The 1,041,182-nt window shown below is 49.1% G+C and overlaps 27 protein-coding genes and 1 long non-coding RNA gene across 63 annotated transcripts in view; 16 read left to right on the forward strand and 12 right to left on the reverse strand.

The window, feature by feature from the left end:
* Positions 1-83,342: 83,342 nt before the first annotated feature.
* On the forward strand, positions 83,343-84,697 carry OLIG2 (oligodendrocyte transcription factor 2). The gene is made up of 2 exons (XM_058840978.1): positions 83,343-83,371; positions 83,691-84,697. The coding sequence occupies exon 2, from the start codon at positions 83,728-83,730 to the stop codon at positions 84,604-84,606; it is 879 nt and encodes a 292-aa protein (XP_058696961.1). The 5' UTR covers positions 83,343-83,371; positions 83,691-83,727; the 3' UTR covers positions 84,607-84,697.
* Positions 84,698-166,006: 81,309 nt separating this feature from the next.
* Positions 166,007-178,326, forward strand: IFNAR2 (interferon alpha and beta receptor subunit 2). 3 transcript variants are annotated; one of them, XM_058840924.1, is made up of 10 exons: positions 166,007-166,105; positions 168,056-168,347; positions 169,494-169,590; positions 171,999-172,040; positions 172,374-172,485; positions 172,825-172,994; positions 174,249-174,421; positions 174,681-174,843; positions 175,533-175,651; positions 176,950-178,325. In XM_058840924.1, exons 3-10 carry the CDS (start codon positions 169,548-169,550, stop codon positions 177,613-177,615), a joined length of 1,488 nt encoding a protein of 495 aa, XP_058696907.1. In that variant the 5' UTR covers positions 166,007-166,105; positions 168,056-168,347; positions 169,494-169,547; the 3' UTR covers positions 177,616-178,325. The 3 variants fall into 3 exon arrangements, with proteins under 3 accessions (XP_058696907.1, XP_058696897.1, XP_058696917.1); XM_058840914.1 differs by lacking the exon at positions 166,007-166,105 and having other exon boundaries at positions 168,031-168,347; XM_058840934.1 differs by lacking the exons at positions 166,007-166,105; positions 171,999-172,040 and having other exon boundaries at positions 168,031-168,347; positions 176,950-178,326.
* A 103-nt stretch (positions 178,327-178,429) lies between these two features.
* Positions 178,430-191,829, forward strand: IL10RB (interleukin 10 receptor subunit beta). 3 transcript variants are annotated; one of them, XM_058840956.1, is made up of 7 exons: positions 178,436-178,639; positions 181,037-181,160; positions 184,847-185,016; positions 185,885-186,072; positions 188,010-188,160; positions 188,397-188,554; positions 191,273-191,829. In XM_058840956.1, exons 1-7 carry the CDS (start codon positions 178,591-178,593, stop codon positions 191,573-191,575), a joined length of 1,143 nt encoding a protein of 380 aa, XP_058696939.1. In that variant the 5' UTR covers positions 178,436-178,590; the 3' UTR covers positions 191,576-191,829. The 3 variants fall into 3 exon arrangements, with proteins under 3 accessions (XP_058696948.1, XP_058696939.1, XP_058696930.1); XM_058840947.1 differs by having other exon boundaries at positions 178,438-178,639; positions 191,182-191,526; XM_058840965.1 differs by lacking the exon at positions 184,847-185,016 and having other exon boundaries at positions 178,430-178,639.
* Positions 191,830-198,954: 7,125 nt separating this feature from the next.
* On the forward strand, positions 198,955-217,108 carry IFNAR1 (interferon alpha and beta receptor subunit 1). The gene is made up of 11 exons (XM_058829005.1): positions 198,955-199,156; positions 202,886-203,006; positions 206,439-206,623; positions 207,798-207,955; positions 209,300-209,447; positions 211,373-211,487; positions 212,644-212,840; positions 213,116-213,264; positions 214,064-214,217; positions 215,611-215,765; positions 216,820-217,108. The coding sequence occupies exons 1-11, from the start codon at positions 198,979-198,981 to the stop codon at positions 217,045-217,047; spliced, it is 1,788 nt and encodes a 595-aa protein (XP_058684988.1). The 5' UTR covers positions 198,955-198,978; the 3' UTR covers positions 217,048-217,108.
* Positions 217,109-217,500: 392 nt separating this feature from the next.
* LOC131574532 (uncharacterized) lies at positions 217,501-218,558 on the forward strand. The gene is made up of 2 exons (XM_058829013.1): positions 217,501-217,572; positions 217,633-218,558. Exons 1-2 carry the CDS (start codon positions 217,551-217,553, stop codon positions 218,556-218,558), a joined length of 948 nt encoding a protein of 315 aa, XP_058684996.1. The 5' UTR covers positions 217,501-217,550.
* Positions 218,559-227,709: 9,151 nt separating this feature from the next.
* LOC131581241 (interferon gamma receptor 2-like) lies at positions 227,710-248,609 on the forward strand. Its single transcript, XM_058843308.1, has 8 exons — positions 227,710-227,964; positions 232,735-232,861; positions 237,055-237,227; positions 239,430-239,578; positions 240,521-240,674; positions 241,356-241,510; positions 246,026-246,860; positions 247,488-248,609. The coding sequence occupies exons 1-7, from the start codon at positions 227,817-227,819 to the stop codon at positions 246,182-246,184; spliced, it is 1,065 nt and encodes a 354-aa protein (XP_058699291.1). The 5' UTR covers positions 227,710-227,816; the 3' UTR covers positions 246,185-246,860; positions 247,488-248,609.
* Positions 248,610-249,553: 944 nt separating this feature from the next.
* LOC131581350 (transmembrane protein 50B-like) lies at positions 249,554-254,265 on the reverse strand. Its single transcript, XM_058843497.1, has 6 exons — positions 254,116-254,265; positions 253,505-253,572; positions 252,739-252,831; positions 251,902-251,959; positions 250,395-250,484; positions 249,554-250,311 (listed from the first exon to the last, which is right to left on the reverse strand). The coding sequence occupies exons 1-5, from the start codon at positions 254,205-254,207 to the stop codon at positions 250,439-250,441; spliced, it is 357 nt and encodes a 118-aa protein (XP_058699480.1). The 5' UTR covers positions 254,208-254,265; the 3' UTR covers positions 249,554-250,311; positions 250,395-250,438.
* Positions 254,266-257,129: 2,864 nt separating this feature from the next.
* Positions 257,130-263,546, forward strand: LOC131589365 (folate receptor gamma-like). The gene is made up of 5 exons (XM_058858753.1): positions 257,130-257,135; positions 261,451-261,620; positions 262,184-262,372; positions 262,819-262,954; positions 263,182-263,546. The coding sequence occupies exons 2-5, from the start codon at positions 261,564-261,566 to the stop codon at positions 263,544-263,546; spliced, it is 747 nt and encodes a 248-aa protein (XP_058714736.1). The 5' UTR covers positions 257,130-257,135; positions 261,451-261,563.
* Positions 263,547-283,173: 19,627 nt separating this feature from the next.
* On the forward strand, positions 283,174-297,423 carry LOC131581250 (interferon gamma receptor 2-like). The gene is made up of 6 exons (XM_058843321.1): positions 283,174-283,358; positions 288,267-288,439; positions 290,644-290,792; positions 291,751-291,904; positions 292,587-292,741; positions 295,964-297,423. Exons 1-6 carry the CDS (start codon positions 283,189-283,191, stop codon positions 296,120-296,122), a joined length of 960 nt encoding a protein of 319 aa, XP_058699304.1. The 5' UTR covers positions 283,174-283,188; the 3' UTR covers positions 296,123-297,423.
* A 1,415-nt stretch (positions 297,424-298,838) lies between these two features.
* Positions 298,839-309,801, reverse strand: LOC131581273 (transmembrane protein 50B). Of its 4 annotated transcripts, none has more exons than XM_058843381.1 (8): positions 309,721-309,801; positions 305,285-305,581; positions 304,442-304,554; positions 303,831-303,898; positions 303,065-303,157; positions 301,173-301,230; positions 299,666-299,755; positions 298,839-299,567 (listed from the first exon to the last, which is right to left on the reverse strand). In XM_058843381.1, the coding sequence occupies exons 2-7, from the start codon at positions 305,381-305,383 to the stop codon at positions 299,710-299,712; spliced, it is 477 nt and encodes a 158-aa protein (XP_058699364.1). In that variant the 5' UTR covers positions 305,384-305,581; positions 309,721-309,801; the 3' UTR covers positions 298,839-299,567; positions 299,666-299,709. The 4 variants fall into 4 exon arrangements, 3 of the variants coding, with proteins under 3 accessions (XP_058699364.1, XP_058699355.1, XP_058699346.1); XM_058843372.1 differs by having other exon boundaries at positions 298,839-299,582; XR_009278047.1 differs by having other exon boundaries at positions 298,846-299,239; positions 299,329-299,755.
* Positions 309,802-312,745: 2,944 nt separating this feature from the next.
* Positions 312,746-316,098, reverse strand: DNAJC28 (DnaJ heat shock protein family (Hsp40) member C28). Of its 7 annotated transcripts, none has more exons than XM_058843219.1 (4): positions 315,852-316,098; positions 315,089-315,201; positions 314,762-314,934; positions 312,746-314,089 (listed from the first exon to the last, which is right to left on the reverse strand). In XM_058843219.1, exon 4 carries the CDS (start codon positions 314,037-314,039, stop codon positions 312,942-312,944), a length of 1,098 nt encoding a protein of 365 aa, XP_058699202.1. In that variant the 5' UTR covers positions 314,040-314,089; positions 314,762-314,934; positions 315,089-315,201; positions 315,852-316,098; the 3' UTR covers positions 312,746-312,941. The 7 variants fall into 7 exon arrangements, with proteins under 7 accessions (XP_058699202.1, XP_058699197.1, XP_058699235.1 ...); XM_058843214.1 differs by having other exon boundaries at positions 315,028-315,201; XM_058843252.1 differs by lacking the exon at positions 315,089-315,201 and having other exon boundaries at positions 314,804-314,934.
* A 6,946-nt stretch (positions 316,099-323,044) lies between these two features.
* Positions 323,045-419,290, reverse strand: ITSN1 (intersectin 1). Of its 4 annotated transcripts, none has more exons than XM_058843063.1 (39): positions 419,133-419,290; positions 394,429-394,488; positions 393,204-393,296; positions 392,477-392,540; positions 385,944-386,104; positions 383,770-383,946; positions 383,128-383,221; positions 380,953-381,053; positions 380,222-380,285; positions 377,976-378,113; positions 377,048-377,163; positions 375,444-375,706; positions 374,275-374,424; positions 373,947-374,087; positions 369,589-369,676; positions 369,277-369,416; positions 365,013-365,137; positions 363,790-364,010; positions 362,725-362,846; positions 358,248-358,492; positions 356,713-356,872; positions 355,274-355,479; positions 354,522-354,604; positions 352,575-352,741; positions 348,874-348,919; positions 346,865-346,986; positions 345,414-345,528; positions 343,059-343,250; positions 334,515-334,636; positions 333,682-333,788; positions 332,655-332,838; positions 331,828-331,926; positions 330,874-331,041; positions 328,644-328,856; positions 328,070-328,191; positions 326,922-327,004; positions 326,741-326,824; positions 326,126-326,299; positions 323,045-325,108 (listed from the first exon to the last, which is right to left on the reverse strand). In XM_058843063.1, the coding sequence occupies exons 2-39, from the start codon at positions 394,454-394,456 to the stop codon at positions 324,960-324,962; spliced, it is 5,127 nt and encodes a 1,708-aa protein (XP_058699046.1). In that variant the 5' UTR covers positions 394,457-394,488; positions 419,133-419,290; the 3' UTR covers positions 323,045-324,959. The 4 variants fall into 4 exon arrangements, with proteins under 4 accessions (XP_058699046.1, XP_058699036.1, XP_058699054.1 ...); XM_058843053.1 differs by having other exon boundaries at positions 328,644-328,916; XM_058843071.1 differs by lacking the exon at positions 383,770-383,946 and having other exon boundaries at positions 328,644-328,916.
* Positions 419,291-419,505: 215 nt separating this feature from the next.
* CRYZL1 (crystallin zeta like 1) lies at positions 419,506-434,467 on the forward strand. Of its 5 annotated transcripts, none has more exons than XM_058843290.1 (15): positions 419,506-419,616; positions 420,353-420,434; positions 421,119-421,190; positions 422,000-422,077; positions 422,562-422,634; positions 423,039-423,083; positions 424,331-424,399; positions 425,478-425,611; positions 426,972-427,083; positions 429,973-429,996; positions 430,933-431,031; positions 431,962-432,083; positions 432,307-432,412; positions 433,815-433,860; positions 434,258-434,467. In XM_058843290.1, exons 3-15 carry the CDS (start codon positions 421,125-421,127, stop codon positions 434,355-434,357), a joined length of 1,074 nt encoding a protein of 357 aa, XP_058699273.1. In that variant the 5' UTR covers positions 419,506-419,616; positions 420,353-420,434; positions 421,119-421,124; the 3' UTR covers positions 434,358-434,467. The 5 variants fall into 5 exon arrangements, 4 of the variants coding, with proteins under 4 accessions (XP_058699273.1, XP_058699265.1, XP_058699247.1 ...); XR_009278035.1 differs by lacking the exon at positions 419,506-419,616 and adding an exon at positions 419,842-420,065 and having other exon boundaries at positions 433,815-433,977; XM_058843282.1 differs by lacking the exon at positions 419,506-419,616 and adding an exon at positions 419,842-420,125.
* Positions 434,468-443,078: 8,611 nt separating this feature from the next.
* Positions 443,079-448,490, forward strand: DONSON (DNA replication fork stabilization factor DONSON). Its single transcript, XM_058843193.1, has 10 exons — positions 443,079-443,692; positions 444,003-444,083; positions 444,923-445,126; positions 445,211-445,389; positions 445,809-445,987; positions 446,068-446,188; positions 446,305-446,409; positions 446,787-446,985; positions 447,767-447,967; positions 448,190-448,490. Exons 1-10 carry the CDS (start codon positions 443,162-443,164, stop codon positions 448,325-448,327), a joined length of 1,938 nt encoding a protein of 645 aa, XP_058699176.1. The 5' UTR covers positions 443,079-443,161; the 3' UTR covers positions 448,328-448,490.
* A 1,595-nt stretch (positions 448,491-450,085) lies between these two features.
* On the reverse strand, positions 450,086-487,617 carry SON (SON DNA and RNA binding protein). Of its 4 annotated transcripts, none has more exons than XM_058843031.1 (12): positions 486,682-486,840; positions 485,885-486,048; positions 471,502-480,825; positions 470,114-470,274; positions 468,514-468,654; positions 467,108-467,299; positions 462,865-462,975; positions 462,212-462,328; positions 455,257-455,404; positions 452,530-452,598; positions 452,340-452,455; positions 450,086-451,665 (listed from the first exon to the last, which is right to left on the reverse strand). In XM_058843031.1, the coding sequence occupies exons 1-12, from the start codon at positions 486,768-486,770 to the stop codon at positions 451,507-451,509; spliced, it is 10,791 nt and encodes a 3,596-aa protein (XP_058699014.1). In that variant the 5' UTR covers positions 486,771-486,840; the 3' UTR covers positions 450,086-451,506. The 4 variants fall into 4 exon arrangements, with proteins under 4 accessions (XP_058699014.1, XP_058699005.1, XP_058698997.1 ...); XM_058843022.1 differs by lacking the exon at positions 486,682-486,840 and adding an exon at positions 487,375-487,617 and having other exon boundaries at positions 451,523-452,271; XM_058843014.1 differs by having other exon boundaries at positions 451,523-452,271.
* A 6,747-nt stretch (positions 487,618-494,364) lies between these two features.
* GART (phosphoribosylglycinamide formyltransferase, phosphoribosylglycinamide synthetase, phosphoribosylaminoimidazole synthetase) lies at positions 494,365-524,156 on the forward strand. The gene is made up of 22 exons (XM_058843090.1): positions 494,365-494,491; positions 497,001-497,149; positions 501,830-501,925; positions 502,494-502,668; positions 503,301-503,412; positions 504,598-504,666; positions 505,420-505,545; positions 506,114-506,201; positions 506,593-506,678; positions 507,208-507,376; positions 507,907-508,138; positions 511,244-511,338; positions 512,251-512,360; positions 513,063-513,261; positions 514,300-514,548; positions 514,871-515,023; positions 516,285-516,488; positions 516,733-516,864; positions 517,430-517,560; positions 519,284-519,425; positions 521,840-521,955; positions 522,992-524,156. Exons 2-22 carry the CDS (start codon positions 497,005-497,007, stop codon positions 523,172-523,174), a joined length of 3,012 nt encoding a protein of 1,003 aa, XP_058699073.1. The 5' UTR covers positions 494,365-494,491; positions 497,001-497,004; the 3' UTR covers positions 523,175-524,156.
* A 106-nt stretch (positions 524,157-524,262) lies between these two features.
* Positions 524,263-835,223, reverse strand: LOC131581151 (trifunctional purine biosynthetic protein adenosine-3-like). Its single transcript, XM_058843105.1, has 22 exons — positions 835,069-835,223; positions 546,526-546,674; positions 545,680-545,775; positions 545,154-545,328; positions 543,650-543,761; positions 543,138-543,197; positions 542,197-542,322; positions 541,609-541,696; positions 540,733-540,818; positions 540,124-540,292; positions 536,619-536,850; positions 536,417-536,511; positions 535,498-535,607; positions 533,593-533,791; positions 532,542-532,790; positions 531,806-531,955; positions 530,607-530,813; positions 529,682-529,816; positions 529,276-529,406; positions 527,610-527,751; positions 526,822-526,937; positions 524,263-525,549 (listed from the first exon to the last, which is right to left on the reverse strand). Exons 2-22 carry the CDS (start codon positions 546,668-546,670, stop codon positions 525,268-525,270), a joined length of 3,105 nt encoding a protein of 1,034 aa, XP_058699088.1. The 5' UTR covers positions 546,671-546,674; positions 835,069-835,223; the 3' UTR covers positions 524,263-525,267.
* CLIC6 (chloride intracellular channel 6) lies at positions 569,090-592,574 on the reverse strand. Of its 6 annotated transcripts, XM_058843146.1 has the most exons (8): positions 590,945-592,574; positions 590,681-590,770; positions 590,204-590,635; positions 574,007-574,116; positions 573,662-573,787; positions 572,233-572,339; positions 571,396-571,577; positions 569,091-569,786 (listed from the first exon to the last, which is right to left on the reverse strand). In XM_058843146.1, exons 1-8 carry the CDS (start codon positions 592,481-592,483, stop codon positions 569,625-569,627), a joined length of 2,748 nt encoding a protein of 915 aa, XP_058699129.1. In that variant the 5' UTR covers positions 592,484-592,574; the 3' UTR covers positions 569,091-569,624. The 6 variants fall into 6 exon arrangements, with proteins under 6 accessions (XP_058699102.1, XP_058699129.1, XP_058699149.1 ...); XM_058843119.1 differs by having other exon boundaries at positions 569,090-569,786; positions 590,204-590,770; XM_058843166.1 differs by lacking the exon at positions 590,681-590,770.
* RCAN1 (regulator of calcineurin 1) lies at positions 605,459-641,212 on the forward strand. 2 transcript variants are annotated; one of them, XM_058843338.1, is made up of 4 exons: positions 605,459-605,754; positions 632,731-632,904; positions 636,038-636,197; positions 638,450-641,212. In XM_058843338.1, exons 1-4 carry the CDS (start codon positions 605,494-605,496, stop codon positions 638,605-638,607), a joined length of 753 nt encoding a protein of 250 aa, XP_058699321.1. In that variant the 5' UTR covers positions 605,459-605,493; the 3' UTR covers positions 638,608-641,212. The 2 variants fall into 2 exon arrangements, with proteins under 2 accessions (XP_058699321.1, XP_058699313.1); XM_058843330.1 differs by lacking the exon at positions 605,459-605,754 and adding an exon at positions 630,483-630,584.
* On the forward strand, positions 656,066-663,392 carry KCNE1 (potassium voltage-gated channel subfamily E regulatory subunit 1). Of its 2 annotated transcripts, none has more exons than XM_058843453.1 (2): positions 656,066-656,210; positions 660,586-663,392. In XM_058843453.1, exon 2 carries the CDS (start codon positions 660,624-660,626, stop codon positions 661,002-661,004), a length of 381 nt encoding a protein of 126 aa, XP_058699436.1. In that variant the 5' UTR covers positions 656,066-656,210; positions 660,586-660,623; the 3' UTR covers positions 661,005-663,392. The 2 variants fall into 2 exon arrangements, with proteins under 2 accessions (XP_058699436.1, XP_058699427.1); XM_058843444.1 differs by having other exon boundaries at positions 656,066-656,206.
* Positions 698,336-706,726, reverse strand: SMIM11 (small integral membrane protein 11). Of its 6 annotated transcripts, none has more exons than XM_058843413.1 (5): positions 706,554-706,726; positions 705,323-705,384; positions 702,959-703,075; positions 701,918-701,978; positions 699,729-700,227 (listed from the first exon to the last, which is right to left on the reverse strand). In XM_058843413.1, exons 3-5 carry the CDS (start codon positions 702,997-702,999, stop codon positions 700,060-700,062), a joined length of 270 nt encoding a protein of 89 aa, XP_058699396.1. In that variant the 5' UTR covers positions 703,000-703,075; positions 705,323-705,384; positions 706,554-706,726; the 3' UTR covers positions 699,729-700,059. The 6 variants fall into 6 exon arrangements, with proteins under 6 accessions (XP_058699395.1, XP_058699396.1, XP_058699407.1 ...); XM_058843424.1 differs by having other exon boundaries at positions 701,918-702,006; positions 706,554-706,683; XM_058843412.1 differs by lacking the exons at positions 702,959-703,075; positions 705,323-705,384; positions 706,554-706,726 and adding exons at positions 698,336-698,509; positions 702,137-702,278 and having other exon boundaries at positions 700,048-700,227; positions 701,918-702,006.
* KCNE2 (potassium voltage-gated channel subfamily E regulatory subunit 2) lies at positions 708,286-708,734 on the reverse strand. The gene has a single exon (XM_058843468.1). It carries the CDS (start codon positions 708,661-708,663, stop codon positions 708,286-708,288), a length of 378 nt encoding a protein of 125 aa, XP_058699451.1. The 5' UTR covers positions 708,664-708,734.
* Positions 739,526-742,441, forward strand: LOC131581357 (uncharacterized). Its single transcript, XR_009278082.1, has 3 exons — positions 739,526-739,962; positions 740,540-740,759; positions 741,182-742,441. It is a non-coding gene; the product is annotated as an uncharacterized LOC131581357 (long non-coding RNA).
* On the reverse strand, positions 817,479-862,439 carry MRPS6 (mitochondrial ribosomal protein S6). Its single transcript, XM_058843482.1, has 3 exons — positions 862,306-862,439; positions 830,755-830,894; positions 817,479-818,250 (listed from the first exon to the last, which is right to left on the reverse strand). Exons 1-3 carry the CDS (start codon positions 862,348-862,350, stop codon positions 818,067-818,069), a joined length of 369 nt encoding a protein of 122 aa, XP_058699465.1. The 5' UTR covers positions 862,351-862,439; the 3' UTR covers positions 817,479-818,066.
* On the reverse strand, positions 838,892-862,420 carry SLC5A3 (solute carrier family 5 member 3). The gene is made up of 2 exons (XM_058843179.1): positions 862,306-862,420; positions 838,892-847,200 (listed from the first exon to the last, which is right to left on the reverse strand). The coding sequence occupies exon 2, from the start codon at positions 846,903-846,905 to the stop codon at positions 844,758-844,760; it is 2,148 nt and encodes a 715-aa protein (XP_058699162.1). The 5' UTR covers positions 846,906-847,200; positions 862,306-862,420; the 3' UTR covers positions 838,892-844,757.
* A 74,942-nt stretch (positions 862,440-937,381) lies between the features above and the next one.
* Positions 937,382-940,238, forward strand: ATP5PO (ATP synthase peripheral stalk subunit OSCP). The gene is made up of 7 exons (XM_058829169.1): positions 937,382-937,488; positions 937,634-937,684; positions 938,190-938,300; positions 938,825-938,954; positions 939,075-939,187; positions 939,655-939,741; positions 940,048-940,238. Exons 1-7 carry the CDS (start codon positions 937,459-937,461, stop codon positions 940,159-940,161), a joined length of 636 nt encoding a protein of 211 aa, XP_058685152.1. The 5' UTR covers positions 937,382-937,458; the 3' UTR covers positions 940,162-940,238.
* A 2,604-nt stretch (positions 940,239-942,842) lies between these two features.
* Positions 942,843-950,698, forward strand: LOC131590721 (uncharacterized). Its single transcript, XM_058860995.1, has 2 exons — positions 942,843-943,262; positions 950,474-950,698. The coding sequence occupies exons 1-2, from the start codon at positions 942,843-942,845 to the stop codon at positions 950,696-950,698; spliced, it is 645 nt and encodes a 214-aa protein (XP_058716978.1).
* A 33,767-nt stretch (positions 950,699-984,465) lies between these two features.
* RUNX1 (RUNX family transcription factor 1) overlaps positions 984,466-1,041,182 on the reverse strand; it is a 163,383-nt gene continuing 106,666 nt past the window's right edge. The window contains exons 5-7 of the mRNA XM_058861456.1: positions 1,025,591-1,025,782; positions 993,693-993,854; positions 984,466-989,937 (exon numbers count right to left, since the gene is read on the reverse strand). Coding sequence (XP_058717439.1) covers positions 989,444-989,937; positions 993,693-993,854; positions 1,025,591-1,025,782 — 848 coding nt within the window. The 3' untranslated portion in view covers positions 984,466-989,443. The remainder of the gene's footprint in view (positions 989,938-993,692; positions 993,855-1,025,590; positions 1,025,783-1,041,182) is intronic.

Consider the following 1,041,182-nt stretch of genomic DNA (forward strand, 5'->3'; position numbering starts at 1 on the left):
GGGCTGGGACAGGGACAGCGGGGCTGGGACAGGGACAGCGGGGCCGGGACAGGGACTGTGCGGCCGGGACAGGGACAGGGACAGTGGGGGGAGCGGCCTCAGCCGGGCCCAGTTCTGTCCCAGCTCATGGTCCTGGTGCTGGTGCTGGTTCTGTCCCGGTTCTGTCCCTGTCCCGGTTCTGTCCCGTTTCTGTCCCGGTTCTGTCCCGGTCCCGGTGCCGGTTCTATCCCAGTTCTGTCCCGGTCCCTGTCCCAGTCCTGTCCCGGTTCTGTCCCGGTCCCGGTTCTGTCCCAGTCCCGGTTCTGTCCCGGTTCTATCCCGGTTCTGTCCCGGTCCCGGCTCTGTCCCGGTTCTGTCCCGGTCCCGGTTCTGTCCCAGTCCCGGTTCTGTCCCGGTTCTGTCCCGGTCCCGGCTCTGTCCCGGCTCTGTCCCGGCTCTGTCCCGGTTCTGTCCCGGTTCTGTCCCGGTCCCGGTTCCGTCCCGGTTCTGTCCCGGTCCCGGTTCTCCTGCAGTTCCGCTCGGCACCGCCGGGGGGCGCTGATGGCGCGGCCGCAGCGGGGCCGGGGCCGTTGGGACCGCGCCCCCCCCCCCCGTGTCCTGGACTGTGTCCCCAACGTCCCCAAATGTCCCCAAGTGTCCCCGAACCTCCCCAAACGTCCCCAAATGTCCCCCGATGTTCCCGAAGCTCCCCAGATGTCCCCCGATGTCCCCAAATGTCCCCAAGTGTCCCCAAATGTCCCCAAACGTCCCCAAACGTCCCCACATGTCCCCGAAGCTCCCCACATGTCCCCAAAGCTCCCCCGATGTCCCCGAAGCTCCCCAAGTGTCCCCAGGTGTCCCCCAATGTCCCCGGAGCTCCCGGTCCCGGCCCAGCTGTGTGTCCCGGTTTCCCCTGGCGGGCTCTGCCGCTCGGGCCGGAGCGGGCTCGAGTTTCCCTGCAGGGAAATCCAGCTGGGACACACCGGGGACCTGGGGTGGGACACACAGGAGACAGGACAGGGGGACAGGGGGAGTGGGACACAGCACTGGGGACAGGACAGGGACACTGGGGACAGGATGGGCTCTGTGTCCCCGCCGCTCCTTTGTGCCAGGCTCTGGGGTCGCTGGGGCTGTCCCAGCTCGGGCAGGGGCTCCTGGCTCGGATCCGCTGTTCCTGCCTTGGGTAAATGCTGAGATCTCAGAGCCAGGAGCTCCCGGGGACCCTGCCCAGGATTTCCCGGGGTCCCCTCTGCGGTGGCCGCTCCAGCAGCCCCGTGGCTCTGGGATGTGGCTCGGGGATGTGGCTCTGGGATGTGGCTCCAGGCTGTGGCTCCGGGATGTGGCTCGGGGCTGTGGCTCCGGGATGTGGCTCGGGGCTGTGGCTCGGGGATGTGGCTCGGGGCTGTGGCTCGGGGATGTGGCTCGGGGCTGTGGCTCGGGGATGTGGCTCGGGGATGTGGCTCGGGGATGTGGCTGCGGGATGTGGCTCGGGGATGTGGCTCTGGGATGTGGCTCGGGGATGTGGCTCCGGGATGTGACTCTGGGATGTGGCTCGGGGCTGTGGCTCGGGGATGTGGCTCGGGGATGTGGCTCGGGGATGTGGCTGCGGGATGTGGCTCGGGGATGTGGCTCGGGGCTGTGGCTCGGGGATGTGGCTCGGGGCTGTGGCTCGGGGATGTGGCTCGGGGATGTGGCTCGGGGATGTGGCTGCGGGATGTGGCTCGGGGATGCGGCTCGGGGATGTGGCTCGTGGTGGCCGACAGGCTGCACTGCTGCTCGCCAATCTTCCCTCTGCTCCAGGTACCGCCCTGGGGAGCCGGGGAAGGGCTCGAGTCCGGGAAAAGGGAATTGCGAGGGGGCAGGAAGGAATGGGATCCTGTTACCTGTGTCCCTGGCCGAGCCTTTGGAGTTACCGGCTTGGGGGAGATGCTGGCTTGGGTTTGTAAGCTGGGAAGTAACAGGGAATGAAAATAAAATAAAAATAAAAGCAGGATTTAATGGAGACATTTCTTCAATGTCTTCAGGAGGGCCCTGGAGGGGCTGGAGCGTGTCCAGGGCAGGGAACGGAGCTGGGAAGGGTCTGGAGCCCCAGGAGGGGCTGAGGGAGCTGGGAAAGGGGCTCAGCCTGGAGCAAAGGAGGCTCAGGGGGCCCTTGTGGCTCTGCACAAGTCCCTGGCAGGAGGGGACAGCCGGGGGGGTCGGGCTCTGCTGCCAGGGAACAGGGACAGGAGGAGAGCTCAGGCCTCAGGCTGGGCCAGGGGAGGCTCAGGGTGGACAGCAGCAGGAATTTGCCCATGGAAAGGGAGCTCAGGCCTTGGCAGGGGCTGCCCAGGGAGCTTTGCAGTGCCCATCCCTGGAGGTGCCCAAGGAAGGGCTGGACGTGGCACTCAGGGCTCTGCCCTGGGGACAAGGTGGGCATCGGGCACAGCTGGGACTCCATGGGCTGGGAGGGCTTTTCCAGCACCAGGATCCTGGGATTGTGTGTCTGCTCCTATGGCTTACCCAGCAGCAAACACTGCAGGGAAAGGCTTGCAGGAACTAGTCTAAGTGCCATTTTTCTCTGGATGTGACCATTTTTAGGCACTTAGAGGAACAGACTCAGGTTTATTGCAGTTTATTGGATCCCAATTGTGCAATTCCCAACAAATCCACCTGGCACAAAGTGAGGAGCTGAAATACAGACCGAGAATGGGAAAATCTCCGTGTTTCAGGGAGCAGGTGGATCTTCAGAGAGCAGGAATGTTCCCAGCTGGAACAGCCTCACCCCTGTGTGTCATTCCTGGAAGTCAGAGAGAACAGTTCTGGAGAAAATTCCTTCTGCAGAATGAATAAAGCACAGTTAATGAATAAACACATTGTACAAACATGGGGGGTTATCCACAGAGTCTGTCAGGAGTAAAATCACTCAAAAGCCCTGGGAAAAACCCTCAGGACTGAACGTGATGCTGGCTTTGCCACAACTGCTGCAGCAGCGTGGGGCACACGGGGGCTGCTGCGATGCCTCATCAGCCTCAGCTCAGCTCACCTGGACACAGCTTCTCCACCTCATCCCAGCAGATTCACCTGATGCTTTCATGAAGACTTTTCCTTTCTAAAATGCAACCTCACCTGTTCCCTATTTGCTTGTCAGGGGCAGACCCCAATGCAGGGATTGTCTCAAAACCAGCGAATTGTGGGGATTTGGGAATCAATGTGGGAGATTTGAGTCAGGATGGTTTTCACATTTGTAATTCTTTCAAGTTATTCCCTGGGGTTTGTACCCAGCCCATGGAGTCCCAGCTGTGCCCGATGCCCACCTTGTCCCCAGGGCAGAGCCCTGAGTGCCACGTCCAGCCCTTCCTTGGGCACCTCCAGGGATGGGCACTGCAAAGCTCCCTGGGCAGCCCCTGCCAAGGCCTGAGCTCCCTTTCCATGGGCAAATTCCTGCTGCTGTCCACCCTGAGCCTCCCCTGGCCCAGCCTGAGGCCTGAGCTCTCCTCCTGTCCCTGTTCCCTGGCAGCAGAGCCCGACCCCCCCGGCTGTCCCCTCCTGCCAGGGACTTGTGCAGAGCCACAAGGGCCCCCTGAGCCTCCTTTGCTCCAGGCTGAGCCCCTTTCCCAGCTCCCTCAGCCCCTCCTGGGGCTCCAGACCCTTCCCAGCTCCGTTCCCTGCCCTGGACACTCTCAGCACACAAGAACTGTCCCGGTGCTCCCAGCCACTCCCATAATTGACAGTTACCACGAATCCCCACAATTATCCCAAATGCTGCCCTGAAAAATGAACATTTGGAGAGGTGCCAGGCTCTGAACTCCCATGTTTATGATCACACGACGCAGGCGATGCTTCCTTTCACCGAGGGGGGACAATGAGAAGCAAATGACAAAAGCATTTGATTTTATGTGTGTGGTCTTCATCAAATTAGAAAAAAAAAAAAAAAAAAAAAAAGCTGGGCGGGCAGGGGGAGTTTGCAGGAGCATTAAAGAAATGGATTTTTAAAGGACCTTGAAAGAGGCTCCGTCAGTGGGGGGGAGACGCCGGGTGGGGTTTGCAGCCGGAGCAGGGAGTGAGGAGGAGCAGCTGCTCCCAGCTCCGGTACCCAGCCCCAAACCTCTGGGAATCCCTGGGAAGGCTCCTGGCTGTGCAAACAGGACCTGCAGGAGAGTCCCAGAAGGGGAAGTGTCCCCACACGCTGCTGTTTACATGTGGAAATCCCTGACAGCATCCGGCCGCTGCCCTCAGAGGCGTTTCGGGGTTTTTTTTTCCTTTCTTTTACATGAAAAGTAGCTGGGCTTGGCACGTGCGACAATTCCAGCGTCTCCTCTTCCCCCGAGGCAGAGAGATCTGGCACTGAGGCTGCTCACTGCTGCTGCTCTCGGCGCTCTGTCAAGTTTTTGCACGAGTGAAGCAGGTGAATACTGGTGGAAAATTTAAAGTAAAGATGCTACAGGTGCTGTAGCACATAACGAGGTCCTGCACAGCGTTTTACTCTTCATCAACTCCACACACGCTCTTTGTCAAAATTCAACCCAATTAATTCCCTTATTCCACATGCAGAAAATGTCTAATGAACGTGGGAGTGGCCCAGGTGCTGTAAATACAAATGAAAGGTCAGGGTGGAACAGCTTCTGGTTGTGAAATCCTGGTTTAAAAGGAGCGATGCTCCCACTGATCTTTTCCTTGTCCTGGAGATGAAATTCCCAAAGCAGCAGCAGCCACTCAGAGCTCCCGGTGGTGCAGGTGAAGTGTCAGCCCCACCACTCACCAAATAAAAATGAAATGAAACCAAATCATTTCTTCCTCCGGCTCCAGCCAAAAGCTCTTGAGCAGCTCTCCAGAAAAAAAGATGGCAGAGGAGAGGAGGATTTTTCCAGTTTCAAAGTCCGTGGAATATTTCCCTGTTATCCCTTTTGTCACCTCATTAGGAGAACCAAAGGCTTCCCCCTTTTCCAGTCTGCCATTTGCATTTATAATAACGCGTTGCCATGGCAAAATCTGATAATCCTGGACTTCTTGGGTGGAATCACATCCTCACAGGGGTCCGGGGAGGGAAGGGAGCACCAACCCAGCCCGGGTTTTGCAGGGGTTGTTCCCTGGCTCCGGGCAGGCTCAGCCAGGACGGGGGTGCAGCTCCATCCCCCCGGGACATCCCTGGATGTGTCCCCGGAGCGGAGCCCCAGAACGGGGGAGCTGCCTCTGCTCCCCCCTCCTGCTGGGAAATGTGGGGTTCAGGGGGGAGCAGCACCCCCAGCTCCTTGGGCACACTCAGGAGCAGCTCCTTCCCAAATTTTGTCACAAGGGGGCTTCTCCTGAGGGCCCCACGGACAGCACCGGCCACACAAAATTAGAAAATTAATTTTAATTAATACTTATTTATTAATTATTATAACAACATTAATTTATAATTAATAATACTTATTATTTATTAATTAATACTTAATACTTCCCAGGTAATGGGAAGGATCCAGTAGTGGCATTTCCCCAAATGCCACGGTGGGAGGAGCTCCCCAGCCCGGCTGGCGCTGGGGAATTGGCAGCAGCAGCAGCAGCAGCAGCAGCTGGGTCCCTTCCCCCTGCTGGGAGGGGTGGGTGGGATCCCTCCCCAGGCAGGGGACCCCCAGAGGCTCCCCCAAAGCTCTCTGCTCCTCCCCAGGGTGTCAGAGCGGCCACTCGGGGACTGTCCCCTCCCCACCCAGCACAGACTGGCCCTGCACCCCTGGCAGTCCCATGGGGACAGTGGGAGGGGTCCCTGCCCTGGCAGGGGGGCTCTGGGTGGGCTCCGAGGTCCCTCCAGCCCAACCCTTTCCCTGTTTCTGTGGTTCCACTGAAGATAACAAACTGTCCCCCGGAGAAGGCAGCGCTAGTGTCGATAATTTGAAAGCCCCTCTGGCCCAGCAGGTTGGTGACAAACTGGGGAGGAGCCTCAGCTCGTGTTTGTCACCCGCCCTTGGCGGAGCTGGGGGTTCAGAGCTGGGCTCTGCTGCCCCCAAAGCTCTGACATTCCTGTGGGCCCGCACTGGGGAAGCTCTGGGCTCTCCTGGGCCAAACAATTCTCTCTCTGGACACTCAGGGTGGACAGCAGCAGGAATTTGCCCATGGAAAGGGAGCTCAGGCCTTGGCAGGGGCTGCCCAGGGAGCTTTGCAGTGCCCATCCCTGGAGGTGCCCAAGGAAGGGCTGGACGTGGCACTCAGGGCTCTGCCCTGGGGACAAGGTGGGCATCGGGCACAGCTGGGACTCCATGGGCTGGGAGGGCTTTTCCAGCCCCTGGGATCCTGTGGAACTGCAGGACACTGTGACTGTCCCAGCACAGCAATCCCAACCCCTCCAAGACACTTTTCCCGTAGCCACGAGGCCGTTGCAGGTGGCCACCCCACACATCCCCTCCCACCACCTCTCCAAAATCCTCCCACCAAAGCCAAAATCCCACTTTTTCCTTGGATTGTGCAAAGCCTCGCTCCTGCTCGAACGGGGAAATTTGGAGTAAAGGGAAGGGAAAGCCAAGGCCTTGTTAAAAATCATCTCCCCTGGGCTTTTTTTGCAGCGGTTGGGAGGAGGAGAAGGGTCTTTGGAAGCTCTTTTTCACCGGAGAGTGAGTCGGCAATTAAAGCTGACTCTGCTTATTCATTAGATCACATTAAAAACCGCAGCAAAAGTGGAGGGGGAACTCTCTAAACAAATTTGGGCCACTCTCCCCTCATTCATCGCCAGTTAGGAGCCCTCAATGTGCTCCATTTGTGCTCTAACTGCTTCTGAAGCACAACCATATGGTTGCGTTAAAACATCTTTTTCCTGCTTAATTTGAGGCACTGATGGCCCCTAATCAGCCGTGTGGGGATGAGCCCCCTAATTGATGACTAATGAGTCACGTGCTCACGCTCTGATTGCGGCATCCCCCAATTAATCTCGTTAATGGCTGTTAATGGCCGAGTCCGGGGCTGCTCCTGTCCCTTGTCCGGGACCCTGGGCCCGGCCTCTGCCCGTGCTGGTGGCACAGGATCGGTGTCCCCTGGTGCCAGCTCCTCCCTGTCCCTGCTCATCGTCAGGGTTTGGGATGGAGAGACCCCAAATCCCAAATCCCACCCATTCCCAGCCCTGCCATGGCAGGGACACCTCCCACTGTCCCAGCTGCTCCCAATGTCCAGCCTGGCCTTGGGCACTGCCAGGGATCCAGGGGCAGCCCCAGCTGCTCTGGCAATTCCATCCCAGCCCCTGCCCACCCTGCCAGGGAACAATTCCTGCCCAAGATCCCAAGATCCAGCCCTGCCCTCTGCCACTGGCAGCCATTCCCTGGCTCCTGGCAATTCCTGCAGCCCTTGGCCCCAGTCCCTCTCCAGCTCTCCTGGAGCCCCTTCAGGCCCTGCAAGGGGCTCTGAGCTCTCCCTGGAGCTTCTCCTCTCCAGCTGAGCACCCCCAGCTGAAATGCTGGCACGAGGCTTTCCCTGATTCCACAGGAAGAGCAGAGCAGGGAAGAGACGTCTCTGGCACCACTCAGCACCTCAGGGCTCCACGTTTCTCTCCCTGGAGCTGTGGGTGCTGATCCCTGCTCGGGATTTGTTCTCCCTCCCATCCCAGTGCCAGGGGTTAAAGGAATTTTTGGATGCAGCCGGGTCTGGCCCTTCCCCTCCTCAGCAATCCAGGATGGGAATTTTCCTGCCTGGCATTTTCCTGCCTGTTCCCTGAGCAGACACTGCAACTGCCACGAGGAGACTTTGCTGCATTCCCAAATTAATGTCCTCGCTTACATCAGGACAGAAACTGAACTTTAAGGCAAAATTCTAAAGTTCCATTTAATCAAAGCAGATACTTGTGCTCTGGCACTTAAAATAAGTAAAAACCAGTCAATAATGACTTGTCTGGTGTTCATTAGGGCACAGAAACGTTGGCACTGAGTTATTTTTCCACTGCTACCTCTGAGCCTTTCATATGGAGGCTGGATTGATTATCCCTATCTGTCAGAAGCATCCAGCTCTGGCATTATTGACCTTATACCGTTAATTGCACAATTATCTTTCAACTCTGCAATGAAGTGCTGCTCATTCTTATGTTTTGAATTTTAAAAATCTTACTGTTGAACTCCTGTGCACAGACCTTTAGCTGCAGTGAATAAAAATCCCTATTTCCCTTCTTCCTCACACTAATAAACATCCCTGGGCTGTGTTGTCATTCTGTTTTTAATGGGAGCAGGGTTCCAAACTGGTTCAGCTGCACAGAAACATTCCAGGTACAGCTGCTGCTGCCTGGGGGTCCTGGAGAGCCACAAACAAGGAGGTGAATTTACACCAAGAGGGTTTGAATGTTTTAAATTAAAAGGTGAAAAGCTCAACAGCACCGGTGTGGAAAATTGTTCCAAAATGTTGTGGTGAGCAGGGCAGGGATTGTCCCCCTGTGCTGAGACCCCTCGAGGGTCGTGTCCAGCCCTGGGTCCTGCAGGAGAGCCCTGGAGGGGCTGGAGCCACATCCTTGGGCACCTCCAGGGATGGGCACTGCAAAGCTCCCTGGGCAGCCCCTGCCAAGGCCTGAGCTCCCTTTCCATGGGCAAATTCCTGCTGCTGTCCACCCTGAGCCTCCCCTGGCCCAGCCTGAGGCCTGAGCTCTCCTCCTGTCCCTGTTCCCTGGCAGCAGAGCCCGACCCCCCCCGGCTGTCCCCTCCTGCCAGGGACTTGTGCAGAGCCACAAGGGCCCCCTGAGCCTCCTTTGCTCCAGGCTGAGCCCCTTTCCCAGCTCCCTCAGCCCCTCCTGGGGCTCCACACCCTTCCCAGCTCCCTCAGGAATTCTCCAGCCCTTTCCCAGATCCCTGGGTCTGATGGGGAGCAGCCAAGGCGCTGCTCTCTCCACACATGGAGCTGTCCCAGCTGGGAGGGAATGAGGAGCTGGGGTGGGAATTTGGATGGAATGAGGAGCTGGAGTGGGAATTTGGATGGAATGAGGAGCTGGAGTGGGAATTTGGATGGAATGAGGAGCTGGAGTGGGAATTTGGATGGAGTGAGGGGCTGGGGTGGGAATTTGGGTGGAATGAGGGGCTGGGGTGGGAATTTGGATGGAATGAGGAGCTGGAGTGGGAATTTGGATGGAATGAGGAGCTGGAGTGGGAATTTGGATGGAATGAGGGGCTGGGGTGGGAATTTGGATGGAATGAGGAGCTGGGGTGGAGAAGCTGAGCACAAGCTCCAGGCTTGGCTGTGCCCTTGTGTGGGGAAGGAGTTTTGCACCCCCTGTCCTCGGGAGCCCAGCCCGACCCAGGTGGGGCCGGGGCTCACAAGTTATTTCAAACACGTCCCGGGATTATCCTTGTTTGTCACTTCCAAACCATATTCAGCTGCTATTTTGGGGCTTTGTGGAATGATGGTCATTATGTGATATTGCAGCCAGCTATTATTCCTGCTCCGGCTTTAATAAATGCCCGGCAGATTTAATAAAAATGATCCAGATTTAAAGTGTCCCTCCGGTGATAAATCACCTGGTAAAAATTTCCCAGCCCACTCTTGCTCTGGGATTTCTGCTCAGATCAATTCATGAAGTGAAATAAGTCACTCTGCCTGATGAAAATCAAGCTGTTTCCACCGAGTTTGTGCTTAGCTGCTGAACAAAGGAGCTCCCCAATCGAAATAATTACGGCTAATGATTAATGCAATTAAAAATGTCCAAAAATATTGCAAACAGTTTTAAGCAGCAGGTGTTAAAAAGCATTGAAATGAATGCTGCAAATCCCCAGGATTTGGGAATTAGCTCGGTCGGGTGTTTTAGGGCTTTGGGGAGAGGGGAGAAGCAGCTCAGGGCTCGGGACCGGCCTTTGCCGACGGAGGCGCTTCCTGCTCGGGGAGGAAACAACCCCTAAAACAAACTCATTTTTGGAGCTTCTCCCCCCTGGGCAAACATCTCGAGTTGTCCTTCCCAAGGGGGACACGGAGGGAGCCCCCCCTGCACACGGCGTTAACCCTTTGTGTGCCAGCCTGTCCCCCCGGCCGGCCCTTTGTCCGGCGCTGCCCGCTGTATAATGACCAGACTGTTTCATTAGGAGCACAATTCCCTCGCCAGAGCCAGCCCAAACAAGTCCTCGGAGCGTTTGTGAGCAGAATGGCACCGGGGGGGAGGCAGGGCTGAGTGGCACACAATGGGCACCGGCCGGCCGCGCATGCAGAGCGAGGATTAGGGGGTCCCACTCCGGGTCAAGTGTCTCGAGGGGAGCTGATAAACACCCCAAACCTGACAACAGCTTTTCCTTTCTTCCTGCCCCACTTGTTAAGTGCCAGAGCAAATCTCCTGAATGGCGCTGGAGTTTACTTAGGGGCCTTTTCTCGCAGAAGACGCTCTCTCCATTTTCTGAAGGCCGTTTCAGGCGCTCTCCGGAATAAATTTGCTCAAAAACCGCCCCCCCTGCCCTCCCCCTCCGCCTCTTTCCTGCAGCTTTTGTCTCAAGGTGTGTGAACAAGGGGGAAAAATCTGGGCTGAGAAAAGCAAGATCGAGTTCCCCGCGGATTAAGTCGAGCACTTTGAAGGTTGGCTGAATGACTGACTTTTCATCTTTCAAAAAAAGGTGCTTTTGGAAAAAAAAAAAAGTAGAAGAAGAATTTGTTGGGTTTTTTTCCCTTGGTTCTACTTTCAAATAAATATAATAAATATCTTATTTTCTGGTATTTTCACCTGCAGTGCCGACTGCTGGGCTGGGAACCTGGTGGAGGAGTCTGAGGAAGGGATTCACTGACAGAAAGAACCTAAAGCACCTCCGTGCTCTGCTGATGATCCCAGCTCTCACTGGGGACAAATGGAAGGGCACAAAATGGATCCAAAATCCCCAAAATCCAATCCAATGTGTTATAGGAATGTCTCTGCAGCCCAGGGCTTTGGGGGTGCTGGGGAAATCTGCAGCTTTCCTGCCCTGCTGGGCACTGGAGAGTCGGGAATGTCGCTGGAATGAGATGATCCTTCCAAGGCAGGACATCCTGGGGTTCCATGGTTACTTACCTGGGGGTGAGAGGGCTGGGGACAGCAGGGGACAGCAGCAGGGGACAGCAGCAGGTGACAGCAGCCTCCACCCTGCCCTCGCAGAGCCCCAGGCTGGGATGGTCCCAGGCTCTGGGAACCAGCCATGGGTTATTCCCAGGTTTAGGTGCCGGTCCCACTGTGGGGCAGGGGGAGAAGGCAAAAAGAAATTGTGGGGAAACTCCCGATGGGAGCACAGGTCCCAGAGCACCCACACAGATCCCACCTCCCTGCTCCGCTGCCAGGGGCTCTGGCCTGGAGTCCTGAGCTGCTTTTTATCTTCATCCCCTCGTTCCCATGGATGGCAGCTTTTCCATGTCATTGTCCTGCTGCTGCTGCCTGCAGAGACCCCGGGGCTGGGAATGGAGCTGGGATCCTTTGGAAGCTCCAGGGAAGCCCAAACCTCCCCATGCTGCTCACTCACACACCCTCGAGAGGGACCTGCCTTTGGCTTTTCTGTTTGCAGATGAAAAAAGAGACACAGACACCTCCCAAACCGGGGCAGAGACCGGCAGAACAAACTGTCCCTGGGTGAGGGGACGTGGCACTCAGGGCTCTGGGCTGGGGACAAGGTGGCCATCGGGCACAGCTGGGACTCCATGGGCTGGGAGGGCTTTTCCAGCCCCTGGGATTGTGTGGATGTGCTCTGGTGCTGTTGCTCCACATCCACTGGGGATCCTGCAGTGCCAGAGCTGTGGCTGCTGGATCTGCTCCCCTGGAACTGCCCCAGCGCTTCCCCCCGTGCCTCCTGCAGCTCCTGCAGAGCTCCTTTGCCCCAGGATCTCAGTCCTTGGAATGTTCCCAGATCCAACTCCCTGTGTGTGCTTCTCCTGCTCAGCAGCTTCCTTTCAAGATTATGTGATTCCAGAAGGGTTTGGGTTGGGAGAGACCCCCAAATCCCACCCAGTGCCAGCCCAGCCATGGCAGGGACACCTCCCACTGTCCCAGCTGCTCCCAATGTCCAGCCTGGCCTTGGGCACTGCCAGGGATCCAGGGGCAGCCCCAGCTGCTCTGGCAATTCCATCCCAGCCCCTGGATCCCCGGCAGTGTCCCAGGCCAGGCTGGACACTGGGAGCAGCTGGAACAGGGGGTGCCATGACTCCCCTCTGTCCTGTGGATTTCACCCATTGCCCCTCCCTGAGGTGTGGGGTGGCTCTGGGGCTGCAGGATCAGCAGTGACAGATGGGACCAGGGTGCCAGGGCAGGTCTAACACTGCTGCTCTGAGGATCCATTCACAACCAAAACTAAGGACAAGGCTGGGACTTGCTCTTTTCAGTGTACCCAGGGACAAAGGGAAGTGGGACCCCCAGTGTGCAGTGGTTGCACAGGGCCTGCTGCATAACCCACAGCTTTATCACAAGTTTCCAGAGTGAGGTGCAGCTTCCTCTCCTCGTTATTGAATTAATTGTTTTCCCAAGGAGGGGATTATGAGCAGGTTGGTCTCACTCTGATTCCTCAAACAGTAAATCCTGTGAGGAGCAGCTGAGGGAGCTGGGAAGGGTGTGGAGCCCCAGGAGGGGCTGAGGGAGCTGGGAAAGGGGCTCAGCCTGGAGCAAAGGAGGCTCAGGGGGCCCTTGTGGCTCTGCACAAGTCCCTGGCAGGAGGGGACAGCCGGGGGGGTCGGGCTCTGCTGCCAGGGAACAGGGACAGGAGGAGAGCTCAGGCCTCAGGCTGGGCCAGGGGAGGCTCAGGGTGGACAGCAGCAGGAATTTGCCCATGGAAAGGGAGCTCAGGCCTTGGCAGGGGCTGCCCAGGGAGCTTTGCAGTGCCCATCCCTGGAGGTGCCCAAGGAAGGGCTGGACGTGGCACTCAGGGCTCTGCCCTGGGGACAAGGTGGGCATCGGGCACAGCTGGGACTCCATGGGCTGGGAGGGCTTTTCCAGCCCCTGGGATCCAGGAGTTCCTGTTTTGGTGCAAGATGCACCTCGGATCCAGCCCCCCTGAGCAGGAGCAGCCCTTCCTGCACCCCAGCCCTGGGAGCAGCTCTGGGGCTCTGAGCAGCCTCACCTTTCCCACTGCACCAAAGCAGAACCATCAGAGGAGCTCAGCCTTTGATGGGGAGTGTGAGCTGCACACAGGTCAGGGCTCATAATGAGATAAACTTTCACTTGAAACTAATTCGTGAGCTTATTATGCCGTAATAGCTTTGGGAAAATCACTTTCCACGGACATATTGCAGTCTCTGAGCTACAGCTAAGCCAAAGAGGTGATTTTCCTCTTTATTTCCAAAAGCAGCAGCTTTAAAGGACGCTTTCATGGATTAGGAAAACATGTTTTGGGTAAATCGTGCTACCCACGTCGAGGCTGCAGGCAATTAAATCCTGCCATTGAAATTACCAATTATTAGATTATATATGGATTTTTTAAAGCAGCGAGCTCGGTTCTTCTCGTGTGACAAGGGGCTGCACGAAGAAAACAGCGGAATGTGCAAAGAATTGTTAAATAACTGATAAATAGGCTTAAGTTCTTTAAACCGGCAGCAGGAGTAGCTTAAGCAGTATGGTTTGGATCATCTAAATTTCCAAATACCTGGAGTATATTTGTAAACATGGCAATCTAACATTTTGCTGAGCAGCACATTCGCGTTCCAATTAGCATAAATGAGGATTTAACAGCTGATTGCACAGTGTGAATGATAGGGACTAATTGTCAGAGCGGGCGAGTTGGGAGATGATGGTCCCGGTGGCCGGGCAGGGCTGGGGAATCCCGCCCGGCTCGGGGGGATGCGGGAGGGTCCCGGTGCTTCTGCACTGCTCCTGCTCCTTCTCCTGGGGCTGCTCCTGTTCCTGGGGCTGCTCCTGCTCCTGCTCCCGGGGCTGCTCCTGCTCCTGCTCCTGGGGCTGCTCCTGCTCCTGCTCCTGGGGCTGCTCCTGCTCCTGCTCCTGGGGCTGCTCCTGCTCCTGTTCCTGCTCCTGGGGCTGCTCCTGCTCCCGGGGCTGCTCCTGCTCCTGGGGCTGCTCCTGCTCCTTCTCCTGGGGCTGCTCCTGCTCCTGGAGCTGCTCCTGCTCCTGGGGCTGCTCCTGCTCCCGGGGCTGCTCCTGTTCCCGGGGCTGCTCCTGCTCCTGTTCCCGGGGCTGCTCCTGCTCCTGTTCCCGGGGCTGCTCCTGCTCCTTTTCCCGGGGCTGCTCCTGCTCCTGTTCCCGGGGCTGCTCCTGTTCCCGGGGCTGCTCCTGTTCCCGGGGCTGCTCCTGTTCCCGGGGCTGCTCCTGTTCCCGGGGCTGCTCCTGTTCCCGGGGCTGCTCCTGTTCCCGGGGCTGCTCCTGTTCCCGGGGCTGCTCCTGTTCCCGGGGCTGCTCCTGCTCCTGGAGCTGCTCCTGCTCCTGCTCCCGGGGCTGCTCCTGCTCCTGGAGCTGCTCCTGCTCCTGCTCCTGGGGCTGCTCCTTCCTGCAGGAGCCGATGGCTCAGGTGAGCCCAGGGCTGTTCCTGTTCCTGCAGGAGCCGATGGCTCAGGGGAGCCCAGGGCTGTTCCTGTTCCTGCAGGAGCCGATGGCTCAGGTGAGCCCAGGGCTGTTCTGTTCCTGCAGGAGCCGATGGCTCAGGTGAGCCCGGGGCTGTTCCTGTTCCTGCAGGAGCCGATGGCTCAGGGGAGCCCAGGGCTGTTCCTGTTCCTGCAGGAGCCGATGGCTCAGGTGAGCCCGGGGCTGTTCCTGCAGGAGCCGATGGCTCAGGTGAGCCCAGGGCTGTTCCTGCAGGAGCCGATGGCTCAGGTGAGCCCAGGGCTGTTCCTGTTCCTGCAGGAGCCGATGGCTCAGGTGAGCCCAGGGCTGTTCCTGCAGGAGCCGATGGCTCAGGGGAGCCCAGGGCTGTTCCTGTTCCTGCAGGAGCCGATGGCTCAGGGGAGCCCAGCCCTGCTCTGGCTGAGCGGGGTCTGTCTCCCTGCTCTCTGTGAGCACCCGGGATGGGGCAGAGCCGGGTGCCCAGGGAGCCCAGGTTTCCTCCAGGCTGCCTCTGGAGCCCCAGGAGAGCCTCACCTGCGGGTTTTGTCCTCACCTGGTGGCATTGCCACCTGTCAGGCACCTCCTGTTCCCTGTGCTCCACAGCCCCGGTGGGAGCATGGAAAGGGAGATCAGGGCTAGGTCGTGTGTGACCACGCTGGTCTCCTTTCCTGAGCAGGTGACACCTGTGCATGCTGGAAAGGCTGTCCATGTGTCTGTCTGGATTTCAGCAAGGCCTTTGGCACTCTCCCACAGCATTCCCTGGGAAAGCTGCAGCCCAGGCTTGGACAGGAGCACTCTTTGCTGGGTTCAGAACTGGCTGGAGGCCAGTGACCAGTGGTGTCCCTCAGGGGTCTGTGCTGGGGCCAGTCCTGTTCAATATTTTATTGATGACATGGATGAGGGGACTGAGTCCTTTGCTAGTAAATCTGACACTAAGCTGGGAGTGTGTGTCCATCTGTTGGAAGGGAGGAGGGCTCTGCAGAGAGACCTGGAACGGTTGGATGGGTGGGCAGAGTCCAACAAGATGAAATTTAACAAGTCCAAGTACAGAGTTCTGTATTTTGGCCACAACAACTCCTGCAGTTCTGCAAGCTGGGGACAGTGTGGCTGGACAGTGCCAGGCAGAAAGGGACCTGGGGGTGCTGGTGACAGCAGCTGAACATGAGCCAGCAGTGCCCTGGTGGCCAAGAAGGCCAATGGCCCCTGGCCTGGATCAGGAATGGTGTGGCCAGCAGGAGCAGGGAGCTCATCCTTCCCCTGTGCTCGGCACTGCTGAGGCCACACCTCGAGTGCTGTGTCCAGTCCTGGCCCCTCAGGTCGGGAAGGACGCTGAGACACCTGAGCACGTCCAGAGGAGGCAACGAGGCTGGTGAGGGGCTGGGAACACAAACCCTACGAGGAACCAGTGAGGGAGCTGGGGTTGTTTAGCCTGGAGAAAAGGAGACTCAGAGGTGACCTCATCACTCTCTACAACTCCCTGAGAGGTGGCTGGAGCCAGGTGGGGTCGGTCTCTTTCTCCAGGCAACAACCGACAGAACCAGAGGACACAGCCTTAAGCTGCACCGAGGGAAATACAGGTTGGATATTAGGAAAAGATTTTTTACAGAAAGGGTGATAAATTATTGGAGTGGTTTGCCCAGGGAGGTGGTGGAGTCACCATCCCTGGATGTATTTAGAAAAAGCCTGGATGTGGCACTCGGTGCCATGGTCGAGTTGAGGTGTTAGGGCTGGGTTGGACTCAATGATATTAAAGGTCTCTTCCAAGCTGGTGATTGTGTGACTGTGTGATTCTGTGAATGTTCCTTTCATTCTTTTCCACACCAAAGGAGACTCCTGCAATGGGCAAAGGAATTGTTCTTGGTGGAGCTGCCCTGCGAGGCTCCAGCCCACAGGAGAGGCCTGGGGGACATCAGGTGTGGTCCCAGCTGCAGGTTGGCACTTGAAAGCAGTGCCAGGAGTGGGAAAGTTGGAGAGAAAACAGATTATCCAGAACCACACTTGATCTGTCTCCTCTCCCTCAGCGCACTGGGAGGAGGTTCTGGATAAATGATGCACGGCAAGGCGATGAAATCAGGAGTAACTCTGATTTTACTCCTGGCGTGCTGCCGTGCAGCCTCGGGAACCAGAGGTGCTCTTGTGCTCGTCTGAAGCGTGCGAGTCCTGCGGGAGTTCCACAGCGATCCTGAAGCCTTGGACCCAGCTGTTGATTTTTAATTGATGCTGCTCAGTTTTAGTTCAAGGCTTCCAGAATAAAATGGACAACACGAAACAAATTTAAAAGTTCAAAGTGACAATTCCTCGTGGCCTGGACAGCCGCTGCCCACGGCTCCCCGGCACGTCGCTGCAAAGGCCAATTGCTCGTGGCCGGCCCAGCGCAGGCTGCAAAGGCCGGGCTCTGCAGTGCGGGGCTGGGGCTGGCACACGTGTGCCAGCGTGGCCAAAGCCTCTCAGGGCTCTGGGCACAGCAGGGGCCACAAGGCCACCAGGGGGTCCGGGGGCTGCTCCGGGCCGCTTCCTGCCCGCTGCGCTGGTCTTGGGCTGCCGGGGGTGGCCCTTGGTGACACGGGCGCGTGGGGTCAGGGCCCTCTGTGACGCGGGACACGGTGGTGGCCAGAGAGCCTTGTGACATCAGGGAGCCCCAGCCTGGCTGAGGGGATCCAAGGGGCGCAGAGCCCTGGGGTGCCCAGTCCCAGGAGAGCCGCTGCCTGAGGAGGAAGCAGCTCCCTGCGTTCGTCTGTGCTAAGCACCAGTAGCATCAGACAACAGAGATAAGGACAAAGCCAACTCCAAGTCCTGGTCCCCCAGACCTTTGCCCAGCTGGCTGGAAGCCCCCAGTGGGCAGTGGTCGGGGGCAGTGGGCAGGTCAGCCCTGCCACTGACAGAGACTGAGGAGAGGCCCTTCATCAAAATGGACCGAGAGCTTCCCCAGAGGGAAGATTTCAGTGATGAGGAGCTTTCCCAGTTGGAAGGTGTGACAGTCCAAGAGACTTCCCAGTGGGGAGCCAGGAGAAGCCAAGAGCACAACCAAGGCCCTGTACATGTGAGAGTTGGGGACGTTCCCCAGGCTCCCAGTGAGCAGCAGGAGTGGGCAGAGTCCATGTCCGATTCAGAGCTGTCAGGTTCAGTGGTGGCACAGCAAGACAGCCAGGAATCCTTGGACTGGATGAGTGATCTGGGGTCCTGGAGTGACCCAGAGCTGGCCCAAGGGGAAGGTTTGGGAGAACAAGAGCTGTCCCAGTGGGAGGACAACATGAGCTCCAGTACTGGGGAGAAGCCTGTGCGCCCAGTGAAGGAGGAGGACACCCAGCCTTGTCCCCCAGAGGGGCCCAGCTCTGCCAGCTCCAAGGGCACAGTGGTGGCAGCAGAGGCAGCACCTGCTCCTGCCCCGGGCAGTGCCATGGAGGCTGAGCCGGCAGCTGCTGCCCCGGCCGGAGCTGCTGAGGAGGCAGCAGCGGGGTCAGTGCTGACACTGCGGGACAGGATGGACGACTCTGATGAGGAAATGAAACTCTGGCAATTCCTGGATGACCTGGAGCCTTTCCTGGAGCGAGACCCAGAGCTGTCCCAGGAACTGTCTGACACGGAAGAGCGCATGGAGGGAGATGTGTTCCACTGGAAAGTGATGAATTACCCTGAACTCTCCAAGTGGGAAGAATACTCGGAGCAAGAACTGCCCCAGGGAGAAGACAGCAGCTCCCAAGTCCCCTCAGACTGGGAAGAATACATCGAGCAAGGGCTGTTCCATGGAGATGTCATCAGCTGTGCTGAAGTTTCCGACTGGGAAGAAGCTGGCATTGGCCAAGCTGTGTTAGGAGGGAACGGCAGCAGAGCCTCAGGACGCTCCAGTTGGGAAGATGACAGTGACAAGGAGCTTGTCCAGGGGAACTGTGATAACGAGACCGAGCACGGCATCAAGACCAAGCCCTTGTGTCCCGAGGATGATGAGTGGGACGAGGTGAGTGTCCTGGAGCTGCCCCCGGAAGAGGATAAGGACCAGAAATGGAGAGTTTTTGCGGCAGACGGGCTCCCGGTCCCTGTTCCTCGCGAGGCCTGGGTTGAGTGCCCGGCACAGGAGCCGTGCAGCCCAGGGCCGGTGCCTTCCCCGCACGGCCCCGCCAGCCCCTGGCCCCGGCTGGGAGCCCAGGCCCTCCACGGGCAGCCGGCTGCCCCCAGGAGACGTCCCTCCCGCTTCAGGCGGGCGCTGCGGGCGCTGCGGGCTCTGTTCCGCTGCTCCTGCCTGAGGCCACAGCCAGAGGAGTAAAGCAGAGGAGGAAGATGATGAAGACAAATATAATGAAGAAGATGAAGTAAATGAAGAAGATGAAGAAGACAACTGTCACATTTTTGAGACACATTTAATAGAGGACACTCCATAATGAAGTGTCTCTCCTAAAGGGATCCCCCACCCTCCTGGAACAGTCTCTCAGCAGAAACCACGACAACAGCACAGGAGACAACAACAAAGACAAGCAAACAAAGATGAAGACGACAGAGCAGATGAAGAAGGCAAAGACTGTGAAGAAGAGGAAGATGAAGACAAAGACAAAGAAAACAAAGGCGACAAAGATGACGTAGCAGATGAAGAAGATGAAGACAAAGAGGATGATGACAGACTAAGATAAAGAGGACAAAGACTAATTAGACACAGAGGATGGAGAAGACTTATTTAAGAATACATAGAAGAAGAATAGTATTTAGAATTAAAAAATACTTAGAAGAAGAAGAGTAATAGGAATAAGAATTTAAACATATATATAAGAAGAAGAAGAAGAATAGGAATTAGAATTTAAATATATAAGAAGAAGAAGAGTAATAAGAATAAGAATTTAAGAATACGTAAGAGAATAAGAAAAGTAATAGGAATAGGAATAAGAATTTAAAAATACGTAGAAGAAACAAAGAAGAAAAGTAGTAAGAAAAATAGGAGTAGTAAGAAGAATAAGAATAGGAATTTAAGAGTACAAAACTAAAGGGAAAATTTAATCAATAAATATAAGTAGCAAATAATTTATTTTTGTTATGTATTGTATATTTACATCACAGCCCATGCTATAAAAACACAAATATAGAACATTTTGTATTTCTGATACATCGTGTCCCACTCTGCCGCTGCCCATGGCCGGGGAGCCGGGCTGGGTTAGGAAGGCAGCGCGAGTTTGGCGTGGCTGAACTGAACCTCCACCAGAAGGACCTTGCAGCTGCCCCTGGGGTTAAAGCCGTGCACCCTCTACTCCCCTGTCCCTGCCCAGGGCCTGCTCAGCAGAAAGTGGAGTCACTTCTGGAGTCCCTACAGCTCCTACACTGACAGAGCTCCTGGGCTCTTGTAGTTGCAGCTGATTTTGTCCTGCTCGGTGTCTCCTCCTCTCTGACGGGTGTTTCCTCTTTCTCTCTCTCTCCCTACCTGTTGCTTCTTGTGCAATCAAATCCGTGTTGTTTCATAAAATCCCTCTGTTGGTGTCCTGCGGTCTCACTTGCCCCTCAGTTGGGGCAGAGGCATCTCTCCCTCATGGCACGGTGACACGAGGGCAGGGACACCTCCCACTGTCCCGGGTGGCTCCAGCCCCATCCGCATTTTCCCTTGTTGTAGGTGCCTTTCCCAGAAGGCCAGGATTGCACTCCAGGGATGGGGACTCCTCCTCAGCTCCTGCAGCAGCTCTGTGTGTGACAGGAGGGCCGGGTCCTGCTCTGCCCTTTGGCTCCGGGGCCGTGTCCCGGCACCGCTGCAGGGCCCTGAGCTCTGGGCACACGCAGTGGTGGCCGCTGGTGGCCCCGCTGGTGGCTGTGTCCCTGCTCCTGTAGAGCCACCTGTCTCGTTAAGGACTTTTGGATTAGGTTCTTTTTCCCTTTGAACTGAAGATTGATGAGAGGGAGGCGGTTTTCTCTTGTTTGGTCTCAGTTGTTTATTTTTTCCTTATCAGCATTACAAGGTACAAGGAGCTGTGTGCACTATGATAGAAAAGGGTAAAATGGCTCACAAAGATCTTCTTCAATGTCTTTTGTATGTCCATTTACCCAATTAACAGATGCCAACTCAATTATTTTTCTTAATGACCCAATGACCCAACACCTGTGTGCTGCACTGTGACATTTTCTATCCAATCACCTACTACTACCCAAAAACCCCCAGGAGAAGAACATGAAGAAGAAAGAAGAAGGACAAGAGACAACACCCTAAATCCTCCATCCTGTCTCCTGTTCTCTAAACTACTTTTTCACCCAGTGATTTAAGAAACTTTCTAATCTACACACTTTTCCTATCTAACATTTGTTTTCATGTATCACCATGAAAACATGCTCATGAATTTCATGTTATATGAAATTCAGTGTTTCTTTGAATCCTAGAACTAAGTATTAGAAACAAGGGCACACACTCAGTATCTCAGACTCCAACAGCCACCGAGGGTGCTGCCAGCAGCTTGGGGACACCTGGCCTTGGTGGCCCTCCTGTGCCACCCTGAGGGGGACAATGCCACCCTCGCAGATTCATCCCAGGACAGAACACCGGTCTCGGGAGCAGAAGTCTCGTGTTGGCATAAAATGTTTGTTGGGTTTCTCAGAACTTTTAGTTATTAGTTGTGATTTTTATTGTTCAGGGAAGCAGCAGGGCCAGCTAATCCGCTCTTCATTTCGGAATGCTCATCAGGAATAAATATTGCTGTGTCTCTCCCTTCTTTTCTTAACAGATACAAGCCAGCCTCTGTGCTTGAGACTGTAGAATGGGTTATGGGATATGTTCTAGACCAAAGTTTGATTTTAACATTCTTGTGACAATTATTTCTATTTAATACCAGTTTTCTTGTTGCTCTGAGGGGCCACCAGTCTGCATGTAGGGTGATAACCCTTTGAAAGAGCAGCCTGAGAATAAATCATAAACCCAAACCTCTTCCAGCCCCACTGAGAGAGAGGGAAATATCAGGGAGGTGAGTGGCCCCAAACCAGGTTTGGGGGAATTCTCCACCAGCTGGGTTGTTCAGCCTGGAGGAGGCTCAGGGGGGGCCACACCTCGAGTGCTGTGTCCAGTCCTGGCCCCTCAGGTCGGGAAGGACGCTGAGACACCTGAGCGCGTCCAGAGGAGGCAACGAGGCTGGTGAGGGGCTGGGAACACAAACCCTACAAGGAAGCACTGAGGGAGCTGGGGTTGTTTAGCCTGGAGAAAAGGAGACTCAGAGGTGACCTCATCACTCTCTACAACTCCCTGAGAGGTGGCTGGAGCCAGGTGGGGTCGGTCTCTTTCTCCAGGCAACAACTGACAGAACCAGAGGACACAGCCTTAAGCTGCACCGAGGGAAATACAGGTTGGATATTAGGAAAAGGTTTTTTACAGAAAGGGTGATAAATTATTGGAATGGTTTGCCCAGGGAGGTGGTGGAGTCACCATCCCTGGATGTGTTTAGAAAAAGCCTGGATGTGGCACTCGGTGCCATGGTCAAGTTGAGGTGTTAGGGCTGGGTTGGACTCAATGATATTAAAGGTCTCTTCCAAGCTGGTGATTGTGTGACTGTGTGATTCTGTGAATGTTCCTTTCATTCTTTTCCACACCAAAGGAGACTCCTGCAATGGGCAAAGGAATTGTTCTTGGTGGAGCTGCCCTGCGAGGCTCCAGCCCACAGGAGAGGCCTGGGGGACATCAGGTGTGGTCCCAGCTGCAGGTTGGCACTTGAAAGCAGTGCCAGGAGTGGGAAAGTTGGAGAGAAAACAGATTATCCAGAGCCACACTTGATCTGTCTCCTCTCCCTCAGCGCACTTGGAGGAGGTTCTGGATAAATGATGCACGGCAAGGCGATGAAATCAGGAGTAACTCTGATTTTACTCCTGGCGTGCTGCCGTGCAGCCTCGGGAACCAGAGGTGCTCTTGTGCTCGTCTAAAGCGTGCGAGTCCTGCGGGAGTTCCACAGCGATCCTGAAGCCTTGGACCCAGCTGTTGATTTTTAATTGATGCTGCTCAGCTTTGCTTCAAGGTTTCCAAAATAAAGTGGACGACAAGAAACAAATTCAAAAGTTCAAAATGAGAAGAACAACACGTTACAAAACTGTGTGTTTTATTGCAGTTTTATTAAGTCTTTTGTCAATAGAGATGTTGCTCCTAACTACCTCTTTATGACTTTTGAGCCACATGGATTTCTCAATATAACTTTCTAGTATCGTTAAGCCTTTTAAGACCAGTGTAGAAGAGATTAGTGCAATCAGTAGTGTTTTTCTATCCCAAGTAAACGAAAAAACTCGTTTATCCCAAGCAGACTAAAGCCTGTGGGTTTCGTGTCCCATGTCACCCAACGGGGCCGTGTGGCGATGCTGGCGCAGCCGAGCGCAGCCCCTGGGGCCGCTGTCCGAATGCATTTGGAAGGGCACGGACACACTTGGAGCTCCGTGTGTCTTTGTGCTCCGTGCTTTTGTTGCCCGTGCGGGCGGAGCGGGGCCGGCGGGAGCCGCGCTCCCCTCAGAGCCCCTGAGGGCGGCAGCAATGGCGGCGCCGCTCCCTCAGCGGCCGGCCCCGGCCCCGGCGGGCGGGGAGCCCTCGGCAGCGCCCTGCTGGCAGCAGGGAGCGAGCCCCGGGCCCGGGCTCTGGCCCCGTGGCGCCGCACGGCCGAGGGGAGAGCTGCGAGAGTCGGGGCCGCGGCCATTGCCCCGAGCCGGGTGGCCCCGGCCTCGCGTGGTGCCCCTGGGCCGCTGAGCTCCCCGGGCCCGGCCAAGGCGCCGCGGCTGCGCTCGGTGCCCCTGCGTGTCACTGCTGAAGGAAGGCAGCGACGAGCCCCGCTGGCCGGGCACAGCCCTGAGGGCCAGCCCTGCTCCCCGGCCTCCCGCGGCACCTGCAGCCGCTGCCCACGGCTCCCCGGCACGTCGCTGCAAAGGCCAATTGCTCGTGGCCGGCCCAGCGCAGGCTGCAAAGGCCGGGCTCTGCAGTGCGGGGCTGGGGCTGGCACACGTGTGCCAGCGTGGCCAAAGCCTCTCAGGGCTCTGGGCACAGCAGGGGCCACAAGGCCACCAGGGGGTCCGGGGGCTGCTCCGGGCCGCTTCCTGCCCGCTGCGCTGGTCTTGGGCTGCCGGGGGTGGCCCTTGGTGACACGGGCGCGTGGGGTCAGGGCCCTCTGTGACGCGGGACACGGTGGTGGCCAGAGAGCCTTGTGACATCAGGGAGCCCCAGCCTGGCTGAGGGGATCCAAGGGGCGCAGAGCCCTGGGGTGCCCAGTCCCAGGAGAGCCGCTGCCTGAGGAGGAAGCAGCTCCCTGCGTTCGTCTGCACGTGAAGACGGTGGACATTACATAGAATTACATTGAGGATGGAGAATAAGAAGGTGAACCCCAGCTCCCAGCCCGCCCAAGGCCAGCTGCTGAGCCTGCGGAGGAGGCTGAGAGAGAGGGATGAGGCAGGAAGGAGAGGCCAGTGGATGGAGAAGGCCAGGATCTTCACTGTCCCAAGGGAGCCGTCTCCATCCCACGTGTCCTCATCCTCCTCACCGGTGCCCCTCAAGCTGCCACCGCTGGAGCTGAGGCAGCCAAAGGTGGGACCCAAAAACCTGAACAAACCATCGGTCTCACCCATGGAGCTCAGGCAGCCACAGGCAGCACCGCAGGGCAGCCGGAGCCAGGCCCTGTCCCTCTGTGGGGACAGGCTGCCACCACTGCCACCGCTGCCACCACTGCCACGGCTGCCACCTCTGCCACAGCTGCCACGGCTGCCACCTCTGCCACGGCTGCCACCACTGCCACAGCAGCCACCACTGCCACGGCTGCCACGGCTGCCACCACTGCCCTGCCTGGTGAGTCCCAAGGACACTCGCAGCCAGGGCACAGAGCTGGGGAGCACAGGAGAGAAGGGGCCCCAGCCCTGCAGCCCCTGTCCTGGGCAGCCACACACCCCCGTGCCCAGGGTGCTCTTGCCCCCGCTCAGGGTGGCCCAGGAGGGCACAGCCCGTGTGTCCCCGAGCTGGCAGCTGCAGCCTCTGCCACCCATCCCCTCAGGAGCTCGAACTGTGGAGTGCAGCCTGACAGGCACAGCTCCAGAAGAACAGGATAACAACAAGCTGTCCCGAGGGGAAAGTGACAGTGACCAGGTGCTGTTCCCAGTGGAGGATGACAGTGAGCTCCTTCCAGTGGACAGCTCAAGTGATGAGGAGCTGTCCCCAGTAGAAGAGATCACTGAGCTCTCTCCAGGGGACAGCAAGAGTGAGCCAGGGGTGTCCTCAATGGAAGAGGCCATCGAGGTGATTCCAGGGGACAGCACGAGTGACCAGGAGCTGTCCCCAGTTGGAAAGGACATTGAGGACATTTCAGGGGACAGCAGGAGTGACCTGGAGCTGTCCAAAGTGTCAGAGGACATTGATGTCTTTCGAGGGGACAGCATGAGTGGTCAGGAGCTGTTCCCAGTGCAAGGAAGCACTGAGGTCATTTCAGGGGACAGCCCAAGTGATGAGGAGCTGTCCCCAGTGCCAGAGGACATTGAGGGCAGTGCAGGGGACAGCGAGAGTGACAAGGAGCTTTCACAAACAGAGAGTGACAAAGAGCTGTCCCAAGGGCAGAGCAACGAGGGTGAGAAGCTTTCCCCAGAAGAGGTCAAGGATTATTCCCAGCAGTGCTCTGGGGAAGACTGTGGTGTCCAGGGCATGTCCCAGTGGGAAGAAGCTGAGGATGAAGAGCTCTCCCATTGGGAAGAAGATGAGGATGAAGAGATGCCAAGGATGTCCCTGCTTGGTGGAATGGAGAGAGGTCTGGGCTCATCACGTGATCTGCCAGGAATAGGGGAAATGTCGTGGCATCAGAAGGTGCTGGAATGGCTGGATGCAAATTTCCCCAATGATTATGGAATCGACGAGGAGGAGGAGGAGGAATGCCATCAACCCACAGAGGAAGAGTGGGAGTATGACGGATACGAAGGACTGTCCTCCAAACTGAGGAATTGGTGGAAGGAGAATGTGGAGGCCCAGGTGGAAGAGGTGTTGTACTCCACGTCATTCCTCGGTGTCACAGTCGGTGACCTTGTGCTTTCTAAAAGGAAGCGCTGCAGAGACCGAAAGATGTCCCGAGGGGAAGATGGCAGCCAGGCCAAGGTGTGGAATAAGCGCGTGGGCCTGGTGGATGATGAGGACCCCCTGGAGGGACCCAGCTCCAGGCGTGTGGGTGCAGGGCTGGCAGCAGAGGCAGCCCGTGCCCTGCCCGAGCTGGCAGCTGCTCAGGAGAAGCCCCGGCAGCCTCTCGGTGCAGAGGAGCCAGAGGCACAGAGCCAGGTCTCCAAGAAACGTCCCTCCCGCTTCAGGCGGGCACTGCGGGCTCTGTTCCGCTGCTCCTGCCTGAGGCCACAGCCGGAGGAGTAAAACAGGGCACCGAGAGCAGGGATTGCTCCCACAGCCTCCCTCCCGGCAGGACTGCGGCTCACACGGGGCGGCAACACCAACGGGAGCTGGGACACCAACGGGAACAGGAAGAGGAGCACAAAGAAGGCGGTGACCATGGAGAAGAGGAAGAAGATGATGAAGAAGGGGAAGGAAATGAAGATGAAGAAGGCGACCAAGATGAAGAAGACCAAGAAGATGAAGACGAAGACAAAGAAGATGAGGATGCTAAAGATGAAGAAGACAAAGAAGATGAAGAAGACTGAGATGATGCTGAAGACGAATAAGGCAAAGAAGAGAAAGAGGACGAAGACAAGAAGATGAAGAAGAAGATAAAGAAGCAGAAGAAGAGGAAGAGGACGAGGAGGAGGAATACTTTAAAGATAGATAGGAGAAAAAGAAGAATAGTCATAAGAATTTTAAAAATACCTAGAAGTAGAGGAAGAAGAGAAATAAGAATAAGGATAGGAATAGGAGTAAGAATAAGAATAAGAATTTTATAACGTAGAAGTAGAGGATTAATAGGAATAGGAATTTGAATTTTAAAATACATAGATGAAGAAGATTAAGAAAAGTAAGAATTTGAAGTTTAAAATACATAGAAGAAAAGGAAGAGTAGTAAGAAGAAGGAGTATAGAAGAAGAAGAAGAAGAAGAAGTAGGAGAAGAAGAAGAAGAAGTAGTTTAGAATCCATAAATGAAGAAGAGCTCAAATGAATAAATGAAATTACCAAATAATTTATATTTATTACAGACTGTATTTTTACATTATGATACTATGATATAAAACATGAATATGCAATATGTTGTAATTATGATACATTCTGATTTCCCTGAAAATCACCTAAGAAGGAGAGAACACTGTTGCAGTAAGAGAAGAATTTGTCTATTTTTGCTAAGCAGGTTTGTAAGGCCCCAGAAAAGCGTCTCCAGATTTGCTGTGCTGTCTGTGCGAGGTCCCCGTGTGTTTTGACGCTGGGTGCCAGTGAGTCCCCTGTGAGCAGGGAGTGCTGAGCCCCAGCGGCAGCGGGAGAGTTCCCGGCTGGGCCGGCAGGGCAGGGCTGGCCCTGCTCTCTGCAGGCAAACGAAAGGCGCCCGTTGAGGCCGGCTGAGAGAGAAGTGTGCTGGGAAGCCTTTGCAGCAGGGCTGAGAGAGAAGTGTGCTGGGAAGCCTTTGCAGCAGGGCTGGGCAGCCACGCCAGCCGAGCCAGCCCGGCCCCGCTCTGCCACTGCCCATGGCCAGGGGCACAACCACCAATGGCATTTTTGGGTCACTTCCCCAGTAATGGATCTGGACAGTCCCGTGGAGAGATCAGACAACACCCATGAACACTTCCTGTCTCCATGTGGCTGCAGGGGGGCAGAGGAAAAGGAGAAGGAAGAAAATGTCCCGGGATAAATCCTTACACAGAATTGTTCATGGCATCGGGGAATCCCAGACTGGATTGGGTTGGAGAGACCCCAAATCCCACCCAGAGCCCCCCATCCATGGCAGGGACACCTCCCACTGTCCCAGCTGCTCCCAATGTCCAGCCTGGCCTTGGGCACTGCCAGGGATCCAGGGGCAGCCCCAGCTGCTCTGGCAATTCCATCCCAGCCCCTGCCCACCCTGCCAGGGAACAATTCCTGCCCAAGATCCCAAGATCCAGCCCTGCCCTCTGCCACTGGCAGCCATTCCCTGGCTCCTGGCAATTCCTGCAGCCCTTGGCCCCAGTCTCTCTCCAGCTTTCCTGGGGCTCCTTCAGGCCCTGCAAGGAGTGTTGACCAAAGGGTGGCTGCAGCAGTGGACAGGAAGGTCCCAAACCTGAGCTGTGGGGACAGTAAATCCCCAGTGCCAGCTGTGGCACTGAACAGCCACAGAGGAACTCAGATTCACTTCCTCTCCCCTGGGTTCATGGTGGGATTTCACCTCTCTGTGCTCCCTCCCCCTGGAACAGCTCTGAATCCCTTGGGGTCTCTGCAGGGCATCTCTTGGAGGCAGCTGCTCACCTTTGCAGAGTCACCTGCACGGCTGGAAATGCAGAGCTGGATGTGCCTGAGCTCCCCTCAGCACCCCTGCATTTGGGGTTTTATCCTCTGCTGGAGCAATTCCAGCACCAGAGCCACTTCCCAGGCTGGCTCAGCAAGGGAGGGAATTCTGAACACACTGCAGGTTTCTCTTTTTAACCAAGACCTCCAGGGCAATCAGCATTATCCAGGGTGACTTTTATTGGGAATGATCACTTCAGGAGGTCTAGAGACCAAAACAAAATAACTACCAGGACCAAAAATCTTAAGGAGATCTCCAGTTTCTAATAAAGTCATTTTACTGCATCAAATATTTAACCAAATGGGTAAAATCCTTCCCACAAAATGAAATGTTTTATTCAAAGAAACAGCAAAATTAGGTCCAAAATGACAAGAGAAGGAATTTTGAAGCAGGCCTGACTTCTTGTGTCACCAAACACCAGCGGTGCCAGCCTGGTGTTTTCATCTGAAATCAAAGCACATTTGGCTTCTTTGGGCCCCAAATCATTAAATTCCAAATCTGTGCTTGGAGTGTGGCCACGGGCACATCCAGGGTGAGCAGCAAAGTGCAGGTCTGGTGGAGAGGGACTCTAAAACCACAACTTAGCTCTGCCACCAGATTTAGGCTTTGCTTGGCAGTGCCCCAGCACAGCACGACAGGATTTAATTGTTCTTGCAAAGAGCAGTGACTGAAGCAGTGCTTTTAGAACAAAATTCCCTTCCAAGTGGTGGATCTTCAGGAATATCCAACGTGTCCCACACAGGCAGCTGTGGGGGGAGAGTTCTGATCCCAGACCTGTCAGAGGAGCTCAGGAATTCAGCAGAATTCAGCGGGATGACGAGGTTGGGATCATCCTGTGAGCTCCAGCCGGGGCAGGAGGGGAGCAGCCGGGGGCTGGGGGCTCCTGGGGCACCTCCAGCCAACCTGGCCTCAAACCCACCATGGCTGGGGCTTGCAGCAGCTCCAGGGAGCGGCATCACTGCCCACAGCAGGAATTCCTTAACCATTCCAGGGTTTTACAGTGCACACCAACCCCATGGAACCCTCCAGGCTGGGGCTGAGGGGCTGAAACTGCCCTGGGGGTGCTGGTGGCAGAGGCTGGAGGTGAACCCAGGTGTGCCCAGGTGGGCAAGAGCCTGATGGTCCCATGGATGTCCCAGGGCAGGGATTGTCCCCTGTGCTGGGCACCGTAGACACCTCCAGGGCTGGGTCCAGTTGTGGCTCGTGCAGGAGAGCCCTGGAGGGGCTGGAGCGTGTCCAGGGCAGGGAACGGAGCTGGGAAGGGTCTGGAGCCCCAGGAGGGGCTGAGGGAGCTGGGAAAGGGGCTCAGCCTGGAGCAAAGGAGGCTCAGGGGGCCCTTGTGGCTCTGCACAAGTCCCTGGCAGGAGGGGACAGCCGGGGGGGTCGGGCTCTGCTGCCAGGGAACAGGGACAGGAGGAGAGCTCAGGCCTCAGGCTGGGCCAGGGGAGGCTCAGGGTGGACAGCAGCAGGAATTTGCCCATGGAAAGGGAGCTCAGGCCTTGGCAGGGGCTGCCCAGGGAGCTTTGCAGTGCCCATCCCTGGAGGTGCCCAAGGAAGGGCTGGACGTGGCACTCAGGGCTCTGCCCTGGGGACAAGGTGGGCATCGGGACTTCAGAGATTGCTGACACTTCCTTTATTCCAAATTAGATCCAAACATAGTGGAGCCTGTCAGTTCCTTCTCCCTGGGTACAGGAATTGGAAAAACAATATCTGGCTGATAATTTCCTGAGAGGATTTGAGGCAGAGCCCTCGTAGCTCGTGATGTGGAGCTGGGAGCAGGACAGGGCTCGAGGCCATCTGCCCTGGCTGCTCCTGACATCTGCTGTCCTCTCTGGCCACGCTGGGATCAGGACAAGGACTGTTCATTGCTGGATTTGATTGTTTTGAAATCATTGAAAATGATTGTTCGTTTTCAGCTGTGCCAGCCTGGCCGGGGTCAGTGCGGGGCCCTTTCCCAGCGAAACACAAACGCCTGACCCAGGCAAAGTTCAGAGCAGAGACCAGAGAGCAGGCCTGACCTCGGCCCGGCCTGGCCTGCAGGACCAGGATGGAATTACCTCTTGGAATAAAGTTTCCATCTTCCCCAGGGGCCGTCCTGCAGCAGCTGGTGCCGGAGGATTCCCACGCAGAGAGCTGGGAATGCAATGAGGGCTCTCCTCAGCTCAGGGCCCACGCCCAGCGCGGCACAGAGGGGTTTTGGGACAAGGTGTGATGGGGACAGGACTCACGGCGTGTCCAGCTTCAGGGGACATGGTGAGGGACACACAGGGACCCTGCCCAGCCCCAGAACAAACAGGAGCTGCCCAGATGGGAACCACACTGGGGCTGGTCAAAAACCAACAGGGAGGACAGGCCTGCGAGTGTCCCTTGGGAATGGCTGCACCTCAGGACACGTTCTGGCCTCCTCCCCAGGGCTGTCTGAGGGGATGGTGGCAGAAAAGATCCCTCCCAGCTCAGGAGATTCTGATTCCCTGAGGGCACAAGGAAAGGAAAAGGTGGGAAGCATCCAAGAGCCTCCCGAGGCCTTGTTGGAAGGAGAGAGTGAAGTTCCCTGTGGGAATGGCCGGGGACACCATCGGATCAAGGGCAGAAGGAACAATGAATGGAAGGACAAGAGCAGAGACTGGCTGTGTGTCCAACCCTGGGGACAAAAGGGACAGCAGAGCCCCCGAACACATCGTCCCCGTAAGGAAGGTAAGGGATTATCCTAAAATCAAGCAGGAAAACCCTGCCATGGATGGAAAGTTGCTGCTTGGTCTGGGAGAAGGGTTTTCCCCTCAGCTCTGGATTGCAGCAGGAGTCAAACCCTGTCTGAAAGCACAATTTCCTATACCCCCCCAAATCCCATATCCCATATCCCATATCCCCCAAATCCCATATCCTATATCTCCCAAATCCCATATCCCATATCCTATATCCCCCAGATCCCATATCCCCCAGGTCCCATATCCCCCAAGTCCCATATCCCTCAAATCCCATATCCCATATCCCCCAAATCCCATATCCCATATCCCAAATCACATATCCCCCAAATTCCATATCCCTCAAATCCCATATCCCAAATCCCATATCCCTCAAATCCCATATCCCATATCCCAAATCCCAAATCACATATCCCCCAAGTCCCATATCCTCCAAATCCCATATCCCACATATCCCATATCCCTCAAATTCTATATCCCTCAAATCCCAAATCCCATATCCCCCATATCCCATATCCCCCAATTTCCATATCCCTCAAATCCCATATCCCCCAAATCCCATATCCCCCATATTCCCCATATCCCAAATCCCATATCCCTCAAATCCTATACCCCATATCCCCCATATCCCAAATCCCATATCCCCCATATCCCATATCCCCCAATTTCCATATCCCTCAAATCCCATATCCTCCAAATCCCATATTCCCCAGATCCCAGATCCCATATCCCCCCATCCCAGAGGAACAGCTGCTCCCCTGGGGACTGGAGGCACCAATTCCAGCCAACATTTCCCCGGGATTTCCTCTCCCATTACCAGCCCCTTGCCGGGCGTGGGCTGTGTTTTCCCAGAGTTTCATTATTTTGGGACACCCGAGCAGTGTTCCCACAGCTCTGGCTTCTGTCCCAGTTCTGGTGCTGCAGGAGCTGTGGGATGGGACTGGATGTTCCCAGAGCTCTCCAGGATTCACCTGCTGGACCATGCATCCAACAAATGGCAAATCCATCCCAGCCTGCCTCCAGGGATCTCTCAAGTGGATTTTGCTGCGGTTTTGCTTCAGGAAGGAAAATTCCAGCAGTGTTGGGTATTTTTGTCTTTTTGAAACGGAACATTGTTGGGTTTTATTGGGCTCTCAGCAAGGTTCTGTGTGAAATACCTTGGATTTTGTATTATAGTGAAGATTGTGATACAAATGTGGGTAAAAAGAGATGAAACAGGATGGAGCAGCTTGATCAGAATTTTCATTTTTATTTTATTTCATTTCCTCTATTAATTATTTTGTTATTTGTTTCTTTTAAGCGGCTTCCTTGGATCCTTCCTTTTAATGGAATTGCCACTGTCAGAATGGAATGGAAACTGTTTCTCTGTTTCTCCTGCCCCCAGTGCTGTGATTTATTAAATTTTATTAAATTCACCATCCACCAGCCCACCTTTCCCTCTCCACAGGTGGGAAAGAGGTGCCACATTCCCATTTCCTGCAAGTTCTCCAGGACTGGATTTTTAAAAGCAACAAAAATCCTTCTTTTGCTGACAGCGAGTCTGATGAATTGAACTCCAGTTTAGTTCCTGCCTGTGCAGAGCTGACCCCTCCCAGCCCAGGCCCGGGGTGTTTGCAGCATCCCCATCGCTCGTTTTTGGGCACCAGTGCCAGGGAGGAGAAGGCAGGTCCTGGTGGAAAGCAGCGTGTGGGATAAGGCAGCTTTGAGCTCAGCTTCCCAAGCTGCTGAAGGAGGTCTCCTGCTGCTCCTGGCAGGAAGGAACAGTTTGGCTCAGGAGGGATGTTCTGAAGAGGTTCTCATCCCTCTGTCTCCTCCCCAGCTGCTGGAATCTGGCAGGTTGGGTGTGTAGCTGCTTTTTTTGGGATAAACTAGGTCTGGAACTCATTTTTTTCCCCTCTAAATTCATTCATTCCCTTCATTCCTCTTCCACTGTCCTTGATCACCTTTCCATCCCTGCTCTCAGGGAGTGCAGAGCATCACACCTGCACCCAGGGGTGTCCTTGGGCTGGGCTTGGGCTGTAACTTTTCTCTAAGAAGTCCTTTTTCTGTTTCTCTGTTTTTGCTGCATCTCTTCTGTATTTTTCTTTTTATTCTTGGATTTCTCAGCTTTCTTTGGACTGAATTTTTTGGGATCTTCCCTCATGGGGAGCCCTGCTTATCTCAGTTCTTATGATGAGAAGAAAACTCCCGATCTCGTTAGAATCTTGTTTCTCATGTTTATTAACAGGTGATCACAAAAATTAACAGCTCTCTCCAGACTGGCTATACAAGGTTAATCTTTGCAATCTGGTACATTTCTTTCTTCTGATGGTACAAACAAGGCCTTGTGGCTCACTTTGTGTCTGATGCACAAAATGGCCCCAAAACACACAGTTCTTTTATCTTTATACCTATTTTTTACCCAATTAACAATAAACATGTATATTATTTTTCTTAATGACCCAATAACTCTTCACCTCTGTGCTGCACTGTGACATTTTCTAACCAATCAATTACTATTAACTAAAAACCTCCAGGAGAAGAACATGAAGAAGAAAGAAGGGACAAGAGACAACACCCTAAATCCTCCATTTTGTCTCCTGTTCTCTAAACTAACTTTTTTACCCAGTGATTTAAAAAAACTTTCTAATTTACACACTCACACTTTTAGCTTTTTCCATCTAACTTTAACAGTTGTTTTCATGTATCACCATGAAAACACGCTCATGAATTTCATATTATATGAAATTCAGTGTTTTTCTGGATCTTAGATAGCTAAGTATCAGAAACAAGGGCACACACTCTGTATCCCAGACTCCAACATGGGCTCTCCATCTCTCCAAATAAAGCACCCAGTACAAAGTGAGCTCCAGGAGGGCTTCACTTCACTGGGGGGGACTCCTCAGATTCCCTCAGTTTGGCATCCAAAGGAAACAGGTGTTTCTTTTCCATGAGGAATTCTGGGAATTGTGAAATCATTCCAGTGTTTCATCCTAAAAAAATCCCACCACCCTGGTACCAGTAGGCCCTGGGTGCCTCTTTCCTGAGGCTCAGTGGTGCTGCCAGTGCCTGTGGACTCCCTGCTCCAGGACATGGCACAGGGAATCCTCAGGGTCCTTTGGGCTCCCTGTTCCTGGCACAGGGAATGCTCAGGGTCCTTTGGGCTCCTTGTTCCTGGCACAGGGAATCCTCAGGGTCCCCCAGGTTTGGGTTCCTTGTTCCTGGCACAGGGAATCCTCAGGGTCCTTTGGGTTTGGGCTCCTTGTTCCTGGCACAGGGAATCTTCAGGGTCCTTCGGGTTTGGGCTCCTTGTTCCTGGCACAGGGAATGCTCAGGGTCCTTTGGGCTCCCTGTTCCTGGCACAGGGAGTCCTCAGGGTCCTTTGGGCTCCCTGTTCCTGGCACGGGGAATCCTCAGGGTCCTTTGGGCTCCCTGTTCCTGGCACAGGGAATCCTCAGGGTTCCTCAGGTTTGGGCTCCTTGTTCCTGGCACAGGGAATGCTCAGGGTCCTTCGGGTTTGGGCTCCTTGTTCCTGGCACAGGGAATGCTCAGGATGCCCCAGGTTTGGGCTCCTTGTTCCTGGCACAGGGAATCCTCAGGGTTCCCCAGGTTTGGGCTCCTTGTTCCTGGCACAGGGAATGCTCAGGATGCCCCAGGTTTGGGCTCCTTGTTCCTGGCACAGGGAATGCTCAGGATGCCCCAGGTTGTCCTTAGAGGACAATTCCACCCCAGCAGCTCCCAGTCCTTGGCTGTGCTGGGGCACCCCGAGGGCTGCAGGAGGTTCCCCAGGAGGGAATTTCCAAGCTCTGAGGATCCAAACTCCCCCTGTATTTCAGCTGGAGCTCCCCTGGCTCAGCTGGCTGTGCCTGGGTGCCAGGAGAGCTCCAGGGTTCCTTCCAGCCTGGTTTCCTGCAGTGGTTTTGCAGGAGCTCGACGCAGACCCAGATCCAGCTGAGGCAAAGAAATCTTCCACCCTCCAGGAGAAACGAGCACCAGACACAGGTGGGAAACCCCTGCTCTGCTCTCTGCTGGGGCTTGGGGCATCCTGGGGCTCTGACCAAACTCCACAAAGTGAACTTTGGCCAAAGTGAGCAAACCTCTCTCCCCACACGGCAGGAGCTGCAGTTCCCAGGGCTGGCAGGGCAGGGGGACGAGGCTGAGCCCCCACAGGTCTCTGTGTCCCCTCAGCTGGTGACAAAACCCCAGGGCACCAGGAGCCAGGTGCTGGGCCCTGTGGAGACACCTGGGTGGTTGTTCCTCAGTCAGAGACACCAAAATTCCCCCACCACTCCCGGGGATATTTCCTGACCCTTCTCCCACCTCTGCTGCAGGCGGGGCTGTTTCATGCTGTTACTGATTCCATGGAATCACGGAATGGTTTGGGTAGGGAAGGACCTCAAATCCCACCCAGTGCCAGCCCTGCCATGGCAGGGACACCTCCCACTGTCCCAGCTGCTCCCAATGTCCAGCCTGGCCTTGGGCACTGCCAGGGATCCAGGGGCAGCCCCAGCTGCTCTGGCAATTCCATCCCAGCCCCTGCCCACCCTGCCAGGGAACAATTCCTGCCCCAGATCCCAACAAATCCTACTCTGAAGCCATTCCCTGGCTCCTGGCAATTCCTGCAGCCCTTGGCCCCAGTCCCTCTCCAGCTCTCCTGGAGCCCCTTCAGGCCCTGCAAGGGGCTCTGAGCTCTCCCTGGAGCTTCTCCTCTCCAGCTGAGCACCCCCAGCTCTCCCAGCCTGGCTCCAGAGGGCTCCAGGAGCAGCTCCATGGCTCCTCTGGGCTCTCTCCAGCAGCTCCAGCTGCTCCCTGTGCTGGACCCCAGAGCTGGCTGCAGGAGGGCTCTCAGGAGGGCAGAGCAGAGGGGCAGGATCCCCCACCCCATTTGATCAGCTCTTTGTGGTTACACTCAGCTGCTGGGGCTGAGGCACTTCCCAAGCCCTTCTCCAGCAGCAGTGGGACCTCTCTCTCCCCCTGGGATCCTGCTCTCCCTGCCCCACATCCCAGCTCCTCATGGGAGCCCATCAGGCTGGTGCTGGGCCAGGCTCCTGGTGCTTCCTCAGCTTCTGGTGCCTCCTCATCTCCTGGTGCCTCCTCATCCCCTGGTGTCTCCTCATCCCCTGGTGCCTCCTCATCTCCTGGTGCCTCCTCATCCCCTGGTGCCTCCTCATCCCCTGGTGCCTCCTCATCTCCTGGTGCCTGCTCAGCCCCTGGTGCCTCCTCATCCCCTGGTGCCTCCTCATCTCCTGGTGCCTCCTCATCTCCTGGTGCCTCCTCATCTCCTGGTGCCTCCTCATCTCCTGGTGCCTCCTCATCCCCTGGTGCCTCCTCAGCCCCTGGTGCCTCCTCAGCCCCTGGTGCCTCCTCATCTGCTGGTGCCTCCTCATCTCCTGGTGCCTCCTCATCCCCTGGTGCCTCCTCATCTCCTGGTGCCTCCTCATCTCCTGGTGCTTCCTCATCCCCTGGTGCTCCCCCAGACTCCTTCCCCAGGGCTCCCCCCACACGGCCCCTCTGCTCCCCCTGGCTCTGGTAGCCCCAGCTGAGCCCCAGGCAGCCCAGCCCAGCCCTTCCTCCACCCCGAGCAGGGCCCGGGCTGTCCTGGAGGTTCATTTATCCCTGGCTGGACTCGGGGCCGCCCCATCTGGATTGGGATCTGCCGCAAAGCCGAGCTCTGCAGCGACAGAAGGTCGGCTCCTCCTGGGCCGGGGACAAACCCACCCAACAACAACAGCCAGAAACGAGCAAAGCAAAACAAGTGTTTTTATTAGGCTTGCATGCACTTAAGGCACTCCTTTGAACCTTTAGAGCCCGGCCCAGTGTTCACTGGCGCTGAATGTCCTCATCTGGCTTTAAAAGGTGGGGACAATGTCGTGCACTTAAATCCCTTCACTGGAAATTTCGTGCCTTTCATTTGTTTAGCCACAGTGGAGAAAAGCCCAGTCACAAAACTTTCCTGTGGGCTTAAGGAGATTTCTCCTTTGAAGCAGCCCCAACAATAATACTGTAATAGAAGTAAAGCCCGCTCCTCTTACCCCAAGCAGATTTTCCCCTCACCAAACGTGCTGCAATCGATGACAAAGTGGCTCTGGCTAAGCAGGGTCCCCCCCCTGGCTACTTTGTGTTGAACTTTTCCGAGCCAGCCATAAATACAGAGATACCAAAGAGTTAATTTGCGTTTTTAAACCTCCTTCCCAATATCCTCTCTCATTCCTGCATAAAATCCCCATGTCCAGACATCAAATCAGTAAACCCTGTTGCCTGTCAGCGAGGACAATGTCAGGCCATTAGTATGTTAATAAGTCCGGAGGGTGACAGGTGGCCTAGTAGACAGCTCAATTAAGCTGCTCATTAAACACACGCTAACGAACAGCCAAGGCAGGGCCTGAACAGCACCATTCTGTAATGACATGATGTCAGAGCGAACAAATGAGGAAAAATAACAAAAACATTACAGCAGTGACAGACGCCACTAATAGGGACCCCTTGCACTACATCAGCCCTCAAATCAATGAGCAACAGGGATCAAAAAACTCGACCCAACATTCTCAGGGGACTGAATGCAGCGAGATTTTTTTGGTCAGGTTTTCTCCTCTCTCTCTCTTTTTTTTTTCCCCCCCCCTTCTCCCCCTCCACTAAAATGATCACAAAATATCAGGAATTAATAACGGGCGGGAGGGAGGGCGATGAAGGGGCAGAGTTTGTTTCCTGTAGTTTTAACCAGGAAAATGTGAGCGCCGTGGAAGGTGAGGCCTGAATGAAAATCATTCTTTAATGGGCTCATCATTTCAATTTGATTGCCATTTTTTTGCCTTTATCCTGCCTTTCCCCCCCCTTTTCCTGGAGGTTCCATGAGGTACCTGCTCGGCCTCCTCGTTCACCACAGCTCACCCCACCAGTTAAGAACTTTGAAAGTGCAGATTTGTCGCTATTATTTTGAAAAAGGGGGACTTCCAGCAGCTGGTGGAGAAGAAATCCTATCGTTTTCAAGTCGGGAGCTTCCTGGGTAATAAATTCAAGCATCCGACGGGTGCTGAAATGACATTTGAGCCCGGCTTTGCTAAACTAATAGGCTGGTTGGCCATTATAAGGTCACGACCTGAGCTCTCAGCCCCGCTGCAGAGCTGTGTTAAGTTAACAACTGACACCTCGCTGCCTTCCCATAAAGGTCCAGCTCCACATTCCCGCTAATAACTGGGATAATCCAGTGGCAGCGCATCTGGGGCAGGAGGAAAGAGCAACAGAAGGGAAAGAAACAAAACGGAAAGAAACAAAATGGAAAGAAACAAAATGAAGAGAAACAAAATTAAAAGAAACAAAATGGAAAGAAAAAAATGGAAAGAAACAAAATGAAGAGAAACAAAACTAAAAGAAAATGGAGGGAAACAAAATGAAAAGAAAAAAATGGAAAGAAACAAAGTGGAAAGAATCAAAATGAAAAGAAACAAAATGAAAAGAAACAAAATGGAAAGAAACAAACCAAAAAGAAATAAAACCAAAAGGTGCTTTGGAGGCTGCTCCTGGCCAAGTGTGGCAGCGGCTGTGAGCAGGTTGTACAAGCAAAGCTGCCGCGGTATTTTGGGAGCCACTGAAGTACTGCCCCAGTTTAACTCACTGGTTTAACTGGTCCAGCTCAGCCCCCCCTGTGCCGAGGGGCAGCAGCACCAGTCCCAGTTTAACTCACTGGTTTAACTGGTCCAGCTCAGCCCCCCGTGTGCCGAGGGGCAGCAGCACCAGTCCCAGTTTAACTCACTGGTTTAACTGGTCCAGCTCAGCCCCCCATGTGCCGAGGGGCAGCAGCACCAGCCCCACGCTGCTCCCTCCTCTACCTGCCCGTCCAAAGTGGGTGCCAAGGGCTGTAGCAGCAATAATTGATTTTTTCCAGCCCTTTTGGCCTCCCACACACAAGGCCCCGGGCGCTGGAAAATGAGAATGAAAGGGTGCAAGCGGGGTGGGTGTTGCTGGGCTGGGTCCAGCTGTGCCCCAGACAATGACACGAGGCAGACATCAGATGTCAGATTAGCGTGGAGTGACAAAACAGCCCGGCTTGCCCCAATATGGTGACACAGAGTGAGCCCAGCTGAGGGTGAGCTCCGAGGACCCAGCAGCAGATTCCCCCAGCCCTGGACTGCTCCAGCCCCGGCCCGTGGGGTTGGGATTGGGGTGAGAGCTCGGGCACGGGGCAGGGGCTGAGTGGGACGTGCACGGCTGCAGAGCGGGGCCAGGGGAGTGGGAAATGGGGGATGAGCACCCCCTTCTAACACCTTTACCAGGGCAGGGGGGCTGCACTGCGGAGCAGAGCATCCCTTCAGCACTCGGGACATTTTCCAGGGACACTGAGGCACCAGGGTCACCCATCTCCCGCTGTCCCCACCTGGCAGAGCCTCAGTTCAGCTGTGGGGTGCAGAGGAGCCTTTGTGTGTCCCCCCACTCCTGCCACTGACTCTGCTCGGGTCTCCCAGCTCTGTGCTCGGTTTGGATTCGGGGCTGGAAAAAACCAAACCTGTTTTGCCCTGGAGAAAGCAGCTGAAGTTTCTGTGGGTGCTTCAGTGCTGGGGACAGTTCTGGGGGTCTCAATAAAAGATCAGAAGCTGTTGGAAAGTGTCCAAAGGAGGGAGCCGGGGATGGGGAAGGGTCTGGAGGGGCCCCACGAGGTCACTGGGTCAGTTGAGCCTGGAGGAGCCTGAGGTCAGAGCTCCCCGGGGCTGCAGCTCCTCCCGAGGGGCAGCGCAGGGACAGCTCCGGGCTCTGCTCCTGCCACAGGGACAGCAGCAGGGAGCGGCTGCAGCTGGCCCAGCAGGGATTTAGGTTGGCTTTTAGGGCAAGGCTCTTCTTTCCCCAGAGGCTGCTGGCACTGCCCAGGCTCCCCAGGGAATGGGCACGGCCCCGAGGCTGCCAGAGCTCCAGGAGCATCCAGGGATGCCCAGGCTGGGCTTGTTGGGGGGTCTGGGCAGGGCAGGGGGGCACTGGGGGATCCTGGGGGTCCCTCCAGCTCAGGATATTCTGGGATTCTGTGATTCTCTGGAATGTCTTCCTGGTGTAATGCAAGGAGCAGCCCTGAGTAATCTGGGAGTGCAAAGCCAGGAGGGTAAAATCGTGTGCTGGGAGCCAGACCGAGCACGAGAATTCCTGGTGCCTAAAAGGCTTTCAAGAGTTTTAAATTGGGAAATCACAGAATTCACAGTCACCAGGGCTGGGAGAGACCTTCAGGTTCATTTAGTCCAACTGGAGTCCAACACAGCAGCAGCAGCACCCCTGAGCCGTGTCCCCGGGTGCCACATCTGGACACCTGTGCAGCATTCCCAGACAGTGCTACATGAACCTGATGGTGCCTCACATCTCCAGACTGTGAGACCTGGGCAAATCCAAAGCTGTTTGTGGTGGCAGCAATGTCCAGCATCAGAGCAGAGCTACAGCTGCTGCCTCAGAAACAAACACAGCCCTGCACAAGAAACCACTTCAAACTGGTGAGAGGCAGCCCTGAGCCAAAGAAACTCCCCAGTGCCAGCCCTGCTCTTCTCCCCAGTCCCTGCCACCCTCAGGGGACAGGGGCTGTCCTGAACAGGGGACAGCAAGCAGCAGCATCCCCACTCTGGCCTGAGATTTGGAGCCTTGGCCTCGCAGAGAAAAAAAGCAGCACAAAGGTTCTAGGGTGGTGTGACAGAGCAGGGAGATCCCTGGGGATGTGCTCACCCTGCTCCCTCCCAGCTGCCCTCACCAAGGGGCTCTGCAGCCCAGTTCCAGCCAGAAAAGGAAAAATTCCATGTGCAGACTTTGCAGGCTGCTGGTGCAGGGCACGGCAGTGCCAATACCGCCTGGAAACGAAGCTGAGGCTGAGCACCAAGCACTCACAAGGGAAAAGCCAAAGGCTCAGAAGAGGAAGGGCACTCCAAGACAGAAAACCCCTCTGAGCACTCTCTGGAGTTGTAGAAGGTCCCCTCCATGGTCCTTAGCTTCACTCAGGGGCACCTTCCTGGGAGCTGCCTGCTGGCACTGAAGTGATTCCTCACCAAATCCCTTCCTCACCAGCTGCAGGGACAGAGGAGACATTGCTGGAGTGAGCTGAGGCATCGGGCCACAGGCAAAAGTAGGAAATGTCCAGGAGTTTTGTGGTTTTGGAGTAGTTTGGCATTATCTGTGCCCAGATCACCCCCACTGATGCCAGAGCCAGCTGAGATGTTCTGCAGCTCTGGCATCACCACATTGCCAGGATTTGTCCTGGCCTGTCCTTCCCCTTCCCCAGTGGCAGAGGGCAGGGCTGGATCTTGGGATCTTGGGCAGGAATTGTTCCCTGGCAGGGTGGGCAGGGGCTGGGATGGAATTGCCAGAGCAGCTGGGGCTGCCCCTGGATCCCTGGCAGTGCCCAAGGCAGGCTGGACATTGGGGAGCAGCTGGGACAGTGGGAGGTGGCCCTGCCATGGCTGGGGTGGCACTGGGTGGGATCTGAGGTTTCTCCAACCCAAACCAGTCAGTGAGAAACCTCCACAAGGTTCAAAGCAAGCCTGGATCTGCTCCAGCCTGGCTCTGAGCTGAGCTGTGCCCACCCCAGTCTGTGCCATAATCAGGGGTGGAGCAGCCCCTGGCTGGGATGTTCTGTGTGGGCTCAGAAGATGACACAGATCAAGTTTCACAGCTCTGCTGGGAATTGTCTGCCTGCTGAAATTAAATAAGCAGCCGAGGTTTTCAAACTTGCTGCTCCATAATGGATAAAATATTCCATGTGATTAGTGGCTGGAAAATCAATATGACCTTTGCAGAATTATTAAAATGTGGTGGTGAAGTCAGTGCTGGGTGAGCTCTGGGACAGCAGGGACAGGAGGAGAGCTCAGGCCTCAGGCTGGGCCAGGGGAGGCTCAGGGTGGACAGCAGCAGGAATTTGCCCATGGAAAGGGAGCTCAGGCCTTGGCAGGGGCTGCCCAGGGAGCTTTGCAGTGCCCATCCCTGGAGGTGCCCAAGGAAGGGCTGGACGTGGCACTCAGGGCTCTGGGCTGGGGACAAGGTGGGCATCGGGCACAGCTGGGACTCCATGGGCTGGGAGGGCTTTTCCAGCACCAGGATCCTGGGATTCTGGGATTTCTCTGATCCTGGAGAACTCTGCTGTTTCCTGGAAAAGCAGATGAGGGGTTTGTTTGTCAGGTTTTCCTGGTACACAGGAAACCCCTCAGCTGTGCCAGCCACATCCCAAATTCAGGAATCCCTTCCTAAGGTCCAGGAACTGAGATTTGGGGAGGTTTAGCCCCATTCACTTTTCCAGAGACTCCTGCCCTGGGTCTGTGCAGCTCTGGGGATCCGGCAGCTCGGTGACACCTCGGGCTGGGAGCAGAAAGGGAGATGGGGAGGCTCCAAAAACTCCTCTCCCCCAGGCCTGGGAAAGCAGCAGCAGGCTGCAGAGAGGGACCTTCCCCTCCTCATCCTCAGACTGAATCCACACACTGGGGAATGTGGACAATTCAATACAAACCCACTAATTCAGCTGAGTACAGCTGACAGCTGATCTGTTTCTTCCCATGGAACTGATCATAAAAATAAAAAATCAGTGGACACAACAATTTATTCTTTTCCTGAGGAAAAATAAGTTTACACCTACAAAAACAAGACATTGATCCCATAAGAATCAGTGAAGAGGATATGTAAACCATCCAAGAATAAAGGGATTTAATAAACATGTGAAATGCTGTTTACCAACCAATAAATTGAGTAACAGGAAAACTTCTAGCCAGTTAAACACAAAGTCTGTAAAAACAATATAAATGAGTTATATAATAAAGAATAGATTTTTTTCTGTATAAATTAAACTAAGTCCCATCTACTTATTAGTGCAACACATGAGGAGCAGGATGAGGACAAGGCCAGGGTGCTGTGGGTGGCACCTGCAGCCTCCAATTTGTCCTTGGCTTTTAATGAAGAATTGTGACTTAATGAGTTTCCCTCAATCCATGGTCCTGCAGGGGGGGAAAAATAAAATTCCCTAAAAAATTCCAGGTGCACAAGTAGGGGAAACACAAATAAAACTGTGAAAGTTGGAAAATTAACTGTGGGACCAAAACACCACCAATGTTTGAAGTGCCTGGATTGGGAGGTCTGGAGAGCAGCTGGAATCCAGGCAGGAACCTGGAAATGCTGGAAATGCTGGAAATGCTGGAAATGCTGGAAATGCTGGAAATGCTGGAAATGCTGAGAGCAGCTGGAATCCAGGGAGGAACCTGGAAATGCTGGAAATGCTGGAAATGCTGGAAATGCTGGATATGCTGGAAATGCTGGATATGCTGGAGAGCAGCTGGAATCCAGGGAGGAACCTGGAAATCCTGGGGAGCAGCTGGATAGCAGCTGGAATCCGGGGAGGACCTGGAAGTGCTGGAAATGCCGGGATCCAGGAGGAATCTAGAAATGCTGGAAATGCTGGAAATGCTGGAAATGCTGGAGAGCAGCTGGAATCCAGGGAGGAACCTGAAATGCTGGAAATGCTGGAAATGCTGGAAATGCTGGAGAGCAGCTGGAGAGCAGCTGGAATCCAGGAGGAACCTGGAAATGCTGGAAGTGCTGGAAATGCTGGAAATGCTGAAATGCTGGGAAATGCTGGAGAGCAGCTGGAGAGCAGCTGGAATCCAGGGAGGAACCTGGAAATGCTGGAAGTGCTGGAAATGCTGGAAATGCTGGAAATGCTGGAAATGCTGGAGAGCAGCTGGAGAGCAGCTGGAATCCAGGCAGGAATCTGGAATTGCTGGAAGTGCTGGAAATGCTGGAAATGCTGGAATCCAGGCAGGAGCTGGGCACTCTCTGTGCCCCCTGTGCCTCCCAGTCCCCGAGGAAGAGGAGCAGAAGTCATTTGGGATAAAAGGCCGGGGCCCAGAGCCCTGCCCTCCTCGGGAGGAGCTCTTGCAGCTCCGAGAGTTTGGGTTTTCCATGCTCCAGGCTGGGTCTGGCTCCCAGGGAATCCAGCTGGGCTGCTCGGAGGCTGAGCTGGAATTTCTGCTCCAGCTCCGAATTTCAAACCCGAATCCATGGGAAAGAGGCAGAAATGAGCCTGATTTAATGGGGTTTAAAGCACAATGTGAGCCTGCCTTTGGGCTGAGGCCAAGCTGGAATTTCTGCTCTGGTTCTAAGTTTTAAACCCAAACCCACGGAAGAAGAGACAGAAAGGGAGGCAGAGGTTGTGGAGCTTAAACCAGTCCCAGCCCAGGATGTGACTCCTCATAGGAGGGTGAGAAAAGGGGGTGAAATAAGAAATAATAAACTGGTAAAATGAACTGCTGAAATAAACTGGTTTGTCTTATCTGGGCCTCTGATTTTGGTTGGTTCTGGAGGTTTTGTCAGAATGGTGAAATTGAGGTGCAAACATTGAATGCTTAAGTGTTTCAAGCCCCACCCAAAGAGGACCCCCCTGGCTCTGGTGGTGACATTTCTCAATTGACACATTTTGACCTTGAGGAATTGCAATTAAAAATTATTTTTTTATTTTCATTTCTTCACAGGATCATATATTTAATTACATTATTTAAGGTATATTTAATATATTAAATTTCCTAGTCAGTAACTAGAAAGGTTTTATTCCACTTCTTAAAAGGATTAATCCTTAAAATCCTTTTGTGGGAAGGCAGGGAGATATTTTTAAAATACTACCGGGATTTTTAAACCATTTTATTTTCTTTTCAATCAAAATGTATTGAACAGACACAGAAGGAGAATTTTTTCCTTATTTTTTAGGCTGCCAGGGACAGCTGAGAGCCCTCCACATGCACAGGATGTGTCAGAATATCTCTGGTGCCAGGCTGCAGGAATTGTTATTGATCCAGAGGTTTCCCTGCTCAGATGAATTTATTTTTATTTTTCAAAGGGAGAAAATTTATTCTGTGAAATCTTATTGGATTCAAACCCCTAAAGGGAGCGAAAATTCAAACGGTGCCTTTCAAATGTGTGGGGTTTGCTTTGGATTTCCCAGGAGCCAGAAGTCACTGAAGGAAACTCTTCTGGCCCTGAGCAGATCCAGAATTCCCTGCTGCTGCTTGGGATGGCAAATTCCACTCAGGATGGCAAATTCCATTTGGGATGGCAAATTCCACTCAGGATGGCAAATTCCATTTGGGATGGCAAATTCCATTTGGGATGGCAAATCCCTCTTGGGATGGCAAATTCCATTTGGGATGGCAAATCCTTCTTGGGATGGCAAATCCCACTGGGAATGGCAAACCGTGCTCGGGATCAAACTTCACTTGGGATGAAAATCCTTCTTGGGATGGCAAATCCCTCTTGGGATGGCAAAGCCAGCTGGGGATGGAAATCCACTGGGGATGGCAAATTCCACTGGGAATGGCAAACCCTGCTCGGGATCAAACCCCACTTGAGATCAACCCCCACTTGGGATTGCGAAGCCTGCTGGGGATGCCAAACCCCTCTTGGGATGGCAAATCCCATTTGGGATGGCAAATCCCTCTGGGATCGGGATCAAACCCCACTTGAGATCAAACCCCACTGGGGATGGCAAAGCCCGCTCAGAATCAAACTCCTCTCAGGATCAAACCCTGCTCAGGATCAAACCTTGCTGGGAATCAAACCCCACTCAGGATCAAACCCCCCTCAGGATCAAGCCCCACTCGGGATCAAACCCACTCAGGATCAAACCCCTCTCAGGATCAAACCCCACTCGGGATCAGACCCCACTCGGGATCAAACCTCGCTGGGAGTCAAACCCCACTCGGGATTGCAAATTCCACTGGGGATGGCAAATCCCTCTCAGGATCAAACCCCACTCAGGACCAAACCCCACTCAGGATCAAACCCCACTCAGGATCAAACCCCCCTCAGGATCAAACCCCACTCAGGATCAAACCCCACTCATGATGCCAAACCCCACTCGGGATGCCAAGCCCCACTCAGGATCAAACCCCACACAGGATCAAACCCCACTCAGGATGCCAAGCCCCACTCAGGATGCCAAACCCCACTCGGGATCCCAAACCCCACTCAGGATGCCAAACCCCACTCGGGATGCCAAACCCCACTCAGGACGCCAAGCCCCACTCAGGATGCCAAACCCCACTCGGGATCCCAAACCCCACTCAGGATGCCAAACCCCACTCGGGATGCCAAACCCCACTCAGGATGCCAAACCCCACTCGGGATGCCAAGCCCCTCTTTCCCGGCACCAGGAGAGGATGTGCTGCCCACCGAGGAGCCAGAGGAGCCAGCTGACCCGCGAGGCTCTGAAGTTGCAGCCCTTTGTGTTTATACTTTTGAAATATCTCCATTGTGATGCAAATGTCGATTTTCAATCGGAAAAAAGAAAATAAATAAATACAATAAAATCTCTTTCTCCCTGTGCAAGCTGTTGTAGGAAGCGAGCTTAACTCCAAATGTTCCCATTGAGGCTCGGGGTTTCTCTCCTTCCTTGTTTTCTGCCAAGCACTGGAAACGGCCGCTATCGAGCGAGCTGCTTTTCTATTTATCTCCACACTTCCAGCCTCCATCCTCTGGGCACAAACGCCTGAATTTAAAAAGTATCTTTAGCTCATCGTCGGGCACGATTGAGGGGAGCATTTGTGGGCAGAGGGGGCGAGGAAACTTCAGCACTCGGTCCTTTTATTCTCCTTTTTAAAACTGAAATCCCCTCTCCGAGTTGCATCAAAGGCTTCCTCATTAGTGGATATTCATGGAAATGATATCTGGAGAGGAGGAATAAGTGAATGAAATGCATAAATTCAGGGCCGATGTCCCAGGCTTTCATGAAGGTTGGGGGGGGAGGTTTATGTTTATTGTCCGAATTCTGCGGGGTTTCACCGGGAGCGCCCCAAACGTGAGCGGGGTTCGGGGCGGCGCGGGCGTTGTGCTGCCTGACAATTCTGGTGCCTTTCATGTGGAGCGGGTTAAAAGTGTTTTTACTGTATCCCTCTGGATGTGGTTCTGAAGAAACATTTCTCCTGCCAAAATACACACACAGGCTGGGATTAAAAGGGCTGAAACCTACCACCAAGTTCTTACCGCCCTCCCACCATCATTAGACTAAATCCGCCGTCATTCCAGATTCATTTTTCCCTTATTCATCTGTCCAACTAATTCCTGCTGCATTCACCGGGCTTACATCTTAATCTTTTCTGTTACATAGAGAATACATAATGAAAAGCTGCATTTTCTGGGTACATGCACACATTTGGAGCGGATGAACCATATGTGAAGTGACATACAATGCTGAATGGGGGCTGAATGGTGTCCAGTGCTAAAAACAGTGCAAGTCCAGGAACAAAAAGCAGGAGAACAAGAGCCCTGTGCTGGGCTTGCCTCGCTCGAACACCAGGGGATTCGCCGCTAAAACATGGGTATAATTTCACTGTTTTCACTCACACAAGCTGTGGGAAAGGAGTCACCATCTGATGTTTGATTGTGCTGGATATGTTTTTGGCAGTAGCCTCGTAGCCCGCATTGAAGGGAGAAAAAGGGGGGAAAAGAATGGAGCTGCATTTGCCGGCTGGGATTTGGCGTCTGGCGGGAGGCAGGGCCGGAGCAGCCACCTGAGCGGCCCCTGGCCCTGTCCCGGGGCTCATCCCCAGGGATTGTCACCCTCCCTGGGGGGACACGAGCCCCGGCCCCCGGCCCTTGTCACCAACATCCCGGGGAGCAGAGAGGGGACGTTCCTGGGGGGCCCCGGGCGGGAGCCGCTCCTCACCCCAATGGCACCGAGCCCCGGATCCCTGCAGGACATCCCCGGGGATGGAGAGCCAGGATGGGAATGGGAGAGGGGAAGGGGAAAAGGGAAAGGGGGAAAAGGGGGAAAAAAAGGGGGGAGAAAAGGGGGAAAGGGGGGAAAAAAAGGGGGGAGAAAAGGGGGAAAAGGGGGGAAAAGGGGGAGGGAAGGGAAGGGAAGGGAAGGGAAGGGAAGGGAAGGGAAGGGAAGGGAAGGGAAGGGAAGGGAAGGGAAGGGAAGGGAAGGGAAGGGAAGGGAAGGGAAGGGAAGGGAAGGGAAGGGAAGGGAAGGGAAGGGAAGGGAAGGGAAGGGAAGGGAGAGGGAAGGGAAGGGAAGGGAAGGGAAGGGAAGGGAAGGGGGAAGGGAAGGGAAGGGAAGGGAAGGGAAGGGAAGGGAAGGGAAGGGAAGGGAAGGGAAGGGAAGGGAAGGGAAGGGAAGGGAAGGGAAGGGAAGGGAAGGGAAGGGAGCGGCTCCTGCAGCTGCCCCGCCCCGCAGCCCTTCAGGGGGCTCAGACCCGGCCTTAGGGAGAGAGGGGCAGATGCTCAAATCCTCTCAGCTTCAGCCGGGCTTAGCCGAGCGCTCCCGAGCTGGGGATGCGCTGAAAGGCTCTGCCTGAGGGGAAGAGAATCCCGCAGCTCTCTGGCTGCTGGGCTGAGCTGGGATGCGGGGCGGCTTCTCCCTTCCCGAGTTAACAGCCCCCCGTTCCCACCTTTCTCTCCTCTCTGTGGGGTCAGGGAGAAGAAAGCCACGCCGGTGTTCCCGGGGCAGGATTCCCAGAGCAGGATTCCCGGGACAGGATTCCCAGGGCAGGATTCCCAGAGCAGGATTCCCGGAGCAGGATTCCCGGACAGGATTCCCAGGGCAGGATTCCCAGGGCAGGATTCCCAGGGCAGGATTCCCGGACAGGATTCCCAGGGCAGGATTCCCGGGACAGGATTCCCAGAGCAGGATTCCCGGACAGGATTCCTGGGGCAGGATTCCCAGGGCAGGATTCCCGGGCAGGATTCCCGGGCAGGATTCCCAGGCAGGATTCCCAGAGCAGGATTCCCAGGGCAGGATTCCCATAGCAGGATTCCCGGGCAGGATTCCCGGGCAGGATTCCCAGGGCAGAATTCCTGGGACAGGATTCCCAGAGCAGGATTCCAGGACAGGATTCCCGGGCAGGATTCCCGGACAGGATTCCAGGACAGGATTCCAGGACAGGATTCCCGGGCAGGATTCCCGGAGCAGGATTCCAGGACAGGATTCCCAGACAGGATTCCCGGGCAGGATTCCCGGGACAGGATTCCAGGACAGAATTCCTGGGACAGGATTCCCGGGACAGGATTCCCGGACAGGATTCCCGGAGCATCCCGGCAGTGTTGGACGGGCTCAGCTCCAGCTTTTCTTTGGGACAGGGCCATTCCCGTCACCCCTCAGGGGAAGCACCAGCCCTCATGAGGGGCTTTGCACAGAGGTTCTGGCTCCCAGCTTTCTGTCCAGTTAAAAATGTCATTGTTTGAGAATCCCAGAATTCCAGAATTCCAGAATGATTTGGGCTGGAAGGGACCTTAAAGCTCATCCAGCCCCAATCCCCTCTCTCTATCCCAGGTTTATCAGAGCAAAACCAAACTTGGGAAGGTTCCCAAGAACCTCCTGCAGGAACAGGAACGTCACCAGATTCTCCAGTGGGACCTGGGGAGGGCTGGGACCTCTCCTGCCCGGAGCAGCGCGTCCCAAAGAGCCGAGAGCCACCGATCGGGGAACGGGGAGAGCTGCAGGGGGGATGGGGGGACAGGGGGGATAGGGGGGACAGGGGGGACAGGGGGGACAGGGGGGACAGGGGGGGGTAAAGAGGACAGGGGGACAGGGGGAATGGGGGGGATAAAGGGGACAGGAGGGATAAAGGGGATAAAGGGGGGGACAGGGGGGTAAAGGGGACAGGAGGGATAAAGGGGACAGGTGGGACAGGTGGGATGGGGGGGGACAGGGGGGATAGAGGGGACAGGGGGAATGGGTGGAATAAAGGGGACGGGGGAATAAAGGGGACGGGGGGATGGGGGGGACAGGGGTAATGGGTGGAATAAAGAGGACAGGGGGATAAAGAGGACAGGAGGGATAAGAGGGACAGGAGGGGTAAAGGGGACAGGAGGGGTAAAGGGGACAGGGGGGATAGAGGGGACAGGGGGGATAAAGGGGGGGACAGGTGGGACGCGCCTCTTCCGGCCCGGCTGGGGCAGCTCTGCCAAGAAGCAGCAGCAGGAGGAGGAGGAGAAGGAGGAGGAAGAGAAGGAGGAAGAGGAGGAGGAAGAGGAGGAGGAGGAGAAGCGGATCTGGCCGCGGAGGAGTCGGGGTTTTCCCGGAGCTCCTTTGTGCGTGCTGGGATTTCTCCAGCAGGTGGAGATCTCAAAGCAGGGTTGTGCGCCCGAGGAAGCGCTTCCCAAAACAAAGCCCAGACGGACAAATCCTGGCAATAAGAAGTTTAAAGAAAGTGGCCGGGAGGAAAACTCCCGGGGAAGGTGTCGCTTTTCCAGCTGCTGCCGGAGCCTCCCTTCCCGGCGAGCGATCCATACCTTTACTGGTATGAGAACAGAGATACATCGTGTGCAGGAATTAATCTTCATTTTCCCGGTTTTTTTCCCTCCTTCCATAGGGTGTAGTGGGCTAATGGAAGCGTATAATTACCGTGTTAGTATTAGGGAGCAATATAGGCGCAATAAATTAAGGCTGCTTTGCAATTAGAACGATGAACACAGCTGTGGAGACAAATGGCATATGTGCTAATTAAATAATTTGTCACTTGACTGTTTAAGCGAACAATACCGGCTCTTTCCATCCCCGGCTCCGTCCCCGGCTGCGGGATGGGCCAATAACGGCCCGGGGGGAACAGATTGAGCTGCCTGCCCGAAACCTCGGGAATGATCCCGGCTTTTCCTCCTGGAGAAAGCAGAGAGAGCCCCTCAATGGGCACAGCCGGGGCTGGGAGGGACCGGGGAGGTCACCCAGGGGTGCCCAGGCAGGGTCACCTGGAGCAGGGACACTGGAACGTGCCCAGGGGGGTTTGGGGTGGCTCCAGAGAGGGAGACTCCAGCCCCTCCCCGGGCAGCTGCTCCAGGGCTCTGCCTCTCCATGGAAGGAAGCTCTTCCTCAGGCTGGGCTGGAATTGTTGTGTTTTAGTTCCTGCCACTGCCACCACTGAGCAGAGCCTGGCACCATCCTCTGATGGCCCTGGGAGAGACGAGCAGGGATCAAGGGGATAGGGATCCATGGGATACCTGTATGGATCCATGGGATACCTGTATGGATCCATGGGATACCTGTATGGATCCATGGGATATCCATAGGGATCCATGGGATATCCATAGGGATCCATGGGATACCTGTATGGATCCATGGGATACCTGTATGGATCCATGGCATATCCATAGGGATCCATGGCATATCCATAGGGATCCATGGCATATCCATAGGGATCCATGGGATACCTGTATGGATCCATGGCATATCCACAGGGATCCATGGGATATCCATAGGGATCCATGGGATATCCATAGGGATCCATGGGATACCTGTATGGATCCATGGGATACCTGTATGGATCCATGGGATACCTGTATGGATCCATGGGATACCTGTATGGATCCATGGGATATCCATAGGGATCCATGGCACTCCTGTATGGATCCATGGGATACCTGTATGGATCCATGGGATATCCATAGGGATCCATGGCATATCCACAGGGATCCATGGGATATCCATAGGGATCCATGGCATATTCATAGGGATCCATGGGATACCTATATGGATCCATGGAATACCTGTATGGATCCATGGCATATCCATAGGGATCCATGGGATATCCATAGGGATCCATGGGATATCCATAGGGATCCATGGCACACCTGTATGGATCCCGAGGATTCCCACACAGATCCAGGGGATTCCCCCATGGATTGATGGATCCCCTCTCAGCCTTCCCTTCTCCAGACTGGCCAGGCCCAGCTCCCAGTCTCTCCTCACCAGAGGTGCTCCAGACCCCAAATCATCCATGTGGCCTTCCCTGGACCCTCTCCAGTAGCTCCTGGTGTTCCTTGAACTGTGGAGGCCAGAACTGAACAGGACACTCTGGATGAGCCTCCCTGGAGCTGAGCAGAGGGGCAGGATCCCCTCCCCTCCCCTCCCTGCTGGGAATGCCCTTCCCAACGCTCCCCCAGATCCCAGGGGCTCTCCTGGCCCCAGGACACTCTGCTGCTCCCTGCTCAGTTCATCCAGCAGGAATCCCAGCTCCTGGAAATGATCCTGCTCATTCACACCCGTGGGACACAACAATGGAACAAATAATTTAAATATTGACATTAAAATAGGATTTTTTAAAAAAATGAATCAATAAATACTTGGTGACTAAAGGTGACAAAAAAGCCCCAACCCAAAGGGCCCCGGGAGTTCGGTGTCAGCAGCTTCCTCCTTCCAAGCAGAAATTCTCCTGCTCTGCTCATTCTGAGCTCTGCAATTTGCTCTTGGTTTAAGGATTTGCTGTGAAAGCACCAGGCTGGGTCCAGGTCCATTGGGAAAAGAGACCCAAAATCAAGATTGAGGGAAAAAACGAGGAGGACACCAAGGAGCCGGGAGAGCCAAATACCCAAAGACAGAAAACCAGAAAAACAAAATATTTAAAGACATTTACAGGAGAAAAATTATATTGAATTATTAGAGAATTCCAATAATTACCTGGAGAAATGTTCCACAATAAACCTTTGGCACTGGAAAGAATTTTGAGCTGGGAGAGCCCTTTATATTATTATTATTATTATTATTATTATTATTATTATTATTATTATTATTATTATTATTATTATTATTATTAAAATTAAAATTAAAATTAAAATTAAAATTAAAATTAAAATTAAAATTATTAATTAAGTTAATGTAATTTATATTTATAGAAATATATAACATAAATTTATATATATATCAATTTATATAAGTATCAATTTTAATAACCTGTATTATAATATACTATATAATAGTATTATAATATTAATTATTATAGTATTATACTAAATAATAATAATAATAATAATAATAATAATAATAATAATAATAATAATAATTTACGTTAATATAATTTATATTTATAGAAATATATAACATAAATTTATATGTATATAAATTTATATAAATATCAATTTTAATAACCAGTATTATACTATAATAATAATAATAAAATTTATATTTATAGAACTAGATAACATAAATTTATATTTGTATCGGTTTATATAAATATAAATTTTAATAACCAGTATAATAATGATAATGATAATGATGATGATAATAATAATAGTAATAATAATAATAATAAAATTTATATTATAGAACTATATTACATAAATTTATATTTATATCAGTTTATATAAATATAAATTTTAATAACCAGTGTAATAATGATGATGATGATGATGATAATAATAATATAATATAATGATAATGATGATGATGATGATGATGATGATGATAATAATAATAATAATAATAATAATAATAATAATAATAATAATAATAATAATAATAATAATAATTTAAAGGAATGTTGGGGCTGTTGGGTGTGTGTGCAGGGCTGGGTGATCCCTGGGCTGCTTCCAGCAGAGCACATTCCCTGGCTCTGTGATCCCAGGATTCCTGGTTTGGGGAATGCTGTGAGCTCTGCTCCTGCCGAGCCCGCGGGGGAAGGAAATGGGGGAAAAGCGGAGCAGAAGAGGAACCTGAAGCTGCAGCAGAGTTAAATCCTCATCCCGGGGCACAGGGAAAAACAGGGAAAAGATGGGAATGGCTGGAATTTCCCACATCCACTGGAGTGGAGAACGGGCCCCTCTGCTGTGCCGGATCCCTGTGGGAATGAGCAGGGTTTGATCCCAATGGGATCCAGGGAATGAGCAGGGTTTGATCCCCAGAATTCCCTGGATCCCTGTGGGAATGAGCAGGGCTTGATCCCAATGGATCCCTGTGGGAATGAGCAGGGTTTGATCCCAGTGGATCCCTGAGGGAATGAGCAGGGTTTGATCCCAATGGGATCCAGGGAGTGAGCAGGGTTTGATCCCAATGGATCCCTGTGGGAATGAGCAGGGTTTGATCCCAATGGATCCCTGTGGGAATGAGCAGGGTTTGATCCCAATGGATCCCCGAGGGAATGAGCAGGGTTTGATCCCAGTGGATCCCTGAGGGAATGAGCAGGGTTTGATCCCAGTGGATCCCTGAGGGAATGAGCAGGGTTTGATCCCAATGGGATCCAGGGAGTGAGCAGGGTTTGATCCCAATGGATCCCTGTGGGAATGAGCAGGGTTTGATCCCAATGGATCCCTGTGGGAATGAGCAGGGTTTGATCCCAATGGATCCCCGAGGGAATGAGCAGGGTTTGATCCCAGTGGATCCCTGAGGGAATGAGCAGGGTTTGATCCCAGTGGGATCCAGGGAATGAGCAGGGTTTGATCCCAATGGGATCCAGGGAATGAGCAGGGTTTGATCCCAATGGGATCCAGGGAATGAGCAGGGTTTGATCCCAATGGATCCCTGTGGGAATGAGCAGGGTTTGATCCCAGTGGGATCCAGGGAATGAGCAGGGTTTGATCCCAATGGATCCCGGCGGTTCCAGGTTTAGTGCTGGGCAGCCCCGGGCTCTGGGCAGGGCAGAGATTTCCCCGGGTCGCTGTTGACAGTTTCTGCATCGCTGCCCACAGCTGGACCCCGTCAGTGGCGTTAATTATCGGTTAATTATTGTCTGTAATCAGCAAACCGTGTCCGAGCAATCCCAGCTCCTGTGCCTCCTGCAGCCACCTCTGGCAAGTGGAGAAATCACCTGGAACTGCTCTGAAAATGCCTGGATGGGGCTCTGGGCTGGGAACAAGGTGGGCACCGGGCACAGCTGGGGCTCCGTGGGCTGGGAGGGCTTTTCCAGCCCCTGGATCCTGGGATTCTGTGTGTGGGACTGTGGGAAGTCCTGGTTACATCCCACCGGGATGCTCATGGGCTGAAGTCCCTCAGGGGGGACACCGGAGTAAAAGTGACAAAATTCCACAGAATCCCAGAATTCCCGAGGCTGGAAAAGCCCTCCCAGCCCATGGAGTCCCAGCTGTGCCCGATGCCCACCTTGTCCCCAGGGCAGAGCCCTGAGTGCCACGTCCAGCCCTTCCTTGGGCACCTCCAGGGATGGGCACTGCAAAGCTCCCTGGGCAGCCCCTGCCAAGGCCTGAGCTCCCTTTCCATGGGCAAATTCCTGCTGCTGTCCACCCTGAGCCTCCCCTGGCCCAGCCTGAGGCCTGAGCTCTCCTCCTGTCCCTGTTCCCTGGCAGCAGAGCCCGACCCCCCCGGCTGTCCCCTCCTGCCAGGGACTTGTGCAGAGCCACAAGGGCCCCCTGAGCCTCCTTTGCTCCAGGCTGAGCCCCTTTCCCAGCTCCCTCAGCCCCTCCTGGGCTCCAGACCCTTTCCAGCTCCCTCAGCCCCTCCTTGGCTCACGAGGGGCTGTTTCCAGCAGAAATGGAGCACTTCAGGATGGATTTGGAGAAAACACCGCCCGTTCATGGCCTGCACCAGCTCCAGCGCGGCTCCCCCGGGCACGGAGGGAAATCCTGGCTGTGGGGGCATCTGGGGCAAAAATTCCTGCTGCCCTGCACAAAACCATTTCCCTGCTGTTCCCACTGGGAATGGCTCGGGCTATTCAGAGCGTGGCTGGGGAAAAGAGGAGCCCCGGGACCATCTGGGGCCAGGAGCCGGCGCTGCCCCCCGAGCGGGCAGAAGGAGCGAGGGGCCGGGCGCGCAGGGGGAACGCAGCCCTTAGAAAGACATCTTCTGATGATTATTTTGGGAAACCTTCTGGTAATCCCCAGTCAATCTGGATGCTAATAGAGGTCATTTACCAAAGCGGAGTACCGGGGGAAGCTTTGCATAATAACGACATGAGTTTGATTTGATACTAAAACTTTTCAACTGTTCCATCAAAGGCAGAGCTGAATTTCTGGGGGGAAAAAAAATGGCATTGAATGCAGGAGTGAGTCTGGACACAGTTAAAGGGAGCTCTTTTTGATCAATTAGACCTCTCTGTGATGTCATCTTTATTACTTATTCTAATGAGATGGGTGTTGTAAAAAGGATTGGGGAGTGAAATCCATTGATAATCTCCTTAGCACCGGGGATAATATCCGAGGGTTCTCCCCCACATCGAGAGCTCTAAGCTGCTCTAATATACTTTAAGACTTCTCAGTATCTCCCTATTCTTAAGGAAGACGATTTTTCTCTCTCTGATGGGTGTAGGTTTGCTCCCTCTCTGAGCCATTCTCCGGGAGCTTTCCAGCTGCACTCGTTTTTATTCAGGGCTGGTTTTTGTGCACAAAGGGCTCGGTTTAACCCCGGCTCGGCGCTGGCTGCTGCAGGCCCTGCCCAGGCTGCGGCACCAGGAGCTGGGGCAGCTGCAAACTTCCTGCTCAAAGCTCAGAGCTCCACCAAAGTCATTTTAGAACCCCGGTAAATGCGGGTTTGGGGCGAGAGCCGGAGCTGTGCTGGTGAATTTGCTCCGCAGCCGGCTCCAAACGGGGCTCTGGGGGTGCTGGACCCCCCTGACGCCTCCAGCCAGCCCAAAAGATGCAAAGTGAAGTGATAAAATCACTTCAAAGGATAAAATATCATTTGAAAGGAGAAAATCCGCGGTACTCCAGCGCTCTGTGCTGCTGTTGGACCTTCCTGAGCGCCACCAGCACAGAGAATCCCGGCGGGTTCCCAAAGGATACCGGCACGGAATAAAGGGAAATGCAAAGTGCCGGGTACAGCTCCAGCCACGGCTTGGGTCAGCTCCAGAGACAGGAAAAGGGATCGGAAAAGAGAAAATGGGAAGGAGGGAAAGAGAAAACAAGGAAGAAAAACTGAGAGAATGGAGACTCAAAAAAGGAGATGGAGAAGGAAAAAGTGAAAGAGGGAAAGGAGAGAAGGAAGGAGACAAACAAAAAGAAATAGAGAAAAAAGGGAAAAATAAAGTGAGAAAGGAAGAGAAAAAATAAAAGCAAGAAATGCAGAAAGAGGAGAAGGAAGGAAGGAAGGAAGGAAGGAAGGAAGGAAGGAAGGAAGGAAGGAAGGAAGGAAGGAAGGAAGGAAGGAAGGAAGGAAGGAAGGAAGGAAGGAAGGAAGGAAGGAAGGAAGGAAGGAAGGAAGGAAGGAAGGAAGGAAGGAAGGAAGGAAGGAAGGAAGGAAGGAAGGAAGGAAGGAAGGAAGGAAGGAAGGAAGGAAGGAAGGAAGGAAGGAAGGAAGGAAGGAAGGAAGGAAGGAAGGAAGGAAGGAAGGAAGGAAGGAAGGAAGGAAGGAAGGAAGGAAGGAAGGAAGGAAGGAAGGAAGGAAGGAAGGAAGGAAGGAAGGAAGGAAGGAAGGAAGGAAGGAAGGAAGGAAGGAAGGAAGGAAGGAAGGAAGGAAGGAAGGAAGGAAGGAAGGAAGGAAGGAAGGAAGGAAGGAAGGAAGGAAGGAAGGAAGGAAGGAAGGAAGGAAGGAAGGAAGGAAGGAAGGAAGGAAGGAAGGAAGGAAGGAAGGAAGGAAGGAAGGAAGGAAGGAAGATTCCTGAGGCTCTGTCCCTCAGGCAGCCCCGGGTGCTGTCCCTGGCCGCTGGTGCTGTCCCAGCTCTGTCGGAGGAGCTCTGCTGTCCCAGCGTGTCCCATCCCACCCATGGCCCGGGGGGGTCTCTGGGGTCCCGGAGGGGAGGCTGAGGATGGCTCGGTGACCTGAGCCTGTCCCACACACACATGGAGCTGTCCCCGTGTGTCCCCTGCTGTCCCCTGCTGTGCCGTGCCGTGTCCTCCACCTGCAGGGACAGCCCCGGGTGGGGCCCTGGGGACACCAGCCCTGGGTCACAGCAGGGCCAGCGTGGGGCTGCACTCCTGTGGGGTCACAGCCCCACTCCCCATGGGATCCCCAGTGTGGGGTCACAGCCCCACTCCCCATGGGATCCCCAGTGTGGGGTCACAGCCCCACTCCCCATGGGATCCCCAGTGTGGGGTCACAGCCCCAGTTCCCCATGGGATCCTGTCCAAAGGTTCTGAGGTCCTTGCAGGGGGGTGAGCAGGAGCCATCCCAATGTTTTGTTCCTCAGAGCTCAGGAGCAGCTCGAGGGCTCGACATCCATGGCTCTGCTCCCTCTTGAGAGCCCGGGATGTGCCGGTGCCAGCGCTGGCCCTGGGGCAGTGCCAGGGCAGGACTCTGCAGTCCCAGCAGGGCAGGAGTCCCTGTCCCTGTGCCATCCCTGTCCCTCTGCTTGTCCCTGCCCTATCCCTGTCCCTGTGCCACCCCTGTCCCATCCCTGTCCCTGTGCCATCCCTGTCCCATCCCTGTCCCTGTCCCATCCCTGTCCCATCCCTGCCCCATCCCTGTCCCATCCCTGTCCCTGTCCCATCCCTGTCCCCATCCCTGTCCCATCCCTGTCCCGTTCCTGTCCCATCCCTGTCCCATCCCTGTCCCATCCCTGTCCCTGCCCCATCCCTGTCCCTCTGCTTGTTCCTGCCCTATCCCTGTCCCTGTGCCACCCCTGTCCCATCCCTGTCCCTGTCCCATCCCTGTCCCATCCCTGTCCCCATCCCTGACCCATCCCTGTCCCGTCCCTGTCCCCATCCCTGTCCCTGCCCCATCCCTATCCCTGTCCCCATCCCTGTCCCTGTCCCATCCCTGTCCCATCCCTGTCCCCATCTCTGTCCCATCCCTGTCCCATCCCTGTCCCCATCTCTGTCCCATCCCTGTCCCATCCCTGTCCCGTCCCTGTCCCCATCCCTGTCCCATCCCTGTCCCATCCCTGCATGCCCAGCTCTGCCCCATCTGCCCGGTGCAGACAATGCTGCCCCAGTCCCTCCCCCAGCTCGTGCAAGGATGACAGAGCTGCCAATTAATGAAGAGTCATCAGATGCTGCCAGGGCTCACGGGCCCAGGCGTGACCCAACTGTCACCGTGGTGGGCAGGAGGACAAGGCAAGAGCTCTCAATCAGTTTAGGGGCTTAAAAGCAGTGACTCACCAACAGACAACCATTGATTTTATGGCTGAGCAATAATTATTGCATTGTTCAGGGGTGTCAATGCCACTCTGTTCCTCCACAGTGGCCTTGTCCCCTCACAAATGATTTCTATCAAATGAAGAAGATAAACCCGAGAGGGAGCGTCTCTGGTGATGGGTTTGCAGTTCTGGAGGGAAAACCTGAGTTACAGAGGGAGAGCCAAACCCTGGCACCTTCCCCTCAGGGAGGGCCCCAGAGTTTAACTCCAGGCTGCTCAAGGGGCTGCAGTGGAGAGCAGGAAAACCCCGATGTTCTCTGTGCTCCCTGAGCCGACACAGCCAGGATGGAATTTAGCTGTGGGAATGGGCTCCCAACGCTGTGAAACGGGACAAGGAGCCATCCCCACCCACCAAGGAACCCCAACCCCATTTCCATGGGAGCTCCTAAAGCAGCTAGAAAGGTTTTACCTTTATGGGAACGTGGGGCTGAGCTCCTGCTGCTGCTCCAGGGCTGGTTTGGAGGAGCAGGGTCGGTGCTGCTCTTTGGGAAGCTGCCAGGAGTCCCACTGCAGCCAGGATAAAGAATTTAGGGCAGAAATCCTGGGAAGTCGGGTCTATTCCTGAGATTCCATCCCGAGCAGGTGCTGGGGGTGTGAAGCAGTTCAGTTCTGCAGTGGATTAGAGGTGATGTCAGTCCAGGGGGGCACAGAGGTGATGCCTGAGAGGCTCCTGGAGCAGAGGTAAAGGAATAAAGTCAGGATTTATTAAGAGCCCTTCCAAGGATGCACCTTGGGCAGTGCAAGAGCCCGGCCGTGGCTACAGCCAAGATGGGCCCCGGGTCAGGAGTTTCACACTTTGATAAGTTCTGGTCCATTTCCACCTTGGGTTCATTGTGCAATTCCAGCCTCAGGTGATGCAGTCCCATCCTCCCAGATTCTCTCCTCAATTCCCTGCTGGCTGCACTTCTTGGGCCCGGAGCTGCAGCGGTGCCCTTGGTTGTGGGGCTGGGAAAGGATTGTTGTGTGTGCCTGGGCTGTGAGGAGAACTGGCTGACACTTTGTGTGGAGTTCAGAGTCACACCAGGATCTGGAAATATGAAAGCTGCGACTGGAGGCATCGCTGGGGTCGCTGCTCGCTGGGATGTCTCCAGCAGGGAAGGACGGCTGGGGCACATCCCAAGCCCCTGAAACACGGCAGGGAGGATCAGCCCTTCCTCCTGGAGAGGCCGGGACAGCAGCAGAGGCTCCGTGTGTCCCTGGGCACTGCCGGCCGTGTCCCGCAGCTCCCGCATCTGCCAGAGCCATTCCCCCACCTCTGCCCCGCTCCCCTCCCCTGCTGGGGACCCTGGTGGCTTTTTTCAATGCTTGTTTTCTTTCTGCTTAAGACAGCCCCGCTTCTCTGCGGGGAGAAAGGCCCCGTTTGTGGGGCGCAGCTGCATCTCAAAGGTACATTGTTGGCCAGTTATGAATTTGCATGCCTTTACTAATGTGTGGAAACAGGAGAATTCTTTTGCTTTTTTAATCGAAATTGATGTTATTCCTCTGCCAGTGGTACCCGAGGAACTGTTTTGTTCCATTTCCTCTCCTTTCATGCAGCCCTATTTATGTTTCGATCTGGTTTGCTGCCACCAAGAATCATTGTCATTGCCACCAGTGGCTCAGGGCCGGCCAAGTCCAGCAGCTGTGTGTTTAATGCCTCCTCTCACTAAGGTTTATTTCCTTGACAACATGAGCTTGTTTGAAGCAACTTTCCTCCCTTTAAGAAGAAAGAAAGAAAGAAAGAAAAAGTCCCTTTCCAGTGTTGCTTTTTATTTTTTTCCTATTTTTTTTTCCCTTTTATTTATTTTTTTTCCCCCTTTCCTTTTTAGCTCGCAGACAGGAGCGGGACTTTGGGCTGAGAATCTCGGGGCTACCCCCGGTTCTTCCTGGATGGTCCCAGGAGCCGCTCCTCGCTCCCCTCCACATCCCCCCTGGAATACCTAGGTGGCCAAACGGGACCCGCTGACCTCTATATCCTGTTCCTTTCTCCGCGCTTTGCTGCCAGTTTCCTGGATAAAAGGCGAGAGTGAGAGATAATTAACAAAAAACATGGCCCTCGGACAATGAAACAACTGGCCTTGGCCAGCCAGAAATTTATCCTGGTTTTCTAGGTGAACTTTCTCCCATCAATCTTTCCTTTAACCTCCGTGTTAGTGGAAGCAATAGGAACACCCCCTCCCCTCCCCCGAGCAAATGCTTTCTTTTGAGGGGGAACAAAACGCGGGCCCGGCGAGGGCCGAGGTAAAATCTGGGTGGTATGGTGCTGCTCACAAAGCCGCCAGTGTTCCCCGGGCCGGGGCTGCTGTTTTACAACAGGGGAGGGGAGAGCCTCAATGGGCCCGAGATGTGAAACAATCCCCGCGATTCAGCCCCACAAACCCATCCTCTGTTCCGCCAGCCCGCCCGAGACAGCGGCACAGCGAGCAGGGAGGGAATCAAACCCCAACAGCACGGGCTGGGCAAAATCCTGCAGCAGCTTCGGGGGATGCATGGGCAAAATCCTGCAACAGCTTCGGGGGATGCATGGGCAAAATCCTGCAACAGCTTCTGGGGAATGCCCGGGCAAAATCCTGCAACAGCTTCGGGGGATGCATGGGCAAAATCCTGCAGCAGCTTCTGGGGATGCCTGGGCAAAATCCTGCAACAGCTTTTGGGGAATCCCTGGGCAAAATCCTGCAACAGCTTCTGGGGAATCCCTGGGCAAAATCCTGCAACAGCTTTTGGGGAATCCCTGGGCAAAATCCTGCAGCAGCTTCTGGGGAAGCCTGGCCTGTCCTGGCCTGTCCTGGCATGGTATCCCCAGCTTTTGGGGGGTTCCAGGGTGCCTGTCCTATATCCTATATCCTATATCCTATATCCTATATCCTATATCCTATATCCTATATCCTATATTCTATATTCTATATCCTATATCCTATATCCTATATCCTATATTCTATATCCTATATCCTATATCCTATATCCTATATCCTGTCCTGTCCTATCCTGGGATGTTATCCCCAGCTTTTGGGGGGTTCCAGGGTGCCTGTCCTGTCCTGTCCTGTCCTGGCATGTAATCCCTCAGCTTTCAGGGCTCCAGGTGGCTCTGGGGTGCCTGTCCTAGATCCTAAATCCTATATCTTATATCCTATATCCTATATCCTATATCTTATATCCTATCCTATCCTATCTTATCCTATCCTATCCTGGCATGTTATTCCTCAGCTTTTGGGTGGCTCCAGGGTGCCTGTCCTGTCCTGTCCTGTCCTGTCCTGTCCTGGAATATAATTCCCAGCTTTTGGGGGTCTGTGTGACTCTGGGGTGCCAATCCTATATCCTATATCCTATATCCTATATCCTATATCCTATATCCTATATCCTATAGCCCATATCCTATATCCTATATCCTATATCCTATATCCTATATCCTATATCCTATATCCTCTATCCTATATCCTATATCCCATATCCTATATCCTATATCCTCTCCTGGGATATCATTCCCGGTTTTTGGGGCTCCGTGCAGCTCGGGGTGCCTATCCTATATCCTATATCCTATATCCTATATCCTATATCCTATATCCTATATCCTATATCCCATATCCCATATCCTATATCCTATATCCCATATCCTATATCCTATATCACATATCCTGTATCCCATATCCTATATCCCATATCCTATATCCTATATCCTATATCCTATATCCTATATCCTATATCCTATATCCTATATCCTCTCCTGGGATATCATTCCCGGTTTTTGGGGCTCGGTGCAGCTCGGGGTGCCTATCCTATATCCTATATCCTATATCCTATATCCTATATCCTATATCCTATATCCTATATCCTATATCCTATATCCTATATCCCATATCCCATATCCTATATCCTATATCCTCTCCTGGGATATCATTCTCAGTTTTCTGGTGGATATCATTCCCGGTTTTTGGGGCTCCATGCAGCTCGGGGTGCCTATCCTATAGCCCATATCCCATATCCCATATCCTGTATCCTATATCCTCTCCTGGGATATCATTCCCGGTTTTCTGGTGGATATCATTCCCGGTTTTCTGGTGGATATCATTCCCGGTTTTCGGGTCTCTGTGCAGCTGGGGGTCACAGGGAAGGCCCGGACGCGTTGTCCCGGGGCAGACGCTCCCTGTTCCCCGAGCGCCGGCATCTCCGGCTCCCAAACCCAGCGGAGACAAAAGGAGAAACGCTGGGTGTGGGTCTGGGAGCAGGAGGGACAATGGGGCCCCACTTCAGGTCCCCTCGAGAGGCTTTTGTGGGCAGGGAAAATATTTGTGCTCTGAAGATGACACTCTCCATTTGTTAATGGCTCTCAGGCGGTGCCGACAATCGCGGCCGCGCTCTCCTGGCGCTGGTCTGGCCGGGAGCAGCATCCCTTCCTCCATCCCAGACAATCCCATTGTGTGCCCCACTCCAGCAGAGGGAAAGGGGAACACCAGGGCAGGGAGCATTGTGAGCTCCCACTGAAACACCAGCTGAACGATCACCCCTCCAAGAAATGAAAGAGCTTTTCCTCCCGTTGGGGAAGGCACGGTCAGGCTCCAGGGGGAGAATTTGGGGAGGAAATTTCGCTTTTTTTTTTTTTTGGCCGGGGATATTATGGCTTGCAAAAAAAAATAAATTAAAATGATAATTTCCTTTAAAAAGCTGGGTCAGTTCTGTGCACTGGCACGAGAGTCCAGCCAGAAACGTCAGCGGGCTGAGACAACAGCAAATAACAACAACTGCGTGGTGTATTAAATACTAGAAATTAAATACTAAATGTTATTAAGTATTAAATACTAAAAAATTAAATACTAAAAAATTAAATACTAAATATTATTAAGTATTAAATACTAAAAATTAAATACTAAAAAAATAAATACTAAAACATTAAATACTAAATACTATTAAGTATTAAATACTAAAAACTTAAATACTAAAAAATTAAATACTAAATATTATTAAGTATTAAATACTAAAAAATTAAATACTAACCCCCCCAAATATTATTAAGTATTAAATACTAAAAAATTAAATACTAAAAAAACCCCCTAAATATTATTAAGTATTAAATACTAAAAATTAAATACTAAAAAATTAAATACTAAAAAAAAATACTAAAAAAATATTAAATACTAAAAGATACGAAAAAATTAAATACTAAAAATTAAACACTAAATATTATTAAGTATTAAATACTAAAAAACTAAATACTAAAAAAATTAAATACTAAAAATTAAATACTAATTAAGTATTAAATACTAAAAAAAAAATACTAAAAAATTAAATACTAAAAAAATAAATACTAAAAAATTAAATACTATAAAATTAAATACTAAAAGCTTCCAGGAGTGGCTTTATTAAATAAAACCCCTCGTGTTTTGCTATGCAGGGAGAGGTAAAAAGATGAGTAAGAAATTCAGCATTTCCTGAGAAGGCACAGCCAGGCCACTTTCCTTCTTCAAGGACTAAAAACAAAACAAAACAAAACAAATAATTCTCTTTGCAGAGGCACAGCAGTGCCTGGATTATTTAAAGCTGAGCATCCTTGGTACGAATCTCTCTTGGTGAATGCACAATATTCCCAATATTCCCAATATTCCAAATATTCCCAATATTCCCAGTATTCCAAATATTCCCAATATTCCCAATATTCCAAATATTCTCAATATTCCCAATATTCCCAATATTCCCAATATTCCAAATATTCCCAATATTCCAAATATTCCCAATATTCCCAGTATTCCAAATATTCCCAATATTCCCAATATTCCCAATATTCCCAACATTGCAAATATTCCAAATATTCCCAATATTCCCAATATTCCAAATATTCCCAATATTCCAAATATTCCAAATATTCCCAATATTCCCAGTATTCCAAATATTCCCAATATTCCCAATATTCCAAATATTCCCAATATTCCCAATATTCCACATATTCCCAACATTCCCAATATAAATACAAGGCCAAGACAGGGACATCCCCTCCCTCCATCCAACCACTTTATTTTCCCTTATTGCTCAGATCCACTTTCCATTTGCTTTTTATTTTCCATTGGTTGGACAGGCTCCTTTAACACTTCACCCAAACTTCTGGCAGGTTTTGCTTGGGCCACCCGAGGCAGGAGAACTTTTTGGGAGGAGCATCCCTCCTTTGGCTCTGCAGCCCTGGAATTGCCCCCGTTTTGCCCCCGAATTGTCCCCTCCCCTCCCCTCCCCTCCCCTCCCCTCCCCTCCCCTCCCCTCCCCTCCCCTCCCCTCCCCTCCCCTCCCCTCCCCTCCCCTCCCCTCCCCTCCCCTCCCCTCCCCTCCCCTCCCCTCCCCTCCCCTCCCGCTGGGTTCCAGCGGTGAATTCCATCTCTGCAGAGGAGGACTCGCGGTCCCGGTGCCTCCAGGGGCATTCCCGGCTCCCGGCTGGGTGGGAATGCTGAGGACAGGGAGCCCCTCCTGTCACATCTGTCCCCAGGTGTCTGCACCGAACCCCGGGGGCTGCAGGGGAGCAGAGCGAGGTCTCCAGGCCCAGGAGAGAGGGGTGGGACAGCCCTGGGGATGTGGGGGACAGGAGTGTGAAACCCCTGCCTCACACCTGTACACACAACCCACAGTTATCCCCTGTCCTGTCCTGCCAGGACCTGTCCTGTCCTGTCCTGCCAGGACCTGTCCTGTCCTGTCCTGTCCTGCCAGGACCTGTCCTGTCCTGTCCTGTACTGCCCTGCCAGGACCTGTCCTGTCCTGTCCTGCCAAGACCTGCCCTACCCTGTCCTGTCCTGCCAGGACCTGCCCTACCCTGTCCTGTCCTGCCAGGACCTGCCCTGCCCTGTCCTGTCCTGCCAGGACCTGCCCTGCCCTGTCCTGTCCTGCCAGGACCTGTCTTGCCCTGTCCTGTCCTGTTCTGTCCTGTCCCATCCCATCCCATCCCATCCCATCCCATCCCATCCCATCCCATCCCATCCCATCCCATCCCATCCCATCCCATCCCATCCCATCCCATCCCATCCCATCCCATCCCATCCTGTCCTGCCAGGACCTGTTCTGTCCCATCCCATCCCATCCCGTGCTGTCCTGCCAGGACCTGGAGCTGCAGGTGAGCCCCACCTGACGCTCCCAGTTCTCTCCTCGAGCTGCTGTGAGCCAATATTTCCATTTCCCTGAATTCTCCCGTTCCAGTGCGCAGCCTGGAAGAATCACACGCGTTTTAGGAGCAGCAGGGGAGCTCCAGAGGTGACAAACTCGGGTGACAAAGCTGCCCCATGTCCCCAGAGTCACAAAATCCACCCGGGACACGAGCCAGGATGAGGAGCTGTCGCTCCTTGCACCTGAGCTGCAGAAAACCAAAGCAGGAGGTTGTGCAGAAATCACAGGGTCACACCTTGGGAGGGACCGGGGAGGTCACCCAGGGGTGCCCAGGCAGGGTCACCTGGAGCAGGGACACTGGAACGTGCCCAGGGGGGTTTGGGGTGGCTCCAGAGAGGGAGACTCCAGCCCCTCCCCGGGCAGCTGCTCCAGGGCTCTGCCCCTCCATGGAAGGAAGCTCTTCCTCAGGCTGGGCTGGAATTGTTGTGTTTTAGTTCCTGGCACTGCCACCACTGAGCAGAGCCTGGCACCATCCTCTGATGGCCCTGGGAGAGACGAGCAGGGATCAAGGGGATAGGGATCCATGGGATACCTGTATGGATCCATGGGATACCTGTATGGATCCATGGGATACCTGTATGGATCCATGGGATACCTGTATGGATCCATGGGATACCTGTATGGATCCATGGCATATCCATAGGGATCCATGGGATACCTGTAGGGATCCATGGGATATCCATAGGGATCCATGAGATATCCATAGGGATCCATGGCACTCCTGTATGGATCCATGGCATATCCATAGGGATCCATGGGATATCCATAGGGATCCATGGCACTCCTGTATGGATCCATGGCACAGGTTTTAGTTCCTGCCACTGCCACCACTGAGCAGAGTCCTCTCCTTTGGAGCCAGTGCTGATGAAAAAGTCTGAATTTCACCGGGTCTTTTCCTATTTCCCGCTGTATTTTCCTGTGGTTCCTCCCTTCAGCCGTGTCCCCAGGGAAGGATTTGACTCCCAAGCAGAGCACTGGATGAATTCAGATGCTGGAATTCCCTCAGCCTGGTTTCCCCACCCAAGGGACGCTCTGCACTTGCCGTGGGACGGTTCTGGAGCTCAGGATTCTCTGTCATTTCCCATTCCCTCGGAAGCCGCTCCTGCCCAGCCCTGCACACGTGTGAACACATCGAGCCCAACATTCTCCTCTCCCTTCTCCCCCTCTGCAGCATCTCCTGCCCAGATGGGACAGAAAATCCCTTCCCAGAGCCCCTCATCTGCTTCCAACAGCATTTCCTTGACATCCCAAATCACAACCAAATGGGGGAGAGCAGGAACGAGCCTGAAACCAATCCCAGATCACTCCAAAGCAGAGGATTTATAGCAAACAATAAATGAAGCCAGGCTCTGAGGGTGGCTCCAGGAATTGTGCAGATATTCAGGAGCTGCTGCTGGAGGCTGGGACACAGAGTGTGTGCCCTTGGTTCTGATACCTAAAGATCCAGAAAAACACTGGATTTCATAGAACATGAAATTCATGAGCGTGTTTTCATGGTGATACATGAGGAAAACTGTCAAAGTCAGATGGAAAAAGCTAAAAGTGTGAGTGTGTAAATTAGAAAGTTTGCTTAAATCACTGGGTGAAAAAGTTTAGAGAGCAGGAGACACCTGAGGCATTTTAGTGTTCAAATTTCAGCCCTGCACAGGCAGGGAGAGCCCAGCTCCACTGCAGATAAATCACATTGTGTTATAGATTCTATACTGGATGTTATGTTATAGATTTTATATTGGATGTCATTATGTTATATATTCTATAATGGGTGTCATGTTATAGATTTTATATTGGATATTATTATGTTATAGATTCTATATTGGATGTCATTATGTTTTAGATTCTATACTGGATGTCATTGTGTTATATATTTTATATTGAATGTCATTGTGTTATAGATTCTATATTGAATGTCATTGTGTTATATATTTTATATTGAATGTCATTATGTTATAGATTCTATATTGGAAGTCGGGGGCAGAGGTGTAGGGAGGAAAAGGTAACAACAAACATGAAAATCTGCTGAAAGTTTTTTTCTCTCTTTTGACTTCTGTACTTCTCCAAATTGGGTTTCTCTGTCTCCTCTGTTCCAGCTCCTTTGGGATGTTCCCTCACTGGGAATTCTGTTTATCCCAGTTCCTTTGGGATGTTCCCTCACTGGGAATTCTGTTTATCCCAGTTCCTTTGGGATATTCCCTCACTGGGAATTCTGTTTATCCCAGTTCCTTGGGGATATTCCATCACTGGAATTCTGTTTATCCCAGTTCCTTTGGGATGTTCCCTCAGGGGGAATTCTGTTTATCCCAGTTCCTTTGGGATATTCCCTCACTGGGAATTCTGTTTATCCCAGTTCCTTGGGGATATTCCATCACTGGAATTCTGTTTATCTCAGTTCCTTTGGGATGTTCCCTCAGGGGGAATTCTGTTTATCCCAGTTCCTTTGGGATATTCCCTCACTGGAATTCTGTTTATCCCAGTTCCTTTGGGATATTCCCTCACTGGAATTCTGTTTATCTCAGTTCCTTTGGGATATTCCCTCACTGGAATTCTGTTTATCCCAGTTCCTTTGGGATATTCCCTCACTGGGAATTCTGTTTATCCCAGTTCCTTTGGGATGTTCCCTCACTGGAATTCTGTTTATCCCAGTTCCTTTGGGATGTTCCCTCACTGGAATTCTGTTTATCCCAGTTCCTTTGGGATATTCCCTCACTGAAATTCTGTTTATCCCAGTTCCTTTGGGATATTCCCTCACTGGAATTCTGTTTATCTCAGTTCTCCAGGTCAGGACAGAAACTCCAAAGCTCGTTGGGATTTTGTTTCTCCTGTTTATTGGGATGTTATCACAAAACCTGGCAGCTCTCTCCAGACTTCCTGCACAAGTTTAATTCACCATCACCTGCCTCACTTTGTGCTCTGAAAGCACAGAATGGCCCTGAACACGCAGTTCTTTTATCTTTATACTCATTCTTACCCAATTAACAAGAGACACGTAAATTATTTTAATTAATGACCCAATGACCCAACACCTGAGTGCTGCACTGTGACATTTTCTATCCAATCACTCACTAGTACCCAAAAACCTCTGGAAGAAGATGAAGAAGAAAGAAGAAGGAAAAGAAACAACATTCTAAACCCTCCATCTTGTCTTCTGCTCTCTAAACCAGTTCAAACTCCAAACTTTGACTTTTTCACTCAGTGACTTCAGAAAACTCTCTGATCTCCACACTCCCACTTTCAGCTTTTCTAACTTTAACAGCTGTTTTCATGGATCACCATGGAAACACCCCCATAAATTGAATATAATATGAGATTCAGTGTTCTCCTGGATCTCAGACAGAATAGATGGAATGGAGCTTCCACAGGATTTTTTATTATAATAATAATAATACTAATAATACTAATAATACTAATAATACTAATAATAATAATAATAATAATAATAATAATAATAATAATAATAAATTAGGTAAGTGTGATATCGTGAGGACTGGAGTCACCTGCAGCCTGTGGACAGCTCTGATCAGCACATGATTTCCAGTGGGTTTGCTGTAATCTTGTGTGACTTTATTTAAAAAATTAATTTAAATTAATTTTTTATTTATTTTTTTTAAATTTAAATGAAAAATTGAGCAGTGTAATTTAATGGTGTCATTTTAACGGTGTGGGGCACCAGCAAATCCCTGCTCAGCTGGGCTCCAACTGCTAAAAATGGGAACATGGATTGTGGATTTTTTATATATTGGAATAAAATATAATTAATTAAAAATGTAATTAATTAATAATATAATTATACTATTGTCTAAAATATGCTATAATAATAAATATAATATTTATATATGATAAAACATGTATTAAATATATATAAAAATATATAAAATATATTTAAACATATATTAAACATATATTAAAAATAAAAATAGAAGTATATTACTGTATTTTTACATTATATAATATACAAAATACACTTATATTATATTAAATATAATATAATATAATACTATATAATACTATATAATACTATATAATACTATATAATATAATATGCTATATAATATTGTATTATGCAATATAATATTATATTATATTATATTATATTATATTATATTATATTATATTATATTATATTATATTATATTATATTATATTATATTATATTATATTATATTTATTATATTTATTATATTATATTAATTACATTTATTATAGTATATGTATTACATTATATTACATTATATTACATTATATTACATTATATTATTATATCACAATATAACATAATATAATTTCAATGATTTTAAACACATTTTCTATATTTCCAGGAACATTTAAGCTTTTCTCCTCATTAAAACTGATGTTCAGCTGTTTCATGCAAATGATACCTAAGGAATAATAATAATAGTAAAATTAATAAAATTAATAATAATAATAATAATAATAATAATAATAATAATAATAATAATAATAATAATAATAATAATAATAATAATAATAATCTGCATTAGCACTGACAGCAAAGGTACCTCATTTCCCAGGGAACAATTAACAAATGACAGCTCTGAGTATCCGGGCCCATGGCTGGGTTTGTGCCTCTCCAAGAGCTTTGGTTTGTCTTTGAAATCCTCAGGAATTCTTTGGGAAGGAGGTGCCTTTCAGCAGGGGAAGGGAGATAAAACCCTGCTAAACCCGGGTTTATTATATTTATTTATTTTATTATATTATATTTATTATATTTTATTGATTTTTCGTGTCTTTATTTGTCTCTCTGTTCCAGGAGCCCTCTGAAGGCACCGCAGGGCTCAGCTGGGAGCTCTCCTGACCCTGCAGGAATTCCTGGGATCCCACCCGAGCCAGGAGCCCTGGGCTGGGCCGGGGGATGGAGCAGCGCTGGGTTCAGAAGGAAAAGATTCCCAGAGCCCCAGTGGGACCCTGGGCCTGGCTGGGCAGGGCTCAGCTCCTTCTCCTCCGGGGGATCCGACCCGGGGCCAGGGCACACAGCAAAGGTGGGAGATGGAAACACAGAATTCCAGAATGGGCTGGGCTGGGAGAGACCTCAAAGCTCCTTCCATGGGCCCAGGGACACCTCCCACTGTCCCAGCTGCTCCCAATGTCCAGCCTGGCCTTGGGCACTGCCAGGGATCCAGGGGCAGCCCCAGCTGCTCTGGCAATTCCATCCCAGCCCCTGCCCACCCTGCCAGGGAACAATTCCTGCCCAAGATCCCAAGATCCAGCCCTGCCCTCTGCCACTGGCAGCCATTCCCTGGCTCCTGGCCCTCCCAGGATGCAGAGCCAGGTTCCCCCTCACTGTTCCTTGTAAAACAGGTTTTGCTTTTGCAAGACCCAGAATCCCGGGATTCCAGGGGCTGGAAAAGCCCTCCCAGCCCATGGAGTCCCAGCTGTGCCCGATGCCCACCTTGTCCCCAGGGCAGAGCCCTGAGTGCCACGTCCAGCCCTTCCTTGGGCACCTCCAGGGATGGGCATCCCACAATCCCTGCATCCCAAATCCCACATCAAACATCCCACATCCCCGCATGCCCCGTGTGGACACGAGCCGGGGTCACGGTTGTTGATGAGATCAGAGGAGGAGCTCTCATCCCTCCTGCCAAAAACTGCACCCCAATTCCCGCTGCTCCCGGCTCCCTGCAGCTCCCTGCCCCACATCTCCCTGCCCCACATCTCCCTGCCCCACATCTCCCTGCCCCACATCTTCCCATCTCTTCCTTCCCGACCTCTCCCTCCCCTCCTCTCCCTTCCCCACCTCTCCTTCCCCACTTCTCCCTTACCCACCTCTCCCCTCCCCTCCTCTCCCTTCCCCTCCCCTGCCCTCCCCTCCCGGGTGCTCCGGGCTCGGTTCCCAGCTCGGAGCAGGATTTACACACCGCGAGTAGCTCCATCCAGCATTTACACACCGCGAGTAGCTCCGTTCAGCATTTACACACCGTGAGTAGCTCCCTGCAGCTCCTCGGAGCAGCATTTACACACCGTGAGTAGCTCCCTGCAGCTCCTCGAAGCAGGATTTACACACCGTGAGTAGCTCCATTCAGGATTTACACACAGTGAGTAGCTCCTTTGAGCTTCTCGGAGCAGGATTTACACACCTCAGCTCCTCAGAGCAGCATTTACACACCGCGAGTAGCTCCATCCAGGATTTACACACCGCGAGTAGCTCCATTCAGCATTTACACACCGCAAGTAGCTCCATTCAGGATTTACACACCGTGAGTAGCTCCATTCAGCATTTACACACCGCAAGTAGCTCCATTCAGCATTTACACACCGCGAGTAGCTCCATGCAGCTCCTCGGAGCAGCATTTACACACCGCAAGTAGCTCCATCCAGCATTTACACACCGCGAGTAGCTCCATTCAGGATTTACACACCGTGAGTAGCTCCATCCAGCATTTACACACCGCGAGTAGCTCCATCCGGCTCCTCAGAGCAGCATTTACACACCGCGAGTAGCTCCGTTCAGCTCCTCGGAGCAGTTTACGCGGACTCGCAAGGCTGCGGGGCCCATTGTGGCGCCGCTAATTGTGTGTCACAACTAATTAGCGGCTAATAGCCGTGCTGGGGACAAAGTCCCCGCCTGACAAGAGAAGTGTCTTTGGGCTCGCATTCAGCGCTAATCTGAGGCTGAATAGCGGAGATTACATGAGGTAATACCGCAGTTATTTCTACCTGCTGTAGTTCATAAGCTCCATCTCCAGCTGAGGCGCAGCCCCCTCCCCCTTCACAAAGATTATTTGTCATTAAAATGCTCAGGAGTTTTCTTTTTTCCCTCTTCCCCCCCCCCCCCCCCCCCGCTTTTTTATTTTTCTTTTTTTTTTCTTCCCCCTTTTTTTTTTTTTTTTTTTTTTTTAAATCTGGATGTTGCCTCCACTTTGAGAAAGGTTTTTGAAGGAAGATTAGCAGGATTAGGAAAGGTTCACATATGTTCAGCTTCACTATTGGTATTCAAGACATCACAACTTCAGCACCACCCAGGAAGGCCAAGAAAAGCGGGAGAGAGGCAGGGAAAAAAGGGGGAAAGGCGAGAAAACAACCAGGGAACAGGGAAAACAGCTCAGGAACAGGGAAAACAGCTCTGGGAACAGGGAAAGGAGCTCAGGGAACAGGGAAAACAGCCCTGGGAACAGGGAAACAGCTCAGGAACAGGAAAACAGCTCTGAGAACAGGGAAACAGCTCAGGGAACAGGAAAACAGCTCTGGGAACAGGGAAACAGCTCAGGGAACAGGGAAACAGCTCAGGGAACAGGGAAACAGCTCAGGGAACAGGGAAACAGCTCTGAGAACAGGGAAACAGCTCTGGGAACAGGGAAACAGCTCAGGGAACAGGAAAACAGCTCTGGGAACAGGGAAACAGCCCAGGGAACAGGGAAAACAGCTCAGGGAACAGGGAAACAGCCCTGGGAACGGGGAAACAGCTCAGGGAACAGGGAAACAGCTCAGGAACAGGGAAAACAGCTCAAGGAACAGGGAAACAGCTCAGGGAACAGGGAAAACAGCTCAGGAACAGGGAAACAGCTCAAGGAGCCGCGGGAATCCTTCCCGTCATTCCGGTAAAACCCGGGAGCTGCCCCAGCCCAGGAGAGGCGAATCCAGCCTGGGAATTCCCGGGATTCAGCCCCGATCCTCACCGGGCTCAGCTCCTGCGGCCACCGGGGACACGGGGCAGGAACGGGAACGGGGCTGAACGGGGCCAAACAGACACAAACGGGAAAAACTGAGCCAAACTGAGCCCAAACTGAGCCAAACTGAGCCCAAACTGAGCCCAAACTGAGCCAAACTGGGCCAAACCGAACTCAGCTGAGACAATCCAGGCCTAACTGAGCCCAGCTGAGCCAAACTGAGCCAAACTGAGCCAAAGTGAGCCAAGCTGAGCCAAACTGGGACAAACTGAGCCAAACTGGGACAAACTGAGCCAAAGTGAGCCAAACCGAGCCAAAGTGAGCCAAAGTGAGCCAAACCGAGCCAAAGTGAGCCAAACTGGGACAAAGTGAGCCAAACTGGGACAAACTGAGCCAAACTGAGCCCAAGTGAGCCAAAGTGAGCCATAGTGAGCCAAACCGAGCCAAACTGGGACAAACTGAGCCCAGCTGAGCCAAACCAGGATGAACTGAGCCCAACTGAGCCCAGCTGAGCCAAACTGAGCCAAACTGAGCCAAAGTGAGCCAAGCTGAGCCAAACTGAGCCAAACCAAGCCCATGTGAGCCCAACCAAGCCAAATTGAGCCAAGCTGAACCCAAGGGATCCAAACTGAGCCAAACCGAGCCCAGCTGAGCCAAACTGAGCCAAACCGAACCCAAGGGATCCAAACTGAGCCAAACCGAACCCAAGGGATCCAAACTGAGCCAAACCGAGCCAAACTGAACCAAACTGAACCAAACCAAACCAAACCAAGCCAAACTGAGCCAAGGTGAGCCAATCCAGGCCAAACTGGGCCAAACTGAGCCCAGCTGAGCCAAGCTGAGCCAAACTGAGCCCAGCTGAGCCAAACTGAGCCAAACTGAACCAAACTGAGCCAAACTGAGCCAAACTGAGCCCAACTGAGTCAAACTGAGCCCAACTGAGTCAAACTGAGCTCAACTGAGCTCAACTGAGCCAAACTGAGCTCAACTGAGCTCAACTGAGCCAAGCTGAGCCCATGTGAGCCAAACCAAGCCAAAATGAACAAAACTGAGCCAAACTGAGCCAAACTGAGCCCAACTGAGCCAAACTGAGCTCAACTGAGCTCAACTGAGCCCAGCTGAGCCAAGCTGAGCCCATGTGAGCCAAACCAAGCCAAACTGAGCCAAACCGAGCCCAACTTAACCAAACTGAACGAAACTGAACCAAACCAAGCCAAACTGAGCCCAACTGAGCCCAAACTGAGCCAAGGTGAGCCAAACTGAGCCAAGCTGGGCCAGCTGCCCCCTGGGACACAGGTGCCACCACCAGGACGTGTCCCATGGCCGGCACAGCCTCAGGCAGGGGTTGGATTTCCCAGGTTGTGTGGGAGGGAGGAGAGCTGGGAATTCCTGGCACAAGGAGCACGTTCCATGCCCTGGCTGCTGGAGCTCCGGGTGCCATGGCTGTGCTTTGTGTCCTCTGGGGAAATGAGGATTTGCTGGAGGCCCCAAAGGGACATTGCCAGGCCTTGGGTTTGTGTTTTCTGAGGAAATCAGATTTTTCTGGGTTCAGATCTGCTGGTCCAGGGCAGCTACAGCTCAAAAACCACAGAGCTCTCGCTTCAGGTTAATTTTTGTTTGTGTTGCAAAGAGCTGAAATCCATGCTCTGGACAGAAGGATTTATCCAAGGCCTGGAGAGCAGCTTATGTGGGCTTTGGGGATTTTCTCCATTTTTAGGCAACAGATTTTTCCTTCTTTGGGATTTCCCAAAAACCCCCAAGAAATTCTTAACAGTTTTTCTCCTCTCTGGCCCTTCATTCTCCTGACAGCCCCGTCCCTCCTTGGCCTGTGCTGCATCCACTGCTCCTTCCCCTTCCCTCTCCCAGGAATTTGCATTTCTTGGCCCTGGCACAGGAATTGCCAGAGCAGCTGGGGCTGCCCCTGGATCCCTGGCAGTGCCCAAGGCCAGGCTGGACATTGGGAGCAGCTGGGACAGTGGGAGGTGTCCCTGCCATGGCAGGGCTGGCACTGAGTGGGCTCTGAGGTCCCTCCCAGCCCAAACCAGTCTGGGATTCTCTGATGATTCCAATTCCTTCCCAAAATTTCCCCTCAGCCTGAGCCTCTCCTGTGACTCCTTCCCAAGCCCTCCCTGCATCCAAGGATTCCCAGCTCCGTGCCAGGCCCCTGGCACAGAGGGCAGAGTTTCTGCTGAGGTTCTGCCCTGGAACCATCCCAGCTCCTCGGGAGGAGCCCCGAGGTGGCTCTGGAGGACGTTGAGCCCCGGGGCAGCACCAGGAGCTCACTCACAGCCAGCGCCAGGAGGAGCCTCCGGGTGGGACTTGAAGGAAGCCTCGTAATTCCAAGCATTTCTATTCCCATCCTCTTCCAGCGCTCCCAAAGCCAGATGTGCTTTAAATCCCGGCCCACCGAGGCCAGGGACACGTGGAAAGGGGTCAGGGATGCTCCGGCCCGGGGAGCGGCTCCCAGCCGAGCCTCGGAGGGGAAACAGCACAAAGAACACAAAGTAATAAATCCAACGTGTCCTAAAAACATCAAAACCGAAAGGGAGGAATCTCCCCCCGCTTTTTTCCTTCCAGCAAACACATAAAACCCTCTGGCAAGAGAAGAACATCCCTCTGGGGCTGCACAGCTCGGGGAGGATCCTGTGGGGAGCTGAGCCTCAAACCCAGAGCCCTGGAAAAAATCCCAAAGAACTCCCAAACCTGCAGGAATGAATCCCTGGGATGAAGGGGGAGGTTGGGAACCAAGAGGTGAGAGAGCAGCTCCTGGGGACATAAAGGCACACCAAGGGCAGGTCTGGGGATTCCATTTGATAAAGCACAGGCTGCTGCCTCATCCTCCAACACGGGGCTTTTCCCTGGAAATGGAAATCCAAGTTCCCTTCCAGGATGGGTTTGATTAAACCCCTGGGGGTTCTTGCTCCCTTGGGACAGCAAGACTTGCTTTGGGATGGTTTTAGCTCTTCCTGCACAAGTTACCCCCAGTGTGAGGCTGAAGGCAGAAGAAGAGGAAGTTTCACCTGTCTCACTCCTGGGAGGGCCCTGAGGCCGCCCCCCCCCAGGCCAAGCTGAGCGTGGCTGGGTTTTATATTCAATTTTCCTTCTTCTAAACAGGGGCAAAGACACCAGGAGAAGGAGAGGGGACCCAAACCTCTGTGGAATCTCTGCTCCAGCTCTTCCCGTGGCTGCTGGGCTGGGGGCCGGCCCTGAGCCCCCTCCCCACGCCCTGGGGAGGGCTCAGGGAATGTTCCTGAGCATTCAGAAATTATCCAAAATATTCATGAGCGGGCTGGGCCGGCTTTGCTGAGCCTGAAGGAATGAGCGGCTCCGGTGCCCGGAGAGCTGAGCCCGGCTCAACCCGGCCCAGCCCATCCCATCCCATCCCATGGATCCCATCCCATCCCATCCCATCCCATCCCATCCCATCCCATCCCATCCCATCCCATCCCATCCCATCCCATCCCATCCCATCCCATCCCATCCCATCCCATCCCATCCCATCCCACATTCCTGCAGCGTTCCAGGGATGCACTTTGGGGTTTCACCTCCAGCGCTGGGGGATCCCCTCTCCTGCCCAGGGCTTGGGAGGACGTTCAGGGACAGCTGTGGCTCAGCTGGACAAGCCGGGACCCCCAGAACCCCCGGGACCCCCAGAACCCCCAGGATCCCCAGGACCCCCAGGATCCCCAGGACCCCCAGGATCCCCAGGACTCCCAGGACCCCCAGGAACCCCAGGACCACAGGATCCCCAGAGCCCCCAGGACCCTCAGGACCCCCAGGGCCCCCCAGGGCCTCCAGGATCCCCAGAGCCCCCAGGAACCCCAGGACCACCAGTGCCCCCAGAAACCCCGGGACCCCCAGGACCCCAGGATCCCCAGGACCCCCAAGATCCCCAGGGCCACCAGGGCCCCACCCTGTAAAGATCCGGGGATCCACGGCAAAGCCAGAGCGGCAAATTCGTGGAATCACAGAGTCCCGGCAGGGTTTGGCTTGGAGGGACCCCAAAGCCCGGCCAGGGACACCTCCCCTGTCCCGGGGCACTGCCAGGGCCGGGCACAGCCCCCCGGGCACCCTCCCCTGTCACACCCAGCCCGGCACCAGAACCGGCTCCGGAGCGAGCCCACACATCCCAAACCACAGCCCAGAAACTGCCCGGGCAAGTCGGGAGGAGCCGGGGAGAGACATCTGGTTCCACCACCCCCTAAAAATGTAATTGCTGTCTTCAGGTGGCCGCACAGCCTCTCCTCCTAATGAGAGAGATATTGAAAGACCTGAACTGTTTATGTGACATTTCAATAAATAATGCCGAGATTTGACAACATTTCCATATTCCTCCTTTAATGTCTGGATGTCTCTGACTTAATCCCAGTTCCTTGGCATTTATTACTGTTTGTTACACTAACAAGTGAGATTATGAGAATTCTAATGAAGGCTTCCAGTGAAAACCTCTGTGATTAAAATGCCATAATAACAGTTGCATGCATTTATGTGCCTGATTATCATAATCTATTTAGCACAAGTAAACACACAAACAGAAGGAGAAAAGCGAGCCCACCGCCACTCCAGCGAAAGGAGAATTGGAAATGAGGGAGAAACAATGTAAATATGTAAATGTCTTTGTGTATTCTTTTTATCTTTTTTTTTTTTTTTCCTCCTCCTCGCTGCCCCCCGCCCCCCCGGCCCGTGTGCTAATGAGACATCCACGGTTCGTCACATGTGGTCCCTCTTTGCTGGCCGGGGTGCGGCTTTTGGGCCATCTGCTGGGGCCACTGTGCCGAACAAAGGCACCCGAGGGCGGGGGGACAGCGCAGCAACCTTTGACATCCCGGCCCGGAGCACCCGGCTCCCCCCGGGGATTGTTCAGTGCCTCCCTCGGCTGCTCCCCCGGGAACTCTGCAGCCCCCCGAAACTCTCCTCTGCACACCGAGGAGAAATCCCACCCGATTTCTAATAGAGACTTTGCCCTGCAGCTTTCTGGGGAGGATTTTCTTTCAGGTTAATAAACATTTCTGGTGACAACTCATGGGAGGGACTGTCCCGCTCTGGGCTGGGGCAGCCTCACCTCCAGTGCTGGGGACAGCTCTGGGGGGCTCCAGAAAAGATCAGAAGCTGTTGGAAAGTGTCCAAAGGAGGGAGCCGGGGATGGGGAAGGGTCTGGAGGGGCCCCACGAGGTCACTGGGTCAGTTGAGCCTGGAGGAGCCTGAGGTCAGAGCTCCCCGGGGCTGCAGCTCCTCCCGAGGGGCAGCGCAGGGACAGCTCCGGGCTCTGCTCCTGCCACAGGGACAGCAGCAGGGAGCGGCTGCAGCTGGCCCAGCAGGGATTTAGGTTGGCTTTTAGGGCAAGGCTCTTCTTTCCCCAGAGGCTGCTGGCACTGCCCAGGCTCCCCAGGGAATGGGCACGGCCCCGAGGCTGCCAGAGCTCCAGGAGCATCCAGGGATGCCCAGGCTGGGCTTGTTGGGGGGTCTGGGCAGGGCAGGGGGGCACTGGGGGATCCCTGGGGGTTCATTCCCACTCAGGATATTCCGCAATTCCAACTTCTCCATTCCCAGGACCTCCCATAACACCGGCAGTGAAAAGCCCTCGGGCAGGGAGCGTTTCCACAGGAGCCCAGCCCAGCCGCCTCCATCAAACCCACTCTGAGGGCACCAACACCTCTGGCTCAGGGATCATTTCCACAGCAAATAAATCCTTGGGGCTCGGTCAGACAGATGCACTCACCTGTAGCATCGGGGATTTTAAGGAATTTTCGCATGGGCGCAGGGTAGGGACGGGACAAAGGGATAACCTGAGGGAAAATGATTTCCAGGGAGTGTTTGCATGAGAAGCAAAACACATCCAGGATTTTGAGCTCTCTCAGCACTAAAACTTTTCCAGGGTTGGCTCATTTTTAAGGAGCTCCCAGCCAAACTCAAGCCATGGGAAATGGAAAAGAGGAGGAGGGTACCGGAGTGACACAGACAAGAGGCAAAGTGTGACAAAGAGTTCTGAAAATGTTGGTCAGGAAACTCAAACGAGAGCTGAAAACTCACGATGCACTAAATGGGAAGAAAACCAGGGAATGGGTCCAGAGGATGCTGTGGATACCCCAAGGGCTGGAGCCCTCTGGAGCCGGGCTGGGAGAGCTGGGGGGGCTCAGCTGGACAGGAGAAGCTCCAGGGAGAGCTCAGAGCCCCTTGCAGGGCCTGAAGGGGCTCCAGGAGAGCTGGAGAGGGACTGGGGCCAAGGGCTGCAGGGATTGCCAGGAGCCAGGGAATGGCTGCCAGTGGCAGGGGACACCTGTGCCAGCCCCTGCCCACCCTGCCAGGGAAACAATTCCTGCCCAAGGTCCCAAGATCCAGCCCTGCCCTCTGCCACTGGCAGCCATTCCCTGGCTCCTGGCAATTCCTGCAGCCCTTGGCAATTGTCTCTCTCCAGCTTTCCTGGGGCTCCTTCAGGCCCTGCAAGGCCACCCTGAGCTCAGCCCAAAGCTTCTCCTGGCCAGGCTGAGCCATCCCAAGCCATTCCCATCAATTCCAGGGGTGTGGAAGCGTTTCCAGGGATCGGCCGTGCCCGGGAGGGGAGACTGAGCCTGACAGGCACAAGAGCCGGAATCCGGCCCGGGTTCCAAACAGGGATTTAATTCCTGTGCTCTCGCTGACAGCAGCCTCTCGAGAGGCAAAGGTTTGTAAATAAAGAGGAGTTTTTTTCCTGCTGGATGAGAACAGGAGATGGCCGATTTGCCGCATGCTTTCCATCCTGCAGATATCACAAACATCAGCTCTGGTATTTGTGAGCCTTCCCTCTGGGTGACTCCTGTGAAGATGAGAAGCCTTTGCAGTCTCTGATTGAATGGGAAGACACGCTGAGATTTTGGCAGAGAGTCTCCAGCACTTGCACGGAACGAGCGTTAACAGAAACAAACCCAGAGCTGGAGAGGAGGAGAAACCCGAGGGAAAAACAGCTCGGCGAACTCGGGTTTCCTTCTCGGAGAACGCAGGGATAAAATGTGTTAATCGGGCAGGTGGAGCCGCACCAAAAGCCACGGGCTGGAAGTCCAGACAACAAAATACATCCTGACCTGAGCGAGATCCGGAAAGAAATTAATGCAGAAAACCTCTGTACCCGAGTGAGACACAACCAGGAGGAAATGAACGCAAAGGAAAAAGGAAGAAAAGGAGGAGAAAGGGCCCAAGCTGAGCGCTGAAGGTTTTCTCTCACACCTGTGGTCAGTGGGCAGAGCTGCCCTCACTCCTGTCCCCGCTGGCTTTGGGCTGAGCTTTGTGCTCGGAGGGGCTCGGGCTGGGGCGCTGCTGCTCCCGGGGGACCCCCGAAGATGCCGGTGGGAACTGGGAGGTTTCAGAGGCTCTGGAGCCCGCAGATGGGAGCCAGAGAGCTCCGAGGCAGCGCTGGAACCTTCTCAGGGAGCTGCGGCCACAGCCCGGGCCTCGGTCCCTCGGTCCCCCGGGTGCCTCCGGGCCGGAGCGGGGCTGAGGCTGCTCCTCGGGAGGGACAAGGGCAGCGAACCCCTCCAACAAGAACCCGGTGACATTCCGAGTGATTTCCAGCACGAAAGAGACAGTCTGCTTTTTATTAAGTTATCACTTCATCATGTTCCCTGATTGCCTTCATTCATGCCTTAGTTGTCTACAGACGCTATTAAAAAAAAATAATCCATATTCATGGCCCGGCAAATGGGCTCCGCTCCACATTTTAGTGTCAAAATCAAGTTCGGGTGAAGGGCTCCTCTGGGAACCCTCCGGGGCCGCTTCCCGGGATGCGCCAGCGAGCGGCGGCTGCGATGCGGAGTCCAGGGAGGGGGAGGTGCGACATTTCACTTTCATGTCATCTCACGGCAGAGATCGGCCCCGTGCCTCCCCGCACCCCCGACAGGGCCGGGCCGTCCCGATCCTGATCCTGATCCCGATCCCCATCCCGATCCTGATCCTGATCCCGATCCTGATCCTGATCCTGATCCTGATCCCGATCCCGATTCTGATCCCGATCCTGATCCTGATCCTGATCCCCATCCCGATCCCGATCCTGATCCTGATCCTGATCCTGATCCTGATCCTGATCCCCATCCCGATCCTGATCCTGATCCTGATCCTGATCCTGATCCCGATCCTGATCCCCATCCCGATCCCGGTCCCGATCCTGATCCTGATCCTGATCCTGATCCTGATCCTGATCCCAATCCCGATCTCCATCCCGATCCTGATCCCGATCCCCATCCCCATCCCGATCCCGATCCCGATCCCGATCCCGATCCCGGTCCCGATCCCCATCCCCATCCCCATCCCCATCCCCATCCCCATCCCCATCCCCATCCCCATCCCCATCCCGCTCACACCCCGGGCAGAGTTCACGGTCACACCGAGGGACAGAGGTCACCCAGGACACCGCTCCCTTCGGACCTCAGATCCCGAGATTTCTGCTGCGGGATCGGAGAAGGATTTCCTCTCTGGAGGGGAGAGAGGGGAAAAAAAGAAACGAGGAAAATGGGAAAGAGAAGTAAAACCAAAAAAATAAAAAGGGAGAAAAAGGGAAAAGGAGGAAAGAGGAAGGAAAAGGAGAAATGGAGGGGGAAGGAAAAGAGGAAAAGGAAAAGGAAAAGGAAAAGGAAAAGGAAAAGGAAAAGGAAAAGGAAAAGGAAAAGGAAAAGGAAAAGGAAAAGGAAAAGGAAAAGGAAAAGGAAAAGGAAAAGGAAAAGGAACCAGTCCACTGCCCATCTCTCCTTCCTCAGAGTGATGTCAAAACGGCCTCAGGATGCAGTGGCCCCAAGCTCCGGCTGCCCCCAGGCACCTCTGCCCTCTGTCCATCCCTCTGTCCATCCCTCTGTCCATCCCCTCTGTCCATCCCTCTGTCCATCCCCTCTGTCCATCCCTTCTGTCCATCCCTCTGTCCATCCCCTCTGTCCATCTCTGCCCTCTGTCCATCCCTCTGTCCATCTCCTGTGTCCATCCCGAGGCCGGATCCTGTTCCCTTTCCCCGCTGTCCCAGCTCTGTTCCAGCCCCCCCGGGAGGTTCCTGCCCCCCGCCCCGAGGGGGTCCGGCCGGCCCTGCCGGGGCTCAGCCGCTCCCCAGGACCGCCCCCGTTTGAGGGGTACGAGCTTTGAGGAAGGAATGGTTTAAGAAGGAAAATCACCGAGCCCTGGGACACAGGAGACGAGAGATGAAGAGTTTTCCTCGTTCTCACTCCAGCACCGCTGCCCTGGGGGGGATCCCCCCATCCCGGCCTGCCCGGAGCCCGTTCCCCATCCTGGGCCCGGGCCCTGCCGGGAGCCGGGAAGGGCGCAGGGCTGGAATTCGTTGTGCTCGTTGTTCTCCTGCTTTTCTGGCCCCGGCTCTCCGGCCACAGGCAGCGCCCGGCTCTGCTGCCGCTTCCCCAGCGCGGAATAAATCAAACTTCTCCCAGACTTTCCCCTTCCCGCAGCTCCGGGGCTCCCCCGTGGCCGGGGTGTCCCCCCCGGCGGGGCCGGGAGGCTGCGGGACACACGCCGGGCGGCGGCCCCGGCTGCCGCGGGGACAGATTTTCCTAATTGACCTGTTACGGATCATCCCCGCAACCGTTGGGAACCACATTTCCACGCTTCACTTCTTAACGTTTTAAATACATATTTAACGGATGGTTGAGGCTTGCCGGGCCAGCTGGGAAACACACGGGTGTAAAAATAATACAACAAAGGCAAAGGGGCCGGGGGGGCCGGCGGGGAGGGGGCGGCCGGGGGATTTACCCCAGTGCGAGGAAGCTCCGACCCTGTTGCGCGGAGCTGCCGGGGCGAGGGGACTCGGCGGGAGCCGGGAGAGCCGCGCAGGAAGGCGGGAGGCATTTCCGAAGGTCGTTTTTTGTTCTCCTCTTAACGTCTCGCACTCTTTCCTTCTTTCTGTCTCTCCCCTCTCCTGCTCTCTGCTCGCTGGAGGCTTTTTTGGGGGGCAGATTTGGGTTGGATGCTCCGAGAGCTGCTCCAGGTCGCTGCGGGGCCGGAGCCGGGGGATGCTCGGGGCAGTTCGCTCTTGGGGAACGGAGAGGCCGGAACGCCGCCTCTCTCCGCCTCTGTCTGCACCGCTCACCGGGGGAATAAAGCCCGGGCTCGGGGCAGGAGCGGGCACCGGGCGGGGGAAGCGGGGCCGAGCGCTGCCGGCGGGGCGGACGGGCCGGGCACCGGGGAACACCGACGTGCCGGGGGCTGTTCGCTCCCGTCCCCGTCCCGTCCCGCCCCCCCGACAGCTGTTCCCGGCGCTGTCATTGTTGCATTTTATTATGGATTTGACAAAAGTCCCTCCCCCCCGCCGCGCCCCCCCCGCCGGGCTCCCCGCGCCGCTCCGGCCGGCGCCCCCCCCCCGCCCGCCCGCCCCATCGAGCCGGAGCGGCCCCGGTGACATCAGCCGTGCCCCCGGCGCCGCCGCCGATTGGCGCAGCCCCCCTCCCGCCCGGTGACATCGTTCCTCCCCGGCGCGGCTATAAAGCGGCCGCCGCTCCGCCGCAAGGTGCGCGCTGCTGCCGAGCTCGCCCGTCCCGGCGCGCCGCTCGCCACGGTGAGTGCCCCCCGCGCCCGCGCGGAGCCACGGCCCGGCCGGCGAGCGAGGGACCGGACGGGACGGGACGGGACGGGACGGGACGGGACGGGACGGGACGGGACGGGACGGGACGGGATGGAATGGAATGGGGTGGGATGGAATGGGATGGGATGGGATGGGACGGGAGCCGCCCCCCGGCGAGCGGAGGGCGGGCAGCGGGACCGGTCCAGCCGGGGCTGGAGGAGCGGGCTCGCCGTCGGGGCGGGCGCGGTGCCCCCGGAGAGCTGCGGCGGGCGCTGACCCGGGGCTGCCCGCGGGCTCTCTCCGTTCCCCGCAGGCTGCCCGGTGCGCGCCGCCGCCCCGCCCGCCGGGCCATGGACTCGGACGCCAGCCTGGTTTCCAGCCGCCCGTCCTCCCCGGAGCCCGATGACCTCTTCCTCACGGCCAGGAATAAAGGCAGCGGCGGGGGCTTCACGGGCGGCACCGTGTCCAGCTCCACGCAGAGCGACTCCCCGCCGGAGCTGAGCGCCGAGCTGCGCAGCGCCATGAGCGCTGCGGGGGTGGTGGTGGTGGACAAGCTGGGCTTCAAGTCCTCTTCGTCGTCCTCCTCCTCGTCCTCCTCTTCCTCCTCCAAGAAGGACAAGAAGCAGATGACGGAGCCGGAGCTGCAGCAGCTGCGGCTGAAGATCAACAGCCGGGAGCGCAAGAGGATGCACGACCTGAACATCGCCATGGACGGGCTGCGGGAGGTGATGCCCTACGCGCACGGCCCGTCGGTGCGCAAGCTCTCCAAGATCGCCACGCTGCTCCTGGCGCGCAACTACATCCTCATGCTCACCAACTCCCTGGAGGAGATGAAGCGCCTGGTCAGCGAGATCTACGGCGGCCACCACGCCGGTTTCCACCCCGCCGCCTGTCCCGGCGGCATGGGCGCGCACTCGGCTCCTCTGCCCGGCCACCCGGCCCACCCTGCCTCGCACCCCGTGCACCACCCGATCCTGCCCCCCGCCGCCGTCTCCAGCGCCTCCCTGCCCGGCTCCGGCCTCTCCGCCGTCAGCTCCATCCGGCCCCCGCACGGGCTCCTCAAATCGCCCTCGGCCGCCGCCGCCGCCGCCCCGCTGGGCAGCGGCTTCCAGCACTGGGGGGGGATGCCGTGCCCCTGCAGCATGTGCCAGGTGTCGGCCCCGCCGCACCACCACGTCTCGGGCATGGGCACGGCCAGCCTGCCCAGATTAGCCACCGACACCAAATGAGCCCCTCGGAGGGGCGGCCCCGCCGCGCCCCCGGCGCCTCCAGGACCTACAAACGCTCCCCCCCGGCGGCAGCGGGACCCCCCCCCGGGGCTGCGGGAGGGGATGGAGCCCGGCTCGGGGTCTGCCCTGCTCCCCCAAAACGCCGGGAGAGCCCCCCCGGCACGAGAAAAGCCCCGCGCATCTCCTGCATTTCTAATTTTGCGACACTGCCGAGAGCTCCGGAGGGGAGGGCGGCGGTGCCCGGGCTGGCCGCGAACGGAGGAACCAAACCCACCCAGGGGCTTCGGCTCCTTCATCCCCTCCTTCCTTCGCTCCCTCCCCTCTCCCGCTCTCGTTTCCACACGCAGAGCCTCCGGAGCCCTTCCCGGGTCGCATCCCCCCGGCAAGGCCATCCCGGGGCTCCCGGGGCCGGCAGCAGCTCCGGGGGAAGCGCAGCCGGGAATTCCGGGGCCGGGAATTCCGGGGCCGATCCCCGCTCTCCCCGCCGGGGCTTTGGGCTCTTTCCGCTCCGGGATTTGTAAATAGACCGAGAAGGACGCGAGTCCGCTCCGCCTGAGCTTTCCGTCCGTGCACTTGTTCTGTGTCAGCCTCATGAGTGAAAAAGGGGTCGCTTTGCCTTCGTTTCGTTGGTTTGGGTTTTTGGGGTTTGTTGGGTTGTTTTAAGCGTATAACACGTTTGTTTCGGTTATTTTTATTATTTTTTTTTTTTTACGTTCCTGCCACCTTTAACCAAGTTTGAACTCTTTAATGCTCTTTCTGTGTAGGAACTTTCACCCTGTCCGTGTTGCAATACTGAGAACTTGGGCTTGTTTCTGAAATAACAACTTTTCTTATCGCTGCCCCTCGCAGAGATTTTATCATCTGTTTATTTTTGTAAAAAAAAACACACAAAAAAAACCAAAAACAAAAAAGAAAAAGAAAAAAAAAAAAGTTGCTAAATAATATTTATTACTTGTTTGGTTGCAAAAAAAAAAAAAAAAAGTGATCCACTGTTGAGATTTTAAATAAAATTTAAAAAAAAAAGCATTTTAAATAAATGTCCTTTTCCTCTTCCTCGCTGTCTCGGGAAGGCGGAGACAGATGGGGAAGTGATGGGAATATTTTAGGCGCATCCTTGACTTTCGCGGAGTTTTTTATCAGTTTGTTTCGCCGGCGAATCGAAACGGTTTCAGGTTTGGGTTTGGGTTTTTTGTTGGGTTTTTTTTCTCCTTCTTCGTTTGTTCCATTTAGAATCAGAGCTGCGAGGAAAAACCGCGTCGGTAAAGCGAAAATTCCTCTGTCGAATCCAGCGCTTGGCAAAAGCGAAATATTAATTAAATATGAATTAAATATGAATTCGGGGAGAGGAACCGCTCAGGCTGGCGCTGAGTTCGCTCACTGCGATGCTTTCTGCGCATTTGACCTTCAAGAAAAAACACACCAAACGAAAATCCAAGGAAAATAAAATTATTTGGGGGACAACCCCCTCATTTTCTCCCCTCCCGGAGCCGCTCGTGTCCGTGGCCCGGGGTGATTTTGGCAGATCTGGGCTCAAGTCCTGGGGCAGGAAATATTTCACCCAGCCCGAGGAAAGGGCTCCGGTGTTTGAGGAAAAGGATCCGGGACGGGCTGAGGTTCCCTCGGCGCTGTCTGGGCAAAACCTTCCCCATCTCTCTCCAGCCCCACAAACATTTATTTAAAATAACCGCGGGGCTCCCAGAAATGCACAATTATCCATAAATTCGGAGGGCTCGGGGGAGGGGGAGTTTGGAGGGCACGGGCGGGGGGTGAGAGCGGGGCCGGAGCCGGGGGTTTCTGGTTTGGTTCGGGTTTTTTCCTGTGTCCCGGTCCCGGTGGCCGGGCCGGGGTCCCCGCGGGTCCCTCGGAGCTCCGGGAGGGCGGGGCCGGCTCCTGCCAGCCCCTCCCGGGGAGCGAAGGGTTCGGGGAGCAGCGTCCCCCCCTCCCGGCACCTTCCCCCGATCATGGAAACGCCACCAGCCCCGCGACAGCCCCGCGACAGCCGGGGGACACCACAGGGGGACACGGCAGGGGGACACAGGGGGACACAGGGGACACAGGGGACACAGGGGACACAGGGGACACCACAGAGGGACACAGGGGACACCACAGAGGGACACCACAGGGGACACAGGGGGACACGGCAGGGGGACACAGCGGGACACACAGGGGACACCACAGGGGACACCACAGGGGACACCACAGGGGGACACAGGGGACACAGGGGGACAGACAGGGGACACACAGGGGGACACACAGGGGGACACACAGGGGGACACACAGGGGACACAGAGGGGGACACACAGGGGACACACAGGGGACACACAGGGGACACAGGGGACACCACAGGGGGACACCACAGGGGGACACCACAGGGGGACACAGGGGGACACAGGGGACACAGGGGGACACAGAGGGACACGGGGGGACACGGGGGGACACGGGGGGACACGGGGGGACACAGGGGATACCACAGGGGACACCACAGGGGGACACCACAGGGGGACACAGGGGACACAGAAGGACACAGGGGGACACAGAGGGACACAGGGGGACACCACAGGGGGACACCACAGGGGGACACAGGGGACACAGGGGACACAGGGGACACAGGGGATGGCCCTGAGCTGGTGGCTCCGGGGGTGTCCCCGGCTTTAGCGACCCCTCGGGGTCGGCACAAACCCCCGGGCTGAGCCCTCCTGCCGCGGGACAGAGCCCCAGGCACGGAGCGGGCAGGAGCCGGAGCTGGGGACCCTCTGCCAGAGCTGGGGACCCTCTCCCGGAGCTGGGGACCCTCTGCCAGAGCTGGGGACCCTCTGCCAGAGCTGGGGACCCTCTGTCACAGCTGGGGACCCTTCCCCAGAGCTGGGGACCCTCTGCCGGAGCTGGGGACCCTCTGTCACAGCTGGGGACCCTCTGTCACAGCTGGGGACCCTCTGCCGGAGCTGGGGACCCTCTGCCGGAGCTGGGGACCCTCTGTCACAGCTGGGGACCCTCTCCCGGAGCTGGGGACCCTCTCCCGGAGCTGGGGACCCTCTGTCACAGCTGGGGACCCTCTGCCGGAGCTGGGGACCCTCTGCCAGAGCTGGGGACCCTCTGTCACAGCTGGGGACCCTCTGCCAGAGCTGGGGACCCTCTGTCACAGCTGGGGACCCTCTGCCAGAGCTGGGGACCCTCTGCCAGAGCTGGGGACCGTTCCCGTGCCAGGATCCCTCTCCCAGGCTCTGCCAGGGCCAGCAGGGCCCAAAGCACCGCGGTCCCTTCTTGGAGCCCCCCGCAGCTGCTGAGCCCAGCGCTCCCGGGCAGGGCGGGATCTGCAGGGCTGCAGGGCTCTGGGGCTCCGGGGCTGCAGGGCTGCAGGGCTCCGGGGCTGCAGGGCTGCAGGGCTCCGGGGCTGCAGGGCTCCAGGGCTGCAGGGCTCCAGGGCTGCAGGGCTGCAGGGTGCAGGGCTGCAGGGCTGCAGGGCTCCGGGGCTGCAGGGCTGCAGAGCTGCTGGAGCCCCGACAGCGGTGCCAGCTCCCCCCGCACCCCCATCTGCGGGGAGCCCGAGAGGAGCAGAGCAGCTTTCCCAATTAGTGCAGCGGCATCGAGGGAGCGCTGCCGCCGAGGAAGGGCAGGAGCAGGTGAGAATTAGAGGGAGCATCATTAGGAGCTGTTCTTTGTCTCTATTAAAGGCAATAATTAGCACCCTGACAGATGCAAAAGTCGGCAGTGGCCAGAAGCCGGTAAATCCTGCTCGTCTGCCTGCCCGGCTCGCCCCCGAGGGCCCGGCCCGGTCTCTAACAGGTGCTCCCGGGGAGCCCCCAAGGGCGGGGGGGTCTCGGCTCCTTTGGGGGCCCTTTCGGCCTCACCCCGGCCAGAAGCAGCGAGGGCAGCATCGCCCCCACCCCAAATGCCCCCTGCCCGTCCGCTCGGGGCCGCGCATCCTCCCCGGGGCTGGGAGCGAGCCGTGCCCCCCGGCCCCTCCTCACGGGCTACCTGCGAACGGAGCCGGCCTCCCTGCGGCCCCCCAGAGCTCCCCATATGTTCCCCCGCCCCAGGGGGAGCCCCGGGTAAGCCCAGCCGGGTCAGGTTACGGGCTGGGGGGTGCCCATCTGCTCCCAGGGACCCGCACGGACCCCTCCGCCCTCCCCCTGCGGTTTTTAGGCTCTCTCGGGGCCATCGCGACCGGTCCCGACACGAGGAGGAAGCTCCTGCCCGCACATCCCGGAGTCTGAGCCGGCTCCCTCCTCATCCCCGCACTCCTTTCCTTCCTCCTTCCCCAACCTCCCCCACAATTTCCCCTTCCCTTTCCCCTCTTGCCCTTTCTCTTTCATTTTCCTCCTTCTCTTCCCCACCGAGCCCCAGGCCCAGAAAGGGAGAGAGGGGCAGGCAGAGCTCGCCAGGGGCTGCAGGGATGGGAACAACGGGGTCAGACCGAGACAGGGGAAATTCAGCTTCGATACGGGCAGGAATTGTTCCCTGGCAGGGTGGGCAGGGGCTGGGATGGAATTGCCAGAGCAGCTGGGGCTGCCCCTGGATCCCTGGCAGTGCCCAAGGCCAGGCTGGACATTGGGAGCAGCTGGGACAGTGGGAGGGGTCCCTGCCATGGCTGGGCTGGGAATGGGTGGGATTTGAGCTCCCTCCCAACCCAAACCATTCCGTGATTCAATCAGGAAATCTCAGGAAATTTCAGGCAGAAGCCAAAGGGCATTCAGGAGACGCAAGAGGAAGGGAAAGGTTGTCCCTATCTCACTTCAACGGGGGATTTCTTCAGCCTCTGCCTGGAGATTTTGAGCCGAGGTGACCAAAATCTGCTGCAAACCCCAGGCTGAGGCTCTTCCCTTCTGCAGGGCACCAGCTCTGCTTCCTGCCAGTCCAGTCCTGTGGGATGGGGCTGCAGGATCCCTTCCCTTCCTTTGGAATGAGTGTCCAGAGTGAGCACCCACAGCCCCCTCCAGGCCTCCCTGAACCCAGCCCTTCCCAGACAAACGCGGCTGGTTTGGCTCCAGAGCTCTCCCCAGGCTCAGGAAGCAGGGTCCTGGCAGGGTGAGGCTCACAGGCCACCCCTGGAAGCAGGGTCCTGGCAGGGTGAGGCTCACAGGTCACCCCTGGAAGCAGGGTCCTGGCAGGGTGAGGCTCACGGGTCACCCCTGGAAGCAGGGTCCTGGCAGGGTGAGGCTCACAGGTCACCCCTGGAAGCAGGGTCCTGGCAGGGTGAGGCTCACAGGTCACCCCTGGAAGCAGGGTCCTGGCAGGGTGAGGCTCACAGGTCACTCCTGGACAGCCTCAGCACGCTGCTGTTCTGGGGCCAGAGTGTCCCTTCAGTGTCCCCAGGGCAGGGGTGCTGGCTGGGACAGGGGTGTCACTCCTGAGCCCTTGGCACAGCCCCGGGAGGGACAATCCCGGGAGGGACAATCCCGGGAGAGACAATCCCGGGAGGGACAATCCCGGGCTGCTGCTCCTCCGTTCCTGCTGTCCCCGAGGGGCCGGGCCGGTGTGTGACAGGGACACGGCGGTGACAGCAGCCCCGGGTGATGCTGCAGCTCCTGCTGGGGCCGGGCAGTGCCTGGAGCAGAGCTGTGACCGCCCTGCCGGGGCTTTTCCATCCCCGGGATCTGCGGGCCCTGACTCGGCGCTTCCCGGATTATTCCCAATGCTCAGGTGCGGCTGAGGGCGGAACTTTCCAGAGTTACCGGGGAATCCCAGAAGTTTGGGACCGGGGAGGTCACCCAGGGGTGCCCAGGCAGGGTCCCCTGGAGCAGGGACACTGGAACGTGCCCAGGGGGGTTTGGGGTGGCTCCAGAGAGGGAGACTCCAGCCCCTCCCCGGGCAGCTGTTCCAGGGCTCTGCCCCTCCATGGAAGGAAGCTCTTCCTCAGGCTGGGCTGGAATTGTTGTGTTTTAGTTCCTGGCACTGCCACCAACACCCCCAGGAGCTCCCAGCTCCCTTCCCCAGCCTGCAAAGCCGCTTTTCCGGGAGGGGTTTGGGTGGGAAGGGAGGTTTTCCCAAAGCCTCGCTCCGGCTCTGGGAGCCCTTTCCATCCTCCCAGGGGCAGGAGCAGGTCAGGAGCGACCCCTGGGCTCTGCCAACTCTCTGGGCATCACCCAAACTGAATTCCCCACTGCAGGCATTTGATATTTGAACTCTTTAATATTCCTGCCCAAAACTGTTCAGGGGAGCCAGTGACTGGTGGTGGCACAGGCTCCGTCTCTGCCAAAGGGCACCGGGAGCTCGAATCCTTCTGGGTCGGGATCAGAATCCCCAAAGTTCATTCACGGGGGAGAATCCAGCTTTAAACACTGCCTGAACACCGAACATTACACGGATCAGAGGTCCAAACACTCCGGAATCAAACCTGGGGTGATTTTCCCACTTTTTAAACTTGTAGAGGTGTGGAGTTTATATCACCGAGCAAAACAAAGCACAAATACCCCGGCACACACCAGCATAAAAAGAGAAATTCTCTTCAGTGTTTGGAATTGAGGAGAATCCTCCATGGAATTTCACGAAGTGTCCATCAAATGAAGTTCTTCATTATCACAAGTTTTGATAAAGAAAAAAAGGCAGCTCTTTAAGGGGATCTAAATAAAAATATCTTGGCACTTTTGTGTGGAAAAGCATTCTCCTGGAAAATGTATTGGAATCTGGAGACTCTTCAGCAGATCCTTCACTCAAGGGCTGTTTCCTGACAAGAAAATGAGCACAGGAGACATCAATTGATTACAAATATGGATCATTAATTGACACCAGGAATATTTTATTCATTCTGGAAACTGGGAACTCAGCTGGGCTTTAACGAGCATAAGGAAAATTCTCTCTTTTTTTAACAAAACCTCTCCAGAATTCCAGACTTGGTGGGATTTGGTGGGGGCTGTGAGTCGGACCCTGGTGATCCCTGTGGGTTGGGATATTCTGTAATTCCGTGATTCTCCTGGCCTGGTTCAGCCTCTGAAAATCCAAGCAGGCTCCCACCCCTCCTCCCAGAGGGCCCGTGCTGCTTCCAGGGACACCTGGCTGCATCCAGAGGCTTTTTACAGCTGCCAGCCCTTCCTGTCGGGAACCGGGAGCTGGGAAAAGGCAGCACCGGAGCAGCTCCAGCCCCCGGGAGCTCCGAGCAGGCCGGGATCCTCGGGAAGCTCGGCCCCATCCCGAGCCTTTTCCCCTCCTGATGTCCTGATGGGACTCTCGTGGTTGGGTTCTTTTCCCCCTTGCACTGAGGCTGATGAGGGAGGGGCGGTTTTCTCTCCTTCACACTTGGCTGTTTATTCTCATTTTATTTACATTATATGCATACAAGGTCCAAGGAGCTACGTGCACTGAGATAGGAAAGGTGCAAAATGGCCAACGAAGATCCTCTTCAAGGTCTTTTAGTGTCTCTTTAACCAATTAACAGATGCCAAGTAAATTATTTTAATTAATGACCCAATGACCCATCACCTGAGTGCTGCACTGTGACATTTTCTATCCAATCACCTCCTGCTACCCAAAAACCTCTGGAAGAAGAAGATGAAGAAGAAAGAAGGAAAAGTAACAACTAATCTAAGTCTAAATCATCCATCTTGGAGTTTAAACTCCAAACTTTAACTTTCTCACCCAGTGACTGAAGAAATCTCTCTGATTTACACACTCCCACTCCCAGTTTTACTAATTAACTGTTGTTTATATGAAGATTAGCGGTGTTAAATGAAGTTCAGTGTTTTCTCGGGTGTCAGAGGCAGGTACCAGAGATAAGGGCACACTCTCTGTGCCTCTGACTCCAGCCCTAAAAGATGGATGTAAATGCAAAAGAGTGTTTCCCTTCGCCATTCAGGCCCATTCTTGGCATGGGCTTTAGAAGTTTTGTTCTGCCATTTATCTTCACTTGTTGGAGATGTCTTGACAAACTCCTGAGAATCAATTTCCCATCAGCTTCGGGCCGGCTCTCCCTGAAGTGCCAGGTCAGCTCTGAGCGATGGCATGAGCAGGGGTTATCGGGACGGGCCACCCCGCTGCATTGTCCCCGCGCTGTCCCGCGGTGTCCCCGCGCTGTCACATCCATCATCTGCCAAAGCCAACACAATCGGGCCGGGCCCAGTACCGGGGCTGTTCCTGCCAGCCACGAGCGCTCCTTTTGCTTTAATATATTCCCAATGTTGATCCTATTAGCGGGGAGAATCAATCAATCACTGTCAGCAAACATCAGCGGACGTCGGGGTGCTGCGAGGATCCTGCAGATGCGGCGGGCGTTTGTTAAATGCTATTTGCAGAAAGACATATACATATATGTATAAGACGCATTTCTACACCTCTTTGTCTGCCTGGAAAAGGGAAAAAAAAAATCGGGAAAACACACAGGGTTCTCGGGATTTTGGGGCTGGTTTTTTGTCGTGTGGATCTTGGTTGTTTTTTTTTTTCCACCAAAGCAGCCACAGCGTTAATCACTCTTAGAGGAAAAATCCTTTTGAGTGAAAACTGAGCGGAGTTTTGGGAGGGGGGATCTTGTTTTGTTCCTGCTGAGGGAGTGGAGCAAGGTTTGGCTTGTTGTGCCTAAGGAGAGGAGGCTCGAGGTGTCCCACAGGGACAGGGAGACTCCAAACTCCGTCCAAAGAGCGGAGCTGGGGCATTTTCTTAGAGGGAGAAACCCCTCCAAGGTGGGAATTCAGCATCCCTCATTTGGGGCTGGACAGCCCCAGGAGTTTCCCTCCCTCCTTTCCCCAGCAGAAATAATTCCATGTTAATTTAATGTAACTCCAGAGGAAGGTTTCCCCTGATGGGAGCTGGGCTTTATCCCAAACCCGCTCCAGAGCCCCGGAAGGGATGGAGAGGATCCTTTCCCGATCCTCTTCAGGCACAGAGAGCAGAAGATGTGGAAGGTGGAGGGGGAAAGGAGATGAGCTCAGGAAGATGTGGGATGGCTCTTGAGGTGTCTCTGGGTCCCAGGCTGGACATTGGGAGCAGCTGGGACAGTGGGAGGGGTCCCTGCCATGGATGGGGTGGGAATGGGATGAGCTTTAAGGTCCCTCCAACCCAAACCATTCCCTGAGGGATTTTATTTGAGGTGTCAGAGATGCCATGGAACCGCCGGCCCTTGCCCTGTGCTCACGGGATCTGCTTTGGGGACAGTTTTTCCCCAGGGTTTGTGGCTCTGCCAGGCACCAGCAGAGGAGCTGTTAGGAGGAATTTACCCTTCCAGGACCCTCCCTGCCTCTCTCGCTCCCCAGGATGGGCAGTTCAAGCCCCCGAGGCTGAGCTTGCAGGAGCTTTGTGCCAGCATCCCCTGGAATCCAGCCCCTGATTCCCAGTTGGAGCGCCTGAAGGGGCTCAGGAATCACCTGGGCCCTGTAAAATATCCCGGGAATTCCACAGGATCCATGGAAAGCTGCTCCGGGAAGGGGAGCTTGGTGTGGGCACCCCCCAAAGCCCACGGCTCTCCCCAGCTGCAGCCGGTCCTGCAGCCACCGGAAAAATCCCAGAAAATCAGAAATGAAACTGGAGAAATGTGGGACAAGGGAAAAACTGGGAATGGAGCTGGGGGGGGAAAGGGGAAGGGGAAGGGGAAGGGGAAGGGAAAGGGAAAGGGGAAGGGGAAGGGGAAGGGGAAGGGGAAGGGGAAGGGGAAGGGAAAGGGAAAGGGAAAGGGAAAGGGAAAGGGAAAGGGAAAGGGAAAGGGAAAGGGAAAGGGAAAGGGAAAGGGAAAGGGAAAGGGAAAGGGAAAGGGAAAGGGAAAGGGAAAGGGAAAGGGAAAGGGAAAGGGAAAGGGAAAGGGAAAGGGAAAGGGAAAGGGAAAGGGGAAGGAGCTGCAGCATCCCAGGAGCTTTCAGAGGGTTTGAAATGTTTGGCAGTGAGGGGGAAGGGAGGGAAGCTCCTGCTGAAGCCGATCAGGACTCAGCCCTGGGCACAACCTGGCATTTGACACCCGGCATTCCCGGGAGCCTCCAGCCCCAGGTTCCGTCTCTTGCCCACAAAACCCCCAAAAGCTGCTGGAGGAGAGGGGAGGTGGGGGAAAGGGAGCCACAAATCCGTGGCTGACGGGTCCCGAGGAAGGGAGGAGTCGCTCCCGAGGTGGGGATCTGAAGAGTGGGATTTGCCTGGGACAACACAATAAACGCACAATTCAGATTTTGTTTCTTTTTCATGTCTATGGAGGAAAATCCTCTGCGGCTTCATTAACAAACCTGTCCCTAATCCTACCCAAACCTCCTGAAAAAAGATGATATTAACTGAAATCCAGCCGGCCTTCCAGAGCCTGGGAGTAAATGAACTTTTAATGCATGGAGAACATATTCATTATAATGTATAAAGAGGCAATTTTCATTTTGTTTGTGTTCTTAAGAGTGTGACAGCGTCTTGTTTGCCACTGCCCCTGGGTATAAGCCAGCATTGTGTGCCTTAATTAGATATTCCCGTGCTAGTGTGAGGGACATATGTCTATTCACGGGAACAAACATCAAGAGTCTGCCACGGCCTTTCATGTCCTGCTACGTTGGAATAAAGGCAGAGCAAGTGCAAGCTCTCCCAAGGACCTGTGGCCCCAAACAGCTTGAACACAAGGCTGGGGCATTCAGAGATTGGTTACAGTTTATTAACAGCCCATGAACTCCTCATCTGCTCCTGCGCTCTCCTTCCAGCCGTCACCTGCGGCTGCCGGCGGCACAAGAGCTCCGGGAATGGGGCTCGGAGCTTCCCCGCTCCCTCCTGCCCTGTTCTCCCCTTCCTCGGGCTCGGGAGGTGGCCCAAAGGGACAAATCCTGCGGGAGCTGCCTAATTCCCAAATCGCATCCCCTGAGCTGGCATCACCCGGGACAGGAGCGAGCCCCTCTCGTGTCCCGGCAGGAAATCTCATGATTGATCTGGGCAAAACTGAGGGCTTTGGGAAGATCTGACAGAGAGAGAGGAGCCAGGTCAGGGCTGTGAGCAGAGGAGGTTCAGAGGTTTGAGGAGAGCAGGGTGAAAACAGCCCAGAGCAGCTGGGGCTGTCCCTGGACCCCTGGCAGTGCCCAAGGCCAGGCTGGACATTGGGACAGTGGGGGTGTCCCTGCCATGGCTGGGGTGACACTGGGTGGGGTTTGGGGCCCTTCCCAACCCAAACCATTCCAGGACTGTGTGACAATGACATTTCCTCACAGATGTCCAGGCACCTGGACACCGGCCAGAGCCATTCAATCCATCAGGGAAAATGGTCTTTGCCATCGCTGTGAGGTGACTGTGAGCAGCACAGCCAGAACAGCCAGAACAGCCAGAACAGCCAGAACAGCCTGACAGCCAGAACAGCCAGAACAGCCAGAACAGCCAGAACAGCCTGACACCCAAAACACCCCGACACCTAAAACACCTTCACAGCCAGAACAGCCAGAACAGCCAGAACAGCCTCACAGCCAGAACAGCCAGAACAGCCTGACAGCCAAAAATCCCTCACAGCCAGAACAGCCAGAACAGCCAGAACAGCCAGAACAGCCAGAACAGCCTCACAGCCAGAACAGTCAAAACAGCCAGAACAGCCAAAAATCCCTCACAGCCAGAACAGCCTCACAGCCAGAACAGCCAAAACAGCCAGAACAGCCAGAACAGCCAGAACAGCCAGAACAGCCAGAACAGCCAAAACAGCCAAAACAGCCTCACAGCCAGAACAGCCTGACAGCCAAAACAACCTCACAGCCAGAACAGCCAAAACAGCCAGAACAGCCAGAACAGCCTGACACCCAAAACAGCCTCACAGCCAGAACAGCCAGAACAGCCAAAACAGCCAGAACAGCCAAAACAGCCAGAACAGCCTGACACCCAAAACACCTTCACAGCCAGAACACCCAAAACAGACAACAGCCTCACACCCAAAACACCCTCACAGCCAGAACAGCCTCACAGCCAAAACAGTCTGACACCCAAAACAGCCAGAATACCCAAAACAGCCTCACACCCAAAACATCCTCACACCCAAAACACCCTCACAGCCAGAACACCCTCCCAGCCAGAACACCCTCCCAGCCAGAACAGCCTCCCAGCCCAGGTTTGGGGTGCAAATCCCCTCCCAGCCCAGGTTTGGGGTGCAAATCCCCTCCCAGCCCAGGTTTGGGGTGTAAATCCCCTCCCAGCCCAGGTTTGGGGTGTAAATCCCCTCCCAGCTCCCCCCCTCCTCCAGAGGCAGCTCCTGCCCAGCTCCCCTGTGATGCCTCCACACAGCCCAGCTCACCTGGAGCTGCCCAGGGATGGGGATCAGCCCTGCGGCCACCAGGAGCCCGCCTGGGATAATTGGCTGCGCTAATGAGCGGCATTAATGAGCTGCTCTCCTGCAGCACAGCCTCAGGGTCCGGCTGCAGCAGCTCAGAGCAGGCAGGAACAGACCCGGGCCCAGAATCTCCCTGGCAGGGGCTCAGGGCTGCCCTGGGCTCACATGGAGGCAGAGAGTCCCCAACAGCAGCTGGGCACCTCTGTCCATCCCATGGACACCTCTGTCCATCCCATGGACACCTCTGTCCACCCCAGGGACACCTCTGTCCATCCCATGGACACCTCTGTTCATCCCATGGACACCTCTGTCCATCCCAGGGACACCTCTGTCCATCCCATGGACACCTCTGTCCATCCCAGGGACACCTCTGTCCATGCCATGGGCACCTCTGTCCACCCCAGGACACCTCTGTCCATCCTATGGACACCTCTGTCCATGCCAGGACACCTCTGTCCATGCCAGGACACCTCTGTCCATCCCAGGGACACCTCTGTCCACCCCAGGGACACCTCTGTCCATCCTATGGACACCTCTGTCCATGCCAGGACACCTCTGTCCATGCCAGGACACCTCTGTCCATCCCAGGGACACCTCTGTCCATCCCATGGGCACCTCTGTCCATCCTATGGACACCTCTGTCCACCCCAGGACACCTCTGTCCACCCCAGGACACCTCTGTCCATCCCAGGACACCTCTGTCCACCCCATGGACACCTCTGTCCACCCCAGGACACCTCTGTCCACCCCAGGGACACCTCTGTCCACCCCAGGACACCTCTGTCCATCCCAGGACACCTCTGTCCACCCCAGGGACACCTCTGTCCATCCCAGGACACCTCTGTCCATCCCAGGGACACCTCTGTCCACCCCAGGGACACCTCTGTCCACCCCAGGACACCTCTGTCCACCCCAGGGACACCTCTGTCCACCCCAGGACACCTCTGTCCACCCCAGGGACACCTCTGTCCACCCCAGGGACACCTCTGTCCACCCCAGGACACCTCTGTCCACCCCAGGACACCTCTGTCCATCCCAGGACACCTCTGTCCATCCCAGGGACACCTCTGTCCATGCCATGGGCACCTCTGTCCACTCCAGGGACACCTCTGTCCATGCCATGGGCACCTCTGTCCACTCCAGGGACACCTCTGTCCATTCCAGGACACCTCTGTCCACCCCAGGACATCTCTGCTGCCCCAGGCCACCAAAGGGACACTTCCCAGCCTGGCTGTTGGCAGCAGTTTGGATTTGGGCACAGAGAGATGGAGAAAACCCTGCTGGAGTGACAATCCTGGAATTCTGGAATTAAATTTAATTTTAAAAATCAAATTTTATTCTGGAATAAAAGCTTTCCAAGGTGGATGTTCAGCTGGATTTGTGGCAGGACTTTTAGTTTTGCTGTTAAAATAATCCCTCTGCATTATCTGAAGAGGAATAAAACGTTCAGTGCTTTGAAAGGGGCAGCACAGATTCACACCCACACCGGAGTGCAGCCATCCCAAAGCCACAGGATGGATCCCAGTCCCACAGGAACCATGGACAATCCCACACTGGGATGAGAGTGCTGGGGTCTGAGACACAGAGTGTGAGCCCTTGGTCCTGATGCTGAGCTCTGAGATCCAGGAGAACACTGAATCTCATATTATATTCAATTTATGGGGGTGTTTCCATGGTGATCCATGAAAACAACTGTTAAAGTTAGAAAAGCTGAAAGTGGGAGTGTGGAGATCAGAGAGTTTTCTGAAGTCACTGAGTGAAAAAGTCAAAGTTTGGAGTTTGAACTGGTTTAGAGAGCAGAAGACAAGATGGAGGGTTTAGAATGTTGTTTCTTTTCCTTCTTCATCTTCTTCTTCATCTTCTTCTTCCAGAGGTTTTTGGGTAATAGTGAGTGATTGGATAGAAAATGTCACAGTGCAGCACTCAGGTGTTGGGTCATTGGGTCATTAATTAAAATAATTTACGTGTCTATTGTTAATTGGGTAAGAATGAGTATAAAGATAAAAGAACTGAGTGGTTCAGGGCCATTCTGTGCTTTCAGAGCACAAAGTGAGGCAGGTGATGGTGAATTAAACTTGTGCAGGAAGTCTGGAGAGAGCTGCCAGGTTTTGTGATAACATCCCAATAAACACGAGAAACAAAATCCCAACGAGCTTTGGAGTTTGTGTCCTGACCTGGAGAACTGAGATAAACAGAATTCCAGTGAGGGAATATCCCAAAGGAACTGGGATAAACAGAATTCCAGTGAGGGAATATCCCAAAGGAACTGAGATAAACAGAATTCCAGTGAGGAAATATCCCAAAGGAACTGAGATAAACAGAATTCCAGTGAGGGAATATCCCAAAGGAACTGAGATAAACAGAATTCCAGTGAGGGAATATCCCATAGGAACTGAGATAAACAGAATTCCAGTGAGGGAAGTATCCAGAGGAACTGGGATAAACAGAATTCCAGTGAGGGAACATCCCAAAGGAACTGGGATAAACAGAATTCCCAGTGATGGAATATCCCCAAGGAACTGGGATAAACAGAATTCCAGTGATGGAATATCCCAAAGGAACTGGGATAAACAGAATTCCAGTGAGGGAACATCCCAAAGGAACTGGGATAAACAGAATTCCAGTGAGGGAACATCCCAAAGGAACTGGGATAAACAGAATTCCAGTGAGGGAATATCCCAGAGGAACTGGGATAAACAGAATTCCAGTGAGGGAACATCCCCAAGGAGCTCAGCTCAGAGAAGCTGAGAAATCCAAGAGTGAAAAAAAGAAGCACAGAAGAAGCACAGCAGCAGAATCAAGAAAGAAAAAAGAAACAAAAAATAATTTTTTTAAAAGTTAAAAATAAAATAAAAATTAAAAAATTATTCAAATATCATTGTATTATTTAAATATTAAAAATAAAAAAATAAAAATAAAAAGAGAGGACAGGTGGGTTTTGTCACCAGAACTTCCCTTCTGGTGTCCCTCCTCTGGCCTGTGCTCAGTGGCTCAGGGAGCTCAGAGTTTGCTCCCCCAGCACCCAGGAGTGCCCAGGATTCCTCCCTGGGTGTTTTCCAGGGCAAGGCTGCGCTGCCTCAGTTCTCCCCGGGATCCTCACAGGGGCTGCACTCCCTCAGCCCAGCACACCGTGTAAGGGATGGCTGATGGGGGAAATTCCACTCAGCAGCAAAACCCAAACAACTGAGGGAGATAAATCCCATTTAACAAAATTCCTGGAATGCTGAAGGCTCCTCCTTGGTGCCTCGTCCGTCCTGGGAAGCTCCCACAAAACCCATCAGAGCTTCCAGGGGCAGCCCTGCAGTGATGGCAGCGATCTGCCGGGTGAATTCATACCCAGCACCACTTCCCATGGCAGAAATCCTTTAGATCCCACACACAATCCCTGGATCCTGAGCTGGAAAAGCCCTCCCAGCCCATGGAGTCCCAGCTGTGCCCGATGCCCACCTTGTCCCCAGGGCAGAGCCCTGAGTGCCACGTCCAGCCCTTCCTTGGGCACCTCCAGGGATGGGCACTGCAAAGCTCCCTGGGCAGCCCCTGCCAAGGCCTGAGCTCCCTTTCCATGGGCAAATTCCTGCTGCTGTCCACCCTGAGCCTCCCCTGGCCCAGCCTGAGGCCTGAGCTCTCCTCCTGTCCCTGTTCCCTGGCAGCAGAGCCCGACCCCCCCGGCTGTCCCCTCCTGCCAGGGACTTGTGCAGAGCCACAAGGGCCCCCTGAGCCTCCTTTGCTCCAGGCTGAGCCCCTTTCCCAGCTCCCTCAGCCCCTCCTGGGGCTCCAGACCCTTCCCAGCTCCGTTCCCTGCCCTGGACACGCTCCAGCCCCTCCAGGGCTCTCCTGCAGGAGCCAGAACCGGACACAAAACTCCTTTCCTTGCTCTCCACCTGAGCCACAGCCACCTCTGAGCCCTGAGGAAGCACCACCTGAGCAGGGAGTTTTCCAGACTTGCTGCCAAAACCAAGCAGGCACCAGGTCTTTTCCAACCCAGCCGGGGATGAAGATGTTTCCATCCCAGTTTGGGAGTAACCAGGCACCTCTCGCTGGGTGCTCACAGCTCCAGCTCCAGCCCAGCAGCCTCTCTGTGCTCTGCTGGATCGTGGCATGGGCTGGGATTTTCCAGGGATTTTCCAGGGATTTTCCAGGGATTTTCTGGGGAGCCCGGCCGTGTTTAAGTGCAGCGGGATGTGATTCTGCTCCTCTGGCAAGCCCAGCTCCTGCAGCCCGCCTGGGATTTGGCTCCTCTCAGGGCCGGATCCCAGCCCCCCCCTCACCTTTTGGCGTCTGGGATGGCTCCGAGGGCTCTCTGTGCACACACAGAGGGGTTTTTTCCTGCGGCCAGGCTCGGGGGAGGCCGTGCCAGCCGCTCACAGCCCAGGTGAAGGCGAACAGAGCCGCTCTGTGCTCCGCTCTGCCTCCTCATCCTCGCAGGTGCTCGAGGAACTTGGCGCTCAGCCCCCCCCGGCCCCCTCCTCATCCATTACCTTTTGGATGCCTCTAATTAATCATTCATCCCTTTCTGGGCAGGGAGAATGGCAGCTTCGGCCCGGCTGCCTCCCCCCGGTTTGTTCCCTTTCAGCCGAGCTCTTCCTGCCGCTTTCTGCCCCCTCAATGGCGAGGAGCGAAACCGGATGGCAGCAGGGATGGAGCGCTGGGAAATGACTTCAGAGGCACCTTTGTTCAGCACCCGGCTTCTCTGGCCGCTCTTGGCCGTGTGTCGCTATGAAAGGAGCCGTGTGAAGGCGCTGGGCTCCGGCCTGGAGCTCTCCCATCTTTATTTTTTTTGGGGGGGAGGCAGCTCCGGGCAGCAGCACCGAGCATTGTGCTCCAAATTAGGCACAGCCTTCCAAGCAAATTGTCCCTTTGGATGGGACCGGTGTAAGCCCCACAGAGAGGTTGGCTTCGGCTGCTGACTCCAGAAAGCCTCCGAGGATATTCCTGGCTCTGCTGAGGAAAGCCAAGGCTTTCAAAGGGGTTTTTATGCGCCGGGCTTTGGGATTTCACAGCTCGCTGGCACGGCTTTGCCGCTGAAAGGCTGGAAATGATTTTGCGCTGATTTTAAGGCTGTTAAAGAGAGCGTTTGGCTGCTCGTTTCAAGGTGTTTGACCGAGAAAAACTCCCTAACTTCTGTGTCCTCGCTAATTTTCAGGGAGTTAAACCATGGATAAACCCACGTTTTGCATTGGGGTGTTTTGGGGTAACGGGGTCCAGCCGGCTGCTCCGAGGGGAGATATTTTCACTCCAGTTATTCTGGTGTATTTTTTACTGAAGCAAAGTACAAATATTCACTCCACAGAATTACTTGCAAGCGCCGTTTCCATTTGCCTTTTGAGAGGCTGCAGCGAGCAGAAACAATAACTGAGTTTGAATTAGGGGTGACTCCATCCAGCCTTTGCACAGCTCCTCTGCCTGCACGTGGAAAATGGATTATGGATATGAAAACCAGGGAAAATCCACAAATACAGCACACATCACCCTCTGAAAAGCCTACAGAGCCTCGGGGCTGTGCTGGGGCTCGCAGCACGGAGGGTTTGGGCTCAGCTCTTGGCTTGGAGAGGTTGGGTGGCTCTGGGTGTGCTGGGGGGACCCTCGGGGCTGTTCTTGCTGCCTGGGATGGGCTCAGAGCTTTAGGAGCCCCCAGAACCCCCAGGCAGGAGCTGAGTCCTGAGCAGGACGTGGCTGCTGATGCTGCCCCCTTGTCCTTCTCCCCTCTCCCCACTGTTGTAATGCAGTTAGGAGAAATGGCATGACCTGAAAAATGTACCCTCAAAAATGCAGAATTGTGAGTTTAGGAGAAATGGCATGACCCGAAAAATGTACCCTCAAAAATGCAGAATTGTGAGTTTAGGAAAAATGGGATGACCTAAAAAATGTACCCCCAAAAATGCAGAATTGTGAGTTTAGGAAAAATGGGATGACCTAAAAAATGTACCCCCAGAAATGCAGAATTTTAAGTTCTTTCCCTTATCTTGTTCTCCCCAGTTCCCCTCACTGGTTGTATAAATTCCCCCCACCCTTTTCCCCTGTCCTGGAAAAGGAGTGCTCATCCATAACTCTTCCTCTTTCCCTCCTGCCACCTCACCCCGAAGGATCCCAAGGAATAAAACTGTAATTGCCATCCCAGAAAGGGAAAGAGCTCGTTTTCAGGGTGTCCTTTGGCAGGTTAATCCATCTCCTCTGTCTCCCTGGCTGCTGGGGGTGGACAGTGGCAGCAGAGAGGCAGGGGACATTAGAAATGATGGCATCCCACCCCAATTCCTGCTCCTGCCCCGTTTTCTCCCCTCCTGCCGCTGCTGTCAGCCACCACAGATCCTCTCCTCGCTGCCATCGAGAAGGTGGCCGGGCCACAAAGACCCTGCTGTGCCAAATCTGCTCCGTGCCAGGGGCTCTGCCCGTCAGGAGGAGACCCCTGCTCCTTTCCAAGGCTTTTTCTGCCTTCCTTTCATTCATTGTGTCTTTTCCTCTCCGAGAGCTGGGAAATAAAAAGAAAGGGAAGGGATGGTGGCCACCAGGATTGAACTCTTGCAACAATAACTAAAACCTTTTGGGATTTAATGGTTTTTGGGTTTTTGGGTTTTGGTTTTTTTCCTCCAGGGATTAAAAACACCCTCCCAGAAGGGAAAAAAAACAACAAAACAATCAATCCCCTGCAGTGCAGCAGGAGTTGGACTTCAATGATCTCGTGGGTCTCTTCCAGCTCAGGATTTTCTGGGATTCTATGGAGCCTAAGCAGTCATTTACAGCTTTGAGCCTGGTGCCTTTTATTGAGCAGGAAAATCACAGAATCCCCAAAGCTGGAAGAGATCTTTAAGATCATCAAGACCAACTGTCAGCCCACTGTAAAACACCCTGTGTTTTACTCCTGTAATTCCCTTGGAGAAGGAAAAATGGTGTGAGAGTGCCCAGAGCTCCCTCCCACAGCAGGAGAGCCCAGCCCTGCCTGGGACCCTGGGTGTGTGACAAGAGGTTGTGAGCAGGGTGTGAAACAGAGAAACAGAAAAAGTGCATCAGGAAAACACTCAGATCTTCATCCTCTTCCTGCCTTCACTTTGGACAAGAAGGAAAAAGGTCTCATCTCACCACGGGTCCTGGTGTCGCCTCCTCCTGAGCAGGAGATCCCAAAGGGGAGCCTTGGTTCCCTCCAAAGTCCTCCCTCATCCCAATCCCTCCTTGTCCTGTCCAAGGCAGGTCTGGCTGTGTGATGGGCACTGTTTCAATGGACACTTTGCTCCTGGGACAGTGGAAGGTGCCTGCCCATGGCAGGGGTGAGACTGGATGGGCTTTAAGGTCCCTCCCAACCCAAACCATTCCCAAATCCAATGGAAAAGATCAATAAAAAATCCCATCCTTGGGAACTTCAGTCCCTGCAGCTTCTCGAGGAGAGTCCCCCCAAGTTTTGCACTCGGTTTTTCCTCTGTGCTGAATTTCTGCAGAGGTTTTGGTGAGGAGCCCCAGGAGAATGAGGAGTCTGTTCCAGTTTGCAGAACCAGCTCTGGACTCTGGAATCACAAATCCCTGAGTGTGAGGTTTGCTCTGCCTCTGCCTCCTCGCAGTGGGAGGAAGTTGCTCTTTTTTCTTCATGGATCTGGGCATTTTGACCAGCAGGAAAAGGGCAGAAAGTGCTTCTGATTCAGCGTTTGTCAAAGCACGAGGGAATTTGGAAGAGGGGAAGGGCTGCTGAAGGGTCCCTGACATTCCCTCACCCCTGGGTGCTGCAGGATTCATGCACAGCTCTGCCCTCAGCTCCACGAGAAGCACATTTGTCCTCAGCAGGATTTTGTGTGTTATGAGCCCAAAACATCGCTGGCCACGGAATGATGTCCCCGTGCTTTGAACAGCCAGCAGAGTCCTGCAATTCCCCCTCCTGCATTTCCCTCCGGAAAACCCCACATGGGAATGGTTGGGCTCCGTGCCCTGAGTGCAATCCCTGACTCCCAAGAGCAGGAGAGTCCCTGGAGCCAGGAGGGACATCCCTGTGTGGGGACACCGGGGCCACCAGCACCGGCCAGAGGGGAGGGACTGTCCCGCTCTGGGCTGGGGCAGCCTCACCTCCAGTGCTGGGGACAGCTCTGGGGGGCTCCAGAAAAGATCAGAAGCTGTTGGAAAGTGTCCAAAGGAGGGAGCCGGGGATGGGGAAGGGTCTGGAGGGGCCCCACGAGGTCACTGGGTCAGTTGAGCCTGGAGGAGCCTGAGGTCAGAGCTCCCCGGGGCTGCAGCTCCTCCCGAGGGGCAGCGCAGGGACAGCTCCGGGCTCTGCTCCTGCCACAGGGACAGCAGCAGGGAGCGGCTGCAGCTGGCCCAGCAGGGATTTAGGTTGGCTTTTAGGGCAAGGCTCTTCTTTCCCCAGAGGCTGCTGGCACTGCCCAGGCTCCCCAGGGAATGGGCACGGCCCCGAGGCTGCCAGAGCTCCAGGAGCATCCAGGGATGCCCAGGCTGGGCTTGTTGGGGGGTCTGGGCAGGGCAGGGGGGCACTGGGGGATCCCTGGGGGTTCCTCCAGCTCAGGATATTCTGGGATTCAATGACTCAGAGGTCACCCATGCACTGATGTCTCTCACCCCTGGCTCCCACTTTTTGCCGGTATTTTGGTGGAGCCTTTTTCCAGGGAAAGTCCCGTGAAAGTCCCGCTTCCCGTGGGAGCCTTCAATGGGAACCAGAGAGTGACGGCAGGAAAAATCATCCCACCTGTATTAACTCATCCCAGCCTCCTCTTTCCGGGATCATGGAATATCCTGAGTGGGAATGAACCCCCAGGGATCCCCCAGTGCCCCCCTGCCCTGCCCAGACCCCCCAACAAGCCCAGCCTGGGCATCCCTGGATGCTCCTGGAGCTCTGGCAGCCTCGGGGCCGTGCCCATTCCCTGGGGAGCCTGGGCAGTGCCAGCAGCCTCTGGGGAAAGAAGAGCCTTGCCCTAAAAGCCAACCTAAATCCCTGCTGGGCCAGCTGCAGCCGCTCCCTGCTGCTGTCCCTGTGGCAGGAGCAGAGCCCGGAGCTGTCCCTGCGCTGCCCCTCGGGAGGAGCTGCAGCCCCGGGGAGCTCTGACCTCAGGCTCCTCTGCTCCAGCTGGACATTCCAGGTGTCCTCACCCATCCCTTCTCCTCCTCCTCCTTTTGTCAGTGCCTTGGCACTGTTAAAAGTCTAATATTTACTAATTATAAATAATTCACTATATCCAATGAATATCTTCTATAATTATCTATAACATACAATAATATAATAACAGCATAATGAATATTCCCTGTAGCTGCTGAAGGTGCAGTGCCAGCTGGGAGGGGATATCCCGTCAGCAGCTTTGGCACTTGGCAGGGAGAGCGCTGGGAGAACCCAGCCAAAACCCGCCAGGGGACAGCAGCAGGACGAGCGGGGTGCTGCTCTGCATTTGAATCCGTGAGGACAAATGGAGATAGTCCCGGAGCCCTGGAGAGAAAGGACCATCCTCCAGGAACAGCCTGGAGAGCAAAGAATTCCACCCGCCGGCCCCGCTGCTGGCGAGGCAGAGCCGATGGAAAAGAAGCAGTGACTTTGTCCCGGGAGCTGAATGGAGCTCCCAGGCCGCTCCAGATGGTTATTGTGCGACTTGGGTGGTGGCAGGATGCGAGATGCAGGTTGGGCAGCTTGAGCAGCTCCCGGGAAAGCTTTGCCAAGCATTCAGCGCCGGGCTGGCACCATGGCTATGGGCAGGACATCGGGAGGCTCCGGGGCCGCGCACACATTGCGCCACTCGCGGGAATAAAGGGCTCGGAGCTGGAGCCGTGGGCTGGATCGGAATTCCAAATGAAATCCAGCTCCTGGGAGCCTCTCCCTGCTCCTGCACAGGTCATCTCCCAAATCCCTGCTCGAGCAGCAGAATTCACGGGGGTTTAACAGGAAAACACCGCAAATTTTAGTTGATAACAACGGCAACGAGACGAAATTGTTGAGGTTTTTGTCTGCAGGGATTTCCTTTTAGAGCTGGCACGGTTTTGTTTCTGCTTTCACCAAAGGGTTTCAAGGAAACACCCAGAATTTCTGGGCTCCTGCTTTGGGAATGTCACCAGCCCCCCGTTACAGCCAAGAACAAATCCAAGGCAAATCCTGGGCAGCCTGGGAGAAGCTCAGAACTTAAACTGGCCTTTAAATCCAGGGAGGGATAAATATGATTCATTTTTAATGTATTTGTGGCTCTGCTACCTCCAGTTTTGTGCTGGGGTCACCGGTCAGCAGCTTCAGAGCCGCTTTTTGTGGTTGTTTCCAAAGCAAATCTCTGCTTTCTGTGTTTCCCCAGTCAGCAGCACCCACCCTGCTGACATCTGAGCTCCAATGAAAGATGAAAAACCAGCTCCAAACCTCAGCCAGGCTTCCCAAGGCTCGCTCCAATGCTTCTCTCTGACCCAAAGCCATGGAAATAAGTTTAAAGCTGTGGCACAGCCCAGAGAAAATCCCAATAAAGTCAGATCATTATCTGGATGGGTGGATAACTTAATCAGATTATTGATTTATTAAACACCATTCAACTTCTGGGGGGTTTGGGGAGCTCTGAAGGTTTTGTTGCAACACAAATCGCTGCTCAGACAAACCCAGCAGATTTCTTTCCTGCTCCTTTAATTAAAGCATTAATCTCATTCCCTACCAGTTTTCCTTAGGGTGGCCCTTGGAAACCACCAGGACAAAATCCTTTCGCTCTCACAAAGCCTCCAGCCCCAAGATCAGAGAGAGCAGCAGGACAGGGGCAACTTCCAAAATAAAGTGACTTTTGTCCAGGCCAGTGTGAGGCCAGGTAGCAGCGTTAATTATTTAATTAAAACGGCTCACAGGAGCCACAGAACTCCTCACAAAAAGGCTGAAACTGGTTAAAAATGCAAAGCACCCGTGCAGAGTTTTAGGGATGCTGGTTTGGAGGTGAAAGTTGGGAATCACAGCTTTGGGAGCACGTTTAGAAAAAACAAAAATGAGCCTCTTTCATCTGTTCTTGGTGCTGGCAGGAATTGATGGGTCACGGTGGCTTTCTCCGTTCCAGGAGTGGCTGGTAAATCCCAAAGGTTCTGCTCTGATCAATCCACACCTCCTGAACAGACAACAAAATGGGAGGGAAAAAGAACTGAACTGAAGGGCTGTGAGGGAGGAGAAAGGGAGGAAAGAAATCAAGGGATGAGGCTCAGGTCATCTTCTACTCCTCAGGATTTTTGGACTTAAGCCCCTCTTATATCGAGCTGGTATTTATTGGAATTTTTAAATGGCACTTCCAGAAAAGACTGGTTATAAAAGGATTTCAAATCAGGTTTTTCAGAATGCTCAAAGATTGATGGGATTGTGCAATAGCAGCTGAGTTCTGGTTCCCTGGGCTCAGAGGGTGTTTTTCAAGTGACTCAGGTGTTAAAATCCTTCTTCTTTCTTTCAGCACTTAAAAAAATTCCAAAATATTGTCCCTGCTCAGCTGCTTGGGGCAATGTCCACAGAAAACTCCTCTGGGTGGGAGTTTCCTCACAGGAACCTGCACCTTGTGCTGGCCCAGGGAAACCATCCCTGAATGCTTCCAGGATTCTGGGCTGAGCACAGGAAATTCAGAGAAGCTGTTTCATGGAATTAGAGAATCCCAGAATGTTTGGGTTGGGAGGGAGCTCAAATCCCACCCATTCCCAGCCCTGCCATGGCAGGGACACCTCCCACTGTCCCAGCTGCTCCCAATGTCCAGCCTGGCCTTGGGCACTGCCAGGGATCCAGGGGCAGCCCCAGCTGCTCTGGCAATTCCATCCTGTGCCAGGGCCCCACATTCCTTGGCAGAATTTTCCCTCAATCCATTCCAGGCCAGGTTGGATGGGGCTTGGAACAGCCTGGGATGGTGGAAGGTGCCCCTGCCCATGGAACAAAACGATCTTTAAGGTCCCTCCCCACCCAACACATTCTGGGATTCAATGATTTTAAGTTCATTTTGGATAGGAGTTAATGTCTGTGGGGATACATTTATGGATTTTAGGCTTCAAATACCTGTGGAATTGAAAAAAAAAACAAACCAAAAGAACAGCAGGGGCTGCCCAGGGAGCTTTGCAGTGCCCATCCCTGGAGGTGCCCAAGGAAGGGCTGGACGTGGCACTCAGGGCTCTGCCCTGGGGACAAGGTGGGCATCGGGCACAGCTGGGACTCCATGGGCTGGGAGGGCTTTTCCAGCCCCTGGGATTTTGGGATTCCATGAAGCTGTCACCTGTGCAATCCCATGGAATTGCAGTCCCTGCCCTGGAGCTGTGGAAGTTGCTGCGACACGGGTGACAAACCCCTGCTTATTTCTTCCTCAGTTTCTTCTTTCTGCGGTTCAAAACCTCTGGGTCCGTTTAAATGCAGGATTTTGGTGAAGGAAAGGGACCCAAAGAGTTGGTGCTTGTCCCTGCAGAGTCTGAGCTTCCCTTGCAATCCTTTCCCTGCAGGAATCTGCCCTGAGTTGGGTTTTTTATCATATCTGGGAAAATAAAAAAACAACAGCCTGAGGCGCCTTGGGAATAATTCAGTAAGTGGGAATTAGGGAATTAGGCCCCTCTTCTGGGAAGGAAAAAGAAATAAAAAAAGGAACCCCCAAAACCCAGCTCTTTCAACTGATTACACTTGGTAAAAAATAATCTGCATGGGCTCCCAGACTGAAGGAAACTAAAGACATCTCCCAGATCCTTGGTCTTTTTCCAAAGAAATTCCCTGCCTGACATATGTAGGAGCAATGAAACAACACGATGGCAATAATTATGAGGGCAGTAATGAAACTGGAAATAGAGAGACAGCAGGCAGAAGACCTGAAAACAAAATATTCAGCCTTATTTAGCCTGGTTTGGGTTTGAGGTTGGGTTTTTTTTTTGGTTTTTTTTTTATGTCAGGGTTGGGTTTTTTTTGAGTGGCAAAGTAGCCCCACTTGTCAATCAGCTACCTCACAGCTCTAATGGATTCTGGTGTTTAGGGGGTCAGCCCCGAATTTAATTTAACATCTTACAATACGCCCACATGGCCAGAAAATGTGGCCAGCTTGATAGGGTTCACTGAGCCAAAGGAGTGGGACCAAAACAGGGCATTAATGTATAGGGGAAGAATGGCTGCAATCAGTTCCCTTGTGAATTGGACAGAGAACTTGGAGCTGAGGCAATTATCAGCCATCGGGGATTAATAGGGAAGTGTGAATGCCAAGCTGTATATGTTAGGGGCAGAATATGTTGCCTATAGAAAACAACAAAGAGCGTTTCTTACTATTAAGTGAGATTAAACGTAATGGCCTGATTTAATCACAAAGGCAGAATTAAATTCAGATGGCAACTTCAAAGTGGACACATGCACAGAGCCCACTGCATACATTTACATATAGCTGGCATAGCTTGGCTCGCAGCACAATGGGAGAAACTTTCTTTGGCCACTTAAACAATTTTCTATTCTTGGCTTTTTTGTGAACACTCACTGTATTTAGCCTGAAATTGCTGTTGGTTAATAAGATGGAGCTAAGAGTTATATTTATTCATGGAAGCAGTACTTTTTAATTCTTTCAAGGAAAAAAAAAAGAAAAAAGAAAAAAAAAAAGAAAATAAATTCCACACAAAAAAACAACCAAACAAAAAAAAAAAAAAAATCCACCCCAACACACCAAGCCCATGGCAAAGGCTTGGGGAGAAGAGCCAGGCTGGGATCCCAGAGCTGCTGGGCTGGGCTGCCCTGCCCAGGGAGGTGTCCCATGTCCCTGAGCTCCCCTGGCCTCTCTCCCAGGGTCTCTCTGGCCAGGTGGGACCAGCAGCCCCCAATTCCCTCCTTCCCCAGGAAAGGAGCCCTGGAACAGGAGCAGGGCCAGTGCCTGCCCAGCTCTGCTCCTTTTGGCCCAGTTTTGCTGGGCCTGGCCCACCTGTGGCAGCTTTCCCAGAGCAGCAAGAACTGCTGGTGACAGTCCTGGGGGGACAATCCCAGCCTGGCTGGGCTGGGGAGCACAAGGCAGCACATTCCTGATCCCAAATATCCCACAGAGGAGGCTCCAGGATGAGCAGAGGGATGGAGCAGCTCTGCTGGCAGGAAAGGCTGGCACAGCTGGGAATGTCCAGCCTGGAGAGGAGAAGCTCCAGGGAGAGCTCAGAGCCCCTTGCAGGGTCTGAAGGGGCTCCAGGAGAGCTGGAGAGGGACTGGGGACAAGGGCTGCAGGAATTGCCAGGAGCCAGGGAATGGCTGCCAGTGGCAGAGGGCAGGGCTGGATCTTGGGATCTTGGGCAGGAATTGTTCCCTGGCAGGGTGGGCAGGGGCTGGGATGGAATTGCCAGAGCAGCTGGGGCTGCCCCTGGATCCCTGGCAGTGCCCAAGGCCAGGCTGGACATTGGGAGCAGCTGGGACAGTGGGAGGTGTCCCTGCCATGGCTGGGGTGGCACTGGGTGATCTTCACAGTCCCTCTTAACACAACCATTCCATGATTCTGTGTGGAAAGGCCACTCAGCCATGGAACCTGGGTAGGAACAGGAACCTTCCTGCACACACAGAACTCCCCTGCAGGCCCAGCACATGGAGAACATGGGAAGGAGACACTGGAATGGGAACGGCTCTCCCGAGCTGGGTGGCTCTGGCAGAGTCTCGACAGCACCTTCAGCAAAAAGAATTTGGAGGAAAAGGATCAGGAGCCACAGAGCCAACTGAGACCAACCACACATCTCCCAGTCCTAAAATTCCAACACTCCAAGTCCACCCAACGCCGCTGACAGGGAGAGGAGCAGCAGCTCGGCCCTGCCCTCCTGCAGGCTCCAGCCCACCTCAGCTGGGGGAAATCTTTAGGAATGCACTTTGAAATGTAAAAGGTGCCCTCAGGAAAGTTGTTCCTTCTGCTAGAGGAATCCAAGGAGCACAGAGCCTGGAGTTCAGCTCCATCCCAAAAACACTGAGGTGGATCCCTGTGCTCTGCTCACTGCCCTGGCCCTTGGGCTGCCCTTCCTGAGGATGGAAATTGGACGGATTTCTTCTCAGGGAGGATTTGCCCATGGAAAGGGAGCTCAGGCCTTGGCAGGGGCTGCCCAGGGAGCTTTGCAGTGCCCATCCCTGGAGGTGCCCAAGGAAGGGCTGGACGTGGCACTCAGGGCTCTGCCCTGGGGACAAGGTGGGCATCGGGCACAGCTGGGACTCCATGGGCTGGGAGGGCTTTTCCAGCACCAGGATCCTGGGATTGTGTGACCAGAGAAAGCAGAGAAGTCTCTTCCATCAGCTCACAGCAGAGGCAGTGGCTTTGATGGGCAAGGCCCCAACAGCACAGCCACGATCAGAGCCCAGGGTGGCTCCTCTGGAGTCTCCTCCTGCCCAGCCCCATGGAATTCTGATCCCTTGAGGCTCTGCCCGAGCCCTGCTCCTTGTCCTTGGCTGCTTCCCTTGCCTCAGACCACCCAGATCCCCTCTGAGTGCTCCCACCCACTCCATAAAATCCATGAGCTCCTGGGCCTGAGCTGACCAAACGTCCCCTCTGATTCCTCAGGCAGCCCCAGTTCAGGAGGATTTCACGGGGTCTGTTTGATTTTCCTCCTGGGAACAGCAGGAATGGCAGCAGAGCCTTAAACAAACCCTCGAGGACGGGGTTTGAAATCCCTGCTCCTGCTGCCATCAAGCTGAGTGAGGGAGGAGCAGAGGCTGCAGCTCTGGCTGACTCCTTCCCCTTTCCTTCATCAGCCACTGGAGCAGGGAGGTGCTGACACTGGGCTGGAGGTTTGGAAAATTCCCCTGAATTTCAGGGAGCAGCCATGGGCGGCAGGGATGGGAACCTCTCCCTCAAGGGAGGTGAAACATCCCAACTCCTGTTTGAGTCTGAGGCACAGAGTGTGCCCTTATCGCTGATACCAAGCTCTGACATCCAAGAAAACACCATGAAAACAACAAACTTATAGAGAAAAGCTAAAAGTGGGAGTGTGGAGATCAGAGAGTTTTCTGAAGTCACTGGGTGAAAAAGTTAAAGTTTGGAGTTTAAACTGGTTTAGAGAACAGAAGACAAGATGGAGGGTTTAGAATGTTGTTTATTTTCCTTTTTCTTTCTTCTTCATCTTCTTCTTCCAGAGGTTTTTGGGTAGCAGGGGACAATTGGATAGAAAATGTCACAGTGCAGCACTCAGGTGATGGGTCATTGGGTCATTAATTAAAATAATTTACGTGTCTGTTGTTAATTGGGGGAAAATGAGTATAAAGATAAAGAGACTGCACAGTTTGGGGCCATTTTGTGCTATTCAAGCCAACTTGAGCCAAAGCTGTGGTGGGTGAACTTGAGCAGAAAGTCTGGGGAAGACCTGCCAAGGCTTTTGATTCTGTGTTAATAAACAGGAGAAACAAGAAGCTAACGAGGCTTTTGGAGTTTCCTTTGTGAAACAGAACTGAGCTAAGGGAATCTCCCCTTTGAGGGGGTGTCCCAGAGGGGCTCAGCCCTGAGGAGACCCAGATCCCACAGCAACAGGACACAATCCTGAGCAGCCGCTTTCCCTCCTGGCTCCCTCAGCCTCGGCAGGCCCTGAGCAGCCCAAACCCCTCTCAGCTCCTGGAGAGGAAGGAAAATGTGCCGGGAAAAAAGGCTGGGGAGTGGCGCTGAGAGGTCACCCCACAGCTCTGGGGAGTGCTGAGGAGGGACAGAGCACGGGCCACGCTCTTAACCCCACCACAGAAAACATCTCCCAGAGCATCTCTGGGCAGCTGAGGGGGAATGTCCCCACCATGGCAACACAGCCGGGCTGGGCGAGCGGCACCGCGGCCTCGGTGGCCCAGGAGGAAAGGTCAGGCTGGGCTGGATGGGATGGGATGGGATCCATGGGATGGGATGGGATGGGATGGGATGGGATCCATGGGATGGGATGGGATGGGATGGGATGGGATGGGATCCATGGGATGGGATGGGATGGGATGGCATGGGATGGGATGGGATGGGATGGGATCCATGGGATGGGATGGGATGGGATGGGATGGGATGGGATGGGATGGGGTGGGATGGGATGGGATGGGATGGGATGGGATGGGGTGGGATGGGATGGGATGGGATGGGATGGGATGGGATGGGATGGGATGGGATGGGATGGGATGGGATGGGATGGGATCCATGGGATGGGATGGGATGGGATGGGATGGGATGGGATGGGATGGGATGGGATGGGATGGGATCCATGGGATGGGATCCATGGGATGGGATGGGATGGGATGGGATGGGATGGGATGGGATGGGATGGGATTCATGGGATGGGATTGATGGGATGGGATCCATGGGATGGGATGGGATGGGATGGGATGGGATGGGATCCATGGGATGGGATGGGATCCATGGGATGGGATGGGATGGGATGGGATGGGATGGGATGGGATTGATGGGATGGGATTGATGGGATGGGATGGGATGGGATGGGATGGGATGGGATGGGATGGGATGGGATGGGATGGGATGGGATGGGATGGGATGGGATGGGATGGGATGGGATGGGATGGGATGGGATGGGATCCATGGGATGGGATGGGATCCATGGGATGGGATGGGATGGGATGGGCCATTGGGAACAGGGAGCTGCTGCCTGGACCCTTCTGTGCTGCTCATTCTGCTGCTTGAGGGGGGAAATCTCCACCTGTGATTGCAGTTCCAGCCACCACGGACAGGATGAATTTCTCATCCCATCCCATCAATCCCATCAATCCCATCCCATCCCCTCGATCCTGCCCCGTGCAGGCTCTGCTGAGCCCACCTGGCCCTGACAGGCTCCTGCAGCAGAGGCTGCCCACAGGGAAAGGAATAAAGTCAGGATTTATTAAAAGGCCTTCCAAGGATGCACCTTGGGCAGTGCAAGAGCCTGGCCATGGCTACAGCCAAGATGGGCCCTGGGTCAGGAGTTTCACACTTTGATAAGTTCTGGTCCATTTCCACATTGGGTTCATTGTGCAATTCCAGCCTCAGGTGATGCAGTCCCATCCTCCCAGATTCTCTCCTCAATTCCCTGCTGGCTGCACTTTTTGGGCCCGGAGCTGCAGCGGTGCCCTTGGTTGTGGGGCTGGGAAAGGATTGTTGTGTGTGCCTGGGCTGTGAGGAGAACTGGCTGACACTTTGTGTGGAGTTCAGAGTCACACCAGGATCTGGAAATATGAAAGCTGAAATTTAAGGTATCAATCTCCCCATGGCTGCCCCGGCCCCTCTGCGCTGCCCGGGGCTCCCTGGGCACCTGCAGTGTCTCCTTCCTGCTTGGAACCTTCCCCACACCTGGGGGTTCTGTCCCTGTCACACCTGGGGGTCCTGTCCTTGTCACACCTGAGGGTTCTGTCCCCATACCTGGGGGTTCTGTCCCTGTCACACCTGAGGGCTCTGTCCCCACACCTGGGGGTCCTGTCCCTGTCACACCTGGGGGTTCTGTCCCTGTCACACCTGAGGGTCCTGTCCCTATCACACCTGAGGGTCCTGTTCCTGTCACACCTGAGGGCTCTGTCCCCACACCTGGGGGTCCTGGTCCTGTCACACCTGAGGGTTCTGTCCCTGTCACACCTGGGGGTTCTGTCCCTGTCACACCTGAGGGCTCTGTCCCCACACCTGAGGGTCCTGTCCTCACACCTGAGGGGTTCTGTCCCTGTCACACCTGGGGGTCCTGTCCCTGTCACACCTGAGGGTTCTGTCCCTGTCACACCTGAGGGGTCCTGTCCCTGTCACACCTGGGGGTCCTGTCCCTGTCACACCTGAGGGGTCCTGTCCCTGTCACACCTGGGGGTTCTGTCCCTGTCACACCTGAGGGTTCTGTGCCCCCCACACCTGATTTAACCAGCCCCAAAGGTGAAGCCCTGGGTCAAACCAGCTGTGCTGACAGGTTTGGCACCTCCAGTTCCCTGCACCTGTCCTAGAGACACCGAGGGGATGCAGGAGCCCTGAAGGAGGGAGATAAATCTGTGTTCCTCTCCTTGCCCAAGGTGTGGCTTCACCCCAGCTCCTGACTCAGAAAACTCCATTTCCCTTCAGCCCATCCAGGCTGGGATGGGAGGATGGGCAGGGTCCTGTTGCCACTGAAGATGAATAGATCACACAGACACAGGTGGAGGTGTGGTGAAAAGAAGAGCAGAGTTTATTTTTCCCCCCAGGATTTAGAGGCTCCTGACCACGGCCAGGGATTGGATGGTCAGGATAACACTTTCTCACTGCACTGGCCATGAGAGATGTTCATCACAAGACGTGGAACAGAAGGAATGTACACATATCTATGTTTATAGTTACTGTCCTGGGAAAGTCTGTAGAAAGCCATGGCAGCAAGTTCAGAAGCTGAGTTTTCAGGGTGACAGGGTCCAACAAAAAGCACCCCAGAATCGAGTCACTGACGTGATTCCAGCCCCCTTCTGCTGGTGCTGCTGGTTCTGGGGTAGCTGTGGGAGAAGAGGCCCCTAAACCATCCCCATCCCAAATTGGGGCTCTGTCCTGCCCAGATGAACCCTGTGGCACCCAGGCAGGGCTCGGTGCCACACAGCTCCTTCCTGTGCCTCCCCAGGTTCACATGCACCAACCTGACCCATGACACAGGGAGAGCCAGAGCTGGAAAAGCCCTGGTGCCTTTCCCAGCTGTCCTGGGCTCTTCCTGGTGCTGCTTTCCTTCTCCTCTGCTGGCCCTGGATTGCAGCTCCAGTACTGAGAGCTCCTGGGAGTGCTCACACCTGGGACAGGGAGGGTAAATACACCCAAATGTCCATTCTTGAGGAGCAGCAACACCTCTGGGATCTCTGGGGGCTCTTGCAGCTGCAGTGTCCCGAGCTGGAATGGCTTCACACCGCTGAAAAGGCACCCAGAAATATTATATTTATATCCCACAAGCAAATAAACTTCCCTCCTTTCCCAGGCGAGGCAGAGCCCGGATCCTGCATCCCTCCTCCCCTGGAGCTGCACCGAGGGCACACCTGGGACAAATCCCAGCGTTTGTCAGCAAGGTGGAGCAAGGGCTGGCCCTGTCCCAGGCTCTGGAACTGCCAGAAAGAACTTGCATGGAGTTTTCTTCCTTTTCAACCAGGAATAAATGTTCTGCCAGCTCCTTAAGTATTGCCAGGGGTCCAAGCAGCTCTGGATCGGGTTCATAATCATGCAGAGAGGAACGGTGCTGGAATGGGGATGGCCCATTTTCCCCAGAGGGTCTGCACTATGATGGATGAGTTTTATTTATCACTGTCAAACATGCCTTGAAATTATCCCAGGGACATGAATATGCAGCAGAGAGAAGGGCACGGGAATATGGGATGTATAGAGGTGATCAAGAAAAACAACATCACTTAGAAGTTTAAAAGGGATATTTTAGCCTTCATTAAGAAATCGCTTTCAAATAATTTGAAAGCCACTATGAATACTCATGAGACTCAAAAGATTTAGAGCACAGTGTTCAAAGGACCCCGTACAAGCTATTTGTGTAAATGATTCCTTTAGCAGCTCTCATCTTGTCTGTTTGGAAACTTGGGATTAGGGATTCGACTGTTTTCAGGGAGGAATTAAGAGTAGTAATACACTAAATATAAACTCCCTGTTGTTCTGGTCCCTGAAGGACAGGGTCAGCCTCAGGCACGCCCAGCTCTCAGCTGCAATTTTCACGTCCTGAGCCTGGATTTCACACACTGAGGGAGCAGGAGGGAGAAATCAGTGCCCTCCTTTGGGAGGGGGAAGGAGGCAGAGCTGGGGCTCTTCAGGCCAGGGGGTTTCTCAGCAGTGCTTCCTCCTCCTCTTCCTCCTCCTCTCCCATTCCGTTCCTGAACAAGAACTCCTTGGGCTCAAACTTCCCCCTTTCCTGGAGCCACTGGTTTATTGTCGTGTTTTTATTCACCCCAGGCCTCCCACTCCGAGGTGGAAAATCAGAGACCGGAATCCACAGGGGTGGGAGAGACCTCCAAGGTCACCGAGTCCAACCTTTGCCCGGTGTCCTTCTGGAAGCAGATGGTCCAAAGGCTCCTGTCTGTCCCCCCTGCTGCAGGGCCTGCTGGCTGCTGGCAGCAATCCAGAGCCTGGCCCCAGGCTCCCTCAGGAACCTCAGCAGAGCTCCTGCCCTCCCCACCCCGAGCACCCAACCCAAAACCAGGGAATGCCCAGGGACCAGAGTGGCCAAGACTTGATTTTATTCCTCTTGAAGGTGTCACTCTGGCTCTTCCAGCTGTGGGTTATTGTGGTCAGCACACGGTGCTGGAGTGCCCATCCCTGGAGGTGCCCAAGGAAGGGCTGGACGTGGCACTCAGGGCTCTGCCCTGGGGACAAGGTGGGCATCGGGCACAGCTGGGACTCCATGGGCTGGGAGGGCTTTTCCAGCCCCTGGGATCCTGGGATTTACCCTGAGAAATTCATCCTGTCCGTGGTGGCTGGAACTGCAATCACAGGTGGAGATTTCCCCCCTCAAGCAGCAGAATGAGCAGCACAGAAGGGTCCAGGCAGCAGCTCCGTGTTCCCAATGGCCCATCCCATCCCACCCCACCCCACCCCATCCCATCCCATCCCATCCCATCCCATCCCATCCCATCCCATCCCATCCCACCCCACCCCATCCCATCCCATCCCATCCCATCCCACCCCATCCCACCCCATCCCATCCCATCAATCCCATCAATCCCATCCCACCCCATCCCATCCCCGGGCTGCCCGTGGATCCCTCCCGGCTTTGTTTCGGTCAGTACAGAGGGAGGGAGGCGGGAGGGGAGGGGGCTGGAGCTCTTGATGATTTCATATCGGCAGAGGTTATTGCTGGGGCCGTGCCAGAGCCGTCAAGCCGAACCATCTGGGCTGGGGAAGGTTCCGCGCTGCCCGGGGCCGGCTCCATCTGGGCTCCGCGGCGGGCGGCCCTGCCCTCTCCCGGCCCGCCGTGAATCGTGCTGATTGTTATTCAGGTGGGATGGCCCGGTCATGAACTGCACTAATCAAAAAACAAACTGCACCAAAACACTGCGGCTCACACGCTGGCGCGGGCCTCCCCCTGACCTCTGTTCACCAGCCGCTTCCAATGGATGTAATGCAGGTTGTTCTTCTGGATTTTTGCACCTTCCACAGTTACCAGACATCTGTGTAAATCCCCACCCCCTCGTGTTGGGCAGCAGGGTCAGTAATGTTCAACAATTCAACGTGGGAAGTCTCACTGAGGAAGTACCAGGCCATAAATTTCCTCCAACAAGAGCCACCTATCAAGCTAAGCCTTGTTAAGAAGCTTCCCAGATATTAATCACAAGAAAGGGCCGCTCCTGCACCCCTGTGCCGGGAGAGAGGAGCAGGAGGAGGCTGCACACGGAGGTTTCTCCCTCCTTTGCCCTTTCATGTCGGAGCTGTGTCATCTCACGGCGATGCTGGAGAGCAGAGGAGCTCAGAATGCCCTGAAATCCCTCCTGGCTCTCCCTGGGGGCTGCTCTGCCTCCCACGGGACACGGCTCCGCTGGGAAAAGTCCCCTCCTGGCTGTGGAATGGGGCAAATCTCCGAGGGATTGCACCCCCGAGTGTCACTGCTGTGACACCGGCACCGGCCTCTCCCCGGCTGCTTGGGGTGTTTGTGTCCCAGAATTCCAAAATTCCTGGTGCTGGAAAAGCCCTCCCAGCCCATGGAGTCCCAGCTGTGCCCGATGCCCACCTTGTCCCCAGCCCAGAGCCCTGAGTGCCACGTCCAGCCCTTCCTTGGGCACCTCCAGGGATGGGCACTGCAAAGCTCCCTGGGCAGCCCCTGCCAAGGCCTGAGCTCCCTTTCCATGGGCAAATTCCTGCTCCCCACGTGCTCTCGGTGTTTGTGTGTGTGATCACACACACATGGAGCGGTTTGGGAAGTCTGAGGATGCCAAGGGTGGTGTTTGAGGGTGGTCTCCACACCGGAGAGAGGCTTTGCCCCTCCAGTCTCCCCTGTGCTGTGCTTGTTCCCACCTTGGAATTCCAAAGGGAATATCACACCTTCATCCCAAGAGATCTCAGTCTTTGGGGATGTAACTTCTGCTGCCTGGCTCCCTTTCCTCTTCAATAAAAGGGTTTATCAGGACTTGAAGAGGCCAAGAAAATACAGCCAAGCATTTCAGGGCCCTTTTGGCTCTGTTAAATTTCACTGTTTAAAACATGGGGATCTGCTTTGGGGATTCCAGGATTTCTGACCTGCAGAGGCTCCTGCCTGCCAGGGATAACCAAAGGACAGAGGAGCCTGGGATGGGAGAGAACAAGGACAAACCACTATCTTTAATCTTTTTAATCTGAAAAGAGCCCCCCAGGCCCTGGTGCCTCCCGGGCCATCGATCGGGGCTGTGCGAGCCACAGCAGCCCCTGACCCCCGCAGAACCGGAGCCCAAAACGAATTTATGCTCCTTTAATGGAGATAAAGGCAGAAGGGGAGCCCATAACTCAGCCAGACAGTTCTGCTCCAGCCTCCCCTGCCTGCTAAAGAGCAACTTTTCCCCCTCGTTAAATAAAAAAGCCCTGAGAGCCCAGGCCCTTGAAGCACTCGTGGTGAGAGGCTCATCCCTTTCCTTGGACAGGGAGCAGCTGGAGCCGCACGGAGCTGCCCGGGAAGGGACTCTGAGGTGCTCCCAGAGCAGATCCAGGCTCCAAAGGCAAGGACTTGAACCTTGAACTCCCTCGGGAGTTCACAGGGAGCCTTTGGAATCGTCACCTCGAGGATCGCCAGCAGCTCCCGGTGTGGATCCAGGGAAATCTGGGAGCCTCCGGAGCTGCCCTGGCTGGGAGGATGAGCTGTTTGATCCCCTAGGAGGGGAAAAAAGAGCTGCTCCTCTTTTCACAGAGTCTGGAAAAGTGCTTGGACCCGCCAGGCTCGGGAATGGGCACAGAGGTGCCACCAACCCCCTCCTGGCACCTGGGGCCAGGCTCGGCCCCTCGGTGCCACCAGCACAGACAAAACCTCTCCTTTGGCTGGGGACAGGGTCCCTTGCGAGCCCTCCGAGGAATGCGGGGCTGCTGCCGCGTCCCCTCCTTACCCCCACAGCTCTGTTTTTGTGAGCCCGGCAGAAAGTGACACTTTTTCTTTTGCTTAATTAAGTTGTTCAGAAGAGGGCTGGGCAAACAGTTGCGTCTACGTGGGGAGTCCTGAAGGGCAGAGAAAGCGCTGGGCGTTGCCAACATAAAAAGGGGGATTCTGTTATTGTTTGGGTGTAGACGGGTCATTTTTTCAAAGTTACTGCTGCCTCAGTGACCACAACCCTGCCGCAGCGGCAAAGAAAGGACATAAAGCTTCTAAATGCAGCTACCTTGGGCTCCAAAGTGGGAAGGGAAAAAAAAAAAAACCAAACAAAAAAAGCCCGGACGGAGCAGCGCTGATTTTCTCTCTCCGGAGACAGCGGGGGCTGATTTCCATACGGAGCAGGGGGAATTGGAGCAGCTCCCTCTGGGTGTGCTGATCCGGGCCCTGGGTGACAAAACTGCTGCCAGGGGAGCTCTGGGGACACCCAGTGCCTGCCCATCCCTGCCCAACAGCCCGGTTCTTACCCATCCCCAGGCAGAGAAAAAGCCCCAGGAGCAACTTCCAAGCCCTCTGCATCCACCTGGCTTCCAGCAGCAGCCGCCTGCATTCCCTGCACCGCTGCTGTCCCGAGCCTGAGGTGTGGTTCCCATATTTTGTCAGGCCTCTGACCCTCGAAGCTCAGCCTTCACCTGGCTGTGGTGTCCATGTGCTGCCTCACGCTCTGAAATCTTTCTGGGTGTTTCTCCACCTGGTTTTCAGGCTGGGTTTCAACTCCAGCATGACCTGGCTTTTCCTGCTGGGAGAGATGGAGCAGGGTGAGGATCCTGCTTCCACTGGCACAGCTGGATTTTAGGGCAAGGCTCTTCTTTCCCCAGAGGCTGCTGGCACTGCCCAGGCTCCCCAGGGAATGGGCACGGCCCCGAGGCTGCCAGAGCTCCAGGAGCATCCAGGGATGCCCAGGCTGGGCTTGTTGGGGGGTCTGGGCAGGGCCAGGAGCTGGATCCATGATCCTGGGGGTCCCTCCAGCTCGGGATATTCCATGATCCTGTGATTGTCTGGCTCCAGCTGAGGCCGTGGCTCAGGGGAAGGCGCCTCTGCCCTGCCAGCACTGCCCGGTGTCTCAGCCTGGGCTCTGTGGGAGCCTCGTGTGACCCCCGGAGCTGTCCCTGGCTCGCCCCTGGCTGGGATGTTCAGCTGTGTGAAACTGGAGCTGCCCCGGGGGATCTGGGAGGATTCAGCCCGGGTTTGGCCGGGAGTTGGTGCGGGATGTGTCTGACCCACTCTCAAAACCCTCTCTTGCCGTGCCAGCTCTGAACTCGGGTACCAAAGGTGCCCGAGCTCGCAGCCCTTCTCTATTCAAGGAGCTCTCCAAACGCCTCCCTCGCTCTCCTCGTCCCCGGGAGGAGGAATCCTCCTCTCCCTGTGCCCGGGGCTGCTCCAGGGGGCTGCGGGGACCCCCGGCTGCTCCCCACGGCCGCGGTTTGTCTTTGGCAGCCTCGGCTCTCTCAAGGTGCCTCTCCCCGCTGCCTCCCCCGGCGCTGGAGCTGCCGCAGGTTCCCGCTCCAGCTGCTGCCTTTTTGTCTGGCTCTGCGGCGAACAGAAGGCGTTCCTTGACACGGGAAGCCCAAAAGGCTCGGGATGCTGCGGGGAAGCTCCGGGCAGGCGGAAAGGAGGATTCACAAGGGCTGGATGGGAGCCACGGCCCCGGCGCAGGGGCTGCGCCTCAAGCAGGACAAAGAGCGAGGCTCCGGCCGGCCCCGAGTTGTGCTGACGGCCGCAGAATCCTCTGGCACGGGGAGATGGAGCAGCATTCCCAAAGCTCACGTGTGCAGGAGCTAGAGGGGATGGACACTTTCCGCAGGTGCTCGGCCAGTGTCCCCTCATTTCCATACATTTGCATGCTGTCAAACAGCGCCTGACAGACTCTCTGAGAAGGTCTGGACTCAGCCCAAACCTGTCAGGGACTTTCTCCTTGCCAGTCAAGGTTGGCTTGGCTTGCAATTAGAGGGAGGAAAGGAACACTTCTGACATTGCCGTGGAGGAAACTCTGGGTGGGGGGAGTTTAAAAGGAAAACGGGAATTTTCTTTAGGGGGAAAATATCCTTTCTGAGCCCTGGGGGGAAAGAATGGCCGGGGAGGGGGGAAGGAATTTGGTTTTTTGGTGCGGAGGAAAATCTCTTTTCCCCCACTCGCTCAGCATCGCTCCGTGAGCTGCCGGCCCACGGGAGAGCCCCGGCCGAGGGGGAGCTCTCGGGGCTGTAAAACAATAAATCCTGAGACAGGGGCTTGGCAAAGCTCTACCTGTGCAGGCCCTGCAGCAGGAAATCCTGCCGTGAGCTGGGGGGAGGCGCAGAGCACGGGGGGGACCCGTGAAACAACCCCAGACCACGGCAGGGCATGGAAATACCTCATCTCCACCGAGGGGCAAAACAGAAGGGACGATGAGGAAATGTTTTGGAAGCCCACACCCCTTTTGCTTGTTGTTTTACATATTCTTCCCTCAGCCGTGAAAATTTCATACTTCATCTTCGCCCGGCCGCGGCCACAAGAGTTTCACGAGCGAGGGACAATAGGTTCTGTTTATTCAGCCACAATAAAGAGCCTGTTTCACTCTGGACTGCAAGTGGCTGAGCCATCTGGCCCATATCTCCACAGTAAAACATTGTCCGTGGCACAAAAAATGATTGCATCCCCAGGACAAACTGATGTGACCTCGGAATAAAGGCTTCCTCTGAAGCTATGATATCATACTGCAGAGGGGACACCGGCACAATGGAATCTGCTCCCCCAGAGCACAAGTGAGATAGGACTATTTAAATCCAATTTTACAGGAGACTTTTTGTCCTCGGTGGCAAAGCACCCAGATCCGACGACAGCATTGAAACATCTTTTTCTATGCACTCTTAAGGCAACAGAGCGGTTCTGTCTGGCCTTGGCAGCCTCTGCAGCTCGCTCCGGGCCCAGGAAGCGTCGTCCAGCACCTGCAAGCTTCTCTTCCAACAACATTTTACTGACGGGGCGGCACCTGCAGCGGGGCCCGGCACAAACAAGCGCCTCTTTCTGCTCCGTGCCAGGCGGAAAAGCCGAGCTGGGCCGGGCTGGGCACGCGGCCCCGGCACGGCTCTACCTGCCCCGGAATTCCTGCAGCCCCAGGGAGGAGATCCATGGGGGGAAACGCTCCTGGAAGGGCCGGGGGATGCTGGGGAAGGGGCTGATCCTTGCCGGGATGATGCTGTGGGAATGCTCTGCCTGGAATTCTGCGGCCTTGGAAGGATCCTGGAGCTCCCACATCCCCTCGGTCCGGGGCAGGAGGTGACCAGAGAGGATGGACATGGAGAGGATGGACATGGAGAGGATGGACAAGGATGGACATGGAGAGGATGGACATGGAGAGGATGGACATGGAGAGGATGGACATGGAGAGGATGGACATGGAGAGGATGGACATGGAGAGGATGGACAAGGAGAGGATGGACATGGAGAGGATGGACAAGGATGAACATGGAGAGGATGAACATGGATGAACATGGAGAGGACGAACATGGAGAGGATGAACACAGAGAATGATTTTGGTTTGCCACATGAACACAGAGAATGATTTTAGTTTGCCACATGAACACAGAGAATGATTTTGGTTCGCCACATGAACACAGAGAATGATTTTGGTTTGCCACATGAACACAGAGAATGATTTTGGTTTGCCAGTGAATTATTTCATTGCAGTAACTGGGGTAAATCCGGGATTCCCAGGGTGGAAAGCAAACCTTGTGCTGGGCACAAAAAGGCTCCTTTTTTCCACCTCCCTGGAGCAGCACCTGCTCCTCTCTCATACCAGAGCATCAGAACCGTCCTGACGGTGAAATGAAAACAAAATAAGGAGCAAACCATCCTGCCCAGCTTTATCTTGGCTCTTTGGAGCTCAACTCAGACCAATTCAAAACTCTCTTTTCCCTTTAGCAGAAATTCTCTTTGCCCATTTCTCTCCCCTCAGACACAAAGTGCCTGAACTCCATCTTCCCGTGTGAAAATACATTTTGCAAGCCCAAAAGATAAAAAAAAGGCAAATAATCAGTCCCCACCATGGAGTTTTCAATGGCAGAATCTCCCAATCCGCTGTGGAATTGCAAACCTGGCACCCAAAGGATTAAACTTCCCCTACTCAGATCATGGAATGGGGCTGCGTTTTTGGCCTGGCCCTGCTGTTCCCCTCACAGATCTGCAGTGCCAGGCCTCAGCCACACACACCTGGCATTAAAATCCCCACAGACTCCCCTGAATCCCTGGAAAACACTGCAGGAATTGTCCTGGGTGTGCTGACAGCGACAGCAGGGTCTGAAAGCAGGGTCAGAAGCATCAGGAGCTCTCCCTGATGCTTCTTTGGGGTTGGGCCATTGGTCTCTACAGGCAAGGACACAGATCCCACTAAAAAACAACCCCAAGCTCAAATCCTTTGTCGATATAAATATGAACTCCATCATGCTGGAAGGAGACTTTCCAAGGCCAAGTGTTGGTTTCTCAGCAGAAGAATCCATTTAAATGTAAAACCCCATTTGCTGGAGAAATAATTATCAATAAAACAGAGCAAGTTTTGCTATTTTTTTCCCCCAAAGTAAGAGGTAGATTGTGTTTTGACAGGAAAAAAGGCATCTTTTCCTTTTGCTCTTTACTTTCTTCTTCCTTTTCCTGTCTTGAAACAGGGAATTAAATACCTTGTGCCAGCATCTCAAAGATTATCTCCTTGGAAAACTCCCTGGAGGAAGCACAGAGCTCCCCAAAGAAAACCTTTTTTTTTTATTTGTTTGGTTGGTTGGGGTTTTTTTATTTTTCTTCAAACTTCTTTCATTTCAGCTCTTTCCCTTCTGTTTCTGCCTCATTTTAATCCCCCTGAGCTGCAGCAGGAGCTGAGTGGAGCCCTGGGTGGAGGAGAATTCCCCTCACCCTCAGCAGAACTTGAGCACACAGAGCTGGGAAATGAGGATGGAGCTGATTCTCTCCTGGACTGCAGCTCCAGCAATTCCATGTCCCAGGATTCAGCACCTTTGGCTGCAGGGTCCCAGCACATCCCAGGCAGAGAAACAGGGAATGGTTTGGGTGGGAAGGGACCTTAAATTCATCCCAGCCCATCCCAGCCATGGCAGGGACACCTCCCACTGTCCCAGCTGCTCCCAATGTCCAGCCTGGCCCACCCCAGGCTAGGGAGCAGAAATAATGGAAAGCTGCTGGGGGCTCTCCTGCCTTTTCCATCCACCCAAACACCAGCTGGATCAGCCAGGGAAGGCACAGGGGAGACAGACTGAGGAAAAGGAGAGGGGGAGAAGTCTCCAGGTGTTCCTCACTCACCTTTGGCACCCCTTCAAGCGGCTTTAATTCCACAGAATCCTGGAATTCCCAGTGCTGGAAAAGCCCTCCCAGCCCATGGAGTTCCAGCTGTGCCCGATGCCCACCTTGTCCCCAGGGCAGAGCCCTGAGTGCCACGTCCAGCCCTTCCTTGGGCACCTCCAGGGATGGGCACTGCAAAGCTCCCTGGGCAGCCCCTGCCAAGGCCTGAGCTCCCTTTCCATGGGCAAATTCCTGCTGGAAAATGTTCTTGGAGTATCTGCCAGGAGGGGCAGTGAGAGGGGGTCGGGCTCTGCTCTCCTGTCCCAAGGGAAAGGAGAACAGGAAAAGGACTCAAATTGCACCAGGGGAGGGTCAGGTTGGAGACTGGAGACAATTTTTCTCTGCCAGAGCAGTCAGGCCTTGGGATGAGCTGCCCAGGGAGGTTTGGAGTCCCTGGAATTGTCCCAGAGGAGTCTGGATGTGGCCCCTGGGGACAGGGTTTGGGGTGATGCTGCTGCTGTTGGGTGGGATTTTGAGGAATATTCCCCTTTACACCTCCCCATCTATGTTCAATTTAGCCAAATCCTCCTTGTACTTTATCCCAAACCAGAGCTGACAAAAATCTCCATTTTCCTTGCCTTTATTTACAGCCATTTCTCTTCCCTTTAACATCTCACCCTAACTCTATAAAACCCTTTCCCAGCTGATCTCCCCTCCAAAATTCCTGGTGCTTTCAGCTCCTTCCACCCAAAAAAATCTGATTTCCCCTCAGTAATTCCTGGTGGTTTCAGCTTCTTCTACCCAAAAAATCCTCTGGCTTCCACTGATCTGAATCTAAAACAGCATCCCTTGCCTCTGGATATGTCCATTTAATATATCCCATGCAAGCAGCCAACTGCTGTTCTCAAAGCCTATCTGACAGATCCTATTCACTTTCAAAGCAGCTCTCCATGGTTTGAATAATTATCTTTCATTTCCCCCTTTCTGACACTTTTCAATGATTTGTTGACATCTGAAGAGATATGTGCAATCTCACAAGAGGCAGCTGGACTTTCTCCCCAAAAGATACAAATACAAAAAGGATTCCCATACAGAATTGGAAATAACGATGTTCTTTGCAAATGGAAGCCTAAATCTGCATTTTAATGGGACATGTTTTTAAAAAGCGGAATTCATGAATAACCCTATGAGTTTTAACTTTTTCACTGCCAGGGACAAAGCAGAACCACCCCTGGGAAGGAATCCTACCTTCCCTTTGTCCAGTTTGCTTTCCCAGCATCTGCTGCTGCTGGGGCTGGAGCTCTCCTGCAGCACCTTCCTGACACGAGGCTGAGGATGCAGCTCCCATCCTGGAATTCGGGTCCCTCAGCAGTGACCCTGGGCAGGAAAACAAGGAGCCAAATTCACAGGAAGCCCACAGCTAAATTCCACATCCATGGAGTTCTCCAATCCCCATCCCGGGGGGCTGTGGGCGCTGTCCAAACCCAACAGGATTGATTTATCCTCACAGTGCCTGTGGGAATCCTTGGGAACGTCCTGCAGATGGAAAACAGGAGGTCAAAACCAGCAGGACCCAATCCTCACCCAGGACCCAGCACAGCCAGGATTTGGTGTCTGTTTGGGAACATCCATCTGGACTGGACACCTCACTCATTCCTGGCCAAGCTTTTCCTGCAGATCTGTTCTCTCTCTCCCACTCAGCTGTTAAATGTCCCTGGGAGCCTTCCCAGGTCTTCATCCCCTTTCTGTCCCTCCTGAGCAGTGCCTGGAAAAGAGAGCAACAATTCAGCAACAAGTTCTGCCTTTTGTTCTCAAGTTAGAAATTGTTCTGTTCGCTCTCTTTGACTCATAAAATCACGGAATCACAAAAGGTTTGGGATGGAAGGGACCTCAGAGCCCATCCAGTGCCCCCCCAGCCATGGCAGGGACACCTCCCACTGTCCCAGCTGCTCCCAATGTCCAGCCTGGCCTTGGGCACTGCCAGGGATCCAGGGGCAGCCCCAGCTGCTCTGGCAATTCCATCCCAGCCCCTGCCCACCCTGCCAGGGAACAATTCCTGCCCAAGATCCCAAGATCCAGCCCTGCCCTCTGCCACTGGCAGCCATTCCCTGGCTCCTGGCAATTCCTGCAGCCCTTGGTCCCAGTCCCTCTCCAGCTCTCCTGGAGCCCCTTCAGGCCCTGCAAGGGGCTCTGAGCTCTCCCTGGAGCTTCTCCTCTCCAGCTGAGCACCCCCAGCTCTCCCAGCCCGGGCTGTGCTGTGTCCCGGGATGCTGGGAGGGGATGTTCTGAGTCCCGAGGTGCCGGAGGTGTTTCTGTGTGTCCCTCAGGGAGGTTTCTGGGTGTTCCGGGGGTGTTTCTGGGTGTCCCTCAGGGAGGTTTCTGGGTGTTCCGGGGGTGTTTCGGTGTCCGTCCCTCTGTCCCTTGTCCCGGGGTCCCTCAGGGAGCGGAGGCGCGGCCGCCCCTCAGCGCCCCCTGCGGGCCCCGCAGCGCCACTGCCGCTCCCGCCCTTTCCCTTCCCTTCCCTCGGCTCCTTCCCCTTCCCTCGGCTCCTTTCCCCCAGGCCGAGCCCCTTTCCCAGCTCCCTCAGCCCCTCCTGGGCTCCAGGGCACAGGGAAGAAGCTTTTTTGCTCCAGCAGAGATTTTCCTTCTCCCTCTGTGCTGTTGTGGCCTGGGGTCCGTCAGGGGTGGATCCAGGACAGGCCCCAGGCACGCCCGGCCTTGGTTTGGAGTTTACCCCGAACTCCTGAGGCGCGGGGATGGCACCGCCGGGATTTTTGGGTCCACGGGAGCTCCGGAACCATCGACTCACCCCGGTTTTAACGCGGATCTCCGCAGCCCCAGGGCTGTGCCAGCTTTGGGAGAACGAGAGCAGGCGGTGCCAGCCGGGGATCGGTGCTGAGTGAGGGGCCAGGGCCGGGCCAGGAGCGCCCAGAGCCCCCCAAAGCCCGAGGGGAGAAGGGGCAGGGAAGGGGCCCTGGGGATGGAAATGTCCAGAGGGGGCTGGATGTGCCCCACGGGGACACGGGCTGGGCTTGGGGTGTGGTTGGGGTGTGGTTGGGGTGTGTTTGGGGTTGGGTTTGGGTTTGGTTTAGGTTTGGATTTGGGTTTAGGTTTGGATTTGGGTTTAGCTTTGGGGTTGGTTTAGGTTTGGATTTGGGTTTAGGTTTGGGTTTGGATTTGGGGTTGGTTTAGGTTTGGATTTGGGTTTAGGTTTGGGTTTGGATTTGGGGTTGAGTTTAGGTTTAGGTTTGGGTTTGGTTTAGGTTTGGATTTGGGTTTATGTTTGGGTTTAGGTTTGGGTTTGGGTTTGGGTTTAGGTTTGGGTTTGGTTTAGGTTTGGATTTGGGGTTGGGTTTGGGGTTCGGATTGGGTTTGGGGTTGGGTTTGGGGTTGGGTTTGGATTTGGGTTTGGGTTTAGGTTTGGGTTTAGGTTTGGGTTTAGGTTTAGGTTTGGGTTTAGGTTTAGGTTTGGGTTTGTGTTTAAGTTTGGGTTTGGGTTTGGATTTGGGTTTAGGTTTGGGTTTGGATTTAGGTTTATGTTTAGGTTTGGGTTTGTGTTTAGGGATGCTGCTGGTGTTGCTGGGGTGGCACTGGATGATCCTGAAGGCTCTTCCAGCCCCAATGACTCCACATTTCTCTAATTAGCAAGGACCGCACTCATTTTCCTTCCTGGTAATTAGAAAGAAACAAATCACTTTAAACCTCCTTCGACAAGCCCAGGTTTAGGTTCACGTGCTGCTCTTCCAAATCCTCTGACAAATTTTGCACAAACCCTTCCAGACCCTGCTCTTGACAAGGCGATGTTTGGTCAAAGGCTGCACTCGATGATCTCCGAGGTTTTTCCCATCCCAGCGATCCCGGGATTCCTCAGGGCTCGCTGCCATCCTGCTCCTGTCGAGCGAGGCCAAATTCTCACCGTGACACAACAGGAGCCTAAGCAGGGTAAATTCTTTTTATTTAGGCTTTTATTTCCCCTCCTTTTCCCTCATTACCGCGCCCAGAAAAACAAACGGATCCGTGGTGTCTGCACCGGGAGAATCCCACGGGGAGCCCCGAATCTCCCGTGGGGAGCGAGGGGGGTTCTTGTTAGGCTCTGGAAAGAGGCTGGAATGGAAATGTGTGTTCTTGCTGCAACACGCCTAATTGCCCATAAATGTCATTAAGTCGAGAAATGTTTTCCACCAAATTAACTTTGGCTGGCGGTGTCTAATTAGCCGGAGATGCTGAAAGATAACAACTTATCAGTCACTGGTTAACAAACCATCCTTAATGGGGCCTTTTTTCGGGAGCCAGGTACAGCAGCTGTCACAGCTCGGCCTTCCCGGGGCAATTAAGGACAAAACCCCGGTGCAGCTTCCCACCAGGATAATTTGACAGCTCGTTCACAGGCCAGGAGTGCGGCTGAGCCCAAACTTTCCGGCCTTTGCTTTTGCACTGGGCAGGAGCAACGATGAATTTTGCTTTTCTCTTTTTATGTTCCTTCCTCTGTGTGTGCAAACCTGCAAAAATCCTCCTCCTCTCCCTCTCCCTCTCCCCTCTCCTCTCCCCTCTCCTCTCCCCTCTCTCCTCTCTCCTCTCCCTCTCCTCCACAGTTTTCCATCTCCAAAGGAGAGGAATCAGCAGTGAAGGGATGGTTAAATCCTTGTGTTTTCCTGTTTAGATCCGGGGATATTCATCTCTCCTCAGGAGAGGAAGCTGAGGAAAGGGTGATTAAATCCCTTTAAAACCCTCGTGTTTGGCTGTTTCCGTCTGTAGCCAAGGAAATGTTTTTCCCCTTTCCCAGAAGGAAGTTTTCCCTTGAGGAAGTGGGAGGGGATGGCCCCGAGGGAGCTCCTGGTTGTTTTTCACCAGGTTCTGCTGCAAAATTGAACCTCACCAGGAGAAATTCTCACCAAGCTCCCAGAACTGCTCTGTCTTGGATGAAATCTCCCATCAGAGCTCTTGGACTCCTCTCTGCTGAGTTTATTTCACTCTGTCCTTGCACACAGATGTTTATTCCAACTCTTCACATGATGCAAACCCCCTCCCATTCCTGCTTTTTCTGCCAAATAACGTCCAAACTTCCTGGCTCCTTGCTCAGCCCTGCTGTAAATCAGCACAGCCAATAAATTGGTAATTGCTTGTGCACAACAAGATTCCCAAAATGTAGCCACATTCTTCAGCATCTCCCAGATTCTCATCCCTATAATTTCCCAAATTTTTACCCATTAGGAGATTTAACGCTCTTTTCCCACTTTTTAGCCCCTTGTGCTGGTGGTACACATTCCTCTCCTTTCCCAGAGTGCTGGAATCCACCCAGGTGAAAACAGCTCTGCAGTAAAAACTGTCCAATCTTCCCTCCAAAAAGGGATTTTAACCAAACACCCACTTTTTTCCTTAAATTGGAAGAGCTCAGTTTAATAAGGGATCCACCAGGACCTGATGGAATAAGAACAGGAATGAAATCCGTGCAGGCAGAGAGGGGAGTGCATTAATAACCCCCACACCTGGGGGATTTAAATTAGGATTGAAATTTAAACTTGGGTTTTAAATTAGGATTATATTCCTTGTGGCCTGGGAGGTTGTTTTAATCTGGACACTGAAAATTCCTCGTGGCCAATGGGGAAGGGGGAATGGGGAATGGGAATGGGGATGGGGAATGGGGAATGGGAATGGGGAATGGGGAATGGGAATGGGGATGGGGAATGGGGAATGGGAATGGGGATGGGGAATGGGGAATGGGAATGGGGAATGGGGAATGGGAATGGGGAATGGGGAATGGGAATGGGGAATGGGGAATGGGGATGGGAATGGGGAATGGGAATGGGAATGGGGATGGGAATGGGGAATGGGGAATGGGGATGGGGATGGGGAATGGGGAATGGGGATGGGAATGGGGAATGGGGAATGGGGATGGGAATGGGGAATGGGGAATGGGGATGGGAATGGGGAATGGGAATGGGAATGGGGATGGGAATGGGGAATGGGGAATGGGGATGGGAATGGGGAATGGGAATGGGAATGGGGATGGGAATGGGGAATGGGGAATGGGGATGGGAATGGGGAATGGGAATGGGAATGGGAATGGGGATGGGGAATGGGGATGGGGAATGGGGAATGGGAATGGGGAATGGGAATGGGGAATGGGAATGGGGAATGGGGAATGGGAATGGGGAATGGGGAATGGGGATGGGAATGGGGAATGGGAATGGGAATGGGGATGGGAATGGGGAATGGGAATGGGAATGGGGATGGGGATGGGGAATGGGGATGGGGAAGGGGGAATGGGGATGGGGAATGGGGAAGGGGGAATGGGGAATGGGGAATAGGGAATGGGGATGGGAATGGGGAATGGGGATGGGGATGGGGAAGGGGGAATGGGGGATGGGGGAAGGGGGATGGGGGACTGGGGAAGGGGGAATGGGGAATGGGGAAGGGGCTCTGGCTGTCACAGGGGATTTCTGGCCATTTCCCCTTCTCCTCCTGCCCTTTGCCAGGCCCTGCTGCAGTTCTGGTGTTCAGGTTTATTCCTCTCCTCATCCATGACTTGTGCTGGCACAGGAGGTGATCCAGTGCCTCATCCCCCTCCAGCCTTTCTTCCCGGGAGGATTTGAGCTGGATTCATTGGCACTGCCTGCCCTGAGCGCTCTGCACTGCTGGATGTTCCCCCAGGCAGGAGAGGGATTTGTTCCCCCAGGCACAGGAGGGATGTTCCTGGAGGCAGGACAGAGATGTTCCTGCAGGGAGGGGAGAGATGTTCCTGCAGGCAGGAGAGGGATGTTCCCCCAGGCAGGATCAGGATTTGTTCCTGGCAGGATCAGGATTTGTTCCTGGCAGGATCAGGATTTGTTCCTGGCAGGATCAGGATGTTTTTCCTGGCAGGATCAGGATATTTCTCCAGGCAGGATCAGGATTTGTTCATGGCAGGATCAGGATTTGCTCCTATCAGGATATTTCTCCAGGCCGGATCAGGATTTGTTCCTGGCAGGATCAGGATATTTCTCCAGGCAGGATCAGGATTTTTTTCCAGGCAGGATCAGGATTTTTTTCCAGGCAGGATCAGGATTTGTTCATGGCAGGATCAGGATATTTCTCCAGGCAGGATCAGGATTTGTTCATGGCAGGATCAGGATTTGTTCATGGCAGGATCAGGATATTTCTCCAGGCAGGATCAGGATATTTCTCCAGGCAGGATCAGGATTTGTTCATGGCAGGATCAGGATATTTCTCCAGGCAGGATCAGGATTTGTTCCAGGCAGGATCAGGATATTTCTCCAGGCAGGATCAGGATTTGTTCCTGGCAGGATCAGGATTTGTTCATGGCAGGATCAGGATATTTCTCCAGGCAGGATCAGGATTTGTTCCTGGCAGGATCAGGATATTTCTCCAGGCAGGATCAGGATTTGTTCATGGCAGGATCAGGATATTTCTCCAGGCAGGATCAGGATTTGTTCCTGGCAGGATCAGGATTTTTTTCCAGGCAGGATCAGGATTTGTTCATGGCAGGATCAGGATATTTCTCCAGGCAGGATCAGGATGTTTCTCCAGGCAGGATCAGGATATTTCTCCAGGCAGGATCAGGATGTTTTTCCAGGCAGGATCAGGATATTTCTCCAGACAGGAGAAGGGAGCAGAGCAGCCATGGCCCCGTGCTCTGCCTCAGCCCAGCGCCACTTCCCGATGGTATCTTGGAGGTTTTTCCCTTTTTTTCTCCTCGCTGGATCCCTGCTCATCCCACTCATCCCAAAACCTCCTCAATTCAATGATCTGAGCCTTTTTTCCCTCCCGTGCCCGTTCCCTCCCAGCCTCAGGCTCCCCCCGCTGGCCGGGCTCTCCCGGGCCCTTCCAGGAGCTTGGGATAAAGATTCCAGGGGGGAATTTTCCTTCCAGAGCCTTTCCCCACACTCCTCCACGGCAGAGCTCAGCAGTGACCATTTCCCAGCGTTTTCCCAGAGCTGCTCCGTTATTTTAATCCCCCTGTGACCCCAAATTCTCCTCCTGCTCCTGGCTGGGAGGTAGCACAGGACCCTCCCAGAGCTGGGCCAGGGTTTTCACTTTATCCTGGGATTATCCAAACCCAGGGAGTCTTGAACCGGGGCTTTCATTTCACCTCTATCCCGGAGAATTCCATTTTCCAGGAAAAAGGCAAAGTCTCTGCTGGTCTTTTTGCAACAGGTGGGTTGGGAAAATCTCCCTGACACCATTTCTCAGGACAATCCTCTAAAACCTTCACACAAACAAAAGAGCTCAAATAAAAAAAGCTCAAAAGAGCTCAACCAAAAATATTCCAGAGTGGAGAATCCCCTCAAGTGCTGAGGGAATATTTGGGTTTACACTGAGATCATTTAAAGGCATTCCAGGTAAAGAGTAACAGCCATTAACAAAGGGACATTCAAGTTTTAACTCTTCTTTCCCAGGAAAAAAAAAAATGTCCGTGGTATTCAAAAAACATAAAATACCTTTAATTAAAAATAAATTTTATTTTTAAATTAAATTAAATATTTATTTTATTAAATTTTAATTAAAAATTATTTATTATTAAATATTTAATTTATTAAAAGATATAAAATAAATAAATAAAAATTCTGGGGAAAATTAAAGTTTGGCAGGAAATTCCCTATTGCAGAATTTTAAATACCCAAGGCATACAAAAATACCCCCAGCTGTAGATCAGCTGCAAAGCATTTTAAAATGAACGGTGGAATGAAAAATTAAATAAATTTTTAAAAATTAAATAAAAATTCAATTAAAGTAAATTAAAAAAGGGAAGTTTAAAAAATATTAAAAGAGGTAGCATTTTGGAATTTGGATTAGGAGTGACAGTTTCCACTGTAAGGTTTGTCCAAAGGAAAATATTAAAACTAAAAAATCCTGGGGTTATCTCGGTCTCTACCTGAAAACTGCTGAATGGCATAGAAAGACAAAGAATAATAAATTCTAAAAATGAGAAATAAAAAATTCTAAAATGATCAGGGGTTTATGTAACACGTTTTTTGCATTCATTTAAAATTATCTCATTTGAAAAATCAGAACGATGTGAATTATTTGTTGGAGCTGGCAGTGAATGGTTGGGTATGGGGATTTTGGGGAGGGGATATTTTGATTTCTCTCGGGCTGTGATTGTCACTGCAGCTCTCCCGGCTCGGCAGGGAGGACACAGGGAAGGGAAAAGGTGTCGGGCAGTTTAGAGGAGAAGGAAATGAAATTCTTCACGGAATAATGGAATCATTTATGTTGGGAAGACCTTTAAGATCACCGAGTCCAGCTGCAGTGCTGGATGTGAGGAGATTGAGAAGCCTCCACATGAAAACTCCTGGAGTTTTTCACGGAATTGCTCATGGAATGATGGAGTGGTTGGGGTTGGGAGGGACCTTACAGATCCCCCAATTCCAGCCCCAATTCCACCTCCCACTGTCCCAATGTCCAATGTCCAGCCTGGCCTCGGGCTGTGCCAGGGCTGGGGGTAGAACATCCCCCGCCTTTCCCACCCGAGCATCCCCTCCTCATCCTCCCTCACCCGGGGGGGATTTACTCGTCCCTAAGGAAAACCAACAAACCTCCAACTTCTGCCGTGTCCTTCCCTTCCCTGCCCCAGCCCTGATCCCGGCTTTGTGGGGCCGGACCTGGCAGCACCGGGGCCGGCTCGGGTCCGGTCCGGTCCCTCCCGTGTCGCTGTCACCTCCGCTCGCCCCCCGCGAGGCCGGGCTGGCCCAGTCTCATTAACACGAGCTGCTTAATTGATCCCCGGCTCCGCCAGCTGCCCCTCGCCAGCCTCATCTGCGATCTGCGAGCTCCTGACCGTGCCCGGCCGGGCTGGGCAGCGCCGGGATCCGGGCACGGATCGGGAATTCCGAGCTCCGGTCCCTTTGGATCGGGAATTTCCAGCTCCGGTCCCTTTGGATCGGGAATTCCCAGCCCCGCTCCCTTTGGATCGGGAATTTCCAGCCCCGGTCCCTTTGGATCGGGAATTTCCAGCCCCGGTCCCTTTGGATCGGGAATTCCCAGCCCCGTTCCCTTTGAATCGGGAATTCCCAGCCCCGCTCCCTTTGGATCGGGAATTCCCAGCCCCGCTCCCTTTGGATCGGGAATTCCCAGCCCCGCTCCCTTTGGATCGGGAATTTCCAGCTCCGGTCCCTTTGGATCGGGAATTTCCAGCTCCGGTCCCTTTGGATCGGGAATTTCCAGCTCCGGTCCCTTTGGATCGGGAGGTTCCAGTCCCGGTCCCTTTGGGTCGGGATGTTCCAGCTCTGCTCCCCAGGGATCGGGAATTTCCAGCCCCGCTCCCCGGGATCGGGAATTCCCAGCCCCGCTCCCTTTGGATCGGGAATTCCCAGCCCCGCTCCCCGGGATCGGGAGGCTCCAGCGGGCAGAGTTCCCGGCAGGTGCCGGGGAATGTTGCCGGGACAATGATTTCAGCATCTGGGGAGTTCCGCCGCTCATGAAATCCGCGGATTTAATCCCGGAGCGGGATCCCGGCAGGACAGAGCCGGAGGAGCGGGGATGTCCCCGGGGGATGCTCGGACCGAGCCCGGCTTTGGCACGGCTGGGGTTCGGCCATCAGCTCTGCTGCTCTCGGGGTTTGTTCCCAGCAAACACCAAACGGATCCGCTCCTTAATCTCAGAGCCGGAGGGAAAATTCCCAGATTTCCAGGTCCCTTCTTCACACACTGCAAAGCAGCTCCCTATCCTGAGGAGGGCAGGACTTGAAACGAGATTAAATTAAATTAAATTAAATTAAATTAAATTAAATTAAAGTGCTCCTCAAAAAACCCAGAAAAATACACTGATAAAAAATGTCAGAGAAAAGCAGATCAGATAAAATAAAATAAAATAAAATAAAATAAAATAAAATAAAATAAAATAAAATAAAATAAAATAAAATAAAATAAAATAAAATAAAATAAAATAAAATAAAATAAAATAAAATAAAATATGCCATTAAAAAAACCGACAAAATTGGGGGGTTTTTCTGTGCACAGCACAGCCATGTCATGATTGTGAAGGAGCTTTCCTGGATCCTTTGCTAAGAAATTCCCTGATGTTCTGTGAATGCGTTCCAGGGTTTATTTTTTTAAAGAATACACAAATATTGGAAAAAATGGGCTATTTCTGAGCTAACTCTCCCTCATGACCATCCCACGACATCTCTCCACCCATCGGGATCAGTTTCGTTCCACCAGCTCCCCCCATCGTGCCTGAGCTCAGGCTTTTCCTGCTCCAGGATTCTCCACTGTGGAAAACAAGGGAATTCTCCCCCGAACTGAGAGAATTGTTCCCTCAGGAATTCACTTCCCGTGGCTGCAATGCAATTTTATCCCTCCTGCTCCTTTTCCCAGAGCTGCTCCAGGTGCTGCCCCCAGACCCCGGGATATTCCACACCCCATCACTCCTCCTGTCCTGCCCCTCATCATCCTCCCCTGGCTTAAACCCTTCCCAGGGAGCTTCTGCTGGATCCATCCTGGCTTTTCCAGCCCTTCCTGAGCAAATCCTGCTCTGATCCCAGGGCTGGGGTTGGACCAGAAACCTCCTGGGACAGTTCCAACCTAAATCCCACCCTCAGGCAAAACCCAGCCAGGACATTCAGATCCCGGGTGGGAATTTAGTGCAGGATTCAGGGAAGAGGATCCTGTGAGCTCTGATCCCCAGGGCCTCCTGCAGCCCTGCAGGTGGGGACATCATCCCACCTTTCTGGAGCCTCCAGAGGGTTCAGCAGCTCCACCGACCGAGGTGATCCCAAAAAATGGGTGGAAGAACAGGAGCATGAGCCACTCACACAGCTCAGGGCTCAGGGAGGAAAATCCCTCTCTGGCAGAGTGGATTTTCCCCAAGATTTCCCCAGGCCATCCACACACCCAGCTCAGGGGGGAAGCAAAGCTGGAAGGGGTTTGGGGATGGTGCCTGGGGGCTCCCACTGGTTTTATTTATCTTTTCCTTTGCAGTGGAAAAGTCATGGAACCACAGAACCATGGGATGGATTGGGATGGACCCAAATCCCACCCAGAGCCCCCCAGCCATGGCAGGGACACCTCCCACTGTCCCAGCTGCTCCCAATGTCCAGCCTGGCCTTGGGCACTGCCAGGGATCCAGGGGCAGCCCCAGCTGCTCTGGCAATTCCATCCCAGCCCCTGCCCACCCTGCCAGGGAACAATTCCTGCCCAAGATCCCAAGATCCAGCCCTGCCCTCTGCCACTGGCAGCCATTCCCTGGCTCCTGGCAATTCCTGCAGCCCTTGGCCCCAGTCCCTCTCCAGCTCTCCTGGAGCCCCTTCAGGCCCTGCAAGGGGCTCTGAGCTCTCCCTGGAGCTTCTCCTCTCCAGGTAGGACATTCCCAGCTGTGCCAGCCTTTCCTGCCAGCAGAGCTGCTCCATCCCTCTGCTCATCCTGGAGCCTCCTCTGGGCTCTCTCCAGCAGCTCCAGCTGCTCCCTGGGCTGGGCCCAGGGCTGGATGCAGAGAAATTCTAAAAACCAATTCTGGATCATTTTCCCAACACCCCCCTGGCATTCCTGGGATGATTTTCAGGGAGGAAAACCCCAGCAATGATGAGCAGAGGAGGGAGGTGCTCCTCAGCCCCAGGGGATGAGCTGGTTTAAAGCCCCCCAGGTCAATGAGAGGGAGCTGTGCTGCTGATCTCAGCCACGGAATTCCAGGGCTGCTGAGGAGAAATGCGGCTTTTAAAAGCTGCAGCACCCAGCTTTTATTCAGGAATCAAAACATCAGGAATTCCAGGGCTTCACTTGGTGCCCCCAGGGTTAGGAAGCGATCCCAGCAGGAATTCCCCAGCCCAGGTTTTGGGGAGAGGCGGAACAGGAACAGCTGGAGCTGGGAATTCTTTGAGCATCATTCCATACCGGCCCTTCCCCCTTTCCCCACCTGTTCCTATAGACACCCCCAGCAGCACTGGAGCAATTCTGCTTCAGCCTCCCATCCCTGCTGATTCCCAGATTCCCTCTGATCCCTCAGTCAATAAAATCAGAGTTTTATTGAATGCCAAAGATTGAAAGAAGTTGCCTTTTAATGCAGACCTAAAGCTGCCCCATCACAAAGATTTTTCTTGTTGCCTCTCCCAGGATTTATTTTTATTTCTCTTTTGTGGATTTATTTACTCGGTTAAAAATAATCCTGACAAAGGAAAAGAAGGATATTTTATTTTTAAAGCCTTTTAATATTTTAGGAAAAGAAAGTTATTTTATTTTTAAAACATTTTAATATTTTAGAAGCGTGTTGTGCCCGAGGATGTGCTCACCACCCTCTGGGCAGTGTCAAAAAGATTTCACTGGGGTGCTTTAAAGCCTCCTGATGAACTTCTACAGGGGGAAAAAAAAAATGGTCAAATGGTGAAGTCAAAACCTGGGTTTATAATTAGGCTTTCCTAATTAAATATTTCACTCTGGTGCTTTGGTGCAGCAACGAGCAGTTAAAAGATCAGTGTGGGTAATCTCTATATAATTAAATAATAAATATTACAGAAATATTATGGCGTAAACTCCTGATTTTTGCCACGTTACAGTGAGAGCCACGAAGAGTTTTAGCTCCGTTTGGTGATGAGAGAAAGGAATTTAACAGCAGGAGTGTCTCAGGGCTGAGCATCAGCTGATCCCTGCCTGAGATCCTGGCAGCTTTCCCACCGCACTAAAAGCTCTCTCCAAAAGGTTTTGGTCTCTGGACAGAACAGAAATTTTTGAGAGCAATTAATAAATCGATGAGCTGTGAAGGAGCCGCTCCCTGCAGATGCTCCCCGCACCAAACCTGTGGAGGAATCATAAAAAGAGCTTTGAGCTATCAGGAAAATGAACCCACAAACACCAGAGGTTTATGTCCAAAGAGGAGACAGAGGAGTCCTTGTCCTTTATTCCAATAAAGGGAATGGGCCATTCCCCTGCGGTCTCGTAAATTTTTGGAAGGCGCAGCCTCCTTTTATCCTAATTCTGGCCCTTCTCTTCTAATTCTAATTCGAATTCATTAATTCTCTTCTAATTCTAATTCTCTCTTCTCTTCTAATTCTTCTAATTCTGGCCTTTCTCCCTTTCCCCACTGGCTGAGGTATTGAGAGGTGCAGAGTTCCCTGAACTCCTGGTACCTGGGATCCCCCCAGTGCAAAATTCCCTTCTTAATTCTTAACTCTTGTGCGATTTTATGGTGTTTCCCCAGCGTCTCTTTCATCTTTCCACGGAATCCACCCCAGGGTTTGTGTTATCTCTGAGTTCCATCTCATCCGCAGCTCGTTCGCGAAGACAAAGCCATCCTCCCTCTCAGAGCGAACCTCAAACTCCAAAAAGTGTCCGGAGCTGCGGAGCTCCGTGACTGCGGCATCCGGGATGAGCGTGATGCCCTGTCCCCTGTCCCCTGTCCCCTGTCCCCTGTCCCCTGTCCCCTGTCCCCTGGCCCCTGTCCCCTGTCCCCTGTCCCCTGTCCCCTGGCCGGGCCGGGCAGGGATGGTGGCAGTGAGGGGGACAGGAGTGGCAGCGGTGACACGGTGCTGGCAGGCGGGGATGGGATGGGATGGTGGCAGTGGCAGTGAGGGGGACAGGAGTGGCAGCGGTGACACGGTGCTGGCAGGCAGGGATGGGATGGTGGCAGTGGCAGTGAGGGGGACAGGAGTGGCAGCAGTGACACGGTGCTGGCAGGCGGGCCGGGCAGGGATGGTGGCAGTGAGAGGGACAGGAGTGGCAGCGGTGACACGGTGCTGGCAGGCAGGGATGGGATGGTGGCAGTGGCAGTGAGGGGGACAGGAGTGGCAGCGGTGACACGGTGCTGGCAGGCAGGGATGAGATGGTGGCAGTGGCAGTGAGGGGGACAGGAGTGGCAGCGGTGACACGGTGCTGGCAGGCAGGGATGGGATGGTGGCAGTGGCAGTGAGAGGGACAGGAGTGGCAGCGGTGACACGGTGCTGGCAGGCGGGGATGGGATGGGATGGTGGCAGTGAGAGGGACAGGAGTGGCAGCGGTGACACGGTGCTGGCAGGCGGGGATGGGATGGGATGGTGGCAGTGAGAGGGACAGGAGTGGCAGCGGTGACACGGTGCTGGCAGGCGGGGATGGGATGGGATGGTGGCAGTGAGGGGGACAGGAGTGGCAGCGGTGACACGGTGCTGGCAGGCAGGGATGGGATGGTGGCAGTGGCAGTGAGGGGGACAGGAGTGGCAGCGGTGACACGGTGCTGGCAGGCAGGGATGGGATGGGATGGTGGCAGTGGCAGTGAGAGGGACAGGAGTGGCAGCGGTGACACGGTGCTGGCAGGCGGGCCGGGCTGCAGGGATGGTGGCAGTGAGGGGGACAGGAGTGGCAGCGGTGACACGGTGCTGGCAGGCAGGGCCGGGCTGCGGGGCTGACCCGGGCCCGGGGCCGCTGCTCTGCAGCCGGGAGCAGCTGAGGCTGCAGCTGCCGCTGGGCTGGCCCGGAGCCGCATGCTGAGCCGCCAGCTGCCGCGGGAGCCTCTCCGAGCCCTCCGAGGGGGGAAACCGGCCTGAGAGCCCTCCTGAACCACCTGAAATCCGCTTTTTTAATTCAAAATAAATCAGCCGGAGCGGCGCGGGGTGAGCAGATCCGCGGCGTGCAGCGCATCCCACACGCAGCATCATCGTGGCTCTGAAGGACCCGCACATCGCTGGGTGATATCAGGCTAAAAGCTCTCCTAAATCACCTGAAAACCGCTTTTTTATTCAAAAGAAATCATCCAGAGCGGCGCGGGGTGAGCGGATCCGCGGCGTTCTGAGCTTTGAAGGCGCAGCATCAACGCGGCTCTGCGGGGAGAGGCTCCGCGGGTCCCGCACGCCGCCCTCAGCGCAGGGTGAGACCGGGCTAAAAGTCCTCCTAATCCACCTGAAAACCGCTTTTTTTAGTCAAAATAAATCATCAGAATAAACCATCTGTGGCAGTGTGAGCAGATCCGTGGCTCATCCCAAGCACAGAGCAGAGCGCGGCTCCGCAGGTCCCGCACACAGCCGGGTGAGACCAGGCTAAAGGACCTCTTAAATCACCTGAAAAACGCTTTTTTATTCAAAATAAATCATCAAAATAAATAATTTGTGGCAGTGTGAACAGACCCGCGGTGTTCAGTGCACTCCATGCACAGCACGGAGCGCAGAGTCGCTGATCCCGCACACTGCAAGGTGAGACCGGGCTAAAAGCTCTCCTAAATCACCTGAAAAACACTTTTTTTATTCAAAATAAATCATCAGAATAAATAATCAGTGTGAGCAGATCCGCGGCGTTCAGCGCACCCCGCGCTGCGATGGCCGGAGCGCCCAGGGGACATTCCTGGACATGGAAAGGGACACGGGGATCCCTGGAGAGGGGGACAAACACCCCCTGCCCTCCCCTCCGGGGAGAAAGGGAAAGAGCCCCAGGCTGCACAGGCAGGGGAATGTGCGGGATCAGGCCGTGGGCACTCCCCCATCCCTGCCATTCCCTGCTCATCCCTCAAGGGTGGGAATCCTTGGAGAGAAAACACCCTGCAGCTGCCCCTCTCATCCCTGCTCATCCCTGAAGGATTGGAATCCTTGGAGAGAAAAGATCCTGCAGCTGCCCCTCTCATCCCTGCTCATCCCTGCTCATCCCTGAAGGATCGGAATCCTTGGACAGAAAAGGTTCCTGGGGCAGGGAGAGGCTCAAGGATGGGAATCCTTGGACAGAAGAGGTTCCTGGGGCAGGGAGAGGCTCAAGGATGGGAATCCTTGGACAGAAGAGGTTCCTGGGGCAGGGAGAGGCTCAAGGATGGGAATCCTTGGACAGAAAAGGTTCCTGGGGCAGGGAGAGGCTCAAGGATGGGAATCCTTGGACAGAAAAGGTTCCTGGGGCAGGGAGAGGTTCAAGGATGGGAATCCTTGGACAGAAGAGGTTCCTGGGGCAGGGAGAGGCTCAGAGCAGCTGAAATGGGAGCTGCAGGAAGGGCTGGGAGAGCCACAGGAACAGGAGGAGATCCCCAAGGACACATCCCAAAAGCTGCCGGCCCCAGGAGACTCTGAGTGAGCCACACCAGACTGGTTGGGACTGGGAGGAATCCAGGGATGCTCCCGAGCCTTGCAGGAAAGTGGAATTAGTCTTGGTTGGTGCTTTAAGATAAATGGAAGCAAAAAAACCCCACAAAACACATCTGAGCTGCCCTGGCCACGGGTAATCCCCTGAGTAAAAGAATGGGAAGAATTTAAAGACTGACAATGATTTGAAAATACTTTTCCAAAATATAAACATTTTATATATATATATGTATGTGTATATATATATATATATATATGCGTGTGTGTGTGTATATATCTATACCGATATCTATATATATGTGTATATATATGTATATATGTATATATATATATAAAACTAAATAAAAATATTAAAAATATATAAATATAATATATAAAATATATATTTATATTTTATATGATTATATATTATTATAGTAGCATATTATGTTTTATATTGTTATATATATTTGATAATATTTATATTTGCATTTAATTTATATATTTAATAGATATAATATATCTATAAAACATATATTTAAGTATATATTTATATATATATATAAATATATAAATATATATAAATAGGTAAATAAATTAATAAATATATATAAAATGACTGACCCATAAAATGACCGCAGCCAAATTCTCAGTTTCTCCTTCCTCCCATTTCTCAGTCTCAGGATTATTCTGTTGCTGAGGAATCACTTAAAGCTTAAATTGCTGTTCTCCCTATCCAGGCAAAGTGTAGAAAGAAAAGGCATCATGGAATTCCTGAGCTGGAAAAGCCCTCCCAGCCCATGGAGTCCCAGCTGTGCCCGATGCCCACCTTGTCCCCAGGGCAGAGCCCTGAGTGCCACGTCCAGCCCTTCCTTGGGCACCTCCAGGGATGGGCACTGCAAAGCTCCCTGGGCAGCCCCTGCCAAGGCCTGAGCTCCCTTTCCATGGGCAAATTTTACCTGAGTAAAAAAATTCATCCTGAATTCACCAGCACAAGGTTTAAGGTGGATGCTCCCACCCCACTCCTTTTGCAAGGGAAAGGGATGAGGACACATCTCCCATGGCCATGGAGCACCAACCCAAAGCACTGCTGTGTTCTGCCCATGGTCCAAATCCTGCTCCCTGAGACAGGAGGAGAGCTCAGGCCTCAGGCTGGGCCAGGGGAGGCTCAGGGTGGACAGCAGCAGGAATTTGCCCATGGAAAGGGAGCTCAGGCCTTGGCAGGGGCTGCCCAGGGAGCTTTGCAGTGCCCATCCCTGGAGGTGCCCAAGGAAGGGCTGGACGTGGCACTCAGGGCTCTGCCCTGGGGACAAGGTGGGCATCGGGCACAGCTGGGACTCCATGGGGCTGGGAGGGCTTTTCCAGCACCAGGAATTCTGGAATTCTGTGTTTACATTTCTTTTACCAAACCCCAGCTGAACTCTTAGCACTGATTTGTTCTCCAAAGGCAGCGCCCTCTTTACAATCAGATTAAAATCCCTTTTTGGTTCCCCTTCCCAGAGCTCTGACATGAGGAAAGCTTTCCCTTCCTTCTCCCAGCCATTTGTGGATACAGAAGGAAGAATTATTTCAAACTTTCTTCCCAAAGGTTTCTAAAATAGCCCCAGGTCTAAGAGGACTTTTAAATGCTACAGCTCTGGGTAGTTTCATATTTTATTTTCTTACCTGACACCTTGTACAGAAAAAAATTTAAAATCCCCCATAATATTGGACATCCTGCACCACAGAGACTTTCAGACCAGGATCCTTCCACACCTTTTTAAATCATCAATCCTTCAAACATGTCTGCTCCTGCCAGTTATTTCTTGTGATAAGGGAGGAAATATCAATACTGCCAGAAAAACCTTCTGTATTGATCCAGTCCCTCCACAAAATCCCGAATCCAGCAGCAGAATTACCTGTGCTCCACCAACCAGCCACACCCCAGCAAAGGAAAAACTCCACAGGGTTTTTTCTGCTCAGATTCTGAGGGATTCTATTTTAATTAAACAGAGATTTTAGGAATGACCTCTAAACTTCCTGAAAAATCAAACCAGGCTGTCCTCCAGGCCAGCAATGACTTTCATCTGATGCTTCTCATCTCGTGTAATAAATTCACAGATGGACCATCCTTGTCCTTCCAACGCCTAAGAATAACTCCTAAGTACTGTTCCCAGGGGATTTGATCTGGTTTACACACATCTGCTGAGATACGTGTCTTTGAGCCCAGATTAAGTCTTTGTTTGACGATATTTGAGCATTTGTGAAACTACTTGGCAAGAATATCGTGATTTTATTCATTCAAAACATGTGCTGATCGTTGCCAGTGGGATCCCAACACCTCCCACAGAATCCCTTCGTTCCCAACCTGTTCACAGGGAAAGGGGATGGCAGAGAATGTATTACCCTAAAAAAAATCAACTCTTCTGTTTTTAGGCAAATAAATTTTGTACTCAAACCATTTCCTACCGAGACTGTTCCTGTTTTGCTGCATCAGCCCCGAGCTGTGGTGCAAGACCCGCTTTGCTCCTGGCTGACACACCCAGCAGAGGTTTGCATTTCCCTTCTGTGGCAGAGACAGGAAGGGCAAAGGCACAAGAAAAACTTGTGATTTTATACCAAGATTGGAGCAAAGGAGGCTCAGGGGGCCCTTGTGGCTCTGCACAAGTCCCTGGCAGGAGGGGACAGCCGGGGGGGTCGGGCTCTGCTGCCGGGGAACAGGGACAGGAGGAGAGCTCAGGCCTCAGGCTGGGCCAGGGGAGGCTCAGGGTGGACAGCAGCAGGAATTTGCCCATGGAAAGGGAGCTCAGGCCTTGGCAGGGGCTGCCCAGGGAGCTTTGCAGTGCCCATCCCTGGAGGTGCCCAAGGAAGGGCTGGACGTGGCACTCAGGGCTCTGCCCTGGGGACAAGGTGGGCATCGGGCACAGCTGGGACTCCATGGGCTGGGAGGGCTTTTCCAGCACCAGGAATCCCAGGATTCTGTGTCTTGCAAAAGCAAAAGTTGTTTTACAAAGAGCAGTGACCCCTCCAGCAGCACAAAGACTTTCAGGTGACGTTTTTCATCCTTTCCTGTGAGCACAGGGCTGGGAGCTCCGTGTGACACCAGTGCAGCAACTTCCCCTCGTGTTCTCAGGGAGCCTCAGCCATCCCCACCGAGCACAGCTCCAGCTCCTGCTGTTTATCCCAGCACCAGCCCAGGAACCTGCACCTTTCAGGGCTTGGGAGGCACGTGAGGAGGTTGTGCCTCCTTTGGGTGATGTGTCCTTGCTCATCCAGGCCAGGCTGGACATTGGGAGCTCCTGGGACAGTGGGAGGTGTCCCTGCCATGGCAGGGGGGCACTGGGTGGGAATTTGGGTCCCTCCAGCCCAGTGTGGGGTTCCACACCTCTCCTGGTGGTTATTTCCAGGGGAGGATCCACGTGTGGACACACAGAGCCAGGGGTTCCCCCTCCTTCAGGTGCAGGTGGATGCAAAAGGGTGTTTTTGGGAAAGACAGAACCAGGCTCCTCCTTCCTGCTGTGCCCCAGCAGCTCCTGGAGAGCACAGAGAGAGCCAAGAGCAGGGTCCAGGCAAAGCCTTCAGGCAGCTCTGACACCTGGGGCTGGTTGATGGTGACACCCCAAGGCGAAGGACACTCCTGGGGCCGGGACAGCAACACCACAACCCAACCCCTGCTCCCCTGGGCCGAGGGGCTGCCTTTGGGCAGGATCATCCACACCCAAGGGCACCTGGATGACCTTGAGGGCCCTTTCCAGCCTTTCTCCCCATCTCAGAGCTTCATCAGAAGCCAACAGCACCTCCGAGGGCAGAGCAGCACCAGGGGCTGCACAAGGCAAACAAGGGCCCCTTCCTAGAAACATCAGCAGGGGGTGCAGAACACTCCCCAGGTGCTGCTGGACACCTGCAGCTCTCCTAGGAAGCTGCTGGGGGCTGGAGAAATAGGGTTGATGTAGAAATAGGGGTTGATGTAGAAATAGGTTTGATGTAGAAATAGGGTTTACATAGAATTAGGGTTGATATGGAAATAGGGTTTATGTAGAAATAGGGTTTATGTAGAAATAGGGTTTATGTAGAATCAGGGTTGACATAGAAATAGGGTTTACATAGAATTAGGGTTGATGTAGAATTAGGGTTGATGTAGAATTAGGGTTGATGTAGAATTAGGGTTGATGTAGAAATAGGGTTGATGTAGAATTAGGGGTGATGTAGAATTAGGGTTGATGTAGAAATAGGGTTGATGTAGTATTAGGGTTTACATAGAAATAGGGTTGATATAGAAATAGGGTTGATATATAAATAGGGTTGATATAGAATTAGGGTTGATGTAGAATTAGGGTTGCTAGAGAAATAGGGTTGATATAGAAATAGGGTTGATATAGAAATAGGGTTTATGTAGAAATAGGGTTGATGTAGAAGCAGGGTTGATGTAGAATTAGGGTTGATGTAGAAGCAGGGTTTGATGTAGAAATAGGGTTGATATAGAACTAGGGTTGATGTAGAATTAGGGTTGATGTAGTATTAGGTTGATATAGAAATAGGGTTGATATAGAAATAGGGTTGATATAGAATTAGGGTTGCTGTAGAAGCAGGGGTGTTAGAAGGTCGGTGGTTTATGGTTGATGTTTCCTCAGCCGTGCTGACGCCACAGGAAGCCCAGACAAACAAAGCCAGGCTCCTTGAGGCCTGTGGGGCTCCTCACATTTGCCCACAAGAGCGAGCCCAGGCTGGCTGGAGGTTCTTTCCCCCAGCTCCCCACAGAAGGGAAATGCAGCTCTGTGCTGGTTCTGTGGCAGAGCTGTGCCCAAGGACAGCGTTCCTGTGACCCCCAGTGCTGCTGGCACTGCCCAGTGCAGCTCTGCAGGACCTGCCCTGCCCACAGCAGCCCCAGGAGCTCCTGGAGACATCACCCACACGGGGCTGCTCCCTCCTCAGCCCTGCTTCACCTTTCAGAATGGAGCTGTTTGCTTTGTTTGCCTCAGGGAAGTGCAAAACTCCGTGGTTTAACTTCCATGCAACGTTTGTGTTGCCATTTTCTTACGTTTGCAGCAGTCCCTGCTTGAGAGTGGGCAGTGAAGTCAGGAGCTGGACTCGGATCATCCTCGTGGGTCCCTTCCTGCTCAGGAGATCTCAAACTTCTTCCACGTGTTCCTTTGAGGTATTTGGTTTCAATCCTGAAAAATGAGTGATCACAGAATCATGGAATATCCTGAGTGGGAATGAACCCCCAGGGATCCCCCAGTGCCCCCCTGCCCTGCCCAGACCCCCCAACAAGCCCAGCCTGGGCATCCCTGGATGCTCCTGGAGCTCTGGCAGCCTCGGGGCCGTGCCCATTCCCTGGGGAGCTGGCAGTGCCAGCAGCCTCTGGGGAAAGAAGAGCCTTGCCCTAAAAGCCAACCTAAATCCCTGCTGGGCCAGCTGCAGCCGCTCCCTGCTGCTGTCCCTGTGGCAGGAGCAGAGCCCGGAGCTGTCCCTGCGCTGCCCCTCGGGAGGAGCTGCAGCCCCGGGGAGCTCTGACCTCAGGCTCCTCCAGGCTCAACTGACCCAGTGACCTCGTGGGGCCCCTCCAGACCCTTCCCCACCTCTCTGCTCAACAAGACCAAAGATCTGGCTGTGGATCACAGAGTCACATTTCAAATACGGACTTGTTGCATTTTTCAGTATCCAGAAGAGTCCCCAGGCTGTTCTTCCATCCCCTCTCGCTCTCTGAGTGCTGATCCCAGCAGGGAGAGGAGGAAAGGCTCCAAGGGGGAGCACGGGCACGCTGTGGATGCACAAGGATCTCCTGAAGTGCAGCTCACAGGGGCCTGCTTGTCCACACTGGCTGTGATCTTCTCCCACATCCTCAACAAACCTTGGTGATGTGGGTTTGGCCCCGGGGACAGGGCTGAGGGTGGGGATGGGGTGACAGAAGGGACTGGAGGATCCTGGAGGGCTCTTCCAACCTCAGGGATTCTGGGATTCTGTGAGCAGAGCAACAGCAAATGTGGCTTGGAATTCAGGGATCCTGCAGGCTTTGGGAATGCAGAGCCTGACAGGAGAGGGGGTCGGGCTCTGCTGCCAGGGAACAGGGACAGGAGGAGAGCTCAGGCCTCAGGCTGGGCCAGGGGAGGCTCAGGGTGGACAGCAGCAGGAATTTGCCCATGGAAAGGGAGCTCAGGCCTTGGCAGGGGCTGCCCAGGGAGCTTTGCAGTGCCCATCCCTGGAGGTGCCCAAGGAAGGGCTGGACGTGGCACTCAGGGCTCTGGCTGGGGACAAGGTGGGCATCGGGCACAGCTGGGACTCCATGGGCTGGGAGGGCTTTTCCAGCACCAGGATCCCGGGATTTCTGGAGCTGCAGCAGAGGAAGCACCGGAGAGAGCGCAGGACAGGGAGGTGCTGGAAGCAGGGCAGGAGCAGCGGGTGCTCTGCATTCCCAGGGTTTATCCCGGCTTTATTCCAAGAGCTGCCAGCGCTGGGGCGGCTCCGGGAGAGGAGGGAAGGAGGGAAGGAGGGAAGGAGGAAGGAGGGAAGGAGGGAAGGAGGGAAGGAGGGAAGGAGGGAAGGAGGGAAGGAGGAAGGGAGGAAGGAGGGAAGGAGGGAAGGAGGGAAGGAGGGAAGGGAGGGAAGGAGGGGAGGAGGAAGGAGGGAAGGAGGGAAGGAGAGGAAGGAAGGAAGGAAGGAAGGAAGGAAGGAAGGAAGGAAGGAAGGAAGGAAGGAAGGAAGGAAGGAAGGAAGGAAGGAAGGAAGGAAGGAAGGAAGGAAGGAAGGAAGGAAGGAAGGAAGGAAGGAAGGAAGGAAGGAAGGAAGGAAGGAAGGAAGGAAGGAAGGAAGGAAGGAAGGAAGGAAGGAAGGAAGGAGGAAGGAAGGAAGGAAGGAAGGAAGGAAGGAAGGAAGGAAGGAAGGAAGGAAGGAAGGAAGGAAGGAAGGAAGGAAGGAAGGAAGGAAGGAAGGAAGGAAGGAGGAATGCAGAGCCCGGCACACGGGACCGCCCGTCCATCCTCCGGGAGCTCCTTGTCCGCCTGCCAGGGGGAGAGAGCAGCCGCACAATTAACGGGAACAGATGGGCATTAATTAAGCACCCGGGCACGGCCCCGGCCCCGCGGCTGGCACAGCGGCCCCTCCAGCCAGGAACAGCTCCGGGAGTGCCGGGATGTCACCTGTGCTCTGTCCCTGCTCCCCAGAGCTGGGGACACCCCGGGAGTGCCGGGATGTCACCTGTGCTCTGTCCCTGCTCCCCAGAGTTGGGGACACCCCGGGACCCCACAGGCCAAGGTCGTTCCCTTCCAGGACAGGGGAAGCAGCAGGAGAGGCTCTGGAGCTGAAATCCTGCCAGGAAAACGCTGCTTGGGAGAGGTCACCTGCGGTGGCTCCGCTGTCCATCGTCCCTGCTTCATCCCGAGCCAGGAGCTGCAGAGTTAATTCAGGGCAGATGGGGAGGGATGAAGCTGAGGAGCAGCAGGGATTCACTGTGGGCTGGAGGGAGGCTCCTCACGTCAGCAGAGGACAATCTTCTCCTCATTTTTCCAGCCCACAGATGCCAGAACCATTAGTGAGTCCCCATGTGCCTCTTTCAGAGAATCCCAAAATCCCAGGGGGCTGAAAAGCCCTCCCAGCCAGGGAGTCCCAGCTGTGCCCGATGCCCACCTTGTCCCCAGGGCAGAGCCCTGAGTGCCACGTCCAGCCCTTCCTTGGGCACCTCCAGGGATGGGCACTCCAGCACCGTTGGAAATTCATTCCAAAATTGCAGGAATTGTTGTTTGTCAGCCCTGGCTGCGGCAGTGCCCCCATTTCACACGATTGCGAGCATCTGCCACCTTTCAGACTCACAGTCACCGGCTCACTTTTGTCCTTCACCTTGTTCTCAGCTTAAATAAAATCGTTTTTAGGAGAGTCTCAAAATCCCTCACACATCTGAATTCCTAAACAAGGAAAAACCCACCTCACACTGGGCAGCCTGGAGATGTTAAATTCACAAAATAGAAATGACAAAGGGATGACTCTGGGGTCAGGGGAGGCTCAGGGTGTTCTCAGCAGGAATTTCCCCATGGAAAGGGTGCCAGGCTTTGGAAGGGGCTGCCCAGGGAGCTTTGGGGGTCCCCATCTCTGGAGGTGTTGGGACAGTGGGAGGTGTCCCTGCCATGGCAGGGCTGGCTCTGGGTGGGCTCTGAGCTCCCTCCCAACCCAAACCCTCTGTGACCCTCTGATTCTCCTTCCTGTGATTTTTCTCTGCTCTCCACAGTTTAGGAATGTGGTTGCTCTCCCCTAGGGATGGGCCCAGAGTCGTTGCACACTCAAAATGGGCTCAAGAGTTTGTTTCCCTACAAAATCTGGCATTTGGGGCTAGAGCCCATCTTTGCTTTTAAGGAATTGCCAACTCGCTTTGAATGCCTGGGATTTGGTGTTCAGGGAAATCAGGAAATCTCTGTTACACTGAGTAAAAATAATTAGCTGCTGATGTTTTATAGCATTTAAAAATGAGGAATATTCCCTTTCCCCGTGTCAAACACAGGCGAGCAGAGGCCCAGATCATGGGATGAGCAGAGAGCAGAGCAAGGTGGAGATCATTTCACTGCAAGAAATCATCCCTGGAGGTCACAGCCAGGAAAAACCAGGGAAAAAACATCGGGAAAGGAGAATAGAGGAGAAGGGCTGAGAAAGGAGGAGGAGGAAAGAGAGAAAGGAAAAAGGAAATGAAAAAGGAAAGGAAATGAAAAAGGAAAGGAAAGGAAAGGAAAGGAGGAAAGGAAAGAAGGAAAGGAAAGGAAAGGAAAGGAAAGGAAAGGAAAGGAAAGGAAAGGAAAGGAAAGAAAGGAAAGGAAAGGAAAGGAAAGGAAAGGAAAGGAAAGGAAAGGAAAGGAAAGGAAAGGAAAGGAAAGGAAAGGAAAGGAAAGGAAAGGAAAGGAAAGGAAAGGAAAGGAAAGGAAAGGAAAGAAGGAAAGGAAAGGAAAGGAAAGGAAGAAGGAAAGGAAAGGAAAGGAAAGGAAAGGAAAGGAAAGGAAAGGAAAGGAAAGGAAGGAAAGGAAAGGAAGGAAAGGAAAGGAAGGAAAGGAAAGTTCCTTTCCCCAGCTCTCTGTCACTGCCTTGCCTTTCAAGTCCAAACCTTGTGGCACAAGGCCCATGGTCGAGCCTTGGGAAGGATCTCTGGATGTGGGAATGTAGGAGGGAGCCACATCCCCAGGGAAAGGAACCATCCCCAGGGAAAGGAACCATCCCCAGGGAAAGGAACCATCCCCAGGGAAAGGAAACCATCCCCAGGGAAAGGAACCATCCCCAGGGAAAGGAACCATCCCTCGGCATCCCCAGAGCCAGCCTGGTGTCCCCAGCCCGTGCAGGAGCTCCAGCCCTCCCTTCACCTCCCTCGGGCATCTCCTCGGAGCTCGAGGGTCATTAATGATTCATTATCGGTGCCCCTCTCTGTCCCTTTTGTCCCGACTGTCACAGTGTCGTTCTTTGTGTGTTTGCTGTGGATTATTGGCCAATAACACTTTGTAGGGCCTTTGAAAGGAGCTGTTTGCTCGGAGTCAATAACACATTCAGGCAGGAGGAGTTAATGCTCTCACATCCAGCCAGGGGACAGCTCCCGAGCCCGCACAAATCCCAGCGCATTGTTCCTGCGGATTTGTGCCCCAACTTCTGCTCACCCCCCTGCCAAATCTGCATTTAACGCCGTGATGGATGGAAATGAGGGGCCAGGGGATGGAGTTTCCGCGCTGGGAACCCCTGGAATATCCTTTTAATGCCGCTGTCAGCTGGGAGCTGCTGGGTTTGGAGCACAGGACAGCGCTGAAGGTTCAGCAGCAGCTGGAGAACCCCGGGACAGGAGAGGCCCTGCAGGAGATACAGCCCAGCCATGGAGCCAGGACAATGCTCTGCCAACCATGGACAGCTCCAGCAGCAGCTCCGGGGCTGGGGGCAAAGGAAGCTCCAGGATGAAGGAAAGAGCAGGACAGGAGCCAGGGAATGGCTGCCAGAGCCAGAGGGCAGGGCTGGATCTTGGGATCTTGGGCAGGAATTGTTCCCTGGCAGGGTGGGCAGGGGCTGGGATGGAATTGCCAGAGCAGCTGGGGCTGCCCCTGGATCCCTGGCAGTGCCCAAGGCCAGGCTGGACATTGGGAGCAGCTGGGACAGTGGGAGGTGTCCCTGCCACGGCAGGGCTGGCACTGGATGGGCTCTGAGGTCCCTTCCATCCCAAACCTTTTGTGATTCCGTGATTTTATGAGTGAAAGAGAGCGAACAGAACAATTTCTAACTTGAGAACAAAAGGCAGAACTTGTTGCTGAATTGTTGCTCTCTTTTCCAGGCACTGCTCAGGAGGGACAGAAAGGGGATGAAGGCCTGGGAAGGCTCCCAGGGACATTTAACAGCTGAGTGGGAGAACAGATCTGCAGGAAAAGCACGGCCAGGAACGGGAGAGGTGTCCAGGAATGGATGTTGGAATCCAAAATAAAATCCTCTGTGAGCTCCTCAGAGAGAGAAGAATTAAAATATATTTAGCCATAGATATAGAGTAAAAGTGTGCATTTTAAGTAAGTAAAAATAGAGCTTAAATGCCCTAAGAGTCTGTGTTATCTAGTGAAAACCTTATCACCCAGTTTAAAGTTCAGTGATAATATCCTTCACAGTTTCAATTTAGCGCTAGACATCATGAAAACAGAGTTTACATTTTCAGATGGAACAGACAGAATTACATTTACAGATAACACCCTACACATGAGATTTAGGTGAAGAGAACATTGCTTTCACATGTTAGAATGAAGTTTGGATTGGTGTAGAAAGCATTGTTTCAGAAGAGTGTTTTTAGCTGATTGGATGATTTATGAATTTAATTCTCTGTAGTGGGGATGGAAAATAAGCATCCAGAGAAGAACAACACCATCATCATCATCATCATCATCAACTGCTTTTGCAGCCCAGGACAGCAGAAATCCACATTGAGAAGGTGCTACCCCAAACATTAATATATAATATATAATATATAATATATAATATATAATATATAATATATAATATATAATATATAATATATAATATATAATATATAATATATAATATATCATATATCATATATCATATATCATATATCATATATCATATATCATATATCATATATCATATCTCATATCTCATATCTCATATATCATATATCATATATCATATGTAATATATAACATGTAATATATAATATATAATGCATAATATGTAATGCATAATGTATAATACATATGTAAAATATAATATGTAATATGTAGTACACAGTATATGATATATGATATATGATATATGATATATGATATATAATATATAATATATAATATATAATATATAATATATAATATATAATATATAATATATAATATATAATATATAATATATAATATATAATATATTATATATAATATATAATATATAATATATAATATATAATATATAATATATAATTCTGTAGATTTTATTAATTTGTATAAGATAATTTGTATATTATATTATATATATGTATGTTTTATGTTATATATTTTTATTGTATATTGTATATTGTATAATGTATATTGTATATTGTATATTCTATATTCTATATTCTATATTATATATTATATATTACATGTAATGTATAACATATAACATATACTATAAAACATAGAATATAAAATATAAAATAAAAATATATAACATATATTATATATTATACAAATATATCTCTTATACCAGAGAGCTGCTGCTCAGAGCTCAGGACTTCATGCCAAAAGCTTTTTAACCTGAATTCTCTGAACTCTTTCCCTTTGAAACTGATGCTGTTATACAATAAAAACCTTTCTAGCAAACATCAGGTGCTCGAAATATCATCAGATATCATCGTGTATCAAATATCATCAGATTGATGCTGGAAACATCATCAGCATCCCCTTGAATCTGGGCAGGGGTGATGTGTCCAAGGTGTCCAGCCCAGGTGGATTTTCCCAAATCCTGCCTCACCTTTGGGTCCTGCTCTGTTTCCACCAAACCATTTGTGGCTCAGAGAAGGGCAATGATGAATTATTTCAAAATCATTTTCCTTTCCTTTCCATTTCCAAACTAAACACACACCCAGTGCCTCAGGAAGATGTTATTCCATTTGGGATAAAATCAACTTTGCACCTTTATTTCCACCTTCTCCCTTCATCTGAGGAACATTGGGATGTTCTGGAGCCTGGGCTGCACCACGAGCAAAGGCAGAGTTACCAAAGGCTCTGCAGGAATGGCTCTGAGAACTCTCCAGGCTTTTAGCCAAGGTTTGCACCAGCAGCTGGGGTATATCCACTGGGAAAAGGAAAATCAAGGAGAAACACTGCCAGAAGAGATAAGTTTGAGTATTAAATATATTTTTATTTATATTTTTCTATTTTATATTTATTTTTTAATTTATATTTTATATTTTATTTATATTTTTATTTTCATTTATATTTTATATTTTTATTTGTATTTTTATTTTTATTTTATATTTTTATTGATTTATTTTATATTTATATTTATATTTATATTTATATTTATATTTATATTTATATTTATTTTTATTTTTATTTTTATTTTTATTTTTATTTTATATTTTAATTTTAATTTTTATTTTCTATTTTATTTATTTATATTTTCTATTTTATTTGTATTTATATTTATATTTTATATTTTTATTAGTCTATATTTTATATTTATATTTATATTTATATTTTCTATTTTTATTTATTTATATTTTATATTTATATTTTATTTATATTTATATTTTATAATTTATTTATATTTTAATTTTATTTCTATTTTATATTTTATTTTTTATTTATATTTCTAGTTATATTTTATATTTATATTTTTATTTCTATTTTATATTTTTATTGATTTATATTTTGTATTTATATTTTTATTTTTATTTTTATTTTAAATTTTTATTTTATTTATATTTTATATTTATATTTTTATTTCTATTTTCATTTTTATTTTTAGTTTTTATTTTATTTCTATCTTTATTTTATTTTTATTTATATTTTTATTTAATTTATTTATTACCAAGGTTAATTGATTTAAGGCACATGAACCCTGTCCCTGTCAAAGCAAACTCACCCAGCCAAAAGCTTGGAATGAAATCTCTGGGACAGCAGAAGTGCTGGAGGCCCCTCCGGAAAATCCCAAATTTAACATTAAATGTGGGATTTAACAGGAAATGTTGGAGATCAAATCCCTCTGATAAATCCAAGCTGAATCAGAACTATCAGACTGACCCATGGAAAAACAGAATAAAGGAACCAATAAAGGTTATTTTTGAAGAGTAAATGGATTTTAACAGACTCCAGGTTAAAGCCAGGTAACCTTTGGAAGAAAACACAGATTCTGAGCATGATTTGTTCCAGTAGTTCCAGCACAACAAGAAATAATCCAATAAAAATATTTCTTCTTTATCTTTTAATTAAACTACATTATACCCCCAGGAACAAAATCCATTCTCAGAAAAACAGAAAAAAGCCCCAAAATGAAACACAACTAATAAAATTAATATTTTCACCCTCCATAAAGAGATTTTTTTTCTTGATTCCTATGAAATATTCCAAGTATAAAATCATTTTCCCAAAAACCTGCTGTGGATTGGTTTTTAATCCACATTTTCACAATGTGTTGTGACAATCTCAGAGATCAAAAAATTAATAATAATCTGAGATAAATTTTCTTTGGTTTGGGCAACACAAGAGGCCAAAGTTATTTGAGCCATTATAGACGTGGAGAGGATTAGAAATAAATAGATTATAAATGTAATGCCTTGATTACACATTCAGGATAAATCTCCCACAAACTCTGAGAAATACTTTTATCCCATTTATTTCTTTTATTTCTTTAAATTTTTACATTTTTAGGCAGACCTCAACTGATGGAACAGCTGAAAAAACGATTTACAAAGCAGAACTGGGGTCAAACAGAGCTAAAGAGAGAAAAATCCTCTTTGAAAGGCAGAATTGTTATTGTCATACCCCAGAGAAGAATTTGGGACACAGGGAAGGAGAGAAATTAGGGAGAAATTAAGGAGAAATTAAGGAGAAATTAGGGAGAAATAGAGAGAATTTAGAGAGAATTTAGAGAGAATTTAGAGTGAATTTAGAGTGAAATTAGAGTGAATTTAGAGAGAATTTAAGGAGAAATTCAGAGAGAATTTAGGGAGAAATTAGGGAGAATTTAGAGAGAAATTCAGAGAGAATTTAGAGTGAAATTAAAGTGAAATTAGAGAGAATTTAAGGAGGAATTTAGGGAGAAATTAGGGAGAAATTAGGGAGAAATTAGAGAGAATTTAGAGAGAATTTAGAGAGAATTTAGGGAGAATTTGGGGAGAAATTAGGGAGAATTTAGAGAGAAATTCAGGGAGAATTTAGAGAGAAATTAAGGAGAAATTAGGGAGAATTTAGAGTGAAATTCAGAGAGAATTTAGAGAGAAATTAAGGAGAAATTAGGGAGAATGTAGAGTGAAATTACGGAGAATTTAGGGAGAATTTGGGGAGAATTTGGGGAGAATTTGGGGAGCATTTGGGGAGAATTTGGGGAGAATTTGGGGAGAAATTAGGGAAAAATTAGAGAGAATTTAGAGAGAATTTAGAGAGAATTTAGAGTGAATTTAAGGAGAAATTCAGAGAGAATTTAGAGTGAATTTAGGGAGAATTTAGGGAGAAATTAGAGGGAATTTAGAGGGAATTTAGAGTGAAATTAGAAAGAATTTAAGGAGGAATTTAGGGAGAAATTAGGGAGAAATTAGGGAGAAATTAGAGAGAATTTAGAGAGAATTTAGAGTGAATTTAGAATGAATTTAGAGAGAATTTAAGGAGAAATTCAGAGAGAATTTAGGGAAAAATTAGGGAGAAAATAGGGAGAAATTAGGGAGAATTTAGAGGGAATTTAGAGGGAATTTAGGGAGATTTTAGGGAGAAAAAAGGGAGAATTTAGAGAGAAATTTGAGAGAAAGGACAGGCCCAAAATTTCCCAGGTCCAAGGACACAACACCAAATCTAAACAGAAATTAAGTGAAAATTTTATTTTCAAAGCAAAGAGATGCTCTTGAGTTTCTCTAAAATCCAGTGAAGAAATTTGGGTTATTTGATGCTTTTCTGAAGAACAGGAATTGCAAAGCTTTAGCCTTTGGAAATGATCTGTCCCTTCATTTATTTTAATTTATTTTATTTTATTTTTATTTTTATTTTATTTTATTTAAAAAAAAATCAGTTCTGAAAACACATCTCTGCAATTTCTGGCTTAATTTCTTTTAATTTCAATTAAATAAACTGCATTTAACGCAATGAGAGTGTTTGATAATTATAACTGGCCCAAAAGCTCTTGGGTTTGAGTTTGCATTGAGTATTTTGAGTTTGCATTGAGTATTTTGAGTTTGTATTCAGTATTTTGAGTTTGTGTTGAGTATTTTGAGTTTGTATTGAGTATTTTGATTATGCATTGATTATTTTGAGTTTGAATTTAGTATTATGAGTATGCATTGAGTATTTTGGGTTTGTATTGAGTATTTTGGGTTTGTATTGAGTATTTTGAGTTTGTATTGAGTATTTTGGGTTTGTATTGAGTATTTTGAGTTTGTATTGAGTATTTTGAGTTTGCATTGAGTATTTTGAGTTTGTATTGAGTATTTTGAGTTTGCATTGAGTATTTTGAGTTTGTATTGAGTATTTTGGGTTTGTATTGAGTATTTTGAGTTAGTATTGAGTATTTTGAGTATGCATTGAGTATTTTGAGTTGGTTTTGTTGATGTAAAAAATCAACATTAATTCCACAGATCCCACAGGTTGTGACATGGGAAGCTGGGAATGATTTAACAGCTGCTCCCCAGGGCTGAGTGGATTGTGGAAGGAGAGGTCAGAGTTAAGGGCTGCTTTGATAAAGACAAATCCCAGAATTCCTGGGGTTGGAGGAGCTCTCCAGGATGAGCCAGTCCCACCCAGCATCAAAGGGATGTCCCCACCAAAGGGATCCTGACAGGCTGCACCCAAAATATTCATGTCTGGTAAAAACCTGCCTCTAAATATTCCAATAACTCCATGGCTGAAGGTCACACACCACACTGGGATGCCCTGTCCTTAATTCCTGGTGGAGAGGGACACCTGGGATGGTTCTTTGTGGCTGAAGAAAAATCCCAGAGTCCCAGAATCACCAGGAGACTTTTGTGTTCATCCAGCATCAGCCCAAAGCCTGTCCCCAAGGGCCACATCCAGACTCCTCTGGGACAATTCCAGGGACTCCAAACCTCCCTGGGCAGCTCATCCCAAGGCCTGGCTGTTCTTCCATACAATTTTTTCTTTCTAATCTCCAGTCTGCCCCTCTCCTGGTACCATTTGAGTCATTTTCCTCTCCTTGGGACACCAAGACCCCCCTCACTGCCCTTCTGTGGCCCCCCTGAGCCTCATTTTTCCAGAGCAAACACCCCCAGGACCCCCCAAAACACCACCAGTGTCCTCCATCCCCTCTTTCAGAAAGAAAAACAGAATGGGAGAATTTCTCCTGCTGCAGAATCGTGATAATTTCACTTCTTGCACGTGTAAATCAGGAGAAGGATCAGCAGCAAAGGGCTCCCACCCACCTGTGCCACCAGCCAGAGGCAGAAGCAGCTCTGGGACTGCAAAACAACTCCTCAAAGTCCCAATAATTACCTACAAAGAGAGTTCCTGCTCCTTTCATCTAATTAGATAATCTGCCCACGTGTTTAACACCAAGGCATCCACTCCTTAATTGGGAAAAGTCAAGGGCAGAAACTAATTAGCAGCATTAGTCAAAAGCAGAGGTCTAATGATAATTAACAACACATCCCCACTACAATAAATCCTTTTATTAGGAGGTGTTTCAAATTGTAAAATTAAAGGAAGGGTTTTACAATGAGTGTTTCCAATTGCCATCTTCTGGCAAAACTCTGCAGTATTTCCTCAAAATAAAGAGTGGGAGTCAGGTTAAACAATTATTTTCCACACAAGGCCTGTGAGTATTTGTCCTGTTTGGCTAAAAAAAGGAGAAAGCTGAAGTTCCCAGCTCACCCTCCAGATTATTGCAGCCTCTGGGTGCCGTGGTCAGAGCAGTCTGGGTCCTGCTTTGGGCAAAAAGCTCCTTCCCATCCTCACTGCAGCAAAAAAATCCACCCAAGGGGAAGGGAAAACCACCAAATTCTGCTGCAGTGGGAGTTCTGCTGCTCTCCACAAACCTGGGAGGCTACAAGGCTTCAAAGGGTGGCAGAGACCTGAGATTTGGGGAGAATAAAGGGTTAATGAGCTGCAGAAAAAGCAAAAAAAATTCCAAAGGCAAACCTCAGAGTGACTGGGAAAGAGGGAAAAGAGGGCTGGAGGAGAAATCCTCCCATCCCAGCTCTCCCCTTCAGGAAAGTTTTCCAGGGGTGTGAAGGTGGTGGGACACAGCCAGAGGTGAAATGCCACTGCTCTGGGCTGAGGAACATGAACCACACTCCTCCCATCCACGGGATGCTCCAGGGGGACTCTTTCCACTCTCCCTTCACATTTCCAGCTGTTTTTTTCCTGGGATTCCCATTGCAGAGCCAACAGAAATGAATCTTCATGGCAGCCCAGAAATCCCCACCCCACCAAGAGACGAGGTCAGCACATGTTTGCTGCCAGCTGAGCTGCAAATGACATTGTTAATGACATTATTATAACATTAACAACGATTTCCTGAGGAAAACAAGGCTCTGATGTGTCATTATTGGTTATTTACACCCAGGAAAGCATCGAGGGAGGGCAAAGCTCCAAGAGGGAAGCTCAAGGCTTCAGCCTGTTCCACTCTCAGGCAGGAGAAAGTGAAATCTGTGCCCACATCTGTGATGCTCCTCCCAGGTCCACCCTGCACTTCTTCCCTTCTGCACTGCCCCAGGGGACAGCACAAGAGGAAAAGGCCTCAAATGGCACCAGGAGAGGCTCAGGTTGGAGATTGGGAAAGAAAATTTCCCTGGAAGAGCGATCAGGCCTTGGGATGAGCTGCCCAGGGAGGTTTGGAGTCGCTGGAATTGTCCCAGAGGAGTGTGGATGTGGCCCTTGGGGACAGGCTTTGGGCTGATGCTGGATGAACACAAAAGTCTCCTGGTGATTCTGGGACTCTGGGATTTTTCTTCAGCCACAAAGAACCATCCCAGGTGTCCCTCTCCACTAGGAATTAAGGACAGGGCATCCCAGTGTGGTGTGTGACCCTCAGCCATGGAGTTATTGGAACATTTAGAGGCAGGTTTTTACCAGACATGAATATTTTGGGGGCAGCCTGTCAGGATCCCTTTGGTCAGCAGCCAACATTGCAGCAGAGCAGCTGTTCCTGTGCACCCAGATCCCAAATGCTCAGGAGGAGTCTGGATGTGGCCCTTGGGGACAGCCTTGGGGCTGATGCTGGCTGGGACTGCCTCATCCTGGAGGGCTCTTCCCACCTGGATTCTGGGATTCTGGGATCCTGCCAGGGGATCCAGCCCTTCCCCAGCTTGGCAACTTCTGGCCCTGCTCCTTTTCCACCTGCTCAAACTCTCCTGTGAGGAACAAAGCTTGACCCAACCCCGAACTCAACAGGAGCAGTCAAAGAGCAGGGAGAGCAGCAGAAATCTTGGTACCAGAGCTTGTCCAGAGCCCAGAGCTTTTGGAGGCTGAAAGTCCCACTGGAAATTAAAGTTCTCCACCCTTTCTGCACCTTTGTCTACCATTCCAAGCCCCTTTACTCACACTCATTTAATAATCTCATTTATTTCACTGAGGTTATTCCTGTAAAACCAAGGATGTGAATGCTTGCAGGGCTACAGGAACAGTGGAAATCTGAAATTCCACCACCTTTATTCAGCCTCCATGGGCTGGTTCACATGCATTCCATCTTACTCAGTCAAATCCTGAGGAAATTCTTCCCAGGACTGGAAATCCAGAAGTTTACAAAAGGGAAAACATAAATAAAACCCCCTGAGGTGCAGCCTTCACGTGTTCCCCAAACCAAGGTGATTGGGATTTTCCAGCATCCTCCTCCTCCAGGACTCTTATGGAACAAAATAAATCCAACTGCTCCGACACTCATTTTGCTATTTCAGTGTTCCACCTTAGTGAGGAGACAGAGCAAAGCAGGAGAAATATAAATTATTATTTCATCTGGTGTGTGCCAGAGAACAACTGCCATCCATATTGATTAACCCGTGGGGATTTAAAGCCCACAGGCTGTGAGATCCCAGCTGATGCAGGATCTGCTTTGGGCAACACTGATTTCATGTTGCTGTGTTTATATTTGTGTGAGAACACTGGGAAACCACTGCTGCCACCCAGGGAATAATGTGTTGGCATATCCAGGATTGTGCAGTTCCTGCAGCTCTTACAAGGTGCTAAGCAATGATTACTCTAAAACTGAGCAAGCTGAGAAAAAAAAACCCAAATCCAGAGCATTTATGAGTTTTTAGCAGCCCCAGAAAGCATTTGATGGCTTTTTAGCTCAGTGCTGGTTTTTAATGAAAATAAATCACCAGGGATTCTGCCCCTGACTGCAAACCCTGAGGGGTTTGTTGGCCTCACTGAGGTGCCACAAATTCACACGGAATTTGGCTGAAAGAGTCGTGGAATCATAGAAATGCAGGATGGTTTGGGCTGGAGGGAACTCAAGGATTGTTTAATCCCAGTTCTGCCATAGCAGGGATACCTCTCACTGTCCCAGGAGCTCCCAATGTCCAACCTGACCTCGGGCTCTGGGAATTCCATCCCAAACCCTCCCCATCCTGCCAGGGAGGAACCTGAGCATGGAAAGGGATTTGAAACAGGGAAGGGAAAAGGTGTCGGGCAGTTTAGAGGAGAAGGAAATGAAATTCTCCATGGAATCATGGAATCATTTATGTTGGGAAGACCTTTAAGATCACCGAGTCCAGCTGCAATGCTGGATGTGAGGAGATTGAGAAGCCTCCACATGAAAACTCCTGGAGTTTTTCATGGAATTCCTCATGGAATGATGGAGTGGTTGGGGTTGGGAGGGACCTTACAGATCCCCCAATTCCAGCCCCAATTCCACCTCCCACTGTCCCAATGTCCAATGTCCAGCCTGGCCTCGGGCTCTGGGAATTCCATCCCAAACCCTCCCCACCCTGCCAGGGAGGAACCTGAGCATGGAAAGGGATTTGAAACAGGGAAGGGAAAAGGTGACAGGAATTTTGGAGGAGAAGGAAATTAAAGGGATTTGAAACAACCTTGCCCAAAACTAAAGGGTTCTCAGTAAAAAGAAGGGTCTCACCAAGTTTTGAAGGCAGCAAAGAGAGCAGAAGTTTTCCTGGCTGTCAGAAATTGAGACAAACTGTCGCCCTGAAAACTCAGCTTCTGAGCTTGCTAACATAGATTTCTAAAGACTTTCCCAGGACAGTAACTGTAAACATAGATATGTGTACATTCTTTCTGTTACACATCTTGTGATGGGCATCTCTCATGGCCAGTGCTGTGAGAAAGTGTTATCCTGACCATCCAATCCCTGGCCGTGGTCAGAAGCCTCTAAATCCTGGGGGGAAAAATAAACTCTGCTCTTCTTTTCACCACACCTCCACCTGTGTCTGTGTGATCTATTCATCTTCAGCGGCAACAATAAACCCCAGAGGTGACAAAAAGGGACAGGAATGAGTCATTTACTGAGGAAACACCAAAAGCTGCCCTGGCTTGGGCTTTGCACAGACACATCTCTCAAAACCAACAAGTAAAACCAGTTTTGTGGGGTCAGAAACCACAGACAAACCCCACAGCACGGCACAGAGCAGGGCCAGCACCACAACACACGGGAAGGATGAACGTTCAAAATAATAATAATTGAAAAAAAATGAATTACTGGCTTTTGTTTTGAGTGTGCTGATCCGTGGCATACTGGAAAGTTTAACAAACTGAGTTCTGCTCAGACAGAACTCAAGCTTCTGAAGGGATGGAAATGAAAACTTGGCAACACAAAGAGCACAAATCGGTGTATATTGAATTTCAACAAAAGTATTTTCCACCAAACTTCCCAATGGCTTTTCCAGTATTTTTTTCCTAGAGAAACAGCATCACCTTCAGGCCAAAAAAAGACACATCCCAGTTTGTTTTAATTGGGAAAACTTCAAGAAATCCTTCTCAAAATCTTGCATTTTTTATTTCTTTCTGACCTGAGATTGCAAAACCTGAACATGAAAAAAAATTTTTAAAAAATTAGGACTGTACACGAACTTAAAAAAATTAGAGGGAAGTAGCAGTCCCTCCTAGTTTTGGATACACTGAGGTTTAAGAAGAGCCCACACAGAACAAATCAAGACACCAAGAATAAAAAATACATCTTTTTTTATTCTCCACTTCTTTGCAAAGGGCCAGTTTTATCAACTTCTGTGGCAATTATTCTGCCAGCTGAAATCCCCAGTGACAATAGCACAGTCAAAAGGCCCGTGTGGTACAAGAACAGTGGAAAACAGGATGTTTCAAGACATTCTCAGCAGAAATCAGATTTCTGCTCCAAATTCAGAGATAAAATACTGAACCCCAGAAGGAAACACTTCTGCCATTGCCCTGCAGAAAGAGCAAACAGAGCAAAGTGAGCAGCCAGGGCTGCAGGGAGGCTCCCTGCCCGTGCCAGGGGGTGCAATGAGATGAGCTTTAAAGTCCCTCCCAACCAAAGCAATTCAACGATTCTTTGGTTTTAAATCAGATTTGATTCGCTGTCCCAGGGAAATCGCAGTGAACTCTCCAGGTAATTCTCTGTAATGCTGTTTTGCAATGAGAGTAACAGAGAAACAGAGGGCAGAGGCTGCGGGGAGCAGGAAATTCAGAATTTCAGCTGCTTCCTCCTGCCCTGCAGGGCACGGCTCTGCTGCTGCTCACACCCAGCCTGGGCAGAACATCCCTGAGAGGGACCAGCCCAGGGCTCTGCTGTGGAAACACTCAGGGAATGGTGGGAATGATTCCTAACAGAGCTCCAGGAGAGCTGGAGAGGGACTGGGGACAAGAGCTGGAGGAACAGGAGCCAGGGAATGGCTGCCAGTGGCAGAGGGCAGGGCTGGATCTTGGGATCTTGGGCAGGAATTGTTCCCTGGCAGGGTGGGCAGGGGCTGGCAGAGGATGCCCAGAGAATCAGAGAATCACAGAGTATCCTGAGTGGGAATGAACCCCCAGGGACCCCCCAGTGCCCCTCTGCCCTGCCCAGACCCCCCAACAAGCCCAGCCTGGGCATCCCTGGATGCTCCTGGAGCTCTGGCAGCCTCGGGGCCGTGCCCATTCCCTGGGGAGCCTGGGCAGTGCCAGCAGCCTCTGGGGAAAGAAGAGCCTTGCCCTAAAAGCCAACCTAAATCCCTGCTGGGCCAGCTGCAGCCGCTCCCTGCTGCTGTCCCTGTGGCAGGAGCAGAGCCCGGAGCTGTCCCTGCGCTGCCCCTCGGGAGGAGCTGCAGCCCCGGGGAGCTCTGACCTCAGGCTCCTCCAGGCTCAACTGACCCAGTGACCTCGTGGGGCCCCTCCAGACCCTTCCCCATCCCCGTGTTCCTCCTTTGGACACTTTCCAACAGCTTCTGATCTTTTCTGGAGCCCCCCAGAGCTGTCCCCAGCACTGGAGGTGAGGCTGCCCCAGCCCAGAGCGGGACAGTCCCTCCCCTCTGGCCGCTGCTGGTGGCCCCGGTGTCCCCACACAGGGATGTCCCTCCTGGCTCCAGGGCACGGCTGCCTCAGCTCCCCTGGCCATGAGCCAGGACCCCCAGGACCTTCCCTTCAGCTGGGGCTGCCCCTGGATCCCTGGCAGTGCCCAAGGCCAGGCTGGACATTGGGAGCTCCTGGGACAGTGGGAGGTGTCCCTGCCATGGCAGGGCTGGCACTGGGTGGGCTCTGAGGTCCCTCCAGCCCAACCCTTCTGCGACTCCGATTGTGCGAACAAGGCAGGGGATCAGCCGGTGTTTCCGCAGCTGTGCCTCACGGCGGAGCGGGCCCGGAGCAGGCACAGAAAAGGAAATAAAGGCAGGGGGAGAACAGGGCGGCCATGGCGGCACCGAGCGGGGTCTGAGGCGAGGGGCGGGGTTTGCTGGCTGGGGGCGGGGCTTGTGGTCATTGTGGGCGTGGCCAGCGGCTGTGGGGCGTGGTCTCATCACGTGTGGGTGTGGTCAGTGTGAAAGGGGCGTGGCCATCCCGGCCCGGCTCCGCCGCCATTTTCCGCCCGGCGGCGGCGCGGGCGGCAGCGCCGGGGATCGCTGGGGATCGCTGGGGTGGATGGCGCCGCTAAGGAACGCTGAGCAGCGATGGGGAACCGGAGCGGAGCCCGTGGAGATTCCCCGCCGCGAGGTACGGCTGGAAGGTGGCGGTGTGTGCGGTGTCGTGTCCCCCCTGCTGCCCCTGGGCCCTGCGGTGACAATGGAGCGGGTCCCTGAGGCGGAGCCCGGGTCAGGGCCGCCGCTCCAGCTGCGCTCCCTCCCGGGGGTTGCCTGAAGGCTCCGCGGCTGCCGGGAGCGCTTTGCTGCCGCCGTGTGGGGCCCAGGCCCGTGTGGCGCCCCCTGAACTGCGCATGGAGCCCCAAAAAGCCGCCGGGTTTGCTTTTGGCAGCGTCCCGCTCGCTGAATTGACCCCCGCGTTAGCCGGGGAGCTGCCTGGGGGTGGCTTTGGTGCGGGGATCGCATCGAGGCCTGGTGTTTGTGAGGCTCTCGTGGCTCAGGCGCGGTTCGCTGCGGCCCCCGCCCAGGCTGGAGCATCCCCGAGGCTCCCGTGTGCCCCACTCGGATCCCTCCATGGGCAGATCCCAAAATCCCAGGGGCTGGAAAAGCCCTCCCAGCCCATGGAGTCCCAGCTGTGCCCGATGCCCACCTTGTCCCCAGGGCAGAGCCCTGAGTGCCACGTCCAGCCCTTCCTTGGGCACCTCCAGGGATGGGCACTGCAAAGCTCCCTGGGCAGCCCCTGCCAAGGCCTGAGCTCCCTTTCCATGGGCAAATTCCTGCTGCTGTCCACCCTGAGCCTCCCCTGGCCCAGCCTGAGGCCGTGTCCTCCCCAGCACTGTGGCAGCCCATGGAATAAAGGGCTGCTGATAATGGCCTTGGGTTATTGTGGTTAAATGATTTCCATATCCTTAGAAGCGGCTTATCCAGAGTTTCCCAGCAGTCGAGGGTGGGAATAACGCTACAGCCACAATGTGGTTCCCTGGCTCGGGTGGGTTCAGGGGAAGGGGATTGTACAGAGCTCCGGGGCCATCAGAGGATGGTGCCAGGCTCTGCTCAGTGGTGGCAGTGCCAGGAACTAAAACACAACAATTCCAGCCCAGCCTGAGGAAGAGCTTCCTTCCATGGAGGGGCAGAGCCCTGGAGCAGCTGCCCGGGGAGGGGCTGGAGTCTCCCTCTCTGGAGCCACCCCAAACCCCCCTGGGCACGTTCCAGTGTCCCTGCTCCAGGTGACCCTGCCTGGCCTGGGTGACATCCAGAGGTCCCTGTGCAGGCTTAGAACGCTCCTCTGCAGACTTCCCTGCTGTCAGTCTCTCTGCCTCTCTCAGTTAATCCCATAAGCTGATTTCTGTAAATAAATAGGCCCTCAGCTTGTTTCAGAGAATTGGGGGTGTTTTCCGATGAACTGAGGTAAAGCTTTTCTGAAATATGATCCACTGACTTTCAAAACCTCAAAGGTGCTTTTGTTTTGTTTTGTTTTTTCCTGATTGGAAGGAAATGTAACCCCATCCAGCCTGAACCTGAGAGCCACTGGGATCATCATCCCAGGGCTGGAGCCCTCTGGAGCCAGGCTGGGAGAGCTGGGGATGCTCAGCTGGAGAGGAGAAGCTCCAGGGAGAGCTCAGAGCCCCTTGCAGGGCCTGAAGGGGCTCCAGGAGAGCTGGAGAGGGACTGGGGCCAAGGGCTGCAGGAATTGCCAGGAGCCAGGGAATGGCTTGAGAGTAGGATTTGATGGGATCTTGGGCAGGAATTGTTCCCTGGCAGGGTGGGCAGGGGCTGGGATGGAATTGCCAGAGCAGCTGGGGCTGCCCCTGGATCCCTGGCAGTGCCCAAGGCCAGGCTGGACATTGGGAGCTCCTGGGACAGTGGGAGGTGTCCCTGCCATGGCAGGGCTGGGAATGGGTGGGATTTGAGGTCTTTCCAGCCCAAGGCAGTGCTGTAGATTCCATGAAGTGCAGCTGGGGATGCTGTGCAAGTGTCACCCTGAGTTCAGGAGCTCCAGGAAGCTGCCAGGGGATCTCCTGTGGGTACAGCCAGGGCTTGGGGGGCTGCACTCACTGGTGTTTCCATGGCTTCTCTGCTGCAGCTCTGAAGAGGATGAGGAAGGACAGCTCTGCAGAGTTCTGACAGAAATGGTTTTTCCCTGGAATCTCCCTGGCACTGAAAGATCTGCAGGATAAATCCAGCTTGAGGCAGCTGTGGAAGCCTGGAGATGAACACATTTTATCACTTTTTCTCAAACATTCTGAGGTGCTGAACAAATAAGCTGGCTTTGAATATGCACCGTGTAGGAGACTCCGTTGTGATCACATGGAGCCACGTGTGATTCCCACTGGGATTGTTGTTATCCCTGACAGCGTGGGCAGCAAGGATCCGAGGTGCACAATCCCTCTGGGCGTGGAGTGCTTTGAACAGGGCCTGGGATTAACTGCAAGGCTTGACAGGGAAAAGAAGTCATTTGCCAAGTGAATGCAGCATTCCCAAGGCTTTCTCCTGAAGGGAACATTTTGAGCAAGCTGGAAAATCCCAGCCTGAAGGTGCAAGTGCTCTTTGAACTGACTTCTGCTTGAATAAATTAATAGAATGAGGGGAACGTTGCTTTAGGCTGTGGAATTATCAATTGGCCAGGTCCAAGTTCCCAAGATTTCTCCAGTGACCTTTACAGTTCTGCCAGAACTCTGGGCACAGGGAGATTGACTTCTCAGACACGGGGTTTTAATTCACCTGGTTTTAACAGGTGTCTTCTATCCCAGGTTAATATATGAATATACAGGATTAAGCTTGAGCAGAGTGTGCTCTGGCCTGATTTTAAACTGGTTGTTTTGTAGAGAAAATAATTCCAGTTGTATTTGAAAATAATGTTAAATTAAAAAGCAGTTAATTTTTATTAAACCTGAAGGGGAGGTTCTTTAAAAATAGATATACCTTTGCCCAGCTAACTCAACACCAGGTCCTGTGGGTATTAATATTGTGGGGATATTAAATGGAGTAAAAAATAGTGAAGAGAAGGATTCTTTTAATAGATCTTATGCATTAAAAAATTCTAACATAAACTTCATAACTCCTTTATAATTATTTTTTTCTAAGCTGCCTATTGATCTGTTCCCTTTCTGGAAACCTTTCTTACAACAGTGAGATGAGTTTATTTCAAACAGAGCCAAGCAAAGTTTGTTTTCATTGTGTTAATGAAGTTGGAGTGAATGGCATTGAATTTTCAGATACTATCTTAATGCAAAGCTAATATAAAAAATCGTACCATGGTTTCTGTTTTATTTGAAATGGTAAAAGCCCTTTCCATGTGGAGAAAGGAAAGTGCTCTTGCCATAAAATGGACAAAATTGCAATAAAATAAGGATCAGTGCCCCCTCCCTCCCCCAGTAACTCTTTCAGTACCACTGTCCTCCCTCAGGCAATGGAGAGGGTAAAATAACTGTACAGAAAGCTTGGTTTAGTTAAAAGGGATTTACTAAGGTAATTTATTGTGATAATTTAGTAAAATGTGCATGTTTTTCATGTATTTGTAGGAACAGAAGCAAAATGTTTCTTTCAGTAGCAGAGGGGTTTCTCTGCTGATCTCCATGGGAGCCCTGATGGATGTGCCAGTGCCTTTCTGTCAGCTTGGTAAGTTCCAGAGCCTTGGGTTAGAGAGGAGCAGGGCTGGGGGCTCATTAATGCCTTCATAATCCTGCTGAGTTAATGAAGTGAGGGAGCATTACTGTGGAGCTCTCCTGGGGTAATTCCCAGAGTAAGGATCTCTTGGCTTACCCCTGCACCCTCTGTTCTGTGCATAAACCTTGAGCAGGGGCTGGACCAGGCTGGGAGAGCTGGGGGTGCTCCCCTGGACAGGAGAAGCTCCAGGGAGAGCTCAGAGCCCCTTGCAGGGCCTGAAGGGGCTCCAGGAGATCTGGAGAGGGACTGGGGCCAAGGGCTGCAGGAATTGCCAGGAGCCAGGGAATGGCTTCAGAGTAGGATTTGATGGGATCTTGGGCAGGAATTGTTCCCTGGCAGGGTGGGCAGGGGCTGGGATGGAATTGCCAGAGCAGCTGGGGCTGTCCCTGGATCCCTGGCAGTGCCCAAGGCCAGGCTGGACATTGGGAGCAGCTGGGACAGTGGGAGGTGTCCCTGCCATGGCAGGGCTGGGAATGGGTGGGCTCTGAGGTCCCTTCCAATCCAGGCCATTCCATGATTTTGCCTCCCTGTGTGTCCCAGAACTCTCAGTTCCATGTGAGGGTTTTTCTTTTTTATTCTGATTTTTTCCAGCACTCCTCAGTTTCTGGATTAGCAGGTGAAACAAGCAGAGTTTGGCTGAGCTGTACTTGTTGTGAGGAGGGGATTTGTTAGGATCCTTTAATTCTGTAAAAATGGCAAGATCATCATCCCAGAACCTCAGACTGGATTGGGTTGGGAGGGACCTTTGTCCCCACCCAGAGCCACCCCTGCCTGGCAGGGACACCTCCCACTGTCCCAGGTGCTCCCAATGTCCAGCCTGGCCTGGGACACTGCCAGGGGTGGTAGAAACTGCAGTGAGGCTGAAGAAGATTCCCATGCAGTTTCCAGACCATCTGTATTTCCTCAGGCTGAGTTTTCCCAGTTACTTGTTCTCTTGGCTGTGTCTCCTCTGTAAGAGTGTAACACAAACAGTTCAGCTTCCTTTGCTAAACTTGTTTGTTGAAACAAAGTTCAGAGGTGGTTTGAACTCAAGCTAAAAGGAATTTGGCTAGAGAAGAGGCATTGAAAAATCAAATAATGCTCACTGGAATGCACCAACAACTCAGCAGACACAAATTATTACAAATCTGAGTTTGTGTTCAGATAATAATAACTGTTAAAACATTGCTTTATATATCCCCAATGCATGTTTTATTTTCTGAATGGGTGATCTCCTGCCTTGTAAGAAATCCACTGTTCTACATTTAACTGCAGTTAAAGCCATTTATTTGTGGATCTCCGTAAAGATTGTTTAAATTTTCTGATTCAAGGTCCAGATTTCTCTTTTCACAGTCGTGCTGACTGTGGCACATCTTGTTAGCACAACAGGTCAAGGCAAAAGAGAGTTCTAGGGAAGATAAGGGAGGAACTTTCCAAATGGATTTAATGTAAAAAAACCTGAGAAGAAATGTGTTTGGAATTAAAGTAGTGACTGTTTTTGCCAACTGAGTGTGGGAGTCAGCATCTCCTGAGTCAGAGGCATGACCACAAAATGCCTTTCAACAAGAACAGGAAGTTTCCCCTTGCTACACTCAAAGCAGAAGGGAGGCTAAAAAGTCTTGAGAAAAAAAATAAATTAGAGGAGTTAGAACAAAAACTTCAAGTATTTTGGAGCACTGTGTTGAAAAGATGGGAATAATGAGAAGCTGGGTTGGTCAATTAAAAGACTCCTGGATGCAGTGGGGTCCAGGGTGGATCACAGTGTCCTAGGGAGGTTTTTTTCCCTGGGATGTAGGAACCTCTGGAATTACAGGATTGCCCAGGGAAGCTGTGGCTGCCCCTGGGTCCCTGGAGGTGTCCAAGGCCAGGTTGGAGCAGCCTGGGACAGTGGAAGGTGTCCCTGCCATGGCAGGGGTGGAATTGGATGTTCTTTGGGGTCCTTTCCAACCCAAACCATTCTGGGATCTATGAGGATGAGTCAAGCAACAATGGAATATTTTCCCAGATCAGTTCTAAAAGTCTTGGCATGGCTTGAAAAATACCTTTGAAAAGGTGTTTGAATACCTTATTCAGTAAGGTACAGTCAGAGTCCTCCAAGACATGATTTGATGAGACCATCTTGGGTGCTTTTGCTGACACTGAGTCTTGAACCTCACGTGGAGGGAGCAGAGATCTAAGAACCAGCTCCTCAGAGCTCCAGGCCCATGGACACTTCTCCCAGGCTCTGGAGAAGGAGGGAAAGTCCTAAGAAGATGTGAAAGAAAGTAACAGTTCCACCAGGGAATGCTTAGTGTGAACCCAATTGTTGCACATGAGTATTTGCAATAAGAATCAGATCCTGTGGATACACCAGTGCATTAATACAGAGTTTCAATTTCCAGTGTACCTCACCTTTCTGTCTACAGCTGTTTGCAGCCAGGATGGTAAGAGTTTTATTATCTTTAAAATGCTTTACCTAACACATTTCATAACTTGCACATACTCATCAGTCATCATTTTGGAACTTCATGCTTGTTGGAGAAAGAACTTGTAGAAATGTAATCCATGTGCACAGTGCTTTGCATTGCTCTGTCTGTTGTGCTGAGTTCTCACCTGTGGCTGCTTTTTGGGGGCAAATCCTGAGCTGATCTAAAATGGATTTATTTATTAGACTTGTTGCAAGTCTGACTTGTTTGTTGGGTTTTTTTGTGGGGTTTTTTTTTGTGCTTGTTTATTTTGGTTTGGTTTGTTTGTTATTTTTATTCTTTCCTTTCTAGAAAAAATAAAACTCCAGATGGACTCCCACAATTTCCAGCACATTTTGTCCTGGCAGGAAAAAGATGACCCAGCTGTGCCAGCATCCTACAACGTGCTGTACAAAGACCGCAGGCAAGTCACACAAAATGAGGCACAAATTTTACTTTTAACGTTTATTGACCCAAAGAGGAGGGAGCTTTGCAGTGCCCATCCCTGGAGGTGCCCAAGGAAGGGCTGGACGTGGCACTCAGGGCTCTGCCCTGGGGACAAGGTGGGCATTGGGCACAGCTGGGACTCCATGGGCTGGGAGAGCTTTTCCAGCCCCTGGGATTTTGGGATCCTCTGAAAATACTAAGGCTGAGGGTTTTTATTTTTCTTAGTTTTTCTGGGTTTCTTTCCCTCAGAAATGCTCTCCTCACACTCCCATGCCTTCTCATATCAGAGAATTGAGGCTCTTGCTCTTTTCTGCAGGTGGCAGACCTGGTTGAGTGCTCGGCAGTGTTCAGGTATTGCCCAGCTCTCCTGTGAGCTGACAGAGGATTTCAATGACACATCTGCGGTGTATTTTTACTATGTTCAGAGCGTTGGAGGAGCTCAGGTGCCCAGTTCTTATGTGCATAAGTTTGAGCCATTCACTCAGAGTAAGTTCCCTCTCTGCATTTCTTCTTTTTGTAGTTTTTATTAGCAGCTCATGCCTCTGTTATGTTCTGCTCCCTTTGCTGTAAGCCTCCACTGGGTTGGTGGCTATTTGTATCTGGTATTTCATAGATCTATTACAAAGCTTCAAGCATATAGATAAGTTTCTGAAATGAGTAGTTCTGATAAAGGAGTAAGGCTCTGGTTTTGAAATAAATACATATATATATATGTAATAAATACAAAGGAAATACAGTTGTGCATTGACAAATGCCAAGTAAAAATCTCTTGGCTGTGTAAGATAGATAATTTAAAAAACAACATTGTTTTTGTGTGTTCAAGTAGTGAATGCTGAGTTAAAAAATGCCAGGTCTGCACCAGGTGTGGGGAAAAGATTGATTGTTTGTCCATCAGTCTGCCCTCTTCCCTGCTGAAGATATTTGTCTTTAATGCCAGAGGTGGCTTCACCCTTGGCTTTGCTTAAAATTGAGTTTTGAGCTAACAGAGGCAGAAATTGAGGAACAGCTGGAGAGCTGTGGAGGATAAACTGATCATGTCTCCTTTGAAGTCAGCAGAGGCAGCTGCTGTGTCCACTTCCAGAGTGAGAAATGAGGGAACATTGGAGGGAATGGGGAAAATGGGCAGAAGGAGAACTGAAGGGCTGGAGAACATCCCTGAGGAGGAGCCCTGCAGTCCCACAGCAGCTGGTTTAATAGAAAGCACAGGACTAGGGGGAGAGGCTTTAAGCTGAAGGAGGGCAGGGCTGGATGGGATCTGGGGCAGGAATTGTTCCCTGGCAGGGTGGGCAGGGGCTGGGATGGAATTGCCAGAGCAGCTGGGGCTGCCCCTGGATCCCTGGCAGTGCCCAAGGCCAGGCTGGACATTGGGAGCAGCTGGGACAGTGGGAGGTGTCCCTGCCATGGCTGGGCTTTAAGGTCCCTCCCTACCCAAACCATTACAGGATTCTATTCTTGCACTTCAACATCAGCTTTAATCTCAGGTAGATACAAATCTCTTTGAAGCTAAAGCAAAGCCTCTGTCCCCTTTCTGCTTCTTCCACCCCTTTCCCTTTAAAATGTGTCTCTGGGGGAAGTGATGATTTGGCTGTGGATGTTGAATGTTGCAATGCCTCGTGGATTTACAGCGGTGACCCCTCTGGAATGTGCTGAGCCAGCTCAGTATGCATCAGAAATTGAATTGGTACTGGATGAAGTGTGTCTTTTTTCCATCAGTTTTTCCTCTTTCTTGTTTTCCAACAGCAATTCTGGGACCTCCAGAAGTGAGTATCACTTCCTGTCCAGGCTGCATCAATGTCACCATAAAGCTGCCAACCTCTCACTACAGGGACAAGGGAAAGCTGCTGTCTTTAATTGATATCTATAAAGAGCTGTATTATGATATCACCCTGAAATCACTGGAAGGAGAGCATAAGGTAGGGAAATTTGGGGCTCAGTTGTGCTTTAAGGGAGGAACACAGAGGGCATAAAATGGCTCTGATGGTTAACAGCTTCCCAAAAACAAATATGTGAATAGAAGCAAAAGAAAACATAGAAATTGATTTCTTAGAAGAAAAGAAGGACCATGGCCAACAGAATCTGAGCTTCCTTCCACTGCAGGGGGACAGTCTGGGAGAGTGAGCAGGGGCTCTTTTGAGCCAGTGAGTGACTTCAAAATGTTGTTTTTCACTGCAGAGGCCACGGCAGAACACCACTGAAGAAGTGTTTAGTACTGTCATTGAAGAATTGTATCCTGGCAGGAATTACTGTGTGTCCGTGGTGGTCACTGCCTCCCTGAACAAACATTCCATCCCCTCCCCCTGGAAATGTGCCACTGCAGACTCACAGCCTCAACAAGGTAACGGAGCTGTGGGCAGGGGGTTGGTCTGAGAGTGCCATGTTTGCTTTTGGTGTAGGGACATTTACAGCTCAGTCCTAAAAAATGAGTGATCACAGAAATCATGGATTATCCTGAGTGGGAATGAACCCCCAGGGATCCCCCAGTGCCCCCCTGCCCTGCCCAGACCCCCCAATAAGCCCAGCCTGGGCATCCCTGGATGCTCCTGGAGCTCTGGCAGCCTCGGGGCCGTGCCCATTCCCTGGGGAGCCTGGGCAGTGCCAGCAGCCTCTGGGGAAAGAAGAGCCTTGCCCTAAAAGCCAACCTAAATCCCTGCTGGGCCAGCTGCAGCCGCTCCCTGCTGCTGTCCCTGTGGCAGGAGCAGAGCCCAGAGCTTCAGTGGCAGAGAGAAACATTCCAAGAGAACCCATCGTGGGTATTTAGGAGTGGAATATAAAACCCCATCGACTTTGGGGCAGCAAATCTCTTGGCAATCCCCTGAGCCATCTCCACCAACTGTGCATAAAGATGGAGTCACTTCTGTTTTAGAAGCTAATTTGAGATTTGGTCTTGTTTTGACTTTGACTTTCACAGGTCCCTTCTAACCAAAATTAATGGTGATTCCTAATAGCTGTTGTGACTGTGAGCTCTGCAGTGTGGTCATGGGACACTTCCTCCATGTGTGTTTATTTGATTTTTTTTCACTCCAGGGTATCATGAAATTGCAGTGGCAGGTGCTGTCTGTTTTTCACTGGTAATTGCTGCAGTCCTGAAGTGTGTGCATGCAGCAGGTTTCATTGACCCGAAGATATCCCTTCCTCAGAGCTTGGTATGTAACAGCTCACATCTGCCCTCTCTGGCTGGCAGGAGGGAGTTTAACAGCTGCAGTCTCCAGTCCTGTGCTTTAGGTACAAGTTATGTCAGAGCACAGAATATTTGCATTTGTGGTTTTCCTCAGTCAAAGGATCTCTAGCCTGCTAAGTTTTATCTTATCTTCAGAAAAAATCTTCAAAATCCACTTCTTCCTGCTTCTGTGACAAGTTACTAACAGAGAGGATCATCTCACCCTGCTCAGGGGAATATCCAGGAATATTCCACCCAGTTCTGGTCCCCACAGGGCACAAAAGGTGTGGGCTGGAGCAGGGCCAGGGGGTGAGCAGGGGGCTGGAGAACCTGCCCTGTGAGGAGAGAGTGCAGGAGAAGTTGTTCCACTGTTTTATAATAATAAAATAATCTCTCTCAGACTTTTCTCTGTGATCAAGTGTTTTAGCACCTGAGGAAGCCAATGCAGAGGCAGCTAATTTTTTATTTTCATAGACTGAACTGCCCCTAAATTTCAAGCAAAAATAACAAGATTTCTTGTTTCTATCAATTGCTTGCTTGGTTTATATTTTACAGTCTCTGACTTTTTACATTTAATTCTGTAGGATTTTTCTGCATAAATATTTTCCATTTTCTACAAACTTACCCAGAGCAGATGGCTGTCACTTTTTGCTAAGACTTTTGCCTCATGTTTCTGTCCTTTGCTGTGTCATCACTTTCACATCCCAACAATTGCTGAACGCTTTAAAAAGGAGTGTCTAAGGTTTATTTATTTTTTTATCGTCACCATGATTCTTTAAATATTGAATAATCCTCTGAATTGCAGAGGGAAGGTGGGGCTTGGGATGTTAAAATGGTGAAAATTGCTTCAAATGATAATTTCTAAAGGAAGTGAAAATTGCTCAGCTGTGCTAGGTGACTGCAAGGGTTGAGAGAGTGACAAGACTCACCTCACCCTGGCCCAGGTGCCCAGAGCAGCTGGGGCTGCCCCTGGATCCCTGGCAGTGCCCAAGGCCAGGCTGGACATTGGGAGCTCCTGGGACAGTGGGAGGTGTCCCTGCCATGGATGGGGATTGGAATGTGATGATCTCTTAAGATCCCATTCAAACCATTCTGGGGTTCTGTGATGTTCAGGAATGGAAAAGAAGGTGAAATCCTAGATACCCTGAACTCTGCAGAAAAAGCTGACATGGTGGCACAGAAGGAATAATTTGTTTAACAGCCTTATGGCTGGAGGTTATTTGGGGTTTTTTTCATGGTTTTGTAAGTGTGGATGCACTGATTTAATTCCTTTTACTCTTCCAGGAATGCATCAGGCAGTTGGCCTACTCAGCTTGGGTGTATGAGCCAGAGGACACGGCCTCTGTGGAGATCATCCCCAAAGAGGTGAAGAGCAAGGCCAGGGCGTGCAGAGGCAGTGCCAGCGATGACAGTGACAGCAGTGACAGTGACAGCAGTGCCCCGTGTGACCACAACTACACGAGGCGTGAGGGGCTGGGCAGGGGCAGCGTGCCCCGAGGCTGGCTCACCCCCAGCACCCTGGGGCAGTACTCGGTGAGCAGCAGTGAGCACAGCAGCAGCCAGGCTGGGGACAGCGCGGCTGCTGAGCCACACGAGTCCCAGGAGCAGCAGGGACACCCTGGAGGAGAAGGAGACATGAGGAGTGAGTTCCTGAGTCCTTTCTCTGAGTCCCAGGGGAACAGCGAGTGCTTCACCATCAGCTTACAAACGGTGCAGCTGGGAAGCCTGGAGCAGGACGGGCACAGCTCTGCAGCTCCTCCAGCCCAGGAGGATGAGGGTGACTGGCACTGTGCTCATGATCTGCAGGCAAAGCTGCTGGAGGACACGGGAAGTGTGGAGGATGCTCCTTGTTCTAATGACTTCCATGAGTGGCAAGATTCTTCCTCTTCTGAGGAAAGCAACCCTTCGGACTCAGACACAGAGCATGGGACAGGGTACATGAGGAGATGAAGGAAGAGCTACTTTTACTTTATTACAGGAACTGAATTCTGCACTGCACACACAGATCTTGTCCTTTCATTAACATCCTGCAGAAAGAGCTGGGGGTGTTTGTCTGGAGAAGGATCTGGAGAGACCTTAGAGCTCCTTCCTCTGCCTGAAGAGGCTCTAAAACAGGGGCTTTGGAGAAGGGATGGAGGGACAGAACAAGAGGGAATGGCCTCAAACTGACAGAGACCAGTTTTGGATTAGAAATTGTTCCCAATGGGGGTGGGGAAAGACAAAGGGCTGCAGGGCCAGGAGCCAGGGAATGGCTGCCAGTGGCAGAGGGCAGGGCTGGATCTTGGGATCTTGGGCAGGAATTGTTCCCTGGCAGGGTGGGCAGGGGCTGGGATGGAATTGCCAGAGCAGCTGGGGCTGCCCCTGGATCCCTGGCAGTGCCCAAGGCCAGGCTGGACATTGGGAGCAGCTGGGACAGTGGAAGGCTGGCCTCTCAACCAGACCACTTTTTCAATTTTTTTTTTGTTCTTTATTTCTGTCATTGGATTTTTGGGAAGCCTGTTCTGCTGGCTGCATGCTCTATTTGTGCAGAGACAGCTGATCAAGTAGAATAATGGGGGCAGAGACAGGAATACTCAGCTGACAAAAGAGTAGACCGAGGCATTAGTACACTTTTTGAATTTATTTTTATATCATTTTCTACAATTAACAACTCATAATAAAATATTTTCACGACGTTTAAAATCCCCGCGGCGAGAAGCCTCGGGGCGTGAGGGGAACCCGCCATGCCCGGCCCGCCCCGCGGGGAAGCGGAAGGGTGCCGGGGTGCCGGGGCTGCCCCGTGCCCGGCCCGCCCCGTGGGGAGGCGGGAGGCTGTCGGGGTGCGGGGAAGCGGAAGGGTGTCGGGGTTCGGGATTTCGAGCTGTCGGGCCGGCCCCGCTCCCGCAGCCATGGCGTGGCCGCCGCGCCGCTGCTGAGGGAGCCGCCATGGCCGCGGCGCTGCGGGCCGCGCTCTGCAGCGGGCTCCTGCTCTGCGGTGAGTCCGCCGGGGAGGGACGGGGGGAGGGATGGAGCGACATCCCGGTCCCGCCGGGCGGCGGTGCCCTCAGGGGGAGCGACAGCGAGAGGCGCCCGGGGCGGCGGTGCACGAGGGGGCGGCGGTCCCGAGGGGCGATCCCTGAGGAGGCGGCGGTGCCTGAGGGGACGATCCCTGAGGAGCGATCCCTGAGGGGCGATCCCTGAAGGGCGATCCCTGAGGGGACGATCCCTGAGGGGCGATCCCTGAGGGGCGATCCCTGAGGAGCGATCCCTGAGGGGGCGGCGATGACTGAGGGGCGATCCCTGAGAAGGCGGCGGTGACTGAGGGGCGATCCCTGAGGGGGCGGTGGTGGCTGAGGGGGCGATCCCTGAGGGGGCGGCGATCCCTGAGGAGCGATCCCTGAGGGGGCGGCGGTGACTGAGGGGCGATCCCTGAGGAGGCGGCGGTGCCTGATGGACGATCCCTGAGGAGAGGGCGGTCCTGCGGCTCCGCACTGCCCCGAGCCCGGCGCGGCCTCTCGGGGGCTGTGAGGAACGGAGCGGGCGGGCGGGAGCGCCCTGTCCAGCCCGCCCGGCCTCTGCTGGTGCCGGGGTTCCGCCGGCGTTATCGCCCCGGGGCTCACTCTGTGCCGGGAAACGGGGACGCTCCTGCCGGGATTGGGACATTGTGCAAGTCCCGGCGAGGAAAGGCGGGCGTGGGGGTGAAGCTGCGTCCCGAGAGCTCCGTGTCTCTGTCTGCAGAGGGTCGGGCTCTGCTGCCAGGGAACAGGGACAGGAGGAGAGCTCAGGCCTCAGGCTGGGCCAGGGGAGGCTCAGGGTGGACAGCAGCAGGAATTTGCCCATGGAAAGGGAGCTCAGGCCTTGGCAGGGGCTGCCCAGGGAGCTTTGCAGTGCCCATCCCTGGAGGTGCCCAAGGAAGGGCTGGACGTGGCACTCAGGGCTCTGCCCTGGGGACAAGGTGGGCATCGGGCACAGCTGGGACTCCATGGGCTGGGAGGGCTGTTCACAAAGCTGAAACCCCAGAATTTCCTCATCTCTTTGGCTCCACAGTGCCCAATATACCTGGACACTCCTCAGGTAGGAAGCACTACCTGAAGGAAGAGAGCCTTGCAAGGAAATGTTCATTTTCCTGGGAATTTGCATGCCTACCTCAGATCTCACCCTCAAAGGAGGGGCAGCGCTCCAAAAGAACTGAGGGGGACAGAGGCCAAGGGCTGCAGGGCCAGGAGCCAGGGAATGGCTGCCAGTGGCAGAGGGCAGGGCTGGATCTTGGGATCTTGGGCAGGAATTGTTCCCTGGCAGGGTGGGCAGGGGCTGGGATGGAATTGCCAGAGCAGCTGGGGCTGCCCCTGGATCCCTGGCAGTGCCCAAGGCCAGGCTGGACATTGGGAGCAGCTGGGGCAGTGGGAGGTGTCCCTGCCATGGCTGGGCTGGCTCTGGGTGGGATTTGAGGTCCCTCCAGCCCAAACCAGTAACACTGTAGGAACCAGAGTCTGAAATAGGTTTTGTTTAAGCCAGGTTCAGATTTCAAACTCATCCCTGCCAGAGGGAGTGACTGCCACAGGAATTTCATTCATTTCTGTGTCAGCTGGGGACACAGCTCAGGGCTGGTTGTGGGGGTGACACAGGGTGACACAGGGTGACCTTGAAGGGCTCATCCAGCCCTGATGATTCTGTGAACTACAGACATGGAAAATGTGTTATTTATCTTAGATCAGCTGTCATCAGGTGTGACTCCTGTGGCATTTAAGCACTGCTCTGCTCTGGCAGGGTTTGTTTGCATTGCTCATTTGTGGTGCAGTAATGGGCTGGAATCCTTGCTATTCTTGTCTCAATACCTACAGTTGTGTAAGAATAATTAAATCATAACAGTAATGAGTCCATCACTGATACTTTACACGACTTTAGGGTTTCTTTTATTCAGTTCCAGGAAAGGAGAACAACTGGGGTTTTGTCACTTGTGAATAATGCTGATTAATGATACTTAATTATATTTAATTATATGTAATATCTCTATTACCTTCAGAGGTGCTTCTGGTTTATCTCTGTTTATCAATCCCCACGCCCTTGTTATTCCCACAGTGCTGCTGGAGCACTGCTTAGAGAAATTTGGGGTTGCCAGTCTCAGGGAGAGTTCATGCCCTGAGTCCTGGGCAGCACCAGCTCAGTCATGCCCAAGAAATGTTGGTGTCACAAGAACTTACTGGAAGTCACTGGTGCCAGTAATTTGTTTTGTTGCATAAGGAGGCAGGGGAGGCATCAGGATTTAAATTAATTTAATTTGGCTTTGTTCAACATAAGCACCTCAGGCAAGGCAGAGGCTGTATTTAAATTTCGGGTGAGTGAGAAGTGCTGCAGCAAACACTGCAATGTTTGGTTCTGATTCCTCCCACAGTTTCTGGAATGATCCCAAAGCCCCGAAACGCAAGGATCACTTCAGTCAATCTTCACAGCACCTTGCAGTGGGATGCACCAAGGTTCCCTGAAGGGAACATCACCTACACTGTCCGATCCAAGAGGTAAGTCTGGGAAAGGGCTGGCTGTAATTCACATCTTACAGCTCTGTGTGCTTGGGTTTTGTGTCCTTCCAGAGCACAGTCAGGAGCTGGCCCTTTATTTCAGCTTGTGAGAGGCTTCTCTGTAGAGCTGAAGGACAGGGCAGAGGCATTTTCTGGGCATTCACACCCAGGGCAGCATTATCCTGTTTATTCTGGAACCACAAGCACGTTCTAACACTGGCTGTGTGTGTGGGTTTTCTGTCTCGTGGAGAATCACTCTCAATCACTCCTACCTGTGATGGAAGAGACCTGGTTGTGCTGAGTGTTTGCCCTTCCCTGAGCTCTCAGATGCAGCCATGCCATGCCATGCCATGCCATCCCAGCCCAGCCCAGCCCTGCCATGGCAGGGACACCTCCCACTGTCCCAGCTGCTCCCAATGTCCAGCCTGGCCTTGGGCACTGCCAGGGATCCAGGGGCAGCCCCAGCTGCTCTGGCAATTCCATCCCAGCCCCTGCCCACCCTGCCAGGGAACAATTCCTGCCCAAGATCCCAAGATCCAGCCCTGCCCTCTGCCACTGGCAGCCGTTCCCTGGCTCCTGGCACTCTCTGCCCATGGGAAAGTTCTCTCTCTCCTTGATAAGCCCCTCCAGGCACTGGAAGGAGCTCTAAGCCTTACCCAGAGCCTTCTCTTCAAGCTTAGCTGAGAGATTTTCCTGGGTTCTGTAGCCATGGTCCCTTGATCATTACATTTCTGGGCTGGCTTTCGATGCAAAGCAGAAAGACTAAAATATATTAAATATCATCTATTAAATCATGTATTGATCAAGGCCAGGCTGGATGGGGCTGAGAGCACCTGGGACAGTGGGAGGTGTCCCTGCCATGGCAGGGGTGGCTCTGGGTGGCCTCTGAGGTCCCTCCAGCCCACACTTGCTGTGGTTCTATTCCATAAGCAGCTCCTGGTAGTTTCCCAGCCCTGTTTTCTCTGGTTTGTCCTTGTGTGCAAACCCTGGGGACAGCTCTGAGCAGAGTCCCAGGGGGACAGATGTGCCCTGCACTGGGTGTTTGCTGGCTTCTCTGAGCTCCTGCCTGCTGAGTGGGCTGTTGTCACCCCAAAATTCTAATTAAAATTAGAATTTTAATCCCTAAGTTTATCATGGATTTATAGACAGGTATAAAATCCTTAGTGTGAGTCTTACACTGGATACATTTTTATGTCCTTGAGTGCTAATGTTGCATATAGATAAAACCTTATAAAGGAAAGGCCTTATAAAATCAGGCCTTGCTCAGCTAAATTAACAGCTAGCATGTTAAGTTTCCATAAAAAAAATCACAAGAATGTAAATCAATTTACATAACAATCTACTCTTATAAGAAAAACTAGTTGCACCTACAAAAAATAAAAAGTCTACCCCATGAGAATCCATTTAAAAAATATGTAAACGCTTATTGATGAGAGTCTTAACACATGCACACACAATCACCTTCTAACTAATTAATCAAGTGGCAAAAAAAATTACTAACCAATTAAAATTAACCACAAAGCCTTTAAAAACTATATAAAAATAGGCTGTAACATGAAAGTGAGGCTTTAGCCACTAAAAGTGGCTGTTTGAAGTGTTGTACCCCTTCCTCACCCGTTACACCCAACTGCTCACCTTGCTGCCTTAAAGCCATTCAGCCAGCTCCCTTGTGAAAAACGAGGTTTGTATTTTTTTATATAGAATTTAAAAGTTTAATAGAAAGACAATTAGATAAAAATAGAGTAAAATATATAGATACAGCTGAGTGTCTCTGCATTCACCTTACTAACAAAGGATAGTCCCTTAAAAACAGAACCCTACTACACATCCATAAATTCTTACACATATTCAGACATTATTCTTAAGTTTTAGATGTTTCTTTGTTCAGTTTTCACCTTGCCCCCTTCCCAATAAATCAATTTTCTTGGCACCACTGGGTTTTATATCCTCTGATAAGGGTGCAATAAATCCTTCTCTTGGAGGTATTGGAGGACAAGATAAACTTAAGAATTCAGGGGGGGTCTCTGACCATCTTTTCAGTCCCTGGGTTATATAAACAAAAAGTAGTTTGTGCTTTAATATCACGTTATAGCCTAACATATATATGTATTATACCACTATTTCTAAGTTTCATCAATTACAGAAATAGAAGGAACTGTATTAACACAACAAAGTTTTCTAACCTTATACATGTAACATTCACTTTAATATTTGTGAAAAGCCAATAATATAATATGTATCTATAACATCCCCCACTATTATGGCACCAAACCCACGGTGAGAGACTTCTCCTGGGTCAGGCTGTTCAGGTATAATCAGTTTATTATTGAGGCAGAGGGAGGAAGGGATCACTGCCCACTGCCAGCCACAGTGTGGACATGGTCAGGGACAGAGAGGAGAGGGGAGTCAGGGAGCATGGGGGGAAGAAGGCAGGAGAGAGTAAGAGAGGAGTGGGGATTGAGGGATGTGAAAAATGAGGTTCACATCATTTTTATAGAATTTAAAAGTTTAATAAAAAAGACAATTAGGAGAAAAAATAAAGTAAAGTATACAGATACAGCCAGGTGTCTCTGCATTCAGCCAAGAGAGCACACCTTACTGACAAAGGATTGTCCCTTAAAAACAGAACCCTACTACATATCCATAAATTCTCACACATATTCAGACATTCTTCATAGGATCTTTGGTGTTCTTCTGTTCAGTTTTCTCTTGCCCCCTTCCCAATAGATCAATCCTCTTGGCACCATTGAGATTTACATACTCTGATACCAGAAATACAATAAATTCCTCCCCCCAGAGTTCTGGTCACTGCTGTCTTCATCTGGATAAGATAGTTCACGAATGCAGGAGTTCTCCAGCTATTTTTTTTCCTCAGTCTTTGGGTTACACAAACAAAAGCAATTTTTATTTTAATACTATGCCATAGCCTAACATATATGTATTATACTACTATTTCTAAATTTCATCAATAACAGAAATAAAGAAAACTGTATTAATACAGTTAACAAAATTTCTCATTCTTATACACATAACATTCATTTTAATATTTGCAAAAAGCCAACAATATAAAATGTATCTATAACAAAGGAGCAGGCTAAGAGGGGGGACAGAGCTTAAGAGAGAGGGCAGGAGAAGTTAAGAGTAAGAGGGGAGGGGGGGATAAGAGTTAAGAGTCAGAGAAGGGAATAAGAATTAAGAGAGAGCTTAAGAGGGGAAGTTAAGAGGGGAGAAGGGAATAGGAGTTAAGAGGAAGTTAAGAGCTAAGAGAGTGATACATTATATCCTTTTCTATACTGAATATTCTAATTCCCAGTAACCAACCAATACATGACACACATTCTATAGAATTCACATATAGCCTATAAGAACTACTACATTACCATACAGTGTTACATTTTAAACTCTAAAAGCTACTCTTCAAATTCTTCTCTTGCTGCTTGACCTTTGGATTCAGCGTCAGCAGAAGGGTATTGTTCTATAAAAGAGGATTCTCCTTCAGCTGGCTAGGCTATTGTTCTTTGGTTATGTAGAAATTAACAGTCAGTATCCTAAGGCTCAAAGCTGCTTTTCATTTCTATTTCGATTCTAAGTCTCATCTTTTCAGAATCTTTTCCTAAACAATCATATCGATAAGGTTTCCCAGTTTCATCCTCCCCAACACTCCACACTCTTTGTGTCCCCTGCAGCATCAACATCCCCGGGGACAGCTACGACACGCTGGGGACGCGGCTGAGGCTGCCCGAGTGCGACGTGTCCTCTCTGTCCGTGTACGGTCACTACATCCTGCAGCTGCGAGCCGAGGCGGGACGGCTGCGCTCCCCCTGGCTCACCCTCCGCTTCAAACCCATGGATGACAGTGAGCTTCTTCTCCCTGCTCTTCCCCAAAAAACTGCCTGCCACAGCTCCACCCGCCTCTCTCAGGCTCAGGGGGATTTTATCCTTTAGCCTTTTGTCGTTTAGTGTTTTATGGGTTGAACTGTGAAGTCTTGGTCAGGACGCTGGCAGAAAGCAAAATCGTTTCATTATCACAGTGTTGATGACTCCTTTGGAGGAGATTTTCAAGGAAAGCATCGTTTTCTCTTAAAATAAGGCACGTGTCTATTCTCCAGCCAGGGAGAAGTTGTCTTCAAGGAGCCAGACTTCCTGTGCACCTAAATAAATTCAGTTACTTCCTTATTCATTGCTTTGCCAGACAAAAAGCTTAATTTTTATTTTTTCTTACTTCAAAAAAAAAAACCCACTCTCACAGAGAAAGGTTGATTTTCAAGCCAAGAAATCTTGATTGCACAAGGCAGAAATAATTCAGACCTTTCCATTTTTCAAGCTGATCATAATCAAAACCCACAAAACCCCACAAGAAAACACTTTTCTAGGGGGTCTGCTCAGGACAGACAGATGTTGTGACAGTTTGGCCCAGAAGGAGAAGTGAGCAGAAGCCATGGAAGTGGTTCTTCCTCTCCTGGAGTCAGCACAGCTGGAAAAAGGGAACTGAGTTTGTTTAGAGGGTGTGGGAATAGAGCCTGCATTGGTACCTGGTGTTTAACTGCAAAAATAAAATCCCTTTTCTTTCTGTCAGGAAAGGATTTATTTGTGCCTGAACCAGGGAAAGAAATTACTTTCTTTTAACACTTTCTTTAAAGGGGGACTTTTGGGCTGTGTAAAAACATCCAGCTGAGCCAGCTGAAGCTGAATTCCCTCCTCTGCTCTCCTCTCCCTGTGTGCAGCCATCGTTGGTCCCCCTGAGGTGAGGCTGAAGTCGGAGTCCGGGGATCTCCACGTGGATTTCTCGGGGCCCTTTGCAGGGCACGGGCAGGACAGGTGGCCCCTGAGGCACTACTATGGCTCCTGGAATTACAGGATCTTCTACTGGAAGAAAGGCAGCACAGACACAGACCCGGCCTCTGCTTCCAGGGTATGGCAACTCCCTGACCTTCAGCTGCGCTTCTCCTGGAAAACACCGTCCTGGGAAAGTCCTGGGAGCTCCTGGAGGGGCTGGCGGAGGTTGCATAGCTCTGGAGCCAGGCTGGGAGAGCTGGGGGTGCTCAGCTGGAGAGGAGAAGCTCCAGGGAGAGCTCAGAGCCCCTTGCAGGGCCTGAAGGGGCTCCAGGAGAGCTGGAGAGGGACTGGGGCCAAGGGCTGCAGGAATTGCCAGGAGCCAGGGAATGGCTGCCAGTGGCAGAGGGCAGGGCTGGATCTTGGGATCTTGGGCAGGAATTGTTCCCTGGCAGGGTGGGCAGGGGCTGGGATGGAATTGCCAGAGCAGCTGGGGCTGCCCCTGGATCCCTGGCAGTGCCCAAGGCCAGGCTGGACATTGGGAGCTCCTGGGACAGTGGGAGGTGGCCCTGCCATGGCAGGGCTGGGAATGGGTGGGCTCTGAGGTCCCTCCAGCCCAACCCAGTCTGTGATTCTGTGATTCTGAGAGTAAAACTTGATCTCTACTAATGCCAATTAATCAAGTCTGGTCACTACAGCTGGGACTCAGAGCAAACACAGGAGCTGTGTAATTAAACAGCAGCATGGACAGAATTTTCTCTTTCCATAATTATCAATAACTCTGTGGTTTTTCCCTCTTTATGGGACTTTGGGCTTTTTACCCCCAAAAATATCTAAAAATGGGTAAGGCTTTTATTCACTGTGGTCACCTGCAGCTCTGCAGTTTGTATCCTCTGCAGTTCCCTTTCTCCCTCTCAGGGACAGCCTCTCCCACAGGTGCTCCTCCATATACAGTGCATGGAGAAAGCTCATTAGTAATGTATTAATTAGAGCATGATGGCCTCTATTTGAGGCCGACAGGAAGCCCCTGAGCAGCAGGTTGTGGTCACAGTTAATGAGTGCTTTGTGCATCAGTGCAATTTTATAAAATGGGACTCCACTGTGTGTAATTTGATTTGTACCTGTTACCTGCACGGTGCTTTGCCACTCAGCTCCAGAAAAGGAGGGCTCATGGTTTCCCACACTGCTTTTCCATTCCCAAACTCCTGAGGAATGCAGCTGTTCCTGCAGCTGGGATGCACCAGCTGGGTTCAGCAGAGGAGCAGAGCTGCATTTTGAGGCTGTGCAACACTTCCAAGTACAAGGCTGGGAGATTCCCTAGGGCTCGAGGAGGCAGCAGGCAGAGGCTGGGTGGCTTCACAGGTTATTTGTGAGGTGGGTTCCTGCTCCAGGATTGAAACCTGGCTGGAGTCTGCTGTTGAGGGATACCCTGCAGTCACAGGGACATAACTGATCCTGAACAGCAAATTCATCTGCTCAGCCACCTCGCAGCTCCCAGAGAGATTTTCTTCTTTGTTTTTGGTTTTGTCTAGATGGCAGACCACGGAATCACAGAGTTGGGAAGGTTGGGAAAGCCCTCTGTGGCCATCAGTTCCAGCCATTAACCAGCACCCTGTGTTCACCACTAACCCATGTCCCCATGTGCCACATCTACACATTTTTGACACTTCCAGGGGTGGGGACTGCAGCATTTCTCTGGGCAGCTCATTCCAGGGCTCAACAGCTTTGTCAGTGGAGAAATTTTTCCTAATATCCAACCTAAAACTCCCCAGGCATGACCTGAGGCCTTTTCCTCTTGTGCTCTTCTCCCACTTGCTCCCTCTCCAGTGAGATGGTGTTTGTGTGGAACTGTGCTCCTAGCTGATCTCATTTGGTTGGGTGAGTTTCTGGCTGCCACCAGATATCACTTTTCAACCCTCATTAGCCTAAAACTTTGTCAGTGCTGCTGGAAAGGGCCCAAAGCTCAGTGGTGTGGATGGTCTCACAGTGCAGTTGTAGCTGTAATTCCTTGGTGATTCCAGAGCTAAGTCACTGATCTCACATGCTTCAGTTTTTTCTGTTTTTCTCTGTTTTCAGGTTGCTCAGGTGGACACCAAACACAACTCTGAGATCCTCTCCCAGCTGGAGCCATGGACAGTTTATTGTGTCCAAGTGCAGGCGGTGATTCCTGAGTGGAACAAGACAGGGGAGCTGAGCAGGGAGCTCTGTGAGCAGACAACCCACAATGGTAACATGGGGAACTGGGAAATCCTGGAATCATACACTGGGATGGCTGGGGAGGGACCTCAGAGCCCACCCAGTGCCAGCCCTGCCATGGCAGGGACACCTCCCACTGTCCCAGCTGCTCCCAATGTCCAGCCTGGCCTTGGGCACTGCCATAGAGAAAGTGAGAATATGAAAATAATTACTTAGAAATTAATATTGACAGTTTTAATTGTTTTTTTTTGTCCTTGTCTCTTGCAGGTGTAACCCCTGTGTGGGTAACTGTGACTGTCCTGGTGGGATCAATGCTTGTTGTGGCCACAGCTGTCACTGCTTGTTTCTTCTCCAGTTTTTATCTGTACAGACTCATCAAACACGTTTTCTGCCCTTCCTATGTTTTCCCAGAACACTTGAAAGAGGTTTGTTTCCTGCCTAACACGTGAAAATCAGCTTTTCCAGCAGAGCCACTTGTTTTTTCAAGGCTCTCAGTGCCAAAGCATTTAGAGCTCCTTTTGTTTTGCCTCCTTTCACTGGCACCTGATGCTCAGTGATCTGGAATTTGTAATCACCAGCTTTTTATGGCTCAGAACCAGGATGGGTTTGTTGATTTTGAAGTGAGAAAGTACCAGGTGTCAACTTCAGTTCCTCATTTAGCCAGTGAGCAACAGAAATCTGTCTCTCCTGCCTCCTTTCAGACTTAAAGCAGCTCCATTTTCTCCTGCAGCAAAGTCCTGTCATGAGTGCAATCAGGAGCTGAACTTCAGGAAAGTGTCTGAGGAAGGTGTAAGAGATGCTTCAGGGTGTGGATGGTCTGAGACACGGCAGAGACCTCTATAGTCGAGTTAGGTGTTAGGAGTTTATTTCAGGGTGTGGGAGACAGAGAGAGCTCTGCTATGAGCCAGCAGACAGAGCTCAAAGCAGGCTCAGAGAGCACAATACAAAGAGGGTAAAATATGAATACATGAATTCAAGACTTAAGATTGCTAAGAAAGAGAGGAACAGAACAGAAATGAGAGAGATGGGGAAAATGAGGATAAAGGAGAGCAGGAAAGAGCAGGAAAAAGAGAGCAGCAAGAGTGTAGAAAGCATGAGGCAAGAAGGCTAAGAGGGCTAAGAGAGACCAAGAGAGAGAACTCTCTTTTACAATTTCTTATATAACCTATACATTGAATATTCTATTCCTTCACTAACCAATGTTTCTGAGTATACTAATACAGTAACATTTGTGTGCAACCTATAGAAATCGCTGTTTTTGCATATTTTTAGTTATTTCAGGGTCCTTCAGACCTTTCCTTACAAGGCTGGGGAGAGGGGTCTCAGCTCAGTTTTATTGGGGGACAGAATGTGTTCTGGCTACCAGATCGGTTTCTTTGAATTATTCAAACCGTGCTTTCATTTGTATTTCTTCCTTAGCCTTTCTGGCTAAAGAGTCATATTTATAATCCCTTTCTAATTCTACCTTCTCAACAGAAGGAAGCTGGGCTGGATCAGCTCTACCAGAGCAGCCTGGGCTATGGGAGGTGTCCCTGGCCACAGCAGGGGCAGGATGGGATGAGCTTTGGAGTCCCATCCAACCCAAACCATTCTGGGAATCTGTGATCCTATGGAGTCTGAACATTCCAGCTGAAAGGGGAGCAGTGACAGCAGCCTTTGCTGATGGGCACCCACTGCCCCTGTCACACACCCAGAGGACAAAGAGGCTGCAGCAGAATCCCTTCCCAGAAACAGGGATGTACCAAATGCTCCTGCACCAACCTGTGCTCTCCTGAGCTCCTGCAGTTCCTCTGGGCCTTTCATTTTGACTCACTCAGAGCTCAGCACCCCCAGGTTTGCAGCTGACTTTGGCTCCTGCTTTAGGTGAGACACCAGGAGTGTCATGGAATATCAGAATCCCAGACTGGCTTGGGCTGGGAGGGACCTCAAATCCCACCCATTCCCAGCCCTGCCATGGCAGGGACACCTCCCACTGTCCCAGGTGCTCCCAATGTCCAGCCTGGCCTTGGGCACTGCCAGGGATCCAGGGGCAGCCCCAGCTGCTCTGGCAATTCCATCCCAGCCCCTGCCCACCCTGCCAGGGAACAATTCCTGCCCAAGATCCCAAGATCCAGCCCTGCCCTCTGCCACTGGCAGCCATTCCCTGGCTCCTGGCAATTCCTGCAGCCCTTGGTTTGCAGGAGCTGGAGCTCAGCACCCAGGCAGGCAGCACCAGCTCCACACAGGATGTGCTCGAGGCTAAAGACAGGGAGAACTTTGTCCTGGTGCTATCCCAGGAATCCAAGATCAGCTGTGCCTCCCTAAAATGTGCTTTGGCCAAGGCAGTGCTTTCACTATGGGAATGTTTCAGTTGCAGGTCTGTGCCACAACATTCCCAATCCCAGTTTGGTAGAAAAGGGGCTGATAATGAAGTTATTTGTGCTGATTTTTGTTACCTACAGTGCACAGCACTCCTGACAGAGCAGCTGGTTTCTTATTCCAAATTCAGAATTGTTGCATCTGAGGGCATGAGGATGAGCAGAGGGAGGGAGCAGATCTGTGAGGAAAGGCTGGGAGAGCTGGGGTTGCTCAGCCTGGGGAAGGAAAGGCTCTGGGGTGACCTCATTGTGGCCTTCCAGTGCCTGAAGGGTTCCAGGAGAGCTGGAGAGGGACTGGGGACAAGGCACGGAGGGACAGGAGCCAGGGAATGGCTCCCAGTGCCAGAGAGGATTGTCCTTGACAAATCTGTCTGTGAACTCCTTCACCTACAGCCCAGTTACCATTTAGTGTTTGTTCCAAATCAAAGCTCCTTGATTTTTTTCAAGTTTCTCTTCCAAAAACGACTCTGAGCCCTGGGGTTATTCTTGAAAGGCGTTTCCATCTTGTCCCCAAGCCTGGAGCAGAATGTTAGGGAGGAAATGACAGTGCTGGCCCTGTGGGATTTGGAAGGCCTGGGAAAACCATTTGATGTGTGCAGAACAATCCCAGTGTTGTTTAATAATCCCAGTATTTCTGAGCAAGCAGGATAGGATGGTGGGAGAGATCTAATCCTCAATTCCTCTTTGTTTCCCAGTTTTTGAGCAAACCTCCCAGTGCTCTGCAACCTTTGCCTCCACTTCCAAATGAAGAACTCCTGGTTTGTGACAAGCTGATTGTGATTTCAGAGCAACCCCAAAGCCTCGGTGAAGGGAGTGGGGATGAGGCCAGCAGGACACCAGAGCACCCTGAGGACTCTGCACAAGGAGCCTCCGACTCAGGAGTGGGAGCAGCCTCAGCAAAAGCCTAAATATCCTCAGGGAAAACCTAAATATCCTCAGGAAAAACCTAAATATCCTCAGGAAAAGCCTAAATATCCTCCTCATTCTTCCTTTGAGAAGAAGAAGCAAATGGACTTTTGGGTTTATCTCATTGCTGAATTCTCCAGCAGAAAAAAACCCACAGACAAACACGTGACCACAGACTTCTGACAGAATAATTTCATTTTTTTAAGTACAAGAAACTTGGCTCAAAATGAGGAATTAAATGATCCACAACTTTTTCCACTGTTGGTTGTGGCTCCCTGAGGAGCTGTAGCAACTCTGGCACTGATTATGACATTAAAAAGCGAATGTCATATTTATATATAACACTAATTACTTTGACAAATTATTTATTGCAAAAACGAATCAAAATGTTTATAAAATAAAATAGTATTTTCTAAGGAAAGACCTGAACTGGTTTATTTTTTTTTTTTCTAATGAAGAATGATGTGTTTTCAAGGATGTTCCCACTGGCATCATCTTTCTATGGAATTTTATGGAATTTATTCTTCCTTGATGGAAAGTTGTGAAGTTTTTAGGGTGGGATGAGCTGATGTTGGAGGGAAACTCGGCAGCTGAAGTGGGAGTTAAATTAGGTTAGTTTTAATTATCTACAGATGTGTATTCTTAATTTTAAAAATCCCAGGAGCTGTGACTCCCTGTTCCAAATCCAGCCTCACCTGCACAGGTGGGTAAAGGCTGGAGCAGCAGTGGGAGCTTTGCCCAGGGTTTTGTGTCACTGCATCCAAGTGAGAGTGAGAAATGAAATTCTCTCACCAAAAGGAAACGTCCAGGAGTGAAGCCTGGGAACTGCACGGTTCGGGGGCTTGATGTGGAAATATCTCCTGTTTGGGAGTGGCTGCAGGGTGGAAACAGGAATTGATTCCATCAATTTTCATCTCAGAGGATGCTCAGGGTGGATCTTCCCAGTGTCCCCAAGTCCCTGGCAGGAGGGGACAGCCGGGGGGGTCGGGCTCTGCTGCCAGGGAACAGGGACAGGAGGAGAGCTCAGGCCTCAGGCTGGGCCAGGGGAGGCTCAGGGTGGACAGCAGCAGGAATTTGCCCATGGAAAGGGAGCTCAGGCCTTGGCAGGGGCTGCCCAGGGAGCTTTGCAGTGCCCATCCCTGGAGGTGCCCAAGGAAGGGCTGGACGTGGCACTCAGGGCTCTGCCCTGGGGACAAGGTGGGCATCGGGCACAGCTGGGACTCCATGGGCTGGGAGGGCTTTTCCAGCACCAGGATCCTGGGATTCTGTGGAATCTGTACCTGTTCTTTCTGTACTTTTTAATTTTGTTGATATTCTGCTTTCATGGGGAACACGGAATTTATTGAATTGATCTTTTTCAAGGTGTTTTGTTTCATTGGTGCTTTTCTCCACTTCTCCCCAAGGCTGCTCTGGGAATGCTGATCCTGTGTTTGGATCACCACTCCTAGGACCAAATCCAGCTCCCTGTGTGTTCCCTGTCCCTCCTCCCACCGCATCAGCTTCTTTCCATATTTTCTTTTTTCCCCTTTTATTTTGGCTTTCAGAGTGGCAAAACCCTCGGGTGTAATGCCTGGTGCAGATGGAGCTGAGGAGGGGCTGGAGATTCCCTGCCTTTCACTGCTCCTGGAGCCGCTTTCCTCTCTCCAGCAGCTGCTGCACATTGGAACACGCTGGAATCCACCAGCTGAGGGCAGCTCGGGCAGAGATGAGGCTGTGCCACCTCAGCACGGGCTCATTGCTCAGGGAAACCCAGCAGAACAGAAACGACAGCTTTGGCTGCTCAGGGATACATTGGGAGTTTGGATGGAAGCAGGAAAAGTGTCTGCAAGGACATCCTGGCACAGGGTGCCCAGAGCTGGATCCCTGGCAGTGCCCAAGGCCAGGCTGGACACTGGGGCTGGGAGCAGTGGGAGGTGTCCCTGCCCCATGGCCTTGGACAATTCCAGGATTTAGGAGCTGCTAAAATCACCCCAGATATGGTTTTTTTTCAGGCTGACCTGCACTTTGGTTTGCTTCAGAAACCTTCCTGCCCCACACCCAGGAAAGCTTTTGTAGGTGAGAGGTCTCTCCCTCAGCCACAGCTTCCATCAGAGCCACATCGTGAGCCAGGCCTGGGGACAGGGGACACACAGACCCCAGGAGCCCAGGGAAGAAATCATTCAGAGGAGGAGCAATAATTCAGAGGGCAGCAGCAATTCAGAGGAGAGTTCACCTTGAGCTGAGCTTGTGGACAGCACAGTGACAATAAATCAATAAATCAGGTGAACTTTAACCATGTGCTGATGTAAAATGAAAGTACAGAGGGATGCTGGAGGCGTGTTCTGGCAGAGCCAGCAGAAAACAGATGTCTTGGAAGGCCTGGGAGTGCTTGGAAAAATATTTCAGACCTGAAATGCAAAGGAAAGTGGAATGATTAAGGAATAGGGAAGTGGGGAAAACTGAAGGAGACGAGTCTGAGCTTGTGGTCAGCAAAGCAGGTTCCAGAAGAGAGCAATGAGGAAAGAAAGGAACAGTTCAGACACTTCCAGTCCAGGGAGTGGAGGGAGAATTTCATCAGGAGAGAGAAACCAGAGCCCAGGACCAGCCAAGGGGTCAGGGACACCATCACCCCCCAGATCCACATTTTTCTCTCTCCCTATTGGGAATTTTGGGGTCTTCCCTGCCCAGCAGGTCCTGGAGGTTCTGAGTCCCAATCCCACTGAACAGCAGAGCCAGAGAGGCTTTCAGAAATATCCATCCCAAGCTCTAGAAAAGCTTTTAAATTGATTCTTAACCACAAACACTTGTGCTTGTAACTTCATGCTTTTCTTTTTTTTCCTGAGGCAGATGAGGAAAGAGCCTGCAAAATGTCATTTTCTAGAATTCATCATCCTAGAAAATTATTATTGAATAAGTGGGGTGCAGAGCAAGGCTCCTTCCCTTGAGCCTGTGCTGCTGTGAGAAACAGGGCTGCACAGAGCAGCTTTACAGGAAGAGCTGTGAATAATCCACAGGCTTTGGACCACCTGTGTGCCATGTACTGGAAATGTTTCTCCCTTGGGGACTGGAGTTCCTGAAGTTCACTGTGCATTCTCTCCAGCCATTGCTGCAGACACTGAGGCCTTGGAATGATGATGGCATCACAAAGATGGATGAGGAGCCCCAGGGGAAGCCTGAGAGAGGAAATCCTCACTCCAGCATCACTGATGAGCATCACTAACCCCAGGATTCCCCACTGGAGAAAGCACCAAAGAATCTGATGAACAACCTCCAGTTCTTCCATTTTCCTGTCAACCCTGCCACCACATCACTCAAATCTCCTCTCTGATTCCCACTCCCTCCTCTCTGCTCCTCTGCTTCTGGGACAGTTTTTGAAGCCACGTTACAGCTCCTCAGAGAGGGGCTTTGCTCTCCCATCTGGGTGAGTGTCGTGACAAAGGCCATGGAAACACCACCAGGATTTGCAGTGGGTTGGATTTTCAGCCGTGCTGACTCAAGGGTGAAACCAGGCTCTGGAACTCCCCTGAACAGAGCAGAACTCACTGATCACTGAAATTCCAGCCTGGACAGGGGAAGCTCCAGGGAGAGCTCAGAGCCCCTTGCAGGGCCTGAAGGGGCTCCAGGAGAGCTGGAGAGGGACTGGGGCCAAGGGCTGCAGGAATTGCCAGGAGCCAGGGAATGGCTGCCAGTGGCAGAGGGCTGGGCTGGATCTTGGGATCTTGGGCAGGAATTGTTCCCTGGCAGGGTGGGCAGGGGCTGGGATGGAATTGCCAGAGCAGCTGGGGCTGCCCCTGGATCCCTGGCAGTGCCCAAGGCCAGGCTGGACATTGGGAGCACCTGGGACAGTGGGAGGTGTCCCTGCCATGGCAGGGCTGGGAATGGGTGGGATTTGAGATCCTTCCCAACCCAAACCAGTCTGGGATTCTAAATATTCTCCATGAAGATGGAACTTGTAGATGTGTTCAAAATTACACCTTTTGAAGGCACCACAGGCTGTAAACAGAGGTTTATGCCAGGCTTTCCTCATTCTGTCAGCCTGGTCGATGCCACCTAGGACACTTCTGTCCTTCCAAACCTAATCCCAGGATCGCCAGGGCTGGGAGAGCCCTTCAGGACCACCCAGTCCCACCCAGCATCACCCCAAACCCTGTCCCCAAGGGCCACATCCACACTCCTCTGGGACAATTCCAGCGACTCCAAACCTCCCTGGGCAGCTCATCCCAAGGCCTGACCCAAAAGTTCCTCCTCGCTGCTCTTCAGCTCTCCTGAGCCTGGGAAGGCTGAGCCTGGTGTAGGAAGCAGGGCTGGCAGGGTTGGGAGGGGCACCAGGAGCAGGCTCCACAGGGAGATGATGTAACTTGGCCTGGGAAAAGAAGCCTGATGGCAGAGTAATGACAGCACTAAAAAATGGGAAAGGCTTCTGAGGGCAGGGAGTGAATGATGAAATAAAAACCAATACAGGGGATACTCCTGAGAAGGGGGATATTAAAAACAATCTGTTTTGGGGTAGATAGATCTGATCCCTCCTTGGGCTCCCTGAGGTCCTTCCTTCCTGGACCACTGCTCCTACACTTTTCCCACAAGATGAAATGCTGTATTTGCCCCTTTCATCCTGTTCCAGAGCTGACATGAGAAGAAACCACCAAATTCTGCCTCCTTTGTCTGTCAGCCAACAGAAATAAATCCAGCAGAGCCCAAAGGGCCTCGTTTCCTTCGTCACAGGAGTGTTTTGGGACAGATATCAACGGGCACAGGGACACACCTTGTCCTCCCCTGGCTGCCTGTGCTCTGCAGACAGCTTCTCTCCTCACAGCCTGGGCAACACCAGCTTCTGTTTCTTTCTTCTGTAGCATCAGTGAGGAAGTCGTATTCAAACTCAGCAGAAGACAAACTGTAAATATCTAGTGGGTTATAAAATGTTTCTAGAAGTGGTTCAGCACTTGTGCTTCATGGTCTACGTGGCAAAATGCTTACCCTGAGGTGTGGTTACATCAAGAACTTGTCATAAACTTGTTTCCTTATCAACTGCTGGGGCAGGAGGCAACCAGTCCTCGCAGGATGAGTGTGGCTCAGGCTCAGCAATGCCCTGTGACACTCAGCAATGCCCCTCACAGGCTGTCAGAGCCATGGGCTGATCTCCTGCAGGCTCAAAAATCCAGAGCCTGCAGCATCTCTGTGCTCAGGAGAGCCTGAGGGAGCTGGGGCTGCTCAGCCTGGAGAGGAGCCCCAGCTGAGAGGGGCCTCAGCCCTGGGGTGTCCCTGAGGTGTCCCTGGCTGTCCCTGGAGTGTCCCTGTCCATCCCTGGCTGTCCCTGTCCATCCCTGTCCATCCCTGTCCGTCCCTGTCCGTCCCTGTCCATCCCTGTCCATCCCTGTCCATCTCTGTCCGTCCCTGTCCATCCCTGTCCATCCCTGTCCATCCCTGTCCGTCCCTGGGTGCAGGAGGGGCAGAGCAGGCCCAGGCTCTGCTCCAGGCCCAGCAATGGCACCAGAGCCACGGGCAGGGCCTGAGCCCAGCAATTCCCCCTGCACAGGAGCACAACTTGTGCCCTGGGCAGTGCCCAGAGAGGGGCTGGAGTCTCCTCCTGGGGATATTCCAGAGCCACCTGGACACAGCCCTGTGCCCTGAGCTCTGGGATGGCCCTGCTGGGGCAGGGAGCTGGCACCAGGGGACCACTGTGGTCCTTCCCAACCCCACCCACCCTGGGACCCTGAGATAGCAGGCGTGCTCAGAGTACGTGCAGCACCCCACGGCACAAGAGGCAGCAGCAGCCAGGAACATTTTTATCCAGGAACATTTTTATCCTAAAGTCTGTGTTCTCCCTAAGAAGCAAAGCCTGTCCTGTTTATAACAAGCAGGATGTTGAGGGCACAGACCTTCACCCACCAGAGTTTCAAATCCTCCTCTCTGAAAATATTGCTCTGCCCACTGAGGACTTTGTGTTGGAGGGGGTGGGAAGTGAAAGGTGAGCATCTGACTTTACCTCTCCAAGCCAGCAGCCGGGCCAGCCCATGGAAAACATGAAACAAAAAAAGAGAAGCTTGTTAATCTTGTGATCAGAACTTGTGGCTGGCAAAAATGGGAGCTGAGCCCAATTCAGGGGCTGTAACACTCACACCACATTTAATGTTCACTGCAACATTCAACTGAACATTGGAGAAATGGACAAGCTGCAGCTAAAGAGAGATTTCTCCCTTCCCAGATAATCACAGAATCATGGAATGATTTGGCTTGGTAAGGACCTTAATAAAGATCATCTGCCATGGCAGGGACACCTCCCACTGTCCCAGCTGCTCCCAATGTCCAGCCTGGCCTTGGGCACTGCCAGGGATCCAGGGGCAGCCCCAGCTGCTCTGGCAATTCCATCCCAGCCCCTGCCCACCCTGCCAGGGAACAATTCCTGCCCAAGATCCCATCAAATCCTACTCTCAAGCCATTCCCTGGCTCCTGGCAATTCCTGCAGCCCTTGGCCCCAGTCCCTCTCCAGCTCTCCTGGAGCCCCTTCAGGCCCTGCAAGGGGCTCTGAGCTCTCCCTGGAGCTTCTCCTCTCCAGCTGAGCACCCCCAGCTCTCCCAGCCCGGCTCCAGGAGCAGCTCTGTGACCCTGGGTTTGTGCCCCAGCACAGCCCCATGTCACGATCCTCAAGGTGGGATTCATGATGTGGTTCTTTTATTCGATCTTAGAGTACAAAATATTATCATCAAACCAAGGACTTAAACAGCAAAACACACTTTATTGAGTGCTCATCAGCATAATATGTGATAGAGGGAAAAGAGGAGAAAGCAAAGCATGAGGAAAAGAGAGTAAGGGGATTATAGCTACCAACATCAAAGTCCACTCAGCCATCCAATGGCACAGAGTCTTCTGTCTGTTGGGGAGATCTCAAAGGGAAGTAAGTTTTGGGGTGTATTTTATAGTCTTTTACAAAGTGAGGGGCACAAAGCCAAAACCAGAGGAGACTGATGACCATGGTGAAGAGGCTCATTGCTCAGGGGGGCAGGTGTGGGGTACAAGTCTCTGCTCACCAGCAGAATTGAGGGCAGTGTACCGTAGTAGTACAGCGAGCACAACTGCAAACGATCACTTGGCAAACATCCACCTCAACCAGGTCAGAGCCCCTGTACCGAGTCCCTTGTGATGTTCAGGGTCTTTTCCTTGTGGCGGTCGAGCGACAGATAGGAGAATCTTCGGACCGTTTCTTACACCCCAGTACTGCCCTCGCACAGCCCCGGTACTGCCCTCACACAGCCCCGGCACTGCCCCGGCTCTACCCTCACACAGCCCCGGCTCTGCCCCGGTACTGCCCTCACACAGCCCCGGCACTGCCCCGGTACTGCCCTCACACAGCCCCGGCTCTGCCCCCACACTGCCCCGGTACTGCCCTCACACAGCCCCGGTACAGCCCCGGCTCTTTCCTCACACAGCCCCGGCTCTGCCCTCACACAGCCCCGGTACAGCCCCAGCTCTGCCCTCACACACTGCCCCGGCTCTGCCCTCACACACAGCCCCGGCACAGCCCCGGCTCTGCCCTGCCCGCCCCTCACAGCTCCCAGGCCGCTCCAGCGCAGGCGCCGCCGCCGCCGGAGCTTCCGGCAACGCTGCCCTGGATGGCGGCGGCTGGGGCTGGACGGGCGGCGGAGCCCGGGAATGGACGGGCGGACGAGCAGCAGAGCAGAAGGATGGCGGAGCGGCGGCTGTGGCTGTGGCTGTGGGTGCCGAGCGGGCTGTGGGTGCTGGCGGCCGTGCTGCTGCTGCTCCTGCTCCTGGCCCCGCTGCCCTGCGCAGGTGGGTCCCGGGAGCCCTCAGGGAGCGGGGCCGGAGCGGGGCCCCCTCCCGGAGCCGAGGGGGAGCGGGGCAGGGATGCTGCGGTGCCGCGGGGATGCGGGGAGGAATAGCGGTGTCGGTGAGGATCTGTCCTGTTCCCAGGGTTTCCACGGAATCACAGCAGGGTTTGGGTTGGGAAGGGACCTCAGAGCCCACCCATTCCCAGCCCTGCCATGGCAGGGACACCTCCCACTGTCCCAGCTGCTCCCAATGTCCAGCCTGGCCTTGGGCACTGCCAGGGATCCAGGGGCAGCCCCAGCTGCTCTGGCAATTCCATCCCAGCCCCTGCCCACCCTGCCAGGGAACAATTCCTGCCCAAGATCCCAAGATCCAGCCCTGCCCTCTGCCACTGGCAGCCATTCCCTGGTCCTGTCCCAGGCTCCTGTGGACAGTCCCTCTCCTGTTCCCGGTGAATTGCAGCTTTGAATTCCCGTTGTTTGGCTTGGAAAGCACAGTCTGGCAGAGCCTAAAGGATGAATGAGGAAATAAAAGAATGGCAGGATGAGGGTTTTGGCTGGCAGGGCGGGAGCTTGTGCCTTGTCTTTTGTTCTTACACAGCAAAAAAACAGCTATTGCCCAAAACCTGGTGCTCGAAGAGGAAGTATTGTGAAGCATTACAAAGGAGGGCAGAGAGACTATTTGTACAGGCAGAGAGTGGCAGGACCAGGGATAGTGATTTTAGACTGCCTGGGGGCAGGGCTGGATGGGACATTGGGAAGGAATTGATCCCTGTGAGGGTGGGCAGGCCCTGGATCCCTGGCAGTGCCCAAGGCCAGGCTGGACATTGGGGCTGGGACTGGATGAGCTCCCAGATCCAAACCAGTGGGTGATTCTGACTCTGGAATTCTCAGTAACAGCTCTGCTTCAGTGACCTCTCCCCTTCCCCTGTGCCAAGCCCAGCTGGTCCCTGTGCTGCTGCTCCAGGGTAAATCTCTGAGTTCTCCCGGGTTCTCCAGAGCCTTTCCCGGTGTCACATGTGAGGGGCCTCCCCTTCCTTCTGCTGAAATGTTGACTGAGATTTTCCGCTGGTTCCTGCAGCCAGGGCTGTCGTAAGCATCGAGCATCATGTGCTCCTCCTGGGATTTCCCCTGACCGTGGGGTTTGTTCTGTTGCCATTTCTTGCTTTCTCCCGTTGTTGAATCGATTTTGTTATGTAGTCGTTATTATTTTCAGCCATCGTTTACTGACATTATTGCTGAACATCCGATCAACAAAGCAGTGCTTTTTCTGTATTAGAACAGTTTGGATTGTTTCAGTTTCTTGGGATTTGACAGGGGAAGGAGATAGGCAGATGTGCTAAAAGCATCTCTGGTTTTTAATTTCTTCTTTCCACAGAAGTCTAATCCCTTATAATGGTTTCTCAGAACCAAGTGCCGTCATGATCGTGTGAACAAACAGGAGTTAGTTTTAAATGCCTGGCTTTTCATCATTAATAAAATAATCCAAGAATAAGTCTTGATTCTTAGGTTTTTCCTTGCATATCAAATTACTACCTAAATCACGTAATTTCTCTGCTGATTAAACATCTCTGAGTTATTAATTATGGAATTAATTTAGGGAAGCAAGCACAAAACTCATTGGAAATAGGGAAATACGTGAAAGGGTGGATGGCTAAATCACATATTCCTGTCTGTAGGGTGGAGGATCCAGAAGCAGCCAGAGAAACTGGATCAATATTCCAGGAAACAAGTGCAGTGGTATTGAACAGGAAAATGTTCAGGGCAAAGAGAGGAGGGTTAAAATATCAGACCTGCAAAAAAATCTACACATAAATTACAAGGCATTGTTTTGCTGAGTGTTTTTAGAAAACCCCAAAAATATCAGGGCACAGCAGTGCTAATTAGAAAGAAAAGATTAGGTCATGTCTCATATAAATGAGATTTCCACTAATTAATCTCAGCCAGTTTATTGTGATTTTTTTTTTTTAACATCAAGCAAGTTGAACCATTTGGAAGGAATACAAAAAAGAGCAATAAAATTCCTTCAGGAAGCTGGAAATTTGGCTTGAAAGGAAAACTTAAAGAATTGCTGCTGCCATTCAGCATTCTCTTGGTTGTGAGTTGTGTTGAAGATGATTTTCCTGGGAAATTTCCCAGCCCAGGTGTCTCCTACCACCCTGTGCTTGGAATTGGGGAGAAAATCTCTGCTGAGAACATGGATCTGGACAAGATTTTCCTACAGGAGCAGCTGAGGTTTAACAAGGAGTATTGGAAAGCCTCATGCTCTGTATAAATTAAGGATTTGAAAAGATGGGAAAGATACACTAAATATTCGAATTTCTAGCCAAAGCAAACAAAAATACTATAATAATTGAAATGTAGAAGTGTTTTTATCAGTTGGAGTCCGTGGGGCCCGTGTCACAAGGTTTTTGGCTGAGTTGTAGCCATCTGTTGGATAAATAGCTGGGAAAAAAACCCTGTTTTTTCCTTTGTTTTCTCATTTTCTGAGCAAATGGCCTTTGGCATTCTCTGGGTTTGTTTTAGTCTATTAGAAGAGCAACAAATTCCTGCCTTGTAGGAATAAATTCTGTAATGGGAGCCACAAGGTTTTATTGAATTATTTGGCTTTCATGTTTTTGTGCTTTCAGGAGTTATTTCCCAAAATCTGCAGCCTGTGGATCCCACTTAATTCTCCAAAAGGATTTTGCAGGATTCTGTCAGTCTGCTTTTCCACACATTCCCTTTGTAGAAAGAGAACTTGTGTAGAAAAATAAACAATATTTGCAATGAAGAGCCTCATTCAGGATAAGCCATTATTGCCCAGAGACTGCCCAGCTAAAATCGGATTTATTGGTTATGAGTTCGTCTTCATACAGACAAGTGTCAGACTGATCTCAAACAACAATATCAGGGCTTTCAGATATGGCTTAGAAATTAATTTAATTGGGAATTAACTAATAAGTTACTTTAAAAAATTACTTCAGATAAAATAAAAAGTCAAGGCCTAGAGGTGTATTTTATTTTACTTTATTTTGCTTCACTTTATTTTACTATATTTTACTTCACTTTATTTTACTTTATTTTACTTTATCTTATTTTATTTTACTTTATTTTATTTTAATTTTAATTTATTTTTATTTAATTCTATTTAAATTTACTATTTTATTTTCATTTTTATATTGAAATTTAAAAAATATTTTATTGTATTTTTATTGTATTTTACTTATGTATTTTTATTAATTTTTATTTTCTATTTTAATTTTATATCTAACTTTACATTTGAATTTTTATTAATTTTATTTTTATTCTACTTTAATTTTTATCTTATTTATTTTATTTCTATTCTAATTTAATATTTATGTTAATTATTGTTATGTTTTATTTAGTTTAAATTTTATTTTACTGTAATATTTTACTTTAATTTTATCCTAATATTTTGCTTTTTATTGTAATACTTTATTTTAGTATTTTATTTTAATTTTAACTTAATATTTTCTTTTTATTGTAATGTTTTATTTTATTTGTATTCTAATTTAATATTTATGTTAATTATTGTTCTTTTATTTGGTTTAAATTTTATTTTACCGTACTATTTTACTTTAATTTTATCCTAATATTTTATTTTCTTTTTATTGTAATTCTTTATTTTATTTTATTTTAATATTTATTTTAATTTTAGCTTAATTTTTTCTTTTTATTGTAATGTTTTATTTTATTTTATTTTATTTATCAACTTGGATGTTTCTCCTAGGCCAGAGCAGTCTGCCAAGCCCAGAGAATGTGCAGGTCCATGTGGTGAACACCAATTTCACGCTGAGCTGGGATTACAACGGGAGCGATCCCAACGTGACGTTTTCAGCAGAATTCCAGTGGTGAGTGACTTCCCTGGTGTAACTTTTCTCTAAAAAATCCTTTTTCTGTTTCTCTGATTTTGCTGCATTTCTTCTGTATTTTTCTTTTTCTTCCTGGATCTCTTTTGGATTGAATTCTTTTGGGATTCTCCCTCATGGGGAGCTCTGCTTATCTCAGTTCTTATGATTTAAAGAAAACTCCCGAGCTCGTTAGAATCTTGTTTCTTGTGTTTATTGGAAGGTCATCACAAAACTTGGCAGGTTTCTCCAGAATGACTGCACAAGTCTAAATCACTGCAGTCTGGTACATTTCTTTTTTCTGATGGTACAGCAAGGCTTTGTGACTCACTTTGTGTCTGATGCACAAAATGGTCCCCAAATACACAATTCTTTTATCTTTATACCTATTTTTTACCCAATTAACAATAGACATGTATATTATTTTTCTTAATGACCCAATAACTCTTCACCTATGTGCTGTACTGCAGCATTTTCTAACCAATCAATTACTATTAACTAAAAACCTCCAGGAGAAGAACATGAAGAGGAAAGAAGGGACAAGAGACAACACCCTGAATCCTCCATTTTGTCTCCTGTTCTCTAAACTAACTTTTTCACTCAGTGACTTAAGAAAACTTTCTAATTTACACACTCACACTTTTAGCTTTTTCCATCTAACTTTAACAGTTGTTTTCATGTATCACCATGAAAACACACTCATGAATTTCATATTATATGAAATTCAGTGTTTTTCTGGATCTTAGAACTGAGTATCAAAAACAAGGGCACACACTCTGTATCCCAGACTCCAACACCTGGGGGCCAGGAATGGCTGAGTCTGCTCTGGCTCCTTCCAGGCATTGCTGGGCTGTTCATCCTGCCCCTGAAGCTTCCAGGGAAAGGCAGGAAAAGCAGGGTGGGAAGATGAATCCTTGGGATGGGGGTGAGTTGTCTCATTCCTGTGAGAAATCAGATTATTTATCACACAAGGAACACAGAGCTTGCTGCTAATGCTGAATCAGCAGAAGGGTTCTTGCAGAAGATTTATTGGCACACTTAGAAACAGAGTTTAGATTTATTTAGTCTGTGGTTTGTTTGGTTTCTGTAGTTGTGGCCACACACAGAGGATTTGAGGGAATTTTCAGCATAACTTTTAACTAATTTCTCAGTGTTCATTAACCCACATTTCTTGGCTAGAAGTTTAATCCTCAGATGAAACAATTCAAGGTTTGTTCTTAAATATTTGCTTGGTTTCCTTCAGTAGTTCCACATCCCAGTCCTTTTGCACACACATTTTATGTATGACAGGTAAATATTGAAAAACATTTCTGAGATAAAATTACTGAAATTCTGAGCAACCTGGGATCGTGGAAGATTCCCTGCCCATGGCAGGGGGGAATGAGATGGGCTTTAAGGTCCTTCCAAACCCAAACCATCCTGGGATTTTGGATTCTAAAAAAATAGCTCTTCTTTTCCAATATATAGATAAGAATAGCTGCTTTGAAGATAGATTTACTTTAAAAAATGTCAGACTGCTCTGAAAGAGGATAAACAATTGAGGATAAACAATTACTGCTTCAAGTCTGTGCCTCAGGTTTTTGGCCAGGACATTTTAAATGTCTCTGTAAATCTCTTTCTTTACTGAGATGTGGATATGTGTTAATTAAAAAAGAGCAGCTGAAAACCTAATTATTGCTCCACTTTTCACCTCTGTGTTTTTATTTGCCCTTAATTTGCATTCCTGGCTCATGTTATAATTAGTGGAGTTCTGCTGGTTTTATGCTCCTTTAACCACTTTTGTCAAGACTTTAAAATTTCTTCCCATGAATTATAAAATCTCTGCCAGGCTAGGAAATACAATAATCCTGAGGGTGTCATTCTTTATTCTGGCAGTTGTAGGATGATTTATAAGGACATAACACTGACTGCACCGGTGAGAAAACAGCACGAAAAGGGGTGATATTCATTAAAGTTAAGGAGAATAATAATTTCAGGCTTTAACTGTGGGTTGGATTTATCCTTGCGCTGTTTATCTGGGAGGGGCTGTTGATCCTGGGGTGTTGTTTATTTTGGGGTGTTGGTTATCTTGGGGTGTTGGTTATCCCGGGGTGTTAGCTATCCCAGTGTTGGTTATCCTGGTGGTGTTGGTTATCCCTGTGTTGTTTATCCCTGTGTTGTTTATCCCTGTGGTGGTTATCCCGGTGTTGTTCATCCTGGTGGTGTTGGTTATTACTGTGTTGCTTATCCCTGTGTTGTTGATCCCGGTGTTGTTGATCCCGGTGTTGTTGATCCCGGTGTTGTTTATCCCTGTGTTGTTGATCCCGGTGTTGTTGATCCCGGTGTGGTTGATCCCGGTGTTGTTGATCCCGGTGTTGTTGATCCCGGTGTGGTTGATCCCGGTGTTGTTTATCCCTGTGTTGTTGATCCCAGGCTGTTGTTGATCCCGGTGTTGTTGATCCCGGTGTTGTTTATCCCTGTGTTGTTGATCCCAGGCTGTTGTTGATCCCGGTGTTGTTGATCCCGGTGTTGTTGATCCCGGTGTTGTTGATCCAGGTGTTGTTGATCCTGGTGTTGTTGATCCCGGTGTTGTTGATCCTGGTGTTGTTGATCCCAGTGTTGTTTATCCCAGGCTGTTGTTGATCCCGGTGTGGTTGATCCCGGTGTTGGTTATCCTGGTGGTGTTGTTGATCCTGGTGTTGTTGATCCTGGTGTTGTTATCCCTGTGTTGTTTATCCCAGGCTGTTGTCGATCCCGGTGTTGTCGATCCCGGTGTTGTTGATCCCAGTGTTGTTGATCCCAGTGTTGTTGATCCCAGTGTTGTTGATCCCAGTGTGGTTGATCCCGGTGTTGTTGATCCCAGTGTTGTTTATCCCAGGCTGTTGTTTATCCCAGGCTGTTGTTGATCCCGGTGTTGTTGATCCCAGGCTGTTGTTATCCCGGTGTTGTTTATCCCAGTGTTGTTGATCCCGGTGTTGTTGATCCCGGTGTTGTTGATCCCGGTGTTGTTGATCCCAGTGTTGTTTATACCTGTGTTGTTTATCCCAGGCTGTTGTTGATCCCGGTGTTGTTGATCCCGGTGGTGTTGGTTATCCTGGTGGTGTTGTTTATCCTGGTGGTGTTGTTATCCCTGTGTTGTTTATCCCAGGCTGTTGTTGATCCCGGTGTTGTTGATCCCTGTGTTGTTGATCCCTGTGTTGTTTATCTCGGTGTGGTTGATCCTGGTGTTGTTTATCCTGGTGTGGTTGATCCCGGTGTTGTTGATCCCGGTGTTGTTGATCCTGGTGTTGTTTATCCCTGTGTTGGTTATCCTGGTGGTGTTGGTTATCCTGGTGGTGTTGTTTATCCTGGTGGTGTTGTTGATCCCAGTGTTGTTTATCCCAGGCTGTTGTTGATCCCTGTGTTGTTTATCCCAGGCTGTTGTTGATCCCGGTGTTGCTGCTCTCTGTCCCGCAGGCCGGAGCTGGAGGACACGGGCTGGCAGGAGCTGCGGGGGTGCCAGGCCGTGCTGGGCACCGCCTGTGATTTCTCAGCAGCCATCTCCGAGTACTACGACCTCCACTGGCTGCGCGTGAGGGCTCAGGAGGGGCCGCGGGCGTCGCCGTGGTCCGAGATCCTGGAGATGGTGCCGGAATACGTCGGTACGAGCTCTGGGGACACCGTGCTTTCTTCTGCACCTCAGGGCATGGTTCTGCTCCCTGCCCTGCTCACCTGAGACCCCACCTGCAGAGCCTCCAGCCCTGGGACCCAGCAGCAGAACCTGGAGCTGCTGGAGAGAGCCCAGAGGAGCCACAGAGCTGCTCCAGGAGAGCTGGAGAGGGACTGGGGCCAAGGGCTGCAGGAATTGCCAGGAGCCAGGGAATGGCTGCCAGTGGCAGAGGGCAGGGCTGGATCTTGGGATCTTGGGCAGGAATTGTTCCCTGGCAGGGTGGGCAGGGGCTGGGATGGAATTGCCAGAGCAGCTGGGGCTGCCCCTGGATCCCTGGCAGTGCCCAAGGCCAGGCTGGACATTGGGAGCAGCTGGGACAGTGGGAGGTGTCCCTGCCATGGCTGGGCTGGCCCTGGGTGGGCTCTGAGGTCCCTCCCAACCTGAAGCAGTCTGGGATTAGGGATTGTGGAAAGACCACGTGTGGTTTGCACTGCACGACAGGATGGGTTTCCCAACAGGAACATAACACCAGGCACCTGCAGGTCATGAAATGCTGCAATTCTGTCTTTTCTGGAAAGGGAAAAGTGTTCCAAGTGGTGCTGGTTTCCTGATTGAATTTCCTGTCACTCTGTATTTTCCCAGATTATTTCTTGGAAAAATCCTTTTTTACAGTAGATTTTTGTAGAATCCCAAACCAGTCTGGATTGGAAGAGGCCTTAAAGCCCATCCCATTCCACCCCCTGCCATGGGCAGGGACACCTTCCATAGACCAGGTTGCTCCAAGAACCCTTTTTTGGGGAAGTTTGTGGCTTTTCAGCAATTCCAGTGTGGTGCTTAAGCCCTCCTTTGATGTTGGATTTATTGGACTGAGCTAAGTCTCTTACCTTGCAGGTTTTAGAATAATTTATACTGGTTTATTTGGAGAACATTTGTCATTTTAACTGCTTTTAGAACCAGGTGATGGTAGTGGGTTGTTAGGTTAAATTTCTTTTAGAAAAGAAATTTCATGCCTGGGTCATGAAAACATTCTGTAAGTGATCATTCAAAAGGAATTAAAAATAAGTTACCAGAGGCAGGTATTTTAGGTGTGTTATTGTAAACTGCTTTTGGGGGGTGTTTTCTCAAAGCAGACATGTTTAACTTCTTTTTATTTTCTGTATTTGCAGCTCAGATTGGCCCACCAGGACTAGAATTGCAGTCCACAAATGGAGTTGTAAAAGTTAAGGTTTCTCCTCCAGAAGAAAATCAGAGGAAAAAGATGTGGATCAATGATCTGAGTTTTAAATATAACCTGGTCTTCTGGGAAAACTCATCACATGCTCAGGTATGAGCACTTCTTTTTTTGTTGTTTAACCTCACCAGAACTGCTCTGAAATGGAATTGTTTGGTTCTGTCACTGTGTGACTGCTCCTGTGTGGTTTGAAACGTGGTTATTTCTTGGTGGGATGATTTTGTTCTTACTGTAGGATTGTTTTATTGGGATTGCCCTGATCCAGAGGTTTTTTTGGGGTGTTGCATTGTGAACTGGTTTCCAAGGCATCGTGTGAGCACCCAGAGCTCTCCTGTGAGGAGCAGGGCAGAAACTCTTCCTTTTTTTATCTTTTTTAGGGAAGTGAGTGTCATCTAAAGTAGGGCAGGGATTGAAGGGCAGTCTGTGCTCTTTTGGGAGATCAGATCAAAACCATCACTTCAGAAAGGACCTGGAGGGGCTGGAGCTTGTCCAGGGCAGGGAACGGAGCTGGGAAGGGGCTGGAGAATTCCTGAGGGAGCTGGGAAGGGGCTGGAGAATTCCTGAGGGAGCTGGGAAAGGGGCTCAGCCTGGAGCAAAGGAGGCTCAGGGGGCCCTTGTGGCTCTGCACAAGTCCCTGGCAGGAGGGGACAGGGAAAAAATGGGACTAAACAGCCTCAAATTGTACCAGGGGACGCTCAGGTTGGAGATTTGGAAAGAAAATTTCCCTGGAAGAGTGGTCAGGCCTTGGGATGAGCTGCCCAGGGAGGTTTGGAGTCGCTGGAATTGTCCCAGAGGAGTTTGGATGTGGCCCTTGGGAACAGGGTTTGGGCTGATGCTGCTGCTGGGTGGGACTGGGTGGTCCTGAAGGGCTTTTCCCACCTCTGGGATTTTGGGATTCCACATCAAAGGAGCAAAAGGCCCCTAAGTACAAGATTTGCATGAAGTCACCACCAAAAGCAGAGGAGAGAGCAGTGTTTGGGTGATGGAGGGATGGGAATGTCCTGGTTCTTTCTGGAATATCTGTGGGGTGAATTCCTGGGCATGCCAAATCCCTCCCCTCTTCCATGGCAAAGGAGCCCCAAATGTTCCTGCCTGTCAGTCACTGGCTGAACTGGGAACTTCCCTTTAGGATTTCTCCTGCTCAAACACTGTCCTGCTTTCTCTATTTTTACCTTTTTACGTAAAAATGGATACAGAATATATAATAATATCATTAACAACATAAATAATTTTATTATTATTTATAATAATATAAGTAACTATATTATTATTTATAATAATATAAGTATGTTATTATTTAGAAGTAATATAATATAATACAATATGTATTTTATATATATAATACAAATGGGCTGAAACCCTGCAAAATGACCATTTACAAATGTTCCTGGGGAGGCACAGTTGCCCTCACAGGCTCTTTGTGTTTGTTTCTTCCAGCTGCAGAGCAAAACCATTTTCCCTGTTGACACCATCAATGATCTTGCCCCAGACAGCATCTACTGCTTCAAGGTTCAAGCAAATCTCCCCAGTGAGGCGAAGCAAGGCTTGTTCAGCCCCATCAGCTGTGTGAAAAACACACAGAAAGGTACCCAGGGAATCTGCAAAGGGTGGCTGAAATTAAACTGGCACACACTCAGTTGTTCTGAAGCAACAGAAATAGGCAGAAGGGCCAAGTTCCTCCTCACTTCGGTATAAAAAATATATATATTATGTACATTTACCCTTCTCAATCAACATAAAATATGTCAAGGGTAGAGTTTTAATAGTACAAAAAGGTTTTTGCCATGAGTCGAATTTTGACATTAATTTGGAACAAAAACTTCTTTGTGTGCTTTGGGAAACTCTTTTTTTGGAATCAGTGACTGAATCAGGAGGAAAAAAAAAAACCAAAAGCCTCTGGGATATTTGGCAATCAATGAATGAACAGAAAGTTGAGCTGAGTTTAAAAAAAATGCTGGTTTTATATAATCCTCGGTGAATTGATTGTTAGATCATATCCTTGATGGGGAATCCCAAGTGAGAAACAGATAAATTTTAAAAATAGATAAATTAAATAGATCATAAGTAGCTAAATAAATAAAAAAATAATAGATAAATAGATGATAAATAAATAATAGAAAATAGATAATAAATAAATAAATAATTGATAAATATCTCATAAATATCTCATAAATAGATAAATAATAGCGAAATAGCTTATAAATAGATAAATAATAGAAAACAAATAGACAAGTAATAGATAAATAGTTAATAAATAGATAAATAACTAATTGTGGAAAGTCAAATATTAGACTGGAGTAGTACATCATAATTAGTTGATGGTACATCAAAATGTAAATAATTGATGGTGAATGAAAATTACTTTATACACAAAATACATTAATTAATACACATCTGTGGCTTTAAAAATATTAAAAGAATACCTGTGCATTTTTAAAATATTAAAATAATTAATATATGTGTATCTTAATAAAACATTACAATAACTGATACAAGCAAGTTTTAATTATTTTTATATGATATTAAAATAATTGTCACATTCATATTTTAATAAAACATTAAAACCAAAAATATCAAAATGTACAATAATATAGATGTGTATTTTATAAATTTTTCTCCTCATGGTATTCCCAATCCAGTTTATTTCTGCTCCTCTCAATATTTGTGCACTTAAATATTTTTCTGAACTGATTTTCAGCTGATTTTTAAATTAAAGGCTTGATAGGGTGTTTTACATATCCCAGCCTGTGACTTGCTATCTATATATATATAAATATATATATTTGTAATAAATATATAAAAATAATAATAAATCTAAAATAATATATGTATATAGAAATATATATACATATACATATCTATATATATCTATAAATATATACCAAATATATATTTTATATCTATATGTTTATATATCTATAAATTTATTATTATTTTATATCTATTATTATTTATATATAAATAAATATTTATAATAAACAGATAAAAATAAGAATAAATAGAAAAGAATAAATAAATATAAATATATTTATATGATATATAAATGCATATATATGCATATATAAATATGCATTTATATATATCTTTATATATTTATATATTAATTAATATTTATATATTTATATATATTATATATATTATATATTTATTAATGTAATGTAATATAATGTAATGTAATAGAATATAATGTAATATAATATAATATAATGTAATATAATGTAATATAATGTAATATAATGTAATATAATGTAATATAATGTAATGTAATGTAATATAATGTAATATAATGTAATATAATATAATATAATATAATACTAGAAATAGTAATTCTAAATATAAAATAAATATATACAAATAAGGTATAATATATATATGTATATGTGTATATATATATATATGAAAATATCTTTTCTAATGAATAATCTTTATGTTTTCATTATTCACATGAAATTCCCTGTCCACAAAATGAAGTTTTTTGGTAACTTTGGGTTTCCTTTTCCCCCTGAGCAGTGAATGACCCCCTGTGTGCAACCAACCTGAGCATCCTGGCTTTGAACATGAATTTCCACCTGCTTTGGAGTACCCAGGAGAACCAGGAGGTGAACTACAACGTGCAGTACCTCCAGTGAGTCCAACCTTTCCCATCCCTGCCATTTGAAATCCCATTTCTTGTGTTCTGCCAGCATTTCCTACAAGTTCAAATGAAATATTTGGTGGCTTCGTCTATTGGCTCATTGCTGGGAAAAAGAATTCCATGGAATACCCGAGCCTGGAATTTTTGGGGGTGTTAAACTCCTGATGGAAGGGACTCCTGAATGCTGGGGGACATTTTTCAAACTGGGAAGCTTGAATTGCTTAGTGGCATTTTGAATGGGAAGAAATTAAATGAATAGAGGTGAGCAAAAATCCAGGTGTTGGGAGGCTTCAGTTGTGGGCAGCTTGGATTTCCTCTGGGCAGACCCAAATAGGGCAGAAAACCCAAGGCAGCATATCAAAAACACATTGTGTCACTTAAAAAAAGGTTGTATCTCATTAAAAAAAGGTTGTATCACATTAAAAAAAAGGCTGTTGCATCATGTTAAAAAAATGTTGCATCACATTAAAAAAATGTTGCATCGCATTAAAGAAAGGTTGTATCACATTAAAAAAATGTTGTATCACATAAAAAGTCCATCAAGTCATATAAAAACCCCCTCATGTCTCATGAAATATCACATCAAACCCCATCAGATCACAGACAAAACCACTGTATCATGTAAAGAAAATCAGATAAAAACCGTATGGCATCAAAAAACAAGGAATGCCATAAACCCTCCATCATATCCCATAAAACCCCATCGAATCACATCCAAAAAAATCCCATTTAGAAGCAGTTCTGTAAAGCTGTATCTCAATCTCCAGCTGTTGAATAAATATTGTGGCCAACTGAAGAGGAGGAATCCCCCTGGCATTCCTTGGGAATTCTTTTGGCATGACAGGAAAGCAATGGACAACGGAGCTACGTGAGAACTTTTCATTTGGATTTTCAGAGCCTGAGCACCCCACATTCCATTTTCTCTGCTGAGGTTTGCTTAAAGCCCTGATTTGTATTTCCTGGCCCTTCTGTCTTCATTGTTCCACTCAGAAATGTCTCATATTAAAATCTTGATTTATTTAATTTTTATTTTTAAATCAATCGAGGCCTTTTTGCCCCAAACTGAGCCAAGTGCAGCACGAACAAATGTGATTTTCTCCAGGAGCTGAGGGAGCTCACATCAAAACTCCTGGGTTCTCTCTTGCAGTGGGTTCCTGAAGAGCCTCAATGAAGATTACTCAGACAAGTGGCTCAGTGTCCCCAGGTGTGAGAACATCACCAGAACCTGGTGCAACTTCTCCTCCATCTTCACCAACCTGGGATTTTATTATCTGCGAGTGCAGGCCAGGAGGGACAACAAATCCTGTTTGTCCAGGGAAGTCAAAGTGGATCCTCTGAAAATAAGTAAGGAAATTGTTTCCTGAAATGTTCATTGCTCAGCAAACTCGTGCCAAATGTCTTTATGAGCTGACAGGAGAATGGAGAGGGGAGTCCACAAAAATATAGTGAGAATAATTGAAATATTTCTCAGGACTTGATATTCTGAATAAAATGATGGAATTATACTTTTAACTGTGTATTTATTAAAAATTATCATGGATTTCACTGTATTTGAAGCAATGTTTCTGGTTGTATTTCTTTTTCAGTTGGATTTTAATTCTTTATTTCATTGTTTTCAGATGGAATTGGCCCTCCTGGTTTAAGGCTGGACCTCAGTGACGCCTCACTCCACATCCTTATTTCTCCTCCAGGAGGAGCTGAGCATGATGCCATGAGGGACCATTATGACTTGTCCTACAGGATCCTGTACTGGAAAAAATCCTCAGAGGTGTGAACTAATTAAATACAATATAAAATCGATTCTGACTTAAATCCTGAGTTTCAGTCCTCCCGGAGGAGCTCCTTTCCAAAAGAGGCACATTCGTGGTGTATCAGTCTTTAAAAAGTCAATTTATTGGGTTTTTTAATGAAAGAGTGTGTCATAAACCCCATCACTGTGACTTTTATCACCAGCAGTTGATATTTTCATGTAACTCTCTTAGAAATCTGGTCACTGTGATTTTTTTCTCCCAATGATGGGTTAAAATCTCAATTCCCATGGATGTGGCTGGGTGCAATGTGATGGAAAAACTCCATCCAGCACTGAAGTCCTGCATTTTTTTAGCCTACATTTTAATGGATCTTTCCATGTTCTTTAAATACTCCTTGGGGTTAAATATTTCACAGTAATATTGGTGAAATATTGGTGGGGGGCAGAAGAGAAGGAAGCAAGCTGCAGCAGGAAGGAATTTCCATGAAACTTGGAATTGTGACATTTCAGAATGGGGAAAGCGCCTGGCTCTTGTCCAGGAAGTGTTTGCTGAGTTTTGCTTGGGAGCTAAGGGGTGGTTTGTTTATTTTATTGAACCTGCTGCCCAGGGAGGTGGTGGAAGTGTTCCAGAGGCATCTTGGGGTGCTGCTGGTGGGACTGGGTGAGCTGGAAAGTCTCTGCAGCCCTGCTGCTCCTGGGCTTGCAGCAAGGTCTGACACTTCACAGAATCCCTTCTCCAGCAGAGGCTGCAGTTCTCACCCATCCATGTCCATCTAATCCCTCCTTTTCTCCCTTTTTTTTGTTTTTCTTTTGCCAGGGGGAGGTGAAGCAGAAGGAGGTGAGGCAAACCATAGCCACAGTCCCTGATGTGTCCCCCTCCACCCTGTACTGTGTCAAAGTCCAGGCTTTCTCTAAGCCCTACAACAAGAGCAGTGCCTACAGCCAGCAGGAATGCATCCACACCCCTGCAGGTGGGCAGAGAGCTTCACTCCACCCAGTCCTACAGCTTGGGAGGGAGCAAGGAATGCCTAAATTCCATGTTTTATCCTTGAAACTGCCTTAGTCCTTCGGGGAATCAATCACCTGTGCTGAAGAGTGAGGAGAGAAATCAGATTTGTTAGGGCTGAAAGCTCATCTTGGTGAAAAGGGACTCACTCAGAACAGAAAACACTCACTCAGAACAGAAAACACTCACTCAGAACAGAAAACACTCACTTAGAACTCACTCAGAACAGAAAACAAATCATGGTGAAGATAATTGGCCACATAAAATTTTATTAGCACTATCAAAATTTCTGACTCTTCAAACTGCCTTAAAGCTAAGAACATGTGATAACAGCCATGCCTGGCTCACATTCAGGATTCATTTCTGTCATGGTCCTCACTGCTGTGTCTTATCAAGCCTAAAAAGAACAAAATGCCACTTTTTACCTGAATAAGATAAATACTTTCATCTATTTACCTAGCTATTACTCTTCCCCTTATCCTTCTATTTCAATGGATCTCTTTAAATCCAAGCAGTGCCTTCAAGGCAGACCATGCCCTGTCTTTCCAATGTTTTTATACCCCAGAGTGAAAACCTTCCATCCTTTGATCATGAAGTAAGACCAGATTATATCCTTTGGATTATTTGGAAAGTGGCTGCTGGTGCATGTTAATTTTAGTTTCACCAGACTCCTTTCAGCTTGTTGAGACAGTCATGGAACCATGGAATGGTTTGGGTGGGAAGGACTTTGAAGATCATTTCATTCCCACCCCATCCATGACAGGGACAGCTCCCACTGTCCCAGCTGCTCCCAATGTCCAGCCTGGCCTTGGGCACTGCCAGGGATCCAGGGGCAGCCCCAGCTGCTCTGGCAATTCCATCCCAGCCCCTGCCCACCCTGCCAGGGAACAATTCCTGCCCAAGATCCCAAGATCCAGCCCTGCCCTCTGCCACTGGCAGCCATTCCCTGGCTCCTGGCAATTCCTGCAGCCCTTGGCCCCAGTCCCTCTCCAGCTCTCCTGGAGCCCCTTCAGGCCCTGCAAGGGGCTCTGAGCTCTCCCTGGAGCTTCTCCTCTCCAGCTGAGCACCCCCAGCAGGTGATGGTGGGACTGGGTCATCCTGGAGGTCTCTTCCCAGAATCCCAGAGAATCTTTGGTGATTCTGTGTTCTTGTGTTGGAGAATATTTTGTGGCTTCTTTGAGCAAAATTATCTCACATGCTGGCACAGCATCGGTTTTCCCTGGTGCCCGTGGCTGGGTGATGTGGAAATGTTGAATTATTTAAATTATTTGATAAATTCTGCAGCACAGTTGGAGCTGTTTTTTAATTTCTGCTGGTTCTGACTACCTTGACTGAATGGTTTTTATTCTCAAATTTAGGTTCACGTTTACCTCTGATCATTTTTGGGATTTTCATGGGTGCCCTGCTGGTTGTCCTGCTGGTGGCCACTCCTCTTGTTTTTATGCTCTTCAAAGCCTACAACAAAATCAAATACGTGTTCTTCCCCTCCTGCCAGCCCCCCCTGAACATCGAGGTGAGCTCTGACTTCTCAGCCATTAAACAGCTTCTTTGTAGGAAAATGAACTTTAAATATCATGGGAAAAAAAAGATGTTTATCTTTTATGGGTCAGCCAGGTTTCCTTTTAGAGTTTTTATCAGTGGTCTCCAGACCTTTGTCCCATCTCCAGCTTGGCACAGCTGGTGCTTGGCAGGGATCCTGTTTTGGAATGAAAAGGGCAACGTTCATGTCCTGAAATATCTATACCCAGATTTTCTTTTAATTCTTGTGTGGCCTCCTCAGGCTCTAATAGATGAAATGTTGCAATTTTTTGGTGATTGACAACTGAGAGCAGGAAAAGGGCTGAGACAAAATGTTTTTAGTGTTGGATTCTGTGAATGGAGGTGGGAGCTGGGATCTGCCCCAGGGAACAGGGACAGGAGGAGAGCTCAGGCCTCAGGCTGGGCCAGGGGAGGCTCAGGGTGGACAGCAGCAGGAATTTGCCCATGGAAAGGGAGCTCAGGCCTTGGCAGGGGCTGCCCAGGGAGCTTTGCAGTGCCCATCCCTGGAGGTGCCCAAGGAAGGGCTGGACGTGGCACTCAGGGCTCTGCCCTGGGGACAAGGTGGGCATCGGGCACAGCTGGGACTCCATGGGCTGGGAGGGCTTTTCCAGCCTCGGGATCCTGGGATTCTGTGTGAACTGAACTGAATTGTGAGTTGGTGACCTTAGGGGGAAACAAGAGGTGTGTCAGGGGTAGAAAACCACACGATGCTGCTCAGCATGAACATGGAACCTGGAGTGGTTTGGGTTGGGAGGGACCTCAGAGCCCACCCAGAGCCAGCCCCAGCCATGGCAGGGACACCTCTCACTGTCCCAGCTGCTCCCAATGTCCAGCCTGGCCTTGGGCACTGCCAGGGATCCAGGGGCAGCCCCAGCTGCTCTGGCAATTCCTGTGCCAGGCCCTCAGCACCTTCACAGTGAAAAATGTGATCAATCACATTTGTGTGGTGTTAAGCAGAATCAGTATTTAATTATTTAAGTCAGTGTATAATTATTATTGCTGAATGTTCATCTCTCCCCCTCCTGCAGGGATTTGGAGCACATCCCTTCAGCAGCCCTTACCTGTCAGCTGCAGAGGAACCTGTGGAAAATTGCTGTGTGATCGAATCCATGATCACAGAAGAGGGAAATCAGATTGATTTTACAGACTACAAACATTCCAAACAGAGCAGCCGAGACTCAGGGAATTATTCCAACGACAACAACTCTTCGGGGAGCAAAGGATCCAAAGAAACACTGGAAAATGAAATCATTTAACTTTGGGAAAGCAAAATTCACTTTATGGGATTGCCAACTTCACAGACACTTCAGACCTCTTTGTGATGGAAGTCCCAGCCTGAGGGGAACTCCGTGACCTTTGGGATCCTGAGGGGGATTCTGTGATCTTTGGGATCCTGAGGGGGATTCTGAGCTTTGGGATCATGAGGGGAACACTGTGATCTTTGGGATCCTGGGGAGAACGCTGTGATCTTTGGGATCCTGAGGGGGATTCTGTGATCTTTGGGATCCTGAGGGGGATTCTGTGATCTTCAGAATCCTGAGGGGAATTCTGAGCTTTGGGATCCTGAGGGGAACTCTGTGATCTTTGGGATCGTGAGGGGAATTCTGAGCTTTGGAATCCTGAGGAGGATTCTGTGATCTTTGGGATCCTGGGGGGAACTCTGTGATCTTTGGGATCCTGAGGAGGATTCTGAGCTTTGGGATCATGAGGGGGAACTCTGTGAGTTTTGGGATCCCTCTGGGACTGTGTGAGTTTTGGGATGGCTGGGGGGGATTCTGTGAGTTTTGGGATGGCTGGGGGGGATTCTGTGAGTTTTGGGATGGCTGGGGGGGCTCTGTGAGTTTTGGGATGGCTGGGGAGGCTCTGTGAGTTTTGGGATGGCTGGGGGGGCTCTGTGAGTTTTGGGATGGCTGGGTTTGGGTTCCCAGGGCTGTCCTTGCTGAGGGATCTCCTCACCCCGCTGTCCCCACCCCAGCCAGGGCTGCAGCAGGAGCAGCTCTGGGCACTTGAAGCTGCTGAGCTGAGCAGATCCTGCCCTCTCCAGCACAGAATTCCCTGTGAGCCCACAGTGTTTACACAGCCAAAGGCAATCCATGGACACAATCCTCTGGAACTTCCAGCCCCTGGGCAGGGCTGGGATCAGCAGAGCCAGGGCAGCCACAGGAGCAGCAGTGAGGAGGCTGGGAATCCTCAGGAGATCCTCAGGGATTCCTCAGGGGATCCTCAGGGATTCCTCACAGGATTCCTCAGGGATCCCTCAGGAGATCCTCAGGAGATTCTCAAGGATTCCTCAGGAGATTCTCAGGGATCCCTCAGGAGATCCTCAGGGGTTCCTCAGGGATTCCTCAGGGGATCCTCAAGGGTTCCTCAGGGATTCCTCGTGGCCGTGGCAGGGATGGATTGGGATGAGCTTTGGGCTCTCTCCAGACTGGTTCTGGAATCAGCTGGGATTTGGGAATTGCCTTCAGCAGAGGCTGGGCTCGGCACTCACAGCTTTCCCAGCTCAGTTGTGCTTTGCCAGGAGGTTTTTCTGTGGATAAATGATCAGGATGTGCTGCAGCACACTGCCCTTGCCATATTCCATGGTTTCCATGCTGGCTCCACCGGCTTCCAGAGGCATTTTCCTTTAAGTACCTTATTTTTTTATGAAGAAACTGTTTTGGGCTCAGCTGGGTTTGAGCATCCCAAGGGCTGCTGCTGTTTGTTCGAACCAGGAACTCTTGGTGTTTATAAATCCTTTTTTTTAATTTTTGAAGATATTACCTAATTTTGTAAATTCCCTATCCCTGTTTTCATTGAAGAACATAATAAATTTTACACATTTGCTTCTTATCCCTTTCTTGCTTCTGTGTGGTTTTGGTGTAGGGACATGGAAGTTCCCATGAGGAGCTGTCCTTCCTGAAAAACCCAAAGGGAGGGATATAATGGAATAGAATTAATCTAAAATATTATTAATATTAAATAGATAATTAGTAAATATAATATAAAAAATATTTTAATAGTATATAAAACAATATATAAATATACTAATAGCATAATACAGTATATTACATATATTAATATAATAAATAAATACAACATATATTTAATGCATATTAAATTAATATGTACTTTACAATTATTATATTATATTATATTGTATTGTATAGTATTGTATTATATTGTATTATATTATATTGTATTATATTATATTTATTATATTACATTTATTATATTTTATAATTAATATATAGTGTATAATTAAGATGTAATTTAATATATTAAATATAACTAATATAATATAATATAATATAATATAATATAATATAATATAATATAATATAATATAATATAATATTTATATAGAAGTTGAATTAATAGACAAAATAATTGTCCATTAATTACCTATTAATTAAATAATTATTAATAATTAATTTATTATTATTAATTAATTTACCATGAAATGTTAATTCATGGGAAGGATTTCACTGCCAGTTTTTCAGGAACAGTCAGTGACTGTTCCTGAAAGAGGCAGGATAATAATAATAATAATAATAATAATAATAATAATAATAATAATAATAATAATAATAATAATAATAATAATAATAATAATGATTTTTATTGTTTTTATATGCATTTTATTATATTATTAAGAGTAATTGTATAATTGCTATTATTAATAGGTGGTTTCCTTTTCCTTGGTCCAGATATTCCCAAGGAGATGAGTTTGCTGCTCTTCCCCAGCCTCAGGGATCCATCTCTGGGTGCTGTTGATGGAATCCTCTCAGTGCCCTGGGAGCAGTGGATTTATTATCATTTTATTATTATACATTTGTAATAAATTTCAATTTATTACTATAAATTGATATTTATAATAGTTATAATAAAGGATAAAATTGACTTTGGCCATGCTGGGTGTTTGGCAGCTGGGATTTCACAAGAACACAGTGAAAACAATTTAATATTTCTCAGGATCTGATATCCTGAATAACTCGTGCCAGTTCTTGGGAACCAATTCCCATCCCTGCTTTCCCATTCCATCCCCTGCGTGTCCATGAGGATTCTCCAGATTCCAACATTCCCAGGAGTTCCACTTGTCTCCTTCACATCCACACCATCCTGCAGCTGCAATTGAAATGGCTTTTATTTTTATTTTAGTTTTTAATTATTTTCATTATTATTTTTTATTTTTATTTCTTTATATTTTTTATTTTTTATTTTTATTTCTTTATATTTTTTATTTTTTATTTTTATTTCTTTATATTTTTGGGTTTTATTTTTGTTTTTTTAATTTTATTTTAGTTCTGAATTATTTTTTGTTTTATTTTTATCTTTTTCTTTTTCTTTTTCTTTTTCTTTTTCTTTTTCTTTTTCTTTTTCTTTTTCTTTTGTATTTTTGTTTATTTTTATTTTAGTTTTTAATTGTTTTTATTTTTATTTTTATTTTGAATTATTTTTTATTTTTATTTTTGTTTATTTTTATTTCTTTTTTGGTTTTTATTTTTGTTTATTTTTATTTTTATTTTAGTTCTTAATTGGTTTTTATTTTTTATTTTTATATTTATTTTGATTTTTTATTATTATTATTTTTATTATTATTTTTGGTTTTTATTTTTGTTTATTTTGATTTTTATTTCTTTTTTGGTTTTTATTTTTGTTTATTTTTATTTTTATAATGGGAAATTTTTATAGTGGGAAATTCCTCCTCGTGTTCTTTCCTTCAGTGTTTATTTTCCTGCTGCTTTCCAGTGTCATCGTTCAGATAAAACATTCCACAAGTTCATTAAATCCAAAATATAAAAATGATCTGAGGGTTACAATAATTAATTACAACTTAGTTACAGTATTATAAATTCTATAAAATATATATAAATAGATATAATTTTAATATATATTATGTTCTTATAATATATAGTATGTTATTGTAATATAAATATATATAAAATATACAATTATAATATATAATATTAGGTTATGATAATATATAATATAAATATAAAATATATATAAATATAAATTATAAATGCAAATTTAGTTACAATATTACAAATTATAAATTATATAATATATAAATATTATTATAATATATAATAATATATTATTTTATAAAATACATATATAATATAAATATAAAATATATATAATTATAAATTCTAAATTGCAATTGTTACAATATTACAAATTATAAATTATATAATATATAAATATATAGAATTATATATTATTTTATAATATACCTAATATAATATAAATATAAAATATATAAATATAAATTCTAAATTACAATTTTGTTACAATATTATAAATGATATAATATATAAACATATATAATTATAATATGTAATATATTATTTTAAAATATAGAATATATTATGTAAATATAAAATATATATAAATATAAATTCTGAATTACAATTTAGTTGCAACATTACAAATTATAAATTGTACAATATATCGATATATATAATTATAATATATAATATTATTAAATAATATAATAACATAAATATAAAATATATAAATATAAATTCTAAATTACAATTTAGTTACAATATTATAAATTATGTAATATAGAAATATATATCATTATAATATCTATTATTTTACAATATATATAATATGATATAAATATAAAATATATATAAATATAAATTCTAAATTACAATTTAGTTACAGTATTATAAATTATATAATATAGAAATATATATAATTATATAATATTTTATATTATAGATAGTATAATATAAAAATATTAAATAATAATATAAAATTAATATAAAATAATTATAATTATAGCTATAAATAATATTATTTATAGTATTATTTATATTATATCCTTATTTATATTTATTATTTATAATATAATATAATTTATAATTATAAATATAGAATAATAATTATAAATTACTATAAAAATATTTTAAAATATGAATTCTAAATATATACAGATATAAAGGAATATTTCCCGTGCCTCTAACTCCATCAAGGTGATAAGTTCTCTCTTGTTTTCCCATTAAAAAAAACCTCACTCAGCCCTTAAAGCTGTCACTGGACCATAATTAACATTAAATTTAATGAACATTTTTTAATTAAAACATTAAAACCCCTCAGGACATCGTGGGCAGCCAGGACAAATCAGTAAATTTGGCTCCTTGGAAAAAACAATTCTGGAAAATTTGTGTTTTGATTTTGGAACAGGATTCAAAAGGTCTGGAAATGGCTGGAGAGCAGCTGTTGGATTCTTTTATTTTTTCCTTTTTATTTTTTCCTTTTCTCTTCTTTCCTTTGTCCAGAAATCAACTGGAATATCAGGAAATTCTCATTTCACAGAGGGGCAGAGCCTGGGGCTGTTCATTCCCATCCCAAAGTGCAAAATTCCTGTAATTTCCTATTAAACCTCCATAAAATCATCACATGATGTGATAAATGTGGCAGAGAACCAAAAATTCTTGGGCTGGATCATGAATTTTTCACTGAGACATTTGGAAAATGTCTTTTAAAAATCAGTATTGTATTTTAAAAATTAGTATTGTATTTTAAAAATTAGTATTGAATTTTAAAAATTAGTATTGAATTTTAAAAATTAGTATTGAATTTTAAAAATTAGTATTGAATTTTAAAAATTAGTATTGTATTTTAACAATTATTTTATTGTTCTTGTTTTTCTCTTCCCTGGAGTTTTGGGGTGAAATCCCAGAAATTCCATTGTTAGCAGCAATTCCAGCCCTTGGAGATTCCTTTTCCCTGGAGCATTTTCTCAGCTCAGAGGAGCCAGTCCAGCTCTGCTGGGCTTTTTTAGGAGTTTTATTTCCCTTTTCCTCACTGATGGATTCATTTCCACCCAGGGATTTTCTGGGAACGGTTCCTGGTTCCTCTGTTGGTACCTGAGGCTTTGAGCTCCATCTGCTGACCTGGTGAGAGGCAATCCCCATTTTCCTTTGGAAAAACTCTTATTTCTTCTGGAAAAATCTTTTATTTTCCCTGGAAAAATCTTTTATTTCCTCTGGAAAAATCTTTTCTTTTCCCTGGAAAAATCTCTTCCCTAAAAAATCTCTTCTTTTCCCTGGAAAATCTTTTCCTTCCCCTAGAAAATCTCTTATTTCTCCTGGAAAATCTCTTATTTCTCCTGGAAAATCTATTTTCCCTAGAAAATCTCTTTCTTCTCCTGGAAAATCCTTTCCTTCCCCTGGAAAATCTCTTCTTTTTCCTGGAAAATCTTTTTCTTCCCCTAGAAAATATCTTATTTTTCCTGGAAAATCTCTTTCTTCTCCTGGAAAATCTCTTATTTTTATTCCTGGAAAATCTCTTTCTTCTTCTGGAAAATCTCCTCTTTCCTTGGAAAATCTCTTCCTTCCCCTGAAAAATCTCTTATTTTCCCCAGAAAATCTCTTATTTCTCCTGGAAAATCTCCTCTTCCCCTCGAAAGTCTCTTATTTTTCCTGGAAAATCTCTTTCTTCCCCTAGAAAATCTCTTCTTTCTCCTGGAAAATCTCCTCTTCCCCTGGAAAATCTCTTATTTTTATTCCTGGAAAATCCTTTCCTTCCCCTAGAAAATCTTTTCTTTCCTCTGGAAAATCTCTTTCTTCTCCTGGAAAATCTCTTATTTTCCCTAGAAAAATCTCCTCTTCCCCTGGAAAAGTTCTTATTTTTCGTGGAAAATCTTTTCCTTCCCTAGAAAATCTCTTCTTTCCTCTGGAAAATCTCTTCTTTTTCCTGGAAAATCTTTTCCTTCCCCTAGAAAATCTCTTCTTTTTCCTGGAAAAATCTCTTCCTGCCCCTATAAAATCTCCTCTTCCCCTGGAAAATCTCTTTCTTCTCCTGGAAAATCTCTTCTTTTTCCTAGAAAATCTCCTCTCCCCCTATAAAATCTTTTCCTTCCCCTAGAAAATCTCTTCTTTCCTCTGGAAAATCTCTTTTTTTCCCTGCCTGCCTCCCTCCCTCCATCTGGACTCGTTTCCCAGAGCAGGAGCGTTCACCTCCTCTCCCTTCTGCCGAGCTCCTTCCCTGACTCACAGCGAATTCTTTCCTCTCTTTCCACCAAAATTCCCCTTTTTGGCTCTTGGGGTTTTTCCCGAAGCCCTTGGGGAGCTCCTGGAAGCTTCCCCAGCTCCTGCTGTGCCCTTTCCCTGGGAGCTGGAATCACTCCCCGCCTTCTGCAGGGTCCCCAGGAGGGTCCCCGAGGGCTCTGGGGTGGCCTTTGGGGTCAGCTCTGGGGTCACCTGGGGTGAGTTTTGTCCCCAGAGCCGCTGTCCCAGCACCGGAGCTGCTTTAGGGTGTGTCCCTCACATTCATCTTCTCATTTCCTGCACATCCTGGAAAACCCCAACCAAAAACTGATCCAGGGGGGATCCTCATCCAGAGGAACCGCGGAGCTGCTCCAGGGCTGGAGCCCTCTGGAGCCAGGCTGGGAGAGCTGGGGGTGCTCAGCTGGAGAGGAGAAGCTCCAGGGAGAGCTCAGAGCCCCTTGCAGGGCCTGAAGGGGCTCCAGGAGAGCTGGAGAGGGACTGGGGCCAAGGGCTGCAGGAATTGCCAGGAGCCAGGGAATGGCTGCCAGTGGCAGAGGGCAGGGCTGGATCTTGGGATCTTGGGCAGGAATTGTTCCCTGGCAGGGTGGGCAGGGGCTGGGATGGAATTGCCAGAGCAGCTGGGGCTGCCCCTGGATCCCTGGCAGTGCCCAAGGCCAGGCTGGACATTGGGAGCAGCTGGGACAGTGGGAGGTGTCCCTGCCATGGCAGGGCTGGGACAATCCCAAACCTCTCTGGGATTCCAGGATTCTCCCCAAATGTCTCTATTTGACTTTCCTTGCCCCTGTGACCTTTTTGTCCCTCCAGCTGTTTACCCCTCCCAGCCTCCCAGAATTCAGGATGAATTTATTCACCAAGAGAAGCTTTTTCTCAGAAGAGCTGCTCAGACAAGTTCATTCCTGGCAGATTTCGGGGTGTTTGTCTCTCCACAAATGCAGATCTGTGTTTGCTCTGCTCAGGCCCTGCCTGACTGCACTTCCTCTCTCTCCAGCAGACTGGATTTCATCACAGATTTACTGTAAGTGAATCACTGAGCCCTTTTTTTGTTTTGTTTTTTGGCTCTGAGCCTCAGAGCCGTGAAATGCACACACACAATGGCCCGAGGGCTCCAGGAGAGCCCAAATCCTGCTCCAGCTCAGCCACCTCCAACACCACCCAGCCAGGGAAAATCTGCTTTTTTCCTTCCTGAACTCTTTGTGACCTCTCCTTTTCACAGGCACAAAATGTGGCACCCCAGCCTCACAAAATCCCAGAATCCCAGACTGGAAGGGACCTTAAAAATCCTCCATAAAAACTCCAACCTCTTCCCAGGCTGGCACAATTCCCTTCACCCTCTGTGCCTGCAGCTTCAGGTGCTGCACATCCCAAGGAATTCCAGGACCCAGGGAATGGCTCCCAGTGCCAGAGGGCAGGGCAGGACTGGAAATTGGGAGCAGAATGTCTGAATTGGAGACACCTCTTCACACATTTAAATAATTTTCCATCTACTCCAATTTTCTCCAGCTGGCACATGAGGCTCCAGAGCATCCCAAAACATCAGCAGAGCCAGCACAGCAGAGTTTGCACTGGGAGCTTTTGTGGCTGACCACACCAATCTGGGGTTTCTGCAAGAGTTTTTTTATTTTTCATGTCATGCCTCTATCAAAGAACTCATTTCTGCTTCTGTTCCTGGAAGAATTAAAAATCCAAGCAGCAAAAACCAGGAGTGGCAAGGGATGAGGTCAGAGTTTGAAGGGATTTTGGTATAATAGGTCTGGGATTTGTTTTAGGATTTCAAAGTGTAATTTGAATCCTTCTTATTTCCCTTCCTTGTTTCAGTTTTCTGAGTTACCTGTGGCTCTTTACACCAACAGAGGGACCATTGAGGAGCACAAGGCAGGGGCTGATTTCTCTCCCACTGTTATCCCAGAATTGTTCACATCCTGATTTCTGCCTGATGTGCAGCTGCCCCTGGCTCTGGCAATGGATTCATTTCCCCTCTCTCTGTGTGTTTCTTTTTGAGCACCTTCCTTATCTTTTTGTAGATTCAAATTTATTTTTTTTTTCAAGATTCTGTGCCAGAAATTCAGCTGCAGGAAAATCACAGGATCGTTTATCCCTCACTGATTTGGCATTGAGCTTGTTTCCCTCTCCCTGGGCTCAAATAAAGCCAATACACTGAATTATCCCTGACAATTCAGGTTCTGCAGATCTCCTGGGTTATTGATATTATTTTGTTTTAATTGGATGTCACATTAAATCCAGCTCTCTCTTCCCTCCACCTTCATTAATCACTTTATTCTCCATTCTCCTCAACATTTAATGAATCATTCCTCACCACCAATGGTGGGAATCCCATTTTCCATTCCCCTTTTCCCACTCTCACCTCTCTCCTGGCAGGGAGGACTCCAGGACAGGGATTTTTCAGGCTTTGGCTCACCAGGAATCTCCAGATAAATCAGAAACCAAAACCCTGCCTGAGTTTCCCCTGAAACCAAAACCCTGCCTGAGTTTTGGCAAAGGGCAAACGAACACGACCCATTCTGGGATTTCTGTTCCAAAGCAGAGGGGAGGAGGAAACTCCCTCTGCCAAAGGCACAAAAATTCTTTAATTTTGAGCTCCTTCATCAATCAAATCTCACTAATTAAGGTGCCCCTCCAGTCTCTGAGTGCTCTGAGCGCTGTTTTGCTGTTTCATGGAGATGTTTCTGTGAAAAATGAGGTTTGTATTTTTTAAATATAGAATTTAAAAGTGTAATAGAAACAATTAGGAGATAAAAATAAAGTAAAATATACAGATACAGCCAAGTGTCTCTGCATTCACTTTACTAACAAAGGATTGTCCCTTAAAAACAGAACCCTACTACACATCCATAAATTCTTACACATATTCAAACATTCTTCTTAAGTTTTAGATGTTTCTTTGTTCAGTTTTCACCTTGCCCCCTTCCCAATAAATCAATTTTCTTGGCACCACTGGGTTTTATATCCTCTGATAAGGGTGCAATAAATCCTTCTCTTGGAGGTCTTGGAGGACAAGATAATCTTAAGAATTCAGGGGGGGTCTCTGACCATCTTTTCAGTCTCTGGGTTATGTAAACAAAAAGTAGTTTGTGCTTTAATATCATGTTATAGCCTAACATATATATGTATTATACCACTATTTCTAAGTTTCATCAATAACAGAAATAGAAGGAACTGTATTAACACAACAAAGTTTTCTAACCTTATGCATGTAACATTCACTTTAATATTTGTGAAAAGCCAATAATATAATATGCACTTATAACAATATTAATGCTATTATTATTGTTGTTATTAATAATACCATATTGTTGCCTTATTATTATTATTATTATTATTATTATTATTATTATTATTATTATTATTATTATTATTATTATTATTATTATTATTACTGCCACACTACTGTTATTATTAGTAACAGTGTCACCAGGTGTGCCCAGTGCCACTGGGGCTGGTGCCGTGGCCAGTGCAGCCGGGGAAACCCGGGGTGAGATGTCCTCACATGAACCACAGGGACAGCGACAGGGACAGGGGACAGGGACAGGGATGGGGACAATGTCAGGGACAGGGATAGGGACAGTGATAGGGTATAAGGACAGGGACAGGGGCAGGGACAGGGATAGGGTTAGGGACAGGGATAGGGACAGTGATAGGGACAGGGTCAGGGACAGGGATGGGACAGGGATAGGGACAGGGATAGGCATAGGGACAGGGATTGGGACAGTGACAGGGTCAGGGACAGGGATAGGGACAGGGTCAGGGACAGGGATCACAGCACACCCTCCCCGGCACCGCTCCGGGCCCATCCCGGAACCTCCAGGACTCCCCGGCAGCTCCGGGCGGGGCCGTGCCGGGCTCGGCCCCCGGGGGCGGTGACAGGGGAGGGGACAGGGGTGGGGACAGAGGCAGGGACAGGGGCGGGGACAGGGCCGGTGGCAGTGCCGGGGTCGGTGCGTGCGGCAGCCCCGGCCCGGCCCGGCCCAGCCCGGGGGGAGCCGCGGCCGAACGGGGCCATGCGGGGCCGGGCAGGGCTCCGGGCACCGCTCCGGGCACCGCTCCGGGCACCGCTCCGCTCCCCACCGCTGCTGTCCCTGCTGCCCTTCCTGCCCCTCCTGACCCTCCTGACCCTCCTGCCGGCACCCGCGCTGGCCGCGGCCACAGGTGGGTGCGGCTTGGGGGGGATGCGGGTTTGGGGGGGATGCGGGTTTGGGGGGGATGAGGGTTTGGGGGGGTGCGGGGTTTGGGGGGGATGCGGGGTTTGGGGGGGATGCGGGGTTTGGTGGGGATGAGGGTTTAGGGGGTATGAGGATTTGGGGGGGATGCGGGGTTTAGGGGGTGCGGGGTTTGGGGGGGATGAGGGTTTGGGAGGGATGCGGGGTTTGGTGCCTGCGGGCTATGGGTGGTCCCTGTCTCGGTCCCGGTCTCGGTCCCGGTCCCGGTCCCGGTCTCGGTCCCGGTCTCGGTCTCGGTCTCGGTCTCGGTCCCGGTCCCTGTCCCTGTCTCGGTCCCGGTCCCGGTCCCTGTCCCTGTCTCGGTCTCTGTCTCGGTCCCGGTCTCGGTCCCGGTCTCTGTCGCCGCTCGGTGGCTCCTGTACCGTCCCCCGCGGGTTGCGGGGCTCAGCCCCGGGCCGGGCTGCGGGGGATCCGCCCGGTGCTCGGGGGTGCTTGAGGGCTGGGAGGTGGCACCGGTTCTTTCATCAAAGGGCATTAAATGTGTGCATGGACGCGAGGCTGGGGTGAGGGTGAGGGTTAGGAAATGCTTTGTCCCGCTGGGGAAGTTTGTTCTGCAGCCAGGGCGGGGCTGGAGCTCAGTAATCCCAGCTCCAGGTGTGTCCCAGGGCTGGAACCCCCTGGAGCCAGGCTGGGAGAGCTGGGGGTGCTCAGCTGGAGAGGAGAAGCTCCAGGGAGAGCTCAGAGCCCCTTGCAGGGCCTGAAGGGGCTCCAGGAGAGCTGGAGAGGGACTGGGGCCAAGGGCTGCAGGAATTGCCAGGAGCCAGGGAATGGCTGCCAGTGGCAGAGGGCAGGGCTGGATCTTGGGATCTTGGGCAGGAATTGTTCCCTGGCAGGGTGGGCAGGGGCTGGGATGGAATTGCCAGAGCAGCTGGGGCTGCCCCTGGATCCCTGGCAGTGCCCAAGGCCAGGCTGGACATTGGGAGCTCCTGGGACAGTGGGAGGTGTCCCTGCCATGGCAGGGCTGGGATGAGATGAGATTTAAGACCCCTCCCAACCCAAACCATTCCAGGGTTGAATGAGGGGTGCACAGAACGTGCACTCGGGTTCTCCATGAGCTCTGCATGCCCTGTGTCCCATATCCCATACCCCATATCCCATACCCCATATCCCATACCCCATACCCCATATCCCAGTGGTGGCCAAGGCCTGGTCCCAGCCTGGCACTGCTGATCCCTGTGGGGCTCTCTGGTCTCTCCAGGCCAGCGTGGCTGGACTGAGGCAAGCAGGGCAGGGTGTCCTGCACCAGCACTGCCCAGTTCCATCCATCAGCAGCCGTGGGACTTCCCAGGGAGCTCCTGGGACCTCCCAGGATCCCAGAATGGATTGGTTTGGGAAGGCCCTTGGAGCTGCTCCCATTCCATCCCCTGCTCTGGGTAGCACTCCCAGGTTACAAGATGAGAAGCCACTTTGGTGCACTGGAACAGCAAAAGTCCACAGAAAATCCCCCAAAGCACAGCTTCCTGTTTTGCCAGTGTAGCAGGAGGGTTTGGGGCTGCTGCAGGGGGAGGGATTGGGAATCCCTGAGGAGCAGCAGGAGCTGGGACACGGGTGGGTCACCCAAGCCCAGCTGCTTTCACTGCCCGCCCTTGTGGCTTCTCACTCTGCTGTGTGAAAGCTCTGACTTGTGGTGTGAAGCATCAGGAAGTCTCTGCACGGCAGGAAAAAACAATCTGAGCCTTCTGAGGCTGCTGCTGTGACAGACCCAGCCCAGTGAAAACCCCCTCCACCTGCAAAGGAAAGATGGCACCTCCCTGGCTGAGGGGGTTTGGGGTTTTGAGGGTACTGGGACCTGTGGGTGCTGTGTTTGAAGTGTTTGTTTTGTCATTTTACAAACTGGGGATTAGTAGGAAGCTGAGTGTGTGATTTCAGCAGCTGCAGTTGCTGCCCTGAGAGGGGGGGGTCTGGCAGAAATTCAGATTTCCCTCGATGAGCAGCTCCTCGGCCTCGTGGCTGCCTCATGGCAGCAGAGCTGATGGGCCCTGCAGCGCCTTTGAAAAGCTCTGCAGTGTTTTTGAGGGGAAGTGACTCATTTCTGCATGTAAAATAAACTGTGTGCACTCATGGGATCCCAGAATGGGCTGGGGGGAACTCAGAGCCCACCCAGAGCCACCCCAGCCATGGCAGGGACCCCTCCCACTGTCCCAGGAGCTCCCAATGTCCAGCCTGGCCTTGGGCACTGCCAGGGATCCAGGGGCAGCCCCAGCTGCTCTGGCAATTCCATCCCAGCCCCTGCCCACCCTGCCAGGGAACAATTCCTGCCCAAATCCCATCTAATCCTGCCCTTGGTTGCTCTTTTCTTGATTTAAGGTGTGCTGGGAAGCTGTGGAGTTTGGTTCTCAGAGCTCCTGGGTGCTGCAGCAGTGTGTGACAGAGGTCTGAGGGCACAGATGGTGTGAGATATCTCACCACGTGCCAGACCTGCACTGACAGGCCAGGAAAGGATCCGTGGGACTGCAGAGTGAAAATTTCTCACGAATTAAGAGGAGGTTCCTTAGGGGCCCTCAAAACCCCTGAGGGATGAATGGTTTAGGGAGCTGTAAGGAATTTCCCACAGGTTTGCAAAGCCCCTTGTGGCCTGAGGCAGTGTGTGTGCTCTGAGACCACTGCTCGAGAGCTGAGAAATTAATAACAATAATAAATAGATTAATAATTAATAAATTAATAACAATTAATAAAAATAAGGCCTGATTAAAGCTCTGAGAGAAACACAGTGCCTTGGGCTGGGAGGGATGTTTAAGGTCACACTGTTCCATGGGCAGGGACACCTTCAACTATCCCAGATTGCTCCAACCTTATGGAATTATCCACCTTGGACTCTTCCAGGAGTGGAGCAGCCACAGCTTCTCTTGGAAAAACTAAAGCTCAACTCATTATTTGGCATTTTGGACTTAGGGTTTAATGCAACTTGGTGTGGAAATGAAAAAAAAAGCAAAACTTTTTAACATGACCCCAAATTCCCAAGGAAGCCTGGGCCGGAATTTGACCGGAGTGCTTGATCTCCCGATCTCCCTGATGTAAAAATTAACAGATTGTGTCTGAGGAGGCTCTGTTCTTCAGAGTGAAAACTTCCCTGTTGTGGTGTGGGGATTTTGTCAGGGTTCTTTGTCAGGCCAGGCTGGATGCTGTCCCCTGGGTGATGTGTGAAGGCCCTTCCATTCCCTGCTTCTGTGGTTGCCATGGGGTGAGGGAATCACTCCAGAAGAGCCCACTGAGTGTTCCTGGGGCAGGAAAACCTTTCTCCCAGCCGGGACAGTGAAGCTGCTGCTCCCTGGAGCTTGCAGGATGTGTCTGGGGTGATCCCTGAGCTGCTGGAGCCTCAGCCCTGTCCTCCAGAGGTTCTTCTCCTGATGTTCCTCACAGTCTCCAGCTCCTGTCTCCTCCAGCTGCTGCCTCCCTTCTCCTCAGCCCTTTCTCCTCTCCACCACCCCCATTTCCCTCCTGGCTCTTTGCCCATGGCTTGGCTGCCCTCCCTCCCTGCCCTGCCTGGCTCTGTCCATTTTTGGCCCCAGCAGCTTCCTGCTCCTCCTCCTCCTCCTTTTTCTGTCCTTCACACCCAGCTCTTCCCTCAGGCTTTGGCCAGATGCTGCTCCCCGTTCTCCTCCCTCTGTCCTGCCCTGGAAACCAGGCCCAGAGCTGGCAGGATGAAGAACCAGAGCAGAGCTGGTTCTTCAGGGGCACCTGCTGTTCCTGAGGGGTTTTTCTTCTCCAGGTGGCTCCTGGGGGGGTCTCAGGGTTAGCAGGAGGCAGATGGGTGGGACAAGGACTCAGGGCCGTAAATGTGAGCTGCAGAGTGAAACAGGTCAGCTGCTGTGATCACCGGCAAAAAAAAACCCTTGGAAGGTCTGGAAAACCTTCCAGAAAAAGGAATGTCCTGTGAGGAGGGGCTGAGGGAGCTGGGAAGGGGCTGGAGAATTCCTGAGGGAGCTGGGAAAGGGGCTGGAGAATTCCTGAGGGAGCTGGGAAGGGGCTGGAGAATTCCTGAGGGAGCTGGGAAGGGTCTGGAGAATTCCTGAGGGAGCTGGGAAGGGGCTGGAGAATTCCTGAGGGAGCTGGGAAAGGGGCTCAGCCTGGAGCAAAGGAGGCTCAGGGGGCCCTTGTGGCTCTGCACAAGTCCCTGGCAGGAGGGGACAGGGAAAGGAGGAGAGGAAATGGCCTCAAATTGCATCAGGGGAGGCTCAGGTTGCAGATTGGAAACATTTCTTCCCTCACAGAGTGGTCAGGCCTTGGGATGAGCTGCCCAGGGAGGTCTGGAGTTGCTGGGAGTGTCCCAGAGGAGTGTGGATGTGGCCCTTGGGGACAGGGTTTGGGGTGATGCTGGGTGGGACTGGGTGATCCTGAAGGGCTCCTCCAGCCCTGGTGATCCTGGGATTCTGGGACCTTCATTTTTCTGCCTTCATGGGGGACTGGATGGGGTTTAGGGTTTTGTGCTGGGCTCGGTACTTTCAGCTTTATGTTCTTTATGGAATGAGTAAAAACCACGGAATTCATGGACACAGAGAATTCCACACTGGCTGGGGTTGGGAAGAACCTCAAATCCCACCCAGTGCCAGCCCTGGGAGCAGAAGGAGAAGGAGGGGAAATGGTTTTACCTGCAAAGCAGTGAAAATTTAATATATGAGGGTGGGATTTGGAGACTGAAATTTGGTTACTGTGCACATGAATGTTTCAGCAGTTATTTTTATTCCTCTTCTTCCTTTAGAAACTTCTCCCCAGTTACCAGCACCAGAAAATGTGGAGATTTATTCCTACAACTTCCAGAGTGTGCTGAGGTGGTCTCCTGTTGTAGTGGAGAACGGCTCGGTGTTATACACAGCCCATTACAAAACGTGAGTGAGCAGCTCTCAAAACAACTCCTTTTCTTCTAATCCAGAATAACAACCGGCTCTAAAAACCCCAGAAACCCTGAAAATGAATGGTTTTTATCACAGATGTTTTTATGTATCCCCAAGAGCAGCTCCTGAGGATACCCAGAGATGTTGCACAGGAATTTTAGCTTTTCCTGGTTCTCTCTGGCCAATTTAAATCCTTCCAGTCTGAAGGTGTGAGGTTTAGGAAGAGTGACACGTCATAGCTCCAAGGTAGTCATGAGTTTCTTTGTTACACAGCAAGATATATAAACAGTAATATAATATAATATAATATAATATAATATAATATAATATAATATAATATAATATAATATAATATAATATAATATAATATAATATAATATAATATAATATAATATAATATAATATAATATAATATAATATAATATAATATAATACAATATAATATAATACAATATAATACAATATAATATAATACAATATAATATAATAATATTATAATAATATGATAATATAATATTATAATATTATAATATAAATGTAATATAAAAATAAATATATTTATATTATTATTACATCAGTTACATGTTATATTTATTTTTTTTAGTTCTTATTTTAATCAATATTTAAATTTTTTATAATTTAGTATTAGTAATATTTCATTATTTATGGTTTATTATTTATTGTATTTATCATATATCCTTATAATATAATATTTATATAAAATATATGATAAATATAATAAATATATAAATAGTAAGGTAATAGATCTATTAATATAATAAACCTATCATATAAAAATAAACATATTTATAATATTACTACATTCCTATTATATTATATTTATTATTTTAACCATTATTTATAATATTTTATTGGTAATAATATTTCATTATTTGTTATTTATTAGATTAATTATATTTTATGATAATATTACATTTATATATAATATAAATATATAATACATAAATATAATAAATACATAAACAGTAAGGTAATATATATTAATATAATAAATATATCATATAAAAAGAAACATAATATTTATAATATTATTACATTCATTACATATTATATTTATTATTTTAACCATTATTTAAAATATTTTATTAATAATATTTTATTATTTATTAGATTAATTATATTTTATGATATTACATTTATATATAACATAAATATATAATACATAAATATAATAAATATATAAACAGTAAGGTAAGGTAATATATAATAATATAATAAATATATCATATAAAAAGAAACATAATACTTATAATATTATTACTTTCATTACATATTATATTTATTACTTTAACCATTATATAAAATATTTTATTAGTAATATTTTATTATTTATTAGATTAATTATATTTTATTATATTAAACTTATATATAATATAAATATATACCTAAATATAATAAATATATAAACAATAAGGTAATATATATTAATATAATAACTATATCATATAAAAATAAACATATAATATTTATAATATTATTATATTCATTACATATTATTTTATTGTTTTAACCATTATTTATAATATTTTATTAGTAATAATATTTTATTGTTTATTATTTATTAAATTGAATATATTTATTTTAATATTATAGTTATATATAATAATATATATTATTATATATTAAATATATAATAAATAAATATAATAAATATATAAACAGCAAGATATAACATTTTGGTCCAATAGACCAAAAGAAATAACTTTAAAATTAAAAAACATTAAATTAAATTACATTAAAATTTAAAAAAATATTCAGAATAAACATGGGTTTATTTTGAATCTCTGAACTTTGCTAAGCTCTGCCTTGCTGTGTCTGCTTTTTACCCCACAGTCTGTTACACACATATTACATATACACACTCTATTATAACATCTGGGCTCTTTCTCCATAAGATCCCATCACCTTTAGACTCTTCACCATCTTACCCAATACAGTTTCTCACTTACAACTATAGGAATAAATATAATATATATATATATATAAAATATATAGGATAAATGAGTTTATCATTGCTTACTGCCTGTGCACCTTTATGATGACACCAACCCAACAGAAAACACGAAATATAGAGTGAGGCTCCCCAAAAATCACCCACACCACTTTTGTGAGGCAAGAAAAACCCTTTATTGCAGGGTCTTGTCAACCTTTAATGAGCTTCTCCCACCAGCTCACCCTGACTGGTAGAGGAAACACCCTCAGAACATCTGTGCCTTGCTTTGGGAAATTAATTCCACAAATTAATTCCACAAACAATCCTCCAGTGAGAATGGGTTCCTGAGGGTTTCCCTTGGGAACAGCCAGCGTTTGAGAGCTTGAAAATTCCCTCAGGTTCAGAAAATCATGTCCACAGTGTAACTTTTGGTTTTTTTGTTTTGCTTCTTGTACTTCTGCACTTCTCACACCTGGATTGTTCAGTCTTTTTTGAGCTGAGCTCTTTTGGAATACTCCCAAATTCTGATTATCTCAGTTCTCTGGGACAGGAAGAAAGTTCCAAAGCTCATTAGGATTTTGTTTCTCTTGTTTATTAGGATGTTATCACAAAACTTGGCAGGTTTTTCTAGACCTTCTGCACAAGTTTAATTTATCTTCCCTTTTGGTTCACTTTGGCTCTGATGGCACAAAATGGCTCTGAACCACGTGGCAGTTTCATCTTTATATCTATTTTTATCTGATTAACAATAGACATGCAAATTATTTTTTTTAATGACTTAATGACCTGTGTGCTGCACTGCATTTTTTATCTAATCATTACTACTACTCAAAACTCCTAGAAGAAGAAAATGAGGAAGAAATAAGGAGGAAAAGAGACAACACCTTAAATACTCTATTTTCTAAACTAGTTTAAACTTTACCTTTTTCACTCAGTGACTTAAGAAAACTCTCTAGTCTACACACACATTTTTAGCTTTTCTATCTGACTTTAACAGTTGTTTTCATGAAAACACACCCATAAATTTAATGTTATATGAAATTCAGTGTTCTGGATTTCAGAGTGTCCTAGTTTGGGGCAAATTTGGGAGAAAATCTCCCAAAAACAAAATTCAAATGACCCCTCCCCACAACTGGTTTGGAAAGAAAAAAAAAAATTCCTTGGAGAGAAGTGGAAAAAGCTGTTTATTTAACAGAAATTGAATAATATTAAACAATAAAACCTCTCACTGTTTGATGGGATGGTGAATCCAGGAAGAAAAGTCCTTTTCACGTGGTGTAGCTCAGCTTGCTCAGGTTCTTATCAATCCCTCCAGGGTTGGAAAGTGCCGAGGCCCAGGTGGGTCACAGGTGTGAGTTCCTGGGGTTTGTCAGGGTGTTTTTCAGTCCAAAACAGGTTTGAACAGATCCAGGAAAAAGGGAAAAAACAAAGGTCCAGGGAACTCCTCTGCCTCAGCTAGCTAAAACTAACTAAAAACCAGAGAGAAGCTCTGTCCCGCTGTCTGTCCATGCTGCAGACACCACAGTCCAGGAGCGGGATGTGGGGGAGTGATGTTTTCTTTCACACAAACTGCAGCTTCTTCTTCCTCCCCTTTGCTCTCAGAGCCAATCTTAAAGGTGCAGAATTTAATATATAACATAAACCAGGAAATTTGGGGATACAAACACCATAAAGTGACCCCAGGACACAGAGGCACAGGGAATTTGGGGATACAAACACCATAAAGTGACCCCAGGACACAGAGGCACAGGGAATTTGGGGATACCAACACCATAAAGTGACCCCAGGACACAGAGGCACAGGAAATTTGGGGATACCAGTATCATAAAGTGACCCCAGGACACAGAGGCACAGGAAATTTGGGGATACCAACACCATAAAGTGACCCCAGGACACAGAGGCACAGGAAATTTGGGGATACCAACACCATAAAGTGACCCCAGGACACAGAGGCACAGGAAATTTGAGGATACAAACACCATAAAGTGACCCCAGGACACAGAGGCACAGGGAATTTGGGGATACCAGTATCATAAAGTGACCCCAGGACACAGAGGCACAGGAAATTTGGGGATGCAAACACCATAAAGTGACCCCAGGACACAGAGGCACAGGAAATTTGAGGATACCAGTATCACAGTGACCCCAGGCCAGGTGTCAGAGCCAAGAGCACACTCTGTGTGTGTCAGGCTCAGCCCCAGCTGTGTGTGACTGTGTTTGCTGTGCCCTGCAGAGGTTTTTTCCAGGAGTGGAGCGGGATGGGCTGTGCTGGGAGCCCCCAGCCCCAGTGCAGGTTCCCCCCGGAGCTGCGGCGGCGCTGGACGGTCGTGCTGCGCGTCAGGGCCGAGCTGGGCGCCCTGGCCTCGCCCTGGGTGCTCACACCTCCCTTCGTGGCAGAGATGAACAGTGAGTGTTCCTGGGGGTTCTCTGGGGATATCTGTGGCTCTGCAGCTCCACAAAGGCTCCCCAGGGTTTGGTTCTGCTCTGCTCTCCCGGGTGGCACCAGAGGAAAGGCTGAGCCTTCCGGGGTGGTTGAGCCTTCCAAGGATGCTTCCACAGTGTTCTTGTGCTGGAGGGTTTTCCACCTTCTCATTTCCCCACACACAAACTCTCAGGTTTGTGGCAAAACCACCTCTTTCTGCTGGACAGATCCCTTTGCTGATAAACATCAACTGGCCTGATAAATTGTAGTGATGAACTGTCCTCATGGGAATAAATGGTTTAGATAAATATAAATTGTTCAGATAAGTATAAATTGTTTTTGCTGCAGTGTAGAAGTGGCAAGGCCATACTTTAAATCACACAAGGTTTGGGTTGGGAGGGACCTCAGAGCCCACCCAGAGCCACCTCTGCCATGGCAGGGACACCTCCCACTGTCCCAGCTGCTCCCAATGTCCAGCCTGGCCTTGGGCACTGCCAGGGATCCAGGGGCAGCCCCAGCTGCTCTGGTGTGAATAAGTGTGCTGCTGCTGTCCTGGCATCTGCTCCTTGCCTTGCTTTTAGGATTAGGAAAAAGTCAATGTTCAGGATAAAAAAAAAAGTAGCTTTGAAGTGGGAACTTAGCAGAGCTCAGGGGCGATCATGGTCCAGGCTCCAGAGTCTGAGATTTCCCCTGGTTCTAAATCTGGATTTTGTCTGGCAGCAGAGTGAGGAGGTGCCTGAGTCCTGCACCGATGGGGAACCTGGGGGAAGCAAGGAGGAATCACCTAACCCATCCCAACAGACAGTGCAGGAATGCTTTTCCTGTTTTGTATTTCACCCAGGACTGACTGGGGGAGTTTGAGCTGCAAGGATGGGTCTCCTGATAATAAGGCACAAGTTTTTAGTCGCTTTTCTAGGAAGATTGCCTTTCAAGACCAAAAAATTAATATTGTACAATTCTCTTAGTGTTGATAATATGATAAAACTCCCTTTCCTCCTCTCCCTAAGAATATGGACAGCAAATCTCACCTGCAGAAGGAATTTGAAGAGCTGGTAACACAGCAATTCACAGAAAGCTGTTTTGACTGATTGGGTTTCCTGGTGTCCAAGTGTTGAGTGTCTGTGTTGTCCCACAGGACTGGGAGTGGGATCCTCAGGAGTGTGGGACAAGGCAGAGGCTTGGGGTGGGAGAGGAGGAATGGGGTCATTCTTGTGTCAGCTCCCAAAAAACAACTCCATGGCTCCTCCTTCGGTGCTTGGATCAGAGTGGCTGGATTTGAGGCACAGTGAGGAACTGGTGCATGCAAGGAGTGATTTTTGCTGTAAATGAACACTCCTGAGAGCACTCTCGGGGTTTTCCATGATCTACACCCTGGGGCACTTCACAGAATGTCACCATTATCCTAATGGACACATGGGGACATCAAATCAAGAAGGGAAAAACTCCTTTTTCCTCTTCCCATCTAGGGAGCAGACAGTGGGTTTTGGGGAGCATGGAAGATTCAAAGATAATGATTTTATGGCCAGTAACTGCAGATCAACTGAGATGCTTCCATGCATTTACTTTTGGTTAATATTTACCGAATTGCCCGGAAAAATTAAGCAAATACTGTAAATGCATGAAGTAGATGAGGAAATGCTTTCCCTTTCTTGAACAAAAGCTGTTGATACTTGAGCTGTTTGCTGAGAGTGTCCAGGGCAGGGAACGGAGCTGGGAAGGGTCTGGAGCCCCAGGAGGGGCTGAGGGAGCTGGGAAAGGGGCTCAGCCTGGAGCAAAGGAGGCTCAGGGGGCCCTTGTGGCTCTGCACAAGTCCCTGGCAGGAGGGGACAGCCGGGGGGGTCGGGCTCTGCTGCCAGGGAACAGGGACAGGAGGAGAGCTCAGGCCTCAGGCTGGGCCAGGGGAGGCTCAGGGTGGACAGCAGCAGGAATTTGCCCATGGAAAGGGAGCTCAGGCCTTGGCAGGGGCTGCCCAGGGAGCTTTGCAGTGCCCATCCCTGGAGGTGCCCAAGGAAGGGCTGGACGTGGCACTCAGGGCTCTGCCCTGGGGACAAGGTGGGCATCGGGCACAGCTGGGACTCCATGGGCTGGGAGGGCTTTGCCAGCACCAGGGATCCTGGGATTGTGTGGAGCTGGAGGCAGCTGTGCAGCCCAGGGATTGATTCTCTGCTCTCTCTGTTTGCTTTCAGCCACTCTGGGTCCCCCCAGGGTGAACGGTGTGAGCAGCAGCCCCGACTCTCTGCTCCTCAGCATCAGCTCCCCCTTCACCCCCGAGCCTGGGGACCTCGTCCAGTACCACGTGTCCTACTGGGAGAACACAACCAGTGCTATAAAACAAGTAAGGATTCTCCCCAGTTTGTCCTTCCTGCCTGGGGACTGAGGGATGGGGGTCAGTGTCCCTTGGCAGGACAGCAGATGGGGGCAGAAAATCCCTGGATTTTGTGTCCAGCCAGGGTCACCAGGTGGGCTCCTGGGAAAAGGCTTCTGGCACAAGGATTCCAAACCTGGAAACCTTTCCTTTGGGTGGAAAGGGATTAAACCCCTCTGCAGATCCAGGGAGAGAACTGGTGCCAAAGGTGACTTTTGATTCCACAGTTTGCTCAGGCAATTTGGAAAACTCTGGAATCTCCCTCCTCCTTTTGCTGTGCTGGGGCCTGATGTGCCTGATCCCAGGGCAGGCAGAGGAGGTTTTTGCCAGGAACATGCTGGGATGAGCTGGTCCTGTTCATCCTGAGGCTCTGAGTTTTTGGGATCATCATGTGTTGCCTGTGCCCCAGAGGTGCAGGGGAGATATTGAGTCTGGCTTAAAAAAAAAAAAAAAGAAATTAAAAAAAAAAAAAGAGGAAGAATCTTCTAAATGACGTCAGTCTGAAGTCAAACACTTAAAAAAAAACAGAAGTGAAAAAAATAATTTCTTTAAAACCTCCTTTTGCTTCAAAGTCTTGGGTAAATTGGTAAATTGTTTCCACTTCCTTCCTGCCTTGCAGCAATGTGTGTTTTTGTCACACACAGAACACCTTCTGCTCAGAACCAGGAAAGGAGTCAGAGTGGTTTCATTTTCCCCTTCCCTGGGTTTTGCTCCCTGCAAAAGCTGCATCAAAACTCCCAAAAAAACCCTGAATTATTCGACTGCTTCTGTTATTTGGGAAAGCTGAGTGAGGAAAAATAAAATCTGGGTTTCTTGAATGAGAAACTTAAATGGGGAGAGGGATTTTTTTGTTGAAAACCAGTCTGGATTTTACAGTAACACCTTTTTTTGTTGTGTGTGTCTTTTCAACAGAAGCTAAGTGGAAGCAAGACACTATTCCAGATTGGAAATCTAAAGGAATCAACACTTTATTGCTTCAGTGTTCAAGTGCAGCTGAAGGTCTACTCAGGTCACTTCTTACAGGGACAGCAGAGTGTCCCAGAGTGTCACAGAACTGCCCTCAGTGGTATGGAATGGGAATGGGATTTTTGTCTGGAGTGGGATGGGGTGGAACACAAGTCCTGGGTCACCTGGACTGGTCCTTTCCAGGGGAATTCCTGTCAGGAATGCTGAGAGCACCACGGGCAGCTCACCCTTGGCATTAGTGCCAAAAGAATCAGGGATTTTTAGCCAGGGATGGAAGGTCTGGGTGGTACCCAGCCCTTTCTCCTTTTCCTTCATAATCCTGCTGTAAAATGGGATAATGGATTGATCCCAGGGCTGGAGCCAGGCTGGGAGAGCTGGGGGTGCTCAGCTGGAGAGGAGAAGCTCCAGGGAGAGCTCAGAGCCCCTTGCAGGGCCTGAAGGGGCTCCAGGAGAGCTGGAGAGGGACTGGGGCCAAGGGCTGCAGGAATTGCCAGGAGCCAGGGAATGGCTTCAGAGTAGGATTTGATGGGATCTTGGGCAGGAATTGTTCCCTGGCAGGGTGGGCAGGGGCTGGGATGGAATTGCCAGAGCAGCTGGGGCTGCCCCTGGATCCCTGGCAGTGCCCAAGGCCAGGCTGGACATTGGGAGCACCTGGGACAGTGGGAGGTGTCCCTGCCATGGCTGGGGGGGAGCTTTAAGGTCCCTCCCAACCCAACCCATTCCTTAATTCCATAAATATGAACCTTTCATATGTATTTGGATGTTTTTCCTTCTTTTCCAGAGGCAACCCAAGCTGTGCACATCATCCTCCTGTTTGTCCTGGCCTTACTCTTCGTGCCCCCAGTGACATATGCTTTGCTGCTTCTGTGGAAGTACCACCAAAAAATCAAATATTGGGCTCAGCCACCCCTGCAAATCCCATCACACTTCAGGGAGGTACGTGGGGACCTTCAGGGCTTCTCCTGTAGAAGAGAAACTCATGGGGAACATCCCCAAAAGCAGTTGCTGCTGAACAGAGATGAGATGAACATAGAGATGAAGACGTGATGTGTCAAAATGTGCCTTTTCTGATTGTCATCTCCCACTTCTTTCCTCTTTTCTGAGCTCAAGGGTCTTTCCTGTGCCCTGGGACACAACCCTGGCTGTGCTTTCCTGGAAAAGCCTGGCTGATCCTGCTTCCTCTTCCTCTTCCCTTGCTCCTCTCAGCCTCAAACTGGGGCTCACTGGGGCCACAGAGCTTTTGTGGCACAAGGACTGGAGGCAGGAATAGGATCTGGAAAAGCAAAATCAGATTATTTTTAATTTACAAACCTCGATTGCTTGTTTTGACGCCTCAGGATGATCTCAAGGGGACGTTCCTGGGCAGTTCCTCTTTTGTTTTTTATCAGGACTGAGATGAAAATCTCACCCTGGGACATTTTCCTGCTGGTAGCTCAGACATTTCTGGGCTAAAGCAGTGGTTTCAGTCCTGCTCGTCTTCCTCTTTTATCCTGGCACAAGAAGCAGCCCCTAAGCCAAGTTTTGATATAAAACTTCCTATTCAGCATAAAATTCTTTAAAGCTTTTATTTGTGTGCAGCTCGTGGAGGTGAATATTTTGTGTCTGTCACAGTCCTGTGGTTCTGGAAGGGAATTCCCAGGGTTTTGTAGCCAGAGTAAATAATTTTCTGTCTTTGTGTTTCCTCAGCTGGCATTTCATAGGGGTCACTTGTCAAGTGAAGTGCATCTCATTTAGGGAAAAAAAATCCATGTGTGTTGGGTTAAAATGGCAAAAAAGAATCTTTGTGCAAGGTATTAAAATAAAGAAAAAATATCCCTGTGCAGGGTATTAAAATAAAGAAAAAACTCCTTGTGCAGGGTATTTAAATAAAGAAAAAAATCCTTGTGCAATGATTAAAATAGTAAAAAACTCCTTGTGCAAGGTATTAAAATAAAGAGAAAAAATCCTTGTGCAAGATATTAAAATAAAGAAAAAAAACCCCTTGTGCAGGGTATTTAAATAAAGAAAAAAAATCCTTATACAATGATTAAAATACTAAAAATAAAATCCCTATAATTATATTGAAAAAGTAAAATATCTCTGTACAGGGTATTAAAATAGTAAAGAAATCCTTGTGCATGGTATTAAAATAAAGAAAAAAATTCCTTGTGTAGGGTATTCAAATAAAGAAAAAAAATCCTTATACAATGATTAAAATAGTAAAAAAATAAATCCCTGTAATTATATTAAAATACTAAAAAAAATCCTTGTGCAAGGTATTAAAATAAAGAAAAAAAATCCTTTTGCAATGATTAAAATAGTGTTAAAAAAATCCCTGTAATTATATTAAAATAATAAAATATCTTTGTACAGGGTATTAAAATAGTAAAAAACTCCTTGTGCAAGGTATTAAAATAAAGAAAAAAATCCTTTTGCAATTATTAAAATAGTGTAAAAAAAATCCCTGTAATTATATTAAAATAGTAAAATATCTTTGTACAGGGTAAAATACTAAAAAACTCCTTGTGCAAGGTATTAAAATAAAGAAAAAAAAATCCTTGTGCAAGATATTAAAATAAAGGAAAAAAAAATCCTTGTGCAAGATATTAAAATAAAGAAAAAAATCCTTTTGCAATGATTAAAATAGTAAAAAAATAAATCCCTGTAATTATATTAAAATAGTAAAATATCTTTGTACAGGGTATTAAAATAGTAAAGAAATCCTTGTGCAAGGTATTAAAATAATAATAATTAAAAAATCCATGTAATTATATTAAAATATAAAATATCCTTGTTCAGGGTATTAAAATAGTAAAAAAAATCCTTGTGCAGGGTATTGAAATAGTAAAAAAATTGTTTACAGTATTAAAATATTTTAAAACTCCTTGTAGAAGATATTAAAATAATTAACAAACAATTGTGCAGGGTATTAAGAGTAAAAAATCCCTGTAAGTATATTAAAATAGTAAAATATATTCATGCAGGGTATTAAATAGTAAAAAAAGTCTTTGTACAGGGTATTAATATAGTAAAAAAACCTTGTGTGGGGTATTAAAACAGTAAAATAATTGTGTAGGGTGTTAAAAGATCTAAAAAATTAATTGTATACAAAGTATTAAAATAATTAAAAAATAATTGTGCAGGGTATTAAAAGAGTAAAAAAATGCTTGTGAGTATGATAAAATAGTAAAATATCCTTGTACAGTGTATTGAAATAATAATAACTTTAAAATCCTTGTACAGGGTATGAAAACAGTAAAAAAAATCTTAGTACAGAGTATTAATGTAGTAAAAAAATATGTTTGTGCAGGTTGTTAATAGTAATAAAATAATCCTTGTATAGGGTATTAAAATAGTAAAAAATTCCTTGCTCTGAGAATAATAATAATAGTAATAATAGTAATAATAGTAATAGTAATAGTAATAATAATAATATCATCCTTGTAGATGGTAATAAAATATTAAGAAAGTCTGAGAATAATAATAGTAATAATAGTAATAGTAAAAATAGTAAAAATAATAAAATATAATAATAATAATAATAATAATAATAATAATAATAATAATAATAATAATAATAATAGTATCATCCTTGTAGATGGTAATAAAATATTAAGAAAGTCCTTGTATGGGAGTATTAAAATAGTTAAAAAATAATTGGTCTGGGTTTTAAAATACTTCCAAAAATAACTGTACAGGGTCTTAATAATAAAAAACTTGTTCTGGGTATTAAAATAATAATAAAAAAAGGAATTATGCAGGATATTCCAACAGTGCAAAGGACCTGCAAGGCCTGAGGCTCAGCCTGTGCTCTGGGGAATTTTCCAGATTAATGAGCAGCAAAAGTGGATCCCTCTGCACAGCAGGGCCTGGGATGGGGCAGGACACTGCCAGGAAAAGGGCAGAGTGTTTAAAATGGGGATTTTTAAAAGGGATCAGCCTGGAACAGGAAAAGAAGGAAAAGAAGGGAATTGGCAGAGTATTTAAAATGTGGATTTTTAAAAGGGATCAGCCTGGGATAGGAGAAGAAGGAAAAAGGAACTGGCAGGATGTTTATCATGTGAATTTCTAAACAGGATCAGCCTGGGATAGGAAAAGAAATTATCTGGCAGGATGATTATAATGTGAATTTCTAGCAGGATCAGCCTGGGATAGGAAAAGAAGGGAATTGGCAGAGTGTTTAAAATGTGGATTTCTAAAAGGAATCAGCCTGGAACAGGAGAAGAAGGAAAAGGGAACTGGCAGGATGTTTATAATGTGAATTTCTAAACAGGATCAGCCTAGGATAGGAGAAGAAATGATCTGGCAGGATGTTTATAAAGTGAATTCCTAAAAAGGATCAGCCTGGGATAGAAGAAGGAAAAGAAATGATCTGGCAGAATGATTATAAATTGAATTTCTAAACAGGATCAGCCTGGGATAGAGAAGAAGGAAAAGGGAACTGGCAGGATGTTTATAATGTGAATTTCTAGCAGGATCAGCCTGGGATAGGAGAAGAAGGGAATTGGCAGAGTGTTTAAAATGTGGATTTTTAAAAGGGACCAGCCTGGGATAGGAGAAGAAGGAAAAGAAGGGATCTGGGAGGATGATTATAATGTGAATTCCTAAAAAGGCTCAGCCTGGGATAGGAGAAGAAGGAAAAGAAATTATCTGGCAGGATGTTTATAAAGTGAATTCCTGAAAGAGATCAGCCTGGGATAGGAGAAAAAGGAAAAGAAGGGATCTGGGAGGATGATTATAAAGTGAATTCCTAAAAAGGATCCTGGGGCCTCTCCTGGCAGCCCCAGGGGGGGATGCTGAGGCTCTGAAGGCATTTCTGTGGGAACTCCAGTGGTTTCTCCCATTCCCAGCAGGATCTGAGTTCCAGGGAGCAGGAAAGCCAGGCTGAGGTTTGCTCCTGTCTGGAGCTGGATCCATTTGGGTTTTTGGAAAAGGAACCCTCATTAACCTCATTAGCCTTGTTGTGACTGCAGAGAAAGTGGAGCTTTAATTGAAACCTCAGATTTCATCTTTCTAAAATCACTTTTTTTTAAAGCTGCTTGCATTAATTACCACCCTTTGTTGGATTTATTGCCCTTGGAGAGCTGCTGAGTGAGTTTTGGAGGGAAGGGGAAATCAAGGGTGGCTGCATGGGCAGAATGTCAGGATTGCTGGTGACAGCAGAAGCTGCAGCTCCCACTGGCATGGAAAGATTGCCCAAAATTTATTTAAAAACAACAACCAAACACGCAACCAGGAGCTGCAGCTGCTTTACCTCACTTGAAGGGGTATTGGAGGGGTAATTTATTTATTTTCCCCCACAGGGAAAATAAATAAGGGGTTTTTGAAACATTCTCTTTGTTTAGTGTAGTCTCAAGGAAGCCCAGGATGGAATATCCAGGTAGCAGCTCCTGCTGTGGGTTCTGGGCTGGAACAATTTGTTCTGGGGTTTCTAACAGGGAGCTAAACCTGGTGGTTTGTGTTTTTTTCCAGTTCCTGAGGGACCCTGGCTTGTCTGGCTTGGAGCTGTACAGTCCTGCTGAGGAGGAGCCCCAGGCCCTGGTGGTTGGAGAAGGAAATGGCCTGGAGGATGAGGATCCTTCACCCAACACCTCCAGGGACAGGGGGGACACTGAGGGGACACCCCAGTGAGTGGCACCTGCCCCAGGACTGGCCAGACGCTGCTCCCATGGCTGCTGGCAGGACAGCCCTGAACAGGGAGCCTGGGATCACAGGATAATCCTGAACAGGGAGCCTGGGATCACAGGATAATCCTGAACACAGATCCTGGGATCACAGGATAATCCTGAACACAGATCCTGGGATCACAGGATAATCCTGAACACAAATCCTGGGATCACAGGATAATCCTGAACACAGATCCTGGGATCACAGGATAATCCTGAACACAGATCCTGGGATCACAGGACAATGCTGAACACAGATCCTGGGATCACAGGATAATCCTGAACACAGATCCTGGGATCACAGGATAATCCTGAACACAGGTCCTGGGATCACAGGATAATCCTGAACAGGGAGCCTGGGATCACAGGATAATCCTGAACACAAATCCTGGGATCACAGGATAATCCTGAACAGGGAGCCTGGGATCACAGGATAATCCTGAACACAAATCCTGGGATCATAGAATAATCCTGAACACAGATCCTGGGATCACAGGACAATCCTGAACACAGATCCTGGGATCACAGGATAATCCTGAACACAGATCCTGGGATCACAGGATAATCCTGAACACAGATCCTGGGATCACAGGATAATCCTGAACACAGATCCTGGGATCACAGGATAATCCTGAACACAGGTCCTGGGATCACAGGATAATCCTGAACAGGGAGCCTGGGATCACAGGATAATCCTGAACAGGGAGCCTGGGATCACAGGATAATCCTGAACAGGGAGCCTGGGATCACAGGATAATCCTGAACACAGATCCTGGGATCACAGGATAATCCTGAACACAGATCCTGGGATCACAGGATAATCCTGAACACAAATCCTGGGATCATAGAATAATCCTGAACACAGATCCTGGGATCACAGGACAATCCTGAACACAGATCCTGGGATCACAGGATAATCCTGAACACAGATCCTGGGATCACAGGATGATCCTGGGATCACAGGATAATCCTGAACACAGATCCTGGGATCACAGGATAATCCTGAACACAGATCCTGGGATCACAGGACAATCCTGAACACAGATCCTGGGATCACAGGACAATGCTGAACACAGATCCTGGGATCACAGGATAATCCTGAACAGGGAGCCTGGGATCACAGGATAATCCTGAACACAGATCCTGGGATCACAGGACAATCCTGATCACAGATCCTGGGATCACAGGACAATCCTGATCACAGATCCTGGGATCACAGGACAGCCCTGAACAGAGATCCTGGGATCACAGGACAATCCTGAACACAGATCCTGATGCTCCAGGGGCCTCTGCCCAGCTCCTCCCGCTCCTCGCTCTGCCAAAAGCACTGGGAAGAGGGAGTGTGGAAGGGAAAGGAAAGGAACACTAAACTGCCTGCAGACAGGTGGATAAAAGGGGTAAATTCCCACTCCAGCTTGGAGGAATAATAGCACTTTATTGATGTGGGATAACCTGGGACTTTCCAGGGAGTGAAGAGTTGCAGTGTAAATTCCATTTCTGCTGGTTTTGCAATAATACTCCCATTCTAGCCACTCCAGTCTGCTTTCCTGAATCATTTCAAGTGCAGCACAAACTATAAAGAAATTTGTAGGTACTTTCCTTGGGATGAGGCTGTGCCAAGAACCCCTCCCAGAGAGGTCAGCTCATATCTGCCTCCTGCCAGCCTCCTGGAAGCATTAATCTGCTCCTGCAGCCAGCCCAGGGCCCTGCACACCACAAAGGACCTGAGAAGAATTTTGCTCCGAGTTTTTTACAGCCTGTATCAGTCACTGTCACACACTAAAAGCTCCTGTTGACACCAGAGTTTTCTGGTTTTAGTGCCTTAAAGCAGAAGAGCCCAAGTTAAATCCCACATCACCCCCAGTGGGGTCTGGAGTGTCCAATAAAGCACAAAGAACAAATGAACCTCTTCTGTAGTAAAAAGATGGAGTTGTTTGGTTTGTTTTTTGGGTTTTTTTTCTGGGGTTTGATACCAGAAAATTGATATGAATTGTTTAAAAAAAAGCAGTAAGAAATGTGGGGTTTTTGTTTGGAAGTGGCTGGTTGGAAGGCCCTGGCAAAGCTGGTGCCACTGTCTCAGCCTTTCCAGCAGCTGCCAAAAGCTTCATCAGGTTCCTTAAAACAGATCTCATCCCTTGGGATCAGCCAGGCTGCTGACAAGGGATTTCAGGGAAGGCTGACTCATGTGGGAATGGTCACATCAGCACCAGGCCTGCTTTAATCACCCACACTCTGAGGCTGGGCTGGGAACAAAGGGCACAGCTCATAAAAAGGAACAACCAAACTCACCCAGAAATAAGGTTAAAAGCTCCTGGGAGTATCTGTGTGTATTCCTGAATAAACCCTGGACTGCTGTCCTGTGTGTATTCCTGAATAAACACTGTCCTGGATTGGCTTGTTAAATATTTTTACACAAACAATTAAAAAGCGTTTTCTGGGAGTAACTCCAGGGTTGTTGTCACTGAGCCCTCCCTGTCCCCTTGGTTTGTGCCAAGTGTAAAGTGTCCCCTGGCACTGGCAGCCATTCCCTGGCTCCTGGCAATTCCTGCAGCCCTTGTCCCCAGTCCCTCTCCAGCTCTCCTGGAGCCCCTTCAGGCCCTGCAAGGGGCTCTGAGCTCTCCCTGGAGCTTCTCCTGTCCTGGTGAACATTCCTGGCTCTCCCAGCCTGGCTTGCATGTTCAGGTTCCAAGTCCAGGCAGAAGATCCTGGCACTGGGAGTTGTTACAGGATTAGTTCCAGGCCACGCTCCTTCCTGACTTCCTAAAGAATCCAACAAACAGTCCCAAGCTCCTGGGCAGGAAAGCTGCCAGGCCTGAAGACAAAGCCTGGTTTTACTGGGTGGTGCAAGCCTTGTGCCAAGGTGAGTTCCTGTACAATTTCCCTGGGAATTCACGGTTTTGGGCACTGAGTTCACTTTTATTGCAGCTTTCTGGAATTCCAGCCAGGGGGATGGGGTTACTGCAGCCAGGACAGCTCCAGAGCTCCTGCCCCTGCAGCAATTCCCACCTGGAGAAGGTGACAAAGAGTTTCCAGTCACCAGCACTGCATTTCCACTCAGCTCTGACACCACTGAGGCAGCAGCCTTGATTTGGGGAGCTGTAAAAGCCTTGGGACTCAGGGGAGAGGCAAATGCTACAAAAACCACAGAGAACTCGTGAGAAGGACTCACCCCCAGCAAATGGATCTACAGGAACACTCCAGGGATAAGAAACATCCTCAGCCTCACTTTCTGTTTCACTCCACTGAGATGAAACTGGATTTCAATAATTCATTAATGGAAACAGCCATAAAATGTAAGAGATAAATACATTTTAACTGGGGCAACAGCAGCCCTAAAACTGGGTGTGAGTCACTGCTAGAATTTATTGAAAATTGAAATTATTACAAGGTTGAGCAATAAATCCATCTATACCCCACTACCTTTTAAGCAGAGAGGGAACAGGTCAGGAGAAATCAATTTATCAGCAAACAGCTTCCCCTGGAGACACTGACACTTGCACCAGCAGCAAGACATTGCTCTGACTCATTTATTCTTTATATCAAGTACAACTGGCAACAGTTTGTTGGAGGTTTTTGGTTTTTTTATTATTATTATTATTCTAATATCAGGAAATACATTAAATACCAACTGGTATCTCTTACACTGAGCAGCATGAAATTAATCCCAAGGACTGTGGTGCCAGCAAATGTCCTTTGTGCCAGAGCCATCACAAGTCAGGAATACTTTGCTTTGCCATGCACAACCTGCTGAGTGTAGGGACTCGCTTAAAAACCCATAACCTTTTACCAAAAGAAGGAAAAAAAAAAAAAAAAAAAAAAGCAGCTACTTTATATTTACCTGAACAATAATATAAAATTCTTAAAATCAGCTCTTATCCCAGCCCCTGCTCCAGGGATGGGCTCTGTCCTGTTTGCTCACTACTTGTTGGCTGAAGCCTCGGCCACGGGGAGGTTTGGAAGATGGAAAGCCGTGGATTTGAAGGAGAAAGCCTGGAGATGTCAGCAGGAAAGCCTGGCAGCCTGCCATTCCCTTTGAAATGATAGATCCAGTCCTATGTACATATTCACAAGAGTGTCCTGGGAAAAGAGGAGCTTCGGACAGAGCCTGGAATTGTCTCAGTTCCACCAGTTTGGGAAGCAAACCAAGGACAAAGGACTGTGAATTATCTACGTACAAGAACCACGTGGCAACTATGCTAAGCACAGGCCAGCAGTGAGCTCAGCCCCACAGCTCTTCTGTTCTCCCAAACTTGTAGATCAGAGTGCTGGGGGGAGAAAATACAAGAGATAAAATAAAAATCAGACCACACACAAGGTAATTTTAACAGTATCCTTAAATCTTATCCCGTGCAAGTCACCAGCCCAGCCCTGAACTTTTGGTCACATCAGGATTTGGGTTTGGTGTTTGTGTTTGGTTTCTCGTGCATGGCTGGAACTGTGGGAGCAAACTGAAGCTCAGACAAAAATCCCATCCAGTTTCACAGCCCTTCTGAAGGAAAAGCCTGGGATTTATGAAATTCAAGGAGTCCAGAGCAGCAAGTCTCACTCTGGCACCTGGGAATCAGCTCAACATGACAGGATGTGCTGGGATGAAACCTAAACAATTCCATTTTTGTGAACAATCAGGAAGAATATTAAGCCTGTGGTAGAGAATCAGATCCATATTACAATTTGATTTCCAAAATTCCATGTTTTGGCTGCCCCATCCCTGGAAGTCTCCCAGGCCAGGCTGGCCAGGGTTTGGAGCCACCTGGGATAGTGGAAGTTGTCCCTGCCCAGGTGGCACTGGATGGGATTTAAGGTCCCTTCCAACCCAAACCTGGGATTCTGAACAAGGCTAAAAATTTCAGGCACAAAATCTGCCTTCAGCAGTTTCCCTTTTCAATCCCAGAGGGGATTTAGGAGCTGCTGTTCCCTGCAGGAATATCCCTCATTTCCCAGATCCCATCAATCCAGGTCACTGCAAAGCATCTGGTGTGGGGCTGGAAGGAAAAGGATCAGCCAGGAACTGAAAGAAGGAGCTGAGATGAAACTTTTCAGTGACTGATCTCAGAACTGACACTGTTTAACACTTTCAGTGCCTTTTATTAAAAAAATCCATGGATTGCAAAATGCATTCCACAGCTAAAAAGAGTTATTAGAGACTCCATATCGATTTTCAACTGTTACACAATAGATGTAATAATATTATTTGAAATAAATCCAGTGTGCTGTTACAAAACACAGCAGCATGCTCCTACAAAAAGGAAGTGCCACTCTTTCTAACAGTGAGCTCAGGCAGTGAAAGGAAATCCAGGGAATATCAAGTACCAGAGAACTGAGGCATTGGTGTGAAATAGTCTGGAACAGGGGAATTGAATCCCCCAGCTGGCTCTGCTGGGAGGGAAGCCAAGGGATTGGAGGACAGAGGTGAATGATTGCCATTTTCCAAAGACACTGGCAATCCCTTATCCAGAAAACTCTGTGCATCCCTGGCCATCCACATTCCAGAGCTGTTCATCCAAGGGGAGCAGAGACAGGACCAACAGGAGTGTGGGGGAGCCAAGAGCCTGAGCAAATCAAACCTTGTTTCTAAGCTCTGCAGCTAAGGGAGAAGAAAACAGAGCTGCCCTTCCTGGAGTATCAATGTGTGGAGGCAGGAAAGTCCCTTTGGAAGGAGGGGAATTTGCCCAGGTAACTTACCTGAAAAATATTAATGCATTCTGGAAAAACACTGCTAATCCAGGGTACACATTAGTGTCTGCAGAGGAGGAACACAGGAAACAGTTCTTTAGTTCTGACAGGTGGGTTTAACAGAATATTCCAGTTACTGGGAGCTGGGTTTAACAGGATATTCCAGTTACTGGGTTTAACAGGATATTCCAGTTACTGGGAGTTGGGTTTAACAGAATATTCCAGTTACTGGGAGCTGAGTTTAACAGGATATTCCTGTTACTGGGTTTAACAGAATATTCCAGTTACTGGGAGCTGAGTTTAACAGGATATTCCAGTTACTGGGAGCTGAGTTTAATAGGATATTCCAGTTACTGGAAGCTGGGTTTAACAGGATATTCCTCTTACTGGGAGCTGAGTTTAACAGGATATTCCTGTTATTGGGAGCTGGGTTTAACAGAGTATTCCTGTTATTGGGAGCTGGGTTTAACAGAGTATTCCTGTTATTGGGAGCTGAGTTTAACAGGATATTCCTGTTACTGGGAGCTGGGTTTAACAGGATATTCCTGTTATTGGGAGCTGGGTTTAACAGGGTATTCCTGTTACTGGGAGCTGGGTTTAACGGGATATTCCTGTTACTGGGAGCTGGGTTTAACAGAGTATTCCTGTTATTGGGAGCTGGGTTTAACAGGATATTCCTGTTACTGGGAGCTGGGTTTAACAGAGTATTCCAGTATCAATCTCAGACTAAAACCTGGATGCTGTGGCTTGGATTTTCCATAGACCACAGGCTTCCATCCCTGTGGATTTCCTGCCACAAGCTGACAGGAAAAGCACTTTTCTGGAGGAGAAGATACCCAAACTTACTCTGTGTGACATATGCTCCAAAGAGAATCCACATGGAAGCAATGAGGGATCCAAACATCAACATGAAGCCGATGAAGAGCCAGATCCGAGCCCCTGCAGGGGAGAGTGAAATGTGGATTTTAGGCAATCCAGCTGCTCCTCTGGGAGGATGGAATACATGATCTCACTAAGGGCATGAATTGAAAGGGTTAAACCCAAGGATCCAGGACAAAATCCACTTCTCAGTCATTGGGAAGTAAAAATTCCTGTGCAAACATTCTCAGGAGCTGGATCATGAATGACACACTAAAAAAGCACCACAGGCCACTTCAAATAGCAGTAACTCCCTCCAAATTAACAAATCCCATGGAAAAGGCTGCTGGGATCCATGGGGGAAATAGGGAATTATGAATGGAAGCAGAGAGGACAGCAGGTGCAGGGACACCCAGAGCAGTGACACAAAGGAAATGGAAATGTTTCTGACTCATCCCTAGGGAATTCCTGCTCCAGAGCTACCCCCAGGCAGGAACTGATTTCTCCCAGCAGCTATCCAGCTTTTGCAGGGAAGGTTTAGGAAGCCAAGACATTCAGAAGCTGAATTTCACCAAGTTCCCTTTTTAACAAAGCCAGCACTTATCTCCAAGGCTTAATTCTGTAAAGAAATTAATTCACAGAAATTCTCTCCTACTCCTTATCTTCTGATTATTTCTTTCACCTCCACTTGGAAAAATCCCCAGAGATAAATGATCAGTCCTTCACCTGAGCAGGATTTGTAGAGTTCATTTACCTGTTCTTCCTAAGCATCCATCACTGTAGCTGTCTCCTCTCACCTGTGCATTTGATACAGCATTTATCCTGGGGACAAAAAAAGGAGATTCACTTCAGGCTACAGAAAATCAATAGAGAGTTCTAAGTAAAACCCCAGCTTTTTATTTTTTTTCTAACATGTGACAAATTCTGGGGAAATTCCCTGGCAATCTGGGTAGTGACAAATCCCAAATCATCCTTTTTCCTTGCCAATACTGAATGATTCAATAAAAGCTGTTGTTTTATTTACATCTCTACAAAGAAAGCCAGCCTATTGTTACCCCTCCTGTTTGAGAAAGTTCTGGGCAAGGAACAGCTGTAAAAATTGTAAAAACAGAGGGAAATGCAGTTAAATTGTTTCATATTGAGGTAAGTACTGGATTCTCCATCCCTGGCAGTGCCCAAGGCCAGGCTGGACAGGGCTTGGAGCAGCCTGGGACAGTGGGAGGTGACACTGGATGGGCTTTGAGGTCCCTCCCAAGCCAAACCATTCCCTGATTCTCTGATTTATCCATGCTGGACACACTGTCAGCAGAGGCTGGTTTGGTTTGTGGTGTTTATTGGTGAGGGCTCCCTGTCTCCAACACTCACATGAAGAAGGCCAGCGTGGAGAAGACCCCGCAGGTGTGGAAGGCGTGGTTCAGCTGCTCCGGCTTGGGATAAACCACGGCAGCATCGATCATGATCCACCAGCCTGTGAAAAACTGGGCACAGACACAGGGGGTGAGCCTGGGGGCACAGGACAGGCAGGGAAACCAGGCCAGGGCTCTGGGCAGCACTGGTTTAACTGGATTCTAACAAGCACCAGTTCTTCTGGAAAGTGGTTTAAATGTGTTGGACGGGCAGTGCCTGCACAAATCTCAACGTTCCTGTTTCCAGAGGAGTGTTTGGGAGTCAGCCACAATTTCTGCTCAAATTAAGGAGTGGGGTATGGATAAATTTATACCCAGAGCAGCTGGGGCTGCCCCTGGATCCCTGGCAGTGCCCAAGGCCAGGCTGGACATTGGGAGCAGCTGGGACAGTGGGAGGTGTCCCTGCCATGGCTGGGGGGCCAGGAGATGATCCTTAGGGTCACTTCCCACCCAAAGCACTTCGTGATTCCATGACTCTCTGCTGTCTCTGCATTTGTGCCTGGGAACCCCAGGTAGACCCATGGCAAAGCCATCTCGTGGTGGGTCTCACAGCTCAGCCATTCTGTCTGGGATGATCCATCAGGCAGGAATCCCTCCTCAAGGTGGGACCTCCCTCCCTTGTCAGCTCCTCTGCAGACCCACAGACCTGGCCCTTAAAGCTGCCAATCTCTGGGGGCTGCATTTGCTTTGCTGGTTAATCTTTAACTCTCCTTTGTGCCCACAAGAATAGCTGTTCTCCCTGATAACCCCTGCCTGATCCCTGCGGGCTCTGCTCCCTAATTAACTGATGGAAATTGCTGATATCCCTGGCACAATAGAGGAGGATATCCAGCACTCTGCTACAGAATTCTAGACTTTATTGAGGTATTTATTCATTCTTTTTTTAGCAAAGAAAGCAGGCACAGCCTCATTCTCCATTAGGCCTTTCTGTGGGAGGGAAATCAATAGAGGAAATTATGTTTGGTTCAAATATTTATGTGGTGACATCACTCAGGGTATGGGCATTTCTCCAAATGAACCACATTAGGTGTGTGATGCACAAAGCCACATCTGACCATAAAAATGGCATACACTGAGTCATGGAATCATGGAATGGTTTGGATTGGAAGGGACCTTGAAGACCACAGAATCAGAGACTCGTAGAATAGAATCCCTGGTGCTGGAAAAGCCCTCCCAGCCCATGGAGTCCCAGCTGTGCCCGATGCCCACCTTGTCCCCAGGGCAGAGCCCTGAGTGCCACGTCCAGCCCTTCCTTGGGCACCTCCAGGGATGGGCACTGCAAAGCTCCCTGGGCAGCCCCTGCCAAGGCCTGAGCTCCCTTTCCATGGGCAAATTCCTGCTGCTGTCCACCCTGAGCCTCCCCTGGCCCAGCCTGAGGCTCTGATCATTGTGAGAGTTCACAACTCTCCGGTGGAATTTTATTGCCCAAGTCTGTGCAGTTATTCCAGCTGGCATCAGGTGAAGAATTTGCCCTTCCGTTTTTAACATAATTTCTGCTTAATTATGCTTAATTGCATAATTTCAGAGCTGTGTGACCCCACCACCCACTCATGCCATCACGACAGACCCCCAGCTCCAGCCCAGCTTGTGCCATGAGGGGGTCACATTTGGCTTCCTGCAGCTTTCTGGGGGTCCAGGACTGACCTGATCTTTGCTCTGTACACAACTGGATTCATCATGATGGGAACAGCAGCGGGAGAAGAATTTTTCACAGATTTGTGAATCTTGGAGGGGCTGATCACTGCAATCAGCACAGCACAAGTGTGGGAGGTGCAGGTGCTCAAGGCCCTGCTCCTCAGTGGTGCAGAAAGTGTGGATGGAATACACAGGGTTAAAGCAGGGGGATCCAGCCCATCCAGCATCTGCAGCCCCTCAGTGTCTGCTGGACTGGGAGAGCCAGCCCCAGTGCCTGGACACGGGCTCAGCAGTGTGGAACTGCTGGAAAAGCAGTCCTGCACAGCCTGGGAGCTCCATCTCCCCCAGACACCAGCACCCCACCTTCCTGCAAGGCCTCCTGGTGACCTTGGGGTCACCACTGCCCACCCAGGCCCTTCTCCAGCTCTCCTTTCTGGTCAGTCCTCATCTGGAATAAAAGCACCAATTCTAATGAAATTTAACCCAAAATCTGTGGGACAGGTCTGCTCAGGCCCAAAGCAAGAGCACAGTCTGTCCTCAGGCACTGGTTTATTCCTGCTAATTATGGTTAATGATAACAACGAGCTGCTGTGACTCAGCTGAGTGTTTGAATTCTGTGGGATTGACTTTCTAAGCACCCTCACATCTCAGTTCAGGAGCTGTTTCCATTGCAGGAAGATGATCAGTGCCCAGCTGTCTGAGTCTGCAGTCCCACCCTCTCAGCCCCCTCAAACAGCCCTGGAGCCACTTCCAGCTCCTGCAGGGAACTGCGATCAGCAGAATCCTCAGGAAACGCCTCCCCATGGCAGGTGGGATTCCCTCTGACACACACTGAAGTGATGTTTTGTTTCTTTCTTTTCTGGGATTCCATTCTCTTCCAATGTGAGGTGTCCCCCATGGCAGGGGTGGGACTGGATGGGCTTTAAGGTCCCTCCCAGCCCAAACCCTTGCACCTTTCCATCATTCTGTCCCCAGCCAGGCTGAGAGCTGTGACACAGGTCCTGCCCACTGAGCCCACGGCCACTGCTGGCCATGGGCTTTGCACTGAGTCTGCAAGGCCTCAGGGAACTGAGCTGTGCCAGCTTGGCTGGTTGTGAACTCGCCCTGCAGGTTTTACCAGCTTTGGCAGAGAAGGGAACTTCCCTTCAGACAATGGCCACGGCTCTCCATCTCCTTGTCACACGTGCCTTCGACTGGATGCAGAGAACAGCAAAATTCTGTGCTGAGGGAGAGAGATTCAAGACTTCACCACACTGAGGGAGTGCAGAGAAATCCTTAGCAGCATGTCAGGGCCTCCAGGAGAGGGGACCAGGTGTGGTACAGAGGGGCACAAGGCAGTGAGAGGTGGGCACAGGCTGGCACTGGAGACCTCATGGCTACAAACAACTCTGGAATGCTCAGTTAAGGAAATAGAAGCTCAGAGAGGGACAAAAAGGGTTTGGAGGTGACAAAGAGAGCAAAGAATGAGCGTCTGGTGTGGTAAAACACAGCATATTTAGGTAAGGGGGGTGTACAGGGATACAGGCAGGACAACAGGGAGAGATTCCCTGTGCTCTGCACCATCCCACACACGAGTTCCCCCTGCAAGGACAAGGTCTGGACATTCAGCTGGAAAGGTTTTTGGAGAGATGGGGGGATCTGCACACCCTGAACACTCTGTCTGTGCAGCAAGAGGTCACAGGAAATGTAATACAGGGCTGGAGCACAGGTAAGTGGATCAGGCCTTGCAGACTCAGTGCAAAGCCCATGGCCAGCAGTGGCCATTCTCTGCGCTGTGGGCTCAGTGGAAATGTTCCAGGCCAGGCTGGACAGGGCTGGGAGCAACCTGGGATAGCGTCCATGCCCATGATGGGGGTTGGAATTGGATGAGCTTCAATGTCCCTCCCAACCAAACACTCCTTTGATTCTATGATTTCTGCTCTTCAGCAGATTTTGTCTGGGTAAGCATCAAGTCAGCCAAGTCTCTGATGATGCTGAACCGCTCCAGGACCAGCTGTAAAAATCTGCAGAGGAGCCTGGTGCAGGAGCCTGGGCAGGAAGGAGGAAAGGCATGGCTGTGCCTCAGATTCCTGATACCCACTGGAGCAAGAAAGTTAAACAAGGATCAGAGCAGGATGTGTCTGGGAAGAGGCAGTGCCCTTCTGGGCAGCACCGTTTTGGGGCCAACTTCCCTGTTGTGGTCTGTGGTGACCGAACAACACGGAGGACAGCCCCAGGGCAGGAGTGGGGTCAAGCAGTGGGCATGAACTGCTGACTGAGGGTACATCCAGTAGAGAGGGGTCTACCAAAAGACCCCAAAGCCCCTTGAGCCATTTCCAGAAAGGCCCAGAAGAGCAGAGTGCACGTGCTCATGTGTACATGAAGAGCAGGAAACCCGAGGCCAGGGTGAGTGTTGATATATTTTATATATTACTAAGGGCCTGTCTGCACAAACCAGTCTTTGAAATAAGTCATGATATTAAAGGCTAAAGTCCTTGAAACCTTCCTGCAGAAGAGAGAGTAAAGTAAAACAATATCCGTGTGTATAAGAGAAAAAATGTAAACTGTGTGTGTTAGCCAATAGTAGCTTGCTCTGCCCACGGACCCTGTAGAACCCTATAAAAGGTGTGCTAAAGATAGAAATAAACAGCGTTCACGTTTACTTCTGTGAAGGCTGGTGAATAGCTGGCGGTCTCTCAAAAGGTGAGGAAACACAAAGTGTCCCCCAAGCCCAGGCAGTGCCCCAGGACCACCCTGTTTGGGTCAGTGCTGGAGCATTGACCCCAATGCAGGACTGGTGTTCTCCTTTCCCAGCCAATCTCTCCTTCACACTCTTCTGCCTCCCTCTTTCATTTCACTCTTTGATTTCTCCCACCGTTACTATGTAGGGGAAAACCTGCATCCATTTCCATGCCAGGTGTGCAGCTGGCCAATAAAACTTGGTGAGCTCTGGTTTTTGGACCCTTCTGGCTTTTGCCATTCTTTTGTCACCATGGGCACCTCTGACTTTTGGGTGCTCCCTTCTGCACAAGAGTGGGACGTGACACGTGGTACGACTGAGTCACTGAACAATAAAACAACAGATTTCAAAGAAAAAGCAGCTGAGATGAACACACAGTGATGCGCTGGGGAGAACACGTCAGATGGAAGATGACAGGCTGGTGGCTGACAATTATCTCTCAGGAACAAGCTGTCACTGCTCTGACAATGTTACAACACAGTTCAGTGATCAGCAGTTCCAAAAACAAACCAGATATTAGAAATTCCCTGGCAAGGAGCAGGAAACGTGGCCAGGACAGTGCAGGGCATCCAAAACCGCCACAGCCCTGTGCCTCGAGGGGCAAAACTCTTCTTGTGGAGGCAGCAGAGGTGGCAAAGTGTCAGGAGTGGGTGGGGGAAGATCTGCTCAGTGACATCTCCAGTGTGAGGGGTTAGAAGCACAAGGTTGTTTTTCTCCCTGGCAGGAGGGGACAGCCGGGGGGGTCGGGCTCTGCTGCCAGGGAACAGGGACAGGAGGAGAGCTCAGGCCTCAGGCTGGGCCAGGGGAGGCTCAGGGTGGACAGCAGCAGGAATTTGCCCATGGAAAGGGAGCTCAGGCCTTGGCAGGGGCTGCCCAGGGAGCTTTGCAGTGCCCATCCCTGGAGGTGCCCAAGGAAGGGCTGGACGTGGCACTCAGGGCTCTGCCCTGGGGACAAGGTGGGGAGGTCTCAGGGACTCTGTGATCACCAGAGCCTGAAGTGCACACACATGAAATTTAGAAAGATTTGCTCCTCAGGCAAGTGATTCATCACTGAAGCAGCAGTGCTGTGGGTGAAGAAAAGAGCAAATTCCCCAAAGCTGCTCCAGGAGGAAGACTCTGGCCCATGCTGAGGGCAAGGGCTTTCCACAGCCTCTGGTGCAGCTTTCAGCATCAATGGATGTGCTCAGGTGTTACGAGGGGTGCACCTGCAGTTCTGCTTTGTGCTGGGAGCTGTTACTCTTCCTCCTGAGGCAGCAGCCTGTGTGTCATTTGCTGCCTTTTGCATTTATTCCATCATTCATTCCATACCCAGAGCCCTGGCTCGGTCTCTTTTGGGCTCTTCTGCCTCACGCAATGGTCCAGCTCCCCTCTGCCTGGTGCAGGGTCAGGGGAGGACACAAGTGAAGGGCCAGGGCTGACAAGAACCTGCCTGGGCAGAGAAAGCCTGGATTGTTTCCCAGGCAGGAGGTGCTGCTTGTGAAAGAGGCTGGATGAGGCAGGTGTCACCAAACCCTGTGCTGACCAACACTGGCACGAGTCAAAGCTCCTGAAAGAGAGGGGGAAGTTCCTCCCCAGGGCCAGAAGCTTCCCTGTGAAAGCTGCCCCAGGAAGCTGCAGGGCTGAGTGTTTGTGAGGTGGTGGAGAGAGTTCAGAGCCTTTTCAAACTGCAAAGGTTGACCGTGATTTGGGGGTGTAAAAATGTAGCTTTTAATGCAAGTTAGCTACTTCCTGCTTCTCAGGTTTCTGTGCCTGTCTCCTCAGGCCTGTAGCTGCTTTTTCTGGGGTGTTTTGTGCTATTTTAATGCTGTAAATGCTTTGTCTTGCTTCTGTGTTCTGCAAAATTCTTCTTAAAATGTGTCTGGTTGAGACCCTTACGCTGTGTTAACAAGGAATGGGAAGGGATTTTCTTGGTTAAGTCTTGTTGTTGGCTGGTTGGTTTGGGGTTGTTTTTTTGGGTTTTTTAAGAGAATGACTATAAAATTGGTCCCAACCTCTAGGCAGGCAGAGGGGGCCAAGGCACGATGGTGTGAAATGTCTTTTGTTGCTCAAATCAGAGCAGGCTGGAGGGCTGGAGTGCCCTGGGAGAGGGGGAGGTGACCCTGCCCGTGGCAGGGGCAGAATGAGATGGGCTTTAACTTTCCTTTCCAACCCAAACCCTTGTGTGATTCTTTGATGATTCAGGTCTCTGCTGGAGACCTCAGGAGAGGGTTTCCAAGTCTCAGACACAGATACAGAAAATGTTTTCCTGTCTTGGCACACTCCTGAAGTCAACACGGGCCTCCTGCCCCACACAAGGGGCTGGTGTTGGTGCCTTCCCTGCCCCTCTGGACCCTCGTGAGAGATCCCTGTACCCCCCATGCCTTGGCACAGAGGGCTCGGGGCTGGGAGCTTCTGTCTGGAGCAGTGGGCTGGCAAAAGGACCCCACCTGAGTGGGTCTCACAGAGCATCCCCCCTTCCTGGGGGCTGCTGAATGGCTGGGCAGCCCGAGCTCTCCCAGGGCTGTTTGTGCCCCTGTCCTGATGATAACGTGTGGCTGACCTTGCAGCCGGGCTCGGGGGGGCTGCACGGGTGTCCTTGGTGCCATGAGCTGCTGCCAGGTCCTCAGGAGTGCCCGGCCTCCACAGCACCTCCCTCGCTGCTGCCTGTGCCAAACCCTCCCCTGTGCTGTCCCCTCTATATCTGTGTCACCCGTCCTGTGCTGTCCCCTCTGCACAGCTCTGTCACCTCCCCTGTGCTGTCCCCTCTCTGCACACCTGTGTCCCCTCCCCTGTGCTGTCCCCTCTATATCTGTGTCACCCCTCCTGTGCTGTCCCCTCTGCACAGCTCTGTCACCTCCCCTGTGCTGTCCCCTCTATATCTGTGTCACCCGTCCTGTGCTGTCCCCTGTCTGCACAGCCCCATTCCTGGGATGGCAGTGGGGCAGGCAGTGGGGCAGGCAGTGGGGCAGGCAGTGAGGCTGGCACTGCTGGCACTGCTGGCACTGCTGGCACTGCTGGCACTGCCGGCTGCTGATGCCGTGGCAGCAGTGAAGGACCCGCTGCTGAACGTCTGCATGGATGCCAAACACCACAAAAGCGAGCCGGGCCCCGAGGGGAAGCTGTTTGAGCAGGTAGGAGCTGCTGGTGGCCCTGGGTGTCGCAGGGTGGGACAGCCTGGCCCTGTGCCCCCTCCCCGCACACTCGGGGCTGCTCTGGGCTTGGCCACCACTTGCCGGAGGGATAAAGCCGCCCTGGCTGCAAGATCTGTTTGTTTGCTGCCTTCCTTCAGCGAGTGGCCAGTGAGTGACAGTGGGGATTTGTCAGCTCAGTGTCACCCCTCTCTAACCCCCTCCTGGAGCTCGGGACCCCCAGAGCACAGCAAGGGAGAGGATGTGGGGAGAGACCCTCACCTGCTCCCTCTCAGGGTGGGAGAGCCTTCTCGCTCTGCCCCAGCCCCTCGGTGGAGGAAGTGGGGCTTTGTTTCTGTTCCTTGGGCTGGCACTAACTCCTGCTGAGGATCTGCTCTGCTCCTCCTCCAGCCCTGCCTTGCTGCAGGGCCCAGCTCCTAAGCCCAGAGTGACCCAGAGTTTGGTGGGGAAGGTAAAACGCTCTGGGTGCCGCAGGCTCCTTGCCGTGGGCTCTGTCCTCCTGGAGCTGCTCCTGGCCAGCTGCAGCAGCCTGTCCCCTGTTGCAGTGCTCCCCCTGGAAGGACAACGCCTGCTGCACGGCCAACACCAGCTCAGAGGCCCACAAGGACCAGTCCTACCTCTACAACTTCAACTGGAACCACTGCGGGGTGATGCCACCCAAATGCAAGCGCCACTTCATCCAGGACACGTGCCTGTACGAGTGCTCACCCAACCTGGGGCCCTGGATTGAGAAGGTAGCACCACGTCCAGGAGTCATGGAACTGTTTGGCTTGGAAGGGAAATCAAAACTCGTCCTGATCCAACCCCTGCCATGGCAGGGACACCTCCCACTGCCCCAGCTGCTCCCAATGTCCAGCCTGGCCTTGGGCACTGCCAGGGATCCAGGGGCAGCCCCAGCTGTGCCAGGGCCTGCCCACCCTGCCAGGGAATGATTTCCCATCAATATCGAGGGTGTCTCAACTTTTCCCACAGGGTAGAGAGATTCCAAGGATTTTTCTGGCCTCTGACTAATGGAGGAACTCCTTGTGTCAAGACACATCTCTGCTGAGGCTGGATCTCCCCTGGGATCAGCTGTGCACCCCCATGGGAGGGGCTGGGGGGATCTGGGATGTGCCAAATCTTTCCCTTGACTCACGAGACTCCCCAGCATGACGTGTGCCACTGTTCCTGTGTCCGGCAGGCTGACAGCAGCTGGCGTCGGGAGAGGATTCTGCACGTGCCCCTCTGCAGGGAGGACTGCGAGCAGTGGTGGGAGGACTGCAGGGACGCCGTCACCTGCAAAGAGAACTGGCACAAGGGCTGGAACTGGGCAACAGGTCAGTGTGCTCTGGGTGCCTCTCCTCTCCCCACAGGCAGGTTTCTGGCAGTGTCACCTCTGCCAGCACCCCAGGGGTCTGTCACTCCTCTGGGTGGCCAAGCCCCCAGCGCCCAGCTCAGGTGTGGCCATGGGCTGTGGGCAGGTGACCTGTTCCCCCCAGGGGAAGGACAGGAGGGAAGGGCTGTCCCAGTGCCCTGAGTGAGCTCCCCCGTGCTCTGTGCCCAGGAACGAACCGCTGCCCCTGGGGCTCCGTGTGCAGACCCTTCAGCGAGGTCTTCCCCCGACCCAAAGACCTGTGTGAGAAGATCTGGTCCAACTCCTTCAAATACAGCGGCGAGCGCCGGGGCAGCGGGCGCTGCATCCAGATGTGGTTCGACCCTGCCCAGGGGAACCCCAACGTGGCCGTGGCCAAACACTTTGCTTGGAGAAAGAGATGCTCCCCTGCTCGGGGGGACCGCGTGGCTCCGGAGAGCGATGGCGCCGTGCGTGCCCTGCCGGGGTCTGTGCTGCTCCTGCTGCCCCTGGCCCTGCTGCTGCTCCCCGAGGGGCTGGGGGGTGCCCAGATGGGGGTCCCTGTGACCCCTCTGTGAAGGGACATGGCCTGGACTGCTCCAGCTGCCCTGCAAGAGGAGCCAGCACAAGTTACTCTGTCTGTGCGTCCCAGCGCTCAGCGTAAGTTGTGTTGCTGGACCTTGGCACCACCTCTGGGTCGCTGAGCAGAGCAGGGATTTTCTTGCCTCTGAGGGAAGAGCAGAGCAGTCTTTGCTCTGATGTGGGGGTGCCTGCACATCTGTGCCCACCCCACGGCCGTGTGCTGGCCTGGCAGAGCTCTGGTGTCTGCTCCTTTGGGCAGCTGTGAGACACTTTAGAGCTTTACAGGCTTTAGAATTTAATTGATTAAGGATATAGTTAACCTGAAAATGTTTATAGCTTTTTAGAATATGTTAAGCACAACAGAAATCACACACTGTCTGTAACCTTTTATCATCCCTTGCTGTGGTCACAAGAACGTGCAGGAATGTAAGCTCCTCGTCCTCTCTGGATAAGGAGAGGAACCAACAGAAACACACAGGGCTGGGAAAGCAGAATGCCGAGACAAGGGGAGCCCTCAGACCCCCGAGCTGCACAAAGCTGCTCCTGCACTTTGAGCCGGGACCAGAGTGCCACAACACTGAGGCAGAAAGGTGAAGGGTTCAATGTGATGAGGAGTTTCCAGCCCTCAGCTCTGAAATCCACCCAGTGAGCACCAGAGCGAGCTGTGCGTGCCCAGAGGGAGCCGATGACTTACCCAGAGGGGATGGCAGGGGACAAGAAATAAAAATGCATGAAACTAATTGTGCAATCCTACACAAATATAATATTCTAAGGAATAAATAGGGAATGTAAACCTGGTGATTTTCACACAGGTTTTAGGAGAAGCAATCACCTGTCTGCTGGCACCTGCCAGTAAAGCATACCTAAAACCTTTGCACTTGTGGAGTCTTTCCATGAGTCAGTTGGGACTCCCTGAAGGGTGGCTTGGATAATAAACTCTTGCTCTGGATCAGCCTTGTTGGACTGATGTGAAATACTCCTGAGGAGGGGGAAGTGTCCTGGGGGTGGTGGTGGCTATGGGATCTCTAAATGTGGGAATTGGCCTGGGGGGAGCAAAGATCATAAAATTACAAATGGTTTGGATTGGAGGAGATGTCAAACCTCATCTCTTTCCACTCCCCCATCCATGGCAGGGACACCTCCCACCGTCCCAGGAGCTCCCAATGTCCAGCCTGGCCTTGGGCACTGCCAGGGATCCAGGGGCAGCCCCAGCTGCTCTGGCAATTCCATCCCAGCCCCTGCCCACCCTGCCAGGGAACAATTCCTGCCCAAGATCCCAAGATCCAGCCCTGCCCTCTGGCTCTGGCAGCCATTCCCTGGCTCCTGGCAATTCCTGCAGCCCTTGGCCCCAGTCCCTCTCCAGCTCTCCTGGAGCCCCTGGAAGGGGCAGAGGAGCAGAACTGTCCTTGACTGGCCAGGGGCTGCAGGCAGGACCCTCCCTGCCCTTGGCTGGGCTGGGTCAGCCCTGCCCACACCTGCTTTGGGCTCAAGAGCCCTTCAAAGCAGGGTAAAGGTTCCCAGACCTGCAGAACCTGTGCAAAGACTTGCTGCTGTGCTTCTTTGGGATTTTGCTTCCTTTGAGGCAGAAACTTCAGCAGAACTCCACCAGCTTCTTGAAGGGAAACGCAGGGGGTGGGGAGAGCTGGATGCCCTGGCTGGAGCTGGGGAGAGAGAGGGAGTCCTGCTGCTTTTGTGGCTGGATAAAGCAGAAAGCAGCCTGACTGCTCAGTCTCAAAGCTCAGCATCCTGAGTGAGCTGAAGGTGTGGCAGAGCAGGTGAAGTACCTGAGAAAGGAACCCCCAGCTGCTGCCACTTCCCTAAACTGAGCTGGCACAGCCCAGACACACCGCACTCCCAGCCCAGGAGCTTTATCCTACAAAAGCCCAGTCTCAGCTTTTTAATCTGGGCATCTTCTAACGCCCCTTTGCCTCAGTACCTTCCAGGGATGCCCCTCAAGGTCACCTCTCAAGGCTGGGCCACAGCCCATGGCCCTTGGTCTGGGTGAATGGCATCAATCTCTGCTCAGTAATGAGGTTTGCTGGCTTTAATGGAATTGCTTCATCTTTATTTCAAGCAGTGCATTATCCTGGCAGTTGTAGCTGCCTGTGCTGTGCAGTAAATAATGCTGATTAAGATCTCTTAGTCTAATCATTATCATAATGAGTCATTTATTTATAAAAATATATTTGGGTTCCCATCCTTAATCCTGGAGGACTCAGTCACGTGAAGGCTCAGTCAGAGCTGTGCAATGCTCTCGACACCAAACATTGACCGGGGCTGGGGCTGGGGCTGCCTCACCCAGACCCCTCTCTGGGAAGGAGCTCAGGAGCCCATGGAGCCCAGCTGGGGTGGGGTGCTGGTTTCAGGGGTCTGGGGGAGTGTTTGGGGGTCCTTTCTGCTCCTCATGACTCCATGGGAGGATCTCATGATGAACTTTGTCTCTTCCTCTGCCCATGGGCCAAGCCAACCCCAGGCTGCAGAGCTTTGTAGTACTTCAAATATTTTCTGGAGTTTTTAGACCAGAGCAGCTTTTTCCAGAAGCTTTTCTGGCTCGTTTTCATTTTAAAATGTTCCTAATGATGTAGTATTTGTCACAGCTGATCACTAATTCCTTGTCCTTACACGAAACAGAGAAGCACTTTCCCTCTCTAACTCAAATATGATGTGTTTAATCCAATTGCTCTAAATATAGTATCTTGTCTCCAAAATTTGAAGGTAGAGCCCACAACTGACCAGGGCTTAGAAATGTTTTCTAGCCCACCCAGGCAGGAGCACTGGGAGCTGATTCCTGCGACAGAGATCTCCATGCAGGACAAAACCCAAACAACTCGGGAGGCAAAGCTGCTCGAGGGGAGGGAGAATCTGCTTTGGGCAACTCCTGCTGCCGTGGGCTTGGGCTCTGCTCAGCTCTGCCAGTGCCTCAAGGAGGTCCAGGCTGTTTTCTCTCAGACAAGAGACCTGCTGGGACCCTGCAGAGGAGGGCTGTGGTGTCCTCCTGTCCCAAATCCACGTGGGCTGGGAGGAGATCCGGCCCCATGGCTCCCAAGCACGCCCAGCTTTATCCTCTGGAGATGCTCTGGGGTAGCTCCAAGGGGAGCTGCAGCCCTCTGGGGCACTCCCAGCTGCACACACTCCCTGCACATTCCCAAGGCTCCAGTGATCTCAGCGATTGCTCCCAGCCCAGAGACGCTGGGTTTGTGCCGGGTAAATGAGCCCAGGCCCAGGAAGGTGGAGACCAGAGGTGGCGTCCAGGACAGACAGGAGCTGGTGGCTGCTCCAGGAGAGGTGACATGGGCAGGGGACACTGGCAGCACAGAGGGCAGGGGACACTGGCAGCACAGAGGGGACACTGGCAGCACGGAGGGGACACTGGCAGCACGGAGGGGACACTGGCAGCACAGAGGGGACACTGGCAGCACGGAGGGGAGGGGACACTGGCAGCACAGAGGGGAGGGGACACTGGCAGCACTGAGGGGACACTGGCAGCACGGAGGGGACACTGGCAGCACAGAGGGGACACTGGCAGCACAGAGGGGACACTGGCAGCACAGAGGGGACACTGGCAGGACAGAAGGGACACTGGCAGCACAGAGGGGACACTGGCAGCACAGAGGGGACACTGGCAGCACAGAGGGCAGGGGACACTGGCAGCACAGAGGGGACACTGGCAGCACAGAGGGCAGGGGACACCGGCAGCACAGAGGGGACACTGGCAGCACAGAGGGGAGGGGACACTGGCAGCACAGAGGGGACACTGGCAGGACAGAGGGGAGAGGACACTGGCAGCATAGAGGGGACACTGGCAGCACAGAGGGGAGGGGACACTGGCAGCACAGAGGGGAGAGGACACTGGCAGCACAGAGGGGACACTGGCAGCACAGAGGGGACACTGGCAGCACAGAGGGGAGGGGACACTGGCAGGACAGAGGGGACACTGGCAGCACAGAGGGGAGGGGACACTGGCAGGACAGAGGGGACACTGGCAGCACTGAGGGGAGGGGACACTGGCAGGACAGAGGGGACACTGGCAGGACAGAGGGGAGGGGACACTGGCAGGACAGAGGGGAGGGGACACTGGCAGGACAGAGGGGACACTGGCAGCACAGAGGGGACACTGGCAGCACAGAGGGGACCCTGGCAGCACAGAGGGGACACTGGCAGGACAGAGGGGAGGGGACACTGGCAGCACAGAGGGGACACTGGCAGCACGGAGGGCAGGGGACACTGGGCAGGGTGAGCAGAGCAGAGCCGGGGCAGAGGCTGGGCTGCAGCACGGGGGGATGGAGAGCTGGGGATGCACTGCAGGCAGAGAGGCAGAACTCAAGAGGAAGATGAGAGAAACTGGTCTCAGCCCTGTCCCAAAATACTTTCCACACCCTGGGATATCTGAGTTTTGTCCTTCTCATGGATTTCCCCAAACAGCCCTAGGGGCACATGCAGGAATATTACATCCTCCTGGGGTCCATGGTGATGGTTTCAAGGAGAGAAGAAATGCCACTGAGCAGGACCTTCACTGCTGAAGATCTTCATTCCGTGGGGTGTTTTATTTGCTTTTGTTTGTCTGGGTTTTGTATCTGAAAGCACTGGACCTGAGCAAGGTGGGCTTGGGAATACTGAGGTAGAGTTATTTCCTTATCCCCTGGATCCCTGGCAGTGCCCAAGGCCAGGCTGGACATTGGGAGCAGCTGGGACAGTGGGAGGTGTCCCTGCCATGGCAGGGCTGGCACTGGGTGGGCTCTGAGGTCTCTCAAACCCAAACCCTTCCAGAATTCTCACATTGCACAAGGACAATGCCCAGGAGGTCACATTTCAGGAGCCTTTGAGGTTCATTAGGGATGGAACCAAAACAGCGATTTTTTTCCCCGAAACCTCACCAATGACTGGGGCAAGAAGGGCACTCGAAGGCACCAGGCACAAATTCCCACCTTTGTGGTGATCCCAAACTCCAGAAGTGATGATTTACAGAAGGAAATGGCACAGACATGAAAGCAAAAGAGAAGGATGGGAAGGGGAGAAGTGATTTGCATTCAGCCAGGGGCAGATTGAAGTGCGAGCTGCTCTGTTATTCCAGAATATGGAATATTTGTGGGGAAGCATGGGGAGTGATGGATGGTGTGACTAGGCATGCTAGTTACTCGGTTGGTTGTTATAAATTACTTTTCCTGAAGCAGTCTAACATCAGCAGCAAAATAAGAAATCAGGGAGAATAGGGAAAAAGAGTTGAAAGCTAATAAAGCAGATGGTTTTAAATTAGCAGAGCAGTGTAAGGGCAGGGTGACAATTCCCTGGGAGCACTTACAGAGGGGCAGAGATCTTAGAGGATGAGCAGGAGAGAAATGGGAATGAAAAGCAGCAAGTGGAGCGAGGCCACCCCAGAGCTGTGGAAAAGGGCAAAGAACCGCTGGGATTAACATTCAGTTCCTGCAGAATTGTGAATCAGAGAAGCCCAGCCCCTCTGGAGCACACATGGCAGCAGGCACTGTGGAGTTCTTAGGAACAAATTGTGCCCAAGTGCTGTAATTTCTCCTGCAGCCGGGGCAGCACGTCCGGCTCGGGGGCACAGCAGGGAATGAGGGGGGCCCTGGCTGCAGTCACGCCTGGGACAGGGCTCACACAGCACCACAGAACCACAGCAGAGCAGAGATCCACCAAATGGAACTGCCATTCCAAAAGGGAGCACAAAACTCCCGGGAAAAATGAAGGTTTCAGTTATTCACTGCTGAAGATGAAGGAACTGATTCCTGCAGGTGTTCACTGCTCTCATGAACGAGCTCGTCAGGAAAAGCCATTTCTGGGGTGTGGATGTGGCTGTTGTCAGGTTGTGATGGGAGCACAGATCCCATCTGCCCTTTAATCCGTGTATTCCCTGTGTACTCCTGTGAATGCAGGCTCGGTGTTTATTGTCCTGCCTGACTGCTGTGGGGTAACTCCAGCCTCCCTCTGCTGCTTCCACAGCACCAAACACAACTGGAGGCACCTGCCGTGAGGGAACACAAACACCCAGCAGCAACAAAATAATTAAAATTCCACAGGATGTGAAGCCCAAGGGCTGCTTTCAGGCAAGAGGCTTTTCTGGAGGTGCCATCCAGGAATATTCGAGCAGATTTACTGAGCACCCCTCTGGGCTGGCTTGGGTGAGCTGTTGTCTTTCGGGGGGACAGATGGATTCCACAATCTCTCAAGGTTCCTTGTACCTCTACCTTTCATATTTCCATCAGAAATTTCACGTTGGCTGTTTATTTTCCACCAGTGCCTTGCACATCTCATTGGCTGGTTGTGCATTTTGAGGTTCCTTATGTACACCCAGGACAGTTCCTCCTCCTGCTGAGGGGTTGATCTTCACTGCCAGTGAGAGGGGGGCTTGAATCACAGAATCCAGCAGCTCTGGCTTGGAAGAGACCTTAAAGATCACCTTGTTCCACCCCCTGCCATGGGCAGGGACTCCTTCTGCCAGAAGGTTCCACCAATTTCTGTGTGTAATTTCAGAGATAATAAATAGTTGGGTCTCGGTGAGGAGCCACCAACCCTTCCTGTATTTTCATCAGCAGATCGCGTGGGCCCGTCGGATTTCTCAGCTTTAAAAAAATAAATACCTAAAGCTGAGGAGGAGGTGTGTTTGTTTTTCTGGAGCATCCTGGATTTAAGCCAGACTTTGCACTCTGTGATTCTCATCCAGACTTACGCTGAGAACCAGACTTTGAGCAAAGATGTCATTGTAGAAATGCTGATGTTATTAGAGAGAGTCCATGAGGAGGGACTGGAAGAGAGCTGGGAAGGGTGTGGAGCCCCAGGAGGGGCTGAGGGAGCTGGGAAAGGGGCTCAGCCTGGAGCAAAGGAGGCTCAGGGGGCCCTTGTGGCTCTGCACAAGTCCCTGGCAGGAGGGGACAGCCGGGGGGGTCGGGCTCTGCTGCCAGGGAACAGGGACAGGAGGAGAGCTCAGGCCTCAGGCTGGGCCAGGGGAGGCTCAGGGTGGACAGCAGCAGGAATTTGCCCATGGAAAGGGAGCTCAGGCCTTGGCAGGGGCTGCCCAGGGAGCTTTGCAGTGCCCATCCCTGGAGGTGCCCAAGGAAGGGCTGGACGTGGCACTCAGGGCTCTGCCCTGGGGACAAGGTGGGCATCGGGCACAGCTGGGACTCCCTGGGCTGGGAGGGCTTTTCCAGCCCCTGGGATCCTGGGATTCTGGGATTCCTGGCTGCACATGAATTTTCCCTTCAGAACTCTCCATGCAGACAAGGTTTCCCCTCCTGACTGCCCTGTGGGGCCACAAGGATCCCTAAAAGCAAAACTGATCAAAAGGAGAGCAAAGTGTGACCAGAGGCTGCTTTTTCATCAGTACATTTTAAAGTAAGAAGGTTTTTCTGCAAGAGTTATCTCCCAGCTCCAGGCTTTGGGCTAATGAAAGAAATTATCTCTCTTGAAAAATAAAAATACAAAAGGCAGGGTCAAGCATCTGATAAAATACCAGTTTTCAGAAAAATGCATCATTAATTGTGGTTGTTTGCTGAAGGGAAAAGTGGCCCAGCATTAAAATGATTTGCTTTTCCAAAATTTACCCAGAACCATTTTCTGACCCTGAATCCATCACTCCCCACAGCAAAACCACATCCCTCTGATGAGTGAGGATGAAATAACTCCTCCTGGGGCAGCTCTGCTTCCCAGGGTGAGTCACCTTGATCCGAAGGCTCTCGGTGTCCGGGCCACTGCGGAGGTCAGCGATAAATGTCACCCCACAGGGCTTTCATTCCCAGAATTTGTGGTATTGTGAGATAAGCTGGGTATTAAAAACCCCCGTTTGACCATTGGGCACAGATCATCCTTCACCTGGCTGTTGTTGCAGCTGAAAGGAGGAGCAGAAGGAAGCAGTTCAGCAGTGAAAGTGCCCAAGAGAAGGATTTTTATACCCAGGAAGTGCTTCAAAGAACCCACCCTGCTCTTGGCTGAGATCTCCCATCCAAACACTCTCTGTTTTCTCCTTGGATCTCTTTGGCCCAGCTCATATCCCTGGCTCTGCTGACCGGCCCCAGCTCCCCAGCCCTTACCCCCAGCTCTGGGACCTGGCTGTTCCCTGGGTGGAACAACGGGCACCCATCCCTCCAGGAGGAGAAACACCCTGGGACTTCCAGCCCAGCCTCAGAACAATCTAGAAGGGTGAGAATTTCCAGGAAGAGTAAAGGTCTTGGTTTCCAAGATGGGAATGTGGTTAAAGAGAAAAGCCTGGGAACAATTGCAGTGGGTCCTGCTAAGAGATTTGTTCATCCCCTCGTGCCAGGCGCCATCTGGGATTTTCCTGAAGGAAGCCAGGGGGAGTGGAAGGTGTTCCCCCTGTCCGTGGCAGATGGATGGAACTGGATCACAGAATCACAGAACAGCCCGAGCTGGAAGGATCCTCCAGGACCACCCCAGGATCCCCCAGTGCCCCCCTGCCCTGCCCAGACCCCCCGTGCCCATTCCCTGGGGAGCCTGGGCAGTGCCAGCAGCCTCTGGGGAAAGAGGAGCCTTTACCTTCCAATACAAGATCCTGAAGGTCCCTCCCAGCCCAAAGCATTCCCTGGTTCTGTGGCTCGGGGGCTCCACAGGCAGATCTGTGTCCCCTGCAGGTGACAGGGACCCCGGGGAGGCTCAGCACAGCCTCCAGTCCCCGCTGTCCTGCAGGTGACACCCGGGACAGGCGGAGCGAGCCCGAGGGGCTGTGCCAGGGATGGGACATGAACAGACACGAGACCCCTGCTCCACAGGGAGGTGACATCCTGCCCTGGGTGTCACAGCAGCACCGCGGGGACACGGGACAGGGCCCTGCGGGGAGGGAGCTCTGCAGGTGTGCATAGGTGGGGCTGTCACAGGTGGGGCTGTCACAGGTGGGGCTGCCACAGGTGGGGCTGCCACAGGTGGGACTGTTACAGGTGACACTGAGCAGGTGACACTGTCACAGGTGGGGCTGCCACAGGTGAGGCTGTCACAGGTGAGGCTGTTACAGGTGACACTGAGCAGGTGGCACTGGCACAGGTGACACTGGCACAGGTGGGACTGCCACAGGTGGGGCTGTCACAGGTGAGGCTGTCACAGGTGAGGCTGTTACAGGTGACACTGTCACAGGTGGGGCTGCCACAGGTGGGGCTGTCACAGGTGACACTGAGCAGGTGGCACTGGCACAGGTGGGACTGTCACAGGTGGGGCTGTTACAGGTGGAGCTGTCACAGGTGGGGCTGTCACAGGTGACACTGAGAGGTGGCACTGGCACAGGTGACACTGTCACAGGTGGGACTGTCACTGGTGACGCTGTCACAGGTGACACTCTCACAGGTGACACTGAGCAGGTGGCACTGGCACAGGTGACACTGAGCAGGTGACGCTGGCACAGGTGACACTGTCACAGGTGGCACTGTCACAGGTGGCACTGTCACAGGTGGCACTCTCACAGGTGACACTGTCACAGGTGACGCTGTCACAGGTGACACTCTCACAGGTGGCACTCTCACAGGTGACACTGTCACAGGTGACGCTGTCACAGGTGACACTCTCACAGGTGACGCTGTCACAGGTGACACTGTCACAGGTGGCACTGTCACAGGTGACACTGTCACAGGTGGCACTGTCACAGGTGACACTGTCACAGGTGACACTGAGCAGCCTCCAGCCAGGGGTCAGGGCTGTGCCAGCGGCGTTGGGGACATCAGGGAGGGTCTCAGGGGTGGGCAGTGCCCCGGCGCTGCTGCAGCCTGGTGCTGGCACAGCCGGAGCCGCCAGCCCCCCCTGCCTGTCCCAGGCACAGACACACCTGAGCCGAGGCTGGAGGGGCTCAGGGGACAGAAATCTGACTTTTCCATCCCGGTTCAGTCCCAAGGTTCAGTCCCAAGGTTCCCCCACACAAGGGATGAGATGTTTGTTCATGCTGAACCCCAACGCTCCCCTCGTTCCCAGCGCTGCAAATCCCAAAGCCCAGCAGCCACTTTAATTCCTCTCCGTGTTTGGATCCAGCAGCTCCCTGGCTCCTCTGCAGAGCTCAAAGCCAGCCACAGGAGGATTTCCCTGGGCTTGTTTTGTTTTCCATCCTGCCTCCAGCACCACCAGACTCCCAGGTGAGGGTACAAGGCCCTTTTCCCACAGGTGTGTGCTCTGCACAGGTGAGGTTTAACCACAGCCAGGAGTTAGTGGAGACATCAGGAATGTGCTGGATTCTCCAGGGTTTTCAGCATTCAGCTGACTCATGTTTTGGCAAAAGCTTTGGAGAAAAACAAACTCCAGTGGAAGTTCAGTTTGGTGGATGTCAATGGGCAGAGAGAGCACACGGGGTAATGTCCAGTCTAGAAAGGCTCCTGACAAATCCCAAAAGAGGTTTCTGCCTGTTTCCCTGCACCACAGTGAGTGAAGACCACTGCAAAACAGCATCAGAAGTGTCTTTGTATGGAGACCCAGGGCTTAGTGCAGGAAGGGAGCGCTCAAAGAAATATCTTAGGAATAAAAATATTTTAATTTTAATTTTAATCATTTAATCATTTAATCATTCAATCATTTAATCATTTAATTTTAATCATTTTAACCATTCTCAGTGGAGTGGTTTCTCCTGGATCTGAATGGTTTCCACACCAGAAAGGGTGGGTTTGTGCAGGTTGTCCAGGAAAACACGTCCAGGAGCACAGTGCCCAAAGTGAGGGCTCAGAGGAGCCAGCGGCTGCTGCGCAGGAGGCGGCTGGGATGTGGGGTCAGTGATGGTTTGGGGTCAGTGATGGTTTGGGGTCAGCCATGGCTTGGGGTCAGTGATGATTTGGGGTCAGTGATGGTTTGGGGTCAGTGATGATTTGGGGTCAGTGATGGTTTGGGGTCAGTGATGGTTTGGGGTCAGTGGTGATTTGGGGTCAGTGATGATTTGGGGACAGTGGTGATTTGGGGACAGTGGTGATTTGGGGATAGTGATGATTTGGGAACAGTGGTGATTTGGGGTCAGTGATGGTTTGGGGTCAGTGATGATTTGGGGTCAGTGATGGTTTGGGGACAGTGATCATTTGGGGTCAGTGATCATTTGGGGTCAGCCATGGCTTGGGGTCAGCCATGGCTTGGGGTCAGTGATGATTTGGGGTCAGTGATCATTTGGGGACAGTGGTGATTTGGGGACAGTGATGATTTGGGGACAGTGATGATTTGGGGTCAGTGATGGTTTGGGGACAGTGATGGTTTGGGGTCAGTGATGGTTTGGGGTCAGTGATGATTTGGGGTCAGTGATCATTTGGGGTCAGTGGTGATTTGGGGACAGTGGTGATTTGGGGACAGTGGTGATTTGGGGATAGTGATGATTTGGGGTCAGTGATGATTTGGGGTCAGCTGTGGTGTGGGGAGGCTGCTGGAGCTGGGGGACAGTGGCAGCACAGAGGGGAGGTGCACATGGAAGGGCACAGCCTTGGACTTGCTGGGGGACACTGCTCTGACCATGGCTCTCTTCCCATGGCCTCTGCAGCCTTCAGCCCACAGACCCCAATGCCCAGCAGCCAGGGGGTCACTGCTGTCACCGAGCTGTCACTGAGCTGTCACCGAGCTGTCACCGGGCTGTCACCGGGCTGTCACCACTGCTGTTGGACTGCTGCTGCCTCCTGCTGTTGTCTCCAGCTCCAGCCGCTGCCTCCAGCTGTTGCTGGGCTGCTGACACAGCGGTCAGGATGGATCCCAGGGTCTGCTCCAGTGTTTGACCCCCCCGTGGCTGCATTCAGCCCTTTGGGTGCCTCACCCCTGGATCTGCCCCACCTCTGTCCTCCCAGCACCCCTCTCCCAGCGCTGAGCCTTCTCCTGAGGCTTCCTCTGGCGGCTTTGCAGCGTCCAGCAGGACTCAGATATCCCGAATCCTCACCTCCATCGTGTCCTGCTTTGTCCCAGCCCTAAAGGCCGGGCTGCCCCTCTCCAAAGCTGAGCTGGAGTTTCCTGATGGCCCAGCAGGGAGTGCCTGAAGAGCTTCAGGCTCTGCTGTTGTGCCCATCAACCACCGGAGCTGTGCTGCATCTCTCACAGATCCTTTCTCTTTCCTTTAAGCCACAAAAGTCTTGATCTGAAAACTCGATGAGGCAGATGCTCTCACCTTCCATTTCTCCTCTTGGGGAGTAGAAGGGTTTTGGGAGCAGACAACAAGCACAACCAAGAAGTGTAAAATAATTTCCATGAAGGAAGCTGTGGGTGAAGCCAGAGTCTCCAGCCTGGAAGGGGAATGACTGGAGAAAGGCTCTGTGGTATCCTGGGTGGCTGGAAGAGATCACTCAGGTCTAATTGCTTGCTCTCCCTTAATGCAAGAGCTAAGCTGCATTAAATAAAATAGCAGGTGGCAAATTTAAAACCAGTTACAGGAGGCATTTCTCCCTCAGCTGGATTAATCTTTGGAACATTTTGTCAGAGCAAACTGCAAACACCGAAAGTCAGCAGAGGCTTCACTCAGTGGTGAGAGAAATCCCCAGGAAAAACAAATGCATTAAAGGATATTCCCCACAAAGCAGATCTCCTGGCTCAGGAAGCAGCAGAGGCTCAGATGGATGGAGGCTGGCAGAGAAGGGACCCCCCTGTGCTCTCCAGGTGCTTTTTCCTACCTGAGCACAGCGCAGGGCACAGCAGCAGCCGGCAAAGGGAGCCCAGGGCTCCTCGGGGGCTCTCCAGGGGTGGCAGCACCCCCACCCCAGAGCCAGGACACACAGAGATCTGCCTGGAGGGGGCTGGAGCAGCACTGAGTGTGAGGTGACAGCACATTGGGGTCCCCTGGGGCCAGGAAGGGGGGAGTCCTTCACCATCATCTTCACCCAGCCAGGGTGAAACAGCTCCTGAGCTGCTGCATCCTCCACAGGAGCAGGTTCTGCCCCAGGGGCTGCTGCTTCTGGTGCCAGGAGCTGCCCAGGCCCTGGGAAGCCTCATCTGAAATGCTGTTTATTGCCCCTAACAGCCTAAAAAATGGGAGGGCAGCGTGGATGACCTGAAGCCTTTCCAGACTCTGGGAACCCTGAGGGTGTGAAAAACGAGGTTCACATAATTTTTATAGAATTTAAAAGTTTAATAAAAAAGACAATTAGGAGGAAAAATAAAGTATACAGATACAGCCGAGTGTCTCTGCATTCAGCTAAGAGAGCACACCTTAGTGACAAAGGATTGTCCCTTAATAACAGAACCCTACTACATATCCATAAATTCTCACACATATTCAGACATTCTTCTTAGGATCTTTGGTGTTCTTCTGTTCAGTTTTCTCTTGCCCCCTTCCCAATAGATCAATCCTCTTGGTGCCATTGAGATTTACATTCCCTGATACCAGAAATGCAATAAATTCCTCCCCCCCAGAGTTCTGGTCACTGCTGTCTTCATCTGGATCAGATAGTTTACAAAAGAAAAAAAGATCTCCAGCTATCTTTTTCAGTCTTTGGGTTACACAAACAAAAGTGGTTTTTGTTTTAATGCTATGTCATAGCTTAACATATATGTATTATACCACTGTTTCTAAGTTTCATTAATAACAGAGATAAAGAAGACTATATTATTACAGCTAAATTTTCTAATCTTATACATATAATATTCATTATAATACTTGCAAAAAGCCAATAATATGATATCCATTTATAGCAAGGGGTTAGGGATGGGAATCGGAATCATGGAAAAGATCTCCACAGTGACCGAGTCCAGCCATCAACCCAGCTCTGCCAGCATGGGCCAGGTGCCACAGCCACGTGGTTTTGTGTTTTTGTGAACATTTACAGGGACAGGACACCACCACCTGAGCCAGAAGAGTGAGCAGTGACAGCAGTGACATCTCTGACAGCACTGAGAGCATCTCCCTGCTGCAGCCACCCCCAGCCAAAGCCAGGCCTCAGGAGACACTGACCGTGGATTTACCGGCTGATTGTGTCTCAGCCAGCCTTGGACTTCCTCTCCACAGCCCAAACTGAGCCTGGGGCACGCAGATTTGGGGACATTTCCAGAAGAGGGGGGCAGAAAGCAGGGAGGTGCCATTTGGGACGTTCCCAAAGCACCGCGGCAGCGCTGCGAGGTTTTGGCAGCGAGGGCAGAGCTGACGTCGCTGCTCAGAGGTTTCACTGATGGGACTCAAGGGCAAAGTATGGAAAGAGCATTTGGTCCCTTCTCTCTGTTCTAATTAATGTGTTAATTCATGTGGGGTTTGTTCCTAGTTACAGGACAGTTACAAAATCCTGGATCTGGAGCGGATGGCTGTGATCTGTTCTGACATCCTGCGTCGCGTTCCCAGGGGAATTTCATGACCCATTTTCCCACCAAACCCCTGCAGTGGGCTTCGGGCTTCCTGTCCAAAGAGCTTCTGCTCTCAGCTTCAGACAAAGAATTTGTCATTTGTCTTTATTTTCAGCCTTGCAAGGCAGCGGTGCCTCATTTCATCCCATTTCTGTGGAACTGCAGCCACTGAGAGGCTGCAGAGCCCTCGTCGCCACCACACAGGACTGGGGACAAGGCTTGGATCAATTCAGCTTTTCTTTCAACTCTCACAGTGTCTGAACTCACTGAGCCAGGTTCTCCCTGGACTTTCTCTCTGCTGGGATCTTAGGTGAAATTTCTATCCATTATTTTCATGTTATTTTTTTCATTTTTATTTTATTTTCGTTTTTTTGCATTTTTTCTCAAGACATTATTCAATCCCTGTCTATCAGATGAACAGTTGTAAGTTCTGTGGATCAGAACTTTCACAATTACTGTGAAAAAAAACCTCAAAACATCCTCAGAGAAGTCATTCTGAGTCATTCACCTGCCCAAGACAAAACCTGGATCAGAGGAACTGTGAAAGCCAAACTCACTGCTGGATGGACACATGGGCTTTAATCATGACTCTAAAATAGCAGTATTTTACAAAATGACCAACATTGCTGTGGGAACTTCGAAATTATGGAGGCAGCTGATAAATGGACAAATTCCCTGAAGTTTTTGCCTAAATTTGTCTCTCCTTCATGGATACTTTATCCCAGAGACACCAGGGAAAATGGTAAAATAGTCAGTGGAGTGTTCATTATCCACTGCTGTGGACCTGGGCAATTTATAAAATTAAATATGATGGCAACAATAAAATATTTTATATTTATATTTAATTATTTATAATTTCATATAATTATATATAATTATTTCTATTTAATTGATATTTCTATTTTATATTATTTTTAATATATTATTTCTATATTTCTATATTGTTTTATTAAGCCCCTCTGCTTCAGAGGCAGCACACAGATTTTCTGAGGGTTGAGAAGGTTGTACTGGGAAGTTCTCAGTCAGGATTATCAGGGACAGAAATTCAAAATGGAAAACAAGTTTTTATAGTTGAAACTTGTCATGTCCTTGCAAGTAAACAGCTTCCAGCCTGAGGAAGGAGCTCTGGGTATATCCAAGTTTTGTATTTCCAAGGGCTGAGGTCCCACCCACACGAGGAAGAATTTTTTCTTTATATTTCTTTATTTTCCATCAGAATTTTGCCCCAGCTGTGCTCCCCAGGGTGGGAGGTGTGGGGCTGGCCGGGCTCTGGCAGCTCCTCTGGAAGGACAGAACTGCTCCAGGTGTCTCTCAGAGATGTCTCAGTCACAGTGACTCACTCTCCATACAGAGATGAGCAACTCTTAATTCTGGAAGAAACACTTCATTAGCATAAGATGATTTTTTATTGCTGTCATGAAAAGGGGGCTCATAAAAAGCAGAAGAGTGTCCGAGTGTCCTTCTTACATAGGCTGGAGTGCCAGGACAAGGGCAAGAGTTTCAAACTGAGAGCAGAGGTTTAGGTGGGATCTTGGGCAGGAATTGTTCCCTGGCAGGGTGGGCAGGGGCTGGGATGGAATTGCCAGAGCAGCTGGGGCTGCCCCTGGATCCCTGGCAGTGCCCAAGGCCAGGCTGGACATTGGGAGCAGTTGGGACAGTGGGAGGTGTCCCTGCCATGGCTGGGCTGGGATGAGATGAGATTTAAGACCCCTCCCAACCCAAACCATTCCAGGATTGAATGAGGGGTGCACAGAACATGCAGTCGGGTTCTCCATGAGCTCTGCATGCCCTGTGTCCCATATCCCATACCCCATATCCCATACCCCATACCCCATACCCCATATCCCATACCCCATACCCCATATCCCATATCCCAGTGGTGGCCAAGGCCTGGTCCCAGCCTGGCACTGCTGATCCCTGTGGGTCTCTCTGGTCTCTCCAGGCCAGCGTGGCTGGACTGAGGCAAGCAGGGCAGGGTGTCCTGCACCAGCACTGCCCAGTTCCATCCATCAGCAGCTGTGGGACTTCCCAGGGAGCTCCTGGGACCTCCCAGGATCCCAGAATGGATTGGTTTGGGAAGGCCCTTGGAGCTGCTCCCATTCCATCCCCTGCTCTGGGTAGGAGTCCCAGGTTACAAGATGAGAAGCCACTTTGGTGCACTGGAACAGCAAAAGTCCACAGAAAATCCCCCAAAGCACAGCTTCCTGTTTTGCCAGTGTAGCAGGAGGGTTTGGGGCTGCTGCAGGGGGAGGGATTGGGAATCCCTGAGGAGCAGCAGGAGCTGGGACACGGGTGGGTCACCCAAGCCCAGCTGCTTTCACTGCCCGCCCTTGTGGCTTCTCACTCTGCTGTGTGAAAGCTCTGACTTGTGGTGTGAAGCATCAGGAAGTCTCTGCACGGCAGGAAAAAACAATCTGAGCCTTCTGAGGCTGCTGCTGTGACAGACCCAGCCCAGTGAAAACCCCCTCCACCTGCAAAGGGAGGATGGCACCTCCCTGGCTGAGGGGGTTTGGGGTTTTGAGGGTACTGGGACCTGTGGGTGCTGTGTTTGAAGGGTTTGTTTTGTCATTTTACAAACTGGGGATCAGTAGGAAGCTGAGTGTGTGATTTCAGCAGCTGCAGTTGCTGCCCTGAGAGGGGGAGGTCTGGCAGAAATTCAGATTTCCCTCGATGAGCAGCTCCTCGGCCTCGTGGCTGCCTCATGGCAGCAGAGCTGATGGGCCCTGCAGCGCCTTTGAAAAGCTCTGCAGTGTTTTTGAGGGGAAGTGACTCATTTCTGCATGTAAAATAAACTGTGTGCACTCATGGGATCCCAGACCGGGCTGGGGGGAACTCAGAGCCCACCCAGAGCCCCCCAGCCATGGCAGGGACACCTCCCACTGTCCCAGCTGCTCCCAATGTCCAGCCTGGCCTTGGGCACTGCCAGGGATCCAGGGGCAGCCCCAGCTGCTCTGGCAATTCCATCCCAGCCCCTGCCCACCCTGCCAGGGAACAATTCCTGCCCAAATCCCATCTAATCCTGCCCTTGGTTGCTCTTTTCTTGATTTGAGGTGTCCTGGGAAGCTGTGGAGTTTGGTTCTCAGAGCTCCCGGGTGCTGCAGCAGTGTGTGACAGAGGTCTGAGGGCACAGATGGTGTGAGATATCTCACCACGTGCCAGACCTGCACTGACAGGCCAGGAAAGGATCCGTGGGACTGCAGGGTGAAAATTTCTCACGAATTAAGAGGAGGTTCCTTAGGGGCCCTCAAAACCCCTGAGGGATGAATGGTTTAGGGAGCTGTAAGGAATTTCCCACAGGTTTGCAAAGCCCCTTGTGGCCTGAGGCAGTGTGTGTGCTCTGAGACCACTGCTCGAGAGCTGAGAAATTAATAACAATAATAAATAGATTAATAATTAATAAATTAATAACAATTAATAAAAATAAGGCCTGATTAAAGCTCTGAGAGAAACACAGTGCCTTGGGCTGGGAGGGATGTTTAAGGTCACACTGTTCCATGGGCAGGGACACCTTCAACTATCCCAGATTGCTCCAACCTTATGGAATTATCCACCTTGGACTCTTCCAGGAGTGGAGCAGCCACAGCTTCTCTTATAAAAACTAAAGCTCAACTCATTATTTGGCATTTTGGACTTAGGGTTTAATGCAACTTGGTGTGGAAATGAAAAAAAAAGCAAAACTTTTTAACATGACCCCAAATTCCCAAGGAAGCCTGGGCCGGAATTTGACCGGAGTGTTTGATCTCCCGATCTCCCTGATGTAAAAATTAACAGATTGTGTCTGAGGAGGCTCTGTTCTTCAGAGTGAAAACTTCCCTGTTGTGGTGTGGGGAGTTTGTCAGGGTTCTTTGTCAGGCCAGGCTGGACGCTGTCCCCTGGGTGATGTGTGAAGGCCCTTCCATTCCCTGCTTCTGTGGTTGCCATGGGGTGAGGGAATCACTCCAGAAGAGCCCACTGAGTGTTCCTGGGGCAGGAAAACCTTTCTCCCATCCGGGACAGTGAAGCTGCTGCTCCCTGGAGCTTGCAGGATGTGTCTGGGGCTATTCCTGAGCTGCTGGAGCCTCAGCCCTGTCCTCCAGAGGTTCTTCTCCTGATGTTCCTCACAGTCTCCAGCTCCCCTCTCCTCCAGCTGCTGCCTCCCTTCTCCTCAGCCCTTTTTCCTCTCCACCGCCCCCATTTCCCTCCTGGCTCTTTGCCCATGGCTTGGCTGCCCTCCCTCCCTGCCCTGCCTGGCTCTGTCCATTTTTGGCCCCAGCAGCTTCCTCCTCCTCCTCCTCCTCCTCCTCCTCCTCCTCCTCCTCCTCCTCCTCCTCCTCCTCCTCTTCCTCCTTCTCCTTAAGGCCAGATGCTGCTCCCTCCTCCCTCTGTCCTGCCCTGGAAACCAGGCCCAGAGCTGGCAGGATGAAGAACCAGAGCAGAGCTGGTTCTTCAGGGGCACCTGCTGTTCCTCAGGGGTTTTTCTTCTCCAGGTGGCTCCTGGGGGGGTCCCAGGGTTAGCAGGAGGCAGATGGGTGGGACAAAGGCTCGGGGCCATAAATGTGAGCTGCAGAGTGAAACAGGTCAGCTGCTGTGATCACCGGCAAAAAAAACCCTTGGAAGGCCTGGAAAACCTTCCAGAAAAAGGAATGTCCTGTGAGGAGGGGCTGAGGGAGCTGGGAAGGGGCTGGAGAATTCCTGAGGGAGCTGGGAAGGGGCTGGAGAATTCCTGAGGGAGCTGGGAAGGGGCTGGAGAATTCCTGAGGGAGCTGGGAAAGGGCTGGAGAATTCCTGAGGGAGCTGGGAAAGGGCTGGAGAATTCCTGAGGGAGCTGGGAAAGGGGCTCAGCCTGGGGCAAAGGAGGCTCAGGGGGCCCTTGTGGCTCTGGACAAGTCCCTGGCAGGAGGGGACAGGGAAAGGAGGAGAGGAAATGGCCTCAAATTGCACCAGGGGAGGCTCAGATTGGAGATTTGTTAAAAAAATTTCCCTCACAGAGTGGTCAGGCCTTGGGATGAGCTGCCCAGGGCGGTTTGGAGTCGCTGTCCCTGGAATTGTCCCAGAGGAGTGTGGATGTGGCCCTTGGGGACAGGGTTTGGGGTGATGCTGGGTGGGACTGGGTGATCCTGAAGGGCTCCTCCAGCCCTGGTGATCCTGGGATTCTGGGACCTTCATTTTTCTGCCTTCATGGGGGACTGGATGGGGTTTAGGGTTTTGTGCTGGGCTCGGTACTTTCAGCTTTATGTTCTTTATGGAATGAGTAAAAACCACGGAATTCATGGACACAGAGAATTCCACACTGGCTGGGGTTGGGAAGAACCTCAAATCCCACCCAGTGCCAGCCCTGGGAGCAGAAGGAGAAGGAGGGGAAATGGTTTTACCTGCAAAGCAGTGAAAATTTAATATATGAGGGTGGGATTTGGAGACTGAAATTTGGTTACTGTGCACATGAATGTTTCAGCAGTTATTTTTATTCCTCTTCTTCCTTTAGAAACTTCTCCCCAGTTACCAGCACCAGAAAATGTGGAGATTTATTCCTACAACTTCCAGAGTGTGCTGAGGTGGTCTCCTGTTGTAGTGGAGAACGGCTCGGTGTTATACACAGCCCATTACAAAACGTGAGTGAGCAGCTCTCAAAACAACTCCTTTTCTTCTAATCCAGAGTAACAACCGGCTCTAAAAATCCCAGAAACCCTGAAAATGAATGGTTTTTATCACAGATGTTTTTATGTATCCCCAAGAGCAGCTCCTGAGGATACCCAGAGATGTTGCACAGGAATTTTAGCTTTTCCTGGTTCTCTCTGGCCAATTTAAATCCTTCCAGTCTGAAGGTGTGAGGTTTAGGAAGAGTGACACGTCATAGCTCCAAGGTAGTCATGAGTTTCTTTGTTACACAGCAAGATATATAAACAGTAATATAATATAATATAATATAATATAATATAATATAATATAATATAATATAATATAATATAATATAATATAATATAATATAATAATATTATAATATTATAATATTATAATATTATAATATTATAATATTAATGTAATATAAAAATAAATATATTTATAATATTATTACATCAATTACATATTACATTTATTTTTTAGTTCTTATTTTAATCAATATTTAAATTATTTATAATTTATTATTAGTAATATTTCATTATTTATGGTTTATTATTTATTATATTTATCATATATCCTTATAATATTATATTTATATAAAATATATGATAAATATAATAAATATATAAATAGTAAGGTAATAGATCTATTAATATAATAAACCTATCATATAAAAATAAACATATTTATAATATTACTATATTCCTATTATATTATATTTATTATTTTAACCATTATTTATAATATTTTATTGGTAATAATATTTCATTATTTGTTATTTATTAGATTAATTATATTTTATGATAATATTACATTTATATATAATATAAATATATAATACATAAATATAATAAATACATAAACAGTAAGGTAATATATATTAATATAATAAATATATCATATAAAAAGAAACATAATATTTATAATATTATTACATTCATTACATATTATATTTATTATTTTAACCATTATTTAAAATATTTTATTAGTAATATTTTATTATTTATTAGATTAATTATATTTTATGATAATATTACATTTATATATAACATAAATATATAATACATAAATATAATAAATATATAAACAGTAAGGTAAGGTAATATATAATAATATAATAAATATATAATATAAAAAGAAACATAATACTTATAATATTATTACATTCATTACATATTATATTTATTATTTTAACCATTATTTAAAATATTTTATTAGTAATATTTTATTATTTATTAGATTAATTATATTTTATTATATTAAACTTATATATAATATAAATATATACCTAAATATAATAAAGATATAAACAATAAGGTAATATATATTAATATAATAAATATATCATATAAAAATAAACATATAATATTTATATTATTATATTCATTACATATTATTTTATTGTTTTAACCATTATTTATAATATTTTATTAGTAATCATATTTTATTGTTTATTATTTATTAAATTGAATATATTTTATTATAATATTATAGTTACATATAATAACATATATAAAATTGTATATTAAATATATAATAAATAAATATAATAAATATATAAACAGCAAGATATAACATTTTGGTCCAATAGACCAAAAGAAATAACTTTAAAATGAAAAAAAATTAAATTAAATTACATTAAAATTTAAAAAAAAATTCAGAATAAACATGGGTTTATTTTGAATCTCTGAACTTTGCTAAGCTCTGCCTAAGCTTTGCTAAGCTCTTTCGTGTCTGCTTTTTACCCCACAGTCTGTTACACACATATTACATATACACACTCTATTACAACATCTGGGCTCTTTCTCCATAAAATCCCATCACCTTTAGTCTCTTCACCATCTTACCCAATACAGTTTCTCACTTACAACTATAGGAATAAATATAATATATATATATATAAAATATATAGGATAAATGAGTTTATCATTGCTTACTGCCTGTGCACCTTTATGATGACACCAACCCAACAGAAAACACGAAATATTGAGTGAGGCTCCCCAAAAATCACCCACATCACTTTTGTGAGGCAAGAAAAACCCTTTATTGCAGGGTCTTGTCAACCTTTAATGAGCTTCTCCCACCAGCTCACCCTGACTGGTAGAGGAAACACCCTCAGAACATCTGTGCCTTGCTTTGGGAAATTAATTCCACAAATTAATTCCACAAACAATCCTCCGGTGAGAATGGGTTCCTGAGGGTTTCCCTTGGGAACAGCCAGCGTTTGAGAGCTTGAAAATTCCCTCAGGTTCAGAAAATCATGTCCACAGTGTAACTTTTGGTTTTTTTGTTTTGCTTCTTGTACTTCTGCACTTCTCACACCTGGATTGTTCAGTCTTTTTTGAGCTGAGCTCTTTTGGAATACTCCCAAATTCTGATTATCTCAGTTCTCTGGGACAGGAAGAAAGTTCCAAAGCTCATTAGGATTTTGTTTCTCTTGTTTATTAGGATGTTATCACAAAACTTGGCAGGTTTTTCTAGACCTTCTGCACAAGTTTAATTTATCTTCCCTTTTGGTTCACTTTGGCTCTGATGGCACAAAATGGCTCTGAACCACGTGGCAGTTTCATCTTTATATCTATTTTTATCTGATTAACAATAGACATGCAAATTATTTTTTTTAATGACTTAATGACCTGTGTGCTGCACTGCATTTTTTATCTAATCATTACTACTACTCAAAACTCCTAGAAGAAGAAAATGAGGAAGAAATAAGGAGGAAAAGAGACAACACCTTAAATACTCTATTTTCTAAACTAGTTTATACTTTACCTTTTTCACCCAGTGACTTAAGAAAACTCTCTAATCTACACACACATTTTTAGCTTTTCTATCTGACTTTAACAGTTGTTTTCATGAAAACACGCCCATAAATTTAATGTTATATGAAATTCAGTGTTCTGGATTTCAGAGTGTCCTAGTTTGGGGCAAATTTGGGAGAAAATCTCCCAAAAACAAAATTCAAATGACCCCTCCCCACAACTGGTTTGGAAAGAAAAAAAAAAATTCCTTGGAGAGAAGTAGAAAAAGCTGTTTATTTAACAGAAATTGAATAATATTAAACAATAAAACCTCTCACTGTTTGATAGGATGGTGAATCCAGGAAGAAAAGTCCTTTTCACATGGTGTAGGTCAGCCTGCTCAGGTTCTTATCAATCTCTCCAGGGTTGGAAAGTGCTGAGGCCCAGGTGGGTCACAGGTGTGAGTTCCTGGGGTTTGTCAGGGTGTTTTTCAGTCCAAAACAGGTTTGAACAGATCCAGGAAAAAGGGAAAACAAAGGTCCAGGGAACTCCTCTGCCTCAGCGAGCTAAAACTAACTAAAAACCAGAGAGAAGCTCTGTCCCGCTGTCTGTCCATGCTGCAGACACCACAGTCCAGGAGCGAGATGTGGGGGTGTGATGTTTTTCTTTAACACAAACTGCAGCTTCTTCTTCCTCCCCTTTGCTCTCAGAGCCAGTCTTAAAGGTGCAGAATTTAATATATAACATAAACCAGGAAATTTGGGGATGCAAACACCATAAAGTGACCCCAGGACACAGAGGCACAGGAAATTTGGGGATACAAACACCATAAAGTGACCCTAGGACACAGAGGCACAGGAAATTTGGGGATACCAGTATCATAAAGTGACCCCAGGTCACAGAGGCACAGGGAATTTGGGGATACAAACACCATGAAGTGACCCCAGGACACAGAGGCACAGGAAATTTGGGGATACCAGTATCATAAAGTGACCCCAGGACACAGAGGCACAGGAAATTTGGGGATACCACACCATAAAGTGACCCCAGGACACAGAGGCACAGGAAATTTGGGGATACCACACCATAAAGTGACCCCAGGACACAGAGGCACAGGAAATTTGGGGATACCAGTATCACAGTGACCCCAGGACACAGAGGCACAGGAAATTTGGGGATACCAACACCATAAAGTGACCCCAGGACACAGAGGCACAGGAAATTTGGGGATACCAGTATCATAAAGTGACCCCAGGACACAGAGGCACAGGAAATTTGGGGATACCAACACCATAAAGTGACCCCAGGACACAGAGGCACAGGAAATTTGGGGATACCGGTATCATAAAGTGACCCCAGGACACAGAGGCACAGGGAATTTGGGGATACAAACACCATAAAGTGACCCCAGGACACAGAGGCACAGGAAATTTGGGGATACAAACACCATAAAGTGACCCCAGGACACAGAGGCACAGGGAATTTGGGGATACCAGTATCACAGTGACCCCAGGACACAGAGGCACAGGAAATTTGGGGATACAAACACCATAAAGTGACCCCAGGACACAGAGGCACAGGAAATTTGGGGATACCAGTATCACAGTGACCCCAGGACACAGAGGCACAGGAAATTTGGGGATACCAGTATCACAGTGACCCCAGGACACAGAGGCACAGGAAATTTGGGGATACCAGTATCACAGTGACCCCAGGACACAGAGGCACAGGAAATTTGGGGATGCAAACACCATAAAGTGACCCCAGGACACAGAGGCACAGGAAATTTGGGGATACCACACCATAAAGTGACCCCAGGACACAGAGGCACAGGAAATTTGGGGATACCACACCATAAAGTGACCCCAGGACACAGAGGCACAGGGAATTTGGGGATACCAGTATCACAGTGACCCCAGGACACAGAGGCACAGGAAATTTGGGGATACAAACACCATAAAGTGACCCCAGGACACAGAGGCACAGGGAATTTGGGGATACCAGTATCATAAAGTGACCCCAGGACACAGAGGCACAGGAAATTTGGGGATACCAGTATCACAGTGACCCCAGGCCAGGTGTCAGAGGCAAGAGCACACTCTGTGTGTGTCAGGCTCAGCCCCAGCTGTGTGTGACTGTGTTTGCTGTGCCCTGCAGAGGTTTTTTCCAGGAGTGGAGCGGGATGGGCTGTGCTGGGAGCCCCCAGCCCCAGTGCAGGTTCCCCCCGGAGCTGCGGCGGCGCTGGACGGTCGTGCTGCGCGTCAGGGCCGAGCTGGGCGCCCTGGCCTCGCCCTGGGTGCTCACACCTCCCTTCGTGGCAGAGATGAACAGTGAGTGTTCCTGGGGGTTCTCTGGGGATATCTGTGGCTCTGCAGCTCCACAAAGGCTCCCCAGGGTTTGGTTCTGCTCTGCTCTCCCGGGTGGCACCAGAGGAAAGGCTGAGCCTCCCGGGGTGGTTGAGCCTTCCAAGGATGCTTCCACAGTGTTCTTGTGCTGGAGGGTTTTCCACCTTCTCATTTCCCCACACACAAACTCTCAGGTTTGTGGCAAAACCACCTCTTTCTGCTGGACAGATCCCTTTGCTGATAAACATCAACTGGCCTGATAAATTGTAGTGATGAATTGTCCTCATGGGAATAAATGGTTTAGATAAATATAAATTGTTCAGATAAGTATAAATTGTTTTTGCTACAGTGTAGAAGTGGCAAGGCCATACTTTAAATCACACAAGGTTTGGGTTGGGAGGGACCTCAGAGCCCACCCAGAGCCACCCCTGCCATGGCAGGGACACCTCCCACTGTCCCAGCTGCTCCCAATGTCCAGCCTGGCCTTGGGCACTGCCAGGGATCCAGGGGCAGCCCCAGCTGCTCTCTGGTGTGAACAAGTGTGCTGCTGCTGTCCTGGCATCTGCTCCTTGCCTTGGTTTTAGGATTAGGAAAAAGGCAATGTTCAGGATAAAAAAAAAGTAGCTTTGAAGTGGGAACTTAGCAGAGCTCAGGGGCAATCATGGTCCAGGCTCCAGAGTCTGAGATTTCCCCTGGTTCTAAATCTGGATTTTGTCTGGCAGCAGAGTGAGGAGGTGCCTGAGTCCTGCACTGATGGGGAACCTGGGGGAAGCAAGGAGGAATCACCTAACCCATCCCAACAGACAGTACAGAAATGCTTTTCCTGTTTTGTATTTCACCCAGGACTGACTGGGGGAGTTTGGGCTGCAAGGATGAGTCTCCTCATAATAAGGCACAAGTTTTTAGTCACTTTTCTAGGAAGATTGCCTTTCAAGACCAAAAAATGAATATTGTACAACTGTCTTAGTGTAAGCCATTGATAAAACTCCCTTTCCTCCTCTCCCTAAGAATATGGACAGCAAATCTCAGCTGCAGAAGGAATTTGAAGAGCTGGTAACACAGCAATTCACAAAAAGCTGTTTTGACTGATTGGGTTTCCTGGTGTCCAAGTGTTGAGTGTCTGTGTTGTCCCACAGGACTGGGAGTGGGATCCTTGGGAGTGTGGGACAAGGCAGAGGCTTGGGGTGGGAGAGGAGGAATGGGGTCATTCTTGTGTCAGCTCCCAAAAAACAACTCCATGGCTCCTCCTTCGGTGCTTGGATCAGAGTGGCCGGATTGGAGGCACAGTGAGGAACTGGTGCATGCAAGGAATGATTTTTGCTGTAAATGAACACTCCTGAGAGCACTCTTGGGGTTTTCCATGATCTACACCCTGGGGCACTTCACAGAATGTCACCATTATCCTAATGGACGCATAGAGACATCAAATCAAGGAGGGGAAAAACTCCTTTTTCCTCTTCCCATCTAGGGAGCAGACAGTGGGGTTTTGGGGAGCATGGAAGATTCAAAGATAATGATTTTATGGCCAGTAACTGCAGATCAACTGAGATGCTTCCATGCATTTACTTTTGGTTAATATTTACCGAATTGCCCGGAAAAATTAAGCAAATACTGTAAATGCATGAAGTAGATGAGGAAATGCTTTCCCTTTCTTGAACAAAAGCTGTTGATACTTGAGCTGTTTGCTGAGAGTGTCCAGGGCAGGGAACGGAGCTGGGAAGGGTCTGGAGCCCCAGGAGGGGCTGAGGGAGCTGGGAAAGGGGCTCAGCCTGGAGCAAAGGAGGCTCAGGGGGCCCTTGTGGCTCTGCACAAGTCCCTGGCAGGAGGGGACAGCCGGGGGGGTCGGGCTCTGCTGCCAGGGAACAGGGACAGGAGGAGAGCTCAGGCCTCAGGCTGGGCCAGGGGAGGCTCAGGGTGGACAGCAGCAGGAATTTGCCCATGGAAAGGGAGCTCAGGCCTTGGCAGGGGCTGCCCAGGGAGCTTTGCAGTGCCCATCCCTGGAGGTGCCCAAGGAAGGGCTGGACGTGGCACTCAGGGCTCTGCCCTGGGGACAAGGTGGGCATCGGGCACAGCTGGGACTCCATGGGCTGGGAGGGCTTTTCCAGCACCAGGAATTCAGGGATTGTGTGGAGCTGGAGGCAGCTGTGCAGCCCAGGGATTGATTCCCTGCTCTCTCTGTTTGCTTTCAGCCACTCTGGGCCCCCCCAGGGTGAACAGTGTGAGCAGCAGCCCCGACTCTCTGCTCCTCAGCATCAGCCCCCCCTTCACCCCTGAGCCTGGGGACCTCGTCCAGTACCACGTGTCCTACTGGGAGAACACAACCAGTGCTATAAAACAAGTAAGGATTCTCCCCAGTTTGTCCTTCCTGCCTGGGGACTGAGGGATGGGGGTCAGTGTCCCTTGGCAGGACAGCAGATGGGGGCAGAAAATCCCTGGATTTTGTGTCCAGCCAGGGTCACCAGGTGGGCTCCTGGGAAAAGGCTTCTGGCACAAGGATTCCAAAGCTGGAAACCTTTCCTTTGGGTGGAAAGGGATTAAACCCCTCTGCAGATCCAGGGAGAGAACTGGTGCCAAAGGTGACTTTTGATTCCACAGTTTGCTCAGGCAATTTGGAAAACTCTGGAATCTCTCTCCTCCTTTTGCTGTGCTGGGGCCTGATGTGCCTGATCCCAGGGCAGGCAGAGGAGGTTTTTGCCAGGAACATGCTGGGATGAGCTGGGATGAGCTGGGATGAGCTGGTCCTGTTCATCCTGAGGCTCTTGGGTTTTTGGGATCATCATGTGTTGCCTGTGCCCCAGAGGTGCAGGGGAGATATTGAGTCTGGCTTAAAAAAAAAAAAAAGAAATTAAAAAAAAGAGGAAGAATGTTCTAAATTACGTCAGTCTGAAGTCAAACACTTAAAAAAAAACAGAAGTGAAAAAAATAATTTCTTTAAAACCTCCTTTTGCTTCAAAGTCTTGGGTAAATTGGTAAATTGTTTCCACTTCCTTCCTGCCTTGCAGCAATGTGTGTTTTTGTCACACACAGAACACCTTCTGCTCAGAACCAGGAAAGGAGTCAGAGTGGTTTCATTTTCCCCTTCCCTGGGTTTTGCTCCCTGCAAAAGCTGCATCAAAACTCCCCAAAAAAAACCTGAATTATTCCACTGCTTCTGTTATTTGGGAAAGCTGAGTGAGGAAAAATAAAATCTGGGTTTCTTGAATGAGAAACTTAAATGGGGAGAGGGATATTTTTGTTGAAAACCAGTCTGGATTTTACAGTAACACCTTTTTTTGTTGTGTGTGTCTTTTCAACAGAAGCTAAGTGGAAGCAAGACACTATTCCAGATTGGAAATCTAAAGGAATCAACACTTTATTGCTTCAGTGTTCAAGTGCAGCTGAAGATCTACTCAGGTCACCTCTTACAGGGACAGCAGAGTGTCCCAGAGTGTCACAGAACTGCCCTCAGTGGTATGGAATGGGAATGGGATTTTTGTCTGGAGTGGGATGGGGTGGAACACAAGTCCTGGGTCACCTGGACTGGTCCTTTCCAGGGGAATTCCTGTCAGGAATGCTGAGAGCACCACGGGGAGCTCACCCTTGGCATTAGTGCCAAAAGAATCAGGGATTTTCAGCCAGGGATGGAAGGTCTGGGTGGTACCCGGCCCTTTCTCCTTTTCCTTCATAATCCTGCTGTAAAATGGGATAAATGGATTGATCCCAGGGCTGGAGCCAGGCTGGGAGAGGTGGGGGTGCTCAGCTGGACAGGAGAAGCTCCAGGGAGAGCTCAGAGCCCCTTGCAGGGCCTGAAGGGGCTCCAGGAGAGCTGGAGAGGGACTGGGGCCAAGGGCTGCAGGAATTGCCAGGAGCCAGGGAATGGCTTCAGAGTAGGATTTGATGGGATCTTGGGCAGGAATTGTTCCCTGGCAGGGTGGGCAGGGGCTGGGATGGAATTGCCAGAGCAGCTGGGGCTGCCCCTGGATCCCTGGCAGTGCCCAAGGCCAGGCTGGACATTGGGAGCAGCTGGGACAGTGGGAGGTGTCCCTGCCATGGCTGGGGGGGAGCTTTAAGGTCCCTCCCAACCCAACCCATTCCATAATTCCATAAATATGAACCTTTCATATGTATTTGGATGTTTTTCCTTCTTTTCCAGAGGCAACCCAAGCTGTGCACATCATCCTCCTGTTTGTCCTGGCCTTACTCTTCATGCCCCCAGTGACATATGCTTTGCTGCTTCTGTGGAAGTACCACCAAAAAATCAAATATTGGGCTCAGCCACCCCTGCAAATCCCATCACACTTCAGGGAGGTACGTGGGGACCTTCAGGGCTTCTCCTGTAGAAGAGAAACTCATGGGGAACATCCCCAAAAGCAGTTGCTGCTGAACAGAAATAGAGATGAACACGTGATGTGTCAAAATGTGCCTTTTCTGATTGTCATCTCCCACTTCTTTCCTCTTTTCTGAGCTCAAGGGTCTTTCCTGTGCCCTGGGACACAACCCTGGCTGTGCTTTCCTGGAAAAGCCTGGCTGATCCTGCTTCCTCTTCCTCTTCCCTTGCTCCTCTCAGCCTCAAACTGGGGCTCACTGGGGCCACAGAGCTTTTGTGGCACAAGGACTGGAGGCAGGAATAGGATCTGGAAAAGCAAAATCAGATTATTTTTATTTTACAAACCTCGATTGCTTGTTTTGACGCCTCAGGATGATCTCAAGGGGACGTTCCTGGGCAGTTCCTCTTTTGTTTTTTATCAGGACTGAGATGAAAATCTCACCCTGGGACATTTTCCTGCTGGTAGCTCAGACATTTCTGGGCTAAAGCAGTGGTTTCAGTCCTGCTCGTCTTCCTCTTTTATCCTGGCACAAGAAGCAGCCCCTAAGCCAAGTTTTGATATAAAACTTCCTATTCAGCATAAAATTCTTTAAAGCTTTTATTTGTGTGGAGGTGAATATTTTGTGTCTGTCACAGTCCTGTGGTTCTGGAAGGGAATTCCCAGGGTTTTGTAGCCAGAGTAAATAATTTTCTGTCTTTGTGTTTCCTCAGCTGGCATTTCATAGGGGTCACTTGTCAAGTGAAGTGCATCTCATTTAGGGAAAAAAAATCCATGTGTGTTGGGTTAAAATGGCAAAAAAGAATCTTTGTGCAAGGTATTAAAATAAAGAAAAAATATCCCTGTGCAGGGTATTAAAATAAAGAAAAAACTCCTTGTGCAGGGTATTTAAATAAAGAAAAAAATCCTTGTGCAATGATTAAAACAGTAAAAAAGTCCTTGTGCAAGGTATTAAAATAAAGAGAAAAAATCCTTGTGCAAGATATTAAAATAAAGAAAAAAAAAATCCTTATACAATGATTAAAATACTAAAAAAAAATCCCTATAATTATATTGAAATAGTAAAATATCTCTGTACAGGGTATTAAAATAGGAAAGAAATCCTTGTGCAAGGTATTAAAATAAAAAAAAAAAAATCCTTGTGCAGGGTATTCAAATAAAGAAAAAAAATCCTTATACAATGATTAAAATAGTAAAAAAATTCCCTGTAATTATATTAAAATAGTAAAATATCTTTGTACAGGGTAAAATAGTAAAAAACTCCTTGTGCAAGGTATTAAAATAAAGAAAAAAAATCCTTGTGCAAGATATTAAAATCAAGAAAAAAAATCCTTGTGCAATGATTAAAATAATAATAATAAAAAAATCCATGTAATTATATTAAAATATAAAATATCCTTGTACAGGGTATTAAAATAGTAAAAAAAATCCTTGTGCAGGGTATTAAAATAGTAAAAAAAATGTTTACAGTATTAAAATATTTTAAAACTCCTTGTAGAAGATATTAAAATAATTAACAAACAATTGTGCAGGGTATTAAGAGTAAAAAATCCCTGTAAGTATATTAAAATAGTAAAATATATTCATGCAGGGTATTAAATAGTAAAAAAAGTCTTTGTACAGGGTATTAATATAGTAAAAAAACCTTGTGTGGGGTATTAAAACAGTAAAATAATTGTGTAGAGTGTGAAAAGAACTAAAAAATTAATTGTATACAAAGTATTAAAATAATTAAAAAATAATTGTGCAGGGTATTAAAAGAGTAAAAAAATGCTTGTGAGTATGATAAAATAGTAAAATATCCTTGTACAGTGTATTGAAATAATAATAACTTTAAAATCCTTGTACAGGGTATGAAAACAGTAAAAAAAATCTTAGTACAGAGTATTAATGTAGTAAAAAAATATGTTTGTGCAGGTTGTTAATAGTAATAAAATAATCCTTGTATAGGGTATTAAAATAGTAAAAAATTCCTTGCTCTAAGAATAATAATAATAGTAATAATAGTAATAGTAATAATAATAATAATATCATCCTTGTAGATGGTAATAAAGTATTAAGAAAGTCTGATAATAATAATAATAATAATAATAATATCCTTGTAGATGGTAATAAAATATTAAGAAAGTCCTTGTATGGGGGTATTAAAATAGTTAAAAAATAATTGGTCTGGGTTTTAAAATACTTCCAAAAATAACTGTACAGGGTCTTAATAATAAAAAAACTTGTTCTGGGTATTAAAATAATAATAAAAAAAGGAATTATGCAGGATATTCCAACAGTGCAAAGGACCTGCAAGGCCTGAGGCTCAGCCTGTGCTCTGGGGAATTTTCCAGATTAATGAGCAGCAAAAGTGGATCCCTCTGCACAGCAGGGCCTGGGATGGGGCAGGACACTGCCAGGAAAAGGGCAGAGTGTTTAAAAGGGGGATTTTTAAAAGGGATCAGCCTGGAACAGGAAAAGAAGGAAAATAAGGGAATTGGCAGAGTATTTAAAATGGGGATTTTTAAAAGGGACCAGCCTGGGATAGGAGAAGAAGGAAAAGGGAACTGGCAGTTCTGTGGGAACTCCTGTGGTTTCTCCCATTCCCAGCAGGATCTGAGTTCCAGGGAGCAGGAAAGCCAGGCTGAGGTTTGCTCCTGTCTGGAGCTGGATCCATTTGGGTTTTTGGAAAAGGAACCCTCATTAACCTCATTAGCCTTGTTGTGACTGCAGAGAAAGTGGAGCTTTAATTGAAACTTCTGATTTCATCTTTCTAAAATCACTTTTTTTAAAGCTGCTTGCATTAATTACCACCCTTTGTTGGATTTATTGCCCTTGGAGAGCTGCTGAGTTTTGGAGGGAAGGGGAAATCAAGGGTGGCTGCAGAATGGGCAGAATGTCAGGATTGCTGGTGACAGCAGAAGCTGCAGCTCCCACTGGCATGGAAAGATTGCCCAAAATTTATTTAAAAACAACAACCAAACACCCAACCAGGAGCTGCAGCTGTTTTACCTCACTTGAAGGGGTATTGGAGGGGTAATTTATTTATTTTCCCCCACAGAAATAAGGGGTTTTTGAAACATTCTCTTTGTTTAGTGTAGTCTCAAGGAAGCCCAGGATGGAATATCCAGGTAGCAGCTCCTGCTGTGGGTTCTGGGCTGGAACAATTTGTTCTGGGGTTTCTAACAGGGAGCTAAACCTGGTGTTTTGTGGTTTTTTCCAGTTCCTGAGGGACCCTGGCTTGTCTGGCTTGGAGCTGTACAGTCCTGCTGAGGAGGAGCCCCAGGCCCTGGTGGTTGGAGAAGGAAATGGCCTGGAGGATGAGGATCCTTCACCCAACACCTCCAGGGACAGGGGGGACACTGAGGGGACACCCCAGTGAGTGGCACCTGCCCCAGGACTGGCCAGAGGCTGCTCCCATGGCTGCTGGCAGGACAGCCCTGAACAGGGAGCCTGGGATCACAGGATAATCCTGAACACAGATCCTGGGATCACAGGATAATCCTGAACACAGATCCTGGGATCACAGGATAATCCTGAACACAGATCCTGGGATCACAGGACAATGCTGAACACAGATCCTGGGATCACAGGATAATCCTGAACACAGATCCTGGGATCACAGGATAATCCTGAACACAGGTCCTGGGATCACAGGATAATCCTGAACAGGGAGCCTGGGATCACAGGATAATCCTGAACACAAATCCTGGGATCATAGAATAATCCTGAACACAGATCCTGGGATCACAGGACAATCCTGAACACAGATCCTGGGATCACAGGATAATCCTGAACACAGATCCTGGGATCACAGGATAATCCTGAACACAGATCCTGGGATCACAGGATAATCCTGAACACAGATCCTGGGATCACAGGACAATCCTGAACACAGATCCTGGGATCACAGGATAATCCTGAACACAGATCCTGGGATCACAGGACAATCCTGATCACAGATCCTGGGATCACAGGACAATCCTGATCACAGATCCTGGGATCACAGGACAATCCTGAACACAGATCCTGATGCTCCAGGGGCCTCTGCCCAGCTCCTCCCGCTCCTCGCTCTGCCAAAAGCACTGGGAAGAGGGAGTGTGGAAGGGAAAGGAAAGGAACACTAAACTGCCTGCAGACAGGTGGATAAAAGGGGTAAATTCCCACTCCAGCTTGGAGGAATAATAGCACTTTATTGATGTGGGATAACCTGGGACTTTCCAGGGAGTGAAGAGTTGCAGTGTAAATTCCATTTCTGCTGGTTTTGCAATAATACTCCCATTCTACCCACTCCAGTCTGCTTTCCTGAATCATTTCAAGTGCAGCACAAACTATAAAGAAATTTGTAGGTACTTTCCTTGGGATGAGGCTGTGCCAAGAACCCCTCCCAGAGAGGTCAGCTCATATCTGCCTCCTGCCAGCCTCCTGGAAGCATTAATCTGCTCCTGCAGCCAGCCCAGGGCCCTGCACACCACAAAGGACCTGAGGAGAATTTTACTCCGAGTTTTTTACAGCCTGTATCAGTCACTGTCACACACTAAAAGCTCCTGTTGACACCAGAGTTTTCTGGTTTTAGTGCCTTAAAGCAGAAGAGCCCAAGTTAAATCCCACATCACCCCCAGTGGGGTCTGGAGTGTCCAATAAAGCACAAAGAACAAATGAACCTCTTCTGTAGTAAAAAGATGGAGTTGTTTGGTTTGTTTTTTGGTTTTTTTTTCTGGGGTTTGATACCAGAAAATTGATATGAATTGTTTAAAAAAAAGCAGTAAGAAATGTGGGGTTTTTGTTTGGAAGTGGCTGGTTGGAAGGCCCTGGCAAAGCTGGTGCCACTGTCTCAGCCTTTCCAGCAGCTGCCAAAAGCTTCATCAGGTTCCTTAAAACAGATCTCATCCCTTGGGATCAGCCAGGCTGCTGACAAGGGATTTCAGGGAAGGCTGACTCATGTGGGAATGGTCACATCAGCACCAGGCCTGCTTTAATCACCCACACTCTGAGGCTGGGCTGGGAACAAAGGGCACAGCTCACAAAAAGGAACAACCAAACTCACCCTGAAATAAGGTTAAAAGCTCCTGGGAGTATCTGTGTGTATTCCTGAATAAACCCTGGACTGCTGTCCTGTGTGTATTCCTGAATAAACACTGTCCTGGATTGGCTTGTTAAATATTTTTACACAAACAATTAAAAAGCATTTTCTGGGAGTAACTCCAGGGTTGTTGTCACTGAGCCCTCCCTGTCCCCTTGGTTTGTGCCAAGTGTAAAGTGTCCCCTGGCACTGGCAGCCATTCCCTGGCTCCTGGCAATTCCTGCAGCCCTTGGCCCCAGTCCCTCTCCAGCTCTCCTGGAGCCCCTTCAGGCCCTGCAAGGGGCTCTGAGCTCTCCCTGGAGCTTCTCCTGTCCTGGTGAACATTCCTGGCTCTCCCAGCCTGGCCTGCATGTTCAGGTTCCAAGTCCAGGCACAAGATCCTGGCACTGGGAGTTGTTACAGGATTAGTTCCAGGCCACGCTCCTTCCTGACTTCCTGAAGAATCCAACAAACAGTCCCAAGCTCCTGGGCAGGAAAGCTGCCAGGCCTGAAGACAAAGCCTGGTTTTACTGGGTGGTGCAAGCCTTGTGCCAAGGTGAGTTCCTGTACAATTTCCCTGGGAATTCACGGTTTTGGGCACTGAGTTCACTTTTATTGCAGCTTTCTGGAATTCCAGCCAGGGGGATGGGGTTACTGCAGCCAGGACAGCTCCAGAGCTCCTGCCCCTGCAGCAATTCCCACCTGGAGAAGGTGACAAAGAGTTTCCAGTCACCAGCACTGCATTTCCACTCAGCTCTCACACCACTGAGGCAGCAGCCTTGATTTGGGGAGCTGTAAAAGCCTTGGGACTCAGGGGAGAGGCAAATGCTACAAAAACCACAGAGAACTCGTGAGAAGGACTCACCCCCAGCAAATGGATCTACAGGAACACTCCAGGGATAAGAAACATCCTCAGCCTCACTTTCTGTTTCACTCCACTGAGATGAAACTGGATTTCAATAATTCATTAATGGAAACAGCCATAAAATGTAAGAGATAAATACATTTTAACTGGGGCAACAGCAGCCCTAAAACTGGGTGTGAGTCACTGCTAGAATTTATTGAAAATTGAAATTATTACAAGGTTGAGCAATAAATCCATCTATACCCCACTACCTTTTAAGCAGAGAGGGAACAGGTCAGGAGAAATCAATTTATCAGCAAACAGCTTCCCCTGGAGACACTGACACTTGCACCAGCAGCAAGACATTGCTCTGACTCATTTATTCTTTATATCAAGTACAACTGGCAACAGTTTGTTGGAGGTTTTTGTTTTTTTTATTATTATTATTCTAATATCAGGAAATACATTAAATACCAACTGGTATCTCTTACACTGAGCAGCATGAAATTAATCCCAAGGACTGTGGTGCCAGCAAATGTCCTTTGTGCCAGAGCCATCACAAGTCAGGAATACTTTGCTTTGCCATGCACAACCTGCTGAGTGTAGGGACTCGCTTAAAAACCCATAACCTTTTACCAAAAGAAGGAGAAAAAAAAAAAAAAAGAAGCTACTTTATATTTACCTGAACAATAATATAAAATTCTTAAAATCAGCTCTTATCCCAGCCCCTGCTCCAGGGATGGGCTCTGTCCTGTTTGCTCACTACTTGTTGGCTGAAGCCTTGGCCACGGGGAGGTTTGGAAGATGGAAAGCCGTGGATTTGAAGGAGAAAGCCTGGAGATGTCAGCAGGAAAGCCTGGCAGCCTGCCATTCCCTTTGAAATGATAGATCCAGTCCTATGTACATATTCACAAGAGTGTCCTGGGAAAAGAGGAGCTTCGGACAGAGCCTGGAATTGTCTCAGTTCCACCAGTTTGGGAAGCAAACCAAGGACAAAGGACTGTGAATTATCTACGTACAAGAACCACGTGGCAACTATGCTAAGCACAGGCCAGCAGTGAGCTCAGCCCCACAGCTCTTCTGTTCTCCCAAACTTGTAGATCAGAGTGCTGGGGGGAGAAAATACAAGAGATAAAATAAAAATCAGACCACACACAAGGTAATTTTAACAATATCCTTAAATCTTATCCCGTGCAAGTCACCAGCCCAGCCCTGAACTTTTGGTCACATCAGGATTTGGGTTTGGTGTTTGTGTTTGGTTTCTCGTGCATGGCTGGAACTGTGGGAGCAAACTGAAGCTCAGACAAAAATCCCATCCAGTTTCACAGCCCTTCTGAAGGAAAAGCCTGGGATTTATGAAATTCAAGGAGTCCAGAGCAGCAAGTCTCACTCTGGCACCTGGGAATCAGCTCAACATGACAGGATGTGCTGGGATGAAACCTAAACAATTCCATTTTTGTGAACAATCAGAAAGAATATTAAGCCTGTGGTAGAGAATCAGATCCATATTACAATTTGATTTCCAAAATTCCAAGTTTTGGCTGCCCCATCCCTGGAAGTCTCCCAGGCCAGGCTGGCCAGGGTTTGGAGCCACCTGGAATAGTGGAAGTTGTCCCTGCCCAGGTGGCACTGGATGGGATTTAAGGTCCCTTCCAACCCAAACCTGGGATTCTGAATAAGGCTAAAAATTTCAGGCACAGAATCTGCCTTCAGCAGTTTCCCTTTTCAATCCCAGAGGGGATTTAGGAGCTGCTGTTCCCTGCAGGAATATCCCTCATTTCCCAGATCCCATCGATCCAGGTCACTGCAAAGCATCTGGTGTGGGGCTGGAAGGAAAAGGATCAGCCAGGAACTGAAAGAAGGAGCTGAGATGAAACTTTTCAGTGACTGATCTCAGAACTGACACTGTTTAACACTTTCAGTGCCTTTTATTAAAAAAATCCATGGATTGCAAAATGCATTCCACAGCTAAAAAGAGTTATTAGAGACTCCATATCGATTTTCAACTGTTACACAATAGATGTAATAATATTATTTGAAATAAATCCAGTGTGCTGTTACAAAACACAGCAGCATGCTCCTACAAAAAGGAAGTGCCACTCTTTCTAACAGTGAGCTCAGGCAGTGAAAGGAAATCCAGGGAATATCAAGTACCAGAGAACTGAGGCATTGGTGTGAAATAGTCTGGAACAGGGGAATTGAATCCCCCAGCTGGCTCTGCTGGGAGGGAAGCCAAGGGATTGGAGGACAGAGGTAAATTATTGCCATTTTCCAAAGACACTGGCAATCCCTCATCCAGAAAACTCAGTGCATCCCTGGCCATCCACATTCCAGAGCTGTTCATCCAAGGGGAGCAGAGACAGGACCAACAGGAGTGTGGGGGAGCCAAGAGCCTGAGCAAATCAAACCTTGTTTCTAAGCTCTGCAGCTAAGGGAGGAGAAAACAGAGCTGCCCTTCCTGGAGTATCAATGTGTGGAGGCAGGAAAGTCCCTTTGGAAGGAGGGGAATTTGCCCAGGTAACTTACCTGAAAAATATTAATGCATTCTGGAAAAACACTGCTAATCCAGGGTACACATTAGTGTCTGCAGAGGAGGAACACAGGAAACAGTTCTTTAGTTCTGACAGGTGGGTTTAACAGAATATTCCAGTTACTGGGAGCTGGGTTTAACAGGACATTCCAGTTACTGGGTTTAACAGAATATTCCAGTTACTGGGAGCTGGGTTTAACAGAATATTCCAGTTACTGGGTTTAACAGGATATTCCAGTTACTGGGAGCTGGGTTTAACAGGATATTCCAGTTACTGGGAGCTGAGTTTAACAGGATATTCCTGTTACTGGGTTTAACAGAATATTCCAGTTACTGGGAGCTGAGTTTAACAGGATATTCCTGTTACTGGGTTTAACAGAATATTCCAGTTACTGGGAGCTGAGTTTAACAGGATATTCCTGTTACTGGGTTTAACAGGATATTCCAGTTACTGGGAGCTGGGTTTAACAGGATATTCCAGTTACTGGGTTTAACAGAATATTCCAGTTACTGGGAGCTGGGTTTAACAGAATATTCCAGTTACTGGGAGCTGAGTTTAACAGGATATTCCTGTTACTGGGTTTAACAGAATATTCCAGTTACTGGGAGCTGAGTTTAACAGGATATTCCTGTTACTGGGTTTAACAGAATATTCCAGTTACTGGGAGCTGAGTTTAACAGGATATTCCTGTTACTGGGTTTAACAGGATATTCCAGTTACTGGGAGCTGGGTTTAACAGGATATTCCAGTTACTGGGTTTAACAGAATATTCCAGTTACTGGGAGCTGGGTTTAACAGAATATTCCAGTTACTGGGTTTAACAGGATATTCCAGTTACTGGGAGCTGAGTTTAACAGAATATTCCAGTTACTGGGTTTAACAGGATATTCCAGTTACTGGGAGCTGGGTTTAACAGGATATTCCAGTTACTGGGTTTAACAGGATATTCCAGTTACTGGGAGCTGGGTTTAACAGGACATTCCAGTTACTGGGTTTAACAGAATATTCCAGTTACTGGGAGCTGGGTTTAACAGAATATTCCAGTTACTGGGTTTAACAGGATATTCCAGTTACTGGGAGCTGGGTTTAACAGGATATTCCAGTTACTGGGAGCTGCATTTAACAGGATATTCCTGTTACTGGGTTTAACAGAATATTCCAGTTACTGGGAGCTGAGTTTAACAGAATATTCCAGTTACTGGGAGCTGAGTTTAACAGGATATTCCAGTTACTGGGAGCTGAGTTTAACAGGATATTCCAGTTACTGGGAGCTGAGTTTAATAGGATATTCGTTACTGGAAGCTGGGTTTAACAGAGTATTCCTGTTATTGGAAGCTGGGTTTAACAGGATATTCCTCTTACTGGGAGCTGAGTTTAACAGGATATTCCTGTTATTGGGAGCTGGGTTTAACAGAGTATTCCTGTTACTGGGAGCTGGGTTTAACAGGATATTCCAGTTACTGGGAGCTGGGTTTAACAGGATATTCCTGTTACTGGGAGCTGGGTTTAACAGGATATTCCAGTTACTGGGAGCTGGGTTTAACAGGATATTCCTGTTACTGGGAGCTGGGTTTAACAGAGTATTCCTGTTATTGGGAGCTGGGTTTAACAGAGTATTCCTGTTATTGGGAGCTGGGTTTAACAGGATATTCCTGTTACTGGGAGCTGGGTTTCACAGGATATTCCAGTTACTGGAAGCTGAGTTTAACAGAGTACTCCTGTTATTGGGAGCTGGGTTTAACAGAGTATTCCAGTATCAATCTCAGACTAAAACCTGGATGCTGTGGCTTGGATTTTCCATAGACCACAGGCTTCCATCCCTGTGGATTTCCTGCCACAAGCTGACAGGAAAAGCACTTTCCTGGAGGAGAAGATACCCAGACTTACTCTGTGTGACATATGCTCCAAAGAGAATCCACATGGAAGCAATGAGGGATCCAAACATCAACATGAAGCCGATGAAGAGCCAGATCCGAGCCCCTGCAGGGGAGAGTGAAATGTGGATTTTAGGCAATCCAGCTGCTCCTCTGGGAGGATGGAATACATTATCTCACTAAGGGCATGAATTGAAAGGGTTAAACCCAAGGATCCAGGACAAAATCCACTTCTCAGTCATTGGGAAGTAAAAATTCCTGTGCAAACGTTCTCAGGAGCTGGATCATGAATGACACACTAAAAAAGCACCACAGGCCACTTCCAATAGCAGTAACTCCCTCCAAATGTACAAATCCCATGGAAAAGGCTGCTGGGATCCATGGGGGAAACAGGGAATTATGAATGGAAGCAGAGAGGACAGCAGGTGCAGGGACACCCAGAGCAGTGACACAGAGGAAATGGAAATGTTTCTGACACATCCCTAGGGAATTCCTGCTCCAGAGCTACCCCCAGGCAGGAACTGATTTCTCCCAGCAGCTATCCAGCTTTTGCAGGGAAGGTTTAGGAAGCCAAGACATCCAGAAGCTGAATTTCACCAAGTTCCCTTTTTAACAAAGCCAGCACTTATCTCCAAGGGTTAATTCTGTAAAGAAATTAATTCACAGAAATTCTCTCCTACTCCTTATCTTCTGATTATTTCTTTCACCTCCACTTGGAAAAATCCCCAGAGATAAATTATCAGTCCTTCACCTGAGCAGGATTTGTAGAGTTCATTTACCTGTTCTTCCTAAGCATCCATCACTGTAGCTGTCTCCTCTCACCTGTGCATTTGATACAGCATTTATCCTGGGGACAAAAAAAGGAGATTCACTTCAGGCTACAGAAAATCAATAGAGAGTTCTAAGTAAAACCCCAGCTTTTTATTTTTTTTCTAACATGTGACAAATTCTGGGGAAATTCCCTGGCAATCTGTGTAGTGACAAATCCCAAATCATCCTTTTTCCTTGCCAATACTGAATGATTCAATAAAAGCTGTTGTTTTATTTACATCTCTACAAAGAAAGCCAGCCTATTGTTACCCCTCCTGTTTGAGGAAGTTTTGGGCAAGGAACAGCTGTAAAAATTGTAGAAACAGAGGGAAATGCAGTTAAATTGTTTCATATTGAGGTAAGTACTGGATTCTCCATCCCTGGCAGTGCCCAAGGCCAGGCTGGACAGGGCTTGGAGCAGCCTGGGACAGTGGGAGGTGACACTGGATGGGCTTTGAGGTCCCTCCCAAGCCAAACCATTCCCTGATTCTCTGATTTATCCATGCTGGACACACTGCCAGCAGAGGCTGGTTTGGTTTGTGGTGTTTATTGGTGAGGGCTCCCTGTCTCCAACACTCACATGAAGAAGGCCAGCGTGGAGAAGACCCCGCAGGTGTGGAAGGCGTGGTTCAGCTGCTCCGGCTTGGGATAAACCACGGCAGCATCGATCATGATCCACCAGCCTGTGAAAAACTGGGCACAGACACAGGGGGTGAGCCTGGGGGCACAGGACAGGCAGGGAAACCAGGCCAGGGCTCTGGGCAGCACTGGTTTAACTGGATTCTAACAAGCACCAGTTCTTCTGGAAAGTGGTTTAAATGTGTTGGACGGGCAGTGCCTGCACAAATCTCAACGTTCCTGTTTCCAGAGGAGTGTTTGGGAGTCAGACACAATTTCTGCTCAAATTAAGGAGTGGGGTATGGATAAATTTATACCCAGAGCAGCTGGGGCTGCCCCTGGATCCCTGGCAGTGCCCAAGGCCAGGCTGGACATTGGGAGCACCTGGGACACTGGGAGGTGTCCCTGCCATGGCAGGGCTGGCACTGGGTGGGCTCTGAGGTCCTTCCCAACACAAACCCTTCCAGGATTCTGTGAAATTCCCAGTTCCTTGTTCCCCATTAAGAACAAGAATCCAGACTAAACACACATGAGATGGAGATGATGCAGAACAGAGCAGTTCTAACAGATTCAGCTCTGCAGGACATCCACAAGGAATTCTTTTTCAAGAAGAGAGAGCAGAAATGGTTCGTGATCAGCAGCATCACGGGACTTGTGAAAACACTGCTGACAACCCCACAGTGCCCCCTGGAAGCAGAGGCTGGATTTTGGGCTGGATTTGGGGAAGTTAAGAGGGAGAACTGACAGAACTTGAGGCACAAGTGTGACTGTGTGTGTGTCCCCAGCCCGCTGTGCCCTGGCTCACCAGCACCCCGGCCACGATGGAGGCGATGGCGTTGCGGCGCTCGCTCCAGTCGATGCACTCGCACTCGGGCCAGCGGAAATTGTCCAGGAACCCTGCCATGGCCACGGCTCTGGCTGCCCAGGCAGTGCTCTCACTGCTCTGGCCACAGCTCTGGCTGCCCAGGCAGTGCTCTCACTGCCCAGGCCACAGCTCAGGCTGCCCTGGCCACGGCTGTCGCTGCCCCGGCCACGGCTGTCGCAGCCCCGTTGCCTCGGCACTCGCTCCTGGGCTCTTCCATCAACAGCCGCTCCTGAGTGCCTGGAACACAGCCAAGGGTGAGGTCAGCATCAGCCAGGAACATCTCGAGGTGTTGGACAACCCTCCTGAGTTACAGTCCAGGGGTTTTCACAGAATCCAGGTTTTCATACAGAACCTTCCGATGGAATCTGCCCCACCCGCAGGATTTGTTTTAGATTGTTTTAAAGCCCTCCCAAAGCATTCCATGATAATAAACTCTACTGATGCTGCATTGAGCTATGTTCACTAAACAACCTCCCTTGCACAGAACTATAAAACAAAATCACCACACAACCCAAAATCTTATGGCAGAACTTAGTCTTTAAGCCATGTCAAGGAGCCTCAATTAAATACTAATATTTACTAATATACTAATAGTCTCCAATCTGACAGATAATCAGATTTAGTGCCTTTTTTAACACAGAGAAAAAGAGCCCAACTCAGCAAATCAACTGGTTCTGAGGGTAAAGAAGGTCTTGCTGCACAGACAGAAGGTCACAGGGAATTTCAAATATGGGAAGAGCAAAGCAAAGTTAATTAACTGACACACAACTGCTCTTAGCACCATTCTAATTTGGTTTAGTCTTGTCAATTCTGCATTTCCCAACCTGCCATAATTCATTTCCAGCCACTTGGTAAAGACTAACAAAAAGGTCCTTGATGACTGTGTGACAGCACAGACTGATGGAGAACATTTTCTGGTTGATAACAGCACTGAGACGAAGTGGAATAAAAATCAATAAATAAACAGTTTGTCTATGCTACAAACACATGACACCTCCTGTGGAAAAGATGCAGAAGTTTGTCCTCCAGAACTGAGTTTCAGAAACCCACACTTGTGATGCCACTTCAGATATTAAAATCAATCAATCAATTTCCAAATTACTTTAATCTGTAACTTCAATGTGGGCTCAGCCACCTGGTTATTCTCCTTGGTGACACCTTTCCCTGGCAATGGTCACATCCCTGCTTGTCCCACAGCTTTCTCAAGGAATCACAGGGCACAACTCCAGGATCAGGGTGGGAAAAGCCCTTTGAGATCATCCAGTCCCACCCAGCACCAGCCCCAAACCCTGTCCCCAAGGGCCACCTCCAGACACCTCTGGGACACCACCAGGGACAGGGACTCCACCACCGCTCTGGGCGACACTTTCCAAGTTCTGACCGCTCTGGCAGGGAAATTTTCTTTTTAATCTCTAACCTGAGCCTCCCCTGGCCCAGCCTGAGGCCTGAGCTCTCCTCCTGTCCCTGTTCCCTGGCAGCAGAGCCCGACCCCCCCGGCTGTCCCCTCCTGCCAGGGACTTGTGCAGAGCCACAAGGGCCCCCTGAGCCTCCTTTGCTCCAGGCTGAGCCCCTTTCCCAGCTCCCTCAGCCCCTCCTGGGGCTCCACACCCTTCCCAGCTCCCTGGGCTGAATTACAACTGCTCCTAAAGCCCTTCCTCATTTTCCACTCTTAAACGGCTCCACTTTCTCTGTTCCTCTTCAGAGCAGAGCTGTGTCTGTTCCTGTCCTGCAGCAATTCCTGCTTTCCCCTCCCAGTTCCTCACCCACCCACACTGCTCCTGTCGCTGTCCCCACTGTGGAGCTGAGGGGCCCTGCCTGGGAGTGGCTGCAGGCAAACAGGGAATCCTGGAATGCTTTGGACTCAAATCCCACCCATTCCCAGCCCTGCCATGGCAGGGACACCTCCCACTGTCCCAGCTGCTCCCAATGTCCAGCCTGGCCTTGGGCACTGCCAGGGATCCAGGGGCAGCCCCAGCTGCTCTGGGCACCCTGAACACAGCACAGGGACAGCCCAAGGGACCTCGGCAGAAAATCCCTGAGGGAAAAAAGTGCCCCAAGGTGACAATGGACACGGGCAGCCAGAGAGCCAGGGGTGTCCTGGGCTGGGGAACAAGAAGCAGGAAAGGGATTGGGATTGTGCCCTGAGCCCCCTGAGGTGAGACCCCACCTGCAGAGCTGCCCCAGCCCTGGGGCCCAGCCCAGGGAGCAGCTGGAGCTGCTGGAGAGAGCCCAGAGGAGGCTCCAGGATGAGCAGAGGGATGGAGCAGCTCTGCTGGCAGGAAAGGCTGGCACAGCTGCCATTGTTCAGCCTGGCCAGGAGAAGCTTTGGGCTGAGCTCAGGGTGGCCTTGCAGGGCCTGAAGGAGCCCCAGGAAAGCTGGAGAGAGACAATTGCCAAGGGCTGCAGGAATTGCCAGGAGCCAGGGAATGGCTGCCAGTGGCAGAGGGCAGGGCTGGATCTTGGGATCTTGGGCAGGAATTGTTCCCTGGCAGGGTGGGCAGGGGCTGGGATGGAATTGCCAGAGCAGCTGGGGCTGCCCCTGGATCCCTGGCAGTGCCCAAGGCCAGGCTGGACATTGGGAGCTGCTGGGACAGTGGGAGGTGTCCCTGCCATGGCAGGGCTGGCACTGGATGGGCTCTGAGGTCCTTCCCAACCCAAACATCCCATGATCCGAAATGCTCAACACCCTTAGAAAAACAGGAAGAAAGCAATAAACTGCATTTAAATAAACCAGCCCCAGTGCAAAGCTGAGGCTCCACAGACAGCACAAGCCAGGCTTGTCCCCAGGAGGATTAACAGGGACAGCCCAGGTACCTCTGGTGGAGGCAGACGCTTCCAGCTGGCATTTCCCACCTGGATAAAGGTGCAGAACTCACTCTCTGCTTTAAACTCTTCCACCCACACACCTCCCGGGGAGGAAACAGGTAAAGCCCTTGGCGTTCCCAGTCCTTCAACGCCCTTCCCACCATCAGCCTCCTCCCCTTTCCCAAGGGCAGCCAAGAACATTCCTCACTCGTGTCCAGCGAACAAAAACACATCTGCAGGAACAAACTGGAGACTCTGAACAAAGTGAGCACAACTGGAGCTGTAAAATCCACCCCTGGCTGATGCCAGCATTGACACTAACCCCACTGGTCTGTCATGCAGACAAGAAAACACAACAGCAGCTCAACACTTTCACCTGAAAATCAGATTTTCTCTCCCAAATGAACTGACTTCACTTGAACAAAATACTGAAAGCAATCAAGGAAATACAAAAAGTCTGCAGGAAGAAAAATGCCTTAATGTGGAATATCATTGGATTAGTAAAGAACAGAACCATCTGTTTCAAAGAGGAGAGGAAAAGACAGAAGGAAAAAGGGAAGCTGGTAATGAAGAATATTCAAATTTTCACTGAAGAAGGTGCACCTTCCACAAGCAACTCATCAGAATATCCTTTAGGTCACACATGTCCCCACATGCACAGAGGATGAAAAGTAAATCAGGAGCTTATGTGAACATTTCTGCTACCCCCACTATCATTTTCCCACTTATTTCAGCGATTTCCTGCAGTTTCAGTTCTCCCTAATCCACAACACTGGGCTCTGCTGCCTAATTAAGTACTAGAGAAAGACAAGAACAAAGAAACGAAGTTTTAAATGAATTTATACAAAAACAAAGGCCGTGTGAAAAACTTATTAAAAAGCGATATTGGAGAAATTTGCATTCCTTACAAAACTCCATCCCTGGCAGTGCCCAAGGCCAGGCTGGACATTGGGAGCAGCTGGGACAGTGGGAGGTGTCCCTGCCATGGATGGGGTGGGAATGGGTGGGATTTGGGGTCCCCCCAACCCATGATTTATCCCTGTACAGGAATGCGCTGCTCAGCCCCAAAACTGCCCGCAGCAGGGGTTCTTGAAGGGGGCTATTAAAGTCTGAAGGCTTGAGGAAGTAGAGGAAAAAGAATAAGAAATAAAAGTCTGGATTTGGCGATTCTCCAGAGGCGGGCTGTGCCTCAGGCCTGCACCGGGAGGAACCGGGGCATGACGGGGCACGACAGCCGCGACCCCACGCTGCTGCCACAGCGGCTCCCGACCGCAGGAACTGTTATTCAGACTGAACAAGACTTTTTTATTTTCCCTTTAACTTCACCTACGGACCCCAACTCTCCGCGGAGCACCGGCGGGGCGTCCTCAGGGCCGGACAAGCCGTGACACACCGGGACGTGCCGGTGTCCCAGGGGAGCGGCCTGGGGGTCCCTCCCGGTCCGGGTCCCGCTCTCCACCCCGCTCTCTCTCCCCATCCCGTTCCCTCTCCCCATCCCGTTCTCTCTCCCGCTCCCGCCCTGGTGCCGGTGCCGTTCCCGGTGCCGCCCGGCCCGGCGCGGCCGCACGTACCCGCTCCTGGGCGCGCCGCTTCCGCCTGCGGGCACCGAGCCCCCTGACTGACGCACGCTCTGGCCAATCAGAACCGAGCGCTGCGCATCAGCCGGGGGGCCGGGAGAGGGCGCAGCGCTGTGATTGGCCAATACGACGCCACACTCCACGAGCCCCGCCCCTTCCCGCTCGGGCGGGAAGGGAAGGGGCGGGGCCAGCGCCTTTCCGCCTTTTCCTCCGGGCCACGCCCCCTTCCCCTCACGGCACCCTCACGGCCCCGCCATGGCCGCCCCCTCACGGCCCCCTCACGGCCCCGCCCTGGCGGCCTCCTCACGGCCCCGCCATGGCCGCCCCCTCACGGCCCCGCCATGGCCGCCCCCTCACGGCCCCCTCACGGCCCCGCCATGGCCGCCCCCTCACGGCCCCCTCATGGCCCCGCCATGGCTGCCCCCTCACGGCACCCTCACGGCCCCGCCATGGCTGCCCCCTCACGGCCCCACCATGGGGGCCTCCTCACGGCCCCCTCACGGCCCCCTCACGGCACCCTCATAGCCCCGCCATGGCCGCCCCCTCACGGCCCCCTCAGGCCCCAGAGCCGCCTCCCACACGGCCATAAATGACCTCCCGGCCTCTTCCGCTGCCCCACGGGAACAGCATCATATTGTCAAACGCGTCCGGTGTTGAAATAGATTAATTTCACCCCTACATGCTTTTTAAACCTCAGTGCGGTGTCTGGTTTAATGAATCTAAACGGAATTAATAAACACTGGTAAATTCTAATTCATAGGATCAGTCACGGAATGGTCTGGGTTGGAAGGGAACCTACTGGAGAAGCAATATGGGGGTAAGAAACACATCAATAAACTCATCATGAAACATAACCCATCTAAAACAGCAAAACAGGTGACAAAAGACGGTGAATAAAAGCTCTGGGCAAAGAACTGGATCAAAGCATTTTGAGGATTAGATGGCACATCTCACAGACATGGAATTAAAAGAATCAGATTGTCCTTCAGATGGTTCACTCAGAGGGAAACCTTCTCCCACTAAGAATAAAGATTTATCACTTACGTATTTCTTTTATAAGATGCCCTGCTCTTGCTTCTCCTTTCTTCCATCTCCTCAGAGCCTTCTCTGTATCTCCACGTTCATTCTGAAACACAGAAATCCTCAGCAGGATTCCACATTCACAGTGCCTAGAGAAGGGAAGAATTTCTTCTCAACACTGAGTTTAAATCTCTCTTTCAAGCCATTCCCACTTGTCCCATTAGGCAAGAAACAGATTCCTCACCCTGAGAAAAACTGATACCTCAAATATTGTATCTTCATAATATATAAAATTATAGATGCATATAATCTTTTGTCTTCATATTAAGATGTCACTTCAAGCCTTTCAAGCCACAAGGTCATTACACCAACAGGAATAAACAAGTTGGTTTTGGATTTGGGATCAGCAAAGATTGCACCCTTTTTCACAGTCATAAAATAACATTTATCAAATTCAAATTAACATTCCAGTGACAACCAGAAAAATTCCTTCTGAAGCCATTCTCTCCTGGGTTTTCTGTGTGTAGTAGTTGATATTCCTTAGTATTGACTAAACACTGCTCTTAAGGTTTTGTGAGCTCAAAACAACAAGATTATAGACAAAACTGAACTCCTCTACATACCTGGGGAAAATAAAAGTGGTTTTTTTTTTCCCATTGTCACTGTAAATGTTGCAGAAGTGGATTTCTGTGCCTGGCAGCTTTTGATGACATCAGTGCAAGGCTGATTTAAAGTACCTCGGTTAGGTCGTAAGTGCCCCATTTAAAACCAAGAGGTTTTAAAAAAGAACATAAAAATCCCTCAGTCTGCTGCTTCACCCTTTATGGCACCTCTGATATGCAAAGTGCTGATGCTTCTTTGGGAGCCAAAGTGGGTCCCATTTCCTGCAACCTGGTTTCTCCTTACCCTTGTGCCATGAATTCGATTTGCTCCTGAAATCCCCCACTGGATTTGTCTGAACAGCAATTCTGATCCAATTCCTGCAGATCATGAGAATCAAAATTGTGGGGTTTTCGAGAGTATTATGTCAAAGGACCTTCAGAAAAGTATCATTCATTAACAGTTTTCATTGTAAACAAGAATAAACGATGGAAGTAAACATTCAAACACAGCTGCTGGGGCCAGGCTGGGAGAGCTGGGGGTGCTCAGCTGGAGAGGAGAAGCTCCAGGGAGAGCTCAGAGCCCCTTGCAGGGCCTGAAGGGGCTCCAGGAGAGCTGGAGAGGGACTGGGGCCAAGGGCTGCAGGAATTGCCAGGAGCCAGGGAATGGCTTCAGAGTAGGATTTGATGGGATCTTGGGCAGGAATTGTTCCCTGGCAGGGTGGGCAGGGGCTGGGATGGAATTGCCAGAGCAGCTGGGGCTGCCCCTGGATCCCTGGCAGTGCCCAAGGCCAGGCTGGACATTGGGAGCAGCTGGGACAGTGGGAGGTGTCCCTGCCATGGCAGGGGGTGCTCACCAATAAATAAATTCCCAAGACCTCTTTCTGTGTTAGAGATGCAAAAATGGACTTGTGCACAGGTACAGTCCAAGCCAACATCCAGAACCCTCCCTTCACAGCCACTGAATTTAACCTTAAAGAGGTGAATGTACTGTTAAAAAATATGCAGGGAGCCTGCCAAAAATTCATGAGCTGTAAGTATTGAAATAAGAGTACAAAGGTCAAACAGGGCACAGCAAGATGCTTGCCTCCACTCTGATGTGTTTTTCTTATGCCTCGTTTCCCCTTTGAAGTGATAAGAGACTGTAAAAGTGATTACAGTCTGTGCTGAAGTGAGGCATTAATTTGGATTTCAGCAGAAGGAAAATGACCTGCAAGAGAAGAACTGATCTGTTGCTGCTGTGGTTTAACCCCCCAGGGGTGGGGAGGTGTGAAAGGCACAAAAGCTGCTGTGCAAAACCTGCCCAGCAATAAAAACACCCTGGAATGGTTGGCATTGCCTCCAGCCCAAATCAAACACCCAGACTAATGATGACAAAAAAATAACTCTACCACAACCCAAACTGGCACATTTCATTTAATAATATTTAAAAATAATTGAGTTATTTGTAATGCAAATGCTCATCACACAACCAAATTTCCTTCAAGCAGGGTGACAGTGTGGATTTCACATTTTTACTGAACCTGAAATTTCTCTAGTGCTACATTTTATTAATAAAGTGCATTCAAAACCTTGATAAGAGGAATTAGCGTGAAATTATTTCGGTGTAAGTTTTAACCACTTCAAAAGAGAAGACTTCCACCCAAACCTTTTGCTCTCTTCCCCCTCGTTTTCCTTCGTGTCTGAATCAGAAACCTTTTCCACGACAGCCTCGTAAGTCTTTCGTGCTCGGAGGATTTCCTTGTCCATGCTGAAATGCACCATTTGCCTGCTGAGAATGGGCACCACCAGGTTGAAGTTGTCAACTCTCTTGTTTAATTTCCTGATGTCTTCCTCGAACTGCTCGCAAATCCGACCCCACTGCTTCTGCTCCGACAGCGTCATGGGCTCCCCGAGCTTCCTCCTGGAGGCCACGATGCTGCTCCTCAGCCGCTCGATGGTCTCCCGGATCTCCTTCTGCAGCAGGATCCACTCGGGCTGGTACCCGTTGTCGATCAGGATCCTGTTCAGGTTGTGGGTCATGGGGTCGATGTGGGGACTGTCCGAGAACTTCTGCAAAGGCTTCCCCTTGCCGCTGAGGTTGTCGAAGTCTCCTTTGGCCATGGATTCCTGGATGAGGTCCTCCACCAGCCGTTCCACCGCCTGAGTTATCTTCACCTTCTTGCTCTGCCGCACGTCCTTGGCTCTGCTGAGGTCGCTGCCGGCGTAGCGGCTCTCCAGCCTCTGCTGCCGGTACTCCAGCACCTGCTCGGTGGCGCGGTCCACGCGGAACTGCATGTACTGCTTCTCCCGCTGGCTCGGCGTGCCGATGCCCACGCCCTCGAAGCTCAGGTAGTGTCTGTGCTGCAGGGACTTGGATTTGAACTGGTCCTCCTCCTCCTCGCCGGGGTCTGATTTCTGTTTGGCTGCCAGGTCGCTGAGCACAACCCTGTAGGCCTCCTCCACCCTTATGAAGGCCTTGGAATCGGCCATGCCGGAGCTGCTGTCCGGGTGGTATTTTTTGGCAAGAGTGCGGTAGGAGTTTCTGACGTCATCCATGGAACATCCTTCCTCGAGCTCCAGAATTTTGTAGGAGTCCTCGACATTGTTTTTGGGTTTGTAACCCGACAACATCCTGCAGAGAAACGGCTTCAGCTTCCTTGGGATCATGGCTCCCCGTCCCATGAAACAATGTCCCATGTTGTTAGGCAGCATGACACAAAGCCACTGGGGATTTCTTCAGAGGCAGCTACATTATAAAGAACCTACAGACACATTTGTACAAAAAACATGTTAAATATCGTTTTTTCTAAAGAACTTCCAGGGCACAAGTCATATCTTTAGCCTGATATATTAAAGAAATCTCTACTAAAATTCAGCAGTATTTTTTTCTTTTTCAGACTAATATTGAAATCACAGAATCCCAGAATGGTTTGGGTTAGAAGGGACATGAAAGGCCATCCCATCCCAGCCCTGCCATGGCAGGGACACCTCCCACTGTCCCAGCTGCTCCCAATGTCCAGCCTGGCCTTGGGCACTGCCAGGGATCCAGGGGCAGCCCCAGCTGCTCTGGCAATTCCATCCCAGCCCCTGCCCACCCTGCCAGGGAACAATTCCTGCCCAAGATCCCATCCAGCCCTGCCCTCCTTAAGCTTAAAGTCATTAATTTACATTTCTAATTAATTACTATTGAAGTAGTAGTATTACAATGTAAATGAAAATTAATTCACTATTTACATTTTTCTGGTATGACAACAGGAACACAGGTTTGTTTTGCACTGCAGAATTCCCTGGAAGCATTTTTATCGCCTTTATTTTTCTATTTATTTTATTGCAAAATAAACTTTCACCAAACTCATGCCAGCGTAAACTGGAAATAAGCTTGATGCTGAGCAACAACTGCTGAAACAAATCCCTCCCTTTTCCTCTGTACCTACATTCAACAATTTCCTACTCCCTTGGATCAAAGCCTCTACGACCTGGTACGTTCTCAAAGGAGGTCACCACAGCACGATTTCGGTATTTCACAGCAACATCTGGATCAGCACTCAGGTTATAGATTCATTTAGTTCAGCCTTTGTATCCCAGCAGTGGCCAAACTGGCACAAACCTGGAACTCAGAACAGATCGATAGCAGTCAGTATTCCCTCTGTCAGCAATTCCAGTGATTCTGGGTTATCCGGGGACACAGCCAGGGCAATACCTCTGCAGGTAACAAAGTCAGTCCTTATGTAAAACCCAAGTGGAAGATTGTAACACTTAACTGGACACACCGGTTACACATCAGCCAACTCCTCTCTATTCATGGAAATCCTTAAGAAAATGCTGGATCAGTGGAGCTAAAGGCAAAGAGAGAGCAACATCTCCTTTGCTCGCTCTGTTTTCAAACAAAAAACTAGGTCAAATCAACTCCTCCAGGTTAATAAAAGAAAAACCAGCATTTATGTCTCCTGTACAAACCAAATTGCCCTTCTGCCCTAACCCAGAGAAGGAAAACGACAAGAACTTGGGACTGGATCAATCCTCAACGTTTTCAGCTGGCTTTGATCCATGTAAGGTAATAGGTCAGCAGCTTGTGATAATGGAGCTCGTTAACACGTTGTATTTATGATCCAGTGATATCATTCCATCTGGGTGGAGGACAAAGACAACACCTGATTTTTATACGGCCATAAAACCCCGTGTAACCACTTAACATACTTAAACAGAATGATCAATAAATACAATAAAAACACTTTCTAGATTTCTAAATTCAATTATTGCTCCGAAAGTGACCTTCTCATAACTCGTTAGCCCCGATTTCAATAAACTTCTTCTTAAAGAACCATATGTAGAACCCTCACCTCCCGAGGGGGCCGGCTGGGAAAGGGGGGGGGGGGGTTACTCCCTGGAAGAGTGAACTGAGAGATCCCCGCTGGGATTTGGGAAGGGGGGATGGATAAGGCCTCCCCCAGGAGCCAGCCCCGCTCCCGCCCTCCCTGCTCCGCAGGGCCCCGCACCTGCGAGCCCGGCCGGCCCCCGCCTCACCTGCTGCCGCCGCCCGGCCCGCGGGAACGGGCCGGTAACGGCGCCGCAGGAAGGGGAGGAGCGGCAGGAACCGGAGGGGCCGGGCCGCGGCTGTGACCCCGCGATCAAGGACGGAGGGAGGGAGAGAGGGGAAGGACGGAGCGGGGACGGAGGGGAAGAAAGGGGGCAAAACGAGAGGGTCGGGGGAAGTGAGAGAAACGGGGAAGTAGGGAAGAAGGGAGAGGGAAAAGGTGGGGAAGGAAGGGAGATCGGTGGGAGAGGGTCGCGCTTGTCCCCGCTCTCCGCCGGGGGGCGCCCGAGCGCCGCCGCAGCCGTGAGGGGCGGGAAGGAGCCGTGAGGGGAGATGGTGCCATGGTGAGGCTGTGAGGGGAGATGGTGCCATGGTGGGGCTGTGAGGGGAGATGGTGCCATGGTGGGGCTGTGAGGGGAGATGGTGCCATGGTGGAGCTGTGAGGGGAGATGGTGCCATGGTGAGGCTGTGAGGGGAGATGGTGCCATGGTGGGGCTGTGAGGGGAGATGGTGCCATGGTGGAGCTGTGAGGGGAGATGGTGCCATGGTGGAGCTGTGAGGGGAGATGGTGCCATGGTGGAGCCGTGAGGGGATGTGCCATGGTGGAGCTGTCACCACGGCTCAGGTGGGCTGGGAAGCTCTGGATCAGGGCAGCAGCAGAGAGTGGGAGAAAAGACAAACCTCTCATGGTTAATGCTGCGCTCTGCGCAGTTCCAGCAGTTCCTGGTCCAAAATGAAGACTCTTCATCCCACTGCAGCTAACAGGTCATGGTTTTCCTGCCTGGGTGTGAACCCATGGGCTGAAAACAGGCTGATCTGCACACGGAGCTGCCCCCCTTCTTCATTCAAACAGGAAAATATTTCATGAAATTAGAATCGCGCAAAGTTTCAAAGTTTACAAAATAAAGAAGATCAGAGGAAACAAATTTAAAAGTTTAAAACTACAAGAACAACACGTGACAAAACTGTGTAAGTAGTTTATAGCATAGTTTTATTAAGTCTTTTGTCAGTACAGATGTTGCTCCTAACTACCTCTTTATGACTTTTGAGCCACATGTATCTCTAATTATACCTTTCTAGTATCGTTATGCTTTTTAAGACCAATGTAGAAGAGAACAGTGCAATCAGTAGTGGTTTTCTATCCCAAGTAAACGAAGAAACTCGTTTATCCCAAGCAGAGTAAAGCCTGTGGGTTTCGTGTCCGATGTCACCCAACGGGGCCGTGTGGCGATGCTGGCGCAGCCGAGCGCAGCCCTTGGGGCCGCTGTCCGAATGCATTTGGAAGGGCACGGACACACTTGGAGCTCCGTGTGTCTTTGTGCTCCGTGCTTTTGTTGCCCGTGCGGGCGGAGCGGGGCCGGCGGGAGCCGCGCTCCCCTCAGAGCCCCTGAGGGCGGCAGCAATGGCGGCGCCGCTCCCTCAGCGGCCGGCCCCGGCCCCGGCGGGCGGGGAGCCCTCGGCAGCGCCCTGCTGGCAGCAGGGAGCGAGCCCCGGGCCCGGGCTCTGGCCCCGTGGCGCCGCACGGCCGAGGGGAGAGCTGCGAGAGTCGGGGCCGCGGCCATTGCCCCGAGCCGGGTGGCCCCGGCCTCGCGTGGTGCCCCTGGGCCGCTGAGCTCCCCGGGCCCGGCCAAGGCGCCGCGGCTGCGCTCGGTGCCCCTGCGTGTCACTGCTGAAGGAAGGCAGCGACGAGCCCCGCTGGCCGGGCACAGCCCTGAGGGCCAGCCCTGCTCCCCGGCCTCCCGCGGCACCTGCAGCCGCTGCCCACGGCTCCCCGGCACGTCGCTGCAAAGGCCAATTGCTCGTGGCCGGCCCAGCGCAGGCTGCAAAGGCCGGGCTCTGCAGTGCGGGGCTGGGGCTGGCACACGTGTGCCAGCGTGGCCAAAGCCTCTCAGGGCTCTGGGCACAGCAGGGGCCACAAGGCCACCAGGGGGTCCGGGGGCTGCTCCGGGCCGCTTCCTGCCCGCTGCGCTGGTCTTGGGCTGCCGGGGGTGGCCCTTGGTGACACGGGCGCGTGGGGTCAGGGCCCTCTGTGACGCGGGACACGGTGGTGGCCAGAGAGCCTTGTGACATCAGGGAGCCCCAGCCTGGCTGAGGGGATCCAAGGGGCGCAGAGCCCTGGGGTGCCCAGTCCCAGGAGAGCCGCTGCCTGAGGAGGAAGCAGCTCCCTGCATCCGTCTGCACGTGAAGACGGTGGACATTACATAGAATTACATTGAGGATGGAGAATAAGAAGGTGAACCCCAGCTCCCAGCCAGCCCAAGGCCACTTGCTGAGCCTGCGGAGGAGGCTGAGAGAGAGGGATGAGGCAGGAAGGAGAGGCCAGCGGACAGAGAAGGCCAGGATCTTTTCTGTCCCAAGGGAGCCGTCTCCGTCCCACGGGTCCTCATCCTCCTCACCGGTGCCCCTCAAGCTGCCACCGCTGGAGCTGAGGCAGCCAAAGGTGGGACCCAAAAACCTGAACAAACCATCGGTCTCACCCATGGAGCTCAGGCAGCCACAGGCAGCACCTCAGGGCAGCCAGAGCCAGGCCCTGTCCCTCTGTGGGGACAGGCTGCCACCACTGCCACCACTGTCACCGCTGCCACCACTGCCACAGCTGCCACAGCTGCCACGGCTGCCAACACTGCCACCACTGCCACCACTGCCACCACTGTCACCGCTGCCACCACTGCCACAGCTGCCACAGCTGCCACAACAGCCACGGCTACCACCTCTGCCACAGCTGCCACCACTGCCACCACTGCCAACACTGCCACAGCAGCCACAGCTGCCACGGCTGCCACCTCTGCCACGGCTGCCACCACTGCCACAGCTGCCACGGCTGCCACCACTGCCCTGCCTGGTGAGTCCCAAGGACACTCGCAGCCAGGGCACAGAGCTGGGGAGCGCAGGAGAGAAGGGGCCCCAGCCCTGCAGCCCCTGTCCTGGGCAGCCACACTCCCCCGTGCCCAGGGTGCTCTTGCCCCCGCTCAGGGTGGCCCAGGAGGACACAGCCCCTGTGTCCCCGAGCTGGCAGCTGCAGCCTGTGTCACCCATCCCCTTGGGAGCTCGAACTGTGGAGCACAGCATCGTGGGCACAGCTCCAGAACAGGATAGCAACAAGCTGTCCCGAGGGGAAAGTGACAGTGACCAGGTGCTGTTCCCAGTGACAGAGAACATTGAACTCTCTCCAGGGGACAGCACAAGTGACCTGGAGCTGTCCCCAGTGGAGGATGACAGTGAGCTCTTTCCAGTGGACAGCACAAGTGATGAGGAGCTGTCCCCAGTAGAAGCGATCACTGAGCTCTCTCCGGGGAACAGCAACAGTGAGCCAGGGGTGTCCTCAGTGGAAGAGGCCATTGAGGGCATTGCAGGGGACAGCACAAGTGACCAGGAACTGTCCTCAGTGGAAGAAGCCATCGTGGTGGTTTCAGGGGACAGCCCAACAGATGAGGAGCTGTCCTCAGTGGAAGAAGCCATCGAGGGCATTGCAGAGGACAATACAAGTGACGAGAAGCTGTCCCCAGTGGAAGAGGCCTCTGAGGTCATTTCAAGGGACAGTCTGATTGATGAGGAGCTGTCCTCAGTGGAAGAGGCCATTGAGGGCATTGCAGGGGACAGCACAAGTGACCTGGAACTGTCCCCAGCAGAAGAGGCCATCGTGGTCGTTTCAGGGTACAGCCCGACTGATGAGGAGCTGTCCTCAGTAGAAGAGGCCATCGAGGTCGCTCCTGAGGACAGCACAAATGACGTGGAGCTGTACCCAATGGTAAATGACAAGGAGCACTCCCGAGGGGACAGCAAGAGTGACAAGGAGCTGTCCCCAGGTGAAAAGGAGGGTGAAAAAGAGCTGTCCCAATGGCCAGAACATGAAGCTGGAGAGCTCTCCCAATGGGAAGAACAAGAGGAGGAAGAGCTCTGCCATTGGGAAGATGTGGATGAAGCACTCTCCCATAGGGAAGAACATGAGGATGGAGAGCTGACAAGGATGGCCCTGCTTGGTGGTATGGACAGAGATTCAAGCTCGTCACCTGAACTGCCAGAAATGGAAGAGATATCAAGACATCAGAAGGTGCTGGAATGGCTGGAAGCCAATTTCCCCAATGATTATGGTGCTGAGGAGGAGGAAGAGAACGAAGGTGACAGATACCAAGGACTGTCCAAACTGAAATGGTGCAAGGAGGAGACCCCATGGCAAGACCTGTTGGACTCCCTGTCATCTATTGCTTTCAACGTCGGTGACAATGTGCTTTCAAAGTGGAAGCACTGCAAAGTCCAAGAGATGGAAGATGACATCGAGAACAACAGCTGGAATAACTCCATGGGCCTGGGGGATGATGAGGACCCCCTGGAGGGACCCAGCTCCAGGCATGTGGGTGCAGGGCTGGCAGCAGAGACAGCCCGTGCCCTGCCCGAGCTGGCAGCTTCTAAGGAGATGCCCTGTGACTCTCTTGGTCCAAAGGTGACAGAAGTGACAGAGGCACAGAGCCAGGTCTCCGAGAAACGTCCCTCCCGCTTCAGGCGGGCGCTGCGGGCGCTGCGGGGGCTGTTCCGGTGCCGCTCTGTGGCGCGGGGGCCGTTCCGGTGTCCCCGCCTGGTGTCGGGGCTGTTCCGGTGTCCCTGCCTGGGCGCACAGCCGGAGGAGTAGCGCCCACGGCAGCGCCAGGCTGGGCCTGGAGACAGAGGCAGAGCAGCACTTGGGTGGGATAAACGTCCCGGTTGTGGTTCCTGGAGATCAGCGCAACCTGACCCAGCAAGTGCAGGACTCAGGCCAAGAAGTGGCCATGGACCGTTGTGAGGATCAAGAGCACCAAAGAGCCCCAAAGCTGCTGACCCTTTTCCAGAAGGGTCTGAAAGGACAGACTGTGCAAGAGACCCAATTTGCATGGAGGTGAGAAACCCGTTTCAGGGTGGGGAACCCATTTCAGGGTGGGGAACCCAGTCCATAAAAGGGTACCTCCACCTGACCCTGGACATCCCAACAGCTGGATCAACGTGGGAACCAGGAGTGTCATCCCCTCTCCTTGGAACCGCGCTGGAGCCAGGAGTGATGTCCTATCAGCTGGAACCGCGCTGGAGCCAGGAGTGATGTCCTATCAGCTGGAACCGCGCTGGAGCCAGGAGTGATGTCCTATCAACTGGAACCGCGCTGGAGCCAGGAGTGATGTCCTATCAGCTGGAACCGCGCTGGAGCCAGGAGTGATGTCCTATCAGCTGGAACCATGCTGGAACCAGGAGTGATGTCCTATCAGCTGGAACCGCGCTGGGGCCAGGACTGATGTCCTATCAGCCTGAACCGCGCTGGAGCCAGGACTGATGATCTCTTTTCTTCTCTTTCCTGGTCTTTCAGTGGCCAGGACTGAAAGTCTTGCCCCTTTTAACTCATCTTTTCCTTTCTCTCTGCCCTTTCACCCTTTCCCTTTATCCCAAACTCATTGCCCTGTGTTTTTATTATAGGTAGTGTAGCAGTTGTGTAGTAGTAAGTCATTAACTTACTACTACTTTAAGTTTGTACTACTTTAACTTACTACTACTATTAACTTACTAGTCATTTGTTAACATAATTAACAAAACATTAATATATGAATAAAAATATTTGTAAGTATTTAACAGAAGTTTTTGATTATTTTGCGGATGCTCCGGCTTTTGTGGTTGCTTTTGTCCCTGAGCATTTACGGTTCTTGGGTGCTTCCTTCCCTTTATGGGTGGGTGATCACAACATGTTAATAACAAATGCTGCTTTTTCTTGTTGTGCTTGTCTGTGCCTGGTCCACCTCAAGAGCAAGGTGGGTGCTGGCAGCATAAACAGTCATGGACTCATGGAATATCCTGAGCTGGAGGGACCCCCAGGATCCCCCAGTGCCCCCCTGCCCTGCCCAGACCCCCCAACAAGCCCAGCCTGGGCATCCCTGGATGCTCCTGGAGCTCTGGCAGCCTCGGGGCCGTGCCCATTCCCTGGGGAGCCTGGGCAGTGCCAGCAGCCTCTGGGGAAAGAAGAGCCTTGCCCTAAAAGCCAACCTAAATCCCTGCTGGGCCAGCTGCAGCCGCTCCCTGCTGCTGTCCCTGTGGCAGGAGCAGAGCCCAGAGCCTGAGGGAAGAGCTGACAATTTCCTGACTCCATCTCCCTCTTCTCCAGCACTTCTCAGGAATGTGACAGCACACAGGTCAACTTTAAAAACCCTGCATTTATTCTTGCATCATTCATTTGCACAAGCCCAGTCTCAGCCGTGTCCCACATTGCACAGCCCCACACCAGCTGTGCCACCACAGCTGGGAGCTGCACCAGCCCCACACAGGGGGCACAGTTTAAGGACTCTTGTTGTTTGTAAATAGAATTGTTAAACCATGGGGGGACTGAGGAAACAAGACATTCACAGCAACTGAATTAAGTTAAAATGGCATTAGGAGAAACAGTGGTGCCTGATGCATACCTATTGCAAATGCCTTAATAACCAACAGGAGCCGTCTTCACAGTACAGATATTTTACTGAGGAGTAGTTAAATGTGCTGTAAATGAACAATAACAATTAATTGCATTTTTTTGAAAGAAAGAGTAACTTTTTCTCCTATTGCCAGATAATGCCTTCATAATTTTTAGGATCATACAAATTCTACAGACGGTTGAATTTTTCTCTGGTTTTCTTACAAGAGAAAAAGAAAAGGAAACTAATCCATACCATTTGTTTAGCAAAAACCAAAATGTGCACTAAAAAGCCAGGGTGAGATGGGGAAGGGGGAGCAGCCCCTCTCAGAGGATGGGCAGGGGCTGGGATGGAATTGCCAGAGCAGCTGGGGCTGCCCCTGGATCCCTGGCAGTGCCCAAGGCCAGGCTGGACATTGGGAGCAGCTGGGACAGTGGGAGGTGTCCCTGCCATGGCAGGGCTGGCACTGGATGGGCTCTGAGGTCCCTCCAACCCAAACCCCTCTGGGATTCTCTGATGCCCATGACATGGCTCAACCTGAGGGAAAGGTCCCCCACCTGCAGCACCAAATGAGCCTCAGCTCCCTGGGGCTCCCTCCAAAACCCTGCCCAAGGTTCCTGCATTCCAGCCACGAGATTTTTTTGTCCTTTTGGCCAGTTCAGCTGTCACTGTAACTGATGCTGGTGAAATGACACTATTAAAAAAGTGATGCTACTTGTGAAACCCTGAAATGAATGTTCACCCTGCTGGCAGCTCTGAGTAAAATTAGGACAGCAATAAAAGGTTAGACAATGACATTTAATGGTACTCCAGTAATAGATTTTTATCACTTTTTTTTATCCTACCACAACAATGTGTATTTTCATATACATTATATTTAATAAAATGTATTGATATGGAATTAGGAAAGCATGGGTTTAGTACTATTTACATATTTTAATTGAAACAATTTTCTTAACAACATTGAAAAATAGAAACTTAAAGTTCTCTTAACTGTGTTTTCAGCCAGTTAGTGGTAAACAAATGCATGCCTAGGAAGTCACACTCCCTCTAAAATGTGGTCAGTTGAAAGTTTCTAACTAAAGTGTGTATCTCTGTTTTGTTTCAAAAAATACATAAGTATGTCTGTCATTTCTGATACAAAATTCTACACTATCTTCAATAAATAAATAATAAAGCGATTCTGAAAAGTATGAAATGTAAACTTTGTTGTCCCTCCAACATACATTTTTTTTCCTTCCCATTGCTTGAAACATTACAGTGGTCTTTTAGGAAATTATAATACACAGACACTTCCCAGCACAGTTTACACTTATTACCATACTGATCTACCTACCTGTTATGGATATATCCTAATTTCCTAATGGAAACCAATAAGACTTGGAGTGCTAGAGAACACCGCCGACACAGGAGAGGTGGGAACCAGTACTGAAAGGACATGCAAGGAACACCGAAACCTAACAACAGCTCCACGAGAACGTTCACATGCGAATGACATGGGCCAGCACCTCCCATCCGGAATGAAGTCCTTACAAAAATACCAGTGGATGCGTGGCAGGGCATGAACAAAAGGAATCCAAGCAGAACAAAGAGGAATTTGACTCTCAGGGATCTTTTTTTCCCCCGAGTCCGGACTCAGCAGAGCACTCACACAGACGTCGGTGCCCGCCTGGAGCCGGGAGCTTTGCCAAACAGGGATGTGGGCCTGGACCTTGTTATCCATGGGGTGAAAAGAGTGGAGAGCCCTGGCATTCCCCCGATGGCTTTGGGTTCCCTGGGGAGCTGCAGGACGGGGCTGCACAAGGTGAGCAGGGCTCAGCTCCCTGCCTGGGCACCGCAGACTGCCCCACACACCCGGCTCTGCAGGCTGGAACTTCGCTTCCTGAGCTGGAGCCACGACCACGGAGCTGGTTTCTTCTCCCCCAGGGCAGATGACACTGGCCCCTGGAGCAGCAGCAGCCAGGAGTCACACACGGCACCCAGCAGCGCTCTGGGCCTCACCCTCGGCTCCCTGCCCCAGCACCGACACTCCTGGGGACAGCAGCGGCTCCCAAAGGGACCGGGGCTTGCAGCGCCATTCACCTCTGTGCAGAAGGCCTGGACATCTTCTCTTTTCAGGGGCAACACGAGTCATGAAGTGGTATGTTAATAGAATCTTCTCTGTTTATAGATATAGACTATTTATTTTCTAAGTCTTTTCAGTACCGTCGTGAAGATCTTTGCAGATCTTGCTGCGGACCGCTCCTTCCATTCACTCACATTTACACACCACTCTGCTGAGCAATAGGCACAGAACTCCTGAAGGGGGAAATCCCTCAGAAAGCCTCCAAAACACACCCACACTGCCTCCTCCATGGGAATTAAAGAGCAGGGCAACTGGAGCAGGCAGAGCCACCCATGTGGTTTGCCAGCCCTCCCGACTGCGGCGCGGGGAACAACAGGATTGTTTCACCAGCCCAGGAAAGCAACGCCAAGTTCCACACAGAGAGATTGACAGAGATCTCCTCACCAAATTGGGATTCATGTGTTCAGTGAGAATTATCAAGGCACAAAGATGCTCCTGTTTGCTTTGATAACCCTCTGACGTGTGAAGGGCGAGCAGTAGTTTCATGCCACACCAGCAAGGACTCGGTGACAGCTTCTGCAGACACCTCCTGCAGTGACCTCTGGCTGAATTCCAACACCGGCCCCTCTCTCCTAAGGCTCATCGAACAGCTGCAGGTCCAGGCGCACCACGATCTCTCCCGTGGGGACTTCGTGCAGGAGGAGACACTTTGTAACTGGTCCCTTGGAACCCTGATCCTTCTTGATATCTGCCACACGGATCTCTGTCCTGCCCAAAAAGTCTGGAATGCAAAAACACCACGTGCTCAGGAAAGGGAACCCAGAGTCTGCAGGAGGACCTGAACTTCCACCCACACACAGCAAAAGAGAAAACAAACCTTCAGTCCGGCTCTGCTTGTGCACTTGAAGGGGGCCAAAGGCTGCAGAGAAGGGGATTTAGCCAGACCATGCTAAACAGCAGCAGCATTAAAACTAAACGGGCCCATGAGTGGAAAAACCCACCATGGAACTCACAGCTGCCTCGCTTCAGGGACTTCTGGATTTTATGGTATGTTAGAAGGAGGCCAATGTTACTGAACAGTTACACCTGAGAGTGAACCTGCTGGAGATGACAGAGCCAAGCAGGGCATCAGCCCAGCAAAGGGGTCAGTGAGCCAGCAGCAGTCCTATCCAAACACTGCTGGAGAGGCTGTGACTCCAAAATACACCCTGTGATGCTCCTGTGTTTATCCCAGCTTATGAACTGAGAGAGGCTGTGGAATCCCCACCCCTGGAAGTGCTCAAGGCCACTCTGGATGGGGCTTGGAGCAACCTGAGGTAGTGGGAGGTTCCTGCCCATGGAAGGGGTTGGAACTGGATGGTCTTTAAGGTCCTTTCCAAGCCAAACTGTTCCACGATTCTATCAGTTTTGGAATCCTGGGCTCATTTTTGCTACTGTTACTGCATATAACAGGAACTCAAAGTCATTTCTCTTCCTCCTGCCTCAACCCATCCATGTGCAAGCAGCATCCTGAGCTTTCTGGAGCCTTAGCAGAATTACAAACCACACTTAACTTGTTGTCAACTGCACAAGAAAAGGAACTCTCAAAACCCAGAGGGAGCTGCATCCTTTTTGTGCTGATACTGGGGTGGAACAAGGGCAAGTTGACTCCTAAATATGCAAAGAGGGTCAAACCTGGGCTATCTTTAATGATCATCTCCCAACCCAGCCCACTGCCTCTGATTTCCCTCAAGCAGGAATGCTCCTCCTCAAAACAGAGCTTTGCAAATGCCCTTGGCAGGGGCAGCCCCGTACGCACCATCCGGGGAGAACTGGTCCCGCTCGAACACCGTGATGCACAGCACGTCCTGCTCCAGGTCCTTGATGAAGAACTGGCAGTTGGAATTCCACTTGGGATTGAGGGTGTCCTGGATGGTCTTGGTGATGTGGCACTGAGAGCCCATGGTCACCTCACAGTAGGGGTTGCTCTTTCCTGGGAAGATGGGAACAAACAGAAACCAGCGGGGCTTTTTTAGCAGCGTGATCCTGCTCGGGAGCTTCCCTCTGCTCCAACAGAGCTGAGCTGGGAAAGACCTTGGCCACACCAGGCCTCTGGCCCCATCCCAGGCTCCAGCCCCATCCAGGCTCTGCTTCACCACCTCTGTAATGGGCTACATCAACATCAAAGTGAATGAGCACCATCCACTCTTCCCTGTGGGACTTTGTGGCTTGTGTGGTGGAAACAAAGCCAGTCTGAAACAGAAGCCTCACGCAGGACAGCTGCAGGAGCACGGCTCAGCTGCACAAATTCACCTCTGCCCATTTATTCCCTAAACCCACATTTAACAAAGTGGTGTCTGGGACAGACCCTGCGCAGTCAGGCTGCCAGAAGGGAACATCTTCTGGATGGAGCAGAGGAAGCCAAGGCACTCACCATGGGACCTGCAGGGCTTCAGTTCAATGCCTTCAACAACGTTCACCATCAGCCTCCCGATGCCTGTTGCTCTCTGAGAGCGAACTGTGGTGGAACAGAAGAGCACAGAGAAATGTCACCAGTGGATTTTCCTGCCCAGGGACTTTGCCACAGAAGATGAGTCCCACATCCTATGCTGTACCTAAGTAGGCCTTTTCCCTCTTCTTCTTCTCAGTCTCTATGTAAAGTTCTGAAGCAGCTTTGATCTTCTGAACCCAGGCAGTCCTTCAGAAGGAAAGGAGAAAAAAAATGTTGCAAAATGCTGGAGCACAGCAGACAAAACAAAAGCTGTCCCTCCTTCCCAGGCAAGGCTCTGGCCCCATCCCAGGCCCTGTCATCCCACAGCTTCCTGATCCTGGAAGGGATCTTACTGGAACTCACAGCACCTGCAGAATGTGACCATCCCAGGGAAGCAAACCCCACCACACAAAGAAAGATCAAGAGAACCACGAGCAGGAGATGCTTGGTGAGAAAACCAAAGTTCTAAAGATCAGGTTTGCTTTCATCCAGCCCTTTGTTTTCCTGAAATAAATTGAGTTCTTGGAGCCAGGAGGTACCAGACACCGGTGCTGCTGAGGTGGTCACTGTCCTTGATCCCTGAGATTTCCTACCCAGTTCTTGTGACCCTCAGCACTTCAAAAGCGTAACCTGGGGGGTCCACGGGTGGTGAATGGGCCCTTTGGGAAATCATTTCATGCTTAAGAATCACAGAACATCCTGAGCTGGAAGGGACCCACAAGCATCTGAGTCTGCTCCTGACCCCAACAATCCCAGCTGAAGGAGGCTGACAGAGAAAAAGGGTGGCAGAAGGGCTACTAAGGGACCTCAAGGGCTTAGAAAAACTGCTGTGACATACAAGGGAGCCTGAGTCAAGGAAACATGGGAGAATCTGAAAGCTGTGGATCAACTTTGGAGCCCCAAATGAAGAGCTGCTGCTTCATAGGACATTCATGGGTTGTGCTGGGAGGCATCCTCAAGCTCATCCAGTCCCCCTCAGGGACACCTTCTACTATCCTAGGTAACAGCAGAAGATAGAATTGCATCTTTTGGCCTCTTCACATTACCACATGAAATGCAGCCTAAACATCCACTCTCAGCCATTTCCTCACTGGTCTAGCTGGAATTCAGGAAACATCATTATTTCTCCTTCCTTTTCAGGCCACCATATTCCAAGAAGGAGTTTTCCAGTCTTGTAAAGCAACCAGCTTGGAGAGTGCTCTGCAAGTTTCCATCACAACCACTCCCATCCTACATTCACCAGACTTTTTAAAGGCCCACAAAGGCACCTACCTTTCATTAATGCTTTCAGCCCGGAGCGTGTAGACTCTGTCAATGTGGGAGATGTGGAAGATGGGCTCATCTCCAGAAGGGTCTGTGGGTAATTTTACCAGTACCTCGTTTAGGAAAATGGGCTGTAAAACAGCAGCAGAGCTGGAGTTGTACTGCAGGGTCTGCACGGGGGCATTCAGCACACATCAGCTCACAGCAGGTTTATTCCGTGCCCCAAGTATCTCCCCACTTCTGCCTCCCATCTTTCTGCAGAAAATTTTAAAAGCTGACAAAGACAGAGGTGCCAGCATAGCCTGGAAACCCTCCTGGAGAGAGCCAAGCACAGCAGAGTTTCCTCCTGCAGAGAGCAGCCAGCACCGCTCTCCCTCCGCTCCCTCAAGCACATGAGCCCTCATGGAAGGGTTTTATTCAAGCAAAACCTCAAAAGCATCTGTTCTTATCTCACTGGAGCACACCCTTCCTGCCATCAGCCCTGAACCTCAAAGCTTTCAAACCTCTTCTCTGGGAAGAAGATCCCAGAACATCCCCAGAATGGAGCTACCGAGCCCCATCCCCGTGCCAGAGCAGCACTTACAGTTTTGTACATTTTGTATTGCAGGTTGGACTTGGGGCTGAAGACCTTGTCTGTGCCAGAAGAGCCAAGAGGTTTTATGATCTGAGTGAGGAGGAGGAAGTCGTTGAAGAGAAAACCATACAGCTCCTTGTTACTCTTGGCTTTATAGAGCTTCCCACTGTGCAGGAACTTGCGTGGTCCCAAGCAGTTTGTAACTGAATTAAAAACGAGTTGCTGCGAAAAGTAGAAGAAGAACAACAACGCACTGTATAAAGTGAAACAATCGGGGCTGCCCTGCAAGAGAGCAAATACAGTTTTGAGTCGTGGTTCCAGTCTGTGTCACAGGGGTGACGATGCCCCGAGCGCGGCGAGCGGCGCGAGCCACGGGAGGAGTCCCTGCAGGGCACCCATCGCTCACAGGGCACGGGCTGGGCAGGCAGGGGGGAGCCAAAAGCATCTGTGGCCCCTGGCCACACACATGCACCCCCAGGAGTGGGGCTGAGCCTGTCCTGGAGGAGCAGCCAGAGGCCTCTCCCCAGGCTGAGCTTCCTCAAGGGCTGCGTTCTGAACTGGTGTTGAATTTCACCCCTTAAAACACCCCAAAGGATTCCAGATGGCCACGATACCCCGAGTTAGAGCTGCTGGCCACTGGGCCTGGCACAATCCCAGACTCAGCCAGGGCCTCTTAGGGACCAGCAGACTCTTGGCCTTGCCTGAAGTGCCATTTTCAGGTTGACTTTCAGCACAGCTCTCACCACCCAGGGCAGCTGGCTCCGGAGGGGCTCCTTTGGCAGGCTGGAAACCCCTGGCACAGAAAACAGGGAGAGGCTGGGCTGCCCCTGCCATGGCTGGAGCGAGCACCACAGGCTGTGTCAGGGTGGGGATCTGCTGCTCTGGGGCCAGGCACCATCCACAGGAGATAAAAGCAGGCAGGGGCTGGCAGATGAATGTGCTGACATTGTCACACACGTCCTTCTCCCAGAACAGTCAGGCTTCCTCAGGTAAAATGCCATTTTTCTACTTTATGAACTCATTAGTTTTTTACCTTCTAGAATGGGAAACTTGGCGTACAGTTTGAAAATCAAGTTGTGATCTGTCTGCCTCTGTTACCTCCAGCAGCAACAGGAAGGCCATCAGAATATCTTCCCTCCTTTTGCAGGACATACAAACACAATATTTCTAGAAACTTAGCACGTAACCGTAAAAAATGACACGGCATGGGAGGCAGGGATTCTCTTTGTAAAGTCTCTGGAGACTTGATCAGTATTCTTGAGTTTTCAAATGCATACAAAGCTCTGTCACAGAAAATATTTCTAAATATTTGTTTTTTAAAGCACTCCAAAGTGCTCAGGCACAGCTTTTCAATGGGACACAGCAGTCCCAGCACCCAGAGCTGGGGATGGGGCAGAATGCAGATTGCAGCACCGAGCCTGGCTGTGGATTCAGGCAGGATTCACCACGAGGAGCAGAGCAGCGAGCAGGCAGGAGGGCAGGGACGGGCAGGGATGGGGATGGGGATGGGGATGGGGATGGGTTTGGGATGGGGTTTGGGATGGGGTTGGGGATGGGGTTTGGGATGGGGATGGGGTTTGGGATGGGGCTTGGGATGGGGTTTGGGATGGGGATGGGGTTTGGGATGGGGTTGGGATGGGGTTTGGGATGGGGTTGGGGATGGGGATGGGGATGGGGTTTGGGATGGGGTTTGGGATGGGGTTGGGGATGGGGTTGGGGATGGGGTTTGGGATGGGGTTGGGGATGGGGTTGGGGATGGGGATGGGGTTTGGGTGGGGTTTGGGATGGGGATGGGGTTTGGGATGGGGTTTGGGATGGGGATGGGGTTGGGGATGGGGTTTGGGATGGGGATGGGGATGGGGATGGGGTTGGGGATGGGGATGGGGATGGGGTTTGGGATGGGGTCTGGGATGGGGTTTGGGATGGGGTCTGGGATGGGGTTTGGGATGGGGTCTGGGATGGGGTTTGGGATGGGGTTTGGGATGGGGTTGGGGATGAGGATGGGGTTTGGGATGGGGTTTGGGATGGGGATGGGGATGGGGTTTGGGATGGGGATGGGGATGGGGTTGGGGATGGGGATGGGGATGGGGTTTGGGATGGGGATGGGGTTGGGGTTTGGGATGGGGTTTGGGATGGGGTTTGGGATGGGGTTTGGGATGGGGTTGGGGATGGGGATGGGGTTTGGGATGGGGTTTGGGATGGGGTTTGGGATGGCTGCCGAGCTGGTTAACCCGGTTACCTCGGAGAGCCCCTCGCACTGCACATGGGCCTGGATCCACTCCAGCCTGTCCGAGTTCTCCTTCTCCCGCACGCCCTCGTTCACCTGCGAGCACAGCTCCTCCGCCTTCTCCAGGGCGTGCTTCAGGTGGCTGTGGTCAGGGTGGTTCTCGGGGGTGTTCTCTATTATCTGCACACAAACAGGGCCCTGTCAGCTCAGCCCTGCAGCCCCACGCTTCCCTTCCAGGCTCCACCGCCAGCAGAGCCAGCCAAGGCAGCCTGCATTTATCATTTATCATATTTATCATCCTCCTTGGCAGCCATGAGGAGTGGGAGAGCAGCACTAGCCGGGAAGAGCTGGATCCCAGGCCTGCCTGGACGTTTGCAGCAGGACTGGCTCCTGTGGCAGAAACATTGCAGCCAAACACAGAAACGCAGCCACGACTGCTGCAGGAATCCCTGCCGTGCCAACATCCAATCCCTAACTCCCTGTGAAAGCCTTGGGCCTTGTTCCGAGGTGTTATTTGGGATGGGAAGTGTTAAGCACCAAATGGAAGTTAGGAAAGGGCTGTAAATCCTCCAGCAGCATCAGCTGCAGGGGGGACCTGCAGCGATCCCGGCTCAGCGTCAGCTCCCGGCCCATGGGGAGGGAATGGCACTGAGGGGAAAGGCAAATATGAGCACAAGGTTGTCTTGTTGCTCCTGTTATCTGAATTTTTAATTTTCACTCAGCACTCGCTGCCTTCTGGTTCTTTGGGTGCAAGCTTCACCTCTGTTTCAAATGGAAATACCAAATAATTTCACCAAAGCCCAAGGAACGATCCCATTTTCTATACTGGAATTGAGTATTAAAGGACATCCCACATTCCCCAGCACATCAGAAATATCACAAAGCCTGACACAAATAAAGAAACAAGCCTGTGATTAAGGTGTAAGCAAAGCAGCACCAAACCCATCATGTTGCAAAGGAACGTACATTTTTAATTATTAGTGGGTATCTGGTTACCCGTTGCATAGGCTTTAGTAGAAAACTTGATAGTGGCATTCCTTTACAGCGAGGATCCATTGCTAACCTCTGAAACATTAGAGAGGTAAAATCTGGTTAGTCAGGTGCTTTAAACCCTGAAAAATGAGCTCCTCCAAGAAAGGAAAAGGGAAGGCAATAAATGAGCACCGATCCTCAGCTAAATCTGCTCTGAGATCACATCAGGAGAACTCCCTGTGGGTTTTGCAACATTTCTTCACCTGCCTTGTCTGGACGAGAATCCCAGGATCACCAGGGCTGGAGGAGCCCTTCAGGATCACCCAGTCCCACCCAGCATCACCCCAAACCCTGTCCCCAAGGGCCACATCCATACTCCTCTGGGACAGTCCCAGGGACAGCAACTCCAAACCTCCCTGGGCAGCTCATCCCAAGGCCTGACCACTCTGTGAGGGAAGAAATGTTTCCAATCTGCAACCTGAGCCTCCCCTGGTGCAATTTGAGGCCATTTCCTCTCCTTCTGTCACTTGGGACACGGCAGCAGAGCCCGACCCCCCCGGCTGTCCCCTCCTGCCAGGGACTTGTGCAGAGCCACAAGGGCCCCCTGAGCCTCCTTTGCTCCAGGCTGAGCCCCTTTCCCAGCTCCCTCAGCCCCTCCTGGGGCTCCACACCCTTCCCAGCTCCGTTCCCTGCCCTGGACACACTCCAGCCCCTCCAGGTCCTTTTTCAAGTGAGTGGCCCAGGAGTGGACACTCATTTGTTCAGCAGATCAGCCACGTGAGGAGATGCACAGAACTCCCAGGGGTTGCTGCTTCTCTTACCTTGACAAACTCCTTGAAGTCGGGCACTTCATCCGTTTTCTGCTGGATGAGGGCGGCCCCGTTGAGCTGGCAGCTGCAGAACCTGATGTAGGGCTGCATGTGGGGCAGCTGCGCTGTCAGGATGTCCCCGATCATCTTCACCGGCATCTTCTCCCCAGACATCTTCTTCCTCACCCGCAGGGCCCTGAGCAGGAGCAGGGGTTGGACAAAGAGCCACTCCTCAGTTATGGAATAAAGGGGTGGCTTCTCATTCATTATGGAAACGCAGAGAACGAGAGATGCACCGGCCACGAGATTTACTGCAAGGACACAATAACCCAGGCTAACACCTTTCCCTGTCCTGCTCATCCAGGACCTGAATGCAGTGCCAGATCAGAGGTGAGAGAAAGAGGAGGGGAATTTCTTTTCCTATTGGTTTACTGATGTGTGAGGGAAGGAGGAAAAAACCCATCACTCTGAGTTTTTAGCCTGGTTTCCTAAGGGAAGCTTCGTTGTCATTTGTCCTGTCACCACCACAACCGCTCAACCTGTGGGCCATTTTCAAACACATTTTAAAAAAAACCAGGAGATATTACAAAGCTGTAAAATCTCTGTAGGTTCAGTGAAAATTAGCAGCTCAGTAGGGAAACAAAATAATTTTATGAATGCTTTTGCTTATCCAGATGAAGGTTTAACTGTGCCCTCCCTCCGTGTGGGTGGGTCTCAGTGGTTTGGGGAGGGGTGCTCTGGGCACAAACTCTTTTGGATCCAGGCAAATCCTGCCCCGTGGGAAGCCTTGGCAAGCTCTGCTCTTCAGGGGAGAGGAGGATTTGCCTTCTGAGCTCAGGAACAGAGGGAGTGCAATGGCAGAGAGCTGCTGGGTTCTTCTCAGCAAACACTGCCCCCGATTGCTTCTTCCCCACAAGGAGAAATTCTGGTTGGGATTTGTCTAAGTGGCAAATATTTTCATGTTGAAGAAAGGAGAAGCAGGGGGAGAGGCTCAGGGCTCTGCTTTTGTGAAGTATGGGGGGGGAAAAATCCAACTTACTTCAGTAGTTTAATATTGCACATTATCAGCTCCTTCCAATTAACAAAAATCATGGCAACTTCTTTTTCTGTGACCAGCTCAGACTCCATCAGTGGCTTCTGGAAGATCTGGGGATCAGAAGGGAGGCCAGTGAGGGTAGGTACAGACAGAATTCCAGCATGCTCCATGCCCCAGACATCCATCATGTTCCCTAAGGAGATCTCAGGTACGAGGGGCTTTAATGAGGAATACTCTGAATTTGTAGGGGTGGTGGTGTTAATTCTGATCTGGATAATCTGAAACCTGTGAATTTTAGCAGAGGTCTCCTGCAAAAGATCCCGGATTCCTTTGATAATAACTGAAATTTGGACTCTTTTATGGAAGATCTGATTTCTGTGAGGGTCCCAGGTTTGTGTATCTTGAACTCTGCTTCAAAAAAGGGCTTTGCTTTTCTGTCAGGAGAGTTGTTCATAGTTCTCTGTGCCAATTCCTTTTTTCCTACCTCTAAAGCCAATTTCAGGAAGTGATAACTGAGCCCCACTGCGAGCATAGTGCTCCACTTCATTGCATTTGTTTAAATTTCAGAACTTGTGCATGAAAAATAAACACTGAGAGTCAGGAGCTAAGGGGGTTTGCTAAAATGACACCTCAAAACATCAGCATTTTGGTGATGGCAGCACAGGGGATGGCCGTGTTTGCACCCTCCCACAGCTGAATCTGAATAAATACAGATAAATGAGGATTGGATGGAGACCCCCAGGGCAGGCAGAGCCTTTTCCAGCAGTGAAATGCAGGAACTTTGCAGAGTGCAAGGATTGATTTGGCCGAGGGAGGAGTGCCCAGGGCTGCCCCACCTCTGTCACCAGCTGCAGGTCATTGACGTAGTTCTCCTCGGTGACGATGAGCTCGTGGATGTAGCCCTGCCTCTTCCTCTCGGTGGGGGTCAGCATGTCCAGCAGGTGCAGGTCTGCACACCCTGCAAAACACAACACAGCCCAGAATTCAGATTCATTTTCCCACATGGACTCCACAGGAGCTGCCTGCTCTGGCCACTTCATCTCCCCTAAACATGCTCCTCAACACCTTTCAGTGTTTATCAGAACAAAGCCATCCCTGTGGGTCAGCTCTTCCCTGGGGGCCAGGCTCCCTCAGCTCTGCCCATTCCCAGCCTCACCCTGGAGGCCCCCAAAGCCTTGGGGATTGGGATTCCAGTCCCACACGGATGGCTGGGGATGGAAAAGGGGGAGAAAGACTTTGTGTGGTGTGAGGAAGATGCAGAGATATCCCAGAGGGAATTAGGGAAGAGCTGCAGTGACCTGAGGGGTGTGTTGGAATGGTTCCCTCAGCTGATGGATGCTCCATGGCCAAGGTTCACCTTTCCCCTCCTGGCCAAAGACATCCTGCTCAGGAAGGGCCTGCAGGGCCTCTGCCCTTCTTCACACAATTAAAAACTGCTCCTAAATGTTTGAAGGGCTTGAGCCAGGACATGCAAAGGTCACTGGGGGTCCCCAGATTCCACTGATTTCTGGGCCAAGCCAAGGGGAGGATTCTGTTCTCATTTATGTTTAAAAGCAGGAAAAGGTTGGCACTGAGAGCTCCTCTTCCATCACTTTTGTCCTTTCACTGTTGCAAACCTCCCCTGCACTGATCCCCTGTAGATGGGAGGATTTTTACATCAATTCCACAATCTCAAATTATGTTTTCTACTCTGAATTAGACAGAACATTTAATTCCATTCCTTCTTCTGTGGGCCGTTATTTTCCAGCTGAGTTTAATTAAGTTTTTCTGAGACTGGAACACAGAATGTTTTCTCCCAGTTTTTGCTATTTTTCTGCATAAAATACCATGCATTTCAAAAAGCAAAGTTGATTTCAAACAGGTGGAAAATGTTTGGTTCTAAAAATGATCTATTTCAACTATTTTCACACAACCAAAATTCCCCAGTTGAATTCTTTCCCTCACCCCTCAACAAATTCAGTGTATTCCCCATGGCAACAAACTTTCCTTATGGAAACATCAGGCCCCAGGTTACTCCTTCAGTTCTTTGCATATAAAGTTAATATTTAAGGAGTATTTCCTGCATTTTCCTGCATTTCCAGATTCCTGAATGGAACTCAGACAATGCCAATGGGAAGGTCCAGGGTTGTCACCATTATTTCCATGGAATATCAGCAAAATCTGCTTTAACTGATCTGTGCTCCTGATAATGGAATGGTGGATTTGACTTAAAAAAATCAAATAAAATCAAACCAAATGAAAACTCAAACCCAAACAAAACCAAATGAAATAAATGCAGAAAAGGAGACGCAGACAGTCAAGTTTCCTGTGTGACTCTGAAGCTGGGATCAGGCTGGGAGCAGAGGAACACCAATAAGGCTCCCCTGAGACAGGGGGATGTCACAGCCCTTCACAAAGTGCAATTGAAACTTTGCTTGCAATAAACATTTGGAGAAATATCAGTTTTATGCCAAAACAATGAATTTTGGCCCCTTTCAAAAGCCAGCAGTTTGATCTCTGCTGAATGAATGCCTGATTTCAGAGCAGTTTCTTTGGTACCAAGTGAAGAAGAAACAGCCCCAGCTCTCCCAGTGCCTCATTAGAAGAGAACCAAGTGTTTCATTACTTTTCCTTGGGGAAGTTCTTGTTCAAAGATGCAATGACCTTGGCCTGAAGGTGATTTCCACCCACCAGGCCTGTGGAGGGAGCACTGACATTTTGAATAATGAACCATTTTAGTGGCTCCCTTGGCAGCATGGGCTGCTCTGAACCACGACAAACACCCTGCTTTTGGATGTGAAATATTTGGGAAAAAAAAATGCCCAGATCTGAGCAGAACATCCCAAAGAGACTTTCCTGGTAGGGGATTTTCTTCTTGAGGTGCACAAGTACAGGGATTTTTCTTGGTTTTGTATTAACACCACCAAAGAAGAAGAACTGGGTTCCTTTCCAAGTGGGAATGTCTGGCTCGTTTTTCATGGATGCCAAAGGACTTTGGTGAACTGAATTCCATTGATCACAGAATCATGGAATGGTTTGGGTTGGGAGGGGTCTTAAATCTCATTTCATTCCCACCCCTCTGCCATGGCAGGGACACCTCCCACTGTCCCAGCTGCTCCCAATGTCCAGCCTGGCCTTGGGCACTGCCAGGGATCCAGGGGCAGCCCCAGCTGCTCTGGGCAATTCTTTACTTCAATGCAGTAAAAGCAGGGGAAATGACAATAATGAACTTGCTTTGTTCTCAGGACAGGGAATCCATGGATTCTGCCACCCTGGCTGGACATGGAGAACAAACAGACAAAAGTAACTGCAGATCTGTGCCCTGACCTCCCAGCACCACAGCCCCTGCACATTAATGGGCTCCAGAAATGCAAAAATCATTTCAAAACTCTTTGTACAGAGTAAAGATGTTGTTGTTCTTCCCTACAAAGTCAGCCCTGGAGATCTGGGTCTCCCAAGATAAACACTGAGCCTAAAACAAGATGCTGCTTTTGGGAAGGGAGGTTCTGCTGTGGAAATCCCTGATCCACATCCCTGGCCACAGCTGCTGATTCCTTTTCATTTGGGGAGGTTTTCTAAATGGTGCCACTGCCAGATTTCCTGTCCTGTTAGAGGGAACCAGGAGCAGGCAAAAATGGTATCACAGTTTACCTCCAAATCCTTGAAGAGAAGGGAACAGCACACCAGGAGAGCAGCCCTTCACTCAGGTAAATTATTCACAGAATCCCAGGATCCTGGTGCTGGAAAAGCCCTCCCAGCCCATGGAGTCCCAGCTGTGCCCGATGCCCACCTTGTCCCCAGCCCAGAGCCCTGAGTGCCACGTCCAGCCCTTCCTTGGGCACCTCCAGGGATGGGCACTGCAAAGCTCCCTGGGCAGCCCCTGCCAAGGCCTGAGCTCCCTTTCCATGGGCAAATTCCTGCTGCTGTCCACCCTGAGCCTCCCCTGGCCCAGCCTGAGGCCTGAGCTCTCCTCCTGTCCCTGTTCCCTGGCAGCAGAGCCCGACCCCCCCGGCTGTCCCCTCCTGCCAGGGACTTGTGCAGAGCCACAAGGGCCCCCTGAGCCTCCTTTGCTCCAGGCTGAGCCCCTTTCCCAGCTCCCTCAGCCCCTCCTGGGGCTCCAGACCCTTCCCAGCTCCGTTCCCTGCCCTGGACACGCTCCAGCCCCTCCAGGGCTCTCCTGCATGAGCCACAACTGGAGCCAGCCCTGGAGGGACCTCAGCAGTGCTGAATTACTTAAATCACAGCAGTGCAACATTCAGCTTTCCTAGCACCCTCCACTGAGAGGCCACCCCAGGATTTTGGTGAGGACATTGTCTGGGATCAAACAGATCTCTCCATCTCAAACATCTGCAATGCCCAGCCCCATTTTCTCAGTTATTTTCAATAATTTCAGCACGTTTGGAATGTCTCAAGCAGAGCAGTGTGTTCCTGTCAGAGCAGAGCTCTTCCCTCTGAGGTGCACGGAAGGAGCTGGAACGAGCCTGGGCAGTCCCACTGGCAAAACCTGAGGCATTATTTAGTGTGGAATCGCCCTCCCTGGAAGTGTTCAAAGGTGTGGAGGTGGCACTTGAGGATGGTGGTTCCCACTCAACCACTCCATGAGTCACTGATTTTACCAATCCCTTTCCAGAGGCTGCTTGGGGACAATAAAATCCTACATGTGAGGGCAAGAATGCATCCAAAAATGCAAACCACAGTCCTGGAATGGTTCAGAACGCACCAGGAAATGAAATCTCACCCCTGAATTGTGACCCAGGGCCTGCCTGAGCCCCTGGGCACTCAGGGCACAGAAGCAGCAGAGTCACAAACAGCAGCCAAGGAGGAACTGCACAGCCCCATTTCACAGGGAATTCCACAAATAATGAAAGGTGCTGTGCAGCCACTTCACTTGGAACCAGCAGTGTGGGAACCAAATGCAGTATTTTAAATGTTCCAACCTTTTATCAAACAACATTTTATTATTTTTTCACTTTCATTTGGCAGAGGGACAGCTCCGGGCTCTGCTCCTGCCACAGGGACAGCAGCAGGGAGCGGCTGCAGCTGGCCCAGCAGGGATTTAGGTTGGCTTTTAGGGCAAGGCTCTTCTTTCCCCAGAGGCTGCTGGCACTGCCCAGGCTCCCCAGGGAATGGGCACGGCCCCGAGGCTGCCAGAGCTCCAGGAGCATCCAGGGATGCCCAGGCTGGGCTTGTTGGGGGGTCTGGGCAGGGCAGGGGGGCACTGGGGGATCCTGGGGTCCCTCCAGCTCAGTTCCAGTGCTTTGCTCATTAAAGGCCCCAGGTGGGCAGTGAAGTCTTGCTGAAAACCATTTTAGTTTGTAACTGCACCAGCACAAAGTCCTGAAGCCCAAAGGTCACCTCAGCACCGTGTGCAGCTAAGGAGGAGTTTGTTTCCCTGTTGTGTCAATTCAACTGATGCAGAAATATTTGAGGTATTGCTCCTGAATCTACTGAACTTGTCTAAAATTAATTTAAAAACAAGTAATTTGTCATCTGAATTTACTGCACAGAAGGTGCTGTATAACAAGTTAAATAGCTGGAGTCAATAAACACAAAGAACTAAAAACTGCTTTAAAACCAGAGAACAAAACCAGGATTTCAGTCATTTTGGTTATGAGAATAAAATGTGCTCTGTGAGCTCATGGGGACAGAAAGTGAAGCCACTTAAGCTCCAAAAGAATTGAGGTTTAAATAAAACTGATCCTGAATATGAAGCAAAATGATCTTGATAAACCCATGTTTCAGAGCTAAGAGTTGTCTTGGACAGATTTCAAGTATTGAAAAGAACAAATTCTCTGAAAGAACCTTCATGGGAATTCTTTGTCAGCAATAAACAATAAAAAACAGTGAAGAATAAAATCAGCAGCACTTGGAGCATCTGGAACTGCAGCCTCCTCTCCATCCCTCAAGAGACAATTCCTGTGCAAGGGGAGAAGGTGCCTGGCACAGGGAAATGAATATAAAGAACCAATTCACAAAATCCCAGGATGATTTGGGTGGGATTTTAAGGATCAGCCAGAGCCAGCCCAGCCATGGCAGGGACACCTCCCACTGTCCCAGCTGCTCCCAATGTCCAGCCTGGCCTTGGGCACTGCCAGGGATCCAGGGGCAGCCCCAGCTGATCAGATTCCCCTTCTCATATATACATATATTTATATATATTTATATCCATAAGGACAACTGCAGACAGGTAAAGCAGTCACTGCCCTGGTCCCTGCAGCTCAGGGAGAATCCCTGAGGAGGAGGAGGAGGAGGATGAAACATTCCCTGCCAAGCTCCCAGAGCCCCCTTAGGGACTCATAGAGGAAATAAATGTTACAGGGACTCCCACATCTGTCACTTAATCCACAAGGGAGTCTCTCTGGGACTCTGTACATGAGATTTCTTTTACTCTTTTACTCACAAGCAGTGCCTTGTGTGTTCAGGGTGGACAGCAGCAGGAATTTGCCCATGGAAAGGGAGCTCAGGCCTTGGCAGGGGCTGCCCAGGGAGCTTTGCAGTGCCCATCCCTGGAGGTGCCCAAGGAAGGGCTGGACGTGGCACTCAGGGCTCTGCCCTGGGGACAAGGTGGGCATCGGGCACAGCTGGGACTCCATGGGCTGGGAGGGCTTTTCCAGCCCCTGGAATCCCGGGATTCCCTGTGAATCCCAGCGGGACAACTCCAGATGCCCCTCCCAGGTCACTTTTAGGACTTGGTGTCTTTGAAAGGCTCCTGGAGGACACAGCAGAGCAGCTCCACCCTGCAGGGCACTGCAGGAGCCTCGTTTTTCCTCCCACTTGATGTAAAGAGAAAGAAAAGAGCAGCACCTGAACCCCCTACAGCTGAATTACTGCAAACATTTCCCTACAGATCCAGTTTGTAGCTGTGGCCTGAAGTCACAGGAGCCACAATGTCCCTAATGGCCAAAGCTTTTAGTCGAGTCAGATTTTCATCCCAGCAGCTCAGGATGGGAAAAGAGAGATCCTCTTGTTCAAATATCAGTTAATGCACAAAATATTGACAGAGTGGAGTTAAATCTGGCTCCATCCCCACAGAAAGCTCTGAAAATCACAAGTGGGATGGGCTGTTCCATTTCTGCAGTTGTCAGCAAGTGGCCATGATGGAGAATTATTTTTTTAGGGTAGAAATGAAGGATGTATTACTGTTTAAATACTGTCCTAAAAAGAAGGAAAATCTGTGCAGTTGTTCATATTTTCAGATTTGAGCTTCTGGCAAAAAACACATCCCAAATCCAGGTAAACCCATGGCAAACCAAGCAAGAATATTTAATTTATCTATTAAAAAAAAAAATTAAAATCCACTGATTGGAACCACGTAGAAAGCCTGGGTAGGGAATCAGAGGCTCCTGAGCTGGAAGGGTCCCAGGAGTCCAAGGACACCCCAGCAATCCCCCCCCAGCCAGAGGGGCAAAAGGCTGCAGGTAAGGATGATGAATCTGAGTAATTAGAGTGAAACAACGTTCCAAGAACCCAGGCAAGTTGTCCCTGTGAGGGGCAAAGGGCTCCAGGCTGTGCTGCTGGCAAATCCCTCGGTGCTCTCACGGCCCGTGGCGAGCTCGGTGTGACCCAGCAACGAGACAACAAACACGTGTCGGCCTCTTTTGTAGGAAGGATTTAATTCTCTATACATGGAACTAATTGGAAAGGCTGTATTACAGTTGTTAAAGCTGCAGGTTTTTATATATTTATATAATTTACATTCATAGTGATGAAATACTGAAGTGCAACTGAGTAAGGAGCTTCACTTGTCCTTTGCACGGCAGGACGGGTCGGGAGCGGGGAGCTGGGCTGGGAGGGCTCCAGGGGACAGTGGGACACGGAAAGCAGCACGGAACTCAGTGGTAAATCGTTAGTAGCAGGGCTCTGTGGTGCTCCAGGCTTTGGGAGGAGGGCACTGCCAGCAGCAGGGATTTCAGCAAGAGCCGGCCACTAACGCTAGACACGGCCACGGCTCGGCTACAGCGCGGCCACAACTCCACTGCCAGCTCCGGCTCCTGGCAATCCGCATCAACTCCACAGTCTAGTTTCAAAAAATGTAAACATTGGAAATGAATGGCAGGGAGATGGTTCTATACATTCGTTCTTGTCAGGAAAATGACTGGTTCGGGTGGTGTTGCACAGAAAGGGAGGGAGGGAGGGAGGGAGGGAGCCCCGGGGGCTCTGCCAGCCCTGGAGGAACATTCCAGCGGTTCCTGGCCCGGGAATGCTGCACAGCACCTGGAGCAGGCTGGCTGCTCACTGCCTGCAGCCACAAATGTGCAAAATCCAATCAACAGAGCTGGGAAACATCGCTCCAGGTTCGCCTCTGGCACGGGAGGAGGGCATTTCCCCTCTGCACCATGGGTTACACACTCAACAACAACACCTGCTACAAACAGTACAGTAACTACAACAAAATACCTGGAACTGGGCACATTTCAACTTCCTTAAACTGATTTTAACTCCTTCTGTTCTTTTGTAATTAAAAAGAAAAATTAAAAAAAAAAAAAAAAGAAAAAAAAAAGAAGAAAATTAAAATAATAATAAAAAAAAAAGAGACATATCGACAACACTGGACAAGTGAACAATAAAAAAGAAAGATACATAAAGTCTCCAATTCATGGACATTTGGAACAATTTTAATAGCACATGCAGCATTCCTTGATAGTGGGTCTTTTTGCACAAACAAAATTGCAATGAAAAAATTTAATTTATACTTTTCCTTTAAAAGGCTAAAATATATCTTTAAAAAATAATTTTTTTAAACTACCAAAAGCACCTGTGCAAAGGTGGAAAAATTAGTTTGGTAACTCTGAAAGCCACAAAAGGACCCACTATCCTCTGATTATTTTTATTATTATTATTATTTTTTGTGTGTGTGTGTGTGTGTTTTGTGGTTTGTTTTTGTTTTGTTTTGTTTTGAATCAGTTTAATTTTGTCGGTGATTAGCTCGACCATTGCGATTCCATGCAACTAAATGTCAAATGAGGTAAAACTGCTGTGCAGTGTGTTCTTGACTCAGAAGGCAGTAGATGATCATGCTGGAAGGCACATGATCAAGGCTGCATCTCCCATCATCCCTCTGGGCACTGCTATGGGATAGTGGGTCTCTTTGAGGACTTTCAAGCCTGAGTGGGGGATGGACAACATATGATTCCTAGAAAAAGGAGGAAAACAACACATAAGCAAAACAAAACAATGAGCAAATTCAAGCTAGGGAAATGAGGCAGGCGTGGCAAGGCATGGAGCAAAAATGATCCGGGTGGGGATGGGGGGAGAGCAGGGAGGGGGAAACGGGGGACGTGCTCCGGGGATGGGAAGGAAACCAAACACAACGGGGGGGACAGAAAGGTCTTCAAAGAGCCCGGGGGCTGCGCGGGGCCCGGCAATGCTGCGTGTTCCACCTGCCCCGGCCGCACACTCACACTGCTGGCTCGGGTCCGTGTCCGTGGTCAGCTTCACGTAGTTGGATGGGAAGAGCCCCATGTGGCCGTTGACCTCCCCCTTCCACCAGTCGGGGTCCTCCCTATTGAGCACGGTGATGATCTGGCCCTTGTTGAAGGCCAGCTCGTCGTCGTTCTGCGCGCTGTAGTCGTACATGCCGATCACCTGGCACACTGCGGGGACAGCGGGCACCCCCTGGTCAGTGCCACCCCCTGCAGGGTCACCGCTGCCACCCTGCCCTGCCCACACCCCAACAAGCCCAGGCTGGGCACCCCTGGGGGTCCCCAAAGGCTCCTGGAGCTCTGGCAGCCCCAGCCCCAGCCTGCCCCCCTGCAGAGGTCACCTCTGGCCCCTGCCCGTGGCTCGGGACAGCTCCAGGAGCCTGCAGTGACCAGAGCCCATCCTGGGGCTCAGCTCAGCCCCCCCAAACTGGCTCAGGGGTTCAGAAATCCCAAAGAGTTTCATGGAATCCCAGCAGGGCTTGGCTTAGAAGGGACATTAAAGCCCATCCAGTGCCACCCCTGGCACGCACAGGGACATCTCCCACTGTCCCAGGGTGTTCCAACCTGGCCTGGAACCCCCCACCAGGACAGGAAAATGTGGGACACATTTCAACTTCCACTACTGGAAGCTCCATAATCCAAAAGAAAGCCAATGCTGACGTCCTTGTTGTCCCAGTGAGGTTTTCAGAACAAAAAATGTTGGAAAATACAAGAGAAAATTAACAGAACTGGAGAAAAAGCATCCCAGGCCATCCAGGCTGCTCTGCTGGCACCCCAGGACTGGTTCCAGCAGGGATTTTCTGTTTCCTGGCAGTGGAACTCATCCAGTCTCAGGATGCAGCTGGTTCTGCTCACTTCTGACAAAGCAGTTCCCTGAATTCTCTGAAGCAGCAGGACTGTTTAGTTAAATAAATAATCCCCTCTATTTCTCTGCTGGTTTCTCTTTGCCAGGCCGCAGGGCTTCTGGTTTTTCCCACCAGACATCAGACTTCTATTAATGAGCCTTGCTGGCAGCCTCCCTCCAGTGGATTAATCCTAAAATTTGCTTTTCCTTTCATCCTTGTTCCAAGCCAGCAACTTGCCAAATTTGCCAAACAGCTTCTCTCTTTTTTTTTTTTTTTAATTACGGTTTAATTAAGATTCTGATGTTCTGCAGACAATGCAAAAAGTGCTGAAATTTTATTCTGTAAAATTAAATGCCTGGGGGAAGTCCCAGATTGTCAAACCTGAAATCATTTCAAAAATATAGAAAAAAAAATCTCATCGTATTTCCTTGTAAAAGAAGGTTGTGTCTCAGTGCTGAGTTACCATTCTAAACCTGAATTCCATTTACAGAAGGCATTTTCTGGATCTTTACAACAACCACCAGAGGGGCCAGTCAGCACCAGTTCCACAAAGATCAAGGAATGGGATCTGGAAAGGCCCTTCCAGCCCAAGCAGGCTGTGATTCCAGGGAAATGTTCATGTTCTGTGGCTCCTGGCTCCTTTCCCAAACCCTGAAGTGCAGGAGGAGCTCCCTGCCCATGGGGTTTGTCCCTCATCACCTCAGGACAAACGGGGGCTTCTGCAGGAGAGGAGCCCCAGGTGCCCAGCCTGGATCCCCCTGAGCCTCCCCAGCTCCTGCCCTGGGATGGGGATGGGATGGGATGGGGATGGGATCAATGGGATGGGATGGGATCAATGGGATGGGATCAATGGGATGGGATGGGATCAATGGGATGGGATCAATGGGATGGGATCAATGGGATGGGATTGATGGGATGGGATCAATGGGATGGGATTGATGGGGATTGGGAAGGGGATGGGGATTGGGAAGGGGATGGGGGATGCAGGAATATCCCAGTGCTCCTGTCCCACAGTCACTGCAGGAATGGGATGGGATAGGGATGGGGATGGGGATGGGATGGGATCAATGGGATGGGATCAATGGGATGGGGATGGGATGGGGGATGCAGGAATATCCCAGTGCTCCTGTCCCAAAGTCACTGCAGGAATGGGATGGGATAGGGATGGGGATGGGGATGGGATGGGATCAATGGGATGGGATCAATGGGATGGGATCAATGGGATGGGATGGGGGATGCAGGAATATCCCAGAGCTCCTGTCCCACAGTGCAGGGCAGGAATGGGATGGGATGGGGATATGATGGGGATGGGGATGGGGATTGGGAAGGGGATGGGGATTGGGAAGGGGATGGGGATTGGGATGGGGATATGATGGGGATGGGGATGGGGATGGGGATGGGATAGGATTGGAGATGCAGGAACGCCCCCAAGGCTCTGGAGCCCCCCACCCCTCCCAGCTGCAGGCCCAGGCCGCGGGGCAGGGCTCACCTGAGGCTGCTGCAGGCCTGGGCAGCTCGGTGGGGGTGCTCTTGCTGGTGCCAGGGCTCAGCAGTTTGACGTAGTTGGCGGGGAACCAGCCGATCTGGCGCTTCTTGCCCCGCGCCTGCGGAGACAGCGCCCGCTCAGCCGGAGCCTCGGGCAGGCACCGGGAGCCGAGCTCACAGCCCAGCTCAGCACGGGAAAATGGCTTTGCTGAGGAAAAGCTCAGCTCTTTCTGTGCCACTGCCTGAATATTGTAACATTAACACATTCACATTTCTAGTTACAGGCTTGCATGATGGAAAGAATTACGTTTAAAGAGATCCCCAGGTTGTGACAGTTTAAACAGAGATTAAGAATCCAAATTTTCTCTTTTCTTTTACAGAGACACATCCAAGCTTTTCAATGCCTTGTGTCACCAAAGCAGGAAACCTCCTCCTGTTATTTCCCATCCCCATTTTCTACCAAATCCATAAAAATTCCTCACAGTAAGAAAGGTTCTTCCAGAATTTTGAATCCCAGCCCCTAACTCTATATCAAGAATTATTTTAGCTGTTTATTTTCTGTGTCAGAATTAAGGTTGGCGTTTTGGGCAAGGAGAATTTTGCCTCATAAAAACATTGTTAATTTTGGTGGGAAAAAAAAAGTCATCTAAAGGATTTACTGTTCTTGAACTACTTTCTTTCCTGTCCAAATCTTTACTAAAAAAAGAAAACACTTGATCTAAAGTCTATTTAGATCATTTAAGATATTTTTGAACACTGCATTAAACCAGCAATATAATTCTTAAAACATTTGCCTTATTTTCCCTTCACTCTGACCCCCAAGTGTGGAACTGGAGAATTACAAGAACACTTGGGGATTGCTAACAAAATAAAAGCCAATTGTAAAACCACATGTAAGGCATTAAAGTGTCTAAACTTCCACAGGAGCATTTACACAATCAAAATTTAATTGTTTCAGAGCCTCACAGCAGCTGCTCAGGGATAACTCTGACAGCTCTTGCTCAAAGAAGTTTCTTTTCTGTCTTAAAATACATTTAATGGAAACTGCTTAAAGCTAAAAGTTACCAGCAGCATCGGGGTTAGTGAGAGAAAACCCCAAAGGAATCCTGGAAGAGGATTTCCCAAGAGAGATTTTATCTCAAGGAAAAAAAAAAATATCACCAGGAAAGGCAAAAAGGGCAGGTACAAAGTGTTCAAAATAACTGAATTAGTCTGAGATCTGCACTGCACAAATAAACCAACAGCATATATACATATATTTATATATATATATATTATATATATATATTATTATATATTATTATATGTTTTTATAAACCCTGGGGAGGGGTTTATTGGGAGCTGCTGCACTGCACAACATTGTCAAATCTATTTCTCCAGAAAATTTGAACTACTAAAAAACAACTTTTTTATTAAAAAAAAATTGAATTTTACTAGTTAAAAAAAGGAACTAACTTGGAGCTCTCCTTCCCACCAACCACCTGGATTCTTCTTTCTGATGAGGATCAACTGGCCAGGAGCAAGAGTCAGCTGTTCTGGGCCTGTTGCTGTGTAAGAGGCAATAACTTGGGCAATTTCTGTTGAAGCAGAGGAGGAAAGAAAAGGTTAATTTGAAAAAAATCTGAATACATTTTATCCAATGTTAATTCTGCTATAACTCTGTGTTATTTCTTTCCATAAAATTATTATGGATTTATGTATTTCCATGAATATATGTGGTAATTGTAAAATAAATGAGAGGTTCAGAGCACTACAGGAATAATTACAAGTTTAATTCCTATTAATTAATTAATAGGAATAATTACAATAAAAAGTAATAAACCAGAGGTGCAGGAGCTCTATGGTAATAATAATAGCAAGAATAATAAGAATAGGAACTGTAAAACTCTTAAAAATCAGTGTTTTCCAGTAAATACATCTTTGCACTGAGCTCCCCAAGGAGAGGAGACAAATCAATGACAAAATAATGAAGATTTGCACCAAGAGGTGCAAATTAAGGCTGGCAGAAAATTTCTCCCCACCTGACCCAAAAATGAATGTTCTCCAAATGCAGCAAACAGGATTTGTCTGGAAATCTCTGGATCTCACAGAACAGGTGCCTTGCCTGGGCCCCTCTCAGCAGAGGAACCGAGAGCTCACAATTCCAGGGAATTACACAAAGCAGGTGCTGGAGCTTCCTCTGCTCCACAGTGCTTGTGGAAAGGCAGGGAACAATTCTGGTCCCCACAGGGTTAAAAGGCAGGTTTGGATCCAGCTGGAGCTGAGAGGAGCTGCAGCAATTCTGGTGCCCTCCCCATGTGCAGGGTAAGGGGAACACGTCAAACACACTCAGAGGGGGCTGCTGCTGCTGCTGCTGCTGCTGCTGCTGAACCTTCCCTGTGGGATCCAGGACAGTCACTCATCCCTCAGGGATTCATTCCAAGGGCAGCTGGGGCCAGAGGAGTCCATCAGCCCTGGAAGGCTGGGAACTGAGGGAAGGTTTGGTGCAGGGAAGATACAGAGAGAGCTGAAGCCCAACATGGAAACAATCAAATGATTGATGTGAAATTTAGAAGGAAAGGACAATTAGGAACACAAAAAATTATCAGAGAAGCATTTGAGATATAAATGAGGAGCATGAGGAGCAATCCAAGGGCACTGAAATGGACACAGGAATCAACTATAGCAGGACCTACTCCAGGATCTGTCAGCAGGGAGAGGCAGGGGGAGCCAGGCAGGTGATGGAGAGGCCTGGAGCTGAGTTCTAAAGGTGTTTTAAACCTGGATCTGGGATTAGCACACAAATTCATGGAGTCATGGGATGTCCTGGCCTGGAAGGACCTCAAATCCCACCCAGAGCCCCCCCTGCCATGGCAGGGACACCTCCCACTGTCCCAGCTGCTCCCAATGTCCAGCCTGGCCTTGGGCACTGCCAGGGATCCAGGGGCAGCCCCAGCTGCTCTGGCAATTCCATCCCAGCCCCTGCCCACCCTGCCAGGGAACAATTCCTGCCCCAGATCCCATTTATCTGTGCCCTTTCCAGCAGCAGAGCCATGTTCCCAGCCCAACAACCCCCTGGCTTTGCCCTCACCCAGCACTGACTCTGCTCTTGGATTTTCTCTGTTTAAACCTTCCACTCTCCTGCCTGCACCTGCTGCATTTAATAAAAATTTCCTCCTCCTGTTCTGCTGAGCAATCCATCAGAAAGTTTACATTCACTTTTGAGCAAGCAGATTATTATTCTCTAGCTGCATGTTCTTTAGTGATTAACACACTAGAATGATTAGAGGGTGAATTCTTTTATTACAGTTACATTATTTATTAACTGCATTTTTTCCAGTTATTTTATAATGGTTTTCATCAATAGCAAACTACTCCAAGATGACCAAGAGCAAGCATACTCTATTTTTATAAAAAGGCTTTGTTGCCACTGAATTGAACACTTTTAGAATAGACAGAAGGTGCTGTCACAATATTTCACTCACCAGGTTTCTTCCCTAAGCTTCCCGTTTTCCCAGCTGCTCCTGGAGCCTTGAAATGGAGAACAAGATGCAGGTTTAGCACTCAGATTTCTTTCTCCAGTACATGAAAATTATTTACAAAGCTTCACTCAACACTCAACAAGCATGGGAGCCAAAAACTCACAGGAAATTCTGTTCTTACAGAAATCCTTAATATTTTAGATGGCAATAAACATCAGGGAATAAATACCAAGCACAAAGTGGATGATTTGTTAATGCAGAAGGGCAAACTTTTATTCCCTTTCATGGGCTGCAAATACCAAAGTATCCCATTTATAATTCCAAAATAGATCCCATTTGTAATTCCAAAATAGATCACATTTGTAATTGCAAATCCATGTATCTGCAGAATGGGAATTCTGTGGAGCTGAAGCTGAAACAACAATAGAAGTTTTCATCCCTGCAAACAGCTGGATTACAAATATTCCTGAGAAACTCCCTGCACTCAGGGTGAGGTGGGGGATGAACATCAGGGTCCCAGGACTGGGAAGCAAAGCCTTTGAACAACCACAAGAAATCCAGCAAAACCTGACATCAGTCCAGTTCCTGCCACCTAAATAATTCCTGCAGTTTCCTCCCAGGCCAGTGACAGTTTCATATCCTGCAGTAAAGAGGTCTGAGGTGGGTAAGAGCAACTTCAATCTAAACTGTACTGTGGCCAGAAATGTTGGGGAGCCATAAATGTCCTCTTGCCTCCAACACTTCCACCTCCCTCAACTTCACCTTCTTCACTTTCAGGATCCTCCTTACAAAACTGGAGCCAACATCAAACCACCTGAAGGCTTCCACAAAATCCTAAATCCTCTGTGGAAAAACACAGTTTCCTCCTCCATATTCTCCCTGTCAACTGATGCTTTGGAAACTTGGGGATTCTGGCAGAAATGAATCTGAGGAGTAACTAAAGAACAGTTCTGTGGCTGAGAGAAAAGGGCCATTCAAACCCCTGTGCTGGTTCTGAGTCCCCTATAAAATGGATTATTAATACACCTTGCCTTGCCTTGATGTCTCAGTGCTCCTTTCCTGTCACTGACAGGTTATTACAGTTACACCCCACAGGAGCAGCAAATCTTCCTCTCCTCCCTGCATTCCTCTGAATGTCCCCAGATCTCAGCCCTCCCTGCAGCCCTGGGCTGGCTCCCAGAGCAGGGAGCCAGGAGAGCCCCCAGGGCTCAGGGACAGCTCCCAGTGCAGCTCTGGGACAGGGGGAGAGGGTCTCCAGTGCCCCATGGAGAAGGATGAACCACAGGACTGACAGGGTGATCCCAGGAAGTGTTTCTGGCAGAGGAACAGCCTCTGCCCTCCTCAGGAAAGAACAAGTGCCTGGAGCTTCAGAGAACCCCTCCTCCCAAACATCCCCTGGTCAGCATCCACACTGCTGGATTAGAAGCACAGGGACAGAGCAAACAGGGTGGGATATTGTCTTTACTGTGAAACAGAAAGATGATTTTAAAATACAAACTTCAAAACCACCTTGACCAGACTGAGTCTGAATTGTCTCAGAGGATTCTCTGAATCCTCAGTGCAAAAGCAGAAGGAACACATGGAAAAATCCCACAGCACTTCAATACCTAAATTCATAAATAAAGCATTTAGGATGGTCCCCATTTCTGGCCCACTCAGGAGATGGAGAAACATTTCCTATTCCTTGTGCTGAGAGAAAACACAGCAGCGAGGACAGGCCCTGTTCTATCCCCCCTGCACACCTGGGACACTCACTGAGCACCTGAGGGAATTCTGTGACAAGTGATGAAGTCTCCTGAGCCAGCAGAGCAGAACTGGCTTTGGAAATTTAATAAACCCCAGCAAAGCCTTGCCAATTGTGTTGTACGGGACCCTTCAAATCCCAACTGGATCCATTCAGGGATTATTTTCTGAACCCCTATGTGAAGTTTTATAATCAGATGTCTTGAAATTGTTGTGTTTCCAAGCCCTCCCTGAGCTCCATCCCCACAGAGGGAATTCTCACCAGTGTCCAGAATAAAACCCTGTATCCACTCAGCTCCCCCTAAGGAAAACCCTCAGGATGGGCCATTGTGCCATTGTTCCTCTGAAGAACAAAGTTTTTTAATAAACTGAAGCTTGAAGGAACAGGGAATGGTTTATTTTAGCATCCTGAGGTGAATAGTCACAGCCTGGCAAAGAAGAACAAATTAAAAAAATTCTTGTGCTGTAGATACCATTGAAATTTTGAGTCATTTCTAGAAACTCTGCCCTTGCTGCTGAAAGATCACCCCTGCTTTTCTTTGGGCCTGTCAGTAGTGCAGAACACATGGAATTATTTCTCTTTTCAGAGCATTTTCCAGGCCTGGGCAGCTGTCCAAGCTCAGCAGCACATCTGAGTGCCCAGAGAGCCAGGACTGTGAAATCCTCTGCAAAAACTGGCTCTGGGACCAGGCTGGAGAGCAAAACCCAATTCCCCACTTGGAGCCAGATCCTGCAGGCACAGCAACCCTGGGATGAAAACAACATCCCAGCAGCTCTGTGCCTCATCCTCCCTCTCTCATCAAGAGAGGAGCTGAAGGTGGGATTTTCACCAGCAAAAAGGGCACTTGGAGCACTTTTGGGTGAAGTGCAGGGAGCTGGTGCAGCCCCAGCCAAGCTGAGGAGACAAACACCAAACTGAGCTCTTGGACAAAAGGGGACTCAGAACTGAACTGTGAGATCTCCACAAGGATTTGCCAACAGTGCCCCAATCCCATCTCTCCAAGGGCTGCAATATTAAACATCTCTAACCACAAAGTTTTTAGTCCTGGCCCAGAGGATGTTGTTGGAATTTCTTGGCACTGCAGAGATTTCTTCTTGAAAGGTTTCCTGCAGCTGCAGATTTCACTGCAGGTTTTCCCCTCTGGCTTTTCCAGCAGCAGGAATGGTTTAAGGAGTGACTCTGCTCAGGCTCTGTGTTGCAGTTTTTCATTGTGTATTTGTGCATTACCATCCAGATTGCCCAAAATCCACTGGTTTTTACTGATTTGCCTTTAAGCCCCCATTATTCCAGAGATATAAACCAGAATCCTTCTCATCAAGAGATCAGCCATGTACCCAACTCTGAATCTAAACTAATTCCTGCTGGGAGATAAATTATCCTCTCAAGCCATGTAAATGAGAGAATATTTTGCTTTAGAATGCCTAAAAAGAAATCAATAAAAACAAATAAACAAGGATATGTTCTATGGAGTTATTTCAAGATAAAAAGAGACGAAACAGAACCTCTATTATTCAGTCAAAAACTGTCAAATAAATACAGTAGTTAGCAAAGTTTTGGTGCAAACTTTGTTGTTGACTGCAAGAAATGATAGGGGAAAAATGTAATAGACTGAAATATTACTGTGTAGATTTTTAGGGATTTTGAAAATAATGGCAGTAGGATACAGCTCAGGCATTAAAAACTTACCAGGGCAATAAAACAATCATGGCTGTTCTGATCAGTGTCTAAAAAACTGCCAAGTGCACTACTGATGCTGGCATGATTTTAATGGATGATCCCCCCAGTCAATGAGGATTGATTTATTTATTTATGATATATTAAGTTGTGAAATGCAACTCTTGTTTTTATTGTCATTGTTTTTCCTTTCCAGCCTCAGTAAATCTGCAATGTGTTTTTATTTCCCCTACGATGCCCTTGCCTTGCAGCTACCACTACAACCCCAAAGAAAACATTTCTCTACCTCAGAATCTTTGAGTCTCACATAATTAGATGGGAAAACTCCTGATTTATCACCCAGCGTTCCCGTCCACCAGTCACCATCTTTCTTTGTCACCAGGATCAGGTCACCTTGTTGGAAAGTGAGGTCTCCCTGCTCCGAGCTCTCGTAGGTGTACATGGCAATGTACTCTGGAAAAGGGAAATACAGCACATGGAAAACTCCTGAGAGATCCCCAGTGATCCTCTGCAAAACCTCATTCATATCAGGGCTGGGCAAAAAGCAAATTAATTATTTACTACTCATTGAAACATCAATATTTAATGAATAAAATTAGATCTAGCAGAACTGAATAGGATCTATCAAAAGGCTGCCTCAGGGGGGTTTGTATATAATTTGCTAGTATAATTAAAATGTACATAAATCATTCATTTAGATATTAAACATGTTTCCCAGTGGTTTGTGCTGATGAGTGGAATTTTCAGAGTTTGGGATGCAAAGTCCACACACCTCAAAAATCACCTTCTGCACGTGAACCCTCTCAACAGAAGATGTTAAATCCTTGCTTTGTTGTCCCTCAAAATCACAGCTTTTTTGAAGTGTTTAAACCAAAGTTGTGTTCCTTTTTAATACAAACACAACACCTGAGATATCCCACCTGGGACAAGACTCTGCATGTCCACAATTCCTTCTCCTCAAATAGGAGGAAAACCAGAACAAGGTGATCCTGAAGGTTCCTTCCAACCCAAACCAGCTGGGATTCTACAGAATATTTACTGTACTTTGAAATCATTGATTATCTCCCTTTTCTCTGCTGTTCCCTCCTTTGAGTTGCTCATGCCAGACACAAATGAAATGTAAATGTCCCTAAAACTGTACCTGGAATTGCAGCTAGAAACTCGAGGTGTGCTGTATCAGATACACAAACATTCAACTGTAACCTAAATTTAGATTAATTGATCTCCTCTGCCTGTGATTTAATTAACCTACAGCTGACTCTGCACTGGAGGGGATTAAGAGTTAAGGCAGCTCAGGTGGGGACATTCTCCTGCAGCTGAAGGAATTCTCTTTTTAAAACCCTTCAGAAAAATATCAGTGGATTCTGTGTCTGTGCCCCAGGCTCCACCTTTAACATGGAGCTGACCATAAGGATCCCAGTGCTCTCCAAGTGACTGGCACTGCCTTCATTAAGAGCTTAATGAAACATTGGGAATCAGCTTTGGGGAAAATTAAAATATTTACCAATTCCTGACACCATGTGCTTATTGGACCCTCTGTGAAAAACCCTTCTAGATCAGAAAATGTTACCAGAATAATGGCAAAAATATTAGAAATTTTCATATCTTTTGTGATATGTGAAATTATTCCTTCTCTAAACACAACATACATAAACTGTAATAATAGTAATAACAGTAATAATAGTAATAATGATGCTAATGATAATAGTAATAATGATGCTAATGATAATGATGCTAATGATAATGATAATAATGATAATAATGATGATGATAATGATGCTAATGATGATAATAATGATGATAATAATGATGCTGATAATGATAATAATGATGCTAATGATGATAATGATGATAATAATGATGATAATAATGATGATAACAATGATGATAATGATGATGATAATGATGATGATAATGATAATGATGATAATGATAATAATGATAATGATGATAATAATAACATAATAATAATAATAATAATGATGATGATCATGATGATAATGATGATAATGATAATGATGATAACAACAACAACAACAACAATAATAATAATAATAATAATAATAATAATAATAATAATAATAATAATAATAATAATAATAATAATAATTTATTCTAGATTTGCATCTGGATTTTAACACCACTTGAACAGCACAATCCTGATTTTGGCAGAAAGCAGAGTTCTTGTGTTCAATGCCAGAGTAAGAGGCTGCCAGGGCCACCCAGGACTCACCTTCCCCTGACATCGCTGCCTTGGCTGCTGGGGATGCTACTCTTTTCAGACTAGCAGGACTTTCTGAGGAACCAGAATCCATGCTTTAGAAGAAAATAATGGTTATTTAAGAAATTCAATCTCTTCAGAATAATTATTATTATATTTCAAACTTGAAAATGCACATTGCACCCCCAAGCAACTCCCTGGGTTTTAAAAGAAGAGACAGTAAATGTGCAAAATAAAGCTTTGAATCCAGTGGCCTGTCATGGTCACATTTAAGTAACTGTCTTAAATACAGAATTTTCTGCATCTCCTCTTTTTCCTCAGGAAAAAAAAAATATATAAAATCATTCTCATTTATATTCCTAATGCTAATGTTGCCTTCACATTACGAAAAATGAGATTTTAAATGTTTAATCCTGCAAGAATAATGAGAAATAATTTAGATTTGAAGAATACCTTTTAATTTTGGGCAGAGAGGAGCTCTGACTTACAGAGCTGTACTTCAGAAAGTCCAATACACTCATTTTTCAGTTGCAAGTCACATAAAATTAAGAAGGTTAATTAATTTGTTGGTGAGGCAAGACCCAAGGAGAAGTGAGATTGGTGGTTTTAATGCTGACACAAATTTTCAGGATTGGAAGTCAAAACCCTCCAGATAAAAACAAGGCCCCTTTTACAGGGTACAACTTCAAAATTCAAATGTGCAGCTCTTCCTATTTCCTTCTACCCCAGCACAGAATAAAGGACAGGAAAAACAAACAAAATACCTGGTGGATTTCCTAATGGGGCCTGAAATGAGCTTGACGTAGGATTTGGGAAACCAGCCCTTCTGTCCCTGCACCTCCCCAAACCACCACATGTCCTGCTGCTCCAGCACTGTGATCACATCGTTCTTGTTGAAGTTCAGGTGGTTGTCCTTCTTTGCTCTCCAAGGATACAGAGCCTGTGCTTGAAGCCCCTCCACTTTTTCACCCTTCAGAAAGAAACACAGAGGAGTCACTGGTGCTGCACCTCCAGCAAGAAAGCTGCTTAAGGAATTACATCCCTTAGGCTGCTGGGACAGCAACAAATACACTCTCAACTAAAGCAGCAGCTAAACTTCCAAAGTAATTCCAGAATTGTTTACAGTCCTCCTGCATTTCTGTCAGTTAACACACAATCAATGCAATGCAAGATTAAATTAATTAATTTTACATAAGATGCATATGTAATAAACCCTCTGCTTTGGCAGGATTTACAGTCCATTTTATGGAAATGATGCTTTGCTGCACATTATTCATGGCACATTTCAATTTCTTTTTGCTCTGAGGTAGATATTTAGCACTTCCCAGAACACATGAGCTCCCAAGAACACTTTGTTGCTCCAGAGAGTGAAAGGAAATGCCTGAACAGAGGGACAGAACTCAGCTGGGAAGCTTTGCCTTTGCTATTCCACTTAACCCACCTGGGAGTGAAAGCTGTCATGGGAGTCAAGAAAGCCTCAAGGAATTGACCCAAATCTGGACCAGCAAAATCTAAAAAACTCGTCCCAGACCAGCAAACCAGAAACTGATTTGTGGTAAATCCTGCCCCAGATGCTGCCAAGGGATCAAAGATCCACAGAATGGCCTGGATTGGGAGGTGCCTCAGAGCTCATCCCATTCCCAGCCCTGCCATGGCAGGGACACCTCCCACTGTCCCAGGAGCTCCCAATGTCCAGCCTGGCCTTGGGCACTGCCAGGGATCCAGGGGCAGCCCCAGCTGCTCTGGCAATTCCATCCCAGCCCCTGCCCACCCTGCCAGGGAACAATTCCTGCCCAAGATCCCAAGATCCAGCCCTGCCCTCTGCCACTGGCAGCCATTCCCTGGCTCCTGGCAATTCCTGCAGCCCTTGGCAATTGTCTCTCTCCAGCTTTCCTGGGGCTCCTTCAGGCCCTGCAAGGCCACCCTGAGCTCAGCCCAAAGCTTCTCCTGGCCAGGCTGAACAATGGCAGCTGTGCCAGCCTTTCCTGCCAGCAGAGCTGCTCCATCCCTCTGCTCATCCTGGAGCCTCCTCTGGGCTCTCTCCAGCAGCTCCAGCTGCTCCCTGTGCTGGTCCCAGGGCTGGGGCAGCTCTGCAGGTGCTCCCCTATGCCAGGTGAGTGTTTCAGTGCACAGACAAGGTTCACACTTGGCTCTCCAAGCCTTTGTGCTGGCTCAGAACATTTGGGGGAGCCCAGGAGCTCACCTGGCCCAGGACAGGGGAGGGGGACGAGCCTGTGACGGTGGCAGGAGTGAAGGCCGAGCGCTGCCGGAGCTGCCCCGCGCTGGGCACGGTCAGGGAAGGCTGAGCTGCCCAGGCATCCCAGTTATCACTCTCTGGCTTCTCACTGGTGTTTGTTGGCCAGCTGGAAAGAAAAAGAAAAGAACAATGTAATTCCTACTGTTTTGAACAGGAGGAACAAAAAAACCTTACACAGAACATTCAGTTCAACATTCTACACTGATTTCTTCTCCATAAACACCTTAACTCCAGGAGCAGCAGTGCAACTGAACACTGATCCACCACAGCTTTACCTTCAGAGGCAACCCCCAAACTGAGCTCCTTGTCCTTGCCACTGAAGGACAGGTTTTTATTTCAATTCTTAGCTGTGTCCCAACAAACAGAGGTTCAAGCAGTGCAGTGGAAAGAGAAATAAAAATAATTCATCATTCTTCCCAAAACTGGTTCGAAAACTTTCCCCCTGCACATCACTGACCTCTCCCATCCCTTTCCTTTAGATACAGAATCATGGAATGCTTTGGGTTTGGACCTTAAAATCCACCCAGTGTCCCCCCTGCCATGGCAGGGACACCTCCCACTGTCCCAGCTGCTCCCAATGTCCAGCCTGGCCTTGGGCACTGCCAGGGATCCAGGGGCAGCCCCAGCTGCTCTGGGCACCCTGTGCCAGGGCCTGCTATTGAGATAATAGTTTATAAATATGAATTTGACAGCCAAAGGAATTGCAGTTGATAAAAGTGCCCAGTGTATTGAGTTAAGACATCCAGGGAAAGGCAGGCATTGAAATTCCCTCAGTTTTACTAATGCTGTGATCAGGAATTAAATCAGCTTTTCATGCCATCTCTCCCATCAGCATTATACAGAACAGTAAGTTGGAAGCCTTCAGTAAGGATTGGTGGCAACTAATGTAGGAGAAAGGGATTTAGGAGATTCCAGTACCTGGAGGGCTCCAGGAGAGCTGGAGAGGGATTGTTCATTAGGAATAGGAGTGGCAGGGCAAGAGGGAATGGGTTCCCACTGAGGGATAGGAAATTGAAGTGGGAGATGAGGATGTTCCCTGGCAGGGTGGGCAGGGGCTGGGATGGAATTGCCAGAGCAGCTGGGGCTGCCCCTGGATCTCTGGCAGTGCCCAAGGCCAGGCTGGACATTGGGAGCAGCTGGGACAGTGGGAGGTGTCCCTGCCATGGCAGGGGTGGCACTGGGTGGGCTCTGAGGTCCCTCCCAACCCAAACCAGTTTGGGATTCTGTGATTCCAAGGGAAGTGAACACCTTGGCAGTGCCCCCGTGCCCACATCCACACTTGGGGATGCCTCCTGTTCCTGCTGTGCCCAGCTGTGATGGGAGCAGCCCCACATCCTGCAGGGCTGCAGTTCCAACTGATCCCTACAGAAAGCATCTTTCACTTCCCAGAAGGGATTTTCAGTTTGCACTCTGGCTCCTGTGTTCAGAGCCAGTTCCAGAGGGCTCCACACACCGAGGGGACCAGCAGCACCCAAACCTACGTGGAGCTGAAGTCTGCCCAGTTGTTGGCTGCTGCAGGAGCCTCTGGAGGGGCAGGAGCTGCCAGGGCAGTGGAGCTTTCCTGCACAGACACTTTGGGAGCTGCAGAGGGCTCGGCTGTGGGCTTGGCAGAGGTTGGAACTTCACTGTCCGGAATTTTCTCTGCGTAGTTGGCAGGGAACCATCCAGTTTTCCCCTTCAGCTCTCCACCAAGCCACCCTGGCTCTCCAGTCTGGCTTTCATCCACCTGCAGACACAGGAAGTCAGAGAGTTAATAAACACACCCTGCAAATGGAAATTTTACAGAAAACATCCCATGTCCTCCACACTTTTTGCAATGCAAGAGGCCTTGACAATTGTTTTTTCTTTTTTCTTTTTTTTTTTCCATACTGAAATCACAGAACCATGGAATGGTTTGGGTCAGAAGGGACCCTAAAACCTGTCCTGATCCAGCCCAGCCATGGCAGGGACACCTCCCACTGTCCCAGGAGCTCCCAATGTCCAGCCTGGCCTTGGGCACTGCCAGGGATCCAGGGGCAGCCCCAGCTGCTCTGGCAATTCCATCCCAGCCCCTGCCCACCCTGCCAGGGAACAATTCCTGCCCAAGATCCCAAGATCCAGCCCTGCCCTCTGCCACTGGCAGCCATTCCCTGGCTCCTGGCAATTCCTGCAGCCCTTGGCAATTGTCTCTCTCCAGCTTTCCTGGGGCTCCTTCAGGCCCTGCAAGGCCACCCTGAGCTCAGCCCAAAGCTTCTCCTGGCCAGGCTGAACAATGGCAGCTGTGCCAGCCTTTCCTGCCAGCAGAGCTGCTCCATCCCTCTGCTCATCCTGGAGCCTCCTCTGGGCTCTCTCCAGCAGCTCCAGCTGCTCCCTGGGCTGGGCCCCAGGGCTGGGGCAGCTCTGCAGGTGGGGTCTCACCTCAGGGGGCTCAGGGCACAATCCCAATCCCTTTCCTGATCCCCTGGGTGCAGCCCAGGGCAGGGATGGATCTCAATCCCAGGACTCCTCAGAGGAGGTGCTGACAAATTCCTTTGCCTCAGGCCATTTGTTGCTACCCTCTGGAATTTGCATCCACCCTCCCCTTTGGTGCAAACCAATCCCTTGTTCCTGCTTTTTTTGGGTCCCCCTCCTGTCTCTCAGCCCTTGGCAATCCCACAAATGAAGGCACTTTGTGCTTGACCGCTTCCATGAGCTTTTCCTGCAGTGCAGAGCAAAATTTCCACTGCAGCAGAGATGGGGAAGCAGCAGGATGGGAGAGGGAAGGGCACAGCTGAGGGTGGATGAGGGAAAAAGGGATTAAAGCAGCAAGGCTGAATCATCCACACAGGGATCAGTCACCTCAGCCAGGCTCAGGAACTGCAATCAGCACACACAGAAGGAACAAACAGCACTGCAAAGGCAAATCTGGGCTCTGGAGATGCTCCAAAAAGGGCATCTGGGAGGTGATCCATGGGCTTACAGAAACCACTGGGATTCTTCAGGCATAAGGGAAAAAAAAACAACCAAAAGGTTTTAGACCCATCCAATTAATGCCTCTTCAAGAGAGGATTTGAAGCTGTAATAATTCTAAAACTGCCTATGAGGATACTCAGATCTCTGCTTATTCAACACAATTGAGTTCTCTATGCACACTCATGAAAAGATACTTTGAAGGATAATTTAAACTTCATGAACCATATCAGCTCTGGTTTCTTTTTCATCTAAAATACAACTCACATCTGGTTTTGCAGCACTGCACTGAAATTTTAAATACATTCCTTTAATCTTTTTTAAATGATATTGTTTCAATTTCCTTAAATTTTTACACCCACCATCCCCAAATCCCAAAAACAATCCCAGATTATTTTTTTCCAAAATACAACCAGACTTTAAATGTACACCTAAATAGTGAATTACAGTGTGTGGGAGGTTGTTTTCATTTATTCAGCTGTACTTCAGACCCACAGCTGACAACTCCTTAATTCTGTGGATCACAAAGAAGATTGATTCCAACTCCAACAATCAATAACTAAGAAAACTGATGAGAAACTACCATTAGAATTCATTGCAGATTTTTCAGGGAAGAATATCTGTTCCCACCCAAAAGCTTGGTTGAGCTATAGCCAGGATTAAAATCAATCTAAACTTACAGTGGAAGAAATTGAAAGTACATTGAAAGGAGAAGATAATTCAAAAGTGGCAGAATTAAAAAGCCAGAGCAATTGTGTAATCCATGGCACCAGACCCAGTGGTGCCACAGGCTCTTCCCAGCAGTCAGGCAGAGCAGAGCCCTCCCCAAATGGCAAATCCTTTTCCTTCCTGGATAAATCCTCCTCCTCCTCCTCCTCCTCCCTGGTTCCCTCAGCCTGGGCTCAGGGTTCTGCCCAGGATCAAGTGTTGACACTCTTGGAAAGATCATTCCCAAGCTCTGGTAAAGGCCCAGCTCCTGTGACAGAATGAGCTCTGCACTCCCATCCCAGTCCAGATCCCAGCTCAGGATCCCAGCCCAGGATCCCAGCTCAGGATCCCAGCCCAGGATTCTAGTCAGGATCCCAGCCCAGGATCCCAGCTCAGGATCCCAGCCCAGGATCCCAGCTCAGGATCCCAGCCCAGATCCCAGCCCAGGATCCCAGCCCAGGATCCCAGCCCAGGATCCCAGCTCAGGATCCCAGCCCAGATCCCAGCTCAGGATCCCAGCTCAGGATCCCAGCCCAGGATCCCAGCCCAGATCCCAGCTCAGGATCCCAGCTCAGGATCCCAGCTCAGGACTGGGATCCAGCCTTGGGCTCTGTGGCACCTCCTGCCCACTGGTCCAAAATGGGTCACTGGGGTTCCAGTGTGGGAAAGCTCCATTGGTGAGAGGACAGGTATCCAGGGAACAGGGATTTGGTGGGACAGGAAGCTCCCAGCTGGAGTTCAGCTCCACTGATGTCTCCAGGCAGCCTCACCTTGATCTGAGCTTGCAAATTGCTGTTTTCCAAGGAAAGGCACTGCTGGGACCTTTGGAACCACAGGACAAACACGGGAGGGCTGAGGCAGGAGCCAAAGGCAGCATCAAAAGCAAACCCTTGGTCCAGGGGGTGTGAATTACTTTTGTTAACGAGCTGGGGTTTGTTAATTTGACCCCTGGTGGGTTCAAACCACCCTGGCAGCACTTACCCACTCCCTTCTCACCTCCAGGGGAAGCAGGGATGCAAAGCAAGGCACGGTTACAGCTCAGCCCTGAGCACAGCAGCCCTTTAAACCCTTCCTGCAGGGCAGCAGAGCCCCCAGGAACCTCCTTTAATTATGGTCAAAATAACTTCAATAAAGGCAACAGAGAGGAGTGACCCTGCTGGGGCTGAGGGGGTTAAAATCGAGTCCATGAGCAACAGGTAACAACAGCTGGATGGTCTCAAAGTCTTTATTTAAGATATGTGTAGTGCTCCTTGGAATTGCATATTCTGGGGGAAAATCTTATTTCCCTGCAAATCTCTCTTTAAAAATTATTTCAGTGCTCTTTAGAATTGTGTGTTTTGGGAAAAATGTTATTTCCCTGCAAATATCTATTTTAAAATTATTTCAGTGCTCCTCAGAATCACATATTTGAAGAAAAATGTTATTTTCCCTGCAATGACAGGGATAAATATGTGCAGAACTGCCTAGAACCATGTATTTTGAGAGAAAAAAAAAATGTTATTTTCACTGCAAATCTCTATTTATAAATGTGTAAAATGCTTCTTAAAATCACAACTTTTGGGAAAATTGTTATTTTCCCAGCAAGTCTCCCTAACAGTGATCACTCCTGCCCACAGAATGACCTGTGAACCCAGGCCAGCCCCCATTTCCCAGGAAAACAAAGCATCCCAGCATTTCCCAGCAGCCTCCAGAGTCTCCTCTCCAACACCATTTCCTGCTGCAGCTTTACAACCTCTTGTATCCTCACTCCCGAGCCAGGATTCACTTTGGATTTTCCAGAAGCCCATTCCAAGGTCACAAACACCCAATAAGTAAAAAACTCAACCCCAAAAGGTTCAATTCCCCAGAACAGGTTTTTTAAAAACAATAATCATGACAATTTAGGGGAGTCTACAACGTGGATTTTTCCAAAACTCACTGTTACTGAACTGAGCTAAAATGTAAAAGCTCTTAAAATCAGTTTTGTTGGGTAGAACCCTGCTGGGAATACACTTCCCCCAGTGAACAATATTTAAGAATTCCCCCAGGGATCTTCATTCTGCATGATAAGAACCTAGCAATGATTAATTGGTATTAATATCCACTTAGTCCCTGCAGCCATTAATCAGGGAATTATAATTTAGAGAGACAAAAGCAAACCTTGCTTTGGAGTTGGACACAACACACTGACCACATCCCTGAAAAATTGGAAATTATTCTCTATCAACACACCTGCAAACAGATTTTTGGGATTTGAAGTTTCCTTCTTGGCAATATAAAATTGAAATCACTCATGGCAGAAGCTGAAGGGTTTTCCCAAGGAATATCCCAATCCCTGCTTACCATGACGATGTCTCCAGGCTGGATGGTGATCTCATCGTGGCTTCTGGATTCAAAAGGATACAGAGCTCTATAATACACTATTTTTACATCCTCCTGAGCAGAAATGGTTAGAGGAGCTTTCTCTGAGCAAAGGAAACAAACACACAGATACAGAGAGAAGAAATCAAACCACCTGAATTTTGAACACTTGGAAAATGGGAGACAAGAATCACCAAACCTGGCAGGGTCTGCTGAAGCACCTTATTCTCTTTTTGCACAAGGGAAATATAAAAATTGATTCTTTAAATACAATTTTCTTATTATTTTTCTCCTCTAAAACAACAGGGAAATCACAGAAACACAGAATGGCCTGGGTTGGGAGGGGTCTCAGAGCCCCTCCAGTGCCAGCCCTGTCATGGCAGGGACACCTTCCCCTGTCCCAGGGTGTCCAACCTGGCCTTGGGCACTGCCAGGAACTGGGAGTCCACAGCCCCTCTGGGCAGGATTTAGTCATAAAAGTGATGCAATCCTTTGGACAAATATTTAAACCAGATTTATATTCCCAAACAGTTCTTGTGTGTATCCAAGGCACTTAAGAAGGAAGCAGGATTCCTAAAACACACAAAAATCAGGATACAATGCACAGAAAAAGCTCTCAGCTAAAAGTGACTGTGTGGAGAGCAGAAAAGGGGGGATTAAATCTTAGATTTCAGGTTCAGTGGGCAAAGGAAGGCAGGAAAGGAAAAGGGTGACCAAATGATGTATTATTTCTCTTACTCTGAAAAATCCCAAGGCATGTATTCCCCACCAAAATAAAAGCTACAGGAACAGTTTTTGACATCTTGCATCCAGCCCCTTCCAGCTGAGATTCCCCCCATGCCCTTGCCCTGCAGTCTCAGAGCTGTGCTTCCCCCTCTGCTCAACACCTTTGGGGTGAACCATTGCTGGAGTCTGGAGCTCCATCCATGCCTTCTTTACTTTAACAAGACTCACAATGCAGCCCTGAACACCACCTTGTTCTGTGTTAAATGGGAAAAGAAAAGAGAAGTGAGCTGTCCCAGAGCATTCCTTGCTGTTGGACCTTACCTGCGTTGGACCACGGAGCCTGGCCGGGCTTGTTCGGCTCCTGGTGGGGTTGGAAGAGTTTACTCAGCTTCTCCTGCATTTCCTGTTTCCCCTTATCCTCACTTTCCTTCTTCCTGGGGAGTTCTTCCCTTTTTTGTTTGTCATCTTCTGGGATTTTTTTTTGCCACTGTGCTTCTTCCTCCGGCTGTCCCCGCTCCGGCCGCGGTTTGTCCTGGATGCGCCTGGGGGACGATGGGGGTTAGAGCCACTCAAACAAAAACCTCCAAAGCTTTTGGGTCATCTCCAGCACCAAGTGTCCTCTTTGGGGTTTTTCTGTATTTTGGTGAGTTATCAACCACTCCTCAGCATCTCCTTACACTGGGAATAATTCCCAAAAATCCTAAACTCATGGAATGGTTTGGGTTGGGAGATCCTACCCAAGGTAAGACTCCAAACATCCAATTCAGAAAGAGAAAAGCAGGAATCAGAACACGTGGCCATCCTTATCCTCATGCTGAGGGGCAAGGAGGAGAAGGATTTCCAAGTTTTACACAGCACTCCAAAGAGTTATTTGGAATATTTCCCATTCCCAACCACCAGAGTTAACAAGTCCTTCCCCTCCACCAGAGGACAAGACATCAAGAAATGAAGAAATATTCTCTGCTGGAAACAATTTGCCCCAGTAAAGATAACTCTGAAGATCTGAAGGATGCCCAGTGTACTCCAGTCTGTTCCATGGCCTATTCCACCCCTGGAATTTCTCCAGAATTTGAGACAAAGGCCTGAGAAGCAGCTGCTCCTCACACACTTGGTGTGATACAAAGAACAGACTTTGTCCAAGGACACTGTGAATTTCTGATCAAAAACAGTGCCAGGAAAAAAAAAACCAATTAATTCATGGAATCCCAGAATTCCCCAGGCTGGAAAAGGCCTCCCAGCCCATGGAGTCCCAGCTGTGCCCGATGCCCACCTTGTCCCCAGGGCAGAGCCCTGAGTGCCACGTCCAGCCCTTCCTTGGGCACCTCCAGGGATGGGCACTGCAAAGCTCCCTGGGCAGCCCCTGCCAAGGCCTGAGCTCCCTTTCCATGGGCAAATTCCCTCTGGTGTCCAACCAATCCACTTCCCAAGCACTGGAGGGCACAAACCCCATCTGCATCCCTGCAAGTTTTGGGCAGACAGGAATATTTTCCAGGAGATGCCAGGGGAGGTGTTACATTTAGGGCTCCATTAAAGCAGTTTGTTACCTCTGAGCTTCTTTTTGCTTTTCCAGCTCCACTGTCTTCCTTTCCTGTTCCTTCTGCTTCAACCTCTCAGCTTCCAAGCTCTTCTGCTTCTGGAGCTGTTGTTTGTTATGGATTTCTCTCAGCTCCTGGATTACAAAAAGGCAAAGAGGTGTAAACATCCACCCTGTGAATCAGAACTGATGGCCCCAGAGAGTTCCCTGTGAGGGGACAACACCTGGCAGTGCTTGGGGATCCCCCAAACTCACACTCCTGCCAAATGCAGATATTTCAGCCTCATTCCCAGGGTCTAGGTCACCTCCTGTTTTCCTATTTTTATCCATTAAAGGGTTAGGAGACCAGAAAACCTTTAAATGGGACTCTGAAAAATGGACAAAGCTTAATCTCAACAGTCACTTCTGGTTTGTTTGCTGGTTTATGGAATTCGTTTATTAAATTCCATACACAAATCTACCCTCTCAGCTCTCACTTTTAATCAGTTTCATTTGCCAATTAATGCTGATTTACTAAAGAACCTTCAGGGCTGGTTTATACGCAGGAGACTGAAATCCTTAAGGAATATCTTTGGGATGAATTGTGGTACAGAGTATTCATTCACATATAAGTCAGTTTTTCTTCACTTGCTTGAAAAAATTAGAATATAAATAATAATAATAATACCATAATATTTTCCTCAAAATTTGTTCTCTGCATTAACCTATTAACACAAATCCAACTTTTATCTGGAATTTCTCTGCAGAACCTGGAATTCTGCATCTGAACTCCTCGGTATTACAGGAGAAAAAAGGAAAATTTGCCTATGAGCACTGAGGATTTTCACTGAAAACAGTTCACTTCAAAAACTTTTATCTTTTCATGAAAACATAGTCCAGGTAAAATTGAAACATTTCATCTTGGAAGTACTTGGATGGTTTTTCAGAAATTCACAGTCTACAAACCATAGGAAGTTTTCACGTAAAACTCCTCATGCACTGACCCAAATGAGAAAGTTGTGTAAGAGACAAAAAACTAAATGGAAGTGATTCAATCCCACTGGATACAGGGATGAAACTTTCAAAAGGGAAGCTGATCCTTGTGGCCCAGGTCTCAGTTTTACTTCATTAATGCTCCTCAGTTTTAAATCCAATGAAAACTGAGCACAGCATCATGAAAAAGAGAGTCAGTTCTCAGGGAAGTTGGATTTAAAGAGACATTTTAATAATAATTTAAGTTTTCCCCAGACATTTTAACACACTATTCCCTCCTGGCCAAGCTGATGTGCTGGGTCAGTGTTCTGTGAAAGGATTTTTCTGTGCCTTTTTGACAGAAAGACAACAGGACTTGGGATATTCGGGGATTACAATCCAAGGTTTCCATCAGATTTTCTCCCCTTGAGACAATCAGAGAATTGGATCCCAGAGGAAAGGAGGCTGCAGTTCTGTGCTCCCTGAAGCTTTTCCTTTCCTGCCCCATTCCCCAGCTCCCAAAGCCTCTGCTCTGGCCTTGGCAGCCAATTCCTCCCATCACCCCAACCTGGGGGGGACTGGGCAAAGGAAAGAAGCTGCCACCTCTCTCTCTCTCCTGCCTGGAATCACAGATTACAGCCATGTGTAGGGATTCTTCCCATCCAAGTGTTTCCTTTTTAAAAATTCTGAAAATCATGACCAAAACAGGCAATTTACTTAAACTCTTGAAGTTCCAGATAAGCAAGAGACAAAAATAACTCATTAGAACCATGCCCAAGTTGCAATTCAAGGCACACTCCTGATGCAGGCACAAGGATTAGATAAAAATCCAATGCTAAACTCTCCTCTCTGTTTTGTTTTGGTGCTGGCACAAACACTGACCCAGTGAAACACTGCACACCCATCTGCTCATGGAAAGTGGGGCACACAGCTGGAGGAGGCTCCTCCCTCAGTGGGTCCTGCCTGAGCAGGGCATGCAGAGCTCTGGGAAAGCTTCAGCCCTCGCTGCCTCTGCCAGGAACTGGGAAAAAATTCTCAGCAAAACTGTTTCAGAGACATGAACTCATTCCTTGTGTGCTCTTGGGCAGGAGCAGCAGCAAGAAACTCTGGATTCTTCCATGTTATAAGAAATGGGAATTTGGTCCTTGAAGACTGGAGTCACATCAAGCCTTAAGCTGGGAGGGTCAGTTTAAATCCAGGGATCTTGGGCAGGAATTGTCCCCTGGCAGGGTGGGCAGGGGCTGGGATGGAATTGCCAGAGCAGCTGGGGCTGCCCCTGGATCCCTGGCAGTGCCCAAGGCCAGGCTGGACATTGGGAGCTCCTGGGACAGTGGGAGGTGTCCCTGCCATGGCAGGGCTGGGAATGAAATGGGCTCTGAGGTCCCTCCAACCCAGGCCATTCCATGATCCTAAAATAAACAAGTGACCAGTTCTGTTTTACTGATACCTGTATTGATATTAATTACTAGATCTCTAGGCTGAGATTTTTCAAAGAGTATAGGTTTCATTTCTTCAACTCTGCTGCCAGGGAACAGGGACAGGAGGAGAGCTCAGGCCTCAGGCTGTGCCAGGGGAGGCTCAGGGTGGACAGCAGCAGGAATTTGCCCATGGAAAGGGAGCTCAGGCCTTGGCAGGGGCTGCCCAGGGAGCTTTGCAGTGCCCATCCCTGGAGGTGTCCTGGATGTGGCCCTTGGGGACAGGGTTTGGGGTGGCACTGGGTGATCCTGAAGGTCCAAGAAAGCCAAGGAAGCTGAGCAAGGCAGAAATCCCCCAAATTACCCCATCTGCTCCTCCTGGCAGAGGAGTCCCACAATCTTCTCAAAAGATCCCTTCTACTCCTCACAAAGAATGTCTCCACAACTCCTTATCCATTGATTGAAACTAATTTTCCTGTTAAACTGCAAAATCATTTACCTTTAGTCAAGGCATTCCTGGATTCCTGGCACATGCTGATAAATCTGTGCCTAATGTGCAACTTCAATTTTTAATTATCACCAGCTTGTGAAGTGCAATCCTTCAATATTTAAAAGATTGAATTTTGGGTGATTGGTTTGTTGGTTTTGGGGGGGGTTTTCTGCTGTTGTCACAATACCAAGACTGTTCACCCCTTTCCCATTTATGTTTAGGTAATTTATGATCAAACCAAATACAGGCACTAATTTTAGAATTACTATCCTTTGCTCCAATTTATCACTTTTAAAGGACTCCATTGAAAAAACTAATATTCAAGAAGCACAACATGTTAAGATGTATCCAAAAACCACATATGAAGAAAAAATTAAGCGAGGTTTAAACCTCAAGGATTAACTGAGCAAGGATTAAACCATTCTATTTTCTTTGAAATATAAACTGTGCCCATTTTGTTTGTCCTGTGTCTGACTCTGCAAAGATTCTCCCCTTCCATCCTCCCATCTCAGACTGGGAGAGTCATCTTCAACTGAACCTTAAAACAGGGTCTCACTTTTAATTTTTCCTATAATTATTAATAACTCATATTTAAACAATCTATTTCTTGCTTAAATTCAACCCCACCTTCCATCCTAAATTGATTGATTTAATCCCAGTTGATCAGCTTTCGTAACAACTCCATCAATGTCTCTGTCACAGTGACTTTCCTGCTGAATACTTGTAGCACAATTTGTGACACCTTGCAGGAAATTGAGCATTTTTGGTCAGCTTTCAGGAGAACCCACCAGTGAAATTAGCAGATAAAGTACTTAAACATTGGAATATTTTATGAAAAAATGAATGCTATTGGAAGTTTGCAACTACAGACTGATTTCCAGCTTCTCTCTGCAGAACCCTGACATTGCTGGTGCAGAAATACACCAAAAAATCTCAGTTTTAACAAAGACTGAGCAGTAAAGCATGAAACCACAAAACACAGGCAGCTGCACTCAGGGACAAGCAGGAGCACAAGGACAGATAATCATTCTGGGTGGCAGTAGAAAATCAAGTCTCTTTTGTTCAAGATTTCAATTTCAACCCCTGATTCCAGCAGATTTGCTGACCCTGTCCTGCACTTCTTGCATGCAAAAGAACAGAAATTGGTAATTTCATTTTTGCAATCATAGATTTGGAATCAGGGTTCAAAATTCCTCCTGAAGAGACTGCAGATTAAACTGATTCAAACCCTGAGCTTGAAAGCTGAGCAGCATTTTCTTAAAAATAAAATAAAAATTAAATAAAATCTTCAACAAATGGATTTCAGAACGCTCCCCAAAGTGACATTCTTAATCATTCCAGTTCATTTCTTTCCCCCACAATCAGGTTAGAAAATAATTAACTGAACATTCAGAAAGGCTTAATGAGTCCTGAGTTACCTTCAGCTGATTATTGAAAATATCAATTTCCTGCAGTTTAGATCTGGTTTCTTTCTCCACCTCATCCAGCTGGTCCCGGAGCTGCTGCCGTGCCAGTTCCTTGGCTTCCAAGGCTCTTTTGATGGTGAGAAGGGAATCCCCTGGTTTGGAACACATTGTCAAGTCAGGATTTTCTTCCATGGAACAGTTTAGGTCATAGAAAGCAACATTTTCCCATTTGCACCTTGCAAGACACAAAGAGCAATTCCAGGGGATGCCACAGGGAGGGAAGGTGTCCTGCCCCAGCTCAGGCATGCCCCAAAATCTACTCACTGTGCAAACTGTTCTGCTGGACTTGCTTGAGCTGATCATTCAGCAGCTGCTTCTCTGGAATCAGCCTGCCCAGCATCTGCTGGGACTCCTGGACCAGGCAGGGAAAACAAGAACAGAAACAGGCACAAAGCTGAGTGAGGGACAACTTCAGCCATGAGACCTCTCATTTTCATTTCTGCTTTAATTTTTCCCTCACTGAATGATGGATTATTGCTTATTTCCCTGCTGCTGTATTATGGCTCTTATCCAAGCAGTGTCTGTGTGATATCCCAGACATTCTCTGCCAGTCCAGAAGAGTGGATGTAGCAAATTGATCTGATTCTCATTGAATATTGAGCCTGGCTTGGAATTACCCAAAACTGAGGGCAGAGAGACAAGGCTAAATTTGAGGAAATGTTCAAACAAGCACTTATTAAATGTTTAATTCTGATTTTAATAAATGTAACACAGAATCCCAGGATCCCTGAGGCTGGAAAAGCCCTCCCAGCCCATGGAGTCCCAGCTGTGCCCGATGCCCACCTTGTCCCCAGGGCAGAGCCCTGAGTGCCACGTCCAGCCCTTCCTTGGGCACCTCCAGGGATGGGCACTGCAAAGCTCCCTGGGCAGCCCCTGCCAAGGCCTGAGCTCCCTTTCCATGGGCAAATTCCTGCTGCTGTCCACCCTGAGCCTCCCCTGGCCCAGCCTGAGGCCTGAGCTCTCCTCCTGTCCCTGTTCCCTGGCAGCAGAGCCCAACCCCCCCGGCTGCACCCTCCACTAACAGTTAATTAATAATATTAATAACAGTCTTAATGATTAGTAACTTAGGTCAGGAATAGAAAGACAAGTATTTACAGGAAGAGAAAACAAAGACTCTTTTTAAAGGAATATATTCTGGCCAAAAGCCATGAAACACAAGCCCTGTGGGATGAGAATCCCCGAGTCCTCGATCTCTCCACTCGGAGCTCTTGGAAGAGGATTCTGATCTCTCTCACACTCAGCACATGGCTGGAAGGTTGTGAACTGCTGTGTTAGAGGGGTCCCAGCAGGAGATCCTCTTCCTTTGGAGGATCCTATAAATGTATTTCCTGTAGAACCCTTGCCCTTTCCAGAGCATAAAGTGCCACCTGACACATTTTTTAAAGCCTTGACCTCCAAGCTCAAGCAGTGAAAACACCTTCAGCAGCATGAGGTGAAACAAAACCTGAATATCAACATCCTATCTTTCCCACAAACCCTAGAACTTCTCTGAGCATTGCAATTCTCTGGAATTGCAGGGTTCTGAGGAATCAAGCAGCTGGCAGCTTCAATTTGTCATGGAGGATTGCAAATGACATCACTCAATGCTAAGAAGAAATGTCCCCTGATCCCTGAACACCAGAGTGAGCCCCAGGGGTGTCCTGGACTCCCCATCCCTGGCAGTGCCCAAGGCCACGCTGGACACTGGAGCTGGGAGCACCTGGGACAATGGGAGGTGTCCCTGCCATGGCAGGGATGGGATGGGCTTCAAAGTCCATCCCAATGCAAGTCATTCTGTGATCCCACAATTCCAAGAAAAGTTCTGATTTTGGTACCAAAAAGCCAGGATTGACAGCACTGCCATGGCTTTGGGCTGTCCCACTTTCCACCTGCCAGACCCTGATGGGGCTCTGCAGTGCCCAGCTCAGCTCTGAGCATTATGCAACATCTGCAGCCTCCTGTGAGCTCCTTATGTTCCAGAAAATACCCTGAGACAGCACACAGCACAATCAGGGACTTTAGGAATTCACAAGTAGCAAAGCAGCAAAATTCAGATAAACTACAGATTGGATTATGAGGAGCTGCACGTGTCCCTCACTGTTCAGCTGACACAGCAGCAGAGCTGTCCCAGCTCCTCAGGGAGATCCCAAAAGCTGGATACTCTAATCCTACCCTGCACTGGGGCAGCCTCACCTCCAGTGCTGGGGACAGCTCTGGGGGTCTCAATAACAGATCAGAAGCTGCTGGAAAGTGTCCAAAGGAGGGAGCCGGGTATGGGGAAGGGTCTGGAGGGGCCCCACGAGGTCACTGGGTCAGTTGAGCCTGGAGGAGCCTGAGGTCAGAGCTCCCCGGGGCTGCAGCTCCTCCCGAGGGGCAGCGCAGGGACAGCTCCGGGCTCTGCTCCTGCCACAGGGACAGCAGCAGGGAGCGGCTGCAGCTGGCCCAGCAGGGATTTAGGTTGGCTTTTAGGGCAAGGCTCTTCTTTCCCCAGAGGCTGCTGGCACTGCCCAGGCTCCCCAGGGAATGGGCACGGCCCCGAGGCTGCCAGAGCTCCAGGAGCATCCAGGGATGCCCAGGCTGGGCTTGTTGGGGGGTCTGGGCAGGGCAGGGGGCACTGGGGGATCCCTGGGGGTCCCTCCAGCTCAGGATATTCCATGATTCCATTCTGGGACTACTGGAAAACAGCAATATACACAATATATAAGCTTGCTCTGGTGGGAGGTTCCCTGCCCATGGCAGAGGGTGGATGAGCTCTAAGGTCCCTTCCAAACCCAACCCCTCTGTGTTTCTGTGATTCTGACAATGCTGCAGATCAACCAAGCAGCAGAATGGGCATCAACATCAAGCAGAAGTTCTCCTTCTCCAAGTACAAAAAGCACCACAGGACAACATTTGAGGGTGGAATGTGATCACAACATCAGCTGCGTTGTTTGTAAAGGCCAGAACACTTCCAAACATCCCAGATTACTCAATGCACGAATAGTTTGGGGAGTGTGTAAGGACAGAGAATGCCAAGGGATCAGGAAGGTCAAGTCCTGTTTCCTGAAAGCACAGACAACCATGGAATAAGCATCTAGCCAAGAACACCCACCACATGGATCCCACATCCCTTCCTTGTACTGAAGGAACACATGAAAGACATTAACGGCATCAGAAACTCTGGAAATTCGTGCAACAAGAAATGGCCAAGAGTTGAGTAATGTCCCACATGGCAGGAGAAATCAAAACCCAGCTCCTGCCCCTTGGACAAGTGAAAATTCTCTTTTCAAAGTTCAGCAAGGAGCTCAGTGATCCCTGCAGGAACTGAGCAAGCCCCACACAGCACAAACATGTTTCAAACACTGCCCAGGTGCTGGGAGAGCAGGATCCTTCTGAGCACCCCTGCCACTGGCACAGCTCCTCATCACCAGGATTAACTGGGACACCACTCCTTCCACAGGTTAAATGAAACTGCAGCTTGGAAGTAATTAATAGGCTGAAGAATAATTACTCCTTTGAATTAACTCATCTTCCCACAGGAAGTGTCAGATGTATTAAACTAAACTCCTTCCAATGAAGATATATCACCCTACAAAGAAAATTACAATATTGACTTTTTAACCTATTTGATGGTTTAGAGGATGAAAAATCTCCTTTTTTAAAACTCATTTACATCTTTAGTCTGTCCTCTACGGATGAGACAAAAAAATTTACAGGATATTTGGAAAAAAAAAATTGTTTTTCAGGAAAAAGCTCCAAGGTTCTCCCTAGACAAAATGTGTCCTTTCCTCCTAAGTAGTGACATTTCCTAGGATCACAACTGGGATAAAAACACCTCAAGTGACACTAAGAAATATCAGTGGTGGAGATCAATGAGAGCAGACATCACCACACAGCTATTGCTGCCAAACCACCTCAAAGCCCAGAACCCAAGAGAACAACTGCCTGGGAAAGCAGGAGTGAAGCTGGGATGAAGAGCAGGATTAGGTTTTACACCTCAGCTCCGTAAGTGTGAGATTCTTTGTAGTGGTACAAACACACTGAGAGCCCCCATGACCAGCCAAGAATTAACTTCAAGCCCTATAAAGTATTGAATAAAGAGAAAAATTCCTAAATTAACTACTACAGCCCATTGAAAAACCCTTACAAACGATAAGGAATATTCTTTCACTAAAGGCAGACACCTGCTCAGCTCCAGCTCTGATGAGACAGAATTTTACATCAATAAGGAAGGCAAATGCCAGGCTCAACAACTCCCTGCTTTCACTGGGAACTTCCATTCTGAAAGTTCATTAGTTTTTATAATTAAAAAAACAAAAAACATAAACAAGCCACTTCACTGCAATCAGTTCTTTCCCCCAGCACACAAACAGCAAAATTTACACTGGACAATTTCCTTCTCCTGATTCCCAGCAACACCTGCAGCCAAAGCATTTCCTGCTCCCCACAGCAGGAGGATGAAGGGATAATCCCAGACAAACCTTTAAGTGTAGGAAGCAGTTCCTAGACACCTCTGAAGGACATTAATTTACAGGAATGACTAATTGTCTACAGTGATCCTCTAAGTGTGAGGAACAGCTCATTCCAGGTTTGCTCAAGATATTGATGTTTTTGAGGAGGTCAAGATTCAAGGCTAAGAATAAAATGAGAGAATGTTTTCTCACCTGTAGCTGCTGCTGCAAATGGGTGATTTCTGCAATTCTGAGCTCTCTGGATTTATTTGTACTTTCAATTTCTTGTCTTTGGGTCGACAGCCGACACCTGATATCCTGAAGCTTCCCCTCCAACTGATTTCTCTTATCATTCTTTTAAAAAAAAAAAAGAAAAATATCTGTTATGTAATGTGAGTTTTTTTAAATGTTTGAACAAGCCTGGATCTAAAAACTGCTTTTATTCCATATTTAAAACAGAAATTCTAAAAAACAAACACAGCCAGGGCACAGTCACCACCACGCTGTGCTCGTGTGTTTGAGCTGTGCCATCACCACTCACAAGAGCTTCCAGTTCAAATTCCAGGGTTTTCTTCTTTGCCTTCAGCACCACGATGTCCTCCTGCTCCTTGTTCCTCTGGTTCAGCAGCTCCTGCCGCCGGTTGCGCTCCCACTCCAGCTGCCTCTGCCTCTCCAGCTCCCGTTTGGCAGCCTGCAGATTCAGAAAGAAACACCTGCCATTTCAAATATTCATGTTCTGATATTCACTTAGAACTTTGGTACAAGCTGAGGGCTGCTCTGTGCTCTGCACACACAGATTGCTCGGTGGTTGCAATGCTTCCCTGCACAGCAGAGGTGACTGAACAGAAAATCTCTCTCTTTTCCTGTTTCCCAAGATCCAGTTTGCTGATTTAACAGGTTGTTTAATATTAGGACTGGGAGAACTCTCCAGGACACAAATCTCTTGCCAACCTCCAACTTTAGACCTTCTGTAGCTTTGCAAAGGACAGCCAAGTGTTTCTGTGCTGAACCTATTGTGGCTTGGCAATGGGAGAAAAAAGGAGATTTTTGGGTTAACCAGGGTGTGTCTCTTTTAACAAATTGAAGGCCAGGTTGGATGGTGCTATCCCTGCCCATGGCAGAGGGTTGGAAATGGAGGATCTTTAAGGTCCCTTCCAACTCAAACTATTCTGGGACTTTGTGAAATGAACTCATCCCTGGAAAATCACAAATGCCAAAAAGTTTTTCTTCATTCATTCGCGCACCTCTTAACATCAAATATAATAACAATAACAACAACAACAACAACAATAATAATAATGTTAATAATGTTAACAATGTTAATAATAATAATAATAATAATAATAATAATAATAATGTCAATAATAATGTCAATAATAATGTCAATAATAACAATAACAATGATGATGATGGTAGTAATAATAATAATAATGATGATGGTGATGATGATGATGATAATAATAATAATAATTGTTATTAAAGGAGTGAGAGGTCAGGAGCATGTTGTCCTAGCTGTCAATGTCTCATCCATTCATTTCACAGGACAAATGAAGCAAAACCCACCCCTTCCTTGCCTTTAAGGCCCCAGAAATTTGAATTCCTGCTCTAAGAGTTTGCTCCCCACCCTGGCAGCAGCACACCGAGTGCCTGGCACACAGCTGGATCCCCCCAAGCCGGGGCACAACCCCTCCCTGTGCTCCCCTGGCTTACCTCTCTCCTCTCAATTTCCTTCCTCCTCTCCTCCTCGCGCTGCCGCTCCAGCTCCCGCTGTTTCTCCAGCTGCTTCTCCAGCTCCAGCTGCCGCTTGCGCTCCTGCTCCTGCCGCTCGCGCTCCTTCCTCTCCTGCTCGGCCCTCTCCAGCTGGGCCAGCCGCTCCTGCTCCTTGCGCTGCTGCTCCAGCAGTGCCTGCCTGCGCTTCTCCAGCTCCAGGTTACCCCGCTCGAAGTTCTCCCGTTTCTTGTCCTCAAACGTCACTTTGTGCAGGGAAACACGAGGCCAAAGGACAGTGAGGCTCTGCCACGGGCCTCGAAACAAACCAGCCACAGAAACCCAAAGGAATGCCCAGCAATGTGAATCAACCTTCCAGCAGGAGAGGATGCACCTCCCCACCAGGGATAACAGCTCCACAGGCCAGCCTGGGGTTTAGCATTAGCACTGACATTGCTGAGCCCCTCAAAGCCACATCCCCAGCAAACCAAGGAGGGAATTTCCATTCCTATTCCTCAGGCCTCCAGCCTTCTCCACAAAGCTCAGCAAGTGGGGATAATTTAGACAAACCAGCTGATCCTCCATGAGGACATGGATCTGGAATTCCTCTGTACATTGGATAATAGCAGCAGCCCAAGAGCCAAAACTCCCATTAGTGCAGAAAAAAGAATTCAGCTGCTGACATCATCAAAAGGCCATTATGCAAATGACCAGAACTAATTTAAAGTTACTGTTCTCATTAGATTACTCATTACTGTCAGGAAGAGAAATGGTTTAGGTTCTTGAGCAGCTGAGCCCAGGAAGTCTGGATTTCTGCAGATCCACATCCTCACCACCTACTGTCCTAAAAGAACAGCCTCACTTCCAGCACACCCTCTGCAGTCCCAGGCACTGCCCCTCCTTCCCCTCCCTCCAAATGATTCTTTCACTTCCCCTTCTGATCCTTTTCATACCCTCTGTGTCCCATTCCCACAGCCCAAAGTCCAGATTTCTCTCCTTTGTGTGGCCAGCATGGGCATTTTTGGGATGCAAGGCCAGGGAGAGCCCACATTGCCTTCCAAGTGTGCACGGCTGGACACGTGCCCAACATCTGCTGAACCAGCTGAATTCCTCTTTTCCAGTTTGTGCCCCTTTCCAGCTGCCAATTCCCTCTTCCTTTAGCTCTTTTCCTGGAACTGCTGAAATCTGTATTAAGTCCCACACTGTTACACAGACTCCAAGGAAACTGGAAGGTCTCTGTGGGAATACTGGGATCTTTCACAGATTTGTGATCAGCCAAGCTTTGCTCCACCTAAGCCAGAGGATGAAGGCAGCAGGAATTTTTCCTTGCAATTCCCTGTGCCAGGGCTGCAAAGGGCTGCCTGTGTGGGGAGTGCAGGAGATGAGGAGCCTGAAGGCTCTTCCCACCTTCAGTGCCTCCAAGGACCAGGCACAGGAATGAACTGGACCCAGCATTGTGCCTCTGACCTGTCCCAAACTGCTCTGGAAAAACAACATTTCTCAGTCAGCCCATGTAACCTCCCAGGCTGTGACCTGATAGGAAAACCCCTCTGAGAACAGCACACTAAATATTTAAATATTTAATTATCCTCCTTTCCCTTGCTCACCTGGTAATTTCTTTTCCAGTTGCTGCTGTTCTTCTTCCAATGCTGGTTCTTCTGGTAACCTTTGGTCTACAGACACTGAACTGGCAGCAGAAACTCCACTGCCAGAGCGGACTCTTCTGCCAAGGAAACAGGAATTACAGGTGCTTAACAGAACCCAGGCCTACCCAAATTATTTCTGATTTAATGATGAGATCAAATTAAATGCAATGATGTAATGTTTAATGGTACTTGGTGTTCATTCAGTGCTGCCCAGAGGGTCTCGCTCAGGCATTGCCTCAGGAGAACAGGATTTTCCAGGATCCCAGGAGCTGAGAACCCCAGTCCCAAATTCTGCTCCCAGATGGGTTCAACCCTGTCCCCAAGATCTCTCACTTGGGGGGAGATTTTTCCCCAGGAAGTCTGGGTTTGGGGAAATGCTGACTTAAACTACAACAAAAATAGCAGAGACAGAGGCAGAGCTCACTACAGTCAAGCTAAAAGCAAGATCCCAGGTGGAATACACAAAAATTGGGAATCTTTAGGAGGATACCTGAAAAACATGGTATAAAACCACTTATTTCCCTTGCTGTTGCTGCCTTCCCTTCTATTTCTCCACAAAGAAGTGAAATGGAGCAAGAGAAGTGATGAGTGACCCCACTATCCCCAGACCCAGCTGTACCAAAAGAGGTCTGGATTTGGTGCAGTGCAAATCCATATTGGAATTCCAAGACATTCCAACTGCTCCACAGGAGGATAAGCCTGAACTTAAATCTAGATTTCTATGGCCAGACTGAGCAAGTCTGGAGAGCGTGCCAGCATAAACACCCACCCAAACCCTGTTCTTACAGGCAGAAGGTGAGGGCTCAGTGTTCTGCTCTTGGCTCTCACAGAACCATCCCAAAGGAAATACAAAACCCAGGAGTGAGATTCCCAAGGGATGAGCAGTTACCTGAAGGAAGGTGGGATATACTCAGGGGGCAGGGCAGGTGGCAGTGGCTGACCAGACATCGCTACATCAATGAGGTGCATAGCCAGGATAAATTCCTCAGCTGTCAGCTTCCCATCTTGATCAATGTCAGAGAGATTCCTTGTTAAAGAGAAGGGACAAAGCAAGGAAATTATGAAATATTAAAAACTATTGTTCAAAGGCATTGTTTCAACATATACAGTTCTAAATTCATTCCATTTTTTCACTATTTTTTCCACACTACTCTGCTTTTGCAAAACAAATGAAAAGCAAACCCCTATTTCCCCCATTTTTCATGGCTGTCTGCCTGAAATCCAGCCTTGAAGCCACTTCTCCTTCACCTGCTCTGAGTGCTGCCTGGAGCATGTGCCAGAGAAGGAGCTTTAACCACTGGAGTTCTCCTGAACATCCAAAAAACCAGCTCAGGTGTTTGGCAGAACTTTTAGGTTTGACTTCTTCATGACTTTTGATGACTTCTTCATCCCTGGAGGCTCCTATCTCACATTCCAGGGCACCCACTGGCAGTGAAATCAAAGCCACTGATGTTGCAGTCCTGACAAGCACCAACCCACCCTGGCACTATGCACATATTAAAAATGATGGAGCAATGTCTCTGGATGGCCCAAAGCAAAGCTCCAACAGAGGCACAAAATGCTTTCACTGCTGCTAAGGTGGTGTTGGACTAAATTAACAGCCAGGGACAGCAGCAGGATCCTGGCTGGATCTGGCCCAGCAGGGATTTAGGTTGGCTTTTAGGGCAAGGCTCTTCTTTCCCCAGAGGCTGCTGGCACTGCCCAGGCTCCCCAGGGAATGGGCACGGCCCCGAGGCTGCCAGAGCTCCAGGAGCATCCAGGGATGCCCAGGCTGGGCTTGTTGGGGGTTCTGGGCAGGGCAGGGGGGCACTGGGGGATCTCTGGGGGTCCCTCCCAGCTCAGGATTTGTTTCTCCAGCATGCTGCACTCTAATCATGCAGGAAAATCTCCCATGATACTGTGAAAATCAAAGTGAAATAAATGATAAATGCTTTTGAAGTCCCAAGGCACAGGAATTTGCTGATGGGATTCAAATTCGGGAGACCATCACTCGACCCACACCTGTGACACTGAATTAACTCCTCAGGCTGGAGCACAGGAAGAAGCCAGGAGCTTGGGAATGTGCCATGCACAGAAACTGCTGATCAGCTGGCAGATACCTGGGTTAGAACTCCCAGGACAGCCCAGAGGCTGAGCATCAACTCCTCCCTTTGAGTGCCTGAGTCAGGGATTTCAGCCCCAGCACAGGCTGACAAACCTCAGCCCCCCAGCAGGGCTCAGGAAAGGACCAGCAAGAGCTGAAATATCCCCTCCTTATCTCAGTGCATTGGCAGTTGTCAATGTCCCCAGCTCAGCAAGTCCTGTCTGCAGCTCCTGGAGCGAGCTGGTGGCAGCTGCCTGCCCACACAAGCACTCCAAGGCTGGCAAAAGCAGAGCATTTCTTGGTTAATCATCTGCTGGGAGACTGGGTTGGTTTGTTTTTATCCCTTTGTTAGGAAACAGAGAAGGAAAGAGTGGTTTTTAATTTATAACACAACTCCCAGTGCTTTGCAAAGAGAACAAGTGCAGCTGAATGGCCTTGTCAGAGTGACTGCACCACTGCCATCCTCACACTGAGCCCCTGGGCCAGCTCCAATGCTTCTCAAGCAAACACTCCTAGAGGACAAAAGTTAATTAGGAACAACTTTCCATGGGGCAATAAAAACATAATAAAGTTCAGCAAACAACAAGTTGGAAGGAAAAAGGGAAGCTGAGACAAATCCTTTTAAAATCCATTATTGTAAAGGTCTCTAAGTCCAGCCCTTGGGAAATCAGCCCTCCCAAACCCATGGAAAACGCAGAGAAACCTCACAGAAAGTGTGGTTTGGGTGAAGATTCCTGTTCTGCCACCTGTGCAAAGGTAAATGTTTCCCTGGTGTTCTGTCAGGGGATGTGGAAGGCACAGGAACATCTGCTCTGCCTAAAAACCCAGCACTGACCCCCAACTTCCAACACATCACACAAAAGATGCTCCTGGTGCTCTTGTGGAATAATATTAATAAAGGCATAGAAGTGGAGGTTTTGTTTATAAAGTTACACATGACAAAAAGCAACATGTGATTTATCAGTGGGACTGAAAATGGAGAAAACCCCAGGGACTCCAGTGCAGAGGTTTCAGAATTTGTGTTTTGTTGGAAATGGAAACATTTATTTTACCATATTGTAGCCAGCTGAGCCTGGGGTAAACTTGACTGCATAAGAATCGTTCTTGCTTGGGGACCTGAAAGGGAAACAAATATTAACAAAATTAGCAAGAAATGTGACCAGCAGGAACTTAGCTCCCCCAAATAACCAAGAAAAAATACTTCACTTCTGCACAACCACAGAATCTCACACTGGTTTGGGCTCAGAGGGACCTCAGAGCTCATTTCATTCCCAGCCCAGCCATGGCAGGGACACCTCCCACTATCCCAGGTGCTCCCAGCCCCAATGTCCAGCCTGGCCTTGGGCACTGCCAGGGATCCAGGGGCAGCCCCAGCTGCTCTGGGCAGCCAAATCACTCAGATTAAAACCCAAGAAAGCTCTAAACCAGAGCCATGCACAGAACTGGTGAAATCAAGCCAGACTAATCTCTCCCTGGAGCTGGACACTGCTCCCAGCAGTGGCTGAACCAAGCACTGGAAATGGCTGCATGAGTTTTCACAGAGCTCACTGGACCCTTTACCAGAAACATTTCCCAGAATTAACTTTGCAGAAAATTAAGGAAAGGTGGTGATAAAATGATCCCAGCTGAAATGAATATTTGCTTCTAAACAAGACCATTAAGCACCTGGGAGATTCAAAGAGGAAAACACTGATGAGTCTCTTCTATGTGAACAACACCCTCAGTGGCATGAAATTGGCTCTTACAGCTGGAAACAAGGAGACAACAGAAGCTGTGCCAGTACCTGTCAAGTGTCCACTCATGGTTTTGTCGTGGCTGTTGAAGAGCTGCCGGTACTTGAGCCGTGAGGACTGAGGCACAGCCCACTCTGCCACTGCAGGAGAGCTGCAAGGACAGCAGGGAGAACAGGGAGAAGTGGAAATTCCATCTCAGGAAGGCAATGAGAACAATCACAGAGTCATAAATCACAGCAGGGTTTGGGCTGGAGGGATCAGAGCCCCTCCAGTGCCAGCCCTGCCATGGCAGGGACACCTCCCACTGTCCCAGGAGCTCCCAATGTCCAGCCTGGCCTTGGGCACTGCCAGGGATCCAGGGGCAGCCCCAGCTGCTCTGGGCACCCTGTGCCAGAGCCTCAGCCCCCTCACAAGAGGCTGAAGTGCTGCACTGAGATCAAGTTTTATGCCTGAAAATGTTCTTTTCCCCAGTTTTGCCATGAGGGTGGGGAGGTACTGAGGTGTCCCAGAGCAGCTGGAGCTGCCCCTGGATCCCTGGCAGTGCCCAAGGCCAGGCTGGACATTGGGAGCTCCTGGGACAGTGGGAGGTGTCCCTGCCATGGCTGGGCTGGGAATGGGTGGGCTTTAAAGTCCCTCCTACCCCAAACCATTCCAAGATTCCATGATCTAATATTCCCAGCTATTCCTGAAACCACCACAGGTTTGACCTCTTGTTTGCAAACATTTATCAAAATTCAGTCTCTTGGAAGATAATTTTTTTCCTAAGAGTTTTGCTTTTTTCTTTACTGGCAGAGAATGAAGGAACCTAAATTGTTCAGAGGAGCTTCAAGCTCCTACCTAAACATGTAACAGGAAATGCAGAATAACATTTTACTCTGTCTTTAACTGTTTCTCTTAGCCAAATAGAGCTGATGAAGGAAAAGAAATATAAAATATACTGGAAATGTGAAAAAAAAAAAAAAGGTGTGAAAAAGCCACATTTGAATGTAAAGTTTCTCATAAGGGAATGAGTTTTCATAGAGCTCACTGGACCCTTTTATATTTCCAGTTTCAGTTTGTTCCCATTGCAGGCTGAGCTGATTTGCAGCTCTAATTTCCCAGGCTTGATGGCTGAGAAGTCTTAATTCTGAAAAACAATGAGCAGAGTTTTTCTGCCTTTAGGCACATTCAAACTTTGTCCTTTTTTTGACCTTATAAACCACTCTCACATGACAAGACACAAACCAGTATCTCTATTTCTATTTTTGATTTCCAAACTCTTGAGCTTTAATAGTACCCTTCATGGGAGCAAAGCAAAAACAAGCTGGATAATATCTTATAATAATCTTATTTTCGATAATGAAAATAAGAAAAAAGGTTAAATATTTAATTTTTACTCATAGGAATTCCTCCTCAGTTTTGCTGGATTTGGGGGTTCCATACATTTTAACTTCTGTGTTACACATAAATTATATCAGAGCATCCCTATTCTGTTCCTGGCTGGTTTAGATTTCAGAGAGAAAATGAATTGCTTTGAAAGACTTTTAATTATTTGCCAATACTGAATAGTGTCACTTATCTAATAGCAGGGCAATAAACAAGCCTGCAGAAGGAAATGAAAATAAAACCAGATCATTTAATTGTGTCCCAAGCCATTTTCCTCTTGCAAAAAACCTGTGCCATAAAAAACCTGCCATAGATCTGTGAGACAGATGATTTACAAGGACTTTGGGAAATCCCTCTCTTATCTCCTCTAAGGAAGTTCTATTTTGTTACAACCATTTTTTAAAACCCTTTCTGCCCAACCACACATTTTTCTAGGCCTTGGAATAATCTAAAAGCCTTTTAAGTGACTTTTCACACAGAATTTTAAGAATATAAAAGAAACAGTGATGTAGAGTACATTTAAAATATGAGACCTATTAAATATTTTGCTTTTGGCAATTACCCTGGAGTTGCTAATTTTAAATAATGTATTACTTGTCTTGTTTTCACAGTACCAGGAGAGTCTGTGCACGATGCAGGTTTTGTTTATAGAAGCAAATGCTGTTAAAAATCAAGTGAAGATGTCAGAGCTGTTAGTAGTTAATTATTTTATTTCCATGATTCCCTGCTCCTGGAATTGATTCTGCAGGAACTGATTTCTGCCAGAACTATTATTTCAGACAACCACCTTGGGAAAGGGAAGTTTTCCCAAGCCTGGGGACCCAACCCCCCCTGGCTGCCCCTCCCTGCCCCAGCCCCACCTGGCCACGTCGAAGGATTGTGCCTTTTGCAGCTTTGCATTGAGCTGAGCTCCCGGCCCGGAGCGGCTGAAGGAAGAACTCTTTGGCAAAGTGGCTGGGAAGAGAGAAAACAGGGATTTATTGCTATTCCCATGACATTCATTCAGCTCCTACATCAAGTACAAGCACTGTGGGTCTGATGGGAACTTTTTTAACAATATAAAGATCAGAGGGTCCAGCAGGACAGGAAACACAAGGGCACTTCCCTCGTATCTTTTTACTTCCACAGCTTTGTGGAAACCCTGTTGATACCAAATTACATTTTGGTACGTGTTAGAAACCATATGTAGCTCAGTATTAAAGTCACCCTAACAAACAGCAGTACTTCAGTAGCTATAAAGAGACAGGAGAGGCCCAATTTCCAGGCAAGTTTCCTGGCAAGTTCATTTCTCCAAGTGCTGTTTTATCTTCTCACCACGAGGGACTCCTGCGGGAGGCCACGTCCACATTCCTTCCTTTAGCTCTTCTCCAAGTGTGCCAAGTGGGCTAAAGCAAAGCACAGTCCTTCCCCAAAGGCATCACTCAGAGTGGCTAATTCCATGTGTCCCAAGGAAATGCAGGGGAGCTGTTAGGAGCAGGAGACAGAGAGTGAGAGCAGCGTACCGGGGTGAGCGAAAGCAGGCAGGGGCTGGATGACAGCAGGAGCTCCGTTAGCCAGGGGAGGGACGGCGGCGGGGACAGAGGACACCAGTGGGGGGGACATCCCCACGACTGGGATGGATGCCATGGGCACTGGGGCCACAGTGGAGAGGGATGGCATGTTGGCAATGCCCCCGAGACCTATGGGCGAGAAAAGCACAGGTTGGTTCTGATGCCCGCAGGGGCACCGACAGCTCCAGCGGCAGCTCCCGAGCCCTGGGACAGCCCTCCCGGCACAGCAGGGACAGGAACGGGACACAGGGCACAGGGACAGCCCCACAGCACTGCCACAAACTGTCCTGCAGCACCTGCAAACAAAGGAACTGTGGGCCTTGGAGGGAGTGAGGAGCAGCACTGGCAGGCCCAGGGAGGAGTGAAGTCCCAGGATGACCCAGGAGCTGCAGGATTTGATCCCCCAGGAACTGCAGGATTTGATCCCCCAGGAGCTGCAGGATTTGATCCCCCAGGAGCAGCAGGATTTGATCCCCAGGCTGACCCAGGAGCTGCAGGATTTGATCCCCCAGGAGCTGCAGGATTTGAACCCCCAGGAGCTGCAGGATTTGATCCCCCAGGAGCTGCAGGATTTGATCCCCCAGGAGCAGCAGGATTTGATCCCCAGGCTGACCCAGGAGCTGCAGGATTTGATCCCCCAGGAGCTGCAGGATTTGAACCCCCAGGAGCTGCAGGATTTGATCCCCCAGGAGCTGCAGGATTTGAACCCCCAGGAGCTGCAGGATTTGATCCCCCAGGAGCTGCAGGATTTGATCCCCCAGGAGCTGCAGGATTTGATCCCCCAGGAGCTGCAGGATTTGAACCCCAGGAGCTGCAGGATTTGAACCCCAGGAGCTGCAGGATTTGATCCCCCAGGAGCTGCAGGATTTGAACCCCCAGGAGCTGCAGGATTTGATCCCCCAGGAGCTGCAGGATTTGATCCCCCAGGAGCTGCAGGATTTGATCCCCAGGAACTGCAGGATTTGATCCCCAGGCTGACCCAGGAGCTGCAGGATCAGTGCTCCAGCCTTTAGTTGGGATGAGACAGGGCAAAGCTAATGGGGAGAGCAGAGGAATGAGGGGAAGCAGAGCTCAGGGAACCAGGGAGGTTAAGGAGGGCCAGTGGTGCCAGGGGAAGAACAAGGGGTGTGCAAACAGCTCACATCAATCTACAGGGAATGAGAATCACCCATTTGGCTGGGGTTTGTGGGAGTTCATTTCATTTTGCCTTTTTTCACTTAACCCTGTATTTGCTGTGCCCAGTTTCACTGTTTTCTTCCAAAGAATTTTATTTCTGACTGTGAAACATGTGGGGGTTGCAGTGGATCAAACCACACTGCTGCAAGCAGTTTATCAAAGGCACTGTTCCCTTTTCTCTGGACATTTAGATGGACCTTGGGCAGGAATTGTTCCCTGGCAGGGTGGGCAGGGACTGGGATGGAATTGCCAGAGCAGCTGGGGCTGCCCCTGGATCCCTGGCAGTGCCCAAGGCCAGGCTGGACACTGGGGCAGGGACAGTGGGAGGTGTCCCTGCCATGGCAGGGATGGATCAGGACAGGTTTTAGGGTCCCTTCTGACCCAAACCATTCCATGATTCTGAGGCACAACAACCCTGAGTACAGCAAAGACTAAAGCAGAAAGGGAAAGAACCTCTCATGACAGAACCAAGGGGTCAGAGGTTCAGCCTTATTTAGTTATTTTCCTTTCCCCATCCCATCTTCCCTACTCTTTTCCTAGAAATGATGGTGACTTTGGCAATACCTCACCCCAGCAGCTGTTCACCTCCTCCCAGAGCAGAAGGTGCAGGGATTGTAAAAACTCAAGAACAACAGAGTAGATCCTGCCAAAGCTGGAGATCCAGTAATGCCAGCAGTTTAAATCACAACTCCAGCCCTTTGGAATGCACTAGCCCTACTACCTGAGCCATGTTTTGTTTGGAGCAGTGCAAACCTGAAGCAAACAGGAGCTCAGCTCAGGTAAAAGCCCAGTGCAATTTGTCTCAGTGCACTGGCAATATCTGAGTTTGAGTCCATGTGCTCTTAGAAGCACTTTTCCCTAAAGTTTTCTTGGAGAAACTGCAAAAGGACAATGGAATTGCTTCAGTCCCAGGGAACAATGAGGAAGATGGAGGAAAACAGGGATCTTACCAAATCCTGGGGCACCGGGCAGGGCGAGGGGTGGCTGCTTCATGACGGGCGGCAGCGTGGCTGGGAGCTGGTACCCCTGGAGCTTCAGCTTGATGAGTTTCATAGCTATGGAAAACTCCAAGGGATCCATCCTCCCATCATTGTTCATGTCAGCTAGAGCCCTGCAAAACACAGTGTTTTCACAGTTACATTCTGCAACCAGCAACTTCAGGCCCTGCCCCAGGAGCAGGCTCATGTGAGTATGGATAATAAAGGCTGATGAAGGGTCTGGAGCCCCAGGAGGAGCTGAGGGAGCTGGGAAAGGGGCTCAGCCTGGAGCAAAGGAGGCTCAGGGGGCCCTTGTGGCTCTGCACAAGTCCCTGGCAGGAGGGGACAGCCGGGGGGGTCGGGCTCTGCTGCCAGGGAACAGGGACAGGAGGAGAGCTCAGGCCTCAGGCTGGGCCAGGGGAGGCTCAGGGTGGACAGCAGCAGGAATTTGCCCATGGAAAGGGAGCTCAGGCCTTGGCAGGGGCTGCCCAGGGAGCTTTGCAGTGCCCATCCCTGGAGGTGCCCAAGGAAGGGCTGGACGTGGCACTCAGGGCTCTGCCCTGGGGACAAGGTGGGCATCGGGCACAGCTGGGACTCCATGGGCTGGGAGGGCTTTTCCAGCACCAGGGATCCTGGAATTCTCAGTAATTTCCACCCAAAACTATGCTAGGCTAAAAATAAGACCCCATTTAAACTCAAGAGCTCCTTGATTTCTTTCCTGGGATGATTAATAAATAATTTTCAAGTTGTTTTTCAACTCTTGGAGGAATTACAACGAAGCATCCAGAACAAATGTAGCTGTACAAGAACTTTGCAAAATCACACCAATGAAAGCACAGAGTCCTCAAACAGCAGCACAGAGAAGCAAACCACTGAGTCTGCAAATCTGTACTTTAGCTCCACTTAAAATAAAACATTCTTTAAATCTGTGACTCCCCTCAGCACAGCTCCATCTGCGAGTGTGCAAATGTGTTTTCAATTAAACAATAGCACTCAAGATGAAACATTGAGCCTAGGCCTTGAATAGGCTTTCAGGGAAAGGAGTCTGACTTAAACAGTCTGCTTTTTGTTCCTCCCCTTGCTAGTTAAGAAAACCCAGCTCAGCAGGGAATAGGGGTGGGAGCCTGGGGGGAGAGAAGCAGGAAGAAGAGTGTCAGTTCCTGCCACTGCACACCAAAAACCCCTAAGTAAATGCACATCAATAACAGAACTAGCTGTAAACTTACTTTGAAAGACCATGCTTATTTCTTTGCACTTGATTGAAGAATTAAATACAGATTTCAGTGCTGGAATAATACAGATTCTGAAGTTCATGCATTTATTTCTATGTCATGGGTGTGGCCCTGGGCAGTGTGGTTGAAGCAGAGCTTCATTTCTGATCAAATTCCTCTCAAAGACAGTTTTTGTGCAACTAGGTGGAAAGTTATCCCAAAAGAACCCCAGTGAATGGACAGCTATTTGTAACTGATACACGAGGAGACAGCCAGAGAAAGGCAGTGGCTAAACAGAAATCCTCCCACTCCAAAAAAGAACAACCCAAAACTTGAAAACCCCCATGGAGAGGCAGATCCCAGCAGGGACCTGCACAGGTTTAGATCCCCAGCAGCATCACAGACACTCCAAACCTCTCCAGTACTCCTAAGAAAGGATTCCCAGTAGTGCAGCTGCCTTAATCCACCAGTTCTGATGTTATAGAGATCAATAAAATAAATTAAAATCTGGGAGCAGTATTTAAAGAAAGTCTGAAGAGGACACTGAGACTTAGACACTGATATCCCTAAAAATCCTGTGCTGCACCTGTGCCTGAAAGAGGCTGAATCCCAAAATCCCAGACTGGGCTGGGATGGGAGGGACCTCAGAGCCCATTTCATTCCCAGCCCATCCATGGCAGGGACACCTCCCACTGTCCCAGCTGCTCCCAATGTCCAGCCTGGCCTTGGGCACTGCCAGGGATCCAGGGGCAGCCCCAGCTGCTCTGGCAATTCCATCCCAGCCCCTGCCCACCCTGCCAGGGAACAATTCCTGCCCAAGATCCCATCAAATCCTACTCTGAAGCCATTCCCTGGCTCCTGGCAATTCCTGCAGCCCTTGGCCCCAGTCCCTCTCCAGCTCTCCTGGAGCCCCTTCAGGCCCTGCAAGGGGCTCTGAGCTCTCCCTGGAGCTTCTCCTCTCCAGCTGAGCACCCCCAGCTCTCCCAGGCTATCCCATAATTGTCTTACCAGTGGCTTCTACACCTGCAAACACTTTGATTTATAAGACACAAAACTTTCTTTTAATAAGCACAGACAGACCATCAGTGGGTTCTATCCCTGGCCAGGAAAATGCAGGAAGAGTAAAAATCACCCTGTAGGAACCTCGACTCTCCAGGCACCATTTCCTGCTGGGACACAGCAAATCTCTGCATCCTTCATGGGAAAAAATACATTGCCCAGCAGTCAGAAACTCTGATGTGCACCAGTGTCATTGCTCTCATTGAACTCCAATTCACATCAGCAGCTGTAGCTTTTCATTCAACATCTGACCTTCTGTGAACTCCTTTACTCCACACCAACAGCTTCATTATTGAAATTACCAGCACAAATATCAGTGTAGAGTTCTCTGCAGCCCCCAGAATTTCTCCAGTTTTACAGAGTGCAAAGTAAAAGCAGCTTTTGTCTGACAAACTCTTCCTGCAGAAACAGGGCACATTTCCATTTCTAGTTGCAGAAGTTGGTGTCAGGCTGCTGGATTTTACTGTGCTGCTCTGGAATAAACAGCACCTGAACTGCAGGGAGGGCCTGCCAGCAAACACCACCTAATTCCACTAATTTCTGCTCCTAATGAAATTGGGATAATGTGGTGCCCTTGCATTTGTTTCATTTGTGGTCTGGCCGGAACCAGTGCAGAGTAAATGGATTAAACACTGACTAAATATTATATTCTGTAGGCCAGGCCTGTGTTTGTATCTAATGACAAGAGCTGCAGTGGGCTCAGCACCACCCCAGGGCTCAGGTGCTGACAAATCCTTCCCCATGGAGCTTTTCCTCCTCCTGTCTCTCATCTTTTGTGCAGAATGAAGAGCCAGCTTGATGACTTTTGCATTTATGAGGTGCAGAAACAGAACACAGGCAGCTTTCCCATCAAATCTGCTGCAATTAGCACACAAACCACCTCTCTGTGAAAGCAGCCCTGTGTTAAAGCAAGGATCACCGTGCAGGTGCCAGGTCTGGACTGATTCAGCTGCTGGATGCACAGCCCCAGATGGAACAGGCTCAGGCAGGAGCAGGGAGCAGCACTCAGGTCTCACACACGGATATGGATGCTAACTGTGAAGCAGTGCTTGTGGAAGAGCAGGCCACAGAACTCTCTCAGTCTTGCCTGAGAAAGTGGCCTGGGAAATGATAAGGCCAGATGTTGCTCTATTGGGAATGGTGAGAAGAACGACACAGACTCTCTTGTGGAGTCAAACTGAAGAATTTCTCCCAGTTTATTGCTTCAGATTTTTTTTATAGACCGATACGTGAAAGTACAGAGAAGTAAAACTCTTATTGGTTAGTAAAGTGACACATCACCATCATTGCTCAGTGGGGTTCACCACCCCTCAACCTTCTCTTGCAAGAAAACAAGGAACAGACAAACAGCACCTGCAAGGCTGTTTTCTATCTCTGAGGATTGTATTAATTCCTCCTTATGATTTCCCAAGCCACTTTCTCAGGCAAGACTGAGAAAGTTCTGTGGCCTGCTATTCCACAGGCACTGTGCTCCCTGCTTCACAGTTAGCATCCATACACAGATGCCTGAGCAGGAAGCCACAGAATTACCCCCACTTTGCCCACAGAGTTGGGAAGGCTGGGAGGGAAGCAGATGTCAGGAACAGGGAAGTCACCCAGTGACTCTGTCCTGCTAAAATAAGGAACTCCAAATGCCTGGAGAACACCTGGCATTGATTAGCTCAGTTCTCCTTTCATTCCAAGGGGCCAGGCACACAGGAGATGCTTTTTGAGGCCCCGTTCCTCAGGGCTCTAAAGAAAAGCAGATTATTCTGCTTAAGCACAGTTATCTCCCAAGCCACTGCAGGCCCAGCTCAAAGCCCAATTAGAGGCTTCTTAATTGATCAGCAGCCTGGAGGAGTCTGGGGCTGGTGAAGGGTAGAACAGCACAGAAGCTGTCCTGGCAGACCATAATACTCCACTCCTCTGCTCACTGAGGTCCCAGAGATTCTTTCCTTGAACGAGGAGTACAAGGGACACAGGAATTCTCAATGCTAATAAAAACCAGGGAGCTGCTGCTTGGAAAGACTCTGAATTCTGGGGAAGTTTTCTGGGCCCAGAAATGAGGGATTGATCAGATTTATTCCTTGTGTCCCTCCAGCTGGGAGGGATCCTTTAGGAAACACAGGCCAGGCTTTTCTCACATGATTGCAATCAACTGTAGCTAAAATCAGTAGAATGATTAAGAATAGGAAAACACTTCCAAAAAACACCACACACAAACATCCAGACACTTCCTTATGGACTCTCCAACCCTGGCAGTGCCCAAGGCCAGGCTGGACATTGGGGCTGGGACAGTGGGAGGTGTCCCTGCCATGGCAGGGCTGCCACTGGAGGGGCTCTGAGATCCCTCCAACCCAAATTATCCTGGGATTTCTCATATCAGAGAATCAATTCCAGAGTTTTACAAATTGCCCCACCTCAGAATTACAACCTTCCTTCCCTGAAGACTCCTGTACCTCCTCTTCTCTCCCAGTTACAATCAAATGCCACCTACAAAACCCCAACCCAGCTATTCCAGGAGCAAACACTGATGGAAGAGCCCTTTTCTGCAGCTCCCATCTCTCACACATTTTGGGCTCATTACTCCAGAACTCCCCCTCAAAAGTACTCAAGGATCTATATCTATATTAAATATTTACTCCTCTTAATTCAGAGATGATTGAAAAAAGAAGACAGACACAGAGAAAGTCCATGAGCTGCTTTATGATTTCTAAAGGCAGCTTGAATAAGTTTTAGTTCAGCTTCATTAACAAAAATGTGCAGGTCTTGTCTCTATGACAACTCCAGAGGGAGTGGAATGATTCCCTTCCTCTCAAGAGCCTGGAAAACTGAATAATTCAGAGGGGAAGAAATCCTTAGTCACACTATTTACAACTGTTTGGTTCTGTTAACACCTATTTAAAGCCAATGCCTATGGAACATTTTTGGAAAAAGAATGTCTTGTTTAAGACAAAACTTCTTTCCTTGTTTAATTTAGAGGCAAGAGAAGTTCCAAAGGGACATCTGAACACTCACTGAGGCTTCAGCAAATAAGACAACCAGACCAGCTTTGATATTTGTAAGATGAAGATAATTAGAAAAGAAAATAAGCTCTTTATTTAAAAGCCATGTAGATCTGGGCACGCAGGTTTCCAAAGCAATGAAATAATTCTTCTCTTTCTCCTGTCAGAGCAAAATTCTGCCCTTAACAGTCCTTACTGCACCAGAAAGTTTTTGTAATGGCAATAAACTCCCTTCTCAAATGGTTCACAGAGGAAAAGGGAGCAGATTTCTCCGAAGTTCTCCATCCCTCTGCTGTTTTACCATTTTAGAATGAAAACCAGTTTTAATTCTGTCTAGCATCAAAATCTGTGTTGGTAGCAATATTATTACTGCAAACCATGAATAATCAGAGAATCATGGAATGGTTTGGGTTGGGAGGGACCTCAGAGCCCACCCATCCCACCCCTGCCATGGCAGGGACACCTCCCACTGTCCCAGCTGCTCCCAATGTCCAGCCTGGCCTTGGGCACTGCCAGGGATCCAGGGGCAGCCCCAGCTGCTCTGGCAATTCCATCCCAGCCCCTGCCCACCCTGCCAGGGAACAATTCCTGCCCAAGATCCCAAGATCCAGCCCTGCCCTCTGCCACTGGCAGCCATTCCCTGGCTCCTGGCCCTCCACACACAGGTCCAGGTCTGGCAGGGTCAAAGAATTAGGAGGAGAAACACCTTCATTCCTCAGGAAAATCTGGCAGTGTAGGAATGTCTGTGCTGTGTAAAAGGCACCAGATTTGGATCTGGTTGAACTCACTATGGAGCTACAAAAATTTCCAGTTTCAAGCTTTGACTCCAACTCCATTGGAAATAGTCTATGTCAATCTTCATTTTTGTAACAAATATTCCAGGTCTTGCCTAGGCTCTCCCATTAGCAGATTTATAACTAATTACTGTGCTTAGCAATTGTATTAGTGCAGTTTTAACAGAGCTGAAAGCATTTAGCAATTTGAGATGAGGCTTTGAAACTGCCATTTGCTGGGACACCTGAGGCATTTCCCAGCCCCTCTGCCCCAAGGCTGGGCTGTTCCATGGCGTTGTGGTGACCCCAGGGCAGGACCCAGCACTTGTCCCTCACCCCAGTGAGGCCAGGCCAGGGCTCCAGGCTGCCCAGCTGCCCCTGCAGTGCCCTGGGGCACAGGCTCAGCCAGCCCAGCAGTGTGTGTGCATCTCCCACACACCCCCCGAGCTGGGCTGGCCCCAGCCCCACCCCACACTCACCATATCTGTGCTAGCACTGGCTGAGGTAACCCAGATTGGAAAAAAAAGTTCCTGGCTTGATCACCTGTAAAATAAACAGGACAGGCTTCAGCTCCAGCCCCAAACAGCTGGCAGAGGGAACGGGGAATCAGGAGGTAAAAATACCTGCAACAGAAGCCAAACCCATTCCATGAGGGATGATCATTTACAAAGCACTAAGAAAATTCAGTGTAAGAGAACAGAGTAACAGGAATCTTATTGCCTTTGAGACCAAATTTTGATGAAAATTTATTAGGATCAGTGCAATTCCTTGATTTGGAGCTTTGCTTCCCACTGCTTCAATCAGTTCTGCATTTAGATCTTTCCAAGAGGTCAACCATGCTGATGTCAGTGCTGTACAAACTGAATTTCTAAACCTGATTTCAGTTAAATTGACACACCTTTATTAAATCAGACCTTTTATTCATTACAATGTTAGTGTGGCCTTTACAAAATTAGGCTGGCCCCAGGCACAAAGAACCCATCACTCCCTTCCACAGCAGGATAGGGAAGAGAAAACATCAGAAAATAACAGAAAAGTTGGGGCTGATGTGGCAAAACATTTGAAAAATGGGATATAAAATCAGAAACACCTGTTTGAATTTTCTAATTATTATGACCATATGTCTGGCAGGCAGCTCTGCACACATTTAGGCTCACTAGTTAAGATTTAACTAAACAAAATTAGAAGTGGGAACTGTTTGTTTACCAGTGATAAATCCAGCAGTTGGTTTCAGACTATGGAACTGTTGATCATGCTTCGCTCTCTCCTCCACAGTAATAGCCCAGATATCCAGGTTGCCTGGTTCAAAAGAAAGGGAGAAATTACATTAACACTACCTAAAAAACACCCTCTTTTCTTTCTGAGTGTAATAATCTCACAGCATTCTGGGCCTCTGCAAACAACCCAAGGGTGGAAGGTCATTTGCCCCCCAGAGCACACCCAGCTGGAATTCCAGCTCCTTTTTACCTGCAAATCTTCCTGCCCAATATTCCATCTGACCCTGCCCACAGAAATGCCCTGATGCAACCTTTAAGTACAACCAGAGCAGTTTCTCTGCCTCAGCACTGAGATTTCTCTTTGTAATCCTTCTGCAGATCAGCTGCAAAACTCAACTCCCAGATGGATCCCCAGGATCTGCAGCCTTACAAGGAAGAGGGACTGTTCATCAGGAACTGAGTGACAGAACAAGCAGGGCTGGGTTCAGACTCAAAGAGGGGAAATCTGGGGGAGTTATTCAGAAGGAATTGTTCCCTGGCATGGTGGGCAGGCTCTGGGTTGCCCAGAGCAGCTGGGGCTGCTCCTGGATCCCTGGAAGTGTCCAAGGACATTGGGGCTTGGGGCAGCCTGGGCAGTGGAAGGATGGCAGGGGTGGGATGGGATGAGCACCCCAACCCAAACCAGTCTGGGATTCTGTGGGATTCTGTGATTTCATGTGAACAGCAAAAATCCTGTCCCTACTGCACTGCCAGGGCCCATCCTGGATTTTTCACTGCATCTCCAGATGCTGCAACTTCTGCTGTAAATGAAGAGCTAAAAAATGTGTTCCCTTTGCTCAAACCTAAATGTGGGTGACAGGACAACAAGGGAAAAACTGGAAGTGATACCACCCAAAGGCATCTGCTGGACCTTTGAGCAACTAATAAGTCCAGGAACCATGAAAGGAAAAAGCATCAGCATTTCTCCAGTCCAAGTGGAGCAGGATGAGGTGGTGCCCCACTGCCTGAGTGGCCTGGATGTGCCTGGATGTGCCCTGCAGGGACAGAGTGGGGCTGGAAGGGATCAGTGCAGCACACAGGGCTCTGTGCTGTTGACTGGGAGGTGTCTGCAAAGCCATCACAAACACTTCCCTAGGGAAAACTCTCAGAAAGGAATGTGTTTATGCCAAGATTTTGCACAAGGAGCAGCTCAGAACACACCAGAAACCACTTACCCCCAAAAGGTGTTGGAAACTGAGCCATGGTTCTGTCACTTTTAGCTTGTTAATAGATGCCTGGAAAAAAAAAATAGATATTCAACATAGTATGTTTCATTTTCCACATATTTTCTGTATGATTAACTACTACAGAAAAAAAAAGAAAAGGCAGTGAAGAAGCAGGATTGTATCAATACTTCCCACACCAACTGGGACTTACAAAACTCAGTGTCTCATTTTTGTACCTCCCTGTGCATCTATGAGGGCATCTTCCTACCAGCAAACTGCTACATTTCAATTCTCCTTTAAGAACAGCCTCAAAGCCAGCCTTTATTTATAAAAAAGTATTTCTTTATAAATAGCCAGAGATGGAGTGAGGGCAGAGCTCAGATCCCAGGGATGCTGCTCCATGACTTTCCTGAGTGTCACAACCCCTACTCCTGCTTAGGAGGGAAATTTGCCCCATTTCTAACTGTTGAAACCCAACATCAGTGATCTGGTTTTTACTCCTGACACAAAATACCCTTGCTCAGGGTGCCTTTGCTTTAAACCACACACAAGATAAAGATGGAGCTCCATGTCCAGGCTGCTTTGGCCGCAGGTTTGAGGAGCACCAAGGTGCTGTGGGAGTGGGGGGAGCCCCCAGGAGAGCACCTCTGGCTCTGCAAACAAAGCAACCACACAGGCTCCAAATTTCATCTGGACACAGAAAAGGAAAAACATTTTTCTTGCTGCACACAAAGGCTGACATGAGCTGCCTGAGCCAAGGGACAATGAGCAGCACCGGAGCCGCACAACAATGAGCAAGGGCCTCTTGTCCTGCCAGATTCCACTCGTGTCTTCCAGGCAACAGCAGAAAGGCAAAGGGGAACAGAATCGGGAGAATAATTTAGGCTGCTTGAACAGCAGCAGAAATTTATCAATATCCCTAAGAAAAGGCATTCACTTGCACCAACAATTTCCTTTTGTCTGAATTCCTGTTTGCTCCCCTCCCCATCCCCCTTTCACACTTCCCACATTCTCTTCTGGCTTCCAACTTGGGAACCTCCTCTGTATCCCCTCCCCAGATGTCTCTGCACAAACCCCTGGCGTTTTTGCCAGCCAGGCTCCCCAGCAGTTGGAATTTAGGGAATGATGGACACAATCCTGACTCTTTTTCCTCGTGATTTGGCCAAGGACACGACTCCAAAGCCTTGTGCCCAAGGCCAGGGAAGGCAGCTGATGCTGCTCCATGCACACACAATCCTGGAACATTACATTATCCCAAAAAGTTTCAAATTCCAGGTGCAGAAATCCAAGTGTTCAGACTAAGCTCCCTGTGCTCCCAAAAGCATTCCTGAAGTGCTGAAAGATCAGCACTTTTATCTTTGCCTGTGTTTTCTTATTGTACTCTGCTGTGGGAAGAGCTCAGCAATGCTGCTGGGTTTTATGACTGCAAGGAAACCCTGAGGAAAAAATAAAAGGAAAAAAAAAAGAGGAGGGGAGGAAAAAGGAGGAAAAAGTAAAAACAAACCAAAAATCCAACCAAACAAATAGAAAACTAAAACAAAAGCAAACTTTAAAAAAAAAAAAGAAGAAAACCCCAAAGGAGAAGTCCCCCTCTCACAGCCCAGACAGTTTCCATATTATCTGTTCTTTTTAGCACAAGGGGAAGCAGCAGAGCATTTCCAGAGCTGAGACCTCCAGGGAAGAGCCTCCTCCACAGACTGCCAGGATTCCAAAGGAACTGACTCCCCTTTGCCTTGAACATAGGAGGAAGAGGAGAGGGAGTGGGAACTCTGAACACCAGCCCCATGCTGGATGCCAAGGAAAGCAGAAACTATTCCAAAGAACTTCCAGAGGGAAAAAAAAAAGAAGAGAGAAAAGCCCAAAGCCAGATGAAAAAACGATGGGGGAATAGAGAGAAGGAGCAAAGAACTGTGCTTAAATGTGAGAGGCTGAAACCCAAACCAGAGGCAAACTGTGGACAGGGAAGACAGGGAAGTAAACGGAGGGAAAGACAAATCTCTCCCTTGCTGGAATATGCTGGAGTTTGCAGTTTATTGCTGATGGATCCCCAAGTTCCATAACCAAGATTTCATTGTGCATGACTGAGGTGACACCAGGGGCCCCAATTCTCTCTCCCAAAGCCTGGACCAATGGACTTTCGGTGTCCATCCTGACCCAAGCTGCTCTGTGATTTTGTTTTTGGGGTTGAAGAGCTCAGGGATGGAGAACAGGTATTATTTATCCCCAAAAACATCTGGCACAGTTATATTATAAAATATCATATATATGTGAAGTACTGTAAAGCAAAGAAACCAGGCCAGGATCCCATGGGCTGGAAAAGCCCTCCCAGCCCAGGGAGTCCCAGCTGTGCCCGATGCCCACCTTGTCCCCAGGGCAGACCCCTGAGTGCCACGTCCAGCCCTTCCTTGGGCACCTCCAGGGATGGGCACTGCAAAGCTCCCTGGGCAGCCCCTGCCAAGGCCTGAGCTCCCTTTCCATGGGCAAATTCCTGCTGCTGTCCACCCTGAGCCTCCCCTGGCCCAGCCTGAGGCCTGAGCTCTCCTCCTCTCAGGTCTGTGGGACACTGGAGCATCCTGGTGCTCCCAGGCCAGGGAGAGCAGTGCCAGATCAATGACATTCCAGGAGATCAATAATTTGAAATGCCCACAGGACCATTCTACAGCTGCTCTCTGTGATTCCCCCAGCTCGGGGCTGTTGGCCTGTGCTGATCTGGGCAGGCAGAAAGGCCCCTGGCTCTGAGAGCTGCTCCAGTTGCACTGAACATCTCCTGGATTTCAGGGCTTGACCTCTGGGTCACCTGGCAGGGGGAAAGCCCAAAAAGTCTGGGAAATCACAGAATGGTGGAATGGTTTGGGTTGGGAAGGACCTTAAAGCCCATCCAGTTCCACCCCTGCCATGGCAGGGACACCTCCCACTAGAGCAAACCCCACAAGCTCCCCTTCCATGGATTCCCACAGAGCTCAGAGCACTTTCCCCACGCCTGACCTGGGGATGATGAGATTCCCCCTGGCACAGGGATGGAAAATATACAACAAACACCAGGAACAGGGCATTCCAACAGCACCAGTTTTACATTAGGTACAACTGGAACTTCTATCACATACACAATTATCTTTATAGGCATTAATTAGAAACATTTGCTTACCCCCAGCTCTGAGAGAAGGAGACAGGCCCTGCCCAGCCAGCTCAGCTCTCAGGGCTCTCTTCCACCTTACACTGCTGTAGCTAAGCTCAGAAATCCTTAAATTCTTGATCCTCACTCCAAATTACTTCTAATAAACCAATACTCTATACACAAGCAGTGTTTATATACATATAAAATATATATGACCTAACTGTAACCCTAAAAGTTGTTCATATAAAAGCAAAACTGACCCACATAGAAACCAACTCTGTATATATAAAATCTCAGCTCATATCTAAATTTAAATACTGATGTTTAAAGATTTTACCTCGAAAAAATGAGCAGGTTGAAAATAACTCCAGTAAAAACACTTATTCGCAGGAGTCAGACATGTATGAAAATTCCTTTCAGGGTGTATGATGCATGGACTTAAAAACATGGCTCAAAACTTTATCAGAGTTTCTATTTAAAGTTAGCTGTGCTCTGCTGAGGCCATGTTTACAGAGGAAACTGCAATAAAGCCACAGGAGGTATAAATTAAGAATTATTGAGCTATTTCAGCCCTGAATGCCTTTACACAAACATGTTTCACACAAAAAATATCCTACTTTTGTCTTCCCTAAAATGCAACACAGCATTTCTATTCCTAAACAATTCCTTATGAGATAATTCTTGATCTGAATGCCAAAATTAATTCCTGAGGCCACTTATCAGTCACCTTCCTCCTCCTACAGGAAAAAAAAAGGGACAAAGGGACAAACCCAACCAGATAAAGTCCTCATATCCTCCAAGAATTCCAAATGACAACAAAATCCCCCCAAGCAGGACATCACATGAGTGTCCCAGGCTGACAGCAGGGCTTGGAGTTTGCAGATGTTCCATGGGAAAGCCTCTAAACCAGGATCAGTCAAGGGACTCAAAGTTTTAGCAAAGCCTGGTAATTTTGGAACAATGTTTCAAAACACAAGTATTTTGAAACATTCAGGGAATTCTGATCCTTGCTCTTTGGAGATCAGATTTTAACTCAGTCACCACTTCGCAAAATTTTCCAGGGTTTCTGTTGCTTATAGGAATAACTGGGAAAATAAAAACCTTCACAAATGTCAAGTCCTGCCATTTCTTCTATTTTGTACCAAGCACCCAGAAGAGATTAGCAAAGCACCTCCCCACTGCAGACATTTTTCAACACCTGTGGCAATGATCAAACTGCTGAGAAGTCACTTCTGTATTCCAGAATCATGGAATGGGCTGGGAGGGACATTAAAGATCATCTGCCTGACAGGAGGGGACAGCCAAGGGGGAACAGGGACAGGAGGAGAGCTCAGGCCTCAGGCTGGGCCAGGGGAGGCTCAGGGTGGACAGCAGCAGGAATTTGCCCATGGAAAGGGAGCTCAGGCCTTGGCAGGGGCTGCCCAGGGAGCTTTGCAGTGCCCATCCCTGGAGGTGCCCAAGGAAGGGCTGGACGTGGCACTCAGGGCTCTGGGCTGGGGACAAGGTGGGCATCGGGCACAGCTGGGACTCCATGGGCTGGGAGGGCTTTTCCAGCACCAGGATCCTGGGATTCTCACACATAACTCACCCCAGTAACTCCAGTTCCAACTGAACTGTGACTGGATTACAGCACCCTTTTCAAGAGGTGATTGACTCTCATTTTAACACAATGAAAAGTCAGTGCATAGCTCAACTGTTTCTAAACCTCTTAATAAGAAATAAGTATCTTGTTTTGTTTTCAGTTTAATAGTTGGTGGCTTCATTCAGAACCACCAGACCCTGTAAAGCAGAAATTCCAGGAGTTTCTACAATTTGTTGATTTTTTTCAGTTGCCTTTACTCACACAGGTGCAGCAGCAACCTGTTTGTTCATTTTGTTTGTTTTGGGGGAGTGTGCTAAAAATCCTCATTAACACAATGGCAGTGGGTAATCTCTGACTTCTCCTCCTTCAAAACAAGCCAAAAATCTGAAAGACAAGAATTAGGTAGTTTGGAATACTTGCACACCCACAATAACCCTTAACAGCAGCCTGACACTAATCTCAAGAATGATCTGGAAAGCAGGACAAGGAAATGCAGGATACCCCCGTGGGATGTGAGTGTTGTGTGACCTCACCACAACCAACCTTGTTCCTTCTGTCACTGCCTCTGCAAGAACCAGCCCAAATGGGTTAGAGAATAAATTACCATGTGGCTTTTTGCAGATTATCCCTTTCCTTATTCCTGCATCAACTCACACACCTATTCCACCCACCTGGGGCCATCTCCTGTAGTGAGGGAGACACTGCTCAGCACATCCAAGTCAAGAAGATCATGGAAATATTCCAGGAAGTGGCTGATAAACTTCTTCCCTCCCTTTCCTACAGATGCCCATGACACAGCTCTACAGGAACTCCCATCTTTTGATCCAGCTCGATGTTTTTAAAGGAATTAGGGCAGCTAAAGGAATAGGTCAGAGCTGTAAAGTCTGGCTGGGACAGCAGTGGTGCCTTCCAGCCCAAAATTTAATTCTTGCAGGCCTGATCTAATCCCACATAGCTATGCTGTGAAAATCCACGTGCTTGTTTCAACTTTAGAGCTGATCCTTTGAAATGGGGACAATGAAAAAGAAGAAGAAAATCTGCTACACTTGAGTTTCACTTCACCTTCTCCATCTCTGCCACTAAGTAGCAGCTCTGCTGGGGGAAGGGCAGGAAGGAAGAAAAAGCCCTGAATCAGCACAAGTGTTGAGTCAGGGAGTTCAGGATGTGCACGTCCATTCCCTTTCCCCTCCTTCGAGGCAAATGCAGCAGATAAAAGGTCTGGCAGGGCAGGGAGAGGCTCCAGCTGGTGATGAAAGCAAAGGCTCTGTCCTCTGAAGGAGTCATGGAGGTCACTCTGTCCCCTGCTAGCAGCTGCTCTCCTGAACTCTCCCAGTTACATAAGTGCAGGGCTCTGCTGGTGCTGATTTGGGAAGCAGATTTTCAAACCAGTCATTTAATAGGAGAATTATTCAGCATCTACCAAGCCTTATCAGCATCTCAGTAGCTGTGTCAGCCCACAGCACCACTGCCTGAGGCTGCTCCTATCTCCCACCCAAGGACATTTTGCTCTGAATTTCTTCCAAGCTCTGTCTTCTCAACTTCTGCAGGACATGAGGAGCTCTTCAGATGCACAAGCAGACTTTAATTGTGGCATTTAGGCCAGGCTTTCTGTCATTCACCTTCCTTCTGGTCACGCTTAGCCCTGCTGCTCCAACACCCCTTGAGCACAGGTGGCTGGGAAGAGAAAGTGTCCAGCAGAAAAAAACAGCAGATTTATAGGGAAGAAATGCAAATGCTGGAGGAACAGACAGTGAAACTTCCAGGGCTGTTTCTCACAGGACAGGCCCTTGGGCATGTGTAAAATCAAGGGATTTCCTTACACTGCAAAGGGGGCTGAGCAGACACCACAGGGAGGGTCAGGGACTCTCTCCCTTTGTCAAGCATGCAGAGGCTGCATAAAGCCTAAACAAGGAATTAAACATCAAGTTCCACTGCTAGAGCTCCTGCCTCCTATTTAAAATATCCTTAAAATATCCATTTTCTAAGGAAATCAAGCAAAAAAGGCTTCACTGCATGAGACAGGGAATATCCCAAAGCAAGAGTTTCCTGGTTGTTTTCCTGAAATGAGAACTATTCCCTTCAAAATGCCTAGAACCAGTTTTCACACAAGAGCAAAACCATTCCAGGTGTGACCAAAAAACCAGGCAAGTGATACATGCAATGGGATAAGAGAAAGAACAAACAGTTTGCAAGATAAAATGCAAACTGTAGATACATATAGAACATATGTAAATATATACATACATTTTAAAAGGCACAATCCAACTTAAAAATCCTATTTCTGTATTAAATAAATGATTAACTGACTGCAACTACATTCAAATGACAAAAAAAAAATTGGGTAAGGCCACGTGCCAAGCTTTCTTCCCAGATGACAATTGTGTTTTCCCATCAACTTCACATAAACAGATTCCTGCATCTCAAGTGGAAAAAATTCAACCCTTGGCTGGGGTAAAGGAATCAATGAATGTTTTGGGGTGGAAGGGATCCTAAAGCTCATCCCATTGTACCTGGGCAGGGACACCTCCCACTGTCCCAGCTGCTCCCAATGTCCAGCCTGGCCTTGGGCACTGCCAGGGATCCAGGGGCAGCCCCAGCTGCTCTGGGCACCTGTGCCAGCCCCTGCCCACCCTCACACAGAAGGATTTCTCCCCAGAATCTCATCCAACCCTGCTCTCTTCTAATGTTGAGATACAAGGTCAGGGATAATCCTGCTGGATTCATTACCAGTGGTAATGACAAGTTCAGACACAGCAAATAAATGAGCAGAAAAGACACAAAACAAGGGAAGACTTTCCATGTATTTACTTCACTAGACTTGAGGGGTGAGGATTTATGGAACGAGATTTCCCCAGAGCAAACAGAGTGAGGTTCAGGTTTGTCTCTACACAAAGCTACAGGTCAAGGCAAGAGTTTGAAGAGCCAGATTTCAGCTCCAGCTCTGCCCCACAGCAGCATCACTGAACCACTGAGGGAGCAACAGGATCACTCCAAGTGACCCCAAGTTCCAGCTACTCCACATTTCTGCCAAGGGCTGGGAATCATTTCAGGCCACGCAGGAGAGAACAAGGATATGCACACAAAGCCAAGAACTCCAAGGAAGAATCTAGATATGGAAGACAGGGTTTTGAGGTTTTTTTAAGATTCATATATCAAACAGTTAGGGAAGAGATGCTCAACCTCACTGCAGAATTACATGGAGCTGCTCTGAAGGATGCAGGTTGTGGGGGAGGCACCACATGCACAGGCATTTTCCATGCTGCCTCTAGAAAACTTTGTTATGGTCCTTCTCTAAATGACCCAGGAAGTCTGGACAGTTAATAACATTGCAAAGAGTAATTTTCCTGTCCTGAAATGCTTTAATATGTCTTTCCAGGATAAAAATTCCTTTCCTGCAAGAGGATAAGAACATTAAGGCTGTTGTTAGTGCTAATGGTTTATTTACTGTAAGTCACAAATTTGTGGCATGGGAAGGTTTGTTTACTGTAGCTCACAAATTTCTCCCCTGTGGTACTTCAAAAGTCGACTGGTTTGCAATTCCCTGTAATCAGGAAAATTTGCTACAAGGCTGTGGGGCAGCCTTGGACTGGGAAAAAAATCCAGTTGCAAAATTATAACATGATGCTGATTTCCCAACATAATAGATGTAAAAAATTTTTCAAGTTTGATTCAAGAAGAAAGCCAAGGCAGCTGTGAAAACAAACCTCCTCCTTAAAACCCTCACATTTGCAAGTTTTTAACATGCTGACTGATAATCAGTGCCCAAGTACACCCACAAATTGCTCTCCTGGGAAGTCACAGCCTGATCCTCGCCCAGTGTGGCTGTGCGCTGGTTCCTACAGAGCCACCCTGAACTCTGCATCCTCAAGAGAGAATCCCAGGATCCTGGTGCTGGAAAAGCCCTCCCAGCCCATGGAGTCCCAGCTGTGCCCGATGCCCACCTTGTCCCCAGGGCAGAGCCCTGAGTGCCACGTCCAGCCCTTCCTTGGGCACCTCCAGGGATGGGCACTGCAAAGCTCCCTGGGCAGCCCCTGCCAAGGCCTGAGCTCCCTTTCCATGGGCAAATTCCTGCTGCTGTCCACCCTGAGCCTCCCCTGGCCCAGCCTGAGGCCTGAGCTCTCCTCCTGTCCCTGTTCCCTGGCAGCAGAGCCCGACCCCCCCGGCTGTCCCCTCCTGCCAGGGACTTGTGCAGAGCCACAAGGGCCCCCTGAGCCTCCTTTGCTCCAGGCTGAGCCCCTTTCCCAGCTCCCTCAGCCCCTCCTGGGGCTCCAGACCCTTCCCAGCTCCGTTCCCTGCCCTGGACACGCTCCAGCCCCTCCAGGGCTCTCCTGCACCAGCCACAACTGGAGCCAGCCCTGGAGGGGCCTCTCAGAGCCAGCACAGAGGGACAATCCCTGCCCTGCTCCTGCTGGACACGCTGGGGCTGATCCAAGCCAGGATGTTTCCTCAGCAAAGGCAAGGAGAGAAAAAAGGTAAGTGAAGAAACATGGTAAGGAGAAGTCAGGGAGAAGAGGGCCAAGGAATGATGAAGAGCAGGAAGGGCAGGAGAGAGCAACTCTGTGGTATAAACACAACTCATCCCTTTCCCCCTTCCAACTCCCACAGCTCTTACAGCCCTCCAGCCAAACCTCCCAAAGACTGAGCTTTCCAAGGTTCACACCTCTGGGCAGAGATGAAACCTGCTCAGGAGACAGTGCTACACCCACCACAGAGCAATGATCTGAAGACACAAGTTTCCTTTAGGGTCTGACTTGCCTTAACAGCAGCTTTGAGAGAACCTTTTCCTGATCTCGAGCCCAGACCTCCCTGAGACAGCTCGAGCTGCTCCCTCAGGTCCTGTCCCTGCTCACAGGGAGCAGAGATCAGTGCTTGACAATGACAGATATGAAATTTTGTACAATTTATAGCACAGGAGGAACAAGTTGCACAACTCACAGCTCATACTTGTGGATTAAATCCAACAATCTCAATTCATCCAGGTGATTTCAGAAGCTACTGTCACTTTGAAGGAGCCGTCACCCCTGACTGTGGATCAGAATTCCTTTATTTCTCCATCTGGCTTGTTAAAAATAGGGATAATTTGCCTTGGCAGCAGTCTTGTGACTCCAACAGGAGATGGCTCGAGGGCCACTTGCTGCAGCAGCAAGCCCAGTCCCCAGCAGGGCGTGGGGCCAGCTGGGGACGCAGCGTGAGGAGCAGAGGCTCTCCCAACTGGCACTGCAGTCAGCTCAGCTCCACTCCAGCACAGCATTCTCTGCGAGCTGGCAACTGCCAACATCTCCAAAATCAACTCTGCTTGCTAAAAATACATTTCTGGTTATTTACCTTCAGAGCTGAGACCTCAAAATGAAAACTGGCATTCTAATGATGAATCCACAGCTTCATCAATCATTACCTTCCGAAACAACAAGCAAGAATTTATGGCAGTCACTTGGCTGCAGAAGTGTAACCTAAAGATATTTTACAGGAAAAATAAAGTTGTCAATATTTCAACTATTTAAAACCACCCTATACCAAAGCACTTACAATCAAACCCACATTGGTCAAAAAAGCCTTTCTCAAAATCAGCAGTGAAGTTGTCAATTCTCCTGAAAAATACCACAGGCATTTACTGGTGCTTGAAGTAAAGAGAAAACCCAAAATGAACTTGCTGAGGTGAAGAGTTGGCTACTTGCAGAGGAAGGAATCTGAACTTTTGCCACAAAATTAACTTGTCCACCTTTGGGGAAAGAAAAGGGTAGTAACACTCAACCACCACTGACACCAGGAAAATGAATACATAGAACCAGAGAACGGTTTGGAAAGGACCTAAAGCTCCCAGCCCCAATGTCCAGCCTGGCCGTGGGCACTGCCAGGGATCCAGGGGCAGCCCCAGCTGCTCTGGCAATTCCATCCCAGCCCCTGCCCACCCTGCCAGGGAACAATTCCTGCCCAAGATCCCAAGATCCAGCCCTGCCCTCTGCCACTGGCAGCCATTCCCTGGCTCCTGGCAATTCCTGCAGCCCTTGGCAATTGTCTCTCTCCAGCTTTCCTGGGGCTCCTTCAGGCCCTGCAAGGCCACCCTGAGCTCAGCCCAAAGCTTCTCCTGGCCAGGCTGAACAATGGCAGCTGTGCCAGCCTTTCCTGCCAGCAGAGCTGCTCCATCCCTCTGCTCATCCTGGAGCCTCCTCTGGGCTCTCTCCAGCAGCTCCAGCTGCTCCCTGGGCTGGGCCCCAGGGCTGGGGCAGCTCTGCAGGTGGGGTCTCACCTCAGGGGGCTCAGGGCACAATCCCAATCCCTTTCCTGCTGCCCATGCTGGGGCAGGCCCAGCTCTCCCAGGGCTGCTCCATCCATCTGCTCATCCCAGCCTGGATTGATCCCAGGGGTTGCCCCAACCCGAGTGCAGCACTCTGTACTTTCCTAATGCAGAACCAACAGAGGCACTGAACGTGCCAAGGATGATCTGCAGCATTTTTCTGGTGATATGTTCAGTTCCCAAGCTGTGACCAGCCAGATCAGGCCCTATGGAGCACTTATTACATCAAATCCACTTTGCTTTCTCACAGAAATGAATAATTAAGTACCTGTAGAGATAAAACTACATGAACATGCCTCAGTTCTCATCTGATTAAATGCTGCTGCTGACAGTTTGAGAAGCCAAGCACTCAGCACTCCAAATGTTCAGCTGGACTGGTGCAGCTTTCAAGAAGGAAACCCCAAATTACACAAGAAAAAAAAAAATCCAGTAAAAAAATAAAAGCCACTTCCTACGTTTAAAGGAGAAAACAGCAGCAGCAAATAATCCTCAATTAAGTCCCCCAGCAAGAGATGCCCTTACACTCTACATTGAAGAGGCCATTTACTCATACACTTCCCTTTTTATTTGTAGTTCTCCAGCAAACATTATCCATGACAACTTTCAAGCTACAGGAGCTCTATAAGGCAACAGCTCATGGCTTCCAACCCTGCTGAAGAATCTTACTAATTATTTCACCTCTCAGTATTGAAATGAGGACAAATGAAGGAATAACACAACTATCAGGGCATATGTTTGTCCATGGCTCTTTTAATCATTGCTTGGACAGCTGAGAATTGGAATGCTTGAAGAGTAGGAATAAAGGGAAAAAAAAACCCCAAGCAGCACCTCCTGTTCCTTCAAGACATGAACAAAAGAATTTTGAATTGGGCCCAGCAGAAAAATCAACATCTTCCAATCCTGAGATCATTCCCTCAGCCTCCTGAAAGCTTCCTGTTTAAAAGTCCCAAATGAGGGCTTGCAGGGGCCTCCCAAAGCCTGGTTGCCAGCAGCCAGGACGGTGTCAGAGCACTGTTAAAATCCTCCAGGAACTGGAGGTACCAAGTGGCAGAATCAGGTGGGAATGAGGCAAAGAAACTGGGGAGGAAATGCAACACCTTGGGACAACGTGCACTAGAACCTGTCAGGGAACACTGGGGACATACCTAACAACCACCATGGGAATGGGAAGCAAAACTTCCTGAAACACAGATTGGCATGGCAGAGCTGAAGCCAGAAATCCCAGAATCCCTGATGGTTTGGGTTGGGAAGGACCTTAAAGCTCATCCCATCCCACCCCTGCCATGGCAGGGACACCTCCCACTGTCCCAGGAGCTCCCAATGTCCAGCCTGGCCTTGGGCACTGCCAGGGATCCAGGGGCAGCCCCAGCTGCTCTGGGCACCCTGGGCCAGTAGCCCAAACCAAGCTACACAGAGTTTTGTGTTTTGCTCACTTACTGCAAAATTTGGCGAATCTTCTGTGAGTCTTTCTTTGAAATTCATTTCATTGCTGACAGTTCAGGAAGCTGTCAGACCACTTCTAAATAAAACATGCAGAATATTGAGACACATCCAAACACACCTGCCTGAACAGGCAAACACCACATGTGGCTTCCCCCAAACCCTGGAGAGAACATTCCTAATAAATCCTGCAGGGATACAGGATGAAGGGCATGAAGCATCCTGCCCACGCTGTTTCAGGCTGGTTTCCCCAAATACTAAAAAAGTTTTCATCAGATAGGTAAAAGCTTTAGGTTTGATATTCCAGGGGGCTGCACATGGGAATTCAATGGAGCCCTGGAAAACATTCTGTGTGCAGAAGAATCGATCTGCTTTGGAGAAGAGCAGCTACAGAGTATCAAGCCCCAGTAACACACAGAAATCATGTGTGAATTAAGCATTAGGGGAAAAACAAAAAAAAAAAAAAACAAAACACAAAGAAAAAATCAACAAAAAGCCTGAGGGGGAATCATAGATGTTTCAAACAGGATCTCACAGTTGCAAGTGAGATTTAATTTGGTTTCAATGCTAAGTTCAGTGTTTGAGACCCATAACAAACTCAGACAAACTTCATTTTTTAAATGCTTCTCCCTAGACTGGACAGACTGAACAGATACACAGATCTAAGGGGAAAAAAAAAAATGAGCCATAACATTAAAATGTAACAGCCTGGCCAAAAATATGAGTAACCAGATCCACAGTGCCAGAGGTCAGAGATCCACCAGCACTGCTCCTGCCAGCCATTGAAAACCAGGAATAAAGGAGTCCTGCAAGGAGGCACTAAGCCAGCACCATCCCCAGGGACAAAGAACTTCACACATTTTTTCAGCTACCTTGCCAATAACTTCTCCACTGTATCCAACACTAACCACTGAATCAGGAAGGAATATAATGATTCTATAGCAACCAGCTGTGGAGATATTTTTCAAACGGAACAAACTGGATACAAATGCCAAATACACTCCCAACAAATTTAGTCTATTCCTAGTGGGAGGAGAAAACTCTGTTCACTGCTGTGATCCAAAACACAGTGTAAATCTCAGTTCTGCACAGAACTCAGGCAGTTTAAAATAAATCTGATAACCAGGAGCAGATAAACAGACACCCAGGTGTGCACCTTTTGTTACTCTGCCAGAACATCACTCCAGCAGCCTCTCTCCTCTGGAGCAGCATTTCCATGAGACTTTTCCACACTGGTTGCACTTCCCCCACCAAAAGGCCAACTTTCCTAATATTTCCATGTCCCTTGGAAGAGTTTATCAGGGAATCTTCTGGGGAGGTGAAGCAGTTACACAACACATCAGTCCTACAGTGGCACCTGCACATGAATCACAGCAAGAGAGCCCTGGAGGGGCTGGAGCGTGTCCAGGGCAGGGAACGGAGCTGGGAAGGGTCTGGAGCCCCAGGAGGGGCTGAGGGAGCTGGGAAAGGGGCTGGAGAATTCCTGAGGGAGCTGGGAAGGGTCTGGAGCCCCAGGAGGGGCTGAGGGAGCTGGGAAAGGGGCTCAGCCTGGAGCAAAGGAGGCTCAGGGGGCCCTTGTGGCTCTGCACAAGTCCCTGGCAGGAGGGGACAGCCGGGGGGGTCGGGCTCTGCTGCCAGGGAACAGGGACAGGAGGAGAGCTCAGGCCTCAGGCTGGGCCAGGGGAGGCTCAGGGTGGACAGCAGCAGGAATTTGCCCATGGAAAGGGAGCTCAGGCCTTGGCAGGGGCTGCCCAGGGAGCTTTGCAGTGCCCATCCCTGGAGGTGCCCAAGGAAGGGCTGGACGTGGCACTCAGGGCTCTGCCCTGGGGACAAGGTGGGCATCGGGCACAGCTGGGACTCCATGGGCTGGGAGGGCTTTTCCAGCCCCTGGGATCCTGGGATTCTTTAATCTGGGTTCTGTAAACTCTCAGAACAATGCAGTGATCTGGCTGACCCCATGTTTAGATGAAGCCACTCCTGCTCTAGGTTTCCTGGTGTGCAGAACCATAAGAAGATCCAACCTCCTTGCTGTAGCCCAACAAGCACCTCAGCTGAAGCTCTTTTCTCAGCAGAACAAGAATGAGACACCCTGAGAATTCATGTGTGTGCTCTCCCCTAGCTCAAATACAAAAGAGAAAACCTCAAGGTAACTTGTAAAAATAAGGAAAATCAATCCTAATATTAGGTTCATGTACATCAGCCCAAGTGCACATCCTCAGAATGCTTATTTTAGAAGTCTATAAATCAAAAGAAAGGTGGAAACCACCTAACTAGGTAACAGCTCTGCTTCCTTCTATCACAACAAGGCTTTGTTTCTATTTAAATCTTCATAGAATAAAGTTTTTAATCTTTAATGAGAGACAAAGCCAATCTAATGCAAGATAGAATTATTGGTAGAATGTATTCACCTGGTTTCATAATACCGTACAGGGATAACAACAGAACTCAACAGGTAAATAAATGTTTGAAATCACAGGATGGTTTGGGTTGAAAGGGACCTTAAAGCTCATTCACTTTGCCAGGCTGCTCCCAGCCCCAATGTCCGGCCTGGCCTTGGGCACTGCCAGGGATCCAGGGGCAGCCCCAGCTGCTCTGGCAATTCCATCCCAGCCCCTGCCCACCCTGCCAGGGAACAATTCCTGCCCAAGATCCCATTCCCCTTTGTCCTGTCACTCCATGCCCCTGCAGGGACTGCAAAATGCCTCAGCTGAGATGGATTCCATTTCTCTCCTTTGGTCAGTCCTGCTCACCTGGTGTTTTCCCATCTCTCCTCCCCAGCTGCAGGGCCTGGCTCCTCGTGGGGATCTCAGCTCCTTCACAAAACTCCTGGAGAACTGGCACAGGGTGCCCAGAGCAGCTGGGGCTGCCCCTGGATCTCTGGCAGTGCCCAAGGCCAGGCTGGACATTGGGAGCAGCTGGGACAGTGGGAGATGTCCCTGCCATGGCAGCCGTGGCTCTGGGTGGGCTTTAAAGTCCCTCCCAACCCATTCAGGGATTGCCAGAAAAGCCCCTGGTAAAGCCCCTGGTACAGAACCAGACACTGCTGGTTTCACATTAAACTCATTTGTCAGAGCAAATCCAGCCAGAGAAGCTGCATCCTGCTGTATCCAGGCCACCTGCAACCTTCCACCCTTTTCTAGCCCTTGCATTTACTGCCTTTCCAAACCTCTCCAGCTAAAAGGTACCTCAGATGGAGAGAAATTGCTCACAAGGGTCTCTGAGAAGGACTCAGGGAACTTTTGTTTAATAAGAAATTATTTCCTTTTTTTTTGTTTCTCCCTTCTGAAGCTGGGAAAGGATGGTAAAGCACAATAAACCTGCCCACAAAAGGAAATGAAGTGTCACCAGAATTTCAGTGCTCGAGTTTCCTGAGTCTCATTTCAGTGCACAAAGCTGGACTGAGTCAGCATTTTTCATTCATAACACTGGCAGGATTTTCAAGAGGGTGTTTTAAACACGAGGACTCAATTTCTGTTGCTGGTTAGAACCTCCCAAGCAGAATGTCTCATTTTAACATAACAATTGGAGAGATTCAGCACGATTATATTCCCTGCATGCATGTAGTTGCTGCCCTGCCCCAGCTAGATTGTGCTTTGCTATCCCTAACAAACCCCAGGTGGTTTAATCCAGGATTGTATTAAAGTAATCCAGGGAAAGCCGGAACTTGGCATTACCATAACAGATTCTAGAAACTCTAGGAAAGCAACTCCAGCAGGATAGCCTGATTTCCTTGGAGCTACAGAATAACATTTTCCTGGTTGAAGCACATAGAGAGCAAGAAAAAATGCAACATTATTTCTCCTGCTTAGTGTGATCCCTGATTGCAGCAACTTTATCATCCATCAAAAGATCCTCCCTGCCTCTTACTTCCACCGAAGTCCTTAAAACCCCTCAAAACACAATGGGCACAAGGATTATTATTCAGCCATCAGCAGAGCCCACCCAGCACCCAGTGCAGCTGAACAGAGAGCAGCCTGTGAGGCTGAGGTTCCAGCTAACATGTCATCCCTGGAACACGCTCAGCTCCGCGAGCCAAGCACCAGCACGAGCCAAGGAGCTGAAAGGTCAGAGCTCCAGTTCTTACCCTGCCTCCAAGCAAGTGGGGAGCACAGCAAGGAAAAAGCAATCCCACATATCCCTTACTCTTTTCAGTCCTGCAGTTCTCCTCCTCTCTCAGCAAAGTCTGTCACAAGAGACAGGCTGGAGCAGAGTGAAACCAGCTCAGATGCCAACATTTTGCCTGCAAAATTCTGAATTCTCCAGTTGAAACCTCAAGAGTTTGGCTGCAGCTTGACCAACAAGAACAGCACAAATCAGCACTAGAAAGAGCTGCCCTGGGAGCTTTGCAGTGCCCATCCCTGGAGGTGCCCAAGGAAGGGCTGGACGTGGCACTCAGGGCTCTGCCCTGGGGACAAGGTGGGCATCGGGCACAGCTGGGACTCCATGGGCTGGGAGGGCTTTTCCAGCCTCAGGGATCCTGGGATTCTGTGAAATGGTCATGCCTAAAGGCTCAGAGATCCCATCACATTTTGCAGTACAAAGACAGTATTCAAAAGTGTGATTAACAGCAAACTTCGCCAGATTTCCTAAAATCACAGAATCCCAGAATGTCCTGAGCTGGAGGGACCCCCAGGGATCCCCCAGTGCCCCCCTGCCCTGCCCAGACCCCCCAACAAGCCCAGCCTGGGCATCCCTGGATGCTCCTGGAGCTCTGGCAGCCTCGGGGCCGTGCCCATTCCCTGGGGAGCCTGGGCAGTGCCAGCAGCCTCTGGGGAAAGAAGAGCCTTGCCCTAAAAGCCAACCTAAATCCCTGCTGGGCCAGCTGCAGCCGCTCCCTGCTGCTGTCCCAGATCACCAGAGAGAAGAACAGGAATGGGCACCACATGTTCATGGAGTGCTGCAGGGACAAGAGAGGCACTCAGGGGGTTGCTTTTAAGTTCTAAAACTCTTTGGGTTAAATATCCCCAGTAGTTAATACAGATTAAGCTATTTTTTGAGCCATACAATAGCATTTGTCAGCAGTTCAGAGCAACGTTGAGAGCACTTGACTGTAAAGGATGCAGCTTTTTCCCTCCTCACAAAGCAAAATTGTTCTGCTTGCATCATCTGCAGACAGCACGAGTTCGAAGCAATGCCCTCAGATTTAGATGCTGAGTTGAAAGAGCAGCACCAAACAATCCATGCCAGACAATCCTGCCAGACTGCAGCTGGAGAACTTCCTATTCCTGTGTCACAAGAGCTTTCCAGTCACCGCGCAGAGCTCTGGGATTTACGGGTCATCCTTAACTTCTGACTCTGCAAAAATGATGACTAAACAACCTAAAAAAAGCACAGAACTGGTAAAGTGAAAATGCTGCACAAGTTTCAGCTCCATTCAGATTACTCTGATAACAGCTGTGATAAGGAAGCACATTCTGAGCATGGGTAACACCTTTCAGCAGGTTGGGGTCAGAGACCAGGAAGCACCAAATGTGAGGATCCACCTGGTTCAGTCCCACATTAATTAAGGAACTCCTCTCCACAAGCCCAACGTCCCCTTTTGTCCCACCAAAGGCATCTGAAGGGCTCTGGGCCCATGGGATTTCCAACCCAATGGAACCAGGGATCCCTGAGCACAGCCAGCTGGAGCTGGTCAGTAATGCCTCCACAGCATCGAGCGCTACACCACCCAAAAAACAAACTGCATTTGCCTTCTGGCCATGTCATCATCATTTGACAACATTTCCTTGAAGCCACCTCATTTCTCAGCAAACTAGATTTCAGTCACATTTCTTAAAATCCATGCATTACGTTAAAGAGCAGGCTGCTGTTTGCTCTTTAATGAGCAGGTTATATTAGTGTGGTTTGAAGTAAAATGAGAATAGAACAGCAGAATATGCACAAGTTTCCAAGTTGGATAATGGCTGTTTCCAAACTTTGTCCTTAAACACTTCAAAAACCCACAACATCCTGCTGTGAGTCTCAGTATAGATGACCTTATGTGAAAACATATTTTAACACTTTTGCTTCAAGCTTTGTTCATGCTTTGAACTCTTCCTCTGAATAGAAATTTTACAAACCAGAATTTTAAAAAATACATCTATAAAAAAGACAACTATAAGGAGCAGTTGGAAAAGAATAGGGGAAAACCTTGTTACACATCTGCTTTTAAATTTACTTCCCTGAACACCTACAGTAACTTCATGCCACACTACTTTATTCCAACAAAAAAATCTGCCCTCTTCTCTTTGATGTTTATTCTGTTGTTTGCAATTCAAGCCCACAATGAAGAACAGAGGTGTTAGCAAGGAAGAAAATTTTTGAAGTATTTCAGATCTTTCTACAACCCAGTTCCAGTTCCAAAGTTTTCCTTGTTGGGATTGGCCCTTACAATCACCAACAGAACAAAACCCATGAACACAAAATACAAAGGGTAAGAGGGAGAGAACACCTGCCAGCCTTCAGATAATGCTGAAACTCAAGAGACCATTAAAATGAAGAAACACACATGCAGGACAAAAGAAAGAAAAAAAGAACAGGTAAGAATGGGGATGGTTGCAGTCAGGGAGCTGGGAAAGCAACCACAGGCACAGGCAGCAGCTGCAGCAAAGGTGCAGGGCAGAGAGCTGCCTCTAAAAAATCAAATTACACCAAATGTCCGTGCAAAACAGCCACCAGCCCCAGCCCTGAGTATCACAGCAGCCTGTCTGTCTGAGAGCCCCAGAGAACTGAGCTCATCCAGCTGGGGCTCACATGTGACTCAAAGGAAAATGTCAGGATTTTTGCTCAAGAAATTCAACCATTACATCATCCCATTTGGTACATGACCAGATTACTGGCATTTTATTACAAAACACAGCTCTCTAGTTGTCAGCTTTTATGATTCTCTGTAAGAATTAACTGTACTTCCCCAAAATACCCTGAAGATTTATGAAGTTATTAGAACTTGCACTGGGTAACTGAGCTCCTGGCTGCACCTCCTCACCAAAAGCACAGGAATCCTCACAGAATCTGTCCACACCTGAAGGCCACATGCAAAACTTACTTAAAAACCATTAAATATTGCATCCTGCAGTTCACAGGCCAGCCCATAACCTGGTGCCTGGGAATCTGAAATTGCAATGTAAATTAAAAAAATGTATTTTTACAGTTAGAATAAAAGGCTTTATCACCATGAAGGCATGATGATTAATATAGTTCTGCATTTAATTTGTGATTAACACAGAATTGGCTTGACTGTATCTTCAGTTTTCAGATCGGTCTTGTGAACACTTAAAAGCAGCAAGTTTCCAACACACAAGCAGAGGTGTTAAATTGTACCACAAGACAGAGATTGCCATCGAGAGAGCCCTCCCAAACTCCCCCTGACCTTCAGAAGCTGAATGTGCAGCTGCCTTTCTCCAGCCTCAGCTAGCTGGGCAGCTGAGGCTGTTCAGGCTGTACAGACACAGCTGAATTCCCTGCCCAGCAGCCAAGGTTGGATCTCCACAGTTCAGCTGGGAGGGCAAGGAACAAAAAGTCCGTGTGTGCTTGGCAGGAGGAGCATCAGGCCGAAAACAAGAGAGGCCTCTTCTCCTTCCCCCCAAGATGGGTGGGAGCTCTTCTGCAAACACACAACCAGACATCACTTAAACCTTTCTCTCATACACTGGTTCTAAGGACTCAGAGAGACCTAAAAGTGCTGTCAGAAAAGACAAAAAGTTCTTGTTTCCCCAAAGCAGCTCTGCCATGGGCACCCTCTGGGTGTCAGCAGCCCTGCAGGATTCCAGAGGGAGATTGGAAAACCTGGACTACCACTCCCAAAAGTACAGGATGGGTTGGGCTGGGAGGGACCTCAGAGCCCACCCAGAGCCAGCCCTGCCATGGCAGGGACACCTCCCACTGTCCCAGCTGCTCCCAATGTCCAGCCTGGCCTTGGGCACTGCCAGGGATCCAGGGGCAGCCCCAGCTGCTCTGGCAATTCCATCCCAGCCCCTGCCCACCCTGCCAGGGAACAATTCCTGCCCAAGATCCCAAGATCCAGCCCTGCCCTCTGCTAGTCTGGATTTTTTCACAGGAATATTTAACTGCAGTAAATATTTACAGTTCTGTATGGAAGTAGAGAAACCCATGTGCTCCAGAGAAGGTTCATTCTGAGTCCTGCAGAGAGGTGCCAACCATCCCAGCTGGCTGCAAGGGAAGCCTCCTTCAGGAATTACAGGTGTAAATCCAGGTGTTCTGTGTATTTTGAAAGTGTGTTAATAACTATTTCCTACAAACTGCATTTCTATGGAGCACATGAACCTTGAGATGATACAAAGCCAAACCCCTGTCCAGTCATTTACAGCCAATTAGTCATGCCCAGGGCTGGATCCTTCAAAGACATAGAGGGAGAGAATCCCCTTGGAAATCTGAAGGATCAAAACACGAAGGAAAACCTAAGCTTTTGAGAGAAAGGGTCTTCAGTGGAATTATTTTAATAGTGTCATTAGGGTTTGCTAAATCTACATTATTAGTAGCAGTATATTTCCCTGGAACATAGAATATACCATCAGGCCTGTGATTTTCCAGGATTGCCATCCCACAAAACCTTACTCTTACAAACCCATGGGATGGAGATGGGATGGAGAGGTCAGCTCTCACAACTGTGGGCACACACAGCCATGAGGGACAGTGCAGAGAAAGGGGATTGGAAAGTGCTGTGGAAGAGAAGCACAGCAGAGACTGAGGTTTCAGACACTCGTGATTATTTCACAATTCCAGACACGCATTTTACCACACAACTTATTGAAAAGCAGAGTTCACAGGGAAAAAATGTCCACTTGGACACTAATTCAATTACCTTAAAAACAACACATGAAAAAGTAAAATATAATATCCAACACATGTAACTGGTAAGAGAAAACCAAACCATGGATGTGCTATGTCAGTTAAGTTTTCTGTGTTTTGACTGATTGCAATGAAGGGAATGCTGTAAAAATGCACCTTTTGCATCAAAAATAGAATAATGTTTCTTCCTGGGAATGCCCAAGAATACCTCTCTTCACTCTTTCCCACTCAAAATTATTTAATTTCTATTAAATAGAAATTTTCTATTCTGGTCAAGAAGCTGATCCTCTGGAGGGGACAGACAATGCCCTGTTTGCATAGGAGAGATTAGTTTCTAATTACTACCAGTAATTAGTGCTTTCCTGCAGCTAAAGCTGGAATTTCTGTCAGGAACCTGACCACCTCCAGAGCTGCAGGGAGAGATTCATTCCAGACAGGTGGATCCACCAGACACCTCCATCAGTGCCCTCCCAAACCTCCCAGCTTATGGTTGTTGTATGAGGGCCTGGCAAATACTGTTATAAATCCTTCCATCTGCAATTAAAATCCCAACACGTGCCTGTAGTGTCAATGCCAGCCAAAAGTAACCAGTGCAATTGAGTGTATTGTTTTTAAATTATACAAAGTGCACTTTTAAAAGAGGGTAACTCCTTGTGCCACAGATCCCACAGAGGTTTTGGCACCTCACAGTGAGGTTTCCTGTGCACAAGTCATTCATCACCAGATCTCAGCCTGGACCCCATTTCTGATTGTCCACCACCCCCCCCCCAATTTCATGCTTGGCAAGTAAAAACAAAACCAAGTTGCTGTGGAGGGGGCATCCCAAGTTCAGCAGCTGTGTCCAACACAAGAGCAACGAGCACTCAAAGCTCCCAGCACACAACAGCAGTTGAGGCAGCCCTTGGGTTATTTTATGGTAAAAAGAAAGCAAAACCCCTCCCATCTCTTGGGCTCCAAGCAGGTCAACTCTGAGCAGCCCCCAGCTGAAACCAATCTGTGCCCCTCAAACCAATCTGCTGATGGTTCATTCTGCTCTGGTACTGCACACAGCACAGGGAAGTGTTCGTGGCTGCAACTCCTGATCCCAGAATCCCAGACTGGGACATTAAAGCTCATCCCATCCCAGCCCTGCCATGGCAGGGACACCTCCCACTGTCCCAGCTGCTCCCAATGTCCAGCCTGGCCTTGGGCACTGCCAGGGATCCAGGGGCAGCCCCAGCTGCTCTGGCAATTCCATCCCAGCCCCTGCCCACCCTGCCAGGGAATGGTTTCTTAGAGAAAACTTCCTCCCCACTGATCTCCCCATTCCTCAACCCATTGCTTGTATTTTCCCATAATTTTTTTCTTTATTCTTCTAGTCCTCTTTTTCCTGGTGTTATCCTACTAAAAGCTAAAATTACAATCCCTGATTACAGTACAAAAGACACACCATAAAAGGCTATAGAACGTCACGATTTAGAAATATTTCATTGCTAGATTCACATTCTTTCCTCAATCCAAATCCATCCTAATTGCACGATTAGAGGCATTAAGGAAAGGCCAAACAGCAGCGAGAGACAGAGTAAGCACTGCAGGTCATGGCTCTGAGACCCCAATTCTTACTTTATCCAAGAACCAGGACTTAAAGGAAAACTACCAAGCAAACACAGCTACTCTGCAAAGGATCTTTATGTGGAAAGAAAGACAGTGGGATATCAGAGAGGGAACACAGGAGCTGAAAGAATGGAGTGTGGTTTGTGAAGCAGCAAGCGCAGGGTGCAGCCCACTCAGCTCCGGGCAGCCTCAGACACTGGAGAAACTGTTCGGAAACCGCTCGTCTGCACGAAACATGACCCCTGTCAGGCTGCCAAAATCAGGGACAGCACTCCAGGGCTGAACACACAGGCTGGACTGCCTCAGCCTGCTGCGATTTACAGCGATGGCTGCACAGCCTGAGCTCTCAGCAAACAGAAAATGCAGCTGTTTTCTCTGCCTGTGCTTGGGATGCAGTCAGGATACCTGCTCAGCATCCACGGGCAGGTATCCCCCTCCCGCAGCTGGGAGTGGGCATGCACAGAGAGGCAAGACTCCTCCTCCCACACCTCAGACAGGGCTCTGCGGGTGCAGTGGGAAAATTTCAACAGAAAGAAGAATATTTGGTATCAATTCACTGGTATAAACTATCACAGAAATCATGCAATGTCCTGAGCTGGAAGGGATCCATCCAGTGCCCCCCTGCCCTGCCCAGACCCCCCAACAAGCCCAGCCTGGGCATCCCTGGATGCTCCTGGAGCTCTGGCAGCCTCGGGGCCGTGCCCATTCCCTGGGGAGCCTGGGCAGTGCCAGCAGCCTCTGGGGAAAGAAGAGCCTTGCCCTAAAAGCCAACCTAAATCCCTGCTGGGCCAGCTCCATCCTGGTCCTAAGGAACTCTCCTGTGTGAGAACATCACCAGGTCCTATACAGTAAGGGAAGCTACAGGTGACTACAACAAGAGGTAAAAGAAAGAAGGAAAGACCATGTGGAGTAACACTCACCAGAGCCATCACCTCCCAAAATACAGTTTACCTCTTTGATTTAAGAAAATGCATCCATCTGGGGCTTGACTCCAATATGCAATCAGTTAACATCCACAGCTAATGCCTTAAGTTTCTATTGCCATATAAGCACTAAACAAAAAGCACTTTGAAACTGGGCAGTGGGAAGAGGTAGAGGAGGTCAGGGTGTTTTTTGTTTTAACGAGGGCCACGCTATCCCACCTGGAATGCCAGCTGGTTTACAAATAGGAATTATTTACTAAACAATACTCTCTGATGAGCCATGGAAGTGTTTCCCCTTCGTGCAGCAGAGAAAGATAGAATTCACAGAAAATATTGCTTTCTACAGGCAAAGCCCATATTTCACCCCAAATAAAGCAGCAGCTGAACCAGAACAAAAGATATCCACAGGGAATATCATCCACAACCTTGTCTGCTCATCCGAGGCAGAGGCACACACAGGGACACAACCCCATCCATGGAGCGGCTTCCTTTTCCTGACACCCCGACAATATTCCCTCGTTCCCCTGGTGCCCTTTGCCAAGCCGTAAGGGACGGCACTCCCAAGGGATGGCGTTCCTGAGGAATGGCAATCCCAAGGGAGGGCACTCCTCAGGGATGGCATTCCTAGTGAATGGCTCTCCTCATTTCCCTCGCTCAGGGCGCAGCGGGTGCGGGGAGCAGCGGCCGGAGGCAGCGGGACCAAGGTGATTTAAGCTGCAGAATCCCCGCGGCGGTACCGCCACACGCTCTGCTAACAGGAGCAGGACAAGGCAGCCGGCCCCCAGCAAGGGGCGCAGCATCACTCACCGCCCGCCCTGGCTACCGAGGGAGGCGAGGAGGAAGACCCCGGGCCCTGGCACCGCGACACACCCGGGCACCGTGAGGGGCTGAGGCGGCGCTGCCCCCCCGCCGGCCTGGGCTGAACCGCCGCCGCTCGCAGCCCGCGCCCCCCGCTGCCCCCGTCTCTCCGGGCCGTACCTCATGTCTGTGCGGGCCCTACTCACAGCCCCGGCCGCGGCCAGGGGACCGAGGGGCCGGAGGGGCCGGAGCGGCGCCCGCAGCCGCCTCCGCCGGACGCGCCATCGCCGCCCTCGCCCCGTCTGAGGGGAGGGGGGAGGAGCCCCTCGCGGCCGCCGTACTGACGCGCGGCCGCTGCCCCCGTGTGACGGGCAGGGAACGCCACCAATCAGAACCCACAAAAGAGCCAGAGCCCCGCCCCTTCCAGCCAATCAGAGAGCTGACAGCCCCGCACTGACGTGCGAGCTCCACCCGCTCTCCGCGTGAGGGGCAGGGCGCTCCACCAATCAGAAACAGGGATGGCGGCAAGGCCCCGCCTACCCCACCAATTACAGCTCTGCCAGGCTGAGGGGCCAGCGCTCGGGAAGCGGTGAGGGGCGGCCGCGCTCCCTCCTCTCCGCCCGTGGGAGGGGCCTGTATTGTGCATACGGTGTTAATTCATGAGGTAATTGCAGGTGGCATCTGCTCCCTCTCCCCGGCGATGTCCCAGAGGTCGCGCCGGGCGCCGTATCCTCCCTCCTCGCCTCATGAATGAGTGACATCCGCGCGAACCAATCGTGCCTCGGCTTCCACGATGAATGGCGGCCACTGCGACCAATAGCGAGCGCTCACGTGCTGCCGGGTGCAGTGATTGGCTGCAGGGTGGGGGGGCGGTGCCTGAGGGCGAGGCGGAAGTGAGGGAGTGTCATGGCAACCGTGCGCGCGTCGCGGCGCTCGGGAGTCCCGCGGAGCCGGAGCCCCTGAGGGCCGGCCCGGGGCTGTCGGAACCTCTCGGTGCGGGCCGGGTTCGCTCGGAGCCCCTGAGGGCCGGCCCGGGGCTGTCGGAACCTCTCGGTGCGGGCCGGGTTCGCTCGGAGCCCCTGAGGGCCGGCCCGGGGCTGTCGGAACCTCTCGGTGCGGGCCGGGTTCGCTCGGAGCCCCTGAGGGCCGGCCCGGGGCTGTCGGAGCCTCTCGGTGCGGGCCGGGTTCGCTCGGAGCCCTTGAAGGGCTCCCCGGGGGTCGCGGGGCGGGCAGGGGCCACATGCGGGGGGTCTCGGGATGGTCCCTCAGGGCTTAGAGCTGCAATAATGGTCTCATGATTTCCTGCCTCTCTACTCCCTGCTTTCTTTTTTCCTCGTTAACTCAATTTTACTGTTTGGTTGTTTTGTTTTGGTTTTTTTTTGTTTTTTTCCTTTCTAAAGGTTCCTGTTCGTTGAGGACGACGCGGACCGAGGCGGGAGAGGAGACCAGAAACCCGGGCGGTGATTTTTGGTGAAGTCACGAGTAAGGCTCGCTGTATTCCTGCACGGGAATTCTCTGTGTCCCCTTTGCAGTGCCGCTGTCTGAATTGTGTGGTTGGGTGGCACAGAGCCCCTCTGCTGAACGGGACAGCCGTCAGTAAATGCTGTGTCCTTCAGTGCCTTTGCTGTACCTACATCAGTACCTGAAGGGGCTCCAGGAAAGCTGGAGAGAGACAATTGCCAAGGGCTGCAGGAATTGCCAGGAGCCAGGGATTGGCTGCCAGTGGCAGAGGGCAGGGCTGGATCTTGGGATCTTGGGCAGGAATTGTTCCCTGGCAGGGTGGGCAGGGGCTGGGATGGAATTGCCAGAGCAGCTGGGGCTGCCCCTGGATCCCTGGCAGTGCCCAAGGCCAGGCTGGACATTGGGAGCAGCTGGGACAGTGGGAGGTGTCCCTGCCATGGCAGGGCTGGGAATGGGTGGGCTCTGAGGTCCCTCCCAGCCCAAACCATTCCACGATTCTGTAACTCTCAGTCCTGTGGATTTTCTCTATTATGGGCAACTAAACTGTTGATCTGGTTTAGAATTTCTGTATCACAAAGACTCAAATTGCCTGCAAACAATGGCTGTGTTTCTCACAGAGTGCTTTAATTTAATTTACCAGGGCTTTAATGCCTTGTTTGCCCACAGACACTGCAGATGTCACAGTTTGGTTGCTGGGTTTTTCAGGTCGCTATGAAGGCCCTGTACGGTCAGCAGAATTCTCCTGGAGAGGAAATGACATTTGTGTTCCAAGAAAGAGTGAGTTCCCATCAGAAGAGCTCTGTCCATCAGGCAGTGGGAGAGGAGAGTTTGGCTGAGTGCCACAGAGGAACTGAGGCACAGAAATCTTGTGCAGGCTTGGGAAAGGACTGGTAGGGGAGGTGCATTTGCAGCAGGTTCTATCATCAGCACTTGCCAAGACCACTGCTGGATTTCTCTGCAGTTTTGGTGTCCAGACTTTACAAGTCAGCTTTGCAGGCTTGAAAAATGAACCTTGGACACACATTTCCTGACTGCATTTTCTAGTCCCTGGAAAAGTGGGAACAGAGCTTGAGGAATCTATCAGGTTTGGGGTAACAACACTGGTTCTTACTGAGGTTGTTTCTTTGACATCATTTGGACTTCATTTTGGACTTGAATGTTGAGCTCAGTGGGTTTGTCAGGATTTGTGCCTCAGATAAAGGGGGAAAAAACCTCAACAGAAAAATAATGTCAGTGTCTGATGAGGTTTAGTAAGGTCTAGTGGTCAGTTTGCAATAATAATATCAGAATATAGTAACATAATAATAATGATGATGATAATGATGAGTAAGGTCTAATGACCAGTTTGCAATAATAATGTAATGCTAATGTTAATAGTAATAAAAATAATAATTTTATTATATTATAATGGTAATAATAATAATAGCAATAATGTACATGAACTAAAAATGGTGTTGTAAACCCCTTTTCATTGAAAAATCCTGTGTGCTCTCCCTACTAAAGAAGTGGAGAAATGCTTTCAGGAGCTGGAGAAGCTCCTGTGGGCACATCCATTGTCTAACACAGCAACTGTAAATCTGTCCTAGGAGAACCTGCCTCCCACCAGAGACCACGATGTGAAGGTGCAGGTCAGAGCCTGTGCTCTGAGCTGGGTGGACACAAAGGTATTTGCTTGGTGTTGTGTAAAGCTGGGGGTGTCTGTGGTTTCCATGGCCCTTGGCTGGTAACTAGCACAAGCTGAGGCTGTGGCTTTGCTGCTGGCAGTGGGCACAGGACTGGTCTGGGATTCTTGCACAGCTCTGAATAAAAAGCATCTGGAATTTGGTTTCTAATTTATGGAGACAGATCAGTTGTCAGCTGTGAGATCTCTTGCAATAAATCCCTTTTTTCTTCATTTGCACTCTTAAGTCACAAATTGGCTTGGCTGGTAATAACTCCCTGCTTTTATTTTTTAATATGTTTCTAAATTGAAATACAGAATTCAGTGCCATGATTTAATGTTGACTGAGGAATGTGTGCACCTTTTTCCCCCTGGATATAATTTTGGTAATAGCCCAGCCTTACTTATGATACAATTCTGTAAGATGATAATAAATATGTAAATACAGAGCCTTTCTCAAGAGTGTTGTAAGCATTGTTTTCATTTAGCTCCTGTCAGAAATTAAACTGAAGAAGGAACTTGTGCCTGTTGGGCGAGAAATTTCGGGAGTTGTGCTGGAAGGTGAGTGAGTGTCACTGCCCAGGGAGGGGAGGGAGCAGGGATTCCAGTCAGAACAAAGAACTCCTTTTTGGGTAGGACACCTTTAGAAGCAGGAATTCTTTGCTTCCTTGATTGCTCTCCCAGTGCTGTTATCCCTCCCCTGAGGTGGAGTGTGCAGCCTGGCTCTCAGACACCACCTGTGTGTTCCTGCATGGAACTTCTTGTGGCTGAGGTGCCAGAGTTAATGAATCCAACATTTGGGCTTGCCATGTGTGCAATCCATAGAATTATGTTTTTTCACTAGAAATATATATTTTTAGTTTTGTGATCTAGTAGTAACCAGTGCTCCCAAATGCACGTCCCATTCCAGCTATAAATATTTCTCTTCTTCCCTTCTTTCCTCCTTTTCGCCTCTCCATGGTGAGTTGGAAGCAAGGTGACCTTTTTCCAGCCAGATGATGAAGTGGTGGGTAAGTTAATGCCTGTTTGCCTCAACTGACAGCATCAGTCATCTTTTTATAATGAGTGACTGAGGTTAGAATCATTGGTAAAGCTAAATTGACCATGTATTTTCAAAATTAAACTGCTGTCACATGCATAAACTTATAAATGGGAATTCTGGTCTAAGAACATTGCTTTAGGATTTGAAATATGATTTTGTATTAACCACCAGATTGTGACTGGTGTCTTAGGAGAGAGGAGTCATTTCTGTCCTATGTTTATTTTGTATGCTGAATCAAAGGATTAGAGGATGACTGAAGTTCTGAAAGTAGGACAGAGTGATGTGGGGAGAATGTCTGTTTGGACATCGTGGTCCTTCTTGCATTATTCCCTCACTGCACAAGAACTGCTCTGGGCAGCTCCTAGACACTGATTATTCCCTGGATAAACCTGGAGACAGCTCCAGGTGTGCACAAGCACGTTTTTAATGGGAACTGTGAAAGACTGGACACAGCAGCCAGATTTGCAAGGCAAAGCCCTTTGGTCTAAATGGCATGTGAGACTTGTGGGAGAGAGGGGAAAAAAAGCATGGTTTCCCCTGGGATGGAGAGGACATTAATTCAGGAGATGGAGCAGGTGCCAGAAGCTCCTGTTCAGGAGAATTCTGTGGCCAGTGAAGGTAAAAAGCTCAGTTATAACCAGGATGGAGGGATCTTTTCTGCTACTCTGCTTTTGCTTTCTCTGCCTTCCCTGGGTAGTTTGTTTTTCCTGCACTTCCCCTTTTCCTATTCCTGCTTTTTAGCACTTCCACATTCCTGTGTGTTCTTCCTCTGCTTCTTCCTGTGCCTTTGTTGCTGCCTTTGCAAACCCCACGTTCAGGAATTGGGATGGGAATTGAGAGGGGCTGTGGGGTGGCTGCTCCATGCCCCTGATCCCTCCTCTGTGATCCACAGCCAGGAGTGGAATGGGACACTCAGGGTGTGGAGTGAGTCCAGACATCACCAGACTAAAATGACACCTGCCAGTACCAAACAGCACTCACTGGTGTCCCCAGCCTTTCTCCCTCAATCCCAAAATGCTGTGGAAGCACCTCTGGAACTGCCTGGTGCCCATGGACACCCCAGGCTGGCACCTGGCCAAGGTCCCCTACCTGTCCTAAACCTGCCAAGAGGGACTGAACCCAGAGCAAGCCGGGCCAGGGAATTCTTTGGGAAGGTGCTCTGGTTGGAATGATTGCTTGTGTGAAATTCAAGGTCTGTGTTCTGGCTTTTTTCAGGAATTTTGCCCCTGGATTCTGAGGAGTCTGGTGTTTGTGAAGTTATCCTGGTTCACGAGCATTATTTGGGTTTGTAGATTATACATTTTGCTAATAATTATTTTGACTGTATCAGTAGACTTTGAGCTTTTCTTAAAGGGAGCACATTACTTTGGAGCTCTGGGCACACTCCTTCCATTCCAACATTCCAAAATTTCATCAGCTCCACCAAGTCACAGAAGTTTGAACACTCAGTGCTTTCAAGGGTTTTTTTTTGCTGACACCATTTCACAGTTTGTGATGGCCTAAACCACACAAGCTTACCCTGGTCTTTTCCCTTTCCTTTTTTTCCCCTTCTAACTTCTGTTCTGTTGCTTCATTATTGTTATACTTTTTCCTAATCTGTCAGAAAATTTAATGAGGAGAAATTTGCTTTTTTCTACCCTTTGACTCTTTACTTGGGACCAGACTAACAGACAGGGTGAAACTGGCAGACTGGAACTGGAGAAAGGAAAATTCAGTGATGAGGGTCAGGGAAAGCCTGGTATTGAAACACTGTTTTCAATTATTGTGAGTGTCCAGTTTTCTCTTTCTGGGCTTTAATAGATTGCTTTAATGAGTAAAATACTAAATGTGGGAGTCCCTGTCCTTCTTCCAACAGTTTGTTATCTTGAGCACACTATTCTTTTGCTCAAAATTTGCTCTACCCAAAGAAACTGTGGCTGCCCCATCCCTGGAAGTGCCCAAGGCCAGGTTGGATGAGGATTGGAGCAGTCTGGGACAGTGGGGGGTGTCCCTGCCCGTGGCAGGAGTGGCACTGGATGGGCTTTGAGGTCCTTCCAACCCAAACCATCCTGGGATTCTAAATATCAAAATTTGGGTTGTGTTGTTTCTGTGACTGCCTGTGAATTCCAGCTGTGTAGTTATGAGGTGGCTCCCTTAAACTTACACCAAAATGGAATCCCTAATTTACTTGTGTAAAATATGGCAAAATATCCTCTTAATACAAGAGGGAAACGGGAATCAGTGATGGGGACCTGTTTGCAGGTGGAGCCTTCCTGACTTGCTGTGACAAGTTTTGCTAAACAAGCCCCAGGGATTTTCCTGGGGTTTTTACCATCTCTTTGGTGTGTTTGTTTGTGTGTGTGTTTGTGTTTGTCCCCCCCAGTTCACAAGCCACAGAAGGTGTGTTGGGTGGAGGCCGCCGGGACGGTGCGGGACGGGCTCCGCGCGTACACGGCCCTGCACTACCTGTCCCAGGTGTCCCCTGGCAGCAGTGTCCTCGTCCTGGATGGAGCAAGTGTGGGTACCAGCTGGGAAATGCTCACAGATTTCCTCTGCACAAACCTCCCATGGTAGAGTCTGAAGCACAGAGTGCGTGCCCTAGCTCTGACATCCAAGAAAACACTGAATTTCATATAACACCATAAAAACAACTGTCAGAGTTAAACAGAAAAGCTAAAAGTGTGTGTAAATTAAAGAGTTTTCTTAAGTCACTGAGTAAAACAGTTAAAGTTTAGAGTTTAGTTTAAAAAACAGAAGACAACATAAAGAATTTAAAGTAATGTCTCATCCTTCTTTCTTCATCTTCTTCTAGAAGTTTTTGAGTAGCAGTAATTAAATAAAAAATGCCGCAGTGCAGCACACAAATGTTAAGTCATGAAGTCACTAAAAAAAATACATGTGTCTAATTAAGTGAAAATAAGTATAAAAATAAAAAAGCTGCGTAGTTCAGAGCCATTTTGCACCATTCAAGCCAATTTGAAACAAGCAATAATAAGTTAAACAAAAAGTCTGAAGACCTGCTAAATCTTATAATAATATATTAATAAACACAAAAAACAAGAGCCTAACAAACCTTTAGAATATCCTTCCTGACACAAAACTAAGATAAGTGAAACTCCCTGTGAAAGAGTATCCTGAAAAAACTCAGCCCTAAAAAAACCAAAATGCAACAACCCTCCCTGCATTTCTCACAGCTGTTCTCTCCAGGGAGTGCTGGCAGTGCCCTGCATTTCATGGCTTTGCAGGAAGGGCTTTCCCACGTGAGATCCTGAGCAGGAATATTGTCCTGCCTGGAGTCTGGGGGTGCAGAGAGGGAGGGTGTTCTGGAGTCCTGCAGTGACACTGTTTTGCCCTGAGTCCTCAGGGATAATTGCAGGAAAATGCCTTATTTTTCTGTCTTCTCCCACCTCTATTTTTTATCTTGGATATGAATAATTTGATTTGCATCCCTGTAGTTCTTAGTGCTAATGAAGATGTGAGGCTCCCTCAGCCAAGGTTCTGTAATGTAAACATGGCTGGGGCTTTTTCCTTGAAGCTTTTTTCCCTTCAAGCTCAGAGCTCCAACTGCAGTGAAGGTGGCTGTGGTAATTAAAGTAGAATCTGAGCTGTTTTGTTGAAGACAAGAACCAGCTACTGACCAAAAGTTCATTCAGAGCTTCCCAGTCACTGCAGAGTTGTTTTGGCCTCACTTAGGACAGAAGCAGGTCTGTGAATATTCAATTCTTGGTTCAGCTGTGTTTTGTTGCAGGAGTAAGTTCATTTCTGGGTACTCTCCTGAGTGGCCTTTGCAATATAATTACTCTTAAACAACATCAAATCATTGGTGTAAATAAATGAATGAATCAATTAATCAATGGCCCTGCTTTTCCCTTCTCAGCCATTCGGTACCATCGCAATTCAGCTGGCCCAGCACAGAGGGGCCAGAGTCATCTCCACTGCCCACAGCCTGGAGGACAAGCAGTACCTGGAGAGGCTCAGACCTGCTGGGGGTGAGTTTTATCCTTCAGTCTTAAAGTTTGTCCTAAAGAATGTCTCAAAATATTTTTTTTTCTGTCAGGTCTAGAGACTTACTTCTGTAAAAATTAAATACAAATTGATAAATAGTCTAATTAAATAGTTTTCAGGTTTGTTCTGTGCTCCACAGGTATTTCATTTCTGGTTTAGGTGCTCTTAATGGCACTTTTATTCTCCATTTCAGTTGTAATGACTGGCAGTACTTTCCACTAGTGCTGAGTGCTGGCTTTTGGCCTAAGTGCTCAGGAAATCTTTCCATTTGATGAAGTGGTTGCTGTGGAAGGAAGGAAGGAAGGATTGCTGACTCACCACTACCCCAGTGTGTGCCAGAGCTCACACACCTGACACCCAACACTCAGCAGCCTCAGATTACTCCTTGTAGTGTTTTATCAAGTCTCAGGTACTGCCACAGCTGGAGCTGGATGCATTCTCCTGCTTCCTAAAGGAGCTTGGCCTCACACACAACACTTGCATTCTTCCCTGACTTCTTCTCTTTGATACTTCAAGTTTGGGTTTTTTTTTTCCCTCTGAAAATAACATGAGAAAATACTCTGTGTAGGAGCTACTGGCATTTTTTTCTGATCAAAATTTCAATGGTGTTTTGTGGAGGAAAGTGGAATATTCCTTTATTCAGACAGTTCTAAAATAAAGGATGAATTGTCAAGTCTGGCTGGATTGCAGCAAAAGGTTAAAACTGGTAGCTGCTACTTCCCCCTGCAAATAGCAAGTGCTGCAGTGTAATCCCCAGGTTTATTTGTCAGAGTGTGATTTGTGTTGGCATTCACTGAAGTTCCAGAGCTGTAAAATGCCTTTGTGGGGAGCCTTGTGCAGCCCCATCTGTGTGGTTACAGCTGCACCCCAGGGCTGGGCTCATCAGCTGCAGGAGGGGATGGATGCTGCAGCACCTGCCACACTGATTTCTCTAGAGCATGACAGTAACACTTTTTTTTTTGCAATTTGACCCAAAAAACACTCATTTTTTCTAATTTCAGCAGCCTTTTTTACTGTCTCTGTGTTTATATATTTTACTGCATTAGCAGTTGTGAGAGACATCAGTAATGGAAGATTTTTGGGAATGCTGTTGCTATGCAGAGCCCTGTTGTGCCAGCTGTTACAGGGCCAAAGAGGAAATAATGAAGACTTAAAACTTCCTTTTGTAACATTTTATGGAATGTTCATATATTTTTTAATTATATGAAAAATTTTGCTAATTATATGAAAAATTCATGAGCTAGGAAAGGATTTGGCAATTTTATTCTCACAGTCCCAAGTTACTTTTTACAGCATTTTTAAGTTCTTTGAATGTTAATATCAAATAGATCCACCCAAGCTCTAAGTGGCTTCTTGTGTCTGTGGGTGGGGAATTTTCAGTTCTGTGCTTGTTCAGTGGATTTTTGGTTAGTTTTTGGCAGTCCTTAGTGAGCAGCAATTTGTGTTATCATTGTTGAGCATACCAAGCTGCTTCCTGGAATGGCTGAGGGGGGAAAAATGATAACTGCAACTTTATTTAAAATAAAGAAATAGAACCTGGATACAGCATTAAAGATAGAAAGAGTTTGAGTGCAAAAGGAAAAAGCTTTTAAAAGTGTTCAGACTTTCTGATTTGTTTGTTAATTTATGTGATTCCAATGCCTGAAGTAGGAGTTCTTGGTAATGTTTCAGGATTTGTATTTGAACCAACAGGAGGGGGCTTTTTTTGTCTTCAGTGATCTCTGGAGTAAAAATTGTAATAGAATAAGGAGGGGATTTTAACAAATTTTGACATTTTAATGGGTGTGTTTCAGGCTGGGGACAGAATATTCCATAAACAGTGGGATGAGTTTCTGTTAGAGATCCCAAGGAAAAGTATCTATACATACACAGATATTTCCTCTGCTCCCAAAGGCACCTCCTGTTTTTCTTTTAGTTTGGTTTAGGAGATTTTATTCTGTGCCACCAACACTCCTGGGGGTGCCTCTGCTTAGAACCCCCAGTGAACACAATCCCAAAACCCCCAGCACATCCTGGGGTGACAGGGTTTAAACTGCAGCTGAACTTCCTGGGGGAAAGCAAACTCTGGGAACTCTGTGGAATCCTGGTGTTTCTGTGCCTGCCAGCAATGGAAGAGAGAAGCTGAAGTTTTGCCAGTCAGGAAAATGTTACTTTGGAAGTTGTGCAAGTCACAGCAGAAGAAACTGAACTAATTTACCAGTATTTTGTGAGAAATACATAAATGACAAAGGATTATGGAAAATTATATTACACTTTGTTGCTTGTCCTTTTCCACAGTGGTGAGAATTTTTTCCAGCATTTTTAGGAAGGAAGTTGACCAGGATTTTGAATTATTGTACTGAGTTAAGGAACAAAACTTGACATTTTTGCTATACAGAAATCAGAAAATAGTCAAACTGCTGAAACTCTGGCTTTTTTTTTTTTTTTTTGGTTGCCAGGCTTTAGGTCTATGAAACCAGAATAATTTTCAAAAAATGAAATTATTTGTAGAAATAATACCATGTCAAATTGGCCCTGTTAAGGAAAACCTTTTAACTTCTTGACTGAAGGAAGCTTAGAATAAAATGATATTATGGGGATTTATTTGCTTTTGGGGAATGTGGCTATCATTAATAATTAATTATTATCCCATCTTTAGTGAATTTTGACCTTGTGTTCTCTCCAGTGAAATCATTTGACTTCAGTGAAAAAAAAAAGAGGGAATGACTTAGGAATTGGATGCATCCTATGATTTGATTGGGGATTTGAAGGGACAAAAAGAACCAAACCCCAGGCATTTATTGATGATTTGTTAATATCCTTAATAACCAACTCCTTGCATTTTTTCTTGCTCCCTCTTTCCTTCCCTCCCTGCTTCTGGGATCACATTCCAGAAGGAGTCCGGCAGCCTTTGGTGGGTAAGTGCAGATCAGAGCTCAGGATATAATCAGGATATAATCAGGCCAGGAGCCTCTGGAATGGGCCTCCAAATTTGGTTGATGCTCTTTCAAGTTCTCATTTTGCTGTGAAGTCTTTGGCCTGTTTAGTTTCTAAATGTTTGTTCCATCTCATAATGATGAAACAAAACCTGTAGCTGCTCCTTCTCTGTCCCTGTGTTATTGTAATAATGTTAAAAATGGCTTTTAGCTGAAAGAGAGCAGGGCTGGTTGGGATCTTGGGCAGGAATTGTTCCCTGGCAGGGTGGGCAGGGGCTGGGATGGAATTGCCAGAGCAGCTGGGGCTGCCCCTGGATCCCTGGCAGTGCCCAAGGCCAGGCTGGACATTGGGAGCTCCTGGGACAGTGGGAGGTGTCCCTGCCATGGCAGGGGTGGGATGAGATGATCCTTAAGGTCCCTTCCAACCCAAACCATTCCAGGATTCTCATTCCTGATTCTGTGGTTCATCTTTATAACCAACCATAAATTTGGCATCAGAGATTCAAGACAGGACAAGGTGTTGGTGGCTTTCAGTTCAGCAATATTTCAAGAGCAGATGTAAATCCCTTCATCTAAACACTTAATGAATGACCCAGAGAGCCAGGACTTGGACAAGAACAGCAAAGAATTAACTTAGAGAAGGATTTCTAATCTTAGAGTGCCACATTTTATCCTTTTGGGCCAACAAACTCATGAGCTGAACTTCTGCATTCATACTTTTTGGTGTTGATTTTGCACTGTGTTGAAAATGAAAGGAAGAAAAGATGTGCCATGGTTTTTTGGGTGTAGCTGCAAACCCATTTGTGATACCTGCAGAGAGCAGAAGCTGCTGCACAGGATCTGAGCTCTCAATTTTGAGCATCTAAACTCTGTTTCCATGGACCTGAAGCTGTTTTTGTTGGTGTCCTGCTCTGGCAGCCCGAGTGATCGATGTGTCCCATGGGAAGATTGACGTGGCCGAGAGCTGCCTGGAGGAGACGGGCGAGCTGGGCGTGGACATCGTGCTGGATGCTGGAGGTATTCCTGCAGTTCTGCTGCCTTGGGAATTCCATCATCTAAATATAGAAAAATATAGATAGAAATAATATATGATTTAGCATTTTTATATATAAAATGTATATATTAAATTATAATTATATATGGTATATATATATATAAAATGTATATATAAATTATAATAATATATGGTTTATATATTCTTCTATAATTAAATTATATATTATTTTACTATATATATTTTATATTATATACTATGTGTATATACTATATATAATATAGTATATATTGCTATATATAGTATATATAATTATAAATATATTATTATATATAATTATAGTTAGCATATATAAAATCTATTATCTTATATATGTGTAATATCTATTATATTTTATATTAATTATACATATTATACTAATATATACACTATAATATTATAGTTTATAGTTGTTATATATGGGTGTTATATTGTTATATATGGTATTGTATACATTATACTTCATGTTATATATACTATATATTATATGTATTTTATACATATTATATATTATATACATTTTACATATTATGTAATATATATTATATAAATTTTACATGTGATATAATTTATATTATGTATAATATGTACTATTATGTAATATACTATATAATATAGGCTATATTATATTTATTATTATATATATATTATATATATTTATTATTATAGCCTTTATTATATATTACTGTTTATTATATAGTATTAGAAATATAAACAAAATATTACTCTATTATTCTGAATAACACATATAAAATACTCAGGGCATAAATAAAATTAGAAATTCAGAGTTTTCAACGATTTTTAGCTGAAACAACCGAAGAACTTAGAGTTCTACTGAAATGTGTGGAAATAAATACATATTGAATTTTCCACATTTTCTTCTGAGCTCAGAGGAATTTCTTCTCCCTCCCCAGTGAGGTTGTACAGTGCTGAAGATGAGCCAGCTTCCAAATCCCAGCTGCTGCCTCACAAGCACGACATCATCACTCTCCTTGGGGCTGGGGGACGCTGGATAACGACAGAGAAGAACCTGCAGGTAAAGATGCCTGTGGCAGGGAGTAATTTGTCCCACAGAAAATAGAGGTACAGACACATAAAACTATTTTTTCAACCTGTCAGTGTTACAAGTTTCCTCTTTTAAGAGTGAGCAAGGGGTGTTTGTTTGTTTGGTTTAACCATCTCTATAAAATAACCATTTAGCCTTTATTTTTGTACGGGAAAATGTAACTAAATTACATTTTTCTTCAATTTTTCTTCAGCTGGATCCTCCAGACAGCCATTCCTTGTTCCTTAAGGGAGCCACAGTGTCCTTCCTGAACGATGAGATCTGGAACTTGTCCAATGTGCAGCAGGGGAAATATCTCGATATCCTTTGGTGGTCCTCTGGAATTCTCACTGCTCAAAGGAGTGAAAATGCAACTGAGAAATCCCACTGAGAGTTCTCCTCTGCTCAGTGCTGCAACCCAGCTGAAAGGTGGAGCTAAAATATAAGAGACACTGAGGTTTTAAGGTATTTTCTGCATTCTTTTTAAAGACATTGTGGAATCCCAGACTGCTTTGGTGGGAAGTTAAAGCCCATCCAGTGCCACCCCTGTTGTGGCAGGGACACCTTTCACTGTCCCAGGCTGCTCCAAGCCCCAATGTCCAGCCTGGCCTTGAAAATGTCTCTACAAGCTTCATTAAAACTAGTGCTGCAAAACACCCATTCTGGGGGGAAAAAATGCAGTAGTTTGGTTCATTATTGAACCAAATAATTAAATTAAATTAAGATCTATAATTAAATTAAGCTCTATATGCTTTTATTTTATGCAAGTGACATTTTGGATTTATTTTGGTTTTTGTACTTGTGCTTTTGGACATTAGATGCATCACCTGTAAACTTAATGCCCTCATGTTCACTGCAAAAGTGGAAGTGTTTTGGCTTCCTAACTTTTCCTTTATTTGCAATGTACAGATATATTAGGTACATAAAATGTACTGATTTGTTTTGTACTTAAAATTTATGGAGGAACAATGTGGATTGGGAAAAAGGAAAGGAATGTCCCCTACATTTGGGTTGATGCAGCTGGATTGAGCTCCGTGGGCAGGACATTTTCAGCCCTGGAAGGTTTGGGTGCTTTTGGCTTTAGGGACTTGTGTATCTTGTGAAATTCTGGAGCATCTGAATCATAAATTGATCCCTTTTTAAAAGAACTTGAGCTTCAAATATCAGCCTGATTGCCCTTAAAATGAAGGATGAGCCTTATTGTTTGAGTGTCATACAAAGACTGAATACAGCCCCATGTGTTGGCTGGTGGTCATTAACTCACAGACCCCTCACATGGCAGGGTGCTCCAAGAATTTCCAGCCTCTGCTGTGTTCCCACCTTCATTTTGGCTTTTTATCAGGTGCCTGTATGAACAGTCACAACAGCTACCTGGTCCCAAAATCTGTTCTCTTCATTCTGCACAAAAAATGCCAATGATTGATGATTGATTGATGTTGTACTAATGCAGGCTACACTTGTATTTCATATTGAAATATTGAGTATTTTCATATTGAAAAAATTGAAATATTCCATATTTCATTTCTGCATCCTATGTCAGAAAAAGAGGTTTTTGATATAGAAACAAGTACAAAAATCTGATCTAAAGGCAGAAATTGGGGTTCATTTTCATTTTGGCTTGATCTTGCTGAGTTTGTATCAGTACAGGGCTGTGACCAGCAAATGTGATTGTGAAGAGATTTCTGTCCAGCTCCATTGTTCCTTAACAGTCCTCTTGGATACCCATCCTGGAAGATATCATGGAGAAATTATCAAATAATATTTTCAGGTGAGAGACGTGAAGTTTTTTGTGGCTTTTTAAATTCAGCATTAGAAGTAGAAAACTTTTGCCAGCACTAACACTCCTGAGCAGAGCTTCAGGAAATAAGAAGACTCCCATAATGAGGTGGGTATGGAAGATCCCTTCCCTTAAAGCAGGATAACAACTGCTGATGAGCAGAACCCTCCCCATCACCCCCCTTTTTCCCTTGCAGGAAGGATCTCTTTTCATTCACTTGCAGCTCCTGTTTGCTTTGGGGCTTTTCCCTTCTGCTGTGCACTGGAGAAAAGCCATAAAACTTATTTTGTGGGAGGAGGGAGGTTGACACAGTGAAAGTAAAGTCTGTCCTGTGATATTTCTGTTGGTCTGGGTGTGCTCACCAGCACTTTTTACTGTTTCATTTTAGGCCTCAGCTGGATGAACCAATCCCATTGTACGAAGCCAAAGTTTCTATGGAAATAGTTCAGAAGAATCAAGCAAGAAAGAGACAAGTCATCCAGTTCTGACACACAACTTCTGATTTCTCAGCCTGGGGAAGATAAAGAACTGTATTTGTGGAGTAAATCAGCATACACTTGCAGGAAGCAAACAGAATTTAAACATTCTTTGTACCTCAGTACAAATGGTCTCTGAAGCTTCCATGACTTCAGGGGTTTTTAATTCCCTTGAGCAGAATGTTCCCATCAGCAGCTTCTAAAGAAACAGCCTTGACATAAAAATCTTGTCTGCCCTGCCGCATTTACAAATGTCAGAAACATCTACAGGCAAATGCAGTCGCTGTTGGTTTTCATTCCTAAGAAATTAAAGAGGGAAACAAAGATGTTTTTATTCGTCTTTTTGTCTCCAACCCCTACCAGCAGTTACCTTAATAGTTACCTTTTGCTTTTGACTGCACTGAGACCGAATGCTGCACTTAAAGATCTTAATTCACATTTAAAATTATTACTCAATTGAAGGACAGGGAAAACTATCAAGGTTGGTGAGGGTGCCAGATGGGAAGGATGGGTACTGACAGCAGGAGTTACCCCCAGGTTTGTTCCCTTCATTTCAGCACTAAGGGAATAAACCTGGTAAATCCAGAGTCCCCAAGCTGGTGGAACTGCATCAGTCAGATCTTTGAGGCACTTAGTGTAGCCTGTTACCTTTGATATCTCCCGGTGCTGTGCAATATCACTTCCCCTCTTTTAACCTCAGCACAGCCCAGATTTGTCTCTCCAGCATTATCCATGATTGTGGCCTGTAGGAAAGTCAGCAGAGGGGAAGGAACTGCGTTTTGCTTTCCTCAAAGCATACTCTGACTGCAGAGCAAAAATACCTTTTCTCCTTCAGCCATGTTGCTCATTTTCACTGTGAATCACTTAAATCATGGACATGGGCACTTCAAAGCTGTGTCAGTGGGAAAGTTGGAGAGAAAACAGATTATCCAGAACCACCCTTGATCTGTCTCCTCTCCCTCAGCGCACTGGGAGGAGGTTCTGGATAAATGATGCACGGCAAGGCGATGAAATCAGGAGTAACTCTGATTTTACTCCTGGCGTGCTGCCGTGCAGCCTCGGGAACCAGAGGTGCTCTTGTGCTCGTCTGAAGCGTGCGAGTCCTGCGGGAGTTCCACAGCGATCCTGAAGCCTTGGACCCAGCTGTTGATTTTTAATTGATGCTGCTCAGTTTTGCTTCAAGGTTTGCAAAATAAAGTGGACGACAAGAAACAAATTCAAAAGTTCAAAATGAGAAGAACAACACGTGACAAAACTGTGTGTTTTATAGCAGTTTTATTAAGTCTTTTGTCAGTAGAGATGTTGCTCCTAACTACCTCTTTATGACTTTTGAGCCACATGTATCTCTAATTATATCTTTCTAGTATTCTTATGCCTTTTAAGACCAGTGTAGAAGAGATTAGTGCAATCAGTAGTGGTTTTCTGTCCCAAGTAAACGAAAAAACTCGTTTATCCCAAGCAGAGTAAAGCCTGTGGGTTTCGTGTCCCATGTCACCCAACGGGGCCGTGTGGCGATGCTGGCGCAGCCGAGCGCAGCCCTTGGGGCCGCTGTCCGAATGCATTTGGAAGGGCACGGACACACTTGGAGCTCCGTGTGTCTTTGTGCTCCGTGCTTTTGTTGCCCGTGCGGGCGGAGCGGGGCCGGCGGGAGCCGCGCTCCCCTCAGAGCCCCTGAGGGCGGCAGCAATGGCGGCGCCGCTCCCTCAGCGGCCGGCCCCGGCCCCGGCCCCGGCGGGCGGGGAGCCCTCGGCAGCGCCCTGCTGGCAGCAGGGAGCGAGCCCCGGGCCCGGGCTCTGGCCCCGTGGCGCCGCACGGCCGAGGGGAGAGCTGCGAGAGTCGGGGCCGCGGCCATTGCCCCGAGCCGGGTGGCCCCGGCCTCGCGTGGTGCCCCTGGGCCGCTGAGCTCCCCGGGCCCGGCCAAGGCGCCGCGGCTGCGCTCGGTGCCCCTGCGTGTCACTGCTGAAGGAAGGCAGCGACGAGCCCCGCTGGCCGGGCACAGCCCTGAGGGCCAGCCCTGCTCCCCGGCCTCCCGCGGCACCTGCAGCCGCTGCCCACGGCTCCCCGGCACGTCGCTGCAAAGGCCAATTGCTCGTGGCCGGCCCAGCGCAGGCTGCAAAGGCCGGGCTCTGCAGTGCGGGGCTGGGGCTGGCACACGTGTGCCAGCGTGGCCAAAGCCTCTCAGGGCTCTGGGCACAGCAGGGGCCACAAGGCCACCAGGGGGTCCGGGGGCTGCTCCGGGCCGCTTCCTGCCCGCTGCGCTGGTCTTGGGCTGCCGGGGGTGGCCCTTGGTGACACGGGCGCGTGGGGTCAGGGCCCTCTGTGACGCGGGACACGGTGGTGGCCAGAGAGCCTTGTGACATCAGGGAGCCCCAGCCTGGCTGAGGGGATCCAAGGGGCGCAGAGCCCTGGGGTGCCCAGTCCCAGGAGAGCCGCTGCCTGAGGAGGAAGCAGCTCCCTGCATCCGTCTGCACGTGAAGACGGTGGACATTACATAGAATTACATTGAGGATGGAGAATAAGAAGGTGAACCCCAACTCCCAGCCAGCCCAAGGCCACTTGCTGAGCCTGCGGAGGAGGCTGAGAGAGAGGGATGAGGCAGGCAGGAGAGGCCAGTGGACGGAGAAGACCAGGATCTTCACTGTCCCAAGGGAGCCGTCTCCAACCCACGTGTCCTCATCCTCCTCACAGGTGCCCCTCAAGCTGCCACCGCTGGAGCTGAGGCAGCCAAAGGTGGGACCCAAAAACCTGAACAAACCATCGGTCTCACCCATGGAGCTCAGGCAGCCACAGGCAGCACCACAGGGCAGCCGGAGCCAGGCCCTGTCCCTCTGTGGGGACAGGCTGCCACCACTGACACCACTGTCACCGCTGCCACCTCTGCCACAACTGCCACAGCTGCCACGGCTGCCACCACTGCCACAGCTGCCACGGCTGCCACCACTGCCACAGCTGCCACCACTGCCACCTCTGCCACAGCTGCCACCACTGCCACAGCTGCCACGGCTGCCACAACAGCCACGGCTGCCACCACTGCCCTGCCTGGTGAGTCCCAGGGACACTCAGAGCCAGGGCACAGAGCTGGGGAGCGCAGGAGAGAAGGGGCCCCAGCCCTGCAGCCCCTGTCCTGGGCAGCCACACACCCCCGTGCCCAGGGTGCTCTTGCCCCCGCTCAGGGTGGCCCAGGAGGGCACAGCCCGTGTGTCCCCGAGCTGGCAGCTGCAGCCTCTGCCACCCATCCCCTCAGGGACTCAAGCCTTGGAGCGCAGCCTCACGGGCACAGCTCCAGAAGAACAGGATAACAACGAGCTGTCCCGAGGGCTAAATGTCACTGACCTGGTGCTGTCCCCAGTTAATGAGGACACTGAGCTCTTTCCAGTGGACAGCTCAAGTGATGAGGAGCTGTCCCCAGTAGAAGAGATCACTGAGCACTCTCCAGGGGACAGCAAGAGTGAGCCAGGGGTGTCCTCAGTGGAAGAGGCCATCGAGGTGATTCCAGGGGACAGCACGAGTGACCAGGAACTGTCCCCAGTGGAAGAGGCCTCTGAGGTCATTTCAGGGTACAGCCCAACTGATGAGGAGCTGTCCTCAGTGGAAGAGGCCATTGAGGTCGCTCCTGAGGACAGCACAAGTGACGTGGAGCTGTACCCAATGGAAAATGACAAGGAGCACTCCCGAGGGGACAGCAAGAGTGACAAGAAGCTGTCCCCAGGTGAAAAGGAGTGTGAAAAAGAGCTGTCCCAATGGCCAGAACATGAAGCTGGAGAGCTCTCCCAATGGGAAGAACAAGAGGAGGAAGAGCTCTGCCATTGGGAAGATGAGGATGAAGCACTCTCCCATAGGGAAGAATGTGAGATTGAAGAGCTGAGAAGGATGACTCTGCTTGGTGGTATGGAAGAGGATTCAAGCTCATCACCTGAACTGCCTGATGTGGAGGAGATATCAAGACATCAGAAGGTTGTGGAATGGCTGGAAGCCAATTTCCCAAATGATTATGGTGATGAGAAGGAAGAGAAGGAAGAGAATGAAAGTAAACTGAATCAAAGAATACAATGGTGCAAGCAGAAGGTGGAGGCCCAATGGCGAGAGCTGTTGGACTCCTTGTCACTTCTCAGTTTCAATCTCAGTGATGACGTGCGTTCCAAAAGGGAGAAGTGCAAAGACCAAGAGATGTCCCAAGGGGAAGTTGCCATCCAGGAGAACATCTGCAATAAGCCCTTGGTGGATGATGAGGAACCCCTGGAGGGACCCAGCTGCTCCAGGCATGTGGGTGCAGAGCTGGCAGCAGAGGCAGCCCGTGCCCTGCCCAGAGCCCCTCCTGCCCTATGGAGTCCCACGGACACAGAGCTGGCAGCTGCTACCCCGGCCAGAGGTACTGAGGAGGAGGAGCCCCCTGAGCTTCTTGCTCCAGAGGACAAAAAGGCAGCAGATTCTCTTCTCCTCAGTGAGGCGAGGACAGCCCCGGACACATGGAGCCTGCTCAGTGTCCTGTTCTATACTCCGGCCAGCAGCCCGGCTCAGCTGAGCATGAGCCAGAGCAGCAGCAGTGAGACCCTGCACACGGCTCTGCTGGAGATGCTGGCTCTGAGGCAGCAGCAGCAGGAAGAGGATGCCCTGGGAGAACGGATTGCTGCAGAAAGAGAAGCAGCAATTAGAGCAAAAAGGGAAGGGAGCCCAGTGCCTGCCCCGCACGGCCCCCCCAGGCCCTGGCCTGCCCAGCTGGGAGCCCAGGCCCTCCACGGGCAGCCGGTTGCCCCCAGGAGACGTCCCTCCCGCTTCAGGCGAGCACTGCGGGCGCTGCGGGCTCTGTTCCGGTGGCCCTGCCTGAGGCCACAGCCGGAGGAGTAAAACAGGGCACCGAGAGCAGGGATTGCTCCCACAGCCTCCCTCCCGGCAGGACTGCGGCTCACACGGGGCGGCCAACACCAACGGGAGCTGGGACACCAACGGGAACAGGAAGAGGAGCACAAAGAAGGCGGTGACCATGGAGAAGAGGAAGAAGATGATGAAGAAGGGGAAGGAAATGAAGATGAAGAAGGCGACCAAGATGAAGAAGACCAAGAAGATGAAGACGAAGACAAAGAAGATGAGGATGCTGAAGATGAAGAAGACCAAGAAGATGAAGAAGGCCAAGAAGATGAAGATGAAGACGAAGAAGATGAGGATGCTAAAGATGAAGAAGACCAAGAAGATGAAGAAGACTGAGATGATGCTGAAGACGAATACGGCGAAGAAGAAGATGAAGAAGATGAAGAAGCAGAAGAAGGAGAAGAGGAAGAGGAGGAGGAAAAGGAAGAATACTTTAAAGATAGATAGGAGAAAAAGAAGAATAGTCATAAGAATTTTAAAAATACCTAGAAGTAGAGGAAGAAGAGAAATAAGAATAAGGATAGGAATAGGAGTAAGAATAAGAATAAGAATTTTATAATGTAGAAGTAGAAGATTAATAGGAATAGGAATTTGATTTTTAAAGTGCATAAATGAAGAAGATTAAGAAAAGTAAGAATTTGAAGTTTAAAATACATAGAAGAAAAGGAAGAGTAGTAAGAAGAAGGAGTATGGAAGAAGAAGAAGAAGAAGTAGTAGGAGAAGAAGAAGAAGTAGTTTAGAATCCATAAATGAAGAAGAGCTCAAATGAATAAATGAAATTACCAAATAATTTGTATTTATTACAGACTGTATTTTTACATTATGATACTATGATATAAAACATGAATAGGCCATATGTTGTAATTATGATACATTCTGATTTCCCTGAAAATCACCTAAGAAGGAGAGAACCCTGTTGGAGTAAGAGAAGAATTTGTCTATTTTTGCTAAGCAGGTTTGTAAGGCCCCAGAAAAGCGTCTCCAGATTTGCTGTGCTGTCTGTGCGAGGTCCCCGTGTGTTCTGACGCTGGGTGCCAGTGAGTCCCCTGTGAGCAGGGAGTGCTGAGCCCCAGCGGCAGCGGGAGAGTTCCCGGCTGGGCCGGCAGGGCAGGGCTGGCCCTGCTCTCTGCAGGCAAACGAAAGGCGCCCGTTGAGGCCGGCTGAGAGAGAAGTGTGCTGGGAAGCCTTTGCAGCAGGGCTGAGAGAGAAGTGTGCTGGGAGCCTTTGCAGCAGGGCTGAGAGAGAAGTGTGCTGGGAAGCCTTTGCAGCAGGGCTGAGAGAGAGAAGTGTGCTGGGAAGCCTTTGCAGCAGGGCTGAGAGAGAAGTGTGCTGGGAAGCCTTTGCAGCAGGGCTGGGCAGCCCAATGCCCACCTTGTCCCCAGCCCAGAGCCCTGAGTGCCACGTCCAGCCCTTCCTTGGGCACCTCCAGGGATGGGCACTGCAAAGCTCCCTGGGCAGCCCCTGCCAAGGCCTGAGCTCCCTTTCCATGGGCAAATTCCTGCTGCTGTCCACCCTGAGCCTCCCCTGGCCCAGCCTGAGCCCGTTTCCCCTTGTCCTGTTGCTGTTCTCTGGGAGCAGGACCCCACCCGCACCTGCCAGCCCCTCCTGCCAGGGGGTACAGAAGGATTGTTCCTTTCTTAGGCCCTCTCCTCCTCCTCCTCCTCCTCCTCCTCTCTGCTTTCCAAAAGCAAATAAGAATCACTGCAGGGTGACAAATGCCACATGAGAGTATTTGGACTGGATGTTCACCCATTTCTTGTGTCCCCAGGCACAACCCAGTGTCTCCTCCCTCCCTTGCCCAATATCCAAGAGCAGAGAGTCCCTAGGCCAGCATTCCTCTCTGTGGGAGCAGCAGGTGAAGGTTTGGGCACTTCTGCAGCCCTGAGAGAGGGGAAGGCAGGAAGGCTGATCACAGCCAACTGAACATGGGCCAGCAGAGTGCCCTGGTGGCCAAGAAGGCCAATGGCCCCTGGCCTGGATCAGGAATGGTGTGGCCAGCAGGAGCAGGGAGCTCATCCTTCCCCTGTGCTCGGCACTGCTGAGGCCACACCTCGAGTGCTGTGTCCAGTCCTGGCCCCTCAGGTCGGGAAGGACGCTGAGACACCTGAGCGCGTCCAGAGGAGGCAACGAGGCTGGTGAGGGGCTGGGAACACAAACCCTACGAGGAACCAGTGAGGGAGCTGGGGTTGTTTAGCCTGGAGAAAAGGAGACTCAGAGGTGACCTCATCACTCTCTACAACTCCCTGAAAAAAGTGGTTGTTGTTCTGAAGAAAAACCATTTTCAAGCAAGGTCTGTGTTACGATGTAACGTTGGTGTTGCAGTGTAATGTTGGTTACAAGGTGTACCACAAAGTGAAGAACGTTGTTGCTGTTTCTACCCCATGTGAATTGTATTGAGTTCATCTCTTCCCTGAGTGTTCCAATCCCTGCCGGTCGGGTCACGGGCGCTGCTCCCCAGCATGGGGAACCCCCAGCCTCAGTGTGCAAATGAGGGGAAAAGGGTGAGGAGTGCTGAGAGAGCCCCTGGATCAAGCGGAGCAGATGAAAGACAGACAAAAGAGCCTCATAACCCAACTGACAGAGACACCAGGATGTTCCCAGCCTCGACTCGGAGTCGGCGCCATCCCCAGGGAAGAGCTTGACTGGGATGACAGCCCTACACAAACCAGCCACCAGAGATCTTCCACGGATTCCCGTGAGGACGGAAGCCCCAGGCCTGCCGAGGGCACAGGACTGAAACACCTCCTTCCTGGTGACCTCGTGGGAGCAGTGGCAGCGTGTGCAGCCCCCGAGCCCCCACTCCGCAGCCGAGATCTTAATAAAGGCACAAAAAGGACTCGGGTGTCCTGGCCGTTCATTTCAGCTGGAGCCAGGTGGGGTCGGTCTCTTTCTCCAGGCAACAACCGACAGAACCAGAGGACACAGCCTTAAGCTGCACCGAGGGAAATACAGGTTGGATATTAGGAAAAGGTTTTTTACAGAAAGGGTGATAAATTATTGGAGTGGTTTGCCCAGGGAGGTGGTGGAGTCACCATCCCTGGATGTGTTTAGAAAAAGCCTGGATGTGGCACTCGGTGCCGTGGTCGAGTTGAGGTGTTAGGGCTGGGTTGGACTCAATGATATTAAAGGTCTCTTCCAAGCTGGTGATTGTGTGACTGCATGATTCTGTGAATGTTCCTTTCATTCTTTTCCACAGCAAAGGAGACTCCTGCAATGGGAAAAGGAATTGTTCTTGGTGGAGCTGCCCTGTGAAGCTCCAGCCCACAGGAGAGGCCTGGGGGACATCAGGTGTGGTCCCAGCTGCAGGTTGGCACTTGAAAGCAGTGCCAGGAGTGGGAAAGTTGGAGAGAAAACAGATTATCCAGAACCACACTTGATCTGTCTCCTCTCCCTCAGCGCACTGGGAGGAGGTTCTGGATAAATGATGCACGGCAAGGCGATGAAATCAGGAGTAACTCTGATTTTACTCCTGGCGTGCTGCCGTGCAGCCTCGGGAACCAGAGGTGCTCTTGTGCTCGTCTGAAGCGTGCGAGTCCTGCGGGAGTTCCACAGCGATCCTGAAGCCTTGGACCCAGCTGTTGATTTTTAATTGATGCTGCTCAGTTTTGCTTCAAGGTTTCCAAAATAAGGCGGACGACAAGGAACAAATTGAAAAGTTCAAAATGAGAGGAACAACACGTGACAAAACTGTGTAAGTGTTTTATAGCAGTTTTATTAAGTCTTTTGTCAATAGAGATGTTGCTCCTAACTACCTCTTTATGACTTTCGAGCCACATGGATTTCTCAATATAACTTTCTAGTATTGTTAAGCCTTTTAAGACCAATGTAGAAGAGAACAGTGTAATCAGTAGTGGTTTTCTATCCCAAGTAAACGAAGAAACTCGTTTATCCCAAGCAGAGTAAAGCCTGTGGGTTTCGTGTCCCATGTCACCCAACGGGGCCGTGTGGCGATGCTGGCGCAGCCGAGCGCAACCCTTGGGGCCGCTGTCCGAATGCATTTGGAAGGGCACGGACACACTTGGAGCGCCGTGTGTCTTTGTGCTCCGTGCTTTTGTTGCCCGTGCGGGCGGAGCGGGGCCGGCGGGAGCCGCGCTCCCCTCAGAGCCCCTGAGGGCGGCAGCAATGGCGGCTCCTCCCTCAGCACCGCCCTGGGGCGGAGCGGGCGTCCTTTGGCGCCAAGACGGGACCGCGGCTCCTCCGGGCCCCGTTCAGCCATGTCCGCCCCCGCCGAGCCCGGGCACTCGCCCGGCTTCAAGAAGCCGCCGGCGCTGCTGCGGCTGAAGCGCAAACGCCCTGGGCGGAGGGTCGATCCCGCCGCCGCGGAAGCCGCCGCTGCTCCGGCCCCGCGGGGCCCCTGTGGAGCCGCCCGCCGCCGGAACCCCTTCTCCAGCCTGGACAACGCTCCGCAGCGGGCGGCCGCCCCTCAGCGTCCGGCAGCGGCCCCGGCGGGCGGGGATCCATCGGCAGCGCCCTTCTGGCAGGTGAGATCGAGCCCCGGCAGCGGCGTCCTCAGCTCTCAGCCCTCAGCCTTTGCCCTGAGCCCTGAGCCCTCGGTTATCGCCCGAAGCCCCTTTCCGATGCAGCCCGGGGCTCGCCCCCGCTCCTGGCAGGCCCTGCTGGGCTGGGGCTGTTCTCAACGCTGGGTGCGGGTCCTGGGCTCGCCCCGAGCCGGGTTTGTTTGCAGCCCGGGGTGCCGAGGATCACTCGGGAAATGTCACTGCACCGGCAGCTTCTAAAATGGCCAGCCCGATGCATCCTTTATGCTGTGCCTTATGCTGCTCTTTCATTCAGTTTTTAGAGCCGACCTGTGAAGAGAAGCCCCACAGGAGAGTGGAGTCTGCTGAAAGTTCTGACATCCTCACCCTAAGCCAGGTATGAAACAGGACACACTGCTGAAAAGATTTCAGCTTTTCTCAGGGCACACACAAAGCTGAAACTGTTTCACTTGATATTCGGTGGCCCATCTCTACATAAAGGAATGTACTAAAATGTCAGTATTCAAGGAAATTTCTTACATTGATGTTTCCTGTTCTGGTGACAGTCTTTTAAACCCAGCCTTCTGCCTGAGCTCACTGCTGTTGTAGTTCCATGGACAGAGGTTGTTGTCTTTCAGTTTTATTAACATGTTGACTATAATTTTACTGTTTCTTAGTTTTATATGTAGTTGAGATGAGGATGTTCTTCTCCAGAACAGCTTTCTGTAGTTTTCAGGTACAGAAATGGAGCACTTCATCTGGCATGTAAGAAAGCAAGAATTCCTGAAAACCATCCTTTCAAATTGAAAGAATTTTAATAGACAATTTTTTATGTTGTTCTAGGTACAAAAACTGAAGTTCAAACTAAATTAGAAGGATAGAAAAAGAACAACAAACTGTCTTGGAGGTGCCCAGGGCTTTTTTTGGCATGTGACCTTTACAGTCACCAGGAGAGGAAATGAAATAACCATTTTGGCATGGAAATTCTTATCTTCATAAACATCAGGCTCAGGCCTTTTTTGTTTCAAGCATTTATCCTTTTATTTGTTCCTAGTTCATACTATTGGAAGGGCTCATGCGTGCAAGGACTCACGTGGTTTTGTAGGCAATAGAATGGAGTATTTCTATTAGAATCTGGTACTGAGTAAAATAATCAAAATAATAAACTGTGCCTTTGGTTTAGCCTGTGAACAGGTTTCATTTTCTGTGAGTTAACCAATGTTTCTGTTTGGTCAGGACCTTCATTCACCTCTTGCTGTACCCAAAGCTCCCTCCTCGCCAAGACAGGAATTCCCTGCAGACTGGAGTATTAAAACCCGGGTTCTCTTCGTGTCCTCCCAACCCTTCACCTGGGCAGAACACCTGAAAGCACAGGAGGAAGCGCAGGGATTTGCTCAGCACTGCAGAGCTACAGAAACCACCTTGCCCCAGAGTGTGCAGGTGAGAGCTGGGTGAGGGTGGCTGGAGCTGCAGTTCTGTTTCTGGCAGCTTCGCTGTCCCCCTCAAACCCTGTTGGGTCCGCAGGAGCCGCGGCTGTGCACGGAGCTGCGCTGTGCCTTCCAGCAGAGCCTCGTGTACTGGCTGCACCCCTCGCTGCCCTGGCTGCCGCTCTTCCCCCGCCTCGGGGCAGACAGGAGGATGGCTGGAAAAGCCTGTCCTTGGGCACAGGATGAGGCCTTGCAGCAAGTGCTCATGAGTGACTGGTAAGTGCAGCTGGATTGCTGATGGGTTGGGTAACAGTGAGACAAGGAGATTTTAATTCATTACAGAATCATGGGATGGTTTGGGTTGGAAGGGACCTTAAGGATCATCGCTTTCCAACCCCAGCCATGGCAGGGACACCTCCCGCTGTCCCAGCTGCTCCCAATGTCCAGCCTGGCCTTGGGCACTGCCAGGGATCCAGGGACAGCCCCAGCTGCTCTGGCAATTCCATCCCAGCCCCTGCCCACCCTGCCAGGGAACAATTCCTGCCCAAGATCCCAAGATCCAGCCCTGCCCTCTGCCACTGGCAGCCATTCCCTGGCTCCTGGCAATTCCTGCAGCCCTTGTCCCAGTTCCCTCTCCAGCACATCAGCAGGGGAGAACTGCCTGCCCTGACAGCGCTGTTTATTCCCCCTGCCAGGTCCGTGAGCTTCACCTCTCTGTACAACCTGCTGCGGGCCCGGCTCTGTCCCTATTTCTACGTGTGTGCAGCGCAGTTCTCGGTGCTGTTCCGCGCCGCGGGGCTGGCGGGCAGCGCCGTCCCCACCGCCGCCATCGCCCCCACCACGCGCGGCCTCCGCGAGGCCATGAGGAGCGAGGGTAAGGACAGCTGGGGCTGCAGCACCGACACGGCTACGGCTGCCACAGAGCCCTTCACTGCTCCCTTTCCTCCCCACCAGGCATAGAGTTCTCCTTACCTTTGCTCGAGGAGAGTAGAACCAGGAAACAGAAAAACCCGGAGAGTTTGGAAACAGAAACGGCCTCGGGCCTCGGAGAGGGCAGCGCTGTGGAGGATGCGGGGTAAGTTCCGATGTTGTGCGGTGCTGGAATTCAAGGGTGCTCCAGGCTTCTGCACAATCCATTTGGAAAACCTTCCTCAGAGGCACTGCCCTCCTAACACTGATCTGTGTCTCCAGGGAACCTGCTCCCAGCGATGATGATGATGATGGAAGTTTCTCTTGGCTTGAGGAGATGGGAGTCCAAGACAAGGTGAAGAAACCAGATACTATTTCTATCCAACTGTATCCTTCCTTTGATCTTCCAGATGTGTGACACCAGGAAACCCTGCAGCTGTTACAATGCTGTGGTACACATTTATGTTCTGGAGAAGTTTTTGAGAACTGTTTTCCAAATATGAATCTTTTCATTCCTGCATGTTCTGAGACACTGCATTTTTCTATTTTTTTTTCATTTACTTTGCAAGTATTTCTAGGATTTGAAGCCAGGATTTAGATGCTGCTTAATATTTGAAGAACAGATCTGGACGAGTGCAAAGCTTGGTGGGGATTGGTTTTGGGGATTTTGGTCAGATGGGCTGTGGGGGGGTTCACTGCTCCAGCTTTTTGGCACATGGATGCTTCCCAGTGCGCCGTGGTTTTCCCTTGACTCGGCTCCCCAGGCGCAAGGAGAAGCAGGAGGTGCAGGTGGATCACAGACCCGAGTCGCTGGTGCTGGTGAGAGGCAGCAACACCTTCACGCTGCTGAACTTCCTGATCAGCTGCCGCAGCCTGGTGGCTGTGGCGGGGCCGCAGGCGGGGCTGCCCCCGACGCTGCTGGCCCCGGTGGCTTTCCGGGGCGGGACCATGCAGACGCTCAAGGTGAGGGACACACAGCTGCCTCTAGAAGGGGAAGGAAGCTGTTTCCTTCCCCAGGGATCAGACCCTGATTTGCTGGCGTTTCCCTCAGGCACCGCAGCGGGATTTTTGTGGCTAAAGCCTGAGTCAGCATTTTGTCTGCAGGTAGAGTCTGTTCCTAAATCCTTACAGCACATCCCTGCACTGAACTGACATCCCAGAGTTCCCTTTCCTCACTTCCCGAGAGACAAGAGGCTGAGCAGAACTGCCCAGAGGGAAAATGGTTGTTAAGATTCTCCCCAGATCGTGTAGGGTCTCAGAGCCCCTGAGCCACAGCTCAGCAGCTGTTCCTGCCAGGAATGGTTCAGACTGGGAGGGACCTGCAGGATCACCCCAGTCCCACCCCCTGCCATGGGCAGGGACACCTTTCACTGTCCCGGCTTGTTCCAAGCCTCATCCAAGCTGGCCTTGGATACATCCAGGGGCAGCCACAGCTGTGCCAGGGCTTCCCCACCCTACAGCCAAGAATTCTTACCCTATATCTAACCCAGATTTCTTCCCAGTAAGAACAGGATGAGCTCCTTGTTCCACCAGAGAAGTTTATCCTGTTCTTCTGCACTTCCCAATCCCTACAGCATTCCTGCAGTCCAGGGGGTACATTTTAGGAGTTGTTACAGGGACAGTACAACCTCACAGGGAGCAGACAACACTGAGAAGTGTTTCTGTTTTCCGTGGGCTCTGGCAGTGTCAGAGCTGCTGAGAACTCGTCCTGGCTGCGGTGCTGACCGCGGTGTTTTGCCCTCAGGCTCGGACTGTCAGCGGCCGTGCCCGGGTGCAGGGGGGCTTTGAGGACGTGTTCAGCCTGGAGCTTCTGGGGCCCGTCCTGCCTCACACCCTGCACGCCCTGACGCTGCTGCTGGGCCCGGCACAGCGCGGCTCCTTCCGTGCCCTGCTCAGCCCCCACGAGCCCAGCGCCGCCTTCAACACCTGCCCGGCCCCGCCCCAGGTGAGAACACTCCCCGCAACCCGGCCCTGCCCTTCTCGGTGCCGTGGTCTCGTTCAGCTGTCAGGGCTGGGTTGGACTCGATGATCTTGAAGGTCTCTTCCAACCTCGTCATTCTCAGGGCTTGGCACCCGAATAGCCGGGAGCAGCAGCTGCGGCCCCGGGGCAGAGGGGAAACGGGAGCTTCCCACAGAAACACTCATTCCCTGTGTGTGCCCTTCACAGGAAGGCGTGCCCCAGGACCTCCCTCCCTGCGGGCTGCATCCCAAGACTTTGGAGCAGCTGAGTCAGTGTCCAAGCCTGGGAAAATCGTCCCTCCGCTTGCTGGAAATGAAGGATTACTGCTACACCTGGAAGGCCTAAGGAACGCCGGACCCTGGAGCACGATGCTCCTTCCCAGGGCTGCAGGTGCTGAGCTTGGGGCAGGGTGGGAGGGACACGAGTGTGTTGCACATCCCTCACAACTGCTGCACATCAACACTTCCCAGGGCTGTGAAAGAAAGGAGGGGAAAGGCTATTGGACATCTTTTTTTATTGTAGAAGGTGTTTTTTAAATAAAACGTGGTTTTATCGGTCTGCTGTGCCCCTGGCAGGTCGGTGCTCCCCACAAACACACTCCTGCTCCAAGCATGGAATTTCTGCTCCTGCTTGGGGCAGGAACTCATAACCAGGTTGGAATGAGAATCCCACAAGGAAGAGGGGAGGAACCAGATGAGCTTTAAAGTCCCTTCCAGCCCAAACCTTCAGGGATCCTATGGATGGGTGGAATGCTTGGCAAAACCCATTCCCAGACTTCACAGCCCCCTGCCCCCCTCGGTAGCTGCACCTTGGTGGGTGGCACCTCTTGAACTGGGGTCATCTTTGAACTCCACAGGGAGGAAAGGAGGTCAGAGGGCCCCAGAGCAGGATTGACTCCCCAGAGCTGCTCAGCAGAGCTCCCACACCCAGCCTGGCCTTACAGGGAGCCCTTTGCACAAACCACAGCCTCAAGGGGAGCAATGAAATGGCTGCAGCACCTGAGCAACAGGAAAGAGCTCAGGCCATGGCAGGGGCTGCCCAGGGAGCTTTGCAGTGCCCATCCCTGGAGGTGCCCAAGGAAGGGCTGGACGTGGCACTCAGGGCTCTGCCCTGGGGACAAGGTGGGCATTGGGCACAGCTGGGACTCCATGGGCTGGGAGGGCTTTTCCAGCCTCAGGAATTCCAGGGATCACATGGACACAGCACGGAGCTGCTGTGTGCTCCCAGCAGGAGCAGGGCCTGAGCAGGTGCTCTGAGTTTCCCTGCAGGTAGAGAGGTCACAGGCCTGGTGGGGAAATGTCACTTTTCCACAGCTGTTGGGTGAGCACATTCCTGCAGCAGGAAGGCCAAAGCTGAGTGGGAAGTAGAAGCAATTCGTGCTTGTGTTCTGGTGTTTCTTATGGGAAATGATGCTCAGCTTTCCCTGCTGGTGCCCCTCAGGGTCTGGGATCACTGAGCAAACCCCTGCAAACTGAACACGGGCACGGAGCAGCCCCTGAGCCTGGGCCAGCAAAAGCTTCCTCTGCCTCCAGATCCTTTTTGTGCACAGAGGGGCAGTGCCCTGCCCCAGGGATCCAGCAGGGATGCAGTTCTGCTGGAATCCTTGCTGTGACCTGTCAGCCCCAGGAGCAAACCCCAGCTGCTCCCAGCTCCGGGATGCAGGGCTGTTCCTGAAGGATATGTGGCTCCAAGGAACACACAGGACCCCCACCTTTAAGCCATGAAATCCAGACCTTTCCCTAATAGTTATTTTTTACATGGAGTCTTTAGTGGGACTCTGCTGCTGGGGAGATCTCAGCTCTTTACCTTAAACGTGGGAAATGGGGATACAGAAAAAAGAAAACAAGGACAGGGGGTTGTACATTCCCAGATTTGTGTCCAGCTGTGAATTCTGAGCTGCCATGGAGAGCACGGATTGAAGGGAATCCTCAGTAGCTTTGAGCTCAGCCAAACCTGGTCAGGAGCTGCTCCAGGCCCTGGGCTGGGGCTGAACACCCCCCAGCACTCCCAGGGTGCTTCCTCCCACGTCTCCTGGGGATTTCACACCTCCCAGGCAGTTTGCAGGACAAGCTCCACACATTTAGTCAGAGACCGAAGGCGAGATGCCAAAGGGAAAAAAGTTTAATTCAAGACAACAACGTCCATGAAATGAAGATCAACTGAAGCATTTCCAGAGCGCTTGGACAGACTCAGAGGGGCTTTTCTGTCTCGAAACCAAACCCAATTCTCTGCTGCACAGGAAACACCAACCCTTGTCCCTGCAGAGCAAGGAGACTCCGTGTTCCGTGACACTGACGGGATCCACGTGGCTCCAGGTACCGGGAATTCCTCAGCTCAGTGGCCCCACGGCCAAAGGGTCCCTCCCGTGAGGCCAGAGCAGCCTGGCTGGGTTTGTTCTTTCCCCAGACCCAGCTCAGGTTCTCTCACCTCACAAAGACTTGTCTGGGACAAGCACCTGAACGACCCAAGTGCAGAATCCTGGCAGCCTGCTCCTAACCCCGACCCGTCAGGGAGGGTGCCCTGCCCCTGGCAATCCCACGTGCACACAGATCGAAGAATAATGCTTCTTAAATAAAAAATAAAAAGCAGGAAAAGCTTTCTACATCTTCTCTGCTGTCCAACTGCCCAAACTCTGGATCAGGCTCCTTGAGGGCCGAGGATCCTTAAGAAACATTTCATCCCAAGGATTTATTCTGTAAGAGTTCAAAGCAACCAAAAATAACCAGACTGCTCCTGCCATCCCAATGGCTGTTGAGAATCCTCACAAAGCCACTTCTGTATCGTGTGTGTTTCTTGCAGAAGGCATTTTGGAGTATTTAAATTCCCGTTTCCTGGCTTGGCATCCACTGGAATTACTGTTTACTGACCAGGGGTGAAGATTATGAACTTGTGCTGCTTTATTGACCAAGTTGGGTACAACAATTGAAGCGTCATTCTACCCCCTTCCCTCCCCCCAAATCCAGTTGTAGATTTTGTTAAAGAGTTTAAAATTCACATGAACCACAAATCCGAACGATCAGCATCAGGCAGTGGATTCACTGGTCGGGAAGAGCAGCCCCAGGCTCCTCCCTGCTGGGGCCCTGCAGGAGCCACGGCGTGTCCGAGTCCTCGCGTCCCCGGGCACGGGGGGCACCGAGGGGCAGAGCCCGGGCACGGCCCCCGAGCACCTCCCCGAGCCCAGGGAACTCTGCAGCCACTACAAAACTGTATCAAAGGGTCAAGGTTCCGGCAGGAGAGGAACTGCAGGAGCTTCAGCCAAGGGTCTGGATTTCTGATGCCTCCAGAGTCTGTCGTCTGATTTTAGTCGTTTAAGAAATAATTACATCACTAATGTAAACAATATAAACATACCAAAAACTAAGTATGATTTAAATACATTTGGATGGTACAAAAGAAAAACCTGTGGGTGTCTGTACAGTTTTTACAAGGTGGGAATCGCCGATGTATTTACAACATGAGAGGGGCAAATACCATTTCTTGTGCAGAGTAAAACGCTCAGAACCAGTGTCCCAGCAAAGCCAAGCTTAGCGGTGTGAGGCACTCCTGAACATGGTGGTATTGACCATGCTTTCCTTTGGTACGAGTCCCATGGCCTGCAGCGCCGCCGTGGCCGCCGTGGCTTTCGCGTGCTTCTTGTTAAGGCTGGCAAAGGTGGGCCTGTACTCGTTGCCATTGACTCTCACCTGGCACGGGGGAAGGAGGGGTCAGCCAGGCACACTCTGGGGAACTCCAGGGACACTCTGAGCCCATGGCAGCACGGCCATTTAATGCTTTGGGTTGGGAGGGACCTTAAAGCGCATCCCAGCCCAGCCCAGCCGGGGCAGGGACACCGCCCGCTGTCCCAGCTGCTCCCAGCCCCAACGTCCAGCCTGGCCTTGGGCACTGCCAGGGATCCAGGGGCAGCCCCAGTTGCTCTGGCAATTCCATCCCAGCCCCTGCCCACCCTGCCAGGGAACAATTCCTGCCCCAGATCCCAAGATCCAGCCCTGCCCTCTGCCACTGGCAGCCATTCCCTGGCTCCTGGCCCTGCAGGCCTTGTTCACAGTCCCTCTCCAGCTTTGTTGGAGCCCCATCAGGCTCTGCAAGGAGCTCTGAGCTCTCCCTGGAGCTTCTCCTCTCCAGGGGAGCACCCCCAGCTGTCCCAGCCCGGCTCCAGCCCTGGGATCAAGTCTCCCTGGTTTCCAGATTAAAGTGCTCCAGGGACCCGATTTGGCCTCTCCAGGAACAGGACTTGCACATTCCAGCACCGAGACGGCTCCACCATCCTCAGCCAGCCCCGTGAGGTGTTTCTATCAAACAGAAACATGGATTTCATCCCTGGCATAGGAGAAGCAGCACAGGGGAAGCCGAAACCCACCTTGAAGATGAAATGTTTGCGGTGATCAGGCCCACTGTCATCCACCAGCACGAACTCGGGGGGCGTCCACCTCCTCTTGTTGCAGATCTCCATCAGCGCAGACACCGGGTGCTTCCCTGGCACACAGACATTCCAGGGTTAGCACCCAGGCAGCCACTGGGAATTGCATTATTCCAGAAAAGAGTCTCACCTGAAAGATCCTTCATCACCACGTAATGGCCAGACCTCTTCTGGGCCTTCTCTCCCACAGCAACGAGCCCTGCAAACAACACAGGCACGATGACCTTCCCCGTTCCCACTGATCCCTGTGTCAGGAACAGGGATCAGAGGGGACACCTGCAAACTCCACCCAGCTCTCAACCCTCCACTGTTCCCTCCATTCCACTCATCACACTCTTCCCAAAGGCTCCAGGAAGACTCTGAACCAGCCAGGAGGGAAAAACTCTTGAGTAGTCTTACACAAGCCAGAGACCACCTGGTTTTCCATGGAAATCTGGTTTTCCATGTCCTCTTTGGAGAAACAAAGGAACAGGGGAGAAAGTGAAGAACATCCTGCTACTGTTTTGTGCAGCCCAGAGTCCCCCCCTGCCTTCAGTTTGCCTCAACCACGGGGAGCACAGGAACCATTCCCATTATCCAGGAATGCCCCTGTGTGCCCTCTGCCAGCACTGGCACCACGGACCCGGCTCCCCCTGCGCTCTCTGGTTTTACCTGTGCTCCACCAGCCCAAGCTGTGGCCTCCATCCCACCTGGAAACAAAGCAGCAGAGCGTGGAACAGCCCCAGAGGGATGCAGGGAGCACAGGCTCTCCTGGAGTCACTGCAAACACCAAAGCTCAACACTGCTCTTCTGAAAATCTTACAAGACTAAGAAACAAACTGAAGAATTGCCAGAAATGTCTGGAATTCCAGTGACAATCCATGAGAGAAATTCAAGTTTCTCCCCATGGATTTTGCCACTCTCAGACTCCAGCCTTTCAATATTCCTTTGTTTCTTACCTCAAGTTTTCCTGTTGTGGCTCTGGTGAATGAAGACAGGGAGATACTGCAATTGCTGCCAGTGTCTTCCTGTTCCTTCAGCTTTTTTGGGTGGCATTTGGGTTTCTTTTGCTTTGCAGGAAAAATCTTTCCCTCCTTATCAGGTATTGATTCATCCCAATATTCCTGCAACCCCTAAGCAGGGACTTTCCAAGGGGCATGAAGGCATCAGAGACAATCCCTGAAGGAAAGGCTGAGGGTTTTTCCTCCCTTACAGAATTTTAAACCCAAACCTAACAAGGGATTCTCATCCTCACCTGCTGTCTCTGGGATCTCAACTGGGAATTTCAAACAAGCTGCAGCCTCCTGAGTCCCTTCCTGGGACCAGGAATTGTATTTTACCGGGGTGGGGGACGTTGAAAAAATGTCTAATAAATTCCTTACAAAACAAACCTGGGTGATGGGTTAATAATAGCCTTCCTGCCAAACAGTGTGGACTTAAAAACTCTACAAAGAAGTTTAAAAAAATGTATGTTTTACCCATTTAATCACCCAAGAACATGGATGTCTGAAGAACTACTTGACCTCAATATACAACCCCTAAATATATAATCCCTTACCCTATAAAAATGTTACATATATATATATATACACATATACATACATATATCTATATATATATATATATACATATACATACATATATATATGAGAGGGAATTTTGCTTCCAGGCACAACTTTTGTGGGAATGATCAGGTAAGGTTGCACATGAGCATAAATATTTCACAGGCAGGAAATGCAAAGCAAAGCCCAGCTGTGTGAAGGCTATCCCTGGTTTCAGGTGACTCCCACAGGCCAGGAGGAGTCCTTGGCAATCACTGTCACCAGCCACCTTCTGGGTTGCATTTCCTTCTTTCCACAGGAAGGATGTAAAGAAAAACATGTCAGGAGTTTGGCCATTCCAAGCTCAATTCTGAGCAGTGACAAAAGCCAACACAAACCCTGAAATGCCAGAAAGGTTTGGGTGGGAAGAGACCCCAGAGCCCACCCATCCCCACCCCTGCCACGGGCAGGGACACTTCCCACTGTCCCAGGCTGCTCCAAACCCCATCCAATGGCCTTGAAATGAAAATTCTGAGTATTTCCATCCTTTGGCTTGAGATGGGATTGAAGGTTCCTGGTGCAGAAGAAATGTTTAGAACAGTAGGAATCTGTCCCACAGTCAGTGTGGAGCTGTTGTTTTGTTCCATGCAGAGCAGAACAAAATTGAATCAGAAATTCTGACTGCTGAGTTTTGCAGCTTGGATTTGAAGCAGTCAGAACCTGGAGAGGTGTTTCAGATGGAAAATCTCCAGCAGCACTCAGCACACAAAGCACAGTGGCCAGGCTGAAGGAGCAGCACCGCTGCCTGGGGCTCACTGGGTGGTTCTGCTGCACCAAGTGAGTTCTCCCCTCTGGCCATGGACAGGAATCCATGGAAAACAGGGGAGGCTTCCATGTGAAGTGGAGGCTAAAGCTGCCTCTGCACCCAGCCCTGAGGATGAGCAGAGATGCCTTCAGCAGGATCAGACTGGAGATGAACAGCAAGGAAACGAGGGACAAAGAAAAGGACCAGAATCCACAGGGAAGCCCCAAAGCCCTGAGTGTGAATCACTCACAGAGCTCAGCTTTGGGGCTCCCAGCTCTGTCCTCACCCCACCATTCCATCTTCTGTGCTTCCTGCTCCAGCCACTTTCTCCACAACAGCCACTGCAGCTTTTCCACAAGGACAAAGCTTTGGACTGACCCCAGGCCTTGGCAAACCTGAGGCAAAGTCCCAGAACCTGTTCATGTGCCAGGGAAGGCACCCAGAGAGCACCTCCTGCTCCCAAGGGCCTTTGCCATCTCCAGGCAGCCATGAGAGGTGAGAAGCCACGAGACATTTCTGAGGCAGGACTCACCTTTTCGATCTGTCTTAAAATCCACCATGATGGGCTCAACGCTGCCTTCCTTGTTCTTCCCAAGCCCTTCTCCTTCTCTCCAGCCCATTTTCCTCATCAGCTGAGCTCCCATTCCTCCAGTTACAGGGGCTGCTCTTAAGAACTGATCCTATCCAGAAAAAGAGAAGTAAAACAAGGCCTAAAGTTAGTGCTGGGATTTTAAAGAAGAAGTGGGAGCTTCCAAAAAATGTTTCTAACAACTTTTCACAGACTCAATTAAAAAAAAAAAAAAAAAAAAAAGAAAAAAAAGAAAAAAAGAAAAAAAAAAATCCACCTGAGCTCTGTGGATTTTTAGCCCAAACCAGTGCGTGGAACCCGGAATTCACGCGGACACACGAGACACAAATCAATGTTTGGCAAAAAAGAACAACTTAGGAAAAGTCTAAGGTGATCCCAAAGTGGCAGTGACCCTTTGCAGACAGATGTGTTTAATCAAGCGACAACCATCCGGTTCTAAACACTCTGCTCTGATCCCAGAGATCTCCTCAGCTCGGGAAGTGGGAACTGATCCCGGCACGGCTGTGCCAGGGGCACCTCCTCGTCCAACAGAACACAAGCACATTTAGTCATGACATTCACAGGCTGTTTAGGCGTATTTAAATCTTAAAAAAAAACCTCTCCCCACCTGATTCATTACACAGCAGTTGCACATTCAAGTTCTACTCTGAAATTCCACATGGAACAAACAGGTTTTGCTTTCCCCTCTCTTTATTTTAACGGAAAAAGGCGCTTGGCCCCCCAGTTTAGCAGCAGCAGTCGTCACATTCTTTCAAATGAGCATTAACAAAAGTTGTTAAACGGTGAAAGCTTATCAACAGAAAGTTTAAACATCTGCTTTGATGTAAAGAACTGTAAAAACTCCTTAAATGTTACGTACCTAGGCCTCGCTGGCCGCAGTGTTGTGAATAGTAGGGCTGGCACTGACCGTGGCAAGAAGGCGGCTACAAGGATTTGACCCTGAAACAAGTTTCCATATAGAGGGGTGAAAGTTCACAGGTTATTCTGTGAACTATCATCTCTCGTGCCCCCCCGCTGACCCCATAAGCAAGTCAAGCATTTCCATCACAGCAGAACCTCGCTCGCCTTCCCGCACAAAGGCTGGAGCCCGGCACGGAGCGGCCGTCGGACGCTGCGCGAGCAGAGGCAGCCCCGGAGCCGGGCAGGGCTCGCTCCCTGCCCAGCCACATCCACACAACACTCGGGGTTCTGCTTCCTTTGGAGCTGTGCTTGCAAGAGCAGGAGTTTCCCAGAGTTGACAGAATCATGGAATGTCCTGAGCTGGAAGGGACCCGTCGGCACCGCGGGCTCCGACTGCCGGACGGCCCAAGGATCCCGGCCTGGGCACCCCTGGGAGCTCCTGGAGCTCAGCACAGGCTGGGGCCGTCCCCACCACGGGGCTGACGGGTCCCTGGATTCCCAGGGCTGCCAGGTGCCTGCCTTCCATTGGCAGTAACACCACCGTGTGGTTTTCAGGGATTTCCAACGCACCACCGTGTCCAGTCCCCAGGCTGGAGGCTGGCACAAGTGTGACAGCAAAGCCTTGCTGGAGGCTGTGCCAGGAACGCTCCCAACCTCTGCCTATGCCCAGGAAATCCCTGTCTGGATCCACATGGATCCACGTGGCTGGAGGAGCAGAGCTGGGGCTGGTGCAGACCCAGCCCCTGGGACACAACATCCACAGCCCTTCCCTCGCTGCCCGCTCCCTCCTCCCCTCTCTTCCAGGATCATCCCATAGCAGAAGCACCCCCAGGACAGCGGGGCAGGCCCTGGAGCTGGGAGGGCAGGATTTGGGCTCCCTGGCTGTTCCAGCACCACGGGGTGTGTTCAGTTCACAAAGGACACAGCGCAAGCTCCTGCTGAGGTCACTGCGGGCTCACTCGGCTTTCCCAAACCCCTGGACGTGCCCTGGCTCAGGGCTGGAGCAAGGACAGAACAGAACCAAGGTATTCTGTTCCTGGTCAAAAACCCGAGCCCTGAGCTCCTACAGAGGAATTACCAGAGCCTGAACAAACTCCAGAAACTGGAAACAGGAAGTTCTAAGTTCCAAAGGGCAGTTTGTTACAGCACCCTCCCATGGGTGAATTCGGGATCCTGGCAGGGAAGTGCAGCAGGAATTTTGTGCTGACTCTTCGATGTGACCAACAGAACCAGGACAACAATACTTACAAATTTATTATTATGAATAATAATAATTATTAATTTAATTCCAGAATACACAAATACTTGTGCATCCCACTAAAAGTCTAGAGGAAGGAATTCTGGTACCAGTGGGAAAGGAGCCAGGAGAAGCCCACTTGATGAGGAAGCAAAGGTCTGCAGCAAGAAAAAGGTTCTTGCATTTTGATTCTGGTTTGGCTTTTTTCTTTCAATAATGAAGTGAATGTGAAACTCTAATGCCACCTGTACATTGTATTTCTCTGTAGTTTAGTAAAAGACAACTTCTCTCAGCCCATGGTTTAATGAGGGGGTAAAACTGGTGCTGGGTTTGGAACTCATTGGAAACCAGAGAAGTAACAGAAGTGTTCACAAAAGCAGGGAAGGAAGAGCCACAGTTCTTCTCATTTTAAAAACCATCCAAGGGTGAGCCTCCCAAAACCTGAGCAGCTCTGGACCTTTGCAGATACAAATTAAAGGGGATGGAATATAAGAACTCCTGGGTTTCTGAGTATCTGGTTATTGCTGTCAGAACAAACCCGTTATTCAGAAAAGCATTTCTCTTTCACTCACTGACCTCAATTTGAGGGAGCCTGCAGGCCAGTTTGAGACCTTTTTTGTTGTATTTTGAGCTCTAAATTCCATGAAATCCCTCTTCCCCTCCACCAACACACGGAGACACTAAAGAGCCACATTCTTGTGTCAGCACTTGCTTTAAAGAGAAGATCCCTTCAGAAGGCTGAGAGCAGTTTTAATTAACTTTCTTGCTGATTCTTCAGGCTGACTCCTTGAAGCAACAATTTAGGAAGCAAAGACAACAAAGCCTCGAAGGCAGGGGGTGGCAGTTCAGGTACAGCACAGGGCTGGACTAAGGCTGAACTCCAAGGAAGTTCAAGTTCCAGGAACAAGCATTGCTTTGGAGAAACTTGTGTCAGGCAGCAGAATTGCCCATTAAATCCCAGCATCTCCTGAGTGGGAAGGGACCCACAAGGACCATCCAAGTCCAGCCCCTGGCCCTGCACAGCCCAACCATCCCAGCCTGGGCATCCCTGGGAGCGCTGTCCAAAGGCTCCTGGAGCTCTGACCAAGATCTGCTCCCTGTGGCACCTTGCAGGGATCCTGAGGAAGGGAATTTGGGCTGGGTGCTGAACTGGAAGATGCTCTGGCCCTTTCAGCAGCAGCCTCAATCCTTGCCACAGACAGGAGCAGGAATCCCTTGCTGAAGAACCCCAGCAGATGCCTCACAAGCCCTGTGCTCCCAAGCACCTGCAGGTGCTGCTCACAGCTTTTGTGTAACAGCAGGGAACAGGAATGGCTGGGAAAAACAGCAGCCAGAGGACTGGGGGAGCCAGTCCCACAGAACTCACCTACCATGGAATCATGGAATCCCAGACTGGTTTGGGCAGGAGGGACCTTAAGAGATCATCTCATCCCACCCCTGCCATGGCAGGGCCACCTCCCACTGTCCCAGCTGCTCCCAATGTCCAGCCTGGCCTTGGGCACTGCCAGGGATCCAGGGGCAGCCCCAGCTGCTCTGGCAATTCCATCCCAGCCCCTGCCCACCCTGCCAGGGAACAATTCCTGCCCAAGATCCAGTATCCAGTGAGCACAGAGCTGCTCTGCTTTGCCAGGTGACCCTGGATCCCAAGGAAAGCTCCTTGATCCCAGCTCTGGCTGAGGGAAGTTCAGCAGTGCTGCAAGGCTGGACTTTACTCCTGAGAGTTCTGCTCTGCAAGAATGGAAGGGAGGTTTGCACTTTCCAGAACTTTCTGCACCCCAGGGAGCAGCACAAGTGAGTGACCCAGCAGCTCCCCAGGGCCACCCCTGAGCACAACCCTGGGTTTGGGGAGCAAGTTCAGGCTCCAGAATTGAGCTGATAAATCCAGAACCAAGTGGTGAGTCTGGGAAAGGGGGAGTAAATAGACCTCAACAGAATTTGCTTGGAAAAACAAAACATATTTGACCACTTGCTCTGACATGTCTTCAGCAGCACAGTGTGTTTGGAAGGAAAAAGGGAATAAAAATAGAAGCAACCTTCAGAAAAGATGAGTCACATTTGTGAACTGATTACACTGATGGTGACAAACTGAAACAGAAGCCACTTTTCCAAAGGGAAAGGTGAGATTGTTCATAAATTTTTGTACCTAACATTACATCACTCTTTTATGGACCCTGCTCAGGCCCCTGCACATAAACACCATGAATTAGTGCAGGAATTAAAAACATAAACCTTATTCCTACTTAGTGTCCCCACCCCAGAGCTCCACATGAACCTCTGCAGTACCTAATTCCCAAGCTGAGATTATTCCAGGCAGAGTCTGGTTTGAGTGCATATTACCTCTCCAGTCACTGGGAAAGGACAAGAAAAGGTGAAATCCACGAAATGCAAAGTGAAGACAGAGCTCGGCAAACAAATTCCTCAAGTCCCTTCCTGCCCTCCTGAGCCACTCTCCTGCTCCAGCTCCTGGTGCTGTGCTGACCTCTGTCACACCCAGTGTCTGTGCTTGCTCTAATTCCTTCTTTCCTGAGAGCCAGATGAAGTGCTGGATGGTCACAGCTCCTCCCATGGCAAATTCCCAAGGGAAATGCCTTCAGCACACAGCCTCAGCCAGAAATGTGCATTAATTCACAGACACAGTGTCCCCTGAGAAACTCCACAGCCCTGCTTGCAGATAAAAATCACAGAAACACACAACAGCCTGAGTTGGAAGTGACCCATATGGATCAAGGTCCAACTCCTGGCCTGAGTGAAAAATACCATTTTTTTTTTAATAGTAAGATGCAATTTTTAGGCCAAAAAGGGAGCACAAGCCAGACTCCTCGGTGCTACACTCAGTAACTGATAATTGTCACACAATTTCAAGTGTCAAATACAAAATACAACCAGTACTTTGCATTTCATGGGTGGTTTGCATTCCTGTCCCTGAGAAAGATAACATGGATTCAGAACCACATCCCTACTTCTTCCTGTGAAAGCCCCCTGCAGCCACAGGAGGACTCCACATGAAGCTGTGTGAGGCTTTCCCAGGCCCCACCATTCCTGGAGCCCCAGGGCACTTCCAGGCAGCTCTGGGCTGTCTCAGAGGGGGAACCTGGCAGGGCAGGAGAGCAGCTGAGGAGTGCCAGGGCAGGGACTGGACTTTGTGCTCACCTCCCTCACCCAGCAACTCCTCCTGTTCCCAGCAGGAGCCTCCTCTGTGCCCAGCCCCAGAGCCTGCAGTGCAGCCACAGCACATTCCCAGCTCTGGGCAGGGCAGGAGAGCTGCTGCTGCTGCTGCCTCACTCATGCCCAGATCCAACAAAATGCTCCAACATCCCTCTGCTCCTCGCAGCAGCCGTGTCCACAAGCACAGACCACACTCTTCTCCCATTCTCTCCCCATGAAGCATTTTGTTGGGTTTGTGTTTGGTATTTTGGCTGCTGTTTTGGTTTGTTTTGTTGGGTTGCTTTTAAGCAGATCCCAGAGTGAAGCTGGAGGACAGGAAAACACACCTGTCCCTTTCCACTTCACCCTTGTGAGCAGCCCCTCCTGTCACTGCCATCACAGGAGACCCCAGGGAGGAGGTTTGGGAAAGAGCTGCTCCCTTTCCAGGCTCTTGGGAACCCACTCCAGGTGCTGCAGACAGGGAGAACCCTCCCCTCACAGCCCTGCTGATCTCCTTCCCAAGCCTCCCAGTGGAAAAGCTCCTTCCTCACCAACACATCCCTGTGCTTTACAGTTCCCTCTGCCAGGAACAAGGGTTGTCTTCATCAAAGGCAGCATTTTCCTACAATCTCCGTTGCTCATAATTGTTAAAATCAGATTTCATCATGCACATTAACACTGACAAGATCCCACAAGATTCCCATCTGGCCAGTGATTCAAATCTGTGTTCCCTGGCTCTCTGCACTGCTTGGCTATACGAAATGGAAAAACAAGTTAGTGAATCCTGGCAAAAAATGTTTCTGTTTTCAGGATATTGTAATTCCAGACTTTTGTGTTCAGCTGACACCAACTTTTACGGAAAATCCCACCTAAGCCTCAAATCTGTCCTCCCAGCTTGGAGGGTGTCCTAACCCAAGCTGATACAGAATCACCTGCAGCACCTGCCACAATGACCAGCTTAGCTCCTTATTCCTTGTGCCTGGAAGGTGGATGTTGTTTGAATTCCTCAGTTCTCCTTCCTGACAGAGCACCAGTTCAGTGTTCACTGGCAAAGATGCAGCTTGAGTAACTAAATGTATGAAACACATGGATGGAGGACGCACCACACCCCAAAAGCAGCCAGTGATAACCCACAGCAAGAGGGAACTACTGCACTTTATCTAAACAGCATCAGAGTGAGAGTAACTTATTAACTGCAAATCCTGCTTCAATCCTCCACATCTCTGGCTCCCAGAAAACCCTGGTGATCCAGAGAGAGGCAAAGGAGCAACCAGAGAGAACCAAGGCAAACACAAAGGCAGTTTGGGACTTGGTTCGCTGAAGCCGATGCCAAAACCCACTGATTTCAACAGCAGCAGGATCAAACCCTGCCTGATGTGTGCCAGTGGCAGCGAGGCAGTGAGGGATCTGCCACTGCCAGCACAGCAGCAGCAGTGTCCTGTCAGTGGCAGGCTGTGTCCCGCCGGTCACACCTCGCCGGGCACCGTCACAGCCCCGGTGACACCGAGGGACAGGGACCCAGCCCAACTGCCTGCACAAGGCACTTGTCCTGCATTTTGCAATCCTTGACTGCTGCAAAGTGTGGTGGTGAGACAGCAGTGTCTGTGTCACTTCTACCTTTCGAATCCACGCCTGGGGCCCGCTGTTGGTGAGCTCGTCCGAGGACAGGATCTGTGCTCCGGTGCTGCCCGTGAACTGCCCGGGGATGGAGTTGGACTGAGCCCAGGCATCGATCTGCAATGGCAAAACCCACAGTGAGACCAGCAGCAGCAGCTCCACCTTTTCCTTTGCAACTCTCTGCTGTCTCTCAGTAATTTTCACATCATGCTGTTGATGTTTGGTGTGTTTGCTGACACGCGGGAGAAAGCAGGTGCTCCCAAAATCTGAGCATCTGAATGGTCACCCTAAAACCTCAGCTCCAACTCCAGTGAATTCGGGGTCTTCTTATCCCCAAAACTGCTGAACTCACTGTTTTGGAAAGAATGACCTACATCTGTGCTGCTTTACTACAATTTCATACAATTTAATACAATTTAAAGAAAAATAAATGTAAAACTATGTTTTAGAGTGACTTGGGTGAAAGCACAGAATACACAAAAGAACTCATCAAATCTCACAGTTTGAAAGAACAAAACCAAGGCAGAACTTTGACACACTGGCCCACAACTGGGTTTCCAAACTTAAAAAGGAGAGAAAAACCAGCTGCCATGAAAGGGAAACTTTGATTTTCCTCAGGCTCCCCAAAATGCTGCCGAAAGGCCCCAGCTTACCTGCTCCTGTGCCCGGTTCAACATGCACATGGCCTCCAGGTCAAAGGAGTTCTCATTGAGCCTTTTCTGGGCCACTGCTCTGTCGTTCATGGCTGTGGTTATGTCCACACACTAGGAGGAAAAAGAGCATTTCTAAAAATACAGCAGAGCACAACAATGTCCACTTGAGCTGGAAAAAGCTGCTGGAGAATCAATGCTACCAAGTGGGGTTACACAGTGAACAGCTGGTTTGACAAATAGGAAACGTGATGGAAATCCTGGGACACCTTAAATCCACACAAGATGGGCTTTCCTGAACAAAGACAAATCTGAATTTAAACTATAACACCCTGGTAATATAAAATCACCTGTACACACAAAATATCCAGTGACTTATTTTCTAAGAGATATTTGTCACAAAAAATTCTGGTGTGCAATAAACAGAGAAGCGTTTTACTGTACAAGATCTTCTTAACCAACAGAATTAAATGCAATTTAACTAAAAAATCATGCAGAGTTGTTCACATGAGCACTCTGCTATTAAGTTACGCTAAAGCTTATCTGTATAAAATAATTCCAGCAGGAATCAGATGCATTCCACAGTCTTGACTTTAGTGTTTTACATTTTCATCTTCAGCCTAAACCAGAAGGGAATGAAGATGGGGAAGGGTCTGGAGCCCCAGGAGGGGCTGAGGGAGCTGGGAAAGGGGCTCAGCCTGGAGCAAAGGAGGCTCAGGGGGCCCTTGTGGCTCTGCACAAGTCCCTGGCAGGAGGGGACAGCCGGGGGGGTCGGGCTCTGCTGCCAGGGAACAGGGACAGGAGGAGAGCTCAGGCCTCAGGCTGGGCCAGGGGAGGCTCAGGGTGGACAGCAGCAGGAATTTGCCCATGGAAAGGGAGCTCAGGCCTTGGCAGGGGCTGCCCAGGGAGCTTTGCAGTGCCCATCCCTGGAGGTGCCCAAGGAAGGGCTGGACGTGGCACTCAGGGCTCTGCCCTGGGGACAAGGTGGGCATCGGGCACAGCTGGGACTCCATGGGCTGGGAGGGCTTTTCCAGCCCCTGGGATCCTGTAAAACCAGGCTGTGAGCTCACAGAATCCACTGCTTTGAAAAGAATGGTTTTTATCTGTGGGGCTGAACAACAGTAAAATATAAAGAAAAATAAATTTGAAATGTTGTGCAGTGACTGCAAACCTTCACTCTGGGCAAAGCCATGGGGAGAGAAATCCACAACATTTGGAAAACATTTGGAAAAATGTAACAAATTCTGGCAGCTGTTTTATAAAAGCCTTGTGCCCTGCTCCTCAAAGGATGTGCATTTTATGGATCATTCTGTGAAGAGTGTGCAAAGACAAATGGAATTTCTTGAGAAGCGACAGAAGCTGGAAGGGTTGGGGCTGTTTGAGGCACAGAAGAAACCAAATAATCAGAGCATCAGCTGGCACACACACTCATCAAGGTGATGGGTTAACTTCAACTTCATTTGCTTTGTGAAAGCCTTGCCTCTTTCTGTTGTCACTATCTCAGCCTCGACCTCTCACATGTTTTGCACTAAAGGGCCAGCAGGAGAAACTGAAACTCCTTTAAAATTGACTCAGCTGAACAAAACAAACACAGTTAAACCACAAACCCTGTTCCAGGAACCTGGTCAAGAATTTAGTAAATACTGAAAGGAAGAGACAGATATGAACATCTACAGTGGCATCAAATGCAGGAATTGCTTTTGTGCTCTATTAAATCTGATTTTAAGATGGGGTTTGCTTGCTGGTGTTTGGGACAAAGGTGCTTCTGTTGGAAAAATCACTGCTGGAATATCTGGCACTGACCGAAACAGAGCTAAAATCCCACAAGTCCCAGGTGGCCATGGCCTGAGTTCAGTGCTTATTTCTTGTCACACAGAACATAAAAAAGACACAAGAAGAATTAAAATATTATCTAACAATCTCCTCACAACAGCATGGATGTAAAAACGCCTGCTTCAAATGCACACTGGCTAAGTTTTCAAGTTTCTCTCACATACTTAAAATAATTCTTTAATTTTCTGCTTGTGAAACTCGTCCAGGAGATAAATAAAAATTCTTCTACTCACCAAAAGTTTCAATCCAGCAATACACAAAGGCATGGAAGCAGTCCATGAAAGCACAGGGGACCACTGCCATGCTAAACAGGTGTATTAGTGCTTTACCAGACTGGGGCCTAGCAACATTCCCTGCTGGGTTAATTCCCAAACATTTCTCCATTTTGGAGACCATCAGGGCTCTGTGTTATGTCAAGACACTCGATGGCAGCTTTGGATCTTGGAAAAAAGAAAAACCATCTCTGCTTGAGGTATAAGAAGTTGTTGTTACTCCTGAGTCAAGGAAAACAGGTGGAAGTGAGGTGCTGTTCTCTCCCAGAGCTCTCCTGGCTGATCCCCTTCCTCAGACTTGTCCCAAAAAATCACAAACACTGAAGCAAAGGAAAAGCAGGTGCTTTACACACTCTGCAGCTCCATGGATGCTTTTACTGCATCCTCAGATGCCAACAGCATCTCTGCACAAGTCACTTGGGACAACCCAACCCTGCCACTCTACACTTCCAAACACTCCTTCCTCAGAGGTCTCTGCCTGCTACAGACATGATGAGCCCTCAGACCACTCCAGACCTTCCCCTCCATCTCCTACTACTGCACACAACTATTTTAAGGCATCAGGTTTTATTCAAACAAGCTGTAATGTATTAGCAGGGTCATTTCAGACTAAGCCCATGACTAATATGTGAATTAAAACACAGCAACAAAAACAACTGTGTGGGGTTGAATGTCAAGACTTGCATCAGAACCTGTCACAAGTATTGCAAAATCAGCAACAATGAATGGGGGTCAAGTCTAAGTGAAACTTCCTAAAGTTCCAGCATCCCCAGCTCTCTATTCCCCCAGCAAGGGAGCTGATCTGCCTCATGTTGCTCCAAGGGAACCATTTCCAGCACAGAGTCCTCCTGAACACTGAAGAATTAAGCAGAGAAGCACTGTGTTACCTGTCAGACTCCCTGGAGAAACACACAGCAATTCTGTACCTGTACTTCCCAAACCCCAGGGGATGGTACAGCCTGCTGGGAGCTAACACCCCTGAAATCACCCTTAACACAAACCAAGTTAAGGTAAAGGCAAATAAAAATATTTATTTACAAAATATAAAAACAGACAACATAGTTACAGGCATTTATATAGATACACACAACAGGAAGGAAATGAAGTTATGTTAAATATATTTACTGCAATGAAACTGGGAATGACATTCTGCACAAACATCTCAGGGTTTTACTGGGGCAGAAGAGCCCAAAGGGCAGCTCCCACCTGTGCTGAGGGAACAACAAACTGGGTGCCCAACCATCAAATTCTGAGGAATTCCATGAAAATGCTGGCTAAGTTATATCCTCTGTGCTTTTGGTGCTGTAAAAGAGCCAGAAGGAAATTCCTTCTGCGTCTCAGGGAGTGAACTGAACAATATCAGAAAGGTCTTGAGAAACAAAAGGCACCAAGTGCCGAGATGGCTTTGTCAGAAATTGATGGGGAGGCTTTGGGGTTTGGTTTTGGAAGGTGTGGGAACAAGGCTTCAGGTGCACTGAGGCAACATCAACTTAAAAATATTAACATCTCTCTTAAATATTTAATTTACTTAATTACAGTGGCCCCCAAAAATGTTCTTTAGAAGAAATTTCAAGGGGAAAACCACCTGCTTTGGTTTTTTTAGTTTATTATCCATACAATTAGATTCTCCTTTGGAAGGCCACGTGCAAGACAGCCATGGGAGAAAACGTGACTGGAAAGCTTAAAAATCAGTACATCCAGAGAAAATGACTCACAATTTTTAATGGATTACATTCCAGTGTGATGTTCTTGTTATAAGACTGGGACAATTTTAATGAGTACTACATACATTATTGTGCAAATCTCAAGGTATCATTAATTAAATGATATTTAATTATCATTTAGGAATGATACATAATAAATAATCAGGAAACTGAACGAGGAAGTTTTTCCATCTTCCAGCTACAGTTTGAATTCTGTTGAGACCAAGAAGTCACCAGAAACAGGATGGGTACAGGCTGCTTCCACCACTGCCCATGTGAGCATCCCCATTTGCAGAGCTCAGCTCCTCAGCTTAGTGCAGTGTTAGGCACTACCTTTTTAAGTGCCTTTTTTTTTTGCCCAGACTGCAATTTGGTACCAGACTGCCCAGGTGATGGTTTTGGTTTTCTTATATGATATGCTCTCCTTGCCTTCCTTACCTCAATGGCTGGCTTGGGGAAAACATCGTCCTTGCCGTCGTCTTTGCCGTTTTTGTCCACGGGAACCCACTCTCCATACACACTGTCTGCCTCCTTCTTCCTATGCTGAGACCCAGAGGAAACAGGGAATTCCTTGGACAGGCTGACCTGGTTTTTTGGTTGGGGTGGTGGTGCTGGCTTTATGCTGGGAGTCTGAAAGAAATAAAATGAGAAGAAGTTAAGACTTGAAAACACCCCAGGGTCATGAGGCGGTTTGGCTGCAGACACCTGGGATTTGGTTCTTACAGAACACTCACTCTAGATTAACAAACCTTTCCAACTAATCATTTTGGCACAGCCCTAAAACCACAAGTGACCCACCGATTTTGCTATCAGAGAAGATGAAAACCCCTTAAAACAACTTTAAGCAACCCAAAATCCCCAACCCTCTTCTCCCAGCTGACCCCATGCACGTCGAGAACAATCTCCACCTGGTGGAAAGCTCCAAGCTAAAAATCCTGAGCAGCAAAACATTGCCTGTGATCAAAAGCTCCCCATGAGTGGAGAGAAAGCAGCTCTCAACATTTGGGTTTCTAATTCTGGCCTATTTTTAGACTAAGCAGCCTGAATCTCTGAGCAGATGATGTCTGTGGCCTTGTTTTGCTTGGTGTTGTTAATATATTAAAAACCTGCAGAAATCCCTGCCAGGTTCCCTTCCAAGAGGCAAACACAGCTGGCAGCACTGGATAATGCTGGATGAACTCCTAGAAATATGGATGGGAATGGTTTTAGGAGAGAGAAAGAACAAAACTAAAAGGGTCAAAAGCAAGACCAAGAGGCAGAGCAGTCCATAACCACTACAGAACATTCCTCCTCAGAGCCTGGAAGAATTCCAAGGTTTCTTGAGTTTCCTTGCAGCCTTTTTTAACAATATAATAGAAAATCTAAATCCATTTCTACCTTACACCTTATGTAAATGTGCACTACTGCCTATTTTATGTACACCACAAGCTATACATACTTATACACAAAACCAGCAATGTTATTTCTGTTGTTGCTGAGCATATTAAAGCTTTTTTAGTGCTTTATATCCTGCAAAATCAGAACAGGCTTTCATGGGCACAACCTCCCACCCCAAAAAAACTGAAAAAAATCCACCCACCACCCCAAAACCCAACAAAATTTAAACAAATTCTAATCCATGCTTCAAAGCATTTGATTTCCAGATATATCTAAAGAAACTTTAACAATTTTACCAACATTATCAATTCAATCTTGATGGAATTGGGAGTGTTTCTTTAAACTGATTAAAAAATATTCCCAGTTTCACCACCAGATGATCAACCCTTGATAAATTTCTGTAGAATTACTTGCATTATTTAAAAATAATCAGGATTTAAAGCATTGAAAATAAAAGTAGCACTCACACTTAAATTGAAGAAAATAGGTTTGGGTTCACTCAGCTTGAAAGGATGGTTATAGAAAGGACGTTCTTCCTCCTCTTCATCAGAAACGTGAGGCTTGTTCACGATCACATCATCAGTGCTCTGAGCAATCTTCTTGCATTTCTGAAAATAAAACAGAGGGAAATGTCAGCTCTGAGTAAACCTGAACTTTCAACTTAAACTCACAAAGAATATTTCTATTTAAAAAAAAAGGTTTTATTTACTAAACCAGGTGGAAAATCTTTTAGCAACAGCATCAACAGATGTACTTTGGCTGCTTTACACAAATGATCCACCAAGGCTTTGCCAGGCACTCCTTGGTTACTGACTCAGTTCTCTGGCAGTGCAGGGACCTTGGCAGAAGTGGTGGCTCCAGAAAAGCTCAGATTCTTCTGGAATACCGTGTTGGAATACTCTGTTCTGGAATGCTGGTGCTGGCCAGCTATGCAAGACACCCCTGATGTGCAGCAGAGTCAAAACACAGAGGTGTTATGGGGTCAAACACAGTCAAACTGGGAGGAGCCTCCATGGGGGAAAAGAAAAGAGGAAGAAAAGGACCAAAGACAGAAAGACTTTTCTTGAGATGCCAGAATTTTATGGTTAAAATGTCTTTATTGATTTCCTACCACCTGCACTGCTTCTGTGGACAGTTCTGAGTCAAAAGAACAGAAACATCATTCAACAGATCTCCCAAGTTGGAAAGGGAAGGGAGGAGCAGATTTGAGGCCTGCAGATCAGCACAAGCTATGCTGGATCTTGGCCAGGGCACATGAAAAGCCACCCAGGATGTCAGCACAGGGCACCTGCACCAGCTCAGCTCCTGTTCAGTGCTTCTGCTCCCCCAGCCCAGACACAACTGCAGATTATCTCTCAGCACCTGGATATTGCTTCATCTCAGGTTATTTCTATAAACACAATTTCAGAACTGTCACACTTAGGATGCAATTAAAAATAATAATAATAAAAAAGGGGCACTTTTCTATTCCAGATTTTCTCCATTCTGAGGGAGGTTCAAGGCCAGGCTGGACAGGGCTTGGAGCAACCTGGGACAGAGGAAGATGCTCCTGCTCATGGCAGAGGGTGGGATGGGCTGAGCTTTGAAGTTCCTTCCAATTCAAACCATAATTAACACCACCAGAACAAAAAATCAGGAGTGAAAGCTTTGGATTTCATGGACAGGACTGCAGGGACAACTGCCCATTGGTACAAAAATAGAACAGAATCAAAACTAAAAATAAGAAAAAGTAATTTGATTTCATGGATTTCCATGGAATTAAAACCACCAGTTTTGATGACTTAAAAAACCCTGGGCAGGGGCTGCCCAGGGAGCTTTGCAGTGCCCATCCCTGGAGGTGCCCAAGGAAGGGCTGGACGTGGCACTCAGGGCTCTGCCCTGGGGACAAGGTGGGCATCGGGCACAGCTGGGACTCCATGGGCTGGGAGGGCTTTTCCAGCACCAGGGATTTTGGGATTCTGAACACAAACCATCTCCCAGGTGACAGCAGCATGCAGTGACAACCTCCCACAGGCCACCAACCCCAGGGTGGTCATTTCCAGGCTTGATGCTGCTCTTCTCCCTCACCTCAGTGAGCTCCTTCAGGGTGTCCCTCGAGGACTTCTGGTTGGCTTTGTCATCCTTCTTCTGGGACAGCAGAGGCATCAGGCTCGGGGGCAAGGGCACGCCAGACTTCGCACACATGGCGGCTGCGTTGGCTTTGGCGATTTCAAGTAGCTGGGCCTTGTCTAGAAAGATTTGTTTTTTTCAAGAGAAGTCAGCATTTTCACAGATTCTTGTTTTAATAATAAAGAAGCATTTCTGGCAAACTGAACAAGATTCTACCTGCACTGTGCTTTTTTTATGGTCTGTGAAAATAACTGGAATTGTACTGAGCTGCTCGAGCCTTTAAGCCTGGGCTGTGCAGAAGGCAAGTGAAAATGGAAATGTAACCCAAAGCACAGCATCCCCCAACCCCCCAAGTTCATTGATTCATTCCTGTTTTGGCAATACTAATTCCTTCCTACACAGCATAAAGCCCAGAGTTTCCTCATTACCTATCTCTGAAAAGCTCTCAAACCTCTGGAGGAAGTCTCATCTCCCCAGATGTAACCCAAAAGCTACTTAAAACCACCAAACAGAAAAACAAGCTCTAAGTAAAACTTTCTCTTGCTTAAAATACAATTAGGTGCAAAACTGTTAACAGAACAGTTTTTTGCTTTAATAAGGAGAAAAAGGAAATTTCTAACATAGAAATAGGAAATTATATTAAATTAAGCCTTCTGCCAGTTTCCAACTAACTCCCTAACTGGAAGGCTTCCATGGTAACTCTAAGGCAGGACTGAAGGTTCAGAACCTCAGGTTCACCATATGTTTCCTCACATGCTGTACAAAAGCTCATCTCCCAGTTCAAACCTTCTTTCCCCTTATTAACTCACTTTCTAGGGAAACAACACAGCCTCTCTCTTCCTACAAGCACAGAGAAAAGATGCAGCTCCTAAGATTTTATTTTATTTTCTGATCTGCTGGATCTAGGACTATTTTCAGAAACAAGTCTCTCTTCCCTTTAAGTTTTTACCATGGGAAAGAGGCAAGACAGAGTCATGGGAGCAGCTGACAACAGAGCCTGGGACTCTCCAACTGGCACCTGAATCATCACTGTTCTCAGGAGTATAAATTCTAAATTTTCTTACATACAAGTACTTGGTCTTTACTATTGCCATGTACAATGTTCCTTGAGACTGCAACATGCCACTTTTGTACAAGAACTCTAGAATCAAGGCAAAACTGGCTCTAATTCATTCAAATGCTCAGCATTGATTCTGTTCCAACGCAGAAGTTCCTGCTGGAAGTCACTGCCTAAAACTAACACACAGAGCGACTTCCAAGAAATCCCTTATGAATGCTCCAGAGCTAAAATCAGACTATGCAAATCCACCCACCACAGAACTTCTGAAAATAAAGCAGTCACTTACCCAGGTCTGTAAGACGTTTGGGTGATCTGCTGGAGAACTCTGAGGACCTGGACCTGCGCCGGTCGGGGGATCTGCTGTAGCGCCTTCTCCCCGAGGACCGCGAGCGCCGCAGTCGGATCGGGGACCTGCTGGAGCTCCGTCTCCTTCCCCTGGACCGCGACCGCCTCTGGCGAAGAGGGGTCCGACTCCTGCTCCGCAATCGGAGCGATATCCTACGGTCTCTGGAGTCGGATCTTCTCCTTCTCCTGTCGGTAGACCTCGATCTGTTTCTCTGAGACCTCTTGCGCCTGTCTCTGGACAAGGAACGCCGCCTTCGTGACGCAGACCTTGATCTGCTTCTCCTCCTGTGCCTGGAACGTGACAGTGAGCTGGACCGAGATCTGGACGCTCTTCTCCGCGTTGCTGACCTGGAGCGATTCCGTCTGGAGCGCGAGTCTGTGTCGTATCTCTTGGATCTGCGCTGGGAGGACCTGGAGCGGCGGCTCCTGGACCTGCGCGATGACTCTTTGTCTGCTGCTTTCTCCACAGACTTGGACTGGCTCCTCTGGCGAGCAGCGGACCTGGAGCGTCTCCGCCTGGACCTGCGTGAGGACTCCTTGTCTGCTGTTTTCTCTACAGATGTTGACTGGCTCCTCTGGTGAGCCGTGGATCTGGAGCGTCTCCGTCTGTACCTCCGCACGGACTCTTTGTCTGCTGTTTTTTCTACAGATGTCGATCGACTCTTCTGGCGAGCAGGAGACTTTGAGTGTCTGCTTACAGATCTCTGTGGAGACTCTTTGTCAGATGCTTTATCAACGGATTTGGATCTGGATTTTTCACGTTCGGAGGACTCAGAACGTCTGCTTTCAGGGACAAAGGAAGAGTCCTGTTCCTCTGACTGCTCAAGAGGCACGGAATCCTGCTTTTCCTCATCTGCCAAAGAGGGCTCCGCATCCTCTCCCTCCTCTTCACCACTGGAAGACTCTGACTCATGCTCATCTGACGATGTGGACTCTCTTTGTTCAGCTGTCAAGGAGGGCTCTGCATCCTCTCCTTCATCCTCAGCAGTGGTAGACCTTGATTCAGCCCCATCAGGGGAGGTGGAACGTCTGTGTTCAGCTGTCAGAGGTTCCACATCCTCAGCTTCCTCACCAGCAGTAGACCTTGACTCCTGCTCGTCTGATGAGGTGGAATCTCTTTGTTCAGCTGCCGAGGAGGGCTCCACATCCTCCGCATCTTCACCAGCAGTAGACCTGGACTCCTGTTCATCTGAAGATGTGGAGTGTCTACGCTCAGCTGTCAAAGAGAGCTCCTGGTCCTCTGCTTCCTCACCAATGGTTGACCTCGACTCACGTCCATCAGGAGACACAGAGCGATGTTCAGCTGTCAAATCCTCTGCTTCTTCATCAGCTGTAGACCTCGACTCACGGTCATCAGAAGATGTGGAGTGTCTACGTTCAGCTGTCAAGGAGGGCTCCCCATCTTCTACATCTTCCCCAGCAGCAGACCTTGATTCACGGTCATCAGAGGATATGGAGTCTCTTCTTTCAGCTGGCAAGGAGGCCTCTGCATCCTCTGCCTCTTCTCCAGTGGTTGACCTTGACTCGTGCTCATCAGAGGACTCAGAGCACCTACGTTCTGTTCTCAAAGGCTGCTCCAGATCCTCTGCTTCGTCACCAATGCTAGATCTTGACTCGTGCTCATCAGGGGAAGTGGAACGCCTCTCCAGATCATCAGTTTCTTCATCAGCAATAGATTTCTGGTCGTGGCCCTCAGGGGACAGGGATCGTCTATGCTCAGAAGTCACAGAGGACTCCAGACCCTCCTCCTCCATGGGAGACTTCGGCTCGTGGCCCTCCTGATAGGAGGATGTGGAGTATCTACGCTCAGATCTCAAAGAGGGCTCCAGATCTCCTGCTTCTTCACCAGGCCCTGATCTCACACTGTAGCTATCAGGAGACACCGAGCGCCCTTCGGGCATTAAAGAAGGCATTGCATGATCCATTTTTTCAACAGGGATAGATTTCAAGTCACTGTCATCAGGGGACATGGAGGCTCTATCGTTCAAAGGTTCAAGGCCGTCTACTTTTTCAATAGTGCTGAATCTCAACTCCTGCCCATCAGGAGATGCTCCATGCTCATTTTCAGGTGTTGGAGAATGGTCTGCTTTCTGAAGAGAGGTGAAACTCACCTCCTGGCTCTCAAAAAAGAGATGGTCACGTTCAGCTGTCAAAGCAGAATCCACACCCTCTGTTTTCTCAGCACATGCCAATCCTGACTCGGACTCTTCAGGTGACAGAGCATGTTCAGATGTCAGAGAAGGCTCCTTGGCTATTACTCTTTCAGCAGGGCTGGACTGCAGCTCCTGACCTTCAGGGGTCATGGGACATTCACCTTCAGACAAGGACAACTCCTGCACCTCTGTTTTTCCAGGAACAGCAGAATGCAACTCCTGGCTCTCAGTGGATATTGAACTTTCACTTTCAGATGCTTCAGAATGTTCCCCCGATTCTTCTTTTTCAACAGGACTGGATCTCAAATGATGTCTTTCGGGAGACGCATTGTACTCATTTTCAGACAGCAAAGAACACTCCTGCACCTCTGGTTTTTCAGTGTAAGCACTGAGCAGCTCCTGTCCCTTGGGAGATGTAGCGTATTGGTTGTCTGGGACCAGCACTGGCTCCTGCACTGCTGTGCTTTCAGTGAGGCCAGACCGCGGTACTTGGCATTGATGGAAGATGGAATATTCACTGCCAGGTGTCCGAGAAGGCTCCTGCACCTCCTCCTCAGCAGGGCTGGCTGTCACCTCCTGGCCCTCAGGAGACTCACCATACTCATTTTCAGGCAGCAGAGAACACTCCTGCACTTGTGGTTTTCCAGCCAAGAAAGGGGGCAGTCCTTGATCTTCAGAAGACACTTGACTGTCAGGAACCACAGCCTCCTCCTGCATCTCTGCCCTCCCAGGAGAGCTGGACCTCAACTCCTGGCTCACCCAGGAAATGGCATGTTCATTTTCAGACACCAGAGCAGGCTGTTGCACATGTGTCTTTTCAGGAGAGGGTGATCGCAGGTCCCGGCTGTCGATGGACTCCAGACATCTTTCTTCAGGCATCTGATAAAGCTTCCGCAGCTCCGCTTTTTCAGCAGGGGTTGATGTCAACTCCGGGCCATCAAGCCCTATTGTGTACTCATTTTCAGACACTTGAGAAGGCTCCTCAGCTCTTTCCAAAGGGGTGGATGCCAACTCATGACCATCAGAGGCAACAGAACATCTGCTTTCCAGTATCAGAACAGGTTCATGCACCTGTACTTCTTCACTGTAGGCAGATCTCAGCTTGTAGCCATCGGGGGACGCCAGGTGTTTCAGCTCAGACGAATTCAGCACCTCTGCTTTTTCCGCAGGGACGGGTCTCAGCTCGTGACTGTCAGGCAACAGCAGAATTCCACCTTCAGATGTCACAGCAGTCACTGGGGGCTGTAGTTTTTCAGGTGTGCCTGCTGATTCACAACCATCAGCAGACGCAGAGAAGCCACTTTCCAGTGAGAGAGAAGGCTTCTGGATCTCCACTTTTTCAACTGCAGCAGATGTCAATTTATAGCCTTCAGGAAAGATGGAACAACGGAGCTCAGATGCCACTGACAGTTCTGCACTCTCTGTTTGCTCAAAGGAATTGTACTTTGCTTTGTGGCCATCATGGCATATGGGAATCCCACTTTTAGACATCACCAAAGATCCTGCACCGTCTATTTTTCCAGTTAGGTATCTCGATTCGTGCATTTCTGAAGATCTGGAGCAGTCAACCTCAAGCACTTGTGGAAGTGTTGGACCATCTAAACCTTTGTCAACAGATGATCTGGAGTCATGAACTTCAAAAGAAGACACTGAAATGAGGTCAGCAGACACCTCAACAGAACCACACACAGAGGTCAGGGAAACATCTGGAGCCTTGACTTTTTCAACAGATAAAAATCTTTGTTCATTTCCATGTGGTGACTTAAAGGACTCGTCCACAGGCAATGGATGCTCCTCTATTGGTGCAGCAAAGCTGGATCCTGATCCATGTCCATCAGGAGATGTGAAGTGTCCACTGTCAGACGCCAGAGAAGGCTCCTGCATCTGGCCTGACTCACAGCCATCAGGGACCACAGGGCGGATCATTTCAGGAGGCAGAAAAGGCCTCTGAACTTCCACTGCTCCAGGGCTGTCAGCCAGCCGGGAAGACTCGTGTTCAGGTACTTGCAGAACCTGTGAAAGCTCTGTGTGCTCACCAGGGATATGCCGTGATTCATGACCATCAGACAAGTTGGAGAGCCCACCTTCGGACAGGAGAGAAGATGACTGAACTTGCATGTCTCTTTTAAGTGCTGGAGGAAGCTCTGGACCTTCTACTTCTTTGAGAGGTGCAGTTCTGGGCTCATCTTCACGGGATGCAGAGAGATGGAGTTCTGCTACTGAAGAAGTTTCCAGATCTCCCCTTTTTTCAACAGATGAGGACCTTGACTTGGATGTGGAGTATGGAAGCTCAGGTAGCAGTGAAGACTCCAGAGCTGCTGGTTTTTCAGTTGATCCATTTTCAGGTGTCATAGAAAGCTCTGTATCCTGTGTTTTTTCCACAGATGTGGATCTCAATTCCTGGTCATCTGGGGTTTTGGAGGTATCAAATTCAGATGTGGCAGAATGTTGCAGATCTGTTTTTTCAACTGATGAGCTTTCCTCAAGGCTCTCAGAAGTTTTGGAAAATCCACTTCCAAATGATGGTGGCAGCACTGGACCATTTACTCCCTCATCAGACAAAGCTGCTGATGTGGGACCATTAGAGGATTTACCTTCACTTCCAAAAGAAGATTGAGGAACATCTTTATCAAGACCTTTGGCTGACTCCTGAAGCTCAGAAGACTCCAAATGTTTGCTACTGGACTTTGCTGAGGATAACTTGTCTTTTTTTTCTACAGATTTGGACCTTGACTTAACACTGTCAGAGGACTTGGAACGTTTCCGTTTGGATTTTTTTGAAGACTCCTTGCGCTTTTTTTCAACAGACCTAGACCTCGACTTGTAACGCTCAGAAGATTTTGAGCGTCGACGCTTGGATTTTCGTGAGGATTCCTTCTTTTTTTCCACTGATTTGGATCTGGACTTGTAACGGTCAGAGGACTTGGAGCGCTGACGTTTAGACTTCCGTGATGATTGCTTCCGATCTCTTTTTTCTACTGATCTGGATCGAGATTTGTAGCGATCCGAGGACTTTGAGCGCTGACGTTTGGACCTCCGTACAGATGCCTTCCGACCTCTTTTCTCAACAGATCTTGACCTGGATTTTGAACGATCAGAGGAACCAGACCGATGTCTGAACCTCCAGGAGTATTCTTTGCCTCCTCCCTTTTCTGAGGACCTGGATCTAGATTTTGAACGGTCAGAGGACCTGGAATGTCTGCGGCGGGACCGCCAGGAGGACAACCTCTTTTCCACTGACCGTGACTTAGACCTGTAGCGGTCAGAGGACCTGGAACGTCTCCGCCCAGACCTTCGGGAGGACAGCCGCTTCTCCACCGACCTAGACTTGGATCTGTAGCGGTCAGAAGACCTGGAACGTCTGCGCCCAGATCTTCGGGAGGACAGCCGTTTCTCCACTGACCTGGACTTGGATCTGTAGCGGTCAGAAGATCTGGAACGTCTCCGCCCGGACCTTCGGGATGACAGTCGCTTCTCCACTGACCGTGACTTAGACCTGTAGCGGTCGGAAGACCTGGAACGTCTGCGCCCAGATCTTCGGGAGGACAATCGCTTCTCCACTGACCTGGACTTGGATCTGTAGCGGTCAGATGACCTGGAACGTCTGCGTCTGGACCTCCGAGAGGACAGTCGCTTCTCCACAGATCTGGATTTAGACCTGTAGTGGTCAGACGACCTGGAACGCCTCCGTCTGGACAATCTCTTTTCTGCTGATCTGGATTTAGACCTGTAACGATCAGATGACCTAGAACGTCTGCGCCTGGACCGCCGGGAAGACACTCTTCTCTCTCTCTTCTCCACAGACCGGGACCTAGATTTGGAATGCTTTTTTCTGGAAACTGAATAGTTTCTGCTCCTAGAACGTGCTCTTTTAGAGGTCAGACGCCTGGAAGTAGAACGTGACCTTGATTTTTTCTTCCGCTTCCTAGACCTGGACTGAGACTTGGAACGGCTCCTTTTCTGTTTCTTTGAATCATGTTTTTTCTCACTGGTTCTATGACTACTTTTTTCAATAACATTCTCAAGCCTCATGAGAGTCTCCTTCATTCGTGCTGCCACATCAGGTTGCACATCGGATGTTTCTGAGTCTCTTTTTTCTGAGTCTTCTTCTGGAGTTGCTTCTTTGACATCCTCAGCCTCTGGAGTGTCTTCCAGCTGGCCTTCTTCTATAGGTTCTGGACCTGCTTCTGCATCAGTCTCAGGTACTGGAGCTGATTCCAAATCTTTTGTCTCTGACTCCAACCCTACAGCTGCTTCTGCTTCTTTCTGCACTACATCAGTTGGAGGAGCTGTTTCCAAATCTTGTGTTTCTGCTACAGGAGTCCCTGCTGCAACTTCTTCCTCTGCTGCATGTGAAGAACTAAAAACTGTTTCTGCTACTAAAGGCTCAGATGTTTGAGCTTGTTCCACATCTTCCTTCTCAATCACCATATCCTCCACCTGTTGACTCTGTACTCCTTCTACATATTGTACCTCAGCTGTCACTTCATGTTCCAGTGTGGTTTCCTGGCCTTTCATATCCCCTGGTTTTGGAACAGTTTCAAAAGATTTTACTTCAGAAGCACCCATGCTTTCTGGAGCCTCTTCTGAACTCTTCCATTCTGCAGCAGGTTTTGCTTCTACAACTACTTGAAGCTCTTGTTGCTTTTCAGCATGCAAGTATTCTGGAACAGCTGCTGAACCCATGGGCACCTCAAGCTCTTCACTTGTTCCAGAACCTTTCACCTCTATTGCTGCAGACTCTTTCATGCTCTCCAACCACCTCACTCCTCCAGCTTCTGATGCTGGCTCCAGATATTTTGCTTTCTCCATTTCTGAGGGCTCATTTCCTTGTGTGCTGGTCCTCCTTGCTGCAATGACATGTTCTACAGCAGATCCCTGAGTTTGCACATCTGTCAATTCTGTCAGTACTCCTGATGCCATACTGTCTTCTACTCTGGGCAAAGGCTCCAATCCTGCTGCTGAATGACCTACTATTTGTTCCTGAATAGATTTTGAACCGGTTTCTGAAGCTTGTACAGGTTCTAGGATTGTTTCTCTGCTCCTTGTCTCTGCTTCTGGAGCATGTTCCGAATCCTTTCTCTTCCTCAGCACCTCAGCTTGTGAGGTTCTTGTGTGTGTCATGACCTGTGACTGTGCAATGATGGAACTCTCTGTTTGGCTTGCATGGAGAGGTTCTCTCTCTGCTGTGGCTGGCCATGGCATCACCCCTGCCGATGCCTCAGCCTCTCTAACTGGTTCCACACTTTCACATGCAACCAAAGGTTCAGGGACCCTTCCTAAACCAGGATGTCCTGGACTTGTTACAGTCCCACAATGCAGAGCTTCTTCTGAAGCTTTCACACCTTCCGCTTGTAAGGACATTGAAGCTGTTGTAAAAGGTTTTGCTTCCACCACAGTCACTGATCTCAGGACTCCTGCTGGATCTTGTATGTTTTCTTTCTGCAAAGACAGGGCAGGTGCCAAACCTCTCACCTGTGATTCACCCTCAGGTCTCGCTTCTCTCAGCAATGAAGTACCTTCTGAATCTTTTGCTTGTGGACTTCTAAAACCCTCTGCCATCTGGACTTCTGGAGCTGTTTGGGGAACGAAGGTCTGTACAACTGCTGCGGGTTCTGAAGTTGCTCTTAATTCTTTTGCCTCTGCAACCACATTTACACCTGTCAATCCTGCTGGAAGTGCAGATCCCTGGGTTCTGTCCATACTCCTTGTTTCTGTCAAGACTCCATGTTGTAGGAACATTCCTGATGCACCCAGTGCTGTTGCAGAACCTGTGGTACCTTCCAGATTTTTGCTTTGGAGACTTTCATGAGCTGCTCTGACATCTTTTGCTGCAACACCCACAGGTTCCATGGTTGCTTCCAAAGCTTTCACATTTCCCATAGCTGGTTCCATATCCTTAAGTTTTGCAACAGCTCCTGGTCCTGGAGGTGTTTTGGCACTTTTTATTTCCATGTGGGTCACAGGGGTGCCTGTCAAAGGATGCTGCAAAGGTACATCTGCTTTCAGAACACTGGAAGCCTCTACGGGGCTGCCCTGTGTCATGCTCAGACTCTCAGATATAACTGAGGGCTGCAGGGATGGCTCCAAAGCTCTGTTCACATCCCCCAGTTCCAAAGATCTCTCCATACTTCTCACATTTCCCATGTGCAGAGATTTTTCAGTTGTTTCTGGAATTTTCACTTCTTGCCCAGCCACCGCCACATGAGCTACAGTCACAGCACCTGGATGTGCCCAATTAGAAGGTGTAGGAGTTGTTGTCACACTACTTGCCAAGGACACGGATTCTGAAGCTGTTTCCAACCCCTGTGGTGCCCTCTGAGACACAGACTGATGAGACATCTCTGAGTAAGTCAACACCTCCATGGTCTCAGGCTCAAGAGCTGCGTCTGAAGCTTTTACTTCCCCAATGCCTTGAGATTGCAGAGTGACTTCTGTACCTCTTAGTGCTCCTACTGAATCTTTCTGAATCTCTGATTTACTGACAATTCCAGGTGGGATGCTGGACCAAGTATAATTTCCAGTATCAACAACACTGGCATTAATAGCTACAGGATAAATATTTTCATGGGACTGTTGAATTTGTTCTTCGCTAGTGCAAATTCTAGTTTCAGCTATACTAGTATTTTCTGGGATATTAGACTGGATGCTTTCTAAATTAAACGGAGGATTTGTTGCACACAAAGTCCCCTCCCCACTTCCAAGATGTTCTGCAGGTTGCTGAGAATCAGTCACTGAATGAGAAACAAGTCCTAAAGCTTGATTATCAAGCCCCTCAGTTGGTTTTGAGCACAGTTCTGGCTGCACGTGGCCAGCCAGGTTTGCATCTGCAAACACTCCATGCTGTACATTCAGTTGGGAGCTGGGCTGCTCTGGCATCAAGTGAGGAGCCGGCTGCACGCCTGCAGGTTCTCCGGGACGTGCACTCAACTTGGATTCCTTTGGCTGCTTTTTATGCTTTTTCTCTTTCTTCCTTTTCTTCTTCTTTTTCTTCTTCTTCTTGCTTTTGTGCTTCTTATTTTTCTTTGCTTTTTTCCTAGGAATTTCATCTTCACCAGTAGAGCTCCTTTTTGTAGACTGAGTACTATTTTTCACAGTATTTTTGTCTACATCTAGAAAAAAATGACATTTACCTTGTAAAAATTTATAACACTGCATTTAAAAAATTCTTTCAGAGCACTTGAGAAGTACCTGGACAGAGGTACAAAGCAATTAAACTTGCAAACCTTACCTGACTCACTAAACTACCACCTGCAAACAGGATACACTCCCTTTCCAGCTCTTTCCTTCCTCTCAGAGTTACTTTAAGTAACTAAAGGACACTTCTTTAAAAAATATACCCAGATCTTGTTAGTCAGGACAGAGGTCCGGTGGGAACACAGCTCTTTCCAAACAGTATCACAGTCATGGGATGGTTTAGTTTGGGAGGGACTTGAAAGCTCATCTTGTTCCATCCCCTGCCATGGCAGGGACACCTCCCACGGTCCCAGGAGCTCCCAATGTCCAGCCTGGCCTTGGGCACTGCCAGGGATCCAGGGGCAGCCCCAGCTGCTCTGGGCACTCTGTGCCAGAGCCTCACCACTCTCTTAGGGAAGAATCTCCTCGTATTACATGATCTAACCTTGCCCTCTGGCAGTGAAAAAACATTCTATTGAAGAAGGGAAGACAGGATGATTCTGGGAATTACCATCCTCTCAGCCTCACCTCTATGCTGGGAAGATCATGGAACAGAGTCTCCTAGAAGCTCTGGTAAGGCTTGGAGGACAAGGATGTGATTTGAGACAACAAGCAGAGCTTCACAAAGATAAAATCCTTTCCGACCTTCTGTGGTGGACTGACTACATCAGTGGATAAGGGAAGAGCTACAGATGGCATTTATCTGGACTTCCGTAAAGGATTTGACACAGTGCCCCCACAACATTCTTCTCTCCAAACTGGAGGGAAGAATTTGACTGTCAGGTGCATCAGCAGTTGTTTGGATGGTCACATCCAGAGGGTAGTGGTCAAAAGCTCACAGTCCTGATGGACATCAGTGACCAGTGGTGTCCCTCAGGAGTCCCTATTTGGAACAGTGTTACTTAATAGCTTCATTAATGAATCAGTGTTACTTAATATCTTCATTGATGATAGAAGGATCAAGTGCACCCTCAGCAGATTTGCACGTGATGCCAAACTGCAGGTGCAGGTGACACCTCTAAAGGACAGGGACATCCAGAGGGATCTGGACAAGCTCCACAAGTGTCCCGTGGGATCTCAAGAGGTTTAACAAGGCCAAGTGCAGCACTTGAGTCAGGGCAACCCCTGGGATCAATCCAGGCTGGGATGAGCAGATGGAGCAGCCCTGGGAGAGCTGGGTCTGCCCCATCCCAGAGTCTCCCATGCCCTGGGCTGAGCCCCAGCGTGGGCAGCAGGAAAGGGATTGGGATTGTGCCCTGAGCCCCCTGAGGTGAGACCCCACCTGCAGAGCTGCCCCAGCCCTGGGGCCCAGCCCAGGGAGCAGCTGGAGCTGCTGGAGAGAGCCCAGAGGAGGCTCCAGGATGAGCAGAGGGATGGAGCAGCTCTGCTGGCAGGAAAGGCTGGCACAGCTGCCATTGTTCAGCCTGGATAGACATCAGGTGACCTAGCTATGACCTTCCAGTACCTGGACGTATAGTAAAGGCAATGGAACACTACTGCCAGCCTAGACTGACAGGACAAGGGACAGTGGGTTCAAAATGAAAGAGAGTAGGGTTATCTTAGAGCTTAAGAAAAAATTCTCCCCTGTGAGGGAGGTGAGGCCCTGGCACAGGTTGCCCAGGGAAGCTGTCCCATCCCTGGAAGTGTTCAAGGCCAGGCTTGACAGGCTTGGAACAACCTGGGATAGTGGAAGGTGTCCCTGCTCATGTCAGGGGGTTTGGAATGAGATATCTACAAGGTCCTCTTCCTACCAAAATATTCTATAACTCCTGTCACCCCATTCCCTGGAAACTGTCTCTCTCCAGCTTTCCTGGGGCTCCTTCAGGCCCTGCAAGGCCACCCTGAGCTCAGCCCAAAGCTTCTCCTGGCCAGGCTGAACAATGGCAGCTGTGCCAGCCTTTCCTGCCAGCAGAGCTGCTCCATCCCTCTGCTCATCCTGGAGCCTCCTCTGGGCTCTCTCCAGCAGCTCCAGCTGCTCCCTGTGCTGGGCCCCAGGGCTGGGGCAGCTCTGCAGGTGGGGTCTCACCTGAGCAGGGCAGATGGGTTGGATGTTCCTCCACCCACAGTGGGGCAGCACATTCTAACAGGAGGCTGGAGATGTGCTTTCAAACCTTCAATGCTGCATGTGGAAGGTAAACAAAAATTTCCATTTTCCAAACAAATTACTGAAGTGGGAATTTATACCACAGCCACTCTCCCCTGATGTGCTTTAACCCCCAAGTGAGTCCAGCCTTGCTGCTGCGTTAGAAATTCTCTGTGTATTTAGTGACCAAGTTACTCACTAGGGTCTAACAAATTCGGGAAAAAAGCATCTATGTCCCCAATCCCAAACCCACTTTAAGGCACTGCAGGCTGGAACAGCTGCTGGGACAGGCCAGACTGCAGCTGCCATGAGCCACTGCTAAGCTGCATGTTCCTCTTAGAGCATTTGATTCCAACAGGAAAATTCAGATGACTGTGGGGACAAACAAATCACTCAAGAGGAAGGGAAAGAGGGAGACTGGGGTTTCCATCACCAGCTTTTAATTCTGTACCTCACTTCCCTCTGGATTTAACATTTGTTAGGTTCTTGCCCTTCTGGAGACCTAGTGCCATGTTTTCAGGAGAAAGGCACTTTGTTTAAGGCAGTTTGCTGGGATTTCTGTGAAATACGAGCTGTATATTGGAGTTCCTTTCAATGATTCTATTTATACAGACCAGGGCAGCAACGCAGACCCTCCAAGTGGAATCTGTGATCCCAAAGCTCACTATCTTCCAGTGAATAGTCCCAAAATCTTGCAAAAGCTTTTGGTAATTGCAATATTGTTAAATGAATGTGACTTAGGATTCCATAGCAAGTACCTCAGGTACATTTTGATAGAATAAGCAACTTAAAAATAGCTTTTATACCAACATTGCTGTGAATGCACTGAGAGAGAACAGTGAAGTAGAGTCAAATTATGGACAAAATGTCCAGGCCACAGCTGGAGAGCTGCATAACTCAGTGGGTGAGCAACTGGCCCAGGGAACAGGGACTGGGGTGACATCAGGCTGACACCAGTCACCAGTGGGGTTCTGCAGGGATCCATTCCCAGCACTGTTACCTTCAATATCTTCACTAACAACCTGGACACAGGACTCAAAGGCACAATTAGTCTGCTGAGGACACTACACTGGGAGGAGCTGCTCACTCCCTTGAGGGCAGAGAAGCCCTGTGAAAAACCTCAACAAATCAGGGAGATTTGCAATCCCCAACCCAAGTGGAATTTAACAAGGGAAATGCTGGATTCTGCACCTGGGATGGGCAGCCCTGGCTGTGTGGATGGAGAGCAACTGTGAGAAGGGTCTGGGGGGTCCTGGACCAGCTGAGCTGAGTCAGCAATGCCCTGGCAGCCAGGAGGGACATTAAAATGGGGAAGGGTCTGGAGGGGCCCCACGAGGTCACTGGGTCAGTTGAGCCTGGAGGAGCCTGAGGTCAGAGCTCCCCGGGGCTGCAGCTCCTCCCGAGGGGCAGCGCAGGGACAGCTCCGGGCTCTGCTCCTGCCACAGGGACAGCAGCAGGGAGCGGCTGCAGCTGGCCCAGCAGGGATTTAGGTTGGCTTTTAGGGCAAGGCTCTTCTTTCCCCAGAGGCTGCTGGCACTGCCCAGGCTCCCCAGGGAATGGGCACGGCCCCGAGGCTGCCAGAGCTCCAGGAGCATCCAGGGATGCCCAGGCTGGGCTTGTTGGGGGGTCTGGGCAGGGCAGGGGGGCACTGGGGGATCCCTGGGGGTCCCTCCAGCTCAGGATATTCCATGATTCTATAAAATGAACTTTTCTGTAAAGATAAGTCATTAGATTGAGATAATCAGATAATGCCTTTTGTCCAAGTCCTTTTTAGACATGGACAGTGGGAACCTTTGCCACAGGGTAAGATTATTAACTTCCAAGTTAACACTTCTCATTTTTTTATTACCATGTGACCTTGCCTTAGTCCTCCACAAAAGAGCAAAACAAAAAATAAACAAACAAGAAAAATCACATCATCAAACAAAACCAACAAAAACCACCAACCAAGAACCTACCAAACCCCGCCCCACATCAGCCTGAAGTGCTGCTTGCACACCACAAATGAAAAACTTGAAAATGCTCAAGGTACCACTGAGCAAAAAAAACCCAAAGCAATCCCAAACTCCTGCAAGCAGAACCTCTGAAATTAACATTTTTCTGTGCTGCCTCTGGAACTGTGCTCACCCAGCACACTGCAGTCACCTGTGTTTCAACTCCCAAAAGTGAGAAATGCTGTAATTACAGCCTTCATCACCTCACCAGCCCTCCATAGTCAGAAATTTTTCAGCAAGGACCCGTCCCACAAGAGGGGACACTCAGATGTGACTTTTTAGCATTAAAAAAAATCTAGTAATTTATTCAAGATCTGAGATTGACACATCAAAATCTCTTAACCTTTGCAAGGCTGCACTGTAAGTATCTACACTTTAAAACAGCAAATCATCTTTGGACTGAACAGTTCATCACAAATCTGTTTTGTAATAAAAGTTCTTTCAAAATAATCCTGAAAACCAACCCAAAGCACAAACTGCATCTATCAGCTTTGGCACTAGGAACAGCTCAGTGGAATAGATAGCTATAAAATAATACAAAATTTATAGACAATATAGGACCATATTCTATAGATACAGAATATAATTCCATATTGTCTATACAGAATTATATAAACATATATGTGTACATATATGTAAAATATTTATCTGTTTCAGAAGTGGAAGGAAAAAACTCCACCTTTTCCCCATACCAATGCTTACATACAACAACCAGCCCAATTTTTAAATTATATATTTCTCTGGCCACCTCTGGATGTAAAATCACAGCAGAGAAAATATTTAACCAACTCACAGCAAACACACAACTTGTCAGAGGAGCAGCTCCAAGAAGCACATTTTTACCTCTATGAAAACTGATTTTAGACACAGTCACAACTTTCTTACCAAGCACAGATGTGCCAAAGGGAGTTTTATTACCTGGGTTGCACTGCAGCTCGGTCCCGAGGGCTCCGGAGAGCACTTCCTCTATTTTCTGCACTATCTGATCACTCTGACAACTCCCAGCAGCTCCAGAGGCTTCGGAAGGCCCAGCTTGCTCAGCTGGGATCGTGTCACCATTGGGCTGGCCTTCCACCTTTGCACTAACCAAAACCAAAACAAAACAAAACAAAACGAACAAAAAAACCCGAACTTAATACAAGTGTTTTTCAACAATTTTTTGATAATTTTTGTCATTCACATACATTTATTATATCGAGCCCTTGAGACCAGAATTCCAGCCTCCTGAAAAAGCCGTGTTCTTAGGGAAAAGTCTGCCTTTAATTTTCACTTATTCAGCCCGGACAGTCTGTGACTGTTGAGACGCAAGGGAAAAAAAACCACATTCTGGAATGTGCCACATCCCCGTGCTCGTACGACCTTTTAGGGGTTTCCTCCACAAAATAAATACACACAATGAGAACTCTTTCAGCTTTTCCACGCTCTTTCTAAGGTCTTCCTTCTTTTACGAAATAAACTCGGCGAATTTAGCCGTAAATAAGACAAACCATACAGGTGCCTGCCCCGACTTAAGGACAGCACCGAAACCGGGGGGAGAGCGGGTGGCCACTTCCCCCCGCCGTCTTCTCTCGGCCCCAGAGCCGTGTCTCCCTCAGGGCGCCCTCACGGCCGCGACCCCCCCGGCCCCGCCATGTTGCCGCCGACTCGACCCTCAGGCCGCGGCCCGTCTCTCTCCGCCCCGCGCCCTTCCCCGCCGCTCCCCACCGCCCCGTTACCCGCCGTGCTGCTGCTGCTGCTCCTCCTGGATCTCCCGGAATTTGCTGACCACAAAGGACCGAAGGATCTGCTCGATATTCGTCGCCATGACACCCCCCCTTCCTTCCTGCCCCGACGCGAGGCCTCCAACATCCCACAGTGCACCGCGGCCCGGGGCGCGCGCTGACGTCCCCGCAGCAAACCCCCTCGCGATTGGCCGCGTTCGCTGTAAGCCCTCTCGCCATTGGCCGAAGCGGCGTGTGGCTGAGAGCGGCCGCTCTAGCGCGGCGCACGGGCCATAGAGCAGCGGCGGGTTCCGGCGGGGGGGAGGAAGGTCTCGTGTCCCCTCAGCCGCCGCCGCCATGTTGTGGCGCTCCCGCCACCCCCCCCGCACTTCGCGCCTGCCGCCGCGGCCGCCGGCAGAGCAGCCCCGAGCGTATCCCCGTGGCCCCGTGAAAGCATTAAACCAGTCCCCGGCGCCCCGTGCCCACACCGCCGCCTTGCACAGACCCCTTCCCCAGGCAGACACACCGCCCCGCCGCCGCCACCGCTCGCGGCCCCTCTCGCGCCCCGTACGCCGCGTCCGAGCCCCCGCGGCCTCGCGGAGGGCAGGAGAAGGCACCACGGCGGCCGTGCCCTCCGGTGCGGTCCCCCCGCGTTCTCGCCCTCCCTTCCCCGGCGCCGCTGGAGTCCCCGCGGCGGCCGCTGCTTACCCGGCTGAGGCCATGGCGGGCTGAGGCGCGGCGCCGGCGGGTGCGATCGGGAGCGATTCCATCGGTGCCCATGGAGCGGGGCCGAGCCCCGCGTGTGCTCCGGGCGGGCGGCGACTCTCAGGGGGCCCTGCCCGCACACGGGCGGTGCTGCTGCTGCTGCTGCATCACCACGGGGCCCTCAGCCCCGGCTCCATGCGAGAGGCGCCCGCCCGCGCTCCCTCCCTCCCCCTCCGCCCGGCGGTGACACGCACATGTGCTCCGGGGGCTGGCGGCGGGGCCGCGAAAATTAAAGGAACAAAGAGGGAAAACCAAAGGGAGGTGGATAAATAAAGTGCGCCTTTTGCCCGTCTAGAAAGCCGGAGCTTTTCTGGCGGTGATGGAACGCGCCGAAATGAGTTTGTCCAGAGTACAGCCACCCTAGGGACCCCCTCAGTGCTGCCCCTGATGCCTTAATCAAATCAAATTTTAATTATATGGGTGTTCAAACAGGCTGTAAAATCGAATACTCCTACGGCTGGAAGACTCCCCGTACACAGTTTCTGTAGTGGTAACTTAGGGGAGTTAGTTGACATGAAATAAATTTAAAATACCTCCAAACCTGATCTGGTGAGTGGCATCCTTGCTCATGGTAATCACTACATGGTCTTTAAGCCATCCTGGGATTCTACGAAAGCCCAAGTAAAACTGTTTAATTACTGCTGGGGCCTAAAAATTTTTAACAATATTATTTAATAACCATTTGCAAGACCCCTTAAAAGCAGCATCATTCTTCACTATGTCCTGCTGATCTGCCTTAATATTGACTTTGAAGGAAAAAATTAATCAGACTTGGATCAACTTGCTTACTTTTATGTCACACTTGATTTATTCCATTTAAAGTATAAAGTAGTTACTGTTAAGAAGTCCTTATACCTGGTTCATGCCATGCTCAGATTAATATATCTTAGATTTACTGGTAGAGCACTATGTCACATTTGATATCAAAGTAAAGACTTAAAATGTTTCACTTGAACAATTTCAGACATATTTGGATTCAGCTGATGCACATGGCCTTGTCTCGACCAGGCATATCAAAAACATGAAGAAAGGTGCCCCAAAAAAGCCAGAGAAGTACTTTAATGTGTGCTGCATGTTTCCCTCTGACTCCTTATAAACAAAACTAATGTGATAATTACAAAAAGTCCCTTTTCTTGAGGATCCACAGCCCTACAGGAAAAATAACTGTTCTTGCTCTCTCTGTCTCTGCTTGCTGAATAAACTTCCTTTTATTTAATTTCTTTTATTTGGTTTCAGTGTCAGGTAGTTTTCAGGCTAATTAAATTTTTAACTTTCATCTTGTGAAGACCAGTGATTGTTGCTGGTAATGTCCAATTAGTAACATTATAAGACTTCAGTAATAATAGTTCTGCTACAATCATCAATGCTTAGAGCGTTTCTTCATGCAGCTCTTTCAAAGGAGTCTGGGGTGTGCTTAAATACGCAAAGAAATAACATTAAGCCTTATTTCCTAAGGTATTTTACAAACAGTGATGTTTTCACATTACAGCAATTGAAGGGAGGAAAACTGTGGTTCAAATCTTGTTTTATTAATAGTATTGTAGCACAATTGTAATGCTAAATTAGACTAAACGTTGCCCAATACTCTTTGGTTTCATAGAGCAGAAAGTTCCAATGTGAGACAAACTAAGGAGTTGCTCCTATGTGGTATTTCAAGGGATGTAGAGACAAAATCCACCTTTGCACAGCCCTCACAGACCACCACCCTCAGCCCCTGAGGCAACTGTCTGACGCATAAAATAAAAACAACCTACTCATCCCTAAAGTCTTTCGGCCGCCTCTCCCCCTTTCCCCACCCGCCTCATATTCCCAGACTTGAGGAATTTCTGTGCCAAAGGGAACTCCGGGTGGCCCTGTCGCGACATCGCTGACACGCTCTCGTCCCTCCTCCCGCGCCGGTGCCGCGATGCTCGCTGGGTGCTGTAGTTCCGTGCCTGGCGGAGGATCCTTCCCGCTCTCGAATCCCCCCCTGGAGCACAGTAAGTCACCGAACCGCGTTGGAACCGCGCAGGACCGCGGCTCCCTCGGGGTGTGCGGCTGCCGGTGCCCCCCGCGCTGCCCGGGCCGGGCTGGGGGCGCGGGGGGCGGCCCGGGGCCATGTGCTCCCGTGCCCGCGCCGTAACATGGCGGGGCAGCCCTCACGGCATCCCCGCTCTTCAGGGCAAATTCCCTCACGGCATGGCCCTCGCGGCACCCCCCTCATGGCATCCCTGTCATGGCTTGGCTCTCGTGGCAATCCCCTCATTGGCAATGCCCTCATGGCTTGGCCCTCACAGCATAGCCCTCATACAGTACCCTCAGGGCTTGACCCTCACGGCGCCCCCCTCACGGCAGTCTCCTCATGGCAGTCCCCTCATGGCATGGCCTCACAGCATAGCCCTCCTGGCAGTCCCCTCATGGCTTGGCCTCACAGCATAACCCCCACAGCAGTACCCTCAGGGCATGGCCCTCACAGCATCCCCTTCATGGCAGATCCTCTCCCGGCATGGCCCTCACGGCATCCCCATCACAGCTTGGCCCTCATAGCAATCCCCTCACGGCTTGGCCTTCACAGGCCAAAGTGGTGAAATATTTGCTTGAAGTAAATATTCAACTTCCAACCTCCCTGGTTTTGGACTTTGATTCACTTGGATTCTTTCCCTGCTGTTTGCAAAGTTGGGGGCTTACCAGCTTTTTAAGCATTCTTTAAATTTATCCAGTAGATATTGGAATTAATGAGCAGAGTTAATACTTATGCCTCTATTTTGTGTATATAGCTGAAAGGGTAACACAGAAAGTGCATTTCAAGGGTATTTCTCCCCCTTGTCATGGTACAAAACACCGAGCACTTCCAGCATCCTACATTGCTTGAGGTGTCAAATTTAGTACTATGGGGGTGGTTGTAAAAGTTTATGATCTTATTTATTTTTAGCAGCAAATCTTGAGGGAATGTTTTCCCTAGAAAAATGCCAAATCCAGCTGTTTGGAGGATCATACCTAGACACAAGAGGCCTGTCTTGCAGAGCTTCAGCTTGGAACATGAAAGATACATATAATAATGACTTTTCTTCTGTTTTGTTTTCTACACCACACTGAATGACAGGAGGTGAAAGAAGATGATCTTTAAGCTCCCTTCCAACCCAAACCTTTCATATTATATATAGCCAGGTGAGAGGTAGGAATTTTTCCTAAATAGAACACATGAGCAAAAAAAGCTTATTTAACCCAAAGCTCTAACTGAAAATCATAATTGCCACCAGATTTTGGAAGCCTCTAAGCTACTTAAGCAGCTCTTCATGTATTGAAGCCTGAGGAAGTGAAAAGTTTTTTAAGGCTGTGTTTTTTTCCTTCAGGATGAGCCTAATCCTGCCCCAACCTAAACTTGCAATTCCCTCGTAAGATTCTGGCCATTTTGCAGATTTGGTTGCCATGGCTGTTTTTTGTTGTGCTTCAGAGCTGCCTGCACACTTGGCACAGTGAATTCCCTCTGGAAACAGAGCCACACAGGAGAAAAATGCAGGGAGAGGTGGATGTCTTCCCTTCCCCAGCCCCTGGTTTCCTGGTGTGTCTCTCCCTGGGACAAGGAGCAGGCTGGGCAGGAGGTGGGAATGGGAATGCAAACTTGCAGCCACTGAGTGTGTCCTGGTCACTCCATCCATTGGGATGATCCAAGGGCACAGCTGGGCTTGCTCTCTTCACCCTCCCTGGCTGCCTTGTGCTGCTGCTTCCCTTGTCCTCGCTGTGGTGATCCTTCATCCCTCAGGGAGTTCGCTCAGCTCGCTAAGCTGGGAGCATTTCCTTTATATATCCATACAGACATATTTACTGCGCTGCACTGGTTACCATCATGGTGTCAGCTTTCCAGCATTGTTTTCCTGATCCGAGTGACCACACTCCCTTGGCACAGGCAGGAGGGAGAGGAAAGGAGAGCCTGGAGGGGGAGAGGTTGGTGGGACCAATGGGGAGCTGCCCCAGGCATGGGCAGCTCAGCCCCGTGTGCACCCGCAGTCGCTGAACCTGCAGCTTGCGCATCCCGAGCCTGAACGGGGGCCAGCAGCTGGCAGAGATTCCCTGGGAAGGCCGGCTCGGAGCTCCCCTGCTGTGTGCCGAGCTCTGGGAGCGCTCAGAATGTGCACTGGGCTCCTAAGGAGAGACTCAAACCATGGGTTAGTTCAGAGAGCACAAGAGCTGGTCCAGCTCACAGGGGTTTGGGGCCACCCGGCCTGGCTGTGGGTGAGTTTGGGAGCAGAGTGAAGGATGACAATTTGGATCCCATAGGAGGGAATTGAAGTTGAGAGGAGGGAGTTTCAAGTTTGAAATTGGGAGGAGGAAGTTGCAAGTTTTGTCTTCTCCAATCCCTTCTATTGACTTTTTTATCCCATAACAAGTCTATGAAAAAAACCCTGAAACTCATAAACAGCTCAGACTGCTGGGGTCAGAAAGACACAGCCCTCAGGAGGGTGGGAACTGCACAGTCTTCCCAATTTGGGCATTCGGGCTTTTTCCTGTCTCCTGTGAGAATTCATTTTTTTCTTCTCCTGCCTACTGCAAGAGGAAGAATGAACCTTGTCCTTTAGTCCAAAGCCAAGTGATGAGAGCTCCTCTCCAGGGCTGGAGGTTGTGGATTTGAACCTTCACAGTGACACTGAGCTTGGGTCTGCAGTGTTTGGGAAAGTGCTGTCACTGCTGGGCACTTTTTCAGACTCAGCTCTAAGAAGGGTAGGAGTTCATTGCATCCCAGGCTGGTTTGGGTTGGAAGGGACCTCAGAGCTCATCCAGTTCCAGCTCCTTGCTCTGCTGAGGGACACCCTCCACCAGACCAGGTTGCTCCAAGCCCCATCCAAGCTGGCCCTGAATTAAGACACTCTGGGCAAGGACCACGTCTTTGATCTAAAGAAACTCAAATGCCTGCATCAGTTTTCCTGAATCCCGGTGTTGGGAATCAAATATACAGAGGGACACAGAGGAAAACAACAGCACTGGAGCTTAATTTAAAAAAAAAATACACTGACTGAAGTGAGCTTCAGTCAGAGCCTTTGCTGTTTGTGCTGGAGTGCAGAGATCTGATTGTAGTTGCACCTTTCCTGCTGTAGTTTGAGGTGAGGTGATAAGGCACTGCCTTATTAAAATACTCCACCCAGATTGAATATTTAGATATCTTGCATCACACTGGAGAATAAATTGCTTAAGCAGTTTATGTTTTCTTACAGAGTTTTGTTCATAAATGCAGCCAAGGAGCTGAGTGTAACCCCCAGGTGTGTGCACAGGGTAAGTTTGGGAAGGTCAGTGGCTCCTGTCCCTAGGAAGGGACAGGGGAAGGACAGCACCTGAGTGGTTTCCTGTCACTGCTCCCTGGGTTTGGAGCCTCCCTGTGCAGGAATCGGGATGGGAAAAGCTCTCAGGACTGTGGGGTTTGCCTCCCTCACTTGATTTTCTCTGCTCCACAGGCCCTGGTCACGAGGAAGAGTTCCCTGGTTTGTTGGTGAGCCCCAGCTACCTTCCTGCAGCGAGGATAAAGGTCTCCAGGCTGATGCTCCTCCTTGCTGACTTTGTCCTGGCATCCTCGGGGATAAGCTCTGGGAATCTCCTTGTCTTCACTCTGTCCTTGCCTCCTCTCCCCCTGATACACGGAGTGATTAACTCATTTCTTCTTTCCTCTTCTCACTTCATATAAGGATCTAACAACAGACCCTCTCCTGAAATGTCCCTTATCTTCATTTTAAAACATCTTTTAAACAAACATCTCCTCCTTCTTTACCAAAGCAGACAATGGTTGCAGAAGGTAATGACACCCCGTGGTTTGGAATCTTTAAGGATTTCACGTGTTGCTTCCAAAATGCCTGGGGGTGTGATAATCCTCACAGAGTAAATATCTACCTTGTGATTGGCTTTAGGTCTTTTGAGAACAAATTTTTGACTACTGGATCAGTGACAAAAATAAAAAGGAATGTTGCCTCTTGGGATCTTTATTTTTGAAGTGAGGTGCTGCTGGGAAGCAGAGGGGCCTCCATGACATTTTGAGTGTCAGTGTAAAACAGAGGCTGCCATGGCTACATCTGAGCCTTCCTAAACTGGCACTGCCACCACAAGTTCTTCTCAAGCCACATTCCTAAATAAAAGTTGCTAGGATACCATAGTGGGATGCACAAATAACACTGAGCTTCAAAACAAATGTGTGAAACTTAATTTTCACTCACATTTTGATATCAAGTGATTAACAATCACCAGGCATGGCTTGTTGTATTTACTGCTCCCATAGAAAGCTTTGGGCTGTACGTGATGAATTCTTTCAGCTGACAATAGTACCAGAGCATGCTGCCTCAGGGAGGAAAAGGAGGTGACTCTGAGTGAGTTGCCATCGTGGTGAGTCCCTGGAGGTGGCCACAGTGTCACTGGGTCTTCAGGCTGTGCTGATCAGCAGTGAAGGCTTGGTGGAGTGTGAATTTCTTAAGGGCCTTAAGCTGGAGGAGAGCAGGGCTGGATGGGACCTTGGGCAGGAATTGTTCCCTGGCAGGGTGGGCAGGGGCTGGGATGGAATTGCCAGAGCAGCTGGGGCTGCCCCTGGATCCCTGGCAGTGCCCAAGGCCAGGCTGGACATTGGATGGGCTTTGAGGTCTCTCCCAACCCAAACCATTCCATGATAATTTTCATCATACCCCTTATTTATCACGCTGTTGATTACATAGACTAATTTTTATTTATTGCAAAACTGTAGATCCTGTTTTTTATATATAAAGAGAATGTTCACAAGCTGATTAATAAACAGTTTTTAACTGAGAAAAAAAAAAAAATACCTGGGATGGGGCAGAATTTATTTTGCTGTTTAGAAACAACAGGATGAGCTTCTCCTGTCCTGCACAGTTTTTGCCTCTCACTCCTGCAGCAATTGTAGGGGAGCTTCTGTCCCCTGTTCCCAGCTGGAATGGCTGGAGTTCCCTGACCATTGGCTGGCTCTGGGGTCATCAGTGGGGCGGGAATGTCAGGGCAGGGACATTTTAACCAGGGGCTGCCAATCTCTGCTCTCTTTGTGCCTCTGAGCTCCTGAGTCCTGCTCTCCTCAGCCTGGTACACATAGCACAGAGTGAGTAGGGGCTCCCTTGGGTTTAAATCATCCTGGGTTAAAGTTTTAACTTAATTACATTTTTAAATATTTTTTTAACATTTTAAAAGTTAAAAGTTTTAAATCTTTTTTTTTTCAGAAAACAATGATGTGTATAGTTCAACTTATTATTGATAAAATTTGCCTTAAAAAATACTGTTTAGTGCCCACTGGCTCTGGACACTGCTGGCAGTGCTCTTTTAACTTCAAGGAGACAGCTGCCTGCTGTGTGATAAATGTTCTTCCACCTTACTGTGATATTGCTGTCTTTATCTAATTCACCCCTTTGTTGTATCCCTCATTCTTTTCTTCTTGCTTGAGTTGTAATATAAAAGAGTTGAGCATAATGTGGTTTCCCAAACAGCTACACCATAACTTACAATTTTTAGCCTGACCTGAGCTTTTTTATTGCAAGTAATCATAGAGTTTTATACTTAAAATATGTCTGTAACATTGCAATATTTGGCTCTAGGCTGGATTAGAAACCAATTGGTCTTCCCCAGCATGAAACTACCATTTAATGTTAACTCTGGTGTGTTTAGTTGGTAGAAAACAACTCAGAGTTAATTTTCTGTATTTTGTCCTTCTATCCACATTTATTTTGGACTTTATTCTGTCAGGATGTTTAGCCTAATCCAGATATTTTGCTTCATCAGGGCAGCTTTAGTCAAGTCAAGCTGTAGCAGCTGATGTGAGGGAAAGGCACATCCCTGCCTTATCTGAAAGTCTGCTTTGGATCATTTTTGCTTTCCCTTAGAAATCTTCTGGGTTTTGTTTTGGGTTTTTTCCCTTTCCAAGATATATTTTGTGTTGTCATCCTCTCTTGTCCTGCAAAGGGGGGGCTCTGGGCTCACCTGGGGCACTGGACACGTGCAGGTCAGTGACCGGCTGTGTGACGAGGGTGACCCTGGTTGTGTGTTGCGTGTGCTGGGATTACATCAGGGACACTCCTGGCTTTCTGTCCTAAACCCTTCTCTGGGCTCTGTTCCTCCCCCCAGCACAGGGAGAGTGGGAGGTGATTCCCTACAGCCTCTGCTCTGGAGCCAGCCTGGGAGAGCTGGGGGTGCTCAGCTGGACAGGAGAAGCTCCAGGGAGAGCTCAGAGCCCCTTGCAGGGCCTGAAGGGGCTCCAGGAGAGCTGGAGAGGGACTGGGGCCAAGGGCTGCAGGAATTGCCAGGAGCCAGGGAATGGCTGCCAGTGGCAGAGGGCAGGGCTGGATCTTGGGATCTTGGGCAGGAATTGTTCCCTGGCAGGGTGGGCAGGGGCTGGGATGGAATTGGCAGAGCAGCTGGGGCTGCCCCTGGATCCCTGGCAGTGCCCAAGGCCAGGCTGGACATTGGGAGCAGCTGGAACAGTGGGAGGTGTCCCTGCCATGGCAGGGGGGTTGGAATGGGATGAGCTTTAAGGTCCCTCCAACCCAACCCAACCCAACCCAACCCAACCCAACCCAACCCAACCCAACCCAACCCAAACTATCATTTTAGCTCCAAATAAGGACATACATAACCAGTTTATAAATTACATCCTTCTTTCCTTTCTTTACTGTTTTCTGAATTCTAATGGATTTTGTCATTGCAAGTGAACTCTTCCATCAGTAAATATGTGGAGAGTGCACAGAGCAGTAAATCTCAGAGAGCAGCTCAGGGAACACGTTGTACTTTTGCCGTGAGCCCCACGTGTGTAATCCATGTGTGCACACCCAGGCAATGACGTGGTTATCCCTGCACCCACTGGCCAGCAGAATGTCCATGTGCTTTTCCAAACCTCACTGGAATGGGACAGTGGAGTGGATACCCCATATTACCTCATCTGAGTGAACTCCTTTATTAATTCCACCTGTTGCTGGCCTTGTGGTTGTTCTCTCCAAGGAAAGCCAGAGCTGGAACTTACTTCCTTTTCTCATTGCCTGAAGCCTTTCCTTTCCGTGAGGTGTTCAGAGCTTTTCAGTCATTGCCTCTAAAATCTCTTGACTGGTCCCATCCAGCTCCAAACACTCTGTGTTCATACAGTGGCTGCATTAGAAGGGCTTTGACCTTTGCAGGTTTGGATTCTCCAAGGAACTGTTGCTCAGAGAAGCTGTGGACTCCCTATCCCTGTCCCACCCAAGTTGGACACTGGGGCTTGGAGCAGCCTGGGACAGTGGAAGGTGTCCCTGCCATGGCAGGGGTGGCACTGGATGGGTTTTAAGACCCCTTCCAACCCAAACCCTTCAGGGAGTCTGTGATTCTCTAGGTTGCAAATCCCAGCCTGGTTACTCATCAGGGTTTTTCCTCTATCCCAGTTTTCTGTATAAGTGGGAGCAATTTCCAATCAAACCCAGGGTAGTTTTCCTGTCAGGTTCCTGTGGTGCTCTGGGGCAGTTCAGCCTTGGAGGTTTAGTGTGTATCACATCTGATGAAGTTCTCCAGCACTTCATGGTCCATGAAGCTCTTTCTTTCCCCACTTTCCCCAGCTAATTCCAGCTGTTTTCCTTTGTCCTGCTTTCCTGCAGGGCCATGGCTGAGCGGGTGCTGGTGATCGGCAGCGGAGGCAGGGAACACGCCCTGGCCTGGAAGTTGGCCCAGTCCCCGCAGGTCAAACACGTGTTTGTGGCTCCAGGAAATGCAGGGACAGCTGACAATGGAAAAATCTCCAATTCAGGTAAAACCAAAAAAAATACCATTTTTAAATTTGATAATTCAACCGAGATGTTGCTGAGTGAGCTGAAATCACGGCTGGTAGTGTGAAAGGATGATGATGATAATGAAATAATAATGATGATGATGGATTACTATTTTTCAAGGTTTTGAGCATATGAAATAGATTTTAGATGCAGTTAAGAGGAAAAAAAAACCAACCAAAACCTGAGCAAAGCCTTGTGTAAGTTGTGTAATTAATTTTATAAGATCTCAGCTGTGAAATCTCATTCTTTAGGTTTGGGTTTGGAGGATTCAGCCATAGCTGTTCCTCTGGAAATTCAGCTCAGGATAATTGCTGTGGCTGCCACCTAAATTCCCTCTTGTGCTCTCAGAAGTGTTTTGAAACCCTATGATCCCCACAACCTGTGACAAGGACACTTTGTCACTGTGAACATAAATTCATTCCTTTGTCTTAGTGACCTTAAGAAATCAAGGTTACCTTCAAATGTTTCTCTGTGTACTGACTGCTGGGTTGGAGCTCTTTAACATATTAAGCTCTGAGTTGCTGCAATTGAAACTTTTCATAGTTATTAATTTGGAGAAATCAAGCTTCAGATGTTGCAAATTGAGCATCCAGAATTTTGAGCTGCATTTCAAAAAAGCCTGGTCTGAGGTGCTGGCACGCAGGGAATGAGTCCAGACCACAGAGATTCCTGTGTCCTTTACAGAACAGATCCTGATTTAGGGGCTTTAACTCTCCTGAGACTTCAGTTTTCCCTTTGGAACATGTGATAAGGTGTGGAATTCAAGTTAACACAGGGTGCATGTGAATGTGGATCAGACACATCCATTTTCTGCACTTGTGCTGGTGTGGGAGTAGCTTTGCGTGTTGCTGTCTCATGGGGACACGTGAGTGCTGCCAGGTTCTTGTACAGCAGGTAATTATTGAATAGAATTCCATTGGAATGCTTAATTACAGGCTTTTGAAACAACTTGGTCCATCATTTCTTTGACCAGTCACAGCATCATGAGTGAGCTTCTCCTCACTCCAATTTTTTGCTCTGTTTGGCCTTTGAAGAGCTTGACAAGACCAGAAAGTCAAAAAACCCCCTTTACCCTTGTGCTGAATGGGTTCAGTGCCAGGCTGCAGGGCCTGTGGAATGGGAATTCCAGCATTTTTTTTCAAGCTGTGCCTTTTTGAACTCCCCTCTGTTTTTTTCTCTCTTTCATCCTATTAAAAACACTGCACCAGTAGGTGGAAAATGCTTGATCTCAAGCCAGGTCCATGAATTTATTCCCATGTGGAATAAATTATTTTGTTCTGTAGATGGACTCACCTGTGCTTTGGGAGAGAAATCTTCACCACCCCAGGAAGAACCTAGAATTTATGAAGAGTTTGACTTGTGTGGGTTTTTAAGGAAAGAATTTGTCTCACCTGTTCAGGAATTCCAGTGCTGTCACTGGGGCCTTGATTTAATTCAGGGTGGAAAATGTGGAACAGCTTTACAGCAGCACATGAGCCCTGTTATGTTGTGTGGGAAACAATACTTGGGATATCTGGGAATCTCCTTCCCTAGTTTCTGGGTTGTTTTTTTTTTTTGCTATAATCAAGATTTGGCTCTGTAAGTTTGTCCTCCCTTCGTGGTCATGGAATTGCCTTTAATTAGGATTGAAGCTCTGGGTCTTGGGTGATTACTGAAATATGAAAAAGTGAGCTGAAAATTATAAATAACCTTAAATCTTTCAAACTTAGTCTGTACTCAAGTAAGAAAAATATTTTTTGTGGTTGATGTGAGCTGGTAATTGTTCCCAGCAATAAAGTGGGATTTAGGTTGGGTGCCTAAATACAGGTTTATATTTAATTTAGGTGGATTATCAGGGCAGTTTTGGTGCAGAAGTACAGACAATGGCTTGCTGAATGCGTAAGTGTGCCTGTGAATGAACTTCACCATCCTGACACCTCCTTCTGTCACATTTTACCTCTCAGTGTAACTTGTGCTCTTAAATTTAAGCTCCACCTTTGAAATCCTTGGTTCAGGGTCTTCCTGTCTGGTTCCAAAGGAATGTTCAGCTGTTGTTTCAAGCAGTCAAACACAGCTACAGAAATGTCCCCTTTCAGTCAACAACCTGAGAACGATGGCACTTGGGGGGAAAGTTAAAATCACTGGATGAACAACACCATTTGTTCCTCCTTTTTTGTTCCTAGGACATTTCTCCATCCTGTAAATTTTGTGCCACACTCACTGTTCATATCATGAGATCAAACCTGCAGCAAAGAAGTTTGGGGTGAATTCCAGGCTCTCCTGCTCGGAGAGGGACAGGAGTATCTGGAGTGCCGAGGCAAGGGGGAATGGCTTCCCACTGCCAGAGGGCAGGGTTGGATGGGATGTTGGGAAGGAATCCTTCCCTGGGAAGAGGGGAGGCTCTGGCACAGGTGTGTTGTGCTTGTGGGTGAGCTAGAAGTCAACTGGCATCAACTGCACACAGATGGCAAATGCCTTTGTTGGTGGAACAAAATAACTGGGCTGTTAAAGAGGTGCCAAGGTGATTTTTATTTGTGTTCTGTCTGGGTGTTCCCCCCACCCCACTTGAATAGGGTAAACCTATAACCAAAATGTAGATTCTGTTGTGGAATCAGGAAATTTTTGGGGCAGGAATTGTTCCCTGGGAACGATGAAAATTCCCAGAGCAGCTGGGGCTGCCCCTGGATCCCTGGCAGTGCCCAAGGCCAGGCTGGACATTGGGAGCAGCTGGGACAGTGGGAGGTGTCCCTGCCATGGCAGGGCTGGGAATGGGTGGGCTCTGAGGTCCCTCCCAGCCCAAACAAGTCTGGGGTTCAATGGTTCTATGAATTTATTCATCCAGGGTAAGGGAGCACAGTGGGCACTGATCAAAGTCCTGTCACCTCCTTCCTCCCATCACTCCCCAGAATTTGGCTGGAGGAGACCATCAGCTCCCGGTGTAATGCCAGTCTTCTGCCATGGCCTAAGGACAAGAGAAAATGGCCCTAAATTACACCAGGGAAGGGTCAGATTGGAGATTGGAAAATATTTTTCTCTGCAAGAGTGGTCAGGCCTTGGGATGAGCTGCCCAGGGAGGTTTGGAGTCGCTGTCCCTGGGAGTGTCCCAGAGGAGTGTGGATGTGGCCCTTGGGGACAGGGTTTGGGGTGATGCTGGGTGGGACTGGATGGTCCTGAAGGGCTCCTCCAGCCCTGGTGATGCTGGGATTCTGTTCTCCCTTTGCCAGCACCGTGCCCTGGTGTGTGCAATCTCCTCCCTGCACAAGCAGCCAATCCACACTGGCCTCATCTCTTTTCTGGCTCTCTGGATCCATTTCCATCCTCTGCAGACCTTGGCTTTATTTATTCATGATAAAAGCCGTGGAATTGCAGGGTCTTTGCGTAACTTTTGTATCATGAGATTGACATTATTGTTTTTGGTGCAGGACGTTTCTTTCGTTTGCACAGTTTGGGGCCTTCCAAGTGTCATCACACTGAATGTTTGTTTTTGGAAAGATAATGGTTGTAACAGCCCGAGCCCACATATCCTCAGCCATAATGACAGCACAGTGTCCTTTTTAATTATGTTCACCATAATGTAAAAAAAAAAAAGTTCTGCTTCCCCTTGCTTTCAAAGGGCTCAGTTTAGTGCAATTTTTAGGTGGCACTACAGAAAGAAAGAAAAAAGAAAAAGGATGAGTTGCAATTCTACCACCAGCCATTCATCCCCAAGACCCTCCTGGCACCAACATCTTAAAATCACAGAACTGTGGAATGGTTTGGGTTGGAAGGGACCTTAAAGCGCGCCCAGTGCCACCCCTTGCCATGGGCAGGGACACCTCCCACTGTCCCAGGCTACTCCAAGCCCCATCCAGCCTGGTCTTACCTCTGTAAAGCTCCATGGTGACCCTCCTCAGGGAGGAGACTTGCTGGAAAGAAAGTTGTATTTTTTCCTTTAGAATTTTTTATTTTCTTGGATTCTTTGCGGTGCTGCTTGGGCAAACAGGGTGTTCCTAGGGATCAGACCTGTCTGGCTGGCAGCCCAGGGGATCCCAGAGCTTTTTTTTGTCACCTTCAAGAGCAAGGTGGGTTGACAGGGCTATGAAGGTGGGGAAGGGTCTGGAGGGGCCCCACGAGGTCACTGGGTCAGTTGAGCCTGGAGGAGCCTGAGGTCAGAGCTCCCCGGGGCTGCAGCTCCTCCCGAGGGGCAGCGCAGGGACAGCTCCGGGCTCTGCTCCTGCCACAGGGACAGCAGCAGGGAGCGGCTGCAGCTGGCCCAGCAGGGATTTAGGTTGGCTTTTAGGGCAAGGCTCTTCTTTCCCCAGAGGCTGCTGGCACTGCCCAGGCTCCCCAGGGAATGGGCACGGCCCCGAGGCTGCCAGAGCTCCAGGAGCATCCAGGGATGCCCAGGCTGGGCTTGTTGGGGGGTCTGGGCAGGGCAGGGGGGCACTGGGGGATCCCTGGGGGTCCCTCCAGCTCAGGATATTCCATGATTTATGACTCTGACAGTGGATGTCCAGCCAGACCCTTTGCCTGGGGTTTGGGGCTGTGTTTTGGGTGAGTGTCTGTCAGTGTGGGCCTCACTCCTCCAGGTTCCCAGCGCTCTGCCAGCCCAGAAGATGAGGCTGGTGAGTGCTCTGGGATAACTCAGTGCTGAGGAGCACTCATGGATGGGATCTTTCCCTGTTTTGTGTCTCCAACAGCTGTTCCAGTCAGTGACCACGCTGCTGTTGCCCAGTTCTGCAAGGACCAGGACATCAGGCTGGTGGTGGTCGGTCCCGAGGTTCCTCTTGCTGCTGGTAAGAGACACAGGCTGGAAATCACAGCCTTCAGCATTTAGGAAGAAAAGTAAATTTTAGTCCTTATCTGTGCATCATTCAGTACTGTCTCCAGTCTGAATGGAAACAGATCCTCTGGAGCAGTTTCCCTGAAATCCAGAGTTGTTCTGAGGTGAAAAGGAATTTGTGAAGGGGCAAGAAAGCCAGTTTTGGTTTTCCCATGGAGTTTTCATCGTTTGAAATAATTATAATTTGAGTCTTGGCAAAAAAAACAAATTATAAAAATGCTGGTAATTTTTTCTGCTTAAACCTTTTGGCATCTTCCCCAAAGACTTATGTTGACCTTTTAACTCAAAAGGTGTCTTAAACCAGGGGGGGATTGTCATCTCTTCCCAAACCCAGCACAGCCCGAGGGCCTGCAGTGGTGCAGGGTTACCTGCTCCTGCTTCCACTGAGGAAAACAGGCACTGCAGACACAGATGACTTCTTGTTCCTGGCATTCTTGCTCCAAGGAATCAGTGCAGCCCTGGACTTGGCTGGCCTGACTCCCAGAAATCATCTGGAGGTTTGTAACATGTTCTGTGTTTAGGAATTGTGGATGACTTGACAGCAGCTGGGATCAAGTGCTTTGGCCCCACAGCAAAGGCAGCTCAGCTGGAGTCCAGTAAGAGCTTTACCAAAGCCTTTCTGGATCGTCATGACATCCCCACTGCCAGATGGAAATCCTTCACTGATCCCAAAGCAGCATGTGCCTTTATCAACAGGTACAATTCTTGTCATTTTAGACATTTTCTTACTGACAGTGTGCTGGATATCCAGTGATTGCTCATCTACCAATACCTTTGGGATAGAACATCTGTGAAGGTTTCAAAGGGTCACCTACTGTGATTCTCTCAAACTGCAGCATGTCTGAGAAAAAAATGGTTCCTCCTGCTCTAAAATGAAATGAAAGTTTAGTGTTCAGTTCACAGGATAATGCAGGACAAGCTTTTGTGGCTTTTTTGTCAGTCTGCCTGCTGGGGAAAGGCAGGGAGCAGCCCAGAACCATCTGTGCTGGCTTCTTTTTCTTTTTCTCCACTAAAAAAATATCTGGAGAATTGCTCCAACTGAACTGATGATCTGCTCATCACAGAACAACCCAGGTGACCCCAAGTGATACAAGAGGAAATTCCCAAATGGAAAGCAGTAATGAACAGTCAGGAAATTCCCTGGTGGGGAAAAGAAGGAGGATCCTTTTTCAGGCAGAGCATAATGGGAAGAACCTGGTGTGATTTGTGTGTTACTCAATAAGGTTGCCATGAAAACTGAGAAGTACTTTGATCTTTCAACTCTTGAAATGTTCAGAATGTCCTTGCAAGGCCTGTTTATGTTGAATGTCTGTCCTGTGCCTTGGCAGTGCCACCTTCCCTGCTTTGGTTGTCAAAGCCAGTGGCCTGGCAGCTGGCAAAGGAGTCATTGTGGCATCGACCAAGGAAGAGGCCTGCAAAGCTGTCACTGAAATCATGCAGGTGAGAAGGGATGTCTCACACAAAACCAGCTCCTCACCACCTCAGAGCATCACAGATTTTCCTTATTTCATGCAATAGGAACTTGGCTGTAAGACATCAAACATTTTATACCCTTTTGTTTGGCCAGCTGTGAAACTCTGTTGTATTTATTGCTTGTTCCTGTAGGCTAAAATAAAACCATTCTTCATGAAAACCCACCCTTATTTCACTTATGTATGCAATTCCTTTTTCTTTTTCACTCTTTGAGACTCCTGCAGTCCAACAGGTCCCACAGTGCAGGAACATGAACTCAGTGATTGAGGTGGATCTTTACAAGCACCATTAGGACTAAGCACAGCACTTCAGTGTGCAGTCAAATTCTGCTGGGATTATTTCAAGTGGAGCTCACACTGAGGAAGAATATTCCACAAATATATTTGGAGCTTCAAGTTTTGAAGTGAGGCCAAATGAAGTAATTTTATCTGCCCAGTGAGGAACACAGAGCTGAGGCTCCCAGGTCAGGCCCTCAGCTGGTGCCAGCAGCACAAGCATCCTAAAATTCCATGGGTCTCTGCTGATCCAAGGGAGAGACATTATCTGACACACTTGTGCTTCAAGAGTCAGAGCATGGGGGCTGCAGTCACATTTTGGGTGGTCTATGGTCACTGGACAATTCATGTCTGAGCAGAGCTCAATGTCTTGTACAAAAAACCTGCGAGTTAGACATTTCTAGAGACCCCAAAATCACCTTGGCAGTGTGGGCTGGTTGGTCTTAATTTCTTAATTACCCAGAATATGCAGTCAGTGTTCAAACATTGCACTGGGGATATGAGAATCTGGCTCCCTTCCCAGTGTTGTATAAAACTGCACCTTTTTATCCAGTGAAAGTGCAGACTGGAGACTTGGCTGTCACTGCTCTTGGGGGGAATTTCAGAATGCAGAGCATGAGGAATTGCTCAGTAATCACAAATACCCTCTGCCATTTGTAAATATTCAGTGATAAATAATAATAAATAATCCTGCACTTATTTAAGAGTAAACAGAAAAGAGGAGTAGGGATTTCACATCTGCTGACATCCCTGGCAGGAGAATAGATTCGTCATCTCAAACCTGTGCTGCATTTTTATCTGTATTAAAAATGTTTCTTGTTGCATTTTCAGTAGTTTAAAACTGAAACAGAACTAAATGGATTTTGTTTCACTGTAGGATAAGAGTTTTGGCACAGCTGGGGAAACTGTTGTTGTTGAAGAACTTCTTGAAGGAGAAGAAATTTCTGTAAGTGCATCTCACTGTAACAATTTGGTTCTACCTGTTCTAAATTGTTTGGGATTCACTAAGTGCCTTCACCTACAAAGTGGAGGATTTTATCAGTTAAATTAAAACCATGCCCTGCTTATAAATAAAACTGTATTGGTTAGAGACAGCTGTGTGGCTTATTTTGGATCCTTCCTGGTTTATAATTAGCACTGTAAAATGGTTTTGAGTACTGCTCCCATTAGTCCAGACAGGGAACAACGTTACCCAGTTTGAGTGCACAACATCACCCAGTTCCAGACGATGCCAGCAGGCTTGTTATTCTGAAGATATTGAGGATAAAAACAACTGCTGTGTAAATAATTTATAAATATTTCACAAGTAAATAGCTTCATCAGCAAGGAAAAGGAAGGCTTGAAAGGAATGTAAGGCCTTCCTTCCAGGGAGGGGAAAAGAAGAAGTCATTTCCATCAGGCAGTATTTTAATTATTTTTTATTTAAAACCTTTTGAGTGTTTCTTTTTAGTACAAATGCTGATGGTATAATTTTTCTAGGTTTTATTAATTTTTGAAGGAAGGTCACACAGAATGATCCCTTCTTCCTGAGGAAAAGGCAAATGCTTTGAACCCCATCAGTTATTTTATCTGATCAGGGAGGCAGAGTTTATCCTCTTAAATAAATACCCTTTGGTCACACTGAAAATCAACCCTATGTGAACGAATTGCATTTAATTGTAAGCACACCCAGGAATTTGAACTGCTGTCCTTGTTTTAGTGCCTGTGTTTCAGTGATGGAGTCACCATTGCTCCCATGCCCCCAGCCCAGGACCACAAGAGGCTGATGGATGGGGATGAAGGCCCCAACACAGGAGGGATGGGAGCTTATTCCCCAGCTCCTCAGGTGAGAAAGGATTGATAAGGAGGGGGAAAATGCAATAATGAGGAAGGGAAAAGGGACTGATACGGGGATGTTTCACTCCAGCTGTCACTGAAAGCCTGTGGGAATGTTTAATTCCAGCATGAGGAGCAGGAGGGAATAGGCTCTGCTGGATGCCTAAAGCAGACCTGGCCAGTAAAATCCCCAGCTCCACAAATCTCTCTAAAGAGGAGGATATCTCCACTGAATTACTTGGAATTATAAAGGGGGAAGTGTTATTTTTACAACCTCATATTTGATTGGGATTTTAGTATTATGAATGGGATTTAATTATGAAATGCTGCTCATTAGAACCAAGGGCTTAAACCCACAGTTTCATCTTGTGCCAAACAAAGCTAATGGTGAATTTTGGCTGTGGTTTGAGGTAGTTTGGGGTTTGTTTGATAGAGAACTTCTATTGGCAGAAATAGAGAGAAAAATATTAGCTTTCCATTGGAGTGAGCAAGAAACCATCCAGGAATTCTGCCTGGCTCTTAAAAACACAAAACCAAGTCCTCCCTTTTTACACTGTTTTCTAATAATTTTTTATTAGATTTCTAAAGATCTGCTGCAGAAGATAAGAGAGACTGTTCTTCAGAAGACTGTTGATGGCATGAGGAAAGAAGGTGTCCCCTATTTGGGTATGTATAAAACTTTGGGATTTTCAATCATAAAGAGAACAACCTTTTATTTTGCTTTTTCCTCTTTGTAGCCTAACTCACACTGGAGGTTGAGGGAAACAGCTTTGATTTATTAGGAACTGGATTTGTTACCAGTGCCTTGATTCAGAGTCCATGGAAATCAACAGAGGTCATTTTGTGAACAGGGGATAATTTCTCAAGTGAGGAGGAACAGAAAGGAAAATATTCAAAAATAAGCTGTAAAATTGTGACAACTATTTCTGCCTGATTTATTTTTACCATTTCTCAAATTCACTGTGCACAGGTGGCAGCCTTTTAAACCCTGTTATCAACAGATTTAAAACAAGTGAATTCCTGAGAGATTTTTTTCTATAATTTTTTTTTGTTCTAGGTGTGCTTTATGCTGGATTAATGCTCACCAAAGATGGGCCTAAAGTTCTGGAATTTAACTGCAGATTTGGTGACCCAGAGTGTCAGGTGAGTTGTTTATGAGAGGAGTAAAATCTGTGACCATCTACCACTGTTGTTAACCAGATTTGGGGTGAATAATCAGCTCATTGCACCAAGATTTAAAATATTTGGGTTGTTTGTTCAAGGCAGAAGGTCTGAAAGGAAATTGTTCTTTTCCAGAGAGGATTTCATTAGGCTGGACTCAAATCTGGGCTGTGCAAGGGTCAGCTTGAGAAGAGCTCAGCACTTCCCTGTCTTTTCTGGAATGGATTCTGGGTTTTTCCTTGTTCTCTGCTAACAAGTGGAACAAAACTCTTAATTTCTATTCTTCAGAACAAATTAGGTTCTTTGTCCTCACCCTTTCCTCCCCATATGTAATAATTCTCTTCAAGGACAGAAATTCTCTTCAAGGCTCTCACAACATACACTGTATGTCTGATGTCTGAAAGTACAATATAAGGGCAGATTTAATGCTGTTTTTTCAGCTGCATTAGTGTCTTTACAAGGCCAGGAAATGCAAGATTACCTCATCTGATTTGTTGCTGTGTTTCTGCAGGTGATTCTGCCCCTGCTGAGGAGCGACCTGTACGAGGTTATGCAGGCAGTGATCAACAGGAGGTTGGCCAGCTCCATGCCAGCCTGGAAAGAGGACAGTGCAGCTGTGACTGTGGTCATGGCTAGCCAAGGCTATCCAGGGGCATATCCCAAGGGCTTGGAAATAACAGGTAAATAGAGCAGGAGAAACTGCAGGAGGCTCATTCCCCCCCTGGCCTCTCCCTGTTCTCTCCTGCTGCATGAAGGTGAATCGCTGGAACTGAGATTCATAGAAACTCTGGTTCTGGGTCAGCAAGAGCAGGTGAATTTTCACACATCTCAGTTTATTTTGGTGTATTTTCAGTTCTCCACGCTGTTCTTTGATATTGGCACAGCACTGATATTTAATACCTGCTGCAGTCAGGAGGGTCTGATCAGGGTTCTTGGGTCGCGTTGATGCTGAAGTTTTGTGCTCTGGGTGTCACTGAGGCATAAAAACCCAGCTGGAATCAGTTGTTGTGTGCCAGCTTAATGCCTCTTCCCACATCCCTGAGCACACAGGCAGACTTGTCTCTCCTCCAGAGGTATTTTTTACAGATTTATTCCCATTTCCCAGCAGGATCACCCTGACTTCATCTGCGCTTTTCAGACACAAAGTGCTCCGTATCTCTTCACTGAGAACGTTCTAACCAACAGCTGATCTTTTCCACAATACCCACAGGGCTTGCTAAGGCCAAGCAGCTGGGGCTGGAGGTGTTCCACGCAGGCACAGCCCTGAAGGACGGCAGGGTGGTGACCAGCGGGGGCAGAGTGCTCACGGTCACGGCCATCAAGGAGGACCTGCCCGCGGCGCTTCGGGAGGCCAACCTGGGCGTGGCTGCCATCCACTTCCAGGGGGCCATCTACAGGAGGGACATTGGCTACCGGGCCATAGCCTTCCTCAGGCAATCCAGGTAGATATTCCAAATCCCTGAAATGGGAATAGCTGGTGTGAAAAGGTTCTAAGCACATCCCTGGTTGATATTAATAACCGCTGTTGATATTCTGTGTAACTCTTGACAAGTTTTAACGCCATCCTTGTACTCAGCCTCAGCAAGACCAGCCAAGGGAGGAATATTTTGAATGCCTGATCTCTGTTTTTACACTCCTAAAGCTCAGTTAAACTACAGTGACAAGCACACAAGAATGATCTGTGTTGCTGCAGTTAGGCCTGGTTTAGGGAAGGTCAACTTCTGCTTCTTGGACTCTGGATCACAGCTTTTGCTCTGGGTTTGTCTTGTCCAGAAGTCTGGTGTTTAATATCATGAAATTTGGTCACAATCCCAACCTGCCAGAGCTCCAGGAGTGCTTGGACAGCGCTGCCAGGGATGCCCAGGCTGGCCTTGTTGGGGGGTCTGGGCAGGGCAGGGGGGCACTGGCTGATCCTGGGGGTCCCTCCAGCTCAGGATATTCTGGGATTTTATATATGAACCAAGCCCAAGCTGGCTTATTGGTTCTTTTTAGCTTTCAGAAATGGTTAAAATTCCCTTGAACCCCCTACCTTGTTGGGTTTTACATTTTACTGGGATAGCTGCCTAACAACAGGGTAGGATTCATCACTTCTTTCCATTCTCATTCCTTTAATTGGCACAGTATTTGCTGTAAGGCTCTGGAGATCATGTGGGTGTTGGTTTTTGTTTTGTTTTTTTTTAATAGCAGGGAATCCTGTTGTCTCTTTAACATTCCTGAAAGCTTCTTGCAGTTTTTAAACTCATTTTTACCTAATAAGAAACTGCTCTGCTCCAATGAGCTCCTAACATACCTTTTCCCAAGGGGTTATTTTGTAGTCTGGGAATCCCATCAGTGACAGTTCTGTTGCTGCTGGCAGTGTATCCTGATTAGTATTGTGTAAAATTATGATCAATAAACTTCCTAAAAGAACAAGGGTGTGTTGGTATTTAGTCTTCTTTCTCTCTCAAGCACTCTGCATCGTTTTGACGAATTAATTGAGTGAAAAGGTGGAATTGGGATTTGTAGCAGAAAAAAGGTAGGTCAGTGAGGCAAGAGGAGACACTTTGAGCAGTTCCCTCCCCCAGCGAGCTCCTGGGCCACAGCCAGCAGCGTTCCTGCCTGGAATTCCTGCCCAGGAGGATCCCTGGCTGCACAAGGAGGCTCCTGGGAGCTGTTTGCAGTCCCTGGAGGCTGCTCCAGGTTCTGCTCCTGACAGGGCAGAACAGTCAGGATCCTTCAGTCCCAGAATCCCAGACTGGGATGGGTTGGAAAGGACCTTAAAGCTCAGAGTCACCTTCCACTCTCCCAGGGTGCTCCAAGCCCCTTTGGACTCAGTGAAGGAAGTTAGGACTCGCCTCCTCCTGGCAGCCTGGCAGGATTCAGCCCTGAGGCATTTCACCTCAGGAAAATAGCCAGAATGCTTAATAAAAAGTATTCCAGAAAATTTAAAGAATTAAAGATTCATTTAAAGGATCAAAGCAGATAGCAAAAAAAAATGTAACAAATTTGAAATACTCCTAAAAACATGGTGAAAATCTGGTGGATATTCATCATATTCAGACTGAAAGGGACTGACTTTGATCTCTGGTTGTTGCAGGCCAATATTTCCTTGAGTCTTATTCACAGCCTGAACAGCTGCCTGTGGTAATTCTTGTCTTCTTGCCAGTTTTTGGGCAGGGATGTGCTGTGAGTGCAGACACCTTTGGATGTTCCTGGTAGCGCTGCTCCTGGGCCAGTTCTTCTGGCATTTCAAGTCTTATCAATTCCAGATATTTCAGCAATGATCTTCACAACAGAAATACCTTTGATCCTAAAAAAAACCTCCCATATCCTTAAATAAGATTTATTAGGCAGAGTACAAATTATTCACTCCATTTAGTGCAGTTGTAGGCATTTGTCTGTCTCTGACTTTTCAGTGTTTGTTGAATTCTTGACCTGGTTCCTGAGATGGGTTTTGTGGATTAACTGAACTTATTTTTTTTTTCAGCTGACTCAATTTAAAATGGGTTTCAGTTGGTTTGTTGTATTTATCCTTGTTAATCAACACCCTTAGAATTTAAACTTCAGGCTGAATCCCATCAATAGGAGAGAGAAAACAGGGATGGATCTAAAATAGGGATGCACCTGGTTCATGCCATTGACAGCCTGGGAATAACAACTGCTTAACTGGCACGAGCTGTGTTTGCTGGAGTGAAAAGTCATTAAAGTCCCTGTCCCCAAAATGGAAAGGTCCTTCTGTAAATATGAGCTGGTGCTTCGTGTCCCCAGGGAGCTGTGGGGACACACAGGTGACACCAGTTTGTACCAGTGTGTTGATCTTACATAAACCCCACCCAGAGCTTACAGACACCTCCTTCCAGATTCCTGAGCCCCACCTTAGGAACCTGGGTCTTTCTAAGGAAATATAAAATATATTCTTTAATAGAAAGCCCACTGAAGTAGTAAAGAGGTGTGGCAGCTTCTGTGGTGGGATCATTCCAGTGAGAAGGAGAGGCAGCCTTTAAGCTACAGCTGTAAAACTCTGGGGGTATCCTGGAGTTATTAATTCACCTGAGACTTGTGGGTGGAAAAGTGACTTGAGCTTAGCCCTGCTCTGATCCAGCTGCATTTTGGTGCTTGGTTTGGTTTGGGTTTGGTTTGGAGCTTTCTCACTGATACCTCAAGGCCTGGACATGGCACTCAGGGCTCTGGGCTGGGGACAAGGTGGGGATCAGTCACAGCTGGGACTCCATGGGCTGGGAGGGCTTTTCCAACCTCAGGGATTCTGTGTCTGGAGCAGGGATTCAAACCTTGAAAAATCAGGTCTATGATTTTGCCTTTTTTAACTTTAGGGTTTTTACTCAGGGGTTTGGTTGTTTGTTTTATTTTGGGATTTGACTGTATGATCCCAATGCTCTGATATCATCTTCAGAACTCTGGAATTCTCCATGTACTGCTCCTGGCAGCCCCTCCTCAGTCAGCAGGATGTGATTCTGCACAGTTAATTTCCTCAGGGATGTAAAGAAGTAAATATTATTTGAAAATGCAATCAGTAATCAGCTGCCATCCCATTTTTCCCACTCTTCCAGAGGCCTGACTTACAAGAACAGTGGGGTGGACATTGAAGCAGGGAACACTTTGGTGCAGAAGATCAAGCCCTTTGCTGCAGCCACGTCAAGGTCAGGTAAGACAAGAACCTTCTGCTCCTGCTTTGGTCACTTCTTGGCAAGGAGGTTTATCAGTTGATCTTGATAAAAAGCTCATATATATGTGTGCTGCCTGTTTCTAGATGACACAAGAAAATCTGTGGTAAGCAAATGCCTGTGATTGTATTCCAAATGCACAGCTTTTAATCCCCAAATGGCTCTAAACTCCATTTCCTGAATGCCAGGGGTGTCAGAGAGCACAGTTCAGCACTCTACAGGGAGAAATGCAAGCAAAAATCCCACCATTCAGCACTGGGTTTGATTCCATGAATTATTATTTCTTGCCCAATGAACTCTGACATATGGGGGGATGAATGTTTAGAAAAGGTTATGAGATGCAGAATTCCTGAGAGAAATGTGGAACACGCATCTTTTTCTTGGTTAAATCAGCATTAATTCATCCTTGGTTTTGGGGTTCAGGCACATCTTGGTCTTGCAAATCCTTGTAATTCTTCAGATAGATTTAAAATATTCATTTATGAAATAGGCATTTCATCTCAAATGAGCTGAGAACCTTCTAATGAAGTCAGCCATACATAGAGGGAAAAATACAGATATTCTCACACCAGTACAACAGTCTTACCACAATTCCTCCTGTTTTTCAGAGAAACACTCAGTGCAGGGGGGAAATCTGTCAGTCACAGGAATTATTGACTGCTCAGTCACCAAGCTGGGGATTTTTAGGCTTAGGCTAATGATGAATTAAAAAGACAAAGCCAACCTAAGCAGATTAGGAGCTCCTCAGTGAAGAGGTTCTAAATGGCAGAGAAAAGTTTCCTGGTGACAAAGCAAAGTCGTGTTGACAAACCTTGGAGAGAATTTGTGGTGGAGATGCTGGAGAAGCCCCTGGAAGTAAAGCTGGGCTGTTTCTCCTGTTTCCTGGCTGGCAGGCTGCAATGCAGAGCTCGGGGGGTTTGCTGGGCTCTTTGACCTGAGAGCAGCTGGTTACAGAGATCCCATCCTGGTGTCTGGCACCGACGGCGTCGGCACAAAGCTCAAGGTAAGGTGGAAATCCACGCCAAAGATGGAAAAACAGCACAGAAGGGAAAATGTTCTATCAGAAAATAGCAGCTGTCTTGTAAAAATACCTACTGGTCTTTCTAAAAAGGGGATGGAAACTGAAATTGCCCTTCTTCAGGCAAAAGAATGAAATACCTGTAAATAGCCAGAAGTTGATATGATGCCTAAAATAATTGGGTTTTAAATATTAAGAATATAATCAGGAATTTTGTTTCACAAAGAAAGCATCTCCACCTTCAAAAAAGATAATACTCAGATTAAATTAATCCACAGAACCCATCTCATGATTCTGTGTTTCATTTATTAAAATCAGAATGAAACATTTAGTAAGTGCTTGTTTGAACATTGCCTTAAATTTAGCCTTGTGTCTCTGCCCGAAGTTTCAGGTAATTCCAAGCTAGGTTCAATATTGATGGGGAAAAACATTTAATCCCAGGTTTGCAAGGAAACCCTTTTACAGCACAGTTTCCTTCTCAGTGCCTTTTGGATTTGCCAGTGGGGACAGAATAATTCCTGAAGAGAGTTAGGAGATTAAAATAAACAAACCTCATCTTCAAAGAGCACCTGGAGGGGTTTTGCTCCATTGCTCGCAGCCTCCGCTCGTGATTTCAGTCCCTTCCACACCCTGGCTCGTGTTGCAGGGGCCCAGAGCTGATCCCAGGCTTCTCCCTGTGTCTTGCAGATTGCACAGGAGTGCCAGAAACACGACACCATCGGGCAGGACCTGGTGGCCATGTGTGTCAATGACATCCTGGCCCAGGGAGCCGAGCCCCTCTTCTTCCTGGACTATTTTGCCTGCGGCAAACTCGACGTGGAAGTGGCTCAGGGCGTCATTGCAGGAATTGCTGATGCTTGCAGGAAAGCTGGCTGTGCTCTTTTGGGTAGGAACACTTCTTGGGGGAATCTGAAAAATCTTCTGCAAGGTCTTCTGGTTGGTTTTTAATGTAGGTGGTTTCCTACTCTGTTGAAGAATCTGGGAGGAGTAAAAAAGCAGAGTGTTTCGTGTCTTTGCTTTCAGGGAACTTAAATCTGAATCACAGTGGAAGGAGACAGTACTTTAAAAATTTAGCTTAAGTTTAGATTAGATTTAGGTCCAGATTTAGGTTGGATGTTGGGAAAAGGTTCTGTCCTTTTTTCCAATTTTTTAGGGAAGTTAGGAGCAGAAGCCCTTCCTCAGTGGGTGTAGTTTTGGGGCTGTTTATAAGCTCTGAACAAGAGGCTCTTTATGCCCTGGTTTACTTTTTTTCCTGCATGAACTGTTGATCAGCTTTCTGTTTGTTTTAAGGTGTTCTCTGTATTTATCAAATATAATCACCCCATTCATGCTGCAGCAGGGTCTGTGTTAGGTGGGACCTTGTGATGAAACCACCAAAATGTCAAGATTTTATTTCCAGTTCAAGACTTGCCAACTCCACAGGCCTTTCTGCAAGAGCTGAACCTTCAGCTCAACAAATTTAACTCCTCACCCCACTGACAGTGAGGGGGTGAGGGCTCATCTCCTGCCTGGTTTTGCACAATTAACTGTGGATTGAAGTGTTGGATGGCCAAGCACTTCTCCCCACTTTGTCTCTTGGCTTCTTCATCCTCCATTTGATCCAGCCCTTACGAAATACAGCTGAAACCTCAGGACTGAAAAAAGAGCAGGTGAAGCTTGAGCACAGGGCAGGGAATGAGAAGTGGGAAGAGGAGAGAAAAAGGCAGGATTTTGCCCAGAGCAGCTGGGGCTGCCCCTGGATCCCTGGCAGTGCCCAAGGCCAGGCTGGACATTGGGGCTGGGAGCAGCAGGGACAGTGGGAGGTGTCTCTACCAGGGTGAAATGAGATGAGCTTTAAAATCCCTTCCAACCCAAACCATTCTGGGATTCTGTGATTAAAAACAAGGCTTTTTCAACACCTCTTTGCTGTGTTTTTGGTCCCCAGGAGGAGAGACGGCCGAGATGCCGGGGATGTATCCCCCTGGCGAGTACGACCTGGCCGGCTTCGCCGTGGGGGCCGTGGAGAGGGGGCAGATGCTGCCCCAGCTGGACAGGATCACTGAGGGGGACGTGGTCATTGGGGTGGCATCTTCTGGGGTCCACAGCAACGGCTACAGCCTCGTGAGGAAGATCGTGGAGAAGTCTTCCCTGGATTTCTCCTCCCGCGTCGGCATCTCCGGGGATCAGACTCTGGGTACGGCTTCCTCCTGAGCTCCCCCACAGCTGCCACAGTTGTTTTGTCTGGGCCTTTGACACTTTTATCAGGCACCAAAAAAAAAAAAATAACCCAATCATTCCATCTTTAGCATGTTTTCATCTTCTTTTCCTGGGAGTCACATGTGCAGGGAAGAAACAAAAGGAGGGGGATAAATAATTCATTGTGGGCTAAAAAAATAAAAGGCAGAACTTTGTGTTTCTCTCTAGTACAATGCTCATTGCCATCCAGATTGCTATTTTGAGATTTCCCTGATTTTCTATTGATTCCCATTTCTCTGCATGCCTTTTTCCTCTCCCAGGAGAGCTCCTGTTAACCCCAACCAAACTCTACAGCAAGACTCTGCTGCCCGTGCTGCGCTCCGGCCACGTCAAAGCCTACGCCCACATCACTGGAGGGGGCCTGCTGGAAAACATCCCCAGAGTTCTCCCAGAGTCCTGTGGTGTCGTTTTAGGTGAGAGAGAAGGAAAGCTGTGGAAAAATCCTCATGTTAATGAGGATTGCTGTGGAAGCCTGTGGACATGGGGCCACACCAGCTGATTTGTGCTGTAGGATTTGGACTTGTCTAGAAATGTTTGATTTTTTCGCTTGTACCTGAACCAGAGCCAGTCAAAACTCTTTGTGGTGGAAAGACTGCTCCCCATTGAATTCCCTCCCCTGGTGGTGTTGGGGATTGGATTTCTTAGGAGACTTGCAAAAAGAAAACAACCTTACCAGCAATCCCACGTCAGCTGTCACCATTTGTAATTCCCTACGAAATTACTGCTAATTAAATGATACTCATGAAGTCTTCAATTAGCATTCAGAGGTGGTTGTGAGCTCAGGGACAACTCCTGCTGTTTGACTACATTAATCCTCAGTACCCTCCCCTCAGGTGTGCTGGAAAGGGGTTTCACTGCTGGGGAAGATGAGGCATGGAAAGGGAAATGGATGGCACAGGTTGTGAGAGCTCACAGGGTTGTACCATAAAATAAGGCATGAATAGTGAGTTCTGAACTCAAGAACTGCACATAAATCATTTTCCACTTGTCCACTGATAAATATTTATGTGTATATGCACCTCTGCTCTGCAGCCAGGCTGGGACAGCTGGGAATGTCCTGCCTGGAGAGGAGAAGCTCCAGGGAGAGCTCAGAGCCCCTTGCAGGGCCTGAAGGGGCTCCAGGAGAGCTGGAGAGGGACTGGGGCCAAGGGCTGCAGGAATTGCCAGGAGCCAGGGAATGGCTGCCAGTGGCAGAGGGCAGGGCTGGATCTTGGGATCTTGGGCAGGAATTGCTCCCTGGCAGGGTGGGCAGGGGCTGGGATGGAATTGCCAGAGCAGCTGGGGCTGCCCCTGGATCCCTGGCAGTGCCCAAGGCCAGGCTGGACATTGGGAGCTCCTGGGACAGTGGGAGGTGTCCCTGACATGGCAGGGGTGGCACTGGGTGGCTCTGAGGTCTCTTCCCAACCCAAATCATTCTGGGATTCCGTGAATCTCTAGAAATTGGGATAGAACCATTTTAAAAGAGAACATGACAAAAAAGAAATTTCCTGTCCTTGGAATTCCTTTCCAGTGCCTTGTCCAGGAGAATTTTTGTGCTGCTGTAAATCATCCTCACTTGGTTGGAACTGGGGCAGTGGGGGATTTTTGTGACAGATTTTGTCTCTTCATACCCCAATAATTGCAGTCCATTAGTAGCAATTTCCACTCTTGATCTGTGTTTTCAATTCTCTTCAGATGCTCTCACCTGGAAGATCCCTGAAATCATTTGCTGGCTCCACAAGGAAGGGAACCTCTCTGAGGAGGAGATGGCTCGGACCTTCAACTGTGGGCTTGGGGCAGTGCTGGTGGTCCAGAAGGAGATGGCCCAGCAGGTCCTCAGGGACATCCAGGGACACGAGACTGCCTGGGTCGTTGGCAATGTGGTCTCCCTTCAAAAAGGTTATTGCAGCTAGATTTTCCTGGGGGGGAAATAATCAGAAAGGAAAAGCAGAGGGAAATCTCCTTGTTTGTGAGTCTTCATGAGGTGAAAATCTCTTCCCTGGCACCTCCCTGACTTTTTTGTGTGGGTATTTAACTGACACTTCATTCATCTCTTCCATGGGTGCTTTTCTCCCCTCTCTGTTTCTCCCTTTACTGACACTTTGTTTTGCTGTTGTTTTGGTTTTTCCTTCTACCTGCTCAGGCTCTGACAACGTTAAAGTCCTGAATCTCCATCGGGCCCTGCAAGCAAACAGGTCCCTGTGTGTGCACAGCCACATCCAGGGCAACATCCAGGCGGGCAAAGTGAAGGTCGCTGTCCTCATCTCTGGAACAGGTGAGAGTTCTGCTCTTTGCTGCAGTGGAAGCCAGACTGTGGAGAAGGGAACTTCAGCTTGGATTTAAAATCCCTGCAGTTCTCCATGGGCACTCTGATAGGCTTCTAGCAGGCAGGAGAGGTTTTGTGCTTGGGTTGATGGCAGCCACAAACCTCTTTTAACCTCTGCTGCAAGCTGTGAATTGCATCTGTGTTGAGTTTATCTCCAAACCTCTGCACGTGTCCAGATTCAGGCTCCCACTCTGGTGCCCTGTAAGGGCAGCAGCATCATTTCACACACAGATCAGAATTTCTTCTTGTCATGTAGGCACTCCAACTATTTCCAGTATTCCCAGTTACTAAGACCATCAATCCAGTGCTATAAATTACAGTGTCCAAGTGCAGCTGCCAGGAAAGGCCCTCAGCTGTCTGAATCAGCTCCCAGCAAGATCAATTAAAAAAGGATTAATGTTCCATCAGAGCTGTTTGGTTTGGTCTCCCCCACAGTGCTGCTTATTTAAAGCCTCTTCCAGCTGTTCCCTCTATTTATTCTCAGTATCCATGAGTTATTTTTCCTCTCCCCCAGGCACAAACCTGGAAGCTCTCATCAACAGCACGAAGAAAGACACCAGCTATGCACAGATAGTTCTGGTTATCTCCAACAAAGCTGGTGTGGAGGGGCTGAGGAAAGCTGAGAGAGCTGGGATTCCTACAAGGGTGAGCATTTCCTTTTTGTAATTAGTCACCATTAGCTGGGACTCCAGCAGGAAGGTGATAATGAGTTTTATGGGGTAACACATGGGCTGATAGGGAGCCTTGGCTTTTCTTTCTTGGTCTGTTGTGAATTTGTGCCCAGGGGCAAAGTACCTGACAGCAAAATCCTTCCTTTTCTCCTTCTCTGCTAGCAATCCTGATGCTTTGGGGACAGTTGTTATATTAAACCAGCACAAAACTTTCAGTTACAGTTTAAGCTTTGTCAGTTGTTTGACTGTAGGGCATTGACACTGAAGTACCAACCTATTTTATCTGAATTTAATTTTAAAATGACCTGGAGGTTCATTTGAATTGACAGAGAGGTCACACTCAGTGGGACCTTCCACTGACTCCCTGAATATTGCCTCAGGCTATCCAGGAATCATTCCAAATGGATTTTGTGTGCCTTGCCTTTGTACTGCAGGTCTGAAATGATCCTGTTGTCACCTGGAAACTTTTTACAGTCACTTTTCAGCGCTGAATACAGACACAGGGAAATTGGGGCCCAAAGCTTTGCTCCTTTAATAGTGCTGGGATCTGTCCTGGTGCTCCAGCTCCTCCTTAGGAGGACACAGAGGGCACGAGGGAAGAACAGAGAATCACAGGCACAGATTGGTTTGGCTGGGAAAGGACCTTAAAGCCCATCCAGTTCCAATCCCAAGGTTTTTATCAAGGAAAAAAACAGTGTGGGAGAGCTGCTGGTGCTGGGATTCAGCTGTGGAGGGAGAGGTGGAACAGGCACAGGGGCAGAGGCTGGTTCAGCCCAGGGCTGGGCTGAGCCCTGTTCCCAGTTCCTGCTGTCACTTGATCAGCCCTGGCTTTTCCCAAACCACCCCCTGACTCTGGTGGCCATTAACAGATGCTTCAATTTAACACTGGATGCTCTTAGTGAGGTAGTGCTGCCTTCTTCCTGCTTAAATTACAGGATCTATCCTGGATGGAAAACACATAACTCAGGCTGGGAGAGCTGGGGATGCTCACCTGGTGAAGGGAGAGCTCAGAGCCCCTTGCAGGGCCTGAAGGAGCCCCAGGAAAGCTGGAGAGAGACAATTGCCAAGGGCTGCAGGAATTGCCAGGAGCCAGGGAATGGCTGCCAGTGGCAGAGGGCAGGGCTGGATCTTGGGATCTTGGGCAGGAATTGTTCCCTGGCAGGGTGGGCAGGGGCTGGGATGGAATTGCCAGAGCAGCTGGGGCTGCCCCTGGATCCCTGGCAGTGCCCAAGGCCAGGCTGGACATTGGGAGCAGCTGGGACAGTGGGAGGTGTCCCTGCCATGGCTGGGGGGCTCTGGGTGGGATTTGAGGTCCCTCCCAACCCAAACCATTCTGGGATTCCATGATTATGGAGTAGGGGCTGGTTTAGGAGTTAGTGATCAGCCTTTTTTCCAAGCTTTTCTGGTGTAGTTTTTGCCAAGATTCAACTGCTTATGACTGCCAGAGGCCTCGAAATGGGTGAAATCTTTGGAAGACTTCAGGATGGCTTAAAGCCCTGCATTTGTAGGGTGTTCCATGGTGTCCAAGTGCTGGGACTCAGAGCTGTGGCCTTATCAAGCCAAACTTGTTTGTTCCAATGATCCCTCTGTGAGGAGGAGCAGAGACTCTACTCTGCCTGTCAGCTGGGCATTAAGGAGCTGCTGTCCCTGCTGGAATTCCCACCACATCCATATGCTTGTGTTTTGGGCTGCCCCAGGTGATTGAGCACACGAGGTACCAGAGCCGCACGGAGTTCGACAGCGCCGTGGACAAAGTCCTTGAGGAGTTCTCGGTGGAGCTGATCTGCCTGGCTGGGTTCATGCGCATCCTCTCGGGTCCTTTTGTCAAGAAATGGGAAGGTGAGCACAGCTGGGGGGGCTGTGCATGTGCACAGAGGCATTTCAGAGCTTGGCACCAGGAAAAAGAGAGAGGGCACCAGATTAAACACGATGCTCTTCAAGGTCCCCCCCTGATCCAGCCCACCCTAGGGTTCTGTGAAATGAGACTCTTCTCATCTTGTAAGGAAAAGCTTGAGTGGGAAAGGCAGTGCAGAGGCTGAAGGAAGCCCAGGGCAAACACAGGGCTGGTAGTCTTTGATTGCTTAGAAAATAGTTTCAAAAAGGCTGTGAAGACTTTGGGCGTCTGCACACGGGAGGTGCAGGGCAGGTGTTGGCTGGGCAGAGGTCTTACCCAGCCCCTGATGATTCCTTCCCCTGACAGAGGAACTGCTCTGGATCCTTGTAAAACCATCAAACTGGGCAGCATTTTGTAGTTTTGGGTAACAAGCCCTGGCCAGTCCCAGGAGCTGCCTGAGTCCATGGGTGGGGTGTTCCACAGGCAGATCCAGGCTGTGCTTGCCCAGAACACTCACAGTTTCTCCACTTTGTTCATCTTTTAGTTTTCCAACTCTTTGAGGGCCTGCTCCCCCTGCCCCGGTTGTTACTTTTGTCTCCAGGGAGCCCTGAGCAGGCAGAGCAGCTGCTGTTTGCTCTGCTTTGGGGCCAGGGTTACCCAGACCTGCCCAGAGCAGGCACAGCCTGTGCCCTGCAGCTTTCACTGCTCTCCTGGTGACTTTTGTGTTCCTCTGGGTGTGCCTGGGACACTTTGCACCTGAACTACTTTTCAAACCTCTCTTTAAAATCAGTAGAGCAAAGCAGGCACTCCTGACCTTGCTGTGGAGTTGAAGCTGTCAGGGAAAGCCAGTTTGGTGAAGTGGTTTGGTTTGACTCCATTCAGGGTCCAGAGATGGAAATGCCTGTGCTGCGGGCAGCTGTCAGGAAGAGACAGAATCTCTCACCACAAGGGATGTGTTTGGAGCAGAGAAGTCTCTGTAGAGGACAGAAAAGAACTTCCTCTAGTGCAGAATCTTGTACAAATTCTGATTTAGGGACAGGGCACTGACTGTCATCCACAGTCGTTGCTTTTTCTGCATGACTGATGTGAGAGAAAGGGAAAGACTTTTTCCAGACAGGAGGGTTAAACTCAGTTTTTAAATGTCCAGAACTGGACTGAGCTTGAAAACCTGAACTGGGACCATGAGATGTGAGCTCAGACATTGAGCTCAGCTCAGGGAGCTGGGCCAGCTACAGGACCCTGCCCTGGGGCCCTGCCTGGCCACTGACCTCCCCAGAATTATCCAGGAATTACCAATTCTGGCTGCTGCTTTGGCCAAAGCTGCTCCTTTTTCTTTCTCTCACAGTCACAAGGACACTGAGTGGGAGTTATGAAACTCTTCTGGCTTAACAGCCCTGAAGTGTGAATTATGACTGTTAACAAATGACAGGTTCAAGTGTTAATTATGAATGTTTACAAAGGACGGGTGAAAACAGAACCAAACAAACCCAAGCAGACAGGAACCCACGTCCCATTGTGAAGGGAAATGGAGGAGAAGAGCAGAGTGGTGTTTCCAGCACCCTGTCCCTGAAACCTTTTGGGCTCAAGCAGCAGAGGAGGAGATGCTGATGCTTCAAAAGGGTTTTGCTGAGATGCAAATTGTATCTGAGACATTGCTGGAGATCAAGTGGGACATTTGCCTCCTGTAACTTGCCCAGCTCTCCACGTGCAGGGGAGGACAGGGGGTCCTCGAGGTGCTGCCAGGAACAGAGAATAGAATGGAAATAACAGAAAGAATTAAATAAAATGATAGTTATAGAAACGCTGAAGAAGAGAAGGCTCAGGGAGGCCCTTGTGGCTCTGCACAAGTCCCTGGCAGGAGGGGACAGCCGGGGGGGTCGGGCTCTGCTGCCAGGGAACAGGGACAGGAGGAGAGCTCAGGCCTCAGGCTGGGCCAGGGGAGGCTCAGGGTGGACAGCAGCAGGAATTTGCCCATGGAAAGGGAGCTCAGGCCTTGGCAGGGGCTGCCCAGGGAGCTTTGCAGTGCCCATCCCTGGAGGTGCCCAAGGAAGGGCTGGACGTGGCACTCAGGGCTCTGCCCTGGGGACAAGGTGGGCATCGGGCACAGCTGGGACTCCATGGGCTGGGAGGGTTTTTCCAACCCCTGGGATTTAGTGATCAAAGAAGGACGAGGTGCTGAGGGAAGGGACAGCTTCATCAGCCAATTAGTCATTATTAATCCCTGCAGAAATGTGTTTAGCCATTCATTGTAACTGCACTCTGGGATTCCTGACACAGACACCGCAGCGCTCGGGGCTGGCTGGCTGCCAGCATCTTCAAAACTTGTGAAAAACCGTGCTCACAAATGATTTTGTTCTTCTGTTGGTTGTGGCCCTTTGAACAGTGCTAACAGGCAATAACCTCAGCTCTGCTTTCCCAGGGAAAATCCTGAACATCCACCCGTCCCTGCTGCCGTCCTTCAAGGGAGCGCACGCGCACAGGCTGGTGCTGCAGGCCGGGGTCAGGGTCACGGGCTGCACCGTGCACTTCGTGGCTGTGAGTACCCCCTGCCCCCCTGCAATCCTCCCCTTCCAACGTTTGCACCTCCCTGGCTCGCTGTAATCCTTCAGCTGGAGCATTTTCACCTGCTGGGAGCTCCCTAAACCCTTGTGTTTGATCACTTGCCCTCTGTGTGCAGAACTTTGTATGGAGATTTTATTGGGACCATACAGTGTTTGCTGACTCTGGAGAAGGAATGAAAATGAATAATCTGTCCAGGAGTTTGTTTTCCCTAAGGAAACTTTTTCCCTAAGCATCCCACTGCTGCCTTGCACCCACTGGAGTGGAGGAATAGTTAATGTAAGGGCTTGGCTAAGCCAAAGGCTCTGTTAAACATGGCCCAAACTTCCTGGATTTTATCCTACAACCTGCCTTGTTTCTTGCTTTCAAGAAAAAGAAAAAATACAAACAAACGAGGAAAAAAAAGACCCCACTGGAAATGGCACAGGATTTGTTAAGGAGTGATCTGGTGTTTGTGGGAACAGAATCAACCCTTGACAATTTATACTGGTCATACCCTAAGTAAAGAAAGGGCAGAGATCTCTCAGCTTCAGAGCCACGTTTTTTCAGGCCAGAGATCATTGGTTCTCTTTTGGCCACTTCTCAGGGTTCAAAGGTCTCTCCTCTGGCTCCCTTCTCCCTCTGCTGCTGAAACCTGTCTCAGGAATTTTGCTTTCTATTGGAAAAAGAGTGGAATCATTTCTCAGTATAGAAGGGAGAATTACATTCTTCTCTCTGTTCCATGACTTGGGGTTCCTCTGTGTGGCAGCTCCTGAGAAACAAGCAGGGATGTGCCCCAGCACTGTTCCAGGGAAGATCTGGATCCCTGTCCCAGCTCCATGCAGGCTCATTCCCCCTCTGGACTCAATGTCCTGCCCAGCTCCTCCTGTCCCTGGCTGATGGAGTTTTCTGGAACAGCCTCGTTGCTCCCTGGTGTTCTGCCTCCCTCCTTTTCCCTCTGAGCCCTTCCCAGGCCCCAGCCCAAATCCCAAATCCCAAATGCCAGCCCCAACCTGCAGCGTTGCTGTTGCAGGAGGAGGTGGATGCCGGAGCCATCATCTTCCAGGAGGCGGTGCCGGTGAAGCCGGGGGACACGGAGGTGACGCTGGCCGAGCGGGTGAAGGAGGCTGAGCACAGGGCCTTCCCTGCCGCCCTGCAGCTCGTGGCCAGCGGCGCCGTGCGCGTGGGCGAGGCGGGCAAGATCTGCTGGAAATAGATCCAGGGTGGCCTTGGCTGCGCCCTTCACCTTCCTCACAGGGTCAGGGATTCAAATCCCAGGAATGCCGCCAGTGGGAATCTCGGGGCCGTTCCCAGAGGGTGCATTAATGGCTCCTGTAGGGGCTTCCTAGTTTTAATCACTTCCTTGGTTCAACATTTTTGGTTCTCAATCGCTTTCCCAACAACCCAAACGCAGCCAGGTGGATCTGAGTGGCCCTGGGGTGGGCTCAGGGCCGTCAGGGCTGTTCCTTAACGGGGAACCCTCCTTGTGCTGGGAGGTGTTGCTGAGGGAAACTACAGTGGGAGAGACAGATGAAAGCAGAAACCTCCACTCTAAAAACCTCATCAAACCAGGAAAAACTGGCCTCCCAAAACACCAGCTATTAGATTTTTCTTCATTTGCTTCCTGGTTTGATGGTGGTGGATCTTGTCCAGCCCAGGCCCTTGACACACCCTGTCATTTCCAAACCTGAACCTGCTGTCTGTCAGATGTCAGCAGGATTCATTGTCTGCTGCCCCTTTTATCCTCAGCATTCCCATGTGAATTCCCCCAAATTCCCCTCAGCTTTGGGTTTTTATTTTTTTGTATGAGCAGAAGGACCTGACACAAAACATGACCTTGGCTTGTGAAACATTCCTTAGGAATTGTGAAGTGCCTTTATTCTTGGACCAGTGTTTTCACCTGGAATAACACTGAGGGACACCCAGGAATTATGAACGTTTGGAAAACAATTGGGGTTTTTGTGCAGCTCAACACTTGGGGTTTTCTTTTAATATTTTAATATAGTTATGAAACCATTTTAATGTTCTTTCAGAAGGAATCAGGTTTCCCACACACAAAGCATATGAGGTGTTTTAGAACTCCCCTTTAACACAGAGAAAGCTGATTTTATTCTGGGCTCTGATATCCTGATGGTACTCCCATGTTGGCATAACCTCCTTTGGGATTTGAAATAAAGCCTAATAAAGTTAAAAAAAAATATTCAATCTACAAATATTTCCTTGGAATTGAACTCCCAGGGCTGGAGGGGAAAGGAGGGAAGGGCCTGGTGTGGGGGCCGTGGGTCAGTGGGGAGGCCACACAGCTCCAGCCAGGGAAAGCAGAGGAAATAAAGACTTGGAGGGGTGAAATCACTGCCTGTGCAGGGAATCAATATCAAATTATTGATGAGAGCAGTTGGATTACTGCCAGAGAGGCCAGCATCTGTTCCAAATCCAATACCCATCTCCATCACAGGCACCTTGATCCAGACTCTGATATTTTGCCATGCGAGGCTGATGTGAAAGGGGATTTCACAGGGTCACACAAGGTTTGGGTTGGGAGGGACCTCAAATCCCACCCAGTGCCAGCCCTGCCATGGCAGGGACACCTCCCACTGTCCCAGCTGCTCCCAATGTCCAGCCTGGCCTTGGGCACTGCCAGGGATCCAGGGGCAGCCCCAGCTGCTCTGGCAATTCCATCCCAGCCCCTGCCCACCCTGCCAGGGAACAATTCCTGCCCAAGATCCCATCAAATCCTACTCTGAAGCCATTCCCTGGCTCCTGGCAATTCCTGCAGCCCTTGTCCCCAGTCCCTCTCCAGCTCTCCTGGAGCCCCTTCAGGCCCTGCAAGGGGCTCTGAGCTCTCCCTGGAGCTTCTCCTCTCCAGCTGAGCACTCCCAGCTCTCCCAGCCTGGCTCCAGAGGGCTCCAGCCCTGGAGCAGCTCCGTGGCTCCTCTGGACAGGCTCCAGCAGCTCCATGACTTTGTTGTCCCACTCTTGCAGCAGCAGGTTATGTTTGGGGTTTCTTTGGGAAGCTCCCACTGCTCTGCCACAGAAATGGATCCCTTGGAAGGATGAATTCCCCTTGGAAGCACCAGATCAGTTTTACAGCCCCATCCATGTAGCACATTTTCTCCTTTACAGGTTTAAAAACAGAACAAAGCAATTCCAAAGCTGAAAAACCAACCTGGCTCCCACCATGGATTTTCCAAGGGGGTGCAATGAAAGCTGTGAGCTCAGGGAAGAGGCAGGGAATGGAAACTTGGGATACCGAGACATCCAAGAGAAGCAGACAGAGAAGGGAAGGGGAGGGAAAACGAGCAGAGCCCCTCAAGGATCTGCCCACAGCCCCTGGTGTTCTTGAGGCTCCGCAGCGGCGGGAGAGGACGCTCCGTGTCCCTGCTGCTCCTCCTCCTCAGGGCTCAGCCTGTGGCTCCCCCGCCTCCAGCAGGTTCTTCCATGGGCTCCCAGCCAGGCGGCGCCGCTGGCCACGAGCTGCAGGGCCGGGGGGAAGGCCCGGAGCTCGGCCTCCCGCAGCCGCTCTCGCAGCGCGGCCCCCGCCTCCCCCGGCAGCGGCTCCCGGCGGATCGCGGCCCCGGCACTCGGCTCCTCCTGCGGGGCAGAGCGCTCGGGAGGCTGGGGAAGGGCTGAGGTGAAGCGCAGGGCTCGGGCTGTGCGGGAGGGGCGCTCCGAGAGGGGACGCGCCGTGAGGGGCAGCCCTGTCACCGTGAGGGGCAGCCCTGTCACCGTGAGGGGCAGCCCCGGTGCCGTGAGGGGCAGCCCTGTCATCGTGAGGGAAAGCTCCGGTGCCGTGAGGGGCAGCCCTGTCACCGTGAGGGGCAGCCCCGGCGCCGTGAGGGGCAGCCCCGGTGCCGTGAGGGAAAGCTCCGGTGCCGTGAGGGAAAGCTCCGGTGCCGTGAGGGGCAGCCCCGGTGCCGTGAGGGGCAGCCCCGGTGCCGTGAGGGGCAGCCCTGTCACCGTGAGGGAAAGCTCCGGTGCCGTGAGGGGCAGCCCCGGCGCCGTGAGGGGCAGCCCTGTCACCGTGAGGGAAAGCTCCGGTGCCGTGAGGGGCAGCCCTGTCACCGTGAGGGGCAGCCCTGTCATCGTGAGGGGCAGCCCTGTCACCGTGAGGGGCAGCCCTGTCACCGTGAGGGAAAGCTCCGGTGCCGTGAGGGGCAGCCCTGTCACCGTGAGGGGCAGCCCCGGCGCCGTGAGGGGCAGCCCCGGCGCCGCAGGGCTGCAGCGGGAGAGACTCGGTTTTCATATTTCCAGGTTCAGCATTGCCTTAGAGTGTGGCTGAACTCCACACAAAGTGTCAGCCAGTTCTCCTCACAGCCCAGGCACACACAACAATCCTTTCCCAGCCCCACAACCAAGGGCACCGCTGCAGCTCCGGGCCCAAAAAGTGCAGCCAGCAGGGAATTGAGGAGAGAATCTGGGAGGATGGGACTGCATCACCTGAGGCTGGAATTGCACAATGAACCCAAGGTGGAAATGGACCAGAACTTATCAAAGTGTGAAACTCCTGACCCGGGGCCCATCTTGGCTGTAGCCACGGCCGGGCTCTTGCACTGCCCAAGGTGCTTCCTTGGAAGGCCTTTTAATAAATCCTGACTTTATTCCTTTAACTCTGCTCCAGGAGCCTCTCAGGCATCACTGGCACACTCTGGGAGGAGGAGAAATGGAAAAGCCCCACCCCAAATTGCAAGGGAAGAAGACAGGGCTTCAAGCAACCCCAAGTCTTTCTGGTTTTTACTGGTAACAATCCCAAGGTTCCCACACATTCCTGTTACCTCTGCCTGTTTCTGCCCCCAGAAAGAAAAGAAAAAAAGCAAATTCCTAACTTCCAAATTTTCCTAACTTCCCAGTTCTGAGGCCACTCACCAGGACAAAATGCACAGTGCAGCCTGCAACTTTTAATCCACTTTCCAGGGGCTCTTGATGGGCATTTCCATCTTTGACGAGTGGAAAAAGTGATGGAGAAGCATTCAATATTTTCCCTGTGTGTGAGAGAAGGAAAAAAAAAAAAAAGATAATTTGCACTGAATTTCCTTAAAAATAAAACGAGGTGTGGTCAGCAGTCCAAAGCCTGAGCAGCACTGCTCTGATCTGAGGGAATTCTGCTCTTCCAGGAGCACGGGTGCAGCAACATTCCCAAAGGAGCCTGTCCAGGTTACCAGTAAGTAACTCCTGAGCTCAGGAGCTGGCACTAACTCACTGCTCCCCCTTTATTAACCCACTGCTCAGCCCTCCCTCACCTGGGGCACACACAGAGCTGTGTCAGGAATGCAGGGCACCACGGGGGGAGAAATCCCTCCTGGGAATGGAGAAATCCATCTTTCTCCCCTTTTTCTCTGCAAGGGCTGAAGTTCAGCAGGACTCCCAGCACAATTCTCTGGCAAAGGATGGGATCAAACTCCTTCCTTGGGAAAGCACAGACCCACCCCACACCCCCATTGCTGAGGCAGCACGAGGGGTTCCTCTGGCAATCCTCAGCCAGCATCCCAACACAGCCCCAGTGCCAGAGGGAAGCACAGGGCAGCACCTGCTGGAATTCCAGCAGTGCCAGCAGGGCTCAGGGATTTAAACAAAGGACGAGGAACTCTGACAGTGGAATCCTGGTGAGACCAACCAGCCCTGCTTTAGTTTCTCTTTTACATTTAATTTCTTACCTTTCCATTTCCGGAGAAAAGGGCTGGACAGAACTCTCATGAATCCTGACAGACAGATCAGCTCCACAGAGAATTCCTCCAGGACTCGGTCAATGGTGCTGTCGAATTCAGAGCGACTCCCGTACAATTTGTGATCGATCACCTGGGGCAGTGAAACACAACAAAAGCCTCATCAAGGAAACAGCTCGGAGGGATTGAGAGCAGCTGCTTGGGCAACAAAGAGGAACAAACTGGATTACAAGCAGGGTACTCCATGATTTGAAAGGAGGGTGCAGTGAGGTGGGGTCAGTCTTTTCTGCCATGTCCCAAATTAAAGGGTGAGAGGAAACGGCCCTAAATTGCACCAGGAGAGGTTCAGATTGGATATTAGAAACATTTTTTCCCTTTTAAGAGTGGTCAGGCACTGGAATGAGTTGCCCAGGGAGGTGGTGGAGTCAATTGGCCAGACCCTCTGGGAAAGGGGAGGAGGAGATCCTTCATTTCTACCCCACTTCCCATTTTCAGCCCTCCAGGTGAGTGCTGATCCCTGACTCTCCTGACCTTCAAACAAGAGGCTCACAAAAAAAACCTTTGTGCTCTTGCCTGTGAAAATGTAAGTGAATTTCGATAGCATTTTTTCTTTAGAGATCAGTCAGAAAAATGTCACATGAATCCAACTCAGGAGCTGAAGGAACTGCTGAACCCTTTCCATGTAGGGACAGCCTCTAGCAGAGTTTATTTCCATCTGTGCACAGCTGTAAAAACAACTGCTCAAACCCACTTGATGTCAGAAGGGGGAGTTCCTGCGTTTGACATCCCAAGTCATGGGATGTTCTCAGACAATGCTGATGGTCCTTGCCAGGGGTTTTTGTAGAACAAACCAGAACAAATTCCTGTCCCAAAGAGCTGCTTTGTGGCCCACAGGCAGGAGAAAATTTGTATGGTGCCACTGAAAGGGACTGGGCACAATGTGAGACACAGGTTTTCATCCTGGAGAGGAGAAGCTCCAGGGAGAGCTCAGAGCCCCTTGCAGGGCCTGAAGGGGCTCCAGGAGAGCTGGAGAGGGACTGGGGCCAAGGGCTGCAGGAATTGCCAGGAGCCAGGGAATGGCTGCCAGTGGCAGAGGGCAGGGCTGGATCTTGGGATCTTGGGCAGGAATTGTTCCCTGGCAGGGTGGGCAGGGGCTGGGATGGAATTGCCAGAGCAGCTGGGGCTGCCCCTGGATCCCTGGCAGTGCCCAAGGCCAGGCTGGACATTGGGAGCAGCTGGGACAGTGGGAGGTGTCCCTGCCATGGCAGGACTGGGAATGGGTGGACTGTGAGGTCTCTTCCCAACCCAAATCATTCTGGGATTCTGTGATTTTAAGGAGGGATCAGCCCAGGAGACAACACATTTCCATGCTCTGCAGAACCTGAAGTTTGACTGATTTCAGCCAAAGCTTGTGGCTCATGGGCTGCAATCCCAGACACAAATCATCCATTTAAATCCCTTCCCTGGGATGGAGCACTCACTGCCAGCTGGGCAAAGCTCGCAGAGCCCAGTGAGGACTCCCAGCTCTGTGCTCCAGCCACGGATCCATGGGGAAAGCTTCACACCAGAGTGAAACCTCGATGGCTCAGCAAACATTTCCTGCCCACCCACAGGCTCAGCAGCTGGGAATAAAGGGGAGCAGGGAAGGAATCCTTACCCGGGTGGGAATGCCAGCGCGGGCCGCGCTCCGCAGCTCCTCCACGCCGGGTCTGTTGGAGATGACCAGCACCAGCTGGGCACAGCTGCCCGGCTCGCGGGCAGAGCCGATGAGCGCAGACAGCGCCGTGCCTCCAGCGGGGAGAGAGCAGAGGGTGGGGGGACATGTCAGCACCCAGGGCCCTGACAGGGGCTGCTCAGACAAAGATCTGCCTGTCCACAAACAGCACTGAGGATAAAACTCAGGTTTTAAGCAGGGCAACACAACTCCTTGACTTGTAGTCAAAGTGAAACCCTGGAGTTTGAAGGGTCTGGAGTTTCCACTGAAAGAAAGGCCAGGTGGGCACGGCTGAACCAGCCTCTCCTGTGTGAGGACATTCTCTGTGCCAGGACAAGTGACAGCTCACCTGCTCCAGAGACAAGAACAGCCACCTTCACCTTTCTCTTTCTGGGCTGGATCTCAGCAGTGCTGTCCTTCAGCAGCTGCTGGGGGCTGCTCAGCTGCAGGGCCTCTGCAAGATTCTCCACTGCAATGCGAGAACCTGCCCCAAACACACGAGGAAAGTGTTAGAGTTTACCTTTCCTTCTAAACTGACTTTTATTTGTATTTAGGTGTAGTTTATTTGCAGTTAAGTGTAGTTTATTTGTAATGTTTCAACAACAAGAAATTGTATCAGCAATGAGTTTATGCTGGCAGAGACAGAGCTCCAAAGGGATTCAGAGCTTGAACAACCCAGATCCCAGGAGCTGTGCTGGTCTCTGGTGTCACCTGCTCACAGAGTTGCTCACAAAGGCCCAGGCATGGCCTTCTCAAGGATTAGTCCCATCTTTTAAACCTCTCATGTTGCAGAAGGACACCAAACACGGTGCTGATGGAGCTGAGGTGGCATTTTGGCTGCCCAAACTGTTGGGTTGCCAGGGGGATTTTGGTTCATGTCCTGCTGGATGTCAGTCAGTGACATACCAGGATTCAGACTGACCATCACCACACACGGCTGTACAACACTGTGGCTTGGCCTCAACCTTTACAGGGATCTGTGTGAGCTGGGGAGGGGTGGACAGGAGGGGAGTTGATTGCCATGAGTGTGGTGAAATATCCACTGAATTTTGGAACAATCAGCACAGGGATTTCCTGAAGCCTCAGGGAGGGGAAGAGGTTATCCAGGTGCTGCCACTCTGAAACAAGAACTCATTTTTCATTTATTTAATACTGAAATGTAGATATTGGGGTGTCCAGAAGCCTCCAGCCTAGTGAAACAACAGGAAATTGGTATGAACTACACAAACTTTGTAACAGGGAGTCTCTTCAATCTCACAAGGACACTTGCTCACCTGTGTGACAAGGGGCAACCACCTCCCCAATCAGCCAAGCCTCCTGCTGCCTCTGGATGTCCTGGAGAACGTGCTGGGCCAGCTCCTTCTGCACGACCAGCACGGCCCCGATGCCACAGGGAAAGCTCTGAGCCATCTCCTCTGCAGAGAGGTTCCCCTCCTTGTAGAGCCAGCAAAAGATTTCAGGGATCTTCCAGCTGAGAGCATCTGGAAAAGATTGAAATTGGTGTGTGGGCAGCACAAATGTTTGTTAATATTTATTATTTACTGTTTACGATCTGCAATGACAGTGATGTGTCACAAGAGACCAATTCTTACTGCCACAGAATCCCTGGATCCCTGGGGCTGGAAAAGCCCTCCCAGCCCATGGAGTCCCAGCTGTGCCCGATGCCCACCTTGTCCCCAGGGCAGAGCCCTGAGTGCCACGTCCAGCCCTTCCTTGGGCACCTCCAGGGATGGGCACTGCAAAGCTCCCTGGGCAGCCCCTGCCAAGGCCTGAGCTCCCTTTCCATGGGCAAATTCCTGCTGCTGTCCACCCTGAGGGGACCTTAAAGCCCATTTCAATCCATCCTCTGCCATGGCAGGGACACCTTCCACTATCCCAGGGTGCTCCAAGCCCCAGTGTCCAACCTGGCCTTGGAAATTTCTTTCCTTTCCAATTTCATTCCAGAGAAATACAACCCAACACACAGACACCTTTCTTTCCCTCTCCCCATTCCCACTGTATTTTTACACTCCCATGAACATGGTTTCTTTACTATTTCAAACTTCTGAATTCTTTGTCCAATTTTGGCTTCATCAGAAAAAGTTCTGCCCTACTCACAGATGTCACGTGTTGTGGGGAAGCAACCAAAAAAATGCATTAAATGTGTGTGTGTGTGTAGCAGATCATGCAAATTTATTCTCCCACCAAACTCAGTATTTGGTCAAAATGTTTTGTTTGGAGAGGTGTCCTGAGGAACACACAATCTTCTCCAACACCTTTTCTGTCCTACAGCTGTGCTGCCCTTAATCTCCTCTGGGATTTCCTTTCTCCAACAACGACTGGGGCTCATGACTTAGAAGAGGAGAGGTTTTGGCAGCCCCTTGGGAAACACCTGCCAGGGGCTGTTCCCCTCTGCAGGGCCATTTCTGAGGATTCCACAGCCGAAGCTGGGAGCTCAAGGCCGTGCTGTGCCTGAGTTTTGTCCCACACTTACCCAGGACAGCGCTGAGGTGCTCGGGCAGGAGCCTGGAGATGCCCCCCAGGAGCCCCTCAGCCGTGGGGGCACAGCCCTTCACGTGCCCTGAGCGAAGGACAGGCAGCAGAGCTGGGCTGAACATTTTCCCTGGGGTCAGCAAAACATCTCCTGCAAACAATGGCATCACTCAGGCCTTATGTTTAAAACCTCAGGAGGGGCTTAGAATCAAAACATGACAAAAGGCTTGGGCTGGAGGGACCCCAAATCCCACCCATTCCAACACAAACCATGGCAGGGACACCTCCCACTGTCCCAGCTGCTCCCAATGTCCAGCCTGGCCTTGGGCACTGCCAGGGATCCAGGGGCAGCCCCAGCTGCTCTGGCAATTCCATCCCAGCCCCTGCCCACCCTGCCAGGGAACAATTCCTGCCCAAGATCCCAAGATCCAGCCCTGCCCTCTGCCACTGGCAGCCATTCCCTGGCTCCTGGCAATTCCTGCAGCCCTTGGCCCCAGTCCCTCTCCAGCTCTCCTGGAGCCCCTTCAGGCCCTGCAAGGGGCTCTGAGGTGTCCCAGAGCCTTCCATTCTCCATTCTGAATTCAATGAATTTGTTTCAAAGGGCGTGGAGTGTTTTTGGGAATGCTTCCCAAGGTTCTCTCCCAGTCCTCGTAGAAGGCCTCGGGCAGGAGGCAGAGCAGTGGCAGCAGCCCGACCCCAAAGCCTGCTGAGCCCAGATGGGAAGAGGGATGGCACACCCAGAGTGCCGTGCCCGCAGCTGCCCGGGGCTGGCGAGGAGCAGCGCAGGGAGGATGTCAGCAGGATCCTCCTCACGACGCCGAAGCCGCGGCCGTGGATGCCGGGAGAGCCCAGCCCCAGGAGCACGTCCCCCTCCTCAGCTCGCTGCAGCCCCGGCAGCCTCTGGCCCCGCTCCGCTGCTCCCACCGCGAACCCGGCCAGGGCCCAGGGCCCAGAGGGACACGGAGCCTCCTCTGTCACCTCCTCACCTGCCAGGGAACAGAGGGGTCAGCACCTCCTGCTTGTGCTCCTTTCAGACTCTCAGAATCCCAGACTGGTTTGGCTGGGGAAGGACCTCAAATCCCACCCATTCCCAGCCCTGCCATGGCAGGGACACCTCCCACTGTCCCAGCTGCTCCCAATGTCCAGCCTGGCCTTGGGCACTGCCAGGGATCCAGGGGCAGCCCCAGCTGCTCTGGCAATTCCATCCCAGCCCCTGCCCACCCTGCCAGGGAACAATTCCTGCCCAAGATCCCACCTAACCCTCCCCTCAGCTCAAAGCCATTATTGTAACACCATTTAAAACTGATGGCATTTCCTAAAGTCAGCAGCACATCCAGTGACACACAGCCTAAGAACTTTCAGATACATATTTTAAATCCTTCTTGGTTTGTTACTTCACCTCAAGTCTCCAAGAAAACAAAGCTGCATGAAAGGAGTTTTTTTAGTCATTATTATTTCTGGTACTCACGTGGCACCTCCCTCAGTATGGGAGAGGGCATGGAAACATTAACATTGAAGAATGTGAGGCCTCCAGTCCTGTTCTCCTTTGTTCAGGGATAAAGAAGGAAGAAAAAAGGATCCAAGTGCACAAATACTAAACCCCATCTGTCTGTGCTGTCCCAGGTTACAGACAAGGAAGAATAGAAGCACAAATTCCCAACTGTTTTTCCACCAAAAAGAAACCAACAATTCCAGGGCCACATTCTGCCTGCACCTCCCAGGTCTATTTCTCTGGTGATAAATTCAACCTCAGACCCTTCAAATCTCAGAGGACAGGAGGGTCCATACCCAGGAAAGCACATCCTGCACTCCTGCAAGCCTCAGCTATTCCTTCTTTGATTGTTTCCATCACTTCAGCATCGAGTTTGCCACAGGCCAAGTGACTGAGGAAGAAGAGGGGCTCAGCCCCCTGAGCCAGGAGCTCATTGACACACAGGGCCACCAGGTCCTGCCCGATGGTGTCGTGTCTTTTACAGACCTGGGCAACCTGCAAAACATGGTGGGAACAAGAAACAGGCAAAACTCAATTATTAATCAGTGAAATCAGCAGAAACCTTCTTTTCTCTGAAAGGAATCACTACAGGACATGCATGGAGGACAGAACCTGGTGCATTACCTAGTTGAGAGAAGAGAGAAAACAGCTCATTTTCTTGCAGACAAAAAAAAAAAAGAAAAATCTACTTTGCTTTTTTTTAATATTAGTTTGAATTCCAGCCATAGCTACCTAGAAATTGTCATTTTGAGATTTCTTTTTTGTTTGCTTTTTGGAATATTATCAGGGAATCATGGAATGGTTTGGGTTGGGAAGGACCTTAAAGCCCATCCAAGTTCCATCCCCTTCCATGGGCAGGGACACTTCCCACTGTCCCAGGCTGCTCCAAGCCCCAGTGTCCAACCTGGGCTGGCCTCCTATGAAATGCTGAATTTCCAGCTCTCAGGGGTACCCTGGAGCATCCTGCTCAGCTCACAGGGCTGCCACGGGACAAAGGTTAGACAGAATCATAAAATGAGAATTATTTAGGGTGCAAAAGACCTTTCAGATCATCAGTGGATGAATTTTCAAAGGAGGTACCTTTTACTGACACAGTTCAACCTGTGCAGAAATGACCAGGACAGAGGGATGGGCGAGGGGAAAATTGGATAAACACCACTGGATTCCAAATGGTGAGGGAGCAGCACCCAAACAAAGTCTGGGCTTGGATTCCTGATTGATTTCCCTGGCTGCTGGATTTAGGAGTGCTATGGAAACAGGCATCCCACAGCCTTTGCTGCACGGCACCTCCCTCCCACTGCTCCAGCAGCAATCTGGGCAGGCCAACCTTTCCTTGGCCAAGGAAGAACCTTGGGAACAGTCTGGAAACACAGCTGGGAATGTCTCTGTGCCCAGCAGTTGCAAGAAAGACTCACAAGAGCCAGCACTGATCACTTTTTCATGCTCTCAGAGCTGTCTGAGGATGTGAGACTGCAAAAGACCTTTGGGATGACTCTGCTCAGTCTCCTGCTGTTTGTTACCCTGGCATTAGAGGCAGAAACCATTTGAAACAAGGGACATTGCTGTGCTTGACAGTGAAAGGAGTTTCAGATCTCCATTCTCCAGATGGCTGAAAACCTTCTGATTTAATATATAAATGAATGCCCGGGTCAACTTATCCTGATTCAATACATAAATATATCCCAGGCTCAATTCATCTTAATTCACTACATAAATGTATTCCTAACTCAGCTTATCCTGTATGTTCTTGGCTTATTAAAATTCTTTAATTCTTGGCTTCTTTAATGTTTATTTCCTCCAACCTTCCTTTCCCCAGTGCCCTGACAGAAGCGCCTGTTCTTCCTCTCTACACACAATTTATTACTTTGAATCTGCCAGTTCTCATTTCAGAAACTCCCTGTGCTCCTCCTCCCCACAGATCCTCCTCAGAGCCAAAGGACCCTCCAGTTTACAGCAGAATTTCTGGGTTTTATTGCCTCAAGTTTTCAGTTAAATTTTGGGTTATTATCATTTCACCACATCCTCAATTAAGCGTGCCCAGGCCTTGCACAAATGTCCAAAGTTGAGGTGCCCACTTGGTGCCCTGGTGGACTCAGGAGTGTTTGAAGAGCTCAGGAGGGTGCAGAGGGTGGGACTGGCTGTGGCACTGGAACAGCCCTGGCAGGTGACACCAGCTTTGCTGCAGAGGAGCTGCCAATTACCTGCAGTTTGGGTCCAAGGCCCTTGGTCTGGGACACCAGGATGGGATCATGGTAACCAGATGCCTTCAGGTCAAAGAAAGCAGCAAAGCCTCCTCCTTCTGAGCGGCCTCCTGCCGAGTACAAACACAGCATGGATTTAGGAGAAATAAAACCACCCAAAACTCTCACCAAGAACTGCAAATTATCAAAGAATCCCTGGTGCTGGAAAAGCCCTCCCAGCCCATGGAGTCCCAGCTGTGCCTGATGCCCACCTTGTCCCCAGGGCAGAGCCCTGAGTGCCACGTCCAGCCCTTCCTTGGGCACCTCCAGGGATGGGCACTGCAAAGCTCCCTGGGCAGCCCCTGCCAAGGCCTGAGCTCCCTTTCCATGGGCAAATTCCTGCTGCTGTCCACCCTGAGCCTCCCCTGGCCCAGCCTGAGGCCTGAGCTCTCCTCCTGTCCCTGTTCCCTGGCAGCAGAGCCCGACCCCCCCCGGCTGTCCCCTCCTGCCAGGGACTTGTGCAGAGCCACAAGGGCCCCCTGAGCCTCCTTTGCTCCAGGGTTTCTATAACTATTATTTTATTTTATTTTATTTTATTTTATTTTATTTTATTTTATTTTATTTTATTTTATTTTATTTTATTTTATTTTATTTTATTTTATTTTATTTTATTTTATTTTATTTTATTTTATTTTATTTTATTTTATTTTATTTTAATTCCTCTCCATTCTGCACCCCTAAGAAGCACAATCACCTCCATGGCAAGGCAGGCATTTGTTAATTAATCGTAAGAGCAGTGGCAAGAAATTAATTTTCCTTCTTTGTGCTGATCCCAGCCCAGTTTCCCAAGCTCATTTTCAATGCCATGACCACGTTGCCCACCCCCAGGGAGAAAAGAACCAACATGCTGAGGGAATTCCCAGATTCTTCCCATTCCTACCTGCCCTGGTGCCTCTCACAGCCGATGTTTGTGGCAGACAGCTCCAAACGTCCCTGGTTTCAGTCCCCACGTGTCTGTCCTTGTACACCAGGGCCCTGTGGGGAGGGAAGGACGTGCTGGCAGCAGCAGAGCTGGCCCAGATGTGAGGGGCAGGAAGGAACATCTGGGCTGGGCTCCCCATCCCAGGGCTGTGCTCACGTACAGGGGCTGCCGGAGCAGCCGCAGGCCCCGGTGCCCGATGTCCCTCCTGAAGGTGGCCCCCTGGAAGTGGATGGTGGCCAAGCCCCTGTTGGCTTCTCCCAGGGCTTCCATCAGGTCCTGCCTGACAGCAGTGATGGACAGGACTCTGCCACCGCTGGTCACCACCCTGCCGTCCTTCAGCGCCGTGCCCCCGTGGAACACCTGCAGCCCCAGCTCCTTGGCTTGCAAAAGCCCTGCAAAAACAAAGGGAATTCTCTGAGGATTTTGAATTGCACTCTCTGTTGACCATCTCAGAGTCAAGGCTGGAAAAGCCCTTCAGGACCATCCAGTCACCCCCAGCACCAGAATCACCCCAAACCCTGTCCCCAAGGGCCACATCCAGACTCCTCTGGGACAATTCCAGTGACTCCAAACCTCCCTGGGCAGCTCATCCCAAGGCCTGACCACTCTGTGAGGGAAATTTTCTTTTCCAATGTCCAATCTGCCCCTCTCCTGGTGCAATTTGAGGCCATTTCCTCTCCTCCTTTCCCTTGGGACACGGCAGCAGAGCCCGACCCCCCCGGCTGTCCCCTCCTGCCAGGGACTTGTGCAGAGCCACAAGGGCCCCCTGAGCCTCCTTTGCTCCAGGCTGAGCCCCTTTCCCAGTTCAGCTGCTCCTTCCAGGATGTGTTTTCCAGACCTTTCCCAGATCCATTACTTCCTGTGGACAAAACACTGAAAGTTGAAATCCTTTATTCAGTCAAGGGAGAACAAGAGAAGTTTTCACCTTTGCTTTTTTTTGAGAAACAGCATCATCAGTGAAAGGTGTCCCAGTGCACTGGCCCCAGGGATCCCCTTCTGAGCCATCCAATAAAGCATCATGGAATTCCAGACTGGTTTGGGCTGGAGGGACCTCAGAGCCCACCCATTCCCAGCCCTGCCATGGCAGGGACACCTCCCACTGTCCCAGCTGCTCCCAATGTCCAGCCTGGCCTTGGGCACTGCCAGGGATCCAGGGGCAGCCCCAGCTGCTCTGGCAATTCCATCCCAGCCCCTGCCCACCCTGCCAGGGAACAATTCCTGCCCAAGATCCCAAGATCCAGCCCTGCCCTCTGCCACTGGCAGCCATTCCCTGGCTCCTGGCAATCCCTGCAGCCCTTGGCAATTGTCTCTCTCCAGCTTTCCTGGGGCTCCTTCAGGCCCTGCAAGGCCACCCTGAGCTCAGCCCAAAGCTTCTCCTGGCCAGGCTGAACAATGGCAGCTGTGCCAGCCTTTCCTGCCAGCAGAGCTGCTCCATCCCTCTGCTCATCCTGGAGCCTCCTCTGGGCTCTCCTACATGCCCACATCTGGGACACCCCAAATGTAAAGGAAGAAATCCCACAGGAACAGAAATATGGGATCCAGGAGCCACCCCAGGACATATCCCTGCCCTGCCCCAGGAAAGTTGTGCTCTCTCTGGGAACTGTGGGGATTTTGTGCAGGGCTTTCCTGCAGGAAATCACAATCCACAGCCAATTCCTGCCTGGATTCTCCATCTCCCTGACATTAAAGCATCAGTGCTGATGTTACCTCAGCACCCCCCACTATTCCATCCTGCCCACTCCACACAATTCCCTACAGCACTGGAACTGCTGCTCCACAAACACAGGCTGCTCTGACACAGGGAAGCAAAACTGTTCAAGGTTTGGAGGTTTTTTAGATTCCTGTTTTGAGGGAAGGATAAGGGAAGAGGAGGAACTGCTGCCATCACCTGGGAAAACGAGAACCAAGCACAGTTTTCTCCTTGCTACAGGCTCAAGGAATTGTTCCCTCTGACCCTGCAGCAGTGGAAATCCAACCCCTCTGCATCCTGTTTTAAGGAATACTGCAGAATAAAAAGTTTGTCAAGCCATTAAAACCAGAGAATCACAGAGTATGCTGAGCTGGGAGGACACACAAAGATCATCCAGTCCAAGCCCTGGCCCTGCACTGGACACCCAGACAATCCCACCCTGGGCATCCCTGGGAGCATCATCTGAAAATGTGGGACTCAATGAGAAAAGAGAATAAAAACAAATAAACCCCATGAAACTCTGAAGTGGAAGATAATAACAAAAGAATGGATTGAATTCCATGAGTTTGACTTGTTTGTGATTAACAAGCAGGGGGTGAGAAACCCTGCCAGGGACAGGCACCAGAGCATGACCTTGTCCCTGGACCATGGAGGATCCCCAGGGAGCTGCCAAAATTCGGGAGCCCTGGGCAGGGGCTGAGGAGCTGGGATGGGCTGAAGGGGAGAGGGTGGGACTGGCAGGGCACGAGAGCAGGAAGGAAACGGTTCTGCAATGGTTCCCTCTGCTTTTAAACATCTTAAACATCTTCATGAGAGCCTGAACCAGGAGCACTGGAACAGGGGAAATGAATATTGAATGCCTCTATGAATCCTCAATGTCTATATCCAATATTCAAATGGTATTGTCAGCTAAATGAATATTGAATGCCTCTATGAATCCTGAATATTGATATCCAGTATCCAAATGGTATTGACATCTAAATGAATATTGAATGCCTCTATGAATATTAAATATCTATAACCAATATCCAAATTGTATTGGAATCTAAGTGAATATTGAATGCCTCTGTGAATATCCAATATCTATATCCAATATCCAAATGGTATTGACAGCTACATGAATATTGAATACCTGTATAAATGTTGAATATCTATATTGAACATTTATATGGATATTGAAGATATATTTCTAAGATCTATATGAAGATTGAACATAGATATCCAATATTCAAATGGTACTGACAGCTAAATGAATATGAATATTGAATACCTATAACCAATATCCAAATGGTATTGACATCTAAATGAATATTGAATGCCTGTATGAATATTAAATATATATATCCAATATCCAAATGGTATTGACATCTAAATGAATATTGAATGCCTGTATGAATATTAAATATATATCCAATATCCAAATGGTATTGACATCTAAATGAATATTGAATGCCTCTATGAATCCTGAATATTTATATCCAATATCCAAATGGTATTGGAATTTAAGTGAATATTGAATGCCTCTATAAATATTAAATATCTATAACCAATATCCAAATGGTATTGACAGTTAAGTGAATATTGAATGCCTGTATAAATGTTGAATATCTATATTGAACATCTGTATGGATATTGAAGATATATTTCTAATATCTGTATGAAGATTGAATATAGATATCAAATATTCATATGAATATTGAATATCTTTATCTAACATATATATAGCTATTGGATACCTATGCAAATATGGAACATCTGTAACTAATATCTGTATGGATATTGAATATCTATATCTACTATCCAAACAAATATTGAACATCTGTATCAAATATATATAATATCTATATGAATATTGAATACCTATCTCTAGTATCTAAGTTCATACTGAATACCTGAATGCAGAATATCCCAATTCTCACTTTGTCCAGAGCCCTGTGAGGAAGCAATTAAATAATGAGCAAGCTCCCAGGGTTACCTGTGACCTCCATGCCTTTGTCAGAGTCTCCTGGGTATCCTGGGCTGGCCATGACCACACACACAGCACTTCTGTCCTCCCACCAGGCTGGCATGCAGCTGCAGAGTTTGCCATCAATTGTTGCTTGAATCACTTCATAAAAATCATTTTTAAGCAGAGGAAGGATTACCTGTAGAAAGTTTTCAGAGTGATGGAAGTTATTTTTTTATTTTGTTGCCTTGCTGAAATTCACCTTAGGGAAAATTCAGCTGATGGAATAAAATCTGTGTGTGCCAAGCCAGTAGATTTGGAAACTCTGAGTGAGCATGTAATTTGCAGCATCTTTTGTACCAGTCATAAATTTCGAAACACAAGGTGTGAGCTTATGTAGAAGGAATATGAATTTAGGTCCCTCCTGCTCTGCTTCTATCCAGAAAAATAAAATCTGAGGAACTGTGTTTTAACTTAAATCCTTTACCTAATAATTCACAGGAGCTGACCAGCCAAAATTTTCAGTTACCTCAGACATTGTCTAAGATGTTCACATCCAGATCTTCCCCTAGAAATAAACTACAACAGTAAGAGGGGAAAGAATGGAGAATCTTTAATTTTCCAGTGTGTTTCACTCACCTGACACTGGGGGTCCCCAAACTGGCATTTAAAGTTTAAAATCTTCACCCCCTCTTTGGTCAGCATCAAACCTGTTTGCAGCACACCTGGACACAAAGAGCACAGCCAAGCAAATGAACTTAAACTTTTCTTTCTTTCTTTCAAGAGCTCCTTTAAATGAAACAGGGCATTTTGGGGTGTGGGACTCATTTCTGCAAATCAGAAGGTGTTAGGAGTGAGAGTTCTGCAAGCACTTAGATGCAAATCCTAATAATTCCCAAACATCCATAAAAGTGACAAGCAGCCACCTGAGGAACAGGGCACCACATTTTAAACCCCACAAAGCAAAGGTTCTCCAGCTCCATTCTTACTCAACTCCCACTCCACTCTTACTCAGCATTGTAAAAAAGGCCCCAAAAAGCAGAAACTGAAGATGTGGGTGGGAGCCCAACTCTTCAGAGGTTTGAGATCTCTTAGTGCCAACAGCAGCCCTTGGCACTGACACCTCTGGACACCCCCTGCCTTTTCCAAAACAGCCTCTGGATAAGGATCTGGAGAAAATGGACATTGTTGTGTCTAAGAGGGAGCAGTAGAGCAGGACTGAAATATATGCTCTGCCCTGAACTGCAAATCAATCTGTTTTATTTAAAAATATTTCATAAAATCATGGTGTTTTAAGGAGAAAAGGCCAAAGTTCTCTCCCAAACAAAAAGCTGTGAACCGAGTGAATGAGGCTTAACACTGCATGAAAAATGAGCTGCTGCTGGGGTTTTTTTAAACAAACACCATAATTTTTAAACAAAAAAAAATTGTTTTTTTAAACAAATTCAGGAGCAGCCTCTGACAATGGAAGTGACCTGGATAGGGGCTTACCTCGGTTTTCAGGTGCTCACTCACCTACATAGGCTGCTCCTTCTTGTCTCAAGCTGTCCACGACGTGCTGGAGGACTGCACCCCTGATTTGATCTAGAAGAGCTTCTGGAACCTGACAACCAAACAAAGCCACTGAGGCAGTGATGGCACCTGCTGGAAGGATGGGGATGAGGAGATTCCTGAGCTGTTTGCTGCTGTCCCACCCCAGCCCCTGCTCCATCCCTTGGGCTGCTGCTGTTTGAGGGGTGGAAATTTCACTCCTCTGCCTCCCGAGGTGCTTTGGGTGGTTCTGAAGGAGGTTTGGGACTGGCAGCCTGGGCTGAGCACAGTCAGAGTTTCTGTGCTTGGAGAAACCCACATTGATTATGGGTTGGAGCAGTGCTTTAGGAACCAGCAAGGGCCCCCCAGGTTACGTGCAGGGCACAGAGGTCCTGGGCACCCAGGGAATTGTGCAGGGATTTCAGACGTGGGAAACACAAAGTTTAGGAACAACAGAAGAGGTAAAAGAGAGGCTCCTGCAGAGAATGAAACCCCAAGGAAGGGCTGTTGAGGTTGGATGCTCTCCAGAAGGCAGCGGGCTGTGCTGGGCAGGGGCTGGGGCAGGAGCTGTACCTGGGGCACGGGGCAATAGGCTCCCATCCCCGCCGTGCTGGGACCCTGCTCCCCCTCCAGCAGCCGCTTGTGGGGCTGAGCCGGGGGTACGGAGGCCACGGTGACACCGTCGGTGAAACAGGAGCACTGCGGGACAGACACGGGCACAGCGCTGACAGCGGCCACGGTGGCCACGACAGCCAGGGGACAGCACTGCTGGGCACAGGCTGAGCCACGGTTCTGCTGGAAAATGGAGAAATTGCAGAAGCCCTGACTGCAAAGGGTATTAAAGCCCACCCAGTGTCACCCAGTGTCACCCAGTGCCACCCCTCCCACTGTCCCAGGGGCTCCCAATGTCCAGCCTGGCCTTGGGCACTGCCAGGGATCCAGGGACAGCCCCAGTTGCCCTGGCAATTCCATCCCAGCCCCTGCCCACCCTCTGGGTAAAGAATTTCTCCAAATCCCATAGGATCCATTTATTCTGCTGCAAGCCCATTGACCTGAAGGGTTCGTTGTTTCTTACTCATGTTTAAATTACCAAGAGAAATGGTGGCTCTCATTACAATTCCCTTTTGATAAATCAGATTTTGAGTCACATGGACACATGCCTGGCCTCTGTCATGTGAACAGCCTAAAAGAGGCACTTTATATTAGCATAAAGTTAGGGATGTAACAAAAATTACCAAGGCAAAGTACATAAAAACATGTTTTGGGTCATTTTTCCCCTAAAATAACCACTATAAATGCAATGTCATTGTTAATGTAAAAGAAAAATCTACTGACAACATGCATTAGCATGACACAGGGCTTAGATTGCATGTTATATATATGCAATATATACCCATCTCAAAGTGCAAATAAAAAACAAAAAAAAAATTGAAATTTGAAATGATAAACTTGGGTGTTTATGCAGAAGCACAGCAATAATGCCAAAGAGTAAAAGCACAACATCAATCACCTACAGAAAGTTCTTCCCCTTGAAGCAGTTCTTCAATAACAACCATTTCTCCAAACATTCTGTCCTGTAAAAGATAAAAAACAAAAGGAATCCCCTGTGAGCAGACATGAATCCACTGCCTAAATCCTCTCTTCATGTTCTTTTAACAAAAAAAACCCCAATGTACACGAGAAGTGCCAGCTTGCTTGAATGCCAGTGGAGAAAGCCAATGGAATTCCATTTGGATATAAGGAGGCAACACTGGATACTCCTTATCAAGCCTGGGAGACAAGGAAAAAATTACAATTTGGAGGGGCAGAGAAGTGGGACTGGAGGCTGGAGCAGAAGTTCAGTCACAAAAGCTCCCAGCCCTGCCTGAGGCACACAGGAGGAATCTGAAGAGACCCAGGAAAACTCTGGAATCAATCAAACAAATTTCTCCCAAAAATACTTGCCTCCTGTATCTGGAATTACAAACTCCCAGAGTACAGAACACCAAGACTTGGACTGGCAGGGGTTAATTAAGGATTTATCCACCTGCATAATCTCCTGGACAGCTCTGCAGGCCTCCTCCTTGCTGGCTGCAATGGTCACTTCTTTCCTGGCCGCTGGACCCCGTGCCCGCACCACCCGTGCAGGGAAGTCTGTGCTGTAAGGGAAACAGAGCAGGGGTCAAACATCCCTGCTGCATCCAGGGACTCCAGGGAAATCACCACAGTGCCACTGTAGCTCCAGAATTTCTCCACTTACTCTGAAACACAAACTAAATCCAGAAGTTAAAAAGGAAAAAAAAAGCATCACCCTGTTAATTGATGTGTTTTAACCTTACCCTGTCACTCTCTGGCTTGTGAACAGCCAAATAAAAGGGTTTTGGAGGGCTGATTCTGCACACAAATTTCCTGTTTCCCAAAAGAACACCTTTCCACACTGAGATTTCTATCAGGTTAAACCTCAGCCCCTCAGTTTGTACCACCAGGCTCCCACCAGGCTGCCTTTCTCCCCATCTCACCCTGCACACCTGGGACAGTTTTCCCTTTGGAGCCTTGCCCTTGCTGACAGAGAAGGTGTTGGCCTTGTCTCCATGTGGCATCAACATCAACTGGGTGTTCTTACAGAGCAAAACCAGTGAAAAGGTTGGTTTTGTTAAAAAAAAAAAAATAACCCACAGGTTCCATGAGTTTATCCTACATGGAGCACTTGCCAGCAAGGACAAGGAGCCTGGGAACAAAACCCACAGGCAAAGAAATGAGACTGTTGTTCTTTAGGTGTGGATATTTGACCAGAACATTTCAAATCATCCTCAGAGAGCATTTTGCTGGTATCTGTCTGGCAAGAAATGATTCTTAGCCCTTAACTAACAGAAAGATTTGTTGAAATACTTTTCTCCATTACAATTTTTTGTCTTATACATGGCTTATTGAGTGTACTGAAGGAATAGATGGAAAAGAAGAAAAGCTGGGACCTGAGAAGAGAAAGATCAACCTGCTGCAGTTCCCAGAATTGTGGAATCATAAAAAGGTTGGGTTGGAAGGACCTCAAATCCCACCCAGTGCCAGCCCTACCATGGCAGGGACACCTCCCACTGTCCCAGCTGCTCCCAATGTCCAGCCTGGCCTTGGGCACTGCCAGGGATCCAGGGGCAGCCCCAGCTGCTCTGGCAATTCCATCCCAGCCCCTGCCCACCCTGCCAGGGAACAATTCCTGCCCAAGATCCCATCAAATCCTACTCTGAAGCCATTCCCTGGCTCCTGGCAATTCCTGCAGCCCTTGTCCCCAGTCCCTCTCCAGCTCTCCTGGAGCCCCTTCAGGCCCTGCAAGGGGCTCTGAGCTCTCCCTGGAGCTTCTCCTCTCCAGCTGAGCACCCCCAGCTCTCCCAGGCTGGCTCCAGAGCAGAGAGGCTCCAGCAGCTCCACTCCTGCCCCTCCATCACCCGTCTCTAATTGCAGAGCTCATGAATTCAGCTCCTGCTGGGGAAGAAGGAGAGCTGAGGAGTTCCCAAGGCCCAGGTGAGTGCAGAGGAGCCCCATGGCAGCACATTTACCTGGTGATGAACCTGCAGGCCTCCTGGGGGTTGCTGAAGGCTTTCCAGCGCGCCGTGGGGATCCCGTGTCGCTCCAGGAAGGCTTTGCTGGAGCTGCTGCTGGAGGCCAGCTGGGCTGCCCTGGCACACGGCCCAAAGCACCGAACTCCTGCTGCCCTCAGGTCATCCACAATCCCTGAGCCACAGAAACAGCACCCAGGGGGCTCTCTGGGGACATGGAGCCCGTGTGGCAGAAGGAAATTCCCAGCAGTTACACTTTCCTTTATCTCAGATCATTTATTCACCCTCCAAAGGAGGTTCTGAACATCCCCTGGCCCTCCTCAGCCTGTCCTTCCGAGCCTCTTCAGCTCTCGGGGTTACTGAGCACTCCCACAGTTACCCCCCCACTTTAAAGCAGAATTCAAGGTACTGGTTTTTTTTCTCTCAACCTAATGATATGATTTGATATTATTCTATTATAAAATTATCATATCATTGATATATTTTTCTGTCAATTTAGGTTTATTTAATTATTTTATGAACTTACCAGCTGCCAAAAGAGCTTCTGGGCCAGCTAACACAAGCCCAATGTTATGATCTTTGCAGAACTGGGTAACAATAGTGTGATTGCTCACTAATACAGCTGAAAAGGAAAAAGAATTAACTGGTGACTGTGAAGCCTGAGTAAGAGACAGGAGAAGAGAATGTCTTTTTTCCATCCCCCTAAAAGGGTGATTAAAATCATGAAACAGCCCATGAAGGGCAAAGTGAAATATCAATGTAATAACAGCAGAGTCCAAAAGGAACTGGGAACAACTCCAGTTTGCACTACTGGTTTTAATACACATTTGCTAACTGATTGAATCTAATTTATTTGCCATGTGCAATCAAGATACATTTTAAAAGTTGCTTATAACAACCATAGCAACTTTGAAAAATAAAACTTAAGGATCAGGAAGAAACTCAATTTCAACAGCTGAGTAAAGATTTACTGAAAGCATTGGTTGATGCAGCTAAACTTCTCTGAGCAGCCTGGGCAGACACAGAGGTGTTTCTATTCAGAATGAAGAACTTTGAGCCCTCTGTTCCTGGGTTAAGTTTCACTGGAATTGGTCACTGAATTCAAGCACAAAAGTGGAAGAGATGGGGTGTAGAAATACAGTCTCATATAAGCCTCACTAGCTTAAGCAGCGAGGCTAAAACTAAACAGAGCAGGGTGTTTTAGGAGGCAGCTCTGAAATTCAGGAACAAAACACAAAATAAAGAAGAAATCTGTGCCTGCAGTCATTTGTGGCACCAGTAAAAGACGAGCCACCGGTACCTCCCCAGCTGGTTTGTCTCAGTTGCTGCAGTGCTGATGGCAAGGAGTGGGAGTTTATTCCCCCCTTTTTACCTGAATTGGAGATTTTTCCATTTTCAGCTGTCCCTGCATTTCCTGGAGCCACAAACACGTGTTTGACCTGCGGGGACTGGGCCAACTTCCAGGCCAGGGCGTGTTCCCTGCCTCCGCTGCCGATCACCAGCACCCGCTCAGCCATGGCCCTGCAGCACCACTGACCTGGCAAAATCAGCAAGGACAGAGCAATTGCACCCCACTGCTGCAGGATTGGGCTCATGGTAACCCAGTTTGTGTCAGAAAGGTCCTCCTTGGCTGTGGGACACGGTGCTGTGCCAGCAGTGCCACTGGATGGACACGTGGGTCACACCTGGCTTAAATACGGACAAAGAATCCACTGGGAATTGTCCCCACTTGTTCCAGCAGAGTCAAGATTTCATCTCCTAAGCACCCACAGATATGAAATAATCCTGCCTTGAGTAGGTCTCATCAGGTCCTTTCCACAACTACACAGGACAGGATTAAAAGTGTCATACAAATGCTTTAAAATATATATTTTTATATATTTTCTATGTTATATAATGCATTTATTTCTAAACAAATATAAAGAAATATATATATAATAAACAAATTAAAAATATACAAGACAGAACTAAGCAATGAATAACTATATAATGAATAAATACATAACAAATAAATATACAGAAATAAAAATGTAATTGTTCACTCCTTTTCATATTTAATAAATATATTTCAGTCTGAAATAGATTTATTAAATATATTTAATAATATATTCTTAAATATATTTAATACATTTAAATATTAGATATATTTAATATTTAATTAATTAAAAATTAAATAATATATTCATATAAATATATAAATATATTTATATTTAGTGGTCAGTCTAGAAGCTTTTAAGAGTGCAAACATTCTCAGCAGTAAATGGCAAAGGCAGATTTCAGGACAGACTTTATCCCCTGACAATTGCTAGGAGGACACTTCAGCAGAGCAGCACATTCAATAAAAGAGAACTGTTCATCTCACTGACATTTCGAGCCATTCCTCAGCAATATTTTGTGGCAGATTAGTTTTGATTTGTTTCAGAAATGTTATCATAGGTCACATCTGCAAAACCTAATTTCTCCCTGTGTGCTGCATGTGGACAAATGTCAGAGAGAAAAATGCAGCCCAGAACATGACCTTTAAGGGAGGTGCTGATGGAGGAGCCAGTCCTTACCCAGGAGAGAGATCAGAAATTAAAGGTACCACGGACAGCAGCAAGTGCCGCTGCCTTCTCCCCAGGAATCACAACCCCTGGGTTTAATTCACTGCACAAAGGCAAACAGGAGCTGAACAGTGACACTGAGGGAGAATAATGCAGGCAAGATGTTCACAGAACTGTGATACCCCAGGGATGGTGCCTGGAGCTCCTGAGACAGGATCACACTGCCTTAACTCGCTACAAAATCCAATTTAACTCTATTTCATCGCTCCTGAGTTGCCCAAGGACAGTGTCAGGAATTCTCACAGCCTGGCTCTGGGAATTGCAGAGTTTTGAGGGTTATTTGATTTTCAGTTTTAGCTGTTAACACAGAGCAGGTGCTCAATGCTCTACCAAGGATGGACTGATTTCCTTGCAAAAGCCTTTTCTCAGCCTTTATGTTGGGTAGCAGTCCAGTGTCAGGCTTTGTCCTTCCTTTTGTCACTGCCTGAGTAATAATGGCTGGAAGTGGCTGTGAGTGTGCAGAGGAGTTACAGCTGCTCTGTCTCTAACAAAGGCACCAACGTTCTCTGTGAGGCTCCAGAGTGGTACAACACTTACCAATGAAAAGGAAAGTGGTTTTTAAAGCAATTCCACACTCCACACACCCCGCTCTCCCACCAATAATCTCACAATTCCTTGAAGTTTTCTAAAACAGAATGAATTAAAGTTCCAAACTGGGGAGAGAGTGAAAGCGAGCAGTGCCTCCAGCCCTTTGGAAAAATTCACTTTTCCATTCCACCTCCCAGTGAGGGCACTAAGGATGTTTTTTGCAAAGCCAAGCTAAAGCATGCTGGAAGAGAGGAGATTTAGTGAGTTGGTCCAGGAGGGAAGGCTGGAGAGAGGGACAGAGCGTGCTGGAGCAAAAGAGAGCTGCAAGGGCACTTGCTGCTGGAAGAAAGGCTGTGGAGAACAACGTCCCACTGGAATTCATTTCCCTTACCGTGACAGACCCTGCTGCTGGCTCGCACAAAAGGCTAAGGAGTCCTCCAGAAGGTTCTTCCTCCAGTTCCTGCTTCAGATCCAAATGATTTCTGATCTCCTAAAGCCAAGGATAAGAGTGGAAGAGGCAGCCAGACCTGCAGCTGCCCTGTCCCCCCTGATCCTCCACCCTCACTGGAGTGTCCCCAGCAGCATCCCCTCAGTGCCACCCACCCTTCAAGTCCTCCCCACAGCCTCAGCACGGTGGAGCCTCCTCCCTTCTGCCCATCTTCCTTCGTTAAGGACACAAACAGCTCCTCCCCACAGCCCTGCTGACCATGGAAAGAGGATTCAGCCAAAGAGAAAAAAGCCCAGCGACAATGTGTCACACAGCTGAGCTCCTCACTCAGATCCCAGGCAACAGCAGCTTTATATCCCCTGCCAGGGGAGGAATCCCAGAGACTGAGACAAAAACTAGGCTGGAAAAAACTTACAGTTTTGTTACTTGTTGTTCTTCTCATTTTGAACTTTTCAATTTGTTTCTATTTGTCTGCTTTATTTTGGAAACCTTGAAGCAAAACTGAGCAGCATCAATTAAAAATCAACAGCTGGGTCCAAGGCTTCAGGATCGCTGTGGAACTCCCGCAGGACTCGCACGCTTCAGACGAGCACAAGAGCACCTCTGGTTCCCGAGGCTGCACGGCAGCACGCCAGGAGTAAAATCAGAGTTACTCCTGATTTCATCGCCTTGCCGTGCATCATTTATCCAGAACCTCCTCCCAGTGCGCTGAGGGAGAGGAGACAGATCAAGTGTGGTTCTGGATAATCTGTTTTCTCTCCAACTTTCCCACTCCTGGCACTGCTTTCAAGTGCCAACCTGCAGCTGGGACCACACCTGATGTCCCCCAGGCCTCTCCTGTGGGCTGGAGCCTCGCAGGGCAGCTCCACCAAGAACAATTCCTTTGCCCATTGCAGGAGTCTCCTTTGCTGTGGAAAAGAATGAAAGAAAGAAAGGAGAATTGCTGCCTTCCCCTCTCTCAGGGCTGCAGAAGTGCTCAAACCTTCACCTGCTGCTCCCACAGAGAGGAACGCTGGCCTAGGGACTCTCTGCTCTTGGATATTGGGCAAGGGAGGGAGGAGACACTGGGCTGTCCCTGGGGACACAAGAAATGGGTGAACATCCAGTCCAAATACTCTCATGTGGCATTTGTCACCCTTCAGTGATTTTTATTTGCTTTTGGAAAGCAGAGAGGAAGAGGAGGAGGAGAGGGCCTAAGAAAGGAAGAATCTTTCTGTACCCCCTGCCAGGAGGGGCTGGCAGGTGCGGGTGGGGTCCTGCTCCCAGAGAACAGCAACAGGACAAGGGGAAACGGCCTCAGGCTGGGCCAGGGGAGGCTCAGGGTGGACAGCAGCAGGAATTTGCCCATGGAAAGGGAGCTCAGGCCTTGGCAGGGGCTGCCCAGGGAGCTTTGCAGTGCCCATCCCTGGAGGTGCCCAAGGAAGGGCTGGACGTGGCACTCAGGGCTCTGCCCTGGGGACAAGGTGGGCATTGGGCTGCCCAGCCCTGCTGCAAAGGCTTCCCAGCACACTTCTCTCTCAGCCCTGCTGCAAAGGCTTCCCAGCACACTTCTCTCTCAGCCCTGCTGCAAAGGCTCCCAGCACACTTCTCTCTCAGCCCTGCTGCAAAGGCTTCCCAGCACACTTCTCTCTCAGCCGGCCTCAACGGGCGCCTTTCGTTTGCCTGCAGAGAGCAGGGCCAGCCCTGCCCTGCCGGCCCAGCCGGGAACTCTCCCGCTGCCGCTGGGGCTCAGCACTCCCTGCTCACAGGGGACTCACTGGCACCCAGCGTCAAAACACACGGGGACCTCGCACAGACAGCACAGCAAATCTGGAGACGCTTTTCTTGGGCCTTACAAACCTGCTTAGCAAAAATAGACAAATTCTTCTCTTACTGCAACAGTGTTCTCTCCTTCTTAGGTGATTTTCAGGGAAATCAGAATGTATCATAATTACAACATATTGCATATTCATGTTTTATATCATAGTATCATAATGTAAAAATACAGTCTGTAATAAATACAAATTATTTGGTAATTTCATTTATTCATTTGAGCTCTTCTTCATTTATGGATTCTAAACTACTTCTTCATCTTCTCCTACTTCTTCTTCTTCTTCTTCTTCTATACTACTTCTTCTTACTACTCTTCTTCTCCTTTTCTTCTATGTATTTTAAACTTCAAATTCTTACTTTTCTTAATCTTCTTCATCTATGCATTTTAAAATTCAAATTCCTATTCCTATTAATCCTCTACTTCTATGTTGTAAAATTCTTATTCTTACTCTTACTCCTATTCCTATCCTTATTCTTATTTCTCTTCTTCCTCTACTTCTAGGTATTTTTAAAATTCTTATGACTATTCTTCTTTTTCTCCTATGTAACTTCAAAATATTCCTCCTCCTCGTCCTCTTCTTCTTCTCCTTCTTCTGCTTCTTCTGCTTCTTCATCTTCTTCTTCGCCGTATTCGTCTTCATCATCATCTCAGTCTTCTTCATCTTCTTTGTCTTCTTCATCTTCAGCATCCTCATCTTCTTTGTCTTCGTCTTCATCTTCTTGGCCTTCTTCATCTTCTTGGCCTTCTTCATCTTGGTCGCCTTCTTCATCTTCATTTCCTTCCCCTTCTTCATCATCTTCTTCCTCTTCTCCATGGTCGCCGCCTTCTTTGTGCTCCTCTTCCTGTTCCCGTTGGTGTCCCAGCTCCCGTTGGTGTTGCCGCCCCGTGTGAGCCGCAGTCCTGCCGGGAGGGAGGCTGTGGGAGCAATCCCTGCTCTCGGTGCCCTGTTTTACTCCTCCGGCTGTGGCCTCAGGCAGGGCCACCGGAACAGAGCCCGCAGCGCCCGCAGCGCCCGCCTGAAGCGGGAGGGACGTCTCCTGGGGGCAACCGGCTGCCCGTGGAGGGCCTGGGCTCCCAGCTGGGCAGGCCAGGGCCTGGGGGGGCCGTGCGGGGCAGGCACCGGGCTCCCTTCCCTTTTTGCTGTAATTGCTGCTTCTCTTTCTGCAGCAATCCGTTCTCCCAGGGCATCCTCTTCCTGCTGCTGCTGCCTCAGAGCCTGCATCTCCAGCAGAGCCGTGTGCAGGGTCTCACTGCTGCTGCTCTGGCTCATGCTCAGCTGAGCCGGGCTGCTGGCCGGAGTATAGAACAGGACACTGAGCAGGCTCCATGTGTCCGGGGCTGTCCTCGCCTCACTGAGGAGAAGAGAATCTGCTGCCTTTTTGTCCTCTGGAGCAAGAAGCTCAGGGGGCTCCTCCTCCTCAGTAGCTCTGGCCGGGGTAGCAGCTGCCAGCTCGGTGTCCGTGGGACTCCATAGGGCAGGAGGGGCTCTGGGCAGGGCACGGGCTGCCTCTGCTGCCAGCTCTGCACCCACATGCCTGGAGCAGCTGGGTCCCTCCAGGGGTTCCTCATCATCCACCAAGGGTTTGTTGCAGATGTTGTCCTGGATGGCAACTTCCCCTTGGGACATCTCTTGGTCTTTGCACTTCTCCCTTCTGGAACGCACGTCATCACTGAGATTGAAACTGAGAAGTGACAAGGAGTCCAACAGCTCTCGCCATTGGGCCTCCACCTTCTGCTTGCACCATTGTATTCTTTGATTCAGTTTACTTTCCTTCTCTTCCTTCTCTTCCTTCTCATCACCATAATCATTTGGGAAATTGGCTTCCAGCCATTCCACAACCTTCTGATGTCTAGATATCTCCTCCACATCAGGCAGTTCAGGTGATGAGCTCGAATCTTCTTCCATACCACCAAGCAGAGTCATCCTTCTCAGCTCTTCAACCTCACATTCTTCCCTATGGGAGAGTGCTTCATCTTCATCTTCCCAATGGCAGAGCTCTTCCTCCTCTTGTTCTTCCCATTGGGAGAGCTCTCCAGCTTCATGTTCTGGCCATTGGGACAGCTCTTTTTCACACTCCTTTTCACCTGGGGACAGCTCCTTGTCACTCTTGCTGTCCCCTCGGGAGTGCTCCTTGTCATTTTCCATTGGGTACAGCTCCACATCACTTGTGCTGTCCTCAGGAGCGACCTCGATGGCCTCTTCCACTGAGGACAGCTGCTCATCAGTTGGGCTGTACCCTGAAATGACCTCAGAGGCCTCTTCCACTGGGGACAGTTCCTGGTCACTCATGCTGTCCCCTGGAATGCCCTCAATGGCCTCTTCCACTGAGGACACCCCTGGCTCACTCTTGTTGTCCCCTGGAGAGAGCTCAGTGATCGCTTCTACTGGGGACAGCTCCTCATCACTTGAGCTGTCCCCTGGAGAGAGCTCACTGTCATCTTCCAATGGGGACAGCTCCAGGTCACTTGTGCTGTCCCCTGGAGAGAGCTCAGTGTCCTCATTAACTGGGGACAGCACCAGGTCAGTGACATTTAGCCCTCGGGACAGCTCGTTGTTATCCTGTTCTTCTGGAGCTGTGCCCGTGAGGCTGTGCTCCAAGGCTTGAGTCCCCGAGGGGATGGGTGGCAGAGGCTGCAGCTGCCAGCTCGGGGACACACGGGCTGTGTCCTCCTGGGCCACCCTGAGCGGGGGCAAGAGCACCCTGGGCACGGGGGTGTGTGGCTGCCCAGGACAGGGGCTGCAGGGCTGGGGCCCCTTCTCTCCTGCGCTCCCCAGCTCTGTGCCCTGGCTCCGAGTGTCCCTGGGACTCACCAGGCAGGGCAGTGGTGGCAGTGGTGGCAGCCGTGGCAGTTGTGGCAGCTGTGGCAGCTGTGGCAGTGGTGGCAGTGTTGGCAGTGGTGGCAGCCGTGGCAGCTGTGGCAGTTGTGGCAGAGGTGGCAGCGGTGACAGTGGTGGCAGTGGTGGCAGCCTGTCCCCACAGAGGGACAGGGCCTGGCTCCGGCTGCCCTGCGGTGCTGCCTGTGGCTGCCTGAGCTCCATGGGTGAGACCGATGGTTTGTTCAGGTTTTTGGGTCCCACCTTTGGCTGCCTCAGCTCCAGCGGTGGCAGCTTGAGGGGCACCTGTGAGGAGGATGAGGACACGTGGGACGGAGACGGCTCCCTTGGCACAGAGAAGATCCTGGTCTTCTCCATCCACTGGCCTCTCCTGCCTGCCTCATCCCTCTCTCTCAGCCTCCTCCGCAGGCTCAGCAAGTGGCCTTGGGCTGGCTGGGAGCTGGGGTTCACCTTCTTATTCTCCATCCTCAATGTAATTCTATGTAGTGTCCACCGTCTTCACGTGCAGACGGATGCAGGGAGCTGCTTCCTCCTCAGGCAGCGGCTCTCCTGGGACTGGGCACCCCAGGGCTCTGCGCCCCTTGGATCCCCTCAGCCAGGCTGGGGCTCCCTGATGTCACAAGGCTCTCTGGCCACCACCGTGTCCCGCGTCACAGAGGGCCCTGACCCCACGCGCCCGTGTCACCAAGGGCCACCCCCGGCAGCCCAAGACCAGCGCAGCGGGCAGGAAGCGGCCCGGAGCAGCCCCCGGACCCCCTGGTGGCCTTGTGGCCCCTGCTGTGCCCAGAGCCCTGAGAGGCTTTGGCCACGCTGGCACACGTGTGCCAGCCCCAGCCCCGCACTGCAGAGCCCGGCCTTTGCAGCCTGCGCTGGGCCGGCCACGAGCAATTGGCCTTTGCAGCGACGTGCCGGGGAGCCGTGGGCAGCGGCTGCAGGTGCCGCGGGAGGCCGGGGAGCAGGGCTGGCCCTCAGGGCTGTGCCCGGCCAGCGGGGCTCGTCGCTGCCTTCCTTCAGCAGTGACACGCAGGGGCACCGAGCGCAGCCGCGGCGCCTTGGCCGGGCCCGGGGAGCTCAGCGGCCCAGGGGCACCACGCGAGGCCGGGGCCACCCGGCTCGGGGCAATGGCCGCGGCCCCGACTCTCGCAGCTCTCCCCTCGGCCGTGCGGCGCCACGGGGCCAGAGCCCGGGCCCGGGGCTCGCTCCCTGCTGCCAGCAGGGCGCTGCCGAGGGCTCCCCGCCCGCCGGGGCCGGGGCCGGCCGCTGAGGGAGCGGCGCCGCCATTGCTGCCGCCCTCAGGGGCTCTGAGGGGAGCGCGGCTCCCGCCGGCCCCGCTCCGCCCGCACGGGCAACAAAAGCACGGAGCACAAAGACACACGGCGCTCCAAGTGTGTCCGTGCCCTTCCAAATGCATTCGGACAGCGGCCCCAAGGGCTGCGCTCGGCTGCACCAGCATCGCCACACGGCTGGCCCCGGGTCAAATCCCCCGTGCAGATACCGGGGCTGTGCGATGGGACACCAAACACACGGGGTTCAGTCTCTTAGGGAACAAGAAACGAGTGTTTTAGGCTATTTGGGATAAGGCAACTGCTTTTGATGGAACTAGGCTATTGTACCTGGCATTTAAAAGGATAATAAATAAGAAATAATTATGAATGCTTGTGGGTGAAAAGTCATTAAGGGGTAGTTAGGAGCAACATTACTACGGACAAAATATTTTTTTAAAGAAAAACTACACTTAATAAAATCTTTCATCTACAGTTTTCTCACTGGTTCTTGGTTTTTAAACATGTTAATTTCTGGTTTCTCCTCATCTGCTTTGTTTTGGAAATATTGAAGCAAAACTCAGCAGCATCAAGGGAAAACGTCAACAGCTGAGTACAAGGCTTCAGAACCATTGTGGGACAAGTGAAGGGCTCACACGCTTCAGACGTGTGAGTGCCTGGGCACAAAAGCACCTCTCCTTTCTGAGGCTGCATTGCAGCAACGAAGACGTAAAATGAGAATTGCTCCTGTTCTCACAGTAAAAGTGCCTCCTGTGGAGATACTTGCTGCAACCAACTTAGTGACCAGGAAACAATATTGGATTCCAGAAGCTGGGAATTGGGGTACCCTTTCTTCTTGTCCGTGTCTTCAACATAAATTCTTATTCCTGTTACTCTTCTTCTTCAATATATTTATAATTTCTTATTACTCTTCTACTATGCATTATTGAATTCCTATTCTTCTTCAGTTTCATTTTCTTCTTAATTTTGGCTTCATGGTCTTTGTTGTCATCGTCACCGCCTTAGTGTTTGTCTTCTTTGTGCTCCTCTTCCTGTTCCCGTTGGTGTCCCAGCTCCCGTTGGTGTTGCCGCCCCGTGTGAGCCGCAGTCCTGCCGGGAGGGAGGCTGTGGGAGCAATCCCTGCTCTCGGTGCCCTGTTTTACTCCTCCGGCTGTGGCCTCAGGCAGGGCCACCGGAACAGAGCCCGCAGCGCCCGCAGCGCCCGCCTGAAGCGGGAGGGACGTCTCCTGGGGGCAACCGGCTGCCCGTGGAGGGCCTGGGCTCCCAGCTGGGCAGGCCAGGGCCTGGGGGGGCCGTGCGGGGCAGGCACCGGGCTCCCTTCCCTTTTTGCTGTAATTGCTGCTTCTCTTTCTGCAGCAATCCGTTCTCCCAGGGCATCCTCTTCCTGCTGCTGCTGCCTCAGAGCCTGCATCTCCAGCAGAGCCGTGTGCAGGGTCTCACTGCTGCTGCTCTGGCTCATGCTCAGCTGAGCCGGGCTGCTGGCCGGAGTATAGAACAGGACACTGAGCAGGCTCCATGTGTCCGGGGCTGTCCTCGCCTCACTGAGGAGAAGAGAATCTGCTGCCTTTTTGTCCTCTGGAGCAAGAAGCTCAGGGGGCTCCTCCTCCTCAGTAGCTCTGGCCGGGGTAGCAGCTGCCAGCTCAGTGTCCATGGGACTCCATAGGGCAGGAGGGGCTCTGGGCAGGGCACGGGCTGCCTCTGCTGCCAGCTCTGCACCCACATGCCTGGAGCAGCTGGGTCCCTCCAGGGGTTCCTCATCATCTACCAAGGGTTTATTGCAGATGTTGTCCTGGATGGCAACTTCCCCTTGGGACATCTCTTGGTCTTTGCACTGCTCCCCTTTGGAATGCACATCGTCACTGAGTTTGAAACTGAGAAGTGACAATGAGTCCAACAGCTCTCGCCATTGGGCCTCCACCTTCTGCTTGCACAATTTCAGTTTGGACAGTCCTTGGTATCTTTCAGCTTTGTCTTCTTCCTCCTCCTCGACTCCATGATCATTAGAGAAATTGGCTTCCAGCCATTCCAGCACCTTCTGATGCCTTGACATTTCCTCTAGTTTGGGCAGTTCAGGTGACAAGCTCAAAACTCTGTCCATTACACCAAGTAGGGCCATCCTTGTCAGTGCTTCATCCTCATGTTCTTCCCATTGGGAGAGCTCTTCATCCTCATTTTGTTCCCAATGGGAGAGGTGTTCATTATCATCTTCTTCCCATGGGGACATGTCCTGGACATCACAGTCTTCCCCAAAGCACAGCTGTGAGTAATCTTCAGCATCTTCTGGGGAAAGCTTCTCATCCTCGTTGTTATCCCCTTGGCACAGCTCTTTGTCACTGTCACTCTGCCCTTGGGACAGCTCTTTTTCATGCTTCTCTTCACCTGGGATCAGCTCCTTGTCACTCTAGTTGTCCCCTCAGGAGAGCTCATCATCATCTTCTTCAATTGGGGACATCTCCCTGTCACTTGAGCTTTCCTCTGGACCAACCTCAGTGTCCTCTTCTACTTTGGACAGCTTCTTGTCACTTATGCTGCCCCCTGAAATGACCACAATGGCCTCTTCTGCTGGGGCAGCTTCTAGTTACAAATGCTGTCACCTCAAATTACTTCAATGACAACTTCTACTACTTCTGCTTCTACTTTCTACTTTCTACATCTACATCTACATCTACATCTACATCTACATCTACATCTACATCTAATGTCTACATCTTCTACTACTACATTTTCAGTGTAGAAGTGATGGGTGACACAGACTGCAGCTGCCAGCTCGGGGACACACGGGCTGTGCCCTCCTGGGCCACCCTGAGCGGGGGCAAGAGCACCCTGGGCACGGGGGTGTGTGGCTGCCCAGGACAGGGGCTGCAGGGCTGGGGCCCCTTCTCTCCTGTGCTCCCCAGCTCTGTGCCCTGGCTCTGAGTGTCCCTGGGACTCACCAGGCAGGGCAGTGGTGGAAGCAGTGGCAGTGGTGGCAGCGGTGGCAGTGGTGGCTGTGGTGGCAGCAGTGACAGTGGTGGCAGCTGTGGCAGCTGTGGCAGTGGTGGCAGCCGTGGCAGCGGTGACAGTGGTGGCGGTGGTGGCAGCTGTGGCAGAGGTGGCAGCCGTGGCAGTGGTGGCAGCCTGTCCCCACAGAGGGACAGGGCCCAGCTCTGGCTGCCCTGCGGTGCTGCCTGTGGCTGCCTGAGCTCCATGGGTGAGACCGATGGTTTGTTCAGGTTTTTGGGTCCCACCTTTGGCTGCCTCAGCTCCAGCGGTGGCAGCTTGAGGGGCATCAGTGAGGAGGATGAGGACACGTGGGACGGAGATGGCTCCCTTGGCACAGCAAAGATCCTGGCCTTCTCCATCCACTGGCCTCTCCTGCCTGCCTCATCCCTCTCTCTCAGCCTCCTCCGCAGGCTCAGCAGGTGGTCTTGGGCGGGCTGGGAGTTGGGGTTCACCTCCTCTCTGTCCATCTTCCGCATCATTCGATTCAATGTCCACCGTCTTCACGTGCAGACGGATGCAGGGAGCTGCTTCCTCCTCAGGCAGCGGCTCTCCTGGGACTGGGCACCCCAGGGCTCTGCGCCCCTTAGATCCCCTCAGCCTCGATGGTTTCTTCCACTAATGACAGCTCCTTGTCAGTCAGGCTGCCCCCTGAAATGACCTTTTGGTCACGGATGGCCTTTTCTGCTGGGGACAGCTTCTCATTACTTATGCTCTCACCTCAAATAGCCTCGATGACAACTTCTACTACTTCTACTTCTACTTTGACTTTGACTTCTACTGTATCTACATCTACATCTACATCTACGTCTATGTCTACTTCTGCATTTTTCCAGTGGAAAGGGCTCGTTGTCATCATTCACTGGGGACAGCTCCTGGTTACTGTCACTTTCCCCTCGGGACAGCTCGTTGTTATCCTGTTCTTCTGGAGCTGTGCCTGTGAGGCTGCGCTCCATGGCTCGAGCTCCCAAGGGGATGGGTGGCACAGGCTGCAGCTGCCAGCTCGGGGACACATGGGCTGTGCCCTCCTGGGCCACCCTGAGCAGGGGCAAGAGCACCCTGGGCACGGGGGTGTGTGGCTGCCCAGGACAGGGGCTGCAGGGCTGGGGCCCCTTCTCTCCTGCGCTCCCCAGCTCTGTGCCCTGGCTCTGAATGTCCCTGGGACTCACCAGGCAGGGCAGTGGTGGCAGCCGTGGCAGCTGTGGCAGTGGTGGCAGCCTGTCCCCACAGAGGGACAGGGCCCGGCTCTGGCAGCCCTGCAGTGCTGCCTTTCTGCTGCCCGAGCTCCACCTGTGGGACCGTGAGTTGGTTAAGGTGTTTGGGTCCCACCTGCCTGTGGTGCACTGGTGGCAGTTTGATCTGCATCTGGGAAGAGCAGGAGGAGCAGCAGGAGGTGGTGTGGGATGGAGATGGCTCCCTTAGCAAAGATCCTGGCCTTGTCCGTCCACTGGCCTCTCCTTCCTGCGTCATCACTCACTGTTGGTCTCCTCTGGCTCAGCAGTTTGCCTTGGGCGGGCTGTGAGTTGGGCTTCCCTTTCTCCTTGTCCATCTCTTCATCCATCTCTGCCATCCCCTGTTGCAGAACCATCCAGGGAGCTGCTTCCCCCGGACAGGCAGCAGCTCCAGGGATGCTGTTTGCTTCCCTTGGTGACAGTTCACTGGAACTGTCCTGTGTCCCTTGATAAGCTCTGCGTCCTCATCTGCTGCAAACTGGGAGAGCCCTTTGTGTCCATCTGCTTCCCATGGGGACATGTCTTGGACATTGTCAGTCCCTGGCTTTGTAAACGGGAATGAAAAGTGTTGCACGATGGCACCACCTCCCCTCACAGCCCCACCATGGCACCATCTCCCCTCACAGCCCCACCATGGCACCACCTCCCCTCACGGCTCCACCATGGCACCATCTCCCCTCACAGCCCCACCATGGCACCATCTCCCCTCACGGCTCCACCATGGCACCATCTCCCCTCACAGCCCCACCATGGCACCATCTCCCCTCACAGCCCCACCATGGCACCATCTCCCCTCACAGCTCCACCATGGCACCACCTCCCCTCACAGCTCCACCATGGCACCTCCCCTCACGGCTCCACCATGGCACCATCTCCCCTCACAGCCCCACCATGGCACCATCTCCCCTCACAGCCCCACCATGGCACCATCTCCCCTCACAGCTCCACCATGGCACCATCTCCCCTCACAGCCCCACCATGGCACCACCTCCCCTCACAGCCCCACCATGGCACCACCTCCCCTCACAGCCCCACCATGGCACCATCTCCCCTCACAGCTCCACCATGGCACCATCTCCCCTCACAGCTCCACCATGGCACCATCTCCCCTCACGGCTCCACCATGGCACCATCTCCCCTCACAGCCCCACCATGGCACCATCTCCCCTCACAGCCCCACCATGGCACCATCTCCCCTCACAGCCCCACCATGGCATCTCCCCTCACAGCCCCACCATGGCACCATCTCTCCTCACAGCCCCACCATGGCACCATCTCCCCTCACAGCCCCACCATGGCACCATCTCCCCTCACGGCTCCACCATGGCACCATCTCCCCTCACGGCTCCACCATGTCACCATCTCCCCTCACAGCTCCACCATGGCACCATCTCCCCTCACAGCCCCACCATGGCACCACCTCCCCTCACAGCCCCACCATGGCACCATCTCCCCTCACGGCCCCACCATGGCACCATCTCCCCTCACGGCTCCACCATGGCACCATCTCCCCTCACGGCCTCACTATGGCACCATCTCCCCTCACGGCTCCTTCCCGCCCCTCACGGCTGAGGCGGTGCTAGGGCGCCCCCTGGCGGAGAGCGGGCCCGGGCGGGACCTTTTCCCTTCCTCCCCTCCCTCACTCTCTCCCTCACTCCTCTCCTTCTGCCCTCTCTCCCTCCATGGCGGCCTCGTTCCCCCTCTTCCCGACCTTTTTCCCGACTTCCCAGCCCATTCCTGCCTCACTCTCTCCCCGTTCCCCCGTTCTCCAGTTCCTCCCCTCTTCCTTCCCCTCCCTCCTCTCTGCGTCCCTCCCTCCGGCCCCTCTCTTCTCTCTCCTTCCCAGCAACATGGCACAGGACAAGAGCAAGCGGCCTCAAGCTGTGCCAGGGGAAGGCTCGGCTTGGACACCAGGAGCAATTGCTTCCTTTGGTGGCACCAAAGCCCTGAGCAGCTGCTCCGCAGGGATCTGTCAGGAGCAGCACAGAGCTGCTGCTGCTGCCTCAGCTGGGGCTGCACCGGGGGACACCTGGGACAGATCCCAGTCACTTTGTGCGGTCCCCTGAGAAGAGCTCATTGTCATCTTCCACTTGGGACAGCTCCTGCTCACTCTTGCTGTCCCCTGAAGTGACCTCCATGTCCTCATGCACTTGGGACAGCTCCTGCCCGCTGCCATTTCCCCCTTGGGACAATTCACTTTCTTTTTCCTGTTGGGACTCCTGTGTCTTCTTGGTCATCTTTCCCTTGGGAAGGGTCTTTGTCCTCGTCCCATTGAAGCAAGGGAGGGTAAATATTCATCTTGTCCTTCTTCTTCTTCTTCCTATTTTTCTTGTCTTCTATGTATTTTAAAATATGAATTCTTATTAATCTTCTTCTTTGATGCATTTTTAAACACGTATTATTATTCTTAGCACTCTTCTTCCATATTTTAAAATTCTTGCTCCTTATTCTAATTCCTGCTCTTCTACTTCTGTGTATTTTTAAAATTCTTACTCTCTTTACTATTCTTCTTAGTATTTTTAGTCTTCTACTTCTTCCTCTTCTTTGTCTTTGCCTTTTTCATCTTCTTCGCCTGTCATCTTTTTTCTTTGCCTTCATCTTCATCTTTTTTCTCTTCTGTCTTCTTCATTTCCTCATTGTCTTGTCATCTTTGTTTTCTTCATCTTCGTCCTCTTCGTTATCTTCTGTGTCTTCATCTTCTAGATTTCCTTCATTGTCTTCTTCCTCTTCTTCGTTTTCTTTGTCTTCTTTGTGCTCCTCTTCCTGTTCCCATTGGTGTCCCAGCTCCCGTTGGTGTTGCCGCCCCGTGTGAGCCGCAGTCCTGCCGGGAGGGAGGCTGTGGGAGCAATCCCTGCTCTCGGTGCCCTGTTTTACTCCTCCGGCTGTGGCCTCAGGCAGGAGCAGCAGAACAGAGCCCGCAGCGCTCGCCTGAAGCGGGAGGGACGTTTCTTGGAGACCTGGCTCTGTGCCTCTGGCTCCTCTGCACCGAGAGGCTGCCGGGGCTTCTCCTGAGCAGCTGCCAGCTCGGGCAGGGCACGGGCTGCCTCTGCTGCCAGCCCTGCACCCACATGCCTGGAGCTGGGTCCCTCCAGGGTGTCCCAGACATGCACCGAGTGTAGAGGCCGCCAGCCGGGCTGGAGCCTCACGGTTCTCAAGCAGCCCCAGTTCGGAAGTGCCGTGTCCTGAGCCCGTAACTCCCTCACTCGTGTAACGGCCACTGAGGCCCGTTGGAGCGCGGGCCCGCCCGTTGGGGGCTCGGGCTGCCATTGGCTGCTTGGCCGGGCGGGAACTCGCTCGACCAATGAGGATGAGCCGCGCGTGCCCTCGGGGCCGTTGGAGGTGAAGCGGTTTCAGTCGCTCGGCTGCCGCTGCCGGAGCTTCGTGTGCGTTTGTCGCTGTCCTGCCCCCGCCACCTCCGGGGGCCCTGAGCTCATCTCAAGAGCCGCCGCCTGAAGAGCGGAGGGGGCAGGAACAGCTGCCTGAGGCGTGCAGAGCCGTGTCTGGGTCCGGACCCCCTGTTTATTTGAGGAGGAAGCCGCCGGGATGGGAGCAAGGGGCTCTACGCCAGAGGAGCCCATCCTCCAGCTCCAGACAGAGCGGAACATGAGGCTGGCGGCGCCGCGGACGCCTTCCGAGACAGCTGAGGAGAACCGGGCAGCGGGAGAGCTGGCGGGAGGCGCGGCCGCCGCTGCGGGCGGACGGGGGAGCAAACCGGCCGAGCTGCGGCTTTGTGCCGAAGCCACTGGCCTGTAGAGCGCCCTGCGGCCTCTAGAATGTGCCTTGTCGCCCCGTGCCACAACCTACAGACATCGGGACCCACCCCAGCCGAGCCCGGCCGCCCCGGAGCGGAGCCTGAGTGTGGAAGAGCCGTGCCTCGCACCGGAGCCGATCGGAAATCCGGCACCGCGGGTGCCCGGGTACCCAGCGAGCGCCAGCCCCGCAAGCAGCCGCGACCGCAGGGTCCGAAAGTCGCCGGTGCCGGAGCTGGAGTCACCCTTGGAACCCTCACTGGTTCGGGGCACTGAAAGCCAGAGCCACCGTTTCTCTGCGGCCCCCCGAGACAAAGCCATCATCGGTACAATACCAACAGCCCTGCCCGATCCAGTCAGCGTGGCAGCAGGTAAAGCTAACGGCGATAATAAGTGGGGATGAGGAAGCTGCAGAAGTGATTGATGTGCCATTATCGGGAAGTCGGGAACCTGAGTATGGCACAACTGAAGCATAGCCGGTAATAAGGAGTAGTGGAAAGACACCGGATATTTACACATTTTCAGTGGCCAGTTCTTTCAGAACTGCATCAGCTTGTAGCCAAGCACAGCCTGGGCTCACCTGCTGTCACCAATATGCTGTGCATTTTAACATCAGGGGAGGTTCCTCCCTTTGATATTAAACAGCTTGCCAAACTAATGTTTACAACATCCAATATGTGGTCTTTGAGCCAGCATGGTGATATGGTGCAAAAAAGACTGCAAGATGCAATGGAGGAACAGATTATAAACGTTGAGGACAGAAACCAATTAATTTTACAATTGGCCAAGGCTAAGGAGCACTGTTGAAGGGTCTCAGAACTGTTGCCAGAGGAGAACCCACCCTTGGATGAGATGATAAATGCATGCACCACGGTTGGATCAATGCCCACGCCATGTCCTTGTTAGCAGACTCCATGGCAGCAGCTGTGAAAGTGACACCCCAGTGCTACAGATGTGGACAGCCAGGCCACCTAAAACCAACTGTCTCCATGAGTCTACACTACCAGGAACAATTAATGGACAAAGGAATACAGCTTGTATCCAGCATGGAAAAACCAATCCAGTGACCAGACAATGCAGATCCCAAATTCATTCTGACAGATCTTCCTTTAAGGATCAGGAAAATGTGAGACCCAGTGTGAAGGGGAGATGTGCGATGATCCGAGCACCTTTTCACCCTCCTGTCAGAGCCTGTGCCACCAGCTCACAGGAAGGACCAGAGGAGCAGCTGCAATGGGTGTTTCCACATCCATCTTAACAACCATAAGCACTTTAAAGGTACACAAGGTCTGTCTCGAGGCCCACGGGCCCATCGGGAGAGGACTGAGTGCACTGCTGATCGGAAGATCCAGTGTTACTCTACAAGGTATTTTTGTGTACCCTGGTGTTCCTGATGCAGATTTCACTGGGCAGAGACACGCTGTGGTTTCAACTCCCCCACAAAACACAAATTGCCCAACTCATCCCTTTTAAGTCTCTTGTCCCCAAAACAGGGCCCATAGAGTGAGGTGAATGAGGCTTTGGATCCACTGGAGAGCCCCACGTGTGCTGGACTCAGGTCGTAAATGATCCAAGACCTAATATGGTGTGCCCTGTTACGATGCCTCAGGTGAGGCCCTTGCAAATCAAGGTCAGAGGGATGGTTGACACAGGGGCAGATGTTACCATCATCTCTGCCCACACCTGGCCATTATCATGGCCCACCACAGCTGCAGGAGCTGCCATTGCTGGCCTTGGGGAGACTACACAGAGCTGCTGGAGCAGCAGATCTCTGTTGGTCAAAAATCCCAAAGGTCAAACATCTAGCATCCATCTGACCATCCACTACTGCAGCAGCACTCAGCCTGTGGGGGAGGGATGTTCTTTCTGCATGGGGAGTCGGGGTAGGAAGAGATTTTTAACAGGGACTGCTGTTTTAAAAGGTGTGAAATATCCCACAGAAGCCCTAAAATGGCTCGCCACTCAGCCTGTGTGGGTGCCACAGTGGTCCCTAGAAAAGGAGAAATGACACGCCCTCAAAACTTTAGTGCAAGAGCAACTGGTTGAAAGGCACACAGAACTATCTATGAGCCCTTGGAACAACCCAGTACTTGTCATCAAAAACAAATCTGGGAAATGGAGGTTGCTGTGTGACCTAAGGGAAATCAATGTAGTCATGGAAAGCATGAGAGCCCTACAAGCAGGTGTGCCATTCCCTAGGATGATTCCTGTCAATTGGGACATAAGGAGAGTGAATCTAAAGGATTGTTTGTGTGCTGTTCCTCTCCATTGAAATGATACCACAAGGTTTGCTCCTAGGGTGCCATCCATTAGTAACGCTGCACTAGTGGAGTGCTATCAATGCAAAGTTTTGCCTCATGAGGACAGGAAGAGCTGCTGCCTTTTTGTCCTCTGGAGCAAGAAGCTCAGGGGGCTCCTCCTCCTCAGTAGCTCTGGCCGGGGTAGCAGCTGCCAGCTCGGTGTCCATGGGACGCCATAGAGCAGGAGGGGCTCTGGGCAGGGCATGGGCTGCCTCTGCTGCCAGCTCTGCACCCACATGCCTGGAGCAGCTGGGTCCCTCCAGGGGTTCCTCATCATCCACCAAGGGTTTATTGCAGATGTTGTCCTGGATGGCAACTTCCCCTTGGGACATCTCTTGGTCTTTGCACTGCTCCCCTTTGGAACGCACATCGTCGCTGAGTTTGAAACTGAGAAGTGACAAGGAGTCCAACAGCTCTCGCCATTGGGCCTCCACCTTCTGCTTGCACCATTGTATTCTTTGATTCAGTTTACTTTCCTTCTCTTCCTTCTCATCACCATAATCATTGGGGAAATTGGCTTCCAGCCATTCCAGCACCTTCTGATGTCTTGATATCTCCTCCACGTCAGGCAGTTCAGGTGATGAGCTTGAATCCTCTTCCATTCCACCAAGCAGAGTCATCCTTCTCAGCTCTTCAATCTCACATTCTTCCCTATGGGAGAGTGCTTCATCTTCATCTTCCCAATGGCAGAGCTCTTCCTCCTCTTGTTCTTCCCATTGGGAGAGCTCTCCAGCTTCATGTTCTGGCCATTGGGACAGCTCTTTTTCACACTCCTTTTCACCTGGGGACAGCTCCTTGTCACTCTTGCTGTCCCCTCGGGAGTGCTCCTTGTCATTTTCCATTGGGTACAGCTCCACATCACTTGTGCTGTCCTCAGGAGCGACCTCGATGGCCTCTTCCACTGAGGACAGCTCCTCATCAGCCAGGCTCTAACCCTAACCCTAACCCTAACCCTAACCCTAACCCTAACCCTAACCCTAACCCTAACCCTAACCCTAACCCTAACCCTAACCCTAACCCTAACCCTAGCTGAGCTCCACCTGTGAGACCTTGAATTTGCAAACATTTTTGGGTCCCACCTTTGGCTGCCTGCACTCCACTGGTGGCAGCTTGAGGGGCATCAGTGAAGTGCAGGAGGATGAGGACACGTGGGACGGAGACGGCTCCCTTGGCACAGCAGAGATCCTGGCCTTGTCCATCCACTGGCCTCTCCTTCCTGCCTCATGCCTCACTCTTGGCCTCCTCCTCTGGCTCAGCAGGTGGCCTTGGGCGGGCTGGGAGTTGGGGTTCACCTTGTCTCTGTCCATCATCAATGTAACTCAATGGAAAGTCCACCGTCTTCTCGTGAAGAGAGACGCAGGGAGCTGCTTCCTCTTCAGACAGTGGCTCTCCTGGGACTGGGCACCCCAGGGCTCTGCGCCCCTTGGATCCCCTCAGCCTCGATGGCTTCTTCCACTAATGACAGCTCTTCGTCAGTCAGGCTGCCCCCTGAAGTGACTTTTTGGTCATGGATGGCCTTTTCTGCTGGGGACAGCTTCTCATTACTTATGCTCTCACCTCAAATAGCCTCGATGACAACTTCTACTACTTTGACTTCTACTGTATCTACGTCTATGTAGATACTTCTGCATTTTTCCAGTGGAAAGGGCTCGTTGTCATTCACTGGGGACAGCTCCAGGTCACTTGTGCTGTCCCCTGGAGAGAGTTCGATGTCCTCTGTCATTGGGGACAGCTCCCGGTCACTGACATTTCCCCCTCGGGACAGCTCGTTGTTATCCTGTTTTTCTGGAGCTGTGCCCGTGAGGCTGCACTCCACAGTTCGAGCTCCCGAGGGGATGGGTGGCAGAGGCTGCAGCTGCCAGCTCGGGGACACACGGGCTGTGCCCTCCTGGGCCACCCTGAGCGGGGGCAAGAGCACCCTGGGCACGGGGGTGTGTGGCTGCCCAGGACAGGGGCTGCAGGGCTGGGGCCCCTTCTCTCCTGCGCTCCCCAGCTCTGTGCCCTGGCTGCGAGTGTCCCTGGGACTCACCAGGCACAGCAGTGGTGGCAGTGGTGGCAGTGGCAGAGATTGTTGCAGTGGCAGTGGTGGCAGTGGTGGCAGTGGTGGCAGCCTGTCCCCACAGAGGGACAGGACCTGGCTCTGGCTGCCCTGCGGTGCTGCCTGCGGCTGCCTGAGCTCCATGGGTGAGTCCTTGAGTTTGTCATTTTTGGGTCCCACCTTTGGCTGCCTGAGCTCCACTGGTGGCAGCTTGAGGGGCATCAGTGAAGAGGATGAGGATGAGGATGAGGACACGTGGGACGGAGACGGCTCCCTTGGGACAGTGAAGATCCTGGCCTTGTCCGTCCACTGGCCTCTCCTTCCTGCCTCATCCCTCACTCTTGGCCTCCTCCTCTGGCTCAGCAGTTTGCCTTGGGTGGGGTTCCTTTCCTCCTTGTCCATCTCTTCATCTGTCTCCTCCACCCCCTGCTGCAGAACCATCCAGGGAGCCGCTTCCCCCAGACAGGCAGCAGCTCTGGGGATGCTGTTTGCTTCCCTTGGTGACAGTTCACTGGAACTGTCCTGTGTCCCTTGATAAGCTCTGCGTCCTCATCTGCTGCAAACTGGGAGCCCAGGCCCTCCACGGGCAGCCGGTTGCCCCCAGGAGACGTCCCTCCCGCTTCAGGCGGGTGCTGCGGGCGCTGCGGGCGCTGTTCCGCTGCTCCTGCCTGAGGCCACAGCCGGAGGAGTAAAACAGGGCACCGAGAGCAGGGATTGCTCCCACAGCCTCCCTCCCGGCAGGACTGCGGCTCACACGGGGCGGCAACACCAACGGGAGCTGGGACACCAACGGGAACAGGAAGAGGAGGATGGAGAACACATCCAAGACGATGAAGGCAAAAGCAAAGAAGATGTAGAAGACAAAATATAAAGAAGAATATTAATAAGAGTAAGAATTAAAAAGTATATAGAAGGAGTTTATAAGAAGATTAGCAGAATGAGAATAAAAATTTAGGAATACATAAATGATAAAATTTAATGAATAGTTAAATTAGCATATAATTAGTATTTTTATATATTGTATATTTCTACTACAGTCTCTGATATAAAAATATGAATAAAAAATATGATTAATTATGACATATTATAATGTCCCAGAAAATTTCTAGATAAAGAGAGAACCCTGTTGGAGTAAGAGAAGAATTTGTCTATTTTTGCTAAGCAGGTTTGTAAGGCCCCAGAAAAGCGTCTCCAGATTTGCTGTGCTGTCTGTGCGAGGTCCCCGTGTGTTCTGACGCTGGGTGCCAGTGAGTCCCCTGTGAGCAGGGAGTGCTGAGCCCCAGCGGCAGCGGGAGAGTTCCCGGCTGGGCCGGCAGGGCAGGGCTGGCCCTGCTCTCTGCAGGCAAACGAAAGGCGCCCGTTGAGGCCGGCTGAGAGAGAAGTGTGCTGGGAAGCCTTTGCAGCAGGGCTGAGAGAGAAGTGTGCTGGGAAGCCTTTGCAGCAGGGCTGAGAGAGAAGTGTGCTGGGAAGCCTTTGCAGCAGGGCTGAGAGAGAAGTGTGCTGGGAAGCCTTTGCAGCAGGGCTGGGCAGCCCGATGCCCACCTTGTCCCCAGGGCAGAGCCCTGAGTGCCACGTCCAGCCCTTCCTTGGGCACCTCCAGGGATGGGCACTGCAAAGCTCCCTGGGCAGCCCCTGCCAAGGCCTGAGCTCCCTTTCCATGGGCAAATTCCTGCTGCTGTCCACCCTGAGCCTCCCCTGGCCCAGCCTGAGCCCGTTTCCCCTTGTCCTGTTGCTGTTCTCTGGGAGCAGGACCCCACCCGCACCTGCCAGCCCCTCCTGGCAGGGGGTACAGAAGGATTCTTCCTTTCTTAGGCCCTCTCCTCCTCCTCCTCCTCTCTGCTTTCCAAAAGCAAATAAGAATCACTGCAGGGTGACAAATGCCACATGAGAGTATTTGGACTGGATGTTCACCCATTTCTTGTGTCCCCAGGGACAGCCCAGTGTCTCCTCCCTCCCTTGCCCAATATCCAAGAGCAGAGAGTCCCTAGGCCAGCGTTCCTCTCTGTGGGAGCAGCAGGTGAAGGTTTGGGCACTTCTGCAGCCCTGAGAGAGGGGAAGGCAGCAATTCTCCTTTCTTTCTTTCATTCTTTTCCACAGCAAAGGAGACTCCTGCAATGGGCAAAGGAATTGTTCTTGGTGGAGCTGCCCTGCGAGGCTCCAGCCCACAGGAGAGGCCTGGGGGACATCAGGTGTGGTCCCAGCTGCAGGTTCGGCTCTCCCCTGGGTCACTCAGGGGCTGCTCGTTCAGGGCAGTGAAGCAGATAGAAACCATCCAGTCAAAGGTGAATTTTGGCCAGAATTGTGAAGCAGAGACTAGGGTCAGCATGTTCAAGGTGTTCCAACAGGCCTATTTCATCCCAAAATGCAGCAATTTAGACTGGTATTGCTGTAATTGTGTGACCTACACTGCTTCCCAAAATCCTACAAATCTTTACTATCGATGGATGCCTTTTCCTTGGAATAACTACTGACTTTCCAGCATGCAAGACACACAAAGACACACACACACAATTTAAGAAGGAGTAAATAATGCAATACAATCATTATAAAAGGATTGGCCAATAGCAGAACTTAAAATCACACCGCAGAATCTCTGCTGGTTTTTGCTTTCCCAGCTTGGCTGTTGCCCATCACAGAAACAATAAACAGAGGCATCTTCTGGCTACTTCATTCTTTTTGCCACATCCAAATATGCATATTCAATCTCCTGGTCAGCAGGGCACGTGTTTGTAAATTCATCTCTCGCATACGCGTTTTTCAAGTATCTGGAAATCCCTGTCATTTCGGGTGGGAAATGAAAATTTCGGTATTTTTTTGCAACGACCTTTCATTAAAAGAAAAGAAAAAAGAAAAGAAAAAAGAAAAGAAAAAAGAAAAGAAAAACATCATTACACATATAATGTGCAAAATCCCAAACATCCCAAGCCTACTCTTTATGCCCAGTTTTCATTTCAAGTTTGTGAGTCTGGTGGTGTTGGGAAAGAAGAGGGAAAGACGTAAAAAGAAGACATGGGATGAAGGAAGCTGCTGAACTCCCTTTAAAGGATTTGTTTGTGTCTATATCTATATATCTTGCTAAAGTTATGCAAAGCCATGTGGAGCAGTAGAACAAACTGGAAGAGATACAGTTTAACCCAGCAAAGTTAAACCAGAATTAACAGAATAATCCTACAGGAATAAATTGGCCCATACTTGGAAGCTTTCAGTGAAATAGGAAAAGATTGAATTAAACCCCTTCATTTCAAATGATCAGGGCAGACAACTCCTGGCTGAGCCCTAATCCCTGCCTGCAGGGAGCAAGGCTGATGTGACAGGGTGGCATTCCCTCCTCTGTCCTTCTCCAGGCATTCACCTGACCCGAGGGGATTCTCCCCCGTGGCTGCTTCCCAAGGTTTTCTGTGCCTGAGTGTGGGAAAGGGCTCATCCCTGGCTGCTGTCTGTGATAGGATCAGCCAGGAGATGGCTGGGAAAAGTTTTCACTGGTGGAGGTGTTGGAAAGCGATGGGATCCCCTCTTCCTCTGACAGAGCGGGAGTGTAACAGGAAACTTCCTAAAGTGACCTTGTTTGAAAATCAATGGAATTCCAGTGTGGTCATTTCTCTTCCAGAGCCTTGCAGAGTAGAATCCCAGAATCCCAGAATCCCAGAATTACAGAATGGTTTGGGTTGGAGGGACCTTAAAGCTCATCTTGTTCCACCCCTGCCATGGCAGGGACACCTCCCACTGTCCCAGCTGCTCCCAATGTCCAGCCTGGCCTTGGGCACTGCCAGGGATCCAGGGGCAGCCCCAGCTGCTCTGGCAATTCCATCCCAGCCCCTGCCCACCCTGCCAGGGAACAATTCCTGCCCAAGATCCCAAGATCCAGCCCTGCCCTCTGCCACTGGCAGCCATTCCCTGGCTCCTGGCCCTCCAGGCCTTTGTGAAAATCCCTCTCCATCATTGTAGGCTGTGACCACACCAGTCCCAGGCCACTGGAGCTGTTCAGGTGTGTGTGGATGCTCCAGAACCCTGCAAGAGGACACTTGGAGCCTTGCCTAAGAGGCAGTGAATGGAGGTCACCCTGTCAGAATTGGAAATGAAACATGGAAGAGACAGAAATTGGGATGGACAATACAATAACCTTCCTTGGCTGTGGTGATGTGCACTTTGCATGTGAAGTGCAGATGAGAACACTTCTCTGCAGCCCTGAATTCAGCACTCATTTCACCCCTTTGGCTGTGAGAAGCTCAGCCACTGCAGTCACAGCACAGATATGAAACAGCCCCTGCAGACCTGCAGCCATCCAAGTGAGGATCACCCTGGCTGTGCTGCAAGGAAATGGCCTCAGTGTCCCTGGGTGTGCACTCAGGGAAAGGATCCCTCTGCCATCTAGAAAAGCATTTCAGCTGCTGTGCTTCCCTTCTCTCCAGGAGGCTAAAAAAGCAAATGCAAACCTTGATTATGTGGAGCTTTGGTAGGAGGTTGCAATCTGCTAAAGTGAGCTCATCTCCATCCAGGAATTTCCGGCTGGAAACAGTGATCTCCTCCGTGCTGTAAGCATCGATTTCATCGGGCAAGGGGCTATTTAAATAGTTGTCCAGCTTCTTCAGGGCTTTAAGCAAAGATTTTTCCAAATCTGGGTTAAGACAATAAAAAGATCATTCAAGCCTGTACCAAGGTCCCTGTGACACCGAGCGACTCCTGCATCCTGTCTCCTGGCAGCAGCCCAGACATCTGGCTGTGCCAACTCCTGCAATTCCTTGATCCCAGGCTTAAACCTTAATGCTGGGATAAGGGCTCTAAGGAGCTAAAGGCAGTTCTGGGAAAAACCATCCTGGGGCCACGTTACCAGGAATGGCTCCTCAAACCCTCTCTCCCAGGAGAGGATTTCTCCCTAATGTTTCATCTCACCCTGCCTTCCTCCAGCCTAGAGCCATTCATGAGGGTCCTGCTTTAGGGATGTGCCAAGGGGCTGGAGTCCTCATTATTTCTGGAGATAGGGAATCTCTCACTTCCAGAGGGCTTTTGGCAAAGCTGTGGGGAAGGTGCAGCCTCCCAGACCCCGAGCTGAAGGAGTGAGGTGGAATTGGTGATCCCATGGGCACAGCAGTATTTGCTTTCACCAACTCCTGGAATCCTCGATTAAAGGAGGCACAAATTTCCAAAGCCTCCACACTCTGGAATATCCCTGTTTAACCTGAGCTGGAAATGGGACATCTCCAACAGTGTCCTACAACTGCACAGGTCTGGTTTCTCCCTCCCAGGGCTGACAACAGGACTGCAGCACCTACTTTCATTTGCATCTTTTCTTGGGTTCTTTATAAACGCAGAGAATTTTGCAAAGACGTCATTTCCTGCAGAGTTCGACTCGGGGTGCTTCGGTGCAAGTTTGGGATACCTGAGAAGTTCAGGGAAATAAAAAGAAGTGACTCAATTATCTTTTATTTTTGTCTCCAGTAATTAATACACATTTGTTTGTAGGGTGACCACACAGAGCCACACAGGACTCAAAGGGAACCATCCTAAACTAAAAATTACTTATTTTAAACCCTACCTAAATAATCTTTTCCTGGGGACAATGGGAAATGAGGCTTATTGCTGCAAGCACCGCCCAAATATCCCAGGGTGTCTTCCAGGCTTTCTCCTCCAGTGGTGAGGCTGCCTGGAATGTGGTTCCTGGAGGGAAAATCCCCACTTGAAGGAGCTGCTGCTCCTCTCAGGCTCCTGGCCCAGCTCACACGGGGCATCAGCAAGCTGACAGCACCATTCCAGGAGCTGGAGCTGCCAGGGATGCATAAAAATGGGACAAACTGGAAGCAAGCAGCTGCTTCCCTGGTTTAAGTCAGGATTGGCTGCTTGAGAAGGGAGTGCAAGGAGGGGACTGATATCCCAGAGGAGAAAAGCTCTGTGGGGTAGGGAACACAATGCTGGGACAACGGAGGGCAGAGGGGTTTGGGGCGAGGTGGGAAGAGCTGCTTGGATGGGGGAGGCCAAATCCAAAACTCAGACCCTTGTGCAGCCTGATGGACCCACGTGGACACTCTGAAAGAGCCCCAGCACATCCACTGTGCACGAGGTGCTCACTGCCCTCGGCTTCACAGAATCCCAGAATCACCAGGGCTGGAAAACACCTCCAGCACCATCCAGTCCCACCATCCCCACCCCAAACCCCCTCCCCAAGGGCCACAGATGAACACTGCCAGAGATGCTGATCCACCCTGGGCAGCTCATTCCAATGCCTGACCACTCTTGAATGGAAAATCTTTTTCCAGTCTCCAATCTGAACCTCCCTTGGCATAACTCGAGGCCATTTCCTCTCATGCCTTCACTTGGGACATGGCAGAAGAGCCCGACCCCACCTCACTGCAGTGTCCTTCAGGTGGTTTTAGAGAGCAGCGAGGTTTCCCTGAGCTTCCACCTCCCTTTGCTCAGGAAGAACAATTATTTGTGTGGTGTGAAGGGGGAGCCTCAAGCAGGGAAAAGGTTTCAGCAGCAGCCCCCAGGTTTCCACAGGATGGATTCCATGCCCTGGGAATGACCCAGCAGCGAGCTCGGGATGAAGGACAGCAGTGGGAGCGGCACAGCCGTGACTTGGGGACAACCTGGGGACACCCCAGTGACACCCCCAGCTCCAGCTCTGTTCAAAGTCACCCCTGGGCTGGAGCAGCCCCTGGGGATCCCCCCATGTGCAGCCCCCTGAGGGGAGCGGGAATGCGGTACCGGGGCGGCGCCAGCTTTTCCTCCAAGAACTCCTCGATCTTGTTGACGTCGGTTTTCACTTCCCCATCAAAGGTCATGAACGGGGGGTTGGTGCCTGGGGCCAGGTTCTGCAGGTCTGCAGGTTTTCTGGGAAAGAAAAAGCCATGAAAAGTTCCTCTCCCTCCTTTTTCTGAGCCCCTTTAGGCACTGGAAGGGACTCTGAGGTCTCCTCAGAACTGCTTCTTCTCCAGGCTGGACACACCCAGCTCTCCCAGGCTGGCAGAAAAGAGTCACCCTTTAAAATCCTTGTTTTGGAACAGTTGTGCTACAAAGGTAAAATCTCAGAATTAAAAGGCACAATCTCACCTTTTCAGATCCACAGTTGTGACATTAAATATGACACCTTTGAGCCACAGGATCATAAAGAGGCGCTGAGAGAACGGGCAGTTCCCAATACTTTCCCCATCACTGCCAGCCTACAATTGGAAAAATTACAAATTATAAACACATCTGTGTATAAATCACAGCAGTCCCTCCAAAGGAAACAGCCTCCACCTCATTTATCTATGTGGACACAAATCTGCACGAGTCACTGCAAGATTAAAATGAGTTCAATCAGTTTATGAGCACAGGAAAGAAACAGAGAAATATTTATCAGCCTAAACAGAGATATATGATGTTTAAAGCACTGAAGGGAACAAGCAGAATAAATCAATTATTATTGATAATAATCAATTATTATCAACCCAAAGGGCTGAAACCCTGAAGAAGGTGGCTATGAACTGTTGCTCTGAGATAATTTATATTGCAATTTGTTAAGAGGCTTTGTTAAAATGAGGCAAAGTCTTGCAGAGGTTCTGCTGAGTGAGATTTCGTGTAACACTGCAAGAGACTGGGGGTTTCATTTTTAAGCCCTTCACATGATTCTCCTAAAACACAGCTTTAAAATTTAGATTAAATCAGGGGCAGGAGTATTAAAACCCCAGTGCCTTACAGTTAATAGGTTAATTCTTTAAGGTTTGCAGCCCTTATAACCCAACAAGACACGAATCAAACCAGTTCTGTTTGTCCTGTTTCCCTCACTCAATGCTTTTGGAGTCAGAGGCACGGGAAATATTCCTTTATCTGTGCTGAGAGGCTCTGACACCCAAGAGAGCACCAAGTTTAGCCTAAAACCACGGAGACACCTTCTAAAGTAAATAAACTGGGAATGTGAGTGTGCAAGTTAGAGTTATCCTGAATCACTGGGTGAAAAAGTAGAATTTGGAGTTTTAGTTATAAGTGAATTCAACATGGAGACTTTGGGGTGTTGTCTCTTCTTGTTCTTCTTCTTCTTCTTGTTCTTCTTCTTCTTCTTGTTCTTCTTCTTGTTCTTCTTCTTGTTCTTCTTCTTCTCCTTGTCCTTGTTGTTGTTGTTGTTCTTCTTCTTGTCCTTCTTGTTCTTGTTCTTGTTCTTGTTCTTCTTCTTGTTCTTCTTCTTCTTCTTGTTCTTCTTCTTCTTCTTCTTCTTCTTCTTCTTCTTGTCCTTCTTCTTGTGTTTCTTCTTGTTCTTGTTCTTGTTCTTGTTCTTGTTCATGTTCTTGTTCTTCTCCTTCTCCTTCTCCTTCTCCTTCTCCTTCTCCTTCTCCTTCTCCTTCTCCTTCTCCTTCTCCTTCTCCTTCTCCTTCTCCTTCTCCTTCTCCTTCTCCTTCTCCTTCTCCTTCTTTATGTTTTTGGGTAATATGAGGGGATTGGATAAAGAAATCCACATTGCAGCACACAGGTGTTGGGTCATGGGGTCACTAAAGAAAATAAATGACTTGGCATTTGATTATTGGGTAAACAGACACACAAAAGGCTTTGGAGAGTTTCTTCACCTCTCCATTTTCCTATTATTGTCTTAGTGTGTGGAGCTCTTTGTGTGTATGTAATATAGATAAGGAAAGAATAAACAGCAGAGCCCGAACACGAGAAAACTGCCTCTCAGTCCTGGGGAAAAGAAGCCAAGCACCGGTGTCACCGTGACACAAAACTATCAAACAAATCTCAAATACAGCAGCAAAAGCTCCTCCACATAAACCAACACACCACACAGTGCTCACCTTCACAAAGAGCTCGATGGCTGGAAAAAAGGGCCTGGCCTGGAGCAGGCAGGAGCTGGAGGGGTGCATGGCAAGGACTGGATAAATTCTGCTTCTCCCTCTGAACCTGAGGAATCTCCCTGGGTAAATCCCTGTGCTCTGTGCCCCACAAGCACCAGGAAAACCAGGAGTGCCTCCAGCACTGCTAGGGGAATGAGAACTCTCAAAAATGCTGTAACAGCTGGACTGCTGGGCTGGAAAAGCCTGGTTTCTATCAGGAAAGCTTTGTTTGTAGGTGGCAAAGCTGAGAGCTGCTCAAAAGCTGCCATTGTGGTTTTCCTCCTACTCAGAGCAGCTGCTGGCAGCCAGGACACACAGAACTGCTGTGGATCTTGCAAAAAATGATCCTGAAACGCTGCCAGCATGGCTTAGAAAGGAGCTGAATGCACAACAGCTCCATTTGGCTTTGTGCTGCCTCTGATGTTACTCACCCTGAAGGGCAGAGGAGGGGAGGAGGCTCGTGGGGACCCCTCGGTGCTGGGATGGGCACCCTCACCCTGTGCCAGGGAGAAACAGCAGCCTGGGGACACCCCTGGGGATGGGCCCTGTCTGGAGGAGCAGGCAGGTGCATCTGGAGAGGAGCTGGATCCCAGCAGCTCCTTCCCAGCTGCATCTCTGGAAATGGAGGAGTTGCCACGATCCTGCTGTCCTTGCTGTGTACCCAACATGGTCCCACGCTGGTTTGGATGGGGAGGGATCCCAAAGCCCACCCAGAGCCACCCCTGCCATGGCAGGGACACCTCCCACTGTCCCAGCTGCTCCAAACTCCATCCAAACTGGCCCTGGGCCTTTCCAGGGCTGGGGAATCCACAGCCTCTCTGGGTACTCTGCTCCCTGGGCCTCCTCTGCGCTGGAGAGTGAAGAAAATCAGAGGGACTGAGGCACTTTGGGCAGCTGAGGTGACCAAGGGAGCTCCTGAGGATGCAGGGAGGGGACAGGGAGAGGCCTCGGTGACACCCCCAGGGATGTGAGCTCTGACAGGGACAGTCTGAGGGATTCTGCTGATCCCAGCTCAGAGTGAGCACAGAATCCCAGAATTACTGAGGAGGGAAGAACCTTCCAGGACCACCCAGCCCCTCCCAGCATCACCCCAAACCCTGTCCCCAAGGGCCACATCCACACTCCCCCAGGGACAGCGACTCCAAACCTCCCTGGGCAGCTCATCCCAAGGCCTGACCGCTTTTCCAGATAAATTTTCTTTCCAAATCTCCAACCTGAGCCTCTCCTGGTGCCATTTGAGGCCATTTCCTCTCCTCCTTTCCCTGTCCCCTCCTGCCAGGGACTTGTGCAGAGCCACAAGGGCCCCCTGAGCCTCCTTTGCTCCAGGCTGAGCCCCTTTCCCAGCTCCCTCAGCCCCCTCCTGGTGTTTTCCACACCCTAAAAATGTCTTTTTTTCTAGACACAATTGTGTTTTTACAGTGTGCTGTGACAGATACCCTCTTTTAACTAAAAAAAATTAAAATAAAATATTAAAGATAAGGTTTAATTTTAATTTTTCTTTGATTTTAAATGCCCCCCTCCATCCCTGGAAGAGTCCAAGGCCAGGCTGGAGCACCCTGGGACAGTGGGAGATGTCCCTGCCTGTGGCAGGGGGTGACACTGGATGATCCTTAAGGTCCCTCCCAACATGAAGCACTCTGTGATTCCATGAAAAATATATAAAAATAATTTTAACATATTAAAATTATATAGTGTCTGTATAAAACCTTTTAAAAATCCAAAATTACTTCTGTCTGGCAATAATACTGCTGTTAAAAAAATCATAAAAATTAAAATTTCAATTAATTTTTGTTCACTCAATGCAACTCTAATGCACTTATTAACATTTTATGTTATATTTGGGTCAGATCACATCCAACCCAAAGCTTTTGACAAGAAGAGATCACCTGGAATTTTCTGTTTTCATTCCATGGCCTCAGGCTGGAGAACAAACACCCAAACCCTGAATTTTACAGAATCCTTTTGATGCCACCTACTGGGCTTGAAATGTTGCTCTTGAGAGAACTCGAGATGCTGAAATTGGAATTCCAGGCTGAATTTTAAGATACAACAGGAGCAATTAAAAATACATTTTCAGGGAAAAAGTACCAATTTTGTCACTTATTATTCCAATGTTTTTCAACAGCTCCAGAGCTCTGCCTACCCACCAATATCCAACTCAAAAATCAGATATTTCAGCTGCTGTTTATTTCCTCAGCCAAAAAGCAGGAAAAAAATTCCCCATGTTTAAAATGTAGCTGGTGTTTTCTGCAGATAAATTTCATTTTTGGTACTTCCAGGGGTGACTCTTGCTGAGTGTGACATTCCCAAAGGGAAGTTCAACAAGAGAGGTGTGAAAACAGCAGCTGGACACTCCTTCAGGTTAAAAAAAATATATATTTTCCCTTCATTTTTTTTTAATTTAAGAACAAAATAAACCCTTTCCACTATCCCAGGTTGCTCCAAGTTTTATTTAAGTTGGTCTTGGGCACTTGCAGGGATGGGGCAGCCACAGCTTCTCTGGGAATTCCATTCCAGGGCCTCACCACCCTCACAGAGAAAAGGGAAAGGGAAGTTTTATTTTCTTCATAGGGAAAGAAAACTTTGGAGCAGCTTCCAGGCACTCAGTACTGAACAAACACGGAATGAGGAGTATTTAAATAATATTTTTTTAAGTGAGGAGTCTGCTCCTGACTTCAAATCAAACAGAAATTCCATTCACAGACCATTAGCAGGGGTGTGGGAATACCAGAGGGTTTTTGGAAGTGTTTTTATTAAACCCTGTGTAGATTAAAAGCTTTTGGTCAAAGCTGGGCCTAAAAGAGACACCAAGGGGAAGGGGATGAAAGGAATCCAGAGCAGCTGAAGGTGATAAAAGGAATTAACTTTCCACCAAAGGTGATGGAAGGAATTAACTTTGCACCTGCAGAGCTTTAGTGAGCACAGGGCTGCTCTGAGCTGGGTGCTGCTGATCAGGGATCAGGAGAATTGGCTCAAGGTTGAGTTTATCTCAAACAGAGCATCAAACTGAGCCAGGGCAGGGCTGCTCTGATCCCACCTGCACAAATCAGGAAACTCTTGCTTGTAACTTTTTAAAAATTCTTTTTGTTCCTTTTTTCTCTCTCTTGATTCTGCTTCTTCTGTGATTTTTTTTTCACTCCTGGATTTCTCAGTCTCCTCTGAGCTCTCCTTGGGGATGTTCCCTCACTGGGAATTCTGTTTATCCCAGTTCCTTTGGGATGTTCCCTCACTGGAATTCTGTTTATCCCAGTTCCTTGGGGATGTTCCCTCACTGGAATTCTGTTTATCTCAGTTCCTTTGGGATATTCCCTCACTGGAATTCTGTTTATCTCAGTTCCTTTGGGATATTCCCTCACTGGAATTCTGTTTATCTCAGTTCCTTTGGGATGTTCCCTCACTGGAATTCTGTTTATCCCAGTTCCTTTGGGATATTCCCTCACTGGAATTCTGTTTATCTCAGTTCTCCAGGTCAGGACACAAACTCCAAAGCTCGTTGGGATTTTGTTTCTCCTGTTTATTGGGATGTTATCACAAAACCTGGCAGCTCTCTCCAGACTTCCTGCACAAGTTTAATTCACTGCAATCTGGCTCATTTCTTTCTGATGGTACAAAAATGGCCTTGTGCCTCACTTTGTGCCTCACTTTGTGCCTCACTTTGTGCTCTGAAAGCACAGAATGGCCCTGAACCACTCAGTTCTTTCATCTTTATACTCATTCTTACCCAATTAACAAGAGACACGTAAATTATTTTAATTAATGACCCGATGACCCAACACCTGAGTGCTGCACTGTGACATTTTCTATCCAATCACTCACTAGTACCCAAAAACCTCTGGAAGAAGAAGATGAAGAAGAAAGAAGAAGGAAAAGAAACAACATTCTAAACCCTCCATCTTGTCTTCTGCTCTCTAAACCATTTTAAACTTGAACTTTTTCACCCAATGACTTAAAAAAACTCTGTAATTTACACACTCACACTTTTAGCTTTTCCTATCTCACTTTAACAGTTGTTTTTATGTATCACCATGAAAAGATGCTCATTAATTTCATATTGTATGAAATTCAGTGTTTTTCTGGATCTCAGAGCTCAGCATCAGGAACAAGGGCTCACACTCTGTGTCTCAGACTCCAAAATTGCTCCCTGACATTTTAAATCTTGGCCAGGTTTATCCTGGCCATTGATTATCTCCTAATAACCAACAATTCTTTTTTAAGCCTTCCCATTCTGTTTCTGGAATTTGATATTCTTGCTTTCATGCAGAGTTGGAGTCAATTTACTGCCGTTGTTTTATTTTAGATTTCATGACTTGTATGTTCAATAAAGCTCTTAATTAGAAATTGTTCTTGGAATGCTCCTGGTGCTCAGGCCACGATCAGGATTAAAAAAGGGTTGGATATTTATGGGATGTCTCCCTCAGCCCTGTTCTCCTGTACTGAGCAGAGCTCCCAGCTCAAGGGGGTGACACCAACTGGAAATTCTAATTCTCTCTAGACAGCAGAGAGGAAGATGAGGCTGAAGCTGTAATTTCATAGAATTATGGAATGGTTTGGAAAGGAACCTAAAACTCATCCAGTGCCAGCCCTGCCATGGCAGGGACACCTCCCACTGTCCCAGGAGCTCCCAATGTCCAGCCTGGCCTTGGGCACTGCCAGGGATCCAGGGGCAGCCCCAGCTTTTTGGGAATTTTATTCCAGAGCCTTTTCACCCTCCCAGGGAAGGATTTTCCCTCTGGATCCAACTCCCTCTCTCCCCTGTGTGCCCAGAGCCAGCTCAGGACACAGAACATTTCTTCTCTCCCTGCTTTATTTACTCCCCACGGGCTGCTGGGTAAGTAATTACTGCAGAAATTAACTTAATCACCCTGTAATTCATTAAATGTTTTTGAGGGAGAAATTCTCCTTCATTAAGAAACAACTTTGTGGCCCTCAGCTTTTTACCTTTGAGCAGGTGCTTTATAAATAATGAGAAACAAAAGGCCCAAACTCAGTCCTGCTACTTAGATCAAATACCCACTTAAATTTGATTTTGATATTAAAACCTGCCCAACATTTCCACACCCTTCCAGTTCTGATAAATGTTATAAATAAATGAACTATTAAATGATAATTCTATAAAGTGAGCAAAAACCAAGGGAGAGCAGGTGAAAATTAAAATGTGAGATGTCTTGGATTGCATTTTTAGAGGCTGTGGTTTAGTACCATTCACCTTATTTACAATTAAGAGATGAAAAGTTAAATTTATGTGTGAAGGCACTCTTTACAAAAGAGGAAAATGAACAAATTCTGTGATGTTACAACTCTGCTGTTGTCTTGGGCCAGGCCCCTCATGGTGTCACATGAATTTATTAAAAAATAATTAAAAAAAAAAATAAAAATCCCTAAAATCCATGAAACTACAAAGGAAAAATTCAAATTTCAGGTTTCTTTTCTCTAATGTGTCTCCCTACACCAGACCTGCATTTAAAGCCACTGCAGTAACTCCAGGATTTAGCAGAGCCTGGGGCAGTGCAGGGAAAATGAAATGGAAAAATAAATGGGGAAATGAAATTGTGGACTGAAAGACTGAAAAACTTGAGCTGCACTTCAGCAAAATTGAAATTAATCTTGCCCAATTTGGGAATATCTTTCTCCTGCAGGAGTAATTGCCATTTTGCAATTTTGATTTGAATTTTGAGTCATCCTTGGTTTGTGCTTCACTCCACCTCCAGCTGATTGGAGTCATCACCATTTGGTTGCTTTTTCAGCAGATGATGAAAATAAATTCTTGTCAGAAGAATGATTTTAGAATGATTTTAGAATGATTTTAGAATGATTTTAGGATGATTTTAGGATGATTTTAGAATGATTTTAGGATAATTTTAGAATGATTTTAGGGTGATTTTAGGATGATTTTAGGATGATTTTAGAATGATTTTAGGGTGATTTTAGGATGATTTTAGAATGATTTTAGGATGATTTTAGAATGATTTTAGGGTGATTTTAGGATGATTTTAGGATAATTTTAGAATGATTTTAGAATGATTTTAGGATAATTTTAGAATTATTTTAGAATGATTTTAGGATGATTTTGGGATTATTTTAGGATGATTTTAGGATGATTTTAGGGTGATTTTAGGGTGATTTTAGGGTGATTTTAGGGTGATTTTAGGATGATTTTAGAATTATTTTAGGATAATTTTAGAATGATTTTAGGATGATTTTAGGATGATTTTAGAATTATTTTAGGATAATTTTAGAATGATTTTAGAATGATTTTAGGATGATTTTAGAATGATTTTAGGATGATTTTAGAATTATTTTAGGATAATTTTAGAATGATTTTAGGATGATTTTGGAAGGAAATTCCTCCCTGTGAGGGTGGGAGAGCATCCCTGGGAGTGTCCAAGGCCAGCTCAGCCCTCTGATCACTCCCTTTGAGCCTTATCCAATCTTTAATTTGAATTTTCAAGATTATTTTCAAGCCCTTGCCAGGAGAAGAAGCAAACCTTGAGCTTTTTAAGCAAACCCAGAGGGGGAATCAGAGCCAGGAGACGCCGCCCAGTTCCAGGTCAGTGGTTTGGATCTCCCAGCAGCGATTCCCAAACTTCCCCGCGCCGGGAATTCCGCAGGGTTTGAGTCCCTGGGAACATTCCCAGGTCACAAGCAGCAGCCCAAATGCTATTACCCATTTATCCTGTTACAGGAATTATCCTTAAATCCCTCCCTGCTATTCCTAATCCCCGTTTAATAACGTGGCGAGGCGCCAGCTCAACCTGGAGACAAAAAACCTTCACATCCCTCGGAAATTCTTGTAGGGAATTACTTCAACAAAAGGGTTTTATATTCCTGAATATGTTATAGGGCTGGGAAAAACGGATTAAAGGGAATTTCTGTGATACATCCTGTTTTACACTGCACTTTTAGTGACCCTGCAACACAGCTGGGCTGCTTCAAGCTAAATAAAAAAACTGTAAAAGAAAAATATATAAAAACTATCTATATACTTCTATATAGATAAAAAGCTATAAATGATAAGTTATAAATGATAAGTTATATTATATATTATATAATATATAAGTTCCTTTATAAACTTATTTATTATATATATTATACATTTATTTATTTTTGTATTATATAAAATTATATAAAAACTATCTATATACTTCTATATAGATAAAAAGCTATAAATGATAAGTTATAAATTATAAGTTATATTATATATTATATAATATATAAGTTCCTTTATAAACTTATTTATTTTATATATTATACATTTATTTATTTTTGTATTATATAAAATTATATAAAAACTATCTATATACTTCTATATAGATAAAAAGCTATAAATGATAAGTTATAAATGATAAGTTATATTATATATTATATAATATATAAGTTTATTTATAAACTTATTTATTATATATATAATATATATAATATATATATTATATATATTCTATATATATGTATTTATTTTTGTATTATATAAAATTATATCTAAATTGATGTGTATATCAATTTTATAGATGTGTATAAAATTATTACGTAAATTTTATGTAGTAAATACAGTAAGAACTGAAATTATAAATATAAGTTAATATATATAAATGGTATGCAATACATAGAAACAAAACAATATATATAGATTATATGTATAAAATACCTGTGATTTGTGCTGGAAACCAATAAGTAAAGAAATAAGAAATAGTCAGATAAAGAAGTTATTTTGTACAGTTTCAGGTAGAAAATACTTTGCCAATAATATTCCTAATTTAAATCAAGAGGTAAAAGTGAAATATTAAAAGAAGAGGGGAGTTTTTTTCACCTCCAAGAATTTGTGATCTTTTGGTCCACATAGAATAAAATAAATCCTGTCAGCTGCAGTGGGAAGGTGCCCTCCAAGAACATTTAAAAATGGAATAAAAGGACCTTCCATTCCCAGATTAAATTCCAATTCCAGGTTATTCTCCATCCTGCTCTTCCCAGCACCTCCCTTCTTTGGGAAATGAGGAGAAACACAGCATTGCTAATTAAAATAGAGCTTTTAATGATTCACTGCAGGAATGCTATTTAAAACCCACTGGATGATCTTCGTGGACAGGATTGTCCCTGTGATCCCAGATCCTGGAGAATCCCCTTGGAGCTCCTGGCAGAGGGAGCTGATGGCCTTGCTGGTGGCTTTTTTTTCCACAGGCTCCAAAATGTTGAAGTCTTTTGGGTATATTTGGGCCCTGTTTTGAGTTTCACCTGCTCCATTATAAAAAAACTGATTTATTTTTTTATTATTTTAAATTTTTTTATTATTTTTAGGTTTTTTTTTGTATTTACAAACGCTCCTCTTCTCTAAGAGCTTTTAAAAACCATTTCCAAAGCAGCCACCAGGGAAATGTCAATGATTCACCAAGACACAAATGGGAATTTTCCTGCAATTTGAGCCAATGTTTAACTTGTTTGTACCTGCCCCATCTGAATAACTCAGAGAAGGCTTTGCTTTCACTGCTCCTGTTCTGCTGTTTGACTCTGAGCTCTGAAAACTCCATTTCTGAATATGTGCAATATTCTTACATGTGCTCAAATTTCAGCACAAGGAGAGAAATGAAACAAAAAGAGAAATTCCACCTTTGTCCTTCTGCCTGCAACAGCAGTGCCAGGCTGTCAAAGCAGTTTCCTTGGAGAAATTCGGTATTTTGAGGAAGGAATTAAAACCTTTCAGTGCTGACAGTGCTGTCATTGAGAGCAACTGGAATGGAGTCATTGAGTTGAGTTTTTATCAGGAAATAATCAGACATTGCAAATGGAAATGCAGTCAGGGCCTTATCACAGGGGGACATTTTATCACCTCAGCAAGGAGATTTTGGGTCACCTTCCCAAGGGTGAAGACTTGGGCAGAGGCAGGGGGACAAGCAATTAAATTTTAAATAATCAGGGAATATCCTGAGCTGGAAGGGATCATCCAGTGCCAGCCCTGGCCCTGCATAGACCCCCCAAAAATCCCAGCCTGGGCATCCCTGGTGGAGCTCTGGCAGCCTCAGGGCTGTTCCCATTCCCTGCTCAGTGCCCCAAAACACTCAGGGGAAAAAAAAGAGGAAGCTGTAGAACCTTTCCAGGGGAAAAATAGGGAATAAACTCAGTGATGGCACAGGAGGAAGTCTCCACACTTCACTTCCCCTTCCATCAACTCTTAATTTTTCCTTTCTCTGATTCCCTTTCCCAGCTCTCTCTGGTTAAAAACTAAAACTGCAATCACCAGGAATAAACATCCTGAAAAATCCTGGGCATGCTGAGAACTTCCATTATCACTTCTGCTTCACAGAATTTAAACTAACAAAGAGTCATAAATATGGATTTGCACACAACACTGGCAGAAAGGCCTTACACTGGCAGGTGGTATTTCCATAAAAATCTCACTGATGGAATCCCAGAATGGTTTGGGTTGGAAGGACCTTAAAGATCATCTCATTCCAAACCCCTGCCATGGGCAGGGATACCTTCTACTGCAATTTTTTTGTTTAAAGAAGGCTCTTTTCAAAGTTTCCCCTGATGTTTTTAATAATTGGATTTTAGTATAGTTATATTTTCCAAGTTATTGGTCAAATCACTTTCCAGAAAATCATTCCCCACACTCTAATGTTTTATATTTGTGAATGCCTTGAGTTCTCTAGACTGGTTTGTTGTTCTTTTACAGAAAACATCAATCAAGCTTCAGATTGAACAGGCAGAGTGAAAAGTCCCTGGCAGAGCTGCAGGATAATCCCCTCATCCCCAAATGATCACATTTGGAAGAGCCCTCCAAACTCATCCAGTGCCACCATCACAACCTCTCAACCATGTCCCACATCCAGAGGAAACACTTCCAGGGAAGTTCCAGAGGAAGGCTGAGGTTTTCTAACAGGATTTAGGGACTGAAGTTTAATTTCAGACACCAGGGACTGAGATCACAAGGAAAACTTCTCCCCTTGGCCCTGTTCTGTGCTGCCCACAGGTGAGAACAGGTTTTATAAAGACAAAATGCAGGAGCACAGGCTCCATGGGTGGAATTTGGGCAGCTGGCTGATCTCATCAGGAGACTCTGCTGGTTCCAGCCAGCACAAAATCCAAGCTGTGCCCTGGGCTTGGATCAGGAGAGGGTTCCCTGTTTAATGAAGGGCTTACACAGCACGTGATTTTAAGCTTGTGCTTAAAGCAAAACACATGGTGTGGGGCTTTACTGCAGCAGTCAGCTGGGAGGAAATAAAAATAGGAATAGGGCCAGGAAGCTTTGAAGACCTTGACTTCTTTCAATTTATTTTTAATTTTTTTTATTTTTCTTTTTCTTAAAACCAACCTTCAAACCACTGAGATCAGCCCTGGGAGTGAAGAGAGGCCTGAGGCCTGGACAGGCCTGGGGGAACATGGAGATTTAACATTTCCAAAACACCAGTAAAGAATGATTCCAGCAGGTATTTACCCAAAGAGGTTGTGGTTCCCTTATCCCTGGAATTGTCCAGGGCCAGGTTGGACAGGGCTTGGAACAATGTGGGATAGTGGAAGTTGTCCCTATGGGATGGGCTTTGAGGCCCTTTCCAACCCAAACCAATCATTGATTCTGGCTAAACCATACAAAAAATAACTTAGATGCAACTTCATATTTCTGATCACTGATTTCTATCTGTGGATTTATGTCAACCTGGGAAGGGAGGTTGGGCTGTCAGTTGTCTAAATCCCAGGAATCACCAAGGTGGGAAAAGCCCTTGAGGATCACCCAGCCCCAGCAGCATCACCCCAAACCCTGTCCCCAAGGGCCACATCCAGACTCCTCTGGGACACTTCCAGTGACTCCAAACCTCCCTGGGCAGCTCATCCCAAGGCCTGACCGCTTTCACAGGGAAAATTTTTGTTGTGATCTCCAATCTGCCCCTCTCCTGGTGCCATTTAGGGCCATTTGGAGCCCTGGGACACAGCAGCAGAACCCGACCCCCCTCACTGCCCCTCCTGGCAGGGAGTTGTAGAAGGATCCCCCTGAGCCTCTTTTTCTCCAGGCTGAGCCCCTTTCCCAGCTCCCTCAGCCATTCCTGGAATCACAGAAAGGTTTGGGTTGGAAAGGACCTCAAATCCCATCTCATCCCCAGAAAAGCTGCTGCTCACGGTGCCCCCAGTACACCCAACAACCCGGAGAGTTCCCAGCGGAATTCGGAATGCCAGTTCCTCTTAAGCTGCTTTAGGGAACCTGGAATTGCCATATTCCAGCTGAAAAAACCACTCAAAGGGAGCTGTGAGAGAGCAAACACCCACAGGAGGGGAGCTAGCTTCCTGCTTTGGAAGAAATGCTGCTTTGGTGCTTTTTGTGCAGCCAAGGAGCCCAAATCACACAGCCCTGGGGCTGTGCTGGTCCTGCTGGGCAGAACTTTATAACCTTTTTTTTTTATTTCTGGGATAACTTTCACTGAATCCCTGAATTCCTGAGGCTGGAAAAGCCCTCCCAGCCCATGGAGTCCCAGCTGTGCCCCATGCCCACCTTGTCCCCAGCCCAAAGCTTTCAGAAGTCCTCAGTTAAAAAAGCAAAAAGGTCTCATTGAAGATGCAAATGAAAATATCCAAAGGAATGGTGGAGGGGAGCAACTTACAGAAATATGACAGGATTTTAAATGACAGGATTTTTAAAGTTAAATCTTAACTTTTCTTTTCAAGTGGCAGTGATGTGGCACCTGAGGTCCTGAAGAAGATCCAAGGAGTGGAGCTCAGGAAGGATAAAAACAGGGAGTGAAGAGAAGGGAGCAGAACCCTGTTTGTGGAGCTGGTGGAACTCTGCCCACAGAAATCTTTAATTTCACTTATTGAGATCATTGAAATACTGAGCTCCTGGGGTGAATCTGCACTAAAAAAAGGTCCATAAACAGCTGCCCACCTGGATTTGGACACAGCAGTTATTGGCTGTATAAACCCCACTCACCTCAATCAGTTACACCCTGAGTGAGGTGGAAAAATCAAGATTTTCAGCACCAGCACCTGCTCAGTGATGCCAATGCCAAAGTTTACAGCAAGCACCAGGTGCAGCACAAACTCCACTCAATGGGAATCCAGGTGTTCCAGGCAGCTGAGGGTGAGAAATTCTTACCTACAGCACTCACAGCTCAGCTGCTACTTTATAATTTAAGTTCTATTTAAGGCCCAGATTCACCACATCAGACAAAAGAAGACTTTTTTTTTATTTTTTCTTTTTGTAGGAAACTCCCATTCCCATTTAAGCTGGGGGCACAGACTCTGGAGGCAGGGATGGAGTTGTTCCCATTTCTGTACTCCCAGAAAAGCTTTTCCTTTCTCATTTTTTAGTCCTTTCTGTAACTCTGCACAGCTCAGTGTAAAGTCACTCAAGGATATCTCAGGAGAGGGGCAAGGAAATTCTGCTGCAGATAAATAACCCTTGGCTCTGATGGGAATGAAATCATCCTCTGAATGCAGATAAATGATTTATCCAAACTGGATAAATCCCCCTGCTTTTCCTTGGATAAAATCTATCACCTTGTGCTCATGGTCAGCTTTGACTAAAATCCATTTAACCCTGAAAATGAAGAAGAAATGTTTTGGGAGATGAGCAAGGCCTTGTGCTCCAACTGGGTTGTTTGGCCAAGTGTTTGTGGTACAGGGAAATCTTTAGGAATCTTTGGAATTTTTTTGGAAGAATCAGTTGTGATTCTGTTGAATTTTCCATCTATAAATAATTAAATCATTTCAACTTAGAAATAAACTCTTAAGTCTTAGATAAATGTTCTATTGCATAAAATTAATGGAGTGAATTTTGGTGAGAATTCAGGTATATTCAAATGGTTAAAAACAAATAAATGTGGACATTTACAGAAGTTTTCTGATCAATAAAAGGCTTTTGCTACAGAGAGGGGTAAAAAGCCCTTGAGGAGCAGAGAGCACAAGGTACCAGGGACACTGAATTCCCAAGGAAAGGAGATCAGGATGACCTTTGGGGAAATTTACCTTTGAAACACCTGGAATAATGGGTATTCTTATCTAAAGAAAATAACTGCTATTGTTCCATGGGCAAATGGAAATCAGGGAGCAGCCAGGGAAAGCCTCAAGGGAATTCTGATGTTTTGTTCTTCCAGGGTTTTTTTTCCCCTGAGGCTGATGCTTCTTAGAACATTATCACTGACAGAGCACCGAGCATTTTAATGTTGGCCTGACCTAGGATAAAATTCCCTCGAAGGGGAACTGCCAGGATTATTTCAGCACTATTCCTGTGTTGTTTTCTTGTGCATTTTCTCCCACTTAGGAATTTATTTTTTTCTCTGTATTTGTATTGTGCTATCAAACCATGGCATGGCCATTTTGGTGCCATTTGGCTTTTTTTTCCCCTTTTCCTGGAGAAACTCGTGCCAACCTGTAACTAAAAACAAATCCAATCCAAACTACAAAAATCCAGCTCCAGGTGAGGCTAAAATACTCAAGCTTTGTAATACAGAAATAATTAGAAAAGCAGCTGGATTGTTTTCTACGCATTCTTAAATTACCAATATCAAACCCATCACAAAAATGCTCCTCCCTTCTCCTTCTGCCTTTATTAATTCACAAATATTCTCAAAGCCCACATTTAATCCAAATATTTGGGGACCACGGAGTCACAACAAGTGCTCTTATTCTCTAGGCTGCTCTCTCATTTTGGCCATGTTTTTCTCCCATAGAGTGGAAGGCACCAAGTTTTAATTCTAATTTTCATTTTAATGTCAATTCTGGCTGGCAGAAGCAGCCTCAGCCAGCTCAGGAGGTAGAGGATGGGATGGTTTCTAGAGGAGAAGGTCCCAAATGCCTTCTGCTTCCCCAGGTTTATTTCCTTAGCTTTATGTTTATCCCACCCTGCTCCACATTTTAGTCCAGAGGGCTCAGAGAAGAGGGAAGAAATCACCTCCAGATGCTCTCTGCACACTGAAAATCACCATCTGATAAAGACTGTGTGGATGGCTGCTATTCCCATGCCAAATCTCAGGAATTTTGGTGGGATTCCAGGCATAGGATAGAAAGGTTTACTCAATAAAATACCACAAATTAGTTTTGGTTTCCCCCCTTTTTTCCCCCCCATTTCCCTGTAACCCAGATCTTCCCTTCAAACAAACACGAACGGGACAATTACAAGGGATGCTCTTTACTGACTGTGAATTCAGCCAAAATTTGGGACGATTCTCTGAATGTCACCCGTAATTCGTGTTAGAAAATCCCAGCATCACCTTTGAAACGACATTTCCCAGGCTCTTCCCTGTCAGCCCCTATGATGAGAACCCCTCTCCCTGCATTTTGGACATCTGAAAATGCACGGAGAACTCCTTATGTTTCCTGAAGGGATGAGGGGTCAGAGACAAGTTTACATCGGGCGTTAATAACCAAATCACCTTAGCCAGGCCACATTTAAATGCCTCTCACCACAGGGATCCTGGAAGAGGAGATTCCCTACGGAGATTCCCCGGCAGCCCCTCACGCCTACCTTGACGAAGAGGGAGATGTCGTGTTCCTGCTTCTCCTCCTCCTCCTCCTCCAGGGCGCTCGGCGAGCCCGTCCCGTCCTCCCGGAGCAGCGCCCGGTGCCGCTCCCCGTTCAGGCTCCGATCCTCCGCATCCCAGCCGCTCTCGGGGCCGGGGCTCCCGCTGCCCGCTGGCCCCGGGGCTCCTGTCCCCGCTGCCGGTCCCCGCTCCGCATCGCCACCGGGGCCGCCCGGGGACCGGGGAGCGCCAGCGGGGACCCCTTGGGCGGGCAAGGCCACCTGCGCTGCCCCGCGGCTCTCGGCAGCATCCGCGCTCCGCTCCGCAGGGACCGAGCCTGCGGGGGCTGCGTCCTGCACCGCATCCCTGGGGACTGTCCCAGAAACCGGGGCTGCCTCCTGCACCTCATCCCTGGGGACTGGAACTGCCTCCTGCACCTCATCCCTGGGGACTGTCACATCTGCTGGAACTGCTTCTTGCACCGCATCCCTGGGGACTGTCACATCTGCTGGAACTGCTTCTTGCACCGCATCCCTGGGGACTGTCACATCTGCTGGAGCTTCCTCCTGCACCTCATTCTCGGGGACTGTCACATCTGCTCTAGCTTCCTCCTGCACCTCATCCCTGGGGACTGTCCCAGAAACCGGGGCTGCCTCCTGCACCTCATCCTTGCGGACCGTCCCTGCGGGGGCTGCGTCCTGCACCTCATCCTCAGGGACTGTCCCTGCCAGGGTTTCCTCCTGCACCTCATCCCTGGGGACTGTCACATCTGCTGGAGCTTCCTCCTGCGCCTCATCCTCAGGGACTGGAACTGCCTCTTGCACCGCATCCCCGGGGACCGTCCCTGCTGGAGTTTCCTGATGCACCCCATCCTTGGGGATTGTCCCCAACGCCTCCTCAGGGACTGTCCCTGCTGGAGCTTCCTCCCGCACCTCATCCTTGGGGACTGTCCCTGCCGGGGCTGCCTCCTGCACCGCATCCTCGGACCCTGCTGGAGCTTCCTCCCGCACCTCATCTTTGGGGACTGTCCCAGACTGGGTTTCCTCCTGCACCGCATCTTTCGGGATTGTCCCTGCTGGAGCTGCCTCCTGCACCGCATCCTCAGGGACCGTCCCTGCCGGGGCTATGTCCCGCACCTCATGCTTGGGGACTGTCCCCAACACCTCCCTGGGGACTGTCCCAGATGCGGTTTCCTCCTGCACCGCATCCTCAGGGACTGTCCCCAGCGCCTCCTCAGAGATTGTCCCTGCCTGAGCTGCCTCCTGCACCTCACCCTCGGGGTCTGTCCCCACCGGGGCCGCGCCTTCCTCAGGGACTGTCCCAGCCGGGGCTGCCTCCTGCACCTCACCCGTAGGGACTGTCCCCAGCGCCTTTTCGGGGACTGCCACATCAGCCGGGGCTGCCTCCTGCACCGCATCCTCATCCTCGGGGACTGTCCCCGCTGGAGCTGTCGCCGCAGCCTCCTCGGGCTCTGTCGGGGCTGCCTCTTGCACCGCATCTTCAGGGACTGTCCCCGACGGGGTTTCCTCTCTCAGAGCTTCCTCGGCGTCTGTCCCGGACGGGGCTGTCGCGACAGCCTCCTCGGGCTCTGTTCCCTCTGGGACCGTCTGTCCTAGCGCCTCTGCGGGCTCTGTCCTCGATGGTTCTGCCGCCTCTGCTTCCCCGGGCTCTGTCCTCGATGGCTCTGTCGCCTCTGCTTCCCCGGGCTCTCCTTCCGTCGGGGCTTCCTCCCTCACCGCCTCGGTCACCTGGGGCTCCGTCCCCGCCGGGGCCACCCCCACATCCTCGGGCTGCGTCCCCGCCGGGGCCACGGCGCCGTTCTCGGGCTCCGGGGCTGCCTCTTCCTTCGCCGCCTCCGTCGGAACCGCGGCCGCGTCCTCGGGCTCCGTCCCCCCCGGGGCTGCCCCTTCAGGCTCCGTCCCCGCCGCCGCTGCCACCGCCTCTCCCTCGGGCTCTGCCCTGGCCGGCGCGGAGCCCTCGGGCCCGTCCATCGCCCCCGCGGCCCCCGGCTCCCCGTCCGGCTGCCCGTGGTCCCCCGGGCTGTCCCCGCCGGGCTCCCGCCGCTCCGGGCTCGGTGTCCCCGGGCTGTCGGGGGAGTCGCCGGTCCCGGGGGGCTCCGGCGCCGCCTCCGCGCTCACCCGCGGCCGCTCCGCGGGCCCGTCCGGGGGCTCGGCCGCGCCCTCGGGGCACAGCCCGGCCCGAGCGCCCCCCGCCGCCGCCTCGTCCTCGCCTCCCTCCCGCGGGACATCGCTGCTCTCCGGGGGCCGCCCCGGGCTCTCCGCCATGCCGGGCTGCCCGGGACCGCCGCGACGCGCGGGACGAGCCGGAGCAGCGGAGCGGCCGCGGAGCAGCGCCGGGCACGGCCGGGGGGAACGGGGCGGGGACAGCGCGGGGCCCGGGGCGGTGGGGCCGGGGCTGCGCTCCTCCCCTGTGCCCGCCCCGCTCCGGGCGCTGTCCCTGCCCGGGTACAGCCCCTGCCCGTGAACTGCCCCTGCCAGTGAACAGCCCCTGCCCCGCTCCGGGCACTGCCCCTGCGCGGGTATAGCTCCTGTCCCTGCCGGGGTACAGCCCCTGTCCTTGCCCGGACACTGTCCCTGCCTGGGCACAGCCCCTGCCCCGCTCCGGGCACAGCTCCTGTCCCTGCCCGGACACTGTCCCTGCCCGGGTACAGCCCCTGTCCCGCTCCGGGCACTGCCCTTCTCCGGGCACAGCTCCTGTCCCTGCCCGTGAACAGTCCCTGCCCCGCTCCGGGCACAGCTCCTGCCCCGTCCCGCTCCTGGCCGGGCACAGCCCCAGCCCAGCCACGCTGTGCAGAAGCCACGGGGGGCACCGAGCGCTGCCCCGGCCACCCCCGCCCCGCAGGCACCGGAGCCTTTGCGGAGTGGCCAAAAATCTTCTCTTTGTGCGTGTGTGTGGATGTCCCTCGCACCCCACCTCCCCAAACCCCCTTTGTGGCCGGGTGTCCCTGGCACTGCTGCCCCCAGCCTGGCACACACTGGGCTGAGGAGGGTGAGGCTGATTTCCCACATCAGATGTAGCAAGACATCCTCTGTACATCCACACCACTGCTCAGGCGCTGGAACTGGCATAGCCCCGGGTTGTTAAAAACACGGATGAACAGGGGTGTTCCAAAGGTTGTTAAAAAGGGAAATGTGTCCTTATCGGCTCGCGAAAGATGTAAAAGGGAACAACGCAACACTCTGTAAAGAATGAAAGACCTGGATTTGCATGCTTTGAAGTGGTTTTCGTTCATGTGCGAGGATGCTCTGCGAGATTGCGTTTAAATGGGATGAGAAACGCCGGGTCCTGGGCAGAGAAAGAACTTCTCCTTCGGGTAAGGAAAACAATCCTAATTTTCTAGGTGCAGACAGAACAGCGGAGGCAGAGTCGGCTGGCAGGAGTGAGGTATCCTAATTAAACCCCCCAACAGTTAAACAGTTTTATATTTGTGTGTATAAACCCATTTTTTATATTTGACAGGGGGCAGAGCAGGGATAGAACACAGGGGTTTGGAAGGGGTGTGAAGGGGGAAGATTCAGCCAACAGGAAATCCTACAAAATAAATCATGGCGGGAGGTCAAACGCTCTGCCCTGATAAACAATGAACAGCCAAAGAAAAGAACAATCCTGCAGCTCTTTGATGCTCGCCTGGAGGTTCATTGCAAGCGAGACAAAAGAATGGAGGTCGCTGTGCTCAGAAGAAACGTTCCTGGAAGGTTTTAGGAACAGAGGCTCATGAAGGTTTAGGAGCAGGGACTCAGCACCTGCCAGTGGAGGTGTTGCAGGTGGAACCATCCTGAGCAATTATTTCCCCTATCTCTTATAGGGTTTGATATCAGTAAAATGACACAACTTGGTGACCTCTGGAGAGATAATACTGATTTATTCATCCTCACCTTTCTGAAAGGCTCTTAACCCTTGGCCTGAAGGTTGGACATATCCAGGTTTGGGTCAGAGAGGAAATTATAGATAATTCCCTGCCATGGCAGGGCCACCTCCCACTGTCCCAGCTGCTCCCAATGTCCAGCCTGGCCTTGGGCACTGCCAGGGATCCAGGGGCAGCCCCAGCTGCTCTGGCAATTCCATCCCAGCCCCTGCCCACCCTGCCAGGGAACAATTCCTGCCCAAGATCCCAAGATCCAGCCCTGCCCTCTGCCACTGGCAGCCATTCCCTGGCTCCTGGCAATTCCTGCAGCCCTTGGCAATTGTCTCTCTCCAGCTTTCCTGGGGCTCCTTCAGGCCCTGCAAGGCCACCCTGAGCTCAGCCCAAAGCTTCTCCTGGCCAGGCTGAACAATGGCAGCTGTGCCAGCCTTTCCTGCCAGCAGAGCTGCTCCATCCCTCTGCTCATCCTGGAGCCTCCTCTGGGCTCTCTCCAGCAGCTCCAGCTGCTCCCTGGGCTGGGTTCCCCAGGTTTAACACACCTTACAACGCTCTCAGCTATGAGCCACAGCCCATCCCAAAACTCTGCCTGATGTCTCCATGGACAGGGCACTGCTGGAAGGACACGCCTCACCTCAGGATTTTGCAGTGGGAATGAACAACAAAGCAAAATTCAGAGGAGTGGTGGGAATTCTGTGGAACTGGGTGCAGGTGAAGGACACGAGAACTGAAGCCAGGAGTTGAGGTTAATTTGTACATGGACAGCGCTCCCAGGCACAGGGGGCACTGCTGGGGTGTCTGTGCAGGGCCAGGAGCTGGACTGTGATCCTTGTGTGTCCCTTCCAACTCAGGTATTCCATGAATCCTGTGTTTGGCTGCACCCTTGAGAAGCCCTTGGGGCCCCATGAGCTCAGCTTTGCTCTGGATGGGCTGGGACAGGAGGCTCCCTCTGGAGCTCCCTGTGGCAGAGCCTCCTCAGGCTCCCTACAGCTTAAACACCTCCTCTGGGTGGAGAAACATTTTGGGTTCTCACACAGCTCCTCTGGGTGTTTCAATATTTTGGGTTCTCACACAGCTCCCCTGGGTACATGTTGGGTTTTGCTCAGGTTTCCAGTCTGACCCAGGATTTGTGTCCTGCTGATCTGAAGGAAGCACAGCAGAGCTGCCTGTCCCGTTCCCTGTGCAGTTTATCCATTAACACCACAATCCCATTTTCCTTTATTTACCTGTTCCCTGCTTTCAATTCTCACAAGGTGAGGATTTCAAGGCCAGCAAAAAACAAACCCTTTCAGTGATAACCAGTCCCTGATCATTAACAAAAGCCAACAAAAATCCCTTTTGGTGCTACCCGGTGCCTGCTGGTGAGCATCGGCGCAGGGTTTAACCCCAACAAAAGATAAATATTAATATTAAATAATCTTTAAATATTCACCTGAGACTTACAAAGACAGAGCTGAGGACTAAAAGCTCCCACAGCCACGTTGTTAATTCTCTTTGGAGGACACAAATTTCAGGAGTGCTCGATACAATCACAACAGGAATGATTTGTTACAGACCTTGCTGTGCTCTCCCTCCAGACCAGGAACAGAGATTTTTGTCATTTTGCTGGAACTGAGCCCTGTGAGGAAAGCAAGAACACACAGAGCCAGGGACAGGCATCACTCTTCTGTTTCCCAAAGGAATTTTGGGAATTCAGGGATGTTAAACCTGTCCCAGTGGGATCCCAGAGCTTTGGGTTTATTGCTCCGTGCTGCCCGCACTCATCACTCAATTAATTAACAATTAATCTCTCCCTCTCCACACTCCCCCTGTTCCCTCAAGCTCTTTACACCCCATCTGTTTCCAAAACAGCCCTCAGCTAATCAATTTGATTTTCAGAGTTCAGCATTGGGAAGGATTAGCCCACACCTTCTTTATTAAAGGTATTAATTAATTAATGCTCACAGATGCCAGACTTTAGCCACAAACCCTTGCAGTCTGGTGGGAACAACTTTTATCCCTGGGGGTTATTAATTAGGCTGGACTCATTTGGATTATTGTAACTAATTTTCCTTCCTGACTGCAGATCAAAGTTGTAATTATTTTTTTTTTTATTTTTTGCAGCCAGAGGTGAGGAAAAAAAAATTCCTTTTGCTCCTGATATTTTGCACTGGGAATTAGAGGGGAGATGAGGCTCCAGAAATGGGGTGGGATTTAATTGGGTTCTCCAGCATGGGATGGAGGGAGGGATTTGTCAGGGTAAACACAGACAGATACAAAATGCCTGGCTGGAGACAAGAATAAATTGTGGTATAAAAAAATTACCTATATAAGAATATGAATACAATATTATCAATATTTATATGTTAATACTGACTATTAATACATTTTGAGATGGAAAAAAGAACCCCAAAGCCCTGTATTTGTGTATAAACCAGTTCTATATCCTATTTAAAATGTTATTTTAACTGTGGGAAAGACAAAGTTGCAAGTGAACAAAAGTATGTTGAAGGATGAGAATTTTTTTTACTGTTTTCAGAATATGTGGATGTTTGCTATGTTTGTCCTGGTTTCCTTAATTTTCATTAATTTGGTGTGAAATTCCATCATTTTGTGGCTGGGAGGGTGTTCAGAGAAAAGGGAGGGATGGAAAATCTCAGGGTGATGCCATCTGTGCTGAAGTGATTAGAGACAAACCCAGCCCTTCCCAGCTGCTTCCTAAGCTCGGGAAAAACCTGCAGGAAAAATGAGGGGGAATTCTGGGGGCTGGACTGGGAAGAACAGAAATCCAAGGAACTCCTCAAAAGTGAGGCTGAACAAGCAGAGAAGAGGAGGAGGAGATGCTCCTTCATACCAAATCCCTCTCTTCCTTCTGTTTTTCACTCAATTCCTGAATTCTCAGCATCCCCCAGGGACTGGAGCAGCCCAGACTTAAATTCTGAACGAATCATTCCAGAGAGTGTTAAAAAACCAGGAGAAAAACAGCAACAAAGCTTGCAACAAAAATTAAACCCTGTCATTTTCCCTCTATTTAAGTATTTTAAACCTGCTCATTGCCCAAAAGAATCTTTGCTTTTCATTTTATTTTCCTTTTCTTTTTATTTTGGTTAAGCAGCGCTATTCTAACGAAGCAATGGAATGATGAAGCAGGTGAGGTAAAAAGGAAACATTTTGTATTTTATATATTTATTTTATAAATATATAAAATATATATTTATATCTATTTGTTATGTATTTTTATTTTATATAAATTTATATAAATATATAAAAATTATATATACATTTTATATACATTATATATATTTTTATATATAAAAATTATGTACATTTTATATACACTATATATAGTGTATATAAAATGTATATTTATATATATAAAATTATATATACATTTTATATATATTATATATTATATATAATATACACGTTTTATAGATATTATATATTTTATATATATAAAATTATATATACATTTTATATATATAATATATATTTTAATATATATAAAATTACATATACATTTTATATATATTATAGGTATATTTTTATATATGTATAAAAATTATATATATATTATATATATTATATATATAAAATTATATATACATTATATATATCATATATATTTATATATGTATACAATTGTATATACATTTTATATATATTATATATATTTATATATGTATAAAATTATATATACATTTTATATATACACTTTTTGTTTGTTTGTTTTTTTGGTTTTTTTTTTTTGTTTTTTTAAGTCAAATCCAATCAAACCCTGGTTTGGAATTAACTGGGAAGCATCAAAGCCTTGGTGGCTGCCCTGGAACCTCGTGTTGGCTCCTTTTGGACAACTCCAGGCTTTTGTTTCTGCTTGGGAGCTCCCTGCACTGAATTCCCTCCTCTCCAGCGCTTCCAGAGGCTTTTCCAAGATTCCTGAGCCCATTTAAAAGCCCACCTTGCTCTGGAGGATCACGGAGGTGTTGAAAGCTGAGGCTCATTAAGGAGCTGTGATTTCATTATTCCCTCCTCCTTCCTCTGCTCCTGGAATTCGGGAGGTGAGTGTGGAAAACCGCTCTGACTTCAGCTGGATTTCACCTGTTGGAGACAAACGAAAACCAATCTTTAAAATCAAACTGTGCCCAGTGCCCGGGACAGCTTCACATTCTGAATTAAAGAAATAAACTCGGTGTTTTCTGGGTTAGTAACGCTGCTTTTCTCTGTAAAATTCCATTAAGAGCCTTAATTAGATCCATCAGAGCATTTTACTGGGAGCCTGGAAATAACTCAAAGCTTTTGGAAGCTCCCAGAGATTTTTTTCACTTTATTTAAAATATCCAGATTGTCTGGAACTCTTACTTTAAATCCTGCTCCATCAAACTATCATTTATCTTTAATATTTTAAATATTTATTTTAATATTTATTTTAATATTTTAATATGTAGTTTAATATTCTAACATTTATTTTTAATATTTAATGTAATATTTTAATATATATTTAAACATTATTTTAATATCTTAATTTTACTTTAATATTTATTTTAATTAATATTAATTGAATATTAATTTTAATTTTTTTGGTCTGTTTCCTGGTTTATTGTGTCTGTCACTTTCAAGAAAATAATTTCTTGGATTATAACTCCTAATCACAGTTCATTTGACTTTTTTTATACTCCTGTTTTAAATTTAAGCACTTTTAATTTCCCCCTCATTCTGCACCATTTCCACTCGATCTTGGCTTTTAATTCCAATTCTTCTTTACAAGATTCAAGGAATTTTGAAGTTTGAAATGTCTTTTACAAGAAAGACTTGGGGCCATGGTCAGGGGTGATGCTGGCAGTGCTGAGGTGACATCAGGGCTGGATCATCCTCAAGGGCTCTTCCCACCTCAGTGAACCTGGGATAATTATGGATTTTGGGAATAAAACTTGGAATATTTCAAAGCAGCAATATAAATATTCCAGTTGCTGATACAGAACTATGTTACATGTGCAATCAAGAGGTACAATGAGAATCTGTCTTTTTCATAATGACCTTTTATTTTATTTTCATGCAGGTTATGCCACAATCCTTTCCTTTTTCCTTTTCCCTTTCTTTTTATTTTTTCTTTTTTCCTTTTCTTTTTCTCTGGTTTCTTTTTCCTTTCTCTCAATTTTCTTTCTGTTTGTCTTTTCCTCTTTTAATTTTTTTTTTCTTTTTGCCTTTCTCTTTTTCTTTTCATGTCCTTTCTCTTTTTCTTGTCTTTTTTCTTTGTCTTTTGCTTTCTTTTTTGTCTATTTTCTCTTATTTTTTCTTCTTTTTCCATTCTTTTCCTTTTTCTTTTTTTTCTCTTTTTCTCTCTCCCTTTCCATTCTCCTTCTTTCTCTTTCTTGCTTTCTTTCCTTTTTCTTTCTTTTTATTGTTCCTCCTTTTAAAATTTTTTTTCTTTGCTTTTCTTTGCTTCTCTTTTCTTTTATATTTTTCTCTTCTTTTTCCATTCTTTTCTTTTCCCTTCTTTTCCCTTTTCTCTCTTTTTCTCTCTCCCTTTCCATTCTCCTTCTTTCTCTTTCTTGCTTTCTCCTTTTCTTTTCCTTTTTCTTTCTTTTGATTGTTCCTCTTTTTAAAAAAATTTTCTCTTCTCCTTTTCTTTCTTTTCTTTTCTTTTCTTTTCTTTTCTTTTCTTTTCTTTTCTTTTCTTTTCTTTTCTTTTCTTTTCTTTTCTTTTCTTTTCTTTTCTTTTCTTTTCTTTTCTTTTCTTTTCTCTTTACTTTTCTTTTCTCTTTACTTTTCTTTTCTCTTTACTTTTCTTTTCTCTTTACTTTTCTTTTCTCTTTACTTTTCTTTTCTCTTTACTTTTCTTTTCTCTTTACTTTTCTTTTCTCTTTACTTTTCTTTTCTCTTTACTTTTCTTTTCTCTTTACTTTTCTTTTCTTTTCTTTTCCCAACTTCCTCTTTTCTCCTAACACTTCTGACAGAGATTTCATTGCAATGTTGATACATTTATTTTTATTATTTCCTTTCAGCAGCTCTGCCTGACAAACCCGTTTGTTCCACAGCACTCGTGACCCAGCCCTGCTGTAAATCAGTAACCGGGGGCTGTTACTGATTGCTCTGAAATAATTAAAAGAAAAAAAATAAAGAAAAAAAAGGCAGCTCTTACCTCTTCTGTAATTTCTTTCTCCTACCTCGTTTAGGAGCCGGTTTAGTGGGGCAGAGTTGGGAATTCGGGAAGGGGAACGGGGTAACCTGGGGTGAGAAGGGATCTGGGAGATCTGGGGTGACATCCAAGGGTGGCAGCGGCCTCGGGGCGTGCAGCGTGTCCCGGCACCGGGGGAATCCAGGGAAAGGCGTTCCAGAGCTGCTTCCCAGCTCCCCGGGAAGGGAAGGAGCAGAGGGAGCCTCGGGAGGATGGAGAGAGCTGCGAGAGAGAAGAGATTGTGCTGATTCTGAGCTGGGACAGGAGCTTTGTGCCTTCTGCCTCTCCCGAGCAGCCTCAGAGCTGTCCCAGCCTCCTGCCAACAACACCAGGGGAAACTGAACTCCACTCTGCTGCTTTTGTTTAATTGTGTTTTATTCCCATCTTTCATTAAAAGTGGCCCACAGGAGCTCAGGGACCAGGGGCTGCTCCTGGTTTGGGACAATGCCAGACACGAGCTGGGACTGGGAGCAGCCCTGGGGGTTCTGATCTCCATCCCTGCCCTGGGCTGCACCAGCCAGGGGATCGGGAAAGGGATTGGGATTGTGCCCTGAGCCCCCTGAGGTGAGACCCCACCTGCAGAGCTGCCCCAGCCCTGGGGCCCAGCCCAGGGAGCAGCTGGAGCTGCTGGAGAGAGCCCAGAGGAGGCTCCAGGATGAGCAGAGGGATGGAGCAGCTCTGCTGGCAGGAAAGGCTGGCACAGCTGCCATTGTTCAGCCTGGCCAGGAGAAGCTTTGGGCTGAGCTCAGGGTGGCCTTGCAGGGCCTGAAGGAGCCCCAGGAAAGCTGGAGAGAGACAATTGCCAAGGGCTGCAGGAATTGCCAGGAGCCAGGGAATGGCTGCCAGTGGCAGAGGGCAGGGCTGGATCTTGGGATCTTGGGCAGGAATTGTTCCCTGGCAGGGTGGGCAGGGGCTGGGATGGAATTGCCAGAGCAGCTGGGGCTGCCCCTGGATCCCTGGCAGTGCCCAAGGCCAGGCTGGACATTGGGAGCACCTGGGACAGTGGGAGGTGTCCCTGCCATGGATCTGGATGAGATTTAAGGTCCCTTCCAACCCAAACCATTCCATGATTCTGTGATTCTTCCCAGCCCTGGGACAACTCCTGCTTTTCCCAAGTGCAGCTTGACCTTTCCAATCAGTGGCTCCTTCACAGGCTGCCCCAAGGGCTTTGCCTCCTGTTTGCTGCATCCCTCATTTCCTGGCACATTGCACTAAAAATCCTGCTCATCCAAGTCTCCCGTTCACCTCTGTGAGGTGCTTTCCAAGCAGCTCCTCTGGGCTCGTTTCTCTCAGACTGTTCCCCTGAAGAGTCTCTCACTGACAGAGCTCTGACCCTCTCCAACACAAGCCAGACATTTCAAGTGAGTTTATAAAATACCCAAAATCTCAATACTTTAATTTTACCTCACTTAGAGCAAAGCAGGTGCCCTCCAAAAGAAAACAGACATAAAGGATATCCCCAGCCTCACTTAACAGTTTATTCTGATGTGAAATGTTGTTAAAGTTAGGTTTTATCTCTTGCTTAAATCTGTTTAATCACCTTAATCTGTGACAAAAACTCCCCCTTTGCTCCAGCCTCTCCTCACTATTCTTCTTGCTCAGCTAAGCAGATCCAGCCCTGAAAACATCTCAGGAGTGTTTTTTTTTTCTCTTAAAGCTTCTAAAAATGTTTTCACACCTTGTTCAAACCTCTCCCCAAGGGAAATGCTCATTTTAAACAACACAGTTGTTTCATTCCTTTGTTGGCTTTTTTTTTTTCCTTTAAATATATAATTTTTTAATATCTGCTGGTGTTTTTATCAACAGCTTTCAAGGAATTCACCGTTTACATTCACTGTTTGCAGCTGTATTGGCTGAAAATATCTCACAACTTTGGGTCTTAAAGCAAACTGTCTGCAGCAGCACAAGCTAAAGGTTCAGACTGGATTTTAGAAAAAGAAATCCATGGGAAGAGTGATCAGGCATTGGAATGAGCTGTTCAGGGAGGTTTGGAGTCTCTGTCCTGGAAGTGCTCCAGAGGAGTCTGGATGTGGCCCCTGGGGACAGGATTTGGGCTGATGCTGGTGCTGCTGGGTGATCTTAAAGGTCTCTTCCCACCTTGATAATTCTGGGATTCTGTGATTTTTATTCTTTCTCCATTTAGTTAGAACCAATTTTTATTTTATTTTATTTTATTTTTATTCATATTTTATTTTATTTATATATATCAATATTTTATTTATTTTATATTTTTATTTATTTATTTATTATTTAATTTTCTTTATATTTTATTTTATTTTGTTATCCCTGGAGGTTTCATCGGTTTTGTTTTATTATTTATTTTATTTTATATTTTATTTTATCCCTGGAGGTTTCATCAGTTTTTTTATATTTTATTTTATTATCCCTGGAGATTTAATTGGTTTTGTTATTTTATTTTATTATCCCTGGAGGTTTCATTGGTTTTGTTTTATAGTTTATTTTATATTTTATTTTATGTTATTTTATTTTGTTATCCCTGGAGGTTTCATTGATTTTGTTTTATGTTTTATATTTTATTTTATTTTGTTTTGTTTTCCATGGAGGTTTCATCGGTATTTTATTTTATTTTATTTTTATTTTATTTTTATTTTATTTTATTTTATTATTTTATTTTCCCCTGGAGGTTTCATCGCGCCGCTAGATGGTGATGTCCGTGTTGGGAACATTTCCCTGGCTCCGTTCCAAGCAGCACTCAGCGATTTTCCTGCGGGTAAATCATTAGCGTTAATCACCATCACTTACAGTGAACGATTGACTCCAAAGATTGCGGGGAAAATCCTTTTTTTTTCCTGTCTCGCCACCTCTTCCAGTCAAAAGCGGCTGTCGCGTTCCCTTCCTATGCAAGAAGAGAGGATGCACAATGAAATCCTCAGATTAGGGAGATTCAGGTTTATTTATTTCATTTCCTGACGTCTGTGACTGAATTAACGCTTAGAACTTTTAAGCTCTTAGGGCAGAGAGGTCCTTTGGCTCTGGAGCCCTTCAGGGCTTGCCCAGCATGATCTTTAACCTCAATTAATTACATAAAATAGAATTAATAACTTCCTTTCCCCCCTCAAATCTGACACCCGAATTGCAATAAGCAGCTTGTGCCATTAGCAGCAGAGAGTATTTCCCAGTGGTTTTCCAGGAGATGCCAGGCTGTAGTGACAGGAATTTATTGCTGGCAGGATTTTTTTTTAAATTCTGTGGAACAGCAGATTTCCATTCCCATTCCTCAGGTGGAATTCCTAGCGGGGGTTGGAGCTGCTGATGAATCCAGAGGGAAAAGAGTCCCCAGCCCTGTCAGGGAGGAGCTCTGGCATCACAAAATGTGGTTAAAAATGGCTTTAGTTTGGCTGTGTTATAAGTGCACATTATATTATGGGCTTTTTGCAAATATTGAAATGAATTTTATATGTATAAGGTTAGAAAACTTTGTTGTACTAATATGGTTTCTTTTATTTCTATTATTGATGAAATTTAGAAATGGTGTAATATATAACATACATACATACATATATATAGGTAACATATATATGTTAGGCTATAACATGATATTTAAGCACAAACTGCTTTTTGTTTATATAACCCAGAGACTAAAAAGATGGTCAGAGACCCCCCCTGAATTCTTAAGATTATCTTGTCCTCCAATACCTCCAAGAGAAGGATTTATTGCACCCTTATCAGAGGATATAAAACCCAGTGGTGCCAAGAAAATTGATTTATTGGGAAGGGGGCAAGGTGAAAACTGAACAAAGAAACATCTAAAACTTAAGAATAATGTTTGAATATGTGTAAGAATTTATGAATCTGTAGTAGGGTTCTGTTTTTAAGGGACAATCCTTTGTTAGTAAGGTGTGCTCTCTTGGCTGAATGCAGATACATCCAGCCATATCTGTATATTTTACTCTATTTTTATCTCCTAAGTCTCTATTAAACTTTTAAATTCTATAAAAAAAAAGTGAACTTTTTTTTTCACAGCTGGATTTAGCATTAAATACTTCAGGCTTGCTCACAGAAATTACTTTTCTTTTAAGACACCATTTGTCTGGAGAACATGAAGATTTATGTCACTTAGCACAAGTGATGACAAAAACATTCTGTATTTAGCTTACCCTTCTGAAAAAGATTTAACTGGTGCCAAATGGATTAGAGGGTCTGGAGAAGTTTGGAGATGTTTGAATATCACAATAACTTCATTTCTTCATTTAAAAACTCCGTGACTTTTGAAGTTTGTTCTTGGGCCGTCCCCTGGAAGGTGGTGCTATGTGTGTATATATCAAAATAAATATATAAGCATAATATTTTATAAAACATTTATATAGCTACAGGCATTTATACAATTAAATATTAGAAATATAATAGATATATAATAAAAATCTTTGTCTAAATCTCTTACATCAGACTAACCAGCCAAGCACATTTGCAGGACACCAAGGGTGGGTCAGCTTGTCCTTAATGCAGATAAGAGAAGTACAAAACAGTGGCAATTTTCAGCTGACTTATAAGTCTTTGAGTGAGGAATTTTTATATTCATCTGGTTTTTTTAATAGAAATATTTAATTTTTGCTCTGAGCTCCATCCAACATAGCCTTGAACACTTCCAGGGATGGGACATGGAGTTTGTGTCTTTCTCTTTCTAGCAATAACATAGCATTATATATACAGTCATTTATATATATATATATGTATATATACAGTATATTATTATATATAGTATGTTTTGTATGTATTATATATACTGTATGTTCTATATATTCCCACATATACATACAGTATATTGTTACATAAAGCATTTTTTAATATACTATATACTGTATGCTAGATGTATAGCACATAGATATACAGCATATTATACACAGGATATTTTTATAGATAGTTTATTACAAATAATGTATTAATATACTACATATACGGTACACACACTATAGGGTATATATATATAGTGTATTATAGGAAGTAAATTTTCATCTATAGCATATTATATATAGTGCGTACGCGTATTACATACACAATATATACTACATATACAGTACAGATAGTGAAGATAGTATATTTTCTAATTATATAGTTTATTTTGTGTGTCGGAGCTGTGCCTCTCCCTCACGGAGCTGCCCTCACCCAACATGGCGGACGGGGCCTCACCCGCCACCTGTTGCCGCGGCAGCGACGGCCGCTTCCTATTGGCTGACGCGGCGCGCGGGGGCGAGGCTGCGGCTTCCGATTGGCTGCTGCGGGGCGGGGGCTAAGGAAACAAGATGGCGGGCGGGGGGTGGGAGAAGCCGCCTCAACGACGTCGCCGCAGCCGCCTCCGCTCGCCTCCGGCCATGGAGGAGCCGCCGCTCCAGCAGCCGCTGCCGCCCGGGGAAGACGAGGAGGAAGGGGAGGAGGAGGAGGAGACGGACGCGGAGTGGAGCTTCGTTGACCGCGAGATGGAAGCGGTTGCGCTACGGGACCTGCCCACCGCCACCATCGCCTGCAACCTGGACCCGCGCGTCTTCCAGGACGGCCCGTACCGGGTGAGTGGGGCCGGGAGCCGTGAGGGGAGCGCGGTGTTCGGGGCCGGGGCTGCCGCGGTTCTCTGGGGCCGCCTCCGCCCTCGGGAGGTGTCGGGGGGGATGAGGGGGCGAGGCTCATGCGCGTCCCCGCCCGCCCCCTCGGTGCTGCCGGTAGCCAGTGCTGGAGCCCCGGGCCGGGGATGGGCTGAGCCCGCTCCCAGCTCCGGACGGGAGGGGACAGCCGGGGGGATCGGGCTCTGCTGCCAGGGAACAGGGACAGGAGGAGAGCTCAGGCCTCAGGCTGGGCCAGGGGAGGCTCAGGGTGGACAGCAGCAGGAATTTGCCCATGGAAAGGGAGCTCAGGCCTTGGCAGGGGCTGCCCAGGGAGCTTTGCAGTGCCCATCCCTGGAGGTGCCCAAGGAAGGGCTGGACGTGGCACTCAGGGCTCTGCCCTGGGGACAAGGTGGGCATCGGGCACAGCTGGGACTCCATGGGCTGGGAGGGCTTTTCCAGCCTCAGGGATTCTATGATTCTGGGACTTCCAACACCAACAGCTCTTTTACCTTGATTCCTCTGATTCATGAACCTGTAGCTCAGAGTGAAGCTCTGCATAAGCCAGAAGTGAAATAAAATATCCCCGGACCACCCTACCCTGAGCCTTGTGCTTAAGGTTTTGTTTGGTGCCTCCGATGTTGTGGCTTTGGTCTTTTCTTTCTGGTTTTTGTCGTTGGTTTTGTTATCAAACCCTTTCATGCTGAAAGAGGTGCTTAGTCTTAAACAGATTTGAATTAAACAGAACAGACTTGAAAAACTAAGCAGTGGTAACAAACTGAGTTTCCTAATCTCCTCATAATCATAAACTCATAATCATAAACTGTTTTGTTTTATCACCATGAACGCCAACATGTACAAAATCTGCATAAATTACTTCTCTAAGGTTAAATAATGGGATAATTGTCTTGAACTTGAATAAATACATTTCTCCAGGAGGGAAGAAAACTCTCAAAGTTTTATAGATAACACAAAACTTAAAAAAAAAGGCAGGTGGAGATGCTTTAAACTTGGTGATTTTTAAACATGGTAAGTGCACACAAACTTTTAACAGACAAAAAATGTGTTTAGGTGTCTGGTATCTGAAATTATGTATTTCAGCACTGAAATACATAATTTAGTTTCAATTATTAAAGGTACAGAGCATGGCAAGAGCTAATAACTCTTTAAAGCTGGAAATAAGTGGCTTCCATATAGGAGCACACATGGACTGTCTGCATTTTTAATTTGTTTTCTTGGCCAAATGTCAGGAAGGTGCAGAGAGAGAAAGTGGAACGAGGCCCTAAGGCTGTATCCCAGATTTTGGAGGTGTGAAAGGTGCCCTCAGCATTTGGATGATTTAAGAAAAACAAAATTCTATTAAAAATAAGGAAAATACTGCATCATCCCACGGTGTATCCAGTTTTCCAGAGCATGTGGCAGTTCTGGTGTCCAAGGAAATGCAGGAGTTTTGTCACTCAGATGTGTGGGGTGATGGTGGTCACGCTGAAATGTCACTGTCTGGACCACCTGAGAAAGATTCCAGGGTACTTTTAGAAGCCTGCACCTGCTCAGGGGGTGAATTTTAAGACAATTCCCTTGGTTTGATGTAGAATGTGCACAGGAAATTCAAACTTGAGCTGCAGAGCTGTGGAGTTTGATGATGATGAAGGGATCCTCACACGAAGTGTTTGCAAATACTCAGAATTTTGGCGTGAACAGTGGGTTGATTCTATTCTGTGAACGTCCTGCTTTTCCCAGCAGCTGTAACAGTCCTAAAATACCTTTTCTCTAGAGTTAAATAGTTTTTTTTTTTGCATTCAGTGGGCCCCTTAATAATCCTGGATTGCCCTATTTGAGGAGGGTTGATCCAATCAAAGGTGAGACAAGACAGCTACTGACAACTATTTCTGTTCTGCCCTTCCCTAATCATGATTTGTACTGGAAATGCTGCTTGAATATTCCACTTCTTCCCCCTTTTCAGTTTTTTAATGTTTTTAATTGAGGTGTTGATAATCCCAGTTGAGAATTCAGAAGTTTTTAAATGGTTTGTGATCAATCTTTTAAAACCAGACTATTCCTATCAAGGTAATAGTTGAGCTAAATGACAGTTTATTCTCAGAAGAAATCAAAATACTTCATGACCAGTTTTTTGATATCAGTCCCAAAATCTTCCAGAGAATACCTAAGTACTTACTCTCAAGTTTTCTAAAGCACAGTTCAGGAATTCTTTTAAATTCTGTATTTTTTCTTTTTATTGAAGTACAAGAAATTACCTCAAATAAAACCCTTTTTGTGATCTTCAAGTTGGCATATTACCTTGGAAAAATTTGGATTTTCTGAACTGTCTTTTCCATGGGATCTGCAGCTTTTGGTGGCTTCAGTGTTGATTGTGTGCTTGAGGAATTGTAATTCTTAATCCAGTACATGGATGAGTTTTATTTTTAAAACTGTGTTCCTGTACACTCATTTATTTAAGAAAAGGTGTCAGTAGCTGATCTCCAATGAGGTTTTTGTGTTTTTCCATCCTCCTCGTGTGATATTCCATTTTTAAGAGCTGTTTTATGTCAGCAGAGGACAGTCAGGGTTTTTTTATGGAATTTGTGCTGTCAAATCCAAGCCAAGTGCAGCAGGTAAAGCACTTCCCAAGGGATGTGCTCTGCTGAATTTTGGAATTGTGGTACGGTCACAGGAGGGCTAAATAATGAAATAATTTCATTTATGCCTCTTGCTGAGGAGGTTACCCAGGTGTGCTCTGCCTGTTTCCATTTCCCCTTCGCTGTGGGCACCTTTCATTTGGGCAGTGACAAAGAGGAGCACAAAGAGCTCCTACAAAGAATTTAATTTCTCAGAAAATCACTGATTCTTAGGGCTAGGAGAGACTTTTGATGGAGATGATTTTCCTTAGAATGGCTCAAGTTCCTTAAATTCCTTGCAGATATTTTTAAATTTTGAGGTGGTGGAGTCTCCATCTCTGGGAGTGTTCCAGAGGTGTTTGCATGTGGCACTTGGGGGACATTTTAGGTGCTTAAAAATCATATTTTAGACCTATTTCCATATTTTAGAACATATCTTTTCCTATTTCCATGATGAAAAGTCACTTCTACCCTTAATGATTCCGTGATAATTACCTTAATCTGCTAATTTGTGCAAATTAATGAATTTAGCAGCAAGTTTTCCATAATTAACAACTTGTATTCCTAGAGAAACTGAAAGCTGACAGTTCTATCATGGGAACAGTTTTTCTCTGAGAAAACTTTGCTGGAAAACTGAATTATTAAAGAAATTCAGTTTGCTGGAAGCGCACTCAGAGTTGAGTTTGTGTCCTCACATAACCCCCAGAACTGGCTGGGAACCACTCTCTGCAATTATTTATTAAAAAAAAAAAATAGAAATATTTTGTTTGTGATCAAATATAAAGCCCACCAAGGTGAGTTGTGTAACTCAGGAAATGCAGAGCAGCTCCCAAATTCCAAATTTCCAAATGCTAAATTTGGGAATTCCAGCTCCCAAATTCTTCTTTTCCTTCAGCTTTGTTTGTTTTCACTGCAGAAAAGCCTTTTGTGAACTCAGCTGGAAAAAAAGACATTTTTAATTGCCTTACAGGCCACTGGAATAATCTTGAGGTGGATTTTGGGGTTTTGAAGTACTTAAAGAATTATTTCTGCTCTGCAGGAAGTTTAGCAGATTTCTCAGGAGTATTCACAAAACTTTCTTTACAAATAATCTCAGTTTTCTGGTAATCTTTTCCTGCCACAGCCACATGCCTTGTAATCCTTTTACTTCACCTTTTTTAAGCCTCTTAGATCACATTAAAAAGAAAACATTTTAAAAGTAGATTTCTAGAGAGATGAGTGTCTTTACATGTTTATAGATGCTTGTGTCCACGGCTGTGATTTTGGCAAAATATTCTCTAATGGGAATGTAAAACTTAATTATTGGCACCTGCATATATTTTGAAGGTTTCCATTCTTTTTTTGAAAAAAAAAATATAATTTATATATTTTATATATTTTTATTTATATTTTTATCTATTTTATATTTTTAATTTTATATTTTTAAGTTTTGTTTTTTTTTTTTTTTTTTGTGACAATGTTTATCATTTTTAATGCTTTTGCTTTCCAAATAAAGCCCAGGGTTAAGACTGTGGTTCAAAATCACATCTCAATAATCTGGATTTACTTTGAACAGTAAAACCATTACAAAAAAAATGAGAAACCTTTCATTGTGAAAAGTTTTTCAACAGAACTTCTGGAAGTGTTTAGTTAAGTGGAGGTAGTTTGAGAAGCTTCAGGTTTATGTCACACTGTAGGTCTCAGAAATTATTTTTTTAAAATATTCTATTAATTCTATTAATTATTATTTTTATTCTTTATTCCACTCATTTAAGTCCTCAAAGTGGGCTGATCAGTCAGTGCTTCAAGAAAACAATACAAATACTTTTGTGGGTAGAAATAAAATGGAAACATATTTCTATATTTATTTAAATCTTCAAATAACTCTTGCTGCACAAAATAGTTGTTGGGTGCCTTAAAAATACCTAAATCAGATGTTCTTGTTTTTCTTCATAAAATATGGAAATATTCTGGGAATGGTTGAAATCTGGGCTGTGTTCATTGAACCTGAAGTTGGGACTGAGGTCTCAAATACCATTTTATAATTTTTTTGTGGGTGTAATGCATAATTAAACTATGGAAGTCATTGTTAATAAATAATGGAATCCCAGTATTAAAAATGAGGTGTTTGGTGAGTGGGATCTGCCAGGCACAGGGGTTTAGGATGTGACAATATCTTAATTAGGGTTTGTGAGGTTCTGCCAGCTTTAGATGGGAGAAAAATAATCCATAAATTCCAGCTTTTGATCTTTTGTCTCTTCCTCCCAGCATTTTTTACTGCCAGAGATAACCAGAATTAATTTCATTAATGATGTCATTGATCACTGGCTCCCCTCTCAAAAGCAGAGCTGTCAATACTCAGTGGATTTCATTTATTAAAATGTAACTTCCCTCTTCCCTGGGCAGATTTTCAGAGGGCCACAGTGAGGAATTGGGTTTGATTTTGCTTCTTGAGGTTTTCTTTGGAGTTATTTTGGTGCTGGCAAACAACTCTTGGTTATTGAGCTGAGAGACCAAACCTCAGCAGTTGGATTTGAGTTCCTTTTTGTTGCTGAAATGCAAAAGGCAGAGGGAAAATTGAGACAGCACCTCTGGGTTAGGAATGGCAGCTGTGTGAGCTCAGGGCTTTTTTTGATAAATTGATAAATTGATTTATTGATATTGTCTGTATCACACAGCTTGAAAAAAAAAAATCATACAAATCCCCATAAATGTAAGTTTTTGACTTTTAGATGCAGCCAAGTAAACAAAAATCACTTTATTTTCTTGCATAGACTAAAAACCATTCTGGAAACTTCCCTGAAGGTTTGGTCCTGGTTTCAAAACAAGTGGCTGTTTGTATGGAGGCCTCTTAAAATTCAGGCTGTTTTCCAAGAAGAACCAGCTGAAAGGCAGGAGAATTGTTCTTTTTTTTTCCTAGAGGTGCTGTTTCCTTTCTCTGAAGGTAGGAAGCTGAGCTGGTGAAGTGCCAGAAGAGCCAAGCTGTATTGTTACAATAAATAGATTTTTTTTTTCCTATTTGTATTTTTTTTTTTTTTAGCCATTCATAATCCATATAGTTAAACAAAACACTTCTGTGGGTTTGTAGTTAAAAATATCCTCCTCCTTTTTGATAACCCAGCAAGTATGATAATATTATTAAATAAGTTAAGAACAACTCCCATCTCTGATTATTTTAGTATGGAATTGTTGATAATTACTGAAAGCTGCAGTAGGAATATGTCCATTACTGTGGAAAAAGGAGATGAAATAACTAAAATGTCCATTACTATAGAAATAGAAAATGAAATAAGAACCAAAATGTCCATTTCTTGCAGGTCTTGATGTTAAATAATAAGAGAGAGTTTCTTGTGGCAACCAGAACTTGTGGAGAGGGAATCAGTGGGAATTCCTGGGGGTGTTTGCTCAGTTCCTGGGGTGTGTGGCCATTCCTTTGCAGGATTCATTGGCCCTTGGGCCACATCCCATCCAGCTGGGAGCCAGCATTGCCTGGCTCATGGAAACTCTGATTAAAGGCTTGAATTTTCCTGAGGCTCCAGGATGAAGCAGCTGCTGGGGCAGGCAGTGGAAAGTATGAACAGCTCCTGCCTGGGGTTGTGTAACCCAGAGAAAATCATCTCAGAGCAGGTGAGACCAGCAGGGCCTCTCTGAACCCCTGATCACAGCCCTGGAACCCCACTAAAGACAGCTCACCCCATAAAGCTTCCCACAGCAGTGGCATGTTCTCCCCTTGGGAAAGGCTTGGAATCTATGGAAGGTATAGAACAAATTTAAACACATTTTTGGAAGGTTTTTTTGGGATCTACCCCGATATCAAAGCTCCTCACCTCGCCCAGAGCAGCTGAAGTGCAGGAATTCTTCACAGGAGGTGGTTTCAGGAGAGGTTCCTAAGCTGCCAAAGTGGAATTCTGTTCTTGTCCACTGCTCTGCAATGATGTTTTCATCTCCCCTGCTGGAAAAAAGGCAAATCCAGACATTCCTATGGCAGAAGTTAGAAGGAGATACAGGACTGTGTTGGCTTTCAGCAAGTGGGAATATTTCACTGCCTGGAATATTCAGGAATTTAAAATGTTTTCAAGAATTATTTTCTAATGCTGACTTTTTTGCCCCTTTAATCAAAACAGGGGGATTCTTGCCATATGAATAAATAAATAAATGAATTGCATCCTCAAAGCTCTGTTGTTACATACCTTAAAAGCTTGAAATGCCATTGTGCTGCTGATGTGGCACTAATTAACATCTAAGATAATTACAGTGTATCAGGCATTAACCTCACCAAAAATGCAGGTGATTTGGGATAAATTCCAGACTCTTCTGTGGCTCCTTTTATTATCTTTTATTATTTTATCAAGGCCAGGTTGGACAGGGCTTGGAGCAACCTGGGATAGTGGAAGGGGGTTGGAATTAGATGATCTTTAAAGTCTCTTCCAACCAAACCATTCCATGATCTTTCTTAGTAATTTTTAAATCCTTTTGAAATTTCCAGGTACACTTGATTTGTTCTTTGAAATGCAGAAACTTGTAATTGCTTTGAGTTTTTTCCTACTCACCCAGAACATTCTTAGAAAATATTTTTGAAGTTTATCTTCCATTCTTCCTTCTGTGACTGCAGTGGAAAATGTCATTCTTTAAAGATCACAGAAATACCAACCTGCTCCTGACCAGCTCCTGTGGTTTTCCAAAGCCTGCAGTGTTAAAGTTTTATTTTTTATTTCCTTTTGTTTTTCCCTTAGTCACAGGGGATGTGTCAGAGGATGAACACGTAACTTCTGCTTGCCTGGGATGATATCTTTAATATTTGAGTTAAACAAATCCTGCTGTCATGTTAGAAGGAACTAGAAATTAAAACAACCCCAAGCACCTGCTGTTTTCATCCTTATCTTTGCTCTCCCCCAAGTCACAGCTTTGGCATAATACAGCTGCATTTTTCATGATAATAAATTGTTAATTACTGAAGTATTTTTCATCCTTTTCCATCAGGATTATGGTCATATCTTCACTCAGTGACACAGCTCTTATACCTGTCACAACTGAAAAAAACACCATAAAAATTTAGAAAAATACTTTAGGGACAACTGCTTTACCTCTTAGAATTTATTTATTTTTTTACTTTTCAGAAATGGCAGTTAAACAGGAAAAGGAAAAAAAAAAAAAATCCTAAATCTCTGACCCCACAGATGAAACCTGAGTCCTGAAGGTGTGTGGGAAGCACAAAATATCTGCAAAATGTTTGCTAATCAGAGCAAATTAACCAGTATAAAATAATGAGCAGCTGATTAATTCATAGGCACTGCTGGGAGTCCCTTCCTTGGTTCACAGGGGTGAGCTGGAAATGCTCAGAATGAGATTTTTATTTAATGGAATCAGAGTGGGAGATCAAAGTTGGTCCTAGCTCCTGTCCCTCCGTGCCCTTGTGGAACAGAGGACTTTGGTTAAATTAAGATTATTTTAGTGATGGTTTCTGGTGGGTTCCTGTGGACTCATCAGTGCAGGAGGTAGATGAAGAGCCCAGTCCAGCCCCTGCTGGGACACAGCTGGGACCTGGCTTGGTGCTATTTAGGGACCACTTTGGGCTGGGAAACAAATGCTGACATTGGGGGCTATTTTTGAAAGGTGTTTATTTCTCACAGTTCATCAGCTCCTGGAGTTATTTGTAGTAGATCCATCCTTTTCAGTGCCTTGGTGAGTAATGATGCTTTAAAAGGTAAAGTCTAAAAAACTCCAAAAGATATAAATTAAAAAAAAAACAAACCTTGGTTCTAGGAGGAGCAGATGGAATGATAGAAATGAGTTGTTGATTACTCAGTGATTGTAAATTGGAAAGCAGAGTTACTTAAATCTTCCTTCTGTGTCACCCTATCTTGGACTAAATCTGGTTTAAACTCCCCCAGTTCAGTGTTTGGTGCTGATGGTTTAATCATTGTCGGTGGGAGAGCAGTTCCCCCATTATTTTATCCTTAAAAACTGCCCAAGGATAAACTGTGAGCCCAGGGGAAAGGATCCTGTGAAAAATGAGTGACAGGAGAACAAAATCCAGCTGCAACATGACAGACCATGAGGATTTGGGGAAAACAGCAGGGTCAATAAACCTAAAACCAAACAAAGAAGTGCTGAAAGGCTTTAATGTATCAGCCTGAAAGTGAATAATCTTTATTTTTTAAAACAGATTGGATGTGGGACACCAAATTCACTAATGAGCAGAGTGCTCTGACTGTATTTATTTCAAGTATTTGCAAATTGTTTAATCTCTCTCCCCCCCCAGTTATTTGAGTCTCCCTTTATTGCTGCCTGTCCTGATTTGGATTTTGCCTTGCAAATGCCCTGATTTGAAGACTCTCTAATTTGGCATTTCTCTCTGCACAGCCCTTGTTGAGACTGCAGAAGGTGGAACTGGAAATGCTGTTTAAGTTCTTTTTTTGCTCTGCTGGGCAGGTTGGAAATGTCAGCTGTGATTTTCTGAGTTGGATTTGCAGACAATCAAGGTAGAGGCTGTTGAATCAGGTGACTCTGAGAAGTGCCGGATTTCTGGTGGTTAAAAATATAAAATACAGTGTTTGTGAAACCCTGCCTCCTAAAAGGGGCTCTTAATCATGCCCAGGCTGTTTTTATGGAGAACATTTGAGCACATTCATGTGCTTTGCTCCTAGTCCAGCTCATGCAATACAACACTCCAAGCTTTTTAGAGGAGTAGTTCAATCACAACCCAGTTGATCTGGAAAAAAGGCTCAGCTGCTCCCATGGGCACTGTCCTCTTATCAGTGTTTGCTGAAAGGCTGAGCACACAACAGAAGCTTTTCCTTTGACTGGGATGTTGTTGCAGGAGCTTAATGAGGTTCCTCAGAAATACCTTGGAGAGTGGAACCAACTGCAAACACACCAGGAATAGCTCAGGGCAGCGCCCTCGTGGGAGCTTTGGGCCTCTCTGCCTTCCCTGGGGAAAGGAGTGGGGGGATTTTCCAAATCAGGAGTTGGGGGCTGGAAGAAGCAGTAAACAGAAATTGTGAAAGCAGTCTGGGAGCCCAGCACAGGGAGCAGCTGGAGCAGCTGGAGAGAGCCCAGAGGAGGCTCCAGGATGAGCAGAGGGATGGAGCAGCTCTGCTGGCAGGAAAGGCTGGCACAGCTGCCATTGTTCAGCCTGGCCAGGAGAAGCTTTGGGCTGAGCTCAGGGTGGCCTTGCAGGGCCTGAAGGAGCCCCAGGAAAGCTGGAGAGAGACAATTGCCAAGGGCTGCAGGAATTGCCAGGAGCCAGGGAATGGCTGCCAGTGGCAGAGGGCAGGGCTGGATCTTGGGATCTTGGGCAGGAATTGTTCCCTGGCAGGGTGGGCAGGGGCTGGGATGGAATTGCCAGAGCAGCTGGGGCTGCCCCTGGATCCCTGGCAGTGCCCAAGGCCAGGCTGGACATTGGGAGCAGCTGGGACAGTGGGAGGTGGCCCTGCCATGGTTTGTGTTGGAATGGGATGAGCTTTGATGTCCCTTCCATCCCAAACCATTCCATGGTTCTGTGATTTGTTCCAAGATCAAAACAGGTTTCCAGTGTCGTAGAATATTCCAAGTGAAGGTTAAATAAGAAATCTGAGGGTGATAGCACACTTGGATGGAATTCTTAAGGTTTCAAAGAATCCCAGAAGGATTTCAGTTGCAAGGGACCTTCAATCCCACCCATTCCCAGCCCTGCCATGGCAGGGACACCTCCCACTGTCCCAGCTGCTCCCAATGTCCAGCCTGGCCTTGGGCACTGCCAGGGATCCAGGGGCAGCCCCAGCTGCTCTGGGCAGTGAGTGCAGAATTTGTTTCCAGTGGAATTGCACAGAGGCAGCAGCCCAGGTATAAATAGTGTGGAAAATGTCCCATGGAGCTTTATTATCCCCACAACTAATCTGCATGGGAATCAAAAGTGAAGTTCCCTTAAATTTCTTAAGGAAAATGGGAGGAGATGAGGGGCCTGGGAACATCTTTGAAGATTTATTTAAGCAGCACCCTCCATACTGGGCTGGACCAGGACTTTGAGCAGGTCTGAGTTGGTCTCACTGCTGTGTTTTGGGTTTAAGTGACACCTGAGGGATTGTAGGAACTAGTCAAGCAAGGAGTCTCAGGGAATGTGTAATTATTTCACAGTCCCTCTATGTAAAAAATGTCTTTTTAATGCTGTGACTTCCAAGAAGAGAACAAAATTTAATAGGTGATACAAGTGTTCTGGGAAGCTCTTTCTAAATTTCCTTTAAATAAAAGTAAAATAATAGAAAAAAAACCACCTGGCTTTTAGGCTGCTAAGGCTGGAATTCTAAGAAATCAGGATATGCAAGGAATAAGGTGAAAGATGTGTTTAAGTTACATTTTTTCTGATATTTAGGGGAAAAAGAATTAAATCAGAGTTGATAGAAGGAAATTATTAAACTGCTTTTTGTCCCTAAAGAGAGAGAGAGGCACAAAGATTCCCAGTTAGCAACCAGCCCAGGAGAATATCCTGCTTTCCATACCTTGCAGACTTTGAGAAATGTTTTCCAGGAAAGCTGAGTACAGCCATGAATCACTTATGGAAAACCCAGTGGAAGGAATTAGTCAAAGAAATGCTGCAGTAGCCACCCTTTGCCTATCAGGAAATGGGGCAGCTTTCCATGATTTTATACAAATCATGGGACATCCATTTTCAAAAGCTCTCATGAAAAGAGCAATGAGCAATGCTGCTCATTGACTTTCTACAAATGCTTATTTTGAAATAAATACTGACATTTCATATCAGCCAAAAGGGCTTTTCCCTTTTCTCCCTGGATTTTCCTGCTGGAATAATCAAGGGAGTTGGATGAGGGGGAACTGGCAGTGATTGGTGTCCTCACAGGCAGCAAATTGGCCAAATATTTCTTTCCTGGTTGATAATAAATGAATTATTTCATGTTATCAGTGTCATTATCAGCCAAACTCTCCAGTGTTTGCTTTGCCCCTGCAAAATGCTTGGAAGTGTGGGAACTTCCATGGTTTTCCCACTCCTTCCCATGGTTTTAACTTGATCTGTGTTCATTTTTCTGGTGTTACAGGGCTGAAAGAAATCAGAAATGCCACAATGAAGTTGGGAGGGTGAGGAATTGCAGCTTTCAGTGTTCTTGGAGTGAGTCCTGGGGGAATTTTTGTGAATGGGCTACGGATCTAAAATGTCTGGGGCAGCTCCTGGGCTTGGCAAGGATCTGCTTCTCTCTTGTCAGAGATATGAAGCTGAATATTAAATTCAGCCTGACAAATCCCAATTTCTGCAGCTCCTGCTTCCTTGCCAAGAGCTGCCTCTGCCAAAGGTGATGCATCCAAGATTTTTAGAGAGCTGCAGAGGAAGTTGGGTTGTGTTTGGGTTTGTTTTAATGGGTTTTTTGGTTTGTTGTGTGTTGGGTTTGGTGGTAGTGGTTTCTTTTCCTGTGGGAATAGCTCGTGCATGGATCTATTCTGGATTAAACCAGCCAGCTCAGGGGCAATAGGTTGAATTTTTGTTATTAATAAATGAAAGCTGCTGCCTTTATTTTGTGTTCAGCTGTTCTGAACTGCCCTGCTCAGTTCCTGGGCTGCTTTGGGAAGAGGGCAAAGTAAAGGTGTTTTGAGAAAGTGGATGGTGCCTCACATAAATCCACCTGAAGAAATTTTTGACCACCTGAAGACATTTTAAAAGTGAATTTTCAGCCGTTCAAGATCCCACAGAGCTGAGCACTCCCCTCCCTTCCCAAGCTTTACCCTCTCACTGCACCTTTCCATCCACTGGCATTTTTACTTCTCCAGAATTTGTGTCCCCTTTCCAATGCCTCAGAGAGAGCCACTTGGAATTCTTCCTGTCACTTTTGCTCTTTGAGTCTTAAAACCCGAAGCCTGCATCCTCTGCTGAATACACTTTTTATTTCTCCCTCCTCCTTTAACCATTTTTCCTGGTGGAAATTCCCTTAGAGGCTCCAGACATTCCAGCATTTGGCTGCTCTCCGATGATTTGGGGAAATGTCTCTCAACATGATTTGGAGAATGCTCTTTAAGGGACATTTTCTTTCCCTGACGGAGCTTTTTCAAAGGCAAACTCAATGCCTTTGTTTCCAGATAATTCTTGTAAGGATTGAGTCGTGTCCTGAGGAGATTATCCCTGGGTGATGTCTCAGCAGTCTCCCAGTAATCCTCAGAAATTCCCAACCTTTATCCTGCTCTTTGTTTTCCTCTTTCAGTGAGAACAAACTCAGTGGGAGATTTCTGCCACCCTCCCCAGGCATTCAGCAGCCAGCAATATTCCATGTTTTCCAGAGAGACTCCAGGGTGAGCTCCCAAGTACAAGGTGGGGATGAGCCCAAAGAAATTCCAGTGCTGATCAGGCTGCCAGGTGGATTAGGGATAAATGAACATCATAATTCCTCATTTTCTGAGGAATTTTTTGATGAATTTTTGAACAAAGCAGAGTGATTTCTGGATTTTCCTTAGAGGGTTTTGTTCTTCTCTCAGCAGGTTTGGTTAAAAATCCTGGATGGAACAGGTGTTGGAAAGTTTTTCCAAAGGGAATGTTGGGTTTTTTTTAGATAAATAGAAAAATAATTGCCACAAAATACTCTCTGAAAATGTTTATTTCCTTTTGAAGTAGCCAAATGAGGGCAGAATCATCATTCAATTTACTCTGGATCATTTGAGTAGATTCCCTGCAGGAGTGGAAACATGTTGGAAAAAGCCTTTACATTTTGGAATATATTTGCCACATTCAAAAGTTTTCTAAATGAGGCTGGTGATTACTCAGCTACTCTGTAGTGGAATTTCCAAATGCCCACTTTTGTATTCCCACTCAGTGAACAGGAATTCAGTGTTTAATGTTTGGAAATGGAAGTCATAGATTTTTCCAAGGCTGGAAGAAGCACACTGGAGGTATTTATTTTTCAGATGGTTGGCTGGAAAAGTGTGGCCCATGGAATCTGTAAATGGCCCTTGTATGACAGAGCACAACTCTGGATATTTTATTTGAATATATTTGGATCTCCTAATGCAAAAATGACACCAGCTCATTTGAAGTTATTCTAATGTATCCTGTAAGTCTTCAGGAAAAACAGCTCCTTCTTGGCACTGCAGCTGGAATTTGCATTAAAAAACCATCAGAGGGTTATTTGAATTTTTTTTTTTTAAATCCTTCAGTGGAGTCATTGTGGAGTGGCTGCAGTTTGTGTGGGAATTCAGGAATTGCCTTCCCAGGAGCCTCCCTGACATCCACAGCTGCTCCCACCTGGGCAGAGCTGGGGTCAGCATTGCAGCTTTGGGATGGACATGTGTCCTTTGGAAGGACACACAGCTCCAGGGCATGGCCCTGCAGATGGATGTTTGTGATTGCAGAAGGAATTAATTGGAGTAGGAATTCTGCCCAGGCTGCCAGAGCTCCAGGAGAGCTTGGACAGCGCTGCCAGGGATGCCCAGGCTGGGCTTGGTGGGGGTCTGGGCAGGACCAGGAGCTGGATCCATGATCCTGTGGGTCCCACTCAGGATATTCCTTGATTCTTCTTTATTCTCCTTTTGAAGTAATAGCAATAGATGCAGGAAACCTTCTGGAAGATTTTCTTTCTTCTGTCCCAGGAACAGCTGTTGAATTAGGAATCCAGAAAATTAGGAAGTGAAATGGGAACAAGCTTGAGTTGGCAATTCACAGCCCTGGAGTAGGTGAGATTTTAAACTGAAGGAGGAAAAAATAAGGTTGGAACTTTCAAGGAGTTTTTATAGCAGTTTGTGGTGACAGGACAAGAGGTGATGGCTTCAAACTGATGGAGAGAAGCTTTAGATTGGAATTAGGAAAAAATCCTTCCCTGGGAAGGTGGAGAGGTTGCCCAGAGCAGCTGGGGCTGCCCCTGGATCCCTGGCAGTGCCCAAGGCCAGGCTGGACATTGGGACAATGGGAGGTGTCCCTGCCATGGCAGGGCTGGCACTGGGTGGGCTCTGAGGTCCCTTCCAACCCAACCCAGTCTGGGATGAAATAAACAAAATTATCTCCCAGCTTTTGGAGATCCCCTGAGGAAAAACTGCTTGTTCCAAACCATTGTTCTCCACAGCTTTGTTTGCTGCACAGAAATCACCATTGTTCTTCAGCAAATGTCATCAGGGAGCAGAAACAGCTCTGGGAGGGCTTGGATCAGCCCATCAGTGCCACCTGTGCATTATCCTGGCTGTAAGGCTACACCAAATTCCCAAAAGCCATCTGGAACATCTGAGGAGCAGCCTCTGGGAGCAGGGACCACCAAGACACTCCTGGATAAAGATGGCATTTGGCTCTTATGGGGGGAGTAAATGCAGATTTCACTGCAGTGATGGCCACGCTGCCTGTTCCATTTCTGTGAGGTGGGGAATGTGCATTTCTGCTGGAGAAACTCCAGCCTGCAGAATTTGAAGGCCTTCCAAGAGGAAAGTGCTGGTGAAACTAAGAAGGGAAAACTCCCCTGGCCCAGCCTGAGGCCTGAGCTCTCCTCCTGTCCCTGTTCCCTGGCAGCAGAGCCCGACCCCCCCGGCTGTCCCCTCCTGCCAGGGACTTGTGCAGAGCCACAAGGGCCCCCTGAGCCTCCTTTGCTCCAGGCTGAGCCCCTTTCCCAGCTCCCTCAGCTCCTCCTGGGGCTCCAGACCCTTCCCAGCTCCCTCAGGAATTCTCCAGCCCCTTCCCAGCTCTGTTCCCTGCCCCTTTGACTTTCAGAAGAGATCTGGAAACAAAGCCTTGGTTACTCAAGGAAAAATTAGTTTGGCTTCTTTAATTGCTTTACCTGAACCTTTAATATGCACTGATTGACTCTTGGTTGAGATGTTGAGCAGGGAATACAGACAGGCTGACACAGATTCTTTCCTTTTGTTTTTTTTTCCTCTGTATTGACCTTTTATCTTAACCTCCTTCATTACTGGGAATGTACACGGTGGGATAAAAATATCTTGACTTCTTTGGTCTTCTCAGAAAAGTTTCAGTGAAGATGGAAATCATATTGAAGTAAAATTTCCACCTATCTTTTGGAACTGCTGTGATGATCAGTGTGTGTGTCATCAAGCCAGGCAGCCAAAGAAACATTTTTTTCCTCAAGGAATATTTACAAGACTGGGATGCTGACACCAGGCTCTTAATCTAACATTATAAAGTGGATATATATTCTGAAGACATAATGTGTAATATATATTGGAATCGTGGAATGGTTTGAGTTGGGCCTTAAAGCCCACCCAGAGCCCCCCTGCCATGGCAGGGCCACCTCCCACTGTCCCAGCTGCTCCCAATGTCCAGCCTGGCCTTGGGCACTGCCAGGGATCCAGGGGCAGCCCCAGCTGCTCTGGCAATTCCATCCCAGCCCCTGCCCACCCTGCCAGGGAACAATTCCTGCCCAAGATCCTATCTATCCATGCTCTCTGGCAGTGGGAAGACATTCCTTGTGTCCTGTCCCTCCATTCCTTGGGAAAAGTCTCTCTCCAGCTGTCTTGTAGCCCCTTCATGTCCTGGAATCTGGATCTGGATCCCAGCCTTACACAGCCAGCTCAGAATTTAACTTCTGAAATCCTCTCCTGTAAAATGCATTCTGTCTTCATCACTGCTCTTACACATGGGAGCAAAACTGAGCTCAGCTTATTGGCACTGGGTTGTTTTAAATAATGAACCATGTTTGGGTTCAGTGTTCTCTGTCTCATTTATGTTGTTGGAAGACAAGAATTGGGAAAGGATGTGTTTCCTATGGGATCAGGGGGAGCTCTGACCACCCTGGCTTTGACTGGATGGGGTGTGAGTAAAGCCCTGTCAGCTGTGGGGCTGGATTGTGGCACTGCTGGATTGTTTGTGGGGAACTTTCCCTTTTTCCCATGAAGGAGAATTAGGGAATTTTTTAGGGGGAACCTCCTGGCTCTGCACAAGTCCCTGGCAGGAGGGGACAGCCAGGGGGGTCGGGCTCTGCTGCCAGGGAACAGGGACAGGAGGAGAGCTCAGGCCTCAGGCTGGGCCAGGGGAGGCTCAGGGTGGACAGCAGCAGGAATTTGCCCATGGAAAGGGAGCTCAGGCCTTGGCAGGGGCTGCCCAGGGAGCTTTGCAGTGCCCATCCCTGGAGGTGCCCAAGGAAGGGCTGGACGTGGCACTCAGGGCTCTGGGCTGGGGACAAGGTGGGCATCGGGCACAGCTGGGACTCCATGGGCTGGGAGGGCTTTGCCAGCACCAGGGATTCTGGGATTTTGTGATTCCCTGAGCTTTGTTCTGAACCTTTCACCCCCATCCTCTCTGGTGAGCTGTCACAGCCTGGCTGTGTTTGTGTGGGAGCTTCCATTCCCCATCCCTTTGTGTTTGCTCAGGGTTGTTCTCCTTGTGGCTCTGGCACCATTTCAGCAGATCTGGGTTGCATTTCTCCAAAATGTGGTCCCTGTTCAGTCCCCAAAGGTGGCACTGGGAGCTCTCCCTGTCCCTGCGTTCCCGGTGATGTGCAGGGCTCCAGCTGTGCTCACTGGCAGAGCACGCAGGACACGCTCCAAGAATCCAGGAATTTGACTGGGAGCCTGTGTCCTATTCCCTGCACCTCTCCCTCTGCTCACTCTCACTTATTTATAACCTTACAGCTGTTCCCTCTTCATAAAACAGCCAGATCCTCATGCAGAAGGTGCTGCCTCACTCAAGAAATCATGGTCCAAATCCCCTTTTTGCTTCAGCAGTGATGTGTTTGAACATGTCCCTTCTTTCTGTCTTGGATTATTTCATTTTGCAGCTCTACAGATCTCTTAATTACTTTCTAGATTGATTTTTTTTTTCCCCTTTGAGCTATTAATTCAAATAAATAACCTTGAAAAGGTCAGAGTGGAGCTGATTTTTCCTGGTTCTCTCATGCTTCCTTTATTTCATTGTTACCCAGTGCTTGGGAGAAAGCTCTTTTTTGTCTTGGGGGCTGCAAGAGCATTTTTAACAAATAACTTCCTTCAATTCTGCTGTAAATAGATTTTCTCCAGCATGAAAAATGCCCTATTTACCCATTTTGCTTTCAAAGTCCTTGTCCTTTTTTAGTTCCTAACAAATAGAGGTGATCTTTGGGGAATTTCCACCTCTTCCCCCTTTTTTAAGCTCCCCTCTGAGGGAAGGATTTATATAGTCAGCTATATTTAGAGAAGCTCTTCAGCAAGCTGGAGAGGAGTTGTTTGAGGATTTCCTGCCCTTCCCTTTCCAGAGTTAGCTTTTCCTAGGGTGGCCTGTGCACAATTTCTGTGGTGAGCTGGACACTCCTGTCCCTGTCACCTTCTTTCCTCCTTTCTGCCATAAATAGAAATAAAAATCAACACTGCAGCTGCCCATGGGAATGATCTTGTTCACTTTTGTTGGGTTTTATTGTCATCTTTGGCTTTTTTGTTTTTCTCTGTTTATTTTCTCTCACCCCAAGATATCATGGATTAATTATAATATTGCTGGACAGTCCTCCTCAGGAATTTTCATAGACTTTTAAAAAAACACCTTCTTGAAGGTTGTTTTGATGATCTGAACCCAAATTCTCTCTCTGTGCTGAGGGATGTGTTTCTTGGATTGACTTTGCAACAACTTTCTCCTTCCCTTTTTTAATCTCCCAACCCAATTACTGCAAAAGGTGTTTCATAATGTGCTTTTTCTACTATAAATACATTACCTGTAGATAATTTTGGAATTAGAATAAAGCAGTTAATGAGTTTAACCAGAAATAAAGCCAGTAGAAATAGGCAGAGGTTTTTTTTTAACCAACTCATTTACGTTTATCCCTCTGTAACTTCAGGTGTAGAAAAGTGTTTGAGTCCTGAGTTTGTATTTGAATCTTGTGTCTTCAGCTTTGCCTGACATCTTAGGAAATGAGCACTCATTCCTCTGCTTCTGTTTGGAACAGGAAAAGATTTTCCTGGAATAGCTGGAAATCCAAACCAGAGCTGCCACTGCACCCCAGACATGAGGTCTTCAATTTTTATTATCAGCTGAGTTTATTCTTTGCAGTAAATATGTTACCTTACAGAGCATTGCAGTGCAAAGTGTGCTGAATGAATGCTCTGATAAATATTTCTAGCAGTCTTTATGACTGAAAATATCTGAGAATTGCCCAGTAGTGGGATTCTAGAACCATGGAATCCTCCTTTGAGAGGCCCAGGCAGCTCTTTGTGCCCCATTCCCTTTCCCATGGAATCAGATCCTTCAATTTATTTCACTCACATCTTTCTGAGGAATGCAGAAAATACAATGTGGAAAATGTAACTTTAAAGCACAGCTTTTTATAACCACAAAGCAGAACTTTTCACACAATTCCAGGATGGTTAATTGGGCTCTGTTTGTCTGTCTGGGCACTGGGGGGGTGAAATACCTGCAGGGTTGTGAAGCACTGAGAACTTGTGTTTGCTGCTGCCCCACCCAGCTCCTGCCCCTTTTCCATGGAGTCACCCTGTGGGCATTCCTTGGCTCCATCCAGGGCATGGTGTCATTTGGAAAAACCAGTTTGTGTTGCTGTGCTCTGATTTCTTTACTGTAAATAAGTCTGCACATAATCCTTGTGCAGTTCATTCTGTCATCCCACAGATCTGTTCTCGTTAACAAATTGCTTTGTGCAGATGATTTCCCTGCTGGAGGAATGTATTTATTTCACTTACATCTTTCTGAGGAATGCAGAAAATATAACCTGGAAAATGTAACTTTAAAACACAGCTTTTTATAACCACAAAGCAGAACTTTTCACACAATTCCAGGATGGTTCAATTTGGAAGAGACCTTAAAGATGATTTAGTTTCACCCTCCTGCCATGGGCAGAGGCACCTTCCACTATCCCAGGCTGCTCTTGGGACACTTCCAGGGATCCAGAGGCACCTTCCATTATCCCAGGCTGTCCTTGGGACACTTCCAGGGATCCAGAGGCACCTTCCACTATCCCAGGCTGTCCTTGGGACACTTGCAGGGATCCAGGGGCAGTCACAGCTTCTCTGGGAAAGGTGAACATGAGGTTTTCCTTTCTCTGAAAATGAACCTGGGCATGATTGCTTTTTGCAAATCTGACAGGATTTCTCATGAAGTAAAATTCCCTGGCAGACCAATCCTACTTTGGAACACTTTTCTCCCCAGAATCCTCCAGTCTGAGCACTGGGAGCCTGGCACACCCACTCATGCCTCTAACTTAGCCCTATAAATTCTTCCCATGCCAAGCACACCCAGGTCACAAACACAGGGAGGAGAAGGGAGGCAGAATTATCACCCAATATTAAAGTTAAAGAAATTTTAGGAAGAAATTTACTCAGAGGACAATGAGGCCCTGGCACAGAGTGCCCAGAGGAGCTGGGGCTGCCCCTGGATCCCTGGCAGTGCCCAAGGCCAGGCTGGACATTGGGAGCAGCTGGGACAGTGGGAGGTGTCCCTGCCATGGCAGAGGACACTGGATGAGCTTTAATATCCCTTCCAACCCAAACCACTCTGGGAATTTATCATTTTTGTTTTGGGGGTATTTTTTTTTTTTTTTTGTGGGGAGCAAGGGGATTATTTTTGGCCAGTAAAATGAGAGTAAGGCTTGTGCAGGGCTTTGGAGGCAAATGGCTTTAACTCAGTGCCTTCACTGCTGGCTCTGGGTGAGCAGGCAGCTCAGAATCATGGAATAATTTGGGATGGGACACAGCTCCTCTGGGCACCCTGTGCCAGGGCCTCCCCACCCTCACAGGGAGGAATTTCTTCCCGATATCTGATCCAGGTTTGTTCCAGTGCCCACAGAGCTTCCTGACCCCAAATATGCACGGATGACTCTGGAACCTGTTCATGCCTTCCTGGCTGCTCCTCCCTGTCCTTTGGCAACCCCCAGCACAATGAACCCTGTGTGATTTTCATTGTAGATAACTCCAAGATGTTTATCCCTGTCGTGGGGTGAGGCAGGATAATTAACATGGAGACAGGAATAGAAGCTGTGTGTTGATAGGAAAAGAGCAGCAGGTCTGGAGTGGGAGTACAGGGATTACACAAAGAGCACCTCCAAGGGCAGCTGTAAAACCTGCCAGGGAGGAGGGAGAATGGACTGGATTGTTCTGATTTATGGGGTAATTTTATTGATTTAAAGAATTCTCAACATATTTAACTTCACATTCATTTCTTTCTCTGAATGTTCACTTTGCTGTTGTTGTTATTATTGGTATTTTTGGTGACTTGCCCTATTTCTGTGAGACTTCTGTGGTCTCACTTCCTTCTCTCCTGTGCCTGACCTGTTCCACTGCACATGGAGATGAAATTGTGGGGCTAATTATGGCATTCCATCATTCTGTGTTCACACTATTCCACATATTTATTGGACTCTGTGATTGTCCTTCCAGCCCCAAAAATGTTCAAAAAATGATCTCTGTCACATTTCTGTCCTTGGGAAGTGCTGGAGGATCTGTCAGATGCTCTTGGTGTTTTGGAGCAACTTGTCTGAAATTTTAGAAATCAGTTTCCAGAATGTGAGCCCAAGAATCTGCAGCTTTCAAGGGAAAGGTGAAAGCTGAGGAAGGAGAGCTGACCCTGCTGTCCTGTCCCACTGCTCTGACCCCTTTGCTTTCATTCCCAAAGAGCAGCAGCACCGTGGAACCATGGAATGGTTTGGGTTGGGAGGGATTTTAAGGATCATCCATTCCCACCCCTGCCATGGCAGGGCCACCTCCCACTGTCCCAGCTGCTCCCAATGTCCAGCCTGGCCTTGGGCACTGCCAGGGATCCAGGGGCAGCCCCAGCTGCTCTGGCAATTCCATCCCAGCCCCTGCCCACCCTGCCAGGGAACAATTCCTGCCCAAGATCCCAAGATCCAGCCCTGCCCTCTGCCACTGGCAGCCATTCCCTGGCTCCTGGCAATTCCTGCAGCCCTTGGCAATTGTCTCTCTCCAGCTTTCCTGGGGCTCCTTCAGGCCCTGCAAGGCCACCCTGAGCTCAGCCCAAAGCTTCTCCTGGCCAGGCTGAACAATGGCAGCTGTGCCAGCCTTTCCTGCCAGCAGAGCTGCTCCAGCCCTCTGCTCATCCTGGAGCCTCCTCTGGGCTCTCTCCAGCAGCTCCTGTGCAGGTGATTTTTGCCCTTGTTCTGGCTGTAGCTCACCAGGGAGGCTCAAAGAGAGGACAGGAAGCAGCAAACTCTCCAAAGGGAGATAAGGGAGCAGAAAAGGTGCCCTCTGATAATATCAGAACATCAAATCCAGGACTCCTGAGGTGCTGCAATGTTCCTGTCCCAGCCAAGGTCTTTGCACAGGGGTACCAAACCTTCCAGGAGCTGAGCCCGTGGAGGGAACATTGCAACACTCAGGGTTTGGCAATGGGGCTTTTGTAACTTTGTCTCGTGGTTTCCACATCAGCTCAGGGCTCTCTACACCAAACCCTGCCTTAAACAACCTCTTCTTTACCTGCTCCAGGGACACTGGGAACTGGGGCTTTTCTTTTGACAAAATGCTTGAGTTTGATGTTAATAACTCAAAATGGTTTATTTAATAAACTGAGAGACCTGAGCTGAGCTGGAGGAGGGCAGGGCTGGATGGGATCTGGGGCAGGAATTGTTCCCTGGCAGGGTGGGCAGGGGCTGGGATGGAATTGCCAGAGCAGCTGGGGCTGCCCCTGGATCCCTGGCAGTGCCCAAGGCCAGGCTGGACATTGGGAGCTCCTGGGACAGTGGGAGGTGTCCCTGCCATGGCAGGGCTGGAAATGAGATAATCCTTAAAATCCCTCCCCATCCAAACCTTTTTGTAATTCCATAATTTCTCATCCAACCATGTCAGAAAATCATGATGATTGTGACAAAATGGAACATACCAGGAGTGATTTCTTCAGAGTTTTAAAAAGGCAAGTTAAAAACTTTGTGTCTTATCAGTAGGACTTAAATGTTTCTTTTAAATCTGGAGAACACTGTGGAAAAATTCTCAGACCCACTTGGTTTGTTTGTAGCCAGACTGGATTAGATGACAAAGTTTGAAGGGTAGCTCCTGAAGTCATTTTCCCTGGCTCTCAGTAAATTGTAGGATGGTGATCAGAGAGATTTTTACTGTTTTACTCTTCCTGAGCTCCAGGGCCAGCAGTGTCCCCCAGAGGTGCTGCAGTGACCCAGCTTGGGGCAGAACCTGCTCTGCTCTGCTGTCTCAGTGGGAGCTGCAGTGTTGCTGGTGTTGTGCAGCCTGTTTTGTGCTCAGGTGATTCATGGCCATTCCTTCCAGGTGAGCATCCCAACCTCTGCTTTGTGGAGTCATTGCCTGCTCCTTCCACATCCCAAATGTTGAGGATAGCTGGCAGCAGATTCCAGGTCAGGGACAGGATTTAGGATGTGCTCGCTGTGGTTTTCTGGGCTCAGAGGTGTCAGGGATGGTTGTGAATCCTGAATTTCTGTGTGTGCCCAGTGCAGAGCTCTCATCTCATCCTCCCTGATGGAATTTATCCCGTTTTTCCCAGAAAGGAGCCTTGGCAGGATGGATTCCCCATCCCTGGAGGTGTCCAAGGAATGTCTGGATGTGGCACTCAGTGCTCTGGGCTGGGGACAGGGGGGTGATGAGTCAGTCACAGGTTGGATTTGATAGCCTTGAAATGCTTTTCCAGCTCCAGTGATTCTGGGATTTTTAAGTGAGGACTTCCAAGAAAAAGTTCTAAGAAATTGTATTTAATTCTTTTCATGCTGTTGGTAACTTTTAACCTAAGAACAGCAGAGAATTTGACTTTAAATTTAGCAAGCAGACCCCCTAAAAATGGAGAATAGTCTTCTAAAAATCAATCTACTTCTAAAAATTTTAGAAACTTGAATAAACTTCATGTGAAAAGTTAAATATCGGTGAAATCAGGTTTTAAACTTAGCACTGTGCATTGTTTGCAGGTGTTCCTTAAAACTTGGTGCTTCTGTCATAACTCTGTGTTAAAACAGAGTGAACTAAAGGCACTTGAGATTTTGGCTGCATTATCATTTTTGGAGCATAAGAGGGTTCCAAATGGCTTATGAAAGCTTCAGTTTATAAACTTCATTAATTACTTGAAATGGTGATAAGTTTTTTTAATGGTTCTTGATTAAAAAAAAACAAAAACCACATGAAACAAAAAAGCTCCCAAAAATAATCCACAAAAACCTGTGTTCTGTGCTGCTTTTTTTGGGAAATGCTTTGAAACTGGGATACAGGTGTCCCAGAAAATGTCAGGAATTCGGGTTCCACACCTGCTCCCTGCTGCTGTGTCTCAGGTTCTGGTATAGATTGCTGAACAAGCCCCTGGTAGGAAAAAAGAAGCAAAAATTCCCCTTCCTAATTCAAAATATTGGAGTAAAAACACTCACTGAAGTAATGATTATTGTGGCTTTATCTAGGATCTTTTATTTTATCTAGGAGATAAAATAGAGTTATATATAACATATATAAATATAAAATATATAATATATATATCTATATGTATATCTATACGTATATATATGTATATATATATGTATATCTATATATATATATATGTGTATATATATATGTATATAAAATCCTAGAGTTTTTCTAGGATTATTTATGAGTTTCTAAGAAGTTTTTAGGGGGAGAAAAGATCTGGAAATTCCTCAAGCAGCCCCCAACAAAACCCTCCTCGCTTTATGAGGCTGGGAAAGAGTTTTTAATAAGGCGAGAATGGTAATTAACCCACGGAATCGCTTTGAAGAAGCTTCCAAATAATTCCTCCTTGTGATGGGATGACAATCATTTTCCCAAATCAATCTCAAACTTCAACCTGTGAGCATTTCATGGAACAAGAAGCGAGCTGTGGCATTTATTTTCCATCCCCAAGGAATCAGGAATTGGGCACTTTTCCTGCTCCCTTCGCTCCATTCCCGGAGCGTTGTGCCCAGGCAGGAACATTTTCCATCCCAGCTCGGAGTGGGAGCTGCATGGAATTACTGCCAGTGGAAACTATGCTGCAAGATCCTGGCCACAGCAGCTGCCCTGCTCAGCTCAGCTGGATTTTCCATGCTCCTGGTAATTAGCAGAGGGAAGCTGACTAATTGCTGACGTCACCTCTTTCCAGTCCCGCTTATATTTTGTTCCCGACTCCCTCGGAGCGTGCAGGAATTCCCTGTCCCACTCAGGATGCTCTGAGAGCTTTGGAGTTTTATTTTTCACCAAGAGCTGGTTTTGCTTTATAAACTCTACGTGCAGCAGGCAGAGATCTTGAAAATCCCGGGATTTCTGCTGGGTTCCAGCTCCGAAATGCATTTCCGTAATTTCCATTACAGTTTCAGCTCGCTCATCGCCTGCCTGGCGGATGGGGAGATCTTCACCCAGCCAGAAACCAGGGTACGTTTCATGCCTTTGTTCCTGCCAATTCCTGCTGCTCCAAACGGGATTTGCACTTGGAAAGAAATTCCAATTTATCCTGAAAGTCTTGCAGCAGCCTGATGTGATGGGGATGATCCCAACTCTGGGGATGATTCAATTTTAGATTTGTGTGGTTGGGAAAATGATCTCAAGTTTTCCCTCCGGACTGCTTTGGCTGTGTTGTGTATTCTGAATTTTCAGCAAATATTTAATTCTGATTTTGGTAGCAAAATCCACTAATTTGTGATCCATTTGCTGCTTCTCCTGGGATTTTCTTTTTTTTTCCTGGTAAAATGAGAAGAAATCTCCTTGGGTCTGTATTTAGCTGATTTGCAATAGAAAATAAGTAATAAATAATATAAATATAAAATAATATAAAATATCTGTCATGTTACAGTGAATTGTTAATCAGTTCTGTTAGTGAGTTTACTGCTAAGATACCTTAAGTATCTTAAATAAATATTGTAAATATTTAATAATGTAAATCTAAAATAATATAAATAATAAGTAATGTAAATATAAAATAATATATTTTATTAAAATTAAAATTTACAGTGAATTGTTACTGCTAATATACCTTAAGTATCTTAAATAAATATTGTAAATATTTAATGTAAATATAAAATAATATAAAATATCAGTCCTGTTACAGTGAATTGTTACTGCTAAGATACCTTAAGTATCTTAAATAAATAGTGTAAATATTTAATAATGTAAATCTAAAATAATATAAATAATAAGTAATGTAAATATAAAATAATAAAAATAAGTAATGTAAAAATAAAATAATTTAAAGTATCAGTCGTGTTACAGTGAATTGTTACTGCTAAGATACCTTAAGGACAAAAACAATTTATTTTTTTGTTTTAGTGTCATAGTGCCAAAGTGACATTTCTGACTTCTCTAATCACATTTTAATTTAAAATGCAATAATAAATAAATACATTTTTTAAAGTAACAGATCTCTCTGGGTTTAAATACCGAATGGGAACTTGGAAATGCAATTTTTGGGTGTATTTTCATCCTGCTCCTGTTTCAGAGCTCATTCTAAAGAAGTTGGAGAAGCAGAACAGCTCTGATTTTAAAATCTCTTTGAAATGCAATGATTTTATACCCAGCTGTGGTGAGTGGAGCTTCTCAGGGAGGAAAACAAAATTCTGAATTAATTTCTGCCTTCTTAGGTAATTTCCCTTCTTTTTTTCCCCCTCCTAATTCAAAATATTGTAGTAAAAAGCCCTCACTGAAGTAATGTTTATTATGGCTTTATCCTGAGTTTCTAGAAAGCTTTTAGGGGAGAGGAAATAGCTGGAAATTCCTCAAATTTGAATCCTGAACTCGTTGGAATAAAACACTTGGGAAGGGCCTGGCAGCTCCAGAGCCTCCTCTTGTGGCTTGGAGTCCTGCAGGGAGAGTGGAAACACTTCCCATAAATTCAGTTTAAAATAGCAGGAAGGCAGGAGATGTTCATGGGCTTCATTCTGGCTGCTGAGTCACTGAAGAAAATCACATTCAGCTTGAAAATCAGGATTTTTTTCCATTATTTCTCTGTTAAAACTTGTGTCAATTCGCTTGAAATTTGAATATTTGGACAAAAGCTCAAAAAAACTCTTTTCAAGTTTTTTGTGTATTGATTTTTTTAACAAACATTTCTTTTCAACATCTCACTGTTGGTAAATCCAGCATTTATTCCTGATGATAACATACTAAGTGAAAATATAATTTATTAATGATAATAATCTCTTTTAATGATAATAATCTCTTTGATAAGGTAGAAAACTTCATCCTAGAAAGAAAAAGGAATGAAGCTTTTACAATAATATTCAAGAGTGGTACTTTGCCCTTATTGATAACTTTTCATTTATAATTAATTTCTTAATTAGTTATTATTAATTATTAATTTATTATTAAAGACTTATTTATATAAATAGAAATATAAATAGAAATATAGAATAATATATATAACATTATATAAATATAAATACAAATATGATATATATTATATAACTATATAAATAAAAATATGTACTACAGATATTACTATAAATATTATTATATTAAATATTATTAATTATTAATTATTTAGTGATTAATGCTGATTTTTTTTCCTCTCCTCTTTTCTCTCCAGGCTAAATTTGAATCCCTGTTCAGACCCTACGACAGGGACCTCACCTTTCAGTATTTTAAAAGCTTCAAAAGAGTGAGAATCAACTTCAGCAACCCTTTGTCTGCAGCAGATGCCAGGATCCAGCTGGACAAGACAGAATTCCTTGGAAAAGAACTCAAACTCTATTTTGCTCAGGTAAAAATAGAAAAAAAAAAGCTTTTTTTTTTTGGGATTATCCTTGGGATGGTTAAAGCTTCCTTTGTTCTGACTCCCAGAAATCCTCCAGCTGATGGTTGTGTGGAAAAGCTTGGGATAACAGGGTTGGAAAGATGATGGGAATTTTGGGAATTTAACCCTTTTTCTTACCTTGGGTTTTGTTCATGTGTTTTCTTGGTATTCTAAAATAATTTGCTTTTTTTTTCTGGAGTTTTTCCCAAGTTTCTGGAAATCTGGGAATTGTTTCAAGTATTTATTATCTCAGCATCCCAGAATTCATCCAAAAAAATCATTTTTTTGTCCGATTAATTAGAGAATCCAGGGTTGTTCCAGAGCTCTGTGGATTTGGAGGCTGTTGGTATTTCCCATTTCTTGGTAACCTTGGATGGGAATCAGCACATCCCAAGAATTTAAAGGGAATGTGGAGGAGGCTGGGTGGGGTCTGCCAGCATCCAGGGAATCCCTGGGGATCCAAGGTGTGGAGCTGCCCATTCCAGGCTCTGGAGCTGCCCATTCCAGGCTCTGGAGCTGCCCATTCCAGGCTCTCCCAGCCCATTCCAGGCTCTCCCAGCCCATTCCAGGCTCTGGAGCTGCCCATTCCAGGCTCTCTCAGCCCATTCCAGGCTCTCTCAGCCCATTCCAGGCTCTCCCAGCCCATTCCAGGCTCTCCCAGCCCATTCCAGGCTCTGGAGCTGCCCATTCCAGGCTCTCTCAGCCCATTCCAGGCTCTCCCTGCCCATTCCAGGCTCTCCCAGCCCATTCCAGGCTCTCCCAGCCCATTCCAGGCTCTGGAGATGCCCATTCCAGGCTCTCTCAATTCATTCCAGGCTCTCTCAGCCCATTCCAGGCTCTCCCTGCCCATTCCAGGCTCTCCCTACCCATTCCAGGCTCTCCCAGCCCATTCCAGGCTCTCCCAGCCCATTCCAGGCTCTCTCAGCCCATTCCAGGCTCTCCCAGCCCATTCCAGGCTCTTTCTGCTCATTCCAGGCTCTCCCAGCTCATTCCAGGCTCTCCCAGCCCATTCCAGGCTCTCCCAGCCCATTCCAGGCTCTGGATCTGCCCATTCCAGGCTCTTTCTGCCCATTCCAGGCTCTTTCTGCCCATTCCAGGCTCTCTCAGCCCATTCCAGGCTCTCCCAGCCCATTCCAGGCTCTCCCAGCCCATTCCAGGCTCTGGAGCTGCCCATTCCAGGCTCTCCCAGCCCATTCCAGGCTCTCCCTGCCCATTCCAGGCTCTCCCAGCCCATTCCAGCCTTGGCATCTCCCCCAGAGCAGCTCTGGAGCTCTCTGCTCCTGCAGAAATTCAGCCTCTGGCATTCCAGCTGCTTTTCCAGCTGCTTTTCCCTCTGAAAATTTAGTGGGAAAATGAATCCAGGAGTGTTGGACCCCACCACGATCCGGGTTATTTTTATCCCTGCTGGAATTCCCTCCTCTCTCACTTTTGGGGATGGTTCCCAGCGCTGTTTGTCCGTTTGTCCCGGTTCTCCTGCTGCAGCTCCCAGCTGTTCCATTGGAAGGGAGGAACATCCCTTTGGAATTTCCCTTGGAGCCGGATCCTGGCTGCTGCTGCCACCCTGCGTGCCGGGCAGGGCACGACATCCCTGCCCCCTTCCCAACCCTCTGAGCCCGGGATTCAGGGATTGCAGGGATCTCAGGGATTCAGGGATCTCAGGGATTATGGGATTCAGGGATCGCAGGGATCTCAGGGATTCAGGGATCACAGGGATCTCAGGGATTCAGGGATCGCAGGGATCTCAGGGATTCAGGGATCACAGGGATTCAGGGATCTCAAGGGTCTCAGGTACAGGGATTCAGGGGATCACATGGATTCAGGGATCACACAGATTCAGGGATGATGGGGATTCAGAGATCTCAGGGATTCAGAGATCCCAGGGATTCAGGGATCTCAGGGGTTCAGGGATCTCAGGGGTACATGGATTCAGGGATCTCAGGGATCACAAGGATCTCACGCATACAGGGATTCAGGGATCTCAGGGATTCAGGGATCCCAGGGATTCAGAGATCACAAGGATCTCAGGGGTTATGGGATCCCATGGATCCCAGGGATCACATGGATCACATGGATTTCAGGGATCCCATGGATCTCAGGGATCACAAGGATTTCAGGGGTTATGGGATTCAGGGATTCAGGGATCTCATGGATCCCAGGGGTTCGGGGATCACATGGATTTCAGAGATCCCATGGATCTCAGGGATCACAAGGATTTCAGGGATCCCAGGAGCTCATGGTTCTCAGGGATCCCATGGATCTCAGGGATCACATGGATTTCAGGGATTCAGGGATCCCAGGAGCTCATGGTTCTCAGGGATCACATGGATTTCAGGGATCCCAGGGATTCAGGGATCCCAGGAGCTCATGGATCTCAGGGATCACAAGGATTTCAGGGATTCAGGGATCCCAGGAGCTCATGGATCTCAGGGATCACAAGGATTTCAGGGATTCAGGGATCCCAGGAGCTGATGGATCTCAGGGATCCCGTGGATCTCAGGGATTCAGGGATCCCAGGAGCTGATGGATCTCAGGGATCCCATGGATCTCAGGGATCACATGGATCCCAGGGATTCAGGGATCCCAGGAGCTGATGGATCTCAGGGATCCCATGGATCTCAGGGATCCCATGGATTTCAGGGATTCAGGGATCCCAGGAGCTCATGGTTCTCAGGGATCACATGGATTTCAGGGATCCCAGGGATTCAGGGATCCCAGGAGCTGGTGGATCTCAGGGATCCCGTGGATCTCAGGGATTCAGGGATCCCAGGAGCTGATGGATCTCAGGGATCACATGGATCTCAGGGATCACATGGATTTCAGGGATCCCATGGATCTCAGGGATTCAGGGATCCCAGGAGCTGGTGGATCTCAGGGATCCCGTGGATCTCAGGGATCCCATGGATTTCAGGGATTCAGGGATCCCAGGAGCTGGTGGATCTCAGGGATCCCGTGGATCTCAGGGATTCAGGGATCCCAGGAGCTGGTGGATCTCAGGGATCCCGTGGATCCCAGGGATTCAGGGATCCCAGGAGCTCATGGATCCCAGGGATCCCGTGGATCCATGGATGCAGGCCCAGGCTGTGCTGTGCCTCCCCTGCAGACTCTGCACATCGGCAGTTCCCACCTGGCCCCCCCGAAGCCGGACAAGCAGTTCCTGATCTCTCCCCCGGCCTCTCCGCCCGTGGATTGGGAGCAAGTGCAGGACGCCACCCCCGTCATCAACTACGACCTCCTGTACGCCATCTCCAAACTGGGGCCAGGTGAGGACATGGCAACCACAGATCTGCTGCAGGAGAGCACCCCACAGCCTCCTCACTGCTCTAAAACCCTTCCAAAACATTGATTTCTGTTTGGTTTTATTTCTGTATATTTTCATTTTTATTTCTATTTCTGTTTATTTTTATTTCTATTTTTATTTCTATTTTTATTTATTTTTATTTTTGTTTCTATTTTTATTTCTGTTTATTTTTATTTCTATTTTTATTTCTTTTTATGATTTTATTTATTTGTAATTTGTTTATTTCTATTATTTAAAAAAAATATTTTTATTTCTATATTTATTTCTATTTTTATTTTCTTTCTGCTTATATTTTCTATTATTTCTATTTATTTCTATTATTTCTATTTATTTCTATTTCTATTTATTTCTATTTATTTTTATTTCTGGTTTTGTTCCTGTTTATTTTTATTCCTATTTATTTTTATTTCTATTTATTTTTATTCCTGTTTCTATTTTTATTTTCTTCCTGTTCATGTTTTCTATTTCTATTATTTCTATTTCTATTTATTTCTATTTATATATATTTCTATTTATTTTTATCGATTTCTGGTTTTATTCCTGTTTATTTTTATTCCTATCTATTTTTATTTATATTTATTCCTATTTCTGTTTATTTCTATTTGTATCTATTTCTATTTATTTTTATCTATTTCTGTTTTTATTTCTATTTATTTTTATTTCTATTTACTTTTATACCTATTTCTATTTCTATTTCTATTTTTATTTTCTTTCTGTTTATTTTTTCTATTTCTATTTATTTCTATTTTCTATTTCTATTTCTATTTCTATTTCTATCTATTTCTATTTGTTTTTATCTATTTCTGTTTTTATTCCTATTTATTTCTATTTTTATTTCTATTTTTATTTTCTTTCTGTTTGTATTTTCTATTTCTATTTATTTCTGTTTCTATTTATTTCTGTTTCTATTTTTATTCCTGTTTATTTTTACTCCTGTTTATTTTTATTTCTATTAATTTTGTTTTTAATATTATGAAAAATTGTTATCAAATATTTAATTTCACAATTTTTACATATTGTAAAATTTAGACACAATTTTTTAAAATTTTATATAATTTATACACAATTTTTAAATTTTTATATAATTTATACAGAATTTTTATACATTTCTACCCAATTTTTTATATACTATTAAATTAATGCAGAACTTTTTACATTTTATCATTTTTCCATCCTGGAAAATCCAGTTCCCATCAAATCCCTCTGGCTGCTCCCAATTTTTCCCCTTTATCCCTCCCCCATTTTCCCTTTTCCAACAATGTTCCAAAGGCTCCGTGTCCCGTTCCCTAAGGAATTTTTCCCATCTGGGGGATTTTTCCTTAAGTTATTTTTCCCCCCTAAGTTATTTTTCCCTAAGGAATTTTTCTCCCCTAAGGAATTTTCCCCCCTAAGGAATTTTCCCCCCTCAGGAATTTCCCCCTAAGGATTTTTTTCCTAAGGAATTTTTCCCACCTCAGGATTTTTTCCCCCACTAAGGAGTTTTCCCTAAGGAATTTTCCCCCTAAGGAATTTTCCCTAAGCTATTTTTCCCTAAGGAATTTTTCCCCCCTAAGGAGTTTTCCCCCCTCAGGAATTTCCCCCTAAGGAATTTTTCCCTAAGGAATTTTTCCCACCTCAGGATTATTTCCCCCCTAAGGAATTTTCCCTAAGGAATTTTTTCCTAAGGAATTTTTCCCCCTCAGGAATTTTTCCCCTAAGTTATTTTCCCCTAAGGAGTTTTTCCCCCCTAAGGAATTCTTCCCACCTCAGGAATTTTCCCCTAAGTTATTTTTTCCTAAGGAATTTTTTCCCCCTAAGGAATTTTCCCTAAGGAATTTTCCCCCCTCAGGAATTTTTCCCCTAAGTTATTTTTCCCTAAGGAATTTTCCCCCCCTAAGGAGTTTCCCCTAAGGTATCTTTCCCCCCTAAGGAGTTTTCCCTAAGGAATTTCCCCTAAGGAATTTTTTCCTAAGGAATTTTTCCCACCTCAGGATTATTTCCTCCCTAAGGAATTTTCCCTAAGGAATTTTTCCCCCCTAAGGAATTTTCCCCCCTCAGGAATTTCCCCCTAAGGAATTTTTCCCTAAGTTATTTTTCCCTAAGTTATTTTTCCCTAAGGAATTTTTCCCCCCTAAGGAGTTTCCCCCCTAAGGAATTTTTCCTTAAGGAATTTCCCCCTAAGGAATTTTTCCCCCCAAAGTTATTTTTCCCTAAGGAATTCCGCTCCATTTCCAGGTGACAAGTACGAGCTTCACGCCGCCACTGCCACCACTCCCAGCGTTGTGGTTCACGTGTGCGACAGCGACAGCGACCTGGAGGGGGACACCAAGAAACCCAAACCCAAAATCATCCAGACCCGCCGGCCCGACTTCGCTCCCGCCCCGCTCAGCTGAGCTCCCGCGCCTTTTCCAAGGATTCCGAGGGGAAATCCCCCATGGAAACGGAGCCTCCCGGCTTTGGCAGCAGCGAGGAGGAGAATTCCAAGCTAAGTTGGCTCCAAATGAAGGAATTCCAGGCTCAGTTTGGCTGCCGGGTGTTGATCCACGAATTCCCGGATCCCCGGGAACAAAGGATGGGAGAAGGGGACGTTTTGGGACATTACAGGACAAAACTGGGATTCTTTCTTTAGGGGGAAAAGCAGCTGGGGGAGGCTTTCCTTGTTCTGATTCCCAGAAATCCTCCAGCTGATGGTTGTTGTGGAAAAGCTTGGGATAACAGGGTTGGAAAACTGATGGGAATTTTGGGAATTTAACCCTTTTTCTGACACTAGGTTTTGTGCATGTTTCTTCTTGGTCTTCTAAAGTAATTTGCTTTTTTTTCTAGAGTTTCTCCCGAGTTTTTGGAAATCTGGGAATCAAATATTTATTATCTCAGCATCCCAGAATTCCTCCTGGATGTGTACATACATGATATATTTATATTTGGTTTTATTGGAGCTCCTTTTCCAGCAGGATCCAGTTCCTCCAGCAGCTGCTTTTTGGTGCTCTGGAAATTGTGCTTTTAAAATTTGAACCTTTGAAATTCCTGCAGAGGGTTTTGAAATTGTGCTTTTAAAATTTGAACCTTTGAAATTCCTGCAGAGGGTTTTTAACCTGGCAAAGCGATGGAAAAAAAATGTGCAATAGGAGAGTTGGTGGAATTCCATGGATTTTAAATTATTGGAAGTTCAGGTAATTTATATCTTCAATAAGATTTGTTTGGGAGCTTTGACTTTGGGAGGGAGGGGGAAAAAGGACTCAAATAATGCTGATGGTGAATTTTCAGAGCTGGGGTGTTTTTGGGGAGAAAAAAAAAAAAAAATTGATGGAGAAACTTGAATCTGCATTTTTGGTGAGTAAAGATTTGATATGGATTGGAAAAATTCCACCCAGGAAGCAGTGAGGAAAGCTGGAGTGCCTTTTCCTTATCCATTCCTACTCCAAGCTGCACACTTGGATCTTTTTCTACTGAATATCCAGAAATCCGAATTTTCTGAGCTTTGCTTCCAAACTCAGCTGGGATGAAATGTTTCTAAATGCCAAGGAATGCTGATTTAAGCAGTGGCAAATGTGGGAGAAGCTTTAGGGTTTTTTTATGGCAGTGTTTAAAGGCTCCTAAATGCAAATTTCAAAGAAGAAAGATGGCAGAAATATTTTATTACTGTTTTTTAAACTGGAGATCCTCACCTTGAAACAGGATTCAGGATTTTTGGGAAGAGGTAGGAGTTGCTATCCACGGAAAATACCACTTGGGGGTCTTGGAAAAGGGATGTTTGAGGCTCTCACTGTGTTTTTGGGAATCAAACTGTGGCTCTCTCTTGGTTTGCTTTTGCCACATTTGGTCTGAGAAGTGATTGAAACAAATACTGCCTGAAACTCCTGGTTCTCACCTTGGATTTTTTTAATAAATATTTGTTTTAAAAAGAACAGAGCCATTCCAGGCTGTGGTGCAGGGAAACAGGGTGTTCTGGAAGGCCTGGAATTCCTGACTGGAACAGAAATCTGGGCCTAGAGACCAGGAATATACTGAATTTTCTGCTCTAGCTTGGATTGTTATTCCCTGGAAACTGGAACAAGGCCTGGTTCTGGTGTCTGAGTGGCCCTGGCTCCACGGGAGCTGTTGGGAAGAGCAGATTCCATGGATTGCTGGAGCTGGACACCAGGAAAATCAGATTATTTTGGGTTACCCTCAGCTGCCTCCACGTGCTGCATTTGACACCCAAAAGAAAGGAATTAAGCAGAGGAAAAACTTGGGAGGTTTGTCACAACTGCCTTGAAGCCTTTCCAAGACTTTTCCACGTTTCTCAAACGACTGCTGGACTTTGTGTCTCACCACATCCAGTCCAAAACATTGGGAATAATCCCAGAAATCACAGCTTGAGTTGGGCAGCACAAACCCAGGTGGCTGCTGGTGTGTTTCCTACAAAAGCAGAGCTGCTTTTCAATCCAAACCATCCAAAAAAAAAAATCTGATTTTTGTCATTTGAATACCTGATCCCTGCCTGAGGTGGGAACCACGGAAATCTTGGAATGTTCCTGGTTGGATCTGCCACCTCCTGTCCTCACGACTCCAGCGTGCTGCTTGCTTTTTTCTGGTTCTTTTATTTTTGTAATGTTCCAATGGATGCTTAGTTGGTATTTTATACACTTGGATAGCACGGGGCAGATTGAAATTAAAATATTTTGTTGTCTTCTTGTAAATGTCCTGGTGTTTCCTGCATGGAACCACTCAAAGTTTGGCGCCAAAATGGGAATTTTCAGCTTCCAAAGGGGCAGAATGTTGTGCCAGGCCCTCATAAATTGATTCCCAGAAAAGCTTTTCCAGCTTTTCCAGAATTGCCTGATCTCCAAAAGTGAGAATCTGCTCAGGAATAAAACCCAGTGAGGGATATTCCAGTGAAAACCTGATACTTCTGTGCCTCAAGTTCCTAATAAAGGTATCAAGGTCTTCCTGCTGCAGAATAGTCCCTGTACATTCATAGTACATTAAATATTTCTATATAAAAAAAGAATAATTTGAGGAATATTTGAAGAATAATTTGAATTTTTTCCAGAGAGGTTCTGGATTCCCCATCCCTGGAAATGTCCAGGGTCAGGTTGGATGGGGCTTGGAGCAGCCTGGGTTAGTGGAAGGTGGAATGAGATGAGCTTTAAGGTCCCTCCATCCCAAAACATTCCATGATCCCATGATTTTTAAACTCCTGGAATATGAAAATACATCTGTATTTAAATGGCTTTACCTAAAAACTTTTAAATCTTTTTGTTGCAAAAGAAATGAAGGAAAACCACGAAGGCTTTGCTGTGAAGGGATGGAAGTGCAAAAAGGAATTCCTGGTACTCAATTAAAGCCTCTCCTCGTTAGCAAGTGAAGGTAACGAGCTCTGAAGGAGCAGAGTTTGTTTTTAATCACTTTTGTTTTCCAGCACCCAGTGGAGGAACTTTACTCTTTGAAACTGGATCAGTCCTTGTGTGCCAGGGGTGGGGAAGGAAGGAAGGAACTCCAGCAGCTCTGGAAACCTTTGAACAATTTTTGAATCATCTTTGAACAATTCCAGCAGGGATTTTGCCCTTGGCACCTTCACCTGCCTGCTCAAGTTCTGCTTTTTGCTTCTCTTGGGGAACAGAAATTCTTCATTTCTGCTTTTATCCTGCCTTGCCCAACACACTTCAGGAAGATTTTCCAGAGAATTATTCCTTGCTAATGTTTTTAGTAATTCATAATTGGCTCTGGAAAGACAAAACAATGATAAAGACATTCCCCAAGACGCTGGTAAAGAACATTTTGACATGAAACTTTCAGATAATTCCCAATTTTCAGTGTTCCAGGGAGTGAGGCAGAGGTGACTCCAATGACAGGATGGAGCTGCCAGGGCTGGATTTATCTTCCCAGACAAAATTTCCATTGATAAGGGGGGATCTCTCACATTCCAGACTTTCTGTCATGTTGAGTTACTCCTGCCAGGAATTCCTTTTGTTTGGAGTTCCTTTGGAGCTGGAAAACACATCCTGGGAGGAGCAGCTGAGGGAGCTGGGGGGGTTGGAATGGGCCAGAGGAGGAACCTCAGTGCTCCCCAAAACTCCAGGAGGGGCAGGGAAAGGAGAGGAAACGACCTCAAACTGCACCAGGGGAGGCTCAGATTGGAGATTGGGAAAGGAAAATGGGATTGGGATGAGCTGCCCAGGGCATGGTGGAGCCTCTGACTCTGGAATTGTCCAGGAGGAGCCTGGATGTGACCCTTGGGGTGATGCTGGTGCTGCTGGGGTGGGACTGGATGCTCCTGCAGGGCTCTTCCCACCTGGAACATTCCAGGATTAGAGTTTTAAAGCAGGAATAAATCTCCAGATCTGAAGGATTTCCAGAGGTACGAGGAGGTGCCCGTAGGTGGAGCTAAAACCCAACAATGGATTTATCCTGAATGAAACCAACTCCAGGCTCAGCCTCCAGCTCTGGCTCCCATCCCCACAGCAGATGTGGAAAAGCTCTTTGCCATCCCTTCCAGCCCCCAGCATTCCATGATTTTGTGATCCCACCTTTGCAAACTGCTGTTGTGCACTCCTCTTTGTAAATCTCTTCTCTTTGAAGGAGCACATGGGGCCACACACAGAGAAAAGAGGCCGGTTCCAGATGGAAAAGGTGAATTTTGGGCACCACCTGAGGCTCCAGTCCATCCAAGTAATTCCCTGATGGGAAGAGGAAAACTCAGAGCCTGTTCCAGAGCCTGAAGGGGCTCTGAAAAGGAGGGAGAGGGATTTTTACATGGGCAGAGAGTGCCAGGACAAGGGGAATTGTTTTAAATTGAACGAGGGTAGGGCTGGATGGGATTTTGGGCAGGAATTGTTCCCTGGCACGGGGTGCCCAGAGCAGCTGGGGCTGCCTCTGGATCCCAAGGCCAGGCTGGACATCCCAGCTGGGATAGTGGAAGGTGTCCCTGCCTGATCCTGAAAATCCCTTCCAGCCCAATTCTGGGATTCTCCTAAGTGAGAATTCTCTTCAACAGCAGCAAGGATTATTTTGACTTTTCCTAGGAGCTGAACCACACTGGATTGAGCCTTTCTAAGTAAAGTAATGATCCATTTATTGATGTTATTTGAGTGGGAAAATCCAGGACTTGCTATAAAAAGCAGCTTTTACTGCTCAGCAGCACAACCCTCCCCAAAACTGTTCCAGTCCCTTCCCTGGAAGGTGGTGGGAGCCTGGATGGCTCCAGATGCTGCCAAGGCATGGAAAGTTCTTCTGAATTCCTCTCCCACACAGCCCAGTTTGGCAGAGGGATTACCACTGCCCTGTGCTGCACCTGCTTTTTAATCTGCAGGACAAATTGGAGCTCTCTCCTGAAGCAGCAGGAGCCTTTGGAGCTGGGAGGTGCAGGAATGCTGGGCTGGGAACTTCCTGAGCTCCCTGGGGAGCTGCTCTGTCATTAAAATCGTGTCAGAGTTTCCATTCTGCCCTGCAAGGAGAGAGTTCCCAGAGCTGAGCTCCTGGAGAAGGGAGGGTTACTCAGCAAATTGCTTGGGGCTTTTGTTGGGTGGTTTTTAATTAGGATTTTAATATCCTGTGGGTTTTTAGTGTTGTCTGAGACTTCAGAGTGAAGGGCTGGGGCTCATCCAAATGGGTTCCAGACTTTTCTGGTGGGAACAGCATCCTTGTGTCCCTTCTGGAAGGTTCCTTGAGGAAACAGCCTCAGGCTGGGCCAGGGGAGGCTCAGGGTGGACAGCAGCAGGAATTTGCCCATGGAAAGGGAGCTCAGGCCTTGGCAGGGGCTGCCCAGGGAGCTTTGCAGTGCCCATCCCTGGAGGTGCCCAAGGAAGGGCTGGACGTGGCACTCAGGGCTCTGCCCTGGGGACAAGGTGGGCATCGGGCACAGCTGGGACTCCATGGGCTGGGAGGGCTTTTCCAGCCCCTGGGATCTGTGAAATCCAGGACAGGACATCTTGGGCAGTGCCTTGTTTCAGCCAGAGCCACTTTACACAGGCTGGAAATTCAATTAAAATCCAGATTTTTTCCCTGCAGCTTTTTTCCTCTCTAACAAGAAGTAAAATTCCTTCCAAGTGTCCTTCACCACACCTGCCCCAATTCCCTCCAGGACTCTCCATGTCCTGCCAGGCAGCAGCTTTGACCTTCAGGGTGAGAAGCAGGAGGATCCTGCAATTCCCTCCTCCAGGAATTCTGTTCCTTGCATCCTCCACCAGGCACAGGGTGAGCACACAGCGTCTCAAATTGAGAAATGACTGCAATGCACAGAACTTTCCTTGCAGCTTTTTGAGTTCCCTGCTTGTTCCTGCAGCTCTTGAGATCAGGAAGAGCAGCTGAGGAAGGGTTGGAATGGGACAGATGATTCCAGAAGGAGGAGGAGGAGGAAGGAGCAATCAAATACTCTGATTAATTGTCCACCAAAGCTCACAGTGATGCTTTTACTTGGCAAATATCAGGCTCCAGAAAAAATCTGTCCCAAGAGCTGCAGTGTGAGCAGAAACTCAGCTGTGAGAGATAAAAAGGTCGGGAGGAACAAATCCCTGTGCCCAAGTTGGGGGGCAACAGGAACAACCCCAATCCACGGCTCAGCTCCCTGGCACAGGGGAAGCTCTCAGAGCTCTTTACCAGAACACTTTGGAGATGAAATCCTACTGGAAATCCATTCCTTACACCCCAGGGCAAGAAGGATTGATGGGAGTTCTGGGAAGCCGAGTCCTCTCAGGAGCGGTGTCGGGAACAGGGATGGAGCGAGCAGCAGTGCCAGCGTTACCTCAGCCTTCATTTGTCCTGCTGAGTCACCCAGAGCTGCTCCAGCACCGCCCAGCCCGGCTGCTGGGCACCAGGAGAGCCTCACAAGGGCTGGATTTGCTCCATTCCCAGGGGATAACTCCTTATATTCCCAAGGATGCTCCAGGGAGCTGCTGTCTCCTGCCCAGGGGGGTGGGAAGGGATTCGGTGCCGTTTCCTGACCTCGGCATCGATCACCACAAACCTCAGTGCTGCTCCAGCTGAGCCTGCAAAACCCTGGATCCTGGTTCTGGGAATGGCAGATTCCAGCTGATCCCAGCCTGGCGGTCACCAGGGCTCTGCCATCTGCCAAAGCCACTTCCTTTGATCCCAGAGGTCTCCATTTCCCGGTGCTCCGTGGGATGAGGCTGCCAGAGGGAGCAGCAAATCCTGCTCCACACGGAGGGGTTGGGACAGAAAACATGAGGAGAGATCCCAGGGCAGGAGATGCCAGCATCAGGCCAGGGACAAGCATGGAATCATGGAATGGGTTGGGTTGGGATGGAGCTTAAAGCTCATCCATGGCAGTGACACCTCCCACTGTCCCAGGAGCTCCCAATGTCCAGCCTGGCCTTGGGCACTGCCAGGGATCCAGGGGCAGCCCCAGCTGCTCTGGCAATTCCATCCCAGCCTCAAAAGGAAGAATTTCTTCCCCATATCTCACCTAAATCTCCCCCATTTCAGTGGGAAGCCATTCCCTGGCTCCTGGCAATTCCTGCAGCCCTTGGCAATTGTCTCTCTCCAGCTTTCCTGGGGCTCCTTCAGGCCCTGCAAGGCCACCCTGAGCTCAGCCCAAAGCTTCTCCTGGCCAGGCTGAACAATGGCAGCTGTGCCAGCCTTTCCTGCCAGCAGAGCTGCTCCATCCCTCTGCTCATCCTGGAGCCTCCTCTGGGCTCTCTCCAGCAGCTCCAGCTGCTCCCTGGGCTGGGATCTGTGCATGAGCAGCTCCAGGATTGGGGACAGGATCCATGCTGGGAGTCCCTGCGTCCCAACCCAACCCATGCATTCGGTTCCAGCCTCAGTTAATTGTGTTTTATCAATCAAAGTGAAAGGCCAGGGGATTTTTCTTTGGGAGAGGAACAGAAGGCTTTTGTGCTGGGTTTGCTGTGGGTGGAGCGAGGAGGAAGCAATCCTCCTCCTTTTGAACTGCAGAAAACTCCCCAGTTATTTGCCCTGCATTTGCCCTCAGTGCATTTGCTCTGTTGGCCAGTGGCTGTTCGGGGCATGGAGGCGAGTCCTGGCACACCCTGAAAGGAAAACCAGCCTTGGGGTGACACACCTGGCCAGGGGTGGCTGCTGGAGGCCTGGCCCAGCCACCACAGACTGGATCTGTGCTCTCCAGAGGGGAATTGGGAGGTCACAGAGGTGCAGATTGCATTTTACAAGATATTTTTCCCAGGAAGAATGGTCAGGCCTTGGAATGAGCTGCCCAGGGTGGAGTCTCTTTCTCTGGAAGTGTTCAGGAGTTGGGATGTGGCCCTTGGGGTGATGCTGGTGGTGCTGGGTGATTTTGAAGGTCTCCCCAGCCTCTCCCTCTAATGTCCTTTTTCTTCTCTTCAGACATAAAAGAAAGAAAGGAAAACACATTTATCAGTCATGCAAAGTGCAGCAGAAAGCTCAGGAGAAGGAAGGAACTCTGAAGTTCAGAGAGCTTAGAAAAGTTGTGTTTTCCCCATTCTTGGAAGTGTCCCTGATGGTTCTCTGACCCTGTAAAATCCACATTTGCAGGTAATTTATTGTTGATCTCAATTTTTTTTAAAAAAAGCCAACCCCAAACCCAGCCCAACCCACTCTGTGATCCAAACCCACTGGAGAAATTGGAAGTTGCAGCTTTAATTAAACAGAAGTGTTGATACCTTGATTATTTCAGGGTTGTTTCTCGGTATTTGAAGCAGTTTTGTGTCCTGGTTTATTGACTGGTGTGATGAGCAACATCCAGATCATGGAAACCTCTGCAAGGCTGGACTGGGACAGGGTTTGGAACAACCTGGGAGAGTGGAAGGTGTCCCTGCCCATAGCAGGGGTGGAATGGGATGGGATTTAAGGTCCCTCTCACACCAAACCATTTGATGTAATTGTGTACATGAATTTTTGGGTGAGAATCAAAAATAATAAAATCCCATGGAATGTTTTTCCATCATGTGGAAAAATCAGGGGTGGATTTTGAAATTCAAGTGAAGTAGAGCAAACAAAGGTTTCCTTTCCCAGCCTCTGCTTTGCCCTAGAAAGCTTCACTTTGAGGGACACCTCTCTGTGACTCTTCTCAAGAGGTTCCCTCATCCCCCACAATTAAATCACGGCTGTCAACACCTTCAATTAATTTGCCATCAGAAAGTTCATTACATTTAATGAAGGATGGGAAGCACTGGAGATGATAAAGCTCAGCTTTGCTAGGACAGAGCTGAGTGGAGGAGAATTCCAACCAAACCTCAGCATCCAGGCAAAGGATTAAAGTGTTCCTCCTCCTCCCATCCCTTCATCATTCCCAGTGATGGTCACGGGTGGTTAAAACTCCTAAATGGACAAGAATCCCACTTATTTTGGGATAAAAGGTGATGCCATGCCGAGCTTTTTGATGGGAATGGAGCTGGTCATAACAGCAGGATGAAAAAATCCCCGTGGTGGGATCTGCTGGAAAATATTTGGATGGTAAAAGAGTTCCATTCATGGGCTTTGATTAATGGATGGTGTTTGGAAACGAAACTTTCCAAACAAAAGGAATAATGTGCTATATCTGGCTGAGGGGTGGATCAACAGGAATTCGCTTTTTCCATTTCCTTGGGTGAAACAAACAGAGGAGGCTTAAAATTAGTAAATTCTTTAGTCATGGCATTAGGAATGGAGTAATCACAGAGTTATGGAATGGCTGAGTTGGAAAGGACCTTAAGGATCATCCAATTCCACCCCTGCCATGGGCAAGGACACCTTCCACTATCCCAGGCTGCTCCAAACCCCATCCAAGCTGGGACTGAACATTCCAAGGATGGGGCAGCCACAGCTGTTCTGTGCCAGGGCCTCTCCACCTTCACAGGCAGGATTCCTTCCCAATTTCTAATCCAAAACTACTCTCAGGGTGGACAGCAGCAGGAATTTGCCCATGGAAAGGGAGCTCAGGCCTTGGCAGGGGCTGCCCAGGGAGCTTTGCAGTGCCCATCCCTGGAGGTGCCCAAGGAAGGGCTGGACGTGGCACTCAGGGCTCTGCCCTGGGGACAAGGTGGGCATCGGGCACAGCTGGGACTCCATGGGCTGGGAGGGCTTTTCCAGCACCAGGATCCTGGGATTCTGCAAAACCCAACAGGTTTTGTAGCAGTTTGGGATTTCCATGAAAGAGCCGCTCCCCCATGGTAGGTTTGGATCTTCCAAAGTGTCTTTGTGTGGATCTGAAGCTGTTCTCACCCTCAGCTTTTCCTTTGCCTGCACGGTTTTCTGAGGATGTTTCCTTTTCAATCATGAGGCAGCAGAAGTTTGGGAATTTTTAGAAGGAGGGAAGCAGAGTAGTTAATTAAAACATCTCATTAATGAAGCACAGCTCGTTTGCAGACATTGTGATTAAGGTCAGCTCATCCCTTGCTTGTGCTGGTGTTATCCCTGGTCTGTGACTCGGGCAACAAACACAGGATGGGCAACAGCAGCGGCTTTTTCAGTCCTGATTGAGATCCAGAAGAGGATTCAGCCTTTCCTGCTGGCCAGGGAAGAAGGAGAATCCTGATTTTAGCAGCAGTCCCTCAGTGAAAGCAGGAGGAATGTGTGGCAGCCAGAGTTAAGGAGGGGACAGTTTCACTCTGTGCCTGGCCTATTGTTTTGAGTGGGAGGGAATTGAAAAAAACTTGTTTGTCCAGGAGGAAAAGAAATTCCTGAAGTGAGGAAAATATGGGGGATGAGAGGAGAAAGTCCCTGTGTGGAAAAAAGTGCATGTGAGAAGTGCAGGGGAAGGGCAGGGGCAGAGCAGGAGCTGGGTGAGGTTCTGGGCTGGGGAATGTGGTGGGAAGGACTTTGGGGGGCAGTGCCTGGTCCTGTCCATCCACAGCAGCCATGTGTGGGCACTCCAGAGGAATTCTCATGGAATCCCAGACTGGGTTGGGTTGGGAAGGGACCTCAGAGCCCCTCCAGAGCCCCCCCTGCCATGGCAGGGACACCTCCCACTGTCCCAGCTGCTCCCAATGTCCAGCCTGGCCTTGGGCACTGCCAGGGATCCAGGGGCAGCCCCAGCTGCTCTGGCAATTCCATCCCAGCCCCTGCCCACCCTGCCAGGGAACAATTTCTCCCTAATATCAAATTCCTGCTTGTCCTGCCCCTCCATCTTGTGAAAAGTTCCTCTCCAGCCTTCCTGAAGCCCCTTCAGGTACTGGAAAGCTTCTGTAAGTTCCCCTTGGAGCTCTGATGATCCCCAGCATTTCCAGTAGAGCCCTAAACCCCAGCCCCTCCCTCTAATGGCCTTTTTCTTCTCTTCAGCCATAAAAGAAAGAAAGGAAACCACATTTATCAGTCATGCAAAGTGCAGCAGAAAGCTCAGGAGAAGGAAGGAGCTCTGAAGTTCAGAGAGCTCAGGAAAGTTGTGTTTTCCCCATTCTTGGAAGTGTCCCAGGCCAGGCTGGATGGGGCTGGGAGCACCTGGGCCAGGGGAAGGTGTCCCTGCCATGGCAGGGCTGGGATGGGATGAGCTTTAAGCTAAAAAAGTTCCCTTTGAGCAGTTCCAGGATGTCAGCAGGGGCAGCTGCAGCCTCGGGGAGCTCTGTCTCTGCTCTTCCTCAGCCACCGAGGGCAGATGATCGCTCCAAAATCAGTTCATTGTCACCAGCACTTCCTCCAAGCCTCTGGGGAGAGTTTTCAGTCGAGCAGCAGCTGGGGAGGAGCAGCCTTTGGGCAGTGCTGGGCTCAGAACTGGGGATCTTCTCCAACCTCAGGGATCCTGGGAAGCTCCAGAGAGCGCACGGCACTGACCTGGAGAAGGGAGAGAAGGGAGAGAAGGGAGAGAAGGGAGAAGGGAGAGAAGGATTTACCTGGAGAAGGGAGAGAAGGAAGAGAAGGAAGAGAAGGGAGAGAAGGAAGAGAAGGATTTACCTGGAGAAGGAAGAGAAGGAAGAGAAGGAAGAGAAGGATTTACCTAGAGAAGGAAGAGAAGGAAGAGAAGGATTTGCCTGGAGAAGGGACTCAGTGTTCTCCTCCTCAGCCCCAGGTAAGGATTTCAGTGCTGACTGGATTTGCATAAGCTCAGAGAGGAAACACAAGCACTGTGTTTGTCCCATGGGCAAACCAGGGAATGGCTGTGGAATCCCAGGGTGGACTGGGATGGGAGGGACCTTCCAGCCCATCCAGTGCCACCCCTGCCATGGTGGACACCTTCCAGAAGTCCAGGAGGAACTGGGCTGGCTCATCCCTGGAAGTGTCCAAGTCCAGGCTGGAACAACCTCAGACAGTGGAAATCCCTGCCCGTGGAATTGGATGATCCTTAAGGTCCTTCCCAACCCAACCCAACCCAACCCAACCCAACTCATTCCTGATTCCTGGCTGCTCTGCTCCTGCTCAGGAAGGTGTTTTGGGAGCAATTCCAAAAGTTCTGGCTCTGCCTGAAGACCACAAATGAGGTTTGACTTCACTTACACCACGCTTGGAATGAATTTGCTCCTCCTGACATGGTTAAATCCACGGAAAACCGGGGTGAGGAGGAATGAGCAGCTCAGGATGGAACAAATCCACACCAGCTCTCCAGTGAAGGCTGCAGGGGTGTAGCTGCACATCCAGGGGCACTCCCAGCCCTCCCACCCCACTGGGAATCAGTGGAGCAGGAACAGAGACTCCAGAGGTTTGGGAAGGGTGGGAATGAGAGGTTTGGGAAAGGTGGGAATCAGCTGGTGCTGCTCCCATCTGGTGTGTGCTCAGGGGAAAACCAGCCCAGCAGGAAGACACGGGGCTGCCTGGAGAGAAAAGCTTATCTGGGCCTCACACCATAACACAGGCACTTGTAAAGAAGAGGAAATGAGATAAAGAAATCACTCAGGGCTGCTGCTGCCTCTGAAACACTTCCTTGATAAGGGAGGCAAGGCTGGGGCTCGTGCTGTGGGTGCTGTGGGCAGAAAGCTTCAGCTCAATTAACAGAAAGGCTTTTCTCAGCTTTGCTTCTCAGGTCTGACAGTGCCCCTGGCCCTGTGATTTGTCCCTTTTCCTGAACTGAGGGTGTTTTTGAGGTCCTTCCTTGTGCATGGAGGACATTCCCCAGCGATTTGGTGCAAATTCCTGGGAGCTTGGAGAGGATGTTTGGACAGATCCTTTTCCCTGCACCATTGGAGCATCTTTGATCTTTCATTCTTCTGACAATGCCACCACGAAAATTGGTTTCTGAGCATAAAACAACTCTGCTCTCAGTGTGCTGGGAGATCTTTCCCCATGGAAAGGGAGCTCAGGCCTTGGCAGGGGCTGCCCAGGGAGCTTTGCAGTGCCCATCCCTGGAGGTGCCCAAGGAAGGGCTGGACGTGGCACTCAGGGCTCTGCCCTGGGGACAAGGTGGGCATCGGGCACAGCTGGGACTCCATGGGCTGGGAGGGCTTTTCCAGCCTCGGGAATTCTGCTGATAAAAGTGAGGGTATAAAATGCCCTCTGAGGTGGTTGATTCTGTGGAGGAAAATCCAAAGGTTCAATGATATTTTTGCTGAAGGATCACCCTGTTGAAGGAGATCAAGCAGGTCAGGTTTTTGATACTTTAAATGCTGGGAGGATGAACCAACCTCCAGTGATGTGGTGATTCGAGGCCAGGCTGGACATTGGGAGCCCCAGGGACAGTGGGAGGTGTCCCTGCCATGGCAGGGCTGGGATGAAATGATCTTTAAGGTCCCTTCCATCACAAACAATTCTGGATTCTGTGTGCTCCTGGGAAGCTTGTTTGAACTTGGGATCCAGAGTCTCACCTTCCTCCTCTGCCTTGATCCCAGAGGATTCTGCTCAGCCTGGGGGAGCTGATAACCCAAACTTTCTCTCAGAGGATCCCAGAATCCCAGACTGGTTTGGGTTGGAGGGACCTCAGAGCCCACCCAGAGCCAGCCCTGCCATGGCAGGGACACCTCCCACTGTCCCAGGAGCTCCCAATGTCCAGCCTGGCCTTGGGCACTGCCAGGGATCCTGAGCCTCAGTCAGGAGTGGAGATGAGTTTGTAGCTCAGGGGAGGAACTTTCCCAGGAGCCCTGAGAACAATAAACTCCAACTTGGGTCAGCACTAATCCAAATTTCCTCTGTCTGGTCATTAAAGCTGTGAGTGGTGATCGGTGATGACCCATCTGAATCATCCTCACCAAAATAAACCCTGCAGTCCCTGGGCCTCAGCTGAGAGCTCCCAGTTCCTCTGCAGGAAGGGAATTAATTCCATTTTACCCTGCTCTGGGGGTTGGAAGCCTCCCCATCCAGCCCCTTCCAGCTGTCAGCACATTTTTCATTTAACACTGGGGTTTTTTTATGCAGTCTAAATTGCATTTCAGTGGCAGGCTGCAGAGTCCAGCCACTTTTCCCAGCTGCAGAGATTCCCACAGCTCCAGTGCCTTTGCTGCATCCCTGGATGCTGCATCCCTGGATCCTGGCAGAGATTGTGCAGCTGGAGGGGACCAGGTGATCCAAACCCTTGTGTTTAGGGCTTTGGGGTGGTATTAATGCTGGGATAGGTGAATTAACATCCCCCTCTCAGCCAGGGTTTTTCTGGAAGCACATCCTTCGTAGGGTGACTTGGAAAACCTCACTCCAACATGATTTCTCCAGGGTTTGGGCTGAACTGGAGGTCCCATCCCAAAGGGACTGGCCAAACCCTTTGTCAGGAGGGCTCTTGGATGGGGGGACATGCTTGGGATGGGGGATGGAGCTGGAGAAGGGCTTGGTCACCTCCTGTCCCTTTAGCCTGGGGCCTGCCAGGAGCTGAGCCCAGCTCGGGGCAATCTGGGGCCAGAGACCAAAATATTTCTGAATTATTGAATGAATTCTGAATTATTTCTCCCTCCCTCTTGCTCAGGAGCCCAGAGAACTCTGCCAGTGAGGGTTTGTACAACTCTGGTCCTTCCCCCTGATTTTTAGGTGTTACCATGCCACAGATAAAGATCTGGACAGAAACCTCATCTATTTCTGGCCATGAGCCACAGCAGCAGCTTTTCCAAGGAAAAGGGGAAAATTCATTGAAAGAATAAAGTGTATTTTCTGCTCCCCATCCTTATTTCAGTATTTCTTTCCTCAAAACAAAAATGAGGCCAATTTAAAACCAAGAGGCTTCCAGGAATGCACTTTCACCGTGCTCTGAAATGTCCTTTGTCACCTTCCAGAGAAAACTTCCTGAGGGATCCCATCACTCCACAGCTCATCATTGACCTGGGGAAATGAAATCTCTGGCTACTGACAGATCCAGGAGGGCAAAGAGAATTCCTACATGGAGCTGGAGCTCTTTAAAAATATATTAAATAATAATTTAATATCTCCCTGTCACAGGTGCTCTCAAGTCCCCCCAAAGTCAAATAGAAGTTACAGATTTGTTTCTGGAAGAGTGGATCTGCTCTCAAGGAGACACAGCCTTCTCCAGGCTGGGAGTGACTGGTGGGACTGGGAGGGGAGTGGGGCCCACACAGACCTGGAGATCTCACAGAATTTATCCTAAAATGGCCCAAAATGGAAGGGATTTTAAAGTTCATCCCATTCCCTGGGCAGGGACACCTCCCACTGTCCCAGGAGCTCCCAATGTCCAGCCTGGCCTTGGGCACTGCCAGGGATCCAGGGGCAGCCCCAGCTGCTCTGGCAATTCCATCCCAGCCCCTGCCCACCCTGCCAGGGAACAATTCCTGCCCAAGATCCCAAGATCCAGCCCTGCCCTCTGCTACTGGCAGCCATTCCCTGGCTCCTGGCAATTCCTGCAGCCCTTGGCAATTGTCTCTCTCCAGCTTTCCTGGGGCTCCTTCAGGCCCTGCAAGGCCACCCTGAGCTCAGCCCAAAGTTTCTCCTGGCCAGGCTGAACAATGGCAGCTGTGCCAGCCTTTCCTGCCAGCAGAGCTGCTCCATCCCTCTGCTCATCCTGGAGCCTCCTCTGGGCTCTCTCCAGCAGCTCCAGCTGCTCCCTGGGCTGGGAATTCTGGAGCTGTGCCCAGCAGTGCAGCTGGATCCCAGCAATTGTTCCTCTGCCCCAGCAGCTCGGGGAGCTCCCCGCTCCCTTTGGGGTGGGAGGGACACGAGGGCCCTGCCTTGGCACGAGGGGACCAGGAATGGCTCCAGGTGCCCTCTCCCAGCCCAAAGCCCCTTCCCAGCCACTCAGGGAAGAGGGAGGCTGGGCCTGGACGTGACAGGATCTGGTTTTGTCCCACATTTCTCCTGTGAGGAGGAAGCAGGGCCTGACTCTGCTGTCACTGACCACCCACACCCTCCTCCTCTTCCTCCTCCCTCATCCCAGTCTGGATCTCTCCTGGATCCAGTGCACTGTGCCCATCCCAGAGGATCCTTTGCTGCCCCAACCCCATTTCTGAGCCTTCTGCATTTCTGGTTTATTCCATTTATTTTATCCAGAAGTGCAGTTTCCCTGATCAGCCTGGCCCATCCTTCCAGCAGCTTTTCCTGCTGGTGCTCCAGTGCTGGGCTCCACTCTGGGACACCCTTCAGCCACCTGGGTGAGTTCACACACTCAGGCACAGCATTTCTTCATATTCCAGGATTTTGGTCCTCAAACTGGGCCACCCCTTCAGCTTCTCCCTCTTCCTTGGCCCCTCCAATCCTGTGCCAGGCTTTAAAATTCACCTAAAACATCTCAAAAATTCACCTAAAACATCTCAAAGGGGAATTCCCTGGGGGATGTGAAAATGAGAAGATCAGATCCTGCTCCAGGCTTCCCAAGGGCAAAGGAAAACGGAATTGGGCTGCCCTGGAGGGGAGAAACTGAGCAGGCAGGGGCTGGGCCAGCAGAAAACCAGATTTCACCAGAGATTTGGGCCACTCTGAGAAATTATTCCCACAATTTGCTTCTTCACTTAGAGGCAGCAACAGCTCAGGCAAGGAAACCAGGGGCTGCATCCTCACCCTGAGGAAAAATGGAATAAAGCTCTGGAAAAGTGAGCAGCAAGAAAATGCTGAGGTGTTTTCATCCATTTCTTTAAATGCCTCAATCACCACCTCAATTTCTCTCTCCAGCTGCTGCCCAGGCAACAGCAGCTGGCAAAGAGTGTCAGGTGAGGCCATCCCATCCCATCCCATCCCATCCCATCCCATCCCATCCCATCCCATCCCATCCCATCCCATCCCATCCCATCCCATCCCATCCCAGTCTGGAGGCCACTGTCCCTGCCAGGGCCCATGGGATGGATGTGTCCTGTCCCCAGGAATGCTGAGATGACCCCACACCAGCAGCATCCTCTGAAGGAGTTCAAATGCATCTTTCAAAGCTGATAAATTCATTTTGTAGCTTCCAGGTGGCCATCCATGACTCCCCCTCTGGCTCTCTGGTAACCACAGACGCTTCTTCCTCACCTGGAAAGCAGAGGGTGAGATTTTGGGAGGGGTTTTTGATGTTTTGGTGGTGGCTGGAGCGAGCCAGGGCTCCCTTCAGTGAGGTGTTTGAGAGGAGCCCTGAAATGACCTCCCCTTCCTCCTCACACCCCAAAATGTTCCCTGTCTCTGCAGGCTGGAGCTCGGGGGGCAGCATCGCTGGGAATGTCCCAACATCCAGCACCTTCCTGGCCAGAGGAGCCTGAGCTCAGCTCTCCAGGGGCTGCAGCTGGCCCAGCAGGGATTTAGGTTGGCTTTTAGGGCAAGGCTCTTCTTTCCCCAGAGGCTGCTGGCACTGCCCAGGCTCCCCAGGGAATGGGCACGGCCCCGAGGCTGCCAGAGCTCCAGGAGCATCCAGGGATGCCCAGGCTGGGCTTGTTGGGGGGTCTGGGCAGGGTCAGGAGTTGGATCCATGATCCCTGTGGGTCCTTTCCCACTCAGGAATTCCATGATTCCCTGTCTCCTGTGCTGCTGTGCCTCTGGCTCTGCATTTCCCATGCCAGGAGCTCCGCTGCCCCCTCAGCACCTCCCACCTGGGCACCTGCAGCCGGGCACAGCTCCCGCTGCCCTCCCTCCCTCCTTCCCTCCCTCCCTCCCAGCCCGGGTGTTTCCCTGTTCCCTCTCTCCTCCGGGCCAGTGGCAGCCGGGCTGGTGGCCCTGCAGGAGCCAGGAGCCGGCTCAGCCCCTCACACCCATCATCCAGAGCCTTTCCCAGAGTTGGCATCTTCCCACTCCTCCTTCCCCGGGAGCGGCTGGAGCCGCCAGGTCTGTCCGGGAGCTCTGGGATGGGAGCGGGGCTGGAGGAAAACTGGGAAGCTCCAGGAGCCCAGCAGAGCTGAACTGATGGAGGAGCAGGAGCTGCTGCCAGGGTTTGTTTGCTGTTCCAGCCGTGCCAGTGTTTGCTCCTTGGGGCTGGGAGCAATCCCAAGGCATCCCTGGATCAACCTCGGATCAGGTTTTTCTTTAGGGAGGATTGCTGGGTTTTCCACTTGGGAATAGTGGGATGTATATTCTGTGTGCAAGCAAAACGGAATTTCTGGCTTGTGATCAGAGAAAAGCGGGGTTTGGGGAGAATTCAGCACACTTCAGGGGACTCTTTAGGGGTTCTTTAGATCCACAGCAGGAGCTCCTGCCCAGGTGAGCAGCTCCTGCCCAGGTGGGGAGAGGCTCCAGCTTTGCCCCAGACAGGTGGGGGCTGCAGGAGGTGTTTGCAGCTCTTCCTCCAGGGATGTGCTGCTGCCCCAGCTCGGGGTGCCCTGGATGCTGCTGGGTTGCAAAATTCCCGAGAGCTGGAGTGAGGAAACTGCACAGCCTTGTGCAATGAAGAACGGTGTCTGACCTACTCAGCCCTGAAGGAATGGCAGGGAAACGAGCCAGGGAGGTCACTGGATCCTTCATGGCTCTGGAGAAGCACCAGAACATTGGGAAGGCAGAAAATGTGGGAGGTGGGTGATGTGCTGCGCTGATTTTTTGCATGGAGAGTAGCACAGGGTTTATTTCTGTGCCAGCAAACCACAGGAAGCTGTGCTAAAGCTGTGTTTTCTAAAGGTGAGAGTTCCTCTGGACTGCCTGGGTTTCTGGGGATGGCTGCTGATGGTTCTGGCAGCAACAGGAGAGAGGGTTGGAGATGTTTGCTTGGGGGAAATTAAAATTGAGGTGCTCTGATTTGGGAGAGCTGAGAAAATGGTGTTAAAATCTGTCATTTCACATCCACCTCGGTTTGTGTGATAAATATCTCACTGAAACCTCAGCAGGGAAGAGAAATAAAGGCAGCCAAGGGGCAGTTTTCATGGAATTATGGAATGGTTTGGGTTGGGAAGGACCCCAAAGCCCACCCATTCCCAGCCCTGCCATGGCAGGGACACCTCCCACTGTCCCAGCTGCTCCCAATGTTCAGCCTGGCCTTGGGCACTGCCAGGGATCCAGGGGCAGCCCCAGCTGCTCTGGCAATTCCATCCCAGCCCCTGCCCACCCTGCCAGGGAACAATTCCTGCCCAAGATCCCAAGATCCAGCCCTGCCCTCTGCCACTGGCAGCCATTCCCTGGCTCCTGGCAATTCCTGCAGCCCTTGGCAATTGTCTCTCTCCAGCTTTCCTGGGGCTCCTTCAGGCCCTGCAAGGCCACCCTGAGCTCAGCCCAAAGCTTCTCCTGGCCAGGCTGAACAATGGCAGCTGTGCCAGCCTTTCCTGCCAGCAGAGCTGCTCCATCCCTCTGCTCATCCTGGAGCCTCCTCTGGGCTCTCTCCAGCTCCCAATGCTTGAGGACAAAATTCCTGTTGAGCTCCAAAGCCGAGCACCACAACTTTCAGGTGCATTCCAGGACAGAAAATTCCCTCTTCCTTTTTAAAACCCTGGTGGCACCAGGAGCCTCTGGCAGCGCCTGCTCCTCTGGAGCTGAGCTGAGATCAGCCCAGCTCAGACAGGGGAGGAAGGGCTGGGCTGGGGCTGGAGGTGCCCACTGGACTGGGTGCCCTCCTCTGGGAGCAGGATCCAGGCTCAGGATCCAGGCTCAGGGAGCAGGATCCAGGTTCTGGGAGCAGGATCCAGGCTCTGGGAGCAGGATCCAGGTTCTGGGAGCAGGATCCAGGCTCAGGAAGGAGGATCCAGGCTCTGGGTGGATGATCCAGGCTCCTTTGGAGCAGTCAGAGCTGCTGTGCTGTGCCTTTGCTGGGAAGCAGCCGGGTGTAAGTCAGTCCTGCTGTTCCCAGTGCTGGCAGCAGCTCCATGAGGTGCCAGATCCAGCTGCAATTCCCTGTGTTTGGAGTCCAAAGTCAATCTGCAGCTCTGCTGTGACCCTCCCGATGGCCTCAGCACCCAAACAGGCACCACGAGCTCCCCTTGGCCTCTCTCCACACCCAGCTGGGATCAGACTCGGCAGCTCTGGCTCCTGGAACGGCTTTTACAGCTCTGGCACCCCATGGCTGCAGGGATTTGGGTGTTGAAGAGATCAGGGACTCATAAAATCCCGGAATCTCAGACTGGTTTGGGCTGGAGGGACAATAAAACCCACCCAGAGCCACCCCTGCCATGGCAGGGACACCTCCCACTGTCCCAGGAGCTCCCAATGTCCAGCCTGGCCTGGGATAGAGTCCCAGGAAAGCTGGAGAGAGACAATTGCCAAGGGCTGCAGGAATTGCCAGGAGCCAGGGAATGGCTGCCAGTGGCAGAGGGCAGGGCTGGATCTTGGGATCTTGGGCAGGAATTGTTCCCTGGCAGGGTGGGCAGGGGCTGGGATGGAATTGCCAGAGCAGCTGGGGCTGCCCCTGGATCCCTGGCAGTGCCCAAGGCCAGGCTGGACATTGGGAGCAGCTGGGACAGTGGGAGGTGTCCCTGCCATGGTTTGTGCTGGAATGGGATGAGCTTTAATGTCCTTCCCAACCCAACCCATTCCGTGATTCCATGAGAATTCCCCAGCCTGTGATGAATTCTGTGTTTCACTCAAACCCCTGAGTGCTCACACAAATGGTTCACAGTGACAATCAGCACAAGGAGCTGTTAATTAACAATTAAGTCTTGTGTGGGACCCTCTCCATGTCCACAGAAGCTGTGTTCCCTTGGCTGTGGCAGCACCTGCAGGCACAGAATTCTCCAGGGAAATGTTCTCCAGAGGGAAGCTGAGGCACAAGAGCAGAGTCCTGGCTCTGTCCCTGTGTTTCAGCAGCTCCTTGTGCACCTTTTATTCCATAACAAGGCACAAACAAATCCAAGGAAGCCTCCAGGTACCTCTTGTTCCTGCAGGGTCATTCCCAGCAGCTGGAGGCTGTGCCAGGCCGAGCTCCCTCCCACGCAGAGCTCCTGGAAAACATCCCTGAGCCTCCACCATCCCCTCCCAGAGGTGTCACTCCTGCCCCGGGCTCCTTTTCAGCCTGGATGGATTTAGAAATGGTTCTAATGTACTTCCTCTTCAAAATCCCCAGCCAACAATAGCTGAGTGTTCTGGAGAAGGATTTGCTGAGCTGCCCCTGTGGAATTAAAGCTGTGGGAAGCCCTGGCAGCCACCCCGGGGGGGACAGGATTGTCCCAGAAGTGACCTTGAATGACAATGCCCCATTCAGGTGGTCAGGGAATGAAGCAGAGGGACTTTGGTGTCTTCCAGACTCGTTTAAATGAGGGGATCTGCTGGGGCTCCTCATGGATGAGGAAAGGCTGGCACAGCTGCCATTGTTCAGCCTGGCCAGGAGAAGCTTTGGGCTGAGCTCAGGGTGGCCTTGCAGGGCCTGAAGGAGCCCCAGGAAAGCTGGAGAGAGACAATTGCCAAGGGCTGCAGGAATTGCCAGGAGCCAGGGAATGGCTGCCAGTGGCAGAGGGCAGGGCTGGATCTTGGGATCTTGGGCAGGAATTGTTCCCTGGCAGGGTGGGCAGGGGCTGGGATGGAATTGCCAGAGCAGCTGGGGCTGCCCCTGGATCCCTGGCAGTGCCCAAGGCCAGGCTGGACATTGGGAGCTCCTGGGACAGTGGGAGGTGTCCCTGCCATGGGTGGGGTGGAACAAGATGAGCTTTGAGGTCCCTTCCAACCCCAAAATGATTTTATGATTTGATGTTACCTGGCTGCTGAGGATTTGGGAATGTGGTGCTGACAGGATTCCTCTTTTTAAGTGATTCACAGGTGGCACTGGAGAGGGAAAAGGAACCTTCAGCCTCTCATGCCTGGGAGAGATCCCAGGATCATGGAATATCCTGAGTTGGAAGGATCCTCATGGATCATCAATCCCACCCTGCCCAGCTCCCCCAGCAAGCCCAGCCTGGGCATCCCTGGATGCTCCTGGAGCTCTGGCAGCCTCGGGGCTGTGCCCATTCCCTGGGGAGCCTGGGCAGTGCCAGCAGCCTCTGGGGAAAGAAGAGCCTTGCCCTAAAAGCCAACCTAAATCCCTGCTGGGCCAGCTGCAGCCGCTCCCTGCTGCTGTCCCTGTGCAGGAGCAGAGATTCCCTCTGCCAGGGACACTCCTCATGCCTGGGGGGCTCAGGGAGGTTGGGGTGGGGTCTGTGACAGCTCCACACCTCCTGTGAAACCCAAGAGTGTTTTGAAGGTGTTGGTGGGGATGGGCTCAGCCCAGGCTCTCTGAAGTAAATCCCTGCCTGAGGAGGGGAACCAGGAAAGGGAGACAGAATAAATCTCATCTTTACCCAATTTTTATCCTTTCCCAGCCAAAGGAAGGAAGAAGTGCCAAGGACAGAAAATCAAAATGTTGGTGCTGTCCAACAACACAGCCCTGAACCTGCTCCTCTCCAAACTGCTGCAGAACTGCCTGGAACAGAGCAACAGCTCAGCCCCTCCGCAGGTGAGGAGCACCAGCGATAACCTGGAGATCATCTACGTGCTGCTGATGCTGGGGCTCTTCGGCTTCTTCACCGTGGGGGTGATGGTGACCAACCTGCGGGCGCGGCGCCTCGAGGGGCCCCGCGACCCCTACAACACCTACATCGCCACCGACACCTGGCACAAGAAGGACAGGGAGTACTTCCAGGCCAAGATCATCGAGAATTACAAGCTCTGCTGCGTCCTGGAGAACCAGCTGGCCGTGGAGCAGCCGGGCACGAAGATCCCCGAGGAGAAATCTTCCTGAGGACAGGGGGGAATGGATTGGCGCGGGGACGGTGTGAGTGGTGCCTGCTGCGGGCCAGGGGAGCTGCTGGCCCTGCTGCAGAGCCTTGGCCAGGCTGAGGGAGCAGTGCTGGTGAAGCTGATGGATCTGGGATATCCCAGAGCTGCCCCAGAGCCCGGCACCGGCGTCGCCTTGGGATCGCCGTGAGGCCGACGTCGGGATCCGCACGGAATGTCACGGACTCATCAGCTTCACCTCCCGAGCCAGGGCCTCAGGCTGCCAGGGCATAGATGGGATTTTGGGAATGAATCCTGCCCTGGCAGGGTGGGCAGGCCCTGGCACAGGGTGCACAGAGCAGCTGGGGCTGCCCCTGGATCCCTGGCAGTGCCCAAGGCCAGGCTGGACATTGGGAGCAGCTGGGACAGTGGGAGCTGTCCCTGCCATGGGAATGGGATGAGTTTTATCTCCCTTCCAACCCAAACCATTGACAGACCAAAGACAGATCTTGGTGGTGTTGGTGTGAAATTAGAGCCTAATTAGGACCTAATTAGAACCAAACACAGGGCAGGGATGTTAATTGCCAAGCATGGCTTAGACAATAATTTTCCAGAAAGACCAAATTCTCCCAAGAAAAATCAGCTGAAAGATTTCATTGGCATTTCTGTCCAGCTTAGAAGAGTGATTTTATAAATTGTACAACTCTGTCCTAACCTATTTCCTTCAGAATCGTGCCCCTCTTAGTGATAAAACATTAGGAAAAGTTTCCCAGTTTTTCCCTGAAGAACATTTCCATGGAAGAACACAGACTTTGGAGGGAATTTTAGTGACTGTGATGGATGTGGGACGTGGGGACTTGGGTTAATGCTGGGTTGGACTCCAAGATCTTGGAAGGCTTTTCCAGCCTCACTGATTCCATGATTCTGATTCCCAGCAGGTCTCCCAGACTGCTCTTGCTGGGACCACTCAATTTAATTTCCTTCCTATGGATGGGGCTTGATCCTGGCAGCAAAATCCACGAGCAAAGACTGAGCAGCCCACAAGGTCCTTGCCATGGATGTGGGTAACATTCCCAAGTTTCAATCCCAATTAATTATTGCACAATTCCCAAGTTCCAGCCCCTGGTTGGGAAGGGAATTTCCACTGTGGGAAGAACAATTCCGTGATTTCTGCTGTTTAATCACACAGAGGTGATGTCTGTGCTTAGCTCGGATTCCCCGAGCAGCTCCTGCAGCTCCCAGGGATTTATCCCAAGGATCCAACACAAAACCCATGGCAGGAAGGTTTTCCTGCCCTTCCCTCCTCCACAGGTTGAGTCAGGAGGGACAGAGCAGCCACATTCAGCTGCTGTGGCACCAACCATCACCTGCCTGTCAAAAGGAGAAATCCATCTCCCCTGGACACCGTGTTCCTTAAAATAACCAGCTTGGAGCTGGTTTGGGATGAGGGAAACACCAGTCTGGGCAGGAGTGGGGATTTTAGTTCTGCTCTGCAGATACAAATCCCATTTTTAGCTGCTGGAGAGGAAAGAGAAGTGGGGAAGGCTGGAAAGAGGAGCAGAGCAGCTGTTTCCAAGGGAAGGCGAGGAAGGGAGCTGGGATAGGGAAGCAATCCCAGCAGAGCCCTTTTCCAGGCACTTCTTTAGCACTGCACTTTCATCTGAGTAATATTCCAGCTGTGTTTGTGTTCCCAGAACACTCAGGACACTCAAAATGCTGGCTTGTTTTTTTTTAAAAACATACTTATATAGTGCCTACCATTAAGCTGAGGACAAGATCCACGTTTTTGGTGTCTGGAACAGCTTGGAAAATCTCCAGCAGCTTAATTATCCCAGTCACTTTTTCCTCTAGAGGAATGGAAACCCAAGGTCAGCTTTGGAAAAATGTTGATTTCTCAGCTTGGATGCTGCTCTTTTGGGATCTCACTGTTCAGGGCTTGCCCTGGGAGAGGAGCTGCAGAGCCAGGCTTAAACTTGTACCAAAAATTGCCTTTAATGGCATTAAACCCTTTAATGAATTCAAAACTTTAATTCATGAAAACATTTAATGACATGAAAACCTTCCATGCCATTAAACCCTTTGAATGAAGCTCATGTCCTGGGCTCCCTCCTGCTGCTCTCTGAATTTTCAGGGATTTTGGATCATTTTATTTCCATACCTCCAGGGGGGTTATTTGTGAGGAGAGGGATTCTCAGCATTAATTGTATCCCATTTTTTTTTTCCTTTTAGCATCTCTATCCTTTTATTTAATTGAAATGAAAAAGGAGAGGGGGTCTCATAGCTCAGCTTTGCTGTGCCACCCTCACCCCTCGGTGCCTCCTGTGCATTCCCACCGTGGGCTTGCACCTTTCAGCCTTGGAGTTCTCCTTCCCCCCTGGTTTTTTCACTTGTACAAAGCAATAAAATCGGAGTTTCAGGCACTGCTTGTGGCCCCAGATGCTGTTTTTTCCTCCCAACCTGTTCCACAGGCTCAGGGAAGGGGGCAGATCCTCCCCAGCGGGCACCCACTCACCCGTCCCCTCTCTCCACCTGATTAACCAGGGCCAGGCAGGTGCTGGGATCTCTCCCAGGGCACCCAGATCTGCACAAAAATCAAAATGTCAGCAGCAAATTCCTCACCTGGAGCTGGCTCCCGGGGTTTGCAGCTCCCAGGGTGAGTTTGGCTCCGGTGCTGGGCACGGTTCCCTCCCCAGCTGCTCCTGCCCAGGGCAGCCTGGGCTGGGCTCTGTGGCACCTCCAGCTCCGTGAAACGACACTGGGGACAGAAAAGGACATGGAAATGTTGGAATGAGTCCAGAGGAAGCCATGGAGATGCTCTGAGGGCTCTGGAGCCAGGCTGGGAGAGCTGGGGGTGCTCAGCTGGAGAGGAGAAGCTCCAGGGAGAGCTCAGAGCCCCTTGCAGGGCCTGAAGGGGCTCCAGGAGAGCTGGAGAGGGACTGGGGCCAAGGGCTGCAGGAATTGCCAGGAGCCAGGGAATGGCTTCAGAGTAGGATTTGATGGGATCTTGGGCAGGAATTGTTCCCTGGCAGGGTGAGGGCCCTGGCACAGGGTGTCCAGAGCAGCCCCAATCTCCAATCTAATCCTGCTGGTTTAGAGCCTGTCTCTACCTGCCCACAATAAATCCACTCACACAGAGGTGTGGGAACACTCCAGGCCCAGCTTTGGGACAGCCAGGTCCCAATTCCAGCTGGAAGAAAAGGTGAGGGAAATACATCCAGGGAAACAAATCAGTGCTGAGGTGAGGCAGCTCTGCCATGCCGAGATCGAGGGCTCATCCTTCACCCTCCCCACCCTGGAGAGCTCCAAGCTCTAATTTCCCATCTCATGGACACCTTGCACCTGCAGCAGGTGGATTTTTATTTTACCAGCATGAATCTTCAGAGCTGCAGGGATGGGAGCTCAAACCCCTGGGATTGAACAGTCCAGCTGGAAAATCCTCCCCAGCCACGGGCTGAGAGAGTCCAGAGCGGGTCCCCTGTGCCATTTGGGGTTATCAGTGCTATCTTTATTTGCAGCTGCCTGGGTCAGACCTGCTAAACCTGGAAACTTGTTCAGAGACAAGCAGGAGGAAACTGATAAAAATAGAAGATAGGAGCAATCAGAAGCGAGCAGAACATTCTTTACAGCTGATAACTGCTCTTATCTCGTGTAATATTTCTCTGGCATCCTGTTCCAGTTTTACACGTTGTTATCACTGCCCCAAACTCAGTCCCCGATCTCCTGATCCAGCTGGAGCCCTGAGCTGGGAATGGGAACCTCCACGGAGCCTTTCTCAAGGAATGGCTGCAGGGAGCAGCACAAACCCTGCACAGGAGCTCGGGAGCTCACCGGGAACGTGGCAGGAGCTGCCCTGCAGGGACCATCCAGAGGCATCTGGACAAGCTCCACAAGTGTCCTGTGGGATCTCAAGAGGTTTAACAAGGCCAAGTGCAGCACTTGAGTCAGGGCAACCCTTGGGATCAATCCAGGCTGGGATGAGCAGATGGAGCAGCCCTGGGAGAGCTGGGTCTGCCCCATCCCAGAGTCTCCCATGCCCTGGGCTGAGCCCCAGCGTGGGCAGCAGGAAAGGGATTGGGATTGTGCCCTGAGCCCCCTGAGGTGAGACCCCACCTGCAGAGCTGCCCCAGCCCTGGGGCCCAGCACAGGGAGCAGCTGGAGCTGCTGCAGAGAGCCCAGAGGAGGCTCCAGGATGAGCAGAGGGATGGAGCAGCTCTGCTGGCAGGAAAGGCTGGCACAGCTGCCATTGTTCAGCCTGGCCAGGAGAAGCTTTGGGCTGAGCTCAGGGTGGCCTTGCAGGGCCTGAAGGGGCTCCAGGAAAGCTGGAGAGAGACAATTGCCAAGGGCTGCAGGAATTGCCAGGAGCCAGGGAATGGCTGCCAGTGGCAGAGGGCAGGGCTGGATCTTGGGATCTTGGGCAGGAATTGTTCCCTGGCAGGGTGGGCAGGGGCTGGGATGGAATTGCCAGAGCAGCTGGGGCTGCCCCTGGATCCCTGGCAGTGCCCAAGGCCAGGCTGGACATTGGGAGCAGCTGGGACAGTGGGAGGTGGCCCTGCCATGGTTTGTGTTGGAATGGGATGAGCTTTAAGGTCCCTTCCAGCCCAAGCCCAGCCTGGCATTCTGTGAATTAACCCTGAGGATCAGGAATCGATCCCAAGTTTTTATCCAGGGAATGCTCCCTTGGCACAGCCCCACCAGCTCTGTCTCCTCCTTGTCCCACCATTTCCATTCTCATCCTTCTCCAGCTTTCCCAGCAAACCCCACAGGAGCTGCCCCCTCTCCCCAGCCCTATCAGGAGGATCTTTCCCATCGTTACCAACCCTGAGCTCCATTTCCTTTGTCCTTGTGACCTCCAGCTCCAGTGGCAGCGGGGATTTGCCATGGATTCAGCAGCTGCTGTGCTCCTGAACCTCCAGACTGTGCTCTATCCAGGGAGGTTTGGGGACTTCCAGGACTTTTTGTCCTGGCAGGGTTTTCTCAAGGTTTTATTTTCTGCTTCCCACCCGACAGAGCCAAAGGGAGCTGGGAAAATGCTGCAGACAAGGATCTCACACCGACCCTGCAGGCAGATCCTTCTCATTCCACCTCTGGACCTCCTCCCCAGCAGCCCCATTCCTGGGAATCCCGACCCTGGGATCCAATCCTGAGGGATAAAACATCAAATCCTCCCCATATTTTTATTTTTTCACCTTAAAGTGCAAAAGTTGTGGTGCAGGAATAGGAAAACCAGCAGGGACATCACTCAGGGACGAGGCTGACACCCAAATCCACCCTCTGTTCTCCTTCTATTTCTGGTTTTCCCTCAAAAAAAGGGAGATCTTTTTCTTTACCAGCAGCCCAGCTGTCTTTCCATCCAAATCCTGACCTGGAGAAAGGGATTGTGACAGAATAAAAAGCATTTTGAATAAAAGAAGCTGAGAAACACCCTGGTTCCTGCCAGAGCTCCAGGAGTGTTTGGACAGCGCTGCCAGGGATGCCCAGGATGGGATTGTTGGGGGGTCTGTGCAGGCCCAGGGGTTGGGTTCAATCCCTTCCAGCTCAGGATATTCCATGATTTGATCCTGATCCAAATCCCAGAGGTGCTGCACAGCTCAGTGCACAACACAGGCAATAGAAACAGTCTTTATTTAATAACAAATCATTTCATCCCAGCCTCTCCTGGATTTTTCCATGTGCGTTTTGCTCCTCATTTCCACTCCCAGAGGTCACTGAAATGGAGAAATCACCAGGAATTCTGAAGGATCCTTCTCTTCTCCAGCTCTGGGCAGGTTTCTTCTTCCCTCCTGAATTTCCTTCAGTAAGAACCAACCCAGGCAGCGCATTCCCTGCTCCAGCTTCTCCTCTGGATTTACCCACTGGCATTTTTTAGGGATTTGCAGAGAATTAAGTTGCCTGTGGAATTTTCAAACAGGAGAAAAAGGCTGTCTCAACCTGCTGAGTTTATCAGATGTGTTTGTGGGTTTGTTACCTGAATTTAATGGGTTTTATTCCATCCAATTTCCCATTCCAGGAGGAGGATGAGGCTGCACCTCCTGCAGGACCACACCAGTGTGTCCCAGTTGGTGCCCAGTTCCAGCAGTGCCTGTTCTGGGCAGTCCCATGGAATCCCAGGGCAGTGGCTCAGGTGAGCCCATTTTACCTGGAAATCTTCAGGAGAGGGGGAAGAGGAAGCCAGGAATTCCTTCCAGTGTCAGGGACAACAGGGGCCAACCCAGCCCCTGGGGCCACTGAGTGTGGCCACAGCCAGATCTGTTCCCAGATCCCAAATATTCCTGCCCTGCTGAGACCTCCTGATTCCATTTCTGGAACTTTCTGGGCAGATCCATCCAGCTGTTCCCAATCCCTGAGGATTTAGAAATGCCCAGCTGCCCTTGGATGGGGTGGGACGAGATGGTCTTTAAGGTCCCTTCCAGCTCCCACATTCTGGGATTCTGTGGTGATTTTGGGAACTCCAGGTGGATTTTGAGGAGCTCATCACAGCAGAAAGGACACCCTGCAGGGCCACCAAAGCAGCACAGCCGCAGCTCTGTCCCAGCTTTGGTGACAGGCAGAGCTTTCCCCACTCTGAGCCCTCCTCTTCCACCTCCTCTGACCCCTGACGGTTCCCAGGAGCGAAACAAGAGAGGTGAGAAGCCCTTTGAGAAGTTCCATGGATGTTTCCATGGGTATCTCCAGCTTTTATCAGGAGTTGCCAACCTTTGAGGTTGAGTTTTCCTGCGGGGACGGCGTCGCTGCTCCCGCGGTGTCCCCGTGGCCACCACGGCTGCCTTGGCTGGCCCAACGTGACGTTGTGTTGGCCAAGGGCTCCTTAATGTGCAGCCTGTGGTGGAAACAGGATGTGAAGCACAGGATGGGAGTGGCAGCTGCCTTCACCCTGGCCTGGAGGTGACGGCTCTCCGCTCGCGTGCCTGGAGCCGAGCCCAAAACGTGAACGCGAGGCCGCAGAAATGAGGATTTATTTTTATTATTTTTTTTTTTTTTTCTGTTTGCTCCCCAGGCACAATTGAAGGGTGATATCCAGGGTTTGGCTGCCAGGGCTGAGTCAGGAGTGGCAGGAGGTGGATGTGGCTGGGAGCCAGGCCCGGACGCGGCTGCGCGGATCCCGCACGTGACGGGGATTTGGGATGGGGCTGGGATGAGGAACAGGCTGGAGCTCGTTCTGTGGGACAGGACAGGTCCTGGCAGCCTCCTGGTGACGTGGGATTTCTTCAGGGATTTGCAGAGAATTAAGTTGCCTGTGGAATTTTAGAGAAGGAGAAAAAGGCTGTCCCAACCTGCTGAGTTTATCAGATGTGTTTGTGGGTTTGTTACCTGAATTTAATGGGTTTTATTCCATCCAATTTCCCATTCCAGGAGGAGGACGAGGCTGCACCTCCTGCAGGACCACACCAGTGTGTCCCAGTTGGTTCCCAGTTCCAGCAGTGCCTGTTCTGGGCAATCCCATGGAATCCCAGGGCAGTGGCTCAGGTGAGCCCATTTTACCTGGAAATCTTCAGAAGAGGGGGAAGAGGAAGCCAGGAATTCCTTCCAGTGTCAGGGACAACAGGGGCCAACCCAGCCCCTGGGGCCACTGAGTGTGGCCACAGCCAGATCTGTTCCCAGATCCCAAATATTCCTGCCCTGCTGAGACCTCCTGATTCCATTTCTGGAGCTTTCTGGGCAGACCCCATCCAGCCAGATCCAATCCCTGTGGATTTAGAAATGCCCAACTGCCCAAGGGGGTCACAGCAGCATCAAAAAATGGAATTTTTTGGTGAAGGGAGAGTCTGAGAAGGACAGGAAAGCAGCAAAATCTGTGGAGGTCTGTCCTGGAGAGTCCTGACCCAGTGGAGTGGTGAAAGCTGAACGCATCCAGGGCCAATCATGCAGGGAAAAAATGCTGGGAAAGCTGGGAATAAAAGGGAGAAAGAAACGGAACTGCCTGGGACTTTTATCGTCAGAATCCCTCACTGTACAATGTCCAATAACGTCTCTTTTACCCTCTGCCTCACACAAAGCCTTTTCTTTCATGGGATGTGCTCCTGTGCAAGGAGTTCTCCTCTTGCTGAGGAGGAATTTGGGAATATCCTGTAGAAAAAAGCAGCTCAGGAGTGCAGAGAGCCCTGAGCTGTTCCCACTGAGCCCTGGAGCACGAGCAGGTTTTGTAGAAATGCTGGAGGATTCAGAGGAGCTTTTCCTCCCACCTGCACTGAGTGTGGGGAGAGACAAACAGGTCACAGGGAGCCAGGCCTGGGAACCAAAATCCTGGGAATGGGATCCTTGAGTTGGTCTGACCTGCGCTGGGAACATCCACGGAATCCTGGAATGCTTTGGGTTGGAAGGGACATTAAAGATCATTTATTTCCAACCCTGCTGCCATGGCTGGGACACCTCCCACCATCCTAGGGTGCTCCAAGCCCTGTCCAACCTCCTGGGATGAGCCAGGATGGCTCAGCCACCACTGAGAGCAGGAGAAGGACAGGGCAGATCCTCCCCCTGCCCAAGGAGGGTCCTGGGCAGGGTTTTTCCACGCAAAATCTCTCTGGGCTCTAAAAAATCTCCCCCAGCTCTTGCAGAACTCTACAGCTCCAAAATATCCCCCTGGAGGTGCCCAAGGCCAGGGCTTGGAGCAAGCTGGGATAGGGAAAGGTGAAATGCCCATGGGAATGGGATGATCCTTAAGGCTTCTGCCTCCAAGGCAGTTTGGAGGAGGAGGAGGAATGTTGGGGAAGGGGCATCTCTCAGCATCCCAGCCTTGGGAAGGGTTGATTCCTGCAGCAAACACCTGCCAGGGCATGACCCAGATTTTTTGGGAGGAGTCACGGGGATAAGGTGCAGGAATCCAGCCGTGGCCGAGGCCCTCGGTGACCGCTGGCCAGGGAGGGCTCCTCACGTGAGCGGTGTCACATCCAGAGTGTCACATCCAGAGTGTCACATCCAGAGTGTCACATCCAGACATTCCCGTGCTTCCTTCCTTCCCGCAGCCCTGGCCCGACAGGAAATGTCAGACACCATCCACACTGTGTGTCCTGGGGCTGGGAACGTGGAAAACAAGCTGGGAGGAAAGTGGGGCTGGGAAATGCTCCAGGCTGGAGCTCATCTGGGCTTGTCTGTGAATCCTCCACTCCTGCCTCATTCCAGCACGTGGGATTTTAAAGGAGTTTGGTCACGTCCTGCCTGTGCTTCCAGGTATCCTCGCTCCTGGAAGTGGGGACACAGAGATCAATTCCCACCAGCTCCTAAATCCCATCCAGGGACTTTGATGCTTTAAAATCCAATATTTCTGGGGAAAAAAAAAAAAAAAAATAAAAATACTCTTGCTTGTTTCCTTGCCTTGTGTGTGTAAAAAAAAATGGAATTTCAGGAATAAGGGAACCAAATCCTCAGCTGTGCCCTGCCCTGTGCCCCATAAAGCTGATGGAAGCTTCCCCAGTTTATTTGCCATCGTTGGAAGACTGTCAGGTTTATTTCTTATGGATTCCTGCTCCAAACTTCCCTCATTCCTGTGTAAAAGCCCAGACTCCAGGGCTGTGGCTGCAGGAGGGAGGGGACACCTCAGGGCAGGGGTCACTGGGAATGGCCCAGGGCTGTGTCCGTGTGTCCCTCTCCATCCACAATCCCAGAATTCCCACCCTGGGAATCTTACACCACTCCAGTTCCTTCATTCTCAGCCCTGGGAACGGCAGCTGGATGCTCCTCTGGAGGATTGGGATCCCTGCTGAGGAATCCTGCCTCTTTTTCCTGGGAATGGTTGGGAAGGAATCCATCCCCCTGCACTTTTCCTGCCACCACTTAGAGGCTGACACTAATCACGGTTGTTAATTAGCAATCGAGCTCCTCTCCAGCCCAGGCTGGATTTTGTGTCTCTCCCAGAGAATCAGGAAAATTCCCACGGAGTCCCTGCAATGAAACAAATCCCTGCAAACCGCTTATCCCCCCCTCTCTGTGCAGGTGATCGAGGGCCAGCACTCCCGAGGGATTCTTATCCATGTCCTGCATTTCCATTGGACTCGGTTTCCAAGGAAAAAGAACCATCAAATCCAGGGAAGAGTCTGAAACTCTCACTTCAGAGAGGACCTGGAGGGGCTGGAACATGTCCAGGGCAGGGAATGGAGCTGGGAAGGGGCTGGAGAATTCCTGAGGGAGCTGGGAAAGGGCTGGAGAATTCCTGAGGGAGTTGGGAAGGGGCTGGAGAATTCCTGAGGGAGCTGGGAAGGGGCTGGAGAATTCCTGAGGGAGCTGGGAAGGGGCTGGAGAATTCCTGAGGGAGCTGGGAAAGGGGCTCAGCCTGGAGCAAAGGAGGCTCAGGGGGCCCTTGTGGCTCTGCACAAGTCCCTGGCAGGAGGGGACAGGGAATAAATGAGATGAAACGGCCTCAAATTGCACCAGGGGAGGCTCAGGTTGGAGATTTGTAAAGAAAATTTCCCTGGAAGAGCGGTCAGGCCTTGGGATGAGCTGCCCAGGGAGTTTTGGAGTCACTGGAATTGTCCCAGAGGAGTCTGGATGTGGCCCTTGGGGACAGGGTTTGGGGTGGTGCTGGTGGCACTGGGTGATCCTGAAGGGCTTTTCCCACCTTGGTGATCCCAGGATCCCGTGAAACCAGGTGGATTTTCCATGTCCAAGCTCCAGCTCTGAGAACCAGAGCTGTGAATCTGGCTCTTGGAAATGGTGGCTCCTCTCAGCACCACATTTTGCCCCAAAATCTGGGATTTAGCTGTACCCAGCTCCCTCAGCCTGGCAGCACCAGCGTTATCCAGGAACGAGGGAGTTTCCCAGGCTTCTCCTTCCCCCTGGAGCTCCTCTCCTGCAAGCAGTAGCTCCTGCTTCTGATTTTCTTCCCATTTCTGCATTTCTCAGCCAAAGGCGGCGCTCACTCCCGACCTCTGAGACTTTTAAAGCTCTGTGCGTTCTCCAGAGGAGATTGGACACGGGGGAAAAAAAAGGGAGCCGAGTCCCACAGGCAGATTTAGAAACATTCCTGCCCCACAGATGGAATTGCTGCTTCCCAAAGGCTGCCCTGCCTCTCCCTCCCGCTTCCCAGGAAAAATCAGCTGAGCTGCTCTCACCGAGGAAGCAGCCAGGAGCTGTCTGTGCTCCAAATGCCAATGAAATGTGGGATGTTGCAAGGGCTGCCCGGTGTTTTGGGGATTTGGCCGGGAAGGGGTGGAACTGCGGCTGTTTTGCCGTGTGAGTGGAATAAAACACCCCTGCCCAGCTGGCAGAACAGGCTGGAAGGGCTTGGGGCAGGAAGATGGGAGCTGAGATAGGGAAGTTGCCTCATCCAGGATCCTCTTGCCCATTCCCGGCTACTTTCTTTGCCCATCCTTTCTCCGGAAGGTGAAGCAGGAGGAGCAGGGCTGGAGCTGTGCCCGGAGCAGGGACAGCCGGGCGGCTTTTCCAGGGATAGGGGCAATTCCCGGGGGTCTGGGCTGGGAAGGGAGCGGGACTGGGTGATCCTGATGGATCCTTCCCAGATCTGGGAATTCCCGGGGGTCTGGGCAGGGAGGGGAGCAGAATTCAATGATCCTGATGGATCCTTCCCAATTTAGGGAATTCCTGGGGGTCTGGGCTGGGAAGGGAGCGGGACTGGGTGATCCTGATGGATCCTTCCCAGATCTGGGAATTCCTGGTCAGGGAAGGGAGCTGGATTCAATGATCCTGACGGATCCTTCCCAATTTAGGGAATTCCTGGGGGTCTGACCAGGGAAGGGAGTGGGACTGGGTGATCCTGATGGATTTTTCCCAATTTAGGGAATTCCCGGGGGTCTGGACAGAGAAAGGAGCTGGATCCAATGATCCTGATGGATCCTTCCCAGCTCTGGGAATTCCTGGGGGTCTGGACAGAGAAGGGAGCAGAATTCAATGATCCTGATGGCTCCTTCCCAGCTCAGGGAATTCCACGATTCTGATTCCTCTGCTACATCCAAACCCCTCGAGGGGAGCCCCCGGATATTTCCAACATCCCCAGAATCGAAAAACAACCAAAATTTCCAGGCATTTATGACCAATAACCAAAAACCCCCGCAAAAAGCCACCCCCTCCTGTCCAACACCAACAACTTCCCTGGCTCATTATCCCAATTTTTAACACCTCGATTTTGACACCTTTTTTAATCCCCCCCTTTTTTTTTTTTATCCCATTTTATTAATCCCATTTTTTTACCCCATTTCTTTATCCCTTTTTTTATCCCATTATTTTTATACCTTTTTCTATCCCTTTTTTTTGTCCCTTTTTTTTGTCCCTTTTCTAATCCCTTATTTTTTACCCCATTTTTTATCCCATTTTTTTGTATCCCATTTATTTTTAATCCCATTTATTTTTAATCCCATTTTTTAATCCCATTTTTTCTGTCCCTTTTTAAACCCATTTTTTCATCCTTTTTTTGCCCCTTTTTTAATCCCTTATTTTTTACCCCATTTTTTTATCCCATTTATTTTTAAACCCATTTTTTATCCCATTTTTTATCCCATTTTTTAATCCCATTTTTTCTGTTCCTTTTTTTATTCTATTTTTTTATCCCTTTTTTATCCCTTTTTTTTGTCCCTTTTTTTATCCCTTTTATTCAGCCTATTTTTTAATCCCATTTTTTTGTCCCATTTTTTTTAATCCAATTTTTTATCCCCTTGTTTTTTATCCTCTTTTTTTGGACCCTTTTTTAATCCCTTATTTTTTATCCCATTTTTTTATCCCATTTTTTATCCCATTTTTTTAATCCCATTTTTTTATCCCATTTTTTAAATCCCATTTTTTAACCCATTTTTTTATCCCTATATTTTACCCCATTTTTTTACCCCATTTTTTAAATCCCATTTTTTAAATCCCATTTTTAACCCATTTGTTTATCCCTTTATTTTACTCCATTTTTTTACCCCATTTTTTTATCCCATTTTTTTTACCCCATTTTTTAAATCCCATTTTTTAATCCCATTTTTTTATCCCATTTTTTAAATCCCATTTTTTAATCCCATTTTTTAAATCCCATTTTTTAACCCATTTTTTTATCCCTTTATTTTTCCCCATTTTTTTACCCCATTTTTTAAATCCCATTTTTAAACCCATTTTTAATCCCTTTTTTATCCCATTTTTTTACCCCATTTTTTAAATCCCATTTTTTAATCCCGTTTTTTTAATCCCATTTTTTTATCCCATTTTTTTTACCCCATTTTTTAAATCCCATTTTTTAATCCCATTTTTTTATCCCATTTTTTAAATCCCATTTTTAAACCCATTTTTAATCCCTTTTTTATCCCATTTTTTTACCCCATTTTTTAAATCCCATTTTTTAATCCCGTTTTTTTAATCCCATTTTTTTATCCCATTTTTTAACCCATTTTTTTATCCCTTTATTTTACTCCATTTTTTTACCCCATTTTTTTATCCCATTTTTTAATCCCATTTTTTAAATCCCATTTTTTAACCCATTTTTTTATCCCTTTATTTTACCCCATTTTTTTACCCCATTTTTTAAATCCCATTTTTTTAATCCCATTTTTTTATCCCATTTTTTTAATCCCATTTTTTTACCCCATTTTTTAAATCCCATTTTTTAACCCATTTTTTTATCCCTTTATTTTACCCCATTTTTTTATCCCATATTTTAAATCCCACTTTTTAAATCCCATTTTTTTAATCCCATTTTTTAAATCCCATTTTTTAACCCATTTTTTATCCCATTTTTACCCCATTTTTTATCCCATTTTTTAAATCCCATTTTTTAACTCATTTTTTTATCCCTTTATTTTACTCCATTTTTTTACCCCATTTTTTTTAATCCCATTTTTTTAATCCCATTTTTTAATCCCATTTATTTTTTTAAATCCCATTTTTTTTCATCCCTTTTCCCAGAGTTTCCCGTCCCCGCCTTCCCGGCCCCTCCCCTTTGATCCAAGCCCCTCCTCCCCTCCGCTCCATAAATAGTTAAATCCCTGGAGCAGCCGGAGCCAGGAAGGAGCCGGAGCTGCAGGTGAGGAAAAACAACTCCAGGAGCAATTTCCTCTCTTAATTAATTTAATTACTAATTGGCATTATTTTCCTTTAATTATTTTGTGTGGATTTATTGGATTTTTTTTTAATTTATTTTCCCAGTCAAAAATCAGCTGGGTTTAACTCGTTGTTATTAGGAATAATTAAAAAAAAAAATAGTTATGTATGGTGTTGGGTATGTATAGGTATAAGGTTTTTTAATATGTTGATTTTTTTAATGTATATTGAGATTTTTAAAAGATATGTTAAAGTTTTTTTAAAATATATAGAGATTTTTTAAATATATATTGAGATTTTAAAAGACTATATTGAGATTTTTAGAAAATATAGAGAGATGTCTTTAAAATATATTGAGTTTTTTTAATGTAGATTGAGATTTGTTAATGTATATTGAGATTTTTTTAAGATATAGTAAGGTTTTTTAAAATATATTGAGTTTTTTTTAAAGATATATTGAGGTTTTTAAAATATATATTGAGGTTTTTTAAAAATCTAGAGAGATGTCTTTAAAATATATTGAGTTTTTTTAATGTATATTGAGATTTTTTAAATATATATTGAGATTTTAAAAGACTATATTGAGATTTTTAGAAAATATAGAGAGATGTCTTTAAAATATATTGAGTTTTTTTAATGTATATTGAGATTTTTTAAATATATATTGAGATTTTAAAAGACTATATTGAGATTTTTAGAAAATACAGAGAGATGTCTTTAAAATATATTGAATTTTTTTAATGTATATTGAGATTTGTTAATGTATATTGAGATTTGTTAAAGATATAGTAAGGTTTTTTAAAATATATTGAGATTTTTAAAAAATATATTGAGGTTTTTAAAATATATATTGAGGTTTTTTAAAAATATAGAGAGATGTCTTTAAAATATATTGAGTTTTTTTAATGTGTATTGAGATTTTTTTAAAGATATATTAAAGCTTTTTTAAAATATATAGAGATTTTTTTAATATATATTGAGATTTTTAAAAAATAAATTGAGATTTTTAAAAAGTATATAGAGATGTCTTTAAAATATATTGAGATTTGTTAATGTATATTGAGATTTGTTAATGTATATTGAGATTTGTTAATGTATATTGAGATTTGTTAATGTATATTGAGATTTTTTAAAGATATAGGAAGGTTTTTTAAAATATATTGAGATTTTTAAAAAATATAGAGAGATGTCTTTAAAATATAGTGAGATTTGTTAATGTATATTGAGATTTTTTAAAAAATATACTGAGTTTTTTTAATGTCTATTGAGGTTTTTTAAAAATATATTGAGGTTTTTAAAAAATATATTGAAGTTTTTTAAAAATATATAGAGATGTCTTTAAAATATATTGAGCTATTTTAATGTATACTGAAATTTGTTAATGTATATTGAGATTTTTTAAAAAATATACTGAGTTTTTTAATGTATATTGAGATTTTTTTAAAATGTATTGAGGTTTTTTAAAATATACTGAGTTTTTTTTAAAAGTATATTGAGATTTTTTTAATGTCTATTGAGATTTTTTCAATATATTGAGTTTTTTTAATATATTGAGACTTTTTAACGTATCTTGAGATTTTTTTTAAATATATTGACTTTTTTTAATATATTGAGACTTTTTTTCTAATGTATATTGAGATTTTTCTAATGTATATTGAGATTTTTTTTAAATATATTGAGGTTTTTTTAATGTATATTGAGATTTCTTTAAAATATATTGAGTTTCTTTAATGTATATTAAGATTTCTTTTAAAATATATGGAAGTTTTTTTTAAAGTACCTTGAGCCTCTCTAATACATTGAGTTTTTAATAAGAAAACTGATTTTTTTTATACTGGGATTTTTTTAGATACTGATATTATAATAGATTGATTTAAAATTATGTATTGAATTTTCTATGTTTTTTATATATTATATATTATTATATATTACTATATATTTTTATATGATATAGTAATATATATTATATTTTATATATATAAATAATTTATATTATATTTTAATATTATATATGAATATATATTATAACCATATATAGAAAAAATTTAAAACATAGAAATATATAATATATATTAATAATAGAATATATTCTATATTAAAATAATAGCATATATAAATACTTATAATATATAGAAAATATAGAGATATATAATCATATTTATAATATAATATATAATTAATATATTAATTAATATTATTATTAATATATGCTATATTTATTTTAATTTATATATAAACATATTTTATATACTTATATATAAAAATATATGTATATAATATATATTTATATAATCTAAATACATATTATATATAAAACCAATATCATATCTATAATGCATATAAAAATATATATAATATATAAAAGACATGGTATATAAAATATATATAATATTATGTGTATATAATATCTATAAAAGAGACATTCTATATTAAAATATATATAATATAACATATATATTTATAAAAGACATTGTATATAAAATATATATAATATTGTGTATATATAATATATATAAGAGATATTGTATATTAAAATTATGTATAATATATTATATATATATAAAAGAAGCATTGTATATAAAATATCTATATAGTATAATGACTATATATAATATATATTTAAAAGAGACATTGTATATATAATATATAATATAATGTATATATATTATATGTATAAAAGAGACCTTGTATATTAAAAACATATATAATATATATAATATATAAAAAAGAGGCATTGTATAAATAATATATATAATATAATGTCTATATATAATATATATAAAAGAGGCATTGTATATAATATATATCTATATAATGTCTATATATAATATATATCTATATAATGTCTATATATAATATATATAAAAGTGATATAGTATATAATATATATAAAATATAGTCTATATATTTATATAATCTATATGAGTAATATATAAAATATATCTATATAATATAATGTATATATAATATATATACAAGAGACATAGTATATAATTTATATATAAAATATAATCTATATCTTTATATAATATATAAAAAAGTCATTTTATTATATATAATATGTCTATATATAATATATATTTAAGAGATATTGTATATATAATATAATGTCTATATATAATATATATAAAAGAGATGTAGTATATAATATATATAAAATAAAATGTATATATTTATATAATATATATAAAGAGCCATTTTATTATATATATAATATAATGTCTATATATAATATATATAAAAAAGATGTAGTATATAATATATATAAAATATAATCTATATATTTATATAATATATATAAAAAGAGCCATTTTATTATATATATAATATAATGTCTATATATAATATATATAAAAAAGATGTAGTATATAATATATATAAAAAAGATGTAGTATATAATATATATATAAAATATAATCTATATATTTATATTATATATAAAAAGAGCCATTTTATTATATAAAAAATATCTATATAATATATATAAAAAAGATGTAGTATATAATATATATATTTATATAATATATAAACCAGAGCCATTATATTTCGATGTGTTTGTGTGCGTAGGGAGAGGAGAAATTTACCCCAAAGCTGCTGGATTTTATTTATTTTGTTTAATTTGTGCTGGTGCTGCTGGAATTTCCTGGATTCCGCCTCTTCCAGAGCCTCATTCCCAGCTGGCTCCATTCCATGGATCCCGATTTTCCTGGGAATTCCACGCCAGGAATTTGTTCCTGCCAGAGCCTCATTCCCAGCTGGCTCCATTCCACAGATCCCGATTTTCCTGGGAATTCCATGCCAGGAATTTGTTCCTGCCAGAGCCTCATTCCCAGCTGGCTCCATTCCAGGGATCCCGATTTTCCTGGGAATTCCACGCCAGGAATTTGTTCCTGCCGGGATCCAGCCCCGCCCCCTGGGAGAGCCACACCCAATAAATCCCAGCATTCCTTTGGAAAAACAAACAGCAAAAAAAAAATAGAAATCAAGCAAAAAAAAAGCTGATTTCTCATTTGTTTCATTCATTTTTATTGTGATTTTATATTTTAATTAATAATTTGGTAATTGGATTGATGGGACATCTCGGGATGTTTGTGGTGACCTCAAAGTCATCCCAGTGCCTACATAAAAAAATCTCAAAATAAATGAAAAAAATTCAATATATCTTTATATAATTAAAAATCACCTCAATATTTTAAAAAAAATCTCAATATTTTTAAAAAAAATCTCAATATACATAAAAATATCTCAAAAGAAACTCAAAAAACTCAGTATGTCTCACTATATTTAAAAAAAAACTTCAATATATTAAAAAAAACTCTATATTTAAAAAAAATCTCAATATTTTTAAAAAAGTCTCAATATATTTTAAAGAAATCTCAATATATTTTAAAAAAATCTCAATATACATTAAAAAAATCTCAAAATAAATGAAAAACCCTCAATATATCTTTATATGATTAAAAATCCCCTCAATATATTGAAAAAAATCTCTATATTGAAAAAAATCTCAATATTTTAAAAAAAATCTCAATATTTTTTTAAAAAAATCTCAATATACATAAAAATATCTCAAAAGAAACTCAAAAAACTCAATATATCTCACTATATTTTAAAAAAACCTTCAATATATTTAAAAAACCTCTATATTTTAAAAAAATTTCAATATTTTTAAAAAAGTCTCGATATATTTTAAAGAAATCTCAATATGTTTTAAAAAAATCTCAGTATACATTAAAAAAATCTCAAAATAAATGAAAAAAAACCCTCAATATATCTCAGGGTATTAAAAAAAAAAAAAATCTCAATATATATATAAAAAAATCTCAAAATAAATTTAAAAATCTCAATATATTTTAAAATACCCCTCAATATATATTAAAAAAATCGCAATATATTTAAAAAATCCTCAATATATATTTTAAAAAAACTCAATATACATAGAAAAATCTCAATATAAATTCAAAAAACTCAATATATCTCAATATATTTTTTTAAAAAATCTCAATATACATTAAAAAAATCTCAATATACATTAAAAAAATCTCAAAATAAATTAAAAAAACCTTAATATCTCGATATATTTTAAAAAACCCATCAATATATATTAAAAAAATCTCAATATATACATTTTAAAAATATCAATATATATTTAAAAAAATCTCAATATATATTTTTTAAAAAATCTCAATATACATTAAAAAAACTCAATATATCTCAATATATTTTAAAAAAACCCTCAATGTATTTAAAAAAAATCTCAATATATTTAAAAAAATGTTTTTTTTAATGTATATTGAGATTTTTTTTAATGTATTGAGATTTTTTTTAATATATTGAGCCTTTCTAATACACTGAGTTTTTTTATATACTGGGATTTTTTTTAGATATTGTTATTTTAATACATTGATTTTTAAAGTACTGATTTAAAAATATTTCTCTGTTGAAGCTTTAGATTGAAATTTGAATATTTAAAAAAATTTGAATGTTTAAAAGTGTTTTGTATTTCTATATTAATTTGATATTAATTTTAATTTCATGGTGACTTTTTTCATAGTGAATTTTTTTAATGGTGACTTTTATTTTATGGTGACTTTTATTTTATGGTGACTTTTTTATTTAATGGTGACTTTTTTATTTAATGGTGACTTTTTTTAATGGTGACTTTTATTTTATGGTGACTTTTTTTAATGGTGACTTTTATTTTATGGTGACTTTTATTTTACGGTGACTTTTATTTTACGGTGACTTTTATTTTACGGTGACTTTTATTTTACGGTGACTTTTATTTTACGGTGACTTTTATTTTACGGTGACTTTTATTTTACGGTGACTTTTATTTTACGGTGACTTTTATTTTACGGTGACTTTTATTTTACGGTGACTTTTATTTTACGGTGACTTTTTTTAATGGTGACTTTTTTATGGTAACTTTTTCTTTAATATCAGATTTTTTATATATATATTGATATTTGAAGTGCCAATCCAACATCTCACTGAACAGAAATCACTTTTCTTTAGAAAGCAAATTCTCAGCACCTGCAAACCAGAACTCTGGGCTTTATATTCCTTTTTAAATCCCAAAAAAACCCCTGTACACTTTGTTCCAAGGACCAATCTCAGGAATCCATAGAATTCCACAATCCCAGGCAGGGCAGTATCCATAAAAAACATGGATAGGAGCATCCAAAGCTCAATCTCAGCTTCCTGTGGAGCAAATAAATGGAATTTTGGGGATGGGATGGTTTGGGGGTGGGCAGAGCGAGGGGTTGCTGGTGGTTTTTTTGATGTAGGATTTTAAGGAGTTGGGAATTCCATCAGGAGGAGCAAGGATGGGGATTTATCCCTGAATTTTGATCCTCATGGCACTGCTGGTAAATCCCGTGGAGCAGAACAGTCTGGAAGGGCAGGGAAAGGAGAGCTGGATTTGGGGCAACAACTGCAAAAATCTGCCTAGAAAAACATTGGATTTTCAGTCATTTTTTTCCAGATGAAAACCTTCACCTGGGGCTCAGCCAAGGAATAAATCCCATTTTTTGTGTGAGCAGCCAGGCTGGTTCCACTCCTGAGCAGAGCTGAGATCTCGGATTGAGGCCCTGGGGAGAGAATATTTCCAGGAGCATCAGGGATCGGGGCAGGGGGAATGGTCCCAGGGCCAGAGGGCAGGGCTGGATCTTGGGATCTGGGGCAGGAATTATTGCCTGGAAGGGATGGGATGGAATTCCCAGAGCAGCTGGGGCTGCCCCTGGATCCCTGGAATGCCCAAGGCCAGGCTGGACATTGGGATTTGGGACAGTGGGAGGTGTCCCTGCCACGGCAGAGATGGAACAAAATTATCTCAAAGGTCCCTTTCAAATTATCCTTTAATTTTAAGAATCCAGATTGGGCTGGAGCAGAGGGAAGAGTTTTATGATCCATGGGTAATTCCCTTGGAATCTGGAAGGGATTTTTACCTTTCTATTTTCCTGTAGAGACAAACCTTCCCCATTTAGCTCCAAGCTCCACCTGAACCGTGTGATCCCACACACTCAGAGCTGCTGGAATTCCTTGGATTCCCTTGGAACATCCCCAGCTGCTGGAATTCCTTGGATTCCCCTGGAACATCCCCAGCTGCTGGAATTCCTTGGATTCCCTTGGAACATCCCCAGCTCCTGTGCTGTGGCTGTAAATCTCCACAATCCCGGATCCCACAAAGCCAGGGCTGGTTATTTGGGCATTACGAGATTCCAGGTGGAGCAGTCAGAGCCCAGCAGGATAAACACATCCATTAACCGGGAATGGCTGCGAGGAGAGGGAACCTCACCGGGAATAACCATCCTTAATCATCCAGGATATCCACACCCTGCCAGGGGGACACTCCAGGGGTCTGGGGATGGGGAAAGGGGAGGAAATTCCACAATTCCCTGAGTCAGGAGTGCTGAACATCCCCCAGGGAAGGAGGATCAAACAATTCCTGCCACTAGGATGAGGAAGGGAAGGAAGCTGCCAGGCAGGGATCCCAGCTGGCCTCACCTGGGGGTCAGCTGCTCTCTTTTCCAAGGATTACCATCCAAATATCTCAGGGAACACTGGCAGGAAGAGCTACACTTTAGTCTCCATATTTTTTCTTTTTTTTTTTTTTTTTTTGTTTTTTTAATCCTCTCATTTAAATTCATTTGAAGTTTTAAATGTAAAAGCACTGCTTTAAACCCACTTTTTAAAACCCACTTTAAAAATTTTTCAGCTCGCTTTTAAAATGGGTTCTTGTAGGAAATTTCAGGCAGAATCAACCCCTCAGGTGTTGTAAAGCAGCTCTGGCACAAAGCTCTTCTAAGATTGTCACATTCTTCTCCAAGAAGACATTTCAGAGAGCTAAAAATGATCCATGGATTTCTGTCAATATTGGGAAATTGTTGCTGCAGAAAGTTTATTTTTGTGTGTGGGACTGGGAAGATGGAGCAATGATTTTTTTCATCTTTAGATTTTTTGGAATGGCAGGATTTTGTGGTTTGCCCAGAGCACCTGGGGCTGCCCCTGGATCCCTGGAATGTCCAAGGCCAGGCTGGACATTGGGAGCACCTGGGACAGTGGGAGGGGTCCCAGGGCTGGGATGGGATTTGAGATCCTCCCAACCCAAACCATTCCTTGATTCTGTGCCAATCCCAGTATTGATTTCTCTTCTTCTTGGTGAGGTCACTTTTCATCCCGTTTCCATTGAGATAAATCCCTGGAATTGGCAGTGTTATTCCCAAGTTCTGACTTTGATGCTGCATCACCAGCAGAACAAAACCAGCCTGGGGGAACTGTGTGTGCCCATGAGTGGAAATGCCCGTTTTCCATGCAGATTCCATGGATTCCCTGAATTCCTGCCCTAGCTGGCTTCCACTGTGGATCTTTGCCTGGCAGATGTGCAGCTGGAGGGTGGAATCATGGAATATCCTGGGAATAAACCCCCAGGGATCCCCCAGTGCCCCCCTGCCCTGCCCAGACCCCCCAACAAGCCCAGCCTGGGCATCCCTGGATGCTCCTGGAGCTCTGGCAGCCTCGGGGCCGTGCCCATTCCCTGGGGAGCCTGGGCAGTGCCAGCAGCCTCTGGGGAAAGAAGAGCCTTGCCCTAAAAGCCAACCTAAACCTCTGTCCCAGGAGCAGAGATCAGATCTGCAGCTCAGGCTGGACATTCCAAGTGCAGGAATCCCCAGAGCAGAGGCCAGGGGATGGTTTCAAGGTCCTGGGCTCAGGTAATCGGTTCCTTTTCGCTTTGTTTTGTTCAGATCTGGCCTCTGGAATGGAAGCCACGATGGCTTTGAGCAACCACACCAACAGCAGCTCGGTGCTGCCCAATTTACTCCACATGTCCGTGGAACAAAAAAAGGCCCTGAGGTTCAACAACTACAGCAACCCCGCCCTGGAGCTGCAGGAGGAGATCATGGCCTCGTTTTACATCCTCATCATCGTCGGCTTCTTTGGCTTCCTCCTCTTCGTCATGATGCTCAGCAACATCGTTTCCAGCAAGCCTGAGAACTACATGGATTATCTGTACTCGGGGAAGCTGAGCCCGCCGCGGGGCCCGCTGGAGCTGCGCGGGGACGAGAGCAGGGACACCTTCGTCATCATCAACAGCGCCGCCTTCCTGGACCTGCAGCGGCAGGAGGGCAAAAACCAGCCCGGCACCGAGGGGCTGAGCACGAACTCAGCCCTTGGGGATGTGTGAAAATGTTTTTTTTTTCATTTTTCTTCTCTTCAGCCTAGCCAGGGATGATTTTCCTTTGTGAAGAGCTGTGCCAGGACAGCTGTGATCCCACGGTGAAGGTGCTGCTGTGGAACCTCTGTTATTGCAGCTCCAGGCCTTTGGATGAGAGGCTGGAGGTGAATTCCCTGCTGGGCTGCTCTTCCATGGCTGTTCCTGTCGTGTTTTCATGGCTTGGCTCTCGGGAGAAGGGATCATCCTTCCTTTGCTGTTGTTTCCAGCCGGGCCAGGACATGTCCAGCTGGGATGATGTGTCTGTGCCTGCTTCCTGATATTCTTTATTCCCTAATTTATTTGGGAGGTCAGAGCTGCCAGAGAGCCCTGGCTGTGACTGTGCCAGCAGGAACAGCCGCTGCAGCCTCCGTGTGCGGCCTCAAACGATGGGGAAGGGTCGATGATCTGTGTCCAGCCATTCCACGAGGAACAAAGGTTATTTCAAGGATCTGGAGGCACAGCTGGACTTGGACTTGTTTGGTCTGCAGCAGGTTTTGGACAGTGGTCGTGCATTTCTCAGCAGCTCTTTCATATCTGGCTGCCCTAAACCAGGAAAATGAGGAGGACCAGGACATCCCATTCCCAAGGGCTTGGAGATGGGACAATTGGGAATGGCCTGAAGCTGCCAGAGGGCAGGGCTGGATGGGATCTGGGGCAGGAATTGTTCCCTGGCAGGGTGGGCAGGGGCTGGGATGGAATTGCCAGAGCAGCTGGGGCTGCCCCTGGATCCCTGGCAGTGCCCAAGGCCAGGCTGGACATTGGGAACAGCTGGGACAGTGGGAGGTGTCCCTGCCATGGCTGGGTCAGGATGATTTTTAAGATCCTTCCAATCCAACCCATTCCATGTTCCTGATGTCCCTCCCAGAGCCCCCCTGGGCAGCCTCAGGGCTGACAATTCTCATCTGAAGCCCTCTGGGATGTGACATCGCTGTGCCAACAATCCCACACAATTCCTTCAGGGTTTAGTGCCACCCCTCTCCTCATGGAATCCCACAGAGCTGCTGCTGCTTCCCCAGGGGGGTGTTGCAGTTTTGGGGTGTGTTCTGCAGGTCCCCACAGGGCTCAGGAGGGCTCCATCTGTGCCCTGAAGAGTCCTGGAATCCAGGATGGGAGGTGTGGAGAGGCAAATGCTGGTTCCAGCTTGCTTGGACCAGCTTGGTCCAAGAATTCATTGGCAAAAGCTCTGGAGTCTGCAAATCCAAACGGTTGGAGACCAGTGGGGCAGATACTGTGAGAAAACCTTGAGGCATTTGCTTATAGGAGTAAAAATCCTATGAAATCCTATAAAATTGTGAGTCTGAACGTTGGGGGTTCTTCTCAACTTCCTTTGTGTGTTTACTCTTTCTTACTGACAGGAAAAAGAATTCCCAACAATTTTATAGGAAGCATTATTTCCTAATTCTCCTTCCACAGGTTTTTACTGTCTGGAACTTCACATTTTGCTGCTGTGATGTTTTTCTCTCCCTGTTTTCCTTGTATCATTTTCTGCCATGATAAAGTGTTGTTATTTTGGGATTTTGCCACTGTTTGGGCCAATCCAACCACCTGGAATTGATTTATTCCACGTGGGCCACATCCTTACAGAGAGTTTTCAAAGCCTGATCTCCTCAGAACTGTTCCAAGGCTGCTACTTCCAGCTGATATCCAAGCTGAAATCCAAACCACTCTCTTGGCTTTCCACACTTATCCTTGGAATTCCAGAGCTTCAGCTTTCCAGCAGAGACCTCTCCTTTTTTGGACAGGTGCATATTCCCAGCCACTGGCTCCAGCAGAGGCCACTTAGGGATTGGAGTTGGTTTTGGATCCTGTTCCTTTGGCTTCCATGTGATGTTGGCTCTGTGGGAACCAGGATCCACAATTCCAGCTCCCAGCAGCCACTTTCCCATTGCTGCTGCTCAGCTGGAAAATGGGAGATGTTTAAAGGTGTGTTCCTTCTCCCCAGTGGGGCTGTTTTCCAGAAGGGAACAGGTGGCACCATCCAAAACTGGATCCAATTTCTGCCATGCCAGCACTGAGAGGAGATTCCAGCTCAACTTCCACCAGCTCTGAGAATTCCTGCTTTGCACACCCAGCTTCTCCATTTTTCCATGCAGCAGCATCAGGAAGCAGAGTTGGTGGTGCCTCATTGCATGGTGAGATCCAGGTTTTGGAGGTGCCTCATGCCATGGTGAGATCCAGGTTTTGGAGGTGCCTCATGCTATGGTGAGATCCAGGTTTTGGAGGTGCCTCATTGCATGGTGAGATCCAGGTTTTGGAGGTGCCTCATTGCATGGTGAGATCCAGGTTTTGGAGGTGCCTCTTTCCATGGTGAGATCCAGGTTTTGGAGGTGCCTCATTGCATGGTGAGATCCAGGTTTCAGCTTCTATCACCCACTCCAGATTTTGGGCAGGGATTTCACCTCCTGCACCAGTGGCTGCTGCAAGGAATTGCCAGGCTGGAAGTTGAATTCTGCAGGGAAGGGCAAACTGAGCTTCCAGACCCAAATTCCCTGCTGAGGGATGTCAGAACTCTGATATTCCCTTGGGAATGAGCCCATTCCTTCTCACACCTTCACCAGCTCCTGCAGGTGGCTGAGGCGAATCCTTCCCTCTGCACTGGCGGCTCCACATCCCAAAAAGACAGGGGAAAAATCAAATTCTGACCACTCAGGATCTGGTGGCTTTGTTCCCTTTCCAACCACTCTGTCCCAGCCTCTTGGAGCTTTCCCTCCTGGCTTTTCCCTCCTCACCCCTTGGAGCTGCAGCTGTGCCTGCACCATTTCACCCACACTGATAAAAGCTCCAACTCCTGAAGAAATCCTGATCCTACAGAGTCCAGGCAAGGGATGCTCAATATTTCCACCTGGAAAAGTGGCTGGGATGAGGCAGAAGCCACGAGAGGAGTGTGATAAACTCAGCCTTGGCTGAGAATTCCCAATGCTGAACCTCAAACTCCATCACTTTTCACAAAGTCTCTCCCTGGTTTAGCAGGAAAGCACGAGCTCTTGTAGTGACTCTGTTCTGAGGAGTAAAAGACTCTAAATTTAATTATTGGCTTCATTTATTTTCTAAATTTCCCACCTTTTTCTGTTTCCATCCTGAGGCCATCTTTGATTTGGGCATGTTTGTCCCTCTTGGTTCCAGCAGAGCTAAAATTTACAGAATTAAAATTTTGGAAAGTATTTTTGACACCAGAAATACGACTTTGATGTGGGACTTCAGCTCATGCTCAGAAATTCATCAGCCAGGAGGAGGGAAAAGAGATTATTTAAACTGGGGATGGTATTGATTAGAAAAAGAATCCTAATCTTTGTCACTTTGAGTAAGATTGGGAGAGAACCAGATTCCCTGTGGAGAGTTGGTTTTGGGGAAAAAAAATAAATTAAACCTACAAAACATTTAATTTAGATAAAAATAAAATGTTAAATTTTAGCTGTAATATGATACAGCAGTAAAAAAATCCTACTGTCTAAAAAATCCTGCTGTGTATTTCATTATGTTCTGTATTTCATGCTGTTTTTAGTTGGCATTCTGAAATAAAGGGTTTGTGATGATTTTTAGCTGTAATCTCAAATGTAGTAACTGGCAAGGTAATGACATAATGACTCCTGAACTGGCTAATTGGGGTGTAAGTGATAATTGCCACCTAATTGCCCCATTAATAGGGACTTTGTTCAGGGGTAAGTGGTGAATTTGGTGGTTGGGTTGCTTTTTGCCACTGCTGTAAGTCTGGGACAGAGGAGAATCCCTTGCTCAGTGACACTGGGATTTCCAGATCACAGAATCCTGGAATATCCCGAGTTGGAAGGATGATCATGGATCATGGATCCAGCTCCTGCTCCTGCCCAGCTCCCCCGACAAGCCCAGCCTGGGCATCCCTGGATGCTCCTGGAGCTCTGGCAGCCTCGGGGCCGTGCCCATTCCCTGGGGAGCCTGGGCAGTGCCAGCAGCCTCTGGGTGCCCTAAAAGCCAACCTAAATCCCTGCTGGGCCAGCTGCAGCCAGGATCCTGTCCCTGTCCCAGGGAGGGGTCCCTGCCTGCCCCTCGAGGAGCTGAGCTGATGCCACCTGGGCCACTACAGTGCCTGTCCCCATGGCCTTGGGGATGCCATCCTCAGCCTGGGGCAGCTCAGGGAGGGAGAAGGGAATCCCAGCTTCATTCCTGTACCCCAGGATGCTCCCACAGCTCTTCCCTCACTGCTTTCCTCCTGCTGTCCACTCACAGTCAGGAGGGAGACAAAAGCAAGAGTGACAAAAGTGACAGGGCCTTGTTGTGCCTGTCTCAAGAACAGCACCTTCTGATGGTGCAGGACAAAACAAATCCATTAAATAATTAAACAAGGAAACAGCCAGGTCAGGGAGGGATCCTGCCCCTCTGCCCAGCCCTGGGAGGCACCTCTGGAATGCCCAGCCCTGGTTCCTCAGCACAGCAGGGACAGGAGCTCCTGGAGCTGAGGAAGGGCCTGGAGCATCTCCGTGCCCAGGAAAGGCTGAGGGAGCTGGGGCTGCTCAGCCTGGAGAGGAGCCCCAGCTGAGAGGGGCCTCAGCCCTGGGTGTCCCTGGCTGTCCCTGGGGTGTCCCTGGAGTCTTCCTGTCCATCCCTGGGGTAGTCCTGTCCATCCCTGTCCATCCCTGTCCATCCCTGTCCATCCCTGGCTGTCCGTGGGGTGTTCCTGTCCATCCCTGTCCATCCCTGTCCATCCCTGTCCATCCCTGTCCGTCCCTGTCCATCCCTGTCCGTCCCTGTCCATCCCTGTCCATCCCTGTCCATCCCTGTCCATCCCTGTCCATCCCTGTCCGTCCCTGGGTGCAGGAGGGGCAGAGCAGGCCCAGGCTCTGCTCCAGGCCCAGCAATGGCACCAGAGCCACGGGCAGGGGCTGAGCCCAGCAATTCCCCCTGCACAGGAGCACAACTTGTGCCCTGGGCAGTGCCCAGAGAGGGGCTGGAGTCTCCTCCTGGGGATATTCCACAATATCCACAATCCGTGCCCTGAGCTCTGGGATGATGCTGGAACAGGGAGGTGGCACCAGATGTCCCAACCTGAGCCACCCTGTTATTCTGTGAAACAACACCCTCAAATTAGGGAACAGAGAACAAGATTTGCACTTCCAGTGGGTACCAAGGGCCCCACAAGAATTAGGGGATAATTCCCTCCAGGCTTTTCTTCCCACACTTTACATCCTGTTCTTTAATAGTGAGGTCCATGAATGACTTTTTGGGGGCACCTCAGGCCACCATCTGATCTTTAATGTGCTCTTTGCATGAAATCAATAATTCCAGCAGGATTATCCCTGTCAGGTTCTGCTCCTTTGTTAAAGATAAAAAAAACATATTAAAAGAATACTAATAAAAGAGCAAGTTTGAAATCCCAATGTTTCATTTCAGGTGTATCCCATGACCGGTGCATCTGGGCTCTGCTTGGATCAGGGATGCATAATTTACACAAAAATGGGCCAAAAATCCAATTTCACCACCCTTGTGACAAATTCCTGATATGGGAGTCATGAGATCAGGCCTTGGATGTAAATTCCCCACATTCCAACAAAGACAGGGCTGGAAAATGAATTTTACAGATCAAACCTGTCTTTGATTCCAAGGATCTCCTGAGCAGGGAATTGAATAAGGATGAAGAATTCCAAGTGACTTTCCCACTGCAGATACATTCAAATCTGGTGAAAATGGGGAATTTCCAATTTTCCCCCTAAAACCTGGTGCCAGCTCAGTGCTTCCCAACACCAAGCACTTCCAGCATCTGCAAGGAACTTCTCAGGGACAGGTAGGAGAAATCTCCCTGAAAGGAAAGATCCCAGCAATCAGTGGTTGGTTCAGGCTTTAAGGCACGAATTCAGTCTCTCAGGGTAAAATCTGGCACCTCTTCATGGCAGATTTTCCTTCCCCATGCTGTTAATTAGTGAAATTCAATGATTCCCCATGCTGAGTGATGCAAAGTGGTATTTTTTAACAGCTTTTCCAAGTTCTTTGAATATTTTCTTCATGTTTTTTTAATTTTTTTGGGGGGGAGTGGCTCCCAATTTATGTTGTGGTGCTCATTACTGTGTTTCTTGTGAATTTCTGACAAAATCAACACCATAAAAACATAAAAGACAGAAGATACGATTCACTAAGCCTGTACCGTGTTTCTCCTGTGCATGGAAATCATTGAAATGGGAATTTCTGTGGCAGAGAGAGGTCTAAACCAAGGGAATCTCATCTACCTTCAGAAGAATCCACAGATTTAGTTCTCCAGAGAATTAAATCCACAGATTTAAATCTCCATCCCTTGAGATGTGAATAGGAAAAGAAAAATAACCAGCTTTTCTCAGCTTCAGATTCCTCAGCAAAAACATCTGCTCGTGTTTGACCATCAGGGAAGAAGCAGGGAATGGGAAATGGAGGAAAGAGGAGGGAAGGGAGAGACTGGAGAAGGGCAGGAATGATTTTATTGTCCTGGTATCTTATAATTCCACATTGGCTTGAAGCAGCAATTGCTCCACTAAATATCCCAGAAGATTCAAGGCTGGAGGAGCCCTCCAGGATGAGGCAGTCCCAGCCAGCATCAGCCCCAAGGCTGTCCCCAAGGGCCACATCCAGACTCCTCCTGAGCATTTGGGATCTGGGTGCACAGGAACAGCTGCTCTGCTGCAATGTTGGCTGCTGACCAAAGGGATCCTGACAGGCTGCACCCAAAATATTCATGTCTGGTAAAAACCTGCCTCTAAATGTTCCAATAACTCCATGGCTGAAGGTCACACACCACACTGGGATGCCCTGTCCTTAATTCCTGGTGGAGAGGGACACCTGGGATGGTTCTTTGTGGCTGAAGAAAAATCCCAGAGTCCCAGAATCACCAGGAGACTTTTGTGTTCATCCAGCATCAGCCCAAAGCCTGTCCCCAAGGGCCACATCCAGACTCCTCTGGGACAATTCCAGGGACTCCAAACCTCCCTGGGCAGCTCATCCCAAGGCCTGAACACTCTGTGAGAGAAAATTTGTTTCTAATCCCTAATCTGAGCCTCCCCTGGTGCCATTTGAGGCCTTTTCCTCTCATTTTTTTCCCTGCCCCTCCTGCCAGGGACTTGTGCAGAGCCACAAGGGCCCCCTGAGCCTCCTTTGCTCCAGGCTGAGCCCCTTTCCCAGCTCCCTCAGCCCCTCCTGGCACTCCAGACCCTTCCCAGCTCCCTCAATCCCTCCTGCCAGGATGATTTGGGAGTGCTGTGAAATCAGAATGAGGAAAGGAGCAGCTGTGGTGCCTCTGTCCCCTGGGGAAAGGCAGGGATTGCACAGCCCTGGGCTTTTCTTGGGACACAGCTCTGCTCACCCCATGGCCCAGCGAGCTCTGCCCTGCCCTGCCAGCGCCTCTGGGGACACGGAACAGCTCCAGTGAGAGCAGCACAACCCCCAGCACACCTCGCTTGTGTCTGGGTTCACAGCAAGGAGAACAAGCCCAAACCTGAAAGGCTCTGAGTCCTGGCTCCGCTGTCTCCCTGGGATTTGGTTCCAGGGCTCAGCTGCTGTGGGTTCCAGGCAGTTTCCACCCTTGTTCCATGGAAAGGTGTGTCCTGCCCTCCCTGACACAGCAGAGTCCATGGGAGCAGCAATGGGGTCAGAAGGTCATGGAATTGTTTGGGTTGGAAGGACCTTAAAACTCATCTGGTTCCATCCCCTCCCACTGTCCCAGGAGCTCCCAATGTCCAGCCTGGCCTTGGGCACTGCCAGGGATCCAGGGGCAGCCCCAGCTGCTCTGGCAATTCCATCCCAGCCCCTGCCCACCCTGCCAGGGAACAATTCCTGCCCAAGATCCCAAGATCCAGCCCTGCCCTCTGCCACTGGCAGCCATTCCCTGGCTCCTGGCAATTCCTGCAGCCCTTGGCCCCAGTCCCTCTCCAGCTCTCCTGGAGCCCCTTCAGGCCCTGTCAAGGCTCTAAAATCTCCCCAGAACCTTCTTTCCTCCAGGTTGGACAACTCCAATCAGCTGCTTCCCATCCATTCAGCAGTGAGAGGTATCCCAAGGAAGCAATTTGTGTCACAGGAATTGTCCTTCCTGGTTTGTATTCTTTGGGAAGCCCTCCGTGAAGGATTTCATGGAAACAAACATTAGGAAAGAGGAAGTGTTTGCTGCCAGTTTCCCAGAAAACAAAGGGAAAAATAGAATAATCTCCTTTTCCTGGAAAAACTTTGTCAAATCCCTTCCCATTTCCCTCTGGGAGGTTGAAGCCTGGCAGAACTTTTCTCCCCAATCCCTTTTAACGAGCATGGAAACCTGTGGGCAGGAAAAAGAGCTGAGTCTGAAATCCAAGGAACTTTGGGATTTTACAGAAACCCCTCCAAGATGAGTCCTTGCCTCTCCTCCACTCCCCCTTTGCTGCTGGGCAGGATAATTACAGCCCATGTTTTCCACAAAACCCTGTAACCCTTGCTGGGAAATATTGTGGCTCATGCAGGGTGACTCAACTGGTAATTTGGGATGACAAGCAATTCCTTCAACATCTGACTCAAGTTAATGGGAGGATGTTACCCAATAGCAGCACCTTAGTCAAGAGCTCTTGAAATAACATCCCAGCTCCTCAGCAGGGTTTGAAATCCCAATTATTTTATTGGGTTTGCCAGCAGGAGCTCTTGGAGGGAGGCTCAGGGCACTTGAACAATGCAGGAGAGCAAAGCCAAGCTCTGGTCCCACTCAGGAATCTCTGTGTGTGTGTGTGGAGATTTTTCTTTAAAAGGTGGGAAAAAAAAATCATTAAAGGATCTTTGCATAAGGACAAGAGGCAGGGTCAGATGAAAATGTTGGGGGAAAAGCTGCCACAGATGTCCCTCTGCTGGAGCTGGAATGCAAATCACTTGGATTTCCATCATGTCTCATTGACTAATGACTCCTAAATGCTTTTCCAAGCCTCATCTTCATGGAAAAAAAACCCACAAACATTTATTTTCCCCCCAGCTCTTGGGGCAGGTCTGTAATGGGTGACCCAAGACATTTTGGGATGGGAACATTTTAAATGGGAACATTTTTCTCCATTTTCAAGTCCTCAGTCCTGACAGCTTTCTGCAACCCAAAAGCACTTGGGGACATAATTTAGGAGTGATTATGGTGGGACTGGATGATCCTGGAGGTCCCTCCCAAGCTGGGTGATTTGGGATTTCGGGATAAAAGCTTTTCTGAGCCAGCAGGCAAAGTGGAGCCCACTGAAAAGTGGGAGAAGGGTGGCTGGGAATGGAAAGCCAGGAGACGTCACTCAAAGCTCATGCTCTGTCCCTCTGAACTCATTCCTTGGAATTTCTTCCTGCAGGGCCCAGGGGGGAGAGGAGGAGGCCTGGGAAGAAGAGGGAACACGCTGGGGATGGTCTGTGTGAGAAAATCAGAATAACAGAGCTGGTTTAGAGCCCGAACACGAGGCCCAGACCCATTCAAGGAGCACCAGGCTGGGAAATGAGCCCGAGTTTAGGCTGGAGAAATGAGTCAGAGCAGATAAAAAGAGCTGGAGGACTGGAAGCTGAGGCACTGGGGAGCAAAGCCAAGCAGCAGCAGGAAGTCCAGGAAAAAATTAAAGGATAATCAAAAAGGAGAGTCACCCATCTGTGTTCCAGGGGATCAACAGGAAGCAGCCACATCCATCCTCCTTCATGTGACAGCCACATCCCAGCCTTGGGACAGGCTGGAACAGCCTTGCAGGGATGCTGGGACACATGGACATTTCCAGGAGCTCGCTCTGGTCCAGCAGGAGTGGCTGCCAGATGGAAATCCACAAGGATAAAAGCCTAATCACTCATTTGTGCCCAACCTTTCCCTCTGCAGGAGCACACGAGGAACCCGTTGCCACGGGATAACTTGTGGCAGCTGCCAGGAATTCCTGTTATCAGCTGGGATTATCCCAAACTGCTCCACAGGTGAGCCAGGCAAGGTCCAGCTGAGCCCAGACACGCTGGAATTGCTCCAGCAGCCAAGACAAAGCAGTTTCAAAGCCAAAGCCAGACTGGGGAGTGACTTGGGTTGTGTCACCTCCCAGTCCCTGGTCACTCACTGCCAAAAATCAGCCCTTGGATCAAATCCAGGGGGAAACATCAGCCCAGGTTTTGGGAACTTTACCTGAGCTGTCTCCACATGCTCATGGGTTGGGCATTGGGTTGTTTTCCATGTGGGGCTGCAATCCAAAGCTCAGAGATCCAAAGATCCAAAGCTCAGAGAGTGTCCAAAGGATGGGGAAAGGTCTGGAGGGGCCACACGAGGAGCAGCTGGAGGAGCCTGAAGGAAACTCCTCATCCCAAGGGCCAGCTCCAATCTCTGCTCCTGGCACAGGGACAGCAGCAGGGAGAGGCTGGAGCTGGCCCAGCAGGGATTTAGGTCGGGTTTTAGGGTACCCAGAGGGTGCTGGCACTGCCCAGGCTCCCCAGAGAGTGGGCACAGCCCAGGGATGCCCAGGCTGGGCTTGTTGGGGGGTCTGGGCAGGGCAGGGGGGCACTGGGGGATCCCTGGGGGTTCATTCCCACTCAGGATATTCCAGCTCCCTCATGTGAGGTCTGTCAGCTCCTCACTAGCCTTGAAGGCTGAGGTTAATAATAGTTCATAAATATTAAGTAATTAACTAGGCTGAGGTTAATAATAGTTCATAAATATTAACTAATTAACTAGGTAGTTTGTGCTGTAATTAGAGGATGAAACAAGTCACTGCATCACTGGAAGCATTCCTGCCGAGACTGGAGTTGGGATCCCAGGGAATTATGAAGGAGTCTCCCCCACACAGAACATTTGCAGAGCAGGATAAAGCAGGTGGAATTGCTGATTCCCAAGAGGAAGAACAGGGAAGGAAATGTTGGAATCACTGTTTGGATGTGAGGCCCTGGGGATGCTGCTCAGGGAGCTCTGCCTCCCTCCAGCCCCGCTCTGGGCTGATTCTGGCAGAAGCCTCAGACTAAAAACTTTCAGTGGTACTGAAATTAAGCTGAGCTCATCTCAGCTAAAGTCTAATGACAAAACTGTCCTGTTGAAGGTTCATTTTTCATTTTAAGGACCTCAGAAACCCCAGAGCTCTGAGCTCCCTATTCCAGCAGCCACCTCAGAACCTCGGGAGAGTTTCCTTTGTTTCCCTTAAAATCCCTTAATCTCCTTTCCTGATCACTCCACAAGGACTGCAGCTTTTGTTTAAACACACAGAACTTTCATGTGAATAAAAAGAACCCTAAAAGTGCAAACACTGTGAATTTAGAAGCCACTTTTTAATTTTAGACCTTTAATTTTTTGTCTTCAACACTTGGCACTGTGTTGAATGCCAATATCAGAAATACAGAAAAGGGAGGTACAGCCTGAATTTTGCTTTGGAAAAGAGGAATTTTATGGACTAGGGAAGAAGGAGAGTTCTGTAGGCACCACAGTGACCTGGCTCATTTTTTGGGATGGGGATATTTCCAAGAGGTTCCCTTGTAGATCCTCTGGTGCTGAAGCTGTTGATGTGGCCCTTGGTGACAGGGTTTGGGGTGATGCTGGTGGTGCTGGGGTGGCACTGGATGATCCTGAAGGGCTCCTCCCACCTTCATGATTCTGGGATACACCAAGCACTCCAAGGCTCTCTATCCTTGTTTCCTCCTCTTCCTCAAAAATTAAACTGGACTGAATTTTCTTTTCTTCTTTCAAATGTGTTTTTAATCATAAAACCTTTCTGTGCCCAAGGAAGGGCTGGATGTGGCACTCAGGGCTGGGGACAAGGTGGGCATCGGGCACAGCTGGGACTCCATGGGCTGGGAGGGCTTTTCCAGCCTCGGGATCCTGGGATCCTGGGATTCTTTCAGAATTCGAGGTCTCCAGCTGGTTTCTGAAGGAGAAACTGCAGCAAAGCTGAGCTGCTGTCTCCCCCCAGTGACAGCAGATTTTTCCTGTTCGAGTTGTGGCACACGGGATTCCCAAAGGTAAAATCACCTGGAAGCTGTGACAGCACAGGTCAAACTCCCCATGGAATATCAGGGAACAGGCACTGGTTCACTTTGGGAAGGGACAGGACTGGACAAGACCAATTCTTATCCTGGAAATCACTGGATATTCCCCATGCCAAGATCTGGGAATATCTGAGCTCTGATGCTGCGCTGAAATTTAGGAATGGCCTCATGCAGGAGGAAGGCTTGGGATAAATGGGATATTGGGAGAAAATTCCTGGCTGTGAGGGTGGGCAGGGGCTGGGATGGAATTGCCAGAGCAGCTGGGGCTGCCCCTGGATCCCTGGCAGTGCCCAAGGCCAGGCTGGACATTGGGAGCAGCTGGGACAGTGGGAGGTGTCCCTGCCATGGCAGGGCTGGGAATGGGTGATCCTTAAAATCCCTTCCACTCTGGGATTATAAAAATCTGGCTGGACCAGATTTGAAATCTTTTACCTGCAAAGATTTTTCTGATTTGGCTGCAGAGGCAAAAATGTGATAATTTGCAGGATTTCTGAGGAGACTCCTCACAGCTCCTTCCCTGATATTCAGGGGCAAGAAAAGAGCATTAATTCCTTTCTTGCGCATCTTTGCCAGGGATGATTTTAAGCCAGACTTGATTGCTTTGAGTGCCCCGTGGCTTTGGTGGTAAATTGAGTTGTAAAGGGAGATTGTATCTCTTTGGTTCTCCTCACAGAGCAGAAGTTGAAAAGCTAAAATAAAATTCCCTCCTCATTATTTTTTTTTTTTCTTGAAAAACTTACTCTGGAGAGCCTAAAAAGTCCAGATTTGGGTAAATATCCAAAATGAACCAGTGATTTCACAGAGCCAAGGCAATGGTGTCACCAGACCTGACAATTCCCTGGAGGTTTGGGGAGTGGTTCCAGCAGAATTCCCGTGTTTCCCTCAGGAAAGGTGGGCACCAGGCTGTTCTCACTGGCACCACAGGTATTGAATTCAATTCCCCCCCAGTTCACCTTGGCATGCCCAGGTGAGTGTTGGGAACAGAGGGGAAGTGCTGGATTCCCTGGGATCCTGGGAATTCTTGAGCCTGGCAGCCCTGGGGCTGCTGGAGCAGGGTATTTTTCCAGGATACAGCAGGATATTGCACAGCAGGATGTTTCTCTGTGCTGGGAATGGGTTTCTGCACTGCTTTTGTTCTCCAGTCTCCAAGGAGACAGCAGGAAAAGTGAGATTTTAACACCCCTGCAGTTCCAGGAGTGATTCCAGCAGAGCTGGAGCCCCCTGAGCATTCCCTGAGCTCCCACTCAGGTGAGGCCCAGAGCTTCTCCAAGGGCTCTGCAGCCTCCTCTTCCCTCCTCTGGCAAGTTTCTGCTTCTCCTTAAATCCCAGAAGGGTCTAGGAAGTGCTTTGGAATGGGAATGTGAAGGCAAAGGTACCTGAGGCACTGCCACACCTGAGCCTTTATTGCTGTATTTCTGTATTTCTCTTGATTAATCAAATTCTGCTCTGGAGCCAGGCTGGGAGAGCTGGGGGTGCTCAGCTGGAGAAGGAGAAACCCCAGGGAGAGCTCAGAGCCCCTTGCAGGGCCTGAAGGGGCTCCAGGAGAGCTGGAGAGGGACTGGGGACAAGGGATGGAGGGCCAAGAGCCAGGGAATGGCTTCAGAGTAGGATTTGATGGGATCTTGGGCAGGAATTGTTCCCTGGCAGGGTGGGCAGGGGCTGGGATGGAATTGCCAGAGCAGCTGGGGCTGCCCCTGGATCCCTGGCAGTGCCCAAGGCCAGGCTGGACATTGGGAGCTCCTGGGACAGTGGGAGGTGTCCCTGCCATGGCTGGGCTGGCTCTGGATGATCTTCAAGATTTCTTCCAACCCAAAGCATTCCAGGATTCCATTCCAAGTTCTCCAGGATCAGCCCAGGCAGGAAGAGCTGCCCCCAGGCTGAGCAGAAAACGGAACCAAGGAGATTTCTCAGGATAAACCTCCTTCCATGGAATTCCCTTAAGGTGACATCGTGATTTCCACGGATCCAAGGAAGTCCTGGATGCACAAAGTGCCTGGAAAAGCTCCTCTCCTGGGTTTGTCCACCTGGATTCCATGCAGACCCCACAGCCTGACCCTTGCAGGAAGCAGCAGCAAAAGCTGCACTGAGCCTTCTCCACTTCTGCCTCTCCATTAACTTTGGAGCCTCCCAGGATGGATCCAGAGCATTTTCCTCCTCAATTTTTCCCTCCAGAGTGTTTTCCTCTTCCATCCCAGCCACCTCCTTGCAGCTGATCTTTCCCAAGTGCCTCCCCTACAGCTCCAATCCTTTGAGGAAGCAGCACCCAAGTTCTTTATTTTTTTTTTTTATTTTTGATTTTTTAAATAAAGGCTTTTTTATTGCATAAATAGAGGCTCAGATGCTTTGCTGCACATATAAAAACGGAGATAATTTAAGTGTCACCCTGAGGTTACACATCCTTCTTTTTCAGGAAGGCTTCATCCTCCTGGGAAAGGAATCCAAGAGTCAGGAACCTGCAGGGTGGGAAGAGAGCAGTGAGAACAGCAGGCACAAGAGGGAGAGCACAGGGGCTCCAAAGGGGCACCTCTGGAGCTGTTCCCAGCTCCATGGGGGAATTCTTCCCTCTTAATCCGAGGATTTAGGAAGGACAGAGCCTCTGCTGGGCAGCTCTGGGGGCTGGGAAGGGAATTGCTGTGGAATCAGAGAGGTTTTAACACCGGTTGTTGTCACCTGCTGGGCACTGAGGTTTTGTGTGATGATCCTGGTGCAGAAATCCCTGGAGCTCTGGGGTTTGCCAGACAGAATTCCCTGGGATAACAGTGCCCAGAATCCCAGAATCCCAGAATCCCAGAATCCCAGGCTGCTTTGGGTTGGAAGGATCTTAAAGCTCATCCCACCCACCCCTGCCATGGCCAGGGACACCTCCCACTATCCCAGCTTGCTCCAAGCCCTGTCCAACCTTTCCCTTCCCAGGGAAGTGGCCAAAATCTCCCCCAAATCAAGTCCTGAATTTGCTGGGAACAGGAGACTGAAAAACTCTTTTGGTTTTTGTTTTGTTTTTTCCTGTGTAAACAAAAAAAAACTTCGTTCCCATGGTTATTCCCAGGGCCTCATTTCTAGGCACAATTCCCAATCCTTAGGAATAAATGGAATAAAACAAATAAAACAGGGAATAAAACAAAGGGAATAAAACAGTGACAGGGTGGAAATAAAATCAAGGAAAGATTTTAAGAACTGAAAACTGTCTTTAGAGGGGAGGGGATGACCTCAGAAAGGGAAAGAAGAATTTATTTCAATAAAGAGCAACATGACATCAAACTCCCACTGAGCTTTCAAAGGGCAGGCAGGAATAGAATTCCCATTTTGCTGCAGAACAGGGAGAAGTGAAGCAAACTGCTCCAAAAAACGACAAGCAAGGCAGGGAACAGAATCCAAGCAGCAGGCAGGACTCATTCTGCTCATGGATTTGCTCCAAGGAAGCACGGATTGTTTCAGCTTTGGAAACAGAGGGGAGGAACTTGGGGAATTTCAGAAGGAAAATCCCAAATTTAGGGAATTTTGTAATGTTCATTTTGCTGTTTCAAGCAGAAGAACGTGCATTTTTCTCAGGGAATTCTACATGGTGGATGTTCCATGGCATAACCTGTCCCTTTGGGAATTCCAGGTGTGGAATTTGCCCTTTCCAGCCAAACCACCCCCAAGCTGTCAATAATTCCACTCATCTAGAAAGGCTGATTATTTTCTCTCTTTATTTTGTGCCTTGAGGCCCAGAGTTCTGATTGCAGCATCCTGCCTGGCTGCTCCCCTGCAGTTATTCCAAATTTATCCCCCCTCTTTGTGAATCAGGCATGGAAATGCAGGGAGATAAAAACAGAGAGGGAATATTGTGCTAAAATATCCTCAAACAGGACAGTGGTTCATGCAAGACCCACAAAGAGTGAGTCCCAAATATTCCAAGAGCTCATCATATTCCAATTTCACATTCCAAATCAATCCCACTGGGAGGAACAAGGGCATCCTCAAAGCCCAGGAACTGGGATCAATTCCACACCTGAGGGACTCTTCACTCATCCTTCTTCTCTGCTTCTGCTTTCAGCTTCTCTTCTCGTTCCCTCTTCAGTTTCTCCTCGATTTTCTTGCTCTGGTACATTTTGACTCCAGCAAAGGCCAAGCAAAGGATCAGTGTTTTAGCTGCCAAAATGTACATCAGCAGTGGGAAGTTCTCCAGAGCCTGGAATGTCAAAGGATCTATTTAGGCACTTCTGGAACACTTAGATAATTAAAAATGAATTTATAGGGATGTTCTGCATCTTCTATTCCAATAGTAACGCTCCTCTCTCTGCATGGTTTTTATTTCTGTGGGAAGTTAAACCAGGCAGAGCAACGAAGCCAAAGAAAAATCCCCTTCCCTCAAGTCCTGAACTCCTTTTTACTCATTTCCCAGCAATATTTGTGCCATCTGGAGCTGAAAAAAGGGAAGAACTGAGTATTTTAGGGAAATTGTGAAAGTGGAAATGCTGCTGAAGGATCCTTACAAGTGATGGGATCCCCAGAAACACTCTGGGAAATCTTAATTTGTAGCAATTTTGTAATGAACCTGCTCAGATGTGGAAGGTGCAGATAAATGCCTTTAAACTGGGAGAAAAGTAAAATATCTACAGCTTCCAAGGGTTGTTGTACCAGTGCTGAATGCCTGGAACTGCAGAGAGTGTTTCAGTGCTATAAAAACAGAAACTTGGAGAGGAAAATCCAATGGAAATGGGAGGTGGCAGTGAGGGAAGGGGTGGGATTGTTGGGGTGTCTGTGCAGGGCACTGGGTGATCCCTGTCCCTTCCCATCAGGATATTCCATGGTTCTGTGGTAACTCTGTGAACTTGGAATTCACCCTGTTCCCCCAGGATCTCCCAAAGCTGTCAGGACACCATCAAAGCACTGAATTTGGGCCAAGCCTTGTGTCCAGACACCAGCAGGGGGTTTGGAAAAACACCACCAGGCTCTGTCCATCTCCCCACATCCACAGCAGCAACAGCTCCGAGTCCAACACCAGGGCAGGGGAGGCAGGGCTGGGGGAAAGTTTAATTCAATGTGTTCAAATTGTTAATTACAGAGTCATTTGGATTGGAAGGGATTTCACAGCTCATCCAGTTCCACAGGCAGGGACACCTCCCACTGTCCCAGCTGCTCCCAATGTCCAGCCTGGCCTTGGGCACTGCCAGGGATCCAGGGGCAGCCCCAGCTGCTCTGCCATGGCCTCCCCACCCTCAAAAGGAAGAATTTCTTCCCCATATCTCACCTAAATCTCCCCCATTTCAGTGGGAAGCCACTCCCTGGCTCCTGGCAATTCCTGCAGCCCTTGGCAATTGTCTCTCTCCAGCTTTCCTGGGGCTCCTTCAGGCCCTGCAAGGCCACCCTGAGCTCAGCCCAAAGCTTCTCCTGGCCAGGCTGAACAATGGCAGTTGTGCCAGCCTTTCCTGCCAGCAGAGCTGCTCCATCCCTCTGCTCATCCTGGAGCCTCCTCTGGGCTCTCTCCAGCAGCTCCATGCAGCTGCTCCAGCACTGTGGTGCCTGACACAAAACCCTGCAGAGCTCTCATGGCCCCAAAACCCCAAAAAATACAGTGGAGAAATTCCCCTCCAGTTACAAAAGCAGCTGAGGGAAGAGCAGCCAGAGAAAAACCTGGAAAGAGGAAAGGCAGGAGGAGCAGGGATGAGCAGAGCTCTGGTGAATTTATGTGGAATTATTTCCCAACAGCAAATCCTGGAGCACGTCTGGCAAGGAAGGAAACAACAACAAATCCCCTGTCCCTGAGAGTGTGGGGGTCAAACAACCCTCCCCTGGGAGAGGAATCATCAGAACCCACCCAACACATCCCACGTGGAAAGAGCAGCCATCCCTGCTTGGGGAATGTGCACCAGCCTCACCTTCCAGTTAAAGGCCACCATCTCGGCTGTGGGGTGCCCCAGGACTGGGGGGGTCACACTCCTGGAGGCACAGGGCAGGGCAGGAGCATCTTGGAGAAATGGGAAAGAAAGAAAGCAGAATGAACTCTTGGAGAAATGGGAAAGAAAGAAAGCAAGCAGAATGAACACTTGGAGAAATAGAAATTAAAAGAGAATTAGGCAAGCTGCAGCTGAGCTCACCCTGCCCCTCTGAGGGCTCGTCCCCAGCAACCCCCAGTGACCTCCAGGGCCTTTCTGGGGCTGAGTGACAGGAGCAGGACAGGGCTTTGACAGCCCCAGAGCAGGTGCTGGGGCTGGAATTCCACATCCTGACATGGAGAACACGGCTGCCTTTGGAAGCTGGAGCTGTGTGTGCTCCCCCTGCCCGGCTGTGCTGGGACCTGAGGGACACAGAGCCCCACAGGAGCTGCCTTGGGGGCTCTTTGGGGGTTCTCTGGGAGTTCTTTGGGGGTTTCTAAGCCCACCTGCTCTGTTTGGAGCCTGAACATCTAATTAATCCTCTAATTTATCAGTCCTCTGTGGTTGATGAATTTAATTCTCCATACTAACAGTTTCTAAACATTGAGGTTAGCAGAGCAGGCACTCCCTGGAGCCCTGAGTGGTCACCAACCATTCCAGAGCTGAATTCCCGGGATGAAAAGCCTGCTGGAGGCTGCAGCACACACAGCACTGCCCTGGGCTCTCTGCTCTACCTCTTCAGCTGCTGGAATCCAAATTAACCCCTGGAGGCCTTTCCTGTCCATGGAACAAGAATGGGAAAGCAGGAGGGAACACGGTGAAAAGCTGGGCTGAATAAATCAGCACCGCACCAGAGAGCTGCTGCTGAGCTTCCTGCAGAAATTAAATGTTCTTGCAGCTCCTGTCCTGCTCAGCTTCTGGGTAGATGTTCTGATTTCTCCAGCCAGAGGATCCTCTGCTCTCCTCTTCCCTCTCACCCTGCTGAGACCCCTCTGGAAACATTCCAGCTCCTCCAAAGATCTCTGTGAAAAAATCCACCTGTACCAGAGCCCTGGAGTGGCAGCCACCACCAAATTCCTGTTCATCAGTCACTATTTCTGTGCTGATCCTGACTGTGCAGCTCCTTATCCTGCTGGGGAAATGTCAGGGTGGTCGTTACACCTCCAAAAAAAAATGTATTTTCACTTCATGGAATCATGGAATGGTCTGGGTTGGAAGGAATATTGAAGATCATCCAGTGCCATGGCAGGGACACCTCCCACTGTCCCAGCTGCTCCCAATGTCCAGCCTGGCCTTGGGCACTGCCAGGGATCCAGGGGCAGCCCCAGCTGCTCTGGCAATTCCATCCCAGCCCCTGCCCACCCTGCCAGGGAACAATTCCTGCCCAAGGTCCCATCCAGCCCTGCCCTCTGCCACTGGCAGCCATTCCCTGGCTCCTGGCAATTCCTGCAGCCCTTGGCAATTGTCTCTCTCCATGTTTCCTGTAACCCCAAAATGTTTCCCAGAGCTGACACCTGTCCTGCTGTGTCCCCACAGTGTCCTGTGCAGTTGGAACTGAGTGGGAATGGCACTGCTCCCTCCAGGCTCTATTTCCACATCCACCAGCCTCCAGTGGCCAAGCACTTCTCCCCATCTCATCTCTTGGCTTTTCCAGTCTCCATCTCATCCCAGCTCTTATCAAATCCAGCTGAAACCTCAGGATTGAAAAAAGCAGAAGCTGCAGCACAGGGAAGGGAGAACAAAGTGGGAAGAGTGGAGAAAATGGGAAAAGGGGCAGATTTTGCCCAGAGCAGCTGTGGCTGTCCCTGGATCCCTGGAAGTCTCCAAGGCCAGGCTGGACATTGGGGCTTGGAGCAGCCTGGGATTAGTGGAAGGTGTCCCTGCCTGTGGAACTGGATGGGCTTTGAAATCCCTTCCAATCCAAATCATTCCAGGGTTCCCTTCACATTGAAAAAACACCATTTATAAGTGCTGAGGTCATCAGTGCAACAGCAAAAAGCTCTGACACTGCTTTTTCAAGGCTGGGATATCTTAAAAGCCCGAAGGCAAACAAACAGCTGGAATTCTGTGTTTGCCTTTCCCGAGGAGATAAGGCACAGATAGGAGCTGAGAACACATCCACAGGCAGGCATTGTTCCTTCCCCAGGAAAATGCAGGCAAACACAGGGCCTGGGCCCCACACAAGGGCACTGCTCCCTCCCCTCACCTGCAAGGAGCTCCCGTGTGCAGCCACGTGAGGAGGGACAGCAGCACCAGGCTCTGCCAGATATTCCCTGACAGCTGCTCCACAAGCTGGGATAAAATGGCACCAGGCTCACATGGATTGCCTGGGACTGCAGCTGCCAGGCTGCTCACTCCCAGCTCTCCCCTGGAGTTTTATTCCTTAACAAATGGGAGCTGGTTGTCCTGCCAGGCTGCTGTGGCCATGAGCAGAGCCATCCCACTGGGGCTGCCCCTGGATCCCTGGAAGTGTCCCAGGCCAGGCTGGATGGGGCTTGGAGCAGCCTGGGACAGTGGGAGGTGTCCCTGCCATGGCAGGGCTGGCACTGGAGGGGCTTTGAGGTCCCTCCCAACCCAAACCACTCTGGGATTTTGGGATTCTGGGATGTGTGCAGCCTTGTCCCAGGGAGTTGAAGCAGATCAGACTCCTGCAGATGAGAAAGAGGAGAGGGTGTGATCCCACCTCAGGGCTGTGCCAGCAATTCCCAGTGAACCCCAAATCCTCTGGGATCCTCTGCATGCACAGCAGGCAGCGAGGTCATGGCTCATTCCCTGCACCACATCCCAGAGCTTGGGATCAGCCCCAATTCCAGCCCCAGGATCTCTGCCCAGCTCTGCCTTGTGCAGCACAGCCCCACAGCTGGGCCCCAGGCACGAGGGAGGCCTGTGGAGCAGCAGGAATTGCATCCCAGCCCCTGGATTGCAGCTCCAGCCCTGCACAGGAACCCAGCCCGGGCTCTCAGGGCATTGTCTGCAGAGCAGGACAGCCCCGAGGCACCACATCCACACAACATCCTCAGCATCCAAACCCTCTGGAGCTGTCCTGGCTGCACATCTCGGCCTGCCTGCCAAGAACTCCATCATTCCCACAGAACAGGGCTGGAGAGATTCCTTTGGGGATTGCTGAACAACTCCAGCCACGAGGCCTTGGAAAGTACTGAGCTACTGAGTGATCTGAGTGCACTTAAATGTGACATTTCTGAGCTAGAAAAGGGGTGTCACTCACCAAGGCCAGGCTGGATGGGACTCTGAGCAACCTGGAAGGTGTCCTTGCTCATGGCAGGCCTTGGAATGAAATGATCTTTAAGGTCCTTTCCAACCCAAACCTGATTCTGATTTTGGATCAACTCAAGGTTCCAACTCAAGCAACATCAAAATAATTTAAAAAAAAAATCAAGATCTTCATACCTGGTGAAGCAGAAATTAAAATAAGAGTGATTCCTCTGGCAGCTTCTCACATACACCAAACTCTGGAAAACAGGAACAGAGAAGATGGGGTGTTTTGTTCACATTGGTTGGATTAAAATCAAACCAAACCCAGAAATGCCAGCGGCACAAGTCTGTTCCACCATGGCATCACCAGGGATCACAAAGATGATCCCAAAGTTGGAGCCTTTCTGCTCTGGGAACAGGCTGGGAGAACTGGGATTGTCCAGCCTGGAGAAAGGAAAATTCCAGGGAGACCTTAGAGCCCCTTCCAGTGCTTAAGAGGGCTTATAAAAAGGAGTGAGAGGGACTTTTTATATGGGCAGAGAGTGCCAGGACAAGGGGCAATGGTTTGAACTGCCAGAGGACAGGGCTGGATGGGATACTGGTGAGGAATTGTCCCCTGGGAGGGTGGGGGGCCCTGGCACAGGGTGCCCAGAGCAGCTGGGGCTGCCCCTGGATCCCATCCCAGCTCTGTCCTGGGCTGGAGAACCAAGGAAGGGACTGGGGAACAAGGACAGAGGGTGGAAATCAAGAAAAGCAGGGGATGGAGAGCAAGGAAAGGGATGGAGAGCAAGGAAAGGGGATGGAGAGCAAGGAAAGGGATGGAGAGAAAGGAAAGGGGATGGAGAGCAAGGAAAGGAGATGGAGAGCAAGGAAAGGGATGGAGAGCAAGGAAAGGGATGGAGAGAAAGGAAAGGGATGGAGAGAAAGGAAAGGGGATGGAGAGCAAGGAGGGGGGATGGAGAACAAGGGGGGGATGTCTCGAGAATAAGGAGGGGGGGGCTGAAGGGAAAGGAGGGGAGTGGAGAACAAGAACGGGGGGCCTGGAAAGCAAAGAAGGCAATGGAGGTAGGAAGGGGGGCTGGTGAAGCAGGAGGGAGAGGTGGATACGGAGCAAGGGGGCTGGAGAACAGCGGTGGCAGAACTGGAGAGCAAGAGGGGGACTGGAGATCAAGGAAAGCGGGGTGAGAAACACAGAAGGGACTGGAGAGAAGGAAGGGGGGGTAGAATAGATGGAAAGGGGTTAGGAGAGAAAGGACGAAGCCTGGAGAGCAAGGACGAGGCCTGGAGAGAGAAGAGCGGGGATGGAGAAGGGGCAGGGTTAGGCCGGGCAGGGCAGGGAGAGCAGGGAAGCTGCGGGGAGCGGAGATGCGGCTCCCGGAGCCCCGCGGGGCCGTGAGGGGAAGGAAAGGGCCCGGGCCGCTCCTACCTCAGCGCGGCCATGGCGGGCGGGGGCGGCGCTCCCTCACGGAGCTCCCGGCAGCGCCGGGCCCGGCCGGGGCCGCTCCGCCCGCTCGGCTGCGGCTGCGAGCGCTCCGCTTTGCTTCTCCACATGAACAGCGCTAAAGCAGCTAAAGCAGCTCCCGCAGGAACCGCGGCCACATCCCAGAGCCCCCCCTACCCAGCGTGGGCAGCAGGAAAGGGATTGGGATTGTGCCCCGAGCCCCCTGAGGTGAGACCCCACCTGCAGAGCTGCCCCAGCCCTGGGGCCCAGCCCAGGGAGCAGCTGGAGCTGCTGGAGAGAGCCCAGAGGAGGCTCCAGGATGAGCAGAGGGATGGAGCAGCTCTGCTGGCAGGAAAGGCTGGCACAGCTGCCATTGTTCAGCCTGGCCAGGAGAAGCTTTGGGCTGAGCTCAGGGTGGCCTTGCAGGGCCTGAAGGAGCCCCAGGAAAGCTGGAGAGAGACAATTGCCAAGGGCTGCAGGAATTGCCAGGAGCCAGGGAGTGGCTTCCCACTGAAATGGGGGAGATTTAGGTGAGATATGGGGAAGAAATTCGTCCCTTTGAGGGTGGGGAGGCCATGGCAGAGCAGCTGGGGCTGCCCCTGGATCCCTGGCAGTGCCCAAGGCCAGGCTGGACATTGGGAGAACCTGGGACAGTGGGAGGTGTCCAGGTTGCTCCGAGCCCTGGCCAGCCTGGCCTTGAACATTTCCAGGAATGGAATGGAGAGTCCACAGCCTCTCTGGGCAACTTGTGCCAGGGCCTCACCACCCTCATACTAAAGAATTTCTTCCTAGCATTTGACATAAACCTGCCCTCCTTCAACTGAAGGCCATTGTCCTGGCAATACATTAATGTGTGAGAAGTCCCTCTCCAGCTCTCCTGGAGCCCCTTCAGGCCCTGGAAAGGGCTCTGAGCTCTCCTTGGAGCCTTTTCTTCTCCAGGTGAACACCCCCAGCTCTCCCAGCCTGGCTCCAGAGCACAGGAGCTCCGTGGCCTCCTCTGGACTCTCCAGCAGCTCCAGATTTTCTGGTGTTGATCCAGAGGCAGCTCTGAAGAGCAGAGGAGAGGAGAATCCCTTCCTTCAGCCTCCTGCTTGTGCTTCTCTTGCACCTCCAGCACATCTGGAGCGTGATGGTATCAGCTCAAATCTCAAGACCTGTGTCCAGAACAAGCCAAAGGTTCCCAAAGAAAAGAAACCCTTTGTAATTTAATATTTAACAGGAGTGAAAGTAGAAGTCAGATCACTAAAAAGGAGTTGGGAGTGAATGTGTGTGCAGGTATCAGGTCCCTCCTGTGATTCATTCCCTAATTGATTGTTCAGTCAATCCGTGGAGATTGATGATTTTACTGGACATTTTAAAGTTGTTTTTTTTTTAAGGTGGGCTTAAGTCACAGAGTTTGGATCTAAATCGTCACTTTTGACCACAAATTCGCAGTTATTCTGAGGTGAGAACCTCCACATCTACTTGTGGATTTAAAAAAATGCTCAAATAATCAAGTTATCCTTGTCTTGGCTTTATTTTCCTAAAGGACAGAAGATCAAATCATCGATTTTTCTTGGACTTTCCCAAGATCCTCACGGGAACCACCACATCGATTTCCTCAGGACTCCATTATCCTGTGTGTTAATTTAGTCAACACTTCCACAGCTCTTTGGAATTCCAGTGAGTTGCCTCTGTGTGACTCCGTGAATCCCTCGCTGCTGACATTCCCAGAAAGTCAAGGTGATTCCGGGTTTGTTTTATCCCTCGCCCCCAGGTTTTCATGGATCACGCACTTGAAATCTTCTGGATTCAGAACCTGGTTTTTGTACTTCTCTCCCCAGTCCTCCACGATGTACTGGTGATAGGGATCGTTGGAGTGCTCCCTCCTCTTGGATTTCACCGTGCTCACCAGGATGGCCACGATGATGAAGGAGAACATCCCAATCATCACCATCAGATAGAGGATAACGTAGTCAAAGTTTTCAGCAGCCACCTCAGCCTGCAGTTTATTTGCTGCTTCTGTCATGTTTCTCCTCCAGCTGTTCATATAATTGAGGAAAGTGTCCTTGAAAATGTCTTCCACTGCCCAAGTGAAGTTTTGCAGCTTGGCCATCCTTGCTAATTATGCTGCTAAATTCAAGAAAATACTCTTTTTAATCAGATGTCTGTATTAAAAGAGTTGGTTTGGAGTATTTTGTCAGTGATATGACAATTATCTAATAACAGTCACCCTCTGACACTTGAAGGTGCAGTTGTACCTCAGCTGGGAATCCCCATCTCTGGGTGGTTCAATATGTTCAGAGACCCAGGAAGGTCTTACTCAGAATCCTGGAAAGGTTTGGGCTGGAAGGGACCTTAAAATCACCCATTCCAACACAAACCATGGCAGGGCCACCTCCCACTGTCCCAGGAGCTCCCAATGTCCAGCCTGGCCTTGGGCACTGCCAGGGATCCAGGGGCAGCCCCAGCTGCTCTGGCAATTCCATCCCAGCCCCTGCCCACCCTGCCAGGGAACAATTCCTGCCCAAGATCCCAAGATCCAGCCCTGCCCTCTGCCACTGGCAGCCATTCCCTGGCTCCTGGCAATTCCTGCAGCCCTTGGCAATTGTCTCTCTCCAGCTTTCCTGGGGCTCCTTCAGGCCCTGCAAGGCCACCCTGAGCTCAGCCCAAAGCTTCTCCTGGCCAGGCTGAACAATGGCAGCTGTGCCAGCCTTTCCTGCCAGCAGAGCTTCTCCATCCCTCTGCTCATCCTGGAGCCCACTCAGGTCCCTTTGCTCTGGGGGACATTTTGATCAGGGTCCCCATGGCCCTGTCACAGGGGTCGTGGCACTGTCCCTTCCCTACAGAAACTCCAGGGGAAGGAGGATTTCTCCTGAGGAGAAGACAAAGACATGGGAGGGACGTGGAGGCTGAGTCTCCATCCCTGGAGTTGCCTCAGGGACCATTTGGGAAAGTCCCCAGAGTGGCAGAGACACTGCCTGGTGCAGCAAAGCCACATTTGATCCCATTTATCCCAAAATTTAGACCCTTGTGCTGCTCAGGTGTGTGTCCCACAGGAGGAGAATCCCCCTGCAGCATTCCTTCCCACCAAATCCCATTCCCACCAGATCCCATTCCCACCCAGGCTGTCCCACTTTAATGTGGGCAATTCCTTCAGTTCTTCAGGCCAACCAAGCCCTAAAACCTGTGGAAATCTTTCCTCAAAAGCCCTTTGTTCCCAGTCCAGTCCTGAAGAACAAGGAGTTCACTGCATCCAGTGGGAAGAGGCAGTGAATTTTCATTGCTGATAAAATTTAGGGATGTCTTTCAATTCAGGAATTCAGGAATTCAGCCTTGTGTGCACACAAAGATTCAGGTACATGTGCGGGTGGATCCCTCTGCAGTTACACCCTCACACATGCTCAGATATAGGGGATAAAGGTAATTAATCAAACTTAACAAGAAAATAGAAATACAAACTGCCTTTACTGTCTGTAAAATCTGTTTTTTCCTTGATTTACATCCAAATTCACTATCATTTTTCAAGAGGAAATAGACCTAACAGCAACTTACCTTTGCTGTGTCTTTCCCTGAGGAGATTCAGAACACTCAGGATTTTCCAACTCCACTGGCTAATGGGATGAAAGTCCCAAAAAGATCAGGGATGTCTTTAAGGAGCCTCCAGCCTGCACAAAGCTTGGAGCAGTTGCCTGTGAAATAAGTGCCTTGCACTGCACGCTTTATGTTTATATTAAATTAAAAGCTAAATCTAATCTCACCTGGAAAGTCAAATATTGGCTGACAGCTTGCATCAGTCATCCTGTCGGATCTGGGAATGAGCCTTTGTGCTGATTGCTGCAAGTTTAGATATTGGAAAAGAGCTTTCTTGGGGATAAACCTGGATGCAACTCCATTTTTGGTGAGCCAGAAGGGTAAAGATGAACTCTGTAAAATTATGATGATAATAATTATGATGATAGTAATTATGATGATAATAATTATGATGAGAAGAATTCTTGGCTGTGAGGGTGGTGAGGACATGGCACAGAGTGCCCAGAGCAGCTGTGGCTGCCCCTGGATCCCTGGAAGTGCCCAAGGCCAAGATGGGGCTTGGAACAACCTGGGATTGTGGAATGGGCTGATCTTTAAGGTCCCTTCCAACCCAAATCAATCCCTGTTTCTATGAATAAACCAGTAGCACCAGCAGGGATAAAAACAAGAATTTTCTTTGCTGATCTGGACACAAGAGGTGAGCACTGAGCAGTCAGACTGCTCAACACCCAAAATAGGTATTTTTTTCCTTTTCCTTTTCCTTTTCCTTTTCCTTTTCCTTTTCCTTTTCCTTTTCCTTTTCCTTTTCCTTTTCCTTTTCCTTTTCCTTTTCCTTTTCCTTTTCCTTTTCCTTTTCCTTTTCCTTTTCCTTTTCCTTTTCCTTTCCCTTTCCCTTTCCCTTTCCCTTTCCCTTTCCCTTTCCTTCTCTTTTCCTCCCTCAGGATCAGGATCAAGTGAGCAACACTTCCATGCCCTTGCTGGAGAAGCAAATCCTCAGAGCCAGCCAGGAGCTCTGCTCTGTGGGCACCTCACTCATGAGCTGGAGCAGAAAAACACAAAAACTTCCTAAAAAAACCCCAGAAAACCAAACCAAACAATAAAAAAAAAAAGGAGAATGGATGAGTGTTGACTTTCTTTCTGGCAAACAGCACATGCTGACACCTCTGAGAGGCTCTGAGACACCTGAGGGAGCAGGAATTTGCTGAGGGAAATGAGATTGAAAAGAGAGAGGAAAAGGAAAAGGTTTTGTTCAGGAGCATCAGCAGCAGCTCCTGCTCTGGTGGGGACATCCAAGAAAGGGGATTATGGTGGGATTGAGGTGCAAAATGCTCCCCAAGCGCTTGGGCTGGGACAGGCCTGCTGTAAAAAACACATTTTCATTTTACAGCCAGTCCTGCCTAAGAAATGTCATCTTTGAGGGACAGGAAGGCAGCATGGAGTGACCCTGAAGCCACAGCACACCCCAGAGGGACAGAGATGTGCTCCTGGTGTGGCTGATCCCTGTGGGAACTCCTGCCATTGCCATGGTTACTGCTCTCCTTGCTCCTGGAGCTGTTCTGAGATGAACCCTCCCAGCTCAGGGATGAGCTGCTGGCAGCATTTCCTCCTGATCCCACATTTTTCCTGGCAGGTTCCCTTGGCTTTGCCCCCAGGAGTCCAGGGAGCTGGCACAGCTTCTGTGTGCTCTGAGAACCCCAGAGGGACCTCTCTGTGCCATGCACAGACATTCCCTGGATGATCCCAGCTGGAGAAAGTCACTTGGAGCTCTTTTATCTGGCTATGGAAATGAGACAGGAGCCTGGAAGTTCCCAAGTTCAGGAATAACTACCAATAATGTGGTTATTGGCAATTAATTATTACATTTATCCCTCCTTCAACCCCTCTGTTCTATCAGCTGTTCCTGGCCAGGCTTGTTCCAAATGAAACCAAAGATTCCTTGAATGATCCCAGTCTGCTGCTTGTCCTCCTTTGCTCAGGGTTTGCTGGGTCTGGAGAGCAACGAGGTGGTCAAGGACAGACAGGGTGGGAATGATTAAACAGGAGGAGGAGGAGCAGACAAAGAGCAGGAAAACTGGAAACCTTAACATTAGTCTGAAAGTATTGCAAAGCAAAATGCTCCTGAGCTCATGGAATAATGGAATAATGGGATTCCTGTGTAGGAAGGGATCACCCATGTTTTGGAGGTGTGCTAGTTTTGTTTTAATTGGTTTGTAGTGAAGAGAGAAAAATGTTGGGTATGGAAGTGATTTGTGATATCTCACAACAAAACATAAATAAATAGTTCTAATAACTGCAAAAAACGTTTAGCCAACATTAAACCCACTACATTAAATTAGTATATTAGCCAAAAAAAAATCAAGTTAGCAAACCAGAACCACTACAGGATGCCTTCTCCCACCTAAATGATTCTGTGATGCTCCTGGACCGCCGAAGACTGTTGTTAATAATCATCTCCCCCAGACATTTCTTTCCAGAGGAGTTTTCAATGCACTTGATCCCTTTTTCTCCCAATATTCCACTGTTTCCCTCCATCACCTACAATAAACAAATGTGGTACTTTGGATGCCTTACCCTGTTGAGGCTGGGTTTCCTTTTTAACTGAGGAAACCCTTTGGAATTGTTTATTTCTTATGGAACTGTCCTTCCATCTCCTGGGGTCTTTGACTGTTGAGTCAAACCATTGGGGTATTTTGATTTCCTGAGAGATCCTGAGACTTCATTTAGTGTTACAGAGTCTGATCACCTGTAATGACACTTTGGGTTTGTTTGACCCCCATCTTTTCCCATAGGATCAGAGGAACAGCTGCTCTGCTGCAATGTTGGCTGCTGACCAAAGGGTGCCCCCAAAATATTCATGTCTGGTAAAAACCTGCCTCTAAATATTCCAATAACTCCATGGCTGAAGGTCACACACCACACTGGGATGCCCTGTCCTTAATTCCTGGTGGAGAGGGACACCTGGGATGGTTCTTTGTGGCTGAAGAAAAATCCCAGAGTCCCAGAATCACCAGGAGACTTTTGTGTTCATCCAGCATCAGCCCAAAGCCTGTCCCCAAGGGCCACATCCAGACTCCTCTGGGACAATTCCAGGGACTCCAAACCTTGCTGGGCAGCTCATCCCAAGGCCTGAACACTCTGTGAGAGAAAATTTGTTTCTAATCCCTAATCTGAGCCTCCCCTGGTGCAATTTGAGGCTATTTCCTCTCCTCCTTTCCCTTGGGACATGGCAGAAGAGACCTGGCTGTGCCCTCTGGTCAGGGAGTGGTGGAGAGAAATGATGTCCTGCCAAGAAAAGCTTTGCTGCCTCAGCCCAGGCTGCAGGGATGGAGGCAGGAGGAGGCTGCAGTGCCCAGCTTTGTTGCCATGGTTTTATGTGTTGCTGTTGCAAAAGCTTCAGGGGATAAATGAGGGTGTTGGCTGCACAAAGCCTTGAACTGAAAATGCAAACACGGATATTTCTGGCTGGGAAGAGCAGATGTGACACCTGAAATGCTCAGGTGTGTGTGTGTCCTTCAGAGGGGAAGAGAAACTTGAGGTGTCCACACTGATCCCTTTGAAATATTGAGGGGTTCCCCATTCTTTCAGCTGTAATGAAAATCTTGGTGCTGCAGCTGAACTGCAACAACCTGTAGGTACCTGAGGGCAATGTCTGCTCAAAACACCAAGAAAGGCAAAGTAAATGATTGGCAGCAGCAATGGCTGGAGGTTTTTGGGGTCTTTTGGTTTGTTTAATTGCTTAGGTTTGGTTTTTTTTTCAATGGTCTGGGTTGGAAGGAATATTAAAGATCATCCAGTGTCACCCCAGCCATGGCAGGGACACCTCCCACTGTCCCAGCTGCTCCCAATGTCCAGCCTGGCCTTGGGCACTGCCAGGGATCCAGGGGCAGCCCCAGCTGCTCTGGCAATTCCATCCCAGCCCCTGCCCACCCTGCCAGGGAACAATTCCTGCCCAAGATCCCAAGATCCAGCCCTGCCCTCTGCCACTGGCAGCCATTCCCTGGCTCCTGGCAATTCCTGCAGCCCTTGGCAATTGTCTCTCTCCAGCTTTCCTGGGGCTCCTTCAGGCTTTGGAAGGGGGTCTGAGGTACATGAAAAGTACAAATGCCACCAAGGACAGTCACACAACAAGCTGCTGTTCGTTCCCACCTCTCCTCTCCTTCCATGGAGTGGAAAATCTGAATCCAGAGCTGCTCTGCCCTCAGTGGCTGGAACCAGCAGCAGTGCTGGTGTGCAGGCCCCACTGTCCCTCATGTCCCTCATCCAGGCTCTGAGCTGGGCCCTCTGCTCTGATCTTTACACACTTGACACCCAACTGTGAGTCCTGGAAATAAAAGTGGGTCCTGATCCATCACATTCAAGTGGGCTTTTTGTCATCCTGGGCTTTTCTCGGATGAACACAACCTGTGGAGCTGAAGCCTCACTGAAGAATCACGTTGGGCCCTCACAAGAGAGCCCTGAAGGGGCTGGAGCGTGTCCAGGGCAGGGAACGGAGCTGGGAAGGGTCTGGAGCCCCAGGAGGGGCTGAGGGAGCTGGGAAAGGGGCTCAGCCTGGAGCAAAGGAGGCTCAGGGGGCCCTTGTGGCTCTGCACAAGTCCCTGGCAGGAGGGGACAGCCAGGGGGGTCGGGCTCTGCTGCCAGGGAACAGGGACAGGAGGAGAGCTCAGGCCTCAGGCTGGGCCAGGGGAGGCTCAGGGTGGACAGCAGCAGGAATTTGCCCATGGAAAGGGAGCTCAGGTCTTGGCAGGGGCTGCCCAGAAGATCCCTGGAGGGATTTCAAGCCATGTAGATGTGGCTCTTTGGAACAGGATTTTGGGGTGGACTTGGTGGTGCTCCGTTATGGGATCTTACAGGTCTTTTCCAACCATTCCAGGTTCTCTTCACTTCCACACAAGACTCCAGAGACAGGCGAGTGAGGCAGCAGATGGTACCAGAAGGACAAAAGTTTGTGGTTGGCCTCAAGGAGGGACCTGAGGTTTTATTTGGAATTGCAGTGGGAAACAGTTCCCAGAACCTGCAGCCCAGGTGTGCAATGGTCACCATCATCCCATCCCGCCTGCCACTGTCACAATCAACTCCTCCAGAGCCTGGGGGTTTCCAGGGAATGGAAACTGGGCAAGGCAGCCCTGCTGAATTCCCATTTTCCTGCCAAGTCCTGTCCTCTCAAAGCAGAGGGAGGCAGATCAGCAGCTGCAGCACCAGGCCCTGGGTTTGGCAGGAGAGCAGGGCTCTGCCAGAGGCCACTGATTGCCACAGCTCGCGTGGGCAGGGCCAGCTCAGAGTCTGACAGGGCTGAATTCCCACAGCAGCACTCCTGCTTTCCAGTCCCATTCCTTCTCCTTTCATCTCCTCACCACAGTGGCCTGGAAGCTGGATCCAATTCCTGGATTTCCCAATTCACCTTATCCACTTCTCCCTTCCCACTGCTAAGCTGTGGGACCTTCGTGCCACAGGATCCTGGAGGTGCAAACATTCCAAAGGAGTTTGATTCACGGAGGGAAAATGCATCCAGAGGGTTTGAGTAAAAGGACACGGTGTCCAGTCCCAGCAGAGGATTAGTCTGGGGAGGTGTGACCACATGCCTGCCCCACCTGCATGTCCTTCCTTAATCCCTCAGGTTTGTCCATCCTCTTGAAGGATTTCTTCACCTAAAACCTCCCCACCCTGTCTGGGAAAGGGGAGGGAGAGGCAGGAAAGAGAACGGTGGGAAGAGAAAAAAAAATGCAGAGGAGACCAAGGAAGGATGCAAAGGTCACCTGGATGCTCCTGTCAGAGCTTCCCTTCTGGGGCAAAGGTGCTGGGACTTCATGGAGCTCTGGATGGGACAAGGGGAATAAAAAGGGGAGCACAGGAGAACAGCCAGAGCCTTTCTAGAAGGTTCTTCAGGGCTCAGAAGAGAAATCACAACCTGTCCCCCTCAGGGTGCTTTGTGTGCCAGAGTGTCCCTCTTGGACTCGTGGCTGAGCCAGGACAGAAATCCTCTTGGAGGTGTATTCCATGGAAATTGGTGTATTCCATGGACATTGGTGTATTCCATGGACATTGGTGTATTCCATGGACGTGGGTGTATTCCATGGATATTGGTGTATTCCATGGACATTGGTGTATTCCATGGATATTGGTGTATTCCATGGACATTGGTGTATTCCATGGATATTGGTGAATTCCATGGATCTTGGTGAATTCCATGGATGTTGGTGCATTCCATGGACGTGGGTGCATTCCATGGATGTTGGTGAATTCCATGGATGTGGGTGTATTCCATGGATGTTCAGAGAGGGTTTGATGGCAGGTGGATATGAGGTGGATCAGGATGGAGGTGCGGGGATATTTGGGCTCACATTGGTTCCAGCCCTGCCGGCATGGATCAAAACCAAACTGGTTCTGCTCTCCTGGCTGAAGTCCATGGAATTCCATGGGGAGCTGGGATGGAAGAGCACCTGGAGAGCCTGAACTGGAGCCAAGTTCCCATCAACACTGACTTTCATGGAGTGTGGTGTTGGTAAGCCACATGCTCATGGAATTACAGAATTATTCCTGAAAAGTTCACGGAGCAGTGAAGGATCTGTTCCCACAATTCCTCAGGAAAACAGGCGGCCTGATCCCCATGGGCAAGAGAATTCCACCATTTCCCTGACTCCTTAGCAAGGAACATTTTAAATGAAGGCTGTTTAGAAAACAGAGGGATGAAGCCAAGGATTAAATCCCAGCCCTCCTGAGCTCTGAAAAAATCCAGGATGCTCCTGAGCCTTGTTCTGTTGGAAGCTTTTCCCGCTATTCTCATCTTGTTCCCACTGCCATGGGAAGGGAACATCCCCTAGACCAGGTTGCAAACCAGATGTAGGAACTCACAATTTTACATATCTTAATCCCTTCTATTTTTAATGATTATTTTATTCTTATTACTAAAGAGTCAGGGAGGAGAAATGGGTTGGAGTTCAACCTCCTCAATCTGAGGAAAGATATTTTTCCATGGAGCCCTGGAACAGCTGCCCAGGGAGGTGATGGATTCTCCCTCCCTGGAGCCATCCCAAAGCCACCTGGATGTGTTCCTGTGTCACCTGCTCAGGGTGACCCTGCCTGGGCAGGGGGTGGGACTGGGTGATCTCCAGAGGGCCCTTCCAAACCTGCTCATTCTGGGATTCTGGGATGGTGTCACTGGTGAGGTCTGTGTTTGTGCCACAGGCAGGAACAGGAGGAACAAATCCCACCAGAATTCTGGGATGAGCACCTGGCCACTGGGTACGACCTGTGCCGAGCTCAGAGTCTGGCAGAAATACCAGGTCAGGTCTAGAACTGCTGCATATTTTGGGTTTGCTGCACCCTGCAGTTGACAATGAAAGAAGTGCTGGTTATTTTTCACTTGACACAGCCCAGAGAGCCTCATTCCCATTCCTGGGAGTGATGGAATCCTGGAATTCTGGAAGTGGCTGCTGCACAGACCGAGGGGAAGCAAAGGCTAGGTCAGGACGTATGAATGACCCAGAAAACCAGAGCAGCCACCCCACACGACCTCCTGAGGCCAGCTGTCGGAGAAAGTTGCATTTCCACTGCTGTTTATTTTGGCAGGAAAAATCCCAGTTTGACACACAACCATCCCAGGAGGTCACGGAGGCCAAAACTCATCCCGAGGCCGCAGAAAAGCCGGAGACTCAGGGTTATTTGGGGCTTCCCACATGGTTAAAAGCAAGGAGAGCTGATCATTTCCAACCCAAGGGAGGCAAACAAGGGTGTCAGCACAGGAGTTAAGAAATCCCTGCCCATGAAACGTGGGATGTGTTGCACGAACGCAGGAACATTCTTCGTTTCTTGTTTCCTCCCCCTGCCTTGACCTTGGGCCCATTTGTGATGCTGTTGTGCAAACGGGTCTTGCAACCCAGCTCCTGCTTCCAGCAGAAAATCCTCGCCTCTGGAGGGGCAGGCAGAGGCCAGCCCTGCCCTGGCAGCCAGCCTGGGCTCCGGGGTGAGGGCCTGGTGGCACCCCTGGGAATGCTCTGGATCCTGCACTGAGCCTGCTCTGAGCCAGGCTGGCTTCCCAATATCCCCTATCCAGCACCAGCTCCCTCGGGAAGGTTCTGGGAGCCAGGGGAAGTCCTCATGCTGGTGTGCTGGGTCACATGGGGTCATCTCCCTCGCTGGGATGGCTCCCAGGGTGAGGGGATGTGGGATTTGGGAGATAATCTGCACTCCAGAACTCTGGGTATTCCCATGGCCAAGGAGGGCATGGAGTGGTAGCACCGGGGGTGGTTTAAGGAGGGCAGGGCTGGATGGAATCTTGGGCAGGAATTGTTCCCTGGCAGGGTGGGCAGGGGCTGGGATGGAATTGCCAGAGCAGCTGGGGCTGCCCCTGGATCCCTGGCAGTGCCCAAGGCCAGGCTGGACATTGGGAGCTCCTGGGACAGTGGGAGGTGGCCCTGCCATGGCAGAGGGGTGGGAGTGGGATGATCTTCAAGATCCCTCCTAACCCAAAAATCATTCCATGACTCTACAAAGCTCAGCAAATCCATGGAGACTTTCAGCAGCCTCCTCCCAGCTCTCTGAAATCCACCAGAACCTTCCTGCTGCCGTTCCATCTGCATTTTAGGAGGCAGGGACGGTGCAGTTCCCTTCATCCTGCTGGGAAGTGCCTCTCACATCCGTGCCTGACTTGGAGCTGAAGCTGGAGTGCTGCTCCACACAGAGATGATTTCCTGAGCTGGAGCCTCCCCTGGGAGCTGGAGTGGATCCAGGAGAAGGTTATTCCGGGTAAGCTGCCTGAGGGATTTCAACAGATAATTCTGTGCATCTCTAGAACACCCTGGCAAGAGAACAGTAATCTTTTAATTGGATTCCCTCCGGATAATTGCCCTGCTGGAGCTGCTCATGTCCAGCTCTCTAGAAACACATCCTGGCGTCTCCATGGAAGGCTCCAGAAACAGCTCCAGGAAAAAGCCAGGAAGTCTTGATTCACCTTGGAATTTCTCAAGTACTCTGAGTGTGATGGCCAGAAAAGCCTGGCTTATCCATTTATCCCACCAACATCATGGAGGTGCCTTTTGATCCTGCTTTTGTTTTTGGTTGCACTGCCACATTTAAGAACCATGAGCTGAGTATTTCTGGCACTGCCGTTCGTTGACCTGAGGATGGAACAAAGAGAAGGAATTACCATTTTCATAAAAATTCATGTTAATTTTGAAAATAAATCCAATTTTTCACAGTGTGTCTGCAGACTTGGGTGTGTGTGTAAATCTGGACTGTGTGCAGTGCTGACTTGGGGGGTAAATCCTGGAGTTTGATTTTCAGGAATGTGATGTTCTGTGGCAGAAAAAACCAGCACAAGGTTCCTAATGCAAACTGGTTATAACAGACACCAGATTCCAGCTAAAAGTCAGGATTTGGTCCCACAAACATCCAAGAGTCTGGAGTCAAGTGGGTGTTTATTTTTTTGTCTGCTCCTTGTCTGCTCCAGTGACCTTCAGCTTGCTGTGGAGCTGGGAATCAGTGGATTTCATGGGACAGACTCCTGGTTTTGCATGTGTGCTTCCACTGAGGTTATCCCAAAAGATATCCCAAAGGAAAAGCCAGCACTCAGGGATGTAATTCAGGAATTTTCTTTGACCAGGAGACAGAGCTGACCTTCCTTGTCTGCAATTCCCTCAAATACGAATCCAGACCTGGATTGCATCCCACTCATCCATGTGTGGAAGGAGCTGAGCTTCAGCTCTGGATATTCCTCGTGTTGATCCATTCCCATCTGAGCTGATCCCAAATGGAAAGGTTCCTCCTGGCAAACTGATCCTGCTCCAGAACAACCCCAAAACACCCAAATTCTGAATTTGGAATGATTTGGATGTTTGGCTGAAGACAAAGAGCCTTGAACTGGAGGGATCCCCATCTCTGGGAGTCAATTTTGCCAACCCACACCCAGAATGATCAAATTCTGCATCATTAAAATACAAACACAGATCCCACAGCTCAGAACTCACCTGGAGTAATTTGATCCCTGAAGGGAGGTCTCAAACCTCTCATCAAACCCAGAATTTCTCTTAAAACTCACCCCTAACACTTCATATTTTGTGCTTTATTCAGGTTTTAATTTTGATAAACATTCCACATATTGCTGAGAATATCAGAATTAAAACCACAAGTGCTCAAGAGTGGGTTGGGGAGTGATGTGACACTCGTGTCCCCACTTATCAGGAGCCCAAACCTGTGGGGAGGAGATTTCTTCCCATTCCTCACTCCAAAGGCTCCGTCTCAGCCTGTGCCTGGCCGAGCACGGAGCCGTTTGTTTGACCTCCAGCTCTGCCTAAACATCCTGATAAACGAGAGGGAGTCTGATTAGAGAGAAAAATATCTGGGGCACTTTTGCCAGGGAAGCAGGAGAAGATTTAATCTCATCCAGAGACACATTTTTCCATAAATCAGGGCAGCAGGACATCCCTTAGTTTTTCTCTTCGAGCACCCTGGAGGATGCAGGTCCCAGCTCCAGTTGAGTCTTTGCTCTCAATCCAATTTCTGATTGGAAGGGACAATTAAAAAAGCAAAATGTTTATCTTTTCTCTAGGATATCATTCCAGTAAAAAAAGTCCATGTTGAGAATCCATGGTGAACCAAAATGGGATCCTCCTGCTTTTTACACATGTAGATAAAAAAAAAACAAACTATAAACAAAAAAACCCTATGAAACAAAAAACTATAAAAAAATAAACTAGAAACCAAACAGGCCATGAAGAAATGGCCAAATAGGAATATGCTCTGACACCATAAATTACAGATGATTATTTGGCTGGAATGATGGATACATTCTTATCTGGAATTCTCTAAGGTGTAACCAGGTCCTTAAACCTGTCCTTTGACATGGGACAATGATTTTAAACTGACAGTGAGTGGAATTAGATGGGATATTGGGAAGAAATTCCTTCCTGTGAAGGTGGTGAGGCCCTGGCACAGGGTGCCCAGAGAAGCTGTGGCTGCCCCTGGATCCCTGAAGTGTCCAAGGCCAGGTTTCCTGGTGACAGGACCACCACAGACTCCATAATTTCAAAGGAAAATGTGGATTTTCTGAGTCTCTTTCAGGGAAGCAAAGGAAAGTGTAAACCTTCAAGGGGTATTATCCATATTTTAATCAGTAGGACTGAGGAACCAAAACAACTTTGAGAATTTGGGTGGTTTAGTCCCATGGGACTGAAACTTTCATAATGGAGCTTGGGAAGGGGCTGGAGAGGGAGTCAAAGGAGAATCCCTGGAATTCCTGGTGCTGGAAAAGCCCTCCCAGCCCATGGAGTCCAATCTGTAACCTGTCCCCACCTTGTCCCCAGGGCAGAGCCCTGAGTGCCACGTCCAGCCCTTCCTTGGGCACCTCCAGGGATGGGCACTGCAAAGCTCCCTGGGCAGCCCCTGCCAAGGCCTGAGCTCCCTTTCCATGGGCAAATTCCTGCTGCTGTCCACCCTGAGCCTCCCCTGGCCCAGCCTGAGGCCTGAGCTCTCCTCCTGTCCCTGTTCCCTGGCAGCAGAGCCCGACCCCCCCGGCTGTCCCCTCCTGCCAGGGACTTGTGCAGAGCCACAAGGGTCCCCTGAGCCTCCTTTTGAAGGAATCAAAGAATTTCCCCTGGAAGGGCAGCTGGAGCTGGACAAGCCTGCTGGGAATACTACATTGGAGTTATGTATTCCCTTGCACAGGAATAACTCCCCCAGTTCAGTCGGTGCTCCCTGAGGGATCCTTGCCCACCCCTGGGGTTACTCCAGAGGCAATCCCAGAGTTTCCCTGGCTCCTGATTTCCAGCTGGGATGCCCTTGGCCTTTCCTCTGAATCCAGCTGAGTTAACAGGACACCAAGTGCAGAACTGGAATCAACATTTTCCTCATTTCAAAGCGCTCAGCGCTGGATTTTGGCTCCCAGACCCTGGCCCCTGCTGTCCCCTCTGAGTTGGCATCTTGGGTTCCTCACCTGCTCCTGCTCCCTCCCTCAGCCCAGGAAAAGCTGGGTTGTGTTTTTCGGGAGCCACCACAGCGTGTCCCCACAGAGCTGTGCTTCCATCCAGCTCCAACCCTGCTCCTTCCAGCAGGAACTCATCCAAGTGCGAGCTCATCTGCATGGCCATAAACACACCCCCCTCCAGCTCTGCTCCAGCCACTTCCATGGGCAGAGCTGGCAGGAAAAAGCTCCTGACCTTCAGCTGTGCCCAATCCACCCGGCTCGGGCCTGGTGAGGCGAGGACGGAGTCGTAACAATAAAAATAAAAAACCCAACAAACCGAGCAGCAGAGAAAACTCAACAACAGGGAAAGGTCACCATTCAAGGTCTGCTGCTCATTACTGAGGAATAACACCAGGAGCCGGCCTCATTTGCATAATGAGTTTCGTGCTGGGCTCTGACACTTCCCAAAACCAGGGGCTGATGTGGAGTAGGGTTAGGTTGGAAATTAGGGAGAAATTCTTCCCTGTGAGGGTGCCCAGAGCAGCTGTGGCTGTCCCTGGATCCCTGGAAGTGTTGTCTTCAGGGATATTTCATGGAGTGGAGCTTCAGGAGCTGTGGGATCCAGGGAGGTCTCTGGCCAAACTGGAGGAAAGGCAAATTGGAGGGCAAAAGGGAAAAAAATTAAAGGATTCCTTCAAGGCTAGAAAGAAGAGCAACCATTTGTGATGGGGAAACTCCTGCCTCAGCTGTGAAGAGTTTCAGGAAGCTCAGGGACAGGAAAACCCTCCTGAGAGAGCTGGGAAGGGTCTGGAGCCCCAGGAGGGGCTGAGGGAGCTGGGAAAGGGGCTCAGCCTGGAGCAAAGGAGGCTCAGGGGGCCCTTGTGGCTCTGCACAAGTCCCTGGCAGGAGGGGACAGCCGGGGGGGTCGGGCTCTGCTGCCAGGGAACAGGGACAGGAGGAGAGCTCAGGCCTCAGGCTGGGCCAGGGGAGGCTCAGGGTGGACAGCAGCAGGAATTTGCCCATGGAAAGGGAGCTCAGGCCTTGGCAGGGGCTGCCCAGGGAGCTTTGCAGTGCCCATCCCTGCAGGTGCCCAAGGAAGGGCTGGACGTGGCACTCAGGGCTCTGCCCTGGGGACAAGGTGGGCATCGGGCACAGCTGGGACTCCATGGGCTGGGAGGGCTTTTCCAGCCCCTGGGATCCTGGGATTCTGTGAATTGTGTGAGGGAGACCATAGAGTAAATGAGATGGAGCCAGCACTGCTGAGGTCAGGGGTTCCTCCAGCAGTGACAACGAGCAGAGCTGGGGCACAGATGTCACACAGATGTCACTGCCAGGCGCTGAGCAGCAGCTCTGAGGTCCTTCCTGGTGGAAGGCCAGGATTGGGCTCCAGCTACCAAATCCAATGGGATTTTTTTTCTTTCAGGTCATTCCACTGCCCTACAGATCTGTCTGTTCCTGCTTTGATCACTGCACCCCAACAAGCCCAGCCTGGGCATCCCTGGATGCTCCTGGAGCTCTGGCAGCCTCGGGGCCGTGCCCATTCCCTGGGGAGCCTGGGCAGTGCCAGCAGCCTCTGGGGAAAGAAGAGCCTTGCCCTAAAAGCCAACCTAAATCCCTGCTGGGCCAGCTGCAGCCAGGATCCTGCTGCTGTCCCTGTGGCAGGAGCAGAGCCTGGAGCTGTCCTTCTGAGGAGCTGCAATGGGACCTGCAGGATCACAGAGCTCCATGACATGGGGCCAGCAGGGAACTGAGGGCCCTGGGGCTGTTTGAACTCTTCTATTTTTTGATCCTCTTGATTTTGGTCATTCTTGGGGAGAAGTGTTGTGGACCCCCTTTGTTCCAGCCTCTGTTACCACAGAGTTTGGGAAGCAGAAGAGCAAATCCCCCTTATCCTGGAGCTGCTGCTCCAAGGCATCACCATGAGCAGCTGGCAGAGGGATCTGAGCTGTGCCTTGCAGCCTGGAGAAGGAAAAGGTCAGGCCAGCATGTGATGACCCCCCTCAGCTTCCTCCCAGTGCCATGACCCTTCTCCCTGGGCACGGGGAATGTGAGTGACCTCTGGAACCGCAAGCTGCCACTGGTTGCAGATGTGCAATGAAATGGAAGCTGACTTTCAGGAACGATTCCTTGCCAGAAGCTCCTCTGTGTGAGGCCAGTGCTGATTGCTGGTCCTTGACCACAGGATTACACTTGCCAGCCACAAAGGATTTTGACCGCGCGTGCCTCGCTCTGCACTCACTGACCCGCTGGACAGTCCTCACCTCTGTCCCTGGTGTCTCAGATTTCCACCCTGTCCCATCACTGCAGGACCAGCTGCTCCCCTCTGGGGCAGGGTGGTGAGGACATGACCCACTTGGGAGAGTGGAGGAGACTCAGAGGAGACTCATTGCAGGTACAACTTTCGTGTGAGGGGAGAAGGAGGGACAGCTCCAACCTCTGCTCCCTGTGACCTGACAGGACCTGGGGAGAGGCTGCAGCTGGCCCAGCAGGGATTTAGGTTGGCTTTTAGGGCAAGGCTCTTCTTTCCCCAGAGGCTGCTGGCACTGCCCAGGCTCCCCAGGGAATGGGCACGGCCCCGAGGCTGCCAGAGCTCCAGGAGCATCCAGGGATGCCCAGGCTGGGCTTGTTGGGGGGTCTGGGCAGGGCAGGGGGGCACTGGGGGATCCTGGGGGTCCCTCCAGCTCAGGATATTCTGGGATCCTGTGATCTCTCCCAGGCATTCAGGACACATTTAGCGGGAGCAGAGGATGGGGCTGAATTCCCCATGGCCATGGTTGGTCCCAGGGCAGTGCAGATAATCCCAGTGTGGGGCTGGTATCTCGTGCCAACAGCAGGACAGCAAACACCTGGCAGGGGTGGCAGGTGGGGACTTCCAGCAGGGTCAGGGATTGTGGTGACCTGAGAGGCCCAGGTACAGCCAAACTTCACATGAGTGATGAATTTGGGGAGCACCTTAGGGCAACACTCATCCAAAGAGGGGGAGATGCTTTCCCAGTTCCTGGGCAGTGGGAACAGGGAATAATCCATGCAGTGCCTGGCTCTGCTGAGCTCCCTGGTGCCACTGCCATGGGGGACACGTGGCACAACCACCCAGCAGCTGGAATGTGGTGTGGGATCCTGGGAAAGTCAGGCTGGAGGTGACCTCAGGAGCTGTCTGGTCTGATTTTCCAGAGAAATCCAGACTGAGGGCAAGGCTTGAGCTGGACTGAAATGCTGCTGGGATTTGTGGGAGAACTGCCATACCTATGGAATTCCCTCCAGGGAGAGGGATGGGCTGCTCTGCTCCTTCCCCAGACTGACAGGGATCCCTGGGTTTGTTCATCCACTGCTCCTGCTCTGGAATTGCTGCTGGAATGTCCCACCCCACTGGGGGCAGTGGCTGTGGGACTCCTCCCTGTCCAGTGTCACCCATGGAGTGACAACTTCTGGGGAGCTACAGCTCCTCACCCCTTCCACTGCTGTTCGTTCCTGATGAGTTGCTAATTATTGTTCATTAATAAAGGTGACCTGAAAGTGTCTTCTCAGCTGTACAAGCATGGAAGTGATCCAGGCCAGGCTGGATGGGGCTTGGAGCAACCTGGGATAGTGGAAGGTGTCCCTGCCTATGGAGTGGGATGATCTTTAAGGACCCTTCCAACCCAAACCACTCTGGGATTCCATGATTCCACAGCAGGATAATTGTTCCTCCAAGGCAGGCTCCACGTAGGATTCCTCAGCTGCTATTCCAGCTCCAAGCCCTCCAGACTTCAGGGAGATATTTTAAGCAGGAAAAAGAAATGCAATGGCACAAGGAAGATTCCAACTCTTTTAATCCCACTCAGTTCTCCTGATTTAACTGGACAAACAATGCCCTGACACACAAGCTCATGAAACACATTCCAATAAATGATTAGAAATTTAACTTTAGCTTTTCCAGCCCCTCAGGGCTGACCCAGCTCCTGGGTTTGTGCTTCCACAGGGAAAAAGGGGCAGGAATGAGTTGGGGTGACTGCTTGCCTGGACACAAATTGTGCCCTGCAGACACAGGGATGAGCCCAGCAGCTCTGGTTGAGCTGTCAAATCCCAGCTCTCAGCAGAAAACTCTACACAGTCTCCCCCTCAATCTGGAACAACAAAAGGGGTTTTTCCCACTCTCCTATAAAGAAAAAGCGACGTCTTTGCTCCAACTTTCACTCACCCAAGCAAATTTCACCTCCAGGCAAACACCACCCATGGAAAACTCCATATCCAAAGGTGTTTTGGAAAGTTAGGAGAGTGTGAAAAATAGGGGCCAGAATGGAAACTATTCCTGCAGTAGTAGGCAAAGGATTGGATTCCCATCTTGGATTCCTTCTCCACAGCCTCCCCAGCCAAGGCTGTCACACACCAAGGGCAAACAAAGCCAACAGTGAACTGACCAAAATTCAATGTTATTCCATGGAACATAGTTGAGGTGAGGGGAGTTATGTGGGATGGAAGCCAAGGTTAAGTGAACACAAAGGAGAAGGAATTTGGGCACTTTGGGGGATGTGTAGGGAATATTTTTCCTTCGCATCTGCTGCAAATTGGAGATTGCCAGGCACAAAATCCATACCCTGGGCCAAGCCAGTGGTTGGGCTTAAAAACAAGGCAATTGTCTTCGAAAACTTAAATATTGTTTCTCTAGGATTTGTGGTTGTGTAGCCTCAAGATATTCCATAGGGAATGCTGGGAGTGCCAGGCTGAGGTGAAATGACCCTGCTGAGGCCAGGCTGGAAGGGTTCAGAGAAAGGCTCCAGGAGCTCTGAGCTGAGGTGCCTGAGGAGACTCGTGGAGGTGGCACTTCCAAAAGGAGATGTTGGCTGAGGAGGAGCGAGGGCTCCCACCCCACCTTTCCTGACCTCTCTCCTTGTTCCCTGGCTGATGGATTTTGGTTTTTTTAAACGCTGCGATGTCTTAGTTTGTCCTTCCCTGTGCACTCCTTTGCTGAGGGGCACAGGGAGGCTGGAGAAATGCAGAGATCCAGAAACAGCGGCAAAAGTGCAGCTCCATCCCAGAATCCCAGGATCCTGGTGCTGGAAAAGCCCTCCCAGCCCATGGAGTCCCAGCTGTGCCCGATGCCCACCTTGTCCCCAGGGCAGAGCCCTGAGTGCCACGTCCAGCCCTTCCTTGGGCACCTCCAGGGATGGGCACTGCAAAGCTCCCTGGGCAGCCCCTGCCAAGGCCTGAGCTCCCTTTCCATGGGCAAATTCCTGCTGCTGTCCACCCTGAGCCTCCCCTGGCCCAGCCTGAGGCCTGAGCTCTCCTCCTGTCCCTGTTCCCTGGCAGCAGAGCCCGACCCCCCCGGCTGTCCCCTCCTGCCAGGGACTTGTGCAGAGCCACAAGGGCCCCCTGAGCCTCCTTTGCTCCAGGCTGAGCCCCTTTCCCAGCTCCCTCAGCCCCTCCTGGGGCTCCAGACCCTTCCCTGCTTCTCTTCTCCCATCCATAGAGTTCCAGTTCTGCTGGTGATGAGCAAAGGTAGAGAAAATCCTGGGAGCCATGAACACATTTTTTTATTTACCTTGTGGAAATCTCAGCTGCCCTGGGGCCAAAATTCACAATTTTCCCGCTCCTTTCTCACCATTTTTTTTTACACTTCCTCAACCAGCCCAATAATGCTTTAAAATAATCTCATTTCCAAGACATAGCAGTGGCTGTGGAAGTTCATTGCTGCATTTGGGATCACCTCAATCTACCCCAATGTGATTTAAAATTCTTTTTGTGCTCTATAAATGGGTTTCCATTAAATCACCCGTAATATTCCTTTAACCCCCGGTCAATGTTTGGCTCCCAGTGCTTATATTTAAATATGATTAGAGAAACTCTGCCTCCTGATGAATCAATTCCATATAAAGCAAACTTATTGTAATTTAATTTCTCTTTTGAACTGGAGGCAGAGTCTGAATCCACATTTATTTCGTGGAACTGAGGGAGTGGGAATGGGATTTGATTATGAGAATAAATATAAGATCATATGATCAAAAAATTAATAGCTTCTCTTATCCAACTTTAATCTGTTTAAATAACTTCAGGAAAGGCTCAAGGCCTGGAATACTTGACTATTCCATAGTAAAGCAACCAACCAGCTCAGCAGAGTTCCCCCTGGAAAATCCTTGAGTGACTTTCTCCAGGAAAACTGAATATTTAGGGTTGATGCAGCCTTTTTTCACATGATTTGACCAGCTGAGAATTCATTGGGATTTTTTTCCTGCTGAAAAAAAATCTTGTGGATATTTCAGTGGGATGTTTGTTGTTAACTGAGGTCAGGTTCCAGAGTTAACTCGTGTTTGATATCCTGGATAAATCCACCCTGGGAATTGGACAATGCCATGACCAAATCCCAGCAAATGGATCACAGCAGGCCAATTTCATTCTGTGAGGAAAAGTTTTTCCAGGGAAGTTTAAAGGATGTAACTCCATAAGATCCATTGAAAAATTTAAATCACGTTTCCCCAAAAAAGTGATTTGTGCAGAACCTATGTGTTCCCTGGGAAAAAACCTCTGTTTGAAGGAACTCTCCAATATTGTCAGTCAAAGCGTGGAATTGTAGAATTCCACAATGGTTTGGATTAGAAGGAACTTAAGGATCATCCCATCCCATCCCAAACCATGGCAGGGACACCTCCCACTGTCCCAGCTGCTCCCAATGTCCAGCCTGGCCTTGGGCACTGCCAGGGATCCAGGGGCAGCCCCAGCTGCTCTGGCAATTCCATCCCAGCCCCTGCCCACCCTGCCAGGGAACAATTCCTGCCCAAGATCCCATCCAGCCCTGCCCTCTGGCAGTTTAAACCATTCCTCTTTCTCCTGTCACAGTTTTCAGGGATAAAAATTCCCTCTCCCTCCTGTTTATAACCCCCTTAAGGCACTGGAAGGCCTCAAGGAATTCTCCTGGAGCCTCCTCTTCTCCAGAACATGGAAAATCAAATTCACAGCCCGAGGATAACCTTGGGAAAGAATCCCTGCTCAAGGAGCTGGAGATGGTGGCTGGCAGCTTCTTTTTGGGATTATTCCATCCCTTCCCAGAAGGAGGCATGGGGCAGGAATTCCACCAGGAGTGGGGAGATCCCAACAACTGCAGCTCCTGGAACTGTCAGGAATTTCCTGCTTTGGCTGTACCAATCTTTAATTTATGCAAGAAGTCCCTAAAAAGGTCTGTGAGAGCTGGGAAAGGAAAACCACCTTTGAAATCTCTCTTTATAGGGAGCTGAATTCCAACAGAATGGATTTTTAAAGTGGAATGGAGCATCCAGTGGTTCATCCATGGGAAGAGTGGAAGGACACAGGACACAGCTCAGCCCTCCTGCCTTCCTGGCACTCTGGGGTTTCCCAGTTGGGCTGGAGGCTGTGGCCAGGCTTTATCAGCTCCAGACAAACCTGTCCTACCTGGATTTGTCCAAACTGTCTCCCAATGGATTGAAAACTTTGGCCTTCTCTGTATGTTTGGATCAAAGCTTTCACAGCTTAATTACACCTGGAATTAAAGAGATCTTCATTTGGTCTGTGTTAAAACCTCTGCCTGATACTTTGATTAGAGCTTCTCCTTCTTTTATTACCAGTTTTACTACCCTGTTCCTCATTCCTCAGGACTTTATGGATCTGTATTCCCATTCACATCTTTTCCAATCTGTTAATCCCGTCTACATTTCTCATCAGCTTTATTTCCCTCCCTTCTCATTTCTTCTGGTTGCTCTGCTTTGAACAGTAGCAAAATCCGTTTTTATTTTGTTTAGTTCTGCTCTAATCATTGCTCCTTGGCTTTTTCCCTTTTTCCACCACTGAGCTGCCTTTTCAGGGAATTACACAGCAATTCCCAGACCAATTTCCTAAATAGCAGCAGCTCAGTCAGAATCCCAGAATCCTGCAATGGGTTTGGACTGGAGGGACCTTAAAGCCCCTCCAGTGCCAGCCCTGCCATGGCAGGGACACCTCCCACTGCCCCAGGAGCTCCCAATGTCCATCCTGGGATCATTCCCTGAGGATCCCTGGAAATGTCCAAGGCCAGGTTGGACACTGGGGCTTGGAGCCACCTGGGATAATGGAGATTGCCCATGGCAGGGGTGGAATGGGATGAGCTTTAATGTCCCTTCCAAGCCAAACCATTCCATGATTCTGGGATTCAGTTCCTCAGCTTGCTGCCTGTACAGAGCTCCTTCTCCATGGGAACTTCTGGTTGATCCAAATGGAAAACCCTGGCACAGGAAAAGTCAGGGCTGCAGCTGTTACAAAGCCCCTCTGCCCCTTTTTGCAGATATTTATTTGTACTCAGGTCCCTCCTCTTGCCTCTGGAATTGGAACTGTGGCAGTGCAAGGATTTCTGTCCCTGCAGCCACATTCCCAAGTCACACAGGCTCTGTCCCTGCATTTACAGACAATTGATGTGCAATCCCTCTCTTTCCCTGGCTTTTCCTCAAATCAACAGCCAGAAATTCATTCAAGCCCTGCATTTCTGTTCTTATCTAGATGCAAGGAGCTCCTTTTTTTGGGAATCACAGAAAAGCTTTCCAAGCTTTTGCCATGAAGAAATAGTTCCCCCCTACCTGTTGGCCAAACAGCTGCTGCAGTTGGATTCCTGCTCTTTTCCTTTTGCTCCCCATTCTCCTGGAGGATTTCTGGCTGCTGCTGACATTTGTATTGTGCCTGGGTTTATTAATTCATCAAATGCCAAGGATCTGGTTCCTCATTCTGCTGGAGCAGCTGGTTCCCATCAGCTGTTGTTACAATTGGCTTGAAAAACCTCCCAGGAGGAGCCCAATAACTCAGATTTGTCAGATCTGCAGTAATTCACGCAAGATGGGGCCGATGTGGAAATCCACATTTCTTAACTGCAAGGATCAAGATACCAATCCTATTGTTGAGCCCAAGATGGGACTTCCAGTAGAACCCACTTGTCACTGACAATTCCCAATTCCCACCCCCTTCCTATTGCACAGCCTGAAATCTTCTGTGCTTGCTCTTAGGCCAGAGGTTGATGTATTTCCTTTTAAGACAGAAGAAAATCTGTTCAGATCAGAACAGAGCAGCACAAACGATTCAGAAAATCACTCCAGTGCTCTTCATACTCGGGTAACTCCAGGAACATTTCCTTTAAATCCTCACATTTGGCATCTGCCAAAGAGGGATTTGTGGTTTGCCTCGATAGGAGAAATCTGGAAATGAACATTCAAACATTTTCTGCTTTGTAATTTGTAATTGTCCGGGCTGGTTTAGCAATAAGTGTGTGAGTACAATGTTCAGGCAGTTTGCAGTTCTGGTCCTCTGACTCAACACAGACCTTTTGTTATCTTTTTGACTCAGGAATTACATCAGATGTCATTTGGAACTCACTGGCGGGCCCTGCACGATGGCAAATGCACAGACCCTGAGGAGAAACTCAACATTTCCTTATAAAAACTCTGCCTCGATGCTTTTTGTTTCCTCAGCACCCCCTCACCTGCACAAGAATTGTGTCTAAACCAATTCAAGCTCTTGGACAGAAACAGGATGAGGGGGAACGGCTTCCAGCTGGAACAGGCAGGGTTGGATGGGATTTGGGGAAGGAATTCTGAGGGGTTGTGGACTCCCCATCCCTGGAAGTGGCCAGGTTGGAACAGCCTGGGATAGTGGGAGTTGTCCCTGCCCATGGATAAGGGTTAAAGTCCCTCCCAAGCCAAGCCAGTTAAGGATTCCATGATTCCATGATTCCATGATTCCATGATTCCCTGTGGGCAGAGGGTCTGTCCTGCTGCGTACCCCACAGGCAGCTCGTTAAGCAAATTAAAGCTCTTGTCCCACCTCTCTGTGCCTACAGCAGCTCTACCAACGCACCCTTTCTCCTTCTTTTTTCCTGGGGACGGTGTCCTTAAGCTCTGGTGTCTGACCTTGAGTGTCCTGAGGAGCCCCAGGGTCTCCACACAACTCCCAAATCCAAGAACAAGGAACATCTTTAGCTCCGTTCCCAGTGGGCACCGCTGGCTGCGGCCACGGCGAGATCCCGCCTTCGGCTTCCTCGTGGGAAGGAGGGCTGACCAAGAAAACAGAGGCAGCCTGTGGTTAAAACCCAGGGATCTGTGCTCTATTCCTGGAATTGCAGCAGATTTCCTGTGTGGCTTTGGACAAGTCACGTCAGCCAAAGCCCTCGGACGTGGGGCCAAGCCGCTGCTGCTGCAAATCAGGTGTTTGTTTGTTTGTTTGTTTGGCCAAGCATGGATTTAGGAGCCTGGTTTTTGACATCCAGGGGGTTTTTATAAATCTTTGGTCTGTATGTCTCAGGTGCCACAGCTCTCTGGAATTCCTGGAGAGCACTGGGTGTCAGGCCAGTTGTTTGTATGTGAATTGAGGTGCGTTTACTTTGTAAAGCTCATCAGCTGGGCACTCATTTCTCTGAGCCAGTCACATCCACCGATGGATGGAGAAGATCCAGGAGCATAATTCCATCTCTTCAGGCCTTCCAGAGGCTCAGCATGTTAAGGGTGGAAAGGCTTTAATCTCAGAGAAATGCAAAACTGAGCATTTCTACTCCAGTTTATTCTGTGGATAGGCCCTGGATGTTCCCATTGCATTCTCAGTGGGGAAACACTCCAGACTTGCTGGGCAGTTGTTCTCACCCTGAAGATTTTTTTCCCCTCAAAAAGAATCCCAGAATTCACCTGCTAGGTTTTTAATTCCCTCTCCAATTCTGTCAGGATCCAATCACCAGAAAATACCATGCAAGACCTTTTTAAACAGAAAAAAGCAAGGTAGGAGCGCACACCCACTCATTATTTTCATTCCTTGTCTTAAATAACCTGTCCAAACAAACAAATACCTCCTAGGCTGAGGCCTCCTACCACAATTTTTAGTCCAGGCTGGATTTTAACAGCCAATTTATAACAATCCCCCCTTATTGGTAGTGGCGTGTGTGCTACCAGGGTAAAAATATTCCCAATGTGCACACACTGGATGGGATTTAAATAGAAATATCCTTGTGATTTTGGCTGACAGAGTCCTCGGGCAAAGCTGGCTCCGTGCAGAGGGAGAACTTTTCTTAGCACAGCCCGGGGCTGGCCGGGTTTGTGTCCAACCCTGGGCTCCGCACGGAGGGGACAGTGGGGACGGGAATGGGGGTCTGGGCATGGCTGGGCCTGAGTGAGGGACCCCAGCTGGAGACACCAGTGAGGTGTTTCACACCCCAGCAGATGGAAGCTGGGGTTTTATCCAATATCCCAGGATCCTGGTGCTGGAAAAGCCCTCCCAGCCCATGGAGTCCCAGCTGTGCCCGATGCCCACCTTGTCCCCAGGGCAGAGCCCTGAGTGCCACGTCCAGCCCTTCCTTGGGCACCTCCAGGGATGGGCACTGCAAAGCTCCCTGGGCAGCCCCTGCCAAGGCCTGAGCTCCCTTTCCATGGGCAAATTCCTGCTGCTGTCCACCCTGAGCCTCCCCTGGCCCAGCCTGAGGCCTGAGCTCTCCTCCTGTCCCTGTTCCCTGGCAGCAGAGCCCGACCCCCCCGGCTGTCCCCTCCTGCCAGGGACTTGTGCAGAGCCACAAGGGCCCCCTGAGCCTCCTTTGCTCCAGGCTGAGCCCCTTTCCCAGCTCCCTCAGCCCCTCCTGGGGCTCCAGACCCTTCCCAGCTCCGTTCCCTGCCCTGGACACGCTCCAGCCCCTCCAGGGCTCTCCTGCACCAGCCACAACTGGAGCCAGCCCTGGAGGGGCCTCTCAGAGCCAGCACAGAGGGACAATCCCTGCCCTGCTCCTGCTGGACACACAATTTGGCCCCAATGTGCCAAACTGGGGCAAATCAGCAAATGCCACCGAGATGTGGCAAACAGGAGGCCCAACAGCAAGTGAAGGCCCTAAAAATCCTGGTGGCGAGTGAGATTCCCAAGCAAAGTGGATTTAAAATCGAAGGGAATCTTTAAACTAAATATTGGTTTTTATAGAACAATGAAACCAGGGTAGTGTTTGCACTCAGCCATAAAAGTTGCTGTGGTTGTGTAATCATGTGGAGTTGTGGCCTTAGGAGGAGTTAGAAAGCAGCTGCAGCAAATTAACTTTTCAAATTCATTATGGATTGGGTGGTATCTAGAAAATTCCCCCATGTAATCATTTTTTCTTGCATAGAACTGGAAAAGGCACGTTTTGGATGAGGTTTCATCTCAAACCTCTCCCCTCCAGGCAGGCTCAAACCTGAAGCCTTTGAGGGGAAATACAAAACCAGCAGCAAAACCAAGCAACCCCCTCCCAAAAATTCATGGACAGCTTTTTTCCTCCTTTAAGGACCTGATCCATGTCCCAAATGGTTCAGGCAAAGGAATCCCAGTGTAAGGAGGTGGTAGAGCCTCAACGAGGTGAAAATTTGTGGGGTGATCCCAAATGAGTGAATTCTGGTAAAACAGTTGGGGATCCTCATTCCAGGGAAAGGGGTGGGTAACTCCAGAAGGAAATCCATGGAATGGTTGCCACAGCTGGCTTGGGGGAAAATTCTGGATTCTCTGCTGAGAAATAAATTCAGAGTCTCCTCTAAAAATCAAGCACAGAAAGCCTCCAGTGCCCTGCCTTTTTTAGAGGATAATCATAGGAAGCTGTCCCAGATTCCAAACATCCTCCAATATTTCAGGTTTTTTCCCTTTCAAAATAATTTCCATGTGCCCCTCACCAGTTCCTCAATCCTCTGGTGTTATTCCCTGGGATTTTCAGTTCCTTGGCTCGCCACTGTTCCCCTTTCACACCTCAAGGTCTCCTCTCGCCTTCCTCACTTCCCCTCATCCCACCCCACTTTTAATCCAGGTCACCGGATGATCCTGAGTGTCTTTTCCCACCTTGGAGATCCTGTGGTTTTCCCATCTCAGGAGAAGCAGGGAGTTGTGTTTGGGGTTCTGTCTGTAGGAATGATGGTTCTCAAGAGTCCACTAAGGATGAAATCTTTTCCATGGAGACCCTTCCCAAAATAAAACCATTTCCCAACCAGTTTATAGAACAAAGTGATCACCCCACAGCTCGGATCAGGATTCCCTGTAATGTTCATTTGCTGTAGATCCCATCCAAACCTTACCCAGTGGAAATTTTTGCATCATCTCTGAAGTTCTTGGGATGTCATTACAGCCTGGGACAGGATCATTTTGTTTTCCCTACATGAACAGTCTTGTTCCCACTTATCCCTGCATATTTCTGCTGGATGTTGGATCCTCCTGAGGAGAGCTGCTCATTAACAGGAATTTTCACCCTCCAATACCCCTTCCTTAAAGCCCACTTGTTATTTTTGGAAAATGTTCAGTTCCTCCCATTGTTTCCCTACCAAATTTTCACTCCTGGATTCGTTCCCTGAGCTGGTGGCAGGATTTACCTTCGGAGCAGGGAAGTAGTTGGGCCCTGGGAATTCAGCCCCTTGCTGCCATGAATGAAGGATTTTAGGGGTGCCACTCCTCTCTTCTGGCCCTGAGAGGCTCAAACCAGCTGCTCTTCCAGGTGAAATGTTCACTGTCCCTCCAGGAATGCTCTGGGAGCAAAGCTGGCTCATCTCCATGAAACATTCATGGCATGGCAACAGGAAGCTCCTGCTTTGTGTGCTGGATTTTTCCCTCTGGGTTCCAGAGAAAAAGATCAGAAAAGAAGGAAAATATTTAAGGCTGCAGCAGAACCAGGTTTTAGTCGTGAACTGAGGGCAGGGGATGAGCACCAGCTCCTTGGAAACTTGTCCCTGAATGGGAAAAATGAAAAAAATCGTCGGATCTTCATAGCCACATCTCCACCCAGTGCCAATCTGAGCTGCTCCAGTAGGACCAGGATAGACCACTGAGGGTCTGGTTATGGAATTCCTAAGTCCAGACATGCTCCAGATCATTTCAGTGAATAACTGTACACAGGTCACTGTTTTCCAGGTGATTTAGTGATGTCCAGTGCCTGAATGGATCTGAAAATCCTGGATAACTTCAGTGGCATCTGAGAGCTTCTCTTCCCATAGCAGCTGGGGCTGCCCCTGGATCCCTGGCAGTGCCCAAGGCCAGGCTGGACATTGGGAGCAGCTGGGACAGTGGGAGGTGTCCCTGCCATGGGAATGGGATGAGCTTTAAGGTCCCTTCCAACCCAAACCATTCCAGGATTCTTAGACACATTTTCTGTTTGAATAAATGGAATTCCTACTAAAGAACCTCCATGTGTCTCCAGGGAAAATCCACAACCCATCTAAGGTGACTTTGATGTTCCTGAGTGGTGCCTGTGCAGAATTCTCTGCTTGTCACAGATAACTGCTAAAAGCACACATTAAAACCAGTTTTAAAGCAAGAAAACAGCTTGAAAGGAGTGTTTGAGCAGAACCCCATCTAAAGCACAGCTTTGTTACCCTCACTTACTTCACTGCAGACTCCGAGGAGTAGGAGCTGTGGATGACAGCCACTCATCCCTTACATTTCCCCTCAATCCCAAAGCTTCTCTCCCTGTTTTCCACAGTCCATGGAGCAGCCAAGCCACTCAGGGCCTTGCCAGAGGCCACTGCCCACTCCTTCCAGGAGCCCAGTGACGCAGCTGCACTCACACAATGGCTCCTTTTCCTCCTTGGATACAGCACAGGAGCCATCCCAATCTTTTCTTCCCTCTCCATCTGCAGAGAGTCATCACTGCTGGCAAGGACAGCGTGGAGTGTGATAAATCAGCATCCATCCCTCTCCAGCCTCTCCTGGAATTTGTCACTGCAGGGGGACATTTGTCACGGCTCTGACAGGTCAGGGATGGAAGCAATGCTGCAGATATTTAGGTTCAGTCTGTTTTTCAAGCAGGACAAGCAGGCTCTGCAGTGCAGCTCTTCCAGGAGCTGTTCCAGCCTGGCAACAGGCTTGGGATGAGTCTGTTCCTTAATGTCCATCACCCACAGGATGAGCCAAAGAACAACAAAATAGGGGAGAGTGGATCAAACAATCCCAGACCGGTTTGGGATTGGATTAAAGATCACCTCATTCCACCCCCTGCCATGGGCAGGGACACCTTCCACTATCCCAGGTTGTTATCCCAGGTTGTTCCACCCCTGGAAATGTCCCAGGCCAGGCTGGACAGGGTCTGGAGCAACCTGGGACAGTGGGAGGTGTCCCTGCCATGGCAGGGCTGGTACTGGGTGGGCTTTGGGGTCCCTCCCAACCCAGTTCCTTCAGTGAGTCCACGATCTCCTGGTTCTCTTGACCTTGCAGGATAATTAGAATCCATCATTCCCCTCTGGGAAATGTCTGCATTTGTCACTTCTGTCACCCATGGGATGTCATTTCTTCCTGTCAAACCGTGTTGCCTCAGAAACTCCGGCTCCAGGTTTGTGTCTCGTGGTGGGAACAGCAAAGAACTCAGCTCTGCTCCAGAGATTTTATGGACAGTGATGGGAGATAATAAATGGATGCAGAATGGGGATGGCAGGATTTCAGGATTTCAGGAGAAAATCCTGCAGAGCAGAGCTGGCAGCAGACAGAGCTCATGGCTTCTGTGGGAGAAAACAAGGAAAGAGGAGTCTGAAAACAAATAATTCCAGACTGGTTTGGGTTGGGGTGGACCTTAAAGCCCCTCCAGTCCCACCCTATCCCACTTCCACTGTTCCAGGAGCTCCCAATGTCCAGCCTGGCCTTGGGCACTGCCAGGGATCCAGGGGCAGCCCCAGCTGCTCTGGCAATTCCATCCCAGCCCCTGCCCACCCTGCCAGGGAACAATTCCTGCCCAAGATCCCAAGATCCAGCCCTGCCCTCTGCCACTGGCAGCCATTCCCTGGCTCCTGGCCCTCCATACCAAAATCCAGATACAAATCCATGAGGAATGAGGATCCATAATCTCAGTTATCCATGGAACAGCAATGTCTGTACATTAGAGGTAACTTTATTCCCATGTTCTCAGATTTCCTGGAACCCAACCTCTTCTTCTGCCTGGGTTTAGGATATTTTTGGATATTTAGGATATTTTCAGGACTTGCTGTGTTTGGATTTCTGGATTTGTGGTAGATACAGGGAGACCTGGCCATGCTTTTGTCCATCCCAGATATTCCCACTGTAGGAATACTTCCATAAAATTGTTCCTCCTGGCAAAGGAACCTCAGAGTTCTGAGTCAGAGCAGAGATGCCTCAACAAGTGCTTCATTCCTGCTCTTCCCACATAATAAAACTGTTTGGGAAATGTTGGCTTTGCAGAATGTCCTGTGTATCCTGTGCTTCCATGTTCTCGTTCCAAATATCCATATTGTCATTCCCAGAAAACTGGAGAAGACATGGAAGAGCTTTCTATGGCCAACAAGGACATTCTGGGAGATTTTTCCATAATCCAAATGTGGAAAGGGATATTGAGATTAAGGAACAGAAAAGGAGAGGCAAAAAGTGATGGAGGCAGGGATGAGGGAACAGGAATTGTGAGGAGAATGGGAAGAGTCCAGGTCCAGTGGAGGAGCCATGGGTGAGGTGGGCAGGGAATTGGTTTGGGCAGAAGGATTTGGGCTCCCCTGGAATCTCAGTTTCCACCAGGGAATGTGTTTTATGTAAAGGAACAAGGGAAAACCAAAGGAGGGGTCTCAGCCAAGCAACCTTGGAAAGCCTTTTATTCCAGGGGGGTTGGATCTGCTGGAATTTCCCCCTGGCAGCAGCAGCAGCAGCAGGGCAGGGATTGTCCCTCTGTGCTGGCTCTGAGAGGCCCCTCCAGGGCTGGCTCCAGTTGTGGCTGGTGCAGGAGAGCCCTGGAGGGGCTGGAGCGTGTCCAGGGCAGGGAATGGAGCTGGGAAGGGTCTGGAGCCCCAGGAGGGGCTGAGGGAGCTGGGAAAGGGGCTCAGCCTGGAGCAAAGGAGGCTCAGGGGGCCCTTGTGGCTCTGCACAAGTCCCTGGCAGGAGGGGACAGCCGGGGGGGTCGGGCTCTGCTGCCAGGGAACAGGGACAGGAGGAGAGCTCAGGCCTCAGGCTGGGCCAGGGGAGGCTCAGGGTGGACAGCAGCAGGAATTTGCCCATGGAAAGGGAGCTCAGGCCTTGGCAGGGGCTGCCCAGGGAGCTTTGCAGTGCCCATCCCTGGAGGTGCCCAAGGAAGGGCTGGACGTGGCACTCAGGGCTCTGCCCTGGGGACAAGGTGGGCATCGGGCACAGCTGGGACTCCCTGGGCTGGGAGGGCTTTTCCAGCCCATGGGATTTTGGGATTCTGGGATTCTCAGTCACCAGCAGCCAGACAAACAAGGATTTTTGTTTGCATTGCAGATGGACAGAAGCAATTCCAGCTGCACTCAGCTTCCACAGCTGTTGGATCCAAACCTTTCCCAGCTCCCAGAGCTCTGAGGTTTGGCTGGAGCTGGATCCCAGCACGGGAGGGGTTAACCACACACCTGTGGGCAGCTTCTGAGGTATTTTTTTTTTCCCTGAACACATAATTAGGCTGTGAGCTCATTTACAGCCCATAATGAGGTCATTATGATGCCACCAGTCGATTTTGCCAGAGCTGGCAATCCCTAATCTGCTTCCTCTCCAGCAGCTCCCAAAGGAAGGGAGAAACCCAAACACCCATCCCATAACAATGCTCTTATTTGCACTGCTGGGGCCCCAAATTCCTTTGTTTATTCCCCCTCTTTCTGATGGGTTTTCCATAACAAGGAACAAGCAGGAGATCCATACAGCACAAATCAGATCTGCCTTTTCCACGCCTTTTATTTTCTCTCCATCTTTCTTGCTGGCTCCTTCAGGTCCTGGAAGGCCTCAGTTGGGTTCCTCCAGTGCTGGGGCAGGTTTTTGTGACAGGCTTTTTGTGGCTCCTGAAGTGGGATCCAAAGGAAAATTCCAGTTCATGGAGGGGAGGGCAAGGAGGACCCTGTGGGCAAATGTAGACTGAAAGAGGAAAAGGCAACAAATCCATCCTGGGCTGCTTTTAAAGCAGATTCCTTCTGGATTTATCTGTGGCACACCCTGCCCAGCAGGAGGGAAGAGGAGAAACCTCAGAATTCCAGCAGAACCAGCCAAGGTGACTCTTGGAATGGCTTTGAGCACTTAACTCACTGCTGGGAACCCTCTGGAGATGCAGCTTCCAAGAGAAATGGGCACTGCAAAGTGGGGAAAAGGGGAAATTCAAGGTGGGGAAATGTCCCTGCTCCATCCCTGGGGACTGTGGGGAAAGGGAGAATCCAAAATGGGGAAATGTCCCTGCTCCATCCCTGGGGACTGTGGGGAAAGGGAGAATCCAAAATGGGGAAATGTCCCTGCTCCATCCCTGAGGACTGTGGGGAAAGGGAGAATCCAAAATGGGGAAATGTCCCTGCTCCATCCCTGAGGACTGTGGGGAAAGGGAGAATCCAAGGTGGGGAAATGTCCCTGCTCCATCCCTGGGGACTGTGTGGCTCACTTGGCAGAACTCTGGTCACATCCAGCCCAGAGTGGCCCTGGCAGCTGTGGGGTCTCTCCTGCAGAGGGATCTTTGGGATTTGTCCCTGAAAACAACTGGGCTGGGACTCAGGGGAGCCCAGCAGGACATGAAGGATGATCCCACCTGGGATGTTTGTTCTCCTTCGGGCTTGGAACTGTTCCCAGAGCCCCTGACCAGCACTGGAACTCCCAAAATCCCTCTGGAGATGGTTCCTCATCTTTCCTGAGAGCCAGGAATGCTGAATTTATCACTTATACCCAACAGATGAGCACTAAATCCATCCTTTGCACCTGGACAGGAGGGAGATCTGTGGCACAGCTTCCATGGAAAAGCAAAACACACCCAGGATCCCAACAAGGCCCTTCTGTGCTGCTCTGTTCTTCCCTGACCAAAACGAAGCAGCACCTTCTGGCTGTCCAGGCTGACATCCAGGCAGCTGGAAGCTCTCAGGAAAACTTGGAAGCTGCCAAGTCACCATTTCCAGGTGGGAAAGGGGCCATTCCCAGGGGGAAGAGGAGTGACAGATAAATAACCAAAATAACAGATGTGTGGCAGCTCTTCAGAGCAGGGAAACCGAGACTCCTGGGGAGGAACTTCAGCTGCAGCAGAGCTGCTCCAGGGGCTCCAGGAGAGCTGGAGAGGGGGATTTGGACAAGGGATGGAGGGACAGGACACAGGGAATGGCTGCCAGTGCTGGAGGGCAGGGCTGGATGGGATCTTGGGCAGGAATTGTTCCCTGGCAGGGTGGGCAAGCCCTGGCACAGGGTGCCCAGAGCGGCACATTGTTACTAAACACTTAAAATACACCTGAAAAAAATATCCTATGGATTCATCCTATTGTTTGTAAATATCCAATAGGCAAATTATCCTGTGTTTTTAAAATATGTTTACATCCTGTTTATTCAGCATGACCTGAGTCCATGAAATAACCAAAGGATTTTGTTACTGCATCATCTGCAGCATTCCTGCTGCTGCTGCATCTCCAGGCTCAGAGCCAGCTGGGTTTATGTGGCACTGGTGGCAGCACAAACTGGCCTTTGGAAAGATGGAACTTCTTTCCTTATCCTGCAAATTTGGTCGAGAAAACTCCACATTTAAAAGGAGCCAAAGCTGCTGCTTCAGGAATGACTGGAATGTCCCCTCCGTGCCCCTGATTCCTTTCACATCCCTCAAGGTTATGATTTTTTAAATTATAATTAAAAAAAAACAGCTCATCTTAAGAGGATCACTGAAATGCCAGCTGTGAATTGTGATTCCTGCCTGGATTGCCATTTTCTGGATGGGTTTGAAGTCATGGAAAGGGGAGCTTTGTTTGGGAAGTTCAGCTACAACAGGACCTGGCTGTGGTCCCCTGGTGCAGGAAGCCACCCTTGGCTTGGTGGCTGCTCAGGGGAGGAATGACCTTCCAGCCCTGATGGGCATCCCTTGGTCTCATCCTGCTCCTAAATCCCTCTGGAAAAGAAACCTCACCCTCTGGAAGCTGATCCTTCAGAAAATTCCATGGGACTGGCAACCCTGGAAGTGCCAATTGGGGTTTTGTTACAGAAGGAAAGCAAAATGTGGTTTTTTTTCCCCTCCATCAAATAACATCATAAATGTTGTCTCCTCCTTGTCCACAGGGCATGGAGCAGTTGGGATTGTTTGGATCACAAAATCCAATTAAAGCAGGCAGAGAGGTTGGGCTGAAAGCTGCTGCTCCCTTTCCTGCCAGCACCACCCACCTCCCTTCCCTGGAAAAGCCAAATCCCATTACCCCAGGTGGGAGCAGCTCCTCCCTGCTCAGGCCAGCCAACCCTGGAGGGTGGAAAAGTCCTGCAGCACCATTCCAGCATCTCCCTGTCCCCACATCCCACGCTCCCTGCAAGCTGGAGCTGCTCTGAGCTTCCTGTTTGGGATTGGAAGCAAATATTGCCCTTGGTGTGCTCCCAGCACAGCTCCAGCTCCAGGAGTGCTGGGCAACTTCTGCTGGATGTTCTTCCAAACATCATCCAGGGGCACAGCCAGATCCTGCAGAAGAGGAGGAAAAAACACTGGAATTGCAGCTCTATGGATACAGGAAGTCCTGGTTGGAATTTCACTGGAAACCTCTGGGTTTGAGCAGCTCCACAGCAGCCTCTGCCCACCTGGGGGGACTCCAGCACCTGGAGGGGCTCCTGGCAGCACACTGGAATTCCAGCAGCATTTATGTGGTTGTGTGAAGCTCCATCAGGTGTTTCCCAGCTCTCTGAGCCCCCTTTTCACCCTGGGAGAATTTTGGGATGGGATTTTCCTGCCCCAGCTGTGGGAAAAGGGGAAGGGTGGAGAATAACAGGGAAGAGCAGGGCAGATACAGAACCATGGAATGGGTTGGGATGGAAAGGATCTTAATGATCATCCCAATCCCAGCCCTGCCATGGCAGGGCCACCTCCCACTGTCCCAGCTGCTCCCAGTGTCCAGCCTGGCCTTGGGCACTGCCAGGGATCCAGGGGCAGCCCCAGCTGCTCTGCCATGGCCTCCCCACCCTCAAAAGGAAGAATTTCTTCCCCATATTTCACCTAAATCTCCCCCATTTCAGTGGGAAGCCATTCCCTGGCTCCTGGCAATTCCTGCAGCCCTTGGCAATTGTCTCTCTCCAGCTTTCCTGGGGCTCCTTCAGGCCCTGCAAGGCCACCCTGAGCTCAGCCCAAAGCTTCTCCTGGCCAGGCTGAACAATGGCAGCTGTGCCAGCCTTTCCTGCCAGCAGAGCTGCTCCATCCCTCTGCTCATCCTGGAGCCTCCTCTGGGCTCTCTCCAGCAGCTCCAGCTGCTCCCTGTGCTGGGCCCCAGGGCTGGGGCAGCTCTGCAGGTGGGGTCTCACCTCAGGGGGCTCGGGGCACAATCCCAATCCCTTTCCTGCTGCCCATGCTGGGGGCTCAGCCCAGAATAATCCCAATCTCTGTTCTGTTCCAAGAATCCAAGGCTCTGCCCTTCTCCAATCCATGACTCATGTGCTCCCAGGAAGGTGAAGGTCCGAGGATTAATGAGCTGCCTCATTGTCCGCAGCCCTCAAAGCCTCTGCAGTGAGCTCAGCTGAAGCCCTTGGCGCCATTCCCAACACTTGATCCCAATCACGGCTCTGCACCTGGCCCAGCTTTCTGCTTGGGACAAAATGTGACCAAATTTATTGTGGCAGTTCTGTTTTCTCTCTTTCCATTCACCTCCTCTTCCCCTCGGAGTTCAAGGGATCCTGCCTAGGATGGGACCCAAACAGCATCAGTGGAAGGGATTGTGCGGGAGCAGGAGGGAGCGGGAGCATCCAGCTGTGTCCTGCTTTCCTGCTTTGATGTCCTTGGCTGGACAGGGATGCAGGATTCAGACCACCCACGGGAGAAGGGATCAGGAATCCAGCAGGGAACACCTGGGAATTCTGTGTCCTTCACTGCCTGCACAGGGACAGCAGCAGGGAGCGGCTGCAGCTGGCCCAGCAGGGATTTAGGTTGGCTTTTAGGGCAAGGCTCTTCTTTCCCCAGAGGCTGCTGGCACTGCCCAGGCTCCCCAGGGAATGGGCACGGCCCCGAGGCTGCCAGAGCTCCAGGAGCATCCAGGGATGCCCAGGCTGGGCTTGTTGGGGGGTCTGGGCAGGGCAGGGGGGCACTGGGGGGTCCCTGGGGGTTTATTCCCCACAGAAATTCCATAACTCCCATAAGTGGGTCCCTCCAGCTCAGGATATTCCATAATTCCATTATTTGGCAGCCCTGGAGGGACCCCTCTGGAGGTGAATCCAAGCAGGATTTCCACTCTCTGCTCACTCTGGTGGGGTTTTCCACATTGTGCTTTAAACTCCCCTTGGTTTTGTGATTTTATTTTTCAGTCTTGCTTTTCTTTCCAAGTGGGAAAGGCACCAGGAGCCTCAAGGCTGCTCAGAGAACACTTTGAGGGTGATGCTCATCCTTTATTCATCACTCTTTCAGTAGCATGGACTGAGATTTCCACATTTAACATCCCTTTAATACCGAGAGAGCTGAATGATAGAGAAAAAAATGCTCTAAAAAACTGTGGGCACGAAGAAAACCCCGAGTTAAAGGCAGCTTATCATGCCCAGCTGCTGCTTATCACCAGTGCTCCATCTGCTCCATCTGCTTAGCATAAATAATTCCTTGATTTTTTTTTTTTTTAATTTTTTATTGGTGTCCTATGGTCCATCCAAACAACGAGCAAAAAGAGAAACTGTAAATAAATTTTACAGTGTCACTAACAGCATTCACATTAAGGGGAACTATTTTGAGGTGATGCCAGTTCTTAATAAATTGCATTTATTCGGGTGTTTTTACTAGGAGAAAAGAAGAAAAAAGCAGGAACAATGGAAGAATGGAAAATGCTTCATCAGTCCTTTTAATAATAAATATTCCCAGGCTGTTCTCCTCACAAAGGAAGGGCCAAGGGTTTTATTTTTGCTTTTTATTTGTGTCCATCTGAAAGGCAGGGGCATAAAAAAGCCCCTGAGGCAGCTGGCTGAGCTCCCCTCCCGCAGTTTTCCCAGGATTTTTGTGCCATGGTGCCAAGCCTGGGGCTGAACAGGCACCTTGGGCTCACCTGGGTGATCCAAGCTCAGCCTTTGGGAGCTTTCCCAGCTGCTGAATTCCCTTAAGGACCAGCTCCACTCCTTAGGACAGCAGGTTTTCCCCAGAAGGATTCCCAATGTCCTAATTCCCAGTTAATTTTTCGGAGATGGGATCCCATTTCACCAAGAATTCCACCCAACCATCCCCATGTTTCCCTGGAGTTCAAGCTCCTCCATCCTGAAGCAGCATCTCCTGGGTGCTCCTGATTGAACTCTCCAGGACAATGTGGATTTTGCAAGGAAATTTCTGAATAGCAACGAGATTTCATGGAAAACCCCAATTTTGGGCAGCACAGATTCCCCCAGAGTTCCTGTCACTGAATATGGGAATGGGGTTCACTTTCCAGAGGGAACAACAAAATTCCTTTCTTTTTCTCTTTTACCAATTATTAATTTATATTTTAGGGATGAGATAATTGATCTGTGTCTGTTTTACCGCCCTCATGTGTTTAATTCCTGCCTGCAGGGATGCTGGGAAGCTTTGCCTGGCATCTCTAAACCCAAAGGATCACAGGAGTGGAATGTGTGGCTGTCCCAGAAATGTGACATTGGAATTATGGATACCCCATCGGGGTTGGAAAATCCAATCCCAGGCTGACCTTGGCAGGTCCTGGACAATCAGGAAAACACTGGAAAAAATTCCAGAGGATTCAGCTTTCAAAGGGAAGGGAAGAATCAAAGAATCATGGAATAGTTGGGTTGGGAGGGACCTCAAATCCCACCCATTCCCAGCCCTGCCATGGCAGGGACACCTCCCACTGTCCCAGGTGCTCCCAATGTCCAGCCTGGCCTTGGGCACTGCCAGGGATCCAGGGGCAGCCCCAGCTGAAGGGAAGGTCCTGGGGGTCCTGGTTCATGGCCAGGGGAGCTGAGGCAGCCGTGCCCTGGAGCCAGGAGGGACATCCCTGTGTGGGGACACAGGGGCCACCAGCACCGGCCAGAGGGGAGGGACTGTCCCGCTCTGGGCTGGGGCAGCCTCACCTCCAGTGCTGGGGACAGCTCTGGGGGGCTCCAGAAAAGATCAGAAGCTGTTGGAAAGTGTCCAAAGGAGGGAGCCGGGGATGGGGAAGGGTCTGGAGGGGCCCCACGAGGTCACTGGGTCAGTTGAGCCTGGAGGAGCCTGAGGTCAGAGCTCCCCGGGGCTGCAGCTCCTCCCGAGGGGCAGCGCAGGGACAGCTCCGGGCTCTGCTCCTGCCACAGGGACAGCAGCAGGGAGCGGCTGCAGCTGGCCCAGCAGGGATTTAGGTTGGCTTTTAGGGCAAGGCTCTTCTTTCCCCAGAGGCTGCTGGCACTGCCCAGGCTCCCCAGGGAATGGGCACGGCCCCGAGGCTGCCAGAGCTCCAGGAGCATCCAGGGATGCCCAGGCTGGGCTTGTTGGGGGGTCTGGGCAGGGCAGGGGGGCACTGGATGATCCCTGGGGATTTATTCCCACTCAGGATATTCCATCATTCCATGATACCCCACTGACTGACCCCCACAGTCCCTGGCCCTGAAGGAGCTCTTTGCCTTTTGCACAGCCCAAAAATGGCTTTTAAAATGCAATAAGGGCCCAGTGATCCAAAGGGAATCCGAGCCCTTGGATGTGCTCCAGGTTTGCTTGGTGGGGCCATTCTAATGAGTAACTAATTGCTAATTACATGTGCTGAAACATCCTGGTCCTTCCCTATCGACCAAGAACTGGGAGTTTCTCTTGGGCTTGGTTTTTATCCAAACCTTGGCCCTGTGATCTGGACAGGGCATTCTGTGCCTGATTAATTGACTGCATTGTCTTGGGTGAGTGTTGATTAATTGCTGAATTCCAGATCAATTTTAACGAAGCTCCCACTGCTGTTTTAGGGCCACGGGGGGCCCCGTTATTCCTTTGGCTCCATGGGGTCAGTGTTTTGTTGGACCTCAATAAGAAATAAGAAAACTCCTGGCACAGCTTCCCACTTCCCTACAAGTGAGGAGACAACAGCAGGGACTGAGCAGACAACAAACTTTATTAAACTCACATGGACACCCGTAAAAAAAAAGAGAAATATTGGAGCAAGCTGCTCACACTCCTGGGCCAAGAGCAACAAAATTCCAGTTCATGAGGAGCTCCCAGTCCAGGTGCACTTAGGGAAAAAGGGAACTGCAGCTGGTGCCAGGCAGTAAAGTAAAATAAAAAGGAAAATAAACTGCAGGTCTTGAGGAGGAGCAGCCCAGAAAACAACCCTGGGCTGCAGCAGGGCCACTCTGCCCCTGTGCTCAGGTGAGACCCCACCTGCAGAGCTGCCCCAGCCCTGGATCCCAGCACAGGGAGCAGCTGGAGCTGCTGGAGAGAGCCCAGAGGAGGCTCCAGGTGCTCACAAATTTATCACCTCCAACAGTCCAGTGCATCCAGGCTTGGAAATGGAGGATTTAGGGAAGTCACCCAGCTCATCTCTGCACGAAATTCCCAAGTCCAAATCATTCTGGGGAGTCCAACACTGCTGGAGTTCCTGAGAGCAGAACTGCAGCCAGTTTTCCTTTTTTTTCCCCCCACTTTTTTATGCCTTTGATGAACTTTAAAAGGAGGAGAGGCCCAGATTTGGGCCTGGCTGGTGGCAGCTGAGCATTTGAACACCCCTGGAATTCTCAGGATGGCTCTCATTAACAAAGGTCTAAAATAAGCACAGGAATTTCAGCAGGGGAATGAAGAGCTCAGCTTATTCCTATTCCGTAACAAAGATAAGAGCAGACCTCTCCTTCCTGGGAGAGGTTTTTTAGCAGGATGATTCCCTAGGGATGAACTTTAGGAGAGGTATCCCAGTGTTTGTCACCCTCTGTGCTATGGCAGAGTGGGAGAGAGGGACAAATTCCTGCTGCTTTCGGGAGGTTTTGTCACTGCTCAGTTATTTCCTGCTTATTTCCAGAGCATCCAGCTGGATCCCAATCCCACCTACAAACTTGGGAACGCAGGATATCAACCAATACCTCTTTGGAGGTGAAGTCTTTGGAGCTTCAGAAATTTCTGGGGAGGGAGTTTTGCCAAGACAACCTGACCTGCTTTTATTTCAACCCTTCCTCTCTTGGGACAGTTTGGGAAATCGGGATGGGCATCCTGGAGTCTGGACATGATTCCCGTGGGATCACCCTGCCCAGAGTTAATTCCAGGCTTTGGGAAAGATCTGTTGCTCTCCTAAGGTTGTAAACATCCCTTGTTGCTGAAAGGTCCAGAATTTTCTGGCACAAAATGGGTTATTCCAGGAATTCCCACTGGCTCCTCCAATCCTGAAATACCAGCAGGAGGAGGCCCCAGAACTACTGGCTAATCTCAAACATTCCAAAGGCTGGGTTGGCCAGCATGGATCTGTCCTGGTTTCCCATGGATCTCCTGGATTCCAAAGGTGCCTTCCCTTTCTCTGGGCACCAGGAGAAACATCCATGAAATGTCTGGAAAACCAGCAGATGAGCCATCAACCCAAATATTCCCTCTCCCATTCAAGAAAACTTCCCTCAGAGGCGACTCCCTGCTCCAGGTTTTCCTTCCCATCCCTTTCCTCCTGCCCTTGTCACCCCATTCCTGCTTCTCTCCCAGTCCTTGGCAGACAACACCTCAAAAATCCCTGGCAGATCCCTCATGTCCACGAGGACTGAGCCAAACTTCCCCAAAACTGCGGAGCTGTTGGGACGCTCTGGTTTCTCCCACCAAGTGGCAAAATCCAACCAGAAGGGCTCAGCTGCGATGGGAAGGAAAAGGCAAATCCATCAGGAAAGGCTGGAATGGCTTCCCTGAGGTTTAAGGGGAGCCCAGGATGGGGTGGGGCTGCCCAGGATCCAGCTGTGCCAGGAGATCCAGCACATTCCTGCCGGGAGCAGGGGGAGCAGCCAGTGCTCCAGGGGGGATGGAAACCTCGGGAATCCGCCTGGGATGAGGGACAAACACGGCATTCCAGCACAGACGAGGTGCTGGGGAGCAGGAAAAGGGCTGGGAACAGGGAATGCTCAGCCTAGCAACTGGACAAGGAACAAATCCCAGCCATGTGAGCACCACATGGGACAGGGAGTGGGAATCAGGGAAAAGCAGGGCCTGGAAATACTTCATGGGGCTTTGTGGTGTGTGAAGGGGAATGGAGAGGGATTTGTCACAGGAGCAGGGAGGGACAGCACAAGGGGAATGGTTTAAGCTGGAAGAAAGTAGAGTTGGGTGGGATCTTGGGCAGGAATTGTTCCCTGGCAGGGTGGGCAGGGGCTGGGATGGAATTGCCAGAGCAGCTGGGGCTGCCCCTGGATCCCTGGCAGTGCCCAAGGCCAGGCTGGACATTGGGAGCTCCTGGGACAGTGGGAGGTGTCCCTGCCATGGCAGGGCTGGGATTGGGATGATCCTTAAGGTCCTTTCCAACCCCAACCAGGGATTCCATGACAAGTTTGGGAAGAGTTTCCCCGCTGAGAGCTGGGTTTGCATCCCCAGCCTGGCAGCTGCTCTCTCCTTAGGGATCACATCCCAAACCTTTCCCACAGCCAGCACAGCTTCCCTGGCCCCCAGTCCATGGAGAGGCAGGGAAATCCCCCTTGCTCATCCCAAAATCCATGGAGTTCCATGGGTAAATCGATTTATTTCCTGTTTTTCTGTGTCTTTCTCTGACACTTCCAGGGATGGGGGATCCACAATCCCTCTGGGAAAATCCCACTGGGCTGCTCCTGTCTCCTCCTAAAAGTCCCCACAAAATGACCCCTGATTGTGGGGGGGCTTCCAGAGGCTTTGAGAATCACAAGAACAAAAATGAGCCGCGCTGAAGAAATTCAGTGATCCCAGAAATTCCCTCTTCCCAAAGCTGGCTCCTGCACCTTGGACTGATGGGATGCAATTCCAGAAAAAAATTCCCAGGAATATCTTGCTCTGTGTTGGGATTTGATTGTCTGAGGCTGAGCTTTGGGAGCAGGAAGGGGAGGAGGGAGCTGTGCGTCCTCTCACCCTCTAAATTCAAATAACTCCCCATTTTTTGCATCATTCCCAACACTTTTTATTCTGGAATGAGCAAATCAGGAATTCAGGCTGGGATTGCTTCCTTCCCACTGCCATTGCTTTCCTCAAATTATTGCCACAAATCCACCCAGAGAACAGCAAAACACTGGAATTAAGGAATGAAGGAACTGAAGCTACTCTTGGAGGCTTTTTAATATTATGATTATTTATTATATAAACATATTTTCTTATTATTATTAATTTTATATTATTATGTTCCAATATCTCCTGGGAACTTCTTCCTCTACCCAAGGATGCAAAAGAAAGTGCTGAGACACCTGAAAGAGCAAGAAAAATCTGATTTAATAAAACTTTTAATGTTTAGTAATATTATTCTCACTAATAAAGTACTTCAAAATAGAGAAAACAACCCCTTTTATAAAATAAGAAATAAAGAACAAGCTGGAATGGGCATCCTGAAAGGTCAAGAGCAGGGCAGGGCATCCCTGAAAACGTGGATTTCAGGAGGAAATCTTTCTGTGTCATCTCTTCCTGGAGGAAAAACATGGAATCTCATTCCAGCTGGGACAAAAAATAATAATAATAGTATAATAATATAATAAATAATAAAAATAAAAAATATAAATATAAATATAAATATAAATATAAATATAAATATAAATATAAATATAAATATAAATATAAATATAAATTTTATTTTTATTATTATTATTAATAATAATAATAATTATTATTTAAAACGTCTTTGTCTTCCCTCTATGTGTTAATAATTTGATTTATGGCTGTTTCTAAAAATAAAGGAAATACCCAAGATGTGAGCAGCTTTTAAAATCACGTGGAAATTTGAAAGCATTCCTTTAATTAGTTTTTAGGGTGTGGAATTCATGTGGAATTATTACTAAATTATTACAAAATATTATTAATTATTACCAAATGGTAAATAAAGGATGGTTCTTTACTTTTTACCAAATTCAGATGGATAAAAGGATGGAAAAACTTTTTGATAATGACATGGAAAATAAAATATATTCCCTGTGAGTTTAAAGAGAGAATGTTGGGATGACTGGGAATATTAGGTTGGAATAAAGGGGATTTTTCCTTGATTTTTCCTTAAATCTTCAGGACTCTGCAGTGCCTCATCCCCTGGGACATCCAGCTGGAATGGCAGCATATTCTTGACACTCCAGTTATCCAGCAGGTCCCATCAAATCCTCTTATCACTTCCAATCCAGCTGAAATCAGAACTTTTTCCTGTATTTATTTGCAGCAAACCCAAACATTAAGGCTGGAAAACTCCGGAGACCGAGGGAGATGTTGGATTTGATCCAAAGGGAAACAATTCCATTTTATTTGAAACTAAATCCAGGCTCAATCAGAGCTGTTTGTTAGTGGGAATTGCAAAACTGGGAATGTTTCACTTTAGGGCAGTCAAAATATTCTTGTTTTTTTCCCCCTTTTTTTACTCCTATTTGGGGTTTGTTTGTGTTTTTGGCTGAAGGAATTGGGTGAGTTTGACATGACACTTCATGAAGGCTGTGGGAAGGAAAATAGAAGGAAAAAGAGGGCCTGAGAATGATCCAGTGGTTGGCAAATAACTCTTGGAATGACAGGGAAGATTGATAGGCAATAGGAAATAACCCAGACATCCCAGATTTGGGAATATTTTTAAACATCTCCCTGTTTCCAGCACAAAATCGTTCCCAAAATCTCATCCCTGACTGGGTGAACAGGATCCTAAATCACCTCCTTCCCCTAGTGACGGAATAAATTCGCTTTCCCTCTCCCAGAGCCCTGGAATCAAGGGATGAAAGGGATGAACTTGGCATTAAATTTGTTTTTTTTTGCTGAAAAAAAAAAAAAGGTGGGGAGGAATGGAAAGCCAATGTGTGTGTGTGTGTAGGGAAATATATAAAATTATATTAAGATGATATAAAATACTATCAAGATAAAATAGAAGATTAAAAAAAAAGAATTCTATAAATGATATATAAATAAACCATAAGGAAAATGGAATGAGAAGAGGCCCCACAAAAATCAGGAGGTGATGGAAAAAATGAGGGGACAAGAGGCAGAAATTGTCACCTGAAAACAGCGTCCCCACCCTGGGCAGGCCACAGGGAAGGATTTTCTCCCTCCCACCTCAGCCTTGCTTTAGCCAGGAATTTTTACTTCCCCTCTCCCTGAAGAATTCAAGTTCCAGTGGTGGAAGGTGGAATCTTCCCAAATCCCAAATTAATTTGGGATTTGCAGGAGCTCCTGGAGGTTTGTTTGTCCCCTCACGGCTGGGCTCCATTTTGTGAAGTCTCACTCCAGTAAAAACTGGATCCGGCCACTGGAGCTCTCAGTGGAGCCAAATCGCTTTTCCAAGTGGTTTTGAAGGAAATTTTGAAATTAAAACATTTGGAAAATCCCAAGTTTTTTTTGGATTTTGAGGTCACTGATCCTTTAGAAGGATCGGGGAGGTGTTGGGAGCAGGGCCGGGCCTTGGGGACGCACAGGAGGTTGTGACGCCTCAGAACTTGCAGGAATTTTGTGCACAAACTTCTCCTTGTCACCTCAGGGAATTTCCTGTCACATCCACACACTGTCCTGCTGGATCTCCTCAGGAATTTCTCCTAAATTCCACAAAAATCTCTGGATCCCCCAAACGGGAATCACCCCAAAACTGAATTTCTGATTTCCACACTCCAGCCCTAACCCAGCCTTGGCTGGAGCTGCTGCACCCTCATTTCCCACGGGAAGAACGTGCAAAACTTCCACAGAAAATGTTCCTTCCTCCCTCTGGAAATGCAGCTCTGCGATGGATTTGCTGGGAATGCTGAACAATTCCATGTATTCCTTTCATCACCTTCTGTTCTCTGTTTTCCAGGAAATCCAAATCCAGTTTAAAGTTTTCTTAGGTTTCTTTTCCCCTTCCACCCAAGGGACTGTTTTGACCATTGGAATGGACAAATTTCTGTCTCCCTCAGGAATAATTGATGTAATGGATGGAATAACCCCATTCCTGGAGGAATCCAGAAATGGAGAAACATTTCTCTGTTTGTTTTATTCTCCAAAAAGGTATTAATCTTATTTGTCACTGACAGAAAGGCTTCCAAATATTCCTGGGTAAACCAGGATTTATAAAAAATTAAGTAAAAAGTAGTAGAATGTTTAGTATGTCACTGAAGTGAAAAATATCGATTTTAGAGTGTTTAATACATGGAGTAAAGATGGAGGAAAAAAGGTGTGGTTTTTAGCTCTCCTTCTTCTCCATGATTCTGAATTTTTGAAGAGTACAAAGAGTGATTGGTTGAAAATTAGTCACAGTTTTGATAATGTAAGTAGATATAGAAAACTTATTTGTTAATATATAAAAACACTACACATGTTTATTGTTAATTGGGTAAAAATGGATATAAAGATGAAACAGTCGTGTGGTTTGAGGCCATTTTGTGCCATCAGAACCAAAGTGAGGCAGGTTATGGTGAATTAAACTTGTGCAGAAAGTCTGGGAAGGCCTGCCAAGTTTTGTGATAACATCCTAATAAACAGGAGAAACAAGATCCTAACGAGCTTTGGAGTCTTCTTCCTGACCCAGAGAACTGAGATAAATGGAACTCCTCGTGAGGGAGAATTCCAAAAGAGCTCAGCTCAAAAGAGACTGAAAAATCCAGTTCAAGAAGTGAAGCAGTCGAGAAAAAGTTTCATATTCTGAGTTTATCCATGGATAAAAGCTTTATTTGGCACTGGTGCTTTGGGCTTGCCGGGAAGATCCTCCAGCCCAAAGTGTGAACACCAGAAATGGGAGTTTATGTGGACCAAACCTCACCTTCCCAAGTCTGTCCTTCACTAAAGGAATCGTGGAATGTTTGGGTTGGAAAGGACTTCAAGGTCATTTAATCCAACATGGGCTGGGATAATTCCTGACACCTTCCCTCTCCCAGGAGAAAGAGTGGCCAGCAGGTAGGGAAAGGAGTTTAAAATAAACTTCAGAGCTGGAAAGCTCTTCTTTCCCCTTATCCATCGTGGAATAAAGATGGATAAAATGTCCATGAAATGTCTCCATTTCCAAACATTTCATTCCTGTGCAAACCCCCCCATCCAGCATCAACATCAAATACACAGATTTCATTTCCCATTTCTTTTCTTTTTTGCTGCAGAGAAGCCTGAGGGAAATTATTCCCAGTTTGGCACTAAAGGCTGCTCTGGTCTCCCAATAAACCATTTGTCCTGGTTATTTATTGGATCATTTCTGTGCAGCTCTGAGGCCGAATTCTGCTCAGAGTTAGGCAGAAGTGACCCCATGAAGGCAGAGGAAGGAGCAGGATCTCAGCCTGGCTCACCTCCAAAAGCATTTGGAAACACCTTGGAATTAATTTGGTATGATTTGCTCAGGGTCTGGATGTTCTGGTTGGGAAGTAGATGGAAGCTTTTGATTGGAAAGATGGAAATTGATTGGCACAATCAGAATTAAAAACCAAACAAAAAAACCCAAACCAAAGAAACAAATAAACACAAACACCTCTCCAAAAAAAATCCCACAAAAAAACCCCACAAAACAACCCTCACTTCAAAGAAAACCCAACAAAACAAAACACAAAAACCAAAACAAACAAAAACCAACCAAAACCCCCCAAAAACCCCATTTCATTTTCCAAGGATTTTGATCACTGGATTTCCCCCAGTAATTGGATTTTTTTCTCCAGGCAATGAAATTCTGTGGGAGTTTGCACATGGCAGCAGAGCCCCACCTCCTCGAATGCCAGGTATTCCACAGAATCCACAGAATCCCAGAATCAACTGGGATCCCACAAGAATTATCCAGTCCAGCTCCTGGCCCTGAGTCTGGGATGGGTCCAAGAACTGGGTTAGGCTTGGGAGGGAGCTGAGGCTGGAGCAGAGGTTGTGGATCATGGATAAAGTGTGGGAAGGAGCATGGAGAGGATGGAGGTTCCCACTGCAAATCCCAGCTCTGTAAATCCCAACTCTGAAAATCCCAGCTCTGTAAATCCCTACACTGCAAATTCCAGATCTGTAAATCCCAATTCTGTAAATCCCAACTCTGCAAATCCCAACTCTGAAAATCCCAGCTCTGTAAATCCCAACTCTTTAATTTCCAGCTCTGTAAATCCCAGCTCTGTAAATCCCAACTCTTTAATTTCCAGCTCTGTAAATCCCAACTCTTTAATTTCACACTCTGTAAATCCCAGCTCTGTAAATCCTCACACTGCAAATCCCAAATCTGTAAACCCCAACTCTGCAAATCCCAGCTCTGTAAATCCCAGCTCTGTAAATCCCCACACTGCAAATCCCAGCTCTGTAAACCCCAACTCTGCAAATCCCAGATCTGTAAATCCCAGCTCTGTAAATCCCCACACTGCAAATCCCAACTCTGTAAATCCCAGATCTGTAAATCCCAGATCTGTAAATCCCAACTCTGTAAATCCCAACTCTGCAAATCCCAACTCTACAAATCCCAACTCTGTAAATCCCAACTCTGTAAATCCCAGATCTGAAAATCCCAGTTCTGCAAATCCCAACTCTGCAACCTCTCTTCTTTAAAGAGGAACCCCAGGGAGGAAGAGCTTGGAGAACATTTGGAAAAACTGACAGGGATGAATCCTCTGGATGGAAGGAGGAGGGAGTGTGAGCGAGGAGGGAAGGCTGGGAGTGGAGGGAGGGATTTTGTGGAGTGTCTCTGCCCATGGAAGGAGGTGGGAATGGATGATCCATGAGCCCAAATCATTCTGTGATCCTGGAAAAAAATGGCCCAACCTCATCATCCCTGGGAGCTTCCAAAGCAAAATGTGCAAGGAAAACCCTAAATTTATCAGGGTTCATCCTGTTGATCCCACATGGAATAAAACACAAGAGCAAACTGGTCCCTGCTGGATTTTCTTTCCTTGAAATCCAGGAGGAGAGCAGCAGATAACATTTCCTGGTGGCTGGACACATCTCAGGGAAAGATAATTCCTTGCTGTTTCTAAGGAATTTGAAAAGCTGACTTCTGGGGAAGAGGAAGCAAACAATTCCAGAAGAGGAAGGAACTCCATGGAAATTGATACCAAATACTGGATAGACCAAGCCTAGGGAAAAAAATAATCAATACAGAGTAAAAAAGGGAATCAGCTGGAAGCAGAATCAGAAACTGAGGGGGAAAATGGAGCAAAACATAAAAAGGGAAGGGAGTGCAAGAGGAAAAGGAAGGAACATGGATGAACCATGAACAGATGTGAGGAATGAATTGCTAGACAATGCCCAGAAACACCTGAGAACTGGGAAAAGAGGCAGAAAAAGGAAGGGATAGAAGCCAAAAAGCACAAGAACTCTGTTTTTACCTCCTCAGGGTTTGTTTGTAGCTGTTCTGTGAACCTGACTTTGCTTTCCAGAACCACTCAGGAATTTTATTGGGAGCCGCAGCCTCCTGTGAACAAATCCCATCTCCAGGAGGTTCTCCTGTTGTTAATCCCACTCCAGCACCTCCTGTCGTGGTGTCCCCACTCCGGCAGGTCCATGGAGATTTTCCCTGTGCTGTGGGAGACCTCTGGGAGCTGCCATGAGGAGCAGGAGAAATCCAGGCCAGCTCCACTTCTAACAATAAAACATGGACAGCAGGCACAGCACCAGCTCTTCCCTGGATCCAGGCTTATGTCCTGTGTAACTTTTCTTTAAAAAGTTTTTTTTTCTGTTTTTCTGTTTTTGCTGCATCTCTTCTGTATTTTTTTTTTTAATACTTGGATTTCTCAGCCTCCTTTGGACTGAATTCTTTTGGGATCTTCCCTCGTGGTAGCCCTGCTTATCTCAGTTCTTATGATGAGAAGAAAACTCCCGAGCTCGTTAGAATCTTGTTTCTTGTGTTTATTAACAGGTGATCACAAAACTGAACAGGTCTCTCCAGGCTGGTCACAAGGTTAATCTTTGCAATCTGGAACATTTCTTTCTTCTGATGGTACAAACAAGGCCTTGTGGCTCACTTCGTGTCTGATGCACAAAATGACTCCGAAATACACAGTTCTTTTATCTTTATACCTATTTTTTACCCAATTAACAATAAACACGTATATTATTTTTCTTAATGACCCAATGACCCATCACCTCTGTGATGCACTGTGGCATTTTCTGTCCAATCACTGACTATTACCCAAAAACCTCCAGGAGAAGAACATGAAGAAGAAAGAAGGGACAAGAGACAACACCCTGAATCCTCCATCTTGTCTCTCATTCTCTAAACTAATTTTTTCACTCAGTGGTTTAAAAAAACTTTCTAATCTACACACTCACACTTTTAGCTTTTTCCATCTAACTTTAACATTTGTTTTCATGTATCACCATGCAAACAAGCTCATGAATTTAATATTATATGAAATTCAGTGTTTTTCTGGATCTTATATCTAAGTATCAGAAACAAGGGCACACACTCTGTATTCCAGACTCCAACATCCTGAATTCCTTGTCCTCTTTAGCAGGACAAGGAGCATCTCCTGGGACTCTGCAGCTGCAGAAACATCTGGACACACAAAGGAGCTTCTTTATTTTCCCTTTGAATTCTGCCCATTTGTGTCTTTGTGAAGTAATTCCTCATCCCAGTTATTCCAGAGGGTGAAAAATCTTTGTTCCTTTTGAGGATTTTCCTTAAGCTGGGAGATCGTTTCTCCTCTGTAATTAAACCACCCAAACACACACACACACCATAATTAGGGATTTAATCATCATTGGAATCATGGAATCACTGAATGGGTTGGGATGGACTTGAAGGATCATCCCATTCCACCCCTTCCATGGGCAGGGATCCTTCCCACTATCCCAGGCTGCTCCAAGCCCCATCCAGCCTGGCCTGGGACACTTCCAGGGACCCAGGGGCAGCCACAGCTTCTCTGGGAAACTTCTTAGTTCTCCTAAACCCCACTTTAAACAGATCCACCTTTGCTTTCCACCAATTTTTTAAGCCTTTCCTTCCATGAGGCCTCATCTCCCTCAGTGGTGATGAAACACTTGAGGAATTATAATCAAACTTTTGAAGAGCTCTCAGCTCCAGGTGCTGAGGAGATTAATTTCTTTGCAGGAAGCCTTCATGGGATAAAATTTGTGGGATTAAAAAAGCACAGCCTGAAAATCTGGGTTTAAAAAAAATAATAATCCCAGAAATTCCTGACCTTGGATCTCCGGGTGGATGAGGAATCCCTGTGTGATCCTAAGAGGGTTTGTCCTGGTTGTGTGACACAAATCAATGAGGAGCAGGATCTGTGTCTTTCCAAGTGCAGCTGGAATACTCCAGAGCCTTCCTGGGATTCATTAGTCCAGGTGTTAACGAGTTTTTGTTTGCACTGCACGTTCAAGACACAATTACAGCCGTGCTTGGTCCATTGTTTTGTGGAAAAATAAAGGATCCTGGTTTGTTTCCTACTGGTTTTTCCTCCAGGCACTTAAAAAACATTCCTCTCCTTCCAAGGACTTTTCCTGGCACTCCAGAAGAGATGATGCAAACCAGATTTTGATGGACTCGTGGAATGGCTTGGGGTGGAAGGGATTTTAAGGATCATCATATTCCATTCCCTCCCACTGTCCCAGGAGCTCCCAATGTCCAGCCTGGCCTTGGGCACTGCCAGGGATCCAGGGGCAGCCCCAGCTGCTCTGGCAATTCCATCCCAGCCAGGAATTCCTTCCCAAATCTGTAGGAGACGCTTCGGGGTGGACGGTCTGAGACACAGCAAAGACCTCTATAATCGAATTAGGTGTTAGGAGTTTATTTCAGGGTGTGGGGGAGAGAGAGAGAGAGAGCTCTGCTATGAGCCAACAGATAGAGCTCAAAGCAGGCTCAGAGAGAACAATACAAAAGGGGTAAAATATGAATACATGAGCTCAAGATTTAAGATTGCTGAGAAAGAGAGGAACAGAACAGAAGTGAGAGAGATGGGGAAAATGAGAGAGCCAAGAGAACCAAGAGAACCAAGAGGGCTAAGAGAGACCAAGAGCGTGAGCTCTCTTTTACAATTACTTCTATAACCTATACATTGAATATTCTATTCCTTCACTAACCAATCTTTCTAAGTATACTAACACAGTAACATTTGTGTGCCACCTATAGAAATCGCTGTTTTTGCATATTTTTAGTTATTTCAGGGTCCTTCAGACCTTTCCTTACAAGGCTGGGGAGAGGGGTCTCAGCTCAGTTTTATTGGGGGACAGAATGTGTTCTGGCTACCAGATCGGTTTCTTTGAATTATTCAAACCGTGCTTTCATTTGTATTTCTTCCTTAGCCTTTCTGGCTAAAGAGTCATATTTATAATCCCTTTCTAATTCTACCTTCCCAACACAAATCCCATTTCCCTGGCTCCTCTCCCTTGTCCCCAGTCCCTCCCCAGCTCTCCTGGAGCCCTTCAGGTCCTGGAAGGAGCTCTGAGCTCTCCCTGGATCCTTCCTCATCCTCGTGAGCATCCTGGTGGGCCAGAATCCCTCTTTGGAGATCAGGTCCTGTTCCCATCCTGGAGAACCCCAGAACATCAAAAACGAGGAAAACCAACTTGGCCCCATCCCCTTATGGCTTAATTAGCCTGTTAATGACCTAAATCCCTTTATCCATGAGGAACATCCCAGTTCCATCACTTTGGTGGGCTTTAACCATGGAAGTTTGATAATTTGGAAGATCCTGGTTAAAAATAAAAAATAAAAATAAAAATAAAATCAAAATGATCCAATTTTCCAGGGAATTGTCCCATGGTTGGAGATGTTTGTGTGTCCTGCTGAGCTGCTGTTTAGGAGTTATTATTTGCTGTCTCCAATGCCAAATTAAGCTGTTATTTCTTATCTCTGATGAGGATTAATTAAAAGAAATCAATAAAAACATCCCATTTTCCACCCTGCTCTTCCCACACAACCGAAAATGATTTAAAATGTAATTATTTTATGCAAAGCATTGCTGTAAAAAATAAAGACCATAAATAATGATACCCCCAAAAAATCAATTTTGGAAAGGCTTTTCCATTTTCTAAACTTCTTGACTTTGCTGAAATCTTGGGATACACTTTATTTTCTCCATAGGGGAGCAAATGAAAGATAAATTAAATTAAATTTAAGATAAATTAAATTAAATTAAATTAAATTTTCAAAGCCTCCTGTCACTCTCATTTATGAAACTTTATAACAAATGTAGTGTAAATTTATTAAATATTATATAAATTAATTATAAATTAAATTAATTATAATTTTAATTATGATTAAATGTAATATAAATATGAAATTTATTGAAATTGCATTTAATTTTCTTGAAATCATGACAGATATCAGTGATATAAATAATAAACCACTGGCTTAATGACATAAATAAATTAATTTTTCATGACATTTTTATCACTTTTTTTTAAGGAAACCACTCTTGTGTCTTCACTAATTTTGCATTCTCACTGCAACCTTTTGAAACAAACCTGACAGAAATTTCCAAGATATTCAATTCCCCCAGAATTCCATGGCTGGCAGTGAAGGAGAATTTTGGATTAATGTAAATTACTCCAAGGGATTATCAAGCACCAGAGAAACCACACACAAAAAGAGATGGATCAGGGAAAACAATTCCTTTTGGGGGATAAAATCCACTTCTTTGTGTCTCTCCATAATTCCCCCCTTTTTTTATTTTGGACAGAATATTCCTGAATGTCCCCGTGCTTGAAAAGTTGATTTTGGACTCCAGCACCAACATATCGACATTTTCCATTGTTTCTCTTGGAATCAGAAGGAAATTCAGTTATTTCCAGGGAGTTGGGTAAATTCTGGGATGGTAAATTCTGGAATTCAAGAGATTCCTTGGATTCCCCTCCCTCCTGATCATTTCCTTGGGATTGCTGAGGCTTCCTGGGCAGAGCAGAATGTCCAGCTTGGATCAGGGTGTGGAATCCTTGTGGAAAAAATAGAAATATGAAATGAAATTGAATAATAAATAATAAATAAAATAAAATAAAATAAAACCACAAAACATTAAAATATAATATAATAAAATATTAAAATATTAAAATAAAATTAAATATTAAAATAAAGTAAAATAATAAAATAAAATAAAGTAAAATAAAAATATTAAAATAAAATAAAATAAAATAAAATAAAATAAAATAAAATAAAATAAAATAAAATAAAATAAAATAAAATAGAATAAAATAAAGCATTAAAATAAAATTCAATACAATATTAAAATAAAATACAAAAAATGAAATAAAATAATAAAATAAAATAAAATATAAAAAATTAAATGAAATAAAATGAAATAAAATAAAATAAAATAAATAAAAATAAAATATTAAAATATAATAAAATAAAATATTCAAATATTCAAATAAAATAAAATGAAATATTAAAATAAAGTAAGAGAAAAAATAAAATAAAATAAAGTAAAATATAAAAAATAAAATAAAATATTAAAATATTAAAATAAAATAAAGAATAAAATGTTGAAATACAATACAATATTAAAATAAAATACAATAAAATGAAATAAAAAAATCAAATAAAAGAAAGTAAAATGTAAAAAATGAAATGAAATGAAATGAAATGAAATGAAATAAAATAAAATAAAATAAAATAAAATAAAATAAAATAAAATAAAATAAAATAAAATAAAATAAAATAAAATAAAATAAAATAAAATAAAATAAAATAAAATAACCAGGCCTAATTCCAATATCCTCAGAGTTATAAAGTTCTTAATTAAGCCAGGACAGAGTTGAGGCACCTGGAACTGAGGCTGTGTTTATCCCAGTGATGGTTATCTTCCCTAGGGATGGTTGGAAATCTCCTCCAGGGATATTTGGGAATCTCCTCAAGTGGTGGTTGGGAATCTCAAGGAATGTTTATTCCAGTGGGAGTTCCTGAGTGTGGGAAGCTCTTCAGAACAGCTAAACAGAGAGGAAAGTTTGGATGAGCCCAGGAGAGGGTGGGCAGCTGCTTTGGAACAACAAATCCAACTTTTAATATTCCCTCATCACAACCTGGAGCTCCTGTGAGTTATTCCAGTGGGCACTTGGAATTTCTAGGAATGATGAACTCTCAGAAAGAGAGGCTCTGTGTTATGTTTGATGAGGGCTCTGTTTAAATATTGGGATGTTGTTCCTGACTGGGAAAGGGGAAACTCGGCACAGAACCCCAGAATGGGATTGGGAGAGCCCTTCATTCCCTTCATTCCTTCATTCCCTTCATTCCCTTCATTCCCTTCATTCCCTTCATTCCCCTCATTCCTTCATTCCCCTCATTCCCTTATTCCCTTCATTCCTTCATTCCTTCATTCCCTTCATTCCTTCATTCCCTTCATTCCCTTCATTCCCTTCATTCCCCTCATTCCCTTCATTCCCTTCATTCCCTTCATTCCCTTCATTCCTTCATTCCCCTCATTCCTTCATTCCCTTCATTCCCCTCATTCCCTTCATTCCCTCATTCCTTCATTCCCCTCATTCCCTTCATTCCCCTCATTCCCTTCATTCCCTTCATTCCCCTCATTCCTTCATTCCCTTCATTCCTTCATTCCCTTCATTCCTCTCATTCCCCTCATTCCTTCATTCCCTTCATTCCCTTCATTCCCTTCATTCCTCTCGTTCCCCTCATTCCCTTCATTCCTTCATTCCCTTCATTCCTTCATTCCTTCATTCCCTTCATTCCCTTCATTCCCTTCATTCCCTTCATTCCCTTCATTCCTTCATTCCCTTCATTCCTTTATTCCCTTCATTCCCTTCATTCCCTTATTCCTTCATTCCCCTCCTTCCCTTCATTCCCTTCATTCCTTCATTCCCTTCATTCCCCTCATTCCCTTCATTCCCTTCATTCCCTTCATTCCTTCATTCCTTCATTCTCTTCATTCCCTTCATTCCCTTCATTCCTTCATTCCTTCATTCTCTTCATTCCCTTCATTCCCCTCATTCCCATGGATAAAATTGCTGGTTTAGCTTCCAGGCCTGTTTTCCTTGGATTATCAGGAACTGAGGATGCTCAGCAGCACTTTTATGAAATGAAATTACATTAACAGCAATTTTTATTTTAATTTTTTTTGGTGGTGTTGCAATTTTCCCCCTGACACAAATGCACCAAAGAATTATTTCCTAGTGGGACGGGATAATTCCATGCAGGAACTACATTCCAGAGGAAAAGTTGAGCCCAGAGTTTTATACAAGGCAGTTGGACTGGTAAAATAACAAAATTTGAGATAAAAATAATGAGTTTTGCCCACAAATTATGTTCATTTCTACATAAAAATATTGGATTTTGTAGGAATTTTGTCCAGGCACAGAATCAGGCTAGAAAAAAGACTAAAAAGAATTTTATTCCATTTAAAGGCTCACAATGAGCCCATCTACCTAACAAAAATATCCTTGCCAGGCTCCCATCCTTTCCATCCCAGTTTTTAACCATTGTGCTGCTTCCCTGGGCTACTCCAAGGAAAAAAACCAGGAGCAAAATCGGTTTTTTGTGTGTTTTTCTCTTTATTTTCCCTTTTTTTTCTGGTGTTAACACCCCCCCAGATTGTCTCGAGCAGCAAAGGCCAGGCTTTGGCAGGTTAATCCTAGTTCAGGACATATGGCTCCTCATTCCCTGTGGGAATTCAACCAGAAGTCAGCCAGAAAATCCAGATTCCCCTAATTAACAACAGCCAAACATTTGGCTAAAAAAAAATCTTTTTTTTTTTTTTTTTTTTTTTTTTCCTGTTGCTTGTTTTGTGTTGGTTTTGAGTGGCTTTCTACCCATTTATCCCTCTTTATTTTTTAAAGGAAAAAAACAAGGAAAAAAACCCCACACCACTCTGGGATTGATGGAGCAAATTATGTTGCAATTATCCTAATGATGTGATTTTTTTTCAGGGGGAAAATATTTGGTTTTTGCTATGACCTTCTTTGGATTTGCCATGGATTTCAAGAAGAATTGAAATAAATTTTGTTGATTATAAATCATCATTTGGGGACTTTTTTTTTTTTAAAGAAGCCAAGCCACTCTTAGATGGCCCAGAGGAGGCCACGAAATTTGGGATCCCACTGGAAAATTGAGAAAGCTGGAGCACCTCTGATAAAGAAAAAATGGGAGAGTTTGGGTTGGAAAATTAAAAGCTCCAGGGAGAACTTCTGCATTTCCAATATATGAAGGATGTTCCTAAAAAAAAGATGGACATGGACATTTTCCCAAGGTTTGGGTTGACAAAAAGCAGATTTAATTGGAGCAAGATATTTCCCTGGATCCCTGGAAATGTCTCTGGACAGGATTGGAGCAACCTGGGATAGAGGAAGGTGTCCCTGCCATGGCAGGGGTGGAATAAAAGGATCTTGGAAGGTCTTTTCCAAACCAAACCTCTCCATGAATCTGGGACAGACCATCCCAAAAACCAGAGTCTCCCTGGGATTGCCACAGAAAGGGAACGTGAAAGGTTGGGAACATGACCAAGAGAAGCAGCTGGGAGGGATTTTAGCAGCCCTGATCTGCTCCATAAGCTTGGACATGGATAAATCCTGGATTTCCTGCTCTCTGGGTGGTCAGACTTGCTCCAGGTCATCCCTGTCCCTCCCTCTCTGGACACAGGTGACTACCAGGGAAAGGCAGGAGCAGGTGGAAATCTCTGGAATGTGCTCCAAACCATGGCTGGGAAAGTTCCTTCATGCCCCAGTGGCAAAGAAACCCCAAAACTGCTTTATCAGAGCCTGCAAGGATGGAGCTGAGCCCATCTTAACATCCCTCCCCACCTGGAAACATCATTCCCTGCTGGAATTCCCTTCTGCACCGTCCCCCTTCCTCCTGAGTGACCTCCTCTTCCTCCCAGTGTGCCAGAACCAGCATTCCAAGCCCAGGAATGATTCAGCAAATCAGGCAGCGCCGATTCCCAGCTCCTTTTTGGATGGAGAGAGCAAATGTTATTCACATTCCCAGTAGTTCATTAAAAGAAAGCTAAATCAAGATGTTGCTGGGCTTTATTTTCAGTTTATTGCTTCCAAAGGCTTAATAAGAAACTTTTTGTTTCCTCAGGGATGATTCACTCAGACTTTGGAGGCTCTGGAAGGGACAGAGGCAGCAGCAGTGATTTGTGAGCTCTGGAAGGGAAAGGCAGCAGTGGAGTCCTGATCCCAGCCTGGAACGCTCCTAATAAATAATCCTGAGCTCCAAGCCAGGTCCCAGGAGCTCTCCCAAGCTCTCCCTCCACAGCAACCTCACAGGAGGAACCTGGTGAGCTCAGCTCTCCCTGCCCTCCTGCACAGCCTGAGTAAACCCCCAAATCCCTCTTCTCTTCCTGTAAGAAACCCCCAAATCCCCCTCTCCCTCTCCTCTCCTCTCCTCTCCTCTCCTCTCCTCTCCTCTCCTCTCCTCTCCTCTCCTCTCCTCTCCTCTCCTCTCCTCTCCTCTCCTCTCCTCTCCTCTCCTCTCCTCTCCTCTCCTCTCCTCTCCTCTCCTCTCCTCTCCTCTCCTCTCCTCTCCTCTCCTCTCCTCTCCTCTCCTCTCCTCTCCTCTCCTCTCCTCTCCTCTCCTCTCCTCTCCTCTCCTCTCCTCTCCTCTCCTCTCCTCTCCTCTCCTCTCCTCTCCTCTCCTCTCCTCTCCTCTCCTCTCCTCTCCTCTCCTCTCCTCTCCTCTCCTCTCCTCTCCTCTCCTCTCCTCTCCTCTCTCCCTAAATCCTTCTCCTGCTGTGGGATCTGGGTCTCCTCAAGGCTGAGCCCCTCTGGGACACCCCCTCAAAGGGGAGATTCCCTTAGCTCAGTTCTGTTTCACAAAGGAAACTCCAAAAGCCTCGTTAGCTTCTTGTTTCTCCTGTTTATTAACACAGAATCAAAAGCCTTGGCAGGTCTTCCCCAGACTTTCTGCTCAAGTTCACCCACCACAGCTTTGGCTCAAGTTGGCTTGAATAGCACAAAATGGCCCCAAACTGTGCAGTCTCTTTATCTTTATACTCATTTTCCCCCAATTAACAACAGACATGTAAATTATTTTAATTAATGACCCAATGACCCATCACCTGAGTGCTGCACTGTGACATTTTCTATCCAATCACCCCCTGCTACCCAAAAACCTCTGGAAGAAGAAGATGAAGAAGAAAGAAGGAAAAGAAACAACATTCTAAATCCTCCATCTTGTCTTCTGCTCTCTAAACCAGTTTAAACTCCAAACTTTTTCACCTTAACGCTCTGATCTACACACTCACACTTTTAGCTTTTCTATGAAACTTTAATAATTGTTTTCATGGTGTTATATGAAATTCAATGTTTTCTTGGATGTCAGAGCCTGGTATCAGAGATACACACTCTGTGCCTCAGACTCCAACATTCTCCCTCTTCTCTTCCCAGAACAAACCTCTAAATCCCCATCCCTCTCCTCATCCCATAGGAAACCCCCAAATCCCTGTTCCTTTTCCTCCATTCCCGCTCGTGTTCCTGCCTCGAGCACCTCCCTGAGTCCCTCCAGGCCACCCTGGGTGAGCTGTTCCTGTCAGGACAGGGGTGACAGCAAAGTGTCCCTCAGAGGGCTCTGATGGGGACCTGCTGAGCTCATCTGCTCCCAACCCCTCGCCCTCAGATCCAGGAGGAATTTTCTCCCTAAAAAAGCAGGAATTTGGGGGTGGTTCCACTCCTCTGTCCCAGCAAAGGCTGTGCCCTTCTCCATAGATCTTCTTCCATACCCAGCTCCAGCTGTGGGGCCAGGCTGGGGTGGAACTGGATGATTTTTAAGGCTCTTTCCAACCAGAATAATTCTGGGATTCTCTGATTCTACTTCCCCAATGTATCCCAACACCTTTCTGTTTCCTCCAGGCTTCCACAAGGTTGGGGAAGGGAATTTTATAAGGGCATGGACAGGACAAGGGGGAATTTGAAACTGTCAGAGGGCAGGGATAGATAAGGATCTTGGGCAGGAATTGTTCCCTGGCAGGGTGGGCAGGGGCTGGGATGGAATTGCCAGAGCAGCTGGGGCTGCCCCTGGATCCCTGGCAGTGCCCAGGCTGGACATTGGGAGGTGTCCCTGCCATGGCAGGGGTGGCTCTGGGTGGGATTGGCCCCTTCCAACCCAAACCATCATTCCATGATTCCAACCTCAGTGATCCTGGGAATCAGGAGTGAGATATGCTGCTGTGCCCACCCATCCCCCAAGACAATGCCTGTGGCCAACCAGGACATGGAAATCCATCCTATCCCTGATTTCCAGCCCCTGACCCGAGGCTCCACAACAAACCCCAACCTCATTTCAGCCTCTCCACAATCCAGGGGGGGATTTGTGGAGGGGGGAACCCAAACCAAACCAGTTATTCCTGCAGATTTGATGAAAGGTTCTTGGGCCAAAGGGTTTTGCCTGAAACCCAGGAATTTTTCCTTCCCTGCTCCAATTCCAACACAGCTGTGTGTGGTTTGTGCTGCTGCTGTGAACATTCTCTGGCTGTACAAGAGCAGGGCTAATTAAACTCTCACAGCTATACATTAATTAATAATCAACAAAAATAATCATAAAAACATTCCCCTTTGATGGCAAGACTTGACCAATTCCAACAGGGTTTGGCCCAATGGAGCATTCGAAGAATTTGGCCATAATCTGCTTTTTTTGCCAACCTTTAAAGGAGTTATTTTCACCCTAAGTGTGTTTTTCTTCAAGAGATTATCCTCCTTCCAAGCCAATTAACTGCATTCCAACGAAAACAGGGAGAATTTGAAATAAATGATACCAGGCTGTTTGTAAAGAAAGAGAGAGGGGGAATGAGAACACAATTGAGAGTCTGAAATTGCGGTCACTTAAATCAAACCCCTTCTGTGCACAGCTGAAAACATTTTCTCTCCTCAAATCCTGACATTTTACCACGGGAGAAGGAACAAGGGCATTAAATCTTCCGGGGGTTTTCACTTGTTTGGGTTGCCAGAGCGGCTCTGGTGCTGCCTCACGTTCTCAATGTTTTAAGAACGATGTTAATTACCCAACTCAGGGGCAGAACAATCAGGGAAAACCAGAAAAAATAAGGAGAACGTAAAATTTTCTGAGCTGGAAGGGACCCACAGGACCTTTGAGAGCGACTCTTGAGTACGGGGATCAAATCCAGTCTTTTGTGGAATCAGAGCTGAACAAAGGATAAACCCAGAGGAATTTGGGAACAGTCACTGAAGGGATCCCCCCCCACCTTCCCTGAGGTGACCCCAGAAAATGACACTGGGGATCTGGGACAAGCCATGATCCAGGAGCTGGGAGACCAGGAGAGAAGAACTTGGATATTCCAAAAGTAATTTGGGTATTCCAAAGAAATTCCTCCCTGTGAGGGTGGGCAGGGGCTGGGATGGAATTGCCAGAGCAGCTGGGGCTGCCCCTGGATCCCTGGCAGTGCCCAAGGCCAGGCTGGACATTGGGAGCAGCTGGGACAGTGGGAGGTGTCCCTGCACCCAGAGGAACTGGGTGGGCTTTAAAGTTTCTCCCAACCCAACCCATTCCATGATTCCATGAAGCCCCAGCCCAATGGGTCTGGCTTTGGCAGCTGCTCCTGCTGGTGGCCCCACCAGAGGTGCTCCTGTGTCCCCTCTGTGGGACGAGCAGCTGCCTCAGGAGTGAAATTCTCCAGGAAGCAGCTCCCAGAGGAACTTGAGCCACAAAGAGGATGAAAACCGGCCCAGCCTTGAGCACTGAGGAGAAAGAGGCCACAGAAAGCTCTCCCAGGCTTTTCCACGCAGCTCTGGTTGAGCACAAGGAAGATCCAGCTGGATTCTCTTCCCAGAGCCACCAGAGAGGAGCCACGCTGAGCTGGGAACACCCTGGAGCTCTTCTCCAACACCTTCCCAACTCCAGCATTTCCACAAAGCCAGGGCTGCCAGAATCCTTGGGACAGGAGAGCTCCTGTTTCCACCAGAGCAAACCAGCAGCTGTGGAGCAGGTTTGGATATCGACGCCCGGCTGTGTGGGCACCCAGCTCTCAGGGGGGAATTTTGGGACTTCAGATTCCCATCCTCAGTGGAGACCTCTCTCCTGGAGCTGCTCTCCCACTCCTCCTCCCCTGTCACATGGATCCACTATTCCCATCTCCAAAGGTTGCATCCACACAGGGCTTAAAAAAAGTTTTCCAAGTCTTCCTTAGGCCAAATCCCAGCCTGGTGTGTCCCACATCCATCCTGTGAGGAGCCCCTCTGGAAAGGGAAGGATTCCTGCTGTTGTTATTTTTATTCCCTCAACGCTCTGGCCCAGGGTCCCTTTATTTTAGGAATTATCCAAACAAATTCTTTCACCAGTCCTTCCCTCGGGGGCTCCCCAAACAGGAGAGCCTGAAATCCTTCAGGATTGTCTGGCCCTCCCACTTCCTCCAGAACATCTGCTTACGTCAGGATTTATGAATGTGAGAAAATAGCTGCAGTTCCTCCTCCTCTGAGAGCTGAGGTTCCAAGCAGCTTTCCCTGAGTCCATCCCTCATGCTGGGGTTGATTCCATGGAGCATTCCCAGTTTCAGTCTCGGCTGTGGTGACCACCAGAGAGTTCCTCGTTGGAAGTTTCCTCATTGTGGCTCTGCAGATGGAGCCATGGCAGGGCCAATTCCCAGTTCTGTGCTGGAACAAACTGCAAATCCTGGGAAAAACCACCACTGGTAGGACTTCTCCATCCTCCACAGTGAGGAATAGGGAAAATTCCCATCCTTGAGAGTGCCCAAGGCCAGTTTGGATGGGGCTTGGAGCAACCTGGGATAGTGGAAGATGTCCCTGTCCATGGAATGAGATAATCTTTAAAATCCCTCCCAATCCAAGCCATTCCACGATGCTCTAAGCTCCTCAAGCCTAAAATTCTATTGGGGAATTTAAACCACCCTTCCCTGTCTTCCACATGGACTGGGCTGTCTCAAAGGAACTCAAAGGCCCCCAAGCTCAGCTCCTGTGGACTTCTCCCAGCTCAAAGAGCTCCCAGACGCATCTCTGGACACCCAAACCACACTTCAGTAGCTTGGATTCCAGGGAATTTTCACTCAGGAACTGTGGTTCCCTCTCTTGGCCAGCCTGGAAGTTCTAACAAGCCTCTTCTGGCCAATTTTTCTTCATTCCCACCCCAGCAATTAGCTGGACAGCCTCTCTGGATTCCTGCATTATCCTCTTGTTTGCTGAGGCAAATTTAATAAAGTTTCCAGGAGAAAACATCTCCCAGACCAAGCTCCTGTTGCTTTTTTTGCCTTTGATGCCTCCCAGGAGCAAGTCTGGACTAACAGAGCTCCCAACAATCGAATTCCACCTTTTTTTTGTCTGCATCCCTTCCCAGGGAGCTGCTCCAAAGGGAGGTCCAGTCTAATTCCCCAGATGTGTGAAGTGTTCTCAGCCTCCTTCCACATCTGGGGCTGTAAATCCATGTCCACAGATTGCTTCATTTATCTTGGAAAGGCTCCTGTGAAGGTGCCTTGAACCTCAATTTTCTCAGCTCCTCACCTCTTATTCATCCCCCCCTTTTTTTTTTTTCACTCCTCCCATCAAGAATTAAAGCCAAATATAGAGATTTCTTATCCTGCATCCCAATCTAAATAAAAACAGGGCCACAAATCATATTTTTAAGGCTTTTCTCCTTCAAGCAACTTGGTTTTTTTTTTTTTTCCTGAGGAGCAAATTCCCTCTCATTTTTAGAATCAGTTGCTCTTGGGCTTGTTTACAGAAGGAGGATAAAAAAAAAAAAATCAGTGACAACTTCAGAGAGATCCTTTGGTGAGATCCTATTTACAAAATGTGCCCACCAAGTCCTGTTTCCCAGAGGAAAAAAAAACCAAGCAGGAACCAATGACAGAAAACATTTTCCAGCTCACAGTTCCCGATTCTCCCCCTCCTGCCAGTCCTGTTTGTTTTTTCAGGACACATTTAACTGTTTTGGGGTGTTTCTTTGCTTTTTCTTCTTGCACAGTGACTCCACTTTGGAGGAGTGAAGTCGCTCCATTCATCTATTTTTTCCTCCCATGGAATTTCCTCCAGAGCAAAGCTTTTTGCCTCCAGGCAAGTAGTAACACCTTGCTCTAAACAAGTCGATATTCTGTTAAATCCAGCTCTTCCTCCTTCCCTAAACCCAGTTTTACTCCCTCAGGCACTCCTGGCATTCAGCTCCTGGGGCTACACCAGGCAGCCTGATCATTATCCAGGGAGACCCTTGGGATGAGCCCAAAAAAACCTGGATTTGGGCCTTTCTCATATAATAAATCAAGTTTTTGTTGTCGTTTTTTAGACAGATCGTGGCCTTCTGTGTGCCCCAGGTGGGCTGAGGCAGGGATTTGACTGATTTCTGAGTAGATTAAATCCCGTGCCTGCCTTTGAAACCAGACCCTCTGCCAGCTTTTCTGCTGCTCCCAAATCCAAGCCTGGAAAAGCCAGTTTTGACTTGGATAGTTATTTTTACGGTAATTTCTGGAATACCAGCTCCAGAAAAGCTGGAAATAAAAGGAAAATAAAACAAGGTGTTGCTGGAGCAGGGAGGTGGCACCAGGTGACCACTGGGGACCCTTCCAATCTCCCCCATCCTGGGATTCTCTGCAACAATTTTTTGCCTTCTAAAATATTCCTCAACTTGTGCATCAAACCCTCAGAGTCAGGATTAGGGAATTTTGGTTTTCCCAAGGGAAGCCAGCAATCCCTGAGCCAGGCTTTTCTCATAACCTCCAACAGGTGTTTAAATTTGGGCAAGAAAGTTGAAATTAAAGTTATTTAAAAAGATGGGAAAGTTATTTAAAAATGGTATTTAAATGAAGGCAAGGAAGTTGAAGTCTAATTTATTTAAAAATTATATTTCGATTAAGTCGAGAAAGCTGAAATTTAATTTATTTTAAAGATTGTATTGAAAATATGGGCAATAGGAGTTTTTTAGTTTTAATTTATTTTAAAACTGTATTTTAGTTTGCGCAAGAAAGTTGAAATTTAATTTATTTAAAGATTTTACTGGAATTTGGCCAAGCTGCCTCTGCTGGAAGAGACATCTCCCCCCTGACTTTGGAAGTTCCCATCTCCAAACATTTTCCAGCTGACCCACTTCATCCACAAGCCTCATTTACCTCAGAAAAAAAAGAAAAAAAAGAATCCTCTGGACTGTTATTTCTACACTTCTCCTGAAAATTCTGGGTTTATATCACAGAGATCTGGTGGAAAAAAAAATAAAAATCACCTTTCAGGGGTTAATAAGGATGGAAACATTCTCAGCTGCCTGAATTCCAGCTCAAGAGCTCACTCAGACCTTTGTCACACAAAGCTGCGCTCCCAAATCAAATAATACTCAATCAAGCCCCTTGGAGGACTCTGAAGTAAATAATTTGCAGCATTTTAGCCCAAATTACTGCTATTTACTCCCTGTTATTGTTCAAACAACTCCCAAGGCACCAAGAGGGTTTTATAAAGGCAGAAATCAGGGAGATCTCAGCCCATAAAAGCTTTGGATGGGAACAAGAGGGAGCAGTAAAGGAAGGCAGGCTCTGGGGTGGGGGCTGAGGGAATGGTCACAACCAGGATGGATCATTTGGAGGGGCGGTAAAAATAAAAATGTGCATTTTTCAGTTGATATTTCTGGCTTTTAATGCTTGAAAGGCTTCTTCCTGAAACCTTCTGGGTTTATTTGCAGGGAAACATTTGATCCATCAGAGTCAAGAGACCGGGATTGGCCTAAAGTCCCGGTTTTCAGCAGAATCTCCAGGTCTGAGCATCCAGACTCTTGGGAGAAGCCAGGGAATGCTGACCCCAGGACAATCCCTGGTTGTCTCCCAAGGCTCTCAGAGTGGAGATTTCCTTGGACAAACCCGGCTCTTGTTCCCCATCAACCTGGCTGAGGAGGGAAGGGGAAGGAAAGAGGGAGGTTCAGATGAGACAGGAGAGAAGATTTCCCTGGAAGAGCGGTCAGGCCTTGGGATGAGCTGCCCAGGGAGGTTTGGAGTGGCTCTCTGGGAGTGTCCTGGATGTGGGGACAGGGTTTGGGGTGATGCTGGTGGGGCTGGGGTGGCACTGGATGATCCCAAAGGGCTTTTCCAACCTTGGTGGTGCTGGGATTCTGCTGACCCGATGGGATCCAGGCCAGCAGAGCCACTGCCATGGGAGTGTCAGCAGCTCAGCCCTGTCCTTACCAGCAGTGCCCAAAATCACCTTTGGCAGTAACAGATGGCAACGATTCCAATTCATTTAAATCCACAATATTGAATAGCCTAAATATGATCATCCAATATGCTCATGTGATCTTTTCCAATTACAAACAAGGCAATCACCTCCTGCTAAATCCTGAATCCTGCAGCTTGTGACACACATCCCCTTTTCCCACACCTTCCAAGGCCACCCTGATGTCACAGCTTCCCCTCAGGAATGGCCTGGGATAGAGGTTCTTCTCATTCCAAAGGTTTTCTCCCTGTTGGGATAACCACAGGCACAGAGGAAACACGAGCAGGTCTGTGCACAGCTTGGTGGTGACTCCTGAAGTTCTCTGAAGAACTGGAGATGTTTCCCAGAGTTTCCTTCAAAAAAAATTCCAGCACAACCTCCCCTGTCACCTTGGTGGAGTTGTCCTGCTGATTCTCCCAGTGATAGAATCATGGAATTATGGAATCACGGAATGGTTTGGGTTGGAATGGACCTTAAAGACCATCTCATGCAACCTTCCAGCATCCCAGGTGGCTCCAAACCCCATCCAAGCTGGCCTGGGACACCTCCAGGGATCCAGGGGCAGCCACAGCTTCTGTGGGCAGAAGATTGGTCAAAGCTTCTCTTCCCTTCATAAAACACAAGGATGAAGCTCCCCAGTATTCCAGGGGCTGCTGACCACTGGAATTCCCTTTGGAGAGCTCACAAGGAGAGCCTTCCCCAGAAGGGTGGGGTTTATCTCTTTAGCACTTCCCTGCTCCAGGGAAAAGTGGAGCTAAGCAAATCCATTAGGGAGGAATCTCCACAGGGTTTGGAGCAAATGAGGCCTGGGGCCATGCTCTGAAGGCTGGGAATGATCTGGGAACAAGGCAGAGCTGCCCAGTCCATGGGCACCAGGAGCTGTGGCACAGAAAACAGGGGCACTGTGTGCCTGGAAACCACAAAGGGACAGACAACACACACCCACTTTAATCCCTTTTTCCATCCCAATCCTCCCCATTCCCCCTTCCCAGACTGAAGGTGCTCAGCCCCCATCATCCCCAAGCCCAGCTCTGAGCAGCACCCAGGGCAAGCCCATCCTGAAGCCATCAAGGAGCATTCCAGATGTGCCACATGGAAATATTCCATCCCCACAGCAAGGCTGAGCACGCAGCCCCTGGGAAAAGCAGGGCTACAAAAGCCTTTGGCAAGAGAGGTCGCTCAAAACCCAGCATGGCCCCAAATTCCTCCGTGTGCTGCCGTGGGATCCACGCTGCCAACACCTGTGGATCTGCAGGAACTCATTCCACCTGCCTGGGAGGGCCTGGGACACTCAGGGCAAAGCTCTGGCAGCTGGAGAGCATCAATAATTCAAAACCTGCGTGTGACTCACGCTGCCCAACCCATCCCCCTAAGGTTACTTGGACTTAATATTCACAGAAGGCACATTGTTATTTCTTCTTCCAAAAAGTCATGAATAATTTACCATTCATTACCCAAAAATTTATTTTTTAAAAAATTTTTTACAGTTTTTTTTTTTTTTTTTGCAATTGGCTTCATCCAAAAGAATGAGAAAGCAGAGAAAATGTTCATTTCCCAGCATCTTCTTAGTTCATTGTTGCTGAGCATAAAAGAATCCCCCAAAAATCTTTAGTGAGCAAAAGATGACATTTTTGGGATTTAATTTGAAGAACTGCATTTGTTTGGGAAGCAAAATTCACCTCTGCTCTGAAAAAAAAAAGGACTGGGAGGAAAAAAAAGGCAAAAAAAGCTGGATATTTGGACAATGCTCTGCGGGACAGGGTGGGATTGTTGGGGTGTCAGTGCAGGACTGGATGATCCTTGTGGGTCCTTCCAGCTGAGGATATTCCATGATTTTAAAGGAATGCATCAGAAATCACACTTCAGGCAACCAGAGGAATGTGGACTGCTGGGGTCTTGTTCTCTCTGCTTGGCAGAAGTTGTCAAATCCTCCAGAATTCCACCTGGGATTATTGGAAATGTCCCCAGCCAGAGCAGTTTCCTCTGGCTGCCGTGTGAAAAGCAATCCCTCCATGGCAGGCCTGGGCCATGGGATTGGGTGGAATCTGGCACCTGCTGGTTTTCTGTGTGGGAATGACACAAGATGCCACTGGGAATGACACGAGATCCCACTGGGAATGTCACCTGATCCCACTGGGAATGTCACCTGATCCCACTGGGAATGACACCTGATCCCACTGGAATGACACCTGATCCCACTGGAATGACACCTGAACCCACTGGGAATGACACCTGAACCCACTGGGAATGACAGGAGATCCCACTGGAATGACACCTGAACCCACTGGGAATGACAGGAGATCCCACTGGAATGACACCTGATCCCACTGGGAATGACACCTGATCCCACTGGAATGACACCTGAACCCACTGGGAATGACACCTGAACCCACTGGGAATGACACCTGAACCCACTGGGAATGAGAGGAGATCCCACTGGGAATGACACAAGATGCCACTGGGAATGACACCTGATCCCACTGGGAATGTCACCTGATCCCACTGGGAATGTCACCTGCAGTGTGGGGCCTGCAGCAGTTACCACACAGACGGATTTTCATGGAATTGCTCCACCTGGCTGAGCAGAACACACTTCCCAGAGGTTCCATTTTGGTGTCCAGACGAGGTGATGGGTTTGGGATGGGATTAAACCCCTGTCCCATCATCACTGCCAGCCAAAAATCCTCCCAAAAAGGGTCCCCAGGCTTATCCTGAGCATCCAATTCCTCCCTTCAGGATTCCTGAAATCCTGAAAATTCCTGAGGGGAATCCAGCTGGGATGCTGGCCTGGGCTCAAACACACCTCTCCTTTTGGAGAGGGTGATTTAACCTGGAGCAGTTCCCAGCCCTGCAAACCATTGTTCAGTGCATCCTGGAGAGGGCTGCTGTGGGAATGGAAGCACTGGAGCAATTCAGGTTTCAATCCCTGATTCCTGCCAGGATAAAATGATCCCAGGACTAAAAGCACTCCTGGCACGTTTATCTCACTCCCAGCCTGAGCTTGAGTCCCTCCATGGGTCTGTTTTCAGATTTTTAAATTTCTTTAAGTACTTAAATCTCTCCTATCTCTAAAATTTGAGCTTCCCATTAATGAGGCCAATTAATTGATGTTCACCACTGCTTGACACAGCCCAGGTAGGACCTTGCCCATGATTTTCCCTGTAAATCCTGCAGGAAGGGAAGGGATGGTGCTGTTTTATCCTTGGCATTCCAGCACCTCTGGTGCAGCAGCTCCGCCTCAGGCACGTGATGGGACACAAGTCCCTGGTTGACGTCTCTGCCTCTTCACCTCTTTCCCATCACATCTACACACCCACATCCACAGGGATTGCATTTCCAACCCCTCAGCCCCAGAGGAAACCCTGGATGCTTTGGGCTGACCCTCAGAGAACACCAATTCCCACCACCAGGAATGAGCAGGGACACGAATCCTTCCCATGAATCCTGCTCGGGATCCCTGTGCCTGGGGACAGGACAGGACCTGTGAGGAGATCTGTCACCCTGAAAAATCAGCCTTCTGATTTTGTTTCTCATCGTTTCAAACACTTTCCCAGCACAGTAACTATAAACATGGATGTTTATACATTCCTCCTAAGAAACATCTTTTGATGGATGTTTCGCATGACCAGTGTGATTGGGAAGGTGGAAACTTAATTATCCAATCCCTGGTTATTGTCAGGGATCTATAAATACTGGAGTCAGAAAAACAAAGCTCTCATTTTTCTATCACACCCCTGGGACGTGTTTGTGTGAATCATTCCATGTCCCCTGGTGACAGATTCCTCTCTCCAGGTGCATTTTCCTGTGGGATCCTGGTGGGGCTACTGAGACACCAGCAGTGATCTGTCCCTTCAGCACGGAGCTGTGCCAGGAGATACCATGAAATGTTTGGGTTGGGAGGGACCTTAAAGATCATCCAGTTCCATCCAGGGACATCTCCAATACCCCAGGTTGTTCCAAACCATCCAACCTGGCCTTGGACATTCCCAGGAATCCAGGGATCCAGCCACAGCTTCTCTGGGATCCATCCTGCCAGGATACAGCCCTGGAGCCTCTGCCAGAGGAGGAGAGGGATTTTCTCCTCCTTCAGTAGAGAAAAGGCCCAGAAAGTTTAGTTTTGTCACTTGTCACCGAGCTGAGCACAGAGGGAATGGCTGTGCTGGCTCTGACTCTGCTCAGATCCTTCTCCCCCAGTTTATCCTGGTTGGATTTTCCCCTCTCCAGCTGCTGCTGTGCCTCACCAAGCCTGGACTGACACAATTCCTTCACCAGACCTCGGCTCTGAGCAAGCAGAGCCTCCTGCTCCTCACACAGGAGCTTATTTGGGCCAGGGCTGAAGTAGCCCTTTGCTCCTAATGGAGTTCCAAATGAAACCCCCTCCTCCAGGACACAAAAATCCCCAAAAACCAACTCCTGGAAGAGACAAAACTCCAACAGGAAGATCACCAACAATGAGCTTGGAATCCAACACATCCAAAGGGGGAAAGAGGGGTTGGGACAAGAAAAACCCCTGTGGTGCTGGAGGAAGTAAAATTCAGCAAATTCCATCAATCACAGAATTCCAGACTGGTTTGGCTTGGAAGGGACATTAAAGCTCATCCCATCCCATCCCTGCCATGGGCACCTCCCACTGTCCCAGGCTGCTCCAAACCCCAATGTCCAACCTGGCCTTGGGCACTGCCAGGGGTGGGGAATGCAGGGAAATTATTTTCTAAGCAATCGTCTCCTTAATTTGTCTCCTAACATCACTAAAACCTGAAAACCTGTGCAACATTATCACTGTAAACATGGGGTAAATCTACTTTACAAGTGACACACCACTGTAACAGCCAGGTCACTTTTAAATTTTTATATGAATATATATTACACAGGTATTTATATACAAACATACATATAACCCCTTTTTTTTTTCTTTATTTTTATCCTGTGGGCTGTATTTCTTTTTAAATAAACCCATCCAGTTGCTTTTAGCAAAAATCAGCATTTCAGTATCACAGCCAAAGCTGCTTGGCTGTGAATGATTTCATTTTTTTGATGTTAATTTTCATTTTTTTTTATGTCAATTTTCATTTTCTAAATGTTACTTTTCATTTCTTTAAATGTGACAGCCTAGATTTTATTTAATATGAGCGCACCAAGCACCAGTTTTCCCAGTTTAGATTCTTGTTTTGATATTCCTGTTTAGCTTCCACCATGAAAAACTTGAGCATGAGGCTCAAACTACTCAAATTTAAAACCTGGCCAAATTAAAACCAGATTAAAACCTGGCCAATCCTCACCAACGCATTCCTAAGGAGGAGACAGAGTTTTCCAAGGGATGGAAAGGATGGAAGGAAGGGAAGTATCCATGGATTCCCTTCCAGGTGGCAGCTCTGCAAGGAGCAGAGGTGAGGGCACACAAATCCCAGAGTAAGCTGAGATCCTGAGGGATCTTCAGTCAATTCAGAGGGATCTGAGCCTGGAAGGAGAAAATGACAAAATTTGGGATGGAAATTTATATTAATTGGAAATAAATGTCATTGGAATGTGGAGGCCGCCACATGAGCATGGCCAGTTTGGAAACCTGACTGGTTTTTAAACTTTTCTGAGCCTGGAAGTGCCTGACATTCCCTGCCTGGAGGGGCTGCTCTCCAAAGGCCCAGCACAGGCAGGATGCAGTGCCAGGAACTGCAGTTTTCCATATTTTTGGAATAACCCAACTCACCTGTTGAGAAGGTAGAATTAGAAAGAAATCATAAATATGACTCTGTAGCCAGAAAGGCTAAGGAAGAAATACAAATGAAAGCACGGTTTGAATAATTCAAAGAAACCTGATCTGGTAGCCAGAACACATTCTGTCCCTCAATAAAACTGAGCTGAGACCCCTCTCCCCAGCCTTGTAAGGAAAGCTCTGAAGGACCCTCAAATAACTAAAAATATGCAAAAGCAGCGATTTCTATAGGTCACACACAAATGTTACTGTATTAGTATACTTAGAAAGATTGGTTAGTGAAGGAATAGAATATTCAATGTATAGGTTATAGAAGTAATTGTAAAAGAGAGTTCTCTCTCTTGGTCTCTCTTAGCCCTCTTGGTTCTCTTGGCTCTCTCTCTCTTTTTTCCCGGCTCTCTCACTTCTGTTCTGTTCCTCTCTTTCTCAGCAATCTTAAGTCTTGAGCTCATGTATTCATATTTTACCCCTTTTGTATTGTTCTCTCTGAGCCTGCTTTGAGCTCTGTCTGCTGGCTCATAGCAGAGCTCTCTCTCTCCCCCACACCCTGAAATAAACTTCTAACACCTAACTCAATTATAGAGGTCTCTGCCGTGTTTCAGACCGTCCACCCCGAAGCGTCTCCTACACTCACCCCTCGTGCCTTTGCCTGAAAAATATCCAAGTTCTTTCTAAATCCACATGAAGCAATTCCCAGTGGAGTGCCCGAGAGGTTCTCCAGCCCGTGCTGGGGCACGATCCCAACAGTGAGGACCTGCAGGGGCAATTCCCAATAAAAGGTGTTTTTATTGCCTGCTTTTCCCAGCTGGGAAATGGGATGGAACTCCTGCAATGGCAGCTCAGGGCAAGGAGTGTTTAGAAGCAGCTCCCAAGTGTTTTAATCTCCTGTGAAGACACAGCTCCTTGTTTTTTCCATGTTTAGTGGCTACTTAAAGTAGGATAAATCATATTTTTACTTCTGCTGATTAGCAGAGACTTCATAGGAGACCTCGTATGCAAAAAACAGGAATTATAAACAAAATTAATTCCCAAATCCTGCTCTGGAGTAGTTCAGCATTTACCAATCCAGGCAGCTCTTAGGAGGTGTCAAAGGGGGAGTTTTGGGATCAACCAGCAGGAAATCTGCTCTGGGACCATGCAGCCAGGTGGGTGAGGCTGGCAGGAGGAGATTAAACAAGACTGGGGGTAAATTTGCATTAATTGGAGGTATATTTGCATTAATTGGAGGTATAAATCAAACCTTGGGAACACTGAGCAAACACTGGGCCTGTAAATAATGACACAACACAATAAAGATTCCTCTGGCTGTCCTTAGGACACAAATCCCTGAGGTGGGATGAAAGAGTAGAAAAGAACCAAGGGAAGGGCTATCATTCCCCAGGGTGGAAAAAAACCAAGGAAAGAAAGAAATGGGAATAACCTTGAGGTGTGCAGAGCTCCCTGATCTTCCTCAGCTTCCCCTGTTCCTGGCAGAGTCATAAATAAGGAAAAGAAGGCTCTGGAGCTCTTCAACAACAAAACAGTTTCCAGGTATCCTATCAGCAAGAGCAGTTTCCAATGTTTATCGTGGAGATAAAGCAGGAAAAACATTGCTCAGGCTGAATCCCATTGGCCAGAGAAGGATCAAAACCCAAACCAATCTGCTCAACTGTTTTGCTGTACACTGGAATTTTTGAGCCCTATTTTGAGGTGGAGAGCTCCAGTGCCTTCCCCTTTAGTCAAAACACCATTATCTGGGACACCAGGACATGGATATTATGGCTAAAGAAATAAAAAAATAAAATTTAAAAAAAAAAAAAAAAGTTTTTTTAATCTTCACCTCCCAGAAATTCACAGGGAATTTTGTTTTCTTCAAACTCAAAATGAGGGCCAGGGCTTGGTTTGGTGCCACTGAGGGAAAAGCTTTTGGCTGGTTTGGGAATAACTTCCAGTCACTGAGGATGAGCAGTGGTGGCCTCACAGGCTCCCAGTGCAGATCCATGTTCTTGTTGGAAGGGGAAAGGGAGTGGAAGGAGATTCCTACAGGAGGGAAAAAGCAGGAAACAAACACTGGGAATATCTGTGCTTATCCACACTCTCACTGGGCCTGGTGTCCCTCGGATTTGCTGCTCCCACAAGAAAAGCTCAGGGCACGGATTGTGGATATTGTGGAATATCCCCAGGAGGAGACTCCAGCCCCTCTCTGGGCACTGCCCAGGGCACAAGTTGTGCTCCTGTGCAGGGGGAATTGCTGGGCTCAGCCCCTGCCCGTGGCTCTGGTGCCATTGCTGGGCCTGGAGCAGAGCCTGGGCCTGCTCTGCCCCTCCTGCACCCAGGGACAGCCAGGGATGGACAGGGACGGACAGGGATGGACAGGGATGGACAGGGACGGACAGGGATGGACAGGGACAGCCAGGGATGGACAGGGATGGACAGGGATGGACAGGGATGGACAGGGATGGACAGGGATGGACAGGGATGGACAGGGATGGACAGGGACGGACAGGGATGGACAGGGACGGACAGGAAGACTCCAGGGACACCCAGGGCTGAGGCCCCTCTCAGCTGGGGCTCCTCTCCAGGCTGAGCAGCCCCAGCTCCCTCAGCCTCTCCTGGGCACAGAGATGCTCCAGGCCCTTCCTCAGCTCCAGGAGCTCCTGTCCCTGCTGTGCTGAGGAACCAAAGCTGGATAAATCTCCATTATTCTTCTACCACCCTTTGTCTTAATCCAGAAAAATCCCTCCATTTGAATTTCTGGAGGCCCCAACCCCTTTTTTCTGCCCTCAGCCTCTGTGCCAAACACAACAGCATTCCCAAGCCATCTCCAAACTTCTCCTGAGCTCCTGAAGTCATGGTCTGAACATTCCTCAGGGATGAGTTTTCTAAATCTCTCCACTGGCTACACACATCTGTCAAATTTTGGGAGTGAGACAGGGGCAATTTATCTTGGAAAAATAGCACAAGGCATGGCCCTGACCCCATGGCATCCCATTGTGAAATCCAAGCATGGAAACACCAAAGCTTCTCAGCAGAACCTCTGGAATAATTTTGCTTTTAATGCAGCATGGAGAAATCAACATAATTTTTATTCTTGGGAATGACTGAACTCATCCAGGCAAGTCTTCCCCAAAAACATCACTCTGCTGGACCCAGAACCACTGAAATGGCCCAAGATTTTGAAAAATGTGGGAGATGCAGGAGAGTTTCCTGTGTTCTACCTGTCCATGCACATCCTCGTGCCTGTCATCAGAGGAAATCAACAACAAAAACAGGCAGCATCCTGCTCTGGCACCCTTTGGATTCTTCCCTAGTTCTTCTGGCATCCAAGCAGTGTCCTGGGGTAGCAGGAGAGCTTGGAGCACACCCAGGTTTCACCCCCAGTGCCTGTGGGGATGCTCAATGCTCACAACACATCAGAGGGGAGAGGTGCTGCCAATGCCAACAATTCCGGAGTAGGGAAGCACCCCAAACACTTGGAGGAAGGAGTGTTTGGAAAAGCAGACGAGCCTGGCACACTGAGAGCTTTCTTTGGGCAGGAATTGTTCCCTGGCAGGGTGGGCAGGGGCTGGGATGGAATTGCCAGAGCAGCTGGGGCTGCCCCTGGATCCCTGGCAGTGCCCAAGGCCAGGCTGGACATTGGGAGCAGCCTGGGAATGATCTTTAATGCCCCTTTAAGGTCCTTCCAACCCAAACCATTCTGGGATTCTGAGATTTTCCCACACGGGTGAGACCTCCCAGAGCCAAAAGGAAGAGATGGAGCCTTTTCCCTGCACCCAGTTTCACTGGGAATCACCCTCTGGAGATTCCATGGAGCACTGGAACAATCCACACCTGCTCCAGAGTCCTGGTGTGTTTTGCTGCTGTCACAGCTCTCAGAAATTCCAGCTGGGAATTCCTCCCTTCAGCAGTCCCCAGGGTTGGTGTTCCCAAGGAAAGTCAGAACTGGCTCCAGGACTTGTTTAGTGCCACCACAGGGAGTGGGAATAAGGGAATAAACACCTCAAAAGGAGAGGGAATTCAGCTGGAATTCTACCCCTAAGCTCTGCTGGAGGGAGAATTCCCAGGCATTCCCTCTCGAACCTCCCTGTCTCTCCAGCTGTGCACTCCACACATTCAGAGCTCTCTTTTCCTCCCATGCCTTTCATCCAGCATCTCATTTCCGAGGAGCAGCTTCTCCCTGCACAACACAGCAAGTCCCTGGGCTAGCCAGCCTTGTTTTCCACAGGGAAGTGTGTGTGGAGCCAGAAGAGCCGAAGCATGTAGAAATACTGCCCTGAACACTCTCCCTGCAGCTGGATCTCTCCAATTTTCCACTGCTGGATGCTGCTGCCAGGGTGAGAGGAGCTCCCAGAGCCAGCCCAGTACTTTTCCATGGAAGGATGAAATCCCTAAGAATAACAATTTATCAGAGGAGCTGTGGCTGTTTGACCTGGCTCATTTTCAGAGATTAGGAACCAACGAGCTCCCGATGAATTGTGGTGACTTTGTGGTTGGGTTTGTTTTTTTTTATTTTTATTTTTTTTTTCCTAAGAAGTGATTTTCACGTTTCATCAGTTCTCGGGGAAGGCAGGGGGGGAAGGAATGCACATCTGTCTTCCCAAGTGGATCAGGGAGAGGATAATAACAAATAATGATAACTCACCCACGTGGAGGGCCTTTCATCCTGCAGGAGCTCGGGAATGCTGCAGTTTGTGGGAATGCTGGAGTCTGTGGATTGCAGGGAGAGCAGGAGCATCACACGGGGCAGGGCAGAATCCCTGGAACCCTGCAGGTAGCCTGTGGGAATCTCCATAGGTATTCACTAATAAAAAAGTGAATAAAAGTAAACTAATAAAAATAAAGTGGTTTTAGCAGAATTTTCACATTCCTGCTCTCCTGGAGCAGATTTTTTGCAGGAACAACTCCTTGGTATTCAATGCTGCCTGAAGAGCAGGTGAGTGGAAAGGAGTGGGAGACATCCCTGTTGTGATGGAGGAGACAGTCATGGAATGGGCTTGGAAAACCCCCAGGATGTCAGGGACTGACAGGGTCACTGTCATCATCTCCCTGACAGAAACAACCCTTGGCCAATCCTGCAGGGTCCCACCTGGTGCTGGGTTGGCCAAACCCCAAAAATGTGAGTGCACACAAAGCCAGGCTCACAGAATCATGGAATGGTTTGGGTTGGAATGGACCTCAAATCCCACCCATTCCCAGCCCTGCCATGGCAGAGACACCTCCCACTGTCCCAGGAGCTCCCAATGTCCAGCCTGGCCTTGGGCACTGCCAGGGATCCAGGGGCAGCCCCAGCTGCTCTGGCAATTCCATCCCAGCCCCTGCCCACCCTGCCAGGGAACAATTCCTGCCCAAGATCCCAAGATCCAGCCCTGCCCTCTGCCACTGGCAGCCATTCTCTGTGTCCTGTCTCTCCAATTCCTGATGAAAAGTCCCTTTCCATGTTTCCTGTACCCCCCTTCAGACCCTGGAATTTGCTGCGAGGTCTCCACACAATCTCCTCTTCTCCAGGCTGAACATTCCCAGCTTTCCCAGCCTGCCTCCATAGGGGAGCTGCTCCAGCCCCCTTAGGAACTTCAGATTTTCTCCAACTTCCACATCCTTCTCATGCTGGAGGCTCCAGGATTGTTCCCACTGTTCCAGGTGGGATCTCAGGAGAGCAGAGCAGAGGGGCAGAGCTCCCCATCCCTGCCCTGCTGCCCACAGAGCTTTGGGCACAGCGAGGTTCCTGCTCTGGATCAAGCTGGAAAAGGCTCAAACTCCTCACAGGTTTTACCAGGCAAATCCTGCCTCCATGAGAAGCCAAAGGAGGGGAAAAAGAACCTTCTGGATGCCTCCAGTGAGATGGAAAAAGCAAAATCTGCCCCCATGTCAGGTACCTCCAGCATTTCAGACATTTCCTGGCCAAAAACATCGGCATTAACCTAATGAGCTGCACATTCCAGCTCTTTCCCAACTCCAGCCTTGCCGACTGGGATGATTCAGAAATGCCAGGTGCAACTTCAAAGCAACCACCAGGGTTGGTTGTTGTGATAGGCTCTCCAAATGAGATCCTGGGGATACACAAATTAAAAATATAACAGCAAATGATGAAGATATGGATGCGCTGCTTGGGAGAAATTGCTGGAAAAACCACCCAGCTTCAGTGCTGGAGAAGGATTTCCATGGGCTGAAGTTTCCTAATAGGCAGGGAAAAGTTATTTCCCATCTCATGGACATCTGTCAAACAAAATGGGAAATGTTTTTAAGGCCTCTGCCAAATTTAGCTGCTGTTTGCTCCTGCCTGGCCCTCACCACCACTCCAGAGGTCACACGAGAAATGGTTCTCACAGCACAACACCAAGCGGATCCTCCTCTGTCCAGGATAACCCCAGCCTCCCCATTCCCTCCAGGAAAACCCTGTCTACGTGCTGGGATGCCACATTCCCTCTTCAGAGCTAAATTTGTCCAGTGCTCGACATCTGGGAGATGTTCAGAGGCGCAGAACGCAGAGGGAGGAACTCCACCCAGCCATGGCCGCCAGGGAAGCAGCCCCGTGTGAGCACAGAAAAGGTGCAATTCCAGCCCAAATCTGCCTCTGGAAAAGCTGTCACCTTCTCCTGCAGCTGCTGATCCTTCAGGGGACCCTCGGAAGGGGCAGCAGCGAGGCTCTGGTGCTGCACTGCCAGCAGGAGCCCAAAAATGTGGGGACAATCCTTGCAGGAAGTGGCCACCAGTCTAACACCTTGGGGACACCTTGGCAAAGCCCAGGGAGAATTCCAGATCAGTGGAGCTCTTTGGGAATTACTCCTGGCTCATCGTTCAGGCAGGGATGGGGCTCTTTTCTCATGGAAAAGCTTCGTTCCAGGTGTTTCTGGGATATTTTTGTTGGAATTTTCAATAGTTAATGTCAGAATCAGAAAAATCTCAGAATATGGTGCTGGGGTGCAAAAAACTCACGCAGGGCTTAAGCCACCCTGAGTGCAGCTTTGTAAATACACACCTGGATCTAAATTAGAATTGTATTTAAGGGTGGCAGAGGAGATCAGGATTGCTCAAGTCAGTCCAAATAATGCTCCATCCTCCTTCCAGATGCATTTTCCAGACAGAAAATTCCCACCTTCTCTGGTGGCTTCTGCTCAGGGAATATTGTGCTGCCAAGGTCATTCTGATGGAGTGACAGAAACCTGGATTGTCCTTGGGAATTTGGAGAGTGAAAGTATCTGATGAGTGAGGCTTAATTATGCATCAAGGTGCTCTCTAACCCTGGCTCAGGGCTGGTTTTGCCTTCCTAGATCATGGAATTACAGAATGGTTGGGGTTGGAAGGGATTTTAAGGATCACCCATTCCCAGCCCTGCCATGGCAGGGACACCTCCCACTGTCCCAGCTGCTCCCAATGTCCAGCCTGGCCTTGGGCACTGCCAGGGATCCAGGGGCAGCCCCAGCTGCTCTGGCAATTCCATCCCAGCCCCTGCCCACCCTGCCAGGGAACAATTCCTGCCCAAGATCCCAAGATCCAGCCCTGCCCTCTGCCACTGGCAGCCATTCCCTGGCTCCTGGCAATTCCTGCAGCCCTTGGCAATTGTCTCTCTCCAGCTTTCCTGGGGCTCCTTCAGGCCCTGCAAGGCCACCCTGAGCTCAGCCCAAAGCTTCTCCTGGCCAGGCTGAACAATGGCAGCTGTGCCAGCCTTTCCTGCCAGCAGAGCTGCTCCATCCCTCTGCTCATCCTGGAGCCCCCTCTGGGCTCTCTCCAGCAGGTCAAAAAATATCCCAGCTCCCTGTCCAGTGAAAGCAAAGGAAAATTGCTGAATTTGAAGTCTCAGCTGCAGAGCAGACAGGGATTGATCCAAAGAGGATTAAAGGTGAACAAGCTGGAGGGGTTTGTTCCTTGAAACAAGTGGTTCTTAGAACATTGGGAGTTGACCCTTAATTTGTTCCTTTTTTACATTAAGCTGGGAAAAGTAAATGGATTTTCCAATCCAATAATATTTATTTTGTTCTAGCCTGTTATAACAAGCTTGTGCTGCCCTGAAGGCAGCTCTGCATCCAGGGACTCCATTTCAGAGCTGTTGGTTTCTGGGAGAGAAGTAGGAAAAAGATTGACTTTGATGTTTTGTAGCCCATGGCAGAATCGTTCCTGAGATCCCCCCTCCTCCCAGGAAAGGAACCTTCTGGCTGTCAGCAAAGTGGGTGGAAAAATAACATTTTAACATCCAGCAAAATTTCTGGTGATTGTAAAAAAACCCCATTCCCAGAGTTTGGGATGTCTGAGCACACAGGGAGACAGGATGAGGTGTCCAGCAAGGAATTTCAGGTAGTGTTCGCATCTCTGTTCTTCCCATCTCCTTGGGAAGGTGAATTCCCCAAATGTCAAACAGGCTGATCAAACATGGAATTGCTCCTATGGCCTGACAGCAGCAGGGAGCGGCTGCAGCTGGCCCAGCAGGGATTTAGGTTGGCTTTTAGGGCAAGGCTCTTCTTTCCCCAGAGGCTGCTGGCACTGCCCAGGCTCCCCAGAGAATGGGCACGGCCCCGAGGCTGCCAGAGCTCCAGGAGCATCCAGGGATGCCCAGGCTGGGCTTGTTGGGGGGTCTGGGCAGGGCCAGGAGCTGGATCCATGATCCCTGTGGGTCCTTCCAGCTCAGGATATTCCAGGATTCTGTGATTCTCTGAACCCGCTCAAAGTGGAGCGTGCAGGACAACGGGGAAGGAGAAATTCCCATTCCTGGGGTTTTCTCCTGGCGTTACTCCCAAGACTGGCAGAGCAGGAACACCCCAGTTCCTGGAGCACAGGGAACATCCCTGTCCCCACCACAGCCACCAGCCTGAGCTGGGACAATCCCGACATCCCCCAGCCCTCTGTGTCCCCAGCAGCGCTCACCCGTGTGCTCCTTCATCCAGGGGCGTATTCCCGAGGGGTTTGTCCAATTCCTGACTCGCTGGGATCCCTGGACACGACACAGACACCCATGAGGATCATCCCATTCCCAGAGCTGCATCCAGGAGGCCCAGCTGGGCAACTCCTCTGTGCTTCCATGCTGAGACTGGAAATTCCCATTGAGGACACATCAGGCACTCCCTGGGAGGAAGGAGAAGGATTAGGATGAAGCTGGGAGTTCCCAAGCAGGACGTTGAGCTGAGTCTGAGCTCTCACCCTCACTCTGCCCTTCTCATCCCCAATTTTTCTTCCATCCTAATTCCCACAGGGTTCCCTTTCCACACCTGCGCTTTCCCATCCCTCAGGCAGATGGACAAGGCCTCCAGAACTGCTGCCTTTTCCCCACATTCCTCTCCTGTTCCCAGATGGATCCACCCACACTCCTGATTTAACACACCTGGGAAGGGCTCTCTTCCCATCCCTCACCACAAGAAAATCATGGAGAGTCTGAGGTTCCATGGAATCATGGGATGGTTTAGAAGGGATTTTCTAGTCCAACCTCCCCTCTGTAATAAACAGAAACACCTCCAAGATCCCAAAACTCCATCCATGTGTTGAGGCATCCACAACCCCTCTGGACAGTCTTTTCCAGTGTTTTTCCAACCTCACTGTAAAAAAAACCTCTTCCTTATATCTGATCCGAGTTTGTTTTTAATTTAACCCCCTCACCCTGTGTGTCCTACAGGCCCCTTTAAGAAGCCAGGCCCTAAAATTCCTTGAGATATTTCATATTTCTATAGGATTGAGGTGCAAGTGTGATCCCAAAGTGAGGAATTCCTTGCTTGAAATGTTTTGGGGGTGATTGGGAAGGGCAGGGGTTAAATTCAGCCCCAATTCTGAGCAGCTGTTTGTATTTGGGGTTGGAATGGGATGGTCTTTAATGTCCCTTCCAACCCAGACCATTCCATGATTCCTTATTCTCTCAGCCTGATTCCAAGGATATGGAAGTGGGAAACAAATAAAGAGGGTGAAAAAAGAAGTGAAGGAATCCACAACAAGCATATATTCAAATATTTTAAAATATTGTGAGCAGTGTAAGAATGGAAGAGAGATCAAAAATAATCCCAGAGGAAGAGAGAGGTGACAAAGGGACACCCAGACATGCTCTGAGGGGACATTTTTGTTCTACTTCTGTTAAACAGAGAAAAATCTGGTAAAATCACTGGATTTCTTAATCTGGAAATAGAAATTTGACTTGGCCAAAACCATAACCTTGAGCAAGAGGAAATTCCTGGTGAAATTGAGCTCCCTTTGCCTTTCCCGAGGCCTGGGATCCTCATTTGCAGGATTATTATCCTCAAATGAAGGATTTCAGGGATGTTCCCCTCACTGCCCCACTGCAGATCTGCAAAATCCAGCTGGAAAATCCACAGTGGGAGGAAACCATTCCAGTTTGGAACCAGATTTTGTTTTAAAGCATCCAAGAATTTAAGCAGAAGCAAAAGGAGCTGTTTCCCCCTAAATTAGGAATCTGCTAATTGAGAAGAGCAAAGGCTGAGATTAGAGAGCTTTTATTGCTGGAATTTGGTGGGATAGTCCAGGGTTCTTTCTGTGCTGTTGGTGGTTACAAAACAAACAACAACAAAACCAAAACAAACCCCCAAAAAAGAAGAGGAAGAGAAGTTTTAGGGATTAATTTCTCCAAACATCAGTTTCTGCTGTGTTTCTGTAGCTTTGGGGAGCTCAGGGACAGGATGGAGAGCAGGATTTGGATTACCCAGTGGGAAGATCATTCCTCAAAGACCCAACACGGTCAAAAATCACTGGGAGGACAAATTTAGAGCAGCACTACAGGAAGGAAAGGCAGGAATAATCATGGAAGTTCATCCAGGAGAGAGATCCATGATTCCAAAAAAAATAAAGGGAAGAGATTTTTGAAAATCAGGTTAAAAACAGAGCTGGAAAAATGCCCCAAATCTCTCTTTAAAAAGCTCCCAAAAACCACTTAAAAAAGGAGAGAGGGACAAAGGAGTTTTCCCAAGAATGTCCAATGGGACATGGAAAAGTCTTGGACAAGGAATTCAGTGGGAGAAGTGCCTGGGGCAGGTGAGTGAAGCTTTGGATGGGATTTGGAGAAGGTTGGGGTGGCTTGGCTGGGACCTTTTGCCCAGTTCCAAACGAGGGACAAGTGACAAACTGGGAGATAACGGGGATGAAGGGACAGAGTTCAGTATTCCAAGGAAAAGGAGCTGTGAGAACAGCAGCAAGGAAATAAAGGATCTCAGGAGATCGGAGTCCAGCAGCTGGAGGTGGCTGGGGGAGTTTTCTAGGAAGATAATTGGGAATAGTGATGGAGACTCCATTAAAAATGCACTGGAAAGCCACAAGATTCCCCCCCAAAAAAAGGTCTGGATGCAACCTTTGGATGCAAAATGGAGCCCTCAGTGCCCAGAACATCAAGCAGGGCTCGTGAACATCATGGGAGTCAGAATAGAATTAAGGATGAGTGGATTGGAGCAGGGAAATCCCAGGAATCCAAGGGAATGTTGAGTGATGAGGGATAAAGGTAATAAAAATAAATTAGAGGAGTAGAAGTGGTGTTTTTCCAAGCAGGAATGCAGGAAATGCCACAGATCTCTGGGAATGTATTTTGTGTGTTCAGAGTTAACTCGGATTCAATATTCCCAAGGAAAAGCCAAGGTGGAAAACACAGGTTAAAGAAGATTTCTGACAAATTATGGATTTCTGACAAATTAGGGATTTCTAACAAATCGTGGATTTCTAACAGATTATTGATTTCTAACAAATTAAGGATTTCCAGCAAATTAAGGATTTCCAAACCATCTGAGGAAATCCCTGGCATGAAAAGGAGCCAGCACCAGGAATCTGAGAGCCTTGAGTGGCTGGGAAATAGAAATCACAGCATTTCCCTGGAAAAATGATGGGGAATTCCAGAGCTGTCAGCAAGACAGGAAGCCCTGGGAAGCAGAAATTTCCATTAAATAAAACTCCCGTTTCACCACTTCCTAGAAGATGCTCCTGAGCAGTTTTCCTGGGCTTGGCAAGAACAGATTGGGCCAAATTATTGAAATTCCAGCCTTAAAAATGGGAACAGACATGATGGATCCAGGGAAATTATGGCACAAGGTGTTGTTTGGTCATGGAATCATGGAATAGTTTGGGGATGGAAGGGATTTTAAGGATCTTTCTATTCCCATGGGCAGGGACAATTTCCACTGTCCCAGGCTGCTCCAAGCCCTGTCCATCCTGGCCATGGATACTTCCAGGGATCCTTCCAGGGATCCTTCCAGGGATCCAGGGGCAGCCAGAGCTTCTCTGGGAATTCCATTCCAGTCCCTCAGCACATTCCCAGGGAGGAATTTCTTCCCAACATTCAGTGGAAGGGAGGAATGATGATGCTGTGAGAGGCACAAAAAAGGCAGAAATGGTGGAGAATTCCAGGGAAAGCCACCAAGCAGGCACAGAATCCTGGGCAGGAGTATTTTGGGGAATATTAGCTTTTCACACCACTTTTCCCTTTATTTCTCTCACACAGAGAAAAACACCCAGAACAATTTTATCCAACCTACTTCAATTAACAAATCCCTGCGGCAAATCCCAGATCCCAGCGGTCCCAGAAAATATCTTCATTCTATTCCTCACCTAATCCCGTTTTTCTCAGGGAGTGAAACCAACACAGGATGGCTCAAAGCATCCAAGCTTTCTCCCTGGGCACACCAGATGGGAAAGAGGCAGGGAGAGGTTCTTCCAAAAAGGAAGTTGGGAGCAGAAACCTGATTTCCCTGTCCAGGATCATGCTGGGCAGCAGGTTTTCACTCTGGATCTCAGAGCCAGCCCAGGAGCCTGCCTAAAATTAGTCTGGACTAATGTGTTCCAGGAGAAACTAAGCCAAGGATTCTTTTCAGGACACACTTGGAATTCCAAGTTGGTTTTATGTTAAAAAAAGCCATATTTGCTAAACACACATATTTTAATTCATTTGAATTTAATTAATTTTTCAGTCTTCCACTGCATTTCTCAGTCCTCTCCAGGAATTCTTTTTCAGTTTTCTAGAATAAAAAAAGAAATATAATCTCAAAAATTCAGGCAGGCAGATGACAACGAGCTTCACAACAAACATTTTGTGTAAAGTTAAGCTGCCAGGCACAGTCAAGACCTTTTAGCTCTGTTTTCTCCATGGAAGACAAGAAAATGGAATTAAAGCCTGATATTTTTACCAAGGAAATTCAAGGACTTCATTGAAAAGGCCACTTTGACTTTTAAATTCCAGGAATAAGGAGCCTCCCATAAAAATGCACTTTTATATCATTGGATTATTCCTATTCTGCTCAGCCTGGAGGAGAGAAGATTCCAGGGAGAGCTCAGAGCCCCTTGCAGGGCCTGAAGGGGCTCCAGGAGAGCTGGAGAGGGACTGGGGCCAAGGGCTGCAGGAATTGCCAGGAGCCAGGGAATGGCTTCAGAGTAGGATTTGATGGGATCTTGGGCAGGAATTGTTCCCTGGCAGGGTGGGCAGGGGCTGGGATGGAATTGCCAGAGCAGCTGGGGCTGCCCCTGGATCCCTGGCAGTGCCCAAGGCCAGGCTGGACATTGGGAGCTCCTGGGACAGTGGGAGGTGTCCCTGCCATGGCAGGGCTGGCACTAAAGGGGCTCTGAGGTCCCTCCCAACCCAAATCCTTCTGGGATTCTGTGATTCCAGCCAAAGTCTGAGCCTGCAGATGAGCAGAGGATGATGCTGGAAAGGTCACACATTCCCCTGACTGCTCCTTTCCCCTGGAATGCTCATGGAGTCCATGGCACTGCAGCTGTGCCTGACGGAGCGGCTGAGAACTGAACTGGGAAACAAATCTGTTTGCAGCTGAATTAGAGAAATGTGGAATTGTGGATGGGTTGGGAGGGATTTTATGGATCATCTCATCCCAGCCCTGCCATGGCAGGGACACCTCCCACTGTCCCAGCTGCTCCCAATGTCCAGCCTGGCCTTGGGCACTGCCAGGGATCCAGGGGCAGCCCCAGCTGCTCTGGCAGTTCCATCCCAGCCCCTGCCCACCCTGCCAGGGAGGAATATTTTCCCAGATTATTTGATAATTCACCATTAACGAGGCTTTCCATGATGGAGATCACATCCCATCTCTGGAAACTGGGTTAAACTGGGAATCCTTTTAGTACAAACCACGACCATGCCAAAGGGGAAATAATCAATGGAATTGGTCTTTATCAACAGCTGATAATTCTGTGTTCAAGGCTGATTCTCCTCCTACAAAATTCCATGGCAAATCTATCCCTGTTTGCAGAAAGTGAGAGGAAACCTGGAGAGCTCAGGGAGGTTTCTGCTGATAATTCTGTTCACAATGTTGTGTTCAGCGTGCACTGAGCCAGGGAAGTGGTCTCGGCAAACAAATTGGGAAAGGAAAACCACATTCAGGATTGGAGCGGATTTTTGTTTGCCCTCATTTTCACATGGAAAGGCCAGAGAATTCCCAGAGGATTTCCAGCTAATGCTGAAAAGCTCCAGTGCTGGTTGTTCCACTGTCCTATCCCTGCCAGCAGCCCAAGGATGGGGGATTTCCACAAATCTCTGGAGACCCAACCCCAGTGTGGATATCTGGGCTGCAGCTCCTCTGGGAAAGCCAGGCGTGCCAAGAGCTGTCCAAGAGCAGCAGAAATCCAGCTGGAAACTTCCCTGCTCCTCCTCCTTGCCACCACAGGATCCAGCTGGTCTGTCCAGGTGTTGGGAGCAAACATTCCCCTCTCCTTTCAAATAATGAAGCAGCCGAAAAGGGAATGAGGGCAGCTCCAAAGCCCTTCATTAACACACACACCTCCAAGTGCAAACTCAGCCAGAAGCACATCCTGAATTCCAGCAGAAACCAAGAGAGTTGGATTTTGGGCAGCCAAACCCTCTTTTGTCTCTGTTCCAGCTGCTCTTCAGCCTCTCCAGATGTAGCAATCACAAAAGGATGGGCTGAGGCTGGGGGCAGGGAAAGATGGGACAGATGGAGACTCATTCACCTTCAAATTCATCAAAACACAAAGACCTTTCCCAACATCACTTAGATTTCCAGTTTTTCTTATATTTAAACATTTGTTTTTGTCAGAAACTTCTCCCTGCCCTGTCCCACAGAGCAGCTCTGCCATTCCATGGGCAACTTTGGGGAGTGCCAGGTTCCAGCAGCTGGGCTTGCCCATGGGGCCATGGACCAAACCCACCTCTGGCTCTGATTCCTCCTAAATTTCTGTCTCTGCATGAACTCAGGGAATCTTTAGTGATGCCCCATTAACCAGGCACGAATTCTTTGCCATTTAACAAACTCTGATTGCAGCTGCAACAGGAGAGAAAACTCTGGTTTTCATTTCCAAGAAGGAAATTTCCATCCCTAGGAGTGAAAGAGGGGCTTAAGTAGACTTTACACCGAGTAGTTGCCACAGAGGCATGAATAAACATGAGGAGCTCCCTCTCCTTTGTGTTTGCACAAGAAAATTATGATTTTCTGTTCGCTTGCAGCAAAATCCCAAGGATTCTGCTGTAAATAGGCAGGGCAGAAGTGAAGTACTCAGGGAAGATGGAACAAATCCATTGTTTGCAGTGATTCTCCCAAGTTCCAAACCAGACCCAGCAATTAATTTGCTTTGATAGACCCATGGTTTTCGTTAGAGTTCCTCATATTTAATTATGTCCTAATCCACCTCCAAGAAAGCAGAGGGAGCTCAACAGAGAACCATTACCTACAAACAGGAGTGGGAGCCAAGCATTTGAAATCCAGTTATTGATAAAAAACAGAAGGCAGACTTCCAGCTCAAGCAGCCCCTCGGGTCTAATCTGAAGATCTATCAGGAAAAATCTCTTCTCTTTCCCACTGGAGGCTTTCATCTCTTCCCAGGAGGGAGCAATCATCTTCCCAACCCCTCCCTCGTGGTCCTAATTGCCCAAAGGGAGGCTTTGTGTTTGTGCACTTAATGAATTTACTGAGGGGAGATCATATCTGCCACAGGACAACTCCTGAGCTGCAGCAGGGTGTGATTCCCAACCTTGTGTCCTGGAAAAATCCCCTCCCATGGAGCCAGGATCCTGGAGAAATTGCTGCTGGGTTCTCCTGAAAGCTCAGTTTGTCACCAGCTCAGAGACACCACCAAGGGTAAAAGTTTCCTTCAGGCAAAGCTGTTGCTCCTCGCCTGGGACTCAGGGTTGTCCAAACCAGGGCTGGGATGTTCCTTAAGGAATTGGCACAATTTTGGGGAAGCAGAAAAACCTTTTCCTGCAGGTGTGAGGTCTCCAGTTGTGTCGAGGGTTGGGTGGTGAAGTTGGAGAAGCTGGAGGTGCCCAAGGCCAGGCTGGACACTGGGGCAAGGAGCACCTGGGACAGTGGGAGGTGTCCCTGCCATGGCAGGGGTGGCTCTGGGTGGGCTCTGAGGCCCCTCCAGCCCAAACCATTCCATGATTCTGTGACACTGTCCTGGGCAAATCCTCTCCCATGGAGCCAGAATCCTGGAGAAATTGCTGCTGGGTTCTCCTGAAAGCTCGGTTTGTCACCACCACCAAGGGTAAAAGTTTCCTTCAGGCAAAGCTGTTGCTCCTCGCCTGGGACTCAGAGTTGTCCAAATCAGAACTGGGAGGATTCTTAGGGAATGGACACAATTTCAGGGAAGAAGACTTTTCCCTGGCAGATGGGATTTCTCCAGTTTTGTAGAGGGTGTGGTGGTGGGGTAGGAGAAGCTGGAGGTGTCTGAAGCTGGAGGAGAGGCTGCTTGGAGCAGCCTGGGACAGTGGGAGGTGTCCCTGCCCTTGGCAGGGGTGGAATGGGATGATCCTTGAGGTCCTTCCAAACCATTCCATGATTCTGTGACACTGCAGCCTTGCACTGGGACAGAGAGGAGATGTCACCACAATTTCACTGCCCAATTTCAGCTGATCCAAGCCCAGCTGTTGACTTAAATGCCTTGGAAAAACTGGATTTCTCCCAGGATTTCCAGTTCTCCATGGTGAGGGTGAGAATCTGCCCTCTGTAATCCCGTTCCAATCCCCAGAGACAGATCCTGGATGAAATGGTTTGTCTCCTGCAGCATTCCCTCAGGAATTCTTGTCCAGGATGGTTTGGTGGAAGGTCACACATTTAAAAGCCTCATGGTCAATCCCAAATCTGCTTTTACAGGAAGGAAACCATTTTGGATGGGAATGGCAAATGTAGGAGATGAATTCTCCTAAAGGAGACCTTTTTTTGGAGCAGCTCAGTGATTCCCATTCCTCAACCACATCCACCCAGGATAAAAAACCTGGAAATGCTGAGCTGTTACAGCAGTGAATTTGGTGGGGTTTCCAAGACTTTCAAATCCTGCTCCTTCAATATCAATGGAAATGAATCCAACAGCAAGAAGTTTCCCAGAAGGTTCCGAGACCTTCCAAGCAGGTTCCTTGAATTCCACCCATCCCAAAAAACCCTGTATTTTTACAGAGGCTTCTCTCTGCCTGCAGAAGCCACTGTCCTAAATCCTCTTCTCCTGTTTGGCCCTTCCATTCATCCACCTGGAGACAAGAATGGAGCATCCCTGTCCTGTTTCCATCCAGTGACTCCTTAGTTATTGAATTCCTGTGGGGCCTGGATTGGAATTGAGTTAAGGATCTCCACTTTAGGCTCAGGGAGATAATATTGCTGGTATCTAACCCTGGGCACCCAAATATCTTTAAAATCCAGCCCTTGCCACCCAAAATTTCTCAGAATTCCCCTCAGCTGTGATTCCCCCGCCTTCAGAGATGGTTATGAGGGACCGAGGTCTTTTGAGGTGGAATTATTTGAACTGAAAATATTTTAGTACCTGATAAATATCTGGACTTCCCCTCTGATCAGAAAATACCTCCAGGGATTTCAGCCTATTCTCTATTCTTTTTGAGGGAATGAGTCACGATTTTGGATTGCTTCCACACTGTAGGAAGGATAAGGACACGGCTCCTGAACGTTTGCAGAGCTGCTGAGAGGTTTGGGAGATTTCAATTCATTTTCTGAGCTAAGGTGAAGTGGTGGTCTGCCCAAAACTGATAAAATAAATCCACCCTGCTGGAGTCTGAGGGACATCCAGCTCCTGGAATCAATCAGATTCCAAGGGAAGGACTGGAGCTGCTTGGATCTGCTGATAGCCCAGATGAAGGAAAGAGAGGCGTCAAAGAGCAGGGAAGGCCAAAATCCCCCATCCACAGCCACACACACATTTGGAATGTTCCTCAGCAGGGAGGCTCCCAAAATCATTGTTGGGAGAACAAAGGCGAGTTTGGGATGACAGACATTTCAAACAACAGAAAAGCTGGAGGAGAGCAATAAGAAAAACAATTGGACCGGGAAAGGATTAAGTGGTCAACAGAAAACAACAAAAGGAAAATTAACATCTTTTCAAAACTCACAAAGCGGCCTCAAAAGCAGGGGGAGAACAGTAAAAACCTCAAATTATGCACAATTTAACAGCAAAGCTTACAAAGAAATGAAGTGACTCCTGCAGAGAAAGGGTGTGGGGAGATCTTATAAATTGACCACATTCCAGAGAGGAATAAAAAAGCAATTCTCACACACACGGCCTGGGAGGCAGCCAGGCCCACTCGGTGCCGTGAGTTTGGAAGGCCAAATTCTGAAATGCATCTCAAATCCCAAGGGTTCTGCAAAGGGGGAAGCTGGGAAAGAATCCAACATCCACCAAGTCCAACTGGGATTGGGAGGAGCTGCCAAGGAGTGACACAGCACAACGTGATTTTCTGGATCTGTCACCTCAGCAAACTTCAATAATTTGGGATGAAATTTGGTGGGACGGGCACTGAACTCAGGTAAAATTCTGTTTCTTGTTTGTTCTGAAAGGTTCAGCTGATTTCATTGTGCAGTTTCCCAGGAGGAAAGTTGGAGATGGTAAATTGTCGTATCACTGGAAGGAATTTCCCTCTGGAGAGCTTTGCTATTCCCAGGATCTTAAAATTTAGCAGAAGCCTGAGATTTGGTTTATTTGTGACACGGTTTTATCTTCTGCCATCAAAGTCCAAGTGAATTTCATTATAAATCTTGGGGAAAACACACATCCTTAGGAGAAACTTCCTCAGTTTCAGCAGTGAAATGTTCATGGAATCCCTGGATCCTGGTGCTGGAAAAGCCCTCCCAGCCCATGGAGTCCCAGCTGTGCCCGATGCCCACCTTGTCCCCAGGGCAGAGCCCTGAGTGCCACGTCCAGCCCTTCCTTGGGCACCTCCAGGGATGGGCACTGCAAAGCTCCCTGGGCAGCCCCTGCCAAGGCCTGAGCTCCCTTTCCATGGGCAAATTCCTGCTGCTGTCCACCCTGAGCCTCCCCTGGCCCAGCCTGAGGCCTGAGCTCTCCTCCTGTCCCTGTTCCCTGGCAGCAGAGCCCCATCCCCACCTGGCTCCATCCTGCCATGCAATCCCTTTCCTGTTATTTCCCAAACAACCCAGGAATCTGCACTGGGAATGGCTCCCTTCAAACCCACAGTGGGGCTGCAGAAGCCCCATTTCCCTCTCTCCTCTCAACACCCTCAGATAAGAGTTCTTTATGACCCAGCCCTGTGAGGTTTTGCCTCCAGCCCATGCTCCCTCCACATGTGGCACTGGCCACACTCTCCCAACAATTTTTCCAGTTTGTTTTCCCACAACCATCCCGTGTTTGCAAACATTATTTACAGCACACAATTCCAACTGCCTCCAAAGAAAGTCCTTATCTCCCACAGTAAACTTCCTTATATCCTTAAATACACACTTGTTCGCTTCCTTACTGATTTCTCTTTGGGTGCCATTCCAAGGCTTTTCCAAGGCCTAAAGACTCCTCAGTTTCTTCAGGAGCCCAGAAATGCAGCCAGAAGTTTAAATGGAGTTTGGAATAACGAGGCCCAGCATTGCTGGGAGTGTTTGCTTCTATTGCCCTACACATTTGTCTGTATTTGAATAAACACCTTTGAAAAGCTGCTTCTCTGGCCTTGCACAACTCCAATTCCTTTATTTTCACAACTCCCATTCCTTTATTTTCACAACACTTCCCTCAGGGCAGGGCAGACAATGTTGTTCCCTCCTTAGGAAATTGGAGCGATGAAAGTGTCTGGGCAGAGCTGGTGCCCAACGGGAGAGGAGCAGGAATTTCTCTCTGTGGCTCCTCAGTGGCAGCAGCTCCTCCCGTGTCCCACATTTTGGCCTTCAAATCCTTTGGGAAAAGCCGAGCACTGGTGCTGAACCCGGACTGGGACAACCCCTGGGATCAATCCAGGCTGGGATGAGCAGAGGGAGCAGCTCTGGGAGAGGGTGGGCAGCAGGAAAGGGATTGGGATTGTGCCCTGAGCCCCCTGAGGTGAGACCCCACCTGCAGAGCTGGGTCCAGCTCTGGAATTCCCAGCACAGGGAGCAGCTGGAGCTGCTGGAGAGAGCCCAGAGGAGGCTCCAGGATGAGCAGAGGGATGGAGCAGCTCTGCTGGCAGGAAAGGCTGGCACAGCTGCCATTGTTCAGCCTGGCCAGGAGAAGCTTTGGGCTGAGCTCAGGGTGGCCTTGCAGGGCCTGAAGGAGCCCCAGGAAAGCTGGAGAGAGACAATTGCCAAGGGCTGCAGGAATTGCCAGGAGCCAGGGAATGGCTGCCAGTGGCAGAGGGCAGGGCTGGATCTTGGGATCTTGGGCAGGAATTGTTCCCTGGCAGGGTGGGCAGGGGCTGGGATGGAATTGCCAGAGCAGCTGGGGCTGCCCCTGGATCCCTGGCAGTGCCCAAGGCCAGGCTGGGATAGTGAGTGGCATCCCCACTCACAGAGGGTTGGATTGGATGCCCTTTGCAGACCCTTCCATCCCAAACCCTTCCCTGACTCCATCCTGTGATTCTCCCAAGCCAACATTTCCCCACCTCTGAAATTCCCCTGGGATTTGCTCACGGCCAGCAGGGAATCTGGGCACAGCTCACCTGGATGCCAACACAGCTTTTTCCCATCTGAGCCAACAATTCTGGAGCACAAAGGGAAAATAATGAGATCCCTGTTCCATCCAACTGACATTGGAACAAGACCTGAACTGCACCAAATTTTGTGGCCAAATGCTGCAAAAGTTGAGATTTGCACTTGAAATGCAGCCCGTGAAGTTCCCATGGTGTCACATTGCCACAGATTGGCCAGAAATGGATTTAATTCCACATTTAGACCTTGTGAGTGGTTTAATAAAGGCCTCCCATCCTGTTTTTTGATTTTCTAGCTGCAGCATGACTGTGCACAAGAGTGTGGGATGAGAGGGCCACAAATCAGGTTGCAGACTAATGGCATTTTTCTAACTCATTCCTCTCCCCTGGAAAAAACCTGCTATTTTCTAGATTTCAATTTTCTGGACACAAATGATATTAAAAAGTCATCCTGGCTGATGAGATTTAGGAGCAGGATTACAGCAAGATTGAAAAACTCCATTCTGTTGGAGAAAATCACTCGCTCCTCACCAGATTTGTGCTTTGCTGCTGCTCAGGAGATGATAAAACCCACATTAATACCCACATTAATACCCACGGTCCTGCAGCCCCTGAGGAGCCACAGGCACACCCTGGAGGAGATTCCAGCTCCATCCATTTGGAACTAATGAAAGGAAATACTTCCCAAAGATGTCCAGAAAAATCCTGGGGAATTTCCTGCCACTCAAACTCACTGGGGCAAAGAGCAGAGCCGTATTTTGTAAAAAAACAGGATCATTTAAATACTGGATGCTCCTGGAGATAAAGAAGAGGAAAACACACATTTTGGTTTTTTCCAGTCCTGTTGGGGCCTTCCATGAGAAGAGGCAGCACCAGAAATCCAGAAATGTACTTGAAAATTTCCACTGAGCTTGGCAGAGTCAGCCCAGGGCAGGATTCAGCCTCTGGAGAAGTTTGAGGTCAAGCGTGAATTGGACGTAAAATGTTTATGGAGTTCAAGGACTGCAAATCCCAGAAGCAGCTGAGGAGAGTTCATGGAAATGCTGAATCTTGTGGGATTGTCTTGCTTTGGAGCTTAGTGTCCTCTTGGGCTCCAGTGGCATGTGGAAATGTCTTTAAAAGAAGATTTCTGGTGCAACCCAAAGCCCAGAGAGCCAAGGTTGGTGTAGGAACTGTTATCAGCAATAAAATTGATAATCACTGATAGCAAAGAGCTCTGAGCTGGTAACAGAGCTCCAGGGCAGGGAACGGAGCTGGGAAGGGTTTGGAGCCCCAGGAGGGGCTGAGGGAGCTGGGAAAGGGGCTCAGCCTGGAGCAAAGGAGGCTCAGGGGGCCCTTGTGGCTCTGCACAGTTTTCCACCATTCCCAGCCCCAACTGCATCATTCCCCTGCCACCAGGAACCCAGAGAGAACTTTAGGATTTAACAAGTTCCCATTGTGAGGCAGCACAAATCCAATTTCAACCCCAGGAGCTCCAGATCCCCATCCCTGCCTGGAGCACTCTTCCTGCCTCATATCACTGTGGAGTTTGGCCCAGGCCACAGGGAAAAGCTCAAACTCCTGAGCTAAAACCCTCCCAGACCTTTCCAGTTCTTATCAGGACACCTGCCTGCAGGTTCCCAGTTGGTGAGCACCAGTGAGGTAATAACTCCTCATTATTACTATTATTATTATTATTATTATTATTATTATTATTATTATTATTATTATTATTATCATTATCATTATCACTATCATCATTATAATCATTATTATAATAACTCGATAATAAATCAAAATAATAATAATAACAATACTAATAACAAAGAAATATAATAAAATGAGTTGTAATAACAACAACTACTGTTCCCAGATAATCAGCTGTCAAATTGTACAGGCTGGAATATTCAAATCCACCTCCAAATCACTCTGAAAAGGGAACTTGGAGAGTCCTGAGCTGCTGGGCAACCAAGGAGGGCAAGTTCCAAATATCTTCTGCCACCTTAAAATGGAAATAAAAGGCACTTGGATAAGGAAAACCCCTGGTTGGTGGAGCACGTGGTGAGGAGAGCTCAGAAAAGGTCTTAAAACCCAAATTATGGAAGCTCAGGGAGCTCCCAATCCTCCTCCATTGATTCCTCCTCCCTGCCCGAGCCAGAAAGTTCCCGGGATTCTCATTTCCTGGGATCAAGGGGTTGGAAACCATCCAAGCAAGCTCCACTTGCCCACTGTCCCCTGGCAGTTCCCACATGGAGCCTCCTCCTCAGCAAGGAAAGCTCCCCCAGCTCCGTGCCAGGGAGCTGCTGGGAAAGCTGCCACCACTTCTCCCAATCAATTGTTTTAAGATGCCACCACTTCGCCAGGGCTGGAAGTGCCACTCTTTGGGGGGGGGACATCTGAAAATAATTCCTTCATTTTTTAGGTCAAACATTGCCCTCCAGCACCGCAGGGCCCACATGACAGGAGGAATTGAAGGGAGAAGTGGCCGGCTCTGGAGCTGAGATGCCCAGCACAGAGCTCCTGGTGTGGTCCAGGCTGGAATGTCATTGAATATCCAAGGCACTGAGGTTTGGAGTCAAGAGGATGAGCTGGATCCAACCTCTCCTCGGGGGTAAGGGAGGGGAGCAGCAGTTTAGGTTTCAACCTCAAGTGATACCTCATTCATTTAGGGAAAAAAAACCCAAGAGGGGATGTGAAGCTTCAGATTCCTCAGGAAATAATAAAAAAAGGGAAAAATCCAGCAGTCCAAGGCTTAATCCATGCTCTGTGACAGCTCTTTATCAGCCCATAAAGGAGCAATGAATAATTCAATTTTGCTTCAGTAAAGGCTCAGCTGGAAGGGAAACCTGAGCTTGTTGCAGTTTTCCAACTGAACAACAGGAAAAATCCAGCCAAGAAGGAAGATTTGGAATGCCTGGGATGAGAGGAGGAGCTGGCAGCACCTGGAGCAGCAGCAATTCCCTTTGGAACACCCAGCTGGGTAAGGAGCAAACTATCAAACCTGGTCTGCTCCACCTCTGTCTGCCCACCTTAATTAGAGCCCAATTCGAGAAAATTGGGATGGATTGTCTCAGGCAGCATTCCCAGGAACTGGATCAAACCCACACTGGAACCTACAGAGGGCCAAGCAGGAAGAGCAGGAGCCAAAATCCCCACCTTGGCCTGCTGGAAACCCCAAATAATCCCTCAGGAGCAGAGGTCCCCTCTGCCTCCCAAAAATCCTTCACCCTGCACTCAGGGAAAACATGCAGAAATGGGAAAACACCTGAGGAATTGCCTCCTTCTAAAGTCCCACCCCAGGCACATTCACTGTGACATTTTTGTTCTCAGCCAAAGGATTTGTTTGGATTTTTACAGAAGTAAAAATTTGCTGAGTTAGGTAAAACCCAGAATTCCATGGAATGTCTTTCTGGTGCCTTCCAGACACAAACCCCATCCCACAGGTGCTCCCAACCATGTCCATGAGCACAACCAGGGCTTTAGTTAAGCTGCTGTTGGAGGCAGGCCTCAATTATAAAATCATGGAATGCTTTGGGTTAGGAGAGACCTTGAAGCTCATCCATATCCAGATCCATGGCCAGGGACACCTCCCACTGTCCCAGCTGCTCCCAATGTCCAGCCTGGCCTTGGGCACTGCCAGGGATCCAGGGGCAGCCCCAGCTGCTCTGGCAATTCCATCCCAGCCCCTGCCCACCCTGCCAGGGAACAATTCCTGCCCAAGATCCCAAGATCCAGCCCTGCCCTCTGCCACTGGCAGCCATTCCCTGGCTCCTGGCAATTCCTGCAGCCCTTGGCAATTGTCTCTCTCCAGCTTTCCTGGGGCTCCTTCAGGCCCTGCAAGGGGCTCTGAGCTCTCCCTGGAGCTTCTCCTCTCCAGCTGAGCACCCCCAGCTCTCCCAGCCTGGCTCCAGAGGGCTCCAGCCCTGGAGCAGCTCTGTGGCTCCTCTGGACTTGTTCCAAGAGTTCCACATCTTTCCTGTGAGCAAAATTAGGCAATTTTGATTTGATGTTAAAATTGGGGATTCCAAATTCAGGCTTTTATGCACCTGACACATTCAGGGTATGAGGCTGCAAAGGGTGTGCAGGAAGATGCCAGAACAACCTGAATTTTCCAGTAAGGAATCCAGCCCTTCCCAGGGCTCTGAGTTGCTGAGCACAACTGAGGGAACTGTTCCCAGAGAACCATCCATGGGATTGTGCAGTGCAAACACCAGGCTGGGATATACAAATCCACTTCCAAAGGAATCTGGGCCCTCTGGAAAGGGAACTTGAAAAGGACTGAGTGAGGGGCAGCCAAAGAGGGCAAATCACAAACGTCTTCTACAGCCTTAGACTGAAAATAAAGGATAAATTCTCATTGCCAAGGTCAGGTTGGATGGGACTTGGGAGACACCTGGGGCAGTGGGAGGTGTCCCTGTCATGGCACTGGATGATCCTTAAAATCCCTTCCAACCCAAATCATTCTGGGATTCTGGGATTCCCTCTGAGGTGACTTTTCCTGGCTGCAGAGCTGCCTGTCCTACACTGCTGTGAGGGCAGATATGACCCTGAGCAAGGTTCTCCATCCAGGTGAAGTGTCCCAGCCCTGCTCCATCCCCTGGAACACTTCAGGAACCCCTTCCACCCCCTCATTCCAGCCAGGAAGCAGCTGAGAGTAATTGCTTGTCCTGCTTTGCTTCCAAGCCAAGGAGAAGGAGGACCAGGGAACAATAGAGGAGAAATGACACTTGTGGAACAAGGCTGCTGTAAGGGCTTAAATAATCAACTCTGACAAAGACATCCCAAAGTGTCCAATTGCTCCAGGGGGAGGGAGGGGAGCTGCACAGGGACTCTGTGTTCAGACTCACAGATCAGGGGAATTAGGGAACAGAAACGGCACCTGGGGCCACCCCAAGTCATCACCGAGGGGAGTTCATTAATAAAAGGCCGAAGGAAAGAACAGATGGCTCCATGGGGAACTCCAGGAGGGGATTTAGGCTGCCCTAGCAGGCAGTGGCATGTTTGGAAGACTTCTAATGAAGGGAATGATAAATGACTGGGAGCAAGAGAGAAGAGGGAGATCAGAAGAGCCGAACTGGAGCATGAAAAACAAATAACCCAAAGAATTCAAACAAATCAGCTCGAGGTCTGTGCAGGATTTGTCTCCATTTGTGCCTCGGTTCAGGTCAAGAGAAGGGTTTGGAGCAAAGTGTGCTCGGCTCCTGGCTTGGAGCAACAATGGAGATCCTGCCCAGCTCCAACTCCTGCTGTCCCTGGGTGCTTCTGGCTGACCCTGTGTGTCCCTGGGGTGTCCCTGGCGTGTCCCTTGGGTGTCCCTGTCCATCCCTGTCCATCCCTGTCCATCCCTGGGTGTCCCTGGGTGTCTCTGGGGTGTCCCTGTCCATCCCTGTCCAGTCCATCCCTGGCTGTCCCTGAGTGTCCCTGAGTGTCCCTGGGTGTTCCTGGGTGTCCCTGTCCATCCCTGTCCATCCCTGTCCATCCCTGGCTGTCCCTGTCCATCCCTGTCCATCCCTGTCCATCCCTGTCCGTCCCTGTGCCTCCCTGTCCATCCCTGTCCATCCCTGGCTGTCCCTGTCCATCCCTGTCCGCCCCTGTCCATCCCTGTCCATCCCTGTCCGTCCCTGGGTGCAGGAGGGGCAGAGCAGGCCCAGGCTCTGCTCCAGGCCCAGCAATGGCACCAGAGCCACGGGCAGGGGCTGAGCCCAGCAATTCCCCCTGCACAGGAGCACAACTTGTGCCCTGGGCAGTGCCCAGAGAGGGGCTGGAGTCTCCTCCTGGGGATGTTCCACAATATCCACAATCCGTGCCCAGAGGTGGCACCAGGTGAGCTCTGTGGGCCCTTCCAGCCTGAGCCATCCCAGGGTTCTGTGCCAGCAATCGTGGCTTAGGCTCCAGCCCAGCACTGAGATTAAACCACTTCACAGGTTTACCTCGCTGAGCCTGAGTGAAATCACATCAGGTCCTTATGGAAATAAACAAATCCATTAAACCCAGGCCCTGTTTCAATGCCTGGGAGGCTGCACAGTTCTGGATTTTTTTCAGGAAGCTGAACCAAGTCAAACACCACCAAGAGCTCGTAGTTAAACCAGTTTGAACAAGAGAACAAGGTGTTCCCAGAACTTCACTCAAATGGAGTCCTGAAAAAATCCTTTCCTGTGAGAGGTTAGGAAGGGGCTGGGATGGAATTGCCAGAGCAGCTGGGGCTGCCCCTGGATCCCTGGCAGTGCCCAAGGCCAGGCTGGACATTGGGAGCAGCTGGGACAGTGGGAGGTGTCCCTGCCATGGCAGGGCTGGGATGAGATGATCCCTAAAATCCCTCCCAACCCATCCACAATTCCACATTTCTCTAATTCAGCTGCAAACAGATTTGTTTCCCAGTTCAGTTCTCAGCCGCTCCGTCAGGCACAGCTGCAGTGCCATGGACTCCATGAGCATTCCAGGGGAAAGGAGCAGTCAGGGGAATCTGTGACCTCTCCATCATCATCCTCTGCTCATCCAGGCTCAGACTTTGGCTGGAATCACAGAATCCCAGAAGGATTTGGGTTGGGAGGGACCTCAGAGCCCCTTTAGTGCCAGCCCTGCCATGGCAGGGACACCTCCCACTGTCCCAGGAGCTCCCAATGTCCAGCCTGGCCTTGGGCACTGCCAGGGATCCAGGGGCATTTTTGGACCATTATGAAATCATAAAATACGAACAAGAAAAAAGAAATTACCTGAAATAATCTTTTGACTGAAGTTCCAAGCACAAACCTTCATTTCAGAGCTGACCCAAACTCCGAACTTCTTTTCTCATCAAAGTTTTGATTTTTAATTTTGGGATCAATCCAAATATTAAATCAGAGGGAGCAGCTGGAGCTGGCCCAGCAGGGATTTAGGCTGGGTTTTAGAGCACCCAGAGGCTGCTGGCACTGCCCAGGCTCCCCAGGGAATGGGCACAGCCCAGGGAGGCCCAGGCTGGGCTTGTTGGTGGCACTGGGTGATCCCTGGGGGTTTATTCCCACTCAGGATATTCCATAATTCCATAAAAGTTTTTCAGTAATTTCCCAAGAAATGCCCAATCCAGAATAAAACAAGAATTAAACCTGGCTTTAATTGCTTCAATTTAACCTGGTTGCTGGAGTCCATTATAAACCTTTCAATCTTCATTTTAAACTATATCTGATCTTATAGAAATTCTCTTACTTCGTATTTTCCTGTTATTTCATGACTAATCAATGGAATTATGCACTGACTAATACCAGCATGTCATAACATGACACAGCATCATTTAAATCTCCTTCTCTTTTACCCAAAAGTTCTATTTTTAACAGCATTAAGGGCAGTTGCTGCCTGGAACTGATCAAAACATCTTTTTTTCCCCTCATAGGATAGTTTGGTGCTTTGACACAGGAAAGAAAGGAAGATGAAATATTTCAGTCAGCTCTCAGCAGAAGTTACTCTAAATTATTTGAGAATCAAATTAAAAGAATCGAATGGAAGTGATGGGATGTTTGAACTGGGTGTCACTCTGTGTGTACAACACCAGATACAATACCCAGAAATAGCTGAAAACTGTGAAAAATACGAAATAAAACACAATAAAAAATATTTTTAAGTCAAAATCCCCACAATAATTATATAAAATAAGTATTTTTCCCCAACAATTCCTAGGAATAGCTGAAAACCCAGAAAAATCCAAAATAAAACAGAATAAAAATAATTTTTAAATAAAAAGCCCCAGCACAATTATGGAAAATGAGGTTGTTTCTCACACAAAAGGTGCAGCGGGAGGAAAAGAGCCACGTTTGATCCTGTGGTGATTTTTGATCCCAAATCTGGCTCCACCTGGGTGGTAAAAACCTCTCCCTTTGAAGCTGGAGCGGCCACTCCTGGGAGAGCAGCAATAAAAAAGGAACTGGCCCGGGAATTGTGTCCCTCAAAGGGAAGGAAGTGATTAAAAAAAATTCCATGATTCCAAATTCTCCTCATTTCTGCAACACTTCTGTGTCACTCCTCATGAACAACCACCCCTCATCTCCAAGGGTTCCCTTCAGGTGACCTGGGGTGCTCTGGGATAAATTAAAATTCCAGGAGAACTGGAAAAGGGAAGGGAAGGGAAGGGAAGGGAAGGGAAGGGAAGGGAAGGGAAGGGAAGGGAAGGGAAGGGAAGGGAAGGGAAGGGAAGGGAAGGGAAGGGAAGGGAAGGGAAGGGAAGGGAAGGGAAGGGAAGGGAAGGGAAGGGAAGGGAAGGGAAGGGAAGGGAAGGGAAGGGAAGGGAAGGGAAGGGAAGGGAAGGGAAGGGAAGGGAAGGGAAGGGAAGGGAAGGGAAGGGAAGGGAAGGGAAGGGAAGGGAAGGGAAGGGAAGGGAAGGGAAGGGAAGGGAAGGGAAGGGAAGGGAAGGGAAGGGAAGGGAAGGGAAGGGAAGGGAAGGGAAGGGAAGGGAAGGGAAGGGAAGGGAAGGGAAGGGAAGGGAAGGGAAGGGAAGGGAAGGGAAGGGAAGGGAAGGGAAGGGAAGGGAAGGGAAGGGAAGGGAAGGGAAGGGAAGGGAAGGGAAGGGAAGGGAAGGGAAGGGAAGGGAAGGGAAGGGAAGGGAAGGGAAGGGAAGGGAAGGGAAGGGAAGGGAAGGGAAGGGAAGGGAAGGGAAGGGAAGGGAAGGGAAGGGAAGGGAAGGGAAGGGAAGGGAAGGGAAGGGAAGGGAAGGGAAGGGAAGGGAAGGGAAGGGAAGGGAAGGGAAGAGAAGAGAAGAGAAGAGAAGAGAAGAGAAGAGAAGAGAAGAGAAAGAGAAGAGAAGAGAAGAGAAGAGAAGAGAAGAGAAGAGAAGAGAAGAGAAGAGAAGAGAAGAGAAGAGAAGAGAAGAGAAGAGAAGAGAAGAGAAGAGAAGAGAAGAGAAGAGAAGAGAAGAGAAGAGAAGCTCCATCCCCAGGAGCAGCCCCATGGTCAAGGCTGGATTTGGAGAACCTGTTCCAGGAAGATTCCAGAATGGGATGGAATCAGGGACAGTGACAGCAGAACCCCACAGCATCTTGGGAGGGAAACAAATGTTGGAAGCTTGGAAGCTGCAGAATGCCTGATTTGTATCTTAATATTGCCCTGATTTCACTGGAAAACATTCCAATAAAAATGGTGGTTACTGGGAACTGAGAGGCACCTGCTCTGCTCCATAATCTCTGCAGGGAATATCCCAGAATAACAGAAAGACTGAGGTGGGAAGAGCCCTTCAGGATCACCCAGCAGCACCAGCATCACCCCAAACCCTGTCCCCAAGGGCCACATCCAGACTCCTCTGGGACACTCCCAGCGACTCCAAACCTCCCCGGGCAGCTCATCCCAAGGCCTGACCGCTCTTCCAGGGAAATTTTCTTTCCAATCTCCAACCTGAGCCTCTCCTGGTGCCATTTGAGGCCATTTCCTCTCCTCCTTTCCCTTGGGACACGGCAGCACAGCCCGACTCCCCCCCGGCTGTCCCCTCCTGCCAGGGACTTGTGCAGAGCCACAAGGGCCCCCTGAGCCTCCTTTGCTCCAGGCTGAGCCCCTTTCCCAGCTCCCTCAGCCCCTCCTGGGGCTCCAGACCCTTCCCAGCTCCGTTCTCTGCCCTGGACATGCTCCAGCCCCTCCAGGGCTCTCCTGCACCAGCCACAACTGGAGCCAGCCCTCGAGGGGCCTCTCAGAGCCAGCACAGAGGGACAATCCCTGCCCTGCTCCTGCTGGACAATTCCTCACCCAGCCCAGGGTGTTCTTGGCCTTCTTGGCCACCTGGGCACCCCTGGGCTCGACCCCAGAAATCCAGGGACAGAACATTCCTCAGGCAGCTCCCTGGCATTGCCAATGGCAGAAACACTCAATGAGAAGAATTCCAAAGAGCTGCAATTGCTTCAGGAATGCGCTGAAGGAGGGATGAGAGAACTGAAGAAGAATACGTGGAAATTAATTTAATTATAGGAGGCACCTGATGCAGCTTGAAAGAAAAAAAAAAAGTACAAATACCTCCAAAGTGCAGTTTCCTGTCATAGGAAGAGGATTGGTTTGGTTCCTGACAATGAAGCTCAAATTAAAAACTAAAATTAAACTTCTTTGTACCAATAAAAAAAGAAAAAAAAATAATCAAAGAAAAAAGCAAGCACTGGAGAAAAACCTACAAAGAACTGGCCAAGGGACAAAAGAGGATCCAGACATTTCCATCTCAGTCCTGTGTGAGCTCCCAGGCAGGGCCAGCACTCTGGGAGATGTCACAAACAAACAACATCTGTTTATCTCAACTCACAGAAAGTCTTCATCTCTCCCTAAGCCTCCCTAAATCACGGCAGCCTGGAGAAGCCAGCAGCCTTCCCCAAACTCCAGAAGGCTCCCAAACAACCCCACGAGGTATTTTCAAATAAGGAACACAAAAAGAGCAGAAAACTCGTTAAACTTAATTGGCCACCTGGAAAGTCTTCTTTCTGCCAAGAGCTGCTTTCTCATTATTTTCCAAGGAATGTTTGTTAGGAATCTTTCAGGAGAACTCTGCAGAAAGCTCTGATTTTTGGAGCTGGATGGAACTGAGTGAGCTGTTGAGCTGGAGTGAGATCAACAGGGAAAGCAAAGTGAACACAGGTTCACCCCCTGGCCCAAGAAAAATCAATGACATGGAAATAAAACTTCAACTCCCTGACAGGAGGGTCCAGTTCTGGTCCCTGCAGGAGAGCCCTGGAGGGGCTGGAGCGTGTCCAGGGCAGGGAACGGAGCTGGGAAGGGGCTGGAGCCCCAGGAGGGGCTGAGGGAGCTGGGAAAGGGGCTCAGCCTGGAGCAAAGGAGGCTCAGGGGGCCCTTGTGGCTCTGCACAAGTCCCTGGCAGGAGGGGACAGCCGGGGGGGTCGGGCTCTGCTGCCAGGGAACAGGGACAGGAGGAGAGCTCAGGCCTCAGGCTGGGCCAGGGGAGGCTCAGGGTGGACAGCAGCAGGAATTTGCCCATGGAAAGGGAGCTCAGGCCTTGGCAGGGGCTGCCCAGGGAGCTTTGCAGTGCCCATCCCTGGAGGTGCCCAAGGAAGGGCTGGACGTGGCACTCAGGGCTCTGCCCTGGGGACAAGGTGGGCATCGGGCACAGCTGGGACTCCATGGGCTGGGAGGGCTTTTCCAGCACCAGGAATTTCAGGATTCCACAATTCTGTGAAAACAAAGAATGCACGTGTCTGCAGGAGCGAGGCACCTTGGTGTCTCAAGCCCTGGACTTGATTTCATCCTCCCAAAAATCCCTCAGCAAATATTTCTGGTCAACCCCCCCCCTGCCATGGGACTCCAGCTGGGCTCTGTGGTTTGGCCACACTTCTCATTGAAAGAAGCCATCACATTTCTGTGGGTTCTCACATGAGGAACACCACTATTGTCCTTTCCTAAATGCCAGCGTTTAGGGACTGCGGAATTCCCACCAGAATAACCCTGGGAGGGGGCTCGTGCTCCTCACAGTGCAATTAAGGAGGGGTTTTAGACCACAGCTGTTTTTAGAGCTCCCCGAGGTCAGCAGGAATGTCCCGGGCAGCGGGGATTGGGATGCTGGGATTTACAACCCTCTCCAGTCACTTGGATTACTCAGAGTCAGCGGAGGAGCAGAAAATCCTACACAGGGAGAAATGCTGGATTTCTCAGCAGTGATTCACCCTGGCAGCACAGAGAAATCAGGGAAATCAGCACCTAAAGAGATCCAGGAGAGCTGGAGAGGGACTGGAGACAAGAGATGGAGGAACAGGAGCCAGGGAATGGCTGCCAGTGGCAGAGGGCAGGGCTGGATCTTGGGATCTTGGGCAGGAATTGTTCCCTGGCAGGGTGGGCAGGGGCTGGGATGGAATTGCCAGAGCAGCTGGGGCTGCCCCTGGATCCCTGGCAGTGCCCAAGGCCAGGCTGGACATTGGGAGCTCCTGGGACAGTGGGAGGTGTCCCTGCCATGGCTGGGGTGGCTCTGGATGGGCTTTGAGGTCCCTCCCAACCCAAACCAGTCTGGAATTCTGGGATTCTGGAATTCCAAGTGATGGCTCCCAGCACACAGAGATCAGCTCTGGATTAGTCCCACCACCAGGAATTTCCTCACCTCACAGCCCAGAGAAGTGAGAACCTTCACCCACCCTCCGAGGGGACAAGCAGGGAGCAACCAGGGAGGCGTCACCTGGAGCAGGTCTGGGAACACCTCGGCCCTGAGAGCAAATAAATCAAATAAACAACAACCAATAAACACCACAACTCTGAGAGCAAATAAATCACCCTGGTGATCAGAGACTACGAAACTGATGCAAAAAAAATGCTCTTAATAAATCTGTTTTAACACATTTTAGTCAGAATTTTGTTGTATTTCCAGCGGTGCCAGTGACAGGACGAGGAGCAGTGGCCATGAAACCGAAACACAACAAATTCCACCCCAAAGAGAGGAAGAATCTCTTTCCATGGAGCCCTGGAGCAGCTGCCCAGGGAGGTGATGGATTCTCCCTCTCTGGAGACATCCCAAAGCCACCTGGATGTGTTCCTGTGTCACCTGCTCAGGGTGACCCTGCCTGGGTGATCTCCAGAGGGCCCTTCCAGACCTGCTCATTCTGGGATTTTGGGATTCTGGGATTTTGGGATTCTGGGATCTCAACCCCTGGAGCACCCCGTTGGGCACCAAAAGGGATCTCATGGTTCAGCCTGGCAGCCAAAGCCCACCCAGACCATTCCCTGCCCCACTCCCAGGGGATGGGGAGAGAACTGGAAAAGGGAAAACGTGTGGGCTGGGATGAGGACAGCTTAATAGGACACAAAAAGAAGGGAAAGTCATGGAATCATGGAATGGTTTGGGCTGGAAGGAAGCTTAAACTCATCTCATTCCACGGGCAGGGATGAGTCCCAGGCTGCTCCAAGCCCCAGTGTCCAACCTTGGACAGTGCCAGGGATGAGGAGCACGACCCAACACCCCCAACTCCCACTCCAGCTCTGCCCATGTCCTGCATAACAAACAAAGCCTTTGGCTCTGGAGTTTCTCGCAGAACTCCTTTTCCAGCCCAAGATTCCACAGCTTTTCCTTCCTGGTGATCATCCTGCTGCAATCCCAAACAAATCTGAGCAGCACCAGCTGCACCAGGTCAGTTTTGGTTTTGCTTCTCTTCCCTTTTGGGCTGGGTGCAGCTCTTCTGGAATTGTTTTGTTCTCAGTAGTGGGCAGGGAATTATTTATAGGGGATCCCAGGGATTATCAGAGCAAATTCTCTGCTCTTTCCAGTGGCTGGGACAACTGGGAATACCCTACCCTCGGAGTGAGCAGCTTGGAGGATCCTTCATGCCTGTGCCAGGAGCTGAAGTCCCTTCATCTTTAATATTTAAGGAATATTTTGTTCCCACCATTCCCTGAGCAGAAGAGTGAGAATGCTGCCTGTGCATCACTGGGATAATGATGGAGCATCCTGCTCCTGGCTCCCTCCTGGCTCTCCCAGGTCCCACAGATGTCATTGTCACCCTGCTGTCACCCAAAACCGGGGAACAGCCAGGCTGTGAGGGCATGAGGTGTGCCACGAGCCTCCTCCACTGCTTCCAAGGGGAATTGGGGAGGGAAAATCCAACTGAAAGCATTTTCCTCCCTACCTGTGACTTTACATCTGCCCTCAGCACAAAACTGAGCTGAGCTGAGCAGCCCTGGAGAGCCCTGAAGTTGTTGGACATTCCCCAAGGAATGTTGGACATCTCCACCAGACTGCAGAGAAGCTTCTTGTGAGGCTTCAGCAGCAGAATTCCCAATTCTGGAACCCTGCTGAGGTGGCTGAGGGATTCCTCTTGGGATAAAGTGCACTGCACTGTCAGGGTACATGGAATTATGGAATGGTTTGGGTAGGGAGGGAATTTAAATCACCCCATCCCATCCCTGACAACTTCCACTGCCCCTCTGTCCAACCTTGGACACTTCCAGGGAGCAGCCACAGCTTCCCTGAGCATCCCCAACTCCTCTGTTCCTCCAAACCTCAGCTGGGGGCCTCTTACAGATTCAGTGGAGTCTCACCATCCCACAAAACACCCCTCAGGATTTTCCCAAGCCAGATTCCCTCCGTGCCAGCAGCACCCTCCACACACGCCCGACTTGGCAGCCCAAGCACGACCCAAGCCCAGCAGGGATTAAAGCTCCCAGCATCCAACCCCTCCCAGGAAAACATCCTTGGAGAAAGCAACCTGGAATACTTCAGGAGTGGAATCTGTCAGTGCCAAGCTCCCCCTCTTCCATGGGTGCTGCCTCCTTATCAAGCATCTCGTTTGCTGGAGTTTGTGTTTTTCCAAAGGCTCTTCAGTGGGATGTTCCAGGAAAATCCTGCCAGCACCCAAGCTGGAGAGAAGTGAATCATAAAAATCTCAAAGGCCAATTAAAACCCCTCATATTTTAAACAATGCTGATGATTTTTAAGCTTGTGCTTCCAGGCTTTAAGTTGAAAATAGCTGGGGAGGGGTTTGTCTTAAAATTGGAGCTTTCCAGAACCTAAAAGGAGCCTGAAAAGTGGAATGGATTCAAACTGAGAGGGACGAGGTTCAGATGGGATCTTGGGCAGGAATTGTTCCCTGGCAGGGTGGGCAGGGGCTGGGATGGAATTGCCAGAGCAGCTGGGGCTGCCCCTGGATCCCTGGCAGTGCCCAAGGCCAGGCTGGACATTGGGAGCAGCTGGGACAGTGGGAGGTGTCCCTGCCATGGCTGGGGGGCTCTGGATGATCCCTAAAATCCCTCCCCACCCAAACCAGTTTGTGATTCCATGAGAGAATGGAGATCCTGGGCTGGACACGTCCTGGGAGACTCTTTGGGCAGAAAGAACCCGGTCACATCCTAAAAGAAATTCCTGACTCCAACAGCCCTGGTTTGTATCCCAAAGTCTTCCTTCCTCAACAACAACCCAGCAAACGGAGCTGATCCCACCAAGGGACAGGGATGAGTTTCAGGGATCAAATCCCAGATCCAGCTGCAGGAGCCCATGAGCCAGGCTGACTTCTGCCATTCCAATCCTTCCCTGGATGACTTCCCAAGCAACACCTCCCTGGCTGCTGCTGGATTTCCAGAGTGACCCTGAAACAGAAGATCCTGCAGTTCTTTATGCTCACCCTGCCAGCAAAAGGGATTTTGGTGCACTCTGGATTCAGGGAGAAAATCCTTGTGTGCTCAAACTTCCCAGGATCAGGGCAGTGAAATTCTTTGATGGTGCAGTGCCCTCAGCCTGCTGGAGAAACCTCCAGAGTGCAAAATTCCCCCATGGAAGAGAAAAGTTCAGGAAAAGAGAGGGATTGAGGACATTCCCAAGATCTTCCCCATTTGTTGGCTGAGCAAACCTTTCCAAGCCAGAGCTTCCAGTTGTTATTTGAATCATTTTCCCCAAGGCTGTGTATCCCCAAAATCCACAAACAAAAAACCCAGAGGATTTAGGAGCAGAAAACTCCTCATTTTCTACCCTCAGACAACCTGAGGAAGGGATGAGGAGCATCACTGTTGGATTTTTTGGGAAATAAAACTCAAATCCTGGTGTTCCAACTGCTCAGACCTTTGGGAATGGTCATGGAATTGTTCACTCAATTCTCAAACTGGACATTTCAGGCCATGGTTTGGCTGCACGGCTCCTCTGGCTCTCCAGTGTCCTGAAATTTCACTCTTGGAGATCCAGAGCTTCTCAGAACCCCTGGACAAACTGGGCTGTGGACAATCAAAAAAGGTGGAACTCATCCCAAGGTTTCCCTTCCTCCAGGGGGATTTATGATCCCTCAGGGCACAAAAAAGCCTTTTTTTCTTGGCACAGCTGTTTGCTCAGTCCCAGGACTGCTCCAGTTTGATCCCCTCACCTCCATTCCGGTGTTGCAGCTTCCCAAAATATCCAACTCTTGGTCTGGGAGCTGACTGGGATTAACAAATTGGAACTCCCCACTCCACCTCCTATTCAAACAATAAAAAGATTTTAAAAGTCCCTATTAGAAATTATCCCTTTAGAGGAAAATAGTACCTGCAGTTGAGAGGCAGCTGTGGAGAGGTTTATAAATAAACCTGGGTGCTGAGACAGCTCTGGTGCTGGAGTCCTGCTCCTGTCATCCCCCAAACCTGGGATAAAATAGGAAATGGATCCCTCAGAAAGAGGGACACAAATGATCCTAATTCACCCCAAATGGTGGCAAATATTCCAGAATAAGCTGAAGGGCTCAAACAGCATCCAGGATTTTCCTGCTGAATGCAGGAGAGCCCTGGAGGGGCTGGAGCGTGTCCAGGGCAGGGAACGGAGCTGGGAAGGGTGTGGAGCCCCAGGAGGGGCTGAGGGAGCTGGGAAAGGGGCTCAGCCTGGAGCAAAGGAGGCTCAGGGGGCCCTTGTGGCTCTGCACAAGTCCCTGGCAGGAGGGGACAGCCGGGGGGGTCGGGCTCTGCTGCCAGGGAACAGGGACAGGAGGAGAGCTCAGGCCTCAGGCTGGGCCAGGGGAGGCTCAGGGTGGACAGCAGCAGGAATTTGCCCATGGAAAGGGAGCTCAGGCCTTGGCAGGGGCTGCCCAGGGAGCTTTGCAGTGCCCATCCCTGGAGGTGCCCAAGGAAGGGCTGGACGTGGCACTCAGGGCTCTGCCCTGGGGACAAGGTGGGCATCGGGCACAGCTGGGACTCCATGGGCTGGGAGGGCTTTTCCAGCACCAGGGATTCCAGGATTCCACAATTCTGGGAAATTGGCTGAGCTGCCACTCCAGCTCTTTCCAGAGCTGGGCAGGGACCCCGAGTGACCACGGGGACATCGCAGCCCCTGAGGTGTCGTGCCCAGGCTGTAAAAGCAGGGAAGAAGGAGGAAGAAGGGGAGATGTTCCCTCCAGCTCTGTTTTTGTTTGGATTTCATTCTTTTTCCTTTCCACTCTTAATTCTAATGAACATTCAAAGTGAACTTGATGAAATATATTCACATCAGGAAGCCATGGCTGGAACACAACTTGGGCTTCTGGGGAGCTCTTTCTCAGCAAGTTTCTGATCAGGAGAATTCTGCAGAGTAAAAAGGAAGCTTTTACTGGAATGTGTTGTGGTTGGTAGAAGAGTTTCTGGAGTTTGAAGGAAAATGTTTAATTAATTAAATTAATGAATATAATTAATTGATTCTGAATTGATTCTTCCTCAAGGTTGAGGATTTCCCTGGATCCCTGGCAGTGCCCAAGGCCAGGCTGGACATTGGGAGCAGCTGGGACAGTGGGAGGTGTCCCTGCCATGGCTGGGGTGGCTCTGGATGATCCCTAAAATCCCTCCCAACCCATCCACAACTCCACATTTCTCTAATTCAGCTGCAGACAGATTTGTTTCCCACTTTGGTTGATTCTCAGCCTCTCCATTGATCTTGAAATTGGGACAAATTAAATGCAAAATTTAAAACTACAGCAAGGAAGCTGAAAAAGGACAAATAACATTTTTACATTTCCAGCCTTCACTGAGCTTCACATAGCCGAGTTGAAATCTTATTTATTCCCCTTCCTACTCAACCCAAATCCAGGTCCCAAATTCCAGGTCAGAGGCAAAATCCCTTTAAACCCCAGGTTTTCTGTCCACTTTCTGTTCCAGGAAAACTTCAGAGAAACCCCTGAGTAAGAAACATTCTTGCAGCTGGCATTTTCTACAGCAAAAATGTGAATTTTCAGCAGCTCAGGGAGCCAAACTCAGGGCAGATTCCCAAATCCATGGCTCCTCCTGGCTGAGCTCATCCCAAGGTGTATCCCACAAGGAAAAATCATGGATAAGGAAAACTCTGCCTGGGTAAAAGCACCTCTAATACAGATCTAGCTTCAGGGAGTGTGTAGTGCATTCCCTTTGTTCTTCCAATGATTTTTCCAGGAAAAAAGAGAATAAAAAAAAAAATCAGATTGAAATAAAAATAAAAAACCATGATGAAAATTGAACAAATAAACCCCACAAATCCAGACATTCATAACTCTTAAAGTAAGATGTAAGATGTTACTTTTTTTTCTGATGCATTTAAAAAAAAAATATAAAAAAAAGAAGATATTCAGAAGAACTTATTTTCCTTCCCAAATTTCCACATCCAAGAGAAAAAAAAAGAGCACAAAACCCCCCTAGGAATGATCCAACCACTGGACTTACATCAGAGAGCAGGAGGTCTTTATACATAACAACAATATCACTGATTTTCCTCCTGTTTTCAACAAAAGAAAGACAAAAAAGACACATGAACACTTTATTCTGATGTTTTTCCCAGTTTGAAATGTCCACTTGATGGCAAAAAAAGCATCTTTGATTCTCCTGCTCCTACAAAAGCTTGGGGGGTTTCTAATTCCCACCTGGAATTCTGTAAAAAGGATTTTTTACCTGTGCTTTGAACATTATTTACCTCGAGGACCATGAGGTGGCTTTTGGCAGTGCAGGTTTGGGGATTTTTTAATACTTAAAAAAACAAAAAACGTGTCAGGTTTTATTTTTAACCACACTTTTATTGCCTTTTTTTCCCCTCCAAAACAACCCCCCCACCAAATCACATCCTAGATTTCTATATTTCCACTGCAGACATCTTAATCTCTCCTGTAAATATCCATATTCTGGAGTAATCTCTGGAAAAAATGCTATTTATAGCCTCCTGCTGCTGGAGAAATCTTCATTATCAACATAATGCTCTGAGAGAAAAGCAAATCAATTTGCAGAGTTGTCAAATATCAAGATAAGCACCCAGATTAAAACCATTCCAATTATTTGAACCAAAATAATGAGGATATTGTGATAGACCACACACATCCCCTGGTCATAAAGGGATTTTTTTTTTTTAATGCTGGACAGGAATTATCACAATTCTTTTCCACAGCAGCAATTAAAAAAAAGAAAAAAAAATGATTAAGAAAGGTTTGAAACATTTGAGATTTTCAGTTTTTTTTGGAGGAGAGTTTCTCTTCAGGGCTGACTGGGATGATGCCACCACATTCTTCTGCCTTGGCCACCTTGGGGTGTTTGATAAAAGCCCTTCTGATGACATCAATGTCCCGACCCAAATGATCCATCATGGGGGACACGATGGAAGGGGGAGCCTCCAAATCTATCAGAAAATACCTGCAATGACAAACACACCAAATAAACCAAAATACCTGAGCTGCAACAGCTGAAATTCAAGGAAATAAGGAGGTTTCTTAACAGAATTCTTAAGTTTTTTCTGCTCCTGTGAGATTTTTTTTTTTTTAAATGGGAGTTCCTAAGTTGTTTATTTTTTTGGATTTTGGTGCCTGGGTTGTTTGGAATAAAAGCTCAATGTTAGCTTGATTTCAATGATGAAATTGAAATTTTCAATGATGAAATTGAAATTTTCAATGATGAGAAGTTCAGTTGAATTCTGTTGGAATCATGGAATATTCTGAGCAGGAATGTGTCCCACAGGATCATCCAGGCACCCACCAATCCCAGATTTTCCCTGGGAATGCTGTCCCAACACTCCTGGAGCTCTGGCCAGCACTGCTGACCCAAGAGGATTGAGGAATTTGATTTTTCCTCTTCCAATCATTCCCACATCTTGACAATTTTTAAAACAAGGCAGGATGGCAGGAGCAGCTCCTTCCTCAAATTCCTGAGGGGTTTTTTTTTGGGGAACAGATGCCAGTGGGAAACATCTCAAGCTCATTCACACACACAAAGATTCCTTCTGCAAAGCTCTGCCTTGGAGCTGAATGCAGATGTGAAAAATAAATATTAAAACAACAAAAAAAAAAAGAGGTGGATTTATCCCAAATCACATCTTAGATGTGAACACAGCTTAAACCTTCAACCTGCTGGAGCTTGATGAGCATCCAGCAGTGGGATTGAAGCATGGAATGTCCTGAGTGGGAATGAACCCCCAGGGATCCCCCAGACCCCCCAACAAGCCCAGCCTGGGCATCCCTGGGCTGTGCCCATTCCCTGGGGAGCCTGGGCAGTGCCAGCAGCCTCTGGGTGCCCTAAAACCCAGCCTAAAGAGGAGCCTTGCCCTAAAACCCAGCCTAAATCCCTGCTGGGCCAGCTCCAGCTGCTCCCTGCTGCTGTCCCTGTGGCAGTCTCAGGTCCCTCTGGTGTCCCCACAGCTCTCCTGATGTCCATGAGGACACAGCCACCACCACCCTGCAGGAATCAGTGTGCCTCCTCACTGATATCTCAATTGCCAAAGTTATTTCTGCAATAAATTCATTTCCTGAAGATCTGCACCTTCCTCAGGAGCTGAGCTGGAGTTTTCCAGGTTTTCCTGGCTCCAGCACACCTGAGGGAGCAATGGGGTGTCCTGCACTTCCCTGCTCTGTCCCAGCCAGGGGACACAAGAGATCCTGTGCATCAATTCCTGCCCAGGATCCCAGCCAGCCCTGCCCTCTGGCACTGGGAGCCATTCCCTGGCTCCTGTCTGTTGGGAATTGCCTCTCCAAACCGGAGAAAATGATTTCAAAGTTCTGGTTCCAGCTTTACAGGCAGTGCTGCTTCATTCACAACATTTCACAGGAGAAGGGATGGCTGGATGGGATCTTGGGCAGGAATTGTTCCCTGGCAGGGTGGGCAGGGGCTGGGATGGAATTGCCAGAGCAGCTGGGGCTGCCCCTGGATCCCTGGCAGTGCCCAAGGCCAGGCTGGACATTGGGAGCTCCTGGGACAGTGGGAGGGGTCCCTGGCAATCCAAACCATTCCATGGATGGGTTTTAAGGTTCTTTCCAGCCCAACCCATTCCAGAATCCCACAATTCTCCAATCCCACCTCCCCATGGAGCACCACACAACCCAAAAGTGGCATCCCTTAAATGAAGGCACGTTATCCAAGCAGGATCAAACATCCCACTTTCATCTCAAAACTGCCCCTGACAGAGAGGACTTTCCAGGAATTTTGGATTTTTCCTCAGTGAACCACAGCAGCAGCATCCCTTGCTCACCAAGGTGATCCTGGAGGGAAAATCCCACAAGACCAGAAGGGAACTGGGAATCTGAAGGGGAAATCCAGGAGGTGAGGCCGTGAACAAACCCTGCTCGTCTCCTTCAGGCTGTGCTGGGTTCATTCTTTTGCATCACATCCCAAATATTGGCAGTGGGGCCAGCAATGACTCAAGAAGCACCACTGGAGTGCAGAATCCACCCCTGGAAAACATGGGAATGACACTTTCCCTCAGCCACCACCCTGATCTCACACCAGCATCCACGTAACAGCCTCAAATCATCTCCAAATCCTTCCCAGAAATTCCAGAATTCCTTATGGGACAGGTTGAATGGTAAAAAAATCCTAATTAAAACCCTACTGCTGAGGTTCCTCCAGGAGAGGTGCCCAGCTGGAATGGGCTGTCCCTGAAGCCAAGGGAGCAGCACCAGCCCATTCCAGCTCGGAATTCCAGGGTGCCTGAGCTACGGGAATCGCTCATCCCAGGGATCTGGAGGAACTCTGCTGGGCTGGCTCCTCCTGCCAAACCCCCCCAGCATCACTGGGATTTTGAGAAGCTGCTCTGAGGGCTGCAGCAGGCAGAGGACTGGGGCAGGAAGCATTTTCCAGCCTGGCCAATCTTGTGGAAGCGCAGCCCAGCGGGATTTGAGGATGCAGCGCCCTGAAAAACGCGGGATTCTCTGCTAAAGCCATTCCAGCCCACTGGGGAATTGAGCAGATGACACTTGAACTCTCCTCCTTGGGAAGCAGCCTCCCAAATCCTCTCACCTAGCAGGAAGGAGGATGGGGGGAGGAATTCCAGCTGCTGATTCCGATCCCATTGCCATCCCCGCTCCTCATCCACAATTTAATTCCATTTCTGCCTCGCTTTTCACTCCTAAAACAGCGACAGGATTTTTTTTTTTTTAATTTTGTTTTGTTTTTTTATTTTGTTTTTTCCCCCTCCTTCCCTCCAAAGGCTGCTTTGCAACTTTGTGCTTTCTCTGCCATTAGCAAAGGGTGGAAATTTCCACTGACGCACTGTTGATAAGCCAAGGAGAAGTGGGGGGGAAGGGAGGATGAGCTGTTCCAGCAGATCTTTTCTGACTCCTCGCAGGAAAAAGGTATTTTATCAAAACTGCAGGCACTGGGAACAACGTGGGGTTTCAAAAAAACAACCACCTCTCTCTCTCTCTCTCTCTCTCTCTCTCTCCAATTGCTTTCCCTCTGCCACAACAACAAAAGAAAATAAAGAGAGAAGGGAGGAAAAAAAAAAAAAAGAAAAAAAAATTGGATTTCTTCAGGAAAGAAAGAAGGGCTGGAAAAACAATGAGCAAAACACAATGGACAATGAAATCCCTGAGGAGATCTGAACCCCTTCCCCTCAAATCTCCACACTGAAATCAGCTGCCAGCAGGGTTTTTAAACCCTCAAACCTTCATTGCAAGCACTGATCTATGACCCCACAAGGCTGCTGGTGGTGGAGTAAACAACCCCAAATCCCAGCGAGACAAAACCAGGGAAAAATACAGGAATGCAGCAGGGAAAGCACCTCGTTCTTGCAAACAGAAATGCAAAAAGCATTTGTGCTCTCTAGGAGTCACCAGGGGAGAAATGCAGGAAAATTCCACTGATTCACCACGAGCCCGCAGTTATTTTTGTCCTCCTGCTTGACTGCAAACACAAGGATGATTTAAATGCAGGGGAGCAGACTGGAACACGTTAAAACAATGCATTAACTCCAAAAAAATAAATAAATTAAAATGTGAGATGGTCTCAAATAAAGGAGGACGTGCCTTTGCATATGAGGGAAATAAAAAGGAAAGAGCCAGGTTTAATTTCTCAAATTTGCCATATTCAAGCCAGAAATTGTTTGAAATTTGAGTCCTAAGGATGCTCAAATCTGTTGTAGGACTTCAAGGAACCTGGATGAAAATTCCCATTGAAATCCTCCTGGAATACAACCCTGAGCCAAGGGGAACAGTGAAGATGTGATGGGCTTGGAAGAGTTTTTGGCCCCAAAATGTTTCCCTGTGTGCAGGTGGAAGATCCAAGGGAAGAAAATGTTCTGAGGAACAGCAGAGGTGAAAGGAGCAGAAAACAAGGGAACCACAGAGGGTGCAGGAGGAGCTCCACGTTGTCCTCATGAAGGTAATTCCACAAAAATAATTTAATTTAATTTAATTTTTTTTTTGCTATCTGAATGTTCATTTTTATGGCCAGGGAAATGGGGGAATTTGCTTTGGCTCTCCTCAGCAGGGCAAACTCATGATGAGAATTATCAATAAGGAGCAGGACAGGTGCTGCCTTTAGCTTTTAAAAACATGGTGGTGGAAGTTCCTTGAAAATCTGGGAAGGAACAGATCAAACCCAAAAAAGTTGGATTTTAGTGACCAAACTGTGCCACAGCAAGGATGGGAATGATCCACAGAGAGCTCCAGGGGGAGCTTTGTCTTTAATTATCTTTAATTAAATTTAAAACAATAAAGGATTTGGTGGATTCTGGTGCCACCACATCACCAGCTTCGCTCGAGGCCTCTAAAAAAGCCCCAAAATTCCAATAAAGGTAAGATGGAAAGGAAAAATAAAATAAAACAAACATCCCAAACATTTCAGGGCTTTGATCCTTGAGGCACATCCACACTTTTAAATGGGGAAAAGAATTTGAAGGCTAAGTAATGGCTGAACTCATCAATGAAGAAAGCCCCATCTAGTGGAAGAAGACAATCAATTGAGCAGAAAATACTTCAAATGTGCATAAATCCACAAATATTCCAGCTGCTTTTGTTCTCATCCAGGTGCACTGCAGAGCCAGGACACCTTTTTGCCTAAACAGCTCAAGATATTTGAAAATCCAAACAGCAACAAGAAGTTGGGTTGGGCGTGAAGTTGAAATTTACTTTTTTTTTGGGGGGGGGATTAAGGAAGATAAAAAATTGCAGCTCCTTTCTTCTGTTTTTGTTTTGCCTTCTTTGGTCTTCAAGAGCCATGAAAAGCACCAAGAGGCTCCACTTGAGCGAGGCCAAAGGTGTTTGGAGAATGAAGTCCTTTAACTCTGAGTGATTTGTGTTCAATAAAGGGTGGGGAGAGGGTTGTTCAAACCTGTGAACGCTCCAGAGAACAATTCTGACAGGTAACCATTATTTCACTCTTACATAAATCAAGGCAATGAAATTGTATCCAGCAGCTTGGGATGATCAGAGGGCATTTCAACCTCTCCCATCCACGTGGAAAAATTTCATCCTGCCGCAAGGAGAAGGTTTAAAAATGAATTGTGCAACTCCCCAAGCTCAGCTGCTCTGTGGGAAGAGGCAAAGATGGAAGGTGTAACAAAATCCTCATGGAAATGTTTCAACAAGAGTCAAAAAAAAGGGGTGGCCAGAGAGGTTGTGGATTCCTCATTCCTGGAAATGTCCAGGTTGGGTGGGGTTTGGAGCACCCTGGGAGAGTGGAAGGTGTTGGGTTGGAACTGAATGACCTTCAAGATCCCTCCCAACCCAACCCATTCCATGATTCCATGGTCAATTATTGAATTATTCCTCTCGATAACCATCCATTCCTGCTGGTTTAGGTTCTGGAAACAAGAGCTTTTCCTGTGCTTTGGCAAAGCCACCTGGAATTTCTGTCTCCTGACCCCCCTGGTGATGTTGTGATGATCCTCAGGGACCCTGGAATTCACCTCCTACAGAAAATCCCCCAGGCAGGTGTGAAGATCAACTCCCCAAAATGCAATTCCTGGCTGAGAATTCCTGATCAGCTCCCCAAAATGCAATTCCTGGATGAGAATTCCTGATAAACTCCCCAAAATGCAATTCCTAGCTGAGAATTTCTGATAAACTCTCCAAACTGGATGAAAATCCCTGATAACTCCTCAAAATGCAATTCCCAATCAAGTCCCCAAAACACAATTCCTGGATGAGAATTCCTGATCAACTCCCCAAAATGCAATTCCTGGCTGAGAATTCCTGATCAATTCTCAAATTGGATGAAAATTCCTGATAATTCCTCAAAATGCAATTCCCAATTAACTCCCCAAAACACAATTCTTAGGCGAGAATTCCTGATCAACTCCCCAAAATGCAATTCCTGGATGATAATTCCTGATAAACTCTCCAAACTGGATGAAAATCCCTGATAACTCCTCAAAATGCAATTCCCAATTAACTCCCCAAAACACAATTCCTGGATGAGAATTCCTGATAAACTCTCCAAAATGCAATTCCTGGATGAGAATTCCTGATCAATTCTCAAATTGGATGAAAATTCCTGATAACTCCTCAAAATGCAATTCCCAATTAACTCCCCAAAACACAATTCTTAGGTGAGAATTCCTGATCAGCTCCCCAGAATGCAATTCCTGGATGAGAATTCCTGATAAACTCTCCAAATTGGATGAAAATTCCTGATAACTCCTCAAAATGCAATTCCTGGCTGAGAATTCCTGATGAACTCCCCAAATGCAATTCCTGGATGAGAATTCCTGATAAACTCCCCAAATTGGATGAAAATTCCTGATAACTCCCCAAAATGCAATTCCCAATCAACTCCCCAAAATGCAATTCCTGGATGAGAATTCCTGATCAACTCCCCAAAATGCAATTCCTGATAAACTCCCCAAAATGCAATTCCTAGCTGAGAATTTCTGATAAACTCTCCAAACTGGATGAAAATCCCTGATAACTCCTCAAAATGCAATTCCCAATCAAGTCCCCAAAACACAATTCCTGGATGAGAATTCCTGATCAACTCCCCAAAATGCAATTTCTGGCTGAGAATTCCTGATCAATTCTCAAATTGGATGAAAATTCCTGATAATTCCTCAAAATGCAGTTCCTAGCTGAGAATTCCTGATAAACTCCCCAAAATGCAATTCCTGGATGAGAATTCCTGATCAGCTCCCCAAAATGCAATTCCTGGATGAGAATTCCTGATAAACTCTCCAAACTGGATGAAAATTCCTGATAACTCCTCAAAATGCAATTCCTGGCTGAGAATTTCTTATCAACTCCCCAAATGCAACTCCTGGATGATAATTCCTGCTAAACCGCCAAAATGTGTTTTTTTTAAACCTCAAAAATGGAATTTTTGGCTGATAATTCCTGATAAATTCCCAAAATGCAGTTCAGCAAGAACAAAAGCAAGCCCTGGCTTTGCTATTTCAGAGAACACGGGGGCTGAGGAGACAACTGGGAGTGAAGAGCAAAACAAAAAGATGAAGAGGCAAAGCAAGCAAATAACAAAAGAAAATTGCCATCTCTTCAAAATCAAATTTGAAAGCAAGAAAAAAAAAAAAACCTACCCAACAAGGCAATGAAAATCTGGCAAATCAAACATGGAAATTGTTATGAATAATCAGAGTTTTGCTGGAGAACTCATAGGTCGTGGAATGGTTTGGGTTGGAAGGGAATTTAAACTCATCCAGTGCCATGGCAGGGACATTTCCCACTGTCCCAGGCTGCTCCAGCCTGGCCTTGGGCACTTCCATAGAAATTAAATGTGCAGCTTGATAAAATAAAATGAATGAAATGATAAAAACGTGGGGAGAAAGGTGTAAAAGATTCCTGTGTTACAGATTAAACAGAGGGAATCCCACACATCCCAAAGGCAAGGAGAAGGAGAGGCCCTGGTGCTCCATCAATCCCCAAACCCTGAGCAGGCTGAGCTCCAGAGACCAAAAATAAGAATGGAAACAACATTGGAGGGGGGCTAAAAACCACTAAAAACTCTCAAATTCCAACCCCCTCTTGCAATTTCCCAGATTCCTGATCTGCAAATCCTTGGAGCCATCACCTTCCCCAAGGAATGTGTGATGATTCCCAAAGGAAATGTGTGAATCTTATTTTTTTTCCTGATTTTTTGTGCTGTTTTGGAGCTGCCTTTGGATCATCTCCCCGTGGGTCAGGCACCAGGGTGGGATTGAGGCAGGGCCAGAGCAAACAGGGAACCACAAAGTGCCACCCCCAGTGTGTGCTACTATCACTTTACAACCAGTTGGAATCTGCTCTGCTGTCCTCAGCCAGCCTGGAGAGGGGTTCAGTGGTTCTGGAGCATCTCAAACAACAAAACAGAGCCAGAGGTGAACATTCCTTCCATTCAAAGGCTGGCACACACCTTATTTAAATCAGTTTGGTTTTGTTTGTGCCAGACAGAAACACCTCTGCCACCCAAAAAACCACCAAGCACCTTCAAAGCAATTTAAATGCAGCTCATTAATAACAAGTAGTGGCGAGTAAAAGAAATATTTGGCACCAATGTGTTGCCCAGCAGGAGAGAAAGGTTGGGAATCTTTATTTAAACACATTCTTCCCCTGGTTTTTCACAGCCAGGGCCGTGGATGTCTCAGGCTCAAAGTCTCACTTAAATTTCCATACCTGGAACCTGGTCCTTGTCACGTTTTATTCACCCACAAGATGAATTGTTCCATTTTTAAATCATTAAAACCCAAAATATTCGTGTTCCACTGTGAGTAAAATCAATGTGAATGAGTGGCTAATTCAGTTTAAAGATGAGTTAATCAGGGATTGAAAAGTTTGATTCTGTAGATGAATCCACACAATTCCCAAAACTCCATTTGCATAATGACCTACAGGCAAAAACTGCCAATATCAGGTCTTGCATAGAAAATAATAAAACAAAAAGGAGGAGGATGCCCAAAGAGATGCATTTAAGAGAAAAACCTAAATTTTGGCACCTCCTCAATGAGCAGAATCTCCTGAGAGGGAATAATTCCATTGTTTGTAGGATCTGAGGTGTTCAGGAGAGGAAAGCTGCTCCTGCCAGTGCCAGTTTAGGGCCACAATCCCCCTTGGCAGCCTTGGAGAAATCTGTTTCACACAGAAATTGCCAGAAAATTCCTTTTCCCTGTCAAGTCTCTTGGATATTGTTAAGTTTGTAACGTGCCTGTAATGCATTTTGTATCCACAATATCCCAGATGATGCTGGAGCGCTCCAGAACTCAGGGAATAAAGCTCTTTTTTTAAGGACAAACCATCCCCCTCCTGCTGATTCATGAATTTGCATTTTTTACTTCAAATCTGACCTGCACAAGCTTTGCCCTAAAAATCATGGAATGGTTTGAGTTGGAAGTTCAAGATCATTCCATGGGCAGGGAATCTTCCACCAGCCCAGCTTAGTCACCATTGCATTAATTTTTATATAATTATATTAGATTAATTTTTGTATCATTTACCAGCCAGGAGGTCCAAGGAAATAATGGATTGAGTGTCCATCACAAACCTCCAAATAACTGCATGCTGCAGGAAAATAAATCAGTTAAAGCTCTAAGAGTCAGAATTTTTTTTAAAAAATGAACTTAAAAAATATTAAAACCTCAAACAAGCAAAAAATTAAAAATTAAGACATTAATTTGAATTCTCACAGAAGCCTCTTAAATTAATTCAGAATAAACCAAGACTAAGGAAAGATGAAATATTCTGGATTATCCAATGCCCCACTCCACAACAATGTGCTCTAAAAGGGACACAGGGGAATCAGAAATTGCCTGGGAGGGAGAAAATGATTCCAGGATTTTATGGTAAATCCAAGAGCTTAGGAAGGTATCTGGAAAAGTTATTTAATTTCTTTTTAAACTTTGTGCTATTAAAAAAAATAAAATAAAATAAAATTATTCTTTTTTACAGCTGCTGTAAAGTAGAACTGGCTGATTTTCTAAGGTGGCTCAAAAACCAGATTTATCGTTTCCTATAGGTGGATAATGTTTGATTTCCTGAATGTTTCATTTTCCAATATAAAATACTGGATGGTCCACCAGAAATCCACCCTGCCTGCCCATGGAGCTGCAAATTCAGCAGGAAAATCTCCAGGAATACAATCCCCTGGAATTCCCAGGTACTGCCACTGCCAGCTGGTCCCCCCTGTAGGATCCCTGGCTCTGGAATTTGAGATCCCAAAGAAACTCTCACAAACCATTTCCTGTAGCACCTCCCTCAATCCCTTCTCCCTTTCAACAAGCCAGGGAATCTGGGGGAGGCTCCTGCCACATCCAAGGACAGAGATCCAGGTGCAGGGCAGGGAGAGGGACTGGGAAATATCTGGGGACATCTGACCTGGGAGGAGGAGGAGGAGGAGGAGCTGATGGCTTCCTGTGTGAAGGCTTCAATTGCTGCTTACTAAAACCTTGCTTTACTCAGCACATAAAATACACCTGCCCTGAGACAGGAGGGCTTTGCTCCAAGATCTCTGGGAGAAGGATTTGGAACTGCTGGGGGGTGAGAGCTGGACCTGTCCCATCCCAGAGCCCCCCTGCCCAGGGTGGGCAGCAGGAAAGGGATTGGGATTGTGCCCTGAGCCCCCTGAGGTGAGACCCCACCTGCAGAGCTGCCCCAGCCCTGGGGCCCAGCCCAGGGAGCAGCTGGAGCTGCTGGAGAGAGCCCAGAGGAGGCTCCAGGATGAGCAGAGGGATGGAGCAGCTCTGCTGGCAGGAAAGGCTGGCACAGCTGCCATTGTTCAGCCTGGCCAGGAGAAGCTTTGGGCTGAGCTCAGGGTGGCCTTGCAGGGCCTGAAGGAGCCCCAGGAAAGCTGGAGAGAGACAATTGCCAAGGGCTGCAGGAATTGCCAGGAGCCAGGGAATGGCTGCCAGTGGCAGAGGGCAGGGCTGGATCTTGGGATCTTGGGCAGGAATTGTTCCCTGGCAGGGTGGGCAGGGGCTGGGATGGAATTGCCAGAGCAGCTGGGGCTGCCCCTGGATCCCTGGCAGTGCCCAAGGCCAGGCTGGACATTGGGAGCAGCTGGGACAGTGGGAGGTGTCCCTGCCATGGCTGGGGTGGGAATGGGTGGGCTCTGAGGTCCCTTCCCAACCCAAACTCTGACTCCAGGCCCTGCCATTGTGCCCGTGCCTGTTTTGCTCTCCTGCTCCACACGGTTTCTTTTCAAACCATGGCTTGACCCTGCCAGTTTTGCAATGTGGGATGAAATCCTGTTGCATGCCCATGGGAGCTGAGAAATTCTTGTCTCAAGACAGAATTAGTGATTACCTCATCCTGCTGTCGGAGGAGAAGCATTTTATAAACATTAATGCCTTTTCCAAGGGCAGAAGAAGGAGCTGTTGTTCCTCTCCTTGTGCCAGTGGGGAGCTAAGGCAGAGGGATGAAATTCCACTGATTTTTGGTGTTGGAGGGTTTGGATGACAGTTTTTGCCTTGGGTGACAGCACTTCTGCAGGTCAGCTTTTGGCTTCTTCAACAGAAGACAGGAACCAGCATCTCCAGAAGTTTGGAGAAGAGATGAAGTGAAGCCATTTCTCCCAGGGATCTGTGCCAGGGCCTCATCACCTCCACAGGGAGGAACTCCTCCCCAATATCCCACCTAACCCTACATGTTCTTGGAGAAAGTCCCCTTTCCTCCTTTTTCTAGTGTTCCTTAAGGTTCTGAAAGGGCTCTGAGGTCTCCCTGGACTTTCTCTTCCCCAGGATGGAACAGGAGCGTGGTGGAGATTCCCCCTTCCCCTGGCAGCTCTCACCACTCCCATTTGGCACGAGGTGCCCAGGAGAGGGAATGAATGCAGGAATCACCCCTGGAGAGTTGATCCCACAAGGACTTTGCAGCTCTGGAGTCCCCTCAGAGCAGCTCAAGGAGGAGCAGGGTTGGCCAAGCTCCTGTTCCAGGCAGAGCCATCGCTGCAGGATCGGCAGGAGCTCGTTAATTGTTATTTGGATTAGGCAGCAATGGGGGTTGCTTAGCAACATCTCCCAGGCCTTGGGAGAGGCAGCAGCCATTTCAGAGGTGGCCTTAAGGAGCAAAAGCACCCTGGGCAGGGGATGGAAGCTACAGCACCTCCCTCTGCACTGTGGGAGTGTTCATCCCCACTTACTGTGATTCCATAAAACACAGGATTACCTTAAACACCCTTAAATCAGAGCTTGGGAGAGCTGGGGATGCTCAGCTGGACAGGAGAAGCTCCAGGGAGAGCTCAGAGCCCCTTGCAGGGCCTGAAGGGGCTCCAGGAGAGCTGGAGAGGGACTGGGGCCAAGGGCTGCAGGAATTGCCAGGAGCCAGGGAATGGCTGCCAGTGGCAGAGGGCAGGGCTGGATCTTGGGATCTTGGGCAGGAATTGTTCCCTGGCAGGGTGGGCAGGGGCTGGGATGGAATTGCCAGAGCAGCTGGGGCTGCCCCTGGATCCCTGGCAGTGCCCAAGGCCAGGCTGGACATTGGGAGCTGCTGGGACAGTGGGAGGTGTCCCTGCCATGGCTGGGCTGGCTCTGGATGAGCCTTCAAATCCCTCCCAACCCAAAGCATTCCATGATTCTGGACTTTATCAAACCTAAAAACTCTATCAGAAACACAACCAAGTCTTACAGGGCACCTAAACATAACAATTAACATTGGAGGAAAGGAATCCATCCTTCCAACCAGCAGATTAAGTTCAGTTTTTATCAGGAAACATCCTAAAAATATTTATTTAAAATAATAATAATATTGTTTATATTGGGGAAAGTCCTGCAGGCTCGGGGCTACAAAAACACGACAGAAAACCAACAGAAAACTGACACCACTCAGAATAAAACACACCAAACACTCCAAGCAGGACACACACACACCCCAAGAACCACCCACCACCTCGCTGAGCCCTCCCAGCTCCCACCCACAACCCAAAAAACACCAGGGAAGACCAAAGGGTTGTTCCTGATGTCCATTTTCCAGGAGCAGCACCAAAAGGATTAAAGGAAAAGGCATCACCACGTACCCTCCTCTCTTGTGGCGCTCCTTGTGCCTGGAGATTTTGTAAGGCAGAGACCTTTCCCCCAGATTCTCCAGGTTCCTCACGATGGCTCCTCTCTCCATCAGAGCCTCCACGGTGCGTTTGAGCGCCGCAGCTGTCTCAGGCTGGAAAAGAGAGAGAGAAAAGTGAGAAATTCAGAGAAATCTGGTTATTTTATGTGGTAGAGAGGACACCTGCAGAGGTGGTGCTGCAACCCAAGAAGACAAAGTGGAAGCATTAAGGGAGAGGATTTTTAGGAGCAGGTAATTCCTCAGCAAAATTTCCAAGTCAGGCACCAGCAAAAAGGAAATGAGTTCATGGATTTGACTCACCTGGAATCACTTGGTCTGAGCCTTGCACAAGTCAATAGTCCTAGCAAAGGAAATGGATTGGGAGCAGTTTTGAGGTCCTTGCATTGTTGTTGTTCATTAATATTTAAAATCAACAGTGTGGGGAAAACACAAAACCCATGGCTTGATGTGCAGACAGCAATTAGCACCAGGTTCATTAATATTATTTACAGTGCATGTGTGTGACTCTTAGAGAACCACGGAATGTGCTGGGCTGGAAGGGACCCACAGGGATCACTGATGCAGCTCCTGGCCCTGCACACACCCCAACAATCCCATTCTGGCCCTGGGAGTGTTGTCCAAAGGCTCCTGGAGCTCTGGCAGCCTCAGGGCCCTGCCCATTCCACAACCTCATTTCAGGGAGTTGTGGAGAGCAATGAGGTCTCCCCTGAAAAACCCATCTTAAACCCCAGTGTTTAATATTTAAATTAAATTAAATATTGTTGGGTAAACTCACTGCCCTTCATCCCTCACCCCCCAAATGACAGAGAAGCTTTTTGTCTCTTCTCCACATTCCCTGAGTGGCTGCAAGGCCAACGTGAGGTGCAGTTTGTGAACACAACGAAGCCAAAGATTTGAGCCCCATGTATTTAGAAACAAAACCAGAGAGAAAGAACAAGAAAAGAAAGCCACAGATTTCTACATTCAGGATTGTAAAATTTGCAACCTTCTCCACTTGTGGCCATACTCTGAAAACATCAACTAATTGTTGGGTTGGAAAGCTTGTCACTATAATCCCTCTCATTCTCCCTCTCCCAAAATTGCCGTGGTTTATCCTGACTTGCCTAAAGCCATCACCCAAACTAAAAATAAGCTGAACTCTGCTAACCAGGAGATCCACAGACACAGGTTCCTTGGTTTGCCTCAGAGCCAGCCCACTTGGGCACAGAGGAAATGGGCCTGCCTGGCTCCCAACTCGGGAGCCACAACATTTTTTCCTGAACAGCCAGCACTAATTCCAGTCCCAGAACCCAGCACTAATTCCAGTCCCAGATCCCAGCACTAATTCCAGTCCCAGATCCCAGCACTAATTCCAGTCCCAGAACCCAGCACTAATTCCAGTCCCAGAGCCCAGCACAAATTCCAGTCCCAGAGCCCAGCACTAATTCCAGTCCCAGAACCCAGCACTAATTCCAGTCCCAGAACCCAGCACTAATTCCAGTCCCAGAGCCCAGCACTAATTCCAGTCCCAGAACCCAGCACTAATTCCAGTCCCAGAGCCCAGCACTAATTCCAGTCCCAGAGCCCAGCACTAATTCCAGTCTCAGAGCCCAGCACTAATTCCAGTCCCAGAGCCCAGCACTAATTCCAGTCCCAGAGCCCAGCACTAATTCCAGTCCCAGAGCTGTGGGGAGGGAAGAGGAGACAATGGGAGCTGCTGCTCCAGAGGGGAGAAGGAAAAGCTGCCAAGAGCACGGAGGGCCTGGTTTGGAATTCCAGCTCTGGACACCCCTCCTGCCCCCACCGGCAAACCAGAGCCATTCCCAAGCATCTTCACCCCTGGAGAACTTTGGCACTGACCTTGGGCCACATCAGTGGTCACAAGTTGTCACCTTGTTCTGGAAAGGTGCAGAACCCTGGGATGGCTCAGGCTGGAAGGGCCCACAGAGCTCACCCGGTGCCACCTCTGGGCACGGATTGTGGATATTGTGGAATATCCCCAGGAGGAGACTCCAGCCCCTCTCTGGGCACTGCCCAGGGCACAAGTTGTGCTCCTGTGCAGGGGGAATTGCTGGGCTCAGCCCCTGCCCGTGGCTCTGGTGCCATTGCTGGGCCTGGAGCAGAGCCTGGGCCTGCTCTGCCCCTCCTGCACCCAGGGACGGACAGGGATGGACAGGGATGGACAGGGACGGACAGGGTTGAGGGCCCCTGGAAGAAGGAACCAAAGGACTTTTGTCTACAGATCCAAATTCCCCACTCCTTCACCTCCATATATTTTAGAGCTGCCCAGAAGAAACCTGTTAACGCCACAGTTCTCACCAAGTCAAACGCAGCCCCAGGTTCCACACCAGCCACAGGTGAGGGGACACCCTGAGCACTTTGTCCCCACCTCTGGTTCACCCCAACTCAAACCCTGTCTCCAGTTGTGGCTGGTGCAGGAGAGCCCTGGAGGGGCTGGAGCGTGTCCAGGGCAGGGAACGGAGCTGGGAAGGGTCTGGAGCCCCAGGAGGGGCTGAGGGAGCTGGGAAAGGGGCTCAGCCTGGAGCAAAGGAGGCTCAGGGGGCCCTTGTGGCTCTGCACAAGTCCCTGGCAGGAGGGGACAGCCGGGGGGGTCGGGCTCTGCTGCCAGGGAACAGGGACAGGAGGAGAGCTCAGGCCTCAGGCTGGGCCAGGGGAGGCTCAGGGTGGACAGCAGCAGGAATTTGCCCATGGAAAGGGAGCTCAGGCCTTGGCAGGGGCTGCCCAGGGAGCTTTGCAGTGCCCATCCCTGGAGGTGCCCCAGAAATGTGGGTTTGTGGTCCTGAGGACGTGGTTTAAAGGGGAGCCCACCACTGGTGCTGATCCATGGTTGGACTGGATCGTCTTAAAGTTCTTCTCCAACCTCAGCAATTCTGTGATTGTGGCCTCTCCCTCTCTCCTCCCTGGTCTGTCAGCTCAGCACAATCCCATCCAAGAGCAGGAGGTTGTTCCATGGGGGTGTCCCAGGATTAAAGCTACAAATGCCCAAAGAACCATCAGAGCAGCACCAACCACCTCGTCCTGAGGGGATGTTTTGTACCACAGGGAATAAAAATGCTGCCATGGGTTCCATCAGTCCCACAGGACTCACCTGGCCATCAGGAAGGGTACAAAGAAAGGGGAATTGGGAAAAAATTGGAATTCTCTGGTGGCAAAGTGGCTTCAGGCATGATCATCAGCCATGGAGCTCAAAGAACAGCCTGGAGACAAACCAAACATGGAAATAAAGCCTCTGGGATGCTGATGACTCTTAAAAAACGAGGAGCCACCCATCTGGAACCAGAGCCGTGTGAAAGGACTCAGCTCCACTGCTCCTTTTTCCATCTCATTTCCCCAAGAAAAGTCCAGGGGATAGAAAATCCAGCACTGGCTACGAAAAATGCTTTGTCAACCACCAAAACCTCCTCCAAGAAGAGAGAGAAAAGGAAGCAAACACCAAATCCTCAGGAGTTTTAGGGCTAGGAAATTTCTCAAGTTCTTCTGGCCACTTGCTCAGTCCAACAGGAAGCATTTAAAGGCAGTGGGCACATCCCAAATTATAAACAGGAATAACTCCATCCCAATTACTTGATTATCCCTTCAATGTAGTAACAGCAGGATAAAATTATGTCTTTTTTTGGTTGCTCAGCAGTCACAAAAGGTTGGTCTGGGATTATTTACTGAGGTGGAAATCAAAAAAGGCAAAATCCATGTTTAGAAGGAAGCTGCAATTCCAAACAGCAAAACTAAGGGGAAAAGCCATTTCCTTGCTGTCGTTTACTACTTAATAAAACATTAGAAACTATTAGTGAAAATGACTAAAAACTCTGCAATTACTGTAAAAGCCTCAAGGACCCAGAGCAGCAGCCCCAGGTTGGGTACAAGCACTGAGGGCAAGCAGGAAAGATCAAAATCCAGAGAAATGCAGAATTCCAAGGGAACAGAAGATGTGGGAGCTGTGCTGAATCCCACATGAAAATGTGGGAAAAATGGGCTGTGCTGGACCAGGCTGGCTGGAAACTGAGCAATGGAAATGGGAGGACTCTCAACACCTGCCTGGAATTTCAGGGGTGGGGAAGGGATCCCAGACTGGTTTGGGTTGGAGAGACCTCAAAGCCACCCCAGCCATGGCAGGGACACCTCCCACTGTCCCAGCTGCTCCCAGTGTCCAGCCTGGCCTTGGGCACTGCCAGGGATCCAGGGGCAGCCCCAGCTGCTCTGGCAATTCCATCCCAGCCCCTGCCCACCCTGCCAGGGAACAATTCCTGCCCAAGATCCCATCAAATCCTACTCTCAAGCCATTCCCTGGCTCCTGGCAATTCCTGCAGCCCTTGGCCCCAGTCCCTCTCCAGCTCTCCTGGAGCCCCTTCAGGCCCTGCAAGGGGCTCTGAGCTCTCCCTGGAGCTTCTCCTCTCCAGCTGAGCACCCCCAGCTCTCCCAGCCTGGCTCCAGGAGCAGCTCCATGGCTCCTCTGGGCTCATTCCAACATTTCCAGACCTTTCTTGTCTTGGAGCCCCAGACCTGGATCAATTTAGGGACAGCTGGATGCAGGGATAGAGGTTTCTGTAACTACAACACAAATTTTCCCAAGACAGAACAAGGGACAAACAGGAAACCCCAGGTTCTCCTGACCACAGCAACCTTTCCATGTTCCCACCCCACACTGAGTGAACACAAAAGCAGGAGAAACTATTCCAGAAATGGCAAATGGGAAGTTGCAGCAGGCACATCACCAAGAATAACTGGGGAGGGAAGCGATCAAAATGATTTCTGAATTAAAACTAACACCCCATCCTCAAAACAGATTTTAATTTGCATTAGAATGGTGTGTAAGCCAAAGAATCAGATGTGAACATGAAGCCCACAGACCTGGATGCTGAGAAAGCAGCAACTTTTAAACTCAAAGTGATGCCTGAACTCTTCTGTTCTCAAACCCACCTTTCTTCTTCAAAGAATCTAAATTCTGTGATGGATCTTTTTTAATTTTTAACTCAGCTTTTAGGATCAAAGGAAATTAAAGAAGAAATTAAACTAAAATCTGCAAGTACTCTGTAAATACCAACTCGGAGCTAAATTAAAAGGTCAATCCCAACATTGAATTTAATTTATTTCAGAGAGTTGAAAGTCCTGAGAATTTCTAAAAAGAAGCCTAAAAAGGTGCCTTTAAAATCTGAAATAAGCAGCAACCAAATCTTCCATAGTTTAGGGTAATTTCAATGGTTTATTACTAGAAACAGTTAAAGTAACAATTGGCCACAAGGTCACAGAAGGGTTGGGAGGGATTTTAGGGATCATCAAGAGCCACCCCTGCCATGGCAGGGACACCTCCCACTGTCCCAGCTGCTCCCCATGTCCAGCCTGGCCTGGGACACTGCCAGGGATCCAGGGAAATCCTCAACCTTCCAGGAAGAAGCAATTCAGAATCAATTAATTATATTCATTAATTTAATTAATTAAACATTTTCCTTCCAACTGCAGAAACTCTTCTACCAACCACAACACATTCCAGTAAAGGCTTCCTTGTAACTCTGCAGAATTCTCCTGATCAGAAACTTGCTGAGAAAGAGCTCCCCAGAAGCCCAAGTTGTGTTCCAGCCATGGCTTCCTGATGTGAATATATTTCATCAAGTTCACTTTGAATGTTCATTAGAATTAAGAGTGGAAAGGAAAAAGAATGAAATCCAAACAAAAACAGAGCTGGAGGGAACATCTCCCCTTCTTCCTCCTTCTTCCCTGCTTTTACAGCCTGGGCACGACACCTCAGGGGCTGCGATGTCCCCGTGGTCTCTCGGGGTCCCTGCCCAGCTCTGGAAAGAGCTGGAGTGGCAGCTCAGCCAATTTCCCAGAATTGTGGAATCCTGGAATCCCTGGTGCTGGAAAAGCCCTCCCAGCCCATGGAGTCCCAGCTGTGCCCGATGCCCACCTTGTCCCCAGGGCAGAGCCCTGAGTGCCACGTCCAGCCCTTCCTTGGGCACCTCCAGGGATGGGCACTGCAAAGCTCCCTGGGCAGCCCCTGCCAAGGCCTGAGCTCCCTTTCCATGGGCAAATTCCTGCTGCTGTCCACCCTGAGCCTCCCCTGGCCCAGCCTGAGGCCTGAGCTCTCCTCCTGTCCCTGTTCCCTGGCAGCAGAGCCCGACCCCCCCGGCTGTCCCCTCCTGCCAGGGACTTGTGCAGAGCCACAAGGGCCCCCTGAGCCTCCTTTGCTCCAGGCTGAGCCCCTTTCCCAGCTCCCTCAGCCCCTCCTGGGGCTCCAGCCCCTTCCCAGCTCCGTTCCCTGCCCTGGACACGCTCCAGCCCCTCCAGGGCTCTCCTGCACCAGCCACAACTGGAGCCAGCCCTGGAGGGGCCTCTCAGAGCCAGCACAGAGGGACAATCCCTGCCCTGCTCCTGCTGGACACACAATTCCTCACCCAGCCTCTTGCCCCACCCAGACTGGTCTAAGCCATCTCTCCCTTCTATGAGAGGAATTTTCATCGATCAGATCTGGCTCTGGACACGCAGCTCATCCGCCCATCCTGCACTTCCTCACTGCTGCCCAACAGCGAGTCAGGACAAAGACTGTGAGTAAAAAACCTTCCACAAGCACATTTTGAGGAGCACAACTGTAATTTTTAAATCCTCCCACTTTTGTAGAACACAAGCATCCTTGGCTGTGGAGCAGAAGGTTTAAGGTGGAAGTCACAATGTTTTCACCAGGTGAAGAGGGACTTTGCCAATTCCTTGCTCCAATTCTGCCAGGTACGTCCTGGGATACACGAAGCTACCTCATAAACAGGGGTCAGGTAAATATTAAAAATCACTGCTGATGAAGGGTTATAAACACCATAAACTGAATTATCTTCTATCACTCCACCAACACATCAAAAACAAAGCCCAAAACACCCAAAGAGCAAATCCCTGCGTAGAACCTGATTGAAATGAAAAGCTCCAGAGGTGAAACCTCCGGGCTCGTTCCCTTTCCCAGCACCAGAACATCCACAGGGAAAGTGGGGCAGCCACATCCCAGGAATTCCCTGCAGGAAAAAGGACTCATTGCCACCATCTCCATGGGATTTTTCCATGTGAATCCTGCCCAGATCCCACCTGGGCCAGGCCCCCACACCCAGAGGAACCTGAAATCCCCAAGAGCAGGAAATTGGGGAGTGAGGCTCGGCCAACACAAACAGAACCAGCTGGTGACAAAGAGACTGCTTGAACCTCTTTGAGAATCACTGACCTGGAAAGCTGCTCGCTGAGTAAACACCTAATAAACTAATTACAGAACCAGTTAATTAATAGTTAACTCATGAAAACGCTCCCTGTTGGAAATCACCAATCCAAACCAGGTTTGTAAGGCAGGAAAATGCTTATTTTTATCCCAAATCCAAAGTTTCCTCTTGTAAAATGTTTCTTATCAGCCCCTTGAAACAAACAAACAGCAAAATTTCCATTTTTCTTTTATAACACAGCAGCAAGAGAATAAATGAAAGATCTGGGTAAATTCATTTTCTCTGCAGCTGGAATCGTGGGTTTAACAGCCTTGCCACAGTTTTTGCCAACATCCAAAGGAGCATGAATCCCCAATTTAACACCAGGCCTTGCTGAACCAGCAACACTGGACATGGAATTCATAATTCCCACCACGATTCCCAAGTTCATCACATCCTCATGGGGGGCACAGGGATGAGGGAAGGAATTGGGAGATTCAGGGCTCTGCTCACAGAATGTGCTGATGTTTTAACTCCAGAATCAGTAAGAAGGTGCTGGTCCCACTCAAGAACTGCTGAAGCAGCAGCTGAACAGGATAATTAAAGATAAAACAATAAAAAAAAAGGAATTTTGCACAATATCCAAGCAGATTCCTCAGCTAAAGGAAGGGATTCACTCTTGCCAAGTGCCCAGTCCACCCCAGTCCCACCTCCCAAAACCAGTGGCCCAAACTCAGGATCTGCCACCCTCAAGTTCTCCTTGCAGTTTCAAAGAACCCAGTTTGCCTTTGGAATAACCAGGAAAAGCTGGAATCATCTTTATCTACAGGGACCCAGGGCTTACTGAAAGTAAAATATTCCAAAACAGCTCCACAAATCTCTGTTTTGGGTGGTTTTTTTTGTTTTGTTTTGTTGTGTTTTGTTTGGTTTTTTTTTCTTTCTCTATTTTTATTGAAACTTTGTACAGAAGTTTGAAACATTTCCATACAATACTTTGAGACAGGACAAAATGCCATGGTAAAGGAATGTAAACTGCAAGAAACACAGTCTGAAATTATCCAAATACTCTCTAATAAGAGTTTTAGTTTGAAGACTAATGCAGGAGGCAAAATAATATGCATACAGTATACAAAGAACAGTATACACAGGGCCAGCAATGCTAACTATGAAAATTTTGCATCAGATTTACTTCAAAGATTGATAGCAATATGATAATTCTATACACTAGACCAAAATTAATTTATCATACATCGTTTCTATGACAAAAAAGCTTGTCATTAAGGACAGTAGCAACTTACAATATAATTAAGCTGTATTAATCTCATTAACACTTCTAAATCTATATTCCTACTACAGTAAAGGTTTTTTTTGTGGTTTTTTTTTGTTTTCAGCATATTGTCATATAAGATCTTAACAGACCTTTAAATAACACTTTACCAAAAGAGACCTGGATCCATTATAGTGATCTTATCTACATGCCCATTTGGCTTATTTCCAAAAAAACAACCAAGGGACAAGGAAAAAGGCAGGTTTCAAATGCTATATGATATCATTTGGTTTTGGTCTGAAATGTATTTTAGAGAGTTTAAAAAAAAAACCAACAGAAAAAAGGCAGTTCATTAACTGGTATTTTATATAAAATCTGCAGAAAAATACAACAGCAACAAAACCCAAAAATACTTCACAGATATCTAAAAAAACATTATTTTTTTTCTTTTTCTCAGAGATACAAGGTAAAGCAGCATCACTTTGACACTGTGCTTTAAAAAAGAAGATGATGAATGAAGAGACTGCTCGAGTGAGATTAGAAAATTTTGCTTTCTTCTTGAAGAAGACTACTAACATTTTGCACAGCAACTATTTTTATAACCACCTCATTTTAAAAGCGTGAATTCCTAGACACAGAATTGTCATTTCGCCGCCAGTTTTGCTCAAAGTGTCTGACTTTACACAGTGGAACTGAGAATGCCAAGTGTCACCAGATGTCACGATACCATGAGTTCAAGATTGGAACAGAAGTGAAGCAAATGCCTTGAAACCAACACCAGGAAAAGGAATCAAAGAGAAAGTGTTTTGTAAACAAAACAAAACTACTTTGCAAAATAAAATTTTTTAAAAAAAACAAAACCAAAAAATAAAACAAGAGTTCAGAGATCTCACAGTGAAATCAGAAATTCTAATTATATATGTTTTACATTCTAGGACTACTCTTTACCTTAGGCCAATTAAAGCACATTAAACCATTTAATTATATACAAACATTTTCTTTAAAAAAACAACAACAAAAAAAAATTAAAACATTGCACAGAAGTCTGCTTTTAACATCACATAACAAGGTTAGTTTTATTTTCAAAACAATTACATTTAAGGGCACAGAACATACAGAATACCAAATTAACAGATGAGTAATTTTGCTTCTCTGTACATGCTAAATCCAAAGATTTCCTTGAGAAAGCTGGAGCTTGGCAACTCCAGCTTCTTCCATGTCTCCTGTTCTCTGAAAGGGAGCAATTCCCAACACCTCCTCTATCTCAGGATTTAAAAAAATAGATATATAAAAAAAATAAAGCTGTTTTAAAGTTGTAAGCATCTCTTAAGTGCTGGCAGAGCTCCCTGGGTGGCTCTGCCCCCTCCACTGTAACCTCATGGAAATAAATCCTTTTCTCTCCTCGATTACAGGGCTCATGACTCTCATCAGAAGTCTCATCCTGGCCCTTCTGGGATCAGGGAACACACAAGTGGAGAAGTAAAAAATACACAATATAAGGAATATACTGAAGGCCATTTTTTTATTTCTTACAATCTCGCACTGTTTCCTTTCCCTAAAAGCTAATCAGGAAAAAAAAAATTAAAAATAAAAATTAAACAACAACAACAAAAAAGAACCCTCTAAACTTTGGCAGAGAATAGCATCAAATCAGCCATTTAAAAAAACTTAAATAAAAACAGTCTTCCAAAGTGTACTCTTAAACTTTCAAAAAGCCTCTATTTTTTTTTTTTAATTTCTTTTTTTTTTTTCTTCTTTTTTAAATAAAAGGCTTCTACCATTTCCAGGAGCAAAACTCAAATATCTTACCTTAAAAAATAAGTTAAGGGAAATAAGAAGAAGAAGAAAAAAAAAAAAAAAGCTGTCATTCCAAACTCAGTTTTCCAAGACTTGTCACCCTAAAAGCTCAAGGTGATAATAAATAAACCCATTGCTGCTAGACAGAAGCACAGCCAGCCCCACCCAGGGGAAAAGACCAGGCAACAAAATTCATGGAACTGACTGTCCATGGTGGGAAACACTCTGTGGTTCTGCTGCACCAAAAAACGGGTGTTTAACCCCAAAAATCATCAATTTCCCCCCTCAGCAAAGGCTTGTTTACGCTATAAAAAAAAATCCCTTCTCTTTACACAAAGTCCTTCTCGCTTGGAACCTCAGAAATATCTTTATTTTTTTATAAAGGCCTTTTATTAAGTGGTTTTATGCAGCAAAGAACGTCAGCAACTTCCAGCACCTCGACAACGAGGCTGGAGTGGAGCGCGCGAAACACCTGAAGAGAAAAAGCGCTGGAGAAAGAAATTTCCTTAAAAGCTTCACAAAACCAGGTGCAAAGATGGGGTGGGGAGGCAAATTAATAATTCATGATGACCCTGCCTGTTAATTAGCAGTGTGATTAATGTGGCAGCTCGTTAGTGTAGCACAAGGGAGAGTAAATGAACGGGGAGACGGAGCGCCGCGGTGCGTTCCTGATGGACTGGACTCCCTCCCACAGCCCAGGATGATTTCCCCATGGGTCTGACCCAGCAGGACATTGGGATTCTGCCTGTGAACTATTCCAAGAGTCCTCTTTGAGGAGCAGATGACTCGGGGAAGGGGCAGAGGGATGGAAGGAGCAGGGAGAAGCCGCTGGAAGCGCCTCCTCCGGCCGTGCCCGCCCGCGTAAGGCACCCTGGGGAACAGCACAGGGGGCGATGGGGCCGAGCCAAGGGGTCCCTGAGCTAACCTGGATTCCCAGGTGGTGGCAAAGCGCTGGACATGGAGGGCAAGGAGGAGCAGCCTGGAAAATCCCAGTGCCAGCCGCTGCTCCGAATTCCAAAGGGACACGAGTCTCCTTCCCTGCGCCAAATCGGGAGTTTGAGCCGCATCCCGGCCTTGTCAAGAGGATATTGTTGGACTCAGAATTATCTGTACCCTCCTCAAGTTGTTCTTCATCCCACTGTGATCAAACGTTGCCCTAAATGATCTTATCCTGGATGGAAATCATTCCCTACATTTTACATCAAACCATCCTTCACAGCTCAGCCCACTAATGAAGCGACTTGAGATGCCATTAATTTCACACACCAGGATTTCACCCTTAAACAGGATTTGAAATGTTTTCCCAAAGCAAGCCGTGGCTACACAAATCATAAGAAAATGTGTCTTTTCCCACTGGTAGCAACATCAACACCACGTATGGTGACTCCTCTCTACAAATATTGCAACAACACTCAAAGTTTTCCACTTTGGAGTAGTTCTACTTCCCAGCAGCAACAACTAAACCAAGTGGAGAAAAGTGCAGCAGCTCAGCCTCTGCTCAAAGTTTTGGAATGAATGAGATTTAATCGATACAAAAACACCACCAAAGCAAACAAAACCAGCCCAAAAATAGAAGTGAATCCTTTTATCTGAAAATATGTGTTGTAAATTATCTACCAAAAGCCATGAGGATGGCACCATCGGAAAAGCAAAATTTCTCCAGCAGTCAAAGGCAGGATTGACCCAAATTTCATCTCTACAACACGGTTTCCCCCACAGGAATTGGTTCTTGTTTGTGTGCCAAGGAAATGGTGCTGGACCCCTGAACTGGTTTAGGTGAACGCTCACAATGGTCCCTCAGCCCCATTTTGGCCCAGCCACTTTGTGCTCTCCTGAATGAGCTCAGGAGCAAAGAAAACTGGAGGAATTATTTCCTTGGAAAGCCTGGATATGAACACTCTGCACTGGAGAGGGAAGGAGTTCAGCACTCCTAAAACCAGGATCCAGCTTGGCTTGGGGAGGGATGAGAGCTCCAACCTGCTGCACACACACCCTCCACACCTGGGAACTGCTCATCCCTGCCTGGCCACTCATCCTTCAGCAGGAAAGATCCTCTGGATCTGGAGACCTACAAATAGCTGTGACTGCCTGGAAAGAATTCAGGTTTTTGGAAAAATCCCGAGGACAGGACAGACCTCAATTGCCGACACAGATTTTGGCTGCGCGCGTTCTCCCGACACCGAATCCCTCGGGATCGTTCTGAGGAGGGAGGGAGTGAGGGAATGAGGGAATTTCTTCACACAAAGGTCACTCATGGGAAGGGGCTGCCCAGGGAGGGGGTGAAGTGCCCAGCCCTGGAGGTGTCCAAGGAATGTGGGGCTCTGGGCTGGGTGAAGAGGTTGGGATTGGGAACAGCTGGAACTCAGTGACCAGGGAGGGCTTTTCCAAGCTCAGGAATTGTGGGATTCCTCAAAAAACAAGAAGAAAGTTTGAGACGGTGAAAGGAGAAGTGGGAGAAGACGTGGGGCAAAAGGACTCTGGAAAACAAGGAGCACTTTCACCTCTCTCCCCCATCTCCCCTTCCTTGCCTTCTCAGCCATTCTCCCCCCGCAGCATCTGGGATTCCTCTCAGACACAGAAAACCATTCTGCAGGGTGAAAAACAGTTTTTCACACAAAGCCTCATGTTTCTCTTTTTCCCATGTGGTAGAACCTACGTACAGAGTTTTCCCTAAAAAAGAAACTAATCCTAATGATGTCCTAAAGGTTCAGAGGCTGGAGAGCTGAATGAATCATTTCGGCCATTTACTGAAACTCAAGAAATTCCACTCAAACCTGAGGAAAAATTTCTTTCCCTGGAGGTGGTAAAGCCCTGCAACTGCTGCCCAGGGACATCCCAAACCCACCCTAAAAATTCTGGGGTCTTTCTATTTCAATATATTACAAACTCCACAGAAAGAATATTTCTTTTTTCTCCTCCTCCATTGACAGTTTGTCATCTCCAGGCTTGTTTTTGTTTAGTTTTTTTCTCTCTTTTTTAAATACAGAAGCTTTTCAGTAATGGAATTTACAGTGGATAAAAAAATCAAAAGACAAAAACTTCCTTACAAAGAATAAAAAAAACCAAAAAGGAAAGCAGGAAGCTGTAAGAGCTATCATGTTTTAAGTGCTATAAAATGAGACAAAACAGTTTCCCGTTCTTGCCAGAAGAAAAATGAGAAAACTAAAGAAAAAAAAAAGAAAAAAAAGATAGAAAGCAGTGAGTGCAATTAAAAAGTGCTAAGTTGGCCAAGGTAATACAGTTATTTTATAAATGTGCATCACAGCTCTGCATTTACAAATCTTTTGACACAGCTTTAATCACTCAGATTTTACACGCTGGTAACTGATTACCTGTTATCTTCACTTAATGCTGACTGAGCTGTAACTGCCTGACTTCAAACACAGCCACCTGCCTGCCTTTGGTATATTTATACACAGAAAAACAAAAGGCTAGTGCTGCAAATGGAAACAACAAAAAAAAAAACAACCAAAAAAAACCCCAAAACAACGCAAAAGGGAATAAAGAAAAAGCCACCACAGGACAGGTTCTGCTTTCAGCAGAGGGAGGACAACACATTTCAAATGGTCTCGAAATAGGCTAAAGCTGAGTCGATCTTACAATTATAGCGTAAACAATGCCTGGGTTGTGGTTATGTTGTTTGAAAAGAAAAGAAAAACCAAAAAACCTCCAGAGACCTGTATCAACTTCTGTATGTTTAAGCCATACCCTTAAAAGTTCACTATTCACTCACAAAGAGAAGTAGACAAACATGAAGATTCCAAGCGAACAGACACAGACCAGTCCGGTATTTAGTAATAGTTTAACTTTTGGAGTCTCTTCCAGCATTTGTAAACAAACAGTCTCTTCCTCAACCTCCCGAACCACTCTCTTGTTTACGTTTTTACTTTTAAAGCCACAGAACCAATCTATGAATTTCAAATGTCTCTCCCTGTCGTCAGTCCCCTCCTCTTCCTCATGCTTTTTCTCCCCCATCAGGGCCGCCTGTCCGTTGGAATAACAATCCACGGGCGTCTCCACCTCGGAGTGGCTCACCGAGATCACCGGGTTGCTGTCATCCCTGCACGTCACCAGGAGGTTGATGTCCTCCGGCTTCACGTTTTTAATGTTCTCCTCTGACTTCCCGTTGGGAATGATGTGGTTGGCGTTCTCGTTGCACTTGAGGATGCTTTTCTCCTGCGCCTGGTACAGCTCCCCCTTGCCGGCGCTCTCCGGCGCGCCGCGCTTCCTCAGGGCCCAGAAGGTGGTGGTCCGGACCTGCTCCTTGGTGGGCGGCGGCGTGAGCAGGCTCACCACGACCGTCACGGCCCCGGTGATCCAGAACAGGGCCGTGGCCACGTACATGTAATGGATGTTCTTGATGAAGCCGGGCCTGGTGTCCGGCTGGTCGCACTCGGGAGCGCGGTAGAAGAAGGCCAGGACCAGCCGGATGGCGCCCAGGACAAACCCGGCCATGCCGCCGTAGAAAGCCCCCTGCTCGTTGCAACGCTTCCAGAAGATGGCCATGAGGAACAGGGCGGCCACCGGCGGGGTCAGGTAATCCGCCACCTCCTGGATGTACAGGTACATCTGCCCGCCCTGCATCTCCACGATGATGGGCACCCAGGCGATGCTGATCACCACCATGAAGGCCACGAAGATCCTGCCCACGATCATCAGCTCCCGGGAGGTCGCGCTCTTCCGGATGAGCTTGTAGACGTCGAGCGTGAAGATGGTGCTGGCGCTGTTGAAGATGGAGTCCAGGTCGCTCATCAGGGCGGCGATCATCACGGCCATCATGAGCCCGCGCAGCCCCACGGGCACCAGGTTCATCACCAGGCGCGGGTAGGCGATGTTGGAGCAGCCGGCCCTGCTCCCGCACACCTGGAAGCAGTGCTCGGGGTTGATGCAGGCGATGTCATCCACGAACAGGATGCGGGAGATCATCCCCGGCACCACGATGATGAACATGGGCAGCAGCTTCAAGAAGCCGGCCATGAGGGTGGAGCCTTTGGCATGAGCGATGTTTTTGGCGGCCAGAACCCTCTGCACTATGACTTGGTCAGCGCACCAGTACCACACCGAGGCCGGGGTCTGTCCCAGCAGAAACCCGGGCCAGGGAATGTCTTCGTCCGTCGGCTCGCGCAGCATTTTGAGAGAGTCGGGCTTTGGATTGACGTTGCAGGAGTTGGCGTTGGAGATGTTGTAGGTCAGGAGGATGGAGGTGATGTTCGGTGACGCCAACATGTACCTCCTTTTCACTTCTTCAAACCCACCGACCTCCATGAGGCTTATGATCATGAGTGTGAGGGCCCCGACGATCATAAGCAGCGCTTGGAGGGTGTCCGTGTAGATGACGGCCACCAGCCCTCCGGTCACAGTCAGCAGCGCCGTCATTCCGATCAGCAGGATCACCGACAGGTACAGGTTCCACCCTAGGGACTCTTGGATAAAAAGCGCCCCCGAATACAAGTCAACCGAGAGTTTGGTGAAGATATAAAGAATTAGAGACAACGCTGCAAAATAGATTTGAATCCTATGCCCTCCGAACCGCTTGGACAAGTATTCGGGCATGGTGTACACTCCCGACCGGATGTAGACTGGCACGAAGACCCATCCCAAAAGCTGCAAAAGCATTAAGGCGTTGAACTCCCACGCGCCTACGGCGAATCCGCTCGCCGCTCCAGATCCTGCGAGCCCAATGAAATGTTCACTTCCAATATTGCTCACAAACAATGAGGCCCCGATAGCTACCCAGGTCATAGAACGCCCTGCCAAAAAGTAGCCACTGACGGTGCTCCGATTGTTTTTCCACATGGCAAAGAAACCTATGCACATTACAAGCACGAAGTACAGGGCCACAATGGCAATGTCTGCTGGCTCCAAAGAAGCCCTCATTTTGTAACCAAAAAGCCTTCGCTGACGTCCACTTCTCGCCCCCCAGCCAACGTCTCTTAAGCACCACGTGAAACCAGTTTTAACCAAAATCAACACAGCGGGTCAAATTCTTTGTCCCTTGGTTTGCTGTCCTGATGCTGGTGGCAGTGGTACATTTACTTTTCTCCGCTTCTCAAATTTGGGAACTTAGCACGCACTTTTAATCCACATTCCACAAGAGCATCAGCCTTAACTCAGTTGATGTAGGAGAAATTCTTAGTTGCAGCTAAGTTTAGTGAGGCCTACTGTACCAACCCTGCAAGGCAGCAAAGACAAAAGACAAAGATTGAATTAGAGAGGAATTTCATGAAGTAATGAGAAAAAATTTGAAGTGTAGTAAAACAAATCACTCAACACCACAGATTTTTCCCCCTTTATATTTCCTGCAATCCATAAAAGACATCATTCAATATTTGTAGGGCTAAGTAAAAGCCTTTTACAAGTCAACTTCAATGGTTACAGGTACCTTCAGAGACGCAGCGATTCGGGAGGATTGAGCGACCCAAATTCCCCAGAACATGGCAAACAACAAAAACACGTTTTCTTTTTCTTTACTCCAGTGTCTCACAAAGTCTCCTTCTCAAGCCACTAACCAGATCTTCCTCTTTCAAGCAATCTTGGGGAAATAAAATTAAAATAATCCAATAACAATGGCTATGGAGCCCAAACCTGGCTCAGCGTTTCCTGCACTGCATCCCCCCAAATCCTGGGAGATCCTGGCACCACAGGAATGCACTTGAGGCACCAGCTGGCTGCTAGAAAAATCAAAGTGGGGTCACAGCGCAGTCAAAAAACAACACCCATTCCAAATCGGCTGGAGAATCAAGGTTATTGCACAGGTTTTGAGGTGAGTTTGCTCCTGTCTAGGGTACAGATAATCACAGAGTTATTTTTCACTTGGAAAGCTCTCCATACACATCCACATGATCCAAGGGGGTAAAACATCCCATTCCAGCAAGTGGCAGAAGCAAAACCCCGCCTGATTTCCCACTTTACAGCCAGTAGAACACATACCCACACCCGGGGTTTTGTGGGAGCACCAGAGGCACGGGAGGGAACACTGGGTGGATTCTGGCAGCAGTCACAGCTGGAAGGATAGCAGGAAATGCCTTTCCCAGCATCCATTCCCATCCCAGCATGGAGAGGTGGAAGGCACGGAGGCAAAACTTTCCCTGTCGCCCTCTTCCCGAATTCCCAATCTCACCTGACAGCTCCCAAACATGGCAGGAAACAAAACTCGTTTTGGCAAGCAGGGCTGGAGCACTGGACGTGGAGGGAAGGGGACAATAAAGACTTGGTGGCAGAGGAAGGGGAACTGAGGAGCTCCATGGTGGCTCCCTCATGGATCTGGGATGTGCTCCCATCTCCTGTTTATGCCTTGGGAGGTACCACAGAATCACGGAATGCTTTGTGATGGAGAGACCTTAAACCCCTTCCAGTGCCACCCCTGCCATGGGCAGGGACATCTTCCACTGTCCCAGGCTGCTCCAAGCTCATCCCAAAACTGGAAAAACAAATTTCCCACCTTAGTGATCTTTTTTCCCATTTTTTCCTCTCCTAATGTGTGGAAAATCCCAGAGTCCCACTCCAGCTCTTCCACTGGCAAGTGCCACCACTTTTCACTGCCTCAAATCTGCACAGGGATCCGTGGCATTGCTCACAAGTGGGATAAAACTGAGCAGGATTTTCCCTCTTATTTTTTTTCCCCTGGATTTAGGCACCCTGATATGATTCTCCCGATATTATAATGAGGTCTTGTCCCACTGCTTATTTTGTAGGATATATTCAGGGATATTTTTCCAAAATAATGCAGTTTTCCTATAAATGTAAAAAATGAGAATTGAAATATATTTTTAGTATGAAACTTTAGGAAGAGAAGTGATGCAGGTAATTTAGTTATAAAAATGGGAATCACGGAATGGTTTGGGATGGAAGGGATTTTAAGGATCATCCCATTCCCAGCCCTGCCATGGCAGGGACACCTCCCACTGTCCCAGGAGCTCCCAATGTCCAGCCTGGCCTTGGGCACTGCCAGGGATCCAGGGGCAGCCCCAGCTGCTCTGGCAATTCCATCCCAGCCCCTGCCCACCCTCTACCAACCCAAACCAAACTCCAAATGGGTTTAGGGAGAGCAGGACACCGGATTCTCCCATTTCCTACACCTAATGGCCATGGGAAGGGAAGACCAAAGCAAAGAGCAGCTTTAGTCCAAAGATGGACTAAAACCTTTAGCAGCCATAATGAGATTATTACAGAAGGTGAGGAACAGGGTCTGACTCCACTCCTCTTTCCCACCCACTGGTGAAGGCACAAGAAAACCAACACTGGGTCTTTTTTCTGGCCATAAAATCTCACAAGTCCTACAAGCATCAGCTCCAGGCACCCCTTCCCAATTCAATCTCCGGCACGAGGCTGAAGCTCCCACTGCCCCATTAATTAATAATTAGTACAAACAGCCTGATAGCAGATTCTAATATCTGGTTGGTTTCATGTTTGCATCCCTGCCATATACTGGGTTTGTTTAAAGGGTCAATAAAACCATTTCGAATTCCAGGAGAGTTAAGGTTGAAAATGCACACGTTGTGTAGAAAGCAGCAATAGTGCTGAGGTAAAAAACTCCTCAGAGATTTTAAAAATAGCTCCCAGCAAGCCACAACTTCAACCTTAAGGAGAACTCCACCATTGTGTCATTTGTATGGTCCAGCTGTTTTTCAAGAGAAAAATAAAACATAAAAATAAAAATAATAAGGGTTCCCCCCCAGCACCACAAACCCACTTGAGAATAGAGATATTCCTTCTGCTGGAATTACAGCCAATAATGAGAGACTAAGGAGACATGGCACAAAACGGACTGATTACAGCACTGGGCTAAATTTATCATTCCTCAGAAGCCTCAAACCACAGATGTATTTTCAATTCTTCCATAGAAGAATTCACATTTCTCCCCACCCGCAAATACAGGAGTAGTTAAATGGTCTAATAGCTTAATCCAACCCAAAATTATAAACACTTCACATCAGATGACGCAATCAGAGCCAAGTTTAATGGACTATTCTTAGTTTTAAGCACTTTGGAGCAACACTTTAATAGTGTTGTGTCTTTTGCTATATTCAGCTAATTTTTCAACTACATTATGCTTATACCAAAACATATATTTGAAGGGAAAGGGAAGAAGAGATTTTACTGAGATAAGACAAAAAAGAAAATCTGCTATACAGAAAACCAGAAGAACAGCCAGGTAAGGAAATGGTAATAATTAATATTTTTAATGCTCTGTTGTTCTTCTCATTACTAAGAAATATTTAACTTGAGTTCATCCCCCACCATCTTCCCTGCAAATTCCTCAGTGACCTGACAGAAATATCCTATAGAGCGATACAGAAAAATTACAAGAATATCTGTTAAAATGAATTCATTTTGATACCAGAAGTATCCAGAGTGTTTCTATAAACAGGGAATTAACAGGGAAGCTGTGGCTACCCCCGGATCCCTGGGAATGTCCAAGGCCAGGCTGGATGAGGCTTGGATCCACCTGGGATAATGGAAGGTGTCCCTGCCCTGAGGGTGGGACTGGATGGGCTTTAAGGTGCCTGGGAATCCAAACCTTTTGGAATTCCAGGATCCAGACTCCCTGACAAGTCTGTCAGTATTAGATGCAGCTGCCCTCATATAAATTGTGACATTCCTCAATTAAGTCACTTCAGCTCCAAAGGGCTGATTCCAACCAAAATAAACAACATGTGAAGCTCCTGGAGCGTTTTCCACAGGGAAGATACAGCCAGACCACGCACCTGAAATACCAAATTTCAGAGAGCTGAACCCTGCTTTTTGTCACCAACACCTGAGGGTTTCTGTGCAGGGCTCGGTTTGCCTGAGCTGGAAGGTGGAAAGTTTTCAGCAGCCACCACAAATTTGCTGCACTGTCACTAAATTACAAGAAGCACTCAAGTAGCTTCTTGTACCAGTTTCTTAGACCTAATTCCAAAATAACCCTGGAACTTTTCTTCATTAGGAAAATGAGACTCGTCCCTCTTGAACTTTCAGCAAGTTCTGACCTCAAGTCTTACAAAGGACTTTTGAGATGCCCCATGTGAGTTTAATCCTGAGTTATTAGAACAGTGAACATTGTGACACTGACAGAGGGAGGGAAAAAAAAAAAAAAACAAAGGCAGAAAGACAGTGCTGCTGCCAAGGACCGGGAATTTTCTTCCCTGAGGCTGTTTTCTGGCTGGATCATATCAAAGGCACAAAACAATGTGCTTCCCTCTTGTCTGGAAATAAAGGCTGCAGCTCTGGTGAAACAATTCATATGTCTCTCCAATACCCAGCCTGTTCCTTAAGGGGAAAAAAAAAATCCCAAGTAAGTCCCTAAAGAGAGATTTCATAATGTGAAACAGACCCAGGGTGGGATTTTGAGGAGAAATTTGTACCATTGTTCTAAAGGAAAACTTTCTCCACAGTGCTTTTCTAATAAAATGGGTGTTTAAAACATGCCAGAGTCCAACTGCTCCAGCTCTGGAGCCACTGTTTGCTCTCAGCTCCGTCGGCTTTTCGGCAGATGGGAAATTTCTGAGCTGACTTTCCTTTTCTCCTCACCAATCCTGATGTTTTAAGGGTTAATTTAGGGATGTAGATGCCCACCTATCCCACTGTTAGCAAATTAAGTGCTTTGCTCACAGATTTCCGAGTATTTTCAGATTATTTCTTGGAAACAACATTTTCCCTCTCCACCTTCAAGCAGGAGTATTTGAAGTCAGAAAAATGCACTTTAGCTACTGCACAGCTCTGTTGTGTGGAAGAAATTGCCAGGATCATGGAAAATATTAATTCTGCCACAGAAAAATGAATAAAGAGCAGAAGTTTCATGCTTTGAGTGGGATCTGCACCATGTTAAAAGGCCCTGAGTGTGTTTCCCAGACTCCTCACACTCCTGGCCATGGACACACCAGTGAGTTCCTGCCTGTCCACTGCTCCACAGTAAACACAGGGCAGCCTCAGGAAAATATCTGTTAGGGAAAAAAAGAAAAAGAAAAGGCAAAAAAAAAAAGGCAAAAAAAAAAAAAGGCAAAAAAAAAAAAAGGCAAAAAAAAAAAAAAGGCAAAAAAAAAAAGGCAAAAAAAAAAAAAGGCAAAAAAAAAGGCAAAAAAAAAAAGGCAAAAAAAAAGGCAAAAAAAAAGGCAAAAAAAAAAGGCAAAAAAAAAAGGCAAAAAAAAAAAAGGCAAAAAAAAAAAGGCAAAAAAAAAAAGGCAAAAAAAAAAAGGCAAAAAAAAAAGGCAAAAAAAAAAAGGCAAAAAAAAAAGGCAAAAAAAAAGGCAAAAAAAAAAGGCAAAAAAAAAAAGGCAAAAAAAAAGGCAAAAAAAGGCAAAAAAAAGGAAAAAAAAAGGAAAAAAAAGGAAAAAAAAAGGAAAAAAAAAGGAAAAAAAAGGAAAAAAAAGGAAAAAAAAGGAAAAAAAAGGAAAAAAAAGGAAAAAAAAGGAAAAAAAAGGAAAAAAAAGGAAAAAAAAGGAAAAAAAAGGAAAAAAAAAAGGAAAAAAAAAAGGAAAAAAAAAAGAAAAAAAAAAAGAAAAAAAAAAGGAAAAAAATAAAGGAATAAAAAGGAAAAAAAAAAAAGGAAAAGCTTTGTTCCATTTACTGCAGCATTCCAGAACACAAAAAAAGAGCACTGAAGCTCTTCATGGAGTAAATGATACATAAATTATGTAGCACATGCCCTTGAGGAAGCAGGGGCTATCCTTGGCAGCTGCTCAACAGAACCCTCAGCATCCAGGGCAGCAGTTCCAGGCTTTTCCCTGAAAACCAGGAGCTGGGGCAGAGGAACGTGCCAGGAACCCCCCTGGGACAGACAGGGAAGGCAGAAGTTGACCTGGAGCATCCAATAAATAACTTGAGCTGCTGGGGATGCTGGGCCAGAGCTGAGCTCAAGAGGCTGCAGCAGGAAAGGGCCACATTTGCAGGTTACCTGAGCCAAGCTGACTAAATCTGCATCATCACAACATCAACCTCCTGCTGCTCTGGAGAACTCAGGAGCCAACTCTATAAACCATCAGTACCAAAAAAATCCAATTGGAGGTGCAAAGATCAGGTCACTCACTCAAAGGAGTTGATATGAACACGTAAGGAACTTTTGTTTTGGTCAGGAATCACTCCAGCTCTGGTCTTCGTTTTACTGCAGCAGCACAAAAAAGCAGCTTGTTCCAGCATAAATTCTTCTGGATTCTTTTCTACACAACTGCTGGGGGAGACATGAGAGAAATAAATAACCCCAGAGCAAGAGACACAGAGAACTCACTGCGTTTGCCAGCCAGGAACGGGATGGACAGAGGACAATTACAGAGCAGAAACTGGAGTGATGCGAGGCCAACTGGAGCTCAAGGGCACTGGGACTGACACTGGTAGAGCAGGACATCATTTAATGGTCATTTCTGGGTTTTTTAAACCATTGTCCCCCCTCATCCTAAGCAAATAACCCTTTCCAGTGTCCTCCCAAGGCACAAATGAAGGAAGGGGGGAAGGCACAGGAAGGACACTCCAGCAGTCAGGGGACACGAGAGAAGCTCCAGCCTTGCAAAGCAAGAAAAAATGGATTTGTTTCAGAATCTGCATCACCCTCCCCGAGCCACTTCATGCCACTGCCTGTGACATTCACACTTGGCTGGTTCCCTTTGCCAAGAGCCAGTCCCTGGCACTCCAGCAGGAATAAGGAACTGATTTGATTCCACTGTTCTTCCCAAAACTCCAAACACCTACAGGGCAATGGGGGTAAGCTGGGGACAGAGGGAAGGAGACAAAAATCCCTTTTTTATCTGTTAAATACAGATACCAGAAAGAAATTCTTTCTTCTCCAGGCCTACCTAGACATGATGTAGCTTCATACCCAGGAGATTAATCCATCAATTATCAATTTAAAGAAAATAATGAGTTAATAACTTCCTTTTCCCCTTGTCAGCCCAAAGAATTGGCTTATGTTTCCATGGGTGACAAATGTTAACTGGAGGAATTTCTTCATGGAAAGGAACTGGAAGGGGCTGCCCAGGGAGTTTGGAGTCCCCAAGGAAGGGCTGGACGTGGCTCTCAGGGCTCTGGGTTGGGTGACAAGGTGGGCATCGGGCACAGCTGGGACTCCATGGGCTGGGAGGGTTTTTCCAAGCTCTGGAATTTCGTGAAGGGAGCAGAAACTGCCAAAGAATTTGGCCTCTCTTCCCTGGGAAAATCAGCAGAACCTTTCCTGCCTCAGCTGCAGCTCCAGCAGGGCTGTCCTGCGCTCAGTTTGTCACCACAAACCCCAGCCCTGAGCAAGGGAACCACACAGAGGTGACGTCCCCCCCTGCACAGGACTGTTCTTTTCCACAGGAACTGAAAGCAAAAGGGGCAGAGACAACCCAGGAACCACATGGTCAACAGCAAAATCAAGGGCACCAGAGGGCAAACAGCCAGACATTTTCAAGGAAATGCAAAGGGGCTGGCAAAAACCAGAAGGTTCTGGCATCACACAGCACCAGGCAAGATTTCCTCAGCAGGTCACGCTGTGCTGGAAGGTGCAGAAGGACACTGAAGCCCAAGGCTCAAATCCCTTCTTTTGGCAACCCAAAATCCAGCAGCACAAACATTTCCCTGCCATGGCAGGAATGAAGGAGATGAAATACTCGGTCACCAGAGCAGCAGCACCAGAATGGGTCAAACAAGCCTCAACAGCCAAGAATTTGATTTCTGGAGTGGATTTGGGACCACTTCAGTTCCCTGGACAAGGTTATCACCTTTTTAGACACAAATATCAAAAATGCTGCAAAATCTGTACTGAAGATGCCCTTTCCTTCAGCTGGAGGTTCAAAGATGTGATGCAGCTGGTGGTGATCACCACTCAGCAGGAACTGGATAATCCCAGCCTAAAAAATGTGCTGGTTCATCCCATTTGAGGAGGATTTTGGCTGGGAGAGTGCAGAAGTTACTTGGGAAATGAGAAAGGAGAAGTGGCAGTCCCCATGAAACTGGGCAAGATACCAGGAGGAAATTCTTCTTCAAATTTCTAGGAAGAACAACAACAACAAAAAAACCCCAAACAACAAAACAAACCCAAGTCAACAAAAAACAGACTCATTAAGCTTCTTTAGGACTTCCCTAAATTCCCACCACATTTCTGGCTGCCCACAATCTTTGGAAGAATATAAAGAATCCTCAGGATTATTGATAGGTGAGACAGAAGTTCAGAATCATACATAATCCAGGAATTTGAGGCTCTCCAAGCTTCCCAGGCAGCTGGGTGCTGTTTCAAGACTTCTCATCCTTCTCAGAGATTTTTCAAGACACCAAAACCAGAGTACAATAAAATTCTGTTGGTTATAAAACAATTAATGCCATTTACAAAGCTTGATACAGACTATGTGTATTAAAAGCTAATGAACATTGATTTCTTTTTCTAAAACACCAACTCCACTGAATTCCCTCCCTGTATCCATGCATGGACCTGGCTTTTTATTATTCCTTAGATATTTGCAGGACTGAACACAAGGACTGGCTTGCAGGTGGACAAACCAGGATTAAAAAATAGCAGAACAACAGTTCTTCTGCAGTTCCTCAATCCTATTTCTTGGGTTTATGAGCCTCCCTTTACACCATCCACTTCCTTCCTGCCCTTCTCCCCACCAGGGGTGATGAATTTTCTGTAGAATCTCATTTTTAGCACTAATATTTGCACCAGGGCTCCACAGGACAGGCCCTTCCCATCTTTTCCACACATTTACTTCCAGCTTTTCCCGTTCCACTTCTCCATAATTAGTTCTATTTTGCATCTATTTCTGTGTTTTTATTTTTCCCTGCTTTCACCTTTTTATCAGCTCCTCAGTGCACACTGGGGATATTCCTGCTGCTCCATAGGGCAGGAATTTTTCCAGGGAATAACGTGGTGCCCAGAGGTTCCTGGTAAGGGACATGGAAGGCGAGACACGAAGCTCTACCAAGCAACTGCTTCCACACAAACAGCTCCTGCTTCAGCCCAGATTTCCAATCAGGGAGGTGTGGGTGGCTGTGGCTCCAGGAATGACCAGCCTGCCATGGATGGAGCCTGACAAATCACAGAATCATGGAATGGTTTGGGTTGGAAAGACCTTAAAGCCCATCCAGTGTCACCCCAGCCATGGCAGGGACACCTCCCACTGTCCCAATGTCCAGCCTGGCCTTGGGCACTGCCAGGGATCCAGGGGCAGCCCCAGCTGCTCTGGGCAAAGAGGGGGAAAATAAAAGGGAAGATAAATTACTTGATCAACAACAACTCCCAAAGCAATTTTTGTGTGGCCAATTACGGTTCTGGGATAAGGGAACTGGATGAAATCAGCTCCTGAAAGAACACACAGAGAAAACCGGAGCTTCCATCATTCCAAAGGATGGAATTGATGAAGATCAGGGAATGGGAAACACAAACACACGTGAGCTGAAGCAGCAGCTTCTCCTCAGTGTCACAATGGCCAACTTTTACAGGAGTCACTCACGTTTCAGGGCTTCCCAAAAATGCAGCCATTAACGCTGTTCAGCACAAAGGGTTCTCCTGCCTTCCTTACCATGAGTTTAGGGACAGGATCTGCTCCATGCTGGAATAACCAACACCTCCCTGTTCACAGCCAGAACACACCAGGAACAAAACCTGAGCAGGAGCAAAGAGCTCCCTGCTGAGGGGGAACCAGGGGCAGCCCAGGGAAGTTTTAACTCGAGGGTTAACCCCCACTGCTGTCCCCTGAAGAGGGATTGGCCAAACCCAATTAAATCCCACCAGGGCCTGCAAGAAACTGAAATTAGGCTTAAACTATTCTGCAGAAAAGAATAATCCTCTGTGTCCCCTCACACACAGGCACATATCCCACACTTGGCAAAAATTCTGGCTCTTCCAAGACTGAAAATGTCAAATATCAGGCAAGAGGGTATCGTTCCCAAATGCTGTCTGCACCAAACTCTCCAAAATCCATCTCATGGAATGCTCAAGGCAGAAAACAAAGAGGTGACTCCTCCAGCAGAGTCACTGCTGGATCTTGCTGTTTTCTGATCCCATCTTTTAGTTCCAAGGCTTTGGTCTCCTTCCCAGCACCACCCCTGACTCCAGGATCTCTCCCTGCCAGGCTGAAGAGTCTGTTCCAGCCTACTGAAAATGCCAGTGGGAACAGAGGAAAAAACTTTGGTGTAATTTTAACCTGCTCAGGAAGGGGGGAAAAGGAAGGAAGGGGGGGGAAAAGGAAGGAAGAAAGGGGGGAAAAGGAAGGAAGAAAGGGGGGAAAAGGAAGGAAGAAAGGGGGGAAAAGGAAGGAAGAAAGGGGGGAAAAGGAAGGAAGAAAGGGGGGAAAAGGAAGGAAGAAAGGGGGGAAAAGGAAGGAAGAAAGGGGGGAAAAGGAAGGAAGAAAGGGGGGAAAAGGAAGGAAGAAAGGGGGGAAAAGGAAGGAAGAAAGGGGGGAAAAGGAAGGAAGAAAGGGGGGAAAAAGGAAGGAAGAAAGGGGGGAAAAAGGAAGGAAGAAAGGGGGGAAAAGGAAGGAAGAAAGGGGGGAAAAGGAAGGAAGAAAGGGGGGAAAAGGAAGGAAGAAAGGGGGGAAAAGGAAGGAAGAAAGGGGGGAAAAGGAAGGAAGGAAGAAAGGGGGGAAAAAGGAAGGAAGAAAGGGGGGAAAAAGGAAGGAAGAAAGGGGGGAAAAGGAAGGAAGGAAGGAAGAAAGGGGGGAAAAGGAAGGAAGGAAGGAAGGAAGGAAGGAAGAAAGGGGGGAAAAGGAAGGAAGGAAGGAAGAAAGGGGGGAAGGGAAAAAGGGATCTTCATGCTTTGTCCTCCCCTCCTCCTTCCTGGCAACTGAGACATCAAAAGGCCAATTGCTGCAGCTGCCTACACAGCAATTAAGTGGAATAGCCAAGATGTCAAGCAACACTACTGCCCATTTACTTTGGCTTTCCTGAAATAGCCAACAATCTCCACACGGCAGGTAGGGAATTTTGGAAACACGGCAACCCACTCCAAAAGCAACAAACAGCTGCTGAAGACAAGTTGTGTTGTGAGAACATGGCTGGAGAAATGAGAGCCCACATTCACTGCAGGATTATTATTATTATTATTATTATTATTATTATTATTATTATTTGGAGGTGTCCCAGGCCAGGTTGGACAGGGCTTGGAGCAACCTGGGATAGTGGAAGGTGTCCCTGCCATATGGAACAAGGTGATTTTTAAGATCACGTCCAACCCAAACCACTCTGGGATTCCAGAAGTGGGTGGATTTCCTGGTCCAGGTATGTGCTGAAAAAAAGGTGATTAGGTTTTAGATTATGACACTGTGTGTTTGAACTTTGTCACAGGTGAAGATGAGCACACTGCTAATAAAATATTGATAAATGTCCTCATTTTTAGTGAAATATTCTGAGTTATTTACAAAGTGCCCATTCAGTGCCAGTTACAAAGGGGTGCAGTTGAGGACAGGTGTCCCTGTGCTCTGCTCTGGGTGACAAGGAGAGCATCAGTCAAAGGCTGGACTCCATCCTGGAGGTCTTTTCCAAGCTCAAGGACTGTGGGATTCCCACTGTGTCCCAATCCCCACAGTCACTCTGCACAAACAGTCTCAGAGCAGCAGGAAGCCATTTCCAGCCCTTCCTTCCTTCTTTTTCCTTCCTTTTTTCCTTCTTTTTCCTTCCTTTTTTCCTTCTCCTTCCTTCCTTTTTTCCTTCTCCTTCCTTCCTTTTTTCCTTCTCCTTCCTTCTCCTTCCTTCTCCTTCCTTCCCTTCCCTTCCTTCCCTTCCCTTCCTTTCCCTTCCCTCCCTTCCTTCCTTTCCCTTCCCTCCCTTCCCTTTCCCTTTCCTTCCCAGGGAGTTTTGGGAGTTTCAGAGCCTTGCTCTCCCAGCCATCAAGAATTCCTGGGGATTCACTGCCCTCCCCTGCTGAAGGTGCTGCTCTACCACAATCCCCCCACTCAGAGGAATGGGAGAAATTCAGGAATAATCCTTCAAAACTTTTGTTATGAACAGGGAATTGAGGCCATGGACACTGTGTCTGCAGGGCTCACCTGGGGCTGCTGTGGGCAGGTAACGTTTGGTTTGTGAACACCTGGACACTGCTGATAACAAATCTGCCACCAAGCTCCCCTCAGCATCTGTTCTTTCCATGCTGCAGTGTGTGGAAAGCAACACAATGGGCAAAATGAATCATTTCACCCCAATGTGCTCACGCCTTTCTGTGCCCAAAGCGTCTCCTCCATAAACTCACATGCTGCAACACAAACCCCTCGCCCTCCAAATTCACCACAGAGCAGGGGGAAATATTGATTTTGGGGGTGCTTTTAGAGCTTTGATTATTGTTTTCCTAAGAGGCAATAAGTGGGGGCTCTGCTGATGAAAAACTCTCTCCCTCTATATATATAGAATATATAAAATATCCTGTGTTTTAGTATATAAAACCACAGTGGTTTTAGTCCATTACCTCTCACAAATCAGGACAGAGAAGAGCTGCTCAGCTTTGACTTCAGAATAAAATCCTGACTTTTTGTGTAAAATACACGCAGACAACCAGTGACAAAGGCTGAAAATTGAAACCAGTGCAAAGTGAAAGTTCTCCCCCGTGCCCCCACCATTGCCAAAGCCCTTGGGTGTTGCATTTTCAAGGCAATAAAAAGGAAAGCTGAAGAGGCTCTGGAGCCTGCCAAGCCTGAGGAGAGCATCAGGCAGGATGGATGGGATGTGCTGCCCTGGGAGCCTCCCAGCAGGCTCCAAACAGAAGCCACATGCAGGAAAAGAACGGGAAAGGATCCCTGACTTGGACGTGAGCAGGGCTAGGCAGCAACAGGGCTTAAAGTAACCAAAACCAACTGCAGGGGACTTATTCTGCCTGGATCCCTGAGAATGCCAAGGGAACTATTAAAAGAAAGTTGTGGGTGGGGAAAACCCCACAGAAGCACCAAGTTTGCCTCTGAAGAGAGGCAGCAAAGTCTCCAGGCTGAGGTTTGCACCAAGCTGCCAGAGAGCTCCCAGAAGTTCAGGACAAGCCCTAAAGCACAGGAAAGCCAAGTGAAAAGGGTTTTGTGTTTTTGGAGGACAGGGGAGCTGCCACAGGTGAGGAAGGACATGACAGACACCAAAGGAAGAGTCAGCACTTGCTCAGACAGCACCAGGACACGCAGCCACCACAGAGGGACTGACAGGGCAGGACAGGGAACACCTGCCCAGGTGCTGTCACCGGTGTGGAAAACCAATATCATTTATTCTCCTACAGGCAGGAGTTATGGAATCGTTCCACTCTTTCAGACTGGCTCATTATCCCCATATTTTGCCTCATTTAATTCCGTATTACAGCCAGGATTATGCACAGCTTACGGGGGTCATTAGAGCAACCCCCCAGCCAAGATCCAGCAGCACCACGGAGCATAAAACAACTCAAGGAAATATTTCCAAGTGTTCTCATGGCACAAGAAAGGCAGGAGTAGCAAAATATTGGGAAACAAAAAAAGCACCCAGATCTGGTGTGCTGAAAACAGCACGAAAATAGCAGCACCGACAGACAGACTCTAAATTTTAGACTTACAACAAGGATGGGTTAAAAACACCAGCACAAACTGAAATGTTTGGACATAATCACAGAGCTAAAAAAGAAAACCCTTAAAGGTACATCCATGTGGAAAGAACACGCTGGAGAGTCCAACTTCAAAGAGGCAAAGGTTGCAGATGTTAAATCCCGAGTGCACTGATGCTCATTAGAAGCATCTTACAGCTAAAAGCTTATCCCTGCATCTCCGTGGTCAGATCCTAGAAACCAGAGAGCCTTTCCAGCAGAGAGCACTCCATGGCATCCTTTCAGAGAAGTCAGTTTATTCCTGCCTCAGTATTATGGCAGATTTGCTACGCTTGCTGTCCTGCCCTGCATTCCGAGTGCCCTCCCGGCTTAAAGCATCTCCCACATCAACAGCATGGCCACAAAAACCATCTCTGCCTCATCCACCCATGGGGAGAGGTGTGGAAAGGGACAAAAAAAAAAGCGGGACAAAAATTAGATGTCGACAAGCAGGTGGAAAAGCAGCGGATTTTTGCCCGGGTGAGCTGGTGCAGCAATGTCACCCGGCTTTCTCCCTGCTGCTGTGTTTCTCCACTAGAGGACCCAGGTGAGATATCTCTACTACAGCTTCTGCAGCTAAAGCACGGGGAAAGATACATTAAAAAAAAAAAAAAAAAAAAAAAAGCCAGCCCCGACATGTGGATGGTCCATGTAAAATGAATGGAAATGTACTAGTGCATGCGGCACACCAGACGTGCTCCCGTAATTCCCAAAAAACCACGGCCACGCTGCTGAGCTGCTGCCGCTCGGTGGGAAAGGAATGGTGCTGGTGGGAATGAAGGGTAAATCCCAGAGTATCCACGCCGGGCTGGATCACAGGGCTCCAGCCCAGCGCAAGTGCTGCTACATTCCAACACCAGCACTGCATATTAAGCTGGAAAGTAGCAGATAAACAAAGGCTATAGAAGGTGCTAGAGAAGGGCCGGTATCAGCTGTTATTTACCAAATAAACCTCCCATCCACACGGAGATGGCTCTATTTTATTATTATTTTTACGCACACACATCCCCCATTCCCCCCCCCCCCCGCCCCTTCCCCCACGTATTGACTCAGCTCCTGCCGAATGGGAAGAGCATCATTTAACCGAGCTCTGTTATCACCGCGCTGCCAAAAACCAGCGGCAACGGCTGCTGCCACCCCCAGCGCCCCTTCCCGGGGGCGATACGGCCCAGCCTATCGGCCCCGCTCAACTGCTGCGGCCAAAACCCCAGCCTTGGCACTTCCCTGGCACACTGGGGGGGAAGGTGGCACCCCGCGGCTGGGAGCTAATCCTCGCTTTTCCCTCGCCCCGAGGCTTCCCGGAGCCGAGGAGGTGCCCGGGGATGCCAGCGCAGGTGCGGGGAGGGGGGATGGAAAGCGCTGGTGCTGCAGAGGGAGAGGGGGATGCGCTGGCGGGGACATGGGAAGGGCCGGCTTCACCTGCTCCAGGCACGGAGGGAGGGGATGGGCAAGGAAAACCGCATCTCTGGCGCTCGGAAAGCGTGGGATCTGCTTACCTGCGGACCGGAGGGGAGGGGGGAGAGGGGACTGCGGCTCGGGGGGGGGGGGGGGGAGCGACTCAGCCAAGTCTCCGAGGGCTCGGGCAGGGAAGGGGAGATGGGCGAGAGGGGCCGGAGCGCCGAGCGCGCCCAGCGGAGCCCGGGACACGCTGCGACACTGCGGGCGACAGGGCCGGGCGAGCCACGCGGTGCGGCGGGGACAGCGGGCACCGAGGGGACACCGCGGCGGCACCACGGGGACAAGGGTGGGGAGGGGCTGCCAGTCCCACCTGCCTCCCTCCCTTCCTCCCGTCTCCTCTCCCTCACTCACCCTCTGCATGGCTTTCAGGATCAAAGCCAGTTCATAGCGGGGCATCTTAGAGCTGGCAGTGGCGGGAGGAGCGGGGGCACGGGGTGGGGAGGAGGGGGCTGCGGCGAGGCCGGAGAGGAGGAGCAGGGGGGACAGGAGGAGGAGGAAGAGGAGGAAGGCGCGTCCCGGCGCTGTGGCGGCTCCTTCCCGCGCGGCTCCCGCGGCTCAGACGCCCGTACAGGCAGGGGCGGCGCGGCTTAAAGGGCGCAGGAGCTGCGCACGCTCGACCGGGCCGGCCCTGCCCGCGCCAAGCGCCGCCCCCGCCGGGCCGGGGCTGCCCCGCATCGCGGCCTGAGGGCCGGGACCCCCGCGCGGGCACGGCCGGGCCCTCCCCGCGCTGCCCCCGCGGCCGGCGCCGCCCCCGGCCCCGCCGAGCCGCCCCAGCCGCCGGCGCTGCCGCTGCTGCAGGGAGTGGAAATTTCCACTGCGCCGCCCCCTCGCTCCCCCCGCCCGGCCGCGCTCACTCCCGCCGGGGCCGCGCATGGAGCGCCGGGGGAGGGCCGGGGCTCGCGGCCGCGCCGCGTGTGGGCTGAGCTCGGCGGGGACGGCTCGGGCCGTGCCGCCGTGTGGGACTTCCAGTCCGTGTGGGACATCCTGCCCGTGTGGGACATCCTGCCCGTGTGGGACACCCTGCCCGAGAGGGACACCCTGCCCGTGTGGGACACCCGGATCGTGTGGGGCTCCCTGCCCGTGTGGGACACCCTGTCCGTGTGGGGCTCCCTGCCCGTGTGGGACACCCTGCCCGTGTGGGACACCCTGCCCGAGAGGGACACCCTGCCCGTGTGGGGCTCCCTGCCCTTGTCACCTTGCCCGTGTGGGACACCCGGATCGTGTGGGACACTCTGCCCGTGTGGGACACCCGGCTTATGTGGGACACCCTGCCCGTGTCACCCTGCCCGTGTGGGACACCCGGCACGCGTGGGACACTCGGATCGTGTGGGACACCCTGTCCGTGTGGGGCTCCCTGCCCTCGTGGGACTCCCAGTCTGTGTGGGACACCCTGCCCATGTCACCCTGTCCGTGTGGGGCTCCCTTGCCTGTGTCACCGAAAGGCTCGGGTGGGACAGGACATGGGGAATCATCCTGCTCAACTCCCTGCCGTGGGCATGGACACCTTTCACGGGGCCAGGTTGCATCGAGCTCTGACCAACCTGGCCCCTTCCAGAACCTTCCTCATCCTCAGGATGCCTCAGTGCGCCCCCAGGAGTTTCCCGTTCTCAGAGGTCCTCAGTGCACAGCCAGCTCCTTCTCCATCTGCACAGTCCTTCAGTGCACACCCAAAACTTCTCCATCCTTAGAGCAGCCCACTGGAGGCCCAGCATCTTCCTCATCCTCAGGACACGCCGCTGAACTTCTCCATGCTCAGAACTCCCCAGTGCACAGCCAGGACAATCCATATCCTCAGAGCACCTCCAGGACCTCCCCTGTCCTCAGGGCACGTTCAGGGCCATCCCCATCCTCAGAGCATCCCCAAGACCATTTCCATCCTCAGGGCACGTTCAGGACCATCCCCATCCTCAGAGCATCCCCAAGACCATCCCCATCCTCAGAGCTCCTCAGTACCCCCAGGACCTCCCCCATCCTCAGGGCACCCTCAGAACTTCTCCATGCTCAGAACTCCCCAATGCACAGCCAGGACAATTCCCATTCTGAGAGCACCCCCGGGTCCTTCCCCTTCCTCGGGGCAGTCAGAGCCATGGGGTGAGCTCCTCTGAGGTGGATGTGGCCGGGTGTGGAGGCCTGAGGAGAGGCAGGATGGAGGTAAAGCTGCGTGTCCAGCCTTGGTGCCCAGGTCCTCCCAGCGAGGGAGGTTCTGGACACGCATTTCCCAGCCTGGCGTGCCCAAAGTCAGTGACACCGATCCCTCCGGCTGCAGCACATCCAACAGCACTGTCCAGGCTGTGCTGGAAGCTGAACCACTTGCTCCCAATGAAAAAAGTGTTTGAGGGGTCTGGTGTTTGTTTGAACACTCTTTGTCTTGTCTGTCCCTTCCCTCACACCGATGCCCAAAATCTGGCTTTGGGGAAACACAAATTTCTGCCCAAGCTGTTGAAGCCCTCATTGCTCGGTCCTGTCCCCAGGAAAGAGGGGTGAGAAAGCAGCCCCACCATGCCCAAGGGGGAGCAGAGAAAGTGGCAGATCTCGAGAATAAAAAACTTTAATGAAATATCATTGGAATCTCAGCCCCAGGCCATGCAGAGAGGCCTCAACAGCTCCCCTGGGAGTCCCAGCCATGCTCTTTCCATAGCCAGGCTCGTTTGCTTCTGCTCTGCCTGCACAGGGAAGCTGCCACAGTCGGTGCCATCAATCCTGAGGGCAGGTATGGAAATGGAAAACTTCTCCCAGCACTTTTCAGCAGGACTTGCAGCTCAGCCAGCCCCGGTACTGCTGTGAGCCTTCCTCGTCTCAGGCAGGTGTGAGCTCCCCGTGGTTCCCAACACATCCTGTGCCCTCCAGGCACGAGGGCTGTGGGAGTCCTGGGAGCTGTTTTGGGTACTGCTACAAGACAAATTGCCTGTGCAGAAGTGTTTACAGGTATTCCCAAGCTCCCACCCCTCCGTGCTCAGGCAGTAATTGCCAGGCAGCTGACAGGGAGAATTTACTGCCTGTTGGTGCTCACAATGCAAACTCTCCCTGGGTTTGCTTCCCTTTACTTTGCTTCCCTGTTTGTTTTCTAATACAGTGTTGTCTTGCCTGAGCTTCTTCCTGATTCTGAACCATGTGCCTGGCAAGTTCAGGAGGAAATCCAGGTGAGGTGGGAATGCCCAGGTACCCCTGCCATTCCCACATTAGCCATTCCCACCCTCCAGGTGCTCCTGGCACACCACAGGTGAGCCGTGATGTTCTCTTTGTCACATTTGGAGCTGTCACATTTTGGCCAGGGGCAGAAAGGAATGGGGAGAGCTCTAATTCCCAGTTCTTCCAATGCTCTACCTCCTTCAAACACTCCTCTGGCAGAAGAAAAGGAAATGTTCAATCCTTGTCCCTGTCGTCTTCCCAGTACTGCTTTCAAATGCCAATATCAGATTCCCAGTAGGATCTAAATTTACAGTCACTGTTCATTCTCACTTCTGACTCCATTCCACATGGAATCTCCCTAAATACACATCTGCATGTGGCCAACTCCCTCTCTTTTTGGGAACCACCCCCCTCCCCAGCTGTATTTAAAGCTGTCTCAAGACTCCCCAGACCAGGTGTCCAGGTGGCACCTCCAGGGATGGGCACTGCAGAGCTCCCTGGGCAGCCCCTGCCAAGGCCTGAGCTCCCTTTCCATGGGCAAATTCCTGCTGCTGTCCACCCTGAGCCTCCCCTGGCCCAGCCTGAGGCCTGAGCTCTCCTCCTGTCCCTGTTCCCTGGCAGCAGAGCCCGACCCCCCCGGCTGTCCCCTCCTGCCAGGGACTTGTGCAGAGCCACAAGGGCCCCCTGAGCCTCCTTTGCTCCAGGCTGAGCCCCTTTCCCAGCTCCCTCAGCCCCTCCTGGGGCTCCAGACCCTTCCCAGCTCCGTTCCCTGCCCTGGACACGCTCCAGCTCTGCCAGCTCTGCCCTCTCCTGCTCTGTCCATCCCTTTATGGAAGTTCAGGATGATCCCCAGATCTTTCACCACCGATCTAAGGTGTCCACCAGGTCTGAGCTCCCTTAAATCTCACAAGTTTTTCCTCCAAAAGGATCCAAAGACTGTAGGAAATTTAATATTTAAAAGCACATGGTTAGAGAAGATGGTCTGAGCAACAAGTGGTGGCCATGCCCTGAATACTCAGTAAGGAAATAAAGACTCCCCTAATAGAGATTTTATCTATTTAAGTAATAAGTGTCATGCAAAATGTCCTGAGTTTTTCATGCTGGAATTTGGGCAAAGCACCCTGTCTTCATCCTGGTGTCTGTCCCATCCATCCCTATCCCAAACAGCAGCACAGGGAGGGTGGATGAATAATTCCACTCCTAATACATCACCCTTTGTAATAAAGAACAAGATAAAAATGTCCTCATGCATTCCATGCACAAATGCCAGTGCAGGTTTTTTTTGGAAAAGATGTTGGGAATGTTTGAAGGTTGTAGAAAAGTGGGGCTCTGCTCCCAGGGAACAGGGACAGGACAAGGAGAAATGTCCTAAAGCTGTGCCAGGGGAGGCTCAGCTTGGACACCAGGAGCAATTTCTCCATGGAAAGGGTGGTCAGGATTTGGAAGGAGGTCATAGCTTGGACTCGATGATCTGGGAGGGCTTTTCCAACCTCAATAATTCTGGGATTCTATGAAAAAAGGTCCTGCAATATCTCAGAGGCTCCTGACAAAGAAGGTGGCCCAGCATGGCAGGGTTAAAGGGGAAAATGAAAGAAAAAAAATGACACTTTTAGAAGCTCAGAATCACCATTCAGAGCCTCTCTAACCACAGCTATTTTGGGTTTTAGCAGTCTCTTGATTAGGCTGGATTAAACCTCATTTTGAAGGTCCTCTGTGCACCACAGAAAGCCAATTCTCTCCCTCTATTAAAAACTTTCATTTCCACCTATGACACCTTGCTCAATATCAAAATAAAATCAAAATTTATCACAGGTTTAGGACTGGGATGTTGGTTACCTCCAGCTCCAGAGCAGGAGAGATATTGGGAGGTGCTGGTGGAAAACAGGGATTGCCTGTGGAAAGAGGAATTGCCCTGCCAGGTGAGGTTTTGTTTGCTTGGGTATGGGCAGGGGTGTTGAACAGGTGCAGGCCTGTTCTCCCTGCTGTTTCCTCACTGCTCCACGAGGTTTGTCCATAAACACCAGACATTTCAGGTGGGTTTAGGATTTAGGGCTAGGAGCTAATGAGAGGATGTTAAACAGAGGGGAAAAGGGAGAAGAATTGATGGAAAAAGGCTGGGATGAAGAAAGGCTGGATTTGAGCAAGATTATGATGGGGAAAGATGGGGTAGTAGGAACATGAATGAGCTAAAAGAGAACAGGAAGAATCATGGATCTGTGTGTCCAGAGGAGGCTCCAGGATGAGCAGAGGGATGGAGCAGCTCTGCTGGCAGGAAAGGCTGGCACAGCTGCCATTGTTCAGCCTGGCCAGGAGAAGCTTTGGGCTGAGCTCAGGGTGGCCTTGCAGGGCCTGAAGGAGCCCCAGGAAAGCTGGAGAGAGACAATTGCCAAGGGCTGCAGGAATTGCCAGGAGCCAGGGAATGGCTGCCAGTGGCAGAGGGCAGGGCTGGATCTTGGGATCTTGGGCAGGAATTGTTCCCTGGCAGGGTGGGCAGGGGCTGGGATGGAATTGCCAGAGCAGCTGGGGCTGCCCCTGGATCCCTGGCAGTGCCCAAGGCCAGGCTGGACATTGGGAGCTCCTGGGACAGTGGGAGGTGGCCCTGCCATGGCACTGGATGGGCTTTAAGGTCCCTCCAACCCAAGCATTCCATGGATCTGGGATCTCTCCTGTCACCTCCCTTCAGGAATTTCTCTTAGTTCACCCCAAAGCTTCTCCTGGCCAGGCTGAACAATGGCAGCTGTGCCAGCCTTTCCTGCCAGCAGAGCTGCTCCATCCCTCTGCTCATCCTGGAGCCTCCTCTGGAATTGCTCCAGCAGCTCTGTGTCCATCTGCCACAATGTGATGCTCACACACGATGGAAGGAGTTCGGATTCTTTTCTCTGTTTACGTTTTAAAAAGCTGCATAATTGCACACATCCAGGCTGCTTTAAATGAGGATTAGGTTGCAAAATCAATACCACATAATGAGGAGCGTTATTTCTCCTTCCTCTCCTTTACATCTGCATATGCAAAGTAGATAATTGCCTACTTTTCTTTTCCATGGGCTCTGTGCCACATTTATTTTTCAGGGTGGAGCCACTCTGGAGCTGTGTCAGGATGACATAGTGGAGGAGGCTGCTGTCTCCAGAAGTTTTTCCACATTTGTTTCAGCAGACAGAAGATGAGCAGTGAATTTGCAGGGGATCACGTGGAAAAGGATGAGCTCTTGGGTTTAAACCCACCGGGATGTGCCTTAGGAAGGGATTGAATCCTTCCTTCCTCACTTGGGTGAGGCTGCACGAGTCAGTTAAACCACACTTCTTGCAGGTGGCCATGAATTTCACCCTCCCAGTTTCTGAGTGTCTGAATTGACATTTTGTGGTCTCATTTGCAGAAGTGCTGAATGATCCCAGATGGAATAAATTCAATTGGTGCTACACATGTGAAGTGCTCTGAATGAGGAACGCAGCAACTTCTTGAAATACTCACTTGAACACTTCACTGTCTCAGACTGAGGAACCAGAGTCTATCAAACCTTCAACTGCAGGGAATTCCAGCCCATCCCAAGCCCATCCCACCGGGAAGAAACAAAACCTGTTTATGGCTGATTGTCCTTTTCCATGGAAAAGGGAGGAAGGGGCATCTTCCTGTTTATCCTGATATCCCAAAGGTGTCCTGCCCAAAAAAACCTAAACCCAGGAAGGTCAGGAAAGTTGTTGTGACTCCCCTGCCCCTCTCAACCTTCTCCTGAGTGTTAATGGCTCTGCCAGGTGGGACCAGGAGTCTCTAAAATTCCTGGCAGGAGGGGACAGCCGGGGGGGTCGGGCTCTGCTGCCAGGGAACAGGGACAGGAGGAGAGCTCAGGCCTCAGGCTGGGCCAGGGGAGGCTCAGGGTGGACAGCAGCAGGAATTTGCCCATGGAAAGGGAGCTCAGGCCTTGGCAGGGGCTGCCCAGGGAGCTTTGCAGTGCCCATCCCTGGAGGTGCCCAAGGAAGGGCTGGACGTGGCACTCAGGGCTCTGGGCTGGGGACAAGGTGGGCATCGGGCACAGCTGGGACTCCATGGGCTGGGAGGGCTTTTCCAGCCCCAGGGATTCCAGGATTCTGAGAAATCCAGCTGGGTGGGGGTGAGAGTGACTGTGGAGGGATCTGGGGCTCTGGGAGGGCCCAGTTCTCCCAGAGAAAGCTCTGGCTCTGGCACCCTGGGAATTAAGGTGTGGTTTGGGAGGTTCAGTCACCAGGAGGGATCAGCTGGGTTATCCCAAACTTCTGAGTGCCAGGAGAGCCTGGGGGAAAAAAAGAGAGAAATGGCTGAACTAAGAAAAGCTTTTAATGGGAGAGAGGCAACCCAATGATGGCGTCCAAAAGTAATTGTAACAAATTGTAGCTTCTGTGGAATACAAGATAAGATTAGAGAGATACAAAGGGAGATTAGATGGGATATTGGGAAGGAATTGTTCCCTGGGAGGGTGGGGAGGCCCTGGCACAGGGTGGCTGCACCTGGATCCCTGGAAACGTCCCAGCTCAGGTTGGGTGTGGAACAGGAAGGTTGGGAACAGGAAGGTTCCCTGTCCATGACAGGGCTTGGATGAGCTTTAGGATCCCTCCAATCTAAACCATTCCATTGTTCCCTGATGAGGGAACAGCTCTAAATGCACGAGCAGGCAGAGGGAGGCTCTGGCAGAAGCTGCAGAGCCACCACAGGCTCCTTCAGTTCCTGTGTCCCATCTTCAGGCCACAACTCAATTAAATCCCAATCAGTGGCTCATTAACCCTCCAGTGCGAGCAGACACTCCAGCAAACTGGGAACAGCAATAAAAGCAGAAGCCTGTAAGAGTGAAAACGAATAAAATCAACATAATTAGCAAAGAGAAAATTCCAGGAAGGTGTGGCTGTCCTTTAGGAGTTTAGAGCAAGAAAATGATGAAAAGCTGATGTGCTCTTCCTTCAGGATGGGAAGAGGTGACACAGGGAATGCCAAAATGATTGATGGCTTTTTCTCCTGACTCCTCAGCAAGCAGAATGAACAATGGTCCATTGAGTAACCACGGAGAACACAGAGCACAACATTTCAGCAAGCTGGGGTTTTTCCAGTCAGCCAGACCTGGCAGAAACCAACTGAGAGGATGTGGAGGACTGGCTGAATCCTAGAGGAATCCCAAGGAATCCCTTCCCACACCTGGAAAAGGGAAGAGCAGGGACAGGTGCTGCTGAGTAAAAAACCATCTTGGGGAATGTCAGAAGAGAAAACAGCCCAACCTGAATTCCTGGAAATTTCTGGAAACAAATAATGAAACAAAGTTTTCTTTTGTGCATGGGAAATAATGAAATGATAAGTGGAGGCCAAGAATGATTTGCCAGGAACAAATCCTGCCCAGCCAGGCTCATTTCCTCCCCTGACAAGTAGCAGCTCTTATGGACAATAGATATTGCATATCTTGACTGGAGCGAGGCTTTCAGCACAGCCTCCGCTCAGAAAACTAAAATGAAACCATTGTAAGGTGGACTCAGCTGTTTGAAACATTAAAAACCCTCCAAGAGGGTTTGTTGTTGGTGTGGAAAAAATTATGGAAAGCATTTTTGCAAGATGCCCTGCCCAGGGTTTGTGTCATTCCCTGTTTTCCTTGTGTTTTGGAGGAGGAAGGAATGAGTGGCAAAGTTCTAGCAGGATTAACATCTTGATCCGTGAAGAAATGGTGTGAAAACAGCAGGATTCAGTGCAGGTGTAAACTCAGATTTAGATAAGAATAAACCCCCAAGTGGAAGGAACCAACAAGGCAAAAAACCTGGACAAAAATCCATGGAGATTTTGGAAGAACTTAAACTCCCTGGGAATTAACAATGGTGTGGGACAGCAAGGATTGTCCTGAAAATGTCTAAATGGGCTGGTTGGGATGCGTGGAATAATTCCTGCACTCCCACTCAGCCCTGGGGAGGCCTGAAAGTGAAAAATGAACAATTCCCTTTGGTCACTGAACTCGAGAAACCCCAGCTTGGTCTCCAACTTCCTCACGAGGCCAATTAGGGAAAGTCCTGAGAGCACAAAAAGGTGCTGAAAGGCTTTAAAAAAAGCTGACCCTGGAGGGAAAGCTCAAAGAACTGGGTTTGGTTGCTTTAACCTAAAGAAAATAGGACAGAGGAGAAACACAATGAGAGTCTTCAAATATGTAACAGGTGGAAGACAGCAGGAAACTCTCAATGCTTGGAGGGGAGCAGGGAGCTTAAACAATATCCAGAATTACAGTTTCTGCTGGATTTAAGGAAAAAACTTCCTAGTTAGGGAGTTAAGGAAGCCGTGGAGGGCACTGAGGGTGTTAAATGCAGCTGGGAAAAGCATCACTGATTATTGGTGTGTTGGGGAAACCCCAAGGGAAGAAGCTTTGAGGCAAATGCACCAAAAAAGCTGCAGAAATGGATTTGAAAGGCTCAGGTGACATCTGGAGCTGGAGACATCCCGAGGGTGCTGCCCATGGGTGAAGCATCTCTCACCTCCCATGAAGTTCTTTGCAGCAACCTCAAAGCTGAAAAAGAAAAGAAAAATCAGTTCCAAGATGCAAACTTTGCAAGGTTTCTGAGCCCTAGATAACGTCTTGAGGTCTTTTCATGCCTTCAGTGATTGTAACCAGACACAGACGGTGCCAGAATGGCTGAATTTCTGCTTCAGTGGTTTCCTGCCACAGGTAAGAGAAAGGATGTTAAGTTCTGTTGGTGTTTTGTGCAAAATAAATAAATAAAAATAGAAAAATCAATCAATCAATCAAGGCAGGCTGCATCCTGTGCAGTCCCATCACCTGGGAGACAATCAGGGACTGGCACTGCTGCTCTGTCAGGGGAACGAGAGGATTTGTCAGGAACCCGAGGGATGGGTTAGGTTGGAACCCTCTGCAAACATTTAGGAGGTGACAGCCCTTGGCCCTGACCTTGTCCCAGAGCCAAGGCAAGAAAAGGAGAAGCAGCAGAGCTACAGAGGGATGGGGAAGGGTCTGGAGCCCCAGGAGGGGCTGAGGGAGCTGGGAAAGGGGCTCAGCCTGGAGCAAAGGAGGCTCAGGGGGCCCTTGTGGCTCTGCACAAGTCCCTGGCAGGAGGGGACAGCCAGGGGGGTCGGGCTCTGCTGCCAGGGAACAGGGACAGGAGGAGAGCTCAGGCCTCAGGCTGGGCCAGGGGAGGCTCAGGGTGGACAGCAGCAGGAATTTGCCCATGGAAAGGGAGCTCAGGCCTTGGCAGGGGCTGCCCAGGGAGCTTTGCAGTGCCCATCCCTGGAGGTGCCCAAGGAAGGGCTGGACGTGGCACTCAGGGCTCTGCCCTGGGGACAAGGTGGGCATCGGGCACAGCTGGGACTCCATGGGCTGGGAGGGCTTTTCCAGCCCCAGGGATTCCAGGATTCCACAATTCTGGGAAATTGGCTGAGTTGCCACTCCAGCTCCTTCCAGAGGGTTCCGAGGTTGTGCTGAGCAATCCTCCCAGCGCTGCGGAAGCGATAATGGAATTCCGTGCAATTAAAATGACGTCTCCCCCACGAAGCCTCTCCCTGCTTTTCCAGCTGTTTGTCCTCTTCTCTGGGCAGGAATTTGCTGCTAATAAATTGTGTTGTGCAAACAGAACATCATGAATCAACTGATCCAACTGAATCTAGTTTAAACCCATGTTTTCTCCGAGGAATCCCTAACCCAGATTAATTTAGAGGAGTGAGGAGGTTTGATCCCTTCACCCTCAGAAATTCAAAAGCCACGTTGCTGTTCACAGTGCTGATATCCAGCAGAAATTCCCAGAATCTGGGTAATACATGAGAAAAACAAACAAACAAAAAAAAAACCCAAGAAAAATTATTTCACCCTTGTTCCAGTGGAGCCCACCTGTCTTCTGCTTCCCTGATCATGGTGGCTCTTCCCAAATTCCAGGTTATTAAAGTGGAAATTGTTCAGGCAGGCTCTGTGCCTCCTTTTTTTTTTTTTTACAGAGACAATTTCTGCACCAGCTTTTCCTGGACATTCATTCTTTTTTCATTCAAAAATCCTTTTTGCATTCAGAAAGTGTGTCTGGGCAGAAAATGCGGATTTCAGTCATTTCTTCACCATTTTCAGGTCTTGGAAAATCCATCTGGAATTGTGACTTTGCTCTCATGGAGCTGTTTCTCACCTGCAATACAGTGAGCCTGCTGCTTCCAAGAGTTCATTCCCTGTGCAGGACGTCTGATGGAACAGAAAATGTTTGGATTTCCATTTGAAGTCCAATTCCATTTAAAGATTCCATGATCCAGAACATGCTCAAGTGGTTTTGCCCAAGAAATCCCCAGGAAAAAAACCAAAATGCCACTGTAGGTTACTGTAGAGATGCTGGAAATACTCAATAAATGAGAAATCCTGGAAACACAGAGCTGGAAGAGACCTTCAAGATAACCCAGCCTGGAGAAGAGTTGCAGATCCCACATCATTGATTCCACAAGATTCAGGAATTCTCTCTTGGAATGACACAGAGCAGATTCATCAAGCACCTTCTTTGTTGTTGCCAGGCAGAGAAAAATCATCCTGGGAGCAGCAAAGGGCCTTGCTCTTAGTCTTGGTTTCTTTGTTAAAATTTAAAATTTCAGGTGACAAACAGCATCCAGTGTTTTTCCCCAAATCAGTGAACAGAGCTCACTGGAATCACATTCCAAAGGAATTTTGTCCTTGCAACAATAAATTAAGGGAACTGTTTGGTGCAATGTGAATAATTTCAAATCTTTTGGATAATCCATTTATTCCTGCATGCTCAACCTGCAGCAGATGCCATAAAATAGAATCAGAAGCCTTAAACTCTGTGCTGGTGATTAAGGCAGGTGTTCATTCCTCCAAGTAATATTTGTGCAAAGTTCCTCTGCTTTTACAAAGATCAGGAGCTTACAGGTGCTGGATGTCACTGATATCATCGATCTGGGGGATTAAATCATCTGGGAATTTGGGAGGCTTGAAAAATTCAATCACAGTTTTCTTCAAACTATTCTGAAATTTCTGGTAATTTGTGTTCCTGTCTGGATGGGAATTCAGTAGTAAAATGTCTTTTTGAGGGTGCTTCAACCCTCCTTTCCCAGGCTTCCAAAACTGAAAGTAACAGCCACAGGATTTTGCTGAACCTTCAGATGTGAAAGATTTGGGGTTTTTTGGGTTCAGAACTGAGGTCAGAGCCCAGCAGGGGCTGCAGCTCCTCCAGAGGGGCATCACCAATCTCTGGGAGCAGGAGCAGTGCCCTGATGGCACCTGAGCTTTTCCATGGATTTGCAGGAATTGTCCTCAGGGCAGTGCAGGAAACAGCTCTGGCTCATCTGGAAGAGGGAGAAAGCTCCAGCTCAGTCTGGAGTTTTTATTCACTGGGAAGCAACAAAGGAAAGGCCTTGGAGGAAAACTCTGCAGGCAGGAGAATCTGAATGGATAAAAATCAACATCACAGAACAATTGGGGTTGGGAGGACGTTAAAGCTCATCAGGTGCCACCCCTGCCATGGCAGGGACACCTCCCACTGTCCCAGGAGCTCCCAATGTCCAGCCTGGCCTTGGGCACTGCCAGGGATCCAGGGGCAGCCCCAGCTGCTCTGGGCCAGACCCTCAGCTCTTTCTGCCACACTTCAAATGAAAACTCAGAAACCTCTCTCAGGATCTCAACCTCAAAAAAAAAAAAACCCACCTCAAAATTATACAGCCAACATGGGAGAGCTCAGAGCCCCTTGCAGGGCCTGAAGGGGCTCCAGGAGAGCTGGAGAGGGACTGGGGCCAAGGGCTGCAGGAATTGCCAGGAGCCAGGGAATGGCTTGAGAGTAGGATTTGATGGGATCTTGGGCAGGAATTGTTCCCTGGCAGGGTGGGCAGGGGCTGGGATGGAATTGCCAGAGCAGCTGGGGCTGCCCCTGGATCCCTGGCAGTGCCCAAGGCCAGGCTGGACATTGGGAGCAGCTGGGACAGTGGGAGGTGTCCCTGCCATGGCAGGGCTGGGAATGGGTGGGATTTGAGGTCCTTTCCAACCCAAACCATTCCAGGATTGTACAATTCCAACAGATGAAAACAATTGCCAACATAATTTCTTTTTAACACCAACCAATGTCCAGAACCTCTCACTTCTTAACTTCCAAGAAAATCAGGATTCCCTTTCCATTTGCAGCCCTGCTGGCTCTGCTGTGCCATTTAACACCCAATTTAGCAGCCCAGCAGGTCTGGCAGGGGCAGGGGGTGCTGAGCCTCCGTTACCAAGCGAGGCCAGTCAGGGCAGGCCCAGCCTGGCAGCAAAGCCCAGCTCAGCCAGGCTTGGCCTTGTGTGTCCAAACACTCCCACTCCACTGCCCAGCAAGGGACAATGGAAGGGGAATGTCCCTCAGCAGGCACAGGCTGGCATTTTTGGGGTGTCAGGATGATCCTGTGGGTCCCTTCCAGGATTTTCTTGCTCCTATAATTCCCTCTATGAGGTACCACAATGATCCTCAGCTGTGCATCCTGTTAAAATACAGATTTTCTGACTTGTTTCAGCGGCTACAATGTCTGGAAAACATCCAACCCTTTTTTTAGTGGAAGCTCAAGCACCTGACACTGGCAATGAGTGCAGGGCAGTTCTGGTCTCCATGCTACCAAAAGTGAGGTGAAGCAGAACGGAGCTCTGTGTGTTGTATCAGCAAAATGTGGGGATTTATCTCCCAAATTTTAAATTAGGTAAAACACAGAGCAATTCCTGCAGCAAATACATCTGGAGAACAACCTGTGGAAAATACAGCAAGAGTTGCAGGGGAGTGGGAAATCAAATAACCCCTTGCAGAGATGTTGTGAGTGCTGATACACCAAAAAAAAGAGAATATTTTAGTAATTGCCATGTCGAAACGAGATAGAAAAAGTGAAACAATGATCTGTGGCGTTGCTTTATGGGATGTGGAACTCTCTGTGTTGTGTAATAAGATGTTCCAAGGCTGCCAGGCAGAACAGCTCGTGCTTTTCTCAGCAGAACAACTCAGGGAGTTACAGCAACTCCTTCGCTGGGTTTGGAGCAGCAGAACCTGCACCGCTCCCTCCTTGTCCAAATCCACGGGATCCCACACAATCAGCAATCCCTGGGATCACCTCTTTTGCCGGTGTCTCCCTAACTGGTGCCCCGTTCCCAGGTTCTCCTGGTGATCCCAGCTGGAACAGAAGGTCCCCAACACCTCTCTCCCGTTCCTGGGGCAGCCAAGCACGGAGCTCACCCCGAGCCTGCCCCCACAGCCCTGGCACCTTTCCCTTGGCACCACCTCATCCCCCGGTGTGGAACCAGCCCAGCGCCCACCCCGTGCCCACCTTGGTCTCCTCGCTGCTTTAGGAGCGGCCACACCAAACCCAGGGGACAGCCACGGGCACCGGGCTGTGCCACCCTGGCACAATCCCCGCTGGGGATTTGCTGTCTTTGCTGCCCCAGCCCCTCACCCCGAAGCCCTCCCGGGGTTCCTGTGGGGTGGTGACACATTCCCACATCCCTGGGCCCCGGCACGAGGATGCGGGAGACGTCAGGAGGCGCGAGTGGCAGCGATGCTCGGCGCTGGCTGCGAGCATTTCCATGGCAATGCCGTTGTTTGTCTGGAGCTCTGTGTGTGCCAGGCGCTCCGGGAAGAGGGAACAAGACAAAGCCCAGATGATTTGTGGATGGGTGACCCGTGGCTGCAGCCTGTGGAGGGACCTGTGCTGTCATTCCCAGGCAGGTGTGGGCACACGTGTGGGCTTGGGGAACAGGGAGAGCTCTTGGAGGAGGCCACAAAGATGGGGAAGGGCCTGGAAGAGCCGAACCAGGAGCAGCTGAGGGATCTTGGATTGTTCAGGGGCTGAGAGAGACCCATCAGGGGCTGTGGCTCCTCCTGAGGGCCAGCTCCTATCTCTGCTCCCTGTGACCTGACAGGACCCAGGATCCTGGCTGGATCTGGCCCAGCAGGGATTTAGGTTGGCTTTTAGGGCAAGGCTCTTCTTTCCCCAGAGGCTGCTGGCACTGCCCAGGCTCCCCAGGGAATGGGCACGGCCCCGAGACTGCCAGAGCTCCAGGAGCATCCAGGGATGCCCAGGCTGGGCTTGTCGGGGGAGCTGGGCAGGGCAGGGTGGGATTGATGATCCTGTGGGTCCCTTCCCCTCAGGAATTCCATCATTTTGTGTTCATGGAGGAGTTCTGGGCGTTATTTACTTTTCAGGACCAATCAATGGTGGTGCTGCAAGCAGAGATGGGTGAGCAGCACAGCCCAGGAGCCACCACAGCTTTGGTGGCAGCATCAGCATCACCCGTGGGACTGCAACACCACTGGAATTTTGTTTTTTGGTGGCTTTAACTGGGGTGGAGCCGTGTTCCACCTGCTGCAAGGTGTGGGCAGAACGCTGCAGGTGAGTGTGGGCTGGGGATGAGCAACAGCAAGGGAGAAAACAAATCAGAATTTCATTTCCTGCAAGAAGCAGCAGCTCTGCCCTGTTTGGTGATGGGTTCTGACAGTCACACTGGAAACAGCAGGAAAATCACCCTTAGAAATCCACAGGAAGCAACAAATGCCCTTTAGCAGAGGGGTAAGGCAAAATTTGCCTTTTTAAACTTCCATTCCTGAGCTCATCACATGAAATCTGAACACTGACCAGTGTGAAAATTCCAAAGAAACTGGAGTTGCTTGAAGTTTGCTTTCTTTCCTGTCTTTCTTTTTTAAAAAAGAAAGAAAAAAGGGCTTTTACCACTTTGTAGCCCTACCAAAATAAATAATTAACAATAATGAAGTTGTTCCATATCACATAAACAATGGCCCCAGGCCTCACTTTTTGGTGGATGATTTATATCTATCGTTTCCTTTGGCAGGGAAAGAAACAGCTCGAGCTCTATCTCGAGATAAAATTATAAACACAAATATCACACAGCAAAGGCCACTCCAAGCTTTTGAGCCTCAATCCCAGTTTGTTTTTTTTCCATAATGTCACCTCACCCAGGGGAAGCTGTTCCAGTTTCAGCAGATTCCCTTTGATTTCTCAGATTTAGTGGGCAACACACAATGGCTGAAGCCTGGGAGAATCCAAATTGGAGCTTTTTATGTTGTGGCACATCCAAAGATCCCTCCACAGACGATCCTGGAACAGCTCAGCTCTCCAGAAAATCGTGTTTTCTCTTTGTCCCCAGCCCAGCTCCAGCTGTTCTCCCCCCTGGAGAATGATCCATGAGTTTCTTGCTCTCCAGGACCCAGGAATGGGACAGGAGGACCAATATTTATAATTATGCAACTTGGCACCACCTGCTCTGGAGTGGTGTTTGGGAATGAGGAGAAGGTGAGAACCCCTTTGTTCAGTGGAATTTTCCTCCATGTATTTGTTGGATCTGCAGAGGTTGAGATCCTGGAGATGAGCTGGAAAAGGGGCAATAAAAATCTGACAGGCCTGGAGGGCAAAGGAATTCTGGGCTGGATCAGGGCAAAGGAGTGGATTTTGCCCCGGGAGATCCCAGCCCCAGCCCTGGGGCCAGCACAGGAAACCTTGGAGCTGCTGGAGAGAGCCCAGAGGAGCCACGGAGCTGCTCCTGGAGCCCTCTGGAGCCAGGCTGGGAGAGCTGGGGGTGCTCAGCTGGAGAGGAGAAGCTCCAGGGAGAGCTCAGAGCCCCTTGCAGGGCCTGAAGGGGCTCCAGGAGAGCTGGAGAGGGACTGGGGCCAAGGGCTGCAGGAATTGCCAGGAGCCAGGGAATGGCTTCAAAATAGGATTTGAAGGGATCTTGGGCAGGAATTGTTCCCTGGCAGGGTGGGCAGGGGCTGGGATGGAATTGCCAGAGCAGCTGGGGCTGTCCCTGGATCCCTGGCAGTGCCCAAGGCCAGGCTGGACATTGGGAGCAGCTGGGACAGTGGGAGGTGTCCCTGCCATGGCTGGGGTGGCTCTGGGTGGGATGTGAGGTCCTTTCCAACCCAAACCACCCTGGGATTCTGTGCTGTGCCGCCTGGGAGAGGGGAGAGAGCTGAAGCCCAGGGCTGGATTAGCAGGTGGAAAGGCAGGGTTAAAGAATGGAGCTCCCTGCTCTCCCCTGTTTGCTGAATTTAACATGGTCCTGGAAGGAGGAACCTTTCTCTGGCCTTAGGGGCCATTTCCATCCCAAGGTTCCAAAGTGCTAAAGTTTAATGGTGTTTTCATAGGATCATGGAATCCCAGACCCGTTTGGGTTGGAAAGGACCTCAAAGTTCATCTCATCCCACCATGGCAGGGACACCTCCCACTGTCCCAGCAGCTCCCAGCCCCAATGTCCAGCCTGGCCTTGGACATTCCAGGGATCCAGGGGCAGCCCCAGCTGCTCATTCCAGGGGGCACCACATCTTTGCCCACCCCAAAGCAGCAGCTGAAAGGAAAAAGGGCTGTGGAAGGGGAAAACGGACCTGGAAGATGCTGCTGAGTTCCGTGAGGGCTTTTCAACAAACAAGCAAATGTGATAATGGCAGAAAATGAGAGGCTTTTCCTGGCTGGATATGGTTGAGAGGTTTCAAAGGGAGAAATTCTGCTCTCAGGATACACTCACAGTATTTTCATAAGGATTTGTCCTTCAGAGATGGATTATACAACTTTTCTTATTACAGGAATGGGAAGATTAAAGATCCCAAACGCTCTGTACTTTGGAGTTGTCGTAATAAATGTGCCAGGAATCTGGGGAGATTTCCAAAATGCATTTTAATCCATAGTAGGCTGGATGTTGTGCACTGTAAGCAATTTTCATTGTTAGATGGAAGTAAATATAAATTACTGAAGAATCTGAAAATCCTGTTCCACCCAGCAGCTCACAGAGCATTTCAATCCTCTGTACACAGGCATTTGGAAGGGAGGAAGGCAAAAAAGCTGTGACAAACCACCACTTAATGACACATTTGCCAAATGGAGCTGGTGGTTTGCATGCACAAAAGCTCTTCCTGCACCTCCTGAAGTGCACAAACAGCTTTTCACTATGCAAACCACCTCTGCAGGATGTCCACACCTCTATCCAGGATGGTGCAAGGGCAGGGAGAGATGGAAAATTCAGATTTGCAATTGTAGAGGCCAAGCTGAGGTCTCTTTCAAAGTTAGTTTGCAGCTCCTCATTTAAATACATATTTTATATTTATATTTTTATAGATTTAAATGCATTAAAGAGAAACCATTGGGAGCTAATCTCTCTCCCCTGCCCCAAATCCTTATTTCAGGCTCTCCCAACTGTGTTAGATGTGAAAGGTCTGAGCAGGGAGCGTTATCAGAGTGAGTGCAGTGCCCAGGGGATGAGTCATGGAGCAGATTCCCATTCCTGCCTGTGGACAGAGCACTTGGAACACAAAAGGCTGGGAGGAGGAGGAGGAGGGACAGCACTGCAGCAGCCCCCAGCTCCTGGGAGGCTGGAGGTGGAGCTGGCGGGTGAGAACTGCAGGAATTGTTTCCATCACATGGTTAATGACTCAGCAGCCTTAGCCCAAAATATTTATTTTTTCTCCTCTCCACCAGCTAAAGAATGGGGGCACTGGGAGAGGGGAGGGAGGCTGGGGCTTTGCTGGGTGAGCATCACACGGATTTTCCACTCTGGATTTGCCATCTCTCCAGGGTTGGAACACCTGGGCTGCCACAGAGAGATTCCAGCTGGATTCCCTGCCCAGAACTGTCTGGAGTTTTGGGCACCTCAACACAAAATAGGTCTAAAGCTCTTGGGGAGTGTCCAAAGGAGGGACAAGAGGATGGAGAAGGGGCTGGTTTGGACAATGAGGGATGCACAGGGATTGTTCAGATGTCTGTGCAGGGCCAGGGTTTGGATCAGTGATCCCTGTGGGTCCTTCCAGCTCAGGAGATTCCAGGATTCCAAGCTTGGATCAGTCAATAAATGCACCCTCCTCTTCCCCAGCACAAGGAATTTGAACCCCCAGGAGCTGTCCTGGAACCCCAGCAGCGATGAGGGTGCAAAGCAAGCCCTGACCACTGCGTCCAACATTCCCAAACTCTGCCTTTTCCAGCCCTGGGAGCTGCCAGGAGAGGAGGAATGGCCAGGAGGGGAGTGGGAGGAAGCCTCGTCCTCTCAGGCCATGCTGAGGCTGCTGCTGAGCTCGCTGTTCCTCCTGCTCCCACAACAAGAAGTGAGAGGATTTGGAGTTTTACTTTAAGCTGAGCTCAAGCACAGCCAGGGCTGGCTCATGTACAGCCCCTGCACACTCTGCCCCTCCCTGGTGTGGGTTATGTCACCGTGGCCCCAAATCCCTCCACTTCCAGCCCAGCTTCCACACAGAAATTCTGCAGAATGCTCGCCTCCCGTATTTCCTGCTGTTGGAGAAGTGTTAATGTGGAGTTTGGTGCCAGTCTGGCCCTCTGGCTTCTGTCCCCAGCGTTCCTAAAGACACCCACAGCCCTGAAGAGCAGCTTGCTAAAGCCTCCCACCGGCCACATGGCCTGAGAGCTCCGGGCTGGAAGGTCACGTATTCCTTCCCTCGTGTTCATTCCCAATTTGGGGAGACCCTGCCCTGCGAGGACACTCAGCTGCCTGCACTGTCCCTCCAGGGATGGGCACTGCAAAGCTCCCTGGGCAGCCCCTGCCAAGGCCTGAGCTCCCTTTCCATGGGCAAATTCCTGCTGCTGTCCACCCTGAGCCTCCCCTGGCCCAGCCTGAGGCCTGAGCTCTCCTCCTGTCCCTGTTCCCTGGCAGCAGAGCCCGACCCCCCCGGCTGTCCCCTCCTGCCAGGGACTTGTGCAGAGCCACAAGGGCCCCCTGAGCCTCCTTTGCTCCAGGCTGAGCCCCTTTCCCAGCTCCCTCAGCCCCTCCTGGGGCTCCAGACCCTTCCCAGCTCCGTTCCCTGCCCTGGACACGCTCCAGCCCCTCCAGGGCTCTCCTGCACCAGCCACAACTGGAGCCAGCCCTCGAGGGGCCTCTCAGAGTCAGCACAGAGGGACAATCCCTGCCCTGCTGAGGACACACAGCTGACACCAGAAATGCCCCACTGGCTCTTTTTTAGGTGCCAAGAGCTGCCTGAGAGCACAGTCTGCTCCCAGCAGGACCTCGCAGGGAGGAGCAGAGTCTGGCTGGGCCCTGAGGCTGCAGGAAGGGTCACCACTTCTCACTCAGCATCTCCACCATCTGTGCTGCCCTGCCCTCTTACTCAGGGGGCAGCCAACGCCACAGTCCAGCTCTTAATTTAGACCCCAAATGTTAGTTATGAGTTCATCCTCCCAGATGGACTCGGTCCCAGGAATCTCTGCTATCAAAGACCTGTGAAAGCCTCGTTTTTACAAACTGAGATGAATCAATGGCTCCCCTCTCTGCCTGTGTTCCCTATTCCCTGCCAGCTGCTCCATAGCTCAGGTGCACATCTGAGCAGTTGGAAGAGCCCCTTTGAACTCACAGCCAGGCTGGGACCAAGTAAGCAAATTTAAATTTGCTGAAGTTCCCCACTTTTAGTCATGTTGCCATCAAACAGAAACATCCCAGAGAGACTAAAACCACAATGAGGCAAATGAATTGACACAATCCCGTAATCATCAGGGTGGGAAGAGCCCTTCAGGCTCATCCCCTGCACCAGCAGCATCACCCCAAACCCTGTCCCTGAGTGCCACTTCCCTGATGAGGGGTTTTGATCATTGCACGCATTTCCAAGAAGGAAAGTGAGAAGTTTCACGAGCAGCAGCCACTCTGCAGCCCTTTGAGCAGGGTTCACTCCAGCCTGGATTTCTGCTGTGTGGGTGACACTCTGAGGACTCCTTTGGTCCAAAATTTAAATCCCAGGTATCTCAGAGAACCATGGAATGGATTGGGTTGGGAGGGACCTCAAATCCCACCCGTTCCCAGCCCAGCCATGGCAGGGACACCTCCCACTGTCCCAGCTGCTCCCAATGTCCAGCCTGGCCTTGGGCACTGCCAGGGATCCAGGGGCAGCCCCAGCTGCTCTGGCAATTCCATCCCAGCCCCTGCCCACCCTGCCAGGGAACAATTCCTGCCCAAGATCCCAAGATCCAGCCCTGCCCTCTGCCACTGGCAGCCTTTCCTTGTGCCCTGTCCCAGGATTTGTGGTGGAATTTGAGCTGTCTCAGAATCACTGGATGAATCGTTCCCATCACTTTGTCCATTTTCCAACCTCCATCCATTCCATCCTCTACCTGAACGTGACCCCTCAGGAATGAGGCATCCTAAACCCCAGTTCACTCCTGGAAAGACAATCCCAGGCTGGGGAATGCTGAGGAGCACGAGGAGCAGATCCTGTCGTGAAGGATAACGCTCACACAAACCCGGTGGCACTGACCACAGCAGTTGTAACAAAGCTGTGCAGAACAACCAGATTCTGATTTTTTATGAATCAAATTTGGGGAAGTGAAAAGGAGGAACTTATCAATTACACGAGGAAGGGATTTGTCCTCCCTTTAACCCAAAGTTCTGGAGCGTGTGAAAGATTAGCAGGAGGGGTTGCCATGGGCCATTTGCTGCAATCTTCTCTGGAAACTTCCTGAAATAAAAAAAACCACATTTCAGCTCCTGGGTAGGAGCCTTGGGGCACATGAGAACATAACCAAAGAATAATTGACCGCAAACATGAGCTACGTGCAGAAATGAGACTGCTCAGTGCTTTATTGACTCGAGGAGAAGAGGTTCTGAAATTCTCCTGCATTTGTTAAGCGGCACCTCCCGGAGACCTCAGAGATCTCATTATTATTTCCTGCTCCGAGCATAAAACTCAGGGATGTTTTATGGATAAAATTACCTAGCGGCAGGGGCTAAAAGATGCTTTACCTGCGGCACCCTCTTTTCAGGGAATTAACCCTGACCACAGTGAAATGAAGAAGAAATTCATGCATTAAAATTCCTTGGAAAAGAAATGGCAGAGCTTGTATTAACAAGCCCAGAGGAGCCCAGGGAAATGGGAAAGCTGCTCCCAGCCTTACAAGATCAGACACAACAGGTTGCTGATTTAACAAGCTGCACTAATGCAGGATTTCTTGGCTGGTTTTCCCCCTTAAGGAGGAATTTTCCCCAGTTTTAATTCCTCACTAATTTTGAAGCCTCGCACTCAATTTGCTGGATTTTCCACACGCTCATTCCCGAGGTATTTATTTATTTGTGTGTGACCAATCCATTGTCACAGTGTACAGGATTCTGAACACCCCCAGCATGGATTACAGGAGTTTTGGCTCTTGGAATGCACAGGAAAGGCTGAGGGAGCTGGGGCTGCTCAGCCTGGAGAGGAGCCCCAGCTGAGAGGGGCCTCAGACCTGGCTGTCCCTGGGGTGTCCCTGGGGTGTCCCTGGCTGTCCCTGGCTGTCCCTCGATGTCCCTGTCCACCCCTGGCTTTCTGATGCCGAATTTTGCCCCAAAAGGCGATGAATAACTGTCTAAGAGACGCAGTTTAAGTCAAATAGACAGGAGGTATTTTATTAGCAACGTGCACGTTGGGGAAATCTCTAAAGGGAGTTTTCCGAAGTCTTACAACAAAAGCATGCCTTTTATACAGTTTAGGTTTGGAATTACATCATATACATGCATATTCATATGGGGCGTGCCGTAGGCGGGGCGTGGGTGGAAACTTCTATTTTGAGGATCTTTTCGGGGGTCGTTCCGGTCGGCCTTCATCGTGGGCGAGGGTCTCCGAGGAGTCTTCCTCCTTAAACTTTTGAACTTCTTTCCAAATTTGGTCCTTTCCCGGTGTAGTTGGCCGAGTTCCCAACCTCCTAGGGCCAACTTATCATATTGACATTAGGCATGCTTTAGCTTCGGCTTAAATTACGCTTAGTCCGGTGATTTTTTATCCTTCTCTTTCCCTCCTGTCGTTGTGTTTATTACCTCCAGATGTTCCCTTCATATTCTATGTTTTAACCCATTATTTCTCGAAGGCTATCTATTTTATGGCTTCATTCCCCCCTTTTCTTATGACTTACGAATTCTTTCGTCAAGGTCTGATCCTAAGAGTGCTGATGTCTAATCCTAAGAGCGCTGATGCGCTCGTACCATAGCCCAAACCATTTGGGTCCTTTTCATTATGATCCTTAGCTTCCACCACATAAAAATATTTGTAAAAGTTAAAACCAACAGGGCTCCAATTACCAATATCATTGGGGGCACCAGGTAATTGAAAACCTGTGTGGCTGTTGGGGAAAATCCTGTGAAGATATCCCACCAATGATGCTGGCCTACTTGTTCTACTTCGGTGAGGACATTCTTTATTCTTTCTGAATCATGTTCTACCTGCCATACCATCCGTGTAGTTGTTTGATCCACTCTTTGCACCAATTCCTTTACTTTAGGGTGTGCGAGCATTGCTTTGAGAATTTTGACATCCATCCCTATTTGCAATTCTGGTATTTCCCGATACAGGTTAAAATCTGTGTTAATTAGCTGTTGAGTAGTTATTGGGACAGTATAATGAAAATCGCAACCCACTATTTTGGTAAAGTTGCATACACAAAAGTTAGTATTGTTAGTTTCCTCTTGGCAATTATCTATAGTGACATTGTCACAGGCTGTCCGTACGCAAGCACACCCATTCCCTATATAGTAAACTTGTGACTGTGTTCTATTATGCAAAAGCACTTCAAAGGTGCACACTCTATTCTCAGCATCTAAGCATAAATCTTCTGCCTCTACTACAGCGTTTTCGCAAACATAGCCTAGCTGTCCTCTAGGAATACATGCCTCTGTGCTAACCGATTGCCACTTATTTTTGATATAATCATAACTGGCCCAAACATTGTGATCTATTGGCTTGACAATGACATCTTGTTGCATTGTCCCTAGGGTGAGGATAGGAAAAATAGCTCTTTCCTCTGCCGCACTGATGGTGAGGACATAAGCTTCGATATGTTCCTGTTGAGGTTCATAAGTGAAATTTACTAATTGCCACCAGGCTTGGTGGTCCTTCTCGAATTGTGTAGTATGATTGTCCTTTAATATTGTTTCCCTTAGTTCTTGAGGTAATATACCTGACGTTCCTTCTCTCATTATTCCTGCCGCTACCGATTGTACCCACTGTTGTGTCTGAGAGCATTGGATAGCGAGTGCAATGTCTTTACTGAGCTCTCCTGTGTAATCAGCGAGCTTTACAAAATCCTCTGCAGTATGGTTTGCTACCATGGTTAGTAATTTTACTACTAGCGATTGTGTTTCTGCCAATGTAAGCATAGATGAACTCAGCGGCACCTTGAGTTTTCCTAAGTTGGTGGTGACAGTGCTCAATTTGTTCACCAATACCTCTTGATCTACTGTATTCAGTATTCCAAATCCAGTACCAACCCATCCACTTATATCTCTTTGCGCCCGCCTGTGATAGGACCTAGTTGCTAGCCATGCATTCCATCCCTTAAGGCTTTGCTGTACAAATGGTCGACAATCCTTCTGCAGATGCGTAACATCGACGCGTATATTCATCTGCACCTTTTTCAGGGAATAAGTAGGGTCCAATAATAATTTTAGTTCATTAGATTTTCTTATCACTTGAGGCCCTACAAAGGTTAAATTGTGCACTACTTTGCATTCCGCTGGTGGAGCGGTTTCTTGGGGCAAGTCTAGATTTGGATATAAGGGGGTCACGTCTTCCGATAGTGCCACCCTATATTCAACAGCATGCCCACTAGGGACCCCCTCTGGGTTAAGACCTTGTTCCGGTATCTTCAACTGTCTTTCGCATATGAACGACATCGATTGATCTAATCTAAATGCCATTTCACACCGTGCCTTCCCTTCCTCGGGGCCACCAGATGCCACGATCTTTCCCGCAGGGAAAGGAAGAGGGTGAGGGTCAAGAGTTATGTTTTGTGGGCGCAGGTCCCCAAGCGAATCTTTTCTATAAATTACTGTGTTTTGGGGCTGTGATCCGGTTGGATCTTCCCGGAAATCACTCCACCTACACGAAATTGGGCCCTTTTGCTGCCTCCAAATAGTGGGCTTACCCATTTTTACCGGACTAAAGGTAATTAAGTTATGTTCGGATGCTGACTTCCCCAAGGATCGAATTGTCAATACTAGCTGCTTTGTTCTTCCTTCCACTGAGTCAAGCTCTCGACACCCAATTTGGATTTGGTCTCCCTTGTATGCTACCATGGAAGATTGATGCCATAATTTACTTGCGTATGGCTGATTGTTATGTAGGGCATATACCTCGAAATAGGGTCCCTTCTCTCCCCATTCCGGGTGGGTACACTGATGTGCGTGAGACCATGGATCTATCGGGTCAGAGTCTCGGGGAAGAACTATACTTATCGAGAGTCCAATGATCAGGGTTGAAAGGGCTTGAGGTGAAGTCAAGGTCATGGTGTCCGTTCCTCTTGTTTACTCTCTGGAGCTTTCTTGACCCGCGAGTAATGAATCCACGTAGGTCGCTCCTTGATCCGGACCGCGGTGAAGGTAGTCAGCAGCACTTGGAAAGGTCCTTCCCACTTCTCTTGTAGGGGTTTTCCTAAAAGATTCTTAACATACACCCAATCACCGGGGTTAAACGGATGCAATTTACAATCAGGTTGTTTAGGTTGGTGCTCTATTACCACGGTAGCATTCTTATCCAATTGTTTCCCTACTGTAATTACATAATCATAAATGTACTGGTTACCGATTTGGCCTATGGCATCCCCGTTTACAACTTGCATAGCATAAGGTCTACCATACAGGATTTCAAATGGGCTTAGCTTCTCTTTTGACCTTGGTTTGACTCTCAGCCTCAGCAGAGCAATAGGCAAGGCTTGATACCATTGCAAATTAGTCTCTTGGCATATTTTGGCAATTTGCTGCTTAATAAGATGATTCATTTTTTCTACTTGTCCACTGGCCTGTGGATGATAAGGTGTATGTAATTGCCATTTGATTTGTAATGCTTTGCTTATTGCTCTCACCACTTTCGCACAGAAGTGTGTACCCCTATCCGAGGAAATACTCTTCGGTACCCCAAACCGCGGAATGATTTCACTCAACAGTATTTTGGTCACTTCTCTTTCCTTGTTTGTCCTGCAAGGGAATGCTTCAGGCCACCCAGAAAATGTATCAGTTAATACCAACAAATATCGGAGCCCCCCTTTTCTTGGGAGCTCAGAAAAATCAATTTGCCATACTTCACCTGGGAATTTACCTCGACTTATGGCTCCTTGGTGTATCTTGGTTCCCGTATTCGGGTTATTTCTCAGGCACCGTTCGCACTGGGATGTTACGTGCTTTATAGTAGTAAATAATTTCGGTCCTGCTATCCTGGTTTGCAAATATTGGTAAAGCGGATCCAAACCCCAATGGGCCTTCTCATGTTCTGCTTTTACAAACTGCCACATCACATTTCCTGGTACTACTAACTGTCCTGTTTCCAATTGACCCCAACCATTTTCTAATATTTTGCCCTTATTTCTTTGAATCCATTTATGGTCTGATTCCTGGTAATCTGGCTTGATACTGATATCCAGGTCTCCTGGTATTAGGGCCGTTATTCCCACTTCCCTAGACTTTGTGGCAGCCAATTTGGCCTCTGTATCTGCCTTTCTATTTCCTATTTCTGGAATAGTATTGCCTTTCAGATGTCCCTTACAATGCATTATGGCCACTTGAGCTGGGAGTTGGACCGCCTCTAGCAATCGCAGAACCTCCTCTGCATGTTTGACTGTTTTTCCTTGTGTAGTCAACAGTCCTCTTTCTTTCCAGATGGCCCCATGAGCATGTACAACAGAAAAGGCATATTTAGAGTCTGTCCATATATTGATTTGCATATTCTCTGCCAATTCCAGAGCTCGAGTCAGAGCTATCAGTTCTGCCTTCTGGGCTGAAGTTCCTGTGGGTAAGGGGTTCGACTCAATTACCCTTTCTGTAGTAGTGACCGCATAACCAGCCATTCTTACTCCTTGCTTCACGAAGCTGCTGCCATCTGAGAACCAGTTGTCCGCATCTTCGAACGGCTCTTCTTTGAGGTCCGGGCGGCTGGAATAGACAGCTTCAATTGTTTCCAGGCAGTCGTGTTCGATGGGTTCTGCCGGGGCTCTTCCTTCTAGAAATGAAGCTGGGTTCACAATGTTAGTTACCTGAATGGTTACGTCATCTGATTCAGCCAGAACGGCCTGGTATTTTAGGAATCTGGAAGGCGACAACCAATGGTTGCCTTTCTGTTCCAGCACAGCTGACACGGTGTGGGATACTAGTACAGTCACCTTTTGGCCCAGCGTGAGCTTCCTGGCCTCTTCTATGTTAATTATCACTGCGGCCACTGCCCTCAGACAGCCTGGCCATCCTTTGCTTACTTCATCCAATCGCTTAGAGAAGTAGGCCACAGCTCTCTTGTGCGGTCCCAGCTGCTGTGCTAGGACTCCTAAGGCCATCCCTTGTCGTTCGTGGGAGAACAGCCAGAATGGTTTTGATACGTCTGGGAGACCTAAGGCTGGTGCTCTCATTAGTTCCATCTTCAGCTTCTTGAAGGCTTCTTCTGCCTCGGGAGTCCAAACTAGGATGCTCTTAGCCTCCTTCAACAAATCATACAGTGGTTTAGCGAGTATCCCGTACTGGTAGATCCATAACCGACACCAACCTGTCATCCCCAAAAAGGCGCGCAGATCTCTCACCGTCTCTGGTTTGGGCATCTGGCAGATGGCCTCTTTCCTAGCTGCTCCCAGGGATCGCTGTCCTCTGGAGACTTCGTATCCCAGGTACACCACTTGTGTCTGTACCAGCTGTGCTTTCTGTCGAGAGACTCGATATCCATTTAAACCCAGGAAATTCAGCAAGGAAATAGTCCATTCAATGCATTCTTCCTCTGTCACTGTTGCTATTAGGAGGTCGTCTACGTACTGCAGAAGGGTGCCATCTCCCAGCGGCCTTTCCCACTGTTCTAGTTCCTTGGCTAACTGATTCCCAAAAATCGTAGGGGAGTTGCACCACCCTTGGGGCAACACTGTCCAGGTGAGTTGGGTCTTTCTTCCACTATCTACAGATTCCCACTCAAAGGCAAAAATCTTTTGACTCTCGAGAGCTAAGGGGAGGCAAAAGAACGCGTCTTTTAAATCTAATACGGTGAACCAGGCCAAATTCTCCTTCAGTCTGGTCAAAAGCGTGTATGGGTTAGCAACTACCGGATGCAATGCCTTAGTTATTTCATTTACTGCTCTCAGATCCTGGACTAACCTATAGGTTCCATTAGGTTTCTTGACTGGCAGGATTGGTGTATTAAAATCTGATTCGCATTCTACCAATAACCCCAGTTCCATAAACCTTCTGATTGTGGGCTCAATCCCTTTCCTATCTTCTATCCTCAGAGGGTATTGTTTCTTTCTCACCGGTTTTGTCCCAGCTTTAAGTTCAACGACAATCGGTGCTGCTTGTTTTGATTTTCCAGGTATATCAGTAGCCCACACCAATGGGTACGTCTTGCTCAGGATTTGCTCGAAATTGTGGCTTTCAGGTTTAGGCTCTACACAACTGATCGTTAGGCTTAAAGCTGTAATCAGTTGTTCTTCATTTACTTGAAACTCCAATTGATCTTTATTAAACTTTATTACGGCCCCCAAGTTCTCCAATAAGTCTCTCCCTAGTAGGGGTTTTGGTGAATTTGGTAAATACAGGAACTGATGAATTCCCATTTGCTTCCCAATTTTGTATTTAATGGGTTTCAAAAAGTAAGCCTTTTCTGGTTGGCCTGTTGCTCCCACAACTTGCACAAATTCATCACTTTTAGGTACAAATTCTTGATTTAAAACCGAAAAGGTTGCTCCCGTATCAATCAAAAAGTCTAATTCCTTTTTACCCTCCCCTAGCTCTATCTTAACCAGTGGGTCTGCTAGGGTACGGCCCACCGGTTCCCTTCATTCACTATCCTGAGGCGTGGTAGTAGTGGTGGCCATTAGCCTTTCCCTTAGCTGGGGGCATTCTCGCTTCCAGTGTCCCGTCTGCAGGCAGTACGCACATTGATTCGGCCCTAACCCGTTTGAATGGGGCTGGAGCCTCCTTCCCCTTCCTGCTGGGTTGTCTCTACCTCTTCCCCTGGTTCCAGGTTCCGAGTAGCCTGTCTTCTGAGCTGCCACTGCTACAGCCACTACTCGAGCTATCCTCCTGTCCTCCTTTTTCTTCTCCTCAACTTCTCTATTATTGTATACTTTCCACGCCTCATTCAGCAGTGTCTCTAGGTTTTTATTTGCCGGGTGCTCGAGCTTTTGTAATTTCTTCCTGATGTCTGGGTTACTCTGTCCCATCATTAACCCTAACAAATGCTGTTTCCCTTCCTCTGTTGCTGGGTCCAGGGGTGTGTATTGTCTCATTGCTGCCCTAAGCCTATCCAGAAATTCTGACGGGGTCTCATCCTTTCCCTGCCTGACACCATACAGCATCGACCAATTGACAGCCTTAGGGATCGCATTACGCAAGCCCATCGCTATCAATTTTCTATACTGCACTAGCCGTTGATAGTGTTCCGCGTTGCCCGGGTCCCACTCTGGTTTACTGCTGGGAAAATTATCTTCTAGTCTCCCCGATAATAGTTGGGCATGTCGTCTCCCCGTTTCCAATACGAGTTCCCTTTCCGTATCTGTCAATTCTGACAACATCACTTCTATATCCTCCCAATCAATATCTAAGTTCTTTGCCATTAGTTCAAACCTCTTTGCTACTCCCTCTGGATTCCTCCTGAAGTTCCTTGCCTCATCCCTCCAATTGTTCAAATCACTCGTCGAGAATGGCACCTTTACTCTAGTCTTTTCCCCTACTACTGGCATAACTTGTCGGAGAGGAGCTATCGTGTGATTCCCTTTCTCCCCTTGCTTTGCTTCCCCCCGTGCCACAGATCTGGTGTAATACGAGTGACTGGTCCCCTCCCCGGGATTTTCTTCCTGTGCCTCAATGCCTTCCCTATTCTTTCTCTTCTCTTTCTTCTTTCCCCCTTCCTGCTCTTCATTTTCCTCTCCTATCTCTATCACACAATCCATCCGATTCTCATCCTGCGTCTGTCGCCTCTTTTGTATCTGCCAGCTCTTATCCTGTCCCGGGCTGCGGTTCCTCTCATCCTCTGCTCCCCCTCCACCTCTCTTATCCTCTATCTGAATTACTATGTTCAGTTTCTGTGAGTTACTCTCTGCCTCCCTTTCACATGTCTCATTATCATTCTTCTTGCTGTATCTCAATTTAGGGACGTCGCCTCCCGGTGAATTGCTTTTATCCCCAGTCCTTGGTGCACTGGTTTCCATTCTACAGACGCCTCCATTTCTGGAGGTGTTGTTATCTCCATATGGACTGAGCTCGGGTATGCTACGTGCCTCCCTTCGGCTCTCTGCTTCTGACCCACTGCCTTCCTCCCCCTCAACCTCCAGTGTGGGTGGGCTGTCAGCATCCATGTAGCTCCCTGACCCCTGTGGACTATCTAGTCCCTGAGGGTTATTTTTCCTCTCGTCAATCCCTGATTTTAATGGGCTGCCCTCCTCCCAACTGTTGTCTATCCTCTGGGGGCTGCGCCCAAACTTGGATCTCCACCATCGTTCTAGTTCCTTTAATGGGGTAAGATCCCCTTGTTCCTCTTTTGGCCTGGGGAGGGGTCCTTCTCGTCCTGGGGCAAATGGATGGTATTCCCACAGGCTTATTTCGCTCTCCTTTCCACTGTCCCTTCTCGTTAACTTAAGGCATTGTTGCCCAATGCTACATGCATCGCAGCAGCGTTCTTTGGGCTTTGAACCTTTCTTATCTTTTTCCAGGGCTAGTACTAGAGGATCCTGAGGGGCTACATTAATTCCGCACTCTTTTTGCCACTCAGGTTTATTCCTTAAGGTGAAAAACATGTCTGCGTACATCACCTCATCCCACTTATTGAGTCGGCGGAGGAAAATCATTAGTTGTAAAATGGTATTATATTTAATTGTTCCCTCGGGTGGCCATTTCTCATTATCATCTAACTTATACAATGGCCACCACTGCGTACAATATTTGAGAAGTGTCTTTTTACTTATGTTTCCTCCCGGAATCCCTCCCAAGTCCTTCCAATGCTTTAGGATGCACCCTAAGGGGGTTTTCATATTTACGTCCTTACTCTGTTGACCTCCCATGACTATCCCCTGTATCTGCGTTTTCTGTTAACCGAAACAGTCCCTCTCTCGCAACCACGATATGCTGATATATTTTAACACTTCATGCACACAATCTCAATCGCTTCGTCCGTTTCCGACCTGGCTTCTCGCGAAGAACAGGAAATGCGGAGCAGGACTCCCTCTCGCTTCGCAGCTACGCTGCGTCTCACTCACCCTCACATACAACACACACTTATAAAATAAAATTGTTTTACCAGGTTTGGTCATAAAAAAAAGTCGCCCTCAAACTGTGAAGTACCGGCTTCCCAAATTCAAGGCACGTAGACAGCACAATGCGCGTTTCAATCTATTACATAAAGAGTGACAAGATGTTTCCTATAAAACTTTGCAACAAACACATAAAACGAACACACAAAACACATACAAACACCAATGGTACCAAAACCTATGACACAAAACACATACAAACACCAATGGTACCAAAACCTATGACACAAAACACATACAAACACCAATGGTACCAAAACCTATGACACAAAACACATACAAACACCAATGGTACCAAAACCTATGATGTCCGAGATATCGAACACAAATGGTACCAATTAGGGACAAACACCAATAGTACCAAAACCTATGATGTCCGAGATATCGAACACAAATGGTACCAATTAGGGACAAACACCAATAGTACCAAAACCTATGATGTCCGAGATATCGAACACAAATGGTACCAATTAGGGACAAACACCAATAGTACCAAAACCTATGATGTCCGAGATATCGAACACAAATGGTACCAATTAGGGACAAACACCAATAGTACCAAAACCTATGATGTCCGAGATATCGAACACAAATGGTACCAATTAGGGATTTTTACCAGGGCGTCCCCTGGTTTACCCTTCGGTGGTCACGTCTGACCCCCGTGTCCCAATAAAGCGCTTTAAACCAAAACCAATAAACAATTAAAAATACCTCTTAATTGGAGCAGGAGATGCAGGGAATCCTTCCTCTGCCGAAGAGCGCTGGTCCAGGAGGGGAGTCTCTTCTGACAAAAATCCGTCAGGGGCCCCAGAGGGTCCCGGCCCCGGACCGGCTCTTCGGAGGGAACCCCTCAAAGTCTGAGTCTCCTGTTTTGTCCCATCTGGGTCGCCAGAACTGATGCCGAATTTTGCCCCAAAAGGCGATGAATAACTGTCTAAGAGACGCAGTTTAAGTCAAATAGACAGGAGGTATTTTATTAGCAACGTGCACGTTGGGGAAATCTCTAAAGGGAGTTTTCCGAAGTCTTACAACAAAAGCATGCCTTTTATACAGTTTAGGTTTGGAATTACATCATATACATGCATATTCATATGGGGCGTGCCGTAGGCGGGGCGTGGGCGGAAACTTCTATTTTGAGGATCTTTTCGGGGGTCGTTCCGGTCGGCCTTCATCGTGGGCGAGGGTCTCCGAGGAGTCTTCCTCCTTAAACTTTTGAACTTCTTTCCAAATTTGGTCCTTTCCCGGTGTAGTTGGCCGAGTTCCCAACCTCCTAGGGCCAACTTATCATATTGACATTAGGCATGCTTTAGCTTCGGCTTAAATTACGCTTAGTCCGGTGATTTTTTATCCTTCTCTTTCCCTCCTGTCGTTGTGTTTATTACCTCCAGATGTTCCCTTCATATTCTATGTTTTAACCCATTATTTCTCGAAGGCTATCTATTTTATGGCTTCATTTCCCTGTCCGTCCCTGGGTGTCCCTGTCCGTCCCTGTCCGTCCCTGTCCGTCCCTGTCCGTCCCTGGCTGTCCCTGGGTGTCCCTGTCCGTCCCTGTCCATCCCTGTCCGTCCCTGTCCGTCCCTGTCCCTCCCTGTCCCTCCCTGTCCATCCCTGTCCCTCCCTGTCCATCCCTGTCCATCCCTGTCCATCCCTGTCCATCCCTGTCCGTCCCTGTCTGTCCCTGTCCGTCCCTGTCCATCCCTGTCCATCCCTGTCCATCCCTGTCCGTCCCTGTCCATCCCTGTCCGTCCCTGTCCATCCCTGTCCATCCCTGTCCATCCCTGTCCGTCCCTGTCCGTCCCTGTCCATCCCTGTCCATCCCTGTCCATCCCTGTCCATCCCTGGGTGCAGGAGGGGCAGAGCAGGCCCAGGCTCTGCTCCAGGCCCAGCAATGGCACCAGAGCCACGGGCAGGGGCTGAGCCCAGCAATTCCCCCTGCACAGGAGCACAACTTGTGCCCTGGGCAGTGCCCAGAGAGGGGCTGGAGTCTCCTCCTGGGGATATTCCACAATATCCACAATCCGTGCCCAGAGGTGGCACCGGGTGAGCTCTGTGGGCCCTTCCAGCCTGAGCCATCCCAGGGTTCTGCACCTTTCCAGAACAAGGTGACAACTTGTGCCCACTGACGTGGCCCAGGGTCAGTGCCAAAGTTCTCCAGGGGTGAAGATGCTTGGGAATGGCTCTGGTTTGCCGGTGGGGGCAGGAGGGGTGTCCAGAGCTGGAATTCCAAACCAGGCCCTCCGTGCTCTTGGCAGCTTTTCCTTCTCCCCTCTGGAGCAGCAGCTCCCATTGTCTCCTCTTCCCTCCCCACAGCTCTGGGACTGGAATTAGTGCTGGGCTCTGGGACTGGAATTAGTGCTGGGCTCTGGGACTGGAATTAATGCTGGGTTCTGGGACTGGAATTAGTGCTGGGTTCTGGGACTGGAATTAGTGCTGGCTGTTCAGGAAAAGATGTTGGGAGCCAGGCAGGCCCATTTCCTCTGTGCCCAGGTGTTTCCAGAGACTCGTAAATAGGTGGCTTGGAAAAATCATCGCTGCCCTGCGAGTCCATCCTTGTCCAGGTGTGAAAATGGGAGCAGAAAATAACCCTGGAGCTGGAAAACTTCCTGTGGGCCCAGTGAGGTTCTCTGGCTTCCTCTGCACATTGGAGCTGAGGTTTCCAGGTGACCTTGCCCCCACTATCAGTGAGATAACAAACACTGCCCTGACACGGCTTTTCCACAAGTCCTGCCCTGCAGAGCGGGATCCTCATGGTGAGGATCACAGGAAGCAGGAGGTGGGAGGGTGGGATTTTCTGATCCTCAGCTGGAAAAGGGTTGAAACAGAGGGGGCAAAGGGGGGTCAGGCTGGCTGGGAGCAACAGGAGGAGGGAACAGCACTGGGAGGCAGGAATGAACCTAATGGGATCAGAATTGATTGGGAAATTGTTCATTCATTCACCAGGTGACAGCAGCCAGCCCGTGGGTTTGGGCCTGGAGGGACAGGACAGGGAGAATGGTTTTGAACTTCCAGAGGGGAAGGATAGATGGAATTTTGGGCAGGAATTGTTCCCTGGCAGGGTGGGCAGCGGCTGGGATGGAATTGCCAGAGCAGCTGGGGCTGCCCCTGGATCCCTGGCAGTGCCCAAGGCCAGGCTGGACATTGGGAGCAGCTGGGACAGTGGGAGGTGTCCCTGCCATGGCAGGGCTGGGAATGGGTGGGCTCTGAGGTCCTTCCCAACCCAAACCAGTCCCTGCCTCCATGATCCTGTGCTCACTGCACACCCACACACCTCAGCACTGGGACTTTTGGCTTGGAATTTATCCCATGGACTGGAAATTGTGGGAAATTCTGGGCTCTCCTTGCTCTGGAAGGGATCAGTGCCTGGATCAGCTGCCTGAGCTGAGATTCACCTGCAGGTGCCCAGGTCCAGGTGCTGTGTAAGAGGCAGCCAAAGCCACCCAGAAGGGGGACCTAGAAAAGGTTTTGGTGTCCAGAACCCCAAACCCAAAACATGTGGGTATCTCACAGACAGAAACCCCTGTCTCAGCTGACCAGGACAATTCTGGGCAGAAGGGGAATGGTTTGGGTTGGAGGGGACCTTAAAGACCATAACAAAAACCCCTTTGATCTCTACTTGCCTCCACCATTTTCAGCCCTCCCAGTAATTCCTTTGGAATGGCAGGGAGAGCCCCAGCTCCAGCCCTTCTCTTCTGTGGGAAAGCAGCTTTTTCTACCACAGAAAGTAAATTTTGGGTTGAATAAGGTGAGGAATAACACATCAGAGAATGCTCCTTTAACAGACCCAGCAGAGGGGAACAGCTGAATTTTTGGGATATAATCCTTCCCTGGGTTATTGGCTATGGAAATGCTTTCAGTTTTGTTTCTACGTCAAGAGAGGAAGACCTGGGCTTGGAATTCGAGTCACTCCTGGTTCAAAAACCCCAAGATGTAAAGGCTGGGAAGGAAGGATCCCTGAAAAGCATCCCTTGGGATTTGCAGCTGTCTGGGGATAGTGACCCTGCCAGCCAACAAACATGTTTGGGGTTTAGTCAACACTTCACTTCCACATCCAGGACAAGTGGAGTTCAAATTCTTCCCAACAGACTAATTAGGCAAAATATTTAGAACCGCTGCAATTCCAGTCATGCTTTTGCCATAACATTTGGAGAAACAATGATGCTTTCATATAGAGAGAGCCTCTGAGGCTGGGAAAACACCCAGGCCCTCTGTGGACACGAAATTATACTCAGGTTTAAGACCTCTAATGACAGAAATTCCTGATGCATCCCAATTTTGCTCTCTGGGCACACCTGAGAAGCTTTTAATTGGGTGCAGGAGGGCTTGAACTGTTCAATAACAGGGGAATATCATTTACAGCAGGAGCAGGGAGCTAATCAGACAGAATATTCTCTGCCAGAGCAGGCAATGTATATTTACAAAGCTTTTGTAGCTCCTTTGTTGTGCATTCTTTCCACACACCAGCACAGAAAGATCATGTTCACAGCAGCGCCTGCTGCGAGGTGTCAGATTGCCTTTGGATTTTTCCAAATAATTAAAAACTTAAAAAAAAAAAGAGAAGCGAAGGAATCCTGGAAACGGCCAACAAACCCTTCCATTTTCCTCAGGCTGTGACAAAACCTGTGAAAAACCCAGTGTCTTTGTGCCACATGAACGTGCTCCTGCTTTTTTCCTTCGCCGGAGCGTGTCGTGATGAAAGCGCGGCTGCGTCACCGGCGGCGTGCCTGAGAGAGCAGCCAGCCACTTCCAGAAGGGTAGGAAAAGCAAATGCCCAAGAGTTTATGGAGTGACAGAGCCAATTCTTGTCCTGATTTATTGAACCTCCAACTGGAGCACTCCGATTCCCCTTCTGCCAAGTGATGTCGTTGGAATGCCGGGTTATTTTCTCATGCGAAAAACCAAAAAGAAGAAGAAGAAGGAAAAAAACCATAAAAAATAAAGCCTTGGAACTCTCAAAATTAAGGACCTTCTCTCCTCTTGTCAGGCTGCAACAAACCCAGCATATTTCTCAGTGTGGCTCTTTTGCCAGTGGTTTTTAAAGCACGAAAGGTGGTTTTGTTTGGGGTTTTTGGAAATAAAAACAATGGATTATGTGAGGCCAGGCAGGTGAGGCAGCATCCAGAGCAGCCTGAGCTCCTCCTCCTCCTCCTCCCCTGCCTTCCCTGAGTGCCTAATCCTGTAAACACCTTAAGGCAGAGCTGGCTCCTGCTCTTGGTGCTATCAAGTGGGAAGGCATTTCATTTTTCTGGAATGAAAGAGCCAATTTTTGCCCTTTTATGGAGCAGGGGAGGACTGGCTGCAGTGGAAACTTTCCTGCAATAAAGGTTCCCTTGTTTATGAGCCCTTTGTGTGGCACTTGTGGGACCACTCGGTGAGCTCAGGAATCTCCTGCAGGCTCTGCTAAGGAGATCAGACCTTCTCATTCCTTCTCCCTGGGATTTGGGATGGGTTTTCCAACACTTCTTTGGCTGCCACCGACTGATGGATAAACCGAGTTTGTTCCACACGGGGAATCCCAGAAGGGTTTGGGTTGGAAGGGACCTTGCAGCCGGTCCAGTGGGGCAGGGACACCTTCCACTGTCCCAGGGTGCTCCAAGCCCCACCCAAGCTGCTCTTGGACACTTCCAGGGATGGGGCAGCCACAGCTTTTTTCTGCTCTGGCCTCTCCACCCTCACAGGGAAGAATTTCTCCCCAGTATCCCATCTAACCCTGCCCTCTTTCACCTTAAACCCGTTCCCCTGGTCCTATCCCATGCCCTTGTCCAAAGTCCTTCTCCAAACTTGTGTTCCAAAGGTCTGAGATCACCAGAAAAGCCACCATTCCCAGGAGCAGTTCTGCTCTCTGTTCAAACCAGTTCCACCAGTAAAAAAAAACCACATTTGTGCATAAATCAGCCCTGCCAGACCCAGATTCTTGCTGCCTTTTCAGTTTTGAAATGCTGGTTCTGTTTGTAATTTCCAAAAAGCTGCTTTCACCTCAGAGTGAAAGACCAACCTGACACCAGAAAACAAAATGAGTGAAAAAGCTTTATCAGGGTTACAATAAAACCACAGAACTCGTTTGCACCTCCAGTTAAAAAATGACTGAGAGGGGGGAAATAAAACAAGAGACAAAATATCTGAGAGGGAACAAAGAGACCAAATATCCATCTATTTATCTGTCTATCCATCTAATTTTAAACCTCAAATAACACTTAATCCAGCAGCGTGTGGTAGGTGTTACTTTGGAAATGAGAACATGAAATTTCAGGCAATGATATCCTCCTGACAGAATTATTTAACCAGAAATGACAGATAACAATCAACCAGAGGAGCCAAGGGTCTCTTAACACCATTAAGTGATGAAGTTGTAAGAATGACAGCGAAATAATTCCTGGTGTGTTTGTTGACTCGTAGGAGCTGAAGCACCATGTTTCCATGGATATGGAGTTTCTGGTTTGTGCTTTTCCTATTTAAGGATCAATGCTGAGGAGAAAGCAGGATTCAGATCCGTGTTTCTTGTGGAGCGTAAACATCGATATTCCAAAGAGCCAGGTCTCAGCAGGGACAGAAAAGTTGGGATCAGTCCAGAGCCTGCGTTTATGGGGTGAAAAAAGGCTGAAAATCCCCCTCAGCCACCAGGAGGGGTCCTGGAATCAGCATGGCCTGGGTTGGGAGGGGACCTCAAATCCCACCCATTCCCAGCCCTGCCATGGCAGGGACACCTCCCACTGTCCCAGCTGCTCCCAATGTCCAGCCTGGCCTTGGGCACTGCCAGGGATCCAGGGGCAGCCCCAGCTGCTCTGGCAATTCCATCCCAGCCCCTGCCCACCCTGCCAGGGAACAATTCCTGCCCAAGATCCCAAGATCCAGCCCTGCCCTCTGCCACTGGCAGCCATTCCCTGGCTCCTGGCAATTCCTGCAGCCCTTGGCAATTGTCTCTCTCCAGCTTTCCTGGGGCTCCTTCAGGCCCTGCAAGGCCACCCTGAGCTCAGCCCAAAGCTTCTCCTGGCCAGGCTGAACAATGGCAGCTGTGCCAGCCTTTCCTGCCAGCAGAGCTGCTCCATCCCCCTGCTCAGATCCCTGTCATGTTCACATTCATCTTGTCCCTGACACCAAACCCCCAGGACATCTTTGCTCCCCTCACAAACCATGATGTGGCACGAGGCAGAGGTGGCTGGGCCCAGGTCCCATGGATTTTGGGATTCCAAGGCAGCATCAGCCCCACCCAGCTGCGTGCGAGGGGCTCTGTGATCACCCCCCTGTCGAGCTTTTCCCCCAGTGAACCTTCCTGACTCCTCCTCTTTCCCCACACTCACATTCCCATTGATGTTCCCCTCCACCCTGACATCCTGGTGGTCATTCCTGTGCTTGTGTGGCCACAGGGTCACAGGTGTGACCACGAGCACTCCCAGGCAGAGCAGGACATCAGCAGGGAACGCTCATGGAGGGAGGAGTTTGATCAGCAAAACCCTGTCCCAGGGCAGCATCAGAGAGCTTTCATTTACCCAACCTGCCCGAAAGGAGGAGTTTAAAAAGTGCAGGATCTTCTTTGAATCCCAGAGTCAAGGCTGGGAGAGACCTTCAGGACCATCCACTCCCACCCAGCCCCAGCAGCATCATCCCAAACCCTGTCCCCACATCCAGACTCCTCTGGGACAATTCCAGCCACTCCAAACCTCCCTGGGCAGCTCATCCCAAGGCCTGACCGCTCTTCCAGGGAAATTTTCTTTCCCAATCTCCAACCTGAGCCTCTCCTGGTGCCATTTGAGGCCATTTCCTCTCATTTTTTTCCCTGCCCCTCCTGTCAGGGAGTTGTGCAGAGCAGCGAGGTCCCCCTGAGCCTCCTTTTCTCTTTCTGGCCTGTCCCTCTCTGTGCTCACAAACACCAGGTTGTTGCTGGTTTATCCATTCTGGTCTTACAGAATCAGCTGGCACTGGGCCAACCAGACCATAAATTATCAGCAATTTCTGTTCAGAGCAGGGCTCTGCTGCCCAGCACCCCCAGGAAGTCACCAGGCTGAGGGACAACAGGGTCCGTGCAAAAAATGTGCCCCAGGCAGGGCTGTGACAGTGACACCAGCAAAGAGAAACACCTCAGGCAAGAGCCAGACTCTGTGGAAAGGGGAATGGTGAGAAAAGAAGGAATAATTGGGCAAAACACAGGTCCTCTGTTGGAAGAAAATGGTGAGAAAATCTGCTTGATGTTTAATGGTGCAATTCACTCGTGGGGAAGAATTTGTTCATCAGCAGGAATTTGCCCATGGAAAGGGAGCTCAGGCCTTGGCAGGGGCTGCCCAGGGAGCTTTGCAGTGCCCATCCCTGGAGGTGCCCAAGGAAGGGCTGGACGTGGCACTCAGGGCTCTGCCCTGGGGACAAGGTGGGGACAGGTTACAGATTGGACTCCATGGGCTGGGAGGGCTTTTCCAGCCTCAGGAAATTCTGGGATTCTGTGAGGACAGAAATCATCTCTGATTTGCACATTTTGAACTGTCAGAATTCCAGACACTCGATGGTGCCATCAGGCAGGCTGTGCCAGGCATCTGTGAGCATGGAAAGGGATCAGGATGTTTCCCAACACTTCTGGCAGCCTGGGCTGTCTGTGTCCCTTCCCAGCCAGTGCCCCCCGTGCTTTTCCCCCGCTGCATTCCCAGATGGGATTGGGAACAGCAGAAGCTTTGCAGGCAGGAGTGACCCAGCTGGAATCCTCCCTCCCAGGGGTGGTGTGAGGAGGATGAACATTATCAATAATCATCACACAACCCAGGACAAGAGAGAGGGGGACGAATCAAGGGATTTAGCAGTGAGGAAGGGACTGAACTTCCACTGTTTCGTACAGAAACCTCGGGAATTCCATGCCCAGAAACGCTGCAGGTGTGGGGGTGGGACAGAGACACCACCAGCTGAATTTTCCTCCCACTCCTGATCCCAGCTCACAGACCTCTGGGACAGCAGAGATTCCATTTCCAGCTGCAAGGCCGTGTTTTGAATCCCATTCCCCCCATCCCTACATTTGGGAGCAATCCTCTGCTCAGCCTGAAGTGTCCCTGCTTCAGGAAGGATTTGCCTGAATCCTTTGAGGCACAGCTGAGTTTTGCAGGGCTGGGGAATGAAGCAGGACCTGGCAGCCCTTTCCCAGCTCCTGGGCTCAGGGAAGAGCTCGGTCCCTCATGGTCCCAGCAGGACCAGGCATTTCCCCCTTCCCCTGATCTCAGGGGGATGCTCAGCCACTCTGGAAAAACTCGGGCTATTTTCACAGCAATTAAGTCATTTCTTGGCTCCATCCTGCCCTGGGCTGCTCAGCAGATGGAGGGGGCCACTTTTCCAGCCCTGCCCAGGTTCTGGGCAATCCCCAAATCCCCGTCTCTCATGGGGACACTCCAGAGCCGCTGCTTTGGTGGCTTTGTGAGCGCCACAGCTGCCTCTGGGTGTGTTTTATTTCCAGAACATTCTGCCTGGACCATCCTGAGGAATCTCGGTTTGGCCAAGCGGAGCTCCTGCCACTCAGGGCCCTTCAGCTGAGTTTCTCCCTCCCTAATTTGGGCAGCTTTGAGCTCTGGTGTGGCTCAACCTTAAGCCCATTCTTTCATTTTTTTTCTTTTCATTTTTAACTAAGATCTAATTACACCCAGCACACGGCCTCATGAATCAACCTGATTCTGTTGTGACAAGTTTAGCCCTGGGTGTGTGATCTGTCCTAGGAGATCACACGATTTTTCCTTCTCATCCCATTTAATAAAAAAAAAAAAAAAAAAAAAAAAATCCTCTTGCCTGCCCTCTTTCCCTTCTGATTTAATCATCAGCTATTAAAGTGACATGGAGAATAACACCTCCATTTGCCCAAAGTGCTCAGCCTGGCATCTGACAGCTCTCAGGATCACAGAACACTTTCCCTGTTTACTTCCCACCCTGGCATGGACCTTCTGGTTCCTTCTTTCTGTGTCTGATACCGACTTGGTGGCTGCTGTCCTGCTCTGGGGGAAGAAATGAAGGGAGAAAAGACAACTGCAGGCTGTATCCAAGGAGATTTTTGTGGGAAAAAACAGGAGCTGAACTACTGTTTGTGCCTTCAAATCACCTGAGAAGGAGCAGGTGGACAATAAATCAACACCTGGGATTATTGGGTGATCAGGATCCTTTCATGTCCTCTGTTTCCCTTTTCTCCCTTCCTTTTTTTCCATCTGTTTTTGGGTCATATGAGTAGATAAGGGCCAGGCAGAGGAGATTCTTTTTATTGTTTGTGACCAGAGAAAACAGGTTCTTCAAAAGCAAGCAATAAATCTTATTCATTTCTGTTAATGATCCTGTGAGATTTGCACAGTCCAGATCTAAAATTCACCTTCACTCCCAGGACTGACCTCTCCAGAGCAGCTGCAGCCGCCCAGTTCAGTGTCAAGATTGTCTCACAACCTCCTAATTCTCTTTTTTAAAGCTCAATACAGTTCTTTGATAAGATTTGGAGAGCAGAAACAAACCCTTCTCTCCCAGCTGTTTTCATCGGGCTTGGTGAAACCCAGTCCCATCCCTGGAGTGCTGAGGGATCGGGTGACAAAGGCAGGAGTGGTGAAGGGAGGGTGGTGGCACCTGAGCAGCCCTGTGACCTTCACAGCTCCTTGGAGCAAAACCACCGGCCTGGAGGACACTGAAAAGCTGCCCAAATGTTCCTGGGAGAGGAAAGGTCACAGTCCTGAAGTGAAGCAGAGCCAAGTCGGCTCGGTGAGTGATTTCCAAGGGGGAGAGGAAGCACATCCTGCAGTTCCTGCTGTCCCCTCTGTCCCTGCTGCTGACCAGCATGGAAAATCCCCAGGTGCAGGAGCTGTCCCACCACACATTTATTCCCAGGATCTCATTGTTGAGCTCTTCTGCAAAGGGACAGTCAATAATGTCCCTGGGAAAGGATCTGCCCCAGCCCTGGCCTTTCCCCGGGCAGCCTGGGACTGCTCTGGTCATCTCTGGGCCACCTTCCACCCCACCATGCACCAGCAGGAAATCCTGAAATTCCCACCAGGAAATCCTGACATTCCCACAAGTAGATCCTGACATTCCCACCAGTAGATCCTGACATTCCCACCAGTAGATCCTGAAATTCCCATCAGGAAATCCTGAAATTCCCACCAGGAAATCCTGACATTCCCACCAGGAAATCCTGACATTCCCACCAGCAGCTTCCACCTTGGCTTCGTTGGTGAGAAGCCCTCCCCATGACACCAGAGCACAGCCAGGCCATAAACCCACGTGGCTGTGTCCTCACAGGAGGGACCATGGGAGGTTGGATTGGGTTGGAAATGACCCTAAATGACCCTAAATCCCACCCAGAGCCACCCCAGCCATGGCAGGGCCACCTCCCACTGTCCCAGCTGCTCCCAATGTCCAGCCTGGCCTTGGGCACTGCCAGGGATCCAGGGGCAGCTCCAGCTGCTCTGGCAATTCCATCCCAGCCCCTGCCCACCCTGCCAGGGAACAATTCCTGCCCAAGATCCCAAGATCCAGCCCTGCCCTCTGCCACTGGCAGCCATTCCCTGGCTCCTGGCAATTCCTGCAGCCCTTGGCAATTGTCTCTCTCCAGCTTTCCTGGGGCTCCTTCAGGCCCTGCAAGGCCACCCTGAGCTCAGCCCAAAGCTTCTCCTGGCCAGGCTGAACAATGGCAGCTGTGCCAGCCTTTCCTGCCAGCAGAGCTGCTCCATCCCTCTGCTCATCCTGGAGCCTCCTCTGGGCTCTCTCCAGCAGCTCCAGCTGCTCCCCGTGCTGGGATCCCATGGTTGGAAGCTGCACTCTGGGTGGGATCCCATGAGGATGGAGCAGAGGGGCAGAAGGAGGAATCATCTCCTCCCAGGGAGGCACTGCTGGGTTTTCTCACCACGTGGAAGAGCGAAGCTGCCCTCTGGCCAGGGCTGAGCTTTAAAAATAATAGCTACACTACCACAAACTGTCCTGAGGCACATAAAAAAGTCATCCAGGCATCAAAAATTGTCAAGGAGCTGCTCCCCTGCTGCTTCCCCAGCAATGAAATAAAGTCCTGCTACTCTGGATTTCTCCCAGTTATATTTGAGGCGAGTTGGAGCCCCAGGTTTCCAAATCCTTTTATTGAATTAAGGGCAGAATTCCTGTTTCCAAAGGCTCCCATCAACATGACAACACTGGAGCAAACAAGAACAGCCTATTTAAAAGCAGGCAAACATTTCCCAGATGAAAGACAAACACTGTAGGTATTTATTAAGGCCCTAATCCAACTAAATCTCGAATCCATTTAGCAAAAGAAAAAAGCTTCAAACAACCATTTTCAAGAGTCTCCAGAACTCCCAAGACATCTGAAATGTTTTATCTTTCAGGAGGGCTTGTAGTGATAGGGCACAGGGAATGGCCTTGAGCTGTCAGGAGCTTTAGATGGGATCTTGGGCAGGAATTGTTCCCTGGCAGGGTGGGCAGGGGCTGGGATGGAATTGCCAGAGCAGCTGGGGCTGCCCCTGGATCCCTGGCAGTGCCCAAGGCCAGGCTGGACATTGGGAGCTCCTGGGACAGTGGGAGGTGTCCCTGACATGGCAGGGCTGGCACTGGGTGGGCTCTGAGGTCCCTTCCCAACCCAGAATTCCATGATTCCATTATCTCTGTGCTCCAAGGTATTCCCTCAATGAAAAATTCCTGTGTTTTCTGGATTCTGCTGGGATGAAGGACCACAGGATCTCTGGTTCCCTCAGTGCTGCAGGCACAGGGCTCCTCTTTGCACCTCTCACAGTGCTTTGCCTTTTTCCTCTCAAATTCAGGCTGGACTGGAAAAACTCCTCACGTGGTTGGATTCAAAATTTATTTCATGGAATCATGGAATATCCTGAGTGGGAATAAACCCCCAGGGATCACCCAGTGCCCCCACCAAGCCCAGCCTGGGAATCCCTGGATGCTCCTGGAGCTCTGGCAGCCTTGGGGCCGTGCCCATTCCCTGGGGAGCCTGGGCAGTGCCAGCAGCCTCTGGGGAAAGAAGAGCCTTGCCCTAAAAGCCAACCTAAATCCCTGCTGGGCCAGCTGCAGCCAGGATCCTGCTGCTGTCCCTGTGCAGAGCCCAGAGCTGTCCCTCAGGAGGAACCTGCAGGATCCAGGTTTGGAGCTTTCCAAAGCTCAAGGTTTTTCCACCAAGGGATTTTTCACCCCAAACCCCTGGAAGTTTGTGTCTGGGTAACTTCTGTCCCAATGGATCAGTGATTTTGACAGCTTTGTCCATCACCACTGCAAAGTTTTTCCACGTGCAGGATGCTCTGTGTGGACACAACACACCTGGAGATCCCTCTGCCTTTCCCTTCCTCCTGGGCCTTCCTGGTCCTCATCCCCATCTTCTTCAGAGGGACTGGCATAAAATCCAAGTTCTCCTTCTCCCACAAAAATGAGATTCCTCTGGTGCCTGTTCTGAGAGCCCGGAGGACAGAGCTGGAATGGTAAAATAACTTATATACAATGCAAATTTCTTTCATTCCAATGGCTTTCCTCCTAACAAGTAACAAAATTCAAGTTTTTGGAGAAAAGCTGTTCAAAGAGCTGCCCAAAATATGAAATTTTCCAGAATTACCTCGTTTCCAAGAAGAAAAAGAACATTCGCCTGTATTTAGATTAGCAGAGGAATAAATACAGATGATTAAATATATCATGAGTCTGAATTTATTTTTATTTTTCTGATGTGCCACTGGCTTTGTTGTGCAAGGTTTTTCCCATTAGTTATTTTTAGGGGGTTTAGATTGTATTTTCCCCTAAAGGGTGACATAATGTCTTGTTAAGACAATTGACCCAGATAAGACCACGCCAACTTCATCAGAATTGGGCTGATGCATCTGGATTTTGGATATTTTGGTGGGTCACAGACCAATAGTCTCTGTGGCATGGAAAATATTTCCATTTTTCGTTTTGTTTTGTTTTTTTTAGACTGCCAGCTTCAGCAAGGCTCCTCCAAGTTGACACTGGTTAAGAGTGACCTAATTCAAGACGAAGATGCCTGGCCCTGAGGGAGACAGAGCAAAGCAGCCCCCAAATTTAAGGGTGAGGCAGAAAAGTCTTTTGGGTCAGCAAACATCCCGAGGGAATCCTGCTCCTCTGGGACACCACTGGTGCCTGGGGAAGAGCAAGTCACGTTTCAGCAGCTCCTGCAGAAGCTGATTAATCAATCCCCTGCCTTCTCCAGCCTGAAAAATCTGGGGAGCAGAAATAAAGTCCTGCTACTCTGGATTTCTCCCAGTGCCAGGGATGCAGCCACACCTGCCCTGCACTGCCAGCCCTGCTCTGGAGGGGAAGACTCTGAGGGCTCTGGTTCCTCAAGCTCTGGTGACCCCCAATTGTTTGTTCCCACAAAAATAGGGCAAAGCTGTGCTCCAGATCTGCTGAAAGCAGGCCAGGAAGGGAGGTTTCAAAGGGGTGAGAGCTGAGGTTTCTGAGGCTTCCTTCTCGTGCCAAGGGAGAGGTGTGGGCCCATGGGGGCAGGGAGGGAGAATCCAGCATCTCCAGGGCCAGATTCCTGCTCAGGCAGATGGGAAGAGGGTTTGGGAAAACCAATGGTTGGGAAAAAGGGCAAAACCTCCCAGGGAGCAAAGCTTCTTCTTCACAGAACTGCTCCTCTCAGCTCGCACCGGCACGGTGGGACCAGGAGCTGCCCCTGGATCCCTGGCAGTGCCCAAGGCCAGACTGGACATTGGGAGCAGCTGGGACAGTGGGAGGTGTCCCTGCCATGGCAGGGCTGGGAATGGGTGGGATTTGAGATCCCTTCAAACCCAAACCATTCCATGGTTCTGTGATCGTTTATGATTCAATGATATTTTGTTTTAACCAGACCCGTGGGCAGTTTAATCTCTTGATTTTGGTGATTTTTTAAGGTGCAAAAGTGAAAATGGAGCTGTTTGCTTGACCCAAGTATAAAATCTTTAACCCTTTAGAGGGATGGAGCAGCTCTGCTGGCAGGAAAGGCTGGCACAGCTGCCATTGTTCAGCCTGGCCAGGAGAAGCTTTGGGCTGAGCTCAGGGTGGCCTTGCAGGGCCTGAAGGAGCCCCAGGAAAGCTGGAGAGAGACAATTGCCAAGGGCTGCAGGAATTGCCAGGAGCCAGGGAATGGCTGCCAGTGGCAGAGGGCAGGGCTGGATCTTGGGATCTTGGGCAGGAATTGTTCCCTGGCAGGGTGGGCAGGGGCTAGGATGGAATTGCCAGAGCAGCTGGGGCTGCCCCTGGATCCCTGGCAGTGCCCAAGGCCAGGCTGGACATTGGGAGCAGCTGGGACAGTGGGAGGTGTCCCTGCCATGGTTTGTGTTGGAACTGGATTATCTTTAAGGTCCCACCTAGCCCAAACCATTCCAGGATTCTTAATCTTTTGTTTTAACCTGCTTTGTGGGCAACCCAATCTGTTTTAATTTTTAAGGTACAAAATTAAAGACATTTGTTTGACCCCTGTACAACCATAACAGATTTTAAAAACAGAATTTGCATCAGAGCCAAGGGGTACCCAAAACAACCCTTTGAACCAGGTATGAAACATCCAGCAGTTCCCAGTCCTTAAATACTCAGTACAATAATGTAGGTGAAATTTAGAGCAAAACTTCCTATTCTTCCTTCTAGAGCTGGAATTCATTTGGTGACTTAATTCTTACTCACAGTGAAGATTGATTTGCTTTGTATTTAATAAAGTTTTTTATGCTGGATCGGTGTAGCTTTCCTAATAATTGCTCCATGCTGATCATGTGTCTCTTGGTTTTATTTTGCTTTTAAAGAGCATTTTAATGGCATTTCTAAAATAAATTCTGGGACTGAGTCACTTTTATTTTACTGTGTAACACAGGTCCAGAATATCACAGGGTACAGAGACCAGGTTTCCAGCTCACCACATCCCTCAGGGAATTGGGGGTTTTTATGCTGTTGTTATATTTTGCTCCTGTATTTAAAGTGAGCAGTAAATTTTTGGAGCCCTGGTTCCCTGTCTGCTGCCAGTGACTCCCTGGATTTCTTGCACTGTCCCACCTCAGCCTTGCCCCTCTCCCAAAGTGAAGTTGGAGGCTGTTCATCCTTTTATAAGCAGGATTTGGAGTTCTTTCTTCAAGCAATGACCACAGCTAGAAGGAACACAAAATCACTTTAATCCTGACAGGCAGCCACCCTCTTCACGTGATCACTGCAATCCAGCCTCAAAATCAGAAAAAAATGTTGAAATCTTGGGTTTAAAATTTACCTGCAGAGCAGATCAGAGGCACCAGAGCCTGGTGAAAATTTCCCAGTTTTCCCAATTCACCCAAGATGGGTCTGCTCAGAATCTGACTGGCCCTGGAATCACAGAGCATCCTGAGCTGGAAGGGACCCACAAGGATCATGAAATTCCTGCTCAGACACCCCAACAATCCCACCCTGGGTGTCCCTGTGGTGTCCAAAGGCTCCCGGAGCTCCGGCAGCCTCGGGAATGTGACCCCTGGCACACGGGGCCTTCTGAAAAATTAATGACAATTAAGTATCTGAAATCTGAGCTATTTTTGGACCTTGTCAATGCAGAATCTGAGTGCAGCTGCTGAAGGGAAGCTGGGCAGGGTCACAGTGTCCAGACAGGAGAGTTGCACATTCCAATTACTCGGAAGCCCTAAAGTTTGCTCTGACTGAATCAGGTCTAAAATCCAACCCCCACCTTTTCTGCACTCAGAAACAGCAGGGAATGTAAAACAACTCCTTGGGCAGGTACATTCCCAGGGAAAACACCATTCCTGAGTGACCACTGCAGCCAGGATTGGGATGCAGAGCACATCCCAAAACCTCTGAGCAGAGGATGAAACCAAATCCTGCCCCAGAGCAGGCACATGCTCGGCCTTCAGCTCTTTCCCTCGCACAGGTTCGTTATTGCTGCTCTAAAAACCTCTGTCCTGAACAGGTTTTTTGGCTTTAAATCACACAGGTTCAATTTCAGCACCTTCAACTTGAGCAATCTCGTTCCAAGTGTGGTTTATTATGGCTTATGCCAACCGCTGGAGCCCGAAATCATGGATTAAAAGCTAGGAAAAGCTGTTTCTGAGGATTCAGAGCAATTTTTTTTCTCTCCTGGAGAAGCAATAAGCAGAAGACCTTGCTGACATGGTGCTCAACAATCTCCTGCTATCTCGAGCTGGGGGAGGGACAGCAAGGAAAGGAGGGAACAAATTGTTCCTTTCAAAGTCAGCTCTCTGCACTGGTGTTTCTGTGCAGCTGGAGAAAAGTGTTCCAAGTGTCTCGTTGGGATGTCCTGAAGTGCTCAGCAGTGAGTGCAGATGAAATGCGTGGAACAAGAAAATTTGTGCCTTCTGGTGAAACACAAAAGCTTTGGGGCAGCACGAAGGGCTGGTCCTTTATCACAGCAACAGCAACCCCACATTTCTGACTGAGACAGCTCTCTTGGCACAGAAATGGAAATGCAGGCCAGTCCTCAGCAGTGATAATGCTGAAACACTGGCAACTCTCTGAGCAGATGAATTCCCTATTGAAGAAACTGTGACTAAGAAGGCTGAGGATTGAGAGCGTGGCTCAGTGGGATCTGGCTGGCACCCCATAAAACAACATCACACTTCCCTTACAAAAACCCTGCCACTGAAATACCACCCAAACATTAGAGTGCTTGGGAATGAGCAATGAGGGAAGCAAACTGCTTCCCTCCTGCTGAGCACAATCCTTCATCACTCACTCCCACCTCATCATCCCAGCCACCCGTGGCCCTGCAGGAACCGCTCTGCCTTGGGCCGCGGCTCATCCCCGATTCCCTGCGGCTTTTTTTGGGATGTTCCATGCTTGCACTGCACCCCTGATGCTCCTCCACTTCCCAGCACATCCAGAGCCTCCTCCTCGAGTCCCTGCTCTTGTCTCATCTCTGCTTTTTCCTGGCCCTTTGCTCCTCACAAACATCAGCGGTGCGTGCGCGCGCTCCCGGAAAATTCCTGCCATTTTCACCGTGATCCATCGGGGAAAAACTCCTGAGCTGCCTCTGCAGCAGCTCTGAGGGGCTTCACCTCCACCTCAGGCTGCCCAAAGGTGGCTTTCCATGGATCCCTCAGACGTGCCAAGGCCGTGGGATCCTCCCAGCTCTCCCCCGCGTGTGGCGAAAGCTGTGCCTCGGGAAATGTGACACTTCGCTAAAACATTGATGAAACGCTCGGGAGCATGAAAGCAGCTGCCAAAGGTTGGTTAAAAATTTAAGGGAGCTGCTTATGAAAAACATAAATGCTCGTTTGAGGTGATGCTGTGTGCTGGGGGGAAGCACCCTGTCAGTGAAACACCCTTTCCCGAGGCTTTTTTTAGGAAAAAAAGCTGTGATAAGTCACAAGTTCTTGCTTCAAATTAGGAAAAACTCTTCCCTTTTTCATTCTCAAGCCTATTTATCGAGTTTTTACTGATCCTGGTGACAGGGAGGATCTAATTAACCCTTTCCATGGGCCCTGCCAGGCCTGTTCCTGCAAACCTGCTTAACTTCATGTGGGCAAATAAAGGAGACACAGGAGCGTTCCCATGGCTCAGGTTCCCAATTCCAGAAAGCCAGGGCTGAAACCATGGGGTGAAGATGGTTGTAAATAGTAAAAACATTTGGATATTTAGAAATGACTCAGAAATAAGCCACTCTTAGGATTAAAAAGCGCTGGAATAAGATCAGGATAATCTCCAGTTCATGAGGCCTTTGCAGCCCCTGGATGGCTCAGCCCAAGACTCCAGGATTTACACACACACATAAACAGAGCTGCTCCAGATCTGCTGAATTTTATCCAATTCCCAAAGCTCTGCTCCCTGAACATCCCCACTAAGTTAAACAAAATCCTCTGCTCAGGATCACACCACGCAGGCCATTGGTCTTTGCAAGTCCTTGTAAGGAGGCTTTGATTAAAACCATGCAGCTCTGATCAAAATTAGCACTGTCTCAAATGTCTCTCTTTCTCCAGGGGCTCTTGGCCAGTCACGGCTTCCATCCCAAATCCCTGAGCTCCTCCACTCCTGGGCACAGCAGAGGGGCCACCAGGGCAGGGACAAAGGTGGCTCCAAGCCATTGTCGTGTCTTACACCCCGTTCCAGGGCCCCTTCTGCTGCTCTGGCCTGAAGGCAGCCCCTTGGGGCAGATAAAACTCCTGTTTCAGGACATAAAACATCCCCACCCCTCACCAGCCAGGACAAACGGGACACATGGGAACGTCAAGGGATCCCCAGGGCTGAAAACGTGGAGGAATCCCCAGGCTGAGGCAAGAGAAGCACTGTCAGCCTCGCTGCTCCCCTTCTCCAAAGCCTCTCCAGCTTTCTTCACATGGCCCAGAGAAGCTGTGGCTGCCCCTGGATCCCTGGAAGTTTCCAAGGCCAGGTTGGAGCAAGCTGGGATGGTGGAAGGTGTCCCTGCCCATAATCTTAAAGTTCTTCCTGATCCAAACCATTCCACCACTCTATAGCCTGGGTTAAGCTCAGAGCCTGGAACTCAAAACATTAAAAAAATATTGAAATGAAGTTTCATCTCCCTGCCCTTTTCCTACTTTGATTTATTTGCCCGGTAATTTTTACTTCAGCCAATTGTGTTGCAAAAAGGCACAAATTTTACCTTAAAAAAAAAACCCATCCAAACAAAAAAACCCAACCAAAATAAGACTGATAAAAGAAATCCAGTGAAGAGCACACACTATGCCAGCCCCTCAGCCAGCCAGGAAAATGTGCAGATGTAATGGGATCATTAATTTTCTAGTCCCTGGATTAACACCCTGAACAGGCTGAGATAACATTGGCTCCAGCCCCCCATTACCTGGATAATCAGGGGGATTAACAAAGCCTGTGATTAGAAGAGGCTCCTGATTTCTGGAGGCTTTAAATGTCACTGATATCACAAATCTTGGTTAAGCCTTTCTGGTTTATGTGGCGATGGCGTCACGGGGAGAGGAGGAGGAGGAGGAGGAGGAGGGAGAGGTGAAGCCAGGGAAGGGGAAGGAGTAGGAAGAGGTGGCACAGCCTGGGTAAATCTCAATTTTTGTTGTGCACAGCTCAATCTGAGTTTGTTGGAATAAATGGGAAGAGTCCCAGTGATTTCAGTGGAGTTTGGACACAGCCCCAGAACCTTCAAAACGTAAACAGGAGCATCTGGGACTGTGCCTGGCAGGGCAATTCCCCAAAACAAAACCACCCCAGCACCAGAGGAGCCTCTCCAACAGCCCTGGGGGAGCTGAGCTCCGGGTCCCAGCCCTGACCAGGGACACTCAGGGATTGCAGGATCAGGGAATCCCTGGCTTGGGAGGGAGATTAAAGCTCATCCTGCCATGGCAGGGACACCTCCCACTGTCCCAGGAGCTCCCAATGTCCAGCCTGGCCTTGGGCACTGCCAGGGATCCAGGGGCAGCCCCAGCTGCTCTGGCAATTCCATCCCAGCCCCTGCCCACCCTGCCAGGGAACAATTCCTGCCCAAGATCCCATCAAATCCTACTCTCAAGCCATTCCCTGGCTCCTGGCAATTCCTGCAGCCCTTGTCCCCAGTCCCTCTCCAGCTCTCCTGGAGCCCCTTTGGGCCCTTCAAGGGGCTCTGAGCTCTCTCCCAGCTGGGAAAATTGCTCCCATTGACCCAGAGGCTGCGTTGTCCTTCCCAGACAGAGCAAATGTGACTCTGGGAATGTCATTCCTTGTCTCAGCCCCAAAAGATTTTGTGAAATCACTCTCAACTCACCTCATGTTCCATTTCTTGCTCCTCCAACCATTTTCCACCTGAGCTTCAAGAAAACTGAGCAGCAACAATGCCCAAACATTTCAAGAGGTCTGAGGTTTTCCCTGCAGCTCTGCCTTCAGTTGCATGAGCTCTTTAGGAATTTTAGACTTGTATCAGTCAGTCTGTTCATTCTAAATATCACAATAATGAACTGAATATTCACAGCATGGAAGTAGTCCTGACCTGGCATTAAAGGCATAGTGATTAATGCTTTAAAGTATTTAGTGTTCATGGTAAACATTTTTCTCTTACTCTTAGAACAGGGAAGTATCTTAATCCATGCCAGGATTCATATCCTAACATCATTAAAGGTGATGAATTGCCCTGGTTTTCATGTGGATGCAAAATATAATTCCTTGGGATTTTCACTGTAGTTTAATGTTAATTTGTATTTACTCTGCTGAAAAATCCCATTCCCTTTCAATCCTGCTTTTCTGCAGTTCCCCCAGGTTCTCTTGGGGGTCACAAAGTGGAACATTTCATTTCTTTAATATTGCCTTCTTTACGTTTGTGTTTGTTGTTCTTTCACCCACTCATTCATTCCTGTTAGAAATTAACTGGCAAAGCCACCTCTCCTCACTGGGAGCCATAAATCCTCCCCTTCACGGGGGGCACAGGACAACACCACCCCTCCACAGGCTCCTCTCTCTTCCCCAGCCTCTCCCTTTGGATTTTTGGATCCTCACACCCAAAATTCTCAATCTCCAGCTGCTTTTTATGGTGTTTTGCACTTAAATTGAAGCACCACATATGATCACTCTTGGCAAATTAAAGCTCTTAAAGGGAGGGAATTCCAGAGGCTGGGACCAAACAGCACCTCGTGTTCTCTGGGAACAGGGACAACAACAAAGCCATTCCCTCCTTCCCTCAGTTTTAGTGGGGAATCCTGGAATTCCAGAGTGGTTTGGGACGGAAGGGACCTTAAAGCTCATCCAGAACCACCCCAGCCATGGCAGGGGCACCTCCCACTGTCCCAGGAGCTCCCAATGTCCAGCCTGGCCTTGGGCACTGCCAGGGATCCAGGGGCAGCCCCAGCTGCTCTGGCAATTCCATCCCAGCCCCTGCCCACCCTGCCAGGGAACAATTCCTGCCCAAGATCCCAAGATCCAGCCCTGCCCTCTGCCACTGGCAGCCATTCCCTGGCTCCTGGCAATTCCTGCAGCCCTTGGCAATTGTCTCTCTCCAGCTTTCCTGGGGCTCCTTCAGGCCCTGCAAGGCCACCCTGAGCTCAGCCCAAAGCTTCTCCTGGCCAGGCTGAACAATGGCAGCTGTGCCAGCCTTTCCTGCCAGCAGAGCTGCTCCATCCCTCTGCTCATCCTGGAGCCTCCTCTGGGCTCTCTCCAGCAGCTCCAGCTGCTCCCTGGGCTGGGCCCCAGGGCTGGGGCAGCTCTGCAGGTGGGGTCTCACCTCAGGGGGCTCGGGGGTGGAATCATCTCCCTTGACCTGCTGGAAACCAGCAAAATTCCTTGGAATTTGCAAAAAAACATGAGCACAACATAAACTTCTGATTAAAGAAGCTTCCCGAGGGCAACTACTGAAGTAATCTGTGTGGAAAGACCAAAGTGCAGATTTGTTTGAAACAGCCTAAGAAAAAAGAGGAAGAAAATTTCCACTGCGCCACGAAAAAATTTCCACTGCCCCAGAACTCTGCCCTCCAATGGGAAGGACGATGTTCAACACAAAAAAATAAATCTTTATTCACAGCAGGCTTAGATAATAGACCTCAAAATATTTCCTGGGTGCGTAGCTGTGCATTTTGGAGATGTGATTAAGGCATCCTTAGCCACGGGCGCTGCGTGCGTCTCTCCCTACGTCACCTCTTTGACGCAGCTGTGGCGCGTGGCGGGAACGTTGGATGCATGGAATATTTCTGGGAGAAGATGCTGGCAGAGGCTCAGGCTCTGCCACAAGGGATGAGGCAGCGTGTCCATCAAGCCCCAACACTCTGCCTGGAAGGCAAACATTCCTTATAGGAAAAATAAGAATGATGGTGCCAATGAGGTCAGAGCCAGGATTCCGGATCTGGGAACGCTCAGGTTGTGAGAAAAGCAGGAGCTGTCTCCAGATTCCTTCTCAAAAGGCTCCAGATTTTTTATTACAAATCCCTCTACTACAAATCCCTGAATATCAGGGAAGACTGAACACAGCTTCAGGGAATGACCTTCAGTTCAGCTCCTTGAAGCCCTGAAGTAAATGTTTTAGAAAAATTGTCAGTGGAGAAGGAAAACATCACAGGGAGAAACTCCACAGGTTCTTGTCCAGCTGTGGTGTGAATAAAGCCAGGTTTTCTGGAAGAGTTCAAGGCCAGGATGGAGCAGCCTGGGATAGTGAAGGTGTCCCTGCCCATGGCAGGGGCTGGAATGGGATGGGCTTTAAGGTCTCTTCCAACCCCAACCATTCCATCATTCCGTAATTCAATGGTTCTGCCATTCTTTGCTCTTTATCCTCTATCCAAACCAATTCCCAGCTCCTTTCCCTAAGATTCCTGTCAAGCAAGAAGCAGCCTGGAATGCAGCTCATCCAGAGCTCTGTTTGGGCTGATCAGCCTTAAAATGCTCATTATCATACAAACAAATCCCTGAATTCTGCCTGCCTGCTCTTGAGTGTGATGTTCATGGAATGGTTTGGGATGGGAGGAACCTCAAATCCCACCCATTCCCAGCCCAGCCATGGCAGGGACACCTCCCACTGTCCCAGGAGCTCCCAATGTCCAGCCTGGCCTTGGGCACTGCCAGGGATCCAGGGGCAGCCCCAGCTGCTCTGGCAATTCCATCCCAGCCCCTGCCCACCCTGCCAGGGAACAATTCCTGCCCAAGATCCCAAGATCCAGCCCTGCCCTCTGCCACTGGCAGCCATTCCCTGGCTCCTGGCAATTCCTGCAGCCCTTGGCAATTGTCTCTCTCCAGCTTTCCTGGGGCTCCTTCAGGCCCTGCAAGGCCACCCTGAGCTCAGCCCAAAGCTTCTCCTGGCCAGGCAAGAAGCTGAGCTGACCTTCACTCTCTCCAGGTCCTGATTTTCGTGACCCTGGCAGGAATTTAATATCTTTGAAAACCCTTTCCCTCTGTCCCCTGTAGCTGAAATCAGAGGATCCAAAGTGGTGGGAAGGGCAGAGGAGTCTGGCTGTGACAGCACCAGAGCAGCACCTCAGGGACCAGCCAGGCACTGGTGTCACCTCTGCTTGTCACAGTGGGACAGGAGATCTCCACCCTCAGCTTTCTCCAGCCCTTGGCACGTGGCACTGCCAGGTACCCACACCTTGGGAAGGGCTCTCCTTCCCCAGGGGACACAAAGGCTGGCACCTGGCAGCTCCCTGCTATCCAACAGCAGATCTCCAGTTATCCATAAATCTCTGGTTGCCACTTTTATGACATGAAACAGTGAGCAATTTCTTAAATGTACCTTGTGACTCACTGCAGATGAATTCATTGAGTAATCCTTCCTCGTTCGGAGGAGAAATAAATTCACTCACGTTTCATCGTACCTGCACGTGTGGGAATATTTATCCATGTGAGATGACCCGTGGCGTTTATCCAGGGGCAATTTGGGAAGGATCAGCTCCTTTTCAGGCACTGTTGTGTGGCTCTGGAATTTTCTGTTTGTCTGGCAAGGGCTGGGACATTTACTGCAACACAGAGATGGGGAAATCAATGCTGGGAGTTTGTCACAGGATCAGAGGGGCTGAGGTGGGAAGAGCCCCCTGGATGCTCAGGATTGTGTCCTGTTGCTGTGGGATCTGGGTCTCCTCAGGGCTGAGCCCCTCTGGGACACCCCCTCAAAGGGGAGATTCCCTTAGCTCAGTTCTGTTTCACAAAGGAAACTCCAAAAGCCTCGTTAGCTTCTTGTTTCTCCTGTTTATTAACACAGAATCAAAAGCCTTGGCAGGTCTTCCCCAGACTTTCTGCTCAAGTTCACCCACCACAGCTTTGGCTCAAGTTGGCTTGAATAGCACAAAATGGCCCCAAACTGTGCAGTCTCTTTATCTTTATACTCATTTTCCCCCAATTAACAAGAGACACGTAAATTATTTTAATTAATGACCCAATGACCCATCACCTGAGTGCTGCACTGTGACATTTTCTATCCAATCACTCACTATTACCCAAAAACCTCTGGAAGAAGAAGATGAAGAAGAAAGAAGGACAAGAGACAACATTCTAAATCCTCCATCTTGTCTTCTGCTTTCTAAATTAGTTTATACTCTAACTTTTTTATCCAGTGACTTAAGAAAACTCTCTGATCTACACACTCACACTTTCAGCTTTTCTATTTAACAGTTGTTTTCATGCTGTTTTCTTGGATGTCAGAGCTTGGTATCAGAGATAAGGGCACACTCTGTGCCTCAGAGTCCAGCATGTCCAGGTGGTTTTTGAACATCTACAGGGATGGAAAGCTTCCAACAGCTCCTCTGGGCATCCTGGGCTTTTCACTCACAGGGAAAAAGTGTTCCCAGATGTTCCAGGGAAGCTCCTGTGTCCCCAGCTCTGGCACTGGCACACTGGACACAGCCTGGCCCTTGCTCTTTGTCCCTCCCTGCAGTTTCCATGGGCATGGATGAGACCCTGGAGCCTTCCCACAGCCCCAGCTCTCCCACAGGAGACATCATCATCCTTTCACCACCTTTGTGCCATTCCTGGCCAGGCTGAACAATGGCAGCTGTGCCAGCCTTTCCTGCCAGCAGAGCTGCTCCATCCCTCTGCTCATCCTGGAGCCTCCTCTGGGCTCTCTCCAGCAGCTCCAGCTGCTCCCTGGGCTGGGCCCCAGGGCTGGGGCAGCTCTGCAGGTGGGGTCTCACCTCAGGGGGCTCAGGGCACAATCCCAATCCCTTTCCTGCTGCCCATGCTGGGGCTCAGGGCTGGGGCACGGGATGGGATGGGATGGGATTGATGAGATTGATGGGATTGATGGGATGGGATGGGATGGGATGGGATGGGATGGGATGGGATGGGATGGGATGGGATGGGATGGGATGGGATGGGATGGGATGGGATGGGATGGGATGGGGCAGGTCCAGCTCTCACCCCTAAGGAGACAATCCCAGGTGTAGCTGGTATCATCGGACATGGAGTGGAAAGAAATTGTGAATTTTACTCCCCATTTACTCCCTACAAGTTGTTTCCTTCTTGGTGAATTGAATAGAGGAGATTGGTGAGATTTCAAATTGGTCCAGCTTTTGGAATCCACCTCTGGAATTGGCCTTGCAGCAAACAGATTTTTGGCTTCCCTTCTGGTCACAACCAACATCTCTGCTGTCACTGGACCACTGAAAGCCAAGATCAAGGCAATTCCTTCTGCCACACTTTGAGCTTCCACATCTCCAGAGGAAGAACATCCCCAGGTCCTGAGCTGGAATCCCAACAGGGACAGGAGTGGAACATTCTCACAGCAACAACAAAGGGCAAAGTCTTTCTCCTCACAGATTATATCACCCCAATATCACCCCTAATATCAAAAATGAAGCTTTTTCCCCTAAATAGCCTGAGGAGCCCCTGGATCTGGGTGGATCACAGGGCCACTCTGAGTCAGACCTTGAGGTTTATCCAATTATTATTCCATTAAGATAAACTCTCCATGAAGTCAGTGGCAGTTTAATCTGAGAGGGAAGCAGGGAGTGGAACAAGGGGGACATTTCCCCCCTGGCCATTAGACCTGACTTCAGTAATGTCTGAAAAGCACTTCAGGTGCTCCACGGGGCTGAAATGTGCCCTTTCCAACAGCATTCCAGTCTGGGAACGTGGAATATTCCACCAGACTCTGCAAATGCTCTCCACAGGTTTAATTTTCTCAGGACTCAAGCACAGAACAACCAGAGCTGAGTTTGAGAGATGGTGGCCTGGCCAAATGGCAGCACTTTATCTTTGGCCCAATTTTGGCTCAGTTTGTTTGGCTCTAAACCACAATTGAAATCCACATCACCTTTAGTCTTCGATTTAAGTCATCTTCTCTTGGAATTGCAGAACAATTATATCCTTTAGATGTCCAGCTCTGCTTGCACAACAGGCTGGCTCTGCTCTGAGAGCAAGAACTGACCTTAACACTCCACTTGATCAGATGTGATTGTGTGGTAAAGTAAATTTTAAAGGTCAGGTGAACTAAGGAGCTTCAAATAATTGCCTGGGCAGCTGGCAGAATAAATTGTGAACTCGCTATATGTTTTCTCTGTTCAACTGATTAAAGTGGCAGGATGCTCACCAGCTACACCTCTGCAAGAGCAGAGTCCAAAACAAACAAACCCTGTGTGGTTTGGTCTCTTTTCTTGTTTAATCTGGAGCAACTCTTGTTTAAAAAAAAGCATTGATCAGTGCCTGGCAAGGTTTTGTGATTAAAAGAAAGAAAAAAAGCCAAACTCAACCAAAACATGTGTCAGCTTTCTTCCTGAGGTCTGTTTTACTCATTAGTGGGAATGCCTGTGAGCTGTGCTGTGAAATCACCAACAAACTGATCAATGTATTGGTAAGGTGATAAAATGATAACAAAAAAAGCAGAGAGGGGAAAGTGGCCTCTTTCTGCTCCCAGTGAAGGCAGGATAAATTCCTGTCATTGTCTTGGAACAGCCAGCAGGAATAGCAGGAATATAAATTCTAATCAAACCAACAATTGTTCCCTCTTTCACTCCTGTAGCTGAACTGTAGAAATGGGCACTTTGATCTTTTCTGCCAGGGGTCCAGGGACAGCCCCAGCTGCTCTGGCAATTCCATCCCAGCCCCTGCCCACCCTGCCAGGGAACAATTCCTGCCCAAGATCCCATCAAATCCTACTCTGAAGCCATTCCCTGGCTCCTGGCAATTCCTGCAGCCCTTGGCCCCAGTCCCTCTCCAGCTCTCCTGGAGCCCCTTCAGGCCCTGCAAGGGGCTCTGAGCTCTCCCTGGAGCTTCTCCTCTCCAGCTGAGCACCCCCAGCTCTCCCAGCCTGGCTCCAGAGCTCCTCTGGTCTCATTCCCACTCCAACCTCTTCCTCTAAGATGTGTTTGAGAGCTGCAAAACAAAGCTTTGATGTCAGAAGTGTCTAGGGCAGGTAACAACCATTGATTTCAACAACTGTCACACAGCCAGAGCTGCTCCCAGAGCCACATTGGAGTCAGCTGTGATTTGCTGGCCTTGCAGGAGGAGCTGAGAGGGATCATCCTGCTCCTCGTGGCATTTGTGAAAGGCAGGTTACAAAATGTGACCAGCATGGGTAAAGGATAAAACTGCAGAGGTGATTCCCACGTGGTTCCAAGCGGCTGATCCATTTGGAAACTCCAGAGGTTTCCTCCATCATCTCCCAGGAAAGCAGAGGAGGTGAAAAGGCCTTGGCAGGGATTGGGAACCATTGGGATGGAGATGATGGTCTGGGGAAGGGGAAAACCAGGAACCCCAAAGAGGAACGGTTTGGAGAGCACTCCCTGCACTGAGGCTGCTGCTGCTGTGGAGATAGTACAGATATAATAGAGATAAATTGTATAAATTGTATGGTATAGAAATATAGAGATATGTGGATACATAGATATAGAAATACATATAAATAGATAAAATATATCTATATATCTATATATCTATATCTATATATATCTATCTATAGATCTATAGATATATAGATATAAAATATCTAGATATCTAGATATAGCTATATCTATATTTATATCTATATAGATATATAGATATAAAGATATATAAATATCTAGATATAGCTATATCTATATTTATCTGATATCTATAGAGAGAGACAGATACAGAGAGATTTAGATATATAGATATATAGATACATATACATATAGATATATAGATATAAATATGGATATATAGACATAGATATATATAGTTATATATAATTTTATATAATTATATATAGTTAGAGATATATAATATAATATAATATAATATAATATAATATAATATAATATAATATAATATAATATAATATAATATAATATAATATAATGTATAACTATATATAATGATATATGTGTATATTATTTTATATAGTTATATATAATATAGATATATATATAGATAAATATAGTTATATATTGATACATGTAGAGAGAGATATCTCTATATATATAGATATATATAGAGAGATTTATCTATATATACAGATGTATATATAGAGAGAGATATCTATATATAGATATATAGAGATATAGAAACAGATTAGATGTAAATACAGATATAAATATATAGTTACAGATATATTGATATCAATATATTGATGGACATAGATATGGATATACAGATGATAAGACATAGACTTAGATATATAGATGATATATATTATATATAATATATGTGTATATATATTATATACAATATATTATAGACAATATATTAATTATAGTATAGTATAGTATATTTGTGTATATTATATTTGTAGATATTATATATATACAGATATAAATGTAGCTCTCTTCAGAATCAGCAGGAAAACCCCATCAAACAATGTAACATTGTGCCAAAATCCAAATTCTTCAAACAGGCACTGCAGACTCTGCCACCTTGGCTCACTCCTTGTTTCCCACTTTGTCCCCCCTGGAAACTTCCTATGGATCCTGCTCTGGTCATTCCATCCCCATTCCATTAAACATCTTCAGTGACAGATCTTTAACTCTTCTAATTCTGTTGCAAATAAAGAGATTCTCTTAAAATCCTGTTTAAATCTCCAGAAGTCCAACCTGGATTTCCTCGTTTTGACCTGTGATAGCAGCCAGTGTTTCCTGTTTTCCTGTACATCAATTTACATCTAAGCAGAGCTTGAACAATTCCATTTCTTAATTCCCATCACTCTTCCAATTTTTTCTCCAATTCTCCAGCTGTAGAATTTGCCCACATAAAAGTCCCTGAAAAATGAGAGAAAAAGAGAAGGAAACATTGGGAGTGTTTTCTCCATCCTAATAGTTAATTATAACTACAAATCTAAAATGTCTTCCTTCTGTCCAGCAGCACCACAAAATATTTAACAAGATTTGGATCCTGATGAGGTTTATTTCTAGACTTCACTTTGAGCAAATAATTACTGGTGTTCCTAATCCTGGGGTTAGTTTTGTGTGGAAAGAGAAGTCCCAATGCCAATACATATGGCCAGGGACATTTGAGCTGATTGAGAAATCCAGGCTTTTTTTGTTCTGTTTTGGGGTTTTTTTTGGTTTTTTTTCCCCCCTGGAAACAGATATGGCCATTCTAGAACTTTCTAAATTAACCCTGTTTAAATTTAAAGACTGGAAAAATGTCACCCACAAATGGGGTCTTTATCCTTCTCCTTCCCATCAGCTGTTATTCCAAACCTCTGGCCAGTGATTTTACGTGCTCTGTGTTGGTTTTCCTTCGCTGGCACCATCCCACAAGGCAGCAGAGCTCAGTGAGGGGGGGATCCTCAGCATTTTTTGCAATATCCACCCCTCCCTCAACGGGAACCCACATGGGAATGTTTCATCTGGCCAGTTAAACATTAGCTGGAAAAAGCATTTGACAATATCCCGTGGAGAAGCAGCTCAGCACTGACAGGGGCTGATGAGCAAAGAGATTTTCCCAACCCCGTTTCCTTGTGACTTGCTCTTTAGAACTGTTTAGTGAATTAAAAGATTCAACACATAAATATTAATTATTTAATTGTTGTTGTTATTCTTTGTACCATTGCAGTGGTTGGGAAGATGTTTTAAAGATAAATCAAATGAGAATCTCCTGAAAAAGTTCATCAGATACAAACAGGAGCTGTGGGAGAAGATGAAAACATCTGAGGGGAAGGAGCTCAGCAGGAATTTGCCCATGGAAAGGGAGCTCAGGCCTTGGCAGGGGCTGCCCAGGGAGCTTTGCAGTGCCCATCCCTGGAGGTGCCCAAGGAAGGGCTGGACGTGGCACTCAGGGCTCTGCCCTGGGGACAAGGTGGGCATCGGGCACAGCTGGGACTCCATGGGCTGGGAGGGCTTTTCCAGCCCCTGGGATTTTGGGATTCTGTGCCAAGGAGGTGCAGAGGATCCCTCCAGCCTCAGGCAGAACCTTACAGGAATTTTAGTGACCCCAAAACTCATCCAAGGGAGTCTGTGACAAGAAATCAGAACAAATTTTTGGTTTTTTGTGTGACAGAGAATTGGAAATTCTGTCCTCCTGCTGTCCTGCAAACACCAACACAGTGAACAGAGCTGCAAGACAACTCCTGTGAAAATTAAGCCATGGATTAATTCCTCAAGCCCTTCTCTCCAATTTTAGAGCTCTGACAGATCACAATTCCCTGTGATCTTTGGGGCCACCTGGAGCCCCACAAGCTCAGGGTCAAACTCTGCCTTTTCCCAAACCCAGAGCACAGGAAAAATCCTCAGCTCCAGAACATTTTCAGGGCTGAGGAGTCCCTGGGAGCACGGTGACACGTTGGCATGGCTTTCCTGGGCTCAGCTTACACCTGCAGCACCAGGGGAACATCAAAACCTGGCTCCTGTTACTCCCCCACGCTGCCACAAGAGATTTTTTACAGCCAGGAGCTCCTGTGGCAGCGCTGCCATCAGCCCTGAGCAGCACAAACCTCAGGCAGGGACATTTCCAGGGCTGTTTCTCCATCCCTGAATTTTCCAGCGCGTTCTTCCCTCCTGTTTTGGTCCTGTCAGGTGGCTCCAACACGGACATGACTGCAAGGGACAAACCAGAATTGGCCCAGGGTCTCTAAAGCAGCCATCAGCAGCTTTCCCTGTGCTGGAAAAATATTCAGGAGGGTGTTACTGTCACTGGGCCAGGATCAGGGCAAAAAAATGCCTGCTGAGATATTTCTGTCACGCATCTTTCCTCTTCCAAACCAGATTTTAGGGCCCTGCTATTAAAAATGACTGGATAAAGGAAGGAGTTTTACTATTTTTGTTTTCATTTTCCCCTCATTTTTTTAAAAAAGGAAAAACATCTTGAAATGTCTATGTCTACCAAAAAAAAAAAAAAAAAATTAAAAATCCTGATTTCTTTTTCTTCTCTGCTCAAGGGGAGTGTCTCTTCAAATAAACAGATTAAAGCACCACAAAAATGAAGTCATTTTTTGGTTTGTTTTTCAGTTCATTGCAATTTGAAATATAGGCATAAATAGATGTTTCAGTAAAAATCAAAGTAAATATAAATCACAATAAATGGGGCCCTGAGCAAGCTGATCTGTGAATGCCCATGGAAGGGTGGTTGGAATTAGAGGCTCTTTAAGATCCCTACAGCCCAAACCATTCTGTGATTCTAAATGTATTCAGTGATTCTAAAGATATTAAAGAAATATATTAATAAAAATTAGAAATGTGAGCCTGCTTCTGGCAATATTGACAATAAATCTTTGTCGATGTCTTTGGAAGGAAACCTGGGCCTGGCTACTCCACACCAGCAAACCCAAAGGCAAAATCCAAGGAACAGATTTGAAATGGACAGAAAAAGCAGATGATTTTAGAGCCCAAACACTTCTCAGAGGGCGAGGAGAGGAATTTGGACCTGGATTTGAGGATCAATGAATGTTGCAGGAAGTCTGAGGAGATGATCCTGGTGGTCCAAATAAGTTTAAGAAGACTTTCTAGTGCCTTTGAATGATCAACTCCTTTTATTCCCAGCACAGAAATTCCTTTATCCAAGAACACCTCCCACATCCAGGCCTCAGCAGCAGAGCTAAAGGACAAGCTGATTTTTTTCCTTATCTACCCAGGCTGGATACAAAGGAAAGGGAAACATGTAAAATCGTTTTTGAGGGAGAACAGGAGCAGATTTAGTCCCTGGGGATTTATCTGTGACAAGTTTGTTCTGTTGGAGTTGTTTTTTCAGATTACATTGACCCTGAGTCACTTGGAGCAAAAAGGAGGCTGTGACATCTCTTGTAGCACGAAACAAACAATCAAACCTTATTTCTTGCAAATAAACAGAAGAGAAAAAGAAAAAAAGAAAAAAAACATAAAGGAAAAATAATTTAAAAAATAAATAAGAAGAAGCTGTGGTGATCTGTTTGAGGAAGTAGAAAAATTTCAAGAAATAATTGCAGCTTCCCTTTCACTGCAGGAGAGTTTGTAGTGGGCCTCCTCCCTCATTTCTCACAGTAGGTGCCTCCAGAGCCGGATTAATGGATCCTCTCCCCCAGCCAGGTGCTAATGAAATGATGATACAGTTATTTCCAGCTCTGAGCACAACCTCCAGCTGGCAAATTGCTGGGACGTGCTGGTGAAACGGAGACAAAAGTAGGTGGGGCCACTGCTAAATCGGAGCTTAAATAATCAGATATTAATGATACCGAAAGCTGAGTGGTATTTACCATGAAACTCAGAGAGAAAATACCCTCAGGCTATTTTTTATTCCCAATTTCATTAGAGATTATCTTGTTCCTTTTTTTACTTCTGCCCAGCTGAACGCTGCTCTCCTTTCTGTGCCGTGTTTGGGGGTGAAGGAGAAATTTATCCTCTAAATTTTGTTGTGATGACTCTCAGCCCTCAGGAAGAGCTGGGATAAGTCATCATTTGTATTAATTATGGAATCACACAAGGTTTGGGTTGGGAGGGACCTAAAAGCTCATCTCAATCCCACCCCTGCCATGGCAGGGACAACTCCCTCTGTCCCAGGTGCTCCCAATGTCCAACCTGGCCTTGGGCACTTCCAGGGATGGGGAATCCAAAATTTTCCTGGATAATCAATTCCAGGACCTCCCCACACTCACAACTCTGTCCTCCACGAAGTGACACAAAGATTTGCAAACTCACGGTGAAATTCTGGATGTTTTTCCTACCCCTTGTGTTTTACTTGTCGCTGCTTTTTGCTGAAGTGTTTTGTTGAAGAAATACCTTGCTAAAGGTGGTAAAAATTTTTTAAAAGAGAGATTTTATTCTTTTTTATCTCACCTGACAAAAAAACCCTGCAAACCCAGGACTTGTAGCTGGCCCTTGTGCCTGAATGATGAATTTGATGTGGCTGTAGCAGTGGATTTCCTACACTTGGTGCAAATTCTGAGCATCTTCTCCTACGATTAAATTTGCCGTTTGTAGAAACAAAAATTGAGGAGCCTGAGGGAGGAGCTGAGCCTTGAGAGCCAAATCTGCCTCAGTCTGCTGCAATTTGGTGAAAAATGGAAGTTCTGTGGCTGCCTTTGTTCTGCTCTTGGCCAAACGCCACAGAGCGCCATGAGAGCGCCTGCTGCCTCAAACTGCAGTGCCTCAGCTCCTCCAGAATCTGTTCTGATCAATTTTATTCCAATCCACACCTAAACCAGGAGATTATTTTAGGCTTGGACCTGATTTCCCTGGTTCCACCCCGCAGAGCAGGAGGGTGTGCAGGTACAGGATGGGCTCAGCCGCAACCAAACTGCCGCTCTCCAAAAATTCGCTCTCTCCAGAAATTTGCTGCTCTCCAAAAAATTTGCCAGAACAAGCCCCTGTTTTGGCTGCTGCTGGGGTGTGTTCAAGGGCAAGCCAAGGGCAGGGCAGCTGTTGATCTCTCTCCCCAGACCGTTGTGGATGCTGCCAGTGTGGTTTTCCTCTCTTGCTTCCCTCCCTGCTTGGCTCACGCCCCAAGCGCGGCCGACGCTGCGCAGCGGAAAAACCCAGCCAGGCTCACGTGCCAGGAGCTGTCTGCTGCCTTTTATCAGCCCCTCTGCATCCCTCCCCTCTCACCACCTGCTGCCAGCGATGATCTGCCCAAAAAAATGAACCTTTCAGCTGTGGGGGTTTCAGTTGTGCTCAAAGGCCGGCCTGCGCGGGGCCTGTGCAGAGGCCTCCTCTGCCCTGGGACAGAACCCTGCAGGTGCCGCCTTCTCTGTGGCCCTGAGGACCAGGCTGGCTGCTCTCTGCCTTCTAGAACAATCCTTCAGCTTCCTCCAGAGTGGGATTGGGATTCTCTTTTTGTGTGCAACAGCTGCTTATGGAATTGTTTCGAGGAGGGGCTCGGCAGGGAGACTCCGCCAAAACCTCAGGCTAAAAAGTCACCGCAGGTTTGTGATGGGATCATCACATCACATCACATCATCTGGGGTGTGGAGGGGCCTCAGAACTGTCCCAGAATGTCCAGCCAGTGTCTGTGGGTTTTGTGTACACGAACACGTGGGGGTCACAACGGGATTTCATTTGGCAGGGGCTGCCCAGGGAGCTTTGCAGTGCCCAAGGAGGGCTGGACGTGGCACTGGGGACAAAGTGGGGCTCAGTTGAACTCGATGGGCTGGCAGGGCTTTTCCAACCTCAGCAGTTCCATGAATCCATGAAAGAAGAAATGCCAGGGGCTCAGTGTTACAGGGACTATTCTGCCTGTCACATCCTGGCTGTTTATTCACCTCTCACCCCACCTGCCCGGCAGCTGGGCCACGCCAGGAGTTTGTATCCCGGCACACCCCGGAGCTGCCCGTGACTCCCATCCCACCAGGGGAGGCAGCACCCTTCTCTGGCCAGCAGAAAAGGAATATTTTTCCCTCAGGAAGGCCCGGGAGCAGCTCCACTGTGCATGCTGGAGCATCTCTGCCTGGCGATGTCGCTTAGCAACGCGGCAGCATCCGCGCAAAGCCCGCGCTGTGGCTCTGCGGTGGCACAGACGTGACTGCGGGCACACGGAGCCAGCTCCACGGGCAGCGCTGTGCCCGGCTCCCCCCCGCTGCCAAGGATGCTTTCCCAGCCCTAAAACACCCCGAGCCCCCCCTCCTCACGATTCCTGCTCCTCGATGCTCTCCCGAGCTGGTTTGGAGAGGAGGGAGCAGTGGAATTTTACAGCTCCATCCCATGATGCTCTCACTCGCAGTCCCATGGCCTGGCTCATACCTCCGACAAACCGTAAAGTCAGATCACAATGATGTGACTCACTCTCCAACTAAAGATAGATCTTGTCAAAGATCCCTCAGGAGCCCTGGGTGTGCCAGGTTGTTTAGCCAGGGTTGTGCTCTGGGGTGGGTTTTCTCCCCGAGTGTGGGGTCTGGGAGTTCCTGGGGGCAGGAGAACACGGAGGGACCTGCACATGAGTGTGACTTTGGCCTCGCTCGAGTCCCAGACCTTCACTATGCCACAGTCTGGGGACTCCCAAAAAACACCACGTGGGCACCTGGCCACAGAAAAGAGGGAGAAATGTTCTGAAGAGAGATCTCTTCGAGGCCTTATGACATTTTTATTTCAGCATTCGCCCCCCAGGTGTTTGATACAGAGCAGGGCTGCTGCAGGACACAAAGAGAAGCAGCCAAGACCCCAACCAGGACAAGAGGGGCTCTTGGCCCAGGAGCAGCAGCCCCTGACAAGGCCACAGAGTGTCCCAGGCCTGGACAGGAGCAGGGAAGGGGCAGGACAGGCCAGACCTGCTGTGTTTGTCACCCCAGCCACCCCTGTGGCAGTGTCTGAGCAATGGGGACACGGGGAACACAGCTCTGCCGAAGCTCCATGGGCAGAATCCTGTCCTGAAGGGCACAAAGGAATCAGAATTCCCCCCAGCCAAGCACGGGCTTGACTTTTATCCCACCATAAACACAGCAATGGAAACTGGCAGGTGAGGGAGCTGGATCCCGTTCAGCCCTGTACAATTCCACTGGTGTCAAAGGCATTGCAGCAGGGACAAAACCCAGGCATTATTTTTAACCTGACCGTTGCCTTTTATGCCCTTGATTCAGGAAATCCCTATGCGAGTGCATGATTTTAGTCATGTGAATCTCCTCGGTGTGACTGCTCATGTCCTCAGAGCTAAACACATGCCCAGATCCACGAGGACTGGAGCCTGAAACGGCAGCAGAGGGGAGGGAGAAGGGATGGGAGTGTGGGAATTCCTCAGAGATGTGTGAGAGGGGTCTGCCCACCTGGGCCATGGGAATATTTCTGGCTGTTCCCCCTTCTCAGCCTGACAGTTCCTCTAAACCCAGCAGCAGTTTAAGGTCTGCCTGCTGGGAAGGGGAGGAGAACAAAACACCCAAAATGTTCCTAAAGGATATTAAAAAAGAATTAACAAAGCAGCTTATTATGCAAATGTCCTTTGGGGACTGCAATCCCTGTCTGTGACTTTCCCAACCTTGCCCTGATTCCCTCTCTGCTCTTGCAGGGAACACCCTCGGGGTCTTCACAGGAAACCTCACCAGAGGTGATTTTCTGCACTGCTTTGGCTTCCCTTTTCTGCCATTCCTCAAAAATCCTGACTTCCAAACAGCAGGAATTATGATTTCTGGGCACTGTCAGCAATCCCAGGATCACCAGGGTTGGAAAAACCCATCAGGATCATCCAGTGCCACCCCAGCCCCAGCAGCATCACCCCAAACCCTGTCCCCAAGGGCCACATCCAGACTCCTCTGGGACAATTCCAGTGACTCCAAACCTCCCTGGGCAGCTCATCCCGAGGCCTGACTGCTCTGTGAAGGAATAAAATATTCCATTGCTCTACAGAAACCTGAACAGCAACTCTCAAATATTCCTATCTTACAGCGCACCAGAGGACAGCAGGAAAAGATCCACCAAAGGAATTTGGGGGATGATCTTCTGTTCAGTTTCCCAGGAAAACTCTTTTAAAACCCCCAGTTTGCCCAAGCACTGCTTTCAGCACTTTCCCAGCCCTTTCCCAAAAGCCTGAGCACGTTACAAAGCCTGGCTGCAGAGATGTAACCACGAATCCTGACCCACCAGGGTCATTCCTTCCACATGTGACCCCAGTGAGGGTGATTTCCACCTGTGATTTCCACACAAATTCCACACGATTTTCCACTCCCCCAAATCTGCAGATCCCGTGGTCTGCAGCACCGCCAGTGAGAGCAGCTTTGCCAGAACAGATGAAGCCACCGAGAGGATGCTCACACACGGCGTGAACAAGAGTCAGGAGACCTCCTGAATTAATTTGTCACTGCTGTGGGGTAAAAACTCCTAAAAATACCTCTGTCTGTGATTTAATTTCTCATGCTTACCCAAATGAGGGGAAACACCATCTTTGTTTCTTCCAAGCCCCACGTCCACCAAACTTCCCCTTATTTCTAGAAGGCCTTTTTAAAAATTTCACTACAAGAGCAACCAGCTCAGTTTAATCCCAACTTTCTGTTTCAGGTTTATGGATTTGCCATTCAAACAGGCAAATCCATGAAATTCATTTCACAGGGCATTGACCAAAGGGAATGTGGAATAATGTTCTTTGGGTTTTGATCAACTGCAAGCTTGCTACGAGGAAAGAGGACAAACAACAGCCTTGAAATGGGTAAAAGCCAACACAATAACCATGGTTAATGCACAAATAAAGTTATTTTATTAGTGTTGGCTTCCCTCTTGTGGCAATGAACAAACTGGAGCCCTAATATCTAACCAGGCCTGGCGCTCCTCCTCTGCTTTATTTCCTCCAGAGCCACTCGCACATTTCCATAATTTGAGTGACATTTGTGAATTTACAATGATTTTTTTTCGCCCCACGGCAGCGTGTGTGAGAAGGTACCACTGCTATTAATAAACTGTGTTTCATCAACAGAATTGAGAGCTATTTATAAAGGATGCTGGTATCTTGATTTATTTTTTTGCAGATGGGGGAACTGAGGTGTGGAATAATTAGAAGCCAATCAGCAGGTCCAAAACGGAGCTGAAAATAGATCCCAAATCTCCTGAGCCTCAGGGCCACGTTCTGACTGCTCCCCTGCCAAGGTGGGAGATGGTGACACTCAGCTCCTGGTACCCCCCTTTTTACCTTCGATATTTTACAGCCAACCTCATAAGACAAATAAATCAATCAAACAATCCCTATGACAAAGCAAGTGGACCCACATCACCTCTCCTAAAGATTTGAGGTCAGTGTTTATTCCCCCAGCCAGCTTACCCTTAAATTATTTTTTTTCAGGTGTTCCACAGCATCTTGAAAGAATTTAGATGATTTTTTGAAGTCTACAAGTACCTGGTTATGGGTTTCTCCCCCTTTTACAACATGGAAAATAAATGATAAATAAGCCACCATGAGCTCTCCGGAAGCACCACATGCACAACAAAATAATAAAGCTGCATCTTTTTCCTATAAAAGAGCACTAACCTGAAACCTCCCTGGGAGGGCAGGAAAATGTGGTTTGAGCTGTTTGATTTTGCAAATCAAGAGCTTTTAGAGGAGTGTTGTGATGCTGAGGGCAGAGAGTTCATTCGCCATTGCCCCTCTTTGGAATTCCCCTAACCATTTTTGTGGGTTTTCAATCATTCTTTCCGGTTTGAAGGGGGGGAAAAAAAAAGTTTTCTGTTCTTCACCACTGAGTGAAAAACCCTTTTTTAGTGGGAAAATGAGTCAGGTGGTGCCTGGGCAGGGAGATTTTGGAGGGTGGGCACAGGCTCCATCCCCAGGGAGCTCTTGATTTACCAGCCCAAGCGGAACTGGTGGGGTGGAAAACACCCACCTGGACTGGATTCAGCAGCAGCTGTGCCTCTGGAACCCTTGGGAAAGAGGGAAAAACCCCACCAAACCCCCTCCAACCCCTGGAACAAGCCCATGGATGTGAGGTTGGGGAATGACCTCAGTCCTGAGTTTTCAGGTTCTCTGGGATGCGCCAGGAGAGGAAAACTCCTCCACTGCTGGTGTGAAAAACGAGGTTCACATAATTTTTATAGAATTTAAAAGTTTAATAAAAAAACAATTAGGAGAAAAAATCAAGTAAAGTTTACAGATATGGCTGGGTGTCTCTGCATTCACCTCACTGACAAAGGATTGTCCCTTAAAAACAGAACCCTACTACACATCCATAAATTCTCACACATATTCAGACATTCTTCTTAGGATCTTTGGTGTTCTTCTGTTCAGTTTTCTCTTGCCCCCTTCCCAATAGATCAATCCTCTTGGCACCATTGAGATTTACATTCCCTGATACCAGAAATGCAATAAATTCCTCCCCCAGAGCTCTGGTCACTGCTGTCTTTATCTGGGTAAGATAATTTAGAAATGCAGGAGTTCTCCAGCTATTTTTTTTCCTCAGTCTTTGGGTTATATAAACAAAAGCAGTTTTTATTTTAATACTATGCCATAACCTAACATATATGTATTATACTACTATTTCTAAATTTCATCAATAACAGAAATAAAGAAGTATTAATACAACAAAATTTCTCATTCTTATACACATAACATTCATTTTAATATTTGCGAAAAGCCAACAATATAAAGTGTATCTATAACACTGGGAAACACCAGAAATTTTTCCAGAGGAACTGGTCAGGAAGTTGTTTCCAGCTAAACCTTGGCTCCTCTGGGACTCCCAGGTGCCCAGACCCAGGCTCAGACAGGTGCAATTACTGAATAACAGGTGAGGAACAACAGAGCTCAGGTTTCAGGTGAGCTGTGAGATGAGGAAGGGAAGGACTCGGTGTTTTCAGCACCTGGGCTCAGGAGTTTAATCCTTGGAGGGATTTGGGGGTGGTGTTTGGGTTTTTTCCCAAAGCCTGGTGGAGGGTGAGCCCAGCATGTTTTGTGGCACTGATCTGCTGCTGTCTCCCCTCTGTGAAGACCTCGGGTGGGTTGTTTAAACCCTCCTCTTTCCATCTCTCTGTGCCACGAGGTGTTTGTGGGGTTGGACGAGCTTTGCTCCGGTTTTTAGGGCACCTCCTGAAGCAGGGCCCTGAGGGAAACACCTCCCCAGCACCACCACAGGCAGAGAATTGTCACCTTCTTTCTGGAGGTTTCTCAGTGAAAAGGAAAATAAAACACACTTTGCATGATTTTGGTTGTGGTCTGACTCAGCAGGAGACAAAAAAGTGATGTTTTCTCATGACTAAAAAGAGCACTTTGAGGTCACAACCCTACAAACACTGAAGGGGCAGACCCACAAGGGAATGTTCTTCCAGGTGTTTCTTCTGACCTTGCAGATGTTTGGGTGCTCATTAAGTGACCAAACAGAAACCAGGAAAATGTCAAAGGGGCAATATGGGGAATTTAATTGCTTTGCAGGAGGAAAAAACTCCTAAAATCTCCCATCTATGGTAGTGGAGGACTCCATAATTGTGACAGATATCCAAATATAAGGACAGGTTTTATCCAGGCTTCAATTTTCCTTCAAAGCCATCAAGGTACAAACGGTTTATCACTGGGGGATGTTATTTGTCCAAAATTAACCTGTGAAAGGTGCTCTGATTTTAATTCCTGAAAGCATTATCAACCTTTGACCCAGTCCCCAGTTCACTAAAGTGCCCTCAGAACTCCATGACTTCCCTGGCCTCAAAAAGCCAAATTTTCTGTCTATTAAAATGCTGCAAGATCACAGAGTGTTCTGGAATAACAATAAAATAATTTGGGATATGAAACAACACTTGAAATAAATCCATTTGAAAACTTCAATGCAGGCACATTATCACCAAAAAAGAAAAAAGCCAAACCTGATTTTTATTAAAGAAAAGCAAATATTTTTCTACATTTTAGACATGCTTTTCCCAGTAGAGTAGTTTTTAAAGTTATTGAGAAGTGCAGTGATAGAATCCCAGAATGGTTTGGGTGCTGGGAAGGAACTCAAAGCCAAAGTCCCCATGGCAGGGACACCTCCCACTGTCCCAGGAGCTCCCAATGTCCAGCCTGGCCTTGGGCACTGCCAGGGTTCCAGGGGCAGCCCCAGCTGCTCTGGCAATTCCATCCCAGCCCCTGCCCACCCTGCCAGGTAACAATTCCTGCCCAAGATCCCATCAAATCCTACTCTCAAGCCATTCCCTGGCTCCTGGCAATTCCTGCAGCCCTTGGCCCCAGTCCCTCTCCAGCTCTCCTGGAGCCCCTTCAGGCCCTGCAAGGGGCTCTGAGCTCTCCCTGGAGCTTCTCCTCTCCAGCTGAGCACCCCCAGCTCTCCCAGTCTGTCAGCTTGTGTCTCAGTTATGTCAGGCTCAAACCTCTCCTTGTGCCTTGGAGTGTCACCCCGGAATGCAGCCAGGGAGAGAGGAGGGAATTAAATCCTGACAGCCAAAATAAATCCTGTTGGAGCCACTGCCTTATTCCCGGTGGGACACTGAGCTGCGTTTCCTAAAGAGCCTCAATCGAACTCTCCAGTCCTGACGTCCTGAAACGATCCCAGCGCTCGGAATTTGTAGCAAGAGCGGCACCTAGTGCTTGGATCCTGCAGAATTCCTGTATCCATCCATCCATCCATCATCCATCATCCATCATCCATCCATCCATCATCCATCATCCATCCATCATCCATCCATCCATCATCCATCCATCATCCATCATCCATCCATCATCCATCATCCATCCATCCATCATCCATCCATCATCCATCCATCCATCATCCATCCATCATCCATCCATCATCCATCATCCATCCATCATCCATCATCCATCATCCATCCATCATCCATCATCCATCCATCATCCATCCATCCATCATCCATCCATCCATCCATCCATCCATCCATCCATCATCCATCCATCATCCATCCATCATCCATCATCCATCCATCATCCATCATCCATCATCCATCCATCATCCATCATCCATCCATCATCCATCCATCCATCATCCATCCATCCATCATCCATCCATCATCCATCCATCCATCATCCATCATCCATCCATCATCCATCCATCCATCCATCCATCCATCATCCATCCATCATCCATCCATCCATCATCCATCATCCATCCATCCATCCATCATCCATCCATCATCCATCATCCATCCATCATCCATCCATCCATCATCCATCCATCATCCATCCATCCATCCATCATCCATCCATCCATCCATCATCCATCCATCATCCATCCATCATCCATCCATCCATCCATCCATCCATCCATCCATCATCCATCCATCATCCATCATCCATCCATCATCCATCATCCATCCATCATCCATCCATCCATCATCCATCCATCATCCATCATCCATCCATCATCCATCCATCCATCCATCCATCCATCATCCATCCATCCATCCATCCATCCATCCATCAATCCATCATCCATCATCCATCATCCATCCATCCATCCATCCATCCATCATCCATCCATCCATCCATCCATCCATCATCCATCCATCCATCCATCCATCATCCATCCATCATCCATCCATCCATCCATCATCCATCATCCATCATCCATCCATCATCCATCCATCATCCATCCATCATCCATCATCCATCCATCATCCATCCATCCATCCATCCATCATCCATCCATCCATCCATCCATCCATCCATCCATCCATCCATCCATCATCCATCATCCATCCCTCCATCCCTGCCAGGCTCCGTATCTCCATGGAAGCCACCACCCAAGCCCAGATAAGAATGACTCTGACTCGGTGCCAGCTCTGTTGGGGGGGACAAAATAAAGATGGAATAATTATGGATAGGAGGAATTGAACCATTCCAGATAATTCAGGGACCTGAGTGAGTTGCTCAAGGTCACCAGAGAGAGGGACAGAACTGCATGCCTTGTTCCACCTGGAAAATCCTTTGGATCAGCAGGTGCTGGGATGGAGTTTATCCACAGGGAAGAAATAAATCCCACCTTGTAGAGGTTTCTGTGAGAGAAGCACAGCTGACGTTGAGTCTGGGAAAATTTGTGGGATACTCCAGGATGTTCCTTCTGAATGGAGGGGCAGGTGGGGCTGAGGCAGGTGCAGCTCCTGGAGATCCATGGAGGAGCTGAAACCCCCCTGCAGCCCCTGGAGGAGCCCATGCCAGAGCAGGGGATGCACAAAAGGTGCAATTCCATGGGAATTCCACCCTGGAGCAGCTCCTGGCAGGGATCTGAGGCCCTGTGGAGACAGGAGCAGGTCCTGCAGGACTGACTCCATGGAAAGGGACCCACACAGGAGCAGCTGGATCTGGAAAAACTGATCCTCTGGGAAGATCCCATGCTGGAGAAGTCCATGGGGGGCACCAGGGCACAGGGACAGTGACAGGGCCACTGAGGAGCACAAGGACACTGGGGACTCAGGGACATGGTGGGCACAGGGACACCATAGGGACACAGGGAAAGGGAACAGGGACACCCTGTGGTGTACAGGGACATCACAGGGATAACCAGTGGCACAGGGACACTGTGGGTACAGGGACACCACAGGGACACAGAGAAAGGGAACAGGGACACCACAGGGACACCACAGGGACATAGGGTACAGGGACACCACAGGGACACTGGGGACACCACAGGGACATAGGGTACAGGGACACCACAGGGACACTGGACACAGGGACACTGTGGATACAAGGACACCACAGGGACATTGTGGGTACAGGAACACCACAGGGACACTGGGGACACCACAGGGACACTGTGGGTACAGGAACACCACAGGGACACTGGGGACACCACAGGGACACTGGGGACACCACAGGGACACTGTGGGTACAAGAACACCACAGGGACACTGTGGGTACAGGAACACCACAGGGACACTGGGGACACCACAGGGACACTGGGCACAGGGACACTGTGGATACAGGGACACCACAGGGACACTGGGGACACGACAGGGACACTGGGGACACCACAAGGACACCACAAGGACAAGGGGACACAGGGACCCCGTGGGGACGCGGGGGCTGTGCTCCCTCAATGGGCCGGCAGGGGGCGCGAGGCTGGAAGGCGCCGCCCCGCGGAACTACAGCTCCCAGCGTGCCCCGCGGCAGGAGCGGCCTCTACCGCCGCTGGGGTGGGCGTGGCCCCCCCGCGCCTGCGCAGTGCGCGGTGACCCTTGGGGGCGGCCGGGAAAGATGGCGGCGGCAGCGGGGCTCGTCTTGAAGGTGAAATTGGGGGGCGGCGGGGCCTGGGCGGCTTTGGGGGGGAACGGTGCTGTCTCCAGCCCCGCGCGGGTCTCGGACCTTCCCCTTCCTCCCCATCCTCGAGCGCTGCGCAGACGCCGCCATTCTCCCCCTTATTCCCCGCCAGGTGCGGCAGCTGAGTACGACGGCAGCCAGACCGGTGTCCAAGCTGGTCAAGGTGAGGGGGCAGCGGCGTTGTCCAAGGGACGGGGTAGGGCGGTCTCAAAGCTGGTGAAGATACGGGGCAGGGGGTGTCCTGAAGGGGTCGGGAGGGGTCTCCGAGCCGATCGAGGTGCGAGATGGGGGGTCCCCAAGCCGGACAAGGCGAGGTGGTCGGGAGGGTGTCCAGGCTGGTCAGGGTGCCGGGGCGGGGCGCTGTGAGGGCCCGAGATGGTGGCGGTGAGGGGAGGGTGCAGGGCTGGCTCCCAGGGGGGGTGTCCAGGCTGGTCAGGGTGCCGGAGCAGGGCGCTGTGAGGGCCCGAGATGGTGGCGGTGAGGGGAGGGTGCAGGGCTGGCTCCCAGGGGGGGTGTCCAGGCTGGTCAAGGTGCCGGGGCAGGGCGCTGTGAGGGGCCGAGATGGTGGCGGTGAGGGGAGGGTGCAGGGCTGGCTCCCGGCTGGCCAGGGCGAGGGGCGGGGGTCTCTCCCCGGCTCCCCCGCTCAGTGCCTGCCCTCCCTCCCGCAGCCGCCCATCCAGGTGTACGGGCTGGAAGGGCGCTATGCCACCGCCCTCTACTCGGCAGCCAGCAAGCAGAAGAAGCTGGAGCAGGTGGAGAAGGAGCTGAGCAGGGTGTGGGTAAGGTGTTCCACAACCGGGGCTCCCGGGGGTGGGAGCACAGGGAGTTCCCTGCTGCTCCTCAGGAGGGAGGGGGCTGGGCTCCTGTGCCCTGTGAGGCTCCCAACCTGCTGGCACCTGTACTGCCTGCCTGTGGTCCTGGTGCTTAAATGGGATATTGCCAGGGAATTGTTCCCTGAGAGGGTGGGGAGGCCCTGGAACAGGGTGCCCAGAGAAGCTGTGGTTGCTCCACTCCTGGAAGTGTCCAAGGCCAGGCTGGATGGGGCTTGGAGCAGTCTGGGATAGTGGAAGGTGTTCCTGCCCATGGCACAGGGTGGGGCTAGGTCCATCCAATCCTTAAGGTCCCTTCCAACCCAAACCATTCCTTGATTCTCTACCTGGAGCTGTCATTTCACTTCCCATGAGCTCCAGAGCTTTGTTCTCATTCCAGGAATGCCCTTGCTGCCTACATTGGCTGCTCCAGGTGGGCCTTGTGATGCCAGGAAAACCCTTGGCCTTTGTCACATCCTTGTGTATTCCCTCAGAGCCTCCTGAAGGACCCCAAGCTGTCCAGCGTGGTGATGAACCCTCACACCAAGAGCTCAGTGAAACAAAAAGCCGTCAATGACGCCCTGGCAAGAGAGAAGATGTCCCCAATCACTGTCAACCTGATGAGTGAGTGACCTCTGGGCTTCAGGAGAACATCCCAGCCGTGCCATCCATGGGAATTGCTGCTGGGATCTGCCTCTGGTGGTGCTTTAATTTAACCCCTCGATGCTGGTGGCTGTTTTGCAGATCTGCTGGCTGAGAACGGCCGCCTGCGTTACACCCCGGGCATCGTCTCTGCCTTTGGGAAGATCATGAGCGCCTTCCGAGGGGAGGTGGTGTGCACGGTCACCACGGCTCAGGTGGGCTGGGAAGCTCTGGATCAGGGCAGCAGCAGGCAGTGGGAGAAAAGACAAACCTCTCCTGGTTAATGCTGTGCTCTGAGATTGAAGGACTTGCTGTGGGGACATGTCTCACCTCTGCCAAGCTGAAAAATTGCTGCAGAGAGGGGGTTGATATCCACCAGTTCCTGATCCAAAATGAAAACTTCATCCCATTGCAGCACAAGAGGTCATGGCTTTCCTGCCATGGGCTGACAAAAGTCAGGCTGGTCTGCACATAGAGCTGCCCCTGTTCTTCATTCAAACAGGAAAATGTTTCATGAAATTAGGAAGGCGCAAAGTAGTTGTTGTTCCTGTGCTGACCTTGTGTTATTCCTGTTCCAGGAAGTGTCTTCCAAGGGACCTGAGGAGAAAATTTGGTTTCTCATTATATCATTTGAGTATTTTTAAGTCCTTGATTTTCCTTCTCTTCTGTTCTTTTTTTTCAGCCCTTGGATGAGGCCAACCTCACTGAACTGAAGAGTGCTCTGAATGGGTTCCTAGCTAAAGGAGAGGTGTTGAAGCTGCAGACTAAGGTCTGGATTTTTGACTTACAAATAATTGTCACTAAGTTCTTGTTAAGGGTTTCTGTGTCTCTGATTTTCAGAAAAAGATTTTATTGAGTCCAGTTTCTTTGTTACATAGTTCTGGGCTTTCTTGTAGACAGGATGATGTTTTCATTTCTAAAACCTTCCCTTTGGATGATGATGGACAATGACCACAAAGTTATCTCAAAAAGGGCACTTTGAAAAGCTTTCTAATTTTTTTTGCTAGTGTAAAACTTGTACCCTATGGTAACAAACTTGTGCTGATTGACTTTCTGTTCAATGTTCCTTCCTTAGACTGATCCATCAATCCTTGGTGGCATGATTGTCAACATTGGGGAGAAGTACGTGGACATGTCAACAAGGTCCAAGATCCAGAAACTCACAAAAATCATGAGAGAAACTGTCTGAGAGAGCTGCCCTGCTCATTCCCAGGGAAACCATGGAAACAGTCACATGGAAACAATAAAATTCTTCCTTCCTGTGGAGATGGTGCTGAGTGTTTTGGTTGGGGAAGCACAGCCATGAAGGAGGAAGATGCTGAAGCTGCCCTGAGTTTATGTAGCTGTGGCTGAACATTAGTGGCACAACTTGAAGATGTGGCTAAGCCTGATTGCTGGGGAAGGACATGGAGAGAGCACTGAGGGAGCTGAAAAATGAGATCAGTGCTTGGGGGGGTCTGCCAGGCTCTCCAGAAATCTCTGGGGGTTGGTCTGTACTGCTCAGGCCAAGGGAGGGGATAGCAGGAAATGGCCCAAAGGCCATTCTAAACGGGAAGGTTTCAAATAGTGACTAGAAAAACATTCTCCAGAAGAGTGCTCAGGCCTTGGAATGAGCTGCCCAGGGAGGTGGTGGAGTCACTGTCTCTGGGAGTGCTCAGGAGAAGTTTGGATGTGGATCTTGGGACATGGTTTGAGGTGATGATGGTGGCACTGGATGATCGTGAAGGTCTCTTATAAATGAATTCATGATGCACGTGAGTATTTGGGATGTACATTGACCCATTTCTTGTGTCCCCAGGGACAGCCCAGTGTCTCCTCCCTCCCTTGCCCAATATCCAAGAGCAGAGAGTCCCTAGGCCAGCGTTCCTCTCTGTGGGAGCAGCAGGTGAAGGTTTGAGCACTTCTGCAGCCCTGAGAGAGGGGAAGGCAGCAATTCTCCTCTTTCTTTCATTCTTTTCCACAGCAAAGGAGACTCCTGCAATGGGCAAAGGAATTGTTCTTGGTGGAGCTGCCCTGCGAGGCTCCAGCCCACAGGAGAGGCCTGGGGGACATCAGGTGTGGTCCCAGCTGCAGGTTGGCACTTGAAAGCAGTGCCAGGAGTGGGAAAGTTGGAGAGAAAACAGATTATCCAGAGCCACCCTTGATCTGTCTCCTCTCCCTCAGCGCACTTGGAGGAGGTTCTGGATAAATGATGCACGGCAAGGCGATGAAATCAGGAGTAACTCTGATTTTACTCCTGGCGTGCTGCCGTGCAGCCTCGGGAACCAGAGGTGCTCTTGTGCTCGTCTGAAGCGTGCGAGTCCTGCGGGAGTTCCACAGCGATCCTGAAGCCTTGGACCCAGCTGTTGATTTTTAATTGATGCTGCTCAGTTTGGCTTCAAGGTTTCCAAAATCAAGTGGAAAACAAGGAACAAATTCAAAGTCTGCACTTGAAGACAGTGGACGTTACATTGAATTTCACAGGAGATGGAGAGCGAGAAGGTGAACCCCAACTCCCAGACAGCCCAAGGCCACCTGCTGAGCCTGCAGAGGGACGAAGAGGGAAGGAGAGGCCAGTGGATGGAGAAGGCCAGGATCTTCGCTGTGCCAAGAGAGCCGTCTCCGTCACACGTGTCCTCATCCTCATCCTCTTCAGGGATGCCCCTCAAACTGCCACTGGTGGAGCTCAGGCAACCAAAGGTGGGACCCAAAAAAGGAATACTCAAGGTCTCACAGTTGGAGCTCAGGCAGCCGCAGGCAGCACCGCAGGGCAGCTGGAGCTGGGCCCTGTCCCTCTGTGGGGACAGGCTGCCACCACTGCCACCACTGTCACCGCTGCCAGCACTGCCACCAGTGCCACTGCAACAGCAGCTGCCACCACTGCCACGGCTGCCACCTCTCCAACCGCTGACCACACTGCTGTGCCTGGTGAGTCCCAGGGACACTCGCAGCCAGGGCACAGAGCTGGGGAGCGCAGGAGAGAAGGGGCCCCAGCCCTGCAGCCCCTGTCCTGGGCAGCCACACACCCCCGTGCCCAGGGTGCTCTTGCCCCCGCTCAGGGTGGCCCAGGAGGGCACAGCCCGTGTGTCCCCGAGCTGGCAGCTGCAGCCTGTGCCACCCATCCCCTTGGGAGCTCGAACTGTGGAGCACAGCCTCACGGGCACAGCTCCCGAAAAATGGGATAACAACGAGCTGTCCCGAGGGGGAAATGTCAGTGACCTGGAGCTGTCCCCAGTAACTGAGGACATCGAACTCTCTCCAGTGGACAGCACAAGTGACCTGGAGCTGTCCCCAGTGGAAGATGACAGTGAGCTCTTTCCAGTGGACAGCACAAGTGATGAGGAGCTGTCCACAGTAGAAGAGATCACTGAGCTCTCTCCGGGGAACAGCAAAAGTGAGCCAGGGGTGTCCTCAGTGGAAGAGGCCATCGAGGTGATTCCAGGGGACAGCACGAATGACCAGGAGCTGTCCCCAGTTGGAAAGGACATTGAGGACCTTTCAGGTGACAGCAGGAGTGACCTGGAGCTGTCCCAAATGTCAGAGGACATTGGTGTCTTTTGAAGGGACAGCATGAGTGGTCAGGAGCTGTCCCCAGTTGTAGAAAGCACTGAGGTGATTTCAGGGGACAGCCCAAGTGATGAGGAGCTGTCCCCAGTGCCAGAGGACATTGAGGGCAGTGCAGGGGACAGCGAGAGTGACAAGGAGCTGTTCCCGGGTGAAGAAAAGTTTCAAAAGGAGCTGTGACAAACAGAGAGTGACAAGGAGCTGTCCCAAACAGAGAGTGACAAGGAGCTGTCCCAAGGGCATAGCAATGAGGATGAGAAGTTTTCTCCAGATGATGTCAAAGATTATTCCCAGCTGTGCTCTGGGGAAGACTGTGGCGTCCAGGGCATGTCCCAGTGGGAAGAAGATGAGGATGAAGAGCTCTCCCATTGGGAAGAAGATGATGATGAAGAGATGCCAAGGATGGCCCTGCTTGGTGGAATGGAGAGAGGTCCAAGCTCATCACGTGAACTGCCAGGAATGGAGGAAATGTCGTGTCATCAGAAGGTGCTGGAATGGCTGGACGCCAACTTCCCCAATGATTATGGAGTTGAGGAGGAGGAGGAGGAAGAGTACGAATATGATGGATATGAATTTCTGTCCTCCCAAGTGTGGAATCAGTGGAAGGAGCAGGCGGAGGCCCGGTTGGAAGAGGTGTTGTACTCCATGTCATTCCTCGGTGTCACAGTCGGTGACCTTGTGCTTTCTAAAAGGAAGCGCTGCAGAGACCAAAAGATGTCCCGAGGGGAAGATGGCAGCCAGGCCAAGGTGTGGAATAAGCGCGTGGGCCTGGTGGATGATGAGGACCCCCTGGAGGGACCCAGCTCCAACTTGCACTGAATCCCTGATCCCTGAGGCTGGAAAAGCCCTCCCAGCCCATGGAGTCCCAGCTGTGCCCAATGCCCACCTTGTCCCCAGCGCAGAGCCCTGAGTGCCACGTCCAGCCCTTCCTTGGGCACCTCCAGGGATGGGCACTGCAAAGCTCCCTGGGCAGCCCCTGCCAAGGCCTGAGCTCCCTTTCCATGGGCAAATTCCTGCTGCTGTCCACCCTGAGCCTCCCCTGGCCCAGCCTGAGCCCGTTTCCCCTTGTCCTGTTGCTGTTCTCTGGGAGCAGGACCCCACCCGCACCTGCCAGCCCCTCCTGCCAGGGGGTACAGAAGGATTCTTCCTTTCTTAGGCCCTCTCCTCCTCCTCCTCCTCCTCCTCCTGTCTGCTTTCCAAAACCAAATAAGAACCACTGCAGGGTGACAAATGCCACATGAGAGTATTTGGACTGGATGTTGACGCATTTCTTGTGTCCCCAGGGACAACCCAGTGTCTCCTCCCTCCCTTGCCCAATATCCAAGAGCAGAGAGTCCCTAGGCCAGCGTTCCTCTCTGTGGGAGCAGCAGGTGAAGGTTTGGGCACTTCTGCAGCCCTGAGAGAGGGGAAGGCAGCAATTCTCCTTTCTTTCTTTCATTCTTTTCCACACCAAAGGAGACTCCTGCAATAGGCAAAGGAATTGTTCTTGGTGGAGCTGCCCTGTGAAGCTCCAGCCCACAGGAGAGGCCTTGGGGACACCAGGTGTGGTCCCAGCTGCAGGTTGGCACTTGAAAGCAGTGCCAGGAGTGGGAAAGTTGGAGAGAAAACAGATTATCCAGAGCCACACTTGATCTGTCTCCTCTCCCTCAGCGCACTGGGAGGAGGTTCTGGATAAATGATGCACGGCAAGGCGATGAAATCAGGAGTAACTCTGATTTTACTCCTGGCGTGCTGCCGTGCAGCCTCGGGAACCAGAGGTGCTCTTGTGCTCGTCTGAAGCGTGCGAGTCCTGCGGGAGTTCCACAGCGATCCTGAAGCCTTGGACCCAGCTGTTGATTTTTAATTGATGCTGCTCAGTTTGGCTTCAAGGTTTCCAAAATAAAGTGGAAAACAAGGAACAGATTTAAAAGTTCAAAATGTGAAGAACATCAAGTGAAAACACTTTGTGAGTATTTTCTAAGGGAGTTTTATTAAGTCTTTTGTCAGTTGAGAAGTTGCTCCTAACTATGTCTTTATGACTTTTGTGTCATGTGCATCTCTAATTATAACTTTCTGGCATTGTTATGCCTTTTAAGACCAGTGTAGAAGAGATTAGTGCAATCAGTAGTGGTTTTCTGTCCCAAGTAAAGGAAAAAACTCGTTTATCCCAAGCAGAGTAAAGCCTGTGGGTTTCGTGTCCCATGTCACCCAACGGGGCCGTGTGGCGATGCTGGCGCAGCCGAGCGCAGCCCTTGGGGCCGCTGTCCGAATGCATTTGGAAGGGCACGGACACACTTGGAGCTCCGTGTGTCTTTGTGCTCCGTGCTTTTGTTGCCCGTGCGGGCGGAGCGGGGCCGGCGGGAGCCGCGCTCCCCTCAGAGCCCCTGAGGGCGGCAGCAATGGCGGCGCCGCTCCCTCAGCGGCCGGCCCCGGCCCCGGCGGGCGGGGAGCCCTCGGCAGCGCCCTGCTGGCAGCAGGGAGCGAGCCCCGGGCCCGGGCTCTGGCCCCGTGGCGCCGCACGGCCGAGGGGAGAGCTGCGAGAGTCGGGGCCGCGGCCATTGCCCCGAGCCGGGTGGCCCCGGCCTCGCGTGGTGCCCCTGGGCCGCTGAGCTCCCCGGGCCCGGCCAAGGCGCCGCGGCTGCGCTCGGTGCCCCTGCGTGTCACTGCTGAAGGAAGGCAGCGACGAGCCCCGCTGGCCGGGCACAGCCCTGAGGGCCAGCCCTGCTCCCCGGCCTCCCGCGGCACCTGCAGCCGCTGCCCACGGCTCCCCGGCACGTCGCTGCAAAGGCCAATTGCTCGTGGCCGGCCCAGCGCAGGCTGCAAAGGCCGGGCTCTGCAGTGCGGGGCTGGGGCTGGCACACGTGTGCCAGCGTGGCCAAAGCCTCTCAGGGCTCTGGGCACAGCAGGGGCCACAAGGCCACCAGGGGGTCCGGGGGCTGCTCCGGGCCGCTTCCTGCCCGCTGCGCTGGTCTTGGGCTGCCGGGGGTGGCCCTTGGTGACACGGGCGCGTGGGGTCAGGGCCCTCTGTGACGCGGGACACGGTGGTGGCCAGAGAGCCTTGTGACATCAGGGAGCCCCAGCCTGGCTGAGGGGATCCAAGGGGCGCAGAGCCCTGGGGTGCCCAGTCCCAGGAGAGCCGCTGCCTGAGGAGGAAGCAGCTCCCTGCGTTCGTCTGTGCTAAGCACCAGTAGCATCAGACAACAGAGACAAGGACAAAGCCAACTCCAAGTCCTGGTCCCCCAGACCTTTGCCCAGCTGGCTGGAAGTCCCCGGTGGGCAGTGGTCGGGGGCAGTGGGCAGGTCAGCCCTGCCACTGACAGAGACTTAGGAGAGGCCCTTCATCAAAATGGACCGAGAGCTTCCCCAGAGGGAAGATTTCAGTGATGAGGAGCTTTCCCAGTTGGAAGATGTGACAGTCCAAGAGACTTCCCAGTGGGGAGCCAGGAGAAGCCAAGACCACAACCAAGGCCCTGTACATGTGAGAGTTGGGGACGTTCCCCAGGCTCCCAGTGAGCAGCAGGAGTGGGCAGAGTCCATGTCCGATTCAGAGCTGTCAGGTTCAGTGGTGGCACAGCAAGACAGCCAGGAATCCTTGGACTGGATGAGTGATCTGGGGTCCTGGAGTGACCCAGAGCTGACCCAAGGGGAAGGTTTGGGAGAACAAGAGCTGTCCCAGTGGGAGGACAACATGAGCTCCAGTACTAGGGAGAAGCCTGTGCGCCCAGTGAAGGAGGAGGACACCCAGCCTTGTCCCCCAGAGGGGCCCAGCTCTGCCAGCCCCAAGGGCACAGTGGTGGCAGCAGAGGCAGCACCTGCTCCTGCCCCGGGCAGTGCCATGGAGGCTGAGCCGGCAGCTGCTACCCCGGCCGGAGCTGCTGAGGAGGCAGCAGCGGGGTCAGTGCTGACACTGCGGGACAGGATGGACGACGCTGATGAGGAAATGAAACTTTGGCAGTTCTTGGATGACCTGGAGCCTTTCCTGGAGCGAGACCCAGAGCTGTCCCAGGAACTGTCTGACACGGAAGAGCGCATGGAGGAAGATGTGTTCCACTGGAAAGTGATGAATTACCCTGAACTCTCCAAGTGGGAAAAATACTCAGAGCAAGAACTGTCCCAGGGAGGAGACAGCAGCTCCCAAGTCCCCTCAGACTGGGAAGAATACATCGAGCAAGGGCTGTTCCACGGAGATGTCATCAGCTGTGCTGAAGTTTCCGACTGGGAAGAAGCTGGCATTGGCCAAGCTGTGTTAGGAGGGAACGGCAGCAGAGCCTCAGGACGCTCCAGTTGGGAAGATGACAGTGACAAGGAGCTTGTCCAGGGGAACTGTGATGACGAGACCGAGCACAGCATCAAGACCAAGCCCTTGTGTCCCGAGGATGATGAGTGGGACGAGGTGAGTGTCCTGGAGCTGCCCCTGGAAGAGGATAAGGACCAGAAATGGAGAGTTTTTGCGGCAGACGGGCTCCCGGTCCCTGTTCCTCGCGAGGCCTGGGTTGAGTGCCCGGCACAGGAGCCGTGCAGCCCAGGGCTGGTGCCTGCCCCGCACGGCCCCGCCAGCCCCTGGCCCCGGCTGGGAGCCCAGGCCCTCCACGGGCAGCCGGCTGCCCCCAGGAGACGTCCCTCCCGCTTCAGGCGGGCACTGCGGGCGCTGCGGGCTCTGTTCCGCTGCTCCTGCCTGAGGCCACAGCCGGAGGAGTAAAGCAGAGGAGGAAGATGATGAATCAAAGATAATGAAGAAGATGAAGTAAATGAAGAAGATGAAGAAGACAACTGTCACATTTTTGAGACACACTTAATAGAGGACACTCCATAATGAACAGTATCTCCTAAAGGGATCCCACACCCTCCTGGACCAGACTCTCAGCAGAAACCACGACAACGACACAGGAGACAACAACAAAGACAAGCAAACAAAGAAGATGAAGACGACAGAGCAGATGAAGAAGGCAAAGACTGTGAAGAAGAGGAAGATGAAGACAAAGACAAAGAAAACAAAGGCGACAAAGATGACGTAGCAGATGAAGAAGACGAAGACAAAGAAGATGATGACAGACTATGATAAAGAGGACAAAGACTAATTAGACACAGAAGATGGAGAAGACTTATTTAAGAATACATAGAAGAAGAATAGTATTAAGAATTAAAAAATACTTAGAAGAAGAAGAGTAATAGGAATAAGAATTTAAACATATATATAAGAAGAAGAAGAAGAATAGGAATTAGAATTTAAATATATATATAAGAAGAAGAAGAGTAATAAGAATAAGAATTTAAGAATACATAGGAGAAGAAGAAGAGTAATAGGAATAGGAATAAGAATTTAAAAATACATAGAAGAAACAAAGAAGAAAAGTAGTAAGAAAAATAGGAGTAGTAAGAAGAATAAGAATAGGAATTTAAGAGTACAAAACTAAAGGGAAAATTTAATCAATAAATATAAGTAGCAAATAATTAATTTTTGTTACGTATTGTATATTTACATCACAGCCCATGCTATAAAAACACAAATATAGAACATTTTGTATTTCTGATACATCGTGTCCCGCTCTGCCGCTGCCCATGGCCGGGGAGCCGGGCTGGGTTAGGAAGGCAGCGCGAGTTTGGCGCGGCTGAACTGAACCTCCACCAGAAGGACCTTGCAGCTGCCCCTGGGGCTAAAGCCGTGCACCCTCTACTCCCCTGTCCCTGCCCAGGGCCTGCTCAGCAGAAAGTGGAGTCACTTCTGGAGTCCCTACAGCTCCTACACTGACAGAGCTCCTGGGCTCTTGTAGTTGCAGCTGATTTTGTCCTGCTCGGTGTCTCCTCCTCTCTGACGGGTGTTTCCTCTTTCTCTCTCTCTCCCTACCTGTTGCTTCTTGTGCAATCCAATCCGTGCTGTTTCATAAAATCCCTCTGTTGGTGTCCTGCGGTCTCACTTGCCCCTCAGTTGGGGCAGAGGCATCTCTCCCTCCTGGCACGGTGACACCAGGGCAGGGACACCTCCCACTGTCCCGGGTGGCTCCAGCCCCATCCGCATTTTCCCTTGTTGTAGGTGCCTTTCCCAGAAGGCCAGGATTGCACTCCAGGGATGGGGACTCCTCCTCAGCTCCTGCAGCAGCTCTGTGTGTGACAGGAGGGCCGGGTCCTGCTCTGCCCTTTGGCTCCGGGGCCGTGTCCCGGCACCGCTGCAGGGCCCTGAGCTCTGGGCACACGCAGTGGTGGCCGCTGGTGGCCCCGCTGGTGGCCGTGTCCCTGCTCCTGTAGAGCCACCTGTCTCGTTAAGGACTTTTGGATTAGGTTCTTTTTCCCTTTGAACTGAAGATTGATGAGAGGGAGGCGGTTTTCTCTTGTTTGGTCTCAGTTGTTTATTTTTTCCTTATCAGCATTACAAGGTACAAGGAGCTCTGTGCACTATGATAGAAAAGGGTAAAATGGCCAACAAAGATCTTCTTCAAGGTCTTTTATATGTCCATTTACCCAATTAACAGATGCCAACTCAATTATTTTTCTTAATGACCCAATGACCCAACACCTGTGTGCTGCACTGCGACATTTTCTACCCAATCACCTACTACTGCCCAAAAACCCCTAGGAGAAGAACATGAAGAAGAAAGAAGAAGGACAAGAGACAACACCCTGAATCCTCCATCCTGTCTCCTGTTCTCTAAACTACTTTTTCACCCAGTGATTTAAGAAACTTTCTAATCTACACACTTTTCCTATCTAACATTTGTTTTCATGTATCACCATGAAAACATGCTCATGAATTTCATGTTATATGAAATTCAGTGTTTCTTTGAATCCTAGAATTAAGTATTAGAAACAAGGGCACACACTCTGTATCTCAGACTCCAACAGGCACCGAGAGTGCTGCCAGCAGCTTGGGGACACCTGGCCTTGGTGGCCCTCCTGTGCCACCCTGAGGGGGACAATGCCACCCTCGCAGATTCATCCCAGGACAGAACACCGGTCTCGGGAGCAGAAGTCTCGTGTTGGCATAAAATGTTTGTTGGGTTTCTCAGAACATTTAGTTATTAATTGTGATTTTTGTTGTTCAGGGAAACAGGCCAGCTAATCCGCTCTTCATTTAGGAATGCTCATCAGGAATAAATATCGCTGTGTCTCTCCCTTCTTTTCTTAACAGATACAAGCCAGCCTCTGTGCTTGAGACTGTAGAATGGGTTATGGGATATGTTCTAGACCAAAGTTTGATTTTAACATTCTTGTGACAATTATTTCTATTTAATACCAGTTTTCTTGTTGCTCTGAGGGGCCACCAGTCTGCATGTAGGGTGATAACCCTTTGAAAGAGCAGCCTGAGAATAAATCATAAACCCAAACCTCTTCCAGCCCCACTGAGAGAGAGGGAAATATCAGGGAGGTGAGTGGCCTCAAACCAGGTTTGGGGGAATTCTCCACCAGCTGGGTTGTTCAGCCTGGAGGAGGCTCAGGGGGGGCCACACCTCGAGTGCTGTGTCCAGTCCTGGCCCCTCAGGTCGGGAAGGACGCTGAGACACCTGAGCGCGTCCAGAGGAGGCAACGAGGCTGGTGAGGGGCTGGGAACACAAACCCTACGAGGAACCACTGAGGGAGCTGGGGTTGTTTAGCCTGGAGAAAAGGAGACTCAGAGGTGACCTTATCACTCTCTACAACTCCTTGAGAGGTGGCTGGAGCCAGGTGGGGTCGGTCTCTTTCTCCAGGCAACAACCGACAGAACCAGAGGACACAGCCTTAAGCTGCACTGAGGGAAATACAGGTTGGATATTAGGAAAAGGTTTTTTACAGAAAGGGTGATAAATGATTGGAATGGTTTGCCCAGGGAGGTGGTGGAGTCACCATCCCTGGATGTGTTTAGAAAAAGCCTGGATGTGGTACTCGGTGCCATGGTCGAGTTGAGGTGTTAGGGCTGGGTTGGACTCAATGATATTAAAGGTCTCTTCCAAGCTGGTGATTGTGTGACTGTGTGATTCTGTGAATGTTCCTTTCATTCTTTTCCACAGCAAAGGAGACTCCTGCAATGGGCAAAGGAATTGTTCTTGGTGGAGCTGCCCTGCGAGGCTCCAGCCCACAGGAGAGGCCTGGGGGACATCAGGTGTGGTCCCAGCTGCAGGTTGGCACTTGAAAGCAGTGCCAGGAGTGGGAAAGTTGGAGAGAAAACAGATTATCCAGAGCCACACTTGATCTGTCTCCTCTCCCTCAGCGCACTTGGAGGTGGTTCTGGATAAATGATGCACGGCAAGGCGATGAAATCAGGAGTAACTCTGATTTTACTCCTGGCGTGCTGCCGTGCAGCCTCGGGAACCAGAGGTGCTCTTGTGCTCGTCTGAAGCGTGCGAGTCCTGCGGGAGTTCCACAGCGATCCTGAAGCCTTGGACCCAGCTGTTGATTTTTAATTGATGCTGCTCAGTTTTGCTTCAAGGTTTCCAAAATAAAATGGAAAACGAGAAACAAATTCAAAGTCTGCACTTGAAGACAGTGGACGTTACATTGAATTTCACAGGAGATGGAGAGCGAGAAGGTGAACCCCAACTCCCAGACAGCCCAAGGCCACCTGCTGAGCCTGCAGGGGGACGAAGCAGGAAGGAGAGGCCAGTGGACGGAGAAGGCCAGGATCTTCACTGTGCCAAGAGAGCCGTCTTCGTCGCATGTGTCCTCATCCTCCTGCACTTCACTGATGCCCCTCAAGCTCCCACCGGTGGAGCTCAGGCAGCCAAAGGTGGGAACCAAAAAAGGAATACTCAAGGTCTCAAGAATGGAGCTCAGGCAGCCGCAGGCAGCACCGCAGGGCAGCTGGAGCTGGGCCCTGTCCCTCTGTGGGAACAGGCTGCCACCACTGCCACCGCAACAACAGCTGCCACCGCTGCCGCAGCTGCCACCTCTCCGACTGCTGACCGCAGTGCCCTGCTGTCCTGGAGTGACTTTATGATACTGGTGTCCCCAGTTGTCTGGTTTATGTTATATATTAAATTCTGCACCTTTAAGACTGGCTCTGAGAGCGAAGGGGAGGAAGAAGAAGCTGCAGTTTGTGTTAAAGAAAACATCACTCCCACACATCTCGCTCCTGGACTGTGGTGTCTGCAGCATGGACAGACAGCGGGACAGAGCTTCTCTCTGGCTTTTAGTTAGTTTTAGCTAGCTGAGGCAGAGGAGTTCCCTGGACCTTTGTTTTTTCCCTTTTTCTTGGATCTGTGCAAACCTGCTCCGGACTGAACACCCAGCCAAACCCCGGGAGCTCAGGCCTGTGGCCCACCGGGGCCTGGGCCTCGGCACTTTCCAGCGCCGGAGGGACTGATAAGAACCTGAGCGAGCCGAGCTACACCACATGAAAAGGACTTTTCTTCCTAGACTTGCCATCCCATCGAACAGCGAGAGGTATTATTATTTAATATTATTCAATTTCTGTTAAATAAACAGCTTTTTCCACTTCTCTCCAAGAATTATTTTTTTTCCTATCCCGGACCAGTTAGTGGGGAGGGGGAATTTCCCTGGGGAAACCCCCATTTGAAGTTTTCCTCCCTAATTTGCCCTAAACTAGGACAAATACAGTTTTTGGCACCCAATGTGGGGCCAGGGAAAGTAAAAAAACCTGTACTGATTGTTAGTTGTATTTTTAGTTGTATTTATTCTGTATTGGGATAAAGCAGTCAGTAGCCATGTTGTTTAGATGCATAATATCTCTTGAAGTAAAGGCCTTCATGTAGATCTAGTCCCTAGAATTTTTTTGAAGTTTTAATACCTGTCTTTTCCCTCTTTTACAGTAGAGAGGTACGGATTAGAATGGTTATTGTGCTGGGCTCGGTAATAATGATTTATAAGAAGTTGATAGAACGACTGAAGTTTCTGTCAAGTATTTTTGGCTTATGGTTTCTTCGCCCGACCCTGCCTCCCAGTCCCAGTAGCACATTTTAAGAGTTTATTAGTAATTGTACCCAGTTTGTTAGAAGAAGAGCAGAGGATGAGGCTTTTCAGCCTTTTCTTTCCTTCTTCTCCTTTGAATCTTTTATATCCTCTTTGAGAATACCCAGTTTCCCCTGAGTGTTAAGGATACCACTTTCCTGGTCACTTTCCTGGTAGTTCAGCTGTTAAGCTTCCTCTATATGGTCTGCAACTTCTCTAGAGTGAGGGCTGAGATATCCAGAGGAGCCAACGAGACCCCTGCCCCAGAAGTAGACTCAAGTGTGAGAAATCCTGAGTGGTGTAGAGAATGGGAGAGAATGGGCAGGACTCTGAAGAAATTTTCTAATCCCCCAGCCAGGGAATTTTCATGTGAACAAATTCAGAACCCAGATAAAGTAAGAAAATATCTAGAAGAAAATTGCTATGATGATTTTAAAGAGAAAAATATCATTGCAATAATAATGATGGGGCTCAAGCTGAGCCCTAGCGTATGTTTATCACACGCTGCTAGATACTGTAAGGCAGGCAAATAAATCAGCAGCTACCCCAGTCACTCAGGCTGCAGCCAAGCTAGCAGCCAAACCAGACAGTGAGCCTAAGCCAGTGTCTGTTGCTCCTACCATGAATCAGGAGTAACTCTGATTTTACTCCTGGCGTGCTGCCGTGCAGCCTCGGGAACCAGAGGTGCTCTTGTGCTCGTCTGAAGCGTGCGAGTCCTGCGGGAGTTCCACAGCGATCCTGAAGCCTTGGACCCAGCTGTTGATTTTTAATTGATGCTGCTCAGTTTGGCTTCAAGGTTTCCAAAATAAAATGGAAAACGAGAAACAAATTCAAAGTCTGCACTTGAAGACAGTGGACGTTACATTGAATTTCACAGAAGATGGAGAGCGAGAAGATGAACCCCAACTCCCAGACAGCCCAAGGCCACCTGCTGAGCCTGCGGAGGGATGAAGAGGGAAGGAGAGGCCAGTGGACGGAGAAGGCCAGGATCTTCGCTGTGCCAAGAGAGCCGTCTCCGTCACACGTGTCCTCATCCTCTTCCTCATCCTCTTCACTGATGCACCTCAAGCTGCCACTGGTGGAGCTCAGGCAGCCAAAAGTGGGAACCAAAAAAGGAATACTCAAGGTCTCACAGTTGGAGCTCAGACAGCCGCAGGCAGCACCGCAGGGCAGCCGGAGCCAGGCCCTGTCCCTCTGTGGGGACAGACTGCCACCACTGCCACCACTGCCACGGCTGCCACCTCTCCAACCGCTGACCACACTGCCGTGCCTGGTGAGTCCCAAGGACACTCGGAGCCAGGGCACAGAGCTGGGGAGCACAGGAGAGAAGGGGCCCCAGCCCTGCAGCCCCTGTCCTGGGCAGCCACACACGCCCATGCCCAGGGTGCTCTTGCCCCCGCTCAGGGTGGCCCAGGAGGACACAGCCCGTGTGTCCCCGAGCTGGCAGCTGCAGCCTGTGCCACCCATCCCCTTGGGAGCTCGAGCCATGGAGCGCAGCCTCACGGGCACAGCTCCAGGAAAACGGGATAACAACGAGCTGTCCCGAGGGGAAATGTCAGTGACCCAGAGCTGTCCCTAGTAGAAGACGCCATTGAGCTCTCTCCAAGGGACAGCAACGGTGAGCCAGGGGTGTCTCCAGTGCAAGAGGCCATTGAGGTGATTCCAGGGCAAGGCACGAGTGACCAGGAGCTGTTCCCTGTGGAAGAGGACGTGGAGGTCATTGGAGGGGACAGCATGAGTGGTCAGGAGCTGTCATCAATGGAAGAGGCTGTCAAGGTTATTCCAGGGGACAGCGAGAGTGACCAGGAGCTGTCCCAGTTGGCAAGGACATTGAGGACATTTCAGGGGACAGCAGGAGTGACCTGGAGCTGTCCCAAATGTCAGAGGACATCGATGTCTTTCGAGGGGACAGCATGAGTGGTCAGGAGCTGTCCCCAGTTGTAGAAAGCACTGAGGTCATTTCAGGGGACAGCCCAAGTGATGAGGAGCTGTCCCCAGTGCCAGAGGACAATGAGGGCAATGCAGGGGACAGCGAGAGTGACAAGGAGCATAACAACGAGGGTGAGAAGGTTTCCCCAGAAGACGTCAAAGATTATTCCCAGCTGTGCTCTGGGGAAGACTGTGGCATCCAGGACACATCCCAGAGGAAAGAGGCTGACGATGAAGAGCTCCCCCATTGGGAAGTATGGGAGGATGAAGAGATACCAAGGATGGCCCTGCTTGGTGGAATGGAGAGAGGTCCGAGCTCTTCACGTGAACTGCCAGGAATGGAGGAAATGTCGTGTCATCAGAAGGTGCTGGAATGGCTGGATGCCTACTTCCCCAATGATTATGGAGTCAACAAGGAGGAGAAGGAGGAGGAAGAGTACGAATATGATGGATATGAATTTCTGTCCTCCCAAGTGTGGAATCGGTGGAAGGAGCAGGCAGAGGCCCGGTTGGAAGAGGTGTTGTGCTCCATGTCATTCCTCGGTGTCACAGTCGGTGACCTTGTGCTTTCTAAAAGGAAGCGCTGCAGAGACCAAAAGATGTCCCGAGGGGAAGATGGCAGCCAGGCCAAGGTGTGGAATAAGTGCGTGGGCCTGGTGGATGATGAGGACCCCCTGGAAGGACCCAGCTCCAACTTGCTCTGAATCCCTGATCCCTGAGGCTGGAAAAGCCCTCCCAGCCCATGGAGTCCCAGCTGTGCCCGATGCCCACCTTGTCCCCAGCGCAGAGCCCTGAGTGCCACGTCCAGCCCTTCCTTGGGCACCTCCAGGGATGGGCACTGCAAAGCTCCCTGGGCAGCCCCTGCCAAGGCCTGAGCTCCCTTTCCATGGGCAAATTCCTGCTGCTGTCCACCCTGAGCCTCCCCTGGCCCAGCCTGAGCCCGTTTCCCCTTGTCCTGTTGCTGTTCTCTGGGAGCAGGACCCCACCCGCACCTGCCAGCCCCTCCTGTCAGGGGGTACAGAAGGATTCTTCCTTTCTTAGGCCCTCTCCTCCTCCTCCTCCTCCTCCTCCTGTCTGCTTTCCAAAACCAAATAAGAACCACTGCAGGGTTACAAATGCCACATGAGAGTATTTGGACTGGATGTTCACCCATTTCTTGTGTCCCCAGGGACAGCCCAGTGTCTCCTCCCTCCCTTGCCCAATATCCAAGAGCAGAGAGTCCCTAGGCCAGCGTTCCTCTCTGTGGGAGCAGCAGGTGAAGGTTTGGGCACTTCTGCAGCCCTGAGAGAGGGGAAGGCAGCAATTCTCCTTTCTTTCTTTCATTCTTTTCCACACCAAAAGAGATTCCTGCAATGGGCAAAGGAATTGTTCTTGGTGGAGCTGCCCTGTGAAGCTCCAGCCCACAGGAGAGGCCTGGGGGACATCAGGTGTGGTCCCAGCTGCAGGTTGGCACTTGAAAGCAGTGCCAGGAGTGGGAAAGTTGGAGAGAAAACAGATTATCCAGAGCCACACTTGATCTGTCTCCTCTCCCTCAGCGCACTGGGAGGAGGTTCTGGATAAATGATGCACGGCAAGGTGATGAAATCAGGAGTAACTCTGATTTTACTCCTGGCGTGCTGCCGTGCAGCCTCGGGAACCAGAGGTGCTCTTGTGCTCGTCTGAAGCGTGCGAGTCCTGCGGGAGTTCCACAGCGATCCTGAAGCCTTGGACCCAGCTGTTGATTTTTAATTGATGCTGCTCAGTTTGGCTTCAAGGTTTCCAAAATCAAGTGGAAAACAAGGAACAGATTTAAAAGTTCAAAATGTGAAGAACATCAAGTGAAAACACTTTGTGAGTATTTTCTAAGGGAGTTTTATTAAGTCTTTTGTCAGTTGAGAAGTTGCTCCTAACTATGTCTTTATGACTTTTGTGTCATGTGCATCTCTAATTATAACTTTCTGGCATTGTTATGCCTTTTAAGACCAGCGTAGAAGAGATTAGTGCAATCAGTAGTGGTTTTCTGTCCCAAGTAAAGGAAAAAACTCGTTTATCCCAAGTAGACTAAAGCCTGTGGGTTTCGTGTCCCATGTCACCCAACGGGGCCGTGTGGCGATGCTGGCGCAGCCGAGCGCAGCCCTTGGGGCCGCTGTCCGAATGCATTTGGAAGGGCACGGACACACTTGGAGCTCCGTGTGTCTTTGTGCTCCGTGCTTTTGTTGCCCGTGCGGGCGGAGCGGGGCCGGCGGGAGCCGCGCTCCCCTCAGAGCCCCTGAGGGCGGCAGCAATGGCGGCGCCGCTCCCTCAGCGGCCGGCCCCGGCCCCGGCGGGCGGGGAGCCCTCGGCAGCGCCCTGCTGGCAGCAGGGAGCGAGCCCCGGGCCCGGGCTCTGGCCCCGTGGCGCCGCACGGCCGAGGGGAGAGCTGCGAGAGTCGGGGCCGCGGCCATTGCCCCGAGCCGGGTGGCCCCGGCCTCGCGTGGTGCCCCTGGGCCGCTGAGCTCCCCGGGCCCGGCCAAGGCGCCGCGGCTGCGCTCGGTGCCCCTGCGTGTCACTGCTGAAGGAAGGCAGCGACGAGCCCCGCTGGCCGGGCACAGCCCTGAGGGCCAGCCCTGCTCCCCGGCCTCCCGCGGCACCTGCAGCCGCTGCCCACGGCTCCCCGGCACGTCGCTGCAAAGGCCAATTGCTCGTGGCCGGCCCAGCGCAGGCTGCAAAGGCCGGGCTCTGCAGTGCGGGGCTGGGGCTGGCACACGTGTGCCAGCGTGGCCAAAGCCTCTCAGGGCTCTGGGCACAGCAGGGGCCACAAGGCCACCAGGGGGTCCGGGGGCTGCTCCGGGCCGCTTCCTGCCCGCTGCGCTGGTCTTGGGCTGCCGGGGGTGGCTCTTGGTGACACGGGCGCGTGGGGTCAGGGCCCTCTGTGACGCGGGACACGGTGGTGGCCAGAGAGCCTTGTGACATCAGGGAGCCCCAGCCTGGCTGAGGGGATCCAAGGGGCGCAGAGCCCTGGGGTGCCCAGTCCCAGGAGAGCCGCTGCCTGAGGAGGAAGCAGCTCCCTGCGTTCGTCTGTGCTAAGCACCAGTAGCATCAGACAACAGAGACAAGGACAAAGCCAACTCCAAGTCCTGGTCCCCCAGACCTTTGCCCAGCTGGCTGGAAGCCCCCAGTGGGCAGTGGTCGGGGGCAGTGGGCAGGTCAGCCCTGCCACTGACAGAGACTGAGGAGAGGCCCTTCATCAAAATGGACCGAGAGCTTCCCCAGAGGGAAGATTTCAGTGATGAGGAGCTTTCCCAGTTGGAAGATGTGACAGTCCAAGAGACTTCCCAGTGGGGAGCCAGGAGAAGCCAAGAGCACAACCAAGGCCCTGTACATGTGAGAGTTGGGGACGTTCCCCAGGCTCCCAGTGAGCAGCAGGAGTGGGCAGAGTCCATGTCCGATTCAGAGCTGTCAGGTTCAGTGGTGGCACAGCAAGACAGCCAGGAATCCTTGGACTGGATGAGTGATCTGGGGTCCTGGAGTGACCCAGAGCTGACCCAAGGGGAAGGTTTGGGAGAACAAGAGCTGTCCCAGTGGGAGGACAACATGAGCTCCAGTACTGGGGAGAAGCCTGTGCGCCCAGTGAAGGAGGAGGACACCCAGCCTTGTCCCCCAGAGGGGCCCAGCTCTGCCAGCCCCGAGGGCACAGTGGTGGCAGCAGAGGCAGCACCTGCTCCTGCCCCGGGCAGTGCCATGGAGGCTGAGCCGGCAGCTGCTGCCCCGGCCGGAGCTGCTGAGGAGGCAGTAGCGGGGTCAGTGCTGACACTGCGGGACAGGATGGACGACGCTGATGAGGAAATGAAACTTTGGCAGTTCTTGGATGACCTGGAGCCTTTCCTGGAGCGAGACCCAGAGCTGTCCCAGGAACTGTCTGACCCGGAAGAGCGCATGGAGGGAGATGTGTTCCACTGGAAAGTGATGAATTACCCTGAACTCTCCAAGTGGGAAGAATACTCGAAGAAAGAACTGTCCCAGGGAGAAGACAGCAGCTCCCAAGTCCCCTCAGACTGGGAAGAATACATCGAGCAAGGGCTGTTCCACGGAGATGTCATCAGCTGTGCTGAAGTTTCCGACTGGGAAGAAGCTGGCATTGGCCAAGCTGTGTTAGGAGGGAACGGCAGCAGAGCCTCAGGACGCTCCAGTTGGGAAGATGACAGTGACAAGGAGCTTGTCCAGGGGAACTGTGATGACGAGACCGAGCACAGCATCAAGACCAAGCCCTTGTGTCCCGAGGATGATGAGTGGGACGAGGTGAGTGTCCTGGAGCTGCCCCCGGAAGAGGATAAGGACCAGAAATGGAGAGTTTTTGCGGCAGACGGGCTCCCGGTCCCTGTTCCTCGCGAGGCCTGGGTTGAGTGCCCGGCACAGGAGCTGTGCAGCCCAGGGCCGGTGCCTGCCCCGCACGGCCCCGCCAGCCCCTGGCCCCGGCTGGGAGCCCAGGCCCTCCACGGGCAGCCGGCTGCCCCCAGGAGACGTCCCTCCCGCTTCAGGCGGGCACTGCGGGCGCTGCGGGCTCTGTTCCGCTGCTCCTGCCTGAGGCCACAGCCGGAGGAGTAAAGCAGAGGAGGAAGATGATGAATCAAAGATAATGAAGAAGATGTAGTAAATGAAGATGAAGAAGACAACTGTCACATTTTTGAGACACATTTAATAGAGGACACTCCACAATGAAGTGTCTCTCCTAAAGGGATCCCCCACCCTCCTGGACCAGACTCTCAGCAGAAACCACGACAACAGCACAGGAGACAACAACAAAGACAAGCAAACAAAGAAGATGAAGACGACAGAGCAGATGAAGAAGGCAAAGACTGTGAGGAAGAGGAAGATGAAGACAAAGACAAAGAAAACAAAGGCGACAAAGATGACGTAGCAGATGAAGAAGACGAAGACAAAGAGGATGATGACAGACTACGATAAAGAGGACAAAGACTAATTAGACACAGAAGATGAAGAAGACTTATTTAAGAATACATAGAAGAAGAATAGTATTAAGAATTAAAAAATACTTAGAAGAAGAAGAGTAATAGGAATAAGAATTTAAACATATATATAAGAAGAAGAAGAATAATAGGAATTAGAATTTAAATATATATATAAGAAGAAGAAGAGTAATAAGAATAAGAATTTAAGAATACATAGGAGAAGAAGAAGAGTAATAGGAATAGGAATAAGAATTTAAAAATACATAGAAGAAACAAAGAAGAAAAGTAGTAAGAAAAATAGGAGTAGTAAGAAGAATAAGAATAGGAATTTAAGAGTACAAAACTAAAGGGAAAATTTAATCAATAAATATAAGTAGCAAATAATTAATTTTTGTTACGTATTGTATATTTACATCACAGCCCATGATATAAAAACACAAATATAGAACATTTTGTATTTCTGATACATCGTGTCCCGCTCTGCCGCTGCCCATGGCCGGGGAGCTGGGCTGGGTTAGGAAGGCAGCGCGAGTTTGGCGCGGCTGAACTGAACCTCCACCAGAAGGACCTTGCAGCTGCCCCTGGGGCTAAAGCCGTGCACCCTCTACTCCCCTGTCCCTGCCCAGGGCCTGCTCAGCAGAAAGTGGAGTCACTTCTGGAGTCCCTACAGCTCCTACACTGACAGAGCTCCTGGGCTCTTGTAGTTCCAGCTGATTTTGTCCTGCTCGGTGTCTCCTCCTCTCTGACGGGTGTTTCCTCTTTCTCTCTCTCTCCCTACCTGTTGCTTCTTGTGCAATCAAATCCGTGCTGTTTCATAAAATCCCTCTGTTGGTGTCCTGCGGTCTCACTTGCCCCTCAGTTGGGGCAGAGGCATCTCTCCCTCATGGCACGGTGACACCAGGGCAGGGGCACCTCCCACTGTCCCGGGTGGCTCCAGCCCCATCCGCATTTTCCCTTGTTGTAGGTGCCTTTCCCAGAAGGCCAGGGTTGCACTCCAGGGATGGGGACTCCTCCTCAGCTCCTGCAGCAGCTCTGTGTGTGACAGGAGGGCCGGGTCCTGCTCTGCCCTTTGGCTCCGGGGCCGTGTCCCGGCACCGCTGCAGGGCCCTGAGCTCTGGGCACACGCAGTGGTGGCCGCTGGTGGCCCCGCTGGTGGCCGTGTCCCTGCTCCTGCAGAGCCACCTGTCTCGTTAAGGACTTTTGGATTAGGTTCTTTTTCCCTTTGAACTGAAGATTGATGAGAGGGAGGCGGTTTTCTCTTGTTTGGTCTCAGTTGTTTATTTTTTCCTTATCAGCATTACAAGGTACAAGGAGCTCTGTGCACTATGATAGAAAAGGGTAAAATGGCCAACAAAGATCTTCTTCAAGGTCTTTTGTATGTCCATTTACCCAATTAACAGATGCCAACTCAATTATTTTTCTTAATGACCCAATGACCCAACACCTGTGTGCTGCACTGTGACATTTTCTACCCAATCACCTACTACTACCCTAAAACCCCTAGGAGAAGAACATGAAGAAGAAAGAAGAAGGACAAGAGACAACACCCTGAATCCTCCATCCTGTCTCCTGTTCTCTAAACTACTTTTTCACCCAGTGATTTAAGAAACTTTCTAATCTACACACTTTTCCTATCTAACATTTGTTTTCATGTATCACCATGAAAACATGCTCATGAATTTCATGTTATATGAAATTCAGTGTTTCTTTGAATCCTAGAACTAAGTATTAGAAACAAGGGCACACACTCTGTATCTCAGACTCCAACAGGCACCGAGAGTGCTGCCAGCAGCTTGGGGACACCTGGCCTTGGTGGCCCTCCTGTGCCACCCTGAGGGGGACAATGCCACCCTCGCAGATTCATCCCAGGACAGAACACCGGTCTCGGGAGCAGAAGTCTCGTGTTGGCATAAAATGTTAGTTGGGTTTCTCAGAACTTTTAGTTATTAGTTGTGATTTTTGTTGTTCAGGGAAACAGCAGGGCCAGCTAATCCGCTCTTCATTTAGGAATGCTCATCAGGAATAAATATCGCTGTGTCTCTCCCTTCTTTTCTTAACAGATACAAGCCAGCCTCTGTGCTTGAGACTGTAGAATGGGTTATGGGATATGTTCTAGACCAAAGTTTGATTTTAACATTCTTGTGACAATTATTTCTATTTAATACCAGTTTTCTTGTTGCTCTGAGGGGCCACCAGTCTGCATGTAGGGTGATAACCCTTTGAAAGAGCAGCCTGAGAATAAATCATAAACCCAAACCTCTTCCAGCCCCACTGAGAGAGAGGGAAATATCAGGGAGGTGAGTGGCCTCAAACCAGGTTTGGGGGAATTCTCCACCAGCTGGGTTGTTCAGCCTGGAGGAGGCTCAGGGGGGGCCACACCTCGAGTGCTGTGTCCAGTCCTGGCCCCTCAGGTTGGGAAGGACGCTGAGACACCTGAGCACGTCCAGAGGAGGCAACGAGGCTGGTGAGGGGCTGGGAACACAAACCCTACGAGGAACCACTGAGGGAGCTGGGGTTGTTTAGCCTGGAGAAAAGGAGACTCAGAGGTGACCTCATCACTCTCTACAGCTCCCTGAGAGGTGGCTGGAGCCAGGTGGGGTCGGTCTCTTTCTCCAGGCAACAACCGACAGAACCAGAGGACACAGCCTTAAGCTGCACCGAGGGAAATACAGGTTGGATATTAGGAAAAGGATTTTACAGAAAGGGTGATAAATTATTGGAGTGGTTTGCCCAGGGAGGTGGTGGAGTCACCATCCCTGGATGTGTTTAGAAAAAGCCTGGATGTGGCACTCGGTGCCATGGTCGAGTTGAGGTGTTAGGGCTGGGTTGGACTCAATGATATTAAAGGTCTCTTCCAAGCTGGTGATTGTGTGACTGCATGATTCTGTGAATGTTCCTTTCATTCTTTTCCACAGCAAAGGAGACTCCTGCAATGGGCAAAGGAATTGTTCTTGGTGGAGCTGCCCTGTGAGGCTCCAGCCCACAGGAGAGGCCTGGGGGACATCAGGTGTGGTCCCAGCTGCAGGTTGGCACTTGAAAGCAGTGCCAGGAGTGGGAAAGTTGGAGAGAAAACAGATTATCCAGAGCCACACTTGATCTGTCTCCTCTCCCTCAGCGCACTGGGAGGAGGTTCTGGATAAATGATGCGCGGCAAGGCGATGAAATCAGGAGTAACTCTGATTTTACTCCTGGCGTGCTGCCGTGCAGCCTCGGGAACCAGAGGTGCTCTTGTGCTCGTCTGAAGCGTGCGAGTCCTGCGGGAGTTCCACAGCGATCCTGAAGCCTTGGACCCAGCTGTTGATTTTTAATTGATGCTGTTCAGTTTGGCTTCAAGGTTTCCAAAATAAAATGGAAAACGAGAAACAAATTCAAAGTCTGCACTTGAAGACAGTGGACGTTACATTGAATTTCACAGGAGATGGAGAGCGAGAAGGTGAACCCCAACTCCCAGACAGCCCAAGGCCACCTGTTGAGCCTGCGGAGGGACGAAGAGGGAAGGAGAGGCCAGTGGACGGAGAAGGCCAGGATCTTCGCTGTGCCAAGAGAGCCGTCTTCGTCGCATGTGTCCTCCTCCTCCTGCACTTCACTGATGCCCCTCAAGCTCCCACCGGTGGAGCTCAGGCAGCCAAAGGTGGGAACCAAAAAAGGAATACTCAAGGTCTCAAGAATGGAGCTCAGGCAGCCGCAGGCAGCACCGCAGGGCAGCTGGAGCTGGGCCCTGTCCCTCTGTGGGGACAGGCTGCCACCACTGCCACCGCAACAACAGCTGCCACCGCTGCTACAGCTGCCACCTCTCCGACTGCTGACCGCAGTGCCCTGCTGTCCTGGAGTGACTTTATGATACTGGTGTCCCCAGTTGTCTGGTTTATGTTATATATTAAATTCTGCACCTTTAAGACTGGCTCTGAGAGCGAAGGGGAGGTAGAAGAAGCTGCAGTTTGTGTTAAAGAAAAACATCACTCCCACACATCTCGCTCCTGGACTGTGGTGTCTGCAGCATGGACAGACAGCGGGACAGAGCTTCTCTCTGGCTTTTAGTTAGTTTTAGCTAGCTGAGGCAGAGGAGTTCCCTGGACCTTTGTTTTTTCCCTTTTTCTTGGATCTGTGCAAACCTGCTCCGGACTGAACACCCAGCCAAACCCCGGGAGCTCACGCCTGTGGCCCACCGGGGCCTGGGCCTCGGCACTTTCCAGCGCCGGAGGGACTGATAAGAACCTGAGCGAGCCGAGCTACACCACATGAAAAGGACTTTTCTTCCTAGACTTGCCATCCCATTGAACAGCGAGAGGTATTATTATTTAATATTATTCAATTTCTGTTAAATAAACAGCTTTTTCCACTTCTCTCCAAGAATTTTTTTTTTTTCCTATCCCAGACCAGTTAGTGGGGAGGGGGAATTTCCCTGGGGAAACCCCCATTTGAAGTTTTCCTCCCTAATTTGCCCTAAACTAGGACAAATACAGTTTTTGGCACCCAATGTGGGGCCAGGGAAAGTAAAAAAACCTGTACTGATTGTTAGTTGTATTTTTAGTTGTATTTATTCTGTATTGGGATAAAGCAGTCAGTAGTCTTGTTGTTTAGATACATAATATCTCTTGAAGTAAAGGCCTTCATGTAGATCTAGTCCCTAGAATTTTTTTGAAGTTTTAATACCTGTCTTTTCCCTCTTTTACAGTAGAGAGGTACGGATTAGAATGGTTATTGTGCTGGGCTCGGTAATAATGATTTATAAGAAGTTGATAGAACGACTGAAGTTTCTGTCAAGTATTTTTGGCTTATGGTTTCTTCAAGGCCTGACCCTGCCTCCCAGTCCCAGTAGCACATTTTAAGAGTTTATTAGTAATTGTACCCAGTTTGTTAGAAGAAGAGCAGAGGATGAGCCTTTTCAGCCTTTTCTTTCCTTCTTCTCCTTTGAATCTGTTATATCCTCTTTGAGATTATCCAGTTTCCCCTGAGTGTTAAGGATACCACTTTCCTGGTCACTTTCCTGGTAGTTCAGCTGTTAAGCTTCCTCTATACGGTCTGCAACTTCTCTCGAGTGAGGGCTGAAATATCCAGAGGAGCCAACGAGACCCCTGCCCGAGAAGTAGACTCAAGTGTGAGAAATCCTGAGTGGTGTAGAGAATGGGAGAGAATGGGCCGGACTCTGAAGAAATTTTCTAATCCCCCAGCCTGGGAATTTTCATGTGAACAAATTCAGAACCCAGATGAAGTAAGAAAATATCTAGAAGAAAATTGCTATGATGATTCTAAAGAGAAAAATATCATTGCAATAATAATGATGGGGCTCAAGCTGAGCCCTAGCGTATGTTTATCACACGCTGCTAGATACTGTAAGGCAGGCAAATAAATCAGCAGCTACCCCAGTCACTCAGGCTGCAGCCAAGCTAGCAGCCAAACCAGACAGTGAGCCTAAGCCAGTGTCTGTTGCTCCTACCACGAATCAGGAGTAACTCTGATTTTACTCCTGGCGTGCTGCCGTGCAGCCTCGGGAACCAGAGGTGCTCTTGTGATCGTCTGAAGCGTGCGAGTCCTGCGGGAGTTCCACAGCGATCCTGAAGCCTTGGACCCAGCTGTTGATTTTTAATTGATGCTGCTCAGTTTGGCTTCAAGGTTTCAAAAATAAAATGGAAAACGAGAAACAAATTCAAAGTCTGCACTTGAAGACAGTGGACGTTACATTGAATTTCACAGGAGATGGAGAGCGAGAAGGTGAACCCCAACTCCCAGACAGCCCAAGGCCACCTGCTGAGCCTGCGGAGGGACGAAGAGGGAAGGAGAGGCCAGTGGACTGAGAAGACCAAGATCTTAGCTGTGCCAAGAGAGCCGTCTCCGTCACATGTGTCCTCATCCTCTTCCTCATCCTCTTCACTGATGCCCCTCAAGCTGCCACTGGTGGAGCTCAGGCAGCCAAAAGTGGGAACCAAAAAAGGAATACTCAAGGTCTCACAGTCGGAGCTCAGGCAGCCACAGGCAGCACCGCAGGGCAGCCGGAGCCAGGCCCTGTCCCTCTGTGGGGACAGGCTGCCACCACTGTCACCACTGCCACGGCTACCACCGCTGCCACCGCTGCCACCACTGCCACGGCTGCCACCTCTCCAACTGCTGACCACACTGCTGTGCCTGGTGAGTCCCAGGGACACTCGCAGCCAGGGCACAGAGCTGGGGAGCGCAGGAGAGAAGGGGCCCCAGCCCTGCAGCCCCTGTCCTGGGCAGCCACACACCCCCGTGCCCAGGGTGCTCTTGCCCCCGCTCAGGGTGGCCCAGGAGGGCACAGCCCGTGTGTCCCCGAGCTGGCAGCTGCAGTCTGTGCCACCCATCCCCTTGGGAGCTCGAACTGTGGAGCACAGCCTCACGGGCACAGCTCCAGAAAAATAGGAAAACAACGAGCTGTCCCAAGGGGAAAATGTCAGTGACCCAGAGCTGTCCCTAGTAGAAGACGCCATTGAGCTCTCTCCAGGGGACAGCAACGGTGAGCCAGGGGTGTCTCCAGTGCAAGAGGCCATTGAGGTGATTCCAGGGCAAGGCACGAGTGACCAGGAGTTGTTCCCTGTGGAAGAGGACGTGGAGGTCATTGGAGGGGACAGCATGAGTGGTCAGGAGCTGTCATCAATGGAAGAGGCCGTCAAGGTTATTCCAGGGGACAGCGAGAGTGACCAGGAGCTGTCCCAGTTGGAAAGGACATTGAGGACATTTCACGGGACAGCAGGAGTGACCTGGAGCTGTCCCAAATGTCAGAGGACATCGATGTCTTTCGAGGGGACAGCATGAGTGGTCAGGAGCTGTCCCCAGTTGTAGAAAGCACTGAGGTCATTTCAGGGGACAGCCCAAGTGATGAGGAGCTGTCCCCAGTGCCAGAGGACATTGAGGGCAATGCAGGGGACAGCGAGAGTGACAAGGAGCATAACAACGAGGGTGAGAAGGTTTCCCCAGAAGACGTCAAAGATTATTCCCAGCTGTGCTCTGGGGAAGACTGTGGCGTCCAGGACATGTCCCAGAGGAAAGAGGCTGACGATGAAGAGCTCCCCCATTGGGAAGTATGGGAGGATGAAGAGATGCCAAGGATGGCCCTGCTTGGTGGAATGGAGAGAGGTCAGAGCTCTTCACGTGAACTGCCAGGAATGGAGGAAATGTCATATCATCAGAAGGTGCTGGAATGGCTGGATGCAAATTTCCCCAATGATTATGGAGTCAACGAGGAGGAGGAGGAGGAGGAAGAGTACGAAGATTATGGATATGAATTTCTGTCCTCCCAAGTGTGGAATCGGTGGAAGGAGCAGGCAGAGGCCCGGTTGGAAGAGGTGTTGTGCTCCGTGTCATCCCTCGGTGTCACAGTCGGTGACCTTGTGCTTTCTAAAAGGAAGCGCTGCAGAGACCAAAAGATGTCCCGAGGGGAAGATGGCAGCCAGGCCAAGGTGTGGAATAAGCGCGTGGGCCTGGTGAATGATGAGGACCCCCTGGAGGGACCCAGCTCCAACTTGCTCTGAATCCCTGATCCCTGAGGCTGGAAAAGCCCTCCCAGCCCATGGAGTCCCAGCTGTGCCCGATGCCCACCTTGTCCCCAGCGCAGAGCCCTGAGTGCCACGTCCAGCCCTTCCTTGGGCACCTCCAGGGATGGGCACTGCAAAGCTCCCTGGGCAGCCCCTGCCAAGGCCTGAGCTCCCTTTCCATGGGCAAATTCCTGCTGCTGTCCACCCTGAGCCTCCCCTGGCCCAGCCTGAGCCCGTTTCCCCCTGTCCTGTTGCTGTTCTCTGGGAGCAGGACCCCACCCGCACCTGCCAGCCCCTCCTGTCAGGGGGTACAGAAGGATTCTTCCTTTCTTAGGCCCTCTCCTCCTCCTCCTCCTCCTCCTCCTCCTCCTGTCTGCTTTCCAAAACCAAATAAGAACCACTGCAGGGTGACAAATGCCACATGAGAGTATTTGGACTGGATGTTGACGCATTTCTTGTGTCCCCAGGGACAACCCAGTGTCTCCTCCCTCCCTTGCCCAATATCCAAGAGCAGAGAGTCCCTAGGCCAGCGTTCCTCTCTGTGGGAGCAGCAGGTGAAGGTTTGGGCACTTCTGCAGCCCTGAGAGAGGGGAAGGCAGCAATTCTCCTTTCTTTCTTTCATTCTTTTCCACAGCAAAGGAGACTCCTGCAATGGGCAAAGGAATTGTTCTTGGTGGAGCTGCCCTGCGAGGCTCCAGCCCACAGGAGAGGCCTGGGGGACATCAGGTGTGGTCCCAGCTGCAGGCTGGCACTTGAAAGCAGTGCCAGGAGTGGGAAAGTTGGAGAGAAAACAGATTATCCAGAGCCACACTTGATCTGTCTCCTCTCCCTCAGCGCACTTGGAGGAGGTTCTGGATAAATGATGCACGGCAAGGCGATGAAATCAGGAGTAACTCTGATTTTACTCCTGGCGTGCTGCCGTGCAGCCTCGGGAACCAGAGGTGCTCTTGTGCTCGTCTGAAGCGTGCGAGTCCTGCGGGAGTTCCACAGCGATCCTGAAGCCTTGGACCCAGCTGTTGATTTTTAATTGATGCTGCTCAGTTTTGCTTCAAGGTTTCCAAAATAAGGCGGACAACAAGAAACAAATTTAAGAGTTCAAAATGTGAAGAACATCAAGTGAAAACACTTTGTAAGTGTTTTATAAGGTAGTTTTATTAAGTCTTTTGTCAGTAGAGAAGTTGCTCCTAACTACCTCTTCATGACTTTTGAGCCACATGTATCTCTAATTATACCTTTCTAGCATTGTTATGCCTTTTAAGACCAGTGTAGAAGAGAACAGTGTAATCAGTAGTGGTTTTCTGTCCCAAGTAAAGGAAAAAACTCATTTATCCCAAGCAGAGTAAAGCCTGTGGGTTTCGTGTCCCATGTCACCCAACGGGGCCGTGTGGCGATGCTGGCGCAGCCGAGCGCAGCCCTTGGGGCCGCTGTCCGAATGCATCTGGAAGGGCACGGACACACTTGGAGCGCCGTGTGTCTTTGTGCTCCGTGCTTTTGTTGCCCGTGCGGGCGGAGCGGGGCCGGCGGGAGCCGCGCTCCCCTCAGAGCCCCTGAGGGCGGCAGCAATGGCGGCGCCGCTCCCTCAGCGGCCGGCCCCGGCCCCGGCGGGCGGGGAGCCCTCGGCAGCGCCCTGCTGGCAGCAGGGAGCGAGCCCCGGGCCCGGGCTCTGGCCCCGTGGCGCCGCACGGCCGAGGGGAGAGCTGCGAGAGTCGGGGCCGCGGCCATTGCCCCGAGCCGGGGGGCCCCGGCCTCGCGTGGTGCCCCTGGGCCGCTGAGCTCCCCGGGCCCGGCCAAGGCGCCGCGGCTGCGCTCGGTGCCCCTGCGTGTCACTGCTGAAGGAAGGCAGCGACGAGCCCCGCTGGCCGGGCACAGCCCTGAGGGCCAGCCCTGCTCCCCGGCCTCCCGCGGCACCTGCAGCCGCTGCCCACGGCTCCCCGGCACGTCGCTGCAAAGGCCAATTGCTCGTGGCCGGCCCAGCGCAGGCTGCAAAGGCCGGGCTCTGCAGTGCGGGGCTGGGGCTGGCACACGTGTGCCAGCGTGGCCAAAGCCTCTCAGGGCTCTGGGCACAGCAGGGGCCACAAGGCCACCAGGGGGTCCGGGGGCTGCTCCGGGCCGCTTCCTGCCCGCTGCGCTGGTCTTGGGCTGCCGGGGGTGGCCCTTGGTGACACGGGCGCGTGGGGTCAGGGCCCTCTGTGACGCGGGACACGGTGGTGGCCAGAGAGCCTTGTGACATCAGGGAGCCCCAGCCTGGCTGAGGGGATCCAAGGGGCGCAGAGCCCTGGGGTGCCCAGTCCCAGGAGAGCCGCTGCCTGAGGAGGAAGCAGCTCCCTGCGTTCGTCTGTGCTAAGCACCAGTAGCATCAGACAACAGAGACAAGGACAAAGCCAACTCCAAGTCCTGGTCCCCCAGACCTTTGCCCAGCTGGCTGGAAGCCCCCAGTGGGCAGTGGTTGGGGGCAGTGGGCAGGTCAGCCCTGCCACTGACAGAGACTGAGGAGAGGCCCTTCATCAAAATGGACCGAGAGCTTCCCCAGAGGGAAGATTTCAGTGATGAGGAGCTTTCCCAGTTGGAAGATGTGACAGTCCAAGAGACTTCCCAGTGGGGAGCCAGGAGAAGCCAAGACCACAACCAAGGCCCTGTACATGTGAGAGTTGGGGACGTTCCCCAGGCTCCCAGTGAGCAGCAGGAGTGGGCAGAGTCCATGTCCGATTCAGAGCTGTCAGGTTCAGTGGTGGCACAGCAAGACAGCCAGGAATCCTTGGACTGGATGAGTGATCTGGGGTCCTGGAGTGACCCAGAGCTGACCCAAGGGGAAGGTTTGGGAGAACAAGAGCTGTCCCAGTGGGAGGACAACATGAGCTCCAGTACTGGGGAGAAGCCTGTGCGCCCAGTGAAGGAGGAGGACACCCAGCCTTGTCCCCCAGAGGGGCCCAGCTCTGCCAGCCCCAAGGGCACAGTGGTGGCAGCAGAGGCAGCACCTGCTCCTGCCCCGGGCAGTGCCATGGAGGCTGAGCCGGCAGCTGCTGCCCCGGCCGGAGCTGCTGAGGAGGCAGTAGCGGGGTCAGTGCTGACACTGCGGGACAGGATGGACGACTCGGATGAGGAAATGAAACTCTGGCAATTCCTGGATGACCTGGAGCCTTTCCTGGAGCGAGACCCAGAGCTGTCCCAGGAACTGTCTGACACGGAAGAGCGCATGGAGGAAGATGTGTTCCACTGGAAAGTGATGAATTACCCTGAACTCTCCAAGTGGGAAGAATACTCGGAGCAAGAACTGCCCCAGGAAGAAGACAGCAGCTCCCAAGTCCCCTCAGACTGGGAAGAATACATCGAGCAAGGGCTGTTCCACGGAGATGTCATCAGCTGTGCTGAAGTTTCCGACTGGGAAGAAGCTGGCATTGGCCAAGCTGTGTTAGGAGGGAACGGCAGCAGAGCCTCAGGACGCTCCAGCTGGGAAGATGACAGTGACAAGGAGCTTGTCCAGGGGAACTGTGATGACGAGACCGAGCACGGCATCAGGACCAAGCCCTTGTGTCCCGAGGATGATGAGTGGGACGAGGTGAGTGTCCTGGAGCTGCCCCCGGAAGAGGATAAGGACCAGAAATGGAGAGTTTTTGCGGCAGACGGGCTCCCGGTCCCTGTTCCTCGCGAGGCCTGGGTTGAGTGCCCGGCACAGGAGCCGTGCAGCCCAGGGCCGGTGCCTGCCCCGCACGGCCCCGCCAGCCCCTGGCCCCGGCTGGGAGCCCAGGCCCTCCACGGGCAGCCGGCTGCCCCCAGGAGACGTCCCTCCCGCTTCAGGCGGGCGCTGCGGGCGCTGCGGGCTCTGTTCCGCTGCTCCTGCCTGAGGCCACAGCCGGAGGAGTAAAACAGAGGAGGAAGAAGATGAAGACAAAGATAATGAAGAAGATGTAGTAAATGAAGAAGATGAAGAAGACAACTGTCACATTTTTGAGACAGATTTAATAGAGGACACTCCACCATGAAGTGTCTCTCCTAAAGGGATCCCCCACCCTCTTGGACCAGACTCTCAGCATAAACCACGACAACAGCACAGGAGACAACAACAAAGACAAGAAAACAAAGAAGATGAAGACGACAGAGCAGATGGAGAAGATGAAGACTGTGAAGAAGATGAAGATGAAGACAAATAAAACAAAGACAACAAAGATGACGTAGCAAATGAAGAATACGAAGACATAAAGAGGATGAAGACAGACTGAGATAAAGAAGATAAAGACTAATTAGACAGAGGAGATGGAGAAGACTTATTTAAGAATACATAGAAGAAGAATAGTATTAAGAATTAAAAAATATTTAGAAAAAGAAGAGTAATAGGAATAAGAATTTAACTATATATATAAGAAGAAGAAGAGTAATAGGAATTAGAATTTAAGAATACATAGGAGAAGAAGAGTAATAGGAATAGGAATAAGAATTTAAAAATACGTAGAAGAAACAAAGAAGAAAAGTAGTAAGAAAAATAGGAGTAGTAAGAAGAATAAGAATAGGAATTTAAGAGTACAAAACTAAAGGGAAAATTTAATCAATAAATATAAGTAGCAAATAATTAATTTTTGTTACGTATTGTATATTTACATCACAGCCCATGATATAAAAACACAAATATAGAACATTTTGTATTTCTGGTACATCGTGTCCCGCTCTGCCGCTGCCCATGGCCGGGGAGCTGGGCTGGGTTAGGAAGGCAGCGCGAGTTTGGCGCGGCTGAACTGAACCTCCACCAGAAGGACCTTGCAGCTGCCCCTGTGGCTAAAGCCGTGCACCCTCTACTCCCCTGTCCCTGCCCAGGGCCTGCTCAGCAGAAAGTGGAGTCACTTCTGGAGTCCCTACAGCTCCTACACTGACAGAGCTCCTGGGCTCTTGTAGTTGCAGCTGATTTTGTCCTGCTCGGTGTCTCCTCCTCTCTGACGGGTGTTTCCTCTTTCTCTCTCTCTCCCTACCTGTTGCTTCTTGTGCAATCAAATCCGTGCTGTTGAATAAAATCCCTCTGTTGGTGTCCTGCGGTCTCACTTGCCCCTCAGTTGGGGCAGAGGCATCTCTCCCTCCTGGCACGGTGACACCAGGGCAGGGACACCTCCCACTGTCCCGGGTGGCTCCAGCCCCATCCGCATTTTCCCTTGTTGTAGGTGCCTTTCCCAGAAGGCCAGGGTTGCACTCCAGGGATGGGGACTCCTCCTCAGCTCCTGCAGCAGCCCTGTGTGTGACAGGAGGGCCGGGTCCTGCTCTGCCCTTTGGCCCCGGGGCCGTGTCCCGGCACCGCTGCAGGGCCCTGAGCTCTGGGCACACGCAGTGGTGGCCGCTGGTGGCCCCGCTGGTGGCCGTGTCCCTGCTCCTGTAGAGCCACCTGTCTCGTTAAGGACTTTTGGATTAGGTTCTTTTTCCCTTTGAACTGAAGATTGATGAGAGGGAGGCGGTTTTCTCTTGTTTGGTCTCAGTTGTTTATTTTTTCCTTATCAGCATTACAAGGTACAAGGAGCTCTGTGCACTATGATAGAAAAGGGTAAAATGGCCAACAAAGATCTTCTTCAAGGTCTTTTGTATGTCCATTTACCCAATTAACAGATGCCAACTCAATAATTTTTCTTAATGACCCAATGACCCAACACCTGTGTGCTGCACTGTGACATTTTCTACCCAATCACCTACTACTGCCCAAAAACCCCTAGGAGAAGAACATGAAGAAGAAAGAAGAAGGACAAGAGACAACACCCTGAATCCTCCATCCTGTCTCCTGTTCTCTAAACTACTTTTTCACCCAGTGATTTAAGAAACTTTCTGATCTACACACTTTTCCTATCTAACATTTGTTTTCATGTATCACCATGAAAACATGCTCATGAATTTCATGTTATATGAAATTCAGTGTTTCTTTGAATCCTAGAACTAAGTATTAGAAACAAGGGCACACATTCTGTATCTCAGACTCCAACAGGCACCGAGAGTGCTGCCAGCAGCTTGGGGACACCTGGCCTTGGTGGCCCTCCTGTGCCACCCTGAGGGGGACAATGCCACCCTTGCAGATTCATCCCAGGACAGAACACCGGTCTCGGGAGCAGAAGTCTTGTGTTGGCATAAAATGTTAGTTGGGTTTCTCAGAACTTTTAGTTATTAGTTGTGATTTTTGTTGTTCAGGGAAACAGCAGGGCCAGCTAATCCGCTCTTCATTTCGGAATGCTCATCAGGAATAAATATCGCTGTGTCTCTCCCTTCTTTTCTTAACAGATACAAGCCAGCCTCTGTGCTTGAGACTGTAGAATGGGTTATGGGATATGTTCTAGACCAAAGTTTGATTTTAACATTCTTGTGACAATTATTTCTATTTAATACCAGTTTTCTTGTTGCTCTGAGGGGCCACCAGTCTGCATGTAGGGTGATAACCCTTTGAAAGAGCAGCCTGAGAATAAATCATAAACCCAAACCTCTTCCAGCCCCACTGAGAGAGAGGGAAATATCAGGGAGGTGAGTGGCCCCAAACCAGGTTTGGGGGAATTCTCCACCAGCTGGGTTGTTCAGCCTGGAGGAGGCTCAGGGGGGGCCACACCTCGAGTGCTGTGTCCAGTCCTGGCCCCTCAGGTCGGGAAGGACGCTGAGACACCTGAGCGCGTCCAGAGGAGGCAACGAGGCTGGTGAGGGGCTGGGAACACAAACCCTACGAGGAACCAGTGAGGGAGCTGGGGTTGTTTAGCCTGGAGAAAAGGAGACTCAGAGGTGACCTCATCACTCTCTACAACTCCCTGAGAGGTGGCTGGAGCCAGGTGGGGTCGGTCTCTTTCTCCAGGCAACAACCGACAGAACCAGAGGACACAGCCTTAAGCTGCACTGAGGGAAATACAGGTTGGATATTAGGAAAAGGTTTTTTACAGAAAGGGTGATAAATGATTGGAATGGTTTGCCCAGGGAGGTGGTGGAGTCACCATCCCTGGATGTGTTTAGAAAAAGCCTGGATGTGGCACTCGGTGCCATGGTCGAGTTGAGGTGTTAGGGCTGGGTTGGACTCAATGATGTTGAAGGTCTCTTCCAAGCTGGTGATTCTGTGATTCTGTGATTGCTCTGCACAACTCCCTGACAGTGAGAGGGGGGTCGAGCTCTGCTGCTGTGTCCCAAGGGAAAGGAGGAGAGGAAATGGCCTCAAATTGTTTCAGACTGGAAATCTGAAAAAAATTTTGCTCTGCAAGAGTGGTCAGGCCTTGGGACGAGCTGCCCAGGGAGGTTTGGAGCCGCTCTCTCTGGGAGTGTTCAGGAGGAGTCTGGATGTGGCCCTTGGGGACAGGGTTTGGGGTGATTCTGGTGCTGCTCCAGTGCTGCAGGATGACCTTGAAGGTCTCTTCCAACCCTGCTAATTCAGTGATTCTGCCGCAGCTGAGCACCGGGCTGGCTTTGACGGAGCTGTTTGCTCAGCGCTGGGTACACAGAGTGAGGAAGGGCTGAGGCAGCATCGCCTGGAGTCCAGCTCCATCTGCTGGGAATTTCAGCGAGTCACAGCACGCCGGGAACTTCTTCCCTGCCCTCCTGCCTTGTCCCCTCCTGCCCGCGATCCGCAGGGGATGCTTTCCCCCTGGGGCCGATGGGGCACAGCAGAATCCCCGCTCTGGCAGGAGCTCCGAGCAGCTTCATCCTTCCCCTGGCACAGCCCAGCAGAGCCAAACTGAGACAGGAGCTGTGCCTGGGGGTTCTGATTCTGTGCTGCAGAACTGCACAGGTGTAACGTGCAGAGTTAGAGAACATCCTGAGTTAGGAGGGTCCCGACAATATCCTGATTTAGGCACCCCCAGGGATCCCCCAGTGCCCCCCTGCCCTGCCCAGACCCCCCAACAATCCTGGGCATCCCTGGATGCTCCTGGAGCTCTGGCAGCCTCGGGGCCGTGCCCATTCCCTGGGGAGCCTGGGCAGTGCCAGCAGCCTCTGGGGAAAGAAGAGCCTTGCCCTAAAAGCCAACCTAAATCCCTGCTGGGCCAGCTGCAGCCTCTCCCCAGGTCCTGTCAAGTCACAGGGAGCAGAGATCGGAGCTGGCCTTTGGGAGGAGCTGCAGACCCCAGTGAATCTCCTGTCAGTCTCTTTTTCTCCAGCTGGACAATCCAAGATCCTTCAGCTGCTCCTCTTGTGGCCCCTCCATACCCTTCACCATCTTTGTACCCTCCTCTGGACACTCTCTAAGAGCATTCACATCCTTCTCACATTGTGGTGCCCAAAGCTGCCCCCGGGACTCGAGGTGAGGCCGCCCCAGCCCGGAGCAGAGCTGTGAGCTGTGCAGCCCCGGAGCTGGGTCAGCTCAGCAGGACCCACTCCCATCCTCCGACCCAAATGCTTTCAGCAAGGCCATCTGTACATTAAAATGTACATAAAAATGTGTTTAACATTTCCACAGGGTGTGCTAACAGCCAAGGTTTCTTTGTTCCCAGGGCTGTGTCCATGACAGTGACAGCCTCTGCCTGTTTCCCCTGTTGAGTCTCTCTCCTCTCTGACAGGGAAAAATGATTTCTTCTTCCATCCACCCCAGCCATTCTCCAGGAAGGCCTGAGTCAGATGTTTGGTACCTAAACCAAATACCTGAGGAAGGTGGGGAAGAGGGAGACAATTGCTGCAGGGAGACACACAGTTACTGAACCAGCTTAATGTAAACAAGATCTAAAGCAAGAGTTCAAAGTTATTAAAACTAGGGGAAAATGCCAAAGAAGGAAATTCTTCTCTGTTCAGTCACTCAGCTCCAGAGCCAATGAAACCTGCTTCACTGTTCCTGAAAGATGATTTATGGACGTGTTTTTATAGTGGACACAACAATAACAACAGCTGTGAACCTTTTCATTCACAGAGCTCAAAGGGCTTCTCAAAGATCAGTGTCACTTGTGCAGGAGGAAACTGAGGCACAGGAAGGGAGGGATTTTGCTCCAGCCAGTGGAGAAGCCAGGGATAAACCCTCAGCTGGGTACAATCTGTGCTGAGGTGCATCACTCAGCACACAGAAGTCAGAAACTCCATCCACAGGATGGTGAGTGGTGGTACAAATGGAAAAAGAGGCACCTGAGCAATTGAATTCAGAGAAATTCTGAGCAGCAGCTGGGAGGAAATGAGCTTGTTCTCCTCCTTGCATTATTTGCCTCCATCAGCATCACAGGAAAGAACCTAATTCTTAGGATGGTTTAGCTCTATCACTTTTGCTTCATCAGGGATAGAAAAAAACCCATTCAGGAGTTTTGGTTTTGGTTTTGGTTTGGGTTTGGGTTTTTTCTCCCCACACCTTTTACAACTGGAGAAACCACAATTTGGGGAATGTTCTTGCATCTTTTTAATAGACAATGAAAAAAACATCATTTTCTTTTCAGAACCGAGTTTTGTCTCCTAGAGCTTTTTTTTCTGTTTGCTAATTGCAATATCCACTTGGGAGGGGTAAGAGACATGGGAAATAGAATTTTGCTTATTTAAAGATTTGGAATAAATTTGACCTCCTGCTTGGCTCTCCTCACCCCCAACTCCCTCTTCCCTCCTGTGCCACTAAAAACCTTCTTTGTGTGAGGGGCACATCTCAATATCCCTGTCGTTATTTCTGCAAACAGGCACAAAAATATCCCTCCCAGAAGTGTCTGGAGGGGATGTCTCTCTTCCCCCACTCTTTTCTGAGTGTTCTGTAGTCCTGAAAGCCTTGAGAAGTGACAAAATTCACCACCCACAAAGAGGGGACTCCGTGAGTGACTCGTTCCTCATCTTTAGTGGAGCCACACTGAACGAACCCTTGGAAACTTCTGGAATGCATTAGGTGGTGTCTTAATGAGAATTAAGGTTCATGGAAGAACTTGAGGAAGTTGAAAATGTCCAGCTTGGCCATGGGACACTGAGAAAGGAGATAAATATTTTCCAGCAGGTGATTTTTGCTGAAGACCCAGGGAAGTTGGGCAGTACAAAGGGATCCCAAAAATCTGCTCAGATGAACGGGATCACGCTGGGAAGGGCAGGACTGAAAGGTAAAACACCTTTAACACCTTAGGGCTGCAAAGTCACCCAGGTGACCCCGTGGGGTCACAGCCACGGCCTGGACAGCGCTGAAAATCAACCAAAATCCCTGGATTTTGGCCTCTCACACCTGGGGCTGCTCGGAAATATTTGGGATGGCCTGTGGTGCAAGCTGCTGACTCACCCCAACCTTGTCACGCTGCTTCCCACCAAGTGATGGTCCTGGAAGGATCCAAGCGGGATCTGTGGATCTGCTCCAAGTGGGATCCATGGACCTGCTCCAGGTGGGATCCATGGATCTGCTCCAGGTGGGATCTGTGGATCTGCTCCAAGTGGGATCCATGGACCTGCTCCAGGTGGGATCCATGGATCTGCTCCAGGTGGGATCTGTGGATCTGCTCCAGGTGGGATCTGTGGATCTGCTCCAGGTGGGATCTGTGGATCTGCTCCAGGTGGGATCCACGGATCTGCTCCAAGTGGGATCCACGGATCTGCTCCAAGTGGGATCCATCTGCTGCAAGTGGGATCCATGGATCTGCTCCAGGTGGGATCCATGGATCTGCTCCAAGTGGGATCCATGGATCTGCTCCAAGTGGGATCCATGGATCTGCTCCAGGTGGGATCCAGGACTGGCAGGCTCCAACTTTTGACAACAAAGATCATTCAGCTTCCATCATTTTTAAAAAAGATGCCACTGAACAATTTTTCAGGACCACACTGACAGATTTTTTTTCTTTTGCCACGTGCAGAAAGTTTTGGTTTTCTGTTCTAAAATAGAACAACTTCCACTCATCCAGCCCCAAAATGATAATTCCTGTGGGATGGACACGCTGGCATTGCACTGGCTGGAATCACACATCCCTCAAAGTTACCTGTGCTGGGCTGACATCTCCGTGCTCCTGGTCTGCAGGAAGCTGGAGAAATATCGGAGACGAGGGATTAGAATTCAAAAAGAAAGGGAAGATTTTCTTTCCCCCCTCCTCCACAAATTTAACCAGAGTTTTATGGGGCAAAAATGAAACTGGAAACGTTCCTGTGTAAAATAACCTTGATTCAGGACAACTCATTTCAGAGAGGAAGGGTCAAGTTTGCCATGGAGGGATTTTGCTTTTTCAGTAAAAATTCACTGATTTTCAGGGGATTTCAGGTCCCTTCCAACCCAACCTGTTCTGTGATTCCATGAACTGGAGTCCTGAGGGATTGTGGTGTGAGAAAACAGGGAAATAAATTGCAGGAGGAATAAACCTGGTGGTGTTGAGAAGCACTTGGAGGTGTCAGAGAGCTCCTCAGGAGCTCTGCCTGGGTCTCCTCTGCTCCCGGGATGTGTCGAGTGTAAATCTGCCACTTCAGCATCCTCAGAAAAGCTCCAACTCCTGTGTTGGAGCCATTTGAAAGTGAAACAGCCTGAGGGATTCCTTCGTGCTCCAGGATACAATTCTGGATCAGCAGGGAGCAGGTTCTTTCTCTTTCTCCAGCCTCACTTCCCTCAGGAGCGAGGTTTATCCAAAGCCCTCAGCGCTGCCCCCCTCCCTGCTCTGCTTTGGAAATCTGTGGATTAGATTTTCTCCCTAAATTGTTTTATCCTCCCGTCAAAAAACCCAAACAATTCCCAGACAGTGACTCGTGCTGACTAATCCAGTCTGGGAGACTTCGAGGTGTCCCTGTAACTTAAAACCAGCAAACAAGCTTCCTAATTCAGTAGCTAGACATTCCAATGGGGACCTGCAGGTTCTGGGCTTTTATTTTCCTTCTCCTCAGGGTTAAACACGCTTTTATCTGCTCTGTGCCTCCCTCCCCCAGCAGGCTGGAGGTGGGATGAGCTGGAATTCGGACATTCCTTTCCTGCCTACACTTTTAAATCCTGCTCTACAGGGCATCCCAAAGTTATAGGGAGCTCTCGACAAAGGGGAAAAAAACAGGGAGCAAAAGTGATGTTCTAATAATTGAGATATTCCCAAATCATCTCACAGCCCTGTAAGGAACTGAGTGTTGCAGAAAGATGCAGGGACAAGGAAAAATGGTATTTTTGGCCCTTTTACAGTGCTGGGCTGAGTCAGATTTTAGTCATGTCTGGAGAGCACAGGGCCATTAGCAGGCAGTGCAGCCCAGCAGTGATGGATTTATTTCTGAGCTCTGGAGGTTGTGAACAAGCTCTGTCTGGGAGCAGATAATGCAGTTTATTGTCTGCTCCCTGACCACACACACTGAGCTGGGAACAGCATTCCAGGGAAAGGGATCTCGCTCCTGACCCTCGATCCAAGAGTTGTGTTGGTGCTGGGGAGGGGAAAAGCTGTGTACACCCAAGAGAACACACCTGGATTATTTGTCCAGAAATTCCCTGTGGAGCAGGACACACACCTGGGATATTTATCCAGGAGATTTGTGTGGATTTGGACACACACCTGGATTATTTATCCAGAAATTCCCTGTGGAGCAGGACACACACCTGGCTTATTTATCCAGAAATCCCTTGGAGCAGGACACACACCTGGGATATTTATCCAGAAATTCCCTGTGGAGCAGGACACACACCTGGATTATTTGTCCAGAAATTCCTTGGAGCAGGACACACATCTGGATTATTTATCCAGAAATTCCTTGGAGCAGGACACACACCTGGGTTATTTATCCAGAAATTCCCTGTGGAGCAGGACACACACCTGGGATATTTATCCAGGAGATTTGTGTGGATTTATACACACACCTGGGTTATTTATCCAGAAAATCCCTTGGAGCAGGATACATACCTGGGTTATTTATCCAGGAGATTTGTGTGGATTTGGACACACACCTGGGATATTTATCCAGAAAATCCCTTGGAACTGGACACACACTTGGCTTATGTATCCAAAAAAATCCCTGTAGAGCAGGATACACACCTGGGTTATTTATCCAGAAATTCCCTTGGAGCTGGACACACACCTGGGTTATTTTTCCAGGACACTGGTGTGGATTTGCACACACATCTAGCAACATTTTCCCAGGAGATTTGTATGGATTTTCACACACATTTGGGTTATTTCCAGGATGTCCTTTTGGAGCTGGACACACACCTGGGTTATTTTCCAGGACATCCTTTTGGAATTGGATCACACCTGGGTTATTTATCCAGAAAATCCCTTGGAGCAGGACACACACCTGGGTTATTTTTCCAGGAGATTTGTGTGGATTTGCACACACATCTGGGTTATTTCCAGGATGTCCTTTAGGATCTGGACACACACCTGGGTTATTTTTCCAGGACACCTGTGTGGATTTGCACACACACCTGGGTTATTTTTCCAGGACATCTCTATGGATTTGCCACACATCTAGGTTATTTTTCCAAGATATTTGTGTGGATTTGCACACACACCTGGGTTATTTTTCCAGGATATCTTTGTGGGTTTGGACACACACCTGGATTATTTTTCCAGGACATTTCTATGGATTTGCCACACATCTAGCAACATTTTTTCCAGGAGATTTGTGTGGGTTTGCACACACATCTGGCTTATTTCCAGGATGTCCTTTTGGAGCAGGACACACACCTGGGTTATTTTTCCAGGAGATTTGTGTGGATTTTCACACACATTTGGGTTATTTTTCCAGGACTCCTGTGTGGATTTGGACACACACCTGGGTTATTTTTCCAGGACTCCTGTGTGGATTTGGACACACACCTGGGTTATTTTCCAGGACATCCTTTTGGAATTGGATCACACCTGGGTTATTTATCCAGAAAATCCCTTGGAGCAGGACACACACCTGGGTTATTTTTCCAGGAGATTTGTGTGGGTTTGGACGCACACCTGGGTTATTTTCCAGGACATCCTTTTGGAATTGGATCACACCTGGGTTATTTATCCACAAAATCCCTTGGAGCAGGACACACACCTGGGTTATTTTTCCAGGAGATTTGTGTGGATTTGCACACACATCTGGGTTATTTCCAGGATGTCCTTTTGGAGCAGGACACACACCTGGGTTATTTTTCCAGGACACCTGTGTGGATTTGCACACACACCTGGGTTATTTTTCCAGGACATTTCTATGGATTTGCCACACATCTAGCAACATTTTTTCCAGGAGATTTGTGTGGGTTTGCACACACATCTGGCTTATTTCCAGGATGTCCTTTTGGAGCAGGACACACACCTGGGTTATTTTTCCAGGAGATTTGTGTGGATTTTCACACACATTTGGGTTATTTTTCCAGGACTCCTGTGTGGGTTTAGACACACACCTGGGTTATTTTTCCAGGACACCTGTGTGGAGCTGGACGGTGCCTTGAGGGCTGATGGTGTTTAATGCACCCTCAGACTCAGGTGCGTGGGAGAGCACGGGAGACAGTGGCCTCTGTAATTACAGCTCATTAAAAGCTGGGTGTGAAGTGCCACAAGAAGTCAACAACGTTTTGCATTCGCCCGTGGCAGCCTCTCCTCTCACCACCTGCAGCCTCCAGCCTCGGTCTTCATCACCTGCTGTGCCCTTTCCTCCTCCTCCTCATGGGGAGGCTTGAGCTGGACATTCCCAGTTGCCCAAACCGGTGTAGTGGGGTCACCTCTGGGTCCCAGAGCGCTGCCCTGGCTTCCCATGGGTTCCCAGCTCCCTCTTTTCCAGCTGCCCTGGGCAGGGAGGAAGGCAGAGGGCAGGAGAGGGAGCTGCCACAGATCTGGAAACTGGGGAATTTCGGGATGGGAGGGATTCTCCTCACTCCAGCTGCCCGGCAAAGAAGGAGGACACAGCCTTTTCCACAAGGACAGGCAGTGGGATCCATGGATCTGCTCCAAGTGGGATCCACGGATCTGCTCCAGGTAGGATCCATGGATCTACTCCAGTTGGGATCCATGGATCTGCTCCAGGTGGGATCCATGGATCTGCTCAAAATAGGATCCATGGATCTGCTCCAAGTGGGATCCATGGATCTGCTGCAAGTGGGATCCATCTGCTGCAAGAGGGATCCATGGATCTGCTCCAGGTGGGATCCATGGATCTGCTTCAAGTGGGATCCATGGATCTGCTCCAGGTGGGATCCATGGATCTGCTCCAGGTGGGATCCATAGATCTGCTCCAAGTGGGATCCATGGATCTGCTCCAATTGGGATCCATGGATCTGCTCCAGGTGGGATCCATGGCTCTGCTCCAAGTGGGATCCATGGATCTGCCTTCCCTTCCCTCTCCACAACCAGAGCTCTGCTGCTCTGTTCCCTGTCCTGTCTTCAGCAGCAAATATTTCTGCTGCGATGCCCTTGGGTGTCGTATTTTTGGGTTTGTTTTGACTATCGCTATTTGTGGCTTCTTTTCCTGCGTGTCAAAGCCGGAGGCAAAATAAACACGTGCTGTGCCTCATCACCCACCTCCAGGGAAACGCTCTTGGGTTTCACGGGGTCAGGGGAGGAATCTGCAGCGGAGTCTCTTCAAAAATACCAGTGCAGTATTTTAGGGTCGTGCTGGAAAGAAATGTCAGGGGGGCCACGCAGGATAACCAAAAATCACATCAGAGATGGGGGTGCCAACATTTCTGCCCCTAAAGAGGCACCTGGGACTCAGTCACTGCTTTCTCTTCATGTTTTGGTGTTAATTTTAAATAGATAATGGGGATTATGGTTTGAGAGATGGAGGGTTATTCTATGAGCTGTCAGAAGGAAAATGCACCTTTGGTATTTTGCTTTGTAGCTGGTTTTTCACTTCACTGAGAGGAGCAGCTGAAAGCCAATCCTTGTTTATATAAAATAGAGATAAAAATGATATAAAAATATATTTTATAGAATATAGAATCTATTTATGTTATATATTTATATTATATATTTTTATTGTATATTTATATTATATATTTATATTTCATAGTTTATATTTTACCTTTTTTATTTTAATTTTATATAATATATAATATAGTATATAGTATATAGTATATAGTATATAGTATATAGTATGTAATATATTGTATATAATATATAGCATATTGTAGATATCATATATAATATAAAATATATAATATATAGTATATAATATATAATATATCATATATAATATATCATATATAATATATATTATATATTATATATTATATATATCATATATATCATATATAGTATATCATATATAGTATATCATATATAGTATATAATATATATATTATAGTATATCATATATAGTATATAATAGATAATAGATAATGGATAAATATTATATATATATATGTATGTATATAGATATATATGTATATGTGTATATATATATATATATATGTAATATTTATATGTAATTATATATAAAATCTACAACAGCCAGGTCTGGAAGATTCCCTGCCCCTGGCTGGATCTGGGTGATCTTTAAGGTCCCTTCCAACCCCAGCCATTCTGTGATTCCCTGATTATTGTGGAGAATATTACTGAAAACCTCTTTAATATCATGTAAATGTTGTGCAGGGCCAGTTTTAGAGGGTATTTTATCTATATCTGCCTGGATCCAGAGGTTTTTAAAATGAACTTTCAATATATTTTGCTCATTTTGAAATCTTGGTACACCCATTGTAGTGTTTCATTAGCACTTCTGTTTCATTATTTATTTAAAGTGAAAAAACCCCAAATCTTTTAAGTAACGTGACCTTAAAATCTGTTTTAATGCTTCTCAAGGAAGGTTCAAATCATCAGTAGCAAAAATGATCCAATCCAAGAAGGAAAAGATGAAGAAAACAAGAGCTGGAGATAAAACTGAAATACTGAAATTTAATTGAGGAGCCAAGGATAAAATGCAATTATTGGGCTGCTGGAGGTGCAAAATCTCCTTTAATGGAGTTATGGGATGGTTTGGGTTGGAAGGGGTTTTAGGGATCATTTCATTCCCAGCCCTGCCATGGCAGGGACACCTCCCACTGTCCCAGGAGCTCCCAATGTCCAGCCTGGCCTTGGGCACTGCCAGGGATCCAGGGGAATCCACAACCTCCCTGGGCAACCTCACCATAAAATTTCCCTCCTACTTTGGTGTCCTGTTGGATTCCAGGCCTTCCACCAGCTTACTCCACAGCAGGAAAATACCATTTCGACAAAAAAGAAAGAAATAATTGAAAAAAATCAATGATAGAAGCCTATTTTTGATGTTGTGATTGATGTGTGGTCAGCACCCTCTTCCTGATGGCTCCTTTTTCCCTGAGGGGGTTTTCTTCTCCCAGATAAAAGAATGCAGCAGGCCCACGTGCATACTTGTCAAACATTTTATTTGTCATTCACACTAATTATGATATTGAATTTACAGAGGAAACTGTGGTACAAAGAAAGAAAGAAAAGGAAAGGAAAAAAAGGAAGAAAAGTGTTCATTAGAACTACTGCAGCAGTCCAGCTGCTCTGGGTAGTTGTAATGAATTCTCCTGTGGTGCTGGACACAGCCATCCCTGTGGACAGCAAGAATTTACCCTGGGGTGATATCTAGAGATTCCTGGAGTGGGGGGAAAATAATCTGCTCTATTCTCTTTTCCTATCTGCTTCCAAAAATCAGCAGCCAACCCCTGCCCTCCCCAGGAAAAAAAAAAAATATTCCCTGGTAATCAACCCCCACAAAAAAAAATCCCCAACCTGATGGGTTCCCCTTCAGGAAAAGTTCAGCGTTGAAAGGGAAAATGTTTTGTAAACATAGCCAGAAAATGCTGAACAAATTCCCTCTGGTGCCACTCTGATGGGGCTGTGTCCCCCCCTCAGCCTCACCACCTCTCACTGAAATTTTGGTTTTAAAAAGAGCTGGAATTGTCCAACCCAAAATACCACAAATAACCCACAGATTTTTTTTAATTTTTTTTTTTTTCTTTTTCACGTTTGTTTCTCCCCTACCACAAAAAAGTGAAGGATGATGTTGGATAGAGACCATGCTATAACTGTTTACAAAAGTGAATAAAATGTAGTTCCTCTTGAAGCCTAAAAATAACTAATTGGGAAAAGAAATAAGTCTCACTACAGTATTTCAGCAAACACAAAGGTAAGTTCATTAAAAACAGAAAAAAAAAAAAAAAAAAGAGAAAAATGCAGAGTAATTACAAGCACTAAATATTTTGGCTAGGAAGCTTTGGAAATCTATTTACAGACATAAATACAAGTAACTCTGGGGATGCAACCCTTGAAGGACGAGGAGAAAAACACCGAGTGGTTGGGACTGACCCAGCGAGGTGAACAAAAATCCAACGGGAAAATGGAACAAGGCAGAAAAACAAGGCAGAGTTTTGCTCCAAGGACAGAAAACAGATCCACTCCTCCCTGAATTTCAAACACACCCATGGAAAAGGTCACCCAGGAAGCAGCAGTGAATGTTTCAAGAGCGCAGGAAATTTGGGATATTTTTTGGAGGAGAGGATTTCTCTCCTTCCCAGCGGAGAATTTGGCATCATTCTATAAATCAAACCCTTCTGCATCCTCTTCTCCCTGCATTAAAGCTCCTCTCCAACGCTCTGAGAGCCAGCAGGAGCTCTTAAATGAGTTTAAATGTTACTGGAGAGGGAAATATTTGTCCTCAGATCCAGCAAAATTTACGTTGAAGATGTTTGACGTGCACAAGGAGCTGTGTCTTGTGAAAGGAGCACCCAAGCTGAGAGTGAGAACAGACAGGAGCTGAATTTTGGGAGGGTGAGGTACCTAAAGCACTCTGCTGACTGCAGCTCCAGAGCAGAAGCAGAAGAATTCCATTTTTCTGATTCCATCCAGCATCCCGGGATGATAAAATGATATAAATATTTATCTATGATATCCATATAAAAATAGATGCTTATACACTCTAATTTGGAGATGGGGATGGGGGAAAGGTTTTATCCAAGTGTCTTTTTTTTCTGCCTGTTAAGTGCTCTTAAAGTACAAGAGGAAAGACAGTGAGAGCATTTTCACAGCCTTGAAAAACTCTGCCATCCTTAGCGATGGCTACAAAACCAAATATTGACAGAAACTGTGGTTTCTGATGAGTGAATACACTGAAACCCACAGTGATTAAACAGATTAATTGCCAGGGATAATGAACTTGGCTTTTCCTTTCCTTTGCAGTGCTGGACATACCCAGAGAGGCTGAGCTCCAAAATTTGGTTGCTGGCAATAAAAACATGGGAAACACTGGGAAATTCCAGGAAATTGTCATTCACAGGGAAATGTGGTGGTGACCGGTTCTGTATTTCCTCATCCTGTTCACATCAGGGAGAGCCAAATCAAACCTCACCTTTAGGATGAGTGGAGACAAAGGAGAGGCACAGACAGAAGAAATATTTCATTTAGGGTCTGAGCGTTTCCTGCTCCCTCTTCCTGTGAATCCCTAAATTTTTTAGCTTCCAGGGTTGGTGAGTTTCAATTTTGGGGGCTAAAAGGGCTGTAGCAGAAAGGAGATTGTGGTGTCCCATGGGCCTGGCAATGTGGTGACCACGTTGAGCTCACCTTGGTGACCACACCGAGCTCACCTTGGTGACCACACTGAGCTCACCTTGGTGACCACACCGAGCTCACCTTGGTGACCACGTTAAGCTCACCTTGGTGACCACACTGAGCTCGCCTTGGTGACCACATTGAGCTCACCCTGGTGACCACACTGAGATCACCTTGGTGACCACACCAACCTCACTTCTCCCACCAGGCTGAACTCACGGAATCGTCCAATCATGGAATGGTTTGGGTTGGAAGGGATCTTAAACTCACCCAGTGCCACCCCTGCCATGGGCAGGGACACCTCGCACTGTCCCAGGGTGCTCCAAACCCTGTCCAGCCTGGCCCTGGACACTTCCAGGCTTGTGGAATCCACAGCCTCTCTGGGCACCCTGTGCTGGGATGAATTTTACAGGGATGAATTAATTCCAAATATCCCATCTAACCCTGCCTCCTTCATCTTGATACCATCCCCTTTGTCCTGTCACTCCATGCTTTTGTTAAAATTCCCTCTCCAGGTCACCTGGCCCTTCCTGGCTCCTCCAAGCTCCTCTCCCTGCTGTGTTCCCACTCCCAGCTCTGTGCACTTTGGTGGTCCAGTCACAAGGCAGATGTGGGAGCTGTAATCAATTAGGATTTTAATTGAGAGCTGGAATAAATTAGGGTTTGAATTGCACAGAATGTGCTGAAAGGATTCTACAGCAGAGCTACTGCTCAAAGATGTTTTATTTTAGGGTACTGAAGAGGTGAGAGTCCAGCTGAGGAAATGCTACAACCGGGGGGGGGGTCTCTGTATTTCTGTATTCAGCAGGGTCTCCAGACTTTCCAAATACATTTCTGATAGAATCTGGATGTTTTCTGTCTTTTCTTACAGAGCAAACTCTGGAAAATTATAAAGGATATTCCATGAAATGAAAAGCACAAGGCCATGTGTTTTAACAGAAACATTTTGGGCTTTTGCTGAGATCTCTTGAAACACTCCCTATTTTCTGCACAAAAACAACCTTATTGACAATGGAAATTCTTCGATTCTTTTCAATACCAAAGTGCTACTGCATCCAACTCGAACAAAGAAGCAAAATCATATATATATATCTATAAAAAAAAAAGAGAAAACTTGAAAAACAAATGGTTTTAAATAAATCCAGCTGTTTTGCTGCCTGCAGCCAAGGATCTTTTTAATTTGAATCCTTTTAACTTTTTTTTTTTTTTCTTTTTTTTTTCTTAAAACATCAAACACTGATCTGAAGTCCTGCTTTCAAATACTCTCTGAGTTGACCTGCAATTTTTTTCCTCTGGTTTGAGAGGTACATTAAATAATAATCAGCTCATTTGGGACTGACACATGTCAACATCAGCAGTTTGGAGTTAAGGAGTAGTACAAGAGCAAACCCTCAATAAAATAGTGCCAAAAACGTTACAGTGACGTCTGATATGTTTGTGCTGGGACGACGGGCGGCGGTGACGGCTCCCTGCTGGACCTGCTCGTAGTAAAAGCCTTGTAGATTTACTACAGGGCACAACATTGGCTACACCAACTTCAAATAATCCCTCCTCTTCTCCCAGAAGATGGAAACGGAAGGATTGTCCAGACCCTGGATTTTCTGGAGCTTTCCAGGTGAGCTTTCCAGCCCTGTCCAGGAGCGGGTGTGTTTGCCAGCAGGATGGAACGTGGCTTTAGTGCTGCACAGAAATCCTGGGGGAAAATCTCACCCAGATTCCGTCAGAGCCAGGACTTCCCCCTCGCCATGGGAATCGCAGAACCAGGGAATGGTTTGGGTTGGAAGGGATCTTAAAGCTCATCCACCAAAATTGCCGTGGGCAGGGACACCTTCCACTATCCCAGGCTGCTCCAGCCTGGCCTTGGACACTTCCAGGGATCCAGGGATAACCACAGCTGCTCTGGGAATTTTATTCCAGGGTTTCCTCATCCTCCCAGGGAACAATTCCTTCTCAGTTCCCATCTATCCCTGCCCTCTGGCAGTGGGAAGCCATTCCCTGTGTCCTGACGCTCCAGTGGGCAGGTATTTCGTTAGGGAATATTGAATTTGCCTTAGGAAGTATCTACATCCTGATTCCTGATCCTGAGGGTCACCACTGGTGACAAAATAGGAGGAGGGAGAGATGACTCCACCACTTGGAAAGGTACAGAAATCCCCAGGGATTTTGGTGCCTTCCAGCAGGAATTGGCCATCTCAATGCCTTTGAGGATCTAAACTGAGAAAAATGAGAGTGAGATAATTGTAAACAATATTTTTAGGGAATTAGGAGGTCACTTTTGCCCATCGTTATTCCAGCCTTTTTCAATGTGAGAAATTTGACTTTGGCTGCTACCAAAAAAAGGCAATTGCTGATATTTGTTTTTTTTAATATAGGCATATTTAAATAATAATAGTATCAACAAATAAGAAAAGTCTAAATATCAAGCATAAATATCAATGAACTCATCAAAGAAATACAGTAGTTGAAAATGACCCAAGGCTGTAGCCGTTGTGTTAAAAAAAAAAAAAAAAAGTCCAAGAGATAAAAAGTTAAATTAACTCATTGAAAAAGGGGCTGATTCTTTCAGTTGACAAAGCAAGAAAGAAGCAAGCATGATTAAAACAAAAAAAAAAGATTTTTTTTTTTTTTTTGCAATTTATAAGGTGCCAAGAGAAATAAAACAAATTAGATGCAAAGCAGGATGAGCTGCATCCTAAAAAAAACCAAACCAAAACAAAAAAACACCAAAAAAATCTAAGCCCAAAACAAAACAAACAACAAAAAAAAAACCCCAGTAATAAAAATTTCCATATTCTTTGGAATATACAAACAAAACAAAGAAAAGAAAGAACGAAGTCCAACATATAAAACCTCTCATTCACAGCATTGCTAAAACAGAAGCGTTCACAGTTTCCCTCTGGGAATCTTCCTATACTTCCTTACACTTAAAATGTCCATAAGATGCAGTAAACTCGCTAAGATTTATTTTTTGTTTTTTGGGGTTTTGTTTTTTGGGTTTTTTTTTTTTTTTTTTAAGGTTTTAAGTCTTAAAAATAGAAGTGAACCGAAACTCTCTTTTAGGGCTGTGGAGACCTTCAAGCCCAGGCACGTTGGGAAGCCACAGGCCTGGAATCAGGTTGGATACCCTTCTACCCACCCTCGCTACCTCTGCACCACCAACTGGAGCATCCTCCTTTCCAGAAGCTCGTTCTCCTGCCGGGAATACTTTGCCGGAGCGACTCGGCTCCACCAGGGCCTGGCAAGGAGAGCCTCCGCTCCTGGGAGCGCTGACTTGGGAAGGGTTTGCTCCTGAAACTCGTGGATGAACACGGCAGGGCCCACAAGGAAGTTTTCTGGGATCCCGCTGGGAAATGGGAAGTCCTTTAGTCCTGACCCTTGAGCTCCTTCCCATCTCCTCAGTACGGCCTCCACACGGCCTCCTCCAGCCTGGCCGTGCTGGCCATGTTGGTGGGCGAGTTGCTGTGGCTCCCTTCGGCCTCCACCACGTCGCTCTGGTTGGGCAGGTTGGGGTTGAGCAGCGTGGAGCCCGTGGAGGCGTTGGTGCAGGGCGGGTGGATGCGCGGCGGGGAGCGATCCCCGCCGGAGATCATGGAGAACTGGTAGGAGCCGGCCGAGGTGCCGTAGTACAGGTGGTAGGAAGGGGAGCTGGTCTGGAAGGGGCTGCCCTGAGCCTGGGAGGAGCCGGGGTAGGGCGGCGGGAGGTACGTGTGGTATCTGCCGGCCGTGGACATGGCCGACATGCCGATGCCGATGCCGGAGCTGACGGGCGTGGGCGTGTAGGTGAAGGCTCCCGGGTAGTGCATGCGAGGGTCGGAGATGGACGGCAGCGCCGGGAAGGAGCGGTCGATCCCCACCCGGGGGTCGCTGAACGCCGTCAGGTCGGACGCTCCTGGGAGGTGGGGAAGGGAAGGGAGGCAGAGGAATGTTAGAGGATCCCGGAATTGATTGGGTCAGGAAGAACTTCTGGGATCATCGAGGCCAAGCTGTGCCCCATGCCCACCTTGTCACCTGGAGTGCCATGTCCAGCCCTTCCTTGGGCACCTCCAAAGCTCCCTGGGCAGCCCCTGCCAAGGCCTGAGCTCCCTTTCCATGGGCAAATTCCTGCTGCTGTCCACCCTGAGCCTCCCCTGGCCCAGCCTGAGGCCTGAGCTCTCCTCCTGTCCCTGTTCCCTGGCAGCAGAGCCCGACCCCCCCGGCTGTCCCCTCCTGCCAGGGACTTGTGCAGAGCCACAAGGGCCCCCTGAGCCTCCTTTGCTCCAGGCTGAGCCCCTTTCCCAGCTCCCTCAGCCCCTCCTGGGGCTCCAGACCCTTCCCAGCTCTTTACAGAATCCCAGGATCCTGGTGCTGGAAAAGACCTCCCAGCCCATGGAGTCCCAGCTGTGCCCGATGCCCACCTTGTCCCCAGGGCAGAGCCCTGAGTGCCACGTCCAGCCCTTCCTTGGGCACCTCCAGGGATGGGCACTGCAAAGCTCCCTGGGCAGCCCCTGCCAAGGCCTGAGCTCCCTTTCCATGGGCAAATTCCTGCTGCTGTCCACCCTGAGCCTCCCCTGGCACAGCCCAGGACCTCTCGCTCTGAAATGTTCCACAGGAGAATCAAATCCTGCTCTGCTTTATCCATGGAATTACGTTTGGTCCCATCCTCTCTTTCCCTGCCTGGATTAAACAAGCGGAGCAGATCCTCTTTAGGAAGGATCCTCACCGTGACTCAGGTTAATGGAAGGTCTCATCCCCAGAGCTGGCAGCTCTGCCTGCTTAAGATAACAATAATAATTACGGAAAATAAAAATCTTTCCAGAAGAAAGACAACTTCTCCTGGCAGCCAAGGCGTGGAGTCTGCAGCAGAGGAGCCGTGTGCTGAAGGAAATACTCCTGAGGAGGAGCAGAGGGAAAACAAAGCTCTTGGCTCTCCCCAGATTCCAGCTGGAGCAGACCCAGTCTGGGATTCTTGGAGCAGACTCACTCCAGAGCCAAGCTCTGAAAGCTCATCAGGACCCACCAGCCCACCTTGACGAGCTTCTCTTAATTTCTTAGAAGAGCTCTGAACTTGCTGTTTGCTTCCTTTAGGATTTGCCATCCAGTTTTTTTCTGGAAAACTAATGGGAACACATTTCATTCCCCTGAACCCCGTCACCTTTAGGTTTGACACGGGGAAACACACGGTGGAGTGGAGCAGCAGGAGCTTTGGAGGAGCCGTGGTTAAGGTGTCAGATTTTAAATGTTACTTCCACACCTTATTCCTGAGGAAGTTCCTAAAACTGCCAGGAAACCTCGTTAATCAGAGGAGGGTTCATCCTGCCCTGGCAAAAAGCAGAGTAATGATATTTAATGTCATGATGGCTCAAATATATCCAAATATATTGTTTTTCCCTTGGGTCTTTAGTTGGCAGGGCCTAAAATCCTCCTGAAATTTGCTCATTGTTCTGCCAAAGAGTGAATTTTTAGAGACACCAGGTGTGGGTGACAGCGAAGGTTGTGACACATTTTCCCAGGAATGCTGAATGACATTTAATGTAAGGAATTGGAACAGGGAAAAGAAAGATGCTGATGTGAATGAAACCTTTCTAGGTTCCTTCACAAGGCATGGAGAAACTCTGCCAGCTCCAAGGAAAATCCCTGTGGCCATGGGTGGGAAAAGAAGGAGAAGGACCTGGGAGTCCTGGTGGAAAACAAAGGGGCAGTCTAATTTCTTAAAAAAAAAATAATTTCTAATTCTGTGTAAATAAAGAAGGAGAATTTTACAAGACTTCTTTAAAAAAGAAGAAATGCCGTGTTCTGAAAAGCCCCCTGTGTTTTCAGCCCTCTCTACAGTGCAATTATCACCCAGACCTAACAAATAATTCAGATTTGGTGCGAGGCTTTCAAAGCAAGCTCTACAAGACAACAACAAAACAGGCTGGAGCATGTTCGAGTGGTTCCCTCTGATCTTAGAAGAAACCCTGAGCCTTCAAATGAGAGCAAGATGTGGAGTTAAAGGAGGGAATTTTGCAAAAGCTGTATGCAAATTAGAATGATATGGCTCTCGCTCGTTTATAGAAAATTCCTGCTGCTGCACACCCAGATTGGTTCAAGATGTGCAGGTCAGGAACAGTTAAACGTGGTGGAATCGGGGTGGTTTTCACTTCCTTTTTTCTGGTGGCTTCTAAAGCTCTGCAGGATGATTTGATGGACGTGGAAAACAAGAAAATCCAGTGCAACATTTAAAATGTCCAACCCCGCCATCCTGCAGCCAATGGTCCACCCAAAAGCTGCTGGGCTCTGGATTTAGAAGGGAGGGAAGGAAACAGAGCTGGAATATCTGTGCCATCCATTTCTTGGCAATCTGATAATTGCTAATTGAGAATTGATAATTTTCAGCAATCTGAATCATTCTCACAGCTTCCAAGTGCTGCTTTTCCTCATTTTTCTTCTTTTTTGACAATGCTGGGCTCCCAACTCCAGGAGCAACCTGGGAATTGTCCCTGCCCCTGGCAGGGGGTGGGAATGAGATGAGCTTTAAGGTTCCCCTCCCACCCCAAACCAGTTTGGGATTCTGGGTGGAAAGCAGCAGGAATTTGCCCATGGAAAGGGAGCTCAGGCCTTGGAAAGAACTGCCCAGGGAGCTTTGCAGTGCCCATCCCTGGAGGTGTCACCTGGAGGTGGCACTCAGGGCTCTGGGCTGGGGACAAGGTGGGCATCGGGCACAGCTTGGAATCGATGACCTTTGGGATCTTTCCCAACCTCATTAACTCTGTGATTCGTTTATCAAAACGCAGCTCATTTCCTGAAATTCTCTGTTTCTCTGCTCTTCCCACAAATCCCCCAAAACCTCGGAACGGGCTTTGCCCAGAGAGCCCCTGAAGGGCTGAGGCAGCACCTGGGCCACCAGTTTGTCACCAAGGAAGGGTCCCTTTGGCATGGAGGAGCCAGGGGTGGGGACAGGGCCACCAGTTTGTCACCAAGGAAGGGTCCCTTGGCTTGGGGGTAGCAAGAGTGGGGACAGGAGCACCAGTGTGTCACCAGGGAAGCATCCCCTTGTCATGGAGGGCCCAGGGTTGGGGATAGGGCCACCAGTTTGTCACCAAGGAAGGTCCCTTCACCATGGAGGGCCCAGGGGAGGGGACAGGGCCAGCAGTGTGGTGTCCCTTTGCCATGGAGGGCCCAGGGGAGGGCCCAGGGTGGGGACAGGGCCAGCAGTGTGGTGTCCCTTTGCCATGGAGGGCCCAGGGGAGGGGACAGGGCCAGCAGTGTGGTGTCCCTTTGCCATGGAGGGCCCAGGGGAGGGGACAGGGCCAGCAGTGTGGTGTCCCTTTGCCATGGAGGGCCCAGGGTGGGGACAGGGCCAGCAGTGTGGTGTCCCTGTGCCATGGAGGAGCCAGGGTTGGGGACAGGGCCAGCAGGGCCAGCAGTGTGGTGTCCCTGTGGCATGGAGAGCCCAGGGGAGGGCCCAGGGTGGGGACAGGGCCAGCAGTGTGGTGTCCCTGTGCCATGCAGGGCCCAGGGTGGGGACAGGGCCAGCAGTGTGGTGTCCCTTTGCCATGGAGGGCCCAGGGGAGGGGACAGGGCCAGCAGTGTGGTGTCCCTTTGCCATGGAGGGCCCAGGGGAGGGGACAGGGCCAGCAGTGTGGTGTCCCTGTGCCATGCAGGGCCCAGGGGTGCTGTCCTTACCCGAGAGGCGGCTGGAGAGCTCGGCGGTGAGCGAGCTCATGCCGCCGGCACGGCCAGGTGAGATGGGCGTCGCGGGGTGCACGGCGGGCGCGGCGATGGAGCCCAGGTACTGGTAGGACTGGTCATAGGACCAGGGTGGGGAGGGCTGCACCTGCCGGGTGTCTGCAGACACAAACACAAACATAAATACAAACACAAACACAATCACAAACACACACACACAAACAAACACAATCACAAACACAATCACAAACACAATCAATGTGGGCTGCTCTGCAGGGATAAACTCGGCAAGCCAGCCTGGAACAGAGGCTGGAAGTGCCCTGGTAATGAAATTCCAGCTCTGTAAATGCCCCTTGTCAGGAGAGCTTCAAGTGAGTTGCTTTCTATAACATTATTATATTTTATTTTATTTTATTTTATTTTATTTTATTTTATTTTATTTTATTTTATTTTATTTTATTTTATTTTATTTTATTTTATTTTATATTTTATTTTATTTTATATTTTATTCTATTTTATTTTTATTTTTTATTTTACTTTTTTATTTTATATTTTATTTTATGTTATTATTTTATTTTGTTGTTATTTATTTATGTTATTTATTTATTTCATGTTATTTATATATATATCACATATATGATATATATATAATTTCTTTTATGTTCTTCTATTTGATGTTTTTTATTTTATTTTATTTTATTTTATTTTATTTTATTTTATTTTTTATTTTTTATTTTTTATTTTATATTTTTTATTATTTTATATTTTATTCTCTATTTTATTTTATTTATTCATTTATTTTAATCTTTTTTTTCCTTTTGAAGCTCTTCTGCTGTTTCCCGTTAATACCAGGTAGGAAAAATTCCCCACAGAATTCCACAAATTCTCCACAGAATTCCACAAATTCCCCACAGAATTCCACACAGGATCTCTAGGTTGGAAGAGACCTCGATGATCATCAAGTCCAACCCATGCCCTAACACCAGAGAAGAAGAGAGGGAAAACCAGATTAAAATTCCCAAGGGGAAAACTCCTCCTTTACTCTGGGGCTGAGCATTTGCAGCTCTTTTAGCCAAAAACTGTCATGCAGGACATCAAGGGGACCCCAAATCCCACCCAGAGCCCCCCAGCCATGGCAGGGACCCCTCCCACTGTCCCAGGTGCTCCCAATGTCCAGCCTGGCCTTGGGCACTGCCAGGGATCCAGGGGCAGCCCCAGCTGCTCTGGCAATTCCATCCCAGCCCCTGCCCACCCTGCCAGGGAACAATTCCTGCCCAAGATCCCAAGATCCAGCCCTGCCCTCTGCCACTGGGACCATTCCTCCCTTGTCACTGCAGCTCCTCAGGGGATGCAGACTCCTCTAAAACCACCAAGGGATTCTTTTCTGGCCACAGGACCGGTTTGGATGAGGTTTGAAATCAGAGAAGCCCAAAAAGGAGTTGGTCCAAATGAGTTCCCTCAACTCTTTCCTATTTCATTTTGCTTTCAACCATTTCATTTTGCAGGTGAAGCTGGGATTTTGCAATGTCTCATTGTTGTATAAACCAAAGGAATCAAAGACTTTCCTCCCCCCTTTACCCACCCAGATTATTTTTTTCCCTATTTTTAATAAAATCTTTTCTATTTTCTTCAGCTTTAAGAGCATCCTCCTGCAGCTCCTTTAAGACAATTGCCTTTGTTGAAAAAAAAAAAAAAAATGCTGGATGATCTGAATGCAGATAAAACTGATACCAGCAAGGAAGGGAAATTTCCCAAGTCTGAGATGAGGACTTTGATCTCACATCAGAAAGCCCATCTGGAAAATATCCTTTTGTTGTTCTTTAAGGAGATGAGTTTTACATTTTGTTTGTTCCATCTGTTTACAAGGCAGGATTTATACAAAACTCCCAAACTTTTCAAAAGTCACTGGTGAAGATGCAGATTGAAATTAGATTTTTCTGCTGAGTAACAAGTTCAAATATTATAAATATCTAATTTATTTTATTTTTTTTTTCAGGCATCTTTCCTTCAGGATAAAATCCTGTTGGTAAAAAAGCAACATCCAACTGCACTAAATGGGCCTCAGGAGGAACAAAAAGAGCACAAAACCTGTGGGGTTCTGAATTGCAGCATCACCTGCTTGTTAATCAGAGTTTGTGGGAGGTCACAGGGAGGAACAGGAGGGAATTCAATCTCCAGGGATTAAAATAAACCCCCCAAATCCACCCCAGAGCGAGCCCTGGGCTGGGGTGACACTGCAGGTTCTGAAATGGGATTGATTCAGTCATCACCCCCTCATTTCAGCAGGCAATCCATGGATTTCAGGACCTCAGAATCCCAGGACTGGATTTCCAGTACAGCATCCCAGCCCAGGGATGGAAGCTGCCTCCTCCAGGTGTGACTTTCTTCACTCTTTTATTGCTGCACTCCTTGAAATGGATTTCTCTGTCTGAGCCTGGCTGTGCTCTGCCACAGCTCCCTCTGCAAGGGCTCTGCTCAGCTGCATCCCTGAATCCCTGAATCCCTGAATCCCAGGCTGCCAGAATCCCTGAATCCCTGAATCCCTGAATCCCAGAATCCCAGAATCCCAGACTGCCAGAATCCCTGAATCCCAGAATCCCAGAATCCCTGATTCCCTGAATCCCTGAATCCCAGAATCCCAGGCTGCCAGAATCCCAGAATCCCAAATCCCTGAATCCCAGAATCCCAGACTGCCAGAATCTCTGAATCACAGAATCCATGAATCCTAGAATCCCTGAATTCCAGAATGCCCGAATCCCAAGTCCCTGAATCCCAAATTCCAGAATCCCTGAATCCCAGAATCCCAGATCCCTGAATCCCAGAATGCCTGAATCCTAAAATCCCTGAATCCCAGAATCCCTGAATCCCAAAATCCCAGAATGCCTGAATCCCAGAATCCCAAATCCCAGAATCCCAGAATCCTGGAATCCCAGAATCCTGGAATCCCAAAATCCCAGAATGCCTGAATCCCAGAATCCCAAATCCCAGAATCCCAGAATCCTGGAATCCCAGAATCCTGGAATCCCAGAATCCCAGTATCCCAGACTCCCACGGACCCCAGTAAGAAGATGCATGAAAAGATGGATGTAGCGAGATCTGCTCGCCCCTTTGCTGAACACTGAGCGTGGATTTAAACCTGGTTTCTTTCTTTCAGTGCTGCTAAAAGGAGCCCCCCAGTTTGGGTGAGCTCGGAGGGACCCCGGGGGGCCCTGGGCTCACCCCAGAGCTCTGGGCACGGATCGTGGATATTCTGGAATATCCCCAGGAGGAGATTCCAGCCCCTCTCTGGTGCCTGCTCTGCTCCTGTGCACCCCAGAGGTGCCTCCAGGGCTGGCCAGAGGGGCAGGATCAGCCCTGACCCGCTGGGAATGCTCTTCCCAAAGCACCCCAGAAGGAAAAACTTCAGTGGGCAAAGCTAAAAATCAAAATCTCTGTAAGAACATCCACAAAAATCCTGGAAGTGCCTGACCCACCTGATCCATTTCCTGTTATCTTGACCTCTGGGGTCCCAGCAGCCCCAGAGACCCCCTTGATTAATCCTCATCCCATTAAGTCTTTCTTAAGTGAAAGTTCAAACAACAAATCAATTTTCTGTCTTGCTACCTGCATTCCCAACCCCTGAATTCCCTCTTAAAGATTCCCATTTTTGCCATCAGACTGGTTAAGGAGCTGCTGGGGGATGTTAATATAGTGAATTATAGATGTACACACATGAAAGGAGGTTGTGCTGATAACCCCAGGCACCACCTCCCAGGTTTTTAATAATAAGTGGAGAAAAACATCCCTGGAATTGCATTTTTATGGCCCAGTTTGGGTACCAAGAGACAGACCCAGCTCCCAGTAAAATCAAATTTTGCATTTCCAGGTGCCGGATCAAGGGCCTCGAACAATATTTTTTATTTTGGGAATATCTGCTTTCCTTCACTTTTCAGCTTTCCCAAAATTAAACTGGAACGGGTTGGAATTGAACATATAAAGAGAAAAAAAAAGCAACAAAATCTTTTCCTGCTTTCCAAATAAAGAGGGCTCAGGAGCCGGGCACGGGAAACTGAAGTGGTTGAAGTTAATCTGGTGAAAACCTGGTGCAAATAAACTGGAGTTACCCTAAATATCCTTGATATTCATATTAATATTTCAGGGGAGAGCTACTTCAACACAGAGAAATAACCTCAAGAATTTTGGGGTCTGCAGCTTCCAAGCCGAACGGGATCCCCCAAAACCACTGAAAATCAGCCCAAAAATAACCCAAAATAAAAACTCGGTGCCCAGCCCTCCCTCCCACTAGCGATTACTTTCCATTTCTGCTTTTTATGGTGTGAGAAAACGCATTTCAAACATGAAAACAGTTACTAATTGCACCCAACCCCTGCAGGGCCAGAATTATGGTGCAATAATTCACACCTCTGCTGCGGCTCTCCCGTCCCCTTCCCTCCCTCCTCACACCCCATTAAACGCCGCCTATTGAACCATCCTTTCGTGCCTCGTCTTGTTTTATTGCCCCGAAATCGCCGCGTTCTCCGGGCTCTCGGCAGCTGTAATTAACAGCCGCAATTAACCCGTGCAGATGTTGCGCAACCTTTAACGATTTAACCAAACGCGCTCCTGGAGAGGGGAGAGGGATGGGGTGAAAAAAATTCCCAAGAGCGGCTCTCCCCTTCCGCGGGGTGCTCGAGGTGCTTTGGGCCGTTCCCGGCTGCTTTTCCAGCTGTTTTTCCAGCTGTTTTTCCAGCTGTTTGTTTTTCCAGCTGTTTTTCCAGCTGTGCCCGCGGTTGTGCGCTGTGGCCGCTCGGTGGTGCTGCTGCTCCGGGCAGCGCCGGCCCCGCTCCCCCCAAATCCCCCAAAAACCCTCCTGAACCCCCACAAACCCCGAGCTGCGGCTTCCTGGAGCCTCCAGAGCGCTCTGGGAACGGCTCCTGCTTCTTCCTTAACCTGGAACTGCCTAAAAATGTCCCCTGTGGGTGTCCGAGAGAGGGATGCACAGGAGGGGGCATGGAATGATGGAATTCCTGAGTGGGAACAACTCACAGGATCATGGATCCAGCTCCTGCTCCTGCCCAGACCCCCAACAAGCCCAGCCTGGGCATCCCTGGATGCTCCTGGAGCTCTGGCAGCCTCGGGGCCGTGCCCATTCCCTGGGGAGCCTGGGCAGTGCCAGCAGCCTCTGGGGAAAGAAGAGCCTTGCCCTAAAAGCCAACCTAAATCCCTGCTGGGCCAGCTGCAGCCGCTCCCTGCTGCTGTCCCTATCTCGGGGAGCTTTGAGGAGCTGCAATCCCAGTGAGTTTCCCCTCAATCTCCTCATTTCCAGCTGGAGAATCCAAATCCAAATCCAAATCCAAATCCAAATCCAAATCCAAATTCAAATCCAAATCCAAATCCAAATCCAAATCCAAACCCTCTCAGCCCTTCAGGCCCTTCCCCATCCTCTCCCCAGACCCGACTCCATCCGTGCCCAGCAGGAGCTGCCTGGGGAAGGACAAACCTTTCCTGCCAGCCAAAGGAGCCCAGCTCGCTGTGCCACTCAGCAGAGTTTGGCTCCCCAGTTGTTTTTGAGAGCCAAGGACAAAATGCAGAGTAACCTGATCGGCTGAATGGTGCTCAGGGGGGTGGGAAGAGATGAGGTTTAAGGTCCCTTCCAACCCAAACCATTCTCTGATTGTAAGAACTTCACACATCACAAGATGAAGGGTCAAGGCCTCTGTCAAAAGCCCAAAGGATTTAGAAATCGCTGAGACATAGAAACAGAAAGTCCTGGGATGATAATTCCATGTGATTATTTTTTTTTTCACAATGCAAGGCACACCTGTGCCTCTCATGGAATCCCAAAATCCCAGAGTGGTTTGGGTTGGGAGGGACCTCAGAGCCCACCCAGAGCCATGGCAGGGACACGTCCCACTGTCCCAGGCTGCTCCAAACCCCATCCAGCCTGGCCTGGGACATTTCCAGGGATGGGGAATCCACAAATTCTCTTGGAAAGACGAAGGGATCCCTCCAAAAATGGTATCATCCTGTCAGGCCCTAGGAAGCCATAAATCAGCATCAGTTTTCAGTGGGCAATTCATAAACCCCAGGTCAGATTTTTCCTTGAGATCACAGCAAAAATCCCCTCCCTATTTCAATATAACAAACAAACCATCCCCACCACGCTGCCTAAAAGGAAACCCTCAGGAGATTCCCATATTCTGACCAGAAAAAGAGCTCCAAATCCCGGGATTTGCAGATCCCGGGAGCTTCCAGGGCACAGTGGATGTGGCTGAGGCTCGCTGTGCCCCGGAGCTCAGGAGGTGTCACCGCAGGGCTCCCGGTGCTGCCAGCCCCGGTCCCGGGATGATCCCGCGTTCCTGGAAGCTGCAGGAAGCAGCAGCAGGATGTGAGTCAGGATGGGAGCGGGGCGGGATGGCAGGGAGCAGGTACAGCCGGAATGGGCCGGGCTGAGCCTTCATCCTCCTCACTGCTGCCATCATCTTCCTCTCATTCCCACCTTCATCCTCCTCATTCCCACCTTCATCCTCCTCTCACTGCTGCCTTCATCCTCCTCACTGCCGCCATCATCCTCCTCTCATTCCCACCTTCATCCTCCTCTTGTTCCCACCTTCATCCTCCTCTCATTCCCTTCATCCTCCTCACTGCTGCCATCATCTTCCTCTCATTCCCACCTTCATCCTCCTCTTGTTCCCACCTTCATCCTCCTCTCATTCCCTTCATCCTCCTCACTGCTGCCATCATCTTCCTCTCATTCCCACCTTCATCCTCCTCTTGTTCCCACCTTCATCCTCCTCACTCCCACTTTCATCCTCCTCTCACTTCTGCCTTCATCCTCCTCACTGCCGCCATCATCTTCCTCTCATTCCCACCTTCATCCTCCTCTTGTTCCCACCTTCATCCTCCTCTCATTCCCTTCATCCTCCTCTCATTCCCTTCATCCTCCTCACTGCTGCCTTAATCCTCCTCTCATTCCCACCTTCATCCTCTTCTCATTCCCACCTTCATCCTCCTCTCATTCCCTTCATCCTCCTCTTATACCCTTCATCCTCCTCTCACTCCCACCTTCATCCTCCTCATTCCCACCTTCATCCTCCTCTCATTCCCACCTTCATCCTCCTCACTCCCGCCCTCATCCTCCTCTCATTCCCAGCTCCATTCCTGCAGGCTGCCTTCCCTCTCTGCCGTTCCCATTTCACACTCCCCTCTCCAAACTGCGATTATCTGCCCCAAAACAATAAAAAGTGATTTTTTTTTTCTTGCCCAGCCAGGCCGGGGAAAGGCTGCACGGGCAGCCCTGAGCTCCGAGCCCTTCATTAACCGCAAAATTAACGCAAATCCCCCCTGTCCACCCTGGCACGGCCGCAGCAGTTGGAAAATCGCACAAATTTCTGTCAGTCACACTCAAAAAAACCCAAAAGCGGCTCCGCAATTCCAGCCTGGATCGGGAGAGGCAGCGGCTGACAGCGCCCAGGGGCTGGGGGAGAGCTGGGATCAGCTCGCTGCTCTCAAACCCGAGACAGCCGAGAATTCCCGGCTCCTAAATAACCCTGAAAGGTTTATTTGAGAGGTCGGGATTTGTCCCTCTCCCCTTTTCCCGGCTATTTTCCTGGCGTGATTTCCTAATCTTTCCAAAGGGAAACTTCTTGCGGTGTCACTTTGCCTTCCTTCGGAGCTCGAGGCAGGAACGGGCTTGTTCATTCACAGAGGTGTCTTGCCTAATCGAGGAAATGACCTGTGAGCACAGAAATACTCCGTGTACTCTTGTGCTCGGCATCGGAAAGATGCCAAAAGCTGCCCTAAAAAATTCCGGTTTGGCTTTTCCTGCTTTTGCCATCACTTCACGCCCGTCTCTGCCTCTCTTCCCACTCCTTTTCCTGCCCCAGCAGCCTCACAGAAGATGGGGAAATGCTCTGGAATGACTCTGAGCTCCTCTCCCTCGGAAGTCAGGCATCCAAAATGAGTCAATCGCTCTCCCTCCCTCTCTCGGGACGCAGCAAATCCCCGGCCCGAGCGGGGAAGGTGCGGCAGTCCCGGCTGCTGGAGCAATTACTCATTAGCATCAATAAAGGGGGACTTTCCAAAGGTCCCGGCCACGGCATGGCCGCACGAGGTTGGCATTTCAGCCCTGTCGGAGCTGGAAAATCACCGAGCGAGCTGGAAAATTCCACCGGCGGCTCCTTCTGCCCCTCTGCGGGGCGGGTCCCCCGCACCGGGGGCGCAGCGCGGAGCCAGCCCCGAGCTCCCCTTTGGAACCCCTCGGGGGAACTTTTCCAAGGGTTTCTCATTCCCACTGGGAATTTCTAGGAGAGGAGCCTGCCCTGCTCTCTCCGAACCCCTTTTAGGCTGCTGACAGGTGACAGGAGCCGTTCTGGCGGAGAATGAAGGGGACAGACACGCCGCGAGGGGTGGGAGAGGCTCCCAAATCCCCCCGGCTATTCCCTGCGAGATGAATCTTTGGCAGGGAGCTCCCTCCTCAGTGTTTGCTTTCGTTTGATTTCACTATCCCTGGAGTTTTGTGGAGTGCTGAGAAGGCTGGAGGAGTTTCGGAGCCTCTAAAAACCCTTTGGGATGGGGGAGTGAGGGAGCTTCTCCACGCTAAGGCATCACCTCCTGAGATCAGGAAAACAAACATCAGCCTCAAGCAGAAACCTTTCAAACGAGGCGGCTGAGGCTCTTCTAGCTGTGCTGTGAGGACTTTTCCACCAGTTTTTCTTTAGAAAGAGCTGCCAGGGAAAGAGAAAAACCAAGGGAATGCATCCCAAAGATTGTTTTAAAAAAATTTCCTTCAGTGTCCTCACACCCGTGTCAGGAAAGCGGTGATAGCAAGACACTTGGAGAGGATATTGCAGGCAGCAGGAGAAAGCAAGTGTGGATATTTTAGGGATAAAGGAGGGGAGTGTTTATCCCTCAAGTTTAAGGCTGCCTGAAAGAGCCGCTTGGAGCTTTATGTACACCCCAAAGAAACGAGCAGCGTTCTCTGAGCTCCCCTAAAAACCCCCGTGAGCTCCAGAGCAGGAAATGCAGCCAGCCCCGAGCTGTGAAAAATCAGATTTCACAATGGCAGAGCTGCGTGCTGCCCTGGCAGGTCGGTCCATAAAGTGAAATATAAACCTTCTCTCTCCTCCTGCCGGGCTGGCCTCGCTGCTGCGGGGAGGGAGAACGTGACGGGCAAATCTCAGAGGTGCCAGTGACAGCCCGGCTGGGAAAGCTGAGTTTTGCGAATTAAGGATGAATTGTTCTTTGTCTCGCAGGTGTGAGTCAGCCTGGAGAGCTGCAGGTATTTGCTCAAGAGGGAGACTCCGTCCCACCCCCATCCCGCAGCGGCGAGGAATGGAAAAAGGAATTCAGCCTTGACCTTCCCGGGAGGAGCCGGGTCCTGGCCTGGGTGGGAGCTCGTCCAGGGATCCAGGGGGATCCGGGGGGATCCAGGGGGATCCAGGGACACGGGGAGGGATGAGGGCAGCGATGTCACCTCGCTGTGCCCTCCTGGGACCTGCCACCAGCACCTCTCTGCCACCTGGGGTCCCTGGTTGAGGGGATGGCAGCTCCTGGAGCTGCCCTGGAAATCCGCAGGGAGAAATCCAACCCCTGGATCAGCCCTGGGAGCTCCCCCGCTGCCAAAGGCCGGCAGGGACAGCTCCTGTGCCCTCGGCAGCCTCCGGGAGCCTCTCTGCTCTCCTCTGTGCCCCGGGAATGGCTCCCAGCTGATGAATTCCCGCTGCCCCCCGAGGAATTCCCGCAATCCTGCTCTGAGCTGGAGCACGGGGAGGGCAAGGCTCGGGCTCAGCTGAGTCAGAGCACGGGAGAATTACCCGGTGTCACCCCGGCAGGGAAAGTTCACCCACAACAACAGCTCTGGGGGAGATTTATCTGCTTTGTGCCGCTTCATTCCCATCCCGAGCTCAGGCAGAGCGCAGGGAAAGGAGCCCAGCCTGCCCTGGGCAGGGAATTGGTGCCCTGCAAACACAGCCAGGCTGGGATTTGGGGTGTGAAGTGGAATAATCTGCTGCTCCCGGGACAGGTCCAGCCCACCTGAGAGCTCCACACAGGAGGTGTTGACCTCGGAGCTGCCTGTCTAGACTGCAGACTTTGCTGCCAGCAGGGCAGAGCAGACACTTGTGGGGTTCGAGTTGTTTCACCCTAAGGGAGACATCCCAGCCGAGCCAGCAGGGTGAATCACAGCCCAGCAACAGCTGTTTTTCTCCTCGATGGCAGAGATACCCGATGACTGTGTCAGACACAGACACACAGTGTACAGATGGCTGGAGCTCAGTGAAATCCCAGCCTGGATACACCTCAGAAGTTTCTCTTTCATGGGGTGAAGCAAGACTAAAGGAAATGGAGAGATATTCCCTGAGCCAGCACCTGGAAGTCACACTGAGTCACTGTTTGCAGACATGTGATTAAATCACGGAATTATGGAATATCCAGAGCTGGAATAATCCCTCAGGATCATCAATCCAAGCCCTGCTCCTGCCCAGCTCCCCCAACAAGCCCAGCCTGGGCATCCCTGGATGCTCCTGGAGCTCTGGCAGCCTCGGGGCCGTGCCCATTCCCTGGGGAGCCTGGGCAGTGCCAGCAGCCTCTGGGGAAAGAAGAGCCTTGCCCTAAAAGCCAACCTAAATCCCTGCTGGGCCAGCTGCAGCCGCTCCCTGCTGCTGTCCCTGTGGCAGGAGCAGAGATCAGAGCTGTCCCTTGGGACGAGCTGCAATCCCAGTGAAATCTGCCCTCAGCCCCCTCTGCTCCAGCTGGAGAATCCAAGTTCCCTCAACCTCTCCTCGTGTGACCCCTCCAGGCCCTTCACCATCCTCGTTCCGCTCCTTTGGACACTCTAAGAGCTTTAAATCCTTCTTATATTCTACTGCCAAAGCTGCACCTTCCTCTCTTGGGCAAAAGCTTCCACATCCACGGGCTGGACCCGACCCTGCTGCTCCTGTGAGGGTGTTCAGATCCCCTGGAGCCCTCAAAACTCATCTCATTCCCAGCCCTGCCATGGCAGGGACACCTCCCAGGAGTTCCCAATGTCCAGCCTGGCCTTGGGCACTGCCAGGGATCCAGGGGCAGCCCCAGCCCCAAGTTCCTGTCACAGTAAAACATTTCCAGCTCTGGGTTTACATTCCAAGACAAATCCGGGGCTGAAATCCCCTTGGATGTGTTATTCCCACTGGAAAATCAAGGCCTTAAAGGAAAGGAGAATTGAATGAAGGAGTTTCTGCCGTTCACTGGGTGATAAATGGGTGAACACAAAGTGGCCTCAGGTATCTCACAGGCTGCTCCTGATGGTGTGAACTAATTACTCCACATCCAAGTCCTTTAGCCTAAAGATAAACAAAAAGCCCTCATCAATCTCTCCTTTTCCACTTTCACTGCTTCCCTCCTCTTTTCCAGCATGAAAGCAGTGGAAGAAAAACTTGTTCTCTGGAGCTTACAGTCATTTTATCCCTCACCAAACACTGACCTTGATGTGAACTAATTAGGATGGCAATAGATTATTAATACGAGTGGGCAAGGTGAAGTTTTGTCAGTATAAAAGAGGCCTTTGAAGATAACAGCCATTGCCACTTTCATGATGCCATCCCAAGTGCTCAGAAGAAAGCCCGTAAATCAATAAAGGAGAATTCATCCAGGGGCACCGAGTCACCCCCCAAACCCTTATTGGGGATGGCAAACGAAAATCTGCTTGGATTCTTTTAAATCCCATCACAGATCAGGATTAAAAACAACTTTTGGTAATGAGCAGATCTCTGATGATCTAAAGACACCCTGGCTCATTTGACTGAGGAAGTAAGTGACATATCAAATGCAACCTTCATCCTTGAACAGCTGAGGTCACCTTGAGAGAAATGCTGCTGAATGAAACCCCTCTCCAGAGTGCAGCTTTCATTTCCAAGGGGAGCTAAGGTCTTCTCCACATGAACATCTGTTTGTACAGTTTGCCTCAGAACCGTCACAGGTTTTGATTTAAAAGGTAACTGAGGCTCCTTGTGGTCCTAAACTGAACCAGACTTGTTGAAAACTCTCCTAAGGGATCTGCTCCCCGAAACTCTCAGGCAGATTTGAGATCTGCAGATGGAAAATGGGAAAAACCAAGCCCACAAGTATGTGCTGAAAGCCCCAGCTCAGAGCCTTGTCAGGGCCAGAAATCCATTTAAAATTCCACTGAAGAAATGTTTTGCTTCCTCTCCAAGATCCCTGGGTCCTTGGAGAGCAGCAGCCCCTTCCAGCCGAGCCCTGGCCACGGGAGGTGACAGCAGGAGCTGTCCCCTGGGCCACCCTGGGCCAGAGAGGCTGGAAGGGCAAGGTCAGGACTCAGCTCCACCTTCAACCTTTCCAGAACTTGTGGGATGAGGGTTCAGAACACACACCAGGACCAGCTCAGCTGGAACATCTGCTCTGTTGGACACAGGGAAATGTCCTTCTGGATTTCATGGAATGTCCTGAGTGGGAACAAACCCCCAGGGATCCCCCAGTGCCACCCTGCCCTGCCCAGACCCCCCAACAAGCCCAGCCTGGGCATCCCTGGATGCTCCTGGAGCTCTGGCAGCCTTGGGGCCGTGCCCATTCCCTGGGGGAAGAACCTTTCCCTGATCTCCATCCCAAATTTCCCTGGCCCAGCTCCAGCTGCTCCCTGGGTGCTGTCCCTGCTCAGAACAAGCTGGTTCTAAATCTGAAGGGGAAGTGGGCAGGAGCTTTGATGGTCCAAGTGCTTCTCTCTGGTTTTTCTGAAGGTGACAAAGAGAAGAAAATCAAATCAACCCACACAGAATCCCTTCAGTGTCCTTCTGAGGCAAGGTGCCAGAAGTGACAGCCCTGAAGGAGCAGGCAGAGGGCTGGGAATGCTCAGGGTGCTCAGGACACAGTGACACAGTGCCAGGGTGCTCAGAGCAGGGGCTGCCCCACAGAGGGGATTCACCTGTCAGTGACACTGGGAGGAGACCTGGGGACAGCTGCTGGTGCCCCAAATCCTGGACACATCCCCGCCCTTTCTCCTGGAGCTTTTCCTGGGAAAACCAGACAGAATCCCAGGATTCCTGGTGCTGGAAAAGCCCTCCCAGCCCATGGAGTCCCAGCTGTGCCCGGTGCCCACCTTGTCCCCAGCCCAGAGCCCTGAGTGCCACGTCCAGCCCTTCCTTGGGCACCTCCAGGGATGGGCACTGCAAAGCTCCCTGGGCAGCCCCTGCCAAGGCCTGAGCTCCCTTTCCATGGGCAAATTCCTGCTGCTGTCCACCCTGAGCCTCCCCTGGCCCAGCCTGAGGCCTGAGCTCTCCTCCTGTCCCTGTTCCCTGGCAGCAGAGCCCGACCCCCCCGGCTGTCCCCTCCTGCCAGGGACTTGTGCAGAGCCACAAGGGCCCCCTGAGCCTCCTTTGCTCCAGGCTGAGCCCCTTTCCCAGCTCCCTCAGCCCCTCCTGGGGCTCCAGACCCTTCCCAGCTCCGTTCCCTGCCCTGGACACGCTCCAGCCCCTCCAGGGCTCTCCTGCACCAGCCACAACTGGAGCCAGCCCTGGAGGGGCCTCTCAGAGCCAGCACAGAGGGACAATCCCTGCCCTGCTCCCCTAAATTTTGTGCCCTTCCATCCCTCTGCCCATTCCTGGTTTGTGTGCAGGGAGGTGTGAGCAGCAAGGGTGGAGTGAGGAATAACCGTGTGGAAGGAAAGTTGTAATCCTGTAGAGAAAAGAAGTGTCAACACATGTCAAATGTTGCAAAATGTCCCTGTGTGGAAGAAATACAGTAATTCCCAGTATTAACCAACAAAGTGCTGTTGTTTTGCCAGGCTGAGGAAGATTGCTTTTATGGAATGGGAAATGCTGGATGTTTTATACAAACAGGAGTTTCACTTTCTCTATTAAACAGCTTCAAAACTGACCTTTAGCTACCAAAAACTGACCTTTAGCTACCAAAAACTGCTGGATTTGAAAAGTCCACCTTGCTAAAATCTCAAACACAACCCCATGATCAGCCTGGCTGGCCTGAAATATCCTGTAAAATTCTTGTTCTCCCTTAGTCCTGAACCTCTGAAACATCAACAAGTTTTTAGAAACTCCGCCTGAACACATCTAAACTTCCCCAAGGTGCTGAGCAGAGCAGTTTTGGGCAGCTGTAGAAAAGGAGAGTCCCAAGTCACCACTATGAGTAAAAAGAACTTTTTTCCATTTCAGAAACGATCTCAAAGCTAAACATCATCTTGATATGTAAGCAAATATTATTGAAATAGGGGTAAGAGCAAATATTTTTATGTTTAATGTAAAAATCCAACGCAATGGCAAAAAACCAAGGTTACTCTTGATTATATTGGTGACTCGGTCAGGAGGGAAAAACTTCAAAAATGGAATTATTATTATTATTATCATTATTGAATTAATTTTTTTTTTATATCTGCATTTCCACAATTAAAAAAAAAAAAAGCTACATTTGGAGACAATTAGTTTGAATTCATCCAGAATTATACATTTGCTGGCGTTGTTTTGCAGTTGTTGATATTTTGAGGCCGCCAGAGAAATGAAACAACACCAAAAAAAAACCAACAACCAAAACCCTTTGTTTATTTCTGCAGCTCTTTCATCTGTTTCAATTAAGATTCTGTATTACTCATTTGTTCCCCCACCGCCATCCCAAAATGATTTTGGAGCTGCACTGGCACCTCCTGCCAGGGAATGAAATTATAAATAAAGGAAATAAATACATAAATAAATAAAGGAAAGGGTCCATCCCCCTGTCCTCCAGCAGCTCTTCCCCATCCTCACCCTCTCCCTGAGCCAGTCTGAACTTCCAGATGAGACACAAGGAGCCAAAGCCAGACAATTACCCAGGCAAATGTTGGAAGGATTTGGGCCCCGAGGCAGGAATGCTGTTTGTGAAGGCTGAAGGAGCCATTCCTGCTCCCCACGAGCCCAGCAGCGCTGGAGAGTGGCCACCACTGGACTGGGAGAGGGTTTTGGAGGAGATAACATCGAGCTGCTGTCTGTGTTTCTCACCGCGGGGCCTTTTCCTGGCTGCTCAAACAGAGGCGTGCGAGCACCGGCAGCAGGAGCTTTGCCATCTGTGCTCCCTCCTCAGCCCTCATTTTCCTGCTGGAGACCTCCCCAGCAAGGTGCAGGGGCAGAGCCTCAGCTGGGCCAGCCAGGAGAGAAGAAAATCGTGTTTTGGTTTAATTCTGACCCGTTTCCATCTCGCTGGCTACGAGCAGGGTAGAGGTGCCTCACTCTTCCTTTTTCCCCTCCCTAGTTTTCTGCTCAAGAAGACGTTTTGGGGTAAAGAATGGAGACTGCAGCAAGAATGAGCCAGTCAGAGAATCTCAGGATCACTGAGGTTGGGAAAGAGCTCCAAAATCACCCAGTCCCAGCTGTGCCCGATGCCCACCTTGTCCCCAGGGCAGAGCCCTGAGTGCCACGTCCAGCCCTTCCTTGGGCACCTCCAGGGATGGGCACTGCAAAGCTCCCTGGGCAGCCCCTGCCAAGGCCTGAGCTCCCTTTCCATGGGCAAATTCCTGCTGCTGTCCACCCTGAGCCTCCCCTGGCCCAGCCTGAGGCCTGAGCTCTCCTCCTGTCCCTGTTCCCTGGCAGCAGAGCCCGACCCCCCCGGCTGTCCCCTCCTGCCAGGGACTTGTGCAGAGCCACAAGGGCCCCCTGAGCCTCCTTTGCTCCAGGCTGAGCCCCTTTCCCAGCTCCCTCAGCCCCTCCTGGGGCTCCAGACCCTTTCCCAGCTCCCTCAATCCTTCCTGAGGCTCCAGACCTTTCTCCAGCTTCCCTGCATGAACAGATTAAATGATAAAACCTGCCCAGGACAGCGTGCACCCCCTGCCTCCCTCTGCCACCAGGAATGACAAAAAGAGAAAGGGCAGGAAAAGCTTTTTAACCATTCCAGCTTCCACAGGATGCACCTCTGGGACATCAGTGCTGCAGAACTGGAGGACAAGGAGTGGCTGAAGGGACACCAAGATGAACAACCAAGGCAAACACCTGATATTTAATCTAAACCTACTCCCAGTCTGAAGCTGTTCCCCTTTGTCCTGTCACTCCTTGTAAATAATCTCTCTCCATCTCTCCCCTCAGCTCTGTAAATACATTTTCCCACACAGAAAGAGGGATCAGCTCCATCCCAGGGTGCCTTGTGAGGAGACAGCACTCCCTCAGCCCTCCCTTTATTTTTTTTCCCTCCTTCCAACATGACAAACAAGCGGGATGACAGCCTTTGGTGGAGATGTGTGCAACAAGGCCCTCATTGTCCCAGCCAGGTGTGAGATTGGGATTGACCCAGCGCCAAGAGCCCCGGTATCAGCGCCAGCGGAGCTGCGAACGCACTCCAGCGCTCCCGTAATCCCACTGCAGCCAGCCAGAGACTCAACAATTTAAGGCTTAAGACACACACACAGCATAAATCAGAGGAGGATGTACCAGCCAAGCGTCAGCTCCTTGGGCAGATGCCTGCAGACCGTCTGTGCTCATCAGACCTGGCCTCTCTCGCTTATTGGAAACATTTATGGGTTTTTTTTTCTCTCTAAAGATGAGAGGCTGGGTGGAGCAGCCAGCTCAGACACATTTCCATTTGCCCTATCTTGCCCCAACAGCCCTCCTCTGCTTGCTTTCTGGAGGCTGCTCGGCTCGTAAAGTCCTTTATTCTGAGTGCAGGAGGGAAGGAATTACATCTTGGGGAAATGTTTAATGTACAAATACAAAAATCACATGGACGTGCCCTCGGTAGGCACCACCCTCCCGAAACAAAACCGTGCCCTGCCATGGGAGTGTGGGAGCCTCTGAACATGATCAAACAAGCACAGGGATTAGCACAGCTGTCTTTCTTTTATTTTCTTTCTTTTATTTTCTTTCTTTTATTTTCTTTCTTTCTTTCTTTCTTTCTTTCTTTCTTTCTTTCTTTCTTTCTTTCTTTCTTTCTTTCTTTCTTTCTTTCTTTCTTTCTTTCTTTCTTTCTTTCTTTCTTTCTTTCTTTCTTTCTTTCTTTCTTTCTTTCTTTCTTTCTTTCTTTCTTTCTTTCTTTCTTTCTTTCTTTCTCTCTTTCTCTCTTTCTCTCTTTCTTTCTCTCTTTCTTTCTCTCTTTCTTTCTCTCTTTCTCTCTTTCTTTCTCTCTCTCTCTCTCTCTTTCTTTCTCTCTCTCTTTCTCTCTCTCTCTCTCTTTCTCTCTCTTTCCTCCTCTTTTTTCTCCTCTCTCTCTCCATGACTCCTGCAGGTGCCAGCCTGGTCCTGGCCCCATCCACCTGCAGCTCCTGCTGCCCAGGGCAGGGGGAGGTGGATGCTGGAGAGCACCAGAGTCTCACACACAGCCAGGGATGGGTTTCCCTCACTGGAAACGTCTCCTTCCCTTTCCCTGAACCCCTGGTGCTGGAAAAGCCTTCCCAGCCCATGGAGTCCCAGCTGTGCCCGATGCCCACCTTGTCCCCAGGGCAGAGCCCTGAGTGCCACGTCCAGCCCTTCCTTGGGCACCTCCAGGGATGGGCACTGCAAAGCTCCCTGGGCAGCCCCTGCCAAGGCCTGAGCTCCCTTTCCATGGGCAAATTCCTGCTGCTGTCCACCCTGAGCCTCCCCTGGCCCAGCCTGAGGCCTGAGCTCTCCTCCTGTCCCTGTTCCCTGGCAGCAGAGCCCGACCCCCCCGGCTGTCCCCTCCTGCCAGGGACTTGTGCAGAGCCACAAGGGCCCCCTGAGCCTCCTTTGCTCCAGGCTGAGCCCCTTTCCCAGCTCCCTCAGCCCCTCCTGGGGCTCCAGACCCTTCCCAGCTCCGTTCCCTGCCCTGGACACGCTCCAGCCCCTCCAGGGCTCTCCTGCACCAGCCACAACTGGAGCCAGCCCTGGAGGGGCCTCTCAGAGCCAGCACAGAGGGACAATCCCTGCCCTGCTCCTGCTGGACACACAATTCCTCACCCAGCCCAGGGGCCAGTGGCCTCTTGCCCACCTGGGCACCCCTGGGCTCGTGTCCAGCCCCTGGCACCGGCACCTCCAGGGCTTTTCCTGCCAGTCCCCCTTTCTCTCTTTTCTCCTTTTCAACTTAACACAAGCGTTCACTTTTATGCTGTGTGGTGGAGCAGCTCCTGTTTGTTGGTGGATTCCTTCCCCCATGAACTAATTAATCCTGAATTCAAATTTGCCAGTGGTTTTGCATAGAGAATTGCTCATGTTTATGTAGCTCTCAAGGATATCAAAGGCACTGTGCTTTGGAGCAGTTATTCACAGGTTGCCGAATGAGGAGCATTGTTTGGACGTGGGAACTGGAGAATGAAATCCACCTTTATGCAATGAGAGCTGAAAGCATCAGCAGAGCTCCCCTTGCTCAGCCAGCTGTAAATCATCACCCCAGTAAAATCAAGAGTTGCCTTTCACTCACTGTTGTCTTTCCTACGGGCCAGAGGATGCAGCAATTTACAGGAATTCTTTCCATGCAAAGGAATTTTGGTTTCATCGGTTTTTGTTGGTATTGATCACCTGAATTTAATTTGCAAGGAGCTGAGAGAGCCCAAATTGGCCAGGTGATATGTAAAATAATTGATAATTGTAATTAAAGGTACAAAAGGCCAAGAAGAAGTGGGATTGTTCAGCCTGGCCAGGAGAAGCTTTGGGCTGAGCTCAGGGTGGCCTTGCAGGGCCTGAAGGAGCCCCAGGAAAGCTGGAGAGAGACAATTGCCAAGGGCTGCAGGAATTGCCAGGAGCCAGGGAATGGCTGCCAGAGCCAGAGGGCAGGGCTGGATCTTGGGATCTTGGGCAGGAATTGTTCCCTGGCAGGGTGGGCAGGGGCTGGGATGGAATTGCCAGAGCAGCTGGGGCTGCCCCTGGATCCCTGGCAGTGCCCAAGGCCAGGCTGGACATTGGGAGCTCCTGGGACAGTGGGAGGTGTCCCTGCCATGGCAGGGGTGGCACTGGAGGGGCTCTGAGGTCCTTCCAAATCCAAGCAATTTCTGACAGAGGATGCAAACTCCAGCAGTTTCTGCTTCCAATGATTTCTATTTTTGTCCCATTTTTGTGTACCTGACCAAAGCCATTCCAAGCACCTCTTTGGGTAAATATCCCTGGAAGTTCCTGAGCACCAAACCCTGGAAGCTCCCACAATCCCTGATACCAAACTGAGCATTTTGACAAACCAAAGGAACCTCTGACACAGAGCTGGGGATTTCTCTTTGGAAATCAAACCCAACCTGAGAGCAAACCCACGATTTTCTAATGATCCTTCCTAACATCCTTTGATTTTTCGATGTTTTTAAGAGAAGAGTTGCACAAACAGGCTGGGATTGGTCAGCTGGAGCTGTTTGATTATCCAATATCCACTTCCTCCGGCCATCGATTGGCTCCTCGAGCACATCCCAGCCCATTGTTCCTGGCCTGTGAACAATCCCCGTTTGTTGGGTCACTGAATACACAGGGAAAACTCGGCCAGGAGTTTGCTAAGGGTGTTGTGTGTACTCAGCCACATGAAAGGAGCCCTGTGAGCGCTGGCACCACGTGGGCTCCTGAGGGAACCATCCTGTTTGATGCAATGTCCTGTCAAAGGCCTGCCAGAGGAGGCTTTGAAAGGAGCCTCCCCAAGCCATGGATAAATCCCAGAATTCCAGAATTAAGCTTGGAAAGACCTCCAAGATCACGTTCCTGAGCCTCCCCAAGCCGTGGATAAATCCCAGAATTCCAGAATTAAGGTTGGAAAGACCTCTGAGATCACGTTCCTGAGCCTCCCCAAGCCATGGATAAATCCCAGAATTCCAGAATTAAGCTTGGAAAGACCTCCAAGATCACGTTCCTGAGCCTCCCCAAGCCATGGATAAATCCCAGAATTCCAGAATTAAGGTTGGAAAGACCTCCAAGATCATGTTCCTGAGCCTCCCCAAGCCATGGATAAATCCCAGAATTCCAGAATTAAGCTTGGAAAGACCTCCAAGATCACATTCCTGAGCCTCCCCAAGCCATGGATAAATCCCAGAATTCCAGAATTAAGGTTGGAAAGACCTCCGAGATCACGTTCCTGAGCCTCCCCAAGCCATGGATAAATCCCAGAATTCCAGAATTAAGGTTGGAAAGACCTCCAAGATCACATTCCTGAGCCTCCCCAAGCCATGGATAAATCCCAGAATTCCAGAATTAAGGTTGGAAAGACCTCCAAGATCATGTTCCTGAGCCTCCCCAAGCCATGGATAAATCCCAGAATCCCAGAATTAAGGTTGGAAAGACCTCAAAGATCACGTTCCTGAGCCTCCCCAAGCCGTGGATAAATCCCAGAATTCCAGAATCAAGCTTGGAAAGACCTCTGAGATCACGTTCCTGAGCCTCCCCAAGCCATGGATAAATCTCAGAATTCCAGAATTAAGGTTGGAAAGACCTCCAAGATCACATTCCTGAGCCTCCCCAAGCCGTGGATAAATCCCAGAATTCCAGAATTAAGGTTGGAAAGACCTCCAAGATCATGTTCCTGATGCCCACCCAGCCCAGAGCACTGAGGGCCATCTTCAGACCTTCCTTGGACCTCCAAACCTCCCTGGGCAGCCCCTTCCAAGGCCTGACTGCCTTTTCCAGGAAGAAATTTTCCCTAATTATCCAACTAAACCTCCCCTGGCACGGCTTGAGGCTGTTTCCTCTCGTCCTGCGCCTGTTCCCTGCGAGCAGAGCCCGGCCCCCAACAACAGCTCAAGTTTGGAGATGTTCAATTCAGAATTTGAGGGCAAAGAACACCTTCAATTACAAAATCCAAGTGGCATCCCCTGGCAGCTGGGCAGCAGCAGGTGAAGGAGAAGCTGCTTTCAGTGGGTGTTTGTTTTTAGGGTAAGGAGCGCTTATTTATTTATTTTTTTGTTTGTTTTATTTACCACGGAAGGTAATTTGAGCTCTGGTATCCAAACCTTGGTGTGTTCTGCCAAGAGGGGATTAAAGAGGAGAATGCTGTGGAAAGAAACTGGGTTTGTCTGTAAAGAACTCAGATTTGATTTACCAGAGTTTTGCAATCAGTGCTTTTAATCTTCCTCATGACTGGGACATTCAAAGGCCAAGAAAATGCTCTGAGGGCCGGTGGGGAACAACCCCAAACACGAGAAAACCTCAAATGCTGAACTTTTGCCATCCAAACTTCAGAATCATGGAATGGTCTGGATCGAGAAGGAACTTAAAGATCATTTTGTTCCAACCCCTGCCATGGGCAGGGACACCTTCCACTATCCCACGTTACTCCAACCGGGCTTTGGACACTTCCAGGGATGCAGGGGCAGCCACAGCTTCTCTGGGAATTCTATTCCAGGGCCTCCCCATCTTCATGGGGAACAATTCCTTCCCAATATCCAGTTTAAACTAGGGATATTTACTTTAAACACCTCCAGCATGAGGTGAGATTAGCCCTGAGAAAGAGCAGGGAGCCAGACTGAGGTGCTTCCATGGAAGAGCCCCAGGAGATGGAAATGTCCCGTGAGGAAGAGCTGAAAGATGCTACCCCAAAAACAAGGAGAAGAGTGGGTAGAGGCTCCACCTTGGAGAGGTGAGAGAGATAAAGGAGCAAGGAGTGAGGCCAGGAAATTCTCTGGGAGAATCCTGGCACCAAATTCCTGCCCTGGGTCAGAGATCAGCTCCACTTTCCCAAGGACATAACGGAGGAGAAGGGCCCAGGGAGTGGAAGGGGATGAAACCAAACAAACCAGAAGGAATCACTGTGCAAGCCCAAAACTGAACTGGGAATACTTGTCCCTGCCTGCCAGCTCTGCTCTCAGGATCCATCAGTTCTCCCGTGGCAAAAGACATGGACTGATTAATGAAAATAAAACTGTGCCTGGGCATGAGCTGCCCAATTTTAGAGCTGCCTAAAGATTCAGGGAGAGGGTTTTCCAAAGGCAGCTCCATAGCTGGGACTGATTTCTCCGTGGTTTAGGTGCTTGGACACCTCAAAAAATCCTCCTGAAACACCTTTCTACCTCCTGAATTCTCCTAAATGCTCTGTAAAAAAATCAAACTCAATCATTTGCCTAAAAAATCATGGAATTAGTGTCTAAAGTTAGAACAAAATACAGATCTCTCAACTTCTCTGCTTAAAACCCAAGATTTCCTTTTTGTTATTTGGAGTTATCCTTGAGGATGCTCCGTGTGGTGGGAAAAAACGTGGGGGAAAAAAGCAGAAGAAAAATTGGTGGAAGTGGAGGTGTTGCTTGAGGACTGAGAACATTTTTGTTGCTTTATTTGCTGCTCTTTCAATCCCAGGAAGTGCCAGGCATTTGGAATATGAAGATCAGTATCTCAGATATATCGACACTTGGAAATCTTGCGGATTAACCACCATGACATAACTCTTTCCATTAGTTGATGGAAAAGCCAAACAATTTCAAATTTTTTTTTTGTTGTTTTTTTTTGTTTTGTTTGTTTTTTTTGTTTTTTTTTTTTGTTTTGTTTTTTTTTTTTTTTTGTTTTTTGTTTTCCCAAGCTGGATGTGAGGCTCTTGAGCAAGGCTGAGGCCCTGGAGCTGGGAATGCTGCTGGGAACATGGGCAGGTGTTGAGGAACTGGATCCTCTGCCCTGTGTGGGAGCAAACGAAGGAGGGACAAATCTGTGGCTGAAGGGAAGGAATCCTGGAGGGGCTGGACAGATCCCAGGGCTGGAAGGGCAACGGAGGCTCCAGCACAGGTGGGATTTATCCAGGGGGTTTCTGAGGACCTGGAGGTCCACGTGGGAACTGGGAGTTTGCAGGGAAAGGTTTGATCTTGAGACTGAGATACAGCAGAGGAAAGAGTTGAGATTCATGGAATCCTGGAGCCATGGGATGGGTTTGGGTTGGAAAGGACCTTAAATCTCATCCCATTTCAACTCCCATCCATGGCAGGGACACCTCCCACTGTCCCAGCTGCTCCCAATGTCCAGCCTGGCCTTGGGCACTGCCAGGGATCCAGGGACAGCCCCAGCTGCTCTGGCAATTCCATCCCAGCCCCTGCCCACCCTGCCAGGGAACAATTCCTGCCCAAGATCCCATCAAATCCTACTCTGAAGCCATTCCCTGGCTCCTGGCTCTGCAGCCCTTGGCCCCAGTCTCTCTCCAGCTCTCCTGGAGCCCCTTCAGGCCCTGCAAGGGGCTCTGAGCTCTCCCTGGAGCTTCTCCTCTCCAGCTGAGCACCCCCAGTTCTCCCAGCCCGGCTCCAGAGCAGAGAGGGAAGATCTCAGATGCTCTCCCGCCTGTCCTGGAGAATTAAAACTCCCTGGATGAAGCCAGTGGTGCAGAGAATTGATTGAATGGAAGCAAATATGGGCCAGGAGAGCATCTCCTGTCCCATCCACACCTTGTGCTCTGCACTTACAAAGCAAAATCCATCTTAAATTCCATCTTTGTGTGCCTGAGAGCCCCTGGAAGACATCCAGGGCTGCTCTGATCCTCAGGAACCATCTCCTCATTTCCACCCTAAATTCATTGACAGTTTAGAGGAGAACAGCTTGTTCTGGAGCCAGCACCAAATGGTTCTGAGCCTCCCTGCCCTAGTTAATGACTGGAATTTTCCTTCCTCTCTTCCTTTCTTCCGGAAAACTGAATTGATCTGGCTCTGCCAACCCCTCCTTTAAACCAAGGCCTCGATTCCTCTGGGTATCCCACCTGGGTGCTCTCAAATTGTTCTGCCTCAAGTTCCTCCCAGGGAAATCTCCCAGGAGTGAAGGAGATTCCTGATGCCACGGTTGGAATTCCCAAGGCTGCTGCCATTCCTGGGCTGCTGGAAGGTGTCACCACCCCTGGGCCCTGGCACAGCTGATAAGGCAAAGGCTTGGCAGGGATCACCTGTGACAGTCACTGAACTTTATCCCTGTCCAAATCAGCCTTTGGGGAGGATCCAAATGGAATTACAGACTTCACAAATCCGATGGAAGACGTGGCTCCTGCTGAGAGGAGCCCCATTCCACAGGGGATGAAATGATTGAGTGAAAAATGAGGTGGAAAAAACGGACAATGTATTAACATATAATAATTCTAAAATAGCTGCAGTTATTTGGTTTATTTTGTACATCTTAGAGGATCATGGAATGGTTGGGATTGGAAGGGACCTTAAGATCATCCAGATCCATGGCAGGGACACCTTCCACTATCCCAGGGTGCTCCAAACCCTGTCCAACCTGACTTTGGGCGCTGCCAGGGATCCAGAGATGACCTTTAAAGTCCCTTCCAACCCAAATCTTTCTATAATTCCATAAAACAGGAGGTTTGTACCTATATTTGTAATAGGGAGGGGTGAAAAAGCAGGGATTTTTCCTCAGAGTGGATTTCCACGGGCCAGAATTCCAGAGGGATTGTTCTGTGTGTGTTAACCCAGCTCGTGTGCTCATCAGTTTGGATGCAAATTGGTTTGTGGCACCACAAATGGACACCAGGATGAATCTGCAGCTGATGGCACTCCAGAAATGCTCCTTAAAAAGGAAAACTGTGGAAGTTACTGATGGAATTCTGTATCAATATTATCTGCTGAGCAATAATTGCAAAATCACATCCTGCACTCTCAGGGAAAAGATATTTCTCTCCACGAAATTCCCTTTTTTCGATGGAGCCTCTTGGAGCCCTGCCAGCTCCACAGATTTGGTTGGCAAAATATTTTGGGAAAGCATCCCCACTTCCACAAATTCCCTGTGGCACTGGAGCTCCTGGTCCACACCACCGGGTGGCTTCAGCGCCTTCATTTCCCCATACAGGAGTTTTTGGTGGCTGCTGGCAGAGAAGGGAGTGGGAAGGAGGAAGATTGTTTCCTCCTCCTCATCCAGGGTGGAAATTCCCACTCCAGGAGATGGAGGAGGATCCATTAAAGGGGATTTTCCCTGATCAAGAGGGACATGACCCAAACTGTGGTGGGGAAATTTGGGTCTGCCCCCATCCAGGGCAGGAAGGAGCAGAGCCGAGAGGAAAAGTGCCAAGCTCAAGTGCCCTGGCTCGACATTCCAGGGAGTGGAATTTTTTTTTGGGATTGATTTGGTGTTTTTTTTGGGATGGAGAAGTTTTTAATGCAGTGGGAAGGGGATGATCAGCTTGGAAAGCACCACGAGCTGGGTGAAACACAGGGAGACAGCAGAGTGTCCAAAGGGAATGAAAATATCTCAGATTTTAACTTGTGTCACAGAGGGAAGAGCTGGGAACTCCCTGATCCTGGGAAACTCTGGATCTGTTTGGGAGCTGTGAGCAGGCCAATCCCATTGCCCAAAACCACCCAAAAACTGCATTTTCCAGCAGCAAAATGTGGGGGCAGAGTGACAACCCCATCAAATCCCCTCTGAAACACTGCAAATTCTTCTGATTCTATTAATGCACAGCTTATGAAGCAAAATTAAAAAGGGAAATATTAAAAATTGGGGCTTGATGCAGGCAGAGAAGGAACAAAGCTGTTGTAATTCCCTGGTTTCAGTGCTGCCCTTGACTCTCCTCCTGCTTTTCACCAGTTCCTGGGAACCCTGATAAACCCAGGCTGTGTTTTTTTGTCTGGGATCCCGATAGCAAGGACCTTGAAATGTCTCTTAAACAAAGTGTGGTGCACCTGGAGGAAGACAAAAGCCAGGCTCGTAACAAAATAATCCCTCAGTCCTCGTGTTTGGTGTTAATTCAAAGAGCTGAGCTTTAAATGATCTCCCTTGCTTTGCTTTCAGGGCTAATTCTTCCCTTCAAGAGCTGTCAGCAATTTTATTCCAGCCTCTCGTTTCCAGGGATTTTAGATTTGGTCATAAAAGTGGGAAACTGAACATCTAAGGTTACAAAATTTGCTTAAAAAAAAAGCAAAAAAAAAAGCAAACTCAGGTATTTTAAGGTTATCAAAGCCTAAAAAAGAAGCAGAGGTGCAGCTTAAAGCGAATATTTGTTTTCCCTAGAGAAAAGAGCTTGATTTAATTTCTTTTTCAATAAATAATTAATAAATCCCCAGGTGAAAACATCCAAACAGATGGAAAATAGTGGAGAATATTCAAGACCAGGAGCTTGGAGCAACCTGGTCCCTGGTTGGTTTTAAGGTTCTTTTCCAACCCAAACAATTTTTGGTTCTATGATTCTGTGAACGTTTTATGGGTTAATTAAAAAAAAAAAAAAAAAAAAGTTATTTAATTGCACATTTTTGGATGACATTCCTAACCCCATTTATTTATGCAATTTATTAACTCCACATCGATGCCTCCCCAAGAATCTTCTGGGCCTGAATTTTCAAATATTTCTGTTGGCCCAGCAAAAGAAATTTCTGCTGTCAAGGAACCTTATGTTCATACATTTTGGAATTACCCACTCTGGTTAACTTTAACCACTGCAAAATTAGGAATTGTGGATTTAGTGCCTGGTACAGGTTGGTGTTGGGAGAAACTCAACCTTAATACATAGATATATTTATATTTATTATAAATATCAATTTAAATGCTTCTCAAGGCTCAAAACCTCTCAGCACAGCTCACATGGCTCTGCCTGGTTTTTGTTTTCCCCTCAGCACAAAAGGAAGGGGTGAGTTGAGGTCGGAATCTCCTTTTTCTGAGAGTGGAGGTCAAATCCTTTGACATTTTACACTCGGTTCTGGCACGAAGGAATCTCTCAACTTAAACCATGTGGTGGGAGCTTTTCCTCCCCTCCTGTTCCCCTTTGGTCTGGGAATTGGCCATGGTTAAAACTTCCAAGGGAACAGGTGGACGTGGCTCCCTCCTTGTGATATGAAAGAAGCAGAAAACTCGATTAAAGCAATTTATGGGCTCCGAATTCAACCCTTAACGTGGATTTGTATCCGTGACACAAAAGATTTTGTTCTCCTGTTCGAGACTCGCTAAAATAGGAAGTTAAAATCACCCTCAATCCTTTTCTAGCCAAAAACCTCAACAAATAAACAGTGGTTTAGTGGCATGGCAACCTGCCCCTTGCAATCCAAGAACTGCCCTGAGATGTCTATTTTAGTTTTGTTGTTTTATTTTAAAAAAAATAAATGGGTTTGGATGAGTGGAGGAGCAACTTGTGGCTCCTACTGGTGGGAATTAAAGCAAAATTTTGGGATACTGCTTGGAATTTAGCAATGGGTGGGGGTTTGGTCTTCTAAAAAGCACTTGGGGCTCTCTTCAGTGAGAAAGTTTCACCAGAAATGCTTCAGGATGCAAAACGGGCAGGAAAATGTGAAATGGAATGTTCAGAATTGTTTTTTGTTTTCATGGAATCACAGAATCCCAGAATGGCTTGGGTTGGAAGGGGCTTTAAAAATCATCCAGTGCCACCCCTGCCATGGCAGGGACACCTCCCACTGTCCCAGGTGCTCCCAATGTCCAGCCTGGCCTTGGGCACTGCCAGGGATCCAGGGGCAGCCCCAGCTGCTCTGGCAATTCCATCCCAGCCCCTGCCCACCCTGCCAGGGAACAATTCCTGCCCAAGATCCCAAGATCCAGCCCTGCCCTCTGCCACTGGCAGCCATTCCCTGGCTCCTGGCCCTGCATCCCATGGGAATTGTCTCTCTCCAGGTCCTGCAAGGCCACCCTGAGCTCAGCCCAAAGCTTCTCTTCTCCAGACTGAACAATCCCAGCTCTCCCATCCCCTCTTTCTCCCTTCCCTCCCTTGTTTTGGAGGCCTCTGCTCTGAAAGTGAATAAACAAAAATAATAATAAAAATAAATTAAATATCCCAGCTCACACAGGGGATCAACCCTAATCCAATCAGACTTTGATCACCGAGGAGAAAATGATGGTCCTGGAGCTTTTTCCCACCCCATTCCTTTTTTCCTGCTATGATAACATAGGTGAGCCCTGAAAGTTAAAAGGTGATGGCAAGAGACAAATGAGAGAGGCTTCAATTTGGGGTTTATTTTCCTGATATCCACTGCAAACCTCAACAGTTCCATCCTGAATGGATAACACATGTTTGGGAAGGAAAGTGGAACCAGGAGAAGAGGAGAATGGATGAGGAAACATCCATGGCTGAGCCCATTAAATCCCATTAAATCCTGTTCGAAACAGCAAAGCCCAGCCACCTCTTACAACTATTCCTGGAGGGAGCAGCTGCATCCAGGGCCCAGCATGAAAAAACCCATCGGGAATTCCACAGGGAAGCAGGGAAGAGGGATCCTGGGTGTTAAACCTGATACTCTGCTAAGCAGAAACTGTTCCCAAGAAGCTGAGGAATGCGAGGCTGCCACCGATACCTCCACCCACGTCTGCTGCTGGGCAGCCACAATAAAATTTGGGTTTTTTTTTTTTTTATAGGAATGGAGCTGTGAGCAGGAGAAACCCAGTGTGGTTAGCTCTGCAAATCAGGGAGAGCAGTGAGGGCAATATGAGGGGTTGGATCCTTCACCTGAGCTGACCTGGAATTGCTCCAGCCATGAGAAGGAGCTGGGTGGTGCTTCCAGTTTCTTTCTGTCCAGCACATGATAATTTGCTGATTTTTAGTAGTAAAATCAGTTTAGTATGGTTAGATTGGGATTCTGGGGAGAAAATTCTTCCCTGTGAGGAAGGCACAGGTTGCCCACAGAATTTTGTGGCTGCCCCATTCCTGGAAGCATCCAAGGCCAGCTTGGACTGGGCTTGGAGAAACCTGGGATAGTAGAAGGTGTCCCTGCCCATGGTTGGGGTTGGAACAAAATGATCTTTAGGGTTCTTTCAAAACCAAACCATTCCCTGATTCTATGATTCTCAAAAATACCCCAAACCCAGCAGATTTGCAGTAATTTCACTAAACCACAGACCTTCCAAGGAATAAAGGAATAAAGGAAAGTTCCAAGTGCTGCCTGAGGTGAGTGATAACATTTCTTGTCTTCAGGAAAGAGCAACCTGCTCTCAGAAATAAATCCCAAAATAAGAACTGATCCTGATTCCCTGTAACTGTTCCTCTCCAAAATCCCAGCAGAGAACTTTGACTGAGCCCATTTCATTCCGGTTGGAAGAAGAGAAGGAAACTCTGTTAGGAACAGCACCTGCTAAAACCAGCACTGTCCCACTTCTTTGGGTCCATCTCCCCATGAATCTGCATTTTAATAGGAACAGCTCAGTGACCTGACCCACAGCCCAAATTTCAGCAGCAATTTTAGCAGGGACAGACTCAACTCTAGGGTATGCCAGATAAGATTCCAAGCTGGTTGACTCGGTTTCATCGGAGCCTGGGAGGAAATCAGACTCCTGAGTGACCCTTTTGCAGGTTTGCATTTCACAACAAACCCCCCTGGAAAAGCACCAGCCACAGAAATACCTCCAAAGCAGCCTGTCCTGAGCAAGTGTCAGCCCTCAGAGGTCATTTTGGGAGCATCAGGCCCTTTGCAAAGCTCTTTTTGCTGCTGCCTTCCTGGGAGAGATCAAAGCAAGGCTTTGACAGTATTTCCCTCTCTCCCCAGCACACTCATGGACAAATATCCATTGGGAAATACACCTGGAACAAGACCTGGCTTTGCAGGACAACAACGGCTCTGCAGCTGTTACGAGGCAAACAAAACCTGTGAGCTGTGCTGGGAAGACACAGAACGAGCCCCTTAAAACCCGCCAGGCTTCCCAAAATCCAAATCTCCATTGGGAAACACCACTTTTCACTCCTTAAATGCTCTCACATATCAAAGATATCCAAGGAAAGATGCTATGAGATGGAAGCTCAGCACGGCCGTGAGCCCCCGTAGGCGGCGGGGATGGAGATGAGCGAGCAGAGGGAGGACACAAAGGGACTCTTTAAAACCTGCCAGGCTTCCCAAATTCCCAAATTCAAACATCCAGGCTTCCCAAAATCCAAACACCCATTGGGAAACACCACTTTTCACTCCTTAAATGCTCTCATGTGTCAAAGATCTCCAAGGAAATCTGAGAAGAAATGGATTCAGAGCAGGGCTGCAATCCCCTGTAGGCTGCAGGGTGGAGGTGGGTGAGTGGGGAAGGACCAGAAGGGGCCCCTTAAAACCTGCCAGGCTTCCCAAAATTCAAACACCCATTGGGAAACACCACTTTTCACTCCTTAAAGTCTCTCATGTGTCAAAGATCCAACAATCTCCAAGGAAAGCTGCTAAGAGATGGACGCCCAGCAGGGCCGTGAGCCCCCGTAGGCCACGGGAATGGAGGCGGGCGAGGACGGGGAGGACACAGAAGGGGCTCCTTAAAACCTGCCAGGCTTCCCAAATTCCCAAATTCCAACATCCAGGCTTCCCAAAATCCAAACACCCATTGGAAAGCCCCTCTTTTCACTCCTTAAAGTCTCTCATGTGCCAAAGATTCGAAGATCTCCATGGAGACCCTGAAGAGATGGAAGCCCAGCAGGGCCGTGAACCCCCGTAGGCCGCGGGGATGGAGGTGGGCGAGCGGGGGGAGGACACGAAGGGACTCCTTAAAACCTGCCAGGCTTCCCAAATTCCCAAATTCAAAGACTCAGGCTTCCCAAAATCCAAACACCCATTGGGAAGCTCCTTTTTTCACTCTTTAAATGCTCTCATGTGTCAAAGATCTCCAAGGAATGCCAAAAAGAAATGGATTCAGAGCAGGGCTGCAAACCCCCGTAGGCCGCAGGGTGGAGGTGGGTGAGTGGGGAAGGACCACAAAGGGCTCCTTAAAACCTGCCAGGCTTCCCAAAATCCAAACACCCATTGGAAAGCCCCTCTTTTCACTCCTTAAAGTCTCTCACATAACAAAGATATCCAAGGAAAGCTGCTAAGAGATGGACACCCAGCAGGGCCGTGAGCCCCCACAGGCCGCGGGGATGGAGGTGGGCGAGCAGGGGGGGGATTAGAACGAACCTCTTAAAACCTGCCAAGCTTCCTAAATTCCTAAATTTAAACACCCAGGCTTCCCAAAATACAAACACCCATTGGGAAGCTCCTCTTTTCACTCCTTAAATGCTCTCATGTGTCAAAGATCTCCAAGGAATGCCAAAAAGAAATGGATTCAGAGCAGGGCTGCAATCCCCCGCAGGGTGGAGGTGGGTGAGTGGGGAAGGACCAGAAGGGGCTCCTTAAAACCTGCCAGGCTTCCCAAAATCCAAACACCCATTGGAAAGCCCCTCTTTTCACTCCTTAAAGTCTCTCATGTGTCAAAGATCCGAAGATCTCCATGGAGACCCTGAAGAGATGGACACCCAGCAGGGCCGTGAACCCCCGTAGGCCGCGGGGATGGAGGTGGGCGAGCGGGGGGGAGGATTAGAACAGAACTCTTAAAACCTGCCAGGCTTCCCAAATTCCCAAATTCCAACATCCAGGCTTCCCAAAATCCAAACACCCATTGAGAAACACCACTTTTCACTCCTTAAAGTCTCTCATGTGTCAAAGATCCAACAATCTCCAAGGAAAGCTGCTAAGAGATGGACGCCCAGCAGGGCCGTGAGCCCCCGTAGGCCACGGGAATGGAGGCGGGCGAGGACGGGGAGGACACAGAAGGGACTCCTTAAAACCTGCCAGGCTTCCCAAATTCCCAAATTCCAACATCCAGGCTTCCCAAAATCCAAACACCCATTGGAAAGCCCCTCTTTTCACTCCTTAAAGTCTCTCATGTGCCAAAGATTCGAAGATCTCCATGGAGACCCTGAAGAGATGGAAGCCCAGCAGGGCCGTGAGCCCCCGTAGGCCGCGGGGATGGAGGTGGGCGAGCGGGGGGAGGACACGAAGGGACTCCTTAAAACCTGCCAGGCTTCCCAAATTCCCAAATTCAAAGACTCAGGCTTCCCAAAATCCAAACACCCATTGGGAAGCTCCTTTTTTCACTCTTTAAATGCTCTCATGTGTCAAAGACCTCCAAGGAATGCCAAAAAGAAATGGATTCAGAGCAGGGCTGCAAACCCCCGTAGGCTGCAGGGTGGAGGTGGGTGAGTAGGGAAGGACCAGAAGGGGCTCCTTAAAACCTGCCAGGCTTCCCAAAATCCAAACACCCATTGGAAAGCCCCTCTTTTCACTCCTTAAAGTCTCTCATGTGTCAAAGATCCGAAGATCTCCATGGAGACCCTGAAGAGATGGACACCCAGCAGGGCCGTGAACCCCCGTAGGCCGCGGGGATGGAGGTGGGCGAGCCGGGGGGAGGATTTTGGGTACTTACCCTGAATCTGACTCTGAGGCTGAGGGTTAAAAGCTGTGCTGTGGTTCAAGGAGGCTCGAGGGTTGGGTGTGGGGGCTGGGTGGTGTGGGCTGACCCTCATGGCCGTGCGACGCAACTGCTCCAACTCGCTCAGGCGCTCAGAAAAGGACAAGCTGCCGGGCTTTGTCTGCTCATCTATTTTCTGCCGATGTCCTAGTGTGGGAGGGGGGGGGAAAAAGATCAGAAAAGCTCACTTGGTACATGAGGATGGTCGGTTTTGGTTTATTTTTAGGTTTTTTTGCCTTGTTTTTGCAACCCCTGATCTGCAGGTGAAGGTTCTGATCTGGGACTGTCTGAAATGAAATTGAAATCAGCTCTCATGCTTTGCAATCTTATGGGGGGGCAGCCTGAGATGTGGCCTAGGCTGGAGAACCAGAGACACTGAAAATTTCAGGGCCTTTCCACCCTTCCCATGGTTTCTAAAAGGAGGAAATGGCCCCGGTGTTAAACCTGCACTGGGATAACTCCTCAGTGATTCAATCCCAGATTGTCACCAGACACCACAATCAGACAAGTGCTACGGGGCTAGAAAACAACAAAACAAATCAAATCCTGGCTTTGGATCCTTTTGCAATGGTTTTAGGGTCAGGAATGGGAAATAAACCGCGGCAGAAAGGAAGCTGGGATAACGAGGTTTCTCTTGGTGGCTCTGGGAGCTCCAGGAACGTGAGGTCCTGTCAGACACTCAGCTCTAAGCGAGGAAATGCTGAATTTAGAGCGTCAGCCAAAGCATGGGGACTTGGGCACGGCCACAAAGGAATTACAGGGTCCAGCACTTCCCAAAGCAGCCCTTGGAGAACAGTCCATATGAAGTTCCAGAGCTGGGAGGGGACAGGGAAGGTCCCAGAGAACCAGGACAGCATTGGGACACATCCAGATTCAACTGGAAGGACTAAGGTGACACATTTCTACTTTCTGCTGTCCCAGCTGCTCCCAATGTCCAGCCTGGCCTTGGGCACTGCCAGGGATCCAGGGGCAGCCCCAGCTGCTCTGGCAATTCCATCCCAGCCCCTGCCCACCCTGCCAGGGAACAATTCCTGCCCAAGATCCCAAGATCCAGCCCTGCCCTCTGCCACTGGCAGCCATTCCCTGGCTCCTGGCAATTCCTGCAGCCCTTGGCAATTGTCTCTCTCCAGCTCTCCTGGGGCTCCTTCAGGCCCTGCAAGGCCACCCTGAGCTCAGCCCAAAGCTTCTCCTGGCCAGGCTGAACAATGGCAGCTGTGCCAGCCTTTTCACAGATCCTGGCCCCGAGGCTGCCAGAGCTCCTGGATCATTTGGACAGCGCTGCCAGGGCTGCCCAGGGTGGGGTTGTTGGGGTGTCTGAGCAGGGCCAGGGCTGGGACTGGACGATCCCTGTGGGTCCCTTCCAGCTCAGGATACTCCATGATTCTATTCTATGATTTCATTATTTCCCCATATTGGATTTGTCTCAGGGCATCAGCTGCCCCGTGGATCTTTGTGCCTTATCCTTTGTCCCTCTTTCCATCGGACACTGTTGTCCTGCCAGGAATGCACAGCTCAAATCTCCAGCCCAGAGCTCAAACATCTGCATTTTTCCACTTATTCCCCTGAAGAAACAGGGGAACTTGTGACAAGAAAAGGGGGGATGGCCTTAAGGTAAAGGAAAGCAGGACTAGATGGGATCTTGGGCAGGAATTGTTCCCTGGCAGGGTGGGCAGGGTCTGGGATGGAATTGCCAGAGCAGCTGGGGCTGTCCCTGGATCCCTGGCAGTGCCCAAGGCCAGGCTGGACATTGGGAGCAGCTGGGACAGTGGGAGGTGTCCCTGCCATGGCAGGGCTGGGATTGGGATGAAGTTTAAGGTCTTTTCCAACCCAAACCATTCTGTGATTATATAAAAAACGAGACATTCTTTTATTTTCTTTTTTATCCACTGTTCCTCATTCACACTCCTCCCCTCAGCATTTAATCCATAAAGACTCCTAAAAATCCCGCTCTCAATGTTTAATATCACTGAATAAGCACCAAAATGTTCTCTGCAGAGCCCTGCAGGCCCCTTCCTCTACAGAGAACTCTTTCAAGCCACCCTGACAGCTCAATCAAGACACAGGCCCATTTTATGCACTAAAAGGAAAATGTACATTTAAAAGCAGTTCCCAGTAGCTGCATTTCTAAAATTAAATTTTATAACTCGTCTTATGGTTCCAAATCTCAGTGGCTCGGCATTTCTTCCCATTGCCAGGCCCTTTGGCACAGCTTGAACTGTCTCAGATTCCACACTGTGCTGTAAATTATCCCAAGGGGAGGGGGAGGAATTAAAATATAAAAAGACATATTATATAGCAGTGGTTTCATCATTAAAGAGACACATTAGGGCTTTTAAAAAAATAAAAAAAGAAATAAAAAAGGAGGGGAGAAGCAAAGACAGATGAAAAGGACTTTTATCTGACATTCTGGTTGGTCGGGAGCAAATGCTGCATTTGTCAGCTGAGAAAAGCTGGAAGTTCCTCAAGCCTTGGGCTCCTGACCCTGGATGTGAAGGCCAACATGTGGAGTCACACAAGATGTGTAAAATACCTCATCCACGGGGATTATTTTAAGCTCCTGCAGGCTCAACCCTGGGCTGGCAGAGCCAAGAGTCACATCCTTCCAACTCCAGCCCCACGCTGGCGTTGATTCCTGATTTCAGATTCTCCTGGGATGTCTCCTGCTCTTGAAGGAGTGCAGGAAGGCCGAGCCTGACCCTCTGTGACCTCCCTTTCCACCTCTCCTGAACCCTGCAGTGCCAGCCTGCTCTCGGGCTGGGGAGATGATCTCTGCCTGACTCACTGAATCCCTGCATCCCTGAGGTTGGAAAAGCTCTCCCAGCCCATGGAATCCCAGCTGTGCTCAGTCCACACCTTCTCCCCAGCCTGGAGCTCCGAGTGCCACCAGGGATGGGGACTCCAAACCTCCCTGGGAAGCCCATCTGAATGTTTAACAACCCATTCTGGAAAAAAAAATTCTTCCTCGTGTCCGAAATTCCTCCTCATTTCCCAGATATCTTCATATCCTGAATCCACCAAGCAAAACTTGGAGCCTCCAGCCCTTCCTGTGCCTCCCCAGAGTGTCCAGCTGAATTTTGAGGGTGTTTTGGCCTCCTGCATGGAGCCTTTTCCACAGCTTGGGATTCCCAGGAACGCAGGGACACAGTCAAAATCTGTCTCATCCCTGGAATGTGTGGAAATTCCATTTGTGCCAAAGCCAGGGAGAAAGAGCAGCACCAACAGGTTCTCCCTCAGGAGAACTCTGCTGATTTTGTGCCTACATTTTAATTTTGAGTGGGAATCACTCAGAACCAAGGCCAGGCCATTGTCACCTCAAGCTGCAGCTCCAAAAGTGCCTCTTTACCCTCCCTGTCCCCAGCCAGAAAATCTATTTATTATTTCTCCTCCTCTGACTGCAAGGAACCTGTTTGGCACCAAAGCTGTGTCAGAAAAACCTAACAAATATAAATATTTCTCCCAAGCCACTCTCAAAGCACAGGCAGGCCTTTGTGAGGGCAACTTGTATTTTGGTGTTTATTAACTCTGCTTTGAAGTTCCCCTCTAAACACCTTGCAAAGTATCCTCAGCTCACCCCTGGGAGAGCCAGGGGTGTTATTAACCCTTTTTCCAGGTGGAAAATGGAGTGGCAGAGGAATGAGGTGCCCTGCCCAGGGCCAGGAGGTGACCCTGTGACAGCCACTCTGCTCCCAGAGCCCTGAGGTGAGCACAAACCTCCTTTTTCCAGGATGAAAAAGAGGAGCAGGAAGGTGTTTGGAAGCTGCTTTGGCTCTGCTGAACCACTTTGGCCACAAATCTTTCTGAAATTCACTCAAATTTCCAGCTGTTGAAGGGAGATCTTGGCTCAGAGCTCACCCGAGGTGGAACCGCTGCCTTCTTCCCCTCCCCGTGTCCCCAGAGTTGTTGGTTTTTGGTATTTTTACAAGGATCAATTAACAGAGAAAAGAAAAAAGCACCAATTTTTCCCCTCAGGTTGTGGGGTTGGTGTTTGGGATGCTGGAATAAACAGGAAAAAGCAGCCAGCTTGGCTAAACCACGGGGTTTGGAGGCTTTTTAGCTATTTTATTTTATTTTATTTTATTTTATTTTATTTTACTTCATTTAATTTTTTATGTTATGGTTTTTATATTTTATTTTATTTTATTTTATTTTATTTTATTTTATTTTATTTTATTTTATTTTATTTTATATATTTTATATTTTATATTTTATGTTATGTCATGTTATTTTACATTTAATTTAATTTAATTTTATATTTTATTTTATTTTATTTTATTTTATTTTATTATGTCATGTTATTTTATGTTATTTTACTTTATATTTATTATATTTTATATTTTATATTTTATGTTATGCTATGTCATGTTATTTTATATTTAATTTAATTTAATTTAATTCTACATTTTATTTTATTTTATTATATTGTTATGTTATTTTATATTTTATTTTACTTTATTTTCTATTTATTATATTTAATATTTAATATTTAATATTTAATATTTAATATTTAATATTTTATATTTTATATTTTATATTTTATATTTTATATTTTATATTTTATATTTTATATTTTATGTTATGTTATGTTATTTAAAATTTATTTTAATTCAATTTAATTTAATACTTTATTTTATTTCATTTTATTCTATTTTATTTTTACATTATCCCTTCCAAATGCTGCCTGAGCGAGGTCAGGAGGATTTTTTTTTGACATGGAATATTACACAGGGAGGGCAGGGCAAACATTGGCTCTTTTGAGCCTTTTAAAACGAGTCAACACCAAAGTGCTTCCCCTCTTAATGGCAGGGAAATGCAGTTTTATAGACTGGGAGAGAGCGTGGAACACTCAGCCTTGGCCTGCAGCCAGATGTTGGGATTGAGGATGTGGAAAAGTGCCTTGGCAGCCTCTGGATTTGTGGCTCTGGGATTCACCATTCAATGAGAGCAGCGCTCAAGGTGCAGGAAAAAAAACCACTTTTCCTTCACCTTCCTTGGAAATTTTGAATTTTCCTTTAATTTTTTATTTATTTATTTATTTATTTTAATTTTTAAATTTTTTAAATTTTTTTTTAATTTTTAATTTTTTTAAATTTTTTTTTTAATTTTTAAAAAAAATTTTTTTTTTTTAAAATTTTTAGAAGATTTTTGAATTTTTTATTTTTTTTTTAATTTAAATCTGCAGCCAGATGTTGGGATTGAGGATGTGGAAAAGTGCCTTGGCAGCCTCTGGATTTGTAGGGAATGGTGGCTCTGGAATTCACCATTCAATGAGAGCAGCGCTCCAGGTACAGGAAAAAAAAACACTTTTCCTTCACCTTCCTTGGAAATTTTAAAATTTTTTAAAGTTTTCTATTTTTTTTAATTTTTTAATTTTTTTTTTCACTTTTTAATTTTTTTTTTTACTTTTTTTTTTTAAATTCTTAAAATTTTTAAAAATTTTTAAATTTTTTAAATTTTTTTTTTTAATTTAAATCCGCAGCCAGATGTTGGGATTGAGGATGTGGAAAAGTGCCTTGGCAGCCTCTGGATTTGTGGCTCTGGGATTCACAAGGATGAGAGCAGCGCTCCAGGTACAGGAAAAAAAAACACTTCTCCTTCACCTTCCTTAGAAATTTTAAATTTTCCTTTAATTTTTTAATTTTTTTTTTTAATTTTTAAAGGTTTTTTTCTTTCTTTTTTTTTTTAATTTAAATCTGCATCAAGAAAAGCTTTTATTTCTCTCCTTTTCCTTTCTTTATTTGCAAATTTCAATTATTAAACTGTTTTTATCCCATCCCACCATGGCAGGTGGAGGCTCGGTGTGGTTTAGTTCCTCCTGGGTTAACTAAAACCAGTTAAAACTAAAATTAAACTCCCCAAAACAGGGGAGTTTAACTAAGCTGAGCTTTTGTCCTCGAATTCTTCCCCTTCTCTCCTCTGCCCACTCCAATTTTCCCGTGTGGAAAAGGAAATTTCACACCCAAAAATTGGATTATTCCCAGGAAAATGCAGAGTGTGGCCAGTTTTTATCAATGTAAGGAGTGAGTTTGAAGAATTCTCTCTGTTTTGGAGGCATTTTGGACCTTGATCCAAGCATTCCCTCTTTTCAGGGCTGCTTTTATTCAGGATTTTGGGAGTAAAAAATCCCCCAAAATTCCATTGTGTCCAGTTAATAACGTGGATTTTATTAACGTTGTTCTGCTAAAATTATTGTGATTATTTTGTATAATTCTGGGAGGAAATGTACCCACTCATATCACGGTGAACAAAAAATAATATAAATTATATATAAAATAATATATATTATAAATAATATATTTCTTGTAAAAAATTAATTCTTGTAAAATAATTAATTGAAAAAAAATTTAAAAAATAACACTTAAAGAACTGTTCAAGGACAGGGTGGAATGAGAAGAGCTTTAAGGTCCCCCCCCAAACCTAATTTTGTGTTTCTATTAATTAAAATATAATGCTTCTATTAATTATAGAATTATTATTATTTTATTATTCTATAATTAGCATTATTCTATATATAATTATATCGAATAATATAATTATTCTATATAACATATATTATATATAGAATAATGATAATTATTGAATAATAGAATAATAATTCTGTAATTAATAGAAGCATTATATTATTTATTTATTTATCATTGTATATTTATTTTATATATTATATTTATTATTATATAATTATATTAAAGTATGATGTTTCTATTAATTATAGAATTATTATTCTATTATTCTATAATTATCATTATCCTATAGATAATTATATATAATATTATTATATATATTATGTAGAGAATATATAAATTAATATGTAATATTTTAATACTTTTATATAAGGTATATAATATATAATAAAATATATATCATATAATAGATAATATTATAATATAATTATATATAAGATATATCATATCATATCATTTAATAATCATATATATTATATTATATCTGTATAATGTAATATCATATCATATCATAACATATAATATAATGTAATATAATATAATGTAATGTTATGTAATGTAATGTAATATAATATATATTATATATGTGTAATATAATATAATATATAATTATAGAATATAATAATTATCCTACAATTATTAATACAATTAATTAATGTCAGAGCTCACCCACCTCTCCTCCACCACTCAAAAATAACCTAAAAACTCTCTAAAAAGCAGAATTTTTTAGAAGATATCCCTGTGGGAGATGGAGTTTGCAGGAGATTTCTCAGCAATCCCATTTTTTTTATTCCTGGTTTTGTTTTGGAGTGCTGGACAGCACGAGCCCCAGCCAGGAGATGATCCCAATATTCTCCTGGAATTAGCAGCAGGAGCGGTGTTGGAGCTGGGAAATTTGGGAATGAGTCTCTGATTCCATGAGGCTGATCCAGAGGAGCTCTGGGACACTTCCAGGTGAATTCTTTTATCAGTTCTCCTGCAAAGCTCATCCTGGCTGGAAAAATCTGCTCCTACTCCCTTGGAATAACTGCAGATAAAATTGTATTTACAGTACAATCCTGTGCTGAGCATTCAAATTAACTTAAATTTTAATTTTAAATTTAAATTCCAAATTTTAATTTTAATTTTAAATTTTAAATTTTAAATTTTTAAATTTTTAAATTTTTAAATTTTTTAAATTTAGGTATGGATATAGATATAGATATATAGATATATAGATATATAAACATAAGCATATATAAAATATTCAATATATATTTTTATAATGATATAGATAAATAAATATAAAGATATATAAAGTATCATATATCTTTTTATAAAGATATAGATATAGGTATATATAGATATATATAGTGTACTAAAACCACAATTATTTTGTGTAGATCCATCTAAACTTCCACTGAATCTGTCTCTTGTGGAAGTGTAATTATTCCCTAGAATTAACCCCTGGAATTAGGTCATGGCAGGGAAGTAAAAGCCATGGAGCACTGGGCTTTGGAGGGAAGAAGTTGATCATGAAAGTGAAATGAGTTTGTGAAATTCCAGACTTTTCTTTCTTTTCCCTTTCCCCCATCTCAACCTCTGGAACCCCAAATCCTTGACGATGTTTGATCGAGTCCCAAGCCCAGCCCTGCTTTGCCAAAAGCCTCTTTTGTTTCTTTCTGGTTTCCATTTCCAAAGCGCCCCAGGAATCCCCTCCAGCCCAGCTGAAGATGAGGCTCAGCCTCATCAGGCATCAACCATCAGGCAGCAACCAAGAAAAAAATAAAATGCAGGCACGAAAAACCTCCTCTCTCCAAGGGAAAGGTGCTGAAAATCCTGGGATCTGCTGGGTTAGGAGGGCACCACAAGGATGATCCAATTCCAGGCCCTGCCCAGCTCCCCCAACAAGCCCAGCCTGGGCATCCCTGGATGCTCCTGGAGCTCTGGCAGCCTCGGGGCCGTGCCCATTCCCTGGGGAGCCTGGGCAGTGCCAGCAGCCTCTGGGGAAAGAAGAACCTCGACCTCCATCCATGATCTCCATCCCAAATTCCCCACGCCCAGCTCCAGCAGGAGCTGAGTCCTGGGGAGCTCTGCCCTCAGTGTCCTCTGTTCCAGCTGGACAAACCCTCAGCCACTCCTTGTAGGGCCCCTCCAGACCCTTCCCCACCTTCACAGCCTCCTTGGGACACCCTCAAGAGATCTGAGCTTACATTGGGACACCCAAACCTGCCCCAGGACTTGAGGAACAAGAGCAGCCCCTGGGAGAAGGTTCTGTTTCTGCTGGACACACACAGACCTCACTCAGGCACCTCAATCCCATTTCTGGACTCCCTCCGTCATCCTGAGCAGGAAAAACCAGGGATGAGGATTTGTCACCTGTGCAGTGACTCCAAGGAGCAGAGGAACATTTCATCATCAACATCTCCAGGCAGTGCAAGGTCCCCATCGCTCACCCTCAGACAGGGCTGAACGAGGCACCTGCAATTTAAAGTGGCTGTGGCTCGGTGTTTATGTAAACCAGGGGCATTTGGCAACACCTAATTAAATTAAAATTAATTCAATTAATTCAATTAAAAGACCTTTGCTTTTACCAAATCCAGTGCCCGGTGTTGCCGCGCAATACTTGAAAACGCCTGGTTTTCCACAGAAATGAGTTTGGCTGTTTTAATCTGCTCCTCCTCTGGACTAAAACTCCACTGTGAACTCATAAATTTCACGTGGGCTTGATTTTAACTTCTGGAACCTTTTTTTTGGGGGGGGGTTTCTTTTGGTTTTGTTTTTTTTTTCTTCCCTGATTTTCTCTGCAGCTGCGGGGAGAAATAGTGAGCTACTGTGGAGCACTCTGAAAGCGGGGGCCTCTGAGAAGTTTCCAAACTGGATACAAGCAGGTTATTCTCTGCCTTGTTTTCCTTGGCTCGGCCCGAGCGGCGCAGGGTGAGTCAAACTGGATTAACTTTCAAGAGGGAAGTGGTTTTGGTCAAGCCAAACTGTTTGTGGTGAGATTGGGAAGATACGTGGGGCAGGTAATGAGGAACAGCCCGTGGTGCCGGCTGGGAGGGAGGGGAATCAGACAAACAGAATCCTTAATGATTAAATCAATGCCGTCCCATAAATGTTTGTTTCTTTTTTTTCCCCGCAGCTTTACGTGCTGGGGGTTGTGACACAGCCTGGATTTTCTGGACTGGTCAGTCCCAGAAAGTGGCCTGGTGGATGTGGGGCTTGGTGGACTCGAGCTCCAAACTCAAAGGAAGAATTAAGGAACAAAAGGTCAGGCGCTATTAAAAACATAAAAATCAAATGTCTCCATGTTTTGTTTATGACTGGGGAAATTCTTTCTGCTGTCCCCTCCCATTTTTACACGCTGTTCCTAATCTGTTCCGTGATTAAGGAAGGCAGGGAAGATGTTCCCATCCTTGTGTCTCTTTAGGATGTGTTTAAGTGATTTACGAGGACATCGTGTCCCTGTAGGACAGACAACTCCTGATGATTCCCAAGCAGAGCTGAGATGGAATCATGGAATGGTTTGGGTTGGAAGGGACCTTAAAGATCCCTGTCATGGGCAGGGACACCATCCACCATCCCACGTTATTCCAGTTTGTCCTTGGACACTTCCAGGGAGCCAGGGGCAGCCACAGCTTCTATTCCAGAACATCCCCACCCTCCCAGGGAACAATTCCTTCCCAATATCCCATCTAACCCTGCCCTCCTTCAGCTTAAAGCCTTTCCCTGTGTCCTGCCACTCCATCCCTGGTGAAAAATCCCTCTCCAGCTCTCCTGGAGCCCCTTTAGGCACTGGAAGAACACAATTCCCTCCCTCCTCACACAGCACAGCCACAGGATCAGCCTGACTGAGATTTCTCACGAGCACTGACAGAAAATGCATTTCCTCACTGCAATTCCCAAAGAGCAGGAGCACAAAAGGGGACTCAGAGCAAAAGTAAAGCTTTTTTTCCATTCTTCACCACGATGAAGCAAAAGCCTGTGGTGTTTTGTGTGTGACCTGCAAGGAGGGAATGCTCCAGCTGAAAATCCAGGGCAGGCAAAGCTGGGAGGAACTGCAGTGCAGGTGGATTCCCACTCTTTGCACTTGTATTTCCAGAAGAAAATAGGAGCTGCTCACTGAAAATGCTGAGCAGCTTCCTCCAGCCTCTCCCTTACGCACGTGGGGTTTTGGGGAACCTGTAAATAAGGAATCTCCTCAAAATCTGAGGCTTTATAAAAGCCAAAATCCTCTTTAGCAAACAGAAGTGTCTGAGCTCTCCGTGAGGGGTGAAAGTTTCCCTCTCCCTTCTCCCAGAGCCCTGAGGAGATGAGGAAGATGAGGAAGATGAGGAAGGTTCTGTGTCGCACCTCCTGTGGGGAGCTGGCTGAAGGGAAACTCGAAAGGAAAACTTCTCATCTGCCAATCCCTGTGGGATTGATGCTCCAACAGCTCAGCTTTGCCAGCAAATCTCCTTCTCAAAGGGAAAATAACTCCCTAAAACCCACACCAGGCACCTCCACCGGGGGATCCAGCTCCAGGCCCATCCTTTCCCAGGCCCAGCATCTCCTTCAAACCATTTATTCCCTCATGTTTTCCTATTCCCATGGAAAATGGTCTCTTCCCAAAAGATCTTCATCCCGTTCACTGCTTTTAGCAGCTACAAAACCTTTCTAGTGAGAGCTGGCAGGAGAAAGGCCTGGTGAGACATGGTCAGAAACAATCTGCCTTCACCTGATTCTTCTTTTGTCACAGCTCGGAGCATTTCCCCCTGATTTCAGCAGAGAGACGTCAAGGAGGGTCACCAAAATGATTAGATTGAAAATCTAATTAAAATTAATTAAAAATTAATCCAAGAGGGGTGAAAAAAGAGTTGTGTGGGATGGAGTGACTAAGAAAAGGAATTGGAATAATTTCTACAGGATTGGGCCGGAGTTAACTTCATTCCCAACCCGCAGTGCAGCAGCTCTGGCTTCCCATGTCCCTGATTTCTCAAGGATGGAGCTTGTCCTGTCAACATTACTGTTTTTCATTTAAAAAAAACAAAATAATTTGGTTAATTAACTGAATTGTTATAAATTGCAATTCTATAGAATATAATTCTATAGGATCTACCCTGCTCCCAGGTAAGCAGTGTTGTCACCAGGGTTCCTGCTCCACATATTGGATCATTTCATGGAACTAAATAAATGATAAATTCCCTGCCTGACATCACCAAATCTCAATTCCCAAACCTCAGCAGAGAGACTGATAAATGCCAGGGAAAAGAATCCCATTCCATATGGAAAAGGAGTGTCTGCACCATGAATCCTCCAGGATGGGAGTGTTAAAAACCTACTGAGGTCCAACTTATTGATAGGACATAAAGGATCCTCACCGTCCTCTGTGCCAGGCATTTCTATAAATTTAATAATCCTTTGGTGTTGCAAGAAAAATCCCATAAATACATAAAGGGGGTGGAAAAATGCTGGAGAGGGATTTTCACCAGGGCATGGAGCGACAGGACAATGGATAATGGCTTCAAGCTGTCAGAGAGCAGGGTTAGATGGGGTATAAGGAAGGAAAGTTTAGGGGTGGCTGGAAGAGTGTCATGAAATAGTCACATTTCACTTTTATCTCCAGAGAAAAGTCCTTGAAGCCAAGAATTCCTGTCTTTCCTTAATGAGACGATTTATCTGATAGAATTCAGAGCTTCTTATGTTTTGTTCAAAATTAAGAAAAAAAATAATAAATGGAAGCATGTATTGGAAAAGAGGTGACTTTGCTTTCTTTTTTAATTTATTCATTATTGTTATTTGCTTTCGGTTTTCATTTTACTTTTTTTTTTTTTTTTTTTTTTTTTTTCATTTATACCATGGAATGGTTTGGGTTGGGAGGGATTTTTAAGGATCATCTCATCCCAGCCCTGCAATGGCAGGGACACCTCCCACTGTCCCAGGAGCTCCCAATGTCCAGCCTGGCCTTGGGCACTGCCAGGGATCCAGGGGCAGCCCCAGCTGCTCTGGCAATTCCATCCCAGCCCCTGCCCACCCTGCCAGGGAACAATTCCTGCCCAAGATCCCAAGATCCAGCCCTGCCCTCCTTCAGTTTAAAACCATTCCCCTTGTCCTGTCACTCTATGTCCATATAAAAAGTCCCTCTCTCTCTTTTTTTTCCCTTATCCCCTTTAGGTGCTGCAAGAGCTTGAAGTTGTCCCTGATCCTTCTCCTGGCCAGGCTGAACAATGGCAGCTGTGCCAGCCTTTCCTGCCAGCAGAGCTGCTCCATCCCTCTGCTCATCCTGGAGCCTCCTCTGGGCTCTCTCCAGCTGCTCCCTGTGCTGGGACCTCCTTCATGTTTTTTCTGCTAAGGAACCCTCAGCCCCTGTCAGTAACTCTAGATGAGTGGAAGGATCTGATAATCCACCACTGAAATTTATACATTTATATGTTGGGTATTTTCCAATAACAAAATGGTTCCTTTTTTTTTTATGGTTTCTAAGTTGTTATTTGGTACAATTCAATTTCCAAACCGAGGCACTTGCAGCAGAAAATGAGCAAGAAATAAAGGCATTAATATTAATTCAGCCCACTGAAACAATTAAAAGTATATTTTGGAGAAGAGTTTGACTTTTATGATTATTCTATTAGGAAAAGGTTCTAGGGGTTTAAAAAAGGTTTAGGGTTCCCTAAAAATGACCTCAGGCAGGGCAAGATTTCCTTCAGAACAGAACCAGCAGGTTTTTAGGCTCTCTCTCAACTCCTGCTCAGCAAAACTCCTGCTCCCTCTCTTCCCACCCCTCAGCATCCCACTCTTGGATATTTTAATTTTTTTCCCAAAAGTATTTGGGAAAACAACATATCCAACAGGGAATAATCACATTTAAAGCCCATCTTAACTTCAGACCAAGGCTAAATCCTTGTAGCCTTTTCCTTTCACATCACTTTCAGGCACCTGGGCCATGAGTGAATTTTTCAGAGCTATGTAGGTTAAAACAATTCAATGAGGAAAAGCAGATAAAAGCAGTAAAAAGAAGAAAAAAAAAACCCTAATTTTTTCAGCAGATGTACACAGCAGGTCAAATGGCCTAAGGGAAATATTTAATTTAGGACTCAGACTATTTCTACCAAGTTTCCTAACCAAAAGTATTTTTATCAGGAGCACTACTCTTGATCTGGTTTCTGCTAATGATTTTCCCCATGGACTTTGCTCATAAAAACAGAAATTGCTTTATGAATCATAGATTCAGAGAAGTTGGAGAAGAAAATGATGGGTTAGGTCATCCTGCCCTTCTCCCTGACAGTGCAGCAGGATTTCTTTTCAGAAAAAAATAAAAAAAAATCATTTTGAAAATAAGCAGTTATTCAGAAGTGGGGAATGAAAATGCTCAGTTCAAAAGAGGTTTTAAAAATCCATAATGAAGGCAGGGGAGGAAGAGCCAGGTTTTTAAGTACCTTGGCTCTCTACAAGCTGTGACAATTTGAGAAGTTTTGTGTGGGTAGGCACAGACAGGAATCCAAGGGGAAGGAAAGGAAAATGCGGAATTCCCACGGATGGGGATTTATCGCAATCTGAAGCGCAAATTTAGATTTGCTGCTGGACAAAGACCTGGAGATCCCAGCAGTCAGGACCTGATGAACCATGGGATGTGCAGGAACACAATGTCCACGGGCCTTTGTGCAGAGCACAGGTCTTGTGACGGTGTTATTGTCACCTGCTGTCACCTCCACACATCCCAGAGATCCCAAAAGCCACAGAATCCCAGGAAGGCTGGAAGAGCCCTCCAGGATCACCAGCAGCAGCATCAGCATCACCCCCATCCATGTCCCCAAGGGTCACATCCAGACTCCTTTGGGACAATTCCAGTGCCAGTGACTCCATCGCTTCCCTGGACAGCTCATCCCAAGGCCTGACCACTCTGGCAAGGAAAAATTGTTCCTAATCCTTAATCTGAACTTCTCCTGACCCCTTGCACTTGTTGGAATCCAGGCGGCCTGAGAACCATCAAAACCATAAAGGAAATGAATCAAAATTTGTTGTTGGAGTTGGTTTTAGGAAATGAATCAAGAACTGTTGGAGTTGCTGTTAGGAACTTAATCAAAAACTGTTGTTTGAGTTGGTTTTGGACCTCAGCAGGTTTTTGTAGATCTCTGGGAGACAGCAGGATCTCACTTTGTTCCCACTGCTTCCACAGATCTCTGGCGAATAGGGAGAAAACACATCTCGGCCTGTTTGGAATTCTTTCAGCTCAAGTGACCGAGTGAGTCATGGAGCTGGGGGAATGTTCCCAAATTTCGATTACTGAAACTAAAACACCCCGGATCCAGCAGATTTTTTTTGATTCCCATCCCATTCCAAGAAGGCCGATATCCTTCTAAACCCCTTCAGTCCACAGCAGGCCTGGTTTGCCAGGGATCACCCCAGATCCAGGCCAATCCCTGTCTCCATCAAAGGAATTTAGGGAAAAGACTTCAGAGTGGTCGTGGCTGCTGCTGTGATTTGGAAATCTTGGTGAGAAATCAAATTTGAGGACTTTGAAGCCAAATTAAAAATATAATCAGCAAAATATAATCACTGGAAAAGGTGGGGGTGTTCAGCCTGGAGAGGAGATGGCTCCAGGGAGAGCTCAGAGCCTTCCAGAGGTTCTAAAAAGGAAGGAGAAGGACTTTTTATGCAGGCAGAGAGTGACAGGAAAAGGGGTTTTGAAGAGATGGCAGGGTTAGATGGGACATTGGGAAGAAATTCCTCTCTCAGGGGGTGCTGAGGCCTCGGGAGAGGTTGCCCAGAGCAGCTGGGGCTGCCCCTGGATCCCTGGCAGTGCCCAAGGCCAGGCTGGACATTGGGAGCAGCTGGGACAGTGGGAGGTGTTTGGGGGTGAATCATCTTCAATCCCTTCCACCCCCAAACCATTCCATGATCCCACAATCCCTTCTGTGCTGTGTCACCAATGACTCAGCAATAAAACAAGCTGGGAATTCCTGCCGGGGGATGGGGAGTCCAACCTTGAGGTGCCCTAAACCTCCCTCCCTGTGCAGCTGATTTGCCTAAAACAAGGGATATGAATTCCAGGGAATCCTTTGCATGCATTTGGGTCGGGCAGATACGTGTGCTGCTTCCCTGTGGATCATATCTCCACTTCCTTCTCAAAA

This window comes from Poecile atricapillus, chromosome 1 (genome assembly GCF_030490865.1).
Source record: "Poecile atricapillus isolate bPoeAtr1 chromosome 1, bPoeAtr1.hap1, whole genome shotgun sequence".
Classification (NCBI taxonomy): domain Eukaryota; kingdom Metazoa; phylum Chordata; class Aves; order Passeriformes; family Paridae; genus Poecile; species Poecile atricapillus.

Excerpts from the sequence above, each read along its gene's own strand:
- SON (XM_058843014.1), bottom strand. The coding sequence starts at position 486,770 with ATGGCGACGAATATCGAGCAGATCCTTCGGTCCTTTGTGGTCAGCAAA. Across the intron at positions 467,300-468,513 it reads CTATTTTCTTCAATTTAAGT|ACTCCCAGCATAAAGCCAGC; the intron begins GTGAGTGCTACT and ends TATTTCTTTCAG. Across the intron at positions 452,272-452,339 it reads GCAAACATTTCATCTTCAAG|AAACACCTCACGGGGCTGGC; the intron begins GTGGGTTTCGGC and ends TCTGTTTGATAG.
- LOC131581250 (XM_058843321.1), top strand. The coding sequence starts at position 283,189 with ATGAATGTTTCAGCAGTTATTTTTATTCCTCTTCTTCCTTTAGAAACT. Across the intron at positions 290,793-291,750 it reads CAACCAGTGCTATAAAACAA|AAGCTAAGTGGAAGCAAGAC; the intron begins GTAAGGATTCTC and ends TCTTTTCAACAG. Across the intron at positions 292,742-295,963 it reads TCCCATCACACTTCAGGGAG|TTCCTGAGGGACCCTGGCTT; the intron begins GTACGTGGGGAC and ends GGTTTTTTCCAG.
- LOC131581241 (XM_058843308.1), top strand. The coding sequence starts at position 227,817 with ATGCGGGGCCGGGCAGGGCTCCGGGCACCGCTCCGGGCACCGCTCCGG. Across the intron at positions 239,579-240,520 it reads CAACCAGTGCTATAAAACAA|AAGCTAAGTGGAAGCAAGAC; the intron begins GTAAGGATTCTC and ends TCTTTTCAACAG. Across the intron at positions 241,511-246,025 it reads TCCCATCACACTTCAGGGAG|TTCCTGAGGGACCCTGGCTT; the intron begins GTACGTGGGGAC and ends GTTTTTTTCCAG.
- KCNE2 (XM_058843468.1), bottom strand. The coding sequence starts at position 708,663 with ATGGCCAAGCTGCAAAACTTCACTTGGGCAGTGGAAGACATTTTCAAG.
- DNAJC28 (XM_058843252.1), bottom strand. The coding sequence starts at position 314,039 with ATGCTGCCTAACAACATGGGACATTGTTTCATGGGACGGGGAGCCATG.
- LOC131574532 (XM_058829013.1), top strand. The coding sequence starts at position 217,551 with ATGGCTGGGGGGGATTCTGTGA. Across the intron at positions 217,573-217,632 it reads GGCTGGGGGGGATTCTGTGA|TTTTGGGATGGCTGGGGAGG; the intron begins GTTTTGGGATGG and ends GGGCTCTGTGAG.
- SMIM11 (XM_058843412.1), bottom strand. The coding sequence starts at position 702,263 with ATGTGGAATTCCAGCCCCAGCACCTGCTCTGGGGCTGTCAAAGCCCTG. Across the intron at positions 702,007-702,136 it reads CGAGCCCTCAGAGGGGCAGG|ATGCTCCTGCCCTGCCCTGT; the intron begins GTGAGCTCAGCT and ends CATTTCTCCAAG. Across the intron at positions 700,228-701,917 it reads TGGTGGCCTTTAACTGGAAG|GCTCTGGAGAACTTCCCACT; the intron begins GTGAGGCTGGTG and ends TTGACATTCCAG.
- ATP5PO (XM_058829169.1), top strand. The coding sequence starts at position 937,459 with ATGGCGGCGGCAGCGGGGCTCGTCTTGAAG. Across the intron at positions 937,489-937,633 it reads CAGCGGGGCTCGTCTTGAAG|GTGCGGCAGCTGAGTACGAC; the intron begins GTGAAATTGGGG and ends ATTCCCCGCCAG. Across the intron at positions 938,301-938,824 it reads AGGAGCTGAGCAGGGTGTGG|AGCCTCCTGAAGGACCCCAA; the intron begins GTAAGGTGTTCC and ends GTATTCCCTCAG.
- LOC131581350 (XM_058843497.1), bottom strand. The coding sequence starts at position 254,207 with ATGATCGATGCTGCCGTGGTTTATCCCAAGCCGGAGCAGCTGAACCAC. Across the intron at positions 252,832-253,504 it reads TGGATGCTTAGGAAGAACAG|GGGCTCGGATCTGGCTCTTC; the intron begins GTAAATGAACTC and ends TCTCCCCTGCAG. Across the intron at positions 251,960-252,738 it reads TGGAGCATATGTCACACAGA|ACACTAATGTGTACCCTGGA; the intron begins GTAAGTTTGGGT and ends CCTCCTCTGCAG.
- IL10RB (XM_058840956.1), top strand. The coding sequence starts at position 178,591 with ATGGCCGCGGCGCTGCGGGCCGCGCTCTGCAGCGGGCTCCTGCTCTGC. Across the intron at positions 185,017-185,884 it reads CTTCAAACCCATGGATGACA|CCATCGTTGGTCCCCCTGAG; the intron begins GTGAGCTTCTTC and ends CCCTGTGTGCAG. Across the intron at positions 188,161-188,396 it reads TGAGCAGACAACCCACAATG|GTGTAACCCCTGTGTGGGTA; the intron begins GTAACATGGGGA and ends TGTCTCTTGCAG.
- LOC131589365 (XM_058858753.1), top strand. The coding sequence starts at position 261,564 with ATGGATGCCAAACACCACAAAAGCGAGCCGGGCCCCGAGGGGAAGCTG. Across the intron at positions 262,373-262,818 it reads TGGGGCCCTGGATTGAGAAG|GCTGACAGCAGCTGGCGTCG; the intron begins GTAGCACCACGT and ends TGTGTCCGGCAG. Across the intron at positions 262,955-263,181 it reads GGGCTGGAACTGGGCAACAG|GAACGAACCGCTGCCCCTGG; the intron begins GTCAGTGTGCTC and ends CTCTGTGCCCAG.
- LOC131590721 (XM_058860995.1), top strand. The coding sequence starts at position 942,843 with ATGTCCCAGTGGGAAGAAGATGAGGATGAAGAGCTCTCCCATTGGGAA. Across the intron at positions 943,263-950,473 it reads AAGATGGCAGCCAGGCCAAG|CAAAGGAGACTCCTGCAATG; the intron begins GTGTGGAATAAG and ends TCTTTTCCACAG.
- RCAN1 (XM_058843338.1), top strand. The coding sequence starts at position 605,494 with ATGGCGGGCGGGGGGTGGGAGAAGCCGCCTCAACGACGTCGCCGCAGC. Across the intron at positions 605,755-632,730 it reads TCCAGGACGGCCCGTACCGG|GCTAAATTTGAATCCCTGTT; the intron begins GTGAGTGGGGCC and ends TTTTCTCTCCAG. Across the intron at positions 632,905-636,037 it reads TCAAACTCTATTTTGCTCAG|ACTCTGCACATCGGCAGTTC; the intron begins GTAAAAATAGAA and ends CCTCCCCTGCAG.
- IFNAR2 (XM_058840924.1), top strand. The coding sequence starts at position 169,548 with ATGGGAGCCCTGATGGATGTGCCAGTGCCTTTCTGTCAGCTTG. Across the intron at positions 169,591-171,998 it reads AGTGCCTTTCTGTCAGCTTG|TGTACCTCACCTTTCTGTCT; the intron begins GTAAGTTCCAGA and ends TTCAATTTCCAG. Across the intron at positions 172,041-172,373 it reads AGCTGTTTGCAGCCAGGATG|AAAAAATAAAACTCCAGATG; the intron begins GTAAGAGTTTTA and ends TTTCCTTTCTAG.
- ITSN1 (XM_058843053.1), bottom strand. The coding sequence starts at position 394,456 with ATGGCTCAGTTTCCAACACCTTTTGGGG. Across the intron at positions 369,677-373,946 it reads ATTTGCAGCAGCAGCTACAG|GAGTCCCAGCAGATGCTGGG; the intron begins GTGAGAAAACAT and ends TGCCTGGTCCAG. Across the intron at positions 331,042-331,827 it reads ACCCACTAATAATTAAAAAT|ATAATAGAGAACACCCCCGA; the intron begins GTACGTTCCTTT and ends GTTTGTGTGCAG.
- SLC5A3 (XM_058843179.1), bottom strand. The coding sequence starts at position 846,905 with ATGAGGGCTTCTTTGGAGCCAGCAGACATTGCCATTGTGGCCCTGTAC.
- GART (XM_058843090.1), top strand. The coding sequence starts at position 497,005 with ATGGCTGAGCGGGTGCTGGTGATCGGCAGCGGAGGCAGGGAACACGCC. Across the intron at positions 497,150-501,829 it reads TGGAAAAATCTCCAATTCAG|CTGTTCCAGTCAGTGACCAC; the intron begins GTAAAACCAAAA and ends TGTCTCCAACAG. Across the intron at positions 514,549-514,870 it reads CTCCGGGGATCAGACTCTGG|GAGAGCTCCTGTTAACCCCA; the intron begins GTACGGCTTCCT and ends TTCCTCTCCCAG.
- MRPS6 (XM_058843482.1), bottom strand. The coding sequence starts at position 862,350 with ATGCCCCGCTATGAACTGGCTTTGATCCTGAAAGCCATGCAGAGG. Across the intron at positions 830,895-862,305 it reads TCCTGAAAGCCATGCAGAGG|CCTGAGACAGCTGCGGCGCT; the intron begins GTGAGTGAGGGA and ends TCTCTTTTCCAG. Across the intron at positions 818,251-830,754 it reads GAGCGCCACAAGAGAGGAGG|GTATTTTCTGATAGATTTGG; the intron begins GTACGTGGTGAT and ends TTGTCATTGCAG.
- CLIC6 (XM_058843119.1), bottom strand. The coding sequence starts at position 592,483 with ATGGCGGAGAGCCCGGGGCGGCCCCCGGAGAGCAGCGATGTCCCGCGG. Across the intron at positions 574,117-590,203 it reads ACATCTCCCTCTTCGTCAAG|GCTGGCAGTGATGGGGAAAG; the intron begins GTAGGCGTGAGG and ends TTCCAATTGTAG. Across the intron at positions 572,340-573,661 it reads GAAAAGCTGGCGCCGCCCCG|GTATCCCAAACTTGCACCGA; the intron begins GTACCGCATTCC and ends TGAACTTCTCAG.
- CRYZL1 (XM_058843290.1), top strand. The coding sequence starts at position 421,125 with ATGAAGGCCCTGTACGGTCAGCAGAATTCTCCTGGAGAGGAAATGACA. Across the intron at positions 431,032-431,961 it reads CATCGTGCTGGATGCTGGAG|TGAGGTTGTACAGTGCTGAA; the intron begins GTATTCCTGCAG and ends CTCCCTCCCCAG. Across the intron at positions 433,861-434,257 it reads TTATCAAATAATATTTTCAG|GCCTCAGCTGGATGAACCAA; the intron begins GTGAGAGACGTG and ends GTTTCATTTTAG.
- OLIG2 (XM_058840978.1), top strand. The coding sequence starts at position 83,728 with ATGGACTCGGACGCCAGCCTGGTTTCCAGCCGCCCGTCCTCCCCGGAG.
- IFNAR1 (XM_058829005.1), top strand. The coding sequence starts at position 198,979 with ATGGCGGCGGCTGGGGCTGGACGGGCGGCGGAGCCCGGGAATGGACGG. Across the intron at positions 199,157-202,885 it reads GGCCCCGCTGCCCTGCGCAG|GCCAGAGCAGTCTGCCAAGC; the intron begins GTGGGTCCCGGG and ends TGTTTCTCCTAG. Across the intron at positions 211,488-212,643 it reads TACAACGTGCAGTACCTCCA|TGGGTTCCTGAAGAGCCTCA; the intron begins GTGAGTCCAACC and ends TCTCTCTTGCAG.
- DONSON (XM_058843193.1), top strand. The coding sequence starts at position 443,162 with ATGCTGGCGCAGCCGAGCGCAACCCTTGGGGCCGCTGTCCGAATGCAT. Across the intron at positions 445,390-445,808 it reads CAAGTGCTCATGAGTGACTG|GTCCGTGAGCTTCACCTCTC; the intron begins GTAAGTGCAGCT and ends TCCCCCTGCCAG. Across the intron at positions 445,988-446,067 it reads CGAGGCCATGAGGAGCGAGG|GCATAGAGTTCTCCTTACCT; the intron begins GTAAGGACAGCT and ends CCTCCCCACCAG.
- LOC131581151 (XM_058843105.1), bottom strand. The coding sequence starts at position 546,670 with ATGGCTGAGCGGGTGCTGGTGATCGGCAGCGGAGGCAGGGAACACGCC. Across the intron at positions 540,293-540,732 it reads TTGGGGACCCCCAGTGTCAG|GTAATCCTTCCTCTGCTTAA; the intron begins GTGAGTGAAACA and ends AACTTTCTACAG. Across the intron at positions 536,851-540,123 it reads CAAAGGCATGGAGGTCACAG|GGCTTTTGCAAGCCAAGGAG; the intron begins GTAACCCTGGGA and ends TTGTTTTTGCAG.
- KCNE1 (XM_058843453.1), top strand. The coding sequence starts at position 660,624 with ATGTTGGTGCTGTCCAACAACACAGCCCTGAACCTGCTCCTCTCCAAA.
- LOC131581273 (XM_058843381.1), bottom strand. The coding sequence starts at position 305,383 with ATGGCAGGGTTCCTGGACAATTTCCGCTGGCCCGAGTGCGAGTGCATC. Across the intron at positions 304,555-305,284 it reads CCATCGTGGCCGGGGTGCTG|TTTTTCACAGGCTGGTGGAT; the intron begins GTGAGCCAGGGC and ends GTCTGTGCCCAG. Across the intron at positions 303,158-303,830 it reads TGGATGCTTAGGAAGAACAG|GGGCTCGGATCTGGCTCTTC; the intron begins GTAAATGAACTC and ends TCTCCCCTGCAG.